Source organism: Lates calcarifer, linkage group LG8 (genome assembly GCF_001640805.2).
Source record: "Lates calcarifer isolate ASB-BC8 linkage group LG8, TLL_Latcal_v3, whole genome shotgun sequence".
NCBI lineage: Eukaryota > Metazoa > Chordata > Actinopteri > Centropomidae > Lates > Lates calcarifer.
The window spans coordinates 21,878,898-23,032,330 of record NC_066840.1 but is presented as its reverse complement, the minus strand read 5'-3'; the positions used below and the strand labels follow the sequence as shown (position 1 = coordinate 23,032,330).

Below are 1,153,433 nucleotides of genomic sequence, written 5' to 3'. Positions count from 1 at the left end.
GAAAGAGACATTTAACAACGTTAAATGACCTGGAATAGACACAAAACTACAAAGACACAACCACAAAGTGGTTGATGATGCAACCCCACCACAAATAGACACACAATGATCACATCGACTTGTTAATCCGTCATAAACTGACTTAAAATGACCAAGATGGCGCACAAACTTACAAAGAAGCAGTAAACCGCCTGTAAAGTAACTGTAAATACATGCAAATGGAGTTGTAAACAGACAAACTGACTACTAAACAGTTACAACCCTCCACAACTCATGGCAGGAACTCTTTAGTCACAGAAACACAAACACACTTTAAACCACGCAAATAAAAAGGAGGGAAAACCCCCAGATAGGTCATATGAAGATAAGGCTAATGCTAACGTTCGACGCTAATGCTAACGCTCGCTACTCATGCTAATACTAACACCCAGGTTTAAAACAGCCAGACAGAGACGCAAAATGATATAAAATGACCACAAACCGATGAAAACGACTTACCCACGCGATTTAGATGACTGGAAATGGATATAATTACAAGGCAATGCTAATGCTAACGCTCTCTGATAACACTAATGCTAACGCTAGCCACTAACTGTTTGCTTACCTTCGCCCCGTTCAGCGTCCAATCTCACTCGTTTTCGACAAAAACCATCAGCTCCAGGGTTTGTTTTAGCATCTAGACCTCTTTGTTAACGCCAAAAAGCAGCTCCAGAGTTTGTTTTAGGGCCCAGACCTCTTCATTAACGACCAAAAAGCAGCTCCAGGATTTGTTTCAGTACCCAGACCTCCCCGGTAACGGTGTTCTCTCACAGTACTAGCAAACAGAGGCAACTATCGAAACTTGGTTTAAATGTGTTTTCCGGCGTCGTTTCTCCGCCCCCTCTTCGCTCCCCCCCCAGAAGCTCACGGCCAATGGCGAGGTACGTTGCAGCCAATGACGACATACGCACGCTGAATGGTTGGTTGGCTGCTCCGCCTCTTGCGCCTCTGATTGGTCCAATCAGCGGAAGTTGTTCTCTCAAAATAATAACAGCAGCTTTGACCGTGTTAAGGAAGCTTCTCCGACACTAATCAAGGTGAATTAAATTACTATTTTCTCCGCTCCATGTTCTTGCGAAAATCATCATTGAATTATTAAACTGTTTGGGTTTACAGGTGACAATTTGTAACTCATTAAAGATTATAAAATGTAACACCACCTTCACGTAAGGTAGAGAGGACAAGGTACAAGAAAATAGGTGCCGTGTAAAAGATTTACATTATTATTATTTTAAAAAGTAAACTTTAACACACACTCCTGTTGTTCAGACTGTATTGTTTATTTATCTTAAATGTTCTTCAGGTTGTTCTTAAATCAATAACATAGACATTTGAACCTGTATTATTTGTCTTAAAATTAATATAAAAAAAAAGTCCGTGTTTATTCAGTGCATTAAAACATGGTGTTTTATAGCAAGACTGCCCAGGAGGAAATGATCAAATCACAAGGTTTAGAAAAATATCTCTGTTGTCCTTTTTAGTAGCAGTTAATTAGTTGATGCAGTTCAGAGTAAACATCCACAAATAAACAATAATAAACTACAATCTATTCATTTCACTGTTTAGGTAGAAAAATAAGAGATTTTTGCAGCTTTCACAAAAACAGTAGCAAACTGTAAATTTCAGCAACAGCAAGAAACCGTTAATTTTACAGTAACATAATGAAAACAGAAAAATCTATTTAACAGTGTATGTTTCCTGTTAAATATTCCCCTGAACACACACCAGCACTGATTTTGTAGTGATGCCGAGGGTAGCTCAGGTTTTCCGGCTCCACTCTGGTTCTCGTGGAGGGATGTAGTCCTCGGAAAGCTGCTTCGGTGTCGCCAGCGTTTCAACTCGAGTAGTTGCCACGGCTTTCCTCGCTGCACTTGAAATCTGTTTTTACAAATAATGATATTAGAAGCTTCTTGACAGATGTGTGGCACATAATGTAAAATATAATGACAGTGACCTCAGCAAGAAGAAAGTGTTGAAGGCATTTAAGGAGAAAATGCCAGAGAAAACTCAGAAAGTAATGACCCAAAACTCATGTCTTAAAAGCTCTTAATTATACTAAATAAGAACCAGACGACAGATCATAAAGACGTTTGGCCAATAAACATCTGGAAACTGTACACAAGCAGAGAGTGCATCAAATAGTAATTTGGCTGATGACAATGATTGGAAAGTTCCATAATTTATTCAAAGAACTTTTCATCTTGTTGAACTTCACAATTTATGACAGAAATTTGGTTCAAACGGCTGGAAAATATCTGTTTTCTGCTTTTATGTTTGTTACAGCTGAGACAGTTTTAGAGGACTGTTATCCTAAAGTAACAGCGTGATATTAATGAATTTTGAGTTTTCTGAGATGCTCTTACAGTCCAGATTGATTCCTCCGGACGTCCGAGCTCGTAGCAGATGTTGCTCTCCTTCAGTCTGGGCAGAGACAGCTGGACCAGTCGCTGAGAGAGTCGAGCTCTTCTGGACGCAAAGGACACGATGGAGGCGACGCTCTGTGGATCAAACGGAGGAAAGATGTTCAGAGAGTTACAGGTCTGAAGACGGTAAATCAGACTTTTAAACATCAGGTATTAAAACATGGCTGGGAGAGAGAAGGAGATGGAGAGATGGATAGAGGGAGAGAGAGAGAAAGGGAGAGAGAGAGGTGAAGAGGGAGGGAGAGAAAAAGAGAGTGAGAGAGAAGGGAAGAGAGGGAGGGAGTGAGGGAGAGGGGGGCAAAAAGGAGGGAGAAACATAGGGAGAGAAGGAGGGACAGAGGGAGAGAGGGGGAGAAAGAGAGAAAGGAAGAGGGAGGGAGAGGAAAAGTGAGGGAAAGGAAGAGAGATGGAGAGAAAGAAAGAGAATGAGTGAGGGGGAAGAGTGGAGGGAGAGAAGGAGGGACAGAGGGATGGAGAGAGAGAGGGAGAACTGGAAGGAGAGACAAAGAGGGGGAGAAAGAGAGACAGACAGAGAGGGGGGAGGAGAGAGAGAGAGAGAGACGGAGGGGGACAGACTCACCTGTCTGTCGCTCCTGAAGTCTGGATGGTTCAGTTTGGGGTTGGAGAGCTGCAGCAGTCGAGGTGTGATCACAGCAGCTTTCACTCTGGGGTCGATGTGCCAGATCGGACAGTTGTTCTCACACTGAGGAGTGTGAGGAGGCCTGTGGGGAAGTAACGAGAAAAAAACAAATATTCTCTGAGAAAAAACTCACAAATTCATGAGAAAAAGGTTGGTGCTTTTATTTTTAAAGGGCATCTCTAATCTGTTTAATTCTAGAAGGGGAGGTATTTTTATCTGCCATGTGTTTTGTCTGGTTTATTTATTTATTTCCCTTTTTTTTGTGTGTGTGTTGTTTCTTTGGAGGAACAAGATGAGAGGTTTAAGTTTCATCTGCTGGCGATTATTATTATTTTGTGGAGCATTAAAATAGAAATCAGTGTAACGTCTACTATTTAAATTACAAAAGCAAACATTTCATTTTGTGTACAGAATATAAACCCCGGCGGGATGAATCTCTGCCCGTGTGCCCAACAACAACACCAACAACATGTTCTGCGGCTGCTGCGTTCAGGGGTTTATAAAAAGACTTCCGCGGCTGTCTGCGAACGTCCCAGGGGTCCTGAACTTTGGACAATCAGCTCCATTGTCTCAGCTCCTCACTCTCCCACAGTCTGACACTGAAATAACAGATGTCCAAACGCTGGCTTCCTCGCACACACACAGCGGAGACGTTAGTGTTGGACACGAGCCTCTGTTTGGCCTTCTCATATTTTACTTTATGATATGTTTTTATTCTGCAGCGATTAAATCCTAGACTCTGGTTTGTGCGTGGACCCCCTGAGGCAGAATAAGAGGCTTTGGAGTCACAAATCTGCCAAAACACCGGTAACATGGAGGTCTGCTGGAGAGCTGGATAATCTCTAAAACAGATACCTCAAACGGTTTGTAATGGAGCTGCTGTAAATACTGTCCACATTTCTTATCAGCAAAACAGAAGTTTGATGTGGTAAATGTGTTTCCAAGCTGCTGCCGTCAGTGGAGAAAAGATAATAATCAAAATGCAGTGATGAAAATATAAATTCTAACTGTGGTTTGTACTTGGCAAAGTTACATTTAAAGCTTGAACCAATGTTAAACCAATGATTTTTCCTTTTTTTGATCAGTGTTATTATTGTTTATTATATAAAATGTCAAATTAATCTGATGTCTCAGGGCCAAAGGTGAGTCTGAATATTTTCTGCTGTCCGATCAGTGTTTCAAACCCTCAAAGATGCTTAATTTATAATTATAATTTAATAAAAGTGATAATAATAAGCAAATTCTTACATTTGAGATGCAGAATCTTTACGTTCTTTACTATAAAAATGCAAAAAATGTAAATGTTAAAGTAAAATAATTCATTTTCTAACTGTTATTACTGATATTAAAGATAAATAAGATCCTAATATATCATTTGTATCTGTTTTTTTTTAAATAAACCTATAACATAAATATTTTTGTTAACGTTGGAGAACTGTTACAAATGCACACTAGATTATTTCAGTTTATTAGGAACACCTAGTTAAAACTAATGCTATGTTATTATTTTGTCCAACATATTCAAATCAATAGGAAGGTAGGATAAAGTGAATCAACACCTTTTTAACTTTTTAGTTTTAATAAAAACTGGACATTATACATTTATTATGTAGCTAAGTTAGGCTAACTGAGCGTATGTAGCCTGCAGTTCATTTTACAATATAAAAATAACCTTGTCAGTGCCCTCTAGTGGACAAATAATGACAAGGCTGCCTCAGGAGTGTGTATCATCATAACACACTCGTTTGATTTGGGTTTGTTTAGTTCAGTGTCAGTTTGTCGTCTTTTACCGTACTTCCTGGGAGCTGCAGCTCCTGGTTTTGGGTGTCGACAGACGGATGATGTTTTCGTACTGGGACGTCTTGGAGGAAGGACGCCGGGTCTTCCTGAAGAAGCTCGCCTCCTCCTCCTCCTTCTTCCTGCAGGAAAATGGAAGCTATTATCACATCCATTATACTGTGTGTGTTGTGTGTAATGGAGGCTGGGACAAAACAATGTCTGTAGAAATAAGGAAGAGGGTTGGAGGACAGAACAATGGATGAGTGTCAGTGCTCAGCTGATGACGGAGGAATGAATGGAAAATCATCTGCGCACGCAAAAACATTTAAACTTTGTTAAGCACGTAACTGAGACTGACTCATCGCTGCAAAAACACACACACACTACATTGTGGTTTATTTTGGCTCAGTCCCACACACACTCCTGCCCTGTTGCCACAAATACTCACCGGCACAGCAAACATGGATTAATCCGCCGCTGAAAATAGTCCCCAGTAAATGCACTACACTTCCTCCTTTTTGAGGAACGTTTGTGAGCGTGTGTGAGGAAATACGGTCACAATCTCCCCTTGTGGTGTTGAATAATGGTCAGAAAAGTTGCACCGTGAAGTTGACCTTTGACCTCTGACCACCAAATTCTAATCAGTTCATCCTTGAATTCAAGTGAACTTTTGTGCCAAATCTGGAAAAATTCCCTCAAAGCGTTCCTGAGATATCGCTCTTTGTGGCTGCCTGATTGATTTAAGAATATAATGTAATTTGGTTATTTTAATGTCTTTATATTTCATAAATATTGCCTTTTTCTGACTGTATCTTGCTGAAATTAACTACTTATTTACTGGTAAAGAATGATTATTTTGCACAATCAATTCGTTTGTTTTATTCTTTTAACTGATCAATCACCACCCAAAGATGTAAAATGATATAAAACAGAAACAGAACAACTTCACGTTTGAGAAGCTTAAATAAATAAATGACATTAACAGCTGATCAATTATCTAAATTCTTGATTATTTTCTGTCGATTTAAGTTGCTCAACACAAAATATTTTTGATTAATCGTCAAAGAAAAGCAGCAGACATTCAGCAGTCCCAGCTGCACAATCATGAGCGTTCTTCTCTGTTTTTATATCATTTAATATTGAATGTTTTCTGTTCGAGCTGCTCAGACAAAGCAGACACTGTGAAGCATTTACATCATAAAACTATAACAGAATAATGAGCAGATTAAAGCGATGATGAAAATAATCCTTATTTACCAGCTGTCACCCATATACAGATATAATACTGTGATATTCCAGAGCAGGAGACGGAGCAGACGATGTTTTGCTGAATAATTAGATTAGAAATTAACAAAATGGACGAGACGTATCGACTGCAGACTGATGTGACTGGATGTGGAGCAGCTGTGTAATTATCAGACACAACAGAGCTGCAGAAACATTTATCACAGACTTTAGTTTTAAACAAATCAGAGCAGAAAACATATTCTGTTTAAGTTCAGCGTCTCCTCTGTGACTCTCTACATGAAACATCCTGATCACTGTCACCATCAGTTCCAGTCATTTCTCTTCTTGCTTCCTCCTGCGTGGGCTCCTGATTGAATTACTCTGCATGCTACTGCGCTTTTAATCTGACAGCTGAGTCAGGAAGCAACAACAATGTATATCAAAATAAAAGCCTCAGGGAGCGAGGAAGGGTTGGAGGATGGATGGAGGGTGTAACTACCACATCTTCTCCTGCTAATTGCTCTCAGGGGGTGATCTCCTCTCGTCTGGCATCAGTCCTGAACATCACTTTACACGTTCCCTTCAGCTTCAGGAAACATTTCCACAAATATATCGATGCAGCAGCAGAAAAAGCCTGTGTACGCTCAGCCCTGCCTCCTCCTCTCTGCTCATCAATAATGACGGGCTACAGTTACCTCCGGTGGTCCTCCCTTGCTGAGAAGTCTCCTTTGTGCTTGGCCAGGTATTGGATTCTTGCGCTTGGACCGGCTCCGAGCGTCGAGGCGGAGAGAGGCCATATCGGCTCCTGGTTGCCCCAGCTCAGCTTCTCACTGATCAATGACAAAACAAAGTTTCCAGATAATCAGCGATGCAGGAGCTGAATAAACATTTTTCCAAATGAAACAAAGATACTCTAAATCAAACGCAATCTCTGCTCATTCCTCGTGCCAGACGTCTGTCTTTAATTATGTTGTTTTTTTAGAGAAAAACCACAAAGGCTCCTGGATTCTTGGAGTGGATTTCACACTGGATCAATGAACAAACATACGATCTGATGTGATGTAACAGCTAAAACAGAACACTGTAGTGAACAGAGGCCGCCGTGACTCTTCTCACGGAGTCAGAGAAGTGTTTGTTTTTACATGAGAGAGACGTTTGTGTGACTCGGCTTCTCACCAAGGAGTCGTAGCCCAAACTGTTTTTGAGGTTTTGTGCTGAGCCAGCTCCAAGATCCTGCACACACACACACACACACACACACACACACAAAAAAAAACAAATCAGCATTAAATATGAGTGTGTTTTAGGCGCTCTGAGTCCAGAGGAGGAGGACGAAGGATGGCTTCCTGTTTCTGTCGAGGGGGTTTCTACTTTCTGGCACAGCCTCCAGATCTTTCTCTTAAGTTTAAACATTTGGTTTTGAGTTTTAAAACCTCACAGCGACCACTAATCAAAATTAAAACACACGACTGTCTGAGTTTATCTGTGAGTCATTAACAGTGGTTTTCTCATTTTGCAGCAGCTCTGCCTCAAAGAGAACATTTTACAGTTTTAAGGTTCAACTTTTCCTTTAACATCACTCAACAAATTTGAGTGGACAGTTTTTCTGTTCTGTTTGATGCAGATGCATAAATACAGAAGCAGGCCCAGAACTAAAGATGTACCTATGACTGGTTTCAGTTTATTTTCACATGTATTTTCTTCAATTATCATTATCTTACTTAAAACAATGTTTAACTCCATATCAATCATCAACGTACTGAACATCTTTTCTTCTTTGTTCCCAGAATTTCTAAAGAAAGTAGTTGACATGAGTTTAAATTTGTGTTTTACCTGTGAGCTCCTAATATCCTAATAACACTATCTATAATATATAAGACAATTCCTGGGTCTGCTGGATGTCAACACTTGCCTATAAGGGCGAATACAGTAGAATAAAATGAAAATAAAATGAGATTTTATTGATTTCCAGGGCAGATAAGTTACTGTAGCTCAGGCGAGGTAAGAGAAAGACGTAGATAAGCAACTATTTGAATAAAATAAATAACAAAAAGTAAGGAAATAAATAGCTGACAGACCAGAGGTGGAGGTGTTTAACACTACTCATCATATAAATGTGGATTCTGCTGCTATAGTTGTTTCAAACAAATAAATAAACAACTTATGAACACATACATCTACAGAAATACACAAACAGCTATGAAGTATCTATTAGAAATGTAAAGTAGTTGTTGTTGGCTGCATCTGAAAAAGTAAGATGTTACAATGATGTTACGTCACCTGTGTGATGGACCAAATCTGGACTGGACACCTGCAAGAATCAACAACAGAAGAAAGTAAAATATTAGGCGACAAACATCTGTAAACTCTGGCTAGACCAGGTAAGAAAAGTTCACCTTGTTTGTCAGAAAACATCTCAGCTCTGACGGCTGGATGTCGTCGACCCGCTGCTCGCTGATGGTGTCACACTGATCTCCTGCTGTCGCTATGGAGCCCGGAGTCCTTGGCAACCAGCTCCACAACTGAGGACTTCCTTGAAACCGGAGTCTGCCTGGTTTGAACCGTCCATCTTGGCTGTCTCCGGGACTCTGGGGCAGGACGTTAAGAGGAAAGTGGATACGTTGAGAGGTCAGCGGGCGAGGGCGGCGGCTGGTTTTCTACGTTTTTGATCAGATTCCAGGTAGAAATGTGTCAGGATAAAGTTTTTATACAAGGAGACACCGTCCTGCATGTGGACGTGTTCACTACCTAAAATTACAACAAAAACAACGACAATTTACTGGAAACATTTTATTTAAATGTGAAAAACTATTAACAAACTGCGACAAATCTTTTCACACAATACTTTAAATCGCACATTTTGGTTTTGGAAAAAAAATTGGAGAAACTTTGGATGAAAATGAAAAAAAAAGAAGTGCTATTTGAAACTTTTACATTCCTCAGAAACACATATGAAGGCTTTACACAGCAGATTTCATCAAATGAAACAGTAAGAAGATAAAATAAGGAGGAAAAAGCTGTAAACACATAAAGCTGATCCAGAAGAAAAACATAACCTCCTTTTTAAGAAAACTCCCTTTAAATTTAAGACAAAACACATTAAAGTAGAAAACAATGAACTTGTATCATGAATGTTTTTAAAGCTGTAACTCGACAGCAACACGTACAGTGTTCATTTTTGGTGTCGTCATTAATAACACGACAGTAAAACAGCAGATTATTGGAGCCAGCTGCTTCAATAATGAGCCTGTTTTATTTATTTAGACGTTAAATAACTGTGGTTTCCTGCTGGAATTACGCTTCTGAATATTAACGGCACGACAGGAAGCTTCTCTCCCGGAGGTTTTGACTCAGGAGGTTGCACTCAGTGTTTCTGCATGCTGGCGGCCCCAGATGGCAGAAACAAGTCACAGTTTGAAACATAAAAACACCCAGAAACACAGAGTCTGCTCAGGTTTTTGTGTTTTACTTTGACATGTCAGTGAATGCAAACAGGAAATTAACGTTACTCTAAACTGATATGCTTGTTTTTAAAGTTTTCTTTACGTCTTTGTGTTGAGGTATTAAATATTCTGTAGATTGTAACACATGAACAACATCATGATACAGTCCAAATCTGAAAAATAACAGGCTGTGCTTTTACTTTTTTTGGTTTGTTTGCTTGTTTACATTCACTGTGAGAAGAGGAAGAAGCTACGATGCTAACAAACTGTTAGCACCTTGCTGGTGATAAAGCTGTAACCATGTGAGTAACATTTATGGCTCTGTTCACCACCTGCTGGGCCAAAAGGAAAATTAATTTTTGATGAGGATAAAATTAGAAAACAATTTCCAGGAGTGTCCCTCAGCATCAATAAAGATAAGTCTGGGAAAAAAAATATTTATCTGGTTGTTAGTTAACAGTAAAACTAAATTATGTTCTTAAATCCCACCTGTAACGTATCAAAAACAACACTTTTTAATTTTCTCACAAATAAATAAAAGAGTTTCAGCCGACCTGGTGTAGTGAAAACAGTAAAGTGAAGAAGTGCAAAGAACCAAAAACACAGGATTTAGTGAAAACCACAGACAAACTGCAACCAGAGTGTTTTTTTCTTTCTTTTATCTGCCTTCACAAACCATCTGGGTGATCAGGTCCCGGGCGTCCTGAACGCCTGAGCTCAGCTCCGCCTCGCCCCTCTTCACATGAGTACCGATGAGGAACAACCTGCGGTCCCCGACCTCGGACAGGGACAGAGCGTCGTGGAGGTCGGTGATGCTGCAGGCGCCTGGAAGATCCTGGAGACACGAAGAGGAAACGTGAGACTTGGACTCCAAAGATCCTCCTCGTTTCTGTTTGAATTTGAACCGTTCCTACAAACTTAAGTCCACAGAGACTCCGCTGGGATTTATACTCCGTTTGTCTTGGACTAAAGAAGCAGAATCACTGCAGTTTTGAACACATTTCAACTGTGATACGATCAGATATTTCTCACTGACTCTAATGAAGCAAACAAGAGGATACATACTGTATGTTTTCATACTGAATACTTCGTTTAAACAGAGGTTTTTATGATTCAGTGCAACAGAAAATGCAAATAATCAGATTTTGAGAGCATTTTGTAGCAGAACAGCCTTCCCAGTGATCATAACATTAGAGATCAGTGGCTGAAGTTTATTTTTTCTGAGAGTTAATCGATCTGTTTGGTTCATTTCAGCGCTGACTTCTCCACATTTTCCTCTGTGGCGGCCGTCGCCGATTTAGTTTTACCAAACTACAATCCGTTAAACTTGTTAGAGCTCCAGAGAGAAACGTGAGAGAGGAGATGTGAAACTTTGGTTCCTAAAACCACAAATATAGTCGCTACACATTTACTTTACTTACTTAGTTCTTGTATTAAAATAACTGTTAATCAGCTGATACTTCTACTTACTTTTGTGCAGTATACTGCACTGTCTGGTACTTGTATTTGTATATTTTTATTTCTTATACTTGTATTTATATATTTTCTTTTCATTGCTGCTGGTCTCTGTGAGCTACCAAACAAGTTTTATTGTATAACTGCAATGACGATAAACTTAAAACGTTTCAACGTTTCAAAGGATAAATTCTGCGATATCAAACTCAATATGTTTGGGTTTTGGAGATTTGATTGGACAAAACAAACACTTGAAGACGTCTCCTGTAGATCCTGGAAAACTGACAGACATTTATCATTTATTATCTATTGTTAGATAAAAAGATGAATCAATAATCTGAGCACAAACTGAAGCTGCATAGATCTATCATCATCTACATCAACTAATTATAACCTAAGCGTAGGTTCTGAGGACAAGAGGCTTTTGTTTGTGGAGTGTTTTTCTGTCACGCTCACCTGTTTGTTGGCCAGCACCATTAACGGCAGGCGGGGGTCAGAGGTCAGCAGCTCGTGTAGATGTTTCTTAGCGATGGGGAAGAGCTGGGGGTCGGCGGAGTCGACCACAAACACCATCAGGAGAGCCCTGGACATGTACCTCTGCCAGTACGGTCGCAGCTCCTCTTTACCTCCGACTGACGGACAGAAAAACAGACGAGTGTCACATTCACCATCATCTCTCTCTCTTTTTTTTTCCAGGTGTTTTCTCTGCGATAACTCAGACTCACTCTCCAGGAACTCGATGTGCATGTCCTCCCTGTTGATGGAGACGGCGTTGAAGCCCTGCGTCGGCTGCATGTCCTGCTCCAGGCAGCCTGTCGCCAGGCAGTGCAGCAGACTGGTTTTACCGGCTCCGTTCAGACCCAGAACCAGAACCTGTGTCCCCGCTGTCTCCACAGGCTTGGACTGCAGAACACAGAGAGACCAGTACACGTCAGATTACAGCTATTTAAGACAGAATAATAAACATATCATCTACCAACCTGTGTGTGAACAACACGTAATAAGAAGTGAAGAGCAGCTAAATATTCTCAGTTTGCTGTCAACAGATGGATTACTGAACGACCCACTGAGCACAGCAGGAGCCTGAGCCTCTGAATGAAGGAACTGATGATATTTCTTGTCAGAAAGTCAATAAAAACCAATGTAAAGAGATTCAAAGCAACTGAAGTGGAACAAAACATCTAAAAAGAGACAGAAAACAAGTTCAGAGAAACGTAAATATAGACACAAAATAACAACAAAATAACACAAAGAGACACAAAACAAGTAGAGAGAGATGCACAAATGAGCGTAGAGACACAAAATGAAGAAAACATGTAAAAAAAAATACACAAAATTATGAACCAAAAAAGGCAAATTGACTAAAAACAACTGAGGAAATACTCAAAAAAAAGGAAAGGAAAGATGTGGAGAATTTGGCTACGCAACTACGCATCAACAGATTATTAATGTGGTTAATAAAAACATGCACAACGAACGACACTAAAAAAAAACAACTAACTACAAAGTGTGTTTTGGTCTGTGGAAGGGGTGGGGGCCCTTTTCATGTCAGTGCTCTGGGCCCCACCGCCTCATAACCCGCCCCTGTTTGCAGCGTTTTATTTTAGCTGTAGCTTCTTAATAAACCAGACCCTCCACCTGCAGCTGAGTCCAGCAAAGTTACATTTTTACCTCTGATAATTGTGGAGCTTTGGCGGCAACAACAGGCGCAGCAGCAGAGACCACAACAGTTTGTTCGGTTGTAGCCTCCTCTTTCCTCTCCTCCTCCTCCTTCTTTTTCTCGCCTTCTCCTTCCTCTCTTCTGGGACTCCCACCGTCCTGTCCGGAGGGCCGGGGTTCCGGCGTCTTCTGCCCCGGGAAGGAGGAGACGTAGTTCCAGATAAGATAAGCGACTCCTCCCGCTACAGCGACGGAGGCGCCGAGGATTCCGGCTTCTCTCAAACCGAACATGGTGCTCGACCGTCCAGGTTAACTCTTCCGGTTAAACGGCCATTATTACGCTGGTTGTAGGTGAAGCTTTAACTTTTGTTTCCAGCTCCTCGTCCTCCTCTTCTCCTCAACAAGTGGATTAACACACAGGAAGCTCAGGAGGAACTTCTTCAAACGATATTTCCGGGCTGAAGTGTGCGGCGCTTTGTTGATGCAGTATCGGAGTCTGGCCACCAGATGGCGCCATTATCCCGAAAATAGTTACACTTAGTTCCAACGGTGTTTTATCAAATTTAATGGCAGTTTATCCATGGTTAAATAATCTCTATGTAAATTTTTTGTGCATTAATTCAGATTTTAATTGTTTTTAGATTTAAAGATTTTGAAAATTCAACATCAAAAATAAGAAAATGTGACAATTTGTTGCACTTTTATTTATAAATTAAAGGGTTTTAGTCACGTGCTATTAAAGCAGTAACTGAACAGAAATAAATGAGAGAAAACCAACTCAAATCCAACCATTCAGTAAATCAAAAGTTACAAGAGTTCCTCCCTTTTCCCATCATGCTTCAGGGGGTGCTTCCCCCTGGTTGCTCCTCTTCACCAGAACCCTCTCCTGCTGTTCGGGGACGCTCAGGAGCCAGGCCTGGAGCGTCCTCTCCTCCTGCGCCACCCCAAGGTTCTTCCAGGTCCGGGCCCTCAGCGACGGAGGCCTCTTCCTCTGACCGGCCGTTGTCTCCTGGACCTGCTCCGGTCCCGAGCTGTAGGAGTCCATCGCCTCGGGCTGCCGGTGCCTTCTGGACTTGGATGCCTCTTGGAAGTTGCTGTAGCTCTTGTGCTTGATGGAGGACAGGAGCTGAGCCCTGCTCCTGCTGCTGTTGGACTCCTCTGGTTTCTCCTCATCGTCCTCAGAGTTCTTGTCCTTGTCATGTTGCGAGAAGGTCTTCTCCTGCCAGGTGATGAACCCTGCAGCACAGTCTTTCAGGCGGGAGGCAAAGTCTTGTTGGATCATGGTGGCCTGGCAGGTGACCTCCGCCTGTGGCCTCCTTCAGCTTCTCGTACTGGCTCTGAATGTTGGTCAACTCCTCCAGGAATCTCAGCGGAGATGAGCTCCTGCACGGCCGTGGTCCTCCCCAGAAACTCGGCACAAACGGGCTCCTTCTTTGGTTTCCTCTGCTTCTGGAAGGTGAGAAAATGCGGCATGGCGGTGTAGTGGATGGCCTTGGCTGCGTCAAGCTTCTGGTAAATGTAAACCACATCATGGTGCCCAGCTTCAACAGAGTCTTTTAGAAACTTCTGGACCAGATCCCAGTCCTTCAGAGCCAGTCTGATCTTCACAGGTGGTACGGCGAGTTGTGTGTGGTAAAAACCAAACATCAAATACAACCCCCCCACTCTGATTTGGAAGCTATATGGCGGCAGGAAGTACTTCATGGCCGTGGCCAGGGTCGTTCTGCAGAACCTCTTCATCTCACTCATACTCGCGATGCCTCTGAAGACGTCCGAGAAGCTCATCTCCCGCCAAATAGTTGAAAACACCTCGTATCTCACGGAGTCCTGTGTGCTGGAAACGAGCCAGCAGTTCCTCCACATCTTCTGTCAGAGGCTGGAAGAAGAAATCTGAGTAAACGGGCGGCACGCGAGGCATCCCGTTTGCCAAAAACGCGTAAATTTCCAGGTTTAAATCCGGAAAACTACGTAACAGAAGTCCAAAGCAATCGAGGCTTTTTGGCCAATCGTATGAGAGCTGTGTCAACGAGTGGGCGGGGTTAATTATGGCAGTTAACTAATCAAACAAACTTGAGTGCAAACGACGTCTTTTACCGTTCGATGCTGCGTTCATGACACGTCAGAAAGTCGGACACTACAAACTCCGACTTGAAAAAATTGACATTATAACTACAGTCATGGCGTCTCCATCGTGACTGGTAGAGACAATAATATTACAAACAGCATTTGATTACTTTTTAACGAGTCATTTTACTATTATACGTGATATATTTACGTTCTTGTAAGTGAAGTTGCCAGCGTTAGTTTAAATTATTAGCCCACCAGTCTACAAATAGACACACATTCACCGTAGATATTTTCAATTTTCTAACTTGTTTATATGCTCCTTGTAAAGACAACACAGTGCGAAGACTTTACTGCCATCATTCATATTGTTTTTCAAGTTAATCATGTGAACGCACCTTTTCTTCTTAGAAGTTTGCGAGTTTACCGATGTCTTGAACTCCGCATCAATCCACGTGCTACTACAGGTCTCCACGTTAGAAAAAAATCAGTGCACGTGATTAATAACCTGTAAAGACAAAAACATTAATGAGTCCTCAGATAAACTGTTACAAGATGCGGGTTAAATTACTTTTAATCGATTTATGTAAATATTTAACTCATTTTATTTGCGCTGTTGTAGTCTTAATGCATAAATTAAATGTATATCTCATCATGTTATCTTTATATAACAGAAAACTACACCGATGCAAGATTATTGTGCTTATGCCTCCAACATTTAGTCTAAATCACATTTTTTTCGGGATTATAATTCCCTGATTTTTTTCTGAAGGCCAGATCCATATTCAGAAAGGTTTGTTTAAAAAATCCTAGGCCTGAATATGATTCACTAAGTGAAATATTGACCTAAAAACACTGTAATTTAGACAGAAATGGCTTAAGATTTTAAAAATAAAGACAAAAACATTCAGTTCCATACCAAACCGTTTTCAAACTCATTTGTGTCTTTAAATTCTCTCCACAGATCCAAAATGGCTGCAAGTACCGGCTGTGAAGTGTCATCTTGATACTGAACAAGTGCAACATCAACATTATTACATTGTTAAAAGTAAAACAGGGGTCTTGTGTTGCTGTTGTCGAGAGTTTAATTAAGACTTAACAAAGTGGGACAACCTGTTTGGCCAAAATAATCTCTTTCCTCGTTTCCTGAAACATGCATCTGACAGAATTAAACTCAGGAATTAAAATTCTCTTTTGCTCAAATTTTAGACCAACACATGGATTCAAAAATAAATAACATTGCATCCAATGCCCGGTGGTTGATGGGGTCAGCTTATTGAAAGTAAAGGGACAATTTAAAAAACAAAAACAAAAGAGGAACACGAAGCAGACGTGTACGAGTGACATCCAAATACTCCAAGACCCAAGAAATATTAAAGGACAGTTCCCCCAAAAACTGGACTTTAAGGTACGTCACAGAAGCAGTGGTTTACCTCAAATGTCCCTGAACTGATCTGTGATGAGTTCAGGTGTAAAATGACAATAAATTCAGTTTGTTTTTTGTTTTCTTTACAATTAAATGAAAATGTAAACACTAAACTGAGATGCTTTTGTGAAAATCTGACACTTTAAAATAAGGAGAGGTCTTTGATTTTAATATAAAAATATGCTGTGTCTGTCCCCTCGGATGACTACCTCTTCCCCAAGATGAAGAAGGAGCTCAGCAGTCAGCCATTTTGAGAAGTTATTACCTTCAAACTCTCTGCATAAGCACTCAGAGTTGAACTGCAGGTGCATATAAAACGAGTGCATCTCAAAACAGATCTGATAAGACAGAAGGGAACTTGAGAGAGAAGTGGCTAAGCTCCCGTCTGAGCTGAGTGCTGGAGCTCAGAGCTCTGCAGAGATGGAGGAACCAAATCTACGACTGCAGAGAAGAGACCAGCTCAGGATGCACTTCGACTTTATGCTCAGATTCTGTGTCAATCTGTAAACACCAGTGCTGTTTTCCTCAATCAAGAAACACCTGCTTTTGTGGAGCAACAAAAAGTTAATTTTAGTGGAACTGCCCTTTAAAAATCCTATCACAAAGGGGAGGTTTTGGTTTCATGTGTTTAAATTAAATGGCCACAACGAAACTAAAATTTAACTTCGAAACATAAAAAAAGTTTATGATTTCTCAGCCACACTGACGTCAGCATGTCCTGTGGCCCCTCCCTCCTGACTACCAGCCTCCTTTCCCTCCCTTCTTCTTCTTCTGTGGTGCCTTCTTGCGAGTAGCACCTGAGGCCGCGGGTTTCTGCTGCCGTGGGGGGACCACGTTGCTGCCGGGGGCTGCAGACGAGCCAGACGCAGACCCAGGTCTTGGGGAGGTAGGGGGGCTACTGGCTGTCTTACTGGCATCCCTGGAACAAAAGAGTGACAGTGGTTTTAGAAATATGTCAGTTTAAGTAGTATATATGTGGGATTCTGTAGAAATAAGGTTATTAGGGAGTTAAGTTAATCTATTTTGCAAGTGCAGGTAAAAAATAAAGACTGTTAGCTTTAGTAGTAGGTTTAAGGGTGTATAAATTAATTAAGATCACATTTTTGTGGCAATTAAAACAACACAAATTAATTATAAAGGATTAGCATTTATAAAAATGAACTGGATTCTGTTCAAAGTCTGGTAAAAAGCGCATTTTGAAAGCTGATATTTTGTATTCTAACATCAAACTTGACGCGGTCTGGTGTTGAAGCAGTGCAGACAGTCCTAGCAGATGGATTTCTCCTTCAGGTGAGACTGAGAATCATTTTTATTTTGGCCGAAACAACACATAAACTGTTTCTTCTGCACAGCAGCTGCACATCTCCACCGAGGATTCGTTGGCAGGGAAAACAAAAAGGGACACTCTCAGGTGTTTTTCCCTTCCATTAGAAGAGCAGATTACCAGGTTTAAAATTACAGGAAATTGCACCCAGACACCTCCGCTCGAGTTTTACTCACAGCTCGGCTGAAGCTCCTGCCGTCGCCCCCTGTGTGCCTTTTCCTATTTGCTCCTTCTTCTTTCCCTTCTTCTTGCCTCTGTAGTAGGTGCGCTCCCTCATGGGCAGCCACCGCTCGGGGTCAGGGGTCGCTTTGGGGTCGTAGTTCTTGGGTAATTTGCCTAAAATGAAGAATTTATTTATGTGTCTGACAACATTATGGATAAGATTCCTACAGAAAAATACCTTTTTATTAAAGAATAAGATCCTTTTTGTTTAACCGGACACATCACTATATATCAATACCAGACTCCATTGACAAAAACAGTAATTTTACAGAGCAGAACACAGGAGCTGTTGGAGTACTGCTGTCTTTATCTGTTTGTTTGTTTGTGTTATTGTGTGACCTTCTGTAGTATTCAGATCCTTTACTCAAGTAAAAAAGCCACACAATAACACACACAAACTAAAAAGTCCTCAAGTCAGCTCCTGTGTTCTGTGAGGTAAAATTACTGATTTTGTCAATGGAGTCTGGTGGGAATATAGAGCAACGTTTCAGGTCTGATCCATCCCATAAATATTATTTAGTTCACAGGTGAGCTAATGACATTACCTTTCTTTTTCTTCTTCTTCTTCTTGATCTCTCCTTGGCTGTGGAGGAAATACAGACACATGAGCAAAAATTAAAGGGACGTGTCGCCGCCTTCTGATCATCGTAACGCCGACATGGCTGCAAGTGATGAAGCTTTACCCTTGTTCTTTGGGGAGGTTTTCTCCTGTGACTTTAGCAGCTTTTTTCCTGACGTATGTGGCTCCGTGGGAGTTCTCCAGCTCGTCCACGTCCACGTTGAAGGACATGGTGTCTGCGGATGGTAGGTGCTTGCTGAGGCTGGAGAGGAACGCTAAGGAACTATTTCTAAACCATCAGTCAACTTTTTCCTGATTTAATTAACGTCTTAAGAGTCGATGGCAGATCAGATTCTGGATCAACAGCGATTCATCTGCCAATTGACTAATTGTTTTGACTTTAAAATGCCAGAAATGGTGGAAAATTTAGCTAAAATCTTATTATCTTATATCTTATTTGTCATTTTCTGCTTGAAAAGGATACGATTTGGCTTTATCTGTGTCCACCAGAGAGTACGCCGAGATGAGTTGCGCCAGCGTGTGGATGTCGTTGGTGTTTTGCCTGTTTCGAGAAAAAAATAAAGCTTCATTGTAAAAGAAGAAACTGTTGTGACTCTAAACATCAAGCTGTTTAAGAGCTTATAAATATTAGAGCTGCCTGACGTGGTGTTGGCAGGAGGAGTGAACAAAAAGCAGAGTCAGCAGCTGAGAGATAACCTCTCTAAGGAGAACATTATGTGTGTTGTTTTCTCGCCCTAAATGCTCCCCACATGTTGAACTGGAGGATCGTTAACTCACTTCCACAGCTGCTCCAGATCACTAATGGCTTCTTTTTTCCGTCCGTACTTCAGTTTGAAATTGGCAGCTTCTCGTACGAGAGCCAAGTGTGCAGCAGATCCGGGCTGAAGAAGAGCGAAAGAAGAGCAGGAACATTAAACAGTGGAAACTACTTTCTTTACTTTACATGGTGATCTGCAGAATTAATTAATTACCTCCACCTAGGAGCTTTTATCTTCACCTTTGTGTCTGTTTGTTTATTTGTCAGCAGGATTACACAAAAACTACTGAACCGATTTTAACCAAACTTGATCGAGGGACGGGGCAGAGGCCAGAGAAGAACTCATTATATTTTGGTTTGGATCTGGTAAAAGGAGTGGATTTAAACTGGGCAGAAGTATGAGCTCTACTGGGTGACATTCTGGTCACCATCTTTGTTCTGCACTGCATTTACTATCACATCTGGTCAATAAAATAAAGTGGATTATAACGACATACTGTGAGATCCTGTAGGAGGCTGTCATGGCTTTTTCTACTCATAATTACAATCTGATTCTTTCCAGTAATAATTCATCATGATTAAATTTAACTTGGTTACACTCTTCTCTTCCTTTAAAATGAGATTTTATAGCTCAATTCACCTGAACAGAAAGGTTAAATTAAAAAAATATGAAATTAATGGCATAAAACGACTGGAAATTTTTGTTAAAAGTAACACAGACCCATTATGAGATGTATCACAGCAGATGTGAAGAGAGAGGAAAATAATTGCAGCTTTTGTAAATTTCAATTTAAGACTTTTTAAATATATTCTAAGGCTGTTTGTTTGCTTTTTAAGACTTTTCAAGACCTTTCAAGACCTACAGATACAGACAACTTTCTGATTTTACCCAGGAAACAACCATCAGGGTGTTTAAGACAGTGAAAGGTAAAAGTTGTTGTTGCAGATTATTACTTTTCCTGTTTATCATCGCAGCTCTACAGAGTTAACTGTGACGTCCAGCTGCACACGCTCAGTCTGTTCTAAAATAAATAAACAAAACAAAAACACTGGACACAAACCTGCTCAGACTGGTAGTGCTCGATAGCTTGTTTGAAGACGTCGATAGCGCCGTCGATGTCTTCTTCGTGGGAATACATGGTTACCAGAGCTGAAACCTGAGGAGGAATCACCATCAGAGAGTTTACACAGGTATTAGAGTACGACATTACTGAGTCGAGGAGAAATAACCAGACTCACCATCCCTGATTTGTGCTTGAACTCTTCAATGGACCTCAGGACATCACAGGCTTTTGTCACGTGACCTGAAGACAAAACAATTTACATAATTTTAACACAAATTCAGCTGCTGTGTCCAACAAAAAGCCGATAATATAACTTAGATTCTCAAGGTTAAATCACAAGACACTGTGGAGAGTAAAAAGAGTTAAACACCAGCGTTCAGCTCTGATATCCATCCAGGAAACTGACAGGAAATATCTAAGAATTATAAACAGAGTTTGGTTTGTTTGTTACAGTGCCAGCACTTCCTGCTCCAGAAGTGGAGGATCATGGGTAACGTCCACTGTAAAATGTGTCCAGTAGAGGGTAAAGTCTGTCTGAAAACATCAAACTGAAATCCATGTTAAAAAAATATCCTTTACCTTGTACTAAATAGAGTTGTGCCATTGTCAGTTTGATGCCAGACGCACTCTCTGGATGTTGGTCTGAGAATTGCTGGAAAACACAGGAACAGAAAGTCAGCATGAACAACAGGGCTTCACTTAATTATTTTATATAATCCTTCATTACAGCGGCTGTGTATGAAGGGTTAGACAAAAACTCTAGCATGTGCAGGAGCTACAGACAGAGGACAGAAAAAAGTGGAGGGTTTTGTTTTTAAGACATGAGACAGACCAAACGTTTGTCGTTCGTACCTGGAGCAGCTCTATGGCTCTGCTGTGCTGCTTCTCCCTGCACAGTTGAGCAACCTGGATGAGGACCGGTCGAGGGTGACCTGGGTTCTGAGACTGAAGACTGGATGACAGTTTCCTGCACTGGTCGGCCTGTTAACAAAAAAAAAATCGGATATTACAGTACCTTCTTCCTCTGAGTCACAGCAGGTGTTTTTTTGTTATACTCGTACCTGATTTGTGTACATGGCCAGCAGAGCTTTGTTGAAGTCGATGGCCTGCAGCTGCTTCTTCGCCAGCTTGTATTCGACACCTTCAGCGTTCGTGAGCTTCACCTTTTTCTTCGAGTCAAACACGTTTTGGTCCTGAAGGGAACAGACGGAGCATTTGGCTCAGAGTAAAGTTACGCTGCTAATTAAATCATTAACAGTTGGCAAGCTGCTGCCGTCCGCCCACCTTGTTTATTGTGATGATATTGTTGGCAGTCACAGCGAGCAGCCCCACGTCTGATGGCCTGGAAATAAATAATTTATTTATAAAAAACCCACTTCCTCTGCATCTATCTGACACAGATTCATATTGTCGTACAACAACCGGACTTACTTGAGCTTGATGACCTGGTTGTAGAGCTGCAGCGCCTCGTCTGTCCGACCTTGTAACTGCATGACGTACGCCATCTGAGAGTGGATGACGGCCAGCTCCGACTCGATGTCCTCCTCAGTTACATCCTGCGAGGGAAACAAACCGGGAATGACAGCGATTATCCAACTATACAGAGGAAGTAGAGGATGTATAATCTTTATTTTATATCTATAAGACTTTGATTGATTTCTAATATCAGTGTAATGTCAGAGTTTCTCTCTCATCCGTCTTCTCCCTTGCAACCATCATAACAAATATCAATTTCTAAATCTGTATCTTGACCAAACTATTCCTCCTCCTGGAAATTAGAGATTTTAGTTGCTCCACAGGAAACACCAACAAGATATCATTAAATTATGGACAAGATTTCCCCTGTCCCCTTGTCTGTATATTCTTTACACCATGATTGTTATCGTCGGCCTGCTTCATAAAGACGAACGTAAACATGCATTTCCCAAATTAAAAGGTCGATTTCCTTGATAACTGATGTTTAAATATCCTTAGAAAATCAAAGTAACACTTACAGAATCGTCCGCCAGCGAGACTCTGCAAAGCTCTGAAGAAGAAAATGATCAGTTAAAACCAAATTAAGAAAGAACGGAACCAAAATAAAGATTGACAGGAAACATAGAAAGACTAGGAACTGACCTTCTGCTTGTCTTAATTTATTCAAGGCCTCTGTCAGCTGTCCTTGGCCAATCAGAGCGCAGGCAGCGATTGTAACACAGCTCATACGTTGACTCAGGCAGACCTAGATCATCCTGCAGTGAGGAAAATAAAACACCTTAAAATAAAGTATGAAATAATATGAATAGAATATGAATAAAGTAGGAAAGAGGGGTGTTTACCAGCGGTGCCTTCTCCCACTGACTCATCGCAGCCACCACAGCAGCCAGGTTGGTCTTCCTCTCCTCCTCGTACTCGTCCTGAGAGTTCCTGATCAGATCTGTGTAGACGGACTTGCACTCGTCGTAGCGCTCGAGTCGGTACAACTAGAAAACAACAAGAAAGAGACAAAATCAGGTCAGCGGAGGTCTCTACTCTGACAGAAGAATGGGAACTAAACACCACAGGCATCACTGTCCTTCCACCCGAACAGTCAAATCAAATCATCCAGTGATGTTTTAATCTGGTTAAAAATCCTCACCACTTGACCGTAAAGCTCCTTCAGCTTGTCTGTTTGCTCGGGAGCACCTTCGATCGTCTTCAGGGCACTTTCTACTCTGTTCAGTCGATACTCGCAGTACGCCTTCTCAAACACAGCCTCACTGATGAGAGAGAGAAAATAAAAATTCAATTCACCGTGGCGATAACGTCAATCACAAGACATTTTCTGCCACTCCAACCATATCAAAAATGCACATTTGAACCACACAGCACGAGCAAGAATATTCCAGTTCTGTTGTTTACCTGCCGAGCACTTTTGAATGGGTGTTCATGACATTCAGAGCCTCTTTGAAGCTGCCGTTCTGAACAAGGCAAACTATTTTACAGTGAAGGGCCGTCACATCGTCTCTGTTCTCATGCAAAACTGCAACAGAAGAAAAAGGAAAGACACAAACACAATTATTTAATTTTGTGGAAACAGACGACACTGAACTTAGCGATTCGGCAGCTAAAGAGGAAACTTTGAAACTCAGCAATGGTGATTTCATTGCTTTACAGTAGCCACAACAATGTGTCTTATTGGAAGTAGTCGAAATATAAAATTAAATCTATCTGTGATTGTATCTCAAACATAACCTTTACACTTTTTCAAAGGAAACACAACATAAATCAACACTTTTCTGTTTTCACAAATAGAATAAAAGTCTCACAAACACTGCAACACTGCGTTTGTTAATCTAGTCCAGATTTCCCAAGTGTAGGATTAGTGGCTGTTGATCTAGATCAGGTCTGATGTGGTCTAAGCAGGAAAAAAGCAGTGAAATGACCCTTTAAATGTTCTAACAAAAAGAGTAAGGTTAACAAATCTGAAACGAAGTTTAAAGCATTAGCTTTCCTGGGTTATTGTGGATTATAATAATAAAGGGATGTGAGGAGGTTTCTACAGACTTGGTAACAGCTGACTGAAAGCTGATCAGCTGCAAACCATGAGAAGTTAGCTGTCAGGCTAGGGACACGTCAGTGGTCAGAGAAAGACGGCATTATCATTTCTAAGGCATAATATTATTTCTTTATATCATTTCAAACATGCTGACACCAACTTGCATTTAAAGCTACATCCCTTGTGTACACGCTAGTGTGCAGTAGTTATGTATACAAAGCTTAGTCGATGTTTGTGAGACATGACAAGTTGCTGCCTAACTGATGCTAGCCTAGCCACATGCTAACAACTGGCCCTGTGAACCCCGCTAACCGGAGCCCGAAGAAAGACACCGTCCGCCCGAACTTTGACCGCAAGCCGGGCTCCGTGTCAGCGAAACGTTAACAGACGTGGTTTCCTACTTTTTGTCAGAGCTTTCAGGGCTCTCGTGTAGTCTCCATTCTGCCCGCAGCGGTTCACTTCGGTCCACAGCGAAGCCACGGACGCCCCTCCGCTCGCCATCTTGGCTGAATGGTCTCTCAGAGCGGCGGAAGGAGAATACGTATACTTCCGGGTCAACGCGATTAAAATTCTAAATAAATCTGAATAAACCTGATAAATCTACTAACTGAACACCTGTGATAATCCTCACACGTTGTTTTAATGTTAACAAAAAGCAGACATTTTGAAAATAGTTGTTTTTCTGTATTTTAAAATGACGCAGGCAAATGATGCATTCAGGAACCAATTAAAAGTGCAGTTTATATTGTATAACATCCAACTTAACAAATTTGTTCTAAATGTTATCGCTGTATTGAGCAGATTTTTAAAAATGTAATTTGATTTAATTATTTCCTGTATATTTTATACAAATGTAATGTCTGTATATTGTAGAATTATTTAATTATTTATTTGAGTATATATATTTTAAAATTATATTTAGTTATTATAAATAATTTAGCCTTTAACTATATTTGTTTAATAAAATGTGATTTATGTGAAGTAGCTGCTGTGACACGGCATATGGTGTTAATTAACCATTTATTACTTTATTTAATTTATTACTACTATTTATCATTTATTTATGAAGTTATACTAAAGACCATTTTTGTAATGCTGTTATGCACAATACCGTTATTATGACACGACATTATTTTCTATTATATCATCAAACTTTAATCTTTTTGTTATCGTTAACTTTTTATCAGGTTGTTTCTGCGTGAAGAACTCATTTCTCGGATTTTTGTGGTAGTACATGAAGGCAGCGGGCTTGTTGGTGGACCTGGACTCGGACTCGGAGCCGGGGAGGGGGCACTGTTGTCATTCACCACGGCTGTGTGTCGAGCTTTTGTCCAGGAGAAATGGCCGGGATTAAAGGTTGGTAATTTCCACTTTTTTTTTCTCCCGGTAGAAAAGCTTTTAAATTCGGGCTCAGTTCGCGTAGCTGCGTTAAAATATCCCGTCGCGCGGACGAATGCGTTCGCCATGTCCGGCGAGCTAACGGTAGAAGTAGTTAGCCGCAGGGCCAGTGTAGTCGTTAGCATTAGCTAGCTGATTAACCTGCACTGCTTTGACTAGCTGCGTTATCATCCCAGTTAAATACATGTTAACGTTAGGTCGTCGTCATGTAATGGTACATTATTAACCCGTAACTAATGTCATCTTCTTTATAACAGTGTAACAACGCAGTAATAACCGTTACATGCTAATGCTAGCTGCACCTTAACTTGACCCGCTGATTGAGATGCTGTGTTTGTTGCAAGTGGCTTAAATTGCCGTTAACAAGCAACTACATTGACTGTGTTGCTTCCAGACTTTAGCATGTAGCCTTCATAGCGTGGCTTACACTGCTAATGAAGCTGGTACACGTGAAATCAGCTGATTCATCACATGATGGTAACAGTAGCCAGGGGGGCCCTGCTGCTGCTGCGATGAGACTGATGAGGGTCTGGGGCTGTGGGGGGTTGGGGGTGGGGGCACATGCTCAGGATCAGGACCAGGGAGAAAGAGGGTACTGTATGTGGCTTTGTAGATGCTAACACCCCCCTCCCTCCTTGTCTCTGTTCGTCTTGCAGCTCTCATCAGCCTGTCCTTCGGAGGGGCCATTGGCCTCATGTTCCTCATGCTAGGATGTGCCCTCCCTGTGTACGAGTAAGTACCACCATCACACACACACACCATGTGAGCCTGTGTGAAGGACACTGTTCACACTTGGCACTGATGCACCTTGAGTGATCCCATCACAGGTTTACAGCTTTAAATACAAGAGCGACTGCTTCTTTTAAAGATCCTCTCAAGCGGAGGAACAACATTTTACGCCTGGTGTTGGTTTCCTACATTGTTCTCCTTCATTTAAAATCCAAAATTTATAAATGTAGAAACACATCGGACACAAGACGTCTCCTATCCTAGTCCACAGTGTGTGATCTGCAGGATTAAGGAAAACAAACTCTGCATATTCATTATTCTGTGCAGTGAAGCTCAAAACATCACAGTGAAGTAAAACAATGGATGTAGGTAAAGATAAGTTGTATTAAAATAGAAATAAATCCATAAAATACAGGAGGGGGAGAGCACATATGAAACACACCACTCCCTGAGAAATTTGGGCGTGATCACCACTAATCTGTCATGGAGTCATGTTTCTTTTTTTGTGGCTTTCACTGCAGAGAGACACTTACTGGAAATGTGCTGTTGGGAGGGACAGCAAGGTTTTCGTTGCTGATAGACAGCAGGGTGGACACTCAAGTTTGATCCTCAGCAAAAACTGCCAAATTATATCTCGATAGCCGACACTGTGGACCAGTACTAGATCACAGCCCCACAGGATCACAGGTCTAGATCAATAAAACAGGACGTTAAAGCACACCACATCAGATTTTCCTATTCAAAACAGCTGTGACAAGGTTTCTCAGGCCCTATGTGTCGAAGGGAGAAAAGCTTGACTCTTGTAATCTAATCTCATTTTCCTCTCAGCCATTATCAGGATGCTGAGCAACAGATCAGAGGAAGGCTGTTAGTGAAGCGATTATTAGTAGAATCTGACTGTTTCAGCTCATCGTAGATAAACTGGTTGTTCACAGCCAATACAAGGTTATTTATTGGTTATTACAGAGAGTATAGGTTATTTTAAGTCATATTTTTTTATACATTTAGGTTTTAGTTGAGTATATTTTGTTGTACTTGGTGCAAATAATCTTTCATCACCGCAGCACGTCTTCTCTCTTTCTTTCTCTCTGCAGTAAATACTGGCCTTTGTTCCTCCTCTTCTTCTACATCCTCTCCCCCATCCCTTACTGCATCTCGCGGAGGGTGGTCGACGACACAGACTCGGCCAGCAACGCCTGCAAAGAGCTGGCCATCTTCCTCACGACGGGCATCGTCATCTCAGCCTTCGGCCTGCCCATCGTCTTCGCAAGAGCTGAAGTTGTAAGTTAGCGTTAGCAAGCAAAAAAGGTTTTAAAATAAAAAACGTCACATCTTAATCAACAGTGTTGTTATCAGTTGTTGGCTCAACCTGTGAAGTTAGGTATGAAAATGTAAAAGATGACAGTCCCATATCTGAACCGTAGCCAAGCTCCCAGTCACTTAACTGGTAAAAAGCAGAAATTAAAACAGCAACAATCACTAATGATCGTAATAAATACGGGAAAGACACGAGAGATGACAGTAAATGTAAATATTTATTAAACTAACAGTAAACAACTGAAGATATAACGACGAATGTGCAGTGTGGCAGTCAGTTTAATCAGAAATGTGCCATAATGAGTGCACTGCAGCATGAGAAGATGAAGAGGACGTATTCTAACCTCTTGTCCTGTGAACACAACAATGGCTGACACTCCTCATGAGTAAACAGCTGCTAATGCTAATGTTAGCTATGTAGCGATAGCAAAAACCTACATACAGCACCTTTTAATGCTGCCCCTGCAACAGGTTTAGTTCTTGATGTAAAATCCAGCAGCAGATTAGTGAAGACTGTGTGTTTGTTTGTAACAAAGCAAGCAAATTTGGTAATTTATACAAAAATATAACAAAAAACAGTCGAGTAATTAGCAGCTTATGATAAGTTAGTGATGAGTTCATCCCTGCTGGCTGCTGCTAACGTCCTGTCCTGTGTAGAGCAGCATGTAGACATGATTCTGTAAACAGCACTAGATTTTGTCCTAAATATTATTAATGAGTGAATGAATTATTCATGTGTTTGCTTACAGATTGCCTGGGGGGCTTGTGCGCTCGTGCTAACGGGTAACGTAGTGATCTTCGGGACCATCCTGGGCTTCTTCCTCGTCTTCGGGTCCAACGACGACTTCAGTTGGCAGCAGTGGTAAAACAGCAGAGGGGAGGGGGGAGAGAGACCTTAGTCTGAACTGTTTTTATTAGCGTTATTATTATGGTATTACTGTTTGGTTCTTGTTGTTGTTATTTATATGATGACCGCCCATCTATAGACTCACACCAAACCAGTGCAATACTTTGTTTTTTCTTCTTTTTTTTACCGCCTGCATCGTATTGAACTGACACTAGTGGGATGGAAAATGCTGACTTTCAGTTGGATTTTTCATTTTAATTTAATTTTTTTTGCTCTCTCGACCTCTGTGTTTGTGAGTTTTCTCCATCTGTGTGTCTGCTTTTATTCTGAGCGCTGTTGGTAAACAACTGCTTGTCTTATCTGCAAAAAAAAAAAAAAAAAAATCAAATTGAATGTCTAAAGATTTAATCTGAACCAAAAGGACAAGGTTAAAGTTGTTTGGCCTCCAATTAGCTTTTTCTACATGATGACCACAGATGGGTGTGGATTTCCAGGAAAAATCTGAGCTCAGATTTCACCACCACTTATGAAAAAGCTCCACTTTCGTTTGACTTGGACTTATTGGATTGAAAGTGTCATTTTTTATTATTTTTGTCACATTCAAAGGCACAAATTCAGCCGATGGAGCTTTCTGATGAGTGCATGTCTTTCAGACCCTTTTTAAACCTGTAATCTTTGTTTCTCATCACAAAAAAAATGTAAAGAAGAGAAGAGAAGTCAAGTGTTTGTTTCCTCTCTCGTCTCAGAGAGGAAGATGCATTCAAACACCCTGACGGCCACAGCGAGGATCAAATTAATCTGACTCTGTGATTTCCCCAGGTGCAAACTGGATGCAGGCTGCTTTTATTCGCCACATTATTTTGCATCTGATAGTTCTTACCTCACTGTTTGTTAATAGGTTAGCCTCAGCCTGTCAGGTCAAGAAAGCATGAGAGGCCTGTAGTAGTAGCCGCCAGCTAGCGTAGGATTAGCTCCCGAGCTACAGTAAGACCTGGGCTACTTATAAACAGGTCCTGGTCGGTCACTAGCGGCCCCTTAAGCTTTTAAATGTGACTCCTTCAAAGTAAAATACTCCAGAGATCACGCTTGGCGTTAATTAAGCACATTAGGTCCATCGTATTTCCTCACACCAGCATTTCCAGGATAAAAACAATTATTTTTCTTTTAATCTTTAAGTTTTTTTTCTCTCTCTGTACTCTGGCCTATGTGAAGGAAACTTGTGTGTTGTGATCTGTCGTAGCTCTGGGATCAGCAGTCAGTCAGGCGCAGCTCTGCTGTTTGCTGTTGCGTTTAACTGCATTAGCTAAACAAGGAATTAAGCATCTGCTGCCTCGTTTAAGCACTGGTGAGGTGGATGGAGAGTCGAGTGTCGAACATTTCTCTCTCATTTTTTACGTGTTAATTTTGTCGTTTGTTTTTTTTTTTTGTGGATGGCGCTGTTTGAAAATGTGCTCTCTGGAAGATGAAGTTCCTTTTTCTAGATAACTGATGCTTTTAAATTTATTTTTTAGTCTTTTAGGGCTGCAGCTAACAACTCTCGATTATTTTTCTTTTTCGATTAATTGATCAACATCAGACGTATTGTTTTGTCCAAGCAACAGTCCAACCCCCAAAATATTTAATTTACTTCAATGTGAGACCAAATTAAGGCAGCAAATTCTCACATTTTAAAAATGGAAGGAACCAAATTTTGCTTGAAAAATGTCTTAAACAATGAACCGATTATCAAAATAGTTGATGATTAATTTTCCTTCGATTGATTAATTGACTAATCATTGCAGCTTTATAATCATTATGTCCTTGTAGGCCTGTTTTTAAGGTCCTGTTCATCACGGATTTCCATAAACAGCAGATTTCCAATGGAAGTTTTGTATTGTGTTAAAGGCAAAGTTTGAAGTAAATAAATGCTCGCAGTATTCACACGTTTCGTCCACTGTCAGAGGAAAATCTATAATTTTTAAACCCCTTTTTATGACTCTAAAACCACACATGCTTGAAGGTATAGTTCAATATTTTTGGTAAATATGGAGTGTATTGATGTTTGCACATTAACATGAAGCTAGAGGCAGGAGGCGATTAGCCTAGCTTAGCTTAACACTAATGCTAACACAGACATCCAGCCTGGCTCTGTCTAAAGTCAAAAAAATCTGCCTAAAGTTCACTAATTAAAATGCTTTATCTTATTATTCTTATTATCTATTATCTTATCAACAGCATTTTGTGGTTTCAGTGGAGCTATTAGCTTTAGCTACAAACTGCTGGATAAACAGTTGTTTGTTCAGAAGAAACTAAAGCACATAACTCCTTCTAAAACTACAAATTGTGTTTTCTACAATTCTGTTTGTGCATGTATTAAACAAACAAGTTTTAATTGATACGTTTTACATCTGTTTTTTAACTTTGAAGTGAGTCAGGCTAGCTGCTAACAGTCTTTCTGCTACGCTAATCACCTCCCGCCTCTAGCACCATACTCGACTCCCAACTCTTAAACACAACTGTTACAGTATTTCCCGCCTAAATCAAAACCTGTTTCAGAGGAGAGAAGCATTGGAAATCTGCAGAAGAGACCCATGGCCCAAAATATGAACTGACAGCTGAGTTTTAGCGCTACAAATTCAGCTTTACCGCTCCGTTATTCTACTTCCTGACTCTTCCAGAGACCATCACCTCAGTGACGAAGGCATTGATTGTATTAAAAGCACCACAGTGATGGCAGCTTTTTTAAGTTTCTGTTGAAAACTACTGACATGATTTGTGCATATTATTATTATTGTTGTGTGACACCACTCTGAATCTAAAGAAAATGCTCTTTAGCAGTAGATTTACCCGCTGCTGGTCGGTCGTCTGTGGTTGGACAAGCAAGGTGACTCCATGTTGTGTTTCTGAGGCGTCTGTTTGAGTTTTAAGCTTCAATCTGTCAAACGTTCTCTGACTTTGAGCCTGGTGTGTAGCTGTGGGATGGGTACTTCTGTGTTTCTGTTACTTATTTTTCCTTTTTTTTTGTCTCACAGATTTTGGAAGGATAATATTGTATTTATTTATTTTATCGGACGCTTTGTGTCAATGTCCAACGCCATTTTCTATCTACAACTTTTGTGTTAACGAGGCAGAAGTCAGCATGGTGGTTTTCTTTTTTTAAATAAACGCCATTTTTGAACATCCTCTCCTTTGAATGACTCTCGCTCTGCATCAGATACACTTTAGAGCCTCTCGCTTGTTTTTTTTTTTTTTTTACACAGGAAATAAGCTTAACTGATATCATCTGCTTGGCCTCGTTAGTTTGCACTCAGCGCCCTGAGGAGAATCTTTATTAGACAGAAAAGCAGAGTCAAATCTCAGTGTTGAGATAAAAGACTGTGTTTTTAGGTCTTTTACTGAAGGAAAGGCAGCTTTATGTGAATCAAACGACTCCATAGTTTTAGCTGAAGTTTAAACTAATTCATAATTATATTTCTGCTCATGATTTTGTCATAATCCTTAAGGTTTGTATTGTATCAAACCTTATTTATGAGATCTATTCATGGATGGCATTAAATGTAGTCTGTATTTCACTTTTCCTGCCTGTTTCTTGGACAAAGCCCCTGAAACCAGACTCATATGTTAATATTTTATGCCTTTATTATAATGCTAGAAGACAATATTTTATTTGCCAGCACTCACTGTTGTTAGTGCCTTGTAAAATTTAAATTTCCTCCAGATAAAAGTCATAAATCTACTGTGTAGATACGCCTGAATCTCATCCCTGTAAAGTGTTTTTAGCATGTCTTGTACATTACAGTAAATATTTGATGGTAGGAGCAATAATGGGATATATAACTGCTTATAAACAATACAACTGAAAGAAATAAAACATTTTAGGTCAAGATTGTCATTTAAATTATAAATTAATTCAGAAAATATCCATTATTGAACTGATACATTTGACCAAGTAAAGAAAGGAGGTGAGGAAGATTACCTTCGCTTTGTTTCCCTCTGCTGGCAGGAAATGTGACTGCAGCTGCATCACAAAGTCAAATCCACAGCTGATTCTCTAACACCTTTCCTTGGCCTGACACCTCTGAGCTCTATAAATATAAAGGTTGAGAAAAGGAGAGGAGTCATGTGAGAGGAGGACGTGCACTCTGAGCCACAACTTCACAGTTCTACCCTCTTTAACTGGTGTTTATTAACACTTCAGTTATCTGTTGTAGGGCTGTGCCATATCATATCCTTTAAAAAAATACCAATTATTACCAGAAAAATGAAGTTTCATATCACGATATCAACAATAAAAATAACATATGGTACATAGTGCAAAATCTAGTCTTTTCTCACCACAACAATCTCAGGAAGCCAGAGCAGCATCGACCTCTGACCTCTGAGGATTTGGTCCCAAATAAAAGAGCTACGTCTGCTGTGAAGTGCTCGGCCCGAAAGATTTTTCATATCGTTACCGCAAATTACCCTGAAATATCATGATATTACTTTAAGGCTCTATTGCCTACCCCTGCTTTACAGGCTTTATAACATATTTTTAACTTCTTGTTTCTGTTATAAAGCTAGAAAACAAAAAGTAGTAGTAAACGAGGGCCTGGGATACTTGATCAAATATTTTAATCTCTCAAAATGGCTAACCAATCAGACACGGTTAATAATAATAAAGAAAACTCTGCGATATGTTACAATGTTCGACAAATGACTTGAAAACATCTGCACCACCACCAAAGCTGCACAATCCTCCATGTTTCTTATTTTCAATTATGAAAACACGGTTAAATCTGCATCACAACGCACACTTTCAGATTTTAACACCTGAACAACTACAGCACAACAACAACAACACACCTGGTACATAAAAAACAAAATGTTATTACATGTCAGTGGTATTTTCCTCTATAAAATATCTTCTGTAATAAAGTACTAACCTGAGGCTGCTGCCATGAAGCCGCCCGCCTGCCAGACACAACACGCCCGACCTGCAGCGCTCGCCGCCTCAGGGGAATTAAAACAGTTTGCATATAACATCAGAACAAGCCTTCAATTGGTGCATGAAACAAGTCAGAATTTTCTTCTTTATTCAAGCAGCGGGCCAGATGGCAACAAAACACATCAGGTATGAACACACACACACCAGCAGCTAACCTCACCTCCATGTTATGAAAACAGCAGCTTGGGATTAATGCTTAAACTTGTCCTCAGGTGCAGGTCCTCCTTAAAACAGGTGGGAGTTAAATATCACAGGAAATGAGCACACGGCGTCTTATCTGACGATACGGGACACACCCGTGACTTTCCCTCCGGGGTTTCAGAGAAGGAGAGGAGCAGTTGTTCAGAAACACACACAGAAGCATGAGGAGGTTTTTCAGAGCGCACCGGGACGAGGACTACAGTCAGATCCAGTATCTGACGGCCAAGTGCACCCGCCTGGCTCACGACAAAGGTAAGACACAGAGGGAGGTTGAGACTCCCTCAACAAGAAGTTGTCAGTTTATGTCTCTCATCACAAATGTAATGTAATCTAATGTGTAACTTTAAACAAACAGTTCTGTGGTATCTAAAATTTACATTTCCTGCTATTTACTGGATTTTTAAAGGCATGTGGTTAATGTTTAAATCAAGTTTCAAGCCATAAAATGAGACAAAACCATAAAAGCAGAAGGATTAAGGTGTTGTTGAATTTTCTCTGAAGTAAACAGTGACTTCAGTTGGTTCAAAGGTCATGACTTTAAAGTGAAAACGCGCGGTAAAAGAGACAGTAAAACTCCTCATAACTAACCCTCTATAACTAAACTAAACTTTCCGTGCGGCTGCAGCAGTGCTCGACCGGGAGTTCCTGGTGTCCAGAGAGAGGGAGAGGAAGCTGCAGAATGACCTGGAGGCTGCGACCGCTCGACTCCTCCACCAGGAGCAGGTGAACATGCAGCTGAGGATGAAACAGGACCAGCTCATCGGCAGGATCCACCAGCAGCAGGTGAGTCTGGTCGGGAGGTGGAGCTGCTCCGTGGGCAGGAGGAGAGACAGGAGGAATCTCATTGGTTGAGTTATAGAACCACAGCTTCTGTAAAGTTTATGTTGGCATGTCTGTAAAACCTCGCACTGCTTACAGTGTAAATATCCACCAGCACGGCTTCCACAGCGTCAGATGAGAGTCCTCTGTGTCTTTGTGCTCGTTTTGCACCTTTTCATAGTGATTTTGAGTGTCTTTGTGGCTGTTTGTGTCTCTTAACAGTTGTTTTTGTGGTTATTTTGAGTCTTTTTGCACTTGCTTGTGGTTGCAGTGAGTTTCTGCAAATCTTTAAAGTCATTTTGTGTCTCTCTGTGGTCGTTTTGCACCCTTTATGTGGATGCGTTGAGTCTCTGTGGTCATTTGGTGTCTCTTTATAGTGATTTTGTGTCTCTTTGTGGTTGTTTTTGAGTCTTTTTGCATTTCCCTATGGTTTTGGTGAGTCTCTTCCATCATTTTGCATATTTATAAGGTCATTCTGTGTCTCTTTGCGGTTATTTTACATCTCGTTCTAGTGTTTTTGTGGTCATTTTGTACCTCTTTGTGCTCGTTTTGCCGTCACTTCAAACACAGGCTCAGGCCCCGGCGCCTCCCTGATCCTTAGGGCCTACTCCCTCGCACACCAAGTTACAAGAGAACTGCACCTCTGTCATTTTTGAACAGACTTTACAGAACATTTATGTGAAAGAAACTTCTGTTCGAAAGCCAAAAAGCCATTTCCTTCACCAATTCATGAAGCCGACAACGTGACAGATTCCACGTCTGCAAAGAGAAGACGAGAAAAGAAGAAAAGAGGAAACTCAAGTCAAAATATTAATAAAACAAAAAGGAAACTCTTGTCATTAATTCATAACACAGCACTTATAATAATGGGACAAAAAGATAAGTTGAACCAAACTGATACAGGCTAGTGCGGTTACTTTAATTGATATGAAAATTATTCCCAAAACAACATTCAACTCAATTTCAACCTCGAACGTTGGTGCAGAAAATTAGACTCTAGTTAGGAAATACTTACCTAAACGCCAATGTCTGCCCGATTCAGAGCGATTTTTAAAATTTGTGTCATTTAACCTTGTAGTGTTTAACCTCATTACAGTCCAGTAATTTGAAAGCACACAGCCGTGACCATACCAACGGGCCACCTATGCTACAATTACTGTAATTACACTTGGAATTGGGCTACCAGTAAGTGCCAGTGTTAACATACGGTAAATGCAGAGGTTTTGGCAGTGGTTTTTTGGAGTTTTTGGCTGCTCAGCACGGGTTGTATAGGTGTGAGCCATGAGCTGGGAGCAGAGTGATTTGTTTCGCCTTCTCAGAGTTTAATTTTAATGCTCTCTAGAGGCCTGGATCTGGATTTCGCAGGACGAAACAACAACGTTATAAAATAAAATCAGCATATTTTTTATGTGGCAGAAAAAATGTTGTTGCCCTTTTTTTTCTTTTTGGATTGAGAACCTCGGATTGATTATCGGACTTAAGGAGGATTTTCAGTTCTTCTAGGAACGTCAGCGGTATTTTAGAGAGATTTAGAGAGTGTGACTCACTTGCTTTTCCCCTTCATAGATTTGCTAAAGCTTCAGGTCCGGGCTTGCCACAAACTGTGTTTGATATCAACTGTGCAGTGTCTACAATCGGGACGTCTCCAGGGAGATCTGAGTCCATTCTTAGCTTACAGGTTCATTTAAATGAGGATCTGTGTCCTTCTCCCTGCAGGATCTGGTGGACTTGCTGCAGCAGCGTGTGGTCCTGCTGGTGGAGGCGAGCTCCCGGGACGCGGAGCTCCTGCGGCAGGTCAGCTCCGAGCTGCTGTGCCTGCAGAGCTCCGAGGTGAAGCTGGAGGGCCTGGTGGAGGAGCTGCACGCCGAGGCCCAGCACAGAGCCGCGGTGGCGGAGAGCCTCCAGACCGAGCTGCAGGCCGAAGCCCAGCGCAGGGCTGAGCTGACGGAGGGCCTCAGGGCGGAGCTGCACAGGTAGGGCCCACAGCAGCTCTCAGAATTACTGACATGTTGCAGTTTATAAATATGATATTTTTTCCCCCTTCATTCCACTTAAACTTCTCTAAGTGACATTCAGCTTCATGTTAATGATTTTTTTATTCACTGTGTAGCTTATGCAATCAAACCTGAGGTGTACTCTCCACGCAGGAGACGTTCCTGAAGTTTGTGGCCTAAGGCAGAAGGAGGTCACCTGAAGCAGAAATACCACAAAAGTTATGAACTTCCACAGCCGTTTAAATCATCTCCTTCTACCTCAGAGCACAAACTTATCAGTCACTGCTCGTACACGCCTGAGGAAACGTCTTAATGCAACGCAACCGTAATCCTGAAGAGCAGCAGGTCTTTACCACATGCTCCTGAATATAAATAAATTAAAATATAGTCTAGTAGCTCAATCTCCACTTTTGCAGAGTTACTGCACACTATTTTGTGGGACAATAATGTTTATCAACATCTCACTCATAAATCAAACAGATATAGTTTGAATTAGTGTCATATTTCACTGTAGTTTGTCACCGCTCCAGTGTGAACAGGCTAAACACTCAAAACCTGTACTAACAAAGTATGTTAGTGTGGAATTCAGGCAACATGGATCATGGGAAATGTAGTCTTCCTGTGGAAAAACACACATTTGGCTTGGAAATTTTACATAAGGCAGAAAGAAATGTTATATTTACAAGAAAAGCGATCATATTTAAGTGTATTTTTAATCATTTAAAAATTCAAATCTACATAAAATTTTACTGCAGATCCCAAAGTCTCCAAAGATCCCAAATATGTCAGGATTAATTTTTTTATATTTACATTTGATGGATCAGTTAGTGTAAATATTATTTACAGTAGAGCTGGAACAAATTACACAGCATAGAGTGGAATAAGATGATTTTAACCAAATTAATGGAAAATAAAAAGGGGAAAACTGAGGTTTAATGGGTTTTAACTGCCTTGTATCTGCTTTTTAAAGGTTCGGTAACAGTAATAATACTAAAATGATGGTGCCCAACATTTAAATAAACTTTGCAGATTGGTAACTGTGGAGCTGTGAAGGAAATACCTGAATACCTGATTGTGGCGACCCGTCAGTCTCCGTGTTGTTTTTAACCGTGTTGAACTGTTGCTGGGCCGACGTTGAACACATTCCTCCATGTTTCACCCAGCTGTTAAAACCGAGCCATACCATTAAAGATAAGACCGCAGACTATAAGAAAAGAAACATTAAAATTAACAATAAAAAAAACACAACAGTTCGATTACCATCTGCAGCTGTCACCGGCCGCTCTGAGAACACCTTCAGCCGAGGACGAATAAAAACGTGTGATTTTAACGTCAGCAGAAACACAGTCATCCTCAGTCTGCTGACTTTAAAACCCGGTGGAGAAGTTCAGAGAGTTGGCTCAGCGTCAGAATACGTTATCACATTATGATTCAGGGAGAGGATGAAAAGAAAATTCTTATCGAGACTAATATAAAATGCATTAACATAAATCTAATTCACTTGTCCACAGAGGGCTGAGAGTAAAAATCCAGATGAATAGATACCTCTGTGGATGAAACACCTGTAAAAATAAGAAGCTGTGTTTTGGTTAAGAGTAATCCAAACACCAAACAGTCATTTATCACAGAGATAAAATAAAAAACACTCAGTTATTTTTTTCTATTACTGGTGAAAACCTGAAACAGCAAAGTAGAAGAAATAATTTATATAAAAAGAGCTGCGTAATTCTGTTGGCAGATGGTATTAGCACATTGTTTTTGTGTATTATTGTTGAAAACAGTGTGCAGCAGAGAGAAAAAAATGTACAAATCATGATATAAAGTAAAGATACATTTAAATGTGTTTTCTGTTTGTGTATCTGTCCCCAACAGTAAGACAGAGGAGCTGGAGGAGCTGCAACACATCAACAAAACTCTGACAAAGGAGCTGAAGGGTTTAAGCAAAGCTCATGAGAAGGAGGTGAGAGAACGACGTACAGAGGTAGATTTAGCTCTGACACAGTTTGTTTACAGGAGTACAAAACCTCAGAGGTTCTTCCTCAGGTTTCAGCCTCACACAGGTGAGGCTCAGTGTAGTTGTAAAGCGGTTTTTACCCTTGTTGTGGTGCTGAAAGAAGATGAAACTTGTATTTAACATCACCACCTTTTAATCTGACAGTGAGAAGTGGTGTGACACTCAAACGTGCCCTCACTAATCAACAACAGGCAAGACACAATACATGTATAGAACAAATACAACATACTGTATCCATAAAAATGCAGAAGAAAGATCAAAAACTTGTAGCTATAAACTATTTTTGATAAGGTGTCCTATTTTCTTAAAACTAATTATGAGTAAGAAAAACACTGGACAGGCCGTGTTACCGTTGAAAAATAAACTTGTCTCTACTCTCTGGTGGATAAAACTAAACTTCTGTACTGTACCAACATCTGTATATCTTATATATTAACTAAAAACCATAGTAGATTTCCTTTATCATGTAGAGAGACAGAAAATCTGTTGCTCGTGGTTGTAATCCCACTTTCGTCCAGCAGATGTCAGGATTGGACACTTTGTCTAGCTGCCTTTACTCTCCTCTGACTGAACATAAACAGATAAGTAATGGAGTTTTAATGGTTTTACAATGAACGTGGAGTATTTCTCTTTTGTCAAACGTGAACTCAACTCCTCCAGAAATAACGCAGCACAACACGAGCCCCGCTGCCAGCTCCTCTGATCACAAGTAATGGATTAACACTGCTCTCGCTGTTTCGGGCTAATTTTGGTCAGTGTGGCTGCGTGCCAGTTAAAAAACAGTGAATAACAGCCCGACACTGGACTTTGAATAATTAATTTCATGAAACATAAAACCTCAAGGCTCAAATTTACAAACTGTTGCCAAATTTTTAAAAACTACAACCACCCAAGAGAGGCTTGCTAATTCAGATTTTTGTTGGCATACAGTTTGTATTACTGTGTGTTGGGTCTGGGCATTAGTGAAACATTCCTCCACACTGTCAGGAGTTTTTTTTCCCCTCCTTTTTAAATATATTTCTTTATTTACACTTGGCTTCAAAGACTCACTCCCTCACTGGCCTGTGCTTCAAACAGTCCATCAAACAGCAAACAATCCAGGTCTACAACTATCTTTCCTTTTGAGATCTGTGAAAGTCCAAGAGAACGAAAACAACAGAGAAGAAAAAAAACTTAATGAGAACATTTATTTGTGGTGGATCAGGCCTGTGAATTATTGTCAAAGTCCCTGGGAGCTGGAGATTAAATCAGACTCCAGATGACAGCGCAAGAAGAGTCGTTTTTCTGATCTATACTTAAACCCAGACAGACATGCAACGCTTATAATTTCCTGGTTTCCTCTTGTATTGATCACATCCCTCTTGTTTTTGTTTTTTTAAGGTACGAGAGCTGCAGCAGGAGAACGAGGGAAGTCTGAGGAAACTACAGGAGACAGCAGAGCAGTTTGAATGGCTGTGTCAGCAGCAGCGTTACTGGATGTGCTGCGTCAAGAGGTGGGTATTTTCTACTCTGATGTATTCACCAAAAACACAGACAAACATTACCTAAACATTAATTACTGATGTCTACATGGGTATGTTTTTAGTTGGACAAACTTTTGGACAGTGTTGTGAAAGAAAAAAAAGGGTAGTGAGGAGTTGAATGGCCTTCTCTTTGGTGAAACGTTTTTGAGAAACTAAAAGAAGTCCAGCTGCCTTCAGCTCTAGCACTTAAGAAAAAATGTGTTTGAGAGAGAAGCCCAAATTTAGAAATGAAATGAGCATCAGTATCAGACTGAAAAATTACAAAAAATGACCTACTTGTTGAATGCAGCCCACCTCAATTCATTCCTCTAAACACTGTCCAGCTTACACATGGAGGACACCAATGTCCCATTTGGTTCCAGTTTGCTGAAACTTCTCATCACGCCAATAAATACCAGTATTCCCCTTTGCACAGTCAGTGTAGGTACTTGATGAGCAACAAATATTTCTTAAGCTTATAAAAGATCTTTCTCATAATTCAGTGCGTGATCAGACTTTATGTTGCTGCTCAGTTTGTAGATTAATCAGCCAAATTTCAGCACTCACTGGCTTTTGTGCATTGTGCAATATGAATACCTGAACTAAACATGCTACATAATCAGAAATACATGCTGTGGTTAAAATCTCAAGTTTGATCACTCAGCATGTGCATTAACGTGTTTCTGTAGATTCAAAGCCTGTCTGATAGAGGAGAGAGAGGCTCTGCTGCAGCAGGTCAGCATGTTGGAAAAGAAAACTCAGAAACTGAGGAGTTTACAAGATGATAGTCCCACACAGAGCCTCATCTGCCCCCTACAGGACACTGAGAGCTGTGACAGGTAAGAAACTATGAACAGACAGACTTATATACTTCAATCCTGCAGCATACTGTGTCACTATGATAAAGCTTCAAAAAACACTCCCACTAGGCATGGAACATTCCTTTATATGTCCCATCATTTTTCTATATTTTCCACCATGGTCCACTCCCTACACATTTTCCACTACAACATGAATCTACAGCATTCACGACATGTTTAACCTGTCTTTTTCTTGAAGCAGTATAGCATCATGGGAGGCAGAAGCAGTGGCTGACCTGGAGTCTCAGGTGGAGAAGTCCAACACGTTGTATGAGGACCTCTTTAACCAGGTATCAGTTTAATTTTTTCTACCCAGCATGGTTTAAGGAATCTTTTCCTCATTTTCGAGTTTAGCAGTTCAGTCTTTTGAAATCATTGGGCGGGGAGACACGTGCAAACCTCAGGGGTGAAATATTAGACATTCATTAGGGAGGGTTAATATCTATCTTGTTACGTTTGCCAGTCCCCAGGGGAGTTGCAGTGCTGTCAGTTCTTCCAGAAATTAGACGTACGTCTTGATGATGAATGATGATGAATGTGTCTAAGTGGGCGTTTTCTGTCTGCTGCAGACTGTGAAAAGTAAAGAGGGTTTGAGGTACCTATAGGATTACTTAAAGCTCTTTGGCAATCAAATATGGAGCCATAACGAATCCTGACTTCCTCAGATCTCTCATATGTGGAGTAGGGCTGCGATTATTTTCATTATCCAGTAATCCTCATTGTTTTGTCTTTAAAATGTAAGATAATTCCTCTTATAATCTCCCCAAACTCAAAGAGATGTATTCAAATGGATTGTTGTATTGGTATAAAAGTGAAAAAACAATATATTCAGTGTAAAAAACATCAAATTGGAACCAGAAAATGGTTGGCGTTTCACCTCTAACGTTAGGGTTCTTAAAAGAAACATGAAGGAAAATCCAAATGCTCACTGACTCTCTACAAATTTTAACAGGACCCAAGCAGAAACCAGTATTTTAAGAGTGACCACTTCTGTATTAAAACATTTCTGGATTAAAGACAAGCACTGATCTCAGGATTGAAATAGAAGACATCCAAAAAAACAGAGCTAATATTCATCTGGGCGCGACTGCCAGTCCCTACAGGAGTTGACATCCAGCCAGAACTCTGAAACTTAATGGGTACTGGAGACTCATCATTGTTTTTCTGTCTTTTGAAGGTTGCTTGAATGCAATGCTTCATGCAATCAATGGGTAAACCGCAGAATACTTCGTAAAGAAACCCTTAAAAACGTCTTGCAATATGAACATTGACAGTATGCCCAAGAAAGGACACATTTCCCAGTCTTCTAGATGCTTTAACAGTCATCCCTTAAACCTGACTTTACAGCCTCTGTCTACAAGGCTGCTATATTTATCAGAAACAGGTACATGTTGACTACAGTTGTCTTCAGGTCTTTTAGATTTTACAAGATATCTTTACAGTGATCGGCTCAGTGTCTTAAAATCTCTGGATCAGAGACAACTGCAGCTCTCCAGGGTGAAATATTAGAAATCCAGAGCACAGAGCTAATATTCATCTGGGTACAGCTGCCAGCCCACTGTGGGCTTGTTTTGGTGCCAGGATTGTCAAAACGCTGATCCTCCACAGGCACTGAGGCCTCATCAGTGTTTTTATTTTGTCTGTCTGCCGTGGATTTTAACACGCAACTCTGGACACGCAACTCTGTTCAGCAGTACTGCATGTACAATGGAGTAGCACTGCAGTACCGTCAAATGGCCACAAGAGGGCACAAGGGAAAACCATGCTAATTTATGGTTTTCTTACCATCGACAGCTGTGGCCATAGGTATTATGTTTTCGGGTCATCTGTTCGTCCATCTGTCCAGTCATTCGTCCGTCCCACTCTTGTGACCACAATATCTCAGCAACACCTTAAGGGAATTTCTCCAAATTCTGTAAAAACGGATTAGATTTTGGTGGTCAAAGCTTAAAATTACCTAACAATGTATCTTGACTTTATAAGCACCATATCTAAGAAAAACCTTGAGGGCATTTCTTCAAATTTCACTTGGACTTGAAGATGAAGTATTGAGATTTTGGTGGTTTAAAGACAAAGGTCAAAGTGACCTCACAAAACATGTTTTTATACAAAACTCAAGACCTCACGTACTAATTAACTGTACCAGGACTAGTTGGCGGAGGCATACAACCACAAGGTGGTAATTCTAGTTTCTCTTTGAGTTATGGAAAACTTTATGAACTGAACTGTACTGGATCGTATTGACTGAAATGGCATATGATCGTTATACATTGAGGACATTTACTGCAGTGTTCTTGCAGCTGGAGGCAACTTGTAGGCACATGGAAACACGAAAAAGGAATGAATAAAGGTTCATTAAAAAAAACTCAAAAACAATGAATTAATTATTTTCCAGGTACACAAAGACCTCAATTTGATGTCTGATGACCCTCCTCTTTGTCATGTTGCCTATTTGCCTGATGAAAATCCAGTAGGTTCAAAACTTTCACTTTTTCAGCATAATTATATACTATTATGGCAGCTATAATCTCCCATACAGACACATACTTTTTCCTACACAAAGAGCTTCTCATCTTAAATAAATATTCACTTTAAAGGGCTATTCAAAGTCTTTAGGTAAACACAGGGGAAACCCAAAATGTGCCATGTCAGCAGAAAGAGTACATTAATTCAAATTTAGAAGTTGCATATTTAGAAAGAGATCCTCTACCTTTAAAGCAACCAGTTCAGTCTTTTAAAATCTTTGGACCAGAGACAAGTGCAAATCTCAGGGGTGAAATTCAAATTCAAAACACAGATATTCATCTGAGGATGACTGCCAGCCCCCTGTGGACTTGCAGGGCTGCCAGAACATTCATAGAACTGATACTTCATGGGCACTGGAGTCTAATCAGTGTTTTATTTTTTTCTGTCTGTCTGCTTTAAAAAGTTAGAGGGCTTTGAGGAACTTTTTGATTGCAAAGCCATTTTGCAATCAAACAGGAACCCCACAATGTTCCACACAAAACTCCTTCAGGAAGCGTTCACAAATCCTGACAGGACCTCAAACGCTTCATCCTCCTGGAAGGATTTTTTTTTATAGCAAAGAACCCAAAAGGTGTTTGGTGGCTGCTTTGGGATTTTTAAAAGCTCCCACATCTTCAGAGTGACAAGTTCAGTGTTTTTAAAATGTGTGGATAAGAGGAAGCCTGACAGACAGAACATAAGGCTAATACTCGTGTGCGGATGACTGCCAGTCCCCAGTGGAGCTGTTGTGCTGCCAGAGCCTTCAGAGATCGCTGATACTTTCTGGGCACCGGCGTCACATCAGGCCTTTTCTCTGTCTGTTTGCCTGTCTGTCGGCTGCACATGGCTTCCCCCCAAACCGTCCAGGTCCTCTTCCAAAGCAGCAGAGAGAGATGACTAATAATGACTGGAGGGAGGTGATTGCCAATAGCCTCTGTGCTTCATTCCCCTCACCTCTCACGGGCTCTGCAGTGCATTTCTTGGGATAATTATTCTGATTGAGTGCAGATGATGCAGGGAGGTTTTTTTTTCTTTTTTAGTCCCTGCAGAGCTGAGAGAGGGAGGAAATTTAGCTGGAGGAGCAGGGACTGCCGGAGACATAAAGGAAACAGCCATGATAAAACACATTACTAGGTCTGACATGATTTATATAAACGGCAGATTCACAGTGTGTAGACATAAGTATCGTTCTTAGATGACATAGAGATAGAAAGAAAATAATACAGCTGCCTAAATGGATGATATTTGAAACATTAGAGTTGTAATTCAGTTAAGTATGGTTTTGGTGAGTCCAATCAAAAATGTGCTATATCTGGTTGGAAAGCTGAAATGTTCTTTTAGATGTCTAGCAGCATTTTCAGTGACCACTTCAATGTGAAGCATGGGCCTGGTGCATACTGTATACTCATCTAGCGCCATATTAAAGAGCAAAAGTAATGTACCTGGTGCATACGCAACAACAGCTTTTGCTCGGGTGTTTCTATGTCTAAAAATGGTAGCATCTATCAAGCAACCTCAGCTCAACTTTGGCAGCAAATGGACATAACATTAGCAGCCTGGTACACGAGTTCATCCCACCCTATAACAAGAGTCTGTTTATTGGCTAATTTGACGAATGTTACAACAACCAACCAACTAGTCCTGCAAATTAAACCAAAATATATAATTTAGAATTCATGACATTCAAACAGTGTTTTCAATCAACAACAACAACATAATTTGTTTGTACCCTCCAAAAAAAAAAAAAAAAAGGTTTGGTTCGGTTTAGACTTAAAAACAACATCATGATTTGGATTAAAATGACTTCTTCGTTAAGGTTAGTCTTTATCAGCTTGAGTACAGAAATGACTACTTTAGTTAATGGTACAGAACAATTGCAGTCATGGTTCAATCAAACCGACGTTGATTTTCAGTTGGAAACAGAAAAAACAAACAGAGGTCTCCCATGTTAAGGTCTAATGTTTTATAGGCTCATCCGTCCAACCCGACCTCCTCCCTTTGTGGACTTTGGCACCTCTTCTTTTTTTCCAAATTTTTCTTGCAGGAAACCTACTCAACTAACCTCACTATGATAAGACTATCTCACATGAAACTTGCTACCTCAGCAGTCAGTGTTAAGGCATCTACATATTAGCAGCAGTGACGGCTGGTGATTTTTTTTTACCTGAGACAGACACTCAGGGCTTCTGCTCACACACAAGCAATTACAGAAAATCCAATTACAGAGGATTTTTACATTTACTCAACAAACTGAATCAAAAAAGCTCACCCTGGTTACTTAAACCGTCTCTTTTCTTAGCAAGCAGAATGGTCCGCAAGAAAACCAAATTTAATCATTTAAATTCTTCACATATGGCCTCTACTGACTGGACGCTGACTGTTTAAAACTGTGACGTCAACTGAAAGACCTCAACATGTGACCTAGATGTAGGAAAACCTATCATCCAAATTTAGCTGAATTTTATCCTCGATATCTCCACTTTGTTTTGACCTTCCGTTACTTTGTGGGACAATTTTTCCTGAAGGCATTTTCTCACTCTTCTTGTTCCCTTCTTGCACACGTTTATTGTCTTTGGTCATCTTCACTTACAGTTTATTTTTCTGTCCTCAGGCAGGGAGTCCTATCAACGGACACCAAAAACCTCCTTGAGGACAGAAGCCTGGAGCCTGGACACATCTTTGTTTTCTCTTCCCACCTTCTGCTGACCAGAAGATAATGACTAGATGTTTGTGTGTGTGCTTAGCTATGTGGAATACTTCCCAGTCATTGTGTAAAAAAAACAAACTATCTTGGAAAAACATACCTGTGAAACCAAGTTTGTCTTCCACAATTGTTCATCTGTCTTGAAAAGAATCTCTTTCATGATATATGACTGAATTAAACACTGTACTATGTGCTCCTGTCCTCCATTTGCCTGCACATCACATGTGCCTGAAGTTGTCTGGTCACATTTTGCCGTAATTGTCCATTTTTCAGACCTTGTAATCAACACCACTAACAAGAGCAAAAGCACCTGAGAATGTTCTCTTTTGTTGTTTTGCCAGTGAATCCTCGCAGGGGGAACTAGCAGCTGGTGCACAGAGGAAACAACAAACGTGTTGTTTTGACCAAAGTGAAGCTCTACTGATTGTTCCCCCATTGAGAGTTTGCTAAAGATCAGAACATTTCACTTATCACTTGGCTTTCCCCCGTCTAAAAAGCATATGAGGTAATACTTGCTCACGCTAATGATGACGACCCAGAAGCTTCGTCATATGTGAACCATATGATACACACATAGTGTGAAGGCAACAACAGTTTAACAGACAATGCAAATGTTTTGGCCAAGGTGTTGGAAGCATGCATTCTGTCACACTACATAAGATCTGTCAAGGAGAAAGCAGCTACATTTTGGATGTAAACTTTCATGAGGGATTTAATAAAGTCAAGCTAATTTATTTTACTTATAAAGTGCAAATTAAAAAAATGACACATTTGCATCAGGGAAATGGAAATAAACAACACTTTTATACTATAGGTTAATTTCTGCAGTCATTTTGTGTTGACTTCAGGTCAGATAAGGGTGTCAATATATTTATCAGTTTTATTAACCCAGACGTGTCTACAGTGGCTTCATTAAGTATTCAGACCCCTTTCGTTTTTTAGCACACTTGGTTATTTTTAGTTTTCTTGCCAGGAATGGGTGGCAGTGGTGATGGTCACTTGCCAAGAGCTTCAGCCATTGTTGCATTTACAATAGAAGGTTAGAATACGCCTTCTGAGTAAGGCTACTTCCTAAGGGCAGACTGTACACTACAGAGAGTCCATCATTTTAAAGTGGTTATTTGTAGTTTTCTCTGTGGCCAAACGTGGTTTCTTGCTGGGAACAGGTGGTGGTGGTGATGGTCGCTTGCCAAGAGCTTCAGCCATCGTTGTGTTTACAACACAACAGGTTAGAATATGCACTCTGAGCAGCGCTACTTCTTCAGGGCAGTGAGTGAGCTGGTATCGGAAAGTGATGAGATGGCTGTCTGGGCTGGAGCTAGCTGGTTAGCATGCTAACTTCAGTAGAGGAAAAGAAGGGACAGAACTAGAATAATAATAAAATACTGACACTACCTCCCACCACTGGGAGACAGCTCTTAGAGAGTAAAGAAATAAAGTTTGATGATGAACTTGCGACATTTCTTCTAGACCGGTAAGTAAACAGCTGTTAATGCTAATATTAGCTACGTAGAGATAGCACAAAATTCCAAATAGCAATTTAAAGTATATACTTTCCACTGACTCTTGTAAATAGTTTTCAGTCTGAAAAACACAGGATTTCATTATCACCTCTCCCAGTGTAATAATTAGGGTGAACACCAAAGTTAATCCTGGATATTAGGGTCAGAGTACAATGAAGCTGACTTTGCAGGAAACAGGACCGCAGCCTGCCTCACTCTGTGTCAGTTGGGACAGATTCAATGAAAAACTGTCAGGGAATATAAGGATTAGAAGTTTGATGGATCATAAAGGTGCAAATATCTTCTAACAAGCTCAACAATACAGATCCACTGGTCAATCCTGTCAAAAGCTCTTTTGAAAGATGTTAACATGAACAAAGGAAAAGCATCCAATCCAGAATAATGAGATTTAGGCCACATTTAGAGTAACTGTTATTGCAGTACAGCTGTCACAAGTTAAAAACTGAACAGGCTCTGGTGTGTAATGTTCCTGGCTTCACGCACTACCTTAAAGTTAAAGGACTTTTCCATCATTTTAAAGTGGTTATTTGTAGTTTTCTCTGTGGCTGAATGTGGTTTCTTGCTGGGAGCAGGTGGTGGTGGTGATGGTCGCTTGCCAAGAGCTTCAGCCATCGTTGAAAGGTTAGAATATGCACTCTGAGGAGCGCTACTTCTTCAGGGTAGTGAGTGAGTTGGTTTCGGAAAGTGGGGCTGGCAGGTTAGCTAACTTAGGTAGAAGACAAAAAATGATAGAACTAGAAGCAAAACAGTAGCGTTACTTTCCACCGATGGAGACCGCTCTGACAAGTACAGGAATTACGTTTGATGTTGAACTTGCAACATTTCTTTTAGACTAGTAAGTAAACAGCTGTTAATGCTAACGTTAGCTATGTAGTGATAGCAAAAATGACCTAGAGTGGTGGCAATGTGCTACATTAGCCTGGTGAGCTAAAAGGTTAGTAATGGATGGAATAAAGCTAAAACTGTAGTTTCAGATCTTGGGTTGAGTTTGGGTCCCAGATTTGGCAGTCCCAGTCTGGATAATTTGGTAGACTTGGGCACTATCTGGGGCTCTAGGCCCAGCTCTGGGTGGTCCGTGTGGCCCTTGCCCCTGAAAGAGCATGAGCGCCACTGGAAAAGACTGTATGCTTGTATATAACAGCTTTTCAATACTTCCAAGTCTAGAGCTGAAGGGTTAGAGGTAACTGAGGCGAGGTGATGCTGTTCTCAGTTAGACGTGTCAGGCTGCAGAAGCCAGTATTATGTCTCATCGCAAAGGTGTGGCCCCAGATCTGCAGCAGCGCCCGCCGACCACGAGGGACATCAGCGGCAGCAGTCTGCCGTCTTGACTGCCAAGTGCCAAAAGAGTCTGACCTAAATGGGCTGTGAATGGCAGAGGTGTAGCCAGGGATTAACAACGTGCGGCAGCTGGAAACAGGTCGCGTTTGCACACAATAAATACTGTTGCACCCTTCCATGCAGAACGAGACCCAGACATTATAGGCGTTATTAATAGAACAATTATAGGTAGAGCAAGAATAGCATGTTTATGTCCGAACGTCTTTACAGCCAGGGAAAACACATTACAGATATTTAACACCAGGATATTCACATTTTTTTTAAAAAGTGAGACTTGTTAAAAAAGGAGACCAGGAGACTTGTATTTCCATGTGTGACTTTTGTCTGTGTACTTGCTTGTACAAACACAAGATTATCTGGTAAAATCCTACACTGTACATTGCTTAAATGGATTATAAATAGCACCACATGGGTTTGGAAAAGACTGAATTACTGTGCATAGAGAGCGTTTAATAAACATTTATGAGAGCTGGGGTCCACTTAGAGAAATATCCCTCTGTCTGAGCTCACAAAATAAACTCTGACATGTTCAGCACATAGTTGTTTGCGGTTCTTAGACTAAAAGACAAAACATTAGCGAAACATGCAGTCACGTCTTATTCGCTCCTTGTGGAGATGAGACTTCAATCCAGCTGAGTTAAAACTTGTTTACTCGTGCGTCCTCCGTGTATACTGCTGTTTGGTTCCATCAGATTGATTACTATGGATGTTTTGGGACTTTTTCCTCCCTCTCGGTGGAAGAGGCAAACTGCTCCGCCGCATGCTAATGTAAAACAGAGCGGGATGATGCGGTTTTCCCCCTGACACTGTTTGGATGGATATGTAAATGTTTAATAGTGGCGTGAGTAAACACACACAAGGGTTAGGTGTCGGGATTTTGAGAGGGGCCTTGTTTGGCGTCTGAGGATCTACTCTCACCTTAAAGAAACACTGACATCACACGCAGAGGAATCCTCCCCATAAACAAAACGAATAGCTAAGGCAAGTGAAAATGCAAACCTGGCAAGATGCTGAAGAGGGAGTTCTGGTTCTTTACTTCAAACTCTGGCAGGAACAATAAAGCAAACACGGCAAGAATCAGGCATTCGAGATGTGTGTGCTTTATTTCATCAGGGCTGGATCTCTTCACCTTGCACTTTGTAAAGGTGGGAGTTTACACGAGCCAATGTCCAGGTTCCACACATCATACATTATGATCACAAAGCTGCCAGCTAGAATGAGGACTACTGAGAAGTTATTTACTTTCACACACAGCAACTTTTATGTTTTCTTTATGGAGGGCAAGTGCATCTTTTATAAGAAGAATGCTAGCTCTTCAAGTGTAGGTTTGGTAAGCTTAGTTGTACTTTTAGTGAATTTTATTATGGGTTTTGTTTAGTGGGGACCATGTGCTATAAATATTAATATTATGAAACTAGAAGGTAGACATGATACAGCAAGTACAGTAGATTGAAATCACAAAACACTAACTGCTATGTAGAATCAGTGACACTTTAGGGGTCTAAAGCATTTTTTGGTAGATTTTGTTAGATGACAATCAGAGTTACACAACATACAGACTCAAAGTCGCCTGAAGCCTGTGGGTTTATTTAATGGTAACGCTACATAATTTACATATGCAGTTGTGGTTGGACACTTATTTTCTCCCATTCCCTCTGTGCTGGCTCACACCAAAGTAGCAGGGTTCACTCAGTATACCCTGAATATTGTGTTTCCATGCATAGTTTTCAAGTCTGTTTTTCGAGCCGGTGACAACTGTGCTTGTGTTTCCAGGTGGAATTAAACTGAGCTGATTGGTTCTCTCTGGGCTGCCGCTCCCACACGTCAGAGGAAATTTGCATTAAGTTTCCACTTCCATTTTTAACTTCTCTGAGCTTGTGCTGCTGGGAGACTTTTGAGTCTTGAATCACAGGAAGAAAAGGGACCTGGAGGCTATATGGAGATTTTTGAAGACCTCTGCATGGTTCCTATCCCTTCTGTGAGTGCGTGTGCACTGTCTGCAGTAATTTATGTATACATACTTATGTGGGTAATCACCCTGCAGGAGTTGTCACAGGTTTCTGCTTTTGTACTGACAATAGCAGGAGAAGAAGCATTAGAAAACTTAATACTTCACCATTGTACAGAGTACTTCTTGATTTCATTCACTTGCTCCTCTCCTTGGCTGCCTGGTTGTGTTTTTGACAGAGGTGGAGGAGGAAATGATTGGTTTGTGGCACCAGAGACCAACAAGACAGTCTAGTGGTGTGGCCGCAGTCCGCAATGTTTCAAAGTTTAAGAGGCGAGCTGCAAGTCTTTGACATGAGATTTCTTGGTAGAAAGAAGGCACTTAAAATAGGTTTGATGCTCTTAACCAAGAGGGCAAAACTGTCATCAAAACACACAGCGTCGGTGACTTTTCAGAGGTAAAAAAGGGTTTGACAACCTTGAGCTTCTAGAAGGCCTTCCTCCACTAGGCGATTGGTTACACTGTCAGTATGAATATGCTGACCAATTCATTGCTTCCTGGCTCACAGCCTTCCTTTGTATGGATTCAATAGGCTCTTTGCAGACAAAAAAACATGATTGATGTCAGTTGTAACACCATCTGAGGGGCTGCGTCTTTGTTTTGCTATCCAAATGAGAGCCAGTGTGAGTTTTCCTTCTTCAGTGAGGTCTATTTTGGCTGGTCTTCACTTCTTTAAGGAGCGTTTGTGGGTTTGGACTCGAGTTTACTTTAAGGTAAAAGTTGTGGTTTAGCATGTAGAGCTGGAAAGAAAATGGTTTGAGGTTAGGGAACAAATGCAGACAGTAAAGGTCCCTCCCAGCTGTAATGCTGCAAACGGGTGTAGCTCCATGTGTGTCTTCTTGCGTGACAGAGGCAAGATGTTGACACGCCACTGACCCTTGGTTGGCATGTGGCGGCAGCTTATTTTACAGCACATGGGGTGACTGAAGGGTGACTTTGGTGTGTTTGTGTGTATGCAGCGGCAGCGTTGAGCCCCAGACGGCTGCCGAAGCCGTCCGGACCATCGAGTGCACAGGTGAAGCACAGCGACAAGGTCGTTCCAGCATTGGCCAGCTGGGAGGAAAAGCCTCCCTTTATTGTCGTATGAAGCCTAATATCAATGGTCTGGAAGACAGATGTGTTTTATGTTGAGAAATATACTTTCCACTCTATGGAGTGTTTACACTGGCAAGGCATTTTGACTGATATTATGGTGGCTGTATTTCATTGTTATTACACTGTCAATATCACCAGTGTTCTTGCTAAATTTTGATAAATTGCTCTAAAGGAGATTTCCAGGATGACCGGCTGACCAGATGGATTGAGGTGAAAGCTGTAACCTTAATTTGATTTTCGGCTATTAAATCGACTTTTCATGATCTCATTCATGAGACGATGATGTCGACAAAGGCACAAAGACAGAGAGCTTTTCCTTTAAACCTTCAGGGGCATAAATGATGAAAAAAGAGGGCGAAAGTTCAACAAGTCAGCCAAAGTTGATTCCTTTTCAGGTATGTACTGACAGTCTGCATTTGACAGCACAGATCCAGACAAAGTACAATCCTTTTTGAAAGCATAGTTTGACATTTTGGGATATGCGCTCATTCTCTCTGAAGCTGAAACTGAGATAAGAAGACTTATACCTTGCTAGAGCCAACAGATGCGTCATCACTTACTTACTCTCCCCTTTATGCCCAGTGGCATGTAGGGCAGCAACAAAGGATCTCCACTCCTGTCTGGTCTGCGCAAGAATCTATCATACCCTGCAGGTGTGGTTCAGGTGTTCTTGGGTCGACCACTTCTTCCTTTTCCCTCTGGCGTCCAGTTTCGGGTTATGTTGTTCTGCTCAATCCATTTCCATCGCCCTCTCATGGTGGCCTGCGTTGTCTTGTTTGCACTGGCCGAGTAGACATTGGTTGGAGATGGTGTGACTCATCAGGCTCAGCAAGTCTGTCCAAATGTATCATCAGCCTTCCACTAACTAATTAAAAGGTTTGGTCTTAAGAATAAGATTTTATTTTCTGGCCATTTCACCCAGCCCTGGTTTGGACAAAGCCAGGCTCGCTGTTTTTCCTATTTCCAGTCTTTGTGCTAAGCGAACCATCTGCTGGTCATAGCTTCATACTTATTGGAAAGATTTGAGAGTGGTATTAATCTTCTCATCGAACTCGTCAAGCCTTTCCTTTAAAGGTTGCAGAGCTGGATTTTTATCTGACTTAAGATCTTGACGAACTGATGCCAGACCTGCCTCCAGACTTTGCTTTTAAGGGAATAAGTTTTCACTCCATATTTGTTGGAGTGTTACCTAATGTCACTCTCTAACTGATGAATTTCTCCTTCAATGCAAAAACCTGCATGAAATGAAGTCGTGCTGCTGGCACTAAGTTGGTATACAAGGTGCAGCAGGTTGTAAACATTTCCTCCTCTGGTTTTGGCAGAAACATCTGTGATCTATTTTCTCCCAGACCTGAAATGCCTTTTGTGTGCCACGGCAGGATTGTTTTGGAGTCTTTTTTTTCCTTTATTCCATCTCTGGCTCTTCTCTCTTTTTTTTGCATTTTCAACACTTCTATATCCAGCTATCCTCTTGGCACCTCAGAAGACAAGAAGTGAGAGGCCTGCGAAGGATCCTGGGAAGACAGTCAAAGGTTTTTGTCAGACATCAGTAGAGAAGGAGGGATGTCTTTCTTTGCCTTTTTCTCCATTTGGCCATTAAAGCAGCAGTTAAGCTTCTGCTGCCTGGTTCCTGGTGGGCATATATCATGTTGTGTATAGAAGAAGACGAAGAAGAGGAGGAATTGTCAGTACTCTTTAAATCAGGACGATCTTCCTCTGCATGTGAAGCCATGATGAAAACCGTGGCAAAGCCTGGTTTTAAAAAGCTCAGTCAGCTTCACTCCCAGACTCACATTTTCAAACATGACAAGAGCCAGTAGAAAGAATTTGTGCAGAAACAGACGATTCAGCAGTCTCACAAAAAAATGATTCTCACATTTATTCTCATAATATTAGACAGGCTGACCATCTTAACCTTGATTTTATCAAAACATTCAATGAAACGTGGACATTATTGAATCAGATATTGTAGTGTGGCTGCAGATATGAAATCCCAATGTAGACACTGGTTGGATAAATGGATCTATTTTATTTATTTAAGGCCCAGATATGAATTCTACAGAGGTCAGAGGTCTGGACCTTCGTGTACAGCAGGCATCTTTGTAAATGAAATTTAAGGAAACTCAATACAGTGCTGTGCTTTTTAAGACCCGCAGACCTGGAAAATTGTTCTTTAGATGTTGTTTTTGAACTGAGAGTGTACTGCTGTAACATCAGCTCCTACAGTGTCCTGCATTATTGGTTATTTGTGGCATTAATGTTGCTAGATCAGCAAGTGTCTTCGAGTCTGTTTATAGTGTTTCTGTTAGAGGTTAGTCCGTCCTAAAAGTGTTTCATTTAGAGCTACAATGATTAGTCAATTAATTGATCAGTTGATCAACAAGACAGGTACCTGCCCCAGATCCCAATCTGTGGGATAATTCAGAACAAGCCAGATCCATGGAGGCCCCACCCTGGAACCCAAAGGACCCAAACGATCAGCTGCCAATGTCCTGGTGCTAGACACCACAGGACACCCCCAGAAGTCCCGTGTCCATGTTCCGCCAGGTTAGAGCTGTTTTTGACAAGCTCCGGCCCTAGTTTCATTTGCCCAGTTTAACCTGAAGGCTTGTGTTTTGCTGCCACAAAGGACATCAGAGGACTAAAACATCTGTGTCAAGTGGCAAAAAATCACGATGACAGTCTGAAAAATGATCCCCACCAATGTAAAAGTGAGTACAGACAATGTTGGATCTATGTTCAGCTTTAATGGTAATATTTAAGGCTAGACTTTTACCTTGTATAATCATGGTTGTCTAATATTCGGGTCCATACTTATTCGACCTGGGACTGAGTAAATTACATGATTACTCGATCTATGAAAAGCATGAGTTGTGGCTTCTTGAACTCTCCTGTCACGTTTTATTTCTGTGGTATGCAGTTACAAACAATGAGATCTTACCCCCCTTTCAGTAAATTGAGCTTTTGCAACATAAAAAAAAGGTTTTTACAAACTGAACTCCAGTGTTAAAGCAATCCTGTAACTGTTAATTCACTCAGGAGAAGTTGCACAGACTGCACTTTGCAGTCCAGATGTCAAATTCTCACAACTGTCAATGAACTTTAACCTTCCTGATGTGGTCTAAATTTTCACTCAATTAACAGCAATCAAGGCAGCTGATGTAGGTATATGTCTGTCTTTGATCTCCAGGGAACTCCACTCAGTCATAAGTGTATGTTCTTCATCATATTTGACATGTATTTTACACAAGAAAAAAAAAAAAGAAGCAGTGTCTTTCTTCATGACGAAACCAACCACTGGAGGTCCCTCTTGCACCAGGATTACCGGGTCAGTCAAAGTCCATTTGGCACACGACGAGACATCTCTCAAATGTGTCTTCAATTAGCAGTGCTGCAGTCAACACCATCCTCTGACTTGGAATGTCAGCTGAGTTGGAGATAACCTCTGTGATTTTCTTTTATCTCACCATAAAAACCCCAGTGAGGGACAGCTCTGTTATGGATGTCCTGCTCACATTTGTAAAGCAGATTCAAGAGCTGCAGATAACTCAAAAAAAAAAAAAAAAAAAAAGAAAAAAAAAGAGCCACTTCTGAGGGATACTTTTCACTTTTCACTTAATGTTTTGCTGTGACTCATGTTGGCATGAGTTATAGGCTTCTCCTGCATGTGAAGTTTTTTCTTTTCAGTGAGCAGGTCGAGCAGGCCGAGCAGCCCTGGACATCATAATGAAAGGGTAAAATGAGAAGATGAACTGGGTGCACAGGTGAAGATTCTTAAGCAGCAGGGTGCATTGGATGAAACACATGCATGTGTTACGGTTCCCCAGGCAGCAGCTTTGAAAGTTGTTACGGTGATTATGTCCTGATATTCAATATCCATAAATTTGACAAATTTAATGCACAAAAATCACAAGAATTCAATTTTTCTCCTGTAATTTTATTCACATCACCGTGGGAAAGTCCTCACAGCTTTAACTCTAAAACTCTCCACTGATATCCAGACTAATAAAATTATTTAGGGTTCAGGCCCTTATTTTAGAGCAGGACAACCCACCACACCTACTCAGTAGTGAGGGAGGACTAGGGAGTAGTGGGAGACATAAATTAATTAAATCAAAGTTTTTCTTCTTGTTTGAGCAGCTAATTTAAAGTCAAACTGACATTTGAATTCTTCTCATTTTTGTGTGTGGAAGTGTGAAGTATCATTCGTTAGTTACTGTGAATATTTTAACCATATCCCAAAGAGAATAAAATGTTTTTGGGGCATATTTGTTGATTCTCAGTAGGCAGAGTTGCTGTAAATGTCTGTGTGATTGGTTTGCTCTAGCTAGGTTAGCCACTGCTAGCCACTGTTAGCAATGACAGGGTATTTTGCACATAAAAACACAGTAGCAACGTCCACAGATAGATGTTGGACAGTACTGTGCGTGCCATTGATTTAATGAGACACAGACCAGACAAAAATGCTAAGGGTACACAACAGAGTACACAACAGTACATAACTATAGCTTTCACTACTGTTGATGCGAGGAGCAGCCATCTTGGATTTTGAGGTCAGGGTTGGTACGGTTGACTTGTTCCCAACGTTCCCAATTTCAGACTTTTTTCAAGTGAAAGAAAACTTCTATGTGTCAATTTTTGTAACTGAAAGCACCTAATCTTTTAGCTACACTCTTTGTTTTGCATCTGGTTTTATTTGTTTACGTACAAACCATTACAAACATGCAAATAAAAGAAGCAAGTTTAGGATAGTTATGTGATGTGGCTTGAAGGCTAGCAGATGGTGTAGCCATGTCTGTCCACGTCTTATTATTGAAACAAGCATTGATTTCAGAACAATTGTTGAAAATGCGACTTCTTGCAATGTTGCAAAGTGGTAAAAAACTTTAACAGCTTCTTCCTCGGCTTCTTCCCCATTCCTCCACCAAATTAGATGCCAGTCGGTTCAGTACTTTTTGCATAAACCAACAAAAAAACAGATGAAAACATAGCCTCCTTGATGGGGGTAAAAATGGGCAGTTTTCTTGTTCTTCTGCCAAAACTGTGTGAATCCTTACGCAACTCCTTATCTGAGTATTAAATATTTTTAGTCTCTGCCCACACAGATAGGGCACAAATCAGATTATTAGTATCAACACTGTCGGTAGCAGCAAATATTCAGGGCCTTTGGAGGACAGTAATGTAGGGCTGTCAGTGATATATATTACAATTTTGACTAAGCACATACTCCTACTGATTTCTGGAGGAAAAGGAAATTTAATTTCTGCTCAAATTATAGCAGGGAGGGTTAATGTTTCTGCAGTCACACCAGTGGTGTAACTGAGAGCCAAGTATGTTGGTCAACTGATATAATTTTACTCATCTACTGATATATGAATACACACTCGCAACCTGACACAGATACACGCATGCACATGCATGTAGAGCATGTACATGTATGCACTCACTCAATCACACACACACACCCGTTCCCTTAACTGCAGTGTAATATTATTGTAAGGTTTCCCACCTGTCTGCAGCTGTCAGCAGGGTCTTCTTGCAACGGATACCTCCCACCTACTGTGTCTGTAATGTTAACACACACATGCACAGACACACACACAACACACACACAAACAGTAGTCTCCTCCCCAGCAGGAGAGGGGGTCTCCACGAGCACAATGACCGAGTCGTGCACCGCAGGAATGCAGCCTGCCCCTTCTGCCAAAATTAGATATGACAACAAACCTTAAAACATTCAGCAAACAATTACTGAAACTGAACTACCCCAGAACTGTAACGTGGCCCATTTTGTAAAAACAAACTTAAAAAAAAAAAGGCCTCTGAGTGCAACAAGGGGGAGACCCACAAACTGTTTTTCTCTCCAAAGTAATTTCAGGGCTTTTCCAAAATCTCACCCCCATGGAGATCAGACACATCACGTCCAAGAGTATGTTTTGAATAAAGTGCAAATGCGGTGCGTGGCACGGTCACTGTTGTTGTAATGTGAAAAATATGCTCATAATTAGGTAAATATTAATAGGTTGATGTGTGTTTTTCTTCTCTTTTCTTTTCTGCGGCACAGTGTAAGACCTCCCGTCGAGCGGCGTGGGAAGGAGCTTTTGAAAGGAGCGAATCACATGGTCCACCGATGCAAGAATTAAAACGGATAACACATCTCAGAACTGCTGAAGTCGTTTATCAAGCAAAAATGCTAAACATTTGGTCGTTCCAGCTTTTCATATTTGTGGATTTGCTGTTTTTCTCTGTTTTAAATTATTATAAATTGAGTAATTTGGGGGTTTTGAGCAGTTGGACAAAACAAGCAAACGTTGAGCTCTGGAAAGCTCTGATTTTTACAAAAAACTATGTCCAGTCTTTGTTTTTTATTATTAAATGATTAATCCAATTATCAAATAAATTAGTCCATGGATTCACTGATAATGAAAATAAGCATTAACTGCAGCCCAACACTGGCCCTTTCATCTGATTCCCCTCATATATAGATAGCATAGCATAGATAAGTTTGTGATTATTGATAATTGATCAACACTGCACAGCTTAAATCACTATCACAATACCAGTCAGCAGAATCATAACTAGATATTTTTCCTGTTCCTTTTGTGCCAAAAATATGTATTTGTGCTTAATGTCTCTGACTATGTCTATGTTTTTGTCTTTGTCCATGTATATGTTTACGGATATCTATGACGATGTGCATACTGTCTATGGTTAAGTCAACTTTAAACTGTACTAGCTATTTACTAGCTAGTGGGTTAGCTAGGCTAGCTGGCTAGCATTAGCACTTGCTAGTAAAAGCAGGTACCCCTAACATAAGCTATGGGTTCCTCAGGATGTTTCTTGCTAAGGCTAATAAGCTAGCTAGCTTTAGATGGATCTCTTTGCCAAAGCTAAGGTTAAAATAGATGGACATCTCTAGCTATCTTTGCTATTTTTGTGGGGTCTTAATGGTGCCACCATTAGCATTAGCACCTGCTGGCAAGTAAATAGCTGGTGCAGTTTAAAGTTGAATTAGACATAAAACATGATAATATAAAAATACACATAAGCAAAAACAACATTTTTGACACAAATGGAACCTCATATTATTCCACTTATCTGTCGTCTAAATGTTGTCTCTGTGTCTTTTCCACCTTGACAAGAACCGATTTGTTAGTGGAAACATTCGTGCGCGCCCTGTTTGTTTCTAATCCCCTTCAATATGTTGTTGTGCTTCTTGTCGGGGCTGAGACATTTTGTGTTCCTCATTTCGGTGGCTTGAACTGAAGCTCATTCTGCACTCTGTTCAAGTGTCTCTGGATGCGAGTGTCAAGTAAAAGCCGACAATGTAAATGGAAAAAATGTGTGTGAAAGCTCCCCACACATGCATGCGTGACTGTGTATTCACTGGATCCTATTTGTGTATGTATATATATATATGTTATGTGTGTGTGAGTAAATCCTTCTCCACTTGCTCCCTGACGTCTCTGCCAAGCAGACAGGGTGACATGAGAATTGAACCATCTGCATCCCCCTCCACCTCCCACCCCCGACTCCCCCCTTCCTCTCCCGCTGGCCCGATCGCCAAGCAGCCAGTAACTCGCTCCAGCTGTCTGGGAATGGAAAAGACGATCCCGAGACGTTCCAAACGAATGGCAACCGCGATACAAAGGAATGACGGATGGAGAAAAAAACGAGAGCGATGTGAGACGAGGCAGATGTAAGATGGTACTTTCTTTAAGCTACCCGTCTTAACTTCTGCTCGGTGGAGCTGCACTCACCAAAGTCGATCCACTTTTTTCTGACTCTTGAGGCCTCCGTCAGAGACGAGACAGGACGGCAGGTTTAACTCGTGTTCTCACGATGCCTCGGTGTCAGGACTGTCAGAAACACAGCAGGACTGCTGCACGTAGGGGGAAAAAATGAAGAGTGAGATGAGCGAAAAGCCATAAAATTGAAGATACATGTGTCACTGTCATAGCAGTTGTATTTCTTACCACTGCAGCGCCTGGCTCTGCAGCTCTGTGCTGGACAACGATGATTCAGAAAATTAAAAACATTCTTTTCATCTGCGAGTAACATTTAATCATAATATAACGTTACAACAGCAAAAATAAAAGTCTCATGAGCCTAAATTGCTGCCATAAAGAGAAGGGTCCCCTCTCCCAACAGGCAGGAAGTGAAAATCAGAGAAGCATACCTGTAATTTTGCTCATTTACTACAACTCCTATGTACCTTACATTACAGCCTCTGTTTGTGTTTTAGACTTTAGACATAATTGGAAAAATGAAAGTTGATTTTCAGGTAACACAGGTCTGTTAATTTCCAGATAACCTCCTAAAATACTACCTGGAATGAACCATGTAATGTGATACTAATGACAGGTACAGAAAAGAGTACAGTTATTTCTGAATTTTGAGCTAATGCTAATGCTATTATTCAGAGGACAGCAGGTGAGATAACCACAAAGACGTTTCCAATAATAAATGAATAAGTAATAAATATTCACCGGGGTTTAAATTGCAAAGTTTCCTTCATGGAAAATCAATAATAAACTCAACACAACAAACTGAACTTATAAAACTAACAGTCTCAGATCTTTGTCTCTATTTTTCTTGTGATTAGGACCAAACTATCTGGTTCATTCCAGGAAACTGTCGAGAAGTTATAAGGAAATGATGGACCTATAAAATAAAGTGTTCCAATTTAAACTTGACTTAAAATTGATGTGACGCGAAGCATCCTCACTGTTAAGATAACTCTGTGTTACTACCATGTCAGCTGTGCACTCACAGGTTTGAGTTTATTAGCAACATTACACGTGTGCTCGCTTTATTTTAGAGTTAAGTGTACAGTACTGTGCAAGAGTTTTAGGCACTTTAAATACATCTAAAGCATCAGGGAGGCGTCCGATCGGTCCCGACATCATGAGGTCAGCCTGGGGTTACATGAAGAGACAGTCTGGGTTCTAATGTGGTCTGAATACAGCTGAGCTCTGCATCCTCGCTGCTACACCTGGAACGCACTATAAGATATTTAGCTCCTTCCATCTGCCCTCCTGTGTTAGTATTTAGCCTTTTAGCTCAGATCATGTTCATTAAGTGATCTCAGGTACAGACTGCGTCAAGATTTTTGTCTCGGAGCGCCACATGAGATGACATTAAACATCATCATAATCGACAGACACAGACGAACAGAGTGGGTGAAGACAAAACAAAAAGTGTAATAAACCGTAGTTTTCCTCTTAAGTGCACTATGACAAAATGATAAACTTTAAATATGATAGATTATACAACTCAAACAAACTTCAAGACAAGTGGAAACCACTTGTGAAGAACTACAACAGCGTATAAACTGACCTCTATTCCTCTATTCCCCGTTTTCTCTGAGCCTCTCCTCTCTGTTGGTGTAAACTATCACAGACATGGGCTGGCAGCATTAAACATGTTGTGTGTACTTGATCAGCAACAGTAAGGATATTGGCGCCACTGCAGTTTGATGAGCAGATGATCGTAACACAGACATTAGAAAATGGAAAAAAAAAAGAGCCGAATGGTTGAAAAGTTTAGCCGCTGTCAAAACAATTGATGCAACGCTGTCAAAACAAGCAGCTGCGAGTAAACCCTTGATTACAGAGAAGGGGGTGGATGTGTATCTGCAGTATTGTTATGGAAACAAAGACCTGCAGGCTTGCCGTATGGTTTCTCTTCTCGTTTTTTAACCCCTTTGGTGATGGTAAATGGTGATAATATCTGGGAATGAGCTCAGAAGCCTTCAGCAAAAACAACAGGGAGAGAAAAGGGCAAAATGCTGAATAACATCATGTTAGATTTTGTTTACCCATCATCCAAAAATAAGTGGTTTGGATGAGGATCTGTAACCAGTGAACGAGCATGCGTTCTGCTGTCGTTCTCCATATACGTCAAGTCTCTTGTCTCAGTTTGTGTTTGGTTAGTTAATTCAATCCATAAGCCGAATCTCGAGGGTGGCAATGCACAAGACGAGATTTTTAGCCAGCGGCAACATTCTCAAGCATCAGGCAACAAAATGAAGCCGCAGGGTCATAAATCTGCTCCAATGTTTCCTGGCTACAAAAGCGCTCCTCTGTGATCGTAAAAGAGCGCTGCTGAGAGCAAGAGCAAGTGCTCGTTGGACTGCCATTTCTCGACACCGCTGGCCAAGAAAACTGCCCCTCGTGTCACTGCAGCAGGCAGGCGAGTTTTTGAAATGCCACCGACGCACATGCTGGTGCACCATAGCCTGAAGCCTCAATTTAGGTATCAAAACACAGGGAACATATTTTAATACTATTTTCTGCACAGTGCGGCTGCTGTACATCCATTAAATTGCCTCGGAGCTGTGGTCCAAAGCACTTCAAGACCACAAGCTCCCCAAAGAAAAACAACATGTTCAAGAAGAAGAAAGAATACCTATTCATCTGCAGGCCAAGGTATTTTCTTTGCGGCGTGCCCATTGGCTCTTTTTTTTAATAATCCTATATGGGCAGGTTTGAATCTTGACTTCATAAACAGCTGTTTTCCCTCCAGGTATTTTCATTGTCAATTAACCTGTATGGATTGGTGTCAAGGGGTGGTGGTTTACTCCTGGTCCCCAGACAGGTTGGAGAATGTCTGGCTGTAAAAGAGAGGAAGAGGCGTCTGGGTGTGGAGCTGGGAGTTGTGGGTTTTGGGTAAATTTGTATCTCTTTGTGGTTGTATTGTGTCTCTGTCCCTGTTTTTTGTCCCTTTGTGGGTATTTTATGTCTCTCTCTGGCTGTTTCATTTTCCTTGGTGGTTGGGTTCTGAACCTTTTTTGTTGTTTTGTGTCTGTTTTTGGTCATTTTGGATTTATTTGTGGTCACTTTTGCCCCTTTGTGGCAGTTTTGTATGTCTTTGCGCTCGGTTTTTGTCCCTTAAAATCGCTTTATGTTCCTTTTTAATCACTTTAGGTCTATTTGTGGTAAGTTTTGTGTCTGTGCGGCTGTTTTTGTCGCTTTGTGGTTGGTTTCAGTCCCCTTCTAGTCATTTTATACCGTTTTGTGTCCCTGTGTAGTTGTTTTATGTCCATTTGCAATCATTTTGTGTCTTTTTGTGGTTGGTTCTAGTCATTTCCTGTTCCCTTTTGGTTATTTTGGGTCCATTTTTAGTCAGTTTTCACCCCTTTGTGGTTGTTTTATGTCCTTTTGTGGTAATTTTGTGTCTCTGTGGTTGTTTTGTGTCTCTTTGTTGTCAGTTTTGTCACTTTGTGGCAATATTGTGTCTCTTATTTAGTTGGCTTTAGTTCCCTGCCAGTTGCTGTCCCTTTTTGGTCATTTTCTGTCTACTTGTGGTCATTTTGTGTTTTCGTTCAGTGACATTTTTTAGGTCCTCTGACCCCTGGTCTTATCGTATGTTATCCTTTCAGTAATTAACTCCAATTGTACTGTACTTGGACCCTTTCCAAAACTCTCCAAGGAACATTTTTGTTAAAAAAAAAAAATACACACACTAAACTGAACTCAAATCTGATTACAAATCACATAAGCATGAGCTTAGAATGTAATTTACACAATCTCATCTGCAATCTGTAATCTACAGTCGAACATCTATCAGGGAGTTCTGTGTTTGTTGTAGCACACCATACAAGGTTTGCACAGTTACCAAAGAAACAAGTGTTTTCAAACAACAGACCATCCCCACTAAGCTTTGGAGGTAATTAGTGAGGGTTTGAATAAAGGCCAATGCATACTGTAGCATATTGTACACTGGCGAGGGGTAGAGGACTTGCCGCTTTGATGTAACATGGATTGGAGAGGATTGAAGGGTGGCTGCATTCCCAAAAATACGATGTGACCTCTATAAAGAGCTGGTCCAGAACCTGTCTTCAATCTGCTCTGGGATCAGTGATTGGGTCACAAGCCCACACCATGCTGATTATGGCACCAGAAGCCAAAAAAAAACCGGGGTGGGGGGATCTTAGATCACAATTTCTAACAGGTTTTTTCCTCAGAAGTGGAGTTGAAGCCCAGAGAGCTGGTACGGCTTCAAAGTCTAAATTCAGTGTGTTCAATTGAAGCATGAAGCTAATGCAAACGTCAAGGTCAGAGGAGAGGGCATGTGGCTGGAGGGTTCAAATGTACAGGCCAGCTGGACAATTCAATCGTCTACTCTCGGCCTTTAGTTAGACACAAAGAGTCCAGTGGAGCAACCAAATGGCCAAGACCATGGTAGCAGATGGAAATCATCCCTTCAGCTCCTCCTGTTCTGCCCTAAGCTGACAGGTCTGTACTAAAGACTGATATAGAGACAGATACTCGTAGTTGTATTTGTACAGAGATGCTCAAGCTTCATTCATCTGCTACACACAGTACAAATTAAAATCTTGACTTGATGATGGCTTTAGATGAAAGGTGAAGGGATCCCCCAAACTTAAATGCTTCCTGAAGGGGATGTGAATGTCTGTACCAAATTTCACGGCAATCCATCCGATAGCTGTTGAGATATTTGACTCAAAACCACAAATGTGAACCTCATGGTGACACTGGAGGAAACGTCAGAGGATCACGAAAGCCATTAGATTCTTTGTGTATATGAAGCATGAATGTTTGCAGCTAGTGTGGCTTAAACCTACCATTGTACCCCAAACCCACAAATATATACAATACTGAGAAAACGTTTTAGAGCACTTTAGATGTTTAGATTTTCAACCATCACCCATCTCCACAAGGGAGGCATCTGATCAGGCCCAAATTCTTTATGGAGTCAGTCTGGGATTACATGAGGAGACAGAAGAACTCCAAGACACTTGGAAGAACAAACTTTAGCGCCAAGTACTTTTGCACATGTACCAAGGAGAACTCACAGTGGAATAAATTCTTGACCCAGACCAACCATTGTTCACATCACTAGTTGCAGTTGATAAGTTACAGTTTTCAAACTGAATGAAGAAAAACAAAGTTTGATGCCAGTGGGTGCTAATGTTAGCTAGCTAATCTAGCTACTATGTTTTGGTTGTCAGTTCTTATTTTGGGTTCTCAAAAATAGCGAGAATAGGCCATCTGTTTTCACCCTAGGTGGGCAAAGACATCTAGCTAAGGCCAGCTTTATTTGCCTTCACTGGGCAGCACAGAAAAAGACTGACAATCTAAACAAGAAGATGTGGGCTCATAGCAAGAAACACCCTGTAAAACCCACAGCTTATATTAGGGGTGCCTGCATTTACATTAGCTAGGTTATCTGGTTAATGTTAGCACCCACTGACATCAAACTTTCTGTTTCTTAATTTGTTTAAAATTTGTATTAATCCTATTTTATCAACTGCAACCATTTCCACTTCTCTTTCTCGCACAATGACAACCGAATAGGTTTTTTGGACTCAGATCTATTCAAACACAGGACACATCACTGTGACATTTTGAAAACAGAGGAGCCTTGGCAAACTTGGACCTGGAAACAGTATTTTTGTCAGTCCTGATGTCACGACTTAAGCGGATTGGTCAACGTGAAGGAACACATCATAGGAGATGCCACACTATGTGGGAAAATACAAAAAATTCTGACATGCTAGACTTTTTGTTGGAGTATCGTTGACTGTCCGAGACGCCATGCTGCTGTTGTTCCATTATCTCACATTACAAGGCCAGTTCATCGTCCTGGACATTCATATTTGGGCCTGACACTGGAAATTTGTCGGCTATGGCAACATTGCGTCACAATGGGGCTGAACAAGAGACGCCATTTGAAGAAATTTCCTTGATCAGATTTTCAAAAAGGACTGTTTTTGACAGTGAATGTTTCGTATAACTGTGAATCCCTTTCCCACGATCTGCCTTGTGTGTTCCAGGAAGACATACGTAAGGTGATAATAGGATATAAACATGAAGACACAATGATATATTACATTGCATTACAATCATTTGGCCGATGCTTTTGTCCAAAGCAAGTTACAATGATATATTGATTGTATTTTCCAAAAGTGTTGTAATACAGTGCAGGACCAGAGCATATGAGAAAAAAAATCTTTCTGTTTTTACAGAAGGGTAATTTTTGCAGAAAATAACTACAGTATAAACTCATAGAGACAGGGCCGGAGATGCATGTGTGTGTGAGAATATGGGAACACTGGGCAACACCAGGTCAGGTTACAGGAGAAGTAAGTGAATGATCGCAGCTGAATGTTATATAATGTGACATTTTCAAATAAACAGATCTGCATTTTGCTACTCTCTATCACTGATTGCTATAACACAATTGTGATTCAAAATGCAGCCAGTTCATGGAAGCTTTTACAGTCTCTGGTCCAAACACACAACTTTTTGATTGGTCCCTCTCAGGAAAAATGTACTGGCTGACAGACAGTGATGTGATTCACTTTTCCAGACTGTTTGTACCGAACACAAGAATGAGCTGCAATGCTGAAGAAGAGGAAGAAAAGAAACTTTTCATTAACAGAAAATTAATGAGAAGACTTGGCAGTGCCCTCACAGTTTGACTGACAGGTGATCTTTGGGAAGTTCAGTGTAGAACAAGATTAAAACAGCACAAATTGAACTTGCAAGGCTCAAAACCTGAGCAAGTCTTTATACTGGATTTTAAAACTCACACCATGTTCTGACTCCCTGACAAATACAGAGAGATTTTTTCCAGCTGTTCCCCTTTGAAAGCCAAAGAGCAGTTAATGTGAGAGCAGTGATGCTGAGACAAAGAGCAGTGATGTTCATCTGCTGCCCAGAGAAAAGTGCTGCTGCTAGACAAGTAGATTGTATTTCTGTTTTTGTAGCATTTACAGAACGGTGAACGTTTTTGTCTGTATGAAATCCAAATTGAAGTCTTGAGTCATGATATCAGACTATATGGTTACCACTAGTGAGTGATTGTGATTGATGACATTACGGTGTGTTAACCAGTATGTTGCTGATCTAAGTTAAGCAGGATTTATTTAATTTATCTTTATTTGTAAAGGATCATTTACAATAATAAACACAAATGTTATAATTTGATGTACTGGACTACACTTAGCTTAAAGCTCTTTTTTTTTTATCTCCATTACCCATATTCACAGTGATGCTAGAATGTTGGGAGAAAGAAAACCTTCTGACCTGCTAACAATAACTTCTGTTGTGATTTAATGCTAGATTTAAAAAAATGACTAGACTTAATTTAAAATTAGGCTCAAATCATTAGCATTTTTTAGCATTAGCATTTTAAGAATCATAATTCTATACATAAATAGATACAAATTGCAGACTCACAAGTAGAACTGTGAGTCTGATGCTAACACTCACTTAGCATGATGTGTGCAAACTAGCTTGCTAATGAATTAGCAAACGTCTTAGCTACCATTTAGTCTTATTTCTAACCTGAGTTGTCTATTTTTACTTTAATGTTCTCTCAGAGGAATTTCACCAACAATTTGTTGAGATAATAGGGAAAAAACAAATGGCCTGAAACAGTAACAGGATTGTTGGGTAGCTAGCACATTAGCTTTTACAACATAGCCAGGATGTCTTTATTAGCATGTGCCTGGTAACACTGTGCAATAAAATCATCTTAGAAAAGACAGTTTAATAAGTGATTACAGTTATGATAAGCACTGATTTTGCTACTGAATATAGCCAATTTTGAGAGATCTGTAATGATGTTTACTATATTCAGAATAACAGCCAATATGAACAACAAAGTGAGGTGGTTTTCATTAATGGCTTCAAGTTCATAAGTTCTCACTTGTGTATGTTTTTTTTTTTATGGTTGTTTTTGTTTTTTGTTCTTTTCTACTATTTCGCATCATTATAGGACATTAAGTTGGAAAAAAATCCACAAAATTATTCATTTTTGAAAAGGGAAAAAGACAACTTTGCTGTCAATTAGCAACAGATAGTCTTATAACTTTATAAAATGCCAAACATATCTGTTATTTAGCTTCCCAAGTCAAAGAATATCTCACAATTTCCACTAGAAGGCAGAACCTGGTTCAGTTGTTGAGACTGACTTGTGAATTACCAAAGAAAATTGAAGATTATCTGCTGTATCAGCTTTGTAACATAATGTCAAAATACAAAACTAACCCAAAACGGCTGTTGAGTACTATTTTAAAATAAGACGCCCCTCGTTTGACCCCTTGTCTATTTCACTTTATCAGACACAGAAACTCACTAACAGAAGGCTGACAATGCTTCCCAGAAATCTTAGACACATTTCATACGCCAACCAAGTCTGAATAAGTGTGTAATTCAAAAAATCCTCCTTAAGGTGACGTAATTGCAAAATCCAGTTATATAGAAGCCTCCCTGGACAAAGGCAGGAGTCCGGAAACAATGAAATGAACAGAGCCAGCAGGTCCTAATGAGAAAAGCAGCACTATACCTAATCCAAAGACTAATTCAGCTGCATTGTAAACCTGCTGGTGAGTGTAATTGCAGTGATGGCGAACATGCCTCCTCTGTTTTCTGGGGCAGAAAGAGCCGACTCGCGTGCCGGGTAGAGCCAGCTGAGGTGTGCATTTAAGAAAAAGAGAGAGGGTGAGAATTCATCCAGGGTGGCCCTTTCCTTCCCTCTTAAACTTTTTTTTTCCCATCACAGACAATGTGTGAAACCAGTAGAAAACTTTCCAAATCTTTTATAACTCCTGGAACACCACACAAATTTTGCTGTTATTATCGAATAAATTGCTGTCTGGAAGGCTCCAAACATAAAGAGCTCATGTTGAGCAGCTCCATAACAAAAAAAAAAAAAGTCAAACAATACCCCATCTTTCAGCAGGTTTGATATGAAAAATAGAAACAGAAACTTTTGAAGCTGGACCAGATGACAGCTTATGGATTTCCCATCTCTTTTTTCCCCCTTGAATGCAAATAACTTCACGATAAGACGTGATGGATGTTGCAAATCAGATTTTGGTTCTTGGGGTTTCTGGCACATGGAAACACGTGTGATGTCTTTGTAAAACCCGGTAAGGGCACTGCGGGGTGACCCTCGAAGTGAGAACAAAAAGTATTGGCGGGGGTGAACGTACAGATGTAGATATTGTATAACTCCCACTGTTAGCTGTATTTTTCCTTCTGCAAGAGGACAGTTAACAGAATGAAAGCTCAGTCATGCAAGAATTTAACAGCAAAATTAAATGCACAATCAATAAATTTCAAGTAAATACACACAAGCTTCCTCTGCAGAAATGGACAAAAAGTACTTGGCAGTGCCCCTCTCTGGTGTTACCAGGCCTTGAGGCTTGCAATATTTTATATTTTTCTTCCCACAGGAACTCAAAAACGAATGGGCACAAGTCTCTCAGTTCTTTTTGGCCCTCCCAAACGGTCTAAAGCTGCTGGACTCGGCCCCAAGTCCATTTGCATCTGATGAAGATGGAAAGGTTTAAAAACAAGTCCTAAATATGTAGGTTCGTTCTTTATTTTTCTAAGATTTTTACAGCTGCGCACTGTAGGTTTTCACAGAAAAAAACTGACTTTGTTGGGGACTATTTTCAGCTGCGGATTAACACACATTTAATACACTGGTGAGCAGCAGGGCAGTACATGTGGGTGTCCACAGTTTCTTGGACAACAATGGAGCTCTTGCTGTCCTCATTTCTCTTAATGTGGTTTTACTTTTATTGTTTTTAATGTACTGCATGTTCTTTTTATGGCCGTACTTCTGCTTCGCATTTTTCAATTAGTGTCCAATAATGCAGCACAATGTTGTCTTAGCTAATCCACATTTCTTTTAACATTAATACTCCCCATTTCATTTCAACATTAATATTCTCTTTCCTTTTTTATTATCTTTCTATAATTGGTCTGCATGCTTGTAAAACATCTTAATAACTTTGTATTTTTAATCTTTATAGCATTTACAGCGACTTTAATGTTCACTCTCCCTGTTAAATTAACTAATAAATAAATGGCAAAGATGAACAGGGCGTATCAGGCTTTGGCTACACAGGCGAGTCTTGTTGAAAGGATCAATTTAGTGTTGGTTTTAGTCTTGTAATCGGATTTATTGACGATACAAAAGCTATAGAATATCACCAGCCTTACCCTTTAAGAATAAAAAAAAGTCTGCAGTATGCAGTAAAATGTATTTTTAGGGGAATTTCACCACTGGGTTTGAGCAGTCATGATTGGCTAAGGTTAATGCAGCTGTGATGTGATGAAAAAAAGCAAATATTGTCCAACCTGCAATGAAAAGAAAAAGCAGACCAACAGCTGCTACTTTCCTTAGTAGAAAATAATGTTAAATAATATTCTTTGTTGTCTCTTAAGGACAGGACAGCCAGGAGTGTGGGAACAATTAATGCAAGAAAACAGACTTACACGTATCTACTGTTTTAATTCCTCACTTTTCAAACCCCCAGTAATGTGTAAAAAGTAGGTCTGGTCCTCATAATGATGAAAAACAGTCAGTGTTTTTGTAAGACAGAAGTACTTAAGTCATTTTTAGTAATAACTAGTTTCTTTTGGATTCTTTTAGAAATACTTATTTTTCCTCTCGGTGCAAATCCCACGGAGGCAGTTCTCAGCTTTGATAACTTTCACACTTCACTTTCTACATCCTTTGTCTGTTCATCATTACACTCTGTGTTAGTCAATAGCTCACAACAGGACACTGAACACATCATGGAGGGAGAAGAAAAGTCTTAATGAGGGAAAATATGAGCTGTGGACTCGCTCTCATTTCGTACGGAGGCTTTCGAGTGCCGAAATCAACGTCAGTGTCCAAGAAGTCACTTCAAATGAGGCAGAACATTCATAAAAACGGTATTACTGCCCATTAGTTTAAAAATGCAACAATACTCGTGTTCTGAGGTTTTATTAATGCTGTGCCAGTATATACCAATTTTATCCTGAAATGTCCAAGATCTAGTGGACTATTTTTACTCTCCCACTCTGGGAGTAGAGACCTCCAGACCAACGTAATTGGGCAATTTTTTCTCTGTTGAGGAAATTATTCACCAGCAGCAGTCTTTTCTTCTCTCTCTTAAGAATTGGCCCTCTTTTTTCATGCATTTATTTAGTTAAACTGACCCCTGTGGTTGTGAATCAAGGTCCTGTGATCCCTCCATTTCTATCTGAACTTCCTGCAAAAATACACAGCACGGAGGGCCTTCCTGTATTTCCCCCTTCGCTGTACTGAGGAAAAGTTAAACAGAGAGAGAGGCCAGAGTCACTGCAGTCGTTGTTTGACCTGAATGCATTTACAGAATTCTCTCAAATTGCACATTGAGAGACGGGGTTTGACAGCTGTGTGGTCTCAGCCAGAGAGTTTTGCCTCTCGCCTCTCGCTGGGCCCTCTGACCAACGCCGTTTGTGTATTCTGGGCCTGCAGCGCAAGCAGCCAGTCCCGAGGTCCAGCCGGTGTCAAGGCTTGGCCCAGACAAAGCCAGACAAAAAAAAAAAAAGAAAGAAACCTTGGTCCAGGCTCGAAAAAGGAGACGCAGCGACCAAGATCAACAAACAGACCTAAATACGCAGGGAGGAAGGCAAAATAAGCACGACACGGGACGGCGTTCGCAGCCCTGTCGTGGGGAGGGTTGGATCAGCCTTGGAAGTAATACCGGACTGCTGCCTAGGAAATTGATTGGCTAAGAAAAACAGGTCCGCAGTGGGTGAAGCATTTGGGTGATAGTTTATCTAAGAAGTGGCTATAAGCCGACATTATGATAATTAGATCCGTGTGTTTTTGATTACTGAAATGAAATGAGACACCTAATACGTAGGCCCCACAGGCTAGTGACAACACCACCAGATCCCTGTCTTTTTCACACAGGAGACGCACTGGTTCCAACCTTTTCGTGGCTTGTGACCCTCGCCCCACAATGCATTTCAGTCCAAAAACGATGTTTCCTTTGGGAGTAAAACTCTTGAAATTGCAGATAAGTGATTTTTTTGGCCACTTTAGCACAATTTAATTCACCAGCTAGTCTCTGACTGTTTCGTCTGCTGTTTTTGGAGCTGCTTCTCTGTCAACAGTGGCCTGTTGCGGCCAGAAGGTCTCTCTGAGAGCCATGAGAGTCAACCAAAAAAGAAAAGTTGCGGTCAATGCAGCTAAACAACAAACTAAGGTTCATCACTACAATCAACCACTTTTACTGATTAAAGATGCTTTAAGCTTTGCACAGGATTGGAGAAACATCAGAAAAAATAAATATTTCATGCACCGGAAATGTTTTAGCTACACTAGGAGCATGGTTCCAGACTAAACATCTCAACAACTATAGGATAGACTGCCTTGAAATTCATGGTCTGACAAAGATGAAGTCATGTAGTGCCACCTGTAGGTGAAAGTTTTTAAATCTTATGGTGAAATATTTCATTATCTGCTGGATGGATTGGCACAAATGTTGCACAGTCATGTCTCCCAGACAACGTATCTTGATTTTTTCTCTCTGAATTAAATAAACTGTTGAATTGTCATAATACTTGGTCAGATATTCATGTTCATTCATGAACATGAATACATTCAAAAAGATTTAACGCAGGTTTAGCAGTTATTCCAATTTTAATCATCTGTTATCATACATATTAATTTTTTTTTACATTACTTTTGTTCACTTACTAAACTATTTTTAATTGATTCTTTCTTTTTGTTTCTTTTCCCAGCAGAGTGTGTCAGTGGGTGGGATCTGCGATCTGTGTTGAAATGTTCATAAAATCCATTTTACCAAACAAAATAATGCCTTCCTTTTAAATTTCTTATTTTAAATGGCACTTGTGAGCCAGTGGTAAAAATAGAGACAGTCACGTTCATCTCCAGTGTGCATTTTGAAGGTATATCATTCAGAGAGGGAAAGATGGCCGAGGATTTAGACTCGGAAACTCCTTTCGGATGTGCCTTTTGGTTCTGTAAATAGTTTATAGTGTGTGTGGTTTCAGGATCTTTATGGTGCAGGAGGCCACCTAGGATAACCTATATAAAAAACAGCAAACATGAGGGAGGGAAGGTCTTCTCTGCATCGTAGAGAAATCATGCTTTGTGGTTTTGTAAGACATACAGTAGAGCAGTACATCATTATTTCGAACGCTACCATGACATTTATCAAAACCAGCCAAAAAAATGAGGTCATAATACGATTAGCTTTGTGGGGTTTTGTACCACAGACTGTTCATTCAGTTTTCTTTCTGTTCCTTTTTCTTTCTCTGTTGCTCTACAAAAAGAAACTCCCCAGCTTTTGCAGCTTTTCAAAACCACCACTTTTCCTCTCCACTGTTGTGCGGTCTCTACAGCAACAGTGACCTCTGACCTCTCCAGGAAGAGGGGGCACGGTTGAGCTATGGCTCCAGTAACTTAGTAGGTCCATTTCAGTGCAGTTCAACCCTAAACAAATAACTCAAGGCCTGTAGTCTTTGAACCTTGCAGCTCCCCAGATTTCCAGGGGTTAACACCACTCCTGCTTTGAGAGGGTGATCTATAGTTTCATGCTTTGTCGTTTTTATCGGGCCCTCTACCCCCGCGGTCACAACGGGTCATTTCAGTCGACCACATGAAACCTTCAACGGTAACAACAGTGTAATTTCCCCCCCTTGCTTAAAACTTAATGGTTGCACACACTTAATAAAAAGGATACTCAAATAGCTCTCTGGCTGGAGCAAGGACCTGGGGCAAGAATCAAGTCAAACCAGAGTTCACGGTCTGGATTTCTTGAAACTGATCTTTGTAAATTTAGTCATCAGACATGCTAAAATGAACGGGAGTTACGAGGGCAGCCGTCACACGTCTCATAACTCTTGGAAATGTCGGCGTCAATCAGCATTAAACCAGCAGGACTTTGTTTTATGGTAAATGATGATGATTTTTTGAACTAATGTCAGCGTTGCCAATCTAAAAGAGCCTCCACATGTTGCTTGCACTGAAATGTAATTTGGAGTCGACCAAGTTCTGGCAGGAAAATATCCTCACAAGAGCCATGAATGTGTGGATGACTTGTGAAGACGGCGTACCTGCACAGTCTGCTCCATGGCCTCTCCTTCCCGAGGTCATTTATAATTTTTATTGGCTATTTCAATAACTTGCAGTTTACAAATGAAGGCTTTCATTCCAAAGTACAATTCATCCACTTTGGAAAGTATTTCTCTGAGTGCGTTATTAGATATCTAGTGAATGAAAATGTCAGATTTTTTGAACCAAGAGCCTGAGTTACAGACTGTCTTCTGACAGATTACAATCCCTCTAATTGGTTTTAATTTCGTGCCAACAATGACTCTACTGGAAAAGGTGTCCTTTATTTGAAAGAACTGATGTTTTTTTCAGGATTTCAAGTATTTTCCATGACCATCTCAGGTGATCTGATACAGTAGAACTGGGAAAAACAGCTTGGGGTTATATATCATTATTATACTGTATGCTACACAGCATGGGTGGTGGTTGTTTGTTTCCTGTTGCCTGTCAACTGTCAGCACTAGTTTCTTTTAACAATGACTGCAGTTGTTGTTTATCCTTAACCAAGAGGTTATTATTGTACAGATAACGAAGATGGTCCCCTATCTTTAAAGTGGCTTTAACTGATATTTTTAGAACATAAATGTATTAAATGACAACATCCATCAGAATTAGTTAACATTCGTCAGGTGGCCAAAAACCCAATGATAAAATTGCTCTGTAACTGCTTGATGTGTATGTAAGAAACTTAAATACTGCCATATCAACTTAAAAGGTGATGTCAAAGTTGTAGTGTTTCCTTAACCAGTTGGTTTTCGTGGACATCAATCTACCTATGTGGCTAGATAGCTACGTTCTACTTAGCTGCAATCACAAAAAATAGCACAAAAGAGCGTGAATAAGATTGATGTGGCAGTACAACTTGTTATAACTCTTAAGCTGAATTGTTTCGTTGATAAATGTGACAAATGTGACAAACCTAGCAACTACCAAAGCTTCAATATTAACTGAAAATTGACAATGGTGGAAAGGACTCTTGAGGAAAAGGGGAAAACAAAACAAACTACACCGCCACCCAACAAGAAAACAGAGTCAAGCTGAATAGCTTAAGCCCAGTCTAGTTATCAGGACCCTCTGAGGTCAGGCCTCTCCCTGTGGTCAGTGTCTGGTCATCAGGGAGATTTGGTTTTGTTGAATTTAGTTTGACTACATGTTAATTTTCCTTTTAGTTGTGTAAAATAAATGTATTTTCAGTTACGCCTAATGCGTGGTCTCCCCTCATTTGTCCAGCCTTGAGCTGGGTGGGCTGTGACACCAACTATTACAGCTGTATCACATCATTAGGTTTTACTATTTATGTGCAAGTTAAAGGTGCATGAAGTATTCTGTGATTTTTACTGACCTCAACTTTTATTTTGCTTTAATATTTGTTTAATTTTCAACTGTTTTCCTTTGGCCAGATGTTAAATTAGCCATTAAAACTACAACAAGCAACTGAACAAAAGGATAAAAAAGGTATAAAGACTATTACTACTGTTGGTAAAACTGGAGGGAAAACAATCAGACAAACAAAGACAGGAACTTGGACAGATCGTTTGCTTTTGACATGAATGATAAACTCCTGGTTTTGCAACAAGAAGAGCAGACGCAAAAGACTGTAAAATAAAAATACTGCTTGGCAATGAAACAAGTTTCTAAGTCTAGAAATCTGAGCACCTTGCCAAGTCAGCACTGCTGATAACTTTGGCATCCATCTTACAGCCATTTGCTGCTACGCAACAATGAAAATATTTCTTGTTGCCTCTTAATAACCAGGGAGGTAAGATAACATTCACATTATATTAACTTAATCAGGAATTTATCTGTTATCTGCACATCTCCTCCGTGTTGTAAAGGTACATCCTCAACGTATGTGGGAGAGTGGTAGCCTAGCTTGTAGAAAAGCGTGAGTCTTCAGTTCATGGTAAACATTTCCAAACCACAGTGATACCTAAGTGTCAGCTAATAAATATAAACGAGGAGGCTCTTATTAGAAACTGGTGGAGCCCCTGCTTTTACTGCTCTCTATCAGCACTAACGTGCAACACTTGGATTGGGTTACAATAAGGCTAATGTCTTTTGGCTCCTCTCGTTGGATATGATATAAGGATGGGAGTGATTTCTGGTGGGAAGCAAAGTCTGGGTTATAATAAATAGCCCCAAAACTTCTAAGCTTATCAAAAATCCGAGCAGCTGTGGTCAGAGGACAGGGAAGTAACGCTTTGGGCCCATTGATGGTCACTCAATCTTGCCAGCGGCGGTTATGAGGATGAAACGCAGCTGCTTCCTTTACAGTTTGAGACGGTGAGGACTTACTGGATGGATGTGAACTGGCTTGTGTGAGGTCCTGAGGGGGTGGGGGGGGTGGAAAGAGAGACCCAAACCACAGCTGCAGGGCAACAAGCCATACAAGACCCACGTCTCTTCGCTTCCTTCGCTTGCACCTACACCCGTTTCCTGTCTGAGCCGGGGATATTATACAGCTGATAATGGCACGTAAAATAATAGCCACGCAGATGATGAAAACACTTGACCTCCGAACTCGGGGGGATTTACATCCGACCTCAGTAGTGCGGAGAGAGAATCTGCTGCCCAATCAGTGCCTTCCCCCTTCTTGTTGTGTGGCCTCAGGAAAGCGTGAAAGGAGGCTGATTTCTGCAGCCTTGATTCAGGATGAGAGAGACGAGCTGTGGTCACAACTCAATCTGTCCCATATGGGGAAGATATGAAGCTCGAGGGATGAGCTGAGTGAGAATGTGTGGGTGTGTCTTGCCTGACAGGGACCAGGACTGTGGCAGCTCAGTCATGCTAGAGCTGAGGGGACAGTGCTGTGACAGACCAAATGAGCTAGGAAGAGCTGTTGAAGTGTATTTGTGATAAGCATTTAATTTATTACCCAGCCAACCCAGATGGGTAGGAGTCTGTGTGACATATTAGGTCTTAGCTGTTGGTCAGCAGCTTGTTTTTCCAAGTAGGCTGCCTTAATAGACAAGTACTCAATGTCACAGTCTATTTTTGCTTCTAACTGGCCTAAAACTTGCCTTTAAGTTGTATAATTTCAGTATATGGAAGGCTAAAGATACTGAAATCTCGCTATAAAAATCACAGAAAAAAAAAAACAGGCTACAGAGGACACTACCTTAGTGTCCTCACTGGAAGCTACAGTGGCCTACAAAGCCAAAATACAGCTACAGTAGATATGCTGCCTTCGTAGTTGTAAAAACATGGTTGCTCACAGAGCCTTTATAGTTGCTCGTTCGGAGTATAGTAACTTAGCTTTAGCCAAATTTAGCTTTGGTTAAAGCTAAGTTTGCTTACTATTTTCCCATTAGCTGCTACCTGTAATCAAAATATACTGCACTAATTTTGACAAACTAACATCCTGGCTATTTAGTTTGTTATATATCATTAATAAGGTTATATATACACCACTGCAGTCCTGCTAAAAGGTAACTACCCTAGCTTTGCAGAGTAGCAGTAGTGTAGCAAGTTTTTGACTTAGCTATTACAAAATTAGCTAGCTAGCCATATTACATACAAATAATACACTATTCTGAAATACAGCTAGCAAGAAGAGAAAGTCTAATGTTGTAGTTTAACAAAGTCTAATATAGTATCAGCCAACAGTAATGGTTTACTTATGATACTTGTAACATTTTAACATATTTTCAAAAGGGTAGATAAAAACTAAAGTTTTCAGTTCCTCTCACTGCCCGAATACAGATAAAACACCAGAGAACAACATAATTTCCTATGTCAGAGAAGCTAATATTTAGTAACAAATGTACCATACCTGTTTACTTAACATGGATTAACTGATTAGCACCATATAATACATATCTATAATTAGCTACTTTCGCGTGCACTAGCATTTCTGTACCATATGTCCGTGATTTGTCAGAGATGTGTGCGGCAGATGCTGTTTGTCTTCATTTTTTACAGATTTTCACTGAGAGAAAAAAAATTAAATAAAATACATGGACTGTTTGATCTGATTTTCACCAGATTTTATTTCCCAAATGTTATTATGGTTTCTTTTGCCAGAGGACAATGTTGAGCACAGTTTACAGTAAACAAGGTCCTCTCATGACAATGACAGCTCAGATTATCCCTCTGCTAAGAGGAAGCGAAGAGGAAGATGCAATCCAGTCTCTACAAATTACATTCATATTCTACTGAACTGTTTTACCAATTATGTTGTGGTGGCAATGTAATCTGTGGCAGGAATGTCTCAGATGCAACTTTTTACTTTTTCTTTTTTCTCGAATGAATGAAGCACTACATTTATGAATGGCAGTGGTATTGCAGCAGCATGGTTAAGGTTAGGCAAGGATCGTGGTTTTAAATAAACATATCTGAAGTCTATGAGTGCCAAAACATAACCATAAAAAGTTTAATATAGCTGTAGTCACTATAAATACATACTCTACTGCAAGATCACATATTTTGTCAGAGAACAAATACAGTCTGTCAGTATTTTACAGATACGTAACATAGAAGTATGAGTAAATAAAAATACAAATAAAAATGTGTTTGTATGTGTAAAACTTATTTACAGAGTATAGATAGAGTATAGGCATGGGCCGGTTACCAGTTTGAAAGTATATTACGGTATGAAAAAGTCAAGGTTTCAAAACCACTAATGTTTTCTGTCATACCGTTCCTGATTTCACACCTACAGGAGCACCACCCATCACTTTATGCCAAACTCTTGAAATGAACATATGCAACAGCTACGAAAGTTAGCATGTCTAGCATCGGTGAAAGAAATATTATAGTCCTGCTACTGCAGCAGATAAAAAGTAACTAGCTAACATCAGCTATTAATTAAACATTGTTACTTCACAGAGCTGAGATTTTTTGTGAAATTAGTACTTTTACTTCAGTAGTAGAGCTGTAATCACAGTACCACGATACTGTGAAACTAGGATATATTTGCTTAAGATTATCATACCGTCAGAATCTCATACCAGCCCACAACTAATAGAGTATATATATAATACATACTGCTAAGTGTAGTAGATAGAGACAGTGCCGCAGATACTTCTTAACTCTCTAAACTCTTGTGATGGTGGCAACATAAAATTAATTGATAAACACAGGCCCCAAACCACTGGAGACCCCATTACAGCTGAATCACCTGCATATGGTAGTTATGCCTCTGGTTGTATGTGTCAGAGTCCCCTGCTAAATAATTAAGGCCAAGATAATATAAAACTAAAGAGTTTTTGGACCATAAATTATTATTATTCTTGTGTTACCAATTTTTGAGGTCATGTTTTCAACTGTTTCAAACTATGACCAATGCTGAATTATTATTTCCTTCAACAATAATCAAAACCCTGCAGCAGAACTCTTTATTAGTCCCAGTGGGAAATTGGGAAATACCATTGTGGTGTCCTAACCAGAAGTCCACGGTTTCAATCCCCCACCACAGCCGATCCATCAGCTGACATGTTGAAGTGCAAGGCTTTTAGTGAGACAATGAAGCCGCCTTCCACCCTCCACCCTCTCCTTCACCCGCTGACGTCTATACAGCAACACCGGCCAAATGCTGAACATGTATTCATAAAATGTAAACTAAGACGGGAGAGAAATGTGTGTACAGTAAACTTTAGAAGATGACGCTTCCATCTGGAAAGATAATGGAGTTTTTAGAATACAGGAAGCCAATAAAAGACGTCTTCCTGCCCGTATCGCTTGATGATTGACGCCCAGTGGACACCTTTATCATCTAGGTCCTCAGGGGGAATAATAGTAATAATAAAGGACTCCTACAGTCACCACACAGCATGGAACTCTTTCCTTTTGTTGGGTGGTGTTTGAGTCTGTGTAGTCTGACAGCTGAGTCGACTGGAAACGGTTTGTAATGAGATTTAAATGAGTCGTATAGCATTATCATCGTGAATGACACTGTGTAATTACCTCATTCACACATGGACACCATAACATTTTTGAAAAAGGCCAGCGCACTTGTCTGTGGGAGTGTGTGCGGTTGTGTGCATGTGCATGTAGTGCAAATATGACTCACTGCCTTTGAACCCAAACACTCGCTAATGAATACTCAACAATACATACCGTATGTGTGTCTGCCTCTGTATCTGTGCCTGTGTTTGCAGCTGAACTCGAGATATTTAATAGCAAAAAGAAAAAAAAAAAAAGAGAGATCTGGCAGTGTATTAAGTCAAGGGACCAGGGGAGAAAATTAACGTATGCGTAAGATCATCTCCCGAGTCAAAGTTCACTTTCCAGGCTTTGAGAACGCAATTCATCAGATTTTTGAGAAATATTTGGATGTTGTTGTTGTTGGGGGGGATTTTTGGACAGCAAGTGGTGGAAACTGAAAAGCAAGAAGTTTTAATATAAGACTTTTTAAGACCTTTTTAATACCACAAAGACTGGAATTCAAAACCCTTTTTCAAGGTTGTACTGTCCAAAGTATGAAAAGTATTATGGAAAACCAGCAGGGACCATGTGGCCAAGAGTTATTTATGATTGTATCTGTTTTTTTCAGCATTTTCCACCAGTGTACAACAATAACTCCTTATGATATAATTCGTTAAATTGAGGAAAATAGACAGCTCTAACAACTGCTAGTTGTATTAACGTGTAATGTCTCCCAACAACCCAACACCAGATACAAAAATGTTTTATAACTAACATTACCACCTACAGTAAGCACGAAAATATATCTAAGGCTTTTGTGAATTTATGTCTTCTTAATACATCTAAGGCCTTTTAAGGAAACTGAATTCACTGCTTTTTAAGACTTTTCAAGACCTGAGCAAAGGGCAGCGAGTCCAGTTGTGGTACAGTATTAGATATTTAGTGTAACAGAGGAGGTCATTAGCTGTGACTTCTCATTTTTAAGTGTAAAAATTCCTTTTAGCCACACTAGCTTGGCTTTACGAGCAGCAGTGTCGATTTGTCCGTCAATCCACCACTTTGGTCCAGGCTGAAATATCTCAACAACTGCAAGGATGTGGATTGTCATAAAATTTTCTACAAGCATTCTTTAGTTATCCCCGGATGTTTCCTTTAGCACGGCATTTTTCCTTTGGCTTTACCACTCCAATTTATATTGTACCAGGAAGAAGCTAAAAGGATAGTTTCTACTACTGGATGCCATTATTCAGACACTTTGCTGTTGGTTGACAATTCCAGTGTTTTTAAAGCAAGGACTTACAATTGTCCATTTGCTTTTATTGAAAAACTCGGTTTTTGGTGAAATGGGTACATTAAACCAAGCTAAAAATTGAGAGTTAACAGCTATCATGAGATATTTCATTTCCCCTCAAACCTCTATCATTCAATTTCAGAGGATGGTTCAGGATATATTTAATCATGTCTTGTTTCAAGCTAACACTTAGCTTGAGACAGAAATCCCCCATTTCTCCAGGAATCTTTGAGAATGAAGTCGAAACCCCTGATTTCCTAAAGACAAATCCAGTCCAACTCAGCCTGTACTTATGCATTCACTGAATCCCTTTTTAACAGGCAACCCCCAGCACAGGCTGGGCCTCACTCTGCAATTACACCCTAAAAAAAAAAACTCTTTACCTCGCACCTATGGAACCAAACGCTGAAAACATGTTCGTAATAATGTCCCCCGACCAATGATGGATGGCTCGCCGAGGTTGGAGCACTGGCAAAGTGTCTGTTTGATTTGGATGGCCGCTCTAAGCATCTCTCCAGGTTTAGTTTTTCACTACGTCCCGTCTGTTCACTTTACATCTTTGTATGTTAGTTCAGCTCTTTCTCTTTCTCTCTGGCTTTGATATTTTAATCCACGGTCACAGTCCTAGCAGGAACAATAAAGCCATGTGGGGTTTAAGTGTTAAGGCCCGACAAATAGAGCTGGAAGGAGTTTAATCACCAAATTAATCAAAGTCTGAACTATAAGATTGTGTATAAGACATCTGAAATGCCACTAAAATGGAAATGAAACATGCAAGGACTATAATATCCAATTTGAATTCATCATGGCTTAATACAAAATTGATTTTGGATGTGAAAACTGATATGAGACGGAATTAAGATCTGTCTGTGGAGGAAAATCACTGCAGCCACAAATCAAAACATACGAGCAAGAACTGTCTGTTTTCAGTCATCTCTGTTCTACCTACAGGTGAACCCTTGGTTTACAGCCAATGTGAACATGCAGAGAGAAAAGGATGTTTTATGGTATCAACACTGAGAGTAGACCTTCAGTTAACATAAATAGAAAACTTCTGGGAAGAGACATATCTCTAAGGCAGACTGAATCTGCACGTTGATTGTTGTAAGCCCTTTGTGGCCGCAATCACGAGGAGCCCCAGAGCAACAACTCAAGCCATCAAATACAACTCCAGAGTCCTTGAGATCAGGAACGGAAACTAAGTTTTTGTCAACAGGCCAGACATGCTAGTAAATCCCAAAACCTGACAGGCCACGTTCAGTATTTTATCAGTTTTTAGGATAAGGTAGGGCATCCAAACGATTGTGGTTTACCTGCCAGAGTACTTACAAAAGGAGAAGATTTAGCAGCACTGGCTTTTGGTTGTCGTCATTTTTCTTTGATCTGGTCAAGCTGCATTCAAAGACCCAACAATTAATGTTTAAAAAACAGACGTCATGCGTTCAAGCCAGGATTAACTGGATGGGGGTCAAAGAGACTCATTGTTTCTAGGGGGTCACTTCTGCATCCAAAGGGGACAATAAACAATTCTGTAAAAAACAGTGCCAGGAAATATTGAAGTTATATATTTTAAAAAAATCTGACCTAGCTATATTATAAATATAACCAATTTAGTTTTCAATTAAACAGACAAACTGACAAATATTTGAAATAAAATCAGCTTTGAAGAACTCAGATATCAGATTAATCCTGTTGGCCCGGTGTCTTCACTTTGCCTGCCAAGCTAATATTACGTTAGCTGACCTTAGCTAACATTTTCATTTCAGGATAAGCTGCTGCTCATCACTGAATCCTCCAGAGATCATCATCAAGGTGATAAAGGCACTGATGACAATGACAAACTGCTGCTGAGTCAGATTTAACAACTAAAGCTGAAAATATCACATATCATCGACAATGATCTTGTTAGCTTTCAGTTAGTCTCCCCTGGCTGCTGAGCAAACATTAGCTAATGTTATGGCTTCACAAACCGACAGAATAAGCTCCTACTCAGCTGTAAATACTTATAAGATCCTGATCAAGGTGATCAAACTATAGTTGTGATATGCTTTAAAGTAATAATGGATCCTGACTATTTTTACTATTCACTAACACTGTTAGCCTTTACTGCTATCTAGACAGAATGTACAGGAAGTGCTGATTTTTGGTCGAGGATATGGAACATTTCATAGTTTGGCTAACCTATATGATTAATGCTAATACAGTTGATTAATTCTAGAAATCAGAAACTTGCTAACAGCTTTGATCTCTTTAGTCTATGGGGGCAACTAGGCCCAGGGAGGTTGTAGGGGTGGGTCACTTTATCAGAGTGTTTATAGGTGTTGAAAAGTCTTAAAAAGCATTGAATTCCATTTCCTAAAAAAGACCATAGATGGTATTAAAAAGGTCTCAATAAACAATTTAAATGTTATACTCTTGTGTCCAGTTGTGGGCTGTTGGGTGATACTATACACACTTGAAAACTAATGGATTGTTTTGATAGTCCCTGTCCTGTAGCAAACAACATCACCACTACTGGCTACAATAGCTGCAAAGCTAATCTTCATTAATTAATCACTCTTTAATCGGTTAATCCATCCATTTATCAGCTGTTTATCTGGCTCTATGTTGCATTGATGACTTTTATCCTATGTGGTATTTAAAAAGTATTAAAAAGTCTGCAGAAATCTTGTTTACTCGGTGCATTGAAGACTCAAACTCTGGATGGAGAGAAATGATCCACCATCCATATTCGCTAACAAGGAACGTCAGCTTTTAAAAGCCTACACAAATAAATGCTTTAACTAAAAACATCAGTGTCTACATGCTGCACATTTTCATATTGCTGTGCATTAGCAGTTTTCACCACTTAAAGCCTTGTCTGGATTTTCCTATTTCTCCAGCTCTACAGCACTTGCTTTTCATCTGCAAACGCACAGCAGACAGGAGACGGATCATCACTCATCCAAAACGCTGTGTGCAAAAGAAACAGTAGTACAAATCAGCTCACGAGCATTAGACATCTCGGATCCACATGTGAGGCATGGGGATATGCTGTCCTTGGGAAAAAAAAGTAGCTTTCCGGCACTTCTGCGAGCCGCCAATGTGCCTTTTATTTAGCCGCCAGAGCTAATCACACATTCGGCCAGATTCAGCAGGGTGTGCTCTGGCATTTATTTACAGTCGAGTCCACAGCCAGGACATATCATCCGTGATTCAGTAATTCAAAGAGCCTGCTCTCCAGTACAGGCCCAAGTCCCTCAACTGCCACATTCATTGCAACAATTATCCTGTTACTTGGGAGGGAGCTAAAACATGAGATCACCGCCGATCCAGCCACCTACAGCATCTCGTGATTGTGTGGACTGGCTGCGAGCACCACAGTGAAACGACCTTGTAAAAGTCACATCCAGGCGCTAATTCTACTGGCACTGTGGGATTCTGCTGTTTTCTCCACCTGATGACCAGTTTGGACTTTTTTAATTTGATACTCTCAGTACAAGGAGAAAACCTTAAAAACCTCTGCAGTCGCCAGTTTTCAGCACATATTAGATCTGGATCAAATTATACATTTCAAAATAATGTTCTTAGCCTTTTTCTAAATCTTATTAAAGGAGCAGATGTGTGAAAGTTGCGGTGTCAAGACAGCGCCAGAGAAGATGTCAAAGAAAAGCTTTTTTAATTGTAGTTTTGGACTGAAAAAGACCCAGCCCAGTATGGGTGCGAGTCGAGTTCTTGGGACTATTGCTGCATATTCACATTTATGTCTTGGAGTTTGGCATTCGCAGGTGCGGGGAGCAAGTCACAGTGGATAGAAATGCAACTGTATACGCTCAGAGAAGTGGAAAAACAAATTGTGAGATTCACGCTGACATGGTTTCCCAGTTGCAGGTAGAATGGGTTCAGCTTACCAGGGCCAGAAGGCCTCCGAGTACATAACATAAGGCCTGGAGCGGCACCAAAACTCAGTGGCCTCAGAGCTCCGTGTTCTGCAGCATTGGCAAGTTTCGCTTCCAAAAAGGAAACCTCGCCATTACAAGGCAAGTGGGCAATGAAAATTCAATTAAGGCCCCACACCTCTGGTGCTTCACAGCAGTGGAGTGAAACAGTCCAGTTCTCCAATGGAGGGCCTTCTTTGTCAGGGATATGGCTCCGGTTACCATTTGGATGGAGGGCTCGGTATTCCATATCCAATTATCCAAACACATCAACACATAGCTCAAATTATAGATTTCGTCTTGTGGTTTGCTAGAATGTGGTTTCATGTGTGTCTTATTTGAAATGTATGTCATGTTTATGGTTTGTTACTGAGAGATGACAATAAATAAACACAGCCGCTGTTGAGTGTCGGGCTCATTGGTTTGTCAAGGCTGACAAATGTGCTATTGTTAAGAGATGTCTTTAAGAAAAAAAAGATGAATACAAAACATTTGGTTTTGGGATTACCTCATTTTTAAAAAATAATATAGCCTTTCATATACTCAGTATTGAATTATCACTACCTCTGTCCCTGAGTTGAAGCAGACAGTGAAATTCTCTCCTCTGGCAGAAATACAATCCAATTGTTCAATTTAAGTGTGCCTCTAAATTTTCTCAATTGGCTGTCCGGGAAGGGAACATATGGTGTTTTTACTGGACATTTTTGTTCCATGCCAAACATTTTTTTCTGGTATTTAAAGTGCATTCTCAGATCTATACTCAGCTGTACTTAATCCTTTGTTTTCTTTAGTAGTTGCACTATGAACCATAGGCCTATAACAGTGGAAACTGTAATGAAATGTACAGTTTTTTGGACCAAGCTGCAACATTTTTCTGAAATCACTGTTAAGACTTGGGAGTACCAATATATTTTATGGAGTATTATAAGAGGTAGGTATTATTAGCTGAAGTTCATATCAAGATTAACTAGACACATCTACCTTATTTATTCTTTGCACCTTCTTTATGACTTGAAGAAGGAACAAATTGCTTGTGTTCGTGGTCAAATCTCATTTACTGTATATTTAGATTTGTTCTGTTTTGTGTCGACTGAGGACAGCGTGTGCCCCAACAACTGTCATGATATATTTATTCTGTAATTTGTTATTCCATTCAGGGGATGTTCCAGTTGAAAACTTCCGACTATAGGAACTTGAAATTCTGACTTCTAAGTACAACTGGAACGCACCATGATTGGCTTCCTACACGATTCATTTTTGTGCATTCAGGTGCATTAAAGGGGTGGGACAGAAATGACAGCCTGTCTGATGGAGCTAATTTACTGAACAGATCTTCAATTAATCTCCATGCCTTACTCATTAAGCTTTAACCTGCATCCATTGATTATCTTGATCACTTGGGGGCAGTGGAAGAAACTATAAAATCAACACTTGTAAAATATCACATCGTTGTCATAAAGTTGTAGTTGCTAACTGTGTCTCTGTCATTAATTCCACCTTTACGGTGGTTTATAATGTTTCGTTTTGCTAACATTGCTGGACATTTACAAATTAAATTATATATTTATCATTAAGGTTATAGTTAAGCATGGTGTACTGGACTAAGACATATTAAATAATATTTAAAAATATAATTTAATTAACACCTCTGTGATGGTGTAAAAAAGGTTAAGATTATAGGCATTATAAAAGTAGACTTTATGGAAGAACAGGTGTACTGAATTAGTACAGGTGTACCTAATAAAGTGGATACTACATGTATAGTATTGTTCCTTACAGTAGATGAAGTAATTTTAATACTTTACCTTAAACCTTTACGTAATACATGACCTACTGTACACTGTAAGAGTCACCGTCAGTTTGTGGCCCCCGCTGACTCCCCACAATCCCCCCTGAGCGGTACTGCTCTCTCTGTAAGCAATTAAGAATAATTTATTCTCTGACTTGATGCAAGCCATATTGATATTTCCTCTCCCTCTCCTTTGGATGAATGCAACGAGGAAAAACATGGGCTTAAAGGTTGTAAACATGAAGAGGATCTGGTTGGGAGATAATTACAGCAATTTCCATGATTCATTCATAGCAAAGCATGCCGATAACGTCCATGAACTCTGCAGCATAATGACGACACTGAGGGATGCAGAGGAACGAAGAGGTTTAATGAATCACATGCAGCACAGTCGCTACAATGAGAAGTAAACAACACCGAAGCCATAAAGGGACAGGAGCCGTCCATGACCTCACTTTTTTTTAATCCCACAGCACTTTGAAGCTCTAATCTCCAGAGTACCATCCGGTCACAAGCTACTGCTGCAGTTTAGGTGGATACAGACGGTTTCTTTGACGCTGCATGTCTGAGCTGAAAACTGTTAAATGAAGCAGAGACTCAGAAATGTGATGAACCAGACCTCAGCTCAGTCTGTAGTTTATCAACATCCTGTTTGTGGAAAACATTTAATATGATTTCTCCTGTTCCTGAACTGTGCTGTACTACTACTGCTACTACTACCACTACTGGTACTACTACTGCTGATGTTGGCTGCTGCTACCAATTTAACTACTGCAACTATACCTGCCTACCTATACCACTGTTAGTACTTCTACAAAGACAAGTACTACTTCACTACTGACTGCTACTACAGCCATTATTACTACTTCTACTGTTAATGCAGCCATTGCTACTGCTTCTACTACACTAGTAGTACTTTACTTCTGCTGCTAATAAAGTCATTACTACCACTATTACTACCACAGCTAGTGCTAAGTACTACTGCTTTTACTAATGGAACCACTTCTAGACAGCTACTACTGCTACTACTACTACAGCCATAATTACTACAGGACTACTACTATTGCTGCTACTACAACAGGCTACCACTACTACTACATCCTTTACTACTACTACTGCTGTTACTAATACAGCCATTACTACTGCAGACACTGCTGCTACTACTGATGGTACTACTACTATTACCTCTCATAATATAATACTATCAGACTTTACCACTGATACTACAGCATTTACTAGTAGTATACTACTGCTGCTGTAGGTAGTACAACTTCCACTGCCAGTACTACCCTTATTATTCAGAATACTATTCCTACTAGACATAAATCCTGTGTTTACAGTATCAGTGCTGCTGAGTCTATTAATTCAAACAGTAAAATAATAAAGGAACATTGTGGTGATAACACTGTTTGTATAACACTTAGAAAAGTTACACAAAGATTTACAGACAATAAAACTGAAGAGCCATAAAATAAAAATTAGATCAAACATAAACAAAACAGACAAAGACAACCGCCACGAAAAGAGAAAATCCACCACTTCAGACGTGTGTTGAGAAGACATTTACAGGATGACACTGAAGCCTTTTCTCATTATGTAGCCTGTGTTTTGCTGTGCAGACCCCCGGACTCCTCCTCCTCCTCCTCCTCCTTCAAGCTGGGTCTGCTTCCAGCTATGACGGCTTTGTTCTTCCAAGGCCTCTTTGGGGCCTGCTAATGCAATCAGTGCGAAAAAGCTCGGACATAAAATATAATAGGGGGGAAAGGAGCAGGAAGAGTTATAGGGCTGGGATGAATAGTTTCCCCTTTGAGTTGGTTCCGTTTTTGTTCAATTTATTGCTCTCAGCTAGCTCCTGACCAGAGAGCTCCTTCTCTCTGTGTTTTCAGCTCTCCACGCCGGAGGGGTCTACCGAGTCTGCAGCACACTGACCTCATCCATGTGAGCCAAACACATGTTCTGTTTCTGCAGGTTCTCCGCTCAATCCCCCCCTACGCTGCAGCAGGACTTAGTGTAATCCATTTCAATGCTAACACTACCGTATGTTGTCATGGAACGGCCTAACTGGAGATAAATGTGACTTTAAAAGGAGCAGCACTCCAAAATCATTAAGGTGGAGAATAGCCCTGCTTAAAAAATGTTAATGGACAGCAGGGGCAAGCACTTAAAGCTCTTAAAAGTGCATGAGCAGGTGGGTTTGTGTAGTTTGTGTATATCTGGAGGACTATTTTCCTTGTGAACTTTTGCTTTTACTCAACAAAAACAGAAACTATGACTGCCCAGAATAGAGAAAATAGAAAGAAGCTCAGAGAGCTGTTGTGACTGACTAGCCATAGCATGTTTGTTTATTTGGGAGACTCTTGACGTACTGCTATGACCTACAACACCAGGGTTACATAACAGATGGACAAAACCAAAGGCGTTTTATGCTTAGCTAAGGTGAAAAAGTTTATGAATCAATAAAAACAAACTGTAAAAGGTCTAAAAACATATTTTAGTAATTAATCCCCACTAAAACATTATACCATTTTTTAACAATAAAAACTCATTAAACAACACTGTCAAACCCAAAGCCAGCAGTAAGCATACTAGCAGATCTGTTAGCTAGCGGTAGTGCTAGCACAGCTAACCCCATCAGTCACATGACCCTCACCTCACAGGCTGTTGCAGTTGGTCAAGAGTCTCTGTCGTCAGCTATTATAATTCACTAACCAGCCTTGTAACTGATCCAGACGTCACTAAGCTTTTGGTAACATTATGAGGCTCTATGTTTGTTTTTCTTGTCATTAGATTCTATAAACTTAAATTAATTTCCACTATGCTTCTATAAACCCTCCACGAGAGCTGTGCTCACATTCATTTCCCTTGGAAAGCAACATATTGATTGTATTTAACTGATTTCTAGAGTTAAATTGTCAGCTTTTAGTATCACAATTAGCCTATTTACAGTGAATTAATTAGGCTTAAGTGCTGGAAAACCGATGATTCCCTCCATCTCTGTGTTTTCCCCTCAGGAAACAGACATCAGCCTCAACTGGAAAATGTCATAGTCAGACAAACTCACACTTAAAATACATTGATTAAAAGCAAAAAGAGCTGCAAGTGTTGGCTACTTCAGATGTTATTTAGGTGTGAAGAAATGAGTCACATCTAAGTGGTCCAAAATCTGAAAAGCATCACTTCTAGACTTCTGAGTCCACTGTTCCTATATTCTCACCAGCGATGGGGTTGGATGGAGTTGCTGGATGACATCAACATGGCCTTTTTTGGAAACAGAGACTCTCTGGTTCCAATCTCAGCAAGGACATTTATTTTATTTTATTTTTTGCTATACAGTTGTACAGGGCTGTTAGGAGATGTGAAATGGAACCACACGCATGGACGACTTTACTGATGATTTACCTTTACTGCTAACATTTTGAGCTCTGGGGCGTTCATGTTCATTGATTTCTGTCCAGCAGGCGACACACTGGTGAGGTATTGATCACAACAATCTGTGTCACTTTGCCTTGAACGCTGCTTTAATGTAACGATGCCAAAGGCTCAGAGGGCACGGTAGAGTGATACCTTGGAGACTGTGATTTTTTTTTGCCTGTTTCAGACAGAGTTGATTTAGTTTCAGCCTGGATATTTGGAACACATCACGTCAAAAAGGCTCTGCATTGGCTCTCACTCCTACTTCAAAACTAATTGTGCAGAAAACTTACTAAAAAGTACAAGTAGAATCTGACCTTATTTCACCACATATCCATTGATGAGCCACAACATTAAAACTACCTGCCTAATAATGTGTAGGTCCCCTTTGTGCCCCCAAAACAGCTCTTACCTGTCGGGGTTAGGGTCTGGCATCAGGACGTTGGCAGTGGATCCTTCGGGTCCTGTGGGTTGCAAAGTGGGGGCCTCCTGTGGATCTTCTTGTTCTGGATCATCCCACAGATGCTGGATCAGGTTGGGATCTGGGGAGTTTAGAGGCCAGGTCAACACCTTTGGGCTTTAAGACATTTCTGAGCAGTTTTTGTGGTGTAGTGGGGAAGAAAATAAACCAACAAAAGTCTCTGATCCTTACAGATCCTTACAGGTTAAGTTCAGCAAGATAACCTTCACAAAAGAACACCACCAAAGCATAAACACAATCTCCAGAAGTAAAAAGCTAATGTTAGGCTATAAACCAACTACACCACGGTCACGTGACGTCAACGTCTCCACCACTAAGCTTCCACTTTGTCATTTCATTTAGCTCTGAGCTCTTCTACAAAAGCCTTTCTTCTTAGAAAGTTAGTGATAATTTCAAAGAGCGTGAGCAGAAACACAGCGAGGCTGTAAAGGTGGACTGGTGAGTAGATCGGTTTTCATCTCATTTAGTGCTTGTTAGCAATTAGCAACCACCCTTTTTAAGACATGTAAAAGTTTCAAACATCAGGAGTGGGGGATTTACTGACGGATTTTATGTTCCTGAAAATGTCTTGAGCTCGTGTTAAAACCACAGACCTTATTTCAGACATTTAACCAAAAACCCACTGACGCTGGGACGAGGGAACAGGACGTGCTAACATGTTAACATACTTTCAGGTTTTAGGACTCATTCCTGCACCACTCTGTTAGGGAATAGGAAAAAACTGAAGTCAACATGGACTCTTATATTATCAGCACCTAATTTTTCTATTTACTCTCTGTTACTACATGAGGTATTTGTTTATACAGTTAACAATGTCTTTTTCCAGTTGGAAGCAAACGTCAGCTCTTTGTCAAATGAAACATTTATTTGTTTGCAGGTGTGCATAAACAGCCAAGTGCGGCTATAGGAAAAATGCTATTAAACAATCCTCACTCTTCACTCTGTGCTACATGCTCCTCAGTGAAATTACATCAATGCATTTGGGGGACCACAGTATAAATCAGGAGTCAGACAACTGAATCCAGGCCACTCGTTACTATCTGATTTGATCACTTCACTGCTACTTCTTTTCTTTTTTAGCTATAATTGTGGTTCAGTGTCTTCAGAGGAAACGCTGTTACCCCATGTGACCACTGTTACAAAGTGATTTACAGGACGAAACTTCACTTCACACTAAAATTTATAGCATGCTCTGCTGACACAAAGAAAATCTTACAATCTTATTTTCCATCTATCAGTTACACTGCTTAAGAAAAAAAAGAAAGAAAGAAAGGACATATTCAAACTTGGAAAGTGGATTAAATTCCTGATTGTATCTGTAACATTTTGGTTTCAGGCATCGTTGCATGCGAAAAGTGAAGTCAGTTCAGTTTTGAGCTGTAAAACTTCCCCTTTCTCTTTCTTCACTCTAGTGTAATCATGTAATATGTTTTCAGTCACTGGGTCTGCTTCACCTCACAAAACCATTCAGGAACCGTTTCACCGTCTGGCTTTCATCACCGTCAGTCCTTGTCGAACGCCGTGCTTCGGTTTAATCATCCCCACGCCGAGTCGCACATCGACGCTCTTGGATTGCTCTCGCTTTCGCCTGCAGACGTGTTGGGGTTTTCACCGCGAGGGTCTTAACGCTCTGACATTTTCCTGAATGCACCGAGACCAGGGAAGCTGATTCTGACACACTCTCACTTGTGTTGTTGAGTGATGCCAAAGTTCTGATGGTTAAAAATGAAAATTTATATTTGCATGTAAAGGTTTTTGACATTTCCATATAAATAAATTCAAATTTTGCCAAATTCTTCTGCTGATTGATATAACACAACACTGATTCAAGCTTCCCATCTGTGATCCAGCTTTATGAAAGCTTTTAAACTCTGTGTTTCATGAGAAAAATCTTCTGGCTCACAGGAAGTAGTGTATTTTATGATTCCAGCTTCTTTTGTGGAAAAAAAAACAGAAGAAGAACTGGCTTGTAGAGGTGTCCAGTACATGAATGAGGAAATCTTTCTAAAGTCCTCAAGCTGAAGTGTCAGCCCAGCCATGATAAAGTATTTTACTCCCTGACTGAAATCTTTATGGGTCAGTTTACTCCGTTCTTGGACGTTGTTTAAAACCCTTAATCTCTCGCATTTCCGATGTCTGTGTACGCCAATTTCCGCAACTTTCTGAAACCATCAACCTGACAAGCATGACCACTTGGGATTCGCAATCGGTGCAACAGTTAGAAAGTTAACAGGATCTTCTGTCACTTTAAATACCTCCGAGTACAACATGAATGTCTCCAAGCAGAGACTGTCCAAATGTGCGTTGTTATCCCGATTTGTACAATTCATCATTTGAAGACTACAAAAAGACACAAACAGGAAACACAAAGCTCTTTGCAGAGAGATCAGAGAGACAGGCGGATGTCGCCTGGAGGATCTAACAATTTGCACAGTTTTCAAGCATGACCGTTCCAAACAGCTATAAACACTTTTTTCTTTAGACATGGTTGGACAACATGCCATACGTACCAGTAAACATCTAAATGAAAGACTGAAAGCAACAGACACAAACATAGTATGATAACGTTGTTGCAGATAAATAGCTGCTGAACTAATAAGTTTGAGTTTTGATCAGCAACGGTTGACGCCAGCAAAACATGGAAATTACTAGACATCCAAGGCTAAACTGAAGACAGTTGGAAGTCGCTCTGTAAAGGTCACGATGCAGTGGCTCACTGGTGTTTGTAGTTATGTGGTAGCTTAGCATAAAAAGAAAGGTCTAAAGGTCTTTTCACATATAGCCCAATGCAAATAAAGAATACAAAATTGCAAAATACTCGCCTACCGCGGCCGTTTGTTATGTTGGTGGGACAGTTTTAGGTCTTGCTGGGAGTGTGACCACAATATTTGAGGAGGCAGAAGACCAACTATCAGGATCCCTTTGACCCAGATCAGCCTCTAGCAGTCTGTGATTGTGATGCCTTTATTCTCCGAAAAATTAACCTCCTTCTGAAAAAACAAAACAAAACGATATTGCTTTATTGCTGCATAGTATTCGTGTTCTGAGTGAAAGTAGTCAAAACGAAGACAACGAAAAAAAAACCCTGTGTGTGAAAAGGCCTTGACTGAAGTCATGCTAGTGGTATTGTGAAGTTGTACACCTTTGTTGGGTGCTAACATGCTAACAATAGCCCCAAAATCAGAGCTTCGGCATTGGTTGGCATCTGTTCTGCCATGTTGGCTCTCCCTTTCATACAGACATCGATTTGGACAATATCGCGATGACGATGATACGATGCTTTTATACACAAAATGGCAAGGTGGAATAATGGTGTAACATTCCTGGCCTTTAAAAGGTTGTGTAAATGATTACCATCTTCCCCATCTCAGTTTAGCATGTTTTCTAATTAACAAAAAGAACAGCTGAGGCAGATGGGAATGTTGTTAGTCTTCCAAGTATTTGGTCATAAAAAACCAAATTATTGGATAAACTGAAACTTTTTAAAACTTGATTGTGCAAGAGGAAAAGTCAGGGAATCGAAGTTATTACAAATCATCCTGAGGGGGACTTGAAGTCTGAACCAAATTTCATGGTAATCCATCCAACAGTTGTTGACATATTTGAGCTGGAACCAAACGGAGGACCGGCTGAATGACATTACCGTTCCTGGAGAATTTACTGTGACCAAGAAATGAAGAAAGTACTTAGTCAGAGTCTTTTAACTGAAGAAAATGATGATTAGCACAACCTTTATCAACAGGAACCACAATCACTGCCAACAGCAACAAGTTCCCAGTCTCCTAAAGGGAAGATATCCACCGTTTAAAACACTGTGACATATTACAAACTGATTAAGAGCACCAAATCAAAACATTGTGGCACCTTGTAGATGGATAATGGGCAACTTAAGCCCTTTCTTGACAAAACAGGAACACTTAAATTTCACAGATCTTGGAAGACGAATTATGAGTGACTGCAAGTGTTTCCAAAATAGATGGACAGTATTTTGGAAATGAGCTCTTTAATTAAAATTCCCTCTGTAAAGTCTGGCATTTTAACTTCATAATTAGGAGAGCCACTGTGGGGGAGCTAACCTCTGTACCTTCCTCAACCCCCCCTACCCCTGAATGCCTCTCTGCCTTCATCAAAAATCTTGGCTTCGGGCTGCTTAGTCATGATGCAACACTGCAGCTTTTACGGCCTTAATTCACGGCGAGGGGTAACCATCTGTTTTCACCTCATCCGGACACTGAAAAACGATCGTGTGCACGAGTGACCTCTCGCAGTAGACATCCTCCAGACGAACACAAGGGAGAGATGATGGAGGTTGGGGGTATATGGCTGTATATAAACCAGAATACAGAGGCCACAGCCACACTGTACTGAAATTAGACACACAAAAGGTCGAGTTTAAGGTTTAGGGAGGAGTTGGTGGTGGTGGTGGTAGGGCATCTGGTTGGAGTTCTGCACCTCCCAGAGCTAAACACTGAGGGTAAATCCACATTGTTGGGCGATTATGCTCCACTGTGAATCAGATATTTGCTTTGGGGGTTGATTATTTTAATCTATCCTGGACCAGCTTTAACATGACCGAGGAACAAGATGTCAAGTTTTCAACGTTTTGTTTTCCCTCGCTTGTTTTGAACAAAGTTCGGTTTGGGTACATTGTTCAGGGATTGCGTGCCCGATGTGGTTGAGGGGGCGACGTAATGTTTTGGTCGGAGCTCAGCGATGACATGTGGGTTTTTTGTAGATGTCTTAATTTACACTTGACCAATTTGTACCCTCAGTTCCCTCTTAGACAACAACAAGACACTGGATCGTCCTAATGATGTGTCCTGGCAGCATTTCTACTTGGCCTTAAAGCTACTGGGACGATGATCCAAGAATCATGAAGTACTTAAGTTTGAATTGATCTTTTAGTTCTGACTGGGTTGACTTGTCAAGTTAGGGCATTGCTTTTCTTTCCACGGTCAAGACACTTTGTTGTTTTCTGTAACACAGGCTCAATCCATTTGTGGTTTTTAGGGGTAACTGCTTCCTGGAAAACAACAGAAGCGGTGACTTCCTGGAGCCTTGTACGCCATTCGCACCTGGAATTAAAGTGTATCTGGAAAAAGCATGTTAATGCCAGATGCAGAACACGCTGGGTTCAGACTACAATCGGGGGGTCAACCAGACCACGTTCAGGGGTGGTCTCGCTCGTCGTGATCAGATCTCAGCCAGGTGTAAAAGCAACCAACCCTTTTTCAGAAAGGTCACCTACATTCACCTCTTCCTACTGACTCAAACAAACCTTTAGAAGTTGCAGGTAGCAGCAGCAACTTTGCCAAACCTACCCAATAATTTGCATATCATGATCTAATCAGAATGTGGGCACAATCAAGACCACCAGAGGGGGTTTTAATTTTAATACTAGGTGCAATTACAAAGCCCCACCGACCGAATGCCATTATCCAGATCCAGATTACATGTTAACACCAGGTTTGGTACCACTGCAGCTGCACAGAGACTAAATATTTTACATTTCTGTTGTTTTAATTAACGATCTTTAGAAGTGCTGGAACTTATATTGTCAGATATTTCACCCTGCACTTAGTCTTCAGGCTACTTAACACAGTAGAGGACTTTCATCACTCTCAGATACTGAAAACCACATTTAACTCTGTCTTCTAGCAACTGGAAAGCACAATGTTTAGATGTCAGGATGTCAGAATGAAATAAATCCATTTAAACTAAGTTTAACATCATCTGCCTATGAACCGTCCAAACCTCACATCTTTTCTTTTAAATCAGGACAGCAGACTTCATGTTCGCCACTGCTTTTTATTGAATCAAATTTGAGACTATTTATTTATATATCGCACCACAGCTTCACTGTAATTTTCCTGTTTAATCTGTCTATTTTAACTTATGTTCTATTTTCTTTTACACATTTAAATCCTATTTATATCTTGTTTTTTGCCTTTTATGTCTTATGTGAAGCCCCTGACAGGTCTAATTTTTAAATTTTATTATCGATCGTACAGTTAAACCTTGACAGAAACATCAGATTTATTTGAAATATGCTATCAGTTTTCAGCTGCAGTGTGAACACAGCCTTACAGTAAGTGAGTTCTCCATGTCTTGGCAAGAGGGGGGGATGCAAAGTGGGGGAGGGAGAGTATGTTCATGTCCAAGAAAAGAGAGAGAGCGAGTTCAAGCCAGAAAAAAAATGTGTATGACAGCAAGAGTGAGAGTAGAGGTTGTGTGTTTGTGGATGCATTCCAGCGAGGCCACAACCTCCAGAGCAGATTTTGGGAGTTTGAGCTACAATGCAGCCAAGGGAGCCTGTGCAGAAACAAGACGGCGGCAGCTGATCCGGTGCCAAATCACCGAAAGACAAGGGGCTGAGTGGTAGCAGGCAGCTGACCCCCCTCCCTCGCTAATGTTTGAAAACAATTCCTAAAATAATCCCCCTTTTGTTTCAAACATGTACAAGAAAATTATGAGTTATGGGTGCTTAAGTTCTGGTCTTGCTACAAAAGAGATTTTGTTTAGACTTTTGCGCATTTGGCCTCTGTAAAAGACAGAATTTGGTAAAGATGATGTCAAAACACAGTGGCGCCATAGATTCATAAAACTTATATGTTTGCCATTATTACACCAGAGACTTGTAGCGCAATCACTCCTCCAGACAATGACTGCAGTCTTTAGAGCAGAGAGTAAGTGATTATTCTGGTGGTCGTGGGTCCTGCAAGCCTCAAACATCAGAAGCCAGAGGCAGCCTCGGCGGTTACTAAATTATATGAGGTACGAGCTAAACCAGAGGCTGAGGACGCACGGCTGAGGACGCACAGCTGCGGACAGGATCTGACACCGTCTCGCCTGAGAAAAAAAAAAGGTCTGAAAGGAAAGGAAGTGAAAAGCCCCTTAAAGTCTGTCCTTTCTGAAGGAAAGTTGAGGATGTGACTCTGGTTTTTCTGGCAGCAGGAGTCTGATTGACTGCAGATTTCAGTTCCTGCCGGTCTATATAAGTGTTTACGATTCCAGCGCGATTGCAATGTCCGCTGAGTTGGGCTGTAAAGATCTAAGCAAAGAGGGAGGGAAGACGTCCTATGATGGCGGTGTTACAAGGCCCAGATTCTGTCTGAGATGACAGAACAAGACAAGACAAGACAGGATGGTCCTGCTCTGATTCTTCATGTCACCAAAGTTTCGGGTTGACCAAACAACCCCTCTGAAACTGATGGAAAACAGATCAAGGCGAAGAAACACTCGGATTGTATTACACTGACCTCGAGACTACTTAATGAGCCTTTGCACGAACATATTGATCTGTTTTTTCTTTATTCTCAACCAGCAACTGTCTTTATGGTTAATTGAGTTATCCAACAAATAGTCATGTTAGCGTTTTTGCGGTTAGCAGACCCTCTTGGCTTGAGCGAAGGAATCCTTAGCCATTTTTCGGTTGACTTGCAAACTTTTCCCCCGCTGTGTGACAAACATTTTGTGAAGGAGAAAAACAGGCTTAGGATTTTTGAATGTCTTCTAATTCCCGTCTGATTTCTGTGTCTCTGCTCAGGCCACAAATCACTGCCACGGCAGACCACCCATTTTTTTCCTCAGAGAAAATCACACTTAAAAGAAAGCACGGTTTATCAGAACAGATAAACTCTCAGCTGCTAATGATGTGGAGAAAAACGTTTTTTTCTCATGTTTTGAACTCAGCTGTGAAGCAACAAACGCTTGTGTGAAGCAGATAAATGGTTAAAAACATAGCGGAGAAAGATCCAAGTTGTCGTTGCACCCGTATGTTTGATCCAACAGGAGTTTTCTCATGAAGTGCTACAAGGCTTAGCACATATGTAACAGAGATTCAGAATGATGCTGTTTACAGCCGAGTCGAGCAATTTCACGGTGGCAGCAAATCAGAGATGGGAAGAAGCCAAGAAACAAAAAAAGAAAAAAAAAAGTGACGTAAACACCTTGTATTTCACCCACATTTACAAAAAAAGAATAAAAACCCACATGACTCTACTGTAAAGAAGGAAAAAAAAACAATCAGTAAGACTGTATTTAGTCTGGGTTGAGGACCATCTCAGGGTTTAAATACACATCATTTTCTAACACAACAGAGGAACAGAAATATTTATTCCGACCGAGCCAAAGACAACAGCTGTGCTCTGCAGAAACTAACAATGGCATCAGGGCTGTAAACTCCTGAAACACCCTTTGAAACGTTTTGGTTCTCACATCGTCACCAGAGTCGTGGCACCAGGTCGAGGTAACGTGACGATCGTTTTTCAGCGTTGGCTGGAAAACTAAATCTTTACCTGATCGTTTTTTTGGAAACACAACAAGCAGCTGACACTTAATGTAAACAGATCAGGGGGTCTGTTTTAACATGGAGGTTTATGTGTAAAACCCAGATCAGGTTGTTTTCCATTGGTCCAGATTTCCAGGTTTTACTCAGAAACAACTCAGTAAGCAGTGCATTTGAAAATCAGTTGTGCCTATATGGGTTTCTGCAGCTGAAATCCATTTAATCATCTGTTGTAATGCAATTTAATTATGATTAATCAAATTAACCACGCAGATAAACACTCTTATAGTCAGCACAGATGTATGTAGAACACCTGGGTGAAGTGAATTTGCAGCCATTGTCCCTAGTTCATCTAATCCTAATGTATTTTATAGTTTTAAAAAAGATTAGCTGCTGAAAACACATCAACAAAGTGTCAAACTGTTATCTGCTGTTAGTTTATTAGGTATACAGTATGAAGTTGTGAGAGAAATATTAAGAAACATGTAGAGAGGCAGCACCAAACCACACCTGCAGGGTTCATGGATTGTAAATATAGTATTTACTGTATAACTGGTTTTCTGTGACAAAAAACATGTTAAGTGACTGTTACTGGATTCTCTGCAGGTTAATTTTCATGATCTCTATTTAAAAAATAACCGTGGACATGTATTGATGGACTTTGACTATTCAACAACAGCCCTGATCCATTTTAATCCAGAAAAAGTCCACAGTGACTTCAGGCATTCAATGAAAACCACCATATTTTCCTAACCTGTGCTTTTGTCGCGCACAACCTGACCATCTCCAGGAATCTGTTCGCAGTGACAATGCTAACACGCTAATGTTTAGCAGGTTGCCATCTTACTATTATTATCCTGGTAACATGCTAACATTCACTAATTAAGCGCCAAACATAAGGTACAACTAAGACTTCTTTAGATTAAAGTATTGGATCACTTAAAACTGAACTGCTGATGGCGTTAGAGGAAAAGTAAAGATATTTCCAAAGTAGCATTCATCATCTGGCGAGCACACATTTTTGTACAAATGTGACAGTATTAGAAAAGTCTGGAGACCACCAAAGTCATTTAAGAAGCTTAAAGAAGTTTGAGCCAGAAAATCATAGCAAATGAAATTCATTTAATCATTTCACCACTTGAAATCTGAATTGATTGAAAGTATCTGGGTTTTATATTGATTGACACTGTAAATATTATGGGTTTTTTTGTCCTATTAAATGTTTTGGTTGCACTCCATCCCCTTGCTGTAAATAAACACTTGTTGCCATGATGTCTTAACTTCCACAAAACAAAAAACAGATTGTTCCAAACTCATGGCGTTGGATAATTTGTTTTTGTCTGTGCCGTTGCATAACCTGGAACGTACCGACTTTGGTCAGCGGCTGACGTCAGTTATTGGTTCTGCTGAGACGTTGATAGGCTTTAAAATGACATGATTATGATTAGGTCATTTTGGCGAGTTTAAAAATGTTCTGCATGTGAAAACGTCCCAGGGATCCAAAGGGTTGGTTGCTTCCCATCAGTCAGTGGTGAGTTTGTAAACAACACCGAGATCTGAAATAAATTGTTTGTGCTGAGAGCTCGTGTCGTTGGGGTGTGGGGATTCGAAGGCATGGAAACGCCACGTTCACATGGAGAGAATCAAAAGATCTTCTGTACTTCAAATCTCAGCAATTAGACTTAGACATGTTGGGTTACAACACAACCCGCACTGGCTGGAAAACGGAGTCTCCCTTCCCCTGTTTCGACAATGGAGACTTTGAGAGATGTTTTGTGAGTCAGCATTTTTTTTCCCCTCATCCAGCGAGAAAGTAGACTGAAATTACACTGAACGCGAGTCACATCTTGGGGTGGTGGTGAGGTGTTCAACCAACGCACTTAACATCCATTTCCTGTCATCTTAACCGCCACAGGTACAACCAACAGGGCTGACGGTAAATCAGATAAGTAAACTCTGAAAACCAAAAGAGCCGGGATGGCGTCCACCTTGCTGTCTGCAGCCTCAGCTCTGGACTCTGTAATTAAACACTATTAAAGACACTGTGACAGATGGACTGTAATAAAAGTCTTGTAAGAGTGTTTGTGCTCAAATGTGTCTCGTCGTCAGAGCTGTCAGCAGCTTGTCTTTATGTTCATTTCCTTCAAACCACTGTGGGCACTAAACCCTCATTCATTTCCTCTTGGGGGCAGGTAAATCCATTCTCCCATTATGTGTGTGTGGTACCACACAGCTGATGGATAAAAAGTTTATATCTGCCCATCAGATAAGGTAGGATTTTAGTTTTATGGTATTATTATTGCTTCTGAATGTTTGATTGACATGATAAACTATTTGGTGAAGAGGTAACAGTATAAGATAAAAACTTTATTTAGATTGTGGATGTGGTTAGATGATTTTGCAGATATATTTGTGCTTTACTGTTTATATTAAATTAGAATATTTAAGTTTAAAATTAGATTTTAGATATTTTGCATTCAAGAATACAGAGAAGAAATACAGAGTAGAGGAGGAGCAAACTAGCACAGGGCGTAGGTGACGTATTTTTGTAGTCCATCCCTGAAGTTAGCATCACCATGGTTCCATTGAAGGAGCGTGAGTATAAACATAAGGCTGTAAAGGTGGACTGGTGAGTAGATCGTTTTTTGTCTTATTCAGCCGCTTGTTAGCAACCGCCTTTTTTAACATAAAAGCTTCAAATATCAGGACGGATTTTGTGTCATAGAATAAAACATGAAAATATCTTGAGTTTGTGTTAAAACCACAGACCTTATTTGGGATGAGACAACAGGAAGTGCTAAAATGCTAACTTACGTCTGGGTTTTAGGACTTGTTCCTGCACCACTCTATTGGGGAGTGAGAGTTTATACTAACCAAAATGAACTGGACTGTGGGGTCAAGCGTACTCAGATCCAGGCCAAGAGATCATTTTAAAAAGTATTTCTACACCTTTTTTCTCACATTATTTTTCTCACTGTTAAATTGATTAGATAATAAATCAGGCATCATGAGTCGACCATACTGCCGCGGGCTAACCAGTTAACTGGTTATACTGGAACAAGCAGGCGAGCTGGATGTCCTCAGCAAGGGTCAGAGCGGGTCGTTGATTAATTATAGAGTTGGTGGTTTGATCCCTGGCTCCTCACTTAACCTCAATTGCTCCTGATGACCAGGCCAGCAGCTTTAAGTCTTGTCCAACAGAGACGAGGGTGAAAGCCAGTTCACTGTGACCAACATCGAGAATAAAATCTACATAATCAAAACATTCAATCTTATTTTTAACATTACGGGGCCTGACATTAAGTATTACCGCAATGATCTTGCTTAAGATATTTCTGTTTTCCTTCCGTATATATGCACTGATTTGCTTGCAGCCAATTCACCTTTGTCCCTGCCAATATTCATGATATTAAAAAACAACAACAAAATGAAACTTCTCTTTCTCTCAGTGTTTGATTAGCAGCCATTTCCTATAACACGTGGCTTCCTTAATGGGCTGCTTGGTGCAACAATGTTTGTATTGGGTGGACCCACATCTATATTTTCGGCTGGTTCTTTCTGTAATTGTGTAAAACAACAGCACACCACATGCCACCTGAAACTATTATGTATTTCTGCCTGTGTTATGTCAAAGGAGGGCGTTATCTTACAAACACAGGAGAGTATGTTTTGCTCCTTTTCTTGTTTTAAAGATCACTCAGCCACAGCCAGAGATATAAAATGCCTGTCACTATTTTAAAGCACGAAATGTGGTTTATTGAACTGCCCTCAATAGGTTCACTTAATGGTCAAAGCTGGCCGCTCCACATTGGGTTTTTAGTGACCACAAACTTCCACTAACTTCCTTTGAAACCTAATCAAGTCTTCCTGTTGCACTTGGAATTCAAAGATAGGGCTTATCCCCCTGCACTGATTAGCAGCAAAAATATAAACAAAGCCTATTCCCATTTTTGCTTTTTAGTCCAGTGGTTCTCGGACTCAAAGAAGTTTTGACTTGTGGTTCTCTGCTCTCCACATCTGTGGTTAAGAGTTGACCTCTCACTGCCTCCCTGCTCTTTCATATGGACTGACTGACACCTTAAAGAATGAAGTCATTTTTGTCTCTTAAGAGGTGCCAAAAGGCCTCAAAACCATCACATTTGTTGTGTTAAAATAGCTCAAAGAAAACCAGTTAACGATGAAACAACAGCAGCTGCAGACATGGTGGTATGTTCAGTAAAGTGTGTTGTTGATTTTGGACGTTTCCTGTGAAAAATATCAGCTTTTGAGGAATTTAGATAAGACATCTTGCTGCGCTATGTTTATAAAACATCATCGGTTTCAGATGGGTTTATGGATTTTACACAGAGAGTTCACACACTTTTGTTTTCCTGCTATAAATAAAATAACTGTATTTCATGTGATGATAACGCTGCCTTTGCAGGCACAAGGCAATTTATTGAGTCTATTTTTTGGGTGTAAAAGATAGACAGGGACATAAATCTTTGGAATCAGTGCAGAACAGTGTAATCCAGTGGACAATTGTCCACGTCACAGTACGTCCACTGAAGTGGACAGGCTCAGATTATTATTACAAGTGCCTGACAACATAGGATCCCTACAGATTTAGAGTTTGTAAATTTATTTGTTGAGCTACATGGGTACACAAAAACCAACATACTGTAAAACATACACCTAAACTATACAGTAATATCGCCTTATAAAAATGCGTTAGCAATCTATTTAGACTCATGTTCAACTACTGAGGAAAAATTTCCCGCTCCTTAGCTGCTGAATCTTCGACTTCTTTCATCGGGTATTTGCTAACTTGCCATTTAGTGCTGCGCAGGTAGTGTACCATGCATTTATCAGAGATTTTTTAGTTGAAAACAGCTGCCTGCTGACAGTCTGAGACATCACACACAGCCTTTTGATCACTGTTAGTATAAAAATATTGATTAGTGCAGCTTTGAAGATTCAATACTGGGATGCTGTTTCTCATTCCTCACAAGTAGCATGCTTGTAATCATTCTTTCTTGAATTTCAGGATTATAAAACCTCAGAAATCTACATATAACAGAGCAATTTCAAGTCCAAATAAACTCCACAATTTGAGGCTGCATGTTTTTTTTTAACTCCCTCTTGACAATATCAATATGTCAGTCACTAACCCCAATAAATTCTGACAAACTGGTTTAGTCCAAATAGGCCTTTTTCCAGCGTCAGCCCACAGCCTGCCTTTGTGATCTCTCACAGCTCAGACAGGTGGCTTGCAGCTGATGGAAACCTTATTCCTGCTGTCTGCTCTGTACCTCCAGCTCGCCGACCGCGTCAAGGTAAAAAAGGGGAGGGGGAGGTGAATTCCCAATGACGGAAACGGGATACGGTAGCAGGGGCGGGAAGGAGGGGGGCACCAAATGGACCTCTCTCTCTTCCAGAAGAACGAGTTCACGAGGCGTAGAGTTTCACATGTTGTCGACAGCTAACAGGGAGCATTACCATACGAGCTATTTGATTCCCCCAGTCCGAGGAGATACTGGCAGAGTTATGAGAAACAAATCGCCACATTCATCTGAGTAGCTGCGACAACGATGGGATAAACCCACCAGGAATGTTTTTGTGGCGTGACACTGTCTTCATTTCCGGCTGCTGACTTGTCTCTGGCATCCTTAAGAACATTTCTGCGGCCGACGTTTGGTGATGATAAAAAAGGGGAAGAAGAAGGAAAAAATATGTCTACCACACACACAGACACCAGACAACCTGCAAATCTGATCAGTGATCTGCTTGTAAAATACAGGCACACACACAGGAGTTGGCGTGATTCACGTGACTCCTTCGAGTTGTTTTGACAGAAGGTCGATGTTAGAGAAGAGATTTAAGAGTACCTGCGTGTAGCCGGCAGGTATGCAGCAGTTGAGCTCCTCAGGCCACACACATGCTCTGAAATCCTAATCATGTTTTTATCCACTCTGAGAGGGGGAAGAAAAGTCGAAAGGCAGCGAGGCAGGAATAGAAAGGGCACTGTGTTTTCTCCCCATGATAACACACTGCTCGTCTTATATTTTGTTACTCAGTTCTATAGCAAAAGCATTTTGCTCATCAGATAATCTTCACAGATGAACACCACTGTTCTGATGTTTGTAGCCTAAATCCAATCTCCAGAAGTAAAAAGCTAATGTTATAAACCAACTACACCACGGTCACATGACGTCAACGTCGCCACCACTAAGCTTCTAACTGGTCATTTCATTTAGGTCTGAGCTCTTCTACAAAAGCCTTTCTTCTTAGAAAGTTAGTGAGAGTTTGAAAGAGCGTGAGTAGAAACACAACGAGGCTGTAAAGGTGGACTGGTGAGTAGATCAGTTTTCATCTCAATTAGCTGCTTGTTAGCAACCACCTTTTTTAAGACACCTAAAAGCTTCTAACATCTGATGTATTTCATGTTGTAGAATAAAACATGAAAATGTTTTTAGCTTGTGTTAAAACCATAGGCCTTATTTCACACATTTAACCAAAAACCCATTGACTCTGGGATGAGTGAACAGGACGTGCTAACATGCTAACTTATTTCCTGGTTTTAGGATCAGTCCTGGAAAACTAAAGCCTCCATTAAAGTCTGATATTTCTTTGATAGAGGAAACATCTTGTATCCAGTAGTATTTAAATAAAAAATATCTGAATATTCATGGAGTATTTTAATGTATCCTAACATATGTCCAGAATCGGCTTTGGAAGAGTTTTCATTTTCATGTTATTCGTCACAATCTGAGGGTGTCATGTGACCTGCAGTTCCAACTTTGGCCACTACACCAAAATCGTCACACGGCAAAACAGCTTTATGGGTGCTTTACATGTAGAACTATTAAAGCAACAAAGATTGAATCTGTTTCAGTCTGTTAAGCCAGATAAACTGTGGAACTTTCCTCCTACACAGCAGATCTAAAAACTACAGAAAAACAGTAGATGAAGGTAAAGGAAAAAGAGTTAAAGGTGGAAATGAAGAGAAACAATGAACTCAGTTATGTACAAGCTCTCAAACAGGGAGTTCCCTACAAACACCAGTTAGACTCTGTTTTCCAGGGTCGACACAGATTGATGCATTCAGCAGAGGCAGATTATCGGGCCTCACGTTTTAAGGTCAGCCCTGATTGAATCCTGGATAAGACACATGCAAGAACAATTTGTAGATGCCCTGAAACTGAGGAGCAGTGGTGTGGTCTCACTAAAAAAAAAACAAACACTGGACAAACCCAGACTTTAAATATATTTTAACTGGACAATAGAGATTAATATCAGAAACTTAAACTTGTTTTAAAACTGTAATTCAGACACCTGGGCTGCATTTTCATTTTAAGGTTAGAAAACAACCTTAACACAAGGTGCATTTAGTGACTTTAGTGGAGCTATCAGCCATATCACATGAACTTCATAAATAGACTGAATCTGCCTAATTGTTAGAAATTGTAGATGTTCACATTCCATTTTTTAAGATAATTTCAAGGACTATTTGAGATTCAAAGCTCATCCTGTACCTTGGAAACAGCAGTTGAGAAAGTCTAAAAACAGGGTCTATTTAGTAGCCCCAGCTGTTTGGGAGATTTCAATCATATCACATGATCTTCATCAGCTGTAATGTTTTAGTATACCTAAGAAATATATGTTTATTTTCTAACAAACAAAAAAATACTACAAAAATTTGATTTTAAACCTGTCAAAAAGATGTGAGAAAAGAGGTCTAACATACTTCAAAATGGTAAATATCATGTAGAATAATAACTTCACTCTCTTGTTATCCACAAAACAGAAAAAGAAAGAATAAAAAACAGTTTCTTGTGTATAAAACTGGACAAATTTATTAAAAAATTCCTCTTGGATTCTGCTTTCTGGGTGGCTTGTGCCGTAATCTCAAACATGAGGTGATGTGGAGCGAGTCCAACACAAACCTCGCTCTCAGACAATAGCTCGCCTCGGTAGGTAATGTCTTGACTATTTTTTTAAATTCCACACAGTTCGCAAACACAAAGGCAGCTTTTCCTTCCCTCGCCTTCTTTCCTCCCTCAGAACGTAATCATTTTATGAAGTATGTAAGAGAATACCGCCAATAATCTGACAGTAAACAACATTATAAAGGAGCTGGGAGGTGGTTTGGAAGGTGAGGGGTGTACTTCGGGTTAAATAGAGTTCTGCTTTGCAAAACACAATTTGATGACTTGCCATAAGTGGCAAAAAATGGTTCACTATTGCGGTCATCCTGTTGAATGTATAGTATCCCATTATGTTGACGAAATTACACTTAATTAATTTCAAGGGGAGGGCAGCTGGGGTTGAGGGCGGACAGCGTTCCCATGGTTCGTATCAGGGTTGAGGGGTCTTTCTAATTTCACTCCCTGAGGCTGGCTGAGTGAATGGAGGGCCCTGTTTTTGAGGGTGGATGTGTGGGGCCTGATCTTTTGGCCACTACGGGGAGGTGGTGTTGGTTGGAGCGCAGAGCGCTCAGCCTTAATGTGGCCTGACAGCTCATGGCTGAGGCTCAACTGCTGGCGTTTAGGAAAAGCGAGGTCTCGTCTTACGGCGGAGGCTGGCAGGGGCTGGGACCCTCCAACGGTAGCGCAGACATGGGGCGGCCGCACTGTGAGCTCACCGGGGTCTTTCCACGAGCCTCGGCACCCGGGGACCCCAGCCGGTGTAACATTTCACCACGTAATTAGATTACTAATGTAGTGTGAAATGAAATTGAAGGGGGTGTTTCGGCTCAAAACGAGGCGTTCTCCCGAGGTCACCTGTGTTTTTTTTTTCCTGAGGTGCCAGCAGAGTCCTCGGCGGTATCACAATGGTGTCGTATGTGCTGCCTTCAAGGCCTCCTGCACTTGCCAGTAAAAACAAGTGCCTTATAATTGCTTTCTCTCACCCTCCAAGGTTGTTTCAGAATAAAACAGTTACACACAGCGTGCGCACACAGGTTGTCATTCCTCCGTGACCTCCCGAGCTCTTACAATAGCTTCCAGCTGTCTCTCTGGGACTCTTAGGGAATATTTTTTAAAACCAGAGTCACTTTGGTAATCGCCGTACAGTTGATTAGCGAGGCCTCGTTCCAGAGGTGAAAGATAATTGTCCCCACCTTGAGGCTCCGATACATTTCACCATTATATGTTTAGACTGTAAAGTGCTTTTGTCCAAACACTGAAAAATAAAACTTCATTATGGCAAATACAAGTAAATTAATTCAATAAATTAGATTAGCTGTGGTTTACACATCTTTGTGCTAAATTAGATTAAGAGTTTAGAGTGAAGGGAGAGGATTAGAAAAAGTTTTGATAGCTGATGAATCTTTTAAGTTACTTATCAAGCGAAAACACCAAATACTCTCTGCTTTTAGCCCCTCAAATGTGCAGATTAGCTGCTTTCCAGTTACATTAATCAATGTAAATTAAATCTCAAGGTTTCTTTTTAAAACAACTCAAACTTCCTTGTTTTTTCTGAGCTTTCAGTCAAATCTTGTGGCCTTCGTTCCTGACTTGGTTTTGTTGAAGAAGTATGACGACTAGAGCTAAATATCAACACTGATCTCCCACTTTGATTCAATCTGGATCCACAAAATCCAGAGTCGATTCATTTTGATTTGATCTGATTGGGTTACATGGAATAAATCTTATCCTGGGATCTTAAATTTCTTCTACAGTCAACAATTGAGCAACAATGTTGTTTTCTTGAAGATAAAATTGTTTAAAATTCACATTATACAGGGCTAAATTGTAAACACGCTAAATTTTAAGGCCTACATATTCAAAATAGTATTAATTGCTATTGCTACTATGAGCACTAATAATAAAAAAAACTGCACGGCAAGGCCTTCATCATTATGCATATTTAAATAAATAAATAAACTTCACCTCATACAGCTACACATGAACTGTCAGTAGCAGATGCTTCAGACAGGACAGAAACTGAGAGTCTGCTCACTAATTCATCTGCTGTGTTTGTGTTGACAGGACAGGAGTCTGATCTCTGCGGACAGATGTTAGCTGGTGTTCGCTCTGCGGGACAAAGACACACTGAATAAAAGTAGAATCCACACACAGTCGACCTCCACGGCCTCTCATCTCGTAGCCAGAGATAACATCTCTTCAGCAAAGACAAACAGAGCTCATATAGCAGCTGTCTTCTGTGTTATTTTTCAACTAAAAAATAACTTTTTTATTAACTTAATTTTCACATCATGTAGCCTTAAATGAACCACTATACCACTACATGCACACGGCATTTAGCACAGATGTACATGTTTACTGAGAGAAGGTGTAATATTAAAGGGACACAAAATAAACGGCAACAAACAAATGCAAAATCACTTCAGAAAGATTTGAAACAACTACAAAGAGATTCCAAACAACCACAAAAAAAAAAAAATACAAAACAACCCCAAAAACTAAAGAACGCAAGAGAGGAAACGGCTATAACTAAATGCAGAACAACCACAATAAAAAGACACAAAATGACAAGATGCAAAAGAAGAAATGGAAAATCGAAAAAGATGTGAAATATTGGTCATCGGGTTCTGGTGGTAGTGGAGTGGCATCAGAGAATTGATTTAGCTTTTTCTCCAGCCTTAATGACGAGCAAGCAAACTCCACCTGCGGATGAAGGTCACAAGATCTGGCTGAAAGCTCTGGGAAATGGACCTTCTCTTAAGACACAAGATAAATCACTCAGAGGAAGAATACTGATGGGTTTGTGCCACTATTTCTTGATATTTCAAAGACTAAATTATGAATTTATTAATCATAAAAAGAAGTGCCGGAGAAATAAAGATTATTTAAATCCCAATTTAATGACCTCACAATTTTTTAATAAAAACTGACTAAAGACAGTCTGATCTGGAGCAGAAAGTTCATACAATTTGGAGCACAGATGTTTTAAGTCCTGGTAACCACACACACACAGAGCTCCATATAAATGCCAGGCGAAAGTGCACTCTCAGGGTTGCGGCCTTGACAAAGTGCGATCAGGGAGTCGTCTGTACAAACAAACTCCTGGCAGAATGAACCAGCGAAACGTAGGAGTGAGGTAAAGTAGGAGAGCAGGCAGTCGACGGTTTGTTGCAGGAGATGCGTGCTGACAGTTACGCTGTCAAGACCGATACCTCTGATTGTCGCCAGATGTTCTCCTCTGCATCCCGCGTGTTGTGTGCACGCACCAGCCGTTATTACAGCCCTGTACATGATTTGGTAATGGCGGCGGAAATTAAGACACTTCCTGTCTGTGTACAATGCTTCCCTGAGAAGAAGGTCGACGACTGCGAAATGCATAAAACGAATGAGTGTGATCGTACAAAAGTGATGTGCAGTTTCTCGTGGGCTCTCTGGACCTGACATATGATGTGGAAATGGGTTCCAAGCCTCAGAAAACTTTACTTCCTGAAGGAAAAATACATTATGGAGCATTTAAACCCCCTTCACCACCACCACCACCGCCGCCTCCCACCTCTACCTGGGGGGAGGTCGGGGCTCCAGCTGAGGCTCTGCTTTAGTCATTCCCCAGGTCATGGACACACAGTAAATTCAATTTATTTGTGTTTATCTGCTACTTTTTTCCCCCGCCCCCACAAAGAGTCTCCTCATAGTTTGTGAACTAACAGTTCGAAGTTTGTTATCCAGTCAAGAAGGACAAAATTTTATCTGTTATTCATGGTCTTTATGAGTTTTTCAAAGGCTCTACCTTTGTTTTTATTGGTTTGGACTAGGTTTACATACTGGAAAGAACATTCTCAGTGCTTGTAACTCACCTCTTTGTGCCACCCTCTTACAGTCGATTAGATTAGGCCTGAAACTAATGGTTTACTTCCATTATTTATTAATTATTTTGCATGAAACATTCACATGGATCTTTTGGCAGAAATATACATAATTATGTTTTTATTAGTGTATAATCAGCTAAAAACTAATAATTTCGTCATATAAATGAGCCATTTCTACCTGGAGTCCGCCATGTTCCTAGAGTAGCCCTGAACGGCCAAACTGAACGCCTTTCACGTTTTTACGTTGATGGTGGAGACAGTGAATCAGCTACATATGACTAAATAAAATATCTAAACACAGCTGTATAAACAAAACTTTTCACTTGACAGACTAGCCGACGTGGTAGTTGACATCATTTTGTCATCTGACAGCCACCGTAGACTCTCCGACATAGGTATTTAGTTGGTTGCAATCCACGCTCGACCCACTAGATGGCAGTAATCCTACACAATGGTCCTTTAAGATATTATTGTTTACTCTAGAAAAGCCAAGTCACCTGAATTGTATTGGGTTTTTTGTTTGTTTTGTTGTGTTTTTTGTTTTTGTTTTATTGTCGGACAAATCAAAAAACCCCAAAGTTTTAGACTTCACTTAACAGAAAACTAAGAAAACCCACAAATATTCGCTTTTAAAAAGCTGAAACCAGCATATATGTATATATATGTATACACTGACAGTCAATGAAATGCATCACCTTAAAGATTTTTAAATACTTTACCATATGTCTTCTGAAAAAAACAAAAAAAAAAACCCATATGATATTGCTTTTAAAACTGACTATTATGGAGACAACTTTTTACTCCAGGTATCAGTTCTCTTTAAAAAGTTAAGGTTCATTCACTGTCAGTTTATATTTTACCATAGTTTTTTATTCATATTGTGAATTGATAAATTAGTTTTCCTGCTAATTTCCCTCAGGGGTTGTCAAACTAGAGTAAAAAGCAATATGCGAGAAGGAAATAGAGACAGATACTTGGTAAAAAATGAAATGATTTTGACAAACAATCAGCTCACACATACAGAACAAAGGATTTTCTCAGGTTTCCTCACAACCTAAATGAGTATCTGTCCGAGCCAAAGCCGGCGTTCCTCCTCTGTGGTTCACCGTATAGCGCTGCTGCAGTCCCACATTTCCATGTCAGGGGAACAGAAAACATCATTTTTGTTGTGATCGCACTGAGCTCTAACCAAACTGATCATTTCTCAATAAGTGACGGTTACGACGACTGCTAATGGACAGTTAGGATTTCTCCAGCTGGGGTGAATTTATCCAGCTCTTGTTTACGTTTTCCTTCTGTTTTTTTTAAACGTATATTGAGGGAGTTTAAATATGTTGATGGTTGCTCTGTAGGTGGCAGCTTATTCAGCTTACAGATGGCCTGCAGTTTATTGGCATATGGAGGTAGGACTGTGCAGAACCAGGACTCTGTCCAGTTCTGAAACAACATTACAAATATCGCTATAGTAGTGTGGGCATATTCTGTACTCTCTGTGAAAACATTTTACACACAGATATTTGAGCTTAACCAAACACCACCACAACTTTAAAGCTGGACATTATGTACAGAAAGGAAATATTGACTGACAGTTCCTGAGTTAGCATAAAAGTCAAGCCTCTATTTAAGCGTATTAATTGGTTATTTTTGAAAAAAGTAAATGACATGTTAGAACTGTACATCTGGGCTGCATAAACCATGAAAGCACTGCACCTGATTTAAAAAACCCAGAATATATAATGGACCACAGGAAAACAGTGCTCCGAGGATATGGTCAGTGCTGCGTTCAGGAACAGGTGGGTTTGTGGGCAAAAGAGTTTCCAGAAGAGCTGTCAAAATCTGGGTCAAGAAACTGTAGGACTGTAAGTGTGTGAGGAGTGTGATGGAGGTTAGGGTGTGTTCAGGTGTGTGTGTTCTTAAGAATTAATCCTTAAACTCAGAGTTTAAACTGGTTCTGAACTTTTTAAATATTTATATAAATAAAAGTTAAAATTTACTGTGCTAGCCAAGCCTGAACAGTCGCAGCTGCTTGTGATTCAGCTCTGTGGGATTTTCTGTCACAGTTTCCTTTTTCATTTAATTACATCTTCCAAGTCATGAGCCATGACCACTGCTATCGTAAAAACTAGAGACAACTAACTGCTAACATGCTAGCACACCAGGAGCAATGGCTTAATGCTTACTCCGTCACAATTATTGTCAGAATAAACTTTATAAATCAAAGTTACTACACACCAAAGCTGAACTTGATGCAAAAGATTTTCATGATTTCACTTCATCCACTGACTGCAGCAGTTTTACTGAAATTAACTGATTTCACTGCACAATTTTGGCTATTGAGCCTTGACTATTTGTTCACTCCGTATCACAAATTTGGTTTTCTGCTATGCCTAAATTCTTTTTGGTCCAAAGTTTTGATAGTTTAAATGATCATTTTTGTCATTTTTTAAAACAAAAATGCAGAACGTTCACTGGTTGCAGCTTCTCAAATGTAATCTCAGGTTTTATGAAATTATGATAAGCATTTTTCATGATTTTTCATCTAGACAAAACATTCAAAATGGAAATTTTCATTTGTTGCAGCGCTACCTATTCTTAAACTCAATAAATTAACTGCCAGTGTCAAAATATATCTGTACTGAAATTATCTGCTGCCACCAGCAAGTGGCACAACAATTAAATATCTGTTTATTTCCTTTGAAAAACAACCATAACCTTTTCATGACCACTGCACTCTGCCACCTGAAGGACCTCTACACACAGTCTGCTTTAGACTGGGTTCATCCATTAGACCATCCTCTCTTGCTGATGCAGTTTGGTTGTAGGTGTCATGAGGGTCACTGGGGTCATCACAGGTCACTCTAGAAGAAGTGGTGAACCGTGAAGGAGTCGTGATCTTCAACAAGGACTCACCAAGAAACAATGAGATGGGATCCATATGCATCCCATAATCCATCACAGTCCAAAAACCACTTTCCCCTTGCAGTGATGGGGCGTAGCTGTGGGTTCAAATTCCATACGTCCGACACGGAGCAGAACGCTCCAAGTGTTTGGCTTTCCCTCCAGACTCTTTGCTATTTCTGTAATTTCTTTACGACTCGCCAATAGACAGGGGCATTCAATCTGTTTGCACTGGCTGAGCTCAAAGTATGTACACATGTTTCATCTCAGCTTAGATAAAACCACAACTTGTCACTCGCTTCAGTCTGAGGCACTGAAAAGTGTCTGTCTCCATTCTTTCATTTATGTTTTTATAAAGGTTTAATGTCTAAATGTAGTTTACATATGATGATAGAGAAAGCTGAACAGGGCCAATCAGGCCCTGAGGCCCTGAGCCTCTGGTTGGAGTAACTTAACATTTCTTGTTGAAAACTTGCAAAGATGCAAAACTACAAGAAAGAGATGCAAAAGAGGAAACAGCTGCAAATAAATGTGAAATAACATCACCAAAAAGAGACTCAAAATGATTATAAAGGGATGTAAACGAAGAAAGAACAAAGAAATGCAAGAAACAAAACAACCACAAAGAGACACTAGACTATAACAAAAAGGTACAAAATGACTACAAAGATGCAAAAGAAGAAATGCAAATTCTCTACAAAAAGATGTGAAACAGCTACAAACAGACTCTAAGTGACAAAAAGATACAAAATGACCCAAAAAAATAACCACAAGAGAAAATTACCATCACAAAAAGATGCAAAACTACAACAAAGTGACCACAAAGATACAAGAGACTACATGCAAAGTCACAACAAAGTTGCGAAACAACCACAAAGAGACTCTACATGACCATAAAAAACATTGCAAGGAGATACAAAAGAAGAAAAATCTACAAAGAGATGCAAAGGAACCTCAAAGAGACACTAAACAACTACAAAAAGGTCCAAAACAACCGCAAAGAGACACAGAACAACTACTAAGATACATAAAACTACCACAGACGGACATGCAAAATGACAATGAATATGCAAAGACTAAAAACAAAAACAAAAAAAAAAACACAAAACACTACGCAGAAAAGAGGTGAAGCAAAAGAACAAAAAACAACCACAAAGACACGAAAACGAGCTGGAGGTCTTGGTTCTATGTGGAGGAGGTGTTACAAATCCATCCAAGAGAAAATGAGACACTTTAAATGTTGATTTTCTTTGTTTTGTGGCTGTTTAGTTCCTAGTATTTCCCTCCTAGAGTTCCCCTCAAAGCACACAATAAAACCTTTGCTTCCCATTAGTGATCTGATATATACCACTGCCAGAAAAATGCTGTTTATATACTGCATTTAAGTGATTCGTAATAAAATATTTAAGGCAGCAACATAAGTGATAAGCATAAAAATTAAAATTTGTGAGATAAGTAATCGTTTTACAGTCAGAAAACCACAGAAACTTTATGAGAAATGATGACTTCATAACATTAAAGCTTAAGGCGATTGTATAATCTGGAAATTGAGCCACATGTTCCACTTCAGGACTGAAAATCATGCTTCAATATTCCTCTGAAAGAACACATTTCAAGCCACTTGGCCCCCTTCTCTCCCCCCTCCTCCGAGAGAAAGCCACTGCTTCTCCTCCCTTCAATCTAATAGGGTCAAATTGCCTTTGGATGCTGATCCAGGGTCTGCTTTGCAATTTCCTCAGCAATATTTTAGGTGAGGGGGTTGAAGCAGGAATTCTGATTCCCAGTCAGGACTCCCAGAAAGCGACGGACGGCGTCCAGCAAGTTTAATTCTCTTAACCTTTCAATTTAATACAGCTGAGAATTCCTGTAATTAATCAAACTGTCATTTCACATCCAAAGTAATAAGAGCACGGAGCCAGGACATCAGAGTCGAACACAGTCCAAATATTTATTGAACTCTGTAGTAATAAGGCCTCTTTTTTTTTTTTTTTTGCTTTGGGGCTGCTTATATTGAGCAAAAATAGTAAAAATCTGGATATTCTATTAGAGTCTATTTATACAAGTAAAATCCAGTTTATCCACTTTTTTATTTGTGGAACAATTAGCGCACCTTTTATACTGTAAAATCAGCTGTAATAACATTAAACTAATGTTATTATACTGAGTAAGGATGGCTGTATGCACCATTTTACTTTCTATTTTACTCACTCTTGCATAGGAATGGGACGATGTGCAATTTTATCACAATTAAAAACAGTCAATAAGTTGATTTATTTTGAATTGCCACAAGAGGGAGCCCTGCGTATTTCTGATCATTCCAAAATGCTAAGCCTGTCAACAAGGCTGAAAGCTCGGCTCACCGATTGTATCCCTTGCGAAAGAAAGTTAAATCGGGTCCAACACCTCCAATTTGAGCTCCCATCCCCGTGGCAACCATCCAGCCCTGTTTGCAAAACTAACGTTACTGTCAATTACTTAACATAGAAAGTGGTTTGGTTTAGTTATGCTAACATTGATGTTTTTCTAAATGTTTGCTACGGTATGATGCTGTTCTGTGTGGTGAACGTCACCAGTGGATTAAGCTAACATTAGCCAGGTAACGTTAAGGAAGAGTTCAAATCATTCTACGAGTTTAAAGCATATTTTCATGATTATTACAATAATATCGGTCATCGAAATTATTTTGGCCAGGATAATTGAAACATGAAATCATCCTGTTCCTACTCTTGCAAGTCAAACTGATTCACAATTAAGTCCTGAAAAAAAAAAAAAAAATTTGTTCACATTACGTTGGTGGTCGTTTTCCCTGACTAAAAGAAATAAGAACACTTTCTACTTTTTATGTGTTATTTGGATAAAATCCTATTTATCCTCATAGATGAAGTAAAGTGAATGTCTGTTATTCTTGAATGAACTAAGTGAATTAAATATCTAAGAAATCAACGTATTTCCTCACGGTGATGGGGGTGAATTGATATTAGTCAAGAAGCAGACAGGAAATGTGGGGAGAGAGCAGACCTCCAACAAAGGTGTCCGGCTGGATTTGAACCGGGGATGTTGTGGTTTACGTGGTATGCGTCTTAACCCCTGTTGGCCTCCGTGACACCAGAGTCCTGTTCAGTGATATGAAACCACAGAGGTCTGAAACAACCAGAGATACTGGTTGGTATAAACCATAGAGGAAAGTTTCTTTATTCAGTGAGGAGGAAGTCGGGGTGGAGCTGACAGATGTGTGATGACTGATTTTTATTCAGGAAACCAGAGTTCACGTTTACAATTAGTTGATTACTCAACTGATAGATGATTAGAAAAGCAATAATTGGCAACTTGATCATTGATTAATCGTTTAAGTCATTTTTACTGTTTTCAGCCTCTTAAATATTACATTTTTCTGCTTTTATGTGGTTCATATTTTGGTAAACTGAATATGTTTTGACAAAACGACATCTGAAGCTGTCACACTGGACTTGGAGAAACTGGGGATGAATATTTTTCCCTGTTTTCTGTCACTTTAAAGACTCAAAGATTAACTGATTTATCTGGAAAATGCTTCACAGATTAACCCACAATAAAAATAATTTTTAAATGTGGGAAAAGTTCATGCCTTGTCACAACCAACCACATCACTGATGCATATGGCTAAATTAAATAACAGATTTCTTGAGGGTTGAAATTTGCTGGAAACATTTGGAATAATGTGAGTACACAACTCAGTAAGATATATAACACAGGTCTAGTTGTTTTTAGACACTTTAATGTTTAAGTTTAATGAAGTTTAATTTAGTCTTTTTTTTTTTTTTAGCTACAGTTTTGGTTTCTGTGTGGATTCTGTAGAAATACAGATCAGAATCATCTAATACCATCATCCTGTGTGGCGAAGGGGTTTCAAAATTGCCAGTATTGCCAATATTGTTCGATTTGTGACAAATTAAATTACAACAAATGAATAAACGAGTGGAGAAACATAACAACTGCAGATGCTTCCATTTATGGGGAAAAAGGCTGACTGAATTTCACCATTAGCAGAGTCTGAAAATGACATAAATCATATGCTATGGTCTTCAGCGTCACCAGTCTCTCCCACACCATCATTAAAACACTGAGTATCTGTCAGAACAGCACAGATCCACATATCAACTGTCCTGGACGCTATCTACAACATTTGCTTGTGTTTTTTTTTCCCCTTTTAATTTGTCACCCATCTGTGTCTGACTTTCATACCCTGACTAATATACTGCACATCAGTCTGCAGCATGATCTAAGTGATCAAACACAGTTGTCTGGATTTCAAAAAAGAAAAAAAAAAATGAGAGAAAAACTCATTTTCAGACCCACAATCTGGGAGACATTATGTCCCTAAAAAATCCAACTTGCAGTGAAAAGCTGGGATGCTTTCGTCTGCTCGCTGAGACTGACCATGGCTGCCGTCTGCAAGCTTCCAAGAGGAGTTCTGGCCCGAAATATCCGAATCGCAATCGCTTCTAATTGGCGAGAGCAACCTGGAGCGTGAGGAATTTGACTTTTGACGGTCGCTGCTGATGCTTTACAAGACAAGTTACATACTGCAGGGCTGACAGAGCGCCACAGGTAGGGGGGGTGGACAAAAGGTAAACCGGACCTCACATACAGTGGAAACAAGATGATGTATTTGACTTGTGGAGAAACAATGTGTGTTCTCCATCCAAACTTTGACTTGTAAATTGACATCACCCTCGGGGGTCTAGAAATCTGCCAAACATTGTTGTCAATAAATAAATAAACACCTTATTGAAACCCGTTTTTTGGCGTATCATCTCACGTCGACAGTCTGGGTGAAAGTCAAGTGAAGGAAAATAACCATCAATATTCTTGTCAACACTTTCCAGACAGCCAGAGAGAGCCACGGGTGGGGAAGGAGATGCTTCTTGTTCGAATTATATGCAAATGTGAATAATCTGCTGAAGCAATGTGCGTGATCGGCTACAATAAGCCATAAATGACAAACGATGCTCTGGGTTGCATGAAAGAAAAACAATATGAGTCCCGTGACAGCGGCTCTTGAAGCCCTTGGATGTGTCCTGACCGCTAACCTCGCGATGACACAGCTGAGCTTTGTGCGGTTGGAGGACCTGAGTGAACTGGCTGAACCGAGGCGCTGCTGTAAAAAAAAAAAAAAAAAACTGGCCTTTTCTAACCCACACTGCATAACTGGAAAACTGTTCCTCACCACGAGGCAGATGAATTCAATAACACCTAGAGGTGATGTTTGGAGAGATAAGTGATTTTAAATTCCTGAAGGGGCGAGAGGATAATAAATAATACTATAAGAGATGGACTTCATCTGGGTATCTGAGTCAGGGTCTGATGGTAGTTCTGGTCTGGACCTGGTGGAGGAGGGTTTCCCACAGAGGTCAGGGAAGCCAAAACAACCACAGACTTGAGAGGAGCCTGGAAAAGTTTTGTAGTTTGTCTCTAAACATTACAATGGATCTCATCACAACAAAAATACAAAAGCCTTTCTTCTTAGAATTTAGCCGCTTGTTAGCTACTGCCTTTTTTAAGGCACGTAAAAGCTTTTTAAAAAATTGCAAACGGGGGATTTTCTGACGTATTTTATGTTGGAGAATAAACATGAAATGTCTTGAGCTTATTTCAGGCATTAAACCAAAACCTGTTGACTTTGGGACGAGGGAACCAGATTGAATGGAAGAGAGTGTCACCCTGTCACCTCTCTGCAGAGCGATAATCTTCATGGTCAAGTTTTCTGGGCGGGAGGCAAATAAATGAGGTGTTGAGTTGTGGTGCTCCTCTGTTTTAACAGTGGCTCTTCCCAAACACTTTCACCCCCCACACGGCCGTACATTAATCCCTGCCCTCTGATTTATTTTGTCTTTTCGAGTTTTTTGCTGAGATTAACATGTCTGTAAACTGGATTAATTCAAGATGAATGAAGTGAGCGGAGCGACAGCTTCAGGAGAAAATAAACATCAAGTTCAGTTTTGTTTTTAATAGTCCTGGGTCATGGACAGGATCACTCAGTACATTTTTAACCATTGTATTACGATTATTGTGTTAGTTTTGGTCACCTGCCATGTACACAAACTTCTAATTTTTAGACCGACAATGGATAAAAGTATAATGTGGTCAACTCTTTACTCTGATAAATCCACTAAACTAGGGCTGCAACTAATCGTTATTACCATTATCGATTCATCTTCTGTTTTTTTTTTTTTTTCAGTTCACTGTTTTGTCTAGAGAATGTCACAAAACGGTAAAAACTCGATTATCATCCCCCAGAACCAGAAATTATGTCTTCAAATGTCTTGTTTGGTCGACCAGTGGCCTAAAACCCAAAAGTATTCAAGTTAAAAAGAAATAAACCAACAGTAAGCAGCATATTCTTACGTTGAGAAGCCTGAACCAATGAATGTTTGGCATTTTTGCTAGAGAAAAATTACTAAAATTATTAATCAATTATCAGAATAGTAGAAGATTAACTATATGTTGATAAACTAATCAATACATTGACTAAACTCTGCCTCCTAAGCATCTTATAAGCTTTAAGCTTTAAGCTAAGAATTTTGAATTCAGTCTCATAAAATGGGCACAACCATGACTCCAAACAAATGTCTTTGTTGCCCTGTGTTTTTAAAAGGAACCACACTGATCGTTTTAAAATATTTTCACTACACTAAATAGAAATCAAAGATCACAATCATATCATGATAATATCTTAATACCACCAAGATGCGACTTGCACAGAAGCAAGTGGTGATGCAAGATGAGAAACGTCGGTTTGCTTTAAGTTATTATTTGTCCCACTGTTGTCATGTATCTGGAAACTGCAGCCTGTGTTATCCTACTAAATGTCATGGTCACTTAACAAAGGAAAACAAGATAAGGCTCTGTCTGTGTTATAATCCACTTTTTAAAGTTTGTTCGTGCAGATGTTGTTGCCATGGTTACTTGCAGTTTACCTAACTGGCGTGCCCTTGTTTATAACAGCGATTAAACTGCTGAGCAGATGTTTGTTTTGAGGTGACACCTGCCAGCCATTCAGAGTCAAATTATTGGTATAAACAATATTGAATTATTGTCCGACTGTTTTTCAAAGCTCGCCTCAGTGGCAGATCCAAGGGATGCAGTTGCGACATTGAAGAAATGACAGTCAGCTGCTGGAAAGCTGATCCTGGCCTGTCAGGATGAAAAGCTGTTGGAACATCCAGTCCAGACGAGAGAAAAATGAGCAGACGTAGACAATATTTAAAAATAAAAAAATGGGTCGTAAAAAGTTTGCTGTTCTCCTAAACCAACTCCATTCTCAGCGAGGGTTTAAACTCTCTGCACATCAGCATGTTTGAAAGTATTTACCAAACAAATATGAGCAGAAAAATGACCTTGTGTAAGTTTCAAAATGAGTTTAAATCAATGCAACAATTAAAATAAGATGAAAAAGGATTCAAGTAACAGATAAAATAAGTTACAGGTAATATAATTTGCAGAATAATTAATTTTAGTAAAAACTGTGCAAAACCCATTCTGTAAAAGTAAGTTTTTAGAGATGACTTAAAGGCAGACAGTGAGGTTTGGGGCCCTAACAGCAAATGAAAATGGAAATCAGTGATTATTTGAAAGGAAGAAAAGCAATGTACCACCATATGATGTGTTAGATACTGACAGAAATATCAAAATATACATATTTCTGTTCCATAAGAGATGTTTATCCCATAATTAATCTGCAGTTGTAAATGTTAATTATCAGTTTGTATAAATTGATTTTGGTCCCAAACAGTCCATTGGAGAGTTTCTAAAGTCTTCCAATTTAAGTGTATTGCAAAAAGGGGGATTATCCACAACCTGGCACCCCAAAGGTTGTTCTTATCAACTGTTCTATAAAGTATTAGTAAATTATAGATTAACCACTACTAAATCCATTTAATACAGCCCACAAACTCATCATAAATGCTGCCTTATCAGAAAGTTCTACGATTAACTGCTACTCACCAAAGTTATTGAATACTTAAAGTCATCGGTCGCTACCAATAAGACGCTTTTATGCACAAAACAGATCAATTTATAAAGCTTTATAGAGCTCATGAATGTTTCACTGTTGGGCTGACAAACTGACTCTGAGCGAAAATCACAAGTTATTATTCTACATTGAGCAATTAAACTCAAATTACTCTTCGGAAACGAACAGGAACCTTCAAATTTCCAATGAAAACTGACTTAAAATACCGAGCATGATTGGATAAAGTCCAACCTGCTGAAAAAAGTTGTTTTTCAAGCAGCTGACGCGTAATAATAATCGATGGCTGCGGGGGCCGAGCCGTCGTCCCTCAGGATCCTCCTCATCAGCGTCAACCAGCCGACTGAATGTTCCCATTCACCATGAAACGTAATCCGGCGGATATATGTGAAGCAAAGTGGTTTCCTCCCCTTATTAGCGTCCCCGTAAATCAAGCCAATGGGGTGTCCTGTCGCTAAACGAGGCCAACTCGTCTACAGAGCCGATGCCAATGAAGTATTATGGGAGATAATGGGGGTCTGAGCCCACGCTGAGGGGAGATGCTGTTTCCCATCAACCTGAGGACGGCCCATTATAACGTCTTTTCCTCACAGTAGCAGGAATCAGATGTGACTTTATTTCAGAGTCTTCTCATGATAATGAATTTGAGTAAATCCCTGTTAAAGGATTACTCAGGATGAGTTTCTCTTTTTGTCTTCACCCCTGATTATGTGAGGATTTAATCGTTTTATTTAAGCTACAGTGACAGAACAAAAGAAAACCCACAGTAAGGGACAATTGTTCAAACTAGGGACCAGATCCAGATAACAGACTGGGCCTGAAAATCATGTTTTCCGCACTGAGTAATGTGTCTCTCTGTGTAATATTAGATTGTAATAAAAAAATGTCCATTGCATTTTCCCAGTGCCCAAGTTGATGTCTTCATATTGATTATTTTGTCCAACCAACAGTCAAAGAAGTGAAATACTGAAGACAAGAAGCTGGAAAGCTTTTTTGGTTTAAAAAATGCTTGAAATTAGTATTTGATTATCAAAAGATTGATTTTTTTGATCGATTAACTGACTCCAGCTCTAGATAGAATTTTATTATTTGTGCTTGTTGCCTATTTTTACACGATATGCTGTTTTTAAAGGTGCTATATGTACGTTTTTGCTGTCACTACATAGCTAATGTTAGCATTACGATGTTTACATTCCCATCTAGAAGAAACATTGCGGGTACAGCATCAAACTTTGCTCCTTTAATTGCCACAAGCTGTCTCCGGTGGAAAGCAGTGCCAACGTTTCGCTTTTAGATCTATGCACTTATTTTTTTTCTACTGAAATTAGTATGCTAACCAGCTAGCTCCAGCCTGGCCAGGCTTGTCTCATCACTTATTGATAGCAACTCACTGTAGCATCCAGTCTGCCCTGAAGAAGTAGCGCTGCTCAGAGGGAGTTATAAACAACAGTGGCTGAGTGATGTAAATCAATGCTAATGTTAGCTCTTGTTTTGCTTCCGTTTCTACTACTTCTTTTGTTCTACTGAAGTTAGCATGCTAACCAGCTAGCCCTGTCCTGTCTTGTGTTGTAATACCACTTTATGAGAGCGAGTCACTGCAGAGTCCAGTCCAACGTGAACACAACAATGGCCAAAGCTGTTAATGGTAATGTTGGCTATATAGGGATAGAAAAAATCGACATGTAGCACCTTTAATTTGTATCAGCTTGGGGCCCTTGACAGCCCGATAAGTTTATCCATAGTGATGTGTTTCTCAGTCCATGGCTCAGTACGGAAATTTTCTGCCTAAAAAAAAAACTATTTTTCCAAATAAGACTGCAGTAAAAAATGGAAATATCAGTCCTTATTCCTTGTGAGAGAAAACTGTCTGTTAATCAAAACTGTCCAGACACAGATTCTTTATATTTAAGACTTTTGGGGAAACAGCGCAGCAATCAAAACCGGCTAATAACACACCAACAGCATATATCACAATAAACGCCAACTTCCATTCAAGTCTTTTGAACACACTAACCAAGATCAATCATCCAGCTCCCCTGATGTTTGTGAATAACCACGCTGCCAGTCAGGAATCCTGACTCCGCTTGTTCCTTCAAGACAGACACTTAGCATCCTACTGTGCCCATGTGGTGTTTTTCAAATCAACTGGGACTCCCCTCTGGATGGTGGTAAACCGAAACCATTCCTCTCGCCCTCATCAGTCAAAGAGTCTTGTTGTGACCTAGACATCCTACACTTTCGCCGAGGGAGATAAACTTAAGGTTCAGCGAGAAGGGAAATGGCGTGAAGGGGGTAAACTCAGCTACATTGACTTTTACAGCCACGTCTGACACTTTCACTGTTGATCAGGATGGATCGCCGCGACCGAACGCCACTACTGATGATGATGTGAGGACAGAGGGCAGCGAGGAGGCATCCATCACATCAAATGTGTCGTGAATTTTACTGATTATCTGCTAATGCCATAATCCTTCACACATGTAAAGTGGCACTGGATGACAGCGAACGGCTGAGCCAGGAACACCAGAGTTGGTAGCTGCTCTGACCTAATGCCTTTAACTCTTGGAGGACCTCTCCCATTTCTTTCTCCTGGCCAGCTCATACATCACCTTCTCAAAGAAATGCAGAGAGGTAGGAAACAGCTGCCCCTTTTTAGACAGTGGCTGCTTTATCCTCTGATGTTAAAAAACAACTAAAAAGAGGAGCTGGTGAAAGCTCAGCGGCTCGCCGTAACAGGCCATTTATCCTCTATTCGCTGTGACAACATGGATATTGAGCTTCTCTCCTCACTGTGTGTTACTTTAGCCTTGAGCAGCGGCGCTCGGTGGAAGAAACAACAAAATGTCCTGGCCTAGCAAGAGGTCGGACGCTAAACACACAGTGCAGTCGATGTATATTATGCATGTGATGTATGTATAAAGGCCAAAACTGGTGACAAAGAGATGTGAGGCTCACAGCAACAATGAGCTATAGAAAAGTCAATTAATCAAGTTTTAAAACATCTGCAAACAAGTCTAAACTAATGGACTAAACAAAGATACAAAAAAAAAATAATAATATGATGAAAAGTGCATAGATGAAAAGTCAGATCACCATAATATTATCATAGACATTTTACTCCACAAATGTCAACCTCACGTAATCTTTAGGATGCATCTTCTGGGATAAAATTCATGCCTCCTTCTAACAATTGTTAAGATATTTAGGTCCGGACCAAAGTAGTTGAGCAACTGAATATGAGAGAAATGGTATTTTAGCCATAACAGATGAATATATCAGGCTATATAGTTATACAACCCTTCACTGTGACCCTGAAAATAATAAAATAAAAAACAAAAAATTTGATAGCCTGCTCCTTTTCTGAATCATAACAGTTTTAAATGAGAGGATAACATTTCTTATTGTAATTAAAACATTACAACTCTTACAGAATAACTGCCAATTACAGACGCAGTTGTTCTGATAGAAGAGATATAGATTTAAAACTACAATAAACCTACAATAACAATAAAACTTCAATAAAATACGGTACATTCTTTCTAATCATGAATTTGCTAATCTACAATCATTTCTAAGAGCAAATGACTTCAAATGCTTTTGGGAGACACCTCTTATTTTGAAGAGGGTTGAATCTTATGATCTTCTTTGCCTTTAAGTATTTTTGGGAAACAGAGCCCAGGATCTGCATCAATGCAATCTCTGCATGAGGAAGCGTTTAGCAGCCAAGGCTGATGACAAAGAAAGAAAGAAAGAAAACTATTCTCAAAATATTCAGGGCTGCATGCAATAGTCAAAATTGGTCCACTTTAAAATCGGCCCCTTTCTCTTCTCAAGCAGCACAAGGCACTCTGACCCGAGTTTCCAAGGAGAAAATCCTGCCAAACAAATACATGGAGTTTGCTGTGGCACCGCTGTTAGACACGGTGACTACAGACGGACATTTACACTAGATGAGAGAACATTAAACGACAGTTCTGCGGCTGTTTTGATTCGATTGGGCACCAAGAGTCAGCTCCAGGGCGGTTTGTCGTCACCTAACATCCGACGCCCTGCACTGAGTCGTAAAGGTCTGATTGCATCAAGAGGACATCGGGTATTATCCAATCCTTGTTTTACAGCTTTCTGAGTTAAAAAAAAAAAAAAAAAAACACTGGTATTTGATGCTCGGGTCCTGTTGTGAAATGATTGGATGGGAAAACTGCAGCAGGAAACCTCAGGACCTTATGGCACCAGGAGTCCCAGCAGGCTGGCAGCTCTCATGATTCAAGATGACACCGCTTCAACTTTCCAACAGCTCAAACGTCTCATTTTTTGCTATAAATTTTAATGAGCAGAGGTCACTTGATCCATTGTAGTTATTTAAATGATTTGGCCGCATCCAGTGAGGTAAACAAAAAGACTTCGCCAGGCGAGTTTAACCCTTTAAAATCTATAGGGGAGGTGAGGTTTATTAGCAGGGTTGTGGGAAGGTTGTGTGACTAATCAACAAGAATGTGCACACTCACCGTTCCTCCCCTCGGTCATAAACACATTTTAATTAAGTTGAAAATTGTCAGGGGCTGTAGACCCCTGCATCCTGATTCTGGTTTGTACAGTGAGGGGAGGATAAATCGAGTCCAGATGTATTTAAAATTACTGTTTTATGGAGGCCCATCATCGGGCTCGAACAGATTGTCCTCCTGTTACATATTCTTGTAAACAATAATCATTCAAATGAAACCATTTAAAAAGTCATAACAATGATTGTAAGCAAATAATCAGAGTGACACAGTCTTGGAGTGGAGATATTTTCAAGTTCAAGACAATTATTCATTTTAACTCTTTACAAGTGAGGATGAGAAAGTACTTTTACCTGAGTATCTCAATTTATAGGCTGCTTTTAAACTAAAACTAGTCCAATTTTAAAAGACTGTTTCACAAGGGCCATTTTTTATAATTAATATTTTTACTTTGTCCACTATAGCTTAAATGTCCTGGAGCAAGACACATACATTTGGTGTTGGTGTATAAGTTAGCTGATGAGTAACAAGAAACTGCAGTATATAAAAAATCCAAATCCATTTTTGAGGTGGTGTAAAATGTCCTGATCACTAAATATCTTAGTCCTTTACAAAAACTTTTAAGACATCTTAGCTTTCATCATCATCGAGTAAAAATTATAATACTACTACAGGATTTTTACTTGCAATATTAATAAAAATGTATGTATATAGTAATATTTGTGCTTTTACATTTACTGGAATAAAGGATATGAATAATTAAAAGCTGTTTATGTATTGAAATTGATTTTAAAAATGCATTTAAACACTGGTGGTGTTGTGACCCCCCCCCCCCATCATGACACTTTATAGATCCAGTAAAAGACGCCTATTCTCTTCTATATATTGTCATTTCACACAAACTGAGATACATTAAAAACGTATTTAAAAGGATATAAACACCAGAGCTGACATGAGCACTAAACAAATGATCATGACTCTTTCACATAAAGGTAGAGGACTCTCACTTTCTTGTTTATGTTATTTCAGTGAGCAGTCAGACAGGCCAGGAAACCAGGACCGGACAGTTCTGTTTCGCTAACATCTCGCTAGCATCTCCAGCGTCTGTAAATGACTCCCAGGCGGCCGCCCCCCCTCCCTGCTACCCGGTGCGGGATTTACAACGAGATTACGGGGCTCCCCTTTGACCCCACCGAGAGTGAACTTTTTTTTCTTTAAATAGACTCAGCTAGAGCTCCCTCCCTTCCTCCATCTATCCATCCATCCATCCACCAACTGCACCAAGAACAATGGCTTATTCTCCTGCGCCAGTGCTCCATTACGGGGCCTGTGGCTTGGCAGTGCAGTGGGCCTCAGATTTCAACCACATGTACTGTGCTCAAATCTAAAGAGTCAGCCCTGGCAGCGTGGACACATAGCTGAGGGACACACAGAGAAGGGGAGAGAGAGGGAAGAGGTAAGGGACTGAGAAACAGAGGGAGAGAAAATAAAACTAAGTGATGTAAAAGGTAAATAGTGGAGGGGATGGAGGGAGGGGGGGAGGAAATATGGAGACGGTAGACAGAAAACTTGACGAGCAAACAGAGATTATGGCTTTAGCGCCGTGAGGTCAGGACACAGAGAGGTCAGCTCTCACGGGAGCCATTTTGGAAGGCAGTGAGGGATAACCTCGCCTTAACCCTCGAGCTGACTGTTCTCATTGAACTCCCGACTGTAATTTCCAAAATCCCACCGACGGTAGCGTTTCAGTGGAATCTAAACACGTCAACAGCGCTCGCCCTGGCAGATTTGTATTTTCTGGGGCTAATCCGTCATGTTCCAAATATGCTCACGGTCATCTGGGAGAAAGAAAAAAAAAAAAGACTCTCTTAAAGTTTACGAAGAGGTTAAAAAATGAGCTGAAAATGAAAACACCGGGTGTTGCCAGTGTTTTCCAAATGATTGCTCAGTCGTCTGGCACCGACGCCGGCGTCTGCTTGGGCCCGGGCCCGATACATCTGTGCCTCGGAAGTTCACTGTCAGATGTAATTTGAACGTCAGAGGCGATCGTGTCATTAATGTGACAACCCCCAAACTTGGATGCTTTTTACCTTTTTCTTCCTCCGGTGTTAAAAAAAAATAAGAGGAGGAAAGTAACATCACAAACAAATCATGATATGTTGGGACATGTGTTTTTTCAATGCTGCAAAACAGGTCAACCCCGGCTCACCCCCCTTGATAACTTGGACGCCGGCCTCTGACGTCTGACATGATCTATCTCCTTTAATATCTGCTGGCGTGATGAAGCTTTCATTGTCCATATTTTATGGAAGAAACACAAAGAAAAGTTATCGCTGCATGAAATACAGAGCAGCGGCTTTCCTGTGGGAACGGAGCTTGGATTATCTAAGTGCTTAATCTAAGAAAATTGAACGCACAAATTGCAACGACACAGAAGTCCCTTTTTCGCCATCAGATCCGGCTCTGTGGGAAGAAAAGTGCATTCGGGGACAGCGAAGGTAAGTGTGGGCATATTAAGTCTTGGCGTCAGCTGTGAGATTGTTTGTAAAACAGTGGACGCCCGGAGGGGAGCAGGCAGAGGGGGCATGTGGAGACCGCCTTATGAGGTAAACTGAGGAGCCCTAACGAGAGCTCAAGCAACCCGACACCCCAACAGATGTTCCACCATCTCAGGAGACCCCTGTTTCCAATTTGACATAATTTACTCTCACTCCTCTGCACTGCTGCTTAATCTTAATTTCTTACTGCACCTTGGTGAGATTCCCATGCACTGTTGTTTCCGTGTTGCTCAATCAGACTTAACGAGCTCCAATTGGGGGTTGAAGGTGAAGTGCAACGTTGGAGGGCGAGTCCACAGATGTAAGAAGATTTTGCAAGTGTCCTCTCTTGTGACAATTTCCTGTAAATGGGTCGCATCTGCAGCCATGAAATTCCCAGCGAGTCGTGATTGTTTGATGTCAAGCTGTTTGATGTCAAACTGGATTTATTAGGATAAAATGTGTCAGAAAAACAGATTGCGCTCGAAGTTCATGTCCTTCCAGCTCCAACTTGTAGGTTTCTGCATCCATAAATCTGGTCAAAGCTCACCGCAGATAAAGCAAAGACTCACATCTGTTTTGCTTGAATCTAAATCAAATGTAATCTGCAGGCGAGATTGTGGTGGCCAATCGTCCTTTTATACATATATATATATATCTCGAAGTAAATAATGTTGAGAGAGTGTGAGAGAAATAAATAAAAAGGTTACAAGACAGTTTGTCAGCCGGTGGCAGCGGTCCTGGGCCTGTGGTGCTAATGATGCCAGAAAGTCAGAGACATCTGGAGCTGCTTGAACCAACTGTTCTTATGTTCAGCCCAGTGGAGATTTACATATTATTTAATTATAACGGGCTGCAACAAACTCTTATGTAAGGATTAGTTGTTACTGGATATTTAACCGTTCTGTATCTAACTGATCAAATGTTAGCCTGCTAACATCTGATGTGCTTAAATTGAAGATTAAAACGTCACATATGCAGGTTAAATGAAATATGGCCGACTTATTTGACCCATTGACTGTATGCAGAAAATAAAGATGGACAACACGTCTATGCTTCCTCATGCTGTACAAAAACAAAGCTAAAATATCCTTGGTTACGAGCGCTGCCATCTTTGTGCTGGTGACGTCATTTGTTGTGAGCAGGACTGCAAATTTCCAATTTATTCCCTAATGTTCCGATATATTCCATTAATCACAACTTGGAATATTTCCAAAATTCCACAGCTCAACTTCCCATGGAGTGTTTCTGGAAAGTTTCTGGAAATTTTCCTCCCCTTTGCAACCCTAATCGTGAGTCAATCACACCACGACGTCACACCCACTTTTCATAAGAACAAATAACTAATTAAATACAAGCTTTTCCGAAAAATTACGCTTGAATGTACGTTAGCGTGATTAGAACTACTAAAACTAAATTTGGGAAAAATTTATTTGGCGTGTGCTTTGTTGTTTTAGCTTGACTCCTCCACAGATGGTTTTCACAATACTTAACTAGCTAAAGCGGGGTACACACTACAAGATAATGGGGTGGTAAATCTGTTAGTGTGTGGTGTGACTGTGTCGGTCTTCTCACTGCACATCACACACTACAAGAACAAAACTCTGAAATCTGTTGTTATTTGTTGTCATTTTTGTGTGTCACACTCTAAATTGGTTAAGATTTTAAAAATCTTTTAGTGTGTGCCAGGCTTAACATGTTTGAAACTATCTAGAACTCATTAAGAAGATAGGAACCTGACCCTGATCTACAAACCTAGATTTAATCAGTTGATATCATAATATTGAAATGTTGCTAACTAGTGTGACAGTTGCAACGCATTAATATTTGCTGGATTTCAAATTAGTCTCTAAAACTCCCGAGGACAAAATTAATCCCATTCATCTCTGATACGCCCGTTAAATGAAACACAACCCCCTTTCAACTTTTCATCAACTAAAACTGGATCTACCCAAACATCTTGGTGCCTCAACAGTTGGTCTGTCGAGTCTCGTGTCGCAAAATCTGCTGTTTTTCTTCAACAGTAATATGTTATGTCTTCAGCGAGTGTCCTGTAAAGGGATGGTGGTTTTGGGGGGGGGGGGGTTCAACTTGCAAACCTCACCCCCACCACCCCAAACTCCTTACCCCCTTTGACTTCTCCTTATTTTTCCAAGCCAGGCCACATAATTCAGGACTGTAAAATTGGCTACAGTTTAACACGCTTGGTAAATCTCCAAGTCCGACTTTGCCGAGACAGACGCTGACCACACCTGTGCCGCTCAGACAGCTCAGCATTATTTTAGTATTCTGCGGATGTTTCGCACCGGAGCGAGAGATTAATAAAAACCTATTTAAAATGTAAAGACAAGAGGGGCTTTGTGTCAGCGTGTGCGAAAAAAGCAAACATTTACTTGACACATTTAGAGGCTAAAGTTCATTTTGGGAGTCTGCACAAAGAGTGAAATGGGTGTAACGGCGAGATGAGGGGGGAACACTGACAGAATCAATTAGGAGGCTATTTTAGAGTCGAGTAATATTCACAGAGTTTCTGACAATCCCTCCCCTGACTGATTTAATAATCTGAATTATGTCTTTCCATTTGCCAGGAACATAATGGCTCAGGCTAGCACAGCTTGACTTCCTGTTGAAGGGCCTGTGCCTCAGCAAAAAAACTAACAAGAGAGGTATTTACGTTTAGAAACCTCTGGTAGAGCACTTCTCCATGTGGAGTTAGAGAAGTGACCTTGTGGTCGGGAGGTGGCCTGTTTGAATACATGAAGCAGCTGCTGAAAATGGAGCAGGAAAACCAGCAGTGTTTACCCCTCCTCACTCACCCTTCCAAGTGCTCTTGAGCAAGGCACTTGAGCAGCTGCTTCTAAGTATCAGTAAGTGTGGCTCTAACCCCCAGGTTGTTGTCAGCTCTGTCTTTTGTTTAAAATGATAATTATGCTAGAGGTCAGTGGTAGGTTAAGTTGTTTTAATAGACGGTTAAATGTTACTACGCGTAATTTGAGCCTTAAGAGACCAATGAGCCGAGCAGTTTAATATCTGCTATTTCTTCTGCTGTGTATTTGTGCAGCTTGACCTCTAAAAAACAATAAAAACTGTGCTATGGAGTGGCTCTTTTACTTTTTCTCTTTTCTTTCTTTGTCTTCACTAGTATGTCATGGCCTGTTTTTATCTTTCTTTTGTTGCTTAAAGTATAGTGTGATCTGGATACTCTTTGGATTAATTATCAGAAATATGGCAATGAAAAAACTTTAAAAGACATTCATTTTCCCCTTTTTCCTTGTCTCTATATATTTGTGAAGTTTTGAAGAAGTTCACATCAAATATTTGTTCAACACTTTTCTGACTGATTAACCATTTAAGCAAAATACAAAACATTTGATAGTTGCAGCTTCTCCAGAGTGAGGATTTCCCGCTTTTTACAGCCTTAAGTTGTAAACTTAATATCTTTGTGGGTTTTTTTTTTTTTTTGGTTCAAATAAAAAAAGCTTTTTGAAGACATCATTCTCGAACATTAGCTTTTTGTTTTCTTGCCTCAGCGTCAGTGGCCGGAGGCATCTGTCCATCAGTACCTACGTCAGGAACACAAAATCTCAGGAACAACTTGAGGGAATTTCTTCGAATTTGGTGGTCAAAGGTCAAAGGTCAAGGCCACTGCAACCTCAACCAACAATCATTCACACAAATAACTGGCCTGAGACAGACATATTTTTTGCATCAAGCCATTAGCTCTTACAGGGACAAATTTAAGTGCAAGCAAACCTATAAAATGGCTGCCATGTTTGAGGTTGATATACAAAGAAACTCTGCTTCCTGCCTTGACTTCTTCACCTCCACTTTCTTCATATTTTATTCCTCACATTATGTATTCCTTGAGTTTTTTATGACAGAAAGCTCAGCCTGGTTCAACAATGTCGTCTCACAGAAAAGAAAGTTGTGGGTTTATATCTCATTTCTGCTCCTCTCTCTCTCTCTGTGCTGAATTTTCTGGCTTGGTGTCTTTTCCTCCAGATACATAAACGTACAGAAGTCTGCTTTAAAGCGCAGGTAACAGGTGAACATTCAGTTCAGTGGCTTTGGGTGGTTGGACGTCTGAGCCACAAAAACAGCAGCCAAACCCCTGAGCAGCAGTGAAACATCCACCAGCAGCAGCAGCAGATTCAAATATGTTCTGGATTTCTGCTTTACGATATAACTGAATTTACTATTTGGAGCTGCTCTCTCTCCTGGTGTCCTTAATGAAACCTTCAGACATAGTGGTATTTGCTCAGAGGCATCCACGCAACAAAAACATCCCTTTTTGTAGCCTGAAACCGGCCCCTCATATTTTAGCCCTGCTGCATTAAGGGAGCTTAGAAAAACTTGCCACACACGGCAACGTGATGACTGAGGAGGCAAATTCCTGACCACTTGTCCTGAACTCCCTCATGAACAAAAGGGTGCGATGACAAAATGTACATAAATACAGCAGGAGGCTAATGAGTGTGTTTAGGTTACACGGCCCGGAGAAACACAAGGAGGGTACACAAACACTGCCTTACGCTAATTACTCCCTAGATGACTTGTAAGAAATAATAATAATGATAAACTTTATTTGTACAGTGGGTTTTTGAGAGCAGTTTACAAGACGTCATGTAAAAATGAGTGACATAAAGAGCACAATGTTTTTGTTTGCTGCAGAAAACATCTTGAAATCATCTTTATTTAGTTTCCTAAGCATCACGTATTAAATCTGTTTATTTACTGTACGCTCTGCTCCATAAATTATTACGTTACGCTCGTGGCTCGGACTGATGGATAAACGGTCGCTGATTTCTATGACGTTTGATCAAAAACAGCAACAATTAAGTCGATGAATGGAGCTAAAGTAAAAAAACAGTTACAGCTCGGCTAATGCAGATCCTAAATTGGGGGCCACCTACATGGATTTTTAATGGTGTTATTTTCAAATTAAGAGCATATAGGGTAAGTGCAGGTTATTAAAACATTGGAGAAGGTGGTCGCAGCTTGGCAGGCTGTGAGCAGCATTAAAACAATGCACAGGCAACGGTTATTAAAAAGGATACAGACATGTTTCATGCTAATCATTGTGGTTTGTGTTACCCTCCATTTTTTCCCCCATTAGCGCTGGAGCTGAGAGGGAGTGCCCCATGTCATCATCACCACTGTTTGCAGCAGTATCGTGTTATTTTTAATTAGTGAAAGTGAAGTGAAATAAAACTACTTGAGTTTGCCTCTGTCCTCATACGGGGACGTTGCGTTTTGGATTTGCTGCTTCTTATACATCAGTTTGCTCTTTTTAGATCTGTTGTTCTCGTTAGCGGACACTTTTTTGGGCAATTTAGTGTAAAAACAAGATGGTGGCGATCTCTGTCAACACATTTTACAACCAAGATCAAGATAAAAGTTTAAGAGAAATAAACCGCTGCAACATTTTATAGGCGTCTGTGCGCGACTAAAAACAAAGAAAAGAAAGTCACTGGATGAGTTGAGGGAGAGTGGCAGGGAGTACGAGAAGAACTGGCGAAATATGTCGGTCAATGACAACATACGCAGACAGGTAGGTAAAGTATAGAATGCTGGCTTGTTATAATTTCTGATGTGTTCATTAATCAGGAGATCTGCGTATTGTAGCTATAGTAACATATATAAGTAAACTCTGATCAGCAGTGTTGTTTATCTCAGTTTCTCTTCTGTTTTGGTGCATTTCTCTTGTACAGGGTGCCTCTAGTTTCACATATACATCTATAGATTTATGTCTATTTATGTTTTACGTCCATTTCTGCTAAAGCAATCACCTGCTTTTAGGACAAATAAAGCAAAACCTTGAGCTGTGATATACGACGGAGGCTCTTTTAGAATTAAATCACACGCAAATCAAGACTTTAAACACAACACGTCATTAGTGTTTGCACAGCTCAGTGTATAAACTTAAGGTGAAATGACGTGTCGTCTGAGTGTGTAAGGTTTTAGCAAAGCAATTCATCATGTTTACGCCGCTTTTCTCCATTATAATAAACCCTTATTTAGATAAAACACGAACAGACCTGAGCTGTGGAAAACCCCTAAATCCTACAGTGTATTCTGATGATTAGATCAGGTTGATTTTCTGCGGCTCAGTTGCTAGAAAAACAGTGTAAGTTCTCCGTCGATTGCTCCCGATGAAAGAAGAACGGTCCCTACACCCATTTATTGGCTGTGAAACCTCTGAATGTGTAATTTTGTTTTTCTTGGGTTAAGTATTTCTCAGGTGTAAAGTTACATATTTGAACATTTTGTTGCTTTTAGACCTGAGTGTGACATTAGTTTTAGCTCTGAACCAAACGACTACCCTGATTGTTTTGTATTTTGGTGATCAGTCAAATGTCAGAGCAGCATGTGATAAAAGTTAATGTACAAAACATTGGATGAAAATCTAGAAACAACCATAAAAAGACTGAAAGTGTAGCAGGAAAACCCTCTTTTCTCCAGCTCTCCAATACAGAGATAAAGAAATTATATGAGAATAAGCCTGATTTTTTGTCATTTCTAATAAGAACTTAATATTGTTGGGGAACGGCTGGGTAGGAAGTCTGCCCCTGCTATTGTACTTGTTAGTTTTGCCTTCATGTAGTAAACAGTTGACAGGTGTAATGAAATGATAACAGGGGAAAATTGGGAATGGCAGTAGCATCTTCCATCCACTGTCCATTACGATTGCCTGTGACTGCACTGTTGATATTATATAAATCAAATACCAGTCTTTTTTCTCTGAACAGGTACAGGTGTCACAGCATCAGTACTTTTTTCTATCTAGTACAGAACTTTAAATGTGAAAATCGAGCCAAAGTTTTACTTTAACTTAATGGATTTTAACTGGTGGAAGCACCATTTATGATGTAACCAGACATTTGCTGCTGTTAAGTGAGACTTTGTAGAAGAAAATGTGGAAAATTCAAAAGTTATGATGTGCAACAGCAGAATAACTTGTAACATTTGAAGAAGTTCAAGGGTTAAAACATCAGAAAGATTCACTGTGAAACTTAATGTGGTCCTGTCACGGTTTATCTCGACCTGCTGCTGCACACAGAGTGAGGGATAAGTGAAGAAAAGTCTGTTTTCCAGCTCCTGTGCGCTAATTATTTTCATCTAAAGGTGCAGTAATTCCTTTTCAGGTCTGAGAAGCAAAGAGCATAAGAAAGCATTTAAAGTGTCGAAGCATCGAGACTCCGCTGTAAAACCGCGAGCCAGCTGGATTCAGCTGATTTTACAAGCCTACACTGTACCATTAAATTAAGTGCTGTGCTGTATAATTGAAAATATTTTTGTTTTAAGGTAATTGACTCGTTCGGGAAAAAGCATGAATCATTGTCAGATTAGTTGAACACTTGAGGTGAAATACAAATACACAACATTAATGGCACCTCATCTGCCTTATTCCTGCTTGGAAATCTCATGTAAAGCTTAATTATATGTCTAATCGGCAGGGAAAAAGTAACACAACGTTGTATGATATTCGTCTCAATCTTGACATAGGTTACAAAATGGCTGCAGGACTCAAAACTAAGATAAACAGCAGGCATCCATCTGTAAAGAGACATGACTTGATATGAAAAAGAACGTATAAACGTGCTCCAATATTCCATATTTACTGCTGTTTTTTGGGTCAAAACATTCTGGAGTTTTAATTGGGCGACAGCCGATACGGTTGCTGGGTTTAATTTCCACGTGTTATGATGTCACACTATAGTAAAAAAAAAAAAAAAAAAAAAAAAGCAGAGACGTGCCAGTGGTGACAACTCCGGATGACTAATCCTAACATGCTACTGCCAGAAGGGCCAAGAGAAATAAGAAATAAGGTAGCAGGAATGCCCACCAGCTTAAGAACACTTTTGGAACAAGTGTGTTTTTGCTGAGGATTCCCATTGGACGATTTAAATCAACAAACCTGTCAGCAAACGTGTTTACGAGGCTAAAATGTTGTTGGAGATTTACTCAAGAAATTACACTTTGTACATTTTTTATCAACAGGAGTTTAAAATGGAGCTAAACTTCAAATAAAAGCAAAGTTTCTTCTTTAATAAAACCACTAACCCAAGTTTGTTGTTTTGTTATTGTATGTCATTCATTTTTAACAATTTTGTAAACATAGCTTTTCTAATTTTGCAATGCTTTGTCCACTAAAGTGCCAGTGTTTCCTACAGAAATAGACTTTTTTATTAAAGAGTAAGATTTGTTTTGTTCAACTAGATAGCCATTTTATTGCTACCAGACTCCACTGACAAAAACAGTAATTTTACCGAGCAGGACGCAGGAGTTGCTGGAATATAGCTGAATCAATCTGTTAGTTTGCTGGTGTTATCTAGTGACTTTCAGAGGTGGAAGGAGCATTCAGGTCCTTTACATAAGTAAAAGTACCATAAAATAACCTAAACAAACTAACAGAAGGAGGCAGTGGTATTCCAGCAGCTCCCTGTGTTCTGCTCAGTAAAATTCTGATTTTTGTCAATGGAGTCTGGTACTTATATATAGTGATGTTTCTGGTTAAACTAACAGGATCTTACTCTTTAATCAAAAGGTCTTTCTCTATCCATAATGTTGTCAGATGCTTATAATAACAATATGAAGCTGTCAGTGGCAAAAACAAGCACTTTAGTGGGCGTACGTTGATGTGGACAATTGCCCCATTGGAAGAAACATGGGAAAATAAGGCCCAGGTTCAGAAATACCAGAGTTATCCTTTAAGTAAGGTTGTTTTAGTAAAGCATCCAGCATTAAAATTGAAAAGATTCAATCAATATCGGCCATACTCACACATGAAAGTCTTTCCTACAATATCATACATTTTAAAAGGCACATATTAATGAAGTCTTAAGTTTTTAACCCTCAGGTGTTATCATCAAACAGCAGGAATAAGACACTAACTGAGACTCTACCCTTCAGTAGAAGATCTCCATAGACACACACATCTGTGTACAGCTTGCTTCCCATGCTTAATTGATTTCCTCAAGGTGGGATTTTTCCACCATGAGCTGTAAATTAGGATGAAAATTATGTGCAGCTGAGGTTACAGAGTGCACGAAACATAGTTTACTCCTGAAGGGATTTTATTTTTCCAATTTACAAAAGATTAAAAAATATGAGCTCTTCACACCCTAATGCTCCTCTTCATTTCCACTTAAATTCAGCCAAGAACCAACGACTGACATTTTAAGTGTTCGCTCAGGAGGAGGAAAGAGGAGCTGGGAACATCACAGATATCATGGCGGAGTGTGTGGCTGCTCATTTTCTCCTCTTCCTGTAGTTTCAGGAAGAACTTCTACTTGAATAACTCGTAATTTATAAATGCTTCTTTATATCTAAGAAGTAACGAACTCATGAGTCACACTAATCAAATGATTTTTTACTCTCTGACCTTGAAAATTAACAGTGGGAGCAATGGAAATGTCGATAGCTGGATCCACCATTTTGAACCAGACTGAAATATCTCAACAATTTCTTTTAAAAAATTCCATGAAATTTGGTATAAATGTCAATGGTGCACCAACAACTCTTGTTTTTGTTATGAGAACTTCCACACAGAATGCGAAATATTGCGAGAAGTTCGCACTTTTGCAGTGTTTAAAAACCCCCACGGACATGGCGCAAAATACACAGTTTACGCCAATATTTTTTTGTTGTTTGGATGACGGTTTGGAATCTATAAAATTTGGCTTACTATCTAATATCTGCTAAACTAACAACATCCTCATTAGCTTCAGCTGTACTTTGTGTTTAGTGATAATTAGTAGATGGTAGCAGGTTAAAGTGTTAAACTGAGACTGTAAACATCAGCTTGTAATCATCATCTCTTTTAATTAATTTGAACTGGCTGTGGTAGTTAGCTTGTTTATTTAATTGGATTCAAAATTTAATGTAATTAGTCGTTTTGATCTCCAAGTTTGTTGCTAATTGGGTTTTACCCCCTCACCACGTGTACACACCAGTATTTTAGATGATTAGTTGATGAGCTGAGGTTATTATTCGTCTCTCTGCAGTCTGCAGACAAACCTGGTTTAACCTCAACACTGAGAATTACTGCTTCTGCTCCAATTATTCATTACAAGACATTAAAAGACACCTGTGAATGTGTATAATGTATATTTAACCGTATTTTGGCATTTACAATTCTGCACACAGACATTTAATCTTATATTTATTTCGGTCAAGTATTTTTGACTTTTAGCCGACAAACACAAAAGTTCTATGTCAAATCCAGTCAAATAGATGAATAATATAATGTTACATTATGTTATAAATTAATATAGCATCATAAAGTTTGTTTGTGTGACTTAACTGCCTGATCATAATAATATCTTCAACAGATGACATCAGATGATTTAGTGCGATATAATGTGCAGAGCAGAAAGAAATGTACAGTGAAAATATCCTCCATCAGGATGTTTGTCTTGATGTCTTGACAACATGTCATTACTGAACTATTAAACTTATAGAAACCTGATCTGTTTTGCCGTCTGCAGTATTAAAGCTTGTGTGGGAACAGATGCAGGATGTTGTAAATGCTTTTTTTTTTTTTTTTTTTTTTTTTTTTTTTTTTTTTACACAGCTCCTGGTGTGGATTTTCTTTTAATCCGAGCAAAGTATTTCGTGGTTGTGTGATACTGTTTATTGGTGGCAATCAATCACTGTCATCTTCAATGATTTCGAGGTCATAAAAAGTAATTATCAGTGTGATTCTGATTTGAATTTGGCATATTTGTGGGAAGGGAAGGGAAGTACCACCCCGCTCTTCGTGCGAGCCAGGAGGAATAAAAACCAATCGGTTGTTAAAAAAATAAAAAAAAAAGATCGCTTGCTCGCATGAGAGCAGCAGGAGTGGGGGCTGGCAACGGGAAAAAAACGTCTTGTGTTACTTATAATGAGTTGAAATATTCTTGCTACAGTAAACATGAATATAAACAACATGTCGAATTTGTCAGCAGGCATTTCACAACTCCTCACTTGAAGCTGCAAAGACTGGAGGTTTGTACATGATCTGCTGTATTTTCCACCTTTTTAGTAGCTGTTGAATGATTTCCACACACACACAAACGCATCACGACACCTTCAGGTTCCAGTTACTCTCTGGATGAACTGTTTGAAGGAGATTCCTCTTGCGGGTGTTTGATTTGGACTGGTTGGACTTTTCTTCAGCTTTTTGACAACTCTTGATTGATGAACTTGTCGGGATATTCAATGTCTGGTTAATTAAAAGGTTGAGCTGAGCCACTGGAAAATCGTCTGTGTTGCCTTTGGTTTCGGATACAAGCAGTGTTCACGCATCATTCTCTCCCCCCTCAGTATCACCCTGACACTGCCGCTCATCCAATAACCTACTTAAAGTACGCCATGTGTCAAAAGAAATAAAGAAAATCTACTCAGCCCCACTACAGAGAGAGAGATGTTGTTTAAAGGTTTAGAGATACACAGTGTGAAATACTGATTATCTTACCCATAAAAATCAATGGACCATGCATGATGGTTGCTCCCTGCTTCTGGATTATGTTTGGAAAATGCAAAAAATTCTTCATGATGACCTAGTTCAGAGCTGAAGTGATTAGTTGATTAATTAAATAGATGATCAAGAGAAAAGAAATCATCATCTATTAATTAATCAAAGCATGTGATAGTGAACTCCGTATCTTTATCCTTTGATGACATATTTATAAACCAAAGTATTAACCAGTTAATTTAGAAAATAACTGCTTTATGTTGATGATCTTAAGTTCATAATAATAAATGGGATTAAATGTATCTCTAAGAGATCTTAACCAAGAGTGAGTTAGAAGCCAAGATGGCAGTTATTACTACTACTGCTAAGCTAGGCTAACTACCTTTTAGCCATGACTTTTAGAATCACTAAAAATTCTACATTTCAGTACCATGTTGTTATTTTTGAGGAGTAAAGCATGCATTAGAAAGTCAAGTTTTAGTCTAAACTATATAAATGTTGAGCTATGCCAAGCTTTACATTATCCCCAGTATTAGCCTCGGTACTAGTATCAGCTAACGAGCTAGGCTAATACTGGGAATATTAGCCTAGCTTTTTAGCTGGTTAAGTAGGCAGCATATAGCTTTGTTCATCAAAATACAATGAGATATTTAGTTACTGCTTCTGTCTAATGTTTTTTATTTACATAAGCTGCCTGCTGTTGGTTAATTTAGAATTACTTAAGCATTTCTTCTTCTTGTTTGAGTTAACAGGAAGTAACTGGCTAAATTTGGTTGACTGTTGAGCTAGCTAGCTTAAATGAAGCAGAGAAGTGATGTGTCCATGTCTATAGTATAATACTTTTAATAATATAACATAATATTTCTTAATAGCAAATTTGCATTTCATGTATGTATTTTACACAATTTGCTCATGGGATTATTTATTTCAAAACTACATATTTATTCAATACATTACTCCTGACTGCTCCATACTACATGCGCTGCTATCATACATCTAATCATCTTCTTGTTTTCCCACATCTGTTTCCTAGAAAACACACAAAACAGGACTGATTCCTTGCATATTTCACTGTCACCTGTCACCATCTGGTTCACGAAAACACTGACGACAGACAGCCGTAAACCACTTGGCACCATTCTCTCTCAACGTATTATTGTATTTGCAAAAAAAAAAACAAAAAAAACACTGCACCACAAAACTGAAGGATTTATGAGGTGAGACAGACTGAGAAGGATGAGTTTGGTTTTGACCTGTGCACACATGTGGCGTTTACCACAGGAGAGTTACACAATACTGAATACACCAAGACGGGACCAATAAAAAGGCAATTTATCAGTTTGGTTCAGCTTTTGTTTTTCCCCCGTTCATAGGAAAAACCTGCAAGGGTTTACGAGGAGTTTCGATACGAGCAGCAGCAGCTGTCATTAACTCAACTACTTCCTCCATCAGGTACGTTTACACTCTATTCGAGTCTCATAAACGTCGAACCTGTTAACAGCCTGGTGACACCTGAACAGATACACTTTCCCAAAGAAAACACACTCATTGTCAATTAGAAGGTGTAAATACGGACTTCTACTTCTAGAAGCTCTCTTTTTTCTTATATTATGCTGGGTGGAAAAAGAACAAATACCTCGGCCCATGTGTTATAAATCAAATGGAAATGATGGAATTAAAATGAAACGGGGCACTGAGATAACCATTTAATTAGCGCTTGTGGTAACGATCAGGATGAAATCCAAGAATAAAATCATGTGGTATATTTCCTCTCCTTGCCGTCAAACCATTGCATGACTGTCGCCCCTACTTTTTTTTTTGTTGTTTTTTTTTCCAGTCGGTCTTTTCAAAGCTCTGCGGCAAAGGACTCATTTCACGCCTGTTATAATGCTACAGCACCTGGTGCCTGGATGTGGATTTCTTATATGAAAATTTAGATTAGATTGGACTTAAGCAGAGTTTCCTATCCACTCAGTTTAAGACACCAACGCCCGAATGAAGAATGTTGATGTATCGAGAAAGATCTGCTGCACACTCCACTGACTGAAGCTTTTATTTTTTAACACCCGTCGGATTTAAAGAGCCATGAAGGTATTCAGGGCGACCGTGGCAAGGCCTGAAGGAAAATAAAGAAATCTTTCAGCTTAGCCTAAACATGGGCGCATACATGGTAGCGCAAGCACATAAACAATGTGAAGCTTGGAGCGATCGCACAATTTCAATCAGGCCCTGTAGCCAAAACACAAATGTAAAATCTTCCGGGATGGGGGTGGAGGGAGTCCGGGGGGGCAGGGGCCGGCTGAAGTGCTGAGAGTCCCACTCACATTTACAGTGTGTATGTGTGTGTGTAATCATCGCCTCCGCCCGACGTGATGAAAGGACAATTAACAAGATGGTGGAAGATCACACTCATAATGCAGCTATTGCTCCTCTCATCTATTTCTCATTTACAGCTTCCTCCCTCTTGATGGAGTTATTGTAAATTTAGAGAATAAAGACAGAGAGAGAGCAGCTATTTGTCTCCTCTTGACAACAGGAAGTGGTTGCCTCCCTAATCTGAAAGCTGCCAGACTGAAAATTTAACCAGGATGATTCCCAGACTGGGAGAAGAGCAGATTATATCGAACTAGATTATATAATGTAGCTTTAAAATATGGAAGATTGTGGTTTGCAAGTTCATCTGCTTCAAGCGCAACTTTATTGAATGAAATAATGTGAAAAGAACAAAATGTCTGGAAAACATTACAGAGAATACAGACAGAAGCTCAATGAGCTGTTGCGACTGATTAGCACTAGCCTGGTTGGCTAGTTAGCCGTTAAAACATGAAAATGTCTGGAGCTTGTGTTACAACCACAGATCTTATTCCAGTTATTTAACCAAAAACCCACTGACTTTGGGACAAGGGAACCAGGAGGTGCTAACATGCTAACTTGTTTTCTCGCCTCCCTGCCCCTGCAATTCTCACCAGTTCAACCCGTTATATATTGCACCTGCTCCTTGTTGGTTTTTGCCATATTGTCCTTACGTTCCTGATTCTTTGCCTCCTGGTTTTTGGATTTTTGCCTGTTTTGTTTGCTTGTATCGGACTGACTACCTGCTGTGATTCATCACTAAAGACTTTTACTTTATTCTAAGTGTCTCTGCATTTGAGTCCCTGCCTGTACAGTCTGGTAAAAGCAAAGAGAAAATAAATAAAAGGAATAAAATATGAAAGCAGCTGCAAATAAAGACATATAAAAGACCAAATAAACAGTGCATTGTGATATTACATAAATATTTATAAATGTTATAGTCAGTTAAAACATAATAAACAAGATTACATAGAAAAATGTTAGAAAAGTAGGTCAATTACCAGATGAATTTTTAAAACAGATGTTTTAAGTATAAAAAACAGATTGTGGTGTGTAATTTGACAAATCTTGAAGCAGAGTTTGTGTGTTTTGAATTACTGACTGCTCATCACTCAAACTGCATCCTGTTCCTGCTTGAATATCTTGTTTATAAAACGGCATGCACTGTTTTTTATTTGTCACACAGTTGGATAATAATGTCCCAATTTTATTGGGCTCTTCTTTATCAAACAGTCGGGGTTAAACTGATTTATCGGAGCCCAAATCGGCCTTTAATTGAATAATTATTAATTCATTTACACCTATATACCTGCCAGTTTTTAATGTAAAGGTAGTGATCGGTTGCAGTTTCCCAGCCATCGGTGGGTCTGCTGACTCTAACATAACTTCATCAGTCTGGGTTTCATTGGAAAGTTAGTGTCCCACCCATAACTGGTTTAAAGCTCTTTCAGGAGGATAAGAATACACTTTAATGAGAACAATGAATACTTTAGTTTTTTGCACAACATGGAAAATGAAAAGTGGAAATATTGTGAAAATGAACTTTTAAATACAGAAACTCCATCACTCTCTCTCTCCATTGTGACGCAGAGGAAGAGATGTATATTTTGTTCTGTAACTTGTGGAATAACACGGTCAGTAGTCAGGAAATGTTCAACATTCCTGGAAAGTCAGTCACCCCAATAAATTTTCACTTTGACCTCTGACCACAGGAAACTTCTGAATGTCGTCCCTGGAGGATCAGCAAGAGGCATCAGCAAGTTTTTACCACATTATATCAAGTCAGAGCTGAAAACTAAAGGAGATTCATGATCCAGTGAGAATAAGACACAATGATCAACTCCTTTTCAAGGCTTTTTATTTTTCAATTAAAACTAACTTTTAACCTTCTTACTATAAGAAGGAATATGGAGTATATATTATTATAATAAAACAAGACATATCTCAAGAGCTTCTATTTCATATATATTTTTGGGCATTTGTATGTCTTTATTTGAGACAGTAGTAACAGTAAGAATGTGACAGGAAATGAGGGGAAATAACATGTGACAAATGCTTGTGAAAGCTTCCAGAAGAGAAATCTGAATATTGGATAAAGCCAGATTCAAAATTTTTCATTTTGTTAACATGTTAGAGTCAAAGGTTTTTACAGATGGAATTTGGAATATTTCTATTTATCACTCCATAAATCAGAAAATACTGTTTTTTCCTGCCGTATTTCACCTTAAGTGGACACAATACAGTTTCTTTATATTCTCTAACACATGCCAAACCACTTACTCACTTTTTAGCAGCACAACGATACCTGTCCTCATGTGAACTTAGATGAAATTGTTCCATCAGTACAGATTTTAAACTGGAAAGAAAGAGAGCTCTGGAAAGAGGCTGGTACTTGGTTTTGGCAAACGAGCTGAGGTATTGGAAAAACCTTCCACCGGTGCATCGGGCCAAATCCATCTATACACACTTCAACAAGTGTGTGAACCAGTGCATCTCTTTACTGTTCTGTGCATTCGAATATCTCATGAGTTCCTGGAAGGTTGAGTCGTTCTTGGCGTTGTATCTCGCCAAAAAGTGACTCGACAAATATTGTGCTGAAATATAACCCTGCAATTTGATGTGTTTAATATCGCTTCCGCTGTTGAAAAGCTGTGCGCTGCGAGGTCCAGCCGGGAGCCTTCGTTTCCTGCTATTGACTGCTTTGCCTGTTGTTTTTACCTGCTTCGAACAATAACTTGGCACGAAGGCTTCAACCGAGAGAGGGACGTCAACATGTGCAGATGCAAGAGGCTGTGTGTGATTAAAGGCCATATATGCAGTTTTTATGCCACATAAATTGTTGTGTGACGATTAAAAGGGATGTTTCTGGTGAATAAGGGAAGAATTTAATTTTGTCTCTGCTGTCACGTGACTCGACTCGACTCAGATATTAACATTTAGCACGACTCCGACACGTCCAAGCAGACATTCAGTCGTGCTGCTACTTTAGACAAATTGCATTTGTTGGATCATAAGGTTCATGCTTTATTTTTCTTTAAATGTACTCTGTTATGTGTTTATTGAAAACATATGAACAGTTGTTGTTCTATATGTCCAGAATTCTTGAATATTAATGGACATATTGGCTCAAAAAAAAAAAACTAAACTCTGGTCAACACATGATTGATTTTCTGAGTTTAATATGAGACACCTCTCCCTGTGTTTCTTCAGTAGATGACTGTGGTTTTACTGGGCAGCACCCAGGTGTAAATGAGTCTATATGGATACTGAAGCAGGGAGGGTGTTGCTGGAAAAGATCAGCAGCACTCAGCAATCCTCCCCTGGATAAACACAGAGATGACGCCGGAGGGGAACTCGGCTGGGAACGAGCCTCCATCAGCACCCGAACGATTCTCCAAAAAATCTGCAGCTTCCATAAAAGTTTGTTTGTTTATCGTTTTGTCTGCCGGGTTTGATTTCCTGACAAAGGCGGCATGCGAACACCGATCGGCGCAGACAGCAACTTGGAAGGCTTCATCACTTTCCTCATCAGCGACGTAGGGTTATGGCCAAAAAACAAACAAACAATAAAAACATAATAGCTGAAATCCCACATCCAGATCAGCACCAAAAAGCTAATCAAGCAATCTGTCTGCTTCATCTCAGCCAGAGCTCTTCATCGTTTGCAGGCTGAAGTTCCACAGTCAGTGTCTTTTTATAATAAGTCATCCTGTTCACACACAGTCAATGAATGAGTCATTTGGACCAAGTGGGTATTTACTGTCAAACTCAAACGAGACAGACTGTTTTCCAGGAAATTGCCTGAACGCAAAAGGCCTTTTCCTGGCCTGATCTGAGCAGAAGGTAAGACTTGGAGACGCTCCCATTTACAGCGTTTGTCACAGGTACCTAACTTTTGTTTTTGGCTGTACAACAGAACAGCATGTTAATTTTCTTCTACCCCGTTCCTAAATCTAATCACTTATTCCCTGTGTTCCATTATTGATTATAAGAACATTTTTATGCATCCAAAATTAATTTTTATCCAGTAAGGTTCAGGATAATGACAGAGTGCTCACTCCATCACTAACAAACCCAGGGCTGCAACCAACTAAACGGTTATTTGTTTCATCTATAAAACATAAAGAAGTGAAAAGCACAAATGTTTCCTAAAGCTCAAGGTGATACCAAGCAGTGTTTCAGCTCTAAGTAAGTTCAGTCCTTTTTCTTTATCAGTTCATTAATAGTCTGCTTAAGTGTCCGGAAAAGTAGACGCAATAAGGAGCTTTGTTTGCTTTTGCTTACAACTGTCAAGTTGTTTATCTGAGTAAATATATCGCTGGATATCAAGAAATTAGAAGTCAGTTCCTTTCATAACCTCCTCACAGTGTGTAACTAAACTACAGCCATGATAGCACTTTTCTAATGTAGTCTGAATCATTAAAGATACAGAAACTTGACAAATTTGACAATTTGACAAAAACTCCATTTATCCAAAAGATATGAAGCCAAAACAACAGCTAAATACAAAAAATAAATAAATCTGACATAAATAAATAACTATGTGTCACAAAATAGCTCACAAACTGAATTATGGGATGTTACAGGTCAGAAACTCTTGTATTCAAACATTTCAAACATGTTTAAATTCAGATTTGTATTCAGAACAATCGGAATATCTAATTCCTGGATTGTCATATTTACAGAATAAACAGTAAACAACATAAAGTAAACTATAAACTGAAGTAACAGAAACGTATTTTGATCCTATCCAAACTCTGGGCTACAGGAGGGAGAGTCCAGACAACTTGTCAACACAGCTTCTGGTCTCTGATCATGTTTCTGCTCTGAATAATTAATATTTTAGTCACTTTTCTATGAGCCACCTGCAGCTTGCATCATATATGTTTCCATGGTAACAACACCCAGAGGCAGCAGAGTTAGTGTACGAGCTGCCGGCTTTATGAACATATATCACCTCTGAATAAATCAAACAGCGACTGTTTGTTTTGGACCCTGGATCACGTTCATCTGTAGTGCTGCCACGTAATGTGGTAACACCTATGTAAAGCCGCGTGAAGAGCTCTGGGAACCATATGTGGACTCTGCACAACATCACGGCATGATTCAATAAAAGGTTTGACTTTTCACAAAAATTAATTTTCAACAAATGTGATGAATGGCTTCATCGCCAAGTATCATTTCAGATAATAAACCATCGCATCTGCGCACTTGATTAGGGGCTGTTTTTTGAACGCGATCCATGCATCTCGCACGCAACTTCCTTCTCCTAACAGGTGCTCCAGTGATGCATGCATAAAGGGCTGTGTTATGTATTATGTTTTTGTTATTGCATTGCTGCAGTATGAGGTCAGATGAGCAGGTTTCCGTGATTGGGAGGTGAAGGTTTATGGCCCACAACCACAAAGCAAATCTAATATGATTTTTTTATCATCAGGTGATGTGGTGGAACATAAAACGGTGGGAAAAGGTTTTTAAAAGATGGAGACAAGAGGAGAACACAATATGTGCACCGATCAGCCACAACATTAAAACCACTGACTTCTGAAGTGAATAATATTGAACATTGTTTCAGACTAAGCACATCCCTACGGAGGCTGGGAGGGAACAAACTTTTTGCAAGACTGTCACGAGATCTTGAGGAAAAACCTTGTGATAGTTTTGCGAGATCTCAAGAACGAAATCTTATGAGATGTCAAAAAATGTTTGATTTTGGCTTAAAAGAAGAATCATGAAGGAGGAGCCAAGGAGAAAAGTAAAAATATGAAATTTCTGCTACATTAGTACATTTACTTTAGTACTAGAGCTGTAATCGCAATACAACGATACCGCAATATTTTTGCTCAAGGTTATCATCTAGTCTTAATCTCGGCCCATGCCTAGTCTCACCCCAGTCACACCATAAGTATACCATCGGTCCGTCACATCTGCTCGTCTCTGAACTGAACTGTGCTGCGCTGCATCCAAACCAGGTTCTGAGGCCGAGGCCAGCTGCTGCTGGTTAGTGATAAATGTGCAGGTACCATGTGTGGAAACAGCAGGAGGCGGGGAGGCAGTAATTACCTGAACTTAACAACAATATACACTGGCGCTGGTTCACACTCTGTAAAATATCCCTAATATTTACTCAGTTATTTCTATCGTTTCTTTTGGAAATTATGTGCCTCGTCTCTCTGTCTGAACCTGCTGACCCTCCTGCAGCGGCTGCTTCTCTACCTTTTGTTTCCAAATATTACCCCTGTGCAACCCTGATCTTTGACCTCCAGGTAGTAAATTCCCCACTTGCTCAGGTACCTCGGCGCCACGCTCCCGCGGGACCCGAGCAGCAGCCCTTTAATTGCTTATCCTCATCTCTGCGCCACAATCGGTGCGTCATATAAATTTGTGGGCTCCTTGTGTATCTTGGACAAGAATCTCCTCATGAAGAATAAAGCAGTATAGAGTTCAAGGCTCTGTGGATTAATATGAATATTTCTGGGCTATGAAACAGCTATGAAACGAGTCTGTGACATGTTTTTCTGATGGATCCTTATCTCTTACGTCCACTGCGGTTGAGTTAAAGGTCAGTTTATAGAGCTATTAACAAAGGGCAGCGACTCATACTTCATTTAAGACGTCAGCACAGGCAGTAGCTGCATGAAATCTGCCAGGTTTTAACATAGTTTTAAACTGATCATTATAATAAAAACACTGTGTAGCTCCCCTCTCCGATGCCAAGCAGCTTTGAGTTGACACTGGTTGTGATTAGCACTTCATTTCAGTCTGCAAACAAACAAATGAAGAGTGAGGATTTTCAGCACTCTGCTGGACTACACGTCCCTGACAGTCCTGGTCCAAAACCCAGACCGCACACCCTCGTCTTGGTTGTGGATCCTGGGATCCCTCGGTCCAGCGCTCAGGAGCCAAGGCCTTGAACAGGGACCTCATACGCTCCCGTTCTCTGTCGCCAAACCCCTGGAGCCGACCTTCGCAGCCAGGCCGTCCCGTAAAAGTAAAAGCTACAAGTGGAAAACAAGAGCAGTGAAACGGTGACAACTCTTGTGTTTTTTAATATTAACCTCCCTCCTCCTCCTCCTCTCCTTTTCTTTCTCCTCCTTCTCCCCCTTCTCCTCCTCTCTTACAGACTTCACATTTTCAGCTCTGGATGAATATATTTTCAGGGGTTTCTACATCTTTTTCCACATTCAGCGGAGGCTCATTTCCATCTTGGAAAGAGAGGAGGGTGTCAACGGTGGCTCCTTCTTATTTTTTTAAATCCTAATCGCTGCCAATGTGCCACAGGCTAAGAGGGGCAGCTTGATGATTTATGTCTGGCTTAAATGATTTAAAAGTCCTTTAAAATATTTTACTAGTCTGCTTCTCCTATAGAACATAAATACAGGAGGATACGCATCATTTATTTGTACTTAAGGTGAGAAACAGGGTTGCAAAATTCTGGGAATCTTCAAAGTTGGAGCATAATCTTGGTTAAAACAATGAGAGTTAATGCAAATACAGTTGAATTTCTACCTTGCACTGTGTCTTCCTCCATCACACGCACAGCACTCTACTTCCTACTGCAGTCAACAGACTGCATCCAGCCAAGCAACGTCTGATGACATTACTGGGGTAAACACATTTGATCTGTGGTATTAAAGTTTAACCAGCACAAAAAAGTGTTTTTATAAAGTAGGTAGCTAGCCGTTAAATCAGATTTTAGAATTATTAGCAAAAAACAGCCAACAGATGGAAGGAGTTGTATTGGAGTTGTGTTTTGTAATAATAAATAAGAGAAAGAAAGGAAAAGTCAGAAATGACCTTTTTTTTAAATCTATATTAAAATGCACACGTCTGCTTATGACAGAACAAAATGTTTATGTTTGTATGATGCAGTTTGTGTTAATTACTCCAAATTTCCACTTAATTCCCATTTTTTCCCCATTAATTCCCCATTAAATCAGCCTAACTTCACATGGAAAGTTAGATTTGTGCTTGCAGATGCTCAGTGCCAACATGGACATTTATACATGAGTTTAAGCTGAACAATAGTGTACCTGTAATTCTTGTAAATTCTTGTTAATTCCTGTGTATTCCCGTTAATTCCCATGGAAATGGACGAACTTAGTGAGGTGCTATTATCTAAACTGAATGTAATTGAGTTGAAGATATTAGGGATTTTTTTTTACGGTGCTGTTGCAGATTGAGGCGTTTTGGCTCCTCACTAAAGAAAAAGTGGTGGGGCTGACACTGATGGAGTCTTTTCAAAAAGTCACAGCCACTCATGGAAAGTCCTGCCCACTCACACACACACACACACACACACACACACACATAAACACACTCATTGAAGCTTGTGCTGTGTCAGTTTTTGGGGGGGGTTATTTTTAGTTGTGAGGAGGCTGCAGTTCCCATTTCCACACATCTGCGTCTGTGCCCATGTTGTTCTTTAAAGATGCCGTGAAATGATACATCACTCCCGCGAGGCAATGACGTGTGGAGCTGTTGGCCGGCGACTTGACACACTGCAAGGAACCCGACAATAAAGCATAAAAACGGGCTATTTTAAGCAACTTCGGCACTACATTCTCCCTCAAGAGAAGCTTCCAATTGCTGCCTGTCTTGATCCCATTATGGTGTGAAAGCTAAAATAAATCAGGGTGAATGTGTAACAACATAATTCAGCTGCATTACGGACCAGGACATAAAAACGCACAAATCCTGACATGTACTTACACAAAATCCAGCTAGTTTCTGCACCATATGGGCAGAGCAAGGCCTCAGTAATCTTTTCTCATTGCTGTGGTCACCCACCATAGTGGAAATGTTTGCATAAATTTGAATTAAATGTGTCAGCTTCACTTCCCCAAGGCTGCTTATATGTTGATGCTGCGGGATTGTAAAAACAAAACAGGGGTAAAGGATGGGAAGTTCACACAAACACACACAAATAACACTGCAGTGCAGTCTATATTACTGTATACTGGGAGTGTTTGCCAGGTTAGCACCAAGCTAACACTAGATGGCAGCAGCACACACCTTCAGCTGCATGAAAACTGAGCTCCAGCACTTGCAGAAAGAAGGTAAAGCCATAAAAACTGCACCTCATCTCGTTTTAAAGCAAAAAAAAAAAAGGGGGGGGGGGGATGCTGCAGCTTGGCTACCGGGTGTGAGTAACTGGTTTGACGTTGTCACCTGTCGGCCAGACCTGCCTGACATCAGTTTCTGCTGATCCTGAGTCAAAAACAAAACCTCAAGGAAGGAAGGAAAGAGAAAGAGGAGGAGAAGGTTGCAGGAATGTGTTTTTTTTCTTTTTCGCTTCTATCTTTTTACACGCTGGAGTGATGTTTGGACTTGGAAACACCCAGGAGAGATAAGGTGGGGACGTCACGTCTGGCTTTCATCACGGCACTGCCTCCCTGCGAGGCAGTTGTCGCTGCCCGGGAGAGTCGCTCCCCGTTTAAAAACAACGCTGCAGGGATCTGAGGTTGCTTTCCTGGAGGACAGTGAAAAATATATAGTAGAGCTGTGCACTTTAAAGAAACCGTGATAAATCTGCACGGGAGTCTAAGGCAGAGGGGCTGGGAGAATAAACAGAATAAACAAAGTAAAAGAAAACAACTGTAAAGTGAGAGTCTTAGCGCTTCTTCAACAGTCGGAGGGGTGCTCATGTTCGTTTACCCCGAGGGAAAAGGGGTTGAGATTTACACCCGAGTCCTCACGCTGATTCCCCAGAGGCACAATTCCTCCTGACCACTTTTTATGGCTTTCAATAAAACACGCTTTAAAAGATGTTCCTTCCCTTTGTCTGCTGCTCTGATTTGATCAGCAGACCAGAGGGAAGGAAGGAGCCTTGGCCTGGTTCTCCTTTTTTGAATATGATCGCATCCTTCCCTGTGATTGAATTCTGTTTTCTTAAATAACCACTTAATTCAAATCCCCATCATTTTATGAGAGGCTGTATAAATAACATGCCCGACTTATCCCGCAAATAAGATATCTGTCAGCGTGCCAGCGAAGCCTTAGAGTCAGAGGAGTCGTCATGCTGTGGAGTAAAGATCTTTTACTGCTGTGTCATGATTGTGGCATCAAACACACTCTAATTTACGGCTGCACATCTTCTCCCTCCCTCCCCTCGCTGTGTTTTGTTTTTCAACTTGAGGTAAACTGAGAAGCGGGGAGCGTCCCCGGCTTCTCACGAGGTCTGGCCATATTTCATGCTATAGTTGACCTTTGAACTCTGGGAGCGGGTCAAACCCCTGTAGATCAAGCTGAATATTTGAGGCGAGTGCCACATGGGCTGTGAGAAGGGATCCGTCCATTAATCACAGCTTCAGTTTTGACAAGAGTTTGACCTCCGGAGTCACATTTCCAGCCCGACGAATCGAAGCCAGTAATCGTCACCTAAAGACAAATGGTTCAGACAAATACTGAAACTAAATTAGGACATAAATTTGTCTTGTTTGTTCAAATTAAACATTATAAACGTCCTATAAAAATATACTATCTGACAGGGGCAACTGTCCCTTTGTGCCTGAGCGTCTTTAAAGTTAAACCTTTATTTGTTTATCTAATGGTAAATACAAGTTTCACCACGATACGATACTGTATCAATTCGATGCAATGAGACGATATCATCTGCTGATCACAAAAAGCAACTTAAATAGGACGTAATATTGGCTGAAAACCAACTTTTTCACCACAGTGAATATGCTTGACTTGTGCATAAGCAAAGATATTAACTCCAGAAACATGACATTTTAGGAGTCTTAATTTCCTCAAAATCTCACAAGGAGCATGTTTACAGTAGAGCACAGTGCTCTGATTTCTAGTGTCTGCTCACCCGTGATTTAAAACACTTTTCAGACCTCTAAACTCCATCTGTCTGAGCCGCCTCCTCCAAATCAATGTCAGCAGCACCTGCTACAACCATTTCATATCAATTACTGGACAGTTATGATACATGAAAGCTACGCTTCAGGTGTTCATGTTCACTCCCGACACCCGGACGCACATTTTCTCACATGTACAGACACACAAACACCTGTCTAGCCATCACTATTCTAACACTTCCAGCTGTGCAGCTGTACAGAGTCTCGGTGTCGGGCTCCGAGGCTCACTTTAGCACCGACCACTGTCAAAATATCAAGTGAATAATGCGGTGTGGACAGGGTGGAGCAGCAGAGGTCAGCTTTTCAAAGCCAGCACTTGACAGGACTTTATCCTCTGCCATGTTGATTCGACACCTGTTTAATCTGACGTCCACAAACACACAGATCTGACATAATCTCTCTGCAGTGAGGGCAGCTCCTGACAGCATCCTAACAGCCAGACTGGTATTTGCAAAAGACTTGTGCAGCCAACAAATTATAGCGTTTGTAGGTTTGTAACCAGTGACACAGCGCTACATAATGTTAAAGTGACACTACACCCCAAAAACACCCACCCCCTGCTGGTTTAAAAGGAGGTTGTGAAAAGATTAAAGGTTGCTTCTTCATGAGGATTTGTGTCTGTGGTGAGTTTGATTTCAAGTCTACAAGATACAAGTTAGACATTACAAGTTCAGGGTTTTCAGCAGCATATTATGGTGGAGGTTGAATGAAAAGTGCCTTCACTATTTTAAGAAGAAACTGTTACACTTTAAGTCTTTGTTAAACCTCAAGGAAAAAGAACAGAGTAGCTGTATTTAAACCACTAAACTATTTCCAGGTCAAACGTCCAAAAAAAATGGAAATAGAAGGAAATAAAAGAGTAAACAGCTGCAGTTGATACGTTACAATTCTTAAACAAATGAGGAAAAGTTTGATGCCAGCAGGTGCTAAAGTTAGCCAGCTAACCTAGCTAACATGTCAGCAAGTACCCCTGATATAATTGGTTTTGTAGCAAAAATAGCTAGCTAAGGCCATCTACTTTCTGGGACAAAGGACAATCTATATCTTTTGGTGCCACCTTTTTACAGAGGCTTACGAATAGCTAGCTAAGGCCATCTTTTTCCTAACAAATTTTGATGCCATCGGTTGCTAACATGAGCTCTATTAGCTAAGTAAGTTGCTCTCTGGGACCAAATTGATCCAACATCTGATGATACAAAAAGTCATTTAGGGGTGTTTACAGTTTCTAGAAAGAAACTGACCAGCTGGATGACATTAAGTAACTTCAAATTAAGTTTAAAAATGAGGCCAAGTTACTGTCAGATCCATAGTTGCTGATAATCTGACTCTTGGATGATCAGTTGGATTTCTGGCAGCTCAGAAATGTTGGTCAGTCGTCTTGCAATTCGAGCAGTTCAGAGTTTAGATTTCCCAACAGTGCTGCTGTCAAAAGATCTGTTGTGGTTGTTTTAATATTATCAGAGTGTTATTTTCTTTCTTTTTTTGTTGTTGATAAAACCAAGTTGACTTTGTTTGAATAACCTTGATTGGAAGCATCAATGGACCAAACCGACTGCAAATTTGGTTCCCTATGTTCGGTGTGAACTCCATGTCTTAAACAAGGTGTCCAGAACAAGGCTTGTCGTTTACAGAGTTGGTTTTATTCTTTAAAAATAACCCATAAATCACAATAGTTAAAATAGTTGAGCAGAAACAACATCCTGCAGACTGACAGCTAACACACAAAGAGGTTGTTTCTGTAATTCGTCCATTGTACAGATCAAATTCTTCTTGCTCACTATTTTCCTGCTGTAAATGGAAAAAACAGATGCAGTTTCATTGATAATGAAAGTATCATTAGGGAGCTTGTGGCTGTTTTCAGTGCATCCTGGTTGATTTGTTGGCTTGTGTACAGCAGCTCCAGAACGAATTTATTCCCTTTATCTCTGCAAATGCCAAGAGTTGTGGGGTTCCACAGGGCGGTCCGAGTACTGCAGCATTTATTTATGTTTTTTGGAAGCATCTGCAGCCATGAGACAATCCATCATATGAGTTTTATCTGCAGACAGAAGAGTTTGAGGTAGAACTCGGCTTCTTTATTTTAAAAAAAGGGTCTCATCCCTCCTGTTGGCTTTGTACATGACGCCTAAGTAGGCCCAAGTTTGGAAAGTAGACAAAATCTTGATAATGTGGTTTGGAGCGGCTGACATTGAGTCTATGCAAAAACAATCAGAGTCATTAGTGGGAGATAGTCAAAGCCATTGAGCTGCCCCCCCCCAATCCAACCCCCTCTAAACAGGCCCTGAGAACCTCTTCATTGAGTTTTTCCTAAACCTCTTGTGCTGAGAGACCAGACTCTGGCACATCACAGGCAAAGAGGAAGCATTTATTCATTTGAAATGAATGCTATAATGTTAATCAGATGTGGGTCGAATCATATGAGCAAATAAAATCCCTAAGTGTTTTGTTTTACCCCAGCTCACAGTATCTGGGTGGGGGTATCAACATACTGTACAGACACCAAAACTGAAGCCAGAAAACTGCAGATAATCACAGGAAATAGTTTGAGAGTCAATTTAGTATATTTTTCTGTATCAGACTAACCAGAAATTCAGACTGAATGGGTATTTTGTTACCACGGCATCATTCTGTCTGACATTGTCTTCTTGATAAATGGGGAAGATTTGATTTTGCACAACCAAATTGCTTGTATCCAGCTGCTAAACTATGTTAGCGATCCTAGAGTTAGCATAAGTACATGTACAATGAATGCAAGTTAGCTCAAAGTTTACAGTATAGGTAAGTTAATATTTAGAGAACATATTTTCCTGAATAATAATGAAGACAGTGGTGTTCTACCATTCAAAAATAAAAAAAAAGTGTGCTTGATTAACCTAAAACAAATAACTGAAACAGGAGGAATTGAGCTAGTTACCATTGTCTATTAGACACTATGGCAACAGATTAGCTTGGCTCGCTAGATAACATTTGCCAACTAGCTAGCTAATTTTGACAGATATCAAAGTATTCAAATAAGCGTAACAGAGTGTACTTATTTAAGTCAAAAGAAGATCTGAAACAAGAAATTAGATACCTAAATTTCATAGTGTTCAAATAATATAATCGAGGATCTAAAACAAATAATTGAAACAAGAGGAAATAAGCTAAGGCTGTGGGTGGTTACCACTTTGTATCTGGCACTACTGTAACAGGTTAGCTTGGCTGCCTGGATGGCTAATATTTGCCAACTAGCTAGCTAAATTAACTAACTAAATTTAACAAGTTCTGAAAGTGTTCACATAAGCCCGCCAGGGTCTATTTATTTAAGGCAAAACAAATAATTTAAACGAGGTAGCAGATGGTCGATTTAGCTACCACTTTGAATCAGGCACTACTGTAACAGGCTAGGTAGGCTACATGGCTAATGTGTGCTAACTTACCAGCTACTTCATTAGCTAACACAACTCCTCATTCATGTCACATGGTAAGAAAAATGAATGTTGAGCTAATGTCAATATTTATTTGTTACTAAGGTACAACGAACAAAGACCCTTTGTAGCTAGCAACGTGGATATCAATCTTAAAATCTTTTTTCAAATAATTGTTAAATTTTTTCTCAATGATCGATCATTTTATTATAAACAAACAAGTAGGGAGATTGTGACAGGAAAATCAAAGTACCTAACATGTTAGCTAATGTTGTTGGCTAGCACATCTGGTAATAAATTAGTGAAGTAAGATGCACAAAATCTGTAATATATAAACATTAAACTGCTAATTGTGACCAGTCACCAGTGTAACTACTTCCCACAGAAGCTCTGATTAGCTGCATTTTTATCTGGGACAGAACAAAAAACACCAGACCACACTTGACGTGTGTGGCGAATGTTTCGTGGAAAAAAAATGAACCTGAATAATGTAATGTGTTCACCTTATTCAGAAGTAAATTTGAGCCACTATAATTGTGTCCTTCAATATTAGCTAATGTTTGATATGGACTATTTACTTGTAGCAAATACTCTCATTAAAGTAATTTACCACAGGATCAACATGAGTTTAAGATCAAATTCAATGATAAAATGACCATTTTAAACCAAAGAGATGCAGTTGTAGGAAAATATTTCTCATTTCCTGCTTTGATCAATGCGTATTGCAGAATTAGAAAAGGCAGACAATGTATTTATGCAAACTATATAAGATACATATGCAAACATATGCAGCATATGGAGTTCAGGAACCTAAAATATCACCAAAAATTAATGACAGCATTAACCAAGGACCAGATGTACGACTGAAGATTATGGTTATTTCATAAATAAGGTAATTAGCATTCCCCTCAGGGTTATCTGATCTAATTTTGTATTAACTGTTTATTATATCATCAAAAGCAGCTGCTAGGGCCAACACAAGTCTTTTAATAACTATTTCATTCCTGCTTTTCTCTTTCTTCTCTCCTCCCAGAGTAATCCAGCAGGAGCTTTGATTAGAAACGGATGCTTCCTAACTTTTTTTTTTTTTTTTCCCTTTTTCCTCCAAGTTGAGGTCAGCAGAAAAACGAAACGACGCAACACAAAAGATTTCAGACTTGATTACTTTTCTTCGACAGGCTGGATCTGATGCCTGGTTAATTGATCGCACCCCTGCTGGTTTTCTTTTTTGTTTTTTTTTTGTTTTGTTTGCCACGCAAAGTCACGGCGGCTCTCACAGTGCCACGTGTGCTCGCTCAGGGGAAGGCTTCACGATCGGGGCCATGGGAAAATATGGTTCCCCCCTCGGAGCTGGTTGAGCTCTGCAGCTCGATGTGTCATGGTGGTTTTAGGGGAAGGAATGTGTGATGTGTATTACATGCAAATATTCTGGTGCAGCCTCAAAAAGTCTCTCTCTAATCATCCTGCTCAGATTAGATTTTTCTCTCTATTTACTGTAACATCTTAAAAGTGGTTGTTATTATATTTATTACTGTGATTATACAGTAGCCGCACCCTGGTACCCCCAAATGCACTTATAGCTGTGTGGGATTTATTGCCAACACAAAGGCACTTTTAAAAGATTTCTGAGTGCCTCAGTATGTGAATAAGAGCTTGTATGTGAGAAGGGATGGGTATGAAGAATGATTTTTATAGTTAAGCTTATTTAATTACTAGAAGAGCGACAACAAATCTGGATAAAGACGTATTTAGATTGTGGTTCTACTGACAAGCCAACACAAAAAATGCAATAAATCAGCCATTAAAAAGACAAATTATACACAAATATATACAAATGATAAATTAACTTTACAGTCATGCCTTGAAGACATAATTTGACTTTCTTTTTACAGTTATTTTATGGTGCAACAGTGACTTACATGCATGTATAAATGTCCACTTTTTTTTCCCCACTACTCAAAGTACTGTACACTTTGTGTACATGCGACAACCCCTGACCCCTAACAAAAAACAACACGAGAGCAACACAATGGTGTATCCCCTTTCTGGGATACACACACTTATAAACAGTGTGCCATCTTTTCACAAAATAAATAAACAATTAAAGGACACATTAAACACTAACGCTACTGAAAATATTGAGGACGATGATTTAGTGAGTGAGTGAGTGAGTGACTTACTGAACCAAGCTGGTTTTATTTTTTGAGACAGCTTTTAACTCCACAGTTAACTCCCCTGTGTACTGGACCAACAAGTAATCTGAGCAGTATAGCCTGCAGACGACCTACACACACACACAGACACACATCGAGGCCTAACAAAAGTCAGGGGTACAGGCCTCATCCTGTTAAAACTCCTGCCAACAAGAGGGCCGATTCACGCTGGCACCATCAAAGAGAAAGTACAGCGGCAGGTGAGAGTATTAACATTCTTGGGTTAGAACATGAGGATGTGTTTATTCTCCTTTGCATGTCTAATGACAGCATCTGGAAACCAAAAAACAAAAAAAAACACAGCAGTAAACTCTGTTCTTCCTATTTTCTGTTGTTGTATCGAGATCGCAGACGGCGCACACACCTGTTTGTTTCATTATGTTGCAGCCGGTCACAGACACCTGTGGGTCTGCAGAGGCGTGCAACACGTTTATTTCAGTCACTCCGGAACATATGACCTTTAGCATGGAGGTATCTGAATGAAATACCAAGCACTACAGGGCCATAAGGTGTTTTACTCAAAGAGACAAATATATTAAAAACAACTGTGTTAAAACTAGGTTAATGTTGATTGTTGTAATGTTCATTACACACCAGAAAACAAAACTGTGAAGAGATAACTTTGCTTTTCTTAGATTTCTACATTTGCCCTACTAGTATTTCAGGTTTTAAAGCTGCTGCCAGAGACTCCAGGTTTTTTACTAAAATCTAAATGTTTTTATCTCTGTAGTGTCCAATGTAGACATATTAGATGTTCCTTTCCTTACACTGTCACCTATGGTCATGACCCAGCCTGTTTTGAGCTAATCGTTAGCATGTTAGCGAGCATACTAACAACTCCTGGATGTCATTGAGCTATATGTTAGCATGTTAGCAAGCATACCAACAACTACTAGATGCCAACATACTGATATTTGGTATGCTTAAGTTTTTAAATGCTAACATTTTAAATGAACAGGCTTCATCTGTTAAGTTAGCATTACATTACAACATGCCTACAGTTAGCATGGTTGTATGCTAAGTTTAGCATTTTAGTATAACAGGCTAATATTTACTGAATGTTTAGCATGTTTAGAGCTGCAACAAGTAGCTGATTAATCAGTTAGACAACTATTTTTATAATGTTTTCATTGTTATGGTCAATTTTCATGCAGATATTTTACGTGTCAACCTTCTCAAATGTGTATTTTCTGCTTTAAATTTGTTGGATTCCAGCAGAGCAGATGTCGGCTGCCTGCCAAATAAAAACAGTTTGTGTTTTTATGAAACAGTCTACATGTCTGTTTGAGTCCATTTATATTAATTTGTGCCGTTCAGCTGTGACACAATTGTTGCTGTCTCACTTCTCAATGGTGATTTATGTTTCAATGTCTCGCCGTATTTAAGGTTCCCATTCTACTTCCACGCACTAAATTCTGCTTGACCCTCGCCCACTTCTTACTCGACAGTTTAAATCCCTTCATAAATTGGGGTTAGGAGATTAGAGGACAAACTTCATTGTTCGTTGATTAAACAAACAGCATTAATGAGACGCAGCTATGATTTACACAGCTGTTGTGTTTGAGGCGGTATTAATCCCTCGTCTTTAGCTGCAGACGAATCCCTGCCAACCAACATCCCCAGCGAGAGAGGCCTGTTGAAATATCCATCTGGGGGGACAAACTGAAATGTCCCTAATGTGGTTCAGAGAGCTATTCTGTGGGATTGACAACATGCCAGAATCTGCAATTAAGGCTCATCTCCTCACCCACTAAATACAGCACAGGTCAGCAACAAACTATGTGCAAGTCACTATGTAAAGTCAAAGACGTACAAAACACGGAAGTGATTTGATGGGTATGAAACCGCATCGCATGGGAGCATTTATTCTGGGCAATCAGTTTGCATGGCTTTGCATGGGTTTCCCTGTTTATGGTCCTACCTGGGGGGCGTTATGAGTCAGAACTGACTCACCCTTTATTGTACAGATAATTGCTCAATTAAATAAAAGCAGTTATGAAAGTATTCGGCTAGATCCTATGAAGAAAATAAACTGTTATAAGTAAGTAAAAGGACACCAGGGTTTTCCGTAAGAGTGTTTTTTCCAGTTTTAATTATCGGTTGTGTGTGTTTTGAAGAGGAGGAAACCTCTGAGGATAATTCGGTAAATTCACGGTAAAAACCTCCTGCACGATGAACACTGAAGGAATCTTAACCTACAAAAGAGTTGTGAGTTGTTTAACAATACAAACAAAATAAAATTCATGATATCTGCATAACCTGATGTGGCAAACTTGTTAGCTAACACTCACTCATTTACAATTCTATGCAGATATGGAGCAACATTATCATTCATTTGCAGTAATATTCCCTCTCTTTTAGCTCTGTTTTTGGTCTCCTCCAACTCCTGAGGGAAATATCTGGCTGGCTTAGCTGCTAATGCCTCCATTATGTTCACCAGCTCATCTCTAACTGTGTCTGGTTCCTGTTTGGAGCTGAGCAGGTGGTGTACAGTGGGTTTTTGAGAGCTTAAACTCCGAAAACAGCTGGCAGCTGTGGCCAAAACAAAACAGTAAATTTGTGGGCTGGACAGCTAAACAATGAGCTGCTATAAGGCTCTGTAAAGCCAAGGGGAGCTTCAGATTCAGGTGGTAACTCTCTGTGGATTCATCACTACTTAACAGTACTGATTTTAGCATGTTGTAATTCCTATTCTCTGTTCAGTGTTGGACTCCAAAGATTCCCTTTGGAGACATTTTTACGGAGCAACTAAACAGGAGGTGGATGCTGGATAGTTTTGCCAGGAGGGAATGTTTTTCCAGGGGTTAGAAAAGGTTAAGACCATCTTCAGGCCTTTTGTGTTGCTACTGCTTATTTGGCCAAAACATCTGTAATAGCAAGAAATGTAGGCCACAGCAGCTGGGAAGCCTGCAGGCCCAGAGGATGCGGGGTATTATGAGGACCTTCCATCTAAAACCTTGAGTTGCGACTAATGCCGTTGACAAGCATCATTAATGTCCTGCTAGAGTTTTCCCATGCGAGGATCAATGCTGTTCTCTGCTCTTGACATTTTGAATGTGTGAGTACGATGAGGGTCTGAACTCTTAACGGTATGAAGACGAGTGAAGGTACAGAGCAATAAATTTCTGGGTATTTACAATCAGGGTAATGAAAATATGCTTTAGTATCACGTCAGAGCCAGTATAAATATGACATGGGTGTGTATCCAGGGCTTTGGTCTTGAGTTATTGTACTCAGATGTCTGAAAGAAGAACCCAGCCTGTTGTTCCCTATAAAGAGAAACATTTGGATATCCTCAGGTAGCAGATGAGTGAGGGTGTGACTGAAACTCATTTGACCTGTTGAAGATACTTGTCAGATTCGTTTTAGGGTTTTGAAGCCTTGCCCATGAAACTTTTACTCCACAAAAAGACAGAAATCTTATGAGAAAGTTGGTGTGTTTGACAAAACCTGGACTAGAATAACCTCTTAAGGTTATTTTAGTTCATTACAGGTCTAGGTATGGAAATGCACTTATAGCTTAACAATTACTGGATGGTTCACCATACAACGTTTATGTTCCCCTAAGCATGAATTATAAAAGCTGTGATCATCGCACGAACAACCAACTTTGGTTTGGTTTCACCTGTAAAAACATTACGCAGTGAGCCACCTTGCTCCTCAGATGCTGACGCTAACGAGCTAGATATAACATAACACACATTATACCTCCTGGGCTACGCCCGCCCCCATTTACCAGCTCTACAAATTAGCAAATGTTAGTATGCTAACACAACAAATTAAGATGGCTAATCGCTGTTCCTGCACCCTGACAGAACCATTAGCGTCACTCTAAACTTTTAATATGGTTCTTTTATCAGTTATAACAACATTGCACAAAGTGAGTGAGCTGAGATTTGGGAGCAAGCTGACAATCAAACAAGGTAAAAGGTATAAATCTCTGGTTTCAAACCTTTTTTTTTTCTTTACAATAAAACAACTTGTCTTCATTTGGATGTTCTTTGGAGGTCTGAAGAGATAAATCTGTACAATAATTTACAAGAAAAACCCAGCTAAGACAAGAAAAACGAACATCATTTTGAGTTTGTTATTTCCCAAATGACACCGTTCATTTTCCACCAAAGCTTTGCTGAGTCAAACAACAGCTTGTTTGCACTTGTCTCCTTTGCTCAGTCCTTTCCCGACTAGATCCAGGCTGACACCAGAATACCAGTTTTTATTAGGGTGTTCTGACAAAATGTCAGACATGATTGTGGTTTGCAGGTTATGTGAAACTGGCCCGTAACCAGCTATTTCTCTGCGACCGATTCCCCCCCTCCCTCCTCTTCAGTGTTTATGCGATCTGTTTTTGGTTTAGTGAAGCGAGGGGCAACCACAGATTACCTTAGAGTCATCTGATGCGGGCAGAAACCAAGATAAGTCGATTTGAACGCATGCAGATTAAAAAATGTGGAGTTACAAAGATGGTAAGTGGTGTAAAGGAGTAAATAGGTCCAATATCCTTGTTGTACCACCACATAATCAACTGTGTGCACCTTTTCTTGCATCATAGCTCTATCAGTGGTGATGAGTCATGGAAAGGAGAAAGTTTTAGATGAATAGAAACCAACAGCCTAAAGGAGGTGATCCAATCCCTGATGAATTTGCACAAAAACCCCTCTAATTAGTTAATTTGCATAATTTGAATAAAGCGACTTCCAGAGTGCGCGCACACACGTGGCATGAGACGACGTGGAACTTTTAAGATGAGCTGGCAAGAAAGCTCACCCCACAGGTTTCAAATGATTAATTCCCAGTCATGTGTTGCTGATCATCCTGGATATTTCCACAGTACAGTACAGAACAATCCTACCATGACTCAGACGTGCATGCAGCTGTGCGACTGAAACACATCAAGGAGAAAAGGGAAGAGAGGGGGAAAAAATGGCAAACATGTACAGAAATTTATTGACTTACGGGATACCCTGCAGAGACGCCGCAGCCGCAAAGTAATACAGTCAGACCCCGTCTTGCTAAATGTCACGAGGAGTGCGGTCAGTACCCAGATGATTTCCACTGATTTAGCGGTGACCCCCAAGCATATAATGAGTCAGGAGAGAGGCCTGCTCAGATGTATTAATTCTGGTCTTTAGGCCATTTCCAAGTCTGAAAATTCAAAGGTTTAGCATATTTTCCTGGAACAAATACAGCACCAACAAAGGAGAGGTTTAGTCTGGAGTCCAGCTTGTGTATATGGTGACATGGTGATGATCCCTGCACTCGCATACAGGGACCGAGTCCAAGTCTCTCTTCAGTGGGTAAAGCCAGTGTCCACATTGCAGTGTCTGATTGATCACCACTAAGCGAATGTACAATGTGACTAATCAGTCAGTCACCTGTCGGCTCTGTCTCCCAGAATTTGCATTGACATACAACTAATTTACAACAGCAAATTAATTTAGTGTGAAATGCACTGCTGTCTGAATTGTCAACTGGCAATTAATGAAATTATTGCAATAATAGTGAAAATATGCTTTAAACTCTTAAATGATTTCAACTGTTTCTTATTGGCTGTGGCCAAATTAATGTTGTGGTTATATATTAACGATTATCCATATTCATTACCCCGAAGATGGAAACTCACTACAATTGACTTATTGTGTATTTTTTTAATCGCAATGGGCGATAAAATTGTATTTCATCCCATCCCTACAGTAACTACTTGTAGCAACCAAGGTGCGATTGTTGCGTGATGTAACATTAATGTTTGATAAAAATGTAATAATTTCCTTTTTGTTTTCTGGTGAATTTTATCTCAAACAAAGATTAAATGATTCCTCTATTCCATCATTTCACTTGTCAATCTCTCATTAATTCAGTAAAATGTGACACACTGAAGTTTGGGATAACATTGATAATTGGAGGTCAAAGCAAAGGAGTGCATTCGCATATTTATGTTGGGAGATGGAGGAGTGTAAAAATATCTTCTCTCCATAAAAAGCAAAGCACGACAAACAGTCTGGGAGCCACTGATTTCATTACTGCAGAGTAATTGGTTCAAAATCATGAACTAATCAAGAATTTCTATTCATTTCCTCTCACAGAGACTTCTGTATGCGGAGGGCAGGGCTCTGAAATGCCACCTAACTTAGGGAAAATATACAGTAACTCTGTACATTTCAGGAATTAAACTGAAATCTTTAACAGTCTTTGAGACTGTGCATCCCTCCCTCTTAATTTAAAATTCATTTTCAAAGTGTTTCTTATGCTTGGCTCCCGCGATTGATAGCAGCTGTCCAGCAATTCGTACCATATGTGAGGAGTTTTTGTATAAATATTGTACCATGGGAAGCCTGCTTTACATTTCAATTACTACATTTATACAGTCAGCAAACACGATACGCAGGAAAAATGGCAGAAACCCGACTCTGCCCGCCATGAGGGCGGTTTATCAGGAATATTTCGTCAGATGTTTTGCAGCATTTGGGAGGTCACCCACCGCACTGGCTCTGGCACCCTTTAAAAACAATGACTGGCTATCACTCTGCTCAATGTCCTGCTTCGTGTGAGTCCCCCTCCGCAGTCGCTGGAGGCTGGTAAATTAGATTTCGCCAATTTGCAATGCTGTGTGTGATACAGGGAACATTTGGGGTTTTTTGTTTAACACTGGAGCGCCTCCATTTGCACCAAGAAGGATAAATATTTCAGTAGAAGTACAAAAATGTTTACATGTGCTCATGTCATTTTTGTTTAAGGCTTTGTCATGGCTAATGGGAGTAAAGAAGAGTTTGATTGTTATCAGACTTTGGAACTGAATGCATTTTAAGTACATTATTTTTCATTTGCTCTGATTCATTATGCTGCATCTTGCTTACAGCCTGTGTTTAAAGAAAAAACCCGTGCCCAGTGAATTACCCCTGGCACCCTGAGCAAAGTATTAGAAGCCAGAAACACTAGAGCACCTTCAGGAGGGTTTTTGGCATTTAAACCATCGAGCTTCTTGGCGGGTATTAGGGGGATTACAGATGTTACACAAGACGAATGTAAGTCAAGTGTTGTGATACTCTCGGTTTTGGCCGTCCTTTGCCCACGCTGCCGTTTTAAAAATATGTTTCTGTGCAGCTTGGCCTTTGGTTTATGAGTGATTGTGCAGTGATGGTGAGAGCAGGGGTGGCAACATGTCAATGACCTCATCCTGCAGCGAAGATACAGTTACGACAAGACGGCAGATTGGCAGCAAACAACCTGTAACCTATACAAACCTCAGTTATTGAGCTGTAGCATGCAGATACAATATTCCTAAAAGTCAATTTGATTCATGTTCTTTCATCACAGGAAGAAATATCAGCCATAATAGTCCAATATATATAATAAAACAGTACGTTTTCTGGAAAAGCAATTGATAAACAGTAAAAACAAGTAAGTAAATATCTGGGGATGTCTGTCATTTGGCTAATCCAGCCCTAACAAATCAAATACTGCCATGAAGCAGTCCTTATATTTCCCTAAAGATGAGATTCAACTACATAATATCAGTGTGATCGTGGCCAAATCAAACAGACGTGCAGCAACAGGAGCGACACAACATCTGCGACGTCCACAAGACAACAAAAAGACAAACACGCCAAAGTTTTTTTATCAAGAACTTCTAACAAATGTTGTTGATGTTGACGGCTGGAGCAGAGAGCACTCATTGCATACAACTTTAAAAGGGAAGTGATGTTTTATTTATTTTAAGTGAAAGTGGAACCATGTGACTCAGCCTTATTTCAGTCTCTGTACATTTTACTTACAGCATATCGCGCACCCACTAATACAACCTCTTTTAAGAGTCGAAGTCCTTCCCATTCACCTCTGTATGCCCATAAAAGACGGAAAGCGATAATTACTGTGGTAGAAATGCTGTAATAAAACAATCTCCAAACTTCCATTGTCTGACAATGGATACTACAGTATTTCATCATTAACCATTGGTCCAAATAGACTATTGAATGAATGTATTACTAACAGGAAAAAAAGGCAGAAAATGGCTCAAGAGCACTTCTTATGCTCTCATATGCTTTTCAAACCTTGTAATTTATGATCACATTTGATATACTGCGATAACCCCAGAGTATGTTATTTAAATCAAAACATCAAAACACTTGTTTCCAAATGGACTTTACTGGGATGCAATGCCAAAAACAAAATCCAATTTGAAAACAATACGATCTGTATACCTGCGCTGCTTCATAAGGATTACTTTAAATTGATGTAAAAGGATTGCATGACTGCTGACAACCTGTTTACAATCTGGAAGATCACATTCAATAAATTGCAAGCAAGCAAGTATTAATAGCTCGCTGTGCATCCTTGTGACATTTTGAAACAACACTTGGAAGCAGCATTTAAATCTTTCTGTCCAAATTCATCAATCAAAACTAGTAAATCGGCTTTTAAAATAACTGGTTATTTAGTGTAAACTCACAATGCTGAATCTGTTAAAACACTCTGAGTACAGCCGGCCTTTTCCCTCCTTAAATTCAGCCCAGAGCAGTGAAGGGAAGCTGTGCGCACTGCAGCGAAAAACTCAAACATAAACGCCACAGTTCATATCACTTATCAGCTCGTTGGTAGGAGCATGTTTCTCCACGGGGGTCACCCCCTTCTTTTGCACAATGCTTCCTTGTCGAGCCTTCACCACGCCCGTCAAAATGAGTGAAAGCTTTACGACACGCAATCATAATATTTTCAAGTTGCTTCGCCGCCTCTTTCAACCTGTGTGGGCATCGCGTGGCTGTTTTTTTTTTTTTGTTTCTTCCCACGGGTGTGGAGCTGCCAGGTTGGTACGGGTGAAGCGCCTTCAGCTCCCCGTGAAGGAGTCGTTTCCGTGGGTCACGGCGAGGACGAGCCCCCCAGGTCTCCAGTCTCTGGATGTCCCCCACGCCAAGAGCATTGCCCCGTTTTTAAGGGGGATAAAACCTAAAACATCCATCCAAGCCAAAAGGATGTCGAAGCACGACTGACGTTTTTATAAAAGCAATAAATCGCAGAGCAGGAATTCCATTATTAATACGTCCTCATGCCTTGCGCCCTTGGTGCCCATGTTGTTAAATGATTTGTTGTAATGGGATAAACATGACTGGGCGCCGTTTTCACACAACGGCTGATTCAGAAACAATCTGTTGCCATGAACCTCTCTGCAAAGGTTAGTCTGTCTGGCTGGCGGCTTCAGCTGATGCACCTGCAACTTTATGACCAGCAGACGGTTACCGCGTAAAACTCGTATCGCTTTGCTTTTTTGTTATTTCCTGACAGAGGTTATGAGGATCAGAGTACAATGGTATAAAAGGATTGAACTGTGCTTGTTTCTGTTTTTTTTTTTTGTTGTTTTTTTTGATTGATAAGCTGTACAATCTGCTGCTTTAGTTTCCCATAAAACATATTTCAGTTGCATTGCCACGTCCAAAATAAAAACACCTGCAACTTCTTTCTTTTACTGTACTCAAAACATTACTCAACAAGTCATATAAAAAACTCTGCACTCCAATTTTCTTTTCTCACTTGGATATAAAAACATCCATGGTTGATTATGTGTTGAATGTGTGTCACGACTCCTCGATGAGGCCACCTCTCGTGCGATTTCAAAACGGCCTTTGGCCCTTTTTCCCCCCCTTCTTCTTCATCCCTGAAGCCATAAAGGAGTTGCAAGACTTTCCTCTTGTCAACACCAAGTTGTTGTTTCACCTCGCAGAACCTTTTGTAGCATTAACAGCAACTCCTCCTCCTTTATCCTCCCTCTGTCTGGGATGAGAAGAACCAAGTCTCCAAGAGGTCAGAGACCAGATGGCGAAATGACTGAAGGACAACAAGTCTTGGATCCTGGTCGTACCTGTGAGTCAGGATTAGCCTCATCTCTTCTTAGCTTGGTCCATGAAAGTCTCCTCTTAGAGATTTAGGGCAGTGACTTTAAGGCTGGTTTGATTGTGAAGTTGCACAGACTCAAGTGAGGCTTGGAGCAGACAGGAGACACATTAGAGAAAATGTTTCTATCCTTTGCCAGTGGGGCAACACGTGTACGTCCAGAGCTAGGATTTCAAGAGAATAGTTCCCCTTGAAAGGCTTACTTGTGGTGCATATGATCAAAGAGGTTTTATAGAGACATTAATCATAGTTAGATTTTGCTGAGTGGTTAATGTTTGATGGTACTGCATTTTCAAAAGTATTATCTTTTTTTTTTACCACAGAGTTTTGTGGAAAACCCTGTCAGCACATCGCAACTTGGCATTGCTGTGAATCGGATCCCTTCGGCCCACAACTGTTAAATCCCTTTCAACTGGGTGAGTTTGCAGCACACATTAATTACACCACGTTAAAATGATCAGTTAGGTGTTTAGGCCGATCATGAAAGCACTTCATCATCATGAGGCATGAGGGCTCACTGCAGGGGCGGGTAATAGGATGCAGTTTCTGCCATTGAAACTATCCATTAAAGGTGCTATATGCAAGTTTTTCCTATTGCTAAAAAGCTAACGCTAGCATTAACAGCTGTTTACTTAGCAGTCTTGAAGAAACACTGCACCTACTCCTCACCGGAGATCTGTCTCGTGGAGGTGGAAACGAGCTCCAATGTTAATTCTTCTTTTGCTTCTAGCTCTATCACTTTTTTCCTACTGAAGTTAGCATGCTAACCAGCTAGCCCCGGCCCATACTGTTTCGTAAAACCACCTTCGTGAAGTCCCTGTAGCGTCCAGTCTGCCCTTACTCAAACATGACAGAATGAGGTAGTAGCGCTGCCCAGACGATGGCTTTAGCTCTTGGTAGTTAAAGAGCTGCTAATGCTAATGTTAGCTATGTAGTGATAGCAAAAACCTACATATAGCACCTTTAACATCTGTGTGAAATGCTGCAACTCAATTGATCTGATCTACAGTCAATTTTCTGTTCTTTTACTAAACTTTTCTTACTTTTCCAAACTGGATTTACCAAACTCTTAACTGCACAAACTTGTTGCAAACCTGATGAATACCACCTGTACATGAGAAACACGTCAATCAGTGCCTCAAAGTTGCTATACAAGGCTGTTCTGCTATATTTGTAGGCAGAGAGAACTTAACACTGCAAAGCTTCATGTCTTGGTATTATTGGCAGAATAGCAGACAAAAATATGATAAATTTAGCAGTGTGGGCAGTGGCATTTCCCAACAAATAAAAAGAAAAAGAGGAGAAAATATTACTACAGCTGTGGATTTTGAGTCATTGCAGAGCTGTGCTGTGAGAGAAATTCATATTGTTTTCTTGGTGACTGCTGCAAGTTTCCTGAAAATAAATGTACATGCCACTTGAGAACAAATCTGTTTGCACGTGTATTAAATTTCTATATGATTTTGCATCAGTGTGATAAAGCACTTTGATGTGTCTTGATACAGATTTGTCAAGTACTTCTTTTACAGACCTGGTGGTTATTTTATCCATTAATTCTCAATGGATGTTCAAGAGAAGTTATTATATGACATACTATTATAGATACAGACAGGTGACAAATTCAAAGGAAAAATCAGAAAAATAAGTGGAGAAGCAAGATGACAATCCCCTCACCTGATGGTTTGATGAGTATGAAAAGAGTAGAGTAAGTAGAGTCCAGAGTCTTGGAGAAAGTGACACACTGATAAATCCTTCAAGAAGCTGTATAAACCCTCACTAAAACACCACAAATCTCCCAAACATCTTTAGCACATGAAAAGGAAAAGATCAAAGTCTTAGGAACATTTTAAGCCAAAAATGGAGTCTGTGCGTGCACAGTATGCCAGACTGGTAAGCTTGCAAAGTTGAGTGGGTTTGAAGAAATTGAGCTGAGCTCCCATAGCATCCCATTCATTTTTTAATTGATGGAAAAATTATAGAAATGTCCTAAAGGAGCTGAACATTTTGATACCTGAATGGTTTCTGTTGCACAAAGTAGTTAGTGGCCGAAAAATAAGATAAAAGTTGAAGAACAATAGTGTGAATGCTGACTTTGCCAGCCTTGGCTAGACAATAAAGTTGTACAGTTCAAAATGACCTCCTGTTAGCGACCCATGAGACGTAGCCACGTTGTTAACATTGATTTCTAAAGCCATTTTCTTAATAATAAAAAAGGGAGTTAATATTTATTTGACTGCTTTTATTCACTGATGGAAAAAGCATATGCCATATGCAGTAATATAAAAAATATATAGACCAAACAATGCGTTAAGAAAGTAATCAATAAGGGTTATCTTTTGTTGCAGGCCTCCCCCAGTTAAAGCCAGACTCTCCTGGAAGATACATGATGTAAAAAACATGTAAATCCATTCACTGACCCTTGTGTTTGGTTCATTTCCTCTGTCCAGTCTACAGTATCTGGTCACTCCCTTAGTTCCCTATCTTGTAACCTGGAGCTACATTTATGGACACCAAATAGAAAATCACTGCCAGAGGGGATGGGAGCGGTTTATTACATCTACAGGTTCAGATAAGACTTCTTTTTTTTTTTTGGTCGTCCTCATGAGGCGAACTTGTAAAACACTTCAGCCCTCCCAGCATCCTCCAGGAGCTTACTCAGCTTATAGAAACAACATCCCTGACTCGACGTAACCCGATCGCCCAACGAGGGGTGGGGGTGGGGGGGTATTTTTGCAGCCTTGCTATCACAGTTGACGTTGGCCCTGATCAAAAAACCCAAACTGCACCACGTTACGAGGTTCAAGTAGAGGAAGTGTGTCTCTATCGGAGCTTGACGTAGAAAACAGGCGTGCTGCTTTGCACAGCGGTGAAGTGGGCGGATGTTTTTTTTTTTTTTCCGAAAGGTGTCGCTGGATCTTCCTGAAAGCACTCGTGACGATTGATCTAGCATGTGTTGCTGCACTCCAGTGATTACAAATGCAGTCGCTTTGTACCGACGGTGAGAACTTTTAAAGGTTCTCGCTGCTTTTTCTTCTCTTATTGATCAGCTGGGAGCACTTGATGACAACTGCCTGGGTTTTTACGCACTGACTGCACGTCTTCATACAATGATATCGATTACACGTGTATTTACTGAAGCCATTTTCTCAAAGAAAACAGAGCCTGCGATCCGTAGAAAAGAGCCAAAAGCTACAAAAACACATGCTGCTCCTGCACAATTATTTCACTATTTTAATAAATAAAGCCTCAAACAATAACCTCGCCCATCGCTTTTTAAGTTAAGCACAGAAATGACTTTATGTCTGTTTTTCTCTTACACTCGGTGGTGCAGAAAACAAGACCACTGGGAGAGAAATGTGATCGCCCCCACCTTGCTGAAAGTCAGACCTGTATATAACAACTTACAATCCCAGCAGTTTTTTTTTCCTTTCTTTCTTTCTCTGAAAATTTGCTGATTTATCCACCATGTGCACATCCACTAGTTCCTGAGACGGCTTTGCATAATACGGTATTTGACAGCCGGATGTGATATGAGGGGAAAAAAAAATCCATTTCAGCTCTGGACTCTGAACTTGGGAAGAGCTAATTCTTCTTTTTTTCATCTCCCCAAATTGCCAGGTGTAAATCCGTACTGGCTCTAGGCCTGACAGGATACAAGGAGAGGAGGGTGGCTGGCAAAATCTGCAGCGCTCAAAGTGAGCTCCATTGAGTGGGAGTCCTGAAGTGACTTTTGATATGAGGAGTGTCAGTTATATCTCCCGGCTGCAGATGGATGAGGTCTGCTGTGATAGATAGGAGCACCTGGACTACTTCCCTCCCCCCAAAAAAAACGAGAGAAATAAAGCTCAGGAGTTCATTACCACACACATTAAAGTCAAAACTTTTACTTCTAGCTTATGTTTTAATGTCCACCTGGAGTTAATGCACACAGCGGTGAAACTTTTTTTTTCCCACCAAAGCTGTACGACGGTTCAGTTCAAATGAGGAAAGGTGAGGAGGAGCATCCCGTCAGCTGAGAAGATTTTCCACATTGTGTACTTTTTTTTTTTAAGTTAATAATCTCACACTGTAACTCGCCAGAGACTCTTTGTAGAAGTAGAGCGTAAATTTTCCTGATGAATTTTTAATGTGGCCACCGCTGAGATGTAGATCAGCAGTGATAGTCTGTCTGTTGCTGTAACTGTGGCTTCTTTAAGGCCGATGTCGGTAACGATATTTGACTTTTCCGACCTATAGCTGCACAGTATATCGGCCTATATTCACTAACCTTTCAACTAATGCAAAAACATAAAGCTTTGATATTTTATGTCCAATAATTTCTCCTCAATTAGGCTGATTTACATCCTAATACTGATAGAGCTACAGTAACACAGGTCAAACTTATTTATCATTCCACACGCTGAAACCAGCCAGTTAGTTTCAGTATTGTATGTCACAATATTAACAGCCTGTTACATGCACAATAGTCGAGTTGGTTTTATTTATAAGGAGCTGAGTTACAGCAGAGGCTATCTGAGGTCATACAGAGCAGGTCGAGACTCTGGGTGGGTTCAGAGAGTGAGAGAGAAAGGGAGGGAGAGGGGGAGAGAGATATAGTCCAATGCAGATTCCATAGAGATATAATAGTGGCAATGAAATAATAATAATAATAACTAATTTACACCAGTTCATTAGGTCCATGTAGCTCTTGATAAGTAAACAGCTGATAATGCTAACACTGGCTATGTAGTGTTAGCACAAACCTACACATAGCACTGAGCAGCTGAGGTTCAAAGTTCAACTACTTCCACACACACTCACACTCCAATGATTAGTTTTCTGTGCTAAGAAAACTATGCTATGATTTTTAGTCATTTTATGATGTGATTCTGTCTTTCACCGCCATAACGTGACGACCATGAAAACAACGATCCGAGCACAGAGAAAACAGAAACATCGACATGTTAACAAACCCCAACACCATTTAACTCTCCTGCTGTGGGAGCAATTTGATACCATTAACTAGATTTTTGCAAAATAAGGCACAATTGTCTTTACAGATCTCCCAAGATCCATTGCTTTTGGGAATGTGTGATGGTATCACGACCAAGCACTTTCAGATGGTGGTTGCTGGAACTACTTCCAAATGGGCGTGGGGTTTTCCGGCCTTATCCCAGTTTTTCCAGAACCTTTTTTTTTCTAAAAGGAGGGAAAACCAAACACTGATTGTAAAGCCAGTTGAGGTCATTAGATAACAGAGGTTTCTCTCTCTCTCTCTCTCTCTCTCTCTCTCTCTTTCTAGTCAACTCTTCATTATTATCCTCTGGTTTTATAGTTGCACCTCCTTCGCGTGATCTCGCAGAGTTCAGCTGAGAACTTACCAGGAGTCTGGTAACAATATCAAACAGCCGTTGAAGCTGCAAAAGGAGGTTTTTGTTCCCAGCTCGGGGTGTGACCACGTTGGCTCACTCTCCAATCAGCGGTGCTACCACAACGATAGCCAATGCCTTGTGAGGTGACATCATAAAAGCCTTCTCTGAAAATAAATTTCGCAGCTCAGGGCTCGTTATTTCACAGCCGAGCTAGCGGAGCTGCTCCTGGTTGTTTTGTTTTGGGTGGTTCTCGGGGATCGCCTGCCAGTGGTATCCACATGCTCAAGGAAAAACAGTCCAGTGGAATATGCGGGCCAGCTCAGGCCCCGCTGTGGGGTTCCCGGCTAAATAACAAGAACCAAATGTTTATGAGATACTTCTGTCTTTGACAAGATTCCACTTGAACACGTCTCCATGATCAATTGATCGGCCATTTGTCATAGGGCACAGACTGAGGGCAAAATAAACACCCTGCTTTTGTTGAAAGATATGCACTCATTGCTGAACATCTGTGAAACATTGCACTCTTGACAACCTTAACATCCCCACGTCTTGATAAATAACCGCTTCAGAGCTGCTTCATGAGTACTGAAATGTTCCAAAGTTTTCTTTCAGTTTTTGAATAATTTTTCAGTCTCAAAAGTCAATAAATTGACAGAAATGTCAAATGCTTACATGCTTTAAATAAAGCAGTTTCGGGCTTGAATTCATATTTAAAATAACATTTCATATGCAAAGTTTGTTCTCTAATATAAACACCAAAAAAAAAAAACAAAAAAAAAAAAACAAAGTGCTGGAGACTGTTCGACTTCAAATCCAGTGCCAGTGTTAGAGCATCAGCTACAAACCCTCTCCAGTGATTGGAGCTTTCCCCCAGTTCGATTGAAATTACCTTTCAGCGCGCTTTGTTAGCTCAGAGCAGGAGCAGGAACAGCTTTGATGGTGTGGAGAAACACTTGGGGGAAATGTGGGTCAGTCCAGCTCACTGAACTCCACTGTGACAGTCCAAGAAACTAATCCAAAATGAACAGCACTTTGCATGAGACTGAAATGGATATACACAAAGCACTACCAATATGCTTCGTAAAAAGTCTTAAGAAAACAGCTCTGTGACCTCTCCTTTGAAACACAACCCCCAAAATGTTAAAACCTTTATTTTGTATCTGCGGCATTCATCAAATTTGATTTGGAAGAAGGTCTAGAAACTTTGAAATCTCTCCTTCCCGTGAAGCCACATTTGAATCGACGCAATATCTCGGAAATGTATGGATGTCAACAGCTATGGCTTCAAGTCATTTTGACTGAGGTTCCAGCCACAGCAGGAAAAAGAAAACAGAAAAGTAGAGGTACTTTAAATACATATCTAACCAGAGACCAGTTACATATGTTTGCACCTGAGGGCCGCCCAGTACAAGAAGTCCACTCCACTGGAGCTGTTCAGGATTAAAGCTGCAACGTGGAACATAAATCTTCACTATCAAGAATATATCTCAATGCTGTTGTGAACCTGAACTATGACAAACGATAGGTCCTGCCGATGTCGGAAGCGAACGAGAACAGAACAGGGAATAAATATCGTATGGTGGACTTGTTACAGAGGTATTCTTGGGAGATTTTGATAACGTTACATCCCTAGCATTTAGCACTGTCGCCTCACAACTAAAAGGTTTGCAGCAAAGGGGCTTTTCGGTGTAGATGGCTTGTCTCCGTATGTCAGGTCTTTGATAGACTGTCCAGGATGTACCCCCCAACTCTTACCCAGTGTCAGCTAGGAAAGGATGTATATTCCTTTATAGCAAGTAGTAAATATGAGTCCATGCCAATACTTTTCACTGTATATTAAAATTAATTAATTAAACGTAGATTCTGCAACATATTGCAAATGTTGATTGTAAATAAATTCATCTAAAATATTGCTACATGAAGTGTTTTTGTTGTTCTTAACTATGGAGAACCACCTTTTTTCTCCTGAGTTTGTTCTGGAGAGTGGAGAATATAGACACTACCTTTTTGTTAGAGGAAAAACATTTTGAACACAATATTATAACCTATTGAACCGTACTTTATATATTATAATATTTACAAAGAGAGACCCAACATTTCCCACCATGAGGAGCACAGGTGACAGGAAAAACTTCCTTTTAAGAGGCAGAAACCTCAAGACTCATGGTGGGCGACCATCTACCTCAACTGGTTGGGTTAAAAAACTGATGGTTGAACCTCCAAGTTGTAATAAAACAGAACTGTCCTTTAACTTGAGGTTAGAAACAACAGAAAAAATAACAACAGAGAAATAAAATAAGTCAACCTAAATGTCTGTAAAATGAGACTCACTTAAAAAACATTCATTGCCACTGCTTTACCGTCTGCTTCATTGCTCATGGTTGATGTATGGATGCCTCAAGCTGCAGGCTCTTTAAAAAGGAATGCAGCTCATTAGACAAATTAAGCAGCTGAGATTGAGGAAGAGGATGTTATCAATAAGGAGAGTTGTAAGTGACAGAACACCATGAAGCCAACAGTGCAGCCTGGGCAGATGTTGACAAAGGGTGGACTGGGACAGAAACGGTGCCAAAAATCTTTGTAATGAGACAATGTTTTCATGGTTTTCTCATGTTTTGGGAACGACACAGGGTTCAAGTGCACTTTAGGACAGTACCCTCGACCCCCTCTCCCGTGTCAGATAAATACATCTGAATAATATTAACAATCAGATCTCCTCAGCAACCTCTCTGAAACCAACTCATTGGTTCTCATTAGTTTCGACAGTCATTTAATCCTGTCAGGGCCCTGAAACCCTCCGTCATAATCCCTGTTTAATCAACTGGTCTTTAGCCTTCCCCAGTCATCAGTGACGGGATTATCATTTAGAGAGACACATCTGCAGCCAATTCAAGATGCTTGCTGTCATGTCAATGACCCCGTGAGATGATACAGGAGATAAACCCGCCGCATTGAAGTCTCCTTCGGACGTAATCCTCTCAGATCTCAGCTCAGAACCACTAAGACGTATCGCATATCCGCTAATCATTTTCTAAATTGTTTATTGAAAATACTCCTCGTCTGGTAGATAGCAAGTCTGAAGGGGGAGGGAGGCTTCGCTTGGGGTCATGTGGGGCGACTGTTTCACCTATTACGATGCTGAACATTATACTTTTAAAGAGAGGATGCTGAGGCTTGTTAATGGAAACACAAATTCCATCCTCAAAACCTGCCTTGTATCAAGTATCTCTGAAAGCGCAGCGAAATTGCGGCATACTCCTGCGAGCCCAGTGCATTTAACAAATAAACAAACCACGACTGGAAACATTCGCTCATCTTGGAGGCACGTCAGCTCAAAAAAAAGACGACGATTTTTTTCCTCCCCGGAAAACATTAATTCATTTATTCCGAATCTGTCTGACACAAATCACCTCATTGGGAGATCTTTCAGTTTTTGTTAAAGATCCCTCTGGTAGCAGGAGGTGCAAACATTTCTCTCCAAATAGTTTGAAAATGAGATTAACCTGAATAACCTTTTCATCTGGCAACCTGGGCGTTCTCGAGGTTTATTTTGGGGTCGGCCCAAAGCTGCTACAAATTGCAGAGCAACAAGAAAAAGGCTGGACTTGCCTTGCGTCCTCTGCCAGCACTGACGTTGTATACTTTACACGGTGGAATAAAGAAAACTGCCAACAAGAGCAGCTGCACAAATGTATCTGGTAGAAACGTGTCATACCATCGTTGCAGCAAGGTGATTGATTTCTAGGATACAGGCAGCTTGGACCAATCCATTCTCTCCACCTTATTGAAGTTATTGCAAACAGACAGAAACAACATTTCAAGACATAAAAATCAAAAAGGTCAAAAATCGAACTCTGACAGTTATCTCTCTCTCTCTCGGTTTTAATTTTTTTGCCGTCATGCCTTAAAGCTATTACTGTTGCCTCTTGCCAAAACAGACACGGGACTCGCTGCATTCATGTGCTGTGTTCCTCGCGTCGCCCACATCACAGTATCTCAAATGGTGCACGACTCTCCCCCCCCCTTCACCGCCTGGCTTCTGCCCATCATTTCATACAACATCTGGCGCTGTGGGGCCAGCTCCAAGCTCCGGTGGAGGTCTGAGTGTCGCTGCTGCCGCTGCTGCTGCTGCTGCAGCAACACATCTCTGAGAAGGACCCTCCGCAAGACGAAGACGGACTCTTGCTGGCAGGTCTGCGTCTGAGCGGCCCCGCAATGTTCGTCATGCATTAACAATCTGTCCACAACTCGGCAGGATGCAGAAAAAAAATGGGGCTCCTTTTCATTTTCTAGAAGGGGGTTGGTGTGCTCTGTTTTGTGTTTCTGAGCATGGTGAGGAATGGGTGCACTCGTGCTTGAAGACGATGATGCACTGCAGCATGGAAAGAGTTTGCTCCTGCGGTCACATCTTGGTACGAGAACAGTTGTGATTCATGGTTATTTTGCACACGTTTTGGCCGGACTACTGTAACACTAAGAATTCATATTGGTTTAATCTTTTATATTCTTTCCTTTACTTTACTGAGAGCAGTGGGGAAGATAAGGCCTGAGAAGTTTGTGAAATGTCTCTCAGTGAGTGATGTGCACAAATTTTCATTCTTTGGATGTGGGATAGTCGAGTTAAACAAGTCAGAGGATGCTCGCAACATCATTTCTTGTAAACCACATCGGATTTATGTGTGATTGGTAGAACTACTGCGAAATAAAATCTTCCTAAGCTGCTTGAGTACTCTTAAGTATTTCTCTAACAAAATTACACTTCCCAGAAGTAGATTTGCGGAATAATTACACACAGGAGTTTTAACTTGACAGATAAACAACAGCATTGGCAGTTTGTTCGCTTAAAGCTGCACAAACCAATATCTTCATGACCAACAATGAATGAGATGACTGTGTAGTAGAATTATCACCTAACTACAGAGCGTTTTAGCATCTTTCAGCTCATTGTTTTGGTTGCTTAGCACCAACAGTCAAAGTAAGCGACCAGCTCATGAACATAGTGGAGCACTTAGCGGCTTTAATTGTTCTCAGGAGTTGGAGGAGACCAAAACGAGGTAAAAAGAGAGTGAAATTGGTCTCATATATTCAACAGGTAGCAAGAAACATGACTTCCAAATGAATGCTGCCTGTATGCTTTTGCACTGTACTACCTCATTGTGTCTCTCCATTTATAATGTTGGCTAATTTTAAATTTTTATCTTGTGCTGTCAATCCTAAAGTTGCTAAATGGTCTTTTTGTTGTTGTTTTTTTAACAATGACGATTAATGTCTTTTGTATTCTATTCATGTAATTAGCCACAGTTATCTAACAGTCGCAACTTCTTAAGGTCAGTTTTTAAAAGTCACTTTTCCTGACCAGTGATGCATCATGGCCACCTGTATGACTGTTTGTTTCAGGCAGCATGTTATGGTGCAACTAAATTAGTTTGGGGTTGGTAGTTGTGTTAACTTTGAGAATGTTGCGTAAAGTTGTGTAAAGTTTGAGAATAACTGACAAAACTGTTGTCCTCATTACAGTACAATCAGAAAAAACACTTCTATTGACATGAAATTAATCAGAAATCTAATTCTCTGATAATCAAAAAGTAATCTTTTAAGCACATATTACCAAGGCTCATCTTCTCATTTTTTAAGATTTGCTGCTTTTCTCTGCCCTACGTGAAGAAAAATTGAATATCTTTGGGTTTTGGACTGTTAGTCGGGCAATAAAAGACATCTAAAGACCTCACCTTGGGTTTTAGGAAGTTGTGACAGGTATTATTTACTGACTTCTAAAGAAAATAATCGTTAGTTGTAGGAGTTGCAGTTCCACGTCTGAAAATATTACCCCAGTGAATAAATTCTGAACATTTGTCAGTCTGTTTACAGCACGGAGAGCCGTATATGGAAAAAATAAAGATGGCAAGCATCATGACAAGCAAAGACAAATACAAAGAAGAGGTTCAGATTTAGTAAAACTCTGTGGTTTGGATGGAAATCCACAAGTGGAGGAGGAGAGTCTACCTCACTACAGCAGTATATTTTTCTCCCTTGGCTTCATGTCTCTCTTTCTGAACTTAAGTCTGGTCTTGAGAGTCTCTTTCACCTACTCACTGACTTTAAATTATGGAGCTTGAATGTAAATATGTCTGCTGCCTGAAATGATGTCCAGGCTTTGATGGCGATTCCACTGATGCCGATTCCACGGTATAACACTGCTGCTCAGTAGCTCCCAGGCGATGAAAAGAGATGAAGGAGTCTGTCATAACAATGACAATTCTAAAATGGTGAAAATTATGCTTCTGACATGCAAAAACATACAAAATCAGAGACGGGACATGGTTGTGCTGGATATATAAAAGAGGACAGGAAAAAGAATAAGTCTGTTTGAAAGCTGAGGATGATCCTGATGTGTCCAACCGAGTCGGACAATTTTTGGGAAGTTGAAAGAAATAAATGGGAAAGACCAGCACTCAAGTACTGTGCTTGAATACAGCTCTGCAGTTTACTTAAGTATCCTCATTTTTTGCTGCTTTAGATTTGTATAAAGTACTGCAGTGGCCTTCTGGCAGGCCTCTGTTGACCCATCCTGGCCAATATCAAATTCAAGCGACTTCTACGTCTGCATCATCGACTTGAACTCAATCATTCAGACTTATTCTCCATCTGGGCCACTGCAATCCTCCAAGGATCGTCATCTGGCATAATCTCAGTGCAGACTGTTCTGGTTTGTGGTTCCCTGATGGTGGAACGAGCACCCAAATACTATCACAGCAGGGGCATCCATTCCTATCTTCAAGAATCTCTTGAAGACTGATCTCTTCTTATTTAACAGATTTTTCTGCTGCTACTGAGGCTTTTACCAAATTAGTAAATGTAAATGGTAATATTCCATGACTCTTCAGAGATAAACATTGTACTTTTTATTCCACCACAACTATAATTACTACTTAAAATCTTTTAAACTGCATTATTAAAGATTAAACCATGGTTCCCAACATTTTTTGCCCCTTTCAAAGAAGCAGTTTGGCTCCTTTCCACTTTCACTTCTCTCCCAAAATGCCTAACTAGCACTTATTATACAATCTCGCTGCACTTCTTTAACTGCGCACTTATTTAACAGATTTTGTAGGTAGTTATAACATTATACTCCACTATTCTTCAGAGGTAAATACTGTACTTTTAACTGTAATACACATATCTGATAAATATATTTACTATTTAATTTAAAGATTATAAGACAAGCTTTAAACTGCATTATTAAAGATTAAACCAGTGGTTTCCAACCTTTTTGGCACAAGGGATTAGTAAAGTATTTCTGATTGTAATTCTGATGTTCCTGAGTTGTTAGCACATAGCACAATGTCTCACATGGCCTCATTTCAATCATTGTTTGAGGGTCAAAGAGGTAAAAACAGCAAAGATTGGAAAACAATCCCAAAAAACACAGTAGAATCTGTGAGGCAAAACTTACTTTTTCTTCTTTCCTACCTCAATAACCAGGTCAGGACCACTCAGATTTAATTGTGACTCTATAAAGTCAGATACTAACTAGTTCCACCTGGAGCAGCTAGACAGTAAAATGCTGCTTTCACACTGATGAGTCACTATTAACAATCTATTAATATAAACAACAGGTCAGTCTGTGGCCATTTTTCTGCAGAATTAGCACTTTTTCTTTTGATGCTTTCACATAACGACTATGTACTTTCACTTTTTACTTGTAATGGAGTACTTTTGCAGTGTTTTATCTGTACTTTTTCCTCCCCACATCAGGACTTTACTGTAGCCTATCTGACACTTGCTAGCTCTCTTAGATTTGAATCAACACCTCCATCATCTCTCTGTCTCTACAGCAGCACCGGGGCCTGTGAAATGCATTGTGGTTTAGGGTTCTGGAGAACTGCAGTATGTCAAAACCAGGTGGTACACGTCTTAATGCAACACGGCTTGGCCCGGCCCGTCACGAGCATTCCAGCTCAGGCCATCGCTCAAAATCGCCGGTCAAGCAAAGCAATTATTTACAAAAGGAGGAAAGTGACGTACATCAACTCGGACACGTCTTTATCGCTAAAATATCCCGACCACTGAGCAGATACAGGGGCATATCTGAAGCAGTGTTTTGATACGAGGGTCCTGACGGATGATTCTTCTCCTGCAGACCAAATCTGACAAAAACAAAAAAAAGGAATTTCTTGACTCGCATCTTTCTGTCTCTCTCTCTGTCTGTGCCTGACAGCAGGAGCAGTGGGGTAGCCTTATCCTGCAAGTGGAAACTTCACCTCATGCAAAGATAAGAAAAAGAAGGGAGGGAGGAAAGGGGGGAGGAAAGGAAGAGGGGGGGAGGGTGGTCTGCAGCTGGAAGACATTACGAGTACCAGTTATCCTCGCTGGAAAAGAAATAGACAAGGAAGAAAAAGAAGAAACATGAAAATAAGAGACAACCTTCAGATATCCTCAGATGTTATTTATTAGAGGGGGAGAAGCCTGCCCCCCCCTCCCCTCCCTCTTCACCCTCTCTTGCTCATTATTGGATGTACTTGCCTGGAGACTGAGCTGTGCTGGATTCAGCCCCTCTTTATGATGTGCTCTGACTCAATAAAGATTTGACAAATGCTTTCCTTCATTATCACTGTTTCATCAGGGTAATTACGTCGTGGCCGAAGGTGATGAGACACCAGAGGATCTGGAGAGCAGAGCCTCCTGAGACTTTAAGTGTTTTTGGAAACACTATTTATAAAAACTGTTTACACCTCCTGCTGCAGCTGCCTGTTTATCCTCCTTTGACCCAGGTGTTAATGCCTTTCTCAGTTACTTTATCCTGTTGGCTTTTATTTCTGGTCACATCATCGTGCTTCAACATAACTTTTCTATAACCTTTATCGGCTTTTGAGGCGCCAGAGTTCGAGGCTGTTTCTTGGGAGTGTTACACTTGATTGAAAGTTAGTCCAGACACTTGACTTTTTCCACATCTTGCTAGCGTAGCTATAACTTGTAAGTGATCACATGTAAACATTACAGTGTCAGTCCTGGTCACATGACTGACAAAAGTAACTAAAGGTACTTGTCTGTAATAACTGATACTAATTACTGCTGATTAGGGATAGGCATAATTAACTTATGATCGCCACAAATTTTGTCGATCATGTTGAATTTAATCGGTATGTTCATATCAGTGAGGTTGTCTTGAAGCAATGTAATGATCTTCACTACAGGCAGCAACCAGCAGGAGGCACTATTAAAATTAAACGAGAAAACCATGCTGCCATCGAGCCATTGTAGAAATCAAAGGTAAACATGAAGAGAGCAGGAGAAGTTCAGTGTGAGACCTTTTCGTGCTAAGAAATAACGACGCTCCTTGTCAAGATCGTAATGCCAGTGATAACTTTTTTGTATTGTGTCTAAAAGACTCTGAATTGTGTTTATGACGAACACCGTAGCTTTGGTTTGTTAAATTGTTTGGTTTGTTGTCTTACTTTGTTAGTTCAACTTTAAAAACTGTTTAAGAGGATTGTCGTTGGACTATAATTCCTTCTTGGAATCAAGATTTCATTGAGGAAAAACACTTTCTTTAGTCATATTTTCTGCCATCGTATAAAAATGACGAATTGATAATTCATAATTAACTTTGCCGAAGATCAGTCAAGAAAATTTCTTCAGATGCCATCCCTATTACTGATGAATGATAGATAATGCTGGGTTTTTGCAGTTCCCATATGTAAAAACGTCATTATGCGAATGTGAAGCTGGATTTCACTGAAAAAGAAACACAGTTGTTTTCTCTAAAGAGGAAAAAGTAAAATATGTAGAATGGAGCATGACATTTTACAGTATAGTACAAATTTCTGCCCATAAAAAAACAATATAAAGACTGGAAACTTGACATGGAAAATGACAATAATATAAGAAGAGAACCATGGGAGGATTTTAGTTATAAAAGCTGCCCCTGTGGTAGAAAACGCCAAAGGCATGCCATGCTCTGTAACTCCTGTATAACAAACGTGGACCATTTACAGACGGTGTCCGTTCCTCCATGGCAGAGAGGAATGGTGGGAATTATCTCTCTGAATGTCTTCATTTATACCCCAAAGGGTTTAATATCCCACTGTGAAAAGTGCGACCAGAGATTACAAGCCCTGACAATAACTCATCTGAATTTGCCTGGAACTGAACTTGTCAACACGTCTTCCTCCCTCCTCCCTCCTCCTCCTCCTCCTCCTCCGTCCTCTGGAAAGCTTGGCGTTTCCACACTTCTCGACATGTGACGCTCGCCGTATACGGGTTATCCAGATGTACCCACAAAGCACCGGGAGAGGAAGTGCAACAGCCGCGCTGTGATGATGAGGAAGTAGGCGTGGGTGTGATGGCGGCTCATAACGCTGTGTAACATTTTATAACATGGAGGCTTCATTTCCTCACACACTTGAAATCAGAGTCATTAGATGTGGGGAAAGGAGCTCGTGTGAAAAGCTTACTTGGTTTTTATGCGGCATAAGATTAAAGAAGGGCTTGAACATTGACTGGTGGTGTTGACTGCTCGTGAATTTAAAGGGTTTTCAAGAACATTTATATGAGTAATACACATTACTGATGTAGTAAAATGTTACTTTATACTTCTAATGCACTACATTCATTTGCCAGCTATTGAATTATGCAAACAATATGCAGCATATTCGTTTCAGAAAAAACTTTGTAGTGCATTTTTATACAGAGCAAGTACTATTTATTTAACGCCAACGACTTACTCTCTATTTATTTGTATATGGCTGCTGTTATAATAAAAAATATACCTGACATTAGAATCCCTTATTTCACTCTTTCTAAACTAAATACTAGCAGAGAAGAGCAGAAAAATACTGGTTTTCTTTACTTTTACTTTAGTACTAGAGCTGTAATCGCAATACCGCGATACCGTGATATTTTCACTTAAGGTTATTGTACCGTCAATTACACCAGCTCATGTCGACTCTGCACATCAGTCAACACAGCGACAGCCACCACACAGTAAATATAATACTATAAACTTGTCCTTTACTTGAGTAAATTTTATATGCAAGACCTTGACTTTCTGACATTTTTACTTTGTAGTGTTGCTAATTGTGCTATGGAGCATGCTGAAACACAAATTTGACATATTACCACCTTGTTGAGAACAACTACCAACATACATGTCCTTATCCATGTCATTGCACATTCACACTGTACAACAAAATTGGATGCAATCCTACTAGTACAACATCTGCCTATGAAAATATGTCTAAAAACATCATTCACTCTGTTTTTCATTGCAGAGTTCCCCAAAAAGCAGCAGCATTTATTGCAGTTATGCCAAGTCTGATGAATTAAAGTCCAATTTTCTTTGTCTTTATATCTCCATTTCGGACTCCACCAACTTCTGGAAAAAAACCTCTGGCTCTTTAGCTGCTGGATCCTCCACTTATGTAATTAACTAGTGAGCTACTTGGTGCTGGACACTTAGCATGCAGTCTTTTTTTAAAAAGAGTATTTGCTGCTACTCTACTTGAAGACTGAGTTGGGTTGTAAAACCAAAACAATGAGCTAAAAGAGGTTAAAAAGCTCAATGCAGCTTGGGGAAACTGCAAACCCAAGCTTCTCACGTTACATCTGGTAATTAATCTACTTATTAGTGCAACTTTGACAGGTCTTAAAGTTGTCATAATCCCTGGCTTAACACATGAAAGATAACTGCCTATTTGTGATCCATTTACAGGAAGAGTCAATATTCTTTTAATACTTCTCATCTTGGATCTGAACTTCCCCATTGTTCCTCCTGAATGATATGTGTATCCATAATTAGATAATCGCATAGAGCATAGCCAGTTTTGTCATCATCCACTTCAGTGAACCAATCGCCATGGATTTAAAAGCGTCATTAGATCATCCTTTGGAGGAGCGCCATCCCTCCAGCGTGGTGTCATAAATACAGAACCGATGGTGGGATTGATGAATTATGGTGCGATGGGCAGCTTCCATCTCTCCTCGGTATTTATGGCAGCAAACACTGAGGACACATGTAGATAAATTTAACAACTTGCACATCGTAACAGTCCCCTCGAAGGCTGAGGTTTGCACAGTTCCAGTTCCTGAGCTCTTGAGTTTGGGGGTTCGGGCCGCTGCCAGATTTGTACCGTCATTACTCTGGAGGGGACCGAGAAGGGGTCAACGTTTCAAGAAGCTTGAGGAAAAGTCTGGAGGGATAAGGCACATTTGGGAGTCTGCTTTATGACAGTAATGTAAGCATAGTGCGAGTCAGATTTTATGATTTCTGATGTCATGTATTTCTGTTACAACTATGAATGCTGGAACAATGCTGAAGTCTTTTCACAGACCACACTCTCTCTAAATTTAGAAAAATATAATATACATTTTGGATGTTGAAGACCAAGAGCCAAAGCTAATGAGCACAATGTTAGGGGGAGTAGCAGTAGTGAAATAAAACCTCTTTTGAATATCAAACAGTCACCAGTTATCCACTTTAAAAGGCGGCTGTTCATTCTCCGCTTCAATTCACACTGTTTCCCATTAATTTTAAATGGCGGTCATGTTATAAAATTTTTAACATTTTAACCCCTCTAAAACCCCAACCAAAACGGTGTTAAAAGATACTTGACAAGCTTAAAATGTGTAGAAATGACATATCAAATGTCTTTGAAAGTGGCGTGCTATTGATACACAATCCCATGAGATCAGATCATCATGAGTACCCAAGTAATCTAGTCAAGTACAATTTTAAAAGGTACCTCTTCTTGAATATTTCCATTTTACACTAATATACTTCTGCCTCACTATGTTTTAATTGGAGATGTTGCATGCTTTATTCCACTAAATTTTTTGACAGCTGTATTTTGCAGATTAAAACTTTGCATATAAAACATCCTATGAAATACCATCTAAATACTACAGAATTTAAAAATCCATCATAAAGTCATTAAAAATATCTTCATCTTGACCAAATACTACAGCTATTTCACATGACAAAATGTTTTATTATTTAGTACATTTTGAAGGTTAGCATCTTTCAGCTCATTGTGTTCCCTCTTACATCCCTAGCAACTTGACTGTTTTGGTTCACAACTCTCATGAAATCTGCTTTCACTGATAAACTCACTGCACAGAACCTGTCCAGAACCAAATGGGATACAGACTTAGTGGAACTTTTAGTTGCTAAATAGCTATTTTTCCACAGAAAATTATCATCTTGTCATCAGGCTGGAGAGAAACAGTACAACTGTTGTAGTTAACTGCTCCAAACATGAATACATCCTACAGCCAAATTAACAGAAAGTGTCCATGGCATGCGTTACAAAGCCCGACAGCAACAATTTGTTTGACTGTTGGTAATTAGTTGCGAGATTCACTCCAACAATGCACTTTTATGAACTTCTGCAAATCAAACCACATGGTGTACGATAACAAATGCTATCTGATCTGTTTAACTAAAGCTTTAAACACCAACATCCCTGACAAAGATTAGCTTTGTTGAGGAAAAACCAGAACGAGCTCTCGATCTGGATGCCATATATTTTGCCGTGGGTGGGCTCGGTGGCTTCATGCAAAATTACATGCATTCTGCACAGCTGTCACTCACTGTGGACCTATAACACGGCTTTTATAGGTTAGTCTGGCATAGCAGTTTGTTAAATCTCCCGTCTGGATCAAACCACTTCCTGTTGTTCGCCCAGAGGGAGTCTAGGCTGATAGATTGTGATCTTGGATTAGATGGTGTCACTGTCATTATGTGTAAAATATCGGGTACAAAAGATAAGAGAAGCGCTATGGTGGGTAATTGTGTTTTAAAGATACATAAGGCCAACACAAAACATGAAATTTGAGTGGTAAGAATTAAAATAGAGTAAATGTGTAGGTGGAATTACTGTAAAGCAAACCAAAAAAAAGGTTTGTCCAAGTTTATCTTTATCCATCTTTCAAATATATGATTATAGAGGCTCTCTACAGCTGTATCCACTGTGGTCCAGACTGAAATATTCTGACAATTACAGTATTGGATGGATTGCCATGAAATTTTGTACAGAAGCTCATGGTCCCCAGATGATTAATCCTACTGACTTTGATGACCCTTTTCATAGCAATTTTTATGCAGATGACACACAAATGTATCTTAAAAACAGTCTTTGTTTCTTTGCTTTGTACCATTTGTACGTTCAAGTGTTTTTCTATTTAAAGTCTGACAAGTAAATTATGTGGAAAACATGTTTCCAGAAAGACTGGTAATACCACTAATCTTTTTTTACGACGAAGCAGTGCCATCCTTTGCAAGACTTTACAGTCCCAAACCAAAGCAAGTGCTGGTGGTCCCCCTTAAACAACCAGTGTGAGACTTGCACAACAAGAACTACAGCGTCCACTTTCTCTGGCGCAATCATATCTTCACATCAACATATAATAAAGATATACCTTTAAGCTTAGGTTTATATTGAGTGACATTAAAAAATTATTTTTCCAGATTTTTTCCATATCGCCTTGCTCTATTTGAAGGCTATAAAATGGGTTGTGACATCATGATTGACAGCTGTGGTTGACGTGTGATTGGTCAGGCTCCGCTTGATGTTTTTCTTCATTTTTGTGAAGTTGGAGGAGGTGGAGAGCTGCTCTGTTAATCTTGTTTTCCATGTGGTTGCATCAACATTAATGACCAATAAGAGTCTTCTGTATTTATTTAAATAAAAGCCACTTGCAACGCTCTTTCAGCTGCTATGACGGCACTGTCTTGATCTGGTTTCTGTTGCTCTCATGATAAATACTCCCAACAAAACGATCACTCTCTGCAGCACACCCTGTTTAAGCATGTGTACCAAACAAAGAGCAATGACTACACCAAACAGAGCAAGTACAGTACGCCTGCATTTTGTTATAGAGGGGCTCAACGAGGCTCACTCGTCACATCCATAAACCATTGTGTTTTTGTTTGACACACAGTGCTTGGAAACTCAACTTCCCGTCCCCTTGAAATGGGATTGCCCAACAGTATTGTTTCATCACCAATTTATTAGCATCTAATCCTGGAGATTTCTGTCTTGGCATGGTGCTTCCCACTCAAACAAACAGACAGAAGAGGGCGGACATGGCGTTCGAGCCCTTAATCATCCACTCCCCCCGCTGATTCATCTTGTGAAAACTGGGCTCTTCCTCTGTTTAGTTCTTTTGATTTGTATGAAGGACAATTCTCTTGTAACGAGTCTGTAATTAGGGAATTGTCTCTGAGGTTTTGAATAGAATAGTGAAAGGATGCCGTCAGAGCATATTCAAGAAGTTTCTCATGTTCAAAAAATGTACTGACAGCAAGAAGGGCTGCATGTGGTAAAAAGGCCACATCTTGTCATCTTTAGTTTATTTGATAGCGAAGAAAACTATAAATTTGAGAGAAAATATGGTGATGAATTTGTTGGTGAGATGAATGGTGACGGAATTTAGGTCAGACGAAAGAGAGAAACATAAAACATCACATCAAGACGACTGTTAAATTCAGCATTTAAGTCAACTCTTAACCTTGGAAACTGTTTGACTACAATGGATGGTTTTCTCAATGGATGAAGCTCAGCTCAGCTCAGTAGTTTTTTCAGTCTTCTTTTCCATGTTGGCTTAAAGATAAAGTTAATACATCATAGTTTTTGGACAGTTTATTCCATTATTCTTGACAGTCAAGAGATTATGGGACGTGAAGAGAGAAAGATATGGGGAATAACATGAATTTTAAGGTGTTAAAGATAATATCATGACAGCTGCTGAGGTGGTAAATGAGTGAGTGTTGTGGTTGAAAAAATCCAGAAAAAGTTAGTAAATGGGCCTAAAGTTGGGATTGTTTTGTGAAATAATGACCTTTAAACAACAAACAGCAACACAGGAGCAAGAAAACCTATTAAGCAGAAGAATGCCATGCTAAAAACTATTTCTATTATTTCACAAGTTTTTCACAAAAGCTACAGTTGATGAGAGCAATACTGCATAAAAGATAAAAAGAATCAGCCTTTTTCCTTGTTACATGTATCAAACTGAACAAAAAGCAGATCTTGAAGTGTTTCCACAGCCTCAGTAACCATGTATGAAACACCTTTATTCATCAGGAGTGACTAAACCATCTCTGCTCGAATGCTGCGTTTTATTTTGTTTCCCTGGACGGTGTGTTTTCTTTGCTTAACTGCAGCGTTGGGATATTTTTGTACATTTTTTGCCTAAAACAAAACACTGGTAACAGAGCTGCCCACAACTGCCAGGACAAAGATAACCGCTCGATTTGGCCAACTCAGCCTCATACTACTAGATTTGGCTAAACTTGAATGAATTTCTGCCCATCTTTGAAAATGAAGTCACTCAGGAAGCATCGCTTCGGGGTCAGTCTGAACAGGAGGAAAGATTACAACAACCTCGTAACTCTTTGAACGTCTGTATGGCATGTGATTATATTAAGATGGAAAAAAAACAGATGCTTTATTAATGGTCACATAAATTATAGACTCTCTGCCGTGCTTGACACATCCTAAAAACAGAGCTGTTAGAGGAGTGAGAAAACTTTACTGGTCCTCGCTGTCATGCAGTACTTATTGCCCAGACTAATAAGCACAGAAGGGTGATCCAACACCGTCAGGTTGATGATGCTTGTTGTGAATAATAGCCCTCAGTTCACATGTAGCATAGGAGCTAACAACTGCATCTAACAGAGTCCAGACTGAGAGAGAGAGAGGAGAGAGAGGGGGAAAAAAACTTTTGGGGGGGACTGCATGAGGAGTAGCCAGGCAATAAAAAACGGAGCGTATGTATGTATTGGCCAACCTCGATTTAGTCTCTTTACCCATTACATACTGCTGAAGGGCTCTCTGGGGTCAAGTCAGCAAAAGCACAGAACACAGTGTTTGGTCACAAAATACAAAATGCATAAAATCAGTTGGACGCTGAAACAATAATTTGGGTTAATTTCACTGAAAAGCCTTTCTAAATTAACATGCTGGATGCAGCTCAAGTAATTGCCATCCAAGCATAAGATATTTTTGGCGCGCACATTTATAAAGTGTGTTTCTATCATGTTTTTGTATTTTGTTTATTGCGTTCATGCAAAATCTGCCATTAGAGACCGTATTGGACTTGAACTTTAAATGGAACTTGAAGTTGACTTTTCTCAATTATTCATTAACGTGGCAATAAATATCAGAGCCAACTACCGTAAAGCTGCACGTCCATATTCCCGTTTTTCTTCTCTTTTCTCAGGCTTTCTCTCTAAAATGATGAACGGTGTCCTTACAAAAATAAAATATACATCATTTACACAGTGTGACATTCACATAAAATGAGAGCTGGACTGAAAGTTGAACTCATAAGTTGAGTATTATTGAAGCCGATAGTGATCATTGGCCGTTTTTTTGCAATATGGCAACGTTCTGGTCGAGTATTGAGCTGTGAATGCAAACAGAATAAAACCCCAGTGTATGCACGTTTGCAGTTCAGACAAAAGGGAAATAAAACTTGATCACATTGAAATTAAATGACCTAGATTTCTGAGCTTGTTCTGCACCCTCTCCAGTGATCACTTCTTAAAAGTTTTTCCACAACATTTTCCTCATCATTTAACAGATTTTCCACCTTCATCGCTCGTAGGAGATGAGGAATTCCCCGAGAAACATGAGCCACCTCTCGACTCGCGTATAACCCAGCATCCTCCTTGATTTCTATACGGTAGCTTGTATATCACACAGGTTTTATAGAGCCGGAGCCTTTGCGTGGGCGGATACGACGGTATCCAGTTAGCATGGTGATAAACTTCACAGCCAAGGGCACAAAAGTTCAGCGCTCGGATCCGTGGGCCTGCGAGACATTTACTTATCATTGCTCTGGTGAATAACAGACCTTGTCCTTTAATGTGGGTTGTGTGATCACGCCAAGCTGCACAAAGCAGCCGTTCAACCCACAGCAAAGTGTGGTTTCAGAGGAATCCCTTTACCCCCTACCCCCTTAAGCCTACACCCTCAAACCTCCTCCTCTCCTTGGATGCTGCCTCGCCATTTCTCGGGGTACTTGCAGATGTGGAGTTAGTAGCTGGCACAAGTTAGAGTATACGACTTTGTGGGCTGCGAAGCCTCACTGTGGCAATCAGGGGTGCATTGGACTGGACTGCAGACACTAAGTGGGTTGCTGCCAGTGCTTTGAACTGTGAAAATAAATACTGAATAGGGCTACGTTGTGCTAGCCAGGCCTTGAGTCCTATAGTCATCTGTCTTGGTGTACACACCGGTGGGAGTGTTTGCCTTGGACTCAAGCCACCGCATGTGGTAGCTGCAGGATTTTTTTTTTTCCCCCTTGCTGGATCACACTTTTTCAGGGCGCGTTTAATAAAACTGGCGGCTGAATATGAGGGGCAAGAATTCAGACTCATTTTTGCACATGTGATAAGTTTCCCTGTACTCTCTCGTCCTTGTCAGGGATGAGATCTGGTAGAGACGTTTGGTTTTCGGAGCTGAGAGAGGGATCACAGGGGCGAGAGGATGTGGGCCACTCAGAGGAAGGAGGCGAACGAAGGCACCTGGGGACAGGTTGATTTGGATGTTTGGATGTTTGAAGGGGAACTTGTCCAGCGGCCAGCATTCTGTTTCTTCACAGAGATGAGGGGAACTGACAGTGCTGCGCTGTCCGCCACACAGTAGTTTTAAACAGAGTGAGAACAGGGGCTCGGACGCCAAAATAAACTGTTCAGAGGGGGTGGACAGGGGTGTTTGGGAGGAGTGTACACTTTAGGCATGGGATGATATGAACAATATAACTAAAATATTATTGTGATAATCTGGAAAATATGCTTTTCACTCTTAAAATGGCTCCAAAACACAGTGAAACATTATGGTAAGAAATACATATTTTTATTGAATCACAGATAGGACACATTGTTTTTTTAGTGAAAAACAATCAAACAATCTTTAAGTCATTATAAATCATGAGGTCCCCCTGCAAGAGTAAAGGAAAATAAGTAAACTCTCTACTTTGTCTTACAATAGGCTACATCAAATGAGAGGATGTATTTCTGTCAAATAAGATAAGTTCTAGTTGATTTGAACTGTTCCTTAAGGGCTGTGGACGAATTAATGTTACGATTAACATTAAAGGAAAAAACTGTAGTAAACTGCAGTCAGCTCGAGCTATTTGCTGTTTAGCTACACAGCTAACGATTGCTTAATTCACTGGCGACCAAAACAGCATCATAACATTTAAATAAACTTTAACTTTATCTTAAACTAAACTAAAGCTTGCAACGTTAACTGACAGTAATGATAGTTTTAGCAGGAGTTCGGAGATGGGAGCTCAAATTGGACGTAATGAACCCAATTTAACCTTTATTTGCAGGGACAGAACGAATGAGCTTAGCCTTTAGCCGTTAGCATTTTGGAAGGACTGGAAAGATGCAGTTCCTCCTTGTGGGTCCTTTATCGTGATAGGAAATAATATTGAATATCATCCCATTGCCAAGACATGTAATATAATATGTGTAAACGACACCATGGTCTTTGTCAAACCCGTAACTAAAGTGTTTTTGTTGCCTGAACCCAACCACAAAATGGACTGTGGATATTAACAATTATACCAGTGATGGAAATTCACTACAATCAACTTATTGTGAGCGTTTTTTATCACAATGGGCAATAAAATCATATATTGTCCCCACCCTAGTCCACCTATAGCTTCTTTATCTGCTGCAGTGCAAACTAAATCCAACAATCATGCCATATTGAAAAACAGCAAGAGAGAAGGGATTAAAATCTGAGACTCTAACACGGAGTCATGTAGTGTTTGGGTTTAACTAGTTACAGGGAGGATTATAGGGTATGCCATGCATACTTTGCACTAAATACCCCCGCTCTTAGTTTTGATTGGAATATCCCTCTGCACTCAAATGTTAGTTTATTCAGTTTGGTAGCTCTCCACAGGCTGAGAAAGTCTCCAGCATGTCATATTAAAAGGCGTACCTTGAGTTTGTGTGTGAAGGTTTTTTGATTTATGACAGTGTGTGCCATGCTCTCGCTTCCTCCCTCTGGTTACATTTCACTTGGATTTGCTGAGAATGCATCCACTTATTTTATTTTATTTTTTTTTATGCTGAAAGACATTCATAGCTGGTCGTCGGCCAGCACACAACCACATTCCTCTACCGTTGGCCACTAAACAGCTTCGCCAGAGCAATTGGAGTAATCCTCGACCCAAGTCCTCACAACTGGCTTCATTTGAATTTAAAATGCAGCTGCATGTGCTGGCAGCTTACATGGTGAACGTCTATATAGATATATCCAACTCTGCTTGTCTGTCTCTGTGGAAACGTCATAAAACCTTTTAATTGTTTTGTTTAATTATGGAAAAAACATTTTGAAAACTCTGCAGCACCTCTAATCTAAAAATACTAAAAGTGAAATATGCTCTATTATCCCATTTTGGGTAGTTATTGTGGTCACACTGCAAAAAAAAAGAATGAAATACAGAACACACAGTGCTACAATGAAATGTCACGCTATCTGTCCCTACATGCATGAACGCCCTGTGCAATGTGAGCCACAAACTTGCATCCATTTTGTTTTTTGAACCTTATCCAGTGTGTTTTTGTCTGCATGTTTCTGTCTCACAAACAGACTGGGATCTGTCACTGCTACTGCAAAAAAAAGAAGCTTTTAAATGTCACTCGAGAAGTCTGTTTTTGCCAAGAGAAGCCATCGAGTTCAATCAAACGCTGATAGGAAACAGATCGGAAGAAGTTCACATCAAGATCCTGGTGAGATCTTTTTGGTACCAAGATGCAACAGGCTTCTTCTTTTTGCGATCCAGAGTCAGATTATGGGAGCTGGCACCCGTTTTTTCCGGACTTTGCTCTTTCCCCATCTGTCTGGAACCAACTTTGTCCTGTTTGAGACATGTGCCATGTCCTGAAATAAAAAACTGAAACATGCCGGATGAAAACTGGCAAGATTCATACACGATAGCCGGTCCATCTTTCACAGAGAAACAGGTGCGGCAACAGTTTTACAGGAGTCTTTGTGTATATATACACATTTGGAGGAGGATCATGTAAGTGCTTCTTGTGTCTGCTGTTAAAAGAATTCATGGCAAACCATCACAAAGAGACAAAATGCTCATATCTCTGACATGAAGGTATTATGATAGGGATAAAAGTACCAGATGTTAATAATAAATCTAGATAACGTCAAGTGGGATTCAGCAGGGGAATTTCATGAGACTGATTCTGTAGTGTTCTCGGAGGCACACAAGGGAAACATTTCCATGTGCAAAAACATTTATATTAATGTTAATGTTGGTGCAGCTTCAAAAATACCAGTGTTTTATCAGGGCAATGAGTGCGTTCACTGTCTCGGCATGAGCAACAATCTAGGCCTAAGTCTGGTCTTCAGAGTCCAGCTTATTTCCTGAAAAAGTCTCTGTCTTACGGCTGTTTTGATTTGTGTCCATTTATGCTAGTGTTGTACTGTGCTGTCAAGAATGTGATAAAGCAATCCTGCAGATAATGTAGAGACACATCCATCAGTTTTTAACTTGATAACAGCTGTAACCTTATTATTACTTACACAAAAAGAAGCTAGAACAAAATGCTCCAAACTACAAGATAATTTGAAGATACGGGAGATATAATTTATTATTTTTAACATTCTACCAGATCCTCAAATCACTGTTCAGGAGCTGTGTTTTACTGTAGGTAAATGTGATGTTTTTTCATCTGTCTTAACAATGGATCTCAGCCTTTTCTGATCTAAAATAACAAAACCATCACAAAGGTTTATGATGCCGGTTATTCAGAGATGGAATACAAGCAATACAAGCTGCTTTCTCAATGTTACAAGTTACCTCGCCACCACTTCTTTTCTTTGTTTTAACGATTATCTTAAATTGGATGAAGGATTTTTGTCATCAGACGTCTGGATCTTCAGTAATCAGATGAACTAGATGAGCAAACAGCCGCTCTTGACGTCCTGTCTCCACTCAAGAGCGTTACGGCCAGAAAAACATATTTTTTAACATGAAACTGCTTTATTCAGTGTTTTTTTTTTTCAGTCTAGCTTGACTCTTTGACAGCTGCATTTATATAAAGTGAACATGGTGGATAGAATAGTCAGGGATAGGCAAAGGGGAAAGCATTTTATCGGATTCCCAAAGATCCTGAAAGACGACAGAAATTGATTACTGCCATAGAACGTGCTAGAAAAATGGAGTGATGGGAACCCACAGGCAACGGATTCTGCTTATGTAGCGATTACTTCATATTAGATATAGAATCCAGAGTTTCCTAACGTTAATATCTTCTTTATCTTACATGCTTTCATTCCAATTTCTAACACTTCTGTTTTCATAAAAGGCATTTTAGTCCTACACATTATGGTTTTATGATTTTGTGGCGATAACTTGTCAGACAAGGTAAAGTTGATAAGGTGATTGTAGATGTCTGGATGCCGCAGGTCTGGATCATCGTAAGGGTCAGTAATGTTTAATCTGTCAAGTTTTGCTATACATCGTTCAATTACCGCAGATTTAAAGCGTGAAGTGAGCTTTGACGGCTTGAAATCGTTGCTGGCACTATTCATTGTTGCTCAGGCTTTTCCTGCCAACATGGCGGTGTAAACAAACCGACTCACATGATGCCTGGAGCTCACCAACGATCATGAATTACTGGAAATATGCAGTTGCTGGGTGACGCTGCTTTGAGACACTAGCCTGGTTCAACTTAATGCCCAGATGATTCACACTGTTCACTCTAATATTTGTCTTGACTGCCTTTAAACCAGGTCTTGGACTCGACTGAGGTGGTCTCGACCATTGATGCATGGAGCATCATCTCCTCACTTTCCAACCTTAAAGCAGAGGACGAAACAAGCTGCCATCTTCAAGCTGCGGAGCCCAATGTGGTTTTCATATTGACTCACTTAGTGACTTCATGCAGCGATTGGGGACACACTTAATGTGGTTCATTACAAACAGCGACGGCTGGCAGCGGAGAGGAAGGGGGATGGATCGGATCAAGAAACCTGATTCTGGCATAACAGTAGTTTACCGAAAACCCTCTTGTCTGTTTAGAATTGAATCAGTGAGCAGCTGTTCCCATGTTGAGTGACTTCTCTTCAGCAGACCGTGGTTGTTGTTGCATGCCCCCAGTACAAAGTGCCAGGCAACAATTTGGCTGAACTCGTAGTACCGCTAACCTTCTGCCATGCACGTGTCTTTGATTCCTATGTAAGGCTTGAATAGCAACATCTTCTTGCAGATGTTGGTCATTAATAGCACATGTCTGTCATCTTTTTTTTTTTGGTCCCTGTATCCTAATAGCTCTTGAACTACCTTTTTTTATCGCTTACGTTCCCTTCGTTTCTTGGAGGAACATCTGAGAAAGTGTTAAATGATTTAGTGCCTTGTTTGAATGAAGCTCACACGAAAAGAGGGGTATAATTTTGTCCTTGTGTGAAAGTTACGCCTCTCTCTCTCTTTTGCTCGATGATGATGATGATGACTAATGCCCATGTAACAAGCAGTTGTTGCTTGAGCAATTAATTACAAGGATGTGAGCAGGACTTTATGGCTCTTCCTGGAAGGCTCAACCTGTTTTTTTTGGTCTAACTGGTTAATTTCCATGTCTTTCTTCTGTCTTCACTCATTTATAAACAACATATGACAACAGGTACAGTAGGACCCTTTAGGAAGTTTACATAAGCTTGTCCTGATGTTTAATATTCGCACAGTTTGAGGTTCTTATTCTTGGGCAGGAAGATGTTTGTTATTCCAAAGAGAGCTGGGGCATATTTTTCCTATTATCATTATCCTACTGGTTGTGTTTACAGCTTTTGCATAATTGGCAACGAGGTATGGTTACTTGAGACAACGGCAATCTTGGAAAACTCATACACACTTGTCTGTTTTGGTCTTTGTCAGGGAAGTCCGTGCACACGACTGCGTTTAGTTTAATGAAAGCGTCACACACACAAAAAAAAGCAGCTACGGCACACTTATTTACTCGGCTTGAAATTAGACATTTTCCAGAGGAAGGAGGAAAGAGCGGGAGAAAACATACAAAAGATTTAAAACACATGCTTTTACTGAATGCCTCAGCAGAGAAAGGCCTGAAACACAGACAGTGGAAGTTGGTTTAGAGGAATGTTTCTACATGATGTTGTTGTATTTGTATTCATTATTTTTTATTGCAACCTCCATGTCTCCTCATTCTATTTAGGAATACACTCTCTCTCACAAATAGTAACTCTATTTGTGCGACATTACTAGGCAAAAGTTTACGAACTTTTCCTACATGAACCCTAATTTTTATTGCTTACTTAGAAACCATCAGTCTGTACAAAGGCAGTGTTGGAACAAACTGCAGCCTCTGATGCATTGGGATGAACCGAGGAGTGAACATATTTGTGGGAAGTCGTGCAACAGTGTTGGGATGAACTTTTCCAAACAATGCATCCAACAATGGAAGTAATTTACAGCCAAGTACAGACTAATTTTAGGAAATTATTCACATATATTCTCCACTTCTCTATGTACCAGAGTGTTCTACGTGACAATGAGGCCTTAGTGAGTTTGTGTGGGGCTCAGGTTGAGCTGACCTTGCCAAAAACCTTTTAAACTACAACCCCTCATCTTAAAGACTTTTTCTATGACGCACTTAAACATGAACAGTCTAAATTACTACAAAATTCCTGGTTTCCTACTTAAGGATCAAGAAACATCTGATCATAGACTAAATAAACAAAAGAATCTGACCAAGTATTCATTAATAGTTTTTTAAAAATGGGACTTTGATGCTCTGTGTTAAAAACATGGTTCAGTCAGTATTCATGTAGGACGAAGTAAAGACCTTCAAGATCCAGTTCTAGCTTGGTTTAGTATACAAGTGTGTGGTTTATTATTGGCTTTTTAAAGAATCCTGGTTATGTTTTACACGTTAACACCATATCCTGTTGTCACAAACCATATCTTTTTGTTCTTTTTTTGCCAAAAAAAAAAAGCAATGCAGTCGATCTCTCAGCCACGGAAAATGGTTTAAGTCTCATTCTATCTTCTGCCGTGAACCTGTAATGGTAACATGGAGCAAGAAAAAGAAAAAAAACATCCAGCATGGAACCAAAAAAGGTTGTAAATCAATGTATTCTCAGTGACGACGCCATTTAAAACTGTTGTGTGATCACAGAGTGAAGGTGCTGGGGAGCTTTTTCCCAGATGCTTCAGGTTTCATGACCGGACTCAGGACTCTATGTCTTTTGACACTGTTGCTCCGAACTGCACCAACACAGGCAAGCACATGATTTCTGTTTACATCGCCATTTCCAGCTCCAGCGAGTCGGTGAAGTTTCAGGTTAATTTCATCCTACGTGCTGCAGCCGTATGTAAGCGAGAGGCAGAAGAGGAAAAGTATTCCATTTCCTGTTTATACTAACTTATACAGAGACCTTTCGTTTTCCCACAGACCCCTTCGTTTGCTCGGAGGCCATTGGTTTTCTCCACTTCCTGACGCTCCGTCCTCGGCTGCAGCGGTGGCCTGGATTATTATCTTGTATCTCGCTCCAATTAAATTTGCTGAAAGGGAACCGTCTTAAAGCAGCTTGCATCGGTGACGAGGACACACTGGCTTCCTGTCCCCTGCTGGTCTGAATGGGCTTATACACCAAGAGAGGCCCGAGGGGGGGTGTGAGTAGAGGTCAGCGAGACTCTTGAGGAAATGGGGGCTCTCAAGAACTAAATGTCTGTACTTTAAATCAGAGTTTTAGGCAACAGGCGAGGGCTCGCAGCCAAACTATTGTTTCAGACTCGTCTTTGTCTCTTTCTGTCATCTGTTTTTTTTCTGTTTTTCCAGCCGCCCCTGCACCTCACACTCTCAGGGATGTTAGATCAACATCGAGAGGAGTTATATCTGCCGCCATGCCGTGCTGTAGGTCGCCAAAGCCTGCTGCAAATCAGGTGGGGGCTCAATCAGGTAGTCATGTGGGCTTAAGCTAAATTAAAAGCCAAATATACTCTCCCCCTCTGAAAGTAAATGGCTTTATCTGAAGCCAAACCAGCCGTGATCCCGTGAACTCATTATTCACAAAACGCATGCCTGCCTGCATGCGATGCTGCGAGGATACACGCGCCATACCATGCTCTGTGTGTGTGTGAGTGTGGGGGGGGTCCTGTACAAAAAATAAAGCCTCTAGTCACTCAGCTGAATAGAAGTTGTGTGCTCGTGCTCACTGGAGATTTCCTGTGGTCTAGTCTCCCAATATTGCAGGGCCTGGGATAAACCCCCTGATCAGGAGGCCCTCACAATGAAACATGTGAAATCCTTGGCACGCCGGCTTAAGTCTCCGAGAGCTGTGTCAAAAACATATTGTTTGGCTCCGGTAAAGGGAGCAATAAAGACAAGAGCATTACTCTCTGGTTGTGCAGCAGCAGCAGCGGTGGAGGTGGTGGTGGAGATGCATCATGTGCGATGGGAAACACCTGGTGCGTGCAGCCTCCCCCCCGAGAGAGAGGGGGGAGGGATAAGGAGAAGAGCGGAGCCAGGGTCAACAGGTGGATGCAGATGCACTCCAGAAGCAGCCGTCGAGGGTTTTGCGTGTTAATGAGAGACGAGTGTTTTTGACTCTCCATCTTGAAACAGTCACTTCTGCTTCTCGTTGCACCTGAGTGATTAACCCTTCCACGCGTGACTTGTTCAAAAATAAGACGAGGGTTAATGGCTCTTTCTGCTGCCTCTGTGAAATTAGCGCTTATTTGGTTTCAAAGAGGGGGAGAGTTAAGTGTGCGTTCCCATGAATGGCTTAAAGAAAAGATGTGACTTAACCTTCCCTTTGCATGCAATAACATGTGTGATTCTATAATGAATACGAGATGTTTGAATCAGGCTGTCTTTAATGTTTTGACTTATATGTATATCTGTTTCTATTCTAGGGATGTGCATGCATAATCGATTAGTCAGTTAGTCAAAATGGTAAGCATAGTTAACATCAAGTAGGCTATAGCATAATTAGGATATGAACTACACTCCTTCCACGAGGAGAAAAGTAATTAAACTGAACAACAGATCCCTCTCTCCCCTGGCGTATAATATCTGTCAGTATATGACCTATGAAACGACTCTGCAGAGGGCTTTTAATTTGAAATGGTGATCACAGGAAGTGGAGACAGTGGGAATACCTGGCTGAGGTGAGAGAGAAAGAGGAGAAAAAGATTGAGAGGGACAAATCCTAAGTCCTGTTAAGTTTTTATTGATTTATATTATTGTCTTATTTTAGTGTCTGTCTCTAATCTGAGTCGACTTTTTTAGACAAATGCCAGAAAAACTAAAGGGATTTACTGAAGAATAAATGAATTAAAAATCAAACAGAGGGAGAGTAAAAAGTAAAAAAGTGGTTTTATCCAGCTTATTAAATCACCGGTCTCCACAGACGATCAAATTAAACACTTGTTGTGTTATTATATATTATATAGATATTTTGATACTTTGATTTGGACATATGAGCGCTCAACATAAACCTGAACCCTGAGAGTATGTGGACGAGCACAGAAGACATATTGTGGGTTCGGGGCATCCCTCACCGCAGACTCCATCAACTTAACCATGACACCATCTTCGGATGTGGCTGCTGCCTCTGACAAATATTCAATGGAACCACAAGCAAACACAACATGTGATTTAATGTGAAAGAGGAGAGGTCAGAAGACATACCGCATGCCCACGGGATTACCCCCCCCCAAAACCTCACGGTCCATCCCCAAAGCAATATAAAACAAACCTGTTGAAATGTTAACGGCACATGACTCTCTGTACGATGGGTCTCGACAGTGGACTACTGTGGGGGGGCCAGTGGAGGGAGGAGAGTGGACTTGTGGGAGTTTTTCAGACCATCCAAACTACATTTCCTCTGTGCTGGGTCAGTCGAGCGTGGACTGATGGAGTTTTTGTGGAGGGCCTTGTTATTCCTGCTGTTATTAATCTTTGCTTTGAACTGAGAAATGATGTAGAGGCCGAAAGACACATGTTTGCTTTTGTATGCCACATGTCAGACGTTTCAACACTGACTGTACATTGGCCATTTTATGGTTACTGAAGAGCTGGACAAAATTTTTTGGCTGCAAGATGTTGTTTGGGAGAGTTTGAACAATTGACTGAATTTATTCTACAAAAAAAAAAAACATACTTATCCACCGGAGGCTTGACTCCTGGTCCATTATTGTTGAATTAAAACATGAGAACGCCGCCATCGGTTTAATTTTTCAAGAAAAATGACAAATGTTTGATGGTTCAATCCTGCTTTTCCTCAACTTACATCACATATTTTTTTATATTTCATAAACCAACCAATTAATCGAGAAAATGACCAGTAGATTCATCGATAACAAACATTTGAATCTTCACAAACTGGTCTGTAGACATCATAACACTGTAAGTTAGAGGTTTAGAACATTTCCTTGGAAAACAAATAAATCAAAAACATAACTGTTTTTGCTCACCAGCCACTTTATTTATTCAGGATTTTTTTTGGTTAGAAAGTTGGTTCGCAAGAGCGTGAGTATAAACACAACAAGGCTGTAAAGTAGATAATTTTTCATCTCATTTAGCTACTTGCGCCGTCTTGAGCTTGTGTTAAACCTACAGACCTTATATCAGACATTTATCCAAAAACCCATTGATGCTTGGACGAGGGAACAGGTAATGCTAAACTGCTAACTTACTTCCTGGTTTTAGGACTCATTTCTGCAGCACCGTATGACGTGCCCTTAAAATAACACTGTAATACTGTATTTGTTATTTAAACAATAAGCACACTCTATGGGAAACTCTGATGCTAATGTTTTGGGGTAAATTAAAATCTAGTTTTATAGTTTTGATAGTTTTAGAGGTTGTCTTTATGGTGCTTTTAGGTTGTTTCTAGGATGTGATCAAATATATGATTGTTATTAGCAACATTTCCTCTAAATTTCATAATTACATTGTTGTATAATTATGATTTTGCAACATATTTTAAAGTTATTAATCTGTAACTTGCGGTCTTTGCTGCCGATCTTGGCCGGGATAAGTATTTTTCCAGTCTTTGAAGCCCTTCACTTCAGCCTTAATGAGTTTCACACGTCTAATCTCGACACACTGAAGACTTTTCCAAACTCCAAAACAACACCGCTGAGCTATAATAACACAGTGAATCAATGAATTGACTTGTATTACCCCAGATGACACCCACAGAACCTAAATGGAGGAGTGGGGGTTTGCATGTCAGGAGCAGCTGGCGGTTTACAGAGAGACACCTGTGCGGATTAGGCTCCGGTGTCCGGTTGAGTTTCGTTCTCCCAGCGGCCCCTGAGCCCAGACTGATAAATGACGGCCAGCTCTCTCGACGCATAGCTTACTGACACACATCTAGCAGACATGCTACTCTGATTTCACAGTGGAAGTGGCCTGGATAGCCCTAGATTCAAAATTAGACCGGTTAGGTCACGCTGCCGATCTAGGGAACCAGGACTATCGCGGTTTAAATGTGGATTTGTCTCAGTCCTGTGTCTTTTTTTAAAAGAGGGAAGCCTCACGTCATTAAATGTCTTGGCTGTTTTCCATCTGTGTGAAACTCAATACACTGTCGCTCACAATCAAGTCTTAAAACCTCAACAGGGAGCTGAAGTTGAGGATATTTGGGGGAGCTGCTGGGCACCATAATTTCCAGGAAATTGACAGAGAACAAAGTAATTTATCAGCAAAAAATGCTCTTTTTTGCTTCTCAGAATATTATTCTTTTCTCTATTTTATATTATCGTAAATTGAACACCTTTGGATTTTGGACTGTGAGTGGGATGAAACAAGCAATTGGAAGATGTCACCTTGGACTTTTGAAACTGGTAATAGCTTATTTTTAATTAAAAAAATTCTAATTTCATCCAAACAAAATGCTCATTATTCTTTTTTTTCCTTCATTTTTGTGGGTAAAGATTTCCTGTTTGAATTAAGGGAGTCACATGTTTTACAGATTGTAAAACCCTCTGAGACAAACTCGGTTTTGCGCTATATAAATAAAAATATAAATAAAACTGACTTGTATTTGTTGTGTGGACTCATTAATGTCAAGTATCCAGTTTTAACAAACAGCTCAAAAAAACAAAAACAAATTCATCCTTCTGTAAATCAGCATTTCTGACCTTTTGTCTTTAATTACATACATGACAATAAAGTGCAACAGGAAATATGGAACGAGGGAACGGGGCTGACATGCAACAGCAACCCCAGACCAGACTTGAACACGGATCGTTATGGCTGCGTGGCATGTGTTTTAAACCTCTGGGGCCACCAGGATGCTGCTTTTGATGGTTTCCTTGGCAGAAAGGAACAATGTTTGTCTTTGATGACTTTGTGCTGTACCACCAATAATAAATAATAAACCACGGGTTTAACTTTGTGAGCCTGACACGACATGTTCACTGTTACATATCTGGAGACATATCAGCCCAGTCAAGGACAAACTAAAGTCTCCCCCCAGACTTCATGAAACATACCTCATGCCCTTCAGTGAAAGAGAGAAAATTAGATTTCCCACCGCTCTGTCATTTAGTGGTCGGACAAATCTGGTAATGACAGCTGACAGTGATGGATAATATTTTACCCAGGCCAATTTTGGGTCATAACAGCAGTGGAGTCAAACATCAACAAACATCACCAGGTTCTGTAGCTCCACAAAAGCTTATTGTTTACAAAAACAAACAATAACTGCCAAGGGAACAACTAATGGCTGTCCCAGTGAACAAACGTCCCTCTCAAACTTTCTACTTTCATTCTTCACTCAACCACCTCCATCTCTGACTTACAGTGGTGTAGCATCATGAATGCTGTTTGTTGTGTTGTTACGATTCATCCCAGCGAGACAACAAAGACACACAAGTAAAGGACACACACCTAAATACAATCTCCAGAGGTAAAAAGCTAATGTTAGGCTATAAACCAACTACACCATGGTCACATGACGTCAACATCTCCACCACTAAGCTTCCAACTTGTCATTTCATTTAGCTCTGACCTCTTGTACAAAAGCTTTTCTTCTTAGAAAGTTAGTCATCATCAGGAATGTTGAAATTATGGTTGCAAGGAAGCGTTGTAATGCAAACACTTCAATATATGGACCTATCAAGTCATCAGAGACTTTATGGGGCTGAATTTCAGTAGATTCCTCTTCAGTAAGGTTCTGAAGGAGTTCATGTTGATACCCAGCTGTCTGGCTTTGTATAGGAAACACGCTATAAGCTCACCAACTAAACCAAATTTGTTTCACTTGCACTCAGCTCAGTTTCACTTTCACATGATAAAAATGCACCAGTGTCACATCCTGTAATCCTACCACTGAGGAAGAAAAGAGCCTATTCTTTACATTATTTCTTCCACACTGGACACTCTTTGTTTCAGAGCTTCAGATAACTTCATAAAAATGCTGCTTGACTGTGGGGTTAAAATGGTAAGGACAGGCTTCTTTGTAGTGCTAGCAGGCATTACAGAGGCCTTGCAGCAACACAATCCAGTCAGCTACAAACTGTAGAGAAGTATGAAAGGGAGAAGAGAGAGGGGTAAAGGGAATTTTGGGTAAAGTCCCATGACAAGCTGCATGAAAGTTAAAAGGAGCTAAGTGAAAAGTTAGGGATGACACGTGTGCTATGTGAACAATTTTCTCTCCAGTCCACGCTCAGTAAGAGGAGACATGCAGGAGGGTATGAGCGGCAGGGAAAACACAACCGAGGGGCTCGCTGCATAAATCGAGTCCATGATAATGATGTCATGAGATTCCTGCGCGAGAGCAAAAAGCATAAATGAAAAATTACACAGCATGAGAGCAGCCCCAAGAGTATATTCCTCCTGTGACGTCTTAATTTCAATGTTTCCAACGTGAAAAGACACAGAAAACCGTCCTCCGGAGGGGTTCTGGTCCTGCAGGATCTACTGTTCCAGGATCGAGTTAGAGGCACATCTGTTTCAGATGCCGAGCTAAGACTGTGGCAAATCATGGCTCGTTATGATTTGAAATTAAATTTATCGCAGACCATGTTTATTATGTATTCAGAATGTTTACGATACAGGCATAAATAAAACTCGAGTTGTCCTTAATTCTAAAATAAATGATGACCGAAAGCAGCCCTCTGTGCCTGTGTATCTCGTTACCGACGCTGGGTTGTTAATTTACATATCAGCAAACTTGGGTTTTTTTGTGAAATCCAGCTGAAACTCTGGACTATTTTTGTCCCACAGCATTGTCTGCATTACATCATCTAATTTCTAAAGTGTGGCAGGCCTTCCCAAGTTTTTAAAAAATGGGGCATTGACTCATTTTTAAGTCAAATCGGTTGATTTAAAGTTATCTGGAGGCAGAGGGTTACAAAACATTTCAAAGGATGTAGTCATCTGTGCTTTGAGAAAGACACTCCAGTTTGCATTTCAGCAATGAAATGCATGTCGTGCTTTAAAGCCTTAAAGCTGCGATGTTCCAAGTTTTATAACAATAATAATGAGATGTTAAAGGATAAGGTTAACAAAATACTTTCAGACTTTGCTGCCCTGTTTGTGGCACTCATGTGCCGGCTTGTTTTTATTTAGTTTTAGACACTTATATTGTTTCAACTATTGTAATTGTGTCTATTTGTGTGTATTTCACTCATACAAACAGTGTAGCAACATGTCCACAGATAAAAACTGAACAGCTACTATATGTCATGACTGACCTAATGTGAAACTAATATGGCAGAACTGCTATAAACAGTAAAAAGTGTTCACTACTATTGATGCGAGTAGCAGCCATGTGTCGGGGTTGGTGGGGTTTCTCTGACTTTCCAAGTTGGAAATCTGACTTCAGGGGTGTTCCAGTTTAAACTTGTGACTAGGAACTCTGAAATTCTGACTTTTGAGCACAACTTGAACGCACCATTACACCTCATGTGCTTGACTTCTGCCCTGTCAACTATTATTGATCTCTTAAATTACAGCAATTAATCGATAATCGATATATGAGGAGGACATGCTACCCAGTGCAACAGTGTGGCTCATTATTTTCAAGACACAGAGAAATAAGATATATCAGACAGTCCTTGTTAGTGAGGCAATGCTCGTTTGTTTTGGTCTTTTCCTGGAATTTGTTGACAATAACAAAAAATATATAAAAAATGAAATATCCCCAGACTATTTTGTACCTTGTGTTAAAAATCAGATGGTAATAAACAGGTGGTGTGGTAACCCACAGGTCTGCACAGCTTCCTCTCTGGTGTCACAGCCGGTGCATGTGAATAATTCAGATGTGAGTCATCCTTCTCTCCTTTTTCTTTTCTAGTCTCGCAATCGCCAATTAGGAGAAGAAAGAGCCCCTAAAACGCATCGTTTATAAGTTCCAGTAGTGCAGACTTTAATTTTTGCCCAAATTAACCCGTCGGCTCGAGTTAGACATCAGCGTACAGTTCAGAGGACAAGCCCAGCAGGAGAGCCCCTGCCACAACAGAGTCCTGCCTTTGAAAGGATTTGAAACAGTTCAGATGACATGGAGGGGGCAGGAAGTAGAATAGTGATGGCAATGCTCTTTAACACTGTAATCCCATTGTCAATTTCAGGGATTAATCTTCTTTCACTGCGGTCATTGTTGTTTATGTGTGGAGGGCGGGAGGGGAGGGGTAAGGACATGTCGGCGGTTAATGGTCGAACCAAAACAATAAGAGGCTTGGGGTCAATTACAGGTTAGACTCTCTGAACTTTCGACGGCACCTGTTGCTGTGTAGGACAATTTTTGTGTTGTACCAACAAAACTCTGAAAACAGGAAAGAGCGAGGGATGCCAAAAATAGTGCACAAAGACCTGATATGACCCTGCAGGAAATTCTTTACTTTCCTCCAGTGGAAGTCCAGGGAGCAAAAAGGCATTTTGAAGAATTTACATATGTTTGATGCAGCAGAATCACAGAGGATTTGAGCTTTAGTTTGGCAAATATTTTTAGGTTTGTACCGGAGGCAGACAGGCAAAGACAAATAAGCAAACATGGGAGGCGTGATGTACAGACCTTTGTCAGAAAGCTGTCAGCAAACTGGCACAGAATCAGACAGCAAAAAAAGACAAAAAAGAGATGAAAGTAAGTCAAAAGTCTGGAGAATGACACGAGGCTTTAGCTCAGCGCAGGTTATTTCAGAGAATTTCATACCTCAAGGCAAATTCTGAGAGCTGACTTCCAATTTTGATCCTCTGGGAGAGTACAGTTAAAGGATAATTCCAGTTTATAGAGTTTTCCTTTGTTTTATGTGAAGACAATAATGCACTCAACAAAATAACTGATGAAGTAAGAGGCTGACGAGACAAATAAACAAGAAAACATGAACCCATTTGCACTTAGTCACCTCATGCATCTTTAGCACACTGAAGAATTCAGTTCAATTCAAAAAAGTTTATTTATCCCCAAGGGGGCAATTTGAGGGTACAAAGAGTAGTTCAACAAAAAGCACACCTATCAAAAAATAACAAATAGATAAATACTAAATACTAGAGTGCAAAGTAGCTCTGAGAAGCCGACAGAAGCTGCTAAACACTACAGTTGTGCTATGTGCTTAATGTTTACCTTGGATTTCTATGACAGCTCGATGGCGGCATGGTTTTCTCTGTTAAATTTTGTGGTTGCTGCCACGTAGTGGAAATGATATTGCTTCAAGACACACTCCACAACTTTGTCGATAGGAATGTATCGATTAAATTCCATGTGACTGATTCTGGGATCTGTGAGCATTTTGGGTAGCAGGACAACTAGTCCAAATATACAGAGCTATCTTCAGGAACAAGCAGTCCTAAAGCAGATGGTCTGGTCTCCACAGAGACCTGATCTCAACATCATGGTGTCTACAAGACGCTTGGAACAACCTACCTGCCAAATACTTTGAAAAACTGTGGAGAATTAGAGCCTAAAACCTTTGCTGTATGTGCAAGTGTAAAGAGTATTAAATTGCATCTGGATTTTGTGCAGATATGAGATGACAAGTGTGAATGGGGAATAAGCTCCAGCCAGTTTGAAGCAGTATTTTGCAGGTCAACTTTAGGTTTGCTTTGTTATTAAGTGGAAAAATTAGCTAGTTTGTTATATGTCAGCTAATTTGCTAAAGCTCCCTTTCTGAGTAATTCAGCTACAATTTTGGCAAAGCCATGAAATCAAAACGTCAGCAGCTTCTGCCGTGATCTAACGGCGACATGCAACAACGTCTGGGTTCAATAAGGTGAGGGGGGAATTGCCAAAAAAGGGAAAAATAGCAGCCATTGTGTGAGCTGTGAGTCAAAGCAGGTGGAATAAGAAATACATATTAATTTCATTTTGATAAGTCTCTGGAAGGCATTAGTAACACTGTAAAAAAAAAAAAGAGAGAGAGCAAATCCTCGATTTCACAGACTTTTCAAATAGCTGCCATTGTTTCAGGGGCCAAGTAGCCAAAATAGTTTTGTTATTCAGTGATTGGAAAGGAGCTGGGTCAACTTGCCATGATGAACATCACACATGATGAAAGAGCAGGAGGGTGGAGGGTTGTGGAGGGGGGGCTGTTTTTGTCCTGAAACGAACAGGTGGAAACATTAACTGCAGTTGGCAGGTTGTGCTAACAAGCTTGGAGGGTGTTTGGAGGCTTTCTGAGATGTGTGTGTGCACTGTGGCTAATTAATCACAGAGTACTGACACAGTTAAAATGAGGCAAATGACTGCGCTTCTCCAGGAACACAGAAATAAATGGGCGTGTGCTCCGTAATTGATTCCTCATTTTCACAGACTTCAAAAGCAGCCGAGAGGAGTTTTAAATCAGATTACACTTCTGGATGATTCCAAATTTATCAGCCAAATTAAGGGAAAGTTAAATTTACTCCTCCACAGACTCTCCTCTTTCACAACGTTGGGAATATAATGACCTTATGCTAATAATAACGACAGATAAAAACACTCCCCTTAAGGGGGGGGGGGGGGGGGGTTGAGAAACGCTGTTTTGGGTTAGATGGTCTTTCATGTCTTTTGGGTTTGTTTTACATTTATTCAAAAAGTAAGCAAACTTTTGGAGAGTGGAAAACCCATAGAGTTGTAGAAACTGTTAAGCAAAAACTCAAAAGGGGAGGACAGTCTCACAGCACTTATTGAATTCCCACTTTATTTCTCAGTTTACATAGTTTTACATGTCCACCATGGCAAACATCTGACATCCATTCAAACTATTTAGTTAACCGTGATTTAAGGCTAAACAAAAGTTGCTCTACAGAGAAAGGAGGAGTTGGATGTCAGACAGTCTTGGATGCATTAAGTACATGTCATGACTAAGTACGTTTATTTAGATAGCAGATATTTTCGAAAAGGTGTTGCATGATGAAAGGAGATAAAGCTTGTTTGCCACAGTTACAGAGTTTATATGATCTTTAATACCCAAACAGTTTGTTTATATCGATTGGGATTCAATTACAACCCCTCTGCTGATGTTGGACGATGATCAGTGTCTTCCTATACAGTCTTTATTTTTTTGAAATCCCACTGGGGGCCTGGCCTAGATGAATCTACATTATTATCCCTACTATTCCAACAAAAAAAAACAAAAAAAAAAAAAAACAGTCTTTTTGCATTTCAGTTGAGAAAAACTTTCCTGCTTCAAGGGCATGATTAATGATTAAGAGGGAAAACTTCTCATCTTTGAAGCTCTTAGAGACATCAAAGCTATACAGCTTATTGTTAAACTTAGCTGTGCTTTAGGATATGAACTAACACTTAACTGCTTTAAAGACAGTTTTCATTGAATGTGGGTAATGAAGAGAAACTGGCAAGTGAACTGTAAGCTGTCGAGAATGTGTTTCACTCAGTATATTTACATTGTGTACACAGTACATATTGTATATTCAGTTGGGTTTTAATGTAGCGTAATGTTTACGGCCATATATACAGTATTCCTTAAGGTTTAAAAATATTCTTAACATGAAACACAGGTCAAAACACATACAGCATACTTTGAGACATGTATAAAGTACAAAAATGAGTCTTTTAATTAATACCCTCAAAGTGAACAGGCCATGGGAAAAATTTGGGGGGGGGGGGACCACCTTATTAGGTACACTTTGCTGGTACCAGGTTGGACCAACTTTTACCTTCAGAACTGCCTTAATTATTCATGGCATAGATTCAACAAGGTGCTGGAAACATTCCTCAGAGATTTTGGTCCATATTGACATAACAGTATCAAGCTGTTGCTGCAGATTTGCCAGCTCTACCACTATACTACCTGTACTTAATAGGTGTCATAAGTACTACAGCCACTAGGTGTCGCTTAACAAGAAGGCGTTACTGTGGGTTGTAATAAGATGAACATGAACTGTTGATACAAGGCAAGATGAATCCATGCTTTCATGTTGTTTATGCCAAATTCTGACCCCACCATCCGAATGCTGCAGCAGAAATCGAGACTCAGATGTTTTTATAATCTTCTACTGTCCAGTTTTAGTGTAGCCTCAGTTTCCTGTTCTTAGCTAACAAAAGCGGCACCCGGTGTGGTCCCTTTGCTGCTGTAGCCCATTAGTTTGCTTGAAATCTTACTATATGATGAGATAAATCAGTTCTTATAATGGTGCAGTCTGCATTATTCTAACAGTCATACTCCGAGTGACGGATGTGAGATGGATCGTTTATTATTTCATGTGCCTTTCTGAGCTCCAGCCTCTCATATATAACCAGCAGAGAATGGTTCTTTCCGTCCTATAATCTTCATAGCAGTCAGTACATGAGCCTCAGTCAGAGGAATGAATCAGATGCTGTAGCAAATTCAAAACGCTTCATTGCTTCCGCTCGTCTTTTGCAGCACATGTAATAAATAAATCATTTTAAGCTTAGAGGATCAGCTGCTTCTTAATATAAAAGCACCTTGGGAGCCATAGTTAAACTTCTCCAATTTTTTTTTAAATACACAAGCTTGCACCTTCGATTTTTTATCAAATAACCACATATTTTTTGATGCTCTTTTGTACTCATATGCCAACCAAACACCTTCAATTGCATCACCTGCATTTATGCAGAAGATGAATGGGGCCTGGAAAACCAAAAAAAGAGTGCTTATTTTGCAGATGACTTTTTGTGCCCTGTACTCTGACTTAACAACATTAAAACATACAGGTAATTCAAAATGAAGAGTACTACGATTGTTTTTTCGTCAATAAAGATGCTGTGGTGACTGTTACACCCATCCCTGCGCCTGAAAGGCCCAGACCCGCTGCAGCTGATGTAAAAAGTTAAGTGTGGAGCCCTGGGCAAAGTCAGTGGTGTAGATGAGTGGATGTGCGGTTAATGTGTTGTAAGAATAGAACAGAAAAACAAACATGACCACAGTAAAATGGAGACAAGTTTTGTTCACGGGGACATGCAGTTCGACAGTTCGACATTTTTGAGGATACCTGCCCACAAGTAACCGGTGAGTAACCTGCAAGTCAGTCAGGACAACAAAGAGGCTGCAAACAAAAGGTCAGACACTCGCTCGTTTTTGCTGATGAAGAGGGGATTTTTTATTTTTGTTATCGGTTTATTTATTTGGAACTCTTTTAGCTCGAGGCTGGTCTCCCAAGAGTCCATATTAAAATCTCAAATATAGCTTTTTTAGCTAGCTTAGCTTAGCTAGGTGAACAACGAACAGAGGAGGACTCTTAACCTACAAACACGACATGCAGTGACTTGTATGAGTCATTTAACAATCCAAAAAATAACTTCCACTAAATTTATGATGTGCGGTTTATCTTTCATATCTGAAGGAGTGAAGAAACAGCCTTTTAGCGATAAACAGGAAATTAGTAAAATCATTAGAAATACAGTATTACAAGACGTATTGTACGTTTAAAGGACCTTTTCCAGAGTACCATTACCTGCAGGCTTATTTACCCATGTTGTTTCATTATTAGATTAACTAAATATCCAATTAAACTTTTATTTTGCCTTTGCAGCCACCCATCTTGAACCCCACAGTTCGATCGTTACATCTGACCTGAGCCCAGCGTTCACTGTTGGCCTTTGGAGATAAAAATGCTCCAATCCTCTCCTGAACTTTTGGACCTGTACATCCATCGCCTCTCCTCTACTTGTTTAGTCTCTTACACAGACAGTTGGTTTTCTCCCAAACCCATGATAACTAACAACAGACTCCATTAAGTAATTCTCTTGTATCCACATGGTGCCCACAAGCATCTGCAACTCACACTGGAATGTGTTTTTAATCCAAAATAAAGAGTCAAACCAGGGTCTTTGATAAAACTGATGGTCGTAACGAGAGGCTTCATGGAGGCTAAAAGGTTAGAGAGGTTCGAGATCGTTGACGGAGAGGTCAGGACAAGAAAACCTGAACCCTAAAGAACAATGAAAGGTCCTTGAGCAATGGACTTAAAGGAACAGTTATGAAAATTCAGTCCTCACTGTATCTGTATTTATCTCATCACCCTTGTCTGTGGTAAGTTTGAACAGCCACCAAGCCCACAGCAATTTACATACCTTTTTCTAAAGCAGAGTCTTCTCTGAAACATTAAACTGATTGAGATCTGTATGTGTAGAGTTCCAGAAAGAGCATAAAAATAACCATCAAATTTCTTTTAACAACAACAACAACAACAGCCGGAGAAATCCAAGTTCTTTGGGTCCAAAAGGCCAGGATTTACTGCACCATCTGGCATTACTCTGGGTAGAGGAAACTGTAAGTTCAGTGTGTTCACGATAACACAAATACTTGTGGTTAGGAGCAGTTAAAACTAGCACTGTAACCTCTTTAATGGTACATATTTGTGTTCTTTTTAATGACATATCCCTGTACTCGGTACTATTAGGACAAGGTAATTCTGGGGTTTTTGGAAGCACAGTGTGAATGTTTATTTGTTTTTCTACTGCAGTGTGAGCCAGCTAAAAAATAATAATTCAGCTTCATGTTCTTTGAAAACAATCAAAGCAGTTTCATTTCAATTATATGACATTTTTTGATGAGGTGTATTTAGTTTGCAAAGATGTTGGGAGTGGCTTACAGGTCTAGAACCGCATTATTATGTTGGGTAGATATTCATATATTTAAATAAATGTGATAGATGTTATCTTCAGGGTAATGTTATCCTTTAGATTTTAGGTATCTAAAGCAATCACTATTGTGGAAATTGTGTTTATGCTGGACATATATTTGGAGCTTTGTTTGTTGGGTAGACATTCGGTTTTCAATTTTTGGATTCGGATATTCTCTTAAAAGAAAGTTTTTCCTTGCTATTGTCACCTTGTGCTGCTCATGGTGGGAATTGTTGGGTGTCTTTCTGTAAATATTATAAAGAGTACAGTCTAGACTAGCTATATAAATAAAACAGACTTGACTTGAACCACTGATGCTCTAATTTAAGTAGTAGGCTATTGTCTGATGGTGCAAAAACACCAAGAGCATGCTAGCTAACAAAAGAGTAATGTAGAGTAATAAGAGCAATGTTCATTGAAAAGAACTGTTCACGCACCATGAAAGGAAATATAAAAGGTTAAAGTCATAACAATAAAGCTGTGTTTTTTACTGAGCCTAATTTGGATGGTTGAGTTTATGAGTTGACATCATGTATGTCGTCACCATCCATAAACAAACTGTACATGTTCATTACACATGCAAACACACACTGACTGTACATCCTTACCCTCTCTAAATCCTGCCAAGTGATACCAGGTTTGGGTCAAAGCGTTACCCCCTAAACTAAGGAGCACTCCCCCAGGGCCAGGTCTAATAATAGCCCAGCTTGAGATCACTTCCACATCTAACATAAAATGTGGCTGCAGCCCAGTTACGATCATATCTTCCCCAGTTTTTTCCAGTATTTTTTGCCCATCATGAACCAATCTAAACCAAGCTGGGGAATGTTCTCTGGAATGACAATTAAACGAACAAAGAGCAACCTGTGCAATGAACCAAAACAAATGGGAAGAGCGAGCAGACATTGCCAAAATCTATATAACTGTGCTGCAACATTTTATGCACAGTAAAAAATGTTTTCATCTAACATCACAGCAAGGGTGTGTGTTTCATCTTGCATGATACAGGCCCGACATACGAACACACAGTGGTCACTCGGCAATGTGACAACCGCAGGTCTTGCTTTGTCTCTCATATTCCTGAGACCTTAATTAAATAATCCAAATGAGATTAGAATGGCGCAGTCTTTGAAGTCCCCTGCTCCTCTCCCTCTGGTAAAATATCGAGACACAGTGCTTCTTTTGATCAGTGCAATCAAAATCAACTTCGGGACTGGCGACCGCTGTGTTGGATCCAGCCAAAAAGGAACAGAAGCTTCCGCATGGCTTCATCTCCACCCGTGGAGGCAGAGGGATTCCCTGATTTGCCACAAAATGTGTTATGAGCTCATAATTCTGCAGCTGTTGTTTCATGCGTATGAGGCAATATGTTTTTTTTATGACCAGATTTAGATAGATTACTTCAACTTTTCTTGCACCAAATTGGATGTGACACCTACCGTCTTTTGTCTCAGATCTTTCAAGAACAACAACATGTTATTATTTCACCCCCCTTGTCATCTCCCAGGGTGCATCGGGGTGTGTATTTGCCCGGACATCTGAGCTAATTAGTGCTTTCTTCCGGGGTGTGGAGGGGGAGGAAGGAGGTTCGGGGGGGTTCTCCATCTATAGGCTCGATTCACAAATTTTCACCTCTGGGGCCATCGTGTGTGAGAACCGGCGTTTCAAACTTGTTTTGAGGCAAGTTCAAAGTTATTGAGAGAAGACGGCGCTTTGTGTTCCCTTTTCATCGTCCCTGAAGAGACTGAAAGGAATGAAAAGCATCACCATGACGAGCTCAGTCATCTGTGAAAATAAGTGCAGCTGTATTTTCACTATAATTAAACATGTAGCCACACGTTATGACGCAGTAAGGTGTTTACATAAGTGCAGGATGATGGTCTGATTTTGTTCATTTTTGTTGAAGAATTATAAATTAACCTGCTGAATATTTTTATGATTAATGGATAATTTATGAGTGAAAGAGTTCAAGGTGATGCCTTTAAATGTTTTGTTTTGTGTGGCTAGCAGTCCAAAACTCTAAAATGGCCAGTTAATAATGATATAAAACAGAGAAAATCTGCACATTTTTTTGCTTCATTTGATTATTAAAATGCTTGCAGATTAATAAACATATTGTTTCAGCCCTGATCTTTCTATAGCAGTAGAGATGTGAGCGTGACAGCTGCTCATTTAAGGTGTTAATGTGCCATCTTATTGGATATGGCACGACAGGATATTCATATTAACGCCTTTGTCCGTAGCTGCGTCGAACTCTTTCCACTCGTTTAATTTGAGCACTTTAGAAAACGGTGAGAATTCAGAACAGATTTGGACTGAAAAGTATAGAGGGAGGTGTAACATAAAAAAATGTTTGGCACAAAATGAAACAAAGAAATGTCACAAAACAGCTCGGGCATAAGGAGCCACTGTGGGCCCAATCAAGTTTTACACAGGTTAAGTAATGTGCATCAGAAGGAGACGAGAGTGCTCACACATGGTGGAGTAACTGTGGTAGCGTTTGATGTCCTGAGCGCCTTACAAGCTGATTAAACACAAGGTTTTACGAGGCCCGTGAAACACTGGAGATGTCCGAGCAGCATGTGGCGCTGCAGTAATTAAGTTATTAAGTCCTTAGTTGAGTGTCCATCCTCTGTGCAAGCTGTTGCAGAGGCAAATTTATGGCTCAAATTAGATCCACAGCTTATTACAGGCTGAGTGGTATGGAGCTAATTTAGCATGGCGAGCGAGAAGTCAACCGAAATCTTCTCGACAAGTGTATTTGTCCATATGGAGCTGTTTAAGGCTGAAATGTGTTCCTTACATAGCGCAGGCGCTCGAAGAGTTATGAATTAGCCTGTGACATGCAAACAGGTGCACGTGGCCAGAAATATCCACTGGCTAAGCTAATGTTTACTCTGGGGTGAGTCACTGCAGGCATAATGATTATCATTCCACGACCTGTCCAAGATTCCTTGTACTGTATTAGCAACATTACCAATCACACTGTCATGCCTTGTGTTGATATCCAATCAGTTCGTCTGAATAGCATCAAGATGTGTTGATCCCAGATGCTCAGAAGAGGGAAAAAAAAAAAAAAAAAAAGAGGGTGAGGGGGTTTGAACGTGGACTGAAATCTGAACTTTCAGGTTTTACCTCATCTTCAATTTGTTTGCTTCCTCTCACTGTAAAAATCAAGTAATAAGATCTTTATGGTTTCAGAAATGTGGGTCAGAACTTGTCTCATAATCAAAAACAGGTGGTTGTTTGCTAAGTTAAACAACAGCATTAGCAACAGAACTTTGTTTATGTAAAACAGACTCCTGTCACGCTTAGCTATCCATACATCATTTCTTCACACTGTGGAGCATTGGAAGGTTTTATTCCTGCATCTCCACATGTCGATGTTTGGAGGTAAATGCTGCATGAAATTCCTAAGTCAACATTTTAACAGCATCCTCCAAGAGTAACTGTCACCACTCAAACATATGGGAGCAAATATTATAAATTAAAAATTCATTTCCAGTGGGGTGCATTCACTATAAGCACAGTCACAATATAAGAAACTAGTGAGCCATGCTGAAGCATAGAGGCACACTGGATTCATCACCACGAGTGGAATAATCATGGATAAAGGCAGGACTATTTGCTGCTTTTTAAAAATGAAACAGCCGGTAACATTACCACAACAGATCTGAGGTTAGCTTGTTGCTCCGGTGAGACATTGCTCATGAATGGAAACTCAGGATTAGCTTTGGATTAGGTGACCTGTGTTGTGTTGTGCTGCTTTTAAAAACATGGCAGCCCTTATAAGTTGGGCGGGTTTGAAAAGTTTTGGAGAAAACACACTACATTTCTGCCATGTTTGTGCCTGGATTCATTCACATTTTTTTCCAATAACTTTTCATGACTTTTCATTGACTTTGAGGCTAGTTTTCATGACCTAATTAGCCCTTTAACGCCCACAACCTCTGCAGTTAGGGCTTTCTTGGCTCCTTTAGCATGGCTGGCTAGCAGTACATCTGTGTTAAAAATGTCAAACATTTTTCTACATAGTCCACATTTTGCATGTCCCAAAGTCTGGTCTCTCTCAAACCTTGCCTTACACTTGTCCAAGCGAAGCCAGACTTTATTAAAATCAGAATTTTCCTGTCAAAATGTAAAAGTTGCAGCTGAGTCTGACGTTACCCCACACAGAAAGAGCAACCTAATGTCAAGGGGATGTGACTGAGCTCTCACTTCACCTTAACTGAATCACATACTGCATATTTTATTTCACAGGTATTTGAGCAGCAAGTTTCCCTAACTTTTCCAAAACTTTCTGGGCTTATCAAGCTTTGCAAGGCTTCTCCAGGCCTGGAAATAGCTATGTTCAGATTCCATGGTTTTTCATGTTTGCACAAACCCCTGCTCTGTAACTTTAGGTCCAGTATCTCTTTCACTCTTTTACTGGTTGTAAAAGTTAAAGAGTTACCTTTCAAAGGAAACCAGGGTTATGACTGTAATGTAAAATTTTGGGTACATTATTTTCAGGTTCATGTGCAAAAAGGGGGTTAAGAGGCTGACAAAATGTGCTCATAACTGCTCAAAAGCATCTCTGAACTTTAGGCTATACCTCATTTAAATAACTTTTCCTGATTTAGATGAAAAAATCCCCCCATATCATAACAAATAAAGATTAATAGACAACACTTCCTGGTTCTGATGAGGGCTGTTCCTTCCTGGCCTTAACAACAATTCGTGTATGATGACTTATGACTCTATGACACAGCACAAAACTTTGTTTTTCAAACCATTTATAGGTTGTCACTTGAGTAATGTCATCAGAACTCCCTGCTCTCTGGCAGGCCCTTAGTTCCCATTAGCATTCTCATGTGCTGACATTATCTGCGAGCAGGCTGACATGCCAGCTGAGCCGCCGCTTGGCAGGCTGACCCACTAACCCGGACCCGCCCTTGGCTCGACTCGCCGCTACTGGTGAGATTTACAACAGCCAAGAAAACTGGCCACAGCTTTCAAGTTTGAAGCGGAGATCACATTATCTCTGGTCAGTGGGATTCATGCCCTTGAATTATAGCCACAAGAAAAGCTTTCACAGTGATATTTTCAAGTGGTTTTGATCGTAAGAAAAGCAGAACAATTTCAGTCTGTGTTCTTGAAAAAGCACATGCATGCTTTAGAAATCCATCTGAATGTAAAGGATGCTGGGAGCAGAAGAATGCTGGCATGTGTCCATCTGTTTACTCTCAACCTTATCCGTCATGCCAACATCTTAATTCACGTATGCACAGCTGGAGTAGCTGTTTTTACTGCGCAGCTTCCCCCAGGGATCCGAGTCCAGTATCACTTTTTCATCTGAAGTGAGAAAAACTGACTCAAGGATTTAGGTTTTAATGCACAATTACTCGGTTGTCATACAGCAATTTGACAAAATACGCCTCTGCTGCAGAGGAATGCAGAAAGCAAACTACATTGTGAAAGTCTTCTGGCATCAGCTGGGATAATTTGGGATCGCAAACGTGCTATTTAACATCACAGGGGGGAGAGAAGTGAATTATAAAATGCATGAAATTTAGGAAGTAACAATGATTTATCGTGACATAAGGAAAAAAAAAACACCCAAGGGGAGGTATGTGAAGCAAAGTCCAGCGTCGAAAACACGTCCAAGTCTGAAGCCACTGGAGATCGCACTGCAAACACGATCTATTATCTCTACCGTCTGGTTCGCAGAGGGCAGGGAGGTTAATCCACATGATGGAGTCTTAAAGATGGCTGTCCAAACATGACTCTTAAACTGATTTGCTTTTTATCTCCAGGTATCTCTGCCCACATGCTCTGAGCCTGCAGCTAAGAATAAATGTACTGTGCACAAACGTACAGTAGATATGTGCTTCATTATGCGTTTAAATCAAGTGGGATTATCTGAATTGCAAACCACATTCATGCCACACATTTAAGGAAGGTATCTCAACCTGATGACTAAACACTTTTGCAGAGATCTCCCTCTCTCTGCCTCCCGCCTGTTCTTCTCACTAACGCTACCCTTGACATTTTTGGTGGAGGGGGGAGGTTGTGAAGTTTTTCGTGGACTCCTGGGAACGAGCCACACAGCGCTGGACAGGGAGGGCTTCTCCAAGGAGAAGGATGTGATGTGTTTTCCAGAGAGCGATGAACTTTAAACTCTAAAACAGAGAGACCGGCACACAGAGGAAGGTAGCTGCAGTGAAAGGCAAACAGATTACCTTTGTTATGTCTTGTTTTTGCAGCATTAAAGCATTGAAGTGGCATCATATCTGTGGTGTCTTTGATCTTTGCAGTAGCTGTGGTTGAGGTTTTCTTACTCACAGTATATTCTCCACTGCTGCATTGACCCAGTTTTCCCTCAGAGATCATTTAAGTTCTGCTGTGACTGAACTTATCTGCAGATCTAGATTAAACAATGCTGCATATTCACCAGTCTCACAGTGTCACTTTAACTATCCACTGATCCCTTTACTGCATATTCACCGCATTTTTATTATAATGTCTGAATCTAGTTGAAGTGCATTTAAGATCCTGACAGTTCTGCAGAAGGAAAGTAAGATAAATTTCTGCAACTTTTAGAGTTACTGACTTCCATTTTTGTAACAAAACAACACTGTATTAACATTACCATTAGTCTACTGAGAGGTTTAGCTTCCCAACAGTTCATTTTTGGTTGCAATTCTCAGAACGATTCAAAACTAGGTGTGCAACCAAAACAAAACCCTTTCTATGTTGGTGGAAAAGGCATATCATAGACCTCAAACCATCAGCTCAAGTCACTTGACTTGACAAACTTGACTTGCACTCAGGTGACGACAATAAAAGACAACAACACTGTACAGAAAATATACTAAGTGCATAAATATTACCTAAAGATCTCCAGTACAAAGTGCAAAAACAACAAAACAACCTCTAAAATACTAGTCTAAAGTAGCTGGTAGATAACATTACTGCACAAGGAACAATGGAGTTTTTCCTAGATTTAAAAGTGTGTTAACACACATGGATTTATTATTGTGTAAATGCAGAATATGTGAATCCAACAAGAGCACAGTAGCAAATGTGATTTTTATATAAGCTTTAAAATGGGTTGTGACAAATCAGCTGGTGCTGGTGAGTAGATATCATCAAGTAGAACCATCAATATGATGGAGGTACTGATGCGATTTTACTTTATGGGATTTTTATGGGTTTTTTTGTGTTGCCAGGTTTTTAAAACCCTTGCCTTGAGAAGCTGTTAACCCACCTTAAAAAAAAATCATTAGCTTAGTTTTCCATCCTCCAAAGGATGAAATTCTGGAAAACACAATGAATTCCCAGAACATTTTTTTTATAGTTTACAGTTTATGGCAGACAGTGGTTGAAATTATACAGAATTCTGGCACCAATTATCAGTTTTTGGCTGCATCTTAAGCTATCACTGTTAGTATCGACTTTCAAAAGCTATTGGTTGAATAATTACTGAGCCTGGCCTGAACGTACAACTTTCCTGGTACTCCTTTCTGTTTAGTTCCATTATCACAGTTTGGAAGTTTGGAAAAAAAAGAGAGCAGAAAAGCACATAAATCCTATTGGCTGGTGGCAGAAAGGCCTTTGCTGACTGTGTTTTGCCACTATTTCAGCTTCCATTTATAGTGTGGCAGCACTTCCTGCTATTGTGTGCCAGGAAAACCCAGGCCCTGTTGGCTGCTCTCTAATGTCCTGCCTCTCTTATCCAGCCTGAAACTCCACACAGACGTAGAAAAAATAAAAAAGAAGAAAGAAAAATCACACACACACACACACACACTGAGCTGTCTTGGTGGAGTGCCTCTTACCACTAACCAGATTTGTGAAGAGGCCTCTTGCTTGGACACAGCTAACAAAGTGCTTTCTCAAGTCGATAAAAACTGATGTTGAACTACTCAAAATCAAACCAGCGGCCAAAGGTCCTCGACCGGGAAAAGGTTCTGGATCCCCCCAAAAGTCACTTGAGACTATAATTGGGATTTGGGATTGGAAAGTTTTGCAATTGGGAGGGGAGAAAAAAAAACACTCCCGGATCTTGGATATCACAAACAGGCAGCGCTGTCAGACACACTATGGAGGAAGCATTTCATCGCTGCACCTCATCAATGAGCTGCACAGAGCGCGGATTACAGATTTAGACTCCAGGCTTCGCTCCTTTTCAGCTTCGTTCACGTCTCATCCATCTGAGCGAATGGCAGCACAGGCTCCTTTTGTCTCAGACGCCAAAAGGTCCCAGAGTAGAGAAAACCATCAGGACACCGTATATCATCTTTGGGGGCTGAGTGTCGGCCAAAGCATCCTCAATTACTGGACCACATCTCTGTGGATCACAGTTGTGGTCGACCTCTAACTGTACACATCTTTTAACATCTCTCTCGTCCTTTAAGTGGAAGGCTTGGGCCTCTCAGCTTCAAAATGCCTTTTTGGAGATGATCTAATTACTTTCTCAGACAGCTGATACCGACTGCAGAGTGATGAGCTGCAGCGGCTGAGATGACCGTGTAGAGAGTCTTTGGTTGAGTTGGCTTGACGATTAACAGCTAATATAAAAAAGTGGGGAAAGTACAGCTTAAATTCTGAGACCAGTTAATTGATCAGCTCGACTCATATAAGAATAACTAGCCACGGTAATGATAATAAATGCTTAAATTCAGTCATTTTTTAATCTAAAATCTAAGTCAGTCATTCTCTTGATCTTGCCTCTCAATTGTGAGAACTCATTTTTACTTTATTTTCCCTATGATTTTCACTCCTAATAAGTCTGCTCACATCTTATTTATCTTGTATTTGTGCATTCTTATTTATATTTTAACTGCTACAAAGAATTTTCATCTAAAAAGCTAAAGACCTAAATTCAAGCTCTTTTTCTCACAAACTTCTTTAGTTAACTTGATATTTGTGCACCCAGATAGTTGCTAGTTGCCATTTAGTGAAAAATGTAAGCAGTCCAGCCATAGATAAACTTATAAATAAATATATGAAGGTGTATGTGTAAAGAGCATTCATGTTTAAAATGGCTTATTACAGGAAACTACACAAAGTCGCAGATTAACTGCCTCTGGAGTCTGGTGGGGCAATAAAATGATCTTAATAACTGCAGCGAAACAACAAATCAGACATTACAATGAATATGTGATGAGGAATTTACAATAATGTATGGTAAACACACACGATGTTGGAAACTGAATGAAATGAGCAACCAAGAGGAGTCACAACTCCTCATAAGACAAGGAAATTGCAGCGAATAGACGTCATGCAACATCTGCATTTGGAAATGGTTTGGATTTCTAAAGCTGGATAAACAGCAGAGTGATATCTGCTGCGAGATATGACACACAACACACCTTTTCAACCGTTTCAAAAAGGTAACGTTACATCCCACTGAGTATACAGAAGATAATGATTCTCGCCAAATAGCCCTGCCCTGCTCCGTAGTCTTATCTTCATTTTGGTCGTCTCAGATACTATCTGGGAGACCAATGTGACCTGCTAAAGCAGCCAAACATCTGTACTATGGTATCACAAAGCCACAGAATGCTGGAATGCAAAGTATGGCCACAAACTTTGTTTTTCTCTGTGTATGTTTTTCCCAAAATTAAAACCAGAAGCCACAAAATGTATAAGAGAACGCTTAAAATCAATTCATTTTGATGTTACACTGATGGACAAGAAAATAGAGTTAAACTATGTTATGTCAAGGAGTCACAAACATAGCAAAGCACAAGAACCTTTATAGAAGCATTAAAATAAAGTATCTGAAGTTATTCCTGTCAGCCAGCTCAAGTGGAATGGAATAATTGCTGAGAATAGAAAATTACAAAGTTGATATTTAGTGTCTAAACTTCTTTTCTTCCCAAAACCCCATTAAATACAAAGCCAGACACCAGCTAACATACTATGTGTTGGCCGACTGCACCAACCACAATATGGCCTTTCCCCTGGTAGGCATCCCAGACCACAGTGGGAATATACAGTATTATAATGTGAGCACCGCCCATATGAGAGTCAAACCACCGCGTGGCAATTCTACAACAACTGCCAGACATACAATTTATCATCTGGTTGAGTGAAACGGGTAGATAATTATGATTGGCAGAATATTAGACTGACAGAAAACATGGTTTGGAGCAGACAATCTCTTTTTAAAAATTATGTTTAGCATTAGGGTTGTCATTTTTTCCAAAAATGAAGTTTAAACAAATCTTAATTTGAATGTGCTTCCCCAAAACCAATGGGACGCATATCAAGCGTCAAATAAAAAGTGACTGTCCTATTTGCTCTGATAAGTAGCCGAGGAGCACCAGTAAATTGATATACAGTGCGCTTATGGGTGGCAATGAGTACAACACAGTGTAGCAGCACTATAAAATGTACAAGAGCAGTTTGGATATAATTATGACATGAACAGTAACTCAAAGTGACACATAAAACCACTGCTTTACAGTTGAGTATAAGTGTGCAAATGTGTTGATAGCCATGTTGAGTTTCCAAAAAGCAAGTGGGCTGTTGACAGACAACTGTAACATTAACATCCCACAAGCCACTACACAAATTAACCTCTATTAAAAAGCTGATATGCAGTCAGTTAGCATGAATGCCTCTAAAGATATTGGCAAAAACCTGGATGAAAACATACTATACAATCAAATTAGCACAAAACACAACACTCAAACATGAGTTTCCTTATTTTACCATTAGCACCATAAGACAGGTCTCGACAATGAAGTGGAAAAAATGAACTCTACCACATCAAGACCAAGCCAGACACATCAGTGCTAGTGCTGCACGTAAGTAGATAGCAACAAGCATGTTAGCATAAAACAGCAGTCCTACCTTATTGAAGTGAAGCAAAAGCATCTTGAAGCATCTCAACAAGGAGTTAATCCATTAGGAAGACAGATACAGCTCCAACTTGTCCGCAACATGGCTGCCGGAAACTCTGCTGTCTCCTGATGTCAAAGGTTAAGGCTAATTAGCAACTGTGGCTAACATTAGCAGCGAATTGGCGATTAGCATATGATAGCAGCAGTTTAGATGTAAATAAGACACGAACAGTGACTGAAAGTGACACAGAAAAGCACCGCCTTTTCAACAGACTAAGCAACAAGCATGTTATCATAAAAACAAGGGCTGTACCTTGATGACTTGAAGCAGTTAATTCTTTAGGAAGAATAACAGGTCCCAACTAGCCAACATGGCCGCCGGAAACTCGGTCCCCTAGGGTGAAAGGTGTGTTTGTTCGACAGGTGGATGAGACCTAAACGGTTTATTCCTCCACGAAACGGTCCCGAAGCGACGCGACTTTAGTTGGGTTTTTGGCGGTTTGCCAGTTTTTTATTGAAAGCCTTCTTCTTGGACGTGTACCGGTACTTGTAGAACCGACGCTTGCTCGACAAAGACGGTCTTAAAGGACCGAACGCCGCCGTTTGTTTATCTCGCGTCACTCCGAGGGTGCGTTGGATTTAGGATGCAGCTAGTAGAGTCTGTCATGTGTAGGTGGGCGGAGCAGCTTTAGTGTCTTTTTTTAAAATATTTATTTATAGCTTTTTGTTGTTTCGATGTCATGTTTTCTTTCCTTTCCAAAGTCATTTCAAAAAGTAAATTGTACAAAAAACAACCAAAAATGAAAATGTGTTGATTTGACAAATAAAATACCAGTTGTTTCAAGAGCTCTCAACCAAATGGATTACTACTGGATAACTACTAAGTGAACGCTTAGTTAAGATTTGTCTTTCTTTCTTTGTTTTTTTAAAGTGATTTTGCATACCTTTGTCATATCATGATATATATATTAATTTTCAGGTCGTGAAAATGGGATCTATCTCAGCCTTTATCCCTTATTAAAGACACTGAAATGAAAAACACAACCCAGACAACTTAAGTTCTAATCCCGCATCCATGTTTATCCTTCTCAACTGTCACTTTAAGGTAAACTTACACTTTCCACATCTTTACGGTAGTAGTACACACAGATGCAGACAGCAGTTGACGATATCAGCAATCATTCAGACATGCTGTAATTCTCAAAATGCAGTCTGATTTATTGCTGCCGCCTCATTGATTGGGGGCCTCGTGTTTGGAAAGCTACAGCTGATAAAATGTCAACCAACAGCGAACAGATCTGAGCAAACCTTCACTGATTGTTCTCTGCTTTCATGTCTTTCTGATTGATTGAGAATGCGTATGGCTGCCATTTTTCCTGATGTTTGTCCTTGATTTTTCCAGTAAAACTATTCTTTATCCACTGTTAGTCCTGCCTTGTAAAGACAGTGAAGTTTACCAAGGTTAGTTCGATGGAAACTGGAAGTGGATGGAGTCAGACTTCTTGGTTAATAAAGGTCATGCATGTTAAGCAAAACCCTTTGTTGGATCGACAAAGATTATGGCTGAAAAACAGTTCATTCAGCTTTTTGGTTCTGCAGAACTTGAAGCAGTAATGCTGACACCAGCATCTACTGTCTCCAACTTTGATTACTTGAATATCTTCATGTCTCTGATGAAGTATTTTGTTTTTGCCAACAAAAGTAGCTTTCCATACTTATAGCCAGAAAGGACTTTGGAGGACCAGTAAACCTATCACGATCCATTATACGTACCCTTACTCAAGATAATGGCATGAAAGCACAGGAATTTACTGCTATCTGTTAACCTTGGAGCCACCTCCATTTGCTAAGCAGTAAAAACCTAAATGTAGACCATCCTGACTGTGGCACACAGATGAAAATTCAGGGTTTCTGCATCTATAAGGCATCACTCAGATCAGATGATGTGTTTGCTGACACTGTTCAGCAAAGACAGGAACCATGTGAAGTAAAATTTGGTGCCATAAGTCCTTTGAACCGCCTCATAAAAATACCCGAACGGGATCCAAGATGGACTTGTTCAAGCGGTGGGTACAAAAAAAGCATTAATAGATCCTATAATTGTTGCTATATAGTCTGTATGGCTTTCTGTCCCATTCAGAACTCCTTTGACAGTCCACACCCTGCTGCCAAATCTCCATAAATCTTTTTTCCAAACTGCTCAGAAAGGCCCCTGGTCTCTCCCACCTCACCCCACCGTCCCCCCAAAAGACGAGTTTTTAAGCATCAGTGTGTATTTTATATCTCAAAGAGCTGAAATCAAATAAGAGGAAGATGCGGTGTCCAAAGAAAGCAGATTGTGAGGATGGAATACGAACCAGGTGCAGAGTTTGGAGGGTCTTCACAAGACTCTCACCACTGAATTTAATTGCCTGGAAATATTCAGGCAAAGCCGTCTTAGCTGACCCTCTGAACTCTCAGATGAAGCCTCTTTACACTCTATTCTCAGAGCACTTATGAGTCTATTTGACATACATTTTGCACAGTAGGATATAATGATACCATTACTATGGCTGCATACTTGTGCACATAATTTAAAGTCAATCACAGGAAAGCATATGTTCAGCTGCTGTAAAAGAAACAGTGTCTTGTTTTTAGACGTTAATAACTGCTCATCATAGGAGCTGGAAATTATGTCTAGCTATGCACACACACATGTACACTGCATTTGCAGCGTTCGGGCCAATACACCAGCATGCAATTTTCAGATTCGACTGCTTCCAAAATTCCTAGTGTTTTGATTTATTACCATTATTGTAGCACACCTGCCTCGTTGGGATCGTCAGATCTGTAAGCTAACTTAATCCTTTTCCAACTATTAAAGGTCGGGGCTCGCTCGCTTGCTTGCTACTATTTGGGAGAGCATTTCTTTTGTGTAGCTTGCCAATAAAGAAGCCAAAGTTCCACTAACAAAAGTAAAGAACTGTCAAAAATATATGTTACCAGAGAAAATACAAGCAGCAAGAGAGCAACATCACTCTCAGTGTGTAGTCCTTGTGACATTGTGGTGACCCCAGAGATATATTCTGCAGAAAAACAAGATAAATCCTCCTTGTTTTATGAGATGAAATTCACTTTTATGTATTTATTGTCACTGTGCCATTGAATACATGTTGACATAACAGTATTGAGCTAGGTAGGAAAGTGGGGTTGATTTATTTGGCAGTATCTGACAGCCTGATTTAATTGTGTAGAATTGCTTTAATGATAAGATTTTCAAATAAACAAGACATTTTATATTCAGAAAAATAATAATAGTAACTGTATTTAACTTGAAGAATCCAGAGTGAGATAGTAGTGGCACATATAACACATATAACATCTAATATAGAACCACAAATAACTTATATTACTTTATATAATACTGTACATAACACAGACCAAAAATGAAACTGGTAAATATCTAAGGACAGTTTCAAGAACAAATAAAACTGATTTGATCAGAAAGAGCATGTAAAATTGATAAGAGAATGAGTCAATGTACCATTAAAAATAATAAAAGTCATTAAACTAAAAAACACATAAAAATAAATAAATTGGATTAAAAAATTATAAAACAAATAACCTTGACCAATAAAAGACTATTTTATTCAGTCCTACTGAAAAAAAATAATCTGAAACACAGTGAATAACACTGCCCTCAAAATCGTAATGACTGGTTTGAAAAACTGGTTCCTCGAGTTTTATGTCAGACAAAGTAAATAAATGATGTTACATAATAGCACTTCTGTATGCAGAACATAATGTAATATATTATATGGTAAATGGACTGCTTTTACATAGTGCTTTTACCCAAAGAACTTTAAGCCAAGCCAAGTAAATTTTTATTTATATAGCACCAAATCCTGACAGAAGTTACCTCAGGGCACTTTTCATATAGACCCAGATCTTGGTGGTGGTGGTGGTGGTGGTGGTGGGGGGGGGACCTAAGACTAAAAAAAACTACTGGAGAGAGAGGCTGAGTTATTGCATCAATGGGATATGAATGAGTACAGATGGAGGGAGAGAGCAGAGAGGAGCCCAGTGTATTATTCCCCAGGAGTCTGGGCCTACAGCAGCATAACTAGGGGATGGTTTAAGACAACCCTGAGCCGGCCAGTCACTATAAGCTTTATCTAAAAGGTGAGAATTTTAAGCCCACCCTTAAACATGGGAGAGGGTGTCTGCCTCCTACACCCAAACTGGAAGATGGCTGCACAGGACAGGGAGACTGCCATTTTACTTTTAGAAAAGAAACAAACAAAAAGAAACAATAAAACTTCAACAAAGTAAAGTTGAACAGTAAAAAAAAATCCATTAAATGTGTTCTCAGCAGAGGGGAACCACACATGCTATAAAAATCAAGTTCAATTTATTGTTGATTCAAAAGGACAATATGCCCCAATTACCATTTTACCTGTTTCTTTCTCACCTGCTAAGAGATCTAAACATGAGATTTCACTCTTACTGGTCCGTATCACATGTTCTGAATTTGTTTATTCTCTCTCTGAGTGACTGTGATGATCCTCGAACTGCGGACGTATCCTTTGATTACTCTGAAGCACAACTTTTGATTTACAGTTTGCTAAACTTTAGCGGATGAAAAGTATCCAGTTGCAAGGACTTAAAAGAGACTGATACCTTCTTTCAAATTTTAAAACCCTGCATTATGGAGCCACGGAGCGAGGGAGGGAGAGAGGGAGCGTCAAGGAGGGAGGTTTTTATTCTGGATGTCATTTTATAGATCTTTCCAAAAGCTTCCCTGCTCTCGGAGTTTAGAGGAGTGAGCTTTCCCAGCTGGAGATATAAAGGGCTCAATCCAGCAGGACCTGCAGTAATTGGGCTAAAGCTGTTGCGGCAAACTGTGTGGGCTCTGAGTCGACGTTCAGCAGAGGTGAGCGTATCAGCGGAAAACCTGGGTGGTACACTAAGAGGGAAGAGGAGTGCTTGTTTAGCATGAATTCCATTAGTTATTGACTCTTCCCTCTCTTGAAGTATCACATGCAGGATAGTATTATCATCCCATGCATAAATAAGAGACTGAAAGCGAACCCTGAAGAGGCATCTGCTTACATTGGCAGTGACTACGAGACAGAGCGGAGAAGTTCAGTGGCGGGTCAGCCACGATAGGAGGCTGAACTTCAGCATCTGCACAGAGCTGGAGAATCCTTTTCTTTTCTTTATGCATGATTTCATGGTGGCTGATGGGGGGGGGGGTGTTTGGTTTTCTTTGATTGATCAACAGGGAGAGGTGGTCTGGATTCAGTGTCCTAGACGGAGACACAATTGACCTCCAACACAAATTCCCACATGCACTGACTTCAGCCTCGGGAGGCAGACAAAGACAACTTTCTGCCATCTTTTTCCATCACACACTGTGAAGAAGAAGGGTTCCTAAAGGGGTTCTCTAACAATGTGATTTCGGTTTTAATTGCCGCTAAAACACTTCTGATTAAAGACTCAAAGTGTTAAATCAATAATTCATCTGTTGTAATCTTATCTGACTGACATTTTTCTAAGTTTACAGTAATACAGTACTGTTCTTAAATATGATTATTTACAGCTAAAGTACAGCACACACACTGAGGGCAGCAACTAGCATTGTGCTAATGCACATAGCAGACATAACCTCCCAGTAAACCACAACATATCATGCAAGATAAAATGTGTTACTTAGTTAGCTTTTAAGGTTGCAACTTTTGGGCAACACCAGGCTAGCTAGCTGTTATCAGTGTTAATGCTAAGCTAAGGTGGCTAATATTTAATGGATAGACATGAGAGTGGTATTGACCAGTTTTCTGGCTGCACAGGTGCTGCTGGCTCTTTAGCTGCTAAATGATCCTCTATGTTCACAAACTAGATGCTAACTTTGATGTTAGCCATTGAGCACTGGATGGGCAGTGTGGATTTGGTTGATCAGGACTTTAATTTGGAAAAGATGCTTTGGAGAGTAATGAGATTAAACCAAAAACAGTAAAATTTTGGGCCATAAAATCAAAACAATGAGCTCAAAGTAGCCAAAAAGCTAAGGGACACTGCAGTCGTGTGGTCGGTCGGTGCTAATTCATTGTGGATTTATTGCTACGAGTGACATCTTACACTTTCATATTACTGTTAACAGAAACTCAATCAATCATTGATCACTGCAGCTTTAAAAGAACCCAACAGTAATAACTTTTTGTGTCTGTATTATTATTACAGTCTGATTATATTACATTAAAAAAACAATTTAGCATGAAAGTAATACTTGAAATCCAAGAATAAAACTGTCACACCTGTCTTCCATCTGTATTATTTTTTAAGTGAAAAACAGAAGCCTGAGAAACAGAGTCTTAGGTTTTAGAAAACCATTTTTTTCATCATATGTTTCTTTGTCTTGTCCACTTATGCCAAAAAAAAGCCCTCCAGACATCAGGGCAAGACAAAACCAAACCAGCTCACCAAAACTTTTTTCTGTAACCGCACAACCTGCACCACCCAAAACAACCCCATGCACTAATCTATAGGGACACTTATTGGAAATCAGTGCACTTTCCCTCCACAACTTGGATGGAAATTACAATTAAGTCATTTTTTGGCATTTTAATGGCCGAATGACATCAACAGTGACCAAGGAAAACATTCGAACTGAGGAGAAGTTATGGCTTATTATTGTAACCTTCTACGCCTGAGACTGGCAATTATAAATTGGAATTAGATGAGTCGGAGCATGTAATAAAAGCTAAACTAAAAACCACAAGAGAACAAAAGATGTCTCAAAGTCAAATGGCAGGCCGAACCTCTGGCCCAACGTGTTGAAAGTGTGTGGGAAAAGACAGCGGAGTATCACTGGGTGTTGAGGTTTTTAACCCTGAGGCGGGAAAGAAGGGAAAGCTAGTTTTCATATTGCATGGGAATGCCATCTTTAAACCTCATTATAATCACAGTCCACTGGTCAGGGACTTGAAACTGTAACCAACTGGTGCAGGTTTGGTCGCTGGCGGGCAATACCCCAAATTCTTAGACGAATAGATAGGGCAGTTTGAGTGTCTGTTAAGGGTTAATGGGGGAAAGGAGCGGAGTGAGATATTGTTTCCATTTCTGGAGATCCTGGTTTGCCTGATCAAAAACAATGTTTCAGAGGACGCTGGGAAAGAACCGTGATCCAACCTGATCCCGGCCTTCTTGTTTCTGTATTCAAAAGTGACTTCATAACCCACACCAGACAGAGACGGAGCAGACAGTCTGCCCTTTATGAGCAACCATCAACACAGGGACGACTGGAAAACAAAACCTTTTGGGCAGACGTGTGAAACTAATCCTGGCCACCGGCGCTGCAGTACTTTCCCTCTCTCTGGTCCTAAATTTAGACATCAATCCAGCTTTAGTTTAATTGGCAAACTGCGAGTCAGAAGAAAGGTTTCATGGCTTAATAACTGCTGACGTTGGTGATTGCGACATCAGAGGAAAATTAAAGTTTGAGATGTCACAGATGCTGCATTGACAGTTTTGCGATATGGATGAAATTGATGCTGTGACGTTATCAGCATCAACTGAAGATAAAGTGCTTTGTAGTGTTTCCAAATAAAAAAAATACACATGGATCCTGTGCAAAAAAAGCAAATATTTATGCACCAGTTTTAATTAGAGAAGCAATTTCACTCTGAAATTAAGCATCTCCATCATAACTCAAGCTCTTATGCAGAAGCCTATACACATAATAAAAAAAATCCACAAAATGGGAAGAAGGAATGATGTAAAAATAGCAACAATGTGGAAGCAATTTATGCTAATTAGACTTTTATTTATGGTCCAATAATTGGGCGCATTTGAATTGTTGATGATTCTTTTTCTCCTTATTTTTCTCCCCCCTCTGTTTCCCCATTGCTCTCCCTTCTCAGGGAAGATCAAAGCCTGTGCACTTGAATAGATGTAAATGGTGCATGGCTGTCGTCTTAGTCCTGAGTGGTTGAGATCTCTCCAGCGAAAGAAAAACAGCCAATTTGAGGGTCTACGTGGACACAATTAGCACAATTTATGTGTGCCTTTCATGACAGCGGTCCCCCGTTTAACCCACGAGAGGGGCTCGGCATTCATGTCGTCACTATAATTTTCATAACCTTTACCTCCTTTTTTTATTGTGCCTTTTCGTTGTGTCTGAGAACTATACATCAAACTGCTGGCAGACGCTGTGCTTGAATTGAAAAGTGAGGCTAATTCAAAAAATAACGTGTGCGATTCGGTAGCACTGTTGCGTGACATGATGAACTGTGTGATAAATGTTGGCACGGAGGAACTCCTGAAGTTTCGTGGAACACAACAGCGATCACACGCAGCTCATCCTTCAAAATGTCCCACCGGTCAGCCCACCCACAGAAATTTTCCTCCTCCTAATAAAAAAAAAAACAAAAAAAACAGGGAAGCAAATCATTTTTTTTTCGTATCCTCTGTCTGTTTGGTTGTAGATTTGCTTTGCATTGCTTTACCCCTGAGGCATTGCTTTTCTCCCTCCTGAATTTGAATGAGGCAAAATGGTGCAGCCCCAGACTAAGCGGAGGAAACAAGGTGCATTATGTAGGTGGGAGGTAACCGTGCCATTGAGAGACAATTAGCATGAAGCCCAGACCTTTGGAAATAGTGTGGAGGCTGCCGAGAGTGGGCCTGACAGAATGAAAAGATTAAGACTTGAGAAAAGATAGCAGGGCATGGGAAAATCCAAAGGGAACCGGGCGACTGAAGTAGCCAATGAGCAAAGGAGGAACAATGAGGCAATGAACGTTTCTTTCTTTCTGTTTTTTTTCTTGGTGAAAATTAATGTGCTCCTATCAGCTGCCAAGTGTTTGCACATTCCTCCATACCTAAAAAGTGCCATTTGTTTGTATGTGACTTTTGTTTCCCCACTGCATATACATGCAAGGCTGTCAGGGAGGGTGAAAGACGGTGAAGTGGAGGCCATTGCGAACTATTCAACAACGAAATTCCACCAGGTGTTAGCAAAAACTAGGAATCTGTTATTGGGATTGTGGCTAAATGGCTGTCATGTGTCAGTGAGAAGCCCATAGTGTGCTAATGGTTTTAATGAGCCGTCCTTTCACGTTTCTCTCTGGGATTCCAGTGTGTTGGGGCAGATCAGTTCAATCTGTATAGTTCTGTAGCATAACAACAGGCATGGCGCCATTGCAAAAAACGCTGCCAACTCCCAAGCCACCCAGCACAGCCAATTTTAAATTTAGGAAACAGATTATCCACGCTGGTGTTGTGGATTGTGACATTTAGCCTTCGCTGTTTCCTACAGGCATCACAACTAATAACCATCCAGGGTTACAAGCCTGGAAAACCAGGCACATGAGAAGCAATGGAGAGGTCAAAAGGAACAGTTACAGCTGCTTTTTTGTGGACAGTACACGAGATGTTTACTTTACTGTACATGCACACACACCTGCGAATGCGGGGAGTTCGTGCTTCATACACATTCACACTCTCGCAGGAAAGACAGAAACACTCAGGTTTCATAAACAGCACAACAGCAGGCTGCAGAGAAATATGTGGTAATTACATATAGTGCAGAGCAGCTGTTTCTGTATTTCATAATGTCCTGCCGCTGAGAGAAGACATCACCGTCACATTAGTGTCGGCTGTCGGGCTCGGGCTGTAAAATAATAGGAAAAAGACAAAGTGCGCACAACAATGAGTAAATGTGTAGCCCTGTCTGGTTTCCTCAGAGAGAGACAGAGAGGTTTTTTTTCCCTTTGGATTGTTTATTTTCTTCTGCTTGTGACGCCTTAATGGGAAGAACTACTCTTACCACAGATTAATGAGTTGTTCAATCAAAGAGTGATTTTTCCTTCTCAGAGTGTTTCATTTGAAAAGGTTTAGAGGCATAAAGAGATTAAATTGTTTCGTTTTTCATTAGAGAAACAATGATTAGAGAAAAATCTGAAAAACAAGCTGAATTTTGTGTTGCTAACCACTTCCTGACCACCTGGTTCTGCTGAATTTGCCTCTGTATGTATTTGTATGTGAACAATATCCGTATAAAATCAGAGTAAATATTAACAAACCTTAATGGTTTCAGAAAAGTAGTCTCATTTGAGATAAATGCTAACATCAGCATGCTAACATGTTCACAACGACAAAGCTAATGCTAAAGGTTAGCAGGTGTCATGTTTATTGCATTCACCATCTTACTTAGATGCTAACGTCAGCATGCTAACATGTTCACAACAACAATGCTAATGCTAAAGGTTAGCAGGTGTCATGTTTACTGCATTCACCATCTTACTTAGATGCTAACGTCAGCATGCTAACATGTTCACAATGACAAAGCTAATGCTAAAGTTTAGCAGGAATAATTTTTACCATGTTCACCATCTTATTTTAGCATGTTAGCATGCCAACATTGAATTAGAGTGAATTAGCACTATACATGTTATTACTCTGTACATAGTCCTGTTTGTATTGTTAACATTATTTAGAATTTGTTATATGCTGTTATATAGTATCTTGTTTTATGTATCGTCTTGTTTGTATTTTGCCTTTTTCTATTTTGCTATCCCGGTTTGCTGCTGCAACTATATAAATTTACCTGCTGTGGATCTAATAAAGGATTATTTTATCCATTTTGAAGGCATCTGGCCACAAAGCAACTAATTAGACAAAGTCATATTTTGACCTGATGGTTGTTATAATTCATTCTAACAAGAGCATGAATGTCTGTATTAAATTTTATGGCAGTCAATGTGACATTTCAAAAACACAAGTATCAGCCTTATGGTGGTGCTAGAAGAAAAGTCAGAGTATCACCAAAGTCTTTAAGAACCATCCACTTAAGACTGAGCCAAATATTATGGTAATCCATCAAACAGTAGTTGAGATATTTGAGTAAAAAGAATCCTGTTACTCACATGTGTCTTTTAAGGTGCTGTATACAAGGTTCTTGTATTGGTACATAGTGAACAGAGGTTTACTTATCAGTCTATAAGATCCTATGTTACAAGGTTAGTGTCAAACTTTATCCCTTTACTCACCAGGAGCTGTCTCCATTGGTGGAAAACAACGCCTGTGTTAAGTCTTGACAGTCAGACAATCAAAAAGAGTCAATAAAAAGATGCTGAGAAGTTGAAGAAGATGCCGATCCAAACCTTTTCCAAATTCTTCATCAGGTGTGAAATACATCCAACATGTTTATTCGACTGGAAGGATGCACACACACTGGTTGGTTTGGTGGGAAACACTTAAAAAGTTGTTTGTTTACAATGAAACCTCCACTGGATACCTTTAACAAGCTGCTGAATCCCTGCTCGTTCCTTCGCTCTGATCCTCTTGATTTCAGATCGTCTTTATCGTCCCTGCGGGGGAAATTCTCCTTGTAGCCAGATGCATAAAAAAGGCATATAACACGAATACACAAGGCGTAACGCAACACTCAAGAGTCATAAATTTGTGTTTTTATCATCCATAAAGCAGCATTACAATAAAAAGCATTAACATTGACCTTGTGAATATTTTATAATAAACAAATTAGTCAAAGTAGAAATGGAAATAAAGTTTGAGTGTGAGGCAGGAGACACAGTAAAAGGATAGAAACCCTGTTATTGTTTAGTTCCTATTTACATTGTGAGTGACATGGCTATTTGGATATTACCTAAATTTGAGATGAGGTATCCCTGTGCAACATTTCTTCACAAGAAAATAAACTTTTTTTCCCTCGCCCTTCGTCTTCTGCTGATGGTTTCTGATTGTGGTTTGGACCTGAACAACAACGCTCCCCTCAGTTCATCATGGATGTTTGTTTTTGCTGAAGTAAGATCTTGGCAACGGGGGCCAGCATTGTTTTCAGTTCACAGTAATCTTCCCCCTTAACTCAGCACAATAAAATAAAATGCTACTGTCCTGACCAAACCTGTGGCACATATAACTCCACAATAAGCCTCAAGAATCCACAGGAAATGTGCCAAACGCAAGGTAGAGCACACAAAGGTAGAGAGGTTAACAGAAGAGGATTTTATGGCACTAAAAGTTATTTGTTGTCAGTAAAAGTTAGAGAATTGCAATATTGAAGCACTCAGTTTCATTTCCTTTTGAAAATAATCAAGATGTTGATTCAAGTTGCAGAAGTGCAATTAAATAATCCACTTCCTCAATCAAAGACCAATCTAACTAATCATGATTAAGTTATCCTGCACTGTAATCAAGACCTTTTAAAGCCATAATCATACATCTTAAAGCTTTTAGACGTAACTGCTACCTTCATAGTTTTCAAACCGAGTCTTGGACATTGTAAAATAAAAAAACAATTTCACCCTTTTATGCTCTCCATTAAACTGCAGCTGAGAGCTTCAAAGTGGGTGTTAGGACGAAGCAGTGGCTGGAGGAACAGTAAACATTTAGATAGCCAGTCCACCCACACAAGGCACATTTGGCCAACATGGAGACTTCTGTGTGTGTGTTATGTTATATTCTGGTCTTGAGGTTTTGGGCCCCGGCCTGCGCGATTTGCTTGTTGACCATCATTTATCCAGTGTTTTTATCTGCAAGCCACAGATCACGAGTGATTCACAGCAGAGCAGAGTAGAGTAGACTAGACCCCCCCTCCTCCCTTCACATCAACTGTTTAAAGAGCTGCAGCCGCACAATTAAATACCTCAATGAAGGGTAAATCAAAATGTCTGCCCTCGTTGGATGTCGTCATGTGACCTGTCAATGGTGCAGGGCTGCAAGAAGAAGAAGAAGAAGAAGAAGAAGGGAAAAAAGTAAGAAGCTGAATCAGACATGGCACAAGAACTCAGTCGTATCCAAGGATGTAATAGTAATGATACTAATCTCTATTTTTCAAAACAAAATTACACAGTGCTGTGCAGAGGAAGAGACAAAAGCCACATGCTAGACTGATGAAATAACAGAAATGACTGGAACAATTTGACAAATGCTAAAATCTTGATCCTGTAATGCATCTCAGACTATTTTTCTGAGCAGTTCTGAATTCATGGAGCAGTAAAACAAAAAACAACAATAAAAAAAATAGATTAATATGGTACAGTTGTGTCTAACTCAAACTGGGCTGGTGCAGCCAGTGTCCTTAGAGCTAAACAAAGGCAAAGGATCCTGTCTTTTTGAGGGGAAGTCATGTGTAGGGGCTGATGGGAGGCAGGTGTGTGGGCAGGTGGCTCGTCAGGTGGTGTGTGTAAGGTTAGAAACACACTGAGGACAACTGGTGGCCAGGTGAGGAATAGCAGGGAGGTCTGGTGCTCGATAGCAGTCAGATGAGAAAGAAGCTGATGACATACTGACAGAGATCAATTTAAAATAAGACTAGGGTCGATTACAATTTAATCCCATTTGTGTTATACAATAAAATCAAGTTAAACCGCAGCTGAACATCAGTAAAACTACCTTATAAACACTGACTGAATGAGGTCCAGACTCCACACTCTGGTTCTGACCTGATTTGCTTGTTGTTGCTCCAATTACCAATTTGCTAATGGCCATATTTGATCGTTATAAGACAAACAAAAAAAATCTCAACTCACGATTCACATATTCTCTTGTTCTGGAGCTTTCAAACACGTTGCACAGTCCTATTATTAAACTGATTTTGCTAAATTATCATAGACATTTTCACTTTCTAATGAAATTTCCATCTGTGCTTTAACTTTACTCACTTTAACATTTCAACATCTACATTTTCAGGGCAACTGAGAGTACTTTGATTCAGTTTTTTGGTTGCAATAAGTGACGTAACACACTCATTTTGCGATTTAAGTAATCATCAGTCAGTTTAGTTAGTATTTTTTCAAATAAATGATGTGTTACTGTCACAACAAAAACCAAAACGTCTGTTTCTTCAGGTGTAGCTCGGTTAGCGAGACGCAGAGAGAACGGTCTTTACGTTGCAGAAATAGTCGCATTATTTTGAATTTATGGGTGAAAAAGAGAAGAACATCACAGTGAAATACAAACTGTGTTAAGTGTCTGTCAGCTGTGAGGAACTCAAATTTGAAGAAGCGCCTGCGAGCTAAGCTAACAGCTAAACAACACTGGTAGCAAGGCCTGGTGAGGAGTTAGAATTTAAGTTTGGCTGAAGCTGTCGCAAAAGTCTTGTACCAAGTTACAAATAACTTTAGCCAACACTCGTCATCATGACTTGAAAACCAACTTTACCATGTTTCAAACCAGTTTATTTTTGGTCGAAATGCTCAGAATGGTTTAAAATCAACTGTGTTAACCTGAACTGAACCTGTCCCGTGTTTAAAACAGGATTTAAAGTATAGGATAAAACATGACCTCCTCCAAAGTTAAAGTTACCCACAGGGTTGGTCACCAAAGACACCCCCGTCCCATCACTTTAACCAAACTCAACATAAACAGTACTAACATCTGCTTTGTTTAAGTAGGAGAAACTGGTGGGGCCAGCTGGGAGACTCCACTCCCCCCCCCCCAAAGGAGTGACAGCTCTGTCTGTTGCCAAACACACAGTGAGTTAACCGGCACTTAAGTCAGCAGCATCTCCCCGAATTAGAAAACAAAACAAAACCCAGAGAATCGCTGAGGCAGCAGAGTGTCACACGGGGGATCAGAAACAGATGTGGATGCCTCTGCGGAGCCTGACAGAGCGACTCCCCGACACCCGAGCCCAAGGCTCTCATGACGACGATGTTGTCTGTTTAGCATCCATCATACACTTCTATAAATGTTCTCAAGCTGGTGGCAACCAGAGCCTCACTTAATCCAAGCCCCTCCATGCTGGAGCGAAACCACAGGGGTTTTTACAGCCATGGAGGAAGAAAGGCGCTCTTCCAAAGATGGGACAGTCATCGTCTTCCTCACACAAACACACACACATCTTTCCCTTTCATTTCCCCAACAGCTCCGACTCCTCGTTGGAGCTTTCATGTGTGTTGAAAGGCATCGGCTGGCTGCAGTACACACGGCATTAAAGAGCACTTATCGAAGACGAGCCTCGCAGCTTTGATGCAGATGTGAAACTGAGAGCGACCTCTCTACTAAAGACTAAATCGGAGTGATAATTTGTGGAGCGTTGATGTCGTTTCACATGTAAGCCTTCAGAGGATGAACCCCGGCGATTCGTCCGTCAAGATGCAGAGACGTATGGAGACTCTGCTAATGAGGGGAGAGATGTCAAGTGGTCTGGTGGGAGCTGAGGATGAGGGTACTTATATATACTGCACAGGGACCAGAGGTGTGATTATTGGAACCCTAACATCTGTAAAAGTGACAAAGGCCACTTGGTGGTCACATCTGGCTTTTAATGAAGGGTACATGCAGATGTTTTTATGCTTAGCAACAGCGCTAAAAAGCATCTGCATGTGGGGATGTTGACTGTGATTAAGGCTTTGTTGAGAAGGTGACAGTGGTGGTAAACTTTGGACGCTAAACGACTGAGTTTTAGATCATTTAAAGGAGTACGTTGCCAATTTTACACATGAAGAACAATTTATTCTTTGCATTGTGGGAAATGAAGGACCCACTGGTTTCAAAGCTTGACTCGTAGTAAGGACTTGAAGTCAGGGGGCTGTGATCGAATAGTCTTAAAGGACTCGGAAGTATCTCAGCGGCAGCCATGATAAGAGCGGGTCCAACTCTCTAAATGTTGAGGAAAGGAGCTTCAGTGCTTCCTTTCTTATCTCCTTTAGCAGAGGAGACACTGGAGCAAAAGGAGAGGAGAGAATGGCGTCCCACAATCCCTTGTAGCAGCAGCATTTAAAGTCATCATTACTAGTTATTATAATCACCACAACTAAATACTACACAAAGAAATCTGTCTGATTATAATTTACTCTGGCCTCTTGCTCAATTCCTTATTTTAATTTAATCACTATATTGTTATTTTATTATTTCAACATTTCAATCCTGTTTTTTTTCTTTAACAATATCCATTTTGTTCTTTTTTCCTCAGAGTAACTGTTACTATATTATAAATAAAGTTGGTTTAAAAGAAACACCTGTGTAAGTGTGAGTACTTATCAATTCTTTACTGGAGTATCTCTTAAAGATGAGATTATAATGACATGAAGTCAAACAGTCTCTAAACTCAAGCTCTGAAGTTCAATCAGGGAAAGTTTAAACATCTACATCATCCTCTGACACCTGAGCAAACCTCAATCTGCTGATAAAGACCATGTAATACAGTCAAAAGCTCTGGAACCAGTGAGGAAGTGGACCTGGAGTTGCGATTGTTTTGCCAGCTGCTGTCTCCAAAGATTCAAGTCAAGCTCAATCAATAAATAATTAAAGTCATTTATCAAGCAAAAATGCCAAATATTTATTGGCTCTGGCTTCTGTAAAGTGGAGATTTGCTCTTTTTGTCCATTTTAAGTCATTTTAAATTAAGTGTTCTTCAGGTTTTGAGAGAGAAAACAAGCAGTTTGCAAGAGTTTATCATGGAGAGAGTGATGAGGTGAGTTTGTGTCTGAGCACGAGGAGACAATACTGACCTGAGAGAAGGCAGGAGCATCTGTAGAGGAGTGAACCAGGGTTTAAATACTGCATCAGGTGGAGGCGTTGATTAGCTGATGATCCAGTGCTCAGGTGGAGGGGGGCGGGAACCAGGAAGCTATGTCCAGGTAGACCAGGACAACACCCGCAAACACAAAAAGCAGGGAGAGCACAGTTTTTGTATCACATATTTGAATTGTTTTTTACTTTTCCTCTGTCTTTGGAGATGATACTCACCCTCTTAGTCGTGTTTTTTTCTCCAGACAAACGAATGTGCTTTTAATTATGAGTCATTTATGTGAAACTCGGGGAGGCGCTGTAGCTGTGTGATTACACTGAGAGCTCAGAATAATCAATCTTTATAAACAAGCTTTGGGGAGGATTTTTTGGGGGAGGAACTCTCAGTTTGAGGGAAGTCGATCGCAGCCCGCTGCCACATCCTTTCGTAAATACTGGGGAAACTCTTAAGTCAACATGGAAATCATCTTAATGGGAATTATGTTTTGATGACATTTGTGGATTCAGCAGGGAGAGAGAGAAAAAACAAAGAAGAGGAGGAGGAGGCATGACTCCCTGGGAGCTCCATGGGAAATCGAACGGCGCCTCTTTCGCACCTTCATTCAAGATGAATAGTGTGCAGATCTGCAGAAGACATTATGGCTGACGTGTTGGCACGAAATCACTTTGTTCCAATCTGAACTTTGCATCCTCGTGATTTTACGAGGCGCACACGATTACTTTGCTCTGCAAAAATGAGAACCACAATCAGGGTGGCGTGTTCCTCTTGTTGTATTACTGTGTCATTAGTAACACAAATACCTCTTTGCTTACAGAAATAACAGCCGACAGGAATAACACATGTTGTCCCTGTAATGTAACATGCAATGTTCGCACTTAGGATATATACTGCAATTAATCCTTAAACACATCATAAGCTCCTCTCTGACGTTCAGTGAAGTCCAGCAACCGTCTGGAGAACGTCCAAAAACAGCAACTCCACCACCCTGCCCCCCTCCAGGAGGAGGACAGATTCATGTCAGTCCTCATGAGTGTTTTACATCCTACCATGCTGTAGAACAATGTACCCTTTGTGTGTACAAGCTTGTCCTGCTCACCTACAGGGAGGTGGAGGTGGAGGGGGGTTTGCTCCTGTAGCTGCCTCGGCCTGATCTCTTTCAAACCCTGAGGAGAAGCGGCGAGGTTTATTTGGATTCATCTCCTATTTACTCGGGCGAGTGTTGTTATTATCTCAGCATCAGCGTGGTGCGGCCGGCCCAAAGAGGCTCCGGTCGATAGAGTCCCCCCCTGAACCCCCCCGCCGAGCCCTGAGACCCCTCCGCGAGGCTCGTAGTAATTTACCCAGATTCGGGCTGTCACTCTTCGCCGGGGTCACGGCTCCCTGCGTTTTCTCTCGTGGCCTCTCTCCCCTCGATGACGGAGAAGATAAGCATGTTGCATACCGAATCATTGAGCTATGACAAAAAAAAAAAAAAAAAAAGAGAGAAAGAAAAGAAAAGGGGGTTCTGCTCAATAAGCCAGATGTAAATAATTGCTGAAAGCAATATAGAGCCCTGCATCATGGACTCTGCTTGATGTTTTGCTTGGCTGTGAGCGAGGTGGCTCAGTTACACTCGGGTCCCGAAATGCCTTTTTAAATGTTTTGTTCAGACTCAGTATTATTTAAAGGCTGCACAGAGTGAGTCCTGAATATAGAGTACCTTACCACCCCAGATGATTTTGGGGAAGGGAGGTAATCTGAGCTTGAAGGTGACTATTTTTAAAAATGCTTTACATGCATCTAAATGAGCTGCTTACCCCTGCAGGAAAGGGAATAAAAGTTTCCAAAGCAGCTTTTAAATAAATACTTTTTTTATTCTGTTATTGGCTTTTTACAGGTACAAAGCATACAGCATGTTATAGTTTTATCAAAAGTGGAAAATACTGATGTTACATATGTAACAAATGTAAAAAATAAGTCTTCAATCTTACTTTCCCCGAAAGTAAGAACATACATTTCAGCATATGAAAATATCCATAAAAACACAGCTTAAGTAATTTAAGTTAATAAACAGTACAAAAATGTAGAAACCATACATGTCAAAATAATGGACAAGGACACCAACAACAAATGACTCCATGATTTCTCATGGATTAAAAAAATGTACACGAGTTCATAGTGTTTTTAGTTGGGGTCATGTTTATAGGATCCATACATCATCATCATCGTCGTCGTCGCCTGGTAAAGACTTGGCTGGTCAGAAAATGCAAATTTGAGACAGACAACACCCACCCAGAAAAAAAAACCCTCCCTCACGTCTTCCTACTGAACTGAACAGAAATCCTCAAATGTCTGTAAGGCAGGAGACTCGATTAATCCTCACTCTTGGAGCATTTAGCCAGTCTTCTGTGAGAGAACACACCAGCCGGGTGGAGGGTCGGGGATATCGTGCAAGCACAGAAAACATGGCGTACGTACTTTCACGCCCGTGTCCTGTCAGCTACAGGTGCAGTCAGATCAAACACACACATGCTTCCTTTCAAGCGAGCGGGTGTGGGTGGGGTGTTTCTTTTTGCTTTCTCTTCCTGCGAGTGTTAATATTATCTCCCGTCTTATCTCTCAGCTGTGAACGTGACAGAAGTTTTTGGAAGGGAGAGGCAATATCGGTAATACAGAACAGAAATGTTTGATCAAGATAATGTGAATGGAGCTTTGCAGTCGCTAAATTGAATTCAGACACAGATTTCTTTTTCTTTCTTTCGTTTTTTTTCAGTGTCAATGGATACGCTGTAATGAGGCCTCAGAGGGATGAATGCACGATTGTACAGTTGAGCTGGAACCTAGAAAAGACTGGTAAACTATTCCAAGGTGGCGTTACAGGTGCCGTTTTTCTGCCTTACTGCATTGAAAGTCGTCTTATTATTTTGAATAATGTAAAAAAAAAAAACATGGAGTCCAATGCTCTCTGGAAATATACAGTCTTCCTTGTTTTGTTTTTTTTTTAAACGGAGAACGTCACCATATTCTACAACATCATAATAAATAGTCTCATACATATTGCTCAGCTTCTCCTTCGTTTAAAATGGTCACCGAACCATCCCCACTGTTCATTTCAATGTCTTTTGCCGCCGCGTTCTCGGGAAGCAAGGCTAAGTCTTTGAACACGTCTACATAATGTCCAAAGCCGGGGCCCCAGTTCAAGAGATTGTCCCAGTTGAAGCCCCCGGCTTGCTGGCCCAGTTTGTGGGGCAGGGTGTAGTGCTGGTCGCTCGGCGCATCTGGGCAACGCCGGGCCCTCCTTCCGCCCTCCGACTCGAGTAACGCCTCTGCTTCAGCCTCCCGCCGTAGTCTTCGTCGTCGGCGTCCGACTCGATTGACTTGCGAGAGCTTGGGCACCCGGGAGCTGTAAGAGACCGGTTTCTCCCGGTCGTACTCCATCTCCGAGCAGGTGAAGGAGTCATGCGAGTCACTTTCTGAGGAGGACTCCGGAGCCGGGATGCCATCAGCAGGGTTGCGGACCCTCGACAGCGGCCTGCGGCAGTCCTCCTCCGAGCTAGAGCGCCCATGGTCGGCGCTGCAGATGCTGGGGTTGCGCGGGCGCGGGGTGTTCAGCCGCTCCACCTCCTCGATGGACAGCCCCACCGGAGGCCCCGTCTCCAGGGGGATCTGCTCGATCGGCTGCTTCAGCCGACTCCCTGGCCTGGAGGTGTGGCCGTGGCCGGCCATCGTCTGCGGGCTCTTGCTGCGCCTCCCCAGCCGGGTGGCGTAGTTGAACATGGGCGGCGGCTGGCACATGTCGTTGTGCAGGTCCAGCGGGCTGCCCTCGCGGCGACCCAGGTTGAGCTCCCTGGTTGGAGTGTTTCGGTAAAAGGAGGAGGGCTTGGTGAAGGGGGCCGGGGAGTGTCGGGACAGAGGGTTCGGGGTGGGGCAGGCGGAGTGGGAGTGGCTGAGCGGGGTGGACCTCAGCGCCTGGGTGTACTGAGGCTGGTAGGTGTAGCTTGTGGCTCCGAGGGGTAAGGGGGACTGTCTGGCGAAGCCCAGCGGGCTGTGTCTCTGGATGGAGAACTTGGGCGTGTGGCTGCGGAACTGTTTGTAGTGCTGGATGATGTCTGCGTCTGATGGAGCGATGCTGCTGGCGTTGTCTATGTCGTAGTGTTCGATATCTGCCTCTGGGCCGCTGCAGGGGGCGCAGGGAGCACTGGGGACCGTCTCGTTGTTGTGGGGAATGTCTGTCTCATCGTAGATCAGATAAGGATTCTCCCTCTCAATGATGTCCGGTTTGGGGTTTCCTTCCGGCTGTTTCCGCACCGTCATGTCATCCCCGTACGGTGGGATGTTATCCGGGTCGTCGAACGCCACGTTCTCGCTCCCCTTCTTCTTTTTCTTCTTCTTCTTCTCCTTGGGTTTCTTCTCCTTGGGCTCCTTTGGCACTTTGGTCTTGTTGCGGTCCTTGCAGTGGTTGCACAGGATCAGGCTGAGCACCACCAAGGCGAGGACGGTGGCACAGCTGCCGACAATGGCGGGCACCGCCCAGATGGGGAGGACCATTGTCTCCGCAGTGGGGCTGGGGCTGCAGACGAACCCGCCATTGTTGGCTGTTTTGCAGACAGGTGCCCTGAGGACACTGGACACCCAGACAGGCCACCAGGGTCTCACAAGTCTTTCCCGTGTAGAACTCGGAGCAGACGCAGGTGAAACCGGAGCGGGGGTCCGGCACGCAGCTGCCGTGGTTCTGGCAGGGATTTGAGGCACAGTCACCCGGTGGGACACACTGGTAGGTGTACCACTGGTTGACGCACATCAGGCCGTCCCAGCACGGGCTGCTCTCACAGAGGTTGGGCCCTCTGCAGCCGATCTTCACAGACGAGCTGGTCTTGGTTAAGGCAACGAGGCTGTGCTCTCCGGTGAACGGCAAGTTCTCCCCGTTGTACTTCACGTAGGCCAGGCAGCCGTCAAAACCTGCGAATGAACGAGAGCAAAAACCAAATCAAATAAACCAGAAACTGACAAGGACATAACAGTGGCCTGCAGGGGAATCATTTCCTATTGCCACCAGATTGACGGGTTTTCAAAATGTCTACTGACGCTGGATTGCTTCCTTGTAAATAAAAGGAACTGGGAGCTATAATCAGAGCTAAAGGAATTTTGTTTAGACGGGTAATTGGTTCAAGCTTAGGACAAAAAAACAAGAGAAAATTCCTTGTGGAAAGCAACTCCTTTAAAAAAAAAAAAAAAAATCATATTTTTAAATCAATCGCCGGCCAATTTGAGAGGAGAAATATGATGTTTTTTTGTTTTTTTTCTACAACAGAGAATCCATCGTCGGAGCCATTATAGCTTCAAGACATACATCTGGGTTGGATGAACATCTCTGTGTCTAATTCAATCTTTTGCTTTGTGTGTTGCCTAACAGCACTGCCTCACCGATGTAAATAGATTTTTATTGAATTTATCCCCAGTGCAGATTAAATCCATTTGTGTCTTTTCATTAGCTCTTGAAAAGTGAGTACACAAGAGAACACGACTGTTCAGACACACACTGAGGTAAAGTGGGAGGAGGAGGAGGAGGGGGTTGGTTAACAGGCAGCCTGCCACAGATCTGCGTGCTCAGAATATGTTTGTTTTGAAATATGCCCCGGTCCTTGTGTAAAAGAGGTCAACAAATCATTCAAATTGCTCATTTTTACCATATTAGTCCATAGTATTAGGTTAGTTTTTCCCCTCCCCTGAAATTCTTAAATTTACTGTGCTGTATTACCTCCCTGTGGAAACCCTCTCTTTCACCTTTTCCAACTCGTGTTTCAGGACATCTCTAGTCCGTGATTTAACTCCAAACTACGATGAGAGTCCATGGAAACAGGCCGAAAGGCAGGCGCTCCAAGACGGAGTCAAATTAAATTAATATTAGTTATTTTGTCCATAAATGATACTCTGATAAAGAAACATTTACTCAACTACTGTAAATTCATAGCGGGTAAATCTAAGCAAGTGTCAAATAGAAACAGATTTCAGGGCCAGTTTCGTGGAGAGTCTTGTTTGGACGGCCACCAAATATGGTCAGCAGTTTGAGCAGCAGACTGTAAATTAATTTGGGAAAAAAGTTGGTGCTGGATTTATTGGGGGCTCACAAGCTCATGGGCGCTGTGTCACACACTCGGAGTGTGTAGGAGGAGGTTTCCATAACATGAGAAAAAACTGCTGCATCAGTAATTTACAGCGGGTAAAGAGTGGCTGAGTTTCTTGGTCACATGCCAGTTTTTTTTGAGAGCTTCAGCACGTACAATCACACACATGCACATGTAAATATAATGCACATAAAACAAGGGTTTGACTGCTAATTGTGACGAGAGCAGTGTCTAAACTAAGATTTTTAGCCTTAAATGTGACACATTTCTTGTCAAATCATGAAGGGAAATTCTGTGTTTTCATGTGAGATGTGTTCCTGAAAGGGTGGAAAAGCCTTTGAGACAGAATTTAGATCATAATCAGACATTTTTATAATTAATAATGTGGCTGCATCACATGTAGCATACATTAAATACTCAGATTTATCCTCCCAGTCCAGGATCAAAACACCTTCCAGCCTCACCTGCTCCAGTTTTCTGCTGAGCAGGTCCCGGCGGGATCCCTCCCAGGGAAAAGGTCTGAACACCGAGACCCCCAAAGTCCTGTGTGGCGTGCTGGATGACCCTGGTGTGGCCGCCATCCACCTGGACCACGGTGGCCGAGCCGTTCTTGACCAGCTGGAGCGTGTGCCACTGACCGTCCGACAACACTGCGTCGCCCACGGTTCGCTCCACCTTCCCCCCGACGCCGGCATCTGAGATGTAGTGGACGTTGCCGTTCCTCAGCTGAGAGAGGGAACAAAGACGGAGGTCAAACATATTCCACGCAGGATGAATTTAAGATGGAGTTCACACACAAAACAGCTTTAGATGCTTTGATTTTGTCGGCTACTGATCAAAACATTTTACTGTGTGAAAGAGACAAACAAAAGCAGCTTTGAATCAGTGTTGACATGCATGCAAAATTGTTTGATCCTATTTATGGATGGTCTTTTTTTGATATTATATTATCAAAGCGTTCAAGATGACATGGTAAAAAAACAAACTAGTGTTTTTTGTAATGTTTTCTACTACAGCAAATTTGTTTTCAATGGTTTAACAACACATGCTGTGACGGATTCTGGTAAAATGTTGCTAACATGAGAACTGTGAATCAGCACATCTTGATATGAGAAGACCGTACAGTGGGATTTATATGGAAGACTATAAATGACAGTAGATAACTATCACTCAGCCCTGTGTCCACACAAGAGTGTACAGCCATGCTAGCAGCTCTGTGAAGCTTTAAGTTAAATGCTAAAGGTGCTAATATGCTCATAATGACAATGCTATGGAGCCTGGGAAGGGACATGGAGGAAAAAAAATCTGAAGGTTGATCCCTCATGAGATCAACATTTTAATTTGTCCAGTACTTTGGTTTATGTCCAAATACCTGGGAAAAAAAAGTTTTTTTTGGTGCTGATTAGCAAATGCTAACAAGCTAATCTCCCATGCAGAACATGGTAAACATTATTCTTGCTAAACATTAGCATGTTAGAACAGTATGGAGCCTAGGAGGAGACATGGAGGAACTTTTGATCTTGCCAAAATTTCTCAAGATCCTAGAGTACATCTTGCGAGATCTTGAGAAACTTACAATGCTAACACGCTAATGTTTACCAAGTGTAATGTTTACCATGTTCTGCATGGGAGATTAGCTTGTTAGCATGCTAATACTTGCTAATTAGTGCCCAAAGAAGGCATTTTTTTTTGCCAGTATTTGGACTTAAACCAAAGTTTGGACAAATTAAAATGTTGATCTCATGAGGGATCAAGCAGTTACAAGTCAGTCTGGAAATATTTCACTCAAAACCACAAATATCAACCTCGTGGTGGCGCTAGAAGAGAAGGCAAGGAGTTTATCAAAGTCATAAAAATTCATCCTGAGAATGGCTGTACAGAATTTAAAGATGATTAATTCGTTTGTGAGATAGTATAATAGATATTTCAGTCTGGACAGATGTGTATGGAGTATCATATGTACAGTAAGTGCAGTAATATGTCTCTCTGCATGCTGGTATAATTCTTAATTTCAAGCCTGTGATAAATAATGTTCTCTGAGGAGAGTCTACATAAACCAGGGTTAAAAAATGCAGTTTTCCTGATTAATGCAATGACTTATCATGTCAGCATCAATCACGAGCGACGAGAGGAAGCCTTCCCTAAAACTACCACCACGCTGCTTTCTGAATCTGCTGTTGAGGTCAGAGATTGAAAACAAGAAATGCAGCTTGACGCTCGTAAATCTCTCCCACAGTGGGACGCACCGCAGTTAATCATGTTCTCACGACTTGTGTGTGTGTGTGTGTGTGTAGCTAATGTTATTCAGCCAGATGATGATGATCAGAAGCTCCATTTAACAACAAAATTCAGGGAAAAAACACGCTCATTTAAAACACCCACCGGAGAGACGACCCCTTTTCCAGAGAAGAAAAGGACAGAGTGCGTCTTTAAAAGAAATTAATCAAGCTCACTTTGGCACGGACGACAAATTTGCGGCTTGCCCTGCGTATGGTAATCTCATATGCGCACTCCCCACTTCGATGGAAAAGTAATCGCGCTCTCCTCCCTTTTTCAAAGACCCCAAAAATCAGCAATGATAAGTAGCTTCCGGAAGATTTGATTTAAAATGGGGGAAAGCGGAAAGTCCCCCAAGCCAAAGAATACTGAGTGGTCCGAACCTGGAAAACCAATCATGAAGTTTATCTATTAAACATCTTGTTTTTTACATCTCAGCATATATAGTTCTCCCTCTCAGCATATGTATATATACTGTACGTATTCCCCTGCCGCTCTGTGCTTTTTTTTCCTTTTTTTTTAGCACTTGTAATACTTCTCTGGACTGTTTAGGGAAGCTGCGACGGTGATTTGATGAAGCTGCTCGGAGACGGAAAGCAAAAATCATATGAAAGAAAGTTTGATACTTAAAAAAAAGAAGTGGGAGAGGGTTGGTGAGGGTGGAGGGAAGGGTCTAAAAGGAAACTTGAAGAGGATGAATGAGCCCTCAGGCCTCTTTGGGCAGCTGCCCAGGATCAGTCAGAGAGGGAGGAGGGGGGAGGAGGGAAGAGGAGAAGAAAGAGGAATGGGACTAAAGGGAGGTGGCTGAGAAAGACCCATGTAGTTTATACTGAGATGTAGAGTGTGTGGGGTGATGATTTGTGGGTGTATGGGGTGAGGAGATGGTGTAGACATGTTTGTACTCCCATCCATTACATTTTAACACCCTGTATGTTCAGTTTTTAACTTATTATGGGATCCTGAGGTCCGAACAAACATGGCTGCAGATGCTTTTGGCGAGCATCATCGATCGACTGACTTTAGATAACCCAGAGAGCCCGCGCTGTGGCTAGCAGCTGATGCTAACACGAACAGATTAGCCGTGCTAGCTGGCTAAGTGATTATAAGCACATCACGTAGGGAGGTGAGGTTATTTAAAAGGCAGTGAAAAAAGCTAACGCCTTGCGAACCGACTCCAAAGCCACAAAGCTGTTTATCCAAAAGGACGTTTCGATCCAAGTTGGAGCTCCGTCAGGTCAAAATGCTGATCCTGACAAAGATCTGATTTGAATCGATGGCGTGGAGTCAGCGTGCAGACGTTAGCTGGCTAAATAACAAAGCTGAATTTGTGCTACTCAGTACTTTTAACCAGTGATTTGAGAGCTCATCTCATCACCAAAACGTCAGTGCACGTTAACTCAGTTAAAATACTTTCTGACAAAGGTACCAGGACTTTTCTCTTTCCTTTCTTTTAATCTATATTTCAGCAGGAAGCCTCCCTGTTCTTTGATCTGCTCCTGTCGGCCATGTTAATTGTTGTTGCTGTTGTGTTGCTGATGATGCAAACTCATGAACACCTGTAGCAGTCTAGCCGAAGTGCTGCTCTGTATTTTGGCCAATAACAAAAAGTCCAGAGCTTTTTCACTTCCTGTCTCTCACCTTCACCGTTGTGTAGTTGCTGCTCTCCTGGATGTGCAGCAGGGTGCCGCTCTTGCTCCGCGTCCTGAACTTGACCTCCAGGCTGCTGGGGCTGGCGGCGGCGGCGGCAGCGGGGTCGGAGGAGGCGGCGGTGCCCTGCAGCGACTGCCTGAGCAGGACGTCGCGTTTCGGGCCCGGCTTCAGGGAGTAATCCAGACGGCCGGTACCATCCAGAGACAGAGCGGTGTCTGCTGTCATGTCTGCAGGAGACAGATAAAGAAAAGTTCCTCAGCCTCAGAGTCTTGACTTCAGTTTCACAGGCGACTAACAAATATTAAAAATATAAAATATTTCCACTCTGTTGCTGCTGGCGGTCAGACAGGTCCAAATGATTTTCCTAATCCCACTGCCATAACCACAAATTGGTTCTTACATTCTCACCAGTGGTTACAAATATCTTCCTATAACTGCAGGATGTAGGTCAATCCCCACAGCAGCCTGGGTGCCTTTGAGCAAAACACTGAATTCACACCTGTACTGTCATATAGAAGGTGAGTAGAACCTTATAGCTTTACCTATTACCTAATATGTTTATTAGCTGTATGAACATCTCAGTTGTTTGCGATTGGATTTAAAACACTAACATTTAAAATGTCAAACTTTTGTTTTTAAACTGAGTCCACTTCAATTAAACTGTCAAGATCAGTGGTTTTGTTTGTTGGAACACAGTCAATCAATCTTTCAGGCGAGTTTAAGGGCGACACGCTGATTTTTAAGGGAACTTAGAGCCAGGAAGTCCGAAAAAAGACGAAGCTATTGTAGCTTATTAGCATTGTAGCACCACTCTGTTTTTATATAACTTTGCTCTGTTTTGCTGGAGTATAAACTGCTCTACAAAGGAGGCACAGTTTGTAAACAGTAATGATACTTACAAATATTCCTTTTGAATAAATAAAGTGATCTTATTGCCTTGTTAGCAGCCGAAGTACCTGCTAACTGCCAGCTAGCTTGCTAGCATGTTCACAACTAGCTAGTATTTTAGCAGCACTTCACCAACCAGCCCTGAAAATAAGTTACCAAGCTGCTAATATCACTTATTTTTCAAGAAGGAACATTACTGTGCCTCTTCAAACAACATTCAAGCATCAGTAATAAATTATTACTTAAATTCCTGCGACCAAAAACCACAGTGAAGATGATTGACAACCGCTACGTGTTAGTTTTACTCCTGCAGTAATAATAACACAGACTTTTTGGACCTGGACCTTTTGGATTATGTTTATTTTTTCCCTTTTCTTTCCTGAAGATGATGCCCACAACACTGAGGAGAGTAGTTTCGCTCCATTTGTATTAGAAGAACACAGTGGTCTGATCCTGTTTTCGTGCCACAAAGCAAACCAGCAGATCTCCCACAAAATCAAACCTGATGGCGAACAGAGGAAAAAAAAAAAAAAAAAAAAATCCAGCATGGATTGTTCTGGAAGTTCCCAGTTTTCTCAGTAATGATCTTGTTTATTTCCAGTAATAATATGAAAGACTCAAAAAAATAAATGTGGAAATGATTATCGGTAATGCTGCTAAAACATACTCTTGCACCTTAGACGGTAGCTCTCAGAGTTTCTGGCGGGTTTTGTGAGCCTCAGATGTTTCCTCTGATGTCGAGCTTGAGTATTTATATATTTAAATACACAAATGCTTTGAAATAAGGTTCAGAATGCAGCAATGTGGCCTATATTAAGCTACATGGTGCAGTTTGATGACTCATGAGGGGAGGATCATAAATAATCATGATAGAATATTCCTTAGCAAGTGCAACCTCAGCAATAAAGAGACACTTCAAAGGCGTATTACTTACATTTCTCACAGAATTTGCCAGTGAAGCCGTCAACGCACTGGCACTGCTGCCAAGACCAGTGGTCCAAACAGGTGCCCCCATGTCTGCAAGGACTTGCGGTGCAGGCTCCTTCAAGTCTCGGACATCTATAGACACAACAACACAAAACGTTTGACAAGTCAGGCGCACAGTAAGGGGAGAAAAAAGAGGGGGCAGATGAGCTGTGATTTCTCTCCCTGTGCAGCAATACAAAAAAGCCATTAAGAACCCCCGGAGAATTAGCATATTAAAAGATCTGTCCTCGCCTCACTATTCACAAGCAAGACAGGAAAGTGAAAAAGAAAAAGAAAAAAAAAAAATCTCTGGAATTCCCCCCGTCAAAAATCTGCCATTTGTATTAAAAAACATCTTTTTAAAAAACTCTCGAGAGGGTTTGAGAGTGTGAACAGATGTCCCACAGCGAGAGTCGAGGAGGTTAGAGAAGACGGACGGACCAGAAGAAGAGGGAGGAAGAAGAGAAACGGGAGTAGGAAAGGGTGGGGTTTGTGGCGCGGACCTGTCAAGGATGCCACGCGATGCCAGCGCCTGACTGGGCTCCAGCGGGCGGCCGTTGACGGCGAACTCCATGATGCAGCCGACAAAGTCGTGGGTGGCGACCTGACCGCGCCGATGAAGGACGGGTTCTATTGACCTGACGCCTCCCACCGAAAGCCTGTTGGGCTGCACGTCCAGGATCCTGCGTGCACACAGACATGGACAGACGAAGTGAGAGACACACAAAGACTTTAAAAAGCATGACAACACAAGAGTAACATATGCACAGAAAGCTCACAGATGGATTGAAGTATTCAAGAGGTATGCGCATGCACGCACACTTAGGACAGAAAGACGCTGCGGGTCAGCGAGTTTCACAACAACACGGTCCCGAGACCCTTACAAAATAAACCTTCTGCAGACCTTTCTGGCCCTTCCTCATCTGCCAAATCGATCTCACTCACAATCACATAAGTCAAACACACACAAAAACACATGCACAGTCTCGAGTTTTCACCCCACAAGGCCTGGCTCAGAGCAGTCCTGTGTGTTGAGGCCGTGATCATCCAGTAATTTAATGAAGGTTTACATCATATACTGTATATTTACAACAGATGACTTCATTTTGACTTTGAGTCATTGTTGTAATGTCACTGTAAAAATATGTAGGAGGCCTTGCATTTAACATTTTATGCAACTTGCTTTCAACCAGATACTTTGACAATTAAAAAAAAAAAAGACTGGAAGCTTGGATTTGCCATAAATCTGCATTAGATTCTGTAGTTTTTCCTTTATTCTACACTTAAATTCACATTTTAACGAACACCGCAGTGATAGATTTAAAGAAACAGATGGTAAACCAGCAGAGTTTTAGTTTTTACAAACATTTCTTGAGGTCAGAACAAATTTCCATCTCATTGGATGAGTCAAACTCAGTCCCACAGTGGATCATGAGATGAATCTGAGAGATTGCCATGTGATTAATAGGTCAGAAGAGGAGAAACAGACTTGCTTACTCTTGTCAGACTTCACTTTTTTCTTGTGACTTACTGGATCATTTTTGCCTCTTAATACCTTCAAAAAATATCTAAATTAGGTGTTTTAGTTAGCAAACGGTGGTGACAGCTCAAAAGAAGACACAAGCCAAAAGGACTGAGAGTCTCTGGTCAACATCCACTAATGAGAAACGCTGTATTCTGTTTAAATTAAACCTCCAGACATGCTGATTGTACGGTGTTGATTCACTGCAGAGAAAGGGATTGTTGTCAGTTCAGAGTGCAGCATAAACAGCTGTAAAAAATTAGACAAAAATATGTTCATATCAGGTACAGAACATTTATTGGTTCTGTATTATGTTCCATTAGTTTGCAAGACATGGAAAGTTTCATCCTTCATTTCGTTTTTCCAGACCTTGGAAGTCAAACTGTCAACAGTGTTTTTTTAACGTGTACAGTTGGATCACAGAGGCAGAACACAGTGTGTGCGATTGTCTTACCAGTCGGTGTGTACTGCCACGTTGCTCACGGCACAGTAGCCCGGTTCCTGGTCGTCACCGCACAGGTCCACGGTCAGGGATGCAGCCTGATGACGACGACAAAAACACACAAGATTAACAGCTGTGCAGTCACAACGCCTCAGACTATTATTGTTTCGGGAAGTTTTCTGGACTCGTTTCTGGTAGACTGCGGTTGACAGAGTCGAACACACCAACAAGATGCGTCAGTCACTGCTGTTTTGTAGCAGATGGTGACCCATCAAACACTCAATCAATATCAGTCACTCTGTTTCTCCCTTTTTATAATCAGCGTCATGTGGGAGTCACTTGTAACGGTTCAGTAGAAACACTGTTGGAATTAAACGCCTAAATCCAGATGTTTCTCGGTTTTATATAAGAAATATCTATCAGAGGCATGAATGAAAATAATAATCTCATTGGGTCGAGCCAAAGATGCTCAGTATGTATCTTTTTGGATGTTTTTTCAGGGTTGGAAAAACCCTTTCTTTAAGCTTGGAGTCCTGACCACTGCAAAACAACTGGCACCGCTCACATTTTTATCTGATCTGAACAAATTTGATCTCTTTTCCTCCAAGAAAAAAGAAGCTACAGCCAGCACCCTGTTATCTTAGTTCAACTGGAAATGAGGGAAGAAAAATAAAATATACACTTATCAGCACCTCTAAAGCTCCTTCAGTAACATCTGGTTTGTTTAATCCATGCAAAAACCAGCAAATTAGCTTTTTTTACAGGGGTAGAAATTTTGAACTGTTCCTTTAATGCCTGTGTTAAACCCCATTCTGCTTATTTTTTGAGGTTTCAACAGGCAAAAGGTTTTTTAAAAGTCCTCAAAAGCCTCTTGTTTGCAACATGATTCCCTGCCTTAATTGCGTGCATATCTTTAGGACTATAAACCCATGAGAGCATGTCAGACTAAATATCTTCCCATGGACTGTGGGCATAGCTTTCACTGCAGGGTTCTGGTTCCACCCGTTCATTTCTCACTGAGTATTTGTGTAACTAAGTCATGTTCGATGGTTAGTGTGAGCTTTGTCCACCACAAGGCATGTAGGGCCAATTATTTTTTTTTACAGCGGTTGATGGGAGAGTGGCATAAAAAAATGCCATACATTACAGCAAACATTTCCTATTTCCCGTTAATGGCACTAAAGCTTTTGCCCAGATGTGGGTTTTTCTCCTCTCTCTCTCCCTTTCCCCGAGAGGGAACGACCTCATGAGAAAGAAAAGAAATGGGCTGGTGAGGAAACTGCCCGGAAAAGTGTGTGAAAGTGTTGAAAAACCGGGGCGATCATGCTCCACCTCTCCTAAATCTTAAGCAAACACGGACCACACCGGCCTCCGGATCTCTGACACAAATCATCCAGGAGGAGCACGACCCCACCAGACGCAAACACACACTCTGTCTGTTTAGTACATGTGAGTCACACTTGAGTCACACACACGGACACGTACGCAAATCAGAATCACACGCAAACATGGTGACAACAAGTGAGGGGAGGAACAACAGGATCCATTTGTCTCCCAACACATTTGTTCGTGACTCTTTCTGAAGCGCTGCAAACAACGTCAGAACCGCATGAACGTTTTATTAATGTCTTTTGCTGTGATCAAGGGCAGCACAGCCATGCCTTACATACACTGCACTTCACTGTCAAGTGTTTTACACTGTGGTGGGGGAAAATATCCCTCTCAAGAAACCCCTTTGGAAATTAATACCGAATGCAACACGAAAGGACGAGGAGTGTTTTTGCGTTTGGGTAACATTGAGGGAAATGTGAAGAAAAATGCCACTGGAGATCATTGTTTTACCCATGACTAATGTAATGGGGGGTGGTTGGGTGGGGGGGTACCATAGCATCGCTCTCTGTTGTGGTGCAGGCACTGAGTAACTGCTGTTACGCATTTATTTTGTGCTTGTTTCTAGGACAAATAATTCGGCTAATCAAAAGGTTGATGATTAGCCACTGGTGCTCGTCAAGTACAGCGAATCCTGATCTGTCAAACTACATTTGCAGACTGCATTTTGCAGAAGAATCTGTTGGTTGTTCTGACTTAAAACTCTGATTAAAAACAATCTAGCTGAGCTCTTACTTGGACGTTCCCAGCTGTGATCTTTTCCAGACAGTCACATGGTCACACTAATTGTTATTAAAGGGGCGATACATACGATTTCTCTGCTGCTGAACATGTTTTCTTGTCGCTTGCCAAGAGCTTCAGCCATTGCTGCGTTTACAAGACAAGAAGTTAGAATACAACCTCTGAGCAGCCCTACTTCTTCAGGGCAGCCTGGATGCCACAATGAGACACTATTGGAAAGTAATGGGTCAGGCTGCTCAGCTGGTTAGCATGCTTTCTTCAGTAAAAGGAAAGTAGTGATAGAAATAGAAAAAAAGAGTTAACAGTGGTGTTGCTTTCCATCTCTGGAGACTGCTCTTGGCAAGTCAAGGAATGAAGTTTGTTTCTTTCTAGACTGGTAGGTAAACAGCTGCTAATGCTAATGTTAGCCATGTAGCGATAGCAAAAGCTCACATATAGCATCTTTAATGAATGAATTAGGATAAGAATATGTGAATGTTTTTGCCCCAGGTGCTCAGGATAATCCTCCAATGAAGCTTTAGCAATTTTCATTGGGAACTGTTGAACACACAACCATATGTGAAAACTAGTGAAAACTATTCAAAAAACAAAGGGAAATTGGTCAAATCTGTGACAAAATCTCCATTTTGCTTGTGTGCAATCAAATTAAAATGGTATTTGTTTATTTGTTTGGTCTATATTCAGTGCTATTTGTTGGCAAATAGAAGCACTGGTGTAACCCAAACATGAGGTCCTGTTGCTTTACATTTATTGTACTGGACACTTAAAGTGATCCAGGCCGGTGATGCTAATAACAGTGACTGTAAGAGTATCTGTGAACTTTCTGCTCCCTCTGATTACTTGGATCTCTCTCACAACGAAGCAGCGCACGACCGTGTCTGTGGTTTCTGTCTTGATTTTCTGACATTGGCTCTCGACTCCGGCCACTTGAAATGACCCACAGCGCCTTTTGCAAACACAGTGATCAGGTTCAACTTTACACCGCCTGTGGGAGTTAGCACTTCAGGCACGACACACACGACCACCTCTGCATATAATATTCTCAGGGCACTCCACGCGGACAGAATCACAGCTCTCGACGTGTGCTGTATTCCTTTCCATCCCGTCACTCTGCACCATCTCAAAACTGACAATTTAACGATTTTACCAGCTTCCTATGAAACTCCCAGCGCACGGTGAGAAATGACAGATTTGAAGTCCAGCAGGAGAGCTACGTTATAGGAGGCTTGACAGGGCCTGGTTGGGTTTTCTTTTTTTTTTCCCCTCCCCTTCTTCTTTTCCTTGCCACTGCATTGCTGGCAGAGAGAAGCCTCTCATTCAGAGCATAGGAGACAGAATTTCAACCTTCGGGGCCATTTTGGATCCACGTATTGTAAATCACAACGGGCAATAAAATATAATTACAAACCATGAAAACCATAAGCTGAGCTACCCGTGGTTTGGGGAGAGTTTAATTATCATCTGATGGTGCAAAAAAGAATATAAGGCCAAATTTGGATGCAGTTTTCTGGTATAAAAGCGCAGGACTTAAATGCATATGTCCATACCATGTGGCATTACTCAGATTTCCCCTCAGTGTTTTTGCAGCTAGGCCAAAGCCACTCGATGAAGTTTTTCATGAATGCACAGGCGTCCTTACCATCCCGGCTCTCCTGGCGATGACTGTGTGGAACTGCCCATCTGCAACTTTTATCATGGTCATCAGTTTATAAGTTCCACTGCCCAGGTTGAAGGAGAAGCGCATCCGTCCCTCGAAGATCTCCAGCGCCAGGAACTCCGCCTTGTCTCCCGTCTGGTTGTCGTGGTTGTACATAAGCAGTGCGTTGCTCTTCAGGGTAGCGAACTTTATATATATGTAGTTATTGTTGGGATCCAGGGACGGAAACTCCATGTAGGAGAGCTCCTCAAAGCCATAGCTGTTCAGTTCACAGTGTTTGCCGAAAACCCCTGAGGACAAAAACAGACCGAAAGGAGAATCAGAGAGGAAGCCAATGAATGATTCACGGTGCTGCTGTGATAAAAATATCTGCAGATAAAATGGAATCTTTGCTGAGCTATATTACATGTTCTGTGTTTAGCAGATATCGCTGCTTTGCCACCGCTGTCAGATCATAATCTTGCATCTTCAGAAAGTTTAAAAGTCCTTCTATTCGGCCAGTTCTGGCTCATTAAGGACGGCAGCAATACAAAGCATGAAAAATGGAGACACAAAATGAAACGACAGTGTCCACATTTGCTTAAGAAATCATGGAATAACTTTCTTTTCTTTAGGGAGGCTTCACATCTGAAATTGTCCGTCTTGCTTTTCAATTTACCAGAGCTCGCTAATGCCCTAAAAAGTTTCCTACTATTACTTACCAAATGGACAATGACAGTAATATCCATCCACCCGATTCTGACAGGACCCGCCATTAAAACAAGGGTTACACTCACAGTGATTGATGATGGAATCACACGTTTTGCCTGGGTTCACAGAACAACACAAATTAAAATGGATGGGGTGGCAGACAACACAGGAAAAACCCCCGAGGGGAACACAGTTCACTTTCCCCACAGGCCAAGTCATGCAGGCCTTTCATCACCTCACAGCTCAGAAATGCACAGCAAAGAAAAAAAAACCTGGGCTCAAAAAAGTTGTAGTGAGCTTTAAAGTCTTATTTTGCCATAAAATATATAATTTGAAGGTGCAATGTCACCTGGTTTTGTGCAGTTTTGCTTAAAATGAGTGATGCTATTTTGGAATCACTTTGGATCACTTGTCAAAAAACATGACATCACTTGATCCAAAACAACATCTTGAAACTTTCATAGGAAAAAAGAGAAATGATCTCACTCAATTGGCAGATTCTTCCCACTAAGAATAATCAGATTTTCAAACTCATTGCAAAATCAAATTATGTTTGGATGAAGCTTTTTTTTGTTGTTGCAGTGCATAAAGACAAATGGTTTCGATGTACAAGGAACATCAAGATGAGCTGAAAGGTTTAACATCATGATAAGGGAATGTGACACTCATAATAAAAATAATAAACTTGGGGCAAGACAATAAATGAGTCAGGCATGGTATAATGCAAAAAAAGACTGACAATGAACTTCTGCAAATATATTTGAGGCTGTAAATCCTGAGACAAGTTGCTTAATGGAGATGGATTCTGCTGCCAAAAACCAGGCAGGGAAAACAGGAAGTTAAAAGTTCAGCGTGAGGGCATGCAAACTACTGTAAGTCAATAGGTGCATTTCTCCAGGAGGGTCATTCATCTTGATGAAACCTAAAGATTTGTGGTCATTTTTTATCGTCATAATAAAAAGGGACAGTAATGACTTGACTTGAGGCAAATCGCCTGCTACGGCCCCGCTTTGAAAATGTCTTTCAGATGCTGCAGTTCGGCAGCTGGACAACGTACAGGATTTAAATGACTGTTCTAAGTAATTCCACTTAAAATCCACTCCCCTTTTATCAAGGGTAATAATGTAGTGTATTCATTACATTTCCAAACTAAAAGGCCTGATTGGATCTTTTATAAAGCTGCTCATTTGTCATACGGACTCAAAACGGAGCCAAATGAGAAATCCTTGATTAAGAAATCCTTGTGTATACAGTTGGATTAGAAATGTATCTGTGTGTGGTCATAGCTGCATGCACATGAAGGCGCACAGAGAAATGTGATACTGGTGAACTGTGTGTGGAGTCCGCGCTCGAGTCCTGACTGGGGTCAGCTCTGCATCATCCTTTTTATTAAAGCAAACACGGCATCACAGCAGATACCACCCTCTCAAGTAATCCGAAAACCAAACTGTTTCTGGCATCCCTGCTTGTATGCTATGGCTACGACACCTCCTGGAAACATTCAGAAGCAAATATTTTCCTTGGATCTAAAGCTGTGCCTGTGAGTGTATTAGTGTGTGCGTGTGCAGCCTAACGTGAGTGACTGTGTGGTCAGACATCAAAAGTAGTACCTGCAAAGCCGGATTTGCAGAGGCAGTTGAAGCCGCCGGGGAAGTTCTGGCACAGCGCCCCATTCTTGCAGGGGTTGGAAAGGCATTCGTTGACATCCCTTTCACAGGCCATCCCAGGTGAAACCTTCGGGACAGGTGCAGGAGAAACCTCCCACCAGATTGTGGCAGGTGCCGCCGTTGTGGCAGGGCGACGGCTGGCACTCGTCAATGTCGGTTTCACACAGAGCTCCTGTGTATCCTGGCCTGCAGCTGCAGGCGTATGGCTGCAGGGGGTGGTTGGAAACGAGGATCACTGGGACACTTTCTTCTGTCTTCATATCAGGCCCGACACTGAGACGCCTCTTGCAGCTGCCTCCGTTCTGGCATGGGTTATGTGTGCAAGGATCATGGTCCACCGCATCTATTTGCACCCCGCTCTGTCTATATAAAATGTCTTTGATGCTCTGGAAGAATGTGGCCACGCCGCTGGGGTTCACATATTGTCCGTGGCCCCGTTTCACAGCTGCCATCAGGAAAGTCTGATTGTTGAGCTCAAACGCTCCATAAAGCAGCACCCCTGTGCCTAGTCCTGCTAGCTGAGAGTTGGCAATGCGTAAGAAGCTGAGGTAGTGGTTCGTAAGGAAGTTTTTGACCCCTTGAGAATGGAGTCGGATGAGTATGCTGTTGTCCACTGTGGCATTGGTGAAGCCCATGAAGAGGACTCTTGCTGTGTTGCTGACTGAGCCGTGGACGCCATCGCTGCTGCGGATGGTTAGTTCAAAAGTGCCGTCTGCTGAGCGGGACTTAGAGTTCAGGTTGCATGTTCCAGTCGGGATGCTGAACAAACCGGAGGACGGGGGAATGAGGGAGCAGTGGAACCTATCCTGGACGTCAGGGTCTTGGGGTTTCACATCCCCCAAAGAACCTCCGGGAAACATGTTCCCAAAGTAGTGGACGTAGATCTCCATGGACCTCGGCTCTGAGGGGTTGTCGTTCTGATCGTTTATTTTGATGTGGATTGTTCCTGTGGAGGACATCTGAGGCACGCCGGAGTCCTTGATCACAACAGAGAGGTAGAAGTCGCTAATCTGCTCTCTGTCGATCTCCCGACTGGTCGTTAACACTCCAGCTGGACTGAGGCTGAAGTAGCTGTTGGCAGAGCCAGAGTTGAGGAGGCTGTATAAGAAAGGGCCTTGGTTGGGTGGTAGATCTGGGTCAGAGGCTGTTAGTGTTGTAACTGCTGTGCCAGCTCTCTGGTTCTCCATTACTTCGGCGTAAGCGGTTGTCAAAGTTGGACCGTTATCATTGATATCTTCCAGATTTACAATCACAGTGGTGCTTCCGGTTGCGGGAGGCGTGCCAGTATCCACAGCTAAAACAGTAAGATTATACACAGGGGTTGTTTCTCTGTCCAGCTCTGCAGCCACAGACACTTGGCCGGTTTTCGGGTTGATAGTAAAAACATTTTTATCAAACTCGGGAGCAATGGAGTAAGAAAACCTGCTCCAGCTCGGGACAGAGTCTGAGTCCTCAGCGCTCACAAAGGTAACCAGACCACCTGGTGAGAGACCCTCGCTAACCTGCACATCGTACAGCTCTTGAGTAAAAACAGGAGGGTCGTTGGCATCGAGAATTGTGATATTCACAAACACTTCATCAATATCTGCCCCTCGGATGCTTCCTGTGTTCTTGGCCAACACCTTCAGAGAAATCTTTTCCTCTTTCTCACGGTCTAGAGTACCTGTGACATAAATCTGGCCTGTTTTCTTGTTGATACCAAAGCCTTTCTTTCTGCTCTTCCCAAAAATGAGGTAGTAAACCACTCCATCATCTCCTTGGTCTCGATCACTGGCGAACACTTCCCCGACCACTGTGCCTTTTGGAGCGGCTTCAGAGATTTCAAAGTAGTACTGTTTGGAGACAAAGCGGGGTACGTATTCATTGGCTCCCTTTAGCTGAATGTTGACGTTGGCGAAGCTGCAGCGCTCCTCGTCTGGGACATTGAAGGCCTTCACTGTTAAATGGTAGACCTGCTTAGCCTCGTAATCCAAGAAGCCCTGGGTGGTGATGGTGCCCGTGTTCGGGTTAATAACAAAGAGGTCGCTGTCTGATGACTGGATCACGTAGGCCATGACGGCGTTAGCTCCCGAGTCACGGTCTACGGCGTTCATTTTGACCACAGTGGTGCCGCTGGGAACATTTTCCTGCACAACGGGGAAGTACTCATCAGGATCAAACACAGGAGGGTTGTCATTCACATCGGTTACATGCACCGTCACAGAGACATAACTTGTTTTTGCAATCCAGCCGCCGTCAGTGGCTGAAACTCTGAGCTCATGCTGTTGCTTCTCCTCAAAGTCCAGAGGCTGAGCTAGAGATAACACTCCAGTTTTACTATTAAGTGCAAACAAACCCTTGTCGTTGCCTGAAGTAATATTATAAGTAATAAGGCCATTCATTTCTTTATCTTTGTCTCTGGCAGACAGGGTCCTTATTGCTGTTCCCACAGCAAGGCTTTCAGGTACAGTAGCTGAGATTTGGCTTTGTGAGAACTCAGGTGTGTGGTGGTTTTCCTCTGTGACGGCGATTCGCACTGATGTCCTCGCCGACAGAGGAGGGTTTCCCCTGTCACTCGCCGTGATGTCGATGAGGAAAATTTTATTCATATCAGCTGTAAGAGAGGAGGCAACGGTAATCCACCCGCTTGTTTTATCTAGTTTGAATTTACTTGAGCTGTTACCACCTGTTATCAAGTACTCAACCTCAGAGTTAAGGCCAAAGTCTTTTTTGTCTTGAGCTACAACCCTAATCAGTCTGGTGCCAACCTTGACACTTTTGGTGACAGGAGTGAAGTAGGCGGGCGAATCGAACTCAGGAGGATTATCGTTACTGTCTACAATGTTCACAATGACTGTCGTCTCACTCATTAAAGGCTTCACCGCCCGATCTGAGGCGGTGACAATGAAGCTGTGGCGGTTTATATTTAAACTACTGGCACCTGTCGAGTTCTGATACTTCAACTGCTGCTTCACGAAGATCTCTCCGGAGCTGGCATTGATTCTGAAATACTCTGACTGGGAGCGGATGAAATAGAAAATCTTGCCGTTGAAACCCTCGTCTGGATCTGTGGCAGACACCTGCGTAACCAGGGAGCCCACCTCTGTGAGCTCAGGATAGTCCAGGTAGTAAGAGGGACGACTAAATCTGGGGGCATTATCGTTAATATCCGTTATAAAGATGGTGACGTCTGTGCTCACTGTCCAACCAGAGTCATGGGCAGACACTTTGACGATGTAATGATCTGTATCTTCTCTGTTGAGTGGTCTACTTATTGTTATGTCCCCTGTGTTTGAATTAATGTTAAAAGGAAGGCTTGTGTCTGTAATCGAGTATCTGCTGATGGCGTTCGAGCCAGCGTCCTCGTCCGTGGTGGTGACTCTGGTGACAGTGTAACCGACTGGTGCATTTTCAGCCACTGTAGCGCTAAAGATTTTGGAAAACCTGGGTGCATTATCATTCACATCCAGCACACTGATAAGCACTTTGACTGCTGTGTTTTTGGGCGGCAAACCCCGGTCAGTGGCTTTGACTTTCAGCGCATACTGAGCCACCTTCTCCCGGTCCAGAGGCCTGGTGGTTCGTATCTCACCGGTTGCTCGATTGAATGCTGAAGCTGTTCTCCTTGTTGCCGTCCATGATGGCGTATTCCAGCTGCCCGTTCGGCCCGCTGTCCAGATCGACAGCAGAGACCAGCAGCACCCGCTGGGGTGAAAGGTTCTCCAGTATTTCGGCATGGAAAGGATCCTTATCAAACACCGGGTGGTTATCGTTAACGTCCAGCACAGTTATCTCCACTTTTTCGTAAGAGGAATAAGGCGGGAAACCCTGATCTCTGGCTTCAATCCAGAGAACGTACTTCTGAATGTGTTCATAATCCAGTGAGTGTCTGATTGAGAGCTCGCCTGACAGCTGGTCGATATGAAAAGCATTATCCAGGTTTCCGCTGGCGATGTAATACGACAGTGGTCCGCCCCTCATAGACGACCCAGTGACCGTGGTGACAACATGGTTCGTCGGCTGGCTCTCGGGGAACGTGAACGCATGCTCCTTCACCTTGATGACGGGGAAGTTTCCTCCAGTGACGAAGCGAACGGTCACCGTGGTTGTGTCTGTTTTGGGGTTGGCGCCGCCGTCTTTCACTCGGACCGTGAGGGTGACCTCTGAGCTTCCCGTCAGCCTCTCGTTGGCGGTGATGGCGCCCCTGACAGGGTCAATCTTGAATTTCTCGGCGTTGCGGCCCATCAGGGAGTAGTGCAGCTGGGCGTTGGAGCCCGAGTCCTCATCAGTGACGGTAACAGCAAAGACCAAGGAGCCTGAAGACACAGATGAGAATAAATTTGTTTTAAAACTCATGCAAAGAAGTGCAAAGTTAATCATTAATCATAATTTGTATAGCTGCAAGAAAAGAAATTTCCATTTTTTTTAAAACTTAATTAAAACCTGTAGGTGTCTAATCTAATCAAAAAAGGACACCCACATGGTCCAATCAAGCAAATGTGACATTTTAATTAAACACTGTGTCAAATGTCAGTGTAATTGTGAGAACAGGTGCAAACCATGACATTTCTCTGCATCTTTTTAAAGCACACACTAACCTGCTGCAGTAGAGGTCGGGATGTGTGTGACGTAGGGGTGATGGTGGAAGTGTGGAGGGTTATCATTGATGTCACGGACCGTCACGGACACAGTGGCGGAGCTGGACAGGCCCTTGGGCTGCCCTCCATCGGTTGCCACAACCAGCAGCTGGTAATTAGCCCTGTCCTCTCGGTCCAGCAGGGAGCTGGTGATAATCTGTCCCGTAGACGGGTTGATAGAGAACTGGCCGTGTCCTCCGGTCAGACTGTAGCTGTGGGAAAAGATAAAAAGAGGACGAGTTTCAGAGAAGCGAACGCTTTGTGAAGGGACTGAGCTCTCTCTGATGACTAATTGAATTTGTGTTGGGTTATTTGTGATCCCAGTAATCAACTCTGTCTTGTAAAGTCATTTGTAGTGCTAATTTGATATAGCAATTTTAAACTAAGAACAATTACCCATGTCTGCTTCTCTGTCTTCTATAACCAGCTCTAACCGGGAGTGCATGAGAAGTATTTACAGAAAAAGAAAATCCAGGAAACTAGTAGGACTTTTATATTCATTTTTACCTCAGCTGCATGTATTGATTTGTTGTGAAAGGACATGAAAGTCTGAAATTACAAGCTCTTGCACTTTTAATCCATCAAATTCTCTGTATTACTTTCCCTCAGTGGCTATGGAGCTACTTCAATTTTTGCATTACAATAGGGTGACTGTGTTGTTATGGCTGTTTCTACTATAAATACTGGCTGTGACTGACACAGACTGGTGCTGTTCAGTCCTGTCACATTGTGGTCTATAGAGGGCACTGTTTCAAGCTTCACAGACAGATTTAATAGAGAAACATGCAGAAATATGCTCAATAATGGTCACCATATTGTCCTGGCGTGGCATCAAATCAGTGGGTTAACTGATTGAGGCATCCAGCTTCATATTCTATCAAATGCAGCCACTGTTTTCTGCTTCACTGCACACAGAGAGCTCCTGTGGTTCAGGCTGCCTTTCTCTGCTAAGACTGGAAAACTCCAGAATGCTTTATTTGATTTATCTTATTTGATTTAATTTACATTTATTGTGGAACATAGTATTTTATAAAAGAAAAAAAAATCAACAGCTGTAAAAGTATATAACACATACAAGTAAACACAACACAAGAAGTACATATGTAGCACCAGGATGGAGGAGCCATACTCAAACAAATATCATGTTTCAGCCTGTATCTCACAAAGTCTCCAGCAGGACCCAGATGTAAATGTAAACTGACGCGTGCATGTACACACCAGTGCATATTTTGAAAGGGCTTCTTGAAAACAGCATCCCCCTCCAGAGATGGGACGACAAATTGCAGAACGTGTGAATGTGGGGTGGATGCAGAGCATTTGGACATCGTCAACGACGTAAACTGACCGCAGATGGCTTTTTGAGGCCTGAACGCAGTCCAGAGACAAAGTCCAGGATCCAGGACTTAACATTTAATGGGCTGTGAGAATCAAAACTAATAAATTGAAGGTAAACCGGTTCTGGTCTCCATTAGGGGCCTCGAACCTCTTGGAACCCCCACCTCCCCTTCCCCCTCCCCGCCCTGATGGGCACAACTCGTACTGTCATAGACAATTAACATCCTCATTACCATGTTTTGGGAAACTGGAGCGCGCTGCGGTACCCCCCAACGTGTACCCAGTGGGGTTACTGAGGAGAGAGGAGGGGTTGGACTTGAGTCAGTGTCCGGCCTTGAGAGAGGACCGGCCAGAAGCTCTTACAAGCCCCCCCTCCTCCTGCAGAGGGGAGCCGAGAGTGTGAAAAAGCTGTCATCCAGCTCGAGAATAACAGCCCAAAACAATGACTTCGGGTGTTGACTACAGCCCTACACTCTCTGCCTAAACCCCTGTCATCAACTGCAACATCAGCCTGGAATTTCACAAAGTTGGTGATGAGGTAAAACGTTTCGCCGAAGCCACAAAAGACGAGCCAAAACTCCCTGGTCCTGTACAGTACCTAAAAGGCTGTTTTCACACCAGGGAATCAAAGCATACTAAAACTGACCTGATTACTCACAGTAGTAACTGACCTGTGCAGTGCGACACAGATCTCTTCTGGATGGTAAAAAAACGGCTTAATTAGTCTTGTGCGCACGAAAGATTTTATTCCCGCATTAATCTGTCTGTTGTAAAGTTGAATTTGAAATAAAACTTTGGTGCAAATTAACTTCTGATCCCTACAGAGGAACCTGGAAAAAATGAATCAAACACTGAGGTAATTTTTGTAATTTGTTACTGCTGTATGATTTTTTTTCTTTGCTGCTGCTGTCTTCCTCTGGTCATTAAAAGTGGAGGCAATAATAAACTCTAAAGAGTAAAAGCTTTTAATTTTAATCTTTAATTTTTTACTATTTTAAGATTTTACTTTTGGTGATTTGTACAGAGTCGAGGTAGAGGAGTAATATTCTGAGAAAAAACTCTAAATTTCCAAGATTAAAGTCGTAAATTTACGAGAAAAACACTCTAAGATTAAATCGTCATACCACAGACACTGCTGCTTTCCAGGTATTATTCCTCCAGTGGACGACATAATCAAATTATACTTTGCAATTGGATTTAGCAACGAGGAAATACTTGTGATTTGGTGATTTGATGTGGCGTCTGTGGTTCGATGAGGTTCCTTGACAACAAAAGTCCGTTTTTTTCTTGCAAATTTATAACTTAATAATCTTCTTTATAATATTTGACTTTTTTTCTCATAGATTTACAACTTTAATCTCAAAAGCTTCTGAGTTTTCTCTCAAAATATAAAGTTTTTACCTGCAACTGCCTTAAGCTACTGTCATAGATTTGAGGATATAATCATTTAAATAAACATTTTTGTTCATAATTGTTTGATTATGATCTCCCACTAACAAAACTAGTCCCTTGCAAACACTTTTCCAACTTGTATAGTCAGAGAAACTAGATCAAAGTCAAACCTGTGTTTGATAGTTGACATATATATTGATAGTTGGGTTAAAAGTGGTTCACAGAGCAGTGAAGTACTACAAACATGTAAACAGGAACATTTGTTGTGTGTCACCACATCTTTCCTTCAACTCTCTAATTAAAGCATAAAAACATGGCCCTTCAGAAGAAAAACCCCACATAAATGGGTCACAAACAAGATAAAATAAACAGAAATTTTAAGAAATAAGGAATGTGTTTCACAAGGATCAAAAGAAAAAAAAAGCCCTAACCTTAGTTCTCACGGGCAGAATATAAAAATATGTTCAATAAAAATTAAATAAATGATCAGAAAAAGAGGAAGTGCAGAGGCCTCTTTGTCATCAGTACCTTATGACGCCATTGACTCCCACGTCTGCGTCCGAGCTGTTGACCAGCAGCACGTCCGTCCCCGTCGGGGCGTCCTCGGTGATAGTGGTGTGGAAGGTGGAGGAGGTGAAAACGGGGACATTGTCGTTGACGTCGTCCACCAGGACCGTCACCGTCCCGGTCCCACTCAGAGACGGAGAGCCTGAGGACGGAAAAAGGAGAGAGGGAAAAATCAGCATGAGTGACAGTGGCAGTTTATTACACTTTCCACTCACATGACAGACGTGAACATGGAGGATTTTCTAACTGACAGGATTAGAAACTCCTCTCTGTGCCACAGGAAGCTGGCGAAGGGGACACAGTTCACATTTTGACGCATGGGGACTTATAAATACACGACTGCACTGATTCATACTCCTGCAAAAAGGCTCAGTCACAATATTCCTGCTGCATTTAATTCAAGCGAAATGTCTCTGGCCACCGGTTTGAGTTTCCATCGGTCACACTGCCACATCAACACGCATCAGCGCAGAACACATCAAAAGGGCTCAATGTCTCTGAAACCAAATCTTTCAGGCGTCCTTCCTGGGGTCTGGGGGACGCTCATGGATTTAATCTCCACAGAGAGGTATCTATTTTAAGGTGCACCGCACTGAGTGAGCTCGTCTGTGGAATCTGAGAGAGGAGAAGAAGTTCTATTTTCAGCAAAAAAAAATCTAACTTCTCGCGGGTGACGAAACGGGGCTCGCTGTGGGGGATGGATTTAAATCAATAGCAGATGAAAACGAGCCTCAATGCAGAAAAACCTGAAGAAGAAAGAAAAAAAAGGAGAGATTCAGACATCTGCCTTGCTCGAGCTGCCCTTTATAATCCCTTAAATGGCCTGATCTACGTTCCAAACATAAACACAAGTTCAGCCTCGTTACTGAAAGTCACAATATGGGATTTGGGGACATTTTCTTTAACAGCCTGAAGGTATTTTTGAGCTCTCAACAATTTGCATATGTTTATATTGTTTATAAGGACAAGAAAGCACCTGAGGATTGAGAAAAGGCATGTGAAGGAATGTTTTTTTTTTGTTGTTCCCTCCTGCAGCTCTCTTCAGGAATCTATGTGGATGTGTCAGCTATGATACACCAAAATAAAAACTCACACAATCCCAAGCTTGCGTCTCCTGCGCCTGTGTACTCAGCTGTGATGAAAACATTAGATGCTTGAACTCGTGTAACCACAGAGAGAAGGGGGAGGCTGGATTAATAAAAGATAATAAAAAACATTTGGACGGTTGCCATCATGATTCTCTCTTAATTCGGAGCTGTGCAAAATCAAAACATAAAGAATCTGAGAAAAAGACAGTGTTGAGGGGACACTGTGGCTCTGTTGCTTAGCCAGAGAGGATTATCTTATAAATATGTGAAAGTCAGAACAATATGCTTGTTATGTTTTGTGCCAATTACTCTCAATTGAAAGAAATGATACACAAGTAATATTGATAAAATGACTCCTCTCTATCAAACTGAATGTCACTAAAGGACATAGAGATGGAGAAGACAATTTATTTAATTTTACAGAAGAACCAAACTTCTAAAATGTGAAATATTGTATTAACCGCTGCATTTGACTAAAAAATATGGTCTAAAACTCATCGCTACATATCACTACCAGACTCCATTAAAAAAAACAGTAATTTTACCAAGCAGAACAGCCGCGATCGGTTAGCTTGTTTGTATTAATGTGTGGTACTTCTACTTAAGTAAAGGGTCTGAATACTTGTTCCACCACTGAAAGTCACACAATAACACAAACAAACAAATCGATAGAGGCAGCCGCACTCCAGCAGCTCCTGTGTTCTGCTCGGTAAAATTGCTGTTTTTGTAAATGGAGTCTGGTACTGATATAAACCAATGTTTCTGGGTAAACAAAAATGATCTTTCGCTTTAATAAAAGGTCTATCTCTGTAGGAATCCTATCCATAATGTTGTCAGACAACAATCTGAGCCTGTCCTCTTGGTTCTGTGTCTACAGAGGTATATAGGTGCAGAGATTCAGACTTTACACTCCAGTGTGGTAGGAAACATAATTTAAACCCCCTCCAACAGCGTCCCACCTACTTAAGTGTCCTTGAGCAAGAAATGAAATCCCCCACGAGCTCTGCAGCTGCTGTTAAATTGCTGACACTAAACTGTGACCTCCCTGTGGGCAGAGAGGAGAAAGAAAGAGAAATTTTTTTCAACAAATTTGAACATTATTGCGGAGGTGGTGCGGGCTGGGGGGTTCGGGGAGACCACCGCAGCTTCTTTCAGGAGGGCAGGGGGATTCCTTGCGAAATGAGATTTGAGATGAGTTTACTGTAACACCACTTCACCGCTCGGCTTTATGACAATAAACAGACATCTGAACTTAAGCTTGTCATGTGTCCAGGTTTTCTGGTCAGAACAGAAGTGGCTAACATGCGCGCTCGGGATAAACACAGCTGAATTCCAGAAGCAAAATAAATGATACAAACAGAGGTAACGGTAAACAATTTCTTATCCCCAAAAAGAGGTCCAGAGACCATACAACACTAATCTTTAGTGACTCATTACCCAAATGAGTCATGTCCTCTGCAGTTTCTCACTAAGACTCTGCTGGCTTGTTAAGAATCCTGTGTTTATAACCAAATATAGGCAATGTTGCATTTTGAGGCGATTATGTATTTCCACCTTTACAAATATTTGTGATTAAACTAAACAAAATGCTCCCAAAATCACTGATTCATGTAGGGACATCCAACGAGAGGTTTTGGTGTCAAATGCAAAAGAAAAAAAAATTAACAGCAGCAGAAACTCAACCCAAGCGGAAAATGTAAATTGTGGCGTTGCAATTTAGGTAGCATCGAGTCTATAGTGTATCATCACATGGTTATTATGTAATCAAAGGACCACAACATGTGGCTAAGATCCCAAACAAATGTAGTCAGCATGATTACTTAATCAACATCATACTTGATTGTGGCTTTGTAATCCGCCTACGCCCGGTGTCGAGCCACGACCCACGTGATTCAAATGAACATGACTCATCGTTCAGGTTGTCACGGCAACAGATTAGGCCAGCTCCCCGATCCTCTTAATTGAGGCAGCGAGTCAGCAAGGTGTCCGTATCGCTTTAAATTAACGGGTGTGGCGGAGCAGCAGCTGCTAACTCGCTAAGACTGTTGTTGATCAGAGATGTTCTGTTCAGGCTGGAGCTGCTGCCCGGGGCCTGATAAGTGGCTCTGAGAGCTAAAGTGGCTTTGTCTACAGAAGCTGCTTTAGCTTCCAACCGAGAGGCTGAGTGAATGAAGAAAGTATTTGTTTTTGAATATTAAGCCAGCTGCTATATTTTTCTGAACTTGGAGTGCCTTCTGTTGCACGGCTGCTGCATTTCAATAGCATTGTTTTACCCCCACTAAGAGCGGAAGCTACAAGGCTAGGCCAGTGTGTGTGTGTGTGTGTGTGTGTGTGTGTGTGTCTGCCCTCCTTCCAGGCGTTTCACTTTTGGACAGGATGTGACGTCACAACCTGTTTACTGCCTCGGGAGAACCGACAGCCTCATCTGACACCATTCGTGCGACCTTTGACCTGCAGCACCTCTGCCACCAAACACATCACGGTCAGTCACTGTTAGCCCCCCCCCCCCCCCCAGCTAATCCTGAGTAAGCACAAAGCAAGGACACCACCCACCCCTCCTAAACCCCCCTGATGCTCTTCTGAACCTGTGCTGACCTGCCATTGTCGCATTTCTCACATCTTTTTTTGAGCGTCGTGCGCCTCGGTGCTGCCTCGCGACGTGCCTTCTCGGCCTCCTGGGGGGCTCGCCGATATCGCATAACCCCTGGCAGCTGCTTCCCCCTCCCCTCCCTCCAGAAAACCTGCTGTCCCGACGTGTAAATAGTTCAGATCTATCTTGTTACATCGCGTGGGCTGACAGATTTAGTCATCAAGGAACACTATATCCTGGCAGGTATGCAAATATATGTAAATGACAGTTGTTTCAAATAGCTACGGTCAGGGGTGAGACATTCTTAAGATTGTTCGATGGCGGCTGCTAAATAACAGGGTCGACGTCTGTTTCCGATTCTGAAACTTCTTCTGAATACTGTACCTGTTATTAGTAAGAAAAACAACCCCAGAGCACTTTTTTTAATGCACAAAATAACCTCCATCTCCTCCTTTTTTTTCTGCAGGAGGGAGTGACTCAACAGGAGAGGAATGCTCTCCAAGAGTGCTGAGAAATGCCAGCATCTCCTCCAAACAGTCTTTGCTGGAATCTGGCAAAGCTGAGGGAAGAGTGTCAGGGTCAATGATTTAGACGACTGCAGCCGAGGCGCGGGTGTCACCTCGTGCGCTGTGGCTCAAGCCGAGGAAGGAGGGAAGGAGGGAATATGCCTAAATCTGGCAGAGCACAATCTGGCGTACCACTATACGACAAATGACATCATTTTGCCATGGAAAGAGAGCTGGTGGAAATTTGCAGCTGGAAGTCAGCTGCCTACCGGTGGCTGCCATGCACTGTGGTTGGAGAAATATTTTTTCCATTGGCAAATCCTGTCCCCAGACCCTTTATTCTCTTTCTCTCTTTCTCTCTGTGCAGTAGTTCTGTGAATTTTACACTCTTTATAAGGCTGCACACAACCGCAGCCTGTTTCTAGTTCCTGTTTTTTCATCCAGTCACGTTTTGATGAACGTTCATCGCAATTAAACGAAAGAATCACAGAGTAAACAAGCCACTGTTATTGCATGTTCGTCCAAAAACTCAAATGTTTACAGTTTTATACCTGAAGACCTGTAATTTGTAGATTGTTTCTTGGCCAAAACAGATAAGGCAATCAAGGCACTACCTCACCCCTGTCTGAAGTTTGTGCCACGAGCGTAATCTTATTTCAGGGGTTAATCTCAGGCCACTTAGGAAAGCAAACCACCACGATCCGACACCGTTCTCTGGGTGATTACAGCCTCACATCATCGGTATTTACCTCACGCCGAGAACTTATCAACATTATCGAGATAAACTGTGGCTGGAAAATTGTTTTGGAAGCGGATGCCACTCATCGGCGAGTCTAGGTTATTACTCCACATGAGGGAATGGGGTTTGAGTCCAGAGAGGCATGCTCCCTCAATCAGCAAAGAAAATAGAGGACCCTTGTGGTACCATGTTTCCACGAGAGCTGTGGTATGGAATCGGTAAAGGATAAGTCCGAGCTAAGTCCTGGTGATAACCCTGTCTCCGAGACGGACGGAAGACATCAGACTGATGGTATTCAGATAAGTGTTTTTTTATCCCGCAAGCAGCCATTACACTGCGGGGATAAAGCAGAGAGATGCTGGCGTCAGTGCACCTCGTTTCACACAAAGAAACTCAATCCGTCGGGGAGCTCAAAGCACTCGGGCCGCATGAGGATTCCTCCCCTGCTTTAATTGAATCTAGAAACACCATTACCATTTAATTAAACACAGCACAATTTCCCCTCAGATCTGGGAACGACACAGTTGGGGCAGAGACAACCAAAACAGAGCCCTCTGTTTGATATTTCACAATAATCCCAAAGAACTTAAAGTGGCTGTTAAACCGGCAGTGGGAATGACATTCAATTCTGTCTGCTAATATTTCACTGCTCAGATCTAAGCGGTTTGTTTCAGCGTGGATCACGTCTGGAGAAAATAGGAGGACCCGGAGTAACCCCAAAGAATCTTGCATCCAAAATAACAAGCTTTCGGGTCCCTGGGACTAAACTGGACCAGCTGACCATCTGCTCCTCCATCCTGAACATCCACAGACAGTTTTCTCTGTAAGCCTCTCAACCCAGAAAGCATTGTCTAGCATACAAACATATGGCAGGGTCTAAGCACCTTATTAGTGTACATTACCACAGGACAAATCACATTAACCTCCAAGAAGGTGCTGTGGCCATACTCTCTGAACCAGAGGGGGTAACAAATACATGTGTTAATGACAATTAAGCTATCTGTTTTCTGACCGCCGCAGCTGCTACGGGGTTGCACGCTGCTGCGAGGGCCTCGCGGGGGGTAGATTTGAAGGAAACAGCAGCACCCACCTCCTGGGAAAAAGGCTGCGAGTTGCTCAGTCTAAGCCGAGCTAAGACGCAGGTTTGAGTGTCACAGGCTGGCACAAGAGATAATCTCTTCCCTCAATATATGATTGACTGATGTTTTTATCGAAAATAGGAAGGGTAGAGGATAAAGCTGGGATGTCCAAACAACTGGGTTCATTAAAGTCGGGAAGTGCAGGACAGGTTGACTTAGGGGAAGACGGATGAATGTGTAAATTTATGAGACAGCCCATCTGTAGCCTGAAGCTTAAGGCTAAACGGTTAATTACGGTTTATGGACTAGCGGCTAGATTGTGCTCTTAAGGGACGGCGTAAATAAAACATCATTACTCAGGAGGGAGAGGAGAGAATTGGCCTGCCAACGAGGCAAAATTGACATTTTTCTGCCTCTGAGAACCTGTTGCTTTGCGACAAAGCTCCTTTTAATGCGACCCCGTCCAGCACCCATGAATGGCCTCAGTGGAGCCGAGTGCAGGGTGTCGAGCTGTCCCACTGCACAGTTTGCCAAACATAACAGAGTAAACAGAGGTTTTCTCACAGTTAACAAGCAACAGAGTGAAAGGGATATCTCAGCAGAACACTTGAAGCTTCTACCCGCTGCAAAGGGAGGGAAGAATATTTCTAATAATACAGCAATCTCACAGGCATTCGTCAAATTAAACCTAAAATGTTATACAGCTTGCAGGTTATTTATGGAGTGCTACATCTGAATGCTTTTGCATAATTTCTTCCCCATATGTTACGGATAGGGTTTGCGGCAGGCAAGGAAAGAATATCGACGGAGAAAAAGTGCTGCTTTTTTCCTCTGTGGTGAAATTTAATGAAGTGACTTGCCTTTTGTGTTTTTTTTTTTTTATTACAATGGAGCTTTTATTTGCTGCATTGTTGAATATTTGGAAATCCCTATTTAGCAGTGCATCTGTCGACCGTTCCTTTTCTGTTTTATGGCGACAGGGCAGCATCGACGGATCATAACCAGCGTGAGAGGTGAAAAACATACTCTGGCACCATAACCCGCTCTATAATGTTCATGCATAGTCGTATAAATCTGAAATATGACTTTGGAGAAGTGTTTAAGAGTGAAAGCATGCATACTTATTCACACCCACATCACACGCTGCGAGTCAGGACCAGCTACGACTAGTTATGATAAAATTAGCTTTGTGAGAACACGGTGTGCTAACCAGGGTCCTAAGAGAAACAGAGAGAATAAACATCATTAAAAAGTGGATCTTGCCAGGCTGAGGCACTAATCATCCAACCCACACCACCTTTTTAAAACCCCCCCAATTACTTACCAAAGCTATTTACACAAACATTCAGATCCAGCAATTGTTAAAGGGTGTACCAGGGAGTGGAAAAGAGAAAACAGGCGATAGGAAAAAACTCTGCAAGACCGCATTGTTACTGCAAAAGTTTTTAAAGAGCTGATCCAGAATGTTACTGCTCTGTTAAAGTTCATTTGAGGAACCTGATATTTTATTTGGCTAAGTCTTGTGTTGTCACTAGACTGCAGACTGGCTGAAACTCTCAGAAATGGACTCCATTAAAGATTTATTGTGGACAGTGATCTAGCAGTGCCCGGGCCACATTTTAACACCGGCGTTATCAGTGTTCACGCAGAGGACTTCTTTTACTCTACACTTCTGTTTGGCTAGATACGACAGAGATGGATGGATGTGAGCTCAGGTTAAAAAATGTACTTTTGTTTGTTCTTGTTTAAAAGCAGATGACAGACCGGAGACTGACAGACTGTTATTCACCTAAAACTAAAACTCGAAGACTGCAGGGTTTACACACCAGATTCATGGGAGCCATTTAGGAGAATAAAAGATCCTGCTTTTAAATAGGGACGGTCATTAAAATTCTTTATCTGCTAAGCGGCCGTTTAGCCCCCTCCAAATACTTCCCCCTCACCCACCAGCCAAAAGGCCATATACAAACAGCGATGTGCTGGAGGGATGTGAAAGACGACGGGATTTCTATGCGACCGTATCCGCTGTAATAGACATGGGCCAAGGGATTTACTGTGCCTCCTCTTTAATAAATGTGACCAAACGCGGTGCATGTCAATGCGCCCCCCGAGGACGCTCTCACCACCTCACGCAGACTCGCACAAACTCAGAAAATGTATTAACGCCTACAGGCAGACACAAGCGTGTGCATGCATGCAACATGTTTTACGAACATTCAAACGAAACTCTAAATTTTCCATCACTTTTGGTCAATTTTATGTTTTATTCAACAAAAGTTATCTCAGTTTTCTCAAACTTACAAAACACAACTTATAAAAGTGAGAGCACTCCCTCCCAACACGATCCAAGATGACAGGCACAGAACTTGTGACACAAAATTAAGGGGAAAAAACCCTTAAATTACCCCAAATTACATCACTTAATCCTTAACTTTAATTAAATACAGAAAGTTTCAATACAACTAACTGGGACCCTCTCTTGGTGAACACTTAATGCCGCCTTAAATCTAAAAATCCCTTGTGTTTCTGACAACTGGAATTGACTTTTCCGCATCAGGAAACCAGTATAACAAAGGGCTTCTGGCTACATTATTTACTCCCTCAGAGTGTGGTTTAAACAGAAAAAGGTGGACCCATGTGTCTTCACGTAATTTGAATTGTTAAGGTTATAAAGACTGAAGAGAAGAGACTTGTTTAGAGAATAGAAGGAATGCTAACAAAGCTTTTTGGTGCTTTTTAAAAGGCTAATCAGATGCAAGAACCCACAGCTGACCGGCTGCACTGTTTATAAAAATATGTTTTCTACAACCACGGATGCCTACTTAAACACAATCCAGCAACACTGCTTGGCAAAAGTGTTTTACTGTGCAACTCTGTTGGAGATCTCATTGTTTTACATTCTTGCAAGCAGCCAGAACTTGTATGTTGCTAAGCAGTGGCTCAGAAATCAGATTTGCCTGCAGCTGATCCAGATGTTGGCTGAGCAGTCGGATCAGCTAGAGACCCTGCAGACCCCTGAAATATCTGCCTGTATCTGCACAACTGGTTAACTCAGAAATGTTGCAAACAACTTCTCCATAAACAAAGAGGAGAAAGAGTGAGAGAGAAAACAGAAATATCCTAGGTCTGATCTTCAAGTTTCCTCTCAACAAGACGCCTTGTAAAACACCTTTATGCAGCTTGTATGGATGCCACATTTCAGAAGGGGGGCTGGAGAGGAGAAAGGGGGGCTGTGCTGAGAGTTTCAAATAATGGCAGAAGTTTGCCAAAATTCTACCGTTCACCCGAGCCAGAACCCATTACGAGAACCAGCACCCGGTGAGCTCTTTTGTTTCCATCCATTTCATGACAGATTTCAGTCAGCGCCGCAGAGAGAGGGGGTCCCGTAGCCCCGCGATTAATGAGTTTACCTTCGCTGAAAACACTGAAAATGTCCCAGGCACAAGGCCCTGCGATTCATTCGTGGAAGACATTCAAAAAGAAGCTGAGACACTGGAGCACATCTGCCTGATCTAAAGTCAGGTAGCAACAAAATTATCTCCTCCGGTCGACGATGAAGCGTTTGCAGGGCTTCAGTGGCTCCGCCTCGACACCAAACATGACAATAAAACATATTTTGTGATAAACAGATAGCTGAATAGCTGAAGTCCAAGAACAATGCTTTTACAGACTCTGGATGATAAATCCTCTCTCTCTCCCTCTGCTTCTGTGTGTTAACATGGTGTTTTGGAACAGAACTAGTCAGAGACGGCAGCACGGGAAGATAAAGGCGGACTTCAACATGTTAAGATGAATGTCTGCGGTTGAAAATGGGTCATGGTAGACGGCAGACTTGGAGACATGTCTGCACCATCCACCTTCAACATTTCCTGCCAGATAGCGCCTGGGAGAACCATTTCCCCCCACTGTCTCAGCCGAGGCCTCAAAAATGTGAGAAAATGCTGCTGGGTAATTTGGCCTGTACTATGATTATGGGGTTTTTGATATTTTGATATTCTACCCCAAATCCCTCTCTCTCTCTCTCTCTCTTTGCCTCTCACCAACATTGTACTGAAATGTCCTGTCAAAATATTTTGGAATTGTTGTCAGGGCTCTAAATATGGACTCCTCGTGAAGCGTACAAAAAGGGATCGAATCCTAATTAGTATGTTCGCTTGTTGGGCAACTTTGTCCATGTGGCACAGACCTCTAAACTGTATATGAAACAAGAAAACCTTAACAAAACATACAGAAAAAAGACACCAATTTTTTTGTGTTTTGGATTTTATCATCTGAAAATTTGATGCTGTTGCACAGTTTTTGATTTTAATATCCTCTGCTGCTCAAACTTTAAACATCTCTCCCATAAAAATGAAGATTAATCAAGCTCTAGGTGACAGATACAACACTCAGAAGTCTTTTTTGCTCATGTAGAAGTAGCTAACATCTTTCAGTGTTGTGCAGCATTGTCCCAATTCTCACCAAAGCTTGTGCACAGTCAAAAATACACAGCGTTATGAACGGTCACATGGTCAATCCAGGAATGAAACAGAACCACCCTCAGACCATGACGGCCGTGCCAGAGCAGCTCGGGGGAAACATATACTTAGCTGGGATACCATGTGATTTGGCTGCAACGGGGATACGCATGTACTCCTTTAACTGCACATTAACTGGCCTCTATGCAATAACAAGTTAACCTTTTATCTGGCTATAACAAGCTCTACCGCCGTATCCAAATAAACAGAGGATGCTATTCAATCGAACCCGCTGAAAGGACTTCTGGGGAATAGGTCAAAAAACACCCACTATTTTGCAAGCTAAAAACTCCTGGATGTTTAGGTTATCGTGCCACACAAAAAGAGCACTGTGCACACTATGAAATCAAAAAGCTGTTTGTTGACATTGCTGTTAAGTTTATGAAAATATTCTTTTTCAGCTTGGTTTGGCTGATTACAAAATATTCTCCTAGCTTTGCTGAATTTCAACAAATGCCCGTGTAAGGACATATTACACGGTGCTGAGTCCTCACCAGAAACGTCAGATCCCGGATGATAAGCTGAATGTGGTATGAGTTCAGACATAAATAACTGATTTAGGAAACCCGACAAACTGAAACACAACACTCCAAAGCCGGCACGAGAATCATTGTTGACTTTCAAGATGTAGTACCTGAGTCTGTGGCTGTGATCAGCAGGACGTATTTCCCCTGAGCCTCGCGGTCCAGGGTCTGGGTCAGGCTCAGCTGGCCGCTGGACGACAGGCTGAACGCGCCGTCGTCATTTCCGCCGCTCAGCATGTAGCTCAGCTGACTGTTGGCGCCTTGGTCGTCATCTCTGGCGACGACCTGGAGAAAACAGAAACAACAATAAATAAATAAATAAAAATCAGGAACAGACAGAAGAAGCAGGAGACGTAGGAGCAGCTACTTCTTAATATCTAATATTAATAATACCTAATTAAACATTTTCCACCACTGAATGAAAAACTTACAGATACACAAATGTCATATTTTGTCATTTTTGTGTAGTCTTAAGAATAGAAAATGTACAAATTGATTAAAACTGATTATTATTATTGATGCATTAAAGTGTGATCAACTTTTTAATGTTGCAGCTGATCAAGATGGGGCTGATTTTAACCTTGCATATTGTTCTAAAGCATCATGTTCTAGCTATTTATGATACTTTGCATGTAAAATCTTAATCTGTAAAGTAACTAACTGTTTAATAGAAGTAATGGACAATATTTCCCTCTGTAACACTGTGGAGTAAAAGTATAAAGTAGCATAAAATTCAAATACCTTCCAAAAGACTATGTAACTGTTGAAAAGAGACAAAACACCTTCTTTCAAATGAAAAGTTGAGTGTGTACACAATAAAACACACTCTACACTCTACATTTAAATTATTCAGCAGAAGTTACGTCGTTCCTTTCAGTAAAGTAGCTTCAGACTGTGTTTAAGCACAAGTCATGATTCAGTGTGCTTAGCTCTACTGCACACAACCACATCAGTTTGAACCTGGTTGGGAGAAACCCAGTATAACCAGCATCCTTCCTTAGTCTTCTCACTGGAGCAGCTGAGAGTTAATTATCATCAGAGGCAACGTGAAGGTAATTGTTGAGGGGAGGGAGATCATTACTTATTTACTTTGTCTAATCAGACTTTCCCAGGGATGCCACAAAAAAAAGAAAACCAGAAAAGTCACATATGCATCTTCTGCCCTTTAGCCTGTTCTAAGGTGTGAGGACAGTATGAAACTATGAGCCAGTGCAGCATTAAACTACTCACTGCTGCGCACAATGCATTGTGGGCTTCCCTGGGCCTATCCTGCCGTGCGTGCTGCAGACAGGTTAGCATGCAGATGTGAGCTCTTGTGTGGCAAAAAAAAAAAAAAAAAACCCACCACGTCTGGACCCTTTCCCTCCACATAACCATACCCTCATTTCCTCTGAAGGTACACAAGCGAGAGAAAATGGAATTGCCGCCGTCACTGGAAATCAGTCGCTCCCCTTTTTCCATTTTTTAGAAAAACTGTGTACGGCTCATTTAGTCATCAGGGTGGTTAGAACGTTAATTGCCTCGTCATGCAATTTAGGTGAGTTTCATATTTCGGTGAAACCCTATAAAGCCGTAATTGTGCAGAGCAAATTGCAGTCATATATCATTTCTTTATCATTTCAGTCAGGTATTTGTCATGGCATTTAGCAAAATAAGACCACCGTGCTTTAGCGGTTTGGTGCGCTGATAAAACTCACATACCTGCACTTATTAAGTTAGTATTAACACAAATTTGGTTAAGGCATTAGCCCTGTTTAAGGTCTTAGGACTGTCATTCAAAAACACTGCCGTCTTTTCACTCAGGAGGTTCTGTCTGTGAATGTTAATGACATCCAAACTGCTTAAATTTCAATGAACGTCTCAATGAAAGAGAAAACAAACGCAGCTGACCTGCAGAATGTTTTTCGGCAGGCTCTCCAGGTTCTCCTGAACGCTGACGGTGTAAGGCGAGAGCTCGAACACGGGCGAGCAGTCGTTGACGTCCAGCAGCATGATGTTGACGGTGGCGCGGTCCACCCTGGGGCTGCTGCCGCGGTCTGCGGCTTGGACCACGAGAGAATAGGACGAGCGGGCTTCGCGGTCCAGCTGCTTGGCAACCGAGATCACCCCCGTGACCGAATCGATCCTGAAATCAGAGTTGGTGTTGCCTCCGGAGATGGTGAACCGGATCTGGCCATTGGTGCCCTCGTCGGCATCACTGGCGAACACCTGGATGACGTCTGTCCCTGTCAAGGTGTTCTCCTCGATCTCAATGTCGTAGATGTTCTGCGAGAAGCTCGGTGTGTTGTCGTTGACGTCCAGAACCATCATGGTCACATCCATGGTTGAAGACAGAGGGGGTTCTCCTTTATCAGTGGCCACAACTGTGAGGGTGTAGTTGGAGAGCTCCTCCCGGTCGAGCTCCCCAACCAACCGGACGTCTCCATCGACCGTCCCAATGCTGAACTTGTTCCCGTAGGGTCCTCTGAGGGAGTACTCCACGTAGCTGTTGGGCCCACTGTCGGCGTCCGTAGCTTGGGCGGTGAACACCACCGTGTCCACCGGCGTGTTTTCCTGGATGTAAGTCATCTTCTGGGAGGTGAAGGTTGGCGGGCAGTCGTTGACGTCCAGGAGGATGATGGACACCTGAGCGGTGCTGGTGAAGCGGGTCATGGGAGGTGGAGCCAGGTCGTTGACGGTGATCACCAGGTTGTAGAAGGACTGCGTTTCTCTGTCCAGGGCCTTCTTGGTTTGGAGGACTCCTTCCTTGGTGATGACAAAGTGACCCTGGGAGTCGCCAGAAGCAATTTCGTAGAGGAGCTGAGCATTTGGGCCTGGAAGAAAAGCAAAGAGGGAATCAGAGGATAATCATAATGATTATGCGAGTGCTAAAAATGTCTTTATTGTTTTGTCTGACTAGTAGTCCAAAATCTTGACGTTGACATTTTTGACTCAAAAAATACTTCCTGATTCATTTTGGGTCAACAGACTAATCAATGCAGCTCTAGTAAACTTAACATCTAGGTTTAAGTTCCTTCAAACCTAAAGATACTCAACGAAACAGACGAGAGATCTGCTCTCTGAGAAATTAACTTTGTATTTTGCTCTCAGGCTTGAATGTGTAATTTTCTCTGAGTGGAAAAATTAACAAAATCTGGAGCCAAAGTTTAATTTGGGGCAAATAGGGAAGAATTTGTGGTTACATCCTCTATTTCTTACAATTAAACTGAGAGTTAAGGAGTATTTCTAACTAAAATAATTATGTGTAGCACCAAAAAGAAATTAATCTACAAGGAAATATGTAGTATGGCCTTGCATTAAAAAAAATGTGAAAAGTAAAGTGTAAGGGAAGTTGAATTCTGATATTCTTGACTGGAATCCATTGTTCCAGATGTGTCTGAATTCTGCACCGACACACGCTATCAACATCCATTTCCACAAATTGTACATGTGCGGCAGCTGTAGCTCTGGCTGCTCCTCTTGTCCTCCAAGTGGACGATCCATTCATGTAGCATGACAGATTGCTATCAAGAGAAACACCGCTGCAAACCACTTCCTCAGCCGATAGGACCGTTTTGGAAAATCTCTCGCGATTGAGACGTTTATTTTAAATGACATAGCTGCAGCGTTGACTGGGTGGATGGAGGGATGGATGCAGTAGACTATCTAACCTTGAAATCTGGCCTAATCCGCAGCACTCCACTGGAACTGGGGGGGTTAAAATGAGCTTAAATTGAGCGTCTGTAATTCAACTCAACGGGGTATTCATGTGGAAAGCGCCGGCACCTTCCCACACTCCAGCGTGTATTTACAGTACACAAGTAATCCCTTATCAAAAGCTTGAGTGCTACTTCCACATAAGTTTAGGCTACGCCGTCCAGAGACAAAGTCGGGGGGTTGAGGGTCAGGGCTTAGGAAGTGCTAACAATGGCGGTGTTTTATTTTGACAGTGGAAAGCGGCAACTATATATCTGAGAGGGTGACGCGGTCAGATTATGTGGACAGTGGAGGAAGAAGCCAGACTCTGGTTGAGAACTAGGCAGCATATTTCCCAGGAATGTAGGTCACTATAACCACATTAGGCCCTGGGTGAAGCGGTAATTACAGCGGAGGAGAGCAGTGGTGACTGTTCAAATACCGCACGGCACTTCACAAATACGAAACACACCACCTGAAAACGCAGAAATAACTCCGGACGCTTAATCACACGCTGCTGGAAGATGCTGTATTTCATCAGATCGTTCGAGCGTGACGCAAAATAAAAATGAAAAATAAAATGTAGGTTGGAGAGCTGCTGTGTAACCAACTGTCATAACAAAATGACAGGCCTACATTAAATTAATCTTCTACGGCTCACTCACACTTGATTTATATACTTTGAAAGGACATTAGTGCCTAAAACATTCTCACAGACATGTTTTCTTTAAACATACTGGGATACTCGACCAGGATTTAACTTGATTTAAAATGTGATGTGTTTTTCTTGCCTTAATGTAACTTCTAATTCAGCAGAATGATTAAAAAGGTAGTATATTATTAAAAGTAAGTCCAGAAAGTCGGAGTATTGAGTTAAATCAGTGCCAAAATTCATAAATATGGTGTGGTTTCTGTCAACATGATTGTAAACTAACGTTACAATTTAAAAATATGACAATAAATGTGAATTAAATATACTAAAACTTAAATTTGCAAGCAGATTAAAGACTTTAAGCAGGTATTTTATGTATTTTATAATGTAATCCAACTGTGGAAGAGTGCTACTCGAATATATTTATTAGAGCCTGATTGTTTAGATTTATTTGTAATATTGGCATCAGCATATACGGGAGCAGCAAGTAGAAACTGCTTTAAATCATGTTTGCTAAGCTCAGTTTTTTCCCTATTTTTACACAGTTTATAGAATTTTACATTTTTGTTGTGTAGATTTACATTTATTCTTTAATTTTTCTTAATTTCCAGTTAGTTTAGTGTTAAATTTTGCTTTTATGATGCAATTATGGTTAAAGTTCAATTGTAAAATAAAAAATTGTTGTAGGCACCCATTGTAAATATGTTTGTTTGTGCTGTGTTATGTTACAAGCAAATATGATTTGTTTCATCAGTATTGGATCTTTTAATTCCCTAATATCTTCCCTATAATTTCCAAGGAGTACGTACCGTCGTCAGCATCAGTGGCCCCGACGGTGACGATGCTGGACCCGGGCGGCAGACTCTCTGAGACAGACGTGCTGTACACACTGGTGTTGAAGACGGGTGGGTTGTCGTTCACGTCCAGCACATTGAAGTACACTCTGACCGTGCTGGCCTGGCCACCGCCATCCTGGGCCCTCGCCGTCAGGATGTAGTACTGCTGAGCCTCGTAGTCCAGGGGACGCGTCACATTGAAAACCCCCGTCACTGGGTTCAGGAGGAACGTCTCGTCCTCGTCGTCCTCCTCCAGCGAGTAGGTGACCTCTCCGTTCACCCCTGAGTCAGAGTCGCTGGCCAGGATCGCCGCCACGATGGAGCCTGGGAGAGACAGACGGGGTTGTAACACAGAGGCGAGAAACTGGATTTTATTGCCCTATAGAAGAAAATGACTTTAATATATCTGCAGGGGGTTATTAGGCCTCTTTATTAACACCAGTGACTCCGTGATCACTCTGCCAGCTGCTAAAATAACAATTTACTCTGGAACTTTAAGTGTTTTAGGGATGAAGATACTGCTTTAACAGCTCATGATCACATTTTAATTACATCGTTACTGCACATTCTTCAATTTCTTACACCATTACCAAAGTCTTCTGTCTCTTCTGTAATTGAAGCAGTGAGAGGGATAAAGGAGCTGTGCCAGACAGTTGTCAGTGTTGCTGTAAATCCTGCTGGCTGCTGATAGATTTCCATATAAATCAAATATCAGTTACCGTCCCTTTGACCTTTTAAACTCCTTAATTTTCCCCTTAAGGAAGATACGCAGGATTTGGGAGGGCTGCGGCAGTCGTATAAAAATGTTTTAAAAAATGCAAAAAGAAAAAAAACACACTTATAAACTACTACAAAGGAGCTGCTCCTAATAATCTGAGGCTCTTGATGACCTTAACAGAGACGACTAAGGGCTTTTGCAGAAGACAAAACATTGCCTGTATGACTCTACAATCCTTTACATACATAGTGAGGCCTCATTGAGTGACACCAGGGCTGCAGTCGAATAATAACTGAGAAATGAACTGAAAGCATCGTCTCCTCAGGACGTGTGATTCTGTGTTGGACAGGAAAGCTTACTGAGTTTTTTCCTCTTTTCCTAAGTCCTTATGAATTCTCCTTCACGTCTTTCCTTAACCTTGTGACGTTTTCTGTCGAGGAGATGTCCCAGGACCTTACCTGGCGCCATGTCTTCAGGGATGTCGAACGAGTACGTGGTGCGGGAGAACTTGGGCGTGTGGTCGTTGACGTCTTTCACGGTGATGTTCAGCCTCATGTCGGACGACTGCTTGCCGTCGTCTGCGCGCACCAGCAGGGAGTATTTCGAACGACGCTCCCGGTCCAGTTTCTTGGTGGCAATCAGATCACCGGATTCAGGGTCGATTCGGAAACTGTCGTCCGCCCCGCTGATGATGGTGTAGGTCACAAGGGCGTTGGGACCCTGAGGAGAAGATGGAAAATTAGATATTATAGGTTATAATAAATGATTTCAGCTTAGGCTCTCAGGGTTCACAGCTAAAAAAATAAAAAGGAGGGCCTGTAGCTTGGTTGTTCCTTGCTGAACTTTGGTTCAGATGCATGTTCTCAGGCTACGGAGAGGAAAAGCATCATGATTACAAGCATCAAAGCAACTCTATCTGGTAGGAAATCAGATTGTTTACCACACATCTTAGCGTGTCACGTCTCCAGATCAAACTACCCGTCAAGCATGAATGAAACCCTTCACTGTGACTTCTTCACAGTGGGACACTCCAATAAAGGAAGGGCTTGTGGTTTCAAAAACACCATGCAACAGATTACAAATCAAGATGGAGATACTGACAGAAGAAGGAGGAGAAAGTGGGTGTGAACGGGTTAGACCAGCCGACCTCCACAAACATGAGAAAAACTTCAAACCTTATGATTTTCTTTGATTAGAAAACACAAAGTCCACACCCTGCACAAACATCCTATCAACAAGCTCTATTACAGACTACAAAATTGCCAATTAATAAAGTATAAATATCTAGAATTATTACTTCAAAAAGGTGGAAAAATCATGTTACAAACTAAAAGAGTGAGCTTCAGTGCCTTGAATGAAGACAGGATCAGGCAAAATGCTGCGCAACTGATGAAAAATGACGTTTATCCTACAAGATTCTTGAAAAAAATTAGATTTGAATGGGAAAGAAGTTAATATTTTGTCACAAAATTGGTAGATTTCTTTGCTTGTCTTGAGAAAATACGACTTTTAGGACTCAAGGAGACAAAATTACTCGATATAATGGGAAGTTTTGCAGCACAGTAACTCTAAACGTTTCCTTTAACACTTAAACCACACGTTCTGTATGTGAGGTATCATTTGTGAGGCTTATCTAAAAGAGGACTATTCACACTGGAGAGAAGAAAAGGAAAAAGACACACAGAAGCTGAATGGTGATGTTCTACCGAGACTCACCCCTCGTCTTTGAACTTTTGGGGGCTATAGTGTTCCTCTATAAATGCAACTAATAGATCCCCTGTTACCTTGGACAAGTACAAGCGCCATGACACATGTGATAGCTATAGCATGAGGCTTTGGAATAGGAGAGGGGACCGAACGTGATATGACAACTGAATGAGTCCGACGACAGAGCTTGACATTTATATTTGTGCCGGGGACAATAAGAGATCAGACAACTGTCTCGCTCTGTGTCTTCTGCCAAAAAAAAAAAAAAAAAAGTGACATCAAAAAGCTGCTGCTATTCACTGAGATGAAGAGAGAGCTCTGGTTACAAGCTGGTTAAGAGCTAAGCTAAAAGAGACTCTTTCAGCTATGTCTGATGTTTGTGTGATGCTTTTTGATCCTGCCAGGACAATGGAGAGGCTTACAAAGAGAGGAGTTGCATTAAGCTGTTGATATTGACACATTTACTGCTGTGGTGGACAACGCTGCTCACATGACAGTCTGTATCTTAAATAAACTGTATGCATGCAGTAATGCTGAAGGGTGACATTAGCTGCTGAAGAGTAATGTGTTAGGGAGAGGGAGACACGGTGTCTCTCACCTCTAATTTAATCTGTAGCTTTCAGGATCGTGTTTTCTGAGCACGTATGTTGCACGTTTCGACCTCTCCTCGACAATAAAGCAAGTCTCTGCTGATGTGTTTTGTTTTGCGGCGACACAGGTGATATTTTTAGGATGTTAGCATAAAGCTTAACTGTCACACCTCTTGTCAGTGTTTAGCATCTTTGCCCTGGTGCTTCCTCTCTACTGTTTTTTTCCCCAACATTTTCAGTTAAAAAACTCTGATAAACCCACTGTGCAGTCCCTGTTCGTAACTTAACCACTGACAGACAAAGTTAGCAACTAGTAGATGAACATAGCTTAGCATTTTGATGCTAAACAGCCAGATATCGCTCATAGGAGCTGGTGGAGACCAAAACAGAGTAAATACTGGACGTACATTCAGAAAGTGGCCAGAAATATCCAGTCCAACTGAATACTAATGTTAAACTGCTAATCTACTAATGAGGGTTTAAATTAGATAGAGGTTTAACCTGCTATCTAACACCCAGCCACCTGGAGACATCATACAATAAGTTAAGGCTTACAGTTACATGCTAATATCCATCCACCTTTTCGTAGCCTTAGCAGGTTGTGAAAGTTATACACAGTGCTAGCATGCTGCTAGAAGAAGACTGAATGGTAAAAAGGTAGAAAATCGAGTCTATAAAGGAGAAGATATTTCAGTATTTTAGTTCTTTCAGAGTTGGAACACTTTGACCAGACTCTGTCAGTCACCAAAACAAATTAAATGTACTCCTCTCCTTCTATCTTTAACAGACTTTGTGCAGAAGTGCTAATGCACCAACCAGTCTGAACATGGCGACCGCTGCCAAACGTCTGAGACGGAGTCAATATTGTAAGGCCAAGTTCATGACTTGCTCTTATCTCTTTCCCATGGCCCATTTTTTTACGACGGATAAAACCTCCGTCTCCTTGACCTTGTCTCTCATTGCATTACCAGAGACTCGTTCTGAGATCCAGGCCCAGTAAAAAAAAAAAAAAAAAAGACGGAGTTGAGGCTCTGCTCATCTAAGGACCCTGCTGTCATCAATCAGAGGCTCCAGATCTGGCAATCCCATCAGCCACCTGGGCTACAGGCCGGAACCCAACACCCGCAGTTTGCCAATTAATTTTCTGATAGGGTTCAAAGGCAGAGCAAGGAAGGTGGGAGAGGCCGGGCAGGGGGTCCATCCAGGCCACAGTCCAACACACAGAAAACAGGTAAGCATTTACACACATAAGAATATCTACACTCTCATTTTAATGCTCTCAATTCTCTGACTGGTCCCGTCTCCCTCTTTTTAATGACCTAAGATATAATAATTAAGATCTTACACACACCCGAACGCACACCAACACTGGTCGCCCTCTTGACCTTCACTCAAGAGCTTGACTACTTTACAGCTCTCCAAAGACGCAGTGAAGGGAGGAAAAAAAAAAAAAAAACAAGGGCTGACCAATTAAACAGCAGCGTTCCAGGGAGCAAAGTGTACCAGACTGGAGCAGAAGGAAACTCATTTAGCAGATGAGTGGTTTTTGGGAGCACGCAGTTCCTATGAGAAGTGAGAGGTGCGAAGCAGACAGCGCCGGCGGGGATAGCGAGCTTCCTGTATGCAACGGCACAGAGCGAGCGAGCCAATCATAACACAGTCTCCTGAAAAACAAGCAAAGTGTTGTCACTGAGAGCTTTATGATAAAGCCTTTGAACGTTAAGAGATGGCCTGACCGGCTGCACCGCTGGTGTGTAAATCTGTTTCACAACTGCAAAAAAATAGCTAGAAATAAACTTGCAGTGGGTTTGTTGAGGCCTCTGGAACACATTACCATTCGTTTTTAAGCCATGCTTACTCTCAAAGACCTCTCCTAAAACACCCATTGTTGCACTTTTCTTCATTAAAAAAGGTTTTTTACCTGTGACATATTTTCCACATAAGGTCAGAACTCTAATAAAACATTCACAGTCTTTCCAAAAGCTCAAAACGCAACGTGTTTCTTTCAAATGAGGTGAGAAACATTTTCAGAGAGGCCTAGTATACATTAGACTAAAGTTTTATATTGATTTTCTTCATGCAACCATTCCCTTCTTTTTTTCTGGGGTGGAAACGGGCGTAGCGAAAAACGGATGCGTAGAAACAGCACTTTAATACCCTCACACATGAATCCCACATGTAGCGCTGTTAAATTGGATAGGATCATTATGATGTCTGAATTCAGCCCCGTCAGCTGGCCAACAGCTTGCACTCTTGGCTACTCCGCACTGGCTCACACATGTGGCTTTCTCAACAAGGGCTCCAATGCGTTCCGTACGCTCAGTGTCAGCGCAACTTAAGTTTCCTGCGTAAGGATGTGGGCAAAGACTTGGCCGGACTCGTATCTGGCTCGGAGTGAGAGCTGGAATGAAGCACAGGCTTCTATTTAGCGACCTATTCATGGCAGCGCTGAAGTTTGGAGTAAACATCTCTAGAATCTGTAATTCCTAAAAGAGCATCTTTACATTCTCTTTAAGTGTCCCTATGTTTTCTTTTTCATCCGAATCGCCAGGTGAAAGCAGAATGCGGCTTCTTCTGCAAGAAAGTTCTTTTGTTAGGCCCTTTTGGAAAGTGCATATATGTGCATTTAAGGACGAATGCTCAACTTTCTACAAATGACTAAAAGCCTGGTTCCATCTTGAGGAACGCATCTCAGGCTGACACCGCTCTTAACTTCAGATATGAGGAAAAAATGAACAGTTTGATTTCAATACCATATGTTAAACCTTTCAAGATCAAAGCTGTGAATACTTTGGTGCTGAAGAAAAGAAAATAATCAAATAATGTCCTTAAAATCCCTCTACTGAAAGGACTGACCTGATTCCAGGTCTGAGATTTACAGTCAATATACTATTTCGATAAAAGAAAAATGGCCAGAAGTGGGACTTTGTACGACTTTTCTCACATTGGGAGTGAAGAGAAGGGGGTTAGGCAACAGCTGTGCAATAAAAAACGTGTGGCCTCATAAGTTAACATTAAATTTGAGTCCATATTCCGTTCTTCCTAATCTCTCTCCCCTCTACGGCCTGACTTTTTCCATTCATTTCAACTGTGTCCTTTGGCGTGGGTGAGGGACCGCAGACCTTGGAGATGCCGGCAGGGCCTGCGTTTTGCTCACTGCAGGATTTAATGTCCACATCCTGCCTAAAACAGCTGAAGATGAAGCTTTTAACTAATTGAGAGTGATGCTACTGATGTAATGTGAACTACGGGGACCGTGGAGGGACTATCAGAGCGACGGGCCCGAAAAATCAATCGCTGGCCGCTCTCCTCCTCCTCTTGGCTCTGTGACACTGGTGGCCTCAATGCGTCTCAGATAACGTCAACATGCGAGAGGGGAAAAGGACAATTCATTCAGTGTGTGTGTGTGTGTTTCTACTGGAGGAAAATGAATGAAGACCTGATTTAAAGTGGCTTTGAGGCATGTGTGGAGTCAGGTGCACTCGCAAAGTTCATGGGTTTAATTTCTGTCATCGAGTAACCAATTAATTCAATCATTCTTTCAACCCACACCATATTTTTTTGTCCTAACTAATAACTACAACCTCCAAAACTCTTCCTGAGGTTCCACCTTACTCATATACACATAATTCCCAAACAGATTTATTTTCTTGCCATTCATTTTGAGAGAATTAGGACTAATCCACACACTGATCTGAAAGTGAGTAAGGCTGGAACTGACCTTTTAAAACATATATTATACATCTGTGTCTCAATGCCAATGAGGTGTGTATGGTCCTGTCAAATTAGCGGCACTTAATAAAAAGATATTGGAGTACATGAATAGGTCTGAGGTCATCTAACCATCTATGCAGGGTTGCAAAGGGGTGGAAAATATCTGGTAAATTTCCATGGGAATTACCAGGAATTTACAGAAATTAATGGTAATTAACTGGAAATTTGGGGTAATTTAAACAAACTGTATTATATACAAACATAAATATATAAACATATTGTTTTGTCATAAATTGAACTAAACACATTCCCTATGACCCCCCATCACAGTTGAGCTGGCCAGCACCATAGCTAGCGTCTTAAATTGTCAATGACATGGTGTTAGCTAGCTTACATTTAGCGTTTAGCTAGCTAGCTACTGTAAACACGTTTATTTTTTGCTAGTTAAACTTTAATACCATTGATAAAGTATGTTTACCTCAGTAATATCATTAAAACTATGTTGCCTGAATGTAATTTGTGTGCAGGATTAGGGTAGAAAAAACAGAATTTGCATTAAATTTGGTTGTTTTAACCAAGATTATACTGCAAAATGTTTGTTTTTCAACTATGTTAAAGTACCCTGTTATTGGCCAACCTGCAATTTTGCAAATTTCCCGTTTATTCCTATTAATTCCCATTAATTCCCATAGAAAGTTTCCAACTTTTTTTTAGAATCCTACATCTATGGGATCAAACGTTTCTAATTTAGCTGACATTGCTGTTTTATGTTATTTCTGACTCTATTAAGTTGTTGTTCTTGTGCCTGTTACAACCCTGTCAGTTAATATGTTTGCTTAGCAGCTTTTATTTTGAAAACTGCTGTATAAACATATTTACTTAATTCATCAACATCGTAATGTATGTGCTACCACCCACTCCTTCATAAGAAATATTGCAGGCTTACCAAGTGTCCCCAAGGACGGGCAAAGTTTCCTACCGTGGCCTTTCTGCCCTGAATATCTGCAATTTTTTGGCATGAAAATGGTCCAACATAAAGATACTAAAAGTCGACTTAGCTCCATTTCAATATTGACAGCTGTGTCAGCCTCAAAAACCCATTTAAATCTTTAGTGGTTTCTACACTGTAGGAGCAAAATTTTAGAGCATATTTTTAATTCAAATCACTCCCAGGATGTCTATTCTGAAAGCAGTGGAGTGGAAAACGGGCACAGAAAAGTACAAAAACACTGTCAAACAGAATAGAAACTTGGGGAGCCATTACCTCGTCTGCATCCGTGGCTGTTAGCTGCATTATCTTGAAGCCATCTCCAACGTTCTCCTCAATGGTCACATCAAGAATATCATTAGGGAAAACAGGAGGGTTGTCATTGACGTCCTGCAGCGTGATCTCCACCTGCAGAGGAAGAATAAACACCACAGTTTCCGTTAAAGCTCTGCCAGACTCAGCCTGCTACAGCCGTTAAGATCGCTGCGAAGAAAAAAAGGCGTCCATCTTCTAGGATTTCAGATGATGGAGAAGCTGCACAATAAGTGGAAAGTTATCATTCTTTGACCCCAGAGAGGCTCGAGAGGAAAAACTGTGAAATGATGAAGTGTGGTATATTGACTTGAAAGGTCAAAAGACTGCAGTGACTGAATTACTGTTTTATCCAAACATCATTTATTTTAGATCTAATAGAATAAGTCTGCTTTTCACAGTGAAAACACAGAAGCTACATATTTGGTCAAAACTGAGTGAAGACCAGAATCTTTTGACATCTATTTTACAGCATAAGAATTATAATGCCACTGAAATGTATAAGTTCTGGGAAAAAAAAATAGGTAGAAATAGGTAGAAATAAGTAGAAAGCAGAGGTTAGAAAGAACAACCTGCAGGGATTGCACTGTGGCTAGGTACCGCTAGCTAGCGGCTAAAGCTAATTTATCCACTACTTCCTGTTTCCTGTAAAGGAAAACTCAGTTGATGCCCCAACATGTTTTAAAATAAGTTTGTTAAACTACTTTATTAAAGCAGTAAACGCAGCAAATATAATTGTAACAGAGAAAAAAAGTTAGCTTAGCAGAGCTGTAGTGCCGCTAATAGCAAAATTCACTGCGATTTAATGCGGTAAAGCTGACTTCAAGTCACTTATTTAATTAAAGTTTAACAAATTAAACTTGTTTATTAGTTCAAAAAGTCAAGAAAGCTGAAAAAGGAATTAAACATATTCAGATAACTGCACTGAGGCTCTATGGTAGACCTCATATACCTCACTGTCACCGAAGCTTATGGAAACTGTACAATTTACAAATTGACTCGAGGCCCTTTTCCACAGAGACTTCCACAGTGAGTGTAACAGTAGAGCAAACTAACTGCAGCTCAGGGATTTTCGCTTTTCGTGTCTTAGGAATCAAAATAAACACACATTACTGTGGACCACAGACCCCCCATGTGGATAAACTTATAGCACTCTGATAAGTTAAATTTAACACAGACACAGCTGTGGTGAAAAGAGCGAAAACTATGATTAGATCAATTGTTTATATAAGTTGTGCGATTTCAAGTAAATCAAAGTGACATTTAAGTTTTCCTCATTTTAAAATAGACCACATGGAGCCCTCTCTAACCAACCCACCCTGTGGCTAATACACTATATGGCCATAAATATGTGGACACTTCATTCAACATGCTCTTATTGTGTTTTTGATTGTCATAGTTTTGGCGAGGCCCACTTAGGTTTTCAATTAAGGGAAATTTTAATGCCACAGCGTTCAATATTTTGGACAACAGTGTGTTTCCAGCTTTGTGGCAACAGTTTAGAGAAAACCTTTTCCTGTTTCAACCATGACAATGCCCCTGTGAACAAAACCAGGTCCATATAAATAATTGTTTTCAGAGCTTGGCTTGAACAGAGCCCTGACCTCAACCCTATCCAGCACCTCTGGGATGAAGAGGAGCACCGACTGAGAGCCAAGCTCACAAATGTTTGGCATGACACGTAAACACAACAACAAGAGCAACAAGAGCACTAGAATTAAAAAATATATATCATAAATATTCAAGCAACAGATCTCACTGCTTTAGTTCCAAGGGGGGAATCAAAGAAACCACCTATGGCAGCACAATGAAAAGCAGTTACACAAACTCAGCTATGCAAATGTCTGAGGGAAAGTGGAAACCCTGGAGACAGTGAGAGTGAGACATTTATGGTTTCAGATGTTCTGTGTCTAGTGTGGCGATATTACATTTCCACTCATATCCCACAACTTAAACTGCAATCCCCTCCGCCTCATCCACTAACCCAAATATGCATTTCAAAGCCAGTAAACACGACTCGCTTTTGAATCATAACAGACATTTTGCTGCGCATTCTCTGTTTATTGCTTCTATAAATATGGAAAAGCCGTGTTTAAATTCTCCAGTGATAGGATCTCCATTAATGTTGACAGTGATTATGGTAATTCTTGTGCCAGGCATCACAAGATGCCCCCCCCACCACCACACACCTCTCTTTCACAGCCTCTTCATGAAACTACACTTTTAGCGAGGTGAGATAGGAAATGGAACAAGAACAGTGCAGTTGTCAAAAGTCTACAATGGGTGCAGCTTTTTGTGGCAACAAGAGTTTCCCAGCAGGCATCTACAGAGAAGACAATGGGCCTCAAGGTTGCACGACCACCAAGGTGAGGTGGGGGGGTTAAATACAGCAGTCTATTCATACCCAGCTATTGACAGGAAAAGCAGACTTCACATGCCCCACAAATCTGCTCTGCAAACCAACAGAAGCAGGAAACTCTTCATAATAGCTGCCACTGACTCCTTTTGGAAAAAAAGCTTAGTTCATTAAAGATGACCCAGAAGAAAAAGCTTGAGGGAGACGTGGCTGAAATGGTGTCAGAGCTGAAGTGAATAAAATATGCTTCTTGCTGTTTACTGCTATGACACCACCACTGCAGCGGGGCAAGTCTGGGCTAAGGTCACAATTACAGCAAAATCTCATCACTGAATACTTTATTCATCTGATCTGCTTGTGCCCAGACGAGGATGTTGTCCACTTATTAAACAGACTCTGATTTTGTGCCTGCGTGTCTGCATGAGTGGAGATAATTACAGAAGAACAAGACAGATTATGTCCTGGGCACCAGCGATGCAGAAGTCGGTATAAACAAGCCACAATGACAGCGGGCTCTCGACTCTCAACTTGCGCCTGAGCCGAGGGACCGGGGCAAAGTCAACAAACAATGAATATTTATCTCCCGCCCTGTGTGTGTCCCCTTGATGTGTAAATAATGCAAGGCCCACTTCTGAGGAGTGAACTAATTAGGGTAGAAGTGCAGTTTTGAGAAATAATTACGCCTCACGCTTCCAGTTTGCATTACCCAGGCTCCCACGGGACACGAATATATCAAAGAGCTTTGGTGAAAAATTCATTGGAGGAAGAGGAAGCAAGGTCAGGAGAGGAGGGTGAGGGTGGAGGGGGGAGGCCGAAGGGAGCAGGAAGAGAGGTTTTTGTTCCCTCTACTCTACCTGTCTGTGGCGGGCCCAGACGCCCCGGCCGAGGCAGGTGAAACACATTAGTTTACAAGGTAAAAGATTGTGTTTCACGAACTACTGTTTCAAGTTGCAGGTGCTGCTAACTGGCTGCCAGGGTTTTATTATTTATGGAGAGGTATGAATGATTCACGCGTCAAGTGGTTCCTGAGCGCTGTCGATTATGAGACCTTAAGTGATGGAAGGTATTTGTCCAAGAGGTTGAGACTGGAGCTCGTACAGTGCGGCGATAAATTAATCTTGTTGCAAAAACTCCCAGAGCTTATGTGATATACGAAGGAGTGACAGGTTGGGATAATTTAGATGTCTGAGCTCGTGTTATGTAATCGAGTCTCCTTTCTCACTCGTAAAATTTAAACGTAAAGGGTTAGTTCACCCATATTTCTCCACTAACCTCTCCTTGTACTGTATCTGTCCATGCAGATAGTTTCTTTTTAACGTACTGAAGTTTCAAGATATCCACATCTGAGACTTCTGCAGTGACCCCAATACGATGGTGGTGAATGGAATTTTATTTGTGAGGGCTAAAAGCATGAGAAAATACGTAATAACATTTTCAAAAACAACTTGTCTTCCAGAAATAATGTCCCACTTATTCTGGATGCTTTACAGGAACTACTTTTCTCCAAAGATATAGTCCCTATGAAATCAGTTGATAAACGGTCTGTGGATTGTAGCACCACAAGTAAAATTCCATTAACCTCTATTGTATTGGGGTGGAGACAAGTTTCAGAGGCCTTGGAAAACAGCACCAAAACTATAAGCAAGCGAGGCTAACTGAGACAATTTGGGCGAATTTGCTGCTTCTTTCATTCATGTTTTGTAACTCTGGCACTCCACATTTAGCCACCTTTAAAGAGACCGGCTCATAAAAGCAGACTACAGACATCAAAGAGCAAACTTTTACCTCAAGAGTAACAGAATATACCGAAATAAGCCTTCCATCCCACCACTCTGTTAATATCCACAGAGAGGAGAAACCAGAGTTGCGGTCGCAGCTGAAGGTAAAAGCATCACCTGCATCACAGAGTGCAAACAACCTCCTTTCCCACATTTAAAAAGTGGAAGTAGCACCGGTTTTCATATGTTTCCCACTTAAAAACGTCTCATACTTGTAGTCCTGCCAAATCCTCTGCAGACTGTCAGACAAGGGGGTGGAGGGGTGGGGGGAGTCACTGCAGGAGCAAGAGATGTATTATTTTGAGCACAATCCCGTGTAGGCTGAGCACATATTTTGTCAGTTACCGACTCAGTTGTTTTTAATAACCGGTAGAGGGTCTGATTAATTAAGTGAGCAATGGTTTGCATTACAGATGAGTAATACAGTGCATGCTTGCTCCACTGAACACCACGAACCCCTGAGTGAAAAGGGTAAAATTCACATCATTAGCACAAACATCTCTTCCAACGCAGACCTTGCAGAAAAAAATGTGACCTCTGAGTGCAACTGATGCAACAGTTGGCCTGTAAATGTTGAGCTCATCTGATCATAAAAACTGGAGCAGGGTGCGCCTCCTGCAGGAAACAATCATTTCAAAATGATTAAATGTCTCATTAGATGCTGTTGACGAGTCGGGGTCAGGGGTTGGGGGAAGCACAGACTTCCAGCTCTCGTTATACTTGGCCTCTGAGATTGAACGATTCCACTTTGCATCATCCATTTTCACTGATGTGCACATGAGCCCCGGGTTGGACCTAATGTGTCAAAAAAAAAAGTGGGATCACAAGGCAATTCCAAATATAACACTTCATCATAGAACCAGAGCCAGAATCATATGCTGTTAAAAGAAATTACTCAGGCTTTTGGCACAGTTAAATGGCACAAAGGAATTTTTGCAATGCCGTAAAAGAGAGTCAGCACCAAAAGCCTTTGAAACGTGCTGATTCCATTGATGTATAATAAATAAATAACCAAAACTGATCCAATTTGAGGTATAATGCACTGTTTGTTTACAATGACATGATGGTTATCTAAGGTTACGCTGGTCTTGATGCCTCAGTTGGGGCCTTGTGTAACGAGAGGACAGCGCTCTGAGGCTGAGGACAGTCGAAGGCTGGTACAGCTTGGGCTGGTTAGCAGTGTTCCAGCAGAGGCAAGAAAAATACGAAGTATCCAATTGCTGCATTTCCCACAAGGAGCAGGAGAGTCATCACCGGGCCTTCTCATATTGAGACGGAGAGGTTACATCCCTTCCAACCGCTGACTGTGAAACCTTCGAAGAACCGCACCCAAGCAGGTCAGTAAGGACATCCGAACTAAGTCCCACAACTGCTTCGACAAAGGATCAAACTTCCATGGGTTTCTAACAAGCTCCCTGCAGGCTGGAAAACCATTCTTTACCCAAAGGTTTCTGCACTATTTAGAAGCCACTGTATTGTATGAAGGAAACTGTCATCCTCTCAGCTTTGGAAATGGATTACTGACTGTCTAGAAAAAGCCCAGACCTGTGTCTGTGTTTGCCTTGCTTAATCTGAAAACCGTATGGCAAGATCAGCGCACATCTGATGAACGCCCTGCTATGTAAGGGAATTTGTAAAATAGGACTGGGGTGATAGAATGCCACATTCAACATAATTCATTTCCTGCAACTCCAGACACACTCAGACAAAGACCATCGATATTTCACTTGATCTTCACTTCCCTTTCTACCTCTCCTTGTGGTTGTTTCAACTGTTTAGATAGAACGTCATCAACTCTTGGCTCCAGATTTATGGAGCTTAAAAACTCATGGGTTCTGTAGGTCAAGGACGCTGGTAGAAATGCCATCTCAGCTCTGGTACCTTTTAACAACAAAAGGAAACGCAACTAAATAATTAAGACAAGGTCAAAGTGATCTCTTCCGCACGGCTTCTTTAACACGTGTACAATCACAACTGGCTCGATCTGTCAAACAAATGCCTGCAGAGTAATTCATCTTCCAACCGCAGTCATCAGACTCGGCAAAGTGTATGCGCGCTCTGGAGACAGGAATTTGAGCATGCCGGAGATGGGAATGTGCCCGGGAAAAAGCAGACAAAGCTGGACGCCGGCCAAACCTCAACGCACTGTGCGAGAGAGAAGTCAGGATACGATCATATCCCCCTCAAGTCCCCCCAAAATCTTCTGCAGTCCCATGGAAAGAAAGAAAAAAAAAAAGAGAAAGAGTGAGTAAGGGAAAGAGACAGACAAAACAAAAGAGGAGAGCCTGCAAACGATCATAAAGCACCTTGGCCTTATGTAACCAACAAGGGGAGAGAGAGGAGAGACAATGTTGGACAAGTGGTTTTCATAAAGGGGATCACTGTCCTCTCAGTGGACCACTTCACCAACTGTTAAAAGATTGTTTGTCTACAGCAGGCCCCTTCAAGCCCCCTGCAAATCCTTGCCAAGCGAGGTTCCCTCTGAGCATTTCTGGTGGGATATATAATCCAACAGAACGAACAACCCACCGGGTCATCTGGACCAGTGTATTGTTTCACTGAGGCTCTGGGCTCTTAGACATCTCTGCACACAGGAGAGTGGAAACAAATCGTGATGGATTGCCATTTTTAATGGTCCCGTATCCGGCCATGAGCGGTGCAAACTGGGGTTCTTCTTCGCTATAAACAGCCATAACTCTTCCCCTATTACTCCTACCTGGGAGAGTTAGATGGAAAGTTTAATTAGACCTTGTGCAAGATCAGAGTAGAGCTAATGGAGGCGAGACAAGATTTAGCTCTCCTTGAAGCCGGAGCACAATTCAAAGCCATCAATGAAATTACCATAGCCTATTAAATGCAGCAAGTTCTGTATCCCTGGATTAAAAGGTTAGAAGAACATCAAAACAAGCATTTTCTCCTTCTTGTGAGATGAAAGGTAAAAAACAAAATAATTAGCCTATTTGTGAAAAGTATGCTTTGAAGATGTAAGGAAAGAAATGTATTTTCTTTTTATCAGTTGTCTGTCTTTTTTAAGGACTTTTTTAAAAAATGGAAGGAGACCAGAACTGGAATCAGCCGACTATCGGTCTCCATGTCGGTGCCACTGACTCTGCATGAGTCTACGGCCTTATCACTCCGCTCTCGCCACAATTACCTCCAATTACGGCATTCAAACCACGCAGACCATGGAAAGGAGAGAAACTGAGAAACACAGCACTTTGTAATTGCTCATAAAACCCCTTGAAATAGATCAAAAACTATTAGATTTTCTGACTTTTAACCACTTCTGGGACTGAAAACCTTGAGATTCAGGCTGAAACAATATTTCACATGGGTATTACGCATTTTGGAAACTTCATACTGTTGCTACACTCCATTTAAGAACAAAAATATTGCACTTTTTTCTCTTTTTCTTATTCTGACAGCTGTAGTTGCCTCTTACTTTGCTAAAAAAAAAACAAAACAAAAAAACTTCAAATTCAACATAGGCTGAGCTCATTTGCAGTTTTCAGATAACAACATCCACTTCTCAGAGCCTGTCTTGTTTAAATCTGGAAGAAATATACATTTGACAGAGTTTTATAAAGGCTAAGAGGTTAGCGAATGTTTTCCAGCCCATAGACGAGTGAGTAATCCTTCAACTGATATGAAAGGAAGGAAAATCCCCAAAATTGGAGGTGCAAGCTTCAGCTTTCATCCGACAGCTGCAGTATAACACACTGCTAGAGTTTATAAACGAAGTAGTCGGCGTCACCACCACCTGAATCACTTACAGCATTAGAAATATGGCTTACAGGTTAATGCATCAAAAACTTAATACTCTGAAAAGGATCAGTCTTCACCATTAGAACTTGGACTTTCTTACTTAATGGAGTATTTTACAGCTACATACTCAGAACAACCAGTGGTAATGTCCCAAAAAAGTTATATTACTGTCCTAATTTGATGCAAATTTAATTTGATTTGTCTGGAGCCATCATAAATACATATTGGGGAATATTGTTCCACATGGCTCAGTTTGTAATGTCAGGGCTTCACATCAGTGGGATTTCAACAGATAAACGCTAAATCTAAGTGATATACAGTAGATATCAGGCATCTTTTTCTAAAGCCGGTGTCGGTTTCCAAGAAGTTTCTGGAAGGTCTGCAAGAGGCTTTAAAGACTATTATGGCATCCATTTCATAGTCGCTGTCAACCAGTGATAAATGCATGAGATTTACAGGAGCTAGGGGGACAGAAAAATGCATTAGCGAAAGATCTCTGTCTGGATTTGACCTAATTATTAACAAGTCACATCTGCAATGACATCTCCCCCCTCTGCAGTAAACTAATTCTGTAACCTAGAGATCTAGGCTAAACAATTAGTCCACCGTAATGATGTTTGGGACTGATCTGATTATCAATTCATTAGATCTGATTTCCATCATGGTTACTGTTATGGTTGGGAGTTCAGACAGCATCAAAGATATGTTGTTCTCAGACTTTGCCTCATTTACTTGTTTGCTGGTGGCAGGTTTTGGGGTCAAGAAAAAGGCAAGGGGTTTCCACTGTCTAATAGTGTAATAGCATATTAGTAAGACAGCTCTGCAATCATGAAAAAAGCCAGTTACTATTCACGTCATAAAGTCAGGTTTATATTCAGTGTTGAACTTAAGATGAACTGAAAACATCACTGAATGGCAGAGATCTTTGTGGGGGGAAAAAGGCTGAGGTGAAAAGTGAAAAAAGATGATACTTAGCTGCTGTTTACTCCATTTAAACAAGCGTGAGTGGAGGAGTAAAGGATAGCGAGTCAGGAATTTAAGAACAAGCGTGTATATGTGTATGTGGGTTGGTGTAGAAACCAGCTTTAATCCGAAACAGGACTAGGATTGTTTTGTGAACAGCTCCAAGCACCCCCTGCAGCTGCTGTTTATGTGAAAAAAAACCAAAAAAAAACCCTGAAAACATTAACATTGGGAGGATCAACAAACAGAGCAGGGGTGGGGAGTGGGAGTGTGAGTGTGTGTGTGAGAGTGTGTGAGAGGCAGTAGTCGACCTTGTGGCTGACCTATGCTCCGGGAGGAAACCTGACAGCCACCCACAGCTCCTGCTGACCAAACTAAAAATAAGAACATAAGTGATAACTGGGAACGATGGACAGAGGTCTAGATTTCACAGCTGCTGTTTGCTGCTTTTTGATGATGTCATATATTTCCTCTTGGTATTAACAACTGCCTTCTATATGTTCTTTGCTGAAGATCAATACCACGTATCTCAAATATCTGTGTTCAAGCTTATGCTCACAGTTTTGACAAGACTCTAGGAAGTTTCTAGTGTGTCGAGACATTAATTAACCTTGTTAAAGCACAAAACCTTTTACATTTTGTCCAGATTAAACAATTGAGAGACAATGTGTTAATTTGTAAACTTTGGATAAGACAATCCTTTAATAATCCCACAGCGAAAAAATTTACAATAAATGTTTGACCCTGACGTGATTTGAACACGCAACCTTCTGATCTGGAGTCAGACGCGCTACCGTTGCGCCACAGAGTCAGTTACATGTTGGGTGGATGCATTGGTTAGGTATATTATAACTTTTAAGGGAGTCAAGCTAGCTGTTTCCAGTCTTTATGCTAAGCTAAGCTAATTGCCTGTTACAGACGTGAGAGTCATACTCAACAAAAAAGCAAAAGAACTAGATGAGGTAGACACAACTCTGAATGAATAATGTATTATAAATATAATACATTGGCTACCTTAATCAACCTCAAGAAAATACGGCTCCACACCACCTAATTTAACTTGAAATAACCTTTGAAGGCTATTACTCTTTTTGGTGCGCCATACATCTGCCGTGGTCATTTAGGCCTCAGCAGGAAACAGCTTGGCAAGAAAACCTGATCTGAAGACATTCTGAGGGGCAAAAGAAAAAAAAATGACGAAGAAATGTTGATGAATTTAACATGAGGTGGCGTAAAAAAGACTTCTGCCAAATAACTTGACAATGAGGGACAGTTTCCCCCTGCTGAGGCCATTCATGGAAACAGACTGGAGGGCCTCGAGATAGCTCCACTTCCCTTTTCTCTCCTCTCCGACACATGGATACAAACGGGTGAAAATGCAAACTTTGCACCAATCACACGGTCGGCTACGACATGCTCATTCATATATGTGTGACGGTGAAGGCGCCCCTCCGCCTTCACACCGCACACATACCTCCTCATGCACTTCCACGCTACAAGGAGGTCTTACAAGGCTTCACATGTTTAACTCTCTCTTATTATCATGAAGATGGGCCTTTTGGAAGTACCATCCATCTTAATTAACAAGCCATTTGTATGCACTTCAGCCCCAAAGACAAAATAGCATGGGAAGAAATCCTGTGGCCAAAGACGAATTCTAGGACTCTAAGACATCATTAGCGGATTAAAAAAAACTTCAATAGCCTTCCCATGTTGCCTGCACATTTCATTATCTCCCACTGTTCATGGCAATTCCCAGCCTCATCCTTTGCATTTTTTTTTTACGGTTGCGATCCAAAACTTTCTCCATGGAGCGAGAGCCTTGCTGCTTCCCATTCCTTTAGAGTTCCACATAATTTGAGGCACTCTCTTCTTGATTTAAGGCCCCGGCCGTAACATCAATGCCTCACTGTCTGTAATACAAAAAAAAAAGAAAAAAAAAAAAGCGACTGACGTATAGCGTGTCGCTCTGCGGCTACTGAAATGAGTGAATATAATTTCTGCCTTCAGACGTCAGGCACGAACAAACAAATGTCAGCCTCAATATGATCTGTTTTCTCTCACCAGTCCCGTGGCTAAACGGTCCGCAATAAGAGGACTTGTTGAAAGATCACTATTTTATAAGTGGCTCCGTTCTGGCAGATGTCTGGCTTTTTGAAACGGTCACTCTGCTGGGTAGTGTGTGAGTGTGTGTGAGTGCACACAAGAGTATGGGGGTCTTCCCATAGGGCCTATGTCTGCTAAACAAAAAGGAAATGTTTCAAAAACAGCCTTATGGGTAATTCGCCCTCACAGCGATCGCTTTTTTCTTTTCTCTTTCTTTTTTTTTTGTCTGGCGGCACGCTTGAACGCAGCTGAATAGCCAAGAGACAATTCGTCTCAATTCCCCATTCAGGAAACCTACAGAGACTATTAATTGTCAACTCATAAAGGGCCCATAGATGCCCCATGAGAGAGGAAGCAGCTCATACTCTTTAGACTTTTTTTCTCACTCTCCTCTTCCTTTCTCTTCGTCTCTACTATCATCCATAACACCTTTAGGTTTTCTCCAGGGTTTAGAGGGTCAGCGCGCAGGGTCAGGAGGTGATGATTAATTCCTCAGAGCAGTTGCATTGTGGGAGCTCTTGGTTACTCTGGGGTCAAAACCCCAGTTTAGCACAAGGGTGTCATTTGTTAGCTGACCTCTCCTGCAGGTCTGACATGTATTTTTGCGGATCAGGGAAAGAAAAGAAAGCAGACGACTTCTGTTCTTCATTTCTATCACTTCTGTCTTTAAATAAATCCTTCAGACTTTTTTTTTTTTAAAAAGAGAGAGACAGCCTGCCCAGACAACAAGACTTGTGGGTATTTGGGAATTTGACAGAAAGAAATACTCAGACAACAAAAGAGCAATGATGTCCTTCTCCTCCTCTGACTCTGGAAGTGAAACCAGCAATCAGCAATCACTCAAACAAAGGGCTTCTTAAAACAGTGAACACCAAAGTCCGACAAAGTTGGTGTTTACTAGCGGGGGAAATTGTTTAGTCTAGCGGCGATAGCAACAACAAAAATCAAAAGTCATTATCAATATCTGTGGCAAACAATGTGGGGATGAAACATAAGATACACAACGTGTCCCAAATTCACTCCACACCCGGGCACAAACACACAAACAGAGCCCTGACAAGTGACATATTAATTCAACATTTACACAACATTTTAAACAATGCGCCCGGGGGAAAAGCGGATTGTGTTCGGAACCAAAATCTTTACGAGGTGTGTTTAGACTGAGTAGCTTTGGATAACACAAATACACAAATTTCTTGTAGGAAAACATGCAAAGAGGCTCGTCTAGTTATCTTATCCTAAGGCACGTACAAATGTTATTTTCCATGTTAGTGTTCGGGGCAGTTTTAGCAGGACATCAGCGATGAGTTCTCATAATGAAAACAATATTTACCCACAAACTGTCAGTACCACTTTAATGACTTTTTATGGATTCGGGAAAAAAACATCCGTCTGACCACAAACTGTGCCAGTATCACTACCAGACGACTGGTGGTGGATGCTACATCAAAAAAAATCAAAACATTACTTTGACGGCTGCACGTCATCCAGGTCAGCACGGGGAGGGGGAAAAAAAGAAAAGGGGACTAATGTCTAAGCCTCTGGACGTCTGGTCGGTGTCAGTCAGTGCAGCGAGGAGGATTTAAGAAGGGCTGCGCCAGGGTAAAAGGGCTTACAGTGTCACATATGATCTAGTCACCGACAGGAGCAGTCACCACCTCCACCTCCACCAGTACACCCCACCGCCGCCGCCACGACCCGGCATGCATGGACGAAACCAACCACTTGGCACGATGGGACAGAAAGAGAAGGGTGGGTGGGGGGGGGTGAGAGAGTGGAAAAGGGGAATGAGGGCAGCAATTGAGAGACCAGAAAAAGACAAGTGAGGCCCTAAAGTCAATCAGGCCTCTTGTCTCTCCTCTCTGCTCCTTTTCTTTCTTTATTCTCCCCTCCTCTTAACCTCCCCTTCTTTTCTCCTGAGCCCCCCCCCCTCCACCTCCACACTTTTTTTGAGCCCCTCTCTCCTCAGCTGTACTGCTTGTTTTGTTCTACAGTGTCAGACCGATATGTTGTGCCGATTCTGGCCTTTTAATAAGTGTCATGTATCAGCGGTCGAATGCTGATATGGCGGATGTTCTTTCTGAAACAGAAACTATTCAGTACATTAGTGTAGAATTAACACCAGTCGATCTCGATCCACAGTTAAAACACAAAACAGTAAATCTGCAGCGATAATCTCATGCCACACAAGCCGATAAAAGAGCAATCACCTCTTTCTGAACAATCCCTCCCTCCTGCCTTCTGTCCAACTGGCCGGTTTATGTTTAAGATTGATGCGTCCTGCCTCCACATCCTGCTTCTACAGGAAATAAATCACATTAAGGAAGTAATACTTTTTCTTTTGACCTTAAAGGGGTCACTCCCTCAAACCATACAACTTTACGCAAGGTCGATTTGCTGTTTTACAGCTCGGTCTGTGGAAACAGCTGTATTAAATCTGAGGGAAATATCCCTGATGATTTCAGGGTCATCTTTAAGTTAGATCTGTAATATTTGATAGAAAACCTAAAAACTGAGGGCATGGGAGCTTGAAAGATGAGGGTATTTAACAGGGAAGGAGGGCCTGGAGTTTGGGTTTTTAACCTTGACCCATACTGGGGAATAAAAGCCAGGACAACTCCATGAATCACATGCTTAAAAAATAAATAAATACCCTGAACAGATCATGATAATGGAGCCATGCAGAGGAAAATGCCAGCTCTTAGCACTACAAACATGTTAGAAACAATATCAGCCTTCAGTACTACAAACCTCCAAACCATTCACTCCCCCTGACATGCACTGCCCTGTAGTCTCTCCCTCTCTGGGCCTTAATTCCTGTTTCTATTTTTCCACTGCACGCGAGAGCTCCTCTTTCATTTGAGATTCCTCTGACATGTAGCTCAGGTTTCAAGTAAATCCAGCTCTGGGCCACCAGTGTACCTGCTTAAACAATAGTCAGAGAGAGAGGGAGAGTTAAGAAAAATAATAATAATAGAATATTCTAACAAAACAAATGCATCTCCATCTCCTCTGTGTAATTTAGCACGCCAGACTGTCACACAGCGAGAGGTTTACTTTCCATTATGGTGATATAATTTCCATCTGACACGAGGCTCGGTTCGTCAGTGGACCATTGAATTCTCATCTTTCTTTCGGAGAAAGGTTTTGCTGAGCACACAAGTCAAGTCTGTCTGTCTCACATTCATACAGTTACACGCTTTCACACCTGGGGAGCTGCTCAGTGCAAGCACAGCCATCTACTGTTGGCAACTGAGAAGCTTTATTCGAGCGGCTGTGAGTTGAATGAGTGGTTACGAGTCTCTTTCTCTCAAGGGCATCCTATTAATTGAGAGGGTGTTTCTCATTCAAGGTCTTCTCTCTCTCAGTCGGTGCACAGGTTCAAATTGTGGACTTTTTGGTTGCTTTTACAAGAGCTAAAAGTAGTTTTTTCCTTTATTTTATATGTTATACATTCTAACATAATTAAACATAGTGCAAAATGTGAAAATTAGGTACAATGAATGAGCCTTTTTGTTTTTTTTTTCCTCACATTCCAAGTTATTTTGTGTATTTTATGTATTTGCAAAAAAAAAAATTTAACAATGCAAAATTAAAAAAAAAAAACAAACAAATTTCTCAAGTGCAAGTACTATAGCTCATTCAATAGGACTGATAATGAGAATAATTGGCATTTTCTAACTCATTTATAACCAGGAATTGATGATACTAGAATTAAATAGCTAACTACTCATCATCTCTTGACAGCTGTGGGCTAAAATGGTTTATTTGAGGTTAGCTAACAGGCTAAATAAGCTAAAAAGCTAGCTAAAAATAGCGCTAGCTCTCCTCTATCCACTTTCACAGGGCTTCAGTCTAACCTTACTTGTCCTGTATAATATGGTTCTTTGTCTCTATGTGTAAAGCTTTAACTCAAGCAAAAAAAAAAAAAAAAAAATTATACTTCTGAGGAATGTTTTCATAGTTAAGTCTCCAAACTGCCTTTCAGAGAAAGTCTTTCTAACCCTTTAGCTACCGCCTCTCTGTATGTCTCCACATTGTCTAGGAATGCCTTTGCATAGCACGGTAGCCCTAAGACCCAAAAAAATCTCTCCGGGCCAGATGGTTTGGCTGGACGGCAGAAGCCTGGATTCCCACGGAGGAAACACTGAAGTTGGAGCTTTTTCAGTTACGCTTCGAGCTCCCTGCAGCACACTCTGTAATGCCATGATTCAAACTCATTGGGCTGCGTGATGTTTAATTGAACCACAAGCTGTTAATCCAAGGAAAGAAAATCAACTAATCCAGATTAAGGTCAGACAGACGGGAGGGAATGGAATTGTCAAAAGCACTCCCCTGGCCTGCTGGGTACCTTTAAAGATCAGGCTCATTACTCAAAAGCCAAACATGCTCACGTGAAACAAACACCAAACGGACTTTCTTCTTGTGTGTGTGTGTGTCGTGCCGTGAGAAGATTTTGACATAATCTTGCACCAATGACTGCTTGTTTGTTTGTTTTCTGCTGAACTAAGGATCCAAATCAGGAAAAGACCAGTCTGAGAAAATGTGTGACTGGACTGATCCATGAATGGAATTTTAACAAGAGGGGAGTTGTTAGGCGTTGTGAGAGGCGAGCTGACCGAGGGTTATACGATAGTGTTAGCAGATGCAGTTGGCACCAGCTCCATTGCTAAAGCTTCATTTAATTCACTCCTTCCTTATCTTCTGCATTTGAGCAAACATTTCCTCACTCAGTGCTTTTTCACCAACACACATCTTAAAATTTTTTATCTTTGTCTCTCTTTCACCGTCCCTCTTATCTCTTCTCACAAAGGGAACGACTGGGCCTAACCGTATCTTTATCTTTACGGACGCAGTGCTGACAGGCAGAATTTGAAAATAGTTCTCCTGTTGCTCTGGTGACAATCCCGTTCTCAAGAGAAAACTCCAAGATTATGTCATTTCTGTTCATCAGAGCAATGAAACAGTGGGACATTTGGTCAGGCAGGGTGTGTGAGATGAATGCATTAACACAGCTGGACCATTCTTATACACTTGAAGACGAAGGGAGGATGGGAAAAATCCACAAAAATGGGATGAGGGTGCAGCTCGATAACACTTCACTTGAGTCCCCTAATGCAAACATTTAATAAAAGGTGCTTATAAACGCTGCTGATAATTTTGCTTAGAAACTTTCCAGCTACTTTTCAGAACAAAAACTTTCCTTTTATTGAAAATTCAAAATGGTCTCCAACTCCGGATCAGCGTTTTCAATTCAGTGATGCAGACAGTACAACTGAGCCACTGCCAGTGGGGCATTTTTTTTAACACTTACAATGGATAAAACATCTCCTTCTCACACATAAGAGCAAATAACAATTCAGTTTTCTTGTCTTCTGAGATTTACTGTTGATGTTGATGACGGTCCAACACTGAGCTTTTTCACGGGCTTTCAACTGTCTCACACAGTCTTCATCTGCACATAGAACTGGCTCAGTGGTAATGGACCTGGTGGTGATGGTATACTGCACCTCCTCTAGATTTTTCTGCTGATTCTCTGCCTTAATTAACTAGCTTACTTGCTCCTACTGTGGTAAAAATACCGACTGGTAGTATATTTCTTATTTACAGCTCTGAAGAGAGAATTAAGTTCTATTTATAACGTTCTCTTTCCAGTAATGCCTGATAAACTGCCAATGACTCTTTAAGGTTCATTTTATTAATGAATTATCTTGGTTGACTGCCCAACTGTGTCACTGTGAATGACTGTGGACCATTGTGGCTCTGTGATTAAAGTATATCATGCACGCTGCCAGGTTTGTAAAGGTCTCGTGGCGCTCTGAGGTGCTTTGGATTAATCTCTCCAACAATGACAAATGGTATCAAGCGCTATACTTTACATTCTGTGGCAATTACTGCATACCAGAGGGGACTAATCAGTAAAAGAATTCAAGTATGCAAAGGCAAGCCCATATTAATGTAATATAGAAGGAGTGTAAAGAAAATTTAGGCCTTTAAATGTGAACTAAATGTTTAAATGTAAATTACTTATTTAGCTAACACATCTCTACATGTTTTCACATCTCTCTCAGAAAATCATTTTAAGGCTTTAAGGTACGTCAACAGATGGGACCACTGTTTGATAATTTACAGTTGGGGGCGGTCAAACGGTTATCCAGAGGCGGACATGGATAATGCATCCCACACTGTATCCCATACTGAGTGATTTCAGGTGGGACTGGACACTAACATTTATCCACAATGTCTTCGTTTTTCTTGGGGGAGACGGCAGGGAAGATGGAAGGAGAGGGGAGAGGAAAAAAGAAAGGGACCCAAATTTGACTAGGCAGCTGTGTTTGGGAAAGGAAACTATTTATCAAAAATGGGGAGTGATATATGCTATCCTCTCTGTGCTAACCCCAAACTCTGGGTGCGCTGTCTCATCTGCTGACCCGGTCTCATCTGCAACTGTTCTCAGAGATCCATCACGGTCTCCAAGACAGATACGCAGCGCTCCGAGGGCCTCCGCAATTAGTGCATCAACAGCTGGGGAGACCATTAAGACACTCCCGGGTGTTTGCTTCATCTCTTTTGTTTGGAAAAGACCGAACAGCATGGACAAATATGGGAACGTTAATGAACGGTGTCTGTCACTGTGAGTGGGAACGCCTGGGTGGGAAAGTTTTTAAGGGCACAATGTGAATTTTGGGGCAAAAAAAAAAAAAAAAAAAAATGGCAGGGAGAAAAGGGGAAAAATGGGGGTGAAGTGACGTCAAACAAAACTGTGGACAGCCGTTTGGAAAATGTTATTAAGATGTGTAATTTTTGCAGATGTTCATTATGCTTTGGCCAGGGTTAAGAAAATAAGTGGTATTACAGTTTTGCCATTTGTCTTTGGAGAATAGATCACTGGCTAAAGCTTTGACTATGAGCCATTTGAGGCCATCATACTGTATACTGCATGCGAGGCAATTAAACCCAAATGTGGATGTAATGCTGGCAGTCTACTAAGGCTCACTTTTAAGTCAGGTTACTGTGTCTGTTGCCACTTAATTATGTGCATCGAAGCCAAATTCCCATCGTTGACGTTCATTTACACGCATCCAGACTACAGGTAGGGGGACATGGTGAAATAGTGCGAGCGTGGGAGTCTGAGAACTGTCCACCTTATCTAAAAGAATTAAGATAACCCAGAAGTGAATCACTCAACATGGTCTAAAACTTAATCTAAGCTTTGGCTGACGTATTCTGCGTTATCTCACCTACACTCACACACCACCACGCACACACACACACACTTACGTATAAAAACAAACAGAGATTACAGATGCCATTTATCCTCTATAAGTCAAACCGAGGGCAGGGTACGGTGTACGCACAGACGATAAACCCCTTTACCCCAAATACCCTAAATGTGGTTAAAGTCTGCTTTTAGGGAGATACTGAAAGAGATGAGATAAAGGTAGAGTGTTTGCAACGTGCGGCTATGGCTTCCAAAAGAGTGACAGCGATCACTTCTTTCTTTTTTTTTCCCCCCACTTGGGCTTGAGTTCAGTAAAGGTTGTAAATGTAATCCATCCTAAAAGGAGTGCACTCCTCTTTGCAACAGACTCCCCTCGATGTTGTTATTGGCACGTACCCTGGAGCTGGCAATCGAAAAGAGTGATGCTATTTTTTGTTAAACACTCTCTCTCTTCTTTTTTTTCTTCTCTTTTTTTGTTTGGTCTCTTCGTCTCATCTATTCCTGAAATGTTATACAGTAAATATGTTGATTCTTTGGTCAAGTGTGGGCTAGAAATCGAAGGCCTGTAATCAGTTTTCCAAACCTCGCCAGTCTTCGCTTTGGCTGGGCTGTTTATTTCTATCTTGATGACATTGTCCAAAGTTGGTTCATGTTTAAGTACGAGATGTAAGGACTACCAAGCGCATGCTGCTGTATTATGACTAAAATCCACGTCAGAACAGGCCTGCTCTTTATTAAAATTAAATATAAAGCAGCATAAATACAGACAATAAAGATTAACCTCCTCCCCCAGCGTGATCAAGATCTATTTGCAGAGTGTGGGGATGTCAGATTTTAGGGTACTACATCTTGGTCATTTTCCCTGCATTCCACAAGTGTAACACAAGTGTATTTACACAGTGCAGCATGCTGGCCATAATCTATGACATGAAAACGAATGGGATAATTAAACCACTATTGACACTAATTAAACGTTCTCCGGCATCCAGATTTAGAAGATAAACAGAGCTTAGCCAGATTTAGTTCAAACTGTAACCGACTGTGGCCATCATGTCTGTAAATCAGCTTTACAACCAGTATGCGAGATTTACAACCTAACCGATGTAACTCACCACCGGAGGCTATATTCTCATATATAGGATGTGCTATATGTGTGGAGATTAACAGCAGAGAGTAAAAGGTTTAATGCTGCAATGCTGCACTTACTTTTTTAAGAGAAAATATTATACGAAATCCACAGGAGAGTTTGGAGACAACAGCTGGCTCAATTATCCGTCACGGGACTGTTTATATTAGACAAAATAACCCACTAACTCACCCGTTTACGTTGATGTCAGGAGTAATTTAGTCAGTGGAAATGTGACAAAGTTTTCAAATAGCGTCTTTCTCCATTTCAGAACAAGCAGTTTGAAAAGGAAAGAAAAGCTTTTAGCTTAGCAGACCACTTTTACAAATTACTTGGAAGAAGCCTACGTGGAAAAAAAGATGCTTCTGACTCAAGTAAGGAAGATCTGAGATGGCACCAAGAGTTTCCGAGGCAAACTCTTGCCTCTGCATTTTCAATAAGTAAGAAAAAAAAGGACAAAGACAAAGAGCAGCTGCGCCTGAAACACTGCTAAATAACCCAGTGACCCTGCACCAACGTTCCCTCTCTATCTTACTGTCTTTTGTATCAAGAACTTGTGGACGTACGTAAACTGACTCCCTCGAATGCTTTCCCTTCTCTGGGTCTTTGCTTCTAAATTAGGCAAAAAACTGGACAAACAACCAACCCACTGAGTCATAATGTGATCGAAACAATGCCCAGTGCCCTCTGCTTAAGTGTCAAACCACTCCGGGCCAGAGCTGACCGAGGCGACACAAGGCTGAAGGAGGTCGTAAAGTTAAGTCAGCAGAAGAAGGGAAGGAACGAAACACAAGGGTGGGGATTGTTGGAATTCTCACCGGCGCAGCCAGCGCAGCTTCCTGTTATTTGTTTTGTAGTAAATGCTGACTCTCAGGGGGATATGACTGACTGTGCTGCTGGACACAAGTCGCCGTCTGTCCTCTGACCGCCTCTGTTGTCTGCATGGCTTGGAGTGTGAGTGTGTGTTTGTGTGTGAAAGCATGGGTTTATTGTGTTTTTATCAGTGGTAATCATGGTACAGCAGCCTGGATGTGCCAATCTGTGGAGCAAATGCAATAAAATTTGTGTTTTTCTGGATAATTAATGGGCTTTAACTCATGATTACAGACGCCAAGACGCTGCTGGTGTTGCCCCTCAGACCAACTAACCTAAATCCTGGTCATAGACTTAGTCCTCATGTGGTGTTTTTGAAACAAAACCTCATAACCACACCTTCCTGGTGGACTGTTTTGCTCTGGGAGTGCAGAGACTAGGTATAAACTGTGAACTCTGCACATTTCCACAATCTGCTGAATGCTGAAAGGCTGAAAACTTGAGGTCTCGGTGCAGGTTTGGTTCCCACTGCAACCTAAACTGGTTAACCAAACTAGTACCAAAGGTGGAAAACAGAATGACAGTGCTACCAGACGCCCACCTAACATCAAAATCCCTGCAGTAACATTATTGTACAAGCGTACTGAACAGGTTCTGGAGCATTAATGGATAATGTTTTATTATTAGATTCCAATATCTAACATCCCCCCGCTTCCTTCCTTTTCTTTCTTTCTTGTCGCACTGGCAGCACATTCAGAGACATAAGAGCAGGTTTCCTTCCTTTGACAGGAAGCTATTTACTGGTATTTACTCTTCTACAAAAACAAAACAACTTCATATGCACACAGGGCATAGAGAGAAGTAAACCCTAAATTATGAAATCTATGATCCATGCATTGAATTCGACACTGCAGAGTAACTGTGGTGAAGTGAGTCAGCATATCAATATGTTTACCAGTGAGTGATTCGACTCAACTGACTCGACACCATAAAAACATAAGAGTCATACAAATCCGCTGCCACCCTCCATCGAAAGCTAATGGGCCGGGACCTTTCCTCGCCTCATTATCTGGTTCTGCTCCTTCTTAGCAAAACAAGGGAGAAAACGGGAAAGAGAATTAAAAATAGAGACAGAGTAAAGAGTAAAAAAGAGGCTGTGAAGGAAAAAAGTAAAAGTTACAAGAAGTAGGTATGCAAAGAACAGAAAAAAAATGACATAAAGAAGTGAAACAAGGAAAAACAAAACAAGTAGAGCAGTGAGAGCAGGCCGTGAAGGACTGAGCAGACTCCACGGCGTGAGTTTTATTGTCTAACGATTTAATTGTAAATAACAGGCCTGAGCGATGTGAACGACCATTCATTCGCCCAGACAGAGTGATTAATCCATGCTGGGCTTTGGGAGAGTGGGCAATGTGTGTGTCTGTGTGTTTGAGTGTGTGAAAGAGAGAGAGAGGGAAAGAGAAGGGTCTTTCTTTTCCTTTCTTGTCTCTATCTCACTACCCTGCAGGTCCTAATTGGTTAATTTCATAAACTTCTCAAAGGGGTGCACACTGGGGCCCTCCCTAGCCTTTTACTGAAAAACACAGGAGCCAGTTTAGCATCGCTACCTGCAGCTCCTCTTGGTCTTTGTTGCAGAAGGGGGGGGCGGTGAGAGTCAGACGGTGGCCGTGGGGGTTCCTTCACGGGGGAAATACAGCAGGGAGATAATGGCCTCGGGCCAGACAGGGTGGGAGTTCTGCACCCAGCTTGAAACTGGTCACTTCCCAGTGTTTTGTCCATGGGAAGAGTCTATGACCTGCTCATTATTTCATTCTGGGGTGTTGCCGTGATATCATAGCTAACGAGCTGGTCAGGGAATTGAGTAAATCAGACGCCTGTTTTAAGACTATTTCTAGTTTTACATGTTTGCTGTCTCACTTCCCTGAAATTCATACATTCAAATTTAGCTTAATAATAACATAAGTGCTTACAAAGTATTACCAATAATCAGTGTACACAAACTAGTTCTTACATAGAGATTAGTTGTTGCTAAAAATTTACACTCAGTAACTGCCAGGTGGAACTGTTGCGCAGCTAGCTTAACTAGCTAACTGACAAAGTTAGCTTGCTTATGTAATATGAACTTTTTAGAGCAAGAGGAAGAGGAAAATGTGGTCAAAATACTGTTTGATAATGATGTGAACTGAGAATAAAAAACAAACAAAAAACTTAAATAACAAAATACACCTCAAATTACAAAATGCCATGCTAACAAAGGTAGGCTAAAAGGCTAAGTAGCGTCAGTTAGGTTAGCATAATTGAGTTTTCTGCTCATGCTTAACTGTATGAATACTTAATTTAATTTGAAGTGCACATATTTCTCCATGTACATATAATAAAAACAAAGTCACACCTTTTAATTTACAAAGCATTGAGAGCTAATTTTAATATCTCTAGGCCTCTGAAATCGCTAGTTTTGGAAGTTATGCTACAGCTTGTGATGCTACAGCAACTTTCGGTCTACTGCGGTGATTGCCTTTGATTGGACAGTGTTTCTAATGTTTCCAAAAAACAGATTTACACATTATTTATTTAAGTCTTTCCTAGTACTTGTACTCCATTTATGAAGTAAATCACAAGTTTGAAACTAGCCACTGCACTATGACTGCAAATGTCACAATATATTTCTGTTCCTCCAATTTCACTTGGTAACGGTGACTAAAGTTCTAATTTTGGTTCAGCTGCATTATTGTCATGCAAGGGAGTCATTTGGCTTCATGCACAAAAGTGTTAACGTTTGTGCCAACTGACCAGGGAAGTTGTTTCTTCTATATGAGGCTGAAAATAGATTTGATATGCTTGAAATAACATTCAATGAATGAACCATAATTGTGCATTACCAAGACAGCCAACACTAATCACCCAATAATAACTGCATTAAATGGCCGCCTTCAAAATTGGTGCGGCCAGACGTTGAAACGTCTACATCAGTTACTTTGCCCGCAGGAGCCGCCACGCAAAATGCTGCTCTCTTGGAAGAAAGGCATTATGGAAACCTCCCTATCAAAGCTTGGGATCAGAGACTTTAAAGTGTTTTGCCCCTAAAACAAGCAAGTGAGCCGAGCCTCTGAGGCCATGTTTACACTCCCCCTTCACGGCATAGTAGACCCTGCATGTATGTCTGGGGTGGAAGATACCATCGAAGCCCCTTTTTTTGTTGCATGCGACGGGCGTACTGCTGCCTTTCCACCCACCTTGACCGATTATTCCTTTCATTTATTTCATTTACGTGATTTTGCACCGCAGTATCAAGCTTTTACGAGAGGAATTCCAGCCTTTGTACGGTGGAGGGCCCTTCACAACAGATAAAAACTCAAAGTATAAACAAGCTCCCATTAGGGAACTGGCGGCCAACCAGCCTTTACCTCAAAGGGATCTGTGTTATCTGCAAAGCTGCCTCGGCCCGAGTCCGAGTGATTCACTGCAGGGACCGCTGCGGAGGACTTTGAGACGAGCCAGGTCTAGGTGCAACCGTGGTTAAAGGCCAATCTGTCTCTATAAAATTGACTTGTGCGCCCCAAATGAAAGAACAAAGGGTGTCAGCATGTTTGGCTCGGTGTGTATCATCTCTCAAAGCAATCCTACACTTTGCTATGTGAGAACTTTGCGTTTTAAGAGTGCATTAAATCAACAAGTATGAGCCTCACGGACCATTAAGAGTGCAGCATTCTCATGAAACAGCAAGACACATACCTAAAGGGATGAATGTCCCTCAGGTGGCGTTTGTCTTTGGGCTGTTTCACTTAGGGGTTGATAAATATTGTCCCCGGGTTTGGTATTGAAGGGGATTTTAAATCGACCCCCCCTGCGGTCATGTGCAACACTAGAGGTACTGTACTGCTGCTGCCATCCATCAGCATCACCCGAGCAGTTTACAGTTCTATAAAAGTGTTACTGTGTCTTTGCCTATCTGTAAATCAGGTGTGTAGAAGACTGACATCATAAGTAACATAAGACTAATAAACCAGCAACTAAATCTGAAGGAGTTTCATAAATAATGTATATTAAGAAGGAAGGGTGGCAATAAAAATGGAGACTGGTGCACCATGGGAATGTTGTCTTGCTGCTGAGGCAGATTTTTCTTTTCCTTTTTTCTTTTTTTCCTCCCAGACTCCTATGAAAGGATATTTAAAGATTTCAGTTCAGATTCAGAACCAGAGTCAGTTTGAGAAGTTTGAGACAAAGTTGGAAACATGAGCTGTAAAATGAGCTACCAGAAAAAATAGTTTGCAGGATGTGTTTCAGTGAGAGAGCAGAAAAAAAAAGAGAAACACAAACATTCACATCTGCAACTTTCTTTCATCTCGACTTTCTGTGCCGTTAGCCATGACCACTGTTCACATTTGCATTTACATATACGAGTCTGCAAAAGCCATCTTATTTTTTGCTTATTGAGGCCGCTTATCAGTTGCTGTTCCCAACCCGGCATAAATCCCGAGGATTAAAGGACTTCAAAAAAAATTTAAAAAAAGAAGGAGAAGAAGAAGTTTTTGAGGGTTGGGGGGGGAAAGGGGGGTTTCGAGTTGGGCGGGGGGCCGACAGGATGAAAAGAAGTTGGGGGCCCATAGAAATGCTAAGGAAGTGGCCCTCTTTTTTTTCTCCCCCCAAGTCGCTCAGGGGTAGGAAGTTCCCAGCTCCGCCACTTCATTAATTCATGCTATTTAACAAGCGGGATTGTGGTGGGGCTTCTTCGGCCCCCTTCACACTGGAACCAACAACAGTGCCATCAGTAACTGACAACCCCCCGGGCGGAGGGGCTATGGCCTCCGGGGTCCACGCTGCAAACAGAGCCACGGGAAGCAGAACCTTGCCATTCAAGAGTTCAGCCTTTATTTGTCATCCCTGGTTTCTCCCCACCATACACATCCCCGATCATGGGCCTCCGGGGGTGGACGGAGGATTGGAGGATGAATCTCTCCTGTTTCCTATTAGGACAGAATAGAATAAGGAGGGGGGGGGTGCTCATCAGAGGAATCAGTATGCTCATCCATAACTTCTTAACGTTCGCTGACCACAGGGTTTGTGAGATGCTGGGAGAGGAGGAGGAGGAGGAGGAGAGTCGAGGTGGCAAGTGCCAGAAAAAGAAAAAGTAAAAGGAAAAAAGGCAACCAAATCATCCAAACTTTTGCGGCAGATTTTGCTTTGTTTTTGTGGGTAAATGATTCACAGGGTGTTTTTTCTTCCAGGAGCAAAGAGAACTGGGTCCAAAGAAAATTTACAGTCTGTGAAAAATGCAACAGCATGAGCTCATTTAGACAGTTCCTCACAGATAGAGCTGATTATGTCCCCCATGCATTCATCTGGCTAAAAAAAACAGAATATCAACAGCTGAGATGTTTTTTTACTCGCTGTTGTTGACCATCTGGCTCTCAAAACCAAAGTCATACAACTAAAAAATAAACAGATTTTTACAGACAGGTAGAAAAATAGACAAGATAAGAATTAAATTCAATTAAAATCTGAGAACAGATGCTTGATGCTAAAACTAGGACCATACTCTAACCCGTGGTTTCCCAGCCTGGGGGTCGGGATCCCTTACAAACTGTGTCTCCGAGGTCACAGAATGATTAATAAGTAGAACAAAAGGTACCTGTGACACTCATTTTGTGTGACTTTTCTCTAATTGTTGCTTTTGACTTGTGAAATACTGGATATTTTTTTGCTAATTAGTCTCTGTAGTCTCCGTTTATCAGACTGCACAAATATGAGATTGTTGCTAAAACAAAGATAAATTGATGGTGTAAAGGGTTTTCCTTGAGAGGACATTGTTGTAATTGAAGGCCGGGATGATTCCAGTGTTTGGATTTGTGTCTGTGATGTTCCTAGCTGCACTACAGAATTACTTTTCAGAGGTAACTGGTATATATACTAAGTACACCTGAAATTTCAGGAGTTGCCCATTGGACTAAAGAATAAATATATCAGTCTAATAAGGATCTAATGTGGTTATACAGGAATATCCCTCATCAGTGGAAAAGCTCACAATCCTGAGACACAAGAGATGTCATGAAGGAAAGTAAATAGAAACTCCCTCATTTTAAAGCTTCCCCTATGTACTGAAAATACACTGTAAAATGATAGTGGCCAATAATATACTGTACATATGGGTTTTGTCCAACAACAGCTAAGTGCAAACATGCTAAGAACCCCTGTGGGAGCCTCATAAGGACGTAAAGCTGACAGATCATTGAGGTGATGAGGGGAGGCTTAAAAAATTCAGCCTGAAGAAACCTGTGCATGTGAGATTTACCATGATTATGGAAGTGAAAACTGGGTTATTCTCTTCGGCGAATTCATCAAAATTAAACTGCATTAATGCCTGTCTGAAAGAATGCTAACCAGGATCCCTCAGGAGATCCAGCCCGGGCCCCACATCACTCACCGCGCCTAAAGGTGTTGAAATCAGGGGGTAAAACTCCCATATCTGTAACCTCAACCTCTAAATTTCAGTCGCTCTCACGTATTCCACGATCTGCTCATTTATTATCTTGCGCAACCGTCGAGGGGACGGCGACTGAAAATAAACAGTGCGCATGGTGTTATATCGTCAAGTGACATTATCTTGAATCTGTTATCTATTATGGTGAGACCATAATGAATGAGGGTTAAAGAGTACACAGATGATGTCTTCTCACAGCCCATTAAGCTCGGCCGCAGTTGGCCTGAGATGAGGGACGTGGGGACAATCTGCGAGGGCGGCCGCGGGCTCTGATTGTGGCTCGGCCTCGTCTCCTAATTGCTAATATAGTTATTAAAGGGATGCCAATGGGGAGACCACCAGAGTAGGATTGTCCCTGAATTATCACAGTTGCCTTTCAGGGCCATGGAAATCCTCTAAAGGCCGGTGATTCAGCGTCACACAAGGCTTTTATCGTCTTCCCACTGGGGCCCGGGAGGATCCCCACTAAGACCCACAAAGCAGCGAACCAGCCTCGAGCAGAGCACACACGCATACACAAATGATCACACATACGCTGAAAACACTAGTATCAATTTATATATAGAAAAATGACAGTCATAATGAGTCCCTGTAGCTGCGTCTAAACTTCACACAACTTAATAATTCTTCCAGCTCAAATAGTAAGTGATTAAGTTGATAAAGTTGGCAACTATTTTAATAAAAGATTCTTCTTTAGAGTAATTTTTCTAGAAAAAAAATGTGTAATTTTTACATGATAACAAACTGTATATCTTTGATGATAGTAATGGAATAGGGCAATTCTTTTTGTATTTTCTTACATTTAATAGACCAAACTAGTCATTAGTAATCAGCAGATTAATCGATAATGAAAATAACCATGGAGAAAAATGAAGTTAACTCAAAAAAGGCTAATTCTGCTTCATTTTTGATTGTGTTTTTAATAATCGCTGGTGTCCAAAAAGGAAGAGAAGAAGCCATTTGAAGCAGAAAGACGTTAAAGTAGGTCCAGGAGCGTATTAGAAAATGGTTTCTCTTTCTTTTCCAAAGTCACAGTTTGATTGATGTGTGTCTGTTCACATCTTGTATCACTTACTGTTAGTAAGAAACAGTAAAGCACTTTGATTTCTTGCATGCTAACTTTAAACTTGTAATGTATACTATCAGTATGTCTGTTGTGTCTCCGTCTCAAAGCGAGGGACTCTGCAATGGGATAGGGATGTTTAGTTAGGAGCATAATTGCCACAGACATCCAGAACTTTCTAACAAGCCAAACCATCAAAGCCTCATACAAACAAAACTCTGATATGTCTCTGGAGAAGACAGCTAAAATTAATAGCACAATTTCATTTTAAGAGAGGTCATCTTTTAGCTGAAATGGATCTGAGCAGAATCAAAAGTGCTGTTTATTCCTCAGATGTACACAAAGCCGAATGGAATTGCTGGCAATTAATATGTGCACGTCTCCTTGTTCGGTAAACTTTACTCCCATTACCAGAGAGGCTAAATGCATTGTGACAGATTAAAAAAAAAAAGCATGGAGAGTTTAGATGACAGCCTCCTCTCTCTCTTTTTCTTCATGTCTCAGTTTTAAAACATTTCCCAGGATGGGACACATCTTTTCTGAATGAAGTAATGAGAATTAAGTCCACCATCGCGCTCAGCAACCTAATTTTTTTTTTTGTTTTTTTCCAGCTGGCTGATGACTTTAACATACACGGATGGGTAGAGTGGATAGACGCTGCTTTCCCCCCCCCCTAGCCAAACAAGGGGAAATGCCTGGGAATTACCTGTTGGACCCAAGAGATCTTGGCAAGCCCCATGCCAGGGCAAAAGGGCTGCGGTGCAAACACTCACTTTAACAAACAAAGACAGAGGCAGCTCAGGTCTCGAGGGCAAAATTCACTCATTAATTCCACTTAGCTCGATTTTGCACGGTTTTCACTGAGCACTGACTGACAGAGTTTCCTACAAAGACAGCATTGAGACATCTTCACTCCTGAGGCAAAAAAAATCGTTTAAGTTTGATAAGGCTACTGTCACGCTGCTGGAGCAGAGGAACTGTGACTCTGACCACCAATTTGGCAGGGAGAAAGTTTCCGATCCGCCTCCCCCTAACGACAACTTAGGCTCAAAGAAAAAGAGTCCTTAACACACTTTTTCCAAATTAAACGCAATATGCCGTTACATCTGATTGCTGGAGCAAGCTCTGCTCAGCTGGGTTAAGTTAACCATCAAAATGGGTCAGTGCTTTTTAATGTAACTTTACTGCCAGGAAGGACAGCAGCCTGCAATTAATTGTCAAAGGGAAAAGCGGAAATCCTGCAATAAGAGTTTCTAGGACGGTCCTGTCAATAGGCTGTAAAATGGGATGGAAAAAAAGAAAGGAGAAAAAATTTGGCTGAGTAGATGTGTCACAGTTCATGACTCTTTTCCCCTATTTCTGCCCTTCCTTCATTCATTGTTTCATCTGAGTCATTTTGATAACTAATGGTGGAAAAGACAGACCAGGCGTCCCTTTGAAGGCAACAAAAGCCCCCTGGGCTTGTGACATCTCGGCCTGGTGACGCGTAATCTCAGCGGTCCCAGGCTGTGCCACTATTAGCGTGGCAGCAGAGCAGAGGTGCGCAGAGAGCCGGTCGGCTGGGGCTGGCCTCTGTGCTTGCTCAAACCTCGGCTAAATCTGTCTGATTCTCATCAAACGCCGCGGGGGGAGAGAGAGACTGAAGGAGGGATGGGGGGTGGAGAAGAAAAAACTCAAGCCTAGACTCAATACAGACACTGCACCACACAACTCGCCTGGCAGGCAAAGCTGTCACCATTCAGTTTACTCCAGTCCTCCAAAGAGACAAACCAGCTACAAAAACAGTCTGGTGGTGCCTTGAATCATGAGAAGGAGCGAGGGTACAGAGAGGGGAGAGACAGGGGTGAGGTAATCGCAAGTTAATGGAATATGATAAGGGAAAAAGTGTCTTTACCAAAACAAGTCCTGGTGGCAGCTGAAAAGTTAGTTTTAATGGTGTTATCTCAACTTCTTTCAGGGCGGAGGCCTTGGATTTAGCGGCCGTGATGAATCCTTGATCTCGGTTTCTGCAAAGTTTCACTTCTTCTCAAGTGGGACAAGATATTTTTTGCCCCCCTTTCGTGTGACCCACTTTACCACCTCTATCCGTCCACCACGTTCGCTCCGACTGCTTTTGTATTTTTACCCCCCCTTCACTCCCCACCCTCCCCCTCCTCTCCAAGGGTTTAACCTCGGGTCACCACCAACTTCTTAATCAGTTCAGCACATGACCATTCCTTTCAATCCCCACATACCAGGAGAGAAGCACTCCCTGATACAGTATATTACAATAAAGAGCTCAGGGACCCAAAATCGAGGGACCATATCCCCATATGAAAGCCAGGGCCCTGATACATCAATAGACAGATTTGGGTGTGGGGCGGTGGGGAAGGGCTGCGAAGCACTTCTCCAGAAAATCCACACTTCAAAAGAAGCCAGTATTAGATTGAGGGGGGGGCGGTGGGGGTGTGGGGGTGGTGTGTGAGGAGGATAGAGTCCCTCTACAAAGTCTGCCATGCCAATCCACTGTGGTCACCAAGAGTAAAGAAAGAAAAAGGAAAAAAAAAAACCTGAAGGGGGCTGAGATGTTAATGTGTGTGTTCTTGAAATTCTTTGAAGGATACAGGCCCGAGTTTCAAATGGCGTAATGGTTACCAGTTGGCTTATCGTCATTGTGATGTCTTAAAACTAAAATTCATGGGCTGTGATCTCCGACTGTCAGCGCCGCATGATTTCTGAGCCGTTGGACTCTTCGTTGTGATCTCATTACGGCTCTTTCACCATACGTCGGAAAGATCGGTGCTGACGGCAGCGTCGACTTGCTGTCAAAGGGGGCCGGGGCAATTTCCTGGGTTAGCCAAAGAGCCCAAAGGTCGGAGGTCAAAAAGTGCTCTAAGAGGTTGGAAGCCAAGTCAGGAGGGGGTTAGAGTTCAGCCTGTGCGGTTGTATTTCTTTTTCCTGCTCATAAAAGCCACAGAGTCTTTGTTAAAAACACCAACCAGCAACAAAACTAGCGGGGTCGCCTTTCGTCCTGTGTTATCTCTAATCATATAATTCCCACTGTTTAGTATGCTCTCTTAATCTGTGTGCAAGATTACAGGTTTAGCTGTGAAAGAGCATGACATAAATAAGCCTGACTTGCAATGACAAACAACGGGGTTATGTCACACTGATGACAAATGTCTGTTTATTTAATTTTTACTTTGAAAGCGTGAAATGACAACGCGCCTAGGTCAAGAACTGTTCTTGTGTTTGCACCCAAACATCCAGCGGTGCATTCTTCAGCATCAAATCCTGTTCAAAATTATTTTTGGCACGTCTTGGCAATATATTAGTTAGTGTTTTGGAACACACTGAAACATGCAGAACCAGAAATTATTCCATCCTTCACACAACCTGGATGTCTGCCCAGACTAAGCCCACATACAGTATTTATCAGGAGGGAAACAGAGCCAGGGTTTACTTCAAAGAGAGGCTTCGATAAGAGTGACCTGATAACCCTAAACCTAGACCGGTGTACTACACACTCTGATGAGTGGCCAGGGCTCCTTGGCTGACACAAACTTGTAAAAACAAGAGCAAGTGCTCGAGAGCAGGACTTGACCAGTACTGAACTTTTATACAAATGTTTTCTGCCAATATGCTGCTATTATTTAGAACAGATTTTACTGTGATTTTATTACGGAGTAGACTGGACAAGTTTCATTTGATAGAATTTTGACACGTTGCAGATATTCAAATGTTTTGATCTAGGAAGAGAGGAGCCTTTGAAACAGCATTTAGATCATCATAAGATGATGAAATGAAAAGGTTTATGAAAAAGCAAAAGCCAAGGTATCATTTAAATTTTCTGATAGCGGTGTCAATACAATGCATGAGCTTCATACCAAACAATAATCTTTTTTTGTCTACAAAATTACATTTTATTTACCAAAATAATCCAACTTACTTAAAAGCATTAGTGTTAAGTTTTGTAGCTGGAAGAACTTAATAAATTTAGTTTTATTTTTGCATGTATCAGCTGACTTTTTTCAGGACTCTGTGCTGCAAGGACGTAAGAAGTACTGAGGTCTGATATCTGGCCCTAATGAAAGGTGGGGTCACTGTTTCTTAAAGCAAAACAACAAAGGCTTGATCGCAGCTCATAAAAGTGGGAAATTGTACAGTATCCACATCATTAGGTGATGAGTACTGATGCACCAATCTGACACACTGGGCTGATATCAGCAGCGATATTAGCCTTATTCAATGAATCAGGCAGGCAAAAACTCCCAATATTTTCCATGTTACAACCAACAGCATGTCTTCGTTAGACCCTGTCTACCTGGTAAATACCCTCATCCTTCAACTCTACACCTCAGTTTGTATCTCAAAGTGGTAATCCCCAAACTCTTGATAAGTAAAAATGATGTATACAATGTTTTCTATCAGCCCAGTCCTCAGTATTACAGAGTTGTTTATGTATCTGAATCAGTAGAAGAGATAAAGTGGGATCAGTGTATCCCTACTGCAGAGGAATGACTCTGACATTTTGTGCTACAGTAAAAGGCCCAATTTCTGCCCAAAGTACACGCCTAACCCCACTCGACAACGCCGGTGAGGCCTCCCCCTGTACCATCCACTGGCAGATACAAGTGAAGAGCACTCTCCTGCAAATGAAGATGACAAACAACCTCTGCACTCGGAGGCGATTGGGACTCAGGGGGAGGGTGTCAGGGGTCAGAGAATGAAACGGCAACACCTCTGCAGCCACTTGACAGGATGAAAAAAGAGCGGGAGACGGGGGTGGCGGGGTGTTTGAGAGAGGGTGGGAGTAGCACTTGAGGCCAGAATGGAAGACACAAGCCTCCCAGCAGCAGCAGTCAGAGGCAAGGGGACACAGGGGCTACTGTTCCCATTGAGGTCTTTGTCTCCCAAGCGCTCTCTTGTTTTTCCTCAGCAAACCGTGGGTACAATGAAGGCGGCATGCTCCCCTCCCCTCGCGCAAAGGGCTGTCAATACTGGACCTATCAGACCCTGAATGGCCAAATCAGCCTTCCCATGAAAATCAAGTCAATGACCTGCTTCCCCTGGCTCTCCTCCTTGTGAAGTGGGTGACAGCTATAATTTCAATAAGTAAAACAGAGGGAGAAAGAGGGAGAGAGAGAGCAAAGGAGAGAGTAATGGAGAGAGAGAGAGAGGGGAGTTTTCTCACATGTTGCTGAGGGGACTTTGCCTCAGACTCGGCATCCTCATATAAAATGCATTAATTCCTTCGCTGTGAGCTCACCGTAAATGATTTGATTGTGGCCGATTCGACATACTTTTCCGAGCTTCCCTGAGCGCCATAATAAAAAAAAAAAGAAAAGAAAGAAAAAACATGATGCTGGGAATGCTAAGACAATTTTGAACCAAACATTTAACTTCAGCCTTCTGACCCAATCAAGTGGAAGAGAAGACAGGCTTTGTCCACCTTGGCCCATCCAAGAAAAGTTAAGAGAAGGGAGGGGGGAGAGAGGAGGAAAAGAAATGTAAAGATTTTGCCAAGCTTTTGTCACGCCTTAAGGACTGGCTTAGTCAATTGCTGTCAGATCAAGAAGACAGAAAGAAAAACAGCCGTGGTTGCCTTATATAAAAAAACACTTTCTCTCGCAGCCAAGTCGGGAGAGTCCCCATAGACAGAATTACACAGTTACTTTTAAAGGATTTGCATTTAAAAGATTGCGTACAGGACTGAATGCGGGTCGTTTCCCCGTGACCATAGAAACACTAGAAAAGGTGGAAAATTCAGTCCGCTGAACTTTAAACGACTTTATTAAAGTGTCACTAATCAGACGTGAAAGACACAAGGTTTTAGTGTTTGGGCAAACTTACAGAAAAACTAAAAAAAAAGCTTAATGACCTGTTAAGAGCATTACTTTGAAAAGCCGTGTTGATGTCCCATTCCTATAATAAAGAAAGAACCATTGCTCATGTCAGGAAAAAATTAATACCCAAAATATTCCAAGAATTTAACTTAAGCATTGTGTGGAGGAATTCTGATATCGGGCCAGTGGTGTTATAAAAACAATCCTTTAATACCCACCTCTCATTTTCAACCATTTTTTAATAATAATTTAAGAGCAGTGTGGCGTTTTTGCCCACATAAGGCAAGATCTGCTTTTACATTTAAACACTGGATTTCAGAAAACAAATATCTTTCATTTTGGATCCAAAAGACAGTTGAGGGAGTCATCGAAAAAGTCACCAGCCGTGGAAATGTAATCTAACAATTTTTTACAAATTACCGAAGATAAATGCTTGATTCAAAAACTCCCTGGCATGTATTCCCACCCCTCCCTAAGAAAAAGCCAAATTCCTAAGCAGAAAATTGCTACCATTACAGCGTAATGGGATAACAACCCGAAGAATAATCCCTCGCTAACAATGGCGAGGTTTGAAAAGACTCCTGTGAGTCCTGTTTGGTGTCTGCCAGTGGAGCAGTGCATTTTACAGCCACCAACCGGCGATGTAATCTCTACTCAATGGAGACCTGGAGAGAGAGCCTCCACACTGGGGTCTCTGTCCATCCACCCATTGATCTAGTCCATCCCACCCCTAAAGAAATGATAGACCTCATTCTCATTCGACACAAACTGCGTGAAGAAGTTGGGGGGGTGGGGAGGTGGTCTTATGATCGGAAAGAATAAAACCCCAACAAGACAGGAAGGGATTGCGAGGAGAGGGAGGAGGGAGAGGAGGACTGGGAGATTTGGGGGGTTGGTAGATGAATTAGCATCGGTGCTATGGAATAAAAAGAGCCTCTGATCTTCCCGGCTGGTCCTAATCATATACACACTAAATGAATCATCCCGGGACTTCTCCCAAGTTAATTCCAATGCAAGAATTAATTAAAGCGAGAGCGAATTGATGTATGCAGAGCAACAGCGGAAAAACAACAATGTAAACAAGACCAACAATGGGGTAATGATTGCAAGGGGCTAATTTGTGTCATAATGATATGAACCTGATTTTGTGAGACGAGCAAGATTAATGAGGGAAACAAAAACGCTTTTTTGAAGATGAGAGGTTTCCAAACGATGTGGAAGGGAGGTTGATACTCATTTCGTCTTCTTGGCATAAATCCTGAATAATGCACGGCAGGAGGTGTGGAAGTTTCTTACTACGATGAACTACAACATCTTTAGTTAAGTGCCCAAATCTGACACCAATGTCGTGATCTATTGCTCTGAATGCTCCTGATATCAGGGCCAGTGCAATTAATTTGTATCCTTAACAACAACCTTGACTCTTACAAGCTAGATTATGTACAACCGATGAAATGAATAATGCTCAGAAAACTCCTATGATTCTATGGAAATCCATCTGATACTCCATCTGCAGACTTTCCTTAGATATTTAATGTAAAGTAGATATTTCACCCCTATGTTGATAAAAAACTAGATTTGAGAGAGAGTCGTTCTTTCTCCAAAACAACTCTTTTAAGACAGATAATCATCCTCGAGAAAGACCTACTGCTCACAAGAAATACCAAACGTAACGTTTATAAATCATCTTCAGGTCAAATTGTGTTAAATTTAAACCAACAAAGGACAGAAAATATTCAAATGTAAATTTATTTCTGTGAAAATTCTGTATATAATGATTCTGACACTACAAATAGGCACCTACAGTAGATTCAAGAATATTAAGATTGAAAAGTTTACTTGGCGTCAGTGTCAAATCCACTTTATGCTCTTCTGTAATCTAACCCCCATGTGGGGGAAAGAGGAGTAGCTACAGTCCCGAGTCCTGTGTGAGAGACTGGAGTCGTTGTTGTGTTAATACCAAACAGCACCACGTCCACGCAGCCTACATATGGCGTCGTACGTTGGGGGCAGACGGGGCACGTTGACAGTCAGGGGATCAAACTGGTTCCATATGACCACAGCTGGCATTACTCAAGGGCCTGGGGCAACTACGGCTTCCTCGCAGCCCGAGTGAAGGGCTCGTGCAAACTCAACAGCGGGAGTCGTGTATAAAGCCTGCGAATAAATCTTGAGTTTCAAAGGCGATTTGAAATCTGATGCTCGTGCCTTATTATGACTGATTTCCATGTGGAGAGATTCAGTCCTGAGGAGGATAGTCAGATTTCAAAAGGAAAAAGAATCTGTGTAAAAAAAAAACAACAACTTTATTTCTACTAATTTTTAATGTGATGTGTAACCATGCAATATCAAAATGTTTGCTCTGTTTTAGTCTCCACCAACTGCTGGGGAAAAAATCAGGCTCCACTGTGTTCACCAGCTAATATTCGCTGGGTTTATCAGAGCTTTTTGCTCAGAGCAGCTGCCTGCTACAGCTGGAAATGAATGAGATCAATGCACCAAAACAGTAAAGTTCAGTTCTGTAAAACCAAAACAAAACAAACTGAAAGATACTAAAATACACCGTAGAGCTGAAGGGAACTGCGGAGTCTGGTGAATATTTAATACTCTGATATGACACAAATTTAGTTTTTGACGTGAAAAGCCCGACAAGCAGCTCTCAGAGGAGGGTTTTCTTCAATAAGTGCAGGTTATTTAGCAAGTTAGCAAGATAAATCAAATGCTAAAAACACTATCACAGTCCTGTAAGACATGACAGAAGCAGAGAGGGTTTTATTTCTGATCTCTGACAGGATGATATGATGATATCACACTTTAAAGTGGAGTACACTTCTGTGAATGACATCCCATGAGTGTGTCAGTAAGTGTCTCCATAAAAGAGCAGCAAAGTGCTGGCCTCCATAGGCAGCCGACGAGGGACAAAGGAGAATATACTGCACTGTTTTACGGCCCGGCCTGCAGCGAGGCATGATGGGAAGTAATAACCACATCATTACCAACAGCGCCTCAGCCTTGTCAGACGTCAGAGGAATAAAGGAAGCATGCAGAGTTCACACTCGGGGCTGCCAGTCTACCGCACCGTAGGACTCTGTCACACATGAACACACATATACACAAACATTTATCGGCCTGATGAAACACAATCTAAAAGAGTAACATCCACACACACACACAATCTTACTGACACACATAGCTGGTTGTTTAGCTGCCAAGACAAGAGGCAGCGCTTCCGCTCAAGTCCTGCCAAGTCAGGTCAAAGGTCACATGATTCACTGGGAAGAGTCTTGAGAGTGTTGCTTTCCATTGGATCACTCACTCATTATCAAATAACTGCATCAAATGGCACGAAGCCTCAGCAGGATCATGTGTAAATCTGCGAGTGGAGGGATTAGCGCTGAGGCAGCTGGCGTGACTGCGGACTGCAGCCGTTTTAGGATAAGATGCAGACACACACACACAATGCACAGACACATTACTTCACACAAGTAAAGGCCTCTCTCCTCTGCTACTGCCTCTCTCAATCTTAAATTCAGTTTATACTCCACTGTTGGCACGATAACTTAATAAAATGATGCCTACAAGGTCTACACTGAAAGTCTAACTGCGATGACCCCGCGATGACTCTCTGTGTTTGACCTGGTGCTAACCTGTGTCTCTGTTTGCTCTGCAGGTAGCTGATTAGCGTGATCTCGAGCACCTGTAGCGCCCAGTGTGCTCCAGGTGACATAAGTCCTGGTTGCTGTCTAATCACTCTCCCACACTCTCTCTCTCTCTGCTCCTCCCCCCAGAGTCTCCTCGTCCTGGTTTGGTTGTTAGTTCATCTTTATGTTTTGTCTTGCACCTGCAGCCTCATCCTTCACTGACTTTATTATACTTTATCAGTTTCATATGGTTTAATAAAATATTCTTTGTTAGTTTATTGTTTACTGAATTTTAATTTTGCACTTTCTTGAATTTGGAGGACTTTTCTTGAGAGATGTTAGCCAAAATCTTAGATTATCTTGACTTTTAGTCCGTAATAAATTAATCTAAAAACACTAGCTCCTACACTTCCCACAATGCACCTCAGCAGCATCACCATTGCTGACATTTATGCATACAATGGGAGGAATTTCCCTTTAAAATCTTCAAAAAAATAAGAATATTTGAACCTGTTTATGATAAAAAATCAAGTTGTTTCAAGTACTTTCTAAAATCATGGTTCATTTCTCTTGGTGCTCGTGCAGCCTCTTACTTTAGTCTAATTTCATGGATACTGACATTAATTTCAAGAGAATTCCTATAATAAGTTCATTTGTATTGGAAACAGGTTTGTATGTTCATACCGCACTGGATTTTTGTTCCAAAGAACTCAATTATAGGGAGCCATGACTTCATAATTTATAGATTTTTTTGCAGTGTGGAAAGCATTCAAGGCTGATTTTAAGGAGCTAAGTAAGTTTCATGAGTTGCGTTGTTGTTGTATACCTCTCTCGCCCCTCTCTCTTTCTCACTCTCATGTACCCACAGTCCTCTGCACTCGAGTCTGCAGACCTCAGTGTAAATGAAGCCCCCAATAGCAGCAGCCCCCTGGAGCAGATAGAGACATAATGTAATATCTGATCACCCTCCATGTAATACCCTAAGAACACAATGTCCTGAGAGAGAGACTTCATTACGATCTGTCTGTCAACAGCAGGCCAGCCAAGTTTAGACAAAGTTTCGGATGATTCATTTTTCAGTGGGCTGTTTCTTTTTTTTCTTCTTCTTCATCTCGGTGAGCTACGTGTCAGTGCCAGAGACGCCAAGCAGGATAACTGCAGAAAAATGAGGAGAGGGCGCCAAGATTTGGTAGATTGTGCAAAAAGTATGCGAGAATGGTGATGTTTAAAGCTGAAGGCATGTACTGTTGTAAGGAGGTATGCCTGTGAGCAAGCAGACACACACATATACACAAAAAGTAGATAACAAAGTCAAAATACGAGCAGTGTTTGAAAGGAAAGACCATAAAGTCAACTTTGAGGACAGCACTTTGTTAAATTACACCTTGACATCCACACACAATAGAGCCTGGTGAAATTAGGGCATTTAGAGTGGGCAAAAAAGAGAAGAAAAAAAAGAACAAAAATAGCACATTGTCAACGAATGTAATCAAAACCAGAGCCACAGGTTTCACTTTTGCCCTTTAAAGAGCTGAAAACAGTCAGACTTTCCTCTCGTTTGCAGCCTGAGATATCACCAACTTCAATAAAAACATAACTTTTGTCTGACAACAGAGCTGAGGAGGGCAGCTCAGGTACCCCGATTGCGAGAGCAAGAGCCTCAGTCACGTTGACTAGATCTGCACTTCGCTGCCCAGAACCCTCACCAGCTGGTTTCAATTAAACAGGCCCAACTGGAGAGGGGAGAGGAAGGCCGCATTCACCAAAATGGTTAGCTATTTCAAGCCAGGAGTTCTTTCTGCTCTCTGTTTCTGACAGCAGATCAGTTGTTCGAAAATTTGTGTAAACACAGTGTTTTGTTTGCTATCGAGGGCCAGCCTTCGCTCGCTGCCATGCAGAGCCATACGGTATGCCGTGCGAGATGGAAATGTTTGAAGGCAAAAGCTTGCATTCAGTGTGCTTTGTAATATTTCACTGAAAAAAAAAAAAAAGATGCTTCAGGATTATTGCCTTGGAAATAGAGAGTAGCAGCGCCAACACAGAGCCAACTCTGATCCAAGAATCTCCTTGAATGAGATAATAATCCTCCAAAGTGAGGCTCATGCTCTGCAGTTATTGTCTCTGTGACCACAAGCTATTTTCCCCGAGACGTTCCACTCGGCTACGTGCTCAAACAACCACAGCCTTTCTGTAAAGCGACCCATGGGAGGATGATGTGTACGGACAATTTAACGAGGGAGGAAGCTCGTGTTTTCTAGAGGTTTGTAAGGTGCTTCAGAGTCAACAGCGCTGCACAGAAACACCTGATAAGAAGCACCTGTCGGTTCGTTAAAAAGTTTAAAGGGTCAGTTCACCTAAAAAAATACTTTTCTCACTTCCCTGTAGTGGGATCAAGTGAAGCAAATGTGGTTTTACTTGGCCTGTTTTTGAGATATCACACTGAGTAAAATATCAACAACGCAAGACTTAAGTTCTGTGGGTTTGAACAATGTTAGGCTGTGAAGCATGACCTTGAAATTACTTGCCCTTCACTGGGGTTGTTAGAGATTAATAATGGTGCACAATTACTGTACATAACTCTTTCCAAAATAAGGGTACAAAGTATTTGAAAAACAAAAGGCACAAATATCAAAAACAGCTATAGACAGATACTGTAGGTCAGAGAATTTTCAAGGTTCAAGACAAGGCCAGCAAACTGTCAAATGAAGAGCAAGAGCAGAGTTATGACGAACACTCTCTTGCCTGATTTAAAAAACTTAACAACTTGCATAGGAATTGAGTGCCGGAAAAGTCATGCAGGGACATTTTGAGAGCTGAAATATTTCAATTCCAAAATTGAAAACAGCTGCTAATCGACTGTGGCTTGGCTTACTTTTTTTGAGTTTAGACCTGCACAGCGGAGAAAAGCAAGAAAAGGCGCAGGATTTTACCAAGCTTGAAAAGTAATAATCACAACAAAACAGCTAGAAAACATAAAAAATAAGTCATGTACAAATGCTAAGTCACAATATGGTTAACCTCTTAATAAAGTTGGGAGTATATGCTGCACACACAGAGCAGGAACTGCAGTGGATCTCCTGATGGAAAACTCATAAAATAAAAGGGGAGATAACAATAACACGGGCTCTCGCTCTCTGGTGCCAGTCTATCTTTGCTTGTCTCTCGTCTCTGACACTAAAGCCCTACTCTAGCTCTCCCTCCCTTTCTCTTAGCTCAAACCTCACTGCCCCCCCTCCTCTCCTTCCCTCCCTCTTTTTCCTCCCTCCATCTCCCATCTAGCTCCTAAATTATCTGTCCGAGCTGTGGGAGATACCCCTTCCTGCCCGGGGTCGCTTGTCTTACCACAAGCTGGGGAGGTGAGGCGTGTGTGTGCGCGTGTACACGTGAGAACACTGCAGATGAAGCAGAAACACACATCCCCTCTCTCCTTCTCGTTTGATGTCCCTGGAGGTGGGAGGATCTGTGAAGGCGGCGACCGCACTAAATGTCACTTTGGAGGTGCCGTTGATGGACGGCCAGAGGGGGAAGTGAGATGTGCAAAAGAGCAGGAGTGAGCTCTTTTTTCTGTCTTTTTTTTTTTTTTGGGAGACAAAAAGCAGAGAGACAGGTCAACGAGGCACCACAGTGAAGCCTGAGCTCTGAAAACAATGGAAATTTGCAGTGTGTATTTCTGCATGTGGATGTGTTCGAGTGTTTGTTGATGCTAGAGAGCTCGGTAAGTCACGTGTAAGAACAAATCATTCTGTAGCTGGGATCCATTATTACCGCAGAGAATACGTGCCAAAATCAACCCTCCACTCTCCCTCTTTCTCTCTAACTCCCTGCGTTTTACAAGTGAAAGTAGTGGAACATTATTTTTTCTTTCTTTCGTTCTTTTTTTTTTCAAAGCTGGACAGACTTGGGCATATTTTATGGTCCCTTCACAGTCAGAGCAGTGCAGAGAGAAGTGATGAAGAAATCTCTGGGATGCAGTCATGCTCAGGCAAAGATCCCTGTGTAGCACTTGGTCAGGGAAAATGTACAATCATAGCTATACCTGATCATTCCCACTTCAGCTACACCCAATCAACCTTGATGTGGTTGAGTGACTGTAAAGCTTGGAAACTTTAGATCACAGCTTCTGATGGACCTTTCTGATTGCACTTGAAAAAATCCCTCCCCTCTCGGTACAAAAAACAAAACAAAAAAGAAAACAGTAAACGGCTCCCTTTTGATCTCGCCTGATTCTACAGACCGAAGGAGAGAAGGCATTCTCAGTGGAGATTAATACTATTTCAGTCGCACATTTGGTCCGAACATGTGCGCTTAAGAAAGAGGAATGACCCCTCCCAAATGAGGCATGACAATCAAAGTCACAGAACAAGAGAAACGTATCTCTGATGTGAAAATAAACCTGATGATGCAAAACTCTGCAGAGCATGCACAACTACGGCCACATTCATTTATTATTCTAACCCAAGGTCCTGCATTGACTTTGCATGAGGCAGAAAGGGGGCAAAAATGAAAAAAAAATGGAGGAAGAAAAAAAAAAAACGCTTGTGGACAGCCAACCGCTGAGCTGAAAGAGTTTTCTTTTAATACTCATGTACATTCCCTTTATAAACATAATTTAGCGGCAAACCGAGTTTAAAAATAGTGTGTAAATAATTTTTTGTTTTAACCTGTTTAGAGTAGCAGCAGGGTGGGGTTACCACACCAGGACAATTCAGTTTGCCACAAAAGACAATACCATGAGTGCTACAAAGTTCAAACAATACCATTGAAATCTCAAGGTAATTTACAACAACTTTTACTCTTGTTTATTTGTACTAAATCTAACAATATGGGTTTTACTGATGCAGTAAAACTTACCCAGATCTGAGGCTGAGGATTGAGCCTTGATTCATCTTTGGTATGGACCACAATGTGACCAAAGCAGCATCAAAAAGCACCAAAAACTGGGACTGATTATCTGGTTCATATACATAATCTTGTTAACCTAATCTGTTGATCACACAGTTCCACATTTGAACCAATTTCATACTATTTTATCAAGCAAAATACTTATAGCTGCAACAATAAAACACTAGAGAACATTTCCACAAGCTATTTCTTGAACAAAGGAGTTGGTTTCCATCTTAGGGGTCAGGATCTCCACACGGGGTCACAAGTCAAATCTGTGGGAATTAACAGGACACAAAACGTCTGCATCCACTCTGCTATACCAAATTTGCTTCTTGACAATTATTAGAATTGTTAATTGTACCTCAAAATTGATAGTATAATTGTTTGGTTGGACTGGTCACCAGGGGTAACAGGAGGTCGGAGGCAGAAACTGCTTCACTTTCAAGCTTAAAATATCGGGGACCACTGTCCACCATCATTTTAGTATCGACACCAAAACTCAGGTATCATGTTAACATATTCAGATCATGACACACAGGTAAAAAAAACTTCTCTACTGGTCCATTAAAGGCATAGGTTTATTCTGAGCCGCGTTTTTTCCAGTTACACAAATAAAGTCTTAAACTTGAACATTTTGTGTTGTCAGGAGGTTAAAACAAAAAACAAATATGATAATGTAACTTTGTATTAGTGGAAAATTATGTTATGGATTGTGTATAATGATCTGGATCTCTTCTAAAAAAGTGTGCCTGGTTGGTAGAATCCTGCGAGCGACTGGTGAATTGTGGTATTCAACAGTCTCTGTGGCATGTGGCCAAAAAAAAGTTAGTTTTGCTTGTTCATTACTAACGTGACGCTTGGCTTAACTTTATAGAACATGGCACAGCAGAACAATTTAACCCTGCTTCTGACCTTCCAGCCACGAGTTTGACGAATGTGTAGTATGAGCTGTGCCAGTTGCTGCTTCTCTGAGGAGGGAAAAAAGTCAAAAGTGGTGACACGTGAAATGTGAGACGGCTTGTTGTACACGTACAGTTAAAACTTTAGACACTACAAGCTGCAAGAGGTCTACACAAAGTAACATCACTTTAATACTCATCTGACGCGGTTGAACGAGCTGGAGAGCAGCCATGACTGCTTAACACTTCCAAACAAAGTTACACTGTGCCACAAAATAAATGGAACAAGACAAACACTAACAAACAGTCTCATGTAATAAAAGGACGTAAACCGCAGATTTCATTAAGCCTCAGTTTAAATCTGCAGCATAGGAGTCACGAAGTATCCCAGTGATCTTATTTGACAGTTACATAATCATAATAATCTAAATGAAACTGAATTATTTTGACTGCGGCTACCATTTAAAGTTTCCCTGCACTTGAGAAAGAGCTTGAACTTGTGGTCAGTGTGTGTGTGTGTGTGTGTGTGTTTTTCTGGCAGCGTTCACTTGCATGCATCTATGCATGAGCGAATGTTTATCCAACTTTTATGGCGATTGTCTCATAAAACGGACAGACACTCTGAGACACCCGGCGCTCCGCAGCGCCGACTCTCCCGCAGGTTCACCACCTGACCTGACCACCTACCAGGAAAGGGCCCCCGGCAGATGCGTCACCTCCTCGATGACCATTTCTAAAAAGCGTGTCCAGCCATATTACTGCATGAATTACAGCCCTGGTTGCAGCCGAGACTAGAGCGATACCACCCTTTCTCAGGCACATGTGCACAAGAAAAGACACACTCAAAATATTGCAATTAGACCATGAATTACAATACACAAGGATGCAATTTGTTCTGCATCATTCCTCGTCCAGTTCTTGTAAAATGGGCCTTCTGAGGAACATGAAATTTTAATACTAAGCTTGTGTATGTTTCGAATGTAATCAAAGCCTTTTTTTCAATTCAATTTGATTCGACAAAGAACGTTAAACGCACCGCTCAGGGGGCTATCTGTAACACTGTTCGACCTTTCTCTGGAAACTGCACTCATCAATATTTCAGTTTTTATTAATACTCTCACACACAGACACAAATACACAAACAAAAACCAGCATCTGTATCATATTGTCCAGTTGTACATGACCTTCTCCTCCCTGCCTGGTTGACCTGGCTGGCTTTACAGGTTTTATATTTCAGAGAGGCTTTTCTTTTTTTTTGCCCTCTATCTCCTCTCCAACCTCAACAACGCCTCTGATGCCCTAATCACATTTCCCTCTGAGTTTGTGTTGGAGGAGGTTCAGCATCACCAAAACACGGAGAGACCAAAAGAGGGAATGGAAAGAGAGACAGACAGAAAAGCAAAGAGACTTTGAAGTTTGTTGCCAACAAGATTTATGAATCAGACCGATCCACAACACAGAGAGATGGAGACACACACACGCACAAACAGCTTCCCAGAGACACAAAACAGGCAGGCAGACACAAAGGAGATGCACAGACGCAGAGATATACAGCTTAACAAAGACAAGGATGAATATAACGGAGATCAAGCTATCCATAGCAACAAAGATCAACACTAATTTCTATATCTGACTCAGCCATCTGCATTCCCCGACTGTGATGTACAAAAGCCCCAGGGCGAACAGATTGAGCCCTCTTGCCCCCACTTTCTTAGGACATGATCTGCAGCCCTGCCGTTGCCTCTTCCTCCCCATGAGTCCTTGCTACTATGCCTGCTCCTGGCACTTCCACGCCCCTCCTAAAATGTTAACACCCCCCCCCCCACCACAACCACCACCACTCCTCTTCCTTCATTCCCACAACTCCCAATAACACTGTCTGACATGTCCAGAACCCTCCCAAAAACACTCTTTTCTTTCCTCAATCTCACGAGTCCAAACAGCTCCGCCGTCCATCCCTCAGTGGTGAGGAGAGGGGAGGAAAGCTGGCTGACAGGGGCATCCATACACACTCCTAAATCTGCCAAGGCAAGCCGCTGGCACAGACAAAAAAATAACAAAAGTCTCCTGAATCGCGGCTGGGCCAGTGCAACACTTTATCTGCGAAGGCAAAACAAAGGAAGGCCTGTTGAACACTGACTGTGTTTACTTTCATGGGGAGGAACAATGCCTTTAAGAGGAGGGGGCAAGAACTGATGTGGCACTTCAGGGCCTCTCTATGAAAAAGAAAAAAAAAAAGCACTTCATTCACAGTGAGTTTAAGAAAACAGTTGTAGCAGTCTGGTCTATAGGGGCAGGGAGGGGTTTGAATATGAGGAGGAGGCAGATGAGGGGAGAGGATAAGAAACAGAGACAGCTGAGGTGACGGAGAGGTCTCTATGATTCTTTTATTATTCCATGATATTACTTTTTCCTCTTTCTTTAGAGGAATACTCCACAAAATAAACTTTTCTCCACCTTTTTGGTGGAGCATTCAATTGATTCATCCTTTATTAAGAGCCAAAATACCAAACAATTGCAAACTACAGCTTCTCTAGTGTAAGGAAAAGGGTTTTACATCACAAGTCTGTCACCACACAACTTAAGGTTATCAAAAATTAAACTGTAGACTAAGCGATGTTGGAAAATAGCCCTTAACTGTAGTCCTACTCCTCAGACTGACCTCTACACGGATTATTTATCTGCTAACATCTGCAATTAAAAATCATTCTGCACTTTGGGAATTAACATATGGACCCAAAAATGTCAAACAATATGAGCTACAACACTCACAAGACTAAACTTCCCTTAGCATAAGGGGATAAATCATTTCAAGGGTAAATTCATGCCCAATCACAAAGAGGAGAAACTCCCTTCCTCACTCACTTCCTCTGTAATAGTGGAAACATTCAAGCATGCTGCACCAGTCTGTGATGTGCAGGTGTTTTGTCTCCACCAGCTGATGGGAAACACCTGCTGTCACATCACTGACTTAAGAGTTGTGGCCAAAAGCGGAGCCAACACTTAAAAAATTTCAACTCATGGAGGAAAGTCTGTCATAGGTGATTCAATGTGACCTTTCTCAGTATGACTTATCGAGGCAAGGGCTTCCCTCCACCTCTGAACGAGGACATTGCAGGATGTGATGAATCAAAACTTTGAGTGAAAACATCCTCCTACAAACTATGAATGGAATTTGGATTCACCAACAATGGATGAATCTGTTGCCAAGAGATTTTTTTTTCTCCAAACCAGTTATTAAGAAGCAGAAACACAACGATTTCTGGGTAATGAAGTCATTTGAACAACATACAACACTGCCATTACTACCTCTACAAGTCGGCACACAACCACTTTTCGGCTTCAAGAAATGACCATCATGCATCATACATGACCCAGATGTGAGACAAAAGGCGCACACAGTCCTGCAATGATAGATCTAATCAACAATCAGTGACAATCAGACTCTCTAGGGTCAGGAAATAACCCAGAATCACCTCTTTCCATAGCAGGCCCAGCAAGATCCTGAGTTGTTTAAGATCACGATCAACGATAGAGCATGTCCAGCCAAATTCTCTTTGTCTGAGTGTTCCCAAAACATCACACATGGTGCATAGCAGAGGGAAAAAATGCCAGCTTTCCCTCATGCATCCAATCAATGGGGAGAATGGGAAATGGAGAATGTGAAAGGGTCACAACCCCAGGGATGGAAATAATCCCCCAGTTGCTACCGGGTATATGGTGTATAAACACTGCACTGGAAAAACATTAGTCTAAGTCTGAAGGTTTACACTATTGTACCAGAGTGCGCTTTGAGGTCCCAAAGACAGAGGGGATACAAATACTATGAATATGACCTGTTCATTTGTGCTGGTAAAAATATAGCTTTTGCATTTCATCAAAAAACCAGCCCATATTTCCAAACGTGGAAGGTCATTTGAATTCCTCCAGGTTATTAGATCTCACGCTTCTCAAAGTGGAGAGATTGACTACACAGCCAGGTGGTATGGTAAAGCCATCTCTCCAAGGGGTGAGAAAGTTCAAGCTTAGCATGAAACCAATCTAGAGTTTAAAGTTTGGGAATGGAGCACCGGAGCACTATATTCTCTCATTAGCCCAAAAGTAGAGTCTGCAGGAAAGCAGATTGCCATCTTCGCTGCAGGCAAAGTGAGAGAACATTTGATATTCCCATTTGGCCAGAGCAAACCTTTAAGTTAACTTAGCTAACACGATTTTGCCAAGTAATCCTTGATTTCAATAATATGTGAGTTTGTCTCCAAATAAGTGATTGCTGTATTGGATTTCAGTTTCAATATCTGCAGTGGTTGAAAAGGCATCAATAACAACTGTCAAAGGCATCTCGCTAATCTTAAACTCTTATATCATTTCACATCAGGCATTTTTGAAACGCCAGTAACACAAAACACATTTCTGAAGAGGAGGAGAAGAAGGTCACACCTTTTTGTGTTTTCCAATTCATAGAATGAAGTATGTTTGTCATCAAGCCTGTAATAACAAGGCATTTTAAGTCCTCAAAACATATATAGAATCACATTTGTTTTTCATTTGACTGGTGGCTAGGCCTTAGCCACCCAAAACTGAGTTTAGGGATCCCACACAACACTTGAGAGAATTTAACTCTATCTTTTTTTAGGGGAAGCCTAAAAAAAGTGCATCACATAATGCAAACTCAATGGACAGCTTAAGTTTCATTCTCACTGCCCTCAGCGTCTTTCCACAGAGTCTTAAGAGGTCACCCAATTTTAATGGTCACTTATTGCCTGTGGAGCAGTTCCCGGTGGTATAAAGGTACCCTAAGACCACCATGGTGCCAAAACAGCCTGAGGCTCAAAGGCTCAAAGTAATACTGGCACTGACTATGCATAACTGCACTGGAAGACCATATGAATTACTCTCACACAGAGGAAACCATCACAAGCTTTGAACCTGAAACAGCAGCCTTGAATGATTTATGTCTACAGTGGGGAAATTAAAAAGTAGTCTTTTTTTGATTTGTGCAGTTCATATCCGCTGATAAGAACATTTCTGTTCATGAGAGCACAAGAGGAGCTCGTGCAGAGGACATGCAACACTCATTTCCCTTTCCCTGACTGCTCAGATATTAGAGGAGGCACGTTCAAGATGAATTGTTATGGCTAGTATGTTTTTGGAAATGGGAAGAATAAAGTTATCATGCCAAAGAACAAGGTCTTCTTACTCATGTCCAAGAAAATTATGATTTAATATAATGCAGAGCTGCACGTAAAAAAAGGAATTTAATTAATGAGCAGACAAATGCAATAGGTGGCTCTGTTTTTGTGTGACTTGGACAGTCTCACTCCCCCTTTTTTCCAGTTCAAACCTTGATCTCATTATACTTATTCCATCCAAATGTCTCTAGCAAATGCCAGTGGGTGAGTTCATGCCCTCTCCTTGCCAAAGAGATCAAATAGACCAATGGTGAAAAATATAAGGTGGCTTTCCAGTACCTGTAGAGAATAGAAAAGTCAGCAGTGCACTAACCTCAGCTCGCTGTGTTCTGGGCTGGCTGGCGTCCGTCTCGATGGCGTACACATCCACCAGGTAGAGGTCAGAGCCTTGTTCTCGGTCCAACTCCGCAGCCGTCTGTATCACTCCAGTGTGGCGGCCGATGGTGAAAAGGCGCCCCACGGCTTTTCCACCGCTGCGCACCGCCACGATGAAATACTCCACTTTGGTCGCAGAGCCCCGTGGGCTCGAGGCATCTAAGGAGATGACGTTGGTGCCCGGCGGCTGGCCTTCCTTGAGGATGGTGATGTATTTGGGCTGGGAGAAAACAGGCCCATCCACCCCCTGGAGGATGATGGTCAGCTCAGTTCTGGAGGTCTTGCGGTCCGTGCCGTGGTCGGTGGCTGACACTGTGAGGGTGTACATGAGTCGGGATGGTACCAGCTGGGAGGCCAGGCGAATATCCCCGCTGTACCTGTCCATGATGAAAGTGTCTGAGTCTCCCTCCACAAGCTCGTACTCCACCTCCCCATTCGCCCCCTCATCAGGGTCAAAAGCCACTACTGTTGTCAGGATGGAGCCGATGACAATGTTGGGCTCGGCCACGAGTGCATTCTGCTGATATAAAAGTGGGAACATTATCATTTTGGTCTGTGACCCATATTGTGACATTTTTCAGGGCGAAGCGGCGGAATTCAAGTGGAACTGCCTGGTCTGTGGCTTTGACTGTCAGCTCAAACAGATTGGAGAATTCCCTGTCGATTTCCTTCTTGGTATATATGAGCCCAGTGCTCGAGTCAATGCTGAAGTGGCTTCCCCGAGGAATCTGCTGAACAATGGAGTACTCCAGCTGCCCGTTGATGTCTGCATCTGTGTCATGAGCTGTAATCGTCATGACTGAGGCTGAGATAGGCAGATTTTCAGGGATTGGATTTGAAAATGTCACCAGGAGAAAATATGGGGGGGTTATCGTTAAAATCCCTGACGTGAATAACAACAGGAATGGATGAGGAGCGGGGTGGTCTGCCATTGTCCTTTGCAGTGATGTTGAGTTTGTAAAATGACTGAGTTTCATAGTCCAGCTTTTTAACCAAAAAGATGCTGCCAGTGTTGGGGCTGATGCTGAAAGTGCCGTGGTTGTTTGTGGCTGTGATGCTGTACGTAATATCTGCATTTTGACCTGAATCAGCATCGGTAGCGGTCACAGAGGCCACCAACTCTCCTATTCTCATGTTCTCCAAGACATCCACAGACAGGGAGGATTTAGGGAAGGAGGGGGAGTTGTCATTCTCATCCAGGATGCTAATGCTAAGCATGCAAGAGGAGGACAAGGGCACAGCTCCAGCATCAACAGCTATGATTTTCAAAGAGTAGGAGGATGTAGATTCATAGTCCAGCTTTCCAACTAAGGTAACCTGTCCAGAGCTGCTGTCAATTGTAAACTGTCCCTCCTCGTTGCCCTCAGTGATGCGATAACGTACCAGTCCATTTTTGTTCTCATCCACATCAGAGGCGGAGACTCTCAGGAGTTGTGTCATGTTTTGAGCTGACTCTGAGATGGAGGCCTGGTAAATGTCTTTAGTGAATTTGGGCGGGTTGTCGTTGATGTCTTGAATGTAAACTTGCACTTTGGCCTGGTCTCTGAGGGGCTTGGGGAGACCCTGGTCTGACGAGACGACCACAAAGCTGAACACGGCGGCGCCTCTTTGTCTCATGAGTGACTCGCGGTCCAACTGCAGCGTGCTGGTCAACTCCCCTGTGATGGCGTTCAGCTCAAAGTTGGGCTGCGGAGTCTCAAATGTATATCTGACCTCACTGTTTGGGCCAAAGTCCTTATCCTCAGCGAAAACCCGCCCAACCAGTGACCCCCTCTTCTGCTCTTCCTCAAAATGAAACACATAATTGGTGCTATTAAAAAGAGGACGGTTATCGTTTACATCATCTAGAATTACACTGACATTGACAGTGGCACTTAGCGGTTCCACAGCCCTGTCTTTGGCCACAACCACTAAGTTATATCTGTCCTGTATCTCCCTGTCCAGCTCTGCTTTGATGTACAACTGGCCGTCTGGAAAAATGCCAAACACATCACCTGTGTTGCCGCCAGCGATGTCGTACATAATCTCCCCATTAAGACCAGAGTCTTTGTCGGTGGCCTCCACTTTGAAAAAGCGGCTGTTGACAGGCTCAGACTCCAGGATGATGACCTCATACGAAAGCTGGTCAAACACTGGAGAGTTGTCGTTCACATCATAAACGCTGATAATGAGGATGAGGCTGGAGGTGTGCTGGGGGACCCCCATGTCTGATGCAGTGACCTCGACCTCATAAGAGCTTGTGGTGACCTCCAGCGGCCCAGTCAGCGTGATGAGGCCATGCTTCTCATGAATATGAAAGAGGCCTCTGGGGTTTTGTTTGAGGCTGTAGACCACCATGCCATTTGTGCCTTCATCTGGATCTGAAGCTTTGGCCTGGAATATGACATGACCTGTGCTCCAGTTCTCCACCGCACTCACATGCTCCACGGCGTGAATAAAATGAGGAGCATTATCGATTTAAGTCCTTCACAGTGATGTTAACAAAGGCCTCTCCTGTGATCTCCCCAGCTCTGGCTACAACTTTAAGCTGATAAAACCCCTGCTCCTCTCTGTCTACCTGACTCGCTGCTGTGATCTGACCTGCGCTGTTTACAGCAAAAAGCCCCCTCTGGTCCCCTGACGTGATTAGATATGAAATATTTGTGTTCAAATCTACAGTGGTAGCTGACACCGTCCCTACAGCTGTCCCAGTGCCAACATTTTCAAACATGACAAAGCTGTAAACTTTCTGGCTGAAGACCGGTGGGTTATCCTGCGTGTCTATGACAGTTACAGTCACGATGGCTTGGGTGTGTGAGCGCAGGCCGCTACCATCTGCTGCTGTCACCTGCAGCTGGTAAGCAGTTTTCTCCTCTCTATCCAGGGGAACAAGCGTTGTGATTTTCCCTGTGTTGCTATTAATGCGGAATCTGGAAGCGTCTCCAGCTGTAATTATATATTTGACTGTGCCATTTCGACCCAAATCGGGGTCTGTGGCTGAAACGGTGGTTACATAAGAACCTGAGGGCTCATTCTCTTTCACATTAGCAAAATACTGCACAGGGTAGAAAACTGGCCTGTTGTCATTGATATCCCTCAGGGTGATGTTGACTTTTCCTACAGAGTGCAAAGGGGGGCTGCCTGCGTCTGCTGCCTGGATGTGGAGTAAGTACGAGGCCTGATCCTCCCTGTCTAGCTCCACGGCTGTGCTTAATCGCCCTGACACGGCATCCAGGCGAAACAGCTCCTGGATGCTGGCTGGAGTCTCTGCATCAAATGAGAACCGGATAGTTCCATTGGCCCCGAGGTCGTCATCTGAGGCAGACAGCACCACCAGCTCGGTGCCGGCAGGAGCGTGCTCCACCAGGGAAACATGATATGTGCTCTGTGTAAATGTGGGCACTTGGTCATTCACATCAGTGATGTTGACTATCAGTTTAGTGTAAGAAATCTTGGGCTGCAGCCCCTGGTCTTTGGCACTAATGTTGAGCACAATTTCAGATGCTATTTCCCTATCCAGCAAAGCAGCGCTGGTAACCAGACCACTGTTTTCACTGATCGAGAACCAGCCCAAAGCGTTTCCAGACACCAGGGAGTAGCGCAGATTGGCATTCTGCCCAGAGTCACCATCTGTTGCAGAAACCCCTTTAATGTAGCTGCCTTTTGGTATGTCTTCACTGATATCTACTCTGTACAGTGTTTCCTGAAATATGGGTGGGTGATCATTGATGTCATTCACAAAAATAACCAGACTGGCAAAGGAAGATCGGGCCATAGGCTTGCCATTGTCAGAAACAGACACAGTCAGGTTGTATGAGGAAATTCTCTCTCTGTCTAACACACTGGCTACTTTGATCAGGCTTAAATTGGGCACAGGAGACGTGTGCACTTCAAAGTGTCTCTGCTCGTTGCCTCCTAAGATTGAAACAGATATGTTACCATTAGCAGTGGGGGAGTCTGAATCTGAAACGGTGAGCAAAGCCACAACCGTGCCAATCTGTGCATTTTCATCAACCGAGGCAAATTTAGAAGTAGTGGGAAAATACCTAAACTTCACCACTGGGTCATTGTCATTCACATCTAAAAGTTTTATTGTGGCTTCTGTTCTGCCAGACAGAGAGGGCACACCATTATCTACAGCATGAATAGTTAGAGAATATTCTTTCTTACTCTCATAATCCAAACCCTCTTTTATAATAATAGTACCTGCTTTCGGGTCAATTTGGAAAGGGGTCCCCTCATCTAAAAAGTACCTGATTTCAGCATTGGCTCCCTCATCCTGATCTGAGGCTGTAATCTGCAGAATGCTGGAACCTACTGCTGCATCCTCTAAAACACTGGTCTGATATTGGTCTTGATCAAACATAGGGGGGTTGTCATTTATATCTTGAATAGTGACGTTTACTTGCAAGTAGCCAAACTTTTTCGGCTCTCCTTTGTCCTCCACCTCAATCAGGAGCTGGTAGAAGGGAGTAACTTCCCTGTCCAAGCCTCCAGTTGAAACAAGGTGCAAGAATGCCCCCTCTCCACTAGGATTGACTGTAATATCCAAGCGGAATTTCCTCTGATCGTTGCCTTTCACTATTCTGTACGTGGTGTGATCAACTCCGTTACTTCCAATGTCTGAATCTGTGGCAGTGTCTAGGATCACTTGCCTGCCGCTGCTGGCGTCCTCCTTAAAAGACACGACAATTGACGCGTCTGGAAACACCGGGGAGTTGTCATTAATATCCAGAACTACAATCCTGACCTCTGTGGGGTAGGTGGGTTGGCTGGATAGCACCACGACGTTGATGACATCACTTTGCAAAACTTCTCTGTCAATCACCGAGGAGGTGTAAATGACTCCCGTGGTGCCGTTAATTGCAAAAAGTTTGTGATTCTCGCTGAAGCGGTACGTGAAGCTGGGCTTGGTCTCTATCGTGCCCACGTAGGTGCCGATAGGCTGCTCCTCCAGGACCTGAAACTCTTGACGGACTTGGCTGGATGCTGAGTACTGCGACAGAGTCCATAACACCAATAAAATCAAATGAAACCGGCCTAAACCCCTACCTGTGAGCGCCATGGTCAGTTAGCCAGTCCACCTTTCTCAGACAGAGTCCATGCCTATGATGCATCAACTTTATTGAGGTTGGACGAGTCACTAAAGCATTGTATTCCAACGAAAAGTGCAGAGAAAACTCAATGGGAAACCCAGCAACAGCTCTTTCCACACTTCTTCAGTGTCCCAAAGTTACTCCAGGAGTGTTATTTTATCCTGCGCAGCGCACTGTTTCAATGCAACAATATCCTCTGAATGGAGAGAATGATTCCTGCAGATCAGGGAAGTTTCATTTCAACTCCTCAAATAGCATTTTCAGGACGGAATCTGACATTCCCTTGAAAGGCAAAACAAAACAAAGGTTCCTGGCTCCGTGGAGATGCGTAAAAAAAAGTTTATCCAAAGTTAGGGCGCAAGTCAGCGGTGTAGAGTGTGTGCAGGCGGCTGAGCCTACCCACCGTCCCGTGGAATAACGGTGCAGGCGCTTCAGTCATATTGTGCTCAGGAGTCCCAGTAACTTAGGACAAAGCTGGAGTTCGGCAAACTCCCTCCCATCCCCGATCCCATTGGATAGCGGTGCTCCTGCCCGCCCTCCCACCGCCTCTCTCCCCTCCATTGTGCAGCGCAGCCCGTTGTCCCCGCTCGTGGAAGAGGATGTCAATCAAATAAGACAGGTAACGATGCCCCGAGCGACCCTAATTACCCCAATAACAGACAAGGTGTTAAAACTGTCTTCTTGAGCTCAGGAAAGGAAAGCGACTGTACAGAGTTCCTACAGAAGAAAAGAAACACAGTAATTAAGTTAGGTGACAGAAATACTTTACAGAATATCTAAGCATACTCGCAATAAATACTGGTGATAATGGGTGACAAAACCCAGAGTAAAATGGTAAAAAGTCGCTGTAAAATCAATTTGAAATATATCGAGTTCTATAATAGTATCATACAAGATTTACAATATCACAATGAATACGATAAAGTCTAGATAACCATATTTAAGATATCATGGAAGCAATAGGTAATTTAAATATTGTATAATAGTAATCTTTGGTGGCTTATTATTACATAAAATAATATTTGTACTGTAGATTTTTATATAAAAAGAAAGAAAACTTCAAAAATAAGTTAAAATTTAACAGTTACTTACTTCTCAACTTTTTTTTGTTTTGTATAAGCCACTGTACTCAGTCTGTAAATGCCGTTACAACATGCATTCCTCAATGATAATTAAGTGGTTGATAAAGCCTCATGTTGGTGTCTTTTTTTTTTTCCAGGAATCCTCCTATCAAGTTTATATCCGTGGGTGAGCAGCTCCATCTAATGGCCACATCATGGTAGTGCTACATTTCAACACAGCTCTGCTAAGGTCAGGAGACAAAGGTTTCAACACATTTAATTTTGACTCTGTGTCACAAATACTTAAATTAAGTATTAGGCTACTACGTTTTAGAATTTGAGGTGACTGATAGTAAAAACTACCAGTGTCAAAGCATGCACACAGTGGAAGAAAATCATACCATGTACCAGAATTAGAGTGGAATTTCTCTGGTAAAGGTTATTTATTTAAAAGTCTACTTATCCAAGTATTTAGTACTTAGTATTAGTTCATCCTGCATGTGATGACAGATGAGATAAACCATAACATCAACACATGTCTGATCATAATCTTGCAACAGAAGCATCAACACAGGAAAGAACTGGTATGGACAACATACCACCGCATCTTAAACTTGTTCAGCTTTGCAGATTAACATCTAATGGCAGCTGTTTTTGATTTTAGGAGTGAAGCAGAGATCTCAGTGTCCTCTGTGACATTTCCCAGATGTACTCTCTGTGAAAACCAGTTATTAAATGTTCTAAAAACCTCTAAAAATGAAGGTTAATTTTTCCAACTTCATTGGCTCCACGTTGAGTGAAATTTAGATACATAACTCAGAAAAGACGTTTGGAGCTGGGACGACATAAATACAAAATTACATGTTGGTCAAAACAGTATTTGGACAAGTTAAGGATTGCAATTAAATAAATTACAGACAATCTGGACTCCAGCATTTTTTCAGATTCATGAAATATAATTTTATTACCTATTTTGTAATTACTGGCAAATATGTGACTGGAAATTTGGTCATTTAGAAACCCAACCTTGTTTCCATTCCAAAGTTAATTTTTCCCTACCATTGTGCTAATTTAGGCTAATCTAACTTTTGCTACATAATCACTTATCATTCTATAACACTAACTTGAATGTCCTTTGAATTGAGTGTAAATACTTAAATTAAGTAAGTAAAGAATGTTTAGATACTTTCTGTTTTCCCTTGACGAACAAACATTTTCACATTGGCGTACTCTTGTAAATAGCACGGTTTCATACTCAGTCTTTAGCTCTTCACCAGTATTCACACTTACTTTAACAAACAAACAAACAAAAACCTATCAAGAGCAGAGGAGATTTATCATTTCCAGAAACACACACTCAAAAAACGTCTATAGGCTCTGGCAAGAGGCTGGGTTCAGGTCAAACAAGTTCATCGAAAATTCTGATTGCAGAGAGAAGAACTGTTTGAATTTCTGTGTAGATGATCTAAGAAGCGAAGCCTGCTGCTGAACTCTTGCGCTGCACGTCATCTGTCCTGTGAAATAACATTACAGAGCATAATTACAACCCTCCTGGTTTTGAGAGACGTAAATGTTTATTCAGGTTTGGTATTTGACAATTTGTGGCTTCCGTAATCAGGCCATTGGCTGCCTGGATGTTAAGTAGGACATGAGTCAACTAATGTAATTGAATTACAGAGTGGGCTGGACTGGTGGTAGCTGCTCAGCCTGCGTAGCTTGACACAGATTCAATGTTTTGGTAGCAGACAGAGCATCAAAGTAGATTACTTCCTCACAGGAGACGTTTAGCTAACCTGATTACACCGGCTAAACCAGAAGCTCTCAGGATGCTTTTGATATAAATATCAAGTTGTTGTTATGTTTGCGCTAATTCCCTTATGCTGACTGATGTTTTCTCCTGCTGACACTGATCCCAGCATTAAGTTGGACGTGGAGGAGGTGTTGATGCAACGGCCTGCACCAGCACTGAAAATACATGCAAATACAGTAGCACAATAAAACTTGAGATGACCACTGACTATTTTACGGTTTGTAAAGCTGTCTATATATGAGTTCTGCTATCATATCACAATACAAAAATGCTGAGATAGATACAGTTGAGCTTTGCATCAAATACATCAGGATGGATTCATGTCTGGTTTACTCTCTTTTACCTGTGGGTCTTCATGAGAACTAATATTTTGGTGACCCCCTGACCCTTAAGCTACCATAAGCTATAAGTCTCCACTGAAAGAACACTTTGGTCCATCAGTAGGTTACAATATCATCAGAGGACAATGGAATTTCCTGTAAATATGGCAGGGCTCATATGGATGAAACTCTATATTTGGTGCTGCCTAAATTTTCCTCTAGTGCCACAATCAGACAAATGTTCTAAAAGTATCAAAACCATATGGGTTGGTTGGCAAGAAATTAAATTTCATGCTCCTAAAATGATGTACTTTATCTTCTCTAGGCAACCTGCAAAGTCCTCCTATGCCACCCTCTGGCAGAAATGTGAACTACACAAGACACTTCAAAATTTAACAGATTAACATAAAATATTCAAATCATGTATATGTCCCCAAGGGCATAAAGCCTTTTTGATTAGAATGACCCAATGGTCTTTCCTCTAGGACAAACCTTTTACATGTAAATTATATTTTAGCTCTCTTACAGCTGACAGGTGCCTCTAGCAAAGCCTTAGCTATTAAGTAATTTCATTTTTATTTCAGTTTAACTAATGTAATGTTGTAAAGACAGAAAACTGAAGCAGAAACCAGGTAGTTATGAAGAGTTAGTCTATGTATTACCTCAGGACTTTCCACTACTGACCCCCCAACATGGTTACATGTCTTGGAGACAAATCGGATGACACAGATGGTCTGTAACTGACCAACAACTGTGCCTTAAAACACTTACCAAGCATCTTTGAGCATTAAGACTTTCATTATTGTAAGTGCTTTTAAAACTACAACAGATAAGCTAGTCAGTCGGTAAAAAGCAAACAGCACACTCATGTTTATAATGACCTTGATGATATGAAATGAAAAGAAAGGAAACCATGAGAAAAAACAGATTTAAGATTCATGACTGAAGCTTCTTCTAACTGCTATTCATTTGACAGACACTTGTTGATATGAGGAACAATTCTGGGGTTCAGTGTCTGTCTTAAGGACACATCAATTCTACGACGAATGGTCGAGGTTCTCCAGTGAGTGCAGCTATCCACTCATTAATTTTGGTCATGCCACTTCCGCAAAGATTTGATACAGGCAACTTTCTCCACTGCAACATTCAGGCTGATCAAACGGTTGGATTTAGACATCAAAACAGTCGACACTGACGCTGTCTTGTAGATCAATTATGCACAAACTGTGTAATTTTGTTGATTCTGGAAGATTCCCTAAGGCTACGTTGAAACTGACATGCAAAACAAGTTTATAAGGATGATAAAATGAAAGTGAAATGAGATTATCTCTGGGTCTGTTGATAACCAAACATGTGGAGCAGGCAGACATATGTCAGAGAGAAAAGTGAATGCCCTCAATAAGATTACTTCAGATCATCAAAGGCTGTTTCCTCCACTCTAAAAAAAAACTCAGTGCCGGTACAGTGCCTACTCTCATAAAATCTATCAACAAATTGTAAAGTCAAAGCTCGGTCATAAAGATCAAATGCAGGAGTCAATGAGAAGATAAAGGGCTGCAGTAATCCAAAACAGCCATTCATGCACCATGTTCTGTCTCCTGTGAAGTGACCTGAATGAACCGATGCAAAAAAAAGGACAATCAAGTTTGAACTTGAACTTGAGTTAAATTAAATGCAAGGACAGATAATAGGATTGCTAATCATCATCTTTTCATTCAGTGGCTCTTGAGTGCAGATTTCAGGGTCGATCGTGTCTCATCCTCGAAGGGTCATAGAGAAACAATGTTGAGGAGCAAGGTAAATTGGTACTTCTTTTTTTTTTTTTTTTTTACAAGCGAATCGTTGATTTCAGTCTGAGGCAACAGGGGTTGAGTTGAATAGGCTTTTAAAAAGTGAGCTACAAAAAGGTTATTGTATGCCTCAGGGAAGTGAGAGCCAGCAAAACAACACTGCCCTCTTTTCTAATAACGAGTGTGTGAACAGCCAAGCATTAATGCTGACAGTGGATCTATTGCATGTCTGTATTTGTTTAACATGCTTCTGGGGTTTTAAATTGTCGTGCTGGTTTTCTACAGCAGTTTTCCCAGCGACCCCTTGTTGCAGAGTCTAATGTGAGGCCCTGCTGTTTCCTAGCATGCTTGCCTTCTCCCAGTTTCCATCTCTCTCGTCTGCTCATGCTGTGGAAATCTCAGCGCGAGGAAATAAATATCAATCAGTAAACTCCACTGTCGGGTACATTGGATGGGTGTTGTGTGAGATATCGTTTGCACCAGCATTTGCCAAACAAACCAAACAGTCATTCATTTCAGGGGTGTAGGGCCGAATATTGCAGCCATGTTGAAATGTAGAATTACAGTATACAAATCTTTGGATGAATTATACAGGAGGTATTTCAGTATTTTCACGGTAGAGTGAATAAGAGGCAGGAAAAGGGTGGGATGATGATGACGTGACGGAGTGGTTTACCCATCCTGGCACTTAAAAACCACAGCTAACTCAATAATAAAGCTGCCAGAGCTATATGAATTAATATCTAGTTTGATGATGTTATTACGTTTAATCACTTCACACTTGATGACAGTTGAGGCAGAAAAATATACTACATGGACAGAGGTATGCAGACATCTCCATGTTTTTTTGGCCCAGTTTTGAGTGGAAGAACTTGACTGGTCTGCACAGAACCCTGACTTCAACCCCATCTAACACCTTTAAGATGAACTTGAGTGCTGACTCCACATCAGCAGCCAACCTCGCTAATAGCTGCTTTGACCAATAATTACAGGAACTACAGAACCAGAGGAACAAAATCTAAAAGTTATGGTCCCTCTTTCTCTCAGCTTGCGTGTGCACACACGGGCCTCTTGTACCATTGTTTTTGGCTGCAAGTTGGATATTTCCCTCAAGAGTTGATAGAAACTGAAAACACAGCTAAAGGAGGTTGAATATTGATTTGGCATTCACCAAGTGGCCAGAAACACGACTCAAATTGAGTGTATAAATGTGTAACTTCAAAGGCTATGATATGTGAATGCCGTGCTCAAAACTTGTTTCTGCTACCCCCAAGTGGCCAAAAAAGTCACTGCAAGTTTGAACTATTAGGAAAATTGGGGAGCCAACAACATAACCTTTTTAACATCAATAAACAACAATAAATGCCCATGCCTCACCCTAATATTAATACTAGTGGTGCACATTACGTCCTTATCTTGTGACTGAACTCCACCTTGATTGTTCCTAACTCATCATAAAGTACTAGTCCTTGGGCAGGGACCGCTCGTTGCATCCTGAAACTATCACAGAGGAACTAAATGAAGTCCCCCATTCATCCAGGTGAAACATTCAAAGTTAATGAACTCCTCAAAAGTTTCTTTGACAGCAACTAAAGTTGATGTGATGGACACAAATCCTATAAGGCTGTTGTAACTCAAAAGGGGGAACAGGAAATAGGAAAAACCATCTACATCAGCCACTTTGTACTTTGTATCGACATATGTTTTGGAAATTATCATGAATTGAAAAATGTTGATCAATTGGCAGTAGGTCAATTATCAGTATTATTTTAATCATTTAATATTTTTGTGTACTTTTTATATGATAAAGGGCATCAAAACACACATATTGCCAAAAAATGTCAGATACCTGAATAAAGTCTGAGATTTATTCCATTTTGTTCAAGATGTACTGTACAGTACCACAACACAACTAAATACCTACATAATCATCATTGAAACCTGAATGAATGCATATTAGGAAAGAAATAAAGAAAAAGAAAGTGGAAAATAATGATTACAGATGTGAGAGGTTGAGAGCCTGCCACTCTACATGCAGTACCGAAGCTCACCCACAGGTGTCACTGTGGTATCATTAAAACAAATTGACAGCACTCACAGTAGAAGTGAAGGCTCTGCAAAGCAGAATTAAGATTTTTTTTTTTTTATGTTTTTTTTTTTTTCCCCTCAAAACTGTTTATTCCTCGGGACACGGGACTGTTTATAGCAGAGTCATGCTGATGAAAATCTGGAAAAATCTAAATATTTTCGTGAGAGTCCAGAGGGGAATGGCCATTCTGCCTTTTCATCTCACAACCCCCCTGAGTGATGCCAAAATGTTACACCACAGGCACAGAGACGATAACTGCTCGTTAATGAATTATCTAATTCTGTAATTAGTGAGTCAACAATAAAATGGCATGTGTCATACAAATAATTAGCCTGGTTAATTTGCAAGTTATGTGCTTTGTTTATTTTTACATCGTGTTTGATGCTTAAGTGATCACTGCTGCTGTGTATGCTTGGAGAGCATACAGCCATATACTTATGACCGTTATGAAATATTACCCATTTAAATTTAGTTTTCAGACTCCAGACATCAAACAGCAAAATTTAGACACTGAAAAGATGTTAGTCTGACGACTCACATCAACACAAACCAGTCCAAAACAGTATTTAAATCAAGTTTTAGGTGACATCTGCTGTTGAAATTTGCCAATAAATGCATCATTGAATGAAAAAGGTATCTAAATATCTTTCTGATGTCAGCTGAAAACAGTTGCCTGAGTTGCTTTCATATTAATCTTCACCGTACTATTATTATGAAATGCTTCCCACATCCACCTCAGATTGTTAACAAAGCAAACAATCTGAAGTAATTGAAGTCATTTCAATAACAATCTGACCTTTGATAGATTCAGGTGGAGATGATACAGCAGAGCAGCTTCTGTATATACACACTGCAAATTGCTTTGCTCATGCAGTTGATCCTGATTTGAGATAAGAAAATGAAGAAGACTGTGCTCTTTGAATCCTTTGAAACTAATATGAAACTCCACACTGAGGCTGCAGAGGAGGACAGTGACAAATTGCAGCGAGTGGAGTGTGGTGCTGTTCATTAGACCCCTTATCCCATTTCACACTCACACTGGACCCCATTTTTTTGGATGCCCTTTCAAAGCACAGTCCTGAGGTTTAAGAGTTTGGCAGAGGTTCTTCAAACACCCGGAGGTGCAGAGGACAAATATATACAAGACAATTGTTAAATCTGCAGCAGCTTTTTTGGTGGAAATATCCTTGTCTCACAGCATTAGAGTGTGAGAGTTGTATGAACATTTCACTATGTTTTTATGGTGTAGCTATGGAGAATTCGCATGTAGCAGCGCCTCAAAAATGGAAGATACATTGGGGCTACAGCAGCTTGGGCCCAATATAAGCATTTTAAAAGCCATTTACAATTATTTGAATCATTTTTCTGGAAGCAGAAAATATTAATTTCTGATTGGCTATCACTTCCAAAATCATTCAACAGGACCTCTCAAGCAACACTTTAACCACCATTTACTAGTAAGCCAGATAAACTATATGGCAAGCAAGCTAATGCTAGTGCTAACTAGGATAGACAGCTAAAGCTAACTGGCAAATCCAAACAACTGATAATCAAATGAAAGGTAAAGTTTTCCAGAACGTACATACTAGCAACTTTTCCTCCATCGTCCATAGTGTCTGTACATCAAAAACATGGGAGTTTAAATGATACTGATACAGCTAACTGCTGCCATTTCTTCACCCACCATCTTGAATCTCTGGTGACATTCAGCCTCACAGAAATTTTTCGTTTAAATGAAGATATTTTCAACTCTTGATATTGGATCTATTAAAGTGACTCCCGATAAACTTAAAAAAGGGATGAGGACTTGAGAATACCTTTTCTTTCACCTTGCAATAAGCAGCCATGGTGTAAATCTGTTTTCTAAATCAGGAGATCGCTTCGTCCATTATTTTCATAAACCACAGCACCTCGTCGTGTATAGCCTTCTCACTTATTTATTTTGTCTGAATTAGGAGATGCAAATATAAATGCATTACGTGGTAACTTGGCAAAACATGGCAGATTTTCCCTTTATAGCTGTGAGGTCCTTCCACTGCTTTTCTAAGGTGTTGTACCTCATATCATAAACTAGCTCCCTTGTCACAAATAAAGGTAATGACTTGGCAAAAACTGAAATGAAGGTATTATGTACCTCATCAGCAGGGGCACCATTTTCTAAAGCCATGAAAATATTCCATTTGCAGGAAACTGTACTTAGGAGGGCTTATGATGTTGGTTTAATGACACAGGCTAATAGGAGATCTGAACGCCACACTGGGTTTGTTGTCGACTGATGGCATCTTGGGTTAAGTACTAGTTGGAGTCCTTTCAGATGCTCAGGTAATTCACTTGAGCCTGGCCTGATTGCCCTTTCAGATGAGTTCACATTTGAATTATCCCCAGGACTATTGCAGTGCTTTTCGTGGAGTGAGGGATCAATACGCGTCGTCTTAATTTCAGATAATACAGTGTTCCCTCCAGGACTTGGCTTGCTTTAAAGTGTTTTACTGATGAAATAATCTTCACTAAAAGGCACAAAAGCAATTTCTGCAATTAGATTTTAACAGTGGACTTGATGACTATAGCATCATTGTAGAGGCTTATGGCAGGATTATGGCTAAGGCTGAGTAACCTTTTCCTACTGTTACATCAACAAACACTGCCTAATTGTTAACACTGCATGTACTGTCAGTGATGGTAGGTGCTTGAGTACAATTCTGAAGTACTTGTCTTTACTTCTAGCTTTCTGCACTACACGTTAAATGGAAATATTTACGTTTTTATAACTTAATTTTGTGTACCAGTGACCCCTTTCACATTGCTAAGGTAAAGCTATTGATTGGTGCAGCTGTAAGTGAAGAATCTGAGCACTTCCTCACCACTGCATGCTGTATATGTTAAGACAGATGCACCACGCAGCAGAGATTATACAGCGCTTATCTATTTACTCAGATGTGAATCATACAGCTCTGTACATTCAAGCATGTTATCCTCTGTGGCCATGTTAAAGCCATGTGTCACACACAGATAAAAGCTCGAAGCTGTCTGAGGAGAAGTGCGTAAATCTTTTACTGTACATTGAGCCACCTCTTAAAAATGCCTCCCGCCGTTCTATTATTACCAGGGGATGAATTTCATGTTTGTCAAGGCAGAAAATAATAGCTTTGAAAGTGTTATGTTCATCCATGAAAAATGTGAAAAGAAAAGCTCTGTTAAAATGTGCTGACTGTGGGCGAAAACGTACTCCACCTCCCACAAGGGAGAGGGGATCCCTTGATTTGTGTCCCTCAATTCAGTGATCACATATCATAAATGGTGTCGCGGTTGGAGGAGAAAAAAGGAGAGGTGCAGATAGATCCCTGAGGCACCCCATTAAGCAAAGTTTAACATCGTAAGCATTCCTTGAGTTACACCAGTATCAAATGCACTGCTGCCTATGAAGAGCCTGGGGATACACTTTTCAAGTTTGAATAAAAAGGTGCATTCAGACTCAGACCTTGAGCTACTGTGAGAAAAAATGTTGAATAAGGACAAAATCTATTTATAACATCACTTTTACCATGCTCAGTATGAAGCAAAATAAACATCCATCTCCCGTACGATAAGCTAGAAACAACGTTCGGACAGAGAAGTCTATTTAACCAGCTTGAAAGGGAAATGGGAGCTTCATTAGACTGCAGGAAGCTGGTCCTGAAAGTTGGCAAGCTCCTGCAGAGAGTTCCACTGAGGTTGGGAGATGTTCTGTAATTTCCGACCCCGAGCTAATCTGTACAGCATGCTGTGTGGCGAGAGTGCCATTTCCACTCGGGGCGGAGGGATGACGGATTTGTTGCATTTGAACTCCCTCATGTCTTCCTTGTCATGTCTGTAATTAAATATGTGCTCCCTGGGAGACAGTGTGGGGTTCTGGGTAATAAAAAGACTACTTTGTGGAGCGTCCCCCTCTCTCTTTCTCCTCTGCTGTTTTAGTTTGTGTTTGTCGGCATAGTGACAAACCCCCAGACATGCTGTACATGGAATTTTAATGCTTGCAAAGTTAATCTCTATATCTGCCAAGTATTATATCTGCTCGAACCAGGCAGCACGGGTTTTTTGTGCAGCTGAACAATCTTGTCTCATCTTAACTAAACTACTCCAGCAGACGTCTCCTTTCATACAACTCAGAATGCAAAAGAACATGTGGAAGTATTAACGGGGTATTTTCTATTTTTACTATTACAACAAATTGGCTTGACTGCTATACTTCTTGATGATATTTTTTTCACCAAACGTTATTTGGTTTTGCCAAAAATTTGGTTTTAAGCTAGGGAGAATGTCGGCTGACACGAGTTATTTGAGGTTTGTTAACATAATGACAGCTCCTGTGACTGGCTCATAGTATTGCTGACACCACTCACTGATACAACATAGCTAAAAAGTCTTTTTTATAATGCAGTTTTATTCTGGGACTGGTTTTTGGACCTGCTCAAAAACAGTATCCTGTACTAGCAGCACAACAATGCTGCTGCTGGACGTAGTGCAATGTCCAACAGAAGTCTATTACATTAGGAACTTAGCTAGCTTGATAGTCTTGTGAGTCATGTAGCCATATCCTGCAATTGGACAAAACAAGCAAATATTTTAAGTCTATCGATAGTTTGCATGCCAATTCAAATAACACAACAGCCACAGTCACACAAATGGCATCTTTAATTAAAGCACACTGCCCACTACAATGTAAATATGTCATTCAAGTTTGGCTTGAAAAAGCCACAGTACAGCATTCAGCAGCAGTCAGGTCTCAAGTCGAGTCGAGTTTTCAGGTCGTCCAATCTCAGTTCAGTCCAGCTAAAAGTCCCATGTACAGCTCTGCTTAATATCAACTGTTTCCATTTGTAAGACAACATCAAAGGGCAGCTTGTTTGAATGGTGCAGTTTCATCGTGCTAAAAAGTTTTATACTTTAACAGCACAAACAAAAACATGTCTACAATAGTAGGATGATCTCCATAATCCTCTCTTTTAAGTTACCTGATATTATGACCAAAATGTTTACTTCACTTGCATACAAACGTGGAACAATATATGAAATACCAGACTTGTGTTACATGTTTTAACAATAGAAGTAAATTAAGTTTGAACAATGTGTGCCTTCCAGTTCCCCCCAGCATACATAACTGGCCATAAATCCACTTTTATCGCTCCTGCATTCCTGAGGATAAATGTCCTCTCTACAAAGCAGTATTAGGTATCACTGTGCAAACACAAAACTGATGATATCTCCTCCATCACATGCACTGCTCATACAGTATCTCTGTGATCAGGGTTGAGGGGTCGTTTTGCGCCGAGCGTTTATCTCATATTTCATCTGTCTTTTCTAACAACACGAAAAGCAGCTGGTGTCTGATTTGTCCTCTCGCTCCACTGATACAGGTTTATCGTTACTCTTTTGTCAGCAGTTTCATACAGTAGTAATAACCACGCTAAGCTATCGTGAATTACTGTCTAGAATGCATGTTTTCGAAGTGAGGATAATGCTTGAACATAGAGAACTGTATCTTAATTTTCATCAGAGTGAAAAATGAATACTGGCTCTGATATTGCCGTTTTGACAGCCTTTCCGATATCATATTTCAGGTCTTATATGTGCTTCGCTTCAACATAAATGACTATACAGTATGTGCAAGGAAGTGGAATACATTTCCCCACAAACTGCCCGCGCTCATATCATATCTCAACTTTCATCAGACTGGATAATGCGCTGTGGTTCCACTCTGATGCTTTTGAGATTGCAGTTTCAACAAAGAAAAAAAAAAAAGAAAAAAAGAAGAAAAGGTCTGAGGGAAATGCAGTGTTTATCATATCTGCCCTGATGTATGCTGTGTCAGATCGTGGATCCTGTGTTTCTCTGTACACAAGCTCAGGCCGTTTATCAAACTTGTTATGATGGACTTGGGTTTGTGTTGTCAACCCAGCAAATGATCTGTGACTGACTCTGTCTCAGAGCCATGAACACGCACTTACATCAGTAAAAGCATGTTTATTACTTCTGTTTTGAGTTTTTGTGTTCTTGAACTGAAAGTTTATAAAGACTTTTATGACTTTATGTGGTGAGAATTTATTTATTTATTTAGAAATATGTAGCAGAAAGAGAAAAGAAGGATTCTTTTTTCCATTTCCAAGAATCACATCCTTTTTCAGATATGGAGATTGTTATTCTATTTTGCTCAGAGCCAAGCTATTTTAAAGTCTCATAATCGTGTTTATTAACAGCTGCTGCATTCCCTAGCACAACGGTGATCAAACTTCACTGCATTATTTCCCCTAAACATGCTGACGTCTCATATAATGTTAAAAATAACTCATATTTAAACCATGCTTGAAGGGTATGCACACCTCGGCTCCTCCCAGCTAAAATATTTTAAACATTGCAGTGTGGGGAGTGGGGGCTAGATGGGGGCAAACAGCTGTGTGGATGCTGTCCTCACTCCTCCAGCTTCCTAGGTCTGATGTTGTGTTTATTAAAGCTGTAATGCTAAAGCAATTGGTCAAGTAATTAATTTTATCAAGGAAAAATGCCACACATTCACTGGTTCCTGCAAATCTTTCATAAGGGTGTGTTGTTATTCTAAATTAAATATAAATTGTTGGTCAAACAAAACAAGAAATTGGAAAAAAAAGTTCATTTTTCAAACCAAACATTTAGAAAAATCTACAGAATGATCACTACTGAAATAATTGTTAGTGGCAGCTCCAGATGGATGTTTTTCACAACTTTGAAGGTGTAATTAAGGATGAGAAAACTATCTTTCTGTGCAAGAGCCAGAAAAATAAGTAGATCCATTACAAATCTGGACAGAAAATGATGGGCACAAGAAATCAACGCAGCTATTCAGGTCATTATAAGTCAATTTACAAAAAATACAAATCCAAATTTCTTCAATAATAATTAGAAATGTCATCTGCTCTGAATATCTACTGCAGCTTCAAACTGAAGATGACAACAGCACGGCGGATATGACGCTCATTACTGATTGGTTTGGCAAGATAGGAAACAAAATAATCAATATACATTGATCAAAATGCTCAATATGTGAGACTGAATAATGAAGTCCAACTAAAGAACAATCCACCCTGACTATCTAACTGAAGATTTAAGGCTTAAAAAACTCACTTTCTGTTTTGGGGGGAAGCTGTGACTGATAATTTCTGCTTCTTGTCAGCCACTGAACAATGGAAAATCAAAACAGATCAGCAGTCAGAAAGGCTTTGTTATCAAGCCAAAAACACAAACAAGTTAGTTTTTCTATTACTGCAGTGATGTTATCATCACTCTGTGCTCTAACAGGGAAGCTTACAAGTGTGTCTGCTGTAAAAAATGTGCTTTATTGTGAGTGTGTCAACTCCAGGCCGCTATAATTCAAAGGAATGGCGGGTTGAGGTGGAGAGAAAATTGACACTGAAATTAAATGAAAGTAAGTTTGTGCTGTTACTCTACTGCATGCAACGACTGGAATTATGACCACTTATTCCCAGCCTTTACAGTGGCTCAAATTCACAAGACTTCAGGGCAATCTTTAAAAACAATGTAATGATTAACACATTTCTAATCTAATCAAGCTTTACCGTTCCCACTTGGACAAACAATTTGAGTTTCATTGATAAAATAATGTCCTAGGTTGGAGTTTTAAATCACCCAAAGGTGTGGTTTTGCTTTCTTTGGCCATAATGTAACTGAATGTGGAGTCCAGCTCATTTTCTAACATCAGTGCCAGGTTATTCCTCCATTACTGAGACCAGTTCAGAGCTGTCTTTAATGGACAGATTTGGGCCACAAGCCAGCGCAGTCATTTTCAACTCTGCTGCTCTATGAAATGACTCACAATTAGCTCCATTGAGGTAACTGTCAGCGCACTAATCTCTGGCTTTTTATATGTAATTAAAGGAGAGGCTTTCAGGGTGTTTACACAAAAACATGATCAGATTCTTGGGAACAGTGGCCTTGTTGATGAGCGGGAGTGCTTTTGTGTTTGATCCCCCCCTGAGGCTTCACGGTGTGTCAGAGACTTGATGGCCTGTGTGGGAAGACAGGTTGCCTGCATCAGCCAACCAACACTACCCCCCCACCACTCTCCACCTCCACCTCCACCTCCACCTCCCCACAGGATGAAGAGGGTGGTGGACAGATGAGTGTTGACTAAGTGGTGCTGACACGCCACTCCTCGCCTACCTCGGTTTGTCTGTGTGTGACTAAAAATCCTGCATGTTGTGCACAACAACTTTTAACTTATAATGGAGTGTGTATTTATTTTTTAGTCTGAATACCTCTTTCATCACTGAGAACAACTCTTTGGCTGACGTTTTAATGCCTCTTAGTCCCAGACAAAAAGCGAGCATCCTCACCAGTCAATGATCAGCGTAGCAGACACAGAAATAAAGGCGCACTGTTCCTGTTTTGTAGGACTGTTAGCCTTCATGTTATCCTTTGAGGGACGTTGTGGGGCTGGAACCAATCTCAGCTGACATCGGGTGAAAGGCAGAGAGTACATCCTGGACAGGTCACCAGTTCATCACAGGGCCTGTTATAATACAGTATAAAAGAACATCATTCATAATACTAACTTCTGGCCTGGGATGTAACGCTAGGTTACTGCTGTATGTAGTAAACTAGCTAGCCAAGCATGCTAACACTTGCAGTTTATGTTTAACAGAGCCTCTCTTCTGCTTTGTGTGATTTGTTCTGTATGTTTTGTATTCTGTACATTTCACAAAAAGAAAAATGTGGAGGAGAGGATGAACGGAGAAAAAGAAGAAGGGAGGAGATGAGAGGAAAGGAGAGTGAAAGAGGAGAGGAGATGAGAGGATGAAGGAGAGGCAAGGAGAGTAAAGTCAGACAGAGAGAGGAAGGAAAGTAAAGACGGATGACAGAGAGAAGTTAGAAGAAGTGGTGAAGGATGTGAGGAGAGGAAGATATGAGGGAGTAAAGGGGGAGAGTGAGGCCAAAAGACTGTCGGATAGTTAGCTGTCGGATTAGCTTACCTCCCTGAGAGGCTGTCTTTGTGAGTGCTGCTGGTTGCTGGTAGGGGGTTTGGTGGTTGAGACTGGGCCTGTACCTGTGACTCACTGACCACAGGTGTCAATCAAACCTGACCTGGCTGCCAGAGGAATGTGGCAAACAAGCCCGTGTGGTCCCAGGGACCCGGAGCAGACAGTGTCTAACGGCCGGTGCAGCAACGTAAGGGCTGAATCAGACATTCAGCTGCTTGCTACAGTGCAGGTAACACCTGGAGCTGAAGGAGATGGAAAATACACCCCTATCTCTGCCTCTGCTTTGTGTTTTTTAGGAGTTGTAATCGTACGCCAGGTCCTCCTGCCCAGAGGCGATGTGAGCAGAGGTTATTGTTCAGTCATCTAACAGTGCACCTTTCTTTTCTCTCAGGTTCCACTCGAGCACTTTCATTTGTCGAGCTTTTTTTCCTGTCTACAAGCCACTATTTCTACAGGCGTAAAACACTGATCTAAGACATACCTGCATCATATACAATTCTCAACAGTCATCTTTCACCTGCGCCAAGAAAACTGTCTAATAATATATTATTTAAACTTGCAGATATGGAATTTTTTAGGAAAACAATGGATAGATCACTTGCCTCTCAGCTTGGGGAGATGTTGGTTGCAGTCTGTAGCAGGGACACCTGGAAATACAGAGGAGCAAGAGGAGTTTATGAGACAGTTACACACATACACTCACTGAGCACTTTATTAGGAACACCATACTAACACCACGGCCTCCCTTTGCTCTCCTACAGTCTCAATTGTTCATTGCACTGACTCCACAAGATGTTGTAAATATTCCATTTGACATGACTGCATCACATCATCTCTGCAGATTTGTCAGCTGCACATTCCTGCTGCCAGTCTCCTGCTCTACCACATCCCGAAGAAGAACTAGATTCAGGCCATAGCAGTTCAATTAACTCATTGTCCTGTTCATGAAACCAATGTGAGACAACTTTTGCTTTGTGTCACGTTGCCCTGGAAGTTTATTTTACATTTGAGGATGGTAAACTGTGCCTACATAAGGGTGCACATGGTCGGCAATGATACTCAGAGAGGCTGTGGTATTCAAACCATGATTGATTGGTATTAAGGGGCCTCAAGTGTCACAAGAAAACATTCTCCACACCATTACACCATCATCACTGACTGCTGAAGAACAGCCTGCTTGAAAACATGTTTTTTTAGTGGACACTGCGCAAGTGTTGAAACCTTACCTGGTGGACATGAGAAGCTGCACTCATTTTCTATGTTTTTTCGTGTTTAGTCTTTGTTTTGCCCATTGGTTTATTGCCTTTTGTATTATACACAATATGCTATGTTGCATTTGCATTTGCATTTGGCCTTTGTGTGTTTTTGTTGATAATATCTCCGCCTCTATCTCTGTTTATCTCTGGCATGCCCCCATGTAATGTACTCTTGTTCTTCACTTATTGAAAGAAAAAAAAAAAACTTGCTGCCTGGAACAGCTCTGTGTCACTGCTCTGCCTCAGATGACCTCAGACTGAAGAACTGCTGATGTTCACTCTCTGTTTGAACATTTAGCTCCTGTTCTTTGCTTCCTGTTCTCACTGTTTTTCATTTTCTTTACTGCTGTTTTTTCTGCAGCCATCTCATGCTGTGGCAGCTACTCTAGCACTGGAAATAAAAGGGAGTTTGATATAAACATAGGGAGTCATGGGATATTACACAGTGATGATCCTAATATTTTGATTTTAATATGTAAATCTTGTACATTGCCTGATGAATTATGAACATTCTTCAAAGGGATTTTGTTCCACTGTTTGCAAAATCTTTACAAATGCACCTGCAGATATGATTTGACATAAACATAAGCAGAATCAGAGTTAATTACTGCTCATATCTTTAAGAAACAAAGAAAAAAGCAGGACTACACAGTTTTGAAATTTGTGGACTGTGACGAATTCTTTGTATTCAACAAGTACATCTGTTTGGAATATCTTCAAGGTTGTGCATTGTAATAAATTTTGGTTCTATCAGTAGTTGTCATTTGTTTACAATTAAGTAAGGAGTTTTTATATTTTAGTTTTAATGTTTATTGATTTAAACATATTTTATTATTGTCTCATAAAATAAGAATTGTGGATTAAATGAAGATTAAAAAACAGGATATTTTAAACTGCAGTTTTATTTCTCTCAAATGGCACAATAATACATTGTCCCTGGCAGAGTTACTGACTTAAAATCAGCTGTCTTTGCAGAAAGTGCTATGAAAAAAAGTCCTCTTAAAACAGCACAGTACTGGAGTGGAATTTTTATAGTCTAAAACTTAGTTTTATTTTACCTTGAAGGTGGAAAAGAAATACAGTGGTGTCACTAGAAGAATTCAAAAGAATTGGCTGATCGATAATCCATTAAATGTTTCAATGAGATGTAATTTTTTTAAGGAAAATTAATAATTAAATGGTTCAGACGTGAGGATTTACTTTTTAAAAAAAATTGTTTTCTGACATTTTATAGAAAAAGAAGTTGTTTAATCAGTAATGAAAATAAGCATTAGGTGCAGACCTCATTTATACATGATGAAAACTCTGTCGCATCAAGATAACATGTGTCTGCGTTGATAAGAAATATCACACAGCCAGGTGCAAATGTAACATTTCAAAATCTTTACATATGAATAACTCCCAGGCTTTTCATGTCAACAGTCAGCCAAGTGTTACTCTAGTCAGACGGCTGCCAGAGATATTCCTCTTTCAGCTTGGAAGTGACCAGAATATCCCCACAGAGATGTATGTGTTTACGTATGAATGCAAGCATGTGTGTGTTTGTCACTTTTATTTGCTCCCTGATTCTTGCCTGATAAAAGCCGACATATCAGCTTGTGTGAAAATCAGGTAAAGGCTTTTCCCATCTGTGCTCAGTTTGATTTTCAGAGCGTGAAGGATGATTGGCACCTGCAGATTTTCTGCTTGTGTGTCTACATGCATGGCAGCATTTTGTTGCTCCGTGTGCCTGGTGTTTGCTGTTAAACACCTCTGTTCCCTCTCAGTGCACATGTGTCTTAATGTCTTAATGGCTGCATATGAAAAGCTTCAGAGCTGATTTATTCTGCAATGCTCCGCCTTCCATCTGAAGTGAGCTTGTATTTCATTCAAGCTGTTCAAATATTTCACTTCCAACAGTATGAGGTATGATTATGAATTGTGATTATGAAGGATTTTAGGGTGCACTCAGTAAGGAGCAGTTTATTTATCATTTGGCCAAGGTATACATAGTCTTGGCCTCTGATTCACATAGACAGCTTGAAAGCTTACAGGCTCAGTTTTGACTTTGCACTTTGCTTTTATGTGATTTTTATTTTACAAGTGCTTTGGAACACAGTGGTGTTTTTATTTGGTTTCAACCTTTAGATGCAGCAGTGATTCTGCTGTCTGGACCAGAACTCTTAAAAAGGGTTTAAATATCAGTGTAGTTAAGTCAAAGAAAAATGAACGACTGCAGTACTTAATCATTTTTTCATTCTTGTGACTCTTAGATGAGGTTTACAGTAGGTTACAGTACGTGTACAGCATGTTGATGTGCAAATACCTGCTAAACTAATGGTATTTCCAGTATCCTAACACACAAAGATGGTGGACATGGCCTCTATTCCTGTCCTTGAGCTGTTTACTTTTGCCACGCTGCCCGTCTCTTGCCACTCCACAGCCTCCCCCAAGATGTCTTTGGACCTCCCTCCCTGTCTCAGTCACCTGACTCCCCCAAATACACCCACCTCAACTGTTTCCCATTCCCTACTCAGGTCACAGTATACCAGCCGCAAGTTGCTGCCTTTTTGCTGCTCTGTAACCTGTTTTGATACCTGTTAGCATGCTGATGAGCACTGAGAACAGTCACACCGATCAGCATGGCTGTAAACTTGTTTACATGTTATTTACTATTTAAATGTTTTTGCATTTTTCTTATTTATTTAATCAGAAATTCCCTCCATAACAAGAGAGACGTGGCCAGAATGGATGCAAATCAATGGAAACTGTTAAGTTATGCCTATAATATACAGTAGTTAAAGCACCGTTTTTACCAATTAAAACAAAAGGACTTGCATTCCCTTGTCTCATATTCGAGTCTTCATGTGGACATGAGTTGTGACCAGTGAAAACAAAGAGGGATTTTCCCTCTTAGATTGTTTCATTTGAGTAATATTTAAAGGCCTGAAGACATAAAAGTCACCACCAGTTCACAAGCAAAGCAAAAGAAAAAAAAATTAGAAACAAATGATCCTTCTTTTCTTGTGATTTCTTTCTAGCTGTGAAGTGAAAAAGAATAAAACCTAAGTTGGGTTTAAGTTCTTGAATAAGTTCTTCAGTTACCTCTTATTCAGTGTTTCAAGTAACCGTTTCTTTCAACACACAAAACAGAGAACCTGTGCAAATATCTTTCTTTCTGTTTATCTCCGCTGCTCTGTTATGCTTCCAACTTACAACAATGCCGAGTGTTAATCTTCCTGACAAGTCACTGATACTTTTCATGGTATACTGTACGTAACTACAGACCTGAAATCGAGCACAACAAAGCTTTAATTCAGAGCTCAGCACTATCTAATCTCTGTGAAGCAGTTCAATACAGTTCAGTGTGCCCCAGCCGGAGAAACACTCAGCTCTCTCAGTGTTTCCTACAACTGCTAAGAGACGGGTGCTAAGTGCTCTACATGGAGGGAGGGATCAATAGTTAAGTACAGCGCAGCAGCTGTCCTGACAGCCTGTCTTCTCCCCTCCGATGTCTCATGCAGCGGGGAGGATAATCAAAACATCAACTGCTAGGAGGTCTGGCACATGTCAACTTGACAACCATTTCTGTCATTTTGAAAATTTTGACAAATGACACATTTTTGTGGTCACGTTTCCCTGCAACGTTTCTCAGTATTTTGCTGTAGCTGCCACAGAGGCTGATGTCTGTGCTGCAGCTGTATTTTAAACAAAACCTTCATGCTTCGAGCAGATAGCTTGCAAATGGCTTGTTTCTGTGTATTCTCAGCAGAGCTGCGTCTAAACTGTTTGTTTCAGAAATAAACAATCAAAAGTTTTACTTCACTGGAAACTTCAATAAGTCACATTTTGCTCTGATGTGGCAGTGAAGGAAAGGTCAGTTGTCACAAAAGGCACATTAGGATTCATCTTCTGAGGACCAGGAATGTCTGAATTGTTTTTCATTGTAGTCTGATCATTAGTTTTAATATCTTGTACAAAAGTGATATTTTTAAACATGCTATCTTACACAGTAACTCAACAACTATTGGATGGATTGCAATTATATTCTGTACTGACATTCATGGTCCCCAGAGGATTAATCCTGATGATGTTAGTGAGACCCAATTTTTCTTATAGCGCCACCAGCAGTTCAATATTTAGAAAGTCCTTACAGACTTAAAGAATTTTGGTGATCCACTTGCCTGTTTCATGACGCTAGTATTAGTGTGTGCGAGTGTGTGTTCCCAACAACTTGCCAAGAAATGCAGTTAATGACATTCATGTCCCCCTCGGGATGAATTATAATCAGTCTGACTTTTCAACTAGTTAAATCAAAATTTCACTTGATCCGATACTATCATTTATAACCAAATACCAAATAACTGTACAACTATTAAATGGACTGCAATTATATATAGATGTTTGTGGTTCCCAGAGGATGAATCTCGGTGAGATTAGTGAGATTCCTATAGCCCCACCAACAGGTAAATATTTTCACTTATCCTCTGAAATATCCTGAAAGTCTGTACAGACATTAATTGAGTGTGTGTGTGCGTGTTTTTAAATGCCCCAACAACTTGCTAAGAAATTTGTTTAATGACATTCATGTTCCCCTCAGGATGAATTATAATCATCTAGTTAAATCAAAATTTTACTTGGTCATTTATGACCAAATACCTACAAAGCTAGTGTGATTCACCCTCAACCACACTTTGTAACACAGATAATTCTTTAAAAAATTATTGATTTTACTCAATAAGGTCTTGCGAAACAAGTGCCCTCATGAGTAAATGTGCTTGAACTGATGGTTGTTTGTACTGTGCATTACTGAGTTTGCATTTTTGAAGTCTGCAGTATAGCTTACCTTGTGTCTCTGTCATATAACGCCACCACACGTTTGACCTCAGTGGGAAGTGAATCTGTGGGAAAAGGGAACAGAAATCAAAGAAAATGAAAGTCTGGAGCCTGAGAAAGAATGAGCAATGAGAGGGAAAAAAACCCCAAAAACAAATCACTTCTCTGTGATAACTGAACCTGAAATCCAGTTTGTTTCCGTTAATTATTTTGCCCGAAATTTACCTCAAATGTGACCTGGACATATCGTACATCACTGAGGATTATTTCAGACCAATCAGAAGGCATTTGATGACATGGGCAAAAGGAGCATCCTGTTCCTGCACAATATATAAGCATCAACATACAATCATTTCTGCTGTGTTTGTTTTACCTTCTCAGATCCAAGGTAAGCGCATATTTGGATGTGTTTTCTCCACTTAGATGAATGAACACTGCACTGTAAGTAAATGTTTTGCACATTATGGTAAATCTACTTCACTAAAATTATGTAAAAAGTACATGTGTAGAATATTATTTGAGTACAATTAAATGACCTCATTAAAATTTAAATACTTGGATTACCTCACACAAGCTTCATTTGTGCATGATCCAAAGACAAACCACAAATGAGATTATTATAGAATTTGGTGCAATCATTGCAAATAATCTAAAGGCTCCTTTCTTTAATCAGTACAAATTGGTATTAACTTATTTCTTTTAATGTCCATTTGATATCTTATTAGACTAAACTTGTCTCTGTGGTTTTCAGAATGGATTCAATGGAAATTGATGATGACATATATATACACAAGAGCCTCACAACAGCAGGCCTTGCTACTCAAGGTACGGTATCACCTCGGAAATACATGGACAGGCAGAGAATAAGTATTTTAAGTTCAGTACATAAAAGGTCATCCCTGTACTTTTGGAAACCAACCTGTTGATGTACTTAAATTTTTAAGCAATAATATTTTTCATAGAAATGCCATTTGGCCTGCTCTATGTGGCTCATAAAAGCTTTTATGCTCCTGTTTCATGGGTAGAATCTGGTGAAGAGGTAACCTTGTCTCCAAGAAACTATGTTTATACGGTATATTACCAAATTGTTTTCAGCAATTATGTTGTGCTGGCAAACATAATTACGGTGGATGATGGACATACAAAGTGCAGGACTCTGACTCCCGAGTCTGGAGTTTGCATCCAGACTCTGGTCTGGTTGGGTTTAGGCAATAAAAACACTTTGATTGTACTATAAGATTGGATATTTTGGTGGAAAACAAATTAAATATGTTGTCAGTTGTCAGGTACGTCAATTAGAAACATTTCTGTAATGGAAAATGTAATGTAGGCGATCCTGTGTTTCCTTCAAAAACTATTTGCTTTTGCAAATTAGTTCAATTTAACATAATTTCTAGAAGACAGGGTTGAAGTAGGAGATGCAGTGATGACGTCTTTGTTCTCATCATGTAATGTACCAACTGTCTAACACTTCATTTAAATGTGGTGAAAAACTATCAGCACAATACCATTTGACAGTATCTGTATCTGTATCTTACAATTATGGCTTTATTGGGTTTGGACAGAAAAGTTACCACACCTTCTACAGAAAAAAACTTTTACTTTTGATTCAGTGGATTTTCAGAAAAGAAAACAGCCCTCCAGATGTGCGTCTGTGTGTCTTGGGTTACTGTGTGCTGTCCTGCTGGCTGGTAATATAGGACAAATTATCTACTGTAAGTGATTTTTAAAAAAAAGATTAATAGAAGTAGACAAATAGAAACAACAAAACTGATCATCTTTTTGAAGAAATACATGTACTTTAGTGAATAATTACTTTTTTGACATCTCACAGATAATATAATCATCCATTGCTCATCGTTGGACCCAACGCAGGCCAATTACAACACACTGACTCAAGAGAAGGAATATCTCCAAAATAATAATGACAACCTGACTACAGAGAAAGACCAACTGCAGAGAAATTATGATTCTTTAACTGTAGAGAGAAAAGAATTAGAGGACAGACTGAGCAACCTGACTAAAGACAAAGACCAGCTCAAGGCCGGTTTCAACAATCTGAAAAACGTAAGAGACCAGTTGCAAGCAAATTACAGCAACTTAAAACAAGAGAGTGACCGATTACTGACAAGGTATAACAATGTGCAGAGGGATCTTCAGGGGTTACAGACTAAACACAATAATCTGACAGCAAGTAAAGACCAGCTACAGACCAAATACAGTAACCTGCAACGAGAAAAAGATGAGTTACAGTCTCGTTTTAGTACAGCGATGATCAATTTGACAGATTACTCCTCGCTGAAGAGAAATAAGGACCAGCTGCAAAGACGCTACAATACCCTGAGTACAAGCAAAGATCAACTTCAGACCAGCTACAACTCACTCTTGAGAGACAAAGACCAATTGCAAACAAGATATAACAGTCTGTGGAGGGTAAAGGAGTGGTTACAGGCCAATTACAGCATTTTGGCTACAGGGAGAGATCAGTTACAGAGCAATTACTCGTCACTGAAAAGGGATGTGGACCAGTTGCAAGGACGTATCAATACTCTCAGTACAAGTAACAATCACCTTCAGATCAGCTACAATTCACTGTGGAAAGACAAAGACCAACTACAAACCAGATATAACAGTCTGTGGAGGTTAAAGGAGTGGTTACAGACCAATAATAGCATTTTGGCTACAAGCAAAGATCAGTTACAGAAGAAGGTCGACAAGTTGGCGGTTAAATTAAGAGGTAAGGATTTCTCTCTGCATATTTATTTAGTTCACGATCATAATCTGCATTCTTCATAATTGGTATGATATTTTGACCCACTCTGTGTCTTGTCTTTGCAGCCAGGCCCTGTCAGACAGGCTGGAGGAAGTTTGATATCAGCTGTTATTTTATGTCAACCCTGAAGAAAAACTGGACAGAGAGCAGGAAAGCCTGCATTGCCAAGGCAGCAGATCTGGTAGTCATAGACAGCAGGGATGAACAGGTAGGGAAGGAAGGAGGAAAGAAAGAAGCTGGGGAGATTAAAATAAATTAAGAGCCATGCTAGCAGCTCTGTAAGGGTGCAGTTAGGCCCAGCACTCTGATTCATCAATGTGTTAACATCACAATGTTTACCATTTTCATGACCTTGGTCATAAACCAAAGTGCTGGATAAATTCAAAATGTGACCGGATGATGGCACTAGATGAAAAGTTAAGGAAACACCAAAGTTATTTCACTGTATCCTGAGTGGTCTGTACCAAATTTCATAGCAGACCACCCAAAGGTTCAAAGAGAATCATCAAAGTCATACAATTCATCAACTGGGAACCATCAGTACAAAAATTGGTCCAAGTTCAGCCAGTAGATGTAGAGATATCTCACTGGATATGTGAAAATCTTGTGCTTGAGGTTAAGTCAGGGGATCATCAAAGTCTTTAGTGTTCATCCTCTGGTGTCATGGTAATCCGTTCAATAGCTGCTAAAATATTTTAGTTCAGGACCAAAGCTGTCCATAGAGCTGTGCTGCTTGCACAGCTAAAAATGTGCTTCCTTTGTAAATTAATGGAGTTAAGACAGCATGCTTGAGAACTGATCTCTCAGTGTATATGAGCATCTTTAGCGTTAGATATAACTGACATAGCTGGCCTCCATTTATGGTACACTATCTATCAATCTGTCTACTGAGCCTGTTGAGTAATCTCTTGAGCTTGCTATCAAGCTACCTAGCTATTTATTAACTAATGAAACTTCATCAACAGAAGATTCAAAAGAGGGAACACAAACAACGCTGTGCAGGTATCTGTTTTAAATACCTGTGTCTTCTGTCTTTACTGCACTAACAGGCTTATGTTAATGGGTTACTGGGCGTGAGCCAAAACGCCTGGATTGGTCTGACCGACCACCTTAAAGAGGGGACTTGGATGTGGGTGGATGGGACCCCTGTCACCATACAGTAAGTTTTAACAGGCTACTGAATTAAACATATTTTTCTGCATTAAGGAACTCTGCTGGTTTGCAATGTTACACTTCTCTCACTGTTTATATCCTTGTTTCATACGGGACTGATATTACCTACAGTTAAACAATTAATATCTTCAGTGATCAGTGGTGATTACAGTAGAGTCTAATTTTCTGCCAAAATCTGCCCTGGTTTCTATTCTATTCTATCCTTAATGAAACTGCAGCAGGAGGAAGGTTTTGCAAGTATGTTTGCACAAAGTGCTGCACAGTCAGCTCAGAGATCTGATTCAGATCTCTGAATCAGGAGGTGATGTACAGTCAAACTGAGACCTTGCACGACTGCATCCAGAGAGACACTGATTTCAGCAAAATTCATTATCTCCTGCAAAATGTGCTTGAAAACATGCAGAGGTGGTATTGGGGGCGGTTTAAAAAATTACATGATGGCTCCACATGGTACCATTTCTATGCAAATGAGACTGGGTTACAATCCCTTCAGTCACAGTTTGGGTCAGAAACAGCAGGGGACAGCGGCTGAGAAACAACAGCCGGCTGCAGTAAAAAGCAACAGAATGAGGAGAAAATAGTTTCTGTCTCTGTTATCTTGTACATCAGGTACTGGCAGCCCGGGCAGCCCAACAGCTTCAATGGGAACCAGGACTGTGGAGAAATCGTGCAGCAATCATTGGGAAAGGTGGGAGAGTGGAATGATGATGGCTGTTTTTCAGAGCAGCTCTGGATATGTGAGAAATAAAATCACAATGGTTTACTCTGTTAACAAAGGTGTGCAGCCTTGGACTGTCTAATGTTTGTCTTGACTGTTTAAGTCTAGTGATATTCTACATTGCTCAATTGTCAACGAACAAGTAGGTTTGGGTTTGGCCAATACAATGAACAGATGTAGCATTTGTGATGTTAACGATATGGGAAAATAGCATGAGCAACATCTTTTATTAGAAACAGTCACTTTTATTTTGGCTAATCCACAGAAAACAACGTAAATGTTTCCTCCATTGCTTCTTTTCTACTTTTTCTTCTATAGAAAGAAAAGCTCCAAATGTTTAGTTTTTAAATTCAACAGCATTTTCTAACTAAAGCTGTGACCGCTTTTTTGTGATTTGGATGATGCAACCCTTCCATAGACATATCACATGGCAAAAAACATTTACAAATGCAGTTTGACCAATATTATTACCATCCGCAGCAATCAAAATCTAAATAGTTGTATATATATATATTTTTAATGATTTTTGACCACTAATCTTTGATGCAGAGAATCTGTGTCTCATGTGATGGAAAATCAATTTCTTGATTGTACAAAAACTTATTTTACTCTCCTGTAGGATTCTGTGAGCTTTGTCGCAGCTTTAGAAATGTTTTAATTGTGCCTTCTGTTGATTAATTAATATGTATGAAAATAAATGTGTAGTACAAATATTGCATACCACAAAACTATACAACCCTTGCTCATGATATTAATTATTTACTCTTCTACTCCTCACTGATAACATGATACTGTTGAATTAAGCTGCGTAGCAGAAGCTAATTTCCTCCTCTGTTTTTTCCCCAATTTGCTGTTTGTGTTTGAGTTTGGCATAGCTGAATTAATTATTTACTCTCTTCCCTGGGAACATAAATAGCAACTACACACTGAATGTTTACAGTGAGTTCAATCACATTAACTAAACAATATTGGAATAAAAACATTACAAAGATGTGTTTTTCTGTGCAGGGTAAAACAGAACATGCACTGATAAGCCAAGTAAGCAGCAGGTTGAGGCTGAGGTGGAACTGGGGTACACTTTGAAGACCTAACTGAAGCTACAGATTGACATGTCGTAATGAGATTTTGTTTTATGGGGACCTTTGCTAGAAAAATCTGGTTGTTAAAATCACATTCTTTTTTTGCCAAGTTTTTCGGGTCAACGAGCAGATGTCATAAGCAGGTAAAAAATAATCCAGTTCAGCTCTCCTGCTGACAAATCTGTTAACACTTGCTGGCCTACTCCACTTCATAAAACTGGATTCTGTTGCCTGGAAACACTCCCTTTCTCCTTTGCCAATCAGGGTACATTTTGATGTCAAGCCTGCACACTGAGTAGCCAAAAATGTTTGTGCTTGTTATTTTTCTGCATTGTAAATACAAAAATATACACAGCAAAGGAATTCTGAAAGATTTTGTACATTTTGACTAAAGGTACAGTTCTAGTAACTACAGTCAGCAGGGTTGGTAAATGAGAAGCCAGTGAGGCACTAGCAACTCATATGGGTTGTTAGGCCACCTGCAAAGACAGGGCGGATAACTAGAGCGAGAGTGTTAAGCTCTGCATGTTACAGTCTCCCACTGAAGCTCCTCATCAGCAGGTGAAAGGAAACAATTGAAACCCCCATGTGAGCAGTGTATCCAGAAGAGGAAACAGGTGTGCCGCTCTGTCACAACGTGCATGTCAGTCTACACCCTCAGCAGGTCAAGAGCAGAGTTAGCTGCAAAAGACAAAAATATTCCCAATTTTTGACTTTTCTAAACTGACTTTTTATGAATCCATGACCAAACTTTGTGGCAGACAAGCATGACAAATACAATACTTTTGTGGTTCCTTTTTCAGTAGTTAAATCCATGTGTTAGATGATTTCAAATTTTAATAAATACTCCACAAGCAGCTGAAATATATATTGAATATCAAGTTTCCTATTAACAGCTTTATATTCTGGCATTCCCCTGAATAAAAAATCAAAACTAACAACAATACAAGGGGATTTAAAAGTTTTAAAGGGGTAGGGTAAATTATTCATGCTATAAATGTGGAAAATCAATTGCATACAAAATGTAGGAAATAACTGAAGGGTAGGGGTTGGACAAACTCTTACAACAATCTCACAAAACTACCTCGTCTTCCAAAATTACTACTCAGAATTAAAATCGGTGCCTTCCTGATACCGAGGAACAAAAACTAAACTATAAAGTAGGATGGGTATTGCACAACTGTTGCACTGGATTGCATTATATCACGCAGGTGTTGCTGCTACTGTGTCCACCCCCGCATGTCAACCCTACTACACGCTGAGCAGATGACAATGCACTGACACATAGTGCTGACAGTGCTGCACCAGACCACATGCTACGTAACACAGTGTCAGAAGAAGACGCAGCATGTTATAAAATCACTAACATGTGAGGAGCATACAGTGCAGATGTATTTAGTGGGCAGAGACACCACGCTCCGGCATGTGGCTCATTTTGGGTGTGGTGGCGGTTGCATTGAGCGCGGCCTGCTCTTGAACGGGGCATCTCAACCATTAATTGGCCTAAGCCTTTTCATTCCCCCCAGAGAGATGAGCCCGATCCAAACCGTCTGTGGTCGGGTGGTGAGATCCCCCCCCCCCCCCCCCCCCAGGACGTAGGCGGGTTGTGAGGTTATGCTTTGGGCCGCTTGGCTAAAAATAAAAGATCAAGGAGCCTCCACCAGACATGTTGGTCTGGTTAGACTTACAGAGCTGGAAAAAGGGTTTTAAAAACAGTTGAAAGGGTGTTGCATGTGCATTAGCCCGATGACCTAATGTACTTAATGAATGAGGTTATTTTCAAGTACAGTGCATAGCAACAGAGCTATACATGAAACATTTTAAAGTTGAACTGAAATTGATGATACTGCAGGTATTATGCATAGTTTTCAGTTTTTTAAAGAGTGATACAAGCATTTGGGGAAACATTATCTAGGCCTCTTCTCTTTATGTGAGAATATTACTTTTTGTACATGGTCCCTGACAAATAAATGCAATAATGTAAACTAAACTAAACTTTCAAGCACTCCGCAGTGGCTACATTACTCTGTGATTTGAATAATCATGATGCATTAAAGATTTTACATGTATAATGGACAGTCTAGTGGAACACATCTGATGATCTGTGAAGCCCCCACAAAGAACAGTAAAGGGATTTTAAAAAGAGAAGGCTTAATGTTGGTGCTGGCGGAGCTCTTGCTCCATTTTTTTTCCTAATTGCCACATCCTGGAGGCTGAAAATGTACACATCGGGATTTCATTTAGGTAAACTAATCTCAGATAGTAATAGAGACACTTTTCTGTTGCAGCCTCACTTGTTTACTTAGGCTGACAAGATGGATCTATTTTACATAGACAGCTTTAAGCTAACCTCTACTCCTTCTCCAGATACTCTATGAATGTCATCAGGATGATTGGATTTTTTTTATTTTTTGTAAAGTTTAAGTTCCTTCTACTCCCAGAGCCTGGGGGAATTAATTTCAGTTAAAAATGAAAAAAATATGACATTTCCAGCACATAAAAAGCTCAATGCAACTGTTAAAATTCACCCAAAGAGCAAAAATGTCACACACATCATACAATCAAGCCTGCAGAATTACATGCAAATGAATAATCCAAGCCACTTGTCTCAAAAAATGAAATTAAGATTAATATGTGCTCCCCTGATGGTGTAAAGATTAACTCACATTACAAAACAAAGGCTTTGTTTATAAGAACATTATCTGTTACTGATGCCATTCACATGCCCTGCTGCTGCTGAATGGTGTAAAATGGATTATAGTTAAAGCACCCTTGCAGACAAATGAGAGCCTGGCAGTGGGACAAGATTTAAAGCCATGCCAGATTGGAGGTGATGGGTGTGCCCAGCAGTCTCTTTATATGGGTCAATTCACATTTGTATGAAGACACAGGTTTGGGCTGATTGTTTTTGTCCAATGTTTGTCTGAAATAATATCTGAATAAGCAGTTTTGTTTGAGTTAACAAAACACATCATAAACACTAGTTTTATATAGTTTTCTTATCCTAAATTTACACAAGTTTGAATAATTAAAAAAAACAAAATTCTACTTCTCATAAACAGCATTAATATACAACTAACATCTATGGGGAAATGCAATCCAATACAGCAGCCTTGAAATAAATTCTGCCTTTGCGGTGGTCCCTCTTTTTTTCTTAGCCATACTAGCTGGCTCCTGATTTGGCAACACTGGCCTGTTGGTCTAGCAGTTTGGTCCTGGCTGAATTATGTCAACAACTACTGGGCCAAACCTGGCATTCATGGTCCCTTGAGGATGACTCATACTGACTTTGGTGATCATCTGACTTCAGCCACTGCTGCGTTTACCATACAAGAAGTTAGAATACGCCCTCTGAGCAGTGCTACTTCTTCAGGGTAGACTGGACGCTATGGTGACTTGCTGCTCACCGTTGTGAATGCTAACGTTAGCTACATAACAATAACAAAACTTGCATGTGTCATGATGAGCTTGTTAGCAAGCTGACAAAAGCATTTACTTCAAATCCCCACTGTGTTTTTAAAAGTACCACTAGAATGGTTTTAGACTCTGAGTCTTGTTTTGAAATCATATTTGACTGTATTATAAATAGGTTTCACTAATAATCTATCCTCCTCATGGGTGGGAATAGCTGTTGACTTCCATGTTTTTAAAACAGTGACAAGAAAAATATGGCCTGACACACATGGATAAGATGAAAGGCTCGTAACATGTTAAGTCTCTCATTTGCTTTCATGGCTGATTACCCAGCCTTGCAATCATGATAATAACTAATATTCAGAAGTATTGCTTGTTGACTCTTTTTATTAGCTCTTTATTTTATATTTCAATTTTTTTTTTGACAGTGTGAAGAAGCTCAGGCTAAACTGTAACTGAGCTCATCCACTCAAACAAGAAGCAGATAAAAATTCAGCTGACAGAAAACATGAGTCTATTTTTAGCGGCTGGGCTGAATTTCCTAATCACCTGCTGGACTCCTGAATGAATAATGAATAGTATCTTGTCAGTGTAGATCACAAAGCCAAACCAGGTTGAGCACCACTAACATTTCAGTGGTGGAAAATGGCTCCAAATCAGATCACACCGAGAGCTGATAATGCGTTTTTGTTTTCTTTTTTTATGCCAGTCCGTGACCCTCAGTGACCATTATCATGCGGCCACACACATCTCCCATCTAAGTTAAAGAGAGGCTGTGAATGGGGAGGGTGAAGTTGCTGAGTGTCTGATGGAGATAAGGGGAAATGACTGTGGATGAGAGACACCATCCTTCAGCCTGTCACACCCTGCACTGTCCATATTAATTAGCCTCTGTAACTCATGAGCTGATCTGAAACAGCCTCCTCAGGAAAAAAGGAGGAGAGTACTTATCGACATCTCAGTATTCTGCTATCTGCACAAAATAACAACACAGCGATGTGTTTTACTTCCATTCCAGGACTGAGATAATAATAATCCCAAGAAATGACTTTGCATCATTCATTTTAAACTTTTATTTCATTCTAAAGCAAGTTGATGTTTTCTGTATTATAATAAAATGGCACATTTTCGAATAATATCCCATAAATGCTACAGATTTCATTTCCTGATATTCTAATTTTCATTCATTCCTTCCTCGTTATTTTTTCCATTACTTTCATACACACAGAACTGTGCATCCCCAAATCTCATTACTAATATATTATTATATTTAATGCTACCATGAGCTGTAATTGAATCCCTCTTAAGTTGAAAAAACTGAAAAAACCAAAATGTAATTTTCTTTATTTTCTGTAATTTTGCTGTTATCTGCAAACCAATGAGACTTCAGCTCTGCCTCAAATTAATTTATTTTTCTTTTCTAAGAAATCCATATTAGTGTAGATGAGACCAAGTTTTTAGGTCGCTGTCTTTTTTTTTTGGTAGTGTTTTGATCAAATACTTGAGTAAAGGACTTTTAATAAGTTACTTCACAATTAGTTAACATGAACTCCATGAATACCCATGAACATCACAAGGTTTAAAAGTTTCTAATGTATGCCTTGATGCAAAAAAAAAAAAAAAAAAGCAAGAGAGAAAGTTTTTCCATTATCATGATTGTTAGTCACCACATTCATGTGGTTTATTTGGGGTTCTAATTAGTTGTTCCCTTGGCAACAACTGCTCTTTCATGTTCCTGGTGGTCTGCAGTTTAACAAACAGACCAAAAACTGACTCCTCAGAGCTCAGATCATGTGCACTCTGATGAAAGTGTCAATTTCTATCATCATTAAATGAATAAGCTAATAAAACTCATGATTCAAATATGAAATACTTACAAGCTGTGGAGGGGTGTGGAGAGTCTGTAGCTTGTTCCACCACTGAGGAGAGCAGCAGCAATCTGTTTGGATTCACAGTTAAAATAGAGTTCAACAATGACCCAGATTCAAGACGGAAAAGCATAAAATCGAATCCTTCTCTCTGGACATTCTCACTCAATAAAAACACTTGACCTGTATATACAAACAGGATTTGAGTCTCTGTTCTGTTTTCTTTTACATCACATCTAAGGTTTCTCTCATGTTGTACAACATCATACTAGATCATAACAACAAGGTAAACACAGATTGGATGCAAACATACTGAAAATGGTTACTCTCAAGTTAAACTTTCAAATTCACAAACAATATTAGGACAGCTCTAACAAAATATGCTGAGGATAATATTAGCACAATATACATTTACACAACATTTGGTCAGGCAATAAAACATATATATCTAAACATTAAAGTAAATAAAAGTAAAGAGTAAATAAATTTGCTAAATGCTGCTAGCAGTAATGGTAAAACTTAATTTCACAGTTTAATATTACTTATCAAAAATGCTATTTTATCATCATTTCAACAACATGAGAAGTCGGTGATTTAGGAGTCCACATTAAAAGAAATTCCGTTAGACACTTCATATCCACAAACCACAGTAAAACGCCAGAATGTACTTTACACGGAAATAGCTTCGTTGCTAACACGTTGCTAGCATATCAGAACTGATAAGCTAGCTTACAGAGGCATGTGAAGCGCAACTAACTGAGATGAAACACGCAATTTTGGATTCTCTCATGGCTCCAGCAGGGAAACAGTCTGAATGTCAATTGAAAACCACTTGACTTCAATAATTTTTCTGACTTAATTCCTTGTTTTTCTCACCTTTTTTGAGCGTCATCACACGGAGCGATAACTTCTAACACAACATGGCGGCTCGAGGATGGATACTTCCCACAGTTCCTAAAAATGCACTGCAAAACGTCTGTTAATGTTATTTTTTTTTAATGGGTGGGAGCAGGTGAAACAAAAAGACTGACAAAATTATCATAAGTATAACCGTTTATAACATAAATAAAACTCGACGATTCAATTGTAACTTTATTGCTCATAAGCTGCTATACAGACGACCTAGAGAGTCGTTTTTACAGGACAGTCTGGCAAGCACAGTTACATCTGAATAGCAAGCCATATACTTTCCAATGCCACATTTAGTGAGTGTTTAATCTGGATACTTGATATGAGTTATTTTATCGTGTTTGTGGATTAAACTGCTCACTTATTTCTTATGCAAGATTAATGTTATGTTAATGAGAGTAACTGGGAAATGATATTAATTACTCTTTGGTTGCATGGAAAGCAAAATAAAACAGCCAGCACAAATTAATTATGTGTAAAGAGGTATGAATAAGGTTTGGATCTTTGCTTTAATTTATAAAAATCTATATTTTGTGGCAGTTCAAGCCTTAACAGTGTCATAAATTGATGTTTAAGCTTTGACTTGCAGGTGATGTTAACACAGATCACATTTCAGCACATACCCAAGGCTTTTTTGTATATATCACATTAGCTCGTGTCTGAAGAGGCAAAGAGCTTCAACGCCACCCTCCCCCATAAGGCACTGCCTCTGTTTTAGTTACAACCTTGAAGAGGAGAGCGTATACGGTTCCCCGAGGAGGTACTGGAGGAGGGGTCGTTATCATTTTTGGCAGTCCTCCCATGTAAACCCAAAGGCCCTCCTCCATATTCATTGGGGGTGATTATGTGCTGACCTCCGCCTGCCGTTAATCCTGAGCTGATGTATGCCCACCGGGCAGGCGTCATGGAGGAGGGTGAGCAAGCCTGACACCCCGACCAATTAGGGTGTCTCTGAGGTGAGAGAGAGGGAGAGAGAAAGAGAGAGAGAGATACAGAAAATAACATAACAGAGTGCAAAGAGTGAGCTTTAATAAGACTGCACTCATATCATAGGCCTCCATTTTAATTAGTGATTATGATCATGATAATTGATGTTTCATGATTACTGTCATTAAAACAGATATGAGCTGAGATCTAGATGTCATAGCAATATATTATTTAATATAAATGAGATACTAAAAAGATACTATACAAGGCAAGCCTTTCTTAAACAGGGAATATTAAATGCTTTCCAGAATGAAGAAATGGAAAAATAGCATAAAAAAGCAGCTTTGATCTCCAAGAACTGATGTTTATATCCAGCTAATTTGCAACAAAAGTACATTTTAACAGAAACATAATGGTGTATTTGGCTAAAATGTTCAATGATAACATATTCCATATGTGTTCACCCTACAGTGTGTAGTCTTGCAGTACACTATCTGCTTATCTGCTATAGCACTTTTTTAATGATTATGTTTAGGCACTGTCTCGGGAAAGATTGTGGTTTTGGTCACACAGAAAAAGTGTGGGTTAGAGGTTAATAAACATGGCGTGAAATGATATATGAAAAGAAAAAAATACATAGAAATGACATGAGAAATGATTTGGTGTGTTATTCATGTGCTATTTCACGAGACCAGGCTCGCTCTCTAGAAAAAGACAAAGAAAAGTGGGTTTACTGAAGAGTCATGGAGAAACAACAAGGTTGAGACAAAATGTTTTAACAGGAAGATCCATAATTTACATGTCCTTATATGTAATTGTATAAAAACCTACAAAAAGTAAGAATAAATAGTCTGTCTTGACCTCCTCTCTTCCAAGTTTTAAAACTAGCTGACTTCAAGAAATCAAACCAACCAATTTTTATTGATCTGTATACCAGGATTGCAGAACTGAATCAAAATTGCAGCTAATTTCCATTTATTTATGTATTTTGGGGGAGTTTTGGCTGCACAAATGAGATTTTGGAGTTTCTAAAAAACAAAAATGAATTTTCAAAATGTGGATTAAAAGACTTTAATTAATAAACTGAATGAATAAAATGTGCAGTCACTATTCCACCACCTGTCTGGTTTTTGTCCTCCATGTTGATGCTGATTCAGACAAGCTGGCGATGTTTTGGTGCCAAAACTGTGACGAGCGTCCCGGGTGTCATCACAGCACTGACGACAGACTTCAAACATACGTCACGTTTTTTCTCAACATGTCATGCTGCGATTTTGTTCTTTGCAATCAAAAGAAGAAACTCAGTGCAGCCCTTCACTTTTCAGCCTGATTAGAGAACATCATGTCTGTGTCACATGTGAAGGAAAAACATCAGAAATGTGACATTTTTGGCAGCAGTGTGAACATATCTACACGAGGAGGCAGAAAGAGAAAAGGAGTCCCTACAGAAAAACAGGGGAAAGAGAGGGGATAGAGGGAGGGTAGACAGATGTGCCACTGGTCAAATCGCAGCTGGATTAATTCTCTGCTGTTTGGAATGGCCACATTAATAAGACCACCAACACCCTGTGGGCTCCAGACATCCAGTTTGGGAGCTGGAGAGCCCAAAGGAGCCCATATTGGAGAGTTACAACAGCAGGGAAGGATCACTCTGTATCAAATTAACGGCACCATAATTCATGTGCAATCCTGCTGCATTATTAAAACCTCAGTGCTGCTTTTTCAAGACGAGATCAATTATGGGTATGTTTTTCTCTTCTAGGGCTGTAATTAGTGGTGCAACAATTTAAAAGTTTTATCTGTACATTGTAAATGCTCATCAGACTGTCACTCAAAATCAAACAGATACAGGTCGGTTTACCACCAGCGACAGACAAACTCAAACGAAAACTTCTTTCTAAAGCGCTTTGTAGTACATTCAAAGCAGATGTGAAGCTGTCACATACTGAATGTGTCTGCCAGGAGAAATAAAAGAAAAAGATGCCAGCACAGACACAAAAATAAAACAAGATTTAACACAGGTCATTTCACTGTGGATGTAACTAACTGATGATGAATTTCTTCTCTGTTGACTTCTGGATCTATTTTCTGTGCTCGCTTTGTTGACTAAATTTCCCCTGGGATGGTGATTGACACGGCAGAGCATCAGAATGACCACAAGAGAAAAAAAGGTGTGTACACCGAGGTCACGGTTTATTATATAGAGGGCATAAGGCAGAAAGAAAAGCACCTAAAACAGACCTCATGTTTGCTTAAGTTGAGTTCATGTACCTTATTACCTTATTTGATTGATGTCTAACTTGGTGAGTGTGAAAATTACCTTTTTAAATTAAAAGTGTGTGCTGTAAGCAGCAGATTTACAAAGTGTAATTTCACCCATTATGCATAGTAAGTTCCCTCGTGGATTGAGATCTGCCAATCAAATTTTATTTAAAGGCCCTGAAAACCTATTTTCCCCAAGTGATGGATGCCTACAGGAGCACACAATATTCTACCAAGGTATGAACAATTTTGGAGATTTCTTACAGGAGATTTTTGTTTATGCTGTTTTTTCTCATTAATCTTGAGTGGGTGGGGCCTAACTGGAAACGGATGACATCATACACTTCCATGCACCAATCAGGTTTTAGCAACATTTAAATCAGAATCTGATGGCAGTTAGTGGGTTGTAGCCAACAAGATGCCATATAATCAAACTTAAACTATCAGTTGTTAATTCACATGTAAACTAAATTAAAAGTCCTTCCCTTTCTGCTCTCCTGCTTTAAATATCATAAAATGCATTTCCTGAGCCTCAGAATTTTTTGTTGTTTGTGTTGCTAGGCAACACCTAGCTAAACTACAACATTAATCTTCAAGAGTTTAAAGTTTTAACGCCAGGAGAGGAGAGAAGTTTCACTGATTGCTGTCAAGAGTGCACCAAATTTTTAATAAGGCAGCAAAACCCCAGGAGACTGTGGCTCAGGCTACAGTGATTTTAGAGCAACTAAGTGGTGTTGCTTTAGCTTTTAGCTTATTCAGTTTTAATATTTTCTAACTTTGAGAATGCATACACAGTTTAAAGTGACATTATGTAACTATTTAATCTTAAAATGACAGCTTTACAATAATTTTAATAGTGCACTGACCTGTAATAGGGAGAATTATGCACCAATCATTACAAAGGGAACAGATGCTCTGTTTTAAATGAATGCATTTTCAGTTGACCACACTTGAGTTACAAGGTGGGTACAGTTACACTGATGTGAGAATAATTATCAGTCAGCTCTCCGTCGGAGAGAAGGAGCTGGTGCAGCTGCCTCATTTTTGTTTCTGTTAACACTGTTAGAAACAAACAAACAAAACAAACTCACTATGTGTACGTGTTCATTGCAGACCTGTAATTTCCCACCAGCAGCCATTCCTTGGTGTTTTTGCTTCCTACTGCTTTTATTTCCATTTCAAGTTCTCGGAGTGAAATAACATTTTGCAGTATTTTTCTTCACTGGTAACATGTTATTTTCTGTTTTTTTTCCTCCTCCATGTAAAAATTGTGCAGTTAATTTAAAATTCACCTCCCTTTGAAACACAGATTCAATAACCCCGGCCTCTGGGGATTCACCAGCCTATGAATGATAATCACTCGTAATTAACGATCAGCAGAGTTTCCCTGTTTCCCTCTCCCTCATCCTTCCCAGGCCTTTGACACCAACACCAGGATTAAATTGCCAGTTTGAAGACACTGAACAACTCAATTAAAACTGCCCGACTCCATCAGCGAACGGCGACCAGAATTCAAGTCTGCTGATTTGCAGCAGACAGATCCTGTCTGGGAAAACACGCTGCGGTAGATGTGTATTCTCCACTTCATGTCCGATGCTTAAGTACCTGTCCGGTTCAATCAGTGAGTGAGGAGTGAATTACAGAAGCAGAACAGGTCTATCCTCTGGAGCACTGAGCTTTTAGTTTGCTGAAAGTAGTTTTTTAGTTTTCTGTGCCTAAGAGGAAAATGTTGGCAATTTTTACAACTTTATTTTGTGAAAAAACTGCTTCGCTATCCTTATTTTCTTAGACCTGTTATAGCCACTCTGCTCCCTTTTGCCTCTCTAAGGCCTAAAAAGTACAGTACATCATCTGCAAACACTTCAGCTTGTTAGTGGAGAGTGTGAGGAATTTGTCTGGTTCTCAGCCCTCTCAGTAAAGACATTTTAGTCCTCGCTAGGCTTACATTTGCCACTGAGAATATGCTTGGAGCTGATTTAAATTTGTACGTGGGCCTTGTTTTCTCATGTTTTTCGGCATAAATGATTGATGGGGACAGAAATCCTTGGAATCTGGTGCAGTATTGATCATAACACTGTACCTGGCCACCATGAACAGATGTCCACATCAAAGTACGTCCATTAAAGTGCTTGTTTTAACCACTGACAGGCTCAGATTATTATAAGTGTCTTACAGCATTGTGGATAGGATTCCTATGGAGATACACCTTTTTATTAAAGAGTAAGATCCTCTTTGTTTAGCCAGAAACATCACCATATATCAATACCAGACTCCACTGACAAAAACAGCAATTTTAACGAGCGGCTGGAATACGACTACCTTGATTGGTTTTTTGGTAGACAAAGTATTCAGATCCTTTACATAAGTAAAAGTAATAATTCTTTTTTACATATGGCAGGAAAACCACAGGTATAATTAATAACATTAATACTGGCTACATTTAATTTAGGTGTGCCACTTCCTGGGCCCCTGGTATTGTTCACTCTGACTTACTGGGGCACTTAAATTAATGCTGTTAGTTCCACCTGTTCTTTTCCTGCTATGACAAGTCACAATGTCTGCCAGTGAAAAAGGCTCATTGTGTTTGGTTTCATGCTTTGTTAAAGGCTCTCCATCTGTTTGGACAGAGGATTTAGGGCCGGAGACAGAGCCAGTCCTGTACAGTATGAGTAAACACTAACCTCTTTTATACTGCACTGAGGTAAACACTTGAAATGTTTGTCTATGGATTTGATGTGAAAACCTTCAGGATACTCATTTTAGGACTTTGCCCACTGCTTCTTTGCCATTTGCTGTTTCGATTATGCATTTCTTTCTATATAGAGGAGGTGATGGACAGTTGCCAACTGTGTGCCTGATAGGATGTGGCCTTCCTCTCGCTGTATGTGTTGGCGGTAATCAAGTGAACTCTCACCTTCCTTTGCCTGCTGTGTTGCTCGATGTGTGATTGAAGTACTGGAGGTGGTGTGTGCAGGTCCCAGTCCTCCTCTTCACCCTGAAGTAAACCTGCGAAGGTAAAAACACACTGTGTCATAAGCACACCTGTTTAATAATGCATTCAAATATCAAACCTCTGTAGTAAAACCAGTCTTCAGGTTGTGTTCAGTTTTTGTTGGTGCTTTCAAGGATGTGTTGATTCAGCTTTGTGGTCAGTTTTGAGGCCTTGTTTAGTTCATATAGGGCTGAATTACTGGACTGCATTATACTGAGAGGTGTTTCTTATGTCTATATGCAAATAGGTGCAGACACATTTAGAAATATCTTTCAATTACAGTTCAAGCCTAAAGCTATGAGGAGTGAAAAGAGGCGACTCTGTGTTGTTTTAACCAATTAAATATTTCTCAATAAAATCAAAAGCTGTGATGTTTCTAAATCATTACAGCACTGTGTCTGATATTGTGTTGTTTTTCTAACCTCAGGCAGACTGTCTGACTTCTCGCGTTTTCCAATTATAAGAGTAAGAGTGAAATAATTCTTGCTGTTTGTTTTAACCTCCGTAATGGACGGGTGGGGTTGACCACAAAGCATAACACAAAGAGCGCCAGAAAAGCTGAGACAATAACGGGAAAAGTATTTGAATGTCAGTTTCCCTGCGACTGACAGCTTAGTTGACACTATCTGATTTATGTGTAACTCCCACATGTCTGGGCACTTTAAAACACACTGAGATATTTATTTGCATGTAACTGACTGAGGTCATTTCAGGTCAGTTCAGTTCAGGTAACAATTGTTTACATCTTCCAACTGCTGCTGCTCCTCTCAGCCTCTCTGAACTGGTTTTACATATTCACTGGCTGCGGATTTACAAGATGTAAGGATTTTATGGGTCGAGTGAATCCTCCAATGCATCACAGTAAACATTACGACACAAATATTAATGTTAACAGAGCAGGAATAGATTTCTAAATGCACTTCTGACCCAATTACCTCTCTAAACGAACACTCTGAAAGCCTACTTTGGTCGATTCTTCTCTCCAAAGTTTTCCAGCGTTTAATTAATATTAATTTTTAAAAGGCAACTACACATTTTTTACTCAGTATTTTTGGCACTACTACTGTGGGAACCAAAGTCAGTAATTTTCTAACTTAAATGTATTAATTGATCATAATAAAATACTGGAAAAATTATTCTAGTGACACATTTAAGAGTTTGCAGTCACTTGACAGAATGAGAAAAATTCAGAAGAAAAGAAAATCAGAAGAAAAAGAAGATAAATAAGGGCTTAAATAAAGGCTACATAATAGTAGTAATGATAATAAATACACTGTAAGTGAATTGGAAAATGTACAGATACAAAAGTAGCATATGAGGCGAAATCGCAATATGGGCAAAAGGCAAAAATGGAAAGTAGATTAAGAGTAATTTAATGGTGAATTACCTGTAATGTGCATAGTAAAGTGAATGAAAAGTGTAATGTGGGTCAACACTAAATGAACAGTAGTTTTATGGCAGTACTGATGGCAAATTCAGGGGAGGAGAGGAACTGTATAATAACAGGATGACCACAGGAAGGAAGGACCTCCTGTGGCGTTCAGTGGAGCACTTAGTCATTCTGAGTGAACGTGTGCCTGTGGCTAACCAGAGCGGAGGGTGGGAGATGTTGTTCCTGACGGAGAGGAGTTTTGACAACATCCTCCTCTCCGTGACTACACGCAGAGGGGTCCAGCTCCACACCCCTGCGCTGAGCCGGCCGGCTGAATCAGCTTGTTGAGTCTGTTGGTGTCGGCCACCCTCAGGCTTCAGCCCAAGCAGACCACGGCGCAGAAAATGGTGCTGCCCACCGCAGACTCATGAAACATTCACAGCATGGTGCTGCAGACGCTGAAGGAGCTGGAGCCTCCTCAGGAAAAAGAGACGACTCTGTTATTTTAAAATGTGGGCAAAATAATCTCGATTCAAGGTTCATTTGTTAGCTTCTTCCTGAGCTTTCAAAATGCATGTCACAGTCTTCATCAGCAGATGGAGTTGGAGCTGTTGTCTCCATCACCATGACAACTGGTCATCTGCTAATTAAGACTGGAAGATGTGCTTGAAAGCTCTGGAAAAAGCTACTATTTTGCCAAATTATTAAAGTCAAGAATTGAACTTTAATGCTCAACTTTACTCACTATAAAATAAACATCGACACTGCTCTACCTGCAGATGGCGAACATGAGATCCTTGCTGAATTCTTAAGTAGGGTAAGGATGAAGGAGGAGGAGGAGGAGGAGGAGAAAAGACTTCCATTTGCGCCATCTGGATGGTGGATTAGACACCTTAGTGTTCCCATTCAATAAGCAGTGTGTGAGGAAAAAAAAAATCTGTATTGATTAGAACAAAAGCCAGGCACAGCATAGCGTGAACAACAGATGTCGAGTCAAACAGCGAAAAAAGAAAAGTCTCGATCTCCTCTGGCAGAAGGAAAAGTGATGAAAACACGGGACATACATATTAAAATTACCAGGTGTGAATGTATTACTGTGGTGAGTCTTGAGTGTGGTTGTTACTGATTTCAAGGCAGAACTCGTAATTCTTCCTGCCACAGTGGAAATACACAGACATACTTTCCTCTGACTGTTTTATCGCTTCAGCCTTTATGTATTTGGAGGAAAATTCCTGCTGCAAAATAAAAGTGTCTTTGTTGATTTGTATGGGCGAGAAACCTATCAGGCGAAGCTGTTTTGAAATCCTTGATGTTCATGACACACAGCTACTTTGGTGTTTCCTATTTTATCGCTTGGTGTTGACTACAACTCTACTGTACTTTGTTATTTCAGAAGTGGCTCCAGACTTTCTCCTGAGGTTGGAAGATATGGAGAGAATTGTGTCTCCTCACAGATAGGATCTGATCCTCTGTAGTCAAAACAAACACGCAACAAGGGCAAAATCCAAGGTTGAACAGGGAGAGGGAAGAGATGTTAATCAGCACAACAGACTACTATTTCGCCACGTGTAGAGGGCACATCCTTTCTCGACACGTCATGTCAGGGCCATGACTTGGTGCATGAAAAGATGGCGCCAGCAGCTCCTGTTATCTAGTGATTGTGTGTTTTTTTGTAACTTTAAGCATCTTCAGATAAAAATGTGTGAATGTCTAACTAAAGACTGATGCAGCTAATGCGTAACTCAGCTCACTTGCAACTAAAATGCTTCAGCTATTGTTACAAAAATGTATACAGTGATGCTACAGCAGTATGCAGGACAGTACTGATGAGTAAGATTAAGCGAGCCACACAGCAGACATTGACATTAACTCAGCCTTCAGGTGCTGGCACTCCACAGGGCTGTGTGCTCAGCCCACTCTGACATATGACTGCACTGCATCTTTCAGCTCCAACCATAAATCATTACGTTTGCTGATGGGCCTTATCAGTGACGATGATGAGTCAGTTTACAGAGAAGAGGTGCACAGGATTAAAACATTCCTAAAATGCAGGAGGTTATCACTGATTTCAGAAAGACGTGAGCTGACCATCAGTGCCACCACAGATCACAAAGGACCTCCTCTGGACCTCATACGTGCTCCAAGAGAGCACAGCAGTATCTCCACTTCCTGCTTCGACTGAGTCAGGTGAGCCTCCCTCCACCTGTCTTCACCACAAGACTGTAAGACCTACCCCACCCACCCCCAGCTGCAGCCTCTTCACCTCCTCCCGTCCAGCAGCAGGTACCAGAGCATCAGAACCTCACCTACCAGGCTCTGCAGCAGCTTCTTCCCTCCAGCTGTGAGGACCCTGGCCAGGACCTTCCCACCTCCTCCCAGCTGGTCAATGAGAAACTGGATTTCACTTCTATATGTGTTGACAATAAAAAGCTTGAAACCTGAGTCTTGTTTTCAACTGACAAGTGGATAAAACAGAGCACATTACACTATTTCAATTATTTATTTAGCTGTGTTTTTTTGTTACTCTTCTGATAACCCTTTTCAAGGGCTCCAAATAAAGATATTTTGTTGAAAAATATTTTAAAGCCAATGGGATGTGATTCTGATTCAGTTCATGCTGTAATCTAGTAATTCCAAATTCTTTCCTGCGTATAAATAGGAAAAATAAAACCGAGAGAAATAAGGCACTTCATCACTGGCACCCCAGCTGAAAAAGTCAGGGAAACAATTACAGATGGATGTCAGAGGTTTGTCTTAAAGAAATACTGCTGGGCTCCACTGCGGATTGTACAGTTTCATTTCAACAGAGATTTTCCATCAGAGCTGTATTTAGTAAGAAGACAGAGCTTTGTTCGCTCCACTGTGTGGGAGTCCATTTCCACCACATGTGCTCATATTTCACTTGAAGCTGCAGAAAATTATTCCAAGGTGGTAAATCTTGAAATAATTGTGTTGTTGCATGCTGAGGAATTAAATATGAAACTGAGTTTGGTCGAAAAATCGGCTACATTTTGATTACCACAGCCTGTGTAACTTATTGAACAACAATTGTACAGTTGTGTAATATCTAAAAGCAACACCACAAGTTACATTTACTAATTTTGCTTTCAAATGTATTCTCCATCCACTGTGCTCCAGCAGTGCAAACAGGGTTTCATATACTCTCTTTGGGCCTTCACAGTCCGAGGAGGCCTCGAAAATAGAAACAGCAAAGCCTGCAATTATACTATCAAAGGCATTGAAATATGGATGACAGAGATGGGTGAAACCGATTGCAATCTGCATAAATAGACATGAAAAAGTAATGACTCACATGCGCCGTGCTCATTTGCCTACCAAGGTTTAGTCTTAATGTTACTGAAATTCAGTGTCTTAGCACTCAACCTTGGCAGAAACAGCTTGATAATGTGGACTAATTTAGCTCGGAAGTCAGCAGCAAAGGAAAAACAGAGCAGTGAATAGAAGAACTGGGTAGACATATTGTAGTATGAACATGAGATGAAGAGATGAGGAAATGAGCACCACCAACACAAACTCAAACTTGAACATATACAATAAATCCACAGAACAAGACAGCTGATAATGACTTATTGTGTTGTAATTTTTTTTAGTATTAAAAAAACAGGGTATTTAATATATTTAGTCTCTTTTTGGCAGTAACTGATTTCCTAAAATAATAAAAGGAGCTACATAGGCAACGTTAGCATGAACAGCTGGTTAGCATGCTAACCATCTAGCGTCCAGACTGCCCTGAAGAAGGGCATATTCTACCCTTTTGTATTGTAAACACAACGATGGCTGCAGCTCTTGGTGAGCGACCATCACCACCACCTGTTCCTGGCACAAAATCACATTCGGTGGTTGAGAAAACTTAAGTAATACTAGGTTAATACTATTCACACAGAATACCAACAACAGACATCTCAACAGTGTCTCATATTTGAACAGTAAAGATCGTGGTTGAGCAGTGCTGCGCGGAGCAGACCGTGGATGAGAAAGCAGCTGCTGGTGTGCTTTATCAGCCTGATCTGCACCAGTTAACCCCAGTCTGCAGCCCAGTCTCTCTCTAATGGAGGCTGTCAGATGGCAGAACTGGGCTTTTCTCAGCACCTCCCCCTTCTCCACACACTCTGGTGTCTGTGGCTGCTGCTGTAAAAGCCTTACATGTCTGCAAAGTCTGATTTTTAGGATCAGTTTTAAGATAGTTTCACTGTCATCTGATAGTTTAGATTGTGTTAATGTTTTTTTCTGGTGTGCAACGCCAGTCTTGGAGAATTTCACAGCACTGTCCTTGGACTCAAGACAACTTCTTAATGGTAAACTAACTTATAACTGTGTGGAGCTAAACAAGATGTTTTTTCTATTCATAAAGTTTTCACTGGACATTGACATTCTACAGCATGTGTCAACTCTCAGACTTGGAACGTCACACCACAGGAAATTTGAGTGGTTGGAAACTTTATGATAGCAAAAACTTTTTTTTTTCTCACAAGTTTAGTTTAAGGATGACTACCTCCACCAACCGACAGTTATTTTTTCCTCACTTTTTTCACATATTCACACCTATACACACACAAACAGAACACAAAACAGACTGTGTTACTCCATGATAGATAAAGATTTTCTTTTTTTTTTTTTTTCGTGGTGCAGAAACTACTCGACAGCCAGGAGATGCAGTGAAGACTTGCTCTGCTGTAGCCGCACAGTGAGTGCCAAGATAAATTTGTTCCCACTTCATGGCGGCACTCGCTGTGAATCTGGCGCACAGTCCTGGCCTAGAAAATACACACAGCGAGATGCATCATTTCACATTTTTCAGCGACAGAACCGAAAACATTACTTCTGGCCTGCAAGAGTGTGTGTTCCAAACATCCTTTTGAAAAATGCCGTGTCTCTTCCTGCTGCCCTACTTATGTCGAATGGCCTTAAAAAGCAAAGGGGCAGAACACATGTATTGCGTGCCTTCTCTATCCAGTGTTTAAAAAAGTATGTCAGAATATAAACAGCTATCCAGGATCCATATTGGCCCTCTCAGTACTTTCCCTCTAGTCTAGTTCCCTCTTGTCTTTTCCTCTGTAGCTTCAACTGAGACAGCTGCTCAAACTGAAGCTGGGCTCTGAATGTAGACCAAGTACCAGATACATGGCAAGGAATCTGCAGCACAAAAATAATTGGGAGATATACACAAAACCTGGTCATAGTAAAAAATTTATCTGTATTGTTTAGGTCTAACTTTTAGTCCTTGGAGTAATGTCATACTGTATAGCAAAGTTTGCAAACCCACTCTCAGAGAAGTCAAATTTAATCTATTGATTCGTGTGCATGGACACAAATCTTCCATTTTTTTCTTGACACTCCAGCACATACTTTCAAACTGGAAACTTATTTTTTGAACGAATGAAGCGCTAAGTGAAGTCGCGAGGAGGTGGTTGAAGGTGGACGGCATCCAGAGTCCAGTCTGTGGTCAGGTTTAGGCAACAGAAGTACTTTTTGCTTGGTTCGATTTAAATAAACATGTTGTGTGTAAAGTAACTGTGAACTTTTTCTGTGTTAAACCAGATCACATCTTCATCTTTCACTTAGCTTACCCAAGAGCTGTAAGCGTTTAAAGGTAAACTTAAAGAAGTGTAATAGTGCTGTAGTCAATATAAGTCAATATTTTCTCTGTCATGAAAAAAATAAAAATAAAATTTGTTTCCATTTACACAAATCAGTGGGTTAAATTTTGTGACTATTTCATGAACGGCTGGTTTAGACTGGTTTTTGTATCAAATAACAAAAGAAAATAAAAAAAGATTCCCCAACTTTTCACAACAAAACTAAGACCAAAAGTTGGTGTGTCTTTTCTTTGCAGAGGATGGCAGCTGCAGTCAGCTTAGATTCAGGCAAAGTCATCTCAGAAAAAAACACTGTCAAAACGTATCAAAAAGTCCATAGAAATCATCCCTTCAGCATCATCCACTCCTCTGCCATTGATCTGTTCTGCTCAGTGTGAGGGAAGAATGATAAAAAAAAAACTTTTCAGGAGCAACCTCTCAAGTCTACAGGAGGTGAGTGTTTGATACTCAGACAATATACTTTATTATGATTTAGTAAACAGCAGTAAGTGACCCAGCAGGTTTGTCAAAGTTTGAGTGATATTAACTTTTAAAGAAAACAGTTGTTTACTTAAATTTACTTGCATATAAATGTAAAAATAAAAACTGTGGGAGTGCAGACCTTCCTGAGTTAATACCATCTATTTAATTTAAATTTAATTTTAACATTAGAAGAGTCTAAAATAAACATCATTTGTTGCTACACAACTCCTCTGAGTTTTCTTGTGAGGAAACATTTTAATGAACCAATCTGCAAAGCTGCCAAATGTGGATTGACAATGTTTTTATATATTGTGCTACAATATCTGCAATCAAAATACAACATAATGCTTATTAATGTTTCAATATTTACCCACCAATTTTCCTGTAATCTTAACTAAAGTGTTTCTGTTGGCTAAACTGAACTCCAGATGGAAACCTGGGTGTCGTCAGCCGTAAACATGAGGTTCTACATCTCTGTAGAACTATATTTAAATATACTGTACAGGGATGAAACTGCATAAACTCTGTCTCTCTGTCACTCACGATTATTGCATTAAGAAACTAAATACTACCTCAGATGCTGAACACAACTGGTTCATGGAAAGTGAGTCGTATCTCATATTTATAAAATATACATGTGAAACAAATCAAAACTCATGTCTGATTTCAATTACATAGAAACATCAGACGGATTGTACAGAAGTGCTTTCGCTGTGAGCCATGTGATTAGGCTTCATATTCATTATATAACTGCATTATGTAAATAAATAGCTGCTGCTCTGATGATGTGTTTGCTCAGCGGGCCTGACTGAATGACAAGGGCTCCACTCCCACACTCGTTTGCTGGCTGAGATGTTTTGGCAGTTGTTGTAACGAATCATTATTAGCTGTGGGAGTTTTGTGCATCATCGTCATTCATTCTCTCAGGCTTTTTTTCTTTGTTTTTTTCTTTTTTTTTTGCTTGTGTCTCACAAACAGACACAAACAACCCTCTCCATTGTGAAAACTGGAGGTAGCTTTTTTTGGGAGGTGAAAGAAATGCAGAGTGGAAGCGAGTGAGAGCGGTGCATGCAGCAGCAGCAGCAGCAGCAGCAGAGTATTCTCCCAGTTTGCTGTGTAAGGCCCAGGTGAAAACCTAATTACTTGTGTCTGTGGGAGATGGATGCGTTTGGCTCGTCAGCAGAGAGCAGCCGGAGATTTAGGGGCTTCGACGGCTCTCTGCGGCACGGCTGCAAGGCATTCTGGGAAAGCTGCACCTGTCAGAGGACCACTGACAGCTTGTCCTGCTCTTGTTATACAGCCATGCGTGATCCCTCCCATTAGCAGGCCAATGACACAGTTGACTTGCTATCTACAGGAGGGCGAGGGGCCGAAGGGGGGAAAGCTCTTTACCAGCCACGATGCTCCTGTTTGGTGCATTAAAGCTGTCACAGCGACCTGGTTCACACTGCCTGCTAGAAACTGATTTAGACCTGTAGATGTTTGTTTTTATCTTCATATCTATCTATTTATGGTGATAGTACAATGTTATCATTTATAGACTTTAATAATTTTACAAAAATCTTTGTGAATATTGCGCAAATGCACAAGTTATCAAATATTTATCTTGTGCAGACAAGTTAATTTAAAGCTGCAGTAATCTGTTCTTTTATATATTTATATTTCAGCCTGTAATTCATTGTAAATGGCATGTAAATATCAAATATGTACATACTGTTTTATTACTGATGGGGTAAATTTTAATATTTTTTATATCTTTACACTTTGAAGGTGGGAGTTATTATTATTACTGTTATTGTTGTTATATTGGAGCACTGCAACACAACAATTTCCTGCAAGGTATAAATAAAGTAAATAAAGTATTCTGATTCTGATGTTTCTGATTTGTAATGTGAATGCGGTCGCTTGTAGTGACAAACCCTCAGAGAGTTATCACCCAACTCTCAATTCCCTTCATCTCTATGCATGGTTAGTATCTTTCAACTCATGCCTCTTAAAAGGTCTAGACCTGCTCCATAAGAAAAGCGCTTTGAGATTTCTGTTGTGATTTGGCGCTATATAATTAAAAACTGACTTGACTTAATCAAGCTAGCATCTGTTTTCAGTCAGTTCAAATAATAACGCGATGGAGCCACTGTAAACAACTGCTCAGCAATAAATAGTAAGCAGACAAAGTCAGCTACATGGTGGAGCATTTAGGTTCAAAATTAAGCAGTTGGTGGAGAACAAATAAAAGCTCCCACATTTGTCAGGTGGCCAGAGACAGGAGGTCAAATGAATGCTGAAGTTGCTCTCTTCAATATGTAAAGTAGCAACAGTATCACCATAACAAATTTTAAGGGAACTTTTGCACATTTTCTCTGCCACCGGACATTCATTGTTATAATCACATGTAACTTGGAAACATTGGAAAACACCTCTGTCTACTTTCCTTCCTCGGTTAGTTTGCAATCATTTTTCATTTTTTACATCTTCAAATGACCATGCAGCTATTTTGCTGTCATGTTGTTAATGACTGTTTGGAGAAGGGTTTAGCATCCGCGAGACAAACTTGTGACCCATGAAGTAAAGTTATAAAGTCACTCGTTTGAATTCCCTGAAGGAAATCAGATCAGGGAGAAGGCAGTGAGTAACACTCCTCTGCCCAGCTGCCCTTGAGCAAACCATTACCCAAACTGCTCCAGTGGAGCCGCTCAGTATCCGGCAGCAGAAGGCTTGTGCTCCAGCCTGCTGTGTTTCGTATGAGGTCTCTGTCTCCCTGCAGCTATTTTGACAGGCCATTTCTGTAAACAAGAATTTGTTCTTTGTTAAGTGCCCGGTTAAATGAACGTTTTAAAAAATATAGATTTGTGTCTCTTGCCGGCTCCTCTAACAGCTCAGGGCAGAACTGGCCATCTGCCATTGTGTCAAAAAAAGAAAAGAAAGAAAGTGAAGCACATCAGTTTTGGTCAGATTTTACTGTCAGCTGTCAGAACGTAAGAAGACTCCACAGAGGGTGGAGATGTTATCTGGAAATTCACAGCTGGCGAACGGGGTTTTCGGCCAGGTTGACCTGATTGTACAAACAGTGGGAGACCGTTTTTACACGAGAACAGCTGATTTCAGAGACGTCTAACGACTCCACGGGTCACCCGCCGCTCTGTTTGTTGTGACTGCAGAGACCTCTGTGGGCCTGTGGGTGTGTTTCATCATGTATACGTGCAATGAGTCCACAGAGGTGGGACGGAGTACAAAAAAGAGGTATTTCCCTTCCATTTTTCACATAAAAAGCCTCATTCTTGTCAGTGCAACATTTCTCTGTGCTGCTCTGCCAATCACTCTGCTCTCCCACCACAAATGCTTCACATTCTCAGACTAACCTCCCTCCTTCTCCTTCTGCTGGAGCACAGACTGATTAATGACAACCCGCAGCAAACAGACCAACACACACAAATTGTCATGTGAAATATGACGGTCATGTGAACTAGTGACATCTTTGGATATTTGTATGTCTCTGGAATAGAATAACTTATAATTTGTGCTGAGATATTTTGATGTTTTGCTAGATCTATCCAAAATGCCACACAGCTCTAGTGCATATATTTGTATTCCGCACATGCAATATATTAACTGACACAGTAATTTAATAATCAGATTCTGCACAGTGTAATCAATATCTAAAGTCTGCAGTGCATTTTATATGACAGTAAAATTTATATCTCAGTTTTTAAAACTTAACTCTGCAATGAAACTAAACTATATGTGACAGAGCAACAGTCCTTGATCACATCCCTGACTCATGGTACTGAGCTCCTTTCTCCCTGTTTATTCCCTCACCTGGAAACACTCTTCAAGAGCAACATGCTGAGTCACTAATGCAGTTTGTGGTAGGGAGAAAAGCCAGCACGATGAGACAACATAAAAGTGGTAACCTAGTCAAGTAGTAGCCAGTCGAGCCAGGGAGGTCTAAGGATGAATCCTGGACCCTTGTATCAATGAAAGAAACCTGCCACTGCTGTTTTGCCAAAGTTTGTCATCTTGGACTATTTTCTTTTATGTCTATTTTTATTGATTTAACTAGCTGTCTGGGTTTTATTGTATTTTAGCAGATGGACAGTTTAGAGATAAATATATCTAGGTTTTAAAGGAGGTAAGTGTTGGTTATTGCTATCACTAAATAACCAACGTTTACTTGTCAGTCTAGTTAACAGTTGAGTTCATGAGCAAAATTCATTGCTTTACTTTTCCAGTGGTGGAAAGCAATAACAATGTTAACTCTTGTTTTTCTTCTAGTTGTATCACTTCTTTTCTTCTACTGGAGTTAGCATGCTAGCCAGCTAGCCCTGGCCAAACCCGTCTCGTTACTTTCCGATAGCAACTCATTGTAGCATCCAGACTGCCCTAAAGAAGCATGGCATATTCTAACCTCTTGTAGTATAAATGCAACAGTAGTTGAAGCTCTTGGCCACTGACCATCACCACCACCTGCTCCTGGCAAGACACCACATTTGGTGGCAGAGAAAACTTACAAATAGCCCCTTTAACTTTTGTTTTGTTGGCCCCATTCCCAGAAGTTCATTGGCGTCCTAGATCCTTTTATCACCTTTTTCTAGTTGAGTCTTTCATGGCTTGTTTGTTGGTACTGCTAGATGGATTTTAACTTTAATTAAAGCTTTTTTTTTTCCTAAGTAGCTTGTATAACCCATAAATATGATCATCTTAACCATCTCTGGGTTAAAATTACAAATTATATATTTTTTAACTAATGTTTTAGACCAGGTTCCCTGTTAACAAAGGATATTATCTTGTCCCAAACAATACAGAGACCCACAATAGGCATTCTAAGGCCAAACAATGCCAACCTTGGATTATATTTTCCACCTCTGCATAGCCACAAACATTCATGTGATCCAAGTTTTGTCGCTGCCTACATTTGCAAGGGACCACAAAGACATCCATACAACGGAAAGTGCTGCATGCCCGTGCAAAGTATGCCTAAAACTATTTTTTGAAAAGTGTCATCCAACCACAACTGAAAGCAAAAGTGTTTCTACTTGTTCCAAATGGCCACATTCGAATGCCTGCTGTGATAGAGACGTGATAATTGTTCAAATGGGGATAATGGTGTACACTCTCTCCTCAAAGGCTTTCATAGTGTTGCACTTGTTTGTACATACAAAAGTAAAGGAATTAGTTATGTGAGGAATGAAAAAAAGGAAAAATGAGAGCCTGAGAGACCATACTTCAGCCTACTACTTTCTCTCCTCCACATGCTGGGCCAACTGCCGCCTGAAGTGGGTGTGCTTGTCGGTTTGTTGGTTTAGAAAAGTAGCAAAATGCGGAGCCCCAAATTCAAACTTTGGAAAGGTGCAGGGTAAAGGAGAGTTTCAGATGCTGTTTTGTTTAAAACATGTTGACCCAGAGACCACAGATTTCATCTCATCTCCTCCTTCAACGGTCAACATTAGCTTCGTGAACAGCCTCACTTAACACTGAGCTGTCAGATCAGACAGAGGTGTTTCTAGCTGATGCAAGGGCAACCAGTTCTTCAGTTCCCAAATGAAACTGACGAAAACGGGTGATGTCGTTTAGCAGCTCGGACATCATCTCCATCTGGAGAATCACAGATTGCGACTGCTGACAGCTCATACTGTAATGCTGACGTCTTTTGCCTCTTGGGCTGCTGTAAGACAATAGACGCTTTATGAGCCGTCACACATCGAACTTGTGATGGAGGACTCCCACAGTCAGATGACCTCTCACTCTTTTCTCATGTGACATAGTGTTGCTAAACAATCAGTGAATCCATGCTATTCAGAACTTCTCTAAAATGAGATTTTTGTGTATAAAGCTTTTTGCATTTTTCAGGTGTCTGTCAGTTATTTTTTTTGCAAATTGCGATCAAAACAATTTTAAAATAGCAGGTTTTGTTAACAAGATAAATTGTAAAAATAAGAGGGCAAATTCTTACATTAAATTTAACACATACAAAGTTAAAACCTGCAAAGATTTGGCCAAAATGATTAATTACCACTGCTGTTCTTGTTTTTTTTCTTCAGTTTTTTCCCTCTTACATTTTATTATTTTTCTTTCTCTTTCTTGGCACTTTTATTTTTATTTCATTTTTTACCTGTTTTTTTTCTTTCATAGTAAAATATACAAATATATATACATAATACAAATATTGTAAGAATGATTTACTATCAAAAACATAAGCAAGTGTAAATCTATTTTATGCATTCTTGAAATAAAACATAAATAAAATATTAGCTGGTTAATTTTCTGTTAACTGATGGATAAACTAATGACCCATTCAGACAAAAAATCTTATTGATCTTGATTTTCAACAACTGGTAGGAACATTGATTTTACAGGCCTGTCGCTCTGGGCTGTGTTATGGTGACTTTTTTATGGCGAAAACAGCGAAATCACGTTTGTGAAAGAGATGAGTCGTCTCGCTAATTAAAGCAGAGATCCTCTTTATGTTTAATAAAGAGGTGATGAAATAAAATGACAGAACATTACACTTACTCGTTATTTCCTTTTTAGCTTTTAGACTGAGCTTTTCAGTTTTTGTTGATGAGATTTTTCAGCTCAACACACAACAGAATAACAGAATCGTGCATTATGGAGGCGTTGAGTTTGTGGGAGGAAGTGAAAGTTAAGTACAACTCCCTCAGTGCATTAATCGTACTCAAATGTAGACGATCCATTTTGTATGAAAAGAGTTTTGTCAACCAGGAACTTAAATCACATTGTGTTCCTTCATTGTGATAGTCTTTACATGTTTTAATTTATAAACGTAAGAAAGACTATAATTGGTACGAAGGTTTAATTTGTCAGCACTTAAGAAGAAACTGAAGGTGTGAAGAAGTGAGACGAAAGTGAAACCAACCATCAATCTCATTTGTTCACTCAGATGTTTTAACAGGCGATGTGAGCAGCTCTGTCTATTCTGATATAAGGTTCACAGGCCATATGCCCCGGTTTCGCTCCCTGCACAAACACATGAACTCACATTTGACATAATCAACACACACAGTATTCACATTCATGCTCTCTCTCTCTCTCTCTCTCTCACACACACACACACACACACACACATCTCAAACATATCACCCACAGGTCTCCAGAATACATCACCAGATGGTGTGAGGAACATGGTGGAGGTTGACTTGTGCGCCAGCTCGCTGAGTCTGACCTCCATGTTTTCTATCACTCTTCTGAGCTTTTCCATCAGATCCAAATAAAATCAGGCTCGCTGGAGTCTTGAAATTTTGTTTTACTTTCTTTCGGATTTTATAGCATTTTAGTATGTTATAGTGAAATAAAAATGGGGAATGATAATTGAGGAGAAAGACAGATATTAATTAAAAAAAAAGTCACCCAAAATAAGAGTTAAAGGACAATTAAATATTAACCTGGGCCTTATTTTCCCATGTTTTTGAGTGCACATGATTAATTGATAGACATGGAGTTATCCTATAACTTTTTCATGAAGGCCCAGCATTAAAACTGTTTGGAAACACACTGTTTGAACAGGACACACTTATTCAATGTGCTTACAACTTAGAATGAAGGAGGCACTGTAATAAGTTAATGTATATGGCTCATGCAGCCATATCTATCTATAGTGTTGTTGTATAGCTAATTAACTGGTACAACATCTTTGCAGATGGGATGCTGGTTAAGACAATTAGCTCTCCACTCTTCTTGTCATCGACAATGACTTGCATTGCAATGCTGTCAGGTGTTAATGTCATCATGCCTCATCCTCTGAGGTTTTTACCTAAAGTGAAATTTAATCAACTAATTTATCCTTTAAACTGTATCAAAAGTGTTTCAATCAACTTAATGTGTCTCTGCACAACAAAATATCAGTTAAATTAAATAAATGGCTGAGACTCATTACGGTGGATGAATTCAATTACTTTGCAAGTTGAAGGAGACAAACAACATTCAGGGTTTAAAACATGGACACTCATTTTGTGAAAATACTTGGGATTAAAGGTGCACTTTCAATTACCCTAAAGAGTAACCACTTGTAACCATACCCAAGAGTGATTTCACCGTGTATTGACAGACCATGGTGCGAGGTCAGAAGTTAAACCACTGGAGACCAGCAAAGACAGGATTTCCTGCTGTTTTTCCTGCCCTCAGTCCAACATGAGAGGATGAAGAAGCAGCGCTGCCCAGAGGACGTATTCTCACCTCTTGTTAACATAATGATGGCCGAAGCTCTTTGTACGTTAACAGCTGTTAATGCTAATGTTAGCTATGTAGCAATAGCATTCTTCACGTGCTCTGTTTTATTGCCACTTTGCCACCTTTTAAAATAAACTCAAGATTTTTCATGTGCATATGAACGTTGGTTTACTAAACTGTTCAATCTAAAATTGAATCTGCCGAGCTCTGTAATAACCAGATGTCAAAGGGATACATACAAAAACCTGAAAGTGCTTGAAATTCACACAGACCTTCTGACTCAACTCATGACAAAAAACATCCATCACTCAAAATTCCTAGCTCACTTGGCATTTCTTCAGCTCTTCCACTGTTCAACGTTCACACAGGCTCGGCCATCTGGGCACTGTGTGAGCACTCTTCAATTCAGCTCGAGGGAGGCTTTTCTCTCCTCTAACAAGAATCGGCTTTTCGCCATTTAACGAGAAGCAATCTTTATATAAGAAGTGTCTCAATGCCACTGTGTATCCCCCGTCCAGCATGCCAGTGTTGGTGGCTGGTGCCACTGCTCAAGAGAAAATAAACAAGCGATAGAAAAGCCACTGCAGAGTCTCTGTATCTCTGAATACAGCATTGTTGTTTCAAACTGTATACAAAGGAAAGGCATTGTATAAAACCCAGATGGGTAAAATGTAAATGACTGTAGTATGCTTGACCACAATGGTGCCCCACATTCAACATGATTCTTAGGAATATACTTCTGACAATACTGAATGACATCCACTAACGAGGAAGTATGTTCATGCATTTATAAAAATAATAAGACACGTAGATGATTTAAACCCCAGCTAATCAACACTTTTTATATTAACAATACATTAATGACTGTCCTGTAACAGGAGCCACCCTTGGTGATAAACTCACAGATGGCAACCATGCATTAATAATTAATAAAAGCTTGATATGTTGTTAATAAATGGATTTTGGAATAGATCCTCGGCAGCAGTTTTCCTTAAGATGCGTGGTCAAACAGATTTTTCACAACCTGGCAAAACCAACAGTTGTTTTTATTTACTGGCTTATAATTAGTCTAATCATTAGGGAATTACATATCAAGAAAACCATTAGTCACAACTTTTATAAACAGTGCCTTGATACCAAAATGTAAAATGTACGAAAGTGTTATTGGCTTATGGACAAACAAACATAAAGGAACAGACAATAGTTTTGGTTTCTCCGTAGCAGTAAACACACACACTCTTTCCTCTTTTCTCAACTGCAGCTTAACTTGCAACGTTAAAGGTTTGAAACTGTGTGGGGTTGTATTTAGGTAAAAAAATAAATAAAGGAAAAAGTAAGACTTTGAATAAAAGCAGGGTGTAGGTGGCTGTGGGCCCTGAAATGTCCCTAAACAATGTCTTTTGTGTGTTTTCTCCTTCTTTTCTAGTTGTCCCATCCCAGCACAGAAACAACAATAGAGGCAGACAGGCTATGTTCTCGTATGAAAAAAGGAAAGGAGCAGTTTCCACAGCGTCACCATCAATGTCAATTCACATGCTTTTTAAACTGGAGGGATTTTTTTAGTCCTGCATAGGTGCATTCCCTTAAAAGGCCCATAATAGCATAGTGAGGGGGGAAAAAAAGTTAATGTCAATATACTGGATGAATAGCATTCTGACAAAACACACAATTTTCAGCACCTGGTACGGCGTAGAGCCCACTTTAGGCAATAATTGCATATCGGTTGTGGAGGGGAAGGAAGTGGCACGCTGTGAATCGCCACCTTTAAAGAGGTTGCCAGAGCAATCTGCTCTGCAATGCATTGGAGGAGTGCTGAAGCACGCTCAGGAGGAGAGAGGGGAGGAGTAACAGGGAGAGATGGAGAGGAGGGAGCAGAGCAGCTTGCAAATGTTGCAGATCATTTGTATATTTCTCAAGGCGTTAAGTCCCTGTTGTCTTGCTATTGTGCCTCCAGGTTTACATTCTGCAAAACTGATACTAATGCTTTCTTATTACTGGAACACAGGAACCATGCTACATGCTGGATTTGTGGGAATGAAATCAATTTTGTGGGTGAACCTTGGGACTTAAAGCTACACTGAGCAAGACTTTTTTTAAATACACCAATTTAACTGACAGTGCTGCAACAGAGAAAAGCACTAAATCCCCTTAAAATTAAAGATGCCAAATGATGAAGAGTTTCCAAAAGAGATTCAGGTGCTGTAATTCACACAGAGCAAAATACATCTTTAAAACAAATTAACAACAGAGTCAGAGCTCTCCGTCCAGACAGAGCAAACACTGATCAGTTTAAAGACGTCATCATGCTGATGATATGATTTTATATATCACTCAGGAACTTCATAAACTAGTGTTTGATATCTTACAGTCTTCAGCTCATACAACTCAAGCCTATGTTTAATGCAGACAAAACCAAGCTAAGGTTATTTTCTAATACATGAACTAATGACAAATCAACAGGGAAAGAGAACAGAGTTGTTTTTTACTTGGTATAAACATCTTGGTGTTTGATGAATGTTTTTCTTTTAAACTGAAGTTAGGGTTTTATTTCAGAAAGTGCTGCTTTTCTTTGGAAGCCAGGAAAAGGCTTATATTACCCACTGACTGTCTCTACTTCTTTATTGTTCTTTTATTCTCCTCTGTTCTTTTATTGTGTATTGTGTGCGCCTATTCTGCAAATCGATTCCCCTGTGGGATAATAAAGTTAATTAAAACAAATCAAAAGGCTGGTTACTGCTACCTTCTCACCAGTTCTTGATTATGGAGACTTATTACACATGAATACACCAGCACAGTGTCTTCATATGTTGTTTATCTTTGTGGATTAAGATTTGTCACCAATTTCAATCCATTGACTCATCATTGTGTTGTATGCTTAAGAGCTGGCTGGCCTCTCTCCCTCTGTCTCCATGCCTAGTTTGAGTCATTGGTATATATTCTTTTATAAACAAAGGTTAAACAAGTTTAATTGTGAAGTGAAGATGAAAGTTTTTTAAGCTTCTGAATTGCTGGCCAGTGAAAAGAAAACATTACCTTCTGATATCTGTGAATGGTGTTGAGGTCTTCAAATGCACAGGCCTAATGATTAAACATTCAGGATGAGTGGCTTCGCACGGCCTGTCTGACATATGATACGTATTATTTTAGTGCCGCAGGGATGCTCACACAGCTGCCTTATCGCTGATTGCTTGTTTTATTATAACCTGGAATGATTAAAGAAATTTTAAAAGCAGAAGTTAAATTTGTGGGGGGTTGCAGGGAAGACAGATGTGTGTTAATAATTTAATTTTTCCTCTGTAACCTGCTGGCAACCCTTTCAAAAAACTCCCACAGCTCATGGGTGGGTTGCAACACAGGCTCTGAAAAACATCCTCTAATTTTAGCATAAAGTTCAACTCTGTGAGCAATCTCAGTTTCCCAGTTGTGTCTACATGTTGCATATTTACTTCAGATTGCTTTCCTCATTATGTAAATTGGATAAAATGTTTTATTTCCCTGTTTTATCCCTCATTTCCATGTGTTTACATTTGCATTTAAAGCATTTAGCTGATAGTCTTATGTTATTTACAATGAGTGCAACGGTGGAATCATCTTAAACGCCTAGATTAAAATCATTACAGTAAACAATCAGTGAAAAACAGCCGTTATCTCTGCTACAAAACAATAAAAAAGATGTTTCGAAATATTGCACTGACCCATAATGATCTCATGTGGAGATGAGGAGAAGTGCTGGAAACAAAAAAAAAAGGAGGAGAGAGACTGGGAGGGATTTTTAACAGCAGGAGCATTTGTGATTGATTTTCATTTCACATTCCATCTCACACACTCCTCTTACAGTATGTGAGACTTTAAAATGTGGCTGAAGTTTCATTTAAAGACGTTTAGACTAATGAAACAGATTTCGATTTTCACACACCGAGACGATGGTTTTCACTGTCCCTGACTGTCACAGACCTGAAACCAGCCACCACAGTATAAAGAAGTCCTTGTTTAATCCACCACTGCAAAGAGTCTTTATGATGCATTTTATGGCTTCTATACACTTTACCTGGCATTTATGAGAAGTCTTACTACATTTGACTTCAACTGCCCTTCTTATAACTTTGTGAGCCAACTCCTCCTGTGAGGCAGTGGTCATTAAGTCAACAAATTAGTCCAAGTGGAAGAGAGAGGAGAAAAGTAAAGAGTGCAGTGACCTCTGACCTCCTTGGCCAGTGAACACTTGAGTGAGTGTGTGTGTGACTGTGTGTGACAGCAAGGGGTTAACCAAAGAATGCATGAAGTCTGCTGGTACCTCGGGATAATTGAGCCATTTGTTGCAAGGTCACTGCAGAGCAAACCCCCCAAAACCCTCATGTTTATCAGCAGCCTTGACCAGAGCGACAGAGTCATGGGTTGTGTAACCTCAGCAAATGGTAACGCAAGAGTTTTTGCTTTGGTCGTTTCTCCATCTCTGTCTCAGTGGTGCATATAGACAGGAAAACAAATGCAAAATAGATAGTTTTGTCCTTAAATTAATATTCTGTTGTATCAAATGACGACACAGACTAGAAAGCTGGATGTTTCTTTATGAAAAATGGGGGTATATTACTTTACTTGACTGTTGTTTCTAATTTCTTCATCCACATTACGCTTGAATCCACTCCGGGTGAAGCTATTAATTTGAAAAAATACAAACATACATTTTTATTTTCTTAAAAGACACACACTTATTTTTAGAAAATATCTCAAAAGAGGGAAACAGCAAATACTTTCAATTCAGGATAACTCTTTACGAATCAGATCAACCAAACTCTCCTTGCCCAAAGAGGAAGTACAATAAACAGGAGAGCCTGGTGAAACCTCACTCTAATTGACTTTATGGCCACCGCAAACACAAATTGCAGCTTCAGCTGAGTGTGTGTGTCATTTAAACAACCAGTATCACGGTCATAAAAGCACACAGCGGAGCTCCTCTCTAAACACATGAGGAAACGTTGAGTGGAGGTCATCAAACGTTAGAAATGGGCAACAAAAAGAAAAATTCATTTGTTTAACTTCACAGAATCCCATTTAATGAAGCATTTTTTCCCCACCAAGCATCGTAAGCAGCCAATTTTGGTATTAAAGTATTTTAGAGTGAAGCACACTGGCTTTTGTAGCAATTCTGTATCTGTTTACAATTACACATAAACCAACCAATCGTGGGATTCGGCCCACAATTTTTGCTTTTTATTATGATGGAAAACAAAACAAGGGACCTATTAAAGAATACCACTGTATTTTACTATTATGTTTATTTAATTTGTATTTATGTTTTTATTGAAATATATTTTTGGCGTCTGCACTGTCTAGTTAGCTTAAGTACATCAAGACCTCCAAACTAAATGACCATATGTCGCTTGTTTCTACCCTCAGGTACGACCCAGAGGAGCGTACCAGTGGCAGGAGCATTGTCGTCATGATAACAATAATAAACACACAGTTAATGTTGTGAGACGGTCTCAGTTTGGCTAGGTTTAGGTTATAAAAAGTACTTGGTTAGGTTTAGTGTGGTTGGAACAGTCATGGATAAAGGAAACAACGATGACTACTGGGTTGCAATGAGAAATGAAACTCCAGTCTCCTGTGTGAAAGTCCTGTGTTTTAGGTTTTGTGTCTTATTTATGTTTTAAACAAACTGTAAACACAACACTGACATATTATGACATTAAAAAGTTGTTATGGTGTCTGTTTGCCACCAGTCAAATGGACAGTACGTCCAGTATTGAGTGTCGTTTAGCTCTGATTTTGGTCCCTACCACCTCCTGAGGAGGATATCTGGCTCTTTAGCTGCTCAGTGCTCAGCTACACTCGCCACTAACTGTGTCTGCTGTTTATGCTCGACAGGTGGTTCATAAAGGTTAGGTTCACCCTCAGGACTGTATAAAGATGGGCAGACATTCGATAAATGCAGCACAGTGTGCTTAGTTACTGAGATAAGTTACTTATTTGAGCGTGAAGCCAGCTGCTTTACAAAAAACCCTGCATTTATTAAATGAATAACCATATACTCTAACATTATGTTCTGTATTTGTTCACTCTTTGCTTCCATATCAGTATCAAACCCAGACAGAATTAAAAAAGGAAAGAAACATGGATGTATGTGTTAAAGAAGACGCTATATCTGTGTCATGTCATTGCCCTGTACATACAAAGAAGCTGCCATTTCCATTTCACAGAGCGCTTAGTGGGTCAAACCTTTGAGCTACACCAAGTGAAAAGCATTTGGAATAAAAACCTGTTTCTGACACTGAACCTCAGGATGGAGAAAAAGAAGAGAAAAGGAATGAGGAATGACGCCTGTAACTCGTTCTGTGGTGGTTATGTAACAGAAACACAACAGGATGATATTTTTAAACTCAGTTCTGTTCAGAGGTAGAGGAACAAACAGCACGCACCTCGCTCACCTCTCATCACTCCCTTCAGCAGATTTGTCATTAATGATGCACAAACTCTATGAAGTGTTTTACAGTGTTCATGGTTCGATTCTCATGTCCCAGATTTCTGGAGATGACATGTAACTGTACAACGCCTTTCACTGTTGGTTTAGGATTAATTATTCAGAGGGGTTATGAATTTACAATGACATTTTTTTGTTGAATTTGAGAATGGAAACTGTAGTGATATCATTACCTCACTGCTACTGAGGTGCTTGTCTTAATCTGCTTTTAGACTAGTGCGTTCATTCATTAAAGCAACATTATGTAACTTTTTACCTAAAAATTAGAGCTTCAGAATGATTTTGATGGTTCACTGACTTGTAATATGGAGAATGGTGCCTCAAACACCTGTTGTTGCTCATTTTTGTTTTTGGTATATTTTAGTATTTCAGTGGCTTGACAACGTTACCATGCTGATGGTTAGCAGGTTACAATAATTTATAATGTTAATTAGCACATACCTTGGCTGTATGCACTCAGTTTTGTTGTCTACTGAGGTATTAGCTGGACTCACTTTCGGTTTTAGCTTAAAGAAATAAAGTGGTTTAGATAATCTTGTTTACAACCTGGCTGATGATCTGAACATTTCTTGACTGATTGTACTTTGTTGTAGTGATGTTCCCCTGTTCAAGCTCTCACCCATTACTTTGGAGACTACAGTGTTATTATTACTGATGGAGATTATGTAGAGGTGCAAAAATAAGACCTAAGTTGTAATAACTTGGAACTATCCTTAGAAGGATCCTTTTAATTAAATAACCTCTGAAACTACAACTGTGAGTCATGAGGACTAAAGACTCTCAGTGTCCACAAGCTCTTAAAACTAAAAAACAACACAGCAAAAAGAAAATACCATCCTCTCATAAGTTTCCATGATGAAATCTGCAGGGAATCCCGATTTGTGCACATGACAAGGGAGGGATGTCGAGGTATCGCTGACAGTGACAGAGAAGGAAAGAGCCTGAAGGCACACAGGGAAGAACCTTTGCTTTAATGCAGTGCACACGTCAGCTTGTACGTTATGTGCCACCTTTCTCCACATACACACAACACACACCCACACACTCTCTCCAGGGACATAAATATTTCAGAGAGTTGTTGTTAGTTCCAGTCTGCTGGGCTGGACAAGCCCAAAGCAAAGGAGCAAATACCAGTTTCTAGAGAAGAGCGACATGAGTTCATGACCCATACAGATGATTTTAAAGTCAATAAAAGCAATCTGGATAAATGATTTTACAGTTTGGTACATCTAGAGGAAGTCTTTTATAAATAAATTCAGGTTCAGGTTGGTTTCTTTATGAGATAACATCTTCTTTTTTCTGTCCTGACAGTGGATTGTCTCAGATTTGCTTTAGTTTGACCTCCCATCAAATCAAATAGTCTCATTAACCTCACAGAGATGCCAGATGTTGAGTGAAAACAGCTTCATTGATTTATTTCCAGAATAAGAAAAATGTCCGTTGCTGAAGTGATTAATATACCAGCTGTTAGATCCAGATCCAAAACAGAAAAACATCTTTATTTATATTTATTTATCTTAAAACATGTAGCTAGTCCCTTGAATGAGTCCCTTGAAAACAGGATGTTACATGGTAACATTTAAATTCTGCTTTGATTCTTTGATTCTGCTTCTCCAAATGCAGTTTTATTTGTTTTGTACAAATTGTCATACCACTAGGTCGTTAATAAGCTAAGTTTAAAGTGGCACTAATTAATAGCTAATGCTAGTGTCAAAAAAGCTTTAAAAGACCAAATGTACACTCCCTGATTAGCGCTAAATGGAAGACAGATAACCTTAGCTACTAGCTGATGTAACGCTAAAAAGCCAGAAAGTTCTCGCAGGAGTTGGTGCAGACGAGGAAAAGAAGTGATAGAACTAAAAGTTTAATGCTGAACTTGCAACGTTTCTTCTAGACTGGTTTAGTAAACAGCTGTTCATGCTAAGTTACAAATAGCTCCTGTAAGATCATAATATGTCAATATTGTGTTTACAGCTTGCTCTAAAGTGACGAAATATCAGTTTCTGGTTTGAGACAACATTGTTGTCATGTTTAAAAGAAACCATGACTGAGCAATGTAGGAGATCAAAAGTAAACTACAGTCACCAGTGTCAACAAAAACACTTGGTGCACCAAAACATCCAATGCTGACCTCATCTTTTCTCCAGTAATCTCAGATTTGCTTCAGTTTGACCTTTGACTCCCATCAAATCAATTTAGCCTCTTTGTCTTCATGATGATTAGAAGTAATTAATTTCTAAAATATCAACATGTCTTATTTGTTTCAGAATTAATTTCATAGAATCAACTTTTGACATGCACAATCAAAAATAACACATATCCTGCTATTAATTTATCAGTTAAGTGCATCTGACTTGGAGTGGAACAGCATGTCACACGTATTTTAAGTAAAATAAGATTTTTGGAGTCAGTATAAGATTGATGAATGCAAGATGGATGTTTCTGCAGCGCAATTTGTCAATATATCATAAGCTAATTGGAAAGGATTCTGACTGTCCTTTAAAAAACATGACATTTTAATTTTGTTCCTTTCTTATTAGCAGACATATCATGTTTCCCTCCTAAAGTAAATACCTTAATATGTTCTCAAACTCCTGACATATTTATCACCAGATCTCTCTGATCTGAGGAAAGCTGTGCTGTGAAACACAACATTATTTTCTGCTATCAAATGCTGTGCAGCTCAGTAGCCTTGAAACTGCCAAGTGTGCTCCCTCATTTTCCGAGGGGTCACTCATCTGAATCACGCAGTTTGCCTGTCAACTATTTGTGTATGAGCCCGAGGATACTGAGCAGGGAAGACTTGTCCGATCTGACAGGGAAAAAAAGAAAATCTCTATTTACTCCAAAGGGCTTTGGGCTCTACAGACGTCATAGAAAGGCAACATATTCTGAATACTGACATGAGCGAGTAGAAGGCAGACAAAAAAAGAGATATGATAGAGACATCATTTGACAGGAAAAATTGGTCTCATGAAAACTCTCATGTCAGGGCATAATAGCAAAGTAACTGCAGAACTGCTTTGTAGTTACAGATACAAATGCTGAAAGAAACTTAATCGTAGGCTAAATTACTATTGCAACTTTATGTCTGTCCATATTCAAACTATACGTTTATTGTTGTACAAAGGTCTCCAGCTCACAGTAAAAGAAACTCCTATAGTAATGTCTAGCTACAGTAATGCTAGCATCTCTGTGAGGCTGTACTCAGACAGAGCATTTTAAAGGGGAAATATGTAAGTTAGTTTATTCAAAAGTCTCAACTTGAAATACACTTTGTCAACTGATGAGTATTAAGCGAATCGCTGTAGTGTACAGTCTGCTCTCACTCAATCAGAGAAGAAGTAAGTTAGCCAGTATGTAAGAACTATGTTGGAAGGGCAGTTGGTACGAAACTAGCAATAACCAAGCTTTGCACACTGATGAGGCAGTTAGTCGAATTCGCTGTAAGTTGTACAGTCTTTCTTCTAGTTTGATAAGTAAACAGCTGTTAATGCTAACATTAGTTATGTAGCGATAGCAGATATTTATGTACAGCACTTTAAGATAAATGCCAAGGTCAGCGTGCTAATGTATCCGTAATGGTAATGCTAACATGCTGATGCTAAGCATATGTACCATGTTCACCATCTTTGTGTTAACACGATATTCTGCTAATTTACCTTTACAAGCTAATCTCAATCTCATGGCGGTCCTAGAGGTAGTCCATTTAGGTCCTTAGACCTTCATCAGGTAGACGTCTGTTTAAAAATGAATAAAGAAACATAAGCCTATTTTCAGAAGAAGTCTACGGTGGCCAACTGGTGTCATGGGGGGATAAAAACATTTTTTGTAGCTCTTAGTGTTTTTGAAACTTGGTTGAAAATGATTTTGACAAGGGAATGTGTTTGGTTTGTGCGTGACATTCAAAGCATTGCATGTAAGCATAGCTGAACGCTGGTTTATGAATAGAGTGTGTGCCACCACGAATCACTTCAACGAAATATTATTCTATAAATAAATGGACGTGCTAATCAGCTGTGAACGCTACCAAGGTGCATGTCAGGTTTAATTGATCATGCATCTGAATTATTCTGCACTTTGTCACTCATGAGCACACACACACATACATTTTTACATATATATGCACACTTGGGACACACACACACACACAAAGAAAACTCTTGGAGTGCCAGCGTTGCCCCATCCTGTGATTGTAAATTAGCGCTTACAGGCCTGTAGCTTCGGATTCCATGATTGCCAATTACGTCTTACTCAGCCTCTATTCAGAGAATGAGTGAAGTGCTGTTGCATGAGTTATAACGGTCAGCATCCTCATTGTTCATTATTACCACATTATCATTCTGGGTGGTGAAATATTGATTTTGCTTGTCATTGTGTAGAAGTCGTCCCCATAAATATGACGCCGTGTTTGTTCTGCAGGGACGTGCGCGGACATTTTGAGAGGCTGCGGCTGAATTTTAAAAAAGAGCCACCCCTCCTTTCCCCCGGTTTTTCTCACATATCACATCAAATGAAATGCAATGTCAGGACACACACACTCATCTTTCATATGTATGCACGTGCACACACACACACACTCATGCATTTAAATCTCCTTGTGTGACCTATATGGTTTGTTATTTACTAGATTATAGATGTTTTATTTGTTTAACCTTAACCCTTTTCCACAGCACACATTCTGGCTTGTCAGAGCAGCGAAAGTACAGGTGTAATTAATAACAACAATTACGACTGCATCCCATTTAGGTGAGCCAGTTCCAGGGTGCTGATATTGACTTGCTGGAACACTGAACCATGATTCTAACTAAATTTGTTTCACCTGTGCTTTTCCTACCACGATAAGTCAACATGTAAATCCCATTTTACAGCCTGATTTCATTCATTTAATTTTAAAAATATCCTGAAATACATTTACATATTTTTCTATACATCTTTTTTGTGATTTTTATAAGTATTTTGAGTGTCTTTTTGAAATTATTTTGCTCATTTCTTTGACATTTGATCTCATCAGCTTTCATTTGTTAGCCATCAGGCACCGATTGCTCTTTGAATAGGCAGAGAATTCACCCTTGTCCATAACTTTCTGAGTTAATTCATAATTCTGACAGCTTTAGACTATATATATTTTATTTCTGTAATGTTCGTGTATATATAGAACTCTCAAAGCAACATATAGAAGAAGTATTTTGGTATCTGTACCAAATCTCAGGTATTGTGGCGGCACTAATATTGAACCATTTGAAACAACACCCAGCCCCAATCCTGCACTGGGTCTAGAGATAGAATAGAACAAGCATTCTGCATTTTAAGTGTATTTTAAGTACCACGTAAAACAAAGAATATTTGACTTGCGATAGTGTGAGGTGGTTCCACCTCATATGAACCCTTACAGAACAGTTTCCTTCAAGTGATTAATAAAGGATTCTGGTTCTGATTCTGATTCTGATTTCCATGGGGATGCTGCCTCATGACAAATATGAGCATAGAAATGTTTCCCAAATCTTAGTGAACATGACAAAGACTTGTGTCTAACAGTTCAAAAACAACAACCACATAACCAAACACAAACATAACCTCTACAGCACCCTCAACGCTAAATAGCTGATTAATGAGAGCCAATCACCTAAACCCACCACCCCCTTGGTTCCAGCCGTAGTTTCAGTCAAACATGCAAAACAACCACAATATCTGCCATCCGTACTCGCTACACCACAGCAGCCAGACTCAGAGAGAAGACGAGACGCAAAACAGAGAAGACATGGACCAGTCCAACTCAATTTTCTAAAGCAAAGCTCGGGTTCTCAAGCCAAACCCCAATCACCAAAAGTGCGTCATCAAGCTCATAATAACAAGGTGGAGAATATTTCTGAATATTCACAAAGGGGGGAATAATCATGGCGGCTCGTACTGATCCAGCCTCCTGAGGACTATGACTTGGACCGGTTGGTATTTAGTAGTCGGCACAAAGACAAAATAAATTGCTGCAATTATGTGAATTCGGCAGATTGGTGAGCGTGGCTGGGAGTGGATATACACATCAAGCTCGGTGTGAAAAATAAAAAAAAAAGGGAATAAGGAGCAACATGCGGCTTTGCAGTTTTTCTGTGGGGACGAGCGAGCTTGTAACTTGGCTCCTGCTGGTACTGGAATGGCAGGCAGATTGGAGAGTACTCTTGTTTTGCTGAGCACTCTCTAAGAACTGGCCACATAATGTGAGAGTGTGTGTCTGTGTATGGTGTGATATAAAAATGTGCCTGTACTACTGCAGGCCTCAGACTAGAGGGTTTATTCTCATTTATATAAGATCTATGAAACTAAAGTGGAACAAACAGAGACGTTTTGGCGGTGGGTGATGAACCAGAACTCTCAGAGGAGTCTACAGCTATGCCAGCAGCTGTGTGAGCTAAATGCTAACATGCTCACAGAAGTGTCATTAGTTTTTATAGTACTTGATCTTCACCATTGTTATTAGGATTCATTGTTTGGGAACTGGGAAGCTCTATTGACACGCCATTTTGCGTGTATTGTCTACACATTTTAAGCCGTTCACGTGTCATTTAACAGCATTTTGGTTAACGTTGGCGGTTAGCAAGTAGAGAAATGATAAAGCATGGCTTAAGGAAAGTGGTGCGTTATTCATACACCATTTGTTAATACCAGGCTGTTATTTTGAAAGAAGGTGGGACATCAAATGCTGGGGAACATGGACTCCTGTAGTAAAATATGTACTTGGCAGCTCACAAGTACAATAAACTTTGAAGGCAATAACTTTTAAGTAACCGATCTTTAATTCAACCAAATTATGTATCTGTATACTTATTTTTAAATGTTTGAAATGATACATTTGTTTACAGTTGACTGTGCGGGAAACCATGCTCACTGAACATCCTTGGGAACTGTGGTTTGAGAAAACGCTTGAAGGCAAGTTTTAGTTTGTTTTTCTTGGTCAGAAAGAGGAAACTCTGATGCTTATGACCACATACAGCGCTCCAAACAAACTGGAGATATAATGAGCATCACTTATCTTGTGCATCAAGGGACTGACTTCTAGAAAATAAGCATCAGACACGAGATGGAGTGAGCAATGAATGCAAAAGCTGAACTGGCAACAGCTTGAAAACTACAGTGCTACTGGACTATGTGATAGCAAGAAGAACCTTTACATATGGATTATTACCCCCTCAGTAAATTGCCATTTAACCAGTGCTGAAAGTGTTATTGGCTGAAATGATCAACAACTAATCAAGAACAATTTTGTACTGATTTACCATTTAATTACACTTTCTGAAAAAAAAATATCTTATAGAAGAAGATAATCCTTAGTTGCAGCCCTACAATTACCTGGCCTGAGTAAAAAGAGAACAGCCTGGGCAGTTCATTTTCCTCCTGTCTTTCTCCTGCTTATTTGCTGAGGAGCAGGCATTAGCAGATGAAGTATCATGTAAGGTGAATCAGCATTTTGTGATTAGTCTGGAGAGCAGTTCAATATATGGATTTGTTTACCTCCTCTGTGCATCCACAGGGGGTACAGCCACGCTCCCCACTCTGCATGGTAACACCGACACAACACATTACGCATATGACACAACAGAAACCCGAGCAAACGCCGACCTCTACATGCTGAAGAGTAAACATGCAAAGCTCAATAACACGAGTCCTTGATGTAATATTTACTGTTTTAAAAGCTCTGCGGGGAATCAGTCTTGATTTGACAGCGGACAGCTGGTAGGTATAGAGAAAGTGTTTCGTTTTCCCCAATCAACAGGCTTCCTACTGTTGTAATGGTGTTTTTTCCAACACTGTTATCATCTCAATGGAAAGACTATTTTGATATTCAATAAACCTGACAGAAAGATCATTATAATGTTCTTGTAATATTCCAACAGAGACTTCTAATATGTTTGTGGAACTCAGTAAAGAATGTGTTTATAGGAACTTATCAGACTTTGGATTAGTTTTTATGTCTCCTGTCATATTGCTGTTGGGTTTGTGATGATATACCTACCTCGGGTCAACATCTCTAAAACATCAGTGTCATCACACTTCTCAGCTAGCAAATGTGCTCGTCCTTTAAGCGAAGGTGTAGTTGAGAGTTCATCCACTTGTCAAAATCTTAAATTGTATTTTTGAAGAGTTACATCTCCAAAAGTTTGGGACTGCTTATCTTGTCCTTTGCCAGTTTTGTGTCACATTCTGTTTCCATGCTGATCAGTGTTTCCCCCTCGTCTTAACCTGAAGCGAACTTTAGCCGCAGCCTCACCAAGCATCTCTGCGATGCTCGACTATAACGTTAACCCCAAACGTGGAGTTCAGCGGGACAGAAAACACAATTTAAAGTGGAGACAGACTTCAGCACAAGGCTGAATTATCACCATGTGAGCACAGACAGCATCAGCAGGCAACACACTGCCAGTTGTTACAACCTACTGCAGCTACACCTCAAAGAAAAAAGTCCCTGAAGTCATTCTTTGGGGACTGATAAATAAGTTGTAAGATCAGCAGCCTCCAGTTAGATCAAAACACATCAACCTGAAAGCCCTGTGTGCATCCCTGCTGGAGGGAGGAAAGAAAAAAAAACTTTGGGAAATCACTTTTTTAAAACCTCACATTTCTGCTACAACTTGCTCACTCGCAGCGTTTCATTTTTAAAGTGGCTTATGTAACAATGTTGATTTCTTTGCACAGCTTTGACTGACACACACACACACACAGCAAACCACAAGAGTGTGTTCATGCTGTGATGCAAGTGGCACTGCTGCAACACAATCAGTCCGAGTCTCTCAAGACACCTTTAAAAAAATAGATCAGCATCATGGACATTACTCAGAGACTGCAGAATAAAAACACAGATTGTCACCCTTTGTATTCAGGCTGCAACATAGTGGAACGCCTCCTCAAATTTTAATCAAAAGTAAAATCTAATTCCAAAACACACACCTGCCTGCTGCTTACTAACAATGACGACACCTGGTGTGTCAGCTGTGAGGTTGAAAAACACATCGCAATTAACAGTTGGACAACGGAAGCAACGACCTAGTGGTGTTTTTATTTCCGATTAATACATTGCTCAGTTATTTTCCAGCAGATCAGAAAATACACACACATAACTGAGTAAAGATAATCTAACTGTACAAATATAAAGGGACACAGCTATCGTTAAGGCTGCTCCAATACGCAGGACATGCTTCTCCCATGTTTATATCAGCTGTAATCCTGTAAAGTAGAATATATTATTGATGAAGAGCTGGTTCTTGCTCGGCTGTCCAGTGTGGTACTGTCAGGACACATCTGTCAACAAACCTGGGCAGATGTTGCAAATGCACAGTAAAAAATGAAAAGCCAAAGGAAATCGTGGAGTCGACAAGTTTTCAAGATGAGACTGTTGCATCTCGTGCCAACGCCTCGACATTCAACACCAAACAGGTTTGTACATTTGTCAAAGATGGAGAAGTGTGTGATACAATCATAATCTCATCGTCTGCATCTGCTCTTTTACTGCTGGCACTTACAATATGTGTCATATCTTTGGGATTTAGTTCTTGTCAGACATTCGGGCCACTGTTCAAATTTCCTGCCTACTTGAAAATCAGTGGAAGTTGCTTTGATGCTGCTTTTAATTGTTTATTTTCATGGCAGGATTTTAAATAGTCACTGAGACTGAGACAGAGGGAAAAACAGGAAAGGTTCAGAGTGTTATAAGAGTAATAACACATTTAAATCAGTTTAATGTGTATTATTTCACCGGGACAATCCACTCAGTATCAATACTGCTTTCCAGGGAGTTAAAAACAAACATAAAACAGTCAATGTAGTTTGTTGGTTTGTCTTTAGGAACAATTTGTCTGTGGTAAATGACATTATTTCCCCCCTAATTTTAATAAAACATAATTAAAAACTAGAAGATTTAAGTGTAGTTACAGTTGTTTCCTTTTTCTTCTTCTTATTATATGATGATTATATTACAGTCTATATTACACTACACTTTTACCATATAAGCCATTTATAGCATCAGTTTTACTGGCTAATTTGCATCTTTTATGTTGTTTCAGTTTACATACACAACTGGGTTTTTACTGCTTTTTTATATTAAATATATATTGTAATAAATATATATTAACTCCTTTATTTTATTTAACTCGTTTCTGAAAAAAGATTGGTGGTATGATTCTATGTGGCGATAATAAGTCATTTATTATCGTTTATACACTTTTTACTCCCTGACCATCTCCTGATATTTTACTAATGGCGACAAGAAGGTAAAACTCCATGTCCCAGAAGACCTTGCGCCGCTCACTGGCGTGTGTGCTCTGCATGCAGTGGGGAGAAATGCAGAGTGTTTTGGAGGCGGAGAGTCAGTCGGCTCACTGTGGAGCTGTGTCGGGCAGCAGGAGGAGCCGACACCGACAGAAAAGACCGATTCAAAGAAAAGACATGAACGTTGCTCTGATGCAGAAATTTGGGCTTTGAATCGCACCGGGGAGGAAACGGCCGCACGGTTCATCTGGAGCGGATTTTTGGTTTTTTAACGTGGACAGAAAGGGTGTTGACTACGGGACTCAGCAACCTCACCCTCCCCTCCAAAAAAAACAAGAAAAAAAAAAAACAACTAAAAAAAACAGACACACACAGCAAAGAGGAATCGGCAAGAGGTGAGAGGAAAACCGTTTGGGGTTGTGAGAGAGAGAGAGAGAGAGCGAGAGAGAGAGAGAGAGACATTTGAAACTGAAGCGAAATCAGTGAGACGCTCCACAATTGGCTCAATTGAAGTTTAAGGAACAGTTTTAATAGACTGCAACAGCAAGGTTACATTTAACGTTTATTTTTTGGAGGCGCTTCCTCCTGAAAGCAAGCAACTGTTAGCCGGTCTGGTCGGGGGGGGGTTTAAAAAAGCCCCCATAGGTGTAAATTGTATCCCATCTGAAATGGGTGAGGTTTGTCTGCTCATTACAAAAGACTTGCGCTGCCTTTTCAGTCAACTGGAGTGAATTCGTGTCGTTTGCTCTGATGGATTATTTGTCGCCTCCCGCCTCAAAACACAACTGAACCCGATACATTTAACATTTAGATGCTGGGGGGTGTAAGCTTTGTGTTGGAGGCAGGTTCAGCGCCTCAGAAACACGGGAAGGTGGAGATGTATCGCTGCTCGTGTAAAATCCTTGTTATTTGGCAGCGTTACAAAGTAACAAGCAAGACCGAGTGTGTGTGAGAGAGAGTGTGTGTGTGTTCTTGGCTGGAGAGGCTGGGGAATATTTGCATTTGCTCCAGTATTAAGAAGCAGTAGTAGGCAGTGATGAGGGGCTGAGTAAGAACTGCAGTTAGCCACGAAGCGACAGAAATCAGATTTGGAGAAGCTTCGGTTTTGCACCGTTTCCCTCATTGCATTTAACGCCACCTCCTAATCACTTGCACTCTGGATTTAACTCTGCAAAATCCCCATTTTTAGGTGGGATTACCTTCCACTTCCACGCGTGTAAGCGACCCCAGTAAGTGCAGGGAAGAGGGTACTCTTATTTTGGACTTTCTTTACCCCCCCTCCCTCCTACACGCACAGTTCAGGACGGATGTGGACTGTTTGGGATTTAAAGCCACATAGGAAGGAAGGGGGGGATCAGTGGATAGACTAGAGAAACTGGACGAACCCCTGCCAAGAATTTAGTTGCAGGGCAGGCAGGCAGGCCCGGCCGTGATGTGGGTTGTGGAGGATAAAAGCACCGAAAATCAACTCGCCCACCTTTCTGTAGCTGCAGGAGTAGAGTTAACCCTTCCTTCTGCAGGCTGGAAAATATCTGTAACAGTAATGTGCTTCACAATAAGCAGCGTCAAACTGTTGCAGTCTTTAAAGGCTACAGGGATCAATAACTCTCTCTCTGGTCACATTGGTGGTTTTGTGTTTTGTGCTTCATCTCATGGTTGTAATTATGTATTAACAAACATCTCTTGTTGTAATTAAGCTGGTTAATTGTGCATTAGCATGAAGCATAAAGTTGTATTTGCGTTTTGTCCTAACTTAGCCTTTATGTCTGTCTCTGTTTTCCAGGGCAAGAGCCAGACTTAGTATGTTATTGGAGAAACTGACTCTGCACTGGCAGTCTATTTAATGCTAATGTAATGGAAACACGCTCTGGTCACCCCCGGTAGCATCTGAAATGCATCAGCGGAAATATATCAGCAACTCCCATGGCTAATTGTATCAAGCGGTGGTGGTGGCTTGAGTTTGCCAGTGGATGCACTCAAGAGCCGGGTGCCCTGCCATGCCCAGCGCCATGCTAAAGCAACACACTCATAATAACAAGGAGCACTCAGTTCAACCAGTGGGAAAGCTGTGGAAAAAGTTGGTGGAAAATCTATGGTTTGAGCCTCGATTTTGATTTCCTTTTTTTTATTTTGACCTAGATATTCTGTAACGCACCATAGCTCGGCTGCTTTTGCTGCCATCTGCAGCAGCTCTGCCTCTGTCTCCACTTTCACTCAAGTTGCATTCACTCTGGCTTCATCTTAACATCAATACCAAGGACAGCTAAGTGCAACCTGCTTTCTGAGAGGTACATTTTCAGCCCGGCAAAATGGATTTCCGAATTTACAGCTGGCCTTTGCGGGAGTTGAAAATGTGAGGGGCAGAATGAAGGGACCCCTATGAAGAGGAGGAATAGGTGCAACAGCAGCACAAGATCAAAATGGCCCAAACCAGTTTGCTGCAGGGGAAACGCTTTTACTGCCGGGAGTGGGTCTTCCATAAGATCCAGCACTGCCTCCAGGAGAAAACCAACAACCTCAGTGGAGTGACCAGCACTCCCAGTAAGCAGCCACCGCTGGCGCCCGGCGGGGGTGTGTCCAATCCCGGTAGCCTGACGGCAGGATCCACAAAGTCAGGTAGCTCCTGGGGAGTGCTGCTGGTGGGAGGGCCAGGAAGCGGGAAGACCGCGCTGTGCACGGAGCTGCTATGGCCCACATCCGCGCAGGGAACCCACCGGGGTCTGCACCAGCAAAGCCTGGCTTTCCACTTCTGCCGGGCGGACGACTCGGACACGCTGTGCGTCGGCGGGTTCATCCGCGGACTGGTGGGTCAGATCTGCCGCAGCGGGCTGGTGCCGGGATACGAGGACAAGGTGCGTGACCCAGCTGTGCAGAGCACTTTGCAGCCTGGAGAGTGTGAGAGGAACCCCACAGAGGCTTTCAAGAGGTAAGGACACACACAAATACACCACTCTGCCTCTTCACCCTGGCTACAGCCAGATAATTTCACTGATAAGCACATCTTCACACTGAGGAGGAACTAATCCTTGATGTTATTGCTGACAGTCAGTTGATCCGACAGGAAAATTAATTGACGACAGTCAATTATCAAGAAAGAAAATTACATTGTTTGCAGGTTCCAGCTCCTTTAATGTGAGGATTAGCTGCTTTTCTCTCTCTCTCCTCTTTACATCCATATCAATTAATGGTTGGACAAAATAAGATATCTGATCATTGATTTTTCACCACTCTTTAGTAATCGAACATGTAGTGATTAATGGCTAATGAAAATAACTAACACCAATGTTATTTGTTAGGAATAAGACCCTGCTTATTCTTTCCAGGTATTGCTGGAAATCTAGGAATTTGGTTTGGCTAGAAATGTAAAATGCAGGAGCCAGCCCCTCCCCCTCCCTTCCCTCACCACCTTCTGACCCTGATGCACCCCTCCCCCTCCACCCTTCCTTTTTTTTTTTTTTACTGCTGCTCACACTCATCGCATAGCTCCGCCTCAGCAGCCTCTCCACTTATTTGATGTCATGGTTTTGTTGGTTTTCCCCCCTGGATGAGGCATGCTGGGTGGGACTGTCCCTGCTTGGCTTCTGATTCAAGAAAGGTCAGATATTTTTAAGTTGCAGCCAAGGCTCAGGTGGCTGGAGACTCATGAGGAAGGAGCTTTGAACTGCGACTGACTCACTGGCTGACTGACTGACTTACCGGCTGACCTGAGCGAACTGTGCTGCAGAGAGATGAGGTGAAACTGAAGTACAGTAGGCTTGTGGACTTCCAGAGCCTTGCCCGGGCATGTAACACGATCAAGATGGACTGTTATTGTAGACACAGGCTTTAAAAGGAGCTGCGCGTGAGCTTGTGTGTATGTGGGTTACTTGCACGACTTGTCGTCACAGTATAGGTCAGGCAGTCAGGCTGGAATGCAGCACTGAACACACACACTCACGTTTCTTGTCTGGCCATCTGGTGACGCTTATTGCACCATCTCAACATCACACACGGGGGAGGGAGTAGGTCAAACGTTCAGCAAGGTAAATCATTTTTTAAATGCTTGCCAGAGTCAACAGCTCAACCCACGCTTCTTCTCTTCTTCTTTTTTTAAACGCACTCGTTCTCAAGGAAGCGAGCGCTCCTCTTGTCATCTGCTCGTAATCATGCGGCCTCTACCGATGACTCTGACTTCAGTTTGACCCTCTCAGATAAAAGGCAGGTTATCGTAGGGACTTAAACAGGGAGCGAGCCCAGCGGGGACGGACTTCTCACTTCAGCTCTGCTCTGTGTCACGCTGGATGTCGAGGGCCTTTTTGCAGCCAGTCACATTCGCTCGACCCTGCCTCGTGAAGCAAATATTCTGTTTTGCACTCGAAGACCTCAGGCCCTAAATTTGCGGACAACAAAGACAGTGTGCTTATCATCGCCGCCTGTTTTGTTTGTGAGGCAAATAAGCACTTCTCTGAATGCCTTATCGCCATCTCAGGTGTAAAAGCGTCCCAGGCACCGTTGTACACAAATAATCTTAACAGCTCCCCTGTTGCTCTAGATCCTATCTGGTTTTCAGGAAGCCAAGATTGTCGGCTGTATCTGGCAGTGACGTATAAAAAAATAAAAAAAACAGAGCAAGAAATGGAACCATGTAAAACTTTATTATTACTCCAACATTATGACCACTAATTTACATCAGGGATAAAGACTCACAGAGGGGTGCATACCTCAGTTTGATTGAACAGATTTAGGCCTGTACTTTACTCAATAAAAGTTATACGAGTTTCATTTAGTTAAAGGTCTTGTTTAACACAAAACACTTTTTTTCTTTGCCCCCCCCTGAACCCACCCCTCCCACCCTAACCCACTTCCAGCTGTGATTTTAAACGTTAGCTAGTGACTGAATGCATGAGGCCCTGCCAAATTCTTTAGCCTAGTCAAAGACAAACAGCTCTGTTTGTTGATAGTAATCACCAGTCGTGTGTTAATACATTGAAACTGGTTCAGACATGGGTTTACGTCCACTCTGTGCAACTTGATCATTGCTTTTCTCATGTGTACATCTGCAGCCAGAGACAACCAGACTCTGGACATTTAAAAGTTTGAGTTTTGGGACTTTCAATCTATAAATCTCCTCACACTTGTTATGTACTTACACACTTCTTTCCACATTTGTATCGGCTTTGGTTCTGTGTTTTATTGCTGAGAGGTAAATGAAAACAGCCAAACTACACAACATATAACTGAGTAAAGTCTAAGCAATCAGTAGTGGAAGAAGTATTAACAACCTTTACTTAGGTAAAAGCAGAGATATGACAGTGCATCACATTTTGAAGCTCATCACATTTTAAATCTGAATTTGCAAAGTGAGTTTTAACTGTAGCTGTCAGACATATGTAGTGGAGTTAAAGTTGAAGGGAACTTCACTCAAGAACTGTATAAACAGGATCTTGCAAATACCAAGTATGACTACAACTCCTGTAGAAGTGCACCACCTGAAATTTTGCTTAGCCACCAACCAGACTCTGTATAACTTTTCTATTATTTAAAAATCACACTATTTCACATCTTATTTTTCAGTTAGTACCTACTCACGTCTATTTTTATTCTTCTCGACAGGTGAAATTCTTGTAGAGACTATTAAATCCTCAGTAAACAGTAAAAATTTTAAAAGTTATTGTTGCATAAAAATATCAATATTAGCCTTCTAAAACCTACATGTGTGGAGTACAGTGCACATGAATTGAGTAAATGTACACTTTATGTGGCTTTTCAAACAGAACATCTGAAAGTGAACTTACTCATATCATAGTACTGGTAAGAGTCATAAAACAGAGCCTTAGTAGATGGCAGTTGTAATTCATGTATTAGTAAAAATAATGTGATGCATGAGTAGGATGGATGCCCACCAGCAAAAGGTTCATGAGTTCTCCAGATAACAGACACTTTCACCTCTCAGTTCAAACGGTCTTCTGCTCCACTTCTACCAAGTATGAGCGGATCTCTTTTTTCAGACACTAATGTGACTGGGTCAAACTCATTGCCATCACTGGTATCTGAAGGCTTTAATACTTGGGCTGTAGTGTATCATCAAGGATTTCAATTCTAGACAAAACCAAAGCACATTCCTCTGTCTCATTAGTCTTATCAAAGGCCACTGCCATGTTTTGACTGGAGTTAGAATGAATTTGTGGGTTTTAAACAACCAGTCAGCCTCCTGTCATCCAACATGCTTTACTTTCTCCCCTTTAGGACAAAAGAGCTGGCTCCAAATAGGTGGAATTAACTCAGACATGTGGGTCAAACTAAAGGCAACAGGTTTTTTTTCGCTGATGGGACAAAGCTGCCTTTTAGTCTAGGTGTGACTTTATGTGGATCTGCTGTCTGGCTGTTCACCACTGAGCATGAGTTAAGTTTGAATTGCAACTGGACCAGTTTCTATTTCTTTGTAAAGGGCACAGACTTCAGAAATGATGAATGACCGTGGCTTAAATTTGTGAACAAGATGTGAAGTTTCTTGGCAGCGTTTTATTCCCTCGGCGCGTTTGTGGAAGAAATTGATGCTGCAACTTGGATATATATATATATATATATATATATATATATATATGTATATATTTTACAGGATGGTTAAAAATGCTGATTTTCTGGCAGCTACATCAAACATTTCATTGTCAAAGTTTTGCCTGTTGCTTTGTTCCAAACAACTGTTCATAATTCAGAAAAGTAATCAAAGCAGCAGTGTGATCTAGTCCTGTAGCCTCCAATGAACATGACTATTGTTTGGCTTTTTTTTTTTTAAAGCTGCCATTTTATAAGACAGCATAGCCGTACCGGCTTAAACTTTTTTGAAAGTACTTTTTGACAAGTGAATTTTAGTTATTGGCTCATGCAGTGTAGGAAATTGTGAGGTGCAAAGCCAGAGATATAAATAAATACGAAGATGTTTGCAAAGATGACGTGACATCCTGTGATCTACCTAAACGAGAGAAACCCTCTAATAATGTGACATTAGTGGAAAACAGTAATTTCACCAATGTGCCTGATGCCTCTCTTTGTTTGAATTTGAACACAGTTCAAGTTGGGGCACATTTCAGTCCTGAAGTAAAAGCAACCAAGACATTTTTTATAAGTTGGTGAGAGAGCTCTGTGGCTTTTTTTTCCTTTTGTGTTGACTTTTTGACTGTTGCATGTTGGGCGGCCCTTCTTATTGGGGTTAAGGGACGCTAAATGAAAAGCGGCCCCGTGCCTTTCATGTGGTGCACGGCTGTGGAAAACTTGCTGCAGATTAAGGCCACGTTTTGCAAACAAAAAAAAGAGAAAGACAAAAAAAGAAACGACTCTCAATGTGACGCATCAGCTCCAGTTGAGCAGATGAGGAGAAACAGCAGCGCTGGTGCGACTGCAACGATGACTCAGCAATCTGAGGCCAGCCTCTGTCTCCACACCACTGGCGGATGGTGTGTGTGTGTGTTTATGTGGGGGTTTATTTGTGTGCATGTGGATGTGCCTACGTGCTTGTGTGGGCATATATAACTCATTCATATGACTGTTATCCCACTCAATAAATAAACTCATAAATGGTAGTGCTCAAGCTCGTATATCAGCAAGTTTAGATTCATTCATGAGGGCAAAGGAGGGCTGTAACTGACTTTCCAGACAGTGATTTAGTCTATAAAAGATTATAAAATAGTGAAAAATGCACATTATATTTTCCTAGAGTCCAAGTTTGAGTGTTCACATTGCTTATGCGTCTCAACAAACAGACCATAACCAAAAAAATATTTGATTTTCAAAGAAATAAAGCAGGGAAAAGCAGCAAATCCATTTTTAGCTTTTTTTTTACCAGTGAATATTTGGCATTTTCAGTTAAAGCCCTTGAAATTCTAGCTTCACATCTTAAGTATTTCACTTCAAAAATAAATATTCATGACTAAATAATGCTGCTAATCTGCTTCATAAGGACAGTGTGGGTGTAGTTTGATCAGATTTGAAAGACATCTGCTGGCAACATAAGCAAACAACTCCACAACTGCCATCACATTCACATGAGTCAAAGGCTTCTGAATTCTGGTTGGTGGATGTAAATATGAGGCATCATCATTTTCCAGCCTGGTCTGCCCTCTTTAAACCAGTCAGAAAACACAAATTCAGAAATCTCCAAATCACCAAAACCGATTGAAGTTTGGTAGAAATGTTAAATCTGTTAATGTTAATAAGGCTCTGATTGAAAGAAACATGTTTTCAGTGCCTTGAATCAATATTAAGATTGTTTTCAGGTGATGACGAGTTGCCTCAGCACTAGATTATTCATCTTTTCTGTGCTAGAGAGCTCACACCGCTGCCCTTTGTTACAAGAAATCTGTTGAATTGAGCTAAAGCCGTAGGCTATGTACAAAATCCTGTCTTGGCTGGCGCGGGACACCTCGCAGGTTTACCTGTCTGTGTTGAAAACCTGGTGAAAGTATGCGTTTGTGTGTTGAGGCTCATGCACACATGGACAGACAGCCCGCAGTGTCCGTGCATACAGCAGGAGGAGAGCAGAGAGTGTTTTTGGAGGCAAACTCTGGCAGGAGCGCCGACAGGGAGAAAGAGGGAGGGGGTTGAAAAGGATGAAATTTCAGATTCCTTGGACAGTATTGGATAGCTGGCCAGGAATGCACACCTCGTCTGGGTTGGGAAGAGCTTTGGGGATTTGGAATAGTTATCTGAGGTATGTGTGCTGGCCAGAAAAGAAGCGCGTCTGTTTACACTTTAGCAAATCATTAATAGGCTGCATTATAAGAGTAAACAAGAATTGATCTTGATGACTGAAGCGGACAGATTTGAATGTTTTTCATCAAAATTCAGCTCATTTCAAATAATTGGAATTTTAACAACCTATTGGCAAGATAAACAAGTTGACTTAAAGGTGCAAGTCAAGAGAGAATTGCAGTGTGTGACAACAGCAGTTTGGTGTGACGTAGTTGAAGGGTTAGATTTCAGATGGACAGTACTCCCAGACGCAGCCCTCGCCCTCATAAAAACAATGTGGTCACTGTATGCAACCAGTCCCATGACCGAGTCTTTAGAATCCAAAACATCATAAGACCTTATCACCAGATATCAACTTAAATTTGTAATTTTAAGGACATTAGTAAGGGTTGATTATGGGGAACTATTTTGGGCTTGTTTTAAAAGAAATAGTTGTTTTTGTCTTTGTAAGTTAGAGCCAGATTTGGCTCCCATGCGCCTCTCACATCCCCCTGACCGGGCAGTCAACGGGACTTTGTTTCCCAGACAGCTGGAGGCATTTGTCTGCTTGGGATCCAGCACAGGAATTGATCGCACAAATCCATTAAGCCAAGATCAAATTCTCGCATTGTCCAGCATGTTTAAAGAACAGCAGAAACAAGCGCTTTTTAAATACTTACAGAACCATTCAAAAGCGATTGGAGTTTTTTTTTTGGTTTTGTTGGTACATTATGTCACTATATGAGGTAATCTGCTTTTGACAGCTTACAGAAAACACCTGCTTTGACATCACTGACTGAGGTTTGGCCTCAAGTGGAACATGTTTGGGAGTTTCAGCTTTTAGATAAATTTTTGATACTGGTGCCAGGAAAACAGAGTTTTGGCACAATATGATATCTTACTTTGAGAAATATAAACATGTTCTTCTACAAAATCAGTTTTTGCACATGTAACAAAACACAAGCAGCCTCAAAAGAACCTTGTGAAATATATGAAGAAGCAAGAATCTGCATTGCATGCCAACTCTTGGAAGCTGAATCAAGTCAAGTTTATGTATATAGTACATTTAAAACAGCCAGAATTCACCAAAGTTCAATTTTAGTTAAAGGCACAATAGTAATGAGCAAAATGACAGTGGTAGAAAAGGTACAAATACAAGACAATATCAAGATACGTGCAAAAAAGTAAAGCAGAATAAAACTAAAATATGAAATACTAAAACCACTAAGAGCAGCCGAAGGCCATTGAAAACATGTACATCTTGAGTTTTGTCTTAAAAGTGTTGGTGTAGGGGGAACATTTGATTGAAAGTTGAAAGCGATTCCAAAGCTTTGGAGCTGCCACCACAGCCCACCAGCCTTGGTTGAGGAAGTGAAAGGTGAAAAACAATTGTTCTGAGGATCTAAGAGGCCTAGAGTTGGAATAGGGGCAGAGGGGCTCTGAAACGTACAGGGGTGCCAATCCATGTAAGGCTTTAAAAACAAATGAAAGAATCTTGAATTCGATCCTGTTTTTTGACAGCCAGCCAGTACAGGGATGCTGATGCCGGTGTAATGCTGAGTCTTTTTCTGGTAACAGCTTGGAGTCTTGCTGCAGCATTCTGTAACAGCTGCAGGCGAGACAAAGAGGACTGGCCGATACCCAGATAGAGTGAGTTGCAATAATCCAGGAGATTAATGCGGTGGTAACAGTCCTCATATCATTAAGAGAGAGATTGTACTTAAGTTTAGCAACGTTCCTGAACTGGAGAAAGCAACCTTTCATCCCAGAGTTGATCAGCGAGTGATCAAGAGTGCTGGCATGGGCATAAAGGTTCGATGTCAGTGGCTCTAAGTGGTTAGCAATTATTCCCTGTGGTGTTGGGGAGAACGAAAACAATCGCTTATGTGTTGTTGTCATTAAACTGAAGACAGGTCACCTGATACTGCAAGAGAACAATGTCCCATGGGCATAAGGTTGGGGTGTTAAGTTTGAATCCTTTAGATTTTGTCAGCTATTCATTAGATACTGAAGTCATAAATAAATAACTTAGTAAACATGAACTAAAGGTTTTTACAATTAGATTACATTTGCTGTTTGACAAACTGAAATTTTGATGTGATGATGGAGCTGGATGAAAAGTCAGAGAACCACCAAAGTTTATACAGTTCACCCTGATGGGGACATGAATTCGTTGACCAGATTTCACAGCAATCCATCCAGTAGTTATTAAGATATTTCAGTGTTGGACTGACTGACCGGAAGCTGACTGGTAAACTGCAGCTGGCTCTCAAAACCCTGAACCCTCTGAGATACAAAGTGTGGGTAGAGTAGCTTCATGTCAGGAGGGACGTTGATAAACTACGCACTTAATCAGAGTAATAATGTCGTCATGGTTTTACGCTCATTTGTGTCTAGACAGGGTGCAGTTGTTCAAGCATAATAAGGATTTTTTTTTTAAACACAGCCCAATTCTTCACTCAGTCGTTTTGAACAAATGATTATAATGGCCATTTCTGTATTTTTGAAAAGTAACTAATTTACTGCTGCAAGGCTGACATCCTCAGAGGGTTATCTGTCTAATGAAAGGCTCTCAGCACAAATTAATGTAAATATGTCGGTCCACAGCTTACGTAATTGCAGTTCTGCTGCTGTGTAACTGCTCTGCAGCGAACACTTGATTTGCTAAAAGAAACTTTATTCAGTGCACGTTGCAAAAACTGTAATGAAGCCTTAGCTTTGGAGTTTATGTCCAATCAGATAAAACTGGAGAGAGGTGATAACAGATTGAGGAGGAAACAAGAGCATATGGCGACTGTAACAGGAAGAATACAGTTTAACTGTATGAGCCTGGCTGTTCAGAGCATTTGCTCTCAGCACCAGTTATTCCTATGATCCTCATCAGTGTGATTACTTTGAACAAGATGATTGCAGTAGCATTATGCATGATGTAAGAATCATATAAGAAAGTGTGAGGGAGGAATCTGCAAGATAGTTGTCTCTTTCACTTTGGATGAGCTGGTGCATGAGTCAGCTGCTGTCGTTCAGTTCTGTGGCATTAAGCTCTCCTGACTTTGCAAAGACGCTGAGCAGGCTTCCTCCAAATTGACTGGATGCTAAATGAAGAGATGGGGGTTCTTCTAATGAAAAGAACTCTGGTTTTCAACTGATAATGGTGGAAAGCTTTGTCAGTATCACTCTGTGTGGTGATCTGTCTGAAGCTGAGAGCTGAACTCACCTGCTGGCCATTCCTCCATTAACAGAGCCGTGTCAAGGCCAGACATGGATTTTATATTTCACCCTCTGTGTTCTTGAGCTTGCGCTGTATGTATGTTAGTGTTTATGTGTGTGCAAGTGCGTGGTGATGTTTGGGTATGTGGCATGGATTTCAGGCTCCACGCCCGCTCTATAAAATGAGCTGTGTAAATTTGTAAGGCTCTGGCTCTGTGCCCGGTGCTGCCCTGTCGGCCCAGACATCTTCACTAAACGTCACACTGAAAGCTTCACTTTGCACATTGTGGAGGTAGCAACGGCCGCCGCAGTTTCAAGAACAACACGACAGATGGTGAGTGCATTAGATGCATTTCACATCCCCCCTCTTCCGCTTTTCTTCCTTGTCTTAAATAGCAATTGGCATCAACTTGGGCATATGTTACGGACTTGAGAACCAAAATAGTTGGTACAAATGTCCAAGACCACCATGTGTGGCTGAAATACTTTTAATTTTCTGGCTCAGGTATGCAGAAGGTTTGTATGGCAAACTAAATCAGCTTTTCCTGAGCTTATTTTCTCTCCATCTCCCATATCCCATGGAGTTTTCTTTGTCTGCAGTCCTTGTCTTTTGACTCTTTGACAGCCCGAAAGTAGCTGAATTGTGAGAGAAGAAAGGCTCTTTGTTTTGCCCACTTGCTGTCACTGTGGATTTGATTGTCTCAGTAGGCAGCGTGGCCTCAGACACAACCATTCACACACAGTCACCCCTGTGGATGGACATTCCTTTTGGCAAGGCTCCCAGATGGCACTGCAGGTTCTCTGTGGGCTGCGGCCATCAGAAGGAGTGATTGACTGTGTTTCTGAAAGGCTGAGCAACATCGCGACAGGAGTGTGAAGGTTGGAGAGCCTTAACACTGCTTTTCTTTCCCGCTGAGGGTTCAAAAAGTTATGAGTGCAAGCCGAAGATTGTAGAGGCTTTGCAAAAATGGGTTTAACTTCCCGGGGTGTACCTGAGGGGAAGCTAATGTCCCTTTTGTAAGAATTTCATCTAGTGCTGAAATGACCAGTTGATTAATGGAGAACTTGATTGGCAGCAACAATCAACAACATTTTAATTCCAGCTTCTCAAATGTGAGAATTTGTAGCTTTTCCTCATTACAACGTGAATATTTTTAAGGGTTTGGGGGCTGTTTGTCGGACAAAGAAAGCAATTTGAAGAAGTTGCCATAGGCACTGGGAACTTGTGATGGAACATTTTAGCAATTTACTGACATTTTATACACTGAAATCAGTCAGTTAATGGGAAAAAATAATTGAGAGCTTAATAAACAAAAGCACAGTTTCATTGTGGCTCTAGTTTTATCTCAGAATGGTAGCCATTTTGGAAAAAATACTGGAAATTTACTCCAACATTTGCACTTTTGTAGTAACCAAGGGGAAGTCACTGTGGAAATAGCCTCCTCTGAGTGTCCCAGTACTTTGGACTGAAAGCACACAGAACTTCACCCCAGCCATTTCTGCTTCCATGTGCTTAAGGATAATGAACTTTGGTTAAAACGTAAGCCTAAAGTGGTAGATGCTTAAAAAAGGAATGGTTTCAGAGCCACAGGGTTAGTGACAGGCTGTTGAGCATCCAGAGGAAGTCTCATTAAAACAGTATTTTAGTGTTTTATGACAAAGCTCACAAGCAATGTCAGTTCCATTAAGGAAGAGTGGTAGTTAAAGGGACCGTCCTATCATCCAGAAGGTGACCGATTTTTATCTGCGTGACAGATACCCGTGAAAAGCCTCAGATGCCCTGAAGCTGTCTCTACTCTTGAATCAAGTTTTCATGTCGATTAATTGATTTGTTCATCTCCTTTAAATGTTTAATTAACCTAAACCCAGATTAAAATGTCACTAATATGAAGTCCTCAGATCCTTTATCGCGGCCAGTTGAGCTAGAAGTAATTTTATGAGTCTTGGGAAATGACATTTTCCCAAACGGACGTCTTATGACTGGCTTCAAACCGTTGGTGGCAGTCACAGTGGAACAGAAGTCTCGCCGGCACAAACATAGTTTCACAGAACAAAAAAATGCATTTGTTGGTTATCTCGCTCCAGTGAGTGTTTATGTGTGAAGTTGCACATTAGCACTAGAGCAAGGAGATCCCATGTCTGGCTTGCAGTTTTGCGTTGATAAGAGGTTAATGTAGCATTTAAACTGTGCCACAGGGCTGAATTTAATGGCTGTTCACACTCAAACATTCATTATTAATGTTGCAGGGAGATTTGTTATAGTCTGACTTCGAGAAAATCGTACATGTTTAGTTGTCATGATAGTTGCTAAACACATTTCTCTTCATGTATTTGATATCATCTCAAGGCTGAGCATTTCGCTCATGGGCAAAGTTTTTTGTTGAACAAAAAAGGCCCACTGAATTATAAATGACTGTATCTGCTCTGGATGTTTGTATGAGCTCAAATCATCTGCAGTGGGCCTGTTAATGGATGCAATTTGGGTTGGATGGAGACATATTCAAACGCCTACACTCTCTCCCAATTGAGACTGATGAACTGAGATTGGTACGCCTCAAGAAAATCACTCTCTTGTTCGCCGTGACTGTGTGTCATTGTAGTGCCACTGTTGCATCATATCAGACAAACTGGTAGGAACAGATATATCCTGGAGTAAAGCTTGTGTCATGCAGAGGAGGATAACAATGGAGCCATTGTTATTATTTTATGCCAAACACACTGGAGATTTTACTTCATTAACATTATTATGTCAGAGCTGTGTAGGAGGCAGAGAATAATCTGTTTTGGTTGAAATTAGCCTAAGACCAGTATTTGCTCACAAAAATTCATCCGGCCAACTAATATAAGACTAAAGCACCATTATAATGAAACTAAACATTAGGTTAGCTTATTAGCTAAAATTATCTTTCAAGTTCACTTCAGCCATTCTGTCCTATTGTTCCTTGTTAAGATAGTTAGCTAACTAGCATAAAAGGCTGTTAGCTAGCCTGCTGATTTTTCTTAGCCAGATTTTAAAGAAGCAAACAAATCATTTTCAGGGTTCAGTAGCCATGCTACAGCTTATTACTGCTAGCTTTCCAAGTTTTAATGATGACAAAAGGAGGTACTGCTCAAATAATAATTAATGGATAAGAAAATTAATAGATAACAGTTTTGATCACTGATTAATTCATTGTAGTTGTTCATCAAGGAAATGTCTGTCTGATCTGTGGGGATCTTCTTTTTCTTGGTTTTAAATCCGTTATAAATCAACTGTTTTTGGACTTGGATTTGTCAAGGAAGTCATTTAAAGGTGTCACCTTGTGCTGCTGGAAATTATGACAGACATTTTCTGACACTGAAATCAGTTAATTGTAAAAATACTACAGATACAGGCAGATTAATTCTCAAGGAAAATAATTCTGTCACAGCCCAATGTGAAAGAAACGTGTGATTTGCTAGTTATATTTAACTGTTGTACTTTGACTACAGTTTCTTTTCACCTGTGTGAATCATCTTTAACAAGATTATATTCTGCCTCAAAAATGCCTTGTATCGCAAAAGCCAAAATCTGATAACTAATCCTGTTTGTCAGGTACAATCAGTAAGATGAAAACATGATAACATTTCTCTGCCTCTTCCCCCTCTCTAATCCTTCTCTCCTCAGATGTGTCCTTTTGCCTCTCCTGAGTGTAAAGCCTCCTCAGCAGTCTCTCTTCCTGCTCGTGGACTCTATCGACGAGGGCTGTCAGTTGGGTGAGGGGGAGCAGAGGTCCTCCCCCGGCTCCCCCAGGACCATCGCCGAACTCCTGGCCAGTCATCACGAGTTCCTGCCTCCCTGGCTACTGCTCATCTGCTCCGCACGACGTCAGAACAAGGCCATCACCAAACTCTTCACAGGTAAATATTGTGGCTTTTCCTTTAACGAAGCATGCTGTCGGTCAGTTCAGGTCACCGCTCTCTAAGGGAAGAGGTGATTTCCAGAATGATTTAAAGTGCTGTCAAAATAATTGTGCTACCTTAATCACAACTGAGTTGAGCTGATGTAAAGAGACAGTTTGATATATGAGACAATATTTGAACTTGTCAGCACTGCTCCATGCTTGTTTCCACTCAATGGAAGCGAATTCTTAGTCTTATTATGATACATTTTCACCTGAATACGCAGTTACAAACAAAGCCTGTGGTGCGGTTCCTTTTTCTGTCACAGCATCGAATAGTACACATGCAAAAAAGCTTTCTAACATCACGACATGCCCGTAGAGATTAGGGTCACTGCTGCAGACCTCTGTAAGAGTTGCAGCACTTCCTTGATGTCCTGTGACAGTGTAGCATACCAGCTGCTATTATCTCCTTGTCAGGCCAGCAGCCTACTCTGTGGTGATGAGCTGGCATAACATTCATCAAGAACCTGGTTGTGTGGGAGGAAGTCTCCTCCGCAGGCTCGCACTGCTCTGTGTACCCCCTCCACCTTTTCCAAAACCACTGAATGTGGGAGCTTCTCGTGCCCTCGGCTCGCCTCCTAAGCCATTACGTAATATCCCCAGCAGTCTAAGCAGTCGTTCCTCTGCTGCTCCCCACTCAGGAGATGCATGTAGTCAGGTTTCAAAGCTGAATGAGATACATGTTTTTTCAAGTCAGGTGTTGAGAATTTCCTTCAGAAGCAGGCTTTAAATCTCATCTTCATTGTCATCTTCTTGCTGGCATTGCTCATCATCACATAGGAAAACGTCATAATGTCTTTAAGTGTAGAAGCTGCTTTATTGTCTGGAGCAGCACGAAAGGCTGCTAATCAGGAACTTGTATGATACAGGTATGGTCTTATCTTCATTCGTCTCTGTCAAGGAGTGTATTGTGGTCAGTAGGAACATTTTAAGACGAGGCATTCAAATGGTAATATCTTAAAATGTTATTGGCCTCAGTGACAGGCTACACCCACACTCTGATATTTAGCCCCAGCAATAGGTTTGACCAGCATTTGGCTCTCAGTGGGCAGTATATTCACATTCTGGCATGTGTTCAGTAGATTACAGTGATGTCCTGCAGGTATGCTATAACTCAGATGGCAAGCTGCGTAGGCATGGTTTAGACTCGCCAGCCAATTTCAAAGGAAAGCAATACAGATAATTTTGGCAATTTACAGTTAATGCAATTTGTAGTTGGCTCTCTAGGTAAAATTTAGAGATCAGTTAGTTAAACATTCTCTGTTATGAAGTTCTCCAATGTAAAGATTTGCTGATTATCTCTGGTTTCTATCAATGTAAGCTTAATATCTTTTGCGCTTTTGGTTGAACAAACAAGGAATTTGAAGAAAATTGGGATATTATGACTTTTCACAACTTTCTGCCATTTAACTGACAAAACAATCACTCAAGAAAATAATCAATAATGGAAAATACTGTGAGGATGGTCATGGATGTGCATGTTGATCCATTTGGGTGTAATGAGCCGTGTGCCACTAACAGCGCATTTAGACGCAAACCATGTCGTATAATGGGAGTCAATTGTGTATTGATTGGGTATAATTTCACTGGAGCATTTTGGTGTCACCATTATTTGAGCACCTGTCTTCCATTAGATTGATTCTCGTGTGTTTACATCTCAACTCAACAAGTAGTTTGAAAGTTGTCAATGACTGGGTTCAGGGTTTGGGATTAAGTGAAATCTTATAGTTTAAGTGTCAGACTGGTGTAAGTGTAATTTTAGAGTATAGATCTGATTAGTGTTGACAGTGGCATCGAGAGGGTGGGGTGGGGTTTAGGACACCAGAACTCACTTTTAGTCTTTTTGTGGGCGTCATGCGACTAATTCAGCAAACCAACTGTGATGCAAGCTGCCCATTTCATAATCGCAAAGACATGCCCACCCACGCTTTCCTCTAACATCAAAGCTTCAACGTAGGTGCCCGTGCTAGATTAGATTCTGGATTGGTATCAGAGTGTAGTATAAAGCATCCTCACTGCATTTTCCAAAACTTTGAGCCCACAGACAAGAAGAAGTTTTATATTTGATGTCCTTTCAGCAGCAATTTGCATTAAATCGTATTTTCTGGTTTATCCTGGGTGTGTGTGTGTGTGTGTGCTGTCTGCTGTGTCTGGCCCAGACCACAGTTTTAAATCGTCAGATTTTATCCCGAGTGCACATAAAGTTGACAGTGAAGTCAGCCGGGGAATATATAGCTGTATATGCCACAGATGTAAATGCTAATGGGAAATTTTTATCTGTAACTTACTTCAGAGAATCTCAGGGAGTTCTGTGATTGCCTATTTGCTTTTTTCCCTCTACGTTTGTAGCCGATGAGCTGTCTGTTCTTTTTGTTTTTGATATGATTTGAAGGGAATTTCATCTTGGAACAATCTGATAAACAGCAGTTATCTTCTTTCGTTTCTTTCTTTTTTTGGACGGGGTCTCATTGCTTTCCCTTTTTACTGCCTCTTTGATGATGGCCAAGCTTTTGTCAGACTTTTATGCCAATTGCCCAGCAATTGGTTTTCAAAAACAAGTCGCCTTTTGAACAGAGGATCAGAACCAAACTCACACATCAGATGTGATGACCTCGTTTGAAAGGAGTGAAGGACATATGTGATTTTGTTTCTTGTTTTTTGGATGAACATGCTGTTCTAGATTTAAAACTGTTAGCTTTTCATCAGATCCTATTGAGTCTGTGCATCGAGATGCTCCTACAGACCCACAATAAGCCTTAGGCTTTCTCCTTTCTGATGCCTTTAGCGGCTTCTTTGTTTTGTCTGGACTCAGTCTTCCCCTTTTAGTTCAACACTGGAAATTCTTCTGCAAGACTGGCTTTTTTCCCTCACACATAGACGGATGTAGACTTGCACACAAACACACTCACCCATTTACCTTGTCCTCCATTAGCTTGTGTGCCTTATTATGAACACAGCAGTGTGAATGCCCCTTATTCATGCAGCACTGGACCTAAAATAGACCAAAGGACTGCAGAGTATCAAATTGAGGCCAAGTGTCCCCTAAAAATACCCTCCATATTGTTTACAAGTCAGAGATGGCAGTGACCTGCCAAAAGACTCTACTTTCATGCTCTGTGCAAAGCCAACTCCTATTTTATATGAGCGGCCTATTTTGTCTGGGGTGGAGGTTGTGTGGGTTTCCCAGTATACTCTGGTCTGCGGTGATGGGAACCTTGTGGTCGTGTGAATATAGTGTCGATAAAAGTTTGAGTAATGACCTTTAACCACAAGGTCACTTAGCAGAAAAGCTGCTGGGGCCAGAAGTCTGCTATGATGCTTTTAAGATTTCTGAAAGAATTTAAGATGGCTCTTTGAATTCCTCTTTCCTTGCTCAACTGTTATTCCTTGTGTCTGTCTCAGAGTGGAATGTGCTTTGGGAAGTTTTCAACACCTCTGAGACCGAGCAGGAAGAAGGAGGCATTCTGACTTCTGCTGCAAAATGCCTGACTCGCATCCGCTCGGCTAATGCCTCACAAACAAAGACTGTTCTGTTTGTGAGGAGGAGTACAAGAATTTTGCAGAGTATCCCTCTGGCTGACTCACATTATATGATCACTCAGTTTTGATTAAGCGCCAGTCTTTGTGTATTACCTTTTAAAATGGACTATCATTTCAGTTTGGAGATGTAAATGAGCACAGAATCGAGCTCGATCAGTAGCAGCGTTGCTTCTTTATGTCCCAAGTGACAGCGGACCTATGGAGAGAATCTTGCTTTTTCTGTGCTTACCCTCTCTGTGTGCTGTGCTACTGTAAGACCATGATAGGGGTAGCGGAGTGGAAACACTTAGGCAGCGATTTTGGTTTGGAGCCGGGCAGAATCTGTGCCAATTTAACAAGGCCTCCGGCAGAAGGGAGAGCAAGGGAAAGGCGAAAGAGAGGGCGGGGTGGAGGTGGGAGACAGTGGGGGCATTTTAAATAGAAACAGCCTCTCAGACGTATTTCTTTTTTCAACAGCACATACCTCAATCTCTCATCATTTTTGTACATGCTCAAGTCTGATGAAGGTGACAATTTTTTGTAATTGGACAGAATTTATGTTGTGCTGACTCAGAAATACCTCCTATAAATCCTGGAATTTCAAATTAGCCCTGTGTAATATATTATAATGCTGAAATTTTAATTTATTCAGTTTTTTTTTTTGAAGACTACTTTTGTTTCACTTCGCTTATGGTCCCATTAAAATAATTACAGACTCATTTTAATCATAATCCCTTCATAGATTTTGATCCAGCCTAGTGTGTGATCTTTTTATCGTGTGGAGGCATCACTGAACTGTAATGACTACCATCTGCCCAATATTGTTTATGGTGCATGGTTGTCAAAATCGCTGTTTCTCAAGCAGTAAGTATGTCGCCGTGCTCTCCTAGGGTGAGCAGGGAGTACATGAGAGTATGTCTAAAAAATCCCTGATAATATCTAATAAGCACATGATCTCCATAAGGGAGGGGCGGAGATGAGTCTCATTAAAACACAGGAAACACATTAGTTAGTTAGTGGGAAAGTTGAATTACCAGGCTGCCCAGTTAGTCTACACACTAACTGACATCAGCTCTGGTATTAATTTGATATTGATATTTACTGTTAGAAAAATTATATCTGTATTCCTAATTTAAATGAGACCTACATCAATATCAGCTTAGAATAAGTGCAGAGGTAGACCCTGCTTTCCTGGTTTGACACTGTGGCATTCAGCCAGTAAGTCATGTAAGACAACAGCTACAGAACCCTGACAACGTGTCTGAGACAGAAGTGTCTGAAGAGCAAGGATAGGGCTTGGGATTGATCACATTTTACTGAATCTGAACTCTGTGTCAAGTCTATGAAAACAGAATGATTTTGAATATCTTAACCAATTTAGCTTCCAAGAATTATAAGCAACAAAAGTTAGTAAGGGTAATTATTATATTTTTTGAACCCTTGTTTTTGGGTGTAACTGATTGATAGGGACAAAAATCTTTGGAATCGGTGCAGGACTGAGCAACAACAGTGTACCGCAAACAGCTGCTTGTTTTTGCCACTAATGGGTTCAGATTGTTATTTTAAGTATCTGACAACATTATGGATAGGATTCCTACAGAGACAGATCTTTTTATTAAAGAGTAACATCCTTTTTGTTTTACCAGAAACATGGCTATATATCACCACCAGACTCCATTGACAAAAATAGACTAACTGATCAAGGGTCTGTGAGGTAAAATCACTGTTTTTGTCTGTGGAGTCTGGTGGTGATTCACTGACACCCAAAAGGCTTGTTGCCTACAGACTTCTCTAATCAAGAAAGAGCCAAGCTAACTGTTCCCCCCATTTCCAGTGTTACTGCTAAGCTAAGCTTATATTTTTTAAAGAAATAAAGTTAAACAAAGTAAAGATGTATTAAACATTTAAAGAACAGAAATGTAGGACATGTAGTTAGCTGAATAACTATGTCAAAAGAAAGAAGATAAAAGACGATCTCTTATCGAGTCTGGCTATTTTACTGAATCTAAACAGAACCAGCCATCACAACTCAGCTATATAAAGATGAAAAAATGTGTTAAGATCTGAGATAAAAGGAGCGAGCAGAATATTGCCTTGAAAATCTCTCCTCCCGTGTGGAAGCATCTCGTGACTAATCCATGAATACAGGAGGAGGTAGATGACAATGATACAGCACAGTTTAAAGGAAACACAAAACAAAACCTTGTGCAAGCTGTACTTAGGATTTTGAGAGAAAAGCCAACATGAGCGAGGGATGAGGAAGGATGGAGAAGGCATGGATTTGTGAACTGCAGCGCCAGTAGTTATAATAATATAGTATCAGTGTGCTACTGGAGCCGTGAAAGATAATAGCTCCCCTTTAAACAACCACATTCCTGCTCAGCAGTGTTACAGCAACTTCAATTAGATTGATTTCCACTATCATAAAATACATTATTATTTTCATTTTTTCCCAATTTTACCCTTAGTTCTTCTAGTTGGTCACAAGGGGCACTTGGCAGGAGTTTAAGGGCTTCTACCAGCCCAAGACCTGGAAAACAGCCACACATATACACAAAAAAACCACACATAAAAGCCCCTCTTAGTTATGAATCACAGCTGTAATTAAGACGGTTATATTCTTGGCTCAGTCTGAGGAATGTTACCGGAGTGTGTGGCTGCTTAAAGAGGACACTCATCCTGTGTAGCATGTTGATGGGGGTTTGCTCATTTCCTTCCTAAGATGACACATTTGCTCATGGTTTTTTTTCTTACGCAGAAGTAATCTGCAGAGCTACTTGTAAACTCAGCAGTATATAGATAAGACATTACAAATTCCGCAGCTGTTATTTAATTAAATGTACACTTTCAGGAAATTCTGTGACTCTGGGTGGGCCTGTGTTTTTGTTTCCTGTATTTGCGTTTCATTGGGGAGAGGGCAGTCCACCAAAGCAAGGACCTGAACCACATCTTCCACCTCCGCTCTACCCGCCATGAATGGAGCTTTCTTTACCCCAACCCGCTAAGAGACAGAACTGATTTACCACCAATGATCACAAATGAAAAGAGCAGCCCTGTTTTAAAGTGTGCGCCCTCCTCCACCTCTCTGAGCAGCCCTTTGTCCCGAGGCATGCAGCTGAATCTGACACAGGGCAAGGCCGTCCCTCTGCAAAAAGGTCAACAAAACTCTTAACATCTCCCTGGATGTGCCTTTTTTTTGGTGTATACTTTCTTTTTGGTCAAATGTGAGACCTCACTGGAGAGACCGTGAGATCTTCTGGCCGACTGACAACACAAACACACTCGTAAAGCAGCGAGGACGGTTTATTTCTTCTGGGCTGTGGAATGCTCCCTGAAGAGAGACAAAGATGGCTCTGCTTACGGACTCCCCAGTAAATGACATTTTGCGGCATCGTTTAGACGACTGGATGTATAGTCGTACAAATGCAACAGATGAATCCGAAACTTAACTATGAAATAAAATTATAAGTTTTATGAGAGATTTAGATGCCAAGACCAATTTTCAGTACTGAAAGGGGAAAGAGCTCCAAGGCAGCCTTTAAGCAGAAAATTAAAAGGCCTTTATTTAATAGTTTAAAGAACTTTAGAAACCAATTCCAACACATTTGGCCATGCTGCAGCCTTCACCAGGGAGCCTAAATTGCACTAGACTGAACCAAAGAGAACATTCGACAAATGCCTCCTGCAACCAAAACATAATAAAAGCCCTCTCTGTTCTGTCCTCCTAAGAGTTTTCAGTATTGATTGTCTCCACGCCTCGATTCCTGGGTAACAAGAGCAAGGACGACATATTTAATTAGCTTACCTCCCCCTTTCTTGAAATTGGCTTACACAGACAAGCTGATTTATGTCCATAGTCATGTATGAGTTGTCGTCTGTGAGGCTACACGTTGAGCCTCACTTTGGATGAGCTGAAGACCATAATCCTCGCTGAATACTGTAATTTACCACCATGCAGTCTGACAGCCGGGCAAATTACAGGTCTACCGTGTCTGTATCTGTAGCACCTTGGGTGCTGCACTGCAGTAACATGATTCTGAACATGGCGGACAAACTGGCTGGCCTCTTTCCTCCTGAGGTGATGCCCTTTGGTATGTGGCATGCCCCTGCCAAATCTTTATAGACTCGAGATTTTTTATTTTCTCAAGGCTGCGGTACAGAGCACGACTTGTCAGTTTTAGCTGTAATTGAAGGGTATTTTAATTAAGTCCTAATTTAACTTTAGTTGGAATAAATGCAATGGAATTCTTGGCACATTTCTGGCTGCTTTTGCTGCAGGGGAGAAAGACCTCTAAAGTGAAGGCTGTGTTTTTTTAATACCACACTGGCTCTTGACCTGCATGCCAAGGATGACTTTGCAAGTACCTGATTTCGCAGCAAGCTACCACAGCTTTCCTTGTAGCTGAATCTGCTGTCCGGACGTTTCCCTGTGAAATCTTTCCAAAATGGTTCCAGACTTTTCCTGGCACTGCGTGGCAATAGCAGATAATGGCTTGTTTGACTTGATGGCTAATAAAACACGACTGACGTGCTAGACTGAGCAGTCTCTTGTGCAGGTGAATGGAAACATGTGGTGGTATAGGGCTAAATGAGGTCACTGGGAGGTCAGCCAGTGTAATGATGAACAAAAACACGGGCAGAAATTGTGGAAATTTGATCCTGAGCTGGGGCAGGGAACTCCCAGCGCTACAAGAGCTTACTGCCACCATGAAGACAGAACGTTTTGTATCTCAGGAAGAAATTAGCCATTTTAGGCTGACAAAGTGGACATTTTTTTAAATGATACAGTTTGGTTTTGAATTGGTTTTATGGTATTTAGGATCATGGAACCTATTTAGCACATAAAAGATATATAACTTTAAATTTAAGGGCAAAAAGTGAAAAGGATTACGTTGCATAAAATGAGGGATTATTGGCCGTACAAGCCCTACTTTTCCCCCGATTACAGAAATTGGTAAATGCACTGTTTGAATGAAGTTAATGCTACTTATGTACTGTTGGTCCTGTTTGATCTGTGTATTCCTGGCTTAACACTCTGTTATTTCAGTTCTCCATGTGAATTCTTTCACTTGGATGGAATTTCCAGTCATTTGTGCAGCTGCAAGAAGCTCTGTGATATATAGTGACAACTTCCTTAGAGTGGATATCCATTATAGGATTCAGTGAGAGAAGGCACATGTAAGTGACCAGGTGCAGCAGCTGCCTTATGACTCAGTCTCTTGTCACCATCCTAATGAGCTTCTGTCATTCAAAAGCATAAGTGCAGTTGCTTGTTCCTTAGGCCGTTCGAACAAAAACGACAGCATTGGAGTTGCAGTTGATCATATAACGGGTGTATTACTATTTATGCAGTTGCTTTGGTAGCTTTATAAGAATGCAAATTTCAAACTGAGCCATGCTGTATGTGTTGAATGTATTCCTGTTTGCCCCACCCCCCAGCTCAGTTGCACCACAACAGGTTTGACTGGAAACCCTTTTACATCCCGTTTGAAATTCAGCAAGAGGCGTGTTTGGGCAGGAGTGTTTTCATGTGCTTTGCCTCTAGCATTACATAAATTAATTGTTAAAGTGTAATCATTTCAGTGTCTCGCCTGGTGGTCGTTTAGTATGGCAGGAAATATACAGCATGCATAAAATGCAGTCACTAATCTGAAATGATTTTCTCCTGCAACAGTTATCTTTGCACAGCTGAATTAGGGCCTTATTAAAGTCAAAGCTTTGCAGTGCTTTGCTTTGTCTTTTCTCTCTTGTGAATAAGACACATTTATCCAAGATAAAGTAGAAATAGTTGTCTTTACATCTGTTAGAGTGGAAATTAGAGAGTGTATATAATCAAACGAGGAACTCAACAGTATTTTTCAAAGCTTAAATCGCAGCACACTTTTCAAAGGACTGTTGTTTGCAGACCGTTGGAGCTGACTCTCATCCACATACTTGTGTTTAGGAGGTTGGCGCTCTCATGTTTTTTGGAGCCGGGAACGCTGCAGCTGTCGAACAGACGTTTGTTGAGCGCGGGTTTACTGGAGAGCCTGAGGAGAGGGCAGCGAAGCTTGGGTTTCTGTTTTCTTTATGGATCCGATGACTTAAGATGGTGTCTCTGGCAAAGGACGTGCCAAATCTCAGAAGCTGCCACTCCAAAATCACGCTTGATGAGCTCGGACCTCTAGTTTCTCGATACTCGTGCGCACACATGCGTCCGCTGCCTCATTTGTCATCTGAAAAATTAATCTAGAAGGCAAACAGTCCCTCTTTTGTACGCGGGGCTCTGTCTCTTGTGGCTGGTATCCAGTTCTGTAACGAGCAGCAGCTGGCTCAGAGGCCTGTACTCGGGAGCTGCATCCCTCACCCTGATGAATGTGTCATTTGTTGCTTGTTTAGCAGTCGCTTTTGTTCAAACTCTGAACCATCCTCTCACACACACATAAATAGCCTGGGCACACACAATACACGGCTACAGTTTGTGTAGCTCACTTTTAATGGTGCAAAATCTAGGCCCTGTTGACTGTTGGATTTTGGAAAGAAAGAAAATTGTTCTTGGAAAGCATGTGAACGTTTGAAGCCAATGAGAGTTCTTGCATTTTTCTGTAGTACTTAATAGTAGTTCCTGTTACACCACAGTCATCAAATACAGGTTGGATGACTTCTCCCCCTGTGGTTGTTTGAGAGTTTTATCTGCAGGAGTAGGGCAGTAATAATGCCATGACTTCACAGTTGACATCCAAACCTTATAAAGTGATGTCTGCTGATGAAGTGGAAACTGTAGGTCATCTTCCATCATGTGCAGTAACTGAAAGTAAAGGTCTTTTTTTGCTTGCTCTGACTGGAGGTTCTTGCTTGTTCTATTCTTTTATTTCTTGCTCATAAAAATTGATTTTAAGAAGCTTTTTTTTTTAAACCAGGCAAGTGCTTTATTTCATGGTGGCTGCAGTCAAATTTCTGTCTCCTCCTCCCTCCTCCAGCTTCCCTAGTCACTGTATCTTCATAATTGGTGTGTCAGCGACCGTGGAATGTAGGAGAAACTGTTTATCATAAACTACAGCACAGAGGCATTTTTCTTTTGTTCCCCAGAGAAAATATTCATGATAGAGTAGCATCTCCAGAATTGGGCTGTAATGCACACTCTATGTTTTTCTTAGTCCCTCTGTGAGTACAGCAAATCAGAACATCAACACTGAGACTGAATATTAAATGTCACACTTTTGTGAAGGCACTGGGTGGATGAAAATATTTTTTTCTTTTTGGTACCCTGAAGCATTTTTTTGTCCTTGTTTTTCCCCTTTAATGGCCTCTTCCCCCTTCCCAGCTAGTGGGTTTCCTGTCCCAGCTGGAACAAACCCAGAATGTCCAAAGAAGGATTGGGTCCTGAAGGAGTAGGGGGACCAGTCAGTGACGTCAGAGCATTAGAAAGTCACACACAGGCCTCAGATGTCGTTCTTTAAACATAGAAGTATATGAAAAAACTGATACTATGCACCTTTGTTGACTAAAGCACTTGTGATTGTGCATTAGCCTGAAAAATACAAAGACAAGGGGAAGGAATCATGTTCACTAGTTAGATTGGCCTTCAAGCTAAACAAAAGAGCATCAAGAGCTTGAGATAGTAAAACTAAAGTTTGGAGAAAACGAGGAGAGGAAGAGTGAAAAATGCTCTGATGATAGCATGACGGGCTGAAATTTGATCTTTAATGCTTGAAGTTTGAGCCAGAGCGGTAGCGAGTACACAGATAACAGGAATGCACATTAGGATCACGTTGCACCTTCGAGTGTTTTTGTATCTTTTGATATAAACCTGAAGGTAACCATCCCCAGATGCATAATAACCCATTAGAGTTCCTTCCAGGATCCTGTCAAAATGAGTTATCAGTTTGGATTTTGGAGCAAAGGTTTGAAATATATGCAATCTTTAATGGTTTTTAGTCCTTAGAAGATATAAGTGTTTGAGTGTTTTTCACTTACCTTAGAGCTACTTTGCGTGCTTACCTTGAATCTGGCTCTGGGAATGTCAGTGACTCCTCCAGGACTGGAGTGGGAGCTGGTGCAGGGGGTCATGGAACCGGAGAAAGGAGGGCAGAGGGAGGAGGGTGGAAAATGCACACAGCCACTGAAAACAATGACAGATTGAAAGTGGGTTAGGGTCACTGAGTTTCTGTAATTATAGGGCAATTATATTGTATAATGCTATAGTAATACTTCAATTCTTTATTCATTTAAAGCATTTGCACAGCTGCACCTTATGTTAAACATTTAACTGTAGACATTAGATAACTGTTGATAATACAGATTTCTGTCCTAATCAGGAGGTTGTTGTTTTTATATTTATCTCAGGTTTGTTCTAGTTTAGATTGTAGAACTGTGTGTGTGTCCATGTGATCCCTGTTACAATAAAGTCATTAATCCCCCCTACTTCCCCGGGGTTAGCAACTCTGTCATAAAATATTTTATGATAGGTAAAATTGGTACCTGTCACGGAGTCCAACCGAAGAGTGTGAGTTATTAGAATTATTCCAAAAACGGTTTTCTCTGTTTCTGCCATGTATCAAAGGATACAATTAAATATAGTCATTATCTCGGGTGTGAATGCTTACAGTTATACTGTTTTATCACAGTCTGAAATATAATGAAGGCCTCAAGGACAAAGTAAAGGGAGATTATTGTGAGGTGCTGTTAGTGGATGTGTGCTTATCTTAAACAAACTCAGAGGCAGATGATAAAGAAAACCCATCGCTCCTTCTGTTTACCAGGATCTGTTGTCCAAACTGTCGGTGCCTGCTTGGGAACTCTTGTTAAACTCATCAGGTTTGTTATCTGGCTTCCAGGTGTGGTTACCACTGGGCCTGTGTGGAATAAGATTTCACAGGCTTTTCTACCCACACAATAGCAGTCAGATGAACAGAGCACCGCCTCAGGCTCGGTGACAGAGTCTGATTCATATTATGTACAGGGAAAAGTTGTGTTATATAATCAAAGCAATCGCATTTCACTGTTAAGGATGAAAGTGTTGGTGCTGGATTTTGGAGATTCTTTTCAAATGATCTTTTAGTGTAATTTCCTGCGAGTACATGGAACATTCAGTCGGTAACAAGAAGCCTAAAACTGAAACCATAATTACCTAAAAACAAATTTAAATTAATGTTAATGAGTCTGTGTTCAGCCTGGTTTGTAAGTGTACCTTTTCTGTGAGCAAAATGCAAATGCTTCTGCTGTAAAGGATGGACTCTTAGTAACTGTAAATGGTACAGTATGTTAATAACACTGTGAGAGCCTCTGGTGACATTTTTTTCTTGCCCCAGTAACCCTGCAAACCATGGGAACTGTAAATACAAGTATGCAAAAATGCTCTCCTTGCCCTCAGGCAGAAGACTACACAGACCATGAACAGATTGTTTTAACATGGAGGAAAGTTCACTTTATGCCTATTAGCAGAGGCCATTATGGAGCTATTTTTCCACATCTTGGAGAGGAATTCCTATTAAAGATCATTCATTAAGACCCACTGTGATAATTTCTTTTAGTTTTTTCAGAAAGGTCTGTGCTGGGAGCATGTAGCACGATAATAAGTGAGGCACCGGAGAGATGTTTTACAGGCCATTGATATGCTACAGGCATGGAAATGATGTCCCCCTTCCTCTACCCTGTTTTAATTCTTGTATATGTTCAGCCCCTACTGCAGATTTGCTCCTGATTGAGCACTAATAACCTCTCCAGTCAGTGGATGGGTTAAATGACCAGTCAAGCGGGTTTCAGTGATGAAACTGAATTTTTTTTTCCCTCTCATTTTTGTTAATTGTGATATCTGTTTTGTCTTCAACACTTGCTGTGAAGATTGATGCTTTCTTCTTTTTTTTGTTTTTTTTAAAATATGTTTGGCTGTAACGGTATGTGGCTAAGCAACAGCACATGCACATTTTAATATGATGTGTTCATTATTTCAGTCATGTGTATACTGAAATTATTGCTGTTTTTTATCCTCACAAAAGCACATTCTAAATTATTACAGCTGAAATTGCCTCTGCACCAGACACAATATAGTGCACTAATTGGCATGATTTTGTTTTCCTTGGTGCTTTATGGGCTAAACTGATAGCAAACTCCTGCTGATCATGTCTGCTTCCAGCAGCCAGAGGGGTTATGCTCTCAATTCCTCTGAAAGGTTTTTCTATAACAACATGGCTTTACTGTTAATTATCCTATGCCTTAGGAAATTAAAGGTTGACTTAACCTAATTATCTAAAGGTACAAGATCAGTGGATAAATACTGGGTATGATCTCAAGGTCAGATTTAAGATAATGACTCAAAGGGTGCTGTGGGGGAAAGTAACACTAATCATAATCAACTATGATTTCTTCAACCACTCCCACCCTTTTATGTTTTCATTTTTGTATTGCCTTTTTCATCTTCTAGATTTCCATTACATATTATGCATCTGTCATCAGACTCATCTAATTTCCATTTCTTCTCTTTCAGGATTCCGCAAAATCAGCCTTGATGATCTGCGCAAGGCCTACATCGTCAAGGATGTGCAACAGTACATCCTCCACAGGCTGGACCAGGAGGAGGCCCTCAGGCAGCACCTGACCAAGGAGACAGCCGAGATGCTCAACCAACTCCACATCAAAAGCAGCGGCTGCTTCCTCTACCTGGAGCGTGTGCTGGATGGCGTGGTGGAGAACTTTATCATGCTTCGTGAGATCCGTGACATCCCTGGCACTCTCAATGGCCTCTACCTGTGGCTCTGCCAGAGACTATTTGTCAGAAAACAGTTTGCCAAAGTCCAACCCATCCTAAATGTAATCCTGGCAACTTGCAGGCCACTCACAGTCAAAGAACTGTACCATGCAGTCTGGACCAAAAACATGACACTGACTATGGAAGAGTTTCAGAAAAAGATGGACATTCTCTCCAAGTTGTTGGTGGATGGCCTTGGGAGTACTAAAATCCTTTTTCACTACAGTTTTGCAGAGTGGCTACTGGATGTTAAGCACTGCACCCAGAAGTACTTGTGCAATGCAGCAGAGGGACATAGAATGTTGGCAATGAGTTACACCTGCCGGGCAAAGCAGCTTAAACCACTTGAAGTGCAGGAATTTGCACTACACCTCGTCAATTCCAATCTGCAGATTGAGCCATTTAATCTGGCTCTTTGGATGGTTTGGAATGGAACTCCTGCTAAAGACTCTCTGACCACCTCCATACCAAGAGAACAGGAGGTTCTGCAACTTCTTGTCAAAGCTGGAGCTCATGTTAACAATGAGGACGATCATGCCTCATGCATTGTACAACAGGCCCTGGAAAGAGAGGACTCAATACGGACATTACTTGACAACGGGGCATCTGTGAACCAGTGTGACTCCAGTGGAAGAACTCTGCTTGCCAATGCTGCATACAGTGGAAACCTTGATGTTGTCAACTTGCTCATATCTAGAGGGGCAAACATGGAGTTAGAAGACAACCACGGACAAACAGCACTTACTCTTGCTGCAAGGCAGGGCCATACCAAAGTGGTCAACTGCCTAATTGGCTGTGAGGCCAACATAAACCACACAGATCATGATGGATGGACAGCCCTCCGTTCAGCAGCTTGGGGTGGACATTCAGAGGTTGTTTCTGCTCTGCTGTATGCTGGCGCCAAAGTGGACTGTGCTGATGCTGATGGTAGAACTGCTTTGAGAGCTGCAGCTTGGGGAGGTCATGAAGACATAGTGTTGAACCTTCTTCAGCATGGGGCTGAGGTCAACAAAGCAGACAATGAAGGAAGAACAGCTCTCATTGCTGCAGCATACATGGGGCACAGAGAGATTGTCGAGCACCTCTTAGACCATGGGGCCGAAGTTAATCATGAAGATGTGGATGGGAGGACTGCCCTCTCAGTCGCTGCTCTATGTGTCCCTGCAAGCAAAGGCCATGCTTCTGTTGTGAGCCTTCTGATCGACAGGGGAGCAGAAGTTGACCACTGTGACAAAGACTGCATGACCCCTCTCCTTGTGGCTGGCTATGAAGGACATGTCGATGTAGTTGATCTGCTTTTGGAAGGTGGAGCCGATGTGGATCATACAGACAACAATGGCCGCACCCCTCTTCTTGCTGCTGCATCAATGGGCCATGCCTCTGTTGTCAACACATTGCTTTTCTGGGGGGCCGCTGTTGATAGCATCGACAGTGAGGGAAGGACTGTGCTGAGCATTGCATCTGCTCAGGGTAACGTGGAAGTGGTCAGAACTCTGCTGGACAGAGGTCTGGATGAGAATCACAGGGATGATGCAGGCTGGACCCCGCTACACATGTCCTCATTTGAGGGCCACCGCCAAGTGTGCGATGCCCTTATTGAGCAAGGTGCTCGTTGTACAGAGGTAGATAATGATGGTAGAATACCGCTGATATTAGCTGCACAGGAGGGACATTATGACTGTGTGCAAATTCTTCTGGAAAACAAGTCATGCATTGACCAGAGGGGATATGATGGGAGGAATGCTCTCAGGGTGGCTGCACTAGAGGGCCACAGGGACATTGTTGAACTGCTGCTGAGCCACGGTGCCGATATAGATCACAAAGATGCAGATGGACGCCCAACCCTCTACATATTGGCACTTGAAAATCAGCTGGCCATGACAGAGTATTTCCTTGAAAATGGAGCAAATGTGGAAGCTTGTGACACTGAGGGCAGAACGGCCCTCCACGTGTCCTGCTGGCAAGGGCATGTTGAAATGGTGAGGCTGCTGATTAACTATCACGCTGACGTGAATGCCTGTGACAATGAGAAGCGATCTGCCCTCCAGTCTGCTGCATGGCAAGGCCACACAAAAGTCGTACAGTTTTTGATAGAGAATGGCACACATGTGGATCATACATGCAACCAGGGAGCAACAGCACTAGGCATAGCTGCACAGGAGGGTCACATTGATGTTGTGCAGATACTTCTTGAAAATGGTGCTGACCCCAACCACGCCGACCAGTTCGGACGCACAGCAATGAGAGTGGCAGCAAAAGGTGGCCATTCGATGATTATAAAACTTCTGGAAAAGTATGGGGCCACAACTCTAAATGGCTGCAACCCTTCCCCAGTGCACACCATGGATGAAAAAACACCATTGGCTGTGACTGGTAAGATGCAGTCCCTCACCATTAAATCAAGTAGTTCTGGCAGCACTGGAGCCGGAGATATGCAGTCGTCTGGACGCGGTATACCCAACGGACCTGTCCATGCTTTCAGTTCACCATCAGAATCTCCTGATTCCACTGTAGATAGACAGAAATCCTCCTTGTCGAATAATTCCCTCAAGAGTTCAAAGAACTCCTCCTTGAGAACCACATCATCTACAGCCACAGCTCAGACTGTGCCGATCGACAGTTTTCATGGACTGACTTTCACAGAGCAAATCCAACAGCACTCACTGCCTCGCAGCCGGAGCAGACAGTCAATTGTGTCCCCCTCCTCCACAACTAAGTCAATTGGTCAGCAGCCGTCATCTCCATCCAATGACTTTGACTGGTCTCAGCTAAAACCTGGTCTCAAGTCAACAAAGGGAAGTAAGACCGGAAATGGGACATCAAGTGGTAAAGGAGACAAGAAAAAAAACAAGAATAGTGGATCAACACAAGGTCAGGTTTTGGAGTATGAGATGACACAATTTGACAAGAGGATCGCCCTCAACAAATCAGTAGCGAACATTTCAGTGAAGGATCCCCATTGTAAGATCATGATTGGTGGCTCAATTCAGCAGGAAAGGGGACAAGGCCAAGACCAATTCTTTATCCAGCAGCAGAGCTGTGCTGAGAAGAAGAGGAACGGCATCATGACCAACCCCAACTACCATCTACAGGGTAATCAGGTTTTCCTGGGTAGGGTATCAGTTCCTCGGACTGTGCAGAACAGAGGCCACCAGGATGTTCTAGAGAACTATCCCATAGGGGAAACCGAGCTAAGCCTTAAACAAGCCCTGAAACTGCAGATTGAAGGATCAGATCCTGGGTTTAACTACAAAAAGGAGACTCCATTATAGCTGGTAAGAGATACCTTTCAAAATCTTCCTCCAGCATGTGCTTGTTGAATTATATCAAACAGTTGACTCAAAGTTGAAATTAAGGCAAGAGTGGCAGCATGTAGGCAATACTTTTGCTTGTGTGTTCATTTACAGTGGCTAATATAGAGACTATTAACAGACTTTTAGTTGCTACTGGATTGCACTGAACAGAGCCAGCATTAGTTGGATTTAATCAGATTTGCATGAACAATGCCTTAATCTGGATAATCAGACTTGTTCCTCCCAAACAAAACATTAACCCAAATCATTCCTATACTGTTTCAGATGTCTTGAATGCCATTCGTCATGCAGACCATTGGAGGGAATGTGCCAAAGCAACTGTTTTCATCTGCATTAAAAATACTTTTTTTTGTTCATCAGTGGGAGACCTCAAAAATAATACCTAGGGAAGATTGCTGCCTAAGGCTTATGTGAACTGATACTTCGATGTGCCTACATCTGTTACAGCCTTCTCCATGTATTCATGCAAACTATCATTTTAATTTAATGTAATGCTATTTAATAAACAGTGTATGCACTTTTAAAAGAGTAAAATGACAGACATGCATTTGTTCTATTCACTTTGTATCCCATCCATGTTTTATCAAAGTAATTGTTTGATAGAAACATACCAATGCTTTTTTAATTATTTTATATTATGTTCTGTCTATCTGTTTTTTTTTTCACACTGACAGCAATGTAACACTGAGTACATTGTCACAAACCAGAGGACATAACAGTAACTGATGCCATGGTATGAACTTAAGCGCATTGATAGTCTGCCTTTCTAGAGACCCCAAATAATCTGTGTTAACCTTGATCAGTGTGCTAAACCTATGTTGTGTGTAATATGTTAATAGCTATGGCAATTTACTTCACAAGTATATACAAGCATATTTATTTTTGGAAAAAAGCCACTTTTGCTGCATTTTGTGTTGCATTACGCTCTACCATGGTGCTGTGTTCAGAAGTTGCCTGCAGTTATTTTGGACTCCCAGTTTTGTTGGCTTTGTGCATTTGTGTATTATTACAAATATCTAAGAAAGAGAGAGGTTCAGTGAAAATGTAAAAAAAACAAAACAAAACAAAAACAAAAAACGAGTTCATTTTGTCCCTATGGGATTTTTGAGTTGTTTGTGTGTTATGTTTTTGTGTGCATAAAAATATTTAAATAACCCATTGTGTACCGTCAACAGAAGTTTGGTGCTAAACGCAGCGATTTCAAGTGACAGCAGTGATGCATTTGTCCGCAGAGTTACATGTATAACCTACTGCAATGCAAGAAACAAAATCCAAGCTTTGTTTCCTTATTGTCATGTGGTTAATTTTCTGTAATTCCTGGTGGATTTTTCAGGGGCATGACACAAAACGGTTCAGCCATTACGACAACTTGTAGCTGTCTTTGATATTGTTTGAAATGCAGAGTTGTAAAGCCAAAGTTGAAACAACATACTCTGTCCCACCTCCTCCCTGTGAGAAGCTCAATATCAGTTCAACAGGTCTTAACCCCCGCGGGAGAAGGAGGGGAGGAGGTGCTCGACTGTGACGCTGAGGGAACTGAAACATCTGTTTCTCATGAACTGTGTGGAGCTGCGTTAGCGTTTATAGGCTGTGTCATATTTTTTGCAGGCTTTTCATAATGTTAACAGTGAGCTATTTTTCGCCAAGAACTGGGATCGGGGGGTAGTAGAAACCTATCGCATGCACAAACACTTATAAGCCCTAGTGAAAGCTCTCAGCTCTTCAGTACTACAGTAGCTCAAAAGTATGCCATGAAGGGTCAATGGAAGGATTCAAGGCAGGATCGGGTCTAGAAACAGTGTTGGAAAACATACTGTATAGTCTTATTAAGCAGTTATCTTGTTTGTCTTGACTGTGTTTTGTCTGTCATCTTTGATTTGACTGTCAGTGATTGGATTGTAAATAGCTTCCCATGTACATTCAACTTTCAGTTAAAAAGAATTCCTGTATTATATGAAGTGGAATTTTCTGATGTATATTAAAGTGCTTAATAAACATATTTGCTTTACTGCTGAAAAAGAAATCTGTTGCATATTTATTCATATACAGAGGCTGGATATAAGCAAAATACATAGATCTGAGGAACGCAGTAATCTAATCTTACAGCAGTCCAATTACTTCTCATTATAGCAGCATGAAGACATTTAAAGTAACATGTCTGGTATGTGAAGGTTTACAGAAGGTGATTTTTAACTTCCAGTCCTTTCCTAGCTGAAGTGCCAAATCCTTGTCTAAATTCAAGGCTGGTTCCAACTGATTGATATGTCTAGGACAGAAAAGCTTGTGTTAGCATTGATGCTCCATTAACTCAAAAGAAGTCTGCATTTTTGGAAGATGGGTAATAAAATAGCAAAAAAAAAGCCAGATAGGTGATTGAAAGGGGAATCGCAACTACCAGAAAATGACAAATTTGCACCGACAGTGATTATTTTTTCTCACAGATATCCATTCCTATAATAGTTAGCTCTTGTTTTCTTTGAATTCAAAAGCCTTTTTATTCACTAAAGTTCCCCCCTCTGTATTGAGGCTGCAAAAAACCACAGGCTATGCTGTTAATACCTACTTCACTGTTGGTCATTCGGCGGTGGAGGGCCAAACCAGGACACTGCAGGCATCACAACACATGGATCAAGCTGAAGTGGAACAGGCAAGCGTGCCAAGTGCTATCGCTGCCCCCCCCCTCACTCCAGTTCACTCAGTTCATCTCAGTTAAACGGGAGCTGCAAGAGAAATCAAACACAGAGAGGGTTTGTTTAATTTGAATCCAAATCTTTATGAAATCATTACAAAATTACACTTTATATAATAACAGTAACAGGAACTGGATTCCTTGGTCGACATTAGGATTCATCCTTAGAAGTTATTTCAATTCAAAATAAATGAACAGCATTATAGAACTTAAGCTGTGTTTCAAATGAATTTAACTGAATGAACAGCATTTTAGCCTTTGGCCCAGGGAGTGAGGATTGGACAAAGTAGTTACACTGACTAATTAGGCTTAGTTTCCTTCACCCAACATTTCATGACCGAAAGAGCCACAGAGCAGCTGAAGTGGTATTTAGACTTTTGGACCTTCAGCACAGGCTTTCTGTATGTTTTTGAGAGGGGGGGTGTTAATGAGTAAACCATCTGGAACTGATGTCATGTAGTAAGCACTGTCCAAGCTTGGAGAATCTCCTCGTGAACCATCTGCCAGTGGCCACATCTGGTTCTTCTCCACCCATGCCCTTGTTTTGGATACAGTGCTAACAAGCTCCCACGCAATATACACAACATGGCGACAGTTGCGGCCGACTCCTTCCAGAAGCAACTTTAAACTCAATGGCCTCCATCCATGTGCCATCGTGAGCCATGTGCGTGCAGGTTTTTATTCCAGAAAAACACTTGAGCAGATGATTCCTCTGATAGGCCCTTTTTTATTGCAAGACAACAGAAACCACTGAGTGAAATCAGCTGTTTAGTTGTTTTATTGCGCCGAAAACCTGCATGCATATGCTCAAGGTAATTATCAAATCAAAAAATGCTGTTGATTCTTGTGTCCTTGTGTGGAACATTTTTCCCAGCTTGCCATGGGAAGAAAGAACTTCACAAGAATGCAAACACTAAAAAAGATTTCTTTGCTGTCTGGCAGGGCATGTGCGTTTAGCGTCTTGCTTCCAGATAACTCTCTCTGTGATCACACATGCTGTGTCTCAGTATAGCTGATCACAGTGCAGATGTTGTCTCAAGACAGTGATATATTAGTCTTTTTGACATGCCTGCAGTGTGAGACCTGTATTCTCAGCATTAGGAGATACTAGAGGAGGTTTTCAAAACCCTTTATTTTCAGTTGGTGGACAACGCAAGCTGAGTTGGCCAAAAGATGAAAAGAAATATGCATGTATCCTCAGTCATGTCACTTTGGTATGACTGAGCACAAAGAGCATGTGTGCTCCAAAAAATCTTGTTTCTGTGGGGAGATGACTGTTTTCATGCATTTTTCTTTCTTGATCCTAACCCTGATTATACACTGTAATTAAAAAGCGGAATCACCACCACAGAGCAGTAACCAATTAACTTAGATGAACACAGCTGTCAGTTTCTTTTGACACATCTGTTTTCATCTGTTTTCATTTGCAAAATTGACCCATTCTGCAACTCCCTCAAGTGTTTAAGAGTACATCTTGTCAGACCATTTTATTCTCTAAATGTTAATTGCTGTGCTGGGAAACTGGCATCTGTACAAGCATAAATAGTCAACTTCTGCGGATCAATGCCAGCAGCGATTTGGTGAGGAGGCAGCCAAGTGGCAGACTCATGAAGAAATTTTTACAAAAGGGTATTTAAATCTGTCCATCCATTTTTTTGTGCAGCCATGCAGAGCCCTTCATCATACCAGGTTTCAAATTAGATTGACTGGAGTAGCCGGTGTAGGAGCGTTGTTCAAACTGTGAGATGAAAAAAAGGTGAATTTCTTTCCAAACTCACAGCAATTACATGACAATTCTGCAGAGGAAACGGCTGCAATTTAAGTACTTTGAATGGAAATTCATGTTGCAGTTGGAGGTCCAATGACTTTGAGAGAGGCTTTAAATACATTCACTGCTACATTTAATAAGTATTATGTTTGACATCATTTAGAAGTTACAGTGTTGTCATTGTTTCCCCTCTTTAGAAATGCTGTTTCTAACCTTAATTTGTCCAGGAAAGACTTTTGTTGACCTCATCTGTTATTAGAAAAAAGCTGCTTCACATATACACAATTTGTACCAAGCAGCTGCCCTTTAAGTAAGACTATGTAACTTCTGAGAGAAGAACCAGCACATCGATTCTCTACCCAGTGAAAAGCTGAACTCAGCTGCTATTTGAGTTACATGAGATTGCTTTAAGAGATTTTTCATTAACACTCCACAGTTACTAACCTTTTCCATTGATGAATGTACTGCAACATCACCAGCTCTCTGGCATGGCTATGTGACCTGCAGTAAGCAGAAGAAAAAAAGTGAATAACAATATTGCTTCAACATTAGTCTTTTGTTTTGAGCCTTCATGGATGAAATGCTAACAGAGGCTTGTGTAGTCTTGCACACCAGACAGGTGTGTAGGATCAAAACCTTTGGTCCTCAGAACTTCATTAGGCAAAGGTCATACAAAAGAAAAGTTTGTCTAAGGTCTGAGGACTGAAGCCTTGTTAATAAAGTGGGTACAAGCCATAGACAGTGCACAAGTTTCTTTCTTTTCTTCCACTCGGCTGAACTTTAAACCACATTTTGCATGGAACAAGGACTGTGGATTGTTCCCCAATTCTTTTTTTTTTTTTTTTTTTTTTTTTTAGCAACAATTCTTTGGTATTTTAACCTTTACCAGACAGGTGAGAGTGTGGGGACAGACAGTAAATGAGTATGTAGTTTCTCTGTGATGGTCACTTCCCAGCCACTGCAGAGTGAAGAAATTACCAAGTAATCAGTAACTCTTTCAACTCTTTCAGGCTTGTTTTCCATTCACTTTCTCCTATAAACAATCAATGACGTTCTCGACATCAGCCATAATTCACAGAACCACAGTTACATTTGTAACTTTAGTTTAAGTTCCCACAACCTCTAAAGTGAGTCTGAAAGCCAGAAATCTCTGATCCTCCTCAAGTAGTCACTGAGTCATTGGTATTGATCTAAAACCCCATCATTCCCTTGCAGATACATTATGATCACTTTGTGCTCAGGGGTTGTATAAATCTTAGTTATAGCTCCTATAAACTTTTGGACTCCAACAATGCCAACAAGCGGTAATCACAAAGTTGGTTTCAGATGCTGTTGTGACATCCAGGCCTGCTGAATTTTATACTCTTTACTGGCAACAGTTCAAGCACGGAGCCTTTGAGTTGAACAAGGTCGTTCTGGTCTGGATTTGTGTCAGTGTGGTACAGCAGGTGGAGACTGGGGTATTCATCGGCCGTTTCTGGAGTCAAGCATTTAAAACATGGCTTAACAGAGCTGCTTGTGCTTATTCATGCTATCTAAAATACTGAATACACTTTTATGAATGCAAATTTTACAAAAGGAAGAATTTCAAAGACGTTTTTTATAATTATATCTTACTATCTGCTGCAGTGAAGCATCAACTCAAAAGTTGAATTCAAAATTTGGAGGGGAAAAAAGCCTGTGCTTAAAAACATCTTTGAAAGGAGTCTCTGCTCAACAACAATGCATCAACTCATGGCCAACAAAGCTGGAGAATGAGAGATTATACATACTGTATTCCTCTTTGTTGCCTGTTTACATAATCCCTACGGTCTCTCATCAAGCAGCGTGGATGAAAAGCTTTCATCAACTCTCTGTGGAAAACCTGCTTTCTTCTTTGAAGCTCAACACAGTGGCCCAACATGCACACAGGTGTTCCACTTTCACTAAACACTGAATAGGATAATTAACACACCTGTCTGTAAAATCTGAAGTCAAAATGTCTGTCTCCAGGGAGACACAACACTGAAGCACCAGTCTTTTTTGAGTGGGGGTGAATTGGCTATAGTGCACCGTCATACTATGCATCATTAATCATTATGGCTGAAGCCAAGGACAATAAATGGACTAGAGCTTAACACAATGAAAGGCCTGTAGCTCCACAGACTGAGATATTCTGGTGTGAGACAAAGGCAGCTGCCAGAAAATCAGAGAGCTCAGTATTTCATAGCTCCATGCTTTCTTTCCATCACAGTCGCTCTTAGATGCAAACCTTGTATCTCCAAAATGTCAGCTATAGAGGAAATAATAAAAACTGCTTTGTTTACAGCTCAAAGACAAATCAGTTTTGAGAGCAGTAAGTGTTTCTGAAAAGGTTTCGTAAGCCCAAGAGGTCAGAGAATTTTCCCAACCTATGAAGCATATAATCCTCCAGTCCACCCCTGTTGGGAGTTACAAGGTTTGCCCCTGACAGAAATGCCATGTGGGAGGATGGAATCTGTAAGAAGCAGCTGGGAATTGAAAGCTTTAAATATATACAGGGAAAACACACAGAGGGCAAGCTCTCTTTTTCAGGAGTGTCCTGTTTACCAGGCAAAACTAGATGCTATTACAAGATTTAAAAAAAAATCCTGACTAAATATTGCACACAACATAAAAAGTTATATGGTTAAGATATAAAGTTCACGAGTAAAACAGAGAACTAAAAATCAAACCAGACACATTGAGCTTGTGGCAATGTTTCAATGACCGAACCAAATCCTGAGTAACCAAGTGTGCCAAGTCCAATAGTGTTATGATTGTTATTCCATTGCTAAGGTACAAAGTTACTAAAAGCTGATTTTCCAAGGTTTGTCTTAATCCTAGGAATTTCCAAAAGAGAGCTGCACAGGGTTTGGCAGCGTCACAATGAATTTTAGAACTTAAGGAGTGTGGTGGGATACAGTACTGTATGTAGTTTTTCATGAAAGGCTTTATAAATGAACAGTAAGTGGCTTTGCTTATGCCCATGAAACTGAAATGTCCATTTTATAGTTTTAGAGCATCGCTAGCAGCACGGCTCTCTAGGGATGCAGTGTCAGTTAGTTGTACCACTTTTGTTGAATGGATGGTTGCACAGAATCTAGTCCAGATATAAAGGTCCTGAAGGATGAATCCTACTGTATTGGTGATCTTTTTATCCCGGCCACCTACAGGTCAAAACTGTCAGTTATCCAATGAAATGAATCAGTATCTTTACTAGATAGACTGACACAAAAACATGGTACATGCAGTAATGGATCTCAGCTGATGTGTGCTACTGCTTTTAATGATTCACTGAATCCACCATTTTGAAATTAGGTTCAGACATTTGTGTTCCTACAAGATAAACTGCAATAATTTGAACTGACTTTTCACCTAGCGCCATCATCAGGTCAAAAATAATCATCCAACGCTTTGATTTATGACAAAATATCTATATCAGTTCTTTGCGTTTCAAGCTATTTACAAAATGTTAGTATGCTAACAAGCTATATTTAGACAGTGGACATACCTGCCCAAGATTAGCATAGCTCAAATCACCACTAATTTAATTTAAAGAATTGGGATATATTTAGACTGGAACAGTTTTCTACCTTTTTAGTCTCATACTTTGTTTATGTATATAAAAAAACAGTAATTGCACTTGTTTTCTATTCTTTTCAATTTTTAGTAGAAGTATGAACTTTTACTCCTCATATAATAATATATATACATTTACAAAAGCCTGCTCTAGTGTAATAAGTGCACTTTCATTCGTGTCCCCATTTGTGCAATAATATAGTGTCACTGCATACAAGTTTAATCAACAATCAGTAACAGATTCTGAAAAGAACAGGACCTAAGATTGAACCTTGTGAAACTCCTCTGCAAATCAGTTTGAAAGGGAATTTCTGAACCACTTACATGTAGCATTATCAAAGTCTCTGTAGAGCATTTCAACATCATGTTGTGTCCTACTGTATTAAACAGAGAAATCACTGAACACAGCTCCACAATGTAAATTTTTATCTAAGCTGGAATCATCATTGAACCCCCCCCAGCCCCTTCCTTCCTGGTTTTACTGTATCTGAGCATTATGAGTACAGCACAAACAGAAGCAGATGAGAAGCACATTTTGCTTCAAACACAGCTTTTGCCCATCAAGCTGGGAAAAGTGAGCACCACCTGGGTGTTTTATTGGTACTGAGCTGCTAAATCGGCTTATTATGCAGAGCTATTATCGCCAGGAGTTGAGGAAATTTCACAGTGTTGGCAAAGGTTCTCTCTCCGTCTCTCACTCCCTCTCTCTTTCTTGCTCCCTGGCTCTGTCTCTCTTCTTGGCTGTTTCCTTTATTTTTTTCATTTCTTTCTTACTTTGCTTTGAGTCTTTGTGTTTCTTCCTGTCATTCGTTCTCTCCCTATTCACTGCTGTTCTCCTAACCTCTACCTCTTCATTTTGATTTATCTCTCTTTCCTGCTCTGTCATTCCCCCTCTTTTTTCCCTTTCCATGCCCCCATCCTCTGTGATTCTTCATTCTTTGCTTGTTTGCCTCTTGTTTTTCCTGCCCCTGTCTCTTTTCTTGGCTTTGTCACCCTCTCACTGAACCCATTTTTTTCCACTCATTTTCCTGCTTTTCTCTTGTCTGTCTCGCTGTTTTCCTGATGCTCTGCCTCTTCATGGCTCATTCTCTCTCTTCTCATGTCACTCACTCATGTTGTTTATTGTCGCAGTGGAGTTTCTCTCTCCGGCTTTTCATTTTCCTCTCTATCTCTTTTAGACTTTTCCTCTTCCTCTTATTTGTCATGTCCACCTTCTTTCTCGCTTTTCCCTCTTTGTCTGTTTTTTGCCCTTCCCTGCCTTTTGCCCTCCCTCCCTCTTGTTTCTTCCCTCCGTCAGCACTGAACAGCCCTCACCATGGCTGCTGCAGAGTTCATCTCAGGATAAAACCCTGCTCTACTGCTGCTGCTGCTGCTGTTACTGCTGCTGCTGCTGCTGCTGCACACACACCGTTTGTCGACTGAATCAAAGTCTTGGGTGTAACGGGGCCCGGGGACAGATGGAGAACAGTAGAGAAGAAACAAAGACATTCTCAGAGTTTCACTGACGCACAAACTAAGGGAGAGAAATATTGAAATGACAAGTCAGGCTAAGACTCAGATGCCACACAATATCACATGGATGCTGTTCAGTGGCGTTTTGCACATTAACACATGAAAAAAACTGGCATAGGCTCTGCCCTCTTGGCTTCAATTTTGCGATCTGTTTGCTCCATCTCGCTTCTGCCAGTATTTAAATTTGTTTTGTCAAGAGTGCTTAACAGATTTGACCTGATTTGACTTTTGTAGCAGATGTTAATCAGCAGTCTCAAGACCTTACTGGATATCCGTTTTCACTGGGTAAACACCACAATACAGTTGGAAAGTGAGGGATCAGATTCCAGGTGTCAGCTTTGGGACAAATATATCAATTTTATTCATCTAACACTGCAATGATGCAATAAGATTAAAGGAAATCACTCTGTGGGGGAAAATCGCCAGCACTTGGGTTGCAAGAAAAACAGTTTTTCCATGGCTCCAAATGTTGAAACTGAACTCAACCAGTGAGATTAGCCACACTACTTCTCCAGGGATGGTAATGCTGGCCAGTCCACCATCTTTCCAAAACCTTAGTGTGAAATATTTCAACAACTATTGAATATACATGGAATTTGGTACAATTTCCACTTCATGACAGGACAAATCAACAACTAGCAATGACCTTTACACTCAGCTGTAACATACTAAATGTTAGCATGTTCACATGCAAACTGTGAGAAATTTAACACAGTAACTAAAGCTGCAATCAATGTTTTATATTAAAAATGGAATGGCGGGAAAAGGGTTGCTCATAGCAACAAACCCACAGAGAGTTATTGCCCAGCTCTACAGCTTGCCTCAACTCTGTGGGGCATTTTACCATCTTTTATTTCAGATGATGTAACTTTACCATTTCGGTTAACTCGTCACTCTCCTTGTTAACGTTAATTTCAGGTGAAAAAGCTCTAATAAACCCACTGTATGCTATCAGCCCAGCACCAAAGAGCAGATGGAAAAAGCTAGTGACTAGCATGTGACGAGCATTAGCGTGAATATTGGACTTACGCTGGACACCATCCAATACCTGTTCACATGCACTTTAACATGTCACGCTAACATTCAAATTGTGTTTACTGCTAATTAGCAAGTGTTAGCATGCTAGCACACTAAACTAAAATGGTGGACATGGTCAACATTATAACTGCTAAATGTGAGCATGTTAGCATGCTGCCATCACTTAAAGGACCTAGGTAAATATCTAGGAATAGCAGAGTTTTCTCTCTCTGCTCCATGATTTCATTTTCTGCTGTGCAGTGAGGATTGGAGCTTTGCTAGCATGGCAGACTTTTAGTCTTGTGTTTACCTCAGAGACACATTTGCATAACTGAAACTCCAAGTTGCTACACAGTTGCTACAGTATTAGTAATGGTTGCTGGCTGGAGTGTCTGTTCTTGTCGACATTCACTTACCACCATTCAAATCACTGGCCAAGCTTTTGTGTGTGACACCAAACCTTGAAAGCTGTAGCTGCTATTCAGCACAACCAGTGCATGACACTTCAAATCTGGGCTCCCGTAAATGTGAATTAGGCCTGACCTGGCAACCCTAAACTTCCTCACAGTTCTCTGTCAGCCTCTCTCCTCATTAGCACTAACCCTATTCCAGGTCAAGAGAGAACACCTCCAACACACTTTCTTTCTCTCCCTCAAAGCCACACACTCACTCTATCTCTTTGTGAGCCTCTTTTGTCTTGCTTGCTTTATCCCCGTGTCTCCCATACACATGCATGTAGTGACACACATATTGTTGATCAGGACAGCCGAACAGGAGTCTGACCTCATTAGGAACCATGGCAGCCGGCCAGGGGAGAGTCTGTCCATGAATGACCCAAGAAGAACTGGTGGGGGAGAGGGAGGGACTGATCTGCAATGTGGCAAGAGGAGATCTAAGCGTTCCTCCCTGTTGTGGTAAAGCCAGGATGCTCTCATGCATGGTTAGACTTTTTTGAACTCAGTTGCCCTCCAAAATTGGGGGTGGACTGTGGATTCATTTCATTAGTTAGTTGGCTAAGATATCTCAGTTATACTGCAAGATTTTGACATAATGCATCTCACACAAATTACTGGTCAAAACATATTTGCTTGTAATTGGTTGAGAAGAGGACTACATCAACAGCAGAAGGCATATTTAGTTATTGTCTTATGTCTGTTTTTCTCTCTAATTGGCTGCTACACCAGTTTGGTCCAGACTGAAACATCTCAACAATTATTTGGTTTGGATTTGGAACATATATTTATGGTTGGCAGAGGACAACTCCTAATGACTTTGGTGAACCCCTGGCCCTCCTCTAGTGCTACCATGAGGTTCACATTTTTGTTTTTGTTGTTTTTTATTAGCATGCCAACAGGCTAAATTAAGATGGTGAATATGGTAAACAATACACCCTATTAACATAGGTGCTAAGATGCTGATTATGTTAGTAATCAGCAATGTTAGTGTGTAGCTCAAAGCACCATTGTGCCCTAGTATAGCCTCAAAGGGCCGTAAGCATAGCTGCAGACTCTTGATTTGTCTGTGTTTTAAATCAGTTTTTTGAATGTGGATACAGCTGTCACAGATTTCGGTGAATAAAACAACAAAAATATCAAGAGAAAGGTCAATAGATAAACACTTTCAATTTTTGCTGCTAGCATAAAAACTACAGATAAAGTAAAAAGGAGCAATAATAAGCTAACGCAAAAACATATTTTGGAAATGACTCATATGCATCGACATAAACAGTACTGACATTTTAATGTTAAGTGCTAGATTATCATACTGTATGGGCAGACAGATAGATAGAAAAAAAAAAAGCCCCAGTTCCTGTTTAGCAAAGAAAGCTTTTTAAAATATGCAGCGTTTTCAGAGCAAACAGCACAATCCAAAACCCTTTTCTCCTCTACTGTCAGACACGAACTTCCATCTATCATACCACTCTTTCCATGGCTTTCAACAGGCATGCCTTTGAATTAGTGGGCTGGTGAAAAATCTCTCATTTCCTTCTTTCTTCCCCACATTTGCCATTTACAGTTTGCAAGTTGCTGAATGGAAAGAAAGTACAGTCAATCACACACAGGCAAATTCCCACTTTGTCTTCTGGATTTATGACAAAAGTTAACCTCAGCTGCTCAACTGTTCTATATTCAACAGATATTTTACAGGTAGTCCTCTAAATAAATGGAACTGTTATGGAGTCTGGAGGTCCGACATGCTGCCAAACATCGCAAATGACAGATTGCCTCTGTGCTACAAGGATGTATAGGCTTTCCACTGCTGTCAGAATATGTCCAGCTGAATGCATTACCAAACCTTATGCTGGAATCACTCAAAATCCCAACCAAGGTCCACAGACAGATTACCATATAAATGAAACTACAGGCAAGATCCTGCCCTTCATTTCCTATCTGTTTAGGCCAATGATGTAGAGTCAGAGAGGTTTGGAGGAGGAGGCAGCCCAGGGTGTCTCCTGGAATGGATGTCAAGCTTTGGTATCATTGATAGCAGAAAACACTGTCCTAAAAGTGAAGGTCTTCAGATGAAAAGCTTGAAAATGTTCCTACTTGCGAGAATAGCCACTGATATAGTATTAGGTGCAACGCAAATCAGTTTCAGAAATAATTTTGTTTCTTCCTTGTTATTTCTTGTTTCCCCAAGTCAAGAAGATTTTACAGAGTTACTAAAAATACCTCAGAGCTTTTCTTGAGAGAGAAACAAACCTATAATTAATACACTGCATGGCTTTATCAAATAGCTCGAGGATTAATTCCTCAATAAGTCTGCAAGCTGAAGTTATTGCTGGTGTTCATTTTATTAAACTGAGTTTTGGCAGTGGAAATATTATGCAAGTGAGAGAAATGAACACACACTGTCTCAAAAAAAGTCTCCCACATACAAAGTAATTTAATCACTTATTAAATATTAAAATCTATGTCTCTTCTTTATGGAAAATATAGTCTACTTTCCAAATGGATTTTCTTTGGGCAAAGAGAAATGATTTCACCTTACAGGTACATATTACTGTAAACTGGAAGACTTTACAGTGCTAATAAACCCTAATTAGTTTGTCTCAGCAGCAGCTTTTAAACTCAAAAACATTTATTCCTTAAGCAAAGATGACTCCTTAACTGGTGCTCTGCAAAGCCTGAGTAAACCCAGTGTTTGTTGTAGCTCTCAAACATGCAGTGCAGTAAACAAGCAGCATATCCAAGAAAATCGCTGTATAATTGCATGTTACACTGAAAGAGACGTTGCTATTTTCATCAGTACACTTGTATGAGTAAACAATGTTTAGCAGATTTAGGTAGAACAACAGTGTCATGGTATATGCAACGTGAAATACTGGGTGTTCGACTGATTGTAATCTAATTCAGAACGAGAAGCGCCTAATTTGCCAAACAAAATAAATGCACATCTGTCAGTCTCGGCTGCCTTGCTGCAGACACAGCATGTGATATACAGTAGTAACACAATTAGGACTTAAAGTTGAAGAACAGTGTGACAGTGAAACACACATGCAGCAGACGTTATGAAACTGGAAGAGGCTAAATTTGTCTTAAAATGTTAAATGTTTGCACAAGAGATACTGAATGGGCAGTTGAAGTTTAAGCACCTAAAGCAGCTGGAAGTGTCAGTTGACTCCAAAGCACAGTATAACAGTATAACATTTCAAGTTTCAGCCTTCACTAACAGTTAACTGTCAGCTGAAATGTCAGATGATATCTAAGTAAATAAGATCAGTAAACACTGAAGCATCGGTTTGTTTTTACTGGTGAGATGATCAACGTTTATGTTCCCTAACAAACAACCTCTTGTAGGGATGTGAATAATGTTTGTTCTCTGGTAGTTGCAAAGGCAGAGAGAGCATGACATACTTTGCACGACTGCAAAAAAAAAGGTCTTATGGAGTCTGTATGGATGGGTTTACAAAGCATTTTAGACACTGAAGACCACAATTTATGCCCTGTCTTCTACCAACAGCCAGCTTGGATTTTTTTCTAACCAGTAAGGTTCCCCTGCCCTCAACCAAGACCACTGTCGTTACCTAACCTTACTTAAGTAGTTTTAAAGCATAAGTCTGATGATATACTATGTTTTTCTTAATGCCACAAACCCATTGAAAAGACCAAAAAGTGACACAAGTATTCCTGTTTGTGTATCCACAGCCAGGTTTATCTGATTCCTCTGTGCCCATAGAGCTTAAGTTTTGTCCAAAAACACATAAATATGTCATGGTCTCAGCCATGGCTGTGGGTTGTTTCCCCTCTTCTCTTTGTTTCCTGTTTCCCCTTCCATTGTCTGTATCTCTCTCTGTCTCTGCATGTGTGTTTGTTTCACCTGCTCCTAATTACTTCCTCAGACCTGCAGTACTTAAACCCTGATCTTCACACCACTCATCACCAGATCGTAATGTCACTAAATGTGATATTTATGCTTTGGCTATCTGGTCCTTTTTGCTAAATGTTTTGATTCTTCTCGTTTTTTGGCTTTTTCCTGAACCCTGATTTATATCTGAAGGAACAGCCTGATATTTTGTGCGTTATCACTATGCATTTTTTGCTTTTTCACATCATTTCATGCCAAATCATTTCTGCACTGACCAATCCCTAACCCTCCCCCGAACTTTATCCCTAAACAAAATGGTGCTAAATGACTGTAGGACTGCACGCCATTAAATGACATGCAGAAGCTTAAAATGTGTAGATACGACACACAAAATGTCCCTGAAAGTGGCGTACCATTTCAACACAATGACGACACATTAGAAGGAGTTGGTTTTGCACAGACAGGACAGGGACAGTACTGAGAGAAGGACTCTGCATTGTTTGTTTTGGTCTTTTTACAGGATCTGTTGACAGAAAGAAACAGAATCAGGTTGGATTATCCTTTAACCACAGGGTGAGCAGATCAGAAAATGCTCACCTGAGTTTGTTTTTGGAGCTGTCAAACCCTGTCCAGACACGTGGGATACATTGCCTATTGTATTTAGATCTTCCTGGGATCTTTTGGCCGCAAGGTCTGTCGTACTCGAGACAATAAATGATTACATTGGCAAAAAAAAAGGGACTGGTCCCTTGACAAAAGTCAGGAGGAAACTTTCACTCCCCTGGCCTCTTTAGTGAACAGATACCAAGGTTTCAGGCTGCACCAGCACAGATTTAAGGCCATTGACTGAGATGAAAATCATATCCATCTTCCTCAAAAATCAGGTGTAATTGCACCAAAAAGCTACAAGATCATTTCCAGATAGTCGTAATCTTCCTGGCAGATTGTTAATAACTACTTTTTGAGATCATGATAAAAGGCACAGAAAAGAGACTAAAAGCCCATTTTGGCAATTTTGCAACATGTTTCAATACCATGCAAAAACCCTGCAAAGAGCACGGTGACTAAGCTGAACTGAATGAGTCATTACAGCAAGGTAAGGGGCTGCAGAAGGCCCTCAGAGAGCAGACCACCCACTCAAGTCCCCCATTAAGACAGCCGGCTCTTCTTGCACATCAACGCCCCTGCAGCAATTTACTGCTCAGCTTGCATGGAGGGCAAATGAATGGTGAACGACAGAGAATTAATGAGACATGGGTCAATGAAATGTCAGAACTGGACAATGAATAGAGAAAAAAATGCCCTAAATCGCAATTGAAATTCCAGTCTTTACACCTTCAGAGAGACAATGTGAACTTCATTAAGCTAGCTACATTTTTTTTCTTCTTTAAAACTACAATCTGCATTTATATGCAACTTATCTCCTGCAAAAATATCCACTTCTACTTACTTAAATATGAAGTATTTAAGTAAGTATCTCATGGACAGAGTAAGTAACTCACATATTCATTCTTATAGCCTATCCATGCCTATAGTGTCTGTTAGGAGTCAGTGTGCCGTGCACAGCAAACCCACTGGACCAGGATCACTCACTCACTCACCTCATTTATTCAACTCAGTGACCTGTGTAGGGGCTTCATGTCTGTCTTACAATGTGTCCTTGTTTGATTCATTGCACCTTTACCATTGTGTTTCCTCCTGGCATGAGGGGACTTGGCAGTAGCGGGTACAAAAGAATATAGGTCACATTGTACAACAAGATGAGTAGGTTATGCAGCATCCTGAGAGACAACGACGACATTCAGCTGGCCTTGTACTACCACAGGAAGTCATTACAGGACACATCAACCCCCATCTCTATCTCTCCCTCTGTGAAGCTCCCTATTGACAGTGCAGTACTGACAGATTCTACTGCCTGCATCCTCTTCCTGTTATGTGACAACTCTGAGTACAGTTACACTCCAGGTACTGGGTTATCACCCTGTAGCTTTCAAAGGTGTATGTTTCCTTGAGAGGAAGTGCAGGACTTTTATTAGTCTGTAAGATTTAAAGGTGTTTTCCACTTAAACTAGAGTCAGACTTGAATAAAAAATGGAGGACTTTAAGTCCAAGTCTCGAGTTTGGACCTGAAGCCTGGAACACAACAGCCCTGCTTTGTATCAACTGACCAGAAGTGAATGAGTCTCAGTTATGTAAAAAACACGATTAACACAACATAAAAAGAAAGTGAAAAATCTGACTGTTGCTAATTGACAGCTAACTGCTACACATCATTCATAGCTATAGTAAACTTGGTCTATTCTATTTACTTTTATTTTATCATTATTGCTATCATTTTATAGCTGCTTGGTTGATGCAACCTTGGAGGTCAGTCACCCTACTTTATCCTTACACTGTTGGTGTATGTTTTAAAGATTTAGTTTCTCTTTTATACTCTGTTCTATTTTGTGTTGTGTTACACTACATGGGGAGATGGTGTTGTTTTCATTAAAGATATTTTGTTCCTTCCCGGCATCGTGTGCAGTGCAGTAGGGCAATTAAACTGCAAGTTAGACAACACTTCTTTGTATACAGCTCCTTGGTACTTTGTTGCTGTTTTCTACTGGTTATTTTCTACCCTCTAAAATTTTTTTAGAGGGTAGAGCCCTCTTTTTTTTTACCTTGTCATGTTTAAACAATAGGTAAAAATGTATTTTCCTTGAGCTAATGCATATTAGGCTACATATATCTATGCATGAGAGAAACCTTCTTGAAGTGAACTGATCTCTGATAACTTCACAACATTTGTCATCAATCAGTCATGATTTGTAGGCAGACATCAAACTTTTAATAAGTTTTATTTCACGGCTGAGGATTTGAAATTAGAGGAACGGAAGCGCTCAGTGACGGCCTTTAATCTCCAGAATACTAATAAACAAAAAGAGAGCAATCTGAAGCCTGTAATCACTTTGTAATCAGACGGGACTATGAAGTGTGCAGCAACAATCTGAGAGCCTCACTCAGAAAATCAGAAGATCACTTTGCTCACTGCACGACCAACTGTCACAGAACAGACGGTTCAATGTGGAGCTGCAGTTAGAACTGAGACTAACATATTGATTGATGCTGTAATTGATTCATCAGGTAGGAAATCGAATGGCTCAAAGATATATCTCTGTAATGGGCTCTGCAGCTGAGTCACAAATCTTCTGACAACCACAGCTGGCACTACCGTCTGAGAGCCCAGCAGGTATCAGGGCTAAAGGTTTTTGATAAGTCTAGCGCACAAGGCCTTGAATTCATGAGTTGTGCCCACAAATAAGAAGTGTGTGTGTCCTTTTATTACTGAGACAGACACAGTCTGTTATTATGTAAAATGTATTTACAGGATGTCATAGATAACACCATATTGTCCATCAGCCAGAATCAAGTGAAAAAAGAGAGAAAAACTCTAATAAAACCAAGCAAATGATTCAGATTGTCCACAACCAGCTTTAACTGTCTAATTTGCATTGCATTACATAACCCAACATTGGTGCCAAAGCAGGTCGACAAGTAGTAAAGGAGTGCTGAGACAATACCCAAGGTAGTATTAAAACTGTATGAGAAGCAAAGTGTACAGGGAACAAATGGAATGAATATAATGACAGTATTAATCTAGGGGAATTAATGCAGTAAATTTGTGGACACCTCTGTGCTGAAACATAGCTGCTGCCAACACTGTGTGTGGTCCTTGATCCCAACAGAGCCGAGTACCGCCTAACAACCTCCACCTCCACCTCTATAATAACTTAACACTGTTATTTTGTGCACAAAATGATGAAATTTAGGGCGTAAGTTACGAATTCATGGTGACAATTATCAAAATTTTATACTGGTCATACACTAAATATGGCTTTAGGAGGGTTTAAAGGATAGGTTCCCATTTTTTCCAAGTCTGCTTTAAAAACGTGACCATAGCAACAAGTTTTTCTTTCCATTATCATTCCTCCCGCTCACACTGGCCATTAAGAGATCCATTAGCTTACTAACGCCATTTCCAATGGAAGTGATGAGGGATAAAATCCACATTCCTTGCTCAAAAGCGCATTCATAAGTTTATCTTCAGCTGCTCACGTCAGACAAATCAAGTTGGCATCTAATTTCTGTACAAAATTCCCCTTTATTGTTATTCTTCAGCAGCTCTACAGGGAATTTTATACACACTGTACAAGAATATCTTATTGCTAATATCATTTGTCTTTTCCTCTTTCTTTTATATTTGTACTCGGTCTTGTCTTCTAATGTTAGCTTTCAGCTAGCTGCTCAGAAACAATAGCGGTTGTACAAGATTAACTAACCATCTTGTGTGCCCTTGCAACTCTACTATCACCAGAAACACTAGGCGTTTGTACCAATCCTATTTTCTCCATAAAATTACCAACTGTTGACTGTTATTTACATTGATTATTAATAAGGCATAGAGCACTAAAATGGAGTCCTGCAGCACAGCAACAACTTCTTTTCACTCCTGGGGGTTTAATAATTTCTTAGGCAATCAATATCTTCTCAGTGGTTGTCCAAATGTGTTGCACAGGTTTCCTTAGTTACCATCCCCCGCTACCTCTGCACACACATGCTCAAGGTAACAGCTGATTTGACAAGCTATAGACAGATGATCTGCACCGGACAGACACAAAGAATCACTAGACTGGAGTGAATGGAGGATCATTCATCCCTTGTGCTAAGTGTTGAGCGCAGACCATCCACCAGTCTTCATGATTTATTGGAAAATGATTCTACTGGAGACTTAGTAAACTGCCTCTTAAAGGACAGCTTCAACGTGGTTTCCTGCATTCTCTCTGTAAAACTAAAAGTCAATACTTAAAACATCCATTTTACACACAGATTTTCCAGTTAATGATAAAGGCAAAAGATATGCAAAGCATGTGAAACTAGTGAGTCCAGCTTCTTTAGTAAACAGTTTGTATTTTCTGTCTCGAGATGGATTTAGAGTATTTTTGTGAATCAGCATGATGAGATAATTAGGCAGTTAGTGAGAAAAGCTTTTAAAATCTCTGACTCTCTTTAGAAAATATCAGAAGAATAGACTTTTAACAATCCACATTTTAATTAAAGATCCATCCTAAGGGGAGAAATTTAATTTTCTTAACATATCTGAATGTGAAAACTCATCATCCTGAATGTTTGTCTTAAATGATAACTCAGGTGATTTTTTTAAACTCAGCAAATCCCAGGCTCCACCTGTGACTCCAGGTTTTCCCAGCGTTTCCTTGTTTTCCACCCTGTCTTTCCTTTTGTCTCCTCCCTTGTTTGTCTGTGTATGTGTGTCAGGGGCGCGGCTCAGCTCATCAGTCACCTGGCTCATATCCACACCTGCCAGCTCTCCTCTTATTCGTCGCCATGTCTGCCATCTCAGTGGTATTCAGACTCTCAGCCGCTCATTCTGATAATCTAGTTCTGTGTTTACTAACCTCTTGTCACCTCTGTGCCTCAGTGTGATCTCCTGTGCCAGTTCTGCTGTTGTGCCACCTCTATGCTCACTGCCTTTGCCTGCTTATCTACTGGTACACCACTGACCCAGTAACCTCCAGCCAGTCTGCACCATTCCCCTCACACTTTCCTGTGCCCTGTACTTCATCTTCCCCTCATTCCCTTCTACTACTTCCAATAAAACCTTATCACAACCCTGCCTCAACACAAAGCTAATCATACTAACAAGTATTGCATGTATGATAGAGCCACCATTGTTGTCCAGAAACTATAGTTCTCGGCTGTTTTTTGCTTAAATTAAATTATATATTTGTGACCTATTTTGTTTTGGCCTAGGACTGTGTGCCACAGACAGAGAGAGGAAGTCAAAAAGTTCTGACAGAAAACACATTTCTGTTTTTGGTCTTTTCATTGGATTTGTTGACAAGAAGACAAACAGAATAACTTCTTCCTTTGAAGGAGTTTCACCTTTGTTCTGTCTTTGTGGATCAGTGTGTCAAGTGATATTGAGAGGTTTTGTGTTACAGAAATTTGAGACAGATGTATGAGTATTAGCAGGTGATGCCTACAAGAAAAGAAAAAAGCTATCAGCTGTCTTAAGGTCTCAATTAAATCAGGAACTTTTGAGGGTGCTCCATTTTATTTCATTTTATTTAGTGGCCACTGAAAATATTGTACACTCTACAGTATGTCACTGGAGTAAAGTAATAAACTTTAAACTTTGAACACTGTTGATAAGACAGTGTGTTATTTGCTGTCCAGTGTAGTCCACTGTTTTGTTTGATGGGCACTATTTTCTCTACTGGCCTTGCAAATTGAATTTCCCTCAGGACAATAACTGGTATTGCATCTTGTATCTGATGAGCACGCAAGCTGACTCTGAAAGGAGGAACTGATCTGCGCGCTCCACTGATCATTGATTTCTGTTTTGCTGAGTCTTTCCTGAGAAGAACAGGACTTTACTGTTTTGTGCAGCAAGACTGTCTCCATCATTCAGCCGGCCATTGTGAAATAATCTATAATTTAGCATTGAAATGTCAATACTGTATGACATTATGTCCAAACACGTGGATGAGTCATTTCCAGAGGCGCATTGTGCATTAGAGTTTTATATCAGTCTTTATACCTTTTATAGTTTTTTACTGCTTTATCAGTTTTTTTATGCCACTGCAAAGACTCCCTGTTTTTATCTATGAACTTTTAGTTTAATTCCCCAGCTGTCTTTTTTTTAAAACTTGTCTCCTCATAACAGTCAACATGTCCATCAGTATCAACAAGGCTTGATGAAGTGGCCCTAGGCAAAAACACACTGAAGCAGCATCATCTCAGTGTTTGCACAATCAGTCACTCTGGGGTGAAAGATGTCAGTGAATCTTCAAGATGTAAATGAAATGAAAGTCTTCCACGTGGCCCTTTTCCTCGCAGCGTGTCACTGAGGTTACTGATCACAGGTTAGCTGAGAAGCTGCTTAAACAGCAATTCATCCACAAAGACAAGTGTGGCTGCAGAGGTAGACTGACAGTTTAATTTTTGCAATATTGATTGTGTTGTCATAAACATGATAGTATACTTAATATTTACTCGCCTGCAAATATTTGCTGAAGCCAGGCTTGACCGCACAAAAGCAGCACAACAATATGCTAATGACAGAACGCTAACGTTGACACAAAATGATGACTTTGGCTGTGACTGAGCGTCTGGGCGTGTCTCGTTCATTCATCTCCCTCTTCCTCTCTCTCTCTGTCTGCCTGATCGTCGTGGCTCGTTAAAGACGGGGGTGGGGATGGAGGATCAGGATGGGGGTGAGGTTCACAGGTGCAGCCAAACTGGGATGTGCCGTGGTTAATGGCGTCGTCTGATCAATTATGGCCCGGCTGAGGCACGGTGTCTATACATATTTCATGACTATCAGCGGATGTGAGCCAGGCTGCCTAAACCTCTCACCCTCCACCCACACACACACACACACACACACGCCCACACCCTTCCCCCCTAATTCCACCAGCACTCAACCTCCCCCCTCAAGGCCCAGATGAAAGAGAGGCTTGACTTGTTAGCGCCCGGCGTCAGTTAGCTCCGGACAGGAAAGTGGGGTGCCACAGCGGGGGGGCCTGGCCAGCACCACCCCGAGCTGTGGGAAGCTCCTGGTTCCTATTTGTCTTTGTCTGCAGCACGTGCTCTGTCTGCAGTGGGTGTGCAGAGAAGACTATCTATCTATCTATCTATCTATCTATCTATCTATCTATCTATCTGTGGATGTATTTTTCTATCATCCATCCATCCCCCCGTTCTATAAACTATCTTTCCTTCTATCCATCTATTTCCTATCCATTTTTCTTTCTTTCTGTCCACCCACAGGTGCCTTTTTTTCCTATCTATCCATTTAATCATCCATCCATCCATGATCCTTCCATCCCTGCTTCTATCATCTATCCATCCATTTTTCCATCCATCCATCCGTTATTAGATTTCTTCAATTCATCTCACTCTCCAAGTGAGATTACAGTTGCCCTGCCCTTTTCCCTCTTTTCTCCCTCTTGTTCCTGATTACTTCCATCATTACACAACTGAACCCTCTCATGAAATCCAACGGCAGCTTTGTGGATGGAAGCCATTTTGGTTGAAGGGTGCAAGGGCCCTGCAATTATGGCGGTGGGGGTTGGGAAACAGACATGGGTGCTGGAGGCTGTTGGCCAGGAGCCGGTTGGTAATGCTTTGTAGTCTGTTTTCCACCCAGTCGCCTGCTGTTCCAAAGACAGGACAGGGCTCCATGCACTGAAGAGAAAGGCAGACTCTGCAGAAAATACTTCATGTAAAATGAGCCATTTTTTACTTGTATTCAGTGTTATAACCATGCATTTCTACAATGAAGTTTGACCATTTCTGACGCCGCTTTGGTTGTTCCCAGAAATGTCTAACATACTCAAGATGACAGCAGTAATCTGCACTGTTCATGAAACTTTCATTTTATTAATGGAAATTGGTGAAACAGATTGAGTTGCATCTCAGTTATCAAACCTAATGGCCAGATGTTTTTCTGATTTTGCAGTACAGCGCAGAATAAAATGAAATCACATATGGCAGCGCAAGTTACAAGGACACACTGGAGTTGTCGTTATAATAGAAAAGACTGGTGCTGATGTTATTTGACGAAACTTGAAGCATGCAGTTGCAGCACTGCTTTTTATCATGTAGCAGATTTTAAATTCATGCTCCCATAAAAGAATCTCTTGCCTTAAAATGCTAAGCTCAGAGTGTGTCCTGATCAAACAGATCAAAGTCTCTTCTCAACCTGTTTAAAGCCCCCCTAAATCCTTTTTCTGCTCTTGATAAGAAAGTTTGATGCATGAATTCATTAATTCTTAAACTTGAAATGTCATCCTTTGAGGATGGGCAGGACGAAATGATGACTGGACCAAGGCTGGTTCTGGTTCTCAGCAATGTTGAAAAGGAGAGGTGAACTTGATTACAGTAGTCTTATTTGAAAATAGCTTTATCTTGGTATTTGAAGGAGTTTTGTTAGTTGTCTACCTGCCAGATTTTGGACTGCTTCCTTAAAAGATGCAATGCAACCATACTTACATTTAGAGCCAAAGCTGGTTGCAGTGTACAATTTGTATTGTATAGTATCAAGCAAGTTTTGTATGGTGGATGGATGCAAAAAGTGGTTGTCTTAACGATCTTGTATTAAGTGTTGTTGTGGCCTCACCTTAACAGTAATATTAACCAAGTAGATTTAATTGTCTGAAGCACTATTATTTTTCTTTTTGGTCACTTGAGGGCAACAGAACAACACAACAGTGACATCCCTTTATAAAACTGTTGTGGCTAATATGTTAGCAACGAGTCACCTGTTTACACATCTGTTGAAACAACTGAAAACATCTCCCTGCTACTTCCAAAAAACAGGGTTGATGAGAATGATGAGAATGAACCAAAACAGTAAAAGTCGTGGGCTGTTAAACTACAACAAAGACCTGAAAGATACTAAAAAGCTAAATCAAAACCACACAGTACTGGATCCATCATGACGCTGTTTACAGGGTGTTTACTGCTGGATGTGAAGGGTTGGCTGCCATGGAAGAACGACCACAGAAATAAATTTTACAACATTATCAGCTCCTCCCTAAAGAAGCTGCTGTCACCCCTCCAACATGGTGTCATGTCCCTTGTAACCTTTGATAACTGTTCCCCAGTCAGTCAGCGCTCTCATCATTGCTATGGGATGGACTCACCACTGTGATACAATGTTTGGCTGTGTCTCATGCTTTGTTGCTGATATCGTGCTGAAAAACAACTGATCGCTATGGCATTAGTCACTACAAAACACTGACCACAGCATACCATCTTGCAAATGTCCAAAATTCTTCAGATAGCTTTTGCTTGATTAGTCAATATGAAATTGAACAGCAGTTTATTATACAGAGCTCTGTCTATGAGTGTGGACATGTTTAAACGTTACTTACAAGGGACAAACAGCATTTGCTGATAAGGACATTAATGGGTTTGACCTGTATAGATCAATAATAATAGTGTCATTTAATTTGTGCATTCTATCTACAGCCAATGGCTAGCTACTGTTAGCTTACTACAGTGGATACTGCTGTGTAAATCATGCAAGATGTGAGGGCCATGAAGTTTTTATTTGTCTCCTCTAAATTAGAGTTTTTACTTAGAGTTTTTATAATTAAAAATGTTTGGGTATATTCAAATATAGATATTATATTCTCTTTTGAGATGATAGATGACTTTTATAAAGTGCTAATGCTGTTTTGATGTTGATTTCAGGAAAAGAAAATCATATATATACTGAGTTGATTGTTTTTTAATTACACACATCTGAACTTGACAATAAGTTACAGTAAATTAAGCAGTTTTATTTATGCACCACATCTGTTTCAACATATTGGAGCTTATTTTTGATCAGAAATCAGTATGGAAACCCTGATTTGAGCAACAACAACAACAACAACAAAAAAAAAAAAACTGCCAGCTAGCTGCAGTTACTCTGCAACAGGGCATCCTTTTTTGTCTCCATCTTTGATGCTGCACAGTCTCTGCTGCAGTGTTCCTGCACAACAACCAGAGATAACCAATGGATCAAAACAGCAGCAGCTAGGGGTAAAGTTGCAGCTGTAGCAAATGTTTCCCAATGAGAAAAGGCACATTTAAAGTAAGTGTTCAAATCAATTCATATATCTACTTGTTTTTGATGTTGTTGTTTTTGTTTTTTTTTTTTGCATTAGAAATGTAACAAACCCTTGTATACAAGTCTATATTTACTGCTTATCTAAGCAAAAACAGCACTAACAAATGCAAACAGGAGTCTACTTGTGCATAGTAGTGAGAATAAAGGCTACAGGGTGGGAGATGTGACATTTAACACTCTGTTCTTTAGCTTGAGTGGTTCTGTTTGTCTTTGGGCTTTATTTTCCTACGAGGAATTTAATCTAACGACATTCGATTTTAAGATAACTGCTAAAGTGAGAACGTATGCGGACGTATGTACAGCTGTTGAAGTTCTACTTATGTGTGTGTTTGTGTGTGTGTGCATGCATGAGGGGTGAGGGTGAAAGATATGTGTGGGGGTTTAGTTGAATGCTGGCAAGCCCTGGAAAATGGTTCATGGGAAAAAGACTGTGTTTATCCTGATTTAGACAAAAAAATAAACGTGCCAACAGCTGTCACATTTGGCATTCTCCATGGATGGCCTAGCACAGATGTAGCTTGTGTGTGTGCATATGTTTCTAAACCAACTTCTGTCATAGATATTTGCTATTAGGCTTCAACAGAGCCTAATGATAAATCCACCAAACTGCATTTGACTAATCAAATTGTTCAGAAAGTAAATGAAGAAACATTCTCTGACAGTGCAGGGAGAGCTGTTAAATCTTAGGGAGCACAATGCAATTTAGACTGGTTGCAGCGAATCCTGTTAGCATTGATTCATGGTGAGAAGAAAACCATAACATAATTGTTCAGATCTCTGTCTTTACCTCATTAGCATCGGTCTCACATCTTTCAGAGTCTAACCTCCTTAACTGCATACACTCAGCAGGCATATCTGGGAACCAAATCTCATCTCATTCATTCCAGTAGCTGACAACTCTTATCCAGGCTCTGAGTTGACAGCGTTTTACATCAGGGTCTTTGTGCCAATGGAAATAGCTAAGCACAGTGCTAGTAAAAATGGAATCATTCATCATTTTCAGCATTATCCATACTGTATGGCAGCTGTTTAGCTACTGGTCCATTAGCCATAACCGTCCTATGAGTGTGTCTGAAATATTGCCAAAGGATTGTTGAAAAGTGCTCACCAGTTTCTGACATGCACAAATATGAAAACTACAGTCCTCCCTTATTTTCAGCAGTTACTGTAGGTGGGTGGGGCCCTCTCAGATACTTGTTTACTGAGTTTATGGCAAATGGCCAATTCCCAGACAAACTCTGAGGACAGCAGCCAAGCTTCCATCCAAATTTCATGGAGATTTTAACAGAATTTTCAGAAAATCAGCAAAAGAAAAAGTGAGTCAATGTACATTTCCATCCACTACTATTATGTGAAGGAAGAGTTGGTTCATGGAGATAAACAGCAGGTGGAGCTCACTCTCCAGTCAGGTGCCATTAAATTACTGAAGAAGAAGAAGGTGCAATGGGATAATGTAATTAGAACAGTGCCAGTTAAACCTCAAACAATAAAAAAATGATGTGGAAAACATGATGCCAGCAGTTTCCACTGAGGCTCCTCAATGTCCATAAATTGAAAATGTGCATTAAAATGTTCGGTTCGGTACCTTTGAGTGGCACGAGCTACAGCTCCTCAGATGACTGCTGTTTTACAGACTCCGACACTGAAACTCTGAAAAGACTGAGAGGCTGAAAAAACTAAAATCAGCAGGAGTATGCTCGAGTGGTGAGAGACAGTTTGATGTCTTGCCCAGAGCTATGCCACGGTGTAGTGAGTGGACACTTTATCATTCTTGTCAGTTCAAAGAGTGAGGAGTCAGTGTGTTGGCACCACCAGTACATCATTGTTTCTTCACAATATACAAAATTCCAGTATGTAAAAGTGAGTAAAACTAGTATGCCAATTACCTTACTTAGCATGCATGGCTTATGATGTTCACAAACTGTGGTAGGCAATAATCTTAGCACTGTTCATAAAAGCTAATCGCAGTTAGGACACTGCCAACATGTGTCTTTTTCTGACAATGGAAGCTGTGGTATGTGGCGTCACTTTGAAATACAAAGTCGAGTTTTCCACAGCAAGTCTCAATAATTAATTTCACCAAATCTAATCTGTGGTTTGGTGGTCACAAAGCTATCTAGTCAGGAAACACAGAGACCTCATTTCGCAAGAGTAACACACAAAGACTAAATGAAGGGGATAAGAGGACGCTTTTGCTTGCTGGAACAATTGATTTTAAATGATAGGGGGTGGACTGGGTTTTCATCTTGAGTTTCTAAACACTTGAAACAGTGCAGCTGCAGTGCATTTTAGGGAAAAGAAAATATCTGTTTGTATGTGTTCTGGTCCATACAGTCATTCAGTTTTATGGCTAATGAGTTGATAATAGTGGGGTTTTTCAGCGAGGTTATGGGGTCTCCTGGGTGGCAGAATATAGTGTTTCCATTAGGCGTGCTCTCTTGGCCTCTCCTCTTTGTCCCCTCACCCCGTGTCTCTCCAGGGAGGCACTCCACAAGTTCCCAAGTGGCTTATTTACTTGTCAGGCCATGTCCCCCTAGCAGTCCTCCAGCCCGAGCTGACAGTGGATTGGTTTGTGGTGTTGCATTCGAGTCTTTTTATCGTGCTTAAGTGGAGCTGCTCGCTAAGACCTAAGATACATCCCACAAGCTGGAGTAAGAAGTGGAGGTGAGAGGAGGGGCAAAACAGCGGAATTAAATTCTCTGAAGTGAGATCGAGAGAGATGGAAAACGCAAAGAGAAAACCAAAGAAATGGATGGAGGGAGACAAAAGAAAACAAGACACCTTTTTAATAGAGGTGCAAGTGTGTTTGTGCATGCAGGAGTCTCTCTCAAGTGGCTGTTATGTGTTTGATGGATTAGGAAAAAGAAAACCTTTGCTTTTAACACGCTTGAAAGGCTAAACCTCTGTGCTAAGTGGCCTCTATTTTCTTGTATAGTGGTAAACATTTAGAAAGTTAGGATATTCTAATTCTAAAATTCAGAACTTTTTGGGTCTGAGTTAGTGGTGTGGGATGATGTGGGAAGCAGGTGAAGCATTCAAAATGTGTATATACAGAATACAGCTCATTATTTTCAGCTTTTACTAAAAGCAAATCTGGGGATTCGTTTGAAAAAAGGGTGAAAATTTGATTTAAAAAAAAAAACAAATGATGCAAAAATCTGGGTGATAACTGCAATTGAAAAATACAATTTGCAACACAAGTACAGAGTTCAAGCATTTATTGATTGATTTATTTTAACTGTTGTATTTATTTCTCATTTTTCTTCATTTTCTGTTACTGGACGCTTTTTGTGCTTTTTTAAATGCAGCAGTTTACTGGAAAACACTGTGAGGTATATCTTCTTGCATGAGAAAATACACAGCACGTATGTGGTTACATGACATCTGTGAAAATGATCTAAAATAATCTGAAAAGCTGAAAACAATGAGCTTTAAATATACATGGTCTATGAGCCCATCTGTGCATGTACTGTTTTCTGTGAGATCTGCAGCCTCCCTACAGAAGATGATTTACACTCTGCTGTCATAGTCATGTCATAGAAGGAGATTAGAATCCTCTCTGGTCCTACCATCAATACTATGAATGGGAACCGAAGTGCCCTGCCTGCAGATAAACAGGGGGATGCCAGCCTGGAATTGATTGCCAAAGTGCCACATCTGTCATAAAGCTAAGCAGAAGGTGATTGTACAGGACACTGGGGGAGAATGTGATTTTGTTTTTGTTTTGGCTTAGAGTCAAAAGAACCTCGCAGATCTTTATCCATCTATTTATTCATGCATCTCTCCAAAGTCTATTCTTCTGGGAAACTTTTTTCTTGCCTACATGCTGCTTTTAGCAGCTCCCTGTTTCTCATTCAGTGAGTTGCATATATTCACACCCTGGAGCTTTGCAGTACAATTAGTTTGTCTTCTTTTGGCTTCTGAGCAGCTGCACTAGAGCAGGTGGTGGGTAAATGCTTCTCTAAAGCACACTCCAAGGTTGTTTTTTTCCAGGAAAGTAATAATTATTTACTCTTCCTATCCAGATTCTTTCCAGCCAATCTATAGATCCAATTTCTAAACTTTATTTAACACCATAAAGTTAGCAGCTCCTACAAATTCAGTCGACTGAAAGCAGAAACAAACCAAGAATGTAAAAATGTCTCTAATGTGTTATAGATCAGTTTAAAGCCATTAATAAGAGCAATGTTTGGGTTGTCAGGTTGTGAATGATTGCTTTGGCTGCTGTTAATCCTCCTCCAGCATCACGCTTTCTTTGTCTTCTAGCTCTTTTGTTCATCAGGTGGACCCCTCTATTGGACCATTTGACCTCGGACCTTCTTGGAAAAGGCTGTAGAGCATCTGGACCATAATTAGTTTGTTGAGAACTTTTTGACAACCGCAGACTCTGGGTACATGGTAACGTTAGCCCATTATTGACTCAGGTAATCATTAATGACTCAGGTTTTTTTTTACACCAAGGCAACCCAGGATTTGTAAAGGCTGATTTATAGGAAAGTGGTACACTGTGTACTAGCATGAGTTTCTTGGCTGACTCTTGCCTCTTTACCTCTATTTGTGCTCGGTAGACTAATGGCAAGGAAGACAGGATTCTATCAACAAGACCGCACCCTTGTTAATCTGAGTCATCTGTAAATGTCTCAACCTGTATGACCTTATTCACCCTAACAACCCCATCATTAAAAATTCCCATGTTTCACTGTTTCAGTGAGGCAGAGGTGACTGAAACAACATAATTTCTGTTGTTATGATTGATTGATTGGCCTTCCAGCTTAATGGCCTATTGTTCAACCAAGTAAAGTTACAAAATCGACTCCAGCTCTGACAAAATGATGCATGAACTCTCATACGGGCCTGACTAAGTACTGTACCTCTGAGGAAATATTGAACAAAAAAGCAAGAGCAGTACAACCTATTTTGAATTCTGAAACAAACCGCAGCACTAAAGAATACCAATACAGGTGACGAATGATGACTTTGTGCAGCTTTTCCCTCGGCTCTACAATAGCACTCTATTGTAGAGATTTTCTAATGGTGGAAGCACAGACAGAAGCACTGAAAGCATCAATAAAACTAAAGTCAGTTTGACCAGAGAAACAATAACACCCTCGAGACAGAGCTAGAACATAGTGGATTACACTGAGCTGAACACTTATTGAGAAGAGCTTACACTAAGTGAACAGGTAAGAGAGTCTGATGTTTCTCTCCAGCAACCCCGAACAGGATGTCTGGCATATTTGGGATTAAAAACCGTAACCTTTTCACTAAACTGGTTCTGTCGCCAACCATTAGAGCACCTTTTTCACCTGACAGGAAAGCAATTCTTCACATTTATTTCCCAGGAGTCATTGGTTTGGCCTTCATAGCAGACATCCACTGAGGAGAGTAGTCAATGATGTCAACAGCCATCAAATGGCAGGCAATATAACCGATGCAAAACAACAGGATTAATCTCTCTTTTAATTTGATGTGTTTTTATATCTTGCATTGTGCAACTGATTTTGTGCAGATAGTATAAACAACATATTTACAATCAGAGAAAATAAATCACCTTTGGAACCTTGTTGATTGACTTGTGAGGTCAAGGCCTCTCAAGATAAAAGTTTCCAGTTACTCTGCCATTGTTGACAGATAATTAAAAGCTCTTGGCAGTTTCTTTCTGTTGGTAATTTCTGTGCGAAGAGCAAGCTGTGACAAATTATAAAGGACAGGACCTAAATGCTCTGTGCAGGTGAATTCAGGTGAAAGCAGATTATTGATTTTGTAGAATAAATAAATCCACCTTCCTCTCTCATGAGATGGCAAGGAGGTTGAGGAACTGAATGTAGATATTAATGCAATAAGTGCTCAAAGTGCAAGTTGTTCCACTTTGGGTTTGCTGGGGGTGAATAAAAGAGCAGTACCTGACTGTCTTACAATGTAAGGTAAAGACATTTGTTTTCCCTTTGTGCAGCAACACAGGGACTGAATGGCATAATGTTAATTTAACACAGCAGAACATAGGAGCAGGATCAATAATAGCCCTACAACTCAACCCGATGTATCCCAGTGGCACCGCTCTCTTTCTTCCTGTATTGCATTTTTATGGTTCAGAGGTCAATACTGCTGAATCCCCTGAGACAGATCTATGTCTCTCCATTCCTGAGCTTACAGCAGGTTGCTCTAGTGAAAAAAAGCAGCTCGCAGACGGTTTAAAAGTAAAATTTACCTTTTATAGAAGACAGAACATGTTGACTTTAATAAGCGTACCTGCACAGAAGTTCAGAAGCTGTGTTAACCTCCATCATTCGCCACCTTTAGAGGTGAGGCATTCATTTTTATTCCCCATGCTCTGAATATTACGAACTGTAAAATAGGTTCATCCTTAGAAAGCTAGAGCCATAAGACAAACTGAATTCAGCAACTACTGGAAATTTGGAGGAGCCACTAACGGTTCCCTGAGGATAAATCCCAATGACTTTGACGATGTGCTGACACCCACAGTCTACAGCTACACTTTACACATTACTGTGCAAATACAGTAGTTTTTAACCAGCATGTCAACGCCAGGATCAGACTGGTGACACTATAAATTTGACTCCAACCTATCATTGCTAATTCGGGGAGGAGGGTCAAGAAATTGTGAGCATGCAGGCAGAAATATAACCCTAGGATAGCACTCTGTCATTCTACTGGTCAACACGAAGGAACTCATCGTAGGAGACACTAGGCAGGAAAATACCTTGGCACGTTTTTTTTGATAACGTCACACCACAAGGGCTGTTTTGTAGTTCCACACGTTAACATTTGGGCCTGATGCTGTAAATGCGTCAGCTACGACAACCAACATCATGTCACAATCAAGCTGAGTTTGTGTAGTCTGAACTGGGCCTAACAGTAGCTACGTTACACATGCACACTGGCATGCTAATCTTTGCTTTCCTTTGATCTTACTTCTAACATTAGCATTTATATCTTAAACTGGAATTATGCTTGCGCAGAGATATGCACAGAGGCTATGAACCCACTCAGAGAAGGGTGTTATGTGTAGCCATAGGATGCAGATGCTTACAAAGCACATTTTATTTTGTGCCCTGCCAGCTGCTCCTCACAATACTGATTTGATGTAATGCAAGTTCCTGAAAGCTTTTAAACCAGGTGTCTGGTGACGCACAGAGGGTGACGTGCTGCCAGCAGCAGCAGTTTGCAATAAATAGAGAATGAACTATGATGCATTGTTTGACTGACAGGTTATCTTTAGAAAGTTTGGTGCAGAAACACCACAGCACTTAGTATTAAAAACACTGACAGGGAAAATTCTTTAAAATGCCAGATATAAAAATGAAGGCAAGAGAGAGAGAGAGAAAAATATCAGTATCAAAAACTTGGAAAGGTCAACCTGTACACTTTATCCCCATTTATATTGCAAGTGACCAGTTGGAGATTCTCATATTACCACTGCGGCAAGGGAGAGAACCACATTAGGTATACTGCAATGGAATGCTTGTGCAACATATTTGGCTCTGCCACAGTGAAGCAGTGAAGTCATGATCACAGATCAAGGTTGCGTTGAAACGCCACAGCTGGATTGTATTTCATATTTCTTGAGAGGACAACAGGGATGTGATGTCTGATGTCATCCGGGAGGAGAAAAGGGAGGAGGTGGGATATGAAAGATGACTGAAGTGAAGCATTAGTGTGTAGTAGGTGATATATCCAAATAGGGAGTGCAAAGACTGGATAATTGCACGATGGGATGTGAGAAAATTTCCTGACATGGGAAAAAAGGAGAGCGGTGCATAAGAGTTCATATGGAAAATAGATCAGTGTTATATGAGAACCCTCCTCTTGAACTTACATCATTAACTTCAGATGCATCCTTTTGAACTTGAATTAGGGGCTACGCACATAAAGCGTAAGCATAGATTTCCTTTATGCACCGCATTAACATTTTGCTGTTAACATTTTTTAAAGTTCCTCCACCAGTTTGTGAGCTCCGTTTTTAATTCCAAATGAGGGATTAAGAAAGTTTCTTCTCTGTGGGCTGAGAACATTCATCCGATCTCTTAAGGCTCTTTCATGTCCAACTGGATGCAGTTTAAAGTACATGGTGCCAAAGGTCCAAACAAGGTTGCTGTTTGTAGTTCTTGAAAAGCTGACATTTTAAAGACGGGATTCTTACCAAAGGATGTGTCTTTCTCAAAGAAAATAATAGCTGCAATTATGGTGTTTTTCTTTTTCCAAACCGGAGTTAAAAGTTTATATGGACAGTTGTGTATTCAGTGTGTTTGGTGACCCTTGGATCCCAATTTGTGGGTTTTATTTAGGCACTCATTTAGAAGATACTTTTTCTTTTTTCACCTGGCAGCAGCAGCAGTGTGTTGTGTCTTTGACTCGCTGCTTTAATTACTCTGACTTGGCTTCTTACTCTTCCAAGGCTTCTCCTTGTCCTTGTGATGTGATGTGATGAAAAGCCCATGGGGGAGGGGGGGAACCAGACAAAGTTGAGTGAGCCACGGCTTTGATCAAACCCCCAGCTCCTAAAGCTTGATACACTTATAAAATGGCTGACGACTCCTTGTTTGGACCAGTGTTTAGCCTATGGCGATTCCAGATGTTTCCTGGGTGTCCCACAGAGCGAGAGAGGCACTGTGACCCCGGGGAAGCCTGTAAATCCGGGTGAACGGTGATTACATGTATCGTAGACTGTGAATCAACCTTGTAAGCTTTTGCCCTCCTGAGACAAAGTTCCACTCATTTGGAAAATATCAAAGCAGGTCTTTCCTGTACAGTACAGTTGGATGATGGGGCTGTAGCACGTGCTGACTGATTGCAACACTATATCATGTGGAAAGATCACTGTATCGCATCTGTGTGCAACGACCAGGAGCCTTTTCCCCCGACTGTGTGACCTGACAAGGAAAGACTAACAAGCGTTTCCAGGCCTTTTCAAGCCGCGCAGCAGAGCAAGGACACAGCAATGATAATAAATCAGACTTAAATTGAATGTGATGACATGCTGAAACAATGACTAAAGTGTGAACAAGAAATAATTTAATGTGATTTATATAAATATGAATATATCCTGTCTCCGTTTAAAGTTGAAGGGATGAAGGCGACGTGAGATAATGAGAAAGCACCTGAATAAGAATGAATATGATGACATGCTGAGACAATGATAAAAGAGCATTTACAGCGTTTCCTCTGAAGGGAGTTTCACTATAAATCTGAATCCCAAAATGCAGTTAATCTTATACTAAACATTAAAGCTGAAATTCATAACTTTTAGCGTGCTGCTGCTCACACCAGCAGTGAGAGAAAATTAAACTTATGTTCAAACTGTATCAAAGGTGGAAAGTTAGAAGCCTGATGTTAAAGAAGGACGTGCCAGCAAAGTGTGACATCTATTACTGGATTATTGCTGATACTTTAACAATACAAATGCATTACTTCCAGCATGCAGCATCCGTTATCAACAGACTTTATTAGCACTGTCATCTGGGATCAGCATGTCGAGGCCTTCACCTGCCACACAACTGCAAACACAATCTGGTGGTGGTCCCATGTTATGGCCCCATAGGTGTAGGTCTGCTGTAGGCATTTACTGATGAGCTCCCCACCCAAGCTTAGTTCCAGGAGGGGGGCCTGGTCTCACAAATCTGGACACAGTAAAAGTTGCTGCAGAAGCTGGTACTCAATTAGGGTTCAGGGTGGCAATGACTCACTGTCCCAAGTGAAGGAGTTCAGGTGTCTTGTTGTCATGGTGAACAGGGGAGCTGAGCCTGAAGGCAAAGCTCTTAATTTACCTGTTTTTCCAACCCTCACCTGGTGGTCATGAACTGTTGACGATGACCGAAAGAATACAAACTATACAGAATACAAAATGAGTCTCCCTCGAGGCGTGGCTTCGCTCACAGAGACAGGATGAGGAGCTGTGGTTCAGGCGTCTGATCGTGATGCTGCCTCAACAATTTCCTGTTGAGGTTTTCTAAGCATGTCCACTTGGGAGGAACAGCAGACCCTGCAGCAGACCCTGAGCACATTTGATTCATGACTACCTATTTTACTTAGTATGGGAAATGCCTTGGAAAGGAGAAAGGCATGTGGACTAACTTGCTTAGCCTGCTGCCACCATGACCTGCATCCAGACAGAGCAGGGGCAAGTAATATAGTAGGAGCTGAAGAAGAAGATGATGAATATCTTTTAAAGGTATACATTTTTTCCCTTTTAGCTCAAAACAATGCCACGTGAAGGCTAAATATCATTCTTTTTACAGTGTAGTAAGGACTCTGCACATTGAGGAAAACAAACATTAAGTCAATAGTTTTAAATTTGCAGAAATGAGGCAATGTTTACATTTGGAATATGTTTAGTCTCTGTTTGAAAAAGCCAATAACAACAAGCGGTGTTGGGAGTAAGATCCCATTAGCACCACTATCATCTCCGAACCTTCTCATTCATCACTGTGACATTTGTGTCGAACTCATCTGAGTGGCAGATGCTCATTATCCCAGCATGCAACACGCCATTTAAAGATAAGAGACAATTATACTGTGCACACAGCCGCTTATTCAGGATCTTTCTTCGACCCTGGCAGAACCATTCTTGTCAACTGTTTCCCTTTTGACCAGCTATTAATATCTCATCACCTGCCAAATGATGTGTTTACATTAATTAAATGAGCTATTCACACCAGGAGTGAACCACAGCACGTGAGGTAGACTTGTTGTCAATTTTAGCGTCATCTAATGTTGCCTCCTCCACATGACAGGCCCAGATGGTGAGGTCTGTTAAAGATAGTGTGGCTTTTCACTATTTATCTCGCCCTCGCTGAGCCCGGAGAGCACTGCTGTGTCTCTCAAAACCCTCACAGCACAGAGTCTTCACTTCACACCTTTTGTGAAACAAGTTACCCTCAGAGCCTTTGGCTACAGAAACTGTTCATTACAGAGGAGTGAGACTGCGTGGCGAGAGAGCTCACAACCTGTTTGACACATTTCTCTGTGGGTGTAATTGCATTTCCTGTTTCCCTGTTGTTTCATTTCGGAAAAATGCCAAAGCTCTTCCAATTAAACCCAGGGCGACGCTGTTTTGCACCACATTCTCTCTCTCTCCTTCCATCTTTCAAGCTTTTTCAACCCCCGCCCCCTCGCCCCTCCTCACTCTTGTTGGCTCAAATTGGTCAGTAATGCGTGGACAAGCGGGATCCAGACAAATTCCGTCGCAGCTCACAGGTTCATGCATCCAAAAGCCTCTCTGCACTCAAGATGTTTTCCAATGCAGTGTTGTCAGTTAGTAAAATATTTGTCTCCAGATACTGGCCCATAAAACCTGCAAATCTTGGCCTACAAAAGGAAAAAATGTGTCGTGTTTTGTTATTTTCTTTTCAGGCTGTTCCCCAGATTCTTGTGTGTGTGGCCCTTTGCATGAACCCAAATCAGATGACTTTGAATTTGCAATGTATAAGGATGTGAAATTATTTGTTATTCTGTCGGCTCTTTGATAACAATATGTTCCTTCAGGCTTGGGAATTGAGTGAGTGCACACGAGATTAAGTTTTAATGGGTTGATTAAGATTTAATATTTGAATGCATTAAAAAACTTCCCTAAAACTATTCTTTCAAATTCTGCCATATGGACAGCCACTATCACAGTGGTAGACTGCAGCACCGCAGTCCACACATTACACACTTCACTACTTAAATGCATGTCTACAACAAATGTTCAGAGAAGGCCCATCTTCCTTTTGGCAAAATGTGACACTAATATCAATAATTAAGTGCTGCATACTGCCTTAATATAGAAAGACCATTACAATGTGACCATTTGTCTGCAACATCCTTTGTAATCTAATGTGTTTCATACAGTGTTTCATGCAACTTCCTACTTCATACTGTATTTACATTATTTTCACACCCAAACCTTGATTACAAGCAGCCAAGTGGGAAAAACACTCTAATTAGCCCCCTAGTTGTCCAAGTCAGGTACACAGTATCAGGAGTTTCTGAGCATGACAATATCTCCCACTTGGTGAGAAGAACTACTTAAGTGTCAGCACATCAGTGGCAAAATGGTTTCATCCAAATAAAATACAATATTACCAGTAATACCACTTATGTTTCTATATAGTTTCTCTTGTAAATACACTGCTAAAGCAGGTAACGTGATTTTTAGTTTTTAGTATTTTAGGTTTAAAGCCATTTATCAGTCATCTTGGAATGATGCACTAATGCTCCCAAGTCTGAATAACATTAGGTTTTCCCATTCTTCCCATTTGACCAACAAGGAAACATGGCACGAATGCAGCATTAAAGCTGACCAGATTCTTAAGAGGTCCTGTAATCCAGACCAAATCTAAACAGGGTCAACTAATGTCACTGGTTACTTACTTTTACAAACTTAACTCCATACATGTCTACAACTTGAGACAGTTGTAGGAAAGTAAAAGCAGTTACAGGCCTCTCACTGTAGACAGAGGCAGCATTACCTGCATAAAAGCTTTCCTCACAAACTTGGCTCTTTAGGTAACAGTCTCTTGCCAGGCCTTTCATTTTTTTTTACAGTGTTGTGTACTGTGAGGGGAGGTGGAGAAGAGGTTATTCTGCGTGGATCTGCTGTGCACACAGGCATGCTGGACCAAGCTGCTTCTAATTAGCGAGCACAAAGACACCCGCCACCCGAACACGTCCAGTCCAAGGGAAGTTTGGCATGCACGAATCTCGATGAAAAGCATACCTATCGCCAACAGTGTGGCGCTCTGGATAAGAACCCAGTCTGGAAAATACTGGGCAGAGGAGGATAAGGGATGAGGTCGCAGCATAGTTAATGGTCCTGGTGTGTTTATTTGTCTATCAGGTGTGTGTGTGTGAGTATAGAGGGTGTGGTGTGCAGGATGCCTCACTGTGTATATTCCCTCAGGCCAAAGAATGCCAAAGGGTGGTCCTACCAGCTGCTGTACCTTAAAACAAAGCCCTTTAAATGCTGTCCTCCTGGAGCGAGACGGTTGCCATGTAATTGGCAAGAACTGGATGTAAGACAGTCAGAATAAATGAATAATTTAACTCCATGGGGGAAGGCGAGCTGTCATATGGTTGCCACTGCTGATTGACATGTTAATAACATTTGTCACCACAAAGAGAAACAGTTGGAGGGGACAAGAACACATTGCATCATTGTGATTCAGGTCAAGGAGGATGTATGACTGAAACACGCTGAGCTACTATATAAACATATACATGCACGGCACCAAGTGTTCTACAGTATGAAAGATGCAAATAGAATACATGGTGTTGTGAATCTGGTGTGCTTGGTAAAGGAACTGTAGGAGGTGCTGGCTGTCACATTCATAGGAGCCAAATGAACTGGGCAAATGATTTGAGGGTATATGGCTGGCTATGATTGGGCCTCATTATGTTCAGTTAAAAAAATACTTTTTCTTCACAAGTCAAAAAATAGAAACATTTACTAATGTTTTACTAATGTAAGATTTTCTGAGGACCACATCTACTTACAAATCTAAGGTGACAAAGGTTCATACAAAGTTAATACTCATCCACTTTTATAAAAAATATTTAGGTATTTTAACTGCTGACCAAAACCAAAAACACTGAGCCTAAAATCCATTCTACACGTAAGAAAAACAGCCGTGCACCCTGTTGAAATTCCACAAGATAAAGGTTAAACGACAAAAGAAAAAAAAACTCATCATCATTCAAAGTAACTGTCACAATGTCATGCCCTTGAGAGACAGGGATGATTACTGCATGTGGCCCCCGCATCGTCGGCAGTCGTTTGCTGACAATAGCAGGAACAAAGACCTTGCAGACGGCCGGAGTGGTCTGACGCTCCTTTTCCATTACCGCATGGCAGTGGTCCAATCCCACAAGGCAACGCAAGGGCCATCCACAAAGGCAGGGCTCTGTTTACAATGTAGGAATATGCAGCACAAGAGGATGTGTACAGTAGTTGTGGGGAGCAATTATGGCCGATAGCTTGTGTGTGATTACATCTTGATGTTTTGTCAAAGTGCAGAAAAGTGCAGCGAGTGGATCATGTTGCTCCATTTGGTGCAATCACAGGAGGAGCTGGACCTTGCACACAACAAAGAGATGCCTTTCAACAGGAAAAAAAAAGGAGCAAGGGCCCACAAAGGCTGACACTGAGGCACTAAACTAGATTATGGATAATACGCTGCATTAGATGTGGTACATTTCTGAGGTGCAGTCGTGTCGCTATGGCTTCACAGTACGGGACGTGACCCCATACATTATAAATATTGACAGAAGACAAAAACAGTGAAATAATCCCACTGCCAGGGTGGCCTGGTTTGAGAAACTTTACTCTATCTCAAAAGTTCTGAAGATACTGAACTCCTCTCGGCTCAAACACTGATAATGTGGCGAGTTAATGTGGAGTGTTGAAAATTTAAGAGACTTCTCTCGGAAAAATTACCACTTTTCAATTTTTAAGTTCAACCTCAGGCATACTGCCGCATTACATTTTCTCTCTCTTAATTGACTGTGCGAGACACCCTTTATCCTGACCACATGGGTCCGGTCCACAAAATATTCATTGTATTACAAAGCGATATAAAACATTCATAAACAATCCCCGACTGAACTCAGTGTCTTCGCTGGGGAAGGCTGCTGAGCAGTACTTCATAATGCATACTGATGGATTGGGGTTCTTTGTCTTTGAACTCTTCTAGCAAATCTGACTGAGCATACTAATACAGTTCATTAACATATTTGGTTAAAGGGAGCGCCCATAAAACAGAGTGAGACAGAGTTAGCCCTTACTGTTCCTAAAGTCAAGAAGATTTAGTGTTTCAAAGTGCTATGTGGTATCTCAGAGTGGGTACTACCTTCCATTTAAAAAATGGAGGGCCTTCAGTTTTGGCCAAAACAACTGATCACTATGAGATCATTACCTCCTCATACCATCATTTATCAAAACAACCCCTCGGCCACTTTCGTACAAGGTCTAAACTCTTAAGCAAATAGTGTGACTTGACTTCGAAGACCTGAACAGAATTAAAAGTGGACAGAGCAAAAAAAAAGCAATCAGGCTAGAAAGTCAGTAATAGAGGGGCAAGAGACTGATGTCTGGAGTATTAACTTATTGGGGTCAGACTGGGTAATGTAGTTGAAATCAATGTTGCAATATTAAAAATATATTTTTTTTCATATGAATATATTACAGTGTGGCAAAATTACAAAACTGATTCTTATGAGACGATCTTTATATGTGAAATGGGCGGTCATTTTGTTACTTTTTAACAGCAGTTTGCTCATGTAACTATAAATGGAGGAATCTCTGTCTGTCTGTCTGTCTTTTGATTTTATTGACAACTACTTATCCAATTAACTTCAAACTTCATGGGTGTATTACTGAGGATCCAAGGAAGTGCAGTGTCGACTGTTTTTTTGGGTGAGTGGTTCTTGAGAATTCAAAAATCACTTTCAATATGTTAGTTGACGTGAAGAAAAAGGTACTAACTACACTATGAGGGCAGTGTAGCACCCCTTGCAGTTTACAGTGCGCATACGCCAGGGTTTTCAGAAAGGTGGAAATCAACTGCAATGGCATTTTCTACACTGGTGAACTTGCACTGTACTGGTAAATTATTAATTTGAGTAACAGAATTTTTTGAAATATACATAAGATTCCAGTCACTGACAATGTTGTCTGGATCTATGAGGCTTCCGTTTATTAGAATACTTTTTATCTCCATGCACAGAATATATATGGAAATGTATGAGTACCAGCTAAGTATACACTGATAAAGGTGGAATGGAGACAACATGAACTCATCATAAACAGTGTGTAGTCAGACAGTGTGTAACAGAACCAGAGTACACTGTATTTCACTGCACATACAGTACACTCAGCAGTCTGAGGCTGCGGGTGATTTAGCAGCACATCACAAAGTATGGCTGCATGGGAAAATGTTGTCAGTCACCAGCAGAGAAGTGGTCGAGCATAAAATAAGGTATACAGTTGGCCTTTCACACCAGTAGTTAAGTATATTTTGACATAAGTGCGTCACTGCTTCACTATCAATTCAGGGCTTAAGTCTGGCTCACTTCTGGTTGGTTGGCAGATGTCTGCTTTAATTAGATCTAAATCGTTGTGAAAGGAGTATGATACCATGGGTAACCATGGTAACAATACTTGCTACAGCTGCTAATTTCTAAATGGTGGGAATTGGTGGTTCCCTGTAAATAACATTAAAAAAGTATGGTCCTAGACCTGCTCTATGTGAAAAGTGCCCTTGGAAAACTTGCGTTGTGACATGGCTTGATATAAATAAAACTGACTTGCCTTAAAGGTGCAGCAGGTTTTCATCTCACGGTATTCACGTTAATTTGACTGCTGAAGGGTTTTTGAAGGAGGTTTTCAAATGTTAAATGGGCTACGTTTATATATGCACTTTTATCCCAACAACTCTACAATCTGCCTCTCATTCACCCATTCACACACCAATTGACAGTAACAGTGTCTGGTTCAAGGACATTCATTCCAAACCGCCAATATATAGGCTATACTCATAATAGCTATGGCTAGCTAATAATATATGCACTGATCCTTCGTGACTCCTTCAACTGAGCTCAGAGCTCATGAGAAGATGTAATGATTTCTGTTATTTTTCTCCAGTTTTTCTCGACTTTATTCATCTCTTATCAGTCATGACTTTGAGTCATGGAGCGTCTTGACAGTGAATGTTTTTCTCAAAATTTCAACTTGCATAGTCTTCGCTAAAACACTAAAAACACCTTTTTACACTTTTTAATCTAAACTTGGCTCCCATTTTTGATTTGTAATTACTAAGTTTATCTTAAGTAAGTGTCTTTTTTTGCTCATTCATCCTATGACTGAGAAGCAGGGAGAAAATAAAGGATAATGTACTAAATTCCTGTGGTTGAAAGGTGTTAGATATTGCACCAGTGGGCCTGTACAGGTGGGTTGTGCAGACACTGCAGCAGAACAAGCCTGAGCAGTGTCTGATTAAAGCACCCAGATCAGAAGGTACAGCACTCTGTTAAACACACTGACTGCAGCACCTAGTGTAGCCCCAGAGAGGCAGAGGACAAACCCCCTGCTCCTTTCTGAAGACCCAGCTAACTCGGGCCAGACACCGACACTACAGCAGCCACAGGGCCTTAACTTCAGCGGCTGACACAAGCTGGAGAGCAGCCATTATGCCTCAGGGGAAAAAAAAAAACTCCACCATACCCCCCACCCCCATCGAGGGAGAGCAGCCTCAGTGAGGATAGCAGGGACATTAGCAAGTGTCAAGATGGAGAGCTGATCCGGGCACAGCAGCAAATGGAGTGAGAGGAAAGTGATTCAGGCCGACATGTGATGATGTGCCTGGCAAAGTGTCTCTTTCTGTGCAAGTGATATAAAGACTGGTGTCAAAGTCGCTCATGTCATTTTCTTTAGTCAAGGATTAAGCCAGCAATATGTGGTTGAAATGAATGGACTTTGTGTCCATCATGGCGAGGGAGCTTTCTGATTTGTGTTCTAAACCCGTAAAAATGAACACAACTAATCGTAACTGGCATAATCAGAAGCTGCATGTATTTACTGCTAAGTGAACTCACACTCTACACTAGGCTGATGTACCACTGAGCACCAGTCCAACCATTACCACTGGATAAGTCTATATTTATAATGTTCTGTTCCTCCTCCTTCACAGAAATACACCAGGAGGGACTGCACAGTCAAGGCTTTGTCTTCCGCCTGGATGTGCATTAAGGTAATTAAAAAACCTCAAGGACTGAGCTCACCAGACAGATTATTTCCTGAGTCAGAGAACGGCCTTCAATCTTAACAATGGGATTCTCTGGGATATTGAAAGGCATCTATTTCTTGTCTAATTATTAATCTTAAATAAGAGTATTTCATTGGCAATATCTGTTATTCAACAGATAGAGGGAGGACAGAAATGTCTTCATTTATAATAACAGTGTGGACCCAAGGAAGTGCAATTAGAAATTAGCTTCAGTTACTGTGTTTACCACGATTAGGTAATTATTAGCAAAATCTTGTCAAAGTAGTTCAGATGCTGGTTAATTAAAGTCGAATATTGTGATGAAACCAGTGCAGGTTCTCTGTTGGTTGGTTTTGTGAACTCTGAAATGCATAGGTCACATACTCATACTGGGCATGAATAATGCAGAGATGAAGTCTCTCCATTATGAAAAAGAACTGGTTATCATGAGATGAAGTTAGTTAAAGGTGTATTTTCTGTGTAGATTCTACATATCTACCGTAGCCTGACACAAGTTAAACATCAAACTACTTAGCAGTTTATTCTATTCACTATGTTTACATGTACAAAATATGGATTTTCCCTCATTCTAAAAAAGACAAAATAAATATTACATTAATATTACAGTTTACATGCAGCCATGTAGATATTTTCCAACACAGTCCTGGAAAATTCCATTCAGATCTGAGTCTAGAAAGTTCTCCAAAATGTCAGTCACCTAGCACTGTCTGTGGAGAAACTGTACAGGACTTTTACATCTGGAACCCTATATCTCCCAAATACCTAGCTCCAATTATTTCTGCAGGTATAAAACTGACACGTCCTTCTCTTACTTGGCATGCACAGAGCATATATTGTGGGATTTGTATTTTAAGACACTGTGCTCATTTCAGTCCTTTTCATTAGACAGGGCAGGCTAGAACTCTTCATATTGCTGAGTTGTGATCAGTTCACATCAAACACTCATGCAGCAGCGGGCTTTATTCACTATTCCACTGCCCTTGAAAATTCTATTATAGAAATCCATTTGGTGGACTGAAATGACTTATTCCCTGAAGCCTTTGAACCTCTGCAGAGCTGGTCAGACCAGCAGACGTGTGGCAGTTTCCCACTCAGACATAATGACAAGTGCATGGTGCAAAGTGACAGGTCGACACCTCGCCTCCCTGCAGAGAGGTCACAAGAAAGGTGGTGATGCTTCTCGTCTCTTTGGGCGTCATCAGATGCTGGTTGCTGGACAGACATGCAATCAATAGGGCTTGACAAACGGTGGAGGTGTCAGGGCCGGCTGAAAGACACACCGGCTTGATGATAAGGCTAGGAAAGTGAGATGGCTTGTTTCATTAAGCTTCGACACTATCCATTAAGTATAAAAATATAGCTTCTAATTACACACATTGGATCTGTTACAACTGTTTCCTTTAGGGTTTGGCTTTATTAAAGGGGCTGCAGATTTAAAAGTCCTGGAGCTCCGTGGATAAAACTGCTGCTGTTAAATTTACAGGGTCAAAGTCTGATCTGTGCTGTTTTTATTTGGCAAAACCACTTAAAGGTTATTACTAAGTGTGTCGTGACCATCATTCAGAATACCCACAATGCCTTTCAGAGGTCCAATAAGTTCCATTTACTCAGGCTTTTACTCAAAAGGAATGGTATATGTAACAAGGCACATATTTACCTTCTTCTTTAAATCTTTTAGGTATTCTGGGGAAGGCATTTAATCTAAAATAATATGGTCTGTTGGCTAAATGACTTTCATTTGTTGCACAAAGGGCTAACAAAGTGGAATAGGTTGCCAGATTCATGGCTTCAAGGAAGCAATGAGGTATACGATAATAAAGAGAAAAGTCATGCTAGGTTGAGAAGTAAGGTTGTGCTGCTTTCTCTGACTTAAAGTTTCACTTCTCTGGTTAGGTGTTGTCATTTTTACCTATATACTTTGAGTGGATAAAGAATTTTTGTCATCAGACAATTGAGTCTTCAGTTATAAGAGAAACAAGCTGAGCAAATGTTCACAGTGGCTTGGCTCCCGGCCCCTCTGCATCAACCAGTTTCCATCAATTTTTAACATGAAACTGCTTTATTCAGTGTTTTTTTTTAACCAGATTTAATCACTGGTTTGTTCTGGAGAGGAGGAGACCTCTGTGGATAATTCAGCTCCCGATAAAAAAACTCCTCAACAATTAACACAGAAGGAATCCTAACCGGGAGAAGCCGACTGCAGCGACAGCAATAGCGGGGAAGACACAATGTCACTGAACTCTGTCTTTAATCATTGTTTTAATGAAGAGTCCCCTAGAAAATAGTAGTTGTTGCTAAAAATATTCCACTGCAAATTGTGGTCTGTCCAGTGTGGCGCTGTTTTGTGAATTTACCTAGATAGTTTCTAAGTAAATACATGTGACCTTATTACATCAATAAATTTCCTTTTTACATCTTACTAATACGAAAGAAATTCAACCTCTAACCATCTCATAAAAGCTTTAACATCTGCTGCTCTCAACACCCAGTGTAATATAGGAAAATGATGCTGTTTACTTTTCGTTTAGCAGCAACCGAAGTTTGTTTGAGATAAATAAATAAAGAGCACGATTACAAGAAACCCAAAACTCAAACAAAGAGAAACCCACAAGACAACAAATGACTGGTTATACCAACTGATGAATAATCACTGTTTCTCAGCTTTTGGACACAAAACAAAGTATCTACAAAAAGCAGGACTTAAGATGATTGTATTCACTCTGTTTAGCCTTTAATATCTTAGCAAATGCTTTCATGATTATTCTCATATTAGATTACAGCAGCTGTGGCTCTGACACATGTGGTTAATTTGTTAATGATTTAGACTCTGAAGTCAATTTTTCTTTTGATCTGGCATCGACCAAATGCCTACAAATGTTCATTTTCTCATTGATTGACATGTAGATTTACTATTAAGCACGGCAGCTGTTAAGGTACTGAATGGTTGTCACTCTCAGTATGTAATTCTGAACCTCCAATGCTGTATTTAAATAGTAATATGTGATGTTGTCCAGAATTATCACATACAATATGGTTCCTCAGTAAACAGGTCATATGGGTAAAATGTTTCACTGCACTCTGGTGGCAACAATCTAATTCCAGGAAGCAATCTTGCCACCAACTTCCTAATGTCACTTAAATATTAGTCAGAGAGAAAATGGCAGAGGAAGCAGTGAGTCATGGGTGATATTTCACTCGGGGGACTCTCAGACTGTGAGCGTGGTTATCGAGGCTCGACACCCTCTCACACGCGTCCATATTAGCTTATAATGTGAAACCGAAGCGTTGACACCACGTCACGTTATGTAACTGTGAGCTGACAGGCCTGATTCAAGTGTTCAATTGCTGGACTGCGATTCTAAAAGCTCGGTACAGTGTCATTATACAGGATTAGTCATTTAGAGTATTTTGCAGTCGAGCGGGAGAAGTCACTGCAGCGATCACGAACCTGACACGGGCTCCACTCCACATGCAGCTGTACGGCTGCTGGCCTGAGAAGAGCCACGAAGACTGAAGATTAATGTATGGTATGACACGTTGAAATTAATCAAGGGCAGCAGCAGAGCGATCTGGGTATCTGTTTCTAATCATACAGTGTATTCTTGCCATAAGTGTTTTAAGGATGGAAAATATTTGGTGAGCTCACTCTTTCAGGCAGGGAAGGAATGTAATATTGAGCTTTGTTTTTATATTTCCTGGTCTCTTTTTGATCATTTATGGTTTTTCACCTGTTTGTTTCTTTATTTTATGACTGACTTTAGTTTTAATTTAGTTTCATTTTGTTTTTTAATGCACTCTGGAGTGCATTCTCTGTATGAAATGGTAAACAGACAGCCAGACCATCATTGTAACGTAATGTACTGCAGGTAAGCAGATTTATCATGTGACTGACTGATCACGTAGCTGATCAGTTACTGCCACTTCCACTCTGAGACTGGTCCTTTTCCCTGGTTGTCAAACACTAAATTGCCTCTAAGAACCAGTTTCCTGCACCAGAGACCACTCGCTGGCTGCTGACTTTTAAAGCAGTATGCGGTCTGCTTAGTGAAATGCTGATCATGTGTGCTGGTTAATAATGATGCATTGCAATGGAATGATTCCAGTGGGCAATTTTGTACTTGAATTGCTACTGAGGGAAGAAATGGTGATTATAGGAAAAAGAATAGACAGAAAGATTTCTTGAAAACAAAGTGCAATTCATATTTAGTTACTGTTGGGTGAAATGCAACATATGGCTTATGATCCAGCTTATATTTTATACATGCAAAAGTATAGGGAAAATCATATTACAAGCAAACAAGCACTAAATATGCATAAAAATGAAACACAAAAAGATCAGCACATTGTTACTGTGCCATGAAGTTTTACCCTCAGAGATTTTTACCAAATGTAATTAGAAAACTGAGGGTCTTATAAAACCTCTTAGAACCTAAATTGTGCAACAAGCCTCCTCCACATTTGCAGCTATGCCGTTTTCTTCCAATAAAAAGACCAAAGCCAACAATGTGGTAGACTATCTAACAGGACTTTAAGACTTCCCCTGTCCCTGCCACTCAGCCTCCAGCCCAGTGGATCTGACTGGAAACATACATCTCTCTTTAGGAATACATTCCTGGAATACAGTTTAAGTATTGTGAATGTTTTATTTCCATGACACCAAAGAAAATATGTTGTCTATACTACATATGGTATATAACTAAAGTATTTCCCCTATTCTTCATTCACTGACAGAAGTTGGGATTTTTTTTTGTTAACGTAGTAAAACCTGAGTTGACAGTCACCTGAGAACTGATTTGTGGATCTATTCATCGTATACACACACTGTACACAGTACATTGTGTGGTGAAATGCTTAGTTTCCATCTCCACAGACCGCAGATATAATAAAACAGAAAATAAATTACAGTAGAGGATGACAGAGCTGCGTGAAATCATTTGTTCTGAGCACCAGATGGACGAGGTTAATCATCACAATGATTCTAATGGTGCCAGATACAGTAAGTCATAATGTTACATTATTGGTTTAAATGTACTGTACATCTTGGTTGGATATCAGTTCCTCAGTATCATCCATCTGGATTGATATCATAGGCTCCTCTCTCTGCTTCAACATTTAATTTAACCGTTTAACTCAGTTGTGGTTTTATAAAATGATATTTCATTACGAGTTTATTCAATGCTGACTGGATGTGGTGGTTTCATTACCCAGAAGTCGCCCAAATACAGTTAGAGGTTTTTTTAACAACTGCAACACGACAATTCAGAGGAATATCAGAATCTTTCAACATGAAAATAGTCTGATATTAGCAGATCATATACATGATGTCGATATCCCGGATGAAACAATACTGAGACTGGTATTGATGTTTGCTCAGTGGCAATGACTTTGCTTTATTACTTTGTCTGCTGCTCAAACCGAGCAGGAAACATATTATTTATCCAAGCCGTGTTGTTGTTCTGGAGATTTCTGTTCATCTCTCAGTCTTCTGCCTGCACACACACCCTCGTTGTCATTCTCCACAGCAGGAGCAGGACTTCATGTTAAACCCCTGAAACCAGCAGCACTAGATTGTCAGGCGAGCCTTGTAACATTTACGTGAGATGATAAAAAGCCAGGTCACTTAATTCAACAGAGACAAAAAAAACACAAAGTGAACTCGGGTTGAACGAGTTGATTAACAAAACTCAGTGGCAGAAGCTTTTCCACAGCCAATATGATGACTGCCAACAGGTTTCAGTACAAAGCAACCATGACCTTGTATTAATGAATCTCAGCGTGCCTGCTATTATCATCTTAAAGAGGCCATATTGAAAAGGCGCTACTGATTGTAATGAGGCACTAAGTAAAGACTGAGTGGAGCCCTATCTCATTCACTCTTGGAGGAAACTTAATTCTTTGACTGGGAGCGCAGCAGCACTGTGAGTCAGCCTTATTTTCCTCCTCTGCCTGTGTAATGGAATCAAACTGGGGTGAGATAATGCCTGAGTTGGCAGTCAGGCACGGCGCCCACATCCCTCAGTACAGGAAGTCAGCTGCAGTTGGAGCAGTGCACTCCTGCCATCTGCTGGCTGAGAGAGAAAATGAAGCTCGGTGAAGCGAGCGGACACACGGCAGACTGATGGCTCCTGACCACTTGGCTGTTCGCAAAATGTCAGAAAAGGTCAGGACATCCTCCTGGCTCAGCAGTCAGATTTGCTGTAGTTTCTCTCTGAGGCATTTTTCTCTCATTCAAACACACGCTCACAAATGCACCTGCTGTGTCCAACCACAATCCTGCGCTGCCAAAGGTTAAATGCCTTACTCAAAGGGACATTGGCAGTATTTACTGTGTGCTACTGTGACTGATCCTGCAGTTGTTCAGGGGATTCAAACACTGAGTTCACTTTTCTACCTCTTACAGCTACATGAAATGCATCTGGGATTTAGTATTTTTTTGTTTTCCTCTGTAGTTGCAATTCACATAATAAGATATCAAAAATATAATCAAACACTACCCAGCTGCATTTAAACATTTACAGGCCTCTCACACATTTGCATCAATGATTCAAACTATGAAATATACTTGCTTGCTTTTACAGAGTTTGACTGCAGGACATCCACATGTAATGGAGTATTTTCCACTGCCACTTGTCATTATCACTTCTTTACTTGAAGAAGAAAAATCTCTCAGAACATTTATTCTAATAAAGTATTCATACTACAGCATAAAGACATCAATAACACCTCCATGGCTATGTTTTTCGCCTTCAACAGATTAAGGATGGCAGAATCATCAATAAACTTGACAACATTCTGCTGCAGCAGTCATTAGTATAAAATATTTAAGAGTGAGTAAAGACTTCAACCCTGGAGGAAGCCAGTGGATGACAGATCTGTCAGTGAGCCCACAATGTTCAGATCGAACATGAGATGTGAAGTCGGCATCTCTGAAAGACAGAATAGCACCTGCTCCTCACGGCAGCTATAGCTCAAATGTTTTTTTTTATCTAAAGCTATTAAAACATTCATAAAACATACCACACACTACTCGACCAGAAGATGGCGCTGTTTCAACTGTGGAAACAGAACTTCAATATCTCAGTTTCTGGAGATAATGATGAAAACAGTGAAAGGAACTAATTTCCAATATGTTTATCATCTTTAGTTAAAAACAAAAACAGGAAGTGAAGTCACACAGGGAATAGGGAGAGGGTGATGGAGACAGATGATGCACTGTTATAAACTGCTACCAGTAGAGAAAGTGAAGCCTTCAAAATGATTATTCATTCAAAATAAAGAACTGAGCAAGGGCCCAGAGTGAATTATATTCAGACATCAGTATATAGAGTTTCCTGGCACTGGGCACATTTGACCTTTTTTATACATTTGTTAAGTAGAGAAAATGTAATTTTTTGTGTGTTCCACAATATTTAGTGAAACGACATTTATCTATTTAGTATTTTGTTATGACGATGGTAATATTGTTAACTAGAAATTCAATATGTTCTTCAAGACGACTCCGAACTCAATGGATGTGAAAGATGGAACTGGAGCTCAGCCAATCATGTAAGGATTTCCATACATTTTGGATCATGTCACAAGCTTAAACCAGTCACAGAATGTACATAATATAATATTTGAGTTTTTAATACAGTCTGTGTATATGCTTTAAGCATTTCTTTTCCTTAGGCAAAGGACGGTCCAGTCTAACCTATGCAAAAGGGGATAAGGTAGGAAACACTGACACTCCTTTCCTAAACAATTCAATACTGAGTTTGTCAAATACCATGGTCTGACCTGGGATTTTAACAGTAACACTGAACAACGAAGACTGGAAAGAGCTGCTGACATTAACAGTTCAACACTTTTTTTGCTCAGACTGTGTAAATCTTTAGGACACATACCTTTTTGGTCTGTAAGCTGAGAGCTGGTATTTCCGTTCAGGCTGCAGCAGCTGAACAAGTAGATCTGGAAAACACAAGTACAACACTTGAATAATTAATTAGCTGGCAAATAAATAAAAAAAATAGTAATACAAATTTTTCACTACCAAAACTTTAACAGTGTAGGAGAGCATAACACTGAAAACATACAACACAAAATACATTTATTTTGAAACCATAATTTTCCACTTTCAAAGCTCAAATTCAACCTTTCTGATTGTAGCTTTAATATAATGATTTCTAACTGTAATCTCAGCTCATATATTGTGGAGCTACACAGAGTTTAAATTTATTAAGCCACCTCAAAGAAACGGATGCTCAGGGATGAACACAAAATGACAAAGAAACACAAACACAATCACGACGAGAAGCTAATCAACCACAATGAAACAAAATATGACCACAAAGGACGAGGAACGGACACAGAACTACAAAGACACACAATCCGATGTGCAACAACCACCAAGAGACAAAAGCTGACCATAAATAGATGCAAAAAAGCCAAGACTCTTTCCCAAGCAATACAAACAAGTGGGTGACGTCATGAGTTAACGTTAACACACCTTTGAGAAGCTGGGATGAGAAAATGTTTGCCATTTGTGCCTGAAAAATTAACACGTAAGAAGGAGATTTTATAAGACCCTTTGCACAGACTTCAACTTAACAAGCAGCACTACGTCGGTGACTGTGAAGAAGCTACAGTGGATTTAACACTCAGTCCATCTCTCTCTCTCTCTCTCTCTGCTCTAAAAATCACACACAGCAGAAAGGTCACACATGGCAGTCTGGTTGCATTCTGCAGTTGAGACAGTTATTTCCTCCTGTCATTCTCCTGGGAGCAGTGGGCCCTAAAGCCCTGTGGGAGTGCTCTGCGGCGCTGGGGGCACGTCAGTGGGGTTTGAGGCTGGCTCCAGCAGCCCCCCAGGGGAACCGCTTGATTAATTGAGCTGGCAGATTTATGACGGGGGCTGGCAGCTACTCGACATGTGTGTGTGTGTACCTGTGAGTGTGTGTCTCGATCTTTGTGTATGTCTGCCTCAATGTGCGTCCGAGTGTGTGTGTGCAGGTATGTCTATTCATGTCTGTTCAAAAGTGTATATTTTTGGAAAGGTGTGTGTTGGTATCTGGGTGTTTATGTGGGTTTATTCATGCCTCTAAATGCCTGAATTATACATGAGTGTGTGTCTCTGTTTATGGATTTGTCTCTGTCCTTTAATGTCAGTCTCTGTGTGTCTGCATATCAGACGTAGGGGTGTGTGTGTGTGTGTGTTTGGAAAGAGGCTCTCTCTCTTTTTGCCTCTACATAATTACAACTTCCAAGCCTCGGAGCGGCATGGGGTAACCTGGATGTCAGGGCAGGCCAGACCCTCAGCATTCCCACCGGGGTGAGTCTGGGGTCTGTTGTCCAGTCAAAACTCAACATAGCCGCCTGCAGGATTGATGTGCAGTAAGTTGGATAGTCTGCAGCCAAAACATCATCAGGACCTCTCTTTGACTTCACATTCTTCACCCAGCAGACAGTAGGTGGGTTCTCCTCAAATGAATGTGGATTAAAAACGTGATGCTGTGCTAACGTGGTCAGGCACCATGAGCAGGACACACTGCATCTGATGATTTCTTAAAAATATCAAATCACCTGTTTGATTGATTTGATATTAACACAACATACATGAACACATTTCAATGTAACTATATCCAAAATAAGCCAAAATAACTAACAATATGACCAACAGGCTGATCCTGGTGTCTAAGCCTGTCATGCTTCTAGCCACATTTTGGCTGCCACTAGGAAACCATTTTACCCACTTGGGACAAAGCCAAAGTAATCTGCGGTCAGATAATATAACCAACAAGTGTTTGTGGTATTAGCGCACGCTTGTGAAACTATATGATGAGGGTTGTTTTATCACATTTGGCGCAAGCAATGTGTTTCAGCAGTTAATCAGCACCTAGCATAGTCGTGCTATTCCCAAACCTGCAGTACACGTTTCTCACAAAAACAATCAATCCTAACAACGATGGTCTTGACACAAGTGATGTTATCTTGAAAAGAGCTTGATGGAAGTGAGGGGACGTAACCTCACCCCTACAGTCAGATTTTACTGGAAAACATTCGATAAAAAGACCTGCAGTCTCCAAACCATATATTTCTTAATAAGAAATACGACCCACAGGTTTGCTCATTGTGACGGAGACTTTCTGTTATTTTAAATATAGAAAACAACTCTAACTACCTGAACCAAACTCCAGGAGAGTTGGTAGCTCTTAAAATGTATGATACTATAATACAAAATGTTGTGTTTTTGTGTGTGTATTTCATCAAATCTATTCTCAACTGCAACAACGTTAAGTCAAAGCTTCAGCTCCACTGGAAAGAGGAGGTTGGGGCACTGTGAGGTGGGGGTTAGGGGGGTGACTGAGCACACACACGCACACACATCTACACACACACAAATACACAGAGCCCTTGGAGAAATTCCTCAGATTTTTGTTGGGATTTCTGAGAGTGATAACTACTACTAGAGAGCATAGCTGAACAGTGCGGTGCACAGAAGAATGCTAAACTGTGGAGCTGTAGTGTTAACAGAATTACAGATTTGAGACTTTTTTTGGCACGGTCTCATGGTCCATAAAACATAAGTTGTCTCAACTATGTCTGGTGTGCTGCTGATGAAAAAGCTATACATTCAGAGCTGGACAGGAACTGGAAGACGTTCATTCCAAGACACTCACTCCAAGGCCTTTTTGGGGAAAAAGCTGTCCCTGAAATTCACCGAACAGGAGTCCATCTTCAGTAGCAGCCACTTAGTCAGCATCTTAAGATGGCTCATAACTTTAATACTCCTCTGCAGTGTGCTTGACATGAATGCCAGATATTATTTTGTAAGCGTTTGTGAGTGATTCAGTTAAAAATGAAATCCCTATATGGAAATTTACACCCTCTCCCCAGTAAAGTCATGCAAGTGTCCGGAACGAACCCATAACACCACACTCTGTGCACAAATTCCACATCATAAATTTTAAGTGCAGTATGTAAAACATTTAATTTCCTGTCCTTCGTCTTCGGACCCCGAACTTAAAGGCAAACACACTTCAAATCTCCTGTAATCTGAGGTTATCTTTCACTCCGGTTTGACAGGAGCGGTAAGTTATCCCAAACCTTGCACCCATTTACAACAACAGTCGTTCCTAAGCTATCTTTTGATTTCTGATTGATTCTTGATTAGTCAAATCTGTAAAAGCTATTTCTTGTATATCTTTGAAAGGAGGTATTAATCTGTCATGAACATGAACCCTGTCGCCTCCAAGTTCCCATTAAACACAGAGCACACAGCATACTACACAAGGCAGCACTCAATAATCTGAAATACTACAATTTGGCCAGAGTTTTATGACAAAAATAAGATTTAAGATAAATAAAAAGCAGCCTTGGAATAAAGAAAACTATGAAGAAATGTTTATGTTTTCCATCAGCCATTAAAGACTGAACTGCATGCAGCATGCGTCTTAGAAAACACACCTTGTATCCTCCTGATGAGCAAAACTGTAACTTCTGACACTCAAAAATTCAGAATAATCATTATTCAGAGGTTGATTTAGTTTCTTGAGCAGTTGCACCAGTAATGTTAACATAACAGGTTCTTGAAGGCAAAAAAACAAAAACAATTATGGACTAAATTCATCCACAGTTCCACTGAGAAGAAGGACAAACAGCCAGAACAAACAATAACTACATGCAGGACAGCAGGTCAACATTTATAAGAAGGTAAGTTACTTAACATTACAAAAGGCTGTGGTTGTGGGTGTAATCTTCACAACATTAGTTTATAATGCAGCACCGGCCTTGGTTGATACTGAGCTTTAGTGATAAAATAAAAACTTTCTCATTTGTTGGTGATTCAGAATGAATTTCAAATCTTCATAGAGTTGCTGTGAGTAAAGTCTGTATTTCAGATGGTCTAAATAATGTTTTAAAGGATTTTCCAAACCAAGCATGTATCAGTGAGTCTCGACCATCTTTACTCTGCAAACTTTTCAGTATATCACAGACAGACATCAGTCAAACTGTCCCCTGAAATCCACTGATTTTCTCTGCTGAACCTGCAAACTCAGAGAACACCAGCAGAGGCCAGTATGGTGACAGTAAACACAAATACAGGGTCAAGCACATGTGCTCACTGATACACGTGATCAGCATTTGTATCTCACATTGTCTGGTAGAGTGAGAGTCAACACTCTTACAAATGAACTTTGGAGAAAATTGTGGCGTATTGTAGAGTATTGCAGTCTGATTTATCTCAGTTACAAAATGTAAACACACTCCTGAAAAACATTTGTGCTTTTAGAGAAATTGGAAACACAAAGGTTTACACCATGTCTCATTCAGTGTAATGAAATAAATATGCTTCATCAGCTTCTGAGCTGAATCTTCAGTGACCTCCTCTTGGCAAAGTTTTACCACTCTGTCTGACACATGAGAGAAATCTGGGAGCGTAATGCAGAAAAGGCCCCTGTACCTTAGAGCATTGTTCTTTTCAACCTTGACATCAAAGTGCGGAGCTTCGACAGGAGATGCGTTTTCCTTCCTTCAGCTGTGTTATCGTTTATGATCGATATCAAACAGACACACCGCATAAATCAAACACAAGCAGCCCCAAATCTCTTTCAAGTACCAACAATCTCCACCGTTCTAAAACAATACACAGACTGTGGCTGTCTGTCTGTTTGCCAAGAGCAAGGAAGTCAGGAAGTATTGGCCAAACATACCCGTTCTGTAAATAGATAGGGCTTAATGCCGGGCACACACACACTCACACACATAATACAGACACAAAACACAACCAGCTGCACACACACACACACACACACATACAGATGGAGTCACTTGTGTCCACATGCACAGACAGGCAGCACATTTTCCCCCCAGAAAGATTCACACAAACACAAATGAGCTCGTTGCTGCACGCAAATGTGTGGCTATTCACTCATATTCACACAGAAACTGAAAAAACATTTGAGGCAAACAGACAGGCTGACACTCTATCCCAGTGTTTAACATCATTAAGTCAGTTCACACAGGAGGGACGGCTGAAGGGCCCTCTAATGGTGTTTTTATCAAACTACAAGCAGCAGGGAAACAAGCTGAGAGCGGGACGCTTTCTGAGGCCTCAGCAGTCTCACTCTCTAACATAAAAACACTTTTGTATTTGTAAGTTGTAAGAGTTATGTATAAGAATTTGTACATATCTGTAGGAATTTTGGCATTTTGCTGCATCTAATCAAGAACTGTAAGTGATTCGATATATATGACTTATTGTTGACTTAACTTTAATCGTTTTATGTGAAGAAACAAAGAAAGAAAGAAACAACAAAGTAACAGGTGCAGCACATACTGTACAGTAGTGAGAGCAAGGTTAGACTACGACAACTGAGAAAACTCCATCTACTGAGGAAAACTGTGAGATGTGGCTGAAAGGTTTGAAAAAAGCCAGTAAGTACACCTTGAGTGAATTTTTTTGTCATTAGTTTGCCCTTTCAAACATGACAAAAATACATGGAGTATACAAGGTAAACAACAACAAGGTAAACATAGAGTTAAAAGTATTTAAGAAGAGCTTCTGAAAAAGCATTTGTTTGACCAAAATGTGATTTTACAATGTTGGAAAACAAACATCTTCTGCAGAGAATAACTGTTGAACTTCTTTAAACTACTTCACTTGACTGCTGACATCTTATTGTCTGAAAACAGCAGGTAACTATAGTTTTAAATCTCCAAATCTTTTACAAAGGAGTCAGGTAATGGGGTTTTCCTGATCATTTCTTTTAATCACTACTGAAGTGGTCGTACCACTTTGTAAACCTACTCAGGTAAACTTATGTAAAAGTACTTTGTCATAAGGGCCTAAAAGTCAGGATACCGACCATGGATGTTGTCCCATGTTACTCATGTCTCTCCTACAAAGACACAAAAGACCCAAAATACATTACACTTACACACAAACAAAACAAAAAATAAGCGCAGTCCCTTAAATGAACCTAAACCTGCAGCTTATACCACAGGAACGGTATGATGGAAAATATTAAAGGTTTTCAAACTTTGACCTTTTAAAACCAGTGACTGACCCATGCCTAATCACACTAGCTAAAACGAATACAGTCTAATACATCAGCCCTGCAGTAACTCCTACCTACATTAAGGTTATAACGTTCAGTTTGTGTAGTTTCTAAGCTAGCTGCAGATATGTGTACCTAAGTAAATGTACTTCTGGCTGATGTGTTGCCAATGCTATTAATACACAGAAATTAGTCATTTCAGGTGACGCCCTTCTCTCTCAATGTATAGACAGAAGACTTTTGAAGTGACACCTCTCGTCCGCTTTTTCTCTTACAGGATGAGAGGAAACACACTGTGTCCTCCTCAGTATTTCCAGTGTGGTGTGTTCTTTCCTCGTATTGTGAGCTCCCACTCCAGCGGCCTGCTGGTGGAACGCTCCCGGGTTGTTCCCCGCAAAAAGGAAATAGCATTTCCTCAGGACATCTCTCCAGATCTTTTCAAGGACATAGCAGTGGAGGGGATTGTTTTGTTTTATGGAGTTCTCGGAGATAACCGAAAATTGTCTGTTTTGTTTATCTCCACTTCCCCGCACTGTTTGGTCACAAAGCTCCTCCAACACACTGCCTGAGGCAACCGCCGTCCCCTACCGCCGGGACTGTTTGTTTTTTGAACCGCTATCTTTTGTTGGTTGTGGATTTTGTTTTTCAGACAGTGCTCAGAAGGGAAATTTGTTCAGTTTGTATCTACAAAAGTGTGTTTGAGAGAGTCAGCTCTTATCTCCACGGTTCTCCTGAGGGCAGGAAGTGACTGGCTGAGAGGAAAAGCTACTGCTAATGTAATCTAATAGACATCCAAAAAAAAGTGCAGGAGGTTGTGAATTCTTCAGAAGAGATGGAATCTGGAGGAAGTGCAGGTTAACCCTTCAACGTGTCAGGAACACAGACTAAGACTAAGACACAGACTAAGGTCAAAACCTGCATCCTACTTACTTGAAATTTAAAAATTGTTTCTCTCATTCACTCAAGCATCCTTTACAATGCTCGTCAAGGATCCTAGTGACATGTTTGCATGCTTTATCTAATTTCTGTTGAGTTCAAAAGTTTGCTCTGTGATTGTGTAGCGTTCAAATGACAATCACCTGATGAACCATGGCCTTCTTTATGGAAGAAGTTACTGAATTCATATTACACTTTTGGGAATATCCATTTGTTGCGGTTTGTTTTGCAGGTGGATCTTGGCCTCTACAGCTCTACAGCCGCAATATTAGGCAGGTAGTTGATCAGTCGATCAACACAAAAAATATTGGCAAGTATTTTGATAATGGTCTGCTGAATGCTGATGATTTCCTGTTACCTTGCTGTTGTTCCACCTGTCCTGATTTGTATTCCAGCATGAAAAATATGCAGTTTACAATGAAAATGGTTCATGTTTTTAATTCAGTGGATCTTTGAATTTGGACAGGGACTATTTCTGTAAGCCTGTTAGCCCACAAAACAATGTCTTCAGATAATGTTATGCTACCTCTGGGATTTGACTGTAATGCTAAGGCAGTAGCTAGGTAGTCTATCCATTCCTTTCATGTTTATGTGTTTGCTATGGCAAGACAAATCAAATCATACAATCTTCCACTAACTTTTCCTTTTACTAGTTCAACTCTAAAGCATGACAGAGCTGTCGCGCCTGGTAAATGACAAATGCTAGGCTGTGACTGGCCAGTTGTTCAAGGTACGAGCAAGTCCAACATAGCAAGGAAAACAAGAAAGCTCAAACCGTCAAAATGGGAAAACAACAAAAAGATCCTCTAACCCTAACTTTATGGAGCTGTGATACTAAATTGCTAGAGCAGTCCTTTAGGATAAAACAACCACAGCCCTGTTGCTGCAATACAGTAAAAGTTATACCAGAAGACTTAATCAGCAGTAGCTCTGGCCAGTTATATGACTGTTCAGACAAGTTCACCTCCACCTGCCCCACACTCCTCAGTGTATTGCTGGCTGTTTCTATCAAACAGAGGTGAGTTTGTGCCGCCTGAAAGCCGCCCTTTGGCCGCCTTAGATTGATAGTGACAGCTCTAATCCAGTGTCAATCCCCGCCGGTCCACTGCTAACCCCACCATCAACCCCTCAACTACACCAACATCAGCATCCTGCTCCGATTATGCCACGGCTCCCCTTCATATTTAAGCCTCTTAATCACGCTCATTTTTTTTTCCTCTCAGCAACCTCTTTTATTCTCTCTTCTTCTTCTTCTGTGTCTCTCTTATTGGATCGCTATCCTCCCCTCACAACCCACTTCAGTTGTGTACATGTTTGTATTCAAAACAGGCAGGAAATGTCTCAGTCTGAAGCTGGAAGTGATTTGTCGAGGCCCCGGTTTGGATCCAGAGGGCTGCAGGAGCAAATTCCTCTGCTGCTGTGCTGCTTTTCAAACAATGAAATCAGCGAAGATTAAACTGTAAGGGAATCACAACTGAGTCTCTGTAATTTCTTGATGTGTTTGTGTTTTTGCGCATGCAAGTTTGTACACGTTACTATTCCCATGTAGACCTGTCTGGGATCCATCAATTCACACTCATTATACATAGGCGGTGAAATATTATATTACACATATCGCATCTTCAGTTTAACATCGAAAATTTCTGGAGGCTGAACATTCTTCTGCTCTGCCCTGGAGGTTTGCAGTTTGTGACAACTGGAACTCAATTTTTTTGCGAAAGGAAACTCACCACAGAGACAAGTGTTTGTTTGAGAGGCATGGCACTGACACAGAAAAAAAAAAGTTGTTTGTCTAACCACAATTTCTATTCAACCACAATGGCAATTATGCCAATTTGTTACATGACTAGAAGCACCAATGCGGGGGATTTCCTACATCTCTGCTCACAAATGATTACACTATGAGTCACTACAATACAGTATATTTAAACAACACAGAGGAGGCTGCCTTGAGTGTTTGGCGCTGCTGGTGTGCAACTGAATATCCTTCGCTGTTGTGTAGGTTTTTTTCATTCAGGCCTCTTTCTTTGGCTTTCCATTAAGTATAGAACTGGCTTTAAACCTGAATATGTGTAATATGGAAAAGAGTCATTTCTAGTGATTAACCAGCAGGCAATTATTAACAATCTCTGTCCAGTTTGCACTTTTACAGTTATAGCTCTCATCTTCTTTCTAGCTGTTTCCAGAGAAGACTGTTTAAACACCTTTACAGACAAAGTTAGTGATCCCAAGTGGCAAAAATTATATTAAATATTGTTTTAAGGTTTTTATGTTCAGCTAATACTCTGCTGTTCTTTGTGACCCCATGAGAACTTTTTTAAATAATTATTTTTATATTAAATTGGAAAACTGGTTTTACACTAGCCTTATTTTCTTTATGTAAACAGTTCAGTAAAGTATACAGTAATGAAGTAATAAAGTACTACTAAAAGAGGCTAATTGTAAAGTTGTAATTACAAAATACACACAGCAGTGAAAGCCAGTGCTTTTAAATGGCCTGTTAGCTTTAGCACTGTTAGCATACAGATTCTCCATCTCCAGCTGGCTATCAGGCATTTTCTCCAAACCATTAAAACAACATTTGGGTTGGTCGCAGCCAGAAACTAAGCAGCTAATCTTAAATAACAAAAAAAAAATGAGGGGGTTCCATTATTCACTAAAAGCCAAAGAGGATATTTCCGTCAATACATCCACTCTGGCCATGAGGGACTGTTACAGATTTTCTCAGTTGTCACAGGCGAATATGTTAAAGCCGTTATGTTTTGAAAAATCGTTTTGGCAGTTTTTTTGCTAATGTATTTGGCCGTCGGAAAAGGAGCATCTGGGAAATTACAAACCAGTATGAGATCACCGCGCTCTCGCTACATATCTTTGTCAGACATCCAGCATTCAACATATGGCTTTTGTAAGCACACTTAAAACAATACTTTGCCAAAGTAAAATTGAGTTGTGCAGACATTCCCACATATAGGATATACCCTTACTGCAGTTTGTTTTATTTGAACTTAACTTAACCAAGGATGTTGACCACTTAACCAACACTTTCATGTCACAGAGTTGTCACAGGTCACAGAGAATATACAGAAATTCACTACTCATAGTTTCATGTTCCGGCTGTGTGAGGGTGGAAGGTGAACTTAATATTTCTTGGAAAATATCAGCAACAGTGATGAGCAATACTGAAAAACAGTGCTGAAAAACTAATTCAGTGATAGCGAACAATACTTAGACCAAATATATTGTAAAAATTAATTTGTACAGTGACAGGGAAACTGACACAAGTATAGACCGGCTATCACACAAGGAAGAAGCAAATATCACCAAAGCTCAACAGGCAACAGACCTGTCTCCTAGAAATTATATTTCTATATAACTACATACATTTTGTAGGAAATGTAATCAGCTCAAATATGTTTATTAACAGCCGATAAATCACTAAGAGGTAGTTGGGGTCTTCATGATTTATAATGTGATATATGATTATATTTGTAAAATTGTTTGGTGTTTTGGAGGAATAACCAAGCAGGACATCAAATTTATACCAACAAATGTCTACTACTACTGACTGAATAAGCTTCCACTAAACACAAGGCATGTACTTTAGGATGTGATACCACAATGAACAGACATATATGCAAACAAAGATGCAGTAAAGCTGCACCTGAGTCAGCTATTTTGCTTTAATTCCATGAATGAGAACAGCTACTAATAACTTCTGCTGCTGGCTGATCATAAAGCAGGTGTGTGAGGTCTGTGTGCGTCTTTGAATGTAGCGGCTGGCTAATCAAGTTGAGAGGGACTGAACTTTATTGTCCACTGGTCAGAAGGACAAGACTTTGTGCAGCCAAAAGCCTCTTGGCCCCGCGTATCCCGGCCCAAAGGCTGAAGAATCCTGGGAGTTCCGCTGTGATCTGGAATCATTGTCGCGGTTCAAAGTGGGTGCCGAAGCCAAACCTTAAACAAGGACTTAAAAGGACAGCGGGGGGTGAGGCTGTTGGGTGGCTGTCATGGTCATTATCCTGGTGGCTCTGAAACCCCTCCTCCCCCCTCGTCGCTCCCCAAAACACACACACATGAACCAACCCCTCAAACACATACACACATCTGCAGCTAGCCCACCCAGTCCTCCCCATGCCCTCAGCTTTTTTGAAGTTGAATTTAGAAACCTCCCCAACACACACAAACGTGTGTATCATGCCAACTTTGTAGCGTAGAGGGATCTATTTGTGGAGAAAGAAATGAAGAAGAAAAAAAACTGGCGAAGGATGGCGAGAGCAAGGTGGTGGATTAAAAGGAAGCTCTTTTATTCAAGAAATCCTTGATCCCCCCACCACCCCCCTCCCGCTGAGAGTGATACTTCATGAAACACACAGACAATGGCTCAGTGGAAGAAGTCACCCTTAATTCTCCTTTTGATCACCCAGAAGCCTTTGTGTCCCTGGGCTCTTTACACATTCTTTCCTTTTTGTGCCAATGCTCTAAGTTGGGAATGATTAGTGTCTGTGGATAAATCCCCTTATTTCATTCTCCTTCTTCGGGGATGCTGCTTCTCGGGCAGTCGGCTTACCATAATGCCGAGGTACCTCGCAATTAATCCGAGTTACTTTTGATGGTGCATGCCCACAGCTTTCCCTCTTTTATCAATCAATGATCATTTGTCAGCTTGTTTAATCTAATTACTTGAACTTGAGATTTTGAGAAATAAAAAAAGATCAGTTTCAAGATGATACATTTCTCTTTGGGAGGAGCGATTCATTAATCGTGCAACTTGTCATACATCAGTGATTAGGTAGATTTTCATCATTTTAATTTCATACCAATCAACAGACAGGAGCAACATCAGGCTACATGAGCTGTCACTGACTGTTGCTTTCAGCTCTTTCCTTTTATTTCTGTAAATTTATTGAATCAGATCTTTTTCATCTGCAAAACACATGGAACTGGTCGTCCATGCTTCTGTTACATCAGGCTTGAAATGCACACTAGTTATGTTCCTTCCTAAATCAGTATCCAATCATCAGGCTGTTCACACTACTACAACTAAACTCTTCGTAAGATCTAACAGGAGATTGTCTCACTCTCTCAAGATAAAACTCAAGACAACTTCAGAGGCAGCACAATGGCGATGGCAATGGTTGAAAACTTGCCTGTATCCTCAGGGTTTATGAATCAACGTCATTAAAGTACAGAGACACAAGAGACTGGAGGGAAACAACAGAAAGAGTTGGAGTCTCTGGTGAATTCTGAGTCGGTCAGAGGTTGAGCCTAACGCTAACACACAGGCCCACATCCACAAACATGGTTAGTGCATTGATTTGGGTCAAATGAACACTGTCGTGCGTCATATTTGTGAAAATGACACAAGGCAAAAATTTGCTTCGTCTCGGAAAAATCAGCCTCACACTGAAATTAGCACAACTTGATAACAAGTACAAAATACTTAATGGAGTTACATGCTAAAATGAGAAATATGTTAAAACTCTTCTAATGTAAGGAAGAAGAAGATTGATATGGTCAAAAAATATGATTTATTATGCTAGAATTATGACATTCTGGGTCATAAGATTGACTTTGTAATTGTTTTTTTAATTTCCACAGTACATGCATTTACATCTATTTTTTTTTTCATTTCCTGACAGAACAGGGTTTCTATATAGTTTCCAATCAAGACCCCTAGAGATCCATACATTTATCATTTTGTCTGGTTTGACTTTCTGATTTTTTAACCCTGCTGTATTGATAAAGTTATACTAATTGCTTCCTCTCAAAAATTTCCCTTTAGGTGTTCATTGCTCTCAGAATCTTGCAGGTATTGTTATTGTCTGCGATGCCTTGGAAGATGATACACATCCACCATATCCAGCTCTTCTCAGCAGATTGTGAGGGCGGAAGCAGGTGGCTGTTGTGCGCAGAAGGAAATCAGGCTGCAGATCTTTGCACGCACAAGAAACTGAGCAGCAAATCAGCATATTGTTCACTATCACTGTGTCGACCCCTATGCTCTAAAGATAGCCCATCACAAAGAGCAGGAGAAGAGTGCGTGAACATGAATGGGTTTACACGCACATACCAACATACGCGCGCACCTGTGCCATGCTGCAACTGCGTGTGGTGGATTTTCGAGGAGGAACGTGTTTGCTTCAGACCACTTTAACCACTTCCTCCTTTATCTGCGACAGCTCCTCGGTGAGGTCGAGATAACAGCCAGGCTCTGATGCTTTGATGCTTTTCCCCCTCTGACAGCGCTAAACAAGGGGGAAACCCACATGTTGTGCCCCCGAGCCTTCCGTCTCCGAACTTATCTTCAGCCGTGTGATGTGGGACCATCACTGAGATCAAATCATTAATTACCATCCTTTTGTTCACGGTGTATGGTTGTAGAATTTATACACTGTGGTTCAGTTAGAAAGAGACGCCTCTATAGCGTTGATAAGCATTTTGCAGCTATGCACCAGGGGAAGCACAGACGCACAAATACCAATCATGTGATATCACGGCACACATTTGGCTTTTATCAAAACCTCTAAGTGAAGTGAATATCCTTCACTTTGTTTGGATCTCATCACTTGGCTCTTGCATAATGCACATAGAAAGTTCATGGGACACATATATACATGCCAAAGCCTGTCCAGACCTGCGGGGTGTTACTCTGAATGCTATCAAGTTCGTGTCCAAAATGCCACCTACAGGAAAAAAAAAACTCTGAAAGGTGCTCACTCTACGGCCCCCCGGTTGAAAAGATGAACTAATCCCTTCCTATAATTAAAGGATGAGAAAACATCAAAGTAAAGGTGCTGTAGTCAGAAAAGGATATCCATTAACTGCAAGACTTAACACCCCACTCACAAAAAACTAAAGTTAAAATATAAAACCATCCTTTTCTGTGAATTGTGAACTTCTTGTGTTCTGAAAAATAACAAAGTTTATTTTTAGATGAATTCTATTCAATATTCACTAAAACTGTATGGTATTTAAATATTTATCTTATTACCATTTAATAATTTTAAAATTAATTTAATGTTTACATTTTTTAAGGTTTTTAATTATATCATAGTATGTTATTGAAAAATGATGCTAAAAGTCCTGAAAGACTAAAAGACTCTATTACAACATTACATTAATTTTCCTACTTGAGTACAAGATTTAACAGAAAAATACTAAGTAGTCATTATGCAAAAGATATTCATGGATAGCCACAGGGCTAACTGCTAACATGCTAGCTACCAAGAGCACACTTCCATTATGTCAGTCACTGTAGCTTGTTAGCTTGTTAACAGACTCAAAAATATAATTCAGCTTCAGCTGTTTTTCTTATGTAAAATTCTAAACAATATTTTCTAATTACATGCTTATTTTTTGGAGATAGCCAGGCTAGCAGTTTCCACCTGCTTCCAGTGTTTTTGCTAAGCTAAGCTATTGGTCTAGCTTCATATTTAGAGCACAGACGAGAGTGGTGTTGATATTCTTATCTATAGCCATGTCCCTATTACAGCAAGAAAAATAAGAGGCTTTTGATGAACAGCTGTATTTACGCTACCAGACTAAATTACTCTTTCAAAGATCTACAGGCTAAAATATGACATTTGTTATCAGTAATTAGATCACTAAACTGATTCAAACACTGTTTTTGCTTCAAACCTTGTAAGTGAATCTGAAATCTGGTATTTTGCAGAGCAAACATTTTCAGTTTGGTCTCAGTATGATCATGATTTGTGCTCACAAAGGTCACTTGGGTCAACAAATTTTACTTTTTGTCTACCATAACAGGAGGTGCACTCATTAGGTGTTATTTCATGATAGTGTGAATACAGCATACCCCATGGTAAAATCCCAAAATGTCAAACTATTCCTACAAAGTAAAATTTCCACTTGATGACCCAAAGCTAAATTCATGCCATCGTAGAGCCCTTTCCTACTTCATAAACTCCTGTCAGTCAAATCCTTAGTACATACAGTAGGATAGTATATGGACTTAAAGACAGACAGAAGCAGTGTGATGTAAAATAAACATTTCAAACCAGAGTGAGAGAGGGAGACAGGCAGTCAGAGAGACAGACAGAGTGAGAGCAGCTGGGAGGCTGGGTGGGACAGCTGTGTTCTTCCGGAATGTTCTGTTATTTCCAGATCAGGAGTTTTCTTTTGACCTAAACCAAACTCTGTGCTTTCACAGAGAGCTGCCTGCAGGCACTTCTACCTCCACAGCAGGCTTTGGTGTGCGCCTGCCGTCCCCTGACCCCTTTATAGTCTCGCAATATTGGTTTAGGAACAAAAGCGGCTGGTTAATTCAATAGAGCACCTTTCCCAATAAACTGGCTGGGCGCTCTTGCTGTGTGTGGCAGGCTGCGCCGCATGTAGCTGTTTTCATTGTGTCACCACCGCTGAAGATAAATGAGAAGTTCCCAGATGGAGAGGGAAGGAGACTGCACGTGAATGTAGGAAATATTACACTCAGAGGGAGGCAGTGAGGACTTCAACGACAAGTGTCCCACAAATAGTGTTTACTCTGGATTTAGCCTATAACTTCTTTGATTTGATGTGTTACTGTGTGTAAATGAAAAGGGATGTGTCTTCACTGAGACACAGAGCACAGTTTAAACTGGCATTTTTGACAACTTTAAATATCTGTGATCTTGGAAACAAATTTTTCTTCTTCCCTGTCTTTGCAATTGAGAGGAAAACTTGCATTTTCTAATAATTGCAGGGAGAAGATAAAAAGAAGGTTTTGATAGAGAGAACAGGTTTTTCAGTGAGTCTGTGTCTGCATGTGTGCCTCAAAGTCTTTGTGTATACAGTATGTATGATCCATGTGTGTTTGCATAGTGAATGTGTGTATGATTTGGTGTCACTGAGGTCATCAGCAGTGCGACAGTGCTGGGACACTGGCGACAGGCTGGTGAAAGCTGCTCCTCTGTGTTTCACTGAACTGTCAACAGCAGTTAGTTACTGGAGCTGTTGACCTGCTCTTTTCACTCTTCATCGTGGATGCTGCAGTTTAATCACACGGTTTCTGCTCTGCACAGTCTCCTCCGCTCATTTAATACACACACTGCAACATGGTGGATGGCTTGCTCTATTGTCAGTGATTGTGAGTGGTGCCAAAGACCCTTTTGAAACCCGATGCAACAGTGCACAACAAAGGACATCCACCCTGATCAGAAGGAAAAGCAGAATGTTTTAAAAGACCAGGGTTCAGCTTTGAACACACTTAGTCCCCCTGAAGTTTCCCTGGTCACTAAGCGCAGTGTGAACATGAGATTCTTACTCAGAAATGATTATCAAACGGACAATAAATCACCTGTTTATTTCTGGCTGCTAGCGGTAGCATTAGCCCTAAAAATAAAGATCCATGAAGTCACTCTCCCTCTTCACCTTCTCTGCCTTCTCCGACAACAGGGCTCTTTTTCTGTATCTGGGTAGAGTTTCCACAGTTTCACCCATTGATCCACTGACCGCCATCTCCATTACCTGAGAGCTGCCGACAGCTTCCAGGGAAAACAGAAGCCCTGTCCTCTTTCAGCTTTGGTTGCACAGTGGCAGGTGCTCTTCATTTGTACCGTCAATCAAGCCTTGACATCGTTCAATCAACGTTTACTTCAAACTGATGAAGCCTTGTTGCATCCCATTAGGACATGTCTTGGTAAAATAAAGGTTTATAAAGGACATTTCACCGTATACACTAAAGACAGAAGTCAGTTAACGACATGCATTGGTATGTTAATATTATAACACTGTTGTACCTAATGTTTTATTTAATCTCTTATATTGAATATTATTTATGATGCACATTAAGTTTAAGTGTGTGCGGGGGACGCAGGTATCTCCTCTCGGGCCTTCACTTCCCTTCCTCTGCTAAACTTGCTACATTGCTTCAAGGTAACACATGTCATCAGTGGGAGCCAGTTTGACAGGCCCTGACACTCGCAACACTTTGAGGATCAAGATGACAGTTTCCCAACGAGAGCTTTTTTTACTGGCATGGGGAGCAAAAACATGAAAAAGAAAAAAAAAAACTGCCGGCTGTCAGACGTTGTAAATGGTGATTTTGTTTCACTTCCCTCAGTTTTTTTTTTTTTTTTCTCAGAATCAAAGCCTTATTGAACCCTGTCCAAAACCAGCATGTTTGGCCCTGCCATGAGGAAAGACAGCCATGTTATTTATTTCTTAGCTAGAGGTTGTACTTAGGGAGGTGTTGATAGTGCTTCACATGCCACATTGTGGCTTCTCTGCAGCGACTGGCTCCACTGTTGTGCACTATGATCGGCCTCTGTTGCGGGCAGGGTTAATTAATGCAGTTGGAATGTAACGAGTGTTGCTTGTCAGCCAAGCACATGCCCGCTGGCATTTTATCAGCTTGTCACATTAATGAAATACGGTGCATGTCGAGATTGCTCAATTTCCACTTCAACTTTTAAACTTTGTCTGGCTCCAACTAATGATGTAAGAGTTAAATCGAGCATTTAAGTCATTGAGAGGCTGCAACAAAAAACCACCAACACACTCTGATACTGTTTTGAAGTTTGCTGAATGCATGCACATATAAGGTTAAGAACAGCTATTGCTCGTGAGGCAGGGATTAACACTACATTTGTCTTACAAAATCTTTCTGTGTGGATACTAATTTGCTGTCATGCTTTGGAAACTGTGATGAAGTCATGCTGTATGAATGATTAAATGACAGGTTTGAGAACGACATTAGAGAACTTTCTGATGTAACCATAATGTGTCACTAAAACCTTCTATTTAGTTTCATATGTAAGTCAAAATAAAGTGATGAGTGGCTCTATAGATACTCATTTCTAGGGTTCATCTTTGGGGTTCATCGTCAGAATAAAGTTAGGGTTTAGGCTAAGGTCACACACAGTTACTTTTGTTGCTTTCTGACAAATTGCTGCAGCTCCAGGAACTAATGAGGCCCATGAACAAGCTTTATGGACCAAATCATGAAATGAAAATCTCTTTGGCATGTGTTTGTTTGCTTTCCTAACATTTTTAAAGACCTTCAGTGCTTATGCAAATAGTACTGATAAATTATTAAGATGTGGCAGCTTGGTTTGAGATGCAGATTTTGCATGTGATGTTTGAACGGAGACTGGTTTTGTTTTTCTGAGTCACTGCTGTTTACACATCAATAACAGCACAAGAAATTCCCATGCTAAGTTCTGCCGTAGATTCATAGCAGCAAGTGGTATTATTATGTATTTAACAAAAGTTTCAGGACTCCATTCAGATTTGCCGAAGAATGAAGACTGCCTTTAAAAAGTCCTGGAAGCTGTGTGTTGCAGTGAAACAGGATGATATATATGTAGTGTTCAGAGTATTAATCAGAAACATTATCATTTTAAATGCATAAAATGAAACAGATTAACTAAATCAGATTATACTAACACAAACAAGTGCATGTATCTGCTCTTAAAGAAGAGTAGTTTGTAACAAAACTACTGCTGTACAAGAGATAATTATAATAATAACGACTATACTTGTGCAGCACTTTTCATAAGAGAATTACAAAGTATAACAGTTCACAATCTGCTTTTTTCCCCTGTGACCTGTGATGTTTGATCCAAACTAAAGCCTGTAGTTATCTGCCTGCCTCCTCTCCCTCTCTGCTCTGAACATTTACAAGTCACGTCATGCCGCTCGTCCCATTATTACTCCTAAATAAAGAAGCCTATCGCGGATTGCCTCTGTGGAGCTACTCGGTGTTCTGTTTCTTCCTCCGGGCTCTGCAGTTGTCAGAAGCATTTCCTACTGTGCAGAGACAAACTCATTTTACAGTGGGAACACGCGAGAAGTGAACTCCCCTCCATAACAACAACACAGACAAAAAAAAAAAAAAAGACCCAACATGTCTCATCAGCTGCTTTCCTCTGCTCCCATCGCCATGGAAATACAAAGTTGCATACACCCTTAAGCGTACACAACACAACTGTGTAGGGTATACTTACACTTTATGATTATTATACCGTTTAATCATGGGGTCATCGCAGATTAACCGCACACACAGACACATTTACACTACATTGTGACTAGATACCAGATGGCTTGGACACAATACACAGACATAAACAACACAAACCACACCCTCACATACAACACCAAGGAAACAAAAGGCCCACAAGCAAAACTCAGAAAAGAAACACAGGTGGTACCTTTAGTATCTATGACTCCACAAAACATCTACAATGGTCGACAAAAAAACCACACCAACATGTCACAACGTTACAGTACGATTGAAATAACTCGAGTCACAGTTTATCCTTTGATGTAAAACAATTCAGGCTGATTATATGTTCTGGCAGCCAAATAAATAAAGGATTTTTTATGAAAGGAACTTTTTGTGGTCTTTATTCTTTTCTATTTATTTTTATTTCAACTGTAGAGTGCTGGATCTACAAAGGCCCCATTTAAAAAGTGATTTTCATTAAGAGTGAACACTGATAATTTGATTTTAGTATAGAGAGTTCATTCTTAATCTTGAGGAAAATATTTTTGATAAAATATTCTATTCTAAGGTTCACTTGCCAGCTTTTTTCTTTTTTTTCTTTTTTTTAAATCCGAGCTTTCAATCAAATCCGCCGGTCTTCTTCAGGGCTCAAGTGTTTGGAGCTTTGGTCAAGTGGGAGCAAGGTGTTGTTGTATGAGAGGCTTCTGCAGATGAGTGCAGACTCTCCACATGTTGAAACTCAGTCATGAAGGCCAAAATTGAGATGACAATCTTTGTACTATGGTTTGTTTTTCAACTTCATTTGATGACTCAAGTTTTTATTTGAAAAAAACAAAAAACAAAAACAGTCTTCTCAAGGCCAAAACCTCTCCCTGACCTTAAGCAAATTACTTCACATGCCAAATCTAAAATCGTTTGTGCTGCCAATCTAACTCTCGACATTGTTAAAGTTCGCTCGGTTGCCTATCCCTGATCATTAGCCAACGGTTAAAGGTAACATCAGATGATCCTCCATTATAAGGTACTGTTACTGTTGTATATTGCAGCGTTTTTAAAATGGCCAAGACTTAAAACATCGGTCTCTTTAACACTGAAGTTTCTGGAGAGGAAAAGGTTTTAAAGTGATGAATGGAGCCGATCCAGAATAGAATGTGCACAGACTCAAACAACGGCAAACACGACAGCTTCTCAAATTTAATTCATCACAGCGAATTGTTTGGATGCCACTGTGGAGCACCTTAAAGAACGACACCCGTGGAAAAATACCTCTGTGTAAACTACCGTGCTCCACCAACAATGGTTGCTATGTAAACCACGTTCAGCATGTTTCCAAAATGTGAGGTTGTTTTCAAAGTCAGGCAAGTTTGAAATACGACAGAGGATAGATGTTTTTGCTCAGATGTAAGTTATAAAAAGATATTGTCAACACTTGTCAACATTCCACCAACTCTACAATTTATGCTCCTTCTCCAAAACTGTTTGCAAAATAAAATACTCTTTAATTCTGCTGTCAGATGCATAAAACTGTCCAGTGACTTGATGGTTGAGAGAGTCTAGTTTCTAATTTGCTGCAGACATAGTAACGTGATTATGTTTCCTAACATACCAGAAATGACTGGAGCAATGCAGGGTGATACTGTGCATGCCATCAGCAATGATATAAGGAAAAATATGCAGCACCAGTCACTGTTATGTTCACGCACTCACTCTCAGGCAGCAGATGTGATATTTGTTGATTGACGCTGGAGGCACAACCCAGGTTCAAACATGGATCTTCAATCCTCCAGAGCACCTAGACAGTGATTGTTAAGAGATGCAGGATTTGAACCTTGCAATGTCAGTCATTCTTTAGTCCAACTACAGCCCATAGATCAAACTCTTATTTTTATTTTCTCTCTAGACCATAAAAGTATCAAGTAAAATCTAATCTAAAACTAAATTTCATTACTCAAACAAACATCAGCCCTCTCTTACATGTCCATATATAGCTAACACTGAAGAAAACATGCTCGAACCCCAAGGGATTTTCTGACTTAAATAAAGATTTGGCCTTCATCCTTTAGCATTTTCAAAACAGAATATTCTTTTCTTCCTTCCTGAAAAGCTGACTTTCAGTAGACGTGTAGTTTTTCAGTGGTGATATATCCCCTTTGCCAGAGTTTTGTCAATCACAACCAGTGCCACAAGTGCACTTGCAGCTCCCATGATGCCTCTGGTTTTTCCCTGGCTCCCGTCCACAGCTCAGAGTCAATGGCTGGGTGAAGGCAGGGAGGTTGAGGGCTGAGGACACAATGGGGCTCTGACAGGCTCCTTTTCTGATGGCCTCATGTGCCTTGTCGGTTGTGATAAGTTGCTTGAATAAAGAAAAACAGAGGCACAGCTGAGCATGCTAATAGAGTAATTGTGGCGGGATTTCAGACGGGGTCCGGAAGCCCGCCAGCTCTTTCGGAAAAGTCTTTGCACCCCACTGCCCCCTCTCAACTCACACCATACCCACCTCTTCACCCTCTCTCACCATCCAACCTTCCCCACCACCAACAGCCTTCCCCATTAGCCCTGCCAAGGACTTGCAGAGTTATTTTAACTAGTTTATTTCCCTGCAGAATGACCAACACACCCCCTCCAGCTCCCTTCTGCTTAATAACCCCACACCAATATGAAGAAAAAGGGGGAAAAAAGCCTTCGTATTAACAAGTCCAAAACTGCAGACAAAACATGTCTGTGAACACAGCGCAGCTTTCACACATTAAGAAATCTGTCCTCGGTCCGGAGGCATTTGATAGTTTCATTTCGGCATGGATCCCAGAGGGGCCCGAGTGCAGCTGCTTCCATTCTGCTCGTCTATTTTGGAGAGAGAAAGGCGGAGAGGCAGGCCTGTCACGGCAGCCATATGAAGTCTGTTGCTTAAAAACAAGCAGAGGTATAAAGGTTACGTCTCTAGAACAATGAGCATGACCACTCTCTGCTGACCCCCACATCTCACCCTGAATCTAACATGAAGACAACACAGTTTAATCTCACTTTATCCACAGTGTGTCGTTCTGCTTCCATAAACAATTACACTGAATGATTGATTTAGTTTTTTAGATATATTTGTGGAATATGTTCAGCAACTGTCAGGACTATACACAGTGTTAGGTGTTGCTGTCTTTATAACAAGTTCTACAACACTACACTTCTTTCCAGGCGTGTGTTCTGTTGCTGCATACTGTGTTAATACAAGCTACTTCATGTAAACCATAGTATTAAAGAATGGATGAGGGGTTCTAACATGGCAGTCTATCCAAATAAATATGCAGGGTAAGTGGTTTCTCTTTCAGGAGGCCAGCGCGTTTAACTGTGTCTGATCAACACACACATCATTAACTATCCTTTAAGCTTTGATATAAATGTAATGGATGTAATGGGATGTAATCAAAGGGAACAAAAAAGCTGACAGAAAGGACTTGAACAGGAGTTTATTGTCTAAAATGAAACGTCTGCAGACCACCACATAAACGCAATAGGACATACCATCCATCCACAGCTGCTCCTGCTGCCAACCTCAACTCACAAGCATCAGTGAAGTCAACAGATGGTAAAAAACATTTACTATAGGTCAAACCTCTGACTTTCTGTCCCATCCCAGACCCTCTAACCACTACTGTACACCTCCCTGACATCTGCAGTCGCTCACTTCTGTCATTTTCATACGTGGCTTTATGCTGAATTAATGCAACTAGTGTTAATGATAGTTAAGCATTTTAGGAAATACTTGCTGTTCAGCTTAGCTTCAGAGTCATTTTAGGCTTGAGACAGTTGGCAGCCCTGATTGTAAGGCTGGATTAGCAACAGGGCAAAAGTCACTGGGGCCCCTGCCTCTAAAACACTAGGTTTCCACTGTGTATAACTTGTGATTAATTTTGGTGGCCTGCGCCAAACATTAGCTTTGATACATTCATTATTTAAGTTTAGAATGTGCTCACATGATGCCTACGGCTGTATAAATCAGTTAATTTGTTTAGTTGACAGGATATATACACATTCATACACACACAAAGTACAGAGAGATGGTGGTGGGAGGTGTCAGTAGGGGCCCACAGCTCATTTTTGCCCCAGGGCCATCGAGAATTTCTAAAAAATGAAGGGAAATATCTGATGAAATGGACAGACAATGGAAAATGATTCAGTGTCAAATGTACCCGAAGCAATGCATGTGGAAAAACACAACCAAACCTTTCGCCCAGCTATTTCTAGTTCCTTTTCAAGTGATTGTTATTTCTGGACTCAAAGCGCTGGATAAATGTAGGAACTGAATTGAATTTGCTGTTTTCAGCACATGCTTTCCTGGGCTGCCTGTCGTAGGAGTAACCGGAGCCTGATATTTCTTTACGTGAGCAAACAAACATCTCCAAAATTTAGATGGTGGGGGAACGGGAAGTCACGTGTGCAGCCTCTGTCCCAAATTGTTGACACAATCTACGCTCTGTGCCACCTAATTCCCGGATGCCGGATCATCCTGTCCTCCAAATCTCCCCAAATCCCACGGACAGTGGTCCCTGAGAGGCCCTGTTTACCCTGGGCCCGCCGGCCATGGCAGCCTCAGACCCCCTCCCCGTTTTCTCCCGCACGACACAGTCACGCACTCATCAGTTAATGCTAAACATCTGGAGGGATTAGCAATGTCAGGCCAATCAGAGCTGAGCTGACAGATCCCAATGAAATGCCATTCTGCAGCTGCGCTCGGCATTCAAGTGTTTTCAGATTCCCATATCTCCTGCTCGCCTTCCTCTCCTGTCCTTTCTCTTTCCTATTTCTCCTCTTTCCTCATCTTTTTATTTCCTATCTTTCTGCTCTAGTATACCTTACTCTGTCTTGTTGGAGATCAAATCATCCTGCACACATCACAAAATCAGGATATTGATCCGGAGAAGTAACTCAAGTAGCAAAAAAAATAAAAGAAACAGCTTCTCACTGTCTCTGTTGGAGACTAATTTCACTAAGAAGTCAGTAAAAATTTGAGAACATCAGACAATGAATGTTCCCTCATATCTCATGATCTATGTTTAACCATAATCTTCAGTTTCCTTATGCCTGATTGTGGTTGAACAAGTTGAAAGCAGGCAGATTATTAGACGGGAGCACAAGTGAAAAAGCAAAAAGAGAGAGAAGAGGGGAAGTGAAGTGGGGTCGAGGCACCACCTGCTCCAAATGTTTGCTGCTATAAATCTTCTGTGCTCTAGTTGCACCATGCATGCTGCTACAAAGATGGATAAACACAAAGTCAAAAGTGCAAAACGGAACTTGCTACTCAAATACTGATGCGAGTTGTTCTTCGTGGTACCGCAGATAGTTTGACAGGAGTGAACTGATGATTTGAGTTGAGGTATTTACGTTTTTCTTTGAGTCACAGCTGCTGCGAAGACAGAAATAGTCTTATTGGGTCGGTTAAAGGTTTTGTTGGCAGAATCACAGAACTGAGGTTTTACAAAGTTAGATGAATGACAGGTTTGAATGACAAATAAAAACTATAATAAGTAAGTGCTAAATACATGTTTCTAATAAAAATCCATGACATTTGTAATATTGAAAGCTCAGAAGGCTAAATAGTGAGCTTGTCTAAGGTTAAGGCTAAATAAAACACAAAAGTTTAGATCATAATTAAACTGGAAATTCCACTCTTGACCTTCAAAATGGTAGTTTCCTTAAATAATCATAACTCACTTTTCACTGTCATCTCATCCTCATCAGGAGATACTAAGCAAACTATCAGCTGAAGATCATAAGATGCAGTTGAAAGATCTGGAAAAGCTAGAAAAAGTAGATCAGGCTGAGGATTATCCTGTCAAACTGAATCATTTAATTAAACATGCACTTAAGTTTCTTTTGATCCTGTAAATCCTGTAAGTTCCCTGTTTTATTTTACATTTATTTTAAATCGTCAAGAGTCTTTTCACTGTGGATATCCTCATGTCAGTTATTTCATTACCTAATGCAGTGCACTGAGTTCTTTTAGGGCCCATTCAAGTCTGGCCATTACATCTGCAGTTGGGAAAGTCAGTTCCAATAGCACATTATATAAGCTCAAATGTTAAGGCGAATGCTAAGGCGGATAAACAATTATATTTTTCCAGATGAGACCTCTCTGACGTTCGTCTACCCCCGCTGGTGATGAAATCGCATGAGATCAAGTTGCTGGAATGCACCAGCGGTCTCGGTTCTACTGGGACTAATCGGAGGGGTTTGCTGAGCCTCACATGGACACACAGGGCTCGCATCTGATCCCAAACAGCTGCTTAGCAGACAGGGCCTGCAACGGAGAATGCCCAATTGAAAAGCCCCTCTCCAGTCCAGGCAGGCACATTTGAAAAACATTGCTCTGACCCTCAGAAGGTCTCGACCCCGTAGTAAATGTATTTTGGCGTATTTGGCTGGGAAAAGCACCTGTCCTCTCGCTGAGTGTTTTCGGATTGAGTTATTTTCAGCAAACAGACATTCCTTTGTGTTTGCAGCAGACCGATGCTGCTCCTGATGAACGTCCATGTCTGATTTTCAAACAACTGAAACACCTTCACAAAAGGTGCAGGTGCCTCATGATTCAGGATTCAAGATTCTCAAGATTTTGATGCTGCAAGTTTATCAATGCTAAAATTACAAAGAGCAAGAAACACATGACAGTTCACAGACCTGATGTAGCAACGCTGAGTGGATCCCATGCAAAGGCATTTAATGCAGTTCTGATTAAGTTCTGATCTCAGAGGGTTACTACCGAGGTTTTGAAACTGTATACATCGAAGCAATAATACTGTCGGGTAAGTGTTGATTTCCTGTTGTTGTCATCTGGCAGCCATTTCACACGAAGATAATTAGAGAAATTAGCCACCATGTGGAATGTTTTCTCTTGACAGAGTGAGAGGGAAGCCTTCCAGGAGTGCTCTCAGTTTCTGATTCATAGTTCCTGACCGGGGCCCTCAAGACACAAACGCACACGTTTACACACGCACACTCTTTATCCCTCAGTTTTACAACCACTATCCTTCCCCTCTTTGCTTCTCTTTCTTCTCCTCTAGATCACACACCATGTATGCGCACACACGCTAACAGACACACAAAAAAAAAATCAGAGGTCCCTCCAAACTGAACCAGATGTTTTGCATTAAAAAAGCAGCGAGGCTTTCCACTAAAACCCTCCACTGAAGAGCACAGCCAGTCTCATTACTCTTCTGTATTTACTTCTATCTATTTGTCTTGTGTTCATCCTCTCTCCGTGCTGGACTGGAATTCACTCACTTTGACGCTCCCTTATGAAGCAATGGGAACATCGACACTTATTCAGTTTTTAATGTCAGCTTTTATTTTTAGAGATTGCCGCTGCAGCTAAAGCAGAGCAAAGTTGTCATTACCCCTGCCCTCCTAGTTTGCTGCTGTGACACCTGTTACTCAGTGCTCTGACACAGTATGCAACCCGAGACTGATGTAACTGACATCCATGTAAGACCCATCACAGGCCCCGAAAAGCTGAGGACAAACAGTTCCTCCACTCCTAAGAAATCGATCTATCATGTTGTCTGATGATTATCAACTAGGGTGTGTCGATGCTAATTGTGTTGCTGGTACCAACACCCAACTGACAGAAGCCTAACTGTTTTTCTGTTACAGTCTCCTATGCCTCACTGTTGGCTCTTAAGTAAAGTATGTCGTTAAGGGAAGATGAAGTAAGACAAAGAAAAAAGATAAAGCTAACTGTGCTTCAGATGAGACAGTAAGCAACACTGTTTACTGAAGTTTCCCAACATGATAGACAAGTTATTGTAAAGTGAGACTATGTAACTTTCGCTAAGCAGCAGCTACAGCAGCCTCTGGAGCCATGAGTGGTAATTACAGCACGCTGGTGTAAATTCTGCTGGGGCTCTTAGGCCAAGCGGATACAGGTACTCAAAGCGGTGGAGCTCTAGAGGCTAACAGCACGTGTATCAGAAAACAAAGCCTATCACTCAGGCAACAGAAGCTGTTATTTTAAGGTAAAATAGTTGCACAATTTTGCATTTTAGTTTTAAGTTGTTTTAAAGCCTGGGAGCTTTATAAGATTTGAACTCTTCTGCCCTCAGAGTTGGTGTTGTCCAAAGTCCAAAAGCACTGGGTGGTAAACCAGACACAGGAAGAGCTCCAAAATTAGTGCCATCTATTCTCAAAACCCTCCTCCGCCTCCACCCTTCTGACTCCTACTGCCCCCCTCCTCCACCTCCAACCCTCTACTCCCACTTCCTGACGGTGACAGGCAGGTTTCTCTCCTGACATTCCTACTCTGCCCTCCACCACCACCACCACTTCCCATATCCCATCTCATCTCACTCCTCCCAACATACCTTTCATTTCTGTATTTTGACAGAGTTTTATTTCAAATGCTAATAGGATTCCTCCTCGCAGGAATCCTGCTGCTTGATGTTCGCTGGCAGGGCTACAGAAGCATGTATCATGAGGCTCCAAGGTGAAGCAAGCAGTGGGATCCTCATATCTTTTCTCTCCTGAGTCTTTTACTTGAAGTTTGCAAAGTTGGAAGGATAATAGTTTAACAGTTTGGTGCTTGATGAGGGCAAAATGTTGAAATAGAATCTATTAATAAAGAATGTGGCACAGTCTGACATGAGTGTAATCCAACAGTATTACTATGAAATCAAAATAACCTAAATGGTGTAAGTTCATATGTGTTAGCAGTCAGACTTTGTTTCTTAAAGCTGGATTTATAGCTGATGAAAGGGTTTAAAATGAGTCAACTACTTGTGTGTAATGTTTGCTTTCTTACTTGCTTTTACTCCTGTGTAACACTTTTCTCTGACAGGATTATTCGAGGGACAAAGAATGTTTGTTGCATGTACTGCAGGAGCAGTGACCTTTACTACAACCAAAATAATTAAAGTATGTTATGATTGAGCCTATAGCTATTGTTGCACATACGGTAAGTCGTTTTGGATAGAAGTGTTACCGGAAAATTGTGAAATGTAAATGATTATGATTACAATTCCAACTGAGGGGATCTTTGGTAACTGGACACGGAGGTGGGGGTTAATCGGAGTCAGGGCATGGTTATGGTTAGAAATAGAAGGAGAGCACTTTATGAGGCTTTGAGCCTCTGAATGTTACGGCAGTGTCACTTTTGCTCTAAAGACAAATTGCACTGGAAATATATAGCCCATAAAGTCTGTCAAACCTCAGTGCATGTGTGGCAAAGCATGAAAAATGTGCCATAAAAGGAAAATGGAATAAAGAAAGAAATAAAGAAAAAAGAGCAGAAAGATTGGTTGATGTGTAGTTGTGTGTGCCATGTGTCAGGGAGGGAGACAGAGAGGGGGGAGGCCTGCACTGTATATGTGTTTAAAGTGCATATGTTAGGTGGTTTAGCAGGTATCAAAGTTACAGTGGCAGCAGTTCACCATCGGCTCATTGTGGAAAAACCTTGTAAGGATTTTTTTTTTTCTTACATTAATTTAGTCTGTGCTTCATCTTTTTGTGATGTTTTATGACCCATGGCTCATTGAAACTTCTAACAAAGCAAATTCTTTCAAGCATAATGTGCCTGCTACCAAGAAAATAAGCCTTCCTTTCTTCATCGTGAAAAATGTAATTTTGTGGATACACTTGGTAACGGAGACATGCTCCGTAGCCTTTTAATAACATTGATGCCTCGGCCATAGGAGGGCCATTCCCATGCAATATTGCAGGTGTTCTCTTTCCCTGAGTCACCATGAAGTACAAATGTGAAGCCAGCCATGGTACGCCAGCCTATGACCTCACCATCATGTCCCTTCCATCCTGTTTAGAAACCATTGTCCTGCAGGTGTAACCGTGGCTCCATGCTAGTTTCACATCATCGCTCTGACCTCTGATGGTTTTCTGAATTCTGAGGTTTTTGTGTTAACTTGTGCTATATATTTGGAATATATTGCTGTAAAGGTAAAGTCTCAATATACAATAATTATGAGGTCTGTTCATGAATGCTCTAATTTCCTTACTGCTCAAACACACACACACAGGTCTGAGTTTACATGCTTGTTATAAGCTGAATTCTCATCAGCAACCCTGTGTTTTTCCTGCTGTTGTATCTTGAGGACGCAGACATACTTGACATTGTTTTGCCCTCACTTTCTCTTTGTTTATGTTGCTTCTTAAGGAAGTGACCTGGAACAATTGGCTTAAAATCAACAAGACTTAACACAGGTACTTGGAAGTGTTTTGTGAAGAGGCCCAGAGAGAAAATGCTTTAAGGCATTAATTCTGCCTGATAGCTGAGGACCCACACAGCACCTGAATTTGTCACACAAAGGCAGGAAGATTAAGAAAATTACATCTATTTAAATCTATTAACTAACTCTGTAAAATATATTTCTTATCCAAAAAAAAGTATGGAGATTGGCACTGACTCCCATCTGACATCTGAAAGGTGTGTTTGGTGGGTCAGTGGATTAGTGAGCACTGAGGGAGGGGGGAGAAGGTTATGGAGGGGACGTGAATGCAAAGCTTGAAAATTGAATCGAAGGATGCCGGTGTTGGGTTTCCCATCAGCCGGGCTAGCCAGCGTAAGCCTCTCCCTTTCCAGTTCAGGGGTCAGAGTTCATACAACAGGCCTGGAGGGCTCTGAAATGAGCTGGCTGGAGAGAGGTGAGGGGGGGCGGCCTGAGCATAAAGTGCATGAAAAGGTCACAGAGGAAGTAGATTGCAATAATTTATCCCTTCAAAAAGACTCACTTGTTTTCTTGTGGTTAATTTGGACGGTTACTCAACCTGTCAAATTTATGGATGTTGTGAAATACATGAAAAAAGCAGCAGAAAGTTTGAGATGATTCTCTACATTTTGGTTTGAAATAGTCACCTGAGGCCCCCCCTATTTATCCTATGAGAAATGTGAGTATGTACTTTCTAGCTGTAACTTCTAAATGGTGGCAATCTTCTTAAAGTATTTTGCGTGTTCTTAGTAGAAAGTAGATAACACAGAGACCACTGCCATCCTGGTACGCAGCCATTTGGATGACTTAGGGCCCACGTCATAGGGGTATGTAACCTCTGGTGAAGGGGTTAACAAGGCATTATGGTCATTACTGGTGGAGAAGGAGCAGCATCCCCCCCCACCCCCCCGAAAACTACCTTTAAATTATAGAGCTGATGCATATCAATTTTCAGGGCTACGCTAAGTACCACCTAAAGGCAAGCTAATCTTTGGTGCAGAGAGACTGAACATGGGCTTAGGGTTCTGGGTGTGTTTGCTTTGAGATAAGAAGAGACACTTTCTGTTCATGATCATCATGACAAACTCAGGGGTCAAAAGTTTTCACTGCATACAACGGTAGTGACTGCAGGAGTAGTGTTTATGCAGAATTTCTGTAAATACAAAGTACACAAAATCTGACAAATGAGATCTGCTTCTAGCAAATAAATGAACACGTTCAGTCCAGGTAAAAGCTGCTGAACTGCATGAACCACTAATGATTTCACTGTCTGAGTCTACTGAAATCCTTCAGTTCATCAGTTTAGACAGATTATTTTTCTTCTGTTTTCTTGATACCAACTACAAAGCATCACTTTCCAGTTTTTTTTTTAACATAAAAAATCTGACCTGCGCTCTGTGAAAATAAGACCGTAAAATGAACATTATGACTTTCTTGAAAACAAACCAGTATCTAACTTTCTCATCATTAGTACTGTAGATATTTCCAGCCGGCTTTATGAATCAGATTTACAGGTTTTAGAGATGGCGGTACTACTTCTGGCAGCTGATATTTCCCGACTGTCTCAGACCTCCACACCATGCTAACATGGAGTAAAGAGTTACTCGTCTTCCCTCCACACACTGTACAAAGTTTCATCTTAACAAGTCCTTTCATCTTTTATTCGCTCGTAAAATCTTTTTTCTTCTTAATGTTCTCTTTGTAATGAATTACTTTCATTTGTCTCTCCTCTTATCTCAGATTAATTACTCCTGACGTCACTTACAGTAACTGCTGCAGTCGTGCCAATTTGGCTGGGGGTTGCATACTGTAAAGTAAATAATTATAGTGTGTAGTAGGATTCAAACAGTTCTGTAAATCAGAAACTTTTGATACAGTCATATTTGTAAATAAAAAGGATTGTGCAGATCTTATCTTCTGGTCTTTATTTGCTGAAACTGTCCCCAAAGTTTCCTCTCAAACATGTCTCATCTGCTGAGTAAGTATGCTGCTCTTCCTCCTTCCACACTCTCCATCCATCCCCTTTTTATTCACAACACCCCCGGCTCCTATCAACAAACCTCCTGAGCAATGGGGAATGGGTCATATAAAGGAAACCGGGAGTCTTTTTATATCCGTTTACTGTTAGTGTTAGCAGCCATTTATGACTCCACTGGCTCCAGTGACGTGGGATACGGGGCAAAGGGAGAGCAGGCCGTCTCCTCCAAAGCTATTCAGCGTCTCATAACCTTGAAGCCTTTTCCTTTTTACTGCCATTAAACTGCGTCTGGGAGTAAACCCCCCGTGTGGGCCCTGGCGGTAATGAGGCTCCTTCTCCACGACTTCAAATGATCCAGGGTGTCAGAGTGCACTTTTTTTTTGGGGGGGGGGGGACTTCTAACACACTTTCCAACTGGTTCATTTAACTGATGGTGAAGCTCTGTGTTGACTGTATTGGTAATTATGCCACTGGAGAATTAGCGGTTTATTTTTCAGTGCGATTCATTCTCTAACAGTCAGTTGAATTATTCATTCTACACAAGAGGATTCACAGAATAAATGCATCTGAAACACAGACAGCATAATATTGTTTTGGGCAATATGAATACATGTGCATGGTACGATATATGTAATTTTATATCATGATAGCAATATAGATTTAGGGGTGCATTTTTTTTGGTAAATTTAACTATGAATCCACTTCTAAAACAAGATTAAGCATCTACAGCCACACCAGTGGGTCTGTGAGGCTGTGATTGTTGTGAATGTTCACCATGTTGGTGTTGGCTAATTAGCAGTAAAAACAAAGTACAGCTGAGACTGAATGTCATTAGTTTTGCAGCTTTGTTTGACCATAAACCAAAGTATTGGACAGCATGAACTTCTGACCCGAAGGTGGCTCTAAGCGAAGGAAAATTATTACAGTTCAACCTCTGGGGACCATTAATGTGCATGCAAAACAAGCCATCCAATAGTTGTAGAGATATTTCTATAAAAAACTAAAAAGTCAACATCTTTGAGGCGCTAAAGGAAAGATCAGAGGATCACCAAAGTCAGCAGGATACATCGTCTGCAGACAATGAACCTTTGTACCAAAACAACACAGGATAAGTGATAACTTCAACCTGCCGGTGGCATTAGAGGAAAGGTTAAAGGATCATCAAATCATTAGAATGTATCCTCTGTGGACCTTGAAATGTTATGCAATTTCATTGCAATCCATCCAACAGTTCTCCCCATTCAGTGTACCTTTTGACTCTGAACCACAAATGCAAAGCGCATGGTCGCACTAGGAGAAAGTCAAGGGATCACCATAGTCAGAAAGATTCATCCTCTGGGGACTACAAATGTCTGTACAAAATTTAACAATTATCTATCTGAACACTGGATATTCCAACATATTCCAACGTTCCAGTCTGTACCAAAGTAGTGAACAGACCAGCTGAATAACCTTTAAAAAGAGAGACCAGTTGTAAGGAAAATCCTTGTTTGTGATGTGAAAAATGAGGGTATAAAGGAGTCACTCTTACATGGGCTAATCATCAACAAACAGCCTCCACACCTCAGCTTCTCTTACAGTTTGACATGAATTTATGGCGTTCCACACATTCCAGGATGCAGTGCTGTAATTCACTTTTCTGGTGTGTCAACTTTTCTGTGAGCTGCCCCACCTACTTCTACATCAATCAGTCATGTCCTAGAAGTCCTGTCAACAGCCCTGAGAGAAAATGAATTTGTTGCTTTACATTAAATCTAGCTGTGCAGCCATTTTGCTACTGAAAGCGTAAGTAGCAAATTTATGAACATTTTGGCCTCTCCCCTTGTTTCAAGAGCAATTTAATCTTGTGGCTTCTTTAAATTCTGATTTAATAAGACTAGAGATTGGTATTGGTGTGTCTTCTACAGCCTGGGGGGAATTAGGCAACACTGTTATTGCTTCTTTCTGGACAATTTGAGTGAGTTATGTGTTTGATTGAATATATGTGATGTGGTAGAATCAGTGTGTTTTACAATAATGTTTTCATTGCAGGCCTTCTAAAGAGGCACACACAAAGTATTGTCTCCTAGTTGTATCAGATTTATCTTGATAATCAGACTGATTTATCGTTTTTGTTTCACTTCATTCAGCCTGGCATAGCAGTAGTTATTGTTATTGCTGAGTTAGTAGTACAGGCTGACCTTAAGTCAGAGTTTTTACTGCAGAGCCTGTACATGTTTTTTGAATGCATCCGTCTTCCACTCACTGATGAATGAATCATTGATATGTTTTCTGCTATTAAAGGTGCTATATATATGTTTTTACAAATGCTGCATAGCCAGTGTTGTCATTAACAGCTGTTTACTTCGCTAGAGCTTCAGCCTTCATGTTCACAAGACAGGAGGTTAGAATACATCCTACGGGCAGCACTACTTCTTCATCCTCTAATCTTGGACTGAGGGCAGACTGGATGCTACAGTGACTCGCTATTGCAAAGTGGTATTACGAGATTTTGAATTTAAACTCTGCAACTGCTGTGCTGGAAAACATGTGATCAGGGTAACATCATAAGGTACTTAAAGAAATAAAAAGATATTATATTTTTAAAAAATCTACAGAAATGATCTAAGTAGGGGACCACATCAGCAATTACTTTTACATGTTTGTTTCTGTCTGCTGTTTCCACCCATTCTGTCCTCACATCAAACGCCCCTGATCCTCTGATCCTCTGATCCTCTTTACCCTGTCAGTTTGAGTTGGTGGATTTGTGACCCCTCATGGTGCCTTCTCCCCTCCTGTGACATGCAGGATTCTCAGCTACATAAGGTTCATACCCTGACACCTCCTCCCACCTATACCACTAGGAAGCTTTGGACCATCACGGCCTAAGTCAAAGGGAAACCTCCTGGGTGTTTCCACACTGAACACAACCCACAGTACTGGTGCAATCCTTTAAATGAACAGCAATTTTCAACATTTATCACTCCTCTTTAAGTATCAATAAATATATAGAAGACAACCGTTTCAGTGAAAATGTGTTTACAAAAAACCAAAACTGGAAACCAAACATCAAAACTTATGTTCAGCCTCCTTTGTGATAAAACAGAAGAAACACTTAGTACTTAGAGTAGTACACTTAGAGTACTTGTAAATTCAAACTCCTGTTCCAGAAATCTCAGACTCAGACAGCTTGAGTGCACTCTTAATACATAGAGGAGCAATGAAGTAAAATATCTACCTCTAGGTTGGACTCTTGATCACTTTAGCACAAACATTTCCATCATGCATCTTTTTAATGCTCTTTAAGTCAGCTGTTTTGGACGTTGCTTTCCTGCACCGTGGCAGGCAGAAGTGTAAAGTGTGTTTCTGTTATGCAAACCCTCCCACAAACAAAAATAACCCTGACCATGACCAAATGAATCAAAGTACAATGAACTTTTTTTTTTTTAAAGTGCCTCTTGCAGTGGCAGAAATATTGTTTCAGGCCGCTAAATTTATGGAACTCAGCATCTTCGGTGGGTCACGTTTACTTTTACTTCATCCTGGCTGAACTCTCGGTCCTCAACACGAGTTCACAGCACAAACAATACAGGGCCGACCATAATAAGTTCCTGTGTGCTGACTCGCCCGGCTGCTCATGACTACCTTAAAACGGTACTATCACAGGAAAAGTAATGTTTAACCAGCGTGTGGCAATTTTGCACTGACAAAGAAGCCAGATACAGAGTTGTTCATTAAAAGCACCAAATTGATTATTTCCTTCCTGTTGTTTGCTTGTCATACAGGGCTTTCGGGTTTACTTCCGAACCTGGGCTAACACAATGACCTTATCTAGCAAGCGAGCTGATTGTGTAACCATTGCCCTCCAGTTATCGCTGTACCATGGCCAAAGTTAATAGCCGCTTCCCTTTTTTTCCTGGAATCAGCACAAGCTGCAGGGCATTTGTCAGACAGTATTGGAACCAGCAGCCTGTTTGTGAAATGAGATATTGATTCAAAGGAGTAGGTATACCTCTGAGAAAGGTATGGCAGAAGTAAGTCTGACTGGCTTGTTTGGACACGATTGTACAGTTAGCGTGTTAGATGCTAGTGCTAATTCAGCATTTAGAAAGAGGGAAAATGGGAAACTTGAGGAAATTCAGTGGTAGATGCAGTTTAAATAACTGCCAAACTGTCGACTACTGCAGTAGAGTTTACTTAAGCTGACTTTATATTTACCTGTCTTTTTTTCCCTGTGAAGGAGGCCTTTGTATTGGTGGAGACAGGTGTATTGTATAGCTCACCATACATTTCTGCTGAGAGTATCAAAGCAAACAACCACACCTTTTTGTGCAGGTCATTTAGCTGCGTTAATCATACACAGAATACACTCACGAGTAACTGTTCACCTGCCTTGCTGCTCTAGTTATTTGTGTGTGTGTGTGTGTGTGTGTGTGTGCCCTGATCTCTTCCTCTGCTTGTATAATGCAGATTACTAGTGTGTCATCTCTGGCAGGTCCTCAGAGTGCTGTGCAGGTAAAGTGCTGAAGCATTCAGAAGAGGTGAAATCACCCGTGGTCGGTATTTTGTTGTGTTTCATATGCCAAAGGGTGATTAATATCTGTCACATTATTAGGTTTCACAGGTAGCCTGTGTGTAAGTGTGCACACACCTGTCTTTGTGTGTTTCAGTGGAATTCAATGCTGTAACTCTAACAAGATCTAAATTTGTAAGAACAAGGCAAAAAAAGGAGAAGTAGCTGAAAAAGTAAGTGTTGGGAGATAAAGGTGAATTAAGTAAAACTAAATAGTCAGATTATTTTATTTCAGTTTGCTTCAAAGTCAGACTCTTTGTAATCCTGATGATGTGTTTATACTGAACACACTGCTAATTTTAGAGGTGGTGCAATCGCATACAAAATCAGTGCAGTGCTAATTCCAATGCAGATGTTTAACGTCTCAACTTTACCAAAACAATACCTACGGTTAAAACATCCTTAACTGTATGATTCCATGTCATAAACGTGCAAGAGAAGCATAAAAAGAATGGGTCTGGAGGAAATTAATAGAGACAGCGTGAAGCTGAATGGTACCGCACACTCTGGCCCTGTTCACACCTGGCATTAACATCGCAAGTGGACAGCTCTGCACGTCAGTTCACAGCTATCACATATCTGTGCGTGCTATTCAAAATGTTCAGATGTCAAAGCCGCTTATGCAAAGGACATCAGCTTCACCTCCAATCTCAATTGGATCTCAGTGCATTTTGGAAGTTTTTTCACACTTGTATTTAAAGCTGTCCAACTGTGTTCTGATCACCCAAGACTCCTGCACATACCAGATATGAACAGGGCCACTGGTGAATGCTGCATTAACCATTTATATTGAGCCTATTGGTTCAGATTTTACATTTCTAAAGCAAAGCAAAAATGTACTTTGACATTTAGTCTGTACACACTGCGCTGCTGTCTGCCACACTGTCATTCTTGACTCTGCCACAGGACGGCAGAAAAATAAGAAATTCTCAAAATCTCACTGGGACTAATGAAGGAGCCCCCAATAACATCATTACAGAATGTTTCTCTGCTCAGTCTCTCTCATATGGCTGTCACTTGTCACTGCTAACAAGACACTGTAAGACATCTAATAGAGGCCATGCATTCTAACATATAAAGTGCATGTTTGCATGTGGAGATGTCATTAATGTGATCAAAGATATGAAGTATTTGAATGAGGTTTTGAGTTAATGCAACTTATAATCAAACGTAACAGGAATAATCTCTCACATGTTGAGTTTTTATGTACCTTTTTTTCATTAAATGTAACGTGTATAATGTGTGCAAGGTCACTTCGAACTGGTACAGCCAGTTATGACTTTGTGAAGCAGTAACACTAACCATTTTCACATTGTGATTTATTTGGCAAACGTTTCTTTCATATCTAAGATCTTCCCCATTTATGCATAAGGAGCTGTCAGGGGTGAGTGTTTGTGTTACTCACACATCCAGAGTGTGCCGCGGCGGTTTAGTTCATGACTCATCTGAATTCATTTGACCATGGGATGAGAAAAATAATCAGTTTAAAGGACGTGTCAGAAAAAAAAAGAAAAGAACTTTACACAAACTTTCAACACTTATTTCCAAGAGTTCTGGTGAGTAACGCTGGTGCCAAGCAATGCTGAGTCAACTTCCTTGGCAACACAAGCAGGTCCTAAATTGAGCGTGTGTAAAAGCACTCAGTTGTTTACATGACTCTGTTCTTTTACTCATGAGAAATCCTGACCTCAAGTTACATTAAACACAAATGTTTTGTGTGTGACTAAGGCAGGAAATATGCTGACTTGTTTCATGTGACCATCAAAAATGCTGAAATTTGGGCATTACTGTATGCAACCTTTTCAGTAGCTTCTGCTCATATTTATGTTATGTTATTTTCTATTCTACCTTGCTCCTAACATTGCTCCTTTTACAGTTGACTACTTGTAAGGCTTATGGATAAGCAACTGTAGAAGATAAGAAAGTGCTAACTGCCTGTGATGTAAACATAAATGTGATGAATATGAATATGTACCATCTGCAGCACGTACAGTAACAGTGATCACAAACACATTCTGGTTGGAAGATTTTGTTTGTGAGCCAAATGATGACTAATTGTGAGTGTCATGCATTAGCAAGCAAATGAGCGCCTCATTAATATCCGTCACATGTGTCTCAAAGAAAATTGTGTCAGCACATCTTGAGCGCAAATGCATGTGGCTTGTAAATCTCATGCCTTTGGAGACTAATAATAACAAATTTATCTCTGGCGATTGCGTTTCATGGGTCTGTGTGATGTAAACCACACCAAAAGCTGTCATTAATGCCGTTTTTTCGTGGCAGATACAGAGTGGGGGACTTGAAAGCGGCTCATTATTCAATATTTACACATGGCGCTTTGTAGTGCACTCCACAGAAGCTTTCCATTTAAATTTGAAATTCATCAGAAAGTTCCCCCACGTCTCTCATCTTGTGGGAACCGTTGTAATAATGAATCTTGCACTATTGGTAATGGCTGTTGTAGTGATTGGTAGTTTCTTTTGAAACTTTGGGCGGGATGGAAGCATTCTTGGTCATTAACACATTTCAAGGTCTGCATACCAAATCTACAAACAGAGTTTTCACTCTGGTTGATGTTTTCAAAGGAAATTATGGAGAATTCAGGCAATTTATTGCAGATTAGGACCTCCAGGGGCAAGAACAATGTGGAATTACTCATTGCATTGACTCAATATGCGGCTGTTTTGGCCACAACCAGTGGTGGTGCTCAGTCAGTTGGTCTGTTCACCACTTTGATCCAGACTGAAATATCTCAACAAGTACAGGATGAACTGCCATGAAATCTGCTAGATTAAGTAATGACATTCCCATGTTAGCATGCTAACACACAAAACTAAGATAGTGAACATGCTAAGTGTTATACCTGCTGAACATCAGCCATTGTCACTGTGAGTATGTTAGCATGCCGGTGTTAGCATTGAGCTCATATGAGTTCATGCATAAGTACAGCTTCACAGAGCTGCCAGTGTAACTGTAGGCTTTTAGTCTTTATAATTTCTGTCTAGGTGCATTGGGTACATTTGAACCCATGAAGAAAAGTCAAAGGCCATGCCCAAGTTAACATGTACAGAAGATTAAATTCACTTAACAAACACCCCAACTCTGACAACACCTAATAGTTGTTTTCCTGTCCATAAAACTGTTTTTCGGCCCGGTCTGTCACGAACATTAAAAATAATGAGCGCTTTCAATCCTATAAATGCGCTCAAGATATTTTGCATGCTGAGTGCACATCCTGTGAAAAAGAATATTATGTCTGGTGCTAAATTTTCATTAGCACAATAGTAACTGGCAGCACAGCACCAATATAATAACACAGTAAGGGGGCGACATAAACCTGTCACACCAGCTAAAATGGATGGGCCCTGGCCAGAGGGGGCTAAACGGGACCTAAATCAATTTGAGTGAGGAGGAGGGCTCGCAGGGGGTTGTACTAGTGTGTACCCTCAGACTTCAGGAGGGAGGGGAAGGAGTGTTTGTGTCTGTCTGTTGAGGTTCCCTATGTGAGGGTGTCAGTGAGGCCCAGGCCCGGCTCCAGGCTCAGCCCTCTCTCCTCCTCCCGCCCTTCAGCGAATCCTCTTCTGGCTCCAGTCGGGCTCTGGCTCTGATTAATAGCCACCGGAGGTGTCCAACGATGGCTGATAAGGGACCCCCCCTCCCAATTCCCTCCTCTGGAACAGAAGGGCTCGTAACAAGCTAGCTCTCTCTCTCTTTCCCCTCCTCGGGGGCTTAGGGAAGCCAATTAAGCACGTCTTAAAACTCAGGAGCGGTGACAACTGGTCTGGGCCTCTGGCTGAGCGCCGCTATGTGACAGTGGTGTTCACTCAGAGGACACTGCTGCACGTTTAACCTTGAATCTAAAACCTTGGGTCAAAGGTTAGGACTGCTTGTGCGTCTCTCTCGGGGACACGGCGCTGCATTTCTAAGCTAATTAGTTGATCAATTTGTTTACCGTGAGGACTCCTCGTTAATGCAGCCAAAGCATAATAATTTCCCAAACAATTCAACAACCACAACTGCCCCCCCGCCTTGCTGAGATTTTGTTCCCAGGCTCATCGAGAGAGCAGAGACAAGAAAAAAGGAACTGCTGAAAAGAAGAAAGGGGGGGCGGGTGTTCCTCTGTTCTAGACAAGAACACAAGCTTATCCCAGCAGCCCGTTTCTCTATTTTTTAACTTGATGGCCAACGTTACAGGTAATCAAAGGACTGAACCCTAGGAAGGGGCTTAGGGCACAGCAGTGCGGCCAAAGGGATTGCTTCCCAGTGATTTGTAAGCAGGAAAAGACTTTTGACATGAAAGACAGCTTAAACAGCAGAGGAATAACAATAAACCAGCTGTAAAATGCTTCTTGTTGCAGCTGAATTGATGCAGAGGGTGGCTCCCACAACTATTTTTCTCTTGCTTTTTTTGTGGGTGTCTGGCATTTCCTACCGAGCCATTTCTACAGTCACATGCACACAACAAAAGGCTACATCTGAGGGGGTGGGGTGCCTGGGGTCTTAGGGGTAAAGAGATGCTTTGTGCTGGGGATATTGTGAAATCAGACGACTCCCCTTTCTTTTCACTCAAGCTATGTTTGAAATTTGGTCGTATTCTTTGCCATGACAAAAGTGCAGTTTTCCTACTGAAGGATTAGGCCCAAAATGCAATTTTAATGGGTCAGTTGATTATAAGTGAAAAACACAAATGCCTTAAATGTAAGTATCAAGGATCATAAATATTCTATTATAGTTCTTGTAACATGAAATGACAGAATCATATGAAAGCACAATAAGACAGAGTAAAGCACTACTTTTCCTTCTGTACAAAGCAGCAGCAGATCCAACAGGTAGTGTAGATCTACTATAGCAGATTTACATTTTCTAACTTTTTAATGCAGTTTATGCAAGATTGGTGTTTCTATCAAGTTTGTTTCTTTCGAGCTTCACAGGGTAATCATGCAACACGTTGAAGTAACGGTGCGTCATTGGGATAAATAACTTTAATTTCATAATTCAACCTTTTACACTACTACAACAAAAAATAGTGCCCATGTACATAACAGATCTACTGTTGCAGAATTTTTAGCAAAACGTCTAGCAAATATTTTAAACAAAATAAAAATTCATACGTCGAAGTCACAGTAAACTGGTGATCTGTGAAGTAACAGTGTAACATTCAGTTTGTAGTTTGCACAGCAAACTGTGTTAAGCTTCGCCTGCTAGTGCTACTGGCCTTTGTCATATGACCTTATCTACTCAAAAGGGTTGCTCAAGGTTACTGAAGACCCTCAGCAGCGTCCTACCTAACAAGTTCTTCCTCTATTTATTCCCGCCGCACGTGCAAAAAACATAAAAAGCATCTCATCCTGTACATCAAAGGATGACTTCCAGGAGAGCAAATGATGAAATGTTGCATGTTATTACTTTAAAGAAAATAAAGTAATCAGATGGATGTGATATCTGGTGGAACACGGCTGGAAGGATTTCACCTTCCATATGACAGCTGTTGAAAATATCCTGTTAGTCCTGGAAAGCCTCATGCCTGATTGCAGTGACACATGTGACATGTTAGTATATTTCATGACAGAGATTTAGGCTGATGCCTAAGCCACTGGCCATGTTCAAAAGCACTGTCAAGACAGGGAGGAGGTGGAAAAAAAAAGAAGAGAAAATGAGTAAGGATAAACTTCCTGTGGGAGGAATGTGGCTGCTACCCATCACAGCTGGAATCTGCAGGGTCACATACCAGGGGAATGGTAAATATTTAACATTTAATTTCCTTGCTGTAAGGTAGACCGGACACAGAGCACAGCCAGCAACTCCATATTATAGAGGGCCTGAAACACGTAGGTGAAGAGAGGTTGTTAAAATATTTGGGCAAAATTCCCAGCCTCTCTGGACTATAAGCCTACAGTGTCAATATTGATGGTATTTTTAATAATGCATGGTGAGAAAAGGCCCACTGCTGTGGAAAGCATAGATTTTTTTGTATAGCACGTTAATCCAGAAAAACTGTGGTCATTTTTAATATTGAAGTTGTCATTAAACTGCCTGCCCAGCTTACTTTGCACAGATTTTATTGCTTCACCTTGAAATGAATCTTACAGTAACAAGGTTTTTAAAAATGACAGAGCAAAGAGCAAAACAAACCGAACCCTTATCCAGTGTTTCCTCAGACCTGAATTCCAAGATGGCCGCTGCGCATATGTTCTCTCCTGCTTTACTACCTGGCCTTGCCTTGCTTTATGAAGAGCCTATTGTGCTCTAACCTAGTTTCCTAACAGATGATTCATAGTCTGTCAGGGCTAGATCTGAAGTGTACACAGCGAAGGGAGACGGTCAAATGACAGACTTGTCCGTATCCTCGTTCAGACAAAAGGAAAGCTAAGAACCCAGCCCTGAAGGCACAGCAGAGCAAGAGCAACTTGACAAGTTTTTTTTTTCTTTTCAGTCATCTGGCAGGGATCCTTTTAATATCAGGTGCTGCAGTGACGGGATATCGATATCAGCGAGGCTGGCTTCAAAGCTTGTATTTGGCTTTGTGCATATTTACATCAATCTGTTCCACTGAGGAATGTCTATGTTTAGTCTATGCTGAGGATTATATTTGTTGACAGGATCTTTTTTTTTGTCTCGTATAAAAAGTTTTAATGTTTGCATGTGAGTTATGGTCAGAATGGTGATGCAGATGGGACTTTCCCAACAACATGAAAATAATAATTTGTCTTTGATAAAAATAAAATGTCTGCTTTGTAAATTCTTGATATCAGCAATATCACATCAAGTAAATGTTCAGCTCAAGTTACATATATGCTATGGTTTTACTCAGACATGACAGGTCTGTTAAATCACCACAATACTTGCATGACAACTGGCAACTGGTCTGCAAGTAACAGTGTCTCTGTTCTCTCACAGGTTGCATCAGTGATGGATTTTATCTTGTCCCTGAAACCTTAAATTAATGATCAGACTGTTGGAAGTTACAGAAGCGTACCTAGACCTGACCCGGTGAGACTGCCATCACAGCTTTATGGAAAACTTCTGGAGCTCACTCACACATTAGGCCAATATGTAATTATCAAGATGCACGTCTGTCAAACTTTTAAGTCCTGAAGCCTACACTTTGAACTATCTAGTAGTCCTATCAAAAAGATAAATAAACATAACTAGAGTAGCACTCAGAAGAACGCATACCTCAGCCAAGGCCAAACAATCCTACACGTCTGAATGGCTCTTATTGAAGAAAAACAGAATCAGATATTCTGAGAAATTTACTTCCAATCCACATGAAAATTTAATGGGTTCTTTCCTGGCTTCTGCCCCAAGTTTGGTGTTGTTTGTAACCCTTCTGACAAATAAACAAACCAACCAACAAACAGGTGAAAAAGTAAACTCCCTGGAGGAGGTAATAGGAGTCTGCAGCCATGTTAACGTCTCTGTGACAACGAGCCCTCCAACCTAAACAACCATATAGGTTGCTTGTCCCTACCTTTGGATTCCATGTATGGGAGTAAACTGGCAGCAGGTGTACCAGACCTTCACTGTCACGGTAACAATAGCAAACACACAAATAAGGTCACTGTTGAACAAAACAACGCTGACTACTGGCTTCACAGTGTGAGGGAACAGTGGTCTTCTATGTGAATGTTCTGAGTTTTGGCCCCAGAAAATAAAAATAAAGGGAACAAAGTTATGACTATTCATGCAGGGTGGGACATAAATCTGTGCCAAACTTGATGAGCATCCATCCAATATTTGTCAGGATATTTCACTCAAAATCCTGACTCTGAACTTCAAAGTCAACAGGACGTCATCTTCTGAGGAACATGAATGTCTGTGCAAAATTTCACAGAAATCGCTCCAACAGCTGTTGAGATTTTTCAGGGAAGATCAAATTGGTGGACAACAAAAAGACAGACCAACAAAATGACAGTGTCATCTCTGATAGCATGGCTATAAACGAGAATTTTATTGCTTTAAGACTTGGTGGCCTTGTCAACCAGTTTTCCTTGGTAAAAGTTTTGATCTCAGAAAAACTGACCCGGATAAATAAAGGTTAAATTAATCAGTTCCTGTCATATTCTGCCCAGCACCACAAACTCCATGGGGTTATCCCACAATGTAATACTGTACTGGAACATACCAGAAAGGATGTTCAGTTCATCTGACAAATCCAGGAACAAGCTGAAACAGAACTTTAATTCAGAGTGTAAATGCTTTTGGACCTAGTGAACTGCCAGTGAGGAAACTGAACAGTCATGGAAGTGAGAGGAAGGAGGAATGACTGTGCCTGGACTCCCTCACAGATATCCCTCCAGACTGTTTAGTTGACTCACTGGATGACGCAGGCTCCGGCATAGTTTTGCTTTACTTCCTGGAAGTCGAGCACTGGGGTTGCCTTGAAATTACTAAGACAACCATCATCGTACTCCCAGTCATGGAAACGGTGAAAACACACGCTGACTCCTCGCAGCCCTCTGCATCGTGCACCAAAAACGTGAAACATCTGGACCTTATTTTCAAATAAGGCTTATTCAGAAAATGTGGTGGGTTACTTTGGCACTGTGACTTTCTATAAATATTTAGCTGTTATGAGCATTCAGAAAAAGACATTTTAAGAGAGCAGGGACTTTGAATGTGCCAACATTGCAGGTGCTTGGAAACTGGGTCCAGATTTTAGAACTCACTGATGAGAGACTATAAGTGGTCATTGAATTTAGCTAAAAGCATTGAAGTAGCAGCACAAAATTACAGAAATACACTGTCAAAATCATTCCAAGATAAAGATCTTAACTGACTTTTGCTCAAGAAAATAAACGTCATTCAAGATAATTGGAAATGGTTTCTAGACTCATTTTCTTGTCTTCATCACTTTAGGAGAAACAATGGATTTTGCATGTGACCTCTCCCTCACAGTGTCTGTAAAACTGCTTGAGTGAGCTGTGTTATAGTGCTTCCCCTCCACTTAGCACATAATGAAACACAGCTTGCTTTGCATCTCGTCCGTGCGACTCCTCATGCCAAACTTTGTCAACAAGTTTGTCAGACAAAGTAAAGAAAAGTCAACAGCTCACAACAGGACTACAAGGCCTGTTATCCCACGCTGGACTCTTTTGATCCTGACTGAAATATCTCATTGGATGGACTGCCATGAAATCTGGTCTAGACATTCATGTTGCCCAGAAACAACTGGTCATAATAAATTTGACAGTCTGGTCTGATCACTGGTCAAAAGTTTAATTTGTTCAATACTTTGCTTTATGATGGAATGACTGAAAAACTACTGACATTCACATTGGCCTCACCTGTACTTTGTATTAGCACTGATTAGCAAGTGTTAGCATGCTGAAGTATAATAGTCAACATTGTACCTGATAAACATCAGCATATTAGTATTATTATGTGACACTAGCATTTAGTTCAGAGCGCAGCTGTTCCTCACAGAGCCACTTGCATTGCTGTAGGCTCTGAGCGGACGTTCAGACTAAAAACAGCCCTGTGTCAAACTACACGAGGGGCTGTGCTGGTAGAGGTGGGCTGTCTTAGGTCAAATATTACAATCCAAGAAGTCCAGTTTGAGGAACACATCTGTGAATCTAAAGGCTTATCAGATGCCAGCAGCGTGTTATATTATGAGACAGGATTTTACCATTCTCAGTTATGAGGAAATGTAAGCTTGCTCAGTTTTGATTGGCTAATGCAGCACTTTGCCAAATGATGTCGAATTGCAGCCTGGGAAAAGTTGAGCCAGGTTAAAGTTTTTCATCAAACTCCTCTGGGTTTGCATCATGCTGTACTGCTGAACTGGGGTCATTTAGGTGAATGGAGGAGGCTGCATCAGCAAATCATACAGGGATGAAGCTTTATTAAGCCAGAGGAAGAAAACCTGATCAGGTAAACTCAGTTCTGATTTTTTTTTTGTTGTGAACACTAATTGAAAACCTGCAAGTTGTAGAAATATTTTTTTCTTTGGTGTAGGTCCGCAAAAATGCTTAGCACAAGAAAAAGTACGAAATCGTGTGTAGAGAACTCTCATTCAAGGTTTAAAAAAAAAAGATTGGGATTGAACTGGGATTTGTCTCCCACACTTGTGCAATTGTACATCGGAGGCATCCTGTTTATGTGGCCATGGTTGCTCCGGTGGGGATTGGCTCAGGCCGCATCACGGTGCTGCAGCCCAACAGCTGGGAATGGCCTCTCAGTCTGACAAGACATGCCGTTCCTATGACAAATACCCGTAGAGCAACAGTAACATGTGTCTCCCACCCCTGCGAGTTAACCCCCCCCCCACATCATCTCGTCCCGTCCCAACCCCCCCCTCACACACACAAAGCTGCACAGTGTACTTAATGAATAGCACACTTGGGGCTGCAGGGGTTTTTGCCGGAACAGTGAGGGGGGAAAAAACGGCCCCCGGTGACCTCTGAGGGCCATCTGAGATAATAAATCCATGACCCTGAGTTCCGGAGTGCTTTGGGCAAGGTCGGGGTGGCAAATTTCCCACTTCCACAATATCAGATGTTAACGGTAATTCCTTTTAGCCAATGTGTAATGGCGCAGGAATGTCTTCTCCCCAGCCTCATCTAGGGCTGGTGGAATCTGTTGAAAATGTGTGACAGCTGTGAAAGTTGGCCAGCCCTGGCCTGTGAATGTATAAGATTTGGACACGATTCAGGACTGAGGGGTGCAGGGTGAGGTGCAGTGGGGGAGGGAGGTGAGGGACTTGTGTTTTTGTGGTAAAGTTTGTTCACTTGCTCCTCTTCTCTCAGTGGTCTGCTCCTCCTCTTCTTCTACTGTCCTCTGCTCCGCTGTAAGCCTGCTCTTGATGTTTTCTCCTCTTCTTTTTTTTTTTTCAAGTAGAGGAGTGGCCAAGTACAACTTTCCCATCCAGTAAGGAGGAGTAACTGAATGAATGCAATCAATTATTGTTTCATGTAGTGGAGTTAGCGGATGTTAATGTTGGTACTCCCTGAATAGTTTTAATCATTCCTTAAATTGTCCAGTCTCATTCATTATATATTTGATGACTAAGAAAGTAGTATCACTATCTGCATTGGTCGTTTTTTAAGATGCAAAGCATCACATGAAACTGGCTCGTTAGAAAATTCAAAAACTCAATCACCATCTGAAGGTTGCAGAGGCTCCACAAGAGGGAGCTGTTCATGGTCATCAGATGTTTGTCGAATTCGAAATAAGAAGCGAGTTTGGTGTAGTGGCCACGCTTGGTAGTACTACTATTGAGCAGATTTGTGTTACACTGGTTCTTCGGGCACACTAGCCGAAATGGCATTTTTCGGCTACAAAATTATTAGTTAAGAACTGGAGAATTATTTTTCTCTGAGTAACGCAGAGCTGGTTCAGCCAGAGAAAGTCTTTAATGAGCAAGTTTCATAAGAATGAACGAGACTCATACACCCGTGCAACCTGCACAACTTTCAGAGAGGAGACTAATAGCAAGTGTGATGTAGTGATATTGATGCTGTCCCCTACTGGTGAGGAGTGTGAAAGCTGCTGCAATTTGAACATATGAGCCACTGGCTGTTTCTGCATTTTTACAGTTGTATCACCTGTTATCTAAAATAAAATGTAAGTTAAGTCCAACAGATATTGAAATACAAGCTTGTGGCTGTATCAGACAAAAGTCCATGTCTACCTGTGTAGTCCTAAACTGCTCCTGGTCTCTCCCTACAGGTACTAGTTGGACTGAAACTGAAGATGCTGATGTAAGTTGTTTTTAAGCAAAGTTTCCTACTGAGCATCATCATTCTGAATGAAAGCTATGCATGCTAACATGCTCTAAGTTTTAATTTGAAATCAGTGTCCAAATGACTAAGATCTGGAATAGATTCAGGGGTTTGTGTGACCTCCCAGCCATAGATTGACTGCACTGAGAGGTTCTGGATAACACGTCAGATGTCACCTTACATAGTAGAAATTAAAATGCTTTTCCAGTTGCTGCAATTTCTCAAGCTCCTCTATGGACAGCTGTTGCCATCTGCACGTTTGGAAAGAGGAAAATCTTGAGGAGGGAAGAGGGGGGAGGAGATGTTTTGCTGGATCTTCGCAGATTCCACGGCGATTAGGAGCACCTTCTCTTCTCTTCACGTAATGCCTTTGAAAGCGAGGTTGAGGATTACTAACTGGATTAAATGGAGCCAGTGACATATATTGCACTTCTCACCGGTACAGAGCGTGTAATCTGGCCATTTAAGGACCTTTTTTATGTGGCCCTAAACACATGTCAAGTTTCTGTTCTGTACTGTGTGGTTTTTTTTTTCTTTTGGGGGTTTATCAATGTTCCTATAATTGATCCATTCAAAATACATACATCAGATTAACAGGGGAGGAAGGTAAAGGGGAATTCCACAGAAAATTAATCTTTTACCCAAAAGAAAAAAAAAATCTAGAATAGCAGAAATACCTTGAAAATAGTCAATTTTGATTGAAACATCAGTAATATATTTATCAGCTGGATACAGGCTACAGACTGTACCAATACTGTGTTATTTGAATTGGCAAAAATGACATTCTTTATCTATATGTGTTGGTTTTCAATCGTGAGCCTGCTGCAGAACATCACTTAAACACAGGCTAAGATGCTATGGGCAGTCGTAGGGTCATGGTTCATACATGGGCATCAAACATGTTATAATAGCTCATTTTGTTCCTTCTCGTCCTCTGCATGTAAATGGAAGAAGCCAAGTGCAACAATTGTCAATGGAGCTGTGGGACGTGGCACTGGTGCGGCACTCTGCCCACCCTGCCCTACTGTCGTAATCAGCCCAAGAGGCAGGATGGGGGTGCCGTGGCAGCAGATAGTATTTCTCCTGGGCCAAAAGGCGCTGCCCAGACAGAGAGCTCTTTGTTGCCCCCCTCTAAGAACAGCTTTCACTTTGCAATTGTGGAGGTAATTCCAGAGCCTTGCCCCATGAGTTTTTTTTCCTCTGTCCCCCCACCCCCTACCAAAATCGTGACCTGCAATCGGAAAGAGCTTTCAGCCGTGGTCGCTCGGTCGTCAGTTCTTAGTGAGTGCACAGCGCAATGATAGCATTACATTACTAAACAAAGAGATTGAAATTTCAATGGAAGGAGGACTGGGGTGGAAAAACTTGTTAAATGCAGGTTCAGTTGCCAGATTAAACACCAGACACCTGTTTGATTACTCAAGTGGAGATTAGATAAAATACTGACTTACAAATCCAATGTGCAGTCTGAGCAAATTATCACAAACATGTCAGGGGCTGCCCTGCAGGAAGACATGAACGTCAAAATGTCAACTCTCCAGCACATTCAAAATTAAATAATCAACACAACGCTATTTCCTGTGATATGGGTACAACATGCCCTCAGGTGAGAAGTCAAATTCCACATAAAGCTGAACTTCTTAAGGCAGCTCCAATAAGGAGGAATGTCTCATCCCCAATGCATCAAGAACCACATGTTCTGTTTTCATGAGCAAAATGCAGATCTCTGGTATATAGTGACAATCTCACTGCAGAATTACAAAACAATTAAAAGAAGTGAAATAGAAAAGCGTCTTCCAAGTAGCCACAAGTGTTCAGTCTGCACCTCAGGCCAACAAGACGTCATTTAGGTTTGAAGGGTGAGCACTTTGCTGATGCTATGTTATAGTATTCCTGGATTCATAGCTATCACTATATTTGCATTAACCTGCTTGGTGCAGCTTTAAACGCAAAGTTTTAGGTGGTTCACAAACTGAACAAAGAGGTGTAGTCGAACTGAAAACAGAGCAGACTTTCACATGTAAGCTCCTACATCTACATGGATTTTTGCCAACTCGAGAGGACTCATATTAATGCATTAATTTCAAAGACCAAAAGGGACAAGGCCAAAGATATTAGGGGTGTACAATTTGGACCACATTTAAACAAGGAGTGTAGAGAGAGAAGTATAGTGTCATCTTTTAAAAATAATGCCAAAGTTAAATATAAGCGCTTTTTTTACATTCACAAATGTATATGATTTCTAAAATTCCCATTTCAGTTTTATGTTAAATACTTTTTGTATTAAACATAAAACTGTAAAACCTTGTAAAGTAATATCAAAAAAAGACCTCTGACATGATCAATGTGTGTGTGCGCAGTCAGTTATTCATGTGTGCTTTACATGTATATGCACTGTATATGTATATCTGAAGTTGTTGAATAAATGTAGTGGAGTAAAACGTACAATATCTCCTTCTGAAATGTAGTGGAGTAGAAGTATAAAGTAGCGTAAATAAACTCAAGGAAAGTCTGGTCAGTTATCATAGAGATTGCTCAGCTGTCATTATATGAGATATATATGGAACTTTGGTCATATGATTACAGGTGCTCATATGTCTCTCTGACTCTCTTAATGCGTGGTCTTTAGTACTGAATGTGAATTGTTATTACAAGACCTATGATCCATAGCTAGCCCCTTGTGAAGACATGATGGGCTCTGGCTGAAAGCTCTGGAAATGCTACTGACATCCCGTCTCATAAAACCACTTTTCGACAGTGAGTCACTGTAACATCCAGTGGGCAGGGAGGACGAATTCTACCCTCGTCTTGTAAGTGCAACAAAATCTGAAGTAAACAGCTGTTAATGCTAAGGTTGGCTATGTAGCAATAGCAAAAACTTACATATAGCACCTTTAAAAACAGTAAAAAACACAAATACACATTTAACAGTATGAATTCTCAAAGATGTGATAAGAAACGTATCAAACAACGTTCTCTTTCTGAAAGAGAATGAAGGTCTAAATGTTTGGAAAACCTTAAAAGAAATAGGATTAAAACCATAGGACAGAGATATGACAAGGCAGGGGGCTGGGAGGAAATGTGGCCCACCAAAACCACCAGTACACCCCCCGCCTGCCACTCCCTTGCACTTTGCTTCGGTATACTCCTCTCCTTCCTATTGAGGATGCATTCCTGGCGCACCACACCCAAGATCATTGTAATGAAAATTCCTGTGACTGTGCCAAAAGGATCCAGTTGCCGCTAATCCTTTTGCGGAGCATCACCTGATCCCAAAGCCGGCGGAGGTTAGGACTGTGGCCTTGCCAATGGTTGGAGGTGCTTGAAACAGAGACAGAGTGTGTGTATGTGGCTGTGGTGGTGGGTGGGGGGTTAGTGACAGTCAGCAGTGGCTCAACACCCATCTGTTGAACAAATATTTCATGATGCTCTCATCCCCTTGATTCACATCCACCGCTGCTTCCAGTAATACTCTCCTCTTCTAGCTCTCATTACCTTTCTTGGTATTTCTGTCATACATGATCATTGCAGCATCACAGGAATATTTTGTTACTGTTGGCAAGACATGGTGACCATTAGCCTCACACTCTGTACCGTCAGGCTGTTTGTCATGTTAGAATTTAAGCTTACTCCACTGACAGACTCATACTTAGTCACACCAAATAAAAGTGTCATCTGAATTCATAAAATATAAAATGTCAACACTTCTTCAGACGTACACTTGAGACTTGAGAAATATATCTCACCATTTTCCAGAAGGACCAATGATTCAAATGGCTAAAACTAAAACAAACACACCACAAAATACAGTTTAATCATTTCCTCTGGCGAAGCCGGCATTGTCTTGGAGCATTATCATCAAACCGCAAAGGAAAGATATGTTCCATATGATTTCAGGTCCAATCCACAGAGAGAGCAGAGCAAAACTTGTGTATTTTTGTATCTGCAACACCAGGCTGCTCATATTACAAGAGTGTTTTTGAGCGGTAACTTGGAGCGAGAACCTGATCTGGCCGTTCAGACCGAACATTGAACAGAGACGACTGATACAGGGATCAGTGCGAGTGTGAAAAGAAAAGGCAAAGATGACACTGCTGTTTTCCCCTTTTTGAACTTAATTCATACACTTGCTCTTTTCTAGCACATTTTTTCACAAATTGTATTTCTTTTCCCCAGTTTCCCACAGCCACGATAGGTTTTACCAGTTAGAGCAGTCAGGGGGGGTTTAATGCCTTGCTCAAGGGTCAGTTTTCCTATCCATCATGGAGGCTAGTCCAGACCACAATTTTCTGGGTGCTTGCAACAAACAGGACATAACTCCTTCTCTCCAACATCCATCCGTTTGTTGTTTAATAATATGCAAAAAGTTAAATCTCAAATCTCTTTCAGCTTTGTTTTCTGTCACTTGGGGTGTGATTCAAATGTAAGCTACAAACACAGTGAAGGAACATTTAGTCTCTGAGTTAGTTCCTGAGTTTTTCCTAGTTTGTGGACCAATTCTCAAACTGACCAAGTTGTTAATTTTACATTTACATTTATTCATTTGGCTTTTATCCAACACTAAAACTTCAGTGCAGTTGGTGACTTGGAAGAAGATACTAAACACTAAGTCTGTTCAGTAAGACAAAGTGTAAGGAGATCAGGTAAAGAAGTGCACTGAAAGTGCTAGGTAGGCATGTTAAGGTGTACCAGGTGTGAAGAGAGAGAGAGGAAGAGATGAGTCTTCAAGAGATAGAGAGGGACCAGCCTGCTCTCATAGTATTTGGGAGTTTGTTCCACCAAAGGAGAACCATGACCTAGAACATCCTGGACTGTGATTGCCTTGTGTGTAGGGATGGCAATGGCAGATGTCGATTCTTGAAGGATTGCAGTAGACAAGAGGGAGCATAAGCCTGTATGATTGAGTTCAAGTAGATGGTACAGACCTAGAAGTCACTCTGTAGGCAAACATTAGTTACTTAAATTTGATTCGGGCAGTTATGGGTAAACAATGGAGGTCAATGATCAGTGGAGTGACGTGACCTTTTAGGCTGATCAAAGACCAGACACGTCACCTGTCTGTATCTCTACTAACACCTAACAAAGTTAGGTTAGGAGGTTGTATTTTTTGACACAGAGGTACTGTCCATCTGAACCAACCCATTCACTTTCATTCATATACTAAACTGCTTTCCAAATTATGTTGTGGTGGCAATGAAATCACTGGCTGGACTGTTGTTGTGATTTCCAGAAGCAGAGGTAATTTGCTACAGGGTTGGTCTGAACACAACCTGCTTGGACAAATGTAAAACATCACCCCACATCGTCAGACAGGTTTGATTGCCAAAAAGATAAACATCAGCTAACGAAGAACTACACTCACTACAGTGAGTCACTACATTGGTCATACATGGAGATAAGAGACACAGATAATAATTCCACCATCCACAGTAGCCTCAACTAGACCAGAAGGTGATCCAGCTGCAATGTAGGTTGTGGTTAAGCTGTGAGTAACTTGTAAAACCCACAGCTGGATACAGCAAGTTCAGGCCTGCTCTCTGAGAGATGCCAAAGCCACTCTGGGAAATGTAGGAGGAGATTATATCAGTATATACAGTATATGTATCGAAGAGTAGGGGGGTGGACTTTAAACTGCCACAGATATTGGTTAGATAAATATACAACCTCCAAGTTTCTTTTTCTTCAATGTCTGTGCTTCCCAGTGTATATCAACACACGCTTTCTTCATCTTCTTTCTGTGTCTGGTCTGAGAGGGTTTAGTTAAAGATACTTTCATCTCCTTCATCATTGTATGGCAATGAACGTTCTTGCTTGGAAATACAGCAGGTCTGATTTCTGCTTACAGATCCTGATGAGCCAAAACGCATGTTCCAAATCTTGATTTAAAACAAGTGCGCTGCTAAAAGCACGGAGGAAATCACTAATGAAAACTTGGCAGAAGCTAACCACCTATATATCACCCTTGCATGAATGTTACATGAGCTTTTAATTTACAGCATTAAAACATGCTACGACTGCATTACTATTTACCTTTCCATATCCGATAGCCCCGGCCGGTTGCCATGGGGTTTCAGTCATATCCAATCCCGGCCCCTTTGGCACACACTCTTATCTCTGTTTAAATATCCGGTTACTTCCCCCTCTGGTCCAGGCACACAGAGACATGTCATTAAGAGCAGTATCTCTCCCCTGCCCAAGCTTCCTTCCTGTGCGCATGGTGACGGATTGATTTTCTCCGGTAGGGATCCACTGCAAAAAATATTCATCTGAACAGGTTATTTAATCTAGTGTTGAGTCTTAAAATGGATTTTTTTTCTTCTTAGAGGAAGAAAAACAGCCAAAAGGAAAGAAAGATGATTTCACTTTTCTACAACCGTTTCCAGAAAAATCCTCAGCCAAATTACATCACCTTGAAATAAGTGGAGTGATCGAACCTGTTACCACTTTTTCCAATAATTTAGTATTTCTTTAATAAGTGAAGTTGCACTGGAAAAGAAATGAAATTATGTCACGCTACCAAACTTCTTCATTTAATGAAATGATTTTAAAGTTGAATTAAGACGTCTATAACTTTTATCGACCTTGAATGGTGACCATGAAATTGCTGAACTAATTTAAAGTTGGAATCATAATTGTACTGTACTGTTGTTATTTCTTAATTATAGGTTATCATAACCATCTGGGGTGTAGTGAAACATTAAAAATGGTATATTAACCATCTTTGAAGATCCTTTCCCTACTATGAAAATCTGGTATGCTCCTCCAAACGTTTCCATGGTCAAAACTTTGGAGGCTGTGTCCTACAAATTTTAAACTCTCTGAAATTGACAAACTGATCATCAATACAGCCATGTCACACTGTGATGGAGAAGGTGTGTTGAGATGATAAAGTAAGGGGTTTGAAATTCTCTCTCAAGCTTTCCCAAATTTCCCAACATTCAAATGATTATCAGGTCTCACACCTGTCTATGACAGCCGGCAGGTGGCAGTTCTATTCAAGCATACCCACCCAACTCTGCAATGAAAAGTGGACATCGAATGGTGGTTGCTGAGCTATTAACCCTTTTAACTGTGTCTGTAGAAGCCTAGCTTTGTACTAATTGAACAAAACGTAAAGTCAAGCAACAGACTGAACACACCAAGCAGCACCTTAAGGAATGAATGGTGATAGAATCACTAAATGATGATGCATTCAATCAAGAAAGAAAGAAACCAACTACACAGTCAGAGCTGAACTTAACTGTGCGATTTGAATCAGTGAAGTAATTCATACATTTCCACTACAGTAATGAGGTGCAGTGAACTTCTTACTCATTGCAGTTTTAAGGACCAGGCAACATTAGGGACTTGTTAAAGCAGACATTTTTTACAGTGGAGTCTTAGGTTTGTGGCTTGGCGTCTGCTCTCCGGAGCAGCCCTTGGTACCCACAGGGGTCAAATCTCCCTCCTCTGTTTCTGGAAGAACAGAGGCTGTTAAGAGAGGCCTATACTCCAGTATCTTTACAAATCAATGGAAGCACTTCCTCTCTCCTTGTCCTCCACATGCACTAAGGACATATCGGTTACAGCAGTATACGTAATACATTCCCATGTTTCTTTGACTGCTTGTAAATACGCAGCTTGATGAGAGATTTCTGGTCTAGTGTAAAGAGGTGAGGTCTTGAATCCGGAGGGTCAGAACCTCATTTTAAGAGTTCATTTTTCATGCTTTACCAAAAGCCCTGGTCATGGCTATGAGTGGTCTTAGCTGTATGGGGATAAATGCACAAGGGTTGCCCTTACAGCCATCCACTGTACAGCTGTGGGGCTGTGAACACCCCAAAAGGACACATTTATCTTGAGGTATAAAATTTTCTTTCAGCACCCCTGCTCTCCCACAGGTTTCGTCATGATCAGTGTTACACGTCCCTGCCGTAAGAGCGCTGGGAGGGGGGCGACTTTTGCACGTCTTTATCGTAAAAATGTTTGTCCATTGTACAGATGCCCCGGAGTTGAACTCTTAGGGAGAGTAAACAGAGGAGGGAATGGCTTCGCAGGCCTTTCCTTCTCTTTCAGCTGCACTAATGATGTTGTGCTGGACCACAGCTGTTTCTTCGTAGCAGGTGTGCAAGTGGGAGCCACAGCAGACTGCACTCGGCCCGGATCGGAGGAATGCCAAAAACAAGACGGAAGGAGAGGAGACGGGGTGCATAGCAAGGCGGAGAAACGAATATCCATACAAGATACAGCTCCCTGAGCTCCCAGAAAGCTGGATACAATATTCAATTGAGAATTTCCCCTCAACACCTGGCCACCGGCATAAGTAGGATATTGATGTGGGTCCCATGCCAGAGCCCCACAGCTTGACTCATTTGAAATCCTCTGGCGATTTCATGCGGTATTTAGCCGAAATGCTTGGACAAGAACTCGTCTGGAATTCTTTCCTGAGACGGGGGGACATAGCCAGCACGTCTTGAATGTGTCGCTCCGCTGGTCTGGGACATGAGGATAGGAATGGCCCCGAGATCATTTCCTGTTTGGAACTCTACCGGATTCAGGAGCAGAGAGGGGAAAATATGCACAGAATATTTGCTGTGTAGATTGGAGGAGATCACTGTGGAGATTACTACAAGGCTTTTGTAAGACCGTATCATACTGTACTAGGTGTAGATTTGATATTTTTATGAAATTCATGAGGAGTTTTCTGTTTAAACTGACATGAAAAGCTCAGATCTGTATAATCAAGAGCTACAATACAGATATTATGTAATCACAGAGATTCAATCATCTACTTTTTCATGCTGAAATTCAAGCTGATTGCAGGAAAAGTGAAATATAATTGATGACATATGAACCTTAATCAAAACAAAAACCTCAATCTGTGAGTGATAAAACAGCTCCCTCAATATTTGCCTAAAAAGATACAGAAGCAGGAGGTCCTGGTGAGTCTACTGACTGCAGCATGTACAATATGCACACTGCTGTGGGTCTCATTCAGACTCATGCCATTTCTTACTCCTCCCCTCTTTCGATCCAGTCTGATACTTTCCACTCTATCTTGTCTAATAAAGCAGTAAAAGTGTAAAAAATAAATCTTTGGATATTGCTTTCGGGTAGGAAGTGAGACCAGAGTGAGACCTCTGTTCTCCCTCAACTAGCGCCTCTAGCTAATATTAAAGCCGAGGCCATACGTGGTAAATATTAGCTTTTCTCTCCCGTGTTGTCAGTGTGTGCTTTTCCACACACACACAGAACAAAGGTCTGCCATATTGCACACCCACCTGGGAACTCAGATGGGACAGAGTGGAGGTAGGTGTTCATTGCTTAACAGTGGTGGCTTTTCATTGTGTGACTTATGATTATGCAGTTGAAAGGCCCCCTCAGACCGGATGTGTGATGTTGATAATGGGAACAGGAGGCTCATTCTGTTGCTGCTGTGGATGAAACTGGCAGATAAATGCTTTAAAGTGAAAATCTGCAAGGTTCTAATCTTTTCAATGTTCTCTCAGAATGCGCTTCTCAGCACTCACTGCTGGTGTGCCGCTGCTGTGTTGTGTTTTTTCTTTGACTTAACCAACATTTCACCAAATACTATGTGGGGAGGAGTGCATTAAACCCTCCCTCCTGACAAACCACTAGCAGTCACAGATGCAGCAATTTCTCACCCATAAATTTGGCTGTTGGTGTTTTTTACAATGCTCAACTAAGCCAGAGGTAAAATAAGACCGGGGTTTGCTTGGAACAAGAGTGTCGTCCAACCATGTCCTGGGGATAAAGTGTTATAGAGAGGAGCAAGGCAATTAGAATAATGGTGCTCACTTTCAGACTTTCAGTCGTATATACAAATGAAAAACATATTGGGAAAGTTCAAATCTTACATACTTTCCACCTCTGCACTTCTTGTTCAACACTCCTGAAGTGGGCATGCTTGATCAGACTGTCTGCTTCAGAAAGTTACAAAAATTGTAAGACATTAGCATGACCCGACAGCTGAATGAGGTTAGGGCAAATACGATCCATTCACCCATTAGCTATACCACTTATCCTTTGAGGGGGGGAGCCGATCCTAGCTGACATAAGGCAAGAGGTGGGGTACACCCTGGACAGACTGCAAGCGACTGTCACATTCACATCTAAGGGCAATTTGGAGGAAACCCATGCAGGCACAGGGAAAACATGCAAACTCCACCACGATGTCACCCTAAGTTGAAGACCACATGAGCGCAAATTCCCTGAGCAGCGAGTCCCCCGGCTGGACCGTCAGCAGGAGCTTTGGGTTTTCTGTTCCCCACATTTCTGGTCTGTCTCACTACCAAATAAAGACATAAAATGCCTGAAAAATAAATTCCAAAAAATTGATAGACACAGTCCCCCAAAATTCCATGATGGAATGGTGAGAGGTTTGTTTCAGACTCACAAGCGTTTCATTTGAAGCATTTCAATGCCTGTATTGCTACTGGGAATCGAACTGCAGGTGTTGATCATGTTTGCTCATGTTATTTGCCAGACTCAGTGGACAGTGATGTTGCAATGTCTGATGAATTCAGTGAGTAAAATTTCTTTTTAACCAGTAGGAATGTTGGTCAAAGCTTTGTTTAAAAAAAGTAATTTTCCACAAAGTAAAAATGTAAAGTGCGACTATACTTCTTATTACACACCAGTAAATTTAGAAGTGCTTTGCTGACATTAGCTTCAGCCCAGTTTTGTGCCCCTCTTCCAGCTCTTGCCACACATACGCATACATGCATGCCCACAAACACATAAAATAGTGTTCCCTGTCTACTCAGGTGTTTTACTTACCTACCTGAAACGCTTTGGCTTGGAATACAGGGAGAGCTCAGTTAAGAGTTTTTTTTTTCCAGCTGAAAACGTAAACTCAAATCTCAAAGAAATGGAGACACTTTCCTTAACCAAAGATTTTTTACATTAAGCAGAACGCACTCTGCGTATGCAGGGTGAGCATTCATCGCTCAGGTGTTAGCAAACAAACTGTCCCAGCATGCTCCTTGGCTCGGAGCATAGGAAAGGTCAGAAGTCAGTTCCTAAAATGAGCCAAATACCAGCAGCAGAGGCCCTATCAGACTGGCAGGGCCTCTCCCCCTCCTCCTCTTCCCCCAACCACCTTCTCCAATGCCCCCCCTCCTCCTCCCACTTCCTCCCCACCTCCTTCTCTTCCCTCTTTGGCCTGCCAGTGTGGTTTGCCTTGGCTGACTGATAATAAGAGACACAAAAATCCTCTTATCCCCCCCCCCTTCTTTTCTCTCTGCTGAAATGAGTCACTTCCTTGCCAGGGTCTCGGTTGCTGGACCGCCGCCAGGAGATACCCTGCTATTTATTGCCCCGTTTCCACCCCAGAAGAGGGGAGCCTGGGAAGGCATTTTCAGAGAAGTCTACACACACACACACACACACACCGAAACTCTCACCACGCACCCACACACATACAAATCCACCAACACATCCACACAAAGAAATACACACAGAGAAAAGCCAAGCATGCTCAGACACACACACACACACACACACACACACACACACACTTCCTGGCCTGGTTTTAAGCATCCGACAGGACCCAGAACACGTTCTCCTTGGATTCCACGATTGATGTTTGCGTTCCTCCCCTGAGCTGCTAGCCTGCCTGCCTGCCTTTAAGGTCTCCGTTTTCCGTGACGTCCCACCGGGAGTCGGGGAGATTTATGTCCCTTTCCCGGCATTTTTCAGAGGGAAACAGCCTCGCTTTTTCTGACCACACATGCAACGTACAAACACAGGCCTGTGAGGAGGCATACAAACAGTCTCTCATGATAAAAACAGATAGGGCTAGAGCTATAGCATGGCTGCAGCCAGCTGAAAGTATGCATAATTTTTAACACAGATGTTTTGTGCACAGAGGCTATCTTTCATATCAGATATGCATGAAGTCATTGATACAACAGTGGAAGAAATCTGCAGCTGTGCACAAGTTTAAATTTAGTTTTCATACAAAGTGTTGAATTCCTGCACATACATGAAACATGCTAACCTGGGGTCAATTCATCTTTTCATGCAGAGTTTTGCAGCACACTCATGCACACACATACTCAGATACGCATGCACTTAACCCTCAGTCACATACAACCACACACACACACACACACACACCAAGTCTCACACACAGGATCCTTGTGAATCCAAAACATTCCTTTCAGCTCAAGTTCAGGCACATCCCCCTAATAGAGGGGTTTGCACTTTTATTCATGGGCCCTTCTTTGGAATATGGCTGCTTTATAACTATCAGCCTAGTGCTTGTTGGGCCTTTTTTTCACTACACTACATTGTCCTTCCAGCATTGCTTTGGAACGCAGAGGATTGTGATTTAAATGGCTTTTGAGTACTCCTAATCCACCGGAGGCACATAAGTCACACAAAGGTAGCTCCGAATGGCTGGGCGAATTCCACCGAGCAAAGAGGAAGTCTTAAATCCCAAGCTTCACTTAAATACCACGGAGGTGACTTATTAATGGAATGATTTTGACTTGTGTGTATAGATGGCCCTTGATCGAGTGTGATCGGCTCAGGTGGCTGGAAATAACACTAATACAGCATGACAAAGGATGTGGACAAATAGAAATTCTTTGGTTCTCTTTGCTATTGTCTGTGGTGAAAGAGAAGGAAAAGGTGTTTCCAGTAGAGGCAGAAAAGGCCTCTTTGGAGGGACAAAGAGACACAGACATGTGTGCACACATCCAGGCACTTAAATATTAAAGATTTCAATCAGATTCACTTGTGTACATTTTAAAAAGAGATTACATCCTCGGCTTTGTTAGCTTTAAAGCTGAGTCAATCTTTAGTTGATTTTTAAATCGATATTCAAATAACTTACGTCTTCATTTTTGTCAAACTGAGCAAAGCTTGTGATAGTTTTTGTAGTGAAACATTGTCATAGGTATTACACACACTTAAACACTCACAGACACACAACTATTTAACACTGAGGGAAGTTACAGCTACTCACAAAACTTCAGTTTCAAAAACTGTTGTGTTATTACATTTTGTCATTCTGATGTGGATGACAGCACAGGGCAGCGGTTTAAAATACAAAATCTAACATAATTCTAACATGTAGCAGATATATGAAAAAGTGGCTTCAGTACATCTAAACTACAGATGCATTCATTGTAGAAGTTTAATAACTCTGCATCACCTATGCACTTTTTGTTCTAATGAAGGTAAAGAGAAGAAATGAGATGAAAATGTTCTTCATAGAAATACAGCACAGACTTTGCAGAGGGACTGGGCTGAATGAACACGACCATGCTTCAAAAACACTGAGCAAAATGCGATGTTGCTTCCAGCCACTTGTCAGTAAGCTCTTTGTGCTGCACTGCACAGACCTGTTTCAGAAAGCATTTGCAAAAAAACTCTTTTACACGGCTTGTTTTAGCCTCCTCAGGTGCCAGATGGGTGGGGTTTGCAACAAACAGCGAGGACAATGCACCGACTGTCGGGAGGATTTTACAATATAACGAAAGCATTTGAAACTTGATGACTCGTTTACATGATTGACAGATGAGCTGACAATATCTGAACCGTCCTATAGGATAAACTACACCCAAAAAAGAAATGGTTTGCTGATGCATTGTAAACAAACATCTAAATTTAGCTCCATTCCAGATCACACCTCCTTTCTCCTGGAGGCTAAAGCTCTCAACAGATACAAAACTCTGGGTTGTATCTTTAGAGGAAACAAGCTCTTGCAGCTTATATGACTCAACTGAAATGCTTTGACCTGTTCTGGGGCCTCAGGTATTTATTGTGCATTGATCAGAGAGACCACTGGATTCATCTCCCAGACACTAAACAGCAACTCTTCTGAAGTGCCTTTGAGCAGGATTACAAAGCTTTACCCACCATGGTGGTTGTTCTGTGACTGAACCCAACCACTGACCTCTTGGACAAGCAAAGATGAATTTCAGCAATCATTCAGGATCACAAACAAGTTATTTATTTGTGTCTAGTGAATGATACATGATCAAGGAAGTCAGTACACATCAGACTATATATTATTATTTTCAACTTTGAAAAAGCTCTAATTGTTGCCATGGGTCAGTTTGAGGTGTGTCAGAGTAAGATGTGCCTTCTGACCACTTGACTGAACGCAGAATGAGAAGCCAGGCATCATAGAGAGGGAGATAAGGGTGCACATTTTCAGACACTCTCTCCTGGAAGACATTCACAGTGTTGCACTCAGTTGTTAACATGAAAAGTTCAACAAGCAGTTGTGTAACAACTTTACAAAAACAGAACTAGAGCGCTAGATCCTCGGCTTGGTTTCTATCCTCCCATGTGAGGGAACTGGATATTTTGGGATATTATTCTATGTTTTTCCAAATAAAACAAGTCCAGTTCAATCAATAATTTAGTGAAATGTCACACTGTAAAAACCTCGCACTCATGTTTCTACTGAATTTGGACCTGATGTGATGAAACTGCACAGGTGCTGGATTTCTTCAAGCAGGGCAACAAATTACATGTTGATAAAAAGCTTTTCAGCTCTATCTGCCTGGCTAATTTACATAGCAGACCTGTCATCATAGATCCATTTGCTGTGTACAATGTCATACACAAGAGCAGAAAAATAAGGAGGAAGAGGAAAATACTGTAGATGGAGCCAAACAGGAGGGAGGGGGTGGGGGTGGGGGGTGACAGCAGGGACGGTGGAGGTGGAGGTGGAGGTGGGGTGGGGTTGAGGATGGACAGAGAGAAAGAACATGAAATTTATTCTGCACTTTCTTTCAGTTATGGAAGTCATCAAAGTCAATTTCCTCTTCTGTTGAGATAAGATCAGTCAAATGAAAGCTTCTCTGGGGGCTGGAGGGGGTTAATATCTTGGCTGGACTGAGAATAACTCAGGCACTAACTGCTGCTGATTTTTTTTTTTTTTTCTTTACCTTGTCCTGAGGCCCAGGGTGATCCACTGCTGAAAAGAGCACAGAACAGCTCCATGGTAACTGAGGGAGGCGTTAGTGTAACTGAGGCCTGAGATGACTGAGGACTAGCTTGGAAATACATTCATGAATTCTTTGATGCATGTATGTTTATGCTATATTTCTCTCTATTTCTTTGTTATCTGAGCTACACTCCACGATTATCTGCACTTTTCTCTATATATTTCAATCATATATTTCACTTAAAGACCCACACCAGTGATTTTGCATGTTTTATCCTATTTACTACAAATTACTTTACCCTACATAAATATATTTTGCTCCAGGCAGCCAATGATTTCCAATCTGGTTGCTGATCAATATAAAAGACTTTTACCAAACTCTAGAAACTTGTAATCAATCACAGTGAACATAGCTCTGCATTAATATTCGATTTGCACTGAAGCAGCATTACCACGCAGCATTAATCCAATCTGCAAAGTGATTTTCATAAATACAGAAATAACTGGAAGCCACTGGTTGTTTGCAAATGCAGGAAAATTTATTTTAAAAATCCCAAACTTGCAAACACTCTGGTTTAGTCCTTTCAACAAGTGTTGAAATCCTCAGTTGTGATTGTTTACATAACCACTCTTTTGTGTAATCTGTGCTGCTGCTGTGACCACATTGTTTTATAGGGGATCATTAAAGTTCCTTACATTTCATCATCTTCTCTTATCTTTGTGAAGCTCAAAGCACTTTGCTCTCTCAGAACTCCAGGTTTCACTCCAATGGGGAACTGGAAATGGCTTGTCATAGTTTTTTTTTTTTTAACTTTAAAATTAAAACTGCGGGGAAATTAAAGCTGCATTTTGTAATTTTGCATGTTTGGTGGTTTTAAATGTCTGTGAGAGGTTTGGAAGTTCATATCAGTGCCCGGAAACAGTAATCATTTTGTTTTCATAGCACTTTGTGACGACTAAGTTTATTCCTGCCGTTTATTCCAAGTGATGAGATAAACAAACATGTTGGAACGTTCTCTGGACTGAGGACTCACTCACTGCTGTTTAGTGAAATCCATGGGTTCCTGTTGACGATGATTACCTTCATCCAGAATTTTATTTAGAGAAATAAGCCAGGTCAGATTTATCATGGGCTTTATTGTGTCAGTTGAAGGGATTGGACACGCTTCTCTGTTGCAGCCTCACTTTGTAATTTAGGAAAAGTCAAGAGTTTTGTTATGTAAAACAGCTTCAAATGTTATGACAAAATTTACAGACAGTGTGTTGTTTAGATAAACAGGTTACAGTCTGCAGTGAAGTAATAAACAGGTCAGGCCTGATGTGCTACATCAGGGGGTGCAGGATCTGCTGAGGGAGTCAGTCCCCCTTTTGGGACCCCCGGAGACAGAACGGAAAGCATAAACACTCACTGAGCCTCTGTGATGTTTTTCAAGTGCTTAACAGCTCAATCTCTCTTAAAATAATTACACCTGAAAGGCAGAGATCCATCACAACTAACCCGGTCTGGAAATTGCCCTCAGATGGGCACACACAGAGAGAAAGAGGCAACATTTGTAAGCTATTATGACTTGCCTTTCCTTCTCCTCTCCTCTCCCCCCTTCCTTACCTCTGCTTCTGCTTTATAAACCTGTTCTCTGTGGATGGTGATGATGCAACATGTGCTTTAAAATGAGTTGAACTTGCTATTAACCTTGCTACCAATGTTTGAGAATTCTAGCACTGGCATGAGTTCTGGGTTTAGTATCAGAATTACCAATTACCAAAGCACAAGGCAGGAGATGGGTACAAAAAGACTTCCAAAGCTCTGTCCATCTCTATGATCGCAGTTAAGCAGAGGAAGGTGTTTAGTACCAACATGCCCAGATCATCCCAACTGGATGGCAGAGTGAGGAGGAAACTGGTCAGAGAGGCTACCAAGAGACCAATGGAAACTTTGAAGGAGTTACAGGAGTGGTCATTGTCATAACTGTTTGAGTTTTGCCAAAAAGTCCCTTTCGACGTTCCGAGGCCAAGTAGAAAAAGGTGCTATGGTCAGATGAGACCAAAATCCACCACTTTGGCCCTAACTCCAAAAAAACAACCCAATGCTCCATCCAAAGAACGGCAAACCTACAGTAAGGCACAGTGGTGGAAGCATCCTGCATCCTGGAAAATGGATGCGGCGAAATACTCAGTTTCTTGAGGAAAACTTGCTGCCTTCTGCCAAGAAGTTGAAGACGGGAAGATGATTCACCCGTCAAGGTGACAATGACGCAAAGCCCACAGCCAAATTGACCATACAAGGAGAAAAAGGTGAATGTCTTTGTGAGGCCTGTCAGAGCTCGGACTTAAACCCTATTGAGAATCTGTGGAATGAGTTGAAGATTACAGTTCACTAGCGGTCACCATCCCATTTGACTGAGCTTGACCAGTTCTGTAAGGAAGAGTGGGTGAATATTGCTCAGTCTAGGTGTGCAAGTATCCACACAGACTTAAGGCTGAAATGAAAGCAGCACTGTCATAAGGGGCTGATTCTTTGCAAATCAAGTTACTGGGTTTGTTATTTTTAATTATTTTAAAGAACTGTTCTTTTTCTCTCACTTGGTGTTGAAAGTTGCATTGAGTAAATAAAGCTGGAAGATTTCTGTCTATTTGTGTTTTCACTTCAGGACGTGAAGCACCAAAATGCAAATGTTTTGAAAGGGGGTGATTCTTTTCTATGCACTCTTTACGTAAGTATAGGGTAGCAAAGTGGAAGCATTCCAGAAGTAAAATTACTGTTCATTTCCTAATAGACAATACTAGGTTACAGTTGGAGCGCTCTCAGGACTTGGATGGGCATGAAAGTCTCCTGATTGAATCATCAGCAAATAAAGATGAACAAGTTCATAAGAAAATATCTGGTATCATGGTAAATATCTGTAACAGTACAAGTTGGCACATGTAAAAACTTAAGGAAAGAAATCTCGAGGAGCATTTTAGTAAGAAATGTCCAACCACAGTTTAAAATGAACGTAATAAACCAAATCTTCCAGTTAATAACACAGTTTAAATCAGTTCACTCCAAGATCCAGAGCATTTGTTCCCAGTTCCAACAACCAGCAAAGCTCTGCTCTACTACAGCTGGTGCCTACACCACAGCAACATCCCCCGAGGACCATGGATGTTATAATTTTTACAAACATTCTCCATACCAACCTGACAGAAAACACAGACTTCTCAGAAATTACTTTGGAATATCAATAAGCAACGGCCATAACATAAAACTATAGTATCGTTAGGAGACTGCAGTGTTTCTATTTTGAGGAATAACATTGAGGTTGCCATGAAAAGAAATCCCTCAAATGCTAATTTTCAGTGGGGAAAATTCTGCCTGAACCAGTTGCAGAGTATTTTTAGCCATATTTTAATAGAGGGTGTCCTTTAATCTTAGGAGTTGTAAGGTTTTCTGGGTTAAACCTTAATAAATATCCTCTATTGGAAAATACCAGCATTAGATTAATAGTTTGCTAAAATAAAGCAGACTGTTGTGTTGCTAACTGCTGTAGTAAAAGTGAATCATACAAGTATACACTGTAGGCCCGAGCGTGTTACAGTCCAAGCTGCCGTTGTTGTGAAGGCCTGTGATACAGACCTAGTTAATGTTTACCCAGAAAATATGTAATTGCAGACTTCCCCCTAATAAACTGTTCCAGAATGCAAACCACAATCCTCCTGCTTTAACATTATTATTATCTACAGGCCTCTGGGACTGACTCCCTCTTTCTGCCTCTCTGCCTCACATACACGCATACATTTATGCACACATCTGTAAATTTAGAGATGATACAACCAAACTAAAAACAGCTTTAACCAACGTTTGGATACCCAGTCCAGCTTGATACAGAGCTGGACTGAGAGTTTGATCAAGCACTGCACATGCTCTACAACCTTGATATGAAGCAAAATCAGATTTGTGACTGTGGATGAGGTTCTGGCAACATCTGATGCTTTAATAAAGAACCAAGTGTCATATCAAGAAAAAATTATCAAAAAATACCATAGAATGATACAGTCTCTTGCATCAGCTGTAGTTTTTTAGGTCATTCAGGCTTTGCATTTACTGCACTTTGTCAGTTAAAGCTGCCAACTAGCTGACTGAATCTAATCTTAAGCTATTGATAAATGAGTAAAACATGCAGCGCATATTATGCTCTTTGAACTCTGCCTGATGAAACGTCACTGTGCTACAGCAGCAGCAGAGAGTAGAGTCCTGTTGCTGGAGTGGAAAATGCAGCCAAATAATATTTGCTTGCATTGCTTTCTCCTGAGTTTCTTTATACAATAAAGAAGCAGTGTAAAATGCATTTCCTGTTCCAGATGTTTTAATATTACTTTATGGACCCATCAGTCACACTGATAGAAAAGTCCAATTGCCAGTGATTGACCAAAAACTGCTGCTACATTTTGGATCTGTTTTCACCTCACTTTAAATAAAGGTGGGTTGTCTAATCAGTTGACCTGTTTGGATTTCTTTTTATTTGACAGGGCTGGGCCAGATATGTATGGGAGGCAATTAGCATAGGGAAACAGCTAGCCTGGCTTTATGCAGAGTTCAAAATATGTCTATCAGAGCTTCTAAAGCTTTCTTGGTCATGTATAGTGACAAATAAAATAATGCACTAAACCTGTGGGAGACTAGAAAAGACTTTTTCCATAAGTGTGCACTTTCTCTTTGAGAGATATTTACAGCAACACAGAATTTCATACATATCAGCAAAGCTACAAAAGGTGAGTGTGGTCGCTAGGGTCAACAGGAGAGCAGTATCATCAGGTGAAAACCACAATAGCAAAACTCAGCACAGCTTTTTATATGTTTAAAACTTTCTTTGTGCTGCCTGGAGAAAAATCTCATTGTGTAATGGGGAAAATACAATAATAAGCATTCTTTTCTTCATTCCTGAAAAAACACATTTTGCAGATATATGGGTTTTTCCGTTACAGCAGTGATATTTCTTAAACACAGGCTTAGGGTTTCACCCAGCAACTCCGGAAGAATGTTAATATTCAGGTCAGATAAAAAAGTAACTCCCGTTTCCGGCCACGGCTGTAATTTTTACGCCACAAAGTAACGCTGGACGTCCCAGTTGAGGCTGAGGTTGGCTGACGTCGCTTACATTCATGATTACCGTCTGTAACATGTCTTTAAAAGACCATTTGGGATGGAATTATTTTATGCTGGATTATTTTTACATTCTACTTTGGCTTTTTGTCATGTTGGAGCGCTAAACTGTAGCTGGCTCCTTCATTTTCCTCTTCTTTTCACAAAGACTTATTGGTTTCTGCTCTGCTTTCACTGTAATAAGAGTGGGCATCTGCCTCCAAGTCTGCAGGGTTTAATATATAGAGACAAATTGCATTACCTCAGTCCTGAGACCTGTGTAGATAGCCAAGATGGCCACCACGTCATTACTGGGACTTTCCTTTGTAAAGGTAGTGCACTGCTGTTGAGGAGCGTAAGTCTCCTATGGCTGAAAAAAATTAAGCTTCTTTCCTTTTGAGAAACAAATTCAGTAAAACTAATTGACTCCATCTTCCCATGCACACAATTCTGAATATTTTAAATGTTAAGAGGACTTGAAACCACACAGGACGTTAATGTACAACACATTCAGCATCTTTTTGAACCATTGACCACCAATGATGCTTATGATTTTAGGCATCTAGCTTAAGTTCTTCACAATAACTGCATCAGCAGACAAAAGCTGGCACAAAATACAGAGTGTGATGGCAAACCAAACACTGTCTAGGCAGCAGAATAAAGAACAGTGCTGAACCAAGCAGCTGGTCATTCTGGAGCAGGAAATAATTAATGGGTCATTGTTTTACTCACTGACTGACAATGGAGCAGGTCTGCTGTCAGTGTGGCTTTGCTAGATCACAAAAATGCCTAGTGTTACCAAACAAGACAAGGAGCCTCAGCCACAGCAGTGGCTCTGGGAGGTTGCAACACTCACTGTAATGCAAACCAAACTGTTAGATAAACCAAAGTGATGAACAAATGGACAAATTTAATTTCAATCTAATGTAGCTGCTACATGAAAAGTCACCGCAGCACACAAAGGCCATAAATGTCTGCACCAAATTGCATGGTAATCCATCCAACAGTTGTCGAGACATATCACTCTGAACCACAAATGTCAGCCTGTTGTTATGGTTGGAGGAAAAGTCAGGGGACCAACCAAAGACAGTAGGATTCATCTTCTGTAGAACAGGAATGTGTGTACCAAATTGTGGGCCAATTCAACCGGTAGATTTATGATATTTTACTGGATTCATTCAACTTTTGACCCTACTGGTGGTGTTAGATTAAAAGCCAGGGGTGCTCCAAAGTCAATAGGATTCCTCCTCTGACCAGCATTCATGTTGCCATTGTGGCTACAGAGAAGAAGATTACAAAGCCTCTTTTAAAGTAGTTTTCAGCATCAATATTCTCTACCAGTGAAGGAAAAAACATAAGCAGCTTCAACTGTCCAATCACAGCTCTTACAGCCCCTATGTGACATCTCCATAGTGGTAGTACCATTCAAAACCATTACAGAGCACACAAGATGCTATTAATCCAGGAATGATAAAACTCAAGCTGTAACGAAAAGGAATAATCCTTTAATACATGAAGGAAATGACACAATGCAAGAAACACATAATGTGAGACAATGGAGCAGGGCAGGTGAAGGTAATAATAAATCAAGTCCAACCAAATAGCTTCTGATGCCAAAGTCAAATTCAGTCACTGAAGCACAGAGGAGGGAGGTGGGGTGTATGAAGGAGTGTTTTTCTTCTCCTCTCCCTGTGGGAAAAAGGGGGCTCAGGACATGCTGGCATCCCACGAAACACTGAAAAGGGGCGGATGGTGGAGGTGGAGGTGGAGGTGGTGATGGTGGTGGTGGTGGGGTTTTTTCTTTCTTTTTCCCCCCCCTTCCTCTAACTCCACACTGCCTCGCTGCCCTCAACTACGCCCCTTCCGTGAGCCGGGAGGAGGTCGAGGAGTGTGTGTGTGTGTGTGTGTGTGTGGAAGGTGTGTGTGTGTGTGTGTGTGTAGGGGGGGCTCTTATTGAAGCCGAACGGAGTGGAACCTCTTGCATTGTCTCCCCTCCTGCACCCCACCCCCTCACTGCCTCACCCCCTGTCTCCCTCCTCCTTTCTCCAGGGACAAAGAATGCCCTGAATGCCTGGCGTCTCCTGCAGTGTCAAATAACTAAAGGATAGGTGGAGTGGCGCAAGGGCCCAGGAAGAAGAGGTAGGAGGAGGAAGAAGTAGAAAAAGACAAATCCAAGGAAGCAGTGGTCGATTTGATTATTTTAAGTATCCATATATCCATGTGATATCAAGTCCTCATGCCTAAACAACAAAACCACACTCATTTGTCTTTGGCGTTCCAAAACATCATTTTCTGATCTACCACCTCTGTGGTAAAGTAGTTGAGGCAAGTAAACTACTGAGTTAGGGAAAGATTGGGTGATTTCTGGCTGGAGAGAGGATACAAAGAGCCAAAGTCAAAGCATTAACTTCTTATATATATCCTGAGTGCTTTCCAAAATGATGTATATGAGTATTTGTTGATCTGTTGCTCCAGCAGGACAAACTATACTGTAAGTACTTTTTCAAGTTTAGCGACTCCAACAGGATTAACATGCTACTGCTAAGCTGATGCAATGTCTACCAGGTTCACCATTCTAGAGTAGCATGTTAGCATGTTGCATGTTAGCATGTCAGCAATATGTGCTGTTGGGCTGCATGTCATAAACCAACACTAACATGAGACACTTTTTATGCCCACCTATCCATACAAACCACAGTTTCACCGAAGAAGACAGTCTCTTTTTGGTTTTGGTGGTAAGTTAGTACATAATGTACGCACTTACTAGGTTGGATGTTGTTTGTGCCTCATGATGATCACATTATTTAACATTTTTCTTTCTCCCACAGTTAAGATTTGAAAGAGCTGAACTGGAGTAATCCTCTTTTAGTTTGATTGATTATGGGAGTGAACAGTTCCATTTCTTAATTCCATACAGCAAAATGAAATCCAATAATTCATGGGATACTGTTTTCTTTCCTGTGCTGAACAGCTCTGAATTGTTTACTGGCAAAGCTGAAATGCGTATTTCACTTGTCACTGCAAACATTTGCCAAAGTAGTCTTATGAAACTACAAGTGCGGTTTTAAAATTATGTCCCGTGAGGTTTAACATTCACATCTACAAACACACACACACATACTGCAGCTCTCTATTTCACATCCACACACCCACTTAGACACACTGCAGCCCTATCATACAGTGAATGTAATGGGTGACTGTGCTAATTGCTGCAGAGCTCCAGAGCAACAAGAACAGCGCGGCCTCTCAACCACATGAAATCATCTTATTCCGCAAGCAGTGTGTACAAAAAAAAGACCATCCATCAAGCTGTCATACTGCCCGCATTCTCTTCCAAAAGGTAGGAAGTGAAACACTCTCACACTCTGTGAGAAGTATGACTTCATCCCTCACAATGCACCATCCTTTAAAGGCCACTGTTCAAGAAGACACAAAGTCAGGCTTAAATCAAATAATTAGTTTTGTTTTAATCCGGTGGGTGCACCAGACGGGCGGGTTATTATTGCATCAGGGTAACTTGAATTGTTCCAAGTATGCTGTCAACCACAGGAGAGCACAATGATTTGATGTTCAGACTGGCTAAAGTTACTGGTATGCTTTGTATATGCCAATGTGGAAAAAACTCGCTCCATCTGGTGCTGTACATAGATCAAAACAAAAGTCAAGAAGTACTTGGACGTACCTTTTGAACCTGCTCTGGTTCAAATAGCTTTTTTTCATGCATGTAATCAGACATATCAGTGACTGCCCATGAGATGTTCACTGTTTTGACAGTATCTGTATATTCACTGCATCTGAAAATATCAAATAATACGACTCCATTAGAAGAAAACCATATCTGTGCCGGCTGCACCTCCGTGTTAGTTATTCAAGAAATAAGAAAAACACCACAAAGGCAAGTGTTTCAGTAGTACTTTAAACAAGAAACCACAAAATTGAGTTGTGAGCAGAATCTGATGCAACTACAGTAAATTATAGTTACACATGAAGATCAGTTTACTCATACAGAGTACTGCTCTGCCTCTGAGAGCAGTGTCTTCTGTGGCTAGGGAAGAGAAAAATAACTATGATAATGTTGTCAGCTTGGGCTTATAACATCAAATTTTCAAACAGAAGTCAGTGTTGCAAACTGGGGGCATGAACAATGTGAACATTTACAAGGCAGGGATGATCTAACAAAAAGAAAAAGATGCTCCTTGTAGCATTATGGGAAAAGCAGATTAAGCTTTTTTTTTTTTAAAGATTGAATTATTCAAGGGACGAAACATCAGGCCTCTGCTGCGTCAATTTTGACTATTATTTTTAAAATTACTTTCTCATTAGTCCCCCAGTCTTATGGCAATGCAGCTCTGAAATTGATGGCATACCACCTTTAAAAGCATAACTGACAAAATAATGATATGTGGTGTCTTATGTTTAAGAACAATTCACATTTTAGCATGTAGACGAACTCTATCTACTAAGGATAGAGCATTGCAGATATTTTGGTCTTTTTAAATGTAGGAATTATATACATATATATTAATGCTTGCCAGGGCATTCAGTAATAAACTACTGCACCACGTGCGAAAAGTATTCTGATTTGAATATAATAGTGTGAACAGACAAAAGACTTAAACTTCTGGATTTTTTGGGGGACTAAAGTTTTGGTATACGATGAAACAAAACTGTCCAAAATGCTCAAATAAACATCAACAATCAAGTTTTTTCTTTTCAAATACTATGCCATGTGCCATGGATGAACCTCTCCTCCCAAGATACTGATTTTGAACAACACAGATTCTTGTTTCAAGTTGTGAATGATGGTCATTTGATTTGAGCTCTGGCCAGAGCTTGGAGCCAGTTAAGAACCACCAGGTGGCGTCGTGCAGACTCCCCCTGCTTTTGGTGCCATTTGGCAGGATACCACCAACAGTGGCTTACCAGCAGAGATAGGATGAAAGTTTGGCTTAGTGCTGATCACTGGCAAGATATGCAACTGCTCTGCAAATGGCCCGTTCTACAGAGGAAAACTACAGGAACTATGCCACAGCTCAACTTTTTTTCTAGTCAACCAAATTTCTTTCATCTGTTGTTCAAAACCACGGTGGTCGTGATATGAGGAGGCTGTGTAAAAGACACGCTTTGGTTCCACAGAGGTTTGTGGATAAAGATGAACTGTGCAAACTCGCTCTCTAACCAAGGAGGTGAAATTGTTGAGTGGATAGATATCCTGTAGATAGTAAAGTTCACAACCAACTAAATGACATGTCTTTTATAAAATGAACTTGGGCAAAAGAATCAAATTGCTGAAACTAAATAAATGTTGGACAAACTTTATATGGAGCTGTTACCGTACAAAAACTAATTTTTGCCAAAGGAAAGAAAGAAAGTTTCATGAAAAGTGAAGTAAAAAGCAGCTGCAGTAAGAGACACAATGACAGACATATGGATGCAGCAGACACATGGTGTTTGTATTGAGAAATAATCAGGCTGCACTTTTTTCTGCTCTCACTGACATGAGATATGATCTGCAGGATGGAGAGGAAAAGCAGAGGGAAGGGTTGAGAGCCAGAAATTAAACTCACATACGTGTGTGTGTGAGAGAGAGAGTGTGTGTGTGTGTGTGTGTGTACACAAAGACACAGAGTCTCACAGTTTACGAGGTTTTGTCCCATTTCCCCTCAGACTGGACTGTTAAAAAAAAAAAAAAAAAAAAGGCTGAAAATCAGGGAATATTACTTCAGGTCCTGTGCTTCACTGCCGCCCTATCAAATACACAAAGTAGTTAAATCAAATGACTGGAAAGTGCACTTTGAACTCAGCCCCTGGCAGAGGTCCCATTCAGGCAGAAATGTAAAAGTTCCTGTCCTTGGTGGGGCCCCCTGTTCGAGGGTGTCCCCATAAAAAGACTTATAGCTGGTTACAGCGGCTTGGAAAGAAGCCCATAGATGGCCCAACAAGCCTCAACCAGCATTATTTCCTACCGGCCTCTTTGTTTGGTGAAGCCTTTTTTTGGCAGGGTTCCTATTGCAGCGCTCGACTTCCCATTGAGAAAACAAGCCCCCCCACCCCTCAACACCGCCCCGCAACCACCACCGAGCATGGCACTCAAGATTCAGCTCTGTGCTGCAGACCCCAGGCTTTTGGCCTCCTTATTTTCTTTAACAAATTAGTCAAAGCTTGTTTATTCAGGTTGGATTTGTGTCATTTTTTTAAGGCATTACGTGAAATCTCACTGCACATAAACCACGTATTGATCAGTGATACTTCTACTACAGGGGTCGCCCCCCTCCAGGAGTCGTCAGTGCAAATCAAGTAGCGCCTCCCGGTTATTGTTTTCACTGGTTTTTATGAATGGGCCATGCTATCAAAGTTCACTATTGTTTTATTGTTGGGGTAATTTATCAGTGTTCCAAGAGTTAATGGTTTCCTTGCCTGTCTCAACAGCTTGTAAAGAACTGGCACTCTTAATGAAGTTTGAGCACAATTCATAGTTAACTGATAATATAAAGTTACACTCTATTACCATACAAATTACCTTAAAAAGGCTCTGTAAACAATTATATTCAATCAGCTTTATTCATCCCTCATGAATATTTCTGAGCAGAAATGACTCTTGGACGTTGGACTGAGTCATTTGAAGTAAATGAGCCGCGGGGTTAAAACAGGCTGGCATGGTTTGGCATGTCAGTCACAGTCCACAAGCAGAGCACAGTAGCACCTTTCCATGTTGCCCCGCTGCCTGTCAGCAGCTACATTAAGCCATTACACAAGTGTGGAAACCGCCCCCGTGGCTGGCCCACACCAGCACACATCCGCCCAGGGATACATACCATAATTATCCCCCCACTTCATACTCATCTCCCCTGGCAACTGCAATCATACAGCCTAAATAGCTCGGGCTAATTCATTACTTTGGTGGAGGGAAGTTGGCTGCCTGTAATGACACCAATTGCCCTGACCTAAACGCTGTAATAGGACCTCTCGGTACACTGGCGAGGAAATGGCTGCAATTGAGGCTCTTCCACTTCCTAGCAACCAAGGCTCAGGCCTACAATTTGAAGGGGGAAATGCTTTGCATTACCTGTGCCCCGCAGCTTGAAATGCAGCCTAATGAAGGTGAAATTGTACGAATTAAGCAGGCTTTTTTTTTTTGGTGGGGGGGGGGGGGGGGGGGCAACAAACAGAAAAGTGGAAGCATGTGTGTCAAATGCGTTTTCTTGTGAATTCGGTGGCTGTCTAACGGCTAGATTAGAACTGACCAGAATTTGCCTGGTCGCGTAATCAGGAAAGACCAGAGGGGAAACAAACACAGGCTGTCTGTTTGGTCCCCACTGGACACAGAGGGAGACAGGAGGAGAGGGAAGGGAAAGGTGGTGGGGGGGTGGAGGGGGGGTTCCAAAGTGTAGAGTCCAATATTTAACAGCAAACTGCAGGGTTAGTTTCGCAAGACTGACCTGGGTCAAGTAATATTAGCAAATACTTTTTATGATGTGTTATATACTGCTTAGGTGCCAGATGGAGAGAGTGCATGGCGCTGGACAATACAAGGAGTGAAACAAAGTTCACACAAGCACAGGAAAGTCAGTGTTTCTATAACTGTCGAGATAAAACACGCTGAGTTTTCCTGTGAGGATAAACTACTTCCAACAGAGACTCAAAACAGGCTAAAATTAACATATTTGAAAATATAAGGTCAGCTGCAAGGAGAGTGAAATGTGCCTGTTGCCAACAATAAGCAAAGGGTCGCTACACGTAAATCACAGAAATAATACATTTTCTCACTCAGTTCTTTTGAGATATCTAACTCCTATACAATACAACAGAAGTCAATGTAATTCTATTGTGAAAGCTCAAATCCATTTTCAGCTTCTAATGTAAAAGTTTAGTGATCCTGGTGCATGAGATTATCACCCACGCAAGTACAAAACAACATCTGTGTACGCTAAAGGCACAGCCACAGCACTGCAAAGTAAACTTAGCTCAGTATATCCACACCAAACAACACTGACATTTTATCCCCACTCATCATTACCTCAACAAACACCACAAAACACTGGTTGGCCCCGTTTTAGCCCTGGATCACATCTCAGCGCTCCTATTGGTTGGCTCACAATAAAAGCAAGGCTCTTTCTACCGGCTCATCTGTTGGAAAGCCTACCTGTGGGATGAGGTATGGATCCAGGCGTCTGATTGGTCCAGAGATAAGGTTATCTGGCTGATCTTCAGTCAGGGAAGATGGGGCCAAGAGCTCAACAGGGGCCAGAAGAGCGTTCCAAAGGTGGACTGGTGAGCAGATGGAGACCAAGTAGAGTTTGTCTTTCTCACTGTGGTCCAGGTGCTGGTCCAGGTGAACCGTCTCACCCTCCAGAAAATTGCAGAAGAAAGATCGTCACTGGACTTTCATCTTATTTCTATTGTTAAATGTTTCTTCTGTTTTGTGCGTTCTTAATTTCAACTACAGGTGCAAAATTGAGTTGTTTAACTAACTACGGCACCATTACATGAAGATTGTTACAATGTCAGTGCAGATTAATATTCTCCTTAAATAAATAAACAACAATTAAAAAAACAATGTTGATGTGCATGTAGAAATAAAATCACACATTAGCACTGCCAGTAATAATATTTCGATTGAAGTTATGAGTAGCACAAACTCAGTAACATTTACAAAAAAAAATAAACAAATTCAGAACCTTAAGACATATCCAACATAATCAGTTCAAGTAACCTTTGAGCTTACTTTCAGTCCCATGGGTGCAACCAATCTCCAAGCTGTTTCTGAGATGTTGAAAGTTGCAAAGAGCTGGGAAGCTTTAAATGTCTGGAATCAATTTCTTGTCCATTCTGAAATCACCATCAGGTGTAACTGTTACTCATGAAACTAAAAACACTTCTCTGGGAAAACGAAGCCTCCAAATCAGACTGGCTGTTGACAGATTTAAAAAAATTTCTCAGTGAAAAAGCTTGTTGAGTTCACATTAACATAATAATATCCTTTATTACTCAACTCCACAGAGAACTGGGGGATTTGTAGCAGCTTCATGTTATTTACACGGTGGACGGATAAAAATGTTTGGTGGCAGGTGCTAGTCTCAGGTGAGACGCCAAGAATCCTACTTCCTGAACGCGACGTATTTCCTGTTGAGACAGGTCGTTGAGGGGCGGGACATACAGTTAAGGCCAATTTATACATCAGCGTTGAATGACGTGCTGTCTCACAAGGAACGTAACAAAACGTCGCGGCGACGCAAACCGCAACAACTGTGACTGGTCCGCTCACGCGACTCACACCAGCTCCGACATTTCTTTCTCCGACATCTTTTCTCTTTTCTGCATCGCATTAATTTCAGTAAAAGCAGCTGTTGTTCAACATTTATTAGCTCCCATTGCGGCACAGAAACCCCACCGCCACCTAGCGTTGTGGAGGTGTAATTGCAGCGCGACAGAGACACACCAGACACAAATATAAATACAACAGGGGTAGGCCACCTGCGCAGGATCCTCGTCCATCCAATGTAAAATTATAAACCAAGTTTTAGGGATCAGTGTAAACCAATGCGACTTCTTGACTTATTAAACGTGTATGATGCTTTGTTGGTTATTGATGCTTACTTGTGCAGGATGACAGTTTTCCAAGAAAAAACACTTGGTTAAGTCTGCACGTTTGTATTTACTTTTTTTTCTTTTAGAAGACTTGCACATAATTCTTATTACTCTGGTACACCTCACTGTAATGGATAGGACACTGTAATACATATGTATCTCTACAGTGGAGATGATCTCCACTGTATATTCCCCCGGGGAAACTCATGGTGGGTTTACACAACTCAGTATGATTGGACCAAAGTTTGTACTGCAGTGTTCTAAGCATAAAAAATGTTGTTCTTCTTTTGTATTTTCCATCTGCAGTCAGCAGTGCTACTCTGAGAAGTGGGTCAGAGCAGCAGAGGAGCCCACCACCAGTCACTTTTGGCCGCTTCAAGTCACGTCACATAAACAATGGCACTTCATGGGGAGAGGCTCGTCTTCCTTCCTGCCTGGCTTCCTGTCGATCGTTCTGCCTGACTTGGCAAACTCAATGTGTCTTACCCCTCCCCTCCCCTCCTCACCCCACCCTTCATCCCCTTCGGCCCTCCACCCCCATCGCCCATTCCTCTTCCATTGCAGCTGACCTCCCTCCCTCTCTGAATCAGACAGCCAAGTTGGTCAGAGCTGAGGAGGGCAAGGAAAAAAGAGGGTTGTCAAGGAAGAGATGATAAACGACAACGAAGCGACAAGGGGCTTCTGTGGAAGTGGAACATACCAAGTCAACAAGCAGGATCCATTGACATGTAGATAGCAGCGGTGGCAGGGTGTGAAGGGATTGAATGTACTGTTTGGCACCTACAGTGCACTAAACTTTTAACCCCGCCCACGACCTCCAGCTCCTTTCTCATGCAGGCCCTTCTGACCAGATTGATGATAGCGGTGCACTTCCTCTGCAGGGAGCGCGACCTTTGCTTGAATAATAGCTGACCGTTGATTAGCCTGTCTCATTAACATTCAAGACTAGTTGTCATTGCATTTTCAACTGTACTTCCAGTCTGGGAAATGATGAATTGCTAAATTATTAAATTCAGCATGAGGCGAGAATATACACATTAGGGAGGAGGAAATAATCTCCCTTAAAAGGCAATGGATGCACATCTTTGTTCTTTACTCTTTACTTCTGTCTTTACTTTTCTCTCCATTTAATCCTTAGGTCATATGTTTGGGTTTTTTTGGGGGGGTTTATTCAGCTGTTATTGAAAAAGCCTTCAATAAATATGCACTGACACATTGTAAAACACATACTGGCAGACTGCTTTCCTTGGGAAATCATCCTGTCAGAACAAAAACACACATAATCACAGATTTGAAGCCAAACTCAACAGTTTAGTTCAATCCATGACCTCTGCAAGTTTGGCTTGTAAACTCTTACAGTGTTTATGGGATGAACTTCCTGAGGATGCAAGATACCCCTTATCTGTTTTATAGACCTATTTGGGTCAGTACTAGATCAACATGTCTGGTTCGGAGTCAGAGAAGTGCAGCAACCTTTAGCATGATGAGTTACAATTTCACCTAATCAAGAAGATTTATTGCCATTTTAATGGCATCCTGACAACTTTGTTATCTGCAGCCTGGATCGCAGATAACAGACGGAAAGTCATAAAGTCCAGAGAATACCTGAGAGCAGCACGACTGACATCATCGGCCTGCACATCCACAGACATGAGGGAAAAGCTGAAGAGCGCTTGCAGGGGAAGACAGGTGGTAATTTGTGTTTCTGTTTAGTGTCTGAGCTCCTCAGATTCTTTACCTGTATGTTAAGTTCATTCATGAAAAGGCCTTTGTGAAGCAAAATGTTACCCGTCTGCAGCTCTGTCTCTGTCATTGTCTCCCTCTTCTACTTTGTTTCTGTGTTCGTCTACACTCCAGCCACAGCATTTTCCACTTTTAGGCATCTTATATTTGAGCTGTGTACTCTAGAAAGACTCGTTGCAGGGTTGGGGTCAATCCTGAAGATAGTGTCCAAGAACCTATGAAATAATTGTTTCACAAATCCAAACGTTTTCCTTTGATCCATGTTTTATTGCCTCATAGTAATAATGATTGATTGACGTCTGTCAGTGCACTTTTAAAATAATTTCCTTTTGATGCTGTCCACAGCAGCTTACAAAGAATTTCATTCCTCAATCATCATCATGACAAGCAAATGGTATAATAATATTTTTCCTTGACCTTTCAATGATCGTGAGAGGAAAGAAAGCTGGTAAAAGAAGTGGGGAAAAAAACATGGGGGGGGGTCGTAGAAGAGATTTTTTTTAAACTGCAGGCGTCCAGCCCGCCCTCGGTGAGAGCTCTTTTAAAGTTGCACCTGTATAGCATGGTGGGGGTATGGCTTGATGTGGGCTCAGAGTGTTCTCTACCCCCTCAGGAAAGGAAAGAATTAGAGGGCGCCTTTGTTGTCTACACTAGCTACACCTCATATATATTTTACAGGCACAAATACTTGATGGCAGCCAAACCCACCCACCCCTCCCCTGAAAAATCGACCTTGGCTGAACATCTCCGATATTCCTGTAAAGGCAAATTGAGCGTTTGATTGTGGCCAAACTTGAACAAGGTTATGAGCATGCGCCGCCTCAGCGTCATAAAGATGAGGCACTTACGGACAGCTGGTTTCACTTTTTCGTTCACTCTCTCTTCCTCTCCCGCTTTCCTTTTGTTCAACCAAAGTGTTCCTCTTTTGATTCATCCTGAGTAATGGTGTGAGATTCGCAGGGCAGCTGAAGTTTCCTTTCAACTTCTCACATGGCCTCCACAGCTGGCCGTCTCCTGAGCAGGACCCTGGAACAGATGCAGACGAAAAGCTATAGGCCCCTGCGTGACAGCTATTTTTTCCATCTGCTCTGCAGTGCTGCCAGGCCTGTTGGAGCTGAAGCTATATGAGCAGGAATTAGCATTAGTGCAAACTCAGGTATTAACAACAGTTTAAAGCAAATTGGTGGAAATCCAAAGTGACTTTCACATCATCACTGCATCAACCTGTAGCAGAGGTGGCACCCAGAACCTGATATCACCACCCACCAGGCACCAAATGCTGCTGAAGCGTGTCACCTGCCATGCTGGCTGCAAATGTTTAGACACAATAAAACAGGACCACCTCTGTTTTATACAACTTTGTCTCAAAGTTTGTTCCTGCAGACCACCATACACTTCATGTCACAAAAACTGCTTATTAGCCACCTGTTTTGTTGACCTACAACAAGAAGTCCAACGTTTAAGCCAGAACATGACAGAGATTAACAGAGAAGCAGATTAACATGTGTCATGAAAATATTCTGGAGGAAAAGTTCAGTATGAAAGTTTACATAGTCTTTTTTCCTGGTGCCAAACTTTACTGACGTCCTGCTCCGTCAGGAAGGCAGAAAGAAACATTTTATCTCTCCTGCTGATTTACTCCTCCCAAACCTGGAAAGATTAGAGCGGGCCTGCACAGTAGTCTACAACAACAATTTTGGGTTGCAAGGAAAATTACTTTGGAAATTTGGGTCCACTGAGAGAGTTCGGAAACCACTGAAGCGTTGTATCTGTTCCACAGGCTGGTGTGCATGATTGCGGATCTGCATACTACAACTCTGGGTATATAATGGTCAACATCTAGCCTAGCTTCTCTACACTGACACTGCTTTGTGTGACCAACAGCGGCCTTCAGACCCCAGCAACTTAACACAAGCACACACAACACTCTGGTAGGGCTGTGGTGTGGTAAATAATTTTTCCCAGTGGTACACCAGCATTTCTGTATACTCCCTTGGAGAATACACACATCCCTACCAGGTGCCAATCATGCCAGAGATGGCGATGTCAGAGCCTCACCCACAGCTGTGATTGACAGGTCTGTTTCTATGAGGGGGTGTGGTCTCCCAGAGTCAAGCTGGGTTGTATTAAGGGGGGACGTACTTAATAAGATCTACAGCAGGGAAAGTGCCTGCCCTTAAGGTCCAATTTCCCCTTTGGCATAATACCGCCATTGAAAGAGATGGAGAGAATCGTACCTCTTGCAGAGTTTGAAATTGAACTGTTAAAGACCAAGCAGAGTGGGAATAGAAATTATTGAAATCTGGGATTTTATAGGAACAATGATGGAAACTTGTAAAATGCCACTGGAGAAACAACCGTCCTGGTTGTTAGAATTTGGAAACAATGTTCTGTGTTTTCTCTGTCACATTTGGTGCATTTGTTTTCACTTCACCTCTTGACACTTGCTTTTTTTTTTCCTTATCTGCGCTTACTTTTTGCTTTCACTTTTAAAGGACCCCTCAGTACTGTACAAGAACACCCCTAGTTTCAAAGACCTAGAAGAACAAACGCATTAAAAAAAAAAAGATGAAAAGAGGGAGCTTCAATGATCCAACCCTGTAATTCCTTGACACATTTCTAGAACCCTGTGCTTGAGCATAAGCCTAAAATCAACAACAGATAAGCCTTTTCTGTGTCCTTTCTCTTTGATCTGGAGGTCCCCCTCGTTCCAGCATGTGGGGTGGGGTGGGGGGGGTCCTAAGCTTCCTGTTCAGGACCCCCCCTGCTTTGGATTTGGGGCTGGAGACCCTGGAGGGAGGAGAGGGAGGAGTGCAGAGTCCCTGCTAAGCAGATGCCCTCAAACTTTCCACAGGGCCTGATTCAGTCACTGTAATAGGCTGACTGTAAACAGCCACTAACATGATTATTAAAAGCATTTTAAAGGAACTTGATACAGAGCTAGCGTCATCTGTTCTGAACGGTATCCATTTAGTTGAACTGCCGGGCGAGAAATGACTTTGGCGTGGTTTTCCTCAGGCAGGTTTTATTTGGACTAAAGTTCTTATATAGGGATAAAAACCATAAAAACCAACTCTGTATTATTGATTTACAATCTGATCTACTGAGTCTTGTAAATGTGTTGTGATTGTATTGCACTGTAAATAAAAAGATGTATTTTCTGTATTTTCATAAAAGCTGTCATTTATGTTTTCATAATCAATCTGAAACTCAGATTCAATCTGAAATGATGTCTTATGGGCCAATGTAAGCCTGAAAATGGTAAACACATTTCTTTTTGAATGAATTGCCTTGTGTGTAAAATGTAAATGTTTTTTCTGCTAAAGGTAGAGAAGAAGTAGAAGAGGGAGCGACATGAGGTCAGCTCCTTTATGGAGGTAATCAGAGTTGTCTTCCTGTCTATTCTCCCCCTATTCACACAGCCTGGCCCTCATTCCCAAAGTGAAACTAGACACCAAGGGTTTTGTTATGGGTTTACAGCTCCAGAGGACGAGGAGACAAACAAGACGGCAGAGAGAGGGAGGGTAGGGGGGCAACGTTTCCCCTGGAGTTATAGCACTGCTGTGAAACTGACACTAAAGTTAGGACAATAGTTTACATAAAAAGTTAGACTTGACTTTTTCTGAGTGTTGCTCCTTTGATAAAAATAGTTGTGTGTTAAAAACTAATTAGACTAGGTTGTGAGTGAAGAGACAACCACAGTGGAAAAAGAGCCAAAGATGTGGGTAGCTGTCATGTCTCATGTTGGGAAACTACCAAATCTGTACCCAGGGGGATTCGCAGTGTTTGAAATGGTCTGTGCACTTTACGAGCATGCCAGTGGAATATCACTGATATGATTTAAAGCAAAGAAAAAGTTTGACACATTCTTCAGATTGTAAATCACTGAGGACTAGGAAATAAGCTTGAACACCTGACCTGTAAACGTACATGTGTTACAACCAGGCATAAAATGCAGCACCTGCTTATATATCAATTTTTAAGACTAAAATACACATTTAAGATTCTGTTCTAAGGTTTCAAATCTTTTCTAAGGAATAACTAGTTATTCTGCATCAGTCTTTTGTGTAGAGTTCAGCTTTGATGAACTGACACTTGACTTTGGATTGTTGACAAACCATCCTGACAGTGTAGCTTCTTAGCTATGTTGCACAAGCCACTTTAGCTTAAACTTAAAGCAACACTAAGTAACTTCTACCACTGTGGCCGTGATCATCATTTATGGGAAAATTGTGAATGCTAAATTGTGAGCAGGTAACAGTAACACAGGTGGACAAAGTCTTAAAGTTAAGGAACTGTTTCACTAAAGTCACTTGCGCAGCGATATCTATCTAGAACTTGCTAACGTTACGTAACACTAACCACCATAACACATAAGCAGAACCAAGTGTGTAACAACCCAAGAATGTGTTAAAAAAAGAAGATGTTATTTCTTCTTTTAGAAGTTACAGTCTCACTTTAAAGGTACTCTATGGAAAGTTTTGCTATTGCTACATAGCCAAACGTTAGCATTAACAGCTGTTTACTTACCAGTCTAGAAGAAATGTTCAAATTTCATTCCTTTATTGTCAAGAGTGTTCTCCATCTGTGGAAAACAGCATCAATGTTTATTCTTGTTTTGCTAATCTTTCTATAATTTTTCTTCTACTGAAGTTAGCATGCTAACCAGCTAGCCCTGGCTGGCAAAAAAAATATATAGATCGCACCTTTAACAGTAATCTATCATAATAATCTGACAGTTACGAGACAAGTGAATGACCCATTAGTGACCCTGCTGAACACAAACTAGCGATAGTTCAAAGCTTGGAAAGCTGTTAGGACTCACTAGACAACCCTGTCCCCTAGAAAATGTGTTTCTACAATGTTTTCTATTAACAAAATTAACAAAATGAGGATATGTTGTTAATTTATGTATTTGGCAAGTTGCTGAACCCTCGTCTCTGGAATAGCAGTTGTGCTTTGTCCGCCCACTGTCCACCCCAACCATTTCCTAGAGATTACACTGCTCTTACATTTCCTGCAAAACATATTTGCTGTCACAGTTTAGTTGTGTGGAAAAGTAATTTCTAGGAGACAGGGTTGCACTAGATCAAGTTTGAAAGACTAATTGATGTAAGAAGTGCCAGAGTGATCTTAGATAAATTTTAAATGACTTTTTATGGAAACAAAGACCTGATATATTGTGGGAGAGTTTAAGACTAGAAAAAGCTTAAATCTAAAGACTCTGGTTATATAGGAAGTTACTCATCTTCAACAAAGAATCAAATATGATCAATAGAGTATACTCAATTACTATAGTTTTTAAAATGAGAATCCCTATGTTGAAGAACAGAACCCAAACCTGGCAGAAAACAAAATATACAGAAGGGTGAAAATGGTCTCTCTCTGACCAGACCTGAATATGTGCAGGGGAACATGGGTCTTTAACAGGTTCAAAACCAGTCTGATGCAAAGCACCACAAAAGCCAAAATATCTCAGTCAGCCCACCTGTCGGCCGACCACACAGCAGACTCAAAGGTCTGCTGATAGCGTAGGAGATTAAAGCCCATCTATCTGTGTCTGGGGAGGCTCTTAAGGGTGGGGGGTCATCAGAAAAGGAAGGAGGAGGAGGCTTTGGAGGGTCGAAGGGTGAGGAAACCGGCAACTGGGAGGTTAACCATCGTACTCGGGATGGGATGGAGGCTTTTGGGCGAGGGGGGGTTGCAACTTCCACCCGGTGACTGGTTGACTGATGGAAAAAAAAAGAAAGTCCCCCATGACCCCCACCCTGTTGCCCCCCAGCCGAGAAGAGCCGGACGGGGACTAAAGCCCCCCATTGTTGTCCCCTCACACAGGATCACCAAGGCCCCAGCAGTGAGAGAGGGATGGGGGGTTGGAGAAAGGATGGGGTTGGTGTGTGTGTGAGTGTGTGTGTGTTTGGGGGGGGGGGCAGCTCAAACACAATCGTGTGATAGGACTTGGCCCTATCTAATCAAGGGCAGGAGGTCACTTCCGAACAACTGGGCAATAAAAGATTATTTCCAGCCACATAACAGAGGAGCCGTTGGAGGTGGGGGGGGGGGAGAAAGAGAGAGAAGCAGGGGAGGGAACGAGAGAGAGCAGAGGGGGGAAGGGTGGCTGTCTGTGAGGAGAGGAAGTGAATTGAAAAAAGCCAGCAGACGGGAACCATCTGTCTGGATGCATAGTCTAATCTCAAAAAAGAGGGAATGAAGGGGGAGGAAAAGGGAGGATAAAGAAAGAGCAAGCTTCCTCTTCTTCCTCACAAACAAACACACACTCAAATCTACACTCAGTTGTCGGTTTATCTAAAACTAATGTAGTCTAATCCAAACCTCTTTAACACAGTTTTAACAAATGTTGGACATTATAACCTTGATGAACGAGGACGATTGTTGTATTAGACCACATTCGTCTAAGCAAGGTGTTCCTAATAAACAGTGTATCTATCAACCCATCTATCTATACCTTTCTAGCTATCTATTTAATGTGCATATGTGATGCCTGTTTTTGTCCTTGGTTGAGAAATCAAAGGGAAAAACAGGACAAAAGTGGTTGTAGGGGGCCTGGAATGCAGCAAACACACAAAACTGTCCCCTGGGGCCGTTAGAAGAGGAACAAGGACATGATCTTGTCAGAGTTAGGCTATGTGAGAAAAAGTTAAAGCAGTTCCGAATTCAACTTGAAGGCTGGATGCTTGTGGACTTTTCTGACAAGCTTTTTAAATTTGAAGAGGTGATTTTCTGTAAGACTGGTTCTGTTTTCTGTCATGCTCTGGTGTTGTTGTCATCTTGAAATATACCCTTCGATTTGACTATGGTCTTTTGATATCTCTTGAACCATTCTGAGCATATTTGCGGATCAAATCTAACGACTCTTGACAACTGACTGTTTCCAGCAACAGTCTCCAATAAGAGCAACACTGAGACAAACACCCCGCTGATTTAATTAGCGAGCAGAATACCAAATCACAAGCTAGTCTTTTGGGGCCTGTGAGAGCTGGCAAAGGCTTTTGCACTAACTTTGCAGAAAGGAAGTGGCACTTTGAATACTGATGAGTCAATCGCGCTGATGAAATAGGAGCCATTGATCAAGAGCAAATCTTGTCTGTGGCCGAAATAACGCCCAGCTATTAATTACAAAAGAAGCCCACTGAATGATTGCCAAGAGTCATGTATTGTATTGATCCATTGGCCTCCTCCTCCTTATCATCATCATCATCATCCCCTCCAACTGGCCTTTGTCCATAAAATGGCAGACAAAGACAAGAGGCAGGAAGGGGGCTCAGAGAAGAATGTGGTATCAGATAGCTAGTAACGCTGCATAGACACATAGCAGGTTAAGAGGAGGGGGTGTGAAAGTTTTACACTACAGTTCCTGTTGGTGGGAGGGTGTGTGTACCCAGGAGCAAATGCTTAAGAGGCTCTAGCTCCAATGAAACACCTCCATCTTGAATAGCCCTCGACACCTGATAAAACACTGGGTCATCCCTACAGGGGCTTTACGGCTCCTGAGGAGGAAAGAGGCCACTAAACGACTGTCTGCCTCTGACACGCCGCTAGTCTGACAAACAGAGACGCTCTGGATGTAGTTCTCCAGTGTCAGTTACAAAAACTACTGAGAAAAGTACAGGAACAATGCCCGGTTACTTTGGATAATCCACAGACCTCACTGTCCAAACTGTTTTCTTCATGAAAACTGTTGACAGTGAGGTTTGTAGATTACACATACTAACCGGGGACATGGTTTCAGATTTTTTTTCCCAATGTAATTTTTCAATGAAGTGAGCACCGCAAATATTATTCCATTCACATCCATTGTTTTGGAGGGGAGGCAGAAATCTTAGAGGCGGATACCTCAAAATGTACCACTGGAGATAAATGAGAAAATATGTCTTTTCTAATTTGTCAGCAAACCCTTTAAATAGGAGATAGAGGCTGCCCTGCTGCTAAACTGATCACATTTATTTGTATTTAGAATTTGGAAGGAATTATCATCCCTCCATGAGATTTCCTAGATGTACAAACAAACCAGGTCTGTACCACTGTAGAAGTCAGATGGAGGAACAGCAGTTTAAGTCCTGTTTACCTTCTTCAGTAGATGGATACTCGGAGCTCTCTGAGAGCCACAGAATCTGTCGGGTCTTTTTTGTTGTCCAGCCAAAATCAGTCTTTATAATATCATCTCTGTTAGGTGAAAATATCACATCTCCAAGTTGTGGGGATTTTCATGTTTTAAGCTAAATTGGAGGATTACATGTTCCTCTGTGGGTTGAGAATATTCTCCAAACCAAACCCCTTTCAAAACCTGTTATATAAACTCTGAAACGCATTGGTGGTCGAGGCAAACACAAGGCTGCTTTTCTAATTTACTGAGATGTTTACATTTTAGATACACAAGGTTTTTATCGGACAACAGCAATATACTGTATTTTCCTTATATTTTAGACATAGTGAGTTATAGTAGTGACTTATCAGGACCTGTACTGACATGTTTTATGGCGATTTACTATTTTTTTAATGTCATTTTAATCCAGTGGAGGCTGAGTGTGGATGTTGGAGTAGTTTCTAAACACATCAGCTCTCACATGTTGCTCCAGCACACCGTCATCATCCAAAACCAAATATCTGAGGAGATAACTTCCATAAACTTTGGTCATCACGCTGAAGTCCAAAAAAGCTGCCTTCCTCTCCAAAATCCACCACCCCCACATTTCCACTGATTGCTAATTTCTATTTATATGCCATGAGGGGAAATAATGAAAACCAGATGAGGAGGCGGAGGAAAGCTGAAGCAGGCCTTTTGGTGATGAATGCTGTGGAGGAGGATGACTGTTTATAGAGTATCCTGCTCCACCGCGGCCGTGCCGGCAGCGGTGCCCTGGCTAAGAAAAGGACTGCCCCGGTAGGATGTGTGGGTTGGAGGTTCCACCATGACTCACTTGGTAGTCATGCGTGTTTGCACTTGTATGGTCCCAAAAAACCCAAAGCTGCAGCAGGGGACCCGCCAAGCCTGACAACTCCAAATAGCATTACGTGGGTGTGTGGAGCAGCTAAATTTACTCTGAAACAAGTGCAAAGAGGGGGAGGAGGGGGAGTTTGTGACCATTTATACCATTGAATTACTTAATACTGACTCAGATTTCACTTTTTTTTTTTTTAACAGCAGAGTGGTAGTCCCGTGATGAGTAAAATGTGACGCAGTTGCAGAGCAGTTCACGTGGCAGGGTGATGGAAAAGTGAAAGAAACTATTCAGAGGCCCTAAAATGTTATTTTAGACACCTCTGCCGATTAGATCAGAGATTTAAGAGTCATGTTAAGGTCTCAACAGAGCCAAGTTCTGGAAATGGTGGGAGTAGGATCTGTTTCCTTATTTGGCTTAGGCTGGAAAATACCAAGTAAACACTGTCTTCCTGTTCACCGCCTCCTGAATACAGTTTAGATCTCTTCCACCCCCCTGCTATCCATACAGGGGAACTAAAGTGAAACCTGAAAAAAAGAGGCCTCCTATTGTTTGCTATCATCCAGGAGCCAGGAGCAAATGGGGCTCAAATTGCAGCTCTGAAAGGTAACAGGAAATTGACAAATCGCTAATCCACTCTTAACTATTCAAGGCAACAAAAGGTACATTCCACCAAAAAGGGAAAGAAAAGCACATTAAGTACAGAAGGCCCATTTGGAGGGATGGTTCATTTAATGCAAACCATGGACAAACTGGAATGAGACTGCGTGCTACTCAGTCTTAGTGAGAGCCTGGTCAGCTTAATAACAAAAGAAACAAGATAGCTCCTTTGTGCTCATGTTTACAATTAGCTTCTTATCTGTGAAGCATTTAAACCAAATCTGTTCCTCATAAACTGCTGAGGCTTATTGAGCTGTGGAGTTCTAACTTATGTTAAATAAAGAGATTCATATTCATGTTTAGCAAAACTCTGAAAGATCCCAGGCCTGTTGCACATAGCACCTGAGGGCACCACCATCACATGTAGGCTGATTATAGACACGGTTGTGTTGTTTTCTTGCCAATGCTGCAGCTTTCCAAACCTAAGCCGCAGTATATTTTTTCCTTTGTCCCAGAGAATTTCCTGGTCACAGTTTGTGTTTCCCCAACTGTTGGCATTTCTGGCTGACCAACCAACTTTCAAACTGATGATCTCATCCCCTGGGGGGCCCAGAGGTGGGTGGGTGGAGATGGGGTCAGCGGACTTCCCAAGTGATAAATTCACTGACAAAAAAAAAAAAAAAAGAGGTGGCCAAACGGCCGGACTGTGGGTCCTGGTGGGGGATGGATTTGCCCCTGTCGTTGCCTTTAGTGCAGGAACCACACCATAAAAGCCCAGCATTGATAGCCCCAGTTTATTATCTTTGAACAGGTGGCCCCAGCTACTCGTAATGGTCGCTCTCGATTCTCAAGGCACACACTGTTTGGGCTCTGCAATATGGAGACCATTTGGGAGTTTAGGAACATCCCGATCTAGCCGCGTTAAAGCCCAGGGAATAAACTACAGTGCATAGTTTTGTGATGACTTGTTGGCTGGTGAGTGGAGTGGAGTCGGGGGGAGGTTTAGAAGGAGAGTTACTTCCTGTGAGCAGTAACTCATGGAAACGTGGAGGCTCTGTTGATGCTAGCAGCTTCAGGGCTAATCGTGTCAATGACCTGTATTGTTTAGCTTTCAAGGTTACCGAGGAGAATCGCAGCAAAGAAGCCCTCCAAGAATGTAAACAGTCACATTTTGAGCTACAAGCTGTTTCTACTCACTGCTGAAAATCTTTACCAGGAATTCCACACCCAGCATGAACACACATACACACACACACACACATGCATACACACGTGGAAAACAGTGATTTGCTGTTCGCCAATGAACTCAAACTCAAGGAAACAGACCTGCATTTCCTTAAAATCAGCCACCAGTCACATCTTTCACTCCTCAAGCCAGTTACTGTTCAACAGCTCAATCAAGACAGCAGACAGTGCTATTTTTTCATTAATTAATATATTTTCTGCATTAAAGTTAACATAGTTTTCTTTTGTGCCACCCTTTAATTTTTCAGTAAGTATTTGATATTTTGTTATATTCAGACATGAGTAAATTTAAGACTGTCTCTTGCAATAAATATCATAAAATAATAGAGCTTCACATAATAAATATTTTTTTACAACAAAAAAATGTTTTAACAGACATTTTTCTTTTAAAAAATAGCCAGAATTCCTCTTATGGATTTTGAGCATCATACAATTTACACAAAATAAAGGAAAAAAAAAACATGGGAGAATGCCACAGAATGTGTATGAAGAGTTCAGATGGGTGGAAGGAGAGAAACATATCCAAGTGGGAGAAAAATACTATGAGATGGATGTGCTTTCGTTAATGCAACGTGAGCATAGGAACCACGGTTTTAGTGTGGTATAGCAACCAATAATTCAAACATACCTGCTTGCTATGAATACCAGGTAACAGCTACATAATTGCCCTATAGAAGATCGTCCTTCACAGATTTGGTGAGAGGCAGCTTCCTGCTGGGCGCACACACCCAGAGGAGAGCGCCTACCTAAAACGGAAGAAAAACTTTTTCATACATATAAAAAAATAGTGTTAATGAGGAGCTGAGGATAGACATAGAAACAGTTAAGGCAAACACTGGTCTGTAAAAACATGGTCCTGATCCAGAAAAAATAAAAATAAAAATAATTGAGTGGTTTTCGTTACTCCTTTGCTTAGCTCCTTAGGGTTCCGCAGTGAGGAGGGGAGGCGGGTGGGAGGTGCTTAGAATGTTTGATAAACATTAATTTGTGACTATCATCATCATTATCATTGTCATCATAAGATCCACATCAAGAGTCTCCCGCGCACACGCAATCACAAACACACAGGGGCGATCAGGAAGGTTTCTCCTGGGTCTGTGGGTCCCAGCTCTCCAGTTTGCAATAGACAGTGTTGGAGTTCTTGCAGCGACAGCCGGGCCTGTTAACCCGGTCGTAGCAGCCCTGGCACGCCTTCAGACACCCCTTGACAGGTGGGTAGCATAGCAGACAGGGGAAGAGTACCGACATTAATCCCATGCACAGGAAACGAGAGCAGCAGTGGGAACGTGACAGCGAGCAGGGGTGGTCAGCACACGAGTCCCCCTCATCGTCATTGGAGCAGTGGTAGAAGATGCCTTTAACCAGGCACATGCACGTGCCGTGCTCCAGCGCGCTCTCAGCAGAGCAGAGGCACTGGCCATTACACGCCAGACATGAAGGCAGGCTCCTGGGAGCCGTGCAGTCGCTGCACTTGCACTTCCCACAGCGCTCACAGATGAACTGGTGCCCGGCAGCAGCCACCACCCCGTTGCCACTGCCAGAAAAGTCTGATTTCCCTTTGCTCTGGGGCTTGAGTGGAGCCTCTAGTGGAGGCTGGTGGAAGTGAGGTCCCTGCTGGGGCTGTAAAAGGGCCTTGGGCTTGGGCTGAGTCCGAACAGGCCGCTCTGCTCGGTGGTGGTGCTGTAAGCTAATGCCGGGCCTGGTGGGGGGCGAGCGTGCCAAGAGTCCCTGCTCAGAGGAGGCACTGCTGTTGCTCCCTGAACTGGCAGCACTTCCTGTGCTAGTGGAGCGGCTGAGCCCCGGTGCCCGGGACCCGCCATACTGCTGTCCCCCGGCCACAACCACCACACCGCCCCCGACATGATGGTGGTGACCTGATGGCCGGTGCTCATAATTGTTGTTCACATTGACGAGGATGACCTCGTGAGTCCTCTCCTGCTTGTCCTGGGGCCTGGGGGCCATGCGAGGCGCAGGGGGCCTCCGTACCACCGAGGGCCCCTCAGTGTACTCGTTGCTGGAGCGGATGGCCTTGATTTGGTCCAGGGAGAGAATGGCAGCATGCTGGAGCTCCCGCTCGTAATCCGACCTCTGCCGGCTCTCTAGGGAAGGCTGCTGGATCACCACTAATGAACCGCCGGGGCCATGTTGACTTTGGAGCTCCATCTGGGGGGATCACCACTTCCGACATTCACCGTAGACTTGGCATGCATCGGAAAACCTGCCAGAGGGGGGAAGAGAGGCCGGGAAGAGACAAAGGGGAGGCAAGGGAGGGAGGGGACATCATCAGAGAGAGCCAAAACATGGCATAACTGGCAAACACACACTGTCCTGATGGAAGAGGGGTGAACGTGATTCCCAGGACATGTCATTTTCAAAACTGATGAAAACCAAACGACCACATCATTATCATTATTCCTAAACAGTAGAATAATAGCTACTGTGCAGCAGCAAAAATAGCACGTTTCAACACTGACTAATATCCAGAGTGTAATGAGCAGTATGTGTAATGTCATATTTGAGGAGTATTTAACGTTAATCCAGACTGGCTGTTTTCATCCTGTCCACATGACAATATGTCACTTTTGATCCCGTTAAATGAGGCAACCCGGGAAAGAAGTTGACTATTAACAAGACTTTTTGTACCGTCCTCCCCAATACGCACACATCTAAACTTACAAATACTTCCCCTCCTCATTTACATTTGTATGACTAGTTAACATTTAAATGCACCGCGGCGACGAAATGAGGACACGATCCAAGGGAACTAAATGAGCTGCCTCACTTAGTATTCTATTACTAGAGCAAAAAGGATTTCAGGGAAATGGGGACAAAAGTAGCGCAAAAAACCCCTAAGGTCAGACCAAGTTCCGATAAATACAGACTAGTTGAAAAAGGGGACAGAGCGCTTGAAAGTTGACGGATTAAAACTTCGCCTCACGCAGTTTTATCGACTTTATCTGAAGTAAATCAATTGTCTGATGCGCGTGTTTAAGCCATAAACACCACCAGGAATTTGGGTTTGAGCCTTCGGGGATGTTATGAAGCAACGCCGACCTGCACGAGGCCAAAACCTACACAGTCTGCAAAAACATAAAGCCTGGCTGCCCCGTGAGACGCACATCAACCCTCACAAGGGAGAGACGCCACAGTCAGAGTCAAAACCATCGATTTAGCCGCTTTTGCACTTTGCAAACAAACTAACTTATTATTTTTAATAGTCTAAGCGTCAAAGGGCGCACCATAAACAGGATTATCCGCACCGCGCGCGCTGAAAGGAGAAGCCGTCTGCGCAGTAATAAAAGCAGGATCCTATAAAACCCACAGAGCCGGAGATCAAGAGACATAAGAGGACGCATCCAAATAGACGGGGAAAAACTTATGAATGAAAACAACCGCCGTGGGGGAGGGGTGTTTGTTACAGCAGAGCCACAGAAGGACACAGGCGTGGAAATCTATCAGCTTCATCAACTAATCGCGATGAATTTCAGCCGCTGCGGGTGCTTTTTTCCCGTGCCAAACACATAGAAAATGAGACGGAACGTCTTAGGCTTTGTGCACCAGTGTAACAAAACATTTATTTCACCACAGCGGCGCACACCAGATCGCTACGTACGCTACTAGCGGGCAACAAACACCGTAAAACCAAAGTAAAATGCGTAAAACAAGTGTAAAATAGTAAAGAAGATGCGTACCTATATGCAACCATCCATAACGTCGAATCCATCAACCAAACAGCCTACCAAAACTCCATCCAAAAACGAAGGGGCAATGTCCACACGTAGACAGCCTGTTAATCCAAGAGCGAGTGTATCCCTTTGCGTTATTCCCTTTTCTTAGTCAGTTTAAAGAAAAGTTCGGCGCGGGTTACGCATGCATTCGTCCCAGGATAAACCACAGTAAATCCACGGTGGAGCTCTGATGGAGGAGGGAGGGAGGGAGGAAAGGCACCCGGAGAACTGCTGCGCACTTGGGAGGCCGATCTTCAGGCAAGACAACCCAGTTCTGGAAGTCCCGTATGAATTGTTGTAAAATAGAAAATAAAAAAAATCAAAGACGATTCAGCTTATATCCAAGAGTTTCTCCTCTTCGCGCCTCTGCAGAGAGTTGAGTTTGAGTTCTGGTTGTTACTTATTGTTGCGGGGAATCTGCGCTCTTGTGCAAAAAAAAAAGAAAGCGTCGTCGGGTCGCAGGCGGCGGTGCGCTCTCTCCAGCTCTGCGGGCCTGTTCAGCACTGAATGAATGGGAACGCAGGGCTCAGTGTTTGCTCGACAAGCCAACTCCCATTGGCCATTCACTCCACTGAAAAAGGATACATCGCATCCGCTCCTGATTCATTGGGCAGATGTAGAAGGCCGGGCGATAGAGATGTGTGCACTAGTTAAGGTGGAACTGGCTTTTTATTTCGCGTTGGCTCGGCGAGGGGGCTCAGCGAAGAAAAAAACACACTAGTAGTTTCCGTTCTTGTGGGTTATGAATAATGGTGTGAATAAGGTTGACTGTGACTAAAGGTATTGTAATAAAGGCGCCATTTATTTATATACTTGCTGATTCGTCATTTTTGCTACAGAGGCCACACATACACGGAACAGAGAAAAATAAAAGCCCCGCTTCATAGATGTAACTTTTACTCTGTTTCTGGAATTTAAACTGAAATGTTACTTGGCCAATATACAAATTAAACAGTTTTAAGGAGTAAAAGCGTATTACTAATACACATGAAGTAAAGGTTAATACATGCATTTTGATGTGTTGGTGAAACTATCATATATGTTTAGTAATTAGAAGTAAATCTTATGAACAACTCAATAAACCTGATACTTAGTAAATATGTTTTACAGGTTATTGAACGTCACACGATGAAGGGTTTGTTGACAAAAGAAAGATTAGTTAAGATTACATTTTAGATGAATTAAACGTGGCTCCTATAGATTTGTAGGGGTTTTTAAGAGTCGTTAACGAGACCAGCTCTCTACAATGTAATCATCTCTGTTGCACTGAATGACAGTCATGTATATTCACTTGGTGTTGAAATCTTAAAAAAAGACCTTCAGTGCTACAGAAATCTCACTTAAGAGACCAGTGACAGTCAACTGGCTGATTTTAGACAATTCAGGGAGGAAACATCAACAGGATGTCTTCCCTCCTCTCTGGAATGTTCCCATTACGCATTTACACATGTCACCAGAGGAAATCAAATGTGTGGTGATGAGTCTGCAGCTTGCATAACTCTCTGATATGGCCACTTTCCCATCGTTTGACGAGTTTCAGGGGTAGTTTTTTTGGATGGGGGGAGGTGGAGGTGGAAGTGGTGGTGGTTGGATTTTTTTTTTTTTTGAAACTCCCAGACCACCTTAAGAAAAACACAGCCCTGCAGCCAGGGGGAAAGACTCCCCCCTTCACTCCTGCTACCCCCCTCCTCTCTGTTCCTGACTGTCTGGTTTGATTGGTGTCGCGGATGCGCTACATCCGGATCCATGAGAAAAGGAAGTTCAATACAAAGTCAATTTATCCTATTCAAATGGAAAAATCAATAGATGAATGACCCTCAGTGCCATTTCGGGTCAGCAAATGCTTAAAAAAGAATGCGAAAAAAACCCACCAGAGTTAACGGACTGTTAAAGTCACTCTGTGGCGCAGAATCTTTTTTTTTTTTTTTTTTAAAGCTGGATGTTAAAATCCAGCTTCTCGGTGATAAAGCAAATCCTGGTAGACCGACAGATGGCCGCCTGGATCCCTGCTCTTAGTGGTCGGAAGTGCGGACGGAAATCTCACGATTACAGCAATTAGCTGATTTTCCATGGATAGATTTGATGAATATACCAGCCGCGGCTGTTTTTCTCCCCGTGGATATGGAGCTGCAGTTCCCCAAACTAGGGGTTTAGTAACCATCAGAGGTCCATGAAGGGGGTCCTCACATACAAGACTAATTCCACTGTTTAGTTCCACAGATGTTAATGTGGGGAAACACATGTAATATTCTGATTAGAGGCTTCATTCTCTCCACATGCTTTATAATTAGTTGTAAAACTTTTTGACCAACTCATGGTTTATTGCAGTCTTCTCAAATATGAGCCTGAAGTCAAACCTTTCTCTCTGAAAACATAAAAACCGGTGATTTGTTTGTGCAGTTATGCAAAAAATCACATATGAAGTGTGTTTTTTCCAAAGAGTCACAAATATTTTCACCTACAAAAATCACAAAGTGGCGCTGAAAATATGCAGAAAAGATTCTGTTTGGATGTGCAGGTGAAAGCTGGGATAAAACAGACTGATGCATGGGTAGTCTCCAAATCCAGTCCACGCTAAGTTTACTTTTGCACTGAAAAACAATTCCTTCAACACTGTCAGCAAGGAATTCCATGATTTTAACTAAAATTTGTATTTTATAAGCTTTTGTCAGAAGGATACTTCTGCTGTAAACTCAGTGTTAAATATCTCCAGGGCTTGTTTGCTTGTTCATGACTTTTTCCTCTAATGTTCTTTTGCTATGAAAAAAGACAAGGCAACCATATGAATACGTAAATAATGCATTAAATACATTATTAATATTTTATATGATCAAACATGACACTTCAGCTCATTTTTCAAAACCAAAAAACTAAAACAGTCCTGAGCTGCTGAGCTGCAGACTGTTTAGAAACAGCCAAGATTTTAACAAGCATTTTCGGGAAAACTACATTTTCTATTGGCACAATAGTTTGTGGACTCAGAACCAGTTACCACATTTGTTTTCTAGTAGCAATAAAATAAAAACTTGAACAATAGTTGCATAACTTGGCACAGCGGCTACAAGAGATTTTGCCAAAATCAGCATCTACCAATATTCAGCTTGGCGTTGTGTCAGGTTCTTATCATGTTGGGAACATGTCCAGCAGCTGAAAAAGTATACTTTAGAAATAATATTAGAAAGAAGTTCCTTAGTTTTGAATTTGTCTGCAGCAGCGTGGTCAGAAGAAGCACAGGCCGCTGTGCTGCTGCTGATAGCTGATATACGACTGGATGAGAGAGTCAGGGATCCGGGGCTTCACAGTGTTCAGGGCACTTTCAAAGTGTCTGGCCTCGATGTGCTGAGCTTTGATGTCCTCTTGTAGGGCCAGGAGGGCAGCCTCTCTGCATACTGCTGTTATCTGGGACAGGAAACAGACACAGATATTCAGCTGTCAGGCAGAGCTGGTCCATCCAGTGAACACCGTTGAATCACATGAGCGGCCACAGTCAGAGGCTGATCGACTGCGATGACAGAGGGTAGATGTGTTACGGTAATAGAGCAGTACTTTATTTATCTCTATCTGAGAAAGAAGCCATGCAAGGCGGAGAGACTAACACAAACAGAACTGTGTGTAATCTCAGAAAACCACTGATATCTGTACTAAAGAGAGCCACGAGGCAAAAATCCATAATGACCGTCCCTCTCACAGTTTAACTACAGTGAGAACAAGTCAGCATGTGATCCTCTCTGGAAGTAAAAACACTTTCAACAGAATCAGCCTCTGTTTTTCTCAGTATATGGAAAACTCTGATGTTAAATGTCTTAAATTCTCCTTCAATCTGCAATGTAACGATACTTAGAGAAACTGTGGTTCCCTGGCTCTGAGCTGTAAGACTTAACTAATAGGATTATTTCTGCCTCCAGAGCAGCTGTTTTAATGAGAGATGTCTGTTTAACCAACATTTCTGATCTGCCATGTCTAAAGTGTAAATACAGTAGTCCTCTGCAGCCTCTTTAGTGCAGGACTGATGGAATTATGCAACGGCTGACATGGAGGAGTGCTGCAGGTGACCTTTGGGAAAGATTCTGCACACGCCAGAGGACTGACTCACTTCCGAGTCGGTGGTGACGGCTGATGAAGGCCAGGCACCTTTCCCAGCAGTGCCACCCTCCTCCCGTTCTAGAAGCACAGCTTTGTTCTGAGCCAGAGCAGCTTACACACCTTCCTCCAACAAGGGCAGCACAGGAAACTATTCGCCTGTACAACCACTGATAACGTCTGGTGGGAGGTTAGTGGGACATGCAGTCATGTGATGCGGCAGAGCGGTGGAATATTGAACAGTGAAAGTATGCACGCAGAGCAATGTGGGTCCAAGGAAATTGTTCACTGGCCTGAAGCGCTGATGGTCACTGCCCTTCCCTCCACAGCTGCGCTATGTGGCACGCTGAGCGACATGCAAGCTGATACCAAATATTCACATGCACAGTGTGCAGAAGATGAGTTTCCAACAATCACTGATGTTGCACTGTCCCTTCACACTGGGTGAGAGGTCCTGCTGTTTTGCATCTCCAGTACTGATCAATAAATAATGTGAAACTAAAGCACTGCTGTGCATTTATATCAATGAAAAAGTGCTATGTAAGCCTGGCACTAAATCTGTCATTTAACTTTTATTATTTGACAGTTTGTTGATTAAATACACAGTTAAATGTAATGGTCTCCTACAGGAGAATTATAAGTGAAGTATAGTCTAGAATTTCTTATCTCTTCTCTTAATCTTATCATCATAAGAGCAGCAGGATCTGATTTATTCTTTTAGCTGTGTTTGCAACCTAGCTAAGCTATCAAACATATTATCTTAGATACTGTTCATCCTGCTCCCATCACAAATCCACCATTTTCTACTATTCCTAAGTTTTCTTAGAAGAATTCAATATCTATTAAAAATATCTCCAGGAAAAAGCACAGCGACTGTTGGAGTGCATGACAGTCATGGCGTTTTTCAAGGCTAGAGAGTAAAATGAGGGGAGATAGCTGTGACAGCAGTGTGCTCTGGCCCGGGTAGCATGCACGGCTCGGGACAGGTGCTTTGCAGATGTCAGGATGTGAGGCCTATCCCGCCCCCCTCCTTCTTCTGTTTCAAGCCAGTGAGCAACATGATTTAGGCCGGGTAAACACACGGGGCTGGGTTAATTTTGTATGAGGCTTTCCCATCATTCAAGTCATTTAGGCCTGTCAGTAATAATGATGCAAAACAATGAGGCCATGTATCCTGGTTCCCTGTTTACAAACGGAGTGAGGGTGAGCGAGCTAGGAAAGGAGTGAGTGAGAGAGAGCGAGAGGGATGCCACATGTTGAACAATGTGATTTAGTGTTGTTTCCAAGCAACATTCATAAACAGGAACAGACAAACGTTGCAGCACAATCAAACTGTAATTTCTTATTTACGCTGAAACTTGACTTACAGGACATGTTAGTCTCCTTGTGCCTCAATCTCATGATTCAATGGTTAATAATTATTTGGTTGTTTACTTCCACAACACCCCTCGGGTTTATTAAAAGAGGGGAGAAAAAAATGTCCGGAGCTGCTCTGAAGTACACAAACGACGTGCGCGCACACACAGGCCCCCACATTCATGCTCGCTGGGTTTATGAGCTGGTCTGTGAAGGCGATCAACAAGCCAGTGTTTCCTGCTGTGTGTTTGCCCGTACATGCCTTGAAAAAAACATAAAGCCACAAAGGCAAACAGGGCGAGCGAAAGAGCCAGTTTGTTTGTAAACGTGAAGGCATTCCTAGACCGGAGCCAAAAGTCCAGCGCCGACCCCCCTCCAGCACCACCTTGATACCCCTCAACCCCCCTCCCCAAAAAGCAACCTACAACCCCCTAAAGATGGGCCCCCCGCACTTCTGAGAAGGAAAAAGAGGAGGAAGGAGAAAGAAAACTGCAAATGCACAGAAATGAGATGTGTGTGCGTGGTGGTGGTGGTGGTGGTGGTGGTGGGGGTCGGTGGTGAAGAGTGCTGAATTGTGGCAGGCCAAATAAATTATAGATCTCTCTCTCTCTTTTTTTAATTTTATTGCAATGCAGACTTTATTTTTCATTCCCTTCATAAATTATGTCAGCAATCACTTAAATATATGGAGAGGGCTGAGCTGATGCATTGCAGTGGCTGCTCTCTGGTGGTGTGGGCGAGCGCAGAGTTCCTGGAGGTGGCACGTAGCCAGTCGTAAAGGCAAAGCAAACGAGAAAAAAAAAAAAAAAAAGCAGCAATCATCAAGAACCTCTCAGTTTGGAGACGGGGCTAAAACTTGCTGACTCGAGATGACCCAAAAGCTGGCCTGATACTGAGTCAAAGAGAGAGCTTTTGATGACGAAGCAAAAACTGTACAGTAAACTCTTCCATTGCAGCTGGTTCAGGTTAAACTGAATCATGGTCTACAATCTATTCATTCAGCAGATGTTTGCTGATGATACAAACAGTCTTGCTGACACCCAATTCCTCATGCTGCAAATCATCGCGGGGTCCACTCAGTTCCTACAATCTGAGATAAATCCCTAAGTCATGCTGGGACCAAATTATAGCCAGTCTAATCAGGTCTGGGAGGGACCCATGGGGTCTAAAATCTGTGGGGCGACTCTATCAGCTTGGATCCTGTGGTGCATTGTAATCACTGTAAGGTACCAATGTTTTTTTGATCACCGTTGGTCCATTTGTCCATATGGGATGTTGTTTACACAGCTAACATTTTACACAGGTTCCTAAAAATGGCAGTTGCCGGTGCTGCAATGACTTGCTCAAAGGCTTGAAACAAAGCACTCTGTATGATGTATCATGAGACCATATCACAAGCAGAACTGTTTCATAGCTGTTCCAACCAGCCACACTTAAGGGCAGGGAGAAAAGCTGGTGTAGAGAGGGCTAAGATACAACACTTGTTCATATATGAAGATGATGGTGCACACTTTTTTCCTCAAAGACATTCATGATGTTGCACATACAAAAGGTGATGGAAGTTTTGAAAGAGTGGACAAAAATGTGCTGCATGTTCAGAGTAGACACAAGTAGAAACCACATGGAGAAATGGACCTATAATGTTAAGTAAGTAAAAACTATAAAGTATGGTATAATACAACATGCATAAAGTTTAATGGTCATTATATCATATACCGCTGCCGCCACCAGCAGAAATGTCGGGAATCCTTGTGTCAGTCATTCCACCTTAATAAAATGTCAGCGAAACCTCTCAAACCGCAGAGCTTTAAAATGGGTCGCTGGAAAAGTGATAGATACTCAATTGGAGCTCCCACCACATCCTTGTTTCCACATATTCCTCTAATGACAAGTTTCCCCTGGTGGTTCTCAAACCCCCTCTGAAAACCAAGAGTCACACGCATGAACATACAAACACATACACATATTCTCAAACACCAAAATGTACATACAGGGACATAAATATAATAAGTATAATAAGAGTTGCTGAAAAAAAATCAAACAGGCAATTTATCATTACTCTTCAGAATAGCTGTCAATAAGAGTCAAATGCAGTGGTGAGAGTGGTGAGACAGAGGGGGGGTCTGACTACCATAATGACATGTTTGGTGGAGACTGGCAGTCACATTTACCTCTGCTGTCTGTTGATCATTTCATACAGACAGGAAAAGTCATTTAGATCCTAATTTTGATCCTCAAGTGGACGAAAGATTTACCTCGTCGAAAAGTAAGAGAACGAGACAGGCAGGAAGAAAGTTTGAATTTAATTCTACAAGCTGAAATTAATTTCCAACGTCACCTTCAGGGGGCAGACGTGAGCAGAGTGTAACAGTTTAGAGTTAGAGAAGAAGAACGCGGTCTGAAACGGATGGAAGGTTGGTCTGGCTTAAAAATGCAAATTGCTGGAATAAACAACAAATTCAACTAGTCCATCAAGTCAAGACCTGGATTCTGGTTCAACTCGAGTGTTGTTGTGACAAAAATGGAGAAAAATATAGATCTAATTCAGACGCAACGGGAAAAAAGATGAACACCAACTGACATCTAAACCACTGTACTAAAATTTCCATGTTGTCAATGGAAAACAGGTAAAATAGTAGCAACCACTTCAGTGTTTGATATGAAACCCACAGTGGTTTTATGAATATGAAGTGAACTTTATACCATTGATATCAATGGATTAGAAAAAATGCCTTTCATTACATATATAAACTCTTTGTAAACTATGCTTTACTAGAAGGTATTAGTATTTAATTTCAAATTCTAGTGGCGTGACAGAGGAAGGCAGAGGATTTCGGTCAGTGAAGCCATTTTAATGGGGTTATGACATGAGGACGGGCACGTGCAGGGCTCAGGGCTGCAGGCCCTCGCTTGCCTCCTGTGCCTCCAGCAATTAGGGCGCCACAACATGAAACTCTGGATACAACAGCGGCCTTTATGCTCTATTGGTCACTGCACCACAACTACACAACTACACCCTATATCGTGCTGTTTGAGTGCACACAGTTGGACATATATACTGTATGTGGAGTGATATACTACAGCACGTCCAGCGCTGTATGTGAGGTCCTGTTGTCCTTGTAAGATAAGACAACACGAAACTTTAATGACCCCAGAGAGGAAATTAGGCTGTTGTAGCAGCAAATGGTAACAAGATACAGCAAAGAATAACAGAATATAAATGAGAACATAGCAAAGCAGGGGTTGCATAAACACACCTGACACTTTTTAGCACTTGAACATGGCAAGCCAAAATATAAGAGTGGAAATAAAAAGTCACGAGTATCAACATTTAGATAGAGATGCAAAATAGCAACAGTAATAATCTCAACCCTGGTGATCATGAAAAAGAACTGGAACTGAAAATGTGCAGCATATAAACGCAGAGTACCAGAGAAAATAAAGGGTAAATAAGGATGTAGACATAGTCTCTGTAGAATGTGAAACTAGCTGGTCTACAGAAGGTAGGACTGAGTGTCTACAGGTGCATTGTGAACAAGAACACACAACTTCCTGTGTCAAGTTATTAAAAATGAATCAAAAATAAACAAACACCACACTGCAGCACTCATCTTACATGTTCACGCAAAGCCCCAAAAGCCTGCAGTGACACTCTGAAAACCAGCACATGCACATTTATACCTAAATAACTGTTCAATTCCATATTTTTCCCCACAGTATTTCCTGGGAGAAGGTGAGAAGGGGCGCGTGCCATGAGACAACCTGTTCAGCACGACGAAAATAAACCCTTCTGGAGAGGTGGGAGGGGGGCGAAAAAAAAAAAAACCAAGCTTGCGACTGCTGGCAGTGCATACCAGCGTTCTCAGGTCAAATCTGTCTGGTGTACTTTTCGCTTCCTACTTCAACAAAGGCGCTCAGTGAGTGTATCAGACGCCCTTAATGAAGGGCTTGTTAGCTGGGCTACCGGCAGCAGATCCACTAGAGCCGGAGTGTGTGTTTACTATCAATCCGGCCTTGTGTCTACAGCGGGCTACATCCAGTCCTCCCCACCTCTCTCCTGCCTCACCCCCCCGCCTCCCTCACACACAAACGGCCACATTTACAGGAGCGAGCCCCCACCCCCCCATCACCCACCCCCTCCTTTGCCTACCACAAAACCTCTCCCCCATCAATTCACAAGTCCTGCACACATACTTTACAGTGCACAGACACACACACGTCTCTCAGTACACTGCACTTGCTCGTGTAATACATGATACGCTGAAGAGGCGTGTGCACACACACATGATTAAAAGGCCAATGCATAAACATATACACACACACACACACACAAAAAAAATCAAGCTACACGACTATGTGTAACCACACATACATGTACAGGTAGAAATGCATGTACATATACACACACCCACAACTACACACTTAAATATAGTACGTATAAGTACAGGCTGCATGCAAACATGTCCAGTCTTTCATGGGTAAGCCTTGTACATAGCAAACACATGCATGTTTGTTTAAAGCACAGTCAATCATTTAACCCTTAGAGGTCACAGCCAGCAGCCATAGCTTATTCACTTATTTTTATAATTTACTTATAATAACAAATTCTATTACTGCGAAAATTTTAATGATAAATCAAGTCTGCAAACAAATCACAGATCACATGCACACACACACAAAAACCCAAAACAAACAAAAAGACAAAAAAATGTAGAGTGAAAAGGCATTATCATTAAAGATTAATCTACCAGTTACTTTCTCGATTAATCAGTTGAGTAATTGAGAATTACTGAATCAAATGATTAATCTGTAAAACAGCAGCACATAGTGATAAATGTCCAGAGTAATGTTTTCAAAGATAAAGTAACTGTTGATTGGTTATCAAAATAAAATAGTTGCTGAATAAAGTTATGTTGATCAACAAACAGATGATACAGACTGAGTAATCATTTTGGTTCCACTGCGCACAGAAAGGAAAAATGAAGACAATAAACAGCATACTGTTAATGCCATCACAAACACATGACAAAAACAAAGCAAAGTTACTAAAACAACACTACAGATTCCAGTTTAACTGAACATACAGATGCATAGTGCACAATCCCACACACATAAATTGTTGGATAGCTGTTGTCTAATGCCAGAGATATTGGCTCTAAGAGGAGTGCTCTTATGCAAATGGGAAAATATTAATTCCCTCCTCTAAAGTTGCCTCTAACCACACCACAGTATCAGCACCACCACCCTAACCCCATCACTGGAAAAGAAAGAGAGGAAAAAAAGAAGCGACACTGCATCCAATTTTCAGAGAGGAAATTAAATAATATTTAAATCAAACGACGTCGGGGGTGCAGAGCCCAAACTCTCAACCAGAAATAAAATGTTTCATCCTCCAAAAAGGCTAAGAGGAAGTGTCTGCAGTGACATGCCTCTGCCAAGAGAAACAAGGCCTGACCACAGCTCCATGTGAAACCTATTTAAGATTACAAGGCGCGCAAGAGAGAGAGGGTTAAAGAGAGGGAGGTGAGGTTAAGCATGGAGGGAGGAGAGTCACGTGGGGAGAAAGGGGGGAGAACGGAAACATGGCACATGATCATAAATAGAGTAGACAGCAGTGTGTGTGTGTGTGTATGTGTGTGTGTGAGCGAGCTGTGGATGAACGTGCACATGCTTGTGCTCTAAGCAGAGGAATTTAGATTCCACTGAAAACTCTGATGATGAAAGTGTGATCGCGTGGGCTTTTTTTCACCATATGTTACAGCTGAGACAACAGAGACCGGGGGAAGATATTACACACGAGTATTCCAGCAGACACAAAAACCTTTGTGTGCTGTTTAAATATTCCACCTCTTAGGCTAAATGAATAAACCTCACACAGAGATATATTCTGAATGTGAGTCACATTCATTATCTCCCAGTAAACAACATCCAGTAACTTGCTGCACCAAGTACATGTGTGTTCAACCATAGTTTAGTGTGGGAGTTACACTGTATCGTACAATACACACCTCCACCTAGCAGGTGTAAGTCATTAACTGTTGTCATGTTGGAGAGGTTAAAAAGATGTCAGAAAAGTCAGAGATAATTCACAAAACAAATCCTCATTTTTCTATTTTCTTGATTAAAAATTGTCTAAAATCTGTAACACATCATTTTTTGATTTGACCTAAAAAGGCACAACCATGTTTTTAGATCTTTTTTCTAGCCAAGATTAGCTTTAGAGTTCATGAATAAAATGTATAAACGTATCAAAATTATGCACAAAAGGTGGTTCTTTGGCTCCACCCACTGAGGTTGATGGCAAACAATAACATATCTGGTATGTATATATAATAAGATAAGATATCTGCCTGTAGGAAATGCTTTTAATAAGTACAAACCTAATCTGTGACCTGTGAGGTATGCAGGTGTCTGTTCACAAACGTTGTGACGGTAAAGGCTCAGCGTGAGCCATGTTTTCTAGCCACGCAGGAAATGTTTGTCACGAAAGTGGAGGATGCTCTGATGTAGCATGACTCACTGCTAATGTAAGTAAAGTGGCAGGGATGATTTTCAACATGGAAACCTCCTACAAAAGCTACCTAATAACTTCCATGCCAGACGATTAGGCCTTATCGTCTCAGGTCCCTACCCATCTTATGTTTTGGAAAGACGTGTGTGGGATAGCACCTGTGTTGGGGCTACACAGTGTTAAGGTTACATGTATGTGTGTGTGTGTGTGTGTGTGTGTGTGTGTGTGTAGGGGAGTATACCTGGGCCTCGCCTTTAAGGGCATATTTGTCCTCGCCCCTTAATCAGACGAATGAAAGCTCCACATTCTCCCTGGACTTGGGAAGGCAGGGATGGCATATTTACCAAACACACCCACACTGAAGTGACCTGGAGACTTGGTATGTGTATGTGTACGTGTGTGTGTGTGCCTAAGTGATGTGTGTGCGTTCGGCAATGTCAAGATAGGTAAAACTCCACCTGTGTGATGTGCTCCACTGAAATTTTCTTCTTCCTGTTTCCTCCATCTTTCGTAATATACACAGTACCCACAAACACGCAGTGAATGTTCCCATGATTAGTAAAGCAGGTACAGCAACATAAACACACAACGCAGATGAACCATGTAGGCTGCAGCGACAAAACCCCTCAGTATACTAGAAGCATTACCCATATAAATTCAACTAGTCTGGCTTTAAATACCATCTCATTATTTATTCTATAACCTTCAGAGTCAACACAGTCTTCATCCAGTGTAAAAACAAAAGCCTTTAACATTCAGGAGTTAAACTGCAGCCATTTTCATTCAGCCTTTCAAAACTGTAGATTAAAAAGTATATAATCGACATTGACTTAATGGTGTGTCCTTGTCACTGTACTTCTCTAGTTTTATTAGCTACTTTCAGGTTGTGCTGTTCCTTTTCTTTCCACTCCTTCTCCACAATTTGGCATCTTTCTCTTCACCCCCCCACCCCTCCTTTGTCCCTTCCTACCTTTCAATCCTTCCTATCTTGCTCCATTTCTTTCTTTCTTGGCTTTTGCAACCCACCTTCTGTCTTCTTGCGTGGCCAAGGGAAACAGCACAGCTAGTACGCTCGAGGACTCATATTTCCAAGGAAAAATTCAATTTGTGCTCACCATGTACTCGCACATAAACCACAGCGAAGGCTTTATATATATAAAAAGTTAAATTAGGGCAGATTGGAGCCATTTCCCCTCTTGGCGATCGCTGGCCTTTTGCAAGTCACCACAGCTTGCTGGCTGAAGGTGGTGAGGGAAATGTTTTCTTTTTTAACCTTTATTTAACCTGCAGCGTCGACTAAGAACAACATATTTACAATGACAAGAGGCAAAAGGCTCGCTGGAGAGGAAGTGAGGCGAGGTGTTTCACAGTCACACAGAGTTACAGAGGTGTGAAAGGCTTTTTCCTCGCAGCCTTTGTTGAGCTCTTGACTGTGTTTTCCATATCGACTATGTTTTTCTGAGTGGCGGCGTGACTGCTTCTGTGGTCAGCCGCATAGAAAATAAAAAACACACACACACACATCCACACACACAGGACTAGAGGTTAAACCATATTTTGGAAAATCACTGCCAACTTCAGACCTCGTCAGACACGCATTCCACCGATGATGATTACAGATCATTCTCTCTTCGAGTGCTGGACTGATGGCGTATATCAGCCTCGTACATTGTGTAATGTCGCTATTATTCAAACAGCAACACGTTTTGTTGATGCATTTTTTGGGCCTGTGTCCTTGGTGATAAAAATCTTTGCAACAACAAATACCGAGTCATAAATCAGACAGACGACACACAGAGCCAGAGGAGGAACAGCCACAACCACAACAGGTGTTAAGAGGAAACCATTTGTCTTCCTGTGAGGGTGGTTTTGCTCAGTGTGTGTGCGTCATGATGGTGTGTCATTATACAAAGCCGTATTTGTGATCAGACTCTTTTTATGTCTTTTAATCGTTGAAAACAGGCTTCCGCAAATCCAGCGTGTCTGCTCAGGCTTCTATTTTAAAATGAGGGGGATAACAAAAACCTCATCATCATTACAAAACTAGTTTTATGTCCTTTAACTGCCGCAAAAAAAATGCAGCAATGCTTCATGAAGTTATAACTCAACATGTTGACTTTGACTGCAGAGCTGCTCAGTAATCTAGGAAAGGGGAATATTGAGCATCACAGGCAGCACATTGACGTCAAGACACACTGTTGATCTGCCTGATTTGTACGTCCTGCATTGGAACAGACTTGCTCCTTCCAGTGTGAAAAAAAAAAACAGAGTTAAGAAAACAATTGCACCAGTGAGTCTGAATGGCTGTCAGCCAAGCGTCTCAGACACCTGGGCTCAGGACCAAAAAGCTCTCCCCCTGTTGGAGGGAAAAAACCCACCACTATGGAGGTCACAGCCAGTCAAAGGCATCTGTGACTGAACACAAAGATATTCTGATACAGCTGAAAGCTGTAGCTTGAAGTTTTATTTAAAATGCCCCAACAACCACCCACCCCCCTCTTTTGGAGATGGATGTTACGACACTGTGAAATCTCCAGGGAGGGCACACAGCAGGGCTGGCACTGCCTGTCAGCTGTCGTCACCTCGACGTGCTCTGCATCGAAACAGCAACTTCCAGCTCTGTCCATTCTGAGTTCATGCAGAGAAATCCAGATTTTTTTGTCAACATCTTGTCACGATCTGCTAAGTGCTCTTTGGCTGTGGTGTTTTTGCACTGCACCTCCTGGAGGTCAACTGTCAATCAAACACCACAGGGAGGTCTATAACATCCACTGTTAATGAAGTTTGAGTTTCTGTAAGTTGTGTACTCACTGACCATCATTACTTGTTTTAATGACTCTGTTCCTTTCCTGTTTATTCCAAACAAACTGTAGAGCAGAGAACACGTCAGTCCTGTGCAGCTGAGGGAAAGACCTAACAGCAAAGTGCTAATTTTGTCCTCAACTATATATAAGAGAGAGAGAAATATAAAATAAACATTTATCCTTAATTAGAATATCAGGTGATTACTCTGTGGTGAGGCATTTCAGCTCCTCACACATTTTATTATCAATTGTTTCTCTATCTAAAAGTCTAAAACAAATTGAAATAAACTTTTGGGAATCCAAACATCTCTCAAGGAGCCATTTTTCTGTTGATCCTGATGATCACACTGGATCACTGTTTTGCTTTACCTTCATTATTCTCTTTGATAGTAAAGTGTTTTTGCTCCAGATCCCATCAAAACAGATATGTGTGATTATCACTGGAATGTGTTATCTTAAAAAAAAAACTAAAAAAACTAAAAAGGAAGTGGAAATCTAATCTATTTTTTCAGTAGACTCAGCTTAAGTGCTGTACAGAGAGGATCTTTATATAGACAGTAAAAGAAGGATTTATATTGACAACAGGATAAAAAGACAAAATAATTTGCCATTGACTTATCATAGTTTGATAAAGATTACATTAACTTTTCCAGAGTTTGAAAGCTGCTTAAGAATCAGGGATGAGACATGGGTAAATTTCTTCATGTTGTGCTTAAATGCAACTTTTGTTGACTAAATTAGTATCTGTGTGGTTGTTTTGTTCTTATTTTTCAAATACATTACAGAAATGTATGTAAAAAATAGCACCTTTAGGCTGGAATAAAATTTCTTGATGTCTAAAATAAAAAAGCTTTGTATTGAAACCTGAGAGGGCTTCAGCTTTTCAGCAAGGCTACAAACAAGGCCTGGAACTGACTCGATGCCTGTGACAGGGTGCAATAAATCCTCCAGGTCTTTTCCTGTCAGGGCTTGATCATAAATAGAAGAAAAAAAGAGAGAAGTGGAGTAGCATCACACCTTCCTTCAGGTGCAAGTTAAGCCCTTCTTCTTCTTCGTGACAACACTGCGATTACAGTATCAAATGTTGCTTCTGTTTGGAGGAGTGATGGCAGAGGTGAGGAGCGAGAGCCGGCAGCAATTTACTGGGCTGAGTGTGAGTTAAAGGTGTGTGTGGTGTCGGAGAAGGGTTTAGAGGGAAGGTGAGGGTTGGGAAACCAGATGTCACTCTGGGCAGGTAGGAAGACAGGTGATTTTAACAAGCTTCTAGCTCCAAGCTGACAACAACTTTGTCCTCCTGCGTGACCCCCCCCCGCCCCACCTTCTCCTCCTCTTCCTCCCCAACCCTGCCTCCCTCTCCTCCCAAACAAGTCTGAAATCCCAGGAATGTAATTAAAGTCAAAGCTTCAGGTAGTCAGACTGCCAAGACTGAGGACTGAAACGTGCTCAATACGCCCATTCGTGCATCGCCTCCACGGTCAAGTACAGCAGGCTCTAACCGTAAACACTGAGGTAATCAACTCCTCTCACCCCAATTATAAAAGGCAATGGTAAGAAATTTACTGTAAAATTTAACAGTTGTTCAAAGCGATTAGAGAAGCGATCGGTGCCAGTACAGTGAATGTGGGTGGGGAAGCGTTTGAGCTTCAGCTTGAGCTGTTGCTTTAACTGTTCAACCAGGATGGTACTGGGCAGTTTACAGTTGTGAATGTGTGCAACTATAGCTCCTTTTACACTGGACAAAAACCCACTAACACACTATTGACAATAACTATCATGGAGGCAACCAACCTCCATTGGTCACATCTGTGAGTCTTTGCCATCGCAGCCACAGATTTGTAGCCATCTCCATTAAAGCAGCGCTCGAACGTTGTTTAGTCAGCGTTGAGTTTGCAGAGACAGATGTAAAAGATGTAAAAAAGTAACTGCCACAAGACAGTCACTGGCCTCCATGCCTGCTTTCTACTGTTAACCAACCCTGTTTACCACAATACATTCATGACATTGAAAAGAACTTGTCTACTGGAGAGGAGTCAACTGCTTTTTTTAAATGGGCTTACCTGTAAAAAGGGCATATGTGAGCACGGAGCAGTGTTAATGAAATAGTGTCTGTACTCAATCAATTAGGTTAAAAAAAAGTCAGTCATGTCTTATCAAACTGGTTATATCTTCATAGAAGGAAACAGAAGTGACGAATACTAGTAGAACACAGCGAAGGAAAATGGATAATTATGGATTATAATTTAACATGCTGAATTTGAACTAAGCCAGCTTTTTATCAAGAGGTGAGGCTACAACAGAGAAACTACATTTGTTTAAGTTTCATGGTGACGTGCAACCGCAAAGCCTCCATACAAGCAGTTGACAGGTATAGAGAGACGCGGAATGCAACCTAAGAAGTGAGAACAGTAAAGAGCAAGAGGCAGCAAGTCAGCGACAGTTTACTGTAGATAATATGAAAATTGAAACTGCGCACTGCTTAATGGCCTCCAGCCTCAAAAAGCATCTTGCTGTTGATTTACGAGGCTCCCCCTTCATCCAGCTTGCTCCCTGGCAGTGTGGGCCTGACGCACGACTGACCGATGCTCGTCGGCTGTGGCTCACCCAGCTGCCTGCTGCATTACCAGTTAGCGTGCCAAGTCAAATATAACGGCTCAGTGCTCTGTCACACGGAGGTGGAGAGGTCCAGCCACTCTCAATGTCCACACCATGGCAATACCACTCATTCCCCAGAGTTATATAAGTTCTACACTCTGCCAGAGGACGTGTGGTACAGCAGCTTGTCATCATACCGACTGAATAAATGATTGTATAATACTGCCTGTCTGATATGGTGCACATTCAAGTGTCTTGATGTTAAAACTTGAAACCTTCTGTCTGAGTGAGTAAAAGAACGGGCAGTCAGGATGTGACCAATCAACAGTCACATGCAGTGTGTTTGGACATTCACATGTTTATTTACTTGTTGATTTGTTGCATTTGTCCCTTGGTGCTCTTTTTCTTGTAAACATGGCGTTATCTTCAGTACTGTGTTGCTCTGTTATCTGTATCCTGTTTTCTCTCAAACTTCCCCTCAGTGATCTGGCGAGTTTAAAGTTTCATCTAATCTAATTTGATCTATAGTGTCGGTATGTAAAATATAATACGTACACAGGTGAGACCCGGCTTTTTATCCTCCACCTTATCAGCATGACTGTGGCATGTCTTTGAATTTTTGTGGGGTTTTAAGAACTCAATGGCAAGTGACTGCAAACCTCCATTCCACAGATGAGACACTATACCAGAAACCCCGATGTCAAGCACAACACCTGATAGCAGGGGATTGGTTTCTCTCTGCATACCTCCTCCAGGTGTACGACTGCTTTAGGCTGCTTTTTGGGTGGGGGCTGCCTAGTTAGGAATCAAGGAGGGAGCGTGTTCTTTCAGGATATGAGCAGGCCCTATAGATAACCTCAAACTGTCCTCCAGAAGATAATAATGTAAAAAGAAAAGATAGAAACGCCTCAGCACTTTGCTATCCTGATCAGACATGATCTAAGAACTGATTGACAGTTTTCAGAGCTTGCTGAAATAAAGGTTGGTGTATACATCTGCACGTGTGCTTATGAATGTTAAAACACCTGACACCTTGATATTTCTCTTTAAGATTAATGATGAATAAGCAGTGTTAAAGGTTCTATATGTAAGTTTTTGCTATAGCTACATAGAAGAAGATTAGCATTAACAGCTGCTTATCAGTCTAAAAGAAATGTTGTCACTTCAACATCATACTTTATTCCATCTCTCCAAGTTAGCACGCTATCCAGCTAGTCCTACCTGCCCTCAGTCCAAGGATGAAGAAGTAGCGTAACTCAGAGGGCGTGTTCTAAACCTTTGTCTTGTAAACGATGGCTGAAGCTCTTGTTAAGTAAACAGATGTTAATGCTAATATTGGCTATGTAGCGATAGCAAAAACGTACATATAGCACCTTTAAAGTAAAAAGGTTTAACTAATTAATCCTCAGGACTGTGTGTGTGGTGTGATCAGTTTGGACTGACAGAGGCACCTCCTGACAACATAAAACAGTCTGGCCCGGAACTATCACATAACATCCTTATCTTTTAACTGGTTGACTTTCTCATTAACAGATTAATTGTTAAGTCTACACAGGATGTGAAAAAAAAATCAGAGCTTCCAAATTCCAAGGTGATGTCTTCAAATTCCTTGTTTTGTTTAAAACAAAACGGTTCAACTAATAATGATAGAAAACAACAGATAATCACTTATCAGTTGATTGATTTTATGTTGATTGGCTACTCTATTAATCAACCAATTGTTTCAGGACTAAAACAAACAAATGTCACCAGATTGTCTTCTCGTTGCTTGTAGGGAGAGACAAGACATTTTCTGGTCCTTTGAGGAGGTTTCTGCATCGAGATCAAAACTTGGCTCTTGCACTGTCTCCGGAAAATGAATGAAAGCAACAACACAGAACAGATTCATCTGTACACAGCAGTACTCACAAACATGTCACACAGAAAGCACAACTGGGACAACAATGAAATCTGTGTTTTCATAGCCTGCCAAGGCACGTTTGCGCCTGAATCGTTTAAATATGGTTGTTTTCTGAGTCTGTCAGAAGACCCGCATGACATTTCTATCATGTCCGTAACCCTTGAAGTCTAAACATACAGTGGGGATTTACATTCAGGGGAAAAGATATACTGAACATCTTATGGGAATGTTGTTTCTTTCTGTCGAATGGTCTATGAACTATGAGTCACGCTGAAGGTCAAAGACAAACACGATTTCTTTGACAAAGAGCAAGACAGAGAGAACCAGACCCAGAACAGAAAACTCTTAAAACTCTTATGTTCTGCACCATAATGCAGTAAACACCGGACACAGACTAAACCCTCCAAAACTTAAAGTGGGTAAATGAGTTTACTTGGCCAAAAGGCAGAATGTTCTTTTCTAAAGTGTGCACTATTTCTTAGAATGTCTTAGTTATTTTTGTCCTGGGAGACAGTAGCAGTTTCTCTGCTCAAGACAATGTGAATCACGCGGCAGACAAATGCAGAGAGACAAATCTGTCACACAAAGAAGTGTTTGTACGATTACTCCCAGTCTACTGTGAGATCACGAAGGCGCTCTGTGACACAGCACAGACACGACACAGACATCATGGAAAAGCACAGTAACATCCCGCTGCAAAGCAGGCTACAGTCACACTTCCTTCTTTTTTGTTTTTAGGGGTAAACTGTAGTCAAAAGGTAAAGACTTGTAAATGCAGGGTTGCCAGTTTGAACCCTTGGTCCTTGGTAGAAAATGAGCTGGCTTTTCAACAATTAGACCAAATCTTAAAACTCTGAACCTTGAAAAACACAGATTAGAGTTTAACTAAAGTTGGACTTATGGCAGATTGCACCACAAGTAATAATACAAATTACACTTAGCTGGAGAAACTTAGCTTGTCAGGCTAGTTTCAAGAAACCCTTTGCTCATCTCAGTGCAAAAGAAAATGTTTACACTCTATTAATATGGACATGATGACAAAATAGGCAGGGCCATTCGCTGTTGATTTCTGGCAGCCACAGTGACTGGACCTTGAATTTTAAATGAAGATCTTAGTTCTCCTGTATATTCATTTCATGATTTAGACTAGCTCCATAAAGAAGTCACACAGTCATCTTTAATGTCATAAATCTCCTTATGCTGACACTTCTCTGTCATTTTTGGGAAACGAGTATTTGCCTTGCATATTTTATGGCTCTGTGACAGTCGCTACTGGCTCAGGGTTATAAATCATTCATAGAAAACGTAACTCACCTCTGCTCCAGAATATTTATTCGTCCGAGTCACCAGGTCATCAAGAGACACATTTTGGGCCACAGGCATGTTACGGAACTGGAGAGAAAATATTTCCCGCCGGGTCGGAGCATCTGGAAGAGGCACATAGACGATTCTGTCGAGGCGACCTGGACGCATCAGGGCCTGTGGGATGGAAAGAAGACAGTCAGCGTCTGATTTACCATCATATTTCACAAACTGTCACATGCGAGTTTGTCAACATAGGGCTTACACTTCAATATTGATCAACATTCATCAGTGAAATATTCTTTGGCTTGCATTGCATTTTTTTTTTTTTTTTGTTTAAAATCTTCCAGCACATTTTCGCACATGATCACTTTGGTGTCACAAAATGCTGTCAGGACACCACTACTTTGACCTCTTTACTGCTTCCTTGTTATAGTGAAGATCTAGGAACCAAAGCTTACTTCACTCCTGCACTGACTCTTTGCCTCTTTGGACAGGACCATGAACCAAATGCCTAAAATGCAAACTGTGAAATTTTAGTTTTCCACTTCTTGCAGTCAGCGTGGAGACAATGCTGACGTTATCTGATAAACCCTCCACTTCCTACAGATCACATCTCTGTGACCCCAAAACAGTCCTTGAGCACCCAAAGCCGCCGCTGTCTCGCTTGTCAGACGTCATTAAGTGGCAGGCGCCTCTCAAACACAGACAAGCAGACGAACAGACAAATCTGCCCTGTCTCCGTTCGCTTTCCTCAGCCATGGCCGTGACGAGCTGGAGTATGGTATAGTATTATTTGGTTTGGGTTACGTGTCTGTTTGACCGGCCAGCTAGTTGAAGAACAGCAGGATTTGAAAATAACAAAATGCATTTCACTCTCTGTGAATTAGCCTTTAATTTCAGCAGCGGAATGAAGCATCAACAGAAAAACAAACACTGACTGGAACTGTCCTTGTGGTTCTTCTTCCAAGACTCAGCGAGGCCTGCTTGTAAAGACAGCGGAGTCCCTGGCTCTGGGCCAGACAGGCCACAGCGGGGCTAAACCCCAGCTAGAGGAGACGAGGCAGGAGACACACGCAGACGCAAGCCATGCAGGAGGTCACGTCAAGAGTGATCAGTGAAGGTTGGAGGGACCAGACCAGCAGCCTTTGAACTCTTGTTTACATAGTCATCACACTGCTATTCCTGCTCCTTTACATGCACAACGTATCCTTCAGCCTGACAGCTTCCTTTTGTCTTTTATATACTGCACATAGACAGAACATTTGCAGTATGTCTCCCTGTTTGCTTGATGAGTGGAACAGGACGATCTATACAGGAGTTTGGATTAATGTGCTAAAACGCACTGAGTAGTTTATAGTAGTAAATTTAGGTAATTTTGACTTTTAATATATAGGCTGATGTCATTTGCTGCTTTATTTTATACTTTTATAAACTGAATCTCTTTAGATTGTTAGTCAGACAAAAGCAATTTAATGATGTCAACGTGGGCCCCCGAAAATAGTGACTTATTGATAGTGATGACATTTTTCACTTTTTTCTGCTGTTTTATTGACTAAACCATAAACTGAACAATGTGGAAAAAATGATAAACACTTGAAAAACAGTGTCAGAGGTTAAGAATGAACTTTGAATGTCAACTTTTAAGCCAACATGGACACAAAGTCCTTAAAGTGCTTAGATTAATAAAATCAAGAGCTCCAGCCACTAAATGGACCTTGGTGGAATTCTTTTGTCAACTGCTGTCTTGAACTTCAACCATAATGAAAAAAATATTAGTCGTATCCTTTAATAAAGGTACTATAACAGAAACCATCAAACTGTCTTTGCCCTGTTACATTTTAAGTCCATCTGTTTGCAAAGTGTGCCGGATGCAATTTTAAGAGTTTTGTTTTATGGTTTTCTTTATTTCCTCTCTGGATAACTGATTCCCATTTACTGAGGCGATGGACACTTTTCCTGCCTTTTATCTGTTGCTTTTTGTGTTCCTGTGTATGTATGGAATATGAGAGGATGGAAACTGGAGACAAACATTAGTAGCTACCCTTAGGTAACCACAACAGAGCCATGGCTGACAAAGGAGCAATGGATCATGAGAGGAAATGTTCTTGTTTTTCAGGTCTCTGGATTCTTCCACTCATTTGAGGAGAGGGTCTGGCTGTGGGTGACGAACCATCGGCATAAAATGGACAGAAAGGAATAACGTCACTGTGATTCAAAGCAAGGAAAGAGGGGCTGTTGGGGAGACCTGCTGGGAGATGGATGGATAAGAGGTTTGAGGGCTGCAGCATTAAATTAAAGTCATAAGGGCTTGAGACTGGGGGAACTTGATATGATGCATCTGGCAAAACAACTATAAAACAACACATATGAGAGTTTGTTGTCACGATTCTTCCCACAGGTTAGTGGGTATTGTAGGTTTGTGTGTGTGTGTGCAGGAGGTGAGACGGGTGCAGTGGGGATTGCAGTCTGTGGTTGTTTGTCACAGCAGGTTGAGCCAGTTGCGGCAGTGCGTATTGCACTATGCAGAGGACGTGCCAGGGACACTTCCTGAGTTGCTCTCCCTGGAAGTATCTGGCGGCTGCATGCCAACACAAACCTGCTGACCCCCGGCTAAGTAAGTCACACATACAGACACTCCCATGCACGCTGACAAACAAACACACGTACACGAGCATGTGTGTAAGCACACACAAATCCGGTAAAGTACTCTTTGGCTCCTTTGAATTTCAGATTCATTTTTCTACTGCAAAGACGCCGCCTGCTACTTTATCAGCCGTTAATTCTCTCTGCACACATAATGGAGAAGTGCCCGTGGCTTCCAGGCGCTCAGGCTCCAAGGGTTCCAAGGCGCTCCCAAAAAGCAGAGCCGACCCTCAGCTTTGAGACTGCTAAACTCATCTGACTGCCCTGGAGGGAAAGAAAGGCTTTTTTTCCTTTCCTCTCAGCAAGAGCAGGGGGCCCATCCATCACTTAACAAGATACACTTCCTGTTCTCAAGGATCCGGGGGTGGGGGTAGGAGAGAAGGAGGAGGACGAGGAGGAGAAGGAGAGGGAGGGGGAAGGAGAGGAGGAGGAGGTGAGGGGGCACCCCGAAAGACAAATACTTGGCTTGGCATGTCGGGCAAGCGTTGACGGGCTCTTTTCGTAACGGCATCATTCCACCTGAAGTCTTGGCTCCACTGGCAGAAGGCAAGAGAAGAAGGAGGGAGGGAGGGAGAAAATAGAGGAAGGGAGAAAAACAGCCAGGGCAAGGGACCCAGACAACCCACTTGAGAAGACTACAGGGCCAAAACCCTACAAACAAACACGGATAAGTGGTGTGGGAGACAGCAAACGGCCATTGACAAGATACAGTTGGATAAATCCTCTGTTGTTCTAACACGAGTCTGCGTGACGGATCGCATCCACCTTGTTGCACCACTGATATGATAGGCATCATTACACACGAGCCATTAGTAATTAGAAATGGCCCTAGGTAAGAAATACCAACTAGCTTTAAGTCAACACTGAAGCATTTATACACCACTAAAGCCGGGTGAATGCACACTGCGGACTTCACTGCAGAGCAAAATCAAGCACAAAGTGACAGTGAGAAAGTTTTGAAAAACAAGTGAGGCCTATGCTGGATCAGTCAAGCTGATCAAAACACACAGAGTGAAAACAGAGAGACAGAAGAAGAAAAAAAAAAACCTCATCCGCCCTCTCTGCACCAAGTTTCACTGCCGATAACAACAGTAATCATTCCAGGCATTGCAATCCTCCTCAAGAAGTGATTACCCTCTAATGACAGACGACTTCCTATCTGTGAAGGCCGGTACCTCTCCCTAACGAGTGAGGAATGCTGGGAATCTTCTCCTTGGAGCGTTGTTGCTGCAGCACATTCTTGGCCAGCTTCAATCTGACCTGCTCTGAGCTACGTCTACAAACTGTTTACAAACGGACGCCCCCGCAATTCAGGTGTCTTATTCTTAGATACCAGCTTAGACACGGCGCGGCTAAATCAAGATCAGATCTGCCTCGTTGCTCACTCTCCCTTCAGATCAAATGCGAAATGAGAGGAAGCACTGAGTTCATGATACCAAACATGATGACTAAGTTCTTCCCTGCACATCTGGTGAAATCACTCTTTTCTTTAAAAACTCTTTTTGTTGGTGCTTTTTTCCAACGTGCAGGATGATAGCAGGCTGTCTGGGTGAATAAGTGGCTTGCCTGAGGAGACATGAGTTGACTTTGTTCCCTGCCCGAAGGCATTTGCTGTATGCGGTTTCCTAACCTGTCAGTCGGCAATCCTCAGAGGCCTTGGTGAGTCATACTGACTCGGAGATGGGCCACCCTGGATTTATGCAGAACACACACCAAACAAAAAATGCAGAGAGCGCGATGGGAACCAAAAGCTCACAGAGAGGTCAGAGAGGTCTAACTCTGGAGTTCAGATTTAGGAAGTTAATCCACTGTACAGACTAAATGCTTGTGAATGTTGGCTATTGTCAGGTTAAGAACAGTTGTTTAGGGTATTATATTTATACTGAGAGTCTAGTTTGCTGGTAAATCAGTGAAAGTAGCTGCATAAAAAATTGGGATGTGACAACCAATGGATGACAAGGTCGTGCACTGACGGATATCCCATCTTCTTCAAGGAGAAGGTCAATATGGTAAAGGTAAAAGTCCAGCTGTTTTCAGAGCTGATCTATATCCAGACTCAGGTTGGTTTCCTCCATCATTTGGGAAGGATTTTCTGAACCTTACATGGATTGTGCAACAACCATCCATGGCAAGACTGTATGGCATCAGTGCCAACTCTCTGAAATATGCTATTGCAGTTATAATGATTTATAGTGTATGACTGTATTTTTATGACTGATGCATACTGGTACATGAAATTATTGGCTCTACATCTAGTGAGAACTCCAGGAGAATTCTGGAGGCAAAACCTTGTAACATTACTTTGAGTAAAATGCACCTGGATTCGACAGCAGCCTCACACCAGAGAATGAAGCCGCTGCAGAATAAACTCTCAAACTGTGTGAAAACCCCCATGAGTTTCATTTTATCCCTCTGCTGTATGTCAGAGTACAAAACAGGCTATCAACCCCTGTTCTGTTTTTCAGTTCCTCCAAATCCCACGTTATATTGACTTGTAACTAAAGCAGATTTATACTATCTCCTGAAGAGTTCTGCACACCACATCTTTCTAACAGAGATGACATAATTTTGGACGGGGCCACACTGTTTTCAGAGGGACACTGGACCTGCTTTATGTCAGTCCTGATTTTGATGTGGGAGAGGATCAGAGGAGGAACAGAGTGGGGAGAAAGAGAGAGTAAATCAGAGAGAGAGGGGAGGGGACAGGAGAGCTGAGAGAGGGGTGAGAGTGACAGGGGAGAGAGAGTGAGTGAGCGAGCGAGCAATAGAGAGATAGAGAGAGAGAGAGAGAGAGAGAGCAGAATTGGCAACCAGTCAAAAACATGTGAGGCTTTCACTCTGGATTTTGCCCTTGAGTCAAACTTGCATCCGGCAGGCGAGGCCACCGTGTCCAAGAACCAAATAACTCTGGCGCTGTTAACCCCCTACTGTCCCACATACTCTGCACAGCCAGGAGGAAGTCAGGATTTGTAGTTTCAAAATGAGGTATAAACCATTTAAACAACAGGTGATATTTTCTCACAAAAACCTTTTTTTTGGCGTGGCAGAGCAAACCATTTGGGGAAAAAAAGAGAAAATAGTGAGTGTTTTCCTACAGAATGCGGCGTGCAAGAGGAGCACAATGCTGATTCACTGTTAAACATACATCTCCAAACTGATTGAAATATTTATCCTCCAAATATGTTTGGCAAATCTGGGGATTTATCTAAAACCTGCATTATCTTTTGACCTCTGAGTTCTTATGACTGATTATGAAAACAAGACCTAAACTGTAGTAATTGTGAATTTTTTTCCTTTAACACAGACAATTTGGTGAGAGAGAGAGAGAGGGTATGTATGCATGGTGTTTCTGTGCGTAGGGTCATTACAGAATTACATATCACACCTCTTTTACCTTTTATGGTGTGTGTGTGTGTGTGTGAGGGTCATGATCATATGGAGACCAGGTGAAGGGGCTGAGTCTATGAGAGGGAGGGGGACAAGAAGAAGTAGCAGCAGCTGTGTTGCTCTCCTTATGGGTGTGGGGTGGTGGGTGAAATAGGGGGGTGGGGATTTGCTCACACCCCTACAGCTGCCTTGGGGGCCGCAATAAAGTCCCTGAATCTGTCAAAACAACCCAGACTGGCTGGTCCTCACACCTCCATGAAAATAAAAATGGCCACTACCAAAAAAGCAGTCGTATTTTGATAGGAATAGGTGGGCAGAGTGTGTGAGTGTGTGTGTGTGTGTGAAGGGTCACCACCAGAAAAAAAAGGTGAAGAAAAGCAGAGGAAATTAGACGGAGGCCATGTTGAAATGTCGACTCATTGGAGCCCAAAATAAAAAAGCACTAAAGCGGCTGCCATAAAATACATGTATGTTTGCTTTACAAAGAGGCGTTTCCTGTGAGCTGTCCGCAGTTCGCAGTTTAATTCTACGGGGCCTTGCGTTCGGTGTAAACTCGCCAGGTCTGGTTTCCATAATCTGCCCCAGAGCCTGTGGGCACCCTCCAAACTCCCCGGCCGAGTTGCTGCCTTGGACAAATCCGAAGAAACAAGCAGCGACCGACGATTTTCCTCCAACACTTCAATTCATTTTCATCACTGTGAGCTGTCAATGTCCCTACTTATCTACAGATTCATTTGTTAATTAACTGATTCAGCAATTAATGGTTTAGTCTGTAAAACGTCATGAAATTATGAAAAAAATGTCCATCACAAGTTTCTGGGGAAAAGTGACGTCTCTAAATGTCTTGCTTCATCTGACCAACAGTGCCGAACACAGACATGCAGAATGAAGACAGAAATCCTAAAAATACTGAGTCCTGTCTTGGCACTGAAATTTGGTTTTGATAGTGAGACAGAGCTGAACGTCTAACAGAGGTTAGTAAGCCCAGAGGCACTTAATCACAAATAACTAATCCAGGTGCAAATATAAAGACATACTGACCTATAGCATCCACTATATTACTAATCTTATATGATCACATTGGGACAGTGAGATCCAAACTTCAGCCTCTACCTAAATCCACACATGTAAAAACTGAAATGCATGTCTACACAGCAGCTCTGCTGACAGGACAGGGAAACACACACACATACACATACCTCCCACTCCCCTTCCTAAATACACCCACCCACACACACACACACACACACACACATACAGAGCCCCCACCTCCCCCCAGAGACAGACTGCAGGTGCCAGGCCCACCTCGGGGTCCCTGCCGGGCTCTCGTTAGGCCTGGTGCCATTCAGGCGGCTCCTAACACGCAACCCTGAGTGCTTTGTGTTTCTCTGACAGCCCTTGTCGTCCTCTTCATGTATTGGTGGAATAAAAAAAGAGAAAGAAAAGAGGAGGACTTCAGGGATTATTGCTCTAAAGAATTTGACATAGCCACAGGGCTGAGATTCACCTCACACTCGTACACAATTTTAAAGGACTAAGCCAGGTTTTTTTTTGCATATTTTAGCTCATTTGCTACAAATTACATGTTCATAACATCACTGCTGACCACTTACCAAAGCTTACTGCAATTACTGCATCACTTATTTCAACAGTTCAGACTTTTTAAATTAAAGTTCCACTGTAATTATTAACCTGAAGCAAGTCTCTGCAAATTCACTTGTATACTGGAAAAACCAACGACTGCCTGAAAATGCCTTGGAAAATGGTTGGTAGTAAAGTTATGTGATTTGTAGTAGAGGAGCACAAACAAGCAAAAGCACTCATAAGCTCTTTAAACTGTGCAGTCTTGTAAAAAAAAAAATAAGTAAAGATGTTAGGAGATATAAGCTAATGCAACTCAAAATTATAACCGATAAAATCCTTCACCCAACCACTATTTTAATGTGTTAGCAGGAATTCACCTTTGTTTCTGCTTGAGAAACATCTGTACCACATGTGACAGACAGTGAAAGGCCAGGCGGCCAAATATGTTTTGTCTTCTGTAAATAAAGAAACTTCTTGCCACTGAGTGATCAAAGATAATGTGCCCCTGGGGCCAAAACTGGGGGGAAAACCTGAGTGTGATTGTTTTTTTTAATAAATTGAAGAAAAACACACACACTTATGTTGATCTCGGTCACTTCTGGGGACATTGCATAGACTTGCATTCATTTTTTGGAGACTTACCATAACCCTAGTCCCCCCTCTCATCATGGCAGGGCAACATCAAATTCAACACCATCAGCAGTACTGCTATCATCAGCTCCATCATCTCTGTGGCCATCATCATCATCATCACGACAAGGCCCATGTCAGTGTTGGTGTTTTCAAACTGTTTGCAACACCTCTTTGCTTATACACAAAGGCATGCGTGCCATCTCACACTCTCTCTCACACACACACACATTAACAAAAACACACACACACAGACTTGAATGTTCACATATGCTGCCACTCACAGATACTCACCAAAGAGACAAACATAAACAGGCGCGTTGCTGAGTGACAGAGTCGACTCGGCCGGATCAGTTTCCACTTCCGTGAAATCTAAACATTAGCTTGTTTACCCTCATCCTGAGCTGAGACTAGGCCCGGGTGAGAAAGGGTAGTGTGTGTCTCAACACGTACATATTTGTGTGTGTGTGTGTCCAGAGAGACAGAAAATAGGGGACATGTTAACAGAGTGAGACAATACCCACAGACGGTGCTCTCCTCTTCCTCTCACCTACTTAATCCCACCATCATAATGTCAGCCGTGACATCTTTCACACACAGCTGTCAGCAGAGTCCACACACAAAGTGCTGACATTGGTGACTGATTGATTAGTTGAAAAGTAAACTGCCAAAAAAAAAAAAAAAAAACTAATGATAATCGATTAATTGTTCAAGTAATTTGTCTAAATGAGAAGATTCCTTAAAAGTAAGGATGAATACCTTCACCATGGTTGGGCTATTGCAGCTAAGTGGTGGCTCCAGCTCGGGACCCTTTTGTTTGTAAAGGACCAAAAGTAGAAAATGCTTACAACCAGTATCGTATACAGGTGATGTAAAACACCCTCTGACAACCATACTGGGAATTCTCTACGGAATTAAAAGGCCATGGAATTTATTGTGCTAATTTGTTTAAAACCTTCCTTTTACACAATCAAAGTGTGTGAGGATATGTTTATTATCAGCTAACCATCACTCTCATGTTGCTAAAACATTGGATTCAAGTGTTAGCTAATGCACAGTACATTGCAGAAATTAGTTGACATTAGTAGAGACAATAAAATATGATACAGGAAGTTGATTTTGAGTAAAAGATCCAACTTTAAGGATTATTAGGAGCCAAAACACTGTTCAGTGCTTTATTATGTTACGAGGAAGGATTCTGAAACTAAAGTTTTTATGGTAATGATCATTTTATGTTATGTCGTGATTTGTGATTGGTTAACGAAGTGCATTTCTGGAGGGTGTGGCAAAAGATTAATTAATGTAAAGATAATTTTTTTATTTAGTTCATTTCTACTAAATTTCAGCTGCTTAGAGAGAAAATCTACATCTAAAGTAAGTACATAGTAGTGTATTTTGTAAAGTGACTCAGCTGTAAAAGAAAGAAAAAAAGACTACACAAACCTCCAGTACAGCTCGACTCTATCTGCTTTTTCGTCCTACTACACTGCACACAAACAATATGAGCTGCATGCTAAATGTAATCTACAACATCGGAGCAATTAGCCACCTACTGCAGGAGATAACAAGACAGGGGAAGAGAGGGGGTGGGAGGAAGAGGAAAAAAAATCCCCCACCCAGCATGTGAAAACCTGTGTCAGATTTCGCTACAGACAAGGTCACCCTCTCTTGGTCTCGCCTCAATGCCCCGGCTTGGTAACCGGATCCGGCGCAGGACGGTGACAAACCTGTTTTTGTCACAGCAGAGGTGCCCACTTGGTTTACATGCCCATTGTGTTTACAACACCCCTACATTTTTATTTTTTGCTCTTGTTTTCTTTCCCTGTGAACCTTTAATTTACCTGTATGTATGTGTGTAACTATGCACAGCTGTGAACACCCCTTCAAAACACTCCACACACACACACACACACACACACACGTGCATACAAACACCAAAAACATAAAAAAAAGGCCTGTCCCTATTCCAGAGCCAAAGCATCATCATTGATGTTATGCTGCACAGCCAAGTTAACACTTGGTATGTTTGTAATTGTGCTGCCTATGAAACTGCACTGTAATCCCTTCCAGCTGCCTCCCTCACTCACCCATCCACCCTCCTCTTCCTCCTCCTCTCTCCCCTTTCAGAGAAAATGTAGCTGCAGCTCTGAGTATGTTTTCCATGGGCCCTGGTGGATTCATCCTGTTGACAGCGCCAAGCCTTTTATGCATCGAAAACACAGTATTCCCTTTCAGGTGGAGAGACGATGGAAGGGATGGAGGGAAGGGGAGCTGGGTTGTGTGAGGTGGTGGTAATGGTGGTGGTGGTGGGGAACCAAGGACGGTCCCCACAACAGACTTCAAACTTCAAAATCTTGGTCCTCATCTCCTCACAAAAAAAAAGAGAGTGAGAGACAGACAGTGAGAAGGGAGGGGATGAGGGATCAAGAGAAGAAGAAGGGGAGGCAGGAGAGGTGGAGGGAAGGAAGAAAAAAAACAACAACGGCACAAAGGAGTGCGTAATTAAGACAGGAAATGGGAGAAGAGAGGAGGGCTCTGGGGGCTTTCAGAAAGAGGCTGGCTGGGGTCGCTTTTCCAGAGAGCAGAGGAGTGGGGCTGATACCCGAGCCGTCTGAATGGAAATCAGATAATCTGTTAACACAAGGCATGGCCCAGATCCTGCCTGCAGACTGACATGGATAGGCCAGTTCCTGTTCCAATCCGCTGCGGTGGCACAAAGTGTTGCCAAGGCAACCAGCTGTTCCAGCCAAACTTTGCCTCTCTCTCCGAGCCGGCGGCAAAAAAACGACAGGTGGGGCTGCGAGGTGGGTAGAAGCAGCACTGAGGCGCTTGTGAAAACACAAAGCTACCTCAATGCTGAGACGACACAGGGGCAGGAACTTAACACCATGCAAACAAAATGCTGCTGAACTCTGGCAGTGACCAATAAGATGGTCTCCTCTTTTAGTAAATATTTTTTTTTTTAAGTTAACAAGCACGCCTTTATCAGACAAGAAAAATACACAATAACATATTTTCCCACTGAAGGCTCGTTTTCTGAGAGTGTTCAGATACGGATGAAATGAAGCAGTACCACAGAAAATCCTGGGGGCGGTGTAGCCAATAGTTCAAGTGAGAGATGACTATAGGACCCAATGAGTTTTAGGAGTTTTGTTTGCATTGCTCACAGCACTAAAAAAATAACCCAAATGTGTCCAGTGTGTACTGAGGAATCTTTAAATATTATTTTCAACAGCTTGCAGCTTGAGCACCATAAAAAGAAATAAAAATTCCATTAATCCCCATTGTATTGTTGTGGAGGCAGAAGTCTTGCAGATGATATTTACAAAGCTTAACTAGCGATTCAGTATTGGTGCCAGCACTAGACTTATTGTGTGGACCAGGTATTTGCTGCAACGTGACTGGTCTACATAAATACAATATGTACATTATAAAAATTAATTGTGGCTGCTACCACTTACATTTATTTAGTCAAGGCACACAGCCAGCTCAGTTTTAGTGCCACAGCAGTACTTGGACTCATGTTGCCTTACATAAAAATAATTTCAATGATTGATTCACAGTGAAGTATAGAGTTTAAAAGTAGAAAAAAAGGAGAGCACTGGCATAAGATAGGTACTTGGTATGTACATACCCTGAGTTAAGGTATTAGAATCAGTATTGGGAGAGGAAAAGAAGGATCATCTTTGATCACTCAGATAAATGGAAAACAAGTTGGCTTTTTGCCTTGCAATATAATAAAACTGCTGCTCTGATCAATGCAGGCTGCTACTGTTGCTAACTAGCCATATTATCACATCTGGCTAAATGATCACATTTTTAGCACGTCTTCTGATTTAACACACACGTTCTACATTTACACAGCCTGAAACACTAAAATCGCCCCCAGCCAAACTCAACAGTCTCCCTTTTCCACACTTCCCCAAATAGTAGATTTTACAACTTTATGCTCATTTACATTTTTGTGTGCTTTGTCACAGTATCATTTGCTGCTGCTCTAAAAAAAGGGCCAAAACCGACTAATCTACCTAACAGTGGTGTTGGTCCCAATGAGGTGTTAGGATCAAACTCTCCCCATAGTACCATAAAAGTGTTATTTACAATGGCCTGAACAACTTTATAGATTCCCCTGGAGGTGAACAGGAGGCCACAGCTTTAAATCAAGGCTGGTTAAAGGTAGCTATTTCAACGCTTTTTCAATTTAAACTACGTTCATATTTTAAGAGTGGCGACTTAACAACAAGAAGGAACAAATCTCTGGCAATAAAGCCCTACCACTTGACCCATGTTGATTCCCAGGCTTCCCTATGATTATCAAATAGCTGAGCTGGAGAAGATGAGGGAAGATGAAAATAGAAATAAATAAATAAAACAAATAAACAAACAAACAAACAAACAAACAAAACCTCCTACAGGACCTCTACCTCTGCTCCCACTTCAAGAGCAAGGAGGCGCAACATGCAGCGGCGTACCGCAGCTCAAACTTCCCCTTCCTCTTGAGGGAAAGCCATTTTATTGTGTTCCACTGAGATAATTGCCAATCCTTTAAATGAAAGGGTTTTGTCAGTGCTCTGGTAATTACTAGATACGCAGCAAGGGTCTGGTGAAGGAGGGGGGAGGTAGAGAGGGAAAAAAAAGAGAAGAAAACATGACAGGCAGGTATTAAAATTCAATGGGTGGGGCAGGAAGGAAGTCGAGAGAGGGATGTGTTGAAACAGAGAGAATGAGGGAGGGCTGGAGGGAGGGAGGCACGCTGCGCTGCTGTAGCCTCCGTTTGGGGTTGAGGAAGGACATGTTTATGGTCTGAGGGTTGGGCCTTTTTTTTTTTTGATCCAACACAGCAATACTGTGCCAAGTGCCAAGGACACATCTGCTCCTGGGCAATCATTTGCCATGGTAAGGTGATTTATGTGGTGATCACCAACCTCTTTTCCTAAATCACTGATCTTTTTTTTAGGAACTTCCCATCAGATTTGGAGCAGCTGAGCTGAGTTGAATAATTCTTTCAGACAGCGCAAATTACATACTGCGCTTCCTACTCGGTGCGTTGAGGAATGTCTCTCAGTGATGATGGAGAGATTGAAAACCATAGCAAACTCTAACTGCACATGCAGTTCTACACCTCAAAGGTTTCTGGATACACTGGCACAGTTTCACAGCACAGCTCTCTGAATCACCTCAGGTAAACACACAGGCCAACGGAATAATTGTGGGGTACCGTTGTTAGGATCACACACTTATTAACTATTGCCGTTTCACAGTTTGTTGGAAATAGATAAAGCCAAACTTCAGTGTCTAAGTTCACATGGCAGCACAGGTTAACAACAAACAATGCTTAAAAACTTTGGTTGTACAGCAACCTAAAAACAGGAATGAACATCTTGAAAAGATGTTGATTGAGTGCATCCATTAGCATGTTTTTTCCTGTTAAGGCCTGTTTTCCAATGTGATGCACTGCATGTTCTGAAAATGTAGTGTGACAAGAACAGATAGAAAACGGTAGGAAAATGCAACCATATCAAAACCCCTGACTACGTCCTGAGCCAAAGTTTTTAAAATAATGAATCTCTACAACATCTGTACAAGGGAACTACAACATTGTGAATTTTTGTTATGGCTAGAGTTTGAGGAAGGGAGTTGTGAGATGACAATTTTATTTTGAAATGACTGCACTTCTCTATCTTCTCTTCACCTCTCTATCCTCCTTTTTCATCCTTCCATGCTGATTATTCTTTTTTCTATTGGAGACAATTTTAAGAAATTTTTGCTTTAGTAAACAGAACATAGAGCAAATAAATGGTACATATTGTGAGAGAAACACAGGGATTATGTGAGAGTCTGACTTGCAGTAATTGAGGATATTTCATAATGATATGTACTATGAAACAAAAAGTTGGGACATGCATTAGATGACCTGCAGACTTTCCACATCTGACTAAATATCACTTTCATAAGACTAACGTTGGATTACCAACTGGGACAAGTGGGAAACTGAGACCCCATACCACCAGGGTTTCAGTAGCTTAGTTGTCTTGTAGAGGGGAGCTCATCTGTAAAATGTACATCTGCCAGTGTGCAGTTCCTACAGTTGTCCAAGTTAATTTAGCTCCTACAGTGTGGTGCAGTTGTCCTATAGTGTTGACAGGTATGTCTGTCTATCTATACCTATCAAATGTTCTTTTTACATGCCATCAGGTATCATTTACACACTTTCCCCTGTGGTCCCTGGCCCTGGAGAATGGCCCTTCAGATGCCCAAAGAGGCCCTGGGCTTGTCAAAGGATCGCCTGTTGAGGGCCTGCTGGCCTGGTGGAAAAAGGTGTGCTTTTAGCTTGTTATGTGACACGGAGGGGAGACAGGCCAGAGGAAGGTGAGGGGAGGAGTGTGGGGTGGGGGGCTCAAGGCGCACAACAATGGCCCTTCTCAAGTCGGGAGGGCCCATCAGTTAAGTGTGTTTTGCTGCAATTTGAGAAAGTGGAATCTGGTCAAATTGGTGTCTTCTTGAGTTCCGATTGCATGAGTTATGTGACCGGGGGAGGGAAGCGGGAGGTGAGATTGGGGGGTGTGTTTGAGGGGGCTGGTACGGCCTTAATTGATACTTTCAGGTCTTCCGAAAGAGGAGTGAAACCCTCAGAAGTGCTGAACAGTGGCATTCCAGGTCAGACTGGCTGTCTCCATGGCGACGACCGAGGGGGGGGGGGGGGGGGGAGTGCGAGCTATGCCATTCGTGCCCGAGATTGGATGCTGGAAATGGATACGGAGTGACAGGTCAGCCCCACGAGCCACATAACACACTGCAGCCACAAGGTCACTGGACTGAGGCGGCTTAGGCATCCTTCACTCAGGCTAAGGGATTCGATGGGGGTTGGGGGGTGGGGGGGTTATCCAGAAGGTCAAGGGCCAACACAGCATCACAGCCATGGATATACTACACAGTATATAAGCCAACACAGTGGATGCTTATAGTTAATCAATGCTACAGTGCTTGCAGTTGGCTCAGACAACTGATAGCTCAACTCAATCAAACGTTCTTTATGACTATCTAAGAAAAAAGGGCTTGTGCACTTGTCTGTAAAGTCTCTTCATCTTTAAGAGATTATTCTAAAAACAGTGCTGGTTACATCCAATGACAGTTTTTTTTCCCTCACTTTTCAGTTATGTATTCTGATGATGCTCAAAGACGGACAGAAAATACATGTATGAAGTTAGAACCAGGTTTGATACCGAATTCAGATTCGAAGAAGTGCTATCAGTTTCCTAATGGTCATAGTTGTTAATGCAACAAGTACTATACACCTCAAATTTTTCACCTGCAGGAAAAAGGTTGGTATTCACTTCCACAGACAAACAAACACAAACCCAATGACTCAAAGGCCCCCAATTTGGTGAAATTTAAATATCACATACAGTGTTTGGCACTGTTACAGACAGGGAGGAAAATGAATTGATCCAAGGAATCACCTGAAAGATTATAGCTAATCTATAAACAGAAATTGGGTACTGTACTGAACAGAGCTGAGGTTAAGTGTCTGTATAGGTTAGAGAATGAAATACTCTTCTAAGTGGGCACAGAAGGCCAAGTCAGATTTATTTCTTTTGTCAGGTATTTACTGATTTAAAACATACTTTTGCCAGTTTAAGGCTGGATTTTATACAGGCAAAATTCCTGTACAGCTGCTGGAGTATAGATGACATTTAACATTTGAGAAGTTTGGCGTCTTTTGTTTATATTCTTCAAAGTAAGTATCACAATATCAGTATCATGACTATAATAAACAAATGAACAATACCTAGCCCTCGTCCCAAGTAATACAGCCTTCAGTGTGATCGTAGCCAATATCTCATGTCCTACACACTAATAACAATGGAACAAGATAACACTTGTACAAGCTGGGAAATACAACACTGTACTTTGAGTAGTACCGGAGTCCGTATGGCAACGTGATGTATAGATGTTTTGTAGGCTTACGTGGGCTGGGCACATCGAGTACATGATGCCAACGTAAAATCTATCAATCAAAACAGAGCTGACTGATCTCAAAGTAATAATTGCATTAAAAGTCCTACCTATTTAGTCAACTCAGCAACGCCCTGTTTGCAGAGACATATATCCTTCCTTTCACAAGGGGATATTATTTTACAGTCTCCTGACCTTGGGTACACGGAGTGAAACACAACACCGCCCACCAGTCTATTTCTGTATTTGTCTTACAGTAAGCTGCCGGTAATTGAATCATGCTCTCCAGGACTGCTAGACATGAATGGTGCTGCGGACGCATTCAGACTTAGTCACAGTGGTTAAAAACAAGGCATAATCTTGCGGCTACTGTGTTTAAGTCGTGTGACTCCAATTATGTTTGTTTTTCCTTCACTTTGTTTTTATTACTTGAACTTGTGAGGCTTTACATGTTGAGTTTAGTTCTCCAACATTGGAATTCAGGTGATCCGTATTAACACTTTGTTCTTAGACGTCTTTGCACCTCATTCATAAATAAGTTCTTTGAATTTTTGGCTCTTTATACTCGTAATCCTAAAAGATAAACTATATATAGATGTTTAATAGCAACAGAAGTGTGCTGCATCTTTAAAAATACCACAGAAATAATACAGAGAGTGTGTTTAGCACAATGTCTTTTCACAGATTACACCCAAAAGGTATGATGTTTAACAATATAAGAAGAGACTCAACCAAAAAGTGGGCTATCAAATAAGAAGTGCAGTGTTTTCAGTTTGTCTGCGCATCGAACTGATGCAAAAGAAGTTGGTGAATAAAGCAAAGCTTGTCTACCTCAACTTCTGTCATGTCTGCTCTGCAAGAAACTAACCGCACCTCTGTTGTGTAACAACTCCGGATCTAGGTGATTCCCTTTGGCAAGAAAACAACAACCCTCAGTTTCTAAAGATAGATAAACTGGTCTTTTCGCATGCTGTCAACTGCTTAATCTCAAAACTAACAAACCACAAACTGAAAGTCACTGGCTTCCCAACAACAAGCCTCTGCTCCTCCATCTAAGGTCAGGTTTGGAGCTACTAATTCACCTAAGTGTGTATTCAAAACAATTTAATGATCAGACTGACTGTTCTACAGAGGCATGAAAAATGAAAGTGTTCATTCAGTAGGAATGATAATACGTTAATGGCAAATTAAATTAGACTGTACTGTTACCTGAGGAAGTTATGTTATTCCCTCTCTCACTTTGCCTGCTAGCTTGTTAGTAGGACATATATACACATTTCCATGAACTTTGATGGATCTCGATTTGGCAGGCGCCATTTTGGAGGCCCATGAGAATTCCCAATTTGAACAATACAGCTCCCCCTATTACTGCAACTACCCAGCATTACTTCTACAAAATTGTACAAACAATTCCTCTTAAGGCTGGTGAGAACAGTGCTGCAGCTCTGCATCAATCACAAAAAAGTAGAACTTCTTTGCAGGCTGCCATCTGCTTGCAATTTTGTGTAAAATCCATTCTAAGAGCAAAAGTCTTCTGAGATAAGCATCTTCTGGGCAAAACTTTCTCAGATGAGGGTCCCCAGTCTAATTTGCATCCATTATCTATATTTATGTCCTCTGTAGTGTAGTTAAGTAGTTTGTGAAAAACCTGTTTGGTAATAGCATTTACAGTAATACCTAAATTTTGAGCTGACTTGACTTGGGGGGTCTTCAGGATGTGAAGGACTGAAAAGCGGCGCTATCACGTAGTCGTGTGCGTTCAGGTTTAGCAGGCTGTTGCAGTCCGGGTTGTGATTAGGGCTTTGATAAGGCATTGTTGATGGGCTGTGGAAAAGCGTTTTATCACTGGAGCATAATAGCGTGCATAAAAGCCATGAACCTGCGCTGAATAAATATGAGGCTGCACACACCCACAGAAAGACAAATGTGCGTGCACGCTGTGCACACACACGTACATACACACCTCGTGTTCACGGCACCTTTCCTGCAGATTATCTCTGTGAAAGAATGGTGGGATCTAGGGGCTTTTTTCCCCTCCCTGCTTCTCTTTCTCTCTCTCTCTTTCTGTGTGTGTGTGTGTGTGTGTGTTGTGTCTCCATGCCTCCCCACACACACTCTTTTGCTCTCTCTCTCTCCCTCTCTCTCTCCTCTTCCCCCCTTTCCTATCTCTTTCCACCTTTCTTTTGGTATACTCCTTCCTCCCTATCTCTCTGTTTCGCCTTCCATGCCTGAGTGCAAGGTGAGGATCACAAAAGGAACACCTGGCAAACATGGATGTGGTCCTCCTCGTCTCATTGTCACACACCTCTCCCCCCCCTCCTTCCCCACTCCTCCCTCCTTCCTCCCCGTTGACTCCCTTTTCAGAGAGGCGCTTGCAAGAATGGCAAACAAGGCTTTCAGCGGGAGGACGAAGGAGGAGGAAGAGGAGGAGGAGGTGCACCCCCACCACTACCACCTCCACCACTCACTCCCTTCATCCCTCCCCTCCCTCCCCAGCTCGCCTTTCACACGCCAGGAAGTGCTATTCAGACCAGGAGCTGCATGTACATGTCCTTCTCAACCAGTAACACCTCGCTTCTTTCTCTTTCTCTGAGAGTGAGCACATATGTATGTGTGTGTGTGTGTGTGTGTGTGTGTATTAAGAATAAGAGAAGAAAGAGAGGAATGGGAGAGGCAAAAGCAAAAAGAGGAGACGTGAGTACAGAAATAGAAAGTGGAGTTTTAACCATCCTGATAAACCCATGGAGCACACGTTCAACTTTCCCAATGTTCAACTTTAAGCTTTTTTGGAAATTTACAAGAACACATTTCATGTCCTCTGGGGTGACAACTTGCTCAACACAAGCAGAGGCAAGAAAACTTTCCGATGAGATAAATTCAAATTGAAAAAACAACACAAAAGATTGAATTATGAGGCTTTCAATTCTATCTCTGTTCTGGCCTGACAGTTTAATGGCTTAACAAACAGAGAAACCTTCACCTTGAATTCACTGTATTCAGCCACCACTCTGGCTGAGCCTCCACATATCTTATTATGACTGTCATATATCTGATAAAAACTTGAAAACCCCACACAAGGCTCCCAAGGATCAACTTTACCCTTTAAATTTTTTAAATACTGCTGTGTTTAGACTGAGGTCCGCATAACCTTGGGATTTAACACATACTGTGCGGGGTCATGCAAACTTTGTATTTCATAAACTAATGAGAAACAGAGGATCTCGCCTATATCTTGGTTTTGGCCTGATATTGTAGATGTTTCAACAGCAGAAAGCCTTCTTGGTTTCAGAAATTGGCTGAGACATCAGTTTAGTCAAGCCTACATCTTGTTATGGCTCTCAGTCATTACAGTGATAAAACATGAGAAGCACTTTGGCTCATGTACAAAGTCCTCATTGTTTAATTTTAAAACAAGTCCCAATCAAGCATTCGGGGGCATTTACAAATTTGTTTTTTTGCCCCGCTGTTTGGTTTTTTAAAATAAATGCTGGTGAAGCTAATGTGTGACTTTTCGCAAAATACTGATAACTCAGTGGCGATGTAATAACTCAATATGACATTTGCCTGGCTGCTGATGTTTTCACATGGGAAACATTTTTGCCTGACATCAGTAAAACATGCAGACATAAATTTTAGCAGGGCTGGAAACATTTTTTTTAGTTTGTACATCTTAGAAATTCACATGATGCTTTTAATTAACTAAAACATTTTTAAACCAAAACCATTAACAACCTGAGGCTGAATGTGACTTGACTGTTCCAATCAAGGATTTCTAAAAGTTGTCAGGTTGCAAATTTTTTAGCCCCAATAAAAAGGGATTAAGGGTCTTGAACATAAAGGATGTCAGATTTATGTTTTTATCCTGCTCTCTGTAAGCAACAAACTACACATTTGACAAGAGAAACAGATGTGGTGACTGTTTTTGAAGTGGTAACAGAGGTTAAGACTGAGGTACCCTCAAAACAAACTTCATACACAGTGTCGTTTCACTATATTTAAAGACAAAAGTGTTTATAGATTTCCTGAATGGCCACACTCAAGCGACGCAAGATGTGACAAATGAAACAAATGGTGATAATGGGGCGCACTTTTGGGCCATTTCTTTAAAGTACTACTGTCTTACCATCATTCACCTGGCCAATCTGTGTGGACATGGTTCTCAGATAGTTTTGGAAAGTTAGAAAAAACTGGACTGGACTTACTGAGCTTGGTCTTATGAAAGAATGCATAAGTTTTGCGGAGAGCTGGTTAAAATGGTCAATTAAGTGATGACAAACTACAGCTTCCATGGGAACCTCACCGAGCCACAGACAGGGTGATAAAACCCTCAGGAGGGTGGCCTCCTCGTCAGCACCCTTTCTCCTGCCTTGCCACCTTTTGTAAAAACATAATAATAAAAGGAAAGAAGAAAAACCATGACAAAACACTTGAGAGAAAAGGGCCTTTGTTCCTGCACTTTTAAAGAGAAAGGAAATCAGGGCCTGAACATCAGCAGTGCTCAAAATGATTAAGCTCTTTTCACACTTCAGTACAGGCACCAGGTATGTTATAGGTTTCATGAAAAAAAAGGGCTTTCCTTTCCGTTGAGAGTCTTTGTTAGGGTCAGGATGTTGTTGTAAGTCCATCCCGCTCTCTAACCATAGATATTAAAGCTATCACAGTGACGCATCAGCAGCAGACAACCTGCATGTGCTGAGCACAGGGCCATGCAGGCCAACTGTGTGAGAGTGCATCAGGTAAGGGGAGTGGTCTGTGTATTATGATGGATTGTGCATGTGTGTGTGGGTGCATACAGTATATCTTCTCACTGAAGCACACACACATGCACTAGGCAGAGACGAAAGAAGTTCAACTGTCGAAGTTTTCTTCTTTCACAAAACTGAACAAGCTGTTCTCAGACACAATTTTACTGAATTATACTTTATATGCTTAGATTCCGTAAAAACTATTCTGCTAAAACAGTGTCCATCTGGGAGAGCAAAACTTAAAATCTACCAGATTTTGTACAACTGAAGTTTATTTGGAAAGCTTTGGAAACCTTGTGCTGCTTACCCTGGTGTATGTTTTATTACCAGAGTAAGCATTTCCCGAATTTTTACGACGCAAGTGGCGAGTGCAAAGTTAGCGTTACCCATAGTCAGGATGGACACAATTATGAGAATAAGTCTGTGGCTGAAAAATGACAGAATTATTCTTTTAATCCCTAATACCTGCTGTGACTCTGTCTGGTTTTCTGCTTTCTCATTCTGTTCATTTCAGGGACCTGTCAATGTCGGTTCTTTGGTTTCCAACAGAGGCTTATAAAAGTCAGGAGTAACTTAATGGCATTTAACTGCAAATATCTGATTCCACTATAAAATTCATGTGAGTCCATACACACTAACACACACACACACACACACATAGAAATAGAGTAAACACAATAATGCCTGCTATACAATCTGTGAACTACAGCTGACCAGGCGTCCCCTCTGCCATCCAACTTCCTGTTTACACAGGAAGTAAACTGCTGCTTGGAAAGTAGGCAAATAGGGAGGGATACAGGCTGGGCCTGAGGATGGGTTGTGTGTGTGTGTGTGTATATGTATATATATATATATATATGTGTGTGAGTGTTCATATGTGAGTGCATGCTTGCTTCAGGAAGACTGTGACAGCTTTACTGCACTGTCAAGTATTTATAACCTACAACCTTTTCAGAGCCCCTAACCCAGGACCCAGCCTGGCTCTCTCTGTCTGAGGGCCTCACCACAGCGGGCCCCCACTGTACTGTAACTCCACAGCACTTCAGGCCCTGTAAATCTCTCAGTAAGAGGACTACAATGTGTGTGTATGTGTGTGTGAGGTTCCAACTCCTGCTATGACAACAGACAAGCCATCACAGTCTTAAGAGCGGCTATTTGCCTGTCAGACTTAATCTTGGCTCGCAGTTCGACTGGAGGTGGCTTTTACTGTCTGTCAAGAAGAGAGAAAAGAAAAAAAAGGATCGGAGCAGATATTTCAGGGGTGGAAAGTGGTGCATACCATAAATAGCTTGACTTTCACAGCTAGGAATCCCATTTTCAGTGGGAGGCATGTATTTTTTCTTTTTTGGTCTGTGTGCGGAAATGACTATTTATGTACCAAACACTGTGATGTGTAATTTGGGAGATTTTGTTTCAAGCCTTGCGTTCTAGCAATTCAGACAATATAATACTTACTGTCTTATATCCTGTGGGTTGTTTAGTTTCACTGACACCCTCAAACACACCATCTCTCTCTCTTTAACCCTCTCTCCTTCCTTCCCCGAAGGCCACAAGGTGCCATAAGTACCTCCCATATCTTCATCCAACAAATCACTAGTGCTCATGACAGCATTTCTGCTCTGTAGTTTCAGCATAGTGAACATATTTCATGCAACCGTCTGTCACCTCAAAGTGCCTGTTCGATTTTAATATCTCCATTTACACTGACTGTGCAATTTCAACTCTTCCTGTTCATGGAACAAACTGTATTTCTTCAGCAGAATATCCTGAGTAAGAAGATTTCATTAAAATGACTGCTATGTGCTGTTTAAGACATTTTCTCCTGTATCTATGTAGCAGACTTGAAGCTGACATTTTCCCTGTATCCTCCGTCCACACACAGGTCCCAGAGCAAAATAACTTATTCCTTTTTTTGTCATTCTATGGCAACAAAGTTCTCAGTCAAAGGTGTGCACTGTGTAAAGAGGAGCATGCAAACTGCTTTTCCAGTTATCTTCTGCATCTCGGTGCTTCTCAGAGGGACTGCTCACAGTAATTCATCCACACTGACAGCCATATGGTATACTGCTCTGCTCCACAAACACTCTTAAAACTCGGAGCCACCAAGCAAGGAAAAAGAGGAAAAAAGAAAACACATATCCTGACAGGGCCTCTTTCCTGCTATCTCAATAAGAATGCAAACATTTTCAGACATGCTGGCAACAAAACACGCATCAATATTAAAACACTGACTGAAATACAGCCTCACAAATGTTTCTCCCCCCAAAAAACTGAAAGTGGTCCATGCATCTATAATTTGACCATACATCTATAATTTGTACCTATCGGATAACATTTGTTTATCTAACCATTGGTTCCAACTGTGTTTGGGCATATAGGGACGGTAATTGCACCGTTGGTTAAGTGACTGTTTCAGGGAAATGGACTGGCATGTGCCGCCACTGACGGAGGTGGAATGCAGAGTACATATTTGCCAGCTGAAATAACTGTAATATGGCGGGGGGGGGGCAGCTGAGTCAATCAAATTACTGAGTTTAGTCAGAGAGAGAGGACAGACAAGAGAAGTACAGCTTTAATTCAATTTGGACAGCATGCTCTCTCAATGGCTCGTATGGCAAATTGTACTATATGGTTCCGGACAGCTTGCGTCGAGACGGCCACATTTCACTGAGGAACTATAAATGCACAGAGCTTCAGCCTCAACTTAAATCTTTTAAACCAGTAAAGTGCCCTGTCAAGGATCTATCCACATTAATGGTGATTTTTGGTCTCCTGAAAACCAGTCTTCCTTTAAGTATGCTGAAAAAAACTCTCCTTATCAAGTCATTACTGTCTATAACTGAGTCCTGACAACCTTGTTTTTCTTCAAGAAAAAGTTTAAAAATCTGCAGGTGTGGTTAAAGTACTTGAATCTGTTTTCAATAATAATCAACTTATTTCAAGGATTTTCTATAACTGAAGTAAATAAGTGAGAAGACAAGGAAAGAGGCAAATCACAATGCAAAAGAAATCTCTTATTATGTCAGTTTTAATTTCTAAAGCAAATCAACTTGTTTTGGGTATTTTGTAAAAGCAGGTTATCTTCCTTTTTAATACAGTGCACCAACCTGCCTTAGCTGTATCTTGTTTTATGATACTGAAGATACAGAGTGAAAAATTCTTACTGCACTGGCATCTTAATAATAATACGATTTTCTGCAATGTAGAATCTGGAGTATTTGAGGAGTTTACAACAGTATGATTTACACTCTTTACCTTCTCTTTATTTAAGGTTTTATTAGCCAGTGTATAATGTACTACATGTTAATGTGCTGCACAGCTCTGTTAGCTGTCACAATGTCATCAGGTGATTCCTGCGCATTTACTTTATGAGGAGCTCTGAGTGATTTTGAGTCGAGTTCTGCAACTGGAGTTTTTTACATACTAGGCAGATTCAATGGCTTTTACCTTGGGGTCATGGGAGTGTCATGTGTCAAACTAAGTGCTTCCTGAGGTTAGCCATGTGCACACACCAAGTCAGTGTCACCTGTAAATCACCCTTCACTAAATTCTAAAATGCATTCCACTGCAATCTGAGGGGAGGAGAGGAGAATATAAACCCTACATTATATTACTGTACATTTTACTCAGAGTATTGCACCTTGAAACCTTAGTTAAATCCCTGGAATCAAACTTCACAGACAACCAGGAGATTTGGTTCCACAAAAATGTGACACCAGAAGCAACAAACACTTTTTCCATCTTCACTGTGATCATACATGATACAGAAATGCCAAAGAGAAAAAGCACTATGAAAAAAGTTTGAAGCACAAAGATTATTTAATCTCAGGGAACCTCTCGTTAAAAAGAAACTACTACAACCAAACCTGTCAGGAAATTAACTATAACATATGTGGTTTGAGTTGATTATAAACATGCCTAATTAAGAGTGCTATTTGCAGATCAAGATTTCCTGCCCTGAGGCCACAACGTCGACAGTCTGCACTAGTCAATCTGCAGATAGTTTGAACCGCAAATACGTGTACCGCGCCACTTGAGGCGAACCCAACCAATGATGGAATGCTCAAAATGGAAAGGCAAATTCCATCATGCAAATCCACTTTGGCAAAGAAAATGTATGTGTCATTTTCAACTGTGTCTCATGTCACTTTTTCAGTTGAACTTTTTTTTTAGCAGACGCAATGCAGGGACAGCTCAACAAAATGTAACTCTGTATAATCTATTTAAAATGCAAAACTGTTAGATGTTAAAACTGAAACTGACTGGGGTTAAAACTCACTCCCAAAAGTTTCTTTAACTGCCTTTATTACTAAAAATCTTCAAGGAGTTAAGAGGCATAAAAAAGAAAGGACATCAAAGCACATTCTCAGCGAATCTCAAATCAAGAGATGGCATTTTTGACTATAAAGTGTAAAAGTTTAAATTATTTCCTGCTATTTTGCATTCAGTGAGCATCCAGTTAAAATGCTCCAAATAAATCCCTTGACTAAGCGAAATCCATCCTCATTTCCAGGGAAGTGTCAAGTCAAGTGTACAGCTCTTCATAAGTCCAAACCGACTTGTACGTAGAAACAAATTAGAGTGACTTTCACAGAGCCAGCCAAGCATTGTGTGCATCATCATTTTCATTGTGCTTGGGAATTTTAATTGTTCATTTATTTGTTGGTCGTTCTGCTTGCATCCCCCATCTCTAACCTCCTCTTCCCCCATCACAGATCCCTGGCACTTTTACCTGGCAACGCACTGGCACAGACACAGGGGACAGGAGTTGCTGTGCTGCTCCGATCCCGGAGCCCACAGAGTCCTAATTGGTGCCCCCACCCACCACCACTACCCCCCAAAAACCCCAACCCCTCCTCCCCATCTCCTCCATGGTGTTTATCCACTAATTGGGCCACTTCCTGAGACAGAGGCCAAACAGGGAAGGGAGGAATGCATGGCAAAAGGCCACTCAGACAAGCTAGCGTCAGGGTTTGGGGGGGGGGGGGCTGGTGATGGAAAGAGGGAGGGGGGCCAGAGCGGTATACAGAGATAGACAGGGAAAAAGATAGAGAATAAAACAGATAGACAGATGTTTTCTTTATCTTTTTTTTGGGGGGGGGGGGGCATGCCCCTGTTCATGACATAACATTTCATATTCCGCATGTGCACTTCCTGGCACAGCAGATCTGCAGCTCATGTGTGCCGGCGGCGATCACTATTAACTGTAATGCACGCAAGCCTTTGCGTTCTGACCGCCACCCCTGCGCTCCCTCGACAAATTGCCGGTTTTAATGGGGAGAAAATGCGTATAAGTCATTGGACTGACAAATGGGAGGGCTCATGCTCGTTTTTATCCCGGCTGACCATCTATGCGCTTGGTTCTGTTTGATGTGCTGGCCCTTTGAAGTTGGCCCACAGGGTCTATTGGTGTTTTCCTGGGGTTAGAAGTTGAGCCCCCACAGCATTTAGGACTTTTCAGGCCAGTTAAGGGATGCCAGATGAGTATCCCACAGTCCCATGACACCAGTGCATTTGTTTGCGTATCATATGTGAGAGAGAGAGAGTGCGCCAGAACCACCACAGTGGTAATCCATTTTCCAGAAAAATAAAAAGAAATAATTTCCCCTGGATATGAAAATATAACTGGGGAAAACTTGGTGAAAGATGACATAATATATGAGGTATAGATTCATCTAAGTGAGTAAAAGATGCTCAATTACACAGAACTATGTGAAGGATAACTTCAGTCAGAATCCATGATTGTTAAACAAATGCCTTCTTTCATAAAACCTGCAAGCCACATATCTAATATGAAATCTGATAATTTTGCCTATATAATTCACGAAAAGCATTGTTATCATCCTCGATAGGAAACACTGTGATCACACAGTTCTCAAAATCTATCGAGTCGAGAATTAGCCCTGCTGATAGTGTGTAGGCCGGAAAAAGGTCACATGGTGGCCATTTGGAAAGGGAAGACTGAAATGCAGCTGGACTGGTGAGAATGACTCCTGAATAAACAGACCAGGCCATTCGGGGGGGGAGGGGGGGGGGGGTTGGTCGAGACAGACACAAACCCTTTCCTGTTGTCCTAAATAGCAACAAACCAAGGGAGCGCTATCTCCACCAAACTTCCTGCCCTATCAACTCCTGGGGAGTCTGAGAACAGGGAGAGTTGGGCTGGTCAGAGAGCGAACACTGTGCTACGGCAGTGGAGCTTACTGACAAGTGAAGCTGAATAGCGACGGAGGGATGTGTATTTTGGTTACATGTATACAAGGCATGAATTAGGAAACTTTCTTTCAAGCATATTATCACATGGATGGAATTTCTCACAGCATAGAGTACATAATATGGTATGGCAGATATTTCAGATGAAACCCTGTCTTCCATGCGCACTCTCTTTTTAAGGACTGATCCTTCAACCAATTTCAGAGACACATTCCTTCAAAATGATATAATGTTCTTCTAAGAGAAATGGAAAGCAAGTCCAAGATTAGAGAAATGCTGTAAGGTAGAGCGGAAAGAAAAGGGGCACATACAGACAAGTGGTGGTAATAAGAATTTGGAATTCAATTTTTAGGTTGTTTTCAAGTTTATCTACATTTTGATTAATTTGAACAATGCACTGGGTTGTTTAGAAAGTGAGTTTTTGATGTGAAGACATGAAAAAACACTGAAAAAAAAAATCGGAGTGGGAGGTAGATAGTGAGACAAAGAGAAGCCAAACTGCGGGAGATGTGTGACGTTCGGCTGCTGTCCCCAGTCTATTGGCAGATGTGATCCTACAGTCTGCAGGTGGCGTGCAACAACCCAGGTCCTGGCCAATGGCACTCCAAAACAGGATGTCTGAAACTCCCCAGGCTTGGGACTTCCTCTCCCGGAGCGCCACGGCCCAGAGTTCAGCCAGCTCCCAGCCCGGAGGAACGCATTACAGATCTGGCACGTGAAACAGTCTGCTGCTCACAACTGAACACCACCCCCTCCCTTTCTCTGGCCCAATCCCCTCTTTAACAATTTAAAACTACAGAAATAGTCCCCCTGGTGCTTTTCCAGAGGAAAGAGCTCTTTTTCTACTTGCTCGGTTTTGCGTCAGTGAGGGCATCGAGAGTGCACCCTCCACACCGTTAATGAAACTGGGCCTTGGCAGCCAATGTGCCAAATTAAATCCAATGTGCCTTTCCAAAATAGCAAAAAAAAAAAAAAAAAAAAAGAGATCCAACCTTGACATGAACCACAAACGACTGCAAAGTTCACAAAGAGGATGTGCATATCTTTTATGACTGAAAAGAACAGACAGAGCTCCCCAAACACAATGATGATACACATTTAGCTACATCATCAAGTGTTCTAGGTCACAAAAAAATACCGTGAAACATTGAGTTTTATGATCACACCATGTGGTCAAAACTTCCTGTTTGTTAAAAAAATAATCCATACCTTGCAATATCACTGAGCTTGTAAACTGCAGATATCTGACATAAGTTTGAAAGACATAAATAGCCTTCCCTGTTCCTACAGTTCTGATAGCACTTCTCTGAAGCTGTTTAAGACCTTGCAGCTGTGGAGGCTGTGTTCACAAGCATGAGCTGTGTTAATACCATCAGCAAAGATAGATGAAAGATAAATTTGCCTTTGAAGGCGTGGATGAAGCGTGGAGGAGGGGATTCAAGAATAAAAGTGGCCACATTAGAGGGAAACAGCAGTCTGCTGGGGGCTAAAGGGCAGGCTGGGAGGGTTAGCAGTATCCTCTGGCCCTTAACAGGCAAGCACAGCTTCGTGAATTATCCCCCTCCATACCACCCACCCACCCACTCCACAGTGACTTCATTAAAATGGCACGCTGTTTTGCCAATGTGGTTCCAATCAGGTCCAAACTGTACATAAACCCTGCAGGAAATGCAGCTGGGTGACAGACTGTCCAAAAATAAAGAGAGCGGCAGAGAAACAAGGAGTAAGGGTGTGTATGTGGGGTGAGGGCTGAGGAAAATAAAACACATGTGAGGCGACGCAGAAGGGGTGGGGGCATGATTAACGATGCCGACACTTTGAAGACAGGAAGACACCTGGCGACCATCTTGTCTCCGTGGGCTCTGGACAGACGGTAATGCTTTAGTGTGTAGGAATTAGGCCCTACGCATCTCCCAGCTTTAGCACGGAACCACTAGCCAGATGGGGACTAAGCCGGGGGGAGGACTCAAGGAATGAGACACGACTGCCGGCTCTACCAACTGCAGCGGAGTCTCCATTGACTTGGCAGCATGCTTAGAGAATGATGGATAGTACGCTAGTCTGTGAGCTAGTTCACTTCCCTTATTGACTATGATTGTGTTAAATCCCTCCCATACGGCCGCGCTTGGGAAGACTAATGAAGTGACTGGGCTATGTGTATTTTCCAGAAAGGATACTGTACACTTCCTGCCTTTGCCAATCCACAAACAGCCATTGTTTTATAGTGCCTTGCAAACAATAAACATCAGGTGCCTAAAAAGTCTCCTGTCTGCATGACCTTAAATATACAAGTGTAAAAACCCCCAACTGGTTCATGACATACTGACAGCTAATACAAGTTTTTTGGTAAACATCCTTAAAGGCCCCATCGTTTCAGGAAAACATAAATAGGATGTTTAAGTATCATTAACAGAACCATTTCCCATCTGTGAACCAGCGCCTTCCCCTGAGCTTTTGAGTTCAAACTTTACAGGATACATACAATGATTTCCTCTCATTTTTTCCCATGTAACAGAAAAAAGACCCTGAAAACTATATTTGTCAAATCCCCCCCACCAATAAACACATTGTAAAATGTCAGCTTCCCAAGCCAGAGATGGCAATAACAAAGTCTTGACAGGAAAAGTGGCGACACAAAGCTACATTTGGAGCTGAAAACGGCCTGGGGGCTTCAGCCAACAGTCGATGAGGGTTTAGGTTAGAGCTATTAGACCAAACAAGCGGGTGGATGCAGGGGAGCTGGGATTGTTCCTGTGACAGTAGCATCGAGTGTCTCTTCCTAAGGTCGTCTTTAAGTAAGTAATTGGTCTGGTAGTTAGCCACAGTTAAGCATATCCTCAGCGGACCCTGAGGGCTAAACCGCTAGCAACGTTGTCATTACCAGGCTCCCTTTGAAGATGCCAAAGATTGAGTCTGACCATTCGTTACGCTCTTAATGCTGTTTCTGGAGAAGCCCAGTATTGCTGCTAGTGACAAACCTCTAATAATGACTACTCTGGCGTGTTTGATGGATGCCTGGGGTGTCAGACTTTGACATGCAGCAGTTTTGGACAGCATGTACTGCTTGCCTCTTTGGCCTGATTACAATGACCTCATTTCACTTGGAACACGTCTCGTATATAAAGTGCCAAAAATGTGATCAGAAAACAGATATGATCTCAGCATTCAGAAAAACCCTAACAAATTAGTCCATGAAAACAGAAGCTCCATGTAACGGTAACTGATTGTTTAATCTAAAATTCTTAGAAACAAAGTTAAAATGCACTTAGAAATGCACTTTGAAACATAGGAAGACCAATTTCCAAAAATACTGGACTTATCCTTTACTCTAGCAATAGTTTTTAATGATTATTATAGTGACTGTCTTGAAACCTCTACAGTATTCCATGTTCTTCTTCTCAGAATTATATATTCTTAAATCATGATACAACTACATTAAACATTGTGCATTTAGAAGGAAAGGTGTAGGATTAGGTAAATTATTGGAATGAGATGATGGGATTTGATGTGCATTGATTTTACTCATATCTATTGAATTCTGCCTACCTGCCCAGGGACTGCTGATGGAAAGTAGCTAGTAGCCAAATCTGCTACAAAGAATCTCTTCTTATTCCTTGAGATTTACACAAGACTTTTGTACGGGCTTCTGACAAATTCAATTTAAACAAATGACGGTTCAACACCCTGAAAATGAATTACGCTACAATAAAATGCCTACAGTCCAACTTACAAAAACAGTGAACTTTGGCAAGTGGCTGCCTCATGTCCTTAAGAAAGAACAAGTAGTCCATGTACATGTGTCATGACCCGGTCTCTATAAATATACACATGGTGGGCCAATACCCACAAAACATGCCACAAGAAAGAATGGTCCTTTGCAGCGGGTGCAGTGGAGAAGGCAGCAGCCCTGGAGCTCTGCTTCAAGCAGGTCTCAAATCAGCACTTGGGGAGAGCAAAACATATGTTAGCTATGTTATGGTTAGAATTAGCATCCCTGGTTTTCAACGGATGTGGGTTTGATCCCTTTGGCCTCCAGGCTCAATCAAGTCAATCTAAAATTAGTGGGCTGCCTCTTTTTTCCGGAAGACAGATAATTCCCCCTTGATTGTGGAGAAGGAAAAACATTGGGAAAAGCAAACATGGTAAGGAACGTGGAGAGTGGACGAGTCCAGAGTATGGATGGAACACAGTTATGGTGTCACAGAAAATAGTGACAGGTGCAATGACCAGCAGTTGCCAATAAACACATTCATACTAAAAATACACTGAGGACAAGAATGGGAAAGCTTTGTGTCAGTGTTTAAAGCTGAAAGTGTTTATAGCTGTGGGCATACTGTGTGTAATGCCAGGGAACTGAATGCTATAACTAGATTATATGACTGAGTGGCTTTGTCCTTTGTTAGACAAAGTCAAATTAATAAAACACTGTTAATACCAATAGCAAAATTTTTAAAAGTGTTCAATTAGGAATCCATATTTCAAGAACACGGTAAGAACAGAGGGATAGTCTTCCAAAGACGTATAGGAGAATACAGTACTGAACTGGGCAACTTGTCAATGGGCTACTGTGACTATGACCAGTGGAAAAGGACATAGTCACCTCTCTGTCTATAGCCTTCAACAGTGCCCCTATCATAAACAATGGGGCAAAGCCCATACTGGCCTGGAAGGCAACTAAGGCCTTCTGCCCATTAATTAGAGGGGCTCAGGGTCTGTTAGTCCTGACTGTTCAAAGGGCAAATCACATCCGACTTGGGACAGTTGGCTCCTTTAGACACAACTATAATATGTGGACTGTTGTGCTTGCTTTGAGCGCTTACTTTCCTGAAATGTGTCAGCACTCAAAAATGTCCATAAATAAATCAATATAATAAATGTAAACCATAAACTTACCCATAAGCACAGATTTTGTGTTGAGTTTTCCTCAATGTCTAGGTTGCAAGGTTGCATATAACTGCTGTGTCAACGGCATTTCAATGACTAGATTTCAACATGTAGTTAGGACCTGCTTCAAACTGAAATATAGTAATTGAAGCAGTCACTGGGTAAGGTTTGGATATTGCTGAACAATCACATTATGAAGAGCTAGACTTAGATCCGAATACCATGCAGACAAGACTACAGAGGAAAACAAAAAAAGCAAAAACACTGCAGCCTTGGCTGCTGATGTCACTGGATTCTCAAGTGTTTTTTGTCTATCGAAAAAAAAGGAAAACTGACACAAGAAATATGTTGTGCTGTGCTATCCTGTTTTGTACATTTCCTGAAATCCAAGGTGTAGGGTACAGGAAAAATCCAGTTTGAGAGGGAAGGTCAGCCTTCAGAGTTCGAGGTCTGGAAAAACCATTAGGCGGAATGGAAGGGAAGAGACAAGGTCTAAGTTATTTCCTCTCTTTTTTCCTTTCTCTCCATCATTTGAGAAAAGGGTTGGGGAGGAGGGGGCCTTTATCCTCCTTGGAGTGTCGCAGCAGTCACTGCTGGGAAGGAAGCGATGACAAGAGAATTCAGGACACAGTTGTGTATTGCTACAGAACAGGACAACTGCTCATGCATCTGGTGGCCCAGGGTCATGGGGTCATGCAAAAAGTCATTGTCTGTTGTCTATCTGTTAGTGTGTTTTTGTGTGTCCTTGCTTTAACTTCTTGTGCATCACAAAAATTACATATTTCAAACACTGGAATAAATCCCTGCCAGCTAATAAAATTAAAACAACTATAGGAAATTCAATTAATTCCCAAAATAGATCTAATCATGTATTTGTGGCTATCATGAGGGCTCATGTACAGTGGTTACACAACAGGTTGAGGTGAAAAGTTGCCAAGAGCTGTTAGGTAATCACCTGTAAAACAATGAGCGAGAAATAGAATCAGGAAGTTGAGATTTATATAAAACAGGCAAGGGCCTGTTTTTTTTTTGGTTTGTTTTCAAAGTCTCTCCTGATTGGATTTTAAGTCACACTGACTTCATTTTTTCACTCAGGAATAAATACTGAAAACTTTCAGGTTCTTCATGCGGGAAACAATGTCCACAGAGTTGCTTTGATCACACAGCAACATTGCCAGGGAAATATTTGAATAGTTTTGTGATTCCTTGGCTCACTTTGTTACCTATTTCTGGGATTGCTGCCCGTCAGTTTGGACCACAAAAAAAAAAGAAAGAAAAAAAAAAGAAAGTGAGAGAGTGAGAGAAAATGCCTTATGTATCTTCATTATACAATACATGCACAAAGACAAGTGCTCTGGGCCACTTTGCCAAACAATCAACCATTACTCTGGAAGCATTTTGCGAATACAGGCCCCCGGCCTTTTGTGAGCCCACTGTTCAGAGCAACCCTGTGGCTTTCCTCAGGTGCTCAACGTTTCCCTGCAGCTTTCCAAAGCAAGCGTATTGGTTAACCACCCAAACCACTCGAGCATAATGCAATCTCCGATTCACAACACACAAAATGTATTGGCAGCAATCCACAGAACCTAATCCAGGAAGGGGAAACATTTCTGCAAACAGACTCTTGTTGAAAACGTCTAATAAATGGTTTCTCGTCTATTCTGAATGATGTGGAGGATTTTTCCAAATTTCCCAAGTTTGTGCTTTTTTGTTTTCCTCATTCCAAACTACCAACAAGGGAGAGGGGTAGACAGACAGTGCTGCCTCTGTGCACAAGCACTTTCCAAACACAGAAGGCAGCTGTCCTGGAATGTGCACTGGCGTACAAGCAAGCTCTGAAATTATGGCCCTGGCCATTGCTAAAGAAAATAAAATTGATGCAATCTGTAGAGCATGCAGCTTTTAATTAGTGGCTTCCGTCTCCTAATTGGTTTCTCTCTGTTTCCCTCCGCCTTAATTCAGGATTGGACCAATTGGCCATGCTGCATTTAGTGTGCTTTGTTTGTCTTGAGAGAAACCGTACACGGTAATCAAGGCACAAAATGAACGTTTTCAAGGGCAGCACAGGCAAATCAGTGCACAGAACAGTCAACCTCATTCTTTTTTTAGTTTTCGCCATTTTTTTTAAAGGAAATAAATCTGTGCAGATTGTGTGACCAACCAGAGGAAAAGTCTTGTGTTGTGTTGTAAACATAACTTGTTCTGAGAATGTGAAAGAATGAGGACATAACTTGGGTTCAGGGCATGCACTCCATACTTACATTCCTTGCATTTAGCATAGCATTTCTCAAAGCGTGTGACAATAAGACAAGCTTAAATTCCTTGATTACCAATATTACTAGCAACCAGAGTAGTGAGGTCAAAGGTCAGAGCCACAGACATTAAAATACTTCTGCAGTGACCATGTAGAAAAATTTAAGGATTTACCGCCTGTTGAAAGAAGAGCATTACAAACAACTCAGAGCTTCAGTATTTCCTGGTCATGTTTGTCACGTCTTTAGACAACGTTTTACATGCAGCACATGTATTTCACACCAGTGAGAAAATAAATAAAGCCCCATTCATGCTGAAGCCAGGTTTTTGCCTATGCAATAAGCTCTCCTCATAATGGCCTGTGGAAAGTGCATTATCTGAACACAAATGTTTACCCATGACCTAACAACAGAGTCATGTTTATTGCACGCAACGAAAGCTAACTGTGAGTGAAAACACACAGAAGATCACAAAGCTAAAGCTTACTGTGGTATGTTTATAGCCGGGTATGTGGTCTTTTAGTGGTTTTGTGTCAGCACAGGCGAGTAAACACTCCCATGTAGCTTTCCATTCAAGGTGTGTGAGCATGGTATGGGATGCAGGTAAGCCAATGATGGACATCTCTCAGCTGGCGTATGTGCTGACTTGTCTTTGAATTTGAAAAAAGTATCAGCAAAACAGCTGGAAAGCAGTTCAGAAACTGTTGAAGCAGACAACAGTAGCTGCACTGCCGGTAGCTTGGTTTGATAACACCAATGAGATCTTTTCCCAAACAACTACTGCTGGACTTTGAGTAGGAGAGATAAGGGTGGGAAAGGACAAGAAAAAAAACTGAATCAGAAAACAAGGACAGAGAAAAAGGAGATAAAAGCAGGGAAAAGAGAGCAACAAGCAACTGGTTGGCTGCTGATGGCTTACAGCACAAGCTTTCAAGCAATCATTTGAGGTCAGGGACAGGTCTGGTTGCCTGGCACTACTGGATTCTCTCTCTCTCTCTCTCTCACTGACACACACACACATGTACACACACATTCCCTGTGTCATCCTCTCTCTCTCCTTCTCTGTTTACTGTTTCTACCAGCCAACAAACACATTTCCTTGTTACTGGGGCAACTTGAAGAAATTCACTCCTGCATAGAAATCACATTCTCCACACAGTGGTGCAGAGGCCAGGCCTGAACCGCAAGTGGTGTTAAAACTTAGACTGATTATATTACATCAAATTGCTGAGATTACTGGAATGTAAAGTATTGGTTTTGGACTCCTGGTATTTTAAGAAGAACTTTATTTAAAAGAGCTATTCTAAGCATTAAAGAATATTTTACCTGTGTTGTGTGGTTACATATGCATAATATAGGTTTGTGCAGTGTAATTGGTGTATTTTCTTCCTTATTTATAACTCGATATTTTACTAAAAATTGGTCTGTAAAGCAACATCAGCCATCATTTGTCCACTAACACTGACCAAAACAATCTAAATTCTTATTTCACTGAGAGCTTAGGAAATCTGTATTTGTTTAATTGTGTGATTGTGTGCACGTTATCTCCCTGGAGCTGGGGTCCATGCGAAATGCAACAAACATGCAACTCAATTTCTGGAGAGCAAAACAACATAGCAAGCGTGAATCTGGGCTCTATTAAGAATTTGAGGGCGTAACATAATTCCATGCAACATTTAGCAGTGAAACAAGACACACAGCTCGCCCATGGATGTAAGCAGTGCCTGAATTACGAGGGGCAGAAAATAAGGGAGGCGGAGAAGGAGGGAAGATTGTGGGAGGCAGCCGGATAAGTAATAAAGATGATGGAGATATGAGAAAGACAGGAAAAGGAAGAGGGAGATGATGAAGGAGTCCTAGAAAGAGAGGACAGAGTTGAGTTACTCCATTCTGCTTTCTGTCTGTGACCAGTAGGTTTAATGCTCAAACGTCCCTCTCTCTCTTTCTCTCTCTCTCTGTCTGTTTACAATTACCGTGCCGCGAATGAATCTTCCACGAATGACCGCTCAACTGGCAGCCCTGACTAGTCAGGAACAAGGGAGCTATTAGTGGAGGAACTGAGGAAGGAAGGAAGAGGGGAAAGCCAAAGGGAAGGCAGTCCAGCTCAGAGGCCCACAGAGGGAGAGGAGGGGAAGGGAGGGAGGGAGGGAGCAAGGGGGATGGCTTAGAGGAGAAAGGGAGGGAGGTTGGGGAGCAGCGCAGAGGGATCAGTGCAGCAAAGAGGGACGGGCGATAGAGAAGGAGGGCTCGGCCCCCCTGAGGCGATCTGCTCGGCAGAAGCAAAGCTCCCAGAGGAGGAGGAGGCGGAAGAGACCGTAGCATCCCCTCATCCTGACCCGCCCAACCCCCCCACCCAGCAAGAAGAGGAGATGAAAGAGATTAGTTCTGGGGTCTGGCCCGGTGGACAGTGGACCAGGCAACTTCTGAAATTCTTTCATTTCTCAGGCAACAGGATTTAGGATGGAACCTCCCCATGGCCCTTTGACACAAGAAATACATGAGAGTATTACATGGGTGTGACACTCTCTCAACCCCCTCCACCCCCCCATCTGACCCAAGTCAAGGTTTTTTCGGGCATGAGAGCGCTTCTGGGGACTTCCTGACAGCCATAAATTACTTTGACTTCAGAGATGACAAGCAGGAAAAAAAAAGCGACTGGTACCCTTTCTTGTAACACCTTCACACACACACACACACACACCACACAGAGAGAGAGAGAGAGTGACGCAGTCCCAACCCTAAGAAACAGCCGCCTTTCACACGGTCATTCATCAAGTGGAGCCTGTGAAAGAGGAAATGAAGTGACACTGCGCCATCATCCTCTTTCCAAGGCATCTGCCAAGTCCTTGCAGCAGGGCCACAGGGCCTCAAAGACCTCAGACATGTTTCTGTCTCACTTTATTGTTGTATCTCTACCTGACCTCAGGAGCCACACCTTAAAACATAAAATAATCAAAGAGAGAATCCTAACAAGTGCTGAAATGTCTGGATAACAACAAGATTTATGAGAACAAAATGTTCTTTTTTAATTGGTTAAAAGTGTGCCAAACGATGGTTTCAGCTTCTCAAAAGTGAAGATGTGCTTCTTTTCAGAGTTTTATTTCATTGGTTAATTTATTATCTTTAGGTTCTGGACTGTTGGCCAAACAAAACAAGAATATATGAGGACACTATTTTCTATTTCACTATTATGTGACATCTGCAGACCAAATAATTAATTGGAAAAATGATTAGTCAATAATCATTAGTTGCAGACCTAATCCTAATATTTATTATTCCTCTTCAACATAAAGCAGATGAAGGGCTTATAGTAACCAAAGGAATCTACTTAACCACATGCTTAACCAACTCTGATATATATATACATACAGCTCTGGTACATGGAAACTCAACTCCTGCTCTGACAGCCAAATGGTCCTCCTCACAGAAGGACCTGGTGGGATTGATTTCATTTCAGCTACAATGGGTAACTTAAATCCTGATGAAGACGACTGAAGCTGGCAGAGGATATACATCGGGATACCGTTACTCCCCTGGCCTGACCAGTGCGCCTCTGAGATGACTACAGCAAATAATAGCCCATTTGTTTAGTCATTCCCCAAATATAGCACTGGACCTGTGTTGGGGTGAACAAAAAAAAAAAAAAAAGGGAGCACAAACCTGCTTTTTATCACGGGAAAAGACATACACACTATAGCTCCTTTTGCGAAATTAACCGAACCCTCTCCTCCTCCAACTCCCATTTCAAATCCCCCCAAAACTTACACCTTATCCACTTGTAAGCAGCTCTTAATGTGGTGTTGGGATCCCCGGAGCAGAGAGCCGGGCTCAGGGGGCTTCAGCAGGGGATATTTGGAACATACAAAGGGAGTATTATTTGTTGCACCCCCCTCCAGTTGGCCCCCTACCAGCTTCTATTCTGTATGTGGGTCTGACTGTATCCTGATGGTGGCGAATGATGATTCCTTCCTACTCCCTGGTTTTTACACAGCCTAGACAAAGACCAAGCAGGCTGGCTAATGTCCTTTCATGTGGCACATATATTTACCTAATAATCAGCCTAATGTCTAAATTTAACACCTGTGGTAAGGATGGATTTCAAAGATTGAATCATATTGATGTCAGCATATTCTACAACAACATTAAGGCAGTTGAGTTACTAAAACGTTTTGTGTTTCTCAAAATTTGGACACAATTTCCATAAACCTCACTGCCTCCGCTCTGTATTTCGCCTGTGTGCTTAGGTGGGGGGCATGTTGTTTCAGGTACTGGTGAGACAGGAAGGCCAGTCTGAGTAATGGATCCATGAGTCTCAAGGCGGATCAGATGCCAAAACACTACAGCAGTAGTTTATAATGTTCTGTGAGAGAATTTTACCACTTAAAAGAGTTTAATTCATTTTTTCTGTCACAAGGCAAACAATACAAATACAGTATTCACAATATAGTGATGTAATAGACTAGGGATTAAGTGCTTGCATGTATTTTGTGTCAAAGCATCTTGCCAGATGACGTTAGCTGTCGGCTAACCATTGCTGTAAACTAACACAGAAGCTAACGCACCTAACAGAAACTAGGATTAGTGCTCAGAGATTAACACTTAGAGAATTGTAACAACTGTTACACATCTACAGTAAAGGTGAAATATCCTTATTTATATGAGCAGGTTATTAATAGATTGTTATATAATATAACTTATTGCGCTCAGTAATTTTTGTTACTGTGTCTATGTTCATTGATTTGTAACATTATCCACCATCATCTAATATAACCACTCAAGTTAAAAGGATATGCACCTCGATAAATACAGCATAGAAGAAGAATACAGCATAGAGGCCAAAAGAAATGCAGACAAAAGACAGTAAAGTAACAATAAAGATGGACACACAGACGTTAAAAGGGGAAAATATACCAGCTCTCCAGCACTATTGCAGGAGGGGGGTTAGGAGCAGCATTTATGAGAATAAACGAGATTTCCTGAACTGAGAGCATTCCAAGGGCGCCGGTGGTCTCAGCTTGCCAAGAGGCAAGACGACACATGCTGGAGATGTCTGCCAGGTAGCAGAGCACAAAGAGCCCTCATTTCCTCCCTATCCCTCCCTCACTCACTCCTTCCTCCCCAACACACACACACACACACACACACACACCAACACACACACCTCCCTCCACCATCCTCATGTCTTTCTCTCTCTCTTGCTCACCAAAACACAGGAGTAGCTGACGGAAGTACAGAGTATCTGTTGAGTTATAAATGGCAAGTCTAATACTTCTTCTGGTCACCTCAACATTTAGTCATGAAATGGGGAGAAAGTATTAGAAAAAACAGTCATGGAGCTTGATTACAAGCTACAGTAACGTTTAAAACATAGGTAGTTTCTTTCCATGACTCTTTTACTTCTATTTTTTATAGTGTCTGTGGATAATATGTGTTTCCAACTGTTTTTAAACTGCTTTTTGACTGTACATAATAAATTACATCTGAAAAGTTATAGAAAGCTCTTCTTTAGCTTTCTTCCACTAAATTAAATGTTCTTACAGTTCGATAACCAGAGGTAGCCTGATCATGTAGGGTTTTTTTTTTTGGCGTCTGGTCGGATTGGAGGCTTTTTGTGGTGTATTCTTGGATGCACACATGTGTAAGCTGATGCTAATACAGCCCTTGAAGTTTGATACTTGCCTGGGGATCCTGCCCCCCCCCCCAATGCTCACAAACACATACACACATGCACACAGCTTCCCAGAGCTCATCCATCCCTAGGTGGTATCCCATTACGTGCTCGCAAAGACACACACACTCACACACACACTTTTTGTTTTCTTTTGCCACTGTAGCTTCACTAAGCCACAAGCCAAAACTCTCACTCTGCCTTCTCATTACTGCATCTTAGAAACATAACCAGGGCAGGAAATACTTTGAATACTCTCAAAACAAGATGGTGAGTGAACAGCGTTTAAGCAAAGAGAATAATACCAAAACTGGCGAGCGGTTAATTTTGATTTAGAACAGTGTGCTCTGGATGAAAACAGTTAAAAAGTTAAATTTAGCGAGAACACGGACGAGAGCACAGCATTTAAGCAGAGAATAACGGTGCGGATAATATCGACGGCTCAGCTCAGCTTCAGCAGGACGCCCTGTACTGTGGCAGTGGGGCCCTATTCAGAACTGTGCAGTCAGGAAAAAACTGTGAATAAGCTCTAATCCTTTAAGACAGCACCAATAGAGATTCCATCATGCTTGGCTCGTCACGAGAGGAGAGCAAAGCTTTGGGAGATGATAACGTCAGTCCAACACAAAATAAAATATGGCCTGTTTTGACTGGCTGGCTTATAGCTGCTCTTTTAGCTAAGGGTTGTTTCCTGTTGAGTGGAGGCACGGCTCAGGTGGAGGTTTCTGCCAAAGAAAAGGCAAAACAAAAGGTATTCACAGAGCGAAACTCTGAGGATCCTCCGATGCCCTCTCATGAGGCCACATAACAAAGACTGAAATGTTTTGAGAGTTCAAGGGAGGCTTTATTCACTTAAGTCACAATGTACAGTCTTTATAGAGGAAGGATTCAGAGGCGTTCATGTGAGCAAACGCACACAAAAGCACAATGTATATTAGATGCACACAACTGTATGGTGCTTTTGCCTTAGGTTACTTTTCTATGGAGTCATACAGGGTTTCGATTAGTTGATTAATCAGTTGACCAACAGAAAGTGAACTCTGAAACTCAACTTTCAAGACAACGTATATGAAATGAAACCTCGATCTGCTGAGAAGATTGAGTGATACGCACAAAGGTTACAGAACATCCATTAAATACTGTTTCTAAGGTTAAAAATAAACTTTGAAATTCTAGATTAACTTATTATATAAATGATTTATCAAGCAAAAATGAGAAATATCTGTTCAAGCTTCTTAAATGTGAGTATTTGCAGCATTTTCTGTCTTATATTTTTGTCAGTATCTTTTGAGCCTCTTGACGAAATTACTTTGGACTCTGGAACTTGCAATTGGCATTTTTCTCTGGTTTCCAACATTCAATAAACCAAAAGAAAAAACTGAAAGATGAATTAATCTTGAAAAGAATCATTATCGCATTAAGTGCCAGAGTGAGTTCTGGTTCCAGTTTATCAAAGTTGATTTAAAAAAATTATTTAGTTCTTCGACATTTTTCTCAGTAGTAGTGAGGTGAGAAACTCCACCATTCTGGTTCACCAGGCAGGTGATAACAAAAGCGTAAATCATTTGCAAAACACAGCTGATTAAGATCTGGGATACCAGCATGCTCAAGCACACATGAATGGAAAGCCACAAACAACACACACACACACACACACATACATGCACGCACACACAAGCATACACACATACAGGCAGTGATGTGAGTTGTGAAAAAAGAGGAGGAAGGAGAGGAGGAAAAAAAAAATCAAAGCCACGCTCAGCTAATGCCCGAATATTTACCAAGTGGCCCACTAATTACAGTCTGGAGGAATTCAACTGTGATTACAATTAGCAATGTCCAGACTGGCTAGGAAAACACTGGCAGATGTTCAGGCTGCTCAATCTGGCCTGATGTCAGGTATTTACTTTGTATCACTCCTGCTAAAGCCCAGTAGTAGCCACAGAGGGACTTTATGAATTAATTCACCTTTCATTAACACGCTCCATGTGGCCAGATGCAGTGCAGTCATGTGCGTGAAATTAAAATGTAAAGAGGAAGAAGTAGTTTTGATCCACTTAGAAGATATAAATAGGGAGTTTTTGTGGGTCCACTGACTCTGTAAAAATAAGCATGGCGTAGACTTATGAATAGTGACCGTAAAATAGTCACATGTTGCACAACTGCAACGCTAGTCTGTGTTACTGGAAGTATCTTAGGACACAAGACCACAAGACTGTGAGGTCATAAAATATCTCATAAGACCTCATGCTTTAGCCTCATGTTTCAGTGTCACACATCACACATCATGCTGCAGAGCTGCAGCTCTGTGAAAAATACTGGATAAAACAACTCAATTACTGCTAAATTTAGAAAGACAACACAAAAATGTTGCTATACCAAACACGCAGCACAAAGTGTCATAATCCAGCAGTACAGGTTATTAAATAATACAACATGTACAGTTCCTTGAGACATTAAGTCAGCTTTTCAGCCTGTTTTTTTGTGGTAAAATTTTATTTCCTGTGACATGTTTCCTGCTGTTGCCAACCACAAAAAATTGGCTGAATTTGACACAACGCCATCACTTTTCTCTAAATTCCTTTTATCACTATGAGAGCAAACTGAACCCTTAACTGCAAATGCTCCTTACTCTGTCCACAAATAAACATAGAGGCAGGTTGATACATTTTTGTAAGCATTTGCATGTTTCTAATCTGTCAGTATTGAACATACTTGTCAACAGAACTGACCCACGTCAAGTTTGGCACCATCTTCTGTTCAGAAACCACACTACAGTACAAGGGGCTGATTTTTAGAGGGAGGAGCCTGTAAACATGAAGAGGGAAGAGGAGCTGATACAGAACATCGGAGGATAGAGACAGATTTTCTGATGTGGTGGTTAACAACGGTTACATTGAGAAAACAAAGCAAAAAACTTAATGCTGACCTTTATCTACATCCTCAAAACCATGCTGAGATTGAAATGAAAAAAAAAAAAAAGAACAAAGAAACAAATGTAAACAAAAATAATGTCTATTCAAATTCATGGATTCAGCAAAATGTATCTGGTGCTGATTATTTGCTAATGTTAATGCTAATTTTAGCGGTTTGTGCAAAAATCTGGCAAACAGTATTATCAGGAAGGAAGGTGTTACAACTATTCATTTGTTGTCATCCTACCAGCATGGTAACCTGCCCAGGGAGCTGTTCGGTGACTCAAACAGCATCCTGGCACAATTTCACCCACAACAAGGTGAGTGAAATAAGCAGATAAGATTTGTGAATGGGTGGGCCACTGTGCTCAGACCTGTCAGAACATGATATGTCTGTAAAGTTATAGTTTAATATTATTTGTATTTATAAAATAATAATATTATCTCATCTTTCTCAGCACTCGTGCTGAGAAAGATGAGATCCTGTGTTCTCAAGTGAATATTGATGAATTCCAGGTTAAGTCATTCATAACACTCCAAGTAACTGTAACTGTACACAACCTGGTGGATAAGATGCAGTTTGCTGAGTTACACTTAACAACCAAGGTTCTGGTATACTGATTTGGTTAAAGAAAACATAGACTGATGTGACATGTTACCATCAAGCAACAGTAAAAATAAGCAGTGTTGAAACAACCCATCGATTGACTGATTAGTCAGTCAACATAACAGTAAATAACAACACTTCCCCTGATAATTTAGTGCCAGACATTCTCAAATGTGACAATTTGCTGCTTATGTTTGTTTCAAATAATTTTTAATTGTGTATTTTGGGGGTTTTGGAGAGTTGGTCAGACAAAATAAGCAACTAGGAGATTTCACTTTTGCTCTGGGAAAGTTTGGTTTCACTATGTTTCCTTGATATGACACATCAAATAACATCACAAGTGTCAAAAGCAGAGGAGAATAACTCATTATCACTGGCTTATTCCCAATGCAGCCGGGTTATATTAGGTCTGTCACACACATCCAGTCCTTTCTATCAACTCTAATTCTGTTGCCTGTTTTGTTTTGGCCTCTTCATCTAATAACAGCCCAGTTGGTAACTTCAGATCCCAAACAAAGACCCATCTGCTACTAATCTTCTCCACTGAAAGTAGCTTTGCCTCCTGATAGCATGGATGAAGCTTGGTGCACATTAGGGTAAACAAATAGATCATTCAGTGAAACTACAAACCAACACTATCTTTCCAGAGGAATAAGCCACCTAGGGATTTACAATAACAAACTGGAAAAGGGAAAAAAAAAAGTAAAGATGTGGTTTTAGACAGACTACAAACGGTGAAAGGGACGTCTTGTTTGAGGGAGTGTATGTGTTTGTGTGTACAATCAAGTAGATGGACAGCTGCTCGACAAACAGAGTGACAGGAGGTACTTCCTACTGAACAGGCTGGATAAATATTCCTGGTGGTGCTAATCAATCACCACAGCCAGGTCAAGGGGGGTCAGAGGTGGGCCTGGGTGATTGGCGCAATACAAAGGAAAGAGGAAGTGTAAGAAGTTTTTTTAAGGTGGAGGGCCTCAGTAGGAGGTGTGCTGGTGGAGGGGGTTATTTGGTGACATGTCATCAGGCAGAGGAATGGACTAACCTGCTCACACTGGTCACTGCACCTTCAGCATTACCATATACCAGTTATTTAACAGCATTTGTAACAAATGCTGTTTTAATACTTGAAAATGGACATTATGTGTGAATCTGTATGTGTTGGGTCTGGAGTTGTGACAAAGCAGTAAGGTGCACTACATTTCTCACCTGTGATACAGAAGCGAGAGGAAGTACTTTGAGTGCAAACTCTGTGTGAAAACTTGTATTTGTTATCTTTTGTTATCTGTTTGTTAAGATATGATTCGGCTGCATTAGTCACATTGTGTCTGTATGTTGTTGCATACCTGGTCATGTTAGTCAGTGCTGTAATTCAAAGGCAAGAGGAAGTTGGAGGACTTTATGTGCGTGACTTTATGTGTGTGACAGGATGTCTTAGTTATAAAAGTTAAGCTTTCGGCATTACTTAATATGGTTAGGTCAAAATCAGATGAGCAAACAAGCTGCTCCCTATAAAGAAACTAGGGTAAACTAGGAATTTAGATTTGGCCAACTGAACGACTGAAATGCTCAGTCATACTGTCATTTATACTTTCTAGAATTTGACCTCTTAGTTTATTAAATAAAAACACATTCTGTCCAAGTCAAAACAACCCTCTGACTTAGACAAACAGCTTGATAAAAGAACGGAAATCTACACTATTCTGTAGCTGTGGTTGAAAGATGGACAGCAGGCCTGCTCCTTTCAAATAAATCCACTTTCTCCCCTCTCTCCATCCCTCCCACTCTGTCCATCAAACAGCTGAGGCCCCTGGAAGCCTCCTCTGCTCCATCAGGAGCCGACAATGACTTCATTGACACCCGAGCATCCCATTAATCTTCATTTGTCCCATCATATCCTGCTATTGGTATGGAAATGCCCGGCCATCTCCGGTGTGAACTGACAGTTGGTGTTGGTGGTGGTGAAGGGGCGGTAAAGGAGGGTATGGGTGCTAAAACAGTAAGGGGTGGTGGTGGTGGGGTGCTTATCTGTCCATTTGGCAGCTTCCGTTCCCAGTGTAGCTCATAGCTTCTTCATTCAAATGACTTGAACCTTACTAAACAACCACACACACACACACACACACACACACACACACACGCACACACACGCACACGCACACACATGCACACACACACACACAGTAGGGGGTGTAGGCAGGACGGGGTAATCTGATTTCTCAGCTGCCCGGGAGACCACTTCCTGAGAGGGAGGCCAGCTTGTGGAAGGACGCCTGGGGTTTCCCATCTGTCCACCCAGGGGCTTGACCCCCTACCTACTGTTAATAGAGTTTCTTTCTCTCCCTCTTTTTCTCTTAATGCATCTTTTTCCCCTCTCAGATATACACACACACAAACCCACACTCCGGCTGCCTCTATGCCATTCCCCTAATGGAGTTTGAAATGAAACGGCAACCAGTTGCAGAGGTGGAGGAAGTTGCTGTCATTCCTCCACCGCAGCGATGGATCAATTCTCCACAAGTGGGCTAGAAATGGGGAGGGGGTTACCCAAAATTTGTATGTGGAGGATTTCTCTGAGGAGTATCTCCAAGTGCTGATGGATTTGCAGTGAGCAGTTACCAGTTTACATAAAACAGACTCTTTCATGCTCTATTCGCAGTTGAGATACATGATTATTATGTCTAAAAAGAAAGTAAGTGAATAGAAAATGATGTTTGGATGGAAGAGCTGAAAGAGTAGGATTATGGCAAATGTATGGAGATGAACACATAAGGAAAATATGAAAATATAACCAAGCGACAAACTACAAAGTTGAAAATTTTTGTACCAATTTTGACTCACTCCACAAGTTTATGTGGTATTTTAGAACAAAACACTTCCTTAGAGCATTACTAGTAGGTGTTTTTAAACTAAGTAGAGGAGGAGACCCAACAGCAAAAAAAGTGGAAGAAAGACAGAGACAGACGGCTGCCTGAGCAGGAGCTTAAGGAGCGCCGCGACATTCTCCTTTCCTGTGTCCTTTTTGACAAGGCACAGACTCCGTCTTTGATCAGCACTCAGGAAATTTCATTAGAACGGAGATGGGTGGATAAGAGACCAAAGAAAGCTTTTGTGGATGGGAAGAGGAAGACAGGGAGATAAAAGGGTAGAAAAATAGAAAATGGAGGAGCACAGATAGTGAGAGCTCCGTTTTCCTAAATTTGTCATGGAGCGGAAGAAGAGGCAAACCTTTTCCTCCCACCTATGTGTTTAAATTGACTGAGTCAGAGGTGAAATGATTACTCTGTTGCAGATGTGCACTGGCATGGCTTGAGCCTTATTAATGCTCACAACCTGTGGCTAGGACCTGAAAATGAGACGAATCGCTGCAGATGTGAAATGTTTATTGAATGAATCACACACACTGAATAACAGGTGTCCTTACTTTTCATGAGTTACTTGCTCCAAATACTGAAGGACCCTGATGCAGATTAGTGAGCGGTTAAGCTTAAAATATTGATATGATGCGACTATATGTTCAACTGAATTTGTCATGGCAAAAGCAGTTCAGCGCCAATTCAAAGTTGGCACAGCAGTGCTTTAATCTAAATGCTATCGTCAGCACAGTAACCTGCTCAGTGATCACCATGTTTGCATTCAGTTTGGCCTGTCCATATCCTTATATCCATTAACATTATGAAAGAAATTATTTTTCAGTCATGATGAACCCCACATTTGAACAGAATGGACAGGAAATTATTTGGTGCCTGTTTAGCTAAACAAACTAAAATAACAGAGTACAAGTTCCAGGATGGAGCTAAATCAGTCCAAGCATGCTTCGTATAAATGCCAAACATGGTGTAAAAATTCTGCTAGTATTAAATTCAGCTGCACTAAAACAACACAGTGACAGAATCCAAACAAACAGGAGAGAGTTGAAGAAGACAGAACGGAGCAAGCAAACCTTTAACCTTATCAATCATGTACAACAGAGGAAGGGAGGCAGTGGAGGAGACAAGGGAGACACCCACACAACATCTCCCCAGCCTTATCAATCACAGACCAAAGAGGAGGAAGGAGAGGGAAAGACAGAGAGCTGGCATCTGTTTACCTTATCGATCATGTCCGGCCGGTTGGTGGCGGCCAGCACAGTGACGTCTCGGAGCTGCTCGACGCCGTCCATCTCTGTCAGGAGCTGAGCCAGGACCCGGTCGCCTACACCGCCGGAGCCCGAGGAGCTGATGGGGTGCATGAGAACACAAGACAGATGAGAGGAGAGGATGGAAAGAGAGAGAAAGAGAGATGAGATTGATGTGTGGAATGGATGATTGAATCTAAGGATGGATGTTGGAGAGGGAAAGGGATATATCCAAATCAGTCAGAAACTTGGAAAAAGGGAATTATTGATGGTGTAAAGTGATGAATTGCAGATAGATAATGGAAAGATGGGAGGAAGGACGTCACGTAATGTAAAGGAAAAAGAAGAAATACGAAAAGAACAAAGAAATGGAATAATGGAAATAAGATAGTAATAATGGAGATGAATGTATGATGGATGAATGAGTGGATGAATGATACTAAATCTGCTTCCTGCTCTCAGGAGTCCAATACAACACATGCCTTAAACCTTTCACATTTGTCACTGATATTAGCAGTGTTGCATAATACGGAAAATTGTCCAGTTATCGAATACTTCTAAGAAACTTGTGCATAGTTTCTGTGACACTCCATTAGCAGGTTCTGTCATTAGCACAATTCTTCTTCTTCTTTCAGCTTTGGCAGCAAAAGTGAGCTTCCATGCCAACAACATCCTACTGAACAGAACTCAAAAAAGGCAAGAGAAAACAGGACATCCATCTCAAATAAAGCAGTCCCTTTTAAAGATATCACCTCGTTTGGCCTTGTAAAAGTAGCGCCTCTGTTCTGCCAGTCTGGCAAAGTTTGGAAATGGTCATCTCTCCTAGGTTTCATCAAATTCATCATTTCACATAATGTGGAATAGTTGATCATGGTTAGCCACGAAGGGCAACTGAATTAAGGGCAACTGGACTTCTGGAGGCCATGAGAACTAATCAAGTGGCATAAATGGCCTTAATAACAACCTGGGTCTCCCCATTAGTCAGAACTGAGGGAGTCCCTCTTTTGGGTGAGAGGAGAAACATATTCAGGTATCTAAAGCCAAGACCAGTTGCCCTTGATTCAACCCTTCCTTTCTAACCATGACCTGGATGACTGCTGCAGCAGGATGGTGTGTGAGAGACACGAAATAAACCCAGCGCCCCATGGTAATGAAGGGACAGTGCACCAGCGTCATTTACTGATGTGTTTTTAATAGTTTTTGGACAACAGTGTGACACAGCTATATCAGGCCTTGGCTACACCATTAAAGCTTTTTATAGCATTTGCTGACAGTAGGAAAAATATAATATAGAGTATTACTAGCTCTGTCCTTTAAGACACTCATCACTGTGTTAGACGCTGCATTACAAGGTGGTTATTTTCCATAGCGCGGTGCAGACAGCCACCCTTCCCAGCTCAAACACACACACACACAGTCTCTGTTGACAGGGCCAGCGGAAGTGCCAGACGTCATTAGCAGAGACAAGGCCGCAGAGGAACACAAAGGAGCTCTGTCACTGAGATATGAAGGGAGAGAGAGAGGGAGGGGGACAGAGAGAGAAAGTTTGGGTGAGGGGGAGATAGTGGAGCGAAATGGAAGAAGGGAAGAGGATTGGGAAAAGCAGGACAGAGCGGTGAACTGGAGAGAAAGAAGAGGTATGAGAGAGAGAGAGAGAATGTGGTGAAAAAATGTGGGTGAAAGAAAGAATAAAAGTGGTGAGAGAAAGTGGGGGAGAGAGTGAGCAATAGATGGAGAGATGACAGGAGAGAGGATGAGAGGAAAAGAAAAAGAGGGGAAAGAAGATGTAGATGGATAAAATGAAGGAAGGTGGGATGAGGGTGAGTGACAGAGACACAACGAGCAAGGGAGGGAGAAATGAAGAGGAAGGCTGAGAGAAAGTATATCTGCCTTTGAATGAAACATTTTACTCTTGTTCATTTATTGTTTTTTTTTTCAATTCCAATGATCTGTTTTCTTTTCTCTTATTATTATAATTATCTTCACTTCTCCTCCCTCTGTTCTCTGTCAGGACTTCAATCAGTTTATTTTCCATTCAGTCACTCCTTCTTTGTTTGTATTTGTCTTCTCTACTCTCTCACTCTTCCTGACTCCTTTTTTCCTGTCTTCCTCATTTCATTCCACCAGTTTGGACTCATGGCAGGTAGGCTGACAGATTTACAGGTGCTTCTCATCTCCTGCCTCGACGGGGGAAAAAAAAAAAATGCTATACAGCAGAGGCTGTCTGGTTGTGTCAACAGTTTTGAATTCTTGCCGGGGTGTGTGAGCCACTTCATTGATTAAACATGGCAGGAAGTGAAGACCAATAAATATCCTTTATAGATCAGTGCTAAGTGCATTTTTTGAAAAAAAAGGTGAGTGGCCTAGAGGCACAAGCCCAGCCCCACGTCCATCACACAGAGCTGACAAACTCTCATGCTGTACTGCGTTATTAGTGAGCACTGGCTGCAGCTGCATCAGGGGGTGGGGTGGGGTGGGATGCGGGTCCAGAGTTGGTACATTCACAAAATTGAACATCAAGATAAGGAGGGGGAAGCTAAATCATACTGTAAAAGCAGAGTGAACTCAACAGTCCCACTGGCAAAAAACTGATTGATGAAGACAAGCTGAAATACAGTTGTATCCAGTACACTGGAAATGAGTCTAGACTGCACTGAACATCAAAGTGCAGTGTTCCAGGATCCTCTGGGAAATGCATGCTCTAAAGTGCTGTCTACTGAATGGCCTGGCTTATCTAGCTCAGTAGTTTGGGAGAGATAATTGGATGAAACATAAAGGTAGAAAAACAGTGACAAGACGGCTGGAAAAGTGGACTGCTGCTTTTGCCCAATTACAAAACATCCTATCTTGGAAAATCAACAAAAAATTAAATTAATTTTTTTAGGGTTGTCAATATCAATGTATTGAATCAATACTGTACAATATCATATCATATATTATTGATACTGAATTTGACTTGTTGGGATTCACAAAATCTTTTTGTCTTGAAGGAAAATATTTTCAAATTTAATGAGTGTTTGCGGTTCTAGTAAGAAAAGATGAAATGGAATAGTATAGAATAGTCAGATATTTACATTTTCATTTAACACAAACTGTTTTTCAAGATCAGGGGCACGTTAACAAAAATGTCTAAATATCTTATGTCTTAGACGCTACGTAGCATTTGAAGCATCTCATTGAGAGCCCACATAGAAAAGTTATAAGGACGGCCCGCTGGCCTCTCTGTGCTCCTTCCTGCAACATTTAGTTTCATCGACTGGTTTACCAGGAAGCATGCTGCATATTTGGCCTTCCCCATCTGCCGTGGAAGGGCACAATGAAGTGTTTGTGTGCCTCCGATCTGTGTCCTCTGTCCGCCCCCCCGTCCTCTTTCCTTTAAGCCACAGATGTTCCCAGTGCCATCCCACTAAAGCGTCTGCAGACAAGACTGCGTTCTGTGTTCGCCAGTGGCGAAAAGCCGCAAAAGTCCAAGAGGACACCATGGGAACTGAGTGGCTGGCTTTGATAGTGCAGTCATGCAGACTTTTTGGGATGTTTGCTCCATCCATTCATAAGTGAATCTTTGTGAGACGTGTGGGGACAGAGGCTACGGCCGGGAAATTAAAGCAGACCGCAGCGATGACTGTGCATTTGTCATCTCCAGACAATGAATGACCAAAGCACTGAAAATAGTAAACACTGGACAGTAGCAGTGGTGAACAGTGAACAATTACCCAAGGAACTATGAGGGAGGAAATGCATGTTCATCACGTGGGAAGGAACTGTCGTCGACATTATTTTTGTCGTTGCTTGGCATCTATTTTTTTCCCTAATTCCAGGCCTCTTTCTATGGCATTAAGAAAAAGAACATGGTGTACCTTCCTCTTTCACTGGCAAGAGCATCGATCTCATCAAAGAAGACGATTGAGGGAGCCACAGCCCTCGCCTTCCGAAACACCTGCAAGCAGCGTCAGCAACAATAGAGAAGAGGAAAACAGGACGAATCTTTAACAGGACCAATGAATCATTCTCAGCCAGAAGTGCGTACAAACATACACAGGAAATACATAACACTCATTAGTGTCATACATCACATCTCAGCTCATCCGTCCATTATATCAATGACTAAAAATATTCAGGCTGCTACAATCAAAAAGTCTTCAGTTTGGTAAGGATGAACTCATCAGGAAAGAATGTCAGTTCGCATAACTTTCTGTTTTACATAAGGACAGTGTTGACAAACTATTGTAAACCATGTGATTGTGATAATCAGGTAAAGGGAAGTTAAATGTACTTACCTCTCTCACAGCTCTTTCAGACTCTCCAACATACTTGCTCAGTAATTCTGGCCCCTGAAAGAAAATGTTTTAACAGTATTGAAGTGTTAAGATTTGGTCTATAATTTGACAAGCTGACAACTTGAAATGTTTAGGCACTGCATTATATTAATTAATAATCAAGGCAGAGTGCTAGGTTTTGTTTTAATTGCAGAATCAGTTGGTGAACTGACAGATCCCTAACAAGGATGTCTGAGGTTCAATTTTAAGTATCTGATTTCGAGCATCGATAAATAATCACCATCACCATCAAGGCTCCATGACTAATCCTGGTTATGTTCTGGGAAGTATCATCTGATGGAAGTGTGTTTGTAAATCGTTTTGTAAACTGAGAACTAACAATGTGAGAGACCGTGAATAAGCAACTGTTGCTCTGTGGCTTTTGGAGATGATATAACGCAGTGTGAGAAGAAGGACAGCAGGTTGTGTGTGTATAATTGCACAGCGCTGTTTCAGCGCTCACTGTAAATTGTGTACTGGTTTATGTTTGTGTGTAACACGTGGTTCACCTGACGGATAAAGAAATTTCTCACTGTGTGATTGTATGATCACAACATTACCACTATTGCTCCTACTGCTGTCCACACCACTGCAAGTAAAACAGCAGTACTAGTACTGCTACTACCGCTGCTGTTACAGTATAACTACCACTGCTGTTTTTACACTGCAAATTAAATCTAATCTTTGGTATGTTCTCAAAAGCAAAACATGGGAAAGTGTCATCAAGACACTGGTGCTGTGGACTCAGATTTCTAAAATTACTGCCCCCAGCACTTCAGCTTCTACTGCTTGCACTACAACCATCGCTTATTTTACTCCTCTTACCACCTTTACTAACTGAACCACCCATATCTTCTTCTTCTTTTAACTTTTTAATCCTTTCCTCCTTTTCCTCTCCTTCACTCAGAAGCAGATAAACATCCACTCAACCCTCAGAAGAACTTCCTCCCCAGCAATCCACCCTTTCAACACCCCTGGGCTGACGAAGGAGACGACACTTAACTCCCAGTCCTTTTGTCTCCTGCAGTAAAGTGTGGAGGTTGACTCATTAATCCCAGGTTCCTCTCTCCGTGGCAGAGTCAAAGGTTGGACATGGTGAGTTTAAAACCATTGACACTGTAGAGATACAAGCTGGTATGTGTGTGTGTTTGTGTGCTCATATCCATCTGCGGATGTGAGTGTGTTTCAGTGGCTGCAGTGGGAGGAAACTGAAATTGACAAGATGATAATAGGGCTTTTTTACGCAGAGGAAACAGGCTGAGCCTTAAAGTATCCACATTTAAATCTGGATAACATATCTATGTCAAAGCAACCGCTGCACTGGAAAAACCTGATACTGTTATTGAAGATGCTGGAGAGCAGCTTTCAGCAGGAGGGACAGGATGTTTTTTACCCTTTTCATAGCACAGATACTCTTCCTGATGACTTAAAACCTGCTGCACGAGACTGTAGTACGACTCTTTATACATAATAATACATAATTCAACAACAATGATAATGTCTCCAACACTAGCATGAATGCATTTTAAATTTCAGCTACCGTACACTTGTGAAATATAATGCCTCGCCCAGACAGTGTAGATTTCAAGCCGTTAGAGTTTAAGAAAATAAGCTTGTGAACATTTAAGGAAAATTGTAGCTACTTTGCCCATGTGCAAACTGTAACAGCTTACTGCTAAAAACAATAAACAAAGCTAATTTAAGAATGAGTCACTCTAGTATTTGCCGATGGCTTGAGAGCTTCTGTCGAAGCTTTTCTGTCTCACGTGGCAACTGCTTTTCAAAATATTCACTGATCAACAATTCAACAAGCTGATCAATCAATCTCCGTCATCCAGGCCTGGATGGGCGGGGGCGAGTGTGACAGTGGGGGTGGCAGAGAGGATGGGGTGATGAATGAGAAGGGACAAACATGGGGGTCGAAGGTCAGACGAAGATGCACTCTGCAGAGGAAGTTGGGTAGTCAGACCGCCTTCAGGTCATTAAGGAAACATCTTTCAAACCCAGCTCAGTAACCAAGGAATTATGTTCCTAATGGACAAATCTAATCCAATGCCAATGGTCAGTGCTAGCGCAGGAAGCAGTGAGAACTAGATGTAGCTGGGCAGAAAGTAAGGGTGTGAACCTTAAAAGGGCTATTTGTAAGTTTTCTCTGCCGCCAAACATGAGCAGGTGGTGGTGATAGTTAGAACATGCCCTCTGAGCAGCGCTACTTCTTCAGGGCAGACTAGGTGCTACAGTGATTAGCTATCAGAAAGTAATGAGATAGGTTGGCTAGGCTGGGGCTAGCTGGTTAGCATGCAAACTTCAGTAGAATAAAAGAAGTGATTGAACTAGAAGCAAAACACTGCTGTTGCTTTCTGCCACTGAAGACCGATAGATAGCAGTTAGATGTTGAACTAGCACTGTTTCCTCTAGACTGGTAAGTAACTAAAGTGCCACAGACGTATTGTAGATAGCAAGAATGTGAGGAATATCTGTGCTGAACGAAATTCAGTTTTGCACAATATTAACTAGTAAAAGAATCGCTTTAACCACATTAAACCACACTTGATGTTACTTGTATATAATATGTAGATGACAATCTCTTTTGTGTGCCATTCTGAAATAGAAAATAATCTGTACATTCTGTCTTTTACAGTCCTTATGTTTTCAATCAAAACCACTGTAATTTCAGCAACCAACTTTTTGGCTACATGGTTATTAATAAAAAAAAAAGGCAATTGCAACTCGAGTACTCGACTCTGGGATAAGACTGCATCAACAAATCATCAATCATCAAGCTAATGGCATCACTTCTAAAAGCTTGCTCAAAACATGTTGGCTATCACTAAACCTGCAGTAAGTCAGCACAAGTCTTGAACTATTTTTTGAGTTAAGTTTTTGGATAAGCTCCATTCCCTTATTCTGTTTTTTTTTCACTGAGTCATAGGCAGTGTTTTGCCAGATCATTCAACCAAGAATATGATATGAAGAGGCACACCTGTAACACATTATTTGTTCATATTTATGTATAAAGGTTGGGGAAAACAACACCCTTTGCCCCTTTGCCCTCTTTGATTAGAACTCATCATTCACTGCACACCAAAAAATCTTGTCTAGACAAAGAAAACAGCAATACCACTCTGATGAAATGGAATTATGACTCAATGATGAAAACTCACTTTAATAGCCAGAAAGTTGAGCCCACTTTCATTAGCCAGGGCCTTGGCTATCATGGTCTTGGAGCATCCTGGGGGCCCATAGAGCAGGACTCCTTTAGGCGGTTGGATGCCCATGCGGGTGAAGGCCTCAGGGTGCCTCAGAGGCCACTCCACGGCCTGCTTCAGTTTCAGCTTCACCTCCTCCATCCCACCTACATCTGACCAGCGGACCTGGAGGGAGAAGACAAGGCAAATTAAGGGAATGTTAAGAGAAAGAGCTAATTTTGTTTTATAATGAGTTGGAGGACAGAAATGATTTTTATTTACATTTATGTTACAGTGCAGTGGCAAGCTCCATGATGCATGTAAAAATACATGAGATGAAATGCCTAATGAAGCAGACAAGCACGCAGACAAATCAACGTCTCATAAACCTTGGCATTCTATGTAAAACAATTACATAGTTACATAAACGCAGCATAAGGTTTTGGCATCTAGTATTCTAAGATTTATTTAACCTAAAGGGCCTTTTAAGGCCAATTTCATACCAATATGTATGAAAGCAGAGTAGTAGAATAGAAGTAGTGGTAAAACAAAAAAGCAGCAGTAGCAATGGAAGAAGTAAAAGAGGACAAAGTAGAAGAAGATGAAAAAGAACATAGTAGAAGCAGAAGAAGAAGAGAGCAACCCTGTTTGGAGTCCAATCAAAGCGTTGAGTAAAATGGAGTCAGGCTCAGTGGTATTAATCAATCACACAATAACATGTAATCACACAAAATGCATCATATATGTTACACTGGAAGTGGGTAATAATGAGTGTCCAAGTTCTAATAAATGATTACCACCGGTCTAATGTACAGCTCTAACTCGCTCTGGTTCCTCTGAAGTATTATACAGTTCTAATCTGTGGCAGCTTAAACACAAACACATCGCCAGCAATAAATGCAACAGACCAAACAAACTCTGATTGCACACTGATGTCACTGATGTTCTCATGTAACCCACACGGAGGACCTTTTTAACTTTCTGACCGCCCGAGTAAATTGCAAGTTCTTCCAGACGGATGACGGAGGTCGAGTGGGAGAGGAGTGGAGAGAAGAAAAATATAAAAGCATATTTGGAAGGAGATGGAGGAACTGAGGGCTCGGGTTGAATCAGGGAGACTCTGGATGGAGTGAACAATACAAAAGGGAGTCAGCCAATGGCTGTCTGTCTGACAGATGGAAGGAGGGAGGATGGGGGGGCGAGAGAGTCCGGCAGTGAACAACCGGAGGAGATAGAGCAGATAAGGAGGAGAAACTCTCATCCAAATCCCTCGCTCTCATCCTTCCTGTCCCTTTCTTCATTACCAAGCCTCTCTTCCCTTCCTTCCTCACGTTTTCAGCTCTGACCCCTTCATATCTTTTTCCTCCTCTTCTCTAACCTCCCCATCCTTTTCTCTCTGCTTATCTTTTTTTAAAATCAACCTCCATATCTGCTCTCTCTCCCAATGTTCCTGTTTCTTTTCTGTCTTTGCTGCACTGCTTTTTTCTCTCCCCACACTTGGCTCTAACTCTCTGATTACATTTATATGCACACATGAAACCAGGTTACTGGGAGAAATGAGCTCAGAGTAATCTGGTCACTGTAAAGTCTGTGTATACACACAGCAGGTCAATAATCAGATTTCTCACCTTCTTCCTGACCCTTTTTTGGGAACCTTTTTATTTAATTACTTTAAAGTGAAACACTGCTTCTGTTTACTGCTCTTTTTTGCCTGGACTATGGAGTTTGAAAGACATGGGGCCTCTGTGGCCCGCTCCTCATCTCTGCTTGATGCTAGCAGCTCGAGGCTAAGCTACTAGCAAAGCGTACCTGAATTTCTGACCAAACTGAATTGTCTTGTGGGTAATGCAGGCAGCAGATTTTGACAAAGATGCATGGAATAAAAAAGACCTTATCTCTGGTTGTAGTTGTTAATTTGCTGTGTATCATTATGAACTGAATCTCTTTGAGTCTTGAACTGTTGATTGGACAAAAACAAAGCTATTTGAAGATGTCACCATTTCTGTCATTTCAAGGACTAAACAATCAAAACAAGTCAACAGATTAATCAACAATTACATCAAACCTCAGTTGTAAGCTTATTTAGGTTACTACAGTCACCACATGTATGTAACCGTGGTGCTCATCTTCCTTCCTATCTTCTATTTCCACCATTTCTCCGTTTCTTATCTGTCTTATCTCTCCCCCTCTTTCTTTCCTCTCTCACTTGACCCCCTCACTATCATACCATCTCTCGCTGTCTCACTTAAATGCTGCTGCTTGGCTCTCTCCCTTCCCACTTCTTTTTGACTTCCTCCTCTCTCTCTCTTCTCTTCCCCTTTCTCACCCCCAGCCCCCCACCCTTCTTTCCGCTCTCCATCGAGAGGTAACACATCCCAGGCCACCGGCGCCGTCTCCGGGGAACGAAGCACCTAATGGAAACCTGGCGTCTGGCCACATACTGTAAATACCGAACAATTTATGGACAGTGCTGAGCAAGAGAGAGGAAAGGACGGACGGAGGGGAGGGGTGGGGAGGAAGGGAGAGAAAGAAAAGAGGAGTGTTGCAGAGATGAGGAGATAGGCCGGAAGCAGGCAAGTGAAGCAGAATGCTCATTTGCAGGCCCAGAGAGGAATTAAATGAAATAAAGAGTGGAGTGGGAGAGTGGAGATAAAAGCAACTGTAGAGCCGGCTTAAAGACGGAGAAATGGAAGAAACAGGTGAGCAAGAGAAAACGAATAAAGAGATAAATGACGAGGCACGGAAACTCAAATGGAGCAGAGACAGGAGAGACACTGTAGAGAAAAAAAGAGATATTGTGTCTGAACCTACAGAAGTGAGCACTGACAGTGATATGTAAAGTGCTAAACACTATGAAAAGTTAAACCTAAACTTGTAACTTTCATTTTGGCACCAACAGGAGGATCTCAGGGCTGGTGCAAGCTGCTGTCATGACATCAAAATGCATCAATGTTCCATAAAATTGTATCATTACTTCCTTAATGTGATATATTGCCTACGAAAATGTCAACTGGGACATTACAAGTGACTATAGAGCATAAGTACACAGTAAATCAGTGAGATATCAATCTGCTAGTGCAGCATTAAGTCACCAGTGAAGATTTAATGTTTTTTGAGAAGAACAGTTTTCCAGGAATTTAAAGTCACAATTTCAAGTGATCTCAGAAGGACCACATTTGTTCTTACGCAGTAAAATATAATGATCTTGACAGTTACTTATTGACCTTGGACACATAAGTTGACATGACAATTTCATCTCCAGGTCCAATTACTTGTTTGTTCCAGAACTTTAAGCCATATAAGTGCTGAAAAAAATAGAAACTTTTTAATATCTATAGTCTCATGACAACTGAGCAAACTCCTTGTAGTAGTTGGCTCCTGTTGTACTTTATGTTGTAACCATGCCAGAGGACAAATTGCAAGAAAACACACACAACAGGATGACATCAGTGTCATTTCTTTGTTTAAAACAGTTGATGTTCAGCAGCGATCATTTCAGTCTCAGAAGCTGGAGTTTCCCTGAATGCACCAACAAAAAACAGCAACTCAAAAACATCTCTACTTGCAGCTGCATTACTGTAAGTAAACAGTATACTGTAGCTTAAAATAACAAATAATAAAGTGTTTAAATGTTACAATAATATACTCAAGCAAGTTTTAATGCTCCACAGTTTGATTTTTATAGTGATGGAGGCTAGTGAGGTTTTTCCCTGTTCTTTTCTCATGTTCATCACTATGCAAACTTCTTGTTTTAGTCACCAACAAACAACAAGACAACTGATAATGAACTTCCCAATGTGCCATCACAAGTTGTCACAAGCGATGTGTCTGGTCTACAAAACTTCAATATGAAGTAGAAGACAAATTCCTATCATTTCATGGTATATAATATCATATAGCCAAGTAAGTAAACCCTGCCCCTCAGGCACAGAATGTAAATTAAAGAAATGCTTAGGATGACGTGCAATCTAACCCTGCTATCTAAACCAGATTTAGTGGTTTAGGGGCTTTAAAGGCCTCCAGCCTCTTGACTTTACCGACAACATCCTCCGACCTGCCAATCATCTGAATACAAATCAGTCACTTGCCTCTTTACATCACGGAAGCAGATGTGCAATACTGCAAAAGTCTCATCTTCCTCCTTATTGTTGCATTTTTGTGTTTAAGCCTCTGCAGACTTAATGGAGTCATTGTAAGAAATAATAATACAAAGTAACATTAATTGAAAGGTGCCTTTTTGTCACGAATGAAGCGTCTGTGGAATTAGAAGGCAATGTTTTGACTCACAACTCGCTGTGCTGTGTTTTTCCCCCTTCTTCCCTCCCTTCCTTTTTGTACGAGACCCAGTTATTATCTTTTACTGTTGTTTTCTGAACTTTACAAGGGGCCTCTCAGGCTCTGGCCCTTTGATGGGGTTGAAAGGAGGGTGTGGGGGGGGGCTTCTCAGACAAAAAAACTCAAGGGAGACAAGGAGTACGTTTAAAAGGAGGAATAAATGGGCTTGTTATACAGCTGCCAAATGAAAATATTAAAGCCAGACTGCACGGTGGAAGATGATTATTTAAAAAAAAAAAAAGGAATGCTGGTTAAACAAGAAAGACGTCAAAAAGAGGAAGAATGTCTTGTCACAGAACAAACAAAGGATTAAAAATGACCTTTGAATTTATTTACATGTAAATATAACGTAAATCGAGAGGCATAATCTGTAAAAACTCAAATCTCTAGATACGTGATCTGAGAATGTTTCAGAGGAACTCGAGGCGTGTATTCATCCGGCACCACTGGAAGTTTCTTATATAAAATGGATTAGAAACAAATGTTTGCACTCATGTGGATATAATCAAGTCCGGGGCTCTGCGGCTGGCCTTTCAGCTGAGCTGTGCTAGGGGGATGAAAAAAAAAAAAAAATCCAAACTCAAACTCACTCCTCTCTCTTGTTTTCCAGGAACCGGCCACAAGGACTGAACGTCTCTGGGTGAGCTCAGTGCGGAGTGTTGCAGAGAGAAGAGGGGAGGCAGGGGAGGCAGGGGAGGCGGGGAGGCGGGGCGGGCGGGTTGGGGTGAGGGGGATAGGAAGGACGTTTCTTCTTCTTTTTCTTTTTTTGGTTGCTGGCAGGAACCGTCAGCGACCCGATCTGCTTTCAATTACCGGTGGAGGATGATGTTAGCCCTCTTCCTGTCCGTTATGTCTTGCACATGCAAACTCCAAAACATCCTGGAGTCTCACCACTGTCCTCTCATCCCTCCTTCCCCTCCCTCCCTCTTCCTCCCTCCATTCGCTGAGAGCAAAGTGATTCATCTTCATTGCAGTGGAGGGTAAAATGGCCACGGGGTCATTTCCACTCTTCCTCAGCCTGACCCCATCTTTTAAGTGGTGGTGATTCAGTGGTCAGTGGTCCAAAGAGTAGTTGAGGGATTTTCTGAATGTGCATTAGAGGGGGGAAAAAGGGAGACATGGCTGCTGCTGATGAGCTTTTAGTTTTTCTTGTGGCAATAAAGTGATGATGCTGTTTGGGTTATAAATTCGTTTTGTGCTTTAAATGAAGCGAAGACTGCGTGATGCAAACCAGTCTGCTTCATCCCGGGGCCACTGCAAGGTTGAATGCAGTAGAGACACAACTGATGCTGATTACAAACATAGGAGCCAACACAGACTGTGTCATTAAAGATGATGCTATAAACAAGGCAGGCATGTGAAGGGAGGGTCTCTAGAATCCATGTGCCTCTTAATGATTTTTTTTTCATGCATGACTTTTTCCTGACTAGTCTATTACATGTACCTCAGAACTCCAGTTGAAATGTAACCAAATGTTCTTTCTTTTTTTCTCTCCGATAGCTTTTTCTTGTTTTCATACAGCTGGGGACCACTTCTAAACCTTTGGAAAGACGTCTCTGAATTGGTCACTTGTGGTCCAGAATGCCGCTGCAAAGTCAGACAACGTCCTCTAAAAAGTCTTATGTAACACAAATCTTGATTTTTTTTTCTCAGCATTAAATTCAGAGGTTTTATTAGCTATTGCAGCTTTATATCATCAGCAGGTCTCTGAGGTCTTCTGATCAAGGCTTTGGGCTGAGAACTTCTTTAGACTTGAGAGCTTCACCTCTTATTGTGATTCTCTTTGTGATGTTTTTTCTAGAAAGGTGTTAATAAAGTTATCTTACTTGTTTACTTACTTCTTTCGACCAGCTGCATTTCTTTAACTCCTCCTGGCTGACTTAATAAAAAACACAGACAAACTTTGGCAAGATTTAGGAACTATATCTGTCATTTTCTGGGCCTGGAAAGTATCAATTTTCCAATTTTATGTCTTTTCTTTTGCTCCTCAAACACTTTAACTGCAGACAGCCCTTCATTCACATTTACAGCCTGTTTCCACTGCAGGAACTTTTTCCAGGGGACCAAGAACCATTTTAGGAACTCAGGAACTGTACCAGCATTTTGATCATGTGTTACACTGCTGATCGGTCAAACGAAAAGTGAGAGCACGTGTGCATGAACAAATTAAGGAGAGGTAAAGAGGGAGCACTAGAGTGCTTACAGTACCTTGGGGACATCGATAGCAACCTCCCTCATGGCGCTGGGCTTCACAACAGACATGGCCCACTGGAGGTCCTGCAGAGTGACGGTCACTGTCCCCATCAGTTGCTGGTCTGATGGTTGGTGGGAGCCTCCCAGTGCTCGTCGTAATGCATGCAGACCTGCAAAAAGAGGGTTTATGCATGTTAGATCTCTAAGTGGATCAGAAGAGGAATCGATAATGTGAACTTTTATCAACAAAAGTATGGTGTACAAAGGAAAAATGAGCAATGAGTCATCAGACTTGACACAGGCTAAAGTTCAGACTCAGAAAAAAACAAAAAAAACCCCAGTAACAATGCCATGGCTTGAAGAGATGGAAAGAGGTCATCAGTTGTAACCAAGACTATAAAAACAAGTTTCAGTTGTACTGTAAAAAGAGGTTCAGGCACAGATGCTACAACAGAAAAGGTGAATCAAATAGAAAACAAAAGACCGTGATTTGAGGTATATAAAGGGATATGGAAGTGGTGTTTGTTTGCCTAAAGAAGCAACACTAGTGTCGTTGTGGCTTGAGGGTTTTCATTCCAAACCCACATGTACCCCGTCCAACTTTGTACTCAAAACATTCAGGCTTGTACACGCTGTGATGATACATGCCTAACGAATGCAAATCTCAAAATGAACACTAATTCCCCTTTTGACGGTGAAAATAATTGGGCTTGCATTATTTTGGAGAGAGGAGAGTAGGCCAAAGGGAAGAGAAGTATAATTGAAGTGCTTAGGGTATGAATACCCTCAGTCTCAGAGACTTCTGCATTTGAACAAAAAGAAGACAGCAAAACAAACACTGACGTGTCAATATCAAGAATGGGCCTTTGTTGAGCCTTGCAAAAGACTGCACTGCAGATTGATCTGGAGGAGACAAAGTCTGGGCACAAACTGCTCTGCAATAAAGTGAGGTGATGAATGAGAACAGACATACACTACAACACACACTTCTGAAGCTGAGGGCACAAAAAGATTTCATTTATACACAAGAAAGGTCATTAAACATGCATGCCCTTACTGCTACTGCTTACTGCACGATAATAAGAGATGTAAAGTGTGAGGACTGAGAGCTGGTATACTTGTAAGGCTCAGATGGACATTAAACTCTCCAGGTTGAATCATCGGATACAAAAGATGAGCTGTTGCATTAGGAAATATTTGGTTTGAAGATAAAAAGTCAAAGATACGAAACCTGTGTATATTAAAACATGTGGAAAAAATTAAACTACGATACATCTAATCACTGATAACGACTTGTACAAACATTCAACATGATGTTCATACATCTGTTTGCTTTTGTAATCTGGGTCAGTTTTGAGTGAATTCAGCAGCTGTCGTGCAGTGTTTTGTTATTCCAAAGACACAGCGTTCTGAATTTACTGCAGCTCTGGTGCGTCCAGCTCTTCTCCATAGCGTGGGTGACAACAAGACTGGTCCACACACTGGTAGGAAGAGAGCAGCCCATGGCCCAAATCTGGTATTTGTCCCCACAATGAAAGCTGAACTTTAATGAAATAAAACACTCAAATAAAATGTATACAACATACAGTAGATGCCTGCCTCACCACAGCAACTGGAAAACTGTGTTGCCCCCCCATTAAAAATTCTGAAAAGAAATGGCCCTTGGTTGACCACTAATTGTTGACCACTGCTTATTTCTAAGAAACAGTGTTGAGATCCTTCGAAGTGATGCCTAGGGAGGATGTTCTTTCAGATCTATATTTTTATTCAGCCAAAACAGCTAAATCTGCTGATCATCACAGAAGTCTGCAAACACTGTTGAGAGTATCAGTCAAGTGCACAAAGAATCTTTTTTTGTGTTTTTCTGTTTGTAATTTCCGCTACTCTACATTACTGAATAATGTCTGCAGGTACTGTAGGTCTGGTTGCAATATTGCCTGCAATCATTACTAAATAGGCTGGGAGGAATGTGTGAGAGAGGAAAAAAATGGAGCTATGACAATGCAGAAAATGCCATGTGTACATCAGCTTGCATCCAGCTGTGCAGATTTAACCCCTGCAGGTGGGAGGACAGGTCTTGTCTGAGTGAATTACATGCTAAATGTGGGCAATAATTAGTAGTTACAAAACCAGCCCACAACCACGTTTCCAAGCCCAGAGTTGGGTAACAGTATATCAGACACACAACCATTCCCGATGCACATGTGCACACATCACACAGACGCACACACATAAACTCTTGGCTTCCTCTTCTGAGCTGTGTCTGGGCGGGAGTTGGGGTGGCGAGGGCTGGAGGGGAACGGACGTGGTCCAGGGCTGGGGGCCAGGGAGCAGACGAGAGGGGATTTACGATCAGACAAGACTGCATCCTGTTTATATTTTCCAGGACCCGTCCGACCAGGCAAGGGACGGACAGACAGACAGAGAGGAAAAGAAGAAGAGGAGAAGGAGAAACACAATTAATGCAAGCAGGTTCGTCTTCCGTGAGCACGCCAAGCTGAGGTCAATGTGTTCCCCAGTCCCGGTCCCGGCTCCCCGGTGTATGATGTCTTTCTTTCGCTCTTTCACTCTCTTTCCCCGTCCACCCACCCTCCTCCTTGCTCTTGATCCCCAGAGGTCCCAACATCCCATCATTCCACCTGGCTGCCGCTTCAGCTCTTCATCTGCATTAATGCTTCAGACCGGCGCTGCTTAGACTGCACAAAAACATCTGGTCCGAGTGGAAGGGACGAGGCAAGACAGGACAGGATGTGGAAGGAAGCTGGGGTGAGGAGGGAGATGAGGAGCACCAGCCACAACACCATATGCACTAACCCCAAACCATCAGCTGCCTGCCCTGTGAAGGTGGAGGCCTCGGCCTCCTTCACTGCTGAGAATACGATGGAAGAGGGAGGAGAAAAACTGCTGTTTCTTGTTTTAAGAAATAAAAGACACTTTGTGAAGCCGAAGAAGAGTGTGGATTTTTTTCTGTTTTTAAACTTAATATTATCATTATTATTATGGATACATTATGCTTATCCATTATCAAGATTTCCAAAAACTGAGCAGAAACAACAAAAAACAATCATAATATTTACACTGTATCACATGGAAAATATCATTTTAGTCAAGTAGTTTCTAAATGTTTTTGAAAATCAAAATGGAAGTCCTAAATTTTAGAACCAGAAAAAGGTTTTGCATGTGTAGGTCTTCTGCAAGGTTGAGATATGATGCTTTATTACAGTAAAGCATTCATCGTCTTTGGCTGTTAGACAATAATTTAATGCAATAAGCATAGACAGACGGCTCTTGTCAATAACAAGGCTGCATACAAGCCCTGCAGAGTGAAAAATGCAGCTGACAAATGTTTAATAAATGTTTCACCAAGAATCATCTGAATCTGTCTGGAGTGAATCTAGCATTTTGCCAGCAGTAATGAAAAGCTTCGCAGAGAAACGGCCTGACCAGAGGGGAAATGGGGTTCATAAGCCGCAGAACTCTGAGTCCAGCCTGGACACCCGGAGGGCAGCGGAAACTTGATTCAACGATGTGACTATAACATTTTGCCTTAGGGATTCTCTCTCTCCTGACTGCTCTTGGCTGACTCCGAGCACACATTTGGTTTAGTTATGAAAACATCCGATGGGAAGGGAGGAGGAAAAAAAAAAAAGAAGCAACACAACACAATTTAATCTGAACCTTATGTGGACTCATTTTCCTCTTTCTTTCTCTCTTTTTTTGCACTCCCTCTTTCCAGAATACTTCAAATTCACCAGAGATCTAGTGGGAATTGAGAGAAAAAGGGGCCCCCTAAATGTACAAGAATGCACATTTGCAAAACATCACACTAGGGCCCAAACAAGGTATGGAAGAGAGGGAAGAACTCATTTCACAGAGTTGAAGCTGACCAGGGAGAAGGAAGGAGATCGCTTATTTGTGGTTTTTCAAAAGGGATGGTTTTAATTATGTGGGTCTAAAACAGACCTTCCCCCAAATCAAGGTCTTTCCTTCAGGGGTCATCACTGCTGACCCTCACACCAAACTGGCTGTGTCTACTAAAGAATCAAACCCCGAAATACAAAACATTTTACTCAAAGATAGTTCAACATACAATAAGACCACAAGTAACTTCAAGACAAGAATCCTTATATTCTTTAAGGCTTTGATGTGGCCAACATTGAGTTTCAACAAGCGTCTATGAATCACCTTCTATTACTGACCAGGGTTGGTTGAAAGGCATTGACTGGGAACTGTGTGTTTGTGTCCCACAACAGTGTACAGTTACCGCTATATGCCAGAACTCTAAGCACCTATAATTACCCACTGAGCCACTATTTATTGGTAACAAAGTCAATCTTTCTAATGTATACTCCTCAACATACAAGTAGGAACATCAGCACAGTGTTGCGATCCAATACAACAGCCCTGCAAGACTACGGATACCCTAAACCATTCTTCAGGATCGGGACAATGACCGATCCCTGTATTTTTTGATGGATTTGAACTGGTAACTCTTCAAGAACACCCAACTAGATCAATTCACTGGGAGAGGAATGAACTCTAGAGAAGACTGCAGCCAACAATTTCAGGCTTATCACAGATACTCTGGTATAAGCATGCATGTCAGCAGAGAAGTAATAAGAAATACAGTATAGAATGCCAAAGATATGTTTACAGTAGTTAAGAAACACTGTTGGTTTAGCCACTATTTTTAAAAATGCATATATTTGTTGAATATGCGTTTATGTCAAATTTCAAATTCAAATTTTTACTCCTTCATGGTGGGCCTGAAAATCCAGTATCAGTCAGGCTAGAATCAACGCTAAGCTTCTGCTTTCCATGGGTATACAAAGCATTACAGGACACTGCACTGTATTATGTGCATTGTGCAGTTGTATCATGCAACTGAATAAATGTGTTACATTCATGCAACTGCAAGTAAACCTCAACTTCCAGTGAGGAGGGGGAAAAAATGAGGCGGGAAGTGTACTGAGGTTGAGACTTCAAAAGGTAAAACTCACAGAGCTCCACTGTCAAGAGACAGCAGTTCATCACCCACACAGTCCAGGAAGGTGTGTCAAAAGAAGTCCATCTGCACCTTCACATTTCAGCAGGGAAGAATCAGGTCTGTGTTTGTTGGATTGCATTGCGCTGAGCACCCCTGAGCTCGAGCCACAGCTCTCCAGCGACGCTGTCCTCAGACGAATTGTGAAATACTTTGGGCATTACACCATTACAAAACCACAGGAACGTTTTCATTACTCGCCGGGGCTTCCGGAACACTCTTTGCACCTGTATTTACAATACCCAACATCTGTTCCCGGAGCTGAAACACCGCAATAATATGTGCTCTTAAAGTGCGCGCACACAAACACACAGAGATGACAAAGACAAATACATGTGCTCACACACTCCAAACATGCGGAAAATGTGTGCAGGCACACACACACAGAACAGAACAGAACAGAACACACACACACACACACACACACACACACACAGCTGTCACTGGGTAAAGGTAAGTGCCGGGGTTAAGGAGTACAAGCAGCACATTTCCGGATTTTATAAACAGAGGCCTCAAATAAACTTCACATGCTGATCCGACTGATATTTATGTGACCCTTCCTGAAATTCCTGAAGTGTCTTTAAAAGGACAGATGAGTTGGGAAAAGCGCTTTATAAGGCAAGGCTGCCACTGTAAACATCAGCGAACATTTAGCACTGTTTGGTCCATTTAGTCTTCCATAGCACAATTTATGTCAAACACACAAAACACAGCTCATTTTTGACGCCATTTTTCCTCCTCGTTTCTACACAGTGGAGTAACCTCTAGTGCTTGTTTCCTGCATCTGTCGGCCAAGGAGATCAATAGTTTGGGTTAAAAACACTTGAGTACTAAGTATTTAGGTTTGGGGGATTTTCACTAAGCATGTTAGCCAAATCACTTTGCACATTTACCAAGTAAATCATTTAGTCCGTTTAGTCTAATTTGGAGAAGTAGACGCTAAATATCGAGCCTGATCTCTTTCAGTCAAATAACAACCAAAAAGCTTTCAGCCGACACAGTGCAGAGTTGTGTGTTTATTATTCTACATAATCAATTTTACTGGCTCTTTTTGTTCCAGTGGGCTTCCCCTGTTTAGAGAGGCTTGTAAACAGTGTGTCCGGATGTGGCACAAACCAAACAAGCACGCACCAGTGTACATTCTCGTACAAACCTGTGCACTCACACACACAATTTGCGCTGTTTAGACTGTGGAAATGAGTCATCTGCTCGCACCAGGATCAGTTGAACGCTAAAAGGACGACAGAGAGACGCCCAGAGTCTGCAAGGCTCCACGAAACCACATGATAGCTTCCAATACCACACAAAACACCTAGAGGGATTCATTATGAAAAGCTGTTTTGTATAATCCATGCCGAGCTGGGAAGAGGGTCAATGCAACTTTTGGAGAAATAAGATCAGAGTAAATCAGCGCCTATGTGGTTAGATTGGAGGAAACCTTTTCAGGAATCTTGCGCAAAAACATAAATACAACACCCTCTGTTGGCTGTCTCTTTATTGTTTGAATCGGCACATCACCTAATTTGCCCATTATATATAAAAAATGCCATGCATTTTTCCTTCGCTCTTATCCTTTTAATCATCTCATGACCCCTCAGATTTATCTTGAAACCTTCTTTCTTATTAAATTACTGTGTTTTTGCACTAGGATTTCCTTGATTGTAGAGAGCTTGGTTTATTGTACAGATAAGTTGAAAAGAAAAGTCTATAAAGATATGAGGGGCAAAGGTTCTGTGTGGTGTTTATAAAAGCAACAAAGCCAAAGTGTTGGGTCCTTCTCCAGCTCTTATGCTGATTTAGAGTCCTTTATATCCTCAATGTGAAATATTAAAAAAATACTAAAATATCAAACTGTTTTGTGCATCATCTTTTTTATCTAGAATCTAAATCATATGTGGAGCCACGGTGCTGTAGTCTGGCACCTAAGCAATAAAATATGGGACTTACATTGGCTCTGTCTATGTCAGCCCATCCAGTAACAGTGTTTGTGCTGACACACGTCTGACATCAAGCCCGGTCAGAATGACGTGACAAAGAGCTACATCAGATACAACAGAAACACTGTCAGGTAAATGTTTATAAATAGAGTTGCTGGCGTACAGGCTGTACATTTTTCTGCTGTGACTAACACAGTCCAGTAGATCGCCTTGGTGTGTGCGTAAATCTGTCAACCTGCAAGAAACTCTGATGAAAGCCATGTCCACTTCAGACACAGTGGAGTGAGTGTGATTGAAGGTCAGTATCCACAACTGCACAGAGACTGAAGGAGGGATAGAGTTGCTAAAATCCTGCCTCAAAAGTTAGAAAAATTGTAACAGAAAAAAAAGCCAGCACAATTAGTTCAGCAACCAGCTTTGATCCATTTTTACTTTGCTGTTAGAATTTAAATCAGTGCATCTGAACAGTGCTCAGTCTAAATGCCCTCCCTGCTGACATTTCACTCACTGCTGGCAGCTGAGCTTGGCTGTATGCCTCTTCCGCAATATAACATTTGCCCACTAGAGGTCATCATTTAGGGTTACTACAGTTCAGTGTTGGACTGACCTTTCCTCCGGCAGCAGTGAACAATGAGGGAGTAACAAAGGAAGGTAATTATGTACTTTTGCTAAAGCTGTGTCAAATTTTCAGATATTTCTTTTTTTTTTCCACTGCAAATGATATTTTCTACTCAAACTATACCATCATCAAACAATTTAGATTCAGATAACAACAACAGCTATGCAAAATTGGATTCTTTTTTTTTTTTTTTTTTTTTTAGAGATTTTCCTCAAATCTTGTGAAATACTGCCAATTTAAACCACTTCAGAGCAGTGAAAACAATCAAAATGAAGCAATATGACCGGGGAACATTATGTTTTGGTTCAACTGCTCATAACTCAATGATATGAGCAATGTGTGACAAGCAACCGCAAACAGACATCCGTCTACTGTTTAAGGATCACAAGCCAAAAAGCTTAGAAACCACTGATCTAGAGGAAGCTAACAGCACAAGCACAGTTGCTGGCATAGTCATAGTCGGCAAGTTCCTGACTTCTCTGTTAAAAACATGTTACATTGAGATTTTGAATACCTATAAATAATTTGTCATTTTATAATGAGCTGTTAAAAAACATGAGAATTAAATTGAAGCACATCCTTCCATACAGGACACAAACTCTCACTGAAATGACAATTAATTGCATAAATAATGCAATTAATAAAAATAAACAATATTTACAAGCACACAGGTTAACAGCAGCAGATGCTGGAAAGCAGGGTATAGCCAGATCCCGTTCATAGCTGACAAACACCAAAGTACATTCATTTAAAAAACAATAGCTTAAGGAATATACCTGTTGTGACACTTTAGGAGGTTAAACATCTGCACTGATGGAAGCAAATTAAACAGCATGGCTCTGACCTGCAGATCTACAATGGACAACAAACCCTGACTTTAATCAGGGTTAATGACTGAATTTTCTGTCACACCATACACATACAATCTGTAACTTTATCTTGGGAAGAAGCTATTTTACGAGTAAAAGTAGACGAGTTAAGAATGGGTGTGTTATCTACAACAGTCAGGTAAACATGACAGTGCCTCCTTAATACTGAGACGCATTCCTGTTGTTTCTCTCCAGGTATAAAAATCCCTCCTTTCATTAAGGGATCATGGCGTTCAACCTGGATTCCCTCGGTCAGCGCACATGATGTAAGGCACAGATTTTCTTAATAATTTGTGTGCTCAGTGGAGGCTTAAAAGGGATTTGAGGTGACCTCAATGAAACAGACTTTAATAGATCTGGTATGAGTGCGCTCTTGCATTACATTGCATTCGAAACTGGCCGATCCGTGATCAACTGTAATTAACTGCTGATTATATAACACATCTGTCGTCAAGAAGTTGTTTCTGGGGCTCGGTACAACTCAGACTGGACAAACAAAAACTTCCCTAATGACATCAAGATTTCCATCCATTCTTACACACACACACAAACATGCTCACAAAGAAAAAAAATACACACACACACACACACACACACACACACACACAGAAAAGCCACTTGGCCTTGTCATCCTTCCCTCTGCCCTTCTCCAGAGATTAAGAACTGATTTAAATAGTCTTATTCTCTGATCTATAAGCAGGTTGGTATTGTGCTAAAGGCAGGATGTGAAACCCCCACAATGTGTGTGTCGTAAGTGTGTATGCGTGCATGCTTCTCTGCAGCTGTGCAAGGTGGGGATCGTGTGCGTGACCCTAGCGTGTTGCAGCCGTCGCAATACCGTCCCCCCATTTTTATTTTTCAGGAAGCGGTGCGTCGGAGCATACGTTCCCGCGGCAGCTCATTGTTACCTGAGCAGCAGAAGGAAACAACTGCAGTTCCTACTTGATGTGTTTTTGTGCCTCTTCGGCTTTTGTTCCATTTCAATGAAAGCAAAGGAGGAAAAAACAGATATCAACTTGTGGGTACGTGTGTGTGTTGTGTGGCTGAATGTGCCTGTTTATGTGCATTCAAGCTACATGTGGTGGTATGGAGGCCTGGTGAGGGTGGACTACCCATAATCAAACTCACACACACACAGGCAGTAACACACTGTCAACTTCTATTTACAACTTTTCATCTTTGCCTCACACCTCATATAAACAAAGGATCAAATAATTACTTGTATATCAGACACTTTAAATGTTTTAGTTAACACCTCACTCGGCAGCTTTGAGCATTTCAGTGTCTTTCAGTTCATTGTTTTGGTTTTAATGTTTTGGTTCACTCTCACAACTCTCATCAGCGTTGTTTTCAGCAAAAAATCCCCTCAAAAACCACAACATGCACTACCTGCTGACAAAGCTGAGACTCCTTATGGGTGAGCTGATCTATGAGCCAATGCTAATACATGCATTTGATATTTAATACTATGATTTTCTACTATTACATCAGAGAAAATCAAACAACACCATGGCTGCAAATTCTATCATCTCTAATTTGCTGACACATCAACTTGGTTTTTCATCCATTCAGAAATATCTGGTAAGTGGGTATATGCAATAAACTGATAGATAGAACTGCAGCAGTTTCAGTCAGTTTACAGTGCTGTGTTATGTATTGTTACAGTATTGTTACACTAATCGTAGCTGACTTCCTCAAGCCACAAATTCAACAAGTTTCTGGGGGAAAGAAAAATATTAGAACATCAAAGAGAGAATATTAACTCTCTTTTACATCCTAAACTGTTGTTCAGATGTCTCATCATCTTGTTCAGTGACATATATTTGTCATTTGTTACATATGAATGATAGCTAAAGGCAATAAATAATAATCTATATCTATCTCATAATTAATGAGATAGATATTTATAATTTGCGAAAAGCCAGACTCTTACAGCATTACATGTGGATGCCACAAGATTTGACACACTATTAATTTCCAAGCCTTTTTAGCTGCATTTGCATTCTATTTCTTCTTCAATTTGCATTTTATTTGTATTTTATTTCCAGACTGAATGAGCCTACAGACAGAAGTAAAGACAGAACAAAGCATTAAATGAATTCTGAATCTGTTAGTTCTCCTGTGGTGTTCCTGCGAGGGCCTGTGTTTGTCTAGTGATTTGGGTTTGGAGATTCTGGGGGAAGTGAGCAGAGTCAAACGGGGTTGGGGAGGTTGTTGTCTCCCTCCGGGGCGTGAGGAGGTTTCTCAGAAAACACTGCCAGTCACGTCTGGCCCTCTGCGGACAGTAAATCACGCTTCTCGCTGGAGTGCTTCCGCACAGCAGCCCCAGCTCCCTCCTCAGCTGGAAATGCAATACGCCACGTACCCCAGGCCCTGGGACCACCCAGGAGGCATATGGGGTCACACACACACACACACACACTAACACAGAAAAGCAAACGTGCATGTGCTCGTACAATCACACACACACCCCCATAATCAAGCACATGCAGATACACACATATATAAGCCATAAGTGTTTGTCCTGGGGATGTGAGGTGGATTGGTTTGTGGCGGTAGGGGTGAGGGGGCAGAGGAATTTTACAACAAGAGGTGGTTTCGGTGGTTTCTCTCACTGGGATCTAAATACCACAGAAACTCCCAGCTTCCTCTTTGGCATATATCAAAGGACGGTTGACCCTCTGTGTTTAAAGGGGCTGCAGGCATGTCAGACTCCAAGAAAACATCTAAAAATAATTGTTAAAAACTAATTTAGGAAGAAATAAGTCACTAGGAATTGTGGTTTGGGCAAAATAATTCAGGCAGAGGTGGGGTCAAGACAAAGAGGGGGAAATAATACGAGGCCTAAAATGCTAATGCTCAACAACAAACTGTTATTCGTATGCCATTTGTTTGTTGGTTGGATGCCTGAGCCCTTGAGGCAAACCAAACTACTAAAAGATGGTGAGTGAGCATTTTTCGGCTAACTGCCATATGCAACTTTATTTTGGTTTCCCAAATGATGCCGGTTTCGGGAAGTGCAAAGCTGTTTCACAACTGCTCTGGGTAGCTGTGGATGTTTTTCTTGGGTTCAGTAGCATTTTTATGATACAGATTTCATGACTTATCACAATCTATAGACATGTTTCTATAGTAACAATATCTGTCACAGTCTAGTAAACTGAAATGAAATCCATTACTAAAGACATTATGTATTTAGAGACCTTGTTGCTGTTCCTTCACAGGATTCACAAGGCTGTAATGATCGCATGGTACCTACCCTCACCATCCAAAACATCCTGGATATCATCAGGTTCCTACAACTAGGACACATGTAACATTTTGACTTTCTATGTGACAGTAGGACAGTGTTTACTTGCCTGCTTCTTTGCAAACAGCTGCAAGGTCTGCTCCTACATATCCATGGGCGGCATCCGCCAGCTGCGTCATCTCCTCGGTGGTGGCGCTGCATGGCACCGAACTCAGCTGCTTCTGCAAAATATCTGCACGCTCTGCCGCACCAGGAACTCCCACCTGCCAAAATGAAATCAACAGAGCGACAAATCAACAGAATGGTTTATTTACACGTCGAGCGACTGTAGCGGAACAGAAAATGTCCTTCTTTCGACACCTGAGTTACATATTTTTTTAAATGAAAGCTAGTGGGTTATAAAAGGAGAGTAACCTGCAGCCTATCTCCTGCAGGACAGTCTCTCTAAGTATTTGGCCATTTACCACCCATTCCTGCTATAGTGTGTGGTAGTACACACCTCCAGCTCCTTGTCAAAGCGCCCTGGTCGGCGCAGGGCGACGTCGAGGGCGTGGGGCCGGTTTGTGGCTCCCAGGACCAGCAGCTGACCTGAGTGACTCTCCTGGAAGGAAACAGAACAGAGATCAGTTTAGTCCTGGTAACTGTAGTTTGATGTATTTTGTGTTATTATGCTGCTTTTATAGACACATGTTGACAGATTACCACACTGTGAATATATGTCAATATTTGAATGGTGCTAAAGGTTCTCCAGGCAACCCAATGACCTTACTAGTCTGTTTATTCTTTAATGGTAACTGTTGAGCTTGAGTTGTTTGTCCACGCACACAGCTGTGACAGCTCAGTGTAAAAATAACAGATGAGTGATACAGACTGGTAAATGTCAAACTACTAGTGCCAAATCTGCTGTGCTGGCTAAGATATACACTAGGAATCACATGCAAATTGTTGATGTTGAGTCATCAACATCAAAATTTCCAGGCACTAAGTAAAACAGCCTTGTACTCACTGTAACTTCACGACCACACATCTGTGACTCTATCCCACTGTTTTTCAGTACTTCATATGTTTAAGAGGTTTGGTTATTTTTCAAAGCCTCAGAGGATTTTTGACCTGGGTCTGATGTTAAACGTGGGGTGGTCTGCCTGCAAGATGAGAAATCTTTTTTCCACCTTTCAGGCAGAATTGAAACACAAATAAATTACAGTGCAAGTAAGAATGCTGAGGAGCAGGAAGTGCTTTCTCCACATTCCACAAACCAATCAGCGCCGACGACCTTGAATCCTCCGGTCTGGAAAACAGACAGGAGCACGGAACAGGCAGGGAGCTGGTGTGTCTGTGTAATATCACCGATCCAAACGAGGGCTCACTGCCTGGGGACATGGAGTTGTACTTTGCTGATAAAGTTATGGCGAATTGGCAGGCCATGGCAACCTAAAGTGATTTCTTTCCCAGGCTCCCACTGGGCGTGAGTGTGGGGGAGATCATCTTTTTTCTCATCAGGCACTCAAAGAGGGTTCGGTGGACAAACGACACCCCAGAGATACAACCCACGGTGTCTGAAGGGCGTCCAGCATGCAGAGATGGTTTCTGCATGACAATCTGCATTTCCAATGAGGACATTTCCTGACAGAGCTACGTTCTGCTGCAGAAAACCATATTCTTAAGTCATGTGTATGCTGAACAAGCAGCTGTTGGTCAATGTAACACAGTCCTTCTTGCAATAATCACTCTGATGCAAAAAACACTGTTGGCCAATGGAGTAAAGCAAACACATATAAGTGCTTTTTTCGAGCTGTGAGCTGGCCTAGAAGGAGGACACAATGAAGTGGCCATCTTCCCTAGTATATAATTTTAACCAACCAGAGAAGATAGAGAAAGTTTTACAATAAAAAGGGTGCAGGATTCCCTTCAAAGGAAACTTACTGAACCAATCCCATCCATCAGAGTCAGGAGAGAAGCAACGACTCGTTTCTCCACCTCATTCTGTGCTCCCTCTCGCTTTGGGCACAAAGCATCCAGCTCATCAATAAAGATTATTGCAGGTTGCCTATCAAACCAAGACAAAACGTAAGAAACGCTAAACACCAACACTTTGAACAGTAATTATAAAGCATCCAAAATGACCAACAAGACCATGATGACATACCGCACACATAAGACACACAAAGGGCAGAAGGTTAAATGATAAATCAAATGTGATTAGTTCTGCTCTTTAAATGTGCTTGATGCTTGCATTTATTCACTCAGAGAGGACTTTAGTGCACTTTCTTTAATGAAAGAAAAACATTATATTTTCCAATTATATTATTCATATTTATAACAAATAAAAAAAACTGAAACTAAACACATTAAAAGACAGATGCCAACAAAGAGAAAATATTCAATATTTGGCATGTACAGAAAAAAGTCTAAGTGACATTTTGAAGGTGACAATGATGTTAATCTATGAGCATGATCAGCTGGATAAACAACAAAGTTTACCTCTGAGATGCTTCAGTGAATATCTGCCTCAGCCTCGCTTCTGTTTCACCGTAAAATCTGAAAAAAAAATGTAAAACAATACACATATGTTTAAGTGAATGAAACTACTATTCAGTTAATTCTGTGTACAGTACTAGGCACTGACATACTGTTATTTATAGAGGATAAAATCCAACTATACATTTTGTACCGGGACAGAAGAGTGATGCAAAGTTTTTCGAGCCATACAACACAATCTTACTTGCTCATGATCTCTGGGCCATTGATCACTGTCATGTGAGCTCCGACCTCATTGGCTATGGCTCGTGCAATCATAGTCTTCCCTGTGCCAGGGGGACCATACAGCAGAACTCCTCTGGGAGGTGGGATCCCTGCATTGAAAGCAGCTCATGATTAGATCTTTGAAAACAAAAAAAACCTGTAACACCTTACATCATAATGAGACCACCATGGGCATCTGCTAGCCAAGTGACACTGCTTTAATGTCTAATGTGGAATGGCAGTGTACATAACCTACCATAGTTGCAGAACAGCTCAGGGTGTTTCAGAGGGAGCTCAATGGTCTCTCTGATGACGTCCAGCTGGCTGCTGAGCCCACCAATCATGCTGTATGTGACCTTTGACCTTTTATCTTCTGTATCTGGAGCATCCTGTCCTACTCTGTCTCTGAAACTGACTTTAGTGGAGCAGGAGAGGCAGTAGAAGGTGTCAGTACTCAGTGCACCACCAGGGGGAGCTGTGGGGATTCTCCCTGTCCGCTCTGATTTGAGTGAGCTTTCCAGACTGACAGCATCCTCCGCTGACTCTGCAGGAGGATCCTGGGAATTGTAGGAGGAACTGCTGGGAGCAGGGGTTGAGGAGAGGGAAGGGAACTGGATCGGTCGCAGTGGGGTGCTGGCTGCAGGACCAGGCTCTCCAGGTGTGCCTGGTGCCCCGTCAGCATTGCTGTCATCCACTGTGAGCATGCTGAGCTGCAGGGAGAGGTCGGCTGACGTGGAGTCCAGCACAGAGTTGATCACACAGGACTCCTCAGTGTCAGGACCTAGTCCTGAGGGAGGAGCTGGTCTCTGGAGGGTGACACCGTCCTCCCCTCTTACAGCTTCGACACGGAGACTACACGACCGGCCAAAGTAGGTCAGTGAGAGGACGTTTCCTGGCAGAACGATGTTCCCAACTGGCATGAGAGAAACAAACCAGAAGACTTATTCCCGCACAGGAAATGGTTCAGTTTGTTTAGGAATAAAACAGTAAATATACAATTCAAAACCAAATCAGAGTATTCTCTTTTTTGCACAGCAGGATAGAATTAATGTACAAGTCTTGTGTAGAGGTCTATGGTGCAAGAAAACAGCACAATATAAAAAAGCAGCAACATACTGTAGATATAAAAACTCAACTTACTGTGTATGTTTGACTTACCCAAAGATCTCAAGAGGAAACTCTTGAACTCATCTGTTTCTACTGTGTCATCTTTTGACCTGAAAGAAAGTTACTGCATGTGAGCATGAACTGTACACATTTGGAATAATCTGTTTTACAGGAGTGTCCTGGCTAAAACAGCAGAACCACAAAGAAAATTAAATATAGTTTACAAAAATATAACATAGGCTTATGATGATTTGATAATGATTAAGCATCACAAACACATAGAACAAATCAAGCAAGCAACAACGACTAATACATCATCACATGTGATAAAAAAAAAGATACACAGCAGATTCAGAGATGTATTTAATGGAAAAATAAAACAGAGAATACTTGTTGAATATTGGACTGTAGTTGCCAAATATAGCCAGCAGATGGCAGCACTGACTTGAAATACAAAATAAACTGAGACCTCTGAGCGAGTTTGTGCCCTAAGGTTTTTTGAAAGGATATTAAATCATTTTTCGTGCCCCTAAGTTTCTTGTGATAACAACAAATCAGCTTGACATGTTAACAAGAAAACTTTGCCCTAACAGGATACATTGCTGTTATGAAATGACAAGAAAGTTTTGTGATATAACGAGATAAAGTAATATGTTGTTGCAATGAAAATATGATGCAAACTATAATGTGACAGTAATAGTATATAGTATAGTATAGAGTGTGAGCTTTAGCCATTGAGAATCAGATGATCTTTACCTGTTGGATAAAACCATCTCTTCAGCCTGAAGAACAGGACCTGTTATCGGCTGCAGCATCACTTCGTCCCCTGACTTTACTCTCAGGTTGGTCTGGGCATGTTTCTGAAGACCAACTTTTCCACCTGGAAAGGAGGCGACAGGCCATCCCAGACACACCTGTGAGACAGAGAAAACAGACAAATGATTATTAAAAGACTTCTGAGCTGAAAATTATTTACAGGCAGCTAAAGGTCAAGAGGCCAACATCCTGAGAACAAAAAACATCCATGAACGAATGGTTCAAGGACAGTAACTCAAAAAAAGCTTACCTCCTGCTGTCCTGTGGGACTTGTCAGTAGGACCGGTCTCCCAATGCACACACTGGCTGACTTCATTGAATTGAGGCTTACTTGGGCTAAAGTTGATCTGCAGGCTTTGGGTGTTTTGTCATCAGCTGTGAGGAAAATCAACAAATATAATGTGAAATCAGGAAGTGTTCAAAAGTCACAATTTTTCAAGTTTTTAAACAGCAGTCAGGTGATGATATAAACACTGAAACAGGACTTGTTTGCTGTAATCCTTGTCCCTTGTAAAATGTCAGATATCTATGAGTTGTCAGCAGTTTCACCAAAGACACATTTCCCCTCTATATTTCTCGGATGGTTTCATTTAAATTGCTGTTTGACAGCCAAAGAGGTAGAAATCAACCACTATTTCTCTAAAATTCAAAGATTTGAATAAAGACTGAAAAATGTATCTGAACTTTGTGTTTTTCTCTTGCCTGTCCCATTAATCGACTCATGACTAGCTGGTGACTCTTTAGAGGAGCCCAACCCCCAGGTTGGGAACCAAAAGTACTGATCCTGTGGTGAAATGTCCCCTGTGATCTGACATTATTAGGTGTTTAATTCTGATGACTGAGTATGTAAGTATTTTCTATCACTTGTTACTGGTTTTAATATAAAATTCCCTCTTTGTGTTTCCTTGCTGAGCTGCAGTGAAGAAAAAAATAACTAACAGAAGGATTTTCATTCTACAAAGACTGTCACTCTGGAAGATATCCATTTGATTTATCTGTCACTTGATGTGGATGAACATCCTCAAATATCCTCAAAGCTGAAAGCCACTTTTAGCCTCAGTCAATGATTCATCTTCAATCCAATCTGTTTGTGCACAAGAACAATGAAAAATGTGCGTCTGTGGTGGTTTGCAGGGGAAACAGCATAACAGCACCCAGCAGCATCATTTGTATATGCTCCAACTGATTGGTGTGACCAGGTCTTACCTTTCTCAATGAAGTCAATGACAGTGAATGAGCTGCTGTTCGAACTTTTGCAGCTTCCTCCGTCGATGCCAGATGTTTGCAGGCTGGAGGAGTCATTTGAGCCCTCCTTCAGTACGACTGAACTGTCCCCTTCACTTGCTTTTTTCGACTTGCCTTTGTTTTTCTTTGAAGACATTTTAATGGTGAAATTTTTCTCCACGTGAAAGGGCAAACATGTGTAAACACGGAGCAGTGGTGTAAACTTCCTGGTTACACTTTGGTCCCGCCTCCCGTTACCGTAAAACCCCGCATCTCTGACTGAACTGTTACTGAAGGTTGTATCTTTTTAAATAAATCGCATTGTAAAACATTCCTACGGCATTTTTCGAAGAGATCTGATAACAAACACACGACTATATATATATATATTTAAGTTGTTACGGTAAGTTGCCTTTAACCGGGAAAATGTAAAACTAAAAGAACATGGAACTAATCTAGCTTGCAAAGCTCCATTGAAAAATCATATCATTTTAGGTTTTCTTTGTTACCGGCAGGTAGAAACACATAATTCAATAAGACTAAAGGTATACTAGGCATTATTAAGATGCACTCTTATATTCGGTATGCATATAATACGCCAGGCGGTGCTATTTTAATGGTTTGCAGCGGTTTATTTAGACTCCATGCTAGCTTTTCTTTGCGACAGACGACATCCTGAAGAACGCGCGCCAAAGCCACAGCCAACGGTGTTAATCAGTTGTAAACGTTTATACGTAACTGGTTAAAATGTTTAATTGACAGATTTGTCAGCCGACTTTATCATTAGACCGTATTGATTATTTCTAGTTGACGTTAGCACTGCAAGTTACCGCGGTAGAATTAACTAGGTAAATTGACGGTTGTATGAATGGAGTTTCGCCACAGCGTTACAATGTATGTAGCTAGCTGTTCTGAGAGCTATTTTACCAGACCATTACGGTATTTATGCAACTTCCATGGCGGACGTTTACGTAACCGTCGTCCACTGTACTCACATGCCGGTTGGAAACTGGACAAGCTCTACCATTTAAACGGTTTTTTAAATTATTTTAACGCAGTAACATGGCTGCCCGTGGCTTTGTTTGTGGACTTTTGCCGCTGATGAGAGGAAGGTTTTGCAGCAGAACGTCTTGTCCCGCACGCTTAGCTGTCCGTGCGTTTTCGTGCACAGCAAATCGTTCCCAGTTACACAGAGTGGAGGGCACCGGTGCTTTGACTGGGAAAGTGGACCGGTTCGGTGGAGTGACAGTGAACCTGGATGACGTCGGTTTACCTGCGGACATCAGCGAAAGTTTATTCAGCAGATTACTGCAAGGTTTGTTGTTGTAAAAGTCTGCTGAGTGTGAGACAGGGGGGGGTTCCGGATAGAGAGACAATCCACGGGTCATTTCTTCTCATCAACTCATTAATCATTAACCTGCTTCAAACACTGATCACAATCTAGGACAGTGGTCTATAGTGGGTATGCATATGAGACTCCCCATATAAGGGCCACTCTGACTTATACAATAAGAAATGCAGATGTGTTTCACAGCACAGCTTTTCTCATGATTCTAGCTCACATTTTGGGTCCTTGGTGGTGAAATGAGTTTCTAAAATAGCCCTTAACATCTAAACCAGGTTTCAGTGTCTTGTGCATGCAAGTGAATGTTTGCTTGACACACAGAATCTGCCCAGAATAAATGTCATGCCTTAACATCCATAGACTCACACATAAAATATATTTTAATATCTGTAAAGTATGAATGCACAAACCAGCTGTCAACTAAAATAACAGAGGAAACAACAGTATTAAATCAGATGTCCCTATCATCATCATTTAACCACTGATTTTTACATATAAACCTGCAGTGGTGCTCCATTTAGTTCTCACATTAACAATCAAGGAGTCATCCAATGCAGATTAGCAACATTCAATGAACTACTGAGGTGCTTGTGATTTATTATTTCTACCCGGATTCTTCCAATTGTTCCAAGATTTAAAAGTATCAACCTCGCATTTGGGAAATATGTTTCCCTAACATCAAGGCCACTGCCACCAAACCGTGTCTGTTGTTTGTCATTCTCGCCTGGCTTTTGTAATATCCTGTCTTGTCTGTCCAATCTGTTGAAGCGGAAATGTATTTTCTATTTTCACTCTGTAATCTCTTGCACACATTTCTTTGTTTCTGCAGTTTACTGCCCAATGAAAGAAACTCTGTCATGAACAATACATTTTTAAACGTTAGACTCGTGCACTCCACAGATTCTTTGGTGCAGTGGAAAGCTGAGGGGAAGGTGGCAGTGTGGCTTCGAGTGCCCATCTCACTGAGTCGATGTGCCGCTGCAGCTTCTACCCACGGCTTCACCTTCCACCACGCCAGACACGACCACGCCGTCTTGGCCCTCTGGCTGGGAGAAGGGGAAAGCAGACTGCCGGGGTTTGCAACTCACCAAGTCGGAGTGGCAGGTAGAGATTTTCTAGCCTGAAGGTCATTCTTGACTTTGGAAATAGCAGTGTATTATTTTGATGCTTACTGGCTTTATCAGGACTCAACTGTTGATTATTGCTTATACATTATCACTGATGGAGCAAGCACAATAATATGATGTGCAAAGAAATGAAATGGTGCATTTCAAATCTGTCAAACATCAATTTGAAAACAACACCATGAGCCCCAGGAGACTGTGATTAATGGAGAAATTAATTGTCACATTAATGAAAATAAATTGTTAGTTGAAGCCCTGGAAACCTCTCAGTTTACTACCATATGGATATAGAGTTGGATAAATCTATGAATGATATGGAATCTACAGCATGTACTGTACTTTACTCTGTCAGAATATATATCCTTATATCATGAATCTAATGTGTATTTACACTGATTATCGCTGCTGACTGGAGGCATTTATTAAGCCTCCTCTGCACTGGATTACATTTATTTCTTATTAGAAATCAGTGCTGCAGGTTTTAGAGAACTGCTGCTCTACCAAGACTGACGTAAATGTAACAGAAACTCTTGGGGTGTTTTAGAAGATACAAATGTGCGATTCAGAAGAAATCCAGTCTGTTGCCTCTTTAAAAATCATTATTACAAAGTGATGATGAATAAAATTAAAACCATTTTGGTTAGAACATAAATGGTTTATTTTTATTTTTCTTAAAAGTTGTTTGTCTGTTGGGCTCTGATGCATTTTTCCACTCTGGCCCATTTCACTTACGTAAATGGAAATTCACTCATCAGGATGGAGAATCTGGAGAGAGAGGCAACAAAAGGAGGAGTTGCTGCTCCCTTGTGCAAAGTTTCTGACTGTCCAGCAGAGGGCAGAGTGCTGTTTACCTTTACCAAAGAGTCTATGCACTTGAAGCATGTCAGAACATGTCCAGAGCATCCTTCAGAGAGGAATGGGGTCCAGAATTTCCCTTTTTTGTTGCCAGATTATCCCCCTCAAAACAATGATGAAACTGAGGGTAGGAATCTGAAATACGCAGCTGTTTGGATACTTGTTTCCTTGTGTGTTTGCTGTTCTTGGTTCTTCAGTATTTTGACAAAGATGGTCAGGCCTGTCAAGGTCAGATAATCCTGCCAGAGATCCTAGATATAGTTTTAACCTTCTCCAAAGCATAGTTTACTTTAATCACTAATTATTGTGTTGTTGTTATAGTTTTGGCCAAAACACCATTAATTAAGCTTAACATGGTTCTCACTAACATCGTTGTAGAGATGAGAGGCACAAGTACTCTGTCAGAAGTAAATTTACAGTAGTGTTCTGTGAGACTAAGGAAAAAGGAGCTCATGAGGTTTTTAAACTGCAGTCTCACCTCATATCGAAAGCAGGTGATGATGTTGATTTTAACTGTTAAATAATAATGAGTAAATGTTAGCAGAGGTACTTCCAGATTCAGTCTGCAGGTTAAGATGTGGCACACAGCTTAAGGGTGAAAAGAATTAGAACAAAAATAGAACCGAAAGAAAACAAGAAAACAAAAGAAGTCATGTAGACTGCTTTAAATAAACACAGGAATTTGTTTTGCTGTTATTGAGAGAACCTGCTTAAAGCTTGTATCTCTGTGTCTCCATTATACTTAATTGTCAAGCTGATTCCACCAGAGCTGTTATGTTCACAGTCATTACAGTGATGGGGGTTATAACTGTAGATTTGTAGGAACACACTGTTTTTCAGTACCTCAGGCTGTAACATCTAAATAAATATTCTGTGTCCACGCAACCACAGGTTGAAACAGCTGCCCTCCACAGAGCCATGACAAGAAATCAAGTGAAGGAAATCCATTTTTGGCTGATAAACGTGCTAATGAGCATCATTATTGTGAATCACAGGAGTGTTTCATGGTTTGATGCATCACATGGTGACTCATGGAACCTTTAATAATTATGTTTTGGACTATTCACAGTCTTGAACTGACAGTATTTTATGTGTAAAAACTAACTCAGTTTCTGTGTGTCAAATTTAATGTTGTGCATTAACTAGTATGATTTTGCCAGGCAAGCTAAGGAGTAAAATCAGCGTCCTAGACTCCACAATACTGAGTGAATTAATTTTTTGTATAAAAATTTATTTAAACAAGAAACCTCTTTTTTTGTGTCCCTGAAGCCAACTGTAACCACAAATGATTAACAGCTTTTTTTATTACAAACCACAGTTCCCCTCTGATGATTGTTCCTGGGCTTTTTGTCTCATATTCCCTTTTTTCCCCCCTGCTCCTGTTGAGCACGTTGTTTCCTGGACTGAAGGCTACATAATGATAGCCTCCCTTAGCAGCAACCAGGCCTCCTCCTGTGAAGAGCCATATGGCACAGGGATCGGAGATGACATCAATTTCCACTTGGAAGTCCAAGTCAGGCCTTAAAGACGACCCATCCCTCTTTACACATCTGTGACATTCATTTAAGGAGGCCCGTCGTCTCAGCCGGTCAGACGGAGCAACCGGAAAAGAAAGTGGCCCGTTTTCCCTCCTCTGCGTCCTCCTCCTGAGCTGTCAACAGCAGCACATAGCTGCCTCTCTTAGTCACTACCTGCTGAAAAAAAAGCCCACTCAAACAGGAGAGAAAAATGTTAAATGGTGAAGTGGGATATCTACATCATTCACGAGTAGAGCTGAGTCACTCGGACTCTGTTTAGACTCAAGAAAGTAAAGAATTTAGCTTTACCCATATCCTCTTTTATTTAGCTCTCTATTTTCAGACATTGGCACACTGTCCTGTTAACTCAGTGGATGTTTGTAAAAATGATTACATTATACATACATTACATACATACATGATAAATCTGCAACATGTTTTAGTCCGTCTTTATTCACTCTATATGGTGCTGACGCTAAGGCGGCTATAATCATTTTTAATTTACCAATGAATGACATGATGTTTATCAAACCCACAGAGAATCAGCACCCAAATTTGCAGTTGCTGTCAGTTCTAAGTAGCTTCATACCATGCTATTGTTTTAGTTTTCTGGAAGGAACTTTGTTTACTCTTCTGGTTCACCCTCAGCACTCTCCTCTGCGTCCTTTCGCTTTCATTTTCAGTGAACAAACTCTATGAAGCCACTGGATGCTACAGACAGACAGAGTTAGAATTTAGCTGGCAAACATATGTTGAGCATTTAGCAGCTATATAGCCAGATATTTTGCTCAGGAATTGATGATGAGCAATGAGCAGAACCTAAAGTAGTGTGAATATTGGACAAGGGCAACTGTATGCTAACGGGATTGCCACATAGTTTACAACTTGTTTTTGCTGCCCCCAAGTGGCCAGAAAATCACTCAATACAGGTCAATACAAGGTTACGTCCTCAATAAGCTTCAAGCAAAGTGCTCGTCAGATCGTCAAGTAGCATCTTACACCCTTCGTCAAACAGTAGAATTGGAAACTTTCTGAAACAGACAAGCCAACAGTCACGCTCATTTTACACAGCAGCTAGCCAAGGGTGCGGAGGTGTGCCCAAACTGTCTGAAAGTAGGCACCAATACTCCCACATGTATAAATGCTCCAACCGCTCGCTTCTTTATGACAGCAGCAGCAGTTCAGTTGAAACAAACTGAGGACTTATTAAGTCCTCGGAGGCCACTAAAGCTTTAATGCACTTAAGGCACTTTGGATAAACTTTTAAACATCGGATAAAGTCAGTATTTTTGGCCGTCACTCTCGTGCACAGCCACTTAACTGTTCCAGAAGTGGAATACAGTTAAATTCCTGTCTTAAAAATTATGAACAAGCTCAGCAATGTTTTTGTCATTTATTTGTTAGGTTTGTCTGCAGACTGATTAATCTTCAACAACAGAGACATGTTAGAGAACATAAAGTGGACTGGGCAGCTGTTGTGCTGTCCGAGGCCTGACAGAGACTCTGCTCCAGGCTTTTTCCTCAACACTGTGCAAGTTTTATGTTGTGTCCAACCTAATAATTAACTCTGAGCCACACTGCCAATAGGTCTCCCTTTGAATTGTTCTCATAGTAACTCCTTCAGTGCAGAATGTGGATCAGATTAAAGTGCTTGCATAATATTTGAAGCAACTGTCTGATTTACTTTTTATTCCCCCCCCTCTAGGTGCAGTAGTTGATGAGTCTAACGGAAAAGTTCTTGTCGTCCAAGACCGAAACAAGGTATACGTATCACTTAATTGTTTGAACATACTGTACATTGTTATTAAATGCTCTCCATGACATTCATTTAAGATAAAATTTGGCTCTAACAGTGAGAGGTCATGACAGAACTGCTGCGTGACCTCAGAAAAATGTACAAAATCTCAAGAAAGGATGGAAATATGAAAAACCAAGCCATGAGCACAGAGCAGTGATTGTAAATAGTAGCTACAGTTAGTATATTGTCAGAACATGTTTCTGAAAAAGAAAAATTGACATGTTTTGGCTGGTAAAAACTATTTTTGGCGGGTAGCCCACCATCTCTTGCCGGGTGAGCCAGAGAGCACTGATCCTTCCATCCTCAGCGAAAACAAATGAAGCATCAGTTATGATGCTCCTGCTAAAAATGTCAATGATTAGTTTTGTTTATTTAGTGAGTTGTATGTTGCCTCTGTTGATCCAAATGTGGGTGGAAATCCTCTTGGACCTTCAGCCCCTCTCACACTTAACATAGCTCCACACAACATTGGCTGACCTCAAGCAAACACGGTGTTTACATGAGCTGAATGCACTCAAACAACTTTGTGAGTGTCTGTTTCTGTCAGCCCTCACAGAGCCTTGCTGTAGTGCTCGAGTTGTTATTAGGTTCACGTACAACAAGCCTCTTTTAAAACCTTTCCACACAGGTTTGTTTATTTTCTCAGTTGGCCTAAATGAGATTGCCACCAATTTTGTGATTGCACAACGATACAGCGAATTGGAACACAATTATGCTTTTTTAAAAATACCAGCTAACTCAAGTTGATATAAATGAGGCAATAAGTAAGTAAAATGTTGTGGTAAAGGCAGCACCTTCTGTCCTTAACACAAGTAATGTTTCCACATTATTTTAAACAATATGACCCATATAAAAGTAGCTGGGGTTTTGACTGTTGATTGAACAAAGCAGTTTCTTTGAAGATGTAATTTTGTAATTTCATCAATTAAACAATAACCAATAAAAATGAAAGACGATGAAGATAATCTCTAGTTGCAACACTGAGATGCCCAAGCGCCTGTTTGACACAATACAGCAACATGAACACATTTGCCATCATTCACTCTCAGAGAACTATAAACTGATGAAAGGCCGAACCTCCACCTCAATAACAACAGAGACTATTGGGATTCTGCAGATACCATTAGAGGCACATGGAAATAAACACATGGGGTATATTTGTAGTTTGAGTAAACCAAGTAATATTTCCCCTCAAAAAACATATATACAATATGATTCATTTCAATAATTAAAATCCTTGAAATGTGTCCAACAGTTCTCTGATTTTCAGTCTTAACTCCCATTTTTCTAAAGCTCTTAGCAGTGCCAGTAGAAACAGACAGAGGAGGGACACATGGTTACTGTAAAATCTTGATCATATGACAAATATAGTTCACACTATAACTGCTTGCTGGACTTTCATTGTACACAACATGTAACATGTGTCCCAGCCAGGAATCTGGAGAGCGTATAATGTATCTCAATGGCTTTTATCCAGAAGCAGAGGGAAACAGTTAGTGGCCTGGAAGTGTGGGGAGTGTTTTATCTCTTCCTTTCCTTCTCCTCCTCCTCCTCCTCCCCATCGAGCTGTTTACTGGAAATGGGCTTTATAACAGTCTGGCCCTTGGCAGTAGAGCGTCTCTGGCAGACCGAGCCAGTTCAGAGCTCATGAAGGGTTACGAACTTCCTGAAAAGAAACCAGGACATTATCGCTCTCACATCAGTACAAAAGACAACTGACAGATCCCTAGCGCAGTGAAGGTAATTTCCATCGGGGGAGCTGAATGATGTCATGGGTAAGAGTGTTTAATTCAATCACTGTCCAATGACATTTACACATCATTTCCCAGTAGATTTGGTGTTAACAGCTTGCGTTGCGTAGGCATGCATTCGCCAGGTCTCGGGGATTATTATTTTCACATTCAGCTCTGAAAGCTCATGTGGGGATGAGACGTTTTACTCTGGAAAAACCACACCGATTAGCCTGATCAGAGTTACACAAAATCTCTTTATTTCTTCTTCCTTCCAGCACATATTAGAAACAGCTCCAAAAAAAATATAGCATTTTGTTGACAATACATGAAAATAAATGCTGTAGTGCATTTGTGTTCCCCGTGAAGAGAGGACTTGCAAAACTAGGAAAATCTAAAGGTGAAATAGCATTTCCGAAAAACAAGCGTAGTAGCGTACAAAACTTCTTTAAGTAACTACAAAAATATATATACAACACTGACATCATAATTTAACCAGCAGCATACTGTTATTAAATATCAAGGATAAGTGGTGAAACAGTTTTGGAAGACACACACTTCACCGCATCAAACGTAAAAGTCTCCAGAGTGAGGCACTAAATATAAAATATAAAAAGAAAGGATGCTCTGATCAGAGCATTAAACATCTCTCTGTGTGTATAATTATTAGTACAGATACATAAGACAATCCCTTTGAACATATGATCTACTACTGACTTTCATTTTCTTAAAGAGGAAAAAACTACAGCCTTACTTTAAGATATTGCCACTACTGTAAAGAAACAAGTGACTTTAGACTGTTGTACTACACTAAAACTGTCATTTTCTGCAGTGTACATGTTGATATTACTCTCTAAGATACATTTACAGCAGTGCCATCTATCTCACTTGATGTTAAAGTTTAACTTTGCTCTTGAATTTCAGACAAAGAATGCTTGGAAGTTCCCCGGGGGTTTGTCTGATCCAGGAGAAAATATTGGTGAGTGTCTCATTCAGCAGAGCAAAAAACTAATACAGTACATCTAGCTAAATCCTTTCAGTTTTAGTATTATGCTCTAAGATGATACATATACATTCATTAGAACTTTACAAAACAAGGCACATAATATAGTATATGCAAAGAGTCTCTCCCAATTCACCTTTTTTAATGTTTTAAAAGCAGCTTTAATGTTATATACATGACACCCAACCCAAAGAGCAGCGTCAGTTTGTCTTTACAAAAAATATATGTATTTTCCCTTTTTCCCCCAACATCAGTCTGCAAGGTGATTCTGACAAGGGAACATAAACATATTCCTTTATTCAGGATCTTTTGAATGCCTCCACATGTATAATTTAATCTCTCTCTCAGGTGCCACTGCCGTACGTGAAGTCTTTGAGGAAACCGGTGTTCGCTCTGAGTTCAGATCTCTGCTCAGCATCCGGCAGCAGCACAACCACCCCGGCGCCTTTGGCATGTCGGACATGTACATCATCTGCCGACTCAGCCCGCTCACCTACGACATCAACTTCTGCACTCAGGAGTGCCTGCGCTGCGAATGGTTGGACCTCGCCGAGCTGGCCAAGACCAACGAGACCACGCCCATAACCTCTCGCATAGCCAGGCTCCTGCTTCGTGGCCTAGAGCGGGGCTTCGACAACATCGACCTCACCATGGAGGAGCTGCCTGCCGTTTACTCTGGGATGTTTTACCAGCTGTACCACAGGCAGCTTCCCCCAGCGCTAAAATCCTAGCAAGCCATCATCAGACTGATGAGCTTATAGTGTGTCCTGGCTAGCTATGTTGACATACGGTCTGTGTAACTCATATTTAAAGTGTATTTATGACTGGAGTTAATGATTGCAGTGTGTTTCACACACTGTCTGTTACTGTTGAAGAAATATGGTGCAATAGGCTGTGAATTAAAGCACATTCACATTGTGCTTTTTTTTACTATGCCACTGTGAAATATGCAAGACTGTAGAGTCTCATGCAGTTCATTTAACGGTTGTTGATGGCGGCCATGCTGGAAGTCCACGGCTGTTAGGCAGCCATGGCTGTGAGCAGCTCATTTCATTTTTAAAGGTGCACTCCTGCAATCTGCTGTATTTTTACTGGGAACAAATCATTTCACAACCAATACTGAGTTCAGCTAATTTTAGCTTTTAACTAGTTAACAGTATTAATTCATTAATGCAATATGAATGTTGGCTGCCTTGCTAAAGTAGCCTACTGGCTAGTTAAAAAAAAACTACAAACTATTGCTGTGTCTCAATTGGTGTGTTCATACTGACAAGTATGGAAACATGCAGTGCACTGTAAGTACCTGGATGCTGCACAAAAATGGTCAAAATGTTGAGTGTAGAATAATGGACACTTCTCACACTCAACGGTCGCCATTTTGGCTACGCAGCGAAAGGGAAGGATCCACCAGCGTATTTTCAAACTTGTGAAAATGTTAGCTGAGGACGGGCGACATGGGTCAGCGTAATGTACATGTTGCATGAAACTTGAGGCACACGCAAGAAAGCGAAACGTTTGTTTTTAAGTCAAATGAGCAAAGCAGCTGACGGATATTTTGGTGGGCGACAGACATGGTCACATGTTGCCATCATAATTTTGGTACGTGCACTACTTGAGACAACACTCACGCCAGTGAGTATACTGAGTATACAGTGTACTACATGTGGATACACTAAGTGAAGTATCTGATTCGAGACACAGCAAGTCTTTTTTTTTTTTTACAAGGAACCTGCCTTTCTTTGAAATATCACCATCCACCACAGTTATCTTGTATTTATACACTGTGTTCTTGTGCCATGCAATGTTAGGACATGTTGCACAAATCTTAAATTATACAAACACAAAAGGCAAATGCAATTTTATCAGAAAATGAAGACAAGCGCCAGAAACCTACTACAAACCCATTGTGTCAAGGTAGTGACTAGTGTAAAAAGAAAAGTAGAGAAAAACTAAGTATTGCCTGGATTTTGATTTGCATGTTTACTGTGCTTAGTTTTGTCAAACAAAATTTTGATCATAAGTTTTAAAATTCAGTCCTTTCTCCTCCTTTATCGTCAAGTCACAATAGTTTAGGATTTGAGTGCACCTTCTTAATCTTGTTCATCTGGGAGACATCTTTTGACAAAATATTCTCCTGCATCCTGCTTTGAAACTCAGACTTACACAGTCAAACACTGAAGTGTGGGAAGCAGACTTGTGATCAGAAGGTCGCTGCTATGATTCGCTCAGCAGGAGAGGGAAGATCTGTATAGGTGAAATTAGGAAATAATGCTGTGCTGCTGTTCTGTTGAGGTGCACTCGAGCAAAGCACCCGGCTCCAGTTGCACTAGTGTAGCAGTAAAAGCCTGGTTTTACTGGGAAGCGGCCTGGTGTGAATGTGCGCCACTGTTTGAAGGTAAAGCTGAATAAGAGTAGACATGCTCAAGATTAAAACAAAATGAACTGTTAGGATGTAACAGTTGGAAAGGATCACAGCTGTTTTGGGCAACACTCTGTCTTCATTGCCGTCACATCTTCTTCTTCGTTGCCACTAAGACTTTTTAACATTTCTCGATCAGATCCCAGATTAGTACTTGGCCGACATTGGAAGAAAGAGAATGGCCTTCTGACCCGGTCCAGTTTTGTTTCCAGACTTGTACTGACCTGTCCGCTTCAGCGCCACATACATGTTGGGGTACTTCCTGGAGCGATAGGTGTTGTAGTTGTTGCTCTCGAGCCGCTCCAGGAAATGGCATTCGTCTGTTGCTCGTCTCTGGAGAGAAAGACACAGAGGTAAAGTTTAACTTGATGTTCAGTCGGTGAACTAAATTTAATTGTGGTGTTCAGTGCTGGGAGGATCAGATCTGCTGCCTTTTGCTTACAGGATAAATAACTCCCTGCCATCCAGATACACACAAATGAGCTTCCAAACTGAAGAAATGTAAGAAAACTGTGAAGCTAGTCTGTAACGTGGTGTATGGCAGCACTGCTCCTTATTCATAGTATTCCAACAAATGGAAACTGAGGTTTAGTGATTGAGTCTGTACATTTAATATAAATGTTTAAGTGTTTCCTTCCAAAATGTTACTTGTCGTGGCATTTCATCAAAGAAGTTATTTTGTTTGGACGATATTTTATTAAATTCATCTAACAAATGTTTGAAGAGGAGAAAGTTTGTAATGCTGACTTTTTATGACATTAAATTACCACATAAAACACCCCAGAACTAAATGCCACCTTTATTTTGAAGGAGAGCATTGGTTTAGAACTTTCTGCTCAGTGTTTCACACTAATAAACACATTTCTATTCAAGAAAACCATGCCTGCTCAGGGACATTATCATAGCTCCAGTCAGTTTTTGTCTTGGTGCAGCTTCCTTGAATCATTTTCAAAGATTAAACCCAGAGATGAATGGACTAAAACATGGTAAATCTGAAGACCTGAAACAACCGGACAAATAAATAAACAGATCAAGATGTCAGTCAAAGATAAACTTTGATTTAAGGGGATTATAAATTTAAGGATTTGAACAAGATCAGTTAAAGTAAATCAGCTCTCGTGCTGTCATGTTATTAACCACATCTTTTTTTATGCTTACACAAGCTCCTCTCTTCACATTATCCTTTGTAGAAGAAAACATGAAGAAAACATTAATTACACAACGTCTGGCCAAAATCTCACTGTCTCGCTGGGCGTTAACTGCCCTACACCCTGTCCAACAAGAGGCTTTTGTTTTAGTTGTCTGTTCTTAGTTGACCATGACTGTACGACTATGAAGCTATTAGTCAGAAGATATTCTCTTTCAATTTGCTAGAACCACACAGGGCAACTTCATCAAAGTAGAAGCTTTCGAGAAACAATTATTCTACCTCAGTGCTGAAACTATAACAGTAAGGAAAACAGCAGTTAAGGTCAACCATTGGTTACTTAGTAGTTATTTGTTATTTGTTTAAAAAAATAATTACGTTTTCTGAGGTGCTGGGAAATATAATAATAATAATGTTTTTGTTAAATGTTTAGGTTGGAATAAATATTGAAAATAAGTCCAAACTTGTACAGATCTTGTCAGCAGAACAAAGTCCTCACCAACTCTTGAATGATATTCATTAATTATACAGATCAGTCTGGATCTAATACACAGCAGATGACTCCTTCCTCTAGATAGTCTGTGTGCTAAATTAATGGGACATGAAATCTCTTTGGCAACAATAAATGCTGATCTTCATATCGCTTAATATACTAACTTTTCTTCTTTGACTCTACAGATGGTAATAATAAGAGGAGAGTGGGTTTTGTCGTGAGGATTTTTTTTTTTTTTTTTTTTGATGAGTCCACGTGCAAGTAAAAGCGAAGCAAAGCGACGCCTTGGGTGGCACCTCGTTACTGAAGCTCCTCATTAGGAGGAAATGCCTCTCGCAAATTACAAGGGCTGTGAGGACAAGTCGTTCACAACCACCAAACCACATCAGTCGCCACCACTTCACACTTCCACTGCCACTGTGAGCAACAACACTGTGGCAACAGACCAGCAGCGGTGCCCAGCTGGTGCTGGCTATTTCTCATGAACACTCGGGAAATCCTCTCAGATAGCTTTAAATCTGCCATGGCATCATTGAACAACTATGAACAGCAGCCAGGACAAAGTCACTTTGTCTGCTGGTCTGTTAGATAATCTCTCAGTTCCTGAAAACTTCATAAGCTCCTAGAACGTTCTACAGATATCCTGCTGTAGGACAGAGAGAAACCGCACACTACCAGTAACAGACACCATGATGCACCCGGTCACTTTATAAAACAGCAGACATCATAAGTCTAATAATGACATTCAGTAAGGAATATCTCCTCTCTCTAACCTTTATTCTTTTACTGATGAATTTCTGTCTCTTCCTGTTGGAATCTTCATTCAGAAATTCATCATCTCACTTCACTTCAAGACATTTTTCCATGCTGTCAAAACTGTCATTCACAAATTTCATCATGTCTGGACAAAAGACGTTCTTTCCCTGTTTTACGAACCAATCAATGGTTGAACGCAGCTCATTAAATATCCTTGTGATTTTGCTCTTGTCTCAAACCTAATGCTGCACAATTCTCTACTTTCCCCATCACCACCATGACTGTCAGTTTGTCCCAGGAGATTAAAAAAAATTCACAATAAAAGCCTGAAAATGCCCGTCATTTATCCACTCACTTTTCCCTTCCGCAGGATTAATGTCCTATCTCCTTTTAGATTTTTAGGGTGAAGTCATTTAACATACGGTGACTTGAATTTGAATGTTCAAACACAAATGCATTACCATCGTGATGCTGTTGTCCACAGCAGCTTGGCTGAGGCAGCGTTAACACAGAAAACAAGGCTCAAGAATGGAAAGAAAGACAAATGGTCAATCTGATTAGATTTGGGAGAGATGCCTCAGTTGGAACCAATTTCTGGTCAGAACAAATAGAAGTTTAGATACAAAATAGTTTTTGTTTCCCATTTATCTCCAACATTTTGACTTGGGCCTGTCTGATGTTGTGGTAAACGTTTTTTTTTTTTTTAAGTGCTGACTGTGACAAACGAGTGTCAAGCTAATTCTTTCCCTGCGAGGGAGGATTTCTTGTCAAGTGGCTGGTAAATATTTGGTTTCCAAAACACTGCAGTCTGAATGCTGCATGTGACAGAATGCTGACATTAACTAACATTTCTGATAACTGGAAGACATTTAGGAGTGCAATACAGATATGTAAGAAACACAAAGACTCGTTCAGGAAATAACATTTGATGATTTTACAGGACGGCATTTATATTAAACTCAAAAGCTCTTTGCAGAACAGAGACTATTTAGTTTTTGTTCATGGAAATGTGATTATGCAGCACACTCACCGCTCCAAACAGTCGTCCGTCTCTGTTCATCGCCAGATAGCGGTTAGCACAAACTCCTTTGATGACCACCTCCCCCACTGAGGTCGCCTGGAGTTGAAGTTTTACTGAGGAAAAAGGCAAACGTTTATTTCATGTAAGACACAAAGCATTTGAAGTTTGATTGTGGGATGTTTAATCAACAGGAAAAGATTAAGTGGTGTGCTTAATACATCTGTTATCACATCTGGAGGCATAAACAACACAGACCCTGGATTCCTGCACTAAATCACAATGAAGAAGTAATCTCTTTAGAAGTTCATGTATCAATGGCATCCTCTTATACCTGTAGGTTTTATTATAACTGATCTCACATTGGAGGAAGAAGCAACTTCAAAAAATGAATCACAGATTTTTAGGTACAATCTAGGTGAAAACTGGTTTAAATGAATGTGCTCTGGAAAACTGTGAATCTGAAAATTACTTTGTGAATGAATCTGCTGCATTTAGCAAATTTAAATTCATAGTTTTTCCTGTATAACCAGACAAACATCAGCTCAACTTCTGCCAAAGAACAGTTAGCTGCTTTTTTTGTTGTGGTTTCCTTCATGCTTTGGTTGACATTGGCTGACACTTTATTTGCAGTAATGAATGAAACACCACTGACGCCAACACTAACATGAAGCTAACTCACATCAGCCACCAAACAGTAGCGTTTCAGTACACTGTAGCTGACAGCGGCCTGCCCGCACACAGTACCTGTCGGCTGTGTGACAGCCTCCTCACAGATGTACTGAAGTCATCTGCATATTTATTCTTTTTTTCTTTTTTATAGACACAGCACTGCTTGCCAACAGAGCATAGTTTGCATGAAGCAAAACCACCAAAAAGGAAGCAGAGGCCCCGTAAGGTACATTAGGGGATCTGTCCAGAATTAATCCACATTAAGACTTGGGATAGACACGCATCTGTGTACAGTTAAGTTAGCTGCCTGGAATGATTCATATCACAGATCAAAGAGGTGTTCTTCCTTCGGAAAAGAAAAAAGAAAAAAAAAACAAACGTATAATTAGTCTTTGTGTGCTGAGATGTTTACTGGGTGTGTGATGCCCCACAGTTTTTGTGAATACAGGCAAACTTTCTCCTTACTGCTCCTTGTCTCTGTACAGTTCAGTCATATCTGTAGGTCACTGCTGTAAGGGCAACAATTTGTGGCAAAGTTAATGGGCAATATTGTCACCAGAAAAGTTAAAGTTATAAATAAGACAAATGTGATGGAGCAGAGTCCAATCTACAGTAACACAAAATCATCCCGGAGGATCCCTGGATATATTGGGTAACATTTTTCACTAACATTTCCAGCTCTAACTGGCAGGTATGTTGCGTTGTCTAAAAAGTTGGCAGATCTGTCACAGCTCTAACAAAAGGACCATTGACGAAGCACAGCTCAGGTCACATGAACTGTAAGAAAGCATTTTGGAAAAAAGCTAAATGATTAACACTGATTCCTGTCCATGAATATATTCCTTTCTGAACCCATGAACTACAGCTTCCTCACATCATCTCTCAGGATATTCTACAAATAAGTCTGACTGAATGTAATTAAAGGGTTATTGAATCATTTTAAAAATAGCTCCTCTCCTTGAAGTGATTCCGTATCAGGCATTTGGGCACACCTGCTTGAAATGTCACAGTATATCTCAGGCAATACACTTCCAAACATGTGTTTTCCTAGGAAAAAAACCCCATCTTTCATATTCCCGCTGCTCCCCCTCCCGCTTACTGATGCAACTTAGGACACATACTTAAAAGTAATCAGTGTTACAGAGGCACCGAGGGGTATCTCAGTTGTCCCAGCCACTTAAATAGTTGATAACTTGAAGAAGAACATAAAAAACCCCTAACACTTCTTTCACTTTCTAAATAACTTGTGGTACATGTAAGAGGTAAGAGTATATTTTATAATCATTTTTTAAAAATAGTATTATTTTTAGATATATTAATGGCAAGTTCATTGACCTCAAACACTGGCAGGGAACTCTAAATCAGGCATTCACTCATCCTGGTTTTTAACTCCATGTTGTGCTGCCTTGTGTGACGTAAACCACACAGTGAGCAGTGTGAATGGCTGTGACTCAGCATGGTGATCTACATTTACTAAAAACATAACTGCCATATTCCATCAAAGTTCCCACTGATTAAGAAAATTTGAGGCATACTTCTCGCGGGTTATTATACTTTCCAGACGTAGACCTACACACATTTTGAAGTGGAGACTTTACCTCAGTAAGCTGGAAAATTCACATCTTTCTTTCTTCCATGATTTTTTTCTTCTTGCTTCGGTCTTATTAAAAAGAACATAAAGACGCTTTGTGTGTTCTGTGCAAAGCAAGAAGAAGAAGAAGGGGACTGGAAGTACTTACTGTGGGGGTCGTTCTTCTCCCGGATTCCATCCACTCCCCCATCAGACCTTATCCTCAAGAAGAAGCCCCCGTTTTTACAGTAAAGTCTTTTGGGATCCTTGAAGTTCCCAGGAGGAAAACCGCCGCTGCCGCCGTCTTCAGGTGTGGAGGGAAGTGTTGTGATTTCTCCTGTGGCCATCTCCTCCTCTTTCCCCGCTTCCCAGCGACTGCTTAGTCTCCTTCTTGAGCAGTGCAGGAGCCCCACCGTGGCCTCCCACCTCCCACTAACTGTTGCCTGTTGCCTCCTCCCCTCCTCCACACAGCTTCACACAAACTGATTCTACTTAACCCCAGAGGTCAGTTTGCTTGAGCACCCCCCTCTCAGGGCAGCAAGTGCCCTTTGAGTCCTGAGAATCTGAAGCAGAAGGACTCCCAGACGAGCCTTACTAACTAATAGCAAAGCTCTAAATCTACCATTTGTAGCTGCTGGTCTGCTGTCTGTAGAGCTGGCAGCTGCTTTGCCAGTGTACTTTGAGCACACTGGTAGGGGGGGGGTGCATGCAGGTTCCCCCTCTCTTCCACTCTTCTTGCAATGAAGTGTTTAAAGCAGGGCAGCTGGCTTAGATCTGTGTGGAAGGCTTTCCCCTTTGGGCCTCAGTTCGCATGCGCCCTAGGAGCACCAACACACACACACACACACGCATGCTCACGCCCACTAATGCTCACTGATTTAACCAACCAACCCAGCAGAAGTGGAGAAAGGAGAGGAGGGCACAGAGGGAGGAGGTGGTGGGGGGTAGGGGGGCGTGAAACTTGGACTGTGTCACTGAGACCCTTCGGAGAGCCAAGAGCAGCAGCAACCATGTGAACAGAACCAGTGTTTTCATTCATCCAGTCTGTTCGAGAGCAATGAAAGAGAGAGACGTAAAAAGAAAGCCAGGTTTTCAGTGATTCACTCAGTGCTATTCATAGATAAAGAACAACAATGTGAAGTAGAAGTGCCAGCAGACTTAGATGAAAAAGCTTTCATCACGAGTGAGTGATTTTAATTGCTATTCTCAATATCCTCAGAACCAGCTGAGTGGAGGATCAGCGATGGGAATTATTCATGCAGGATTTGTTGCTTTTTTGATTTTAGGACCAATGGGGTCATGCATTTGACAGAATAAGCACTCGTTGGTCGAGGTTTCTGGGTAAACGTTACCACATCTGAAACTAGTGCTGGATCAGTAGAGAGTCAGCTGTGCTCTCGGTTGACGTCATGTCGGTGACACCCCGCCCCCCTCCGAAACTGGTCAGTGAAACATCTGACATCCAACCACGCCACTGGAGTGACTAAGGCCGGAGACTTGAGCAGTTGTAACACTTGTAGCCAAAACAGGGAGTCAACTACAGGAAGGATTCAGATGGTTTTGGACATCTTTGGGATTCATTTCCTCAGACTGTGTCAATCCACAACTCTCCAAAAAGACAGGACGGCTTTATCCATCATTTATACAGACGGGGTTTGCTGCGCATGTTGTTTTCAGGCAAACTCCTGAGGGAAGAGTTCCAAATATACAATTACTGAGACCCATTCACATCCAAGCAGTACAGTACAAATACAACAAAGTTTACTATTAGAGGACACTGTGACAGAAAACAGATTCTCAATGCACCTTGCACAGCATTCAGGCTTTCCAGGTACATATAGATGCTACTTGCCACATTCCACACAGGTAATTAGTATTATGGTCCTGAGTGCTTTACGTGTACCCTTGGTCTACAGTAAATGATTCTGCAGAGGCCTTTTCACCCTGATAAAAATCTAATTCTGAAGGAAATGCCAATGATTTTTAAAAAAAATCGTATTTTAAAAAGTCACTGTCATTACTAATTATCTGTAAAGCGAGCTGGAGTCAGTACCTACCTTTTCTAATAATTATCCACAACATAAATTGTACAATACATGGTGACAGAGTCTGAGGAAAATATAACAAGACTTATGGTTTCTTTCTAAAAATAAACTGCTGTGACACATTCTTCTTTCAGTGCGGCATCTGTTTCCACACTGCTGACTTTATTTATACACCTGACAGAGGCTGACAGCTACCTGAGAGTTCTGCAGCAAAAACTTATTTTACAATTGTAAAACACAACTCACTCAACATGAAACTGTTAGATCACATGTAATGAATCTAAACCCTAAAGCAGAACTTTAAATGCCTTCAGCTGCTTTTTTTCTAATCATAATTGCAGAATTAAAAATGTTTGATTGCTACTTGCTTTGCATATGGTGACATTGCCCAAAATTAAATCACTAGTCCGTGCTCTCAGGGAAATTAAGAAATAAAACAGAATCATTTCATCCAACTTTTTATATTTTTAGAGTAACGCAGAGTAATTTGTGCACGCATCAGTTTAAGGTTTCTTCTGATGTAAAATGTGGACTCCGTCTGAACTCTCAGATGTGTCACCAACTTTGCCATTCTAACTTCCTTCACGGTGTTGTGTTTGTTATGCTCTGTCATACCCCACCCTCTCACGGCCACGACACCGTTGAGTGACGCCTGAGTCAAGGTTGTTGTGGCTCCACTGTAAAGCCCTTGCAACATTTTTATTTCTCTTAACTATTTTTAGAGCACGAAAAAGAAGCTCTCTCTCTCTCTGTGTGTGTGTTCTGAGAGGAAATGGAAGATCTCACATGTTGTTGCAACTGACACCTCTGAAATACAATACACAGTAGGAAAAATTCTAAAGATAACGAAGATCGCACTTTACTTTCATATGAACCATGATTGTTTTTGGGGTTATTTTTGATTTTTCCAAGTAGCAGACATTTCTAGTTGCATTAATAGTTTGTCAGGTTTGGCAGCCGACAACCATAATATTTTTGCACTTTCTAAAATTGTAAAATAGGCCTTAATTCCAGGATGAACCAACTGTATGCATCTAGTACTAAGGCATGCAAGGGTCAGAGCATTAGTGCTTTTTTTAATATTCCAGTGACCTTTGAATGATCACGTAGGAGGGGAAATATGAGCTTGAGAAAGGTTTCCAGAATTCAAACAACTAAAATAACTTCCATAACTAATAAGACTCAACCAAAAACATTTACTCTGTCTGGAGGCGTTCCTTCCCCCATCAATTATTCCCATTATGACAGAGCAGGTCATAAAACCACCATGGTTGGCATGGGAGCAGAGTTGGTGTTCAGTTTGAGCAGTGCGAGCCAAGCTGTAGACGCATAATGAAGCGTGGGCAAATATCGTTAAGGAAGTGTACCAAGACTAAAAAACATACTGGCACAACAAAAATCCTCCCATGCTCCACAAGAGGGAAATTTAATTGTGGTTTTGGACACATAGTGTTTGTTTTCCCTGGCTGAGATGAGCACGAAGACAAGGTGTTTACAAGATCATGTACAACCAGTGTCAGGTGAGTCAGGCTTGGTTAATAATAAACATAAAGTGAATTTTAGGGTATTTCCCGTGAGAATAGTACGCAGCACCCTCAAGACAAAAAGTACGATAAAGACAACAAATGAAATAAAATACAAATATGGAAATATATGATTACTACTGACCTTTGTGTATGCTTTTGTGATATTAGGCTCATTTGTCATAGCTTTCCAATACAAATGTCAAAAGTTGAAGGGGCAATCAGATAAATATCACTTCAAATTCTGAAAATAAATCAAAAACAACAAAATTAAACAGAGGGCACTTTACCCTGCATACATGTTGTTTTGCTACTTTCTTGGTTCTTGAACTTGCACCTTAGTTTCATTCAGTATACATGTTTGAAATATGCACCTGATTTACTGGCAATATCAGAATTTAGGCCAATTCATTTGTCATATTTACATACAGAAATTTATATAAGCCAGTCAGATACAGTAGACTACAACAGTATAGAATCATTTGTCGCCCCCATGTGGTAGAAAAAAAGATCTTTTTGAATATTGAATATTATCCTTTGGCTATTCATTGAAGACAGAAAATCAGAATATTAAACATTTTTTCCTATCTTTTCTTTATAGCAGTTATTAAAAACATTAATTTCATACTTATTAAGATATATTTGTGGGTTATATAAACTTTCAAACCATTTGGCATGTCAAATATTTCCCCCGAGATCTCATAGGAAGATCATAACAGCATAAGATTTTCCCGTGCACCATCAGTTTTCTGGTCTATGCCTGTGATGACTTCTGCATCAGTCTGTAAGACCAGGAAAACTAGATCTAAGGCCTTCCTCCATGCTTCCTGCTTCACGCTCAGATTATCATAGATTTTCAACGTTGGTGCGTCATCAGATTTCACAGCAGAGGAAAAGGCACTGTCCTCCTTTTCACCCTCCAAGAAAAGTTGTGAGAACTTTGCAGTGATGCCTAGATGTCCGTTATAATCCCGCAGTTGTTGGTTCACCACAGTCCTGGCTTTGATTTTTGAAAACTTTCCAGTGTTAACCATCACAGTGGATATGTAATCAGTTAAACCATCTGCCATGAGCTGTAACACTACACCCCTGTAAGGGTTAGCTGCTCCCTCTGCTTTGGAGTCATCAGTCCTATCTATGAAGTGCTTAACATGCTGCCCTGCTTGCCTCTGAAGGTGATGAATACAAAGCATTTCTGTCACTCCAGCACCAGGCAGGAGGGCTTTGTCTTTCAGCGCATGGTGTAAGCGATAAGCACAGGCCCAAAACTGATCCTCCAGGGCCTGCAGCTTGCCATGTACGCAGCTTGTGAGGATCACTGTGACCAACCCGCTGTTCCCACCAGTGGAAATATTCACAGCTGTTGAAGACTTCCTCCCAGTGCCGGCACTGAGGTCCCTCCATATCATGACCTTCATCCCTGTGCCAACACAGTGCTTACTCAACTGTGTGACGTAAGTCACTGGAACACCTCCTGTTGCATCAGCGAACGCCTTTAAAACGGAAGCCTTCACTTTTTCCACCACAAGCATGTGATGTCTACAACAACGCTGAATCACTTTCTCACTAGCAAGCCCGCTGACTAGTATCAGGTTCACTTCCAGGTTCAGCAGAAGAGCCACAACCTTCGCCATCCAAGCTTCTTCTCTGCTTGAATTTAACAAAGCCGACTGGTCAGTCACATGCTGTATACCCGCTGGTCTACAAAAGCCAAGATGGCGAAAGGTATCTGACAAATCCCCATTAATAAGAGCAACCCTCAAGCGCTGTTCTTTTAAGTAACGAGCAACTGAGGCCTGTTCAGTGGATAAGAGAACAATGCAGCCTGGTAAAACACATGCATGCTCCTCTGGTAAACCAGGTAGAATACAAGTCACCACTTTACTTATATCAAAGGGGGAACAGCTGATATCTTGTTGACTATTTTTTGATTGCATCTGGTAGGCTTCCACTACTAAATTCATTGCACTGACACAACCATGGCTCAATCCCTCAGCAATGTGAGCAACATTAGGAAGCTTAGGCTGATGAGGTTGCGGTACTGTGGAAACATTTTTAGACTTTTCCTCATAAAAATATCTGCTGAGCTTTATTTTTCTTTGTCCACTGGTGTTTAGAGTCTTATGACCAACACTTGTTGTCCATTGCAGTGGGCACGATGCCTGTGAAGCCTCCAGGATGGGTTTCTCTGATAGCTGAGATGTTGCAATGCAGCTCTCTGACTGTGCAACACCAAGATCCTCAGTTGAGACGGTACATTTCCTGCAAACATCTTTGCATATATCAATCCCTTCAGACATAGCTGAGATGATGTGTGAAACTGAAATTCCTCTCTGAAGGCACTCCAGAGCAGCACGGCTCCACGCTCCTGCAAGAAACAGCAGGCATCCTGAGCCTGAATTATAGACCTTCTGGTGGGCTTGAATAGTCTCATAGACCAGCTGGCCCACTGCGCAGGTCAGCTCCAGGTTCTCAAAGATGCGAAAACATGAACACACAAGAGCTGACTCCCCACTTGTGTCATCTTGGATAAACTTGTACTTTTTATTGGGGCCCAAAGAAGAATGTGTGATTCCTGCCAACGCTGAGAGCTTCTGCAGTCCAATATGTTGTTGATGGTTTATAACTGTACTTCCCAGCATTACGTCAGATGCCTGAATTATAAAAGGACGAGAAAAGTTTTAATTTGTTCACCTTTTATCAGGTAAAAACCCCACAGATATTCTCTTTTTAGTTAGTAAAACCGTTCACATGTGGTAATTGTTAGTCACAATAACAGGCTGCAGTCACAGTAACTAAAAATATTTTCATTATCCATTGATTTGATTTTTTTAAGTAAATGACTACTCTTCTGGTCCATGAAATGTCAAGAAATAGTGGGAAAAAAGTCCTCTGTGCCCTAAATGACATCATCAAATGTCTTGTTTCGTCTGACCAACGGTTCAAAACCCAAAGTTTCTTTCAGTTCACTGTGATATATGACAAGAAGAAACAGCAGAAGAAAGAGCATTTTTTCATTATATTTGCTTATAACCGTAATTAAAGTTACATACTTAAAGGCAGTCCCACCCTGAACATTTTAAAGCTGCTAACACATTAAGGCATTAATAGTACAGTTTAATATACATTTAAAACACTCTGACAGCCCACTCTGCGTGATGAACACTTTTACTTTTGGCACCTTAAGTACACTTAGCTGCTAATACTTATGTACTTTATTTAAAGTATTTTTTTTAATACAGGACTTCTACACTGTGGTAGCCAATTGATACTTTCTTCAAATGTGAATTAACTGTTGCTTTTTAATTCATTAAAAGATTACTCTGTAACTGTGGCATATGCAACGATTTGGCCACCCAGAACTTAATTACCCCACAGCATCAAAAGAAGCAGGAGATATTAAGAGATACAGCTCAACAGCATTTAGCGAGTAAAGCTAACAAGCTAATACCCTCAGAAAATACATTGACTTTACTTCTAATTTCAGCCAGTGTTTAACAAGACTAAAGTAAAGTAAAACGAAGGAGTGTTTCCAAAAAATGTTCCTGTAATACAAGCGTTGTATATCCATACAGAATATGATGTTACCTTCATTTATTAATGTACAATAGTTGTATCTGTTCCCTCTGCCCAGCTGCCCCAGATCCAACGATTGAGCACTGCGCATGCGTTGTGTTTCCCGGTTGCTGGGAGACAAAGAAACGAACCCAACCATTGGAGGACACCCTCAAAACCCGCCCATTCCCCTTTACGATTGGCTAATTTTAACGCGTCACGGTGCTTTCGTGGTTTCTATTGGCCCCCTCCCATGTCCTTTCACAGAAAAAATACAGCCGTTGCTACCTGTTTTGTTGACGTCCGACCATCAGACACAACACTGAAGCTTTCCTGGTACAAGCATTCATTTAAATGGTAAACCTTCATATAAATGTCTAGTTTGAATCTGCAGAATTATCTGCAGAATTGTGGGATTTGCCGTTATCAGCCGTTGAAAACGCGTTTCTGTTTGGTTTAGTGGAGCAGCATGGAAGCTAAGGTTAGCTAGCATGATTCTAACAGTTAACTAACACTATCACCTGTGGGCCTCTCTGATGCACCTGTTTGGCTTTTTTAGGCTTCAAACTACCGAAAACCAATTCCCTCAGCCAGCCAGAGGAAAAAGACAGGTCCGAAAATCGAACTGACTGAGGAGCAAAAGCAAGAAATTAAGGAGGCTTTTGATCTGTTTGACACAGATGGCACTGGAACAATAGACGTGAAGGAGCTAAAGGTCAGTTGCCGTTCATATTCATGTACCGTGCATCAGATGTTGAAAAGTGTATACATGCACAGGTAAACAGATAACGTGTGGAAACAGTGTCACAGCTGCATCGGATCTGTTGTGCACTTTTGCCACAGGTTGCCATGAGAGCTCTTGGGTTTGAGCCAAAGAAAGAAGAAATCAAGAAGATGATTGCAGACATTGATAGGGAAGGCTCTGGAACAATTGACTTCAATGACTTTCTCAGTATGATGACACTGAAAATGGTGAGTGTAGAACAAGAGAACCTGGAAACTTCTCATAAGTTGAAAAAACAGACAAACGTAAACAATTTGTTGATTTGTGTGTGTGTGTGTGTGTGTGTGTGTGTGTGTGTGTGTTTCAAGTATCAGTAGCAGAAAAATGCATTGGATTTTAGGTGCAAAATAACTGACATGTTTTTACTTTGGTGTGAAACACCTTGAAAATAAGCAGCTATTCCTAATAAACACAGTTACCATTTCAGCTCTTCACTATAGTTTTTTTTAATAAGGAGGAGCAGTTTGTCTTTGTAAGTTTCAATAGGTTACAATAGGTTGTCTTTTTTGTTAACAGAGTGAAAAGGACTCCAAAGAGGAAATAATGAAGGCTTTCCGGCTGTTTGACGACGACTGCACAGGAAAAATCTCATTTAAAAATCTCAAGAGAGTTGCCAAGGAGCTGGGTGAAAACCTCACAGATGAGGAGTTACAGGTATTGTGGCTCTTAAAGACAAGTAATGTCTTCCATCTAATATATATCTTTTTTTTTTTTTTTTTTGGTGGTGATGGTCCACCCACAGACTTTTTCCTCCACCTAAAGAGACTTTTGTATTTATGATTTCTTACTTTGGATTTATTGGCACGTTCAGGTGCAGTCATCAGCTTGTAAATCTCATGATGCAGACTCTTTACATTCTGTTCATTTAACTGTTAATTCAATTCAGAACACTTTATTCTTCCCCAAGGGGAAATTTGCAGAGGCACGGAGCACAGTCACAAACAACACGATACAGGATAATGTAATAATATAATGGTGCAGCTACGCACATTACACATGATACTACTACTACTACTACTACTACTACTACTAATAATAATAATAATAATAATAATAATGATGATAATAATGATGATGTGATGATCATTATACTGTATACACAGTATATACACCTAATTATAGGAGAATGACATACATTATGATAATAATGATATGAGAATGACATTAGCGCCATATAAAGTATAGGGCAGCATACACAGTATACATAAAGATAAATAGTTCAGTTATATATAGTTGCATAGTAATTCTGTAATTAGTAGCTGGTAAAAGTGAGTAGCTATCAGTGTTGCCATTATATATAAGTTTTATATATTGGATGCTCAGGTGTGCAGTAGGTACATCTGAGTAATGCACCTAGTAAATACCCTTTTAAATGGAAACTGAATGTATGTTAGATGGTTTCCAGAATTTATTTTAGTGGGAAAAGCTGATCACCAGGCAAAGTGGCTGCTGCAGCCAATGTGTATCACTTTGTGACACTGTGCTGCAACCATTCCTAAATAGTTTTAACTGTAATAAACAAATAAGACAGATACACCTGTTTCCCTTTACTCACCTCTAGTTCCCTTAAAGTCATGTTAATACATTTGACATTAAAATAGTAATTGCATTGTGAGTTATTTCTGAGAAGACCAAGACAGCCTGTATGACACATGTTGTCAGCTCAAGTGAGAGTGAGAGTTTTTCTGGTCTGTCACATGTAACATTTCAGTGCTGGATTTACGTATAACTATTTTCTATTTGAGCATACTGCATCATACAGTGTTTCTAATCCTTTTAGGAAATGATTGACGAAGCAGACCGCGATGGAGACGGTGAGGTCAATGAGCAGGAGTTCTTGAGGATAATGAAGAAGACCAATCTTTACTGAAGCTGAGTGTTACAGTCTTGTTCCTGGGACCTTTTAAAAGACTGACATTTGATTTTCATCAGAACAGTTTTTACAGTAGCTTTTTGAGACTTGGTTTGTAAATAAATATTTTCACATTGTATCTTTGCACAAAACTTTCTACAATGCAAGTCAAATAAATATATTTCATCATAGTTGATTTGTCTGTTCTTACTTTAAAATTAACTTAACGGTCTCTAATTGTCACTATTGAATTCAAATGGCATGTAAACACTTAGTGTCACATTATAAAGGCTTTAATGTTTCCATTGGTCTGACGTGCATATAAGAAACGTTCCCCTTAGATTCACAGATTTTTTTTTTTACTTTGTTTTCAAACCTCAGGCAGCTGATTTGTAGAAATAGAAAGTCTACTATGGTTTTGACTTTGCTGCAGTGCATCCTGCAAAGCACAACATGCCAATAATGGACAGATGTTGGGGAACAGACAGTGAAAGTCATATGACTAAGTCTGCATCGACTAACCAGAATTAAGCTACAGTAGATAGAAATGACAAGCTTGTGATGAGTAACTCAATAAAAGTCACTCTCACTTCATGCTTTGAGTTACTGAACCAAGTCATCGTCTGGTGAAGATACTGTACAACGCCGTGTTACCTACATGTTATGATCATCTTATAGGAAAGATGCTCCTGCTGATTAATTGTAATGTACAGCGGAAGTCTAGTTTTGGCCAAAACATCATACCTTGTTAAAATAAACAGGATATTGTAGTGACGTGTTTTTCCGAGCCGTCAGACGGCTGTCTATTATTTTGAGGATGCTTGCCACTGATTCTGAAAGTTCTGATAATCTGTTCTAGACAGTGAAGGAACATCGGGTGGAAAATATGAAAAGTTTTGTCCCAAGATGAGAGATCCATTTTTTTAAAAATATTCCACACTGAAGTGGTTGAAGGTATACTAAGAGAAATATGAGCACCGTAAAAGTATTGTAGATTTCCAAAATCACAACCTTCACTTGACTAAGTCTTCACGATGTCAGTGGCACTTAATCATAAGATAGGATTTTCTTTTTGAACACAGCTATATATATATATATACATATATACATATATATATACACACACACACACACATATATATATATATACACACACACACACACACACACACACACATATATATATATATATAAACTAATTCATATTTTCTTGAACTTAAGTTGAAATTATAGGCATGGTTGCATGCCCTCTGCTTCATTTAAGCCAGGAATTCCTGTGCATTTCCGTCATTTTGTTGAGTTGTTGCGCTGAAACTTGGAAACGATATAGATGAGCCAAATCAAAAGGCCAGTATTTCAAAGGCTTATTTCATGTCACCCCCATATGACTCAAATCCATCCACCTTTCGCAGAGTTCAAAGTACACCACACACCAGGTGAGAGCTGAAACGCAGTACTGAAGTTTGCTTTGAGTGGACACAGAAATTGGCACCTTAGTGAATTATGTCCTGATAGTTTAGAAGAATGTCTTCATTTGAAAGCTGTGGCTGTCAGCTCCTCAGGACTTGAGAGAAGTAGTGTTATTTTAAAGTACTATCCAAAAACATGTTTTCAATCTGTTTCAGCTGCTGTGAAGCATGAATGCCACCACAGTGGAGACCACTCTTTCGAAACTCAAGTATCCAGTTTAAAATTTCAGGATGTTGCTGAAAATACTAAAATAACTTTAAAAAAGGCCATTAATGAGACTCATCACTACATAAAAAGGAGAGGGTGCTTTACTTGCATGGCGCAGTCATGCTGTTAGAGTAGGTGTTGTTCAAACTGTGGATGTTTGATTTTAGAACAAAAGTTTCCAATTGGAGTTTTGATGTTTTTGTACAGTGGCAGTTTCATGGCCTTTAATATCTTCACAGCCCCTCAGCTGAGTGTTATTCCCCTACTGTTGTGGTTACATAGCGCTCATATCACACTGTCTGTTCAGTACTCCCACTGCTCCGCTACTCTTTTTCTTTACCCATAAAATGATCAATTTCCAAAACAACTTAAGTCCTGTAAGTCTGGCCGTTGCTGGTAAAAAGATGATTATAGTATTAACTCTTAAATGTCAAGAATGTGTCACCGCTATGTAAGCAACCTATATTCACAAGCCCCCTTTGAGTAAGAAAAGTTGAAGACATACTAATAACCGTCACTGTGCCTACAAGAAGCAAGAGTGAGAGTGACTGCATCAGTGGTATGTCTGCTTTTCAACTTCAATAATATTTGTGAAATAACTTTTATAAATATAACCTCTTGTCTATTACATCCAGGGATAGCTGTTTGTATGTTAGAAACACAGTAACAATGTCCTATTTTTTAGTCTCTTACAGCCAGTGTCTGATACTGTGCTGACTTTTAATTCTCTCTTTTATTAGTTGCTTTCCCTGTCATTATTAATGACTGATGGAAATTGTGGGGTGGGAGAGTTGTGAAGGAGTAGTGTGTTAGCATGTCAGATGCTGACAGAGCACGCTGTTACTTCATTTCTTTTTTAATTCTAGTCCTTGTGTTCTTTATTCTTTCTGAGTTACTGATGTACACCTGTATACCTGCCATTTGTGTGTCTAACACGTCAACACTCACAGTGTTTGCAGAGATCTATTTCCACCCCTAAAAGATTTGACTAGTCAAGGTGTACCTGACTCTGGGGGGAAAAAAAAAAGGTTGGTTGAGAAGGAGTGTGTATGAGCGGTATCGTCTTACATCACCTTCGTATGTGAAGTAAAGAACATCCTCTCAGGTTTTGGTACTACAAGCTGAATTAGATATAACATGTAAGGAAAGTGGGGAAAAATACACACAATTCAGTTACGCTTCTATATTGGGTATTTGTCCATGTTGCCTTGCTTAATACTACATATTTACAGAACTAACGTGCATAGTGTCAGGAGGAGGGAGAACTAGGAGCTCTGTGAGACAACTGTTCAGCTGTCTCTACAGTGTAGTACAGTAAACCCAGGAGCTTCTCCGTAGCTAATGAAAAGAATACTGATTCTGTTAACTTTAACGATGCATTTGGATGTGAAAGCTCACATTCTTGAAGTCTTCCAAAAATAAGCTTGAGTGCCTCTGTGTTTTTTCATCTCCGTTACACAGCCTCATGTTTTCTGGTTTAGCTTTAATAATAGCTTTCAATTATTTGTGTTTCTACCATTTACTTCAGTTGGTTTGGTTGGGTGAGAATAATATGTACAATTTAAAACACTGAGTCCTCTTTTCATGAAGATTACTGGACAGTGTGGTTCAGCAGAACTGAAATCAGTCAGCAACTACAGCTGTAGCTGACAATTATTTCAGTGTACATTAATCTACAAGATATTTATGAATGACAGAATTTAAAATTACAAATGGCTTTTACGGCAGGCCACAGTTTTATTTTTAAATACAATAATTTCTTACCTAGTCCGACAAAGACTAATTTAAGATTTAATGAGACTTAGAAAGTAATGCAAAAATGCTACATTTATAATTTCAGCACCATTTTTAACAAGAGTCGGATTTCAGGTGGTTCTCTTTCCCACGGCTGAAACCTTGTCATACACAAAACGTCTAGAAAATTAGCTGATCTGACGAGTTCAAGCAACAAGACACAGTAAACCATTGCACTCTTGTTTAGATAAAGAAAAGAAACTGTGGGTGTGATCACACATTCAGAGGAGAAACTAAATGCGGGCCTCATTTTTCTGACAGGTTTCATCGATGGTTGATAAGTCCATCAATTCAGCACTTTCCCGTGCCATCTGGTCACAGTTAACAGATTGATGTTGTATAACTCGGAAAAATAAAGTCAGAAACACACTGCAGGGGGAAAAAAAAAAGACTTGACACCTTGTACAAAATAACGTCCAAACAGCATTTGGAAACTGGCTGACAGTACACTACACTGAACTCTAGTTTGCTGTCACATTGTTTATTTAAGTTTGCTTTTAATTGAAAATGCACTCAATGATAATATCAAGAAGAGCTAAATTCTACATTTTTACTCTGGCTAAATCAGTAAGGTTTTTGAATTAAGTAAAGATGACTGTGAAAAATTAATCAATCATTATAAACTGAGCTGTGTCATCCCTGTTGCGGTACCGGCAAAGAGGACCAAAACAGGCGATCCCCCACCCACACACACTCTGTAGTCTTCCTGTACACTTACGGTAATATCGTGCACGCTCGCTTTTCTCAATCACTGACAATTACCTCTGCTTGTCCTTGTTGTCTTTATAAATGGTTGTAAAATAACAAAGGATTTCACATTTACGTACACTGAGTCCATTTCTATTTAAAACAAATAAACATAATTCTGCAATATTCCAATATGTCTATGTGTTGCATGCAAACTTTCAACCCTGCGCCCACTCGCCTCGCACCCCGGAAATGCAAACTGTTCACTAAGGGAAGACCGCAGTGTAGGAAATCACACTACTGCAAGTGGGAGTAGGAAGCGAACTACATCATTAAGATGGAGTAAATAAACTTGCATGGTAGTGTTGTAGTTTTAAATACAAATGTTTAGGTTACTACAGTACATGATGGTGATTTTTTACCTCATGTATGCAACTTCCACAGAAGTCTCAACAAAAAAACTAAAATACTGATATTTCTTTTAAGTCACACGCACACACATCATAATTGGTATAATTAACGTGGCTTTTTTTTTGACATACATCTTATTTAAGTTTAAACAGTGTAAAGGCAAAGTAAACATGCAATGAAAAAACAAAACAACAATGATATCATCACAGTATGACCAAGTGACAACATCAAGTCAAAACAAAACAAATTGTAATATGGATGAGCAACAACTGTGGCTGAGACGTGGCTGATAGCGGAGGTTACGTAATAGTGAAAAGTACAGTAGTGTGGAAAACCAAATATCACTCATATTACATTAAATATAAACCTAAAAAATTTGAGATGTTGCTCTGATAGAGGTCTGGTCCTGCTGAGGTGTTCTGAATGTATGATCAATGTAAGAAAATTAAGTGTTACAGTAATAGATAACTGCTGTTCTTTTGTTAAAATGCTAACAGCCAGGTCTATGTCTATGTCTATCAATTAAATGTTATTTCACGCCATGTTTTTTTCTTTCAGTCTTCATTTAAAGGCAACAGTTTTATTTTTGGAATGAATTTAACCAAATGTCTTTTATAAGTTCATTTTATCTGTTCTAGTAAAAAAAACACACACACACACATATACAGGAAAAAACAAAGTTTATTTTGAAAAAATAAGTCAAAACTCATTAAACGTGTATTTACACAAAATCAGCCAAGTGAATTCACTCAGTTGTCAGTTGATTAGGAACACCTAGCCAAATATAATACATCAATCCTGCAATAAATCCTAACTTCATGAAGGTCATTCATACATTGTGTTATGCTGACGTGTTTCTATTATTTTGTCCTCCCCATTCAGATCAGTGAGGGTAGGACTGCACAAGTTTTACCAGGTTTTGCCTAATAAACTGACAACTGAGTGTAGAATGTATAGTGTACATAAGGTTTTCTCTTCACTCAAAGTTGACAGTTGCAACACAGAAATGATCCACATCAAACTCTAGATGTGATATGATTTAGGCGACAGGAACATTTCAGATCCTATGACAACTCCAAACAAGTCCAGTCTGAAGTTTATTTCTGCTGTGACCTCTGCAACTCTCAACTTCACTTTATTTGTATTTATTTATACTTACCAGACAGGAAGAGAATAGTGTGTGCTCAGATTAGTGTGTGGAAAGGCCTTCAGGTTAAACTATATAAACAAATTCCATTTTTAAATATCAGCGTGACTGTTTTCATGTTTTAGAAAGTAGACTTGTTTGCTGCGTTGCACTTTTTTGGATAAAACAATCTCACTCTTCCACTCGTTGACCTCCGTCTCTCAGTTTTCTCCCGTGTGCAGCCTAGCTTCATGTCACACTTTGCACTGCGTTTAACACTCTGGCTGACCACAAAGAGCAACTTCGCTGTATGACATGTCTTCAACCCTGACCGAGAGCTTTAGTCATCAGCGAAAATATTGCTCAGTACAGCAATGTTTCATAAAATTTGATGGAAAAAGCTTGTGCTCACAAATGCAGATGAGCAGATGAGACGTATGTGACGATTACATTTCTCCACCAGAGGACTTCTTTTTTTACATGCAAGTACAACAACCAGTGAAGGACAGGGTTAAGATAAGATTTTTGTCATGTTTGCAAATTGGTTCCACTTTCTACTAAGCCACTGTTTCCTAAGGTTTTTTTAAGTTACAATTAAAAAAAAAAAAAAAAAAAATACAAACTTCTGCTTCATTAATGAATGATAAGCCACTGGTGAGAAAATCGATTTTTCAACTGTGAGAAATCTCTTTGGCTGTTGCTTTGAAACTTTTTTTTTCCTTTTATCCCTCCAAATTGTAAATGTTAATTAGCCATTAATAGGTGTATTTTGCTAAAGTTGTTCTGAGGGATCTTTGAAAAATAAAAACTGTAATCACACACACATACACACACTTTGTTGCATGACAGACCCACAGCTATGACAGCTGTAAAGTGTTCTCTCAAGTCCTTCGTTTAAAGTTTGTTGTAGTGGTGGTGGTTTATTAGTACTCCAGAATACAGTGAACTTTCTGACACACAGTGTCTGTGGTAATAAAACTGACCCAGAATGAGGGGCAGGGAAACAGCTCTACAGTGGGCAAAGGGGCAGTGGTCAGACCATAAGTGAATACAATTGTGACGGGAAAGGAGAAGGAAGAACAGACAGGGTTTTTGCATTCACAGACCTTAAAGTGGCAATGATGCAACTGAGATAAAAAAAAAGGAAGGGACAGCTGTCAATAATGAAACCAGGAGTTGTTCCCACAACCAAAATTGACAAGTCTTCATTACCCAAAAGGTGTATTTTCCTTCTCAAAATAAAAAGGCTAAATAAATGTTTACACATATTCATCACCTTAGATCTCCATCCCTTTAACATCCACTGCACTATTTCAATGCCAAGTTGCTGTTTTTCTATATGTATCTTCTCTAACTTTCTGTGGTAGAAAAGGCTATGTTTCTCACTTTGCGTGATCTTTCCTTTTGAGACACTTTGCTCATTATGACAAAGCTGCTTAGTAAGACTTTAATGAAGGCACACACACACACATTCACACACACACGCCCCCACATCACAGGTGGGTTAGGAGGGGTTCCTTGATGGCAGCCAGAGGAGGAAAATTCTTCTGAATTTTTAAATCCACCTGAGGATGCATTTTCCCTTCTGTATGTGCATCACAGAAGGGACTCCTGATAAGACAGGAGTCAGAGGGTGATGCACCTCTCAGACCAGTCGAAGCCCCCACCCACCTTTTCCCTTACGCTGACAAAGAGAGAGAACAGACAAGAGGGGTTTTCTCTTTCAGTCTCACTCTCACTTCCTCCTCGCTGGTTGCAGAAGACAGATGTAAAGATTGTGTGCGGAGGGAACATGTGCGCGCACACACTGCCGGGGCAAACACACTAAGCGAGTTGGACACACTGACTAACACATGATGCCTCCTGAATTTCCAAAATGTGTAATACTAATGCATACTGAAATAGATGACCATCCCTGAAGAAAATATTCACTGACATTTACCTACAAATTTCCATGTTGCAATTCTCTAAGAAATACATAGTGATTAAACCTCAGTCTGCGAAAGCCTCCCTATGTACTGCTCTTCTGAAATGTCTGGGTATACAGTTGGGTCCATGGAAAAGTAAGAGTCTTAGAAAGTCGCACACATCTGCAGCTGGAATGCAACTCAGTGATTGTAGGGTGGGCCAATGACGGTCTAGTTAAATTACTGCAACACAATACTGGAGAAACAAACAAGATATGGTTGTATTTGCTGGTCACAAGAAGTAATGGACATCGAAATCATTTTGTTATATTTTACCCTAAATGGGAGATGATGGTTTGACTTGTGGTCTGCAATGTGTGTCAAACACAAAAAACTGCAGTACAGTTGGAGAGAACCAAAGGCACACAATCACATCCAGTTAAGCAAAACAGTAAAGATTTCTAAAGAATTACAGTTGTGACTGTCGTTCTCTCTCTGAATGGGAGAGTGATGTTTAAGCCCAGTAACACATGTGTGTTGTTGATTCTTAGGAAGCATGGGGTGATTTAGAGACATGTATGTAAATGTATAGGGCATAAGAATATGAACTATAAATGGCTGCTGTTCTTTCTCACTGTGGTTGACTAATATACACTGATCACAGTCCGCCACATCATTTTCTAGAGTCAAATGACATCCATTGTGCACACTGGACACATCAAATAGAGAAGCTGAAATTTCTTTACTGAAATACTAACTGTAAAAAAAAGGCTAGGGTTAGGTTCTTTGGTAAATTGTAGTACTGTGACACTAAAAGACAAAATGTATCTCTTTTGTATTTTGGAATCCTATTTATATTTTAGTTGCTGCAGCTATTTCTTTTTTTTTCATGAATGCACAATGTAAATGTCAATCTTCATGATGCCATGTATTTATTAATGAACCTATTGACTAACCCAAAGAAATGCCCTTCATGACTCATGTGACCCCCGCTGCCTCCTGGGCATTTCCCAAACAGTCTTGCATGAAACTTGACGACACACTTTTCCTTGTCCTTGCAAATGGACAGAAGGAAAGACCTTTTCTGATTAATGATTATTAATTAGATGAAAGGAGGGACGCAGCAGCCTAGAGTTCCATTCAGAAGCTATTAGCTGATATGGCTAAAATGTCTTCATGGTGGTAGAGTGGTGGACTTCCTCCCACACAGAGAAAACATACCATCTTCTCACTTCTCTTTTTGGCTCTACAAATAATACTTAAAAAGGGTTTCCTGTTGTTGCAACAGGCTCTTTGTCTATAGTGTAGGTGGCCGTAATGCGGTGAACACATTCAGGTTGTCAATACCACACCTACGAAGACTACCTATGACACGGTATAGCTGTGGCTCCATGATTCAAAGTGAAAATGGGAAGTGCCGTCTTCCTGTAGTTTCCTGTCGGCAGCACTCAACAACTTTACGTTCACACACTTGTATCTATAGGCCCCACGCACGCGCGGCTTGACGCCACTCTCGAATCACGTAGTGGTGACTGCCAGTGGAAAAGAAAATTTCATTACTCACACACACCAGTTTCTGCAGCTTTCCAACTGTACACAAGTGGTTTTCCTGTGTCCTCAGGGATAAATATAAAAAGGTAAGCGACACAGCAGTCTACATTTCCAGTAAATCTTTCGAATAGCGACTTTTGGTGATCTGGTGCCTGCTGCTGAACACTGAGAATATGAAGCTGGTTGTTCTTTGCCTTTTTGCAGTCTACTGCTTTTCTGTGGCCAACACAACACCATTGACGAGGAGAAAATTAGAAGAGGTTCTGAGGCAGTTGAGCGAAGTGAAAGAAAGCCTGCAGGTAGGTTTATCTACATTTACTTTTTCACAACCATGCTTATGTGTGGTCGCAGTTATCAGCACTAAATACAATGTTCTTGGTTTGTGTCATGCAGCACAGCGACAAGATGCTGAGTGCTCCACCAGAGAACATCGAGGTAAGCAAAACTAACTTGCATTTCGAAATAGTGTTGACAGTACGGTCACTGCCACACTTAATATTTGTGGTTGCTTACTCATTGTTGTTGTTCTCCCACTTACTGTAGTTACTAATTGTCATGTGTCGGCTACTGTAGGAGTACATCAAATGATGTGTGAAATCACAAAATGTGTTGGGTAATCAGGTGGTAAAAGTTGAAGATTTCTAGCTTACCCTGCATGTTTAAAAACAGATCTTTTTAAATATATTAAGATTTTTTTTTAATTTCATCTTCTGCCAGGTAATCTTCATAAAATACATGGCTGCTGTACAGTCAACTGAATACTACACAGTAGAGGCATCCATTAGAGCTCTATAAGCAGTGCAAAGCTAACAAAGCTAAACCTAACATATTCTGTCATACTGACATGGTTTATAGAGTAAACTGAAATGTTAGTATCTTTCTTTTTTTAAAGTAATTTTTGCATTTGACAGAGTAAACATGAAACCTGAATGATCTGATGAAAATGAACTAAATACTATGTAGGAACTAGCCAGCATGCTGTTTGTTCTTTGTAAAAGAAGGACTGTTTGCAATTTTAACCCCAGAAAAACCTGCACTCCATCAGATTAATTTATTTAAAAAAATACAATCACCACTCTTATTTTCATCACAACAATACTATTTAGCTTTAGTGCTTATCAGACTTGGAATATTCCTACAAGTAGACCTTGTAGAGAGCAAACCCTACAGTTTGCAATGCTTGTGTCTAAAGCGTACAAAACAATTCTACATAGCTATGTGATTATCTGCACTGACTTCAAATGAATATCTTTTAGGATCAACTTGCATTACTTGTAAATTCAGATTAGTCTTCTTTCTTGTCAGGCTTATAGTGCTGAGTGAGTCAACTCAAGAGTTTTCACAGTGTATTTTCTCATAACTTCCGTTACACTCTCAGGTGAAATGTGATGACTAATCGAGCAGAGAGCAGACAAAACCATGACACTTCCTCAGAGCACCCCACAAACTCACAAACGTTTTCTTGCATGCTAGAGAACATCTGAGTCAATCCTTTGTTAAATAACTAGAAAATTACAGCTTATCTTAAACCACAACTGATAGGGTTTCCTACTATTCTGTAGAACAAAGCTTAATATTCAGAATGAAAATCATGACACTACAGAGAAATAAGTGCAAGAGCAAAAACACCATCATAGGGAATTTGAAAACCTGTAGAAGAAAGTAAGAGTTGTTCTAGTTGTTCCTCCTGTTTAGTTTTCATTCAAAAGTAATACTCTGAGCTGATTGTTCAAGCAGACATACTGTAATCCAAAACTATGATTTCACCCTGGCTAGCTGGGGGCGGGGGGGGTCACACACTGCAGTGCGAGTATCTAAACAGAAACAAACAGTTTCACTTGGAAAAAACGTGTCGTATAATCAACATTGTCATTAAGATTTCTGGAGGGAAACAATTCAAAAACATCCAAACAGAAACCTACCTTTAAAACTTTAAAATAGTGGAAACTTCAGTTAAGTTTCAGGTCAGGTAAAAGTGTTATGCATGTATCGGATTGGAAAGTCAACTGTGATGATGAACTCATGACATAAAACCAGAAACAACAGCTTTCCTGGAAATCTTTTGATCGTGATCGTGAATGATTTTTTCCCTCTAATTGATCATATGCAGAATTGTACAATTTAAAATAAAAATCTCAAAACAAAAAAAGGTTTTAGTGGGCTAGATATATGGTTGACAAAATACAATTTTGGAATGATCCGTTTTCATTAAAAAGATTGTGCTCTATATTCTAGTTAAGGTTTGAGTGGGATAATTCATTCTAAATATTAAGGTTTTTTCTCTTTTCATGTAACTACCACTTACAAGGAATTCATTTGTGTTGCTGTGGTATTGATGTTTTATTCACAAACATTGTTTTCTTCTCTCTTTTTCATTTTATAACAGGACTGCTGCTGTCTGTCAGCCTTGAGTTGCTTCCGGGCTAACCTGAATCTGCATTTCAACATTACAGAAAAAAAACAAAAAAAACTTTACAAGAGCCTCAACAGTTCCATAACTGTAAGTAAATTGCTGGAATGGTTTATTAAATGCATGTAAAAGTTTTTATCTCAAGTTGGTAATGCAGTACATCTATAAAAACAACACTTTTCTTTGATCCATTTCAGGAGAGAGGTCTGAACTTCTGCAATCCAGGAAGTGATACGGTAAGAGAAAATGTTTTTCCTAATTTATTATGACTGATATTTCAACACATTGACATGAGTTGTACTCATAGGAGATGTTCATTAGTTAATTTCTCCACTGTTTCCCTTTCCCTTTCCCTAGGCCACATGCCAAGACTGCGACTTACATCCTAAAGTAAATGTCCAGGAATTTTTCCAAAGCCTGGAGTCTCTAATTCAAAGGGTAAGGGTTTTCTTTTATTATTATTATTATCCTTAATATCATTTGAACATTTGTTTTTCATTGTAGCATTAGGCAAGGGTGGTTAAATATCTGTAGTGCTACATATCATTAATGTGATGATGTGAGTCTACTGAACAAGTAAAAATCATTTTTTTCTCTCTTTAGGCCATAACCAAACTGACCATGAAGTGAGAGGAGAGAACGATCCTGTTGTTACCAATGTAAAGAAGACACTACGCTGAAATGATGCTAAACTTGGCGAAGTCTATATGTTCTAGCCTTTTAAATATTTAACTTATTTAATATTTATTTAGATAGTGGTGGTGAACCCACTCAAGCTACAAAGAATGTATTTTTAGGAAAGCTGCTTTGCCGCCACCCAGTGGGCTGGACTTGGCAGTTTTTCTTTCTTTTCTCTTTTTCACTGAAAGTGAAAGTTAATTTATTTGTTGTAGTTCTCAAAGAATATAAAGTATATAATGACATTTATACTATGTATGATATGCCTTCATACAGCAGTTCTTTTACTGAAATAACTGTACCATTTGAAACAATTAAACAGATAACAAAACAAAGGTTTTGGTTTGCTTGGTTTATTTTTAGGACAGCATTTCTAAAAGTTGGCACTGGCTTGTCATAAAATTCATAATTTTATCTTCAGAACTACAATGTGTAACATGCAGCATACATATACTCTACCTCCTGAACCACTGCTGTCCTACAACTAGCTTTAATTTCAGCTGCAACTTGTGTGAGTAAATTTACTTGAAAACATGATTTACACCATTAACAATTCAAACTAAAATTAGAAGATTAACACTGTGGAGTTGTATTTATGGACAACTTTGGTACTGTTTAACCTTACTCTTTCATGTTCCTAGGAGTAAATAATTGATAGGGACAAAAAGTGCTTGTTTTTGCCAGTGGCAGGCTGAGATTGATTGCTCACATTATGGATAGGATGCCTACAGAGATTGAAGATTGAAGTGTCCTGGTGAAATGAATAAGAAAAAAAGGCAGAATATATACACACACTGTCCTAATAATGCAAGGCATGGTTAAAAACCAAAACAAACCAAAATGTGGACTACCATTTAACCTTCTGTTTTAGATTTGCTTTGTTTCTCAATTTTCCATCACAGTATGTTTAATACATAATTTTCACTGATTTCTTCAATGACCTTGGTTCCCTTTCAGGCATTTTAAAGCAGTGTAAAATGAAGAACAATGGCAAGGCAGCAGCACCAAAGTGAAATATGAATTATTGCAATATGGCACAAATGAATTCAATAACAATGGTTATTTACAGCTCTGTCAAAAACTTGTGTGCATTACAATTTGTTTGTACACAAAATCCTGAACTGCCCTTACTCACCACCAGAGGGCACTGTTTTGGAGGCAAGTTCTAGGCAGTGTTATTGTACCACACATGAGAGCAAGGTTGGAAATGGAAAAATGTGCCACTTCAGCTCTGGCTGACTTATTAAAAATGTGTTCTGTGTTGTGTTGATATTGTCGTGCTGTACAATATTTTCACAGAGTCCTACTGCTTATTTGATTTTTTTTTTCTTGTGTCACCTGAGGGCAATGTAAAGTTAAGTTCATGTCAGAATATTTCCTCACCATGGTGTTAAATCACTCAAACACCTGGTGGATTTACGTTGGGTGCAGATATGGTTACGTTCTGTGGTGAGAAAACCACCACAAAAAACGCTTCAACAAAACAGCATGCAACAACAAGGTAATCCAAATACCACTGACAACTCTCACAATGACAGGTGCAAGCATGTTTTTAAGCAGGTGTCTTCCTCGCCGAAAACACTCACTACTGCGGACTTCCCAGGTGACAAAGGGGATTTCAGCAAAAAAAAAAAAAAACTCATCAAATTTTAGCAAGATGTCCTCCACACATGTGAAGAAAGATTCCTGCATTATTAAAGCATGTGTTTACTTAACTTTACAAGATACATTTTGGTGACGCAAAAACATCATCTCTGTAAAAAGCTGCGTAATTAAAAAAAGAGAAAAATGCTAGAGCTCCTCTCTCACAAAATAGTTATTGTCCTTCCAAGACATCCATCAAGCTCTCTCTCATTTTCCAAATTGGTTTTTGCTTCATGCCCCTTGAATCACAGACACAATACTCAAGGGAAACCCTGTCTATGTAGTCCACGTATTTGAATGAAAGAATGTGACTGTACGGAAGCAGCGTTCAAGTAAGTAAGTGTGAGGTGTAATAATTGAAAATGTTATCACTTTTTGAGGAAACAAAATTGATTTGAAATTACAACATGCAAAGACTGAGTGAGAAATGATCCAGGGTATTCAACCCTAAAGTGTCCTTTTGGTCAGTAACAACCCTTTCCTCTCTGAATGGTGCCTGACTCTTCCATCATACAAGATCTCTCTAAAGACACACAATTATGTGCTTGTCTTGAAGAGATGCTGACAGTGCTTTCTTGAAAGGGATTTCAAAGTTCCTGGGGTGGAATTTTCTCAACCCATAGTTGGGGTTGAGATAAGTGCCAGTGTCATCTAAGGTCTTGTCACTACTCTGGCAAAACACCTTTATAGGAAAACACCCACAAAGATGAGATTGCACTGCATTCACATGTGTGACAAATCAAGGGAAAAGCCGAAAACATGGTAGTGGTGGGCTGCTCTGAGCCTCCAGAGCAGTTTCAATAATCTTTGGGATAGATTTTTTTGGAACTTAACTGGAGGGGACACCATTCTTTCAAAAGTCGCTCCCTTGTGGAGCGCACTGTCTGACATGATGTTATATGCGCCCTAGGTCTGAATGAAAGCTTTTTACATAATTAAATGATCTTTTTGAGGTAAATCATTAAGCTGAAATTCAGCACATAAGTCACCTGTTCCTCCTCTAATGTTGCATAAATATTGTTGTAATTATGTTTAAATAATCAGTTTTTTTAATTATGTGATCTTAAACTTTGTCAGGAGCCTCTGTGATGAACAATGATTATTGTGATTAACAAAGATTTTGCTATGACAACAAAGTGTACAGTACAAAACAATTCTGTTTTTCTATGCCTTATTTTCATTTCTCAAACTTGCCAAGATTTAAAACCTGAAACAGCTTAATTATGGTACCAAACAAAGAGTTAATATCTTTTGTCTGCAGGTTGATTCACCTCAAAACTAGTTTCTTTGATCATGTTAAGAAAAACAAAAAAAAAAAAAAAAAAAAAAAAACATGGTACAATGCTCAAGCAAATTTTTTGCACAGCAGTGTGGAATTGCCTTCTTTACAGCCAAAACCACACTGTGCAGAACGCAAGCAAACTAAGCAGCTGTGTTGTACAGGTGGGTAAGAGAACACCATGTGTCAGGCAAACATCTTTTTGGGTTGACCATGAAAGTCTCTTTTTTGTGAATCCCTCTTGCTGTGAGTGGCAGTGTACAGTCAGGCTAAGGGTTTTTCCACAGTCGCTAACACAAAATGTCTAACATAACAGGTGTGAACTGAATTCAAGAAATACAGGTCTGCAAAAGGTGACTGAGGGTTGCTCATCCCTTCACTCAATTGTCCAAATTTGGACTTTTTGACTACAGTAACGGCTATATTGGAAAAAAAAAAAAGTGTTTGACATCACAGAAACCATATTCATGTTTTTTTTTTCCCATTTCACATTACACATAACATGGCTGTGTTGAGATGAGGCCTTTTATGTATTAAAAATGCAGACTACTGACAAGTTATTCTCTGTGATACAGGCAGAGACTGTACATGTAGGTCCAAGACTCAATGGCTATCACTTTATAGCCATTGTTCTATTCAAGTGCAACTTGTATAGTGAAGTGATATTTTTTGAGACTTGTGTGTTAGGGATTAATTACACAACCTAATCACTGATTTGATGTGTGAGCTCAGTTACTATATTCATGTCAATCCTGACCAGGATCCAGTAATCATGATTGCAATCCATGCTAACAAAGATGACGTTTCAAACTAAAACTTTGGATGATACCCACTTGTTGAGATTTAGCCCTTAAGCACAGTGTCCAAATTGTAGAAGTTCAAAATTATTTGGAAACTTGGCTACTCCACCACTCAGCAGGTCTACAATCTTAAAAATGTGGCCCAAAGCAACCAAAGAGCTTTTCAAGACGTATAGGTGGAATAATCTCGACTGGCTGAGTCAATCGCCTGATCTTAATCCATCTAAGCTGCACTCCTCCTGCTGAAGACTAGACTATAGGCAGAGAGACCCCACAACAAGCAAGGGCTGAAGGCATTAGCAGTGAAGGCCACAAAGACATAAAGCATCTGATGTTGTCTGTGATGCTTTTGTGGTTGCTCCAAGAAAGAAACACATAATGTGCATGTCACAAAGGGGTAAAAGTGATTTGTTTAGATAATCCCTTATCTCATCTTACCCACACAAATCTATCTAATGGAAGTATTGAAATCATATCTGTTTATTATAATGCTTTTCAAAGAAGTTTGTTGAGCTATTTTAACAATACAAAGAATTAAGTCAGAGAAAGTGAGAGGTAGGCAGGAAAGTAAAACTGTGAGACGGTTCTGATGATATCCCCAATTTGAAGGTTGAAGTATATTCTATTAACAACAAAATATAACATCCACCAATATCAGAAATAGTTGTTTAAAAAAGACAAAAAGACAAAGAGTTTCTCATAAAATATCAAACATGATATACCTATGGTCTATTAAAATGTGCATTCAAGGATAAGTCTGGTGTTTTTGAACCTGGGTGTTATTTTCCCATGTTTTTGGGTACAAGTCATTGACAAGGACAAAAATCTTTGGAATCAGTGCAGTGCTGAGCAAGAACAGTGTAGCTGGACACCGCTAAGATATTGCAATCTAATCCAATGAGCAACTGCCCACGTCAAAGTACATAGAACTTCCAAACAGTCATCACATCCAGTCAGTAGAATTAGTTCTACAATTGCAATGTGAACTCTAGATCACAGAGTCCTTAACAAACCTGCACTGACTGAGCCAAACTGCAGTGGAACATGCAACTTAGGGCCGTGCCCCCCATTACCACAGTGATGTCAGTGAGCACAGCATGTACACTTGCCTGCTCCACCATTGCAGGGTGCACAATAAATTAACACGAGGGCCTTAGTGTTTATTGCCATATTGCTTAGTTTTCATTATCAAAACAAACTCTGGATCACCGCTCCAGCTCAAACTGTCTGATGACTTGTGCACAATAAAACTACAATTTGTGAATAACATAAAATATATGTTGAAAAAAAATTTTAAAAAAAGAACATTGCATTCTTTCCTTTAATGAAGGCAGCGTTTTACCATGCGGTAAAAGAAGTGGACAGATTATAATTTTTGATAATTTATAAGTTACAGCTGATTCAAATGCAACACGGTAGATCTGCAAAGCCAACACCTGACTGTGATACTATGCTGTGGCCTGTGGTAACCAAAGCTCCACCGTCTCCACTGACATCATTACTATCACGGAAACCAAAGCTTTTATTTCCCTTTTCATTCTTTCTGAGTGGTGAAATATGGTGAGTGCTGTGACATTTAGTTTTGGGGCATGAAGTGCATTTTCTGGTCAGTGTGTGATTTAAATGACATCACCCCCCACACACAAAACGTCATAGGAAATGAAACATGGACTTATGCAAAGATCACAAAATTTTACGAGTGGTAATATTTGATCCACTGCGTTTCTCTGCAGATAGAAAGAATAAATAATCAATTTAAGTGAATAAGTAAATAAAACCTTTAACAGTCAAAACTATTGCATTTGGGATGATTCTAAATACATTAATAAAGCAACAGGTGCAAAGCTGGCATCAACTACAACCAATATGCAGGGAATAAATTTGTGCCTCAGCAACAGACACAACAAAATGTTCAAAACATATGTGGTTAGCTGTCAAAATCTAAAGTTAGATTTAGCTGAATTCATGGTCGAGCTGTGAGAGAATGATTTTTAATTAATGGATTAGTCAAATGATACAATTGATCTGCTACAATTGTGATAATAGATTAATCCCTTTAGTCATTCTTTATGCAAAAATGTCAAAAATTCACTGAGAACATCACCTAAAACTCCTAAAACCTTGTGAAGGGCATAGACTAAACAATTAACTGATTAATCAAAAAATGAATCAACAGACTAATCAATACATAACCTATCAGTAATCTCAGAGTTCGGCAGATTTCCTGATGTAAATTATATCATTTTAACTACCTTACATATCAATGAAACACTGATCTATACAGTTGATGTCTGATAAATGAAGCAAAGTTTGAAATTCTGTTAATCTGTAGGTTTCACTTGGAGACATACAAAATAATTAATGGAAAAGTGATATACATGCACTTTACTGTAGGCGTTTCTTTGCTCGTGGCAAAGTTGACTCAGTACTTTTTTTTAAAAGTGCTTTTGTGGTTGCTCCAAGAAAGAAACACATAATGTGCATGTCACAAAGGGGTAAAAGTGATTTGTTTAGATAATCCCTTATCTCATCTTACCCACACAAATCTATCTAATGGAAGTATTGAAATCATATCTGTTTATTATAATGCTTTTCAAAGAAGTTTGTTGAGCTATTTTAAAAATACAAAGAATTAAGTCAGAGAAAGTGAGAGGTAGGCAGGAAAGTAAAACTGTGGGATGGTTCTGATGATATCCCCAATTTGAAGGTTGAAGTACATTCTATAAACAACAAAATATAACGTCCACCAATATCAGAAATAGTTGTCAGAGGCACAAAGAAAATCAGTGGTAATGACTAAAATACTAAAAAGAGGAACCAGGAGTGTTCAAATATAAAGCTCACAGTGTGCTAGCAAACAAGCTGCTTCTTCAGATTTTCTTCAGATTGTGGTTGTAAACATCAAACAGACCTGCAACACAGAGTCTCACTAAAAGTGAAGGCACGCAAAAACAGGAAATGTGCATAGGGTCAAATTTGAGTTGAACCCAGGACTTTTTGCATGTGCAACAATATACAACAATTCTACTTAATGATTTAGGTTTATGATAATATTGCTTTGCCAAGGAAGATAAAAAATCACACACATGCTGGACGTAAATGAAACTTTGCTTTCCTGCCTGGTCAAATAACAGGTTAAAAGGGTAGAGACCTTAATATCAAAAGCTTGTCTTTAGTGTGGGCAAGGACTTCATAGCAAGACATGGAAAGAGCAGGGATGCCCCCACATAGCGACAAATTCCATGGATAGAAATTTCCCCACCCTCTTCATTAACGTCAAAATCCCACCACATTCATTATTTTAAGTGACTCCTGAGGAAACCTCAAAACTGAAACCCAACCAGTAAACCACGACTAATAGTGAATAACTGACGACAGTGACCAATGTGACAAAATGTGATAAGCAGGTCATTGGCACTTCTATCTTTGTTATCTGGGATTCTTGTGGGGAATCCCCAAGAGAGCGTAGGTGCAAGAGAAAACCCTTCGTTCATTTCTGCTGAGTGTGTGATGTAACACACAGTGAACATACATCCTGTGTATTTTTACTTGCTACTCCACTAATTATCAAGCTCACTGTTCTGCCCCCCCCCAAAAAAACACACACACACACACACACACACACACACACACACACACAAATTTACTTCTAAAAGAGTGTCATGCAACAAAAAAACACATCTTGCCTCTTTATTACTATAGCTTTAATTCCCACATACATGCATTTCTGCTACATGCTACATACATTTTGTAAATTTTTTTTTCTTGTTTGTTTTTGCATTTTGTAAAGCATCCTGTACGTCACAGATATTTCAAATCTATCAGTGTCTAACATTGTTTGAGATAAACTGCTGCCCCAGCTACTGACAAAAACTCAAAGTATAAAGACAAGTTGCTGCAGATAAATTTGTGGTCATGCAAACCGCTCTTTGTGCTGAACAGAAAGAAATACCAACAACTTTCTCTGACAAGAGGAAAAGATCTCTCCTTGTGCTCACCCTGTAACTGTTAAAAAATTTGTAGAGCACCAATCAAGAGTAAACATCAATAAAAACAACAACAAATATCCTGAAGTACTGTACAAGCAATGCCCAGCAAATACAATTTACACAAATGGATACCTATTTTATATTCATAAAGGGATAAAACTATTGATAAGTGGCATCAGTTTAAAAATGGTCTTATCTGTTAAAATGTGGGCAAAGTCAAATTTTTCACCATCACCATCAGATACGACATTATCTGTGCCCACCTGACCTTTTTTCACTTTGGGTTTTCACCATGCAGTTGATAAGGGAAAAATACTACATGATTAATAGGAAAGAATAAGTTGTTCCTACAAGAGCATACTTTTCACCAGCCCACTCTTGTCTGCTGCAGCCTATAAATTAGGAAACTCCACAAGAGAGGGCATCACAAGCAACTGAGGAACAGAACTATTGTACATCTTCAGAGAAAACTTCAATCAAGCTTTACTATGGAGCACTGTTTCAGAATGGCCCTCTGGATGTTTTTTTTCATTGGGTATCTTCAAGCAAGACCTGCCAACTTAACAACTCCATCTATCCCTGAATGTTACAATATCAAAAAGGAAGACCTGAGCCTGGATCAAATTAAAGATTGTGTAAGTTGTTTAATGACAAAGGCAATGTATGGTAGTACTACAAACATTTTAGCCCTTTTAAAATTGCATGTGTTTGTTTTAGAAACCAATTTGGAAAACCAACCAAGGATAAGAAGTGCTAATAAAGGAAATGTTTTAACTAAAAGTGACTTGTAAAACTAAATAACTTGTTTTTTCTGATCTGTTGCAGGGAGAACATAAGACTTACACTACTCCAACAGATGTGACGGTAAGAGAACACACATCATGTTCAAGTACTCATTCAGGATGTTAATGCTGTTTTTGCAGACTGCAGCAACCAAACCTTAAACTGCCACTGTTAAACAACAAAAGGTTGCTATTGATTGCTTATCTATGTGTCTAAATGAAACCATAAGCACCAACATTGCCAATCAGCTTTTAACATTTATTCAACTCAATCTGATACAACTTTTCACTTTCCTTCACAATTTTGTTGCTTTTCATAATTAAGTGTGCTCTAGCATTGCTGTGTGTTTGTCAGGCCCCCTGCTATGCTGAAACAATGAAGCACTTCGAGAAGGGGCTGGAACAAGCATACCAGTGGAGCAGCTCTGAACAATGTAAACATTACATTAATATGACTCTGGAAACTTTGGCAAACTCTGCAAAACCACTGCGCCTGCAGCCTGTGAGTATTAATGATGTCATATTACCTTATGAATTACGTATATTTAAGTTCTTCACTCAAAACACATGATCCAATACTAAACCAGCCTCCTCTCCTCACACAGAGCAACACATGCACGTGGGAACAGAAGACATTCTCAACCTTTCTCACCAACATGGCAAGTTTTGTTGAACATCTCAACAGCATCAGTGTTGGGAAATGTTAATCCACGCTGACCCTGCAGATGACTCCTCTACTTTATCATTATTCAAAATAACACACTGCACTAAAATGTGATGTTGTTTCTCTAACAGTTCAAAAACACTGAAAAAAGTTCTCAAGTTATTTATATATTTATTTATTTATTATGAAATTGATGTACCACAACTTCACACCCAATGTGAGAAAGTTAGCTAATAAAATGTGAACAATAATAACTGTGATTCATGATTTTTTGTTCAGTATGAATGCATTTACTCCTCATGTGAAATGGTAAAAAAAGAGGTGATTGGTATCTTCCTAGTGATACAACAGGGGAAAAATGCTAGCTTTTTGCTTGTTATATCTAGGAACTAGTAAAAAACTAATCATTTTGTCACCTCTCAGTGTGCATACTTATCAATGTAAGAAAAAAGCTCCTTTTCACGGAGATAAACCATGTACAATAACAGACATAGCTATCAACTTATATGAGTGAATTTGAGACAAAAATCAAGGTGACACTGATATGTGTCACTGAGCTGATGTCTGTCTTCAACACTGTGAAAGCCCCTCGTCCTTATGAGATGAAGGGGGATACAATAGCATTAAATGTTGCATTTGCCTAACTCTGGCAAGCATCGTAAGATAAACTGATGTTATGACATTTTCTCATCCTATCTTAAGTCTTTATCTCAGGTTGCACAATGACAAAACAGGATCTGCAGAATACTGCACTGTAACCACTTTGCCATGTGAACAAAAACAAAAGGTTGGTTTTGGTTTGAACTTATTATGACACAATATAATGGCTATAGAATAAGAAGCCTTGCTGTCACTATGCAGTTCTGTCTGCCACCTGACATGAACTGTCACAGAAAAATAAAGTTTCAATGTACGGGACAAAGGAAGCAACCAAAACAGAAAGAGGACATTGTTTTAGTTTTCCCAGGTAGTGGAGATGCCAGTCAGTGGAAAAACTTTAGCTCTAGAAGAAGCAGCTCTCTCAACAAGCTCTATCCAGCCACAGAAAGAGCTCAGTTCTGGGAGGAGGCAGAGAAGATGAAGAGGGCGAGATAGAAACCACAGTAAAACAAAAGTGAATCCCTGACGGGTATTGACTTGAAAGAGAAAGCCATAGTCAGACTGGGAAAGAAATTCAGCTCTGGACTTATACTTTTTTTTTTTCAGTCCACTGTCCTCCTGTGATTTGGACACTAAGTTGGCATCATTGCTACTAGATCATCCAATATCTATACCTTTATCCTTCAAGGGTTGCAGATGGGCAGGAGCCTATCCCAGCTGTTATTGGGCAAGAGCTGGACAGATCGCCAGTCTACTGCGGGGCTGACATACAGAAACAAAAAACGTTCACACTCCCATTCACACCTATAGGCAATTTAGAGTCATCAATTGTGGGAGGAAGTCAAAGTACTCCACACAGGCACAGGGAGAACATGCAAACTCCACACAGAAAAGCCCTGGGTGAACTAGGGTTCGAACCTGGAACTTTGCTGTGAGGAGACAGTGCCGACCACTGCTTCTACCAGACCAATAGGAGACAAAACCTGCATATTTATCAGTACAACAGAGAGTTTTACTCTGCCTTTATCATTGACTAGTTCAAATTGGGTTCAATTTCTTGCTTTGGACAGTAGTCAGGCTGATACTGCTAGCAGCCAGAAACAAACAGGCGATTCATTGTCCATTTGATAATCTAAACCAATAACTTTTTTTTTCCGGCAGCGACCTTTCTAAACTGAGCAAAGGTGAAATTTATTTTCTTCTTTGCAACAGCACAACCAACATTAATACTACTGTGATACTTGGTGGTGGCGGTGGGGATCTACTGCCACTTAAAACAACAAATGTCCACATTCAATAACAACACTTAGAGTAGTTGAAGGGATCACATCCAGGTTGACAGGTGGGCATACAAAGTGTTTGACCTCCATACTGAGGACTAGCTGTTGTAGCCTATTTTCCCTTTTGTTAGCAAAATGACTAAAATGCATCCCCTTTATTGCCTTCCCTCATATACACACATACAATATAAGTTATGAAATAACTGCCTAAAAAACTCTACTTTGGTGCTCCAGAGAAATTGCACACCACAATATTGTGTGTGTAGTGAATGATCTTCTTGTCACTGGAAAATCGTTTCTCAACACAGTGGTTCTTTGACCATGTCAACAAACTGGACAGACAGGGAGCTGCTGAAACGTGACATAGGTAACTACACAACTTTACTAGTAGTTCAGTCTCATTCATCCCCAGTGTTCACAGATGAAACTGAAAAGGCTCCTTTGGGAAGTTGGGAATTGGGAGATAAGATCAGGAGAAAGAAGAGAGAAGAGAAAGAGAGAAGAGGTGATGAAGATGAGAGAGGAAGAGCAGGTACTGCCCAGGATAGGATTAGCACTATGTCCCTGTGCTGTTCAACACAAACAAAAACTGACCTGATCACTTTCAAACAATGCAGACCTAATTATGTCAGAGATATATGTTCTTTACTTAGCATAATTATATTGTCACAATATAATATTTTTTCATATATTGTATACATTATTGTATAAAACACATTTTGCTTTTGTTAAATACCATTTAAGATTATTCCTATCATTCAAATCCAACTGATTAGGAACGCTAAAAGTGCTATATAGTTTAGTTATTTGTTTCTGTTGAGTGTTTAAGGTTCAATAAATCCAAATGTTGTCTGTAAGCACCGGCTGTCGTTTGGATAGCCAGACATTAAAACATTTTCACCCGACTACTTTCTTAATGTTTCAAATCAAGTCACCATCACTTTATATATGTTTTGCTTGCACCATACAGAGCAAGATGCAGCAGAGAAGAAGCACTCGGCAGAAACAGAACCATAAACATTAGTTCCACATCTTTCCTCCCAACTCCACCCGATTAAAAATTAGCCAAATAAAAATTTGTTGATTCTTAAAAATAGATGTCTACTGTGTTTAATTGACTTGGCTTAATTGACTTATCGATTATCCATGCACATCCCTATAACAGACCCCATCATCTCACGTGTAAATACAGTTTTTCCTGTCTTCTTATCTGAATTTAACATTGTCCAGGCAGATCCGCTGATATACTGTATATAATCACACATGTATTTACAGAAATTAATTGGTTCTAAGCCACAATAAGTGTACTGCTTGTGCAAGGCACATAGTCATTTATCATCAACACTGAAGACTATAACTTGCCACAAGGCTGCGTCCTTTCACACGTATTACCAATGACTGTGTAAGTCATCTCAGTAATTTTGTACAATGATGTAATTCAAAGATAATTCAGGTTTGGTGGGCCTTTTAGCTCATAATGGTGAGAAATCTTATAGATCAGAGGAAGGAAACACTTTTAGAAATTCTATAATAATTAGTAGATATTAAACAAAAAAATGAAAATCTAAGGGTTATTTGTCTGTACTTATAATACAAGTACAGACAAATTAATGACCATGCAAATAGCACAAGAACTTGGGTATTCTTTTCAGTGATTAGTTGATTTACCTGAATGCTCTAGTAGATTTGAAAAGGCACCATCATACCTTATTTTTCAAAATAAACTTAGTACATTAAATGTTAGTGTTTAGTGACAGTGGAGGGCAGCAGGAATACACCAACACAAGGAAGTAAAATGGAACAAGTGGAGAGAAAACTAGTCGCAATAATCGTTGCACAATAAAACTAACAAATCACACCCTCTTTGCATATAAACTTTAACCTTCAGGAGGTGGGTTTTAATATGCCCAAGATAAGGTGATCATTTATTAGTACCACAGCAGGGAAGTCTGCAGTAATAGGAATGCAAACAAAGAGGCTCACACAACATTCAGCTGTCCAACAAATTTCCAATATTAACACTGGCAAATCTGTATCAATCTATGTCAATAAATGATAAGCTTACACTGTGCTTCTAATTGTCTATGCCCACCCAAACTTATTTTTAGAATAATATAAAAGATGTTCAGTAGTTTAGGCTACCTCTACTAGTCTCAATGTGAAAATTCCCCTATGGGCACTAAACGCTTTCCATATCTCCATGTTGAGGCAAATGTTGCAAATATTACCCACTGATGATGGTTCAATCAGTAAATATCATCCACTGATCGTATCATGGTGTACTACCTACACTACCGGTCAAAGTTTGAGAACACCCCCTTTTTTCCAGTCGTAACTTCCATTCACATAAAGTCTCAGTGTACTCTGAGATTAAAGCATAGAACTAACTAATAATCCTAAAAAAGGAAGCATCAAATCTTAAATCCTGAATTAAATCTTAATTTCTGACTCATTCAGAAGCCAGACACACTTGTGACGCACTTTCTACAATGGAAATGAAACATTGTTTGGAAACTTCGTTCCAGCACTGCTGCAGAAGTTCCCACAAATGTCTTGCACTTGTAGGTTGCTTTGCTTTCACCTTCTGTCCAGTTCATCCCAAACCAGCTCAATGGAGTTTAGTCTCAACTAAGTCTGTTCTGGTCTTCCATCATGTGACTGTCTTCTAATGTTTTGGCTCATTATCTTGTTGCAGGATAAGACCCTGATCAACCAGTCTGTCTTCCCTTTGTCACCTGCCTTTTCCTCACCATGCTGGGAGCAATATACAGTACTACTTACTGCAGTATTGTCCCGATAAAGCATCAAAGGTTGTAGTAACACAGTCCATTTCAACACTACCTTTGTACAGACAGAGTTTGTAAGTAATCGTCAAAATTTGTGGCACCTTATTTACACTGCAGTAAGTTAACCTGTCTTAATCACTGAAAAATATCTGTGTTCTGTTAAATTTACATGATTTTTGGTGATTTATTGTGATTTGTACACTTTAAAGGCTGGTTCAAACATATACATATGTTTAAGTCTTGATATCTATTTTTTCTATCTTTCTCTTTTCCTTTTCTTCCTCTAACTTCTGTTCTTAAAAAGTGCGGCTTACATTAGGTTGGCTTTTGCAACTTGAAAAAAGTGATGGAAACACAGCTAAAAACTAAGATAAACTGCAAATAAACTAAAAACACCAAGAGCAGAAAGACAGATTAAGATGTTAGGGCTAATTTACACATATTTTAATATGTAAAAAATATATTAAAATATAGCAATATGGTATAAAACGTTATGATACATACTTCCCCAACAGAGTTCACAGAGCAAACAGAGAAAGTAAGAAAAAAAAAAGAGAGAAAAACCCTCTGCACCACAAACTAGGGACAGCCAACCTAGTTTCACAAGAGCTTGAAGTTACATGCTGTGCTACAATAGGCCACTTGAGGGATTTTACCATGTTGTAGTAGCACTGTGAAAAAAAAAATTCCAAGAGTCATCTAAAGGAAAAACAATGCTGTATGCCATTAGCTGATATACAACTAATTCAGCCCACCCTTTCCACCCCACAGCTGTATAAATTCAATACAGCATAGATGGTAAGTAAACCAATACAAGACCTCCACTACCAATACAACTTGCTTATCACACTGACAAGCCTTTAAACTGATTATGGAGCACTTTATTAGGATCGCCTTTTGGATTGTTACTATCTCCAGTTGTCTTCAAGCAAAATCTATTCGCCTAGAAGACTTGGGTATCAAAAGGCTGAGGACAGAAATCACATGTGTAAGTTATTTCAAGCCAAATATTTTCCTCTCTCATTTTACTAAGTTTCTGCCAGTTGATAATACAGTTTAATGTTTGCTTCTCTCCACACAGGAACAGAATTCAGCATTCTATACTCCTGAAAATGTGGAGGTAAGGGTATATTTTATATCAAATTTTTAAATTTACAGTTCTTTAAAATTCAAAGATGCACTCCCAGTAAGATAAGTCACAAGTAACAATTTAATATGGTATATGTATCTACTGAACTCAATATAATGACAATAGACTAGTCTGTTTGTGAATATGAAGTTGAAGAAAAAGTGATGTTGGGCACTCCCTAGCATCAAAGAAGCTTAAGCTTCAAGGTTTAGTAGAGCTTTTATAAACCACATGTAAAGGTTCTCTAGTACAGGAAACGAGCTTGCCAGGTGTCTTCACACAGCTGTGACAGCTTCTCTTTGCTGACTTCTTTGTGCGTAGCCACAAGTCTGCCTCAGTCAGGGCAGTAAAAGGAAGCTAAAACATCTTTCTCTCTCACACACAGCCAGACTGCCTTACTACAGCACTGGACTGTGTTCAGAAAGAACTTGCAGGAACAGTCAAAGAGGAATGTGATGGTCAGAAAATATACATAGAACAGGCTATCGAATTCTTCGAAAGGGTGCACCAGGAACAAGAAGTCAGTAATGTAAGTATTTCCTTCACTGTGTTGTCAAATCAAGTGCCAACGATAAAAACAAAAAAGTGATTACAACATGAAATTTGCTCAAATGGACTAAACTGACTTACTGTCTTCTCCCTAGGCAACAAGAAACGCCAGTCAATGTCAGTGTGAGAGATGGCCTCAAAAGCCTTTCCTCAAGTTTCTAGACCAAATAGAGTCTTTACTTCAACTTGTTGAATCACAGAAAGTCTAGAGCAGTAATCATGTGCTGCAAATTAAGGAGTAAACTTTAACTGGTATGAGATGATATTACCAACTACTGATTCTGAAGTGGACCGACTTTTCAAGAATGTAATGTTTAAAGATTTTCTGTAATTAAGCAACATCTACACATGTTGAATGAGGTGACCTAAAGTATATCTCTATTTTTAATGATGCTATGATTCTGAACACTGCTCTACAATGTTTGCATTTATAACCATGTAACTGCTATATGGAGATGAGGCAATTATTCATATTGAATGTTTTTTGTATTTATTTTTACTACATATTAACATAGTCTTGTATTTATACAATTATTTTATTATATTACTATTATATACATATGTCTATCATTTATACAAGGAACTGCTGTGAAGTGTATTTAAAAGTTCTCAGTCAATTTTGAACTGTGCGAATGTATCTGATGTAAGCTCTCTATTTTAATTTATATATTTATTGTTTATTTAATGCTGTATGCTGGTGCTGTATACCTGAAGGTATAACTTAATAAATGTTATTTTAAAGAGCTTGAGTATTGTTATTAAGAACACGTGCAAATTAAGTTAAGCAAGTGGACAATGGAAAGTTATAAAAGAATGTCCTCAGAATGCATATCATGCTTTGGATTAGCCTACCCTAAGGTATATGACACAATACAAATTTTTATCAGGGCTAGATTTTCCCCTCTAATTTTAGCAGTCATGCAACTTATGTGGGAGAGGAACAGGTGTGTGGCCTCTGTAGGAGGCTGAATTTCCTCAGTGCTAAGGGCAAATAAACTAGTCAAGCTATCCACAAAGTCATAGTCAAGTCACTGTCAAGTCATTTATGGAACAAATACAGATTCTAGAAACAGTCCCACAGTGCTTAGCTATTGTGCCAAAAGGAAGGTTCACTTCCTGTCCAGGCTAGCATGATAGCTGAGACATTATTAAACATTTGCTAAATTTAATAGTTGTTAGGCCCATTTATTTCTATGTATATATATTACATGTTGCATTAGATTATAGCAGGGCCTGTTAGCACTGTAACCACGGGTGTAAAGACTACAATAAACTGGAATACTCTTGACAAAGATCTAATCTGATGATTAAGAGGCAAGATATGAGGCTGTCATTGCCTTCCAATGACATTAGGTTCATGAGCCTTTTCTGATCTGGAGCACATATCACCAGGATATCATTGTTTGCTAGAAACCCATATGATCACTATGATATGACATGATTCAAATTAGTTTTTTTCCCTGCCACCTCAGAGGCTAGATTTTGTTTAAGTTTAGTCATCTAAACCTATCTGGGTAAGGTTAGGACATGCTTAGCAAAATCCCATGTATTTACCACCCTCAGTGGTCAAGCGCTATGAGCTTTTCATTACATGCTTGCAAGTTTCCATTTGTTGCCTGGACCCTGTTTTTAGAGGACAGAAGTTTGCTCTGTCTTTATTGACAGACTTTATTAACCTTTAACATGGTTAAATCATCCATCAGAATCTCATGTTTCTATGTTTGGCATCATTACAAATATCATTAAAATAATCATGTGAGCACTATTTTTATGATATTTTTTATGCCATGGGTAGTTACTTCTTTTAAATTGGATCCTTCCATATCTGAGAGGTTTTATTTTTGCCCATTACTCACATCGTGGAAGAAGCTATTTTGAGTGCTGCCACGTCACTTTCTCACAGTAACGTGTACTCCAATTTTATTTGAATATTTCACTCTGCACATTTCACATACAGAACAGCAGAAATTAAAAAAAGCCATTCTGGGGGCCAATCCAGCCATGATTTACAAGAAAGCAGTACCTATTTCACATCCTCCTGCACAGCATCACAGCATGGGTGCTACAGCTTCTAAGAGCTCAGGGCTAAATTTTTTTCACTGTTTAACCACATCAAGAGAGTTGCATATCCTGTTTATCTCTAAACCTACTAGTATCACCTCAGTGACTGATGCCAAAAAAAAGGTTGGGGTGGATGCTTATATATCTCCTTCTGTTTGGGAGAACTGAATTAGCACCTTGAATATCTTTCATAGATCCTGGTGACATTACATAACACAAGGACCTGATTCACCTATGTAACATCTACATAAAAACTGAATAAATAATACAAATTTTAATAATATTGACAGCAATGATGTAATATAGATTACAGAGCAAAGTGAGTACAAAGGAAGCATTTAATTACACAAAGAACATTCAGTTCAGTACAATGCGTTGGTGTCACTTGACAGAAAAGTAACCTGCTGCCTGATGTTAGGCACATAGGCAAAACATAGCACTAATAAAGTCTTAAGAATGGACAGTAAGAAGGATCTGTCTTCTTACAGGTCAGATGTCAATTACGTGATCTTGATTATCACAATTTTTACCCTCTATCAAATAAATTTACAACATAAAATATTTACAAAGTGTACAGCCTGCAGCAGAAAGGAGGACAATTAACATTCAGTGCCTAAACATAACCTGGTCTTTAAGTGTGACATGCAGCGAGCTAATGCTACTTTTGTCCATGTGCTGTCTCAAAAAATTCCCTCTGCATCATCATTTAAATGAGCGGGGAGATAAACATGCCTCCTCAGTAGAATAAAAAACAAAGACATCAGCACCAGACATAAACTCTGGTGCAGAACGCAACCAGCAAAAGTTATCTGAATACATTGCCATACTGACAAAACTATAAACAGAGTAAGATGCTACCTGGGCTGTGTGCACTGCATTACACTTTGAGGTCACACTCTGCTCTGCATATGATGTAAAAGAAAGAACATATAAAGTACGAAACCTGGAGCCGTACGTACAACCAAAAGGCTTGATCCTCGGACACAAGTTCCCTGAATGCACTGGAAATTCCTTCTATTATGCAAACCAGTAGGAAGTAGACACACCACTCCATTCACAAGACTGCTCAACACTTAAGAGTAAATGATCCGCTGCATCGCATACACAGGAAACCAAAGCATTTCCTGTATGTGTATAGATAATAGCATAGAGTGAGGCACATCAACAGTTTGCATCAACATGGGGTCGTCAACATGTTTAAGGCTACTGACAAGCAGCCAGATCTTCAAATAATTCAGTCTGTGTTTTAACAATGCAATGTGTGAATTAGCAAGGGTCACTACACAAGAGAATTTCTCCAAAAAGATCAGGACTTCTTGATTGCCAATGCTGGTAAAGTTGAAGAGAGCAACAGATTTTAAAAGTTGTCTTCCAAAGTAATACAGTATTACATTTATAACACAGCTTCAGAAGTTGGCCAGCACACGATGCATGTTTAATAGTTCACACAGGTAGCATGCATTAGTTCTCTTTTTTAATACAACAGTCTATTGAAGGAGTCTCACTTTCTGCTCAAACACATTTATTACTTCTACCATTCAGAATCAAAAGCAAACTGTTATTGCTATTCTTAGAGGTCACCAGTCATACAGTACACTCAAGCTGTTTAGCAAGACAGGATTTGAACTTGCTTGTATTACAAAATTCACCAAATCTGTCGGCATGAACTGTGACAACAAATCACTTCCTGGACTTATCGTAAGTTGGAGATTAAGTAAAAAAGATGCCTATATAGAACAAAGCCGATGTGCAGTGAGTTTTTACAATATTAAAAACTGCCCACTCTTTTCCAAACCCATATGGTGCATTTAACCGAGTGTCAAATAATGGACAATTCTAATTCTCAACGGTTGCCAATTGGCGACGAAGTGGAAGGGAAGGGACCATCCATGTTTTTTGAAACACAACACACATAAGAAAGTAAAACATTCAAAACACTCACTCACTCAAAACATCTAGTGTATTTTTAAGGGCGACAATCGCAGTCATGTCATTTCCAATAAGTGCACAATGGGCGTGTTTGATTTTCAATTGGTACTTTTACTGGTCTACTGAATATACTGTGTAAAGTGTACTGCATGTCAATGTACTGAAGTATCTGATTTGAGACACAGCACAGGTGTCTCCAGGACCATGTTTTGCCATGATAACACACACGGACTCACAAGGTGAAAACAGTACCTGCCCTGCTGTCACAGCTAGTAATCACTACCTAACACATTAGTGCCTTAGTCCTGTTTTCACTGTCACTTTTAACTTTTATTTTCATTCTGATTAACAAAATATCTGTCGTCCTGTTATCACAGCTTCTACAAGATTTTTTTAAAATCTAATTTTCTGTATTTTGGGTGGCTGGGATATAATGACATGTACTGTACCCGAGGAGTTTGAGCTTGGATTGATTTATTTTTCATTTGTATACTTGTGTTAATCATGGCTCACTAAGACTCTAATCATGCACAGTATCAAGAGTTAGAATCAAACCACTGAATATGGACAAAAAATGTTATTTTCTCCTTAGAGATGAAAACACAAACTAACTTTCTCTGTTATGTAACAATCAACATAACTTACTAGTCATACTTGAGTCTCTCAATGACCATGGAGGCGCAGTTCAGAAGTAGGGAGGTCATGGTAATTTCCATTACAAACAATAGTATAAAATACTATTTTTAACATTAACACAATTCAAATAACGCAAGTTCTTATCATTTATGTTATACATAAATACATCAACTAAAGGAATCACAACTGCTATCCTGATAAAGGCCTGTTGAGGGGTGCAACGCAAGCTTTTTCTTCAATGACTTTTTTATACAAATGTATTATTAATTTGGAAATCAGAACTGCTCTTTCAACATGGACAGGGATTAGCAACCACAAGAGACTTCTTATTACCAGCATGTTGAATCCCCATAATGACAAGTGCTTCTTGCAAACTTAAGTTTTAAAATTTTGAACACAGCCGCTTCAAAAGATAATGTGGGTTTTATTCACATGCTGAAGTTATCACTGACCGAAAGCTTGACCAGCCAGGAACCAAAACCCTGTTGCAACAGGTACGCCCTCAGAACGTTCTTGGCCTCCTGGTAGGGCTTCGCCATCCTCTTCAGTGACAAAATAACAGTAGAAGTACTATAATTAAAATCAATACTCGCCGAGAACTTTTCAAATATAGGATGGTAAAAATAAATTAATTATAAATGAGAAACGATATAGCAAATGGGAAAAAAGCATCGCAAAAATGTGCTGCAGCTCTTTTGGTAAAATTATCTGAGGGTAACGGCTAGCAACTGAAAATGAAGAGAGACCAAAACTATTTATCAAGTGTTTGAAAACTGGAAACCGATTACACTTGATACTAAATGTAAATGTGTTGATTCATTTCAAAATGCAGGGTCTGCTTTTGATGAGCAAATATGGCAACCTATGTTTAACCTGTAATGCGAGTGTTATTTGTAAAACATTACACAAAGGTGTGGGGGAGGAGCTGCGGAGTTTACCTTGGCTTCTCTGTAGGAGCTTGTGGCGAGTAGGTCCTGCCTCTGAGCTTCTTTGGCCACCAACTTGAAACGGTGCAGCATTGCTGCTTTGCACAGACGACTTGCCAGAGCAGAACCACTCTTGAAGGGTGATCTACAACAAGAGAATCAGCGTAAAGAAATAGCTGTGAAGTAATCACAGACAAAGCTAGCAAGACAGCAGAAAAATAAGTAAGTAAACCCCTACAGAGATGACAAATTGCATAGTGACACACAAGATTCAGTAGGATAGAAGTCTTTTTTCCAACTGACTGCTTTAAGATGCTTTACTTCTGAAAATTTAAACAACAGCGCAGACGTGACGGAGCCTTAACAGAGCTGAAACGCAACTCAGCCAGAATCTGTGTATGGAACATGCAACGAACACTGGCTTTACTTAAGTTTCTCAGTCAGATCTATTTCCAAACTGCCTCACTTTTGACCTGGAAATGACTGTATCAACTAACCATCCATCTATTATTCATTACTTATGCTGCAAACCCTAAAATGATGCTACGGATTTTTGAATTTTAAATAAATGCTACAAAACAATAAGAAATGTGACTGACAGAAAAGCTTAATGCACCCTATTCCCAACTCCCTTTACAGTCATCCTTACTCCTCTGTGGTCTTGCCCTCCAGACCATCCACAACTTCGAGGGAGCTGTCTCCTTCGCTCCAGTTGATACCGTAGGTCAACTGGCCACTGTCAGTGGTGTTAGTTGCCACAGAAGGCACCAGGCTGATGTGGGGCCTCATCATGCAATACAACATGGGCAGCAGAGAGGTGATCCCCTCCACACGTTGGCTCACAGAGATCTCCATGCCTCGGATGTCACTGCACCAAGAATCACCTGTAAGATTTAATCAGACGTTGGTATATTTCAGCAAATACCTATGTGCAATTACACTTGATTTTCTTTCCACAACCTAGGAACTGATCCATCTCATGTTTCAGCTTTTGCCATCATTTCACCAGAGAATGGAAGGTACTTGTATAGGTCAGACAGTGACTGAAACTATAAAACGGAATGTGCTGTAGGAATGTATTTTGGAACCCTTTTTTTGTTTCAATCAATAATCTTACTTTTAAATTTGTTTTTACAAAGGTGCTCTACATTGTCACGACTAATTGTGGAGTTTCCCTCTCCCATAGGCTGGGCAAATGTGGGTCATATAGTCATTATGATTATGAAAAGAAGAGAGAACAGAGTCAGATGGAAAATCAAACATAAGACAATTGTCTTTTGTAGAACCTAACTTGGAAACTTGAGTAGGATATTTTCACACCTGTTCTAACGACCTATAATTTCTTCTTTCAGATAATTTTAATGTCGGGGAATTTGTTGACTTGTTGTGTCATTTCTGCATGAGCAAGCAACCTAAAAGCCAAGGGTTGACATCATGCAGTGTTACATAAGGGCCTGTGTAGTGTGGTAGAAATGACTGAAACGTTTAATTCCTGAACAACTGTTAAGCCATCTATTGTAGCTAAATGGAGTAAGATACACCCTCTTCATGACCTTGTTCTCATTGCAGCTTTGGTTTAACGGGCTGATGGGGGAAGGAATGATCAAGCAGATTCTGTACTGTTTTTGTGATGCGCGCAGTCTGTTTTCTCATACCAGAATAAATACATTCATTAAAGACAATGGGAACTCATTTAGGTTGACTGTGTTTGTTTGTGTTGTTTTTTAAGAAAATATGGGGCTGCCTGTTGGCTTGTGTCAAGTGTCAGCTACTTTTAAACTGCTGTGTAATGCACTTGTGTCATGCTTCACTTTACAGTTTGGAGCTTTTCTGCCTCCTAACTTCCTTCCTCTTTAAAAGGGAAAAACATGTTGCCAGGTCCTTAGCAGCTGCAAGAGGCCCTGTCTGCCTACTCTGCCTATGCTAAACAGGCGATATGATTTCAGACTGAAAGATATGAAAAGGGTTCTATTTACAGAGCAGCCAGACAATTGATATACACAAATATTTGTGCTTAAAATACTGTCTCACCTAACACAACCCTGGAGATTACGGTGTTGCGTTAAGATTTTTACAATTTGAGTAGGGTGTCTGCCTCAACATTCCCCATGCAGGGAAAAAACGCTGATTATCCCAGCGATGACTTGACTTGTTCACTTGCCTATAAGGATGCTTTGGACATAGATGGGCTCGATGAAGTGGCTGAGCAAGGCTCCCTGGTATCCTAGCACCTGCCACTGAGTGATCTTGTCTGTGGTGGACATGCTGACCAACTTGGAGGCACAGTGATCAAACGGTGACGAGAAAACTGAGAACACCTTTAAAAGAAACACATCAGTTTGCATTTATATTGCAATAGTGCAGATAACTGCTGCCAAAGCCAACTTAAAAATCCCCAGTGTAAAGAAAATATAACAGTACAACACCTTTCCTTCCACTGACAGGTGGAGGCTGATCTCATTGTTGACTTGCCATGCCGAAATGGAGAGTGGGTTCAGGCGCCTGAGAATAAAGCACAGAGCTACGATTTTGAAATCTTTTCATTTCTAGAAATATTATTCATGCAACCTCAGCATTTCCCATACATGGGCGGGGACTAGAGGCTTCTCTGTGTACAGCTGCCTAGCCAGAGTCTACAGATAGCCTGCATGTGAGGTGTTAAGGTAATATTGGTAAACTGTAGCGTCTGCCATTGGTAGGGCTGGGTAATCATTCAAAACCGATACCGATACCTTAGCTTTGATATTGGTTCCTTAAAGATACTTTTTTCAATACCAATTTTATCAAATCAATTCTAACAAGGAAAATTACAATACATATTATGGTACAAATCTTAAGTTTGGCATTTTTCCACTCAAAGCAGTTTTCTAACATAAAAAATACACAACAAATAATTTTCAGTGGGAAATGCCAAACTTGACAGGGAATTGGCATTTTTTTGTGGCCGTTATATGGTCCTAGCTACATAACAAAGACAGAATCTTTATGCCAGAGCCTATGTGATTTATGTCAATATTAATATCAATTGTTTGAGGTTCAAGCTGTGTTTCACTCACTGACACTTGTGTTACAAAACTGGGTAAATTAAATATCCCAATATTACTCCCAATATTTGGTTGCCATGGCTTTTACCCTACACTGCCTTATGCGTAAACAGCAGCAAGAACCACCAACGAATTTAGAAGATAATCAAACACTCACAGCTTAGAAGGGATCTGAGCAGCACCCTTGGGCAGCTGATTAACATAAAGGTGAAGGGTGATGCCGCTCTTCAGGCTGAGGAGGCCACTGCTGCTGTTCTGCTGGAAGACTGACTTCTCTGTCAGAGTGGCAGTTTTGCTAAAGAACAACAGCAGGTGCCGGTACAGAAACCTAACAACACAGCATGAGAATAGCTCATTATGATCTCAAATATGTTAATATGTTAATGATGAATAAGCTAGTAAAACCATTTATACCCTAGCTGAGGAGATGTCATTTCAAATAGATGATTGTGAATTCATATTTCAAACTTGTAAATAACAACAGTGAGGTCTGACAAGGAAACTGTAAAATGCATAGCAGAGCATCGGGGGACTGCTTGACGAAACAACAGGAAATGCAACCACATTGAGAGCAGTTCTCTGAGATATTTGTAGGCTACTGTGGTCTGCGAATATGCTCATGTACACTTGCTTATCCTTCTGGCAGAGCATACACTTTCAACAAGTGTGTCATCTGTGTGACCACATTTTACAAACATCTCAGTATGTGAAAGTGTTAAAGTTGTGTTTGTTCTTGATGTTTGGATCCTGCAGCAATTCCTGAAATACAGTATTCTTTAATCTTGATTTGATTAAAACTGATTTTGTTACATCTGTGCTTCAAATTATAATCAAGTGCCATCACCTTACATGGAAAAATAATTCCTTCACTGTTCAGTGCATTAACACTTCCATTACAGAATAGTGAGGAGCCATAAGATGGGCACAAAAAAATCTAATGTCTACACAGGATTATTTATGCAGCTAACCTCATAAGAGATCTTCTTGCAGTTACAACTGCATGTGAATCGTGTACAGTCCGCCCACTCGACGAGGCACTCTCTTTGCTATTGAAATTTCCGGTGCCAAGAGCGACCACCTCACATGTGCTGGCTAGAAGGAGAGAAAAGAGAGACGACAGTGGTTGAGTGCAGCGTACTTAGATAGAGGCCATGCATCTGTTGAGCTGATACAGGCTGTATCACCTCAACTTTGTCTGTGTGCATTTCTGTTTTTGTTTGTACAGTTTTCTGCAGGGACAGTGTCAGAGAGGTGTTGATTTAACTCTACTTTGACACTATGTAGTAGATTGTGTTGTCACTGTATTTGATTACATCGTCTTTTAAGGAGTTTCTGTTAATTTGTCAACAACAGGGCAATGACCTCAATGTCGTATTACTCTAAAATGAGCCAACTGGAAAACACCCAGACTTTTTTCTATTTGTTATGAGTGACATATACAGACATCTTTTGCATTGCCATTGTAGTGCACTTCATAAACTTACCTTGTATTGTATTGTAAGGTCTGCTTAGTCATTTAGAACACAACTGAAAATCATCTCTGTTATTCCGATTTTGGGCAACATCTACCCATAATTACATAATCTGTAAACTTTTCTTCTTTAGTGTCATATCTCTTAACCAAAGAAATATTGTGTTTTTGTAACATAAATCTTGGTCATCTGATATTAACTTAAAAAGAAGGATGTGCAACTTTCCTTTAGCTAATTCAAATAAATGTCACGTCATACAAAATACTGATTCAGGCAAGCAATCAGACTGATAAAAGTACTGGCAGATCAAACTACCATTGTACAACTTTTTACTAACCAACTTCTGAAACATATTATTGCCCAGCTTATTTCCTTGTGAGAGCTCACTTACATGTCTGAATGATAAATGCTGCTGTGGTGCTTGCACACGCAGAGAACTCTAGATGGCTGTTCATCAGTTTAGTGAGCTGATCCCTGACGGCATGGAGAATTGGGAGGTTGACAGAATTCTTCCTTTCTGAACAGCAAAAAGATAAGACGGAAAAAAAAATGATCCATGAAAAAGAGAATGTACCGTATATCCTACTATAGCATGTGTTGGTACAGTATTCCCTGCACTTCCCTTTTTGCTTCATAAGAATGTCAACACCCTGAAATTAAACTTGAGTGTCAACACTTGAACTTTAATGTTTTATTGTTAGGGTGTACTATGCTGCCATTTACCAAACAGTACAGTGTGAAAGAATTATGCAGAAATCCAAAGTTACCATGAATGGCTCTACAGGGATGGATGTCAGAGATGGAAGGCTCCTCTTTTACTGGCAGGGGTGGAGGCACATCTAAGGAAAAACAGGTGTGAAAATGAATGAAAATAAGTGACTACTCTACCTCTACCTATGTCTATCTCTCTCTCTCTAGTCCATTATTTTATTTCTCAATTTGACAAGATAAGAGCATTGTACACTCAACCTACCTGTTCTGGGTAAATAAAAGTTACATAAATGAGTATTCTTTTCCAGAGCTAGTGTCTCTCCAGTGTATCCTATAAGTAGTGATTTCAAGACCTCTACAGCCTGCCTTTACAGAACCTTTCAAAAGTACCCTCTCATTTACTTCTCAGCTAATTTTGTTTTTTCATGATTTCATTGGTGAAGATGTTACTACATGCTACTGAATTCTTCTTTGTTAGAAAGTATGATGTTACTTTAAAGGTGTTAAAAGCATTTAAAGGTATATTTATTCTAAGTGTAATTTTCTCTTACCACACTATAATGACATGTACTGTAAAATCAACATTGTACAAGGGAAAGAAACTAATCTGGTTAGGAGGCAAATTTTTTTACCAGAACTAAGTCTGCTACAGACACACACACTTCATTAATCAGTTTTAGATGCAAACCTGATGCCTCAGGGAGGGCAGACTTCAAGCATTCCAAATTAGGCAGCAAGTCCTGCAGGGCGAGCTGCGCTGCTTTAAGCCGAGCATCCTTCTTCTTTATTCCCATGCCAGTCTTGTACTCCACCCCATCGATCACCACGCAGAAGGCAAAATAAAAGCCTGATATGTTGCCTGAGAAAAACATGGGTCAAAATTTGATTGAATCCAATTTTTTCAGTTCTGGCTGTGGATGTGGCTGTGGCTGTGGATTTGGGAAGCTGAGAGCCTTCCTAACAAACACTATTGGTTGATTACTTAAGATAGTAACTAAAAAATGAATCAACAATGAAGAAAAATGCTTTACCTGTGGTCACGGTCTCCTTTATTTCAAGATGGAATTGTAAAATCTGGGAGAGCTGATGGAGCAAACTCACGGCGTGCGTCTCCCCTCGCATGTATTTGTCAATCAGTGTTTTAGGCGAGACCTTTGGCTTTACAGGTGCTAAGTTGGGGAAAAAGGAAAAGTGTGGAAAGGGCAGATTACATTTTTACACATACAGACTGTAGATTTGTTCAGGTGGCTGTAACAAAAAAACAAAATGTTATCTGCTCTGCAACAGAAACCACATCTTACAGGGGGTGAATGCACTGGTAACAGAAGTTGCTGAAGTCCTCTGGGATTCAAACAAACCACATTCTGAAACTCACCATGTCTGAATGTATTTCTCTCTTGCTGGTCAGAGACATCTGTACTACGACCATTCCAGGCTGATGGAGCTGGAGGAGGTTTGTGCGGTTCACTCAGTCCTGACGTCACAGGCAAGTTCTTCATGAGAGCTTTGGCAAAACAGGCTCCTCTGGAACCTCGAAAAGATCCACCGGTAGGAAACATCCCAAGAGCTTGCACAATTACTGAAAACAAAATAAAATTTGACACAAGTCTCAATAAAAACCAGTAGATTATTTAGGTTATTAAACATATTTACAAATTTCACAAATGCCTTCCAGTCATATATACCAATAATTTGTAAGGATATATTTAAACACAACCCACTTAAGCAGCAGAAAAAAGGACTGCTGAAAGATCCATGTAGGACTCCCAAAGTAATATCTAGAGACTTTAAGAGGTCCTTAAAAGTGTTCGGGTAACTAACATAAAGTCAGTCTGACAAGTTGAGAACAGCTGTGAGGTTAGCCATATCTGCTCAACAAACTGCAGCATCCAAAATGACCACCAAGTTAAATCTGCACCTATTAGACTGCGTTAGTATTAGCTAGGTGTACCTAGCAAACTACCGATAGAGTAACGATAGAAATATGTTTTGATAGGCTTGGGTACGTGCAGACACGTAACACTGTCAGCCATTACAATTTGAGGGTTAATTTTAGCTTTAATTGTTAGACCAATAACGGTGATAGTTACCTTAGCGGAACATTTCCTACCGCCTACCATAAAATAACAGAAATACAAATAGTAATTTTCAATATAAAGTTAACTTTGCAAGTCCATTTAACTTTAGTTAAGGTTGTGTTTTATCTCTTAAATACCTCCAGCGTGAAGTACCTCACCTTTGTTATGAGCCGATTTGAACGTAAACTCCTGTTACCTTACAAACAGACGTCATTCGCATACAGTACGCTTAAGTATTTAGTTTATGAAAACTGAATTTCTTATCTTAACACGCGAACTTTACAAAAGTATTCAAAACGTATCATTTGACAAAAAAGCAAATATATATGTCGTTTTATCTGCAGTGACTCTAAAGATCGTTATGGTGCCGTGTCTCACCGTTTACGCGTAGCTGCTAGAACGTGGGCGTATCGAACACACGTGCGTTGGCGGTTGTCGTTTGATTGACGCCGAGCAGAGATCGTTTATAAAACGCGAGGAACCACGCTGTCTGGAAAACTGTCGATGGCGTGTTGAGGGACGTTTTTGGCGTTTCGACAAGCATACCCAGAAAAACCTTCGTCACCTCACATAGCTACGTTACAATGATTTTTGTGCATCACATTAATGACACTTTCTATTTTAAGAGCTGTTGACTGTATATTAACATCAGCAAGAAGTAAAATCTAAATAATTTACAACTGTAATTAATTAATAATTTTATAGGAACTGTTTGTTTGTATCTGCTGTCATTGGGCAACTGCTACAAATGCCTAACGCACCAAAAGTAGCAATTAGAATAACAAGAGAATTTATCTGTTGTGACTACAGGGTAAGCACAAGGGCTAAATACCATAGGATGCATAATGCATGAAAACTCACAAGTCCCATTCTGCCAACATTCTGTGAATGCAGCATATATATTTGAAAAATGAATGCTATCCTATTAGCTACAGTGTTTGTACTTTGTGTTTCGTGTTAATTTGCAAATGTTAGCATGCTAATGTGCAAAGCAAGCTAGCCACACTAGTCACACAGCTGACTAGGACAGATATTAATAATGGATTTGTTGATTAACAAACCCAGGGCTAACTAACAAACTAATGTTATGTAATATTTGTCTATGTAAACATCTAGCTAGCTTATATTAGCTGTCTAATGTCAAGTGCACAGCAGAGGGAAGATTAAAAGCAACATGTCACAATGGTATTCGATTTTTCTATGCAACTTGACTAGCTACTATCTGGTAAACTTTGTTTTGTCTCCGGATGGTGAGTTAACTGAGATACTTGAAGGCTAGAGAGAGAGAGAGAGAGAGAGATCAGGGACTGGCAAACAGTTTAGAGGAAGACCTAGACAGAGGCAGCAGAAATAGAAGCAAATAGGCCCCTGGTATGTGGCTGTGTGTGCGTGAAAAGAAAGTGTGTTCATGTATATATTTGGCAGAGTAAGTGTGCTCTTGTGTGGATTTGTTTGCATGTCCTTTTTTATGTATTGGCTATTGGCTATCTTGTGTTCTTTTGTTCTTGATACATGTGAATTCAATAAAACGTATGTATGTCTAATATTGTGAGTATTTCTATAGGTGGAGTTTTGGTTTTTAACATTGCAATCTTTACACATTGTACTTTTTAACAGGATTGTTTTTAAGAAAATGGGACACAACTGTAAAAGACTAAGAAACATCAGAGTGAACATATAACACATACTGAGGGAGTACCCCCTTTACTTTTTCTGGAAAGTTGTATGTCTTTTCATCATCATTATTTCAAGGAAACAAAAACTTACTTACTTACTTGAGTGTCAACATTTATTTGTAACCATTTAGCACCTTTGACCCAGGTCTAGTAATGTTTAGGCCCATGCACATATTTGGTTGAGGTGAGGTTTATTCCAGTGAAACTCAGTGCTAGTTGTGAAAAATTGAAGTGGGAGTTAAGGGGAAAAGGGGCTTCCTATCTCACCTCCCACCCCACTGCTGACATAGTGCCAATTGTGGTTCGCAGGGGCAGTTTCCTCCTCCTCTCAGACATATAGCTGTTGACGGCAGAGTTCACACTCCTACTCTCGCTGCAAGCTGCAAGCATTCGTGCATTAATAAGTAAAAACAAAATGACCCTGCAAGTGTCCTGTAAGTGAGTGGTTGTGTAGTATAGGAATTTCCCAGCATCCAAATCACTTAAAATAGTAGTGTGCGCTGGCTTATTTTGTCACCTCATAGTGTTTAGGGGGTTTCACGCTATCTCACTTTGTTATTTATAGATGGTCTCAGATGGTGATAAAATAACAAAGCAGGTCACGGGACACTTGGCACAGTTTTTTTTCACAATAGCAATAACGGACACTGTATGCAGCCGGCCACAATTACATATTGTTTTGTTGACATTAGAAATCAGATACAGTTGAATGAACAGCAGTTTTTGCAGCCTGAACGTAAGGATGCATAAGAGGAATTGCACCATCACTCCAGACATATTCTCCTGCTGAACCACTGACAATACATTATGATGAATTTCTGCACTTGCACTGTTAAAAAAATGAATTCCATCTTTACATTTAAGTAAGTGATTTATTCCTCTATGTTTGATTCGAGCCATTTCAATGTGTTTACATTTTGTGTTCCTGTCATTACTATTCACATTGAAGAGTTAAAATTTGTGCCTCCACAAAAGCAAAATAATATTATACACCCGATGTCATTCTTACTGATAAAAAAAATGTGGTAATGTTTTCCCCATTTTTCTTTCATTTCACTCAGCATCATATACTGGTGAGAGCAAATGTGTGGGCAGCCCAGAGTTTCCTTTCTTGTTTCTGCCTACAGAAAGAGGGGAAAGTGTTTGCTAATGTAACCTGAGTCACCATAAATTCTTTTTTTTTGTTTGTATTATTCATATGTATTATAACTCACTGATTTAAAACAACGTATCTTAAAAGAACAGTTTATATAAACATGCTAATTTGCTTTCTTGCTGAGTTAGATCATACGATCAGTTCCACTAACATGTCTGTATGGTAAATAGCCAGTTAGCTTATCTTTGCATAAAGACTGAAAACAGGGGAAACCAGCAGAGACTCCAGTTCCTGTTTCCATGCAAGAAATATACACTTTGGGCTCTGCACAGATTAACAAATGACACACATAATGTGTTATTTAGTGATCTTCAAAGATGTGGGTTAGTGGGTCAAGTCAGCTGTTTATCCCTGTTTGTGTTTATGCTAAGCTAAGCTAAGTGGCTACACCTTTGTATTTACTATACAGACACGAGAGTGGTATTATTTCTATCATCTGACTCTCAGAAAAAAATTAGCATATTTCCCAAAATGGCAAACTATTCCCATGTAGGATAGCAGTAGCTGATTTTTCACCCTAATTGCTGTCATCTAATATGGCAGCATAAGCTCAGTGCAGTGGATGTGAGGGGGTGGCTGCCTGTGGTTAGGGGCTAGACATTGTTTGCGAACAGGCAACTACCTGAATCGAAACTTTTTTTGTGTTAAAAGGTCATTGTGAAAGGCTACTTGCTTCAGTGTTTTCAAGTCCCCCCACTTGAGCCATGAAGTACCCTCACTGGGGCCGATGATTAGCAATTATGAGAGCGTAAAAGTTAAATGGAACAAGCAGCTCACAGCAGTAAGCAGTGAAGGTCACCACAGGAACAAATATGGTTTTACACCCCCACAGACTGTAGGGACAAAGTTTGAATTTACTTTTCTAATCAGTCACACTTGAAAAGGGAAAGGACACAGTCTGAAATGAGTTTGCACGCTCCATCCTCCTGTTATTCTTCCCATAAGCAGCTAAGACAAAGGAAAAAGATGAGTCACTCGACTGTGAGTGTGTGGTCTTTACCACAACCCAGTTTTCCCATTAATGAAGCTGGAAGAGTAATTTGTTATTTGTTTTTCTTCTTTTTTTTTAGGGAAATTTCTTTGGTTAGTTTATAGTTTACGTGTTTTCAGAAACAAGTTGATTCATCATTAATAGTAAAAATCCATTTTAGGAATTTAGCCAGCACTCTACTAATAGAGTAAGAGAAGAAGGGCAATGTAAATGTCTGAATTGCTTTATGATAATGATATCAAGAGATTAAAGGGGTCAGGAAGTAGATGAAAAAAATAAACATATGTGGTATATTTACGTAAATTATGAAGGCGTAATTAAAGGTAAAGGGTTGAAAACTTTATCTTTCTGATATGGGGTTGTTTGTTCGGCATGGAAAAATCATAACAGCCTTGATCGGAAATGAAACCCTCAACTCTGGAAATATTTGCTGTTAATAATAACCCTGTGCACGTCTGCACCCTCTCACCATTTTGGAAAAGCTAAACCCCAACAGAAAGCCATTAAGGGCAGTGGAATTTCCCCCACTGAGCACGATCTTTAGGACACAACTATCACTATCAAACAGAGAGAAAATGTGTTTTTTTCTTTCATTTAGGATACATATAGGTATCAGACTAGAGCATGGCACAACTGTACAGGAGGTCATGACACACAGGATCTGATGTAATTTGGAGACACAAAGACTTGCACATGCATGATGATTATGTAAATCAATCTTCCATGGTTGGAGTTTTATTTTTGCTTCCACCCACAACATTAATCATGATCAACAGGCCAATAACTGACATTTAACACTTTTCGATTTTTGTCTACCAAAGTCATTTGCATATAAATATTATTGAAATTTAGCATGGCACATATTGATGCATGTGTTAAGATTCAGAAAACAGATACAGTTAAAGATTATTCAACTGCCACTGATAGTCACATGGTATTTTTTCTTTTGTAACAGTAGAGGGCAGTCTAAGTATGGAGATAAAATTATAGTCTGTGGCACAAGTTGAGGGTTACACACTTTCTCATGATGTGACTCATATGATGTGATTCATGTTTTCAACTTTTCAGTGTGAAATACTCACAGCGTGGGATGATATTGACAGGCAATGAGTTCATGAGTCCTCATGGTTGAGTTTTATTATTCACCTCGTCAAAGACAGGGCCATGTACTGCAAAGTATGTTTTCTGGTCACTTTCAGTTACTTTCAGATAATTGTGTAAAATCTTGGCAAAGATAAAGAATGAAAAATAAAGTTGGTTTAATTTGCATGGCAAGAAATACCCAAGTTTATGATTTTTGATGAGAAATGAAATCTGCGGCTCTCAGGGGCTTAAACACATGATATATGCATAAGCACGTCTTTACAAGTGTGATATACCCATAATGGGCTGTAGAGAGCTCCGCTAAACACTTTACTGCACAGTGTGCCCCCAGACCATCAGAAACCAGAGCCTAGTGCCCCATGGCTAACGCATGTTTGCTCTGACAGCCTTCCATCATTGATAAATAACAGCAGCTCTTCTTTAGCCTGCTGGTGGAGTCGCTTTCAGCTGCAGCTCTCCAATGCGTCTCCACAGCCAAGATTGAATCTTCCCCATTCATTAGACTAAGTGGATGAGGCTCTCTAATAGGGGCTCCCTTCCCCTCAATAATTGCCGTTGATTGGCGTAAATTAGACCCTAGTTGCCAGACGAGTGATTCTCGACGACGATAATCCGATTCCCAACTCAAACTAATAGGATTTTAACTCTGGCTTTGGCCTAATGTCCGTCTGCAAACCCTGGCTATGGCCCTATGCCCCATCTAGCCGACGTCCTCTGGATCATATCTGGGCCAGGCCAAACTGAAGCTGCAGTGGTGTATGGATTCGGCAGGGTTACGGGGGTCGGGTCAACGCTGTCCTTCGCCCCATGCTCTCAGTGACTCATCCTTTGCATGACATTCTTGGCATCAATTGGTCATTCATGTGTGTCACTTACATCATCAAGGGAACATCCGTGTGAATGAGACCAGGGTCTGGTGGAGAACAGAGCGGATGTTGGATGTCTTCAGTTGACATGTAGCTCCAGTTTAGGCCTGGGTACTCAATGATGGGACCTATGAGAGCTCTGATTTTTGAGAAACAGTCTGGACATGAATCAGACTTGGCAAACAGACATTTCAATCCCAGAAGCCCGCATTTTGTTCCAGAGGCAGGGATTCTTCTGTGGCTGGATACATAGTCAACATCAATGATGATGACTACTTTGGCTCAACTCTGTTTCAACATAATAAAAAGCTGGCTTACATCACATTACCAGTAATATAATGTTACTGAGTGTTTGTGAAATAGTCTTTTAAATATGTATGTTCCAAACCATTTGCAGCATACAATATATGAACAGATTTATGAATTGCACCAGATGTAAAATGAAGCACTGCTTCCATATGACGTTAACTACAATGAACTCAAATCTTTGAACCATTTGTGAACGGACAAATGGTGACGATGTTGTCCCATTTTCGATGTTTTGCATTTTGATGTGATATGGGATTGAAAAGAATTAAAAACACCACTCAATCCCAATTTCAGTCCTGAGTTACCAGTCTGGCACCTTCCCATGTGCCTTCCCAACAACATGAAGAGGATCACATTGAATGTTCTTTTGTCATTCAGTTGATAAGGGGACGGTGCTACTACTAAGGCCCGAGGACTAATGAATCTCCACTCCATTACCGCTGAATCGGACAGATTGCTCTCCGGGAGAAATGAATTGAGTTTTTTGTATTTGTGAGATCATTCTCCCTCCATTAACTGCTCTTTATCCCGTCTCTTCATCACAGGCAAATCAGGTTAGGCAGCCATGATTAGCTGGGGTGGCCTCCCTTTTTAAAAGGTAATTGGGTTTGGCGGCTCAGCTGATAGTGCCATTAGGACCAATAAAGGCTGGGCTTGGCTCATCGAGTGAAACAGATTCTTCAGCAGCAGATGGCAGACGGAGGGAGAGGGCTCTGATGCATTGAGGCTGAAAACAAAGTTTGTGTAACCAAAGTAGTTTGGGGGCATCCTCTCTCCATATATCCCACCCCCATGCCCCCCATCCCTATCACCTAACCAGCTTAATATTTTTGTCTTTTCAAGTGGTGATGGTGACATTTTCAAAGGGAGGCAGTGATGGCTTTTAATATGCTGAACACTGATTACAAAATGATTTGGCCATTAGAATGTGATATTTTTTATTTGGATAATTAATCATTCACACAAAAATGTTTTAATGGCTTACTTAGGGCTATGAAGTCACTGAGAACTGGTGAAGGGTAGGACTAATGCTTTCTGGGAAATCGGTTTCCCTCACACCAATGTAATGTAATGCCCTTGTTATTGCTAACAGCCATTGGAACGCAGAAATGATAATTTTTCTGATTTCTTCTGTGATTTACTACAGCTTTAAAATCCAGGGTCTTTGTTCTAACCTGTTGGCATGTAAAAAGGTTCATCAGCGGTTGATGAAGATCGAAGATGTCGAACGAGGACGCACTGTGCGACCAACAATTGATCCCTCCCAGCTGTATCATCTCCTGTCATCTGGAGTAAAGGAAAGGTGAACTTGCCAATTCCGAGAAGTCCCGCAAAGCCCCAGATAACCTTACTGCATCTGGGGCTTTGTCCTATAGGAAAAGGTGCATTAGTGGTGACAGGAGGGCCGGTGGGGACTGGTGCTGATGGGAGATTTAGACGGCTGGAGGTGGGCTTGTGTATTATGTGGCTGGCCATTGCTGTGACTGTCTCCCTCTTATCTCTTCCACTGAGGGGGTCTGATCCCCACCGCTTTTCTTATCTGCGGGTGAGACTTAGTTTCTCCCCCTTTTCTTTCCCGGAATCGTCCCAGTTTAGTGAGTTGTGGCATTGGCAATGTGAAAGGTGACTCTGTAGCCTTTTTCCCCCCTTTTTTTCATTTAAACCAACTGCAAAGTTCACATAAAGAAGCCATCTTTTTGGTATCATCTTTAAATCATTTGTGGGATTTGATTTCAAGACATGCTTCATTCATAATATGATCAAGTGGGTTTCTGTCGACCTTATCAACCTTGAGGATGGTTATAATTTGCTGCAAAATGAAACAACCCCAGTCAACAAAAGGCTGCTGCCTATTTTACTATGGTGATTTCTCTCAGTCTTTTGTCAGTAAGGTATTCTGACACAGGAGAGGAACAAAACAGGTATATATAATAGAAATGCAATGATGTATATTGCTTCTGTGTGTCTGTTTCTGTGCCCGCACACACACAGGATTGCTATTGCTTAAGTATAACCAGAGGGTTGCAGTACATTTTCACCTGAGAGCTGCACATTTCCAGCCCTCCTAAATAAAACATTGTGTCGCCAGGCGCCGGTAAGTGTCCCTCAAAGAGCAGAGGGAGGAAGGGCGAGGGTAAAAAGCGTCCAGGTTAAGTTGTTTGAAAGGCCCCGGGTATTAAGAGGCATTTTACACTTAAGAAGTTGGTTTCGCTGGGTTTTCTGTTTCCCCTCTTATTGATTGATGCTCAACTATCAATGCATAATAGAAAAGCACTCAGAGCAAATGCAGGGTTATGGCCTTGGGAGGGAGTCGGCAGACGAGACTGCAGCACCCCCCCACTCCAATGCCATTATTGGCCCATAAAGGATCCCTCGGGAAGGCCACGGTGTTCAGATCAGCACACACCAAATACCCAATTAAAAAAGGCTTTAAATTCCCTCCTCTTTCCTGGACAAAAATCAATCTGAATTCAATCTATTCGGCTAGGATTCCGACAGAGCAGGTAATTGCCCATAATCGGTCAGCTAGGTGACAACAGCTTAAAGGGGAGACACTAATACAATCAGGTATTTGCTTTCAACGCCCGTCCTGGGCCCAGGCCTTGGCTGTCGAAAAACAGGTAGAGTGCAGTTTATGTAGCCATCAGACAAAGGCGTATATAAAGTTACACAAGTCTTCTATTGTGGGGTGCTCGACAGCTGATAAAGAGATTCTGTAAAGTACTGGAGGAATGATACTTCCTAAATGACCCATCATAAAGCCGCAATAAATGTATTCAGCAATCGTCTTCGAAAATAGCTTGTCAAAGAACTGGAAATGAAATAGCGCTCATATTCTTCTATAAGAGGTTTGCATTGTCAACACATATTATTAACATAATTTGCACACAATACTCGCAATCATGTCAGGATTATTTCAATGAAATTCTATGCTCCTGCTAAAGACATGGCATACTTAATGGTAGCATTAGATAAGTAGTACTTAATGGGGGTATATTACTGTACATGGCCCCACCCCATCCCACCCCACCTGGCTGGATGTTTTTCCATGGCCTAATGCATGTGCTCACGTGCTGCCTTAATGTTTTTTGCTCTCAAGCAGCTCTCTGGAAAAGGGTTCATCATCTTCCAGACGGCCGGTGCCATCTCTATGTTAATTAAAACAGACACGGACACGGCACAAAGCTGCTACTAATTAGACATGAAGCAAACTGCAATTTTGTTTTGTTTTATTGTTTAAGTAGACAGTTTTCATGGTCATGTAGGTGTTGACATTTTCCTGACATTTTGGATGTCATGGCATGTTCAAACAACCCACTGTATCACTTAAAATTTCATAATTTTTCAGTTTCATGGCCACCCAGGTCAAAATATTGTATGGTATTGGGGAAAAAAGACACTGTTCAGGTTCCATGTCACTAACGAAAACAAGTGCTGCTGTGAGAAGTCGGCTAAATCTAAACCAAAAGACACAAACCACTGAGCTGAAGATTGTTATTTGTTTTTAGGGGAGCAGAATCTGCCCCGCTGGCTTTAAGTCCAGTTTGCTTGGCTGGTAACATGATGTCCAGGGGTCAGCGCGGGTCAAAGGGTCAGCGGCAGAAGGCTACGATTAATGGATCTCTCAATAAAAACGGGAGCTAATATTACCAACACTCTCTCTCTCCCACAGCCTGACTTCACCAAAGTGGAGAGGGAATTCCTCGTAGCAGACAGCGCAGGGCAAACAGCTTGGCTCTTGAAATTATTTTCTGTAATGGGTCCAGGTTCGAAAGTGGAAGCGCACTTTTAATTGACCAATCAAAAGGAAACAAAGCACCAATCTTCAGACACGAAGCAGAAAGCCAATCGAATTTGCTTCATTTCCTGCTGGATCCATGGCCATTTAAGACTGTTGCACAGTACATCAGTGCAGTTGATTAGGAATATATCAAATAGCCAGCTGCATTGAGAGCTTTTGACTTTGTTGCATTAATAAGCACACTGAAAATCAATTTCTCCTCTTTTATAGTATAGTATTATCCCTTTGTTAAAGAATGAAAAATGTGGAACTGAATTATTAAAACCTAATTTAGTGATACTTCTGGTCATGTATTTCATTTAGATTTTCTTCCTGAAAAGATAATCAGCTTGAAGCTTCTGCAGAATAAGAATACTCATACTGTAATTATAACTTCTACTGTCCAGATATTTACTTATAAGGTATGTATTTATACATGTCATGTCCCCAAAAGTCACGTATCAACAGTATGACATTTATCAAGACACAGAATGTGGTGTAACCATTCTTAAAGTATCCACTGTGTGAGAAACATGGCTTAAGTAAGAAAGAAAGAAAAAAAAATGTCTCGAGCAACAAAAAGGCTCATACTGTGAGGAAAAAGAAATGTCCATTTTTTCTGAAGCAGTCACTGGTTACCATCAGTCATCATGATCCTGTACAGCTGCTCTCAGTGAACCGAGTGACTGAGAGTGGCATGGCTGAATGTGCTCAGCACCATTTGTCCATAAGGTGGCGTATAACACTCTCTGTTGCCAAAACACACTGACGTTCTGATTTCAGCTGTGAGGACACCAGTCAGCATGACTGACACGTACCTCATACTGTGTCACAAAAAACACCATTTGGTGAACAGAGTCATCCAAAGAGCCACTGGTAGACAAAGTATTTTGAGTAAAAGTACTTATCACAATCAGATTAAATACTTCTGTTAAAATACTTCAGTATGACCAATAGCTCTGCATTTACATTTTTGACATACTTTTTACTTTAGTAAAATGCATGAGCCCATAAATCGTCATATAATAAGTAACATTTCATGAGATGAACTACATCTTTAATCTATCTTATCTATCTTAATGTAACTAAGGAGATGATATAGGTGCCTACAGTGGAATAAAAAGCAGGATTTTCCCTGGTGGTAATGTGTGAACGCAGCACAAATGGGAAATAGGTTAAGACTTAAGTTAATGTACTTAGTTACCTTCCACCACTGCAAAGGTCTTTACTGAGTCATGGGAGAGAAAACCCTGAACTATAGCCTGTCAGTACCATGCTGTACCAGTTCAATACAGGGCCAAACTGTGAAAGGTAATGGTTGCTATATAAATGGAGGTTATTTTATTCTAATTTATAGGCATGTTTTGTTGCTGTGGAATCCAAACTTGATTCTACTCACACACAAAGATGCTCCTGTGCAATTTTTCAATGCATTAGTACCATATAACCTGTGAAAACAAATCAAAGAGGCATTTCAGGAGGCTTTTATATGCCCATTTCCGCAGTGTGCAGCGACTTTGAAGCTGTGAGTGACTCAATCTGTTGCTTTCACAAGACCAGGCGCTGCGAGCAGCTTGTATTTGATTTCACAGAGAGGTGGTAAACATGCCGGTCTTTTCCACATCTCTGTTGTTCTGACACGCTCAGCTGAGACAGAGCAACTCTAAAGTGTCAGCTTGAGGATGTGGGCACTAGCAGGTCAGCTTTCACACACACAAACTTACACATCTCACGTTTCAGCCCACACTATGGGTGGATGTTACTGCGAGTGTCCCCTTGCCGGCCCTGGATTAAACGCTGATGTGCTCCATAAATTGAACTTGGTTCTTAAAAAAAGTGGAGCTGTTTGGAAAATTATGTGATTATAGTATGTGATTTAGCTCTGAATTTAGGTATTTACTTTTTAAAAAATGCATCTATTATAAACATGTGCAACAATTTAATTAATTGCTATGGCAATAGTTAAGAAGGGTATTCCTTCAGAGGAATTCTGGAGTAAAATCCACATGTGACAAAAATGTAATTTGCAATCTTTTTTCTGTCTTTCCCACACAGTACCAAATATATTCCTCTCTATTTTAGTCTGTAAACCTCATCTTGAGTCCACTGTAACTTCCACAAACATCATGTGATATCATTATGTAAAGAGGAAGTGATTGCACTCTCTTAGGGCTTATCATTCAAAACGATGTTTCCTTTGTCTGGTGAAATAATATAGGGCTATCAGAGCTGATGAATCCCAGGAGGTGGCTTTTATTAACTCCATCTCATGTTGATAGGTGTGATGGCACCAGTGTTTTCAGAGCAGGACGCTGCAGCTGCTGAGGCACCAGGGGTTTTCATGTTCTCACATTGGGAGCTACACCGAGGCCCTGAGGATGTGAATGGGACAGACTCCCCACCCCGCCCCCCACCCCCCCACTCTCTGCCTTTCTTCCATGTAGCCCTGTCAAGCCCGAAGGCCACCCTGTTGTCACAAAGTAAATCAATGTCCCCGCCCCAGCCTGACGTCCCCCTCACCGCTTGCCCATCAAGAGAAGTTGTCCACACATTGATATTCCCCCTCCTCGTCCTCTCCTGGTCTTTATTATTTTAACTAATCAGGATTGCTGCACCTGTCTGTCAATTCTGCGGGTCGCCATTCCATGCAAAAGGGAAAGTAATTAAAGTGGCTGGCAAGGCATGCTGGGGGTTTGGTTTGGGGCAGAGAAGGCGGTGCAGCCTTGACAAGATGAATTGGATACAGAGCTTTCATTAAATCCACTCCTCCTCTCTCTCTCTCTCTCTCTCTCTCTCTCTTTCTCAACACCTGAAGCCCTCTTTGTGCTCGCTCGACTGTGGCCAGGTAAGGAAAGAGTTAATAAAGCAGCGGCTGTGTTGTTTCTAATTGTGTGGATGAATAAATGATTGCTTGAGGACAGCGTGAATACTCATGTGTTGGAGGCCCAGATAATTGTATCCTCAAAAATATTTGATATTGTGCAGATAGCTCATACCTTCCAGAAACATTCAGGGTTCAGACGCTTCAAAACACCTCAAGTTTTCACTTCTGGCCCCATATAGTTCAATATCATATTTAAATGTTAGAACCACTTTCACTTAATATATCATATTGCTATCATCATTTTAGATCCTTGTGATTCACAAATGTTTTAACATTTTGGACAATTGTATTCAAGCTAATTGTGCAGTCAAAGCTACTTGAACTGCTCCCGAACAGTTGACATTTTAGACTTTGGATCACATTCAAATTTGTGGTTATATTCATTTTGGATTTTCTTTGCAGATCACAGCAAAAAAGTTGTAACAAATGTCCTATTGTTGTTGCTAACATTTTTGCACAAGGATGCATTTTTGGCTGTTAAAAGTTTAGTTGCCATCAAGTCTAAAAAGAAACACAAAAGTTACTGATAGATGAATTAATATATCACTGCCCACATTGCTGATTTTTCAGCAATTCACATAGGTCTGGTGTCGTGCCCTACTGATGGCTGTGAGAAAAAATATTTAGCAATCAGAGCGTAGTAGGTAAAATTAAAACTGAGAATTGCACAAAATCTTCTCACATAGCTAGCACACACGAAGAAACAACAGAAAAATGGCAGCATGAGATCTGCAGAGCTGTACAAGGTTTGGAGGATTATGTTTAATGCTCATTAAGAGCACATCCAACATTTCCTGGTCCCCATTTTGAAACTGGTAAATGATTTTAGCATTTTAATATGAAGACTATGAACCAAAAATGACAAAAACAACAAAAACCAAAATGAAAATATTTCAAAAAGTAACTTTCATATGTCAGCACATCACGTCTGAACTTGACCAACCATTTGGACATTTTACACACCAGTGACTCCTGAACTCTTATTATGCCAGCTGAGGGAAAATGCTTTTTTTTTTTTTTTTTTTAAATTATTTTTAAGTGGAAAAAGTCAGAGGTCAAGAGAAACTCTGTTCAAGACCGAGAGAAGTTCAACACATAAGAAAATGTTCCAAAGGCCAGACTCAAACCTGAGTCTGTGCTGCTGCGAGTGCTGACACTCCAATCACATCACCCCCACTGTCTGCACCAGTCGGGAGCCTCATAAGGCCTTTTCCTCCCTCCCTGCTTCACAGCCCCTTGTTCTCGTTCTGAAATCATTGCCTATGACTTGATTGCACTCATGCATCGGTCACCTGGTGCAATCACATCTTAAGTCATATCTCTGTTAGCTTTATGGCTCTGTGTTTCAATAACCTCCGGCTTGTAAGCACCTTCAGGTTGACACAGAGGAAAAGAAACGTCTTTGTCGTGTGTATTAACACCGCCTTGTGGGGGCAACTTAGTGTCAATAAACCCTGCTGCTGGCAAGGCGACGGCGGGCAGGAATGGACAATCAGAGCGTCTGCAGGGGATCTGCAGGGATACATAACACGGCGGGGGCTCTGGGAGGCTCAGCATCTAAGTGGGGACTTGGGGTCTTCTACAGCATTGTGGGTAATGATCTGCATTATGAAGCATCAGAGCACTTTATGAGGGTCCCTGAGAGGGTGGTGGTGGTGGTGGTGGTGGGGGTGGGGGCTATTCTCCAGCTCAGTCAAAACGAGACGTGACGCCACGTAACCTGCAGAATGAGCCCCCAGCTAAAGCTTTCCATTTGGAACCCTTAGCCAAAGCCGACCCTCCCCTCCCTCCCCTCCCTCACCCCGAGTCAGTGTCATCTTCACTGAAACAGGAGCAAAGTGCTTTAAAAGGGGAGATGGGAATAGACCAGGGGGAGGGTTCGGGGGAAATGTGATTATCATCAGAAAAATGCAATGAGACCAAGAGTGTTTAATGCACAAATGCACAAAAAGTGATATTTTATTACAGCTTGAAGGCTTTCAAAAATTACTGGAAAAGGCAGGAAAATGTGTCTGAGATGGAGACTCTGAAATGCCTGTTTAACAGGACATAATCGGTTTAACCCTGATGTGTCCTGTCCTTTTCACACGAAGATATGTTTCTCTGACCCCTGATTTGATTAAGTAAAACTTCATTTTGGGGGGAAAAACCACTTTGTTGCTATTACTGCTGCATTTTCAAGATGGATGAATGTGAAAAAAGCAGGCTGCATAAGACGTCATTTTTTTGATGTCGCTCTCAGTTGGCTTACTTGACTGACGGTCTATACTGTATCTCTGTGTGTGTGTGTGTGTATGTGTCTCATTTTAAAGGAGTCTCACGTTCCCATAATACATAATGCTGCAAAATGAGATAAGAGTGTTTAGGATGACTGTGAATTACATTGACTGCAACTGAGGAACATTTCCTGATTTCATTTTACTCTTAAATGTAACAGTTAACAACATCCGTTTTAAAATTAGGATTGAAAAGAGGCCTGCTACGCCCGTATGATCATGCCATCATTATTCACTCAAACCTGTTTTTATCTTTCATGACTTGTTTTTATTGTAATACATTACATTTTTATCAGAAGAACCAAAATCAAACACCCTCATGTTGAGTTATTTTTTGCAAGATCAATGAAAATTTCTGCCTTTATGATTTTTTTTTTATGTTGCCATGACGTTTATAGAGCACTGATGCATTATTTTCAAAAGTAATGCATTTAATATGGGCCAACCCATTAGTGACAGGGGTTTCACTTTGGTTTGAGTTTTTAAACCAAATCTATGTTTAAAAAAATAATATGATAAAAACAGTAATGTAAAGGAAATCCTGTTCAACCGTACTTCACTTCCTGGTCAACCAGTTAAGCTTCACACCAGCGTTACACGCCAAACATAACAAACCAATGCCAGGTATCAGAACGTGCCAACATGAAAGGAAGGGCACCTGTCTGTGGTTAATGTTGAATACCAGCCATTTTAGTGTGAAATTTGAGTGACTGTGAAGTCTGTTCCATTCCAAGATCAACCTCAACTGAACCTGTCAACTGACAGGAGAGTGGATAAGGGTTAAGAGAATTTTTAGTTTATTTTCTTGTGATCGTTCATGATAAAGTTATTTTTCAACACAATGACCCAGGGGCTCAGGAAACAGCTAACTGTTATCATTTCATTCTTTTCTAATTATTTTGAGATCTCAGCAAGAACAATAATGGAAAAATCATTTTCTACAACAAGTTCACAATTATATTTTGGGACCAGAAAAGAAAGAGCTACAAAATCACATTCATGCACTCTCTATGTGCACATAGGGCACATAGAGAGTGCTAACAAATACATTTAAAAATGAATGAATGAATTGTAAAAAAAAAAGAAAAAAAGGTAGTTTAAAAAATCTCCAACTTCCTTTTATGTGATTCATTTGGACATTTAATGTCCCTTTATGTGCTGACAAAATCCCCCTAATTCTTAAACTAAATAAACAATTTAATGGTGTGTGTAGATGCAGAGCTGCACATATAACAGGATATATTGTAACCAAATTACCAAGTTAGTTTGTTGTTAGTCTCACAGGCCCAGTAAGAGCACAAAGCTACAGTATGTTGGCAGGACAAATAGAGAGGTGTTCCTCTGTTGAGGATTTTAAATACAGTGACATACAGTATGTAACTGTCCAAGCAAGCTTATCCCTGTCACAGACAAATAGTAATCCTATTGGAACATAAGCAGCCTCATGCAAATGCCATCAAAAGTCAGAAATAGATTCATCTCAGCAAATATCTTGGCTTTTCAATAATCAAACCCAGTCTGAACTGAGACATCCACCACTTAAAATCATGACAGATGCAGCTCACAAAACGAGCGCTGCTGCTTTCAGACTGAATCCCGCCGTGGAATATCCCGACAAAGTTAATCGCAAAGTTAATAGCCTTTGCTCTGAGGCCTTCCCTCACAAAACAACAACATGTCAGAGGATGTAATCAAATTGTAATTTGAAAAGCTCCTTGAACCCCACTGAACACCACTTTGACTCCAAAATGGATCCACGTCATTTTCGCTCTGAAACCCTTCACACTCTGATCCATCTGACAAATCTCCATCTCCCCTTTCCCTTTTGTAGCTCTAATAGGTAACATTATCCCATATTAATGGTGCCGGCGGCTGTATGCTGCAGCTAGCCAAGCGAACGGGTGACTACAGATCAGCGGGGTGAGGCGGGCAGATCATTAACCATAATTACCTCCAGCTAATCCACTTCCAAGCAGTACAAAATAAACAGCCAGGCCCATTAGAGGAGCTGACTGTCAGCCTGCAAGTGGCCTGTGGCTCCTTTGGCAATGATCTGAACCCACAGGGGGATAAGAGAAGAGGGGGGAGGGAGGGGGAAGGTGCTGCATGAGTGATGGCGAGCCCTTCTTCTCCTCTTCCACCTGACTGTGAGGGGGGGGGGGGGTTATAACATGGAGGGTGGCAGTGTTGTGGCGTTGCTGGCTACATGCTGGCAGCACTGGTGCTTTTGTTTTGTTTCACCCCACCACCCACCTGCCTCCCTTTCATGTACCCAGATGGTGTTCATTTTGACCTGCTCTGTGCCCCCCCCCCGTTCCCACATCCCATTCATTCTCTGCCTGCAGGCGATTTCCCTCTCTCTTTCTCTCTCTCTCTCACTCACACACTCACACACACACACCCTGTGTTCACCCATATAATTGTGTCATGACACGCGGTTAAGCTCATTTCAGGTCTCTCACTTTTGTGTGCAGATGATTTATTTGCACAACCATTATTAACTTTTCTGAATTTCAAAAGTACACTTTGCATGATCTTGTGGTGATTATTCAATGACGTATTCAACAGTTGCTCAGGCCTCCTATAGTCTGTTAGCTTTACACACAACAACAAACATTTACTTTAGTGCAGTCTTATTTGAGCTTTATTTAACCAGACAGTAAAGTTAAGGAAAATTCAGAGGAGTAAAACAATATTTTTATTTTGAAAAATACCGTATGGCACAGCTATGACTGCCATAAAAACATCTATTGAATATTACTGAGGTTAATCACCTGCAAAACAGCAAACAGCAATATCATAAATGAAACAATCATAGGCTCCATTTAAATCCTAACATTCTTTACAGCTCAATTAAAAGCCACTTTGCATAAAACACATAAAGTAAAGAGGTAACAACTTACGGTTCATTTTACATCAAGTAAATTACATTATATTCACTACTGAATGAAGCCTAGAGAGAGAGAGAGTTTGCACCAGAGACATAAGGCAGCAGGGAGAGTTTCTGAAGTAATTCATAAAACAGAGGTGGATAATGGATGAAGGAGCAATAAACCTGTTTTGTCTGCTTTTCTTTTTTGCACACACACTTCAGAATACATTCATTCTGTATGGATTTGAAATAATCAAACTTCAACAATACAAACTTTAATATTAAAAATTGACTTCAAAGATAAGCAGGATTGCATTCTTTCATTTTTATAAAGTCATAAACCTTTTGCTATTGCTACATAGCCAAAATTAACATTAACAGCTGTTTACTTACCAGTCAAAAAACACTGTGAGTTCAGCATCAAATTTCATTCCTTTGCTTACCAAGAGTTGTCTCCAGTGGTGGAGGCAATGCCATTGATACTTCTTATTTTGCTTCTATTTCTACCACTTCTTTTCTTCAACTATAGTTAGCATGCTAATGAGTTAGCCTGGACCTGGCTTATGTTGTAACACCATTTTGAGATAGTGAGTCACTGTAGTGTTCAGTCTGCCTTCACTCCAACATGAGAGGACGAACAAGTAGCGCTGCCCAGAGGATGTATTCTGATCTCTTGTCCATCAAGTTGCATCATGTTCTTTGTAAAGGTTTATCTGATGCCATCTCAGTTGTTCTGACATATCAGACAATGCCCTTTTAAAATGGCCGCAGGTTAACACAGATCCTACTAACTATTTATGAACAGTATTTGTCTGTGGCTTCCTCTCCTCTGGTGGTAGAGATGACTTTCATCAGACATGTAGTAGACTCTCTTATTCAGGGACTCTGACAGTGGCAGCGTTTTGCATAAAAAAGGCCCTGTTAGGTAATCTCTATTGCTGACTAATATAACACTAGTGACTGAACCCACAGTCAAGGTTTTACATTTGTTGAGTCAGGTAGGTCTTTCCAGGGGAAAGCCCACACAGGAAATGACACCTATAATGTTTTTTGCAAAGCATGGTGTGCTGTTGTTTTCTGTTGTGGTCTGAACACAAAAATGTGTTAGCATGGGCAGCATCATATAGGTTATGTTTTGGGTGTATTTTTTGAACTCATAACATGTGGTTGATGTATTCTGCATGACAGGTCACCCATACATTTCAGCAACATTTGCAGACAATGCCTTTAAGAGTTTATGTTTTCTCAGTTGCCTAAACTGAATTTTATCAAGTATCAGTGGGAGCGATAGGGCAGTTGCACTGGAAAAGATCCAAGTCTATTTGTCTTCACTCTTGGCTCTCTTTCAGGTGCTTATTGCAGTTTTCCTTCATGCTCTTGATGTCTGTGCATCTGATGAAATGGGGGCACTCATCCAAGGAGCAGCTTTCAGGCGGAGAGATGAGGGAAGACTCATCTCTGTGTCTCTTTGATGTCTGTGAACCTGCAGCAGCTTTCATCATCCACCGACTGACTGGTCACCAGCTAAAGAATGACACATTAATCTTGTGTTTGATACAAGCTGATTATATTATTTCTGTTGTGGTTTTGGTTAACATGAGATGATTGGCTTTTAAAATGATACAGAGCGTCAAACTGAAACAAACCTCACCACATCATCAGTGGCAGCCAAGTAACTCAGAGAGAGAGAAAGCAATGGAAATTTAATTTCCTTGCAATTAGAACCTCTCCCTCATAATGAAATCTGAAAGGGGATTCTTTGGGCGTTGTTCATTATTTTCTTTGAAATCGCAGGCTTTTGACACAGGAAATTCAATTCATCAGGCGCTGGGTAGACTTCATTTTGAATCAACGGGAAGTGAGAACAGCCCTGCCAAAGGCTTTTTAATTCACTGGGAGCTTGCGGCTGACACACTCAAAAGAAAAAAAAAAAAAAATAAATAGATTGGAGATGGAAAAATTCCAAATGCTAACCAGTTGGGCTAAAGTAAACTCTTATTGTTTAGATATACAGAGATTAAAAAAAAAATCCATTGCAGGGATTGCTGTAAATGTTCTTTGATATCTCACTGAAAACAACCACAAAGCTACAGAGACATTAAAACTCAGTAAATATTCATCTGGAGACTTTTGCAAGTCAAAATACAGATCAAATAAGACTGTACAGAACTGTCTGTCAGTGCAGTGTGTATTACAACCCACATATATTGTTGTACAGTCGATGAGGAGGTGTCATGTCTCCTCTTGACACCTCCTCGACATCAAGTATTGCTGACACACCCCAGGCCAAACAACATTTGCAAACTGTGCTTCACAGTTGTTGACATAATTTACATAGATGGGTGAAGGATGTAAAAAAATGTAATAAACCATTTTGTTTAACTGAAAACACATGTGACACTGTCTGAACTTTCCCTCTATGAATGAAAACAAGCACTTAGACTGATCTTTTCTTTGCTTGTTCTTAAATTGAGAAACGGTTGCAATGGTAAAACTCTTATGAGACTTTCTAATACCACCAGTAACAGGAGGTGCTGTTGTCAGTGATAATGCCTTGCATTTTCTGTCTTTAACTTCTACATTAATCTCTAAGTTTTTATTCAGAGTTATTTTCCTTATTTTTCTCAACACAAGTACAGAAATATGCAGAGGGAAGGACGTCATTTGTCTTTATCCAAGTGCTGTTTCAACTGTCAAAAACATCCTCTTGGAACAAATGACAGCTTCTAAAATGAGGCAGTTGTTTTCCAGTGACCTTACATGGATGTTATACTTCTGCATTTGCCATCAATCACATGTGATAGAGTTTGCGAAAACTGTACTTAGAGAAAACATATCTCTTCCAGCTGAAATGTCCTTACGATCAAAACAAATACTAAATCTAATTTTGACCAAATCTGCCTGCCAGCAGTTTATGGGGCAGCTTAAGAAAAGACAAGTGAGTCTAGCCAAAGTTAGCAATCAACCCCTGCAAATAAATCACCTGACCGGAGGAGGGAAGACAGATAAACTGCAAATCAGAGATCAGGTTCACTCGACTTGAAACGCAGCAAACTTATTGGGTTTCACCAACAGGTGCATTTGACTCAGATTTCCAAAGGGTTTCCTTTTATTTTGAACAACACCTGCTCTTAACTCTTGTAAACTTTTTTTTTTTTCCCAGATCGAGTGATCCTGTTTCCAGCAGCAACCCAGAGCAACACTAAAAGCCACCCAACCCAAGAACAACCGGGAAACATTAACCGGCCGCTCCGCTACCCACTAATGGATCGGACCCATTTCATCAGCAATCTGACATCTAATGAATATATATTTTATCTTCCCGTGCCAGTTATCGGAATGTCCTCCCCGTTCCGAGAAATGGCCGCCCTGGGACTCTTTTGAACGGACCTTTTTTCCTTCGACTGGCACCTGTACGCCAATCACACTCGCTGCAACCAGCCCACAATCCTCCCTTGTTTTTTTCCTCTTCCCTCTCTGTCTTCAATATGGTACGTGTATTAATAATTCATGGCCAGTTATTAGGGCCAGTTCAATAGGAGATCTGCTGATGGAGGGTCGGTGCTCGCCTAGCGTGCCCGGAGGGATGCTGCGTGTTGTTGTGTCAGCCCCCATCTGCCAGAATGCAATAAGGCAAACAATGGAGGCCTTGATTTCCACCAGCAGGCCCATAATCTTTAAATGGCTATTAGCTGAAGAGTGCAACCAGTCAATAACCGACAAAATCCTTTTAAAAGCTTCTCTCCCTCTCTCACTCCTTCTCTCTCTTTCTCCATTCCTCTTAATCTCTCTCTTTCTTTCTGCCTCTCAGTGTCTTTCTTCTTTCTTGTTTCTGGTCAAATTGGGACACAGTTGTTATGATAAAACTCTTATCATGACAGCAGTGACAGGAGGAGCCATTATCAATGGCCAGAATGAGAACAACTGAGGTCAACATCCATTTTCTTACCATCTCAGGAATCAGTACAGTCCATCAAACCACATGTTGATGGTACGTGACTTCACATGACTTACTTGGGCAGGTATCGTTGACCTTTAGGTTCTCTTGTCCTAACTATTCCTATTCATTCATTTTATCTCATTATTATTTTCCCATGTTTTTCTCAACGCCAGAGCAGAAATACACAGAAGGAAACTAGTCACCTTTCCGATGCAGATTCAGTTGTCAGAAGAATCCTCCAGCAGCAAGTGACAGTGTCCTGAAAGAAGACAGTTGTCTCCCGGTGACATCGTATGGATGATATACTTCTGCTTTTGCCATCAATCACGTGAGATGCAGCTTGAAAGAGATTGAATTACTGTTTACAAGGATGAGATTAAATTGTTTTTAATACACAATGTTATGAAAGCAATAACCTTTTTGATGGCCGCAATCATATCCTAATAAAACTGATATTCATTAGTGTCAGGGAATATTCCCTGCTTCCAATCTCCGCAAACTAATACGCTACCTGAATCACAGCGGCTGGTACACAAACAAATCCTGATGTCCTTCACGGCTGACAAGGTAAACAACACATGCTCTGGATGAACAGCAGATCACTTACAGTACAGTCTTCAACAGTCAGGAAGACTGACCTCTGTGTTTTGATTAGAAACAACATGCAGAGGGGTAAAAAAGTCAGATTTCTGATGTCCTGTGTCACAGATGTTCATCTTCACATCTGCAGGGAATTTAATATTTAAGTATACAGTGAATACTTGTGCTAATGTTCCTCTCTTTCCAAACTCAGTGTTTTATGTCCATTACAACCCCCTGTGACCCTGTACTCTGTTATGGAACAAAAGCTTTGCATCCACCAGGCTTCACGACGACACTGACTCTTACATTATCAGCTGCTCAGTGATGGAGGATGATGCTACATTTCAGCATCAAAAGCTTTAAAAGCATCAAGCCAAAAAAACAACAACACATATTTCCATTTGATTTTATCATTTAAATGTTTTCCAGTACTTCATTGGATGTTTTCTTTTTTTTGGATTTCTACTCTCATAAGCCAGCTCGCTCACACGCATTAAGGAATTTCGCTCTGTGACTTTTAGGGCTATATCTCAGAGATAAGTTAGGGCTGGGTGGGTGGTGATAGAGGTAGGTGAACATTTTCTTAGTGTTGTTGCAGTTCCTTCTAGTCACCAATAGGAGTCAACAAAGGTCAGAGTGCAGATTACTTAAATGCTGTTTCCCCTAAATATTTTGAGTACCAAGTGCTGAAAGGTGGCTGCTTGTAGTTTCCTAGTGTTTCAGTATATTCCATTAGTGTGTTTTTATGGTGGAAAGAAAGCAATATAATCCACCCTTAATCTTCTGTCTGTATTCACAGTTTTGAACAAAATGTGGCCACATACATTTTCTGTCTTGCACAAAAATGAAAGTTTTGTGCTGGAATATTTACCCAGGCCATGCATTTAGCCACATTTTTCCACAATATGATTATTTTAAAGGTACATACTATACAGACAGACAAACAACTGCATGTTCCAGCACTCACATCTCTAACCAAATATGGCTCTGTACCCCTCATTATTGATGGTTCTTACAGAATCAATCATGGTTTTCTCCACACTGTCCAATGCTGCATAAAAATGAAATAGTGCAGAAAACAATAAACACACTAAAATGCTCGCTGACAGTTTTATAAATCACATGACAAAATGATGCATTATGAATGCTTCACTTCCTTCCAAAATGTTTTGTAGTTGCATTATGTATTACTATGTTTCCCATTATCACAGAGGCAAAAACCTTCTCTGCTGTTGCACTCAATTCACTTCTCCCACAGTCTGCTAAAAACACACGACAAGTTGTGGAAGGAGCGAGGGAGTCAGTGAGTCAAAAACATCACCTCAAACAGATTGACATGTAGGTTACCACATCGTCACACATCAGCACGGGTGTTTTGACAAGCCAGCGTGACCTCTGTGTTGCACAATCACATGATCACAACCAGTCAGTTCAAAGGTCAACGCTAATGGATGGTGTAGCGAGGGAAGCAGCTTTATGTCAGGGTGTATGTGGGGGTATATACGTATGTTTGTGTCTGTGCTGCAGTTTGAGAGCCGTACTCTCATAAAGACAGGGAGTTTCCTGTTATGTGGCAGTTAGTTTGATATACAGCATCGTATAAGAAATGACACTGTGGACTTTTAACGTGGTATTTTGTGATGTGAAACTAGTTTGAAATGATTTTTAGGATCCTAGCTCTGGTATATGAAATAATGGATCACATGGTCAATAATTCTTTTTCCAAAATGACATTTTGACGCACATCAGTCTATTTTGCTGAAGGCGTAAATGTCATAAAAAGAAAACAAAAGAGACAATCAACCAACAAAAACATTATATTCTTACAAAGTACTATTGTACACTGTCCAAAAAACTACGTACATGCCTGTATGTGACTTTACCACGTGCTGTTTTATGCTACACCACACTCATATTATATTTAACTATATTTGACTTTATCCAGTGTGAAATGTGTTATAAATTCACACAAATTCACTCAAACCCTGTCACTGAAAAAAAAATAAAATACAATTAAAATAAAGAGAAAAAGAGTAATGGATTAATTATGTGATGAAAAAAATCTTTAAAAAGAACTGCTGACAGTTGATGTTGATTTGTTTTGGTGCCCTGTGTATAGGGAGACTATCAAAATAAAAGTTCCCATTCTTTGGTTTTGGTCCAAGGCCAGCACACCCACACAGGAAACACAACATATTAAAGGCTCAGTCTACATAGGAAACACCTCCATATGTGCCCCAACCTCCTGCATCTTTTTAACTCCTGTCTCTCTCCTACCTTGTTCTCTCTCACTCTCCCATTAGTCCTTCCTTTCTCCCCTTATCTTTTCCATTTTTGTTGCTAACTCACTTTCTCCACCTCTGCTTGTTCTCTTTCTCCCTTCTTTGCATTCTCCCTCCACCTTACACCCCTTCCTCCCCCTTCTCCTCCCCTCTCTCCCTCTCCTCCTCTGCATCCCTCAGTATCCACCCGACAGAGAGTCATCCATCTTCATTGGGGAGACACATGTGCTGTTTTGACAGTAAGGGCTCTGACGGAGCGAGAGGAAGGAAAGCAGCAACCCCATGACAGCAAAGACACATTATCGGTGGGAAAACACATCCGACCATCAATTACTGAAGCCCATCCAACTTCACCAACACTTTGGGTATTAGCTGTTGTCACTGCCGTCTGGCTCAATGATCCGCCATCACTGGAGAGGTGTTAAATCAATCCACTCAGTTAATTCTCTATTAGTCAACACTGTGTGTTTGATATGGTTCGATATGAAAGGCACAAGCCCTAAATGGTTTGCAGTTTTGATTTAGATGAATACTCTGGTTGGAGATCTTTTCTTTGCCCACTTAACCACTGAGGCTTTTTCTGCTAACTACCCTGATTTTATTCCTGTTTATTCCAAATCAACTATGATAGCTGCTGCTGTTGGAAATAAAAAAACAAATCACTTCCTGTGCGGCAGAAGAGTTCTTGGAACAAAAACTGGAAAAGTTTGAATCACAGTTTGTTTTACGTCAGTCAGCCAGTGAGATGAAAATCATCATTTATCCATTTGAAAATCTTGTGAATTATTACTTTGCTGCCTGACCATTCATCACATTAATGTCTTTTTTTCTTTTTTTAAACAAATGACAGTTTGATTGATAAAAGACAATCAATCTGATATGAGAAGCATCAGCAATGTAACTGATGTGGAGCTGGATTTGTTTGTAATTGCTGTCAGAGGTGATCTTAGTCAGTGTCCTGCCATTTGGAGCCGTATTACTTTGACCTTAAGATGACAGTTCAATTAAATATAGTGTCTTCAGGCTGAGAGGATGTGACAGGCACGTCCATGACAGTTGCCATAAGGACATTAATGACATCGCTGCCAGTCAAACTGTCACTAGTCTCTCCTCTGTTGCTTTTTGTTGTCAAGGAATTAAGTAAAAAAAAGGAAGAAAACCATATGAAGGAGAGTCAGTCAAATCAATGTGCCTGATAGTCACAATTCTTATTTTAGGAGACAAGAGAAATGGCAGCTAAGTTACAGCTCAGAATTGAGACAGTGACAAATTTCTATTGTTTTAGCTCTGTACTATGTTTGAGCCAATCTATGTCAAATCATGTACATTTTATCAAACCATGTGACTGTGCTTTAGAAGTTATGTGTGTTTTTGCAGTGCTTCCAATCATCTGTTGGTTTCCATTCATTTCTGTTTGGCATGAAAGTCTTTTAAGAGACTATTAAAGCTTGCTTGAGTTGCACAGTCCATCACAGTGAACGTCATGTCTGCCTCGATTTTTGTCAAAGTTACATTATCAGTATGAGGTAATGCAGTGCAGATGTTTCAAATCAAATCAATCTGCTCTTAAACCTCATTACCACACAATGATAATGTAACACTGACAAAATTAATGTGGACTTCATGTTCACTATGATAGATTATACAACTCAAGCAAGTTTAGTCCACTGAGTCTGCCCCATGCAGAGAAACAAATGGAAGCCAATGGTTCAATGGGTGGGAAAATGCAAAAATGAAAGCTTGCATAGTGGCATGAATAATGGGAATTATATATGTATATATGATTTGTTGTTAAGGAGAAAAAGCACAATGTTTATTTAAGTTGAAGGTGGTCATATACAACACAGAAAAGGAGGAATGGTGCTGTTTCCTTTTATTTTACTGTGCACAAATCACTCAGAGACTCCACAAAAAGGCCACTGATTCACATTTTATATTGCCAGTGTTTCAGTGTCATTTAAAATCTTCGCAGCATTCTGATGACAGGGCTTGTGCATACAATGTAAACTTGTGCATTAAAGCTAAAAATCTGCATTTTTTGATTTTATAATAAAATGCTTGAGTCTACATGATACAACAAACAGTGAAATGTGAATGACAAACTGCAGTGTATAATGTAAATGAATGAATGATAGTTATCTCCAAAATGAAGATAGCGGGTCCCTAAAGTCCTTGGTTGACAAAATATTAACATGCTGCTTCATACTAAATGAAGAGCCTGAGGTACAAATGAGAAATGAAGGCTTCACGTGAGGCCTACAATCGCTCTAGATCACCTGAACGCCTCTTCACATTTTCACTGGTATCAGGTTGTAAATGCTGATGCACTCATGCATTCTGATAATGAATTTACTCGATCTTCATCTCCATATAGCCTGAACGCGCGTCACGAAATGCTTCCCTGCCATCTTGACATCCATGTAGATCGCAGTAATCAGTCTTTGATTTACTACCAAAATGATCCTCTGTGATTTTATTTGTGCCTAATGTTGTTTTTAAAGTTGTCACATAAATCAAGTCAAATCAAGAGGAGGAAGAGGTGATTCTCCCTTCCTCCCCCGTGCATTAGCTCATCCTCCTCTTGCAGACACTCTCCCCACCCGGTGCTCACTTCCCGTCTGTAGGCGCTTGCTCTCGCTCAGCTCTTCCTCTTGACGACCCTCTGAGGTACGTTTGATGTCAGCGTGAACAGCTTGTTTTCCTTTTCTCCCTCGGATTCCCTCTCTTGCTCCCTCTCCCCTCTCATGCTTCTTATTTCTTCTTTAGACTGAAGTGCCGTCGCGTTATTGGATGCAGGTTTGAGAGGCCGCGGTTCCAGATTGATGGCCGCCGGGGAGCGTGTCCGTGACATACAGGCCTGAGAAGAACCACAGAAAGAGCTCCTCTCTGCCCCCATCCATCATCCCTGAGCCCTAATCACCCAGTGATGGAGAATGTACAGGATGGAAGAGGAGAGAGTTCTGGATGACAGACGTGTGTGTCTTGCACAACAAAAGCAATTCTGTGTTCTGTGAGACACTTTCTTCTCAAGCTTTATTTAACCAGGGGAGGTTTGTGGAGAAAAGATGATCTGTCTCAGTATCGCTGCTCATACAGTTAAGCCCTCATCTCACAGGAATAACATCATCGCAGAATGTGAAGTGATCTGTAGTAATTGTAGAGATCATCAGTGATTTCCCCTTTGTCTTATCTGCATTAGGTACAGTGATGTACTGATATATAAATACTGAGCAGAGCAATGACTGCTAACTAACTGGTTTTTTGCAGTGTAACGGGTGATGATACCATGCTAGAGTAATGACTTTTACAAACACTGTGAATTACTGCTCTTTTCCAGTGAGAACTCACAGGTCAAAGTTGAACTATGACCTGAGGGTCTGCTGAAGCCACCTGGGAGATTTGCATGAACCACCCCACAAGTCCTGTCCAAAATCCTACAAAACTCCAAATCCCAGATATAGGATTACTGGAGGCTTGCTAGCCTGTTCAGACCATTGTGTCCACTGAACATGACTAAATAAGCCAACCCACTAAAGTTTGGAAGTAACAGAGCATCACTGGGATTATGAACTGCTTTCCAAGCAGCTGTGTGAGGAATGTGTGCTTGCTTGGCTGCATCTCTTTGGCTGAACTGTTGGTGGTGATTGGAAATACACACAAACAGAGATACAGGAAAAAAAGTTAACACCACAATTATATGATAGGTTACATATTATTAGATATTATACAACATACAGTACAGTTGTTAAATACTAAAATAAATGTCTGCAAGTGTCCCAAGTATCACAGTGTTTTTCCATGTCTGTAAAAAGCTTGCATCTATGAGTGCATGCATGGTACAGTATACACAATACCCAATACAGTATATATACTTTACACATGTATGTGAACTTTGCCAGTTATGTCAGTCATGCTTCTGAGTCACTTTATCTACTTTATCATCAGACAGTGTGTCAGTCTTGTGTCAAACAGGCTGACATGAATTCTCTTCCATGTTGCCGAAATAATTCCAATCCAATAAATAGTTCTCTGATTGCGTGAAACTGTCAAACTGTCATGCTGAAATAATCTCACCTTCTTATCAGTGGTTCAAACAGAAACGATTGAGCAATTCACTGGAAAGATTCTGCAGCTAATTGGCACCAAAAGAAGAAGAATCAACTGAGCTTCTGTAAACCTCTAAACACCTTATCACTGTCAAAATAACAATTTAACACGTCAGGAAAGACCCAGCAGTTTCCAGAGAGAGAGAGAGAGTAGAGGACCACATGTTCCACACAAAAGAATACAGCTTTCATTGCTTATTTAAATTTCAATAATGGTTTTGAGTTCATTAAATCAACTGCATTGTCAAAGCTCATGTCACACAATTCAAAAAGGAGGTGAAACAACACACGTACACACTTTAAAAAAAATGCCCCATCAGCAAATTAGCCAGCAGAAAACTTTTCCTGCAGAACATCAATCAAACCAAAGTCTCTTCCCACGTCTCGCCTTTATTTTGTTATTTGTCACCAAAATGATTAATAGTCACTTAGCGTATTATTGCACGGCATGCTGCCGCGGCTCCAGCAATTACACAACACTTAGCTTCTCAGCTGTCAGCGATCCATGCAGGGAAGAGGATACTGCAGGTTCACGTGGCAGAGGAGCAGAAGCAGAGGTTAATACACTCGCAGAGACGACGTGTCACTTTCAGCACATCTGTTTTTCTGACAGTGTTCCCATCTGAGTTACTCTCTCTCTCTTGCAGCTCAGACTGTGTCTTTAACAACAAATATTAGCCCAACACTGTAAAATGCATGTTGTAGAAATGCAGATTAGTAGAAATGATAAATTACATATAATAATGGCAAAAACACAATCGTTATTGATGAATTATCTGTTGAAAAACAAACAAATGTCAGCTGTCAGATGAAAAATGACTCCCCTTCTTCAAGCATTCATCAAGAGGACAGACGGTTTTTCCTCATGGTTTGAAATATTTAAATGCATTGACTACAGTTGCAGATTTATGATGTGAAAAGTCTTTTGACCTACTGATATGTTAATTTAATTTGAAGGCTGTGAATTTCAGCCTCATTTAGACTGAAACATGAGGACAAAAATCAGTGGTTGCCTCTTAATTGTTTTGCATGTCTATGAAAAAATAAAGCTTTGCAGATGAGTGCTGTATAAAAAAACATGACCTCATTTGGTCCAGCCGTTATCGCTGAAGAAATGCATAGGCTGTTATTCCAGGTAGGACTGTGCCTCGTTTGTCAATGTCAGATGAAAGGTTTTTGCAAGACAAAGACCCATTAAGAGCTCAGACTAAGTGTTTCTTCTTTCAGAATATTATATGATAGCCATTTGTTTTCACTGTCTCATGTAGTAAAGATATGATTGACTCTGATCTCAGGAGGCAAAAAGGTTTATTTCCGAGCCCGGGCTGAACTGCCAGCATCAGTTGTTAATGTAATGATCCATGAAGGCACGGCAATCGCTTCATCAAGACCCAAAACACACAGCGTAATGGTATTATTAAAAGGTTTTTCATTCTATAAAAGTAAAAAAAAATTTAAGTTCCCCAAGACATTTCATTTTTTACAATATTGTATTACAACCTGAACTGTAGTGTGATGGTTAACGGGTGCTGAAAACGTGCCAGGCTTTTTGGCTGCACCAACGCAATCATCACAACTTCTTCCTTTTCCCCAAAATGTAATTCACAGTTAAGGAGATCCAACACGAGTCAGAGATGGTGTTTGATATGCTTACAACATGGGGCTTCCAAGGAGCTTTTCAAGTGGTGTGTTGCTGCACAAGGTGACTACTTTGAAGGGAATGGTGGCTGAATTTAAATCAGGTATAGTGTCTGCTTGTTATAGATGTGGTCTCAGAACTTTCCGATTGCACCTTGTAATATCAAAAACAGGGTTTGATTACATCTTTTCTAATCATGCAGCCTACTTGCAGCAGTGTTTAAGTTACATCTAGTAAAACATTTGAACATTTGAAATATTTTGCTGCCCTTTTTTTTTAAAAGCATTTTACAGATTGGTTTGTTTGAGCTTGTTTAAGATGGATGGCTTCTCTCATTCTTTGTCCTCATTATAAATTGTGTTTATTTTTCAACCTGTCAGGAGTCCTTCAGCAGAGAGAAAAAATAACATCAATTTCCTACCTGAGAAAACTGTTCGGGATTCATATGAAATTCTCACATGTTTGTATTGGCCTCCAGAACTGAGAGAACAACATGGAAATCCCCCTCTTTAAGATTTCATGTTCCTCCTTCTTTCCGCCCTCTCTGCTGGCGTCGCCCATTAAAGCACTCATGCTGTTCACTTTATCATTCTTATGACCCCCATCTTCGGCACTGGTACTGAGGCTTTCCTCCCCCTCTGTCTCTAATTCATCATCCTTTATAGAGACTAATAGGCTAGAGGTGACACCAGGGAGAGCCGCCGATGACTCCTGGCTGCTCAGATCCACTCAGAGTGAAGGGTTTTCATTTGCCTCCAAGACACGGTGGTATTCATTTGTTGCAATGGCACCCAATTTTCTCCTGGCTTGGAGCACAATACTCTGTGAATCTTTACAAGGCCTCTTAAACTGAGATGTACAGCTCGAGTTTAGAAGTGCTCTATGATGCCATTTCCCTCCTGGTCGCCTCTTACTGTTAATATTGCTTGTTTCATATTAAATGGCGTGTATTTTATTTTGTAACTGCAGGATACAGTAGGATGTGTGCAACAATGAATTTATAGCTTGCCTTAATGCAAACTTTAAGAGGCAGACTGGCTTTGAGGCAGCAGGCCGGATATTGAGGAGAGTATTCTCATTAGAAAAAAGTTGGTCATTTATTGAACAGCTCAAAATGACTTAGGACATATTATGGTGAAGTTCTTAATGTGTCTTAAAGTTGAACATGAAATTTCAGTCTGCAGAAACCTTCTAGAGCGGATGTGATTGTATACAAAGTCAATCGAAAAATGTGAGTGGATGCTAAAAAATCAGTATTTGCTCTAGCTGGTGTGAACCAAGGTGAAAATGTCCATAAACATGGCATAATTAACCTCCTGAAGTACCTGGAAAGTTTTTAGATCAGCTGTCACTCAAACACACACACTGGGACACTCCACACACTCTCATACAATGGTTGATGCGTTTGTTCATTTGTAGACTAAAGACAAACATGGACTGCATAACAACTCCAGCTGTGAAATCCATGCAAATATGGTGAAGCAAATATTTGCCTTGCATTCTGAACACACGGGAAAAAAGGAAGCTGCTGGGTGGATTGATGGCTTTACAAAATGTCTCACCTCATTAATAGAAAGTTTTTCTTGTCCTGTTGCTCATCAGACTAGTGACACCAAACAACGTGTAAGATCCATGTGAGGGTCGTGGACAATGTCTTTCCTATTAGTATGTTTTTTGTGTCAACAAAAAGCTACACATTAAAAAGCAATGGCATACTAATAATTATAGTCATTTAGTCATTATAGTAAATAGATGCTCACAGGTGACATGAGTCATGACACATCCCCCAGTGTTGTACAAGAATGGCTGTTAATGGCTTAAATATTGACCAATTTGATTTAGATTTGATTTGATTTATTGACTCAAATCTGATCATTTAACACTGATACAGCTATGATTAGAACACTGATGGAAGCTAGAAGTAGCAGTGATCATGATCACAGCCTAAATTAGCCTGCCGACTGTGAATTTGTCATACACAACTTAAAGCTTTCTATTAATCATATTTACTGAGGTGACTCCTCAACCTAAAGAGCTGTGGTCATGCTTTGAAGTTGAAACCAAGATAAACAGAATGTGTACTCGGGCTGCTGATTATGTTGCGCAAGCAAATGCAAGTAGCTACAACGACTGTTATTCTGTTTGTTCAGCTTGAGAGCAGATCTAACCATAATAAAAAATAATGACTGGATTCTTCAAAAATTGGTTTTAATCTACTGACCACTCACAACACTGTTAACCAGCTGCAGCTGTGGTAGTTCCTTTATGTATGTTGGTATTTGTAGCAGGAAATGAAGCTATAGCTAGCTGTCCTGTGTATGTGCATGCTGCTGCAACTAAAGCCAAAGAGGTTTGCACTTACATACATACATAAAGGCTGTGTATATTCAATTATAAATGGACTATGTTTAAAAGATGAATTCATAGTTCTTGTCGGTCTGCATGTGGTATCTCTGTATCCCCCTAGGTCCTTACATGGTCATCTATCATACTGAATGTTCAGAGCTTCCTTTTTTTAACCTCAGCAAGACCCTGATAAAAAAAAAGGTACAAATCCAGCTTAAGTTTATGTAAAGACTGCAGTTTAAATGATAAAATGCAGGTAGAATTAAAGACTGAAATTGTCAACAATGGGTTCTTGCATTAAATGGAACCATACACCTCTTCAAATTAACTAATTTAATAATTTAAAACCAGCACTGTTACACTTTGTACTGAATGTCATCAGTTACTGTCAGTGTAATGCGGACTAGTTTAATGAGCGTGTTTTGCAGGACACAGGATTAAAATATTCAGGCCTCTCCCCACTGTTATGTAACCTTCCTCCTCTACTGTCTGTGAATTTGTGTCTAATATTTTATTTTGGCTTTTGTATGACAAGTTGTTGTCATTCGTGTTCTGCAGATGTATTCAGAGTTGGTGTAAGTGCAGCTGGAGGGGGAATGAGTCAGATCCTTATGTGCATGCAAAGCACTTAATTTCTTAAGGCTGGAAACACATAAATCTTCAGAAACCCAGTGTGGGGGGTTCAGCGAAAAACAGCTAAAAGGGAAAAGCACATAATTAATATTTAAATTTTTATATATGAATTTGTTTATCATCTCCAAGTTGCTGAGGAGACATAAAATATTGCAGGCTACTTAACAAAACAAAACAAAAAAAAGGCTTGCTTATAAGGTGTGTATGTATTTCCTAAAGTGTCATTTGTTTAATCCACAGGTAGACAATTAGCTGGGCGAGCTGAGTTATAGATCTCATCATCTAAATAAATGAGAAATTATTAGGTGAATTAACAAGGCGATGATAACATCATTTACCCTTCCCAGTTTTAGACAACGTGGGAAGAAGATGCTAAATTACTCCACTCAGAAACCACTCATCTGTTAATAGTATTTCCAATAAAGGGTAATAACGTTTGATTAACCAGGACGTGCTTCCTTCGGGGAGAAAAATATTAGGTTGAGAAATGTGTTTATTCTTAAACCGAATAACGAGGGATATTTATCCAGGCTGGAATGCTGGAGAAAAAATACAGGCTACCAGCTTTTCTTCCGAGTGCTAAGCCACTGCTTGTAAACACGAGCATTAATACAGTGAAAATATATACCGCCTGAAGTATAATTTGATGCTTTAAACGCCAACCATTTGAATTATAAATGTGCCATAAAGCAGAGTTAAAAATAACCGGTGTAACTGTATCTAGTGTGTTTCAAATGATGTGGAACATTTAACTGTGGTCTTTGGAGCCTGGCATTAATAGGCTACTTATGTGCTTCTATTTCTCCTCTCTGTCTTTCTGAGCTTTCCATAAGACTAAAGATACTTCTGAAGAGGTCTGTTATAGGTGTATAATGTCAGCTTTCTTTAAAACAGGCCTGTGGCACATCGAGCTTTATTAGGACTAGATTTGCATTTTGACAGGATTAAATAGAGAACATTTTAGGCAGAAATGTACTTGTCCTATGAGACTATATTAACTTAAGTCAACTTGGCAATCTCTGACAGAGTGTGACTTGTTAATCAACATAAAAAATACAACTCTCTGCTCAGAAGTGCTCCATATAAGACAGGCAGGTAATCCAACAATCTTTGATGCTCCTTGTTTTATCACTCCCACTCCTGGTCACTAAGTAGAGTGAATATAGATTTGTCGACTGTACTATTAAGTGATGCCACACTGCAGATTTAAGTGTAACAAACCACTTAGTTATCTCGTGATTCCACTTAGGGCCGAGCTGTGCAACTGTATTGTCAGGCAGAACTTTTGATACTGGATGATTCAGCAAAACACTGGATAAAGTTCAATGAAAAATGTTTTACTCTTTTAAAAATGTATTTATTTCTTCAATAGCTGCACATGTAAACTATTGACAACTGAAAAATGACAAATGGAGGTCTGGTCAACTAACTAGAACACTTTTTAAAGCAGCTATGTAACTTTTGCTGAGCAGCAGCAACAGCGGCCTCTGCAGCTGAAAGTTGTAATTACAAGACACTGGCACGTTAAATTCTGTTGGGCTCCATGTCTGTGCGGTTACAGGTGCTGGAAGCAGCGCTGGAAGTGAACAGTTGCTCAAATAACAAACACAAAATGCATCGAAGGGGTTGATAAATGAAGGAAAGAAGAAAGTGTTAGCACCAGACAGAAACTTCTTCTTGCAGAAGATCATATCTGCAGAGACATTCGGGGCACAAAGTGGGAATGACAGAGGAACCATTCACCCTGTTACAAGTCTATGTGTGCCATCAAAATGATTTTGAAGCTGTTTTTGCCTTCTGCTGTTTGATGCTAAGAGTTGCATAATGTTGCTTTACGGTTAGATGAAGACTGTGGGAAAAAGGAAAGGAGACAAACTGGACAAACCTCCACACCTTTCATCTCTCTAGGTAAAGGGCTCACCACTTAACTTTGGCATCGGATGTAAATCGTGAGCTGAAGAATCATCTATCATAAACATAAATCCTAGGATACTGCGCTGAACTGTGAAGTTGCATGATTGCAAAATTAAAGTATCCATTAAGTGAAGCAGTTTTATTCAATTAATTACTTGTTAAGAGCAGGTTTTGTTGCAAGTTGTAACAAATATCTTCTACTGATGGACTGTCTCAGTGAAATCTCAGAACTCACACAGACCGACTCAGTAACTCAGACATGAAAACATGTAGACAAACTGTGGCCCCTGTGAAAGGGGTCAGATCTCAAATCTCATGCAGATGATCTCTAAGCAAAACTTCCCATCTGCTCTGCCATGCTGCCCTGCAGTCCCAAGAGAGTGCTTAAACAGACTGTCCAGAAATTAGTGAGTGCAACCAAAACTTGCTCGATTGAAAAGAGAAAGTTGTTGGATTGTCTGAGGGCGATGTCTCAGTTGAAGCCAAGTTGATGCAGTCATATACGTGCATTAATAAACAAGAACTAAATATGAAAAATAACTTCAACACTACCTGCTGACGAAAGTGCTGACTCTTAGTTATGTTATTTACTGTGTCATGCAAATACAAGTCCCACCCACGTGTACTTAAAGTACTGTTGCAGGGGTGAAATGTTTGTCAGATATGAACGTAACTTCTTACAGATAACATTTAATTGCAAGCTAAAAACTTTGTCTTCTGTCCCAAGCTGAATGAATTTTGTATAAACTGCCCAAATAAAGGTCCCCTCACTACAACATGGGTAATTTTCTCAAGCTCCAGCATATTTGGAAGATATATTACCACTGTAGAGAGTTTACCTGGGGAAGAAATGCCCCAGTTTCCCCAGGAATTATGGATTCCACATGATTTATGTCCAATGCCAATGTTCAGTTCCAGTGCAGCAAGTAGTTAGAAGCAAGAATGTAGAGATTGGGGTGGTGGATAGGTGTGAAGTGCATATGATTTTCATTCAGGAAATCTGAGTTTGCATTCACAGACTTGCAGTGAAACTTTTTTTGTAACTGCTACCATAACCTTTCCCTAACCTTAACCATGTGTTTTAGCTGCCTATGCTTAACATCGGTCACCTGGTGCAATCGCATCTTAAGTCAGATCTCTGTTAGCTTTATGGCTCCGTGTTTGTAGCTTGAGTTTCTGGGCTATACACTTGCATAACGAGCTGAATGTTGTAGTCAACTTGCTGACTTAAGTCCTTGAAGCATCTTTGTGCTTTTTCCATTTCCAACAGTTACTGAGAATGAGGTGTATTTTTCATTGGGTCCGATATGAATGTAGCTAATGTGACAGTCATCTATATATGTCCCTTTAAACATCTACACAGCTCCTTATGACACCATATTTCCTGTAATCTACACCTCATTCCTAAATTCTGCCACCCCCCGTTTCCAAAGTTCGGATCATTGATCGGTAACTTTGACGCCTAGGCCCTGGACCCCAGCCAAAAATGATAACTGTTCATATGGGACGATGGAGCTAAGTGCTAAATCAATGGGCCAGCCTCTCTGATGTGGATATAGCGTTACCGAGAAGGCCAGTGGCCCGAGGTGGGGAAGATGTTTCCCCGGGGAAGACTTTTAGAGACACACCACCACTGCCAGCTGAAACTCCAGTCCAGAGGTTCATCATTCACACGATCAATTACAGCGCCATAGCAAAGTGCTCATTTCGGAGGAGTCACGATTTGTCTATCAATATCCCCTCATGTGGTTAATGATATGTCAGTGATTTATCTCACAGACAGTGGTGGTTGACGTCCATCTTTGTTTTGGTTGTGTATGCCATCACTGTGGTCCTAAATTTGGATTGTAAGGAGTTCTGGCCCAACTTGTGCAATCGCAGAACGTAGGGTATACATGGGATTACCCACATGTGTGAGGAACTGAGAGTGAAATGTCAGACAAAGAAACTGGGAGAGAAAACAAAACAGAACCCAGTGATTTCGATTTGATGCTGCTCCACAGCTGCAAGGTGTCTTATTAACATCAGGACACTTTGCCGTCCACACATTTCCTGTCGGGCTGACACGTAAGCTCAGGGAAAGGTCATTTTTCAGCTTCGGTTTCAAATTAATCCCTGCTTTTGCAGCCGTGCCTGCTTTGTGACTGGACCGCAGCTTGATTGTGATTGGGGCCGACTTTGGCGGCTTGGCGATCATTAGGGCCGTACGGTGTTGTTCTCGGGCACGGTAAATTAGCTCACCCCGTCCCAAATGGACATTACGCATGCACACAACGCCAAACCGCGCTGTCGGGGAGGAGTCTGGGTGATGTTGCTGCCACATTAAGTTGTTTCCATCATTAGGCTCTTGCTTTTGCTTATTTCCCTTGTGAGTCATGTGTTTTTGTTTTGAGGGATGTGTCTATCAAGGTTGGATGTGAGGCTCGACAGTACTGTACTGTTACTGGTTCTGTGTCAACGATTATGTGTCCCACTATATTTTTTTTTTTAGTTTTCTTTTGTCTCTTTAAATTAAAAAACAAATCCCCTGAAACGCATCGATGAAAATGAGGATTTAGGTTTCAGACAACATAAGCATTTGCCAAATGAGCAATTTCTCAAATAACACCACAGTATCTGTAATCAGCCCCGCTGCCAGGGTCTCTGTCTCTTACTGTGATAATGGTAGCTGATATGGTGGGTTCATATTAGCCATAGCATCTATTCTTCCCATTGTCTCGATTGTAATTGTGTTTGAAACAAGATGTCAGGCAGGACACAATGCAATGCAGGGCTTAGTCTTAAACATTCAAACATTCAACAGTGGTTTACATAAAAAGAATAAACTCCATTCATCTTTTAGAAAAATATTTAAAGCCATTGTTCTTAATAGGAGATAAAAACATGGTGAAGAAAATGTTTGTTTTGTTATTGTTTTAGGGACGTTTCTTGAGTCTGTGTATAAGACTTGCCGACAAATGCAAGCAGATGTATCCACTCCCTGTTAACGACGTGTTGTAATGCAACATGGAGCTATTTCTGAATCAACTCTGGGATCTTTACTCTCCAAAGGATTAGAGTTAACCTGCTACCCCAGGAGCCCCCTCCAACAACTGAGCTCTGGGAACATAAGAGGGCTCTAAAGATGGGGCATCTAGCAGGCAGACTGAGCAGTTGTGCCTGGAAACCTGATAAAGTGCCCCTCACCCAAAACCTAAAATACCAGCAGAGATCAATAGCTGCAGCATGTTATCTATTGTCCAGCAGAGAAAGAATTGCTGCTCCCAGTGTTTCAGTCAGATAGATACCCAACTCATCTGCAACAGATCTGCACTACGTCTCTAACATCAGTCTAATGAACATGGTAAGCATAGTTTTGCTGAATTGTCGGTCCAAACTCAACTAAACTTTAAATTGTGTTAAGGCGAAAAAATACGGACTGCAAAAATTTACATGTGAATAGTGGCATAGAAAAAAATACTTCATATTAAAGGATTTGTTATTTGTAAGTTATGGAATTACTACATGACCAACGTTAGCATTAACAGCAGAATTCAGCATCAAACTTAATTCTTTTACTCACCAAGAGCTGTCTCCAGTGCTGGAAAGCAACACCAACGTCACCATGGAAGTGGTTTCACTTCCATTTCTATCACTTCCTCCCTTCTCGTGACGTTAGCATGCTAATCAGCTAGCTCAGTCCTGATCTGAGCAACTCACCGTAACGTCTAGTCTACCCTGAAGAAGCAGCTCTGCTCAGACAGTATATTCTAACCTCTTGTATTGTAAGTGCAAAGATGGCTGAAGGCCTTGGCAAGCAACTGTCCATGACTAAATGAGCTGCTATTTGCCATGAACGATGCCAGCTTTCATAAAGGAAAGGAGGGAAGAAAGGAAGAAGACTGGGTGGGAAAAAAGACAATATCTCAGGTTCTGCTGCAACTTTGATTCTTTTTTGTCAGTCATGAGTCTGACAATGTTAGAGGAGTTAAACACTAAATTGGCAAAGTAAAAGTTTTGTTTGTTAGATATTTCTGGACCGACCGACCAAAAATACAAAATATCCCACAAGTGTCGGTATTTATTATTTCCGAGAAGACATTTCACGTTTGTAAAACAACAAAATCTCTTTTTTCACTAGAAACTTAGAGATTGCTTAAACTTTATTCAAACTTCATGAGGATAAACACAATAAACAGATTTTGTGTGAAATGCATCTTAACCCTCAATTTTCATTAACAGAAGTAATAAAAAAGAATTGTATATTAATGTTTATATAAAAACTGCTGCCCCACAGATCCCTCAGAGGAGAAAAAAATGCAAATACTTCTACATTTAATGAGTATCCTGTCATCTCCGCCTTTTCTAAAACAATATTGAAGACACAATGAATTATTTTCCTGTTTTAAATAAAGAAACAGAAAACATTTCCCTGTATAATTAAAAGCTGGTCTGCAGCCTCTGGGCGTTGCAGACATCGGCTCAAACTGTGAGAAAAGATGAAAAACAGATCCTGCATAATCAACAGTGCCTTCTGTGAGTCAGTGAAAGTGCACCTTACTCAGACGCCTGTGTGGAATGCATTCTGGGTAACATGCTGTCTAGCCCTCATGTCCGTCATCTTAAATAGCAGCAAAGACAGAACACTTGTGGAGCTCTCTGGCAGATTTATGGGCTGTTAATGTCTTCCCCCTTCGCCCGCTGTATTCCTGCTGCTTTTGTTTTGACGGTGCTCAATGCAGGTTATGATTCTCCAGGCTGACTCATGTCCAGGCCTGTGTTTTCTGGATGGTCCGGCGTGCAGGATCTAGCGGCAGGGGTCATCCAACCCCTCGGGGCGGTGGGGGTCAAGTTTAGGGAGACGTTTTTAGCAGATGGTGTTTAGAGTTCAGTCTGTCACTCAGGAAGAACAGAGAAAGAGGAGAAAAGACACTTTATGGCATTAATTGACTTGTGTGTGTCTCATTATTGACCCAGCCCCCCCCCCCCCCCAAACGATCTCCTACTCATCTCCAAAATGAGACACTTAAGGTCAAAACGTCAGCAAAACAGTCCTTAAATACCACTTATTCACCACTCACTTAAATATTGATGATAACCTGAGTGGCTCGGCCCAGGTCTCATTCAACTGGAAATCAATTCTTTTGCCTTCTTTTGCAAACCACTGAGAGGTAGGCTACTCATTAATTTTGTAACTTAGAGGTCATTTTCAGTTTTTTCATTAACTGAAACACATTATCTGTTGAAGCTTTCAACATAACACAACCATAGAAGATTCTACAGCACATCCAGATCTGTGCCTCCACACAGTCCTGTCTCTCAGCAGGCACCTCCTTTGACCTCATGGCTTAATTTTTGTTCTGACATGAGACCTTGTATAGACAGGTGTGTAACTGTCCTCATGTCCAATCAATTGAATTTACCACAAGTGGACTTCAATCAAGGTATAGAAACATCTCAAAGATGATCAAGAGAAATGGGAGGAACATGAGTGAAAGTGTCATAGCAAAAGGAAACATTTCTAAAATTGGCTCTGTCATTACAGGCTACAGAAAAGAACAACAGACAGAGGAATGTAGCGAATATCTTCACACTAAAGGAATCCAGTCTCACCTGTTTTGTTGGTGGTGGGGGGGCATCTTTGTATCTTGATGTTAATCAGATAAACGCTACATGTTTTACACTGGTTTACCATCCCACATTCATGGCAGCTTACTTGTATTCTAATGGTGTAATTATTCTAATGTTGATCGAGCCACTTGGGTAATTAACATTTTTGATTGCGACTGCACTCGCAGGTGAATAGAATGGAGGGAAAAATGAAAGAACAGTCAGCCCAAACTACATCTAGACATGTTACTGAAGCTCATAGCAGCCACAGAAAATGATTTTTATAAAGAGAGACATATGTGCGATTTTCGCGAATTTAATTACCACTTTAAACAATCTTTCTTTCTTTAATGATAAGGTTGAACTCGATACCAGGAGAGCAGGTTTGAACGGTGCAGCTGAGGGAAGCCGCAGTCTTTAAGTGAGAGGGATCAGATTCCTGCAGTGAGATAGCTTGGTGAATTGAGCCGTGACTTAAGGCACCCCTCTTAGTGTACCTTTTTCTTGCTTTGGGAAAACATGTCTGTTGAAACAGTCAACAGAGTGCACCGACACACGGTGGCCTTACCCTGCGTTTACTCAGATTACCCCATATGGACGCCTCGCCACATGGTCCCCTCGGCCCTCTAGTAGCAACCACAGCTCCCTGCCCTTGAGAGGGACAGAGGATATGGTGAGAAGACGCTATATGTGTGTGTGTGTGTGTGTGTGTGTGTGTTTGGGTCTGTCACATGTATATGGGTTTGGATTTGTGGGCCTAGGTTTAATCTGTCTCTCCACCTCTTAGGATATGCTCACATTGCAGGCAGTCATGCTAAACTGCAATGGAAGTGGAAAATGAAAACGGATAAACCTAAGTTGGCTCTATTCACACATTGGCTCAATTGGACATTGCACAGACTTTGTACTTGGGAACTAGCAGTGTAAAGTCTGTTTAATGTCCAGTCCAGACATTTGTGTTCTCACATACAGCTCCTCCGGGTAATGTCCAGATAAGTTCAGGACTGCAGCGCATGTGTGAAACCAGCTCTACATCAACTGATTTTTGGCCTCTTGGGGGCCATGCAGCAGGCTGCAAACACAACATATAACATTATCATGTTACAAAGTTGATGTGGTGATGTGTTACTAACAGTTACCCTATTTACACGTACAGCAGTTACAGAACATCTTGAGTATTTATTCTGGTATCGTGTTGCCACCTGATGAATGTCTCTGCTTTGGTCTCCACCCGCTCCTGAGAGAAACATTATAATTTCATTTTTTAGCAGGAATGTTTGACCTTGAGCAAACCCAGCTAAAGGTCTACTTACTAGCTTTTTTCTTGGGCTCACTTGTTATGGAGCTGTTGACAATGATGATACTCTGATGTTTCAAGCATTGATGTGACAAGTCAGGGTCTTTGTATGTAAATACAGGCTTATTATTATAATGTTACAGTTGACACTATTTTCCCTGTCCTCTACAAGTATGCAGGCTTGAGTTTTGAGCAAAATACCTGCATGAAATGGGTTGTCATGACAAAAAAAAAATAAATAAAATAACATAACCATTTGTTTTGACATCATCCACACTGAGGTTTCAACATATTTCAAGGTCATGCAAAGATCACAAATGATACACTTTACATATTTTCCAGAAAACATCTACAGTGTGCAGTTACATGGTTCATGGTTACATGGTTTGCAGTTATGATTCTGGGATGGCAGAGACAGAGTTGAAGGGTGCTGGATGCTGGGGGTTGGCGCTGATGGTGGTGGGGGTATGATGAGCTGTAGTGCTCATCCATCAAGACCACTTACACGCCATAGGATCTGCTCTATAGCTGAGGGGGGAAATTAAGTTATAGACCCACATCTGCTGATACCCGCTGGTTCATTAGAGGATCCGCCTGCTTAGGCAGCAACTGTATGGCATCGAACACACTGTAAAAAATTAGGAGTATGCTACCAATATGTAGCCTATCCTTAGTAGAAAAAGATACTGATTAAATTTCAATACCTGTGAAAATAACAGAGGTCAAGCCCAACAAGATGTAACTTATTTATCTCGTGTCCTTTGAAAAATATGAACTTAATACTTGATTTAACCTTGACAACTAGTGCTTTATTTCATAATCATATATATAATACAATCATAGTTTTTTCATCATTACTTCATTATAAGAAAACAATTTATTTGCCAGTAAATAAACCTTCCAACACACTATGTGAATATTACCCTTGTTTAAACATTAATCTTGTAGGTAAAACATGGGTAAGGCGAGACATTTCTTGCAGCACATCTCCTGAGTAGCAGAGCTCTTTGGTTTAGGAAGGAGGAGAGTGGAGTAGAAAAGGAGATTCAGAGTTCATTTTAAAAGAGGCCACTATCAGCGTGAGTCCACAGCCCAATGTGAATTAAACTGATTGGATGCAATTGGTTTGGCGCTCATGTTGCTGACATTGACAGAAAAGTTAGTTGGCTGTTGTTTCAATTAGTGGAGGTGGGGTGCTGAGCGATGGGAGCCGGGAGTCGGCTGAGGAAGGAGACAGCTGCTTTTACTTATCTCGTTATGAGAATTTAGTTGTATTGAAGATAATCATGTATCAGTGAACCTTACTTACTGTTGCTGCTTGGCAAACAAATGGGAAATTAATGCTGCGTTTTGCTGTATTTGTGGTGTTTCCTTGTATTTCAGCTGTGAGTCACATATTTCATGTGTACTCGTACAGCTAAGCACAAGTGAGAGAGAGCCATAGTGTTTACCACCAGAGCAGACTGAACAAACTGGCCAAGTGTTGAGGGAGGGGCCAGGCTTGAGGTGTTGATGAGGTGATGAGTAGCAGGTGTGTGGGAGAACTGGCAGAAGCAGGAATCAGGTAGCCACACCCAGCAGGACAAACACACAGACAACAAACAGGGACAAACAATACACAGAGGGGAGGGGGAATCAGCCTAACTAACATTTTTTAACAATCAGAAGCTGGGCCACAGTGTGTAATTCTGCAGATGCACACAGGTTGTTGGATGAGACTCTACATTTGTTAATTGATGACATTTTCATTGACAATTTTAATTTAATGTGTCTGATCCCTTCTTTCTGTGTTCTTTGTTGGTGATTTTGCACTTTAACAACAGGCTACAGTTCATCCATGGGTGACCATTCAAATATTCAAATGACTGAAAAAAGATTAGTTATTAAGTTATTATGAAGGAGAAGTGAAATTATTTTGTGGAATTGGTTTCTTTTCATAGATATAATCAATGGGATTGGTGTCTCCCTACTTTTAAATGGTTTTCAGCACTTCCCCCCCCCCCTGCAGATGAATGAGAGTGTGTGGTTTGTGTGGATTTACGCAGTTGAACTTCTGTACTGTTGTTTGTCACTTTGAAGTATTTTGTGTGCTGAGGACTGACAAGTTATTCGTTTATTCTTCCATTCAACCAAAGTGAGAACAACAGACTTCTTAATTGAAGCCACATGTTTTAACAGCAACAGCTGAGATATAGAAAATACAATATAAAGAATATGGATGAACAAAATCCTGTTTGCTTCATATTTACCCTACGTTTATTCAGGAATGCTTTGCTGACTATGCTTTGTACAGGAATGAAAATACTTGAAGAACCCTATGGATCCATCCTCATGTTGCTCCAGACTGTGGAGCATTTTTCAATTAAGCATTTCATTTCTGACACTTTAAGCAAAGCCACAGAGGCTTGAAATGTATGAATGATGGCACTTAGTGAGAGACTACTGTCCACACCCCATTAACCACCATCATTCATGCAGTAGATCGTAGGATTAGGGCGAGTCATGAGTCAAATGTGTAATTCAACATGCCTTCCTCTGGCCCCTATCTCGTCTCAGTTTTGAGCTCTGCCGTGGCTGGAGATGTGAGAGCTGGAGGATGCAGGCTGCTTGGCTTGATTGTTCCATAAGGGTACTTCCTTCCTAAGTATTGCTTTTCCCCTTATCTAGATTCTTTAGATTAGCCAAACTGGAGTATAAACAACTATTAAGAGCGGAGACCATTGGGTAACATAATCTCAACAGACTAAACTGATGTATGTAAATTTACCTTAGCCACCACTTAGTTTACAAAACTTGTTAAATATGTCACAAAGTATCTATTGACTCTTATAAACCCATATAAACTTAACAGACTCTCAAAGCAATGATCAAAAACACGGCCATCGGTCGGGAGCTTATTACAACCCATAGGTGACCACTGGTGGCTGTAGTCATTTTGACAAGAGCAAAGGAGGAAGTCAGGTGACGTAGTGGAAAGAGCGACAAAGTCTGTATTAGGGGGAGGTCGGCATGGATGGATGGGTCAACAAAACACAGGACTTCCATACAGGAGACTGCTGTTTGACTCCCGTGTGAAACGGATTAACGTCGTTTTTTTTTTCTAAGCATGACTGTTCCACAACCTACGTGTTTGTTGTTGTAACCATGACGACAAAGGTCTTCTAACTCTAAGGAAGTGTTTATTCTTAACCAAACCACAAACTTCTCCTAAACCTAACCAAGTAGTTTTTGTGCGTAAACCTAACCAAACCATGATCGTTCCACAACCTTAACTGCGTGTTTATTATTGTAACCATGGTGACGAAGCTCCTATCAGAGGTAAGGGACAGACAGACTTCCTGGTCGGAGAATTTATTGATCCAAACTTTATCTTTTTTTTTTTTTTTACAACATATCATGTATATGTCATGTATGTCAACATGCATATATAACATGCATACAGACATTTGTGTTTAAAATATGTAGGTGTTCATTTAAGTTATTATTTTTTTTTTTATTATTGTATAATTATTTGATGTGTTCTCCTTTCGACATGGAGGAGCAGCAGCTCTGCTTGCAGCTCCCTCCAGATGTCTAAGCTCCTTACCCTATCTGTACAGGTGTGCACAGCCACCTTACAGAGGATCTGCTTTGCCTCTCAGCCCCAGCTCACTACAACGGTCTGGTACAGTGTCCACATCACTGCTGGTGCTGCACCAATCCGCCTGTCAAGTATAATTATGACAGTCTTAATGTCTGTCAGCACTCAACCATGCATATGACAAGAAAATAACAAAAAAGTTACAAATTAAGTCTTAAATTTATCTAATGTTTTTATTACTATTGGCTAATCTTTCCACCCAGTGAACATGTTAGGAATACATGTCACTGTTTGTGCTGTTGTTGCATAATCCATCACAGTTTTGTGAAGCTGTGAAAAACAAAGTTAACAACTTCCTTCAGTATAACACAGCTGTTTTACTGTCAATGACAAGAAAAGCTGGATCAACCGTCTTCAGCCTTATCAGGAGAGATCAAAGGTTTCATCAGTATTACCATCTTTACTGTTAATGGCCATTAACCTGATCCCCCCACAGCATCCGTCAAGGTGAGTGTAATGCAACTCAAGCAGTAGATCAGAGATAGGCTGATGAATGAATGAATCTGGGCCGGCTTTATTGAAAGCAGAGCCATGGTGGTAGTATTTGTGTTTCTCCAAACACTCTCAGCTTTGTCCTGTGATTATTATGGGCTGACATCAATGGATTGAACTCCATATATCACCTGTTCAGTGATGGTGGCTGAGGGCGTTCTCACACGCTGTGAAGGAGACATCCTGTGAAAACCAGGAGATCTGTATCAAGGCTCTATAAAAGTAACAAAACTGCAACGGGTCAAACTTATTTCCCTGTTGATCGAAGCAAATGTTAATGACTGCAAATCTTGTCCTGTTCATGATGTGTCGGATGTACTCTTATGAGATTCTTGAATTTATGTTTGACCCCTGTAGGTTTACATGCTGTGTGATGATTGTGAGAGGGCTTAAACAGATGTTTTATGTAGTTGTTCAGTGTCTAATTGTTCTTCTTTTATATGTTGTGTTTTCACTGAGGAACCATGGCAAAGACAATTTACTGTCACCTGCAGAGAGACAGACATTAAATTTTTGCTTATTCTATTTCTAATTATTCCTACATGGAACATTTGGAATAAGACTGCCATGTAATGCAGTTTCTTCATTACTAAAGTTTTGCACCAAGGTGAATTTCGCTGTTGTAGTACTTTAACTAGGCAATATTTTTCTGTAAAATTACACCCAGCTGGGTGTCCTGCTTGGTAGGCCTTATCACGTGATCACATGACAGCACTACATTCATGTCAGCCTGAATCACAAAGTGGGGCTACAACAGAGAAATGTGCCCCATTCTTACTAATTGAAATACTGTAGACCCTATTGCCCAAATGTAATTATAGCATCAAGGATGGGCACTTGAGAAAACAGCAAGAAACAAATTGAAATTTAAGAGTGAAATACAAACTGTCTCCAGCAGTGCATGAGTGCTCATGGTGCCCACAAGACTTGGCCTGGAAAGTCTGGTATGTGTAAAACAAATCATCCTGGAATGTTTTTATATCCATAGCATTATTAATTTGGACACTTCTATACACAGCAGATTACATCTTCCTTGCATAGAGATGCATCACCGGAAGAATAACAATTAAGATCAGTAGATTTTACACATTGAACTTTATGCCATAATACATCATTTCCATAAGGCTTATTTGTCTGAACATGTCTGTCGTTTCTCATAGAGACAGAAAAATGATTCACTTGTTTACTCATCCGCTGTTCTTTATGGTAACTATCCAATGGATTACTCTCCTTTTGGGAGAGTTTCTTACAATAGACACATCTAATAAAGGTAAAGCATTGTACTGTGGAATATTTAGCACAAGGTTTTTTGTTTGTTTTTTCTACTGTGGGATTTTCTTTCCAGTGGCAGGAGAACTGGAATAAATTACTTAAGTAAAACCATATCATAAAAAATGTCCCATAACAAGCAAAACTCTCATTTACCATCTCACAAGTACAGATGTATTATTAGTAATTTGTGGTTATGTTGAAGTTATGCAGAAAATAAGCCCTCTGTGGTGTATTATTTTATGATTATGTCATTGGATTATTAATATTTTACTACTGGATGTGACTGAGGTGGATTTAAGTTTAACTCCGTTATTTACCACTGGTTAATGTAATCGCTAACAAAAGCTAATTAAAGTCCTCGGTAGTTGACGTCACGCAATCCCGGCATGCAACAGTTGAAATAAAAACGCCGCGGGAAAGCGCGCCGTTCAAATTGCTTCCAGGTATATCGCTGCTAGCAGCTAGCTTAACTCTTTGCCGGCTATAAAACGTGAACACGGTGGATAGCAGTTTGCACCCGGATGCCAGACTAGTCGGGGACATGTAAAGGAGAGTGAGAGCATTTTATCCGATTCCCAAAGATCCCGAAAGACGACAGAAATGGATTACTGCCATAAAACGTGCTAGAAGTGAGCAGAGGAAAACGCGACTACGGAAACCCACAGGCAACGGACTCTGCTCATGTAGTGATCACTTCATATCAGGTACAGAATCCAGCGCTTCCTAACACAAATGTCTTGTTTATTTTACATGCTTTTATAACGATATCTGACAATTCTTTTGTCATAAAAAGCATTTTAGACATATGCATATATATATATATATATATATTTGTACTTTGTACTCCTCCAGGCTATTGTAGAGTTGATTAGATAATTGTAGATGTCTTGATGCTGCAGGTGTGGAACATTGTCAGCTCCCACTGTCTCAATACTCGTGAAAAGCACACTGGGGGGATTGTAAGGGTCAGTAGTATTTATTCTGTCAAGTTTTGCTATGTATCATTCAGTTTCTGCGGATTTAAAGCGTGAACTTTGACAGCTGGAAATCGGCGCTGGCATTGTCCGTTTTTGCTCAGGCCTTTCCTGCCAGCATGGTGATGTAAACCGACCAAGTCACATGACGCCTTGAGCTCTATATTTTCTGTATGCAGAACATAACTGTTAACTAGAGCTGTCAAATAAATGAAGTGGAGTAAAATGAAATTTAATACTGAATTTAGTGTAGATTAATATAATAGAAAGAAAAATAGAAAAAAAGTGCAAGTACCACAAAAGCATACAGAGCAGCATTTAAGGTACTTAGGGTGTAAGCTGTATATTTTCTTTACACATTTTACTCCTGACATTAAAATAAAAATACATGCATTAAGGAAAAAAGTGCTTTAGACTCAGTTCACTCTAGTGATTAATTTCTTGAACTGTTACCTCTTGCTGACATTTTACTAAATTTCTGTGCCCAACTGTAACCTTCAGGAAGATTAGTTGCCACAAAGGTTAGTTTTAATTGTGCGAGAATGACGAACACTCCATCAGTGGAGGAGCGTAATGACAGCTAAATACAATATGTAGGCTATATCAATACACTTCTCCCCCCGGCACTGGTGTTGTGACTCCCCTCACGTTCAGAAGCTGTCAGCAGGTCGGCCGCAGGGAGCTCAGAGTGCAGATGACAGGTGGAAGAGCAGAGCGGCTGCGCTGGAATGAAAATGGCACTAGCCTGGACAGCATGGCGACAAAATGTTTCAAGAGGCTGGATAGTTCAGAGGATCCAGGCAAGAGATGCTGTCCAGACGCCTCTTTTCTGCCTTAGTTTAAGTGTTCATTCCATGAGTCAGTGTGTCGATCAGTGGTTGTGAGGGAGGGAGGGAGGGAGGGAGGGAGATGTTGGGTTGCTGTTTTTCTCTAGGCTTGTGCTTGGGCAAGACAATAGTAGTTGGGAATGCATCGATATTAGCTGAGGCCCTCTGCGTGCTCGGACAAGCCACGCAAAGTTCAGCAGTGTCCCACTCCTTCTGACTCTGCTGCTGTGTAATGTTTGTGTATGGTTTCCTTCTCTGAACCGCTTAAGTAACTCTTGTAAGCAGTTAAAAACTTGTGCCTGCATGTTCTTGTATTTGTTTTTCTACAAATCCTCAGGGTTTGTTCTGATAAAAGATAATTACTTTGACTGATATTAACTTTACAAACTGCTAATAATCTTTTGGAAATTAAAACGTTTTGATTCAGACACAACCTTGAGACAAAGTCAGTTGTTCTGAGTTTAATCCCCACAACACCTGCTTCATCATTAAAATAAGAAGCAGCAGCAGGCTTTTTTAAAGCTCTGACATAAATTAACTTGCGTCCTTCTTAATAAAAGCAGCATATCTGGTTTCCAGAGGACTACAACCTGTTGGGGCTAATGCATTTTCCTCCTGCTGGAAGGCCGTGCTGCAGACGAAAAGAAACGTTTCACACGAGCTGTTTAAAATGGCAGCCGCTTCACTGCTTCGTAATCCAGATATTTCAATCTTGACACTTTTATGGGTGGACAGTCAAAGGAGAGTAGAAGTTGCACTGCCATGGAACAAAACAATCCTCTTAGTTACAGTAGCGAGGAATTTGGCCACGGCCGAAAGACGCAGATGTGGAAGCTCACATTTCAGATGAGCACTAATACACTGATAGCCCCAACAAGCCTCTGCAACAGCTCTGTGCAAAGGTATGTGCCTCACTTTCCACGGGCGATCAAGTTTTCGATGACACATTAACAAATTTCATCATCTTCTCAGGACTTTTAAAAAATGGATCTTTAAATTGGGAGACATGGTGAGACAGCTGAAATCTTGAAATAGCTGACAAGTCTGCCATGGCTGTGTGTTTTCACCCACCTACGGCGCCCTCACCACTAAAATCTAGTCACCACAAGTGGATTGACCTCGCTTTGTAACCAGACACGTAGTTGTACTTTGGAATTCACAAACTTTCATCTCTGCAGTCAAAACCTTTCATCACAAATGGCTCAGTGTCTTGATCTGCCGTCAGTTATCTGCCAGGAAAAGTAAACACGAAACAAAAAGGCCCACACTATAGGGTAACAGAGACGTAGAGAAGCATTTTAATTATGGGAAGCTCGTAGACGCTTAACGTGCTCAAGAGATTCTCAGCTCCGACCTGTGAACAGATAGAGACAATGGTGGAACATGTATTCAGATCCTTTAAAAAGTAGTAACACCATCATGAAAAAGTTCTAAATACTAATGTTAGTATTCTCTCATTTTAGGGCTGTATTAGAGCCGGGCAGTATAGCAGAAATCAAAATATTTGTGTCAAATGCATGTAAATAATATATTTTTTTGTAAAATAATAACATGACACAATCATATAATTTAGATATGGTTCCACTAAAAGGTTGGCACTCTTAACAATTTATATTTTTCTTAGAATGAATATAAATAAATATAGATTATTATTACTGGCATATTTTATGTATAAAGAGATTTTTAATGGAGCTTGTTGAGGTGAAAATAATTTAAGCACTAAATGTATTAAGGCATTAGGTTTCATAAGGTGATCACACATGTGATATGGCGTTATGGTTTTATATATAAAATGTTTAAAATCCTGTAAAGTCACTTGTTACTCTAATTGTTGACTATGGTTTTTTTGCATTGCATTTACTGTATGTACAGGAAAGCTGTGGGAGTGTCATTTGTCTAAACATTGAAACTACTTATGTTTAAGCATAAGAGTTTTGCTCTTGACCCACTTTGCACTTTTTGTTTGTCTTCAAGGTGCAAGGCATTGTGCTATAGTTTTCACCGGCTTAGCTTAAATCAGTGGATTTACCCTTTAATCTTCCCATAACACTGCAGATTTCAGATCATACAATGTTGGAAATCAAACAACTGACAAACAACCTATGTCAGACTATCTATCCACCTTTTCCACTTCCACAGACACACAGATGCATGCTCATCATCTGATGTAAGTTTAGCAGGGGCTTGAACAAGGCGCAGTCACGTCCTCATTTGTTTTCAGCTTATTTCAGCCAACCTAGTTTGAACTACTGCATACAAGCAGCTCACTGCCTTAAGATTCCTCCTCTTCCCTCTTCCTGTAAAAGAGCAATCATTTCTTCATTAGCCTTTTATTTGTTTCTAACTGTTCCACTTCAGGGGTAACACACACAGTTTATTTGGGTACTCTTAATTACAAAAGGGAGATTGTGTGCCCTCCTCGCTAAAATGAATGTCTCTCTCAGCCTCCCAGAGGGCAACAGCAGCTTAGAGTTGGACTGTATCTGATTGCATTTTCCAGGATTGATGAAGTTATCGAAATACTGACCAGACTGACTCGGACCTTATCTTGCTGTATACGGCTGTGAAGTCTTTAACCTGTGTCTTTCACCCTTGAGGTGAGGAGGATTAAGAGGAGAAATGCCTTTATTTCCTATTTGTTAGTTTTTGAGATTTTTTTCCTTTCGGAAGAGAAGCCTGAGGGCTGTGAGCTCAGTCACGATAAATTACATTGCAGTGCTTTCTCTCTCCAGGTAGCCGTTCAGGAGGTATAGCTACCTTCAGGATCTTTTCATTTTTCCTGCCGTTATTAAACACAGTGATAGAATCGGCTTCCCCTAGTTGATTCAGAAATGTCAGGGTTGACAACAGAAGAAGAAATATGGTTTGCTGTCTGCACTTTACTGTTGCCTTCAACATCAGGTTGAAGACGAAAACACTTTTGTAGGCACAAGTCAGCGTCCTCACATGCATGCACACAGAAATCAGAATCTTACTGGCTAAATTTAGAACCAAGAAAGTTACTTGCAGGTAAATGTGAGAGTTAAACATTTTGCTGCTTTTGCACAGAGCCAAAACCCAATCTGTTTTAGAAAGTCTCTCTAGGTTGCTAACTAGCTGCTAGCTCCAGCCATGTATTTCCTGTGTGAACATGGGTGGTGGTTTTATCACATTTGATTGACAGTGGCCCGGCTTTGTTGAATCCTGACTGGTGCACATACGTATCGTTAGGCCTATCCCTCACAGGAGAAAAAATATTGAGTCAAGTGTTTTAACTTGTGTAAACCTATAACTGCATTCACAATTTGACTACTAGGAGGGAGAAGAAAACCAAAACAAATTTATGGACACACATATTAGCAAACAGTTGCCTACTGAGATATCCAGCAGACACGCAGCTACATGATCATCCCATGAAGGTCTTGTTTCTGGCCATGTGTTTAAGTCCAGTTTTCAGTCTTCTTTCAGATTTTGTTGCCACTAACTCCTGAGAAAAGTATCAGGCTCGTTAGCTGCTAGATTTTCTTCACCTGCCAGTCATTAACTCACTCTGCAGTTTAGTGCTGGGGAGGTAGTTTTGATTGGAACACTGACACTGAGTAAAACTGAAATATGGGCAAACAGAAGTGGAAAAGCTCTAAATTGCAACTCCCTTCACTTTAGAAACATGTTATTAGTTTCTGTGTTTGTTTTAGATGATTAACTTCCCTTTAACCACCAATACCTAAATCATAGTCACTACGAGCAGATACTGTAGGAAAACAGAAAACACTGAAAGCATTAACAGTGAATATTTAGCATATATCTTTTGTATCAATACCTTCTATATATCTATGATCATATCTTTAGAATAGTTCATATCTTTAGCTATGTGTAATATGAATATTTTGTTAATATGCTGAATAAAAAAGGCGTCTGGGCAGCATGGTGTTTCACCCCAGTGCAAAACAGTATATCAACTCACTCTTAGGAGAAACTGTTTCACATACCCACACAGATAGATGCGCTATGCATATAAACACCTAGAGTGATTTCCTGGATAGTATTGTTCTTGCTATCCATCCAAAATCTTAGAGGGTGAGGCTAAAAGGCCTTAAATCTCATCCACAATTGATTATGGGCATCGAACTCAGTGTACATTAATTCAGTTTACGGCCATTAAAAGAAGAAGAATGCTTGGGCTTGCAAATGGCAAACTATGACTGTCAACGGCATGATGTATGGTAGCTTATTATATTCCCCTCATTATGATTAATAACATAGGAAGGGATCTTCCATTCTTGTCGAGATGGAAAATGTAATTAGCTGCCTTGGCTGGCGTTGCAGCCAGGCCTCCTCTTGGCTGCTCGCTTCCCCAAGATAAAACACCCGGTTTACAGCGGGAGGCTCAGCATCTAGTACGTGGAAACCTGCAGCCGGTTACGCATCATATTCAGCCCTTTCTTTCAATTTCTCAACATCCTTTCTTCCCCTGTTGGATATCTATTTATTTCACAAAAGACACAAGCAGTTGATTATTAGCGGTGTTTGACTAGGGCTATTGCAAATTGGGTTTTCTCACCATTTTAAGTTGACATTAACCATTATGTCCTTTCAAAATAAAACTGCTGATTTACATGATTCTCAAGGGAGTAAAAATAACATATTTCTAAAAATACAGTTGATTTTGTTTCATTTTGGTGGTTGTGTCTCTAATGACACACATACTGGAAGTCTTAGCTTCCCCATGTTTGTATTTATCACTGGGCAGAGGTGTGTGTGAGGGGTGGGCAGAGGGTTGGAGGGGAAGGTGATGCTCTTGGAAGCGAGTAATGGCGGCGAGCAAAGGGAGGGCATACTCTTCATTTCTGCTGCTGCACCTGTGATCAGCACCTATGAGACTGATCGAGCTAAACATCAATTAATGCTGCAATATCCTCGTGGAGACCCAGCTCACTCTCACCTGGACTCATAGCAGCAGCCTTCTGATTACTGTAATGACTGTGAATGAACCAAGAGACATTGATGGAAGATGATGCTTCAGAACCATGTTTTAATCTCCTTGTATTTATTGTTAGCTTTCATCTGGATTGTCATACAACTGAAGTAATGGCGGGTTTCATTTATGTCGTAGCTTGATGCAAAATCTGCGAACTGAGAGAATTCAAGCAGTAAACAAGACATCCTGAGTTTGCGTTTATTAAATTTATTTTTCAGGGCAGCTGAAATCAGTCAAATGTAGCTTAGATTTGTTGTTAGTTATTTCACAAATATCCCTGTTGCAATATTATAAAATAAACGAGTGATACTTAATATTAGGCATGATGCAAGAATCCAGTCATGGGAAAAAACAATCATGACATGACAGAGAAACATGCACAAACGTAATTTCAGTCAACTTATTATCAAACCAAAATAAATAGATATGCAACAGCTTGTCTGACTGAAGATGAAAATAAAAGTTTATGTTGAAGTTATCCAGTCCTTCACTGTACAAACTCATATTTTGAGGAACATTATGGTCAAATTAAAAGTCATTAAAGGTTTTTTGTGGTTTGTAAAATACATTGTTTTGGGATGAAATCTGTGTAGTTAATAACAGTGGTCAAATTGCTTAATGTGCTTACTAAATTATCTCGACTCTAAACCAGCATTGAAGATGAAGCAGTCCAATGGAAAATGAGTATAATCAGATTACATGTTTGCGCTGTGGGTCCAAATGGTTTAAGTGGATGATTACAGTTTCAAGCAGGTATTCATTACTAGATCACACACTGAAAGCAACAACACAGATCCCTCTCGTCGGCTCGGGCTGTAAGAGAAGAGACGGCCCTGTTACTGAAAGCTCACAGTTTTTATTTCAGTGTTGGTCATTCATTCATTCAAATGCTGAAAACCACCATGTTTATATTTTCCTGACGAGTGACTTCTCGCAGTCGTGCAAATAATGACTGTAACCTGTCATGAGTGAAAGCGAAAGGAGTGTACTGTTGCTCTAGCACAGCAAAATCTCTACAGGGAGAAGGTCAGGGTGGGTGATTGAGCATACGAAGAGTCTGACTTTGACACAGAAGATTGCTGTTTGCATCCCACTTCCTTCTCACATTGGTTTCTTTTAACCATAAGCACTTTTCCTAACCTTAACATGCACTTGCCTAAAGTTATTGTTAGCATTGTTTTTCACATTAGTCATATCATCATCTAGGTATGGACTTGTTGGGCACGTCATCCTGCCAGTTGTGGCGCCAGATCAGAAAAACCTCATATGGGTTGTATTGGAAGCACCTCAGAGAACGTTGTTATTGGATCATTCTGGATTACAGTCATTGCCAAAGTTTTTGAAATTTTCGCATGGGAACCACTGTGGTTAATATCCAGGGAGATCGTGGTTATGGCAAATACATTACAGTTAGCCAAACTAGTTAGGTGAGGTATAGTTAGGGTTAGGCAACTAAAACAGAAAGATTGTAGTGTGGATTAATAAAAAGGCAGATGTTAATTGTAGCTTTATAATGGAAGGCAAAGTCCTGTGTCTAAATAGCACACCATTTTCAGGAATATTTCATATGTCACGTCTTTGCATTTTAAGCTTTTTGCATGTCATTTAACACTGTTTTGGTTAGGGTTGGAGGAGTATTAGGGGTTAGTCAGTACAGAAATGACATTTAAGTCTTAACACACTACATCTGCCATCCACCGCCTCGACCCCCATACCCTCCATTCTTAACAAAATGACCCATATTGTTAGGTCATTCGTCCAGTCAGAGTTCCTCTCTTGATTAAAAGATTAAATTGTGCTGAGTCAAATATGCTCAATGAGACAGATCAGATGGTTTGTAATTGGTGTGAACAGCAAAATGCTGCATAGAGTCACTCTTGTGTTAGATATTATTCATATTCAGTTAGATCTTTTGCCTACGTCATAACTTATGTAGCTTTTCAGTTGAGCCTGTCTTAACATTTTGGACAGTGAGATACAACGATGCAAAGAGTCTAATAGCTGTAGATGTGCAGTAACTGGTACTTAGTTACACAGGATCAAATTGTCAGTATAACTGAACTGCATTTGATACAAAAACAAATGTGACAGTTGTTACTTTGCTCATGGGTGTTGTTTTGATGTTGTCAGCTTATCCTGGGTTTGGAAACAGATCACACCCAAAAATAGATGTGGACCTTCAGCAAACAACTAGATAAAAATAGAATGTGACACAACCAGCAATAAGAAAGTGAACATGAGGTCCTGCGGTGTGAACATAACTGCAGTTAACACTTTACTGACTCTGCAATCACATCTGCCCTTATTGGCCCGGGTTCAGCTCCCATCAGCCCCCTCTGCTCTGTTTCTTCCTCTCAGCCTTCCTACAGCCTCAATAAAGAAAATATAAGGTGTGTGTGTGTGCATGTGTGTGTGTGTGTGCGTGTGGACTGACCAACTCTCCTATTAGAGGAAGAGGAGAAAAACACCAACAGCAATCGACTAACAGCAACTTGAGATGGCGGGCTCTCATCCATCACTCTGCATGTTCACGGACGCCATATGAAAACACAAACAAGCAATCAATTGTTTTGCGCACAGCTTGGGGCCTCCTAATAGAGCACATTTATCTGACGCCGCGGTGGTAGCCCCAGCAATACTTTAATTTGTGAGACATTATGTTGAGTTAATGCCTACCAGGTTGCCGTTCAACCAGGGGGACTTGGCACATTTGGCGGCGTTGTAAAAGCCGGCTTCGCGCTGTATTGTACTGGGACATGGTGATGTAAATGATCTCACCCGCTGTATCTTTAATGGATTGTGAAATGAATTTATGTGGGAATATTTGCAGAGGAATATTGCATTGTATCATGGCGTAATTAGTGAGCAGGAACTGCGCTGCCCTGTACGGAAGCTGCTGTGCAACGGCCGGCTCTCTGTTGTCCTTCGACCGCCTCTGTGATTGGATGGAGAGAGCCTGGTGTAGAGAGAGGGAAAGACAGACAGACAGACAGACAGAGAGAGAGAGAGAGAGAGAGGGGAGGGAAACCAGGCTCTCTAATAATGATGCACCCTCAGGCCTAATGTGCCAGCTCTCTCTCTCTCTCTGTGCTCGTCTACTAAACACGCACACATACATATACAGCTCGCCATGTTTCATTCTTCCTCAGATGAGAATGATGCCAATAAAGAGTTCATTTACAAAAGCCTGTTTTTCCTCCATGTTGGAAATAAATTTAACCATTATTTGATTTCTGGTACATAAAAAAGGATCCAGTCTATAAAAAGGGTTTTAATTTTTTTTCAACTAAGGTACTAAATGACCTCAAATCCAGCTCTGTCTTCCTGTGATGCTGAGTATTGAATGTTGAAGAGAGCATGCTCTTTGAATTGTGATAAATTCATTTTTGTCATATCCAGGGCTGTAGTGTAATGGAAGATAAACTCCCTAAAAAAATCAAAAACACAAATGTATCTGTTTGTAAGTGTGATATGAGCAGTTCTGTGCCATCTTTACATCAATTAATCACCAGTTTTTAGCTATTCAAGTCTTATTTTGACCCTTGAAAGAGGATAAAATATATGACCTGCAGTTTCCTTGATTATTGCCACCTAAATAACAACCAATATAAAAATCACCTAAGCTATTTCAGAAAATAATCTATCTGTCTTTGTTCTCGCCAAATGGAACTGAGATTGTTGCCAGCATGAAACTAGAACAGAATCCATCAGGGAAAATATGAAAAAAAAGAAACCTACATTAAATTAGTCTACAGAATGTGGAACAAAGACACTACAAATTGAGTATTTATATAAACACAGAGTATTTATAAAATGAATTATGGCAGTATTGCTGCTTAGAAAGCATGTAAACATAAATAAAACTGAGCACACACATTACACACACACCTTCAATGTGACTCAATGTATTATGAAAATACATGAAAAGAATATGATGAGGAAACATGAATTGAAAGCAAGCCATACTAAAAGATACCACCTTTCTTCAGTGTGTGTTCAGTCTTTATTAATGACCAGCCTTCTTATCCCGCTATCACAGTAATAAATATGAATGAATCATAGATTTATGTCAGCTAAACCATGGGGACAGGACTGGGTCCACCCTCCTCTGCATCCCAGTGGGTCATTCATATACACTTTTATTTGGAGGCAGATGTCCCCCCCCCCCCTCTCCCTCTCCTCCTCCCTCTCCAGAATCGCCCCGAGCTACTCTCCTGCCCGCTGCCCGGGGCTGGGGAGGCTGAGCTCGGCCTGACAGGCGGCTGGTGGCTCTTCAATGCGGCAGAGGAAATTAAATTACCGCTCCTGTTGCCCGCTTTGTAAACAAGACAAAAGCCAATGATACGGCCAATTACACTTGAATACGACGCATGTGTACAACAGGCTCTCAGAGCAGCCCGGTTTTACACTGCAGAACCAGGGACGGAGGGGAGGATAAACGAACTGCAGAGCCACTTGTGTTTTTATTTATTATTATCTGTAAACATTTGTAACATTTTTTAATGTAATTATCGTAGAGATTTGCAAAAATCTGGTACATTTTGAGAGAAAATACGATGTTATTAAATGAAATAGGACATAAAAACATGAATTAGAAAATTCTGTTGATCGCCTAATCTTCATTTTCCATTTCAGTGGTTGCATTAGGCTAAATCAGTTGTTTACAATCGAAGGCTATATCAAAATATGCATGAAAGAATATGCATTATCCCATGAAATATTCATTTTAAATTAGTGTTCAGCCTTGTGAGACAGAAAAAAAATCTCGTTAAAAAGCCCTAAAGTCTATTTGCAAAGCAGGAAGTAGGCTGACTTTCCTGATTAACCCAAAAATAATGAACATTTCCCGGTGTAATGATGCATCCTGCAGCAGCTCTGCAGCTCTGGATGAAATAGCTGATTTTTTGACTCCTGCAGACAAAAGAAGAATGCATATTAAAATCTGTATAGGTTTGTTTGCAGGTGTTATTAATGTCTGCGAAAGAGTATTGATTGAGAAAATATGAATGACTTCACTGATATAATCGACTTAGCATTTGTTATAAATTATAGCTTGAATTTAACGGCTTGTCAACAAATTTTACGGATAGATAGAAAATAATAATAATTTGTATTTTCTATACAAAATTGACAGTCGTCAGTTTACATCTATAAAAGAGACTAAATGCATGATCCCAGTCTCCTTTCAACCCAAAAATCTTCCACAAACTACTCTCAGCCTCACAATAAACCCTCGATGAAAATGGCGATCAGAGTAAATAAAATAGATGGTCTTTATCAAAGTAAATTAGATTCACCTAAATAGTTCACCGGAGGGGCAGAGCAGTTCCTGTAATTCACTTTAAGGTTCACCAACTTACTCAATAAAGCCCTGGCTAGGAATCTAACTGATGTCTAATCGATAGGTTTATCTGAGGCCAACAGCTGGGAAGAGCGAAATGAATCGGTTTGCATTTAAAAGGAGTGAGGAAATGATAAAGTCGAGAAATCTCACGTCGAGTAATGAAATGACAGGTTTTATTTTACCTTTCGGTGTCGATTTTTTTCCCCTCAAAATAGACTGAACTCACAAGGAAAAAGTTAGGAATTAAACATTATTCATTATTTTTACTATTATTATTATTTAAACAAATATATATTCTTAAATTGAATAACAATAATAATGATAATGATAGTCAGATTGATAATTGTAAAAAAAAATTACCTGTTTTTCTTGCAGCCTGTGAGGCCTGTATAACGCTCGGTGCAGCAACATGACATCCCTCCATCCTCCCAGTCCCAAGCCTGCATTTCAGCGATTTCTCCTCTCTTTTTTCACTGTTTTACCCCCCCCCCCCCCCCCCACCACCACACCACAACCACCACACACACACACACACACACACACACCTCCTCCTCCTCCTCCTCTCCACTCCGTCCAGTTTTCGAGTCGTCTGATCCGGGCAGGAGGCGCCAGGTTTTCCCCTGAGGCAGGCGAAGAGTCAAGGACTGAACCCTCCGAATGCAGAATAATGTAATTCCACACTCTCAGTAAAAAGGGTTTCACAGTACAGGGTGGTTCTTTATGGGGTTTTTGTAGTGTGCAGCAGTACACTGCTGGCTCTACACTCTGAACAAAAAAGGTTCAACAGAAAGATGATGCTTCTTCCATCACAGAACCCTGGTTGTTGCACACTCTCAAGAAAGGAGGTTTTCAGGCTGCAACATCGTGAATGAAGGAAAGACCCATTTTCTATTGTCTTTTCATCCATTGTAGCTACGGAAAAGCCACACAAACATTTCAAATGATCATTTAGACAGGCTGGAAATAAATAAACCACCAAGCTCACAGTATTAGCTAAACCTAATTATTTGACAGTGAAAATGAAAGTGAATGTACCTGTAAAATCTCTATCTCTATCTAAAATCTAATCAACAGTTTGTACATTTTTTAAGTTCAAGTTAATGGCTTAAGTTATTAAATTTGCTGAAAAAAAGCTAAAAATGTCCCCAGACCTCCTGCTTTGACTGATCAGGTTTAATTGTATTTATAAAAATGTAAAGATTTTGGTCAGTTACTTCACAAACCACACGTACTGCTCCTTTTCCCAACATACATTTAAATTAAAAGGCATTAATAGGTCAAAATTTCACTGTGAACTCAAACTACTAAATGATTTTCACATCGCAACAGGTTCTCATTCAGATCCTGATGGTTTCAGTAAATTTCCAGTTCTTCAACAGAGTTCAGACTTGTTGAGGCAGACGCCATCTTCAAGCTTCGCTCATGTTTACTTCCCTTTAGTTTTTAGCTACTGTGCCCTCATCAGGGTTGTGAAAGTGTTTGGGAATAAATACATGGGCATATAAGCAGTTGCACAACAGGAAATTTATTTATTTCTGTTTACAGAATTTTTTTTAACAAACCCTGGTTGTACCACAGGGTAGTTCTTGCACCATAGATGCACCACAGGCTACTAATGTATGAGAACCACAGAGCGTCTTGGTGATTCTTCACTTAACGCAACACTTCTGAAAGGTACAAGATCACGACTCAGTGGTCATTAGACATGTTTTTTTAAGCCTGCACAGTGTAACTGTGATGACTCTGTGCATTAACCGTAGACAAATTCTTATTGTACACAGTGGTTCTGTAGGTTACAGTGACTGAAAATGTTTTAGTGTGTGAGAACATTTATGTTTCTGTGTTTAAGAAGAACACTTAAGGCTTACTTTAAAATAAGTGAGTCATTTAATTATTTGATTCTACCTGCGTAACAAAACTGAATCTCTAAAGTATGTAGCATGCTTTAAATAAACATCAGAACCAAGGTGAAAGCACAATAAGTATTTTTCATGCTCATTAACTGATTATACCTCCTCAAAAAATGCTTTTTTTGGGGGGGGGGTTGTATGTCTGATTTCTAAAGGATCAAACCCTGAGGTCATGTCTTTGGTATTTTCTCTGAGAGTCATTTTTAGGTCAACAAAAATGAAAAAGACTCTATTTCCACCAGCGTTTTCTCTCTGGTAGTGTAGAACAGGCATCAAGACTTTTGTGTTTGGAGATATAATGCATTGGAAATATAACTCAGCTGTTAATTTAGCAGTTAATAAACACAATAAGAATAATAAAACCAGAAACCATGCATTTCTGAGGCTAAGGCAGAAAAGCGTTGAAGAATAAATAAATTGGGTAAATACTGTATTTCAGAACTCCATTAGACTTTTTTTCTTCACAAAGAGGGTTCTTCCACTTCAGTCCCCCTTCCTCAACCACTGCACCCTGTTTTTTCTGGGTGTATCTTGTGAAATTCAACCTAATAGCAGCAGAGAGCCAAACAGGGCCGGGGAGGGATGACAGGCTTCGTCACACTAATCTCTGACATCCTTGATTGGATAGGCAGTTTTTTTTTCTTTCTCCCCAGGTCTGGGATCATTTCAGCTGTCAATTTCAATGCATCTGTTATCGGACAGCTTAGCTGGTTGACGGCCATTATCGGACGCCCCCACTGTCTGATGTGCTTTTTGACCAAATTTTCAAGGAAAAAATGTGCACAAGACTTCACATATACCATGTTTGTTGATACATCACGTCAATATATTAAATGTCAGTTTGTTCTCCCTGTGTTTTCTCAGCTATCAGTTGGCAAATTCAGGATCTCTTGTCATCTCTTGGTCTTGAATTAGATGTGAAAAATTCAAAAATAATAGCATTAGTTGAATATATCTGATTATGGAATTAGGTGATTTATTTATTTATTTATTTTGCATCAAGACCTGCATCATCACATTTGTCACATCACTGCACGTGTTGTAAGCGTTTTCCCTCCTCATCATTTCTCTTTAAACAATTAGTGAGCATAAAGTCCATGGAAACGGTTGCAGTGATGAAATGTGGAAAACCCCCAATGAGCAATAACAAACGGCTTAACACAAACTAATGACACAAAACAATGTCTAACAATATCAGCAACAACAGTAATCATCTAGGCTACATAATGACAATACTGTAAGGCATTATCCTTAAATATTACTATGCTGTATTTAAGTGTACATATATACTTACTTAAATACAGTAGGCTACTTTTGAGGTAGGCAACTTGTACTTTTGTTGAATATTTCCATTTGATGCCACTTTATGCTACTTTTACCCCAGGACATATGACACCATTGTTCTTTTGTTCTCCTATATTTACAGCATTTACAGCACGATGCCCTTAGTTACTGATTACTTTGCTGAAAAAGATTATTCATTTAAAATATATGATCATCTGATAAGCATGAAGCATTGTTAGCCACCACAATGTTAAAATATTGTTCACACATTATTGTATCCAAAGATAATTATATATATAAAAGGTTTTGAAAAAGCAGCATTTTGCATAATAGCTATTTTACTTTTGATACTTCAAGAGTTCACTTTGCTGTTAATACAATATGCCACTGTTGCTAAAGTAGATATTTTGATACAGGAAATAGAGAAATTTTATACAGTGTATTCTTACTTCTGAGTAAATAATCTGAATACTTCTCACCTGTATAAACCTGAATGCCTGTGTAAGTAACTTATTTCTTTTAATAATGATAATAAACATCTTTAAGGTAACAGTAATATTCTATGTAACCTGGTGTTGAAATTGCTGGTACCAGTTCTGATTGCTGAAACGCGTTAGGAAGCTAAGAAAGTCTGCGTCAAAACACGTTATGATTTAACTCTACGCGTCGAAAATAGCATTAAGTGATAGGAAGCAAGAACTGAATGTTGGTCGCAGTACAGTAGTCGTATCGTGATATATTTGTAGGCCCAGTAGGAGGTCTACATGCTTCTTTTTTGTTTTTAAATGGCCTGAACCAAGCCTCATTACTTAACATTACATGCTCACCTTTCGCTTTTCTGCCTCTTATTTTTTTTCTTTTCATTTTAATTTGATGTGTAGGCCCCCGGCCCCCCAAATGAAAGCTAAACCGACCGGTAGGTCACTAATATATCGGGGAGGCAACTGTGACAAATTCCTTTTGTCTCCGCTTTGCTGGTACTTTATTACCCAGACGAGCAGCATGGCCTGGAGATAACGATTCATCACGCACAGCCGGCAACCATAGACAACGCCTTTGGGCAAAGTCAGCGAGGGGCTCTCATATTGAGACAGGCTGTGTGTGTGTGTGTGTGTGTGTGTGTGTGTGTATGAGGGGGATATACCTTAATTGGCAATGGGGTTTTATTGCATTAGTAAAATTGCTGATTACAATCCAGCACAGCACCACGTCAAGTTTGCATTTCAGACCTATAGGTAGACCTCCTATTGGCCTGTTTTATAACCAGTGTTACAGTGTCAGCCCACAGTAAGTTGGGGATCTTTATTTTAAGCTAATAATAATTTAAATCCCCTCATGTTTAGCAGCTATAGCTTATTAGATAAAATCCTAATGATCCTGATGAGAATACTGGGACACTGCAGCAGCAGAGGGGTCTATAAGAATGGAGCAAAAAAGCTTATGAAGATACTTCAACAAGCATTTAGAGCAAGACGAGGTGGAGCTAAAGCTGTTCGTTGTATCTGAGGAAGGCTCTATCTGAGTCAAAAGAAAATAGCGACTTTTATCTATTTTTCTAAAGGGAATAGTTTGTTTATGGTTTTGATTTTTCCTGCTCAGAAATGAAAACATTACTTGCACCTCATTTGCTACAACATATGTAACAATGCAAACATAATGATAACATGATACAAAGTTTTAGATTCATCTAAAGAGTCCCAAGCTGCACATTAGAAATCAGATAACTTTTAAAAATAAATTGAATTCCCTGATGCTTCATTATAGCAGAAGCGCACAGGAACTAATCATTGTGAACAGCCTAAACTGTTGAGAATAATGAAACAAGACACTCGGTGTCTCATTGAGTAAGCTTGGGTTGTCAGTCTCAATAAGGAGGACTTGGATATTGCTCCTGATGATTAGAGGTTTACAGTTTTACCATTGTGTTCAACATGTTGGCAAAGAGCCTTATTCAGGACCTCACCTCATATGAGCAGGACACATTTGGGGAGGTTGTGGATTGGAATTTACTGCCTCACGATGTGAATTATAAGGAATATGTTTTAGTTTCTACCAAAATTTAATACAAATATTTAATGAAAAAGCAGAGGTTGTCTAGTGCAAAGGTTTCCAATCCTGAGTATAAATCTGAAACACTTAATATTTGTCATTTTTGGATTACTTTGGAATTCATTTTAAGTATTTTTACATTTAGTCTTCAAGGCCTATTATGTCTGGACAAATTTCATTTAAAAACCCCAGTTAATTAGCAAATTAATCTAAAAAAGTTAATGATAAAAACTAGTAAGTAGTAGTGAAAACTACTGAGATCCTCCACATATATACTGAGTTGGCACAGGCCATGTACATGTGCTCTCTTAGTATCATAAACCAACACGATATTCTTTCAAAAACTGAAGCATGTGAAGCTGGTGCTCTGACGGTTCACTAGTAACAGTAACAGAAAACCATCCAGCTAAACTAAACTAAAACTGATGAGACACTTCTCACCATGACTTTGATTAAAGAGAAATCATCATATACTCAGCCAAGTCTTTTTGTGTGAATCCTCTGTTTTTAACAACACTAGAAAAGCTGCTGAGTGAATCTCACCTTATACATGTAAAAATAACAGCATGGAGTTCCAATGAACCCAAAGTAGTCAGATGATTGTATATAAACAGTAATAGTCTGCCTTATTGTTCTCAGACACATGTCATAGCCTTATCTACATATCCTGCAATAATTAAAGGAGTAAAAAGCAACAACTGAAAAGTGTAAAATTATGGTCAGACATTATGTTCAAGATATAAACAATAAAAGATATGGAAAAGCTAAAGGTCTTACAGTATAATTAGACAGATATGGTTTCTACCAGATTCATACTAAACACTAAAACTCTCCACTTAACACTTACTGTAATAACTTATTTCTATGTGGGCCCAGTAAGTGAGGTATTCTAAGATGTTAGTCTTCTGTTATAGGGATCCTTGACATAGTAAAGTTTGGGAACCCCTGTCTTAACGTAAATGCACAACTGTAGTTTGTGGCTCTGAAGGTGACGCACAATCAGACATCACATCTCTGCAGCTGACATCACCAACAGGGAGAGAGAGATGTTATACCCCAACGAGGCTTTCAAACATTATTTTCCGCCTTCCTGCCCATAGATCTTCCCGGTTTTGCATAAACGGCCAATTACCTTGTCAGTAAGCTGATCTGAGGCTCAGTGCATCCTCTCGTCCCTATTCATTTTATTGTAACGCGCAAATATAAACAGGCCTAATAGCAGCTACACTCGCGCTGCTCTCGTCCCTGCACCGTTATTGATATGGCCTCGAATTCACACAATTGATTTTTATGCTTCCCTCTAGCCACCTTGTGCAGTTGAGAGATATCTTTATTCGCACAGAAAGTGAAATAAGTGCGTAATAAAACGGTGATATATTAAATTCGTTTTTCCCCGTGTCGCGGTTTTATTATGAGCCATTTTTCATCTTTATTGAATTGAGACCCTGGCGATCCGCGTCGTCGCTCCGGGCGGAGAAAGGTTAAATAATTTGTGCAAATCAGCAACGCCGCGTTTCATATTTGGCCTCATGATGCGACTCCACCTGCTATTTATTTGTTTAATTATCTATCTATCTATCTATCTATCTATCTATCTATCTATCTATCTATCTATCTATCTGTTGTTTCATACACACAGGCTAAATATTACTGTTGGTTTTACATTTTATTACTTTGGGATAATGCACGTTGGAGTACATGGGTCTTTAAATCAGGCCTATATTCTGCACACTTCCCGTCAATATCAGTGGATTTATTGCTTCATTGTGCGCAACCGTGCAACAGCTTATTGCTTCAGCCTGGTTCACACACCTACACCTACACACGTACACACGCGCATAAATCTGGTCCAGTATTTGTTGTATCGTGCAGGAGACGGTGTACTGACGTAACACGCCTTTCAGAAATCAAGGGGACACCATTCAGGCCCATTCTCTCCAGCATGTTCCGCATCGCGCCTTTACTCGCTCAGTGTTCATTGATCCTGGGCACCAGGAAACTCTAGGGGTCTTTGAGCGAGTTCTGTGGCTCCATGTGTGAGTAAATATGTGGCTGATGGTTTAATTGCACAGAGGGGTGAACACACACACACGCACACATAGGAAAAAGACACCCATGTCTCACTGCTGCCTGGAAGTGCTCACCTGCTGTCCAGTTCTACACCAAGGTTTAGGGTCTAGGGTTCCTAGACCAACTCTTATCCAGTAGAGGGTTCTCTGGAAGCCTCGACATGATAGCTTTGAACCGTAACACCATACTGAGTTTGCATTTCCACAAAAAACTAAACTTAGCAAGACTCTCGATGGACACAAACATCTAAATTAATTGAATATTTCCAATGATAGGCGTACGAAAAATGCCATAAAATAACCATATAATGATCAAAATTAAAAGGAAAAAATCAAAAATTTTGCTTTGCCCTGTAAAAAATGATTAGTATTGATATGAGGAGAGAAAGTGTCTTTTTCTGATTGTTTTAATGTGGTGACACTAAATAAATGGTCCTGTATGATTTTGAAACTACACACATTTTAAAATAATTTAAAATAATATATTGAAGACCAAACTATGTACACATGGATATTTTCTATCGTGTCAAATATGTAGATGAGAATAGAGGCGAAACTGTTTGGAAAGCGTTTGACTCGGGCCTCAGCAGCACTAAAAGGCGCAGAGCCTCCTGTTTAAAACCAGAAAAGCTACAGAAAATACACAAAAAAGCTGCGGTTTCTTTAAGACATCCGAGCAAAACAACTGTCCTGACGAGTGAGGGAGGGAGGGGTAGAGACAGAGAGAGAGAGAGGGAGGGGAGGGGAGTGGAGGGAGGTTTGGCTGGATGACCGAATGGCAGCTTTTACGCAGAGGGTTGTCTCACCTGCTGAAACGCACTTCACCGTTCAGCTCAACAGAGCCATCTCTCGCTCTCACCTCCAATTAGTATCCAGCGCTGCGAGGTCAGCGCTTCGTTCTCGCTGTGCTCTCCGGGTTTGTTTTGTTTTGTCTCCTGTTTTATTTTGATGCGACGGGCTTGGGGGTGTCCTACCGTGCCATTTGCGTATGGATCGCCTCTGCCAGAGTAGGCGAACAAAGCGCATCGAGTCTCTCCAGAGAACCGCCTGCCCCCCCAAAAAATCACGGATTCTGTAAGTACTCCGGATTTAGCGTCTTCTGTTGTTCTTCTTGTTGTCAGGCTTCCTTGTGTCTAGTTCACGGGGGAAGAACGCGCTGTTAAAGATGGATACGCTCTTTCTTAGCCTGACGGATGGGCATTCAATTTAGGGAACACCCGATCTCACTGTTGGACAGAAATAATGGCAAGATTTTTGGATAGCTCTGGACACGTTGTTGGTTTCCTGGGAGTAGAACAGGCCTGTGTCGATGCTTGACAACAACAACAAAAAACCAGTCCACTACTGCAGTATACATAGCCTACAAACATTTCTTTCCCCACGGCGTGAATTACCAGATGACAAAAACACATCCGTGTACTGATAAAACATACTGACAAACACACAACCGATAAAACTATGGAGCACACCGGGATCGAGGAGGTGAACCAGACGCACCAGCAGCAGCATGAACCCATCAGCTTCGGGATCGACCAAATCCTGAACAGCTCGGACCAATCCAGCGGCTGCATGCTGCCCAACCGGACCGGCGACCCGGATTACGCGCTGGCCTCCAACGTCTACAGCAACGGGTACAACAGCGTGTACAACCCGGCCTGCTCCATGGCTGCGGCGGCGGGTCTGGCCGGCTCCTACAACGTCAACATGAACATGAACGTCAGTATGAACATGAACATGAACGTTAACGTGAACTCGGGCGGCGCGGGAGGGGTGATCAGGGTGCCGGCGCACAGACCCATGCCACCTCCGCCTCCGCCGCCCGCCGCCGCCGCGCCTCATCCGCCCCCTTCGACGCATCCGCCGGGCATCGGACCCGGCATCCCCTCGGTGCCCGGGATGGGGATGGGAAATGCGGCAAACTTCACCTTCCCGTGGATGGAGAGCAGTAGGAGGTTTGCCAAGGACAGATTAACAGGTAAAGAGAGTTTCCTCGTGATCCTGCAACACCTGTAGGTTGATTAATATTTCCCACTAAATCAGATGTCGACCAGAGGAGTGTGTAGAGTACATTCATGTACATTCACCTGCATTTCACGCCCTAAATGAGCCATAAGACTCCGGCGCAGAGTAGTGATATTACTGTATATTCTCTTCGTGGCCGTGCAGGAATGAATTGTGATTTTTCTGACATTTGTGTTTTAAAACGGGCCCTGAACGATGAAGTGTATGGAGGTTAAACTGGGCCTGTAATAGCTCCACAAAGTGGAGCTGACGATTTCATCTTTAGGTTGTAATCTATAGCGAATCGTATATGCACACACAGAGTCAGTTTTATTATGCTGGAAGGGCAGCGCTGATAAACGAGTGGAGAAATTGACATGGACATGCTGATGAATCAGTATTGGACCATCACTCTCCATTTACAGCGGATGACGGATAACGACGTTCCCCGTTTTTTTCATGAGGATGAATGATTTTTTTTTCTTTCTGTGAGCCAATCGAGAAAGCAGGAAGATGAGTCATAATAGTAACAACATATGGCAGCTTAAAATCTATAAAAGAGGATAATCACAGGCTATTCTTCTTCTTATTCTTATTCTTTATTCTTATTAGAATTATTATGCCTTTCCAGCGTTTAGACGTTACAGTGGACAATTATATATATATATATATATATATATATATATATATATATATATATATATATATATATATATATACATTTCCAATTGCATTTAATTCCAACTTTACTTTGTAATGCCTTAAAATAGCTTTAAACACAAATCAATCAGCATGAATTCATAATTTAGTCAGTTATTAAAGACCTCTCATTCCGCCCATTCACTTTTTATTGGATTTATGAATCTCAGGCTGAGAATGTCTTCGACCCAGATTTTTTCCCTATCGTCTAAAAAGACTTTCTGTGTGAGCTAGTGAATTTAAACGACCATACAAAAACAACTGACAGTAGCCTATATGACTATATACAATGACATTGCAATAACAAGACAAAAATAAGAGCTTTGTAAACTCTAGATAGATTTAGAATTTAATTTTAACTTAATAACCTTGAGAGTTCCTTTTCCTCTTTTTTAAAAACATGACTAACAACTATTTTTTTCAATTAACAAAAACACAAATAAAGAAACCAGAATGCACAATTACGCCTCTTCCCCAGTCAGTCTAGGTCTACTGTTGCCTATAGTGCAAATAATCTGCATTACATAATCACTGTTTAATTGTTCCTGCAGTAGTTTCTACACGGTCAGGTTTTGTTCTGTTCTTCTATTCTTATTATTTGTATTTTACTCGTAATGCCAAACACGTCCATTTGTTTTTATTCAAAGTGAAGAGTTGACAGCATCAGAGACAAAAAAAAAGAAAAAAAAGAGGCCATTCTGAATTTATTTGTTTTGTTTTACACGGACAGGACACACTGGTGCACATGAACTAAATAATTGTTAAATAAATGGCACATTTACATCTGGTGTCCCTGGCTACATGTTAATCCAGCCATCATTCCATAATCTTTTGTTTTTGTGCAGGTAAATTCAAATAAAGAGAGATAGTGTTAGAACAGCAGGAAAAAAATGAACATGTAACTTTAAAAATATTTCTTTAGTTCATGTCAAAATGTCAAAACTCTCTGCAGGGTTATTTCTGCTGTGATAGTCAGACTTTATTTTATGAAGCCGAGGCTATGATGTTTTATTTATTTATTTATTTTCCTATTTTGAAGGGGGTGTTTCCATTGTTTTTTTTCTCATGACCTCATCGTTATGAAGATGAAAATGAAGAACATCATGGATTTGCCCGCCCCCCCTACACACGCACACACACACACACACACACACACACACACCTCTCCACGCATTAAATATTCACCATTCCGTTCTTTCTAGCTGATTAATTATTAAATACACGGGGACGATATGTCAACTGCAAAAAGATACAGTGTAAATAGGCTTATCAATTTTACTCATAGTCACCGAGGGCCTCTCGTTTAATTTCTCTCAGCTTTGTGTCGCTGTAATTATTTCGCAGCTTATATCTTTCCACTGTTATTGATCAGGCAAAGATCAGCAGCAGCAGCTACAGTAGCACCACACACACATGCGCACACTATCCAGATTTAGCCTGCTCTGTGTTCTATAAAAGGCCCTAAATCAAATAGACTATCATCTATCCTGATGGGCAGAGAACCATTTTAAATGTTTCTCTCCGTTTCTTGTTTTTCTCTTCGCTTTCCAAGTTGAAACCGGAGGAGGAGAAACGGCCTCGCGCAGCTTTAAACAGCTAAACATGTTGCCAAAGGCTCCAAACTCTGGCAGCCACGGGAGGTTTTTTTTTCTCCCTCTCCCCCTTTTTGCCGGGATGTAAACGAAACCTGTTAAATTGCACAATAGATTTCTCTCATTTTTCACTCTGACACGCGCCCTCACGGCCTAAACTCACGTTATAAATCATGACAAGATGTATCAGTCTGACGCAAGGGATTAAGATTTGGGGTGTTAAAGGCATCATTTAATCCTCGTCTAAAAATAAGACTTGTTTATACAGCAGAGGGTTCATCACCAGCTCCTCTCTGTATTAACTCAGAGCTTATGGGCTTAAACTTCATTTCATGCATGTTTTATTATTTTATCCCAAATGTCACCGCTAATTTGAAGCTGATATTATTATTATTACAAAATAATTAATAAAAAAATATTAAAAACACATAACACAAAGGGAAAAAAGTAAATGAAAAACAGAAATATTGAGTCGAAATCATAAAATCATAAATGCTGATACAAATTAACAAATATAACCCAGCCATGGCCAAACACTAATGCGATGATTTTAAATAAATATAGATTACGTCTGATTAATAATAATAATTATTATTAATATTATCATTAATAATTACTATTATCATTATGACGGTCCATAATGTGGATCGTGTGGGTATGTTGGCAATAAACAGAGCCATAATACAGAATGTGTAGCTCTACAGGCCGCGTAGCACCAATAAAAAACATAATTAAACCTCTTTTTCCTCTGCAGTAAATCTCAGTCTGGGTTTTAATGGCAGCAGAGCAGAAAACTGTGATTTTATTTCCGTGTTGAACTCGCTCCTGTCCCTGTGTTTCCAGCTGCCCTGATTCTCGCCGTGACAGAAGACAGTGTCCCTGCCTTTTGTCCCGTATAGTGTAATAAATAGCAATATATGTTCATGTTATATTTCAATATCCCCTTTAGAATCCTTCACGGATATATTTATTAGATTGCTACAAAGGTAATATCCGCAGTGGGGAAGGGAGGCGCTGTCACCGAGAAGTGTTATTAAGTATAAGTGGTTTTATTATGGGAAACATATTCTCCACGGTAGCATTTTATTTTTTGATATGCTTATGCTAAATTGTATTACCCAGGCAGCAGATTTAGTATTCGAGCCCATTTTCTTTTTCATTTGACGGAGGTGAACAAAAAGATGATTTTGCAGCATTTTGTGTTTCTCTCTTCTCCTTTTTAAGGGAACAGGATTTTTCTCGGTTTAAACGCAGTAAATGGTTCGATGTGGTTCAGTTTGTAGCAGCACATGATCTCTACCTGTCTGAACAGGAGTTTCCACAACCTCTACACAGATGCTTCATTAACTCTTTAACTGTTTTCCAGGCTGCTCAGGAGAACTATTACTAATCAGGAAAAATAATTAAGTATTATAGCAATGTTTAATAACTGATTTTACAGTCTATAGAAAAATGATTAAAGTTAATAAAAGATGCACATTTCTCACCACATTCACTGTTAAGCTCACTGGATTTAGGCTCTACAGGAACAATATATCATCGTTGCAAAGACAAGTTTGCTCCACTGATATTTAATATTTCTGTGTGGACTTTCAATGTGAAATTCAGACAATTTTTAGAAAGCTTTTTGTCTATTTTCAACATTTTTACCAAAAATGTTATAGTCTCTGGTTATGTTATATTGACTGGTCACTAAAGGTATTGAAAACCAAAGACAGGAGGCGCTTTTATAGGAGGTAATGAGCCGATTTGACACAAGAACACAGCAACATTATGAATTATAAGAGGAAAATAGGGTTTATTTAAGTTAAGTTATAGGTTGAGCAGGGACAGTCTTTTAATTTGGATTCAAGTCACTGCTGGACTACACAAGCTCCAACATTACATCATTGTTGTCCTGTATACACAGCAGTTTACAGGTCCCACTAATAATAGAAATGGATAAATCTGAAGCCATATCTGTTTCCTGAACAGTCTTAGGCTTACTCCCTCAGTCAAAACATGAAACATGACTGATGCAGTATCCATAGCATCTCTGTACCGTGTATTTGTCAGTGTTTTGCACATTGTGAAGTGAAACCTTCGCTGCAGTTGGCAGGTCCAAACGCTCCTGCTGCATGTTGGGTCGCCTCTGAACGTGCTCGCATGTGCCTGGTCCATTAGTTAGCCTACAGATGGCCTGAAATAGCCATCTAATGCAGTATTATTCAGCCAGACCTGCCGCTGGGAGCAACAACAGGCCTGCTCGCTCTCAGCCCTCTCAGTTTTGGGCAATGAGAAGCCAACCGAAAAGAGACAGCTATGTGTAAATCTATGTATCACAGGAGATTTCAAAACATACCATGCAGTGCAATGAGGTCCCTATAAATTCACTATTAAGGGACACAGAGGTGCTATAGTCCATTGTGAGCACCTATAGGAATATTATAGAAACATAAAAGGAATTTTGTCACTATAAACTCATGATTAAATACCATTGATGCCTGTCTAACTCCCAAAAGGAATATTACAAGGATACAATTACCATTTTTACTATTATTGAGCATCAGAGCAACACATAATGTGAAACCTGATAATAACGTCAAAAGAATATTACCATAGGAGATTAAAAATAATAATGAGAAGAGGAGAAAAAAAGACATGGTCACTATAAATCCAGTACAAAAGACAATAAAAGGTAGTGAGTTTTCATTTCAGGCATTAAATCTGTGTTGCTAATTTACACTCAGGTAATGTTAACTTTATGTGACCTACAGTAACAGCACACCGCAGCTGTTTATCTTTACTTTACAAATCATTTGGTCGTGTACGCCTCAATTTGCCACTCGTGTTCAGCACCATCAGGGGATGTCGGCAGCTCCCTGGAAATGACTGCCGAGTGCATAATAGCTTCATGTTCCATTTTCCATCCAAATTGTCATCGTCTGTGTGGCAAATGAATTTTCAGGTCGCTGAAACTCTGAGAGCAGCAGCAGCAGCAGCAGCAGCACGTGGCCCTCGGGGGGACACCTATGCAGATGTTTTCATATTCATTTTGGCTCCTGGTGAGCTTTTCTGACAAAACAAAAACAAATAAACACCCTGTAATACAGCAGGCGAAACAGCTTGCTAGGGAGGAATGACACAAAGATACAGAGAGAGAGGGAGAGAAAGAGACAGAAACTGTTTTTTTTTTCTTCCTGTTGTTGATTTCCATTCTGCCTCAAAATGAGAATGTGGCTGGGGAGTGGATCTATGGCCAAAAACGATCTCATTACATTTATCGATCTTCTGTTTACCCATGGCTGACAAAATAGACAGGATCCATAGATATTTTATGATGCGGGGGATAAGTTGTTATTAATACCCAGATACAGTGATATGTGAAAGTGAACCGTCAGCCAGTGAGGCACAGATAGAAGAAAAACACAGTATAGACTCATGAAATGACCCTGTGCAATTTATATTTTTGAAAAGGCGCAATGACAAAGCAACTGAAAAGACAATAAAACGATCCTGTCAGAATGTATATGTGAGATCAATCATGTGAGATTAATATAACAAGCTTTAATGACAAATACTTGACGTCTGTATGGAAGATATTTTGTGCCAAAATATAAGATGTTTGAATTTGATTGGTCTGTTACAAAAGCTACAATCATTGTGTGAATACTTCTGATGTTGTTAGTGATATTGTTTTAAGCAGGTTAATATTGTTAAAGTGGTTATTTAATCATATTTTTTTTTTTTTACCTTTGACTTGTATGTGCTTGATTTATCTTAATGACCCTGCTAGTTGTAACTTATTTTTTCAAATGGAAGAGATCTCATTTTGTAGCAAAATCTCTCCAAATGCTAACTTAAGAGACTAGCAGTAAATAACATTAAAGTAGACTCTGTTCATCATTCAGGCCTCCTTCATGTGATTAGCTGCTATGCGTCGGTGCCTGCCCGGCGGCAGCTGCTGCTGTGCTCCAGATGCGGGACCTGACTGTGTCTCCCTTTCCTTTAGGGGAGCAGGCAGAGGAGAGCCGAGCCGGAGAGGCCACAGGGGGCCTGGGGGCCGCCGGGTCCCTCTGTCCTCTCCCCAAGGGAGACATCGGCAGGGTCCCTGTCTGGAGCACTGTGGAGACATTAGCCAAATGCTATTACCCCGAGCTCGCTCACCTGCGAGACGGCAATGGCCTTCTAGCAGACTATCCTTTCCCAAAGGGGGCTTGCCCAGGTGAGTCACCCCCCTCCCCACTACCATCCACCTCCCTTGCCTCACCCATTTGTTTCACAGTTGATTTTTAAGTGCATCCCCCGTGTGCTCTGCAAAGAGTTTTTGATTAATGCGACTTAAACACTGAAACATTTCTGTCTTTGTGAAAATTTTAAAAATATTGCTACAGTGGAAGTTTACATTTAGATTTGTACTGTACCAGCTGCAAGCAGTATCTTAGTATAGTTGTTTTTGGAGCTCACACTGCATATTTCAGCTTTTTAAATGTCCTTCTATGACTTTTCCTTTGACTTCCTGTCTGTACAATTCATTGTGCTGTTTGTTTTTCAAAATCTGGCAGGGGAATTGTAGTTGTAATTACATTTATCTTCTTCAATTGGCAGCTTCTGGGCCTTCTCTTAGACTCCCCAAACACACTGGCTTTTCCAGAGTTAAGACAAAATGGACAATAATTTTATCTAACCAAGGACTGGAAAAACAAAATTGTGTTTATAACATGAGCGTCCACAAACAAAACCTCAAGGGAAATATGTTTACCCTTCAGAAGCACAGATCGTGGCAGTTCAGAAATGGAAATAACTGCTTACACTAACGGACATTCATTTTAAACCCTTTAAGTCCAAACACCTCAGTTACTTACTTATTGCTAATGCTAACATTGACTTTTTAAAGAATGATGTGCATGGTGTTTAAAGCTCTTGTCCACTTCATACACAATGCTGAACTAAACCAGATAAATAAATCCTTTTTTTTTCCCTTCTCCTTTTTCAGCTGCCCTCTCGCCCTTCTCTGTGACCCGCCGCATTGGCCACCCTTACCAGAACCGGACGCCGCCCAAGAGGAAAAAGCCTCGCACCTCATTCAGCCGGGTGCAGATATGCGAGCTGGAGAAACGTTTTCACCGGCAGAAGTACCTGGCGTCAGCTGAGCGCGCCACTTTGGCTAAGGCCCTGAAGATGACAGATGCACAAGTCAAGACCTGGTTTCAGAACAGACGGACAAAATGGCGGTAAGATTCCAGCAGGGCGCTGTTTCACCTCTCCACCATCTGCATCCTTTAGCTGCCTGGAAGTAGAGAACACTAAAGCTAAATCATCACAATTCCCTCTTCCACGTGAAATATTTATTTATTAAGCAAAACAAACAGGCCTTGGTGGATTTTTCAGAAGCTATTTGTCTTTACGAGTGCAGGATGTTCACTCAGAAGAGCCACTCCTTCCACTCTTTCTTGCGCCATAAATCGTCAGCCGTGAATGTGTCTCTGTTTTACTCTTGGTCCAAAATGCTCACTTGTGTTTTACTTTAAACACAAGCAAAACGGTCCGCAGCTGAAGCATTGGAGGCGTTGTACAACACAACACCTATTTTGCTTAGCTTAGCTGCCAGTCGAGGCCAGTTCACTTGACCAAGCACAATCACTCCTGAGCCTCCTGAAAGGCCTTTTAGAAAATTGCTGTCCAAAGCAATACTGAAACACTCACAGGAGGAATTGACTGCCAAGTCCATAGACAGAAAAAAGAGAAAACACAAACACACTCCTTCACTTCATTCTAACTGTTGTTTATAGCCATTTGGAAGTAAATGAGTAGGAAATCAAATTATGATGCCCTGCCCTTGGTTAAAGGGGCAGGACACATTTTTCAAAGGCACATTACTAACAGCTAAATTACTGAAAGGGTCTTAATGTTTAAATGATCCTCGGGCTTTTTAGAATTAGTTTTGAATTTAATACAAATAGAAAACACTTAAAACTGAACTGTGGCTGGTTAACATTTATGAGGTAGTTTATTGGCTCGTTTGTCTTAAATAAACATACGATATTGAAATTTGGTTTGATGATCCTTTAAAGAGTATTTTTAAAAAGGTGCATTAAAAAAAAAACATCAATCAGATCCTATAGCACTAAAAAAAACAGGACACTACAAGATGTAATAAATAATGAATTTGTTTAAAATAAACACAACCAAACTGAATACGAAACTGAACGGCATGTCACGAGTAACAAGGGAATTGGCTTAACTCGTTTTTCTGATTTCCTAGTTTTGCCGAGATTTATGCCTCTCCCTGTAGTGAGCACCTGATAGGATGAGCATGAGGGATGTCTTTGCGTGACGACTACGCTAGTAACAAGAGGATGATCAAATCAACAGGCAGCGAATAAGATTATGATAATGCTGTTAACAATAATGTGTGGCTAATGGATGGAGGTCGGTGTGCATGAAAGAGTGTTTTAGAGGTGTGTTTCTGCCTGTGACTCCTTCCTGCCATTTGTATTTTCTTGTTGACTTTGACAGCAATTATTTGTTTATTATGGTTTGTGTTATTAGCAAAAACAGCCATAATTACAACAGAGCCTAATTAATTCTTCATTGTGCCGTATTCTGTAATGCTGATATGGACCATTCAAAACATTTTTTGTCACACACATGCAGGAGAAAAATTTTATGACCGTGTAAGAATCTGTCAAAGAAAGGAGAAGAAACAATTTATGATCAAAATCTTTGTTCTTTTCTCTCCTGCATTTATTGTTTCAATTTACTTCTTTATTTACACCTATAATCCTGCAGACTTAAAGTTAAATTCTCTCCAACATAAACACCTCAACCCTTCCACTAAAAGGACACACTGTTTTTACCATACTGTGTCTGCATGTGTGTTACAGGAAAACACACATCTGTGATATTTTTTGTCACAGTTCAAATGCTGATATCAGCACATACTGACACCAATGCACAGGGTGTATGTTACTGTTAACATATGCTGTGCTGAAAAGAAAAGAAAAAAGAAACAGATGTAACTTTTCACCTTGAGGCAGGAAGTGTACCACCCCCTCCCCCCACAACTACCACCACCCCATGTTAGTCCCATTCTCTCGCCAACACCTGTCACTCATCTTGATCAGCTGTCATGTAGCCTGAAGCTGAAGTAAGTAGCACAGGTGTTTAATAAACGCAGTAAAAGCAGCCAATTTGCTAATGAACAGGTTTCACTGGCAGGTTTTTTGCTACGCTTGGAATAGCTTTTTCTTTTCACCCCTTCTCTTGCTTTCTTTGCTCGATTTCTTCATTGCTTTTGCTTCCCTGCTCAGTGGCTGCTGTGCTTCCATTGAAACCATGAAAATCCAGTTGTGACTGGCATCCTTTTCATTTCTTGTTATTTCCCATTTTAAATACCTGATGTTGCAGCTTTAAAAATACTGCCATTATTGTGCTGTCATTCTCTTATTTTGAAACTTTGCTCTTTTCTCTGATTTTAGCAAAGCTGTCAGTTTGATTTCCTTTAACGCGGTGATTCACAACCTTTCTGCGCTTTGGCTTGTGGCCCTGAAATGGTGGATGGCGAAATAGTGCCCCTATGGCAGTAGGTGTCACTCGTTGTCATGGTTACAATCGCAAACACATGATTAGACTTATGGAACGGTCATGGTTTGGTTGGTTTGGTTTAGGTACAAAAAATACTTGGTTAGGTTTAGGAAAAGATTGCAGTTTGGGTTGAAATAATTTTTTCCTTAAAGTTAAACAACATCGTCATGGTTACAGTAATAAACATGCAGATAAGGTTGTGGAGCGGGCACGGTTACAAACAACAACTTTCAGTTTTAAATGGGAAACAGACAGAAAGTCTCCTGTGTTAAAGTCCTGTGTTTTGCCAACGCATCTCCAACCCCAACCTCCTCCTAATGTGGAAGAGGTAAAGAAGTGAAACAATCCAGTAATTTGCAAGAAAAAAGATTAGAGGAATGTTTTAAAAATATTTTCATGTAGCAGACATGTGTCTTCTCTACTCTCCTAAAATGTTCATCATCTTATGACCTCTCAAATTTATCTAGGATCCCAACAACATTGCCAACATTGCTGTTGTGTGTGGCATTAATCAGTGTTGCGTACATGCCCCCATGAAAATAAACATCTCATAGGTCTTAAATCCTTGTCTGCTCCCTTTTTGTCTCTCCATCCACCCAGGAGACAGACTGCGGAGGAGAGAGAGGCAGAGAGGCAGCAGGCCAACCGGCTGATGCTGCAGCTTCAGCAGGAAGCTTTCCAGAAGACGTTGAGCCAGCCTCTGCAGCCGGACCCACTCTGCCTGCACAACTCCTCCCTCTACGCCCTGCAGAACCTGCAGCCCTGGGCAGAAGACAATAAGGTGACCTCCGTCACCTCCGTGGCATCTGTAGTGTGAGCGTGTGTTTGTATGTGTGTATAGGAGAGAGACAGAGAGAGAGAGGGAGGGACAGAGGGAGGGGAGAAGCTGGGAATGAAATGTGTGTATCAGATTGTCGTCAGTGTGAATGGACAAAAAGGGAGGAATCTCTTCATTCTATCTCTGACGTGGCTGACGTTCAGAAACGCAGCACCATTATGGGATTGTTATAGATACAGGAAAATGATGCTTGCTTTGGAAAAAAAATAATTATTTGAATGGACATTGTGCTTCCTCACTCATTGATCGTTACCAGCAACATGGTGGGGGAGCATGCGTAGAGAGAGACAGCTATCTGTTACTGCCAAGACCTACAAAACACTGTATGCGGACTTCACCACACAGGAGCCGCACTGACATTGCTGTTTGTCAAAATTAAGCAAGTCTGCAACTGTTATCTTAAATATCTAAAGTATGTTGAGTCATTTTCCTGCCTTACACCAAGTTTCCGCTTTCCCTTCAGCTGTCGGTCTAAAAGAGAGGAGGACACTTTATCCGTAAGTGCCAGGAAACAAATGGACACCTCTGTACATGCACAACTATCAAGACTGTCCCCTCTTTTGCCTCTGGATCCCTCACGAGGCGGCAGAGACTTTCTGCCACAAATGGCAAAAAAAAGACCTCCTGTTTTTCGCTTTTGACTTTGTACAATGTAGTAAATGCATGTTTCAACCTTTTTCTGTGTGCACTCGGAAGTACCATTGAAGTCAGCTGTCGTCGAGGTGGAGCCCCCCACCCCAACCCCCACCCCTCCCTCCACCCCCCGACCGCAGTGTTCAAGTGGTAGTGGATTGGTGGAAGTCCTGGTCACGGATTCCTCATTATGTTCAATTTAAAGGTTGTTTTATATTAAATGATATTGTGACTTTTTGAAAAGATGACAAACCTCTCTGTTTTTCTTGCCTCTTTTTTTCTCCTTGGATTTTTTTTCACACACTGCCTGTTTGTTGTTTGTCACTATTATGAAAACCATGCAATAATACTTTATGATTTTAGCGAGGTAGTTAGCCTCATGGGATTCAGCTATGATTACACATTAAAGTTTCAAACCACCCAAAGGTAAGATCCCACCGAACTGTATCAGAAGGACAATGCAATACTTTTTTTTTTATACATAAAATCTGATGACTACAGCTCCCATGTGTGAATGTGAAGCAGGGCGTTGCCGAAAAACATCAAGTGTGCTCAGCAAAACTCTCCCTGGATAAATAAAGGTTTGAAAACTGATGCCAGCTCAAATTAGAATGTGTTTAAAGGAGAAAGTACAAATATCGCAGCTGCCAAGTGAGCATTTGAAATGCAGCAGTCTGAGTTTTGTTTATGTTTTCAGTGGAGCACCTTAATGGAAGATTCATTCATCCATCAGAGCAAGAAACCTAAAAGCAAATGGAAGGGTGTGTGTCACCGGTCGAGGTCGTTCCTCACCTTTATAATGGAGTTTACACACAGTCAGCACAGGACTCAAACTATTAAGAGCTGAATTGCCTCCTTTGCCTTCGTTCTTGCACAGTGTGAACGACTGTCGCAAGAATGACATGATCAGTCATAGTAAACTAGGAGTTCCTTTGCTTCTTGCCATTCAGCCAACACCTACAGGAATACTGGAAGTAATTCGTTGAATACCTGTCACCTTCATCATATCTAGATTTTTTTTTAAATTTAGATTGATGTTTTTCTTAGTTGGGACAAGAATTTGTTTTGAGCTGGGTTGAGTGAGTTTTATTTTAAGCCCTCACACCATTTTTGGTATTGTATGGATGAAATCGTGGCCACCTAGACACCAGACAGTCATAAACATTTGTTATCACCACATCCACCCTATCATGCAAATTCTTATCACCCAAGTCATAACAAAAACGACCCATCTAGAAGCACAGTAAACACATCATTCAGGTTCCTTGCTCGTAAATGAGCCTCTATCACTGTGCACGTCACAGGAAATGGGCCTTGCTGTGCATTTCCCTCTCTCATTCACATCATATGACTTGATTTCTTTGGACTCTGAGCATAACGCTGGCTTCTTGTTAATCTTGGCTGTTGCTGCTGCTACTGTCAAATACCTATCACAAGCCTTTTTGACAGACTTGTACTTCAGAAACGCCAGGGTAAATATCTTGTGCCTTTTGTTTGGATATCACTGGCATCTGCTTGCTCAAGCCTCCAAACCTTTGCTCAGAGCAAGTTGATGATCTGGTTCGAAACAGCTGTCTGCAGCTGCATCCAACCTCAACAACCCTCTGCTTTCCCTCAAACATAGCACCTATGTTTAGTCAGTTTTTAGGGCGTCCTGCCTGGTTGCGATCCTGTCAGTAGCGGGCTGTTCTCCAGGTGACGCCTCCTCAACCCCCATTTCCTCCGCTCCCTGCTGCTTCTTTCATCTCTCTGTCTCGGATGCCTTGAAGACGTGACTTGGCCCATTTCAGAAAAATTCCTTCGTTTTCTGTTTTCAAAACCGTGCATTGTGTTTTACTACAGGTGCTTAAAGATTTTTTCTCCTCTCCTGTCATGGCTCTGTAGTGTTTTTTTTTCTCACCCCCACTCCGTTGCCGCCAAAGAGCTCTGTCCTTATCCAATAAAATGTCACCACACAAGATGAACAAGCACAAGAGGCTCAGGGTATATCAGACTTCCTATCAAGCACTTTGTTTTGAACGGGGGCACCGAAAAACTATTCACCACATACTCTGTGTTGTCCTCTGTGTCATGCTCTGTCTGTTCCCATCAGTTGTTTCCATTCTTGAGAAACTCAGTAAACATTTAAGTCGTTATGAGGCAGCTGTTGTTGCTCCAGTGATCCAGCGATTTGAGCACTACTGGGAGAAGTATTCATATCCTTTACTTAAGGAAAAGTGTCAATACAGCAATGTAAAAATACTCCATTGCAAGTAAAAATAGTACTTAAAAGTACTAATTTGGTCCCTCTGACTGAGATTATTATATATGACATAATCAGACAATTAATACTGACGCATCAGTGTGTAAGGAGCCTGTTACTGCTGTAGCTGCTGGAGATGGAGCAGATAAATAAACAGGGATAGGAACCAGATAAATCTGGGGTGTTTCATCAATCTGTTTTCAGATTTAACCTTTTTCTCTTCGATTTTTGCTGAGATATTGGATCATTTGAGCGTTTATGGAAATGAAACCGTGTGAGAAGTTTAGAGGGAAAAATCACCAGTGGAGCCGTTAACAACTCATAGACATCTGAAATGCGACCCTGACTACACACTGATTTTAGGAAGACATCAGGAGTCAAAAAGGTTGGAAACCACTGGTTTAATCAACAATGTGTTGCAGTTTAAGAGCTTGCTGTATTATTCAATGTGTAAAACCTTCATCTTAAAAGTAACTGGTAACTAAAGCCGTTGAATAAATGTAATGGAGAAGTAAGAAGTAGCACGAAACAGAAATACTGATGTAAGTAAATGCACTTAATTACTTTCCACCACTATTAAATACATGCTGATTTAAATTTTGGTCGCCACCAGCAAACTGCATGATCACTGGAACATTATGCAGTTTGATCTCTGAATTATACAACTTATTCATACAGTCAGCCATCAGGTAGCAACAACTAAGGTGTTCAGTAATTTCTCATTTGCTACATTCCCACAGATTTTGCAGCATAAACATGATAAACTTTGGCACTAACCATAACCTTTTTTTCTGGCTCTTGTTTTACATTCATTCAGTTTGTTAATGATGATTAATTGTTGTGACATCTTACTGGGTCGAACAAGAAAAGGCCAGTGATCATGAATATTTGGCTGGAAAAAGTGTTGAGCTTTCAGTTGCTAAATCTAATCACACTAATGAGTAAGTCCAGGGTTTATCTGTTTTGGTGCCACATTTCCTTTATACACAGCTGAACATAAGTCGAGGAGTGCTGTGGTTTACTAAAGAGTGTGGTTGATTTTATATGTTTATTTAACTATGACCAAAATGTTCAGTGAGATAATCTGCAGTACGTCCACAACTGTACAATACATGAATACATTTTTTTTTTAACTTGATACCAGATGGAATAATATCAGTCCACAGTCCTAACAACTGTTTTCAGGCCATGACAGCTGCTGTAGCCACCAGATTTTAGAGGAAAGGAACCGCCACCTCACACTGCCAAACTCTATTAGATCACTGCTAATGTGTTGATATTAGAGGCTTTGTTGACGAAAGACTTTTATGGTGCTTGACTTTAAAATGCTGCTACGGCCCGTTAGTTTGACTTATTCTGAAAATAATGAGTGATTATTGCAGAGGAATTCTGCGGTAGACTGATAATAGTCAGTATTGTGTTGCTCACCTTAAATCTATCTATTTGCAATAACCCACCTGCAACAGGATGTGTAATGATCTGTGCAGTTTTCCTCAGATGTTTGGTCAGCTATGAAGTATTAAACTAGAGTTGTGAAAATCTTGAAGTGGGCACAAATGAAAATCACAAACAAGTTTTGCTCGACTAGATGTGGAAAATTAGACACTGAACTAGTTTCTCTGATGAAAAGTTAAACCCACGAAAAATGAAAACATTTTACATCATGGTATTGTGCAACTAAATTTCCAGGGCCATTTACTTTTTGATAACCAACAAGCAGCAATAACCAACATCATAAATAACTCACAATGCTCTGATGATAGATGAAATGATCCCATATCACTGGCTTTTGTTAGATGGTCTGCAGATGAGTTATAGCTCAGGAAACAACATATTGTTTGTAAAATAATGATGTCACGCGGTTTATGTTAAATCAAGTAAGGTAAACCTCCTGAGTGGAGACTGTCTGTTTCAAAAGATGGTTTTGTCAAGACAGATGGACATTTTTATTTTAAGTAAAGAGGGTACCAAGAGACAAATATATTTATTCAACAATATAACAAAATATTCACATGTGGTGGAATTACATTTTAATACTGTAAGTTATCTTTGCATATTTTTGGTGAATGATTTTGAATGATGATTATTAAACAGCCGTTGGCTGGCCAGGAGCATCAAATCACTTCCAGCTGAGTCAAGTGAAGAATGAAGATCTCTCTCAGCAGTCCGATTGCATGACAGAGACTTCAGGACTAACTCAACCTGCTGACATGACACGCTTTCATGACTCTCTCTCTTTCATTTACACATACAGCATGTACACACACACTTGTGTATACATATACTTGCTCATACATGTATGCACAAACAGCTATATGTATGCACGTCTGCATGCAAGAGTAAACGTGTGGACAAAAAGCAAGCATTCACACACAGATACGAACATCTTATCATTAACATAAGTGCAAAGTAGGAAGTATCTGTGGGTGTCAACGCAGTAATGAGTGATTTATCTCTGATGCTGAGAGTGATTTTATATGTTAAATATGGACATAAAGAACATAAAATGTCTACTTACTTTTGAAACAGGCTGTGTGGTGATACAAAGAAGATAAGTAGAGAATGTTACAGTAAGTAAATATATATATATATATATATATATATATTTTAAAAAACAATTTCTTATTTTCCTGCACTTTCAGGGAATCTGTACCAAAGTGCCAAAGAAATGTGTTGAGTAAGTACATGTGTATCCGCGTTATGTCGGCCATGAGAACAGATCTGCAGACGTGTCCTGGCAGCGTGTGACACATTAAAGCCTTCTCAAGCTTTCAGCCATGCATGAAGACGACTCATTCCTTTTGGGCAATACTGGTACTGTGGCTCAGTGACTCAACACCTGCTCAGTACGGGCCAAACTGACACGACAAGCACTTATGTTAAGGTTAGAAACACATTTCCCAATTTAGCAGCTCAGCTGCTGTTTCACAATTAGATTGCAGACTTTTCCTTTAAGGTGCCTGTTGATGTTTACTCTTGCAACACAAGTTAACTGATGTCAGGCTGGAAGAGTTGAGGTGAAAGGCTGTTTTTCTGCCTAAGAGAAATGCTGTCAGTGCTGAGCTGGAAAGGTCAGGATCCTACAGAATGACACAGTGGGTGAGTAGATCATAACAAGAGTACGTCTAAACCTGCTCTTTATGAAAAGTGCCTTGAGATAATTTCTGTTGTGATTTGGAGCTATACAAATAAAACTGAAGAAGTAGACTGTCCAGCTACTGAATGACACCCCATGTTACTGCCCAATGTTACTGACCTGCTGCAGTGCCTTTGAGCAAAACATGTGCACTCCAGGGCTGCTGCTCTGAAATTGAGATTGAGACAAGGAATCAAAGCTGTCATAATAAAGGGATATTGTAGCATTTCAGCAACATATACAATAATCACCTGATTTATATTATACTAGTATGTTATACTATTATACAAGAACACATATTGTCATAATTTACCAAAAGAGAAATGTGTTTATACACATAAAATTGTCCTTAGTCATTTTCTCTAAAACAAACCCTTCTTAAAATTAATAAAATTATTCAGTGTGCAGTTGGTGAAGTTTCATACTAAGTTAAATTTTCCTGTATTATCTGAGCCTGCAATGGCTCTCCATTTTATTATCAATATTTTTAACAACCACAGAAGACTCTTCAAAAGACTGCAGCTGCCCCCAGGGCTGGACTTTTAATATCACCAGCCAAAGGCCTCTTTTATTTAGTCCAAACAGCACATTAAGTGATGGACATAAGGGATAATATCCCAATCTTAATATAAAAGCTGAAATGCTTATTTGAGAAACCCATTAAAGCACATGAAAGAAGGAGAAATAAACACATGCATAAAAAACATTCAGAAAAATGAGGGCAAACATAAAATATAGTATTGCCTATGTTCTTATATCTACATATGTACAACTGTATATTACAGATACCTGTGTATAATAGTTCCATTGTGTAGGTATTTTCAGCAATCATCCAAACAATTGAAATTAAGCACTCTGCCTCAGCTACTATCTACTGCCATCTCTGCTGCCATCTTGTTGTCTGTCTTGATCAGTCCTTTCCTTGCACAATTTTCTTTTTTTTTTAATTTTCTTTTTGATTAGCTTATGGATTGTAACTAATTACTGTGTGTTAAAATGTGAAATTTGTTGATGGGTGAGTACTGTAATATTGTGTGTGTGTGTGTGTGTGTGTGTGTAAAATATAAATAAAAAAAATGTTATTATTAAATTAAAAAAGAGAAATGAATAAATACATTAACTATTATAGGCCATTAATATACAGTGTACTAGAATACCAGACCTTCACTAACCACGTGCAACGTTTTACTTGGCACAATCATTAAATATATTCAGCACTGGACTATGATCCTATGGATACAGAATTTAGTTATTTCAGTTTCCCTCTTAGCTTCTGTTAAAAAATAATGCATCACCTCAGACTTTTTAAATCGTGATTATTATGGTCCTTTTTATATTTTCTGATTTTTGTTTATAGTAGTTATTATATATTTTTTGTTGTCAGTATGCGATTCTATTTTTTTTACCTCAATCTATGTAACGGCGGCGCCATCTAGTGTTCATCTAATAGAATACTCTGTTTCGTTTCCTCCCATTCTCTAATTCTATTGGCTCGAATGTTTTTGACCCTTCGGTGACGTTTTCGCTTTCTCATTGGCTCGGTGATGTGTCCGTCAAGCCAATTTACGGAAGTGTCACCGCCCACTTCAAAGATGGAGGACGATATCTCAGATGTGAGCAGACCACAAATGTACTTGTTTGGTGAGCTCGCTTACTCTGACAAACCTCAAATTTTTCGTTCGCACAATCAGCTTTACTGCCTTATTATCATGCACAAATAGCCATTTATTATTTTTAGCTGGAGGGAGTAAGCTAAATATCTGGCTAACCTGCCTGTCTCCACTCGGCGCCAATTCAGCTCTTTTGTTAGCTAGCCGAGCAAAGCAATGGGGTGCAGAGCTATTGTAAAGAGTTAAACCCCGTATCTCCAGCAGTTTTGTACATTTGTGTATATTGTCCAAGATGAGTGCAGGCATAAGGTTTGTTACACGTCTCACGTATGTTTTTTTTCCCCAAGGTTGCACCCTAAAATCGGACAAGCGAGAGTTCAAAGTTGACGTAGACGACGATGATACGGAGCAACAGCTGTCACTCAAAGCCGTAAGGAAAACACTTTCCATTGCTCGTAGAACAACTGTTATAGGAGAATAATACGACTGGAAGACGTGTTTCAATGGGAAATATCACAAGCGTTAAATATAAGAACAGTGGTGTTGTTAGCGCTACTTTCATTGAACCTCAGTCTGCTTTTTTCTGCAGTTGTCAGTTTCAATTTGCTTTACTGGTATTTGACATTTGAAGAACGGATTTTAAATGTCTGTTTGTTTTGGGGGTTGTATTTACTGCTTTCCACTTTCTCTTTCTCTAACTTTACAAATGTTGCATATATGCGTACAGTATGTTTATGATTTGTGTTCTCATAAGATTTTCACCTAGTCTGCTTGTTCAAGTACAGGCCAGAATCCATACACTTTAATCTCATATGTTGCATATGTTTTATCCATTACGCATATATCTGTTTCATTAAAGATAGATGCATATTGATAAGTTATGCTGTGAGAGTCAGTTCTGCCAGTTCTTCACTTTTCTTGTTCTCCCCTAGTAAAACAGAAAGTTTTTCAATATTTTACAGGGTTAAGAAGTTGAGAAAACGTTTTTTCAAAGACATTTATATTGAATAATTAAATATTGTGAACACATACAAAGTATCTTGTCTTGATTATGTTCTGTTGGAAATTTCCATGATCTCATATAGTGATCTGTTTCTTTCTGTCTCTCTCCTATGTGGTTTTAATTTAGTATTTTGTGTCAGTCAGTAATTGTTTCAGTTTTGAGATTTTAAAAATAAATGAAGAGAAAAGAAAAGGTATTTTTTTTATGTGAAACTGGGGGAAGCAATTTCAACACTTTCATTAATGAGATTATTGTTAATGTGTCAAACTGGATCTGCAGTCTTCAGCTGGTATCAGCAGGTATTTCAGAAATTAGACCGTATCTGGAGGCAGAAATCTTGCCAGAAACTTGACGTTGGTCGGTTGAAACCTGTGCTTGTCGTAGTTCCTCAGTTCAGGCAAAGGGTATCAGGAGCAGTGTTAGCGTGACGATGCCATGACATAGAGGTGTATCTGTAAAGAATCAGCTGTGCTGCTGTTGCAGGTGTGTCTGGGAGCTGAGGCTGAGGATAAGTTCCACATGGTGGAAGTCGAGGGCCTCACTTACGATGGAAAAACGACCAAAGTGCCACTGGTTGTCCTGAAGCCGTCCGTCCTGCCGTCTGTGAGTAAACACCAACGCTGACAGCATTTTGTGAAGTATTAAAGGAGCTGCTCATTGACATATGTAAAACTTATATTTAAGTTTTCAGACTCTTAATGCATAATAAGATAACAAGAACTGAAAAGAAAAATCAATCAAACACAGGTGTGAATGCTATAATATATTATTGGATGCAAATAGTACATGAATAATTAAAAAATGTACATTGTCGTGAAAGTTGTCACTCTCACATTGTCCAGATGAGTTTAGGTGGATTTGAAATCACTCCTCCAGTTACCTTCCGTCTTCAGTCTGGCTCCGGACCAGTTCATATCAGCGGGCAGCACTTTGTTAGTGAGTATTAGTGCAGCAGCTGTCACTGCTGTCGTTGTTTTTCCTTCTGCTGGAACTACAGATGTACACTTAGAATATGACATCATTAAAATGAAGTATTTAACCTACCCAAGTTAAAAGTAGTGAGTTGGTAGCTCTGCCTACCTTCTCAAGTGAGTGTCATTTTATGTCCATGTTTGTTTTGTAGGTGTGAAGGATTCAGAGGATGAGGAGGAGGAGAACAACACATCGCCAGTCAAACGACCTGCAAGTCTGATGTCTGGGAAGAAGCCTCCATTGGTAGTTTGTTCTTTTGAATTCATGGCAACAGGGCTGTCTTTAGCTCTGCAAGAAAATTGTCCCAGAAGCTAAGGCTAAAGTCCTAAAGATGATTTTTAATCTTTGTAAATGATGAGTTACAGCAAGAAGGTTTCTGAGGCTGTGGTGGCTATTTGTTGTTGCTATGTGAAATTCTTAGTGTTTTCTTAACAAACAGATCATTAACTTTCCTTGTAGAAAAAACTGAAGATGGATTCTGATGACGATGATGAAGAAGACAGTGACGAAGATGATGAAGAGTATGTTTTTTAATGCTGATTTTTTTCTGACACTTGGCATGCCTAAAAAACAAACAAAAAACATTTTTTCTTGCATTTGTGCAGAGACACCTTATTTAATGTTTTTTTCACTTAATACCACTTTTTTGTAGTGATGATGAAGATGACGACAGTGATGAAAATGCTGTGAAGCCTCAGAAGAATGTTGGAAAAGAGCTCAAAAAAGTAAGCCTGGTCTATTTTTTTGTTCTTTTTATAAATAAGATTAGAATTTTGAGGAACAATTTATTGTACCTGTGAATTTTACATGCTTGAATGTCCCTGTGTGGCTTCCATGACATTAAACTATTGTAAAGTAAAACATGCCAACCAGAGCTCCTGCGGAGCAATTTATTGATGCTCTGGAGTATTTAGTTTGTTCATTTAAAAGTTACTTGTTATTTGAACTTAAATAATCATACATATGTTAGATTTAGTAGATAGATAGATATATAGCTATAAATATAATAGACTGGAATGATTTTTTTCTTTTGTCATTTGAGATGTGTTTTTAAGCTATCTACAGATGTTATCTTTTACTTTAAATATTATTACCAAATGTCCTTGTTTGTCACCAAACTTTATTTTAACAGTAGACTGTATTCATTTGGGGTGTCTCCAGTCCTCTGTTGTCCACCAGGTGTCAGGGTAACCAAGGGCTTGCCCTCAAATTTCTTTGGAGTAAAAGGAATTTCTTTGAGTTGCGGCAGTCTGCCCACTCCCCTGTTGTTTCTACCTCATCATTTACACTCCCACAGACTGTATCCTATAGTAGTGTTTCATTTCAGCAGGCCCTTCCCATTCCTGCACTCACTGACCGTCCACCTTTTTTGTGTGAGACAAAACATGGAACTTTCATCCTGTTTGCTCATGTACCCACCTGTTTTCCGTGAGTAAAACACAGGGTCTGTGTGGCGTAATGATCGGATTTCTCCTCTGTAATCTGCTTGAATTCTCACCGTCTCACCAACAAGACAGCACTATGTTATCCTACACACACACACACACACACACACACACACAGACAGACATGCACAGGGACATGCACAGGGACATGCACGCACTCACACATGCAGTCAGACATGCACACTGTAGACATGTACACTTTAACATTAAAGTTCATATGCACAGTACATATGCATTACACATAGTTTCATGCATGTGCACATGCACACTCACACTCACACATGCACGAGTTATGGGAAAAATCTTCCCCATTTTTCGGTAACGCTGCATATCTTTGTCCCTCTGTCATCCCACTGTTAATATGATTGCTCCTTTTTATCGTCTCTCATGCCATTTCAGCTTTGCACCTGGCCTTTGCCTTTGAACACTTGTTTTGCGTGTTACCACAATCACTTGCAAGTGTGTGTATCTGCCTCATTTTTAGTTTTTTTTTTTTTTTTTTTAAAACACGCTATCCAAGTGCAAACTGTGCCAGGCAAAAGATCAAAGCAGGGCAGATGCGCATACCTGCGACGTGAGCGCCGATCCTTGCCTCAGGGTCAGATGACAGCTGAGCATTTCTGTCACCTGTTGATTTATTCTGTTGTCTTCTCTTCCAATTCCTCCACATTCTGCCCCCCCCCCAATTCTTCCCTCTATGACCTTAATCCTTTTCTTCACCTTCTTCTCTTTAGCTCCATAGCTGTCCTGTCTCATTCTTTAGTAATGAAGGTACAAAGTTCTAGAAAGTAGGGCTGGGAGCAGTTATTTTTTGACTGCTAATTCAGACAGATTCCAATACTGTTTTCTTTCTTTTTTGTCATATTGTACCTCAGTACTGTTTTGAGTACCAATCAAAATGTGAAAGCTAGCATAAAATGTTTGGTGTGATTCTTAATCTAGTTTACTTGGTCACAGATTAGATAGATTTGATCTGCACAGGAAATCTGAAAAACTTTGCATATTTGTATGGTCTGTGTAAATAGTTTTACTAGTACTGGTACTAAATGACATTCTGGCACCTTTGTTGATTTTTTTTGTCACATGTGACACAGGTTTGATGTTTTCTGCCTGGTGTAGAGAGCACACATGTTGCCTAAGATGCCTAATTTTCAGCTCTGATTTGGACCACATTGGATGTGTGTTACAAAACAAGATCCTGGGGCATGTGGTCTACACGTAACTTGTATTTAGATGTTGGAATTGCAATTTGACAGAGTTGCCATGACTAGTAAATCTTACATCATTACTTCAGACAATCATCATAATTCTGGCAACAGAACAGGCTGGCTGTGCCAGTGTTGGCATTGAGAACAATACGCACATGTTGGAAAAAAAGGTGAAAATGCTTACTTAAACAGTGTTTAAGGTGACTCCTTTGTTCAGTCAAAACAGCAAGGGTGCTTTTACATGACAGGATCTATACCCAGCAACCCTTGAATCTTTCTACACTTTAAGTGAGATTCAGTCACAGGAATTATCTTTAGCTCCTGGGCCATAGCCCATCCAACAAGTCTTTGCTCCCATGATACAACTTCCTGACCCAGGAACCTGGAATATGAGTTTGCAGGGCAGCATGTCGGATTGCTCCAACACAAGACTGCTACACCTACACAACATTCATGCATATTCTTATCACTAGTATCATTACTGCGACTTGTTATAGAAATTTATTGTAATGTGATCAACCTTTTACCGATAGCAATGGAGCTAACTTTCCAACCTGTCTAAATAAAGAGCAAGATGAAGGCAGAGAGGGGGGCTAATGTGGTGACATGCTTAAAGAGTCATGTAACCAGAAAACACTCAGCAGATCTTCACCACATTAAAGACAGAGGTCTTAGTTTTGTGGTAAATCCTCCAACCTCTGAACTTCTCCTCACACAAACAACAGAGAGATTACAGTGTACAATACAATGACATTTCAAATTGTCATATGCAAAATGTGTGTCATAATTTCCTGAAACTTTACTTCTTTATAAAGAACAAAGGGATTAAAATAACTGTTGAAAACACAGTAACAAGAGAGCCGACCACCCAATGGAATTACAATATGCCATTTAAAAATCTGGCTATATACAGAGCACAAACACTCAGGTGCATCCATGTGAGTGTCCCTTGCATGTTAATATCATTCTGATTTAAAAAACAAAAAAAGCTTTGAAACCTTACTGAAACAACCCTCCAGCATCTTGTATTACCAGGCATTGCTCTAGGAAATTACATGTGTAATTGCCTTGTAGCAGTTATGTCAACACAGGCAATTACACTTCTAGCCCATTCCAAGGTGAATACCAGTGATTGCAAGGAAAGGGATGGTGCTCAGGAAATGCAGGTACTTGCCTCGGCTATTACAAGGTAATTACACAGGTGCCTGAGAGCAATGGAAACCTGACGGGAAGGCCTCCAGTGTGGCGGAGAACAATGACAGGTTATTGGGGTACTAAGTATCTGATCAGTGAGAAATTACTCAGTATGTCTAGAATTTCCTCTGTAATTTTATGTAGCACTGGTGCTTGAAGATAATTTCAGTTTTGGTTGCATATCATTCCTGATTTTGGTGTAGTTATGTGTTTAGTCCAGCCTGCAGATGGATTAACCTTTTTTACTTCTTTACAATGACTTTATACTGTTGTCTTGTTTTTTGTTGCACAATGTAAATTTCTTTTGTCATGTTGGGTTGAAGTGCTTTTAAAAGTAGTGTACACGTGCAGCATTGATATTATTATGACCTTGCCGGGGTGAGAGAAAATAACGTGAAAACCTCATGGCGAAAGACTCTGAAGAAAATTAACCACAATTGCAAACACTTCTACAAATGTGGTTCACATTATGTTAAATGCCAATTATAATTTGTCAGCTATAAAAGAGGCCTAGCAATTAGTGCTTTGATATGGAGTTTTCAAAACAACATGACACAACTACCAGAGCCTCAGAGGCTTTGTTATTTGCTTTGTTATTATCCAACATAATAAATCAAGAAGAGGAGACAATTGCTAAAAATGAACCACAGTCATAGTTTTGTAACTGACCAACAGGGTTATAATAAATATATACAGTATTTAAGGGGTTGTGAAATATAGAAAATGGCCAACAATCTAAACTGAGTCACCTCTTTGCAGTTGTAATCCACTACCTTCAGATTTAGTCAAAGCACCTTTTCATGAAGTTTTGATAACACCTACAGGTGCTTGTTGCTCATATCACTTGTTTTGTTTTTTTACTGTGATCACCTGTGATCTATGATCAACTTAGTTAATTTTCTGAGCTTTTAATACAAAGACTGTTCTGCTTCCTTTTTTATTATCTGTTGTTTACATGTTTTACGTGAAGCAGACTGGTAAATTTACCTGGTTTAAACCCATGTTTCCTAAAAACAGGGATGTCATCCTGGGGATGCCTCATTTATGAATGTTGGGTTTGTTCCTTTGCTTTCTCAGAGCCCAGAGTCTTCAGCAAAGAAGCCCAGCAAGACTCCAGTGAAACAAAACGGCCCTGCAGGAAAGCCATCAGGATCAGCAGTCAAACCACAGATTAAGGTATAGATGGGTTGTATCACCGTAGAAGGGCAATGTAGGGTTATAGATGCAATGAAGATGTGTGTTTTTTTTGTTTTTTTTTTTTGATTTACACAAAACAAAAATGAAAGCGTCTTTATTGTACCCATCCCTATAAATTCCCCTTTTAACCCCCATCTTAGGCCTGTTTCTTTTGCTAGGTTAAATAATTTTAGAATTTAATAATACAGCTAGTTTTGTGCAGTAAGTTAGTTTACATCTAGATGGAATTGTTTGAGTGATGAACTAGGTCCACAGTTACGCCAGACTACAGTCAAAGCTAGAAACTCTTGCTAATGAAAGACATCTTAAAAGTAGGCCAAAAATGGTTTTAAAGGTTTAAAGAAGAGTGGACAAAGAAGTATGCACGTATTTACTACATCATTTAGAAGCAACTCTGATAGATTCATGTCATGTTACATAGAGGAAATGAACTTTTAGGAATAAAGCAGTAGAGAGCAACCAAATTTAAAACATCCCTCTTTGCAAACTGACATGGACCTCCTACTATTTACAGTATGTCTGAAGTGAAGACGTGATGAGGCCTGCAAGCAAAATTTGGAACACAGTTAGCTCACTTAAGAAGAAATGTAAAATCCATTACAAACAACTTGGTCTTTTTTTATTTCTGCTCAGGCATGAGCCTGAAAAGACACAGGGCGTCTATGACCAAGGGTAATTGTTTGCATTTATTGGCATTCACAAAAAAAAAACTTGGAATGCCCTCCCATTCCACCGCCAAGGAATGCGATAAATGCACATTGCAATTAGCTCAACCTGATAGTTAATTTCTTGGATGGAATGTCTTGGACAGCCGCCTCTCAAAACCCAAAGCTTGAACTCTGCCTCTCTTTAAGCAAACACACCTGACCTCTAAACGGGTTTCCTGGGGCATGGATTAAACCTGCGACCCCTTGGCCTGACCCTGCTGTCTTGAGTTGCAGCCACCTTTGATGCCCCCCAGCCCCCTGTAGTACACATACATATCAGGGAATGCAAATTTGCAAGTTTCTTTACAAGTTTACAAATTTCACAAAGCATACTAGTGTGATTAAAAAATGAAGCTAGTTTAGATAAAGTATTAGGTAATGGCATGCAAATGCTGGCTGCTTGTATGATAAAACATGACTCATTCTAAAAGCACAACATTTTACACTCACTTGCACACCCAGTGCACATAGGAGAATTGTAATTTCTTTTGTGACATTTTTTATAGAAAGCTGTGATTTTTATGATGCTAAACTCTAAGCTACCGCCTTTCTAAACTCCTGAGGCTCTAAAGCCTGAGGGTCAGCGTTCTTGCTGCGTGGGAGAGTGCAGCTAATTCTGTAGTGGCCGTTGTCCAGACATAACACAGTGGCTCTTGAAATGCTCTAGGGGATTAGCCGATGGGCAGCTGAATCGCCGAAACCATCCTGCCAGTTTAACTTTCTGGCCCGTGGAGCTTCAACTGCCCCCATCCCCTCTACACTTCTACACAACAACTGTTCCCTCTCTACAACCTCTTCACACCCCTCACTTCCTGGACACACCTTCTCCCAATTGCTCTCATTACCAGTGTTTGATGTCTGGTGCAGCTTGCGCTTCCAGATGCCCCTGAGGAGCGAGGAAGCGGGCGTGGATGTCTGTTTTTTTCTTTCCTAAATGCAGGTGACTGGTCATTAGATTGGCTTGTCAGATCTGTTGCCAGTACCGCAGTTCGCACCTCTCACAGCCCAGCATGTAGCTGCACCTTCTTGCGTAACAAGCTTGACATGAGAACCAGCTAACTCGAGTTGTGCTGATCTGAAGTAACTTTATCTTGCAGCTGGTGTCCTTTGATTGATGGGTTTGGAGAAGTTGATGCCTTCAAGCACACGTCACAGTCGTAAAGTTGTTAACCACTTCACTCAGGCTTATCCCAAAAGGGTGTGAGTCATTGTTTTAATGACTGATGGACTTGTGTTGCAGCAGGTGCCTATCTTGTTAGTGCTTATTTATTTTTCCCGTGAGTGTAAGGATGTTTTGCTTCTAACTATGACTCTACCGATTGCTGTTGTGCATGAAAAATGTCCAAAACACCAATCTCTATATGCACATATACACATACAAGTCATGGGTTTAGAGTCACAGTTCCCGGTGACATTTTGCCCAGACATGGGTCCTCAAAGCTCTCATTCCAACAAAATGATAATTACCATCCCAGACAGACTTGATGAGCAAAGGTGTCACAACCATGTGTTTGCACTGGATTGAAGACAAGAGATTGCATCAAATGATAGCGTGCTTGTGATTAAGTTCCATGTCTCGTGGCATCTGTAATCAGTGTCTGGCCCAGATGAAAAAGCTTGCGGCTTTGTGTGTTTATCAGCTGTTTGAGGTCCACAGCTGTCCTTTGGAAGTAGAGAGCTGCCCGTAAATAATAAATACGTAGTGCATTTGTCTGGCCAGGAGCCAGCAGCATGCTCTTTTTTGTAGTGTGGTATGTGTGTCAAAGGTTTTCTTTTTTTTACTTTATACCTTTTGATCTATGTTATAAAATACAGATCCCTTGGGGACAGGGACAGATTACAGCATTTTTTTAAACTAGAGAGAAAATTAATTTTCTTAAGATCCACCTGTTTTTAACCATTTCAAGTCTTACCCTGCCTTCCAAAGCCTGATGAAGCTGAACCAGTTCCTAAAGTATTTTAGATTTTATCAAGAAACATGGTTTTCGATTTCCATTTATCTATTCCTGAATGCAATATTTTGACCCATTGCACTTCTGTCTACGTCTCGGTTGCCCAGGCTCAAAACCATAAATAGTGTCTGTGGTATACTATACATGTCTACTGGAGCTGCTGTTTACAAGTATGGTTAAAATGCACATTTTACTTGTGCATGGCAAGGTATTGTATTTTATTTTAAAAGATTGGAACTAGGATATGATCAGAACTGGAATGGATAAGCAGAAACCAGGATCAAAATAGCTGAAATCAGAATGATACCCAAACCTACTTCTATTGCATTTCAGTAGGAATAAAGACCCTGATCCTGAAACCACAGTGCCATTCTCTGTCCACTACTGCTGAACCACAGAGTAGGATAATATATAGTTAACACTAACCAAGTAATCCCTCCACCACCGCCGCACAAAAAGTGTTCACTGGCTCCTGAGGTTTTGCTGTTTTTTTGACTTGCTTGGTAAAAAGTTGCTCTATGAGCTGTTCCTCTCTTCTGTCAAATGTGTCTCTGGCTATCAATGAAACCCTGCAATTTCACTGGATTCCACACTGGCTTTGCATGTAGGGACAAGCTCCGTGGCTTGTGTAACATGCAGTCATGGTGTGTGTGTGCGTGTTGTTGTTGTGTCACATTCAGACGCTTCCTAATTGAGGACCACTGGGGCCTCCAATGCCCGGGTCTGGACACACCTGTGGGCCTTCCAGCTCAGTGCTCATGCTGCTCTTTGTCCTCACAAACACACAGTGGTCTTTGCCCATCAAAATAATCTCTTCGATGTTCCCGAAAAGTTACTTGGGACTGTATTGTTTTAGATTTGACCATTCATAAACCATAAACAGAAAAAGTGTCATCTTTTCTTGTGGAAGCTATTAAATTGACGTCAGTATCACTTGTTTGAAAAACAAGCACAAGAACATTAGCTGCTCTTTGACCTTTTTTTCCTTTAGTTCAGTTGTTAGGATTTGCCTTCAATGGAAAAAACCATTTGACAAACTATCTCTATTGCTCATTGGAGAGTCAGGGCTTGCCCTCTCCTGCTTGCAAACAATAAAAAACATAATTTGTACCTGATGTATTTGTTTAAAAAAAAAAAAGATGGTGCAATTAGGCTAGAATTTGTTGTCCTTTCTAATGCTTTTATGTTCTTCCAGCTGGTTGCCCACGCCAAGCCTGTAAACACAGACCCAACTAAATGGGTCACAATAGAGCTGCAGCCCAGACTGGCGTGTTGGTCAGCAAATGAATTCATCACCAATAAGTTAGAATTAGCTATTTATTGTGTTGGGTTCAAATGAGAACACAGAGACGTAAAAGGTTGTAGCAAGAGCTGAACCTGAGTAAAAGAAGAAATATGGTGGCATAATTTGAAGCTATCTTTTTATCTACAACTCTATAAATCTCTCTCTATTTGACATATCAATCAGTGTTTCTTATCTGGCTGATGTATTTTTCAAGACACCTGCCCCAGGAAAAGACAAACTCCAGGCCGGCCCGTCTAAGTCTCCCTCTCTGACTGAGATTAAGAGCAAGTTGTCAACTGCAGCCAAAGAGGTAAGGCTGTCATCCTCTTTTGCAAATTGCCAGTCTTAATTGAATGTCTGATGGAAGGTTAAGCTGATGATTTAATGGCCTTGTTCATTAGGGAAAACCCCTACCGAAGACAGAGCAGAAGTTTGAGAATTTCGTGAGGAGTTCTTTTAAAATCTCCGACAAAAAAGTAAGTAATCATGAGTCATTTGATATATAATTGTATGTATTTATTGATTGTACACAGTTTTGAAACCCCTGATGACCAGGCATCTGAGATTGGTCTTTATTTATTTTATGTCTTAAGTTTTTACATTTTTGGCTCTTACATTACATGTACAGTTCACATCAATATCCTGCCTCTTTGCTTTTGCAATCTATGCATTTAGTTTCATAAACATTCAGCCTGGGGGAGGTGTTTGCTGCCAGGTTTCTCAAAATATTCCATTAACTGGGTGTTAATAGCCACAGGCACATTTACCTCAACCTTCATTTTAGTTTTAAGAGCTCTTTTCCATGATAAATACCAAGGAATGCATTATTGTTCCTCACACTGTCCTCATACCTTACACTGTCCAGTATGCCTCAAATGTCTCTCCAGCACAGTGTGTTCTCTTTGAATTATATTCATTTTGTGTCAGCGGGCTCTTTCGAGATGGAATGGGAGTACACCTGCCAAGACAAACTCTGTCTGGGTGATTTACTGAAGTGTGTGTCTTTTGTAGCCTTAATGAAGGGACTGGTGGTATGTGGATGGTACCAGTCTCTTTCACATTCAAGGCCTTTGACCAACCCCAAAACAGGGTTTTTCTAAATGCAGGACTTAAATCTTTTCTAATACTGCTTGTCATTTCAGACGATAACCAACAGCTCCTGCACGTTGTTTTGCAGAGCATGAATTAATCACTCAAAAGCCTTTAGATCATCACCACAGGCTAAATGATTCTAGGCCTTGTGTCAGGTAGCAATGCTGTGTTTTCTGTATTACAACATCTGTTTGATGATCACACAAAATAGGGCTATTTGAACATTCGTTTGTGATTTCATTGCAGTGTTAAAATGTTAACTGTACAGTTATGAGAGCAGGTGAAAGCTCTTTAGAGTGGAGTGAGGGCTGGGTGGACAAGGAAAAAGAGTGGGGGTGGAGTTGGGTTGGGGAGAGCTTGTTGATCCCAGTGTGTAGAAACATCTGTGGAAGTGCTTTGGTTTCATCAGCCAAGGCTGAGATCTGTCAGACCTGGAGCACCTAGTCATATACTCTGGTATGTACTGCTGCCCCCACCCAACCCCTCGTCGTTCCCCAACAGCCCCATCTAAACTCAGCGTTCCCACAGGCGAGACGCACAAAAGCATGTTGTAGTAAAAATGAGTCATGTGTCTCATGCTGTATAGCACTTCATTTGGATGATTTATAATTTCTCTCTCTCTTTCTTTGTTATCCTATTGTTATCCCTCTCTCCTCTACCCATGCCTTCCTCAGGTGGTTAAGGACCTCTGGAGTTTTGTACAAACACTGAAGATTGAGAAGAAGTAACAAACAATGTACTTTGAAGCATTTGTATGTTTTGCATCCTGCAAGACATTTAAAGGCACAGTCAGCGAGATTTCCTACTCAGCCTTATGGCGTCATCTTTGCTTACTATGAATTGGAGTGAACAGAAGGACTCAGTGCTGAAAATGGGTAAAGCCATTAATGATTCAGGTGTCATTGTATTTTTAGATGCAAAGCACCTGCTGGAGCTCACAAACTCACTCATTAATGTTTAGGCAGACTGCAGATATTCCCCTACTTTGTCGCCAATCTGCACCACCTATAGGAAAAAAAAATAATAGCACCACCAAATAGGACCTGCACATGTTTATCAGTTTCATACATGACAGAAATAGCTGCTGCAATTTTAACACTTGTGCCACCTGCAGCCAATAAAGGTTGCACCTGTAGATTTTTATAGCTGCAATAAATGGCAGATATGTAAATTATTTGGTAACAACAAAGTTTAAAATTCAAGTATTCAGAGTTCAGAGACATGCTGGACAGATTAGACTTGGCAATTTTTGTCCTCTTGTCCTCTTGATTTTATCCCCTTTTCCCACCAAAAAACAGCTGTTTTCAACAGTATTAGTATATTTTTTATACTACCAGATTCCCCACAGATGAAAATTTTAAATCCTACACACAAAGTTGCAAAGAACAGCAGCTATAAAAATTAAAGTACTGGCAGTTGTAACACTCACTACCTGCATGTGGTAAGTGCTGTAGTACTACTAGAAAGTGTTCTTTTCCTTGCCTGTAGATGGTAAGATATGCATGTGTGCATCTTACTTTCCTCACCTGTTGGTGGTGCATGTTGTATTGGAACTGCAGGACCAGGGGCCTCATTTATAACTGTTTTGTATGCACAAAACAGGGACTGAAAGAGGTGTACACCACTTTTTGCAAAACATGGGATCTACAAAATCTATTAAAACAAACTTGACAGGAGAATGTGCTCATACTTATAGATCAACCTGATCCTAACTCAGATACTAACCCTAACCCACTCGATCAACTTCTGCTCAATACTTGCCTGCAGGTGCACATGCGCACAATTTTTTAAATCTAATTTTGGCTTTTGTGTGCATGTACACTTTCAGTACGGATCCTATGCACTGTTTCATAAATGAAGCCCCAGAACTGCTGGTTCTGCAACTCTGCAGTTGGATGACATGGCTGGGCCTGGTTTCAGGTGCTTTGCATCCGAGACACTATGTGTCCTTGTCAATAATGCAATAGGAGATATTGCAGAATGTGCCTTTAAATATCTCTACTGTAAACTGATACAAACCAGAGTCCCATTCTGTGTGAATTTGAGCAGTATGTACAAGGATTGTTAAGACAGCTGATACAGAGGGACAGTTTTCTGTCATCAGCCAGTGATGATATATTTTTTTCTCCAAGGTTGTTTAGTTATTTTAGGTTCTGTCTGGCTTCACAAAGCATTTTTAGCTTATAACCACACTTACAGAGTTTACTGTTAATTTGTTGTGTAACTGCTCCAAACATATTCTACAGAAATTCTTCAGCATATATCGAGGTTATGTTTTTTTAGATTGTGTGTCTCAATATGGTCATAGCAGCTCCTGCAGCATACTGCAACATGCAGTAACTGTTTGGCTAACAACAACATGAGAAACTCAGTCTAAATCTTTCACCAAAGCCAGAAACTCTAAGATCCACGTCTGTAAGGATGTGTGCAGCTGTAACCTTGCTACTGTTGCACATCTTTACCTGTTAATTTCCATCTTTGCTCAATGGTTTTTCATCCTGAGTTTTTTTCCAGGAACACACCTGACATTTCTGAATGAGAGCAGTGTTATTCTTAATGTTTGTTTTTATACTTTCAATACAAATGTTTATAAGCTCACATTAGGGTCATTTTAACTTGCAGAACCTTTTAATATTGCATATCTGCTGACTGGATCTATTTCAGATGGCACTTTTTAGGAGCATGAATTCAGATCAAGCTCATTAACATCTGTGAGGGGATTCATTACAGTGATTACAGCCAAAAATCATCTGCAGAAAAAATGCTCATAAGTGCAGTATGCAAAACATTCTCAAGAGTATTATGAGCTCTATAAAACCAACAGATGCCCTGACTAAGTTGATTTTCTTGAAAGTAATATATATTACATACGAAAAGTTAAAAGCAGGATGAATTAACTGTTAATTAGCTCCAGGAGTATATTTACAAGCTGGCACTGTTATCATTGTATTTCAGTGTACCCTAATGCACTAAAAACAGAAACAAGCCTATGATTAACACAGGTTATCTTGTTTATTACAGCATAATCATAAGGTATATATCAGAAAATTACATCAGAGTCACAACATCACCTTTTACACAAACCCCATAAAGAACTCAACCCAGTAATTGTTTGCACTCTTGTATATCAGTGCCCTGATGACAATAAGCAGGCACTCGCTCTGTGCTTATAATGTGTTTATGATCCTGTATAATGCCTTTTATGAGCTAAAAGCTGGCAGTTGGATACCATCCTTAACCAATCAAATCGCTTGGTTCAGTCATCTCGTTGCCTGTAAGGGATATTTGAAATTCCTGAGGTGTAAACTTTACTACTTCAACAAATTTAGGTCATTAAAGTCACCCTGGGAATTTACCTAAATCTAAATGTTAGATTTTAAACATATGTAATGACCTTGTCTTGTATATAGTGAGGTTTCAGTAGGAGCAGGTCGCCAGCCCGAGGATTTAGTTTTTGCTTTACACAAATAAATGGAGTCCTTTGTTAATCATTTTTAATGCTTCTCTTGTGTTAAACTTGATGACCTTTTTATGTAAATAAGTACGGCAGCTGAACAGTTATATTTTTAAGTGTTTGCTTAATCCGCCCTCGCTAGTAGCTGGTTTTGCAGCTTGGATCCGTTGTCATGATCTTGATTTTGAAATGTTTTGTTCTATTTGGTGTAGAAGTGTTTAATGTTGAGTACGAAACCCCTTTAAAATCTCCTCTTTTTGTTAACTTTTCATTTTAGCACTACTGTTTTATCATCTTTAGTTTGTCAGCCTTTAATTCTGTAGTGAATATTTATGACGCCAGTACGTAAATATGTTCAAGTGATATTAAAAAAAAAAGAGACGTGATCTTTGTTGATAATCTAATGAATTTTCGGGCTTGTTATTTTTAATTATCTCAGTAATAACAAAACTCTGGTTGAAATTTGGCTTTAAAAAACACAATTTGCAGCAATTTTCACAACGGTTTCATATTTTTCACAATTACTTTGATAACAACAGGTCATTTTTTGTTGTCGAATGAGCAATGTGTCACATCTATTTACTGTGCAGCTAGCATGAAATAATGTCAAATTTGGAACAGAATTATGAACTTGTCATAAAGTTTGTAAACAAGTTCTAAAATTCATTGATAAATTGAACAATCTGTATTTTCTTTATTCATTATATTGCCTTGTGTCTGTGGTCTGAAATACCATGTGTGAAATCAGTATGTCTAAAGAAACCTCCTCAGTTTTGACTAGAAACAAGGCTCATGCGCATTTGTTGCATATGTTAATGCAATGAAACTGTGTACTGTGGTCAAATCTGAATTGATATGAGAGGATGATGGACTTACTTAAAATGTGTAGAGAGAAAGTGAATTTTGTCCATGTAGTCAAACTTTTTGATTAGTTAATGCATGACTGCTTCATTCATGGTTCATTGAGATGAGCATCTTTTTTTACTGTATCATTTACCTGAATAAAGTGAATCCAGGCGGGCTTTGAGTCACACATTTTGATGTTTTTCCAATTTAAGAACAGTGTAACTTTAATACCCTGAGGGTATTAAGCAGTAGAAATCAGTGGAGAAGCAGTTGCTGGAATACCACTTCCTCAGTTATAGTTATTGTGTGGTACTTTAAGAATCTGAAACCTTCTTCCACTGCTGAAAGTCATGTAATAATACAAACTAATAGGTTGAGGCAGGAGTATTCCAGCAACTCCTGTGTTCTGTGAGGTTAAATTGCTGTTTTTGTTAATGGAGTTTAAACTAAAACTAAAAACTAAAAGGATCCTACTCTTTAATAAACAATTCTGTCTCTGTAGGAATCAGATCCATAACATAGCAACACTTAAAATAACACTGAGCCTGTCAGTGGCAAAAACAGGCACTTTAATGGACATGGACAGTTGCCCATTGGATTTCATTTCAGCAGCTGTTCGTGGTTGCTCTTGCTCAGTGCTGCACTGATTTTAGATTTTTGTCCCTATCAATCATCTACACCCCAAAACATGGGGATTTCAGCCCCAGATTCAGTTATCCTTTAAATGTTAATCTTTATTCTCATCTGTACTTTGTGTTCTTTAATCTTTTTTTTTTGTCTGTGAGTGTATATTTTTGTCCATTTTTTTGTATAGTTTTGTTTACTTGGTTGAATAAGAATGTTGTGTTTTCAAATATGCTGCATTGTCAGGATTTGCATTCAGGTGATCACTGATTATTTTTTCTATGTCATGTACTGGATCCATGAAAAGGCTACTGCAAATATTGGAAACCAGCCATAAACTCCTGCTTGTTGGAGCTGATTGATTATTGGCTGTGCAGTTACATCTGCTGACATAGCATATAAGCATCTATTTGGGAAACTCTTTTTTTATATCATCCCAAAAGTTTCCCTTTCTGTCACTAGTTAGATGCAGGCTGAACTGCTGTCTAATTGTGCCTCTGCAAATTTCCTCCCTACTCAGTTGTGATGGTTTAAAACACCCGTTTTCACATTTTTTGGGAGGCACCCAACAAAGTTAGAACAGGTGATGTTCACAGCTGACACCTGGTTATTGAAGATGACATAAAAGAGCAGGATTCTGGATTTTTTTCTCCCCTCATTGTCATAATCTTACAATAATCCATTTCTTCCTTAATTGTAATTACCATCCATCTTTGTTGTGACCACTGGGTGGCACTGAAGTCCAGCCTTAACTTCAAAGCCAGTCTCCATAATGATATAAATTGATTAAGCCTTTACCTGAAGTGTGAGTCAAACATTACTTCATTGCCAGCTGAACAGTTTTTTGCCCCGTAGCCATGAGGAAGTGAGGCGCACTAGCGGATGCAGCCACGGGATGACGCACAATTTTATGTTCCACACAAGACGGCTGAGAGGCACGTGGAAATCCCCCCTTTGTGGTTGACTTGAATTCCAGTCCAGGGTTTGACTGAACCAGCCTGGAGGTATTGACACACACACACACACACACACACACCAAAATCCCAAAGTACACATACACACATATATATACAGATGGGTGACAGATTAAAGGAAAAAATAATAACTGGAGAAACATAATAAATGCAAATGATTCTGTTCCAAGTCACTGATTTCATGAGTGTGAAAATTACATGAATCAGGCTTTGTTTCGCAGTTCTTTTAAAACAAAGGTGCTCATCCATCCAGTAGAGTTCTAGAGACGTGTAGCATCAATACCAAGAAACACTGAAGCACTGCTGGGGGCCTATGGTAGAACACCTTACCAAGACACTTAATGTAGGTTTTTCCTTTGTTTGGAAATATGTTACAGTATCTCTATAGAAAGCATTTTTATATACATGAAAAGATATCGTGATTATAAGTCTTGCACCGCTTGTAATTTTTATGCTGGTTTAGAATTTCAGATGTAAGGTTCAACCATATTACAAAAACAGTTTCTCACTTACTTTCTTACCTCTAGCTGTATCTCGATTTGACCTCTATGAGATAAAAGTGAATGTTATTTTATTTTTGCTTGTGTCATTGAAAAATTATACTACTTGTTTTTCCATTCCTCATTGGTCTGGATAATCCACAGATGGGGAGTATTTATTTGGTCAGAAGAATAGTTCCAAAGTAAACTGTTAGAAGCACATGAATCGAAACTGTTTGGTAATTTGGGTGAACCAACCCTTAAATGGTAGCCCTTATTCCTGTTCGTGTTAGTGCCTTTACTGTAACACTTAAACCACACAGGAACAAGGCAGGTGTGCTGTACATGTGAGACCGCAGGTATCAGTGCCCTTCATGTGGCAGCCAAACACAACATTAGGCCATTAGGGAAATATTGCCCTTTTCTCTAATCCAGCTGTCACACGATATGGGACAGCACAGTCATGACAGTCTGTTCTCAGTCATAGGCGCCTCCATCTGAGGACAAGTCTCTGAGTCCTGTGTGTGTGTGTGTGTGTGTGTGTGTTGTGTGTGTGTGTGTGTGTGTGTGTTCTCTTAGGAGAACAGGTGTGTTTTGTTTGTGAGTGTGTTTGTGCCCCCTATGAAGAGTGTGCGAGTGAAACACAGGACGGGCACTTTGTTCTGCGTAAAACCAGCTTGTACAACCATCTGCCTTATTAAGAGCCTGAAGCCTGTGTGTGTGTGTGTGTGTGTGTGTGTGTGTGTGTGTGTGTGTGTGTGTGTGTGTGTGTGTGTGGTGGATTAAATGATCTTTCATCCATGGTGAATCATTTGTTCTGTTCAGAGGCATCATAGCAAAAACAAAACATGATTTGGATGTGATGTTTTTTAGACTAATATTTGAAAAGTTGCAGCTTTGCGGATGTTTTGTTCATGGCAGCTTTAAAGAGACACAGTGCTGCACACCATACATGATCACACACAAATAATTGTTTTTACGGCACTTACTGTAAGTGGGGGAGAGAAGACACAGTAGATAGCATCTAATAGGCTCAGGCTGTTCTTGTGCTTTCAAACAGTCTGTTGTAAAAGCAGCAAAAACCATCTGTAGATCCTATTTACAGTTGTTAAAACACTTCAGAGCACTTTGTAAAGAATTTAATACTTGTGTACTCGACTACACAAGAACTAAATATAGAAATATAAAACCTGAGCAAAACGTGAGAACCAGCTTATTGTAGCTTTCTTAATGTGATGCGAAATGTATGAGGAGAGCAGAAATGTCAGCTATACTGCAACATACAAGTGTATGAACCATTGATGAGTATTTTAAACAGTCCTTCCCACCTCATCAGAAAACTAAAACTTGTTTTCTATCTGCCCTTGCCAACTAAAATTTACTTGCACCCTGTTTTACACAATCCATTTCTCTCGGCTTACATGTTTCCTCTTTTTCCAGTCATGCTGGTTGTAGTGGATTTAATTAATGAAAGCAATAACATGTTACAGCTTTCACTTGGATTTACTTGGTCAATGAGCCATGACATGAATTCTTTGTGAAAAACTGAATACTTATGCTTGCAAATATGCAAACTTAAATGCTGCAAAAGATGCTGAAATCCAAAAATATTTATCTGCTAGGTAATTTTTTGGCCTTATATGATGATACCTATGGTTGAACTGGTGAATGGTTTCAGTTTGTAGATGAACAATCTGCCAGCTGAAATTCCATCTTTAAATTAAAGGTGCCCTATGGAGTTTTCTTGTAAACTTGTAAAAATAATGTTTACATTGTGTTTCCACCCAAAAATGCATTGTTTTCCAAGGCAGGACATTTTGACTGCATTTCCTTCCTCATAAGACATTTGCAAAACAGATTAAATAATATTTTTAATTGTGCTTTGTTTACATCCATGTTTGCTAGCTGGCAGTCTTCTTCTGCACTGCCTTTGTTGGTGCATTGCTACATTTCTTGCCATGTTACAGCAGCCAGTTGTTGATCAACAGAATGACCTCAAACCAAGGTCAACAAAATGCAGACCCACTCACGATAACATTGCTCTGTAGTGCTTCAAGTGGTCAGAAACTCCACTCCCACCAAACATTTAGCTCATTTTATTAAAGATTCAAATTGTAGCCCAGTCATTTATGAAAAGATTCAAAAAAATATAGAATATCTGTTCAGATATGCTTGAGGAGACAAACCTTCAAATCCACATTAAAATTCAGACATGTGTTGTCACCACTTCATCACTTCTTTGTTAGTACGGCTTGTAGCAACTAGTATCAATTAAGCTACAAATTTCCATTTGATACAGTCACCCGTGTTGCTGCCAAGAGTGTTACTCCACATGCTTCTCTACAGACGTCTTGGAAGTGTCAGTATATCTTTCTCAAAGACCAGGCACTCTTTTCCATGAATTTGAGGCGCAGATTATGCAACCTCATCCTACACTGTTCTTTAAACTGCCTTCAGGGAATGCTAACACTACTGTCAGACTGACTATATCACTCTACTCACAACAGCTCAGCCTGCATTTTTACTGCTCCAGTTTTGATAGCTAAAAGCAGAGATGGCAAGTACAACTACTCTAATTATTGTGTTTTTTTAAGTAATGTCACCTTTGAGAATACTTGAGTCCTTTTTTTAGTGTGGACTCCATCTTTGTGGGGTTTACCTTCAGATCATCAAATTGAGAATAATGTTTTCATACTCCATCTCTAGTGGAAAGAAATGTAAGGTCATGTCTCTGCAGGCATGTACATTTCCGCCCTCTTTTTTTCTCACGACCCAAAGGGATGTGTGATTTTAAACACATCTGTGCGTCTTGTTTGGGGGGAAAAAAACTCACTACACAACAACAGGTGTTGTTAACATGTGCTAATACTATATAATGATTCTGTGGTTAGGACATGCGGTCAGTACTGTAACTGATGATAAGTGTTGTTATTAAGAGTGTGGTTGGAAAGCAACTCAGTATTATGTCCTTCAAAATGGGGCATGCAGATGTCGAAAAGGAAGCATGCTTTTTTAAAGCTGCACTGGTCCAGTTTGCACCTTGGCGGCCCCAAGTGGCAGTGAAAGATAACGTTGATTTTGGGATTTTTGGAGTTCATTACCCTTTATTAGCCATGTAATGTGACGTAATGTGATTTGGACAGATGGACAAAGTTACTTTTCTCCTCTAGGTCATGGTTAGTCTCTTAATGTCCACAAACAAACCAGATGAATTTAATTTAATACACAAATATGCCAAAACATAGTCTTTGTTAAAGGGAAATTCCACCCTGTGCAGCCACAGTTTGTGATTTAGACTAGTAAGAATGTTGTATTTTCACATAAAAATCATGCATCTCCCAGAAAATTTCTGCCAAGATGTCAAAATCTATGTCACAGACATGTTTGAGTGAGCATGTTGTTAACAATATCTGTTTCCTCGGGTAGTTTGTACTTAACACGTCAAGCTAAAACTACTGAGTGTGGTGTATCAACCCACCCAATCACACACACACACCCATCCGTCCTGTGACGATTGTTTTGACCTTTGCTCTGAGGAAATAAGGCCGTCTGTGCTTGATGTGACAGGTTGGCACATCACCTGGATACAAGCAAATAAACGAGCAGAGGGAAAAAATATCAAGGGAACATTTCAAGCATTCACAGAGAGCTTTCAAAATGGAACAATGACTTTGCCCTGGGGGAAAAAAGTGATCATGCTGGTATGTTTATATTAGACGGAAAGGAAGCCATCATTGTCATCACCAGTGATTTTCTCTTTCACGGCACGATTTTGACAGTTGACTGTATCTTAATAACAATTCCTTCTATGTATAAGTCAATTGTCATGGATGATGCGCTTATGTAAACATTTTTCCTCACAAAAAAAAGCAGTCAAATCTTTTCCTGTCAGGATTTGTGAACTCTGTGGCATTATAGTGAATTGTATGAATATTAAACAAAGCTATTTTTAACTGCTCTAGTCACATTCCAAGATGTCGCTGTCCTCAGTCACAAATAAAATCCTTACAGTCTGTTGTACTTTTCTCTTTCTTTCTCTCTTTTTTTTTTGTCGTGTTCACCTTTTTTTTTTTTTTTTTGCTGAAGTCTACTCTTGGCATTGGGAATATGTGGTAAGGGTTTTCATTCAAGTATTGGGAACACTTCAGTCAAACAGACATGGTGGTGGGGGGGGGGTAATTGTGTAAATTAGAGGAAGAGGTGGGGGAGTTCATCATCTATCTTCCCGTAAGCAAACCCTGGCCCAGTAAAACACAGCCCAGTTGGTACAGCAATAGGACATGCGATTATTAATACAGAAGAGGGAGGTGCGCTCACCTCGACAAGCGCCAACACGCGAGCGCATTACCTCTACGGCTGCTATGGCAAAGATGTGAGCTGCATTCCTCTGCCCACAAACTCAGAGCTTCTTTCCCCTAATGCAGAGAAAAGGCTTTGAGAGTAGCTCAGCTCAGATATGGGGGCGTTTGAAGGCTCAGGCATTGTGAAAGTAAACTAACCTAGACTTTTTTCTGTAGTATTACATACAAATGTTCATATCGCTAAGATTATAGTTACATGATAATTTTGTAAAAGTACCTCTCATTTTCTGTTTGTTGCATTTTGCCTGAACAGTGGCTGTGACAACAACTGTCTACTCAAACAAGTATGTTGGAATTTCTGTTTCCTCCACAGTTGGGGAGAAGTAGATAGAGTATGACTAAGAGTAATAATGACAGCTCAGCTTTTTTTCAGAAGATGATCTGGTATTCCAAAAATTTCCAGTGAGTCCATATGACTCAATGTTATGCTTGTTTTTGCAACATTTACACAAAACTCCTCATCACAAAGCTCATCACAATCAGATGCCATGCCATGATTTGGTGCACTGCCTTAATATTCCATGCAATACTTGTCTTAGGCTAAAACACATTCAAATAATGATAATAAGAATTGGAGCAACACCATCAGCTCTTTCAAACCAAACCCTAGTTAAAGAGAATGCGTCTCTCCTTTTCTGGAATTGCTTGGGGACGTAATGAAGTCCTGGTTCAACACTGATATGGTGAAGGAAAGAAGTGTGAAAGCTTTGAGGCCAAGATGGCTCAGGATTAGAAAGAACACTTGAACTCATTTTCCCATCTCTCAGGCAGAGGTCACTGAGGTGCATTCTCATTTACTCAGCCAGGGGTCAATGAGAATCTACCTGAGATACTGAAGGCTCAGCATTTGGTTAGGCTGTCTTGTTGACCCACTTTTCCAGTGTTGTTTTAAGGTCGGAACAGGAACTATGGACTGCTAGACTGAAGTGGTGATTCTTATTTAATAGGAGACTGGAGAAAGCTTTTGCCATGTTGTATCTAAATCTATAGATCTGTGAATCTGTAGTTCTGTTGGATTTATCACACTATGACCATGGTAGATTGCCTGGGCTGGGCTACCTTGCCAAACCTGCTGCCACCATGACACACACCAAGATAAACAGCGGAAGGTGGATGAATGGATGGCCACTCAACTCAATTTCTCTTTGAATAAAAGCATCAGTTCCAGGTAAGTAATGTTCATTCAGTATTTCAAATAAAACACTGTTCACTGATGTGTAACAGACATTGTTGATGTGCTGGGTTTGTCTGCAGTGAATGTTGACCACTCCTGTTGCTGCCATAAGGAGCTCCATCCGAACAGATATCACTGCATCCCCAGATGTCCACGATTAAGTGGTGAGTAACATGTTAGCACACTTGATAGGAATGTTGGTCAAAGGTGCAAAGATACTAGATAGGTTCTGGGGAAATTTAATCACAAAAATAGAATTTTATTCTTTAAACTGGAGGCTTATGGTGACCACAGGCAGGAGTTTAAATGTAACTTTGATTTATTCACCTCACTGAATGCACATTTATCTGTTTCACACTTATCTGTCCATGATCAGTCCACAGCAGCCTTAAGCAGTGCTTTAACCAGATATTTGACAGACATGGCTCACTCAAATCAGTGTAGTTCAACAAGGTAATTTGTCAGTTCCCAAACTTCAAAAAGCTGATATCTGTGATGACTTTAGCCCCTGGAGCTCTGAGAGGCCATTATGCACCTTGCATGTTGTCTCTCTTGACATCTCTTCCAGCTTCCCCAGCATAATCTCTGCGAGATTTTAACAAGTCAGTTCACTTTCAGATATATTATATATGTATCTAAATACATTAATGCCACAAATTGAAATGGATCACTTTAAACTCAGCTGAGTGCTGTTTTATTCTTTGACAACTCAATGCATCAGCACTGCCAGGATGAGTGTTTGATAAATATTCCTGAAATATCGCCATGTTCCCAATATCACAGGAGATAACAATAACATCACAGACGAATTAATTGACATGGAGTCAAAAAAGGGAAAATCATCATAACTGATCATGATATTGGTATTATATTTATGCATCACCCAACAATATGTCGTACAGGGTGAAATTACAGGACTAAGCTTGTGAATAAAAACCTGTTTGCTTGCAGGTAACAGTATCTATTACCCAACTGGTTACCAAACTCGACAATAAACAACCGTGGGAGTTTTGTTTATCAGACCTGGCTTGTGTTTGTTGTGCAGCATGAAACTAAATAAACCAAATACTCAAATACAAGAAAGTAAACTGTTCCACTGTGGTTCAGAACAAGTCATCTTACATTTTAAAAACGCATGTACTCATGCTGCAGTAAGATACTCGTGATTTCAGGAAATACCTTGCTTACTTCTTAGTGATGCATGACTTGCAGCTTGTGCTTCTTTGGCACTTAATTTAAATAGCTCGAGAAAAGAGCGGCAGCTCAAGGCTTAGAGCAAAGCACACATAACCAATATACAGCAAACCTTTTATATGTATTTGAATTTGGTATCTTTGGACTAAAAGACAGTAGCAAACCTGTATCCACTTGTCTTCTGACCCAAATAGGAAGTGATGTTTCAGGGTTTGTTAAATTAAAAGACATCATGAATTTCTAATAGCAAAGCCTTTTAAAAGCTTCTTGTATTTTTCAGAGATGGCTTATACCCATGCAGTGATATAAATATTTATATACTTTTCTACCTGCATAAACACTTTCAGGTAAAGTTTGGCACCAAATGATCCTGCAATAACTCTGCATGCTTTGACAGAGAGACTGCATCAATCATATTTTATTTTATCTTTCATACTGTCTAAATTTAGTGTAAGGTGACGCAATGCATCACATACTTCTTTGGGGGAAATGGCGTAGGCAAGAGAAAAAACAACATGAGCCATATCAAAGCTGGATGGGTGTGGAAGGGTCCAGCCTTTTTCTCAGTGGGTGGAGGTACCAGCCTGCCTTCCCTTTGTACATCATACATCTGGAATGGGCACATTTTTTCCCCTCTTTTCCAAATAACATCTGCAGCTAAAAAGCCAGACAGGTAGTTAGAGTTGATTGGTCATGGATGGATTTTCTCTCTCTCTTCTCTCTCTATGTTGCTCCCTCTCTCCCTCCCTTTTTTCTATTCTACAAAGCCCAGAGGCTAGTATTTCACTGATTACAGAGTCCCTCCATTTGAATGGTCGTTTGTGTATTGTCAGAACAAAGGGGCGAGCGGCCTCTGAAGAGGTGCTAGACAGGGGAATGGATTGGGCTCAGCGATTAGGATGAGTGGAACTGCAGGTTCAGGCTAGCTTACCAGAGCAGAGACAGATCAAGGAGGGACTCCACTCCAACTGCTGTGGGACCTTTCGTGACTGGGAAAAGAGGACTTGTAGGCAGCAGCTGCACTCCACTGCAACTTACTCTTGAACTTAAATTGCAAGGGAGAGCATCAGGAGTTTTATAGTTGACTGATGACTAACATAGCTCTGGATCTTGGTCGTCGTTCTGTCCCCAAAGTGCAAAGCTAAAACTTGGGTTAGGGTCAATGTTGAGTCCTGACTTTTACCCAAAATGTTGATTATTGCCTTGAGCCCAAGTTTAAAGCTGCATATGTAAGCCTTAAATAAAAAGTGGGCCAGCAGTGACATAAAGCATTATCCCGCCTAAGTGTGATGCCATATATTTGTCCAATTAATGAAGCTGTACTCTCGGGTTTCAGTACTCCTCTGTTAACAGGAAAAGCAATGTCTCCTAGACATTATATTTATGTGCTAATAATTTGTTTTCCTAATTATGTTTCATAAGCCTACCTAAGTACTGACTGGATTATGTTCCCTGGCAATGTTTTTCTAGTGTAGGAAGTGCTACATTATACCACATGCCAGGTGTCGGTAGGTGGTCGAGGTGGACAAGTGAAAAGTGGAATTTTTCTGCTTTGCACCTCATTTGTTAGAAAGTTGCCTTGTGATGCTGTTTTTGGTCAGCAAATTGAAAAGTTGCTAACTCCAAAAACACAACACTGCTTTTTAAAGTCTGGCCATAAAGGCAAATGTTTAGCAAATTTAGATAGATCTTGAAAGGGAGGACAATCTGATGGGTTGTAAAGGACTGTAAGTATTACATGATGCATTTTTAACGACCATTTTCAAAACTACATGCCCGTCTGTTTCCTTAATCTGATTAAGTTACACAAGATGAGACCAATCTCATGTGTTGCCACAAGTACACAACAGACCACTTGCACCTGAGGAAGTGCTTTTCAGACAGCACAGTAATCAGATAAACATTAGCCTGACAGGTTTCGGCTTTGAACACTCACTTAGTACTTCTCACCCCTAACATGAAGGTAATGACTTAAAAATCAAAGTCCTCATCAAATTATGTGGGTGAGTCCAGGTCACACGCTTGGTGGGCTTCAGCATCCTTTTGATTCTAAAGTATCACCTTTTCAAAGCTGTTTTCAAGCTGATTCTTAATTTACTTTGGGCCTTTGTGTCATTAATGAGACCTGTAAACTGCTGTCCATCAAGGGTTGGAGATCCGCTCAAATACAGCAGGGCATCTAGGTGTGTTTAATAACTGCCAAATGATCACACATTTTGTGTGAATGAGTCAAACCTTTTGGAGAGTTTGTGAGTCTCACAGCAATTTTATGCCACATTACAAACAACCAGCCCCTTAATTTGGTAATTATGGCCATCCAAGAAAACAATTATGGGGTCGTTCAATTCAGGGAGGAAAAAAAAATTAAAGAGCTGACAAAAAAACACTTACATCATTTTACTTCCCAAACTTTCACCACCAGTCCACCCAGCTCTGAAGGCTTATTATGTCATTAAGGCTCTCATATTGTTCAGCAAAAGTCTGAGAAGAGAAACAAGACTTTCTGATTACCTCTGCTCGTCCAAGGGAGTTGACATTTATCTGTCAAACACAGGCCAAAAACTTAGAACACATGGGGTCTGTCGGCCGATTGTTATTCAGTTGTAGCACTGTGACACATTTTGGCACTTTCTCTGTACTGAGCAGCGGCCAAAGAATTCATCCAGGCAAGAATAGTTTAGTGATGTCTTCAAAATGCATGTAGTCACATAAAGTTATTGCATGTGTTAGCAACCAGCAACAAGAAAGCCCGTACTTTTGTTTATGTTTTTGAACAACTTTAGACTCCCCTGCTGGACCGCAATCGAGCAAATCATCATTAATGTCAAACAGGCGACTGAAGTTAATGGAAACATTAATATGTTCTGCGTGTACCACGGTGCTCAAAGATGATTTGTTGAAGAGCGATGCTTTAATTTTCACCCTTCACTCCCACGGCCTCTCCCCCTAAGAGCACCCGCACCCAAATTCTCTGGCCTCTTCCCTTCAAGGCAAAACCTAAATGGCCCTTAATGACTCCATGCAAACAACGTGTGACGGGGGACAAATTACTAAAACACTTCCCGCTTCTTTCCTCCTCCCTCTCCTTCAGGTGATACTTGAAAGGTCTCCGAGGTAGCTGGTGAGCTGCACCCTCCCTCCTCTGGCTCCTCTCTCTGTCACCTTCCACAGTGTCAAGGTGTCGCGACCCCGTTACGACCTGAACCCACGTTAGCCGTTAGACTTCGGTAGTCTTCAGAAGGGCAAAGTGAGCAGTGTGAAATGGGATGTGAGTGTGTGTTTGGAGAGGCGAGGGGTGGGGTGGGGTCAGCATATACTAATGGAGTGAGGGTGATTTCAGTGAGATGAGAGGAAGAGGGCCGTCCTGTTTAGGTCTCACACTATTGTCGGTCTGTGACTTCTGGTTAAAAAAAAGACTTCTGGGTGGCTTATTTGAGTCAGTGGTCACCCCTTTGCATCAGTCGCCTCACCTTGGGAATTGAATGGGACACATGCACCCCCCCGACGCACACCACAACTACCCACCCCTCCCTTGCGGCCCTGGCACCCCTCCTTTCCTTTAAGTCAATATGTCCGTGTCAGAGATGAAAGTGCAAAGTGGGAGGGACGCGGAGGGGGTCCTGACACTAATGTAGTACACTGGGCTTCACTTACTGATCTGCCAAGTTCTTTTGTCAAGTCTTAAATGCCTGCTAGGGCCCTTTGAACCACTGAGCGCTTGCCCGCCTTCAGATGCCTCCTCTTTTAGCTTCAATGAGATATCCTCTGTGACATTCCCACAGTCCAGTCGCTGCGGACGGACACGCATAGCTGCATAGACGCGGCGAGGTTCAAATTCAAAGACTTGAAAAGAGCCCAGGAGTCATCTAAATAACATAATTTGCCATTTTGCAGCTCCTGACTTAAAATTTATATTTGTTTTCATCAAAACTGAAATAGAATTGGCAAATGTGGCGGCAGAGAATCATTGCAGGCACCGTTTGAATCTGTGGTTTCAAAGCACTTTCATTGGCTGCCAAGCACAGCAAGCCAGGTAAACTAAGACCTTTAACTTGCTTGCTTGTTTTTCTCACTCCCTCACTTTTGTCAGCTAATCTCTGTGGGTAACCTTATCCTAACTCTTGAGTGGCTACCCCTCCACCCCCCACCCTCCTCTGAGCCTCAGAAACTGGACTGAAACAGCTCTCCCCATTCATAAAGCTCCCTCTTGTTATGCTCGACTGGCGGCAGCCTGCGTTTGATTGATTCTCTCTGTTTTATCAGGCAATTTTTGAACTTTTTTGAACAGTGTCATCAGGCAATTTGTAGGAGCAACAACTCATTTGACTGATTGTGTGAAAATATATATTGTCATCTACATCGAAAATCCTTCCTTCTACAGGATCTATCCACCCAAATCATAAAAGTATTTATTTTTTTCACACCATCCACCACCATAACCATACAACACCATAACAGTAGAGGTGAATGGAACTCCCTTTGTGGTGCTCAGAGCATTGAGAAATTACATTCAAAAAATTCCTCAGCAAAAACATTTACTCTGGGTAATCCACAGTTTTCACTGGAAGTACTTGTGTTGATTGTTTCAAGATGAATTAATCAAATTACTAACTACATGGCTAGGTGATGGGCTAGGTAATTTAGAAAAAAATGTTTTGCAATTTGTGTGGATCAATCCTTAAAACCTGCAACATGTGCAGCAGAGGAGGTATTTTGTTTACATACCTGTCACTATTGCTTAATACTCCACTTTTTCCTTCTTTTATGTTACATATTATTTTGCATATCTAGAATAAATCTTTCCTTCTGATTACTGATTGGTTAGCTGCCAAAGCGACTGGTAGTGCAAACTGTATGGCAGTTTCAACAAACTTCGTCTTGCAGTTGTTACTTATTTCCTATACTCTAAAGACTGAAATATAAAAGTCCCCTTAGGAACAGGGGCCTTCCCATTTGCCACGAGCAGCAATACGTTTCCTCCTCCTTGTGACTCACAGGTGGCCACATCCAAGCTTACTACTGCTGCTGCTGCTCTCTCTTTCTCAGTTGTGGATTTACAGCCATGCTCCGAGAAGTTTGTCACAAACATGTGCTTAGGAGGCGATGAGTGACTCCACAATGCTGGCTCTGTCACAGTCGGCGTGGTAATTGCTGTTTATCATCCTGCTTTCTTTTAAATCAGTTGTCAGGTGTCTTTATTTTGGATTCTCTGAGAAATCTTTATCGGCGGTGAGCAGGCAGCTAATGTAAGCCTTATTTGATCAAACAGAGCCAAAGCCTTGTATTTGTAAAGAAATCATCAAATTATCTTTGTGGATAATTACTATTTGCTCCGTTTTGCTGTGATTTCCCTCCCTAAGGCAGACAAGGCTAAATTAGTCATGCTTTAAATGACATTATACATCAGTTGTGTTGCAGGGATTATTAAAGTGCACTGTGGTTGACAGGATCAAGCCTTCTTGTTAGGCAGACAGCCATGAATCACTGGGTAAACCCACATCAACCCACTTCATTCACATTTGTACATGCATAAAAGATAAAAGATTTGTGATTGAACTTGTCCTTATAAATCATAAACACCCAGGTGTTTTAGATAAAGCCATAAATTAATATTTTTCCTGTAATATATTTGATTTTTGTTTATCTTGCTGTCTGTTGATCTGGAGCTGGAGTTCTTAGTCAAACACTCCTTTTCATTTCCCTCTAACCTCACTACAGGAGGCCCTTTGAAATCCCCAACATGGGAAGTTATGTATGTAATCATTTAGAATCATTTTGAATATCAATGGGGCAGGAATGCCGAGGATCCAGTTTTAATGGGACAATAAAGGCGAACCACAAAGGTTTTCTTCTTCTTTTTTTTTAATGGCAGCAGGGATGTGGGCTCACTTTACTGCTGCCAGCTCTGAAGCGCTCGTAAACACATTCACACCTCTCTTTCATTTAAATGCGGGATAAGTTATAGCACATTATTGAAAAAAATCGAGGTCGACAACAACCTGCATTTGAATGCTGTCTGGGAGAGCCGGGGCCAATCCACAAACCAGCAGCAGTTTAACAAGCTCAGGGAGAGAGGCAGTTTCTGTAGCTGTTACAACACAACAACTCGCTTTATTTTTCAGTGACGGTAACAATGCAGCAATAACAATAGTAATAACGATCATAGTAGTTCCTAAAGTAATTAAAAACCTAAAGGTAAAATATCGTATTAAAAGTTTAAAAGTTAAATTAAATGAAAACATGGTCCAGTCAAAATTCATAAATGAATAAATAAACAAATCATCCCATGCCTCCAATTAGATGCAGATCTTTTAAACCAGGTTGTCTTTGTCCATTTCCGAATATTAATTAAATCCTCTGCCAAAACGACTTTTAGAAAAATTACAATTGGCAAGAACAAACAAACAAATCAAAACGCACTTCATCTCCTTGTTCTACTTCTCTTCTGCGCAGCGCTTTGCCCACCGAGAGGGAAAAAACCCTCTCCAAGCTTGATGGTCTCTCCAAGATTACCCTATCAGGTGCAAACCGCTGACATGTTTCCACCCACCAACAACAAAAAAGCCTCTCTGTGCCCAAATCTCAAGCCACAGACGCACAAACACCACTGACAGGCACTGCTGCGCCATCATCAGCCCCCAAAAAACCTCTCCAGGGATCCGCTGCTGCCGCTGCCGCTGCGATTTCCACACAAAAACATAACTTTTTTGTATGCTTGGATAAGTTTGTTTGCCCACTTTTAGCGACTTGTTTTTGGTGGAAGGGCGTTTTATTATCCTCCGCTTTTACTTTTTCCCCCTCCTCCGCAGCACTTGGTAGAATAAAATGACCCATGCAAGGTGTGTAAATCCCCCGCAGGTACGGACGGAGCTGAGGAGCTTGTGATCTCTGGAGCAGCAGGATTGGGATTGCGGGACAGCTCGGTTAGAGTATAGGTGCGCAAAACTCGAAGGATATTTTTTAAACGAGGGGATTTTTTTTGAAGAGGTCGAACACTGAATCCTTTGCACGCTTGGCACCGATTTACGGAGACGTTGCGGGATTTCGAGGAGCAGAGGAGACTGATGCTGAGAAAAATAATAATCTGGATAATTCCTCCCCAACAAGGAAGCACCTAATGTTGCACTCCGTGACTCTGCTACTGCTCTCCGGTGATCTATCCTTATACTGGGATTCAATCTCCTACTTACCGCCGGAGGTGTGTGCGTAAAGGACGCGCAGGGAAGCGAAAGCGAGCGAGAGAGAGAGGGGGGCGATTTCGCCAACCTTCCCCGGGGCCCTAAATCTGTGGAAGCAGGTGTATTTCAGGTGTATTTCTGCGAGTCAAGATGTCTCTGCTGCCTTCGAGGTTCATATACCTGTAAGTGTTCCACATCTCCGTTTTCCTTTGCACATTAAAATCATGCATTCTTACCAATAGAAGTCGCCAAAAGCTTCATATTTGCGCATTGCTGTCATTCAGGTAGGCTGCGTTTATACTTCATGTAATTGCCTGTGTGATTCACTCCCCTCCTCCCTTCTCTTGTCTTCTCTCTCCACTTAGGTGTTTACATTTTCTGGTACTCTATTTCCAGCTACAGGTATGTTTACTCCTTAGTTCAACTCCTATTTTTTTGTGCGTGTGTGTATGTGTTTGCATGTCACTCTGCAGCTTTCTAATGTGAATAATGCTGATGATGAGGGTGTAGGTTAATTTTCAGGGTGGTCCCTACAATATTTGCTATAATTAAATCCATATTAATTAATACTAATTAGGGTACCGAAACAAAAAATCGCCCCATAATTTTCAAAGATAGGAACAACATGTGCCTCGTCAAAAATTGATGAAAAAAATCGTACAAGGATATGATAAAAATGGAGTGATAAAGTACAATAGGTTTACTGAAGAGAGAGAATATTACAGCTATATTTAAGCTATATACAATGGAAAAGTTCCATAAATGTAGAAAAAAGTAACCAAACGCTGCAGTTCCCTGCATCAACATTACAGCGGCATTGCTACGATATGAGATAAAATATTAATGGAATTCCTAATAAATTTCTGATGCAGATAGGCTAACATTATCTGGTATCTAAATAAAGAAGCATAATAAACAGTTCGGCATTTGGGAAACTAAACTGAAGCGCACCGGCTGTTCTGTCCCAGAATTAATCAACTAATATCTGCAATCAATACTATCAATCTGGCAAAAATTAAAACCTGTTGTTTTAATCTGGAGTTCAAGTAGCAGTTTCAGTATTTTACAACAGAATTGTGTAATAGATATTTTGATCCCTGGGGTTAAAAGTTGTTCTTTGAACAGATGGGCTCGTTTGGCGCTTGTTGCCTCAGTTTTTATTAGTCGCGTCTCACTTTGAACAGTAATGATTTGCAGGCATCCACTCACCTAATTGACTGCGCCGCTGTGACTCAGATAAGATGCAGAGAGCACGCTCCTTCACTCATAAAGCCATCTGATCAGTTTATTGGTATGACGTGTTTGATCATAATATTCCACGTGCTGTTGTTTCAAATTAATTTCTCAAGCATTGTTATGATCTGAGATATTAAAAAGGGGTAGACTTGACTCAAAAAGAAAGAGCAGGTCAGGCATCATCTCTCATCCATTTCTTTCTCATAAGCTTCCCCACAGTTGGTAACATTTTAAATGCAGTAGTTTTTATGTAATTGCATCTTTAACAGGTTACAAAAAAGATTTTTATTTTTTTGTCAGAGAACACTGAATCATACCAAGATGGGAAGTTAAGATTTGACCTTTTGGGACAAATAAAACCCTGCAGGAGGGAAAGTTTGATTGTAAACTATGTAAAATAAATTTTATTGGTTGCACAATTCTATCGCTTTTTTCCCCACTTAGTGCTGCTAGTATCACCTTGTCCTGGTCAGGGAACCATAAGCTCTCATGAACAAAATAACAGGTCTCCACACAACTTCTGTACACATTAAAGATATTCCAGAATTTTATATGAAATTTTGCAGACACAAAAAATAAAAACCCCAAACACCGAAAACTGGAAAATGCAATGTTATGTAAGTCTGTGCGCTCTGATTATTCCAACAGAGCTGGCACAAACAAAGCTATAGTGTCGACTGACCACTCCTCATATGTAAGACAGGATGAAGCTCATGCAGAATGTGGCCCAACAGAAGTATGAGGTGGACTGATTTTCCTGTTTTTTCTGCCATTTTAAAATGTGATTTGGATGTTTATTGTTGTTCAGAAAAAGCTTGATTATAGATAAAGGCATTTATCAAACAAAGGAAATACAGTGTGGCGCTGAGTGGTTTCACCCTAATTATCAAAGTAAAAAAGATGCGGGAATAGTCCTTTATCTTTCTGTCAGATTACCTCTCCATGTTAATGTAACAGTTAATTGCTCTGTGGTTGTGATTTTATGAGGAAAAACAAAAGCAGTAACCACAGTTGGAAATTAACTTCAATGCACTGCCAAAATGTGTGTCTTTCCTTATTTGTATGTGTGTCTGACCCTGTCTGTGTGACAAGGAGATAAAAAGGTGTATCTTAGATGGATGCGACAACTAAGCTTCCTCGGCAAAGATGAGCGCCAGACTTTTGAAGTTTCAACCATATCCGTTTTCATGCTATGTCTTTGAAGAAAGGAGACAGCGTGATAAAAAACTTTTGTCGCTAGCGCTCACCTCAGCCATGTGCTTAGGCTTGCCTTTCCCTTGACGCGAAATGCAACTGTCTACTAAACACACCTTTATGTTTGTTTAGAGATGGGGAGATTTGGGATAAATCCCTCAGCAGCCCAGTTAGGCCATGTTTTGTTGTGTGTTTGCTCGTCAGCTTTGAGGTTCATCTTGAGAGAGAGTTGACAACATGATGATGCTGAAGTTTGACTTTTAAAATGGATGCGTTTATGTTGCTTATTGCAAATATGTTTAATTTTAAATCAGCATGAATTTAGTGGTAATCCAGCTTCTTGCTTTTTGAGTAACACCTTTGGTTTTGCATTGGTATTTTTGTAGTGCAGAGGTCACTTGTCATTTATTCTGTTTGACTCTGACGTCTTGTTCCTTGAATAAAACGTCATGTAGAATATGGTTTTTCCCTCTTTTGTTTGGCAGTTGTGGCTATTTCTGTTCATGCTAATGGTGCCACTCTAAAATGGAACACCTACCAGACACAGACTGTGTAGATCAGAGGCTTAAATATGTCACACCAGTGTGTTGGCAAATCCTTGTCTAGAATTAAATCAGTTGCTCTTAGTTATCAGTTCCCTGATCTGATTTTAGTGTGCCTCCTTATGCTGTAAACCTCTTGGATGAGTCCTGGTCCTGGCAGAGTTTAGGACTGAGGAACTGGTTGAGGGTGACAGTAGGGTTAGTGTTATCTTTTTAGGACTCCAGAAAGTACTAGTCATTATTCATTTTGTTGTCATATTGTGTCAACCGTAGTAAAAAAAAGATGCAGGTTGTGCTGCATGTTAGAATATGTATATTGAGTAAATGCGGCCTGGCCGGAAAAAAGTGCTTGGGCTAGGATCTATAGCGTCAATTTTCAGCCAGCAGAGCTAAATTTGATACCTTTGAGAAAAAAAAAGACCTTTGAGAAAAAATGAATTAGTATGAGAGAAACACATAATGTACTACCCCCAAGAGATATTGGCTATCAAAATAATTTCCTCAATAATAAATCCCATTAAGCAGATAGAAAAGTCATTACCATTTTTAAGTTCTCAAAAGGTTGTGATGCCTTGAAGTTGATATTAACAACGAAAATGTGTTGCATCAGTAGGCAATACGTTTTGATATCCAGCCTCTCATTTTCTACACTGCTCAGTGCCAAAAGTAACATTACGGGTGTGTTTCCTAAATGTCAAGATACAGAAGCTGTGTCCCAGTTCAGGGGCTGGATTCTCCAAGGTCCACATTTCTAGACCGAATATGTCATAACAAGCCAACAAGTCCTTCCTATTTCAAAGGCATGTCCAAATGTAGCTGAGAAACGCTGCCTAACTCTGTATCTGACAATCTATTGGCATTTGAGGGCAGAGTCCCCATGAATTTTTTTTTACATGATAAGTTGATGCTCAAACACGCCAGTAACTTTGGTTTCTGTGAAGCTAAACCATCTTATTTTGGGGAAAGGTACAGGTCCAACCAGTCCTCAGGTTTGCTTTCTTGCCAAGGCACCTGAACTGGGGCACAAGTTATATGACACCTGGTTCAGAAGAGCCATGTTAGGAGCCTTGGCAGCTTTTGCCCTCAGATTTACAAAAGTTGTTTATCATATATTTGAGTTTAAGATTTGTTTGACTGTGGCCACAATTTCCCATCATGTTTGCCTCGTGTCATTAATTTACCAAAGTTAGAATAACAAGGACAAGGGTATGTAATGTGTATATAATTAGCCACCTGAGAACAGCCACATAAAAAGCCATTACTGTGCAATTACCACACCATACAGCTGGGGAAATGGGATCTTGGCGTGAACTGAGATTCCAGGGCTTTTGAAAGTATACGTTTCCTCTCGCTCTTCCACATGTTGGGTGACACAGTTGCTTTTCTGACGTGCCAATGAAGTCTGCAATTTCCGCAGTTTTTATGTCAGGTCCAAGGTGAATTTTAAACATCAGGCTGGTGTATTCTGAAAGGCAGAGTAGTAGAATTTAATCAAAAAATTCCTTCTGCAAGAGTTTTTGTGGTTCAAGGTTACTCTCGCCACCTCAGTCTTGTCTTCCGCCTGCTGCGTTTCCTAATTTATGGACCCTGCCTCGCCTGCAGGCAGATATTTGTTTGATGATAGTGCAACAGGTCTGGATGCTTCAGGTGTATAATTGCTAGTGGTTTGCTTGCTTGTGGAAATGGAGTACAGGTTTCTCAATATCGCCCAGGGCGCATAGTACTGCTCTTTCAATAGAGAGCAGCAGAAGGCTGCACTATAGATTTTGCACTTGTTCTGTGGGATTTATACTCAAACAGTGACTTCATTAACACATCTTGTAGGATAGCTAGCAGCTTATAAACACAATGCATATAAAAAGTGAGGGAGGAAACACTAAAATGCCACAGTCAAAATTTCCAGTTTTTAGCCCCTGAAGCACAATTTTTTGACACAGCCCATAAAAGCAACAGCACACGTTACTATCAACACCTGTGTTCTGAGTTGATCTCTCACTGTCTCTCCTTCTTTCTATGTTTCTTCACCTTCTATCTTCTGTCTCTCTCTCTCTACTTCCTCCTGTCTCACACCACCATGCAGGAATCCCAGCAGAGCTCTGCTGATTTCAGGTTTTACATTGAGAACCACACGAGGAACCCGGACGACCTGAGCCGGAAACAGGTCCGGATCTACCAACTGTACAGCAGAACCACAGGGAAGCATGTCCAGATCTTGGGGAAGAAAATCAACGCCAATGGAGATGATGGGGGCAAGTATGGTATGGGAGAACTCCTGTGCATCTCACCTGACACTTTAGCTAGTCTGTTAAAACAGGATGAGAAATCACCACCACCACCTACCAGCTGAGTTTTGGTGCTTCTAGAGATTTACTGTCACTCCTCCAGCTACTTGGGCTGTTTACTACCCTTTGTTTGGAGGTGGTTTTCAATGCTCTGTGTTTGGCTTGGGCAAGAGTGAATGGTGACTTTTGGAAGCCACCAACTACTGGTTGGGGTGGATGAAAACATGTTGAAATTGCTGAGCTTGCAGAGGATGTTTACTGCAACACTTGGGTATCCAGAGCAAGTCTATTTTTCATCTTGATAGATTTATAGACTGGCAATGTGAACTTTTGTATGAATACCTAATATGGACCAAAATGACTTGTTGGTTTACCATTCTACAAAATATTCTTTTCTGTTGGTTTTTGAGTTTTAGGTTATGAGCTTTTAAGGCCATGTTGGATGCAATCCTGTGGTATTACTTAACTTTATTGTTTCTGAAGGTTGAAAAAACTGATTACAAGGAATGGGACTGTGACTGTCCACGTTGGGATTCCAATGTTACATGTTAGTGATATGCAAACATGGTGATTTCGTCCAATTAGCAGTGTGAAGGTACCCTGTGTCAACTTGTAAATGTTAAATATTAAACGGCAGAAAACATTTTTAAATCACAATCATCATACTTTTGGATGCTTCCGTCAACCTTAAATATATCCTCTTTGCTCTCTGTGTGGACTTGTTCACCATTTCAGATCAAAACAGATATGTCAGATGAGTAAATTAACGGTCACTGACGCACTCTTTGATGCAGTGACACAAACATGAGGCAAAAGGACTTGTGTTGTACTTTCCTGCAGATATTTTGCTTATAACAGCTGACTCACAGCTCTAAAATTGCTGGTCTTGGATGCCTCTGAGTGAGTGTGTTCAGTCACAGATGCGCCGAGGCGAAGTTTCCTCACTGCTTGTTAGAGCTTGAGTGGAAGCAGATCCAATTTTTCCCATGAGGCCTTGCCAATTCTACCCTCTGCCCCTCCTCCCACCCCCCCCCCATCTGCTCCTCCTCCTCCTCCCCATCTAGCTGCAGTACCTGGCACCTGTGAACTCCTTTGCACTCAACAATAATGTTCAGGAAGATACTCTTCTCACTCTAATCCACTCTCAGTCACTGAAGCTTCATGAAGACGAGCCACAAACCAGCACAGAGCAAATATATCGCTTCAAGTCCACATCTGGGCGGCTAAAATATAGGGCATTGTAGGGCATTGTAATTCTTCTTGGGTATTAGCGTAGCATATTCATTATTTTTAAGAGACTAGAACAATCCTTTTCCAGAATAATCCATCGTAATTGATGCCTGTTGTCCACTTAGAGCAAATGTTGGGTCACAGTAAAGGCTTTTAAAGTGATAAAAGTTACGATCCTGAATTAAAGCAGGAGTTTTCAACATTTTTGACAGGTGACCCCACACTGAGGTCGATAAATGCCTGTGGCCCTACATGGGTCATATGGCACTGATGCACAAAAAGGAAAACATTGCTCAAAAGGAGAAGATTGGAGCATCTACATGCTTTGCAACTCACATTTAGGCTACAGTGCACTTTAAAACTCTACGAAGTAGGTCAAATATTTTAGGATTTTCCATTTTTGCCCTTTTATGAATCAATTATGGCCACACGAGGAGTCATTCATTCAAAAGATACCCAGAATACCCAAAGCTAATATACAGATTATGACAGTGACCACTCATTCAGATATATTAGCCTCAGTACTCTGTTTTAATCACATAAATTCATCCATTTCATGAGTCAGACTCCAATTTTGTTATCGTCACTACAGGGCAACCCCTAAGATTCCTGCACTCAGCCAGCTTCTAAGAGATTACTGAAGTGTAGTGTTCATACATTTACAGATTTTTAAGGTTGTGGATTATGTGGATTATGGTTTTGAAGTGCTTACATTGTAAATAAAAGTACCACATTCCCTCCTTTGTAAACTAAATGCCACGTGTTAGCGGCATTGATGACAGCGTGATTCCCCTTAGTGTTTGTGTTTCACTGGAACTATGACTCAAGGATTTAATTAAGTTTGCTGAAGCCTGCAGCTGCCAGACTGTTCATTTTTAAAGATCAAACCATCAGTGGTTTACTCTGAGAGGGTGAAGATAGGGTTTGGGCGGGGTCATGAACCAAGGACAATCTTACAGTACGGAGGGAAACATTGTTTTATCTGATGTTCTGGGTTGAGGCTTCATACCTGAGGTTGAATTTTTGGGTCTCTGTGCAAAACCCACTCACAGTGAGATGGCCAAAGTGTTGTCAAATGACTCCTGATTTGACTTGCAGAGTAGAAATATCTTTTAAGACATTATTCACTTTATGTGCAAACCAGTCCTGTTGGAGTTTTTCCTTCTTAAGGACCCCAAAAAGGGCTCAGATGGATCTTTCCAGTGATAAAATAAAGTCAGAGATGCGGTTCTTTTGCTCCCAAATAAGACATACAAATAGAAATCTCTCAAAATAGGAGAAGTAACAATTTCTACCTTTCCCTAGTTTCACCTTTAAAACAGGTTTCCTACTTCCCACTTTCCTCCCAAGGTTGAATTTTAGGGTTGGGGGAGGAGGGGAATTACTTCTGCCCCCGAGCCCATCCCGTCCCCTTCGACTATTCTTCCTCTGCTCCCTTGAGCGCTACTGAATGGCCCTGTGTGTTAAACAAATGGATCATCTTAACTTTTTGATTGAGTGAGCACAGACTAAAGGGAACTTGAAACCTAATCCTGAGGGGCACATAACCGCTCCACAAATGTTTGGCAGATCTCTTTGCTGGTTGAGGGGCGAGCAGAGACAAAGGTGACCTCGCAGGGGTTAACCTTTGGGTTGGGGTGGGGGATCGAAAAATAAAAGAGCTGCCAGGATACGTCTTTAGAGTGGATTACTGCTGTGTCAGGATGAAGTGACGGTGGCCTTGGTGTTTTGGTGCATATATAGGAATATTTAAAGGATATTTAAGCGATATTACACTCCATATACCATTAAAAGACTTGAATCATTTGCTCTGGAGACCCATAATTCAACTCTTTTTGTTGGTTTTTTGTTAGGCTAAAACATCCTACTTTTTGCCACACTCTGATATCCATATGTCCTGGATCTCACAGAATTTCATCAGTTGGTGATTTTCAGTCATTAAAATAAATTATTTCTCCTTAAGCCTTAATGCAATTAAAGGGAATTTAATCTCCGGTGCAACTAATATTGGTTGTTGACTGCTTTGTGGTGGTGTATATGATGAAAACGTACAACGCAATCATGAAGTATCAACTTAATAACCCTAAACTGTAAACATTTTCAACAACTAGAGCACAATATATGCTAGAAAAGTCTTTATGAGGCTCAGAACAAAGCTGTGAGTTAGCTCTTTGATTCAGGTTGCAAAGATCATTTACAGGACTGGAAATTGAATTACATCATTTTTAAGTCTTGACTATGGAATTTGTGAGAATTTCTCAAAAGACTGCAGAGTGTTGCAAAATGCTCAGAAGGCCTTAAAATATCAACCGTAAGCAGGAAAATACCAGTTTTGTTTAAATGTATGGATATCCTTAAACCATACACTGTATATGTTAGTGAAAAGATTCATACATGCCCTTAACAGAGTCTTTTTCTTTTTTTTTCCAGCTCTACTTGTGGTTGAGACAGAAACCTTTGGGAGCCACATTCGAATAAAAGGAAAAGAAAGCGAACATTACATTTGCATGAACGAGAAAGGCAAAATAGTTGGAAGGGTGAGTATTGGTTTTCTCTTTGAGAGTATCATAAAAAAAAATGACCAATCCTTTATTAAGTAGTTCAGTATTTTTGGTGATAAGATTGAATTGCCGTTTTCTAATACCAAAATGAATATTTTAAGGGAGCTCTTAATCCAGCCTGAATTGAACGCAGCCTCAGATCTGCTTTCTCCTGCTGTTTTTGTACACCCTAACAAAACCCCTTTGATAACTCACAGCCATTCTTCCATTACGTAATCGGCCTACTCCTTTGACACTCGATCAGTCAATTATGGACTGCAATCACCACAATGCATTGAGAGACTAATGGTCACTTAGGAGGAATGCCATTGCAATTATATCACTTAGTCACACCAGGTGGCCACAAGCACAGGATGACTGCATGTGACTCTGTGGACAGCCGCTTCGATATGGAAAAGAAGTTAATATTTGAAAACATATACTGTTCTTTGGAGGCACACGTGTGATTTTGTTGCATTAATAACTCATGCTGTCAGCGTCGGTGGGGCTGCAGCAATTCACACAAGTTTTCACTCTCTCATCATGGTCATCTGTTAGAAACATGCATTTTGAGTTTTAGTTGCTGGGGCCTCATTTGTTTAAAAAATGTTCTTTGACTTCCTCCTTTAAACCACTGTAGGATTATTTCTTTAAAAATAGGATAAAATTACATTTGAATTATTGATGATCTTTGTTTTTCAGCTTGTTTAGTGATTAAAATTAGTTGTACTTTAAATCACTGAAATTTGGACAGAATCAATTAAACTCTCCAGTGCTTGCATTGAGAATTCATATTTTACATTTGTGTATATAAATCACTTTTCTCTCTTAAACAATAAGTTAACTAAAATATGAGGCCGCATCCCATTGAATATATATATGTTAATATCTGTCGTTCGACATTTTGGGAAATAGACTTATCTTGCATATTATCATGAAGCTATGCAGCCAGGAAATACCAAGCTTAGCATATGGGCTTGAAGCTGCGGTAAACAGCTAACCTGGCTCTGTCCAAAGGTCAAAAGTCACTGCTCCTCGTCAAAGACATAGTCCAGCACGTAATCCTCCTGTGTTTTACACTTGGGTTTTTGTATGAATCAAAAACAAGATATACTGTGACCTTTGGAGGTGCTTTTAGGCCAATTAGGCAATTTTTTAACCTTTGGAGCGAGTCAGTCTTTATGTAAAAGCTAAGCTTTCCATGTCCTATCTAAACATTTAGCATACAGACATGGGACTAATGTGGAACTTCATTAACTTGGGAGGAACTATTCTTTTAAAAATACAAAGCCTTTCCACAGTTTACAAAAATGCATTAGAGAGTAAAGATGTTCAGGTAAGGGGACTGGACAGGTGAACTCTTTTATATTTAACCTCAACTTTGTATACCTCAGTTTGTCTGGTAGTTTGTTAGCAAAACTTTTCAATGTTACAAACGTGTGAAAATGATATATTCACCCCGTGATTACAGCGTCAGCAACATGTAACAAGCTACTCATTTTACACGAAACTGAAATATGCAATAACCCCAACAGAAAAGTAAAGCATCCTGAACCACAGTGCACTGATGCAGTGGAAGTGAACAAGACTGTTAGTAAAAAAAAAAAAAAAAAAAGAGGCCATTCTTGCTTGTTAATCATTAATTAATATGCTGTTTTCTTTTCCTCCTCTCAGCCCGATGGAAGGAAGCAGGAGTGCGTCTTTGTCGAGGAATTCCTGGAGAACAACTACACAGCTCTCGTGTCGGCCAAGTACAAAGGATGGTACCTCGGCTTCAACCGGAAGGGGCGGCCCAAGAAAGGCTCGCGGACCACGCAGAGGCAACAGGAAGTCCACTTCATGAAGCGCCAGCCAAAGGGCAGGGTGGACCCACTGGAGGAGTTTCGTTTCACCACAGTAACTAAGCGGACACGAAGGGCTCGCCGATTAAAACCCAACCCCAAGAGGAACTGATGGGACCAATGGGACAGCACTAATTTTCCTCGGATGGGGAAAAAAAAACCTGTAACTGAAAATCTCAAGCTTCTTGTCTTAAAAGAATCACCTTAAAGACTTCACTTCTGTAAAAGAAAGACAGACAAAAAGAACAAAAAAAAGTCAAAGATGTTTTATTTTTGTATTTCAGGATGACTGAATATTTCCTAACTCTTGGATTCTTCTGGGTTGATGTCATTGTGCTAACGTGTCTGTCATGTTATTTATACTGGATAAACTAAAGGACTTCTGAGAGAATTCCTGTCGCCGATCATCCTCAGCTACGTCTGAACTGCAAGCTGAAGGCACACTTTCTTTTTGACAATGGGGGCTGAAGCAGGAGCTGACGCAATGTTATAAAGATCAGCCAACTAGAGATTTATTGGAATACCTGTCGGTTTTTGTTTGTGTTGCCCCTGACAACGCGGATCCCATACTTTCCACTGGAATCAGACACCATGGAGATGAAACGGAGAGAGGTGGCAGTTGCAGGTGACACTGTGCTGCCGGGATAACTGTGTAGCTTTGAGTGCAATATTTTACAGGTCTCTCTCTTTCTCTTCCTCTTCTCTTTTTTTCCATATGTCTCTCAACCTCAGCTTCACTCGTGGCTCCTGGAATGCGCTGAACCTTCCGAGTACTGTGTGTGATTTCCTTGACATTTCCATGCAGCTTGTGATTCAGCTAAAACACGACATGCTTTGACTAGTCAGGCACCAGCCGTGGCTTTAGTCTTGTTTAAACACTAAAAAAACAAAAAAAAAACTATACAAACAAAAAAACAAAACAAAAAAAACAGCTGATGTGATTCATAATTCCATAAAGTCTTCCAGATTCATCACATTGAGGAGATGGATGTTATTCCCATTTGTCTCCCTTTGGACTTGCTTTCTAACAGCTCTTCATTGCATGTGTTAAAGCTGTTACAGAAAAGGATGCTTTGATTCTTTGAGTGTGAGCTAGCTAATATTTTGGGGTTGGTGATGAAGACTTCCTCTACCTCCTTGTTCTTTGTGTTTATCTTTACCTGATCTGACTGTCTGTGTTCAGTTAATCTCAAGAAGCTTTCAGTCAACGCTGAGCTTGAACTGGGCTCTTCTCTCTCTCTCTCTCTTTTTTTTTTTTTTCCAAAATCATCTTTTTACTGTGAGCTCATCCTTGCTCCTTTCACTCTCATTGGATGAAAGTTTCATAGATGCTTTTGGGAAAATGTAGCCCCTGCGCTTTGTGTTTGTCAGATCAGTGATCCACACACAGGAATACTGCAGCTCATCCAACCCTGATCACTTCATAAATCCACGTGACAATTAAGACTTCTCCTCAAAAACCCAGATGACCAACTTGTCCAGGATTCAGGGAACATTTTTTTAGCAACATGTGGTAGAGTTTGTGTCTGAATCCTAAAGGGAAAAGTCTGTGCTTCTATCATTCCTTCTCTCACTGACAACAACTCCGGCCTCTTTTCACCAGTAGTATGTATTCACCTGTCTGCCGGCAGGGGTTTTTTTGTATGAGTTGCTACTAACAACATGACACATTTATGATTTTTTTTAAAAACAAATGTAAGCAAAAATAATTTTATGACTATTATTAAGATATTTATTGCCTCCCTTTGTAAATAAAATGTGATGAGTTTTATTTGGCCTCTGTTAATAAAATGAGGACTATATTTTAAAAAAAAAGGATCTATTTTATGTCTTTATTGCACTGTGAAGAAAGATAGAAGTGGTTTACACTGGAATTTGATGATATGCACGCTGAATATCATCCTGCCTAAAAGAGAAATGCTGCAGGTAGCGATTGGTTGGACATAGAGTACATTCCCTTCTCTGCATACTGCCAAGGTATGCATTTTTATATACAAAGCAAAAGCGTGAGGACTGCTTTTAAGGTCAGTGGTTTTTAAATTGCAACATCACTGAAGGCTTTTTATATCACTGTGAAGGGCAGTGAGAGTTCACAGTTAGCGCTTTATAAAAACATTGATATTGTTACATAATTACATTTCTGTTTTGGCAAAGAGAGTAATATTTTATCTTTTTATGTTTGCTTTTTTCAGAAATGTGTATTTGTGAAACTGGATTAATCGTTCAATTACAGCTGTAGTGAGTGACATAGAAGACTTAAAAAAAACTCATTATTTGTTGATAGTGAAGGACTTGATCTGAGGGGTAACCTTTTCTAACCTTTGAGCACTTAAAACACAACATACTTTGATGTAAATTCTCAGTTTTCTGGACTAGTAAACATAGAATATTCTAGACATTTTTCCATCTTTTAAAAGCGCCAAAGGAATGTGGAGTAGCATGTCTTATAATGCTGTGTGCTGGAATGATGTTTACAGTAACCGTCAGACTGAAAGATGGCGGCTTCGAGAGAGAAAAAAATACTTTTGTTTAAATTCCCAGCAATGCTATCAGCCCCCCCTTCACTCTACTCCGGTAGTTACCTCCAACAGATCCAGAAGTCCCCCAGTTCCGTCATGGGATTTTGGACGTCTGGCCTGCTTTTAAAGGTGGAAACATAGTGCTTGATGTGTGACCCACTGATTCACCGTTAACATAATAGATCAACTCTGAAGATCCCGCTTGTCTGGGGGGTAGGGGGTAGGGGGTGGGGGGCACTGAGAGAAAAAGCAAAGATGACTGCAGGATTTCAAGGGCTGTTTTATGTCCCTTCATCATGTTTTCATCTCTTTCAACTGCTTACTAACTCCTCTGTATAAGAATGATGACATTATTGAAGGGGGGGAAAGAATCCTGCAACAAACAGCAACAACAGACAATAATATGTATTAACTCTGTCCCAGAAACAATATGAGCCTTTGAAAAAATGTAAATTGCTACTAATACAAACTGCAGGAGCACTGTTACCTTTATAAATTGTCTTTGTCTTGTGCATCTCTATTTGCAGATATTTGGTGTTTAGAAGGACTGGAAGTTAAAATCAGCCTTGCACATGGTCAAGGAATTTAATCAATGCAACTTTCGAAACCCTCCGAATTCTATTTATGCGAGCAAGAAGCTTTTCTCTTTTTTTTTCCGTCTGCATACTTCAAACTTGACCAAGCACAGCCAAACTGCATCTGGGTATATTGACATTTAAACGAGCGCCGATGGTTTCCAACATGTCGGCCGATTCGCAATAAGGAGACGACATTTTTGCATAAGCCTCCCGCTAGGCTTTTCTCTGACTCAACCTTTGATCATTGGAGGCTAGATGGTCTTGGAACTGGACCAATAACTTCAAAATGAAACATAGAATTCCCTTTTGCAAAGCCCAGCCCCTTTTCAAAGGAGGTGGAATCTTTAAATGCAGTCTTGCTTGCCAAGTAGTTTATATTCTATTATTAGAAAATCTCGGCACATTGAAGCTGTGCACAATGGATACAGTATGACCAGAGAGCAGTGTCAATGTAGAGAAAAACTTTGTGGTTCTGAATAAGTTATACAAATTTTAGTGGAAGAACCAAAAGTGGTTCTTTGGCCTCGAGAGCAGCAACCACACACTTAGCAATTAGCCCTGTCAACAGAAATTTGTTCTGTTTGAGACATAAAACAAGTTTTGTCTCTGTGAATATTACTGAAATTGTCCCTCAAGGTCAGTGAAAAACAAAACTCCTACGCCAAACAAAACACAGCTCAAGCTGTAATCTACCTTGTGCCATTACATGTAGTTTCACGTCACGTCATTTACTGTCAAAACAGGGCCGCTGCTGCCGCCCGTCTCACTCATTCTAAACACTAAACCACAGTCGACTGGTCGCCCTTTATGACTGTGAAATCCAGAGGGGAAACACTGTGATCCTCAAAGTATTTTTGAACACACAGCTGAGTTGTGTTTTTACAGGATTACAAATGTGCTTACTGTACATACAGTTTCTGGAAAGCCAGACCTCTTCGGTGTTCTGCTCGTAACAACATGTGGCCAGCGTGTTATGAATACAGGTCAAAATAAAGGTCAATCCTTTTCCATCTTCTTTCAACTCAGTATGAAATATTAATTAAAAAAAAAAATCATATTTGGCCCCAGTGGTTAATTCCTAATCTATAATTTGTTTGATTGAATAAATCTAGATTTTTTTTTGAAAGTTTGATTTATGATATTAAAAAATCACTTGGCACCAAAAGCTGGAAACAAAATTAAATACTTTTCTTGCAGGATATCAGTGTCTCATTCACACTTTTGAATTATGACTTTTACCTGCTGCATCATCCTGTCTGTTGGGCAACGCTGCAGGAGGAACCCACAGTGATGAAACAAAGAAACCACATGTAAACATATATAAAACTTAATCTCTCTCACACATGTACACAAACACACAGACATAGACGCACACACACACACACACACACACCAGTCAGGCCTTGTCCCAGCATCAACAGATGCCAGGTGACACAGCTCATTAACTTCTCCTTTCTCCTATTCTTTTGGCTCCTCATTGTCTTGAGATATGAGATGAGCCTTTGTTGGGAGTTTTGCCCCCTTTTCTCTCGGCCAGGCAGGGCCCATAATTAGTGCTTTGCGCTGGGCGTACTTTCTCACAGGGCTACGACACAATTAATCAGCACTTTCCCACCAATGGGCAGAAGCCGCTTGATTCTATCAAGGCCAAATTTTTAAGTTGTGATGCCTTTTTCCAGAAATATCAGGACACAATGATTTTTAAGAATGGATGCTACAAGTGTAGGATGACAAATGAATGGATGCATTGCTCCATTTTAACCTTATGGTCAAATATGATTTGAAAGTTACCTTTTATGGTTTGTTTAAGTCTGTTTAAGAGCCAGATTTTTGGGTTATGTAAAACAAAGCAGTGAGTGTCAGAGGTTTTGGTCTTTAACTGGACAACCACATTAGTTCAGCAGGCAGCAACTTACCTGATATCTGAGCACACCTGAGCTACTGCTCCACCTGTCTGGAGCTCCTTATTGGTTAAAACAATGCTAAGAAGAATTAGCAAATGCTGTTTGGCTCAGATGTGTTAGTGACATACAGAGAGCAATGGTTTGATTTGTCCTCTAATTTAGAGTTTTTTTCTTTGACTTCATATGACACCATGTGACTTTAATCTATGATTCTATTAGAAGATAAATAGTTTTACACTCTCTGCTTTCTCATCATCTTTCCCTTCATGTCACATCCCATCATCCTCTCTAATTTTCAGTTTGTTTGTTTTCTTAAATGTGTGATCTGTTACTATCAGAACAGCCGGGCTGTCGTAAATCTTTCAAAATAGAACTTTTAATGATTTTGTTTGCAAAATAGCACCGAATAGATGAACACTGACAACATAATGTAGTGTGTGTGTGCGTGTGTGTTTGTATAAATTAAAGAGTCAGGAAGACAAGGAGAGAGAGAAGCGAGCAGCATGTGGTGCAGCGGTTAGCATTGTCGCCTCACAGCAAGAAGGTTCTTGTGGAGTTTGCATGTTCTCCCCTGGTGCCTGCGTTAGTTTCCTGTGGGTGCTCAGGTGTGAACGTGAGCATGACCAGTTGTCAGGAAGGAATTAAAGGGGATTAATGCAAAAGAGGATACAGATGTAAAACAAGCGGCAAAACAAATAACCAAAATGTTGCGATGAGACAATCAATGCCAAAGAGCACTGAAACTCTGTACGATAAGAGTGGCCTAACACCTTGCTAAGACACCTTATGTAGCTCTACTCAGACTGTACTTCCTGCTCATTTTCTAGTTCAAATGTGAACACAAGTAGCACGATGTTGAAAGAAAAATAGGCATGACTTCCTGCGCTAAATCCAAGCTTTTTGATATATTTCAATCTTAAAGAAGAAGCTACAGCTGCAGACATGTCTGTGCAATGAGCCTAAACTGATTTGCAAAACATTATGTGTATGTACAACCACAAGGAAAAGGATTATGCAAACACATCGGAAGATAATCATATTGCTTCCTGCTTTTAGTTGCGTTTCTTATCATGTTTCCTATCACAACAGAAAAACACTTCTTTCTAAGCTTGTGCATGGGATTTGCACACTGTCCTGATTTTCTAACATTTCAAAAGATTAGACTCACTAAACTGATAACCAGATCAAAGTCAAATCACTTCCTCTTTGTCTTTGTATATTTACATATTCAACTTAATTCCACATTAAACTGAAATGCAAAGTTGCAGGAAGGCTGTGCTTGTTTCTTTTAGAAGAACTAGTAGTAGTCTAAAGGACGAGGTCAGAAATTGTTCTCTTTTTAATCAGATTTCATTTGATTATTATAGTTGTTTTAAGCTACAGTATATGATAGGGTCTGTGCTGTACTCAGTTGGTACTTGGATAGGACAGGGGATGTAAAGTTCTGAGTCCAAAGAAAACAGTGCACATAGTATGGCCTGCCTTCAGCGAGATGGCAAAGAGGTGAGCTTTATTATCCTAGCCAAACTCAGAGCATTCTGCCTTTGATTCAAGTTAAAACTAATGCAGAATAATTTAGGAATATAATCTAACCAGGGTCTACTGGTAGGAGAGAGACGAGCAAGAACAGTAGGAAAAAAACATTCATGCAGACCTTTCACCTGAGGTCGAAACACAGGTCCTCTGCTGCTAATCTGACATATGTTTTCATGAGTCAAGACAAGCAACCCTGCCATGGTGGCCGCTCTCCAAAACTAATGATGTCAAGTGATTCCCTCCAACAGAATCCCTTTTAAAACAGAATGAAAGAGGCAGAGAGGGAGGGAAGTGTGGGGGCTCTGGGGGTCCGGCAAGGGGATGGAGTTGAAGAGGAGGGGAAGACAGGTTGGAGCAAATAAGAAGAAGGAGACGACGGTCATGTTGTCAAAAACCTCAACATAGTGAAGCTCAAGACCCTTCCAGCTATATCCTGTGCCAAATCTTACCCCTCGCCACTATCATATCATTGTACACAGAGAAAAGGGCTCACTTTTTATTTACGCCGTCGTTATTGCCAGAATATTGCTTTTAATTGCTGTCCTGGATTCCCCGCTGCGGTATAGGACGAGTCTGAGACGATTACTCAAAGTAATGGAGCATAATGATGTGTCGGAACGGCCCCTGAAGCTCAGGTCAGGGGTTGGACAATGTGAACATTCAGCTACTTAGCTTCCTTTGCAACTTTGTGACAAAATCTGTTTGCCCAACACCAATTAAGATGCCTCTCCGTGCGCTCTGGTCAGTGGGTTTGACGGAGGGGGTCGTCCAACGAGTTGACATGTCCCTGAGCAGGAACAAGCTGGCCTGTGTCCTCGCCTCAATAATTGGTGTCCCTTGCAACGTGCCGCTTCCCAGGGTTGTCCTTTGTGTCCCCATGGCAGTCCTAAATGAGGGGAGTCAGGGCTTTAATGGGACTCCTGTTAGTTTTAAACAAACACAGGGCGACCCCCTACTGTTCAGCATGTTGCATAGAACAGCTGGGAGTCCACAGGGCTCTCACTCAAGAGCCCTCAACCCCCACAGAGGCCCGAGGGCCTGCTGCCCACTCCCCATTGTGCCTCTGATGACGTCCTCTCAGGAGCTCGACACTAATTCTGTGTTCACACCGCTAGCAACGACAATACCGTTCTACTTTTCAGTGGCCTGATTGCAAGGTGTGGTGCCAACAGAGTCGCAGAGAGAGGCTGGAACGTCACAGAGCGCGCCGGTACGTGATTGGCTGCTATGGGGGAATGTTTACCAGAAGTTTACTGTCAGACAAGGAAAAGGAATGACTGCAGTCAGCACGGACTGCGGCTCAGACTGCAATAATAGGATGAATTTCTACTGGCAAGACACACGGGTGAAGTTACAGGAAACAATTTCTGACAGGTTTCTCTGCGGCCGCACATAGACAGGCAAATATAGAAGCTTGCTCCAAAAGCAATATGATTTTAAAATACATATTGAATGGACTAGTATGGGACAGGCCCAGGGACCAAAGAGGTCAACCTAACAAACATTTCTTATGTTTGTATGGAAATGTGCATATGCTCATATTTGCCCCTCTGTTTTATTATTTTTCATGTTAAGCACTTTAAACTGTTATTCCGGTCCATCCTGATCATGTTTTCTCTTCTGATCTTTTAATACTGATTTTCTGCTAATAGCAACTTTAATCTGATGATTATTTTTTGTATATTTTTGTTCTTTTACCACACAGTACAGTGACACAGTGCATATATAGGCTACAGTGTGCCTGCATTAAAACTAGCAATTCAAACATATTTCAAAGCAGAACAGACATTTTTTAAAAGGGTTTGAACAGCTTGTATTCATCTCCTACAACATGAACCAAATGCTGAAGTTCAGATGCAGTTTTCAACAAACAACAGAACTTGACGGTTAAGGTTAAAAAAAGAATGACAGAGATGTTGCAACAAACCACGAGAAGAAAGGTTGCCCTGCTAGGTAGGAAGAGGCGCCCACAAGTGTCTGTGCACAGGGGCCTATTGTCTCATAACCTGGCCATGGCTGAATTCTCTGTTATTTCTATTGTGAATTGTAAGCAGCACCGTTAAAGCTACAAGGCAGCTACAGGCAGGAAGCTGATAGTTAACTCTGCCTCAGTCAAGTTCATGCCCCAACACCTGTCAGTCATCTTGATGACCTGTCTGCTTTGAAACAACATCTAGCCTGAGGCCGAGGTAACCTGCAACTGTGAAGCCAACAGAGGCAGAAGACAGACAGCAGACATGACAACATACAACAAAACAAAGAGTAAAGAAAGTTTTCAGTTTTTTGCTTCATCTGTTGAAAGTTCACTGCTGCTGTGCTTTTATGTTTTAGGATTATATGGTGTCAAAAACACACACCAACTGACAATACATACGTGTCTTTTTCAGTTATTGTTATTTTAAGGTGAAAACTGTGTGCACTGCAGCTTTAATTATGCTTCACAACATCTTGAATTTCAACATCTGAGCTCCTTAAATTTGCTGGGAAAGGAACATCGTGGCTCCCTGTCTGAATTTCATTGAGAAAGCAGGGAGGATTTGTCAATGGGGCTCTTGAGTGCAGTGTTGATGTTGTGTGGCTAATGTGTTTGCGCTGGCTGTGATAGAGGGGATTAGCTCCTTTGTGGTGGTTTGCTGGGACCGCAGACTACTGGACTTTGAAAGCATACTTGCCAACTTACTCACAGGCAAATCAAAGCCTGTGAAAAATTGTTCTCTCAGCACCTAGTTGACTGGTTGACCTGTGTGTCGGAAAAGGTTGGAGCACAGCACACACACATGCAGACGCACACATGCAGCCTCATCAGAGCCCATACCTCATAGTGTTTGCAGAACAGCCGAGGGTCAAGGTGACAAATGGCAAACACAAAATAAATCTTTTCTGAGGCTTTCCTCTGCTAACTAGCCAGCCAGCAATTAACCTTCCTCTTCTGGATATGTACTGGGTCAATGTTAGAACAGACAACAGTTTTGTCCTTTCATGACCATACATATCAAACCAAAATAAACCAACAGTCTGAAGTGGTTTTACAACTTCTGTAAAAACAGATTTAAATAAATCATCTGTGAAGAGAAAGCCTAGTCTTTCTAGCAAAAATGGGGCCTGTACATACGACAAAAGGAATTTGAAACTGGTTGTGTCTTAATTTTGCAAGACAACAACAGGATCTTATCTTGAAATTGCAAGATAATTCTACTAGTAAGCTCATAAATTAGTTTGGTGCACATAATCATAACTGATATTTGAAAGCTTACTTGTGGGAGATTCCTCTGTAAGCCAAGACAAGTTACCGCTCACTAAACAGCATGATGTCACATCTGCAAAACTGAGGGAACCAAGGTGAAATAAGGCTTTGTGGGGTCCCTCTGGGATCACTGATGTTCCCTCCACCCAATAGAAAAGTTTGATGAGGCTTCCCTGCCTTAAAGTTCTACTAATGCAGGAAGAATTTCTGTGTTCCTTCTGTGTACTGAGCAGGCCTTAAAGTGTATCATCAAAAGAACATTAACTTTAACATTATTGTCGAATTTAGAGCAAGAATAGTAGAGGAATATTAATGTAATATGTCACAATGCCAAACAGGCAAAAAATGAAATCATTCACAACATCAAAAATAGTCTTCTCTACTCCTCCCCCGTTTCCTAAGAAGTGTGCTTTTTCTTCCTCTTTCCATTCTCCATCACTTACTGCAACCTAACTCTATAAAAGCACTGTGACAAAAGCCTCCACACCCACACACAAACACTCATATGTGACCTCTGTGATGCCCCTGCCAGTGTGTTTACAGTAAACGGAACCAGTCCTAAGCGTACCCCACAAAGGACCCTGTAGCCTTTGTTTTCTAGCATACTCCCAGGAGACTCTGTGAGGATGAAACAGAGATATGAGCAGCTAGAGTTACCTCTTAATGAAACGTATCAACACCACCAATCACAGCGACACACACTGCCAACAGCACTCTGCCACGACCGGGCGAACTCTGGGAGGGCTTGTGTGAAGAGAGTCAGCAACACAACAGAGGAGCTCTGACTGAAAAGGTGTTTGAGAATAAAAGCTTTTTTGTGTTGTCTAAATATGCATATTGTACAGACTTGAATTCCTTAGCTTAATTAGCATGTACTGCATCTCAACTGGTGATGATGGAAGTTGACTTTCTTGCAGCCACACTTTGTGTTTCAGGTTTTTTATTTTCAGTTTTTGCTAACATTTTGCTTGTTCTGTTGCCCCCAAGTGGCCAGAAAATCAGTTAATTCCTCTATTATTTTAGAAGTGTAGCATTTTGAGATCAGGGAATTTTTTCCTGACTGAAACAGATGCACTGGATTAAAGACAATAAAATAATAATGTTTTTGTTTTTTTTGCCTGATTTTATTTATTGTTCATTATTTTGTGCAAACTGTAACAATACTGTGCAAACATTTTAACATCCTTGAAGCTACTTGTTTCTGTATTGCTGTTTGTTTTGGAGAGCAGGTTGTGTTTGCTCTACTAGAATTACAACAACTAGTACTTGTATTTACCAGTTGAGCTGACTTTCCAGAAAGGCTATAAAAGAAACCAGGTGTAGGCTTCACTTTACAACAGTTAATCCTGTTAAAAGATGCCTTCCTGTAACCCTTCTTAAGTTTAGATCAGTGATGTCTTAACTACAGAGGCCAGGACTAAGCTTAATGAGATTAATTTCAGTCACCTGTGTTAGTCCTCATTAGTGAGAGTATGTGCACACAGACAGCCTGAGGCTGCTCATCAAAACTGGAATATATCACTACAAGAACATGATATGAGGGAATGAGTTAAGAACGTGGTTTAAGTTGAGTAATCTTAAAGCAGGAAGAATTTATTTTTTGGCCACTTGGGACAACACTGACTTATTATCATGTCAAAAAAGCAAACATTTTAGAAACCAGTGTCTTATTTACACATCCAGCAGAGATGGAGCATTAACCCGGAGTCATGCCTCTGGCCACCTGAGGAATGTAAGTCCAATATTTATTCTTTTTCTTGGTCTCCACCAACCTGAGGGAAATAGCCTGAACTTAAGTGTTAAGTGCTCAACTTTCATCAGCCTGTTGATAACATTGTCTGCCTGCTGTTTAGTGTTGGATAGGTAAAGTACAGTGCGTTTGTCATGGCTGAAAACAGCTGTCTGCTGTGGCTGGAAACAAGGTTGATGGGAGCGGTGAGAGAACTGTGGGCCATGAAACCAAATCAGTTAGCTGAAAGATGCTATAAAGCTCTGTAAAGCTAGCTGTGGCATCCAGTTGGGCCTGTTCCCTGGATGTAAATTAAACCAGGTTTAGGTTAAACTCTACAACATGTAATCTTTCCTACATTCAGTTCTGAGTAGTGATGTCTTAATGCTTAACTAAGTTAAACAAGATTAATTTCAAATCACCTGTGTTAGTCTTCGTCAGTTATGTTCATCCAGCACAGCCTGAATTACAGTAGGTGGACTTGATTTATCACATTGTTTTAGTTGCCTTACCTTAATCATACTTCTGTTGCCATGAGTGAAATTGAAAATGTTGACAGTAAATGTTTTGCCGATATGTTCACTATGAACATTTTGTTTGGTTCTAAAAACATGGCAAAATCTTAACAGCACTTAGTGCTTTATTAGCAGATGTTTACAGATCACCACTAAAAGGAGTCCAAGGGTCAAGAGCGCAGTGTCCTGACAAGATATGTAACAAATATTCTTGCGTATAATCACATATATTGCACACTAGGAGAAAAAAACACCTTGCTCATTTTGGCAGCGTATGTGTAACTCTAGATAACAAGATAAAGAAAGGAATGTCAATGTTTATTATTGTAGCAGCTGAATCATCTGAAAAATTGTCTCTACCTATTCCAAAGCCAAAGTCTTCATGCAGTCTTGTGGCATAATAATATTCTGCAATATTAAGCTTCTTTAGGGAAATTCCCAAACAATGCTGAAATCACACAGTCTGTTGTAACGGGACAAGAGTTATTACAGCTATTTTGCAGCTGTGGGACAAAACCACAAAGAAAAGAATGAAAAGAATGCTTGTTTTCTTATTGACATCTAGGACTTTTGAAATAAATACAGCAGCGTTTTAACAGGTTTCAGGGGCCTGAGGATCACAGAGCTCACCCCATAAATGAAAAACTGTATGAAATGTCACTTAAGGTGAGAACAACAGATTGAAATTGCTGTAGATTATTTTTCATAACATAAGTCTTGCTTTGCAAAATGTAATTCCTCCTTTGGACCTGAAGTCAAAAATGCTATCAGCCGACACACTACTCTGGTTACGTGCTCAAACATGGCCGCTCTGATTATGAAGGAAAATGTGTAAATTTATTTCATTTTTGGTAGACTGCTAACTCATATTGTGCTTTCTTTACAGCCTTTAACTTCTCATGGTTGCATTCAGCTGGTGCTGTCAAGGTAAGTGCTTTTATTTATCTAATTAGTTTTCAGTAATTATTGGATATCGTCTGGTTTAATTGGTCATTTAAAGGCAGTTATCTGTCATCTGCTGCTATATACTGTACTGTATGTGCTGCTATCCCGCCCACTCATGTCATTATCCATCCATGCAGTCAATAGTCCAACACGACAACATTTTTCAGGAAGTAAGAAAAATGGCCTCATATTAACCAGTACATGAGTTCATTTTTTATTGTAGGTCCTTTAGTGCAGTTGTTTCAGTACTGCTTTTTCTGGAAGTTAGTTAGTGTAGGTTTCTCCACAGTATTACAAGAACTAGTACTTTTGCTTCCTGAAAAGGATATGAGTAGGCCTTTTTCACAACAGAGTTGCCGTGTAAGGAAAAACCCAGGTGTTACTAATAACATTAACAATGACTCTGTTTTATCCAAGTGTCCCAGTAAAGTCCATGACAAAATACCAATACAATACCAAAAACTGTAATGTGACGAAGCAGTCAAGTGGAATTCAGTCGTCATTCATTTTATTATTTACACCTGTGACTCTCAAAATGTCCTCTCTGAAAAAGGCCTATTAACAGAATAATTTCCAGCATTTAATTCTGTTAAGGTGGACCGTCCTGAAACCCATCCTAAGTTTGGACTGGTGAGGTTTAACTCTGGAAGACTAAGTTAAACCTGATTAATTTCAGTCACCTTTGTTAGTCCTCACTAGTGAGTCCCAGTAGCATAAAAGCTGGAGCAGATCATTCAGATCTCATAATCTGATGGAAAGTAGTCTAAATTGCTTTATCTCTACTCCACCTTAACTGTGCTTTAGTTGCTCTGAGCTGATGTTTAAAGAACAAATAATCTGAAAAAGAATGGCACTGAATATCTTGCAGACAATAAATATGAACATTTTGAACCTTTTCTTTGTTCTCAGGCATTGTTTGGTTATGAATTGCAATTACTAATATGATGGACCTTGACATTGGACCTTTTCCATCATTTAAATAATAACTTATGTCTAGTTTCTTTATTTAAGTTACACAGCTGGTAGCCAACTGACACACATTTCATCACTCATCTGAGCACAGGAAGTAACAAAAACCATCCATGTCTTCATCAGTGCATGTTTGAGTCATACGCTAGGATTTTATGAGCCTCAGTCACTCACCAAACTTGGAAATACACTGTTTTCCCTGGAAGGTGATGTAGTACATACCAAATGCTGTTTCAGAGGGTATTCCACCTTCACAGAGCAACATTCCTAGCAAACACTGAACCATAGCAACATTCAAATATACAATATGTTTCACTGTCAAATTTAAGGAAATGGGAAATGCTGACATATCAGCTATTAGGTGACTTGGTTGTAATTCCCAAGAAAGTGTTCTTTACTGTGAGTATTGATGCAACAGGAATGCAGGTGGGTATGTTTTCTCATGTTGTGCCATTAGTACCATTACCATTAGTTTCCACAGCAACTAGTTACATTTTGATAAAACACAGCTATTGTGAGAATTAGCAGCATGACTGGAATGCATCATTGACCAATCACTTCTTCTTGGATGTTGTATAATAAGTATGGTCTGTGTGGTCTGACTGAGCATATTAGGCTTCATAAGGGAGGAAAATGGCTCTGAAAGTATGACAGGTATGATAAACCTTTCTCTAAATGTAGTCCAGTTGGAATGCTCGTCTAAATAAAACACAGACGAACATGTTGCTACAGGTGACAAATAAAATAAACTGGTGAGAGTTTAGTGAATATGAAGAGGCTGTTTCCAAACAGCTCTGTATGAAGTCATGGTTACTATCACAGGCGCCGCCGACACCAGAAATACCAGCATTTGAAGATGATGATTTCATATTTAACTACTCTAACTCTTCAACTGTAAAATATCCACTGAGCATTAAAGCTGTGTCTCTGGGTGGTGACGCTCTGAAACGGCGCAGGGACCTTTACTTTCCCAATTCTCAGAAGGCCTCATCACTATAAGAGCAAGTATTGCTATTTTTGTAATCAACTGTGTTGGGCAGTAATGCATTACTCATTATTGCATGATAGGAATGTGATGACAGTAACACTGCAGTACTTTGACATCTGGGGTTAGCTTATTGGCTGTTTGACCGAGTGTTAGATTGAGGGTTTGGTCTATGTGACTTAAAGGTGCTATATGTAAGTTGTTGCTATTGCTACATAGCCGATGTTAGCATTAACAGCCGTTGGTTTACCAGTCAAGAAGAAACACTGCGAGTTCAGCATCAAACTTCATTCCTTTACTCACCAAGAGCTGTCTCCAGAAGTGGAAGCAACACCAATGTTAGCTCTTGTTGTACTTCAGTTTCTATCATTTCTTCTACTTAAGTTAGCATGCTAGCCAGCTAGCCCTGGCCTGTCTAATTTTAAAGCGCTGGTCCTTTAGACTGTCTATATTCACCATGGTCAGTATTTCTTTATTACTTTAAGTATACCAGAGCCATGGCAGAATTCCCTGTGTAGATTAAGAAATATGACTGAACCTTTACTCTTATTAACATTGCATAAACAGCCCCACTACTTTTGTGAAACTGTTCCAACTTCTATTACGATAGAAAGTGTCAATACAGAAATAACAGATTGAGCATTTTGTTGTTACTGTAGGCACATTTATAAGACAACAGCAAGCTTTAAGGTTCACATAAGGAGAACAGCCTGATTGCATGTCACCCAGCCAACCTGTGTTCAACGCCAGGACACACATGAAGAGGCTTTTCTTCACTGCTCCAGCGCTAAACAGAAATCTTCAAACCTGTCTGTGTGGGACTTTCCACTGTGACTATAGCTACACTCATTAATCAGCCCCAAAAAGCAATGTCAAACCATATTTGTCACATTTTTATGATTCATTGCTTTGAGGGAGGAGGAGAAAAAACTCTCCCCTGAAGCTGGGATTTCACCCGCAACAAGCAATTCAAAGGCAATTTGTTGCTTTGTCATGTATAGGTTGCACAGATAGTGACGGATTACCTGTCAGAGCATTTTTGTTTGCACAGAGTTCACCGTCATCCAAGGAGTTGGAGGAGTTCAGAAGTGAAGCTGTTGTCATACAGCTATGATGTATGGTCTCACAGATTATCCTCAGATTATCTATGATCAGATTACAGCAGCTCCTGCTGATCCATCAGCTGTTATAGAAACCAGGGTGTTTCAGTCCAGAATGATCTGACCAAGCTGTGAGGAAAATTATAAATATAACTAGACAGAAAAATAGATACAACCAAGATCTTTACTTTTGGAAGTCTTCTCTTGACTCAGTATCTCATTGTATTCACATATAACTCAAAGATTAATGTAAAGTTTTATGTGACTGTAGTGTCCTTTTAATTTATTGATGGGATAAGTTTGTTGAAAAATGGGACAAATACATTGCATTTACAACTAGGGTTGTCTTCTTTAAAACTACCTACTGGGGTAATAAATATATTGGTTTTAAAAAGTAGAACAATCTGTACAGAGACAAAAGACCCCAAAGTAAATGGAGCCCACTCAGTCCCTGACTGTTGTACCCTGAGCTTAGCTTGTCATGTCTATGTATGCGTCATTTAATGTCATTTTGGTCAGGCTTAGGCTTTAGTCAGTACAGAAACTGATAGACTGATACAGTTTTTGTCCATACATATGAAACATTCCCACTTTCAAATTCTGACGACATCCTGTATCCTCCTCCTATCATGTGAATGCATGTTGAAATTCTTTCTCACAGATTCTTTGGCATAAATATAAGCATAACCACAACAGTGTTTTAAAAGTATCACTTGACAGTGTCAGAAAAGCAGTGCAGATGCGTGCCTGTGTCAATTCTTTCCGTCTGGAGAGGCAAAATATAGAAATGCCTTTGCAGTTTTGAATGTGGACCTCTGCTGTGTCTTGTCTTTTCCCACAGATCTTCTTAAACTAATAAATGTCTGGTTTACATTGAAGAGTGCCCCACACAAGTAAGAAGGAGAAATATACTGTTTGACTACCACAAAAAAAAAAAAAAAAAAAAAAAAAAAAAAAGGATATGGAGTTGCTTCCAAAGTGTTTAAGTCTGGTTATTTTATCAGGTTTTTATGGATGAGAGGAGGAGGGACAAAATAAGTGGAATGTTTTAAAAGTGCCAAAAGGTAATAAAAGAAAATGTCTTGGTCTTAAACAGAGCTTATCCTGTAGATGATGATAATGTTTGTCTGTCATCAGCTTCAACAGAGCAGTGGTGCTAAGTGTCTATTGGCAATGAAGTCCTCACTCAGTTCAGTGACTACAGAGCAGAGGAGGGTAGTTCAGAGGTTAAGGGAGTGTCCAGACAGTTATTGCTTCAAATACACAGAGAATCCAAAGTAATGAGTAACAACAAGGGAAACATGAACCTAACAGCACATTGATATACACTGTAAATTTTAAATAGTTACTATCTGAGCAAAACAAATGATCTATCTATCTATCTATCTATCTATCTATCTATCTATCTATCTATCTATCTATCTATCTATCTATCTATCTATCTATCTAGCACTGAGACCTCAGACACAAAGCAGTGGGTTCCTCTATCCAATAACTTGTGGACAATTGCCAGTTACAGCTTATAGGGTGGGTGATGTAATGTTTATACAATATAGGAATATTTCTCTTCCCTGTCAAAGCAGTAACTCACCTGCATTTATTCAATCCCCAAAGAATCCTGGGCTGCTGCAGACGTGGAGAGACAATGATCGGTCTGTCATTGAGTGGGAGGTGGGCGGGGGGGTCCACTGGGCTGAGGCTTCGATCTGATCTTCAGTCACTGATGGTTTGGCTAATGGAGCATGTCAACCCAACTTAACCAAACTAAGCTCAACTGAACTGAGCTGAACACAGTTGTGTCTGCAGTCACACAGTATAAAATGCTTTACTCAGTACTCAGTTACTGAGATTGGATTCTATAGATTCTATAAAGTTATTGTGTTTCATCTTTAAAGTTGCATCTTTATGCTCTACTTCATTTAGAGTGGCAGTTATTGTATGGGTGACTGAAAGCAATATTAACTGATGATCACTATAGCTACTTCACTTGGCTGTGCTCCACCAAAAATATGCAAAGAGTGCGGACGAGGGCGTCATCACTCTTTATAACAACAGAGCCACTGACAGCGATGATATTTTGATATGATTTGATTTGCTGTGATCAAACAGAGCAGCCTTTTGATGTGTGATTAAATAAATGACAGTGAAGATGTGAGAGGATGTATAAGGGAGAGTAAGACACAAAACAAATAGGATGGGAAAGATTTGAAGCCATGGTATCACAGATTATGTTATGGTACAAAGTGTACTGGCCAGACCTGCAGTGCTGCAAGTCTTAGCAGGCAGGACAGAGAGGAAGCCAGACACAGAAACAACAACAATCATGATAAAAAAAATTGTTAAAGAACTACTACTATCATTACTTCTACAGCAAATGCCACAACTCCTACTTTCACAGCTTCGACAGCTGTGACTACTGCTATTATCCTTAACTACTACACTCACTCACTCCTGCTACTAAAGCTTCCAAACAACAACTACTACTGTACTGTACCTGTGATCAAACACTTTCAGCCTGTGAGAGGTTGTCACCGCTGCCACTTTCCTTAAAATGTAATTTAAAAAATAGAGGCGGACAGTAATTCCTTCTCTTCATACTGGTGAACATGTCCCTTATTTTGCAGCGTTTACCTGCATTTGTGGCAAGGGCCTTTTTCTTTTTTACTCTCTCCTCCTACCCTTTCCTTTTCTTCTGACCACGGTGACTATCCATTTCACCCGGTGTCTAAAATGTTAAGGGTGCTGTATGTGTTGCTGAAAGATGTGATGGCGACATTTTTGACGCTGTGGTGAGGGTGAGAATGAGAGTTTGATTCGAGGATACTGAGAGGTGCTGCTTGCTGTATTATCACTGGTCAAGATGACTGGTGACGGGAGGCCAAAACTAAAGGTTCAATGTCCCAGTGCTCCCGACAGGCTGCCACCTGTGGCAAATACTACAACTATTGCTACCTTACACTGCTGCCTCTGCAACAAATGACTGCAACTAATAATACCAGTATATAATATAAATAGTGCAACTATTACTATTTCTATTAATACAACTACAGCAGTGCTACTGCTATTGCAAATACTGCTGCCACTACTACTAACACTACTGATAATAATGAATATCTTGTCGCATTCTTCCACAATAATGGTACAAATCCAGCTGTTTCAGAGGAAAAAGAGGAGGGGAAGGAACAGGAGGACTGAAATGGAGAGAATGAGTTGTAAAGGGGGTGGCAGGGTGATGTGGGGTACAAGTGTAAGTGGGGTCATGGGTTTAGCATTGCTCAGTCATGTTCTCATGGAGCGCTGTTACGGGCAGACAATGCCAAGTCGAGGCTCACGCTTTATGTAATGCCTGGGAGGTGGAGTGCTGAGCTCTGCTCAGAATCAAACCCGCCTTTGTTTAACAAAACACCCACTAATCTGTGACGTTGGAATATTTTAGACATCTATTCTGATGGAATCGGACGCTGTCAGGTAAACTCGATGCACCCAAACTGTTTTGACAGATTCCAAGGTTACTGAGGTATTTTGATGAAAGGCGGAGCAAAATATTTTGATAAGCAGAATGCTGTGATCCAAAATTAATGGCATATTGTTGAGCTAGTCTTCAGATTTCTGTTGCTGGATTGGTATGTGAATGGTTTAACTCTTTGGCAATTACATCCAGGCCCATCTGAATGACATAATCATTACATCTAAGTCCACTGTGTATTTAACTGACATTTAGAAATCAGACTGTATGTTGATTGTATTAAAATCATAAAACTGCAGGGCAAGTTTTCTCAGTTGCACCTGTGCTGAGTCTGAATGTGGTTTGGCACAGAATGGCGCCAGTCACTACCCTTTGCTGTTATGGTTCAGTTTTAGAAAATATGGTACCCTGAGAGCAACAGCCACATGTTGATATAGCAACAGGGTGAGCAACTAATGTAAACGTCAACAGCACACCTGCCCACTGGGACTTGTTTTTGTGTGTTAAACTTTTATTGTATCAGAGTACACTGGCCTCACAGAGCAGTAATCCTGTACTCAATTTGAGCAATGGATTGTACTGTGTCACACCATCGGCGGCCATTTCTTATATTTCCTTAGTGTTAATAACAGGAGCCATTCATGATCACATTGAAAAAAAGACAGTCGATTTTGAATTAATTATTAGTAGATATAAAAACAGTGTAATTTGTAAGTAATGAACAAGTCCTCTAAAATTCATGCTACTTGTGCCATTGGACCTAAATTCAGAAAAGAACATCTCTTCTATACCCAGACTGCACTGAAACAAAAATAAAATTGAATGAATAAATAAATAAAATGAAAAACACACTGTATCATTACAGCATGTTCTCAGGATAACAAAGTCCAGTGGAAAAAGCATATTTGAGTGTTGAAATTTGCAGCCATTAAGCATACATTCTTTATTACAGCAATAAAATCCAAGAGAGGATTCTTCCTTTAACATGATTTTGTCTACAATGATGTGACTTAAAAACAGTCTGAATGAATTACAAATACGAGACTGATGCAGTGGAGAAAGCAAGACAGACTGTCTTTAAGCTCCCTGGTTACCAAGCGTTCGTATTGAAAACCATTTCCATTTTTCATAACATCCTGCCAGTGCATTGTGGGATTACTGGCACGACTGGAACGCAACCTAGACCAATCAGGTGGCTTGGCTGCAACTATCTGTTGTATAAGAAACTGTGTGGTCTCATCCTGAGAATGTGACTGAACATATTAGGCTTCATAAGGGAGGGAAATGGCTCTGAAAGTATGACAGGTATGATAAACCTTTCGTTAAATGTCCAGTTGGAATGCATGTCTAAATAAAAAACAGGAGAGACAGTTGCTACAGGTGAAAAATAAAATAAACCTAAGTGCTTCTCTGAAATACCATCTATTTTTATAAAGTAAAAATTCAATCACCTGAAATTTCATCATTCTTAATCTCTAAATTATGTAGGATTAAAATCTGTGAAAGTGTTTATAAATATGTAAAAGTGACAACTTCATCTCTTAATTTTTTCCTTGTTGAAATATGTGCATTGTATCATAGCGAAACAAATCTTACACTAAAACCCTGTAATCTCACCCATCACACCTTGACAAGGTGTACGCTGCAACATGAAACTGTGTTGATAGAAAAGAACGTTATGAATGCGGTGGTACTTGTAAACCACATCCTCAGGTCTTATCTGGCTGATAATACGATTCTCATTTGTGAGTACCTCTTTTTCCTCAGATTGAAATGTTCAGGTAAAGCACTGTTAAAAGGCACAAATCTGCAGAGAGATCTCCCTCCAATGAAGATAAATGTCCTCCACTAGTCCTATGTGAAATTTGTCTAGTGAGCATGTGTTCCCAGGATAAACACTGGGTGATAAAAACACCAGCCTGCAAGAATTATGCTCCTCTAAAAGCAGCATAAAGCACTGAGGATTTATCACGGATGCGTGTGGTTCTCAACAGACACAAAGACGTACGGATCTCTGGAGGGAATCTGGGCTGGATTGACTGCAATTGCTCATCCAGTGAAACACTGTTTACCCTGGCAGAGCTCTCAGATTTTTTATTGCAAAAGAGTGAAGAAATTTAATGATGACAGATTCCGACTTTTTGCAAAAAGGCCTAATATGACTAAAGTTTTTCTACTATCTTGGATCCTCTATATTTTAGAGAAATGTCAAAACAAATTTCCTGAAGCACAGTGCTCACATTTTGAGATGTGTGACATGTTTTTTTATGTTTACTGCATTAGATTAAAGAGAAAATGGAAGAATAACATCAGGCTTCGGGCATCAGGACATGATATTCCAAGGTATATATGTGATCTAGTAACACGATGCACCTTGACGTTAATGCTATTGACGCATCAAAATGTGACATTTGAGAAGTGAATAGGAACAACACCAGAACACAAGTGCCAGAACTTACTGTGGATAGTTTTCATTCACTTTTCTGAATGAAACCTTTTGTCAGTGAGGTCTGTGGACCTAGGGTAACAGGGACATTAATGTGGAGTTGTTAAACTGTAACTTTTTGGTGCTTTGAAAAAAAAAAATCTAATTTTCTTCATTGGGGTGGAGGCAGAAGACTCAGCAGTGGATATCTCAAAACATCATCAGTAAATCAAATCAAAACTATCTGCATGGAGACCAGTGAGGATAAATGGAAAAAATGTTGATTTTGACAATTAATGCTCCACTTAAAATATCTCTGTTGCCCACACATTCAACTCTTCCTGGTCTCATAAAGGCAGTGTTTTCATTGTACAGTTATATATGTTGCCTTAAATTTGTATTGCTACATCATAAGATACAGTTATTACTGTATACTGTTTGTTACTGTTTATTATTTTGTTATCATTCAGTGTAAGTAAATGCATTCCTTTTTTTCACTTCAAATTATATATCTCACTTTCCATTGAGACGTGTCTTGCTGATTTCTGAACCTTTGCATTGTGTTTTCTATGAGAAGCACTTTTCGGGCTTTTTTTTTTTCTCATTGAGGTAACTGGTCGGATTCCTCGGCGCAGTGGCAAACAGTAGCTTTTGTGTTCACTGTGCTGGATCACTGAGCAAGGAGAGGGAGGGAGAAAGTGTATTCTCTCCTCTCCCCAGTTCGTCTTTTTAGCCTGTGTGGCATTCTCCTCGCCACCTCATGTATGGAACCTTTTCAGAGACGAAGCTGCCTTTGCTTTGGGAAAAAGACACAGACTTGTTTTGCATATTGTTTAGCTTTTACCAGACACAAATTCTTTTCACTGTCTCTTTGTACTTGTTGCTATACAAAGGACACTCAACCTTTGAGCTTTCTAGACAATTTCCATAAAATCTTAATCTATACTCACCTTAATGATCCCTGTAAAGGTGAAAAGCTCAGCAAGTTATATATATATATATATATATATATTATATATATATCTAAATATATATATATATAATATATATATATATATATATATATATTTAGGACTTAAAAGACCTCCTGATTACATACTGAGAAAAATAAATCATAATATTCATATGTAAGGATGCAGAAAATTTGCTGACTAAGCTGAGAGGAAACGTAGACGATTACACACATGCACACATCCTGTGAAACTGTATATATTATGTAGGAAGACAGCTTGAAGTTTCCTCAGAAAGACCTGATCCTCGCATGGCAGTTTCACTGCTCCTCTGGATCAGTTTGGAGTTGAGTGTCTTGTTCAAAGACAGTTTGATATGCTGTTATCTGAGAGTCAAGCCACAAACCCTGCAATTACTGTGTGTGAGTAAATAATGAATTTAAGGTAGATGTTTAATTTTGGGGCAAAGCTTTCAAAATTCGGTCTCTCTGTTCGGTTTAGCTCAGGTCCATGAGTGATTCCTCCAGTGACCCAAATGTTGAGTGGAAACCCTCTAATCTTGTCGGTCACGGATTAGAAAAGGCTTCAGAATCTTGATTCCAGCTTTAGTTAATTTGGTGACCTTATCGCTGCATGCTGTTATTCAGTGGACTGTGTGTCTCCAAGCAGGGCAGTTCCTGATTAGCTGAGAATGTGTGGGACACGGCGGTGAACGCCCTCTTGTTTTGCTTCACAACATCGTCCGCCTCCCCTCCTCAGTTTGGGGTGAACGTGATCTGATGGCAAGCGGAGCACATGTGCCGGTCGTCAGCAGTGTCAGAAAGTGCGAATGTGCAATGTCACTGTCAAATAGTCAGTGCGCTGCCCAGCACCTCAGTGCTTCAATTCTGCAACCGCCCTCCAACATATACGTCCAGAAGAAGGCTTTTTCAAACAGTTACAGGTCCACAAAGCTTGTAATGCAACTATCTGTTTTAACCAAGGGAGTCTGCCAGAGACCGAGCCTCTTTTGGAGTGATATCATATTTTGGAGAGAACTATATAGGTCACACTGAAACATCTGATCAGCCACTGTAAGTGGTAAAACTGCTTTGTAGGGATCGAGATGCAGCCATGGTGATCGCTGAGGGCTCTGCTTTCAGAAAACATGGAGGAAGAAAGATCAGAGGGGCATGTACCCATACATATGATTCTTACATACCAAATGACCTTTACTTACATATCAAAAGTTTAGACAAACAAATGATAGAGGGAAGCATGATTTGGTGAAGTAATATTAGATAAGATGGTTATTAATAATGAAATAAGGTCATTGCAACACCCAAAATGACATATTGATGATAAAGCTACAGCCATGTCTTTGTTTTAGCCTTAAAGTCAGCATGAGCCAATTCCAAACTCTGGCTGGATGGTTAAAAATCTGGAAATATTTGCATATGAATGCTTTGCAGATTTTGAATACACTGCACATTCCAGTGCAAGAGCAGATTGTATCTGCAATGTGCATTTAATTTACAGCATAAGACAAGAGCTTGTGCATTAGTAGTTGTTGGGCTTCTTTCCTATTCTATGCTGTAAAACAGTCGTGATGATGAGCAGGAGAGATAACATAAACAAGATGACGACACTCATTTGCTACATACTTTACACAGCATGGGGAAAAATACATAAAATAAAAATGTTCTGATATACAACAGGAGGGTGCGCACATATTGTGTGTATCTTATTGAATAGGTTGTAGCCATTAAAGGGGCATAAAGTAACAGCCTTTTATTGTCCTTTATCAGTATCAATAAAAAAGTGTAAGAATATCAACAGGTCACAGCATAGTTTTAGTTTTCTGCCTGACACAAACTGAAGTTTTTACATCACAGAGATGAAGTGGCTGGCCAGTGAGAGCAGAAGGGTCATGTATTGTATTACCATGCATAATGCTAGAATAATTCAGCTACCATGAGGTTTCTTTTATGACTTGAGAATAAGGCTTTTTAATCTTTACAGTTGCAGCTCACTTGTTCAGGGGTGGGATGGAGGATACACAGTCATTTAGTCACTATCATAGATTAGTCAACTCCCCTCAGATATTTTAGTGTGGTGGGGCTGTTTGTTCCACTTTTCAACAGTGTGTTGTTTTTAGTTGCTGTTTTAGTTTGTTTTTTTGTACAGTTAACCCTCCTGCAAATGCAAATGATAATTCACCTTTGTTTTGAAAAGCACCAACACTCACTCTTCCCAACACAGGAAAACTGCTGATCTCTGCAAACCTGCAAACCAGGAGTGATCTTCATGGAAGCTGTACTTTGAAAAGTTAGTTTGTTCTTCAGGTTGGTGGATGCTTTTATCTAGAACACACTGCAGCACCATGATTGGCATTCAATTTTTTAAACATAGGTGGCCCCAGAAGGAGTTAAACCCCTAACTCTGGCAGTGTTATGCTCCCTCTCACTGAGTCCAACATGACATACAACTTAAGATAATTTCTCAGGGTAAGAGGATCTACTCAAGGTCCTATGAGACTGGTTATCTGGTGTAAAAATATGTATTCATCCTCCATGGCTACACCTCTAAGGCCTGTTGTAAGTAGATGTAGTATATGAAATGGGTGCAATAGATAGTCAATGTTTAAGCCTATAAGGACTACTACTACTACTTGCATAGATAGACTGTTTTACTTGTTAAACACCTAAGTGCACACACACAAACACACACACACACACAACTCCTGCAAAAATAGACAAACTTTTGCAGCCTCTCTCTGCTCCTTCCCCCCCTGAAGCACACTGACCATGATTGATTGTTGGGAAATAGTGGTAATGTTGCAGCACTGGAATGCCCATTACGGCAAGATTCTCGCACCCCTACGAAATTCCACCACACCGGTGAGTCGAGGCGTCACAGACAGACTTAAAATACGCCTGGAATCTACATTAATTCATGTTTAAAAGCACAGGGAGGACTTGTTGCTCACTGTTTAGAGAAAGATCTTCCACGAATCATGTTGCATCTGTTTTTCAGCATTTCTCTTCCTTCATTTCTTTTTCTCTTCTCTGCTCTCTGCTGAGTCTGTTTAAGAGGCAGCAAAGCAAACATAGTCTCTTTCATGTGCAGGCTTTTAGGCCTCTGTTCTGGGCCCTTCCATCTCATAAAGGTTGATGACACTTCACAGACTGCTGGGTCACATGAGAGAAGGGCCTGGAGTGCGGTGCTGCAGTGTAATCAGCGGTGTGGCAGAGATGCTGGGATGTAGCAGACGGTGAAACCTCCCATGCTAAGTTTACCCACCTTTTTATTTGTTAATTTGTACATCCCCTGGGTTTTCTTTCCTCTAATTTGCACAATCTGTTATTATTCTCTCTTCTACATCTGCAAATAAACAAACTAAGCCGCTCAGTGATGAATGGGAATGCCCTGAGCTTTGTCCATGATCCCTCTGTCTGGTGTTAATTAGCACTCAGGGGCTGAGGTTGACCATGACGTGATACTGGGTCTGATGTCATGGAGTCCAGCGACCTCGCAGGTCAGACGCCACATTGCACATTGTGGCTTTGATGCTCAGAAATATTGAGTCATTTGTTACGGTCCTTGGGTGGCATTGGATATCATCTTCCCCCAGTGTCCTGCGAAAGTTTGTTCCCTGGAACGTCGATGTAGATGTTAGACTGTTACCCTGTGTTTGGCTCTGCCAGGTTGCAGGAGTGTGATTCCCCTGAAACAGACAACTGATTTTTTCCCATCTGAGCGGGGAACAACAGGGAGGCCGTAGTCACAACAGAGCTGGGAAACAGTTCTTCATTGTCTTGTAGCGTGTAATTACAAGACAGTTGTAATCTCATTTTACAATGTAGGGACAGTTCTTGAGTTTATAACAAAGCTGAACATAGCGAAGAGATAAAACAATAGTAAACTTCACCAAGTTAATCAATTAAAAACTTGAATGGATAAATGAATTGATCAGTCAAGTAAGGCACTCAATCACCAGTTCAGGATTTGTTTGTATTAAACTCAAGGAGTTAGGAGAGAACATTTTACAGCTGTGCCAAAAATACATTTCAAAATGTTTGTAATAATACATAATTAATAGTTAAATATTTCTGGTATTCTGTTAATGAGAGCATTGCATCTTGTGTTGTATCCTGTAGTGTAGTTTAGTAATTAAGTAAAATTTACAGTATTGTGAGTACTTTTTCCAGTAAAGAGTAATATAAAGGAATCATATCTGAAATCCTGAGATTACACTGCAGTTACTAATCTGTTACTGAAAGGATTTGGAGGGTCAGCTGGTTTGCTGTCTTACCTGGAGTTTAATGGTCAGATTGAAGGGTTGATATCATGTCTATGTACATTCAGGACAAACTGGCCCCAGATGCGCTGTCTTGGTGCAGCCATCGGAGGCAGGTAAAGCAGCTAGCCTCCACCAAAAGAAGGAAATAGCATCTATAGGTAAACTCCAAATTTGTCTTACATGTTGTCCTCTTAGCTGATAATGGGTGTGTATGAACTACACTTCACTTCTCCAGCTATACAGTCATACAGCATTACAATGAAGATGATACATCTGAGGTACTGCATGCAGTCACAGAGGCTAAGCTAGCTCCAAACTGGTGGTTGACTGCTTGTTAAATCATGAGGTCTTGTTTTCTAATTTCTACACATGTATGTTGTTTGTGTTAAATATGAAGATCCAATGTGCATTTACAGAGATGTTGGAGCTGCTGAAGGCACCTTTGATCGAGCTGGGCTGAACAAAATAAGTGATGCAACAGGTAATGTAATTGATTTGGTTGCTGAACTTCTATTAATAATATCTTAACTGAATAACTTGGCCAACACTGGTTGTTACTAAAAACTCCCAGGTGGAAGATGATAACCCCAGAGAATAATTTAATATATGGTCTTATGATCAAATCTAAGTGTATTAGGTTATATTTCAGGAAATGTTTCCCTCTGTCCAAAAAAATCTCCTCTGTTGTTGAGAATCCTTGCATTTCTATGTCTGTCTTTGCATAGGAGCATTTTACCTTCCTTCCGTCTCCACACTCACTGGATTCAGTTGCCTCTTTTTGAACCACAAAAGCCCCGCAACTCTGCCAACGAGCCAGCACATATCTACTTGCAAACTATTTGCAACATTTTTTATTCAGGTGTCTGCAGTGACAGCACCACTGTCTTTGCTGGAAACTCGGCTCCAACGTGTGTCAGGGAGCAAGCATGAGCATGTGTGAGGCACCTGATCAGCGTACCAGTCAACTGATGTGTCAGTTGTACAGAAAAGGATAAAAACAATTTGAAAGAACACAAAAGTGGTGTCAGCTTGCCACGTAGGACTAAGGTTACACGGTAGACAAGATGACTGACTGAAACATGGCATATGCATTTGACTATGACAACTCATTTGGACATTTGTATTGTTTGTCTCCGAGACCATTTGTACTGTCAAAAAGCAATGCAGGAAGAGAAAACTTGCCGAGAGTTGTCAGACATTTGCCAGCGTATGTTTGGTAGCAGCCAGGTATGTTTCACCAAGGAGAAGTGCTTACAAAAACAGAGTGAGTAACAGAGGAGTTCAGGGCCTCAGACATAATAAACTATAAATACTTTGTCTATCTTTTAATCCTTTGTAAGTGCCATAAAATAGCTGTGAGATCATAATTTACATTCATAGTTTGATGTGTTTCTGCATGAAATCCTGACTGCATATTAGGATGGAACTTTTGGACAGACTTTGTTTGAAGAAAGGTCACTGACATGAGCCAGTGAAGGTAACACACCTTTTCCATAATCCCTACTTACAGACAAGATGGAGGACAAAGAAGACGAGGGAAGTGTTTTCATGCCAGTATCAGGCTGTATGTCTGAGCCATTACAGAGACGATGACAACAATGTTGGTGATGTTGTTGCCTGACAAAAACACACACTTAACTGATAGTGAGCAAGTTACTTAAGCAGTAACAGTAATACAAACAGGGCACTGAACAAGTTTAAAATGCGATTATAGTTTTTGATAGAGAACATTACTCTTATTCAATTATGTATTCACCTATTTTAATACCCGATGTCAAATCTTATTTACACACACTAGTTGTACATGCAGGTACATGTAGGCAGCAGCTAGCTTTAGCAACATGGAAGCAAAGAGTGACCACTTTGTTGAGATTGAATTGAGATTTTAGATTGAACTGAATGAACCAAACTCAATCTGCAACACAGTGTTATAGAGTGGAGAATGGAGGTAAAGTTGAGAGTTTACTGCACATGAGCTGCTGAGTTAATCAGAACTGCACAGTGCTCATTCAGTCTACAGTCTTTTGATGTAACGTCTTGACTGACCAAGGGAGTGTCAACATCTTCAGAACAACACTGTGTCTGTCTTCTATAATGTTCTTTATGATCATTTCAGTCTGGACAGCCTCTCCAACATGTTTTGTCATTGAGGTAAAGTTTAGGTATGGGCTGCATTAGCTGTTTCGGCGAGCTAACACAAACTTTGGACATCAAAGAGAGGAGCAAGGACATTAGATTCAGCGTAATTCCAAACAAACTGTGAGAGTTTCTATTTTTCATTGACAAGCATGGCAGCCAGCACAAGATCACTACAGAAATATGTTAATATTTTGTTTAGCAAAGGTCAAATATTTAATCTATCCCCACCCATTTTTTATATGACAACTGAGGTATGGTGTCAGGTTTGCATAGTAAAGATAAATGAAAGCATACTATGTTTGACAGTCTTTGACTTTCTGGGTTCAAATACAGTCAGAGGACAGTCTTGATACAGTGACGCTGTAAGAGACGAACAATGAGGGAGTAATGAGAGCGGCAAAATATTTTGAATGTCAAAACTGTTTTATCAGTGCTGGATGGTAGGTTGCTGTAATGAATGATTCTGAATTATGAGTTAGGGATGGGGATTACTGTGAATTTGTTGTGGTGAAGAATAAAAGGAACCAGCTGAAGAAGGGGAAGGAGGATAGAAAAATGAGAAGAAGAATCGGAAGCTTTCAGGTTGAGAAACTTAAACTCTTTGCATAGAAATGAGTGCAATAGACGCCCTATTCAACCTGTGAGAGTCATTACTTTAGCTACTTAGTTACAAGGTTGTGATCCCTCACCTGCTTCCCTCCTGAGAAACGTTGTCAGTTGCATTGAGATGAATTGTGGATGTGCTAAGAGACATGGATACCATGTTCAAATATGGTCTGCTGCCATGAATGGACCGAAAATGAATCACTTGTATGGTTTTTTAAAAAAAAATTATTTGACCTAATGCCTAAAATTTAGGTTATATTAAAAGAGTGAGAAGTTTTTAAAAAGCTCCTGTTTTAAGATTGTATTGACCTATAAATGCATCGCCAAATGTTGTTATACAGAGCAAAGATCAAGCCGGGGCCACAGATATGAGAGACTGAAATAAATCATAACATAATCTCAGATGGTGTTTCTCTTCTCTCCCTCCCTCTGGTTTGAAACAGGTGATATAGCCGCTGATTTAAAACCTCTGACTGTTGCTGCACCAATTAGTTTGGTGTACATTTACATGTGTCTGGGGCTCATGGACACTCGTAGATCATACTGACTCAAGTGGGAGCTGTTTGGCCTGGAGCAGCATGAGTGAATTATAACAGTTTCCAGCTCTTACTTGGAGGGCCCCCATGTTTTGGGGATGAATCAAATTCCTACATCGCCAAACTGTCCATTTTAACAAATCACCTTCTGCTCAGCCCTAAAATCATATATTTCTGCAAACAAGAAGTGGGTGAGATGACACTTTGTGCATAAATTTTGTGTGAATGTAACAAAAACACAGTAAAAACACTGTAATTTTTTCCCATTAACAGATTTAAAAAAAAAAAAACATGTAATTTACAATTCAAAATTTATATTGTTTAATTTTCTGTCTCTCATATTATTTTGATCAATGCAGTTAAGAAATCATCCGTACAAGCATGTTAGCATGCTAACATTTGCTGCAGCTGATAGGAATGTATTGGACAAACTTAAACTTTTACCTGAAAAGTCAGGGGATGACCAAAGTTATTCCAGTTTGCCCTGTGGTGGACATGAAGGTTTGTACCAAATTTCATGGCAATCCATTTTAAACATTGTCAAGATTTTTCACTCAAAACCACAAATACGAACCTTATGGAGGGAGATCACCAAAGTCTTAAGGATACATTAAGGTAACTTAATCTGATGGGATTGTGTTTAAATAGCATGCAACTTTGAAGACATAGTTTATATAATTAAAGACCCCAAAATAGCTAACAACTCAAAAGTACTATTTTGAAAAGCTTAACTTTAGGTCTGCAGATCGATTCCTAATGGTGGGTGTTCTTTAAATGGCAGAAACGTCCTTTCGGAATGAGTCTATACATTTGTCAAAAACTCAAACCAGCTTCTTGTGAAGGATGCAGCACTGTGATCTCTGCTTTACTGTAAGCACTCTCATCTTCAAACTTCCAGCACGTGATGCAGAACCTGGGATTCACTAATCAAGAGGTGATGTTGAGAAGAAGCCTCGAGACATGACGGGAGATAAAGAGGAGGGATAGAAAAACACTGCAACCCTCTCTGAACTAAACATCCTGCTCTTCACGAAGTAAGTGGTCTTTCTCCCTTTTTTTCTCCTCCACACTATTTGCTAATGAGGACTTGGGGTCAGTGTAATTGTTGCAGGAAACACAGCGCTGATCAGAGGTGCAATTTGAGGGAAAATGAGGTTCTGTCGGATGACCTCATCTCTTTGGTCGGGCAGACCAAGGCCCGAGGCTTTTCTGATTTGTCTTCTTGGGTCAGCAGCACCACATATGTGAGATGTGTGTATGTGTGTGTGTGTCACACTCAAGTGAAGTCACTGTGGGGAAAAAATGCCAATGAAGATGAGTCTTGATGAGGAGCTAAGATGATTAGACCACCTACAGATGATTCAGCGCCCAGTCAAAGAGGTTTACTCAATTTTCAGCAGGCTGGCTCCTCTGTCTTATCAAAGTTCTCGCAGCAGGAGCGGTGATTAGGGATCTTTGATTAAACAGAAATGCGGCTTCATTTAAGTTTGGCTGATTTAGTATGAGTTAATGCACGTACCATACTTATTGTCTGTAAAGACCAGCAATGTGAAATATGACCAACTCCACCAACCAATAGCTATATTACCTATAGCTGTGATGTCATCAACATTTAAATAAGGAAACTCTTTCTGGAAGATGAATAACTGTATAACATTAGGTTCACTGAACATCTTTTGGGACCACTGGACAAGTAGATCCAGGTGTGATGACGGGACGTTTCAGTAGTCATTGATATATTGACAACCTATGTGCAGATTATGACGAAATAGATTAGGTGGCGAGGCAACCAAGGACCATGGTGTAGTGAGAAAACTATAAAAATGTTGTGTGTGTGTGTGTAAGCAACAATGATGCTAGAACCACACAGAGCATCTAGGTAAAAAGCTGGAGACTGTAGGTCTTACTGGTGTACAGTGGTCTCCAATTTGGGGGTCCCGAGATAAATCTATGGAAATTTAACCAAGATGATTAAAGGGGTAAAGAGAAGAACATATATTCTCTTGTGCCTTTCTGTCATGAAGCGAATAATGCCTTTACATCCTCAGGAATCCGAAAAGTTATTCAAATTACACAATCTGAGAAATTATAGTCCTCTATGGTTAAACTGCTCACCAGTCATATCCACACTGAGGCCATAAGCACTCACAATTAGGCGTTCTTTCATTTAAGGATTAGTGTTAGTTTTATCACAAGATACAGTGGTTGGGAAACTCTGGTTTAAATGATTGTCTGAAAGCTTTAACACAGGACATTAGTTATCTGCCTAATGATCTTATTACACCAAAACAACTGAAAAAATGTAAACACTTCCTAATGGGTTACAGTTCAGCAGAAGAACTGAGGGAAATCTCTAACATGTAAAATGCAATGCCTACATCCTACAAACTTTTGACAAGGCAAAAAGAAGTGTTCCTCTGTGGTCTGTTGTTCACCAGTATCTGAATATATCAGAATTTGTTCACTGATTTGATTTGACTTGATTGTTCCACTCACATTCTTAAATTCTGTCCTTAAATTACATTTCCTTAAAGTGCCATTGAGATGGTCAGTCTTTCCTCGTTTCCTTTGGTTTGCAGCAAAGAATTGTTGATTTGCATAACACAACTGACAGTACAGGAAGCAATCACTAGCCATTAAATTGCAAGGTTGCTGTTGGTTTGAATACAGAGTTTAGTAATCCGCTGAGAAGCCTATACAAAGGACTCAATGAACTGGTGGTATATTTTTAGCTCTATTAGCAACAGCAGAGGATTGAGGTCATGACTACATTCATTCAGAGAGGCATATTTAGCTGTAAAAACACTTGTTTCAATTTGTTCTCAAAGAGAGTGACTACAAACAACAAAACAAGCAATGCAAGCTTCTGAAAGATTCCCTTGTCCACTTACTTCACATGAAACGGCGTGCTTTAGTTCTCCTTTAATCATATCATATCTTTGATCCACCCACCTATCGGGAAATTAAAGGCTCTCACTCACAAATTCTCCATTAGCTGGGAAATGTGTGCACTGAACTGGTTGTCCTCGCCAAACCTCCACATTTACCAGCTGTGGCCAAGCCTCGCAGCACAGAAATACGACCAGACAAAAGGTACACCCAGCCTGACTCCAGGTCAGAGGCTGGGCTCAAAATCTGGCATCTTTTGATCTCTGTATCCTCCCGTAACAAACACAGTTTTATATCAAATAAAGGAAAGAGTTTATTTGATCATTTAAAGAGACACAGATGACATGCAACAAGGATCAGAGGCCAGATCCGAATGCAGGATGTTGTGATTATATGATTGCATTTCATCCAACGGAGCCAAATGCATTCTTTTTAAGATCATTTTTATGGAATTTCTGCTCTTACGGATAGATAAGAGATCAGGATGATATGTGACAAAGATCCATATCCCCCAGAGCTCAAAGACACTTCAACAGGATGCAAAACTGCTGATTGTGACTTCCGTGATACTACAGTCTAATCACCGGTCCAGCTCTTCACCTGATGTACATCTTAGTTACACTGTGAGTCAAGTTCTAAAGTAGTAGACGTATCCTCGGAACTGAGGAAGAAGACAAAACATTGAGAGAAACACATTCTAGTTGGACAGTTTTACTAGAAAAGAACTGTTTAGTGTAAATGTTGTGTAAATGTAAATGAGAGGTTCCCAAACCAACCCAAAGATAAATTTGCCGCATCACAAGATAATTAACAAAACATGGAGAACAGAAAAAATCTTTAAAATAAAGAAAATATGTTTGCATGAAGATATTGCTTTGTTTTAAGAGGTCACAAGCCAGAGAGGTTACATCAACTTTGATTACATCAAAGTTCAAAATACACTCTATGTATGAACTGCAGTAACTTCTTTATTTAAGATTATAACCTGCAAGATGAACATTTTGTTTGAGTTTGTCAGTGTTTGGTGCTCATTAGTCTGCAGCGCCTGTCTCTCTCCACAGATCACCTGTAAATCATTGGGGGCAGTGCTGTAACCATGGATTTAAGCTGCTGTGGTTCCTGTAAGTTATATATTACTGAATCACATAGGGTAAGGTAGGGTTTAATCAATCAGATACAACAGAACAGAATTTTATTCGTAAGAAAATACCATAGTTTCTTTCTGTATTGTAATATATGTGTTATGGTCTTCCACGCATACCAACCTGGAAATCCATAAAAAACGAAAACAGAGATTTCATGACTAACTGCGACACGACATCCGGTTGATAGACTGGAACATGTCAGTTTCCACATCTCAGCATTGAACAAACATGTAAACTGAGCGCCACCAAAAACTCTATCCCTGTTGATCTCTCAGCCTACATCACAGACCAGGAAGTAGCCAGACAACCCCCCCAGCCCAAAGCCAAGGGCAAGCAAGAGAGCACACCTTCGACTGCAGAGAGCAAACAGGGAAGAGGGGAGATCTATATTTCACAAAGCGAGCCCCTGCACTCAGGGTTTGGCAAAGGTAAACAATAGCACTAGCAGGCCCATAATTGATGGCACCCTTCCTTTTTATACAGTAAATAGATGTCAAACAGTGGTGGAACGCAGCGACCAGATTACAAAAGATTTGCAACACCCCAGGATTACTGAAGAATGCCTTCCTTTGATCTTGCACCACTTAGTCTTTGATTCCCTATAATTACTAGAAACAGCCGCTTTCTTCGGGCCTAAAAAATGATGTATGAACTTTAACAGTTTATTAATTTTGTGAGGAATTAGGGTCTGGGCTCTGGTTTGTGTGACCATAAACTGAGGTGACATGTCATGCAAAAGATAGGATTTGACTTCCATCGACTTTTGACTTTCTTTCCAGTGAAAGCAATGTGACAGTGTGTATTCACTGTTTTATCAAAACACATTTTCAAACTGGTTATAAAGAATGAATAAATGCAGCTTTCTTCTTTATTAACAGGAACATTAAAGCCACTATACGAGGAACTGGCAAATGACATCGGCATCTCCCATCACGGATCAGATGAGGTAGGGGACACTGAAAGCAACACATGCTGCTCCAATTTTTACCAGGATTTTACTACACACAAAATTATGCCAGTAGAATAATTTGAACTATGTTACAATCACATATAAACTCAAGACAAAGAGGCATCATATCGTGAAATGTCACTTAGATAACAGGACAACAGGATTTTTGTTTTAAAATCTGTAGCATGCTGCTGCAGGTCATCTAAATGTCTAACAAAGACAGCGTTCACTCATGAGTACCTTTGAATCATATCATATGCGTGTTATGAATGTGTTGTGTAAACACGACACTCATCATCTCATCCTGTGTGTATCAGTGAGAGTGAACACTGAGCGTCATCAAGACGACTCATACAGATAGACTGCTTCCTCCAGCAGTGAGAGGCGGTGGCACTGTGGGTTGGTGATCTCAGCAGTTGCATGCTACGGAAGAAGATAGTAAAGATAGATGAAAGACTGCCTGCATGTGAGGCTGGAAGAGAAGAAGATGAGATGGGGGGGAAATCTCCAAAACAATTCCATTACTGACACAGTAAGTGCAGGCAATAAGGGTCTTCTCTTCTGAGTCCTCATCAAAGTTCTTTCTGCGAGGCCAAAAGGGAAATAATGCGCCAGAAAGCTAGAACCAAATCACTCTTGGGCATCAAAGGATTGCCATTATCTCACACAAATACACACAAACTCACAGCATTCTCAGAGGCTTCTCAAAGCAGCATAATGCTTTGATGTGCATTTATCTGGATGTTGCAAGCTGGTATTACTGGGCCACCATGTTTTAAGCAGTCGACCGAGTTACAGTTGGTTGAATGAGGCCGATATATCTGGTATTTGTGTAGACAGCATAAAAAAGAAAATGTTGTGGAGAGTGTGTCAACAGAGGAGAGCTCCCAATGACATCAAACAGTTGTCTATACCTATAAGTAAATGTATCCCTAATTATATCCTTGAGTGGAAAAGGATATTTTTACTGGATATTGTCCCTGGTCTTGAGTCTGTGGTTGCACTTAGATGGCACTGTTGTGAATATTTTTGTATTATTTAGGGTTGGGGTTAGTTAGTGACTCACTGTAGCTTCCAGTCTGCCCTCAGTCTAACATGAGATCTTGCAAATATTCTGTGTTTTTTTTTTTTTTCCTCAGTCAAACATTTCTGAAAATTTAGACCACTTGGGGTCACTACATTATTCCACTGAAACCCAAAATGATGAAACAAGATTCAGCAGTTAGCAAATCAGGGCTGGCAGATCATGTTGATGCCTCAAAATGAAGAATTTAATAAATAAAAACATACTAATTAATTAAGTCAATTCAAGACCCCTTATCTTGTTGTCAGGAGGGAATGTTTATTACACTATTACACTTTATGACTGGCAAATCCAACATAAGATTCATTACAAGTCCAATACTGACAGAAACCAATATATCGGTCTAACCATGGGGTAGACAGCCTGTAACTGCAGCACTCGCCTAGCCTGCATCCTTCTTTGGGATTTCGGCGACGCTTCCTCTCTGCTGAGTTTGTTATCCCTTTGCCCTTATTCTCTTAAATGCCCATGAAGATAAGATGGCTGCGTGATAAGTGAGCGTGCACCTCCCTGCACAGAGAAGATACAGCAGATGACAAGAGGCGCAAGTGTGCCTCAGCTCTTTGTGGGTCTTAAATTTCAAAGAGAGATCAGTGTGGGCAGGATGAGTTGGGAATCTTGCATGAATGGACTCAATCCATCCGCAGTCTGCGATCCCTGTAACATTTTAGTCACATCACGTGAGAGATAAACAATTGTGAAAATCAGAAGTAGATGGTTTATTGAAATTTATATCTCCACAAAAGCTACTGACATTCTCCATTATGCAATATACCCTGATCCATGAATAACATGATTTGCTCCTTGTTATGAGTGGGTAGATTATGAGTACATGCAACAAATCACCTTATCTTAGCAGGAAGGTCTGTGTGTGCGAGAAAGAGAGACAGAGAGAAAAGAGAGATGAAAGACAGAGAGAAACAGTTCAGGGTTTTGTACTTTGCTCAAGGGCACTTAAGGCAGTAAGTGCCTGAATAGTAGCTCTTAAAGCAACTAGAGGGACCACTAGTCACCTCTCCAGATTTACTGCACAGATTCACAGACAATCTTGCTTATTTTTCTGTGATTTTACAGTGACTTTCCATTACTTCTCCATTATTTTACAATTAGAAGGCTCATGTTTTATGTCGCTTGCGGAGAGATGTCAAAGTCCTTTAATAATCTTGACATGACTGAGAAGAATTATCACGGCTCTCTGCATTTTGTGTGCGCATTTGCATGCACTCGACAGGTCTGAGCATACATCCACTCTCCACAAAGCTGCACACACACACACACACACATGTGAATGATGAAAATTCAGGAGATGACAGACAAAGCTCTGTGCCACATTAATAAGATTTAATACAGAGGTTTCTTTTTCTCTGACACTGGCAGGCCAACTTGTTCTTATTGGCAAACTGGTTTTATCTCAGCATCTCCCAATAGTGTCATTCATTATTTGGCCTCTAGCTTATCTAAACTGAGGACTTCAGTTTTTAAGGCGTCCTGGCTCCCACAAACAATTAAAGTTACAGTTCTATTTTAAGAGTAGAATGAAATGCATATGCATTGCAAGAGATTTTATTACCACAACACAAAAAGAGTGATGGTCAAAATGAGTGCCAGATTTCAGTGTGCATGAACTTCTCATTATTTGCTTGTTTACTCCAGTGCAACAGAGACATGCAAAAACCGCTGTTGTCAAGGACTTGATAACGATCCTATTATCCCATAGTATCTCAGACTGCACTAACAAGCAGGGTAGCTAACACACACACACACACACACACACACACACACACACACACACACACACACACAAACTGAAAAAAAGCCTCATTCAGTTACATTGTTGTACAAAGACCAACAAAATTCAGTTGGCTTGGGTAAAACCTGCAGGACTTTTTTGCACTGATGATGAGGGATGTGAACATGTTTTGTAGTGCTTTGTCACACTATGCGGGGTGTTGCTGGACAGATGCGGAGCACTCTTTGATTTCTTTGGGCCTGTATCAAACATTTTTAACATTACAATGTCTGTTGTCCTCTCTGCTCACATTTTGCAGTGGTCTTGACTGTCTTTACCCTTTCTTCACTCATTTCCTTGCATGTTTAGTAAGTTTTCCTTGTTTAATTTGGACAGCAACAGACTGCTGTAGTTGCAGGATTTTACTTATATGCATGAGTGTGTATATGTATTATGAGGTTTGTAAGTTTTTCATTTTTTCATTAATGATTTAAGGTATATCTACTGTCCACTCCATTCCATTGTTTTTGTGCATGTGTTTGTGTGTGTGTGCCAATATTCTGCTACTTTTTAAAATAGTTTTTCTATTCATCTAGGGTCATTGCCCCTGTCAAATAAACCGATACATTTTTGAAAAAGTAATCAAATGGATTCAGTCTGTGCTCTATTTAGAGCTAATGTAATGACCAAAGGCACAAACTCCACTCTGCATAGTTCTGTTGTTCTTTTACGCAGTATTCAATTCTTTTTTTGTGCACTTTGTATGTCAGTGCATGCTAGTTCTCTGACTGTCAGCATATCTTGGCACCATTTACTCACAAATTCCAATGCATGTTTTTTTTTTTCTTTTTTGCGGTATTTGAAGTGATTCAGATTGTGATATTGGGAGTTTGGGTTTTGTGCCAGGGGGAGGCCTAAGGGCTTGCCCTACATCATTCATTATGCCCTTGCCCATCAAATAGCACAAGCTGTACTGCTCTGGAGTCATTCCAAGAGGGCTCTCGTCATTAGCTTGCCACTTTGGCGGCCAATTGCTGGAGCAAAGGAGACAAAAGCTGCAGTCCACCCCTGCATGCTCTGATTGCTCTGAGAGAGAGAGAGAGAGAGAGAGAGAGAGAGAGAGAGAGAGGAGGGAGAGAGAGAGAGAGAGAGAGAGAGAGAGAGAGAGAGTGCAAAAGAGAGAATGAGAGAGAGAGGATGGGGGCCTCCTTTTTGGCATGGCGGAACATAGATTCTAGTAGCAGGGTGGTTGTTTGGTTGTTTTGGCACAGGATGTCCAGGACAGAGGTAAATGGGGTCTCTATCAGTTCTGTGAGTTTCCAAATGATTCATAGCCCTGCAGTTTGAAGGAGTTTCCTCATGCATGATTTCATTAGGCGGAGTAATAGTTAACATCCAACCTAAGGACAGACACAGAGAACACAGTATGTTTGTGATCCATTCTTGTTTAAAATTTCTGTCACTTTTACTCAATGATAAATAATCCTCAAATTGTTCGTAATAGAACTGTCTTTGTAGTCCTGGCAGGTGTTTGAACCATCAGATAAACTAATCATTTCCAATAAAAGTGAAGGACAGGAGAAATAACTGGCAGATCTGGAGACACTCCATGAAAATAGGAGATCTATTGTCCATGATTCTGACATGAAGTAATGACATCAAATGAAAGTTTTGGATCCGTCTTGAGCTTCTTCACTCTCTCTCTTTCTCTCTTGCTCTCCCAGCTGGTGGATTTTGCCATGCTGTGGTCCTCCTGCGCCTCCAGGCCCTCAGGTTATTTGGATATTGCGTAGGAGTCAAAGCCCTGTCAATCAGATAAGCAGTGACCTCGCAGACCCAGCAGATAAGACGTTACATGGCAAGAGGAAATGGCAGACAGCAGGGGACACAAGGCCTGACTATGAAGGTTCGGTGAAGCGAGACTGATCACAACGGCTCTTCAAACTCAAAACGGCTGCCAAGAACGAAAATATATTGCTTGTGCCTTTTCTATCTCACAATTTCTATTAAGTGAGTCTGATTTAAACCTCGTTGGCAAGCGCTTGTCTTTTCATCTGAGGAAAAAAAAACAGTGTGCAAGGTGTTACAAGTTTCTCTCAAAAGTGTGAATGGAAAGGGCAACAAGAATGAGTGATGCTTTGTAGAATTTAGTATTGTACATACATTTGAAAAGCTAATTTGATTAGGCAGTGGTCTGAGTCATTTTTAAAGTAATCTATCTCAAAAATATCCAAATCCAAAAAAAACTTCATCAATTATGACTCTTAATTGTCAGTGATAGACACCCTAAAACAAAGCACTCATGCCAGATTTAACAGTCTCAATAAATGGCTCGCACATTCTGCTGCTACAGGCTCACTGAGGTGGTAGGAATAAGACAAACTTGCCAGTCATTCCGTTACACTGGGAAATTACAAAAGGATGAATGAAGGGCGAGTCTTTGTTTAGGATGGCAGCTTTTGGGTGGTCCACAGGTTGGAAGCCCTCTGGGAGGGATCAAGGAGACCTCCACATATAATACCAATACGACGACCTGTTGAAACAGGGTAGACGTTAATTCAGATGCAACTCAGCCACAACCAGGAATCCATTTTCTCCCCCATTTGGAAATTAATTTTTCCACAAAGCTATTACTTTTCATTCTTCCCATAATTAAATAATCGTAAGTAAGTTTTGGAAAAACAAACTGGTTCTTGCCCGCGTCTGAGTAAAAACCCCAGATATGTTATATGTAGAAAAAGCATAAGTCATTTCACTGCTGCAAAAGCCTAAATAAATACCAAAAATTATAGCAAACACAATACAAACTGTTAATTTAAATAATCTTGCCCCAAATACACTAGCCACATGATTATCTATAGAAATGTTTTCTGAGCCCACACACTCTTTCATTCCGACACCCTGCTTCATATGCACACATATTTAAACATATTTGGGTCTGGAGGCTGCCCAGGACAACCACAGTCCTCTAATGCTGGCCACTGAGCCGATGGTTCAGTGCTTTTCTCAAGAGCCCCCTTGATGGTTGTTGTTGAGGGAGGGGAGAGAAGTACTCATTCAACCCCCCAAGCAGTCTGGGGGTTCAAACACATCAGTCACAAGTTCTCCTCCAAGTGAAAAGGGTTACTGCTGCAAAGATTAGACCTGCAAAGCCAATTAAACTCAGTTTAGCTGATATTTTTTTTTTAAAAAGTCATTGCATAAAGAATAACTGATATTTTTCCCTCAGTATGTATGATCAATTTAGATCATATTAACAGCTGTGCGTTTTTTAAACAATGATGAATACAGTATATTTGCATTTGAAAAGTGTATTTTGCTTTTTGTACAGTCTAAAAATGTAATGCTTCCATTCATTTGGTTTTATTGCTGTTTTGTGTAAGGCAACAGTGTGCAAGTGATAGAGTTACTGTTTCAGCCCCTTTTGATTTACCTTTTTTATCCCATTTTGCCAAGTAGATATTTGTGAGATCCACATCAAGGTGTCTGACAATTTACCAGATCTAATGGGACTGCATGCAGCCTGTCTGCCTGAGTACTGTAGGTCTCTGGATGTCATAGGGTTCAGGTTACAAGACCCACCACATTCTCTGTGTTGCTGAGGATTGCGGTTGGTTTAACAGTGTTTTTTCACACTTCACTCTTTATCCTGGAACACCTTTGGGTAAGGTACTATCTTTGCACACTTTTCCCCATGTTAATCTGGGCCAGTGCCAAATATGTCTGTAAATCTTATCAGCAGGCTTCTAATGTAGTCTAAAGTAGTATATACAACTGTATGGTCTGCATGTGTAACCAAATAAACATGAAAATAAATTAGTCTATAAATATAGGGATATAACTGCTTTAAGACATGAGGATTTTGTGTGTACATATTTATGAAGGCCTGGCCCTGAGAAAAAGGTTGGTACAGTAAATTCAGATGTTTTAATGACATCTTCTCCTCAACAACTGACTGAATGACATTTCTTTATATGATGTTAAATAAATATCAGCAGATGCCAAAGACTGCAAACGACTGACTAAAAACTTGTAAATTTCCCCACTGTGGGACAAATAAAGGATTATCTTAAAGTATATGCCTGCAGTGCCCTCTATTGCCCAAAACAGAGACTAACAAATGGATGGACACAAACATCTCTGACTGAAAACAATAATTATTGTGTAGGACTAAACTAAATAAAAACAATAACAATTTCTTGTAGAAAAAATTGAATGACAAATTTAAAGCCTAAGGATGTAGAAATAGTCAATATAGGCCTTCACATTGTGTGTCTTTCAGAATACAATTTATATTTACTACTGGTATATAATAACCTGGCTCTACATATATATATCAAATGTGCTTTTATTTATTTAATTTGAATGCTTAAGCCAACAACAAAAAATCTTCAAATCTGCAGTCAGTACTTATACAACAAACTCATGGAATAGCTTATATGATTTGAGACTTGCACCCACACAGGGTTCTTTAAAAAGCAAACAATAATGTACATAACTTATTAGCATTTTTTTGCACTTGATATGTATTCATTCTTACTCTGCTGTGTCTTGCTGTGTAATTTGCATTTGTATGAAAACATGCACCACTTGCTGTGAATCACTCAACACAGTCATCCAGGAACAGGTACACAAACAAGAAAAGACGAGAAAAAAGACAAGAGAAAATATATTTTTTAGATCTTTTTTCTTTAAACTTTAACTATTTGGAGTGAGTTTTCCTTGTTGGGAAGGATTAGGGCCTGCCATTGGGATTAACCATTTTTTCGTATTAATTACTTAACAAATAGATGATTAAGAAAATGTGTAGGCCTGCATACAACGAGCATGAAAATGTAAATGTGAAATAATCTATTTTATAATTTTATTATTTTTATATTTATATTATTATATTATTTATTTTGTCCTTGTTTATATTTCGCAGTTACCCGCCTTCTCCAGCTTGCTCAAATTGCCACGTCCGGTTTACCCGGAAGTAAGCATAATTCCCAAAGATGGCGGAGCAAGGTCCGATGGCTATAGCGATGCGGCTACGAAATCAGCTACAGTCCGTCTACAAACTGGACCCGCTGAGGAACGAGGTGAGTGGCCGTGTTATTTGAACTCATCCGCACCGGGGAAGAAACAGGCGGGCAGTCAGACGCCGGCAGAGGCGAGTTAAACGCGCGCATTGACGGGAGATCGTTGTCGTCTCCGCGGCGCTGATGGAGAGAGAGGGAGAGCGATGCTGAAGAGAGCCGTGTGTGAGCATGCGTGGACAAGGGGGAGTCCACCCGTGTTGTTCTGCCTTTACGTGCCGAAATCCCGTCAACTAACTGTTTAGCTAATTTTAGCCCAGCTGCTTTCATCAGTTAAACCGGGAATTTGTTAGTAGTTCAAGTACCATGTGAACGAACAGACACGGGGACGGCTGCTGACCCCGTAGGTTCTCTCTCGGCTTGTTGTATAATGAAGTAACGGCTGGCCGTTTTTAACTGCCTTCGGTTTGTGTTTATGGAGAACAACGACGCCGCGTTGTTAGCAGCGGTCACGTTAGTTTGCTCGGTATCGCTGAGTTACCGTGTGAAGCTGGTCCCAACTCAAGTTCGAAAACCATATTTGAACCTCGACCCACTTTCGTTAAAATGTTCCTACCCGTTCACATTTTTCTTAGTTTTATTTTGAAATTTCACTGGTTCGTCCTTTTATAGTTTCTTACTTAAACACTTAGGTCAAAGGTGCAACCCCGCACCTGTGCTTCGTTCAAAAGCATGCTAGCGTTTCCAGGTTGAGTGCTCTTTCCACAGCGAAGCGCCCGAACAAAAAAACATGTTCTCATTCGCCCCGTTTTCATTCGGCAAACAACAAAACTTCGCACCACAACCATCGTCTGGTAAGAAGTGAGACAAACAGTCTAGCCGACTAAGTAACTTCATGCTTGGGATGTTACAAAATCAATAAAGGTCAACATAGACACAGAGAATGACACCGGCTATGTCCGTGTTTAAAATGTGTGATTGCTAAAAAAGCCATCTTCTTAACTTTGCTGCTACACAACCTCAACCAAGGCTACACACTCAGCTGATTACTCTGCTAAGTGACAGTTACACCTCCATTCACTGACCGATGTTACGATATTGTTGTCTTCATTTGCATGTTTCGGTTGTTTCAGAGCGTGAAAAGGTAATTTAATCACAGGTGATGGCAACAACCCTGCCGTATATTCGGCTATATTGACATTTAAAATGAACGATCGTAGTAGAAGCTAGAGGCGTTAAAAGTTGTGTTAACTTTACTGCCACTAACCCACAGTGGGCTGTCTGAAGTCACTGGTTTACACAAAGCTCTGTTATACGCATTGGAACACCAAGCCAGAGTCTGCAGCTTTACACACTGTTTTGGAAAAGTTCAGTTTTGGGGAGGAGAAAGCCAGAGGGTTAAACAGAGACTTTCTCCTCCACTAGGTGCAAATATATGGGAGCGACCAGTTACACTCAGAGGCCATTTAATTAGGTACACCTGTGTAATCTGATGCAATACAATACACTCAAAAGAGGTGTAATTAAAAATGGTTTAGTATTGAGGTCATAGTTAGTTGTAGTGTTGTACAGGACTGTGCTTTATATTGAATATTTTTGCCCACCTCATGTATGTAAATGGGGAAGACAAAAATTAAATACACTTTAATCCAGTACCATCCAGTACACCACTTATGACTATGACCTCAATTGAATTTACACAGTACTTACGATGTCAGCAAATATTTGAACAATGAAATCTCTACCAAGTAAAGTGGCAACTGAGTGTACAGTTTAGTTTTTATTGAATTCATTGTGTTGCTCTTCCTACAACACACTGAGAAAGCTCAAAGTGCTGAAACCTTGGTGCAGTTTGTTGCTTTTATGTTGCTTTATCTAGTATTCATAACACTGGTTTTATCTTAAACTCACAGTCACAAGTTTGAGTAGAGTCACTGTACATTCACTTTGCTTCAAAAGAACGCACAAAGTAAAGCAGTTTATTCTTTAATCAAAGAAAGAGGCAATTGAGCTGTTGCCTGAATTTGTGTACAGTCATGATTATGACTTAGTTGCTTTATTAAACATAAGTTCACAAATTTTCCAACGTCCATCCTGAAACGGTATTCCTGTTCCCACATGTACACTGTAATCATTCCCCCTGGTCGTACTGGTTATAAAAAGATCCCTTCATAATGTGGTTCCAGTACAATGAAATCCACAGTCTTTTCTTTTTGGGACAAAATTCAACAAGGAAACACTGTCCAGGGAAATCAGACTGTTGTTTTAAGACAGATTTGAAAAATCTTAAGCTGTCTTGATCCCACAGAACAAAAAACAAATATGTACATCTTTTGCGTTCAAGTGAGAAGTTTGTTTTGAGTTTAAAGCTTGGCAGTGCAGAGTGTTTGTGCTTATTAAACTTTGCTTTGGGGCATAAATAATTGACACCAAACCTTTAAATTTGCCAAATCTGTAAAACTCTTTGTCCATCTCAACAGGAGGAGGTCAAGTTGAAGATCAAGGACCTGAATGAACACATCGTCTGCTACCTTTGTGCGGGTTACTTCATAGATGCCACAACAATTACAGAGTGTTTGCACACCTGTGAGTTATATAATAATCTGTTCTCATGTTATTAATTTGTAAAAGTTTTTCTGCCATTCCACAAGAATTATTTTCAGCAGGATATCTTCAGGCTAATATGAATGAAATGCCTCTTTCTTTCTTTTTGTTCTACAGTCTGTAAAAGTTGTATTGTGAAATACCTGCAAACGAGCAAGTATTGTCCAATGTGCAACATCAAAATCCATGAGACGCAGCCTTTACTCAATCTCAAACTGGATCGAGTGATGCAAGACATTGTCTACAAACTGGTGCCTGGACTTCAAGAAAGTATGTAAAAAGTCTGCTCTGTGTGTCAGTGTTGGGAACACTTGTACCCCTAACAATAAAAGTTAAACAGAAAATATTTTAACATAATTAAATGCTAAGTTGTCAGTCTACCTGTGATGTTTGTTTAATTAGTCACATAATGTTAACGTTCCTGTTTTAACAGGTGAGGACAAACGAATAAAGGAATTTTATCAGTCACGTGGGTTAGAGAGAGTCATCCAACCTGTTGGGGATGGTAAGTCTTCAATTTACTATGTCTCAGTCTGTGATTTAATCTTAAACCATTTATTCACTTGTTTTTGTTGTTTCTGTTGTTTTAAATGCATTTTAATGTCTTATTTTTAATGTATTTCTGTGCCACTGTAAGCAAGAACAAGGCTAGGCTACTTGACCTTGCTTTGCCTTTTGATCAGATGGGCATGCAAGATTTTTTTAATCCTGCTTGTGTGACATTGTTGGTTTAACTTCTGCTTACTTTCTTCTGTCAGAGTTCGGTTGTTTTTTGTTGGCTTGTGATCTTTTCTTTGCCCAGTTTAAATATACGTTGGCACTTTTTGAATGTATGAACATTTAGAACATCTGACGGTGTGCCCCAAATTCTATGGATAATGATACATTGTTTGGTTGATCATATTTCAGTAACCTGGCAAGTCAACAACATGGTGATAAATGTGTTCTTTACTTTGCAAAATTAAACTTTATTTCTCCTTTCACTAGATGCAGTACCCGATGCTACAGGTTTGCCGTACACAAGCTTTGATCATTCAAAAGCTCACTTCTACAGATATGATGAGCAGGTTTCACTCTGTTTAGAAAGGCTAAGGTAAGCTTTACCTTTGTCTCTTATTAATTTGTATCAAAGTGATCTATGTTTATTTTTATGATAAGTAATCTATTTTGAGATGAGTTTGATGTGAATATGAAAGTGACTGTTGGTATTTGTTGTGGTAGATATAAGTCTTAAGATAAACCTCTCCAACATAACATGCATTTTACAGTGCTGTCTGTTATGTTTCATCTTTACAGTTCATCGCTTGCTGGAAAAGATAAGACAAAACTTACTCTTCAGGTAAGTCATTTCTATCAATAAACTATCGTAGATGTATTTACCGTTGTATTCCAGTAAAAGTCTGTGTACTTAGAGAAACTGTTGAGCTGGTTATGAATGCTTTCAAAGCGACTTGGCTCACAGGTTTGCACAACCGTGCAAAACATGTCTCCAGGGGCTCATTTTTGAAGCCTTAACAAGTAATTTTCTACCCTTAACTGCTAAGCAAATACATGGCACAATGACATCTGCAGCAACAGCAGAAATCAGCACTCAGAGCTGGTTAGTCTGGCTGCAGATGAAGCCTAAAACTCACAGAGAGACATGGATAAGTGGGACAAGTATGCCAGTGAAGCATATAATCATTCTTTATCTCCCACCCAGACCACTAATTTCTCAATAATTGCAGATTTTATAAATGTTTGAGAAAACGTTGCGGTGTTTTCAACCTACATCTTGAAGCTTAGAAGGCCAAGATGTTGAGTAATGTTTGTAGTGATTAGTGGTTTAAAATGGACTGTTTGATAATTTCTCAGTTTAACATGAGAATTTTCCTCAACATTTTCCTCACATCTGAACATTTACAACCCTGAAATTTGACACATAAGAAGACTAAAGACAGATTTAAGAATGTTTGGCATGCAGCAAAGTTTGATTTAAGTGTAAATGCAGTGATTATTACAACAGTGATCCAAATAGTTCCTCTAGCAGTGGCTGATTGTACATTGATTTCTGTTTGTACACATTTACAGCCTAGTGATTTAAGTGTAAAGGTGTTTGGAACACTTTGATTAACAGTTCCAAACCCACTAAGCTGTAAAATTTGCCTACCTTGTCAGCTGTTACTGGGGTTTTCACTGTGTGGCTGGACACTCTTGACAGGCCCATTTGTCGTGGAATATGTGTATCAAGGGAAGTGGAACTGTTTAATGCCCAGACTGGACTGAATTTGAATAATGATCATTGGGGTAGAAATTGAACTAAAACACATGCCTTTGTCAAATTCCATTGTGCCTATTCCTTTCCTTTCCCCCTTGCCCAACCATCATCATTATACCAACTGCAGAGACTTTAGTCAGCCAGAAGAGGGCGCCCTTGTTAAACAAATGCCTGTGTTTTAATGTTGGTCTCTGTCAATTCTGGGCTCAAATCAAGATTTAAGGTCTAAAAAAATGTTTTCATTGTGGTAAATTTTGATAAGAGATTTTGTCTTTTATATCAAACAGGCAGGGTTGTTTTGTGCTTTTAATTTGATCTTATAGTTTGAAAAAAAATACTGAACTCAAACAGAGTTGCACGAGAGGTTGTGAATTCCAACTTTTAGCATAGTGATCAGGTTACCGCTGTAAGCATTAGGGCATCATTACTCACCCATGTCCTCTTTGACCACTCTGTGTAGTTAAAATGTGTTTATTGTTGTATCTAATGTTACATTATAATAATAGTAATGGAAACATGCAGCTTCATTGGTTCCATTCCTGACTGTGTTTGACTCTGTAACCTCTGTGTGAGAATAGATTAGCCAGCGATGAGGACTCTCCTTTATTAAAATATAAAAACATAAGTGTAAACACACTCTGGGGTGTAATGGTGCACCAGTTTGCCAAGACAGGCTGTGTCCTTGTAGTGTTCTGGTTTTGAATTTTGACTCTTAACCTTTGTAACATACTGTTCTCTCATGCTGACTGGACATGCAACATGTCCATTCATCCTCAGCTGTTTTTATAGAGGTGGAATTGGTAAATGAAATTTCTGCCATAGCTTTAAAAGAAATACCCTCTTGTACTGCATGCAGGGGGAAAGGAAATCCAGCTCTACAGCTTAATAGTGTGTAATAAGTCAACTGAGACTGGAAAATGTCCTGCAGGAACCTGGGGTTTTGCTAACTGTAAATCTAAATTGTAACAGAAGCATGCCACACCCTGTCGATACACTGTTTCCACGTTATTGGTTTGCTTTTCTTATACACTTGGAATGTATTTAGTGTTGGATAGATATTTTGAAAATATTTTTTTAAATGCTAAAATTAAAAAAAAGGTAATAGACAACATACTGTACCTGTAGTGTTACAAGCACATCTAAAGAGACATTTATGACTGTCTTTTTACATAAACTGAACAGCAAAACCAAAAATGTAAGTCAACACTAAGCAAAAAGTTATTTCTGCACCAGTTAGTAGTGTTTACACAGATCAAGTTGACAGCAGTAGCAAGTACAGTGAGTTGAATTTTCCATGGTTCAGTAGCCTGTTGGTGTAAACAAGGCATCTTAACCTGCAGTATAAACAAGAAATCAAGGGTACAAGAAAACAAGACATCTGCCTAGCTAGCTCCCCAGTGACCACAAGTGTCAGCGCAGCAAAAACTTGATTTATGTGAATTACCTATTTTTTAATTATGTGTCATTGACCAGTCACATTGCTTGTCCTGAAGATTTAGACTGTTTTGGTTTGATCTTGTCTCTGCAGCAGAAGTTTGTTCGCTGTTCTGTTCGAGCAGAAGTGAGACACCTACGGAAAGTGCTTTGTCATCGGCTAAACGTGGAAAAACACCAGGTCAGTGGGTAATCATCGGTGATTTGATAAAAGGTGATGTTATAGTACACATGAAATTATACTTAATATTTGTCAATATTTATCTGGTGTATGCTAATGTGGACAAATGTGTGATATGTGACTATTAAGCTGTATTATCCACTTTCTCTTATCAGAGAAAGCTGCGGAGAAAAGATAACATTTCTTATTATTAGACAATTTTACATTTGCCATTGTGTATGTAAACATGCTTTCTTTACTGTGCTGATCATTGGTTGGCTTGGGAATGATGCATTAAGAAAGACTTGATATTGGCTAAGCTTTTACTAATAACATTCATGTGTGAAATTAAATGTTGTAAAATCACGTATTGAGACATGCTCTCATATCAGTGCCAAGATAAAGTGTACTGACCATCAGTAAACTGCAAGTAACCATAGCAACATTACTTATACTCTATGCTACATAGAGTGAGGTCCAAAAATCGGAGACTAACCCGGGCATGTGTTCAAATGACAACATACAAAATCTTAAAAAATTAGTGACAGTACATTATTTTCGGTGGCGGGTCAAACAAACTACCTGTGAAGACTTTCACAACTTTGAACCCGTCCAGCCTAATGGAGACTGCTAGGCTTAATATATTTAATTTTTACTGAACGTTTACTTGGACTCAGCTGCATTTTGTTAAAATGGATGACCAAAAGTCGACTGTAAACTTTGCAAACAGCAGTTTGCATATCACAGCTGAACAACCAACGTGGCTCATCATCTAAAAACGGTAGGTTAACTTGTCTGCGTTGGGAGTTGGATTTCAGTTTAATATAATCACGTTAAAATGATGCAACATGCTGTAAATACTAGCTTGTTATGTTTATAATTCATTTAAACTAATAAGGCTACCAGGTAGCGCACTCTCAGTCCATTGTAGCCGATTAAGTTAATCTACAGAAAGCGTGATTATTTTTTTCCCCTGTGACCGGAGAGGGGACAATTTCAAACAAACAATGAATAAATCCATTGTGTTATGAGATTTTAATTCTTCTTGCCTTGAAAGTGTTTTTAATTAAACAAAGTCACTGCAGTAAAGTAACAGGAGAGTGCAGAAATCTTGTCCAGATTTTCTTAGCTAACAAATTTGTTTATCAGCCATGTTTCTCTGGTCCTTGAGCTCTATGGCTAATTGAAGTGATTTCTTGTGACTTGCTTAAGGCTGTTTGGGTTAAATCTTTAATCAAAGGAAATGTGCGTTTTCATGATTGTGATAAGGCCTCACTGAACAAATACATGAGTTCGTGATGTGATGTCAAACTTGCCTAAGTATGCTTGTAGTTGGGGGAAAAAAGTTTTTCTGCTGCTTTGTCACGTCTTTTACTAACAGCAAACATGTTTTCACATATAAAAATAATCACAGATGTTCCCTTCAGATTCCCCCTCACATCTGTTTGTGTGGTCTCCCTATAGGTCCAGATGTTGTTCAATAACGAGTCTCTGCCCGATCACATGACCATGAAACGATTATGGCTCTCACACTGGTTTGGCAAGGTACAGTACAGCCACTGTCAGCTATTGCCAGCAAATGTCATACATTCCTTCACACTTGAACAGATTTTCTTTTTACTATATCTACAGTAGTTCAATTGGAAAAACGGGAGAAAGTTCACTGACGATGTGTAATGGCAAATAGAAATTGCCAACTGCTAAACTTAATAGTTAAGTTTTTAAAAGATGAACATAATTCATATTACTAGATAAATACCTAAATTCAAATGCGTTGGATGCATAAATAATGTTTAATTTTTTTTTCTCTTCTAGGCCCAACCACTAGTCCTTCACTATACCATCAAGGACAAAAGGACCAGATAGGATTTGTTTTCAGTCTGACGATAGCTGTACATATTTTGTACAATACATATTCTATTTTAATAGTGTTTGTGTACATATACTTATTTTCCTTGTTTTGTATTTTTGAAAATAAATTTTAAATGGGAAAAATACAAGAGTTTGTATCACTTGCTGAAGATGTGTGTGCTTGTTTATCTACATTAAGATCTGAACAGCACAAAGAGTGTGTGTCTCATGATCGATGGTGGAGTGATCATCCTTTCTAGACATTAGCAAAACTATATGTTTTTACTTGTTGCAGTTGTATTTCATTTTGATTTTATTCTTAATACTTCAATACTATTGATAATAATGCAGCAGCTGTCTCTGCAAAGCCAACCTATAATCAGTTATGAGCAACAGAAGTTGCTAATTATGTGATACTTTTATATTAATGCTGAGGGGAAAGAAGCATCGACCTCCAGAATATAGATTGTGCTTTAGCTATCCTAATTGGAAACATGCTAATCGGTGCTACAGTGTTAAATATGCAGTAAGGAAAATCAAAACTTAAAACAATTTTTAAAAAGCATCAGAAGTATACAAGCTATACTATACAACATGATGTCATGGTGGTCAAATCATACCTTGGTATTTGATTTTTTTTTTTAGTGGAACTACTTAAGTGCAATGATACTTCTTTTGTTTTCTTATGGACTTCCTCATTTCATTTTTTTTTCCATGTTTAATATTTTTACCATTTAAATTTCAGATGTAATGACTTTTCCCTACCAATCAGTAAAAATATAATGTTAATGGGCAGGCGTCTTACAAAATGAATGTGAATGAAATATTAATGTACGGCACTAAGGTATTACTGCACAATTTTTTGCCTACTTAAATTTGATATGTAGTTTAAACACCCCTGGCCTCCGCCACAGTCCTGAGTCTGTGTGAATATGTCTGTTTCAGCTTTTACACATCTGGACTGCTGCATTTTTCTCCAATCCTCTTTACGAAACTGCTCAGCCTCTGTCAGGTTGCACAGGGACTGTGAGTGAACAGTAATTTTAAAGTCCTGCCACAAATTCTGGACTCCGACTTGGCCAGTCGTTGTCCTGAATCCATTTCTATCCAGCTCTGGCTTTATGTTTGGGGGTTATTGTCTTGTTGAAATAAATCATCTCTCAAGTTGCAGTGCATCTGCAGACTGCAGCAGATTTCCGGTAGGATTTTTCTGTGCTGATTTTTGTCTTCTATGTCCCCAATCGGGGGGTCTACTGCAGGCAGATATCTCCACACCAAGAAGCTGCCACCACCGGGCTCCTTATGGTGTGTCGCTCTGTGCTGTGTGTTGCGGTGGTGATTTCAGCAAACATGATATTTGATATTTTGAGTCAAAAAGTGTAAATTTAGTCTAATCAGACCATAGAATCATCTTCCACTTCATGTCAGTCTCCCACGCACCCTGTGGCCAACACCAGCTTCAGTGTTTTTTCAAAGATGTGACTGGTGAATCTTAGTAACAGCGGGTTCACGTGTCTGTTGTCAGCTGTGTAGCTCCTTTGGTATCCACACAGATCTCTTGGTGGCCTCCCTCACTACTGCTCTTCTGACAGATACTCAGCCTGCATAAGGCAGTTTTACAGCTGTGCCACATCCTTTCCATTTTTATAGTTGATCTTACTATAATCTAGGCAATATTCAATGCCTTGGAAATTGTCTTGTATCTCTCCCTTGAGCTGTAGTTTTCAGCACGTGTCACTGTGCAAGTAATGATTTAGATGTATGTATATGGTACCTTTTTTATTCCACAAGTGCAAAAATAATAATGATAATAATCCACTGGGTTTCAATACTTAAAAATTCTAAAATATAAAAACAAAAACGTCCATGCAGGGCGAAGACTTTTATAGGTGACAAAACAATTTGACCACATGGTCTATCAACAGCTGTCTCAACTTTTTATAGGCACTTGTATATCTTTTCTGACCACAAAATAACAGTCTGTGGACAGTAGGTAGTAAAATTCTGCTCATAAGCCTACTTATTTATTTTTTTTAATGAAAGCATTAAGATAACCAGCATTTAAAAACTCAGAAGATCAAATGCCATGAGATTTGTCGTTGATGTGAGGGGAACTTTTGTCAACACACTTAAATAAAGTTGGGAGATTTGCAAGAGGCAGATTCCAAGAAAAATGGTCAAATTTGCTGCAGCACAGGCTGAGGATCCTGACTTCCCTAGCTCAAAAAATGCTGCAGCTCAATAACATCTTTCATCAGACCCTGCATGCCAAATAAATACCCATGTCTTTCTAACTCCATACTCCCAGTTTGTAAGGCACGCTTTCTGTGATAAGTATATGGTTTGCAAGCCCAGTTGGAGACAACACCACTCAGGGTTTTAGACAAGACAATATATAACTCTTCTCACAGGCTGTGTAGTACTCCTCCCGATGTGTAAACAGAGCTTCATGTGTAAAATCACTGCAGTTAGTGCCCCTTTAAGCAGCATAGTTGCCATTACAAAATGTAAAAGCAGCTAAGCCAACTGGCATTCCACCTCGTCTTTTAAATGTTTATGTGACACACTTAACTGTGGTGATATTTTATTGCATGTTTTAGAGGCTTGCAGAGAAAACTGTAAATGAAAAACGTTTGTGGATAAATGTGCTCTTCGCTGTGGCGGCTTTACATGGATTGTTGTTTTTGACTCACGATTTCATAACAAAAACAAAAGCTCATCCATCTAGACCCACAGCCTCTTCATCTTGTTTTGCACTGATCTCAGAGACAGTCCTTCCAGATCAGCACTAGGTGGCAGACTTGGTGCTTTTCAGACACTGGGGGCAGGAGGCAAGCTTTGATGTGTGTGATCCTGTCCAGAGTGAAAGGAAAGACTCTGGTAACCTGACAGGGGCTGATAATGTATACAAGCCCTGTATCTTATTCTGTCTCTACTCTTTCTAAGTAGACTGTGCTGTAGAAGCCAGAACATTTCAGCAACACTTCACTGAGTTGCAACAGTAGTGTCTTGAGTAATAACTCAAGCACAAAAGAACATAGTAAATGTGCTTGATAAATTTTTAACATTTAGATAACACTGTGTAGGTAACATCTCGTTTGTATTTTATTCTACTGCTATATGAAGACTAGCATCAGTGCTTGGTGTTTATGTGTCTTAAAGGGCAAAGGTTAGAAATGGAGTTTAGATTTCATATGAAAGAAGAGCTCATCTTCACCAGAGGCATAACAATTTTCCATTTTAGTACAAAGGTCAGTAACGTGGAATAAGGCAGCTGAGGAGTAAAGACTTGCCAGATCTTCTCATCACTCAGGGTGAGATGCTATAAACAAAAAGGAAGCTGTTTGTTGAATTTTTAAAAAAGTTTCCAGATGTGTGTTTTAATATTTTCTCAATAACCTTGATAATATCTTGGAGTTAATAGGAACCTTTGGCTGTTTTCAATCAGGCCCCAGTGGCCAATGTTTCTAAATGAGGAATTAAATAATCTCCATGACAAGCTGCACACCAGTCATCATCATCAGCAGCAGCAGCAGCACATACACACAGGCACACGTACATTCATATTATAGGTTTCCCCTCAGCCGCCTTATAAAGCCTGAGCACGTCCCTACAGGGCACTTTTATGTTGAAAAGGCAAAATTCCCTAAAGCTCTGACCTTTAGGCCAGAATGAAGATTTCTGGGTTCCTGTTGGAGCGCTAGCTTAGATTGCATTTTGTCTTTCTTGGCACCTCTGGGCTTTAATTTTTCCTATTATAATACATAGAAAAATGTACACCTGAATGTGGACCCAAACAAAGAGAACCACTGATTTTGAAGAGCCACTTAGCTTGTGTGTAATTCATCTGTCTCTCTTTGAGAAGCACCACATACGCTTTTAGCTTTAAAAAAAACTAAATCAATCCATAATATTGCTCTCAAAATTCATCACTTACTGAAGCAGTTATTTAATGTAGAAATTGTGAAATTAATACTGCTGTTGCAACTATACTGGCTACTACCACTAATAATAATGATGATAATTATAATATTAATCATAATAATGATGATCAGAATAGTAACTACTATATCCTTCCATTTAAAATTTCTGTGAAAAGGAATAAGATTTAAATGGCAGAAGGAGCAGTACAATGCTGTTAAGATAAAAAGTATTATAATGATACCATATAAGAATATTAAATGCAGTTAAGAACGTTATTAAGTCAGTGTATAGCATCTCAAACAGAGTAATAGCCCACTGTTTTTTATGAACAAGTCGTAGGTTTTATCAGGAGGTTTAAGGCTGAGGACTTAACCCGCTTGTCCACTGACTTTTATTTAAAGCTCCATCCTCTATGTTGTTCCTCCTGCCAGTCCAGAGTGGCTCCATGATAAAAGGTCTGCTTGACTTTTCAACCTTCACGATTCCAGCCGATTGGTTCTATTGTGAGCGCCAGCCTGCTCTGTCCCTATACCCACAAAAAAAAGAAAGAAAAAAAGAGGGGGATCCTAACAAGATCGTTCATTCGCACACGTACTCTCACATTATCATATTAAGTCTGTATATTTTTTATTCCAAGCCTAAGTAGTTTTATTTCACTGATTTCATTTGTTTCCATTGCGTCAAGCAACTCCTGTCAAGAAAACGGTTTTAAATATCGTTCCTCTTGCTCTCATCTTTATATATTTATACATATATATTTAAGTTCTGTTTTAAAAAAATAGATTTTAATGTCTAGGAGCTGAAAACGAGAATTGCTTAATTTATTTTCTCGAATATTCACAACGTCTTCATTAAAAACAACAACAACAACAAAATATTTAGAAAATTCCAAAATAATAAATATTGTCTGTCTCAGTCTCTAAACAAAGCATCAAATGACCTCAGTGAGCAGCATGACACTGACTTGATGAGACACAGTTTTTGTATTTAGGCGAGCGAAAAAATAAAATCTGCACTGCACATGTGTTTATAGTAACCATCAGTAGAGAGTCTTATTGTTTTAGGGCAAATTACATGTTATCACTAAATAGCTACAACAACACCACCCTCCCGTTCGTCAGATACACACACACACACACACACACACTAAACTCTTGATCCCCTTTCAAAACTGTTGCAAATGGTCAGCCAGCAGCAGCAGCACGTCGCATTTCCACTGCCTCCCATTGAGGTTTATTCATTAGGATCCTCACACTAACCCATTTGCTATTCATGGGAGACCTTTTTCTCCCTCTCTCTCTTTCCAAACAAACCCCGAGTTAAGAGTGGCAGATGCGTGCCATTATTGCCCACGGCTCGGTGGAAGCTGTTTTTTATGTAAGGCAAAGGCGGGTTAACCTAATCAATCATGTCGACTAGTTGTGTTAAAGACGATTCATGGAAGGAGGAAGAAAACATATGGCACAGGGGTGGAGGCAAGCTTTTCTTAACACCGCAGCCAGACCGGGATCTTCTTGTGACAAGATGTATTCAAAGCGGGGCGAAAGAATGGGAATAAAGGCGGTAGGACGGCTGCTAATTGAAGTCATGGCACTTGAAGGCTGAAAGCAGAGGTCAATTATTCAAAAGCGCCCGTTTTTACCAAGCAGGCTGAATATTTTATGTATTTCCTTAATCTCTAAGGACAAATTCGTAAGTTATTATATTCATATAATAATCATATAGAACACAAGTGTGACTTTATGTCATCCTGCATTCCTATAGAGATTTATAGAGTGCCTGTGGTGCTCAATGTTGAGCTATTGGTACTCTTATAATATTCCTTCAGGGATTTAATAACACATGGATCTCCATTATATTTTTTTCCACTTTAAATTGTATTAACTTCCCTTAAAAATCACATTTTTCACAGTCTAATCATACTCTCTGTGTCATCCCCTGATTTTTAATTTAGGATTATACTAAAGACTTACAATACTTTTATGAATAATCACAAATCCAACCGCGCAGAAAGCTTCTTGAAATATCATATAACCTTTATTTACATAGATGCTGATTAAATAGAATGTTACAATAAAATTATCGCATAGGATGTTTGATCTATATACAGAACTCAGAGCGTGTAAAAGTTTGCAGTCGATACTAATAGTGATGCCTCCTTTTGCGCTGCGAACAGGCCTGCATGCTTGCAGAAACAGGTTTCGCTCAGGACAAAAAAATAAAAAATAAAATAAAAATAGTATTACACTTAAGGTGGGATGGACTGACACATCGACCCCAGGCTGTGCATGAGAAAAAAAAAACAAGGGGTGGAGGGGATTCATTTAAATATTTGGCAGATCCGATTCCTTAAACAGAAGAATGCGAATAAATGGCAAACAAAAAAAATCATTGCACAACTTTCCACATACCCCCCCAAAAACGAACGTGAAATATTGAAATGTTTACACAATTTTCAGTCTTCCTGTACCATAACAGTCAGGTCTGTCTGAAAGGAAAGCAGATATTCCTCAGATATTGTGGTGAAACTTTAACGACAGACTTGGAAGGCTTTACAAGTCCGATTAATAAATTAAAATGAAGGAAGAAAAAGAGGAGGAGGAGAAAAAAAAACTTTCCTGAAATGTTTATATATGTGTATATTCTCCTTTTTTGTCAATATCCGTGCAAAAGTTTGGGAAGAAAAATGCCCCCTTTTCAATATTCTTTTTTGTTGCTGCTTATGAAAATCTCAGGCCCCCTGACTGTCAATCGTCCACCTCGATCTCCTCGTCGTCCTCCGAGAATTCATCCGTGGTTTGGTCTCTGGATGAGGAGGGGGACTGTGGGAAGGCCCGGTGTCCTTGCGAGGTCGGGGAGATACTGGGCGATCTGGCCTCCGGCCCCCCACCCTGGGGATCCTCAATGTTGTCCATGCTGACGAGCTTCTGCAGGGTCTGTGGGGTGATTTTCTTTAGCGACTCCACGTCCGCTTTCATCTCCTCCAGGTCCCGCTTGAGTTTGGCCCTGCGGTTCTGAAACCAGGTGATGACCTGCGCGTTGGACAGCCCCAGCTGCTGCGCGATCTGGTCTCGGTCGGCCGGAGAGAGATACTTCTGGTACAAAAACCTCTTCTCCAGCTCGTAGATCTGGTGATTGGTGAAGGCCGTCCGCGACTTTCTCCTCTTTTTCGACGTCTGTCTCTGTCCGAAGGCGTTTAGATGCTCGCGACCTTGGAGGGGTGGGAGAAGAAAACACACATGAGGAATGAAACAGCCGCAAGGGCCACTTCCCCCCCCCGAAACTACAGCAGCAACAGAGGGCACTGCAGAACAGGCCTGTCCTCGGTTTACAGGCTTAGTTTTGTCTTTTTCCTTTAAGCAAAATCATTTGATTTAAACAGCAACGAGACAACTTTAATGAACTTGGCTGAGTCAAGAGCCTTCTACACTAACAGGGATTCAACCAAAGAGCGAGATTGTTCATTATTTTCTTGTAGTGGATCAGGAATGCACAACATGCATGTGTCGTTTAAGTTTATCTGTCAGTCTGCCCATTTTTATTCGACATGACACTGCATGCAGTTGTCTATAATGGCTGATTGACTTTTTGACAGCATGCAAACTGATATAGTAGCCACTGTATTGGCCACTTTTACATATCATATGCATGCACATTTCAATGCGTACATGTGGCATTTTCATCGTCTCATTTAGTATTTTGTACACAATCCCATACAGCTGTCCTTGCATGTCCACACTAAAAGTCAGAACAAGCTAGCAGTGATTTCAGCTGAGTCTGATGACGGTTGTGTTTGCTTCCCTTTCAGAATAACCGCTTTAAAGTAACTGTGTCTATCTGGAAATGTATATTTGAGCAAAAAATACAAAATACCTGGTCTTTACCTTCTGCTGCCTGGATAACGCTGACTTCCAGACCCTTAAACGTTTTGCTGGCCAACTCCTCCAGCGCGCACAGCGGCGAGGAGGGAGTGGTGATCCCGTTTCTCGCCGCGTTAGAGCCCGTGACTTTCTCCAGCACTCTCGGCGGACAGATACTGGCAACCGACTTCTTTACCGAGGGTTTGTTAAGGATATCCTCAATGCTGAACGGCGTTAGAGGCTTGTTGGAGTTGGCCGGCGGCGGCAGCTGGTCCAAGGGAGCCCGTCTCCTCTCCTCGCCGCTGGACTGCAACACAGAACCTGCCTTCATGTCTTTACTGGAGGTCATCGCAGTCCCGAAGAATCGCTGCTTCCACAAAGTTGATTATTTCATTCAAATGGTCGTTTTAAGCGTCCACAAGTGTTTCTTCTGGTGCTCGGCGTTCTCGAAGACCTCCTCTATATTTTGACACTTAAAGCCGAATGCCGCAACTTAGTTCGCCTGAGAGCTTTCCTCCAAAATAACCATGCTTCGGGCGTAGTTGCAAAGGCAGCCGGACTGTATTCCCCTCAGAGATTCGCAGTTCCTCTGCCAAGCTCCATGTAGATCTTTTGGAAGTAACAGACTGGAGGGGGGTGAATCCCTGCAAGGGAAAAAAAGCTGTCTCAAGCAGCAAGAAAAAGAAAGCCACTGCTAACGAGTTATTGTTGATTGGGCGAAGTTCAATTAGAGAAACACTACACTACTTGCTGACCCGCTGCTGCGTCTTAAAGGGCCGGACCATAATAACTAATTGGACGTGGGGAATAGGAGGAGTCTGTTGCTGCCGAGGAGAAAGATGCCCTGAAATGTTTATGCATCTGTTTCCCTCTGCTGGTCTGTTCTTCTAGAAAGGGAGAGTTAATGGCCATTAAAATACTGCCACCAGCATCTTTGCATTATGGGAGAGTTTGGAGGAACACACGAGCCAACAATGGTCTCCAGCCGTGATACTCATTTTGTCATTTTGGTGCGTAATTACGCATAGAGCGTTATGCGTAATGTGCGCATTAGACATTGTGTTGCATTGGAATTTGGGTCAAAAATAGCAACAATGAGCATATTTACGGACCTGATTGTGAAGTGCACTAAAATTATTTGACTACGAATGAACAGAAGCTGTTTGCAGCTATGACAGCAGAATCATAGTTATTTTTATATTATTCAATTAAATATCTTGAAAAAGCCTTGGAGAGATCATTTCTTGGACCAAGGCAATCACATTTAAAGACAGCAACGAAAGAAAAATCCATAATGTGCAGAGCTGAATTTGCTTACAGTGTTTCTTTACCTTAGTTTATGCCGTTTGTTGTGGTATATTCTTTTCTCCTTCCTTGGTAAATTATCCGTGCGTCATTGTGACCCTGCAGGTAAAAACCCAGAGTTACAGTGTAATTTAATGCGGTGGCGTGAAACAAGCGTCTAATAAATGTGACGCCGAGCTGTGGCTCAAGAGTCTGGGGACGGAGAATGTGAATTATACTCAAAGAGGGTTTAGGATGTAGAGAGAGAGAGAAAACGGGAGACGAGTTGGACACCGAGGAGAGTAGCAGGTACGTCTGTTTAGAGGAGACACACCTTGTTTTATTTAAGACTTATTTGGCTGCTGTCGCCATTTGGGCACTTTGTTCGTTTTAATGCTTTTTAAAAAATGAGAGCTTAAACATAACCTGAAGGCAGAACGAAATATACACTTTACATTCATAATAATAATAATAAAACTAAAAGAAAGCTGTGAAATATTTGGTTGCATGAGAACATCGTTTGAATTACCCGGGATTAAAACACCACCACTCTGAATAGAGATAAAAAAAATAGACATTTATTTACACAAAATGGAACAAAGGCTTCTCGTGAAAGGTAATTATAATATATAAATTTAGCTTGTATTTCAAAAGTTGAATTATAATGTACACGTGTGCCAACTGCTGGCCACAAGCCAGAGGTTGAATAAAACAAAGGCAGCAGAAAATGTAGTATTTTAACAACACAATCAGATTATTCTGACCCATTTGGATGGAGCCTGCCGCCCAGGAAGCCACTGCGGAGATTCTTGTGCCAACAGGAGCATATGGTGACATTGGTTTAGGGACAGAGTTATAAAACAGCAGGAAATTCTATTAGCTGCCTTGGAGGTCCAACCTTTGCGACTGCTTTGAATATATATTTCTCCATAACAAGCAGGAGTTTGCGTGAGTAAATTTAGTTTGGGGATTTGGACAGGAACATGCATCGTTTTGATAAAAGTAGCAGGTAGCCAAAAATCCAGGCTGGTCTGAGCAGCTATTAATATCACAGTGACTATGATTTACTTTGACATTTTAAGACCTGAACACGAAATGAGACTGTAGCAGACTGTATACAGTGATTTTATTACTTTTGTACAGTTGTCACACAAAGAAACGAATTATTATTTTAAAAGAGTAAAGAAAAGAAAATTTGCTTTTAATTTACAGAGAGTTTAAACAGATAACATGTTCATAGTCGTTCCACTATGATTGCTGTAACAGAAAAAAATCTTAAAGCTTTTATCTAAATTTATATTTTTCTTTCCCAGTTTACCATAATTTTCCCTGCAGGCCTTTCTCATCCACACAAGGATCATGCCTATAGTTGTGTGAGAGAGGAAATCCTTCTGCTGATTTTTATTTCACTGGTAATTTCATAGATTTGATCTTCCTGAAGATAAACCTGCCCTGAGCTCTGCAGCCCACCAGCACCCGCGCTGCTGTAGATTATTAACCCTCAAATTTGGTTTAAGCGTGAACAGCCCCAAGACCTCCCCATACAACGGTCCAATAGACTTTATGGTCTGAAGTGAAGCTGGTCCGAAAGGCTTTTCTTTTTTCTCTTTTCTTAATTTAAACGTTAATTAGAAGCAGAGCAGCTGACATCATCAATCATCAGTTCTTGAGGGATTTAATTGGATGATTCGCTTCGCCTTTACCTCCTATCAGCACCGGCCTCCTTACTCCAAAAAGTAATGCGTTGCACTGAGTCACTTTAAGAGAATATTATTAGAATTTTTCATCGTGAGGACCAATTAATCAAACACCACCACATCCTCCAGCTCCCCCTCTCTTACATTTAAACTTCACTGGTCTCCTATAAATAATCACGAGGGCCAAATGTGCGGTGCTCGTGTCATCCTGTAGCTCGATAAAATCAAAGCAATGGGAAAACGCCCACCCGGTAAAGGTCAGCCTTTCTGTCATTAATCACCAAATTAATTCACAGCGTTCCGGAGCGAATATCAGGGAATGCTTAAAGTATCCAATTCAGCCTCCATCGGAGACTCAGAGAGGGTGATGACAAATGCAACAACTGCAATAATAATCCTGAAAATGTAATTTGTTACAGTGCTGTAACGCGTTACCCCTCCTCATTGCTCTGCATGCAGAGAGCCAAGCAGCTTCCCAGCCGCGCCTCAGGTGCTTTGCACAAGAAAAAAAAACATGTTTTGGGAGCGAAGAGAAAATATTATTTTTAATGCATTTTTTTTCCGATTTCGATTGGTTCAGAGGTCTAACGCTGTTCAGTATAGAGTAAAACACAAATGCTTCAACCTGCAGGAAAGCGATTATATCTGCAATCCCGTACAATTTGCGCATCTTTTCATCGTTAATTTTTGTCAAAAAGAAAATTTTTCCTACAAAAAAGAACGGGGCTAAAATAACATTTTAATAGGAAATTCAGAAAATACATAATGACAAATTATAAGGACATAAAACACCATCTAGGGCCACCATTATCACAGAATAGAAATTTGAGATAAAATACAAATATCTGTAGAAATATTGTAGAAATACTAATTTTATTCGAGACTACAAAAATAACATAAATAAGGACAAGGTCGCTATTAAATTGGCATTGAGTGCCACAGATATTTTCAGCCCCTTTCAGATACATGTTCGGTTATTTTCGGAATATTATGCTCATTTTATCCCTTCAAAATAAGTGCTTTATTTGGGGGGTTAAACATTATTTAGGTTCACGTGTAAAGGCCGTGCAGCCTGTGTTTTTGTCTCCTCTGCAATGTTGTAAAGAGGCAGCTCTCACAGCGCAGCGTGTCGCCCTGTATTATGAAACAAAACAGCTGTAAACGCCTCTCAGTATAACATGATACAGGAGAAGGCTGCTCAGGGCGCTGTGGGTGTGTTTGTTTCCATTCTTAACCGGGCTGTTTCCACTGTAAAACACACTGTGCGGCTGACTGAGAGACTTGATGAAGTTGTGTGCTGATGAGGCTCCACAGCACGTCTGATCCCAAATGAACTGGGCTGCGTGGCTGGACGGTGTGTACCTCTTTTTAATTCATTTTTGCAGCACCAATAGCTTGTGATCTAAACGGTAAAAAATCTGTATGTATTAATAGTCTAAACAAACATATTATTTTTTCAGGCTAAATGTCTAATAATATAAACAATAATGCAAAAAGTAAGAATAAGAATTTGTGGAATTATGTAGACCATTTATTTAACTAAAAATGAAAAAGATAAGACAAGAGATATTTGTGGGTTTTTTTTCGAGTTTTATGATGAAGACATGACATTCTTCCCAACATCCATCATCCAACTCATCCCACCTGCCGTGCGTGCGTGCGGCTGTGTGTGAATATCAAATTACTAGACCCTCGGTGCTGACGCTCGTGTCACCCGTGGAGAATGTTCTTTCCAAGTTGTCCTCGAACGCACCGTTACACCGTTACAGTTTGACGTCGCTCCACCGGTTGAGACGCACAGGTGTTCATCTCCGCAGCAGTTTCATTCTGTGTGGAGGTGATGCGTCGTTCACGCACTGAGTTGTCATTGGCCAAGGCTTCCTATTACATCATTATCCTCAGTGTTTCTTCACAAGTACCATCAAAAGCTGGCGTTGGTTGGATTTCTGAGGAGATGAGGGTGTTATTCTGTGATTATTATCAGACCTAAAATCCATCAAAATAACATGCTGCAATCAGTATATCAATTTCTGTTCTTTCTGCTTCATATTTGCCTTTTGTAATAAGAAATCCTTTACAGCCTCCAAATTAATGGCAAAACCTGACATCAGGACCTTTTATTTTCACTATGGACCAATCTGCTAATTCTTTTCTTCATTAATCAGTTCATCATTCATTGCAAATGTTAGCAAGTGGTGGAAATTCTCACTCTAATTTCTTAGAGCCCTAAATTAATGTGTTTGTTTTTTTTGTCAGACCAACAGTCAAAAACACAAACATATCAATTTTACTATACATCAAAAAATCACATTTGAGAAGTTGGAACCAGTGAATGCTTATCATTTTTTGCTTGAAAAGTGCCTGAAACAATTATTTGAATATCAGAATAGCAAGAGAATCTTTTTTTTTTTTTGATCAACTAATTGATTAATCAACTATCAGTCGTTTCACCCTTCACATCCATCACCCCTAAAAGTTAGCAGGTGTCTCTCTCTTGCATTAGTGAGCGAGGTATTCTGACTGCCTTTAAATATATGATACAGCCACATCAGCTACTGTCTGCGTGCATGCTAACACCTTGTTTTCTTGAGTTTGGTGTTGATGGACACTTGTGTTTAATAATGCGACACACAACAGAAATATTCTACAAACAACTGCAAATAAATGAAAATCAACAGATTCTCAAAACTGTCAAGTGGAACAACAGTTGTGATTAGAAATAAAGTATAGAAAGAAAGAAAAAGAAAAAAGAAATTGTTAATTTAAATATAGGCAGTAGCCCTCCATGGTTTGATTGACATCTGTCGGCACACACCTTGTGTCATTTCCTGTTACTGCAATTATAGAAAACTACTGTCATTTCCTGGATCTTAACTACTAACATTAGTACATATAATGTGTAAATAACTGAGTCACAGGCGTAGTGAACAGTGATGCTGTTGTGGTAACAGTTTGATAAAGACATCAGAGTTTCTGCAGTGCACGACTCTATTATTCTACCACCACCCACTGCTCTCCTCTCACTGACATATACTGAACCATATGGATTCCCAGCAGGTCTGCAGAGTTTCCCAAATAAATAACAGCAAAGCCCTAACACCTCTGAACACAAAACTACTGTAGACCTCTGTGGCTTCATTTTGTTTCATGGCCTGCGATCACACACACCACACATACACACATACACACATACACTCCACCACCACCCCCACTCCTGAGAGTGGACTGTGTCGTCCTTGTTGCTCTCTAATGGCCCGCTGGGGCCCATGTAAGATCATAAAGAAGGATATGTGGAAGCTTAAAGCAGGATTACAGCATTAAGCCTGAATGTTTCTCCTGTTTGACTCTTGATTAGCCTCATTACTATGTAATTAGCCTACAGACTGGAGGTATACATAGCATGGAATCTGACACCAGACAGTAGATTTATATTGCTGATGTGTGTGTGTTTGTGGCACAAAGCCAACTTGCTCTAAAAAAACACCTAAAATGACCAATGACGCCACACTAATTGTATTATTATTAGTAGTAGTGATAAAAAATACATTATGAATGAAAGATTTAATTTGTGGGTTGCTTTAACCTGTGTCCACCTGCAAAAACTTTATTAAAGTGATCTAGTTACAATTGAAAGACAAACATTTGTTAACCAAATACAGGATTTTTTGACTAAAACTGTAGCAAATATTAGAAACACTTTATAGCATCAGAAAAGACCAGTGTTTTGGTGGCAGGGAGCCTTTTTGGAGTCATTAGGCATAATTATCATCAACTTTTAGAGGGATTTGAAATTCAAAATTGCATTCTGTGCGAGATTAAAGTCACTGAACAACCTGCATTCAGCAATTCAGCATATTGTCAGCACACATTCGTGCACACACACACACACACACACACTCACACACACACGGAGTGCACGTGGCCAGATCTATTTATAGGTGATGATGGGAGTCTGCTGCTGAGATGCTCTGTGATCAGGAATGACCACGACATGAGCACTCAACAGGCCAAAGTGGAGAGCAGAGTTAAGACCTTCATAGCCTTTGATGTAGAAGCAAATACAAACTGCAGCTTGTCATCGCAAAGAAGGGAAAAAAAATGATGGTCAGTTTAGAATAAATGTGTTGCTGTAAATTCTTCTCAGGATGATTTACTTCTGCCTGGAAAGTAAGGACACTTTAGATTTTAGATCCACTCATCCTATCATCCAGCTTTACACCTCATTAGACCTGAGTCTTATGCTCTAATACTCTTGGCTATATTCAGTTATTATTATTATTATTTTAATAATGAATAAATGTGTGTGTATGCATTTTTTATTTTACAAAGTTAGGAGAGCAAGATGTAAGTCTCTTACACATAAATGAGTGATCCCAGTCTCTTCCACATATTGGGGCATGGTGCTTTCTTTCTTGCTCTCTTTCTTTCTCTCTTCCTTTCTCTCTCTCTCTCTTTGTTTCTTTCTTAACACTGGTATTGGATAGGGCCTTGGTATCGGCCAATAACCAAAGCCCAGGTATCAGTATTGGTATCAGACTGAAAAAGTTGGTGCTTCTCTATTAGACATATCTAAACACACACCGGTGTATTCAGTACATAAAATTGTTGAATTGAATATACTCTGCATGCTCATTTGACAAATAGTCTGTTTAACTGTCTAATTGTTTAGACTTGTATTTGTATGTTGCAATTACACCAGTGAATTATAGCACTGAGTCTTCACTTGCCTCTGAACAGGCAACAAAACAAAATGTGTGTAGCAGCATTATGACACTCATTATTTCTCCATTAGTTCCACAGATTTAGCTGTTAAATGAACCAAGAAAATGTGTTTTTCAGTAGCATGTGAACACGACCGACAGGAAGACTCCAACTCAGCCAATATATGTTTTTTTTTTTATTTTTTACACATAGCTTGAACTGTTGTTTTCCAAGATTAGAGAAAAGAACATGGACTCCATTCAGAACTCTTAGGGCCTATCTTCTCATGTCACTGTACATATCTTGGCAAATGAAGACAAATGCCTGTGTGAGCACACCGCGTTCCAGGGGAGCTTTCGACAAATTAATCACTTGCAATTCTATCCTTGTCCACTTGGGCGCCCGGTTGGTCCCCGATGCAGCGTCCAAGAGTTAATGAGGGGCACATCGTCGACTTCTCTTTACGAGCCTGAGTTGCTCCTTGAAACGAGAGGGGAAAAAAATGAGTAAGTGAAGCCACCTCTCTGGAGGGCCGTCGTTTTCCTGAGATGGTGTGGCGCCTTGACCTCCAAGATCACCCCTCTACCCCTACACCAAGTCTTCCTCTCCCTCCTCACATCAGGATTTCATTAAGTGGTGAGCAGAGGACCCCGCCCCCCCCCCCCTCCCAACTCCCCAATTCACTCCACTCCATCACCACCACCACCATCACCCCCTCCTCCTCCTTTGCTCTCTCCTGCGCCACTTTGCTCCCAAACCAAATGAGGAAATAGCTCGTCTGGTCGCTGACAGACCCCGGGTTTGGCTGTAAAGATAAATGACCCAAAGTATTAAAGTTTAACACGTTGACAAAACCCACCTGATCTGCGGGATTAATGCAACAAAAAATCCATCTGTGGAAAAAGAAGGAGAGGAGGGTGGTGGGGGGCTAGGAGGGGTGACGGGGACTCACAGGAGAGTAATAGTCGGGCACTGGGAAGGTCAAACAATATTTAGGATAAGTACATATCCAGCGCTGAGAGGCAGAACTTTGTGGAGGCGTAGGTTGTGTCTCGTGTTCCTGTACGTCATGTTTTGGCAAGTTCAGCAGTTTCACAAAAGGTAAATGCACACAACACGTACGACACATACAAAGTAAAGACATATGATACTTAATTGGGTCAAATGAAGAACACAACGAGTGCTTTTACTCAAAATCACATTAATATTCTGATGTCATTTGGAGCAGAGGTTCTGTTTTCTAGTGCTCCAACCACAACAAAGTGTTAGCATAAAGTTGAATAGGCTATGCTTGCTGAAAATTCATATCAGTCAGAACCCTGATGCATATCAGTATCTTGTCTTTGTCCAATTTAGAGGCTAAATAAGGGCACAAGCAAAACCATACTCCTCATATCTTCTGATGGTTATTGAAGTCTGTGTTGTATCTGTTTGCAGATTAGGAAAAAAGTCGTACATCCACATATTAAGATGTATATAATCTTATTTGGCCTTTAATCAGGGAATGAGGTCATTTCCAAAGTACATTACAGATGTGAATGTGGTCATTGCCTCATCATTGTGTCCCTGATGAAAGTTTAATAATCCCCATGGGGGAATGGAGTTGTCTGAGTCTGTGTTATCTTCTATTTAAAGTTGAGGTTAGAGGTGAAAGTGCTGTGTATAATTTACCTGTGTTCTATCAATATTCAGAGGATGGGACAGTGGTGGGAAACGTCCAGAATTTAAAGATTAGATGATGAGCGTTCGTCTTGGTCTGCTTGTGGACATGTTGGTTTGCTGGAAGATGGACCCTTTTTCTGCATTTCTAACAGAGCACAGTGGGCGTAGAGTAAAGAATCAAGAGATGGATGAATACCATTTATTTATTTCTAACTCCAAGCAACCTACTAAATGATAGATGTTCGATAGGCCTTTGTCGGTAGACCTGTTTTTTAAAACATTTTTCCTCACTGTCTTTGATGATCTGCCTGCTTTTCTCATGGTAACTTAATCATTGCTGTACTGCTCATATAACCATATGTAATTATCTATCATTACACATATGGACGAACATTTATTCACCTGTACAGATCACTCATAGGTGTTAAAATACTTTAGTATGTTGTTTAAAACTCAGGAAGGACAAGTTGCACTTAAGAGTTACAAAAAAGCTATTAGTAATAATGTAATGATAATAATAATAAAAATCCAGGTCCACTAATTGGATTTCTTCTGAATCTTTCAAACATATCTTGTGGACGAATGACATTTAGTCAATTGCCCTGGGAATGAAGTCTATTTATAAATATATACATGCTTTGTTATTAAATAAATATGATATAGTATACAATATAATATACACATACATTAAAAGAAACTTAAAAACAGCTTTATATCTCCTTACAACTACAGTGTGTTGTAGGCCAGTAATGGGTTTAAGTGCTAAATAGGGAGGCTTAAAATAAAGCCTCAAGTAAGCAAGACTGCCCAGTGAGCATCATCATTCATTCCTGACTGAACATTTGTTCACCTCAGATTAGACTCCCAGCAGAGAGCAACATGTGTAAAAATGATTCGTTGTAACTGCTGTTTGTTTTGCCTATCTGGACAAGCAGGGGGATGGAGATACTCACTCAGGACAACATGACTGCCAGAGAGTTAAGTCATTTTTGAAAGTAAATGTGTTATACATCTCTGTGATTACGATTTAATGTGAACTATGAATTGTCTCGACACAGAAACCACCTCTCACATCAGCAGGATAAAACAAACACTAAGAATTATTGGCAAATATTTGCTGCTATTTGGCCTTAATTGTTATGCGCTTCATGGAATAATGAATGTGTCCACATAGGTGAAATATAAGCTGTTAAACTAAGTGTATCGCAGCTGAGGTGCAGTACAGTACTTACTGGAACGTGTTTGGATGTTTTTAGCCAGCTGTTAAATCATTATTATTGCCTTCTATTTTTTTCACACAAGATTTAAATTGAAGTTGCTCCTCTTGGAAGACGTTCCCTTTTCTTCCTGAAGTATTCAAATCATGATAATGTGCAGGAAGTTCAAAAGTAAAACCATTAGCCAGATGGTGAAACTTGTCTTTTGTTAGAGCCACGCTGACGTCAGAAGCTTTGGGGGAACCCTCAGCTCTAGACGCTGGAGTTCCTGTGAAAATAACCACTCACTTCTTATGAAGCAGAAAAATGCAGGAGATTATCGAAACAAGAATAATAAGTGGGAATTGCTACTCTTTCAGGAAACCTATTTCAGATTCCTACATATGCATCTCAGCGAACCATAAATGAAAATCAAAAGCAAAGATGGAGAAGACCTTTACCCAGTAAAACCCCAGGAAAAGCAATGATATCTAATGAGTTATTGAATTTTCATAAACTTTGACAGCACTTTTATATTTTTCCCATAAGGACAACGTTCCTCTACCTTCTTCAGGTTTCCTTCATTTCTCAGGTTGGGATATTTTAATGGAGAGGAAAACAGGAAAAATAGCAATAGGAAAAAAATGTCGGGAAGCATAAATATTAAGGGAGTGAAAACACTAAGTAAGGTCTTGGCCCGATCTGTGTCCATAACTTACTCTGTCACAGTAGTTCATAAATATTAAGAATAGGCTCACACTCCATCGCAAACCATGAGCAATGAATCCATGGAGAAAAGCTTTTTGTGTCTATGTTTTGTTTTTCTTTTCCAAATCAGCATCAAGACAGATTATGAGTCTAAAACAAACAACAGAGGCATTTTCTCTTGTATTTAAGAATCATATCCAGTGATAATGAGAAGTTAGTCCCCTGTGCAGTTACAGAAATCAATATCTAAATTTGATTGAACTGTTGATTGTTGATTTATCTGATGAACTGATTTCCTTTAACTTTTTCCACTGTAACTTAGCACACGAGTTTCACTCTCCTCCCTGTTCCCTTTAACTCTGCCTGTATAAATACAAATTTTAGGGAGACAGACAGACGTGTATGCGCTCACCCTCCCAGTCACTTCCTCTATGATTTTATTTCCTGCAGCAGAGCCATTTTAATAAATTTCTCCATTTCCTCTGTTTCATTTTTTGCATGTTATTATATTCTCACCATATTTTCCATGTTGTTGCTGTCATCACTTGGATTTTCATGTGCAGCCCACTTGTGGAATTACTGGTCACATTAGCTTTGTTGTTATTTATTTCTTTGATTTGATGTGTTTTTGATTGGGTCTTTAAGAATCTCTTGATAAAATGGTTCATTTTAAATTACTCTTTCTTAATAGTGTGATTTTTGGGCATTTCAGTAGATACCTCAAGATGTATTAACCAAAATAAAGAAACTAAACTGACTTCATCTAAAGAAAACCAGTTTATCCCACTTAATAGTTGTCAATTATGGCAAACATTTTGAAAATATAAAGGAGCATGAATATACCACAAGGTACAATATTTCAACTCCATTTCTTTCTTTGTTCAATCCAAGAAATATCTATCATGCAGTAGGAGGAGCTGCTCTAAAGGCAGAAAAAGGAACATAAATTGGCAGAACCACAGTTCTTCTGTTAGACTTGAAGCCCAATAGAGGAGGCACAGGGAGAGAAGAGGAAGCTGCAATAATATTAAGAGTCCATGTGCTCTTGTTAAAAACTGAAAGCATAGATTACTGACTGGGCCAGCTTGCATGTTCAAACTAACCATACCAGCCTTGGAGTTGACCTTCTAAGTCAAGGAATAAATCAAAAATAGTAATAATAATGATGTTACTGTCCTTAGCATTTTTATTATTTATTCTTTACTCTATTCCTACTTTAGTTGTCATATGTGTATAATTGCTACTTAGTGTGCCAATTTACTGTTAAAAACAACAACAACAAAAGGAAACCTTGAACGTTTTAAGTTATTTCTGCCTGCAGTGCAGTTTAATGTCTTATACCAACATGTGTCCAGATGTGGATACATGTGTCTCAAGTGAAAACTCGTAACAGGATTCGGCTTCTGTTCCCATGTTTGATTTTATCTATGAGAAACAAAAACTGATGTGAAATCTGTGAACTGTGTGCTGATATTTCACCTCAGAAATTATACAGCTTGTGTTTTATTCTTTACTTTTATTATGTAACTTACAGCTCAGTCTCACAGCAGATCTGTGAAATCAACATTTCACGGTTTGTGTACATGGACCCAAACTTACCAGTCCGACTTTCAAACTCTTTGTCGTTTGTCAAATAGTCACGACATTTAATGTATTGATTCATTTAGCCAACAGGGACAGGAAGTGTCCATTTTTGTGACAGTAAAATATTGACTTATAGTGACTACAGCAATATTATGCATATTTATGATTATATTTACACACTCAAAGCATTTGATGAAAGTTAATGAAAGGTAGTGGTCTGGTTTAATACAAGAAAAATTCACAGTGACTTCACACAAATTTAACCAAAACCCTGATCTTTTTCTAACCTTAACCAGATCTTTTGTCGTCTAAACCTAACCACACAGTGGACTCTTGATATGAACCTTGATAAGAGTGGGCTGGTAACTTACAGTAACTTAAACTATTTCCTCCATGAATTCTGTTTTTACACAACTTTAAATCACATTACAAATGTGCTACTGCAAAATTTAGGGATGACAAGGTTATGGAAGACCTTTCCCTCACCCCAACTATAACTTAGCTATCCTGGAGTTTCAATATATTAAAAGAATATACAACAGAAAAATGCTGGACTGGATATTTGCAGATGTGTACTTACAATATCAGTGTTCCGTAAGAAAACCCTGATCCAGGCAGATTTGTGTCTCCCAAAAATGTATGTTGCAAATGTTTGGTGCAGCTCCTTCTGATTTGACTTAAGGATTTTTTTCTTTTATATGGATGTGTCTGGGTGTATACTTTTATTTGAGATATTTTAATGTTTTCTGGCAGATTTGCACCAATCTTCAAAGGTCTAAGCATTTTGGGCATGTTCAAACCTGTTATCGGTTGCTGTTCACCTGTGATCATTCCACCTCAGATACATTTTAGTGTCAACTGTGAGCAGGGCATCAGTACATGATGGTAGGACAGGAAACTCCAATCTGCATTTTCCACAGACTTACAGTGACTTCAAAAACAATAAGAAAAAAAACCCAACACTTGAACAAATCAGTCAACTTTGTGTCCCATTTTTCCTTCCACTGGATCGACAGTCTGTGTGCAGCAGCCATAGCACACCCCTCAGTGACCACATCCGCCATAAGCAGCCGGAGATGAAACGATATGGAGATTATCAGGACAAAAAGCCTCCCAGCTTGTCACGGGATGCAGAGCGTATTGTACATCCACATGTATTGAACACAAACCTGTCACCGTCTGTGACAGCCCCATTCATCACACACAAAGCCAATCCTGTCAGCAGCACAATGCGCTCTATCTGTCCCTCCTCCCCACCCCCTTTCTAAGTGACAGCATTGAAATGAACATTAGGACACCCGGGTATGTATTCAAATGATTTGTTTTTCCGCCTTCCAATGAAGCCAATTTTCAGAAGCTAATAAACCTGGGAATTATTTCATCTCAGAAAAAAGGATGGGCGTTCTCTGGCTGAAACATCGTGAGATCCCATGGGTGGTTGCCATGGAAGTTGGCGAACCTGTTATTTCAGATCAAAAGGATTATCACCAGAGAGAGTTGGACATACAGAAAAGTCTCACAGGCAGAGCTGGTCAGGAGATAAATGTTAATGGGTGGAGTCATAGGAATGGGTTATTATGCCAACCCAATGAACTATGAAGCTAATTATGAAGTCTTTTAGTTATATAGGTAGTCTACTTGACCTTACATGTTCAGTGATGCACACAGACTAACAGGCATGAAGGTCACAACAGAAGCTTGGGCTGCATCTTGGGCCAAAACAACTAAGCATAAGCACCGTAGGCTGTTTATTTACAGGAATTTGGTGTAGTGATTTTGGCTACTCAGGAATGCCATCACCTGGCATGTCAGTGATGATGATGATGAGAGGTGGTTTCTTGTCCTGTATGCCCAAATGATTTTCAGACAAATGTCTGTGTATGACCTGCAAGGCAACTCCCCCTCTGAGAAATGTTTGCAGTCTGTGTCAGTGCAGTCTGTCCTGGTGGAAGTGTGAGTCCACAGCACGTGTGTGACATTTGGAATAAGCTTGTCCATGTGTCTGTGTTCATATGTGAGCTGTTTGCTTGTGTGTAGGGGTTTGTGTGTGTGTGTCCTGAGTCAGCAGAGTCTTAGTAATTACCCATAGATCCAGAGGCAGAGGGGCTTTGTGGCACTGACAGGGGGGAGCATCATTTCCCGAGCGTTCCTAGGGACCACAGACTGCAATAACACTACTCAACAGGCCTATCAAGTTGATCCACATCACATTTTCTCACAATTGCAAACACCTAACCTATTTATGCTGTAAACAACAGCAGCAAGCTAATAAAACAACTCATTGCTGTGTGTGGATGTAATCCAATGAAATGCCTTCTTAAATAATGTCTCTTGTACTGTACACAATATTGGGTAAAGGAACATTGGTCCCAATATGTCTTTGATGAACATAATGAGACTTTTCAATAACACATTCATAAAGAATGTATGAATTCAGGCAGAACTCGGGCCATCGCTGTCGACGAGGTCTGCCAAAATGTTCGCTTCACTTTGTGTCACTGTCCTGTGAAGCTGAAACAGTCCAAAATTTCTCAGTGCCGGTCTTATCGATGGAGACTTACAAACCTTATCACACAGGCTGATCTGACATCTTATTGACATTTAAACATCAGCTGTTGTTTGTCTTGAAGCTGTCACACCCACTGGGAACTGACAGACACTGAAGGTATCTCAGCTGAATGGCATTTCATTGGATAATGTCTGGCCCTGGACTGTTATTGCTTGTGTTTTGAAGTTATTGTATGTGTAGATATTAATATAATCTTGTTTTCATCTACTCTGTAGAACATTGGGGTTTGTAGTCTGACCACTTACAGAAACTCATCAAAAGTGCTGTAGATTTTGGTCATATACTGGACACACATTATCTTAAGTAAAATACAAGAATATTGCACTGCATTTTGCATAGTCTGTGCCTCTGAAATGTAACCGTTTTAACTCTTTAACGTGTCTACTCTCCATTATCTTCATCTCTCAGTCAAAACTAAAACAACAAATTAACACATTTAATAGCCTCCACCTGGACTCACCTCTTCGATCTATTTCACTGAAAAAAGCTGTAAAAGTAGCTGAGCATGTTGAAAAATCGTTAAGGAACTGAAACACAGTAGTTGAGAATAGCTGAAACTTAATGAGCTACAGCAATTTTTACATAGCCCATTAAATCTTATGGGTAATTCCGCTTTATTACAGCCTCGGTGTTACACTCTTGAGTTTTGGCCATCAGTTCTCACCAGATGAATTGCTAATATTGGGAGGCAGCAACATTGTTCCAATAGTCAGATTAAAAAAAACAAAAAAAACATGAGCAGTCAGATGATCAGGCAGGTTTGATTTACACTGAAACAAAGATGCACAAAATATGTGCTCTTAGTTCTTAGTTTACACCTGGATTCAGTAGCTTAGAAAATAGTTGGAACAATTGATCAGTAGCATCAGTAAATCAGTAAATTCCTGTTTAGCTTAAGTTTTTAAATATTTTAGTTTGACATGTTACTTCTACATCATTTCCATCTGTTGTTCATGACTAAAAGGAAAAATCAGTTTAAGTTTAGCAGCTTCAACCTGGACTCACCTGGTTGGTCTGTTTCAACAAGAATATAAAACAGCTACTCCTCATATTTTATTGTACTCTGACCACAAACATTTCCACTAAGCTACTGGAGTGAGCTCATTTGGAAGTCAGTGCACTTTTCCCTGGTGAATACACCCCTGCCCTTCCCCCTTGTGCTTTTATTTTTAATTAACCTCTCAAAGATACTCTGTTGTTGCTTCCTGTGTCTGTGCCAGCGAGGTTAATGATTTCACCAGTCCAGGGAGACGCTGCAGAGGACAGATCAATGCACCTCAATTCCCTGCGCCTCATGTTCAGTCTCACTTGCCGGACCACAGTGAAAAGGAGCAGGGGCCGATACTGATTGCGTAGCTGTGGACACCTTCCCTCTGACACGTGTGCAGCACTCTGCATGTCACCAGACGGAGCAAACACACAAACATATACATGGCTAACTCAAGACGTGCACACACAAACACCCACACTTGAAACATTAAATACCTGCAGAGGCGCAGAGACACATGCATTCTGCATCTTAACACCAGAATCAAAACATATTCTAAAATCTATCTAAATTCACAAAACTAAACTAACTCTAGCAAAGTTGAATAAAGCTACTACTCAAGTAAATACTTATATTATGGTTATGTTAAAGGTAGAAATAACAAGATGGCATGTATAAAAATGTAGGTCATTGAAGAATTAAAAGAGAAATTTGCTTTATGACACCTGTGTAGTATAGGGTATATGAAACACCTTGATAAGATGCTGCTAATTTGACTGGAGATTGCCTTGTCATATAGGTTATTTTAAAAGAATTAAAGGTGATGCCCTTGATGTTTAAAAAGCAAAAATCATACTCCTACTCTTAATGTCTCACATAGGGGAAATATTGGTTCACTACTGTTCTGGACATTAAAAAAAAATCTCAACATGAGACTTGCAGGTAGATCTTACATTGACTATTCAAGACTAAACTGTTTGAATGTTGTTTATGTCTACTGTATATGCAAACTTGTATAACAAAGACAACACTGGCTGTTTAGGAAAAACTGGTGAACAAAAAAGTTCAACATGTTCAAATGTTAAACTAGATCCAAATGTGATAATCAGTTGTAAGTAAATTAGAAGCACATTTTAGTTTCAAATAACCAGAGCTTTAAACACTCCTTTAATGAAGAGTACAGAAAACAGGCCCTAATTAATTGTGAATCTGTCAATACTGAGTTGAAAAGCGTGAGGTTGTGTTTACCCATTTACACGTTCAGTGAAGGATCATTGACTTTATGTCAGTGTGGATGTTTATTTTTAAATGATATTGATCCAAAGGTAATAATGACCACCTCTGGGAGACATGCCATTAAAAAGCCACATTGATGAGGAATTGAGCTGTTTTTTTGTTGTTGTTGTTTTTTTTTTTTCTTGAATGTTTTGGTGAATTATGACAATAAACAAACACATACAATAAGTAGGAATAACACTTAATCTGTTAATGTATTGTGCTGCACAGTTTCAGTCTTTCATACATACCACAGGAGTAGTCTGAAATCTGTGCTGACCAGTTGACCAGGTCTTGCTGCATGGAATGGTTGCTTTTTGTTTATGTTTGGCACTTCCTGCTACCTTCCCCTCCACATTTGCTCGCGTGTCAAAAATGTGTATTAAAAGCAGTAGAGAATTGAGAAATTTTATGCCTCAATATCTAAAAATAACAAAACACATGAAAACTAATAATTTTAAGCCTGAAAAAGGCTGTATCTCTGCTGTATCTCCCTTTGGACACAAGGAACTATGAAACGTTATGAACCAGCGTATGATAGAGCCGTTAAAGCACCAGAACTAACTTGGCCAGCTGACAAGAGGACGGGGGCTCCCTGTTGAGTTCATCTCAGCACGTCTCCATGACTATCTGTGAAACACTTACTCTTCCACTCACAATAACCCCTTCCATCTCTCCACTCCCTCCCTTCTTCCCTCGGCCTTGATATGTAACAGAACTCAGAGGGAAGATGGAGTTGACGTACATAATCAGAGCCGTGCCTTTTCCCCCTGTTGCGTCTCCATCAAACCATTGCTCTCAAAAACCATCACCACGATTCCCTGCTTGTGAACGCCTTTGAAACATCAAAACTGACCGACCGTAGGGAGCCGGGACACTAAAAACAGCACAGTGCTGCAGGTATGCAGCGTATTGGCCTGAGCTCTGAACTGACTCCACGCTGGGCTCCGTTCACATTTGGATGTCTCTATCTGTGGAAAATTCACCCCTTCTCCACCTCGACCTCCCATCCCCACTCCCCCGCCTCCTGCTAGCGCAGAGCTGGCAGCCAGGATGCATCAATCACCGCACGCCAGGGGGATGACATCATGGCGCATTGGCAGGGCTATCTAAGCAGGGACAGGGAGTTTTTCAGAGGGCTAACAGAGATAAATAGAACTCCTCTTGGTTTCATCCTTCTCCATGAGAACCTCGTCTTTATCAAGGCTCGAGGACGACGAGCCTGACATGCGTCCTCAGCTTTTGGCCCCGCTCTCCACTTTTCTTCCCCCATATTTGGCCATCCGTCATTCGTTTTCATCAGCAACAAACTTTGCTGTTCCGCTTGTCCTGCAGCTGATGTTTGTGTCTCAGAGTCTGAATAAATTTTAACGACACAAGTGCAGCTGATTTCTGCTATGCGCAACACGATCTCAGAAGACCCACCAAGATGATCAATAAATCCGTCCTTGAAATACTTTGCAAATTTTACCCATCATCAACACACACTTCTCATCTAATGCTTAACATTACACTTCAGTGAGAAGCTTCTTGATTTATTGAGGAAGAGTAAGAATAGCAAGTGCACTGTTTGCAGCAGAGGTTTCACAGAGTGGAGAGAAATGTAGATGATTGCCAGTTTATATCACCAAACAGCTGGAATTATGTTGACGTGAAAGTGAAAACATTTTAATATCAGCTGCTTGGTTTTCAGTGAACACTGGTTGCAATAAACATGCAGACTGCGGTTGCTGTCTGTAGTCTACCAGGTTATTTGTTAAGTGCATTGTTATTTTATATGTTTTTTAATGTTATTTTACTTTGCACACTCTCGGTAGTTGATTACAGAAATATATAAACAAACACATTTTTAATCTTGCTAATCTGAAGTAATAGCATAACGCACCTCTTTTCCTGAGCACTCTTATAAGAGCATGACTGACAGAGGAGAAACTGATATGGGAGAGAAAATCTGGTTTTGCTTTCGCCCCTCGTCTCTCTTTTGGCCGGTGAGAGCCAATAAATCCCATATCCAGAGCTATTAGATTGACAGAGCTGAGCGCCGTTTGATGTTCAGATGTCTGAGAACGGCCTCTGCGCATTCCAGGGGCCAAATGCAGTTTGGCTGTCATCAGCAGGCCTACTTTTGGACATTGGTGGCATGCATGTCAATTATCCATGCCTTTGACAATTATGTGTCAAAGATAATGCTTATCTTTTCACCTTTTCACCTGTGCTGAAACGTTGCAAGGCTGCACTATCAATATGGTGAAGATACGTCACGCCCCTTGTTGGAAAAGCATTTATGAGATAAATCCTTAAGAAAAACAAAACTGTGCTGTCATACAACTGAAATGTGTTTAAAAAATAGGCAAAAAGAAATAAGAAACTCAGCTAATCTATTAGGCTGATACACACTCTAAAAATACACTGTAGAGATATACACAGAGAAATGTATTTTGGCAGGAAGCCTATGGGACAAAGAGGTCAAACAAAACATATAATAATCAAGAAAAGATAAATCCTGGCAAGATAATCAATAGGACCAACATAAGTTAATACATTTACAGCCCAATGTTTGATAAGAGAAAACAACTGGATGAATTGAATTTACTGTAAGTCATGCTACATGCATGCAGACAAAAATCTAGGCTAGACAAAATATGGTTTAATGGTTACGTCTCGTGAAAAAGGAGAGAGAAGACGTTATGTCCTCAAAAGTGCGAAGCTTAATTCTCTACTCCCAACTTCTTGTCCAAGCTGGACAGCACTCAGGATAATAAATTACCCTCTCAAGTACACCGTTGAGGTTTTAAGCACAGGGATGAGGCCAAGGGAAAAAGGAAAATCATGTGACCCGACGACCTACAAACTCTTAACCCCTGGCCTAAGTCCTGGGCGCCTCCCCGAGAGCTCTCAAAAAAGCCTGAGTCAAACATCACATTTGGACTTTGTCTCCGTGACCTTTACACGTGCTGTCACTCCAGGTTCTTACCATTCCCCTTCATTTCAATACACCTAGGGGAGGAGAGGGAGGGAGAGAGGAGGCAAGATGAGAGCTACTGAGGATGGATAGTCTTGGTGATTAAAATTAAACACACCCCCCAGGAATTTCTTGCCGATTCTCATTATTTCCGCATTATTTTCTTTCTCTCCTCCCTTCCTTCCTCTCGCCTCTCCTCTGCATTCACTGAAGACGGGAGAGGTAGTGAACGAGTGAGAGACATGTTGACAAGAGGGTGCTAAGTGGATTTGAGTTATGGGCAGTTGGGCGATGTGTTTGTTTAACCATCTGGTAGCAACTCCCTCTGTTTTGTGATGGAGTGCCTGTGGAGGGAAAGAGTCCAGTTGCAATATGGATACATACATATATGTTTGCTGTTGATTTGACAGGGTCAAGCTAAAGGAAAGAACCTGGCCTGAGTGATGCACTTCTGATGAGCTCATTTCCAAAATACTATACAACATTTTGTGAAAAATTACCTTGAAAATTAAATTAATCCTTCAGTATCCTTGAAATATAAGTTGTTCTGTCACCATGAACTTTATCCCTTATCAACCAAATTTTGTTTTCATTTTGTGCTTTTTGCCAGAGTGCATTTTCTTTCAAAAGACTTATACATCACCAGAATGAGATCACCAGACTTCCTTAAGAAAGATGTCAACACAATAAGCTCCCTTTGATATGAGCCCCACTAAAAGAAAGTAAATAAATAAATAAAAGAAATGCACACATACACACAGACAAACACATTGTGATTTGTACATGCAGTGTATCCATAAGCAGGGTATTGTCTCTAACACTGTGTCAATAAATCACAGTTATCATTAGCCGAGGTTTCTTCTTATTGAATCTGGTGTGTAGTGGGGACTTTGTGAGGGTTGGACCTCTCTTTGTGTGCGAGGCATTGTTCATCTTCAGCAATTACACGTGAGGTGGCAGTAACCAAATTAGGCGCCTCTTATTGAAGTGGTGACATGGAGTTCTGAAGTAATTACACCGCCTTTTAATAACGCACCCGGCAAATTCGCTTTTTAATCTCTGCGTCCTGAATTATTAAGCAGCTGTTTCCCCCCTTCTCCCTAGATCACTTCCTCTCAGAGGCCGACTGCCCAGCACCTGCAGACAGGCGTGAATCTCCTCCATGAACACTGAAAAATAACACATGATTGGTCCTCACAATTTAACCTTAAGCCTCTTATGCACACCTACCTGCATGGAGGGAATTCGCAGAGCACACCACAGATTCTAACAATTTAACTCTATGTTTATATTTTTGGTAATTTCTGACAGAGACTAATTGTAATTGAGTATGAATGTGATTTGTCATTTGTTATGCTTTTATTGTGAAAAAATGGCGCCAAAGGTTCTTGAAGAGGAACAAAATGAATACATAATGGCTTGAGTTTTGTCTGACACAATGTTGGGCCACTTAATACAGTCCATCAGACATTTCTCTTCATGTACGCAGCAAATATCAATCTATAATGAATGAGCAAGAAAGCCAGGTAGTTGTGTGAAAGTACATACTGATCTCTACCCTGTAGCGGTTGCTAATGCATGTCAGTTGTTTTTTATGGAACATTACTCAAATCAAATACAATGGAAACAAAACAGAACTGGATGTTCTGCTAACATAGTAGTTTTATAGCTAATTTGAACAAGATCTAATAACCTACCTAAGCTATTTCAGTCAACAAGAGTGATTTCTGTCTCTAGAGCGGCTCTGGCTCTAAAATGTGTTTTAACTCTAACTCTGATCTGCTATCAGAAACTAAGCAAACTTCTTGCGCTCACCAAATATGTCTCACAGAGAGTGGTTGTCGGTTGGAAGTGGAGAACTCAATCCATTTCTTTACTGGGTTTAAATAGCCATTTCATTAGCATGCTTTTCTGCTAAACCTGCTCTACAGTGATGTCAAGTCAAAGAGTGTAAAGTCTAGAAAACCACTAAGCAATTTAATGTTCACTTTTTGTTCCAAAGGAAAAAGAAAACAGGCCAGTGGGCAGAACCGTATTCCTCCCTTTTCACTTTCCAGTAACACTAAAGTGACACAAAAGCTAATAAAACTGTATCATGTCTACAGAGAGAGCAGAAGCAAGTTAGTTAGTGTTGGCAATCACAGAGCATCGACCCTCGGTAAAGTCCAAGAGTTTGGATCGATGAAAGTCATTCCCTAACGGGGGGGAGATGGAAACTGAAAATCCCGATTTCTGCTTTAGCACCTCATTCTGTTTTTCACCTCCTCCATCTTGGAGAAATGTCAGGAGAACAATAAATGTATAAAAGGTCAGCGGCGTACTAACAGTCCCTTCCAAGCTTTCATTACATTTGCTGTTGGCTATAGCAGAGGCGCTTGGGCAACGGCGCTGACATTTGGTTTGTTTTTACACCATGTTGAGTCTCACACAGTTGTAGCTCCTAATAATGTCAGAGGGAAAGATCTCGGGGCAGCTTGGTTGTGTTTATTGCTACCGTGCAGGGACAGAAATAGCGTTATGACTCATATCACAAGACTACCATCGACAACACAATCGATACCCAAGGTAATGCTTTCAAAGTCAAGAAGAAAAACACAGTTTCTGACGTAGATTTCTGCTTTTTTGTCTCAAGCATGATGATTGGTGCGCTGCTGGTGAAATATGCAGTGTTCTTGTATGGCTCAGTATATATTACTTATGCATTAATGCTTCCAGACTTGGCAGTTTTATTCAGAAATGTATGTATATAACTGCTCCAGTTCTTTGGTGGTCTGCTTTTCTTTGTTTGTAAAGAGTAGAGACAGAAGGCGCTGAGTTTGAGCTGGTTCTGCACAACATTAGCTTATTATTTGCCACTTACAGTGACAAAAGTGATTTGGAATGATTTGTGTTTGGACACTTTTGAAGCAGGAAACATGTTTAAAAATCAGATGCATGCCTACACATGAAGACATCCATGTGGTGAGCAGAAAAAAGGGCCTTTTGTAATTTATCACTCCTGCTGTGACCATATGAAGACATCAAACCCTACTGAGCCTGAAAACTCCACATTGGGTCAACAGCTATGTGATGTTCAAAAAAGAAAGAAAGACAGCAAGGAACCACAGTGACAGATGAGATGATGTACGCGTACATCCCTTTGAGCTCGTCACACTCCATAAATTAAGCTCAAGTTATGTTTTCACATGCAAGCCCTACACTCACCCACTGCTTCCCTTTGGCCTGTTTCCACATCACCCTGAAAATCAAAAGGAGAAAACAGGCACAAACAATTTCCTCCTTTAACACGTAATTCAGATCTGAGATGATCTTTGCGCCTCGCTTTACCAGCTGATCAAGTGACTGCATCAAACCACGGCGCAGGTTAATAAAGTTTGGGCTGCAGTGTGTAAATTGTCAATTTGCCTTGGCTGGGCACTCAAGGGGAGCAGGGGAAAGAAAACACAGTCGAGTGACTCAGTTGACACTCCTTCCAGGTCAGAGGTTAATGAATGATTATTTCTCTCTCCCAGCAGGCATTGCCCACTCTCCCGTGGCCAGGAGGGTGAAAGCAACTCAATTTAGGCAAGATAAATCCCAGGGAGATAATTTGCTGTGATTTAATCAGCACTGAGCTGATTGCCGCAGACAAGGAAAACATAACCAAGAGGAATTGGTTTATTGATCCCTTTAAAAAAACACACTGACTTGAGAGGATTCAGTGGGTGTTAATCCATAGAAAGTGGTTTAATGGCCAGTGATTACTGCGCATTATCAGTGAAGGGCCAGCCTGTGTAACTGTAAATGATTCACAAGATGCAATGCAATGAAAAATGGTGGATTAACAGGACTGAGTATTTATTTGCTCAAAACAGGGACCTAAGCAATGACGTTGAGGATTTTTTGAACAATAAAAAGCATTTTAATATGGTTCCTTTTTATCGCCGTGATGCAGCAGCTTTGAAACACATTATTGTGTGAAACTGTCTGTGTGTGTGACCTGAACTCAAATCACTCCTCCTGACTCCTGACCCAGAACCGCGCTCACGGAAAACTGGCGAAGCAAAATGAGAGGAGAGACAGAGTTCAGGATAGATTTGATTTCATTCCGGGGCCAGGTGTGGGCTTTGTACTTGCCACGAACCGTACAGGCGCTCCGGCCTTCCCATCCAACGCTGTATTATTTATACCCACCTTTAGAGGCAGCGTGACAACGTAATTGCCAACATCTAAATCAGACGTGCACAGGAAGAGGTGTCCACCTTAGCACTTTCTGCAAAACCCGATGCCCGAATAGCATCAGCATCAGAGGTGTCTTATAATGTTACAAACAATACCATGGATAGACCATTTCTTTGACTTGTATGGAACATTTAAATGGCAAAATTAACGAGCTAGCACAAAACAAATCCAAATTGTATGTATATATATGTATAAGGGTTGAGAGTATACAGTCACAATATTGTGAGTGTAAAAAACACATTTCAAGACAAAAATTCTGGTTTTCCATTCACTCATCTTTAAATCTGCTTTTTTCATAATTTTGTCCAGCTGTCTTGGCAGGCTGCACACACGAGAGAACATGAGAGGCGTATGCTAGCTAAACATTTTTCACAGTGAAGTCTGTGGACCCATGACCATGTTTGGAAGTACTAATACTGCTAGTAGTAGTAGTAGTCGTAGTAGTCGTAGTAGTAGTGGTCTGATGTCATGCAGTTCCATGGCATAAATGGCACTTTTATTTGGGTGAAATAGTATTTGCTGAGAAATTTGTTGAGTGTTTGTGTGAACCTCTGTAGCAGCAGATGGTTGAGATTCATCACATCACTATGTTTCATCTTGTCTCAGGTACAGTAAGTGATTAATCACAGATAAGCAAAGCAAATTGACTTCTGAATGCTTCCTTGTACTTGTCAAGATTCACTTGGTCGCCTGATGTGGTAAACCCTCCACACCTGGCACTGTCGTGGGCTAAATGGAGAGGTATTTCCAAAAATTGAATAAGGCCAAGACATGAGCTGATTCAAAAGCATTAAATCGGATGCAGCGATCCAAGAACTTGGTGAAAACATTTGGATGTGGTATCTCCACATCCAGTTTGTCCTAGATTTAGTAGTCACCTAAATTTCTTTTTTAACACACAGCATAGAGTTGTCTTGACTCTAATTCATTTTGACTTGCGGTACTTGGCCTTTTCTTCTGCTCCATTGACTTGAGTATTTCACACATTGACTTCTGCTGTGGTCCCATATGCATGAGTTCAAGAACTGTATTTACTATATACAAAATGTCTGAAATAGTGACCTGATTGATGCAGGTCTAAAAATCTGTGCTCATACAGGATGTGAGGTTTATCATTGCAAGTGTTATCAGCATCTGCTTACTGAATCACAGATGACTATTAGATTTCAGAGGAAACATAACCACACTCACTGCGTCCCACCCACTCCAAATTTTCTGCAGCGACTCAACATTTGTCTGAACTGGTGTAGAGGGACTTCATTTCTCACGCTGGTGGTGGACAGTTGTCCTTTGGGTTAATGGCTCACTGAAGACCTGAATCAGACCCAGATGAAAGCAACCTAAAGGGCCCTCATTTTTCCCCATTAATCATCCTTGTTTTCTTTAAGGTGATCTTTTCACCCTGTTTTTAAGTACCTGTCTCTTTTCTGGAAGGGGGCTCGTCCAGGGTCCAAGGGGCCAAATGGAGGCCTGTCCGATTCCCCATCCCCTCCTCCCAAAGCAGTCCCCCGAGCTCAGAATCAGGCCCCCAGGTTTAATGGCTTTTGTAATGGCAAATTATAAGCCGCTACAAGGCTAAGATTAATTGAAGGGTGGTCTCAGGCCGTTGCTTGGCTCGGGCTACAGCGTAACTTGAGACATTAGCGTCGCACTAAAAAATGTGGGCGGCTGTCCTGTCGACCAAAGGCATCACAGACGTATGAACTCTTGTGACATGACGTTTTACCGAGGCCTATGTTTTGGTTGCCCGGAGGGGCCATCTGACTTTAAAAAAATCATTATCATTTGTAAAATTAACCAATTGTTTTGTCACATTTTTCAGCACCACCATCATTCCTGCGCTAATAGATTTGCTATGAGTCAGTGACCACTTACTTCACTCCCAGGATATGTGGTTACAATGCTCAGTATTATAATTTGGTCCCAGAAAGCACAAAACTAAAGATCCAAATCATCTCTATTACAGTAAGAGTGGTGATTTAGATTGCAATATATGGGGGAGTAAAAGGGAAAACAACTACAGGCTCAATTTGTCAAAATAACCGCAACGGGTCCCAAGACTGTTCTCATTAGTCTCAGTGGGATATGAAACACAGCTCATGCTTTGAGTAAAGCAACAGAAAGACCAAGGCTGGAGCATTTAAGTAGATAATGATTCCCAACACTACACTAGGAGCTGTTCAAGACTCTTCTATTTTCCCTCTTTTTTTTTCCATCTTATATGTTTTACTTGGACAGAGATTTTGTAGGGTCAATGAGACCACAACTGAATTAGTTTATTATCTTTAATAAAGCACTAATTAGGAAATAAAATGTCAAGGTAATTACTGTTGCAGTTTTTAATTACAATACTGCAAACCACAATGTTCTCATATTAACAGTGATGTTGCAAAATTGACTTAAACTCAACTAAAGCTACCAAGTAAACTGATTATCTCTCCAAGGAGTGTTTTTAGTGGGATTACAGGCTTGCCAGAACACTCGGAGATTTTGGTCTTTTTGTTGTTGTCTAGCAAGCTTTTAAGTCCTCTAACACTGTCAAGATACTTATCACTACTTTATAATAGTGCTGGTTTGAGCCATGGTGTGATACTTTGATTTGACATTTGAGAAATAGCATTTCTGGTGTGTTTATTTAGGTTTTTTATGTGGTGTTGGAGGGCATCTGCATTTCAGTGTTGTTTTTTTCTTATACTTACAAGTAGAGCCTCAAAAGTTTTTAGGCTGAAGATTAGTTTTTTGTATATAAGCCAGAAAAAAAAATTTATTGAACACATCTGAATCACATGTTAAGTGAAGCTAATGAATTGTCTCAAGCTTAACATGAAAGAAAAACCTCACTGCACGACGGCCACTAAAACAGTGTGAGCTTCACCTTTTCACACCTCTGCACCGATCTTGCCTCAGTCAAAGTGAGCAGGGTGAACAAAGCTCAAGCAGTGCAAAATGGCAGCCCGAACGTGTCGACACTTATTCGCTCAAATCTGTCCACGTGGATCGAATTTTCATATTGCTCTTTGATAAAAACGACAGTGGAGTCTTGGCAGTGTTTGCCTCCGAACAGCATTTGACCTCTTCCAAGAATGCAATGGAACAGGACAAAAAAAGAGAGAGAAAGAAATGCAAACGAAATGGGAGGCCCAAGCGCCCCGCTCATATCTCATCTCTATTAACGGGTTTACGGGTGACCCCGGGGATCCTCGTAAAAGTTTACGTGGAGGTTTCAGTTAGAGTTCCCTTTAAAAGAATGAAAGAAATTGGTTAGTTTATGGTTAGCCTTCAGAATTTTATGGCATGTTTTACTTAAGTTCCCATTTTTACAGATTCCTGGTTCCAATTAGCGAAGTAGTAGTGCAGAAGGCTAAACTGAGCTCCTCTCTACTCTCAGGGTAAAACAACTAAAAAAAAAATATGGAGGGGGACTTAATTGACTGTTGATCTCTGAGGACACAGTCAGGTCAAGTGCAAAGGCGTGGAGATGGGGTTTGAGGATCAGTGTTACCTAAGAGTTGATGCCACTTCAGCAGCGATCTTGAACTAAAAGAAGGGAGGAAATGTAGACCTAGAGAAAATTGATCTCCTTAAATGAAAACTCCCCTGTAACCTGCAGCCATTGTTTAAGTGAGAGTTTGGCAGGGGTCAGTCAGTAATGCAGACATTGTTAAAACTAAACTCATAACTAATTTCTGATCGTTTATTTACATAAATAAAAAAATCACTTTAGCTTGATTATTTGTGTATTCCATCTGAGAGCAACACATGGTGCAATTCATTTTCGTCTTCTCTTGTACTTACTGCAATTCACGTGCAATTCTTAAATCAGTCCATCCATTATTATACCTGCTTATCTTGTGCAGGGTTGAAGGGGGCTGGAGTTTAACCCAGTGTAGGTGAGAGGCAGAATACACACAGGATGCCAGTTTCATCCCAGGGCTAACACATGCTGTTTAGACAGGCAACCATTCAGCACTCAGATTAGCACCAATGGGTAACTCCACTTCATCCGTGTGTCTTTGGATAGTGGGTGAAACCAGAGTGCAAAGACAAAAACAAAAAAGCAGATATGAAAATGCAGTATATAAAATTCTGGTAACCACTGCGCGTGCCTCTAATGAAGATTTCTTTACAAAAATAATTCAATTTAATGTAAATAGTATCAAATTTTGCTTGTGCCCTTAGGGTTAAATGGAAGTTATGGTTTATGACAACTTCATTGCTCTGGCCATCGATTCTTTTTTTATTAGTTATGTTCTCAAGATTAAGATCTCAACAGTTATTCTGACTACAGTGCCATCCAATGCCTTACTCAAGGGTGTTGAAGTTGGGTTGAGTGTCCAGAGTTTGAACCGGCAACCTTCAAATCAAAAGCATAGCTCTCTAACTTTTGGGCATTTTCTTCCTCAGCCCTCTTGTTAACATTTTGGAAAAATCTGTTTTTGTTATAATATCTTGCAGGGCGTCCATATTTTCTTATCACTGGTCTACTGGGTTTAATTTTTAACCGAACACATGCAATAGGTTTGATTAGCCATTTCCTTAAAAATTCCTGTCTGACATTTCCAGCAACAATTAAGTAACTTCAACAACATCTTGAAGACCTTTTTAACATCACAAAAGACTGAATCATACAGAACCTTTCCAATAAATTAGCCAGGCCAGTCAGCCAGCAAGTCAAGGAAATGGGGGGGGTTTGTGGAGGGTGTTTATGTGGGAAAGAAGAAAAACAGCTCGGAGAAAAAGTGAGGCATGCAAATGAATGATGGAACATGACACACAACAATAAGTGAGTAATCCAGTGGAGGGCGTTCGAGGTAATGTGCCTCCAGGCAGGCGGTCACTCTGAGGTCTAGCGTCCCCTTCCAAACCACCAGCACGCCACCGCCATCATCACCACCACCGCCACAGCGTGTTTACAACTCCACAAACAAACTGTCACACAGCTGTGCTGATTGCATAAAAAGGCTGTTTAATGGGTAGAACACACACACGCTCTCTTCCCCTCTCATTGTAGATCCTTTACTCTCTAACCTCGTCTCTCTTCTCTCTTGTTCTTAAACATATTTCCATTCCCTGATACACAAACCCTTGTTGTTGTGGGCTAAACTGTTTGTCATTTCCTCTCACTTTTACTTTCCATAAATGCATCCTTATTTTGTTTTTTTGTCTCAAATATCACTTTCACTTAACACTTTTCTCTTTTTGACACTTTTCCTTACTGTCTGTCAGGCACACACAAATAATCACAATTTTGTGCCAAAAATGTCCCTCCTGATGTATTTTAAACTTGTCCATAATGTATGTGACAAGTGGGCTAATTTATAGTCTGATGTCCTTGCAGAATCAATGAATGACTGTGGTTTGAGATAATAAGATCACCTACAGGCAGGAGCTCAGTTTTTCATAAGGCAACTGTGTGGTGACTTTTAGGAGTCTCCTTTCATTTTTACTACTCCCATGAAATGTTTTGGAAATGAAATTTAAGTGTGTGAAAAGTGCGCAATAGGGAACCGAAATCCACAGAAATTGAGATGATTTAGTTACTTTCTTCTCTGGCATTGAACTGAGGCGAAGACACACCGAGGGAAACATAACTTCAGGTGAAACGGATTTTAGCACAACACCTATTGTGTGTTTTATCCCCCTTTTGTTGATGTTTTCCTCAGTGTTGTGTGCTTCCTTGCTTAATTCCACCCGTACCAGCCCACAGTTTGTGGCTATAACTTACAGTCTCTCTTGCGCATGCGCACACACAGAGTCTTGTGCAAATCAATCCAACTTATCTCACCCTATAGGTCATTTATTCTTACTGTTGCATACACACTCTTATGATGGAATATATACTTGTGGACCCCTGCATACTTGCAGATGCAGAAAGTATAAACCTGCTTTAGCTTTAAGTCGTACTTTTTTTTTCTTTTTTTTTTTTACCAAACCTTATGATGCATTAACCATATGTTCAAATCCTGAATGTTACAAGACTGTCCTTAAAAGAAACATGAAAAATGAACATTTTGCTGAAACAGCACAGAAATAAAATGCTGTAGATGCATGTAAAGTTTTTAAGAGAAAGGTAAACACCCACACAAAGACAAATGCAGCAAATACAAGCAAACACATTAAGTTCCAAAACAATTAGTTGTAAAAATAATTGCGTGACTATGAAGCCATACAAGTGCACATAAATACAGACATACACATGCGTGGAAAAAACAGTCTCACACACACACACACACACACACACACACACATGTAAATGCAACTGGTTGAAGCACAAATGCATACACACTTTCATACACACACATCCTGCAGATCTCCTGTGTGCCTCTGTGCCATGCTTTAGGAAGGAACTATACCCATAACACAGTGGTTGTTTCCTGCCTACAGGAGCTTTAATAGGCGACAGGGCAGCTGACTCACCAGGCAGGCTGCGGATGTCTTCCCTCCAACATGACACTTACAATAGGCACTTAGTCTGTTTGAAGGTTAAGAGGTAGATCTTTCTTTGAGGTAGTTGTGTAGATCTTTAGTTTTCCATAATGTTAATTAAGGAAATGTATTAGATCATGTTGTTTGCGGTCCGTATGTGTTTTCTGTGTGCATAAAAAAGGCATGTGAAGTTCCAAATGGAAACTGTTCACTAGGTGACAAGATAAAAAAAAGTCCAACTACACGCTTGTATGATAAGTATTCACTTAGAGTTGAACTAAGTAAAGTGGTCCAAATGTAATACCTGTTTGTTTTTAATATGGTGAAGTCTTTGATGCTCTTTCCTGTAGAGTTTATGCAGCGATCGCTTGTCAGTCAAATGGGATGGGCTTGTTAAATGGGATTTTTGTGTCCTTTCTTTGTCTTATCTCACACAAACCAGCCCAGTAAACATCAAATTTTAAAACAGCCAAGAAAAAGTTTATCATTTTTATTTCTTAATTTAGAAATATTTTACACATTATTTCAAACTGATCAGACTACAGAAATGCCTCTGTTTTGGCCTCAAGCTAACGCGACTCTGTCTGGTCTATGGGTTTGAGGCGATGCCTGTAACCTTGTCTACCCCAACCCAGATGGGAGGCAACAGCTCTGGCTCAGTCCTCGGACCGCAGTCAGAGTCCAAGTGCTGCCTGGCCTCAGCAGTTATCACCAAATCCAAACTGGAACCCAGAGAGAAATGCAATTCACGCCGGATGGCCAGACACAGAGGAGGGCTGGCTGCGAGTCCAGTGTGTTTGTTCCTCTCTCCAAAAAGCCTGTTGACTCAGACCTCATTCATGCTGCAGCATGATCACCTGGAGACACTCAGTGATTTGCAAGTAAATGCCTTATGATTGTCATCGATTTATTACATCTGTGAATCTGTCATGTCTGGAATTTGTAAAGTAAAAATTCCATTGTAAATTTTATCCTGTTTTTAAGTGATAACAGACCTCCACTCATAATACTGATCTGAACAGTGCTCTTCTTCCTCTATTGATATCTTGCATTTAAAAATAGATGCAGTTGTAGAATAGAAATGATATAGGTTCTGAATGTGTAGGTCATGGAAAAATGCTGACTTTAATCTGTCTGTTGCACCAGTCATTGCAGAAAAAATATGTTTCTTGAAACATCATAGGCAATTTATCATTGTAATTACAAAAACTAATGTTTTCAGTCAAATTTACGTGGAGTTGCATTTTGGATGTAAAAAAGAAAAACAGCTGCATGGCATCTCTGGCATAAGATTCAATGACTATACAGAGTTTAGCCAATTTTATGTTACCATGACCTTAGGTTATCTTATCTAAACTGGCTTAGTGCTCCAGGTTTTGAGTTAAACCTCTGCCAAGAAACTTCTGTTTGAAATGTATCCATTTTCCATACAGTCTTCCTGTCTCAGTGCTGTATTTGTTTCAGGCTTGAATTAGACATCTGGACTTTTTATCCTTAAAACATCAAAAATAATTTTGTCTGCCAACATGTTTTTTTCTCAGCTCTGTTTCAGTAAATAACTATTTCTCATAATTTAACGGCTAAGGGATGTTTGCTCTGAGAGGCCGAAGCCTGGAAACAAACTGGACAATTCAATTCAATTCAATAGGTTACATTTTTATATATTCACAACTGCATGCAGAGTGTGAGCATGTGTACAAGCATACAAATGTAAACACATTGTGCTCTCCTTTTTACTTTGTTACAGTATCAAAGAAAGAATTGTTAAGGCCACATAATACAACCCGAATCACTGCAGCTCTTGTTTTTGCTGTATAATATTACCAGTGGGTAGACTGTACATTTTCTGTAGACAGAAAACATAAAAAAGCAAAACTGGCAAGCCATTTATGCTGGTGGAAAGGTGAGAGGTGGTGCTCATGGCAGAAAGAGAGATTACAGGAAAGGAGAAACAGTCACAGTAAGAGGTGGATGACAAGAGACACATAAATAGACAGAGGTTGAGAGATAGCAAGTGAAAGAGAAAATATAGTGGGGAAAAAAATCAAGTGGGAAAAAAAGCAGAGAGAAGGGAAGCGAGGCCTGGCTTTATTATATCCTAATATGCCTTCCATACTCAGCCAGCGAGCAGAAGAGTGCCGAGACATAATTATATCCCCTCCCTGGGCCGTCTCCCTGTATTAGCGTCTCCTCTAGTTCACTGGCTGCGACAGAGACAAATGAGAGAGTTTTTCCAGCAGATCATTCTCATCCGTTACTGCCAGTTCCGTGTGATAGATCGTCGGAGCTAAAGCGGGGCAATAGATCACGGCGTAAAAGAGACTCGCTAGCGTACCCCAGTGGAGCACAGCTTTACAGATCATCGCCCACCTAATGCACATATGGGTTAAGAGTCAAACCCCGTTAGTTGTAGTGGCCCCCCTCCAAACCTTCCCAGACTCCCCCATTTCCCTTCATCTCTCACATGCTCCTCTCCCGATTAAGCTGGAATAAATGGGTGCAATTGTCCCATTGACCCCTCAGTGTTACAGTGTCACAGGTACTACCTGCTGGGGTGTGCACCCCTGAGTATGCTGCTTGAAACAGTTAGGTGAAATTACCAGCAGGCTTGTCTTAATTCTAGTCATGAACTAGGATTTGACAGATTCTGATTTCGAAGCAGTTACGTTTGATTTGTTTTTATGTCAACAAAGTGTAATGTTTGTTGCAACAAATTTCTGTTGTTGTCAGTATGGAAAAGTCCTTAAAACGCAGGTAAAGCTTGGCTCTGATGGCCAGTTATTTTGGATCTGGCTCCAAGTTAGTAAATCACACAGATTCATTGAGCCATAGAGTCTCTTAAAAATATTTTATCTCTTCTCCACTTTTCATTTGTAAGGAACAATTTATAGGAGATTAAGGTTGCAGGCTTCCAGTTTTTAGCTAGTGATTGTCAGTTTCCCTGGAAGAGTCTGACAGATTTTTTCACTTTCTGCTAATTAATGTTAATTTTGTAAGTTTACCAAAGTGAAAAAGAATCTTCTCTCCTGCTTCTCCTGAGAAAGAAACACCACATTGTATTGGTCTGTGTCTATGTAAAATACAGTGAGAGGGGAATATTTTGAGCTTTCATAGAAGGCAGACTAATGTAATAACTGCACACTCCCTCATGACCCAGAGAAAGATAGACAGGTTTATTTCCATTATACAAGATCCATGATTACCTGTCTGACTGTCTTGTGCAAGCAAACCATTATTAACGCCAATGTTGACAATGTTCCTCTGTTCTCAAAGACTGTACAGTACAGTAGGCAGTATCAGATAACATGCCCATTGTATATTATGTACATAATGGCAGTGCAGAGTAAGAACAATCAAAGTTGGATATCATTTATCATCAGACAAATGGAAAGGTGTTTGTGTTTGATCTACTATTGCTTGAAAATAAGAAATTGTGAATCAAATGTAAAAAAGAAAAACCCTGTAATCAGACTACATATACCTAAAAAGGTGCTCATAATGCATAAAAACCTGTACCAGCAGATTATGGTGCTGAAAATATTTTGTCGAAAATTCCTTAAGTATATATGATTTAGTGGTATTTGACTACAAAGGATGCAGCCTTCACTGCTGCAGCATTTAGCTCATGTCTCAATCAGGGGTAGTGAATAGACGTCCCTAAATAGCATAATGCTTCTTTATATGCTGCGAGTAACATGGCGAATTAGCACTGCTGCACAACATTACAGATTTCAATTAATTCTGATCAGCACAGATGTTGTATCACTCTTGCACAAGGCAGCCTCATTTTTATGTAAATTGAAGCCGAGAGAGGGATACTTGGAAACTGCGAAATGGACAAGATGATGCGCATAGAAGCTTGCAGGTAATTTACAGTATCATAGTTTTGCTTTACGTTGCATGTTCTGGAAATTAAATGCTTGTAATTTAAGGTCTGGTAAACTGGAGTTAATTATTCTTACACAGAGATTTATCAACAAGAGGATTAATTAGAGGAAAAGGAGGGCTTTCTGTAATAAATGGGGTTATAATTCCTTGTTTTAACCTCACCATGTGGACTAATTAGAGCACTTCAGAGGCATCCTTTCCCATTCAAACTAAAAATAAGACAAGTGATGCTGTAATTCAAGACAGGGATGAGTTTAACATGAGACACAAGACAGGGATGTGTACTCTTGCCATTCAGTTCCTGACAGGAGCCTTGACAGGAACCCTGAGAGCTCAAAAGGGTCAAAGTGTGCTTGACCCCCCTCACCCAAACAGGATATGCTTAAAGAAGGATGAGGACTTCTGTAAACCGGGCCCACATTTTCTGTAAAATGTGTCAAAGGACTCATTTTTCTTTTCTTTCTCCTCATAGGAGGTGTGGGAACCAAGGCTGCGGTGATGACAGAAAATGTGGCATCGGTTGGTTCGATGAAGTCACACCATTGTTCACTTTGATAAATCGTTTGGATGGTTGTGACCTCTTCAGACTGGGCTTCCTTTTGTCACTTTGATGTATGAAAGTGTGAAAAACAAACCAGGGATATTTTACTGTTTTCTTTTGACAGCTTCCTTGTCAGACAATGAAAATTGAATGTGCATCCCCAGAGACAGACAAGTCTTGAAAAATACAACAAGTGAATGGATGTAAATTATATTAATGGATCAGTCTTCAGTTTGCAGTTGAGACTTGCTGGCATCATGTGCCTCATTAGCATGTTTTTCATTGACTTGGCCTTATTTTATACCATATTGAAGCAACAGAGGTACGGTGTCCAAAAAATGAACAAAAAGTTAAATAATTCCAGAGGAGATAAGTTAATAAATACATTTTTAAAATATAAAACATTTTAGAATTAATGCATCACTGCTTCCTTGCCAAGTAGAGTGAACCCACTCTTTTGCCATCTGTGTCGTCTTTATGTCCTGTCTTTGCCTAATACTTTGACTAGCAGCGAGATTCACCACAACAGGTGTAGGGAGCAACGGTGAGGTCACAGCTTTCACATTTGGCTTGCTAAAGACTGGCGACAAGAAACCTGCAGCAAGAAAAGAATCCAGGATACTAAAGGATGTGATTTATCTCCTCTGCCAGGATTCTGCCAGGACTGTGTGAAAAACGGCCAGCAGGGTTAGAAAACACAGTCTGTGGTCAGTATTTTAATCCCAGTGTGTCCATAGAGTGTCATGCTGTACTGAGCTTTTTCATACTTTATTACACAGAAATTCAGAAATGCCAACAAAGGCCATAAATAACCAGTTCTACCATTTAATACAGCATTTAGAAATTCCTTGACAGTTTTGACAGAAAAAAGCAGACTTATTTAATGCGGTAAAATGAGTTATGACTACTGACTTATTCGACACCTTCAGTGCCATAAAATGAAAAATAAGGATTTACATTATAGTAAGTTAACCTTTTAATATTTCTAACAAAGAATCTTACAGTGGGGTACTGCAAACATCAGGCACAGGAAGCAGTGAAATGTAAATAATCTGGACACTAAAGACTTGACAAGGACAAGAAATAGTGTGGTGTCAGAGGTATTTCCTAATGATGCGAATAACTCGCCTGACCACAGATAGTAGTCTTAACTTTAGTGGTTAAAGTAAGGAAAATTGCTGCTTAACAACAATAGTGCACTGTAATCTCAGCAGACACAATAAACTCCAAGAAACCACCTTAAATGTTGCCAAGTGAATTGTCTTGGCTGCTAAAATGATGAACCTTCAACCACAAAGTGACATTGAGAGATTCATTTGCACACTGTTCACCGACTGAACACACACACACACACACACACACACACACAAACCTCCTCAACACCCCCTGCAGCCATTGAACGTCAACTACCCTCCCATCAGTCGTGGTTGGAAGTGGTGGCAGTTTGTGTACGTGCTTTTATGTGTGTGAGGGTTGGTGGGAGGGAGGTGTACTAGAAAGAATAGCCAACCCAATAACTTCAAACTGTCACCACGGAATAACCGCCACCCCCCACCCCCTCCCCCTCGCTGCTGCCACCCTTGCCCCTGTCCCCAAAACGGCGGCATACGGCTGTCATCGCCCAAAACAAGATGTCGTGTCAAGGCAGGAAAATTACACAATAACGAGGCTCACTAGAGATTAGGCTAATGAGAAAATCTAAACACAATTTAATTCTTGTCAGCAGCGAGGCATCTTTAAATTACCTCTCGTAGTAGCATGCTGATTAAGAGAAGTCTGCCACTCAGCCTGCTGCCCACTATAAATAGCCCCTGGGCTTTCTGGACGATGGTTGGTTTTCTTTATTGCAGGGGGATATTAAATGCACATACACATAGGAACTCGTACACACACATTTGTGTATGTGCACACATATCCCTGTGTGCACACATATATTAAGCTCCATACATAACAATCAAAGCTCTGTACTTTATATTTGGGTTTGTTTTAATGAACATTATCGTTGTCATTTAGCTGTGGTAAGGTAGTTATCATTGTCGCGTGTTTACATGTATAGAGAGACAATATCACAACATTGTTTTGTAATAATGCCAATTACTAAAAATCCAGCCTGGGAACATAACCCTACTCAACAGCACGTAATGTGATTCACTCAAACCAATTACCAGTAAACAATGTCAGTATTGGTATTAAAATTCTCACTTTACAGAATACACACTTTACAGTGTCTGTGCATGGCAACTTGAGGCATGGTTAGACATACAGCAATACTGCTCCAGCCTCCACACCCTTGCTGCATTAGCACTGAACATCAGCAGTGAATGTAAATCCCGCGGAACAGACTTTTTTGATGTGATTTTACCACTATTTCCCACAAAATCACCTTATAAACATGAGGTCGGTCAAGTGACCAACTATTAGGGTGCTTTCACATCAAGGACATACTCATACTCAAGCACGGCATGAGGCAGTTGTACCTAATATGAAAGTGTCTTCAGAATGAATACAGACGACTCAGTAGTGTAAATGTTTTTTTAGATAACAGAGATTATAACTCAGAAGTTGGCTGAGGGTGTGGGTGGGTGTCATCGATACCCATAACAACACTGTGGAAATAGTAGCAGCGCTACAAACATTGTACTGGAGCTGTATTTGAATGCAACAAATTAAACATAGTTTAACTTTATTATATCAATGAGGGTTCAAGTCCTTTTAGTAAGTGCTGTTGTGTATACTCAATTTTCTCTATAGCGGTTTTGTAATTTATATGTGCGTAATAACATTTCAGCTGCTCAGAGGTTAGTCAGCCACTAAGTGGCTTGCACACCATTTAATTTATTAAGCTGACTGATATTCAACAACTTAAAACAAGTGTGAAGATTTGCAACTCTTGAGCAAGTTAGAGTCAACTCACCATTGGTAATGAAGACAGTTTTTTAATGATCTTACCCTGAAGCCTCCTCTCCTCTCCCTCCCTCAGAGCTTCTTACCAACACGACATCTGCAGTTTGCTTCCAGTTTTGATGTCATGATGGTAATTAACTGGCAAAATGTAAGCTACAGCATGTCATGATATGGCCACATCGCTATTCCCAAACAACCTGCAAACATATGGCACCAAATGTTACATTTCCCTAATAGCCCCTGAGAGTAGCAGTGCTGCCATTAAAAGGAAGAGGGAAGGTTGCATTGAGACGATGGTGATAGCAAATGCTCAACAGTCGAGCTGAGAGCTGTCAGTTCATTATGCCAACATTATGAGCTTGTGGGGTTCTGCAGCACTTTGAGCTGTTCAGCTTCAGCAAAGAACTAAAGTCACACAACACTGTATAATTAATTATAATCTTTTTCACTGGCAGCATAAAAGTCTACTTGGGTGTACTGGAGCACTGCCTTGCTCAAGGACATGGCAGCAGTGTGTGGCATCTGCTATTGGCTTACCTGGAGCAAGCTGAGAGATTTCTTTGTGTGTTGATGAGGTGTACTGACCTGCTGTTTTGGTTAATTATAGACAAGTGAAACTTGATAATTTACTGAGTATATACACTATGTGTTTCATATTCAGGGTGACAAACTCAGTCACTCGCGTTCAAGTTAAGTGCAAGTATTTCATCTGCCTATTCTAATTTTATCTTTTGAGAAACTGTGACAGTATGATGTATAAATTACTATTTCTGGATGCTAACACTTTATTTCACAATATTTTGTTCTTTTTTTTCAAACTGTACCTTCAAATAAGGGAAATTATTTTACACAAGTGACAAATATTAACATTTGTTTCAACAGAAAGAGACACTACAAAGGTAAATGACTTGTTAAGATGGATATTATTGGAAATCAGTTGAAAAGTCTGCACGCTTAACAGATCAAACTGTTCTGCCATCAGGTCAGACCTGTCATGTCTCCAAATAGAGTGACCAGACGCATGATCCTCTCTGCCGCTTACATCTTTCATCGGTTCACCAGGACTTTGATTGCCAACATTGAGCAGCCAAGCGGCTAACGCCATTTCCACCTCTTTATGTGCTCCGCTGCTCTCCTCGTCGCTGCTCTCGCCGAGCCATATGGCTTACGGACACGCTCCCCATTTTTCAGATAACTTCTCAAGCGAGAGGACAGGACACGAGCACCAGAAAAATGTACACCCACCCCGCTCTCACCCACCCACCCCCATTACCACTGTGCATGGTTTGGGGAATGTAGCAGTCGTCATTAGCTGGTCAGGGTTCTTTTGGGCTGATTTTTAAAGTGAAATTGAGGTTGAAAGCAAAACTAATGCAGTCTGATTAGCTTTTAATCACTCAAATAGCTTTTATAATAACATAAAAGCTTTTACTCTGTTACGGTCAGAGTGATACACTGCGGTGGTTCCCAACCTTTTTGTCTGGCGTACTCTTTCACTGACACCGTGGTTTATTTCAAACATTTTCCATTACTTTTATCTTTTAACGGTTTCAGCTTCTCTGCTAGCTTGCAAGCTAACACCCTAACAACACAGTCACAGCTGACTAAATTTGAGGCTTTCCTTCTTTAATTTAGTTAGCAGTGTATTACATTGTCTGCATTCAAAATTTTTGCATACTCAGAAGTTTGTATGACAGTTTTTCACTTTAAAATATCTGTTTCTAATTCAGCTTCTCAAAACCCCACATCAGTCAAACTTCCCTACATTGTGACATAATGCCTGCTGTAGAGCACATTCACCAAAAAAACAACCATAGCGAAGCCGTGAGCGTCGCCAATACTTAACATTATCAACGCTTCCCATGTTTCAGTTGCTTCATCCATTCTTTATGCCGCACATTCCTTAAATAGTTGCATCCTCCCGATCCCTGAAAGGGCTCCGCCACTGAAAGAGTTAAAGATTCCTCTCCTGACGGCCCGATGTTGGCAATGCATGACAGCGCCAGTTGACAGCGCCGGCTATGGATGACAGATGACAGTGGAGGAGGAAGCGGTTTGGTGTGTGTGTGCATGTGTATGTGTGTGTGTGTGTGGGGGGGTGATTATGAAGATAAGGTGTCCATGGGAGATCTCTGAACACACACACACACACACAAACTCAAACCATCACATCACCACAACCAACACATTAGCTTGTGCAAACCTCTCAAACACATGCAGGCATAGCGGTGCATTCAGACCTATACACACACATACAAACACATGTCATGCATGCACAGTCACACACACATGCACACTTTCCTCCCAGGCATCATCCCATCTATTTGACACAGTAATTACAGCACACACTGATTCCAATGATGGATGAACTCCCTGTCTGGGATGAGCAGTCTCTCCTTCCTCCCACTCTCTCCTCTCTTCTCTTTCTCCCCTGTGTTCCCCTCTGTGTGTCTCACCACAACCCCCAGCAATGTTACATACAGAGCTTTAATACTCCTAATGTTGCTGTAGGAGGATGTGAAAGATGGTTCATGACAACAGATAACAGGATTTTTGTTGTTATGATGAGCTTAGTGATCTAAATCGGTGTGAAATTACACATAAATTGACCTATGTTTATAGTATTCTTTTGAGATATATATATATAAATATATTACTGTATTATTTATAATATTATCAAGCTACTTGCACATAATGTTTTATATATGTCTCGCCCCCTTTTAGTGTGAAAAACGAGAGAACTATAGAGTCGGAAAGGTATTCATGCCAGACTGGCATAGCAGCAGATGCTTGCTGGCATTTAATTGAGTTGTTAATGCAGCACACAAAAGCAGAGGCCCCGATTCAATTTGGCTCTTTTCGTCTCAACCGACTGCCCTTTGTGTTTCATTAAGGGGACACAGGAACACCTGGTGGGGGCCCGGGGAGCCATCATCACCATTGCTCTCCCAGCAAGGTGATGGCCTTCAACTCTTGATGTGATAGTGACAAGTCCAGCTCTGAGCTACATCTAAAATCTTTTAATACTTTACAAGTTGGGCTGTAGCTAGAGAGTCTTAAGTCTTTCTGAGGTCTCTGATAAAGACAGTTGTCACAATGCACCAACACTGAAAATAAAACAAATTTTAAATGTGACAGACGACATAAAATTGGTCAACTTTAGCAATCGACTTAATAAAGTTAATACATTTCCAGAGGCTTTTTATGACACCACTTCATGAACATGCAGAGAACATAAGAAAAGCTGACGAAGTCCAGAACAATAACAGGAAGAAACTGAAAGCTGTGTAAGTTTTGAGACAAGTCAGAAGCTACAGCTTGCTGTCTAAAATCTGAATATTGGCTGTTCTGAGGGAATAAACAAACTGCAAATTTGAAAGTCAAATTCATGCTAGTAAACATAAAGGAAAAAATTGGTGAATTCAGTCTGAATACACCTTAAGATCAAGCGGATACTGGGGATTTAATAAGTATTCTGGCGATAATTAATTCTGTCACAAACTGATGACATGTATGTTTGAAGTTAAGATCTTATCAGTGGCATCTGAGATGTCATTCTGTAAAAAAGTGCAGTGAGAACATGCATGAGAAGAGAGAATTAAAAATAATTAGGAAGAGATCAGAATCAAAGTTTATATTAAATTTTCTCTTTTTAAGTATGTCTACAATTTTAACCATTTCAGTTAACACAGGTGAAACTGGCTTGTCTATTCTTACTATTCCTACAAAGTCTTTATTTACCTGATCTTTGGGCTTTTACTGATTATCCCATTTTATTTTGTATTTTGTTGTTTTATGTCATTTTTTAGATCACATTTAAAAATCGTGTTCTCATTAACTATTGCAGAGATAAAGGTTATTATTGCTGTTGTTGAGTAGCAAGGATGTAGGGAGAGAGAGAGGAGAATGAGGAGCGCGAGGGGAGGGGTGGGATGGAGAAAAGGAAGGTTGTCGCCTCTGGCTTCGAGTGAAGTGATGCTGTAAGAAAGGTCTGTCCTGCCCATCCTCACCGCCTGGCCGGGAAACCAGCCACCCCTGACGCATCAAAACCTGTCAGAGGGAGAACAGACACAGGAGAGGTCACGGCAAACGGGACGGACGACCTTCTCAGCGCCTGCTGATGTCTTTTTCATTAGTCGGCGAGGGGAAGGGTGAGGGAAGATTGGGGGGGGGCTGCCGATTCGGTCTACTGCCCAAGTGAATTGGCCTGAAATGCAAGGCAATCGAGGCTAATGTCATTGCCCACACAAATTAATGCGAGTGCCATAACGTTGTGAATGCTGCTATTAATATGGAGGAGGTTCTGTAAGGAATTATCTAATCTCCTCATGCATTTTATGATCTATGTAAATGTAGGAGGAGGTTGTAACTAAAAGGATGATTAAACTGTCAAGTGTTGGATGTGAAATTAGCTTCAGTGCTGGAATTCTCAGTCTGACTATTGACTAGCACTATTTTTCAATTCAAGATTGTAGTTGCAGCATGGCACAGATGTTGGGTATATAGTGACTGTAGTTCATGCATATATAGACTACTATTGTTTTTGTGCATTGTTTAAGAAAGACAAATGTCATGTGTTTTTAAGAGCTAGTGGCCCAAGTGTGAGAAACTCAACCAACACATAAAATGAACATGCAAACAAGCTAATATAGCCTTTTATTTACTGACATCTTTGCTTTTGAATACAAGCTAATGATTATTTAGGATAATCAGAGGCTAATCATTGATCTCAGATAAATCACCAATCGATAGCAGAATTTCAAGACTCATTAGAGCTTCATATTCACATTAGTATTGTACAATGTAGTTAATACTTTGCAGTATTTTTGCATTTGTAATTCCTTGAGAACATGTGGTGGAACAAGAGGTTTATGTCCAGAGGTAAAGGGACTGTGTGTAAGTTTTCTCTGCTGCTGAAAGTGGTTTGATGTCTGGTGTGGATGGTGGTGATGGTTGCTTGCCAAGAACTTCAGCCATCATTGTATTTACATTACACAAGGTTGGAATACACCATCTGAACAGTACTACTTCTTCAGGGCAGTCTGGATACTACAGTGAGTTGCTACAGTGGCTGGGGCTAACTGATGGCGAGAGAATGGATGAAGTTTGATATCAACTCACAACATTTCCTCTAGACTGGTAAGTAAACAGTTGTTATTGCTAATTTTGGCTATGTACTGATAGCAAAACCATACTTACTCCTAAATACAGAATAATATTAATGGAGGAGATAACAACAATGCATGTTGATTAAATCTTGCATGTTTTATAGATATTATTGGTGTTTTGTTTTCTAAATTTGCTGTGTAGTACACACAATGTGCCCCAGTGTTTTGTTATACCTTTTCCTTTTCAAAGTCTATACTTGACTTGTATTCATCACAGAATGAAGCCAAATATCAACTACTGGTCATTCAGCTGAACCTAGGGGGAATAACTTGGCACTGGCTGCAGCCATAACTATTTAACTTTTCATACAGCCTCACATGAATCACAGCCACACAATGGTCTGCTGGCCCTCGTATAACTGAGACCTTTTCCGCCCGAGATATTGCAAGGGACCAGGGAAAGGCAGCGCTTCCAGAGAGGATGTGAACATGGGCCGTGGGCACATTGTTGGCCTTGAATCTCACCACGCTACAGTCTTCCAGGGCTTTTGGAGTAAAGGGGGGGCAGTAGTTGGTAGTCTACTCCTGCGGTTTCCTGTTCGCATGGCTTTTAGACCTACAAGACACCAGGGACTTGGCCACTGTGAAAGAATATTCACAAGAGGCGAGTAAATCCCTTTTTGACGTCAGCAATGTGTTGGGTTCGCGTGACGTGTGGAGAGTCGAGAAAGAGGCGAAAATGAATTGGCTGCTTTTCCGACAGTATGACTCAGCGCTGTCTGTTTACAGATGGAGACTATGAGCCACTTGCTTCCTTCTGAAAGACTACAAGGCCAAATAAATTGTATGCTCCACCCTGCAGCAGCCACGGCAATAATAAAACTGATAACTTTTATTTTATTGGCCCAGAAGTGAAATGTAAATCACTTAGTAGCATTTATGGGTTTCATTTTTATTGACATGAAATATTAACAACAGTATGCACATTAAATAAAGAAGAAACACGCAATCCTGGCATGAGAAGACTCAGCAGAGAGAGATTTCAACAATTGATGGCTATGACAGGCTCGAAATTTTCTTTCAAAGTAATGCATGGAGAAAAGTTCTTCACAGCAGACTTAACTGAAAATATCCTACAAAAATCTGTATTAATTACACACTTTTCCCTTTCATATTTTACTCAAAAAGAGCTGCAATTTACCCATCATCATTTCCAGACTCTCTCTCACTAATGTCAGCATTGCATAAATCTTGGAACAATTGTCATCACCTCAGGAAAGGAAAACATTTTCTTGCTCTGTATCCTTGTCATGTTTGCACATTGGCATGACCCCCTATTGTTGTATGGGGGCAGAATGAAGCTCTTTGATGCGCTAAGTGATTTACAGAGAAAGAGAACATAAACAAATGGTTCATTCAGGACTCTGGGCAGGAAGTGCCCTCCAACTTCAAACAGAAGCTCTGAAAAAAACAATAGCTCGAGGTCGATTTCTCTCCTGTCATTATTTTCTGTCACTGAGCCCAGTGGCACAAATGGCTATGCTGCTTTTTTTCTGCCATGTCTGTCATTGCCTATTATAAGTTGTCATGGCTCACTTACAAAGAATTATTTGGCATCATCTCAGTTAAAAAATTAAGTCTCAGGACATTTGACGTTTTTTGCATTGCAGTGTGTGAACAGTCATTTTCCCTTTCCAGGATGGATTTAAACCCAAAAACACAGTGTTTACACACTGGTGATGTTAGTGTTCATTTAATCATGATCAAATCCTTACTGTACCATTTTCATGAACATGCAACAATGATATGACTGATTTCTGCTCTTGTTACACAGCCCTGTAGTGATGGAGAAACATTTTATGTTCCCATCAACCTTTGAAGTTTGTTTTGACCTTTAAAATAACACACAACACAAAAGCTGCACTGACCTGATTACATTTAAAATGAATCACAAAATTAAAACAAACTAAACTACATGTAAGTTATACCAGTAAATATATTACTCATGTTGTAACACCACACTCTGACTTTTGTTAGATGTCATGTTAGAAGTCATGATAGATTAGATTTTATAATGCAGCTCTAGTACGTGATACTACATCACATGAGCCGTAGGCAACAGTTGTAGATAAAGGATGACATTATTTGTTTAATTTTTAAATTTATGCTGTTTCATGTCTCTGTTTTTACAAATACAAGCACGCTTAAACAGACACACAGACATATTTTTCTGATTGGAAAATTAACTGCCCACTCATGTATGCAATATTGAAGACACTGCTTTATTTATTGTTTTTATGCATCTCCATGACACCCTTCACATCCCCCAGTGGAGACTAAAACTCATAAATCTTCGTTTAACAGCATTATTAATGTCCATTTGATCTGAAGTCGGTACCTTTCACACTGCCCTGTACCAGTGAGGATGCTTAGAGTAAAGGGTGGGGGGCTGGGTGGAGGGGGGGGGGTATGCCCTTTAAATCAGCATCCTGTTGTGTTACAAAGTGAGAAATAATCATTCATTAACCCCTCCGACCCCCACAAAAGAGGGGGAGAAGGTTTAGATCAAGCCCCTCATTGTCTCCTCGTCCTCTCTGCAGCTGGGTCAAGCCGATTGACAATGCACATAATGATCTTAAATGGATTAACTGGCCAAACACGCCCCAGAGTTTCCTTTTCAATTATGAAGTGGATCAGTTTATAAAATGGAGCCCGGTGTGGATAGCAGAGACCAGAAGACCCCGGGGGATTACAGGGTGTGTGTGTGTGTGTGTGTGTGTGTGAGAGAGAGAGAGAGAGAGAAAGAGAGCAGATGTGGTTGCAGCCTTCAGGACAGGCAGAGACTCACTTGGAAAGGTGTTTTAATGGGAGAGGGTGGATGAGGGCTGTAAGGGAGAGTGAGCTGGTGTATGTGTCAGCATATGTGTGTCTGTGTGTGTGTGTGCGCCTGGGGGTCTCAGACATGTCATCTCTCAATAAGCTCCCTGAGGTACAGAGTTTATTGTCACAGTGAAGAACCTGACAGACAAGTTAATCAATCTGGCAATTTGGTGTTGCACGTCTCCCTTGTTGCCCCCCTCCTCCCTCCACACACACACTGAGGTAGTTGTGTTTGTATTGCAGTGGTTTAGCTTCAGTTGTTACACAGCAGGTGGAAATTATCTTCTTGTTATCTCAGCCTTTTCTCACAAAATGAGTGAACTGAACACAATGAACATCTGCATGAAAAGTGAGAGAAATATGTTTCCACTCACTGGAAGGATTAACACAAGGAGCAGGAAGTAGTTTGACACTAAAATAGAGAGATGTGAGTAACAGTGTTACACTCAAGTTTTGTACATGAGCAGATTTTGTACTGCTTCAAAAAAAAAAAAAAAACAACAACAACAAAACAACAACAACAACTCTGTCCTCTGTCCTCACACACAAAGAGCAACAGCAGTTGTTTGTGGCTGAACGATTGGTCAGATGGGTTATAGCTAGGATTGTGCATCCATTTAGGTTCCTGTAAAGGTAACTATGTTCCAACTTGGGTGTAGAAAAACAATAAGAAATTCTGTAATGCTTCAAAGTAATTTAAACAACTATACTGTTTTTCTTTTTTCCTCATCAAGTCAAGACCAAAAACTGGCTAATTAATTCTTAGCTGATATCTAATTAAACAAAAAACAGATTTGTTCTATCTTTTAAAAAAAGTTACGTTTTTAAAAATAACATTTGAAACCTTAGTATAGCAGCAAAGCTATTTCCTGGTGTTTGATTTAAAAAAGTGGACATTAGGTGCAAAATTAGCAATTTTTTTTCCCATTTTCTCTTCACTTTCTATAACCTGAGGAGTTTGTGAGCGGTGTAAATATTTAACTAGTGGTATTTTCTTGCAGCAGAAAGCATGACAGCATTAAGATATGTAGGGGGAAAAATCAGGTGACTTTATATCTGAGCACACCTTAGCTGAAGAGGAAATCAACAAATTATTGATCAATACTGTTCTCAAGCTCCTGTGGATAAATAGTAGTGACCATATTGCTGTCTTACATTCTAAACTGCTCAAAAAATGATGCTGACATTAAGCCCAATTCAGCTAGAGAAGTTAAACAAGTTTGTTCTGAAGTAATAAAATACAATAAGTAACACTGAACTATGTTTAGTGTTTTTGTACTTCATATGTAATATTATTATGTCATTAATAATGTCATGGTTGTCATTATAATAAAACATTTGTGCCGTCTGATTTGGGTACAGTGCTTTGGCTCCATAAAAGTCAGAAATTCCCTAACGTACCTTTGATGTTTGCTACCATTACACAGTGCTTGGGCCCTTTCTGGTTCTTAAACACATCTTTCTGTGTGCTTTCATGAGCATGTGTGTGTGTGTGTGTGCGTGTGCAAGGCTTGTCTGCACGCCTCCTTTGCTGCACGTTCAAGTGTTACATGATCTAAGTGGGTTTTGAAGCGCAGCACAGAGTTGACCGCAGCACTGTGCTGTGTTGTGACAGCTTTGATTAATTTGATAATGATGACCTATTGTGGCATTTTATGCTAAGGTAAGCACAGCTGTCTGCCCGGGTCAAGAGGAGTAGGAGGAGGTCGCAGTATAAGAGAGTTAACTTTGTTAATGGAGACACGACCGAAGGGGAGACTCAGACCAAGGACAGGGATCAATGAAAGAGTCTTTTAATGAAATGGACAGTAACCTTGAAGGGGAGTAGGTCGTCGCATTGGCTGCATCAATGACTCTTTCTCTTTCTGCCACTTTCTTTCTTTCTTTGTTTTTCCTTCTTTGTTCATCTTTTTTTCTCTCTCTCCTTCTTGAGCTGTGTTTTTGTATGTGCTCACACTCACAAGCTTTATGGATTTTGTAGCATCTATTTGTATGTTTACCTTTATCTCTTTTAGAAACTTTTCCTCTGTTATTTTATGTCAGACATTTCATTAGGAAAAATACAAAGGCTGCTTCAACTCAAAACTTCGCATTTTCTCTCTTGTCCTCACTCCTGTTGCTCTCTGCTGCACATTTCTTCACAGATACAATCCTTGAGCCTGAGTGGAAAGCTGCTATTTCCCGTCGAGCCTTGGCCCGAGCTGTGAGAGTTTTACTCTTCCTCACTTTCTTAACTGGGAGGAGACGAGACACCCGATAGCCGTCCGGGCCGGACAGTGAGTCATCCTTTTCCAGCGTCGACTGGAACTTGAACCTTTAATCCCGAGGATCTCAGAATCCGGAGAGTTGCAGATTCCTTATCATTTACATTAATCTCAGGAATTTGCACCATGCCATGAAGACACAGGGTCCACTTACTTAACTGACACAAAATAGGGCAACAGCTATGATGATACTTGACCGGTTTTAGGCACACAACCATATCATACACGTGGTTGTAAATAATAATGTAATAAGATTGGCAGGGGACGCAGATGTTTAGCGTCAGCCACTGTGTGATTTGATCTGTACATATAATGAGCATTGTATGAGATGGATTTGAGTTTTTCTTAATTTAGAGACACATATATCAACCATAGTACGTTTTTTAGTTTTAGTTTTAGTTATTTAGTTTTTTCCTCTTAAAAGTAATATTACGATAAACTCATATCAATGAATTATATGCGTTTGTGGACAATCAAGAACAAGAGGAAGAAGAAATCTACAAAATCCTACCTTGATTCAAATGACTCAGCTTCTCGGTGTCGAAGTTTTTATTACTACCCCAGCAATAAAGATCTGCGGCTCTCACCTTCAGCTAAAAGTTCAACCTCGTCTCTTGCCAAGTCCTTTGAAGTGATCCTTTCAGAAAGAAAAACTCCAACACTTGTCCATAAACCATGCCAGGCGTTGTACCAATGCCCATATGTGAAATTAATACCTATTTCAAAACTGACCCCTCTAAACTACTACCATTTTTGTGTTACATACTGTAATCTGCCTCCTGAACTCTATAAGGCTTGTCGTGAGAGAAATTGGCTATCAGGAAGACAAATTGTAAATAAATCTTTTGCCTGCATTTGTGGAAAAATCTGGATGAAAACGATGGTGAAGGAAATCCAATCCGTTCTTTGGAAACGCTGCATCAAGGTAATTCAAGACAACACAGCAGCTGTAAGGATGACATAGATCGTTTCAAAATACCTCCTTTTCCACTTCTTGATATCGGGCCGCTGTGGCTGCTGCAGATTTCTTTACCAGGAAACCAAAGAAAGCGGCGGCTTCTCTGCTACAGCTCTGTTCATTTGATCACAACCATATTGAGTGGAGCAGAAGTAATTTGTTGGATTTATCTCTGACTTACTGTGCCACTTTAGACTTCAGCGTCTGGCACACATCACTTTGTAACATGGATCATTGTGACAGTCACAAAACCAAGTGTATGAATGTGCACAAGGCGGATTATGGCAGCAAGAGAAATCCATGTATATTTTTATAAAGTAATTCAGAGTAGGGTTTTTATCTTGCATCCAAAAGTTGTTCCTGTTTTAAAATGGTATTCAAACATGCACCACAGCTAATCTGAAAGTGTTAATTGCTGTATCACGAGCACACACCCGCAGACTGTTTTATGACCTGATTACATGTTCCTCTCTGTGACACAACACAGGAATGTTAATTCAGCCTCAGTTTGTCAAGGGAAGAGGGTGATCGGGAGGTTAAGGCTTCCCAGAATAGTGGAGCTTTGTAAACGGCATGCACCGGCTCTGGAGTGTGGTGAGTATTTGCTAATGGCGAGGATGATCCCTCCCTCCCAGTAGGTATTGCCCGCCGCTACGGACAACAGGGTTAAACATAGACACTTGTTCGGTCAGAAATGTTCTGTTGTTGTTTCAGGCACACACACACAGCAGTCTTAGTATTACTGTCATTACTCATTAGGGAGAAGTTAGAGTGGCATGATTTATCAGAGTCTGATAATAGAAAGCGTAAAATGAAAAATAAAAAGTGTCATAATGGTTATAACGATGCAAGCCTTATTTGCATTTATCATTTATATTAGCAGTAGCACTGATAATAGTAGTAACAGTAATTTTGGTAGTATTGTCTGAACTGTCCTTAAGGAAAGGTTCAAGAGAGTGAGAGTTTAGGCCTTACTTTCTGTTTGAAGGTCATTCCCTGTTTTGGTGTTTTTTGAATGTAAAAATGTGTGTGTTGACTGAACAGGTTCAGGGGAGACCAGTTTTTTAGACAGTAATCAGCAGCAATACTGCATGTTCAAATAATATAACTTCATTGTTAGTCTTAATCTCCAATAAAACAAAGAGAGTACACATTAACCAACTTAAAATAGTCTATCAAAGCAGAAAAACAGGCATTGAGACAGTTAGGCTCTTTGGGCTCTTTCTGCTGTTAGATATTTTTATTTAGCACCAGTGATTCTGTGGAAGCAACTCTAAATTTAGAGACGAGCTTGGTCACAGCGCAGGGACCAAATCACTTAACATTTATCATTTGATTTACAGTCTCATTTATCCTCAACCTCTGAGACCACAAATGGAGATTCCTAAATTATTCAAGAAACAGAGAGTCTCCTCGCTCTCTCAGAGTTATTATAGTCATTGAGAAAGCAGGTTAAACCGAAGATAGAGGGCCAACCTTAAATACAAAGCAGCAGGAGATGGAAGAGTTGGCTTTCAAAGGGAGATATATGGCCAGTACAAGACCAGGATCAGTTGCTTTGAGAACTTAAAACCTCAGATGACAGTGAGAGCCATTTATAATATTAAGATGAATAGGCTCATCCTGGCACCAGTCGGCATGGTTGGGAGTTTGTCTCGTTTGATGCAAATGAGCCAGATCACTGTGTGTTTAGAGACTATTTAAAGGCAAAACATTGATGTAAAGAAGAAGAAAAAAAATGGTGGGGCACTTTGCATCAGAAAAACAAAAGGAAAAAAAGGAAGGAAGATACTCAAGTTAGCTTAAGTTTTAAGTTGAGTAAAGTATTGAGGCCAGCCTTTTCACTGCCTCTTGGTAGTTATCCACCTTGTTGATTTTAGTTTACAGGCCTAATCCTTTACTATTGAAGAGGTATGACAGTGTCTGCCTCACTTCATTTCAGGAGTATCCCACTGTGGCAGGTAAAATCTCCCAAATCAATAGCACATATGGTCCACATTACAGTGGGAAAAGCCTCCAAAAAACCTTTTTCTCCGAGAGTGGCTCACATCGATGACAGACGTGTTCTGATTCCACATATGTTGAAATGTAGAAAGCGTTACATGGCCTCTTTGATACAGGATGATTTATAGGGCCTTGACACCAGTTGCAAATGTCTTTGGCGAGGGCACGGGGAGGCCTACGCTGCAAGTGGATAGTGTCGATCAAATCACATTCAGGGCCACAACAAAATGGATTGCATTTCCACTCAGAAGGTTTTTTTTTTTGACCTGTATGCTTTTTGTTCCTTGTTTGGTCATTGTTGTCAAATGTCAAGTTGCTTCTTTTTCTTAGATTGACAGAAAGAAAGGAAGAGAAAGAAAGGCTGGCTAAAAACTACAACCTCGTGGATATTCATTGCCTTCACACTGACAGTGCCATCTGGAGGAAATAAGGAATTTTAATCGAACATCTCTCAGTATTCTTGTTGTGCACACATTTCATGCTCCAATTAGACAGGGGTTGAGGCAGATACAGGCAGCGGAAAAACAGCAGAAAAAACCCAGTGAAAGCTGCCCAGTATACATCAAGGACCCTGCCAAAGTGCTCTGCATTACAAAATGAGGTTGGCTAAGGTCACTGTCTTGCGAGGTATAATTATATCGTAAAACTAAGCCTCTCACTTCGACATAATGGTAGATAAACAGAGTCTGATTTGTGACACTTCTCAAGTTCGAATCCAGACTGATGCAGCTAATTCAATTAGCAAATGGGGGATCACACAGCCCCTTAATAGGGATTGGTGGGGATGAGCAAACTTGTTCCCAAAAATTAATTACCTATCACATTTCTTGTGGTCATCAAAGTACCCGGAGCTAATGGCATGGCTAAATCCATATTCAGCGAAGCGCTCATGTTCCATTAGAAATGTCAGTCATTCGCTTGACAGAGTGGTGCAGTAATGTTTGCTGTTGACTCACGCCCTTCAAAAAGGCCCTAGCATGCAAATGAGGTCTTTAGCTATGTCTCTGGGATGGAGTAATTTGGTTTGGAGGGCATACATAAATATTAGAGCACAAACTCTTGGCCGTGTGGAACACCCACAAACAAAGCTGGGTACAAGAGGGCAATTAATATGTACAGTTAGACCTGACAAGCCCCAGAAGGACGTACTGTAAGTGACAGCATGTAAGCAGTGGCTTAATGTCATTTTGTATCTCCATTACGCCATGCTTTATTAAATAATACCTCAAACCTGTGCAGCACTGACAGTCAGTTGTATACCAGGCTAAGTCATGAACTATGTGCCTCACCCACTGCTTACTTTACTGCATTTATTTTAAATGTTGTTTAAGTGCATGGTGTGAATACTTTTCACAGTGATTAAATATACAACTAATGAACTCATCAATGCTATAATTGATGCTATAATTGATGAGTTCATAATGATAAAAGACTTTTAACAAGTGAAAGTATAATGTTACATGCATTTATTGTGTTTAAGTGGATTTTCCATCAGCCATTAAATGTCTCCTATTCTTGTCATTTTAGGTGTGCACATTCTCATTGGTTGTTAAAAGTCACACGATCTTGGTCACGTGATCAATTCAGCCATTTTCCTGTAAATCAAGGCAGAGAACAGCATGAGGTAAGTTCTCATTTTCATCTTGCCCGATCTACCTGTGTGATCCTTGGAAATGCCTTATTTGTGAGTGGCTTAGGACATCAATGTTCATAGAAATTATTTCTTCTCATATTTCCTTTTTATTTGATATTATTTACTTGTAATATTTCATTGTCACTTTTATACTATTTATGGTTTCACACTACAACAACATGAGCATATGGAAGTCACCTATCTTCTATAAATTGACATACAAGTGCTTGATAACTTACTTGAAGCTCCTTCCTCACTAAAGCTACCTAGTGCTACCTCAGTCATGTCAGTAAAGTTCAGAGTGTTCAGCTACTTGGTGATTTGTGCCTCACTACATGCTGAGGTGCCAGAATAGAAGGTCCCTGGTTATATAAATATTCCCTCTAGCTATCATTGTGTTAGTATTTTTATTTTATATTCTATTTACCTTTTATCTAGCAGTGGATTGCTTCTTAAAAGTTGCTATTGTGACAAGACATTATACACTTACACAGGTAAAAGTCTGCCTGGGCAGTGGATGTAATGCTCAGGTTGTACAGTGAAGAAAAACTAAGTCAAGTTTGCAGTGATGTTACTGAAAAATGTGGCACAGGCTCTGAAGATAGTGGGTTTAAAAGCTCCAAATATTTTATTGTTCCAGGATTGGCTGTAGATGTCTGCAAGATCACAAGAATTCTTCTTGAAGATGAAACCCACTGCTGAATGACAGGTAAAAGGTTTGATTTTATCGCTTATGGTGGAACAAAGTGTTATTGAATGACATACAGTTTTGAGGTCAGTTTTGTTTAGTTAGTTTATTATTTCATGTGAGAACCCAGTAGCAGTTTAAAGCAACATTACTATTTTAAATAACCAGCCTCCTAATTCCTCCACTTAAATCGTTATGCTTATGACATTGCAACTGCTATTTCAGGCACAGCTCAAGCCTGAGGAGATGAAGACAACTTTATCATGGGTCACGCGCAACTGGTCTCCGGCTGTGAGCGCAGTACACAGGTATGGTATGGCAAGCGTGTGATAGAAACTTGAGCCTGACCCGTAAACGTGCCATGAAGGCTGGGGAATGTGAGTCTGGTCGCTGGGCTGAGGTTGAGATTGAGTTTTCAGTCAGAGGGTGCATTCACAGATCCTGTCAGAGTCCAGTTTGTGAAATTAAATCATGACGAATGGCAGTTAAGCACAGCTGAAACATAATGATTATATGTCTTATCTGTGTAGTTTTCTTCTAACCCCAGTTCCCCTTGATCTCAGAGGTAATTTTGTTTCACTTACAGGACCAGCACAGAATATACAATATATACAGTATATTATACAGTATAATATATACAATAACAGGACATAAACATGTTATACAGTATATGTTTTGAAGAATTATCCATGGTAGATGTATTTTCGAGGTCAGCTTTAATGAAAAAAATGCCATATGTTTGATAATAACATTCATCATGGCAATGGTATTGGCTTAAGAGGAGAGAAACCTGTCCAAAATGTTAAATTTGAATACTTAAGACAAAGACTTTACATTTACAATTTTCTCTTCATCTAATGTGTCTGTAAAAGGAATTATTTTGGCATGATCCCAACCAATATACAAACTTGCAGTCCTTAAAGTTAAAACACATGATGCTGTAAATTTGGAGCCAACAAACACCATGTCAATTTTTCCTTTGTTTTAGTGTCAAACAAAATGGAATTTGAATATCATAGTTACAAGTTCACAATGTAAGAATCAAACTCCGATTAAACTGACTTTTCTGCATCAGTAAGGTCAACTCAAGGAAATTCTCAGGATTTTTCAAAATCAGAAAAAGCTGTTGTATACAAGAATAGGCAGAGGAGGAAAAGGTAGAAGTACACACAATTTACTGTAACAGACCACTAGACTGAACTGTGCTTTGAGGCACAAGCACTGTTGCTAACATCAAACAAGTGAAGGGGACAAAACCAAAGCCCGGAGCTGTGAACACAATGTAGTCTTCACGCTGGCAGGTTGTTTGTTTACACGTGGCCTGAGATAATTAGCCCAGAAGTAATGACTGCTCTCTGATGACAGCCGCTGAAACCTGATCCTCTGGTGTGACATGCTCTCCCCCGTCACTCTCCCCTGCCCAACAACTGCAGCGGGGTTATTTTTTGCCCCGGCTGCTAGCAGGGGCTAGCCTGGCGCCAGCCCCTGGGACCTGGTGAGCTAGGGGGGCTGACAGGGCCAACGCTGCCATTCGCCTCTTAACCTCCCACGCCCTCCTGATGCCAAACGGCACCTGGAACCCAACACTGAAAACACTGTCATGGCGTCCCCCTACTGACAGATAGGAATGACAGAAATATCTGATGTTTGAGCTGATTCCCCTCCTGCCCTAGTTCCAGTGAGCAAAGAGAGGGTTTGGACTGATTTCAGATTTGGAGATTTCAAGGTGGAAAAAGATACTGTAAAGGGTGATACCTGAGTCTTTTAGGTAAGAACATTTTACCACCCTTGACATGTTTATTTAACTTATTCCCACCAATCAGAAATCTATTTCTTTTATTTTTACCCATAATATATATTATTGTTTTTGATTTCCGCTTCTTGGGATGACTTGGACACTCCTACGAAAGTCTTGACTACGAGCCTTGGAGTCTTCATTGCAATGACAAAGCAATATGAAAACACCTCTCAGTGGTACTTGAATTATTTATCACGTTGTAGTGGGAAGCGGCCGCCCACTGGGTCGCAGCTTAACGAAGGTCACGTGGCTTGATCTTCCTCAAATCTAAAGCAAACAGGCACAACATGGCAACCATGCCACACTAGCACACTGCAGCTTTAGAGGGAAAACAGTGACTTTCCCTGAGCAGCTATCAAAGCTTTGCTGCCCGCCAAGTGCGAAGGCCTCACAATCCACTGTGCTTGTGGAGGGTAAGGAACCTGGCCAGCTCCCAGTTGCTGTCTGAGTCAACAAGCTAGGGACACATTTTAAGATCCTGTAATGTTCATTTGTCCTTTTCAAGACCTTTAACGGCTCTGAGCAGAGTTTCTCACCAAATTTGAAACTTTGGTTGAAACTTGCACTGTAATCTAAATCCATAAACACCATAATGCAAGGAGTTTAGATGACTCAAACTCCAAGGAATGGCATTGCTCAAGCAGCTAAAAGACAGCATGCCACAGACATGCGTCTTTCTTTTGAAGATGATCCCATGTCTCCAGTTGTCAGTTGTCTTTTGGATCCCTGAAAATATGCTCCTCAAAGAAGTTAAGGAGGAGGGCATAGCTACCTAAAGACATTTGAGTCATGTTTCTGGTGCTGAAACAAGAAACTGTACGTACTGCAGGTGTATTTCAGGATTGTTTATTGAGCTTGTCATAGTGTTGTGTATTTTGAGACATGGAAAGTGTCATCCATTTCACACTGGTCATATCTCTTTTTTGGTAGAAATGAACATGAAGGGAACAGATATTATACACTTGATATATTTTTTTGCTTCCAGGAAACATTAATTCGAATCTGCGCACCAGATGCTGATTATACAGTGACAGCTTATCTGTAGCTGTGTCCTTTTATGTTTAGATGCATGGTGACTATCTTTAAAATGTGTCATTGATTTATTATTGAATATTCAGTCATGAGAATGACATCAGAGGCTTAAATATATAACTTGTATTTGTAGCTACAAAATGACAACAAACAATTTATCTCCATTGATTTATTTGGTATAAATCACGAGCTCAATGAGCTCAATCACTCCAAGTCATAATCTACAGTAGAAACTGACATGAGGCAGGGATGTCCAACATGTATCTCTTTTCCTCTTAAAGGTTTAGAGGTTACATCCTTGCTCTTGAAAGGCAGACACTAACATTTAAAAGGCCTGAAGGACTGAAGGGTTGCCACTTGTGACCTCCAAATGGTATTCATTCCTTGTCGGTCTTGTGTGTGAAACATTTATGTTGACACCCTGCAATGCGGCGTTGATGAGTTAATCTAGCAGCTGAGTGTGTCCTTTAACTACACCCAACCCCCCGTAGATTTTCAGAAGAAAAACACCCCTTATCTCCACGGGAGAGGGGGAAAATAGGGGCCACGGTAGCCATAAATTCACAGGATACCAGCGTAAGAATGACAAAGTGTGGCCTCCTTTGTGTACGGAATGCTCTATCATGACTGTTTGTGCCCGCTACCTTACTCAGGAGTTGAAGCGGTCTCTAGTCTTAATCGGGTATCCAGTTTAACTGAGGACTTTGGGAGCGTGGAGTATTCTGTATCTTGTGTTGGAGGGGGGGGTGGATGGGGTCTATAAAAGGAGAGCACATTCCTCCTCTGGTTGAGAAAGACTGCAAAGACAAGTGAAGGGCATAACAAAAATGTCATGCTTCCTCCACATACTTAGATCTCATAGAAATTGAGTTTAGACAAGGTTTTGGGGAATTCGTAACTGGTATTGACCCGTCACTCTGGAACCCTGGTCCCTCAGCCTGCAGTTCCCAGTGGAGTCAACACAACCAGGCAGCATTACTGGTGGATATTACTTTAACCATGCTGGATGGGGTCCAGGGTTGCCTGAGATCAGGACAACAAAAATAGGCTTAGAGTATGCTCAGCCCTGAGTATGAAATCCACACTAAGGCTCACTGCCTTATTGTATGTGTGGACCGCTCTGGGGATATCATTTACTTCTCAGAACCATCTTGTAACCTGGGCTTATTAGACAGCCTTAATAAGGACATCTGACAGCTGAGGCAAGTTCTTCTCGAACCATACCGATGTAGGTTTTAACATAGTGATGAGGTGGCTGCTTTGACATCATAGACTGCATTATTGAAAGTGTTTCCATCAGTAGAGGTCTTGTTGCCCAAATAGGTCTTGTAGATATACTCCTTTTTCAAAATAAAAGACATAACACAACATATCAAAGCACAACCTTTTTCAACAAATTCTAACAATCAAGTCTTGAGTCTTCATAGGAAATCTTTTGTCTGATAGGGCTTTGACACACAACTTTTGGCAATGTAGGGTTTTAAGGTATTTTGCATATAAAAAGTCAAATGAAACCAGTGCCAGAGCTACATGAGAAAACCATATTCATAGGGAGGATACAGTAAAAGTTTGGTCCAATGACTATATGCAAGTCAGTGTTTCACTGTGGGAAAGTATGGCTCATCCTCAGCAGGGGTTCTGCCTGGGAGGGAGGGGAGTTTGCATGCAAGCTAGATCTGAAGGTGGTAATGACCAGTGTATTCTTTCACACTGACAGCTCCTCTGACATCTCGGAATTTATCTCTTGCAGCACATTTTCACGGGCTTAAGACAGCGCCCTGGTTGCCTCATGGGTATATCTCACTTTCTGTATGGGCAGAAACAGCTGTAGAGTGAGACCTGGGTGGGAGAGGAACAGGGCATTTGTTTATGCTTTGACACATCACAGCTACAAGAATGTGTAGCATCTCCCACAAGTCCTCTGTAAGCACCACCGTTTTTCTTTACAGGGAAATTGATTTGTTGATGTTGTGCCACAGTTTCAGTAAACTCCTAAAGGCTGTGGGGTTTCTTACTGACAGTTTGACACCTACGAGGCAAAGGTGAACGACAAGTGTGGCGCTATCAACAGCCTTAGCTTATTAGCCTGCAGCTTTGACACTAGATCCTGAAGGCTTATTATGAAGGATGAGTAATGTGAGCCTGAATAAATCAATCCTGCCCTGTCTTATGAAACTCTGTCAAATCAGCATGATGTCTTAAAATGCAAATTATGTGCCCCATGCAGGAAAAATGAGAGAAATACTGGGGAGACAACTGGCAAGAGGAGGTAGTTTGATATGGAAATTCTACACTGGATTTCTGGAGGGTGGGTGGGTTACTTAATATCAGCATTCACAGTCAAGGTTTAGTGTTAATATTTAAGTTCATTCTCAATTACCTGATAGAGAGCTGTAACCAAATCTGCATTTTACAATTTGTGTGAAATTTTTACTGTCAAATACAAATCTGTCTTTAAAACTGATTAGGTAATTATGTATCCAGTATTTATCTTAAAATGATGGTTAGTATTCCCTTATGGTGAGCACAGGTTTGAGTGCATGGCGTAGCCACATCTGTGTCACTGGTTTCAATACACTTGGCTCACAGAGAGTGTGCTCTTTTAATATGTTAACATGTATTGCTTTTAGTTAAAAACCTAATACATGTTCTGTGTTGGTACACACTGAAGCTCATTTTGGTTTTATGTGCTTCAGGTGCCCTAGGAATAATGGCCAAATGCCAAAAAGTAAAGACCATTTATTTCTGCTGGAGCCCAGTTGTTCTTGTCTTTAACACACAGACACTCAAGCCACAACTTGAGCCCATTTGTTATCTGTTGCCTCAGCACAAGTTATTTAGCCTGTCAGCAGAATGATAAACTCTCCCCTGCCATGGGTGTCACTTCGACAGCTAGCCCTCACATTAGCCAATAAACGTGTAAGGTGGATAGGAATGAAGAGTTTCAGCTCCAAAATAAGACATCAACCACTCTGAAAAGTGACGGCTGCTCTCACAGTATGATCAATAACACAAAATGAAAATAAATGATAGTGCTATTTCAAGTCTACAAGGTAACCCAGGTCCTACTTTTGATTAAATGATCTGTTTTATAGACTGGACCTGCTATAATTTAACAATAGTGACTGAAGAACTTTATGTAACATTTTTATCAACATGGATGTAGTGTACAACTTTAAATATTTCTATAAATTCTTTGGATTACAGCTGAAATGCTGTGAACTGTATTGAGGCTCTGGGTATTGTACACAGAAAAGACTTTGTGCCTGGTACTGCCATTAATCACAGTTAACTTGACATTACAGGACTTCTTTATTGGAGGTTAGAGTTGGATGTGGGGTCGGAGCAAGGTCAAGGTTCATTTTTGAGAATTTGTTGCAGTTCCTCCTCACCCTCACCTGAAATCCTTTGAGACTTTCCCCAAAATATGTTTCCTCCTGCAGCAGCCAGTGAAGAGAGGCACTTTCTGATCGATGTTTTTGTTTTACAAAAACAAAAGATACTTTCTGCCTTTCCTTTTAAATAATCTGTTGATTTCTATTTGAATTTGGGATGCACCCTGGAATGTAAAAAAGCAAACTTGCGTGTTTGTTTTTGTGCTTGCAGCCTCAGTCCCTAATCACATGAATGAGGCCGTCAACATCCTCGTCACTCCTCCCCATAAAACTATAATGGGATGTTTTGACAGTGATTTTTGGGATCCAGGCACAACGTTATTAGCCCCAATGAGCAAGTGTTGTGTTACTCTTCTTGCTAGCTGAGTGTGGAAATTGCCACCTCTGATTGATTAGCTTCCTGTCACCAAGAGGTTATGAATGAACTGGCCGTTCTTCATGCTACTCGAGAGATCCTCTCATGCAAGAGACTTAAGAAAGTCCGCTGCTCTGGTCATGCTTTCTATGATTCCTCACAGTGGGAATCTGGAGTGGGCTGAGGCTCGTAAAAGCAAGTGCAGTCCTGTGGGAACTGCACATTAGGGAGCAAACTACTACCTCCTAAAATTACACGTAACTATCAAATGCCCCAACAAACATTATTTTCTCCATATGTTGTGTGTTTCTCTTAACCCAGATCTGATAGTTAATTTATTCTTATGTGAAAAGCAATTTTGTGTGTAAAAAACATTATTATTATGTATCCATAAACTGCAGTGGTAGTGCAAGTGAACTAAAGCATAGTGCTAATGAATTTATCTCATTAACGTGCATTGTGAAAATATAGAAATAGTTGACAAAGTAGCAACAACAAAATTTCCTATATTCACTGTCATTGTTAAAAGTTTTAATGATAAAATATATATTTTTAATGTAATATAAGAGTTTTCTATCTTTACCTCTAAAAATATACCTGTAAAAATCATTTCATTTTGCATTTGTTGAAGGCTTTTGGGTTTGCACTTGTGCAATAGTAATATGCATTTGCACCTTTTCCTAGTCAACCTTCATGTCATGAAAACATTTATTCATTTTCTAAGCTCATAATTTTAAACCAACAATGAAGCATTTAAGAGTAAGCACACGGTGTGATTTTGTCTGATAAAGTTTTAGGGATGGCTCATGGCACTGCCAAGTTCAGCTGTTACTTTACTTTAAAAATGTACAGAATGCCCTCGCTATTCCTTCAGGCACTTTGAATAAAAGTGTCCATCAGATGGCTAAGACTCTGAGGAATAGTTAAGCTTACACATGTGGAAAAAAAGTTGGACTGTGCTGTCTCTTCTTGGCAAGATGTCACAGTTCTGCTCTGTACATTTGTCGTGACCCCAATTCTGGCTGCCGCCTTCCTTTCCATGCATCCTCAGCCGCTGTTGCTGCTCTCCCGGAGCTGGCAGCTCAAGCTGGGACAGACACCAAGCTGAGGTCTGACCCCTGCTGACAGAAATGAGGTTTGTATTTAAGACCTGTTGCTGGGGTATTGTATTTAACATTAGTGTCTGGGTGAACTCCAGCCAGTTAGATACAGTTTGCCTGATCCAGCATGAAGTGCTAAATTGGTTATTGCTTTTAGAAATGTTGCCACGAGGTGAGGGATTAAAAAAGAAAATTCTCTCTGTTGGAGCTGCTGTAAGCACATCACAACTGTGAACATATGTGTGAGCAAGTGTGTGTGGGAAATCTATGCTTATTTTCATGTATGTGTACATAGTCCTTTCTGTGTGCATGCAAGTATACATTTCTTAATGTATGCTGTTCACATTTGTTTGTGTTCGAGCATGCATTTGTATGTGTGTGTTGTTTTCAAAGCCTGTTGCCATGGTGTCAAACAGTAAGAGAAGTCTTTGCTGACTGACCAGCCACCTGCTGGAGAGAGAAACCCCACAGAGAGGCAGAGAGGAGGGGAGGAAACAAGGGAGAACTGAGGGAAGGGGGCAGAGGAAAGGAAAGAGTAGAGGACGAGAGTTCCCATCCACAAACTGAGGAACACATCTCATTTTGTGCTACATTGTCCAGTCACAATGTCGTACCCTGACAGGAGGCAGGTCTAATGTGATAAACATGAAATGGGACCACTAGGGCTGATTGTGAGCCAACTGACTCACATTTTTGTTCTGCTTCTACATGCAGGCCTCAAATGATTTGCTGCGTGATGAGCATGCCAAGTGTTAAATATTATTTGGCTTTTTAAACTCTGTTTCTGCCAGACACAGCATGTATTGTTATTACTCATAAGATATCGTGCTACTAACATTCACCTAAATTATGATTCACAAACCAGTGCTTGGAATCAGTTTACTAGATTCACACTGTGACTGGGCTGAAGTTAAGTATCTCCAATGATGTAATGTTATCTGCCATCAAAACATAATAGCATCAAGAGTGAGATAGCACCACACTTTAAGTACCACAGGGCCAAAGTGTATATAAGTAGCATAAAACAACCGATACACACTCCATCACTTGTAGTGCAGATGTACTACAATATATTGACTCTTTTGGAATTTGAATGTGTCCCAGCAGATGGATGATCCTGACTTTAGGGATCCCCAGAATTTTCCTCTAGCACCACCAGAAGGTTAGCACTTTTGTTTTTTACTAAAATATTTCAACAACTATTTAATGGAGTTCCACGAAATAGGCACAGATGTCCACAGTGCCGAGCCAGCATATCCCAATGACTTTAGGTGATCCTCTGACTTTTCCTGAAGCACCACCTTGATGTTAACATTTATGGCTTTTGGGTGAAATTACTGAATGGATTGCCATGATATTTGGTATGCACATTAATGTCGCCCTCAGGATGAATTGCAATCTATTTGGTGAACCTCTGATGGTGCCATCATTGGGTAAAAATTTTAATTTGTCCTGTAAAAATAATGAGATTCTCATCAGCCTCAGCTGTACTGTGTGTTAAGTGTTGATTAGCAAGTGTTAGCATGCTAACACATGAACCTAACATGGGAAACATGATAAACATTATACCTGCTCAGCATCAGGATGTTAGCATTAGCTCAAAGCACAGAGCTGCATGGTTGTAGACGCATGTTCTCGGTTGAGAGCAATAAGATTCAAACATATTGTGTTTGAGGAGCCAGAAAGAACAATCAGCCTAAAACAGCTTTAAGTAGGGTTAACGTGTACTGCTGCTACAGTTTATTTCTCACTGGGTTCAGCGGCACATGCAGTCATGTTGTAATAGATGGAGAGATTATTGATTGCTAAAATCAAAATCATCATTTACTGGAGAGAAACAGCTTGTTTGAATCCCATTTGTCCTTTAGCAGTTTTATGAGCACTGTAGCCATTTTTAAGTAACTGCAAGTGGAGATATAACGCCCGGATTTACAGAGCATCTTCGACAGTGCAACTGCCATTAAAGTAATAAAAATAAATGCGCTGAAAGCTAACCTTAAATCATCAAAGAGTATTTTAAATGGGTGTATTTATGAGGAAGATTCAGGTCAATATTTGCTTTAGTTCCAGCGCAGGGATAATATTTCGGTTTTGCACCTGTGCACCTGAAAGAATGAAAGTATGTCACACTTGTCTTTACAAATAGACATAAGCCGTAGTTGAAGAATGATTTGTCCTTTCAAGCCATGCCAATATATGCGCTATTAAATACATGTCCTTTTGATCTGTCTGAAACTATGACACGAATTACAACCATGTACATTAGAACTACACAATGAGCTTAGCAGAGAGCTCAGTCACATTTCACCATGTACCACTACTATGCTGTACTGCATGGTGGAATCAATTACAGTCATGATATGAATATTTCTATTTTATTTAGTTACTTCTACTACAAAATGTTCATTCTTTACCTCGACATACTGATAAATACTATGTACTATGGAATTATTGTTGACAGCATCACTTACATTTATTGTACTTGACCATTAAATTCATTCTAGCAGCCTGGAGATTTAAACTCAAATTTGTCTCAATGAAAGCCCATTAAAATGAATCATGTCCATCAATTTTATTAGTGCACAGTGAAGGCTTTTAACTTTTGAATATTTTCTTATAATCCTACTCTTGTGGTCCCAGCTCTCAAGAACACCTGTTGATTCCTATTACCAAGTCACAGTCATGTGCGTTCTGTTTCTTATATCTCTGAACAGATCTTTTCATCATATTTGTGAAAATACTAACAACATGTCAAAACATTCAAGTTGCTGATGCATATGGGGCAAAAGTGTTAAGGCTAATTTTGTAACAGCGTTGCTCAGTTATGGTTTGATCCCATGCCATCTGGCGACAGCTTTGAGCAGAGGTTGGCACAAGTCCACAACCTTACTTCCATCGCACCGGTAATGCTCACTGTCTATTTATACAGTGAGAGCAAATGGCCGTAGCAGGTTTTGTAGCATGGCATTAACAAGCAGAGATGTCTGAACAAAGGAACCGATGGATATGCAGTGTTATGTGTCGAGGGCAAAGTCAGCTCAGGGGGATGTTTGAGATGACTTCCTCATTGTTGAAAAGCATCCACTTCCTCACATTGGAGCAGGGGATGGTTTTCAGAGGTGGGGTGGCTCATGTTCTTCATTTCCCCCCCAAGGACTGGGCACAACTGGGGCAGTCTGGGAGAGACTGCACGACCCATCCCCCATTGGCAGACTTCACCCCATTGTTGGCCCTCCTGGGGTTTGAACACAAGCCGGACCACCTTCGGTCTTCGTCACGCATTGTTCACCGCTGTACTGCGACAGACCCCATTTTACCACGGCTGCACTGGGACATCTGGTCTTACAGCGGCTGCCACCTGTTTCTGAGGAGGGATCGTTCACAAAACTGGGATCCATGATATGCCCATTTGTCGGCTGCATTAGTTGCAGCGCGTCATGTGATGTGACAGACTAAGCTCTGTACTCAGTACTATCTCAAATTTCCCATTAAAGATGAACAGAAAGAGTGAGCGAGGGAGAGAGGGGTGATTAGTTTTTTCCATTTCATACAATATGTGTCACACTGTGCCCGGGCAGGCTCTGATATAGGAACATAACAGCATCCAATTTTTTATTGTAATGCTGCATATTAGTTCAACATAAACTGAATGAAAAACTGTATTATTTTTTGAGAGAAGTTGTGATTACCCTCACTACAACAAGTTAGTGGTCAGGATCAGACAGAACAGCAATAATAGAACTGGTGGAGATCCACTGTCTTACTCAAGGACACCTGCTGTCATGGAGCCTTGAACTCTGTCTGTTTAAAAGACTGACTCATTGCACCACCTTGCTGTCTTTTGAAGTCTGTCAGTTGATAAAATCTTTGATAATTCTACCTTAATTGTAGATAAAAGAATAAACAAAGTGCCCTGATTTACAATGCATTTAACAGGGAGTCTATGGAACCAATACCAGTCAAGATGTGGCAAGAAATCAAAATTCTTTCATGTAATTAAGCTGAGAGTTCACCATTTCTGAGATAAGGAAATAAAATCAATAGGTCACTTTTTCCATCTGGCAGGAGAACATTCTAAAATCATAGACTACTTCACTAAGAAGAATTTCAAACAGTCAGCAAATGTTCAAGAGCGTTGAAGACAATTTATAGATCAAACCTACTGTGTGTTATTAATAGACTTAAAAATACAAGGAAAATATATATAGAGCACTTAGCAAAAGTCACGGCCATTTGCTTTGAGAATTTGCTTCAAGAATCTGTGTCCAGATGTGCTCCCTAAGAAGTTGTGTGGTGCTAATAAGGTGCCAAGAGAAACAGGAGGACAGCACATGAACAAAATACTGGATATCAACTAAGGAGGGAGAGAAAGACAGAGATGGAGGAGAACTGAGACCTGGGACACACTGACATTTACTCAGGAGAAGCAAAACAATGAGATGATGCCTCACTGTTACAACCTGGAAGTTAGACACTCACATATTTAAGTCATTAGAAGGTCCAATCTGTTTGACCTGTGACCACGTCCAACAGTGGTGTCACAGTGTACTGACACCCTGGAGTACACTTTGACATCATTGCAGCAAGGCAAAAAGTTAAACCATTGTAGGCCAGCAAAAACAGGATTTTCAGAGTTTGTTTATTAAATTAATGACCTAACAATATTCAGTAACACTGTCAGTTTCAGTCTCTTCTTTTTTAGTTTTGGCCCAAAACTTTGTGTAAATGACTAAATTAAAAGTAAAGACAGACATGTCAAAGACCAGAAGAAGTTAAATTATAGTTTTTGTATATACAGATTTACAGAATGAATAGAATGAATGTGGTGATTTGCGTTCGTGCATTCCTGTGTTTTTGCATGTGTGTGAGAGACTTATGAGCAACAGCAAAGCCAGTATGCAAATGGGAACGTGTGTGTTTATATATATGCACATGTGCATGTGTATCTTTCTCAGTGTGAGACTTCTCACTGGCAAGACTGAGCTGGATGTAAGTTGGTTGGGGGTGGGGGGTTGGGTTTGGGGGATGTGGGACAGTAAAGAAAAACACATCCAACTTCCTCCCTGTAAGTAAAAGGCACACTCTGGGGTAGAGCGACTGACTGAGTGGGTGTCTCCCGTCAGGGGGTAAAAACAACCAAGAGCAAGAGTTTCTTCACACCCGCCTTGTTAATTAGCTTCCCAGTGGTGCTCGGAAAGTTTTCGCCTCACCTCGCTCAGCGGGGAGGAGGAGGAGAAATGTCTTTCAAGTTCACAGGAAGGACTGAACCAGAAAAGTTATTGCAGATCAGCCTCGTGCCAGGTCTTACGCAATAATGGCCAAGCAAGAAATTTAGTTATATGTTACACGTTATAACTCTTGCAAAGTGAAAACAAAATCATTCAATATAAAACATTTACAGTAAACCTGTTTTAAGGAGCTACATATTACATTTATAAAGTACATCATGTTGTGTAATGTTGTGCGATCAATTCTTTAGTTGAAGTAGGTATCCACAAATTCTAAACATTTTCAATTCCCACTAATCTAATTAAATTCCACTCATGCTGAAGCACAGTATGCATTCAAACTTTGATCCAGTTTTTCCTCACTGTTCCCCCTTTGCTCACTGGGCCTTGTGAAAGTCTCTGGAGTGTCCCAACATGTCTCCCGACTGCTCCGGATCCCCTTCCCCTCGACTTTCCTCATTGTTTTTGGCAGAGCAGCTGCTCCGAGATTTAAATATCATCATTCAGGCAGGCAGATAGGACATCAAGATCATTTCCTCTGGGGAGTCTGGAGAGCATGGAGAGGCAGAATGTGAGATGTGTTTGTCGGACACAATTTGATAAAGAGTCTGTGTGTCAGTGACAGCAAAATGCCTCCCAAGTGAATCCTTGTGCTGCACTTGCTGGATCCCCAGACTCTGGAATACAGTTTGGGAGCCTGATTCTCTCCATGCAATTTATTAAAATTACTGGAAGACTTGGCTTGATGTGGTCATACAGCAGAAAACTACAGCAAAGTGAAATTAAGCGTTACCTTGTATAAATATAGGAACTTGGGAGGCCTGGAAGGTTTAATTTGAACAAGTTGCCTCTTTTTTTGGGGATTATTTATTATATGCATTTATCTTTGTTTGCTGCTAAGCATATTTGTAACTTTAGAAGAATGTATATCAGTGCAAACAAAGTAAGAAAGATAATCTGTCCAAAAGCATCTCAAGTAATGTAATTTTCCTCTGTTTATACTGCATGTGTGAGAGAACATATGTGTTCTTGACCGTATTTGTACATGCACGAGGCTGCAATTACAGATACATGTGTGTGAATATTAGTTTGAAACAATTAGTGAAGCTAAAGTGCGTTTGTGTTGCATGCTCAATCAAATCATGCACTACTACTTATAGGCTTTTTTTGTTGTTCAACACTGCAGCTAAATTGGATCATCTGTCCCTTTAAATCAGACAGTTCACATTCATTTTTCTGTACATTCTCTATTGATCAAAGGCCTGTCTGGAACTTTATTGCATCTCTGCTTATTGCATTTCTTCATTTCATTTCTTTCCGTGACAACGTTTGGCCCAGTGTACAGAGGGACTGTTTCATGGAAGGGCTCATCAGATGGGAATCCAAATCAATTTGTCAGGTCGTGTTTGACCAACTCATTACTGGCGGTTCGATTAAAAGGCGGAGTGGGCTCAGGTGACTGACAAGGCAGCTGAAGCCATTATGCAGAGATTTGGGATCACATCCCAGCACTGGATGGCCATTCCTGTCCAGAGGCCTCCTAAAGTCATCCATCATGAGGAATTTCATTTTGCTCCTTAATGTGGCCTACGTGTTGTTTTGGAAGCCGCAGAAATGATCAGAATTTGGCCAGATTGGACTGTGGACTGAGCGTGCTCAGTCATTGTTATCATCAACTATTATTGTCTTTCATTGATTTGGCAGGAAGAGAGTGACTGGCCATGTTTAAAATGGAGGCGTGTTCCCCAGAACAGTGCCAACACTGGGCAAGATCAAATACTCAAGCCTGTTTCCTTTGCCAAGGACGGCAATTAAAGCACATTCCACTCCAGACTCGATCCTGGTTTTAAATGTCTCCAATATTTCCTTTTAAACAATTGTGGAAACAGTTTGGATTATTAACATGTGTGTCCACTCAGTCCAGCCCACAAAAGAAATGTATTGTTCAACTTTGATGAGTGCTCTAATAAATTATCGTATTTGTCAAGAAGCACATTCCTTTGAAAACTAGCATTTTGTTTCATTTTTGTTCAAACATCCACAAAAAAAACATTGTATTATAGTCCAGTCCTTATACAAAAAACAGACTAAATTCTATTTTTTGCTCACTGTGGTTTAGATTTTTAATATTTTACTTCTCATCAAGCTTTATAAAATTATACGTTTGAGCTTTTTGAGCCTGATGTTACTGAAACTAATCATCAACTGGACAGTCGTTAAACTTTATCTACAAACCCCTGCCTAAGATTATCCTCTCTGTGAAAAATTACAGGATTAATATTTTCTCAGATGATTAATCACACCCACTGATGGTCATCTGTTCATTTCCAAAAGGCTATCTCAGTGAGCTTGACTGTAATGGTTGCCTATGCATGGAGACTGCCTCTGTCAACACCCTCTAGAAGACTCAGAGTGTGAGTGTGTGAGATATCTGCAAGTCAGAGTAACCACACATTCCTAATGAGTTAGACACAGATAGCTGAATAATCATAAAACAACAAATGGAACTTGAACACTTCAGACCTGCACTGATTATTAGACAGAAATAAGAAATATTTTCCATCGTATATACAATAGTTACTTAAAAATTTCAGTTGTTTTGTTGCTTTTTTGTTGTATTTTCTTGCCATTTCATAATGAATTGGATTAATTTCCTGATGAGGATAATTTACAACTTAACATTTTTTTCATTTTTTTTTTTCCAGTGACATTTACAATGCATTTGCGAGACAGTGGTGTGGCCTCTTCACTGCATCTGACTGGGGCAGGCTTAAGGCCTCTATAGTTAAGGTACGTACCACATAACTGCAGCATCCACGGCTGGTGGACCTTTGCTGCATGTCATACCTCTCTCTCTCTCTCCTCATGTCATTTAAAGGCAAAATGTGCTAAAAATAATCTTAAAAAGAAAAACAAACCTTGCATACAATAACTGTTTACATTAGGTTCACATTTACTTCAGTGTTAAAATGCGGTCGTTATGACTTTATAGGTTTCCTTACACTTCAGCTTTACTTTATGGCTTTAAGAGGCGTTTATTAAGTTGACAAATGGATCATGGCCACAACCAGCTGTAATTATCACCATTACTATGTTTATATTTCTCCCAGCATTCTGGGCTTCTCCTCAGATCTTCGTCACGGGCCCTTAAGTATTTGATACCCAACATCATGCTGTGTTTATGATACCGCCAAAGCCTTTATTACTGTCTCGGCTATCATAACAGTTGGGGGACTTGCTGGGGGCAGAAAATGGCAGGCAGGCCTTTTAGATGGGAGCACATATGTATGGTGATAGATGTAATCCTTCTCTCCCCCTCTTGCCCTCTGTTTGCTATCCCCCTGCACAGCCCTTAATAGCGATGGATCCCCCTTCAAGGCTGTGAACCCACACAGCGCTCCAGTCTGCCTTCATGCTTGTTGACTTCAGAAGGTTCTGATGTCATAATGAAGGGGGCTGGCACTTTGATATGGCTCCTCGGGAATTTCATGCTCCCTGTGTTTCGAACAGACTAAGACGCTCAGCTGGCAGGTACAGTAGAAATTGGAGTTTTATTGCCTTTGCCTGGGGGGATTACCAGCCACCCCTGAGGCAGGGATAGGGCAGCCAAAGCGGCGGCAGCATCAGGCCCCTTCGCTCCCTTGAACCTTCGAGCCGCATTTCTCACGCCATCTAATCTGAAACCACAGCTCAAATCCTGCTAATCTCTTCCAAATACAAAGGGATCCAGGGTGGTATACCATTTACTCCTCCAGCGGTCTGTTCAAATAGTTAATTGATTCATTGTGCCATAGGGCAATGACATATTTTAGAATTGTAAAACACTTTTACAATTCACAATATTTCCACTTATATGTCAATAGTTGCATTGCTTGTGTTTCTCAAGGCAAAAATGTAGTATTTTCTGATTATGAAATATATCCCTCTGATGATAAAACAATGTCCTCTGTATAGCATAAGGGAGGAAATGAAACAAAAAGGATGTATTTTACTAAATGCAATAGCAGGCCAAAGCACAGTGGCAGATATGGCATCTGCACTTGCCAGAAACTATTTGCAAGATGTAGAGACTTTAGAGGAAAACAGAGAGAAGCAGAGAGAGGATGAATATGTATTTGTTTTTAGTAGGGGGACACATGTTCAGTGTCTGTCTCTCAGCATAGATCTTTATTACATCAAACGGGCTGTTCGATGTCAGTACAATAGCAGGAACAAAGCCTAAGTTATTTCCTCCGATACCTTTAATGATGTAATGTATTTTGCCATCAGCTAGCGGGGAGTAGCAATCAGTCAGGATATATGGCATTCCTACATGATTCCTGGAGCAAATCGTCAGCGCACAGCCGCACTTGACAGGGGTACAAATTTATCATTTGCTTTACGATATCCCCCAAATCAGTTCAGAATGCCTTTAAAGGGGGCCGCAGGGAAGCAGTGCAAAGACACATGTGAGTCGTCTGTTCACCAGCGTGCTCCCCACGGAACATAAATTCTGGGCTTCCACAGCGGGACGGGTCTGAAGTGGGAGCGGACATACTTTACTAATAAAGAGTAGTTTTCCAGCTTTGCTAATGGCTTGAGGAGCAAAGGCTGAAAAAAACACTATAACAAATTATTGACCATTTTCATAAAAATTTTGCAACCTTTGTGTTCTCTTTTGATTTAACACAGTGGTGATGTAAACCACAGTTCATGAAAGTATTTTTGTTTGCTGTTCTTCCAGGGTTTTTCCAGGGAAAATCCTCAGGCGCACAGGAAATAAACAGAAAGAATTAAATAGATGATATTCATGCTGTTGATAATTAACAAAGATGTGGGAAAAAAGGTTCACTGTGAGACACATACACTTGTATAACACCCATTGTACCTCAATACTTGTTTGTGAACAATCATGATAATAAGATTGACAACACAGATACCCACTTGGGAATCTGATCCAAATTTGTTTTTAATCCCTGTTTTATTAAACAATAAATCAGTGCTGTGTTATGCTTATTTACCTCCTGCACAAAGCCTCAGCCACAAGCTGACAGGGGACATTTGCATGCTTGCAGAGACAGTTTTTGGAGGGAAAATGACAATATAGCTAAATGCATTTCTCATCTTCCAGGCAATAACAAGATTATGTGATGGATAGGCCTCCTGGGAAACCATTTCGATGCAGGCAATTACAAATTGTCTCTTCCCCACACGCTGCTCAAACAACACAGTGTCAGATGACAATTTCATTAGCGAAGATTAGAGGCGGATTGTAGAAATTACAGGGCATTATTACACTTTTCTGCCTGAAAGATCCAATGTGTAGTGTTTGATGAGCTTTGGCAGATGTATCAAAAACTGGGAGACTTGGAGAGAATCCTAAAAGAAGACATTCCCAAGATAGTTTTCTTTCGCATAATGAATGACATTTTGCAGCCTTGAAAATATCCAGGCAAAGACTGAAAAACGTAAAATAATAAGACACAGAGTTATCTGCTTAGTGTAAGGAATTCGGTCATGCATGCAATGTCATTACAACAATTTTTAAATGGCCCTCTAAGCACCATCAAATCTCTGTCATGTACTGTTACAAAATAATGGCCTTTGCGATTTGATTTTTGATTTGATTTTAAAGAATTCAAACAAAGAGTAATGTGGTATATAAATTCAACTCCACTGTGCATATTTTGCCTTTCTGCGAACTAGTGTATGTATGTTTCTTCTCAGTAACACATGATGACAAAGACATTTCACATATGATTACAATTTATGAGTGCATTTTTGAATGGTTTCTATTAATCTGCTGCGTCGACTTCTTTCTTTTTCCTCTCTGGTCTCTTATTCCTGCCACGGTTAGAATGGTCTAGAATGAAATGTCACCAGGGGATCACTCCAGTGTTTGATCTGCATGGTGAGGAAGAGCTAAGTAATTGATGAAAGCTTGATTGGAGTGATAACTAGCTTTGGCAGCCGTCTGAAGAATCAACGTATCCTGTAGCGTTCTGCAGCAGTGATGAGCTTCTAAGAGAAGACTATCCTGATCTTAAGAGTGAAGACGGATCTAACGAGCAAAAATAAAAACAGATCCCAAACAGATGCTCTGGTAGGAAGGCATACAACCACAGCTATTTTGAATTCATTATTTATTTCCTCTTTCCCCCCTAATGCTCGGAAATGTGTATTTCGCTTAGCTGTCATCAAGCGTGGAGCTGCTGATAGGGGATTTGCTGTGCGTTCAAGCTGCATGTTTACTCAGTCTCAAGCAAGTCTGGCAAGGCTTTATTGTCTCATGGCAACCCCATCATTGGGTCAAAGTATTTGAAAGGCAATCATATATTGATGTGGCTAGCTGCTTAGGATCTGAAACGTTGACGTCCAAAATGAAGGGTTTTGGTTGTGGGGTAATTCATGGGTCCATTTTGTGGGGAGTGGACAGAAAACGTCTTGAGCCTGAACCCAGTAGCCTCTAATCAGTGAGAGCAATACATCAAAAGTGAAAAGAACTCGTAAGACCTGCAGTATATGGTGAGGAGGGAAAGATGGAAAAAGAGTTACCTTGGCAAGACAAGGGGTTCAATAAGAATTTGATGAAACAAATTTCTTTAAATAAACCATAGTTTTGAGTATGTTGCAGTTGAATAATAGTAGAAAAAGTGTGAATTATTCTTTAGTGGATGTTAAGACAGTAGTACGTTTCAAACAGTGATAATTTCATTAATGAAAACTTAAATTAAAAATGTTCGTAAATTAACTCTATCTATCTACTGAGAATTAGACAAGAGGTGGCGACAAACTACAAAAACATGTAGTCAGCACACTGACATTTATAAAGAAGAAAGCTTGTGTAACTATCAGCTGCTGTGGATGTAACACCTTAGCTACTCAAGGAAGGAGACTAAGACAACAAGGTATAATTAATGACGAATAGCCTATAAAGTCTGTTTCACAGGTTTTTTTCTGTGTAATAATTTTTTTAATATTTTTTTGTATAGCATCAGGATTTTATATATAGCCAGTGCTCCAGTCCTGCTGGATGCCTTTATCAAACAGAAACAGTCTGATGAAAGCAAGAAGTCGGATGCCTTCATTCGTTACCGAACAGTCAATACAGAAGAATATAGAGAGGAAGAAATGATCGATCAGCCAGCACACAGTACTGGCTCCTGCAAAGCCTTTAGTATTTGATTGATCCCTGGCCAAATATGAAGTTCCTGATTGTGAACCACAGAAACAACTGGCATTCATTAATATGGTGGAGAGCAAACTGTCCCTGGAAAGATAAATGAGCAAGAGAGTGCTTTGCTCGGGACCAAGTGAAGTCTGAGCGTGAGATGCATCTTTCAGCACAGGCTCTGGCTCTTCACTGGGACACCTTGTTGGGAGTGCTCTCCATCGAATGGATGCTGCCGCTGGAAGCTCAAGAAACAATGAGCACCAGACCAGACGATGACTGAGTGTTTGTCTTTGATCTGCTGATGTGAGTTTTGGTCTGTCTTTTGTCTGTAATGGCGAATTAAGTTTAATTTAAAACCAATGCAAATTACTCAAACTGCTGAACAAACAATGTTAATACTGAGTGATTATGCAAAAACCTGGATTGGGTTCAGTGAGGATGTGTTTGTGCATTCTGTGCCAACATTTTTCACTGTTATTCTGATTCCGCATTACAATTGCGAAACGCTTATCAAAGTTCAGCTGCTTACCGCCACAACCACAACATGCAGCTCAGTAAGACTATGGAGAACTAAGCAGTGTGAGCACAACTGACCATATGACAGCTCACTGTTCTACAGTTGGCACTATTTCAACTAGAACCATCTCATAGCCCCTTTGTACAGGTGCACTGTCTTTCCTCTGCATCATTCCTTGAACAAATTCATAACATAAAAACCAAAACGTTAGGTGAAGCTCAGCACATCCACGTTCTGACTTCACTGCCAGTTTGCAGGCTTCCTAAAAGTGCTGGAAAGCATCCTAAAAGTTAGGAGTGAAAGCGCATTGCCCGAGGGCTACAAGTTGGAAACAAGCTAGGACAATCTTGGCAGGTGTAAGTGAATTACTAACACCCTCCCTTTTCTTGTCTGCTTTCGTGCAGAAGCCCTTGAGCAAGGCGTTTAACCTTCATCTGCATGGGAAGAACTCAGATATAACTGGGCAGCTACCAGAGGGAAAAGTATGAAAGTGAAGCAAGGCATTCCTTAGAAACTACGTACGTCTGTGGCAAATTAATCTGTGCATAAATAAAGCTTAAATAAATGTCTTTGTGGTAAAATTTCAGTATAGTAACAAGCAGAGCGGGAAATTTGCTGATTCAATGATAATCTGGAAAGGCTTGAAGTGCAGACATGCATGAGAGAGGTTAAGTGGCCCTTCAGTCTGTGTCGTTTAAAAAAGGCTTTAATGGCGAGCCCACAATAACAACAGTAACACTGTCACAGACACTCACCTCTTTTATAGCGCGCGCCTCAGCCCCTAGAAGGATTGATGTGTCGCCATAGCAACAGTGACCCTTAAAGTCTCATTGCAACCCGAGCTCGGGCCCAGATTTATGGGTGTTTTCAGCTTGTTACAGCAGATTTATCTTCACAATAAAAAAGAACAACAATCTGCAGAAATCATTAAGGGGAGTCTGTTGGAAACTCTGGGTTAAAGGCGAAGGTGCGCCAGAAGCAGCTGAAAAATAATGTTGATATGATAAACTACAAACACTTGGAAGTTAAGCAAAAAATTCTGAATACCCTGCATTGTTTTACTGCTTTCAGAGAGGAATATGCCCAAGAGGAAAACAAGTTTGGTCCAAATTAATGAGGTAAACTTCTGATTGTGAAAACCCCCTTTTTTTCTGTTGCAGTTTTTGTGAAATTCGTGCTTCTTTTTCTACATTGTAACCTTCTGTGTGGAGGGTTTACATGTGCTTCTCTTAAAATTTTGGCTGCATTTAATTACATTTGTAACAACATCCGATTCTGAAAATTTAAGTTCTAGGAAGAGCAATTATAGTTTCTGCTGCATTTTGGGGGGGATTAGCGTCCACATTTTCTTGACCTGAATCACTCTTGCATGTCTCTCATATGTGATGAGGCAAAGATATTTAAAACCCCAAGAACTCATCAGGCACCTCATGATGTTACTCAAGACTTCTTCAGGAATTTGAGTGGAAGTTGGCGTGGAATTGTCTGTAGTCAGAGATGAAGTCATTAGCATAGCGCACTGATAAAGACAGATGACACAGGGAAAGTGGTGACGAGGAGCTGGAAGGGTAGAAAACAGTCGGGAGCAGGACGGGCAATGATGGCTGGACTGGTATTTTAAACAGGACATCTTCATTCCTTCCTGCCGACGTGAGTGATCCTCTCCCATTCGCTACGGTAGGAGGCTGCGTGACCCTGCAGGGGCAGTCCGGCTGACTGGCCCTTCTCCAGTGCAGCCAGCAGTGCATCCCTTAAGCAGGCTTGACCGACCTGCAGTCACACACTCTGCGGTCAAGCCCTGGGCAGAGGGATTTGAGATGTGACAGCATAATCAATTTCCATGATTCATGATCACCCTGAAAGGAGGGCGCGCTGAGCGACTGGGCAGCTGAAAGAGGAGAGCAGAGGGGGAATGCTGACAACAGAGTCCACAGCCATGTATAGCAGTGGAGACACCCTGCTTCTGGCTGTGCAACTCCTGTTTGTTAGAGCTTCCAAAATACATAACAATGCTGTGAAACTTTTATGCCACTTTTATGGGGAAATTCTCTTTTCACTAAATGCCCTCCAGAGAAAACTCAGAGCTCAGGGTCAGCCACAGTACAGAGGAGCACCCTGGAGCTAATAGTGATTCACATCCAGACTCATGAAGATTACGATGCAAAGAACCAGCTGAACTTTTTTGCACTGGTGTTGCTTGTGGTAACCACACAGACGTTTTCTATTAAATACAACTCAACAAATGTAGGCAGAACCACAAAAAGAGCAAATAGCAAATTCATCGCCAAGTAGAAACTGCGTGCCTCAGCTTCAAGGCTAAGAAATAAAGGCCTGCTTGTTCGTCTGATGTTACAGTTATGATGCCTGTTTTCTGCAGCAGTGACAGCAGTGAATCTGAGAGGGAAAACTCTTTACCTTCAGAATATCTTATGGCAGCAGTTGTATAATTTCTGGTGGGCTGGTCAGTTCCTTTATTTCAGTCCTTTTAGTTAGTTAGTCCTTTTGCTATGCTGTATGCTGAAAGCACTATCTTTTCTAAAATGATGCTTCTGCATTCATTTCTGTGAACTGTATTAAAATGATTTCAGCTCAAATGCACAAACTCTCAAATAAAGTTAGAGGTCTATTTGCCATTTGTTTATGTTGCATTTAACATAATTCGCTTTAACCAGATATTAGTTCATTTTTCTTTAGAAACATACTACAAGCTGTATAGATATACAAAACTATTCATTTAAATAACTACCAACAACCACTAATGTGTGGCTTACAGAGACTTACTCTGGAATAACTGAGATGGAAATGATTTTGTAATACTAAAAATACTCACTCCATGCATGTAAGAAGAAGAGAAAAAAAAGCCCAGCCAGCCTTGGCATTCTTTCAAATCAGACCAGGTTTTTATTCCATGTGTGGTATAGGGCCAGACATCTGAGTAAAGGACATATTTGCCATGAACCATGTTATCCTTGTAAAACCCTGGGTTTATGTTTTTTGCCTTGGGAAATAGTTCGATTCCTGTCAGAAGAGCTGAATTCTGGAAGGAGGGAGGAAAAGCCTGCTAAGTCCTGATCCATCAATCCATCAAATCGCATAAGCAGGAAAAGCTTGAGATTTACAAACACTGCGCATTAATTTTTCCTGACAGTTTAACTGCAAGAGCATATCATTAATTTCTCACACTGCAAAAGAGTTCTCCAAGTTAATCCAAGTTATTCTTTTCATAAGTGGTCATGATGTCATCAAATATGGCGCTTTGTAGCACAGTTTCCTGTTGCCCTCTGCAGTTCACTGATAACTCAAGGCTGACACCCGTTCACGTCTGCGGCCCCTGTGAATGACTGTAACAGCTGAAAATCTGTGCAGATGTGAGACTTTGTCGCTGTGGATAATGTCACAGACTCGTAAACGCCGTCTTGAGACTGAGAAATTGAATCTATAGTCACTCCCTTGCATTCTCAACGGGGTTCATCCCTTGACCTTTCCAACCCCAAGAGATACTTCAGATATCAATATTAGACGAGTGACAACAGAACTCTCAAAAAATGTAACAGATATCATTGCTTTTGACTCAAGTCAAATTTGGTGTTTTTCATGTTGATTTCTTTTATCTTGTTGTGTAAAAGTTTTGATGTAAAGTGAAAAATGATAATTCCTCTCTTTATTCTTAGAAAACAAAACAATTACTGTTGAAAATCCATAACCTTAGGGCAGTTTCTAAACTTGCAATTCACTTAAAGAGCTTTATTACAACAGTTCCTGGCACAGCTTAGGAAAAGCATTTGGACACACCATGTTGAGAAAACCACATGTCTAGTTTCAGTTATCATTTTGATATTTGACACACTCCTTGATGTCAGCAGGCTGACCAAAAGCTAAGATGGACTGTCACATATCAAAAAGCAAGACACACAGATCAACAAAATACAAATTCTCAGATCCAAAAATATTATCAACAGTGTTTAGTATGAGTGGAGCAAGGGAGCCACAGTTTTTGTGTTAGACTGAGGCTTATGAAGTTGTGACTAAAGTTAGCAGTTTATTGGATACACCTGTGCAGACTAATTCAATCCATGGCAGTGACAAATCCTCCCCCCTTTTGTTCAGATTTTTTGGCTCTGTGTAGGAAAGTTGTTCATCTGTTGATTAAGGTGTGTAATATTTGGTCAGCCCCATTTAGATACATGGTGAGTACAGAAAATTAGAAACACCTTACAGTATATTAAACTATACAAATCACTAACTGTGCGCTTAAAAAGCTCCACATAGTAATGAAAGGAAGTAGTAGTGTGTGGAGCTATCCAAGCATTATTCGTACTACTTCATTATTATTATTATTATTATTATTATTATTATTATTATTATTTAAAGTGGCCTTGTTAAGTTTTCTAGACAGGGAGCTAATTTAATCCAAAGTAGCCATACAAGCTCTTAGCATGAGCTAGTTAGCTGGTTATCTACCCCCTTACCTGCAATCTATGGGTCGATGAATAAAAACTAAAGTTGACTTGATTAAAAGATAGTAGAAAATGTAGTTTAAAAAATTCGTTATTTATTTGCCCTTCTATTCATATCAGTTATGAGACCTATGTTTATAAATGATCATTTGAAAATCCAGTCTGTTACAGTATTTATCACTTTAAATACAAAAAAATCACAAAGTAAAAAATAAGGTCATAAATAAGAGGCTGGTTAGTCAGCTTCGTCTCGTGTCGAACTCCCTCCTCGTTTGTTTGTCCAGCTCCCAAGGTCATGGTCCCTGCTGGCCCATTAGCAGACCATGGCTGCCTTATGTGCTATACGTGGAAAGGGTTGATGGTGGTGTGTGTGCATCGGAGGGCAAAGAGGGAGGGTTACAACTCAAAGAGTTGATATGTCTGTCTCTCAGAGGCCAGCAGGAGATTGGCCTCTCCTGCCCAGACGGCCGCTGACCCCTGTGGAGACAGTCCCGCGTCAAGTTGCTGCCGGGTCCCTTTGAAAACACCTCGGCCCTGCTTGAGTGATTGGCCATATGGGCAACAGTGCCATCCAGGAACACCCCGCTGTGCCAGGCATGGGGTGTGGGAGGCATGAGTGGGAAGCATGGCTGCCTCCTCTAACTCCCATATTCCAGTCATCTTGTTTCTACTATCTCCACACTATGTCCTAACACAACTACATGCTGTAATTTACTTGTATACCAAGACAGGACTTCCCCTTCACATTACACACACACAGACATGCATTCACACACACATCAAACACAAGCATACACATAAACACAGACATACGTCCTGTGCTCATTTGCTAGTTTCCTGATCATCAGATTGTAAAATGAATGCGATAAATCTTGTTTGATGGGTGCACATATGCATCTATGATGTATACAGTATATTTATGGCATGCTAGCAATTACATATTTGACAGTTTTTAAATGAAACTGAACTCTCTGAAATGTCAAGGACCATAATTTACAGTCTGTGCATAATTTTAACAAACACAAAAACTGAGTATTTTGATTAATTAACAAAGAAAATAGGAAGACTCGTGGTTTTTATTTTTTCTCAGATATTGTGAAATCCCTCACTGACTTACAGTAAACATATCCACACATCTACAGTAAAAACTGGAATACAGATGAAACTCACAAAGCGACTTTTATGTCAGGCAAATATGAACATATAATGGGATGAACAGCACGATCACAAACATACACAGTATGCATCCACATTTATGTACACACACAACCAACACTACATGCCTAAAAATGTGATTAAATTTCCTGTTTGATCTACAGCATTTTATCATGTTATATGATTATGTAAACTACGGCTGTGTTTGTTCTTACACTTGCATCCCTGATGCTGTATGACATAACTTTGGCAAAGGTTATCTTTGTCTCAGTTTATTTTGAAATTCCTTTGATACAATAAACTCTTCCTTCTTTCAATCAGCTAAATGGATGATAACTCTGAAAAATTCACATCTGTTCCAAAAAGTTCAGCTTGTCCAAACATTTCTGATCATTAAAAGCCTCGGCCTTGCAGAGCACACAACAGTTCAGTGTATTTTCACACGATGAAACTCTCTGCTCACATGTAGTAACAGCAAAAATGCTTCACCATCAAGCTAAATGCTAAGTTTGAGTTGATCACATTATTTGTCTGTCGTGAACACAACAGGTGAATCTGTTCAAAATATTGCACCTGTGAAATTAACATATTGGCCTTTTTTCCTGTAGGATGACGTCTCAGTATAATAACAATATTATGTGATACTGAAAACACAATTAACACTGTTGCTTAATCTGGTTAACAGATTAAACAGTGCTGCCAGATGAATAATGGAGTAAGACTACAAATAATCTGCTGTTACCACAGGGGGCTGTGGAGTTTTCCATGCGGTTCACACCACAGGTTTATGCTCTTCAAACATCAAAACCCCACACCTGCAGCACATCAAGCTGCATATCTATACAAATTGAAGCATCATGACTTTTAAAATCTAAAACTCCAGGCAGGCCAAATGGCCTGGAGTTATCAATAACAGCTGAAGAATGAAATATGCTAGCCCCCCCCCAAGTGGGATTTTTATTGATTTATTTAGACCTGATAACAAGAGTCGTAAAGCCATTTTGAGGCGTCCCCCCACACCTCCCCACCACCCTGCCACCCTTCCTGCGCTGTCAGGCCTCAGGTTCAAAACACTTACTGCTGCTGCTTCTGCTCGAGCAGCACTGGAAACGTTTCACCAGAGCTGTAAATCTCCTTGCCAGATATTTTCTTTGATTTCTTTTTTTCCCCCTCTTCCACCTCCCTCTCTGTATACATCAGCGTGTTTCTTTAGCGCACGACTGTGCAAAGCCTCAAAGACTTATTTGGCAGCGGTGCAGAGACAGGGGTTAAAATGAGCAGAAGTAATTTCACGTTTACGGGTACAAATTTGCTCACATTTTGTTTCAGTTAAATGTTGTGGCCGCACACTTGTCTCAGTGAAAGGAGGGGGAATCCCCTTGGAGCTCGCCATTTCCAGTCCATATGCTTTGTTTCACATGGCTTTGCTTTTTTTTTTTCTATTAATTTACCAGGCCATCTGGTCTTGGCCTGAGTCACTCCCAGGTCAAACAGTACTTTCACTTAACATTGACTGAGAGGGATTTTTTTTCTTGCTACTTGAAGCATGGAGTGCAGGGAACATTTCAGAATATGAAATGGTGTGATAACAGATATGCGTAAGCTAATAATCCCATGTGTTATCACATCTCCAACTGGGATAAGCCCTCTTTTCAGTCTTTTAAATGACACAGAAATACATTTTTGCCTACCATTTAAATAAAGTGTGTCCCAATCATAAATCTAAATGTGTGTTAACAAGTGTACCACATTCTTTAGCCATTAAAAGACTAAAATATCAGCTAGTAGCTCTGTAAAAGAAATTAAAGCACCATTTAATTTACTCTCACTATTCTGGTTTCGTTCCATAAATCCCAGTCTCTCTTACATAAGTAAAATAACTTAAACCCCCCACCTGCAGCTGTTTTTTTTAACCATATTATGATAGCTATCATATTATATTGTTGTTATCTGCTTTCAGGCATTGATTGGCTCTCGCTCTTTACTGTGAATGTCTGAGTCTGACACTGTTTATTAGGAGGAAAGTGCTCTGGGAGAGAGAAAAAAGTCCAGTGGGCCCCAAGATCACATGCAACCCTTGTTTGCTCAGCCAGCTGCACCCCTACGAAGGCAACAGTAACATGAAACACTTAACAGCAGTTTGACAAAGGTCATAAATGAAGTCAAGGTGTTAAACAGGTGCAGGAAAAGAAGAGAGTGGGAGGAATAAAACAGAGCGAAGGGAGGCACAGAGAAAAAATGGGATGAAGAGACATTTCACCGGACTAACTTCGACCTCTCGCTCCTAGCTGGATGGTGTCGTAATAAATTGCAGGTCGTTAAGGGTCTGTACACCTCTTGGCACCTACTTCAAAAGAATTCTGAGGTTCTGCCTGTTAGCCTCAGATTTGGCATGGAGGACGGGCAGGTTGTGATCCAGTTGCTGTTCCATGCCTCCACATCTGGCTGGCAGCACCTTGGCTGAAATTGAGACTTTGTGTCTCTTGAAGTTTTCTTGTGACATCTTTATGAACACTTGCTGTTACCCATCACAGCACCCACTGGCGTTCAGGCCGTATCTCTCGCAATAAAACCCACAACTCACGCCCCTGACCGTTCCTCATTCACTCCAGGTTCCCAACTCGAGAGCTCCGGTGATGGTGAAACCTTAATGCGAAACATTTGGAGTGTCTTCCGATTCCAGGTCTTGGCGAAAGGTGCTGCTTAGTAGAACCTTGCAAACTTGCTCGGTATCCATCTTGAGAGAGTTGTGAGCACCAGAGGAAGGAACCTGCACACCTTGTCTACATTACTACAATGGAGGCCTTTTATGTTGCTTTCCTATCAATGAATCTATCTCGCCTACGCTGATTTATTAGTTGGCCTGGAAGTGCCCCCCCCCCAAAGCCTCCGACCCCCTAAAGTTCCCCCTTTCTTGTACAAGTCCAAAGGAGAATAAAATAAGAGAATGGTGTGCTATTTTTTTTTGAAGCCCTGACCTGTACGCCCACCTCCACTGTCACCATCTCTCTGAAGCGGCCCTGGCATGGAAACAGTGCTTATTGTAGGCTCTGAACAGGTGCAGACTGGAAACCGTGAGCCAGAGAAGGTACATAAATTACACGGCAGGCCAAATCACACAGCACTGTTGCTGTGTTAATCTGCCAAGAACTTTGAAGGCCAGGACAAGTGAATTCACCCTGGGAAGAAAAAAAAAGTTTTCCTTTTGGAATGGACTGCCACCATCAAAGGTTATAACTCTGACTGCAAAGCTGAGACTCTTCATGATGTTCACACTAAAATTTGATCATAACCACAAGTTTGGTCTTGCTAGAGACCATTGGCTGTATCTTTACATAATAAAACTAAAGTATATATTTTTTGATATCATGAAACTGGAGCAATTAAATATTGAAATATCACAATCGATGAAGGTTGAATGTGCAAAACAAACCATAAAAATCAACTTAAAACTATATCATGCTGAAAATGTGATGTTGTAGTTTAAGTAAGAAGCCAATGACCAAAACCACGGATACTCAAAACTTGAATTTTTTCCATTAAATTTAATCACCTATACAGTTTTTTGTCAACCATGTAACTATCAGGATTTTCCACTCACATTTCACTGTGTACATATTTTATCAGCTTACCCTCAGAAGAAATCAAAGCCCAGCCCCTGTCAGGAGTCACTTTTTTAAAGGCCCTGATTAATAAATCTCTATGTTCCCCTTGAGCAAGGCACTACAACCCCAATTAATACAGTAGAGCTGCTGTTTGTCCAGTAGTATTGTACAATGGACTGGTTGTACTGCACGGCTCTCAACTGAAAGTGTGATGCTCTTTGTGGAAGTGGATGCATGCTCAGCAAATTATCACTGGAGTTTTAAGTGATACAACAGCTGTTATGTTGTTACAGTACATGTAACATAATAAATATTCAGTAAAAACACTCTGTCAGCCATCGTCAACCTACTGAAAACTTATAGTTGATGCAGAAGTGTCAGGTTGAACATTATGTAAAGTATCCTCACTGCAAAAGACTGTCTTGAGACATGTCTTTGATGATGATGAAATTAAATGCGACTAAATTAGTCAAGATAAAAAAGCAACATTGAGGTTTCAATGACCCATCATTTAAAACCACATAAAGAAAACTCTCCTCATTCTTGCTTGAAGTAAAATTATATGTGGTAATTTATGGTTTCAGTCCCCTTGGGTCTTGGTCTCTGGTATTTCTTTTGTAAAATTTCAAAAAGAATAATTACAGTGAAAAACGAGACATTCCTTTGTTCACTCTTGAATGTTAACTAATGTTAACTAACTTAAGAGTGAGGGGGGAGACCCCTCATTAACCACCTAATTCAAATGTTTCATGTTATGTGACTGTAACTGTGGTTATCAAATGAGCACCCACATTAAATCTGTTTGGTTCTAGACAAGAAAAAAAGGATATGTGATGTTGAATTCCATGCAGTTTTATTGATTAAGTGAACAGTCTGATTAGAAAATGTACTGTACTTCCAACAAGAAGCTGTTTTTTTTCAGTGAATTTATCCTAATTGTCTGTGTGTCCACAGCTTATGTCTCCATGCGAGTCAACTCAGCTCAGCTCAGACTTATCGTTGATGAATCTGTCCAGTGTGGTTTATTCCAAACAACTTTGAACATGTAAGTTCATTCTTTACCTTTAGGAACAGTATGTGTATGTAAACAATCTTACAACTTTTGGTTTGGAAGTTTGGAAAACTATCAGGAACAAACTACACTTACATGAATGTCATCCAAGTGGCTACACAGACATAACTCGATAGTCAGTAGATAAGTGGTCTTGTCATCACAATGAAGTTGCGAGGCAACTATCAGAGACCCTGCCTCTCAAGGATGGATAAACTGTTGTAAATCATGAAGTTACACCACGTAGCTCCTTTTTAAATAACAAATTTGGTTTCTCTCTGCTTTTACACTAAACTTATTTCCACCTGGCTCCAGCTCAATACTCACTATATGAAAAGTGAAATCAATCCTCTAATCTCTCAGAAAGAAAGTGAGCAAGCAGCAAACATTCAATTATTCCTTTGACTGGCTATGGTAGTGTGCAGATTATTTGGGATAGTGATAGTTTGCTAACCAATGCTATTTAGCTAGCTTTTACCTAAGCACAAGCTAATTTATGTGCCAGTATGCAATTAACTCCTCAGACCCTGCTTATGTGGAGAATGCAGTCAACTATTCTGAGATATTGTCTCCTACAGGAAAGGACATCTAACATGGCTGCCAGAGGGTGCATGTGTTGCCACTTGAAAGCCAGAACTTCCATCTTTTTTGTGGTCCCAACAGCAGACAGGAAATGTCAGTAACATAAGGGGGTGGGGTGTTCTTGGCTGTGGTGTAGCAGGACTGCCAGGGGGAGGCAACGTGTGACAGACAGGTTCATTGTGGAGCCGTAGGAGCCGAGACTTGCCGGTGGCTCCCGGTAGCGTCCCTCACGGCACTGTCCATGCGGCCTGTCACTGCAGGACAATGGACTCGGCCCCAGTGCAAGACAGATCCTCTTCCAGCGGTCTGTGCAAGTCCTTGGGGCGTGGCGCCATCGCCGGGGGCATGGAGCATCTGATAGTCAAACACACAGTCGTGTTGATAGGCTGTCGAGGCCAAAGGGCTGCATGCAGGCATACAGGAGAATTTACAAGCACACACACAGAAATGCATGTGGACATTAGGCACACATTTGGACTCACACACACATATTCCTGCATTTTATATTTGTCAAAGCAGAAAGAAGAGATTGCAGCCAAGAGGCAGAAACAGAGAGAACGTATGTCAGAGGGAGAAAAGGGGGAAAAACTGAGAGAGACTAAATGCAGAGGGGCGGCTGGGGGCATTCCCTTTGGCTTTGACAGGGGAAATAAATCATCGCAATTATGGGCCGGCCCAAGTAAATGGGGACAGGTCACCCTTATCATTCCCAAGTTCAAGGTGTTTCCTGCTCATCTGAGCCAGCCAGGCCTTGTTGCCAACAGACCCATGGCCAATGACAGAGATCTAAATGTGCCCTGGATCCTTGTGAAATGCTTGGCACAAGGAGAGTGCTGCTTCTTCACATCCCAGCAGGCATTTTGATGTTGACTAGATGTTGATATGCCAGGAATGTTGATGTATAGCAGCTATATGATCATTTAGATAGTATTTGTGGTAGTTTCAAGCTGCTGCCAGCAATGTTTAGTGAAATTAGGGCCTAAATACTCTACTTCAGATTCATTTCAAATGCTGCAGATTTCTGCTGCATGATAAAATATCTTGGAAAAAATATGATTTTCTGCCACACCTCGCTGGGTGTTTAACGCTTGCAGAGAGGCTCTGGGAAAGGCAGGACTCGTACTTAAATTCAGTCCTCTGTAAAATTTTAGTGTGATTGTAGTTTGTGCATGTGCTTGTGTGTTTGAGATAGACAGTTAAAGAGAGAGGTAGGGTGAGGAGAAAAATATATGGAGAGTATGTATAGTATCAGTGTGTTTGTGTGTGTATTGAAATGTGTATATAAGTATGTATGAATGTTTGAGGTGAGCTGGTGCCTTGCTAGTCATAACTGGCAGTAACTACTCCAGCGGTCAACACAAACTGATATTTAAACAGACGACAATCTGCTAAAAAAAAAAAAAAATCAGCTCTTTCTTTTGACTCCTCAGCACCAGACTGTGTGCAACCTCAGAAACACCACTAACGCGCAGCCATCTCTTTAATCCTTTGTTTCTTCACCTCTTTCTGCCTTTCTTTCACCACCACCATCTGACTATTTTGCTTTTATCCCTTTTCATTCTTGTTTTTTCCCCTTTTTTTCTCTCTTGTGGGTGCGAGTAGGGGAGCGCAGGACAGGGGGAAATTGGTGTAATGAATTTAGGGCGCTCATGCTTGCTGAGGCGAGCCTCCCTTGGCTGCTCGTAGCCATTAATCTTCCGCACTCTGTCAGAGCAAAATGTGCCCACAATAGGCAAAGGGGGAGCTCAAATTGACTACCAATTACGCGCCTGTGAATAAAGGATATGGAGAGAGGAGGGAGGGCACAATATGGTTCAGCAGTAACGTTTATTTTAACCCTGCGAGCATTGCAGGAGCGTAAAGGCCTGGAGATAGAGTGTCTGTATGGGGAGGTATGTGTGCTTGAGTGTGTGTTTGTGTGTGTGTGTCCGCTCAAGGGTGAAGACTCTTTCTGAGGTCCTTGCTCGTTTATCTCAGGGCATAGCGGTTCACAACACCATGGGGTGTAATAGGTGGCAGAGGCACTTTTGATATGATTCTTGGTAATCGCGCCACATACAAAAACAACAATAACTCTGTTATTTTAAAATGGTTCTGTTGACCCACACGTTAAATGTGTTCATTGTTTTAGGTCTTTTATTGCACTGAAAATTTTATACATGTGTGTATCACAGATCATCTCTCAAAAGAAAAACTAAATGAGGATAAAAATGTTTGTAATGAAGTTTTTGCATTGTAGCAAACACAAAGTAGAAAAAGACCGGAGAACCTCAGGCTGAGCTTAACTTGAATGATTAAACTATGTTTTACTCTTTTATGAATTTTTTGGTCCTTACTGAGGAAAAGCGGTATTTCAACTTTACAGTCTGATATTGAGCTACTTATATTCACATAAAATGGAAGTACTTCTACTTACTCTGCTACATTTAAGAGGGCATGTGTGTTTTTTTTTCTTTCATTGCATTTGACAACTACTGTGAACAGTTACCAGCTACTTTCCTGATCAGGATTGTGTTGATTTGAATGATTAAATAAAGAATTACAATAAAAACCTTTAGGTTTTAGACTTTTGGTCAAGCAAAATCAAGTATTTGAATTTGTGATGTGTATTTTCCAGTTTTTAATGATTAATTGATCCTTTAGATACGCTGTTAGAGTGTCATTTGTAGAAAAGTCACATTTTCTAAGTCTAAAGTCACATTTTCTATTAGACGTAGCATTACATTCCAGCTGGTACAGTATTGCTACTGTTTTTGTCAATGACCTGGATGCTTCTTTCACCACTACAATACAAAACCTTAACAAACCTTGCTAAAAGTTCTTTTCATTATTTTGCAGTGCCTGTTTACATTGAGCATAATTGACACTTATTACTTAACTTTCTATTCACTAGTGACATTATGTTTATATACAGAAATGCCTTTTGTACAGGGGCTATGAAAATGTTTTTACAGTACTGAAGTCTTGCTTAACACCTTTGGAACGATGACTGTAGGCTGTAAAGACACCGATAATAACACTGTATCATGCTGAACCAGAATACTGTAATGTGGACATTCTTGTTCAGGGAGATTCAGTTGTTATTATGATTGCAGCCCTGATGGTTGTGATTATTTGAGGGCCATGTTTATTATATTACCCACAAGAACATGACAAGAACTAATAAGTTCCTTAATCGTATCTGATTTCATTCAAGCCTAATTTTGCTATCTGAGACACGGGCCAGTTTGCTTGGAAACCAACTCCCCCTTAATAAGACCATTACACGAAGGGTGTGCTCAACATGTGGCTGAGGAAGAAAAAAACTTTGGAAGATAAATCAAATGCTTTAATGAAGTTTGACTTTCAGGATTAGGGAATTTAGGCCCAAGTTGCTCTGAAGTTATGCACAGTTTATAATTCCAAGAAAAACTTTCACAGCTAAAATAATACATTTCAAAGCTGCTCGCTGTTGGAGATTCAGTCTGCAGTGTTTTGTGAATTTCAACAGGACCTGTTGTTGGGGTTAAAAAAAATGGCTGGAGTGAAGCGCAGAGTCTGCAAAGCATGCCTGGAATGTACTGTTTTTCATGCATAGGTACAAGTAGAGTATGATAATTAACATTGCACAAGAAGCTCTTTTATATGTTGATCCAGTGAGGATGACTGAGTGTTGTATTATCCATCTATCTAGTAATTCTGCCTGTATTAATATAAAGAGTATCTCATAACTCACTGTTTTTTTTTTTTTTTTACTGTTGATAAAACTAAAATACTTATTAGACAGTAAATTGAGGCTGAAAAAAACAACACTGATGGATTGAGCATAGATAGGCGTTAGAATACAAGCTGACATGCCAGTATATAGGACAAAAGTGAAATAACATAATATCAGTAACATAAATAATCCCCAAAATCCCTTAGTGTCATTTGTGTTTCCATAGGTGGTGCTGTTTCACTGTTTACTCATGGTGACTATCACTACTTCTGTTTGTTTCAAATATTCCTAAAATCTAAAATGCATCCAGATTTCACAGTTAAGTTGTACCAGACACCAATTTCATTAACTGACTATTGGTTTAATCACAATTATCCGTCAGCAGTAGGCAGTAGCAAAATTTAGTCTCATTATTTTTGGCAGGCATACAGTAACAACATTGTAACCTTCCCAAATTCTCACCAGAAACCTCTTGTATTTCTAAATTTCAGTCTTTGTCTCTGCAGGCACATGGCAGCCTGTGTCCCGGCCTGTCAGGGGGTGGGGTGTGGGTGGGGGGGCAGATGGACGATGTTGTTCTGGGTGGGATGAAAGAGGCGTGAAGGAGGCACAGTCAGCCAACTGCTCAGGGTCATGTAAGGGTTGTGCTCTCCGCTTGACAGAGAGAGAGGCAGGGTGACTTAAGACACCAACAACAGAATCTTAACAACCCCCCCCCACCAGTCACACTCACAAACACCCACAAACACACATGCACAGCCCCTTACACAAACATTATTAACAAAACAAACACACTGATTGACAAGACAAGTCGGGTGTCACTGAGAAAATTGTGTAACTGTTCTGAGGAGTTTTTCTTTCTGTTGTCTGTTTAGCACAGCAGAGCTCACTGTCAGTCCAACTGTCTGTGGCTCTGTGTCATTATTCCCCTCAGTGCAAGAGGATAATGATCAATATCAGTGAGGCAGGGGATGAAAGATGTTTGGGCATGTGTTGATTTCTGTGTTCTATATCTGTTTTCCAGAAGTCCAAACTCAATGGATTTTGACTTTTACCAACTACTCACATTTTTCAGCTGCAGAGAAGAGGTGTCTCTCTCTCTCTCTCTCTCCCTCTGAATTGCACCCATCCATTATGTACCGCATACCTGCTTGTCCCTGCACAGGACAGGTCACTGTGTCCTTCTGAGCCAAAAAGACACAAGGCAGAATTGATATACTGTTATTTACTCTGTGATAGAATATAGAATTTTTGTTAGGTTTCTGCTTTGATGTAACCTCCCTGTCACTCTCTGTGTCCATTACAGACCAGTGTGCACTGCAGCAGAGACTTGCTGGTGGTAAGTTATACTTAGTGATCACTGTTTTTTTTTTTTTTTTTTAACCCAAACCAGGACATCTGTATCTGCAGTTCAACAAAGACGCTTGCTCTGTCAATTCACTCTACATTTTCAAACCCCACCTGCAGCACATTCACTCACTCGCACACCTGACAGCCCTCTACCTTTTTTTTTTTTTTTTTTTTTTGCTCTTTTACAACCAAACTACTCAAATCTGCAAGTCATAACCTTTCAGACTGATACTTTATCTGCCTGCTGAAGCCTGCACTCCTGCACTCAGGATGGGGAACACAATACAACGGCTGCTGGGAGAGACTCTCACCGCTGTGTCGCTACGCCCTCTCACACTGACAGAGGGAGAGGGAGACATCAATCTTTCACTAATTCCTTCAAGTGTGAAAGGGTCCTTGTGGTGTCAGCCAAAGGGGGAAGATGGTCCTGGCCAGAGGTATTGAATGAGGGGAGGACAGAGAGGAGGATGGGAGGAGAAGAGCCTCCCCACCACAGAGACCCTTCCTTCTGGGTCCCCCACCTCAAGCCTGGGGCTGACACCCCTGGATGGCCGACCAGATGGCAGCAGCATTAGCCCAACAAAGGCTATCTAATTAGGGGTACAATAGAGAGAAAGTTGGGGGGGGGGGGGGGGGGGTGGCGGCGGTCTCCTGATAGACGGCACTCAAGAAGAACAGCCAGGCAGGCCGCCTGAGACCAAAGCGAGTCAATACCGTACCTACAGCCCCCATCCCTACACACACACACACACCCTTAACTCACACTCGCTTACGCCCCCCTGGCAGTAATATAGGGGGCTATGACTTTATTACCCCTCATTAACACAAATTAGACCACTTGAGCCTCCCTGAATGGCGATGACAAATTGAATTAAGTGTTTGGAAACAAGTCAATCCCCACCCCTGGCCAGGCTGCGACCATATTGCATTAACATTCATTGAAGGGTGTATGTGTGTGTGTGTGAGAGAGAGAGAGTGTGTGTAAGAGTGAGAGTGAATGGGGCTATAAAAAAAACTGTGCTATTATTTAGAGGTAGGTGGAGTTTTTAGAGGCTGTGAATGGTTAAATTCCTTTGGAAATGACATGGATCCTCCTGGCTGTGGTGAGTTAAGTCAAGCAAGTTAAGGGAGGAATAAAACAGAAGGGAACAGATGGTTTGGTCTGAGGATTCAGCCAGAAAAGACTGAACACATTTTAGTTTTAGATTGTCCACATTTATTAATATGACAAATCCACAAAATTTCTCAACTTTAGGGACAAACATCTATACATAAGTGTGGATTATGACATGAAAATAATTAAACAAAGTCATTGCACTGGTGTAATTTCACTTACACCATTGTGGTTTTTTATCCATTAAAATTTCACATAGATGTGATGGATCAGATTTACCACTAGTAAATCCTATGAGAGATAAAACTCAAGCAATAAATGTTTGTTTATATATGATAACCTATATTTATTTATTTACTAATATTTAGACCCCTCTATATGGGAAATGTGTCATTGGTTAATGATAAACTAAGCAAGTGGTTGATGTTACTGCTGAGTTCACCATCTCTGCTAATACCACTGACTGAAAATCATTAGAATAAATGCATGAAAGTATAATATTAAACATAATAATATTTTAAAAAAAAAAACAAAAAAAAAAAACATAGAGCATAATGTTACCTTGAAACTCAAATAATCGACTAGGAGAAAATGTGACCAACAAATCCAACTTCTGGACACTGATGATATTTGGGAAGATTGCATAGAGTTACTAGCTATCAGGCTAATTGCAAGGAGTAAATATCTGGTTATCTGTTGTTGTCTATTGAAGATGTAGACTTCACAGAATTAAAATAAACATATCTTTTCATTTTCAAATAGTATTTAAACCAGGGGAGGAAAATAGATGATAAATACTTGGATCCAATAATCCAATCACACATCATACAATCCAATACAATTTTCAGCAGTGATAATCAGTCAGATAACTGTATGCATTTCTGTGTCCACGTATGTGTCAATGTGAATGTCTTACAGAATCTGTCAGCATCTGTCCCATGGTGACGCTCCTTTCTGTAATCATCCACTTTTCCATCATGTCGTGAGCAAAGAGTCAGCTTCACTCTAGATGGTTGTGTAAGACTGACACCATGTGGTGCTGTATGAGATTACACTTTGCTCTGATGCCCCACAAAATCAAAATGACTTCAAAACACAGAGTGGAATTGCAGGAAACTGCTAATAACATCAAAGATAATTTAAGTAGAGTGACAAAAGTGTGGTGATGAGTGATTTAGTGATTCTGATTTATCATGTGACTGCAGTTTCAACTGTTTTATATCACAGCCCCTTGTCTCAAACCTCTGCGTCTCCCCTCGTTTTCTTCCACTCACCCACCAGATGCCCTCAGCGTGCTGATTAACCTGTCTGTCCCACCCATCCACGCACCTGTTTCACTTCCTCAGTCAGCCCTGCGGTCACCCGGGATGTGGTCCAATAGTCAAAATAATCTCCTTTCTGAACCACTTTTGCAAAGGAGAACTGATAAGGAATTAGGAAAAGAGAATTTGAGAATTCGACTGCACTTACACTAGACTTTTTTTTTTTAACCAACTTTATTTATAACTTAAATTAACTTAAATTCAGACAGAAATGCATGGTTTCCTGTTATAGGAGCGTTTATGTTAGCGTTCCTGTTATTTACGTTTTAATACGTTTGTTATGTAGAGAACATTAATGGTGGAAGGATTTTCAGAAGTTTTGGATCGTGTCACAAACATTAGGCAGGTGCCCATGTTCGTGAATCCGCCGCGGCGTAACTACGACGCTGCGTCGCTTTAAATGCTACAGCTGCAAGGGATTATGGGACGGCATTTTCTCCTTGTGTATCCTACGCTAAAGGAGATCAGATAGGACGCACTGAAGCTCCTTTCCTTAACATTTAGAGACTTGGACCAGCTCTTATCATGGCTGCCACTGAGATACTTCCGGGTCATCTCACTCAGTTAGGAACCTTCCCAAGCAAAAAGGACTATTGGACCGCAGCCCCGGTTTCTACCCACCTGTTCCTCCTTCCCAATCAGCTGCATCAGTCCAGCCCTTTTGTCCCCATGTTGTCAGATCGTCTGCTCTCATTCCCTTGTGTTTTCCCGTGTTCCTGTTGCCAGTGTGTATTCACCTGTGCCTCTGCCTACCTGAGTTCCTGCCTCCTCTTCTGTAAGCCTGACTTTTCACTATCAAAGTATCCTCACTGCATCATCCAGCCTGCTTTTGTGTCTGCACATGGGTCCAACCTGCTTTAACTAAACCAGAAACCCTGACACTTTTAGCACTGTTAGTTTGGAAGCAGTTGTTGGAAAATCTTAAGATCCTGCAACATACTTTATACTGCAAATATATGGTATGCAGTACAATACAACATCAAAAACTGCAGTTATAGTTTTGTTGATTCACGAGAGGCTCCCTTGTGTGTGGCTCTTTGCTTTGTGTTATGACATGTTTTTTTCTGTACTCAAGGGCAGAACACACTTTATAGACCGTAGTGCAACACACACACACTCTCTCTCTCTCACACACACACACACACACACTATGCTGTTAAGCTATTTGTCTGCTGCTCTCAGATGTCAGAATTTGGCTGGGAAACAAAAGACAGCCTGATTTCCTTCCTCATGTATATTTCAGACAGCTGTTACATTTCAAACAATCGCTGGTTTTAATTAACAGGCATCCAGAGCGGAACTGGACATGACCCTGTTCAGACATGTTATTAACTTTACTTATCGACTTAGTATGCACATTCATTTCAACATATTCACACCATGAGTGGTTGGGAGTTCAGTGGGCTGTTCAGGTGCACTTAGTCAGGATTTTTGCTGAAGGAGAGCGAAAATGTCACTTCTTACTTCTCATCTGTCTTCATTTTATCAGCCAGTCCTGGGATTTAAACCAGCAACTTTGTGTTGAACCACAGACTCCCACCATCATCATGAGTGAAAAGCCACCAAAAGTAAAGACAAAGGCTTCTGTTTCTAACAACACCAGGTAAGAACTTCTCATCTCACTAACACTGAATAAGAGACTGAATCAGAATATTATCCAATAATAATGATCAACCCAGAGTGATTAATACTGCAGTGAAGTTTTGGAATCTCACTAGTATAACATTCTGTGTAAGACACCCTTCCTGAGAATTTTTTTCCATTTTCAAAATCAAACACCAGATGGTGGTAGAGGTTAAAAATATACCTCGATTCAACACAGCACAGCCTTTTAGTGCACCCACAGTTTCTGATTCGCTCTCCAGTGACACAAGGCACTGATATGTTGCTTTATGCTGTGATTGTATACCTTCATAATATTTTCATGTCCCTATCAGCTATTGTAAATGTTTGTATTGTGTTGATTGAATATTTAATGGAATTTCATGGAACTGAAAATCTTGACTTGTAGTTGTTGTTGTGCTGGTAAACAACAAATCAGGTTACAAATCTCACAGGTTCAGTCACAGCTTAGAGTTTGCATTGTTGCAACATAACAAATGTTTTGCTGATGATATTGTGAAGTATAAATAAATGTGACATTAAAAAATAGGAGAATATCTAATATATTTACATTAGAAGTAAGGTTCAAAAACGATCTTATGTGCAAAAAGATATTAGATGTCAAGAAGGAATTCAGTGAAAATATACCGAGGCAGATGGGAAATGTTACCCATGGTTGTGCCAGATGGGAGTGTTGTGCGTTAATTATGAGGAAAAAGTACAATTTAGATTAAAGTATATGAGGGCAGATGGCAGAGTATGAACAGCTTATTACTCCCAACCAAAACTCCCCTGTGATTAAACCCAAATGAAGTGAAAACGGAAATATAGTTGCAGTTTGTTTTTGTTTTCTGTGTCCTGTGGTTTGGAGAACGCGTGGTATCAACAGTGCCATGTGTTGACGTTTGTTTCCCACCAACTACCCCAGACATCAGAGATCATATTGCAAGGCAGTATAATTGGATACTTGCTAAACTTTACGGTATTGCAGTAAATGGAATTTGCTGTTTCTATCTTGTGTTATTTCTACCCCCAACCTCCTGAGACTTTGATCAAAACAGTCAGTTTGCATTTTCAGTTGTGTGTTTATGGAGATTACAGTAGGAATATTAACAGTATAATGGGGTCCAAACAGATGACAGTATCATATTATAAAGCTTGTTTTTATTTATACAGAACAGTGCTGTAGTATTTTTTTACAATAACAAACTGCTACTGTACTTTTCCATTTATAGAAAACGAGTAACTTCATTTTCTTAAGTCAGTCCTTCTTGAGGTGTCGACAATGTATATTCTCTGCTCTGTTTATTCTCTGCACCCTGGTCAGTGTGAGCATTAATCTGGCCACTCTATAGAAATTGAGCTTTGACAACCAAAACTTAGAATCAGGTATATAATTCACTGAGGTATTTGTGTTGACAATTTTGGTCAGTGGGGGTAAAATGTAGGTAGTTACTTAAATACATGATATTATATGAATAGCAGGTAGCCTGGTTGCTGTGCTTGTATTGTTCTTCAAAATCAGTAATTCTAGTTCTTCTATGGTAGGCTTTGTATTGTGGGCAGTTATATAGATTTCAAAAGGAAATAATTCCACAACAGCATAGATGCAAGTGTTACAAGTCTGTCAGATAACAAGAAAAGGTAGTGTACAAGCTTGACTGACATGGTGGTGATCAGGACCTATCACAATCCCTGTATGTAAGTCTAAGTGACTGCAATTTTTGTTCTATACCAACGCAAATAATCTTTGAGTTATGTTTAAGCCAACAATTACTGTGACGTCTACCCCCCTGCAGACAGTGTATATGATGGTTAGTTATGTGGCAGGAAAAACACACACTGTGCAACTTCTTTGACATCTTAGTGAAAAAGAACATTATCTCTGTGAAAACCTTTTGAGGTTTTGACTATAAGGCAGTATTGGAAATGCTGGAATTTGGAAGCAGGGTCATGTGACTATTTGGTTAAGAAGCACAGGAGCATGCTCCCTAGAAACAGGCACAGGTGTGTGTATTAAGCAGCTGACACAGGTCACACGTCCTTTGTTCTCTGACCTGAGTTCATTCACTGTTTGAACTTCAGTTGAGATGGTCCCCTCTGTCCCTCCCTCAGTGCATTGGAGGAGTAGTTTATTGTATTTTATTTCATATTCCAAGTCCTGTTTACTAGTTGTTGTAAATTGTACAACTAATCTATTGAGTTAATTCTGACATGAGTATGATCTGTTTTAAAGTAGTTTTTCTCTGCTCTAGCTAATGTGATAGAATCTGATTCACGTTGCTGATTTCTCCTACTATGCTCATAACCAGTGCTTTCCTGTCAAACAGTTTACTTGAGCAAAAGTAGTAATAGGACAATGGAAAGACTCTTTTACTTGAAGCCACTGTGTGTAGGACTTTTATTGGAATATCGTCTTTCAAATAATTCTGACAGCATATGTTTTTGGTTTGTGGAAAATGAGACAATTCCAGTGAAAATTGTTACAGTCTGTGTGTTGTCCTCAACCCATTTGTCTCATCGGTAGCCAAGTGAAAAGAACATTTCTCTCTGAGTGTGACAGTGCAAATTTAAAAATTATTTCAAATGACTCCATGCCAACATTTAACACTCATTTTTATTATTTTCCATTGCTACTTGTACAACTTCATCAGCAGCAGTTAATTGTGCAAAAGGACCTTCAGATTTGAGTTGTACCCTAAAATCTCCTACCTACCTTGCTGCTGTAGTGCATCAAGATGCAGTATTAATTTGTGCCATGTTCACCTCAAAACATCCATCAGAAGATTTAGTTTGGAAGCTGAGGGAGTTGTCTTCCCAGATGAGGTACCTCTTCCAGCCTCCAGGCTGTGCTGTTGTACCTCCCTCCTACATTTCAGTCTTAAGTTGTAGAGGTCTTGTTTGCCTGCAGACTGGCCCAGTATCCACCTGGAAGTGGTACAAAAGCACAGTTGTGCAGGAAGCTTCTGCAATTTCCTCCTCCTTGCGTCACAAACGCATTACTGTGCCTCTCACCCAAACCACAACCACATGGGACCTGGTGCAGTGCTGGAATTTTCCCACTGACAAAAACACATTAACTGTGCAGAGCTATACAGTCTGACTGGATCTCGGGGCCGAGCTGTAGCTGTGATCCCTTCAATGAATGAGCCTCTTCTTAGCAGCACCTGTTGTGTGTTTATAGGAACAAATGAAGTACAGTCACTGTTGAAATCTGTCCTTCTACTTCATTACCTATTTTTATTTTGAGTATCCATTGAGAATTTTTTTTATTTCCAGAGACATACAAGGTTTGTTCTTAGAATTTGAGTTGTACGGCCTTTCATGTCTCGGCTTAACAGTCTCAGCCTGATGCTTTACCAAATTACCAAACCTTGCCTGATTCTTCATTAACCATTTAAAAGTACCTGTTGGTCTATGTTCAAATTCAGAGACAGAAACAAATCAAGATTGCAGATTACACAGGTTTGTAAGGGATTTACAGCAATTGGTTATCTCGCTGAAAAGACACACACAGATCACAAACTTTTTTAGTGACTCATGATAGTGTCATCTTTGGTTTCAAGTATCATAATACTTTGGTGCTGCTGATGTATTGCATAGCTCGATTTCCGAGCATTAGAGAGCAGCGATTCACAAAGAAATAAAGACACCATTACAGCAGAATATAGTTCAGTTTACAGTTTGGTTAAACCACAAGCCATACTGCTATTGTTGCTCCCACCTACAGAGAAATAAATCTTGTAAGTTTCCCTGAAACCTATAGTAGTATTTTCAGTGATTTCAACCAGAAACAATCTTGAGCACTTGGAAAAGACCGCCCTCTGGCAGTTTTAAACCACTGCATTATTAAATAAGAAAAGATAGAAAACAGATCAATTTACCACTTGGACGGTGAGCAACACGATCACAAAAAACAACCCCAGGCCATTTTTAATGAACATTTTGTCTACTGGAATTACAAGGATATGAATGAAGACAAATTGCGGTGCATGTAGTCTGTACAATTTCCCAAAGTTCACTGCAAGCGAGAAGTATTTATCATTATAGTGTCTTAGTCATTATGTGAGTGGATTTTGATATGTACAAATATATTCCTGCAAAGTAAAAACAGTAAAGTATGGTGTTTTCTGTCGTTTGCAACCATCCGAAGCTATCTCATGTATTGTCAAGTGTTTTCATTCATGGTGCCCAGGTTGAGGCTGGGTGGAGCTATGGACTTTTTTTTCACAGCAGATTTTTTGGCATGTCGTTGTGGAGAAAGCACAAGTGTAACTGATAACATGAAAAAGAGCTGCATTCCATTTGGATGAGCTAAGTCCTTCTATGGTACATGCTGGCTCACTGGCAGGGCTTACCAGGACATTTGATGGCCATCATTAACAAAACATGTTTGTGCTTTTCCTGCTATGACAAGTCAGCTAAAAAAAATCTGCTCTGGAGGTTCAAACCTCCATATAGCTACTGTGCCTGTCTCCAAATCCCATACAGGTAGTTTACACTACATAAACAGTATACTTAATACCAGCTGCCATTGTGTGCTCTTTTGCAGTTAGTACACATAAGATTGATATATAAGATAATATACACCAGTCAGCCACAGCATTAGATTAATGTAACTGCAACAGCATCTCAATTTGCATACAGATAAATGTTTTACTTTCTTTTTTTATTTGTCTAGATTTTTCTGTACCTCTCTGTCATTCTCTGTCATTTATGTTAATTTTCGCAGTTGTGAGTAGTTCCCCCTTTCCTTTCATGCATTATACTGTAGAGTAAGAAACAAGAACTATTATCAACAGCTGTTGACAACAACAACAGTCAACAGCACACTCAAATATTGAACAATTTGTAGTATGCTTACTGACATATCTAAGTACACTACGTACTCATTACCTGCTGAAAACAGATTGTAAAGGCTTCAATGTCACATATCTCAGCCATGTGATACATCAATGAGATCATTAGAATGATAACTTTATTACTGTAATTTCATTAAAAAAAAAAAGTCAATAAACAGTCATCTAGACGAATATTAGACTACACAGTTTAACAGTGAAAGTAAATATACATACATACATAGATATTTTTGGTGCTAATATGGCCTCCTCCACACTCCATACAATAATAATAGGGAATGATGGAGCTAAAGCGCTGAACTCAAGTTGAACTCAAGTGAACTCACACCTGGTGCTCAGGTCAGTTTATATAACAGAAGTAACCCATCTGTTACACCTGTACACTTTTTTCAACATTGGAACAAACTATTCTTATCAGGCCTTGCAGTTATATCTTTATTATCAGTCTCTAGATAATATTTACGGGCAGATCGACTTTTTTCAAAATTTTGTGCAGATGGGATTTTCTTCCAATTTAAAAATCATACTTGCACCAAATCACCACTAGGCCATAATGTTGGAGCTGAAGATGGTATCCTCTTTACCTCGCTCTATGGAATGACTTTCATGCTTGGCTGCTGTCCAATTTTATCTCAGAGAGTTGCTAGGCGACAGGACCATCCTCGGCGTATTCTGGGAAATGATGGGACCAATAAATGAATTCTCCAGATCTGTAACTTATTATCTGCTTTCAACATTGTTATCATATGGGTCAGTGAAAAAGCAGGATGCTATGTAAATGGGCCATTTTTTTTTAGTGTAGCAATATACAGTAGTACACCATGAGACAGCACACAGTGACAATGCAGTGGGTTGATGGTATGAGAATAGGGACAATTTTGTTCTTCAAGTTTTTAAATTGATACCTGAGGTCACTAAAAGGTCCAGCAAAGAAAACCACAGCCACAACTTTAGGGCTGAAAAGTTGATTTTGCAAACAATTGTACAGTAAGCACAGCAGTTGGACTGGGGAATATTTCATGTGGCAGCCATGATGTGGTGCTGTGTAAATTAATGAATCCTCCAAGTCACATTAACTGCAAAGATTAACTGTTGCTGCAGAGCATTAGCTTCATCATTATCACCTGCCAGAGGAGATCCAGTTGCCTCATTTTTGCAGATAACTACTCAGAGTCAACACCTGACTGATAAAGCTGCCCTTTAATTAAATCATTTTCCCTCCTCATCTTTACTTTCTATTTAATGAAACACTAGAGGTGTGATGGATGGCAGAAATATTTCTTGTATTGCTCGGTCTGCCCATCAACAAATTTTTTTTAGTTAGCCTAAAAATGTAATATTCACATGCTCTCCCTGGCCACATTTGAACATAAACAAAGCTAAAATATTCTGTACAATGCATATACACAACAACAGAAATATATAATAAACTAGTGCAGTACACCTCCACTGTTTACTACATGTTATATTATGTTCAGGATACATTCAATCGGCATAGTAACAATGTTGAGCCTCCATGGCGAACAAATAGCTAAAGACTATTAGGCCACTTAAGCTGTCTATGAGGTCTGAATTTGAAATAGAAAAAACAAAAATGATATTTCTTTCTTTTTCGTAGGCCTAAGAAAATAGCATTGTTCCTCTGTGAACTGTGTGAAATTGTGCTGTAATCTCTGTTTTTAGTCTGCTATTTTATTGACAAGGTGAGGGAACATGGTTTTATCTCCTGTTATGCTAGGCAGCCTTGATTATCTCTGCTGATAGAGGGCTTAGTGGCATGTAGCCATATGTAACAGTGAAATAAGCTGAATGGCAAAAGCTTCACACAAAAACACTGCTACAGTGTTGCAGCTTGAAACATAACCATGTAAGGACTGAGTGTGAACAAAGAGCATCTTTTAAGTAAGAAAGCTATTAGTAAATATAATAAATAATTTAATCTTCCTTGTTGTGTCCTTTCAGCCAGATTCATCATCACAGTCTGCAGAAAGCTGTTAGGCACATAAGATGCTATTGTTTAGAAGACGGCGTCTGGAGGAAATTGAATTCCTGATTCTAGAAACTATTTATAAATGCCAAGAGGCACAGATATGAACAGGAAAACAAGTCCCCTGCTGTCTTGTTTTATTTTTGTTGATAGACTAAGAATATGCCAATAATATTGGATGAGCTGAAAATGCCCAGAGCCACGCTGTGACTGAAGCCAGATAGCCGAAGCATTTGTTTCAAATGCAGAACAACCTTTAAAGAAAACACACTCTAAAATGTTCCTAATACTCACTGAATAAATGTTAACATTACTCAGTGTTGGTTTTGCTGCACAGATCCTCACCAGGATATGCACCAGTGACTTGGAGGATTATTTCAACTGACAGTACATCTGCACCCATGAAACAGCCACTGAGAAATAAGCTGATCATGCTGTGAAAGAAACTTAATAACCTGTCTGCCTCACTTAAACAGCAACGAGTTTTGGTTTCAAATAAATCCTTTGTGAAATTTCAATTACAGCATCAAAGCTGTAATCTGCTCTCAGAGGGACAGCGTTGTTGTCGCAGAGCCCCGCGAATGGTCAGTGCAGCCATGTTGACAGAGAGTTCAATAACACCATACTCGTCATTATGATTCCTTCCTCACCAGTGACTTTGAATAACACTGATTATAGGAAGTGTCACAGAGCAGGTATCAATGTTTTTGTAATACCTTTCATCACCACATGGGGTGGTAATGTGTTGAAAATCCATCAGTCCAAAACCTTTTTTTTTTTAGAGGGGCGGGGGGGTATTCCAATTTAGAAATCGTACATCCACCAAAATACCAATAAGCCATCTAATGTGAGGGTTAAAGATGGTATCCGCTTTACCTCGCTGTATGGAATGACTTTCATGCTCAGCTGCTGTCCAATTTTATCTCCAGTAGTTGCTAGGCAACAGGAGCATCCTTATTACAAGTGTATTCTGGGAAATGATAGGACCATAACGGAACGCTGCAGATATGTAACTTATTATCAGCCCTGAGAGAGAAGGATGCTATGCAAATGGGATGCTGTGCAAGTGTTGCCACTGAGAGTGCATTAGGTCATTTAGAAGAGACATTTCAGTATTTGTTTTGTCTGCCTGAAAACCAGACAGATCAAGTTTCAAAGTTTTAGCTTTGTCACAATAAGTACAGAGGTTAAGTGGGTTGGTGTGTGAACTTATAAGACTTTCTATTATTTTTTGATACCATTTCTCAGTCGGTTTCAGCAGCATACAGCCAGAGAGGCTATGAGTACTGCAACAATGTAGAGGGCTGTACATCATTATTGCAAGTGTATTGTGGACCAATGAATGAATTCTCCAGATCGCTAACTCAACATTATTATACTGGTCGATGAAAAAGAGGGATGTTATTGAAAAGGCCTGTTTCATTTAGTCATTTTAGAATGGAAATATAGTCTAAAGCATAAGGCTAGGACATGAATTACTGCAGTATTTTACAGAGCTGATAGTATGAGAAATGTGAACATTTTAACCCTTTGAATTTAAAATTCAACACCTGAGGTCAAGAGAAGAAACCCACAGACTAAAAAGCCATCTTGTAATCTATTCCAGTGATTCCCAACCAGGGTACCTCTGCCATTACAGTAAATGAAGGTACATGGAAAGATTGCAGGGTGGCTTGGCCAAGTTGCAAAATTAAAAATTGTGGTTAAATAACCAATCACCCACCCAGGGGATTTAAAATTGATGTGACTGCGTCAGTATGTAACTCCTTGATACCAGGTGTTGCAATTGAAAGTGCATCAAAACTACTACTTCAAATGTCCAAATTCAGTCACACCAAATTATTAAAAAAAGAAAAAAGAAGAAGAAAAAAGACCAATCCTAAACACTGACAATTCCAGGATAACTTTATCATGAATGGATTCACAGTTGCAGCCATGGATTGAAGGCAGCCAATGTGTTTTCTCTGTGGTAAACTACTATAGAGCAATTCCATGAAGCCGTCCCATTTATCAAAGGGTACAGTGAAGGAGTACCTGAGCCCATCTGATAGAGCTGTGGTGGTACGATGGACAAAAGAGCTTGAGAACCACCACTTTACTGTACAGCCACCTACAGCAATTTAACCAGGAAACATTCTATGTTGGCACTGTATTGAGGAGCAGTGTGAATTAATGAATCCTCTAAATCACATTAACAGCACAGACTAACTAATGCTGCAGAGCATTAGCTAAATCTTAATCACCTGCCAGAGGGGATCCAGTTGCCTCATTCTGGGCGATAACTACTCAGAGGCAACACCTGACCGATAACGCTGCCCTTTAATTAAAACATTTCCATCGCTCATTTCCTGTTTTTGTAAAAGACTGAACAGTTTGTGGTACAACTTGAGTGCTTTACATCTCGTCTGAAAACTGTCTGGCATTGCTCTGCCCATCATGCTCTACAGAGAGATTTGTTGTGCAAACAATATACTGCATAAAAACCAGCCAGCTAAGACATATTATATGATCATGACAGATACATATCTCATAAATGGTGCAACTAACTAGATTATATGGGCCCTGTCTGCAGAGAAGCTAATGGAAGCTGTGGCGTAGAGGGAATAAGACCTGTTAGCTGGCTGTGTTTGCCTGAAATGCTAGCCCTCCAGGCCTTTTCACCACTGTTCTCACAGAGATAAATCCCTGTTGCACTTAGTAGTCATCCATTTTTAATGCCACAGCCTCAGCTGGAGAGATGCATGAAGACAGAGGAGGGGGAGCAGGGAGGGAGGAACAGGCAAGGTGTGGATGACACCAGCCAGATGCTTCAGGCTAATGTATGTACAGTCTCCTTGATGTGTTTTTGTACAGTATTCGCAGCGTCAGCAGCAATTATGAATGTCTGAGGTTGTTTTGCTGGTGAGACAGACCCGCAGACAGTAAAGCCATTCATGAACTCATCATGGTTTTGACTCTATTTATTGTTTCCCTCATTTATGGGACATTTGTAACAAACCAAGCTGCAGTAAGTTATAAGCCCTCACAGCTGCACGACTGTGCACAGCTCTGACTTTTTCCGAAAAAAACAAGAAGCAGCAGCAAAGCTTCCTGGCTGTTTCTGAGCCCCTTAATATGTCTGCAGCAGCCATTCCACAGATGGCAGGCGGAGAAGGCCGGGAGGGCCAGCTATTCAATCCACTTCAGTGCAAACATGATCTGTTTGAATGGCGAGGCATAAGCCAAGACATTCTTGTGTGGGCAGACCTCCCTAAACAGCCTCGAACAACCCTGGCACTGTGTTTGTCCTTCAGAGACAAATCTTTAAGATACAAGAGCAGCAGATCGGTTTGAGTTTGTCCAAAAGCAAAGGTTAAAGGGAAAGTTTTTCTTCACTGACTGTGGATTTACAGTATATGCATGAGGGCTCTACACTTGATCCACATACAGTCTGTGTTTCAGTCAGTAGTCGGGGAGGCACTCAGTTAGCAGGCCAATTAGGGCGCGCAGAGCCATCACTGTAAATGTGTTTTTACTCGACTTCCCTGCTTGATGTAATCAGTCCATCTGCAAATCACTAAATCAGTCATTAAAACTGTAATCTGAGATGCTTACACAACTTTTGTGTTTAAAAGAGAGTTTACATATCCACTCAGTCAAATGTTGAGTAAACCAGCTGAAGAACATGACCACATAGCTCCAAATATTTGATAAGTTTTTATTTCTCTAGTGAATTCATATGTTGTTATTCTGCACAGCAGCATACAGGAAATTGTGGTAAAATATAAATAACAAAGTTCAACAGTGTTTTCTTTTTCTCTTATTCATTTAATCAAAAAACCTCTGTTAAAAGTGGCAAATTTTGTCAGCCTTTTTCAATATCCACTCTCTTGCACACTCTCAAGAATGTAACATTGAACAACTAAACTTTAAAAAGTATGGGTATAATCATTATTTACAGACAATCACCTTTTGGTGAGCAATGCTTATAGCTTCTTGGAAATTCACTTCCATAATGTTAAATGCAACAAAATGAAAATACAATTATGTTATACAAAGATCAAAAATACTATCAAAACCCTTATTATAAATGGCAGCACTATATCAATAAACTGCTGTTGACATTTTACATGTAAGTACAAAATCCTGTTGAGGTAGCGCCCTCTGAAGTCACTTGTAATGTTAAAATACTGAATAAACATCACTTTATATACAATACAGCAAATCACTCTTCTTTCTTCAATGCAATTGAATTCCTTTGGTAAACAAAACTGTCAGAAATGTGCAGTCCTGCAAGTGACACTTTCAATCATACATTCACAACATTTTTGCATCTTTTTTTTTTTTTTTTTTGGATTCTTCAGAAAAGAAATATTGGGATAACATGTTTTTTTTTTATTTATTAACATTCATTTGCTCTTTTTCACCCCACACTCGGAGTGAAAGATAAATGGGGCTCACTCCACTTTATATTGTAGAGCAGACCTGCCCATGACTCTCTAGTGAATACAATGTCAGGGCAAATCAAAACAAAAGAAAAAAAGAGAGAGAGAGAGAGAGACCTGACAGAGAAAAGAAATCCAGTGTGTCGCCCTTATTTGGGAATGTAAACATAAAAAAATGTAGGCCAGTATCTCTCATTTCTGACTGCTTGTAATGTCAGATAACTTTCTCATCACATAGGATTGGAAAAGAGGTTTGGCTTAGCAACAACTGATTATAATGTTCCCCAGAGAATATGAGCCCTAAACAGAGGCCACATTGTCTTTTTTTTTTCTTCCTGCCTCACAGATTGAATGTCAACTTTTCAAGCAAGTTGGAAAATATGTTGTGGAGTTTTTAGGCAGGCAGATGGGATCAAAGAGTTCCTCCTCCAGTCAGACGCACACAAGTACTCATTAATGACACATTCTTGAGCTTCTTTAATGGCAAACATAACTTTGGTTTTCTAAGACGAGAAAGAAAATCGTAGCGAGCTTAGCTCACCGTACAAAAATACTTGGTAGAAATATGACATTCATCCCCTTTGCCAATGTCAGTGTGTTTCCCTACATGACCAAAATACTTCTTTAAATTTATTCACACTTTGTGATTATTGATACATAGGTGTATTTATATGCACACGCTCAAATGACTACAAACTAGAACGAAAAATAAATCCAATGTATAAAGCATAAAATTATTCTATGTGGATAAAGGAACTATAAAAATATAAGAGATCTTAGAGAAAAAAAGATAAAATCAATATGTTTATGAAACTGGGATAAAGGCTAGAGCCGAAATCAAAACAGTCATCTGGAAATTGTTCAGTGCAATTCAATTTACTTTATAGTCTTGTCTGTTTAGAATATTTTCATCCTCTTACCACCCACTGCCCTCCCCCCCTTTAATGGTCGCTGGGATGGCTGGTCTTTTGACAGTGGACAGTATTTTATCGTGTGGGCATTGTCCCCGTTGGCACTGCAAAGGGGACAGGTATAAGCCCTCAGAATCGGGCACACAACCCTGCCGTCCGGGGTCTTCAGGACGTGGGAGCCGTACACCTCCTCGGGCGCTCCGTTATTTCGGCAGAAGACGCAGATTTTGGGCTCCTGCTTGCTCCTGGAAGCGGGTTTGCGCATCTTCCTCTCCATGCCGAACAGATCAAACCCAGCGAAGCTCCCACCAAAGCCCACCTCCCGCTCCGGCAGCTGGACGCCGAGCTGGTTTTGGAAGGGGCTCAGTATCGAGAAACGCTCTTTCAGGTCCAGGATGGAGGCCGGCGGGGGGCTCCCGGACGGGCAGCAGCAGTCCAGGTGCCCGCTCTCTCCAACGCCGCCCGCGATTACGCACGGACACGCCGGGGAATCGTCCAAACCCAGGGTCGCTTTCAGAGACTCGGTGATGGAGTTGGGGTTTTGGGGCATGCTGAGCTTATTATTCTTCGTAACCAACGTCGTCAGCCCGAGATAGTCGTTCCAGAAATTAAAAGTATAGTCATATGGGCTGCGCGCATTCAAATAGTTGTGGTTGAGAAAATCCATGGCCACTTCTGGTCGTTTGCTTGCCGTTAAAAGGTGAAACAACCAGTGTAATCCGTAAAGTCTTCGTAGCCAGAGTACGTCTCCAAGAATGGTTCATGTACAGCGATGTGGTCTCCTGTGTTCCTGTTATGTTTGAGCGTCCTGCAAACAGGCTTTCTGGTTATAAGGACCAGGAGGGCGGGGCGCTCTCCCTTCAAAACCAAGTTTCTGATCAGGTTGAAAGCAGGCTCCCTTTCTTCAAAGCCACATTTAGACAGATTTGTTTTCTTGTGGGCAGGAGCTCTGTCGACATCAGTTATCATTCTGGCGTTTAGAGATTCGGACATTTTCAGGAACAAAAAGTTGTTAATACTTAATGATTTGGGCAAGTGCGAAGAGAAATAATTTGGCGCACAAAGCCTCACTGTAGTTATTGACATTATTTCAGCGATGGTACGAATCAGTTAGAGGAGGATAGCGCGGTTCTTTGTTCCTCCCTTGGTACTAAACATTACAATTCCGCGTGTTTCGCGAATTAATATCGTTAATCATAGTGCGTGAATACCATCAACACCAGCTCGGGCGTTCACACACCTTAACCCTTTGTGTGCCAACTTAGAGCAGAGGCCCTTTGTTCCATCCTCTCACTGTCCGGGGAGAAATAATCTGCGCTGATTCATCATATCATGTAAAGATACACTGATCAAGCCCTCATGTTTCCATGTGTCTTTATGTAGAAGAGGTTCCATTTCTGGACGTATTCATGTACATAGGTGATTTTCAATTAAAATGAGCAACTTAGATTATGATGGAGGGTTAATTATAATATAGTTTTGTTGTTTTTGTCACTGTTTTTTTTTCTCTGTGACAACACATCCCTCCAGCTAAAATAGGTTTAATGCTGGGAAATGTCAATGCCCCATTTACAGGTAGTCATCCTCATAGGAATATGCATAAATATAGATCACCCATCTGCATTTACTGCAGAAAAGATTGATTTGTTTATAGACAATAAAGTATAATATACCAAAATTGTATATCAAGAATCAAAGGTCTGTTTACGTCCAGATTTGTAAATCTCTATAGAAGTAACCCAACCTTTTTATGACATCTCAGTGTGTATTAAACTGAGGTCCAGTTATGACATTTTGTTAGTCCTGGCATGAAAACCCCATAAAATCCAGACAAAACACCACATCCATCCATATAATCATGATGTGCACATGAAATCAAGAGCAGATTTTCAACAGGGGGCAGCAGAGTGCAATTACAGGTCACTTCATTTAAACCAAAAGACCCCTGTCTCCCTTGTTTCCTCCCTTGCATGGTGAGAGTGCCAAAGAAAACCCACAGTAATGATGGCCACTGGCTGCAAGATGAAAGTCAGTGGAGATGTTCATCTTGCCAAATGACATTAGTACATTCTGATTTCACAGCAGTGACTATTTGGAGAGAGAACCATGTAACCAACCTGTAAAAACTGGTTGATGAAATTAGAACTCAGAACCTGATTAATATACAGTATAAAGTTAGAGAAGACTGCAGCAAGTGTCCCCATTATTCTGCTCAGCAGAACACACTGCCAACATGTGATATCTACATCACAGATACATTAAGGTCTTGTATTGTATGTTACTTTGATCAAGCTGTCTTTAGCTTTAGTTTCATTTGAAAACAATGAGTTGCAGCTTAAATCCACTCCTGATCAATAGCACCACCAACAACAGCCTTAGACCTGCCAGTATGGTTTTGAGAAGGTGTTTTTCAGCACCCACAAGCCTTTTTGTATGAGGAGTGTTAGGGCTCTTCTTGTCTATTTCAAGCTCATTGCACGTAGACTGGAATGTATAATCTGCTGCCCAGAATGTCTTGCACCATTTGTTTTCATTATGAAGTACCTGTTATGTGTCTATAAATTTAGGATGCCTCTGCAGTCCTATCAATTATATCACAGCACACCGGCTCTCCATCTGTAATACAAGAGATCCATATTTTGATTTTTTTTTTGAGGTACAATCCAGAGGGAATATGAGGCAGCAGTTCTAAACAGTCCACTCATTGCAGGCCTCTGATCCTGTGATGAAGTAGGCAGCTCAGGAATGTGGAAGCAGCCCTCTTGAAACAACGATAACACGAGTGACTGGTGTTCTAATTAAAACTTCCAGGGGGAGGCTGTGCGAACTCACTGACTTGGAAGGTTCGCATCTATTTTTAAGGGATCTAATAAGAATGCACTACCTTAGGAGAGACAGAGTGATAAAAGCAGAACAAAAGCATGGTTCAATGAGCTCTGATGTTTTAGAGGCCATTTCTCTCTGTTCCGTGTGTTCAGCAAGTTAGTTTGAAATAGTATTGACTGCTCATTGGATTTTCACTCTGGAGCCTCCATTCAGCTTGGTGCAGAATATGAATTTTATGATGAAGCATTAATAATGTATGTAATCGCCAATTCTTTTTTTGCAAGCCAAGGCAGATTGTGCGAGCAGATTCCTGTGTTGCTGCAGTGTAACTGAAATATTCATGGCCACATTATTCCTTAATTTTGTTGTGACTAAGAGGGATTAATACTCGTCCATTAACTAAAGCTAATTCTGTGGCCGCCTCGAGGTTGCATGTGTATATTGGACGAGGAAGTGAGATTAGCAGAGGAATGATGCATAACATCAGCGGGGTGGCTATGGCTGTAAATCGATTTAGGGATCACACTGACTAAGTGATTGTTGTGTAAGTGTTTTTTGCTTGTCAGGGAGAAAAACACAGATCATCATGAAAAGTGGTGGCTGGCTGGGGAAGACACTTTATTTTTAATGATCAAATCATATTTCCTGCATGGGCTCATTAGCGATATGAGACTTACATCTAAATTTTGCTGTTTTGTGCTTTAGATGTATTATGCAATGCAAATCAGCTCAGATGAGCCTTTTGCTGAAGTTAGGGGCACAATAATGGGTGATTTATACTATCCCGTGCAGCTAATCTTCCACTGATGCTTCATACATGATGATTATAGTTATCAACACATTCTGTGCTGTGATCCACTCCCTGTACTTTGACAAACACAGTGAGATTCGTCACATATGGAGTGAAAAGTCTGTTCAATTCATATTTGACACAATAAATGAATGATTGATGATATTGTGAAATACATTCTACCCTTATTGCATCTGTTCGTAGTGCTAGTAATAATTTAAATGTATTATTTGGGCATGTTCTGAATCATTAACATCAGATTTAGTGTCTGTAACCTCTCGGGCTAAATCAGGGAACACATATTTCTGTGAAATAGCAGAATGTGTTCTGTGGCTGTCTGGTTATCCTTGGTTCTCTATTGCTTATTTCGGGAGGCAAGTTTCAGCAGTGGCCCTGAAAAAGTGAACGCAAGGGGAAGGATTACACAAAGCACACACTCAGGGAAGCTTTCTGAATATTCCTACACTGCTGCTAGAGGCAGCTGCCATGGATAAATCATTACAATGCCTTGCTCAATGATACTTTACAAGTGGATATTCCCCTCCAACTCTATTTAAGCTGATAATCCAGGCCTCAGCACCACCAAAGGGTCTCAGTAATACTCTTTTCATAAAACAACCACCCCCTCTATGTCCATGTTTTCAGACCAACATATTGATCACTGAAACAATGCATAATGGGTTTGCAGGAATTGCTGAAAAATCCATTTTGCCGTATCAGTTGCAGTAATGAAGATGAATGCTGAATCACTCAGTATGAAAATGGCTCATGTGCATTTGCAACCTGCATTTTTTTCCAATACCATTTCTTTATCACACCACATTTTTTTGACTGCTATTCTGTTTTTTGAGCCTCAGACCCAAAGATTACCATGTGTTTTCATTCACAGCCATTAGAGCTCTGTTTGTGATTATGCAAATGAGAAAACATGCAGGAAATTTAATCAGAGCGCAAATTTGATTTCACGTGAAAGATTGCTCAAGGGTGGGGGCTTGATCGCATAATATTGAGCAACCAAATTATGTTTAATATTTGTTTTCGCAGTGGGCCTCCACTCGGACACGCCACAGCTTTATAGGCTTAAGGTTTGCCTTGGTTTGGAGGCTTGAAGTTAACAGTGCTGCATAAGGTTTGATTATCCTTTGTTCTCCCCAGAGATGCTGAATGGAAACTGCAGTTAATGGGGAGCATTTCCATATCAGCAGCAAAGCACTGCAGCTTGTGTTTATGCATTTTTATTATTGTCGCGTCCCCTGAACCAAATATCTAAGTGTTCAGTTTTCTTTTGTTCCCCAGCTGAACAGCAAGAAAATGGGCTCTTTATAATTGCATATAAACTCAGAGGATGCCATTGTGCTGTTGTGTGTGCCACTGTAGATAACTGGTGATTAAACTGAATGTTAGTCCCGAAGCATGACAGAATTGAAACTAATAAAGCATGTCAGTCAGTGAGGGAGGTGGGTCTGTTTATCAAACTCAGAGATGTAGAACAAACAAATGTCATTCGGCTTTTGAAAGAGACCTGGCTCGGTTTAGTCCTGTGACCTGAAGTTTCAAGGTAGAGACAAGAGGGTTGTTGTTTGTCATTCATATCTGTCTCAGAAAACAATAACTGTCAGTGTAGAGATCTAAAGCCCTGACAATTTTTGATTTACAGCCTCTTACAAATTGACCTTGCTGTACCAATCCACATGCACATCGAGGCAGATGCAAATTAGGCTTCATGTAAAGGTTTCCTGCAAGAGCTACAGAAAAACGAAAGAAAAATATCAGAATCACTGTAGCAAAGCACCTTCAGAGCAAATTTCTGCAAGTTTCCTCTGGAGATCTGAAGTTAATTTCACAACTCTTTAGCAAATAGCAGAAGCTGAGTGCTTGTCCTTGTGTGCATAGAGCAGTGACTTAATGCAGTTTTGTGGGGCAATGGTCTCAGGTGTACCAAGCCTTATGGAATACAGTTCACCTCAAAGTGTAGTCAGTCAGAGTCCCCCATCCCCCACACACCCCCTAAAATTCAACTGACATCCCACTTGTTACAAACATTGTGAATGGCCTCATTTTGTTCCATCACAGTCTTTGTCCTAAAATCACTTTGTTTTTTGCAATAGGCCCCCCCCCCCCCCCGCTGATTGTACCCTTGTGTTTCAGTTTACTCATCATGAGGAGCACTTAGCTTGTAAAAAGCAGTTGTATGTCGTTGTGGCTCTAAAGGGAGCTCAAAGTTAGAATACATAACTGTCATCAGGGTTATCTCAGCTTGGGCTCTTGAAATTTGATATAAGACCTACTTCAAAAACTGAGTGTGGGGTTTGATAGAAGTCAGTGTTTGGGAGGGAGGGGGGTGAATTGTTAAAAGACACTAGTAAGTTGCAATATGAAAATTTTGACCTTTAAAGAGGGAGCATCTTTTGAATCATGGAGAGACAAATTTTCTAGTACTTTCTATACGAGTAATAAATACAAAATGCTATGGATCCTTTGGTCAGAATGCTATTAAAAGGCTGCATGAATGGGCATCTAAAAAATAAATAAAGCAGACCATTATACTTTGAGGATAAGGGGATGACCTTTTTATTTGAGTCAGCTACTTCTTTAAAAGAGCTCTTTTACCATGAAAGATGACTTTGTTGTAGCTTCAATTACAAGATGATACTCAGCTGCATACAATGCAGAGTCTTTTGCATTCCAGCTTTATTTTACCAGAGAACAATGAGCTAATTGATAATGGTCTGTATTTTAGTTTCTGCCAGTTCAGAGTCAGACAGAACAAATTCACAAGTCAAAAGTTGAATTTTGCACAAACCAATGTATTTCACTGGCTTGAACAAATCCAACTATGACTATTGGTAGGTTGAGGGTACAATAACATCTCCATACATGCAGTCTTCCTCCAAAGCAAGGTTGTACTTGCTTCCACTTCCTCCTTTGTAAGTGCTTGTCACAATCCTGAACCAGCCCTTCTCACCCTAGAGAGAGAAAAATCTCAGGGTCACTTGGATTATAAATAAATAAGTGCACCAACTGCATTTCATTCTAACATCCAATTTTAAATGCCAAGTTTGAATAGCTGCCGAACCATCCAGAACTCAGGCTGTTAAGTTACTAGGCGATGACTCACCCATGGCTCTCCCCAGGAGTTACGCACAATCCAGTACTCAGTGCCATTTTCTACTCCCCAGCCCACCACCGACACAATGTGGTTGATGACAGGAGTCTCGACATGCTCGAAGTACAGACCCCCCGTGTATGCATCAAGTTTCTCTGTGGCCATGATTCCACAGCTGAGGGGAAAAAGGATTCAGTTGAAATAAGGTGAACAGAGGAGAGTGATTTGGTATTTGTGGCAATTGCTGGTAGAAAATTTGAAGCGATTAGCCAGCCTCAGACTCAATACTGTAGGAAATTTGAAACATTTCAAAAATGCAGCAGTCAAACAAATCCCTCCAAAAACCATTAAGATTTTTTCAGTTTTAAAAACCTGATTGGTCCTCGAGTGTAGATTTCTGCCATCATGTTATCCCTTCCACTAATGGCTCCAAAGTCAGCAACCTTCCACAGAGTGTAGTTCTGCACATTGTTGCACTTCCCAAAAGTTGTGCAAGTCCCACATGCATTGAATGGTTTGCATTCTGGAGAGAAAAACAACAAAAAAAACCTCATGCATGGATGCATCATGACACAGAGTACACTGCTGTTTGAGTTCTTACTCTGGTCAATTGCCTGGTAGTTGTTGCAGGTCTCATCAGGGATGCCATGTTTGTAGGCATAGGCCCACACCCCTCCATGGTCCCCTCCTTTACAGGTGCCACACTCAGCACAGTCAATCACATGTTGGACGGACAGATGAGCAGATGGCCACACTCCTTTCCTCTTGATGTTAATACGGTCTACACAAGGCAGAGTAAAGTTTCACACAAATGCAATATTTGTTTTGGAAAATCTCAGCCCAAGTGATTTGATATGACTGAGAATCCCATCTGTTATTTTGTCACAAGATCTAATTAGCATTTTGTTTTTGAGAAAATGGTCAGGTTTCTCCCCCTCTGCAATGCCTCGGTCCAAATGGTTGCTCTGCAAATTCAGAATACAATCAACACATGATGGAGTTGGTTAAAAAAAAAAAATGAATACCACAAAATTAAAAACCACTATTAACCTTAAAAAAAAAATGATTCACCCAAGTGACACTCCAAAATCATATCATTATGGTCTTATCGTGAAAGTGAATCATGATGTCTTTTCCAAAAACAATAGTCTGACAATTTAGGCACCTTGCGATGAGCAATTACTCAATGAAAGAAACAGGCCCCAAACAGTTGACAGCATATTCTGGATTACCCAGAGTAACAGATTCAGTTTCTGGTTAGAGATTTTTCTGATGAACTGAGAGTTGTGTCAGCACAGATTAAATTCTATTCAGCTGTATGTATTGGGGAGGCAGCAGAAATGTCAGATGGATATCTCAAGTCTAAAAATAAAGTTAAATCAAACTACCCTCATGACTGGAAACCAAAGGCAAGAAAGTGAATCGAACCCTTTAACATAACCTGAAACAGAGGAAAAAAACTTACCTGCCATTGCACTGGTGCTGCCATGAGCCCAGCAAGAGCCACAATACTGAGGGATGTGCTGGTTACGAGTTACACTGGCATAGTTGATGCCATTTATGTTCCTCCAGTCCCAGGACTTTGGCAGCTGAGCGAGGTTCAGGAGTTCATGAGGACGAACTGCAGTTCTGGGAGAGACAGTAGCTCTGTGTCATTTTAGAGAGAGATTTAAGGGCACCAGGTTCCCAGTGACACCCTGTCAGTTTCTAAACACACATCAAACACTTCAGGAAAGTAACAGAGAGGGGAGAAAAAAAAAAATCACAGTCAGATAACAGCACAGTGCTCTGACAAGACTCATTACAAATGCGTAGTGGCTGAGGAATTTGGTCAAATATGCATGTTAAAATGAATCCCAGCTAACTACTGAATCAAGGACATTAAATCAAGTTGGAAATGACAAGACATGAAGTTACAGAATGCTGACACTGACCAAATCTCAAACTCAGACAGTGGCAGACTTCGAGGCTGGCAAACCTCAGTTTCTGACCATTGTAACCCTAAAATTATTAGAACCTGGGAAGTGTTAGAGTGAAAAAAATCCCATTATTTTGTCTTGAATGGTTAAAAATCCACTTTAGCCTAGGAATGAGTAAAAAAAAATGTATCTATTCACAGCAGCATAGAAATTGGATTGTCCTTGTCAGTACAAACATCCAAAAAGTTGCTAGTGTAAGACGTGCAAAAATAGCCTTGAGATACAGAGAAGTCCCTTTGGCACTTAATTTTTTAATTCAATTAGACTCCACTCAAGCTGAATACAAAAAAAATTGGTTCCAATTTTACCCATCAGTTTGACCAGCAACCTTGTGATAAATAGAATAACAGAAGATAAAACACAAAAAGCTATAGAAATAAAGTGGATCTGACAGTCAACTCACTTCACCCCAAAGTTGTGTTTCCTGGGCACTGGCTGGTAGCAACTTGGCTTTTCACTAAAAAAGTGTCTTCCTGAAACAGCGGGTATCATGAGCATGAAAATAAAAATGACTAGCTGAGCCATGTTGAGCCATACAGCCACACAGCATCAAACAGCAACCTACAAATCATATTGGTTTGGCATAAATAACCTACTAGGACTACTAACAGAGAGAGGGCAAACTTGCTGTGTCATCAAGCCAATCTCGCTTTATTGATCTCACCTGGGAGCTGCTGTCGTTGAGTGCAGGTTACAGGGCAAAGAATGAGTGAACACATTCTGTTAGGGTCAGATTATCTGTGAAACATGTTGGCTGACTGCCAAAGTGAGACTGTGCCTCTGATTTAACACTAAACTGTGAATGTGTAAAGTTACTGTAACACAGATTACTTTGCATTTTTAATTAGCTGGATATTTTAAATGTGCAGAACAGGAAGAGATTGCTGAATAATTTAAAAGAGGTAAGTAAAATATCCTGTTTGAGCAGCAGGTGCAACACAAAGCCAGGTCAGAATCACTCTTTAAAGGACACAACCCACTTTGAACCATTTGAGACAAAGGTTCAATCTGTCTTGAATTAAAACGTATCAAATTAGAAAAATCCACTTTTTATTTAAAATACATATTTATGTGTTATATGTCTGTATTTTTAATGCTGGGAATAGGGCAAGTTTGTAGTAGTGAAGTAGTGAAGTGAGGTAAAGTGAAAACATTTCAGTCAATGATGTCTTTTACAAACGAAAGTGGTTTAAATTCCTTGGCCGAAATGCTTCACTTCTCAGATTACCAGGGTAACAATGGCAGCCAAAAGTACAACAGATTGATTCCAATTTAGTATCATTTTGAGGATATTGATATTTTGGAGCCAACACATTCTCACTCAGAGGTTTGAAATCAAATCACCACTTTATATCTTTAACAGTGTATTGAATGAGTCCAAGTGTATTAATTCAAAAAATATCTTTCTGAAAACTTTTAAAGTTATATTTGTGCATTGATTCTTGACAGAAGCTCATCATTATGTTGCCCCATGTCACGTTGTCTTTTTGTTTATGCTCTTGCTGCCTCTCTTTGATAACAAAGACATTATCAGGCTTCACTGTGAGACTGCAAACAGAGCATGATACTAATTGACTGCCTGCCTGCCATCCTCTCCCATCTGCAGGAATAGAAAGCCATATTTAATGCGCTGATTAAAATCTAATCCCTCCATGTGAGTCGGAGATGAAAGTAATTTTCGTGTAATGGAGACTATTAATATTTAGATATAGAAAGGAAACCAGATCCCAGATTTGCAATCAGCTGGAGGATGGTAAATGATATTTAAGGGTGCCAGTGAGCTGGAAACCAAAGGCTGCAATGCAAATAAGTTTGACACTTCTACAATTAACATTTTTATTTCTTCTTGCACATAGAGTAGATGTATGTTTTTCATATTTCTCTTTCTCTTTTTTCAAAGTTACACTGAGCCCCTCAGTTACTACCAAAAAAAAATTCTCATCATTTATCAACAGGCTGGTACTAAACTCAGAAACCTCATACACAACAACCACACATGATTATTTTTATACAATAACGTGCTTCCAACTTTGTGGCAACAGTTTGGGAAAGGCCCTTTTCTGTTTCAGATACCCTCATTCACAAAGCCAGGCCCATAAAGAAATGGTTTTCCCAGTCTGGTCTGGGTGAAAATGATTGGGTTGCACAGAGCCCTGACCCTAACTCCATCCAACCTCTCTTGGTGAACTGGAACACCAGATCTTATCACCAAGCATCATCAGTGTTCAATCTCACTAACGCTCTTGTGGCTGAATGGGAGCAAATCCCTGCAGCAAGGATCAAAGATCCTGTGGCGAGCCTATAACCAGAAGGGTGGAGACTGTTAGCGACAGATTATTGCCTTTGGTTTTGGAAGGAAGTTCTCAACAATCACATATTAGTGTAATGTTCTGCTGCCCAAGTACTTAAAGCGATATAGACCATCTTTCCTCAGATGTATCAACTGTGCATTAAATTAAAAAGTTTGTAAATCCCATTAAGATGATTTTCATGTTTTGAATTTCAGTTGAAGGCTTGTATACTCTTTTTTTTTCTCCTCACAGCTCTTATGCTAGGCTAACTGTTTCTTGGCTCCAGCTTCATATTGATTTTGAGGCTGAGATATAACCGTTGTACTGATCTTATTCAAGAAAAAGGGAATATGTGTGGCCTGAAAAGTAAAAGAAGGCTGCTTCTATACCTGATTTAGTATTTATAAGATCTTTATCTGACAGCATGTGATGGAAAATTTGGCTAAGATGGTATCTTGAAAAATCTCAACAGCCTCAGTTACATAATTGATATTTTTTCAGCTAATCTTAACAATCCTAGAAACCCTCATGTTGCAGATTGTATTTTTCATTTCTGTTGTTTCTCCTGATTGGCTCACTTGACTTGAATCAGAAAGTGCTCCACATGTGCGCAGACAAAAAAATGTCAGACCCAAGTTAATCGATGACTCATTCCCTGACATGATGGCTTGTTACGGGGGCATCAGTGTGATATCTCCATGATTAGCATCGTTAGCTGCCTTCATGAGCGTGTCTTCTTCCTCATTAACGTCAACAACATCATTTGCACGTCTGCAAGCCAGGTGATTGATTTGTGTATAAGAGTGTGTGTTGTGTGCGTGTGTATGTGTGTGTGATGTGTGGGCACATGAACACGTAACTGTTGGTGGGTAGGTCTGTGTGTCTATGTGGAGTAGATAATATCTGTGTTCACTGATCCGTGTGAAACGTAGAGGTCAGTTGAGTTTCTCTGGCATTTCCTCAGGAAGATACTTCGCCCCCTCATGTTCTTCACTCACCTGTCAACTGTCATGAAGGAGCCAACATCAGATAACTGGACAGTTCACTCAAACGAGCAGCCAAAGGCAGGTTTATACAGGCAGCTCGAGTCATTTTTTTCATATACTGTATTGATACTGTATTGATAGAGAAGAGAAACATGTGCAGTCCATCGTTCAGGGTCAGATTTCAAGCCCAAAAAATGTCTATTAACTTTTGTTATGGCAGCTTATTTTTCTCATTACAACACACATTTACAAATCATTGTTGGTTACCTCATACTGTATCCTTACCCCAGATGTCCATGGATGAGATTACATCATGTTTAAACTGCACCACAGCTGTGTAACATTCTTCATTGCTGTTAAAATGCCCTGTAGAAGCAGCTGCTTTTTCAATATCAGCTGGTTGTTTTGCTGTGATTTTTAAAGGCTTACATACACATTTTATATCAATTGACAATACATATAGGTATTTCTATATCAATATTCTCAAGGGAATTTCACAATTCTGAGATTTTGGAATATTTTAGAACATATCCTTCATATTAACTCCAAAAAAATGTTAACATCTACAGTTTTATGTCAAATGGCAATCTCCAAAGGTCATGTGATATGATTATAAGCTGCAAAATACCTTCTAAATAGGCTGTGTTTGTCAGCAGCTGTAACCAAGGTCAGGAAAGAACTTTAAATCTAACATTTTTAAACAAAAAGAGGATTGAACAGCAAAGGCAGAAGAAAGATGGATGGGGGAAAAAAAAGAGACTCCATGCCTTACAGGCAGATATAAGCCAGCTCTTACTGCACTTGAATTTAACAGATGAATGTGTTTTGCATCAGGAAAAGACCATCATAACGCAAAGTAAACACATTAAGTGAAGTGTTCATGAAGTGTAAATCTCCATGAGTCACATTACTGTTTATTTGACTGGTTGGGGCATCTTCCAAGATGTAAACTCTCATTGGAAATCCAGTGTATTCCTTTTAAATCAATTGCACCAACTAGCAGGGATGAAGAAAGTTGTGCCTGTATCTGTGCCTAACTGAACCGGGACTAAAATGAAAGTAAATTGAAAAAGTATACTGTCAAGTGTATGCAACTTTGCAAGTGATTTCATCATTTGATTTTACAAGTAGAAAACAAGCACACAATTTGAGATCATCTCAGCTGCCCCAGTGAATTTTAACCTCCTTCAAGGTGACATTGTCTTAAAAAAGACATACAGTGTAATTTAATTGAAAAATATCCTTGAACTGTCTGATTAATTTAGAAACAGGGGAATTGATTTCATTAATGTTGCACAATGTTTCAACACTCGTTCTACAAAAAGTAAGATTTTAAGATCCTGCACTACATTGAATGACTTTGTCATCAGTTGTAGTGTAGATCTCTTGTCATCTTGAAAGCAGCCGCATTTTCCAGTTGAGGGGTTTTCAAAGGCTCCGTACCGAGCTCCTGCCTCACCAGTGGAACCACCTGTCCACCACGACCAAATCCCTCAACCTCAAAGTTCACTGTCGGGGGTTTCGTCACCCAGTGAGCCATTTCACATTCGATTGGCTCAACTAAAAATAACAAAGCGCTGCAGCGATGACAGACTTGTTAAGTGCATTTCAGTCATAAATGGTTTTTAATAGAGCATTAGAAAATGGTCAGAGGACTTAAACCTGAGGAATGGGGGGCTCAGAGGAATCTCAGTGATCTTTACCAGTCATGTCATAAAGCCAATAATGTTGACAGCCCCTGTGGTTCATGAGATGTGAGGGGGATAAGAGAGCTTAAGCAGGTAAGAAGACTGAGGGTACTGATATTAAATCATTCACATCCATTTGGTAAGACATCACTAATTAATGTAAGAAAGATATGAAGCAAGGATATCATCCTTATAGAGAACTGCACCAAATAACAACGATCTTCAGTCCACTGATTCTTTAATTTACTGCTTCACTTTAAACTGTGGGTAGAAAAAACCTGTGCATCTTAGCATCTTCTACAGTTACTTATCCTTTTGCAAACCTTACAGACAAAAGTACAGGGTGGCATGTTTTCCTTTATGATCAGCTGTTTGTTGGTTTTTGAGCAGATTAACCATGAGGTGTATGCAAATAAAAGGCCTTAAAAAATTACAACAAAGTTAAAAGATAGGTGCACACATTTGCTCCGAGCCATTTTGCGATTTTGCCACAAATATGTGGCATAATAACAATTTAAAGAGTTAAAATGTCCATAGCTCACTGGTTGTGGGTCTGTCAGCACATATTGCTCGGGTCGTTTTTAAAGTCACTGTGATTGTGTCTTTCCAGCTGCTGCACCATGTCCAGCTCTAGATACAGATCAAAACTTCCTAGACATTTTCTGTAAAATAACACATTAACATCTTTCTCCAGTCTTGGTGGAGGTATGCATACAGCATATGGTACATGTAAGGTAGGCAGGAGATACTGGTTGAGTTTTTCAGCAATTTACTGTATTTAAATATTAAAGAAATGCCAGTGTCTCAGGAAGAAATCCAGGATTGGAAGTGCTTATGTGAGATTATATTTCCTCTTTATGTAGTATTTCTTGACATCCTCATTCTGAATCTTTTAGCTTTTGCTGCAGTGTTTCTGCTCAGCTCTTCCCAGAGAGAACGTATCCATCAAACAGTCAGAGCAGAGCTGTGATGTCTTCCTGTGGATTTTCTTTTAATGATGTTTGAGATTCTGTCCGCGGTGCTCTTTTCTGTTCGTGCCATCTCCCTCATTGTTGTTCTGTTTATTAGTCGCTCAGCAGCACCTCGGGCCTCACTGCGTTTATTGATTGGTTGATTGGTTTGTTTATGTTTAAACACTTTTTTTCATGCACACTGCTCAGGGAAATCACAGTATGTACTGTTCGGTCATACAAAACTCTACAGAAAGAAAATACAGTGTGCACTCATTCACAGGTGGAGATGTCAAAATCAATGTAGTTTCATTCTCTCCAGTTCTCTCACCCCCTACCTGTATCTCTTCCACTCCATCACCTAAAAAAAGTGCCAGCATTTTAGTAATTGCAAGAAAGGTAAAATGTATTTTATAAACTGGACACACGGTCAGTCACTGTCATGCTGTATTCATTGGCGACACAGAGCAGGGTGGTTCTGTTTTTTGTTTTGTTTTTTACACTGCAGCTACATTATCTTTCCTTGAGTATCATCTGTCAGATGCTACTTAAGCTCGTAGAGCAGGCCATCCTCTGGAACATTTACTGTTTATTTGGCTGTGCAGTCCTGCAGAACTGAGTCCAGTCAGGAACAAAAGGTCACCTGACACACATGAGGCCTGTGTTTTGTGTATTGCAGCTCTGGCATGTCCACCTCTCTGTGCTTTTATCCCCCAGCACTCTCTTTTAGGCCCCTGGAGACTGAAAACACATCTCTGGAGCACAAACTGTGGATGTTATGAGTTTGCTTAGCCCTCCTGTCTATAGGCTTACCTTACCCTGAGTTTCTTCTTTTTTTTTTTTATTTGGCTGGTATTTTACTAGATGTGCCGCCAGTTCCCCCAGCCCTCTTCTGTGAAGTGATTTTTGTTAAACAAGTCTTTCAAAGTCAAGAAAAAGAATCTGAAAACGGTAGGGTATGCCTCAATGGCTGATTCCCACTAATCCCCTGACTGAACTGCCCCCTCCTATGGAGTCAGTGTATAGTTGTGCATGCACAGATTCTGCACCGTAAGGTCACATTTGTTTGGCTGGCGAGATCACCACCACAGAGGACTAATCCTGCAGAATTAGTCCATTCAGCGACCACCTCTTGACCAGGAGGCATTGGCCATTAAAATGGTTACAAAAGGAATGCCTGAGTCCTTTACAAAAGATTTTTTTTCTCCATAAGGTAAAGGTAACCCACAGAGTGAGTTACAGTTCCTACAACTCAGTTTGAAGCCCCATGTGGCAGATTTCATTCTGCACATTGATTGTGCTTATTAAACATTTAGAGAGCCTAATTGGAGCATGTGCAGGCTACATCCACAGTGCTGTGATAATGAGTTTTTCCCAAAAATGCTGCAGCTGAGCAAGCTTTGATTTTATTTTGTAAATCATAATTATCCTTAGCTACAGTTAAGGCAAGCTTGTGTTCTTTGATCAACAACAGTGAAACTATAAGAGGTAGTTTGACAGCTTTAGACACATTTAATACATTGGGGACATGTTTCTACTCAGCACAAGAAAATAACAAAACCCAAAGTCTTTTGACACCAGGACACATCCTTTCTTTCTTTTCCATGATAAATGTTATTGAGATGCCACAATAGATTATCTCTCTTTTTCAAATTGAGACCCAATTCAAGCAAGACCTCTCTCCCAATGTTGAGTGGGCTTGACAGAAGCAATTTCCTAGTTCTAATCGAAAGATTTCTTCATTGGTACAATCTACTAAATACCAGACCAGGCTCACAGCAGCACCAGATGTGTCCCAATGTCCCCATGAAACACTCAAGCATATTTGTGTTTGGAGACTTGCAGGGAAGCATGGAGGTCATGTGCTGAATTTTAAGTTTAATTTTGAATTAATGACTGTGTGTAATGCATTCATGTTGAACATTATTCTGTTCCATTATGCTGGATTACTTGCTAGCTGTTACTGCTAGCTGTAACAAAAAAAAAAACCAAACAAACTAATATCTAGAATGACTCATCATTCCCAGTGTTCAAATTCGGGCCTCATGCTGGAAAAGTATCAGCCACAAAAACATTGTGTCACACTCTGAATTTCTGATCATGGCATATCAAACCATGGTTAGAATGATACAAATATTTCAAATAGTATACAGTATACTATGTTATAGTACGCAATAAAGCTTTTTCAGTTCAAAAACAAATTTTGTTAACCATGACTCAGTACCTGTAAGTAAACCAGTAAGCCATGCCAGTGAGCCACAGTGCACAAGATACTGGAACTAGATCATCTAAATGGAATGCAGTTGTTGTTAATGTTGTCATTTACACCAGTGTTTTCCCTGCTATGACAAGTACAAAAGGTCTATTGGTTCGAAGTTTAAAGATTTAAATGAATTAAAGTAGAAGCCCAGAAGCCTTGTACTCCCTTACATCCAACCAGACCAAAGTGTATTGAACTAAGTGGCCAAATAAGCAACTGCCTGCCTGACTGTCCAGAGCTCTTTTTAGTGAATCTAGAAATCACTGAAAAGTGACACTTTATGTTATTGTCAAATTGCGGTGATATATATGAAATATTGTAATCATGAAAATTGCACATGGCTATTTCCCCCCCACTAAATGTCACACTGGGAAGTGTTTTTGAGGACAGTAGAGAACCCTTCACTTAAAGAAACACTCAACAGTCTACATCCCTACTTTACATTGGTAACGGTGTGTTGCAGCCTGTTTGGCGCATCTGTTATTTCCACTTGGAGTGAAAGGCAGGTGGTCAGCTGCTAATGTGCCTCAGCTTTGGACCACCATTCATCTCAGGCCTGCTCATTCTCTACACGGTGATCAAAAGCAACTTGGCTGCTAAATATACAAGCTCATACATATGCATGACATGGCTAAACAGTCTCCGCTGACACCCATTAGTTGTACAGTCACACTGAGGGGGCCTATTTGGAGAATTTGCATGCGGACATTAGCAGATTAATCACGAGTGACAGTCGAGGGAAAGCTGCGGTCAGAAACCACACGGGAGCCAAGATGGACTCTGACCTACATGTACCTGGTAGATTGCTGGCCTGGTTACTTTATGAGATTCAAATGATTAAAATGACCCAGTTTCTTCCTAGCTGTGTGACGTGAGCTAAAAAAAAAAAAAAACGAAAGAAAAGGAAAAGTCTGTTCTCCAAAAAGTGAATTATATTTTTAGATAGTGAAGTGTGAAAGACTGAGATAGGTAGCTCTTTGTGTCCCTGTGATTCGAGGTCATCTCTCTCTGCAGGCAGCGTTTTACACCTATCAATATTTTACATGTTACAAGAAGGGTTTTTTTTGCCACAGTGTTTTCTTCATACTGTGCTATTCCAGAAAACATAACTGCAGTCAATGAAAAGTGTATAAAAGTAAATCTTTGTAATTGATTGCATCAGTGCAGAAACCAGAGGCTCAGAGGCTGCATTGACCATGCTGTAGGTGTTATTTTGAGTGTGATTCACTATTGAGCCAGTGTGATCGAGTGATGCTATAACCTGATTTTTCGTTCATTAAACATAGGAGAAATATTAATTGAAGTTTCTGGCGCATTATACCAATATTTGAGAGGCTCCAGAGGAGGAAATGATCTCACTGTTTGAGTTAAACATAAGTGGTCAAAGCCAAATAACCATTTTTTGAGTGAAACTTTAGTTCACTGGCAACTTTGACTGGACTTTTCTGCCAAAAAAAGATCTGAAAAAACTATGGATACATTTACTAATTTACCTGGACAGCTGAGACAGTTCCATTTGAACATACATTAGCCAGGTTGCCCAACTAACTGAAGCCTTTAACTGGCAATCCTTTACCTATATCATCTCCTTATGTTGTCTTCTGCTGCAATGGCTTAATGCATCTGACTGAAGAATTAGCACCACCAGCTCTTTATCTCAATCCACTAACTCCTAATATTTGTATGACAGCATAAGATAGAAATGCATATTATTAAGTTACAATTTGTGCTAAATTTTGATGAAAACTTAGCTTTTGACAATGCTGTATTACCTCAGTGAACAGCAGAAGCTCCAGGCCTCCTAATAGCTTTCTTTTCTTCCATCTCTTCCTGCTGCACTGAGCACCAGGCTAATGTTATCAGGACATCAGGCTAATGTTACGTCCTCCATTCAGGATCATTTCTGCTTTCACAAAATGTTTTTGTAACTGAGACTTCATTTTCTTCAAATCGCTACCAGAAATAGGCTACTACCTTCACATGGTTCCACTCTCATTACACAAAAACATCTAAATGGCACAGGAGGAACAACCTTAAATATTGATTTGTAAAATGGGATTTTTTAAAACAGAGGTTTACACATGCATATTGAGCATGTGCAGGAGTGTGCACAAAAGTGCAAGCACTCACTCTGGTTACATAAATACAGATGGTAGATTGTGTGTGCCACTCTGTGAGGAGTGCATGCTACATCATTCATATCTATGGCTGTCATGGAAAATAATCTGTCAGTGCCTATTTACAGTACAGATGGACTGTGGCTTCAGCGTCCAATTTACCTGTTGCTGTGAGAATCCCCAAGTGAGCAAGGCTAAAATTAGAAACTGCATATCACCCAGCACCATGGATATCAATCACACATCTGTCACGGACTGAGAGAGAGAGAGAGAGAGAGTGAGGGCGACTTGGAGTGCGATGAGGGCTGTGCAGCTCCTCTTAATGTCGAGCCCTGAGGCCAGATACGGGATACTGATACTGCACTGCACAGGGTAGTATAAGGAACATAAAGCAGGAATATGGCCAGGCTTGTATGATCATTTTAAATTTAAGATGAGGCCAATCATGGCATTTCATTAAAAATTGCCCGCCATTGTGCGATGATTAGTGTAGATTGGGTTAAAGCTTGAATTAAATTTGCTTCAAAATTCAATATATTTCCACACTGGCATGTGAGAGCATATCTAACTAGAATTATCATCTAATTTCCCCCTTTTCTACTTAAGTAGCTTTAAGGTTATTAAAATCATCTCATTTCACACTGTCTAACACTATCACATACAGTACATGTTCAGATGTTTACATTGAATGAAATATTCAAACCCTTTCTTTTTTTATCGCTGAACAATTACATCATGTGGAAATGTTTTAGATGTCTTTTGCATCATTTTATATTTATTTCCTTGAAATTCAGCCTGACATTTGCCATCTTTGGAAACTAAAGAGATCTCAGCTTAGAGAGGATCAACATGTTCTACAGTATAATGGTTCAGGTGCTGCTACAGAGGATGTTTGTGACAAGGTTATATTATGGGGAAAAAGAAGCACTCAGAACTCAGAAACCTGACTAAGTGCTATTTTTTTGCCTTGCTTTGTTCACACTAATTTGACCACAGTCATGTAGTGTTTATTTGTCCCAAACAGCCAATATACTGACAGTGCAGACAACAGCTGTAGCTAGCTAACACACTGATTTGTACACACAGGTTTTTTGTGGAAGCTCAAACTGACCTCAGAACACATCAGTAACTCTTCATCTCGTTCCAGTTTCTCTCTTTTTTCCCTTTTATCTCTGTACATTTATGGAGTGGTGGCTTTCAATTGCCACCAAGTTTAGCTTTGTGTTTTGTCAGAACACACCTTAAAATGTGTGGCATAACAGTGAAGAAATTCAAATCTGGCACAAACTATAAAGATGTACAATCATTGTCCACAGTCTGTAAACATTGGCATCAGCCAATCATGGACACTAACTCTACAGTTTTATCTCAGCACACTGTTTTCTATGCATTCAGCAAATAATGGCAAAACCACAGAAATGTTTCTGATCAAGACACAGGGACACACTATAGCTGTAAGACACTGGTAAGCCTATTATTTGGAGAAGCAACAGTTCCTTTATGTGCAAGAACAGAGGCACAGGATGGAAAACCGCAGCGCACTGACTTCTAGGCTGAAAAGTCAAAGACGTGTCAGCTCAGTCAAACAAAAGGCCTTTATTTCCCTTGTGGTATTTGAACCACACGGGCATAAACACTGGAAAACGCATACTAGACAAGTAAAAACACATGAAAAATTTTCTAAAACGAAGCTGTTTTGGTTTGAATTTCCCCTGGAAAAAGGGGCATTTCATTGCTGGGGTTAGTGATTAGGAAAACACCCTGACAATGTATGAAATGCAGGTGTGTTTCTTTGACACAAGTAATCCTGGGTTTTATTGGTTCTGCACTCCCCCTCAAAGGCCCATGGCCACTTGAAATTCTTTACTGCAAAAACTCTGCAGCTTCAGAAGCCTCTTTAGCAGGGAGAGGGAGGAGCCGGGCCTCCATTTAGCCTGATTTCCTGTCTTTAAAAAGGATGAATGACCAGCTTTAGGCCATTGAGAGTGCCCTCACCTATAGCACTCTGTTTGATCTCAGCATCATGGCCGCAAACAGGTTGAAAGAGAGAGAGCCCTTAATGTCAAGGCCATTCTTAATGAGTCTCAGTGGACTGGACCAACCACAGGCCCCTAAGAAAATGTAATCCCCTGCTTTAGCACAATAACTTCCTGTATGTCCCCATGTCTACTTTTATTTCTTATCCATTCGCATTACAGTACTTTGGTCGAGGAAATACTGAATGATTTGAATGGCATGTTGCATGTTTAAATCCTCCATCTCAGCCTTATTAATCATTTTTATATGAATTTGGGGTTCTGGAATTTAATTTGCCATAATCGGGTTAATGTTTATTAACAATAGCTAATCTTAATAACCTTATTGTTTTGTTGTTATTGTTATGGCTGGTGTGAATTCATCTTCTGGTGTTAATGCTGCTTTCTACCGGAGCTTTAAAGGGATTTAAATGGGTATCAAAGCTTTATCGGTTTACAGTCAGGCACTGCAGTTTTGATTGACAAAAGGCACAGCGATAAGCAGAGGATGAATTGGAGTGACTTTGGACCAACTCCATTTATGCACTGCATGGAAAATCACAGAAAATTTGTGCAATTTAACTAATCACATCTCCAACATTGTCATTTGCATATGTTAATAAGGCAATTCCGAGGCGGGGAGGGAGAAAAACAGGGAATTAATTTGAAATCTCAAGGCTTGTGCACAGCAGCAAACTGCAGATTTCAGTGCTAAGAAGCGGCGGTGTTGTTAATGAGAGGCACAACAAGCGACGTCTACTCCAGGCTCAGTGTTTAGCAGTGGCTTTGCTTTGTGTTGAGTCTTCTCTCCTGAAATCTTCCACTGCGCTAGGTAGCCCCCTTTGTGTCACCGTATTCCCTCGGCTCCGTTCCACCCCTTTGTTTGCTTTGGTGCAGTTTCCGTGGCGACTGAGCCCAGGGCCCCCAATCAGAGGCCCATACCACTGACAGGCTGAGGGGGTGGGGTGGGGGGGTTGTGGTGGGTGTTGGTACTGAGGGGAGGGTGTTTGGGGTGGAGTCAGGGAGAGACAGAGCACACTTACTCTGACACACACTTAATACACATGCATGAACATGCACACATGTATGAGCACATGCACTCACCCACATATTCGGCATCCCATTTGCAGCCCACATGCACACACACACACACATACACACACACACACACACACCTAAAGGCCATCAATTACCAATGGTAATAGCTCACTCTCAACTCAACCACTATAAATCTGCGAGTAGTGGATGCGTCAATGACAATATGCCCTTGTGATAACACAGTGAGCTGTTTTTGCACCCTAAGGTAGCATGTGACAGCTCAGAAATTCTTCTTCCTCCGAGCTCCTCCTTCCCTCCCTCTGTCACTACAACAACCACCTTCAGTTCAGGTTAAGTCTTTGTCTACCTGAGGTCCCCCCCCCTTTTTTTTTTGTTTATTTTTCCCCTCTGCCCCCCTTCAAAAAAATTATCATAGGAATTCAGAGGGCTTACACTTTGAAATGTTAACTACCACCTGCCATTGCTACAGGCCCTCCAAACCTCGGGAGTTTTTACCCAGACAGGTATACTCATTGCAAACGCTTGGTCTGACCTGTTGTTATTCAAGAGCTGGAGGGGGAAAACCCTCTAATACCATTTAATCACCAATGTTGTCTGGTGAAAATGCTCTTTTTTTTCTAGTAAATTTTGACTCTGGGCTCTGGGCTTCAAAGGGATCTTGAAAGTTGATCGTGTTGTGCAACATTACTCCATTGTCCCTCCCATCTTCCACCCCCCGTCCTTCCTCCTCCCACTCTCCCCCCCCTCATCTCCATTACCTGGAATCTGGGCAAGGTGCTCATATTGCACCCTGCTGATTGACTTGCAGCCATGTTGTCACGTCTCCTAACCTTTTGTCAAGCTTTAATCATCTGTTGCTGGCTCTCTCCCCCTCCTCCCCCTCCTCCCCCTCCTCCCCTCTGCCGCCTGCTGAAGCCAAGAAACTGCTGTAGGTGCAGCTTGCTGGAGAGGCTGCAATTTATTTCAATGACGCTTTTTGAAAGCATGTGTGTGGTTGATTGTGTTTATGTGTGTGTGTGTGTGTGTGTGTGTGTATGGCTCCATATGCATTGGTGAGCTGTGCGTTGGTGTGTCTTTGTCCACATGCCTGCTAGCATGCTCTTAATGTTCTGCAGCAGGTGACTGGAATACTGATTGCCTCAAGGGTCTCTTTGCAGCACCAACACTTCCCTTTCTCTCTGCAGCTCAGATGAAAAGTGAGTTTTATTTCAGAGAGGAAAACGCAGAATGAGATCAAAGGAAAAAAATTTTACTCAAATTTGTTTCAATTTTAATTAGGAATAAATCCGAGGACTCGCCATTTTTTGTTATTCTCCCCATGTCAAAATGAAAAACAAAACCTTTGGGAATATGCGTGAAAATGTCTACTTCTGAAGAATAACATCCTCAAAGCCAACATCAGTGGCATGCCCCTTTAAGGGAATATTTTGTCCATGTCTCTCTCAGCATGAAGCTCAGATCGATCTCAGTAAGGTTCCAGCCATTTTCATCACACTCTGATTGGTGAGTCAAATCAAATAAAAAGGACTGGGTGTGAAAAGAAGATATGAGCATAGGGGAAGAATCATGAGTGATGAATCAGTGCAGATCTCATAAGCCCGTGAGATCCCTGTGTACAATTGGTTTGCATATTAATCGCTTTTACAGACATTTGACGCTTAGTCAAACTTTTTTTTTACTGGATGAAACTGCCGCCTGGTATGATGACCATTAGCTTTTTATCTCACCTTTTTCCAGAGATGATTATTTCTAAATGACCAATTTGGATTGGGCAAAGCTAACAGATACTCAGAGAAACTGGACTTAATGGAAAAAATATCAGGTAGGATATGAGCTTTCAAATGGAAGACCCAAGTTTTAAATTCATATTACTCCAAATTGACACAGTTTAGACAAGACTATTAAACTTGAAATAAGACCTGAAAGAAATAACACATTCTGCCAATGGATGGATAAGTGTACTGTCTTTGTTTTACAAATGAAAGTCTGACCTCATTACCATTTAAATGCACCATTGCTCAGTTTTATACAGTCAGGGGTTTTGCTACTACAGTGGTGACTGATGCTAACTAGGTGTTGCTCAGTAATTGGTGTTACAGAGCCAGTTCACTAACTTCTCATCATGTGCTACTGTTAAACAAGCATTATCCCAAAATTATCACTTGCTGCCGTTACTGTTACAGTAATGAGTTCTGCCAAATATGTTTTGGGGAGGAAATTGAATTCTTGCATGGATTAGTTTCCCTATCAGTCTTGATTTGTTTGGGTTTTTGGTTTGTTTGTTTGTTTTTTCCAATCCAGGCAGTGTGACAATTCTTGTATTGCACAGAAGATTGGTGTGGATGGTGGGAGTGTGCAAAGCACAACACTTTAATACCAGAGACCACCTGCATGATGGGAAGTTTAGGCTACTAAAGAGCTTGTTTGATTAGGTAAAACTGTGGGTTTGGCTAAATATATTTTAAAAAGTTAACACTAACTTAAAGTGTGTGACTTATGCAGTATTTAATTAAAAGTAAAATCTTAAATCTTTAAATTAGTGCTTTGAGTTGCTTTAACATAACCATAAAAACATTAATCATGTTTTAGTAACATTTGCAGTAAACAGAAGATTTTAGTGTTCAGTGTTCAGACAGAACGTTTATAAAACCTTTTTCCTACTGCACGTTAGACGTCTATGAACAGAATTTCAGCAGACAAGGTTATTATAGTCAAATGTTTCATAACTTTAATAATTACCTATAACCAATATTTTACTCTCATGTAAGCACTTTGACTGGACTTTGCACGGTGTCTGTCTAAAAGACAAAAAAATGACTGAAAATCATTTGTGATATGATTAAAGTGAAAGCCAACTTATTGCATCAGTTCAGGTCGCTGCCATAATTTCAAATATGCTCTATTTGATTTGTTTCCCTTTGCAGTTTTGCTCTGTGTCTTCTGACTGAAAGGAGAACGCCATGTGAGCAAAACAAACCAGATGTTTCAGCCATTGTTAGTCTTTTCTCATTTTAAAGGATAAAAGACTAACTCATGCTAATTCAAAATGTAACTTCTGATTATTCACAGTATTTATTCAGTTCCTGTTTTCAATTCCCTCACGTCCTACATTCAGTGGGGTTATCTAAATGCTAATGTCTCAATGTATCAAACTGAAGGCACAGTCGGCTCCCGCAAACAGAGAACCTCCTTTGTTATCACAGAGGTGGCGGTGAGGAGGGATAAAAAAAGTGAGAGTTGTATTGAAGGGTTTAGAACATAAAACAGATGTCTCCCACAATCCCATGTTCCATTTTCTGAACGTACACTGGAATTGGCACAAAGGACATGTCATTTAGATTTCTGATAGGGTAAGTCTGGTCCTTGCACTCCTGCACACCATGTTGAAATGTTCAATTTGTGTCATGAGCCTTCCAGTATCCCCATGCTGCTGTGGATTAGGCATCAGAGATAGCACTGTAGCCTCGGTCATAAGGACAACGGAGCTGTGTGGTATAGTGTGTGAGAGAGAGAGTGAGAGAGTGTGTGTCTGTGTGTTGGGGGTTGGTTTGAGAGGGCATGATTGAGTTAAAAGGCATTCAGGTTTATTGAGCATATACTTTACTGCACAAATATTCATCACCTCATCTAAGTAAACCCTTCCCTTTCCTTTGTGGCTCAAACTGAGGCTGGTCTCACCTTTTCCTTCATTCCTATCCTCCTGCCTCCTTCCCTATCCTTTGTTTCCTTCTCTCCTACTTTTCAAACTATCTCTTCCTCTCTCAGTTTCATTTCCTTTCCTTCTCTGTTCTTCCTTTCTCCCTCCCCCTGAGGATGGTCAAGCATGTAGTATATGACCTGGATAAACTCTTTTCTGCTGTATCACAAACATCTTTCCTTTCCTTTCCTTCCTGACTCAGTCCACCACCCCTGTAAATCACTGGGATACAGATATCGGTAAACATGAACTTTTCCTTCCTTTTCCTCTCCTTAAAGTCATTATTTAAACCGAGTATCACCTGGGTGCAGATAAATTCTTGTCTTTCCTACATCTCTCTCTCTCTCTTCTGTCCTCCTTCCCTGCCCTTCCCTTCCCTGTGGCTCTGAGTATCTGTGGATGGTCAGGCCTGGAAATCACCTGGCTACAGATAAATACCCCTGAGGAATTTGTGGTGCTTCTGAAGTCAGCAAGGCAAGCGAGTGAAAGCTCCTCTGTGCCCTCCCACCCACCCTGGGTTGTATAACACTTCTCTAATGGAATCTGACCTTCACTGCATTCCAGATTTTGTTGAGTTTTAGCAACAGCAGCAGTGGACCCTCTGACTTACTCTCCCTGACTTATTACAGTTACACCACTTCCATTTTTGGTAAATGTGACAAGTCATGGCCAAAAAAGTATGAATGAAAAAAAAACAAACAAACAAAAAAAAACAGTTTTCAAACATGACCTGAATGAAGGGCAAGGGTGGTCACAATTGTTTGCTGAACATGAAGGCATGATGCTGTTTATGTTTTTGACTAAAAAGTGCCCATTGTTTGTTTTCCATCAGCCATACTGAAGCCAGGCAATATTGATTTTAATATCGTGATCTGTTTGGACAGATCAAGTTGGAAAACAGAATTAACCTTGAAATAAGTTGCACATGATTTCACAATGCCTGGAAGCACAAACAGAAACTGTTAGTGGTGCTGGCCATGTAGCCCTATCCTCCAAGTACCCTGCTGTTTGGTGTATATGTAATGTAAAGCGTGGCAGACAGGCTGGTATCCATATTGCAGGTCCTCAGCTCTACAGCTGAAAAGAGATGATTGCATTTCTTATCTTACAATTTTGCCATCTCACCGGAATTCATTAAATGTGGTTAATTTCTGTTCTGATTATTAACTGCAGGGACTGGCATTTAAAGTTAGCTTGCAGCTATCATTTTTTTAATCCTTAAAGATTATTTTAAATCATCATAAATTCTCAATTGAGCCCTCTGTAGTGCAGTTTGTCAGAAACCTGAAATCTGAAAATTAAAGGAAAAAACCTGATAAATGAGTGCACAGACATGGCAAATGCAGATGGTTCCACTTATTCTGAACAGTCAAGTTGGCACAGTCACATTAGCCTTCCTTTCAACAAAACCACCCAACAGAGAGCCCCTGAAAAAAATAATGTGATTTCACAGCTTCAAAATAAATGTTGAGCACAGGAATGAGAAACTGTAAACAGTGCATGAGTCTACAGTCCAGTTGTGTAATATTGTATTAAATAAGATGATTGCACACTCTGGAATCATAACATTTTTAATCCATCTGTGTGTCTCTTGGCCGACACACAGATGAATTAACATTGGCACAGTCAAAGTTGAACAAAGGTGAACTCTGACCTGAGAGTCTGCCAGAGACCGCACTGAAACAGTACACTTGAATTCATCTTTAATGCAGACTCAAATTGAAATTAATGGAAGATGCAGCAAATATTTGCAAGACGTGTAATGTAACTATACCTTTAAACATCTCCTCTCCATCATTCTTGAGGTTGAACATCACTTAAATAAGATGCTTAATTTACTACTCATCCATACAGCTAACTTTGATGTATGATAGGATGTCGTTGAGAATGTGTAGTAGTACTTCCTGTTTCAGCCGCAACTTTGATTTTTAGGCCAGATATTTGGACATCTGGTGTCATGATAAAAGCAGTTGCACTAAAAGTCAGACCACTGTTTGTATATTTTGAAGGAGATTTAAGCAGGGCATATCTGGCATATTTTTCCCATAGGGGTAAACAATGGTCTAGTGTGTGTGATAGGTAGAGAGTGACAGGAAACAAGGGAATTATCGGACATGCAATAAGGTCCTCACCTGTTTAAGTCACAGGGTTTAAATTATGAGATGCCATTCTCATAGTAAGGGCTGTCTCTTTCTATGAAAGGAGTTACCTGCAAAGGCTTTTCATCACATGAGATATTACAGTGGTCTGTGGTGTACAGTGGTTCATTATACCCCATTACTATGCTGTTTCTGAGACGCAAAGGTATTGTTTTACCACTTTCTCCATAATTCCACAGTGTGATCACTGCAGCTCCACCAGCCATGAGACAGCACAATATGATCACAACACACTGATACAATACTCCATTGATGCATGCCTCTCACACTGCTGAAGCTGCAAGTTTAACTGGGAAAAGAATCCCTGCAGTGGGGGCATATTTTATCCCCCAGAATGTTTAAGTCATGAGACAGATCCTCAGTTCAGACAAGTTGTGCAGGCGTCTTTTTCTCTCTCTGTGTCTCTCTGTGTCGCTCTCTTGTATCCCTTTTCTTTTTTTCTCTCTCTCACTACACATTCTTTCTTTGCCTCCTCTCTCTCCCTCCTCCTCATATCAACTGAAGGAATCAAAACAATCCATAAACAATTCGATTTAAAAGCGTGACAAAACATGAACAGAAATATAACTCCAGTTATACAAGCAGTAAGGGAGATATTCATGGGAAAAGGCAGCACTTAGCAGGAACAGCATCTTATCCAAATGCATATTTGGTGAGGTTCAGAATTAGAAACATTTCTCAGCTGCTCAAGCAGAAATAATCTCATTGGCTGATTTACCTCAGTGGCTGGACTGAGAGAACTTTTTGTATGGATAAGTAGTTTTAGATTGCAGCTCTGTAGAAAAGGCAAAATGTAATAGGAGGAGAAGGCAGAGGAGGGAAGGCAGATTCCCTTTTGACAGAAACAGATTAAATGAGTGGTCATTACTATATTTTATATCTTAACCAGAGTCCTGTCCTTGCAGTTTAAGTTAGTTATAAAACTGGTCCCTGCTGAGGTTAGCCGATCTGCCAGCTAAGCACTGACTTAAATGTTGTGTAGTCTTTATAATTGCAATGGTTTGTGTCCTGAAGCTGTGATTTTAGCACAAGAGGTTGGTTGTCTATTGGCCTTAATTTTGTCAGAAACATATGGAACTATATCTCGTAAATTATAGTACTGTCATCTCCTCTGAGATTTGAATAACTGCACCAATAGGCCACATAATCCAGCTCTTCAAACAGTTTGAAATACATTTCTTTAAATTTCATAGATAGTACCTGGTCACCTCTTTTCTAATTGCACCACATGCTATGCATCCTCCCAGAGCAGAGGTACCTCTGCTGCTTAATGGAGCAGAGAGAGGCAGCCATGAATAAAACACAGCCAGGCGGAAGGAATTGCACTTGCTGGAAGGTGTTCACACGGATCGTGCACAGGAATGTGACACAAAATGATGAATCGGAAGCTCCAGATAGAGTCTTTTCCAAGGCCTTCACTTTTACTGTAATGCAGAAACTCTTCCTCCCACAATATTCAGTGGGAGGAAGAGTTTCTGTACAGATAAAGAGGAAAGAAAGACATCGCTGTTGGTATTTGTTTTCCTGTTATACTGCAAGTTCATGATGGACATCTTGATCTGTGCCAGGGTCAGTTTATCAGCCTTTATGTCTGCAGGAACAGTGTTTTTTCTCTGGTGGTTTAACAGATTTTTAGGGCTATTTAATGTGAACTATTATCATATTAATTTACAGTTTACATCAACCTGAGTCTTCTGCCTTTATCGTACATGTAGATTTACACAGCTATGCATCAGGCTGAACAGAAGTTGGCCTCTAGAGTCTTCATGAACTGAATGATAGTGATCACAAATCCTAAAAGAAAATGACATCATGAACAATAGTTAGCAAAAGATTTGTTTAAAAAATACACTATATACATTACTTGTCCCTCTTATTAGAGACCCCATAAGAAGCACAAGACAGTATGTAATAACATACACAGAGAGTTAGCAAGAGTAAAAGTAAAAAGAGTAATATACTAGCCCAGCTTAGACTCATATTCATATTAGTGATATATTAACCCTTAGGTAGCTAGAATGGCTAGCTTGGTTAGCAGTAAACTGGTTGCAGTAGTTATAGTAAAGAGTACCTCTCGAAAAGCTAATACAAGCAAGAGTATTTGTGGCTTGGCTTTATAGTCTTTTAAGTAGAAAAGTGCATATATACATTTTTTCTGAATATATTTCAAGTCACATCTTGGTTTATATCTCAAAACTGTCAGGTGGATTGCCTTTAAGTTTGTACAGTCAGTCTTGGTTACCAGACAGCGAATCCTACTGACTGATCCCCTGACTTTTCCTCGAGCGCCAATGTGAGATTGACATTTTCAGTTTTTAGTGAAATATCTCAACAGCCACTGGATGGATTGCCATGAACTTTGGTAAAGAAATCCATTGTACCCAGAGGATGAATCCTAACAACCTTGATGATCCCCCAAGGTTTTGTCTGGCAACACCAGAAGGTCAAAATTTTCACTTATTCAGTAAAATATTGCTACATCTACTTGATGAACTGGCACAAATTCAGCTCCAGACATTCATGGTTCCCAGAGGATGGAATGTAAAGACATTAGTGGATCCCCAGACTTCCTCCTCTAGCACCACAGGCAGGTTGACATTTGTGGTTCAGAGTGAAATGTCTCTACAACCATCTGACAAATTACCATGCAATTTGGTGAGGCACGGCAAAGCGTAAAGCATAAGAAGGTGGAGAATTTCATGGTCAATTAAATTTTTTTCTAGCTGCTTTTTGCCTTTGCTTTAATGAACATTGCAGCCACACAGAGCTGATGGAGAGGTTATGGACTCAACTCTTAGCCTTGTTTGGTTTATATAAATCATAGAATAGTGGTGCTTGACTAATGAAAGGCAGGGTTACAGGAGGTTATCCTGTGTGAGTTTATCTCTCCTGTTTCTTGTTATTTTGGTCTTAGGTGGCCAGCGATCCACCTCCTACCCCTGAACAATTGCTGAGCCCATGGATATTTAATTAGAGCTCATTAAAAGCCCGTCATGAAAGAAATGTGGCTCCTTGCCACTGCCTCTTAGATACAGGGAGTCTATTTGGCTAAAGTCTACGACAGGTCTTCATTTCTCTGCTTAATCCACCACGTCTAGCAGACCACTGACAGCTCCTCTTTGTTTGGGCCTCATTCAGGTTTGGATTGAAACTCAGGAAAGAGGGGAGAGGGAGGGGAGGGCCCTTATGAGAAACGTGGGGACGCAACAATACCGCTGCTATTCCTGTACCCGATTGTTTGCTTTCCTTAAGTGTGTGCTGGATAGGAGGCGGTCAGCTTTTTTGACATAAAAGGGATGATTCTTGAGTTCAGCAGACGTGCACGATGATTTGGCCTCCATCCTCGACTGCGGTCTTCATCTCCTGTCTGCAGAGGGAAGTAGACAATGGAGCAATCACCAGGCAAAGTGTCACACAAATCTGTGTCGAGATCCACTGAAGTGATGACATATATCAGCCCCTTTGATTGTAGCTTTGATTAGTGTTACAGCTGCTTATTGCATCCAACACTGTGGTTCATATTAGAGAGCAAGAAGGACAGTCAACACCCCCCCCCCACCCCCCTCCTGTTATTTCACAGCCCTTGCCACCCAAAACCCCTCTTCGTGCTCAACAGGCCATGACAGTGCTCACAGAGCCAATCCGAGCGTGACACTATTGTAGCTGAATGTGTCCGGATGAGTTTTTCCTGGGATGTGTGCTGAGCTCAAATGGTTTGTGTGTCAGTGGCACAGGAGTCAGGCTCATCCTGGAAACAGGATCATGACAGGGCCCGGAGGTCGATGTCAGGGGGAAAGATGGGATTAGACTTATTCCCACTCCTTCAGTGATCGATCAGATGGGTTGACACAATACCTGTGTTCATGCTGGTGAGGATAAAAGGCTAACGTTGTTTGTGAACGGCATAGAGGTTCACATGGACTTTGAGGGATGGATGCAGTTTTTAGTGATGCTAAAGGTGATTTTGATGATGAAAATTTAATTATTTAACAAGTTTTCACTTTCAAAGAGCCAGAGATGAGATATTAGATTGTGGGTGAAAAAACAACTCATGACTAATTTTATATTTGCTTGTTTTTCATGCCTTTTTCTATGATTTACTCAAATTGCTCTCAATATTTATCCTTAAGCTCTTTTGTAATCACCTGCATCAAATTACGTACAATAACTTCCAGTAATGACTTAATCTCTAAATGATTGTTCATAATTAAATTGGCTGGTCGGTCACAAACCATTCAACCCCAAATTAATGTTTGCATGTTTGTCTCGGGGCACAAACAATGTACCTATCTAATTAATTTAGAAAGAACCAACATATTTATGTATGGATTTTTCCCTTAATGTGTATGAGCAAAGAGCAAAATCCATTTTGAAGGTCAATTCATAGTTTTTGCCTTTTTCTGTCCATTAAGGCTGCATGATTAATTGGATTTTTAATTATGTTGCCATTTCAATTAATGCTGTCAGTGTGATGATTGGCAAAAGTCCCAGCACGCCCATGGTTTTATTAGCAGTGATGGAATTGTCAAACACGACGCGTTATGTTTTATTCATAATTTGCGACTTCCACACCATTTGCCGTTAATATTTGTGCTGTCAGAAGCAATGACTTCTTTTGACATTTGTCTGTGAGACTGAGGCAAATGAATGGGCTCTCAGAATAATAATTCACATAAAAGCTCCACCACAGAACTCCCACTCAACCTGACATAATTTACACTGAATACTAAAACAATAATGGTGCCAGATTTTGTAGTTTTCTTTTTTTTCACATTTTAAGTTTGAAGTGTTTTTGCTCAACTAAGCTTTATCCACAAAACACCATATCAAGATCAAAACAATCCACTGAACTAATTTTACTCTTTCCTTTGCCCCATCTGGTCTCTTTCTATTACATGTAATCTGCCCGGGTCAGGCCTAATTGGCTAAATGAACTGATTATAATGAGAGGCAAAGCAAAATAATGTGTTTGTTTGAAAAGAAAACAAAAACTCAAGCTTATTAAAATATTGCAATTCTAGTGGATATGGTTAAAAATGGTGTACACTTAACTCTGTAAAAAACATGTTATATTTGCACACCTGAAAGTTTTTGGATACCAAATGAATTCACATAAAGATACAGACAATGTATTTAACTTTTTTCTTAACAGAATCCACAGAAAAAAAAATTAAAAATCAGAGGAAGGTCTATATTACTCCTGAAGGAAGTGTTCTCAAGTGAAGCTATGATATACAGCATATCAGGAATTTTCATTATATATCGGTAAACACTTGTCAGCTGAGGACTTTAGTATAACTTCCTGTTATGATAAAGTGCCATAATGTATTCTGTAATTTATCATATTTACACACAAAGCTCCAAACAATGAATTCAGGGCTCTTCCTCCTGCTTGGTGACTGAGGTGTGACCGAGCTCTCTGCCCTCCATTTATCTCACTCGGCCAACTTTGGAAGGCGCCTCTTGCTTGTGGTGCGGCGGCCAAAACTGAATGTCAGCGGCTTGTTTACTTTGGTCCTCTTTTTATTGCTGACTCTCCCGACTTAGTGCCAAACGGTGGCCCTTTGCTACATCACTCGCCTGCTTCCTTTGCATAACATATTTCACACATTGGTGTTCCCATTATGACCCACCAAAGCCCCAGTGTCGTCCCATTGAGGAGTTTAAACACACAGACCATTAGGCTTGTCTGTATTGACACAAGCACATTTTGCACATTTACTCAGTGTGGCCTCGTGGTGAGAGAGACCGATCTCACCCCAAAATATGTTTTTTCAGTAACAATACTGAGGATATGAAGAATGGTAGGGCAACTAATATAATTATTTTATTAACAATTATGTTGACAATAATTTTTTAATTAATACATCCATAAAATGAGCAATAAACTCAAAGATATTCAATGTACATATATATAAAATAGAGAAAAGCAGATTAGATTATTAGGGGTGATATGAGAAATTCACCTTTAAAATCCCATGTAACTCACTTGATTTAAAGTCAGGGGGTGAGCTGTTGATACTTAGATTGATCTGTTTGGTCATTGTGTGTTACATCAGTTACACAAAGAAAATGTATCCAGCTGGAGACTAAATACCTTTTTGTGTAGACTGACTCAGTCTGATTTTTAAACTGTTTAGTTGTTCACCAGGGTTTAAACCAAGCAGATTGGCCTCCTACATGACAGATCTTTTGTTCAGTCTCCAACAATTAGTAGGAAGACAGAAAACTCCACTTGTATTATTTACACACCAAAGGTAATATTGAGATTTGGATCATGCTGCTATAAACAAGCCATTGTCGAGAAACAAGGTGATAAAACTGAACTCACTCCAAAAGTGACACATTGCTAGTTTGATTCCAGTATCACTGAAATGAGCTGCAAGTAATGTGACGTTATCGTAACCTGCTCACAACTGCTTCACATGGAAGACAAATGAGGTATGCTAGAGTTTATATTGTAGTCTGGCAAGTGAGCAGATGACAAATGTTAATATACACTGTCTGTGACAACAACATATCACCACTGAGTGGCTCTGAAATCTGAAATCAATTCCAACAGGGTTGACTCAGACACTTGCTGCAAGGTAAACGAGTAACTGGTGTGATCTGCACCAAAGTTAATTTTGGGTGATCTCATTTACACAAATGTGATTCCACCTGCAAACACTACAGACACGAAACTGCACACAAAGTATGTGATCACACCAAGCAGCAACTAACACTGCTGAATGGTGAAGCAGGACCTTTAAAAACAGTTCCTTTAATGGCTTTCAGAAGTAGGATGCAAGACAATTCACACTGTTTTGGATTGACTTTGGGTTGACACAAAAAACCTAAAAAGTCAAGGAGGAAAAACATCATCCCTTCATCCAAAGGTAGTGTGTATCATAAAAATTCATTCCAGACACTCAATTGGATTGTAAAAATAAAAAGCCTTAAATAAATGTGGCTTAATAGACACAACTCTGTATCGCCTTCATTGGGGTGTCTATTCTTTTATCTTTCTTTTTCTACTTTCAAAATGTTATGGTCACAAGTTACTTTCACTACTTGTTCTGGCTATTTTAGAAATATTGGTTAATTCAGAAATTCACTCAGCTTCAACACTTGGGAGAGTGTGAATATGAGTGTATTATAAAAAAAGAAATAGCAGCTTCTTTCTCTAGTAAAGTTGTTCAGTTTTATCACCACAGTGTGAATCTGTGTGACCTAAACTGCTAAAGAAAAGTGTTTGTGCTTTAGCTGACAGAAATGAAGACTAAAACAGAAACAAACATCAGTGAATTTACTGTTATTTCTCTTCTTACCCGATTTCACTGAGAGTAAACTAAGTGAAGCAGATAAAGGGGATTTTGTCTTATATCTGATGCCAGTCCTACAGGATTTTATACAAGTTTTTAAAGACCACATCATCTCTGAGTATAATGTTCTGGTTACTATTTGCCACAGTTTTTGTTGGGAAAAACTTTTAGTTTACTATATTAAAGGCTTATTCTTTTAATAGAATAATTGTTAATTAATGCATCATCACTTTACACTCTTTGGTGAAGTTCTTCAGTGCTGCAGAGATAAGTGATCAGGAGTTTAAGTCCAAGTGGCTTTTATTGCCACACACCTGAGTGGAACTAGCTATTATTCAGATGAAGAAACTGCTTCTGACATTTAGCGTAATAATCTGCCCCATTTTCATGTAGAATGTTTGTTTTCCTTCTCTCTGTGTCTCACTGAACTAACACAACAGTAATTAAATCCACAACAGGCTTGCAAAAGCTTTTACTAAACACTTCGGCCTGGAGTCACTGAATCATTTAAGTTCTGCAGAGATTGCACGCTGTATCAACAAAATGACCAAATCTGCTCAGTGTGCGTGTTGAGCTGAAAGTTGCCTAAAGCGCCTGTTAAAGAAATAAAACCTTTGTACTGCTCATGATACTACATGAGTAAATTATAAGTAAATCTCATAATGTTGCTGTGATAATATCTATTTGTGTACCACATCACAGTGTTTAAAATCTAGAGACTTTGCTTAGATGGTTCTGGGAGTGATTCTGATGTGGGTGTGTTATAAATATTTTATTTAAACTTTATCTGCAGGGTCTTTGAATAGGATGCACAAGTGCAGAGTCCCCAGAAAATTATACTGATATTCTGACAGATATGAGAAGAAAAATACAATAAACTCACTTTTTATTAGTTAGAAAAGAATGTACGCCACTGTGTGATAAATAAAAACTAAGATGAATGTGGATGAAATTACAAAATATAAATGCAATAATGATACTGAAGAAACACTAGAGGAGTATTTTAAGATATTGCAGTCATGATAGAAATGACATATAAGAATCTCAGTATGTTAAGGTCACTGTGAAGTATTAAAATCAGATATTTTCTAAGTTAAGTCCTAGGGATATGAACATTACACAGGATCTAAGATGATAAAATAAGTGAAATAATGATCCAGGTTTTATCTCAGCCTGCCTTTATTAAATGTATTTAGTATAATTATTAGACAATTTGGCTTATTTTTTATACACATGGGACAAGTGATTTTCTCAGATTATCTCAGAAGCTGAAGGTTAATTTCTTTTTTGCCTTGAGGCTGATAGATCTCAGTGACAAACTGAAATTTAACTGATAAAGTTCAGTTGAAATGTGATCACATTTCAGCAGCCAAGATGGCTGCTATAGAGGAGTATTCTGCTTTGCACATATACTGCCATCAGCATATGGCCAGCCCCTGCCACCATGAAACTAGAGACCACAGAAAAATCAGGCAAGTAAGGAAGATGGGTTTCTCCCTTAGATCAGTGAAAAACAAGCCAGGCATGGTGGAGCTGTGCAGATAGGCCTCAAAGTACAATCACTTAATATCTTTTTATATTTCCAAGAGAAGCAATATTTGTTTGAAATACAGAGTAGCTAAATAGAACAACAACTGGGGAGCATGAGCAGTGATGACTGTCATATCTGAACAGATGAAGAGAAGAGGGCCATCTACTGAAAATCCATTTTTATCCAGAGATCCAGTGTGAAAGGCACCCCAGTGCTGCACAAACTGTTTGACTGACAGGGGATCTTTTGGAAGTGCAGTAGAAAAAGACCACAGCATGGTAGCTGAGCAAGATGTCGCCAAAATGAACGAAAGCCTAGAGTACTTCAGATAGGAAGCGAACTCAAACTCAAAACTTCAGACGTCTATATTGTACAGTTACTGAATAATGACCTCCAGGTAATGACATTTCATCCAGAGAAAAGGAGTCTTAAGGAGTACTTGTAAAATTCAGCATTTTAAATTGCCTCCTGTTGATTTGATCCAAACTCCCTCTGAGCTCTTCTGCTGTTGTCTCCCCCTTCACTAAATAACTCACATTCCCCAGTCGCTGCATTGCCTCGTATTATGTAGCATGAGCACAAGCAAAGGCCTGGCAGTGCATGAATAGGGTCAGTTAGATTTCAAACCTCTCCCGATGAAAAGAGCCCTGGCTGCAGTTGGAGACACTGGAGCTGCTCCCGGCAGCTCCACAAAGGCAAGCTTTCAAAAAAGAAAGGAGATGAGGGAAGGGTTAGAGGTTTTTTCTCTCTTTTACCTCATCTTCCATACAACCAGGGATAGAAGAGTTTGCTGGAGAAAGAGAGAGTAGTGGGTAGACAAAGTGTGAGTGCCAGAGAGAGGCACAAAGAGAGAGAACGCCATATTGCTAGAAAGGGAAATAAAGGAGGCAAAGAAATGTGATGTTAGAATCGGAAGAAAGAGAGAGTAGTAGTGGTTATTACTAGAAAAAAGGCAGAGGGGTTAAAGAGATACAGAGGTACACTATTAGTGCTTTTCAGTATGGGTAGTGATACTTGAGCCAGGCTGAGCTGAGAAATGACCACAAAGCCATGCTAGGATGGTGAGCATGATTTTGCATGGCACAGCAAGGTAAAAACTACTGTTTACTTTGATGACTTGTTGGAGGTGTGCTTGTCTGCTGCAGCTCATCCAACAGCTCGCTGTCCATGAATAGTGCTGCTCACAAGGCTTCTCTACCTCAGTGATGAAATAATTACAGCTCCAACAGCTGCTTCACAATAAAAGCCTGCCCCTGTTCCCAGATGGAATGCTTTTAATGTGAAGCAGCCGCAGGAAATGTTTGCGTTTCAGCAACAGTAACTTAACACATCTCGGTTATGGCCAAAAGCAATTAGTGAACTGTAAAATACGGCTGGTATTTGGACAGGCACATAAGTGTGAAGACACTGTTTGGTATTGAGGACCACAATAGTACAGCGGCGTGATTAAAGCGGACTAACCCATGCCCATGGCAGCTCAGCTTGTGTGTCCAAATACAGCACTCCTATGTACTTTTGGTCTGGTTGTAGTTTTCAGTATTTGTGCTAAACCCCTTAGTTCCAGTTGAGAGAAATGCTACAGCATAATTGATATTGTAGTCAATAGATTGTTCCTGACTTTGTTTGTTTAAGAGTTTGGGGATGGCTCTTTCTTGTTTCAACAAAGCCATGTTCCATAACGAAATGGTTTTTAGAGTTTGGTGTGGAAGAGCTCGACTGGTCGGCACAGAGCCCTGACCCCAACCCTGTCCAACATCTTTGAGATGAACTTTAACGCTGACTATGAGCCAAGCCTTACTGCCCAACATCAGTGTTGGACCTCACTAATGCTCTTGTGGTATGTGCAATTCCCTGCAGCCAGGATCCAAAATCTCGAGGAAAGCCTTTCCAAAAATGAAGGCTCTTACAGCTGAATATTATTGTAATGATTGTGGTTTTGGAATGAGATATACTCTCTCACATATATATATATGTACTTTTGACCATGTAGTGTAAATGAAAACCACAAAAAACAGAAGATAAAGTGTTGCTAGAGAGAAAGTAAGAATAACAAAGAAATAGGCATAGAAAAAGACAGTAGGTAGCAAAGAGGGGAGTTAAATGAGAAGGTGTGAGAGAGAGGATACAAGAGTAGAAGGGTGTTACAAGAAAAAGGAAGGTGAAGAAGTAAAGGAAAAAAGATTCAGAGAGAAAGAAAAGGGAATACCGAGTCAAGTATTGGACTGAAATTATTTGTAAAAATGATAAAATAGGAAATGAGGAGAGGAAAGCAGGCAGAGAAAGTGAATAAAGGGTACTGAAAGAGAAAAAAAGAGATGGAGAGACGTGAGGGGAAGAGGAGAGATGCTGTAAATAGGGCCGGAGAGACAGAAAGAGAGAAAGAGATGACAATAGCAAGTAAAAGGAAAAAGGACAGGGTAAGAGAAAAAGGGGGGGGGGGGTGACGACATGTAAAAGGGAAGGAGAGGAGAGCGAGAGAGTGAGATGAACCAAATGAGAGGGTTGAGTGAGAGCGAGGGGAGAGGCTCCACTGCATGTCTGAGAAACCCTGCTGTAAAATGCCAGCTCACACAAAAGAACAGGTGTTTGGCGGTTTAAGGTTTCAGGCAGAGAGAACTGATGGGATAACAGGGATGTTGACATTCACCGACGACAAAAGAGGGCCTGTTCATGGACGTTATGTTGTTTTAAGTGAAAATATGCATAAAAGATTAAGGCATTATGACTCATATGACGATGACAGCTATGAAATGTTATTCACTGGGTATCTCAGGATAGATCTTTATTACACTTTAACAAACCCTGACATATGAGGGCTTGATGTTAGCATAGAGGAAGCACAAAAAGCCTAATTTGTGTCTGGTAAAGTAAATGTGATATTTTTTCTCCCTTTCATTTGCTTTTATCAGTTCAAGCCCAAAAGTGCAGTTTCTGGCTTCACATTATGCTGTCTTTCAAAGGTATTGCTTTCTGTCTAGGTGATAGCTGAATAATCTTGGGTCCAGAGGGAAATTCAATACCTTGAAAAGTACAGGCCCCGAGGGGGAACAAATTACTGTTTTAAGTGTCACATGTTGACAGGTGAGAGGCTCGGCCTTCACAGCTCATTTATTGCAGCTCTTTGTCAAATGTTATTGTCCATTTGCGAGCCGAGGCCACTGTGTGCTTTTGCTTTTGCAACTGCTTTTGCTACTGTGCGCAGTAATGATTGTTTGTGGATTCCTTGCATAATGATGATGATAATAGTGTTACAGTAGGACCATACATCAGAGGGTGGGGCTAAGTGCTTCGCCTGATGGGACAACACCATTGATTTTAAGCGTTCCACACTCTTAGTTGCGAGCTCTCATTCTGCTTTTGCAAACTCACCACAGCCTCCATTACTGAGGCGAATGTCAGCCTCATCAATAACAAAACACATCCATCCATTAAAGAAGAAAATGGCCGGCTGCATGATTTTTCTCCATAACATCTTCTTCACTTTTTGTCTTTCCGTCCACCCCTGTTTTGTCTCCGTCTGTTTGCAGTGACCTGAAACAGATCTTAATGTCAGCGAGCTGAGAAAGGCTAAGCTGAGAAATATCAACTTTGAAAGATGATTCATGCCGTTCCAGGTAATGATATATGCCATGGTGCATCATTGCCTATGTTAAGGTGACAGATTAACCTGAAGTTGCTTGATGCATCAGTGTCGGAATAAATTTAATTGCCCTTTACAAAACATAAAGGGATTTGCTCCAAGACAAGACATCCAGCATTTGACAAATTAGCAACACTTGTGTCCTCAAACCTACTGACATCTCTCTACATAAAGACAGATGACACACTCTAAGACTAAATTACTGTGTGGCACCACTGGAATTGATAGTCATCCAGCTTTTATACATACTGCTGAACCATATCTATTTTATGAGAAATGATGCTGAATAATAATGACATTTTTTGTTGTTTTGCTTGTTCCTGATATATTGTCATTTGAAGAAGAACTGATGACACAAGGGCAGAAAGACTGCAAATATACTGCTGATGACAGCCTGTGGACACCAGACTATATGTGCCATTCAATATAAACCGATCAATTAGTTCAAGGCAAAATCAGCTTATGCTGGTGTCTGGTCTTTTATCAGTTTCTCCAAGATGGTATTTGTCCAAAGATAGGATGCAGAAATTCTTTTCTAAAACTTTTGTAAAAGTGAAAGATGTAATTCTTCCATTACACGATTGACTTATGTGCATCTCTGTGTTAAAATCATTGACACAATTTTTACTCATCAGTAATTTATTTTCTCTGTGGAACCAAAACATGGTACACAAACAATGAAGAACTGGACTTGCTACACACTTTTAGAGCTGGCAAACAACTCATAATGTGACACTCTCAACATCAGGTGCTGATGGTGTGATGGTTATTTTAGTTGTTTCAAGCATTTTTGAACCTGATTTTGTCTTACACTTACCTGGCTCTGATCTTACTTCTGGCTTGGACTTGGCTAAGGTGCTGATGCCTGCAGTCCCACTTAAGTTAGTTGGAGGCACAGCCAGTATACCCCATGGACTTAAACCCTACAGTTCTAACTTTCTACCGAATCATGTGGCCTGGCCTAGATACACATGAAGTGTAACAGCCTGGGGCACCTATTTTGTACCATTCTCTTCCCTAACCATATTTCAGGCTTATTCTCACAAGGGCAAGATATGTCCCTCCCAGGCACAAAGCAGCAAAGTGGTGTAGATGGAGGGTACCCAGCAGAGTCGGCTGTCAGGTGCAACAAATTAATGGCAAATCTAACCCGGCGCTGCTGCCAGGCAGGCAGGGGTGGCAGCTGTTCGACGAGAGACTCGCTCTCGCTGCTGCGCACATTAATGTGGCATGGAAACTTGTTTCAGGCATCACTGAGACGATGTTTACGAGCTCTGATTTCTCCTGAAAGGTGAAGCATGGACGGAGGGGAAGCAGAGACCAGCTGTCGGTGAAGCCCGATGGATTTGAGTCAGCAAAGAGGCTCTGCTGTTAATGATTGCTCTCAAGGATGGGTTTCACACCACGGAAGGTGAAAATCCACGGTTACAACATGTGGCCTATCATTTCTGAGAGCTATTTTTTGAAAATGATAATCTCGTTAGATGTTTCTGAGTGAAGGAGAGCTCTACTGCACGTATGTTCAGGCTTTTTCGATTTTGATTTTCTAAAAAAATTCAGATTTAGTTTTACATCTAGTTTGTTTTTTCTGTATAGAATGCCTCACACTGCCAGGGTTTTCCCCTACTCCTGCCAGTCTTATCCCTGTGCTCTCTGACTTCCATTCATCCAACCACAGTTTATAGAGACAAACCACTGAAACAGTGAGCATTGTCGTCATAAGTTCACTGAGTTTGAAATTGTACACGGGCGCCCGCCCCCTTCCTCTGTCTCTGCGCCACTGCCACTGAAATGTGTTTGTCTGATTGCCTCTGAAAGCCTGCACTGACCTGAAAACAACTTCTAAAATTATAAATAACCCCCCTCCCCTCCTTTAATCCAGGGGATGCATGATGGGAAAGTGCCCCCATCCAATCAAAGTCTTTAGAAAGATCAAAGGTGTCTCTGGACACTAATGCAAATCTCTAAAGATTAACACCGGATGAAACCACTGTGGAATTTTCAGCAACTCCGAGTTAAACCCTGAAACCCACTGACAAGAAAAAGAGAAGTCAATAGCGGCAATTTGAAATGATAGGCCCATCCAGTGCTAAACTAAATGGCCATATCCCTTTTACTTAATGCTGTTTCATGTTTCAAAGGAATTTAGCTGCACTTTCATTCTGCATTTTCATTCAATTCATGTCTGCTCTTCCTCAAACATTTGCTCATTATCTGTAGTCCAATTTTATTCACTTTTATAAACCACTCTTTTGTAGAACTTTGCTTTTGTCTTTTTTGTACTTTCATAAAACATCAGTTGTCCCAAAAATAACTTTAGTGCTGCTCTTGTCAGTCCAATAGTTTCCAATGAATTTTAAAGAGCTGAACCACTGAACATAATAAGGTATACCCGGTCAACATTGATTTTCAGATGGCAATAAATGACTGAAAAACCGATATTAATTACTCTAAAGTTGCCGCTGCATCGACAGAATCTACAAAATATAAATTACATTGTGTAACACTAACATTAAGATCTAAAGTCACATATTACTGAGGCTGAGGTAGATACTGTAACACTGAATTTGAAGTCATCAGGAGGCAGCTGGTTAGTTTAGCTTAGCACAATTAGCTGTGTTGATATAGATTAAAAGATAAAAAGACTTTCTCAATTTACTGAAGGTTATGAGCCAAGAAACAGTCCAGCATATTTTAGGGATTAAAAACAAACAAGATATAAAGTATTAAGTAATGAGCTTTAGAGGCACTAGTAGGTAGGTACTGGTGACTTTTGTTACCACTGCACAAATCCAGGCTTATTACTTCACCCCCTGTTTCCAGTTTATTGTGCTGAGCTCACTGGCTCTTTGCAGTAGCTTCATATTTACCACAGACATGACAGTGGTATCCATCTTTTAATCTAACTGTCAGTAAGGTGGTGAATAAATGTAAATCCCCAAATGTCAAAGCTTTCCCTTTTAAAGCCTCAGAATAGGTGTTTTTCATTCAGATTGCGTCAGCTGTTGTGCATAGATGTCACAGTTCTGAAAAAAGAAAAAAAGACTGAACAAACATCAGTTCACCAAGTATTAAAAGCCTGGTGGATGTTGTGTTTTTCTCTCCTTTTCAAGTAAATGTGAAGATTGTTCTCCTCTTTCATCTTCCTTTATCACACCTCTACTTTGTAAGTGTCATTTCAAATTTTAGGCTATTTTTTCTTCTGTCCTGCCCTCTACAGGTGTCTGAACCCATTCAAACCTCAGCAGGATGTGACCTAAATATATCTGGAAACATAAAATCCTCTGCAAATGGATTTCAGTATTGCATGGAGGGGTTGCAATATATTATAGCTCTAATGTAGCAATGGATGGATCTGTTGCTGATCGATTTTTATTCAGTATCCTTTCAAACAGCATTGTGCTATTTAAAATGTTCAGCCTGAAGCCTGCAGAGGTTTCAGTGTCTGTTCATGCACATGAAGCTCAGTAAATGTGTGCAGCAGTGGTTCCCCTGCAGTGTCCTGACCGGTGCAATTTCCAAAGGCCCCGAGTGAGAGAGTTGTGCACTCACTCAGTCGTTAAGTGAATACCCAATCACTGGTCTGAACTGGTGCACCAGCTAAGTTACAAGTTGTGACAAGCTCAGATGGCTCCCTGACTCTCAGGCCACGGTATTTATTAAAGTCTATTCAGCTCTGTGTCTTGCAAAAATAAACAGAGTGCCAGGCTGCCGGAGAAAGTGCTGACAGTGAACATACTTTATCCAGGTTGGAATAGAATGGGGCTGAGCCTTATAGCCCCTAGGATACCGAGCCTGCGGGGGGAAGAGCGAGGTACTACTGACTCTGCAGATGGAGCCCTTGTGGTCTGACTATGTGAGCAGACCCTCTCCTTTCCAGTTGACTTCAGGTGCAGTCATTTGCAGAATGAAATGGTTGTGTTGCTGGATGGAGAGAGAAAGAGTGAGAGAGTGTGTGTGGTGGTGGGGGGGGTGAAAGGGAGAGAGATTATGAGATAGAGGAAGGGAGAGGAGAGAGAGTTGAAGAGCACCGAGCTCTCCTGCCAAAGAGGGTAATGAGGAGAGGATCTGCAGAGAGAGCAGAGTTACTGAGCGGTTCATTGACATGCTAAATGTCAAAGGTGAAGTAAAAATCTCTTGTTAAGCTTGTGGCTCGCCTTTTTAAGCACAATGGTGTAATGATGTGAACTCTTGCATCAAATCTAACCAGTACTGCTTGTGCTCTGCCACATCTCCTGTAAATCCAAAGGGAATATTGAGTGTCAAGAAGAAAGCTGAATCTCTTTGAAAACAAACAGCTAGTCTCTTCAGCTTTAAAGTTCAAGTTGAAAGAGCTTTCAGACAGTGACAGCAGTTGATATTTACAAGATGAAACAAAGCCAAGGTGTACTGTAAGCCTTCATGAATCAATTTCTTGAAAACACACAAGGTTAAGTGTCAGTCATTGGTATTGTTTTTACCATACAAGCATAAAAACATGTACATATCTTTGTTTACATTTCTTTGTGCACTAACATACTACAGTACTTTGCTATTGTCCATCCTTTCACATTTAACCTGTGAAATGAAAGACTACAATAGACATGCTCTAACAAAGCTTTAACTGTCCCAAACTGTCATAAAGATTTAAGTACAGCTTTGTTTTTAAAGTGGTACAAATCAATATTTTTACATTTAACAACTGATATAAGTATATACATATAATGTGCAATATAAAATATGATGCTTGTAGTGATTTCTCACCCAGTGCTGCAGTTACCTTCATCTAAAAAGAGCATTTTAGAGACTTTCAGCTTGTTGTTTTGGTTTTACAGCTGTCAAGTTTACTGTTTTAGTTAACCCACTCTGCCTGTTCAGCACAAAACAGCAGAGTTAGCAACTAGTTTCTGAACATTGCTAAAGAGGCAGATGCTTTTCTTAGGAGTCAGTGAGGGTCACCAATAACATGACTCCAGAGAAATTCTGATGTTGTACTGTGCCTCCCTGATATGTAAATGAACATCTTTTTGCTAACACACTGGCCATATTAATTTCATAAGGTGATAATAGTCAGTGTTGTGTTTATAACCAGCTCTACAGCGGTTTTGATTAAAAGTCAGTGTGTCCTGCCTCCAGTCAGACTTTTTCAAAATGTAACCCAGACACAATCTTCTCCTAACCAAAAGCTTTGGGTTTAGCCATAAAAAAACAGTTTTTTTACATTGATAAATATGAATATTTACATACAAAGGTTTCAGACATGTTCAAAATAAAACCTCCCTCATTATCTCCTCATTATTATAGGCAGCATTACACTTAACATATTTGCAAATGCAAGTTAGGTGTATACAGGGTTTGTGATGATGTCACTTTCTTTTTGTTGATCAAAAACTGGGAAAGTTCACCTATCTGTGCCTCCCCTCCTCTACCCACAGAAGATTTTCAGTATAGGTCAAACTAGGCTTGTGGCTGCTGCTTGGAGCAAACACTTCTGCTGCATCTGCTTTGTTGTGTTCATTCTGGCATATGGTGCTTCACGCTTGGCATCCGGTGTGTTTGGGGCTGTGGTGAACACCAAACTGATGTACGCATTTCTTCACTCGCTTCACTGGCTGGGTTCCCTCATCTGGCAGATTTATCCAGCAAACATCTGCCTTGGCCTTCCTGAAAGTGAATGACAGCCAGCAAATGTGCTGCTTTGTCTTCAGAGCAACCTTTAAGATTCACTGTTGCTGGTTCAAATCCAGAATCTAAATTGGGTGCTGGAATTAGAGCCTGACTGCTGCTGCTGGTTTCATCTCAAAAAATTATTAAATTGCCTTTGAGCTTAAATTAGATTGCTGTTGAGCTATTGCACAAAACACAACAATTTTACCGGTGAAACATTGACTTGCAAATTAGTTATGTGATTGGCTGCTGGGTTAGGTTTGTCTGGTGAGGATTATAGGCTGAGAGGAATGATTTACATTAAGGAATAATCAGGGAATTTGGATCTTGTTCAGATTGTTAGTACAGTAGGCACAAAATAAAGAAATTGGGAAACTTTCTAAATTTCAGCAAACTCAAAATGAATCCAATATAGCTGGAATTAAATTTTAGATGAAACTGAGAAGAAAGAGGCTAGAAGCTGCAGTGTAGGTCTTGTTGCACGGTGTGTGGGTGGGAGGCCCTGAGGGAAGAGGATTTACACAGGGGAAACCAGAATCATCGGAATTCAATTTCAAGATCAGGGGGTGATGACCCCACTTTTGGGAGAGCCTCAGGAAAAGGGCTTAAAGATTGGCTGCCCACACCCGACTCCCACCAGCTCTCCTCCCAAGACACACACACACACACACACAAATGCACTCGCACACGTGCATGTACACATCATCCTGTGGTGTCTGAGGAGGGTTAATCACTTCCTGAGACCTTGGGCTGTGGGGCTGGCCTGGGCCAAGATGGTGCTTGAGTGTTCAAACCACATCTCTGTCTCTTCGTCTTAATCTGTATGTATTTATCTTTGAGTGTCTTCCTGTCTGTCTTTCTTTCATTTTTTTTTAAACGAAACCTCGACTCCCTTTTTTTGAGTTTATTACAATGAGCAGTCTTCACATTTAATGTTTTGTATTCAAGGAAAAAGTGGAAACTTCAGCCAAAAGATAACAGCAGTGGCTGAATAAGGAAAGCACAGATAAGGAGTTAAATGACCCAGCTAGGTTCAATGCCCCACTGTACTGCGTTGTCTTCTTTCTCACTCTCACTTTCCTCCTCTCCCCAGTGGCCTCCCTCACTCAGGTTGTGAATACTGATGCAGGCTGTGTGGGCATGATGGGAAATGTCAATTGGAGAAAACCGGCAAGCCTGCTTCTGGCAGCTGAGGCCATTGCTCTGCAGAGCTCACTGTTTGCACTGCCCTCAAGAGGTTCAGCACGACTCTGCAGAGCAACGACCAGCCACAGGAGCAAAGGTTATAGTCGGGCAGGAACTGAATTACTTCCTTTTGAGATGTGTTTCGAAATGTTAGGGAAAGCTGCACTATATTCTTAAAATAAAATGACAGAGTGAAGGTCAAAATCCTTTATGGATTAATTTTCGAGATCCACACAAAGACAAAAAACAACTCGGAACGCCTGGTTTTCAGTTTCATAATGCCATATTTACTCATTTTAATATTTTGTATCCTCTGTCATGCTCTTTCATATGTGGTTTTACAATATGTGCTTGTTTTATATGTTTTCAGAATCAAGCTAATGAACAGGCTCTCAAAAGCAAGTAAAATTACACAGTGCAAACTTTAAAGCTGAACTGGATTCAGCTGGATTTAAAATAGATGGATACAATAAATATGGCTTTGCAAGAAGTAGCAAAGTGCAAATAGATGCAATTAAAGTATTAGCACCTCACTGCTTGTTGATGACATTAATGACAGCTGAAATAAAAGATTCTTTTAAGGTGTTTGTCCTGGCCAGAGGGACTTAATATCAGCAATGTTTTTATGAGGTAGTTTATTTCATTTATGGTGTATCCTGCAGAGACTGTCCAACCAAGAAAAACAACAACATCAGTCATATTTTAAAATGCCTTAAAATGATTGAAATACTATATGTTTACTTTTAACTGTCAAACACCTCCACCAGCCCTGTGAATTACGACTCCTTATTTCAGGAACAAAGGCGGAACTAACTGTGTGTTGTGTTATACAACCACAATGTTTCTTACAGAGGAGGTCACAGTGGGTAAATATCTCGACAAAGCATGTGACCTAAACACCACCACTGTTTGCCTCTAATTTACCAAGAGACAACGGTGGTTTCCTTTAACTATGAATATGATCTTTTTTTAAGCCCAGCCAAGTCATTATGGCTTAGTGGCAGATGAAACGTTAATATGAAACTTGGACAGTGGTTTTGGAGGACCCAGACAAAGCAACAAAACATGTGACTTTAACCTGAGAGCCCATTGTTCACTTCAGTTTTCTATACCAGCAGTCAACCTCAATTCCTTTTAACTATGATGTTACCTAACTATAGTGTGGCAGAAAATACTTGTGTTTATCACTTGTAACAGTTTGTAGAGGCACTGACAGACAGTGCTGCCCTGCAGATAGATCATATATCCCCTCAAGACTGCCCTGTTAAAAATGAGGCTGTAGGTTTTCTGTGTAATCAGCTTATTATGACCCATAGTTACATTTTATTGTGAAGCAACCTCTAGCAGCTATAGTAATTATGATTGGCTCAAAGAAGGAAATCAGATGACTGTATATAGAGAGATAAAGTCCATATTAGGAGGAGGTTAGGGGTCAACAAAGTGCAGGAGACTGCTGTTCATTTTCCATTTGAAACTAATAGTTATCATTACTTCTTTTATCTATGACCATTCCACAACTTTACAACAAAATTTAATCTTTTCTATCCAAGTCTTTTTTCTTTTTTTTTTTTTTTTTGGTTTACATCACCATTTATGAAGCAGAACTTTCTTCAGGCATCTCCATGTGCATGTCTTTACATTCACTGCACTCAACAATCAAAACCAGGTCAGAGTGAGACCGCATATTTAGGGTAATTGTAAAAGAGGAAGGACATCAGTTACACTATCCTATATCCACAGCTAAAGAAAGTTCTTTGGCAAAACCACAAACAAACACACACTGCAAAAGAGCAAATGGATTTCATTGTGAAATTCCAAACATGAGCCTGTCACCGGCTCTATAGACATGGGAGCGACTGAAGCTTATTCATTCATAAATCTTGAAAGGAAAGCATGCACACACAACATATGGAAGTGTTTTTCCTGAACCAGGTCCACATGGTAGCATTATTATCCACGGCAGCATGACATGCTGCAGGGAGAGGCAGGAGGCTCTGGGTCTCTGTGCTCAACAGAAATGATTTTTTAGACACTGGTATCTGATGGAGGGAGAAGAACTCAGCACCACAGCTATCTCAAGAGCCCTTCCACATATGGAGGCAATTCTGTCAAATGGTGTTCTCCGGCAATTCCCCCAGTTGAAAAGAAATCACTGAAATTCTTATCCCAGTCTCTTTCCTCCGTCCGTTCTCCTGCTATTAGCACAGGCATGCAGCAGTACACCGTCCTCATGTCTGCGGAGCCTCGTCTTGATCATTATTTCTTTCTCTGCAGCAGTGCCCAGCTCATGATTAAAGACTCTCAAGGTCTTATTTCAAATTTCAAGACAAGAAAATGCCCTGATGGTGCAGTATATCTGCCTGACTTTGACTTTCAAATACCTTTGTCTACCACTGTTGAATTAATTATCATGCCCCCCTCCATTTAAAAGTTTATTATTCATATTAAGTCTTGACAAATTATCTGTTCATATTTCATTAGCTTAATTTTATTTCAACTGATAAACATTCAAATGCCTTTTTTGGCAGCATCTATGATACAGAGTGTTTATTGCTGTGGTGTCTTACTTTGATTTTTATTGAGAGATCACCTGTCGGTCAAATCGCATGGGCTGCAAACCTATGTGACGTCTTTTTCTTTGATACGTTGTTGAAAGTCTAAGGTTCTGTAGGTGGCATGGTTCTCTTTCTCATGGCAGCTGTTTCAGCTTATGTCAACTGCACAATTCAAGAATAATATGTACTATTGTGTGGTACTTTTACTTATGTAAAGAGTTCCTCCACCAATGAAAATCACACATTAACACAATGCTGCTTAATACAGTATTTTTTTTTTTTTGGTCCCTATCGATCATTTACACCCAAAAACATCAGAAAATAAGACCCAAAAATACCAGAGTTATCCTTTAACTTGTTTTTCTTCTATTTCTATGACTTTTTTCTTCCTCTGACGTTAGCATACTAAACAGCTAGCCCTGCCTCGGCCAGTCCATCTCATCACTTTCCGATCGCGACTCACTGTGGCATCCATTCTGCCCTGAGGAAGTAGTGCTGCTCAGAGGGCATATTCTAACCTCTTATGTTGTAAATGCAATGATTGCTCTGCAATCACACACCTCCACACGCTCCCAGCATGAAACCACATTTGGCTGCAAGGAAAACTTACATATAGCCCCTTTAAGTGCAAACCTGGGTACCTGGACCTAAAAGGATAGGAAGCTTAAAGAAAGTATTATGTCCTCTTTTGTGATATTATTCTCTACTTTCCTACTGGCTCCCCTACTACATTTGCATCTCTGTTATATATTAAGTTTCAGTGAATAAATATTTAAATATGGGCCCAAAGATTTTCTATCTGTCATTCTAAGAAGGCTGTGTTCAAATATATCTGTCTGAGCAATCACCATCCTGAATCGTAGGAGATAGGATTGAAAATAAAATGGAGTCATGACTCCATCCTTGCTGCAGTGTGACCTTGTGACTTCCCTCAGAAGTGATGGAGACAGAACATAATATGTCTGATTGAAATCATTGAGGTTTGGGTGTCACATTCTGTCACCTAGCAATGAACCTTCACTTTCATCACGTTGCTCATACTGTAGAAGAAGAAGAAGAAGCTGTGTCAGGAAGATGTTAATGTGGGTAAACAGATAGTTGAAATATATTCTGCAGCAGTTTAGTGGAGGTTCAATCAAATCCATGTTCAGTTTCAGTATAGCTGGATCCTAATGGGAATAAAATGTGTAATGTTTCCATCACCAGGGTCAGATCACCAACTTTCAAATTTGGTTTTGTCAAACGTTGTCATATTTAATGGAATACAAACTCATACTGTCTGGTGTGTGTTTAGTCAAATGTAATGCAGTTTAAAGGCCTATATATCTATAGGCTGTATTATGTATTCTTCCATTATCTGTGGCCATCACCACACATTCATTAATGTTTTTGACCTTGTAGCTGTATTTGAATGTTGTAGCTGGCTGCAGTGGAGTTGTTTTGAACCATTTTACATGCTATTATTTTTTCTATATAACTCCATAAGCCCATTGTGTGTTTAGTATATAAAATCTGAATTTGAAAAGCAACTATAGCTGTCCCATATATGCACTGAAGTAAAAAGTGGAGTATAAGTATAAAGCAGCATAAAATTTACCAAAGAGCAGTAGTTGAGTAAATGTACTTAGTTACTTCCTACCACTGATAGCAGGCACCTATCAGTGGTGCAGTGTGTTGTAAGTCATAAATACCTATTATTGAAAATGTGGAAATGATATTCTTTAAACAAGAAGTTTATTTCATTTCAGATCAGGTGAGTTTAACCTCTGATTTTTTCCCCCTACCTTCCTGACTGAAGCATTATAAGCCAAGAAAGAATTTCTGTTATTTTCTAAAAAAGATTCACAGCAGTGAAGTGAATTTGACTCCAGGTAAGGAAAGGAGACATTTAAAGATTCATTTTAAGGTTAATTTTTGGCATTTATTTTATGAATAAAACCTGTGCAGCCTCTCCATGCTACCATGACCACTTTGAGCCGCACAAAGCCAGACAACCATCCTCTGGACATTAATATTCACCAGCATCTGCTTCAAAGAAAATCCCTTTACAAATCCAGGAATGTATCTCCTGTGGATTTCAGGCTTTGACATTTCACCAATGTGGATGTCCCTGTGGCTTAAAGACTTGAAAAGTGCATCTTCAGCGCTTCATACTATGTATTATTCCCCCTTATTTGCCAAGTGAAGTCTGTATAGGTTATATATAATTCATTTTTGTTCCCCAGCTGAGGCAAGGTCAGATCTATTTGGATAGCATCTCAACAGCAACTAATATAAATATGTATTATTGAGGTGAGCTTTTCAGAATTCCACTCTTCCCTTTCACTGTATGGATCTGTCAGTCATGATGGTCTAACAAAAAAATGAGCAATATGCACTGACTACATTATGAGTAGTGTATGTCACCTCTTGGATTGAGCTGCGTGGTCCTTGAATCATGTTTGTTTTATTATGCATCAGAGATGTGTTTCTACCCGTTTCACTGGCAGAAATTCCTGTTTATTTAATGTATTTGCCAAAACTGAATTGTTAAAATAACCTTTTGCCCTTGCTGCAAATTAGATACTGTGGTCATGGATGAATAATGCTTTCAGAATTTGGTTTGTATGTGATTAAAATTAAGAAATAATTGGATGCATGTTGACTCTTGGGTCAACCCATTTACTATAATAAGAGGAGTATTTACATTTGGTCTCTGCCTCGGTGACATCAAAAACTGAAAGCCCCTCTGGGTGTTACAACACACTCATTCCCTAGAAATAATCAGCTTCGGATCTTCAGTTTTTGGCACACTTTCCATCCTCAATCCTTCCTGTTAAAAAAAAAAATCAAAACAAAGGCAGTAAAAACCTCAACCCCATCATTATATCTACTTTTTTTTTTTTTTTGCAAGACCCAAGCCCATGGCCCACTTTGGCTATGGGCTACTATAAAAAAAAAAACAGTCCCATCGATCACCAGGCACACATGTCAAGATTGCCCTAATAAAAACGAGGTGTAAATAATGTAGGGGGCAGATATGGCGTGCAGCACCATTTGCTGTGTGGAGATATAGGCTATAAAAACACAGCGGCACTGTTTGTCTCAATCTGAGCTGCTTCACTTTCATGTTTGCCACCACCATCATTTCAGCAAAATGCCACTCTGTACGCCAGATTTTCAATGTGTTTAAACAAGATGTTTTGTTGATTTTTTTTTTGGTGAAACAGCTGCATTTGTGTGAGATGTTTTTGCCAAATATTTTTATATTGGCTAATGAAACTGGTGCTAATGCCGCCCTGTCTGCAGCTCTTCTCTGATGTAACCTGGTCCTTGGTAGTGAACATAGGTGCCTTTGAATACCAGTGTCACAATTTCAATTCTAACATGCATCAGCGAATATATATGTGCGATTTAGTCATTAACCAAAGTATTGGACAAATTGAAAATCTGACTTTCTGGCACTAGATGAAAACTCAGGAAGATTACCAAAGTTATCAAAATTCAGGATGAAGACATAAATGTGTGTGTAAACAGTTTCATTATCACTAAACACTAGACATTTCACTAAAAAACAAAAATGTAAAATCTAATCACACCACTAGAGAAAAAGGCAGGAGATTACCAAAGTCAGAAGGATTCATCCTCTGAAAAACGAGGAATGTCTGTACCAAAATTTGGTCCAATTTATCTTTTAGATGTTAACATATTTCACTTGATAAATGGAACTTTTTAACTCGCTTGTGGCGCCATGTTATTATATGAAATTACTAGTCATTCAGATTCCTCCGGCCACAGTGGATGTCTGTACTAAATGTTATGTTCCAGTAGCGACAGAAATATTTCATTAAAACCCAAAATTGTCAACCTCCTGGTGGCACTAGTGTAAAAGTCAGGGGATCATCAAAGTCAGTAGGATTCATCCTCTGGGGACCATGAATTTCACTGCACTCCCTCAAATAGTTGTTGATAAAAACTAATTGAACAGTTTAGTAAAAAACAAGTTTTCCTTTGAGATTTTTATGTTGCATCACTTGGCCATGAAATTCCAGAAAGTAAAAATCATAAAAATTCAAATTCAGTTTTTATAGTAGGAAATGCCTGTTAATCAGTCATGCATTTAGATAAGAGCATTTCCTTATGATGAGATATTTGCTATATTTCTCTTCATCTAAAGCTTCCTAAACATTTCTGAGTTCAGTTTTCATCCCTATATGTTTTGTTTGGTGAGCATCCAAGCAATAATATGAATTCCCTGATGTATTACATTTCTGCAGCGCCCCTGTAACCTTTGACACAAATACTGTCTGACCCCACAAGTCAGTGAAAATCACAAACACTCTCAGAGAGGCCTGTTACTTTCCGTCTCATTGTTTCTAACCAGTGAACCCGGCAGGTTGGACGTTGTGATATGCAGAGTAGGGTGCTTTGATATATGTCTCACTGTCAAAATCCATACACTTCAGAATGCTGTCTGCACCGCGCTGCATGAGTGTTTTCTCCCAGCACAATGGAGATGTCATACAGGGACATGTGGAGGGCTAAAGCCCCATTCTCCTCCCCTGGAGCCCCTGGAGAACACAGGAGGAAACCCCTCACTGATGAAAAACAATACCTCCCCTTCCACTTGACTACTGTAAAGTGTGCTCTTGTGGGTGCCTACTGTATGTGATGATAATGAGAGCAGGAAGGAAGGCAATGACTTTGTAAGTGACTAGGAACTGATATACGAGGGCCCGGTTAATTGGTGCCTTTTATGAGGTGATGCATATCGCGTTGCCTTGTTACAGGACGTCTGGCTGAGTTCCAGTTGCCCCCATTCACATGATGTATTTATGACTCAGAGCAATTTTCTCGATGAAATATTTATGATAGTAACTTTAGTTACTTAGTTCATGTACACAGGGGTCTGCAGTGTCCAGTTCCTGTGGGAGTTATGCTTTATGTTTCAGGGTTTAGGGCAGCAAGACATTAATCACACAGCATGTCATTCCAAATAATTACATTAATGTATAATTCCATTCATTTGGGAGTTTAATACCAAACTGGGATTTCTACCAATTTAGAGGAACAAAAAAGCGCCATTTTCATTAAAGATCAATTAACTTAAAGGTTATTTCCTGTTCATTAAAACTTAGATCTTAATTTTGTAGTTTTGGCCATTATGTCTATGAATTGTTATTATTGTGTGCAGCTGCAGAGTGCAAATGCAATGACATCTCTCCACAAAGCTGGACAGGATAAGCAGTCAGACAGGGAGGATTTTAGCCAGATTAAATAAGTCAGTTTATTTGGTGGTAAACCAAAACTGAGTGCACCCAAAATACCCATAATAATCCTTTTCACTGGAAAGCTGTGCACACAGCTTGGGCGAGTGCAGTAGATCAAAGCCGAACCAGGAAGTTTTGTCTGTGATGGATGTTTACACCTGGCCAGTTTTGGTCAGTTTGGTAAATAAATTTGGCAAACTTGTTTGTTTAAAACTCGTTTGATCATCTAGCTGCTTGTTTTTCTTGACTCGATTTCATTTTAGAAAAAGCTTTTGGTTTTTGGAGAATATGCACCATGTAAGCACAATATCAACTGATATAATAAGGGCCCAAAGGAGGGTGCTGGTTTATTAGCTGACGTCCTGTCTTGAAGTCAAACTTTATGTTAGAATCTTTCTTCAGTGCCTTCAGTTTCACATTATATTCCATATTGTTAATGTATTTAAATGGCATCACAGTAAATCTTGGTAAATAGGTGGAATGGTGAGTTAATACAGGCCCAGAAGTTCATTTTTGCCTTGAGCTATTCTAGGTGGTTAATACTACTGGTACAGTAGCCTATAGTTTATGTAGAGGCCATGAATCATGTAACATGTTACTGTCAGTTGTCATCTACAATGACATGACAGTACAAACCAAAGGTGCAGAGTCTAATTAACATAACTCAAATTAAAAATGACTGACACCCTTTTCAGGCATGATCCATGCCAGGAATCACAGAGCAAACTGAGCCGTCTCAACCCAACGACCCTCTCTTGCACTCTCTTATTCTTTGCCAAAGAAAATAAATGTCCCATAAAAATTCAAAGCATTACCAGAGGAGCTGCTCTCTATCATCATTTGGGGGTAAAGCTGCAGGGTGAAAGAGGTGGTAGCAGCCAACAAGGGCTGTATGATGTCTTTGAGTGTGTCGCTCTTCTGCAACCTCAGGGCCAAAGAAAACTCCCCTCGGTAACAGCCTGTGGATTGTACCTTCACCTGGCTGAGGATATAACATGTACATTCATGAAGCTTGAACAACTCATACCTGACTGCTCAGACAAGGCGCTCTTTCACCCCACTGCTCGTTTCCTCAACCATAAAATTCCCTTTGGAGAGTTTGTTAGATGAGTCGTCCAAGGTCATCTTTAGGAGGACCGTGAAAAGTCGGCTGATTCATGTACCTTAGAATTTTACGCCACTCTGTACTGATTTGGCCACTCAACTTGATTGCTGTTGAATGCAAAACACTTTTATCAATTTGTTCTTTGTATTCATTTTTTGTAGTATTGAATACGTTTTTGCTTTGGTTTTACTTTTAATGCCACAATTCTCAGCCTTATTTTTTTTTGTTTTTGGTTTTTTTTTTGCAGTTTAGAAAAAGCTACTATTATGCAAAAACACGTGCTCTTTAGGTCAAATACAGTGAGCAAGAGAATGGCCGGCAGGGTTTCTCCGTGGGAAACACTGTCCTCTTGCCTGACATTTACATAAGCGCATGACCGGCATCCTGAGCATGATTTTTTCCTCAACAAATGATCATGATATGAATTAGTGATATGAATAAATACATTTATTTGAGATGTGTAGACTTCATCTCTACACCTGTTTACTTATCAATAAATTCTTAGTATTTGCATCAATTTTGTCATGATGAGAGAATAAGAATAGTTCTGTTAAATATTTACTTAAAGCTTAAATCTGCATTAACTAGAAATACTGTATTGTAGCAGCTTTAAGTAAAACAAAAAAACATACAAACTTTTTTTGGTCTATGCAACATTAACTGAACCCCCCTCAACCCTACGTCAAATCACTGGCACTCAGTGATTAAGAATGAATTAGTTAGATTTTTTTTCTGAATGAACACAAACAAGCCACATTGAAAAACTCACAGTGACTTATCTGACGGTGCCCAGCAGTGATGTTGTATAGAGCGCCGAGTTCAGGCGAGCAGCTGCCATGGGAAACAAATTCTATAAACACTTCCTTGGCAACCTTGGAGCCCAAGGTTTACCCGATATGACCGTGAATATTTTAAGAATCTCTGCTGCTGAAAAATAACACTGGGACACTTTCTGAAAGAGACATCTTTCAGAAAGTTATTTTGTTGCATGCTGGGAAATATGGAAAGCCAGTCAACAGGGTGCCGGTAAGAGAAGAAGTGCAGACAGCATCTAATCAGAAATTTGATGAGTACAAAACTTTGTGTTATTGAACATGTCGCTATAAGAAGCAGCAAAAACAAACTCAACACAAATAGTACAACATGCAGAATGATAAACAAGGTAAACACAAGTTCATGACTCTTCTCTTACAAAGACAGCTTTGAGAGGGTAAACTATGTGACCTTTGCTCATGAGATGTGACACAACAGACCTGTCAATCATAAGACACAGCATTTGACTGCAGGCCACTGGTGGTCTTTGCCCCTTCATAGTAAGGGGGCTGCAGGGTAGGCAGGCCTCTGCATAGACACCAAAGACATTTGTGTTGAGCAGGCGCCAGCTGGTCGTGACTACTGTAATCTCTGCCATTGATTAAATGGGTTCCCCAGTCTTAAGGGGTACCCGCCTCCTGATGGAGCGGGACCACAGTGGAGGGCTAATGGATGAACACGCCCTGGGCTGCTTTCTGATGCGGCTGTTGGTGTGAAAGACATTGCCACTGGCAGCAACAGAGAGATATTACCTGCTGTGTGGGTCTATAGGACAGGGGAGATTTCTAAAGACAGCGACTGGATGGGTAGTATGAAAAGAGGTTTAGAGAGATACTGACAAAGCGTAAGAACGAGCAGGGAGCAGCTGCTGGGTGCCGCCTCTCTGCAGAGCCATTAAGGAATATTTTGAATACCTTTAAATACTTTGACTAGTATTGACAGATGAGCAAAGAAAACAGAGAGAAGCACACAGGTCTGTTATTCATTGTCTGTGCACACACGAAATAGCATCAACCCTCTCAGTCTAAAAATATATGTGGAGTGGTGGTTCCTCACCTGCAGGATTACAAGGATGCAAGATGATTGTTTCTGATGCTGCTTGTATGTGTTTGCCTGTAATTGGCTGCATGTTGTTGTGCATCTCATCTTGTTCAGTTTTTCATGTTGTGCTCAGTTCTCAAGACAACTACTCGATTAAATAAAGGTTCTATGACTGATTAACAATATAGGAAAGAAGGAAAAATATACCTCCTCTACATAGAATTAGATCTTTTTTCTTAACTCTCTCATATTTGTTATTTCCCCCCAAACATAACTGCCAGAACAAATTAGTAGTATATAAACATAATGTCTTGGAGGCAGGGTTGCTGATCTGTGTAAGTATTTTAGTTTAAAACATACAAAAATTATCAGCAGAATGTGAACAAGTTTTGACTTTATTTCAAAGACGTCTATATATTGTGTTGCAGAGATATCTACTGAAGTTAGCAAGCTAACCAGCTAGCCCCAGCCCGTCCCATCCCATCTCGTAATACCACATTGTACATCAGGAGGTGATAGTAAGTCACTGTAGCATCCAGTCTGCCCTCAGTCCAACATTAGAGGATGAAGAAGTAGTAAATGTGAGTGGGTTATAAACCAGCATTGCAGCCATCCTGTTTCAGTAACATTCCTCCAGTCCTCTACACCACCATCACCCTGCCGTCAGTCAATATTCCTTGCATGCACTCACCTTAAAGTCTCTCTCTTGCAGTCCCAATCAATCCCATTCAAAACTCCACGAGGTCTGGCTGCGACGGAGAGGCTGACTGCTCCCTCTCCTTCTCCTGGTAATCCTTAAATTGGCACTAGTGAGCCCAGTCCTGAATGATACACGCAGCATGCTCTCATGTGCATCCTGAATGACAGGTGCACAGAGAGGTCAGGGAAAGAGACTTTACGAATTTTTTAACAGGGGAGTGGAGAGAAGGGACAAAAGAAAGCATTTTCTTGTTTCTTATGATAAGGGTGGCCACACGAACTTTCTAGTAACTTGTAGCTTGTATGAATTTAACAGTTAAAAAATCTTAAAATCTAAATCTTCATGAATCTGTGAGAGTAACAAAAAGGAAACAGTACATACATCTCAGAGATAATATCACAAGTTTTTTATCAACCAAATGAGACCAACCTAAACTTCAAAGCTCCAGCACTGAGCGGTGATACAGGTTCACTTGAAGAGGTGACTGCAAAGTTGTTAGACTCAAAGAGCATTTTGTAATCCATAACTTTGATCAAATATTAACAATACTAACAGAACCTTCTCACTCCTAGACAAGTCTCATTTCCAGCCCCCACACTCCTTGCATACCCTTGAGCTATTATGGCCTCTAATTGATGCACATTATAAAGTCATATTTTCGCAACAGAGAGGGGTAAGCTAATTTAAAGCTGAAATCCAACATAAACGTCTAATGAAAGTGCAATATGTCACCATGAAAAATAGAGTAATAATAATGCTGCTGTGTAATTTTTCTTAGCTTGAAAATCAGGCTTTTTGCAGCTAAAAACCTCCACCCTTAAGATGTTGAAAATGTGAGTAGGTTATAGGTTTGTTTTTAAAACACAGAGGAGGTAGTTCTCTGAAAGCCACCCCCTCTGTGTTTCCTGTGCCCGATCAAACCCTCCACAAATATATTGTCATTTTTGTCACAGAGCAGTAAAAACCTCACTTAAAACTGCATCTGCAGTATGGTTTGATGTACTAATTTACACAGTTATGGCACTGAACAGCCTTACAATTTCTTTTGGAGAGCACACTGGTGAAAGCCAATACATCACACCAGCCTGCGCTGACTTGAAATTCGAGTGATGGCGAGAGCTGATGTGCTCGAGGGGAGGAGGGGGTGGGGGCAGTTTTCCTCAGGGCTTACCTGAGCCGTCAGATGCAGCAGACGACAGGCTTCTCCATCTAACAGCCTCTCGCTCTAATAACTGCAAGTCCTATCTCAGAGAAAGCCCGCCGCGTGACTGATCAATGTCGACAGGTAGTTTCAAGGCCTTTGCTCATATTGCCCAGAACAGGAAGCAGCACATATTCCTGAGGGCTCAGCTGTATCTGCCTTTTATAATAAACTTTATTTGTGTAGCTCTTTTCAAAATGCAGTTACAAAGTGCTTTAGAGACAATAAAGCCAGCAAGGTACTAGGTAAAAACACAGATGTAGGCACTTTTTTGGATATATTAATGCAGTTCAAGTTTTGTAACACTGCCACAGCACTTTTAAAATCATAAAACCAAACATTTCAACTGTAATTTCAGCTTTGAAGTTACAGTTTGTGTTAATGACAGTGACAGCACCTATATTTAAATATAGCTCTGAGTGTATTTTGGCGTCTAAACAAACTCATAACTAAAAGAGGAGAGTGCGACCGAAAAGCAAACATATTTAACCTGTGCAAGATGAGCTAAAATCATCTCTCTGGTAAGGCACTTTTACTGGCTCCTACTTCCTTTGCTATGAAAATTACAGGTAGACACTCGGGCTGCCAACTTCAATACCCATCTCAACAGGCAGCATGTCATACGGTCAGGCGGAAAACACCCACCATTGGTCAGCCCCAGTTCCCATGGAGACCGCAGTCTCCTCTCCCTCCTGAGAAAGCGTAAACAGTGAGTGAACATGAGACGATTCATATAAATTGTTTCCTAATCTTGTTATTTCTCGTTTCCATGCTGGAATGGATATTGGATTACAAGTGTGCTGGGAGTGGAAGGAGGAAGGGTTGCAAAAAAAAAAAAAAAAGAAAAGAAAAGAAGAAGAAGAAATGAGAGAGAAGTTTTCACGATTCCACTGTACGTTCATCGGGAACAATCAAATATAGATCAGTGCCTGTATGAAACTTATGCAGAAAACAGACCATAATGTTAGGTTAAGAGTAACCCACAATTTAGATATTTAGATAGATCAGTTTTTGTTGTTTTATATTAAGTTTTTCATTATGTTAGGATTATGCTTTACAAGACTCGCAGTCTAGTAACAAAAGTCATTAGGCTATAAAGCCTGGGCATCACGAGTGTCTGTACAAAATTTTGCCAGTCACTGATATTTTCCAAGATATGTGTCCTGCTGATAACAATAGAGGACGAGTCGGGGATCATCCAACAGGTTTCATCCCCTGGGAGCAGAGTTGATGTCTGTACCAAATGACAGACCGAACAGTATCTGCATCAAACCTCTGATTTTAAAATTATCATCCCTTTTATCTTCCCTCTGTGAACTCCTTTTTTGCACTGTAGGCTCTATGTAATGTCAAATAAATCACCTTGGTTTGTGGGAGGCTGAGGATGAGATATGAATTCCTAACACTCCCACTTCTGTCAGGCAAGCTTGACCTATTTGGACCGTAGTAATTTCTGACTCTTTTGTGCCGCTTTTGATGACACTTTACCTACAGCTCGCTTTTTTCCCCCCGACTGAAACACAAGACAGAGGGGTTAGCCGCTTCACGGCTCCTGCTTTTGCTGGTCTGCTGGATTTCAAAAGGAAGAGCTATCTTTGCGCTCCTGAAGCATAATGTCCCCAGGTCAGGGCTCTATATCATGTCCAGATATGAAAAGACTGTCAGTGAAGCAGGGGCCCATGAAATAAACACCTCTTGACCACCAGCACCCTTTGAATTCATCATGATTCTGTGACATGTGCATCTCCTTTGAGAAAACACATACAGTATCAATTAATGGAGCTACAACATGCCCTAAGCTGGACTCACATCCTCTTAATTCTAAAGCTAATTTTCAAAGTGTGGGGCTCAGCATGTTTTCTGCTTATGCAGGTGGTGAAATGATGCCACTTACAGACTACAGTACCATTCATCATGTTTTGCACATTCGTGTTTAGGAGTGGGGTCTTCTTGCTGGGCGAAAGCGGCGGTTATACACGTGGTTCATGCTGTGCATTCAAATAACACTCAGAACCACCACAGTTCAGTGAACTAGAAACTATATTAACACTCCCACTGCATGCTCACATTTCCATTTGTCTCCCGATGTGCTGTTGGTGTGGATTAAGCTGCATGGAATGACTCTGTTAATCCTCAGCATTACATCATCTTGTTTGTGTTGAGAATAATGTGTCTGACTTGATGAAGTGAATCCAATCTTTTGTGCTTCTGTAGAATAAAGAAAAAAAGCAGCAATGGATTTTAGAAATCCAATTAGTAGTTTCTGCCTGGCTCTCACTGCTGATTGTGAGAGCTCGCTATTGTATATTAATGGCTCAAAGTAATTAGCAAAGTGAAGACAGCCCATTACAATCATCATTGTTATCATCTAATCAGGGATATAGAGGGAAAAGGCTAACTGTTCCTCAAGGACATGTATGGGTCATTAATAAAATCAGGGGAGGATCAGGTTATCCTATCTGACTTTAATGGTACTTTCAACAAGATCCAAGAAGTTAAAAGTAAAGTCAAACTCCTCACTTTTTGCCTGAGGGAATGTAAACTTAAAAAATTCTACAACGGCAAATGTTTCTATTTTAAAAACTTTGGACATATTTGTGGAAACAGTGTTTGACTCTGTGTGGGCCTGTCTCCATGCAGAGGCTCACTGACAATTGGGAGCTGCTCATTGCTAGGAGACATGCTGTCTGCAATGTCAGCGCTGTGCATAGAGCATGTCACACTGTGCAGTGTAACCTGGGTATGAACACTGATACAACCCTACATTGATACAAAATTCAACATTTGGGAGCATCCATCATGCTGATTGTTTGTAGGTTGCTAGGCTAAATAACTTCACATCAATGTGAAAGCTGTTAGCCTAGCTTGCATGCATTAGCTCTGATTGCCACAAGGCATTAGACTTTTCCATTTATTGTTATAGTTAATTTATCACCTGCTGACTGCCAGCTTTTGCACTCTTGCATTTGTCCTATATTACAGAAAACCCACAGTATTGTGTTCTTGTAAGCTCAACACTCACTAGTAATGAAGTAATAAAGGGAGGGCTCAAATTACAGATGGAACAATGGCTAACAACATCAGCCAGTGCACTAAAAATTCCAAGCTTCCAAGTGTTTATTAGTGCAGTGTTTGGAGCTGCAGGTCTTTGTCAGACACACCTGACAGACAACATCTCCTTTTCCTTTGTTGCCGTCTTCTGACCTGCTCCTCAACACTGGGGTTGGTTGTGCTGCACACTATTCACCTCTTTCCCTTTAAGCATCAGCCTAACAGCTGGTTATCTGCCTGTGTGGTCACTGAAATTAATTGCAAAAAAAAAATTTTCTGCCCACATTAAAAGATATTACACCAATCAAATTATCAGTGCCAAAAGTAGTGACTATACACTGGGCACTTTCAACACAGAAAAATAAATGCAACTTTTTTTTATTTGTGTGGCATAAATACACAAGTCAACAACAAACACCAAGGATATGAATTTTCATTTCAACTCAACTTTAACTCTGAAAGATTTTTGTTCCTGTAACACAGTGAAACAGTAAACAATTGTCTTGCCTGAGTGCCAAAAAGTTTAGTAGAAAAGTGAATTTCTAAATCGCGCTTGTACAGGCCAACAGCGCTCATCTGGTGCTCCAAGTCAAAACATCCTCTACAATGTATTTGTGAGTGCCTCTTTACGAGGGCCTAGTAATAGCATCAAATTACCAAACAGATAAGCAGGCAACTGAAATTCAAGAGCTTGCCCATACAATCACGCCTCCTTCAGTTTGTTTACAGCCCCCCCCACACTCCATCCCTTCACAGTTAAATCCCACTGCTCGTCTCATTGATTTAAGGTTATTACGTTAGTGTGACAACTGGGCTGCAGAGTGGAAAAGGTCTGGGATTAACGAGGCCAGTGATAAGAGTGCAACAGAAACCTGCGTTCCTGTATTTAATAGCCCCTGCGATGGGTTGCTACAGCTAGTGGAGCCCTTGGGATTTCATTACACAAAGACAAATGAACGATCCATGCACAGCTGAATTTTGGGCAAGATAGTGGTGGTGGTGGTGGCTGGTGGCAGTGTTAATTAGCCTAATCAGTGGTAGCATGTCTCAAGTGGTGTGGAAGCATGTACTGAGGCAACCTAGTGAGTGGCAGTGCATAGCAAAGGAAATGTCAATTTGTCCTCGTCTAGAAACTGAAAACTAGAAACTGGATGAAAGCAGGAAAAGTGTGTTTTTCATCCAAGCAGCCACAGTGTACAGTGAGGGCCAGAGTCTTTTCTTTCCCTAGCCACAAGTGTTCTTTAGCATGGGGACAGAGAGAAATTAGTCCAGATGAGAGCTGGCCTCCTGCCCAAGAGGTTGGTAGAGTAGAAAATTTTACAAGTCACAGTCAAATTTACCAGCATGAGACAGGTGGTAATTTCCCATCCTTCTTTCACTCAAAGGCTCCTCACCTGGAGCTTAGGATTAGAAGTGATGCCATGCTGTTTGTGTGCTCATAAGGAGGTTTTAGAAATATGGTAATTACTCCCATAAAGTCTTACCAAGGCATTACAATGAAAACAATTCTAACAGCATTGAATTACTAATCAGAGCTTTATGGGGGAAATTTAAACTGCAGCTGCCAGGCAAAGTGGGAACATTTTTACTGTTAGATTTTAAGCATTTGGGTTTAGAGTCTATGGAGAGTCATAAAAAGAGTTAACAAATGTATTTTATTTTGTATCAACACATTTCCATGCTGCCAGTGGTAAAGGATGTAAAGACTGAAGGCATAAATGCAAAATGTGTGTCTGCAGAATTACAATTTATGAAGCACTAAAAAAGAAATGAAAGGGAGAAATACTTAGTGTGAAGGTTTCAGACAGAAAAAAAAATGTCTACAGCTTGTATCATATCGATGACCCGTTGCTGGACCAAATTACATATCACCCTCATGTATGAGAAAACACTGCCAGGGGTTCTGTGAGGAAATTGAATGCAAACTGCTCAGGATCCAATGACTGACTTCAAATCTTTCTGAACCTTTTCTGCTTCTGAATGCACAATTCAACGTTTGTTGCTCTCAGCTGTTGAATCTCTTTAGAATTCAAATGTTAATTTTCCTGTTTTCCCCACATGTTCTTTGATAAAACCAAAGACCGAACAGAAATTGTGCATTATGGAGAAGAAAAGAAAGCTTCTCCGTTGTGAAGGAGCCGTGCCTGAAAACACATCTCACTGTAGTATATCTGAGTTCAGCCTTTGAAGTCCTAAGTCTGCTAATGCTTCCTGTTGGACCAGAGCTTCAAGAGCTTGTTTTAATTGCTCCCAGAGAAAGAGGTGAATGGTTAAGGAGTAACAGATTCTATGTAAAGGGGATTACAGTAATCTAAATACAAAATATTGGCAGCTGTAATCTGTTAGGCACTGTAAGAAATTCTTTCTCTTCACCATCCTTTATGTCTTGTTCTGTGTGCAGTTTTAAATGACCACACCAGCTGAAAAAATCTTAACTACAAAACAGGCAACACAGACAGAAAATAACAACCATCCAAGTGCCCTAGAGCAAGGCACCTTTTTCCCAATTTTTCACTGGCCAGGAATAAATATGTCCAGTTCCTTTGATGAACGAATGTAAACAACCCTCTCGAATGTGTCGAATAGCTGAAATAGAATGTATACATTCAGCAGAACCACGTCTGGAATAAAAAAACATACTAATTTAAATCGTAGAGCTTTCATGTGGCAGGTTCAGAATGGTGTGTGTGTTATTTGTAGATATACAATAAAACTACCCTTTGTATACTTATTGAACATTCAGAACAAACTGATACTCCAATCAAAGCATCAGCAGTAAGAAAAGATCCCACCATTAAAAGCTGTTATGGAAACACACAGAATGACAAGCATAAAATCAATACATGCACACATGCACTCACCATGGGGAGTCATTAGGAACATCTGAACCAAATTCCCTCACATATATCAAGCGTGCTGAAGCACAATAGACTTTAAATCCTGTTTTTGAATGGCTGACTTGACACGGGGCGGCTTATTGCCATTGTGATGACACAAATTTACTTCAACAATAGAGCAGACGGAAGATCAAATGTAGTCCTAGACTTATCAATGGTTATCCTGCTAGCTTAATGACCTGTGTAACGTGACGTTACGGCCATGAATACTGACGACAAGGAGTACTCTTAATCTCATTTCTCAGTCAGACACAAGCACGGACACCAATGAATTGCAGCTGCTGTTGAGGAAACGCCTGGTTGCCTTTCCAGCACAATCCAAGATGATACTGCCAACCATTTTACAGCCAGAGTTAATTGTGCTTTTAATTAAGATAAAGGAGATGATGTCTTACTGAGAGTGAAGTAAACACTACAAAAAAAGTCAAATTTGAATTGATGTAATCTTAAACGTGATGACTCCATCTTTGAATCTGGCTTCTAATGGCCTTTTTCTTACAGTTGGGTTATATCATTTCAATCAAAAATTAGGCACATTTGATTGTAGCCTGAAGAAATTATTTTTCAGAAGAAAAACAGGAATTCCCTAAAGCTTTATATGTATAAGTTCCTATACAAACAAATCCAGCAGAAGGGTCAGTATCCTACAGCCAAGAATGGTTATAATGTTGTTTATTACAATATTACATAATTGTGGAGGAAGGAAATTTATCTGAAAAATACTAAATGTTGTCAGCACTCTGTGGAAATGCTGCTTTTAACCTTTCCTGTGCACAATCTTTCCAGCTGACAAGGAATTGCATAATGTGCAGAGAAAGCATGACCAGACAGTTGCATCTTGTTAGTGCCACTCCAAACATGTGAAGTTCCCCACCATGCCAGATGTTAATTGGATAATCAATCTCTCCTAAATTGTAGTAGTCTAAGTCCTTGGTGGAGTGCTTTATCAATGTCACTATGTCAGCAGCTCCCCATCCTCATTTCCTCCCCTCAGTAAGCTGCAAAGTTCAGGGAGTTACAGTGGAGGATTTATCTCTGAGAATCTCTCAGGCTCGCAAAAGGAAAAGGAATAGTAGAGGGCTCAGAGACGGACAGATACAAATAGGCAGCAACAGCTTTCCAGGTGATTTATATATTATCACAGGACAGTTCACTGGGGGAATGCACCTCATCCCATATCTGCTACCTTTGACCCTCAGCCAAGCTTTTACAAGTTATCTTGTCAGGAACCCTGGGAGACTTTAATCCCGCCCTCTCCAGCCTAAACTCTAATGGCAGATGTTTATGGAAGGAGCTGCCCCCCCCCCTCACTTAGCTGACCTGATGGAATTCAGGTGGTGGGAGCTAACAACATATGGAAAGCCCATTAGAGACTGCATTAGAAGTGACCTTTTAAGCCCTGTGTCTGTGCTATATTTCATCATTTTGGACGTTACCTGCACACAGGCATTAGACTCGGTTTGAGGCTGAATGGATTAGGATGTCTATTGATGTCTGAATTTAGGGAAAACTCAGATGAGTGGTCTGTCTAGAGTGGAAAAGCAAAAAATCAAACACACTGGGCTTGTAACTGTGTCAGAAATGTGTTTTGAAGTTTTGACGATTACACTTATACATGGAGCAGAGTTAAGGTTGAAGGTAGTGTTTGTATCTATATACATACTGTACTGTGTTTTATGGATAGACTTTATGAGCTTTAAGAGTCAGGAAGATTTGCTATGTTCTAGCTCCAGGAATAGATGGTTGGGAAGGGATCAGTTTAAATTCACCATAGAAGTCCCTTTTACTTGAACAACTCTTACTCTAATACCATTTCTCCTCTAACTGACCTGTGTTTTTCTGTAGCACAAGTTTGAAATAAACATAGACATCTGAATTATTATTAGATTTTTAAATAACTCATGCAGCATTAAGCAGAAAAAAAAAAACACTTGACAAAGAATGCATACTTCTCCTCCAGCACAAATCAGATTATCAGTGCTTGGGCTTTCATTTTTGGACTCTTATACAGAGACTCATTTGCATCTGCAGCCCCAACATAAATGTCAAACTGCACTCTCTGGCTCATTAATAATAAAATGGAACGTCTAGATCCCAAAGCTTGTGTGGCATTTTTGGCAATTAACGGACTGACTGTTGTAATTTCAAATGCTGCCCTTAGGGGTCCAATATGCATATGATAAATATTTAAATGAAACTGCAGTCAACAATCAGCCTGGGAGAGCCAGATTTAGGCAGCAGCTATTTAGCCAGTGTCAGTCACTATGAATCTTTAACTGTGAACCTGCTTACCCTGTAGCTGAGCATGTAGATTCATAAATGTGCAGATGTACTCTCATCTGCATATTCAACTGCAATAGAATATTTGTAAATTAATTGTGGCCTTGGATTCATTGGAAAGTGTAACTGCACTTTATTGCACTTTATTACTCTAATCTTTTTATTATTAGTAGTATTTTTAGCAGGATCACCTTCACAGAGCCACACAGCTGCTCAGTAAAACCACTTAGTAACTTGCTTCACCCAGTGGCCCCTTGAGCAAAGCACATTCCCAACCAGTTTAAGGATTTTAACAATGAACTGTCTAGTCGTAGTCATAGCCTCCTAGGCGCATGATATATACAATTATAGCATGTTCAATGTAATGCTTAGCATGGTGATCACGTCACCCACCCATGATTATTTGTACTTCATGTTGCAGCAGAAACTCATTCCACATTGTATTTGCTTATATTATTCATATTGATCTCTGTTTATGATGTAGGCTATTTGTCTTCCATTCAGTTTGCTCCTATGATTACTATTTGCAATGCATATAAGTAAACTTTGATTTTGTTTTGCTCTATTCCTTCTTCATTTCTTCTACAAATGAAGAAATAGACTGTTAACTATTAAAGGCAACTTTAGAACTCTAGAGCTCCAGATTTCTATTTTCAATGCCTGGAAATTATGGACACATATCATCAGTAAAGTGCATGCAGCATGCCCATATTTACCAAATGCTCCACCAAAAAACACAAAAGAACCAGCAACATATGAAACACAAGAGAATTTGTATGTAGGCACTGTGCATACCCAAAAGCAAAATTTAGATTCAGATGAATATATGGAAACCACAGTGCCTTATTTGATGGGGTGTGATGCTCCTCCTTGTTGCATCCCCTCAGGTTCCTTAGATATAAGCTTCCTGATGCAACTTTAAATAAACAACAGACTTACTTTCCCTCAACAAGTACCATCAAAGCTCAAATAGCCATGTGTATGCATGTGTGTGTTTATCCCCCAATCCCAGTGGAGTTATTCCTCCAGGCTGAAGCTGCTGCTGCTGCAAATAAGCCTGTGCTCTCAGTCAACCTGCCCGCTCGAACAACGGTTGGAATTTAAAACACTGCTTATATCTTTTGCCTTGACACTCAACACATAGTGATGGCAACATAATATCTGTCGTCCAATGTAAGTGCAATCTCCAGCACAGCCTTTGGGTAACACTTGTTTCACGGTAACTCTGCCATTTCGAATTTCTAAGCACTGCAGAAATGCTTTGTAATACATTACAATGTAGTAGTAAACATATATTGAAAATTTAAAGAGATTATTCATGTATTTGGAATTAATCGCAGCTGCTTCTGAGGCAGAGCTATAATTGACGAATTGACAGTTATTGAATGTTTAAAACAGGAAGCCATAATTTATTGTTTTAAACAATAAAGGTGTATAAAGAGTTAATGAATACTAAATTTCACACTAGTTATTCATAAATGTACTGTGAACTAACTCAAAGCAAGGGACATTTTTCCATCTCCTGCTACTATGAATTACTTTTCCTAGCTGTTGGACAATAAATTTTTATACAGCTGTATCACCGTTTATTACATTTATCGTGAACACATATAAATTATTGCCGGTGAGTATTAAAATAAATTACAGCATTTATCCCCTGATGGTCTTCTACATATTATTAACTCAAACACCTCTGCCCCTCAGTGGAAGTGTCTTCTCAAGTTGTTAGCAAAATAGAAGCTTGAACTGGTCTAAGAAATTACTTTTCTTAGGGCAGCCAACATAACGCCTGGTTCTTTAGAGGCCTTTGTGCTACATTTTATAATGTCACAGTGACCATAATATTACCAGTTTTTGTTTTTGGATGGGAAAGGAAAAAACAAAGGAAGCTAGGAGAAGCTAGGCCAATTATGACAAGCCTGACCTTTGTTGAAATTTTTGGGAAATACAGTTAATCACGTTATTGCTGAGAGTTGAATGAGACGTCACCACTCTCATGTTTTTGTATTAACTGTTGTGGTAAAGCCAGGAGTCAATTAGCTTAAGAGGTAATGCAAGTTTTAAAAGTATATATATTTTGTATGTACATGATTTCAACAATATACAATTTGGTGAGCTGTAGAGATGCTGATCAATAGATATAAACAGTAGCCCATATCAAAATCAGAAATTTGTATTGTATCGTCATATTTCCCCCTCTACATAAATATAATTTACAATAATTTAATAATTTAATTACAAAAGGCTACAAAACTATTATAGCCTGATCAAGCTAACTGAAGCCTAGTTTAAACAAGCAAGCTAACTGCTCATGCTCCAGTTGAAAGCACAGATATTAAGCACAGACCCCATCAGCAGTACATCTCAGCGGATTAAACCACCAACCCCCATCCGCCCTACCCACAGTATACCACCTGCTTGTTCTGCTTATGGCTTATTTGATTCAGATAAGTGAAAATAAACAAAACCAGGCAGTGTATTTCACGACAGTGCAGTGTGCAATGTATTCCCCAAATGTGACACCATCTGTTTGGCTAGCTCCCTGTAAATGATCAGTTCACCTGACAGTCAACAAACTGAGAAGATATCTTGTTTCCTCTGCCGTGATACAGCGATGGGTGAGTGGAGCTTGTTATCTGTGGCACAGCAACTTCAGTCTATTCGAACTGTGTCCTGTGTGTCCCTGTAACGCTGCCTGTTGAAAAATACATGATGATATTGCTTAAGAACGCTCATCCTCCCCAGGGTCTCTGGTGTCTAGATATTATCCGTGTTTCCTTCACCGTCAATGCGGCTCTCATTGTTTACCAGGAGACCATAACACAAAGCACAGTATGAGGCAGTGTACCCGTTCAAAAGATGGGCGAGGAAGTCAGTACCAACTGTGCAGTGAATGCCATTATCTATGGTCTGCATATTGAGAGGCACCAAGGGCATCAACAAGAGCGTGTTGTGTGTTTTGCCATGCTGTGAGCTGCCTTTCGATGCATTTCCAAGGGCAGTGTTGGATATGCACTATAGGGGCCCAGAGATAGAAAACAATGTTCTCAATAGGCCATTAGCTCTTGTTCTTTTCTCATTGGTGAGAGAGAGATAGAGAAAGCGCGCAAGAGAGAGAAGTGAAACTGCCATGACCTTTAAAATTCACAGAGGAGAGGTGCTCCCCCCGGGGCTCTCTGGAGCGCTGCAGCCTGAGGGCAATGGCATGCAATTCCAGTGTAGTTTAACCATGTCAAGGGAGGCCTTGAGTGCGTAATTTCTAGTATTTCTCCAAGTGAATTTGAACAGAGAGGTGTTTTCTGTCACAAATGGATGGCAGATTCTTTGCTCCTGCAGTCATCAGGCCACAGTGGTTCTGTGTATGACAAGAATAGCAGTGTTAAAGCCACACCTGGTAAGATTTCAGGGTGTTTTCTATCAGTGGTGTTATTCTGGTATAGACAGTTCTGTGCACAAAGGAAGCAGCAAACAAGCACCTCCATCAATGTCAGATCATCTGCCTTTTTTATTCCCCTGAGGATAAAGCATCACACTGGCTGTGTTGGTAAACACGAGCATGCAGTGTGTTGATTTTAATGATTTTAGGGTGGTTATGATCCCATTTTTTCTTGGTGTTATTTGTACTTGGTGCTACAAATTTACCTAGTACTGCTTTAAAGCCCAGAAAGAGACAGTCCTCACACTCTTGTTTGCCCTTGCTTGTTTGTTTAAATGCTTAAAATGACCTGTGTTTACATCCACCTAACAAGGGACCTCTCACAGATGTGCAAATGGCTGTCCTCATTCAGAAGCTAATGTAGTGCTGTAATTTTGTGCCCTTGCAAAACCTCTTTATTACATGAAGTCATTACTGTGTGGTGTACAAAGAGAGTCTGCAGTTTGCAGCAACAACAATCTGCCTTACTTAAATCATGTTCATGATCTTTTCTCATCCTTAAGCAAATAGTTTTAGTTGTATGAACTTGACTGAACCTTAACCAAAGAGGTGACAGATCAGAACATGTTCATATGAATCATATTTTGGAATGCTCATGTGGGGCACGACACTGTCAAATTACCAGTACCAGAGCTCATCATTTAGGTTTGACACAGGCCAACTTTTCTACCCTTCATATGTGTGTCGTTACACAGATATGGCAGCTCTTTCTCAGAGGAATTACATTTATATACAACTAATCTGCCACAGCAAATAAATTTTGAAGGATATGTAATGCCCCCCAGATTGAATTTTTCAATTAACATCATGGGGACCTGTTGTTAATTAATGTATTTGACAAGGTGCAGTATGCTGATAAGTCACCTATCAGTAAAATGTCACCATATTATTTTCTGTCAAGATATGCAGTCTTTCAGTGCAATATCCATTTGTCGTGACTAGAGCAGTATTAAACTTTTTATGGTTATGTTCAGGCACTCACAGCACTTGGCTAAGGTTAGAGAGTCACCAGATTCTCCCCACAGCCATCTGCTCACCTGTTCCCCATTCCCTGTTCCCCCCCCCCTAGTCTACGTATATACTGGTCCACTTGTGCCCTGCCAGATTGTCTATTGTGCCATCCCAGCTGTGGTGTTCCAGCCCTTTTGTACCTACCTGTTTTTCCCACCAGGCAGGTGCTTGCTTTGGACTTTGCTTGCTCCCTTTTGCTTTTTGCCTTGTGTTCCTGCCTGTCCAAACTTTGGAATTGAAAACACATTAACTGGTTAGAAGTAAACATATCGCAGAAAATCTCAATTTGTAATCCTAATCACGTGACAGCTATGGTAAAGAGGACCATCAGATAATGCCCTAACAGTGGCTTTTGAGGAGCAGATAAAATATGCTTGTCAATATTTGCTTGATCACTAAACTGCTATAGAACGGTGTCAATAGCAGTTGCTGTAGCAACAGAGGGTTCAACTGAAACCAACTGCTGCATGAATACAAACACCTAATCAAAGAAAATCGCTTATTATTTGCTTAAACATCAAATATATGCAGTAAATGTTAGTGTGTCATTTTACAGCTAACTGCTTTCTCCCAGTGTTTTTTTTATCTTTCTTGCATCAATGTCAGAAAAACTCTGGGGCCACCAGAGAGGGTGAGCTCAGTTTCCACTCCATAAACGTCTAATTTAATGTTTCAACGGGTGTTTAAAATATATGACATTTGACTGACAAAATGATGGATGGCATTAAGCAGTAATACAAGTGTTTGTGCCAGTCATTTATGTTGTAACTCAGCGTAGTTTTGTTTCCTCCCTTCTCAAGAGGCCGTTAGCTGCCATTCATTCCTGTAAAATATGAAAAACAACTTCCACATAGCAAGAGGATTCATCACAGGAAAACATTAAGCTGTAATTTGCTTTAGTCAAAGTTTCTGTTTTATTGTTATTTGATTATGACTGAGTTGAGTGTTTTCATATGAGGGCGGCATTAAGTTATTGTTCACTTGCTGTCAATCACCATCACACACAGTAAGAAATGGATTTTCCTCCAGGAAAATAAGCCCTCAAAACCATGTTGTTTTAGAAGTCTTAATTTGAAACATACAAAACTATGACTATTTTTCTTCAAACAACAAAGTTTTTTTTCTCATGTAATCCTGTTCATCTTGTCTTTCTATCACATTTTTATGTCTTTGTTGTTCTTTTACCTCTCTAACTCTCTCCCAGAGGCTTTTGTTTACTTTTAATTCAGGTAATTGAAGTATATGTGAGTAGCTATATGTAGGTATAAGTTTTAGTTGTATTTTATTGAAGTGGACTATGTTGCATATGTGGTTTTAGTTTTGTGGATGTTTTGATACCTTAGATACATATAACTGATATTATTTCAGGCTGACCATAACTCCATACTCACAAAGGCTGAAGCTATCCCCCTCTAAAAGCCCACACTGCAGTGGTTTAAAGGTGCTATATATAAGTTTTTGCTATCACTACATAGCCAACATTAGCTTTAGGAGCTGTCTACTTACCAAGAGCTTCCGCCATTGTTGCGTTTAAGACAGGAGGTTAGAATACGCCCTTTCAGCAGCATTGCCTCTTCATCCTCTCATGTTGGACTGACACCAGATGCTACAGTGACTCGCTATCACAAAGTAATATTACGAGATGAGTTAGGCCAGTGCTAGCTGGTTAGCATGTTAACTTCAGTATGATAGCAGTAATGGGCAAGTAAAGGAATGAAGTTTGATGCTGTTTTTTTTCTAGATTGGTAAGTAAACATCTGTTGATGCTAATGTTGGCTATGTAGCAATAGCAAAAACTTGCATATAGCACCTTTAATACAAAGGAGTAGGCATCACATTAGGTTCTTATGAGAGGTAGACACATCTAATGATAACTAATGATAACCCTAGTGTGTACTGCTGACAAAAACACAGCATGTATTGTAAAAAGTAATGCTGACATAAGAAAATCAATAAGAAAAAAGAAATATACAGGCCCACAGATGGCTGGAAAGGTCTATCTGTTCTGAAGCAAAGTCCTGTTTTATTTATATCACAGCTTAGTCTCAGTCAGTTAGCCAGTATTACTCCAGTAATATTAAAACAAGGACAGTACACTTTATAATGAATCTTCTGACAGCAGCCATGTGGGAAATCAGATCACGGTGTAGCCCAAACTAAAGACAGCCGACCAGACTTTTTGACATGTCATTCAATCGCAGATTTATACGTGTCGTGACCCCCCTAAAACTGAACTTCAAACAGCCGATCTGGCAGAAATTTGGCCCAATTCTAAGCTTAAACTCAGGGGCAATCAAATTTGGGGTTAAAGGTGGGCTTAATCCAGAGTATCTGCCCAGCTCTACATATTGGAATACAAACAGATTTGATTTTCTCCAATGTTATAGCAGTGTAAATGTGTAGGCAAATATTTATCTGGTCTACAGTGTGTCACCTGCAGTAATGTGATAGCGCACTCACGCAGAAATTCATTTTATTCATATTCTTGTGTTCTTTCCTTGTCAGCGACACACAGTGAGGTCACCCTGGCTTGTCCTTTTACTGAGCTATGGATATCTGAAAGTAATTACAAGCAGCAGATCTAGCAGAAACTATGCAGCGAAGACAAAGAGGGTGCAATGTGGTGGTCAACATTAAGAGCATTAACGCTGCCCCCACATCTCATCATTATCCCGGCGCAATCTAAAGCTCAATAAAATGCAAATCAAAATCACTGCTGTTCTCTCTTCGGGAGATTTATACATTAAAGTGCAGCAATAAAAGGAATCCGCTGAGGTTTAAGGTCATGTTGAAAGAGTGTAGAGTAATGGAATATAGAATGAGGAAGATGGCTGAATTAAATTAGCTCTGTACTGTGCACTATACTGTTTGGTATCAGGTGTTTTAATCAGCTTAGAGGCTGTGTGTGACAGGTGATTTACACACTTCATGTATATATGATTTACTGAGGGGCCGTGTTCATCTTTTCTCATTAGGGAGGGAATTTCTTTGGGCTTTCTTACATGTTCCTACATAAGAGACAACAGGGGGAGCACAGATAGCGTTTAGGAGGCAATCATTTTCCAGGAAGCTTCTTTAACAAGCATAAAAATAGGGAAATTATATTTTCATGTTACTAATCTCCTCTAGTGAGCCAACTTTTTAAAAATGCATCTTTGATCCGCCTCAGTGTTGAAACTGTAAACACATTAGCATACCTCCCACCCCAACTGACAACCCCCACCCCCATCCTGGCCTTTGAGGAGCCATGCTTTCTTACTTTCACATTTAATCCAATTCATTATTGTGGGCCCCCCTCGGTACACTCAGCTGTCAGGGGAGACAAAAGCCCTGCCAAATATGGATGCTTTTTTGTTCCCTTGGATTTGTGCTGCCCTCCCCTGGGGATACTGCCCCCCCCACCCAAGCCCACCCCCCACCCCTTCCTCAACCCCATCTCCCTTCCACACACACATATATTCACACCCTCCTCCACTTCCACCCATTCAGGAGGGGGCGAAAAAAAAAATACCTGGGGCTGTTCATTGTGTCACCTCTTCCATGGGTGGAAATTCAGAAAGGATGGAACTGAACACAGTCACAGTAGAGGGCATATTCTTTTGAGGGTCGCAATAATTGAATGTAAAAAAAAAGTCGCACTACTCAAAGGAAAGCAGAGATCTAAAAGAAGATATTAACTGTTGATTGATGAATATTGCATGCAAGAAAGGGCGGAGGGGCTCGATTATGATTGGGGAATGTTTTTAATTTTTTTTAATTAATTCACATGTTTGAATACCCAGCTAATTCTGTGTGTGAGAATGAGACAGAATACACAGCCTCATACTCACAGTGTTTGTTTATTGTTGTTTACTTAGTATCATTTTAAACCCCTGCTCAGATCTACCTCTGGCAGTTTTGCACATTGGTGGCTCCAACAAAACACACTGAGGGTTCTGCTAATTTGCTATTCTGGAGGAAACATAACTGCTGCCTGGGTTATGTTGACTGGCACATTTGTTTCCATTCAGGATTCACTCCCAGTGTCTCATGTGTTGTTAGGTTTAGGCTGATTAAAGTTAGGGACAGATCACAGTTTGTAATGAAAAAGTAAACAAGTCTCTGATGCTTCAAGTCAGCTTGTGTCTGAAATAAATCCTTATTTAGTGCATTATATTTACTGTCTTTTTGTTTTGAGTGTCTGAATTCTGAGGTTTTGCTCTACACTTACACTTACACGCATTAAATGGAACAAAATGGCATGAATACTGCGTTCTATCATTTTGGAATATCACAACCGCAACACGCTGCATTTTAAAAAATATGAAGGCCACAGTTCACACCACCTGTCAGTGATGACACAGTGTATGAATTCTAAATATTGTGCTCACTATAGAGTAGGTGACTATTTTATAGGGAGTGGTGGATGAGTGAAATGGGGACTTTTTCAGATACAGCCCATGTTTCTGAGAGAGAGTTTGTGTTTCACTCTCCTTTGGTAGATGAAGGAGCATTTATTTCACACTACACTTTTATTTTGGTGCAGGGAGGATTTATGATGTTTCAGTTTCAGTGGGATTTTTTTTTTTTTTCCATTAGCAATTTGTGTTTTTGGCTGATGAAAAGTGAGAATCTTGCCTAGTGCAGCTTTTGGCAAACAAGTAAATGAAGCACTGTATACCTTTATACAAAATATTTAACACATTTGTCTAAAAGAGACTCTTAAACTGAGCTCTGTCAGTCATTGCTCCTCAGTTTTTTACAGATGTTAGCTGTCTGCAGCTGCAGTGCTACCAATTACCCAGCATGAGTGATAGGCGGTGGTGTGGAGGGCTTGGGCATACACCGGGGTCACTGATGCTACGTCTCAATTAACCACACAGCTACACATGGGATCTGCCATGGCCCTTATCTTGTATTTATAGAATAACACAGAGACAAACACAGAGCACTGTCAAGAGGCAGGACCCACAAGGTCAGCTGTTGTTACTGCTGGATATTTGCAGCTGCTGCACAGGGATGGAGAAGAAAAATAAAACTTGACAGAAAAGTTTAGGTGGAAAATGTAAGGAGGCTTTTAAAACCTATAGGCTACAGCTGGGGTTTAACTTCTTCGCTTGTTAGGTCTTTTAAGTTAGGGAGCCGCCACATCTACAGTTTTCTTTGGACCATGTTGGAAAAGTCGACTTTGTTATACTTTCGTATTTGATTTGTTTAAATTCAAGTTGCCAAGTAAATGAAGACTTAGAAACAAAAGATTTTCCAACACATATACACACACAGTCTTGACAGACTTTTGTCATCTAGGACTAATCACACTCTGTCTAGTTCAACATCCTGGAAATATGCTTATGTGATTTCTTACTGAGAGTTAGACCAGAAGCTCAATATCAATTTCTTGGCTGAAATATAAAGCCGGAGACAGTTAGCTTACCTTAGTATAAAGAGTGGGAGCAGTGGGAAACAGCTAGCCAGGCTCTGTCCAAGGGTGACAACACCTCCATACCACATACATTATATTTCATTTGTGTGAATAATACAAAAACTCAGGTGTAAAAGTACTGGTCTCCACTGGTTGCCGGGCAATCTAACTGTATTGGTATTGACTTTCTCCTCACACTCTTTACACTCTTGAGTATTTCCCAAAATACTGAATTATTCCTTTAATAGTTGACACACTTTGGTGTTTTTGCTGCAATCCAATAAGTTTTTTTTTTTTTGTTTGTTTGTTTTTTTTATATTTGAGAATATCCCATGCTAATTAGTTAAAATATACACCTGCACTTTATCACCAATTTAATTTATAAAGAAAAATGTTTTACAAATTTAAGAATGAAAGAAATCATATTTTAAGTGATCCCTGTTCTTACACTGTCTACATTGCTGTTTCATACCAATTAATAACTGCTTTGTCTTCTTTTGTCTCATTTTAGCAGAATATTTAAACTGTATCAAAATATTTCATCCTCTATCTATATCTACTTGTCATTTGCACAGTTGTGGGAGCCTATCCCAGCATGCATTGGGCAAGAGATGAGGGAGTGTTAGTCAAGCATTGTTGCAGAAAATATTAACATGATATAAAGTTCCCACTACATATAGTACATCGCAGTGTGAACAGTGCCAGGTACTGTATGCTGCTGTCCTACCACACAGTGATATTCAGTCTCATCATAGTAAACAACAGATGCTCTGTCCAATATTAAAAGAAATATGGCAATTTCTCCTCAGAATAATCTCCCTCCTGCACATGAGCCTCAACATAATGAGCTTCAGCAGATTAAAAATTGTAATCCATGTGCTAATAGCCATGGCATTTTTGTCTGACTTCATTATGGAGATTTAATGCAGACAGAAGAGCTTTCAAATCACTTTTCATGACAAGTGAAATGCAATCAAAGCTTGCATTAAGAGGTTCGTTAGGTGACTCTTAAGGATTTGTGGGCTTCGATTTGCATCTTAAATCTCAGAACTAACAGTGTAAAACACACAGTGCGCATGCAGATTGGTCTAATTATAGTAGCGTCTGTCTTCCTGAATGTCCACAGATTATAATGGTGTCTGCACTTGACAAGAATAGCTACGTAACATATGATAATGTGTGGCAATTCGAATAATATGAAAAACAAGGTCGAGCCCCATGTTCTACCCATGATGGCAGACTGCAGCCTGATTCCAAATGCTTTGTGAATACTAAACAAGCTACTATACAATGAGCATTTGATTGGATTCATATAGCTGCCCTCTAACACACTCTCACAATTGGCTTTAAGGAGCTATAAAAGGATATGGGTTAGCTCAGAGCTCACAGGCCAATGCAGACAAAAAACATTACAGTTCCAACAAAATGCTGTTATGTTAAAAGGTCAATTTATATATCATTAAAGCTGTACAGAAACAAAGCACCTACAGCCTGGTTTATGTGGAGATAGGCTGTAGCCACACTAAGGAGAGTTTTTAATGTAAAATACAACTTTTTTATGCATCAAGTCTTGCAACTTAAATGACCATATAGGTTGCTTGTCCCTCATATACAATATGACCTCTAGGTTGTGCATCTAGCAACAGGCATACCAGACCACTCAGTCAGGTTTAGGCACAAAAACGGCATGGTTATGTTGAGGAAAAGTCTGCGGTTACTGGTTAAAATAAGTACTTCTTTGAGCTTAGCGGACCTTTGTCATTATGGTTACAGTAACAAACATGGTCAAGGTTGTGGAAAGGTTGTTACACTAGCACTAGGACTGTGGTCTCCTGTGTGAAAGTCCTGTGTTTTGTTCATTGTTAAGTCATCATAAAACAGCTTTACTTGCCCAACGCCGGGCCTGTACTCACACATCTTAAAATTACATTAAAATGAAAGGTAACAATTTACACTATTCAAGCATAAAGGCCTTAAGTGCTGCATGCTATTACACGATCAAAGAGCTTTTGTTCAAATTTTGGCAGTGGTTTTAGGAAACACAGTACAAATGATTTCCATTTCATTTTACGAGAATGATGAATGGTTTTAGAGTATCATTATGTGTTATGAATGAGTTTAACAGTGTTTTATTCTGAAACCTTGAGTGTGCATGAATAAAAGCACTAAAAGTGCTTTATAATATCATTACTCCTGAATTTATTATCCCATCATATTTGTATTGTATCAGAAGACTATGTATTGTAGGTAGGTAATTCATGGTAAATTCAACTGCTGATGCCACATTCAAAATCTGCAGCGCTTCATTCACATAAAAAACTGCAGCACCATAAGTTGTATTATCTGGTCAGCAATGAGAAATGGCACTTAGATGTAGCCTACATGTAACATTTCACAATGGATGACTTCTAGTTCCTACTCTGACATCTACTAATAACAACACAAAATGTTTTCAGAGTGTAAGTGGATTAATTCATTAAAACATTTATTTTTGTGTCCACTTCTTCTTGATTATAGGGGAACCTGAAATACTGCAGCATGATGACCTTCTACCTCCCAGCAGCACAGAGGAGAGAGAAAACAGGAGAAAAGGTATTCAGTTTTAAACTGGCCTTGACAGGTCTGACTTTTCAAAAGGAAGAAAAAGCACTCGCCTGATGAAATGCTGCAAGAGGGAAAAGAACAAAGCGTGTGGTGCTTTCTTTTATTCAAATCTGTGTTTCACAAAAACAGAAAACTCAGCAGGAGAAAAAAGGACAGAATTTTTTAGACGGGACCACATAGGAAGAGAAAGGCAGATGCTAACGTGTCAGCAGCTCCCTCATCCTGACAAGACGTGGCCAACAAGATATGATGCTCACCATTTGCAGTTGAAAATTTTCCCCAAGTCTTGTAAGTGCTGTCCAGGATGCTGTAGCTTGGAAGTATAATAGAGCCACAGATAGCTTTAATGGTGTGAAATGTGCCACAGTGCCATTACACCCCCAGTGATATACAGACCTGTCAGGAAAATCACCCAAATCAGGTCAGTTTTGCACTCAAAGCAAATGGACAACTCTGGTCCAGACTGATTTAATCAGTGTCTGATTTACAACCTCTAACCACCTAATGTCCCACTGCCACGCTCACATTTGTTTTCCTATCAAAGAACTACAATAAATCTGTGGAAAAAAGGGAACAATTTGGATTGGACGGTTTTTCCTCTCTATTCTCAGCCCACTCACAGAGCATAATGTCCGTGAAATGAGGGGAAGGGGAGAGAGCAAAAAGAAATCTAATATTATTGTACCAAACACTGGCCTGCAACTAGACATAAAATATTATGACTTATTGTTTAAGGACATGGATTTTGACATTTGATAACCAGCAGTTACTTGTCCTAAAAAATCCATGAATAACAAAATGATCCAACAGGAGCCAATTCAGCAAGTTACAAAACATTTTCCTCATAAAGTGAATTTTGTTTTTATGCTTTGCAGTGTGAATCACAAAGAACAAAATCCAGACGTGAATAAACACACATTCTAAATGGAAAAATCAGTCAACAGAAAATTTATGAAAGGCTAGAGTGTGCAATTAAAAGCTCACTGCTGGCAAAAAATTGAAGTTTGAACATCTACAGTTCCATTACATCTGTGCAAATTCCATCTACTGACAAAAATTATATGATATGCTCTAAGAAACAGCTACAAAACAAAGCTACTTATCTTATGATTTCCACCTAAAGGAAAACATATGGGTCATACACTTGAGAAGAGATCAGAACAGATGAGAAGAGACTAGAGTACCAGCAGTCAGATAACTCTGCATAAAGACTGAAACTTAACTGCATCCAAAGGTGACAAAATCCGCTAACCATAAACCAAAGTGTAAAAGTGACAAGTCTTGTTATCACCGGTTCTAAGAGGTGACCAGCAGAGTTTACAAGAAGTTACTATTCCCAACTAAGAAGCAGCATATAGTCTTTTAATACATTTCTGTTTTTGTACAGATCAAACCATCACATAATAACTGGTGAGCTGTTTCCGGTTCTTATGCTAAGCTAACTGGGTTGCTGGCTATAGCCTTTTACAGAACAAAGAGATAAGACAGTATCTTTCCCCTCATCTAACTCTTGGTTACTATTACTTTTAACTTTAATTTCCTGTAATCACAAAGTAATTATTCTATGGTCTGTGTGAGAAAACTAAATGTAAAAACCATCTTCATAGCCTTATGTAATAAATCACTGATGGTCAAATTTCACAGTAACATACTTAATGCATCAGACCACACGGTGGCTCATACTCACATGCAGGCTCAGATTAAGCCAACATAAGCACACACACTCACATACACACCTGGACTCTCAGCAGTAAACAAAGACCTGGAGCAGAGCCAGCAGCTCCATTGTTTGAGATTTGATCAGCTGTGCTGTGGCTGTGACCCGAACCCATTCTGTATCCTAATGAAAAGTCCATTTGGACGACAAGCAATGTTGCCTCCTCTTCTCATGTGGGCTTATAAAACAAGGGTCTACACGAGGGGATTGAGGAACACTTGTCCTCCGTTCTCAAATAAAATGAAAGGGACCATGGTGATGCATCAGATTCAATATTCAGAGCAGCCATTAGCAGCTGTGTGCAGGGGAATCTCAGCAGAAATCACATAAAATACCACAGCAAACAGGATGGTCAGTGAGGAAAAAAAAAAAGAGCACCCATGAAGTGAATTTATACCATTAGGGATTCTTAGAGATGGCCCCAATTCAAGCATGTTGGTCAAAAATGAAAGAAGAATTCCATTTAAATTTCATATAATGCTGTGGTACCAGCAACTATTACGAAAACAGTCATGGATCACATGATGCTTTTTCTGCTTCAAGGCTTAATATATCTATGGCTACTTCAGTGATAATAGACTCCTGGGAAATAAACTCAGTGGCTCCATAACCGTTTCTGCTCCACCCATGGCAGTTTGTTGGAATTACTACCCATTTTGAAATAAGGTCATTACAGCTTGTTCTTCTGGGGGGCAGTACGGTGTGTATGTGTGGGTATTGTCTTTGCCTATTAAATTTGGTAAATATTAGATAAACTTCTTCAGGGAAATTTGCCAGTCAGAGAAATTAGTGCTCCTTTAATTTTTAATTACTCAGTCTGGCTTCATGGCTCTTTAAAAAAAACAAACAAACAAACAACTGGGAACAGCCTTTGAGGTTATTACAACCTACAAACACCTTATCGGTAAATGTTTTACAGACTTTCATGGTCTTCAGAGGTTGAATCCTACTGATGCAATGAGGTGGGCACCTGTGATTTTTAGTGAAATGTCTCAACAACTATTGGACAGACTGCCATTCAAACTGTTAAAGACAATCAGTCCCCAGAGGATGAATTTTAATAATTTTGTTGATCCCTTTACTTTTATTTCTAATGCCATCATCAGTCAAATTCTTTGGTTTATTACCAAATACTTACAAAACTAATGAGATTCCCATAACCTTAGCTGAATATGTTTATTGCTAATTTGTGGGGGATAACTCTGGGGTTTGTTAAATTTAGGCCTTATTTTCCCTTGTTATGTAAATGATTGATTAGGACAAAAATCTTTAGAATCGTTGCATTATTGAGCAAGAATTATGTACCCGGCCATCTTGAACAGCTGCTGCAATGTAATCCAGTGGGCAATTGTCTGCATCAAAGCACGTCCACTGATAGGACTCAGATAGTATTCCTACAGAGAAAGACCTTTTTATTAAAGAGTAACATCCTACATATTACCACCAGACACCAGTGACAAAAACAATAATTTTATTCAGCAGAACAAGGAGGCTGCTGGGATATTGCTGCCTCAGTCAGTTAGTTTGGTTGTGTTGTTGTGTGGTACTTTTATTTATGTGAAGGATCTGAATACTTCCTCCACTACTCACAAACTAACTGATTGAGGCTGAAGTGTTATTGTAATGATACTTCTGACATGAATAATGTGAATAATTCATCCCCTTTTGTTTACTAAAATTATGGATATAGGTGATGGAGAATATGCACTGAACTTTTCAAATAATCCTTCCCCCTGCTCTCCTGTGAGAACTTTTTAGTGGCTATTCATTTCCCTTGTAACTTATAGATCAATGAATTCACATTTCTCCAGCCCACCTTTTTGTGTGTATTTTGTGCTGAGATCAATACACCCTTAGTGGGCTTTGAAAGGTTGATGATGCAGAAACACAATTGATCCATTAATAAAACAGTCGAGTCCAATCCATACTGAACAAGAGAATGAACATTGGGCTACATGTATTCACAGGCACACACACATATATATTTACACACACACACACACACACACACACACAGAGTATAGGCACACAATCTATATTTCAACTCTGGTGGGCTGAGCAAATTCTTGAATAATACATAAAAGGTCAATGATAATAAGATGTCCTGTCGATGTACGTTTATTGAAGTAATTGTACTTGTTCCATCTTTTCACAGTATTCCCCCTCCACCTCCCTTATCGACCCTCTCTTTCTGAGAGGCTGTCTCTCTCTTTCTCTCCCCTATATGGGCCCAATCACACCAGAGAGTGGCTGAGCAAAATCCATTTGCCTCTTGGCATGATTAGACACTCATCGAGCACTTTATTAGGAACACCTGCACACCTGCCTATTCATGCATACCCAATCAGCCAGTCATATGGCAGCAGTACAGTGCATACAATTGTGCAGATACAGGTTAGGAGCTTCAGTTAATGTTCACATCTCCCGGGATTTTCAGGCACTACGTCTCAGGGTCTAAAATTTATTCAGAATGGTGTGAAAAACAAAAGCCATCCAGTGAGTGGCAGTTCTGCAGATGGCCTTGCAGATGACAGACGTCAGAGGAGAATAGCAAGACTGGTTCAATCTGACAGACAGGCTATGGTAACTCAAATAACCACTCTTTACAACTGTGGTGAGCAGAAAGCATTTCAGAATGCACAACATGTCAGAACTTGAGGCAGAATGGCAGCAGAAGACCACATTGCGTTCCTGTCAGCCAAGAACAGAAATCTGAGGCTGCAGGCTCACCAACACAGGCCAGTTCACTGACTGCCAAAACGTAGCCTGGGCTGATGAATCTGGATTTCTGCTAGGTACACAGATGATAGGGTCAGAATTTGGTGTCATCAGCATGAATCCATGGACCCAACATGCCTTTTGTCAACAGTACAGACTGGTGGTGGTTGTGTATTGGTGTGGGGAATGTTTTCTTGACACATTTGGGCAACTTTGGCACTTTATGGCCACAGTTTACTCATTTTCTAATATCTACTTCCAGCATGATAATGCACCATGTCACAAAGCAAAAGTCATCTCAAACTGGTTTCATGGACATGACAATGAGTTCAGTGTACTTCAGTGGTCTCCCCCGTCACCAGCATGTCACCAGATCTGAATCCAATGTGGCTGAATGGGATATTTGCAGCATGATGATGCAATCACATCAACATGAACCAGAATTTCAAAGGACAGTTTTCAACGCAGAGAGCTGAGGCTGTTTTGAGAGCAAAGGGAGGCCCTGTCCAGTATTAGTATGGTATTCCTGATAAAGCACATGATGAGTCTAATAACTGATCTTACAGGGAAATATAACTAGGGGCAATTACTGGAAATTGGAAAGGTGTGGCAACATGAAGCATGAAAGAAAAAAAAAATTCAGTTCAGTAAAAGCATAATCTGACACTGACACAGAAACAAACACACCGCTTAAGCACTTGAGTAAAATGCATCATTTGCAGTAATAAATAATGACAGTCTTTGTGCCCTTATCACTCAGGTGCTAAACAAATAAATACTAGATTTTCTTTTCTTTCGAAGTCAGGCATCAATCTGCCTCCTACCAGCATTTTAACTTAAGAGGCTTCAACCTCTACAATATAACTGAAAGAACAAACAATAACACAGTGTTGACGAATGAAGCAGTCATTTGTATTTGTGCTCCAGGGTTAGGATTATCAAACACACAATGTTATTTAAGTTTATGATTTTACCTTGCCTTGGATTGAGTAAGTGAAACCTCTTCAATGTTATCAAGTTCATCAAAAATTCACTTTGTGTTGCTCAAACACACACTCAATTAGCAAGTAGCCAGCTTTTATTGTGTTTAGCAAATATGTAAATAAAATTTCATTTATTTAGTGTCAGAGTGAATACTATAATGATGAAAAGAGTTAAATAAGCTCCAAACAGCACCATAACATATCTGTAATACTGCCCTATCGAGGACGGCAGTAGTGCTTGTCCAGTTTTTCCTCAGCACCAAACTAATGCTCTTAATGTCTGAACTATGAGACATGGACAGCATGTCTTGATTCTCCCCAAAAATAAAAATCTCAAGTGTAGGAGGTCTCTTCAACCAGGAGGAGGGAAAGTACATTCTGAGAGGCTTCAACCCTCTTAAGACACCACATGCTGGGAGGTCTATTTTCTCCCAATCTTCCCTCTCTCCACAGGGAGGGTATGTGTGTGAATGCCTGTGTGTGTGTGTATGTGTGTGTGTGTTGCAGGTTGAAGTCTGGGTCAGAGGCAGGTGGTAGAGTCACTGCACATCGTCAGATCCCTCCACAGATTTAAAGACCTAACTTTAGCGTTTTAATTTTTCAGTAGCTTTTCTGTGATTTGTAGTAAAGGACCAGGTCACCAACTTAATTTGATCATGGCTCAGCTGAGCCGTCTTTTTTCAAGTCTGTGTTTATCTCACAGGTGTTTCAATCACTTTAATATTTAATTAAACATGTTAGTTTTGCAAATAATCTGTTGAGCCAATGGATATATTTCACCATCGCTAATTTGAAATCGTGAGAAAAAGTGTCAAGGAAACGAGGTGGGAGGGAAAAGACATAAGGGAGAAGCTAATTATCTAAATTTAATCATGCAGTATATCTTATATCAACTAAAATAAAGTTTTACTTAAAGAGTCATTGATGCTCCCCTCTGCAGCCATACATAGAAAGATAGATATATAGATATGTACTATAGACACACAGATACATTGTACAGAACCATACACACTACAAACCCTAAGCCTATTAAAGTCTTTTTAAAATGACTATAATATCTTAAAAGCACACATCAGACAGTCTAAAAATAAGTCAGCCCTCACTCCTGAGAAGATGACATGTTGGAGAAATAACAGTTTCAAGTGACAGCAATCAAATGTGAGGATACAACATCATTACACAACCCTGAAGTGAACAGAGGGGGTGGGGGTGGGGGGAGCAGGCTATCGCAGTGTACCAAATATAGAAGTCCCTTGGTCTCTGGAGAGGCCATCAGGAGTCTCCTCTCTCCTTTCGCTCTGCCCACTCCAGTTGATGAACCAGACGCACAGGAGGAAGGCTTTGTTCTTTCACTGCCTGAGAAGAGACATGGTGTGAATTTAAAATGACTTTGCTGTAAACAAGTGTTTATGTTGCTAGACTTCCCAATGTAAAACGGCACATAAAACAGCACTACCTTACAGAGGATTGCTGCTGTGCTGCAGGTGTCTGCCAATCCTGTATAGTAAGTTGAAAAAAATAATAGTTTGATGAAGTCCAGTAGAATCTAAATTTAGTAAAATGTGACACAGTAAACAGTCCTACAGATAACCTTTATCCCCACTAATCACAGAATGAAAGCTACTTGGAGGTTAAATGTAAGAAAAATTGTCATGCTCATTTCAATTAAAATAGCCCCACACAATCTGACCCATTGAAGTTTGAAATTTAAACGACTTTATACAGCTGGGTACTGTCCTGATTAGAAAATAGACAGCATTCATTGTTTGCTCAAATGCCTAGATGGCTCATTTTTACAAGAGAGACTGTCCTCCTACGAAAAATGACAGCATCAGTTGTTTCAGCCGGTGTCCAAAACAGCACTTGTTTACGTTTAAGTACCAAAGCCCTGTAGCAGCTGGAGGAGTTATGCCTCTTGTCCATCAGGAGCAAATGAGGAAATAGTGTGCTGTTTGTTACAGAAACACAAAATCTGCAGATGTAGGAGGTCAGTGTAGAGGAGTGGGTCAGCAAAACACTGGACTTTTAACTATGTCTTGTTCCATTACCTTGACCAAGTGGCTGGTATTGTAACTGTGATGTCAAAGGAATGACAATTTTAAGCCACATCATACTCCTTCCTTAACACCAACCAACAAGTTATCGCATCATGAAATGGACTTGTTTTTCCAGCTGTAATTTGTGACAGTTTTGGATGTCATCAGAGTCATCCTGCTGATATATATCGGTGTAAGAGCAGAAAGCATGTGTTGCTCTTGTTGGTGGACAAAGCCCTCTCTCCATACTTTGTGTTCATTTCATCCGTGTTTGTGCATGTTTTCTGACAGCTTATGGATACAGATGAAATGGAGTACCACAGAAAATCGTGGCAGTGTAGCCAATAGTTCAAGCGAGGCACGACCGTAGGACACTACAAAGAAACTCTCTGTTAATATTAGTTAAAAGAATTCTCCGTCCACATGTCTTGATGTATCTAATGGCCTCACAGACCACTGTCGTCTACAATGCTGCCTCCACTTTTGCCTTTTTCTTAAGAGGTACATTATTATGACCTCCTCCACTGTGACAATGTCTGTTGTCAGAAACTTTTCACTGACAAACCATGTTGTCAGGTGAGAAAACACTCTAGTCTCATTAAATGTAGAGGACTTTTTTCCACTTCAATCAACCCTGAAGAGATGGAAGTGAGGAGGTATTGATTCAGCAGCATAAGCGTACAGTTCTTTTGCTCTGTTGTGTAATTTGATGTACAGAGAACAGAATATCACAGTTTTGATCTAAATCTGCATGTTTGATGAAATAATGTTAATGGACAAAAATGTTATGGCAAAAATCCTACAAAACTGTCCACACTGTCAATCCTCTACTTTAAGTGTAGTATAGGATCATAGCTGGCATGGCAGTTGACACAATACAAAAGATGAATATAACATTCTCTGCATAACTTTGACACTCACAGCTACTGAGGAAGTTTCTGTCTCAGTTGTGAATTTATCCTGGTGAATAGCTAGCCAGAAGTTCCCAGCAGTGAGATGTGGGGTGTTTGAGTATGAAGGGCCTTTGTGCAGAGAGCCCGAGGGCAGCGGAGTGTGGCTCTTTTAGGGTTTGATTTAAAATTGAAAGCTGTGTTTACATCCACTATCCAGCCTCCATAGCACAGAGAGCAGTTCATAGCCTGACGAAGGAGGAACCCAGAAATTGAACCCATTAAAATAGGGATTTCTTTTTAGGGAAACATGGAGGGAGGGGTGAGGGATTGGGTGGTCATAGAGCATGGTGTTTACATTTGGTTGTACATCATTGTGTACACTAGTGGTGCTCTGAAAGGAGGGCAAGGAAATGTTAAATCACCTCTGACAGCTGAGAAATTGACCACGTCTTGGCTCTAACACTCGCGTTGTGGGAAGCAGGGAGATTATCTGAGCTGAAATGGCGGTGGAAGCTAATGAGCAGTCATTACGGTTGGTCTATTTTGTGTAATTACATACACATACTGGCCATTTGGGGACATGTCAGGTACAGCTAACATGACTGTAATGCTGTGTCTCTAAAATGTCTAGTATCAAAAAGCCATTATCTTGTAGTACATTACAGCTGACTGAAGGTAAATTCAACCAAATTAGTAAATATTAACATAAAAAACAGCATGTTGGTTCACAAAAATACAAGATACATGTGTAGATTTGCATTATACTAGGCCACCAACATGTGACTGCTTGTGTATCTGTGAGCTGGGCATAAGTTTAAATCTTATGACCAAAAAAATATTCCTGCTTTTCTTTTCACTTATGCAAATCTGGCTCATAGCATAGTAAGGAGAGCTGAGTCAAATAACTATTACACCATGTTGTTTTTCTGTATTAAATGGAAGTATCAGTCCATAATTCAAACACAACTTGCAGTAAATATTTACAAAGACAACAAACTCTGCCAGAAAACAGAATTTAAAGACTACTTCTTTCATTCAGCGAAACACAAATTGCAAACTCCTTCTAATGGATGAAAAAAATCCTCACAGATGATTACACCCACCCTGAATGTTGCTTTTCCCAAAGTGAAATGCTCCAGATTGCTAATTAGCGATACTAATATTCAGTACTTTGACTTTCATGCAGGCAATCACTTGCTCTGAGTGGGCGTCACCTTTTTTCCAAATTGTCTTGATGTGGAATGTCTTAATTTGGAATTAAAGTAGTTATATTTTGGCACTGATTTTGTGTCTAACTTTGTCTACTAATCAGTTGGTTGATTATAGTTCTTCAATTTTTCCATAGTAGAAGTACTTTTACCAGAGAGAACAGTAACCTGATGCCTGTAGTCTACTTTCCCATTATTACTTCATATTGAACTGAAATCCATGTAACCTTGTAGCACAGAGGGTTGGGTGGTTATGTCAGACAGCAGTCAGTGTTCAGCTAATACATAATGAACAACCCCAGTGGCAAACAAACCTTAAACATATCAGAGTTTCCTGGAAACAAGTCTAATTCAACAAAGGCAATCGCCATTTCCCCTGCTGTGCAAATAGTGATCCAAGCATGAGATTATAAAGTATTCATGTAGCTCGTCAAATTCTGCCAGCACCATTACCTGTTTTGCTCTGTGGAGACATTCACAGTGAACAGTTAAACTGGATGTATTTACAGCATCCTCATCCCTCTCTGTGTATTACCTAACCTCCATGTCTAATTCATAAACATACACCCCTTCCCCTGACTCTCTCTTTCTATCTATCTCTCTTTAACTGCAGTGAGCTCTTTTAGTTTGTATCATTTTACTCACTACAACACTCAGCACGCTGCGACCTGGAGTGTGGACCCACCCTGAGGCTCCTGGAAATATTGCATTTAATTAAATCGTGTTATTGCACAAATATTATTTATTTAAATTCACCACTAAATTGTCTCTAAACCATGTAATGACTTTCCAGCTGCTTTGAAACCCTCAGCAGTGCCATTAGAGGCTGATTCAGAAAAAACTCCACCTGAGTTCTACCCAGAAGACAACACTGATTCTCCTCATTTAAGATGCTTGATGGAACACTGAATCTCAGACATTATAGCCACTTAGATTGCTGATGTTAGTGAAAAGGGGGGAAAGATCGGCTGGGAGCAATTTCCCCAATAATGCTTTATTTATTTAATTGTAAACACAGATGCTGAGGTCTGAGAGTAAACAACACAACATGCACAAGAGTGAGTGTGTGTCAGAACAAGACGGCTGTGAATCATCTACTTCATTATAAATAAATCAGGAAATATAAGAGTATTTACATCGCAAATTCAAAGACTGACTTTCCTGTTTGTAGCAATAGAGAAGATGTTTACTTGTGTTTACTGAGCAGCCCTGGGGTGCAGAAAAAACATGCAAGTTCTTAAAACCGGTGGCATTTTCCTTTAAAGGATTTGCTTGGTCAAAACCAGTTCAGTGCCTGAGTTCCAATATTTTTAAAAAGCAGAGTGCGCCATCAAGTGGTTATTCTGTGCTCTACATCTAGTCATTTTTTCTTTGTTGTTTTTGTTGTGAGAAGAAGTCATTGTGTAAATACATCAAGGATTTTCACCATAGCACAAAAAAGGCTTTTCTACTTGTGTTTAATAGTTGTTGCTTGTCATTCATTCAAGTATATATATAAGTAATAGTTGAGTCTTTAATACCATTAGTCGACACAAACTGAAATCACACACCCACATCTTTAGATTTTGTCATCACATTCTACCTTAGTATCTTCCCTTTGGTAGAGGATTTCCACCATGAACTGAAGCTCTGTCTTGATGCAGCAGAAGTCTGCTCTCGCTTTGATGTGATCCAGG

The 1,153,433-nt window shown here is 40.5% G+C and overlaps 24 protein-coding genes, 10 long non-coding RNA genes, 1 other non-coding gene and 1 pseudogene across 53 annotated transcripts in view; 15 read left to right on the top strand and 21 right to left on the bottom strand.

Annotated features, from left to right (window-relative positions):
• The window catches only part of LOC127142732 (uncharacterized), a 6,761-nt gene extending 5,734 nt beyond the window's left edge, over nt 1–1,027 (bottom strand). The window contains exon 1 of the long non-coding RNA XR_007813725.1: nt 605–1,027. This is a non-coding gene — a long non-coding RNA (uncharacterized LOC127142732). The remainder of the gene's footprint in view (nt 1–604) is intronic.
• Nucleotides 1,028–1,298: 271 nt separating this feature from the next.
• On the bottom strand, nt 1,299–8,839 carry LOC127142730 (testicular haploid expressed gene protein-like). Its single transcript, XM_051072563.1, has 8 exons — nt 8,505–8,839; nt 8,389–8,419; nt 7,285–7,341; nt 6,804–6,938; nt 4,893–5,021; nt 3,043–3,184; nt 2,403–2,537; nt 1,299–1,917 (listed from the first exon to the last, which is right to left on the bottom strand). The coding sequence occupies exons 1-8, from the start codon at nt 8,521–8,523 to the stop codon at nt 1,798–1,800; spliced, it is 768 nt and encodes a 255-aa protein (XP_050928520.1). The 5' UTR covers nt 8,524–8,839; the 3' UTR covers nt 1,299–1,797.
• A 44-nt stretch (nt 8,840–8,883) lies between these two features.
• Nucleotides 8,884–13,130, bottom strand: arl9 (ADP-ribosylation factor-like 9). The gene is made up of 4 exons (XM_018703034.2): nt 12,678–13,130; nt 11,732–11,909; nt 11,463–11,638; nt 8,884–10,386 (listed from the first exon to the last, which is right to left on the bottom strand). The coding sequence occupies exons 1-4, from the start codon at nt 12,954–12,956 to the stop codon at nt 10,210–10,212; spliced, it is 810 nt and encodes a 269-aa protein (XP_018558550.2). The 5' UTR covers nt 12,957–13,130; the 3' UTR covers nt 8,884–10,209.
• A 218-nt stretch (nt 13,131–13,348) lies between these two features.
• LOC108901530 (snRNA-activating protein complex subunit 1-like) lies at nt 13,349–15,637 on the bottom strand (annotated as a pseudogene).
• A 154-nt stretch (nt 15,638–15,791) lies between these two features.
• Nucleotides 15,792–24,143, bottom strand: srp72 (signal recognition particle 72). The gene is given in 20 exon segments (XM_018703033.2): nt 15,792–17,074; nt 17,656–17,815; nt 18,247–18,284; nt 18,385–18,522; nt 18,745–18,822; nt 19,059–19,162; nt 20,100–20,195; nt 20,278–20,342; nt 20,682–20,754; nt 20,955–21,083; nt 21,164–21,295; nt 21,387–21,444; nt 21,534–21,658; nt 22,097–22,128; nt 22,221–22,287; nt 22,289–22,333; nt 22,421–22,564; nt 22,720–22,840; nt 22,983–23,103; nt 24,021–24,143. Coding segments are annotated over 20 exon segments (2,007 nt in total). The 5' UTR covers nt 24,121–24,143; the 3' UTR covers nt 15,792–16,893.
• Nucleotides 24,144–24,826: 683 nt separating this feature from the next.
• Nucleotides 24,827–31,071, top strand: leprotl1 (leptin receptor overlapping transcript like 1). The gene is made up of 4 exons (XM_018703044.2): nt 24,827–24,975; nt 25,674–25,749; nt 26,841–27,027; nt 27,813–31,071. Exons 1-4 carry the CDS (start codon nt 24,960–24,962, stop codon nt 27,927–27,929), a joined length of 396 nt encoding a protein of 131 aa, XP_018558560.1. The 5' UTR covers nt 24,827–24,959; the 3' UTR covers nt 27,930–31,071.
• On the bottom strand, nt 29,321–32,957 carry LOC108901536 (uncharacterized). Its single transcript, XR_001963926.2, has 2 exons — nt 32,815–32,957; nt 29,321–31,974 (listed from the first exon to the last, which is right to left on the bottom strand). It is a non-coding gene; the product is annotated as an uncharacterized LOC108901536 (long non-coding RNA).
• A 137-nt stretch (nt 32,958–33,094) lies between these two features.
• On the top strand, nt 33,095–45,668 carry LOC108901534 (filamin A-interacting protein 1-like). 3 transcript variants are annotated; one of them, XM_018703043.2, is made up of 8 exons: nt 33,095–33,329; nt 33,706–33,860; nt 35,613–35,869; nt 37,763–37,850; nt 39,285–39,397; nt 40,096–40,245; nt 40,466–40,556; nt 45,383–45,668. In XM_018703043.2, exons 1-8 carry the CDS (start codon nt 33,239–33,241, stop codon nt 45,419–45,421), a joined length of 984 nt encoding a protein of 327 aa, XP_018558559.1. In that variant the 5' UTR covers nt 33,095–33,238; the 3' UTR covers nt 45,422–45,668. The 3 variants fall into 3 exon arrangements, with proteins under 3 accessions (XP_018558559.1, XP_018558558.1, XP_018558557.1); XM_018703042.2 differs by having other exon boundaries at nt 33,703–33,860; nt 40,469–40,556; XM_018703041.2 differs by having other exon boundaries at nt 33,703–33,860.
• On the bottom strand, nt 41,721–225,082 carry LOC108901537 (uncharacterized). Its single transcript, XR_001963927.2, has 5 exons — nt 224,806–225,082; nt 224,503–224,618; nt 90,010–90,139; nt 59,200–59,321; nt 41,721–42,179 (listed from the first exon to the last, which is right to left on the bottom strand). It is a non-coding gene; the product is annotated as an uncharacterized LOC108901537 (long non-coding RNA).
• Nucleotides 225,083–242,795: 17,713 nt separating this feature from the next.
• LOC108901513 (protocadherin Fat 4) lies at nt 242,796–347,134 on the bottom strand. The gene is given in 25 exon segments (XM_018703017.2): nt 242,796–244,220; nt 244,223–244,313; nt 244,315–245,553; nt 245,555–245,901; nt 247,532–247,793; nt 250,983–251,221; nt 252,817–252,941; nt 253,352–253,531; nt 254,825–254,910; nt 258,582–258,889; nt 259,301–259,405; nt 260,900–261,014; nt 261,016–264,540; nt 264,542–265,251; nt 265,534–265,784; nt 268,828–269,008; nt 280,020–280,194; nt 281,800–282,722; nt 285,046–285,396; nt 286,249–286,510; nt 293,066–293,197; nt 341,523–342,104; nt 342,106–342,414; nt 342,416–344,038; nt 344,040–347,134. Coding segments are annotated over 25 exon segments (14,940 nt in total). The 5' UTR covers nt 346,629–347,134; the 3' UTR covers nt 242,796–243,990.
• On the bottom strand, nt 302,703–302,774 carry trnaw-cca (transfer RNA tryptophan (anticodon CCA)). Its single transcript has one exon. It is a non-coding gene; the product is annotated as a tRNA-Trp (tRNA).
• A 13,897-nt stretch (nt 347,135–361,031) lies between the features above and the next one.
• LOC127142729 (uncharacterized) lies at nt 361,032–381,701 on the bottom strand. Its single transcript, XR_007813719.1, has 5 exons — nt 380,710–381,701; nt 379,843–379,904; nt 368,819–368,873; nt 362,729–363,384; nt 361,032–362,268 (listed from the first exon to the last, which is right to left on the bottom strand). It is a non-coding gene; the product is annotated as an uncharacterized LOC127142729 (long non-coding RNA).
• LOC108901515 (CD209 antigen) lies at nt 369,059–374,463 on the top strand. Of its 4 annotated transcripts, none has more exons than XM_051072561.1 (7): nt 369,059–369,196; nt 369,560–369,633; nt 370,422–370,523; nt 370,643–371,545; nt 371,647–371,789; nt 372,631–372,740; nt 373,364–374,463. In XM_051072561.1, the coding sequence occupies exons 2-7, from the start codon at nt 369,561–369,563 to the stop codon at nt 373,500–373,502; spliced, it is 1,470 nt and encodes a 489-aa protein (XP_050928518.1). In that variant the 5' UTR covers nt 369,059–369,196; nt 369,560; the 3' UTR covers nt 373,503–374,463. The 4 variants fall into 4 exon arrangements, with proteins under 4 accessions (XP_050928518.1, XP_018558538.1, XP_018558536.1 ...); XM_018703020.2 differs by having other exon boundaries at nt 369,159–369,249; XM_018703022.2 differs by lacking the exon at nt 371,647–371,789 and having other exon boundaries at nt 369,143–369,249; nt 370,643–370,875.
• Nucleotides 381,702–386,845: 5,144 nt separating the features above from the next.
• LOC127142727 (uncharacterized) lies at nt 386,846–587,344 on the bottom strand. Its single transcript, XR_007813718.1, has 7 exons — nt 587,286–587,344; nt 583,604–583,781; nt 503,910–503,973; nt 457,597–457,653; nt 455,259–455,415; nt 446,636–446,756; nt 386,846–386,937 (listed from the first exon to the last, which is right to left on the bottom strand). It is a non-coding gene; the product is annotated as an uncharacterized LOC127142727 (long non-coding RNA).
• On the top strand, nt 419,381–454,718 carry ankrd50 (ankyrin repeat domain 50). Its single transcript, XM_018703018.2, has 5 exons — nt 419,381–419,692; nt 421,081–422,223; nt 434,860–435,092; nt 449,121–452,656; nt 452,960–454,718. The coding sequence occupies exons 2-4, from the start codon at nt 421,718–421,720 to the stop codon at nt 452,651–452,653; spliced, it is 4,272 nt and encodes a 1,423-aa protein (XP_018558534.1). The 5' UTR covers nt 419,381–419,692; nt 421,081–421,717; the 3' UTR covers nt 452,654–452,656; nt 452,960–454,718.
• Nucleotides 499,142–503,893, top strand: LOC108901517 (uncharacterized). 2 transcript variants are annotated; one of them, XR_001963922.2, is made up of 3 exons: nt 499,142–499,553; nt 503,519–503,571; nt 503,695–503,893. It is a non-coding gene; the product is annotated as an uncharacterized LOC108901517 (long non-coding RNA). The 2 variants fall into 2 exon arrangements; XR_001963923.2 differs by having other exon boundaries at nt 503,679–503,893.
• A 6,387-nt stretch (nt 587,345–593,731) lies between the features above and the next one.
• spry1 (sprouty homolog 1, antagonist of FGF signaling (Drosophila)) lies at nt 593,732–597,938 on the bottom strand. The gene is made up of 2 exons (XM_018703025.2): nt 597,253–597,938; nt 593,732–595,778 (listed from the first exon to the last, which is right to left on the bottom strand). The coding sequence occupies exon 2, from the start codon at nt 595,721–595,723 to the stop codon at nt 594,635–594,637; it is 1,089 nt and encodes a 362-aa protein (XP_018558541.1). The 5' UTR covers nt 595,724–595,778; nt 597,253–597,938; the 3' UTR covers nt 593,732–594,634.
• A 2,137-nt stretch (nt 597,939–600,075) lies between these two features.
• spata5 (spermatogenesis associated 5) lies at nt 600,076–697,475 on the bottom strand. Its single transcript, XM_018703023.1, has 17 exons — nt 697,057–697,475; nt 696,101–696,225; nt 695,791–695,948; nt 695,086–695,144; nt 694,184–694,840; nt 693,908–694,037; nt 693,667–693,723; nt 693,109–693,232; nt 691,685–691,786; nt 691,295–691,448; nt 679,482–679,636; nt 672,915–673,124; nt 669,712–669,765; nt 669,292–669,371; nt 665,408–665,534; nt 617,846–618,010; nt 600,076–600,687 (listed from the first exon to the last, which is right to left on the bottom strand). Exons 1-17 carry the CDS (start codon nt 697,229–697,231, stop codon nt 600,508–600,510), a joined length of 2,712 nt encoding a protein of 903 aa, XP_018558539.1. The 5' UTR covers nt 697,232–697,475; the 3' UTR covers nt 600,076–600,507.
• Nucleotides 665,549–679,110, top strand: LOC108901526 (uncharacterized). 2 transcript variants are annotated; one of them, XR_007813716.1, is made up of 5 exons: nt 665,549–667,071; nt 670,658–670,845; nt 676,412–676,516; nt 677,884–677,913; nt 678,774–679,110. It is a non-coding gene; the product is annotated as an uncharacterized LOC108901526 (long non-coding RNA). The 2 variants fall into 2 exon arrangements; XR_007813717.1 differs by lacking the exon at nt 665,549–667,071 and adding an exon at nt 669,371–669,453.
• A 41-nt stretch (nt 697,476–697,516) lies between the features above and the next one.
• Nucleotides 697,517–707,364, top strand: nudt6 (nudix (nucleoside diphosphate linked moiety X)-type motif 6). Of its 4 annotated transcripts, none has more exons than XM_018703027.2 (5): nt 697,517–698,389; nt 699,320–699,523; nt 703,621–703,676; nt 706,368–706,422; nt 706,795–707,364. In XM_018703027.2, the coding sequence occupies exons 1-5, from the start codon at nt 698,137–698,139 to the stop codon at nt 707,175–707,177; spliced, it is 951 nt and encodes a 316-aa protein (XP_018558543.1). In that variant the 5' UTR covers nt 697,517–698,136; the 3' UTR covers nt 707,178–707,364. The 4 variants fall into 4 exon arrangements, with proteins under 4 accessions (XP_018558543.1, XP_018558545.1, XP_018558544.1 ...); XM_018703029.2 differs by lacking the exon at nt 697,517–698,389 and adding an exon at nt 701,290–701,422 and having other exon boundaries at nt 699,398–699,523; XM_018703028.2 differs by lacking the exons at nt 697,517–698,389; nt 699,320–699,523 and adding exons at nt 700,373–700,525; nt 701,290–701,422.
• Nucleotides 707,365–707,531: 167 nt separating this feature from the next.
• Nucleotides 707,532–715,311, bottom strand: fgf2 (fibroblast growth factor 2). Its single transcript, XM_018703032.2, has 3 exons — nt 714,691–715,311; nt 712,292–712,395; nt 707,532–709,198 (listed from the first exon to the last, which is right to left on the bottom strand). The coding sequence occupies exons 1-3, from the start codon at nt 714,866–714,868 to the stop codon at nt 709,013–709,015; spliced, it is 468 nt and encodes a 155-aa protein (XP_018558548.1). The 5' UTR covers nt 714,869–715,311; the 3' UTR covers nt 707,532–709,012.
• Nucleotides 715,312–716,836: 1,525 nt separating this feature from the next.
• On the bottom strand, nt 716,837–721,810 carry bbs12 (Bardet-Biedl syndrome 12). Its single transcript, XM_018703024.2, has 2 exons — nt 721,678–721,810; nt 716,837–720,743 (listed from the first exon to the last, which is right to left on the bottom strand). Exons 1-2 carry the CDS (start codon nt 721,681–721,683, stop codon nt 718,800–718,802), a joined length of 1,950 nt encoding a protein of 649 aa, XP_018558540.1. The 5' UTR covers nt 721,684–721,810; the 3' UTR covers nt 716,837–718,799.
• Nucleotides 721,811–721,891: 81 nt separating this feature from the next.
• Nucleotides 721,892–724,471, top strand: cetn4 (centrin 4). Of its 2 annotated transcripts, none has more exons than XM_018703031.2 (5): nt 721,892–722,001; nt 722,204–722,359; nt 722,488–722,616; nt 722,945–723,082; nt 724,209–724,471. In XM_018703031.2, exons 1-5 carry the CDS (start codon nt 721,999–722,001, stop codon nt 724,296–724,298), a joined length of 516 nt encoding a protein of 171 aa, XP_018558547.1. In that variant the 5' UTR covers nt 721,892–721,998; the 3' UTR covers nt 724,299–724,471. The 2 variants fall into 2 exon arrangements, with proteins under 2 accessions (XP_018558547.1, XP_018558546.1); XM_018703030.2 differs by having other exon boundaries at nt 721,971–722,125.
• A 9,059-nt stretch (nt 724,472–733,530) lies between these two features.
• Nucleotides 733,531–736,870, top strand: il21 (interleukin 21). The gene is made up of 6 exons (XM_018703015.2): nt 733,531–733,732; nt 733,827–733,868; nt 735,820–735,933; nt 736,041–736,079; nt 736,201–736,281; nt 736,447–736,870. Exons 1-6 carry the CDS (start codon nt 733,607–733,609, stop codon nt 736,471–736,473), a joined length of 429 nt encoding a protein of 142 aa, XP_018558531.1. The 5' UTR covers nt 733,531–733,606; the 3' UTR covers nt 736,474–736,870.
• Nucleotides 736,871–754,317: 17,447 nt separating this feature from the next.
• Nucleotides 754,318–765,364, bottom strand: adad1 (adenosine deaminase domain containing 1 (testis-specific)). 5 transcript variants are annotated; one of them, XM_018703060.2, is made up of 14 exons: nt 765,259–765,277; nt 765,039–765,076; nt 764,178–764,381; nt 763,834–763,971; nt 763,491–763,661; nt 762,859–762,930; nt 762,483–762,608; nt 761,588–761,711; nt 760,777–760,947; nt 760,002–760,077; nt 759,737–759,893; nt 758,225–758,459; nt 757,588–757,720; nt 754,318–757,191 (listed from the first exon to the last, which is right to left on the bottom strand). In XM_018703060.2, the coding sequence occupies exons 3-14, from the start codon at nt 764,359–764,361 to the stop codon at nt 757,078–757,080; spliced, it is 1,701 nt and encodes a 566-aa protein (XP_018558576.1). In that variant the 5' UTR covers nt 764,362–764,381; nt 765,039–765,076; nt 765,259–765,277; the 3' UTR covers nt 754,318–757,077. The 5 variants fall into 5 exon arrangements, with proteins under 5 accessions (XP_018558576.1, XP_018558573.1, XP_018558572.1 ...); XM_018703057.2 differs by lacking the exon at nt 765,039–765,076 and having other exon boundaries at nt 765,259–765,364; XM_018703056.2 differs by lacking the exon at nt 765,259–765,277 and having other exon boundaries at nt 765,039–765,251.
• Nucleotides 765,365–819,243: 53,879 nt separating this feature from the next.
• LOC108901544 (uncharacterized) lies at nt 819,244–825,093 on the bottom strand. The gene is made up of 3 exons (XR_001963930.2): nt 824,990–825,093; nt 821,720–821,805; nt 819,244–820,098 (listed from the first exon to the last, which is right to left on the bottom strand). It is a non-coding gene; the product is annotated as an uncharacterized LOC108901544 (long non-coding RNA).
• A 7,596-nt stretch (nt 825,094–832,689) lies between these two features.
• On the top strand, nt 832,690–845,522 carry tlx2 (T cell leukemia homeobox 2). Of its 3 annotated transcripts, XM_018703054.2 has the most exons (5): nt 832,690–833,916; nt 840,225–840,437; nt 841,209–841,446; nt 844,400–844,580; nt 845,101–845,522. In XM_018703054.2, exons 1-5 carry the CDS (start codon nt 833,400–833,402, stop codon nt 845,110–845,112), a joined length of 1,161 nt encoding a protein of 386 aa, XP_018558570.1. In that variant the 5' UTR covers nt 832,690–833,399; the 3' UTR covers nt 845,113–845,522. The 3 variants fall into 3 exon arrangements, with proteins under 3 accessions (XP_018558570.1, XP_018558569.1, XP_018558571.1); XM_018703053.2 differs by lacking the exon at nt 845,101–845,522 and having other exon boundaries at nt 844,400–845,094; XM_018703055.2 differs by lacking the exons at nt 840,225–840,437; nt 845,101–845,522 and having other exon boundaries at nt 844,400–845,094.
• Nucleotides 845,523–852,195: 6,673 nt separating this feature from the next.
• npm1b (nucleophosmin 1b) lies at nt 852,196–868,788 on the top strand. Its single transcript, XM_018703045.2, has 11 exons — nt 852,196–852,289; nt 852,606–852,688; nt 853,745–853,864; nt 854,104–854,197; nt 854,385–854,476; nt 854,693–854,754; nt 854,886–854,958; nt 859,158–859,256; nt 863,436–863,531; nt 863,623–863,697; nt 864,988–868,788. The coding sequence occupies exons 1-11, from the start codon at nt 852,241–852,243 to the stop codon at nt 865,039–865,041; spliced, it is 897 nt and encodes a 298-aa protein (XP_018558561.1). The 5' UTR covers nt 852,196–852,240; the 3' UTR covers nt 865,042–868,788.
• Nucleotides 868,789–883,720: 14,932 nt separating this feature from the next.
• fgf24 (fibroblast growth factor 24) lies at nt 883,721–897,271 on the top strand. The gene is made up of 5 exons (XM_018703051.2): nt 883,721–884,779; nt 884,963–884,999; nt 889,650–889,827; nt 893,512–893,618; nt 895,296–897,271. The coding sequence occupies exons 1-5, from the start codon at nt 884,748–884,750 to the stop codon at nt 895,572–895,574; spliced, it is 633 nt and encodes a 210-aa protein (XP_018558567.1). The 5' UTR covers nt 883,721–884,747; the 3' UTR covers nt 895,575–897,271.
• Nucleotides 897,272–908,098: 10,827 nt separating this feature from the next.
• Nucleotides 908,099–926,950, top strand: LOC127142743 (uncharacterized). The gene is made up of 3 exons (XR_007813776.1): nt 908,099–908,153; nt 908,374–908,414; nt 926,789–926,950. It is a non-coding gene; the product is annotated as an uncharacterized LOC127142743 (long non-coding RNA).
• Nucleotides 926,951–930,814: 3,864 nt separating this feature from the next.
• On the top strand, nt 930,815–937,760 carry LOC108901541 (uncharacterized). The gene is made up of 2 exons (XR_001963929.2): nt 930,815–930,870; nt 935,411–937,760. It is a non-coding gene; the product is annotated as an uncharacterized LOC108901541 (long non-coding RNA).
• An 871-nt stretch (nt 937,761–938,631) lies between these two features.
• pcgf1 (polycomb group ring finger 1) lies at nt 938,632–947,159 on the top strand. 2 transcript variants are annotated; one of them, XM_018703047.2, is made up of 9 exons: nt 938,632–938,767; nt 941,185–941,290; nt 941,426–941,578; nt 941,742–941,813; nt 942,296–942,401; nt 942,605–942,647; nt 945,097–945,180; nt 946,624–946,704; nt 946,975–947,159. In XM_018703047.2, the coding sequence occupies exons 1-9, from the start codon at nt 938,681–938,683 to the stop codon at nt 947,023–947,025; spliced, it is 783 nt and encodes a 260-aa protein (XP_018558563.1). In that variant the 5' UTR covers nt 938,632–938,680; the 3' UTR covers nt 947,026–947,159. The 2 variants fall into 2 exon arrangements, with proteins under 2 accessions (XP_018558563.1, XP_018558562.1); XM_018703046.2 differs by having other exon boundaries at nt 945,094–945,180.
• A 5,790-nt stretch (nt 947,160–952,949) lies between these two features.
• lbx2 (ladybird homeobox 2) lies at nt 952,950–955,788 on the bottom strand. The gene is made up of 2 exons (XM_018703014.2): nt 954,819–955,788; nt 952,950–954,145 (listed from the first exon to the last, which is right to left on the bottom strand). Exons 1-2 carry the CDS (start codon nt 955,141–955,143, stop codon nt 953,682–953,684), a joined length of 789 nt encoding a protein of 262 aa, XP_018558530.1. The 5' UTR covers nt 955,144–955,788; the 3' UTR covers nt 952,950–953,681.
• A 104,189-nt stretch (nt 955,789–1,059,977) lies between these two features.
• On the bottom strand, nt 1,059,978–1,062,586 carry nanos1 (nanos homolog 1). Its single transcript, XM_018703039.2, has one exon. The coding sequence runs from the start codon at nt 1,062,294–1,062,296 to the stop codon at nt 1,061,616–1,061,618; it is 681 nt and encodes a 226-aa protein (XP_018558555.1). The 5' UTR covers nt 1,062,297–1,062,586; the 3' UTR covers nt 1,059,978–1,061,615.
• Nucleotides 1,062,587–1,067,800: 5,214 nt separating this feature from the next.
• Nucleotides 1,067,801–1,070,940, bottom strand: LOC108901531 (cathepsin Z). Its single transcript, XM_018703037.1, has 6 exons — nt 1,070,734–1,070,940; nt 1,069,817–1,069,980; nt 1,068,953–1,069,132; nt 1,068,724–1,068,874; nt 1,068,364–1,068,526; nt 1,067,801–1,068,211 (listed from the first exon to the last, which is right to left on the bottom strand). Exons 1-6 carry the CDS (start codon nt 1,070,853–1,070,855, stop codon nt 1,068,086–1,068,088), a joined length of 906 nt encoding a protein of 301 aa, XP_018558553.1. The 5' UTR covers nt 1,070,856–1,070,940; the 3' UTR covers nt 1,067,801–1,068,085.
• Nucleotides 1,070,941–1,147,527: 76,587 nt separating this feature from the next.
• LOC108901532 (catechol O-methyltransferase-like) overlaps nt 1,147,528–1,153,433 on the bottom strand; it is an 8,922-nt gene continuing 3,016 nt past the window's right edge. Inside the window, 2 exon segments of the mRNA XM_051072557.1 lie at nt 1,147,528–1,148,976; nt 1,153,340–1,153,433. The exon segment at nt 1,153,340–1,153,433 is cut by the window's right edge and continues 227 nt beyond it. Coding sequence (XP_050928514.1) covers nt 1,148,893–1,148,976; nt 1,153,340–1,153,433 — 178 coding nt within the window. The 3' untranslated portion in view covers nt 1,147,528–1,148,892.

Bases quoted from the DNA above. Each gene is read 5' to 3' on its own strand.
- adad1 (XM_018703057.2), bottom strand. From the start codon at position 764,361: ATGTTTCCTACCGGTGGATCTTTTCGAGGTTCCAGAGGAGCCTGTTTT. The intron at 760,948-761,587 runs GTTAGCTGCATA...CTGTGTTGTTAG, and splicing joins GCAAGAAGATCTCTTATGAG to GTTTCTGTACCGGCACCTGC. The intron at 758,460-759,736 runs GCAAGTGAACAA...TAAATCTTACAG, and splicing joins TGTCCAAAGCATCCTTATAG to GTGATTCTTGGTGCAGTGAC.
- nudt6 (XM_018703027.2), top strand. From the start codon at position 698,137: ATGGCTGCCCGTGGCTTTGTTTGTGGACTTTTGCCGCTGATGAGAGGA. The intron at 703,677-706,367 runs GTATACGTATCA...CTTGAATTTCAG, and splicing joins TCGTCCAAGACCGAAACAAG to ACAAAGAATGCTTGGAAGTT. The intron at 706,423-706,794 runs GTGAGTGTCTCA...TCTCTCTCTCAG, and splicing joins TGATCCAGGAGAAAATATTG to GTGCCACTGCCGTACGTGAA.
- leprotl1 (XM_018703044.2), top strand. The intron at 25,750-26,840 runs GTAAGTACCACC...TTCTCTCTGCAG, and splicing joins TGTGCCCTCCCTGTGTACGA to TAAATACTGGCCTTTGTTCC. The intron at 27,028-27,812 runs GTAAGTTAGCGT...GTTTGCTTACAG, and splicing joins TCTTCGCAAGAGCTGAAGTT to ATTGCCTGGGGGGCTTGTGC.
- il21 (XM_018703015.2), top strand. From the start codon at position 733,607: ATGAAGCTGGTTGTTCTTTGCCTTTTTGCAGTCTACTGCTTTTCTGTG. The intron at 733,733-733,826 runs GTAGGTTTATCT...TGTGTCATGCAG, and splicing joins AAGTGAAAGAAAGCCTGCAG to CACAGCGACAAGATGCTGAG. The intron at 736,080-736,200 runs GTAAGAGAAAAT...CCCTTTCCCTAG, and splicing joins GCAATCCAGGAAGTGATACG to GCCACATGCCAAGACTGCGA.
- spry1 (XM_018703025.2), bottom strand. From the start codon at position 595,723: ATGGAGCTCCAAAGTCAACATGGCCCCGGCGGTTCATTAGTGGTGATC.
- npm1b (XM_018703045.2), top strand. From the start codon at position 852,241: ATGGAGGACGATATCTCAGATGTGAGCAGACCACAAATGTACTTGTTT. The intron at 852,290-852,605 runs GTGAGCTCGCTT...TTTTTCCCCAAG, and splicing joins ACCACAAATGTACTTGTTTG to GTTGCACCCTAAAATCGGAC. The intron at 854,959-859,157 runs GTAAGCCTGGTC...TTGCTTTCTCAG, and splicing joins TTGGAAAAGAGCTCAAAAAA to AGCCCAGAGTCTTCAGCAAA.
- spata5 (XM_018703023.1), bottom strand. From the start codon at position 697,231: ATGTCTTCAAAGAAAAACAAAGGCAAGTCGAAAAAAGCAAGTGAAGGG. The intron at 694,038-694,183 runs GTAGGTTATGTA...CTTTCAATGCAG, and splicing joins TGAGCTGTTCTGCAACTATG to GGATCCCACCTCCCAGAGGA. The intron at 665,535-669,291 runs GTACACCATGTT...GCACCCCATCAG, and splicing joins CTTGCCAGTGAAAGAGGAAG to CTCCTCGGGCTCCGGCGGTG.
- arl9 (XM_018703034.2), bottom strand. From the start codon at position 12,956: ATGTTCGGTTTGAGAGAAGCCGGAATCCTCGGCGCCTCCGTCGCTGTA. The intron at 11,639-11,731 runs GTGAGTCTGAGT...TCTGTCCGTCAG, and splicing joins GCACATCGAGTTCCTGGAGA to TCGGAGGTAAAGAGGAGCTG. The intron at 10,387-11,462 runs GTGAGCGTGACA...TCGTGTCTCCAG, and splicing joins TGGTGCTGGCCAACAAACAG to GATCTTCCAGGCGCCTGCAG.
- fgf24 (XM_018703051.2), top strand. From the start codon at position 884,748: ATGTCTCTGCTGCCTTCGAGGTTCATATACCT. The intron at 884,780-884,962 runs GTAAGTGTTCCA...CTCTCCACTTAG, and splicing joins CCTTCGAGGTTCATATACCT to GTGTTTACATTTTCTGGTAC. The intron at 885,000-889,649 runs GTATGTTTACTC...ACCACCATGCAG, and splicing joins TACTCTATTTCCAGCTACAG to GAATCCCAGCAGAGCTCTGC.
- nanos1 (XM_018703039.2), bottom strand. From the start codon at position 1,062,296: ATGGATTTTCTCAACCACAACTATTTGAATGCGCGCAGCCCATATGAC.
- pcgf1 (XM_018703046.2), top strand. From the start codon at position 938,681: ATGGCGGAGCAAGGTCCGATGGCTATAGCGATGCGGCTACGAAATCAG. The intron at 941,579-941,741 runs GTATGTAAAAAG...CTGTTTTAACAG, and splicing joins GGTGCCTGGACTTCAAGAAA to GTGAGGACAAACGAATAAAG. The intron at 946,705-946,974 runs GTACAGTACAGC...TTTCTCTTCTAG, and splicing joins TCTCACACTGGTTTGGCAAG to GCCCAACCACTAGTCCTTCA.
- ankrd50 (XM_018703018.2), top strand. From the start codon at position 421,718: ATGGCCCAAACCAGTTTGCTGCAGGGGAAACGCTTTTACTGCCGGGAG. The intron at 422,224-434,859 runs GTAAGGACACAC...TTCTCTCCTCAG, and splicing joins CCCACAGAGGCTTTCAAGAG to ATGTGTCCTTTTGCCTCTCC. The intron at 435,093-449,120 runs GTAAATATTGTG...CTTCTCTTTCAG, and splicing joins CATCACCAAACTCTTCACAG to GATTCCGCAAAATCAGCCTT.
- LOC108901531 (XM_018703037.1), bottom strand. From the start codon at position 1,070,855: ATGGCTCAGCTAGTCATTTTTATTTTCATGCTCATGATACCCGCTGTT. The intron at 1,069,981-1,070,733 runs GTGAGTTGACTG...TGTCTCTCCCAG, and splicing joins AAACACAACTTTGGGGTGAA to AACTGCAGTTCGTCCTCATG. The intron at 1,068,527-1,068,723 runs GTTTTTAAAACT...TTTTCCCCTCAG, and splicing joins TACACTCGAGGACCAATCAG to CTGTGGAATCATGGCCACAG.
- lbx2 (XM_018703014.2), bottom strand. From the start codon at position 955,143: ATGACCTCCAGTAAAGACATGAAGGCAGGTTCTGTGTTGCAGTCCAGC. The intron at 954,146-954,818 runs GTAAAGACCAGG...CACCCCTCCAAG, and splicing joins CGTTATCCAGGCAGCAGAAG to GTCGCGAGCATCTAAACGCC.
- tlx2 (XM_018703053.2), top strand. From the start codon at position 833,400: ATGGAGCACACCGGGATCGAGGAGGTGAACCAGACGCACCAGCAGCAG. The intron at 833,917-840,224 runs GTAAAGAGAGTT...CCTTTCCTTTAG, and splicing joins TGCCAAGGACAGATTAACAG to GGGAGCAGGCAGAGGAGAGC. The intron at 841,447-844,399 runs GTAAGATTCCAG...CCATCCACCCAG, and splicing joins AACAGACGGACAAAATGGCG to GAGACAGACTGCGGAGGAGA.
- fgf2 (XM_018703032.2), bottom strand. From the start codon at position 714,868: ATGGCCACAGGAGAAATCACAACACTTCCCTCCACACCTGAAGACGGC. The intron at 712,396-714,690 runs GTAAGTACTTCC...CTTTTTCCTCAG, and splicing joins GGAGAAGAACGACCCCCACA to TAAAACTTCAACTCCAGGCG. The intron at 709,199-712,291 runs GTGAGTGTGCTG...CTTTCTCTCCAG, and splicing joins ACGGACGACTGTTTGGAGCG to AGACGAGCAACAGACGAATG.
- LOC108901534 (XM_018703041.2), top strand. From the start codon at position 33,239: ATGAGGAGGTTTTTCAGAGCGCACCGGGACGAGGACTACAGTCAGATC. The intron at 33,861-35,612 runs GTGAGTCTGGTC...TTCTCCCTGCAG, and splicing joins GCAGGATCCACCAGCAGCAG to GATCTGGTGGACTTGCTGCA. The intron at 40,246-40,465 runs GTAAGAAACTAT...TTTTTCTTGAAG, and splicing joins GACACTGAGAGCTGTGACAG to CAGTATAGCATCATGGGAGG.
- LOC127142730 (XM_051072563.1), bottom strand. The intron at 7,342-8,388 runs GTGACGTAACAT...GTGTGTGTGCAG, and splicing joins AGATTTGGTCCATCACACAG to GATCTTGGAGCTGGCTCAGC. The intron at 5,022-6,803 runs GTAACTGTAGCC...ATTTTCCTGCAG, and splicing joins GCAAGGGAGGACCACCGGAG to GAAGAAGGAGGAGGAGGAGG.
- LOC108901515 (XM_018703020.2), top strand. The intron at 369,634-370,421 runs GTACGGTATCAC...CTTTTGATTCAG, and splicing joins AGCAGGCCTTGCTACTCAAG to TGGATTTTCAGAAAAGAAAA. The intron at 371,546-371,646 runs GTAAGGATTTCT...TTGTCTTTGCAG, and splicing joins GTTGGCGGTTAAATTAAGAG to CCAGGCCCTGTCAGACAGGC.
- cetn4 (XM_018703030.2), top strand. The intron at 722,360-722,487 runs GTCAGTTGCCGT...CTTTTGCCACAG, and splicing joins TAGACGTGAAGGAGCTAAAG to GTTGCCATGAGAGCTCTTGG. The intron at 723,083-724,208 runs GTATTGTGGCTC...TAATCCTTTTAG, and splicing joins TCACAGATGAGGAGTTACAG to GAAATGATTGACGAAGCAGA.